The sequence below is a fragment of the Canis aureus genome, chromosome 12 (genome assembly GCF_053574225.1).
Source record: "Canis aureus isolate CA01 chromosome 12, VMU_Caureus_v.1.0, whole genome shotgun sequence".
In the NCBI taxonomy this organism is placed as follows: domain Eukaryota; kingdom Metazoa; phylum Chordata; class Mammalia; order Carnivora; family Canidae; genus Canis; species Canis aureus.
The window spans coordinates 42,233,916-43,162,272 of record NC_135622.1 but is presented as its reverse complement, the minus strand read 5'-3'; the positions used below and the strand labels follow the sequence as shown (position 1 = coordinate 43,162,272).

Here is a 928,357-nt window from a genome sequence, read left to right as displayed (position 1 = left end):
TTGAGGAATCTATCAAAAATCTTCAGCCCAATTTGTTGCTAGGGCAGAGTAAGAATAAATTTACTTCACTGAAATCCTAACTGCTACTGTCAGGGTTAACCAGAAAGTCTGGATAATGCTACACATAGAAAATACAAACACACTAAAAAAAAAAAAAAAGAAAGAAAAGAAAAAGAAAAAGAACAAACAGAAATGTTTTCTTTTCTAGACTGGCACCCCTGAAGACTAGGAATAATAATCATTTCAAATATGAGTTATTAATCCATTCCTCTAAGGCCAGTTAATAACAAATACTGTTTGTTCTTTGTAGGATTTAACATTTGCCCAAACTACTTATAGCACATAGAATTTGGTCTTAACCCACAGAGCCACACTGGTTGCCTTTGACCCTGGCATGTATCTTACTGACATCTATTTTGAGCAGAGGAAATAGAGTAATAGAGTTGATGGTGAGTGTACTTAATTCTTCCCATGACAAACGTGTTTCAGGCAGCTTCATGGAATTACTCCTACTGGGCCTGGGGTTTCTCTGGCTACCTACCTCCCCACTGGTTGGTTCAGTCCCTGATTCCTATAGCAGATCTACTTAAGGCTGGTGTATTTTCCTGGTTGCACTATTCTGTAGCCTTTTAATTGCCTCAGATGAGACGACTTAACATGCTCTTGTCTCCTGTGGCCAGAGATCTGCTCTGGGACAGCTTCAGAACCAATCTTTCCTGGGCAGAGGGCCAGACAGACCTTGGCCCTAGTAGTTAGCATCAAGTAATGGTGGTTCCTGCCTCCACTCTGGCCCTTGCCTAACTCCAGAAACTGGACTCTTACATTGTCCATTTACTTTATAAATATTGATTGACACCTGCTCTGTGCCAGACCCACAAGCATGGCAGTAATTAAAACAGATGGAAATCCCTGCCCCTCTGACTGTTTTTTTGTTTTTAAGATTTTATTCATTTATTCATGAGAGACGGAGAGAGAGAGAGAGAGAGGCAGGCTCCATACAGGGAGCCTGATGTGGGACTGGATCCTGGGTCTCCAGGATCACGCCCTGGGCCAAAGGCAGGTGCTAAACCACTGAGCCATTCAGGGATCCCACCCCCTCTGACTTCTACTTCAGTTTAAGAAACTGAGTCTTGTTCTACCATTATTATCCCAAATTTCAATTGTGGTTCCCTGGTCAGTAAGGCACTTCTAGAATAGATTTCTCAAGCTTTAATGTGCATGCAAATCACCTGGGGGATCTTGTTAAAATGCAGATTCTGATTCAGTCAGTCTTGGGTGGGGCCTGAGATTCTGCACATTTAACAAGCTCCCAAATGTTACTGCTAGGAAGCTGCTTAGCTTACGCTTTGAGTGGCAAGGAGGTACAGCTAGCAGTCTCAGCACCATCTACAAATTTGTTAGAAATGCAGACCTTCAGGCCTTGCTTCAGACCTATTGGCTCAGAATCTGCCCTTTAACAAGATCCCCAGGAGCTGAGAAACAATAGTTTAGAACAATGACTCCCAAAGCACATGCAACATCAGAAGCTACAGGTGACAGTTATAAAATACCTGTGGGTCTCGTTCGCCCATCTACCGAGTTGTATTACCTGGTAAGGTAGTGAACAACCCAGGCGATTCTGATGGATACCAAGTTTGAAACCTCCAAAGCATTTTCAGAGCTCAAATTTCCGAGCTTCATGGGACTTCACAATGGAAACAACTTTAGAGATGACCTGATGATAATCATCTGAGATCGTGTGCTCCTCTGAGGTTATCCTCACATAAGTCCCAGATAAGAAACTGAGGCCAGGGTTTGCCTGGGTGGCTCAGTGGCTGGGTATCTGCCTTTGAATCGGGGTGTGATCCCAGGGTCCTAGGATCGAGTCCTGCATTGGGCTCCTTGCCAGGAGCCTGCTTCTCCCTCTATGTCTCTGCCTCTCTGTGTGTCTCTCATGAATAAATAAAATAAAAATCTAAAAAAAAAAAAAAAAAAAAGAAAAAGAAACTTGCCCAGGGTCCCATGGTTATAAATGGCAGAATCTGACCTCCAGCACACTTGAAGTTCTCTTCCTACCACCGCCCTGCTTCCTATCCATGGAGGGAATGACTTTTTTTTTTAAGATTTTATTTATTTATGCATGAAACACACACACACACACAGAGAGAGAGAGAGAGAGAGAGAGAGAGGCAGAGACACAGGTAGAGGGAGAAGCAAGCTCCATGCAGGGAGCCTGATGTGGGACTCGATCCCGGGTCTCCAGGATCCCACCCTGGGCTGAAGGCGGCAGAATGCCTCTTCTTGACCATGACCCAAACCTTTCCCTCCTCCAGCAGCCAGTTTCAGCCCATTACCTCTAATTCTCCATACCTGCATAGGTGCTTTACTGCCATCCTCTCCCCACCCACATCACCCATCAACTAAACTACACATTTAATTTGTTGACTTTCCCCAAAGACTGTTACTGTCAGCCTTTTGATAATGTTTGCAGTCCTTCTTGGGGACAGGTGGGAAGGGTGTTGTCCTCTGGACTTCCATCCATCTTTCATGAAGGCAGCTAAACTTTCTGCTCTTTGTCTTCCATTTCAGCATCTCTGAGAAGTGTTCTGCAGCTTTTTTGGATGTATGTGAGCACCTCCTCTTTGCTTACAGCTTCAAGACTTCATCAGTCTTTCAGATTGGGCACTTTCTCCCCTCCACCCTGCTCAGGGAGGTGCTGCTCACTATGCGAAGTTAAATGGACACCCTTGGAGCTTATGGTCTAAGATTGGGGACCTGGCTCAGCGTCCACATACTCCAGCATAGTACTTTTCAATCTTGATTGTACATTAGAATCTCTTAGGAAGCTGAAAAAACTCGATGTGTGGACAGCACTCAGATTGATTAAATTAAAAACTCAGGGTGGGAGGTAGGAACCAGTAGTTTATAAAGCTCCCCAGGTGATTCCAATGTACAACCAAGGTTGAGGGCCACTGGAAAGTCCAGGTAAAATTGTTTCTAGACCAGTATATGCGCATTTCCTGGAAAAGCTAAGCCGTACCAACCAGGACCTAAGCAGAATACACCTTAGATGATTCCAAAGAGGTCAGAGACCAGAAAATAAAAGAAAAAGAACAGAACAAAATAAAACAAAAGGATCACTAAAGTGAAAAACAAATTTTAAAACAAAGTAGTAAAAATAAAAATAAACTTTTTATCAGATTCTCAAAGATGTCTATGGCACCTTCCTCCTTCCCTTTCCCCACTTCAGAAAAGGCTCAGTGACCGGTCTAAGATAATAAGTAGGAAGAACTTACCAATTGTCAAGGAAACGCCAAATACATGTGTTAATTTAAATAAATCTGCATTAATATACAGAGCAGAGAAAGTCCCTATTGTTGCTTCATAAATGAAGAGGACATTGGGAGTGTTCTGGTTGGTGGGATGAGAGAGTCCTTACCTCTCCCAATTAGCCAGGCATACCATGTGATTTCAGATGCTGCCAATCTAGGGGTCTGATTGCATCACTTAACTCCCCCACTGCCACAGAACCAGACCCTGACTCCCAACCACAATATCCTAGTTCCTTCGTGACCTAGCTCCAGCCATCCTTTCTAGCTCCTCTCCCTCACTTCTTTAAACACTAAGCTCCAGGAAGATGCTCACTGTCCAGCGTTTAGACATTGTGCTTTTGCTTCTATTCTTTCCCAGGTTCCTTCCATTCTTGGGGTGGACCTGGGTGGGGAGGAAGATTGAAGAGACAGAGGGAATGGCGGATGCATGTTCCCTGAGTACAGAAGGTGCTCAGTTCATATTTGTCAAAGTGAGTAGGGCAGCCACCTTAGGAGCTCTTGCCTGCAGGGTTAGAGGGATGATGTGCAGAGATTCAGAAGCTCTGGCCTTCAGGGGACTTAAATGCCAGTTCGGGGAAGCAAACCAATGAGGAGTGCAGGGAAGTATAATAGGGGTGGAAGGGTGAGTGGAGGGTGAGGAGAGACTTCATCCAGAAAGGGACGAATACTTAGCAGGCCCCAGTGAAGAGAGATGGGACTGAATTAGGAGGTCAAGGCTAGATTATGGAAGGCATTGAGGGCCAACCTGAGGACACCCACCACACAGATTTGAACCCAGCTGGTGCCCCCTGGGCTTGCCAGCCTTTAGTCTCACTCCCTCAGGAAGCCTTTGCTGTAATACCAAGCTGTGGAGGGATAGGGCCTAATTCTGAAGCTGTCTCATCTGCCTGGAGGTGTCTGTACTTGGGAAGGTGCCAGCATTGTGCAGGGAGCCCCAGCCTTCTCCTGCAGAGTCTCCCTCCCTACACTGCCCATGTTCCCAGGCCCCTGGAATAAGTCAGGGAGCCAGAATCACTGACCCCGTAGATAAGAATTGTGACTGTACTTCCCAACCATAAGTCAGGTGGGACATAGGTATGACAGTAAGTTGGACAATGGGATTTCTTGGAACAGTAGAGGAGGAGGGGAATAGCTTCTAGATCTTGGTTTTGAATTCCAGTGCTAAGTGCTAGGAATGCAGTGTTCAGCAATGTAACACAGGCACTGTCTAAAACTCTGCAAAAGTATATGTTCAATAAATGTTCTCCTCCATCTGCTTTCCTGGACTGAGAATCCAGGCTAAATAGCTGTACTTTTCCCCAACTCAGCACATCCCTTCCAAAGAGATGGGTGCCCCTCCCCTAAGGCCTTCATCCCTTCCACTTGGGCTGCCAGGATTCTCTAATTATTCTACAGTTTAATAAGGTACAGAGGGCTCATTATGTAGATTCAGGCAAAAAAACCCCACCCACCCAAAAACCCACCCCCAAACCCAAATCATGAATTGCATCTGTATTAATAAACATTTTAATTAATATTATCAACTGCCAACAGAGTGTTACATGTAGATAACAGGTGGATGCAGGTTGAAGTAATGAGACTAGAAAGCCACTGCTTCCTTTCTACTCCATTCAGGAATTTCAAGAAATAGTTCATTTGCTATCTCTTTTTATTTATTTATATATATTTTTAATTTTTTAAGTGGGTTCCATGGTCAGTGCAAAACCCAATGTGGGGCTCAAGCTCATGACCATGAGATCAAGACCTAAGCACAGATCAAGAGTCAACTGAACCAGCTAGGTGCCCCACTGCTATCTCTTTTTAAAAACAAGCTTGTAGGAAGGAGCAAGCTTGGGTGGGTGGCTTAGTCAATTAAGTGTCCGACTCTTGATTTCAGCTCAGGTTGTGATCTCAGGGCCCTGAGTTTAGGATCGTGAGATTGAGCCCCACATCAGGCTTCACGCTGGGCATGGAGCCTGCTTAAGATTCTCTTTCACCCTCTGCCCCTCCTGGCTCAGTGCACATTCTCTAAGAAAAAACCCCCAAACTCCCACAAGCTTATAAATTCTCCTGAATGCTAAAACTATTGGTATACCCTTAATATTGTTTGCTATTTAAACATATTTATTAATTAAAATTTGTATGGTACCTCTCATCTCAGACTCATTTATTCGTTCATTCATCAGATTGTCAATAGATGTGGTAGGCTCTGTATTAGGCTCCAGGATACAGCAGTAAGTGTATAAGACTTAGTTCGTTCCTGATCTCAGGAAGTCTACATTGTGGTGAGCAAGACAGATAATAAGGAAATCAACAAGTACAAAATAGTAAATGGTGAGAAGTGCTATAGGAAAACATAAAGTGAGGTAAGGAGAATAGGGAGTGTGTGTGTGTATTGCTTTCCTTCTGTGGCCAGGGAAGGCTTCACTGAGTGGGTATTTGATTGACAGAATTTAGAGATTGATTACATATAAGGCATGAGAGAAAGAGGAATTAAGTTGGCTCCTGGGCTTTTTACTTGAACAACTGGAAAAATGAAATTGCCATACACTGATACAGGGGAAGCCTTAGGGTTACAGAGCAGGTTTGGGAATTTGATTTTGGACATAAGATGTCAGTAGGCAGTTAAATATGCAATCTGGAATCCAGAGGAAAGGTTAAGACTGGAGATATAAATTTGAAAACTTCAGCCCCTAGCTTTTCAAAACCCAAACTCAGGTGTGACCACTAAGGGAATGAGTGGACAGAGATGAGATCCAAAGACTGAGCTCCTGGCATGCCTCCATTGAGGGGTGGGTGAGGTGAAAACAGAGAAAGAACTTCTGATGAGGAAGGAGGAGAACCAAGAAAGTGGACACCTGGACACCAGGTGAAGAAAGTTTTTCAAGGAGGAGTGGAGGAACCGTGTAAAATAAAACTGATAGATACTGAGTAACATAATGCTGGAGAATTGACCATGGGACTTGGTACTGTAGGGATCACTGGGGCCCTCATTAGAAGGCTTCTGTAGAGAGGAGGAAGGAGGGGAGGCAAAAGTTTGATGTCAAATTATGACAGAGAGAGAGAGATGTTGTCTTAGTCCATTGATTAGATACTGTTTTGGAAGAAATCAGCTATAAAAGACAATTTGAATATGGACTAGACATTAGGAAATTGTTAATTTTTGTAGGAGAGAAAGTAGTATAGTTATAATCTTAGTCTTGACAGATACCTACTTAAATGTGTAGGGGTGAAGGGTTATGATTTCTGCAATTTACTTTCATATAGCTTAGCAAAAAAACATATAAAATATACTTATTTATTCAGTATACATAGCAGAATGTTAACATTTGTAGAACTGGGTATATGGTGTCTTCATTGCACTATCCTTTCAACTTTTTGATATGCTTGAAATGCTTCTTTATAGAAAACTTGGGGAAAATACAGGGTCTGAAACTCATTGGTGGCAAATGGATTTTTAAAAAGACAGCAGGTGCCTCTGATATAACATCAGGGATGAGAACCACTGATCCAATGCTCCACTGAACATGAAACTGAGGTGTGAATAGCTGACTTTCCAAAGGACAGAACAAAGGCTAAAATGCATGTTTCTTGGCTTCCAGTCCTGGGTTCCTTTCTTATATATCCTCTAAAGGGATTTCCTAGATAAGAAACCTGACCTTGAACACCTAAAACTCTGTCAGCAGATGAACTGCACAAGGTAAGGAAGGATTTGGGCGCTTAGAGGGCACTCAATTGTTAGAGTCAGGTTATTAAAAGATTGAAAATCATTAGACGGTGATAAAAACCTATAAGGTACTAAAAGGCAAGGACAGCTGCAATTTATTTTTATTTTTATTTTTTAGAGATTTTATTTATTTATTTGAGAGAGCGAGACTGCACACATGCACAGCAGGGAGGGGTAGAGGAAGAGGGAGAGGGAGATGCAGACTCCTTGAGGAGCAGGGAACCTGATGCAGGCCTCCATCCTAGGACTCTGGGATCATGACTGGACACTTAACTGACTGAGCCACCCAGGTGACCCAGGGACAGTCCTAATTAAAAAAAAAAAAAAAGGAATAGAAGAACTAAATTTTATTTTTAATTTTTCCCAAGATTTTATTTATTTGAGAGTTAAGGGGGTGAGAGTGGGAGAGAGAGAGAGAGAGAGCATAAGCAGAGGGGAGGGGCAAAGGGAGAGGGAGAAGCAAACTCCCTGCTGAGCAGGGAGCTCCATGCAGGGCTCTATCTGGGAACCCTGGGATCATGACCTGAGCTGAAGGTAGATGCTCAACCAGCTGAGCCACCCAGGTGCCCCATGAAGAGCTACATTTTCTTTCGAATAATTTTATTACTTTTTGTGAAGAGAATCCATGAGATTGAATTTTATTTCACGTAAGATTTAATATACAGACAAAATCACAGATTAGGAAAAAAATCCAGAAGTCCTGATTATTAGTTGGGAAATGAGGTTACAGATGCTCTTGGTGTTGAAAGAGCCCAGGTTCCTTGCAGAGAGACGTGAAGAATTGAAGATGCAAATTAGTAGTAGGTCCCAACGTCTAGTGGGAAAGGCATGAGTCTCCATACAAGCCCTGTGTTGGAATTCTGACTCTGCCATTTACTAGTTTTGTGACACTGAACAAGTTACGTGAAGACCCCAAACCTGTTGTCCAGCCCCTCTTGGAGGTACTGTAGCAGGTGCAGCAGGTGCTCGGATACAGCAGTTAACAGAAGATGCTCAAGGTGGTGCCCTCTTAGAAATCCAACAGATTAAGGAATGGGGGGGGGTCTTCAGGTGGGAGTTCTAACTCTAAAGAGACTGAGAGCAGCTCTTAACCAGGTGGAGATGAAATTGGTTGGGGAGAGGCAAACGAAGGAAACTTTTTTTTTTTTTTTTTAGATTTTATTTATTTATTCATGAGAGACAGAGACAGAGGCAGAGACACAGGCAGAGGGAGAAGCAGGTCCTCGAGGGGAACCTGATGTGGGACTCGACCTCAGGACCCCAGGTTCATGTCCTGAGCCAAAGGCAGATGCTCCACCACTGAGCCACCCAGGCGTCCCCGAAGGAAACATTTTAAGGAAATACAGGGGGACCTGATAGCCTGGAGCAGCTGAGAAACACAGTTCCTATGGCTTTAAAGCAGGTGGTGGCGATTATTTAATGAAACAAGTGTGTAAGGCCCTAACTCTGACCCAGAAGTAAGAGGAAGGGCCTAGGGCGCGGACCTGAGCGCTTTTAAACTCATTCTCTGGTAGGGAAGGGGATTCCAACCTCCAACCCCACTGCAGTAAGACGCCGGGCCTGCAACGAACTCAAGCCACCGGTGGGGGAGGGCCTGAAGATTTATATGGGGGCGTGGCCTCGGGCAGCTCCCGACGTCCTCTTCCGGGACAAGGTGTGTGCCCCGGAAGCAGTTGTTTGTTGAGCGACTTTGGGCCCGTTTCGGAGACCGCGGGGGTGTTGTCACCATGTTCCTGTCCGCGGTCACCTGTGAGTGGGGCTGGAGGCGGCGGCAGGGCCTTCGGCGAGGGCGAGAGGCAGGCGTCGGGACGGTGCGGGGCCGGGGGCACGCGGCGGCCGGGAAGCTGGCGCTGCGACTCTCCAGGCTTTCTGGACTACAACGTCCGGCATGCCCCGCGGCGCGCCTCCCCTTTGGGGGCGGGTGGTACTTGGAGGGGGGGGGGGTCTGCGGCGCTGGTTCTGGGTCCCGTTGGGGTCCGACGCGGGGACTGTAGAGTCTGAACAGCAGGAGCGGGGCGCTTTTCCCCGTCCTCTGTACGGACATGTTGGTACAATCCCTGCATGTCCGAATTGGGGGAAAAACCTCAGAATTTTTAGTTCACTTGCTTCGAACTCTGAAGATGGGGAAATGGCCTGAGCCGGGCAGTGATTTACCCTAAGTCAGAACAGCTGGGCTCTCGGTAGTTTCCCTCCTCCACCTAATATGACGGTGGTTCCAATTAGCGTCGGCTAACTTGTCAAACCAGTGGCTTGTTCCATTGCAAATATTTTGCACTTTAGGAGAGGAACATACGGAGCAGATCTTAGAAAGATTTGGAAAGTAACCGGTCCACCTGAAAAGAGACTGTGCAAAGCATTATATCCAGAATTGTGTTGGTCTTCTTGGATCTTTGTCTTCCTTCTAGAATCCTAGCGGGAGCTCTACAAGCTAGGGAGTAGTTGAATGGCAAGCCATGGCCTACTTCGTTACTTACATATATGTATTACAGACATTTCTATGAACTTTGCATAAAAAAGCTAATAAATTGATATTTTCTTTTCTCTTTCAACCTTTCCTCTCTGCAAAAAAGTTGCCAAGAGCAAGTCAAAGTAAGTAAGGTTTTTCTTTCTTTCTTTCTTTTTTTTTTTTTTTTTTTTACTTGTTTATGTTCAATTTGTTTTTCCAGCCGCTGCCAGTACTTCCTTAGGTTTAACTAAGCATTTGGTCTGGATTTTCTGAAAGTTGGTTTGAGGATTATTTACTTGGGGAATTGTTTTGGCTCTATGAATTCTTTCAAAAAATATTTTCCCTTCTGCCCAACGACCTACTTAAGTGAGTGTTTAAATAATTGAAGAAGCTCTTGTTGTCTTGTTCCTAAACAAAACATCAGGGTTCCCATGCTCTCTTTTTGGACTACCACCATATTTCTGTGTCCTCAGAGGGAGGACCCAGGGCCATTTGTCTGGATCCCACCCACTACAGGAATCAGGCTGAACAAGCTGTGATTTGATTGAACTACAGTCAGTTTTAATGAGTTTTGTAATCCTTTGCATTCATGGAATGAGCATTTCAAAAATAGCAAAGATGAAAGATTCCACACTATACCAGAGAGACTATAAATACCAAAGTGGCATCTCAAAATAAATTTTGTAGACAATAACTGAAGTAAGATTTTCTGTGTTAAAAATAGGAAAATTCTTTTCCAGGAAAAAAAAAATTGGAAAATTCTAATGCAGCCTTTGCTTACAACCCAAGACACATCACAGATCATAAAACTAGGTATTTTGGATTAAAGTTAATGAAAAACATGTAAGTTAGTGTTCTCTCCAAGATAGCTTTTATTCATATTGCTTTTCCCACAATCCAGTTATTTATGTTAGGGTTTCCCCCTCCAGGTTCTTTAGGAACCTCCCATGCCTTTGGTTTCTTTAGAGTCACTCCCTGCCTCTAATGTTCTTTGTATCCTTCTTGTGACATCTGTCAAATATGTCTTGCCTTATAGACCTTGTCTACACAACTCACCTTCCTTACTGTACTGTTGGTTCCTGGAGGGGGCAGCTATAGCCTTTTAGAACTTTGCAATTCCTGTAGTGCATTCCACAGAGTAAGCACTTAATAAGTATTTGTTAAATCTTTTTGAATGAATGACTAATTATTGTCTTTCTTAATTAGCAAGTGTATGCCTCTTATGTGTGAGGCACTGTGCTAGACATCGAAAAGGAGACAAAGATGTGTAATGTATTGTAGGTGCTACAAATTCTTTTTGGAGTTAGATGAGAAATAAAATAGCATGGTCTACACAGGGAAGCCAGACACATGAAAAAGTAACAGTACAAGGTATTAAAAGGTCTAGTGAGGCAAAACATGAACTTTATTCTTTGGATGACTATAACTTAAAATATGAAGGGGAACAAGGTTTTGCATGTTAGCAGTGTAAAAGTTCCAATCCCTTTATTTTGTCCCTTTCTGACTACTCCTATTGCACATCCTGGAAGAGAGGGCTCTTTCTTGAGATGGCCATCTTCACAATTTCGTGACTGGTCACCTAGCATTACCAATACTTTTGCAAATTCACCCCTCCTGACTTCTGCTCCTTCCAAGAGGTGGGTGTCTGAGTGTTCCCACAATGTGGTTTGATTTTTGTTGTTTGGTTAGTTGATAACCAAGGCACTCTATAATGAAACAAACCTTGGAAATCTGAGCCATTGAAACTGTGGTTTATGGAAAATGTAGGCTGTCTTAGAACTGAATCTTCTTAGGGCTAAGTGATATTCCCACAACTAATACTACTGTACAGAGTTCTCACAATACGCCATCCTCCTGTGACTGACTTTAGTCTATTTCCTCAGCTTGTAATAGCCTCTTTTTAAATCTTAGAACCATTCTGGTGAAAATGCTGAGCCAAGCTGGAACAGGTTACTCCTTCAACACTAAGAGAAGCCGACTACGGGAGAAACTCACTCTCTTACATTATGACCCAATTGGTAAGATTCAGATAAATTACTCCAAAATAAATTCAGATGCTTTCAAGGTCTGCTGCCCTTTCCAGAATGAAGCTTAACATATCTTGGCAGTTTTGCAGCCCCTTTAATTCTGTAGCATTCAGTTAGCAAGTGAGTTTTGAATGTTTACTGTAGTGCCACTTACTGTCCCAGGTGCTGGGATATACCAGGACACATTCAAGCTTAGTCTCCGCACTCGTGGTACTTATAATCTGGTTTGGAAGGGAGAGAAAGAAAGAAGAAAATGATGTTCTTCTCAGTGCTTTGAGAGACACAAACGGGATGCTGAGATACAGCATAAAGTTGGGAAGAGGCAGATTTCACCTCTATTCTATCCTTTAGATAGGTTTCTTTCTGGGAAGGAAACCAGCCATGTAAAAAGTATAGCTGATACTGTTCTGGAAACAAAGAAAAGAGTATCTTCAGAAAGAAAGGAACTATTCTCCTGGGATCATCTGACAGTGGCAAGCAGTTAGGTCAGTCCAGATTTGAATTTAAGAAGTATGGTATCTGTATATTAGTGCTGGAAGATAAGAAAAGTCCTTTTCCATTTTATACCCTCTGCTAAAATGCAATAATAAATGGTAACTTTAAATGGTCTCAGTAAGGGGCACCTGGGTGACTCATTCGGTTAAGTGTCTGCCTTAGGCTCAGGTCATGATGCCAGGGTCTTGGGATTAAGCCCCACATTGGGCTCCTGGCTTAGTAGAAAGTCTGCTTCGCCTTCTTCTCCCCCTGCCTGTGCTTTCTCTTTCTCTCTCTCAATAAATTTTTTTTTTAAAGGTCTCAGTAGATAGAAGTATTTGTCCAAAAGAGACAAGTGTTCCCAAGGCCAGATTGCCTGCTTACAAACAAAAGACAGCAGCTGATTGCTATTGGTAGGAGCCCAATTTTGTTTTTGGATTTCATGAGCAGATTTATATAAACTAGCAAACAAATTATTTATTTTAAAACTCCAGGCCATTTGTTTCATTTTTGTGTCCTGGATTCTGAACAGTCTCTTTATAATTGCTTCTTAATAAGAACTGTACTGGAGCTTCTGGGTTGGTGACCGTGTAGTGATTGTGGGAGGGTGACCTGCTGGGAAAGGGCATAGAAGCTTTGTGCCCCTTCCCCATACCTTGCCCCTGTGTGTCACTTTTGTCTGGCTCTTCCTGAGTTACTAATCCCTGGTAGCTGCTATCAAGATTTTTCTTCTTCTTTTTAAATCATGCTGTATTATCTTTAATTAAGCATAATTCCAGTCACATCACCTGCAGACCATTTTACCCACTGCTCTGGCTGCCAGTCTCTAGTCTCTCTCTCTCAAGCAGTGGTGAGGCAGATACCCTTTCAATGGGGAAAGGAAATGGTTTGTTGCTTTTGCCAATAACAAAAATGTTGGAGAGCCGGGTGGCAAAGCTCTGGTATTGGTATCTTTCACATGAACTACATCAAAAGAACCAGGGTGTCTGTCTGTTGGTAATCACACCAATTCTTCCCAGGTTAGCACCTCCAGTCATCATACACAGATTACCAGTGTCAAACTTGATGAAATCAGTAATCTTTCCAGTCTCCAAATCAGTCTGAATGGTGTCCTTCACCTTGATGAGCTCAAGATTTCACATGGTGTGAGCATCATGGGTCACCAGTTGAGGGATTCCTTTTGTCCCAACAAAGATCTTTCTCAGTTTACACAACTTCTATTTGACCTCCTCAGGTGTGATGTGATGAATAGCAAAGCATCCCTTGGGGTCATACATCAGATGGATGTCTTGTCAATGCTGGTGACATCCATAAAACCAGCAGGGTAGGTTATATCGGTTCAGACCTTGCCATCAATCTTAATAAAACGCTGCAAACAGATCTTCTTTACCTAATCTCCTGTTAGGGCATACGTAAGTCTGTTCCTTAGGAAAATGATGAGTGGGAGACATTCTCTGAGGTTGTGGGGACCAGTAGATGGATGAGAAGCAAACACACTGGTCAGTTTATCTAGCATCTAGTGCTTTGGAGCTGCACATGCTTCAGATGCTTCTTGAGACCACGAGCCATGGCTATGCTAGGGCACAAAAAGAGAGCAGAATTGAGTTGAATTGTAAGACACCCAATTGGTGATCAGAATTGAACTGGTATCAGAATCCTATTCCCAAAATTAATCTCTTATATAATGAAAGACAGTTACTTAACCTCATAATCAGCTTTTTCATTAACTAAGACCTCATAGACTCTTACTTCTGGCCGAGATGGAATAATAGGAACGTAATTTCCCTTCCCCCCCCTGGAAACAACAAAAGGACAATAAAGGCAATAAAAGACAGTGATCCCTAAAAGAAAGGAAACAAACAAGTGCTTTGAATGATCAAAAAAAAAAAAAAATGGAAAGGTCTGTCTTACCTATACAAATCTCGTATCTTCAGATGTCATGAACACAAGCACCTGTACTCTCCAGGCAATGTCCATTTTGTAGATGAGAAATCTCTTGTCAAGAATCTTGATTAATCAAGGACACACAGCTAAAATATGTTTAAACAAAGATTTGAACTCAAGACTGTCTGACTCCAAAGCCTGGGCCCTAAACTACTCTATGTAGGGACCTGTTAATGAGAGGTTTCACAGGAGGTTAAACCCAGCAGTGCATGATGTCTGGGCAGGCTCTAAGTGTGAATCCTGGCTAACAGCTACATTTTACATTCATAGCCACCTTCAGAGTCTGTACAGAAGGTCTCACAACCACTATTGAACCGTTCATTATGCTGCATTCATTAATGTCTAAGAAAAATAAAAATATCACCTTCAAAATAAGCCCTGTTGTCAGCTTAAAATTGGATAATTTCCATTCTTCAACAAAAGTAAAATTCCCTGCTGTTTTTATGGTGTTAAAATTTTTGGTCATTCTTTATCATAACATAAAAGATATTCTAGGTTTGTACCTGATGATTGGGAGTCTGAATTTCAGGGTGATACCTCATATGGTAGAAAAATTACTAGAATGATAGAGTATGTGTCTTAGTCCTTTTGGGTTGCTATAACAAAATACCACAGACTAGGTGGCTTATAAACAACAGAAATTTATTTCTTAGAGTTCTGGGCCTGGGAATTTCCAAGATCAAGGTGCCAGCATGGTTGCTTTCTGGTGAAGGCCCTCTTCCTGGTAGCCTGTGGAAGGGCAAGCAGGCATTGTGGAGGTCTTTTATAATGCGTTACTCCTGTTCATGAAAACGTCCTCATGACCAAAGTACTCCCCAGAGGCCCCCACCTCCTAATACCATCCTGTTTGGGGTTAGGATTTCAACATATGCATTTGGGGTAGGGAGACCACAAGTATTCAGACCACAGCAATATGATACTGAGTTGGTGTGGTATTTTTCTCCCTCTGATTTCTTTAGATCAGCTGATGAAAACTCAGAGTGATGAACTTTAAAGTAATTGTTTTTCTAGCATTAAGCTCCCTTAGAGTTTATTTTTAGGAACTTGTCCACTGTTAACAAATGTTACTTGAATAACCTTTTATATTTTCAGTATGAAAATGTATCAGAATTTTCATACTTAGTGTAGAAGTGTTAGGAGCTTATTATTAGATTGATTTTAAGTTTTGAGATTGGGAAAGAACACAACCATGAGCAGTTCTGATCATAAGTTGAAAGTGGGAGAAACAGATTCATATATAAATTTCAAACAGTTAGAGCTTTTCTGATAAGGGATGGTCTAAGCCTTGACCGCACAACTTTGTCTTTTCTGAAGAAGAAAATGTTCTGGGACAGTGGACTGCTTGGCTTTCTGCCCACCTCCTGAATACCCTGCAGGCCAGAATGATGATGTTCGCCTTGGGGCCTGCCCCATTGCCCAAGGTACCAAATAGCTTGGCAGTTCTCCCAGCATATATTATTGCAGTGAGTAAATGGTTAGTTTAAGGGTAATGTTTTATTGGTCTGCTTTATAAAGGAAACAGAAGAGTTCCCAATTATTTGAGCATTTCATAGCATACTCTGGCTAGAACCAGTTTGTGTCTTTTCAGACTCCTTTTCCTCATATAAAACTAGATGCTCATTTGCAACGAGGAAGGATTAAAGGCTGAGGCGTAAGCTTATTTAACTTTGCTAAATATATGAAGGCTTGGGATCCCTGGGTGGCGCAGCGGTTTGGCGCCTGCCTTTGGCCCAGGGTGCGATTCTGGAGACCCGGGATCGAATCCCACGTCGGGCTCCCTGTGCATGGAGCCTGCTTCTCCCTCTGCCTCTGTCTCTGCCTCTCTCTCTCTCTCTCTCTGTATGACTATCATAAATAAATAAAAAAAAATTAAAAAAAATATATGAAGGCTTATCGTAAAGAAAATGAAAACTTGTCAGTTTTGATTCCTTGGATGACTAAACAAGACAATATAGACTTTAATTGAAGCAGAATAGATCTAGGTTAGATGTAAGGAAAGAGTTTGACAGATTCATTCTTCTATGAATTAAGCAGCTAATATTTTGACAGAAAATTATGTTTATGATTATGGATAGCAATGTGTCCTTTCAATTCAACTGTATATCTGACAACAATTCTGTGAGGGAGGTGGAGTTATCCCCCTTATAGGGAAGCAAGCTGAAAGCCGAGCATTTTGAGAAATTTGCCCAAAGACTCATAGCAGATATAAATGTAGAGCCCAGGTTTATTTATTTATTTATTTTAAATTTTTATTTATTTATGATAGTCAAAGAGAGAGAGAGACACAGAGAGAGGCAGAGACACAGGCAGAGGGAGAAGGAGGCTCCATGTACCGGGAGCCCGACGTGGGATTCAATCCCGGGTCTCCAGGATTGTGCCCTGGGCCAAAGGCAGGCGCTAAACCGCTGCGCCGCCCAGGTTTAAACCCAGTTTCAACTCCAGGCTCCTACTTTTTCTATGAAATGGACCTAAGTTAACCTTCCTGTTATTATTTTTGAAATCGGGGAGTGCTATAAGGCATTTTAAGAACAATGAAAACCTTACTGCCCAACACTAGTCCCTGACCTTTCATCCAGGCAATTAGTACTTTTTTAAAGATTTTATTTTTATTTACTTATTTTATTTTATTTTTTGTAAATATTTTATTTATTTATTCATGAGAGACACAGAGAGAGAGGCAGAGACACAGGCAGAGGGAGAAGCAGGCTCCATGCAGGGATCCTGACGTGGGACTCGATCCCGGGTCTCCAGGATCTGGCCCTGGGCTGAAGGCAGCACTAAACCGCTGAGCCACCTGGGCTGCCCTTCATTTACTTATTTTAGAGAGCATCTGTACATGTATTAGTGAGGGGAGGGGCAGAGAGGAAAGGGGAGGGAGAGAGAATCTTGAGCAGACTGTGCTGAGCATGGAGCCCAAAGTGGGGCTTGATTTTTTTTTTTTTAAAGATTTTATTTATTTATTCACGATAGACATAGACATAGAGAGGCAGAGATACAGGCAGAGGCAGAAGAAGGCTCCATGCCAGGAGCCCGACGCGGGACTCAATCCCGGGACTCCAGGATCGCCCCCTGGGCCAAAGGCAGGCGCCAAACCACTGAGCCACCCAGGGATCCCACGGGGCTTGATTTCTGACCCTGTGATCATGACCTGAGCTGAAACCAAGAGTTGAACACTCAACTGACTGAACCATCCAGGCACCCCAGGCAATTAGTACTTTTGTTTTGGTTTTGTTTCAGAGAGCTATACTCTGTTATGGTATTTTCAATAATGAGATTTTGGTTATAGTTTTCATTCTATTACCATACTACAGAATCCATATTTGGATATATTAAGGCATCTCTGGAAAGTATAAGGTTTGATGTGTATTTACTCTTCTAGCCAGACTGCCTTTTCTTCCTTGGTCTGCTCAGTTCTTGTTGCTTTTTTCTTTGGAGTCCAGCTCTTGTCTGGTCTTGCTAATCTTCTGCAAGAGTGTTCATTAACTGGGTGAAGACTTTGAGTGCTTTCCATGCTTTGTTCCTTGCTTTTTTTAATTTGGATATTTCACATTGGGTGAGAAATGACTTTGTGGGGTACCAAATGTGCCACTGATTGGCTGGTGAGCCTTCCCTTGGCTTCCTTCCCATTTTCTCTAGGTTTCTCTGGCCTCTGGGATTGAGGAACTGAGTTTGCAAATCTGCTCCATCCCCGTGTCAGAGGAATAGTAAAATAAGAAAAAGGAGAGTACTTGTAGTCTGATAGGTATTTTTATTTAGAAATGGTGATGCTTTTAGTTTTCTGCTACAACTCATTTTTCTCTTACAGTGAAAACAAAAGTCCTCTTTGTGGAACAGAAGAAAATACGCTCCCTCTAAACAATGGATTGAAAATGAATTTGATTTATAAATGAGAAGACTAAGGGCGGGATACTGATTCAGAAATTCTGCAGTGTGTAATAAAAGAAGAGGAAATAGCACGGAATCACTGCCTCCTGTGATTTGAAGGCCATTGTGAAGAAAAACAATGTACTGAAAGAAAGTTCTTCATATTAGGACATATATCATTGCATCACATTTATTTATCTTTCTGGATATTTTTATAGCCCTTAATAAAAAATATTAAAATAGCCTGTGCTATTGTCTCTTAGTGATGTTTTCCCCCACTCTTTGAAATAAAAAACAACTATATTACTAAAGAATAACCATTGTTTCATATAAAAGAAAGTTTCCATAATGAAACTTGTGCAAGACTTTCCAGTCTGCTCCTCTTTGTACTTCATAGGAAAGGCAGAGTCACTCTCCAGAGTGATCTTGAAAAAACTCTTGTGTGATATAACAGGGTAATGCTGAACAGGAATAAGAAGTGGGCCAGCGTTGTAACACAAAAGAAACCATGAGAACTTTTGTTGTGTGCTTATATAATTAGGAAAAATGCCATTGGTCCAATTCTCAAACTCAGGTCACTAAAGCAGTATCTAGGAGTTTCTAGGAATGCTTTGGACTCCCGTTATCTTCTAATTTCCTTTTTTTTTTTTTAAAGAACTATAGTATTTCCATAGAGACACAGCTAGGACTTCTGCAGCATGGTACCACACAGCTAACCAACATGGAAATTCCACTGATAATCCCTAATGTTCACGTAAAGTAAGACTGCCCTACCCAGATCCATATACTTTCTCAAGCTATTGTTTACTACAGATTTTCAGAATTATTCAGTTTTCTTCTTTTAAAGATTTTTTTATTCATGAGAGACGGAGAGGCAGAGACCTAGGCAGAGGGAGAAGCAGGCTCCATACAGGGAGCCTGATGTGGGACTCAATCCGGGACTCCAGGATCACACCCTGAGCTGAAGGCAGGCGCTTACTGCTGAGCCACCCAGGCATCCCAATTTTCTTCTGATCACATTTCTGATTGAATATAAGAAGGATCAGCTTCTGTTTTGAGTTGTGCTGGTTCATATCCTACACCATTTAAAGCATTTATGTAGAAGACTGATGGTGTGCTCACCATGACCCCAAGCATGAGGAAACCAGTGTTCCCTCCCTGTGGCCCACCCTGTCTATGGAGGATACGTAAGAGTGGCTTTGCCTTTCTGAAGTTGGAATTAGATGTAGACAGTTGTTGACTTTCAGGGGGCTTGTGGTATTATAGTCCATTAGCTATTTTCTGGCATCTTTTGTTAAAACTCTGCCTCAAAGTAATAATAGGTGAGATCTTCGCTTTTTTTTTTTGGTTGAAACTATATATATGATACTGGGTTACAAGAAAAATTGTTCACCTGATCCTGGGCAAGCCTGACACAAAGGGTCTGTGACACAGGAATCACCATTAAAAACAAAGCAAAACAACAGCTTAAAATCTGGCTTAACAAATGATTCGTCCCTTCAGCACATGAGCTTAATGTGGCCCACAGGTGGTGTTTACGTTTTTAAAAAAATCAATTGCTGATACAAACATTGATAAAATTTCAATGAACATCCAAGCTTCTGGCTTCCCTGGCAAAACAAGCTTTGGCAACACTAAGGCTGAGTATCAGCTGTCCCTCTTAGGGACTGCTTGAACAGTCCATGTGCCCCCTTTATTTAACATTCTCTGCTCCGACTCTAGATATTGTTATCCACAACCCTTGATCTATGGTGGACACACAGTGTTCATAATCTGTTGGCTAGTGAGTTTGCTGGTTCCTGCTGGTGCTAATGTTTGTATAGTTCCCGGGCATGGGATCTTAATTTTGGTTGGCTCTTGCAAATACATAAAAAGCAAAGAAATCATCATTATAAAAGAATAAATGAAAGCTGGAGGATGACTTCATAAATCAACATATTTGCAAATAAAGGAGAAGAGGGTATTTTATAGTAAGCTGCTGGCTAAGAGGAGCCACCTCCCTCCCCCAAGTACATTTTATTTCCAGGTATGTTTATTTTAGGGTTAGTAGTAATCAAAACAGATCAAGTGGCAGGTCTTTTTTGTATGGATAAGATGACTGTGTTCCTGCAGCCTGGACGCTGACTGCAGCGATGAAATTGGATCTCTTGAGCATTTCTTCCAAGGACAGATGTGGGTAGTAAGCCAGGTAGAAGGCCAAAGCCCCCACGAAACTGTCACCAGCACCCTGAAATTAAAAGCATAGTTGTGGAGATAAGCATTAGTCACCTGGTGTCCAGATTGTATTTTAGAACTATTCAAGTACACTTCTTATTTTAAAAGATTTACATAAAAGGTAAAAGGTAGTACACAGGTTCCATATACCCCACATCCAGGTAATGTCTAGTAACCCCTGGTAATGTGCTACATGTGTCATAATGGTGAAATAGTATTGATATTAGTTGAACTCCATACTTAATTAATTTGGATTTCACTAGTTTTGCTTAATGTCCTTTTTTTTGTCCCAAGATCTCCTCCAGGATACCCTATTACATTAAGTTGTCATGGCTCCTTAGACTCCTATAGGCTGTGAAGTTTCTTGGACATTCTTTGTTTTTTTAAGATTTTGTTTATTCATGAGACACACACACACACACACACACACACACACACACACACACACACAGAGGCAGAGACACAGGCAGAGGGAGAAGCAGGTTCCATGCAGGGAGCCCAACCTGGGACTCAATCCCCAGTCTCCAGGATCAGGCCCTGGGCTGAAGATGGGGCGCTAAGCTGCTGAGCCACCCGGGCTGCCCACATTCTTTTTGATGACCTTGATAGTTTTGAGGATGGGTCAGATATTTTGTAGAATGTGCCTCAGTTGGGATGTTTCTCTCATAGTTAGAGTGTGGTTACGGTTTTTGGGAGGAAGACCACAGAGGTGAAGCGTCATTCTCTCATCACATATATCAAGAGTACATACTGTCATGGGGACTTGCCACTGATAATATTAATCTTGATTACTTGGCTAAGGCAGTCTTTGCCAGCTTTCTCCACTGTAAAGTTACTTTCCTCTCTCTTTACAAGAGAAGTAAGTCATTAAGTGTAGTCCACACTTAAGGGGAAGAGCAGAGTATTATTTGGAATTCTGCATGGGAAATTTGCCTCCCCATTTATTCAGCCACCTAATTATATCTGAATGAACTCATGGGTCTTTTTTTTTTTTTTTTTTAAAGATTTTAGGAATCCCTGGGTGGCATAGCGGTTTGGCGCCCGCTTTTGGCCCAGGGCGTGATCCTGGAGACCCGGGATCGAATCCCACATCGGGCTCCCGGTGCATGGAGCCTGCTTCTCCCTCTGCCTGTGTCTCTGCCTCTCTCTCTCTCTCTCTGTGTGACTATCATAAATAAATAAATTTAAAAAAAATAAACAAACCCAATACTTTAAAAAAAAAAGATTTTATTTATTCATGAGAGACAGAGAGAGAGAGACAGAGAGAGGCAGAGACATAGGCAGAGAGAGAAGCAGGCTCCATGCAGGAAGCCTGATGTGGGACTTGATCCCGGGACCCCAGGATCATGCCCTGTGCCAAAAGCAGGCACTAAACCGCTGGGCCACCCAGGGATTCCCCTCATGGGTCTTTAAAAATTTTTTTTAATTTATTTTTTGGGCTATAATCCAGTACTACATTATTTCATTGCTCAAATGTTCCAGCTTTGGCCATGGGGAGCTCTTTCAGTTGGCTCCTCTGTCCCTTTGATATACCCCCATTGTTTTGTTTCTTGAGTGTTTTACTTTCTGATATTATAAGATACTCCAGGCTCATCTTTTATTAGTCCCTGCTTTAGCCCTAGATTTAGCCATTTCTCCATTAAAATGGATGCAGAACAGGGTGAGAGCTATTCAGATACCATTTTCAAACTAAATACAGGGAAAAAACAATTGCTTTCCCTTTTCTCTGAAGTTCCAAAGGTCTGAGTTGGTAAAATATATATATATGGGCCCATAGAAATAGAAAACACTAAAGAAAGTCTGTTACTTCTGCCTCAGGCAGGGTAATACCTAGTTATGTGTTCATCTAACAGATATATTTAAATTAATTTAAATATGATTATACAAACTCACTTGAAAAATCATTCTGATATTTAATAGCTTTCAGGGTCATTTTCCAGTTTTTCCCAGTTTGTTGTTCCTTATACCCAAGGGTTTTCTTTTTTTTTTTAATTTTTATTTATTTATGATAGTCACAGAGAGAGAGAGAGGCGCAGAGACACAGGCAGAGGGAGAAGCAGGCTCCATGCACCGGGAGCCCGACGTGGGATTCGATCCCGGGTCTCCAGGATCGCGCCCTGGGCCAAAGGCAGACGCCGAACCGCTGCGCCACCCAGGGATCCCCTACTCAAGGGTTTTCATAACAAATCTTGAGGTTATACTTCAGACTTCAGTGAAGAGCCTTGGCACACAAGATTGTTCCAGTTGCAACTAAAGTATTTAATGAGCTATATGCCCAGGACAGCGATGGGTGCTGGTAAAGGGGTGGATTCCCTTTAACCCATTGTGGATTAAATGCTAAGTAGTATGGCAGAGTTTATAAGTGCTGTTGGATTTTTTTTTAAGATTTTACTTATTTATTCATGAGAGACAGAGAGAGAGAGGCAGAGACAAAGGCAGAGGGAGAAGCAGGCTCCCTGAGGGGAGCCCGAAGTGGGACTCGATCCCTGGGACGCTGGGATCATGACCTGAGCCAAAGGCAGACGCTCAACCACTGAGCCACCCAGGCATTCCTATGCTGTTGGATTCTAAGAAAGAGTTTGAAGACAGCCTCCCTGAAGAAGGGAGTTCTTATAGACAAGACAGATTTATAGAGAAGGCAGGCCTCAAGGAACAAAGACACATGAGGAGGAAGGAAAAGAATGAGCTCATGAGACAGTGAATGGCTTTAAGGAGAATGACATTTCCCCTTGTTTACACAGATAAAGCAGTCAGTATTAAACTTGCCAAGGAGTCATAGTAACCCAGGTGTGAATTCAACACTTTCCTTCCTCCCATAAATGTTTTTTGAGTGCCCAAAATGTGTCAGGTGCCACACTAGATGCTTTGCAATTGTTTGTATCAGTCTTTCCTGACGGAAACAATGGAGTAAGAGAGACAGGGCTCTTGCCCTCCCTCAATACAATGTTTACAAAACTCACACTCCCGCAAGTGGGGGTGGGGAGGGGAGAGGGACAGACTCCCCACTGAGCTGGGGGCCCAGTGTAGGGCTTGACCCCAGGACCCTGCAGTCATGACCTCAGCAGAAGGCAGACGCTTAACTGAGCTACCTAGGTGCCCCAATATTTGGTTTTCTTTTTCTTTTTTTTAAAGATTTATTTATTTATTTATTCATGATAGATAGATAGATAGATAGATAGATAGAGAGATAGATAGATAGAGAGATAGATAGAGAGGCAGAGACACAGGAGGAGGGAGAAGCAGGCTCCATGCTGGGAGCCGGACGTGGGACTCAATCCCGGGACTCCAGGATCGCGCCCTGGGCCAAAGGCAGGCGCTAAATCCCTGAGCCACCCAGGGATCCCCCAATATTTGGTTTTCTTATTTACAAGGCATGGGGACAGTATTTTTTTCTTTTATGTATCTTTTATATTATTGCTTAAGGTTATTGTTATGAGCTGATAATATTTTTCAAAAAAATTTAAGAGAATAAACATACTTCATGAATAGGTAAGTCATATTTATGTAACTCTTTCACCTTTAACTTGTAGCCTGACCAGTGCAAAGGCACAGGGCTGAGGGGAAACATTTTAGCATCACTGACAGAAATCAGTTTTATATACTCCTGTTGGCTAGTGGAGTTATTTAGCTGCAGACAAGGTCTTTAAGAATGTATAAAAAGCATTGTACTTCTGTCTGAAAAGACTACTGAAATAATTTAAATTGCTTCTCATTATAGCCAAAGCCAGGGAAACAGTGTTTGATAGAACTGTGTGTGTTGGAAGCATTTAGGCAATGGTGATTTTCACAACTTGATTTCCTTTCATTATTAGTGCTACACACTGTGTTGATAGAAACTACTTTATTAAAAATAGTCTCTCCACATAAAAAACCTCTAAGTTAGGGATGTCTGGGTGACTCAGCAGTTGAGCACCTGCCTTCGGCCCAGAGTATGACCCTGGAGTCCTGGAATCGAGTCCCACATCGGGCTCCCTGCATGGAGCCTACTTCTCCCTCTGCTTATGTTTCTGCCTCTCTCTGTCTCTGTCTCTAATGAATAAATAAATAAAATCTTAAAAAAGCCCCTCTAAACTAGATAGCTTCATTGATAATTCTAGCAAACATTTAAGTAAGAAAAAATACTAATTCTACCCAAATTCTTTCTGAAAGTAGAAGAGCCAAGGAAACTTTCCAAATAAATTTGTAGGGCTAGCATTAGTGTGATACAAAACCCAGGTAATGATAATTCAAAAAAAAAAAAAAAAAAAAAAAGACAAAGCAAATCAAAACTTCTCATGAACTTAGATGTAAAAACCTTAAAAAAATTTTAGTAAACTCGTGTGTGTGTATGTGTGTATCTCATGAACAATAGGGCTTATCCCAGGAATGCAAGATTAGTTTAACATTAAAACTAATTACATTTAAAACTAACATTAAAAAATCAGTGTACGGGCAGCCTGGGTGGCTCAGCGGTTTAGTGCGGCCTTCAGCCCAGGGCGTGATCTTGGAGACCCGGGATCGAGTCCCACGTCGGGCTCCCTGCATGGAGCCTGCTTCTGCCTCTGCCTGTGTCTCTGCCTCTCTCTCTCTGTGTCTCTCATGAATAAATAAATAAAGTCTTAAAAAAAAAATCAGTGTAGTTTTACTATATTAAAAAGTTAAGAAAATTTTAGTAGAAACAGAAAAAGCACTTGACAAAATTCTATACCCATTAATGATAAGAATTCAGCAAAATTGGAATAGGAGGTATAACTTGATCTTCTTGATAAAAGGAATTTATGAAAAATCCAGTGAACTCATGATTAATGAAAAAGATTGAATGATTTTCTCCTGATATTGGAAATAGATCAAGGATGCCTGTACTCACTACTTCTATTTGACATCATACTAGATTGTAGCCAGTGCAATAAGATAAAAAAAAAAAAAGGAAAGAAAATAAGATAAAAAGAAAAGGAAGAAGTAAATCTCTTTCTTAGCAGATGGCATAATCACCTATGTAGAAAATCATAAGAAATCCAGCAAAAAAGCTACTAGAAATAGTAGATTTAGCAAGGTCACAGGACACAAGGTCAATATAAAAAAAACAATTGTATTTCTATACAGTAGCAGTGAACAATAAGAAGTTTAAGTAATCAAAACATAACCACATTAGCATAAAAATATTAAGTAGGTTTAAATGAAATCTGTGCAATATAAATGAATATGTGCAAGATTTATACATTCTTACTATGGAAAGTAAAAGAGATTTAAAAAATTCAAATAAATGGTGAGATAAACTATGTTCATGAATTTGGAAAGCCCAGTATTGGTAACGCATCAATTCTTCCTAAACTGATGTATAGTATAGATTCAGAGTAATTCCAATAAAAATCCCAGTTAGCAGTTTTTAGAAGTTGTTAAACTGATCTCTAAAATTTATATGGAAATACAAAGGACCTAGAATAGATAAAACAATTTTGAAAAGAACAAAGCTAGAGGATGTAAACTGATTTCAAGACTTACCATAAGATATAGTAAGCAGACAGTGAGATAGTCATATAAAGACAGACATTGTAGATCATTTGAACAGAAAAGAGTCTGTTAAATAGACCAGCAACTTATTTTTAACAAGGTAATTCAGTGGAGGAAAGGATAGCTTTTTCAACAAGGCAATTTAGTGGAGGAAAGGATAGTGCTGGAAGAAATGGATATCCATATAGAAAAACATGAAACTTCACATAATACACAAAAATTAATTCTAAATGGGCATAGACTCAAATATAAGGGTTAAAACAACAACAACAACAAAAATCTAGGAGAAAACCCCCATATATCTGATAAAGCATTCTTATATTTTAATAGTACAATCCAAAAAGACAAAAATCCCAGTAAAAATGGGCAAAAGTATTGAACAGAGATCTCATCAAAGAAGATACATGGATGGCAAATAAGTATATAAAAAGATGCTTAACATCATTGAACACTAGGGAAGTGCAGATTAAAAACACAATGAGATAATACTGCTTACCCGTTAGAAAGGTTAAATTAAAAAAAAACTAAAAATACTGACTTTTGTTCCAGTGGAACAACTAGAACTCTTATCTGTGGGAATACAAAATGATACACTTTGGAAAAGAGTTTGGCAGTTTCTTACATTATTCAGCATAAACTTATATAGCTGAGCAGTTCTACTCTTAGGTGTCTATGTAAGAGGAATGAAAACATATAGCACACAAACATTTATATGTGAATGGTTATATCAACTTTATAATCATTCCAAGTGGGAAACAATCCAGATGTCCTTGAATGGATAAGTGGGTAAAAAAAACTGTGGTGGCTTAGCAGTTTAGTGCCGCCTTCAGCCCAGGGCATGATACTGGAGACCTGGGATCGAGTCCCACATCGGGCTCCCTGCATGGAGCCTGCTTCTCCCTCTGCCTGTGCTTCTGCCTCTCACTCTCTCTCTGTGTCTCTCATGAATAAATAAATAAAATCTTTAAAAAAAACCCCAAAACCTGTGGTACATCCGTATGGTGGAATACAACTTAGCAACAAAAAGGGAAAGACTGCTAATACAACATGGATAAATCTCAAAAGCATTATCCTAAGTGAAAGAAGTCAAACACAAAACACTACATATTATATGACTTCATTTACATGAAATTCTGGAAAAGGCAGAAGTAGATGACCAAAAAACAGGCCAGAGGGTAGAGAATATCAGCTCCACAAGGTCTATGCAGGGAACTTTCTGGAGTGATTCAAAGTTCTAGAATTATGATTGGTAGTTCAATGCCTCTACATTTGTCAAAACTCATTGAATCATACACTTAAAATGGGTGAAATCTTATGTATGAAAATGACATTTCAATAAAGCTGATTTTTTTAAAAGGCAGGGTTGAGGGGTGGAGGGCACTGAGTCATACAGGAGTGTAATATAAGGTTTGAAAACTTTGACAATATCTAAGTACCCTCACCTTATTGCTGATTAAAGTGCATGGTTAAGATAATTTTTGAGACTTAATTGTGGGCCAGTGTTAATTGTCATGATTGGCATATTAGAACCTACTGGGCCTTATACTGTGGGCCCTAATTCCACCTCTGTTCTTCACTACAAATGTTTCTCTCCTTGTGCTGTGGCTTTGTAGTCAGATTTGTATTGAATCTCGGCTTTGCCACTTACTAGCTCTGCGACATTGGGAAACTACTACAAATTCTCTCTGACTTAGTTTTCTCATAAATAATGAGGCTATTAATATCTCATAGGAATCTTGTGACTCTGTCATTCCTTACTTCTCAGTTTTCTTACCCAAATTCAGTTCACCAAACTCATGTTGTTACTTTAGCTTAGCCTTTCCACCTTACTCTCCTGACCTCTTTGCTCTTCTGCATATTCGTTCCATCTCCCTGCCCTTCGTCCACCCCACTCGGTTCTGTCATGCCCCCCTTTTTCTGTCCACTCATGAAGTATGATTATGCCACTCTTCTTTCCCTTCTCATGTCTTCCTGCAAAACCCCTTTCTTTCCTTTCTTTCGAAGGGCCTGCTCCCTTGTGTCTTCTCGTGACATCCCATTTTGCCACAGCTACTTAAAAACACTTTTTTTTAAAAAGATTTTATTTATTTATTCATAGAGACACACACACACACACAGAGGCAGAGACACAGGCAGAGGGAGAAGCAGGCACCATGCGGGGAGTCCGATGTGGGACTCCATCCCGGGTCTCCAGGATCACACCCTGGGCTGCAGGCGGTGCTAAACCGCTGTGCCACCGGGGCTGCCCTACTTAAAAACACTTTGATTACCTATGTGTTCAACCAAAAATCCCCATAAAAAGTTCTGTTTTCTATTTCCTGTTTGCCTTTGTAAATAGTGGGGTGTAGATGAAAAGTTCAGGTCCATATCAAAAAAGAAATATGCTTGCAATGAGGCTGACCCATCCACAAATGCAGAAGTGATTTATTTATTTTTATTTATTTTAAAGATTTTACTTATTTATTCATGAGAGACACACACACACACAGAGGCAGAGACACAGGCAGAAGGAGAAGCAGGCTCCATGCAGGGAGCCCGACGTGGGACTCGATCCCAGGTCTCCAGGATCAGGCCCTGGGCTGAAGGCGGCGCTAAACTGCTGAGCCACCCGGGCTGCCCGCAGAAGTGATTTATAGAAGGAATAGATAATAGGTAATCTGTTAACACAATCATTTGAAAATTTATTAAGAATTCATGAGTCTGGGGTGTCTGAGTGGTACAGTTTGTTAAGCTTCTAATTCTTGGTTTCATCTCAGGTCATGATCTTGAGGTGGTGGGATCAAGCCCTGAGTCGGGCTCCGTGCTCAGTGTGGAGTCTGCTTGGGACTCTCTCTCTTTCTCTATCCCTCCCCCTACTCTGGAATAAATAAAATAAATCTAAAAAAAAAAAAAAAGAATCCATGAGTCTATACTGATTTTAAATAGATAAATGAAAAAATAAATAATGTAGAAGGGAAAACTCTTCCTTAAAGTAGAATGCCAATTAGTAAATACAGAAGTTTGATGGTGATTTTTCAACCATCATAGTAATAACTGATTCAGGCAAGAATCATCAATGGATGCTTTTAAAACTGCTGGATAAAGGTTTGATGAGGACACAATATTTGCAAGTCTGAAAGTATCTCCATACAGATTGCCTATTCATAACAGATAACTGTCTAGTAAAGAGCCCTGGGAGACAGCACCTTGACCTAGTGAGCAACCTACCAATAATGAGACAAACTGCTGTCACAGGTGCTCCCCGATATGGGGCCTTGATGAGGACATAATGTCACTTGTGTAGTATTCCTGCCTAAAGCGAGTTCTCTAATTCAGATCATGGGGAAGCCCTCGACAAACCTAAATGGTGAAAAATTCCACAAAACAATGAGCTTGTGCTTTTCAAAAAAAATATCAATATCAGGAAAGACAAGGTTGAGGACCTGTTTCATAGTAAAGGAGCCCAAAAGACCATGACAGTTAAATGCCATACATACTCTTGGACTGCCTCCTGGACTAAAAAAAGTTATAAAAAAACACTTTGAAAAAAAAAAACCACTTTGAGACATTATCGGACTAGGCATATAAGATTATTTCAGTGTTAGGTTGTAGTTTTGTTATGTCCTCGTTCTCAGGAGTTCTATACTGCAGTAGTAAGAGGTGAAGAGTCATGATGTCTGCAAATTGTTCTCAATGGGTTCATCCAAAAAGAAGTATATTTAAGTGCTCTGAGAGGCAGCAATAAAATCACTGGTGAAACTCCGCAGCGTATATAACTACAACTTGTCTGTAAGCTTTACTTAGGTAAGCAAACGTTTTAATGTTTTTAATAAAAGAAATTTTACTAAAGACATTTTAAAAATCAACATCACCCTTTGTGAATTTACAAATGAGCCGATTTCAGCCTCTGAATAATTTTCCTTTTTCTTAATTTAGTTAAGACATCGACTCCAGGTCAGGGTGAATTGAATTGAGAGATGCTCCTCCCTGCATTGAGAATACCCATCTCATCCAGGCGGTTTCCCTTGCAGTGAAGGACTAGGCAGTGAGATCCATCTGAAAGTCAAGGGGACTGGGAGGAACTTTCTGGCCATGACAGTGACTGCAGAGGACCTGCGGTCCGGGATGTTAGGGGTAGCACTGTGATGACAGCGTCCAGTGCCTCATGCCAGTCCCACAACTGGTCTGCTGTTTTCCACCAAGAATCTCGACTGAGGTGACACCAATATGATGAAGTCTTAGGAGAGGTCAGAAATCGTGTCTAGTTCTTTCCTTGACTCCTCAGAGTTTAACAGTATGTGCTCAAATACAACATACGCTCATATACGGTATATGATCAATGACTGCCAATGGGCCGGTTCTCAGCTGCCCTGGTCTCCACCTTCTCACCAGAAGGGAGGCGGCAGGCGGGGTGGTGGTGGGTTTTGCATGTTCTTTACAAAGAGGGCAGCAGTGGGGCCTCTGAGTCCCAAAACACAAAGAAGTAGGAAAGCTCTTGGAGGACAAGAGCCATCAACTCAAAGACATGCAGCAAATACCACCTTGAAAATCACCTTATATCCAAAGATGGACAAGCCCTTTGAAATTTAAGCATGAAAAGGGTGGAAAACTAAGTACTCCTTAACCTTCACAGAGGTGTGGAAGGGTGAGGAAGAAGTGAACTTTCACCATTTGCTTTGCATCAGGAAGCAGCAAAGCTGGGTACTTAATATACACACACAGGACATTTCATCTTTACAACAGCCCCCTGCCCCCTGCAACCCTGCGGGGGCCTGATTCCTAGAAACGTGAAATCATTCTGTCCCAGGTCACGCAGCTAGTGAGTGGCAGGGTTGCTGTTTGCATCCAGACCCAGCTGACTCTGTGTTCTGTTCACATTACACCACAGGGAGACTGTGGGAGGCAGGGAGAGGGGAGGGAGGGAAGGAAATTACGAAGTCAAAAGAAGCTCTCTCCCTTCTATCTCCTATCGCACTGCCCTTCCCTTAGGACACCATGCTGGCGACTGTTTTGTGTGCAGGCCTCCAGTCTGGGACAATCTGAAGACTCTTTGAGGGCAGAGGCCACAGTGCTGTCCCTCTGTCCCTCCCACTGCCTCACCCAGTGCTTTGGGTTGACCTGACCTGTTGGACCTAATTTTGTTGTGTTCTTTTCCAAGGTGGCCAGATGACTCGCTGAACTACATGTGACTTTTCTTTTGTGTCAGTGAAAATGGAGGTTAGATTGCCACAGCCCAGAGTTACTTGAGATTCATTCTCATTGTTGAATCTATTTATATCACAAGGCTTTCAAGTGCCAATAAATTCCTCGGCTGTTGATTCACATCTTCAGTATAACTATTTTTATACATTGGGTATGATTTTTTTTTAATGGAAAGTGCTTTAAAAGTGGAAGCTGCATTGTATCACTTTGATTTTCCTGTAAGTAAAGTACTTTCCAATCAATCATTCTTGGAATAATGGAACGATTCTCATTGATACAACATGATGGTTTTAACCTTTTACTGAAAATTATTTCTGTGCCAGAAGGGGTGATGGCATAATTCATCTTTCTTCCATAAAAATACCCAGGTGGCTACTATTCATTGCCTTTTGCACAGTGGTTTCCTCTTAAGGAAGAGCTGCTCTTACAGGATGGACAGGCCTTCTGAAATTCCTATTCTCCTGAAGGCCTTCCCACTCCTGGCTTTGGAGGAGTCCTGGTCTGTGGCATCCATGGGGGCAGGTGGATTATCAGTGGAGTGAAAGAACAGCAGAACATGCCCTCTGGCCTACCCGAGCCTTCCAGTGGGGTGAGCAGGTGCAGAGGCCCAGGCGGTCTGCAGGCATGGTGGGGTAGGGAGCATCACACTCATGAGCAGCTAGGGAGAGGTCTCCATTGGGAAAATCTGAGAAGTGGGGGTTCCTGAGGGCAGCTCCGCAGAGTTGGGGTGTGGGGCGGAGGTGGGCAGCCTCTGCCCCTAGTACCTGGGGCACTGTTGCTCGGGAGGTGGCCACTCATTTGGACCAATCTCTGTCGACTGTCCCACTGCCCCGTGCCCTCCTGGAGCCCCTGACTATGACCATAGGTCTGCTCCCTCACTTCCCAGCTCACTTCCAGTCTCTCAGGGCTCTGTTCTCCTGACAAGAAATGGGAGCACACTGATAAACCTCACGGAGCTGGCAAGAGATGCCTGAAGAGGGCCGATGGTGCCATCCCAGCAGAGCACACCCACGTGTTGATCCAAGTCAAAGTGGTCTATGTTAGCTCTTTTGTCTGAGGTTCTGCTCAATCATGCTCTTGGCCAAGTGCCGTGCATATTATGGCCTTTATTTCACAAGAGCCTGTGCAGAGGTAGGCGCAGTTGGGGCCGCAGTGAGTGGTTCTGCAAGGTGGCACTGCACCAGGGTGCCCAGGTTGGGGGGGGGGACTGTGGTCCACAGGCCATGCTTGGCTCCTCACGCCATCTGCCTGGCCAAAGGGGCACCTGCTTCAGGTTTGCACAAGTGCCACAGAGGTTGGCAGCAACACTGAGGGGGTCCTGATTTTAAGACTGAGGACACTGGTATTCGAGGAGGTTAAATAACTAGCCCAAAGGAAAAATCAAGGTGGGAAAGGGCAGTCAGGAGTTGCACCAAGGTCATCTGTGTGGAAACCCAGCAACAGAGCAGGTGGAGAAGCTATTTTGAGAGAGAGAGAGATTGGGCTTTTGGCTACCGCTTGAATTTTCCTATTTCCCCATGGGAAGGTGTAGGTTTTCTATAGCCACGAAGAATGACAGGGATGACAGAGTAGAGAGGGAATGTCTAACGATGTTCCTCTGTGTGGAGTCCCATTTTCCTCAGTGTGCTTGGGGCAGGAGCAGAGAAGAGGCTGTGACCTTGCATTGCCCTGGTCACGTGTGGGGGAGAGTGGGAGTGCAAAGAAAGCTAAGATTTCAGGAAACACCACCTCAGATGAACAGCCAGATAGTCTAACCTGGTTAAGGAAGGAGGAGAGGTCAGGAGGGAGTCAAGAGGTCAGAAGAAAACAGAGGGGGCTAAGGACAGTGAGATAAGCGTAGGAGAGATGAGAGAGCTGGTTGTGCTCAGAGAGTAGGATGTGAGGTTTGTTCCCATATAACGGAAGTGAGGCAGATATTAACCATTTCCTGGGAGTCTCTTGGGAGTGGGAGGCTGGACGGGAGGTGAAGAGTCACTGGAAGTGAGGGCACCGGGGAACTGTAAGCCTCGGTACTGGTTCACCATCACGGCACTGAAATCATCTGGTAGGATGGCAGCAGTGGGGTGGAGAGAAAGATGGTGATGCAGGTAAACAGAATGGTCAGGAAAGGACGTCAAGGCATTGTAAGTGAATTGCATGAGCCTTGAAAATGCAGGATTCTCTACGGGAGGGTAGGTGAGGGATGGCTGGCAGCTGCAGGGAATGGGCTTTGGGATCAGGAGCAGCTTTCACCTGCAAAGACTGTATGGGGAGCTGAGGATTAAAAGGAGCTTGCTTATGAGGAGTAAGACTGCCAGAGGGCCAGTGGAAGGTTCAGGAGGGAAGAGAAGGACAGAGCAGCAAGGGACTCTCCTGGGTTCTGTGTCTCTCTGACTCTCCTTTGTTTCTATCATGGGGCCCTTTTCCTTCTCCTGAACTAACAATACTGGCATTCCCTGGGGTTCTGTCCTTGGCCCACTGTCTTCTCATTGCCCATCATTTCCAGGGTGCCTATACTGCTATGCGGTTAAAGTTTCAACTGTGATGAACACCAGGAGTCCTAAGTCGATATCTTTAGCTCACACTCTCCGCTGTCTTCAGATTCATGTATCTAACTCCTCATGATCTGCTTGACCAGTCTCATGGCCCCTGCAGGCAACTCTAACTCGGCATGTCCCAACTGAACTCATACCTCTGCCTGAACATGGGCTCCTTATCTTTCCCACACTGAAAGTCTGGGGGTCTTCTGGATATCTCCCTTCTATAGAACTAATTAGTCACCAGTTGCCAAGTTTAAATCCTAAATATTTCTCAAATCTCTCTCATCTCCATCCTTCCTCTCATCACCCTACTTGATGCTCATGTCACCTCTAGAGGACTGCATGAACTCTCTGACGAGTCTCCCTGCCTCTAGTCTGGCCCCTTCCAACTCAGCCTCCATACATCTGTAAACCTGGCCACCTCACCTCCACGCCTAAAGCCCTTTGAAAGTTTTTCATCGTCCGTAGGATACATTTTAGCTCTTCAGCATAGCACGCAGGAGGCTCTCTAGCACACTTGCCCAATTTCATCTCTTACCTCTTCCTATTCACCTATGGAAACGTAGGTCTTCATTCATGGAAATATCTTGCTTGGACTCTTCCCTAGACTAACTCCTACTCATCTTCTAAGACTCCACTTAGGTATTCACTTAGTCATCACATGTTTACTCACTGACCCCACATTGAAAGCACTGTGTTTCCCCTGATCCCATGAGTCTGGGTAGGTGCCCTCCTGCATGCTCCTGCCCTCCTCCTTGGTCTTCATCCCCTCAGACTAGCTCAGCACCAGGCTCACCACTGAAACACATGCTGACTGAATTGAGGACTGTCAGGAGAATGGGTGCTGAGTGATCAGTTGAGGAGCACACACTGTCCCAAGAGTGCCCTGTAGCAGGGACAACAATGAGACAGACTTGTGAAAGTCCTAGTTTGCCAAATTCTAGGTGATAGAAAACTGGATGAGTTAGAAGGCATGATGGGTATTAAGTGTGTTTGGGATAAAAACCATGTGATGAAAATCCCCAAGGTAAGAATTTGTCAGGCGGCTACAATAGATCCCAGACAATCTTGCAAGAATGATGTCATCACGAGGCTTCATTTCTTAGGAATCTGTACCCACACCGGATGACTCATCACCCGAACTGCTGACGGACCCTAACACTCAAAACCCTCACATTCTTCCTCGATGTCTTAACACATTCCATCTGATGAGTAGATACCACTTTCTTTTCTTTTCAAAACCTCTCCCTACACACAGCTATTCAAAGCTCACACTGTGGACCCGAATTCCTAAGCCAGGCTTGTGGTTTTAGAGGCCAGGGAAAAGGCAGATGGATGAAACATGACTAAATCCCAAATCAATGCACTGTTTCTTCACAAGAAAGAATATTGCAAGGGGTTCAGGAAACAGAGATAGAGAACAGTGTCAACCTGCCAGGACTCCTGCCCCCTTCCACCCACGCAGGCAGGGCTGCACCAACGTTGAGACGGCTCGCCCTCAGGCTAGCTAGATGGCAAGTCCTGCTTTGCTCTGGCTTCCATGTCCTGAGAATGGGCTCCTGCCTTGCTCCCATCTGCAGGAGGTTAAAGCATGAACATCTGGCGGGCCTGGGGAAGTAGAAGTCATTCTTTATCCTTAAAGTGCTAATCGTGGACCGGCAGGAGATATCATGTCATGACCCTCGGGGAAGCAGCACAGAGGGAACAAACAAACCTGCATTTTTATTAGCCATGTGTCATCTTTTAAGAATGGTAAATTCATTATTTTTATACCTACAGTGAAGCCCCCCTGGACACAGCTGGGAAAATGTTTACACATTTTCTCAGCTGGAACAATGCAGTAAATGGTTTGGAATCAGATGAACCTGAATTTATGTCCTGATTTCACCACTCCGGCAAGTTACTCAATCTCTACATGACTATCTGTAGAATGGGAACCTACCTCATGGGGCTATTGTAAATCTTGAATTAGATAATGCATATGAAAGGCCTAGCATAGTGCCTGGAGCAGAGCAGGTGCTCAACAAAAGTGGGATGGACTAGATGGCATCATCTCAGCAGCCCTTCATTTGTTAACGTTTTTGGAAATGAAAGCCCATGACCTAGGTCAGAAGGGGCCAGACAAGGGTTCTAAGGAACAAGGAGGGTCATGATCCTATGGCATGGCCCTATGGGTTCTAGGAGGACGAGTTTATGCCATGACTAGCTTTATGTTGCAGGAATGCTCTCACAGCCTGGAAGAGACAGAAGCCAGTGTCCGGTAGCTCTTAATTACAAGGGAGGCCAGGCTCCAGAGAGTTCTAATAGTGGCTGCCTGTATGTGCCAGGGTCTGGGATATCCATCTCTCTGTGGGGGAAGAGAGATACTTTAGGAGACTTATAGAGAGGCTGCGAGGAGGAGATTAAAGAAATGTCAAGTGAAGAGTGCAAGACTGGAAACCTGGTAAATCTTATGCTTCCATTTGGGGTGAAGGAACACAGGAAGAGCAATGAGTGAGGCTTCTGGGAGAGGCCTACAGCTGGGAGGTTTGGAGGACAGCACGGGAAGAGGGTAACCCACTGGCAAGGGAAGCTGTGCCCTTCCACCAGCACTGCTGCTTTGATGAAGGATCCTGTTTTCTATCACAGCAAGCCAGTCGCCAGGCAGAGGGCTGCTGCCCAGGAGGAGGAGGTGGTGGCAGAGCCTGGAGGATGGCAGGCAGGCCGAGCAGATGGCACAGGGACAGCGTGATTTTGGAGGAAACTCCTCTAGTTGTGCTGGAATCCGAAGTCAGGGCCCATCTTGGTTAGTGATGGACACGGGGTCACCCGATTCATCTTCTCCATGTGAATGATCACAACACTCACTCAGAGTGTGAGTAGAGAGAGAGAGAGAGGCCCTGCCTAGACCATTCATTCCATCCAGGGCATGGACTCTCAACTGGGGCGGTACATCTCAGACAGGGGTGAAAATTCATGCTTGCATGGTAGGGAGAGGGTTGTGGTGAAAAAGTTTTCTAAATATTACAGTGGTCTGTGGCTCTCTAAAGGCACAGTACATAAATGTATCTATCTAGAAAGAAAGAGCATCTGTGGTACCAAAATTTCATAGGGGAAGATGATAAAGAGGAAAAAAAATACTAAAAGGCTCCTTGAGGTGGATGGGGATTACCCAAAGATAGGTGTCTGGGTCTGGTGTCCCAGAGAACTGCTGGTGACATTGTTATAATCTGCTGGTGTACTACGAAGCCCTAACCAGTTAACTGTCTGACTCTTGATTTCAGCTCAAGTCATGATCTCAGGGTCATGAGATTGAGCCCCGTGTCAGGCTCCATGCTTGGTGTGGAGTTGGCTTCACTTTTTCTCTCTCCCTCTGCCCCTACCTCTACCTTCTTTCTCTAAAATAAATAAGTAAATAAATTTGAAAAAGAAAAAAAAAAGAAGAAGGAGCTCAATTTGCAATCTCCAAATTGCAAGACACACTGAGCAGGTGTTAGTAGCTCCTTGCTCACTGTCTGCTGAGCCAGAAATCCCCACATTTCCCAGTACTTCCTCTCCTGTTTGCCTCAGTCAGGTCTCCATGGCCACCAGTGAGCCCTGGGCAAGCCCCACACTGTGGTGTGAGGACTTTCCAAGGAGATTAGAACTAGTGGAGGCTGGCCTATCTTCCCAAGGTAGGAAAGTGTAAAGGTTCTCTCCTAGGCAGACAAAAGTAAGTCTGAGGAACATATCATGAAATAGGATGCTGCTTACACAAGAGCCCCATTTCATAGTTCAGTTCTGAATATCTCTATTTTCTCTTATCAGTGCATACTGACATCATAAGGATGAGATCACATCCTTTCCAACCTCAACCTTCTGGCTGTCCCATCCAGATCAGTTTAGAAGCATCAAGATGGACAGTGAGAATCCTGTTTTCTTATCACTATTGTGTAAGGGCTGCTGATTTTTATTCTAAATAAACCTGAGGGAGCATGGACAAATCATTATGTCATAAATGCCCATGACCGTGGCTTCAACTATTAGCCAGCTTTGTTTGTTACATTTAAATTTCAATCATCAGGCTGAGATAGTCAACTTTTAAAACACAGTGTGATTAAAGAAAGACAAACCTTTCCTGCCTTAATATATTTCAAGTGGATCCCTGGGTGGCGCAGCGGTTTGGCGCCTGCCTTTGGCCCAGGGCGCGATCCTGGAGACCCGGGATCGAATCCCACATCGGGCTCCCGGTGCATGGAGCCTGCTTCTCCCTCTGCCTGTGTCTCTGCCTCTCTCTCTCTCTCTGTGACTGTCATGAATAAATAAATAAAATCTTTAAAAAATATATATATATATATATTTCAAGTGATCATTATTTCATCTTAAGTATGAAACTGCATGCAGCAAAGTATTGATGATATTTATTCCTGTCTTTCATTTTATTTTATTTTTTAAAGATTTATTTATTTATTTATTTATTTATTTATTTATTTATTTGACACAGAGAGAGACAGAGCGTGCACAACCAGGGGGAGCAGCAGGCAGAGGGAGAGGGAGAAGTGGACTCCCTACTAAGGAGCCCAATGTGGGGCTCAATCCTAGAATCCTGGGATCCTGACCTGAGCTGAAGGCAGATGCTTAACCAACTGAGCCACCTATTCCTGTTTTTTAAATAGGCACAATGTTTTCCCAGCTCTACAATTTATTAGCTATTTAATTTAAAAAACACCAACAACACTTTTTTGGGGTATCTGGGTGGCACAGTCGGTTAAGTGTCCACCTCTTGATTTTGGCTCAGGTCATGATCTCAGGATTGTGAAATGGAGCCCCACATGGGGCTCTGCACTCAGTGCAGAGTCTGCTTGGGTCTCTCTGTCCCTTTCTTTCTGCCTCTCCCCTCCCCCACCACTACCACAAATAAATAAATAAATCATTAAAAAAATACTTTTTTTTTTTTTTTTAAAAGTCAGCTCTAGACCCAATGTGGGGCTACAACTCACAACCTATCGATCAAGAGTCACATGCTCCACCAACTGATCCAGCCAGGAACTCCTAAAACAGCTTTATTCAGATATAATTAAATAGCATATAATCTGCCCACTTTAAGTATACAATTCAGTGTTTTTAAATATATTCACAGGGTTGAACAACCATCACCACAGTCTAATATTAGAAATTTTCACCCCCACCAAATGAAACCTTGTACCCACTAACAATCATACCTCCTTCCTCCCTGATCCCCTCACATCTAGGAGTTATTACCCTGCTTTCTGTCTCAGTTGATTTGTCAAGTAGGCACATTTTTGAACAAAATCATTTCATATTCTAATTCCATAATTAACCAATAGCTTATTATTACATAATCAGCCAATAATTTAATCACATTTAACCAATTCAATTCATACCTAATCTCTTGATTTTAGCTGGCACTTTGTGTGAAATGTGAAGTTGATGTTGGCCTAGTGGGAACTGCTCTGGGTTACTAAAACTGCATTCCTAATAAGCACTAAGGCAATAGATTTAATTTCCTGCCCAGGTATGTTCACTGAAGTGTCAGTAAAGTTTTTAGGTGAAATCATAAATGCATCAGGAACTTGCTATTAAAGAATTCCTATGGTGAAGGTGTTTGGAAAGGCTAATCTCTAAGGTACAATCCACCTACATTCTCTCCAGCACAGATATGTTGACTGGTCTGGTTTTGAACTCTTGGCTTATATAGATTTGGTTTGCCTGAGGGGTTTTCTTTTTGGTCCTCTCTGCAACAATTACTGTGTGGCAGTGGACACTTAGCATCATCCTTCTTCAAGGTCACAACTCCTTTGCATAGCGCTGAAATGGGTGGTTTCAGGAAAGACCCTTCCACTGCTAACAGGAGACAAATTCTGGTCATGAGAGCTTCCATGCCCACATTCACAGTCTGTCCTTACCAATCATCGTAGAGCTTTCCATGGAAAACAGCATGTCTGAAAATGGATATATTTTCTAGACCTTGTAGCCATTTATCAGGCAGTAGTATCCCTCTCTTAGCATCAGATAAACTATTAGGCTAAAATGGCAGAATCAGAGGCACATCCACAAAGATGATGAAGTGGTCATTACATAGATAAAAAGGTGGATCTGGCCAAGGGAATTATAACTTTTTCCAAGTCTTCACCCTGGTATAATGCTTAGATCACCAGAATCCTGTCTGCAGAATAACAATGACTTTCATTTTTTCACAGTACCCAGAGCATACCAACATGCTTTATGGAGTGTGTTTGCAGATGTGATTCACTTTGAATCTCATTACAATCCTGTGACGTAGGTCGGATGCGTCTTTCATTTTCCAGATGAGAAACCAAGTGTGAGAACTTGCTTAAGGTCAAACGGCGAAGTGGCGGGAGTGGATGCCTCAGCTGAGGTAGATTTCTGAAGAAGCAGTCCTCTGGAGAGGCCAGACATGTACTCCAACTTCGCTCAAAAAGATTTAGAAATTTTTCTTTGGAATACTTTCCAAGTCTGTAATACATCTTTGAATATCCTCAATGGAGGCAATATTTCTTTTTTTTTTTCAGAGGCAATATTGCATCTTCAGTGGTTCCCAAACTACAGTGAGCATCAGACTTACTTGGAGGGCTTGGTAAAACACACATTGCTGGGCCCACTCCCATGTTTCTGATCCATTAAATCTGGGGTAAAGCCCAGATGATATTCCTAGGTGATGCTGATGCAGCTAGTCCAGCACCGCATTTTAAGAACCACCACCCTAAGGAATTTATTTCTGGAAAGAGTGAATCATTTAAAACCAAGTCTAGTAATTAGTGGGAGATCAAGCTAGGGAATTCCACCATTGGCCAAGACAGTAGGCAACTACCAAGACTACCCACCAGTTCTGAGGGAAATTTGAATAAAGAGCTCCAAGAAGGTTCTAAATAATGGCAGTCTGGTTGGACTAAATGTGAAGCTTCCCAATATTACTACTTTAAAGGGGATTTCAGTCTTTTGGATGTGTGCTAAAGAAGTTTTCTCTTGCACCGTATTACATATGTGAGATATGTGTTATCAACTCTTTCTTTTCCCAGCTTTAAGAAAAGAAAAGAGACCATGGAGGTGACACCCACATTAGGGAGAATCAGTATCAGGGAAGAATTAATAGCTATTTACAGCAGATGACTAGTCAGACTGGTGTCTGAGGGGTCCTTTCTAGGCTGCAAGCATGATTGGCGTGGAAGATGTGGAGGGAAACGTGGACTCTTTCTACCCTGACTGCTCTGTTGAGATTAGAATGGAAAAGGTGAAAAGATCTAATTTTGGATGCCAAAGACAAACATGCAACATTTTATGGGAAAAAGAAAATTCCAGCAGGCAAGAAAAATGAACTGTATTAGGTACTTAGGCTGGGAGTCAATCCTTCGTTGTGTCACAGAAGGGGAAAAAAAAGAGGTGGAGGACTGCCTGAATATTCGTTCTAATTTTATTTTCAATTCTACATTACATTAAACTCTCCTTGTACTCCTCTTTAATTTACAGCAACTGCTGACACAAATTGGTGTGCCTTCTCTTCTTTGACATCAGTATTTCTCTTGAATTATGCATTTCTATCTGGAATGGGGTTTGGGGGCTAAACCCGTCTTTATTTTATGGGTAAAAATAGAGAGGGATCAATTGGGGGTTGAGCGCAAAACCAAAGTAAGGTGGGGCCAATATATGTTCAAGGTAGCATCTCGCTGCCCCCAAATGACTATAAATGCTATTAAAAAATAACATCAGTCTTTCACTTTTTAGCATATTGGTTAAAATTCAACTACTAGGGGCACCTAGGTGGCTCAGTCAGTTAAGTGTCTGCCTTAGGCTCAGGTCATGATCCCAGGGTCTTGGGATTGAGTCCCATATCAGGCTTCCTGCTCAGCGGGGAGTCTGCTTCTCCTTCTTCTTCTGCCTCTTCCCCGGCTTGTGTGTGCCTCTCGCTTGCTCTCTCTCTCTCAAATACATACATACATACCTAAAACTTAAAAAAAAAAATCCTACTACTAGAGAATAAGAAAAATTCTATCAACCTCCATCTCAGAACTTCCAGATTCTACATTAATTGGTACCTTACACGTATTTGGTAACCATTTGTAAGAGTACAGATGATCATAATAATTGTATCAATTCTATTTGATCTATGGTGTACATTGGTTGTACACTCAGAGATTAGCACAATGGGCTGATTTGGCTCCATTTTTGGTGATATATGGCTCCTGGTCCAAGTCAATCAGTGGTTCATTTTGACAGAGGTCATTTGCTGGCTCCATTTAGGGCCTTATTCAGTGTACACTTAGTTTCTGGTTTTTGAGGTTTCTGGGCTGGCCAATCAATTGGTAATGAAATGGGGAATCAAAAATTTATATTTATTTATTTGAGAGAAAGAGAATCAAAAATTTATATTTATTTATTTGAGAGAAAGAGAAAGAGAGAGAAAGAGAGAATTATGAATTTTGCATAAGAAAACAATGTAGAAATTGTAAATATATTATTTATTTGAGAGAAAGAGAATCAAAAATTTATATTTATTTATTTGAGAGAAAGAGAAAGAGAGAGAAAGAGAGAATTATGAATTTTGCATAAGAAAACAATGTAGAAATTCTTTGAGAGAGAAAGAGAGAGAAGGGAGGAGGAACAGAGGGAGAGAGAAACGAGGGGGAAGGAGTCTCAAGCAGATTCAACACTGAGCACAGACCAATGTAGGGCTCAGTCTCACAATCCTGAGATTATGATGACCTGAGCCTAAACCAAGAGTTATACACTTAACCAGCTGGGCCACCCAGGTACCCCAAAATGGGGCATTTTGATGAAGCTATTTTGAGGTAGCACTTGCATCAAAATGACCATATGAAAATGCAGATATACTGTGTCATATTACCATGTAACATACAGAACAAACATCCCTGTTCCCATATCCTTTTTTGCACCTCATGCCTCTCTCAGCCCATGCCTGGCCTCTGCCCTAAAAACAATCCTCAGCCATCTCACAAAACCTTTCATCTTTAATCCTCACCCATCACACACTCCACCCCAGCAGTGGGATTTAGGGATGAGGTGAAAGTCTTTGCTTTGTACATTGCTTGATAGTTTATTTTAATTAATTTAATTTAATTTAATTTAATTTAATTTAATTTAATTTAATTTAATTTAATTTATTCATGAGAGAGAGAGAAGGAAAGAGACAGAGACAGAGACACAGGAGGAGGGAGAAGCAGGCTCCATGCTGGGAGCCCAACGTGGGACTCCAGGATCACTGTCTGGGCCAAAGGCAGGTGCTAAACCACTGAGCCACCCAGGGATCCCCTTGATAGTTTAGAAGAGAGGAGAATTTTATGTTTCATTTATTGTAGTTTAATGTGAAAAATGTTCTTGAATCAGTATGGCCACATGAAAGCAGCTTGATCATAATATTGTTTGGCTAAAACTGGCTGTGCCCAGCAGCCCCGGCATGATGTCCCTTCCTCTCTAGAACAGCGACCAATGGTCGGCTAGCTTCAAGAACAGGTGAGGGTCTACTGTCAACCTGGGAGGGGTTGGCCTAGCCTCTCTTCAATCTTAGGGGCAGAGCCGGCATGCGCTCAGCAGGTGCTGCTCTGAATCACAGCCCTTGAGGCTCTTCTGTCTGGCTGTCCACAGAGAATGGCCGGTGGAGACTTGAAACTGGTTAAAAAACCCCATTCTGGCCTTTATTCTATCATTAAAGAACTCCATTATTGGAATGGAATTAATGAAAGAGAAGCAGAACCCTGAGTGTGAGCTAAAACTGGAATAAAGAAGGTCCATTCTTTAGGCAACATTAATGGAAGCTTTGTATATAAATAACTTTATATATTGGTGACTAAGTAGCACTTACAACTAAAATGTCTGTGAGTGATTCACCAGGTTCTAAAGGCTGGCCCTGCCTTCTGTGGCCAGTCATCTTTTTTCTTTGTGACTCCACTATTCTAGACAGAAAACAGTTAACCCAATCTGATTTAGTATCTCACAAAAGATTCTGCTGAAACATTTTCTGCCAAATGTTCGTCTTCTAACAGCTGCTTTTTTATTTCAGTGAGAGGTACTTGAAATAAAATCATTGTTCTCTGGGCAAATTGCGTGCTACATAATATAGAGCTACCCGATTATTAAACAGTAAAGACATGTGATAATATTAGCTCCAGCCACAGGTTCCACTTCTGCTGATGCACAAAATTTTAAGTAATTAGTCATTGCACAATATTGTATTTATATCCTTTTTTTGCTTGAGCTGTTAGGCCACAAAATCGGTAGGCAGTTGCTGTTATAAAAGGGTTCTCTGGGTTATTTATAATGTTTCTGGTTCCTTACAGTTGCTGGTTCACTCTTGGGTCTTGAGCTAGTTGTACATTGTGGAAATGAAGGTTGGGGACGCCTGGGTGGCTCAGTGGTTGAGCGTCTACCTTAGGCTCGGGGCATGATCCTGGGGTCCTGGGATCCAGTCCTGCATAGGGCTCCCCATGGGGAGCCTGCTTTTCCCTCTGCCTATGTCTCTGCCTCTCTCTCTCTGTCTCTCATGAGTAAATACATAAAATCTTTAAAAAAGAAAAGAAATGAAGGATGGAACTGAACAATTGTTCTGGGAATCTCCCTGCTGAAGGATGAGGTGGATGATTCACAACAAACTGTACACCTAGGCTGGAAGAGCTGGTGTTTTGTCTACACAACCCAAATTCATCACATGCTGGCTGATTTGTCACTTCATCAGAGGGAGAACATGTAGTTACATGAAGGCTGTGTTTGTATCTAGAGAAATGTCTCAGGCACAGGTGGTAAGGGAGATAGCTCAACCAGAATTGTGTTGCAAAAGAGTTTCCTTCACTGTTTCCTTCCTGTTTACTTTAAATGAAGGATAAATTTCTGCTCTAAATGCTTCTCTGTTGCACAGATCAGTGATTCCACAGAATGGGGCTGGCAGGCAGCCAGACATGCCCAATGGAAGGGCATGCAGGGATCACCTGAGCATTTCATTTTATTTTCCGTAAACTACACAGCCATCTTCTGGTGCCATCTGCAGAGAATCACCAATGATATGGACTGTTTCTAATAGGAGTAGGTCTTAGTCCTTAGGTGAGTCAAGGCTCAAAAGATGTTGACAACCACTGACACTGGTAGAATGATCTACTGGTTTTGACCATTAAATAACCATCTTACTTAGCCCCCCCACCATTTTATTTTAAGAGAAACGAACTACCATTATGTTCTCTGATTCTTAAGAGTTCTTAAGCTCACTTTTCAACATCCCCTTGTCACCTCCCTAGTCCAGGCTGCCATAATCTGTTACTAGATAGATCAGTGCAACAGTCTTTGGGTGGTTCTTCCTGCCTCCAGGATTGTAATATCCAATTTATTCTTTTTTTTTTTTTTTTAAGTAGGCTCCATGCTCAGTGTGGAGCCCAATGAGGAGCTTGAACTCATAACCCTGAAATCAAGACCTGAGCTGAGAACAAGAGTTGGATTAACTGACTGAGCCATCCAGGTACCCCTCCAATGTATTCTTTATAAGCAGCCATGTTAATCTTTTAATAGAGTAGAAATCTGATAAAATCTATCCCTGCTTAAACTCTTCAATGGCTCCCTGTTGCCCTCAGGAGAACATGTAAATTTGCAGTTGTGGCAAACGAAGCACTTCACAGCCTGTCCCTGTTACAGCTGCACCTACCTCATCCTTTTCCATTCTCCCTTGTACTATAAGCTCTTTTCACAAAGAACTACTTGAAAAGGCACAAACATTGACAATTCTGGGATCCCTGGGTGGCGCAGTGGTTTGGCGCCTGCCTTTGGCCCAGGGCGCAATCCTGGAGACCCGGGATCGAATCCCACGTCGGGCTCCCGGTGCATGGAAGCCTGCTTCTCCCTCTGCCTGTGTCTCTGCCTCTCTCTCTCTCTCTCTGTGACTATCATAAATAAATAAAAAAAATTAAAAAAAAAAAGAATATTAAAAAAAAAAAGAAACAAAAAAAACATTGACAATTCTTAGCTCTGGACCTTTCATGAGCTGCCGCCTCTGCCTGGATTACCCTTCCCCAAGCTGACTTATCCTTTAGCTCATCTTCCCTTGCCCTCTCATAGCAGGGTCACAGGCTCCTTAGGCGAGGTGGGCTCCTCAGCTGCACTCCCATAACACTGTACGAGCATCTCCATCACGGCACTTCTCATTCTGACTGTGGGCTACAGACTCTTCCAGACTCAAGTTCTTTGTGTCCAGAGACTGTCTTATTACACCAGTGTCCCTATGATACCAGTGCACACCTGCTATTTACAATGAAGAAAATGAAAATATAGTGTGCTAAGTAAATGTGTGCACAGTGGGGCACTTCTCACCTTGTTTTGCTATAAATTCCCACAGTGGTCTTTCTATTTCTTAAAAGACTGTGACTTTCTGTGTTTAAAGGACTGTGTTGGCAGCCCCGGTGGCGCAGTGTTTTAGTGCCGCCAGCAGCCCAGGGTGTGATCCTGGAGACCCGGGATCAAGTCCCAGGTCGGGCTCCCTGCATAGAGCCTGCTTCTTCCTCTGCCTGTGTGTCTGCCTCTCTCTCTCTCTCTATGAATAAATAGATAAATAAATCTTAAAAAAAAATAAATAAAGGACTGTGTTTTCAGTTCTCAAGGTCACTTTTGTTTCATTGACCCTGGAACAAGAATAGGTGACAGGCAGCCTCAGGATCCCAAGCTTCTCTCTCTCTAGCAGTTCTTTTAAAAGATTTTATTTATTTATGAAAGAGAGAGAGAGAGAGGGAGAGACTGAGAGCATGCAGAAGGAAAGGCAGAGAGAGAGGGAGGAGAGAGAGAATCCCAAGCAGATTCCCTGCTGAGCATAGAGCCTGACGTGGAGCTGGATCTCACAATTGTGAGATCATGACATGAGCTGAAACCAAGAGTTGGATGCTCAACCAACTGAGCCACCTAGGTGCCTCTCTCCCTAGCAGTTTTAAAATATGTGAAGAATAGAAAAGAAATGGTCTAATATATACCTTCTAGGGGTTCTAGAAGGAGAAGATTGAGGAAGAAGGAGAGGCCATGATAAAAGAGAGAATGCTTAAGAATTGTTCATAACTGAAGAGAAACACAAATAGTGAGATTCAAGAAAAACAGAGTCACGAGCAGTATTAATAAGAATACATTCAGATCTGGGCTCATTGTAGTAAAACTGCAGAATGACAAAGATCAAGACAAATTCTTACAAAATCCTACCATTCTTCTGTTCAAATGTGCATCTAAAAGCTAGGTTCTGACAGGCTGTGTCTTCATAGCACTAAGGATCCTAAGCCAAGAGGTCACATTGTGTTCATGACATTTTATTTCTTAAAAACTACTTGAAGGAAACATAGCAAAATATTAAGAAATAAAGCTGGGTGGTGGATCCATGAGTAGTCATGATCTTGTTCTCGGTATACTTGAAATATTTCACAGGGCACCTGGGTGGCTCAGTATGTTAAGCATCTACCTTCAGCTCAGGTCATGATGCTAGGGTTCATGGGATCGAGCCCCACATCTGGCTCTGCTCAGCCTGCTTCTTCTCCCTCTGCCTGCTGCTTCCCTTGCTTGTGCTCTCTCTCTCTCTCTCTCGGTCAAATAAATAAAATCTTTTAAAAAAAGAGAAATATGGGATCCCTGGGTGGCGCAGCGGTTTGGTGCCTGCCTTTGGCCCAGGGCACAATCCTGGAGACCTGGGATCGAATCCCACGTCGGGCTCCCGGTGCATGGAGCCTGCTTCTCCCTCTGCCTATGTCTCTGCCTCTCTCTCTCTCTCTCTCTCTGTGACTATCATAAATAAATAAAAATTTAAAAAAATTTAAAAAAAAGAGAAATATTTCACAATTTATAAAGAAGGAAGGAAGGCAGATGGCAGGCAATCTGATTGGCCTTGGGAAGACTGTGGGGAGTGGTCAATGTAAGTATTTGATCCAAATTACATTTCATGTATCTACACAATTAGATTCCCACATGCTAAAATTAAAGGATCAGACTAAGTAGAGAAAGATTTTTTTTTTTAATTTTTAAAGATTTTATTTATTTATTTGAGAGGGAGCATGCCCAACCACGTGTGGGGAGAGGGGCAGAGGGGGAGGGAGGATCCTGAAGCAGACTCCCCGCTCAGTGTGGAGCTCAGCTTGGGGCTCGATTCCAGGATCCTGAGATCATGACCTGAGTCGAAGGCAGACACTTAACCTACTGAGCCACCCAAGTGCCCCAGAAGATGGTTTTCTTAACTGGGAAAAGGACAGTCACGTGAAGTCACTTAGCAAATGTACCTGTGATTTTTCTTTTCCTAGTTTTCATTTGTTTTGACCAAAGGAAGGAAAGGATATAAAATTTTGTTTTTAGAGACACTTTTAGGTGCAGTGGCCATGGCCCCAACTCACTGGGCTCTACAGCTTGGCTCCAGAAGGGTTTTCACCTCATAATTTCAGGTCTACCCAAGAAACATGTTCACACATTGGAAACCACTGTAAAGGACTATAGTCTATAGTCCTGGCAGTTTTGCTCCAGAGAACGAGTGTAGCATCTTAGGATGTAGGCAAGGAGGAGACATATGATCACACCGCTATCAAGGAGCCGGAAGAGGTGGAGGGTAGAGGTAGGAAGCTACATGTCTTCACTGTGAATGGATGAGGAAGCTCCTACAACCTTAAACTGTCCCTTCTTACTGAGACAGGGACTATTTCCTGTCCTTTCAAATAGGTTGCATCAAGGCCCACAGAACACTCTAAATCTAGATCTAGACTTTGCTTTCTTGATTTTTGCGGAGGTTTTAACAGTTGTTGTTGTCTTTTTTTCCAACATCTTACCTCCACCTCCATGCCCCTCTTCTCCACTACGATGGCTCTTTATAACCTCTGGGTGGATCTGAGTTCTGAAGCAGGGCCAGGGATCCCAGCTGCCGGTTCAGGAGCCCCTAAGATGTCCAGCACTAGGCACATGTACATGTGTGTCCGGGTCTGGCCATGGGACGGTACTTTAGGAAAAGGGAAAACACAGCCTTGTATTTGGCCCTGGTCCAATTCCTCAAAGTGAAGATGACATTTCTGGTAAGCAGTTACAATTAGATTTTTAGAGCCCTGGGTTTTCAACTGATCACATGTAGGATTAAGAAAGATAATGTAAAATATTTAATTCTGCTTGATTAGCCAGCAAATGAGGTGATCTGCTGATACGGAAGTAATGGAATAGAGCTAATACGGACCCCCGGGCATGACAGATGTCCTGTGCCTTGTCGATCCGTCTCTTTAGCAGTTACCTTGTCCTATGTCCTTTCTTTATATTCAGTTACCTTCTTTTTGTCCTCTTCATCTTTTCTGGCAGCCAGAGTTCACTCAGATCATGTCCATTTACTGATATCATTCCTAAGGTTAAGATGATTATTTCAGAACCTCAGCTGGGTTTTCTGTACTCTGTGATGCCTATTTTGAGATGCCATTTACCCATGTAACTTAATTGTTTTGGTCTGGCCTATCACTGCAGGTGAAACAATTTATGTTTAAAAATGGGAAACTGGGTATTTTGTTTTCATAACGTTAAAAAAAAAAGCATTTGTATCTGAGATTTTTTTCTTTCCTTTGGCATATTCAAAGTAGAATTTAAGGACTATAAGGAATCCTGGAGATCCTCTAGTCCCCTGAGAACAGTGGGGCTCAGCGAGGCTAAGTGATACACACACTAGTTACTTTTCCAGAAGGAACTAGAACTCTTTCATTACTTCAGGAGGGCTTGTTATTATATGCCAAACATATACTAAGCACTGAGATTGCCCAAAAAGGAACTCTCTGAGCTGGACCTTTAGGACGGATGGGAGTCTGCTAGGCAGGGAAGGAGGAATGTTTTTGTCTTTCCTTAAACTAGAGAGCTAGTTTAGGAATGTTAAAAAAAGAGAAATTATAGGGGTCCCTGGGTGGCATCAGTTAGGCATCAGTTAAGCATCCGCCTTAGGATCAGGGTCATGGGATCGAGCCCCAGATCGGGCTCCCTGCTCCTTGGGAAATCTGCTTCTTCCTTTCCCTCTGTCTGCAGCTCCCTGTGCTTGTGCGTGCTCTCTCTCTCTGTCAAATAAATAAATGAAATTAAAAAAAAAAAAAGAGAGAGAGGGGAATTATATTTTCCCTAGTTTCTCCACTTAGCAATTCAGGCCCCTATTTACAGAAGTTTCATGGAAAGATGATCTAGCGATTTTCTCCAGGAGTGGTGCACCTCTCCTTCACGTTTGATGACTCAGTGACAAGAATGAATGGAAGTGATCTGTGCCTGAAACTTTGAAATTCAGACTGGAATGATCCTGCCACCCTACTATCCATGCAGTCCAGCTCCTTGTTCTGTACAGGAGGATGCTGGAAGGGGATGGCAGTGGGAACTGGGTTTCCTTCCAGTAATGTACAGAGCCAAGGTCATGCCCACTTTATGTACTGGAGGGTGGTGCAAGCTCTGTGCAGGCTTCCTGGTACCCCTACATGATCCAGGTACAGTGAACAGACATGTAGGGATCTACTAATGAGCACCTAAGAAGTATTGGGTGCTTACATGTGCCAGGCACTGTTCCTACATGGGTGCCTGTTCTTAAGTGAGGCTGCAGTGTACAGCACAAAGCAGGCAGTGCCTTTGCAAGATCTTGGCAGTTTCTGAAAACCTAGAGAAATGGAGTGATTACAGAAGCCATTGATTCTGATTACAGAAGCCACTTGTCATGACAAGTGACAAGGAAAGTCAGTGCCGAAATGCCATAAAGAAGGGACTGCAGGTAGGCAGACTGCCACAACATCAAGAGGCAGAGTGGTGTGCCAGGGAGTACTTGGATATAGGCGTTAGACAGACAATTCCTTCAGGTCATCAACTAATAGAGACTGAGAAATGGGACAAAGGCAAAGTCTGGAATGTTCAATATATTATTAATTGTGGGAATGAGGGTTGAAGAGATTAAGATATGTAAACTGACCTATTCAGAAAGAAAACTTGACCATGAGTAAAGCTTCTCTGAAGATCTGCCATGCATATGAGTGATGAACAGAAACAGTGCAGCTTTGACATTTATTCTGTTATTTCTAAGGAAAACTGTATAAAATAATATATTTTTGAGGGAAATTGCTTCTTTAGGAAGATTAAGGAAAAAAATCCTGTCAAAAGTGTGTAGTGAAATATCTAGACCTAAAGAGGCCTGGATCTAAAGGCAATGCAGATCTATTTCTTTGGTATCAGGTGTCCATTCATTCAGAAGTCGTCTTAAGTCAAAGGGCTACTCATCCTACTTATATAGAGATTTTGGAATGCTTGAGAGATTCTTTATGAAACCAAGAGTGCACTTGGCCAATTACTGGCTCCTTTGTGAAGATACTGCTCAGCATACTCTTTGAGAAATATCACCTCTCTTGTTAGATGTGGCTCCAAATAGTTTTTTGCTCTGTCCCAAATCATATATCCTCCCAATTTCAAAGTAATACGTGAAATAATAAATGAAATACTAAAGCAATTCAGAAGAATATGGAGTAGAATGTATAAGCCCTCCTTTATGACACCTGCCTCCTATCCCCTTCCCATGAGCAATGATCATAATGGTTTGGTGGGTTTTTTCCCCCAGATTTTTAAAATGTGCTTTTATTTATGGATAGCTAGAGTTATTTTTTAAAATAAATAGCACCATTACTATTATAATTTGAATTTCTTGGGCGGCCCGGGTGGCTCAGCGGTTTAGCGCCACCTTCGGTCCAGGGCCTGACCCTGGAGACCCGGGATAGAGTCCCACGTCGGGCTTCCTGCATGGAGCCTGCTTCTCCCTCTGCCTGTGTATCTTCCTCTCTCTCTCTCTGTGTGTGTCTCTCATGAATAAATAAATAAAATCTTTAAAAAAAAAGACTAATTTCTTCTACTGATGATTATGTAGATATGTCTGATCAATTTTTGATTATTACAAACAAAGCTAGAATAAATATTCTTTTAGAAAAATTTGTATATATGGAAGGAGGGTTGGGGGATGGGGTAACTGGGTGATGGGCACTAAGGAGGGCACTTGATGGGGTGAGCACTGGGTGTTATACTATATGTTGGCAAACTGAATTTAAATAAAATATTTAAAAAAACAAAAAGATAATCAGCCTTCAGAAAAAATATTTGTATATATGAACATTTCTGTAGGATAGATTCTTAGAAGATTTACTGGGTCAAAGGGAAAGCATATTTAAAAAATTGGTACTGTCAAATTCCCCTCTGAAAACATGGTAAAATTTACACTCCCATCAGAATTATATGATAGCGTGTGCTTCCAGTATATTTGGACTTTGACATTATCAGTCTTTAATTTTGCTGAACTGATAAGCATTTAAAGGGGGGGAATCTCACTGTGATTTTCATTTGTGTATTCTTGACTTCTTGTAAGGTTGAACATGATCACATTTATTTTCTGATTTCTTCAGTGAATTGCCCATTTACTAGAGAAATGGTTGATCTTTTTGAGTAGTAGAGGCTTCCCCTAACTATACATGTTAATCTCTGCTGGGGCAAATATTCAAATTTTCTGTTAACAGATATTCAAAAGTGTGTGAATGAGTCTGGAAAAAACTATAGAAGGATTTGTACTAAGAGGATAATGGTGGATGGGGTACCTGGCTGGCTTGAGCCAGTGGTGTATATGACTCATGATCTTGGGTTGCAGGTTTGAGTCCCACACTGAGTGCAGAGACTACTTAAAATCTTTAAAAGGATAACGATGGTTACATCTAAGTGGTAGACTCATGGGTATTTTATTTTCGTCTTTATCCTCTTCTATGTTGTCTGTTTTTTTCTCCTCTTGAGAACTATGTATTAATTTTATGAGTGGATAGGAAAAAAAAAACCCAGTAGGCTGATAAATAGGGCAAAGATGGTCTCAAGGCCATTCTAAAAGATAATTTTCCAAGATGCTTTGAGTGGTGACAGTATCAGTAGATACTTAATTTTCCTGAGGTCAAAATGTAGAGGAAATGACAGTTACTTCTTGGATCATAAATTGATATGGCAGTTAAAGTTAGCCTTATTATTTTATATTTACCTCTTCAGCACCCAAGATTCTATCACTCTTTACCCACAGTATTTTCCTCTCCCAACCCCTTTTCAAGTCCTGGCAATCAACAGTGAGGGGAGCTCAAATGATATCTTGGCTACAATCTAAGTTCCTGGACAGAACTGTGCAAAGGCTCTTTTCAAGGACAGAGTGGAGTATGAGCTGCAAAGACCCCTCAAAAACCCTACCAATTATTAACAAATGCAAAGAACGTATGTATTCATCAGAAAGAAAGAGTGGAAAAAAAAAAAAAAAAGAAAGAAAGAGTGGTTTGCTGGGGAAGCACATTTTAAGGAGCGTTACAGAGACTAACATTGGCAGTGTCTGTGTAAGAAACTGAGGAGTGAAAAAAAAACAAAAACTGAGGAGTGTTTAGTCCTCTCAGTGAGACCATGGCTAAGTAGGAAACACCTCAGTTTGCCCGAATTTAGACACACCTCTTAAGAGCTCTAAATTCATGGGTTCTAGTGGCATCCAGCAATAGTAGCTTGCCCTTCCACTTGCAAGGGGGAGGGAACAGGAAGAAGACATAGGTTGGGGGGGAAAAGTCATACCAAGATGGGAACCCGGCCCTTTGAATCTGGGTTTCCAAAGGCTGACCTGTCATTCTGAATGGTGCCTCAGAGGTAGATCAATGGGAGCCAGTACTCAAGAACAGCCTGGATGGCTGAAGGCCAGATCCAAGGATATGGGGAATATGCTAAGGAGAAGTTACCTTGGAAAACTGGAGGTAACTCATCAGTCATAGCAATCATTGTACTTTCATGAGTGCTTCCATGCCAACTTTAAAAGAAACTATCCCCACATCCTATTGGGGCAATTTCTAGTTCAGGGCTGACTCTCCAAGCCCTGAGTTATCTGTTGGGGGCATCCATGCAGCTGGCTGACATTGCCTAGTGCCTCAACCAGCAGCTGCAAATACTACAGGACTCAAATATAATGGATAGAAAAAAAGGGGAATCAAAAGGAGGTAAGAGAATCCCTATGCCTCTGGCTTTTGATCACTGTCAGCTTGTGTGTATACCCCAAATTATGATGATTTATTATAAGGTGAGTGATTCTAGGGAAGATGGCTTTAGTCTATGGGTTGAGTTCTTAAAATCAGAGGAAGAATGCAGATTCTAGGACTTCACCATTTACATGTAGAAAAGCGATTTCTATGTCAAGAGTTTTATGTAGCTTGTAGGCCATGGATAACCAACATTATATCACACTAGAACGATAACCCAAAATATTACCATGTTTAAATGTGTGTGACTCTTGACTACTGAGTGATTATTTAGTGCAATGAACACAAGAAGGCAAAGCTCCCCTAACCTTCAGCGTGGAGGACAGCACTGAGAACACGAGGGCCGTGGCATTTTGAGGCTGAGATACCCTCTAACATAGAGAGGTCAGAGAAGAAACACATCTGTCATGTCTCCTAATCTCAGCTGAGGACATCTGTACTACCGGCACCATCTCACTGTCATACAATGGGAAAAATGGATATAAAAATAGAAGTGATACAGCCAACTATTAACACGGAGGTAGGGTGAATAGAGCACTGCACTAAGTGGGAAACGGCTCCTTGTAGGGCAGGCTGCCTGACTCAAGGGGACAATGTGAACCAACTAAAGGTGTTTCCACCATCCATGCCATCCCCGACTGATTGATTGATTGGATTTTGGCCAGCTCGGTCGAAGTGTGATTGACAAAAATTGTATACGTTTGGGTTGTACAACATGATTTTTTTTTTTTAAGGTGTGCATCGTTGAGGGATTAGTAGGAGGAGAAAAGTGAAGTAATAAATCTCTGGAGAGCAAGTAATGCCCTCCTGACAGAAAAGTGAAGGAGCCCATTTGTTCGGGAGAAAATGGCTCCCTGGGAGCTCTTCACCTCACCCTGTGAATTATCTGCTCTTTATTAAGACTTATGAAGAGGCTGAACAGTTGTGTGCAGAACAGGCAAGGATTTTCATAATGACAGTGCAGGATGAGAGGACAAAGATAGCATAAAGAGGCTGAGGGAGATTCTACACCCAGAAAATAACTACTCTTGTTTCCTGTGTCACCTCCGCTCCACTGGGGGGATGCTGAGAGCCCATTGAGTAGATTCAGTGGAGCAATGAAGTGGAAAATTCTTTATCACAAGAGTATCTGCTCATTGGTGAAGTGCCTACATGGATCTTTGTATTACTGTTGTCTGACCTTTGTTTTCTAAATTGATATAATTCACATATCATAAAACTCAGCCTTTAGAAGTGTACAATTCAGTGGTTTTCAGTATATCCACAAGGTTGTGCACCTATCACCAGCATCTAACTCTAGAACACTCTCCCTACCCCAGAAGGGAATCCTGTACCCATCAGCAGTCACTCTCTCTTCCCCCTCTTCCCAGCTGCTGGCAGCTATCAATAGACTTTCTGCTCCTATAGATTTACCTTCTCTGGACATATCCTCTACATGGAAGCATATAATATGTGGCCTTTTATGTTTGTCTTCTTTTTAAAAAGATTTTATTTATTTATTTGAGAGAGAGAGAGAGAGAGCAGGAGTGGAGGGGCAGAGGGAGAAGGAGAGAGGATTTCAAGCAAATTCCATGCTGGGCTTGGAGCGTGACACGGGGCTCAATCCCAGGACCCTGACATCATGACCTGAGCTAAAACAAAGTGTCGGATGGTTAACCGACTGCACCACCCAGGCACCCCTATGTTTGTCTTCTTTCCCTTAGTATAATACTGTCTTAGATGTTCATCTATGCTGTAGCCTGTATCAGTATTCCATTTAATGGCTGAATAATATTCTTTTATATGTATGTGCCATGATTTGTTTATCCAATCATCTGTTGTTGAAAGTCAGGTTGTTTCCAATTTGGGGCTGTGAGGACTAACGCTGCTATAAACCTTTGTGTATAAATTTTTGTGTGTTTCTATTTCTCCTGGGTGTATACTTAGAAGTAGAATTGCTGGGTCCTATTGTTAACTCTAAATTTAACTTTTTGAAGCACTTCCAGACTGTTTTCAAAGCATTTCCGTTTTCCCTTTCTACCAGCATTAAGGCTTCTGATTTCTTCATGTCCTAGTTACACCTTGTTATCATCTGTTTTTTTATTCCAGCCAGGTATCAAGTGATATCCCACAATGTTTCGTCATTTCAGAAAAAAAATCAAATCCATCCATATATATAGAGTAAAAATACAAGGCTTAAAGAGTAAATGTCCCATCTCTCTCCAGAACCATTTCCATGAGGCAAATACTTTAAATTCCTTTAGCGATTTCTTCTGGTATTTATCTTCTCTTCCTGATAATATACTTCTACTGCTGTTTCTTAAGATCAGTTTCTGACACTGGGACACCTGTACCCAGATGTTTCTAGCAGCAATGTCCACAATAGCCAAACTGTGGAAGGAGCCTTGGTGTCCATCGAAAGATGAATGGATAAAGAAGATGTGGTTTATGTATACAGTGGAATATTCTTCAGCCATTAGAAATGACAAATACCCACCATTTGCTTCAACGTGGATGGAACTGGAGGGTATTATGCTGAGTGAAATAAGTCAATCGGAGAAGGACAAACATTATATGGTCTCATTCATTTGGGGAATATGAATAATAGTGAAAGGGAATAGAAGGGAAGGGAGAAGAAATGGGTAGGAAATATCAGAAAGGGAGACAGAACATGAAGACTCCTAACTCTGGGAAATGAACTAGGGGTGGTGGAAGGGGAGGAGGGCAGGGGGTGGGGGTGAATGGGTGACGGGCACTGAGGGGGGCACTTGACGGGATGAGCACTAGGTGTTATTCTGTATGTTGGCAAATTGAACACCAATAAAAAATAAATTTATTATTAAAAAAAAAAATCAGTTTCTGATACTCTCTCTTGACTTCCAACCCTGGAGGATAGGCATTCAGCTCTCTTCTCTTCTTCCAGGTGCACAGAGACACACACTCACTTTATCTTCCATCTTCAAAACAGGATTACAATCTCCATTTTTGGTTAAATCAATAATTGGCACTTGCACTGTTATGACTGCATATTCATAGCCGTGTGAAAGGCAATTATATTTACTTAATCATACTTTAACCCTCGGACTGCAGATGACATAGAACAAAAAATTTGCCTGTTTTTCATTGCCACAGTTTTCTGCATCTTAATTACTACTTTATCTTCAAACTTTGCAAGAAAACTAAGAATCTCTGGGCATACTCAAACACATGGATATTCCACTGTTTCTTTCTTTGTCCTTTCCTGTATTTGTTTTTGACTCTGGGAGACATTCCTCCAGGGCTCTCCACTCCTGCTCTCACCAGGATGGCCCGGTTAAGGGCTTGCTGCATTGCTGGGGCCCTGGGACTCCCCTTCATTGTCCTCGACTTCTCTCCTTGGTAGCCTTGCCTGATTCCTAAATCCCGTGTTTCCCGCTGTCTTGGTTTTATCCCTCAGTTTACAACAGTGTATCTCCAGTAGCTTCTTTAGTCCTCCATTCCTGCCTTCGTTTGTGTTAAACAGATATTTTTAAGTGTACCACTATAATTCCTTTGTTTCTTTCAGGGTTTTTTTGTTTTGTTTTGTTTTGGTTTTTTTTTAGTGATCACACTGGTGATTCCAGTGAACACCTACCTTAAAACAATGTAGTTTAGATGAATACCAACTTCGTTTTGATAGCATACCAGGTTGTTTATGGCTACTTTCATGCTACCAGGGTGGAAGTGAGTAGTTGTGACAGAGCGTGTATATATATAAGGCCTGTAAAGCCTAAAACTTGACTGTCTGGCCCTTGATGGCAAACACTCGTTGATCCCAATCCGGTGCCCTCATCTTTGTGATCCCATTCTCTGCTTCCCGCCTCCTAGCATTAGTAATCATTTCTTCTCTGAGCTCTCACTGTGTTTCCCCTTTCCTGAAACCCAAACATTAACTGCACATGCTAAGAAGGCAAATAAAAGGGCATAACAATGTGTGAGAACCTCCCTGTACACATCGCTGTGTTTAAGATAGATGCTCAAGGCACAGTCCATCATGATCTATGAAATCCAGTTCTTCAACATGAAACGGCTCTGAGGATAATGACTACTGAGTCAAATCTGAGGATTTCCAAGGCTGGTTTCCTCATCACTTGGTCCCATGCCCTGGCGGTGCATTTTCACACACTTGTTCTGAGGTGAGCAGGGCTTGTTTTTGTCTGACCAGCATCTACTTCCCATCCTCTGAGAAGAGTTCTTTGGTTTTTATGTGATATCCAGGGATGGGGACATGACATGAGGCACCATGTAGGCAGGTAGCTGCCAGAACCACTCCTTGGAGGGAATCTGCTTGAGCTCAAAGCCCAGCACAAGGCAGACAGAGAACAAGGAGAGAGTGAGCAAGCCCCTGGGACGTGGCTTCGCCTCTGTGCTCGGCCCTGCCTTTGGACCTTCCACGTAGGTGCACCAAATCAATCCCTGTTTCTGTGGAGGCCCCTCTGATTTGTGCTTTGGTGCTTATGTACCACAGACACAGACATTGGAAGCAGAGGCTGAGTCTTTCTTGGGGAGATATGTAGGCCCGACATCTTCACGAAGACCCTTCATTTTTTAAGTGTATTTTTTGCTCATCATATGCATTTTATTTTAAGTAAGTTTTATGCCCAATGTGGGCCTTGAACTCATGAGCCTGAAATCGAGTCACATGCTCTACTGACTGAGCTGGCCAGGCAACCCCCCTAGGACCCTTCATTTTTAGCAAAGGAGAGTAAACTCTTCTGCTCTTGTTCAGGACCTGGACTAGTTTTACTCTAATGCAGGGTCGATTTGAGAACTATGAAGGAACCTCTCAAATTCAGGTGACTGCTTGACAGAACAGAAAAACACTAATGGTTTCTAAAATGACTCAGTATGAAGAAGATGACAACATCAAGTACAGTTTATCAAATACCCGATCACGCACACTGTGAAAGGCAATCAGGGTGTAATTTCAGGTTATAAAAGCATTCCTTGTACTAATCTGTTTTTCAAAGCATATTCGCACCCATGACTTCATCAGATTCTCTTTGGTTCCTTTCTGATACGTGACCCACATTTTCAAGTATTTTCTAAGCATAAAACCAAAGTATATTTTATAAATAATTACATACTAACTTCTTATAAATAAGAACCTTAAAATGTTTATTCTTCTTCAGCTCTAGTTTTGCATCTCTGACACTTATTTACTTTGCTAGTCAGCTCTTCTCTTTTTTTAAGTTAAAAAAAAAAAACTTTTAAAGTAGGCTCCACACCCAATGAGGAGCCCAATGTGGGGCTTGAACTCATGATCCTGAGCTGAGATCAAGGTCAGCCACTTTAGCTGCTGAGCCACCCAGGCATGTCCCCATCTCTTCTCCATTGTAGGCCACAAGCAATTTTTATTTTCCCGGTTTTAGAGGGACCCTGAGCTTCTTTTTTTAACCTGTTTCCTTTCTACTCCATTCTGGGCTGTGACTTATCTACTTAACCTGCTTATCCTTAATGCAGCACCTTACACAAGAAATGTCTGGAGTCCACAGGCCGAGTTTTGAACCCCTATCTCTGTTACAACCTAGCATTACGGTCCTCAGCAAGTTTCTAAATCTGTAAAACGAGGACAGTAACTTGCATCTCATAATTGTAAAGATTATATGAGACGTATGCAAAAGAGACACAGCAAGCATGCAGTAAATGTTAGCTGTTATTGTCTGTTGACTAAAATAATGATTTCTGCCAACCCGTGCACTTGTTCTCTCCACACGAGAGGCTTGTAAGAACCAGCGATTGCTATATCATCTAAAATCTAAGCCCCATGAGACAGAAATTTTGTCTTGTTCATCACTAAAGCCCCAGCACCTAACAGATGACTGGCACATAACAGGTAGTCAGTACATATTTATTGAATGAATCAGTGACTGAGTATAGGTAATACAGGTATTCTGCTATTGCTACTCCAATTTTATGGATGAAGAAACTGAGGCTCAGAGAGGTTAACTGACTTGTATAAATTCCCCCCGCTGGTTAAGGAATGATCAAGAGCTAGTCCTCCTGCCCGGTTTTTCTTCTCTTCTATTGTATCACTTCCTCAGGCCCTTATCTTATGATCCAAAAATTCAGGTGCAGAATCTTTGTTACCAAATGATGATTTTCAAGGAGGCAGAGGTAATTTTGAAATTTTAAAACCTACCGTGGTATCCACAGGCTTGACTTTCTCAGTGGGAATGTGCTTTGGGACAGGTTCTGTCTGTGACAGCATCACGCATCCTTTAGCACCTAAGGTGACGATGACCACATGGCAGCCCCTCTCCATGAGCACCAGCGCAGCCTTCCCAGCGTCTGCAGGGCTGCCGACTGCCAGGCCAGTTAGGATCTCAGCCTGGAATACATAAAAGTGAAAGGAAAAAGCAGTGAGAAAAGTGACCTGGGTCCACTTCCAGATTAGATTTGCTCTTCTAGAAAACGTCTCCCTTCTTTTGCATAACAACCAATGCCATCGGGAGCTTTGATGCACACTGGCTCAAGAAAAGAAATAACCCAACAACAATGACAACAAAAATTAGCTTTCAAGGACACTCTTGGGACAACTGAGGAAATTTGAACGTGGCCCTGGATGTTAGATGACAGTATATTATTATTGATAATTTTCTTAAGTGTGAGAATGGTATTGTGGCTCCTCTCAGGAGACACACACTGAAATATTTAGGGGTCAGGTATCATGTTATTTGCAACTTACTCTGAAACGATTCGAGAAAAACAAAAGGAAATACACACGAGAGAGAAAGCAAAACAGCAAATGTTAACAACCATTTGGGCGGACAGTCTATGGCTATCTGTTGTATTGCTCTTTCAGCTTTTCTGTGTGTATGTGTGATGATTTTCATCAAGAATTCTGGGTGGCTCAGCGGTTTAGCACCTGCCTTCAGCCGGGGACGTGATCCTGGAGACCCAGGATCAAGTCCCATGTCAGGCTCCCTGCATGGAGCCTGCCTGTCTGTCTGTCTGTCTCTCTCTCTCTCTGTGTCTCTCATGAATAAATAAATTAAAAATCTTAAAAAAAAAAAAAGAGGGAGAACAAAGAATTCTACAAAAGAAAGGCAGAGGGGAGGGGAGGCAGGAGAAAGGGAGGGACTGCTGCCAATGATTTTGATATAAATCATGTCTGTAAATTTCACACCTAAGGCCGTAATTCTTCTAGGCCCCTCTTGGGCCATAATGCCTTTCTCTTATTACTAGTCACAGCTTCCCACGTTTGCACAACACCCATTTCTTTTGTTTTTGTTCAAGAAGATGGAAGCAGAGCAGGAAGGGCACTCCTGTGTAGCAGAGAGAGCACTGTGCTGACATCCAGATGCCCACTACTTACTGACTCTGGGACTTTCCCCAAGTCATATACAATCTGTAAAGTTAGGGGCTGGCACAGGACCACAGTTCACTCCCAGAAGGTAACAAAGGCTCTGCCTGTAGTAGGGGCCCTGCTTCCTCATCCCCTAGGCACCCCTCTAGCATCTCTGGGGACCCTCTATGGTTCTGAAATTAGTGGCTGTAAAATTACTGGACTAGATGAATTATAGGATATTTTTTGACTCAAAAAGTTTATAGCCAAATTGTCTTTTCTGTATCCTATTTCTTCCTAAGAAAGAGTCTGTTTCTTCCTGTGCCTACTCTGAACATGCCCAGATTAACCTTTCCTATGGCCTGTAAGTCACCCCCAGTGTCTGTTCCTTTGGTCTTCCCCACAGCAAAGGTTTCATTAACTTGACCATGTGTCCTTCCTGAACCATCTTTTCCACAGACCTTTTCTGTCTGCGTTGGCTATGCCTTGAGGCCACCTTCTATTTTCTTTTCATAAGTTTTTCACTGATCTTCATTACTGAGATCACTTACATCTGTTGAGTTAGATGGTATATTTGCAGAAACATGGAATTCTTGTGGTTTCTAAAAACCTGTTAAAAACTATTCTTTTATGAAAAGTTCCTAAATGTAAAAAAGTAATACAAACACCCATGTACCTACCACCTGCTTTTAATAAATCTTAATGTGTTATTTTATTTGCTTCAGATGTTTCTCTTTAAAGAAGGTGAATCATGCCTTCCATAGATACTATTTAGCAATGTGCCTCTTCCCTTAACGTAATTTCATTTGTGTTGATATGTGTAGCTCTACTTCTGTTTAACTGCACAGTTCCATACAGTACAGATATATTACAAATATACTACAGTTTAAAAAGATCTATTCTCCTTTTCATGGACACCAATTTTTCCATTTTCCCCTTTTACAATTAGTGAAGTATTGGATATTCTTTTTTCTTTTTTAATTTTTATTTATTTATGATAGTCACAGAGAGAGAGAGAGAGGCAGAGACACAGGCAGAGGGAGAAGCAGGCTCCATGCACCGGGAGCCTCATGTGGGATTCGATCCCGGGTCTCCAGGATCGCGCCCTGGGCCAAAGGCAGGCGCCAAACCGCTGCGCCACCCAGGGATCCCATCCACATTTTTTTTTTTTTAATTTTTATTTATTTATGATAGTCACAGAGAGAGAGAGAGAGAGAGGCAGAGACACAGGCAGAGGGAGTATTGGATATTCTTATCATGTATATGTTATCTGTCTTTTTTCCCCTCTGGCTGTTTAAGAATATTTTTGTCTCTACTTTTCACTTTATGCAGTTCCATTAAAATGCATGTTAGGAGGGAGTTATATCTATTTATCTCAGGTGATACTTTTTTAAAAAAGATTTTATTTATTTATTTGAGAGAGCATGACAGGGAGCAAGAGAGAGCATGAGTGGGAGTTGGGGGGGAGGATCAGAGGGAGGAGAAGCAGACTCCACATTGAGTGGGGAGCCTGATGTGGGACTCGATCCCAGGACCCTGATATCATGACCTGAGCCAAAAAGAGTCGGACACCCAATGGATTGAGTCTACCATGAAACCACTGCAGAGGCAGGATCAGCCTAGTGGGAACCAAAGCGTGGGATTCCCCAACTCAGAGAGAGCAACATGAGCCTGCAAATGAGGAAGCATAATGCTCAAAAGTTATCCAACAACATCAATAGTCTTGGATGAATTTTCCCAAGACAAAATTCAAATAATGAAACAATGCCAAGAAAGACTTTAAAATAAGTATGATTGAGATTCTCATTCATTAAAAAAGGAGATGAAGACTCCTAACTCTTGGAAGCGAACTGGGGGTGGTGGAAGGGGAGGAGGGCAGGGGGTGGGGGTGAATGGGTGACGGGCACTGAGGGGGGCACTTGACAGGATGAGCACTGGGTGTTATTCTGTATGTTGGCAAATTGAACACCAATAAAAAAATAAATTTATTATTAAAAAAAAGGAGAAAGTAAGTGTGAAAGAGAAACAATTGAAGCAATGATATGTGAATATAAAAACCAATCAATTAGAAATCTTGAAAATGAAAAAACACCTTTGAAATGTTTCTATTATTACACTCATTAGGAAAAAAAAGACCACTAGAGGATAAACATTAGAATAGAATGAAGAATTAGTGAATTGAAAGAGAATCTTGATCAATTCACCTACAAGTGAAAAACTCAATTCACCTAGAATGTATCACAGAAAGAATTTTTTTAATATTAAAAAGAAATTTAGAGAAATGAAATATAGCTCAAGCAATTCTAACATACATCTAGTTGGAGTGAAAGAAGAGAAAGGAGGGAACTAGAGAGAAACAATATTAGAAGAACTGTAAGGTGTTATCAAGAACTGAAGAAAGGCATGGGTCCTCAGATCAAAAGTAGATTAAAAGTACTACCCCTGCCTTTTCAGTGGTTTCATAGTAGCATCTATTAGGCCCCTGAGGGTCTCTAAACCAGAGCCAAGTTTTATATCAGCAATATGGAGTTCCTGTTCTGCTGTTATTGGAGATATTGCCAATCTAGTCACATTCCTGGTCACCAGGTTAGCAGTTGGCCTGATTCTTTCTTGATCACAGGCAGTACCTCTGTCCTGTCTCCACAGCTTGGTAGCTTTACATAATGCTGTAGTCCGGGTAGCAGGCTTAGCAACTTCCTCTACTTTTTTTGGTTAGCAGGGGAGTCTCAGCCTAGCATATCTGGGTTCCAGCAGTGGGCACTGCTCCAGGCTCCCATGAGGGGTACATTTTTAGTACCTATTACCCATTGGAGGTCCCTACCACCTATACCTGCTTCTAGCACACTCAGGGCTGAATGCTCTAGGATTCTGTTCCCTTTCTGATCTGTGGAGTTATCTTGTTTCTGAGCTTGTATCTTTTCATTGTCTCTTTGTGTATTTATTTATCAATGGTTTGTCTGTTAGCAGAGAGAGGGTTTTTTTTCCTTAAAGAGAAAGAGAGAACAGGGAGGGGGGAGGGGAGAGGGAGTGAGAGAATCTTACGAAGCCTCTACACCCAGCACGGAGCCCGATGTGCAGCTTGATCTCATGATCCTGAGATCATGATCTGTTCCAAAATCAAGAGTTGGACGCCTAACCAACTAAGCTCCCCAGGTGCCCCCAGAGAGAGTATCTTAAAGCATGAATTTACATTATTATCCTTTTTAGAAGTCATCCATAAGAATCTTAATTAAGCTTTTAAAGTTTTTCTTTTTTCCACTGAGTGTCTGAGATCAACTTTCCTAAAGACCAAAGTTTGTTCATTTGTTCATTCAAAAAGCATTTACTAGGTGCCAACTATGTGCCAGGTACAATATAACAGAGTTACATAATTTCCAAAAATAATTCTATCAATTTATATCACACTATATATGCTCTTTTCACACTGTGACAAGGACAATCTTATATTGAAACGAGGGGTGCAAGGGTAGACTTTCCTGCCTCAGTCAATAGAATGGGCCAGAAGAGATACTGTGTAACTTCAAAAGTGATGTCATAAAAGGCAACATGTCTTCTGCCTGGTTCCCTCTCTCTCATCCTCTGGATACTGTATCTTGGAACCCAGCTTCCATTGTGAGGAAGCCCAGGTCCCAAGGAGAGGTCCTGTGTAAGTGTTAAGTGTTCTGGCCAAAGGCCAGCATCAACTAGCAAGCATGGGAGTGAAGCATGATTCCTGCTCTCCACCCTTGAGTCTTCTAGGCCCCAGACATCATGGAGACAGACAAGCCATGCTGTGCCCTGTCTCAATTCCTGATGGACAGAAACTGTACAGGACACGAAATAATTACAGTAGTCCCCTCTTATCCACCGTTTCACTCTCCTTGGTGTCACTTATTCGTGGTCAACTGCTGTCAGGAAAGTAGGTAATCCTCCTCCTGTCATATCATCAGAAGGTTAATAGTAGCCTACCTGCTGTGTCTCAAGCCTGTGTCACTCACCTCACTTCATCTCATCATATAGGCATTTATCACCTCACATCATCACAAGAGGAAGACAGGTGAGTACAGGATAGTGAGATATTTTGAGAGAGAGAGAGAGAGAGAGACCACATTCATAAAACTTTCATGACAATATATTGTTAAAATTGCTTTATTATTAGTTATTATTGTTAACCTCTTCTGTGCCTTCTTCATTACTTAAACTTTGTCAAAGGTATGTATGCATAGGAAAAAAACATAATATTTATCGGGTTCAGTACTATCTGTGGTTTCTGGCATCCACTGGGGGTCTTGGAACTATTCCCAGTGATAAAGGGGGATTACTATATTGTAAGCCCTGAAATCTGGGGGTAATTTATTATGCAACAGTAGATAACTATACAATTAGGATTACCCATTAGGAATACAACAGTGAATAAGACAGATGTCCCTAGCCTCACAGGATAGTAATTCAGTGGAGAAGATAGAAGTATTGAATAAGTAATTTGAGCTGTGATGAGTGTTTGAAGAATAAATATAGTGCTCTCCAAGTATGCAGCAGGGAAATTTAAGCCAGTTGGCAGTGGAGAGTAATCAAACTTCTTATTGTGCAATAGCTACTATTTCCCACAATCCCTTTCTCCTAGCACAAGGCCTGGCTATGGTGGTTGCTCAAAAATATTGCATAACCTGTTGTGATTTGTTAAAATTAGTTTCCTTGTGGCAGTCTTCTTTTTTGTTTACTTCATGTTCTGAGAGATAAAATTAACAAAAAGGCAGGTCGGGAAATCCTGGAAACATTCATGCAGCCTTCTAGAACCACATGGACAATTACTATTATAATTCTTTAATTACTAACTTTCTCTCTCTACATGTTGCATTGTATAATAATATGTCCTTCTTCCCAATGTGGAGAGCAAGCTCTGGCCTAAAATGGTTTGGCCTATAAAAAGGAGGAATACTGAAATTTTCTTCCTAAAATGCTTCAGAATGGATGGCACCATCTGAACATATTGATCAGTATTTTATGCAAATCTATACATTATGATCCTCAGGTGGTCTGAGAGGGCCCTCTCCTAACAGAGTGGCCCCCGAGGTCCTTCCTGTGGTATCAACAGGGAGCCTACATCTGTACACCCATGCAGTCCCAGGGTCTTCACAAGAAAATGTAGCAAATGCTCCAGGGGTCGTATCTTAATTAGGGTTGTTAGGCCAGCTGAATTTGAATTTCAGATAAATAACAAATAATTCTATAGCACAAGTACATTTAATATACCACTTGTTGTTTATACGAAATTCAAATTTAACAGGGCATTCTGGATTTTTTTTTTTTTTTGCTAAATCTAGCAACTAATTAGTCCACAGAATGTAGAACAATTTAAAAAGAAAACAAACCACCAATAGCTTGAAGGCAGGGAGGGAACTAAAAATAGCTGAGGTTTGATAAATGCCAGATTATGGAGATGACTCAGGAAATCCCCCCCCCCCCCAAACTCACTAATTTCCTTTTCTCTACACCCTAGTTGTCTGACAATTGTTTTCAATGGGCCCAAGAATTTACATGCAATCAAACTGAAGTGGTTAGTTCTGCCTCTGCTTCATCCACTTGCATGAAAGTCTTTGGCTTCTTCTGGAGGGAGCAAAACCTTCCATCCTTACCTCAGTTTCATTGCAGCAGAACACATCTGAAAGTGTGTAGAAGCGAGGGTCCAGGTCAGCAATAGCAGGAGCTGGATTGAACAATGTTTTCACTGTAAAGAATGGAAAAGGGGGTTCAGTGATCATTTTTTAACATGGTGCACTTATAGACAGTAAGGGAAATCCCATGTGCAGCATTTTCCCCATTAGATGACAAATTGACTTAGAAAAGTCTGAAATCTCAATCTCTGTGGTGACCTAGTCCCAGCCCCTTTTTATTTCCATTTGCTCCCTTTTTTTTTTTTCTCCCTTTTTCACTTTACAACATTTCAACTTCAAGGGCAAGCAACAGTATCACAACCAAGGTGATTACAAAGTTATGTCAAAGGGCAACATAAAATTTTAAATGCTGTGACATGAAAGGACATGTATGGATGCGAACATTCAGGCTGGTGAACATTTTTGTTCATAAATCCATTTTCCAGGAAAAAAAAGATGTTTGGAAAGAAGTAATGAAGAGATAAAAGAAATTTCCTGGTAAGAACAGGAAGTAGGAAGTTCATTTACATATGTAGGTTTTGTACACCTATGCATGTCTTCCAAATATATCACAATTACTCATGCAAACATGTACTTTTTTTTTTAAGATTTCATTTTAAGTAATCTCTACACCCAAGGTGGGGCCCAAACCCACAATCCCTAGACAAAGAGTCCCATGCTCCACCAACTGAACCAGTCAGGCTCCCCAAATATACACTTTTCACAGAAGCTTACGTTCTTGGCTTCTATGAGCAACCTGGAAACATAAAGAAAGCTTGAGAATGGAGGATAAATTCGATCTGAGGCTGAAAGCTAGCTCAGACTACGAGCCTATAAGAGAAGGATGGATGGGGATAGCAGACAGGGAAAATGAGAATGTCATAGCATTACAGTGTTAGAAGAATATTTACATTTTTCAGAGGAGGAAAGTGAGCTTCAGTGAGGTCTAAGGTCATACACTGGGACACAGTTAAGCTGGGTCCCTACCTGGGGTCCTCCAGCTTAAAGTCCAGTATTTGGGGGATCCCTGGGTGGCTCAGCGGTTTATCGCCTGCCTTCAGCCTTCCAGGGTGTGATCCTGGAGTCACGGGATCAAGTCCCATGTCTGGCTCCCTGCATGGAGCCTGTTTCTCCCTCTGCCTGTGTCTCTGCCTCTCTCTCTCTCTCTTTCTCTCTCCCTGTGTTTCTCATGAATACATAAATTAAAAATCTTAAAAAAAAAAAAAGTCCAGTATTGGTTATCTCTAGGCCAGGACTCTGTTTATAGCAGTGCAAACCTTCATCCCCATTTATAGTATTTTAAAACAATGTTTGATGTGGAATTTTGAAAATATATATATATACATTTTAAAGTCTTTAGAGATTACATTCACAGGAAGCTCCCTCTTTGTCAAAACACTTACTTATCCACCAGAGGATCCAACTAAATTGGTTGGTCTTCTTTTACTCTACCCAGGTCCACTTATGTGTTTAGCGACTCCAATCTACTATGGACTCACAGAGTAAAATCTTCTACCTGCAATTCTCAGAGACCCTTCCAGAACAGCGGCTCACAAACTTAGCTGCACATCAGCATCACTAGGAGACCTCATAATGTTGTGCCCGAGATTGCAAATCCAAGAAACCACCGAGGAGCCAACACCGATGCAAACACATGAGGGTTTATTTACAAGCTTGGGTCCAAGTGTACCTGACACAGCGGAGCAGGGACTTGGACCCTGAGATTAAGAGGGGTAGCAGCTTTATAGGGGCCAGTGGCCCATGGGATATGCAGAAAGTTGCGCAGTCATGTCAGTCCACATGCAGGTGGCCAATGGAATTACATCTCACCCTATAGTATCCATTTGAGCTGGCCTATTACTTTGGTCAGAATTGGCACGCAGTTTTGGCTGGCACAAGGCAGGGTTACATTGTTATGAGCTGATTTCCGATTAGGGTGTGCCCAGCGGCTTGACTAGGGTGGGGCAGTGCCTTAAGCAATAAGCAGGTCATGTGGGGGTGATACAGGAGGTGGCAGGTGCAGCACAAAATGGAGTTAATCCTGCTCTGCTTCTCCAGGAGTAGGGGATTTTTGTTAAATTTCCTGGGTCCCACAATTAAAGTGCATGACTTTTAGGCTCCACCTCAAATCTGATTAGAATCTCTTGGGAAAATTCGCACATTGATGAGTTGTCCAAGTGGCTTTTCCACAGCTGTCACAGCACTGATCCATTCCATGTTCTTGGGTAGATGCTTATCAGCACATGGCTAATGGAAACTGTCCACTACTGCCTGGTGAGGCTAGCGAGTTTGCTTCTACACCTTCCTTGGTCTTAACATTTTGGTTTGGTTAGTGGATCTTGTCCAGTGGTTTACAGGCTAATGCTATTCTCACATTTTCATTATTTTAGAATCTAGAATGTCCATCCACAAAAATTCTATGGTATATTTTTGGCTGCTCATATTTTTGTACAGGTCATTGTGCAGCTTAAATTAGAAACTGGGTGTAAAAGCCCTCTGTAAACTGTAGAGTGTTGTACAAGTGTAAGGGATTATTACTGTTATTATATTGTCCTTCACACACAGCCTAACACCCCCGCCTGTCCACCCATCTCTTTTGCCTTCTGTTGGAATTCATAGCCTGGCAACAGTCTCTCATTGGTCTTCCCGTTTCTGCAAGGTCTTAGAGATGTCAATTATGCGTAAAGGCCCTCCATGCCCAGCATTCCAACACACCCATTTACTTTTTACAGTTCCAGAACAAATATATTGCTCCCTATTTTCCTCAAACGGTGAAATGAAAAAGCATTGCTCATGTATTGTGATCTCCAATCTGCACGCAAAGGCATTTGAGCACAGGGTAGAGCAAGCTACCCGTATGGAACAATAGCATTGAGCTACTCTTATTAAAGTTCCATTTTATCTCAAAAGAGCCCTGATCTGGCAATTCCTTTTCCAAATCTCTCCCACAGAAACACATAGGCATGCAAAGTGATGCTCAGCTAGTTTTTAACAGAAAAAAATAAAAAGAAACCTAAGCTTCTATCAGACAGGATTGGTTAGGAAAAAAATAGCTCTAAAAGAATACTCTGCTGCTGTTAAAAAGAATGAAGGAGATCTCTGTTTTGTCACAGAAAATTTTCTATAATTTATATGTGAAAAAAAGGAAGTTTTTCTTTTTTTAAGATTATATGTATTTATTCATGAGAGACACAAGAAAAGAGAAAGAGAGAGATTGAGAGAGAGAGGCAGAGACACAGGCAGAGGGAGAAGCAGGTCCCATGCAGGGAGCCCAATGCGGGACCGGATCCCAGGACCCCAGGATCAAGCACTGGGCCGAAGGCAGGAGCTAAACCAGAGCCACCCAGGGATCCAAAAAGAAAGTTTTGTAATAAAATCTTTAGTATGACTCCTCCTTTTTTAATAAAGCAAAGCATAATTGTATGTGTATTTACATTTATACTCTTGGACAGAAGAGAAAAAAAAAAGTCTGAGAGGTTACTCACTAAACTAATAAGGATTAATTCCAAAGGGTGATGGGAATAAATCTGACCAGAGATTACCTGGTGTACACCAGGCAAAGACATCATTCTTAAAAGATGTGTAATATCTTACAGCAAAAATCAAGTCCATTGTGAATGAAATGATATAATGTTTGGCTGGTGCTTCAGAATATAACCCAAGGTTGCAGTGGGAGGGTGTGGAGAGTAGTCAGTTAGGGTATAAATGCAACAGGATTGGCCATGTGTTGAGAATTATTGAAGCTAAGTGATAGTATATATGGGTTTACCATACTAGTCTCTGTATGTCCACATATATTTGAGATTTTCCACAATAAAAATAAATTTTATTTTTATTTTTTAAAAGATGTATCTATTTGACAGAGAGAGAGCAAGCTAGCACAAACAGGGGGAGAAGCAGAGGGAGAGGGAGAAGCAGACTCCTCAGTGAGCAGGGATCCAACACAGGGCTTGATCCCATGACCCTGGGATCATGACCTGAGCCAAAGACAGATGTTTAACCAACTGAGCCACGCAGGCGCCCCTAAATACAAATTTAAAAAAAACAATTACACTGAATTTTAAGCAATAGAATTGCTGGAACGAGAAATCCTACAATTTAATTTGACCATAAATATTGTATAAAAGTCAATCAAATCAAGACACCTGGGTGGCTCAGCAGTTGAGCATCTGCCTTCAGTTCAGCATGATCTAAGAATCAAGTCCAGCATCAGGCTCTCTGCAGGGAATCTCCTTCTCCCTCTGCCTATGTCTCTGTCTCTCTCTGTGTGTTTCTCATGAATAAATAAATCAATCTAAAAAAAATGAATCAAATCTTATCTGCTTATTTCCCTATTGAAGGAAAGCATTTTGACCAATGCTGGATGGTAATAGGCTGGATACCTAGGCTTAGAGTCTGACTAGTAAAAAAAGTTAGGGGAAAAATGAAAATGCCATAAAGCAAGGACTCTTCTTTGGCTCATGCTACCAAAAATAAACATAAACACTTTACCATGGTGAAAAAAATGTGAAGAATGAGTAGATGTGGTTAATCAAAGAAGAATGCACATTTGCAATAGATAAGTTGGGGAAAATGATGCCATCCTGGAACCACGTAAAACTAGAGACACAAGATATACCATGGAGTAGTGTGGAGCTGCAGAGGGCACTGACCACACCCAACGTAATCATTATTCATTACAACATAAGGTGGGCTAAACTCCTGGTTGTCTTAACAGCATGCCAAAGGCTGGCACAAGAATGTCAGTGAGGAGCTGCATAGGTACAGAGCCAGGAGAATGAGGTGGAAGCTCTTTTTTTTTTTTTTTTTTTAAAGGTTTTATTTACTTATGAGAGATGCAGAGAGATGCAGAGAGATGCAGAGAGAGGCAGAGACATGAGCAGAGGAAGAGGCCGGCTCCCTTCGGGGAGAGAAGCCTGATGTGGGACTTGATCCCAGGGGTCCTGGGATCACCACCTGAGCTAAAGGCAGATGTTCAACTGCTGAGTCACCCAGGCATCCTGAGGTGGAAGCTCTTACCAGTCTCACCATGGAGGGCATGAACTGGACAGTTGAGAAGGCCATAATAACTTAGCTCAGAGAAATAGGAAGAAAGTCACCCTAAGTAAAGAAACTGTGGAAAGATTGGGGTAACCAAAACGCTGGCTTGGCAGTCTCCCTCTGGGGGTTGTTTCCTGTGAGTTGAGCAGCGGAAACACTCAACACTTGGGCTATGTGCTGGACAACGTCACTGTGAAAGTCAAGGTGGCCAGCCAAGAAGTTTGGTTTGCCAAATAGAAAAGGACTCAAGTGTCATTAAAAGATATTTTGTGTCCTACCTAGAATTTGATCTTGGCGATCTTACAATCTCAATTATTTATAATTGTTCCAGTAATGTTCCATTTGCTTTGAAATGGATATAAAGACCAGACCCGACATGCATAATTTCATCACGAGCAGCTGCAGCACCAGCTCTGCTGTGGGCCTGCCTCACAGCATCATGACCTAGAGAGGAGGGGGCCACTGAGGGCCACTGGTGCTGTCCATTTAAAACCAATGCTTTCCTTTAGGTGAAGACAAAACAGAGTTCTGACACCATATATTCAGAGATGGGGGGGAGGTGTCGGTTTCCTCTGTATTTTTAACAACTATATATAATCCAGTCATACTATGTATGTGCTTAATTCAGATAAAGGAGCTGTGATAATAAACCCAGAAAGGAGGAGGAGGAGGAAGAGGAGGATTATTTTACCTCCTTTCTTGTAGGTGGAATATTGCTGATTAGCACATAGGTAGTCTCACGGGGCAATGGACAGGACACGAAGTGCTCAACGTATCTCTAAGCTTTGCCTGCTCTGCTCTCCATTCATATATCCTGACAGTAAACAGCTGCAAGAGCTCTTGGACCAGTACTGTTTCACAGAGGCCTAGAACCAAGAACTGACTGACTTGCATGCGGTCCCCTATTTACTAAGGGATGGATTCTGTATTCAAACCCAAACTTCATGACTCTCAAACCAGTGCTTCCTTCATTGTATCACTCTTCTCTGACGTGAGAATGAAAATACATTAAATTCACACACACACACACACACACACACACACACACACACACACTCATGGTTATAGAGAGTCTAAGTGGTTCTGGCTGCTTCACCAAGTGAAGACCAGCTGAATTCTGGTCAGAGGAGTCCATGTGCATGTATTTTATGGGAGCAGGTAAGAGATGCATCACAGAAAGTAGTCTAGTGTCTCTGAGATGTGAGCTTCAAAAACACTCAAAGCTTAGGCTACGTGTTGAACAATATTACAGTTTATGGGTTTTACTTTTCTCCATAAAGGCTCAGTTCCTTGGAATCAATGGGGTGTGGTAATATTTAAGGCGTGCTCTAGGACACAGAACTTGGGTCTTGGCATCTGAAATCTGGGTTTCTACACTGACCTTGGGTAATTACTTACATTTTCCTAGTGTATCTTCTCGCCTTCATTTTGGGAGAACGATGCCTGCCATATCTTTGTCATGAGGTTTTTCAAAGGTCAATATATATGAAAGTACGTGGAATTAATACTTAGACATGCTGACTCTTAGTAAAAATGTGGAATCGGCTAGTGCTAGTTTACCATCACTACGCCTGCCCATTCCCTTCCCCCTCTTTTTTTTTTTTTTTTTTTGTAGGCTTGAACTCATGACCCTGAGATCATGACCTGAGCTGAGCTCAAGAATCAGACCCTTAACTGACTGGGCCACCCTGGCACCCCATACCACTGCCCATTCCTGATGCCCTAGGTCATCTAGCTCAATTGGTAGAGCTGGCTAGCAGGTGATGGAGGAAGCATTTTTGGACTCCACCCAAATGACAGCCCCAAGGTCAGGCTGTCTGCCCATTGGGATAATTCTAGCCTTACCTGTGAAACATATTCAACTCTGGTGGCTTTACCTTTCTCTCCTCCACAAGCTGGTTAGTTAACCTGAAACTAGACTAAGACAAAGGGAAGAGTGATCTCTGAGAAGCAAGGGAGTGTAGGAAAAGCAGTTACAAGAGACTATGCCCCAACCTGTAAAAGGAAAGACAGGAGCATGAATGAAGTGTCATGTTGTATTCACATTGCTCAATTCAGATGAACACGGTGTAGGCAATGCTCACCATAAGCATTAGACTCTATCTGTGACACCCTGAGAAAATGTAACCAAATGGGTTTTTGGCTTGCTTAGAATTCTTTCTGACAGCTTTGAGTCCATTAAAAATACATTAAATGTCAATGAGAATTTACCACAGCACGTTGTTTTGCCAAGAGGAAAATTTGTTAAATCTGGACATACATTTAAAAATTCTCTACAAAATCATTTCAAGTAACTTACTTTCCATTTATTGCTTTGTAGAACGCTGGAGATTTTGGGAGAAACCACTTATACAAACACACACACACATACATTTACTGTTCTTTTTCTTCTCTTTTTTAGTTTTGTATCTTGATGAGAAAGTTTTATGTGGAAAATTCAAAGTGGTTCTCTCTCTTAAGTCACAGAATTACGGCTGCAGTATCAAGAGGAAGCCATTGTTTTAGAATGGCTATGATCTATTTTGATTTTTTTTGATGCTGAGATCAGGATATTATCCTAATTTAAATTTCAAGAGAGAAGTGAAAAGGAGAAGAAATTTGGGATTCGTTTAGATATATTACATCATGCTCAGCATCATATTTTATTTTGTTTCATTCTTAGAACAATTCTGTAGGGGAGTATTTCTATATGCTCTTAACAAACAAGGCTTAGAAAAACTGGATCATTCTAGAAACACCTCAAAGCTAAAAAGGAATGGAAACGGGATTCTAACTCAGAAGATGCTTTGCCCACCAGTCAATGGTGAACAAGAAGTAAACACAAAGAAACTCTTTGGATTTTTAAAGAGTTTGTGATTTGCTGGGGGTGGAAGCAGGGAGTGAGCAGGAGGGCAGACGAGTCAACATTAGCCACACGTTGATAATTGTTGACACTGGGTGAAAGATTTTGTTAGGCAATTCTACCTGCCTTTGTGTGTTTGAAAATTTTCAAAATTGAAGGTCAAAAACCAACTAACTGCTCAAAGGACATTGACAACATAGAAAATATTACACGTAAATAATTTTTTCTGGTTTATTGAACAGAGATGGAGTTTTACAAAAAAGAGAAAGAGGTAATCTTTAATTCCTAGAGACATTTATCAAAATAGACCTACCAGGGCAGTCATTGTACATGACATGTAACTTGACCTCTGCTTCTACTTTTGGGCTATGGGCTGTTTCTGAGGTTCTAGTCACTACTTGTTATCATCTCCACTAACTAGATAGAAGATTTATATTGTAGGGTATCAGTAGTGCTACTCAGGTTATTTTTTACCCTGTTTGTAAACTTTCCTAGTTACAAGAAGATCGTGAATCTCACAGGTGGAAGAAAGGATATTTTACTACAGGGAAAGTATTGCTTTGCTTAACTTAAAAGGCTACCTTTTATTAAATTAACAGTGATAAAAGCTTTTCTAGGGGGGGCACCTGGGTGACTGTCGGTTAGGTGTCTGCCTTTGGCTCAGGTCATGATCCCAGGTCCTGGGATCAAGTCCTACACTGGGCTCTCTGCTCAGTGGGGAGTCTGCTTCTCCCTCTCCCTCTCCCTCCTGCTCGTGCTCTTTCTCTCTCTGTCAAATAAATAAAATCTTTAGGAAAAAAAAAAAAAAGCTTTTCTAGGAAGAATAACAAATAGGTAAAATCACCTCCATTGCTGTGGGCCATCGTCAGGGCTTCCAAAGATATTTCTGGAGTTATTTCTAACTGGCAGATCATGACTTTGGCTTTGTTAATGGTCGTAGCTGCTTTCTTCAGGTCTTCAGTATTCAAAAGTAAATTTGCTCCAGCCACTATAATGATGATATTCTGGCCTATAAAGATTTTCCACATATTTATATTAAAAAACAAACAAGGCTAAGTAATGATATTCTGCAATGTTACAATCACCCTTCCAAAGTCATCATGCTAAATGTATTATAAGTATTAATTTTGACATTTTTAGGTGATTCAGGTGAAATTCTACATTCCTACTGTATCTTCTTTTATGATACCCCTGCTCTGTAAAACTGATATTATTCTGACAATTTTGAGTAAAATCTAAAAAATAATTCCCCTATCAGTATTCTTATATACAAAGAATACTAGCTGGGAAGAGATATATAATATACTTTAAAATGGTTGGTACAAGGCATCTGGTAAACATTCCGAATCCTAAATGACAGATGTCATAAGGATACATATGGACAGGAGTGTACTTTCCCAACACTAAAAACTAAGGCTCTGTGGTATGCAGTCAGTTCATGTGTGTACCCTAGGGTATTCTGAAAATCAAAACATATTTTATAATATCTAACAGATGGGAAATTGTGTTAGATAACCTAAGGTCGAGAGAGAGAGATCTGACCTATGCTGTACCAGATCAAACAGAAGCAGGAGTAAAGAATCTTACATACTTATCACTTGGACCTACTCTCTACAATACCACCTAAATGGGGAAGGATTAGGGTGCATTTTATCTGTTAGGTGAACTCTTAAGAGCTGTGCTGTCCAATATGAGAGTCATGAGTTCAGGCCACACGTGGTTGTTAGCACTTGAGATGTGTGTGGTGTCTCACATCTTAAGTGAGATGTGCTTCAATTGTACAACACACAGCAGATTTTAAAGACTGAGTACAAAAAAAAAGAAGGTAAAATATCTCATTAGTCTTTAAGAACATTTTGATTACATGTTGAAAAGACGATATTTTAGATATATTGGGTTAAGTAAGTATATTAAGATTAATTTTACCTGTTTCTTTTTACTTTTTAAAATGTGGCTAATGGAAAATTTAAAATTATGTATGTGGCTTGCGTTGTATTTCTTTTGGACAGCACTGATCTAGAGGAACGAGTTGTAGCAGTCTTTTTTTTTTTCTTCTTTTGTGCTCCAGGCTGCTTGTGATGGTCTTGTATAGACATGACCTAAAATTACCTCTGAACACAGAACACATGCTAGCCGATCATCTTACCACAGATGTGTCTGTTGGCCACAAGGAGGACTTAATAAAGTGGGGATGGTTCAGCATAAACCCAATCTTGGTACTGGAAAAATTCAAGTACCCACACACTGAAAGATGGCATGTCTCCTTCCTTTTCTCCTTTGGTGACCTCATTCCTTCTGCTAGAGTCAACTGCTGCTTCTGTGTTGCTGACTCCAGAAATCTATGTTTCTGGCCTAGCCTTGGCTGATGAGCAATAAGACCAAGACTACAGCTGTCTGGTAGACATTGCCATATGGCGAGATCATTCATGCCTCAAATTTAACTTGTCAAAACTGAATTCCTTACTTTACCTTGGTACTGATTCCTTCACTTAAGGGAGTTGATGGTCCCCTCTCAGGGTATTTGTGTTAGCTCTTCTATGACAATCTATATTCTCTATATATTTACATATGTGTTATGTAAATCAGACAAGTTCTAGCATAACAGGCATCTAATACACGATATTAAACTAATCTTTGCATGGGAAGTGTAGTACCTTGCTACACTGATAAGCAAGAAATGGAACTTGAAGATATTCCTAGAACACATAAAAGAAGTTTAAGACAGGGAATGAGGGGCTGTTGGCAGCAATAATTATTTAAGATGTAGCTTAAAGGAATGAACATAGACTGTCTATTGTTAAACATTTTATCTTCTTTAAATATAACACATATTTTCATTGTTGTTATTGCAACTTTGGGATCACTAGAATAGAGTGAAACATACCATACCTTCTGTGAGAAACAATTGTTTGAAACTCTATTACAAATCAAAGACATATTATGACAAATCCTAATTTCACAACATGCACGCTGACTGCCTATAATGCATTAGGTTCTGTCTGAAGTGCCCCATGAAATGTCTGGTCCTTCAGAATATTAATTCTGAATTAAACAATTTTACATAGTTTTTATATATATATATACTTAAAGTAGTTGGCAGAAATTATGAAGACTTTACTTGGGGGTAAAGGGAAGTTACTGTTTTTATAGACAAATATTTCAACTGTCACAAGGCCCTGTGACAAATATAGTTGTATATATCGACTTTCGAGATTTGATTGCCATTTAAAGAGCAAACAAAATTGAACACAAATGATAAGTTAGAAGTAATTAGTTGCTGCCATTTGCTCAGTAAATATTCTATAAATATGATTCATTAACTTCCTTGTGCACCTATGTATTTACATTTATTTACCTAGTATAACTGAAATGACAGATGAGAATACTTAACTACTTTTAGAGACAAATATCAATTCTGAGTTCACATGGAGGGTAATGGGATGCTTCAGGATATAAATATTATTTTGAGGCAATTTAACACTTCCTATGTATTGGATGGACAATTTTATATTTGAATGATCAAGTTGGGAAGTATAAATAAAGGGAAATATTCATAGTTAGATTGGAAAGACCACACTTGAGGCCTTGGAGTGGTGGGTATGGTAAGAAATCCATAGGATTAGGGTAAAAACTGATGCTCCTACTCTAGTTGTGGACATGAAATGCTTCATGAAATGACACTCCAATATGCGAAACACGTACCTTCGTTATTGACAATTATAGAAGCAGTTCCTGTAGCAGCATCTTGAGTCTGATATGTAAATTCTGAGAGAAAAAAGAAATTACAATCATGTATATACAGCCTGGCATGGATAATCTATTTTAGCAATTTCAATGCACCACTCATCTTTGGAAAAACTTTTTAACCTTTAACCATCTGGAATGATAAAAGAAATAAGTAATTAGCACTAATTTATACCCATCACCTATACATCAAGGAAGACAGAAGCCTTTACACTCAGTTGCACCTTTGCTCTACATTAGTAACAACCCAGCAAACCTACCCCACTCTCAATCTGCCCAAATTATTCATAGCATATACATCTGCATTTTTCTAGACCACCATATTTCTTTTCTTCAGTGAAAGAAATGACAGAGTTGAGTGAGAGATTAAAGGTCAAACCTATACAATGAACTTGGTTGCGTTTCTTCATAAACTTTGCATTTCATCAAGAATCATGGTCTGGAGCATCAATGGAAGTGTTGATCAGGCGGCCTTTGGCAGCAAAAAGCCTTGAAATGGAGCCAGAGACCTGCATTCTACTCCTGGCTGTAGCTCCAACTAGCTGTGTGCTCTTGGACACATTGAGAACCAATCTGGCCTTCAGTTTCTCTTTTGTGCAATGATGGGATCAGCTTCAGTGGTTTTGAAGATTGTTTCCAGCCATGACATTCAATGACTTTTCTTAAAATATCTTTTGTGAATGCAGCACCTGTTTTTTCCTTGTCACCTGCTTTTGAAACATTTCTATGAGATGAAGGTTTGTAACCTCCTATCATTTAATTCCCATCTGGAGGAATGTACATGAAAAGAATTAACCAAACAACATTTAAGTAAGATGAGACAAAGCTGTGCATAAAAATTCTCTGGCCACCAGAGGAGGATCTAATAATTCTATTCTATATTCAACTGTTCTTGTAACCAGATCCCAGAGGAAAAGTCATAAAAACTAACTTTAAAAAAGATGAAATTTTACCTGTAGAAATATCGTTCTGTTTTAAGTTTTCTATATAGTCACTGCCAAAAGAATCTTTGCCAACCTGTACCAAAGAAATGATGAATGTTAGATCTTTTACATTTAGTAAAATGCTACAATGTAGTTTTTAGAATACTTAGCATTTTAAAAGGGCATATCTGCACAGTACTTTATAAACATTAGCTAATTAATCTTCTTAATGTAAGATGCTAAACTTGGTTTCAGCCCAAAGAATTGTCCCACTTACATCCTAAAACGTGAAGCATTTAATGAACTTTGCTCTCATTTTGGTCTGTTCTTGTGGAACCTCCCACTGAGACAGAGCTGTCTACCATCAACAGTCCTCAATATTTATGAAGAATCTCAGTTGTTTGTACTTCACTATAAATGAGGGCATCTTTGTAATGACTTGCCTGTTTTAGAATCTTATCGGACATGGGATGGCGGCATAGTTAGACTGGAAAGAGAAGAGGGAATTTAAAAAGCCCTCACTGGTGGGTCTGGGAAGCTCAACGGGTTAAGCATTAAGCGCCTGTCTGCCTGTCTTAGATCAAGTCGTGATCCCTGGGTCCTGCGATCCATCTCCTAGTCGGGCTCCCTGCTTAGCAGGAGTGGGCTTCTCCCTCTCCTTTTGCCCCTCCCCCTCTGCTTGTGCTCTCTCTTGCACTCTCTCTCTTGATCTCAAATAAATAAAATCTTTCAAATAAAAAAAAAAGCCCTTGTTAACTTGGGTAACTCAATATAGTGTAAGTCTGTGGCTTCCGCATCCTAGCATGTATTCTGATAATGATAGTTCAGTTTTTCCCAATCATTGATGCTATGTTGACACATTGTTATCACCCAAACTCCATAGTTTACATTAGGGTTCACTCTGGTGTTGTACATTCTATGGGTTTTGACAAGCGTATGTCATGTATCCACCATTATAGTATTATCCAGAATGGATTCACTGCCCTGAAAACCCTCTGTGCTCTGCCTATTAATACTCCCTTCTCTGGGATCCCTGGGTGGCGCAGCGGTTTGGCGCCTGCCTTTGGCCCAGGGCGCGATCCTGGAGACCCGGGATCGAATCCCACATCGGACTCCCGGTGCGTGGAGCCTGCTTCTCCCTCTGCCTGTGTCTCTGCGCCTCTCTCTCTCTGTGACTATCATAAATAAATTAAAAAAATTAAAAAAAAATACTCCCTTCTCTCCCCAAGCCCCTGGGAACCACTGATCTTTCTACTGTCTCCAGACTGTCATACTGTTGGAATCATACAATATGAAACTTTTCCGACTGGCTTTTCACTTAGTAAACCCATCTAAGTTTCCTCCATATCTCCTCATGGCTTATCACTCATTTATTTTTGGTGCTAAAAAATGTTCCGCGGTATGGACATACTGTAGTTTATCCATCCATTCACTCACTGAAGGGCATCTTGAGTTGCTTCTAAATTTTGGTAATTATAAATTTTCATGTGTGGGTTTTTGTGTGGATGCCCTCCTATTGTGTTATTTTATTTTAACTTCAGTGGAGGTAACATACAGTGTTTATTAGTTTCCTCCCATCTTAATTTAAATTCTAATCAGCTGTCACCATTTAAGTATTAGGCCACTTCACAAAAACAAATTCCCAGGAGGTCCTGAAAATTTAGAGGTTCTGGCAACATCGGGCCCACATTCCTGTAAGGCAACCCAGCTAGAACTGCCCCAAAGGTGAGCACATGATCTCTAGTTGACCACAGCCTGCACCTGGCCTACTGCAATTAATGTTACTTGCTTGGCACCTGTAGGCTTGTAGGGTGGCCACTCCTGAATTTCTATTTTGTCCTGTAGGGAGTGCTCACTACCTCAATGGATCGTGTATCTATCTGGGTCTCAGCCACTCCTGGTGTGTTTTGCTTTTCCACATAAAATTGCTTTCCTCGGGATATATCAATAGAAAGAAACCTAGAGACTTGCTTGGGTTGAGAGCCTCAATGAGTGAAGAGAAGATTTTGGACTATCTAGATCAGCGGTTGGAAAATTTTTTCCTATAAAGGTACACATAGGTAGTAGTTTAGACATGGTGGGCCAGATGGTCTCTTTTGCAACTACGCAATTTCGCTGTGTGAAAGCAGCCAAAGAAAATCTGCAGACAAATGGATGTAGCCTGTGTTCAAATAAAACTTTATAAAAATACATGGTAGGCAAGATTTGTTTCCTGAATGGTAGTGTACTGACCCCTGATTTAAATGTCACCTCTGAGAACTTCTTCTTCAAAGAACACTTTCCCTGTGCTCCTTCCCCGGCAGAAATGCTGACTAGGCAATAATTCTGAACAATATACAATAATTTCTTTTTTTTAAATTTTTTTTATTAAAGGTTTTATTTATTCATGAGAGACAGAGAGAGGCAGGGACACAGGCAGAGGGAGAAGCAGGCTCCCTGGAGGGAGCCCGATGCAGGACTTGATCCTAGGACACCAGAATCATGATCTGAGCCAAAGGCAGATGCTCAACCACTGAGCCACCCAGGCGTCCCTATAATAGTTTCTTATTAGCAGATTTTCTATCTCTACAATGGAGAGTGTCCACTCTAAAGCACTGCTGTGGGGCAGAGTTCCCCGGGGAAAGGAGGTCATCTGTCAAAGGTTTTCTTCATGGAAGATAGGCCACGTATCTACCAAAGCATCCCATTTCTTAGGTCAAAGATTCATACCAGAAACAAATTGTTTATTTTCTCATCTCTCTCTCTTTTTTTTTTTAAACATGTATTTCTCTCTTACGAGCAATTAAGATGCCATATAGTTGGGAAAGCATCATTTTAAGAATGTTGTAGCGATTAAAGGAAGGCCATTCCTAGGCATGTGGGGCTTGGTACAGATTAGAGCAAAGAAACTTCTCTCCCTTTTCCAACCAGTTTAATATAGGCAAAAATCTGTTTTTTTCTTTTTAAGATTTATTTATTTATGATAGACAGAGAGAGAGAGAGAGAGGCAGAGACACAGGCAGAGGGAGAAGCAGGCTCCATGCACCGGGAGCCTGAGGTGGGATTCGATCCCGGGACTCCAGGATCGCGCCCTGGGCCAAAGGCAGGCGCTAAACCGCTGAGCCACCCAGGGATCCCCAATCTGTTTTTTTCCAGGCAAAATCTGTTTCAGGTGAATTTCAAAGGCATGTTTGGTAAATGGTATAGTGATATATTCATTAGGAAGTGCAGGGATTAAGAAGAATTGTTGGAAAGGAGGAGAAAACCAATGAGTAGGCAGCTTTGCCTTCCAGAAACTGTTGGAGGGAGGATAAGACTTACAGAGGCACCTGTCACTCCAAGTGGAGTATCACGTGCATCCAAGGCATAATCAGGAAGGGACTGCATGCTCATGGTAACTGCATTTTGCAGGGTTGCTGCAGTGGTATTTTTTATTTTTATTTTTTAAGTAGGCTCCATGCCTGGAGCCCAATGTGAGGCTTGAACTCATGATCCTGAGAGATCAAGCCCTGAGCTGAGATCAAGGGTCAGAAGCTTAAAGGGCAGAGACCCCCTTGCCCCCCACCCCCACAATGGTGTTTTAGAGGTGGCAAAGCTGTCTGTCTGCTTCCTACATGGGAATCACCTGAGGGGGCTACATCCTTGGAGATGTTATGGTTCCAGATTTATTCCACTAGTGATTTCCTGGCAAACCTGTTGGCTGGCATCCTAACCTCTATATGAGAGTGGAACAAAATACTTTGCTTTTGCCCTTTTTGATATTCCCATGACAAAATTAAAATCTGGTAACTAAGGTAGCCCAGGTGGCTCAGCGGTTTTGCACCGCCTTCAGCCCAGGCCTGATCCTGGAGACCGGGGATCAAATCCCACCTCAGGCTCCTTCCCTGGAGCCTGCTTCTCCCTCTGCCTGTGTCTCTGCCTCTCTCTCTGTGACTATCATAAATAAAAAAAAAATTAAAAAAAATCTGGTAACTAAAAAAAATAATGGTAAAGTAACAATACCCGCTGAGGATCAAGAGAAGTAAACCTTAGCTCCATTAACTTTGCCTCGGGGTCATGGTAACACATTACAAAGTAAAAGAAGTGGTAAGAAGCCTATAAATAAACCACAAGAGACTCTTAACTCTAGGAAACACACGGAGGGTTGCTGGAGGGCCGGGGTGGGGGATGGGGTAACCAGGGGATGGGCACGAAGGAGGACACGTGATGGGATGAGCACTGGGTGTTACCAGGTATGGATGAATCACGGAGCTCTACCTCAGAAACTAGTAATGCACTATATGTTAACTAACTGAATTTAAATCATAATAATAAAGGAAGAAGCCTACGAAAAGGAAGGCGATATTTGCATTTGTGTCCTGGAAGTCAGAAGCCCCTACGTACTTCCTTTTTTTTTTTTTTTTAAGATTTTATTTATTTATTCATGAGAGACACAGAGAGAGGCAGAGACACAGGCAGAGGGAGAAGCAGGCTCCATGCAGGGAGCCCGACGCGGGACTCGATTCCAGAACCCCAGGATCACGCCCGGGCATGAAGGCAGATGCTAAAAAAAAAAAAAAGAAGAAGGCAGGTGCTAAACCACTGAGCCACCACAGCGTCCCACCCCTTTACACTTCCAGTGTGGCTTGGGACAAGCCACTTTAACCGCCTCTCGGCCTCAGTCTCCTTATCCAGAAAGTCAAAGCACATTTGCTGTGAGGGTAACACGCGTGAAGCACGTTTACAACTATAAAGGATTAAATAACGTCTCGGAGTCACTGTCATGGTCCCCATCCTTCTCATCACCACGGCAGTACCACTGCCACTGTGGCCGCTTCCCTGGGGGGAGGGACAGGGCTCCTGCTGCTCGGATTCAATCTTATAAACTACTTTCCTGCCCATCTGGTTCCCCCTAACGTTTCCATTTCTTCCTGTTGTTCCCTATCTTCAAACAGAAGAGTACCTGGTCATGGAAGCAAGCCCATGGGTGCACTGAATTATTTTAAAAATAAGACTGCATTACTGTTATTAAAAAACATAACATCTCCATTAATGGTGACATGAATGCTGTTTAATTAACCATGTATCTCGTTACTTCCATAAGAATAACAGAGCCAACTGCGAGCATGTCTGTGTCTTAGACATGCGTATTTATTATATCGAAATGTGGGCAAAAAGAAGCAGAGATCTGAGTCCTCCTTTTTCCCCCTGCATTACAGAGTTGCACAAATGCTTTGTGCAATGTCATACTAAAAGAATGCCATTTCCCGTTTCCCCACCCTCAAACCTCTTACACAATCATTTATTCTGCTGGATTTGCTTTTAAAAAGGTTGAGAGGGGCAAACACCTTCCAATCCCCTTTGCCTACTTCTGACTCAAATGTAAGCCTCTTCCTCAGTAACTGGAAATTGATAACCAGAAATCAGAGTAGAACCTAGACGAAGGTCATGCATCGAGTGCCATTGAGAGCTGAGTGAAAAGTGTCCTGAAAAATCACAGTGAATGATACAAATGGAATGATTTGTAATGAATGTGAATGAAAATCGTAGTGAATGACTTAAAATGGTCCTTGAAATAAAAAGGACTTGACATAATATCATAGAGGAATCTTCATAGGTATTTTGGGGGGCTTCTCCATATACCTGGTCACGTTTTGTCTATTAAATTGATAAGAGAACTTTAAGTGTAAGTATCTTGGTCATGCAGCAAAATAGAGCAAATGGGAGTCAGGAAACTTGGAATCAAATTTCAGTTCTGCCATTATCAGGCTAGTTAAAATTCTTTATATTTTGCTGCAAATTGTTGCAACTGAGCCAGGTAGAGTGGGACTAGGGTAGGAGATCAGTAGTTCTCGGCCTTCACTGTGCATTAGCTCCCATGGAGCTTAGACATCTTGGTGCCCAGGCTACACCCCAGATCAATGAAATCAGACCCTGTGCAGAGAAGGGGGGACCGTGGCACGCGCCCCAGGTGATTCCAATGTATGCCTCCAGCTGAGGCCCACTGGATTGCAGGATGAAAGCTGGGAGAGTGAGTGCGAAGCTTTGTGTGGAAGTAATGAGGAGGAAGAGCGCAGTCCTGCCTGGCCCTATGTTGGGAAGTCAACTAAGTGGGAACACAGTGTGGCCTATAGCGTCAGCCCTGGGGCAAGGGGCCCAAGAGTGCCCAACACTGTGATCAAGTTATTGTAAAACTACACACGTCCCTACGCTTGTGTTTGCTGACTCTGGCCTCATTTTGATGTCACCAGGCTTGCTTCCCCTTGCTTTGTTGGCTTCTCTAACACTCCTATCTGGCAAAAAAAAAAAAAAAAAAAAAAAAAAAAGGTTGGATATCCCTGTTCTACAAAGTGGTCAGCAGAAAGGCACTATTAACTTAATATTATCATTTGACTGTGTTAAGACACAAGGTGAGTACAATACATTTGTGTCAATTTCCCTGCCCTCTGAGAACCTAGACGTCCTTTCCTTTCTCCATTTAACCAAACTTCACCTGTTTTTCTTTCTCTTTTTTAAAGATTTTATTCATTTTTTCCTGAGACACATAGAGCGGGAGGCAGAGACATAGGCAGAGGGAGAAGCAGGCTCCCTATGGGGAGCCTGATACAGGACTTGATCCCAGGACCCCGGGATCACAACCTGAGCCAAAGGCAGATGCTCAGCCACTGAGCCACTCATGCGTCCAAAGTGCTTCTGTTTTCTATCATGGAGAGCTCCTGGAGGGAAGTAATTTCAGATTCCTGCTTCCCAGGGCCCAGCACAGACCTTTATCCACAGTGGGGTTGGATAAATGGGACCAAGTTAAATGTGGGTTTCTGTACAGGTTAATCTGGTCCCTCACCTATTTTTCAAGTGCAACTTAAGGCCTCCCTTCCCTATTCTAGCCCTTCTTAATGCTCTCATTTCCTGGAACTCCTAGAGCATTCCTGATAGATACTAGTAAATATTTAATTGAATACCACCTTATATTTTTTGCCTAAACAATCTTCCTAAAAATCTGGCCTTCCTAAAAGCTTATTGGAGACTCCAGTTTAGCATATATTTATCCTTTCTTAAGCCCTGTGCATGAAATGTGTTCTATTAAGTATTTGGTCATCCTTAGTTGCCTGTTTATTTTTTTTATTTTTTATTTTTAATTTTTATTTATTTTTGATAGTCACACAGAGAGAGAGAGAGAGAGAGAGAGAGGCAGAGACATAGGCAGAGGGAAAAGCAGGCTCCATGCACCAGGAGCCCGATATGGGATTCGATTCCGGGTCTCCAGGATCGCGCCCTGGGCCAAAGGCAGGCGCTAAACTGCTGCGCCACCCAGGGATCCCTGCCTGTCTGTTTATTTTCCTTGGCCTAGCTTGTCATTCTTAAAGGGAGAGGACTACAGGCACTCAGACTATCCTAGCTGGGGCTGCCAAAAGGTCCTCTACAAGGTTTTGCTCCTAATAGCCCCTTGGAAGGCACTCCTATACTCTTTCGGTAGCAGCAGTGAAATTCTTTTGGGCAGGTTTCTGGGAAAACCACATAGTCTGAGGTAGCCTGTGTAAGCCTGTTCTGGGTGAAAGAAGCTAGGTCTTCAGCAGTTATGGACAACCACTTGCACTTAATCTAAGACAACTCCTAGAACCCCAGAAGCTCTTTAGGAAATCCCAGGCTCAGGTCTACCTTGAAGACTGTAGAGTCATGCAGTTGGATAGAACTTTCTGCAATGATGAAATGCTCTCTATCAGTGTTACCCCAAACAGGCACTTGAAATATAGCCAAGTATGATAGAGCAACTCAATTAAAAATTTTATCTGAATTACATTTAAATCTAGCCACACATGGCTAGTGGCTGCCATCTTGGATAATGCAGCTATAGAGATGTAAATTAGAATCAAGGGAAACAGGACTGTGTGTATCAGGAGTAGGAGCATTTCCTCCAGCTAAGGGCACTGAGGTATTTCCTTTACTTTTACCACTGAGAAGGCTCCCTTTGCATTGAGGGAGAGCCTACCAGTGGCTTCCACAGTCCAGAACTGTGATCTAATGCTGAGGAAGGTAACTTTAGTTAGCACTACAATATAACGAACATCCACATTTCAAAATGGTTGAGGAAGCAGCTGCTTGGAACCCCTGAATGGTAGAAAACATCTAAAAATTCCATCTGTCAATATACAGTTGAGGTAAATAAAACCTAGAGGCCCAAGATATCTAAACTGAAGTCACATGAAGTTGAAGATTTCTGCTAAAAAAGTAGTCACATATATTAAAACAGGTTATCAGTTTTCAAAGTTAGAATGCACAGAAATATAATTAACACTAAAACCAAGTTGAATGCAGCTTAATATTTGTGACTCAAGACATTTTGTGACTTTTCAGTGCCTGAGGGTAATGATGAACAGCAGGTTTGGGAGACTAACATGAATTTCTTGTCATGTAACAAAACCTGGCAGTTGCTTTTTTGAATTAAGTCTCTCATATTAACTTTTTAACCTGTCACTTGTGGCTTTGTCATAAAAGAGGACAGAAGAATACATATAATTCCAGTTGCTTAAGCTAGCTGATTGTTTAAATCCTATCTAAATGGAGATAATGGCCTTTAACATAAAAAATTAATGTTACAGTCACTATTGAGTCCTGTTTATTTGGGAGTAGAGGTGGATAGGAGGTAAGAGGTGGTTGGTGGTAACCCCAATTTTGTTCCATTCTTCTATAGGAGACACTTATTGTTTATTTGCTTGGGGTCCTAGGGTACCCTGTGTTTGGACATGTGGCCAGGGACTCCAAACAATATAGCCAATATTGTCCTCCAGCAGAGTTCAGGCAAGGACCGATTTCACTTCATTATATATTACCTGGAAAGTGCTGGTGACTACTCATTTGATCTTTGAAAACTAAATCTTAATGCGTATCAGTTAACAGTCCCACAGTAATCTGACAGACAATCTAACCTTTTTTGGTTAAGATGATGAGTACTCTAATACACTGCTTTTCAAAGCCATCTGTGGTGAAGGCTTTTTTTTTTTTTTCATTTTCAATCCATTGTGGACTAATAATTCTGTAAAATATAAAAATGAAATAAACAGAAGAGAGTCCTACAAAACACAAGGCTTAATTTATTATTACTATTATGTTCAACAGCTATAAGATTATTTTGTCAAATGCTCTGCTTATAACTGCTTACTCTCAATTTCTGTACCATCCAGACCAGTGACAGTTTGCAGCCTGGCCTGAATTTCAGACTTTGAGTAGTGTGGCTCTAACATACTGCCTCTGTCACAGAGCTTAATATATGCCCATTCTGCAAGGAAAACACACATCCGCTTGTATTACAGAGGTTTTTCTTTTTTTCCTCTCTCTTTTTTTCTTTTTAAAGTAAGCTCTATGCCCAGTATGGGGCTTAAACCCACAACCCCAGGATCAAGAGTCATGCATTCTACTAACTGAGCCAGCTAGGCACCCCTAGAGAGTTTTGAGAGTGTCATATTCCAGGAAAGCAAGACCAGTAATTTCTTGGAAGTTCTCCCACATGGCTGATTTCAGATCTGGGTCATTTGGGCCCATGCCTGTTCAGGGCTTCTTCCTACCACATAAGAAGTAGGGTCTTTAGGCTCAGACTAGTCCACTACATCTTTTTTTTTTTTTTTGATTTTATTTATTTATTCATGAGAGACACACAGGGAGAGAGAGAGAGAGAGAGAGAGAGAGAGAGAGAGAGAGAGAGAGGCAAACATAAGCAGAGAGAGAAGCAGCCTCCTGTGGGGAGCTCGATGTGGGACTCGATCCCAGGACCCTGGGATCGCGACCTGAGCGGAAGGCAGAGGCTCAACCACTGAGCCAGGCACGTGCCCTTAGGCCACTGAATCTTGAACTCTTTATTCTACTACGGCGCTCCTGAGCAGCCAGTTTTGGATATCTGGAAATAACTTCCTCCTCTCGAACATTTAGCTTCAGTGGAAGGGTGGAGGAGGAAACACTTAAGAAAATTGTGTGAAGTCCTATGAACGGTATTCTCACAGGCTCTTGCCCTGCCAGCAGACTTCGTTTTTCTATGATACCTGCCTGGATTTGTAATCTGAAAATATCACTTCAATTATCCTTGGATTGTGGCCTTGGGCCCATGACTCAGGTGAATACTGACTGTGTCACTCTTTAACGACTTGAAGTGTTTCATCATGACATGTTTCACTGGATGCATATTGACAGACTCTTGCTTAATAGTCCTTGTCACAATATCTTGGCAAATAATTCCCCTGAGCTCAATATCAGCTGTTTTGCGTGTGCCATCAAACAATCTTACTTCACCAGAGCTTGTATTTAGGTTTGTTGTGGGGCAGTCATAGGTAAGTTAACATTGCTAAGAAAACCGGAGGCAATTTTCTACCTGTTTTTCTTTTGCTCCATCTGTTCATTTTTATCTTGAATCATTTCATGATTTTGGTTTCTACTTGAAATTTGTCATCTTTGACAAACTGCTATACAGCAGGTTGGCTAATTCTGCTTAATGAGAATCTACTGCACCATGGACAAAAAAATTATCATGATGAAGGGGTAACAAACAACAGCTTCTATTATAAAAATTTTTTTTCTTTTGAAGAAGTCTAAGAATATTATGCCGTTTGTTTAAACTTAAAAAATACGTGTCTAAAGATGCCAAGTTGGGGACGCCTGGGTGGCTCAGTGGCTGAGCATCTGCCTTTGGCTCAGGTCATAATCCTGAGGTTCTAGGATTGAGTCCCATATCGGGCTCCCTCTGGGGAGCCTGCTTCTCCCTCTGCCCGTGTCTGTCTCTCTTTATATCTCTCATGAATAAATAAATTAAATCTTTAAAAAAATAAAGACGCCAGGTTGTCTAAGCAAAGTCACCCCGTGGGGTTTTGGCTGCAGCCATGCCTTCTTATCCTCTCTGTGCGGCCACCCAGGAGCCCAGCGCCAAATGGCCGCCGGCTGCGTCAGGGGCATCGCGGATAGAAACAGCTTTCCCGACCGTACAGGTGTGAACATAAACTGCTGGATACAGACCAGAATAAAACAAATGGTACCATTGCTTTATCAAACTCCCGACTGCAACGATTCCCCAAAGACAGCCCTCTGCTGTCTATTCCTCTCATATCCACTCCTGACGGTTGTATGATTCACTTCCTAAGTTCAGTTCCACAACTCAAATATTTCTATTTTGCGTTTCTTTTTGCCTCAAATTCAACAGACCCAAAATAACACCAATCTCAATCTTCGAGTTGGATGAGATCCCAGGGGACATCCAATTTTGACTTTCATGGCTACATGAATAGCATTTATGAAGCTTCCAAGAGGGGTTCTCTAATCTCTCCTTGTATGGCTCCGGCTCCAGGGAACTCCTCTCTTCTCAGAGCAGCCATTTTTGGTGCTTTGCTTCCAACACCAATTCTCTGTCCACATTTTCCCAGCCAGGAAATAGCCTCCTTTTGCCAGTTCCCAAGCCCCGTTAAGTCAGCACCATCTGATGACTCCCCAGACCCTTCATTTCTAATCAAGTATACACTGGTCAGGCCTACTGTTCCCTCTCCTAGCCCCACAGTTCCTAGCATGGAACAGGTCATCAAAAATTAATGGCTGATTAATTGACACTGGAAATCTATCAAGAATTCAACTTTAGCAAATGTGCATTTCTTACTATGAATCTTGTGCTTTAGGTGATGTTTTTGACCAAACAGCCAGATGAGAATTTTATCACATCAATCATAAATTAGAAATAAACTACACTTCATTAGCAGATGAAAAGATAATTGTATAGCTTGTACATCATTTAAAGACTCCTGTGGAGAGAAGAGTGCTGTATGTAATGAGAAATGACATTTCAGAGAAATTTTGGTAAGACTGACCCAGATCACAGGAGCGAGCTCATTCTTTTAAATTTCTCAGGTTTTTCTTATCCTTTACTGTGCAGACTTGTGTCTAACTTCCTGAAGATAAACTATCTTTCGTGTTATACCAGTAATGCTAGCATCTTAAAATTTCACTAAACACGCAAACCTTGAACCTTTGGAAGCCAATTTTATTTTCAAATGATTTCAGTCAGGAGAGAAAGAGGGACTATTGGATTTTACATATTATTTCCTTACATACTTGCAAACAGAACTGTGCCTAAAGATTAGTTATGCATAGTTCATTAAGGCCCAGGTTCCTTTCTGGTCCAAAAGCTAGCATTAGAAGACCTAATTTAGAGATGAGTGGATCAGCAGTTATTAGACCAAGTTTCCAAAAGCTGTGTTGCAGCAAAACCTGCTAAAAACAGGATGACTTGTGCTGTTGTGAAGCCAGACTATAGAAACTCAGTGGAGTAGGCGAATTCCCCTCACTTTTCAGCCTTCACTTAGAAGTTCATTAAGTTAAAGGAATGCAGCATTAAGTTATTTGCAGCATTAAGCTACTTCCCAGAAGACTCAGGGAAGAAACTATTATAAAGGTAAGGAAAATTACTCTCTATTTAAATCTTTAACAATACAAAACAGATATTCACGTAAGTACCTGGACACACATGTTTACAGCAGTACTGTTCACAACAGCCAGAAGGTGGAAACAGCTCAAGTGTCCATCAACAGACAAGTGAATAGACAAATATTATTCAGCCACAAAAGGACTAAAATAGATAACATGCTATAGGGTAGATGAACCTTGAGAATATCATGCTAAATAAAAGAAGCTAGACACAAAATGCCATGTAACCTATGATTCCACTTATAGGAAACATCCAGAATAGATCAATCCATAGAAATGGAATGCAGGTTGTTGGTTGCCAGGGCCACAAGTTTGGGTGGTGGGAGGATTGGGGGAAACTGCTTAATGGTAAGGAGTTTTACTCTGGAATGATAGAAATGTTCTGGGACTAAAGAGAATCATGGGACGCCTGGGTGGTTCAGTAGTTGAGCATCTGCCTTGGCTCAGGGTGTGATCCTGGGGTCCCGGGATCGAGTCCTACATCGGGCTCCCTGCATGGAGCCTGCTTCTCCCTCTGCCTATGTCTCTGCCTCTCTCTGTGTTTCTCATGAATAAATAAATAAAATCTTTAACAAAAAATAAAAAGAATCCTGGTTGTCCAAAATTGTGAATATACTAAATGCCACTGAATTGGCTGCTTTAAAAAAAAAAAACAACAAAAACCAATCAGCACAAGTCTTAAAACTGGACTCTTGCCTCTAGAATCCTCTCCACCATACTTTACACTTACCTTGCATACCATGGATGTCTTTGCTCCAAGCCTGGCAGCTTGGACACACTGGTTGGCACCTTTCCCTCCAAAGCCAATAAAAAACTTATGTCCGTGGATGGTTTCTCCAGTTTTTGGCAAACGAGAAGTGAGACTATCATAGTTTAAAAAAGAGAAGGAAAAAAAAGGCACATTGGTAACTGCAATCAATTTAAGTTCTTCAGAAGAGAGAGAGGGAAGGTTCTCTGATGGAGCTCCAGTCTTAGCCTGCAGAAATGCAAGCAGAAGCAGAGATGACCTATTCCTTTAAGGTAACATTCAGTAGTTCATGGCATCACTAACCAGAATGAATCTGCTGACAGGATGTCGCCCCCATTCCCAGTACCACAGTCGTGCACTGTAGCTCCACTTCAGACCACGGTTTCTAGTGTCTACTGCATTAGGGGTGCTCATGGGTGCCTCTTTTTTCTTTTTTAAGATTTTATTTATTTATTCATGACACACACACACACACACACACACACACACAGAGGCAGAGACACAGGCGGAAGGAAAAGCAGGCTCCCCAGGGGGAGTCTGATTCGAGACTGCATCCGAGGACCCGAGGACCCCGGGATCATAACCTGAGCTGAAGGCAGACACTCAACTGCTAAGCCCACCCAGGTGTCCCAAGTGCCTCTGTTTTCTATCATAGGGAACTCTTGGAGGGAATTAACTTCAGATTCCTGCTTCCCAGTACCCTGCACAGACCTGTATTCACAGTGGGACTGGATAAATGGGACCAAATTAAATGGGTGTTTCTGTACAGGTTTATCTGGTCACTTTAACAAAAAGTAGGAAGTTTACCAGGATTCTGGTAACCATGATCAGGACTTAAGGAGAAAAGGGGAAGTGGCAGGTCTTGGGCCTAAGGAATCCCATTTGTTTCCCTGCAGGTGGGGTGGGCATGGGTTATTGTTTTGATGGCAGGGTCAGGTGTTAATCCCAGGCCATCCTGTAGACCACCCGTTTCAGGTCCTGACTCAAAAACAGCATCTATTTTTTTTAAAAAAAATAGAGTCTAGAGAGCTACATTTAGCTTTGAACGTTTACTATAGGAAGTTTCAAAAGCAACTAACTCTGTTTATAAAACAAGAGAAAACAGTATACTGACTTCCCCACCCCCATGCCCTCATCGCAGATTCAACTGTTAACTTCTAGCCAACCCCGTTTCAGTCTCTACCTGGTGGACTTCTCCAAGAACTAAGGATTTTTACTGACCTGTTACCTCCTAGTGAGGGCAGTGCTAAAGGACACAGAAAGTCAGAGTAAAAGATTTTCTCCAGGGTAGGACTCTCATAACATTAAAGTAGAAGATGTGAGGAAACCACCTCTTTGAAAGGCTCCGGAGATGTGGAAATGGAAAGAGTCCTGCATGTAAGGGTGAGTGAGGGAAGATGGGTGTGAGTAGCAGGCAGACTGGATGGCTACAAAGAAGCAGGCCCAGGGCCAGATAGAGCAGATGGAGCCATGGCAGGTGTGACTAAAAAGGTTAATTCGCTTTAGATGAGGAAGAAGAGCCAAGAGACAAGTTCACAACAGTAGGTCAATTGAGATCCTACCCTGTTTGGGCAGATTTGAAATTTATATTCACTTCCCCACCTAGGCTGTGACCTATCTGAAACCAGTATCTGATGCCTAATATTAGAGTACCAGCATGATGCCAATTCCAACAGGTCACTCACAGCCTGTTTGTCATGCAATGACCTCTGACTGATGCCAAGAACACTTGATGGTGTTGGCAATGACCAAATTCAACCTGTGTACCTCCTGTATGTAGCTCTAAAAGTCTCAATAAATTGGCTAAACTACTCCATTCCCTAGCAGTGCAGTGTCAAATATGGTTCTTTGAGATAAACAAGAGACTCATCAATAATTTGAAAACATTCTATTCCACTCCGCCCCTTTTCAGTTCTATTTTTATCTCCTATTCTAAATGCATTTATAGTACCGATGAAAAAATATCCATCTACAAGGTTCACTTCTGAAAAAGGTACTCAATCAAGAGAAAAATGGTTTTAATGTAATGTTATTATCCTGTCATTTAATTTAGCGATGACAAGTGATGATGAGATTTTGATTTGCATCAGAAATCTTAAACATTTTAGGATTCTGTTATGAACAGGCAGTGATGAGTAATCTGCGCGACTGAGTAACTATGTGAATTCTTGGCTTATTGATGCTGCTACAAACAACACCCATAACAACCTTAAAAAGAAAAAAAAAATCCAATGTGGCTAAAAACAGGCCAAATAACTTAATTAGTAAGATTGTCAGTAACGAAATTTATGACTTCCACTATATTTATACTTAGATATGGGTCACAATTCACTGGCTTGAATCAAGTGTATTTTTTTTTATTATTGGCTGTGGGAAATCATGAAAAATAGACCAGCAGATGATTATTGGGATGTATATATATATATGGGATGGAGGAGTGAAATCGGGGGTACAGTGTGTATTTGTCTGATGTGGGAACAGATGGCTGGGATTGAAACTCCTTTCTAAACAACTTGTATTAACACAAGCACTATACTAATTTAGCCATCACTGAAATGTCTCCCTCCTTTAGAATTCTACTCTTTTCTTTCTGCATCTTTTCCCTATTCTTTCTTCCTTCAGTTGGGAGACTTTCCCTGAATAGGGACAGGGCCATGTCTGTTATGGTCTCCATTTTATCCAGAGTACCTGCTACTTGGCCTGGGGTTAACATGTTTCTGAGTGAGTGAATTTTTTATTTTTTTCTAATTAAAAAAATATTTTATTTATTTATTCATGAGAGACACACACAGAGAGGCAGAGACATAGGGAGAAGCAGGCTAACTGTGGGGAGCCCGATGTGAGACTCAATTCTAGGACCCCGGGATCATGACCTGAGCCAAAGGCAGATCCTCAACCACTGAGTCACCCAGGTGCCCCTGAATACATTTTTTAAAAGACTTCCCTTGTCTTTCTGAAGGGTAGCAGAACGTACCACTCCAAAATATAACTGGAGGAGCTCAGGACATGCTGGCCAGATATGTCACTTTGGTATACGGATTATGTTGAGCTGTAGGCACTTGGAAAGTAGCAAATGCAGAGAGAGGCTTTCTCTGAACTGCCCTTTATCTGCCTCAGGATCAGTCCCCCAAAAAGGACTCAACAGCCATAAATCCCCTCCTGGGAGTTTCATCAACCAGCAGGGATGGACTCCTGTCACAGACTAGAAGTGAACATCACAACCAGACAAATGTTCTCACAAACATTGTCATATCTCCTATTTATTCTACTGAGGGTGAGTTCATCTTTCATAAGTCATTTATTCTTTCCTAAGAGGCCTCCCCCTTTCTCTCCCTTCCCTATTAAAAGCCCTGAATTCTTAATCACCTTGGGGAGTTACTCCTTTTCTCCTGGGCATCTTCCATTTATACGGTGGGGCATACAGGTTAATACATTTGTTTTTCTCTTGTTCATCTGTCTTTCATTACCAGGGTCTCAGCCAAGAACTGAGAAGGGAAGAGGGAAAATTATTTTTCCTCCCCTATGTTTCTTCTCTGTGTCTCCCCTGTGTAGCAACCATTTCTACTTCTGAATTGCAGATGTGGAGGTGTTGATGAATGGGAAGGAGACTGGCAGGATGTTCAATTAGCTGGCAGTGACAATTCCATGTTTTACCTGACCTTGCCCATTGCATTCCCAGTATTAGTAGCACTCCTGTCCTATAAGCAGGAACTGTAACTAGAAATCAGACTATCATTCTTCATTTATGTGTTAATTCAACAAATGTTAAATCAGTGTTTTCCAGTATACCTCTACAGGACAAAAGCAACTCGCTGACAATGTAATAAACCCTAACCCTGATACAAGTAATAGATGAGTGAAAAAACAAAACAAAACATGTCAGAGCACAAGATTATTATGATCTGATTCATGTTTTTTTTCTTTTAAAGATCAAATTGGCTTTATTTTTTTTAAAAATTTTTTATTTATTTATGATAGTCATACAGAGAGAGAGAGAGAGAGAGAGGCAGAGACACAGGCAGAGGGAGAAGCAGGCTCTATGCACAGGGAGCCCGACGTGGGATTCGATCCCGGGTCTCCAGGATCGCGCCCTGAGCCAAAGGCAGGCGCCAAACCGCTGCGCCACCCAGGGATCCCCTCAAATTGGCTTTATTAAGCAATTCATGAATCAGGTAGCATCTAACAAGAGGAGGGGAGCTCCCCAACTTATGTTTTTTAAAAATAAAAAGCTATATGTTCTCATAATATGTAAGTGCATAGAAAATGAACTGTTAATGACAAGTATCCATGAAAAGGGTGGAGAGAAGGAGCAAAAGTTCATGTTTTACTTTATAGATGTATAGAGGTATATGCAACAAGCATATACTTGTGCATTAGGAGGCCATTTATTACTACTTTAGATTCATTTGGCTTCTCAGCATCTTCTTAAGAGCCAACAGCTCTTCTTTGGCTCCAGCTGGCTTCTGGCAGGTGCAACCTAACACAGCCTTGTCCAGCGCCACTCTCTTTCCACTCCTTTGTCATGGTTCCCGGCTCTCCTGCAGCATTGAGCAATCAGTGAAACATGTCAAGTATCTTTGTATAGGTTTTTCTTGCTCCCTGGATTATAGTCCTGTGCAGATTATATGCTGTTAAGCCTTTGTCTTGTGCCCTTTCTGTTGAACCCAGACTAAGGCAGTTTCCTGCTTACTTTTTTTTTTTTTTAAAGTAAATGAACTGGAGTGGAAAGTCGAGTTGAGAGCAACTAGTCAGTTACAGGGATGTCTGGGTGGTTCAGTGGTTGAGCATCTACCTTTGGTTCAGGGTGTGACCCTGGGGTCCTGGGACCCCTACTCCTGCATTGGGCTTCCTATGGGGAGCCTGCTTCTCCCTCTGCCTGTGTCTCTGCCTCTCTCTCTCTGTGTCTCTCATGAATAAACAAATAAAATCTTTAAAAAAAAAGATAGTTACAGACAGGCAGAAGCATTTCTGAATTATAAATCCCAAGTTACCTTGAATTAGGTTTTCCTATCTCTTTCCTTATTAAAATCATGAAATTAAGGTCTGGTTCAAGAAAGGATCTGCACAAAACACCATCCTCTAAATGAAAGCATTGCTATGATTTGCCCCAATTCAAACACAAGGTTTAGCAGGATGCCATGGACAAATTAAAGTGCTCAAAGGAAAATAAAAAGGAAGCAGTTCTGATAGCAATACACTGTTACTACCATTTAAAAGTTAAAAATAGTGTCAGTTTCTGAATGAGGGAGAAAACCCAAACAGATAAAACCAGTCATAAGAAATATACTTGAATTTAAAACAAATTTGTAGCTTTAACTGTCAAATTTTAAATCTGCACAGGAGGAAACACTGCTAAATGTTCATAGACAGGGGTGCCTGGGCAGCCCAGTTGGTTAAGCATCTACCTTGGGCTCAGGTCATGATCCTGGGGTTCTGGGATCCAGTCCCGCACTGTGTTCCCTGCTCACCGGGGAGCCTGCTTCTCCCTCTCCTACTCCTCCTGCTTGCGCTCCCTCTCTGTCAAATAAATAAATAAAATCTTAAAAAAAATGTTCATAGATGGCTCTGCAGTCTTCCAGGCCCTGAGAGGTCACATGGCTAGAGCCTAGTTGTATGAGGCAGCAGGCCTGAGCCACTTACTGATTGTATTACCTTTGACAGCTTTTCCCTCTTTGAACCAGGTTCTTCTCTTGCAAAACAGGTTTAATAATACTTGTCAACTCCTTAAATGCCTGGGTTTTGTGCTCTGAGTTATTTCACTGACAGGCGTTATCAGAACAACTAATCAATTGCTTTTAGCTTCTTGACAATGATGTGCTTGTTACAGGTTCTCAGAGATGATTCATACCAAAGGAAGGAATGACCTGGTGAAACAGGGCTGAGAAGTCTTTTGACCAAAGAGGTCACACTATCCTGGCTCCAGCCAAAAGTCAAGGAATATGCTTCTCTGTGGCTTTCTGCTTTCCATTCTTTCTTCTTCAGGCTGCAAGTGTCTGACACACTGTATGCTTCCCTAATAGGGGATTGTACTATTATTGCCCAATTAAAATTCATTACACTCATTTATTATTCCCACTGTCTGTACTCTTCAACTGTATCTATTCTTCTCAGCATTTGTGTATGTCACATTTACAGGAATGAGCATCATTTCCAAATCAACTTAGTGATGCCTCTTTCTAGCTCTGTTAAAAAAAAAAAAAAAAAATCTCCCAACTAAATCTTCATTCTGTGGTTCCTAACCCTAAATTTGCATACATAAGATTTATTTAAGGGAATGAAATCTGCATTATGCTTTAAACCGTTTTGGTTTTTTTTTTTTAAACTGATTTTGAGTACTAACTCTTATCCAGCTAACCAGTGGAGGGCTACAAAGTAGTTTTGCCTGAAGATGTAGCTATTCTTTTCTTTTTTTTTTTTTTTTAAAGATTATTTATTCATGAGAGACACAGAGACACAGGCAGTGGGAGAAGCGGGTTCCCTGCAGGGAACCTGATGTGGTACTGGATCACAGGACCCTGGGATCATGCTTGGAGCCAAAGGCAGACGCTCAACCACTGAGCCACCCAGGTGTCCCAAGAATAGCTATTTTTGAATTTATAATAAGATAGTTAAGAAAAATATTGGTCACAAGTGGCCAATCTGTCAGAGTGTCATATTCTTGAACCATATATATATATTTTAAAGATTTTATTTATTCATTCACGAGAGACACACAGAGAGAAGCAGAGGCACAGGCAGAGGGAGAAGCAGGTTCCATGCAGGGAGCCTGATGTGGGACTCGAACCCGGGTGTCCAGGATCACTCCCTGGGCCGAAGGTACTCAACGGCTGAGCCATCCAGGGATCCCCTCTTGAACCATATTTATTTAAATTTTGCTTATGTGTAAAAAAGTGTGCTAGGCATAGGGAGAGCTAATAAAGAGGAGTATATTATGGACTTACATGACTTCCTTCCTTCTCATCTCTGGCAGATGTTACCTCCTCAGAGAGGCCTTCCCAGACCACCTTACAGGAGTTATCCTTATTCCTAATTTTTGTTAAGTATTAATTCAATCTGACAAAGAATACTATGTTTCTGGATCAGAGACAGCTTTTTAATTACTTATAATTGTGTTAGTTCTCTATGTCCCAATCTTCCCCAAGGTGACGTGAGAGGAACTTCCAAATAATGAAATCTTTAGAGTTTATATAGGAGCTGACATAGCTGTTGCTCCTTCTCTCCTGCAGTGGAGGAGAGGGGGAGGGAGAAAACAGGGCCTAGGGACCGTTGCTTTGTAATGTAAATGAGTGGGGGAGGGTTGTCTCTAGATTTACAACTCCTAGAATGTAAATAAATGTGTCCAAGGAAGAAGTTCCTAAATCTCTCCAGAGGTCTCTGATTTGGTTTGCCATTCAAACATTCTTTAATCCTGGTGCTAGCGATCTTTGCTCAGAAAGTCCTCATCAGGCAGAAATGTGAGAACATTCATGGAGCGTTGCTTCCTGATGATTTTCTTCAGGTCAATATCACCATCTGACATTATAATGCTCATTTATTTCCCTCCTCTCTCCCTACCTTCTTCTGGATTAATTGTATCCCATTTCATCTTCTTTACATTCAATGTAGGGCTCGAACTTACAGCCCTGAGATCCAGTCGCATGTTCCATCTGAATAAGCCAGCCAGGCACCCCTCCCTTTTTTCTATTTTTTTTTTTTTAAGATTTATTTAATCATGAAAGAGAGAGAGAGAGAAAGAGAGACATAGGCAGAGGGAGAAGCGGGCTCCACACAGGGAGCCCGATGTGGGACTCGATCCCAGGACTCCAGGATCACACCCTGAGCAGAAAACAGATGTTCAACTGCTGAGCCACCCAGGCATCCCTCTTTTTCCTATTTTTCAAAGTGATTGACGGGCAGCCTGGGTGGCTTAGTGGTTTAGTGCTGACTTCGGTCCAGGGCCTGATCCTGAAGACCCAGGATTCAGTCCCATGTCAGGCTCCCCGCATGAAGCCTGCTTCTCCCTCTGCTTGTGTCTCTGCCCGCCCCCTCCCCCCCCCCCGCCCCCTCCGTGTCTCTCATAAATAAATAAATAAATAAAATCTTAAAAAAAAAAAGTGATTGATCTAAGGTTTAAAACGAGCATCTTTAACTTAATACAGCTTATTTTCAGACATTACTATGCCACTTTACTTACAAATATAATTTACAGTTGTATTTCATTTCCCTTCCTAATCTTTGTGCTATTATTGTTACATATTTTACTTCTATATGATATAAACCTTACAACACTGTGTTTTTACTTAAACCATCAATTGCCTTTTAAAGAAATTAAGAAATGGAGGAAAAAAGTCTTTGTATTTGCCCCTGTATTAACTGTTTCTGGAGCTCTTCATTCCTTTGGGTAGATCTGAGCTTCCATCTAGTATCATTTCTATTCTGCCTAAAGAACTTCCTTCAGTGTTTATCGTAGTGCGAGTTTCTGGTGATAAATTCTCTCAGCTATTGTTTTTCTATCTTTATTTCCCCTTCATTTTTAAAGGATATAAAATCCTATGTTGACAGTTATATATATATTTTAAAGATTATTTATTCATGAGAGACACAGAGAGAGGCAGAGACATACGTGGAGGGTGAAGCAGGCTCCCTGTGGGAGCCTGATGTGGGACTTGATCCTGGGACCCCAGGATCACACCTTCAACCAAAGGCAGACACTCAACCACTGAGCCACCCAGGGGTCCCAACAGTTGTATTTTTAAATATTTCTTTAAAGAATTTTTTCTTTCTGGCTTGCATTATTTCTGACAAGAAGTCTGCAATCTTAGTTCCCTTATATGTAATGTCTGGTTTTTTCTTCCCCCTCTGGATGCTTTTAAGAGTTTGTTTATAATTGGTTTGCAGGAATTTGATTACAATGAGCTTTGTGGTTTACAGGATGCTTATCCTGCTTGGAGTTCACTGACATTCTTAGATTTATATATTTATTTATAGTTTTCATAAAATTTGAAAAATTTTCAGCTATTATTTCTACAAATATTTTTTGCGCTTCACCTACTCTTTTTCTTCTTAGACTCAATTACACAGACTCCTTGTCTCACATCACAAAGGCTCTGCATTTTGGTCATTTTTTCTTGTGCTTCAATTTAGATAATTTTACTATCTTCAAGTACACTGATAATTTCTTTTGTAATGTCTGCTCTGCTGATAAGCCTATTGTGAATTTTTCATTTCAAAAGTTGCATTTTTCATTTCTTAAACTTCTATTTGGTTCTTTTCTATATCTCCCACTTTTCTCCTCACTACATTTATGTTTCTCTTTAAACCACTGAGCATTTTATAATGGCTCTTTTAAAATCCCTTTCTGGGGCGACTGGGTGGCTCAGTTAAGTGTCTGTCTTCGGCTCAGGTCATGACCCTGTGGTCCTGGGATTGAGCCCCACATCAGGCTCTCTGCTTGCCAAGGAGTCTGCTTCTCCTTCTCCCTCTATTGCTCTCCCTGCTTGTGCTCTCTTGCACTGTCAAATAAATTAAAATCTTAAAAAATCCCTTTCTGCTAATTCCACCATTCTAGTCATTTCTCTATGTCAATTTTGATGGACTTCTCTTTCCTTGGTTACGCATTATGTTTCCTTTGCATGACTATTGATTTTTTTTTAAATTTTTATTTATTTACGATAGTCACACAGAGAGAGAGAGAGAGAGAGAGAGGCAGAGACACAGGCAGAGGGAGAAGCAGGCTCCATGCACTGGGAGCCTGACGTGGGATTCGATCCCGGGTCTCCAGGATTGCGCCCTGGGCCAAAGGCAGGCGCTAAACCGCTGCGCCACCCAGGGATCCCATGACTATTGATTTTTGAGTGGATGCTAAATATTGCAAGTGTTGCACTGTTGCATGTTTTAATTTTGTTGTGTTTTTCCAAAGGGTTGGACGTTGCTTTTTTGGGCAGCTAAGTATCTTGATTCTTTTGAGGACTGCTTTTGAGATTTATTAGGAAGAGTTTAGAGTAGCCCTTACTTTAGGGCAACTTTACCCTTTGTACTAAGTTGTGGTTCTTCTGGGATCTCTACTGAATGCTCCAGGGGTTCAATAAGGTCTCTGGCCTAATGGAATGTAATACCTCCCATTCCTGTATAATTTCTGGGAAATGTTCAATTTAGAGCTCTCTAGTAGTAGCCAAGCTTTGTGGACTTTCTCTCTATGTATGTCCATGTAGAATTTAGCAACAGACTCACGGGGACTCCTATGCAGATTTCTGGACCTTTATCTGATTAGCTTTCTTTTCCAGTATATGTTCCCACAAATTCTAGTCACCTCAGTCTCTGTAAGCTATGAACTCAGTTTCCTCAACTCATTGATATTGTCAGACTTTCCTTGAGTTTCTTCTCTCTGTGCCAGTCAGTAATGTGCCTCCAGGACTCACCTGTTTGTTTCCTTTCTTGGCTGGATAACATGTCTGTTGTCCAACATCCGAAACAGAAACAGCTGCTGTTATATACATATATATATATATATATATATAAAATTCCATTTTCTTATTGTTTATGGTAGGAAGGTAAGGCTGGTACTAGTCACTCCATCATGGTGAGAAGTAAATATATTTTTTAGAAGATTTATTTATTTGAGAGAGAGAGATAGAGAATGCACACAGTGGGGAGGGGCAGAGGGAGAGAGAGAATCTCAAGCAGACTCCCTGCTGACCACGGAGCCTGACACAGGGCTAGATCCCAGGACCCTGAGATCATAATCCAAGTGGAAATTAAGAGCTGGACACTTAACAGACTAAGCTACCCAGGTGCTCCCAGAAGTAAATATTTTTGAATGAATGGTCTACACTTTAAAAGACATTTATAGAGACAATTGGGACGACAGATGCCTGTGTACACAGTAAGTCATACAGTGAGATGAGAGAGTGCACAAGTGCTGTGTATGACTGTAACCCAAGGAAAAAAGTAAACTAGTTATTAAAAAGGAATATGGTCAGAATAAAGGAAACAAAAGGGGGCCACATCCTCCTTTATCTCTCTAATACAGGACTGAAGACTCAACATAGAAGGTACCAGGAGAAGCATATAAGTAGTTAGAAACATACTTAAAATTTAAAATGTCATCTGATGTCAATAAATTGTTTTGAATAATTATACAGAGACCTCCAGGCTTCCCAGCTGAGCAAAGTTCTGGACAAAACCAGAAGCTTAGGTGTGCCTGGGTGACTCAGTGGTTGAGCATCTGCCTTTGGCTCAGAGCATGATCCTGGGATCCTGGGATCAAGTCCTGCATCGGGCTCCCTGTGGGGGTGGCCTGCTTTTCCTTCTGCCTGTGTCTCTCCCCCTCTCTCTGTGTCTCTCATGAATAAATAAATAAAATCTTTAAAAAGAACACAAAGAACAGAAGCTTGGATAGAGAGGTATAGAAAGAGCTCATACAGGAGGTAGAATCAGCAAGAGGAGAGGGCAGGAGAAATATGACTGTATGGGGTGGGGGGATCAGTGAGTGGGAACTGAACAACAGGATGCAGTAAGGTATGTGGGAAAATCAGGATGCAGAAAAATAGAACAGAAAGGGAATTGGTGAGACTAAAGCTTTCATCAAAGTTCCTGATGAGACACATTTTAATTAATTGAAGAAGGCAAGCAAAGTATGACTACTGACAAATTAACTACAAAACCGGCATTTTATTTTCTATTTTGCCAATTAATTACAGTAAACTTTAAATTTCAAAATGACTTCTGTCACCACATTGTAATTATCTAGGCTACTTCTTCCTGCCATCTGCTGGTGTAGGTTAAAGAAATACACATGGAATTAATTTTACCCTAAGCAAAATATAATTAGAAAGATAAATCAGCATATAAAAAATAATGTATTCTGGAATCAATTATTAAAAATGTTAACTTATCTACGATTTTTGGGTTTTGGTGCTCATGTTTCTTTCACATTCCCATCGTGAATAATTAAGAATGGATTATATTTGAGCTTCACGATACATTTTGTAAGATGGGCTAGAGTAGGCATTAGTCTCTTTGGCAGCCAGTGAGCTATGTGAAATGTCATTCTTGTTCTTTGAGCCTTTCACTGGTCCCCAGGGCCAGCGAATAAAACCCAAACACCTTGGCATGGTGATAAGGCCTTTCCACATCATCTTACATCTGATGCTCTACCGACTTAGTAGCTGCTGTCCCCAGCATACCCCGTGTATACCCACATCCGTGACTCTACACCTTCTGTGTTATTCCGGCTGGCCAGAATGTACTCCCTCTTTTTTTTTTTTTTTTTTTTTGTAGGGTTAGCACTTGCTTATTTGCTAAACCTTGGCTCAGGAGGCATCCCATCCAGGCACTTTTCCCTATACTCCCACAGACCCTGCAAGCACTTACTGCATCACACTACAATGATCTCTGTGTCTACCTTCTTCTTTGGACTAGAAGTTCCTCTGGAACAATTACCATTTTTTTCTAACTGCAGTATCCCTAGCACTCAGCATAGTCCCAGTCTTTCAATAGTGTGCACAAGTAACCAAAATACTGGAGTGACATTCATCACGAAGCCCACCCAATCTTCTCTCCTGAGAACGTAGACACTAGGGCATGAAGAGCTGGCAAAGGAATAGGTTACTAAAGGAACTTCTTTGTAATACCACATGGTAGGTGTGCTTGCTTTGTCAAATGTTTACTTTTTCATGTGTTTTCCTTGAAGGGGCCAAAGTAGCAAACTTCTCGTGAATGATCTCTTTTGATGTTAGGGCATTTGGTTGACAGAAACATGTTTACCGAAATACTAATTTAAGAGTTGCTAACTGATATGCAACTTTCAAGACCAATTTAAGGAGAAGAAAGAATAATAAAGGATATTCCTGTAAGATTGGGAATGCAAGATACTACTCAGGTCAACAGCCCTCTGGCTTTGACTTTACTGAAAATGTGATGTACAAGAGATTTTTCTGTTCTAAATATGAAAAGTCAAGAGGCTTCTGGTAGAGTGCGAGGCTAGAGTTACTGTGATATGTTAGACACATGCAACTTTTTTCTAGGCATGGTATACATTTTCAGCCTTTTTTCTTTTTTTAAAGTAACCTAGGTCCTATGTTTCATCCATCTTGGATCAAAAAGCTTCTAAATTCACTTATTCCGCCATCCAATTAAAGTCTTTTGAGAATTAAGCAATCATTTCCTGACTTGCCAGGGATTAAATTTAGATGCTTGGTTGAACATGAGCCTTATCTCTCAAGCCATCACTTTTAATTGGAGCATGTAAAAGGATAACATAGGGTTTTAGTTGACATCATAGTCTATTGCCATGGAAATGTAAACATGGGTTTGTACTAAGCTTGTCTCAAAGCAAGTTTTAGGGGTACAGAGAGACTGGGAGACAGGAGATAAATTATATAAAAAACGTATGCTGTAGAGATGTTGGAATGCCCTTGTAGTTCAAACCTTTAGTGATCTCATCTTGCCTTATGGCCTCAACTTTCCTCGATACACTGATGACTCTCAAATTTATTTCTCCAGTTGGTCCTATCCTCTGAACTCCTGTATCTGTCTTCTTAATGGCCTCAGTTGGATGTCTAACAGGCACCTCAAATCTCACATGTGTACCCTGAACTCCTGATACTGCCCTCTTCCTAGCCAGCTTGCTCTGCTCAGTCTTCTGCATCTCAGCAAAGGTCAGCTTCCCCTTCCTCATGCAGAGGCCACAGAACTTGGGAGTAATACTTGCCCCACCTGTCATCCTCAGCAAACCCTGTCAGCTCTGCCTTCAAAATGAAGATGCTCATTTCTCCACACTTGCACTACTTTCAAGCTACCATCATTTCTTGCTGGAATTATTGCAAGGACTCCAGTCTCCCTTTTTTTGCTCTTGCCTTCCTTTAGTCTGTCTGTTCTGAGAGAGCCCTTACAGTGATGATATTAAAATTAGATCAGATCACTCCTCTGCTCAAACCCTCCAATGGCTCTTCATCACTAATGATCTTTGAATCATTAATTGCCCTTCCCCTCCCATTTTTTCTTCTTCAGCCACACTGCACTCCTTGTTCATTGATCATAAGAGGCATGCTTCTGCCTCAGGGCTTTTGCATATGCTCTTACACTGGGTATCTGTATGGCTTGTTTCCTTTTCTCCTTTATGTTTTTACTCAAAATCATCTCAGTGGGGCTTTCTGTGGGCAATGACCTAAAATTACTACTCCCATCTCCCTTTCACACCTTATTTTCCTTCTTAGCATTTATCTAACATACTATGCATTTTACTTACTTCTAGTGATATTGTTTCTTCCATTAAAATAGAAGTTCCACGAGGCAGGGATTTTTGGCTGTTTTTCACAGCTGCATCCTCTGCACTTAGGGAAGTACTTGACATATATGTAAAGTCAATAAATATTTGTTGCATGAATAATTTAGAAGATGGGTGATAACCATCATAAGAAAGATTAGTGAAAGCATGATTAACAAAGATCTGTGAGTTTAATGTCTAAAAAAGTTCATTTGTTGCTGGGTTTTCAGGGAAACCTGTCTTTGGTGGAACTCTGACTTAATTTTCCACAAGCCTGACTTATCTTTGCATTGTGGAACTTCAGAGATGAGTATTCAAAAACAGAATAATGATAAACATAGGTGGGTATTAAATAATGTTCATTGTCTGCCATGTTGGATGAGCTAATGATATTTTAAAATTATTAGTACACAGAGCTTACTATTCATAGCAAACTGAAATTACACATGAAAAAAAAGTTGCTCATTGATTGAATTAGCAGTGTCTGGCACACAGTAATGTAATATATAAAGTGAATTGGATTGGATGCTGTCCAAGTGGGCTTAGTTACTGAAGTAGTTTTATTTCTCAAGTGATTACAGAATAAAGGCACAAGTGTCCAGGTTGGCTCCAGTTAAACTAAGAAATTAAGTAAGAGACAGTCATGAAGATACCATCTTAGGCTTGAAAATTATAAATCCTTAGTTGTTGTTCTTGATCAGCTTACAAACAATGAATGCAAACACTACAAGCTTTCAAACGAACTGCAGAAGAAAAGGCCAATAAAAACCAGCAAGAGTTAGAGGTAGAATGATATAATGGAAAGATAAAGCTTGGGAAATGTGGGTTCCAGCTTTCACTGTGCTACCAACTGGCTGTGTGAATTAGGGTGAGTAATCTAACGTCTCTTAGTTTCCTCACCTGTAAAATGTGGAGAATGGACAGATGGGCTTCAGTGATCCCCCAAGCTCTAAGAATTGTAAGATTTTTTTTGACTTTAAGCTTTAATCACTGTGGTAGGTAGAGTAAGGTCCCCCCAGTCTCTTCCTCCTGGCGCCAAAGATGTCCACATCCTGACTCCCAGAACTTGTGAATGTTACATTACATGGCAAGGGAAATTAAGGTTAATAAGCTAACTTTAAATAAGCATATTACCCTGAATTATCCATTTGGGCCCAATATAATCACAAGGGTTCTTATAATGTAGAAGAGGAAGGCAGAAAGTGCGCATTAGGGTGATGCCATGTGAGGAAGACTTAACAGACATTCTGACTTTAAAGGTAGAGGAAGCAGCCATGAGCCAAGGACTGTGGGCAGCCTCTAGAAGCTGGAAAAGGCAAGAAAACAGATTTCCCTTAGAGCCTCCAGGAAGGAAATCAGCCTATAGACACCTTGATTTTAGCTCAGTGAGATCTGTGTCAGACTTCTGACCTCCAGAACTGTATTAAATTTGTAACATTTAAGCCACTAAGTTTGTGTCAATTTGTTATAGCAGCAAGAGAAAACTAACAGAATCATAGTATGTACCATAACTAGCAAAGCTGGACCCACATTTATCACCCATGTAGAGTTTTATTTATTTTTTATTTTTATTTTTTAAAGATTTTATTTATTTATTCATGAGAGATACAGAGAGAGAGGCAGAGACACAGGCAGAGGGAGAAGCAGACTCCATGCAGGGAGACAGACGTGGGACTCCATCCCGGGACTCCATGATCACGCCCTGGGCCGAAGGCAGGTGCCAAACCGCTGAGCCACCCAGGGATCCCCATGTAGGGTTTTAAATACAAATTCCATACTCAGGTATTTTGTAAAGGTCTTCAGAGGCAGGAGTAATCAGCAACCATAAGAAGTGTGCAGAAAAGCCGTGAAACAGTCTCTAAGGGAGTAAAGTTTTTGCTAGTGATTTATGAGGAGTAGAAACCTGGTTATTTTACAAGGGGAAAATGGGGAGAGAAGAGGTATTAGAAAGGCTATATACAACATAAGAGTTTATTCCTTTATGAATGAAGGGCTGGGATAAAAAAATTTTTCTAAATTCTTCTTTATTTTTTTTTAAGCGAGGTAGGGGAGGGGGAGGAGGAGCTGAGGGAGAATCTTAAGCAGACTTCAGCCCAGTGCAGAGCCCCTCTGGGCTCATGACCTTGAGATTATGACCTGACCTGAAATCGAGTTGCATGAATCACCAACTGAGCCATCCAGGAACCCCAAATTCCTCTAGCTCTTAAATAAGATTTCAAAATTCCAATAGATGCTACATGAACTTTTGATACCCCGCCCTTCTCAAAGTATGAAGAGTATTCATTTTAAAAGTATAACTATCCTTAATGTCTGATGGTCGAGCTTCACAGAGAGCTCAGACTTTAAGAAGAAAGTGATTCTGAATTTTAACCCTGACACTTATTCAGTACGGTGCAGGGGAAAATTGTTTAGCTGACTCTTTTGCCACTGCACCTATAAAAGTATGTTTTTTGGCAATCGTCATACCTGCCCCTACCAGTCTCTCTCCCTTTCCACTCTTGGTCTGGAAATTTGATAACCTAGCTTATAAACATTTTAAGCAGTGTTAAGACTAAATTGGTTACATACAGACCCTTAGAACGATTTTCTAAGTAAAACATAGGTGGTGCAGAGATTTGGTGATTGACTTGATTTTCCAAAGGCCTTTTTATTTATTTCCAGGCTCTCTTCTATCCTTTGGAAAGGCAAGGTAGGTTTCAGGACAGATGAGGTCTTCCTGTAGTATGCCTGACCATTTTTAAGTTTTATAATGTAAATATAGCATATCTGAAAAGCCATTCATAAAAATATTAAACAGAAGCAATCTGAATGGTAGAATTTTCTTGGAGTATCTGATTTCTTTTTACAATGAACATATATATATATATATTTAAGATTTTATTTGTTTATTCATGAGAGAGACACAGAGAGAGGCAGAGACACAGGCAGAGGGAGAAGGAGGCTCCATGCAGGGAGCCCGATGTGAGACTCGATCCTGGGGTCTCCAGGATCATGTCCTGGGCGGAAGGCAGGTGCTAAACTGCTGAGCCACCTGGGCTGCCCTATATTATTTTTTTATAAACAGAAAATCCTTTCCTTCCTTCCTTCCTCCCTCCCTCCCTCCTTCCTTTCTCGCTCTTTCTTTTTTTTTTTCTTGACTAGCCTCTAAGCCCAATGTGGGGCTTGAACTCACAACCCCAAGATCAAGAGTCATGTGCTCTACCTACCGAGCCAGCCAGGTACTCTGCCATTTTCATTAGGAAAAAAAAAAAAAAAAAAAAAAAGAAAAATTAGTAGGAGGATCTCACCATCCAACCTATTTTCACTTGGCATATTTTCATTATTTGCTCTTTTTTTTTTTTTATGGTTGTAAGCATTGTTTATGGGCTTTTTATTTCGATTCACACTCAGGTTGCCTTAAGATAACCCATATGCGGATACATTTAATACTGAAAAGCAAGGTGTAAATACGAAGTATTGCGGGAAGGCCAACAGTCAATAGGACCTCTGGTCTATACATCCAGGTTCAGATGCATAGTATCCAACCTGGTTCATGTCACTTTCCTCCACTGGATCCTCACACAGACCCTGAGAGGTAGGCACGTCCCAAGAGATGGAATGACTTGCCCCAAAGTTACTCGGGCTAAGTCAGGGGTCAGGTTCAGCTGACTGCTCAAGACAACGGGAGGGCGGGTTCTTTGCAGGCGCTTCTAGCAACAGTAAGAGCTTTCCATACACCCTGGCCTCTGCGATCCCCGACTTCAGGTACCTTGACAAACTCAAACTCTGCCTCTTCCGCGCCAGAGAGGCAGGCTGCGGGCTCGGGAGACCCCTAGCTCACCCCAGAAGCGGGCACCCTCCATCGCCAAAGCCCAGGCGCCCAGCACAGTCCGCCCCCCGCCCCCCCCCCCATACCTCCTCCCGCGACCGCGGGCTCGGCGTTCAGAGCCGCACTAACCTGACCAGGTCGGTCATGCAGGAGCCCACCACTACCACCGCCGCCACCTCCTCCGCCCGCTGCTGGCCGGGATCCCCAGCCGCCGCCATGGCCCAAAGGAGGCGCCCTCCACCCCCAGGGACTGCCCTCTGCCCTCTGCCCGACCCCGCACCCTGCAACGCCGCTGCGACGCTCCCTACGGACGCGCGGGCCTTCCCGACGGCCCCGCGGGTCGCCCACCTGACTGCCCGAGACAACCCCGCCCCAACCTCCCTCGGTTCTTCCCGGGACGGTCTCCCCGCACCACCTCCCGTTACGGAGCCCTCCTGACGCCTCCAGACCCCACGCCGCTCGCCGCCCGCGAGGCCGGGGCGCAGGAAGGGCCCTTCAGGCACTGCGGGGACGCCTTTCCGAGCGCCCGGCTCGGCGCGTCCGGGGGCGCGCACGCCGCCCGCTCCGGGGCCGCAGAGGGGGCGGGGCGGGCGGGGCGGGACGTCCGGGGCCGCGCACGCATCCGGCTCGCGGTGCGCGCGCAGGTCGGTGCGTCAGTCGGGGGCGCGCTCGGGTAACCTGTACCCCACGTAGTCGCCGGTTACCGATCGGACTAAGTTCCAGGTACCTGGACTGGGGCTGGTGCGGGGAGGTTGGATCCCGAGTCGCACAGGTGGCCCGAGGACCGTGATTTAAGTATGCCCAGGGCTCGCCGCCTCTTCCTATAGAGAAGGCCCCCGTTCTCAAGATGCCCTGCTCATCCCCATCACGCTGGTCCCCGCAAGAACCAGCCCCCAAGGCCACAGGCTGCTCTTGGCATATCTAGCCCGCCCCCCTCCCCACCCCCGCTCCCTCGTTAACCTCAGACTCCTTTCTCCTGCCCGCCCGACGAGGGGATCATACAGTTTGGGAAAAGGGAGAGTATCCCTTTATAGATGGCCCCTAGAGAGGGGTGGTCATTCCTTGGGTCTGAGCCTACTTGTTTTTCTTGAATGTTGCCCCTGGAGAAATAGCTTCCCTGCTTAACTTCCCTCGTGCGCTGTATGACGTTGAGGTGACGCAGCGGGACGCCACCCCTTTCCGTTCCATGACGTCAGCAGGGCACATGTTTCCGTGTTTGTCATCCTATCTTAATTGCGCGATAGTGGACGATGCCTTAGACGTCTTTGTAGTCCCCAGGCTGCCCATCCGAGGACCTTAGGCGACCTTATTTTGAGCAGCAGACCCTGTAAAAATGGTCTCTCTGCATTTTCCTTCTGTAATACGTCAAAATCAGGAAGTACAAATTGCTCAAGTAGCATTTAGGGAAGGTGGCCACTGTAAATTTGTGCCTAGCTGGGATCTGTTGTAGGAGTGTAATGTGTAAAATCCACTATGGGGGATGATTCCCCGTCCATGTCCCTGGCTCAAAAGGATCACACCCAAACTATCATCTTTGGCTATTTGGTGACTTCTGGTTTTGGAGCATTTGTTTCCCCTCTGTCTTGGAGAAGTCACTACACCGGTGGTTGAAACAGATTTTAACGCTGCAGGAAGTCTTGCATTGTCAGAAAATAGTATTGTAGTTGTTCTGAAACAAACAAACAAAAAAATCATTCCTTCAGGCGTTAGTCTAAGGTCATGAGATTAGCTGAGTTGGGATGGGTTGTTTTCACCTTAAGTAAGTATAGTTTGGCTTTTGGTACAGGTCTCTTCCCTGTAGCATTTGACTGGTGAATCACTCAGGCCAGCTTTGGCAGCAGACCAGTTGTAGTCAAATGTGTTTCTAGTGGTCAAACAACCATGAATTCAAATTCATGACCTTTTGTCTGTTCCAATTTTATAAGGTGTACACTTAGATGACTTTGATGCTTTTCTCTTTGGTGATTGCAATTATACATGCTTATGTGAGAGTCCACATGCATAGTGGACTTTGAGGGACATCTGTATTTAAATTCTGATCTTTATGCTTGCTACTTTTGTGACTTTGAGCAAGTTACTACTCTTGTTGAGCTTTAGTTTTCCTTTTTTTTTTTTTTTTTGAGCTTTAGTTTTCCTGTCTGTGAAATGGGGACAGTAATAGAGAACAGGGTTGTTGGGGGTAAGTAAATGAAGTTACTGGTGGAGATGGGAAATATAGGGCCTGATACTCAGTATATTTTTCAGAATGTGTTGATTCTGTTTCCATTTTTCATAGAAATGAGAGGTAAAATAATGATAGGTATTATGGGAAAAAGCATGGAAGAATAATTTTGTAATGTAGGTGAGATCCTTTTGCTTTTTTTCCAGATGAGTATTTCTCTGTTTTGCATATGATCTATATAAGCATCCTTTCAAGAACTGTGACATCAATGGATAGAAATAAGAGTGGAAATGTTGCAGAATAGGAAAGAAATAAGCTTCAAAATGATATTATGGGTTAGTATACTGTTCAAAGACAAATTACACAAGTTATCCCTATCATCTGTGGTGTGCGAATTCTAATACCTGCCTTACTGTCCAGGATTGTGACGATTAACTGTGATAATGTATTTGGCGGTTCTTTACAAGTGGTAGTGTTATAAAAATGTACAACGTGATTTTTATGATTGATAATATAGTGCACTGGGTGTTTATTCTTACTTTGTAGTGACGATGGAGTGGTGAAGGGAGATCATCTGTTAAGTGGCTGGAAGAGGAGTTTGTTTTATATTTGCAGAAAGGATGATTTGAGTACTGAATATAAAGCTTTTACTGCCTCAAAGGTACTTCTGGTTGTCATCACTATATCAGGTCACCAAGTTATTTATTTATTTATTTATAAGATTTTATTTATTCATGAGGGAGAGAGAGACAGAGAGAGAAAGAGAGAGACAGAGACATAGGCAGAGGGAGAAGCAGGCTCCACGCCGGAAGCCAGATGTGGGACTCGATCCCGGGACTCCAGGATCATACCCTGGGCCGAAGGCAGGTGCTAAACTGCTGAGCCACCCAGGGATCCCCACCAAGTTATTTTTTGAAAGATCACTGCAGTCCTTCCCTTTATTACTGTCTGAAGTGATTTAAGCAAGTACTGGTTTTCAACATTTATTTTGGCAGAAACCTGTAAGTCCTCATATGGTAAAATATATGAAAACTAGAACCAGAACATCATTTCCTTGTAGTTGTAAGAAATTAATTTGCTTTTGATGCGAGATTATCCTTTCAGATTGAAGAAGGAAGTGATTATTAAAATGGACTTGTTCACCTCTGAAAGTAAAGGTTTTCATTTAGAAGTCTATTTAGAGGAATTCATTCTTTCCCTCCCTTAGCCCCATGGGTTTCCAAATAATTTAGATATGCTTTATTGGTTTTACTTCTGTATTTTCAAGTGTAAGGACTTTTTAGTGCCTGAAAGTCAATGATTTTTAGATCCATGTTAGTTTGTGTTACTCAATATCAAGATAAGTATATATTTTCATGATTTTAAATAGTTTTTTTTTTTTTTTTAACTACATATGTTCCTGAGATACATTTTCCTCGACCAGGTTTTTTAAAGGCATATTATCTTCTCTCCATACCTCAATATTTCTCTAGCTTTTGTCTCTTTATTTACTTATATATTAAAAGCTTTTTATTGGGTGCTTAGCCTATGCCAGGTACTTTTGTTAAACACTAGGGATTCAGGACAGAGTCCTTTCCTGGGAGAGATCACAAAGCAGGTCAGTATAGCACACTGTGGAAGGATAGTGTATCAGAAATAAATAATTTTTAGGAAGTAACAATTTTAAGTGGGTTATGCTTTTTCTAGAATTTTATACAGTATTATCAATCAAGTCCTTCCTGTGGGGACGCCGAGGGAGTGGTTCCTGACTTAATGGTGTGTACATCTTGTGCGTTGGGGAGAGGATTGTTAGCAAAGGCTTCTTAGGGCCTCAATCAAAGCAGGAAGCTGCCAGTTGTAGAATAGAGCAGGGCAACTTTAAGCAGTGTGGGGTAGCATAACAGTCAGCTTTGGAAAGTAGGATGGAACTGGATTCGAAGGGTTGCTGCTTTTCTCCTTTCTCTGAAAAGCATTGGTATAGTCTCTGTCCTAATGAGGTAAGCAACAGAGGTTTGGTTTCTTCTGGAGGGTCATTGGAAAAGGCCACTCCAAGATAGGATATGCAGTGTTTATTTGTGCAAGAGAAACTTCCATGTGCTGTGCCAGTTTTCAGGACAGTTGTTTTATCTAGTTCCTTTGAATACTCTGACCACCATTCTTTTCTTCTGTTTCCAGTGGTGATTTGCAAGTCAAGCTAAAATGTCCCCAGAAGTGGCCTTGAACAGAATTTCTCCAATGCTCTCCCCATTCATATCTAGCGTGGTCCGCAATGGAAAAGTGGGGCTGGATGCTACAAACTGTTTGAGGATAACTGACCTGAAGTCTGGGTATGTACCAGAACTAACTCAACTGATGGATCAGGCCCAATCTACCCTTTACCTAATAATAAACTTTTCTTACTAGATTCATAAAAATTGAACACCATAGAAATTCATCAAGTCATGATCTCATCACATGTTGATGCAGTTGGTTTTGTCTAGTACTTCATGTTTTGTGTTTCAAGTTGTTTTATTTGTGTTGTGGGCCATTGCTTTATAATCACAATGTTTCTCTCTCTCTCTCTCTCTCTCTTTTTTTTTTTTTTTTTGGTGTGTCTCTTTGTTAACAGTGTGCTATGTGGTTTTTAGCAAGTATGTTTTCCATTCGTTGATTTGTGTTCTTGTTATGTTTGCTGCAATCCAGCATGTACTAGAAGAGTTGGGTTTTGGAATTCTGAATCTGATATTATTTGGTAATCTCTCCTGATAGGAAAATTATAATAGCTAGCCAGAAGAAGTCATTTTTCACAATGAGGTTGGAACATACTCTCACACCTGGAAATGCTGCATTAAAAAGCCCTTTTTTTTTTTAATTTTTTTTATTTATTTATGATAGACACACAGTGAGAGAGAGAGAGGCAGAGACACAGGCAGAAGGAGAAGCAGGCTCCACGTACCGGGAGCCCGACGTGGGATTCGATCCCAGGTCTCCAAGATCGCACCCTGGGCCAAAGGCAGGCGCTAAACCACTGCGCCACCCAGGGATCCCAAAGCCCTAACTTTTTATTTCAAAATAAATAGTTACAGAAAATTTACAAAATATTACAGAAAATTAATGTTGCCGTAATGCAGCATTACTGTTGCATACTGTTAATTGTTCTATGGGCCTTGTTTGAATTTTGCCACTTTTCCCACTCATGCATGTCCTTTTCTTGGTCTAGGATCCAATCCAGAATACAGCCTGAATTTAGCCATCATATCTTCTTGGTCTTCTTGACCTATGACTGTTCCTGTTTTTCTTTCTCTTTTATGATTTTGACACCTCTGAAAATAGCCCTGGTTATTTTGTAAAATGTTGCTCAGTATGGGTTTATCTACTGTTTTCCCTTTATTATAGTGAGAATTGCATCCCCCTCCCCCCCCAAGAGTACTACAGAATTGATGCTGTATCGTTTTCACTGCCTTAGGTCAGGGAGTACGTAATGTTCATATGTGTGTTAATGGGAATGTGAACTTTGACTACTCAGGTAAGATGGTGTCCACCAAGTTTCTCCACTCTGGAGTTAGCTTAATCTTCCCTTTGTCATTGGTAAGTATCTTGTGGAGTGATGCCTTGAGACAGTGTAGATGTTCCCTTCCTCTTTGTACTTTTGTCCACTAATTTCAGCGCCCATGGATGGTTCTGGCCTGGAAATGTTATTACTATGGTGCTGGTCTAAGTGATTTTCTTAGACTCCCCTCACATTTTTTTTTTTAATATTTTATTTATTTATTCATGATAGTCACACAGAGAGAGACAGAGAGGCAGAGACACAGGCAGAGGGAGAAGCAGGCTCCATGCAGGGAGCCCGACGTGGGATTCGATCCCGGGTCTCCAGGATCGCGCCCCGGGCCAAAGGCAGGCGCCAAACCACTGCGCCACCCAGGGATCCCTCCCCTCACATTTTTTAATTTGAATTCTACTGTAAAGAAGTGCTATCCTTTCTCTCTCAGTCACTTATTTATTTATGTCAGTGTGAATATTTAGGTGTTTTTTTAGTCTGTGAGTTATCATCCAAAACTGTCTTCATTTATATTTTTGCTGAGTTGTTCTAGCTTTGTTAATGGGAGCTCTGTCAAATTGGCATTTGTGTTTTTCTGACATAACCCCATCAGCTTTTGAGCACTTTCTTACTAGAAATATGTTGCATTCTTGATTCTCTTTTAGCTTCTCTTTTAGGCTCTTTTGCCTCTATACATCTAGCTATTTTTTGACTGAGCTGAAGACTTAGATATGAGGATATACACTTTCTTCAGCAGAAAGATAAAGAAGACTAAGTTAGTTGGATATTTTATTGCAAAGTAGGATACTTTTTTTTGTAAGATTTTATTTATTCATGAGAGACAGAGAGAGAGAGAGAGAGAGAGGCAGAGACACAGGTAGAGGGAGAAGCAGGCTCTATCCAGGGAGCCCGATGTGGGACTCGATTCTGGGACCCCAGGATCACGCTCTGGGCTGAAGGCAGGCGCTAAACCACTGAGCCACCCAGGGATCCCCCTGGAAAGTAGGATACTTTTTGAAAGATCTGGCATTGGGACGCTTGCCTGGGTGGCTCAGCAGTTAAGCGTCTGCCTTCGGTTCAGGGCGGGATCCCGGGATCTGGAATCGAGTCTCACTTTGGGCTCCTTGCAGGAAGCCTGCTTCTCCCTCTGCCTGGGGCTCTGCCTCTCTCTCTCTTTCTCTCTCTCTCTTTTTCTGTGTCTCTCATGAATAAATAAATAAAATATTTTAAAAAAATCTAGAAAAAAAAAGATCTGGCATCATCTTTAATCAGTGGGTGAGGGGTTTCTTTTGGAAGCGACAAAACTGTTCTAAAATAATGGTGATGGTTATACAATTCTGAAGATATATGAAAGATGACTGAACTGTGCACCTACAAGGGTGGTTTTTTGGTATGTGGATTATAGCTTAGAGAAGCTGTCCTCAAAAGAAGCCAAACCCATGAAACAGGGATGTTCACTGTCCCAAATGGATAGGACATGGAATTAGGTCTTCTTGAGTTTGTCACAAACATTTTTTTTTTTTAAGAGATGGCAAGGACATGACGGGACTGATCGCCAGAGGACTGGGGACTGGTTTATGTAAGATGATGTCATCTGAACTCCTTACTCCTTCTGTCTGTATCCTGAGAGAACAGTTGGGTTCATCAACATGAGGTCACCTTACTTCTTTTCTGCAGACGCCTTCTCCAATGTCCTCCAATTCCTAAATGATTAGTTGCTTAGGTGCAAATAGTGAATCTGATGATACATTTCAAATGAATCCACTAGAGCTAGCTCGGTCTTGACTAGCTCTGTGAAAAATATTTGAAGTGGCCTTAATGGCATTTAGTGTTTATGGAATTTGCTTTCTTTAGATTTAAAAAAGGAATGCAAATACCTCTATCTACATTAACAAAGTTGCTATGCATAAGACGTTATTAATCTAGAGCATTAGTGATGCCTTTTATGTTGTGCTTGTCTGAAAGATTTGTGAAAGTTCTTTGAAATCTCATTAACAATTCTTTCTTCAATCCTTCCATCAGGCAAAGTGTGCATTCCTCAAGTTTCTATAGCAAAATACTGGTGGGGTTTGGGAACAGAACGGCTCCTTTTTAGTGTGTCACTTCTGGCATTTCCCTTTCTTCTAAAAGAAGAAGCACTCATGATTGCAAGAAACAGGGTGCACATTTGTGATTTCTGTGAACTTGAAGGGGCATACCCTATAGGGCACAGCATACACAGAATTAGTCTTGTTTCTATATATGGCTCCTTGCCCTTAAAGCGATGAGGTCTGAGGATCTATATTCTAGATCTACTCATAGGAGTAATAGATAGGTAAGAATCTTTTCAATAAGATTTTTTTTTTTTAAAATAGCAACTCATCTTTATTTTTCTAATGGCACCTAAATCTTTCTACCTTATGTACATCTATGTGTGTGTGTGTGTGTGTGTGTGTGTGTGTGTGTGCTTCTAAGCTCCATTGCTAGACTGTCACGATGTTAAGGACAGGATTCTTATTTAATTTATTTTTAGGCATCCTTAAGGTTGGCTATGGTACCTTTCACAGATAGTGTAGCAAGTAGGGGTTGAATGATGAATAGATAAGATGTTTTCCTAGAGAAGTTGCCTGGTTTGGGGATCATAGTAGTTTGGACTTCTGGCTTGGAAATCTGTCTATTGGTCTGGTAGTTTATTGCTTAAATTTTATTATCCATCATCCTTTAAAATGTCATTCCTTGACAAATGAAGTGATATTTTTGAAATTATAGTGAAGTGTATTACAGTACTGGGTTTTAGTCTTTGAGATAGAGGGGCCAAATTTTTATTTTAGGGAATTATTCCATGAGGCTACTGACTGTTTATTAGCTTTTTGGTCTGTGTTAATTGGATCACAAGCATGTGCTATTTGTAAGATGCCATATTTTTGTCATTTTTAGTGATATACTAATCTCAAAGATGTCTAAATGTTCAGTGTTCTGGAATGGTGCCTGGCAAATATAAGAGAAGAAAGCAGAGGGCTTACTGCAACCTGTGGCAGCCAAGCCTTATTATCTTTTTTCAGCATATCACAGTGACTCAACCTTACTGGCACATGGCTGTGTTTGGGGCATCTGCTATGACATCTCATCCGCCCACAGCTACCTGTTGCATTTTTTGTTCATGTTCTGAATTTCATTACTTAATTAAAAATAGATACTCAGTGTACTTGGTTACTAAATAGAACAGTTTTAAAAGATGAATGCTGCAAACTTTGAATACTGATCTCTCTTTGGTGTGTTGGTCCCTCTGGCGGGCTCAGCCTTTATTAGTTTTGTACCTGGAAGGAAGCTGCTGCCCAGGAGGCAATAGTTTAATTTTGAAGATGGGCAACTTTTAAACATTTACTATCTAGTTGTTTACTGGGCTTTCTTTTTTTTTTTTCCTTAGGTTTTAAAAAAGTTTTAAATTTATTTTTTTTTATTTTTTATTTTTTTTAAATTTTTTTTTTTTAAAATTTATTTATGATAGGCACACAGTGAGAGAGAGAGAGGCAGAGACACAGGCAGAGGGAGAAGCAGGCTCCATGCACCGGGAGCCCGATGTGGGATTCGATCCCGGGTCTCCAGGATCGCGCCCTGGGCCAAAGGCAGGCGCCAAACCGCTGCGCCACCCAGGGATCCCAAGTTTTAAATTTAAAAACATTTAACAAATTAAAATTTTTAGATTAAAAAATTTATTTATGAGAGACACAGGGAAAGGCAGACACATAGGTAGAGGGAGAATCAGGTTCCCCGCAGGGAGCCTGATGTGGGACTCGATCCCAGGACCCTGGGATCCCTACCTGAGCCAAAGGCAGATGCTCAACCACTGAGATACCCAGATGCCCCTCACTGGGCTTTTCCATTTCACTTTCTTTTCTGTGATCTTTTTCCTTTTCTCCTATGCGTATCTTTATACCTTCTGTATTCATTATATAAAAATATATCCCTAAACCATACATAGTATTATTTTGCATGTTTAAAAAGTTTATACAAATGATATCATCCAATGTGTGTGTGTGTGTGTGTATGTGTGTGTATTCTTCTACAGCTTGCTTGTTTTGCTTAGTAGGAAGTTCTTGAGATTTACTTATGTTAATACTTATGGTTCAAGTTCTTTGGTTTGCATTGCTGTGCATATTCCATTGTATGAATACACCTCCAATTTTTTTTTTTTAAGATTTTATTTATTTATTCATGAGAGACACAGAGAGAGAGAGAGAGAGGCAGAGACACAGGCAGAGGGAGAAGCAGGCTCCATGCAGGGAGCCCGACGTGGGATTTGACCCTGGGTCTCCAGGGTCACATCCTGGGCTGAAGGCAGATGCTCAACTGCTGAGCCAGCCAGGCGTCCCTACACCTCCAATTTTTTATTTGCTCTCCTACTGATTGATTTATATCTTTTCTTTTGACAAAAAATGCCATAATGAACATTCTCTCACCTTTGTATAAGAAAAAAATATATATGAGAATATTTTCTGAGGCATGGGTTTTTGAACCGGGTGAGTTTATCCATTGGTAGTTGTAAAATCAATTGAGTGAGTCACTCCAACATTTTAAAAATGAATGAGAATAGTATGGAAACTATCAGAATGTATCACGCATAAAAAAATAAGCACTGTTTTGTGAATTTTGCTTTCAGTTAAGTAAGTATATATGTACTGGGTTAGAATGTCAAATATGTGTGTCATGCTAAAAAATTTTGAAAGCGGAAAAAAAAAATTGGAAGTGGAAAAAAATGTTTGAAAGCTCACCCTCTAGAATATATTCCTGGAATAAAATTGCAGATTCTTATGATATAAGCATTTTCTAGTTTATTTAGATATTGCTACATTTTATCAATTTCCTTCCACAGGAATGAATAAGAGTTCCCATTGTTCTGTAGTCTTAACAGTACTCTGTATTGTCAGACTTAAATTTTTGCCAATCTGATGGGTATGAAATAGAATCTCATTATGTTTTTAAGTTGTATTTCCCTAGTTACTAGTGTAGTGAAGAATCTTTCAAATCTTTATCACCTATTCAGGTTTCTTCTTTTAGGAATATCCTTTGCCCATCTTTTAAATGGGTTGTTTGTAGTTTTGTATAGATTTTAAATCATTCTTTGTGTATTTTGGAAACTAGCCTTTTATACATATAACTAGCAGTTGTTTGTATTACAAATATCTGCATTCAGTCTGTGGTGTATAGCATCTTAATTTTTATTTATTTTTTAGCATCTTAATTTGATGCTACTGTTGCCCAGAATTTTTAATTTTAATGAAGTCAAATATATTAGTATTTTCGTTTTTATTATTTATTTATTTATTTATTAGTTTATTTATTTTATTTTTTATTTTTTAAATTTAAAAATTTTTTAAATTATTTTTATTATTTTTTTATTTTAAAAATTTTTTTTAGTTTTTATTTTTTTAAAAGTATTTTCGTTTTTATTTATTTATTAAAAAAAATTTTTTAAAAATTTATTTATGATAGTCACAGAGAGAGAGAGAGAGAGGCAGAGACACAGGCAGAGGGAGAAGCAGGCTCTATGCATCGGGAGCCCGACGTGGGATTCGATCCTGGGTCTCCAGGATCGCACCCTGGACCAAAGGCAGGCGCCAAACCGCTGCGCCGCCCAGGGATCCCTATTTTCGTTTTTAGATTTACGCTGTGTGTGTGTGTGTATGTGTGTGTGTTTGTGAGAGAGAGGGAGCTTTTCAAGAAATTCTGACACAAAAGTCATATATCTATCTTCCTGTAAGGATTTTAAAGTTTTCCTTTTTTGGTTTTCAAATAGGAAGTTTTTCTAGGGCAGCCCTGGTGGCGCAGCGGTTTAGCGCCGCCTGCAGCCTGGGGTGTGATCCTGGAGACCTGGGGTCAAGTCCCACGTCGGGCTTCCTGCATGGAGCCTGCTTCCCTCTGCCTGAGTCTCTGCCTCTTGCTCTCTCTGAATAAATAAATAAATTTAAAAAAAAAGAAACTTTTTCTATAAAATATGTTGTGAGATAGGGATATAGTTTTTTTCTTCGTACAGATCATTGGTTGTCCTACCATCATTTATTGAAAAGGTCATCCTTTGGCTGTGGATCTGCAATGCTACCTCTCGTGTCAAGTTTATGTCATATGTGGATCTGTTTCTGTTTGATCTGTCAGCCTCATTGTCCTTATGCCAGTTGCACACTGTCTTAACTATTACAACTTTATGCTATGGCATAATATAGGAAAATTCATCCATCTTGTTTTGATTCTTAAAAATTGTCTCACCCATATATTCTACATACTTTTTTTTTTTTTAAGATTTTATTTATTTGACAGAGCACAAGCTGGGGGAGTGGCAGGAAGAGGCAGAGGGAGAAAGGAGGCCCAATCCTAGGACCCTGGGATCATGACCTGAGCCAAAGGCAGATGCTTGCTTAACTGACTGAGCCACCCAGGCACCCCTCTAGATACTTTTTGATAACCTCATTTAAATAGTTGCATAACCATCCTTTTTTTTTTTTTTTTAATTTTTATTTATTTATTTATTTATGATAGTCACAGAGAGAGAGAGAGAGAGACAGAGACACAGGCAGAGGGAGAAGCAGGCTCCATGCACCGGGAGCCCGACGTGGGATTCGATCCCGGGTCTCCGGGATCGCGCCCTGGGCCAAAGGCAGGCGCCAAACCGCTGCGCCACCCAGGGATCCCTTGCATAACCATCCTATTAGGACATTTGCAAATTCAGTTAAAAACTCTTCTTTTTAACTCATTGAGAAAAGGAAATGAAGGGAAACTGACCTGATGAAGGACTAATTGAGAATTAATGGTCAGGAAAGCTCTCTGAGAAAATGACATTTAAGTTGAATCATGAAAGATGAGAATAATTCAATGTGAAGAGCTGGGAAAATTGATGTAAAAAAGGGAATAATACTATGTGTAAAGGCAGGAGAAAGCTTTACATGTTCAAGGATCTGCAAGGCCACTGAGTGTTGGAATGTAGTGAGAGACCGTGAGAGGGAAATGAGATTCTAAAGATAGTCAGGGGCCAGATTATGCAGAGCCTGGTGGGCTATATTAGGAAACTTGGGTTTTATTCTGGGTGGAATGAGGAGTTATTGAAAGATTTTAAGCAGAATGACATGATCTAATTTATATTAAAAAAATCATGGTTGTTATATAGAAAGAGGCTTGTGGAGGATAAGGTAGATTAGTTAGGTGTCCATTTGAACACTAGGCCATGTGACAGATGATGGTGTCTTAGAATATGATGGGGGCAATGGAGGTGGAAGGAGGTGAATATAAACTAGTTAGAAGGTAAAAACATGAGGATATTGAATTTGGGGTTTGAGAGAGAATCAAGAATGACTTCTTTCTTCTTAACTTGAGCAAGTGGGTAGGATGGTTAGGCAGTCAACTGAGATGGGAAAGATGGGTGGAGGAACTGCTTTTATTTGAATTGATTATTGTCTGCGTCTGCCATGCAGTTATCATTGTAGGTTGTCTTTTGCCTCTTTCCTCTGTTGAATCTCATATCTTGCTTTCTTGTTTTTCCCTCTTGCTTTATTGGAACATGCACTCCAGTAGTATCCCAAGAAAGGGAAAAGAGAAGGTTTATTTTTTGAATTCCTCAAAGTCTGAAATGTGTTTATTCTACTTTTAAACTTGATTGATAATTTGGGCAGGTATAAAAGTCTAGGTTGCAAATTATCTTCCCTTCAAATTTGGAAGGCCTTGGTCTGTAATATTGGGGACCCTCAACATATATATTGTTGTAGTTTCATGGATGCAGTGCCTCCTCTTCTCTGTGAGGATATTAAGAATTGTTTGTTTTTAAAATTGAGGTATAATTGACTCTGGTTTTAAAAGATTTTCTCTATATCCTGTGTTCTCTGTTTTGGTCACTTTACTCAAACTGATGATTCTTGGCAGTCTATGCCTATTGAGGGAGAATGTAAAATGTGAACTTGAAGCTTTTTGTGCATAGGTGGATTTCTTAACTACTGAGCTTCACTGTAGTGTGATCATATAGCACCTTGGCCTTTTTATTAGATGATTGCCAGATTAATTACCTGGAGATCTTTTCTCTGGGGCTATAAAAAAAATAGAAGTGTCTGTATGGATGTGTATATTCCTATGTGTCAGCAAAATTCTAACTTTTGGGTCAGAGTATATAAATTTTAAGATTTCTGATACATTTGATGTATTCTTCTTCTTGGTTCTGGTCTCCCAGAGAGACACTGGCCTGCATGGCTAGTGCTCCAGCTGCCCCAGCTCAGTTTGGCCCCAAGCCAACCTATTTGCTGAATGCAGCTGCATGCATGAGCCAATGAGAGGCCAGCAGAACTGACCAGCTCATTTTTTTTTAAAAAAAGATTTTATTTATTTATTCATAAGAGACACAGAGAGAGGCAGAGACATAGACAGCAGGAGAAGCAGGCTCCTTGTGGGGAGCCTGATGTGGGACTTGATCCCAGGACCCTGGGATCATGACCTGAGCCGAAGGCAGAGGCTCAACCACTGAGCCACCCAGGTGCCCCCTAATCAAACATTTCAAAGTAGATCCACCTGCTGTAGAAGTGATGAAGAGGGGCACCTGCCTATGTCTCTGCCTCTCTGTGTCTCTCATGAATAAATTAATAAAATCTTTAAAAAATTTTGATTAGGTAGAAGAAAGAATGGGCTTGGAAATGTCAACTTCTTTTTTAACAGATTCTCTTTTCAATAGTTATTAGAGATTGAACCTTGGCTTTATTGAGCAGAGACATGCAACAGTTTTCAACAGTGGGTTGAAGAAGCCTGCATCTTTAGCCTCCACTAAAGTGGGGAGCTCTGTTGGAGGGTGGAGAGCTAGTATGGGCAGTGGATGGGTGGGGTTGTGAATGCTACAGGGCAGAATTTTGGCTAGGGCTCGAGGTGCTTATCTAGGCACCACAACATCTAGAAACACAGTGAACAGTGCACAGTGTTGATATTTTGTCTTCTGTTACAGTATCCAGTTTATCCTCCAGAAATTACTTCCTTTTTTTTTTTTTTTTTTAAACTCAGAGAAATATAAATTCCTCTATTCCTCATGCTCTAGTGCATAGTATTTTCTTCTTAGATCTTTAACTCAGGTAGCTTGCCTGTCCAGCTGCCTTCTGATTATAATAGTATAATGTAGTAATGTCAATAATGTTAATTAAACAGTTAATGGGTCTTTTAACATTTCAGAGAGCTTTCACTTATTTTGTAGTTAGGATTTTTTTTGGAAAAAGTCAAAGGGTTGGTATTGGCCTTGGGTCAGTAAACTCTGAAATCATTGACCTTAGGAACTTGTGCTAGGATTCCACGGTCTTCCCACAGAGACTAGAGTGATGAATGCTGGGAGAGATCTGGCTTTGCAGTTTTAGATGATTATGAATCTTGGACTTTTCATGCCCTGCAGTGACTTCATTTCAGAATGACTTTGTTTGGTATGGAAGTTGGGGAGAGGAAGAGGCGAAGGGAAGTAGCCAGTCTAATGTGTAAATGAAAGGAGATGGAAGATTCATTTAATTGATTCCTAGCTCTACTTTGTACTAATCAAGGGAACAAAAAAATCACTCTGTACTGTTATCTTTTGTCTCCCGTATTCTATGCAATTTTAAGGTGGTGTTTTTTGACTGGTTTCTGTTTAATTAGAATGACAAATTTACAGAACTCTTTAAGATTAGAAGAATAGCGGGGCTCTTTTAGTTCATGTTGATAAGCACATGTTAATAAGTTTGTTTCAAGACTGAAAATTAACTAATCCTGAGCTCTTACTTATGTGTTAAAGGACCTCTATGCCCATGTAGACAGCCCCCTTTTTAACTTCCATGATACTTGAATAATCTTGCTTTCTGGTGCCCTATTCTTGAGAAATAGTTTTGTAATCTTCCTTTCAGGGCCCCATTTCCTGAGTAATGTGGTTATCTTTCTGATGGCATGTGATGAAAGTTGTTTTTCCCGTTGGCCTTGCTTCTCTTGACTTTTTGAAAAATGTATCCTTTTTGTTTTCTGAAATAGTTTTCATCTCAACCTTTGCTCTTGCCAATTTATCGATAAGAGCTCTTGAGTCAAGTGGAAGTTTAGGAGAATGTTTTGAAGTTCTTCTGTGAAGTAGGTACAATGCCCTCACAATGATTGTTTTTTCCATCTATGGACTACTTAGACTTTTTTAATCTAAAAAAAAATTTAAAAATTTCGTGTTTCAGTAAATTATTAACATGTAGATTCATTTTGGGGCTTAGCACATACTTTTCTTATAATATGGTAAAACATACATATTATTTACCACGTGCATCGTTTTTATGTGTACGGTTCAATGGTATTAAGTATATGCATGTTGTTGTGTAGCCATCACCATCGTTTATCTCTAGAATCTTTATAATCTTGCAAAACTGAAACTCTATGCCATTAAATAATAACTCCCCGTTCGTCCTTTCCCCCACCCCTGGAAATCACTATTTTTAAAAATTTATTCATGAGAGACATAGAGGCAGAGACATAGGCAGAGGGAGAAGCAGGCTCCCTTTGGGGAGCCTGATGTGGGACTCATCCTAGGACACCGGGATCACACCCTAAGCCCAAGGCAGACGCTCAACCACTGAGCTACCTCGGTGTCCTGGAAGGAAATCACTGTTTTATTTCTTGACTACTTTAAGTACCTCGTATAAGTGAATTATGCAGTATTTGTTCCTTTATGACTGGCTTATTTCACTTAGCATAATGTTTCTAAGGTTTTGCCATGTCGTAGCATATGTCAACATCTCATTCCTTTTTAAGCCTGAATAATATTCTATTTTTTTAAAGATTTTATTTATTTGTTCATGAGAAAGCGAGAGAGAGAGAGAGAGGCAGAGACACAGACAGAGGGAGAAGCAGGCTTCCTGCAGGAGCCCAATGTGGGACTCGATCCTGGACCCCAGGATTAGGCCCTGAGCCAAAGGCAGACGCTCAACTGCTGAGCCACCCAGGCATCCCAATATTCCATTTTTTAAAAAAGATTTTATTTATTTATTCATGAGATACACACACAGAGAGAGGAAGAGACATAGACAGACGGAGAAGCAAGCATATGACCCCGAGATCATGACCTGAGCAGAAGGCAGACGCTCAACCACTGAGCCACCCAGATGCCCCTGAATAATATTCTATTGTATGTATATACCACATTTTGTTTTTCCATTTACCCGTCGATGGATACTTGGGTTGCTTGCACCATTTGACTATTATGAGTAGTGCTGCTGAAAAGGTAGGTGTCCAGACATCTGTTGGAGTCCCTGTTTTCAGTTCTTTTGGCCATATACCCAGAAGTAGAATCACCAGATCATATGGTAATTCTATGTTTAATTTTTTGAGGAATCACCATAGCATTTTCCTCAGTGGCTGCATCATTTTATATTGCAACCAGTAATGCACAAGGGTTCCAGATTTTCCACATTCTCACCAATGCTTGTTGGTTTTTAAACGTTTTCTTTGTGTTTTTAAAATAAAAAAAAATTTGTAGTTATCCTAATGGATGTGAAGAGGTGTATCATTGTGATTTTGCATTTTCCTAATGACCAGTGACATTGAGCATCTCTTCAGGTGCTTAGTGACCATTTGCATATCTGCTTTTGAGAAATGTCTATTCGAGTCCTTTGCCTATTTTTAATTGTGTTGTTGGTAGTGAGTTGTAGGAGTTCTTTGTATAGTCTAGATAATCAATTCCTTATCAAATATATGATTTGAAAATATCTTTTCCCATTCCATGGGTTGCCTTTTAATTCTTTTGATAATATCCTCTGATGCACAATATTTTTACTTTTGATGAAGTCCAGCTTATTAATTTTGTTTTTGTTGCCTATCCCTTTGGTGTCATATCCAATAAATTATTGCCAAATCCAATGTCTTGAAGCTTTTCCCCTATGTTTTCTTTTAGGGGCTTTATCATTTTAGCTCTTCTGGTTAGGTCTTTGATCCATTTTGAATTTTTAATTCAAAGTTTTTGCATGTGGATATCCAGTTTTCACAACAGTATTTGTTGAAAAGATAGTCTTTTCCTCCATTGAATGGTTTTGGCACTATTGTTGAAATTATTTGACCATATATTTGAAGATTTATTTCTGGGCTCTGTATTTAGTTGGTCTGTCTTTATGCCCATTCCACAGTCTTTTGATTACTTTAGCTTTGGTAGTAGGTTTTGATATCGGGAAGTGTGAGACTTTCATCGTTGTTCTTCTTTTGACAGATTGTTTTGGCTATTCAGGATCCATTGACCTTCCATATGAATCTTAGGATGGCTTTTTCTATTTCTGCAGTTTGTTGTTGAGATTTTGATAGGGATTGTTTTGAATCAATAGACTCTTTTGGGTGGTATCACCATTGAACAGTATTAAGTCATCAATGAACACAGGATGTCTTCCCATTTACCTGTGTTTTCTTTAATTTTTTTCAGCAGTGTAGTTTTGAGTAGTTTTGAGTACAGTATTCTTTTTTTTATGTGGTTTTGCTTTCCATGGTTTCAGTTACCTGCAGTCAACTATGGTCCAGAAGCAGGTGATCCTCCTCTTGACATGTTGTTAGATCAGTAGTAGCTTAATGCTACCTCATGATGCCTACCTTGTTCACCTCACTTCATCTCATCATGTAGGTATTTTATCATCTAACATCATTACAAGCAGTAGGGTGAGTGCAGTATGGTAAGGTATTTGAGAGAGAGAGACCACATTTGCATAACTTTTATGTGAATGTGTTACAGTTCCTTTTTCTCATTAGTTTTTGTTATTAATCTTTTACAGTACTTACCTTATAAATTAAACTTTATCATATATATATAAAGAAAAGAATATACATAGGGTTTGGTACTATCTGTGGTTTCAGGCATCTGCTGGGGGTCTTGGAATGTATTTCCGGTGGATAAGTAGAGTCTACTGTATCTAACCCTTGCCCTCTAGGTTAAGTTTATTCCTGAGTATTTTATTCTTTTAAAATTGTTGTTGTTGTTGTTGTTGTTGTTGGATACCCGTTTAATGTGGACGTTCAAGGCCTGGGCAGAGTGAAGAGTGCCCCAGAATTGGGCAGGCAGGCAGGGTGGGTGGGTGGAGGGCCCACACCTGATCCCGGGAGGGGATGTCGGATGTTGGGGGCTGGCCCAGGCATGCCAAGGGGAGTAACAGAAGGGTGTCCAAGGCAGGCAGACCCACTGGGGGACCTGTAGGCCAGCCCCTGAGCCGGTGTTGAAGCCAGGTGGTGAGTGCCTAGGCCAGAGCCTAGCCCAGGGAGGCAGGGTTGGGGCTGGCTGGGAGCTCCCAAAACCTAAGGACTGGCATCAGGAGGGGCCTCCCCAAGCTGTTGCTGGAACTCAAGGCGTGTCTGCCAGTTGGACTCAAGCAGCTCCTGGAGGTGGGCATGGAGGTGGTCATTCTTCTCCTCTAGGTGGTCTAGACAGGAGTTGATCTGGTCCAACATGGAGTTGATGGCAGCATATTCTGCTTCCCCGAAGCCGTCGTCCTCGCCTTCCGCGCCCGCCTCCACCGGCAAGCCCAGGTCCCCGTTGGGGCCCGACTTTGTGGGCTCCGGCGCCGCGAGGGTCCCGCGGACAGCCGGCGCTGGTGGAAGGTGGAGGCGCGGGATGGCACGCGGCGCCGGAAGAGCTCTTTTAAAATTTTTTTTAAGAAAGATTTTTATTTATTTATTTATCAGAGAGAGAGAGAGATAGAGAGATAGAGAGAGAGCAAGCAAATGTTTACAAGCAGAGGGAACTGCAGGCAAAGGGAGAAGCAGGCTCCCTGCTGAGCAAGGAGCCCAGTGCAGGACTCAATGCCAGGACCTTGGGATCATGATCCAAGCCGAAGTCAGACACTCAGCTGATTGAGCCACCCAGGCATCTGTCTTTTTAATACTATTATAAATGGGATGTTTTATAATTTTCTTTCCAGATTGTTCATTGTTAGTGTATATAGAAAAGCAACTGATTTTTCCATGATCATGTATCCTGCAACTTTGCTGAATTTATTAGTTCTGATTGTGTGTGAATGTGTGTGTTTGTGGACTCTTCAGGGTTTTCTGTAAGATCATGTCCTCTGCGAACATATTTTTTCTTCTACCTTTTGGATGCTTTTTATTTCATTTTCTTGCCTAATTGCTCTGGTTAGGAGTTTCAGTACTATTTTGAGCAGAAGTGGTAAAAACAGGCATCCTTGTCTTATTCCTGACCTTATGGAAAAGGCTAGCAATCTTTCACATTTGACGATTGGAGTTTTTTTCCCCCCAATTCATGCTTGATTTAAGCTTTTGGCTGAGGAGGCAAACTAGTTAAGTACTGTGAGAAAAGTTAAAATAGTACTGAAATTGTGAACTTATTTTTGAACCGTAAATTCTTATGAAAATAGCTTCTGTATAGGAATCTGCCCCCAGATTTAAGCCAGAATACATGGGTGGAGCGCCCTCACGGTTTTAGAAACAGCTGAGGGTCTTAAAACTCAAAGAGGCTTTTTTCCCTTTTCAGTGTGTGTAAGAACATAGATTTGCATTCACACTATTTTCACTCTTTTACTGTAAATGTATCTGAATATATACTGTTTGGTGTAGGGCTGAGAGAATAGCAGTTGAGAACAGAGGGAACAAACATCTGCAGACAGTTTAGACTCTATGCCAGTGGCTTTTAGTGGCCTTCTACCTATAAAATAATCACAATAACGGTAGTAGGAATATTAGCTGCCGCACCAGATCCTGTCCTTGGCATATTACGTCTGTTACCTACTGAAATCTCACATTGCCACATGAAGTATAGATTTTAGCAACCTCATGTTACAAGTGAGGAATGGGTCTTGAAATGTCCAGGTGAGGGTCCCAAGCTATTCTGTGGCAATGCCAGGGTTTGTAACCGAGCTTCTGGGATGCCTGGGTGGGTCACTGGTTGAGCGTCTGCTTTACGCTCGGAGTGTGATCTCGGGTCCCGGGATTGAGTCCCACATCTGGCTCCCTGCGAGGAGCCTGCTTCTCCCTCTGCCTATGTCTCTGCCTCTCTCTCTCTCTCTCTCTGTGTCTCTCATGAATGAATAAATGAAATCTTTAAAAAAAGAAAAAAGAAACTGAGTCTCTGATTATATAGCTCTGCAGCTTTCCCCTGAATTTGTTTTTGTTTTGTTTGTTTGATTTTAATTCTGTAACTGCATCTTAATTACAAGGTCCTTTAATTAGGAACCTTGACTCATTGTGGTCAGCACCAAGAAAGTGCTATAATAAATTAAAGTACAGTCCTTCATATACATTTCTTTGGTTGGTTAATTTGATCTCTGAGATGCTGATATCACTTCTCTGGCCAGCCCCTCTCTTAGCACTGTCTCCTTGTGCTTGATTTTCTTTAAAGGTGAGAGAGGGCTGTGCTGAATTTGAGCCAGGCTTTTGTATGGGTAACACTGCTTTAGAAGGAGAAGAGAGCCATTAATTGATAGACCTGCTTCTACCAAGAGTAGAAGCCTTTTAATTGAGAATTAGTGACCTATAAAATATTATTCATTGTTAATATTACTGTATTAGTGCATAGATCATGCTGACATTGGTTAACTCAACAACTCTATATTAAGCAGTAAGGGCAATAATAAGAGCTATTATCATTCATAATGCTATTATTGTAATATAAGTGCTTTGAGAGATATTATCATACTTAATCCTTATAATAATCCCCTTAAGGCAGATGAGGTAGCTGAGACTCAAGTAAGTTAAGTGACTTGTTCAGGGTTGCCTAACTAGACCATTCCATCAAAAGCAGGTCTCCCATGTTTTGCTCCATCCCAGGCTCTGTCCTCTTGCCAATCTCAAGCTTTTATTTTTATATGTATGTCTATATTTATTTGTTTTCTCAAAGAAGGCAGGGGCCTCATCTGGCATTGCAGCTGTATCCTCAGTACCTCACATAGAACCTGGTACATAGTAGAAGCATAGTCAGCATAAAGTTGGGAATCTGAAAGTAGATTTCATAGTTCCAAGTCAGGGCTGTGTCACAGCTGTCTTTTGGGGTAGAAAAAAATAATCAGCTAAGAAGTGGTTAGTTGTTGCTATTCTCTTCCTCTGGACATTAAAGGTTTAACCTCCTTGATTAAAACCTTTTTTTTTTTTTTTAAAGACTTGGCAGTTTTTTTTTTTTTTTTTTAATTTTTATTTACTTATGACAGTCACACACAGAGAGAGAGAGAGGCAGAGACACAGGCAGAGGGAGAAGCAGGCTCCATGCACCGGGAGCCCGACGTGGGATTCGATCCAGGGTCTCCCGGATCGCGCCCTGGGCCAAAGGCAGGCGCCAAACCGCTGCGCCACCCAGGGATCCCGATTAAAACCTTTTTATTGAAGTATGGTATATATTTAGAAAAGTGCTTCTAATCCTATATATATTACTCAGAGGGTTACCAGAAACTGAACACATTTGTGTAATTGGGACCTAAAAGAAAAGGAACATTACCAGCACCTCACACATCTTCTGGTGTGCTCCCCCTCCCATCAGGCACAGAATAACCACCATCCTGCCTTCTAAAAGCAGAAGTTGGTTTTGCCTTCTTAAAAAAACCTAATATAAGTGGAATTTGTATCCCCAAAATGGCATTTTGTGTCTGGCTTCTTTGGTTTGGCATCATGTTTGTGAGATTCTGTACCGTTGCAGATATATTCCTTCTCCTGGCTGAGGAAGGAGTGGAGTGTTCCACTGTGTGAACATACCAGTTTCCCTGTTCTGCTATTGAAGGACATTTAGGTAGTTCTGAGTTTCTGTCTTTCATGAAAAGTGCTGCTGGGAATATTATAGTACATGTCTTTTGGTGAATATATACATGTCTGAACCCTCTCGATTTTAAATTAAGAATAGGATAAATGAATATTTAAAATTCTTTTCAGTTCCATATTGTAATGAAGTAAGGCAGAAGGCTAGGAAGGGAAGAGAAAAGGCGATAGAGAGGGATAGAGGGGAGGCAGAAGGGTAGTGTGAGGGGAGATGAAATCAAGGAAGAGGAAAGGAATATGGAGAAAGGGTGAAGAGGAGCAGAGGCAGGGGTCTGGCCATTGAGAGGGGCTCCTAAATGCAATGACCAAAAAGCCCTGTCCCAATTTTGGGGATGGGCTTCAAGGTATTACCACTTCCTGAGATGTTCCTCTGGTGCTTCCCATCCACATCTCTCAAAGGCTCTCTGGCCTCTACTCTACCCATTTACCCCTGTCTGTGTGGTAGATTCAGATCTCCAAACAGACCATGTCTGTCGTATATATTTTTTTCTATAAAGAAATGAGCAGTAACTGAATTTAGTTTTTGGGAACAGTATAAAGCTCTTTTTTCCATAGGTTGTCTTTGCCCTTAGTAGGTCTGTGAGGAATGTTTTTACAGTCTCTCCCTAAAATGTTATTTTTTTATTTATTCATGACAGACACACAGAGAGAGAGGCAGAGACATAGGCAGAGGGAGAAGCAGGCTCCCTGTGTGGAGTCCGATGCCAGACTGGATCCCAGGACCCCGGGATCATGACCTGAGCCAAAGGTAGACACTCAACCACTGAGCCACCTAGATGCCCCTTAAAGTGTTTTTTAAACACATGAGGATAATGCAAGTCTCAAAGACGTTAAGCAGCTCCTTCAGGGTTACTTAGCTGATAAGTGATGGAGGCCAGGACCAATTCCAGGTCTTCTTTACCAGATGTTCTATATTTTTTTTAAAAAATATTTTATTTGTTTATTCATGAGAGACACAGAGATGCAGAAAGGCAGAGACACAGGCAGAGGGAGAAGCAGACTCCATGCAGGGAGCCTGACATGCGACTCCATCCTGGGACTCCAGGATCACGTCCTGGGCTGAAGGCAGCGCTAAACCGCTGAGCCACCCAGGCTGCCCTGTTTTGTATTTTTTAAAGGAAGCATTGGCCATCATGTGATTAAGGAACAGATGCCTTATAGTATGTACCTAGGTATTAGGTTTACCTAGTCCTACTTCTTATTTTCTGGATCTTCCTAAGGACTAGGAATGAATTAGACTTCTATTCTGGGTTCCACTTGATATTTACCCCTCCATATGCTATTCTATGTTGATTTTTTTTTTCCCTCTCAAATCTTTTTAAAGAAATTACACTGTATTTTACCAATCCTATTTTTCTCTCATAGCTCCTCTGTGGTGAATTAAATCTGTTTTAGTTAATTTTTTAAAATTTTACATATATTTTTTAAGTGGGCTGCTTACCCATTGTGGGGCTTGAACTCATGACCATGAGATCAAGAATCACATGCTCTCTACCATTTGAGTTAGTCAGGCATACCCTAAATTTTTTTTTTATTTTAATTTTTTTTTAAATTTATTTATTTATGATAGTCACAGAGAGAGAGAGAGAGAGAGAGAGAGAGGCAGAGACACAGGCAGAGGGAGAAGCAGGCTCCATGCACCGGGAGCCCGACGTGGGATTTGATCCCGGGTCTCCAGGATCGTGCCCTGGGCGAAAGGCAGGCGCCAAACCGCTGTGCCACCCAGGGATCCCCCCTAAATTTTTTTAAAAATACAAAGTCCTATATGATATTGGGCCTTCTTAACAAAAACAAAAACATAAACAAAACCAAAAACAAAACAAAAAAGCGCATCTGGCCAGGAAAAGTTAGGAATCACTTGTTAATATAGTATACAATGGAATTGGTTTTCTAGCTACCTGTATTGATCTGTATTTGTGAAATATCTTCAGGTATGAATGTGAAAAATGCCCCCCCCTTCCATTACTGGCTAGAATTCAGATAGAAATTGGTTCGGTGATTGAGAGTAAACCTTAAGCGTCAGGAATAGTTCAGTTTTAGAACTCATTTAGAAAAGACAGCTATCTAAAATAGCAGTGTTTTTGAGGCAATAATTTACTATAAATGGGCTAGATCCCAGATCATTTGACAAGAGTTTGTAGATGTCTACAAATTAAAAATTGAGGGGAGGGAATACAATTTCATAGTTGGTACTGGGATAGAAATTCAACACATGCAGTTATTTTATGGTCTGTCACTGATTAACTCTTTGACCTTAAATTATCAGACTCCCCCCCCCCTTTTTTTTTTAACATTATTTAAGTCATTGAAGAGTTGGAGGCATGGTTGATATTTCAAATCTTAACTAAAAGCATATAATTATTGGCACTGTAGAATAATTTCCTACAGCACATCACTGTGTATTTATTTAACTTTTCCTAAGAGTATTACTCACCATACTTTAATGTAATAAAAATATCTTTAAGAATTGTTTGTTGGCAGGTTTTTATAAATATATTTATTAAATCCATCTTTATACATGTTTATGTAAGAAATAAAAGAATATGTAAGTCAGAAGAGGATTCTGGAGACCAAAATAGTTCAAACGGAGAATTGAAAGTCAGGTGTGTTGGCAAAATTGCCAAGATAAGCAGTCTTTGAGGATGAGTGGAGGCCTGGCATTTAAAACTGTGCTATGCTATCTCTAGACTTTCTTGAAAATGATGATTGACTACCATGGATTGTGCCAGCTATCACGTTGCAGGATTGGGTGACCCTCCCAATTCGATGGATCATCAAATTAGTTAATATCTTCTTACAAGGGATGAATCCAGGAATATGTTGGAGCTACATCTGGATGCAGATGAAGTGATGTTGCAAGTTCTGAGCAATCAAATAATCGGGTGATAGATTTTGAGCCATGAACTGTGATATTACTGACAATTAAGCAGAGATAAACACCTCAATAAACTGGTAGGGTTTGTTACTGTGGTGAGGAAACCAAGGTGAAGAGGGAGATTGGGGGACATCAAAGTGAAATAGTTTATCTTCTTCTCCAAGGACCTTCAGCATTTAAAGGACCTTTTGAGAAGTTTTCTCAAATTGTCTTTGCCAAAAGATAAGTATTTTAAGATTTTCTGATCTGTTACCAACTGATACTTTTGCAAAATATAGTAGAAATGAATTACTAGAAAAGTGGAATAAAAAAGACATGAGATACAAGGCTGGGCTTTTTAATATTCGATTCAGCAGACTTAAAACTCATCTTACATATTGCTGGAAAAGCCTCTTACTCTCATTTTCTCTGCTTATCTTATTATGGGTTAGTAACAGTTTATAATGCACTGTCCATGGACCCCACTTTGAGTAGCATGGTCCTAGAAGGGTTTCTGCATTCTAACAGTCCGGGAATTGGCCTTTGTAGAATTATGTTTGAGAATAGAGATAAGTAATTCCTAACTACACATCTGAGATATGGCAGTATTTTCTTTTTAAACAATATGGTAGAACAAATATGGTAGAGGGTTGTAAGAATGAAGATTTCTCTCAAAATTACTAAAATTTTCAATTGGTCGGGTCAGTAAAAACTGAGAGAGCATTGTTATTTTGTTTATGTTACCTGCATGTATACCTAAGAAGTATAACTTGAGTAGGGAGAAAAGACCCAGTACAGTCTTTTCTGGGTAACCATTCTTCCTTTATTCATGTACATCTTAAAGGTCAAACATTGTTTTGCTATTTGCTTGTTAAAGCTGTATATGGATTTATATTTCTAAGTAGGTGCACATCTTAACACCAGTTCAGTGACTCAGGTGGCATTTCAGTTGTTCTCTAGTTTTAACTAGATAAAAGATTTAACATGTTTGGCACGTTAAGTCAACTTTTATTACATTGTTTTTATTAAAATATTCTCATTTTATCTTTAAAGGTGGTTTTATATAGTTCATAGAAGAATTCATTTCTTTTTTTAAACTTTATTTCTTTTATTTTTAAAAATATTTATTTATTGGGGTAGCAGAAGGAGAGGGAGAGAGCATCTTAAGCAGACTCCTTGCTGAATGTGGAGCCTGATGTGGGGCTCAACCCCACCACCCAGAGATCATGACCTGAGCCAAAATCAGATGCCCAAGATGTCCAATTGACTGAGCTACCCGGGTGCCCCAGAATTAATTTCTTTTTAAAAAGGTAATAAAGATACGGTGTTGGATTCAGAAGTCATATTATAGTATAATATTTTCATAAACTATTTGAGAATTATAGAATTTCAGGATTAGAGGCATTAAACTCTAGTGACCACCATGTGCTAAGTGAGCCCCTTCTAGGCTTCCCTGCCAGGTGACTGTCTTGTCATAGGAAGGCCCCCTGACGCCCAAGGCAACTTGCTGGGCAGCAGATACTGTTAGAAAGGACTTTCCTATATTGACTAAACCCCTTTTTTTGTGTCACTTGTACCACGTGGCACAATACAGAACAAGCTTAATCAATCCTCCATGTGACGACACTTCAAATAAATGAAGTGTAGCTATCGTGTGTTATATTTTTCTCTTCTGCAGTCTGACATGGAGTCTGCTGATAACCATATAATTCATGTCTTTTTCAGCATCCTCACTGGCTTCTTCCCATTGAGATCCAGTTAGTCTCTGTCTTTCTTCCAGTGTAACACCTGGAACTGAATGACGTGAAAAGAAAGAATAAATAAATAAAAGAGGAGAGGATCTGTATGGTTTACTTGGAGAAGTGTTAGTAATTAGGAAAGCCAATAGGAGGCTAATGCATAAATATCTGGAAAAAAGAATAAAGAATATTTCCCATTACATCCAAAAAAAAATCTAGAATTCCACATATTTTGTAGAAGATCCCAAGAATGAATTCATTGAGAGCATCATTTTAAAGAACAATAAGCTTTATGCCAACTCACCATTCACAAAACATTGATCTACTAAGTAGAGAGAAAATATTATGTGACTCAAATCTAAAGATCACTTGTGTCTGTCAATGAAATGCATCAGCATGTTATTTCTTCTATAGTGATAACTTACAGGAGGTAACTCAGATATCTGTCAGGAATTATCTGTAATATATATATATTTTATATATATATAATTATAACTTATATAAAATATAATTATAATTATATATATATAATACATATGTGTGTATTTAGTCAAGAAGATATTATTTAACTGTTCTAGTGACTTTAAAATATAGAATATATGTAAGGAACTTACTTGATACTTTCTGATAAAATGCCAGTATTTTAGACTGTATTTTGAATGTATTTTGAATCCCTGGAACTATAGATTTTTAGGTTTTGGCAATGGCCATGGTTTTTTACATGTATACTAATGATAATTATTTAAAAGTCTTTGTGATTAAATTGCATTATTTACCTGACATGCCACATTTAAAAAATCTCATTTAGCCATAAGAAAATAAGGTAGTTTAAAAAGTATTAGAGTGAGGAAGATCATTCTATGACAAGTCCACAAGCCATAAAACAAAAAAAATAATAAATTCAAATATATTTAAAAAAAGTCCTGACCAGTAAAAAAGACATAAGAAAGGAAAAGCTATTTCTTATTTGTGTAGAGTGTATACATATATACATACCTATATACATAGTTATTTCCCTTTTATGGGTCAGTAACCCACTTTGGATTTAAAGAAAACTTTTTTAGATATCAGCTATAGGCAGAATATACATGAATCTTAAATCTAGCAAAATGTGTGCAATAGTTACCTTTTCTGCTTTTTTTTTTTCTTTTTGTAAAGGTTTTATTTTAAAGTAATTTCTATACTCAGTGTAGGGCTCAGACTCATGACCTTGAATTCAAGGGTCACATGCTCTTCTATCTGAGCCAGACAGGTGCCCCACGTTTGTTTGTTTGTTTTTTAAGTGTAACACCTACAACTTAGTGAAGTTTTCGAGTAACAGTTTTGACTAATGTGGAGTAGAGTACTGTTGTCTTCATTTTTCTGGAAGCTACATTCTTTGAGGATGTATTGGAATGAGCTGTGTGTTACAAACCATTGGTAGATTGTGATTCACTGGATGTTATGAAATCACTTTAGTGGGTGTTGATTCAAATAAAAAAAAAGAAATAGAATTGAACAAAATATCTGCATTTCACGTAATAAAGCTAAGTATTAAAGCATACTTGTTTCAATTTATATACACACTAATAAACATATGTATATGTACATATATGCATATTACATATACGTGTACCAAGTGGTGATATAAAATAGTGATTTAAAAGTTTCTTACTGTGTAAAAAAAGTTTGAAGGCCTCTGCTCTAGACCAGAGGCTTTCCCTCTTTGTTTTTTCTCTGACAACTCCTTCTAGTCTCTTTTTACCCTACCACTTAGATATTCCGTCTTTATACTCTTCTGTGAGTCTCCTGCTCCGTGCACTGTGGGATCCATTAGATTTACTTTTGGACCTAGGAAAATCATTTTATTGCTCTGATTCAATTTCTTGTTAACTGGATTCCCTCTGAGAATTTTTGTCTGTGAAATGAAGAAGGCATAGTAATTGAGGCAAGAGAGTCAGTTGAAGTTTTTTTGTTTTTTTAAATTCTGAAAATTATCAGCCAAGTGAATTAAGGGTTTAATGAAAATAGTGTTTGAAATAGACTCTCCCATATTTTTGACTTTGCAGTTTGTGCTTTTGAGTAATCATAATAGTAAGTATCTACTATGTGCTATGTTCTGTTCTAAATACCCTGTGTGGGACGCCTGGGTGGCTCAGTTGGTTAAGGGTCTGTCTGCGGCTCAAGTCATGATCCTGGGGAAGAGACAGATTGCTTAACTTGAACAGGGCTGAAAAATTCATAGTGTGTAACGATAGTATATCAAGCAGCAATCTAAGAAAAAAAATCCCCCCAAACCATTGAAAACCTCAAAATACATGGGTGCACATTTATCCCGTTATCCTCCAGTTCCTGATAATGCTCATAAAGCAGATGCCAAGTCTTTTTGTAATCACTTAATTAGAAGAGTTTGAGGATTTAAAAAAACTTTTCTTGGTGCACCTGGGTGGCTAAATCAAGTTAAGCATCAGCCTTTGGCTCAGGTCGTGCTCCCAGGGTCCTGGGATTGAGACCTGTGTCTGGCTCCCCGCTCAGTGAGGAACCTGTTTTTTCCCCCACTCTTTCTCCCACCCTAACACTGCCCCCCCATGCTCTCTCTTGCTATCTCTCTCTCAAATAAATAAAATCTTAAAAAAAAAATAAAAGACCAATAAACTTTTCTTCCATCTTTAGAAGACACCTTTCACCAACAGGAAGGAGAGTCCTGTAATGGCACTTCAGAATCTATTAATTCCCCTCTTTCCTTCTATTTCTACTCTTCCACTCTCTTTTTTCCATTTTTTTCCCCTCTACCTTCTCTGTTTCCACTACAGCTCATTCTAACGCTTGTTTTTTTTCCTTCTCCTCGTTCTTCCCCCCCCACCTCTACCAGTTTTCCATCTGTTTTTTTCTGTACCCTGCCCTTGTACGGTTCATGTTTACCCAAATGTATTTTTCGTAAGAAAAGCATATACTGAGTACTTAGTGAGAGGTACTGTGGAGATGCAAACATAAATGAAGCAAACATCAGGAAAGCTAGTAAGGGAACCATCATAGTTCTTCTAGTTCGTTCCCTTGAGAATCTGAGCTCCAGGCCAAGCTACTTTCCTCCTTCTCTCTGAGGAACAGGAATTGAGATTGGGATTTTGATACATAATATACAAATGGTATAAAATATAAAGCCTCAAGAATTCAAAGAATTGGGAATACATCCATTTAGGACATGTTTTGGGTCAAGGGATGAAAATGGTGACCTAAAAAGTTTACAGGAATATTTTTACTGAACAAATTAAAAGTTTAGTATAAAAATTACTTTTTATAAAATTATGATGCACATTAAATGTATAGAGATAGTATGTAAGTTGGCCTTGTCCCCGGGGATTTCTTTTTTGTAAAGATTTTATTTATTTGAGAGAGAGCATGGGGGAGGGTGGGGGCAGAGGGAGAAGCAGGCTTCCCACTGAGCAGGGAGCCCAGTGTGAGACTTGATCCCAGGAGCCCGGGATCATGACTGGAGCCAAAGGCAGATGCTTAACCAACTGAGCCACCCAGACGCTCCCCTGGTATTTCTTATAACATATATTAATGGAAGAATGACCAGCATTCCCACAGTTGGATAGGAATCAGTTCAGGATATTTATGTAATTTGTTTTGACTTTGACATGACCTTGGAGTGTGCTTGTCATCACCAGCTCCACTTGTTCACCTGCACTGTTTATGAGGCACTTATCAGGTGCCTCCTGTGTGCCAGCAGGTGGGCTGCTGGGCACTAAAGGATCCAAGGTATAATAGACTGTTTCATTACAGAGCTTTCAATTTAGCTGAGTCTCTGTCTCCTTGGTTTTGTCCTTACCTAAGGACAATAAGTAAATATTTTCCCTCTGCTACCCAACTTGACTGGATCTATCCAACTCATTCTTAGAGGCCAGTCTTGTATTCCAGTGAACCTTCCTTGATTACCCCAGCTAAAAGTGGTTTCTCTGCTCTTGCAACTTCTATTGTGCTTATTTTCTTTAACCACTAATTTGGCAATTAATCATGTTAATTGCTTTGTGACTTGTATCTATTGTAGTCTTGAGCAGTTACTTAAATTGTGCTTGTTTGACTTTCATGGGTTTGATTTTTGTCTTCTGATTTACAATTTGAGGTTCTAGAGAATAGACTCCTTTCTGTACTCTTGTAGCTGTAATCTCTAAACTTTTTGATTATGCACCTTAAATAATTTATGAACCCTCAATACATGTATACTTATTTAATTATAAAATATACTTATGTTATGAAACATATATAAAATATAAATTAGAAAGAATGACATAAAATGAAATAAGCAATATTGTAAAAGTAATTTATATTACTTATAATATGGTATTTTCACCTGTTATACCCAAAAAAGAAATCTGCAAAAATATATAGATATTAATGAAAGAAATGCCATGTTGGCTGTATACACTATGCCATAAGATCAGTTTTTAATCCCACTTGGTAGTGTCAGTTTGATTTTAACCACTCTGATGGGTGTGATGTGGTGCCTTATTGTAGATTTAAATAGCATTTCTCTTGTGACTAATTAGGTTAAGCACTTTTTCATGTTTATTGGCCATTTGGATCCCTTTTTATGAAGTGTTTTTTCAGGTCTGCTAACTTCTAGAGAAAAGCTTTTACCAATTTACAGGAGTTCTTTATATATTTTAATATCAATGTTGTATGTTTCAAATATCTTCTTTCTGTGGTTTGTCTTTTCACTATTTTTTTTTATGAACAGAAAATCTAATATTAATATAATCCAGTTTACTCATCTTTTCCTTCATAGTAGTACTTTTTGGGAATTTTTGTTCACCCCAAGTTCTTGAAGATATTTTTCTATTTACCCAATTAACCTTCCCCCATTATCTCCTAAAAATATTTTGCTTTTGCTTTTTCCATTCAGAGCTTCAGTTCACTTGAACTTGATTCTTATGAATGGTATGGGGTAGGGATTAAGTTTCATATTTTTCCCTGTTAGTATGTCCAGCCAATTCAGCACCATTTATTGAAAACAATTTCCTTTCCTTACTGTGCAGAGATGCTTTTATCGTAAATTAAGTGTCCAGGAGTGGCTGGGTGGGTCAGTCAGTTAAATGTTCTCCTTTGGCTTGGGTTATGATCGTGGGGTCCTGGGCTCGAGCTCCACATAGTTGGGCTCCCTGCTCAGCGGGAGCCTACTTCTCCCTCTGCCTGCCACTCCCCCTGCTTGTGCTCTCCTCTCTTTGTCAAATAAATAAATAAAATCTTAAAAAAAAAATTTAAGTGTCCAGATACATGAGGATCTGTCTCTGGACTCTGTCTTTGTATCAATACCAATATATTTTTTTTTTTTTAAGATTTTATTTATTTATTCATGAGAGACACAGAGAGAGAGAGACGGGGGCAGAGACACAGGTAGAGGGAGAAGCAGGCTCCATACAGGAAGCCCGATGTGGGACTCGATCCCGGGTCTCCAGGATCACACCCTGGGCTGCAGGCGGCGCTAAACCGCTGTGCCACCGGGGCTGCCCCAATACCAATATTTTAATTACTAAGATTTATAGTAATTTTTAATATCCAGTGGAGCAAGTTCCCCAATAAGTTTTTTTCCTTATTGTGGTAAAATATACATAAAAATGATCATTTTAACCATTTTTAAGTTTACAGTTCACAGCATTAAGAACATTCACATTGTTGTGCAACCATCATCACCATGTATTTCCAGAACTTTTTCCTCTTGCAAAATTGAAACTCTGTACTCGTTAAATACTATTGTACCCTCCCTCAGCTCTTAGCAACTACCATTCTATGTCTTTGAATTTGATGACCCTAAGGATCTCATATGAATGAAATCCTATAGTATTTGTCTTTTTGTAACTGGTTTATTTCACTTAGCATACTATCTTCAAGATTTATCCATGTTATAGCATGTGTCAAAATTTCTTTCCTTTTTAAAGCTATTAAATAATATTCTATTACACATATATGTCACATTTTGTTTATCCATTCATCTCGATGGACACTTGGGTTACTTCCAGTTTTGGGGTATTGTGTATAATCCTGTCACATTTTTCTTCTTCAAGAGAATCTGGTCTATTCTTGGTTCTTGGTATTCTATTTACATTTTAAAATCTGCCTCTCAGGTTTCAGATTAATTGAGGGGAACTAACATCTTTTCATTATGTGTGTTTTAATCATGAACATACCTATATTCATTTATTTTCTTCTAATAATAGCTTTCTATGTAGAGATCTTGTACATCTTTTGTGACATTTCTATATATTTGATAGTTTGATGTTATTTTTGATGGCCTCTTTCTAAAAGATTTTATTTTTATTTTAAAAAAGATTTTATTTATTTGACAGAGAGAGTGAGAGAGAACACAGGAGTAAGGAGAGGGGCAAAGGGAGAGGGAGAAGCAGCCTCCCTGCTGAGCAGGGAGCCCAACACGGGGCTGAACTCTAGGACCCTGGGACTGTGACCTGAGCTGAAGGCAGATGCTTAACAGACTGAGCCATCCAGGTGCCCCTAAATGTTTTTATTTTTAAACTGATTGTTGATGGTGTATAGATATGTGTATATAGTCTACAGTTGATTTTTGTGTATGTCCTTTGTCTAGCAACTTTGCTAAATGCACATATTTCCAATAATGCCTATGAATATTTAAAACGTTTTCTAGGGAAACGTTAGCAGCGTTTAGCGCCTGGGTGGCGCAGCGGTTTAGCGCCTGCCTTTGGCCCAGAGCGCGATCCTGGAGACCTGGGATCGAATCCCACGTTGGGCTCCCGGTGCATGGAGCCTGCTTCTCCCTCTGCCTATGTCTCTGCCTCTCTCTCTGTGTGACTATCATAAATAAATAAAAATAAAAAAATATGTATTAAAACGCTTTCTATATGCACAGTCCTATTATTTACACATAAGTATAGTTTTATTTCTTCCTTTCCAATATATATACCCTTATTTTCCCATGCTGCTCTGCACTTGCTAGGATTGCCGGTATGATGTTGAATAAAAGTGTTAAGAGCAGATAACATCTTGTTCTCTGTCTCAAAAGGAAAAATGTAACATTTTGTTATTAAATGTGATCTTGTTATAGGTTTTTTTTGTAGATGGTCTTTATCATATTAAGGAATAGTTCCTTTTTTATCCTTATTTTCTTTTTTTATCCTTATTTTCAAAGAGTCTTTAAAATCATGAATAGATATTTAATTTTATCAAATATTTATCCTGTACTAATTGAGATAATCCTATTAATTTTCTCTTTTATTCTCTTAACAGAGTGAAGTAAGTGCACATATTAGAAAAGAAGAAAGGTTGAACATTAATGAACTAAGCATCTGTCTCAAAATATTAAGATTTTCCCCCTCCCAGTTAACTGTTAAAAATAGTTTTTGAACCTCTCATTCCTACTGGAATCATACTGTAAATTAAACCATGTTTTTGTTATAGGAACACCTACTAACACTTAAAAAATGTTCCTTACTTTAGGATTGAAGTCTATCATTTATAAATGGAGATACAGCATATAAACTGGGAAGAACAGTTGATGCCACATGAACTGGCAAACACATTTTTTTTTGAATATTTTAATTTTATAATTTTTAAAACATTCTGAGCTGAGTCACATATTTTGGTAATGGCATTTTAGAATCCTATGCTAAGAATTGAATCCATCACTTTCTAGTAGGGCCTAGAAATAGATTTCAGGCTTTGGAGATGTAGAGGATATATTTGGTGTATCAGGAACATCATATGTCATCAAGCAAATAGTGCCATTCTTCTGAACGATGTAAAAAAATCTCAGTGCAATGTTTTTTGGTCCTCTTTTACCTATTTTAATTCATGAGTCCCTTTGTAGAAAGCCTAAATTTGACCCAGCAGGTTTTTGATGGGCCATAATTCCCTTCTAAGGCTGAGAGTGTAAGATCCTGTGAGTCAGAAGTTGAGATGGCTTTGCAGATCGGATGACTGTTTTGCAGATGATTTGGTAGCTGTTGAGATAGCCTGAGGCACTCTTCAAGCTTCTTTGCTGTGCCTTTCAGTCTGGAAGCTGTGATAATTTTGAAAATGCTTTGGTCTGAGTGGAATCATTGATGATAGAGTTAACTCAGAGGAAAGAAATTCTGTAAAATGAAAAGGTTGGTAAATATGAGCTAACAAGAATCCATTCTAATTTGTGACTTCACATTCATGTAGCAGCCAGTTATTGGTCTTTGAGCTGATCTTGTTTCATAGTTACCTGTGATTTTAGGTTGCCAAAGCTGAGGACTTCCTTCTCAGCTGCTGGTGAATATTGTTGGTTAAGCACAAACGTCATTATCAAGAAAACAGGAAGCTATGTAGGAGAACGTGCCAAGTGGTAAATTAATAGCGTAAAGGAAACTGACGTAGACTCAGGGAAGGAACCCTGGACTCATCTACTTTGTTCTTTTCTGATGGCTTGGAGAGGAGAAATGTTTTAAATCATTCTTTTTCCAGAAAGCATATCGAATAATAGAGTTAGTATTAAATTAGAAAGCATGTATTTTGCATTCTCTTAAAAATGCTAATGTCTTAAAGGTTGTAGAATATTTTTGTATAACTGTTAATCAAGATTAATTCTTGGCTGTCACTAAAATCCTATAAACTGTAGTGAAATTGCCAACTTTTCCTGTTTGTAGCAATACCTTAATAATTTGAGTCAGATCTCAGGAACTATGAATAAGTAATAATTTAAAGATGATTCAAATCCAAATTTACTTTCACTGTTTGTTTAAAGGGCTTGCTAAATAAGTTAATAGTGTTAACATTGCAGAGCCTTGTTTGATCAAATTAGGAGCACCTTGTTCCTGCCTTTGCATCATTGATTTACATGTGTATACAGTTCTTATACTTATTACTGATTAATCATTTTCATTTCACTGAAGCTTACGTGATAGAACACTCTTTTTTGCAACATTCTGTCAGCTTTCACTTTTTATTATTTTAGGTACTTCATAAAGTGGCTTTTATTGACAAATTTATAATTCACATTTTTTACTAATTCTGATGGTTTCCCCTTTAATTATTGAAAGATGATTGAGAGTTTAAGAAAATAGGCCCTGGGGGATCTCTGGGTGGCTCAGCAGTTTAGCACCTGCCTTCGGCCCAGGGGGTGATCCTGGAGACCCAGGATCCAGTCCCACATCGGGCTCCCTGCATGGAGCCTGCTTCTCTCTCTGCCTATGTCTCTGCTTCCCTCTTTGTGTCTCTCATGAATGAATAAATAAAATCTTAAAAAAAAAAAAAAGAAGAGAATAGGCCCTGGAGCCAGACATCCTAGGTTTGGATCTAAGCTCTGTCACTAACTAGCAAGATACTGTGCCTCAGTTTGCTCATCTGTAAAGTGGAGGTAATAATAGCATCTTTCTCTGAAGGTTGCTTTGGGTTTGAATAGTTCAGTCTAATTAAAGAATTTAGAATAGTATCTGCCACATAGCAAATGCTTTATAAATGTTAACACCTTTTGTCATTATTTATTGTGAAAATAGAGTAATTTTAGGAAGTGACTTTAAATATAAATTCTGGGTCACACATACAGCCCTTCAAAGGGAGGACCTTTTACAAATAATCGTACTTTGGTGTCAGAGGTGAGGTTAAGAGCATCTTCCCAACTCCAGTAAAATCATTAGTTTTTGTCATGAAAAGAGCCCAAGACTGGGAGTCAAAGTTTATGCATTCACTTAGCAAACCTTTATCTCCATGCATGGTTGATGGAATATCCATGTCCCGAACACCAGTGCTGGCTGCTGGAGATTTACAGATGACCAAGGATGCCTAAGTCAGAGAGACTGAGATGTGACCAGAGCACCCTGGAAATGGTTCCTGGTCCCCATGTTCTCACTAGCACATGTGAGACCCTTGGGTTTCACTGTCATCATCTATAAAATGACAGTTTTGAGTTTAGTGTATGATGTTAAGTATGTGCTATAATGTCATTAGTGCTAGATGCTTAGTATGGTGCTAGATGCTACACTAGGACGTTATAAAAAGTATAAAACTGTTTTGGTACTATGAATCCTATGATGTGGTTTGGAGGACAAACTACAATTGGAAAATAGATAAAGAATAATCTTGGTAGTCATGTGATTAGATGTAAGATAAGACATGGTAGGGACAAAAGTATATGGAGGTTGTACTGCTAAGCATTTTACTGTATCTGTGGTTAGCTGGATGTAATTTCTGTAATAAAGTACCATAGTAAACTACCGGTTCTGATGTGATCAGGGATTCCCACTTGATAATTCCCACTTTTGGAATCTGTAGAATGTGGTAGTTTAACTTCCTCTAATCTCCCAGGTGTTAAACTTTAAAATGGTACATTCCCAGTATATTGAGGTAATTCCAATTTAGTAAAAGATATATTTTTAAAGCATAGTCTTCATGCCAAAATTTTTTTTTCCCAATCTAATGCCGTGATGTTTTTTGTCTTCATCATTGTTGTATTCTGTGCACCTAGCATAGTGCCTGACAAGTGGTAAGCACTCGGGAAATTTAGTTCAGAGACAAATTGAGAGTTACATTTTGATCGTCAGAAATTTTTAAAAATCATTTAAAGTTAACTTATTACTTAAAGATACTCAGTTTGGAATGTTGGTTTTTAACTCTTAGATCTGTGTTAGGACAAGTTGCCACTTTACAAATATAATTTTAATGAAGCCAGCAGCTGGGTTATTTAGTAGCTTTTTTGTACTTATATAAGGAAATGATTTTCTAGATGAATGAACTACTCCACTATATTAGTTATCTGTTGATGACGTCTGATTGCAGCATCCTGGGAGACCTTACACCAGAACTGCTCAGTCAGGCCATTCCCAAACTCTGACACAATGAAACCATGAAGGATAATAAGTATTAGCAGTGTGAAGTTTTGACATACAATATAAAGACCTCTCTATATATTTTACTTGAAGACTTCATCAGCAGATTACCCTTGCAGTTTTTCCTTCTCACTAAAGAGTGAAGCTCTTTAGAGGAAAAAGATAAGTCAAGCCATCTAGTCAAATATAAAATGATCCAGTTAACTTTAAAATATTTATTTAAATATAAAATAGTCCATGTTCATCATAAAAATCAAAGCAGCACAGAAATGTAATCAAAGAATGTTGTAAAAATTACCCCAAATCCTGCCATACTTTGGTGACTCTCCTTCTGAAATCTGTTTATGTGGATAGACACACACACACACACACACACACACACACACACACACACATTTCTCTTTTCCATAAGTGGAATCTTACTGTTCATATGTATTCTTTGATCTTTTTTAACCCATGCCCTTTCTTGAGTAACAGAAAAACTAATGCCGTCCTTGAATGTGATTTGAAATTTCATAGTAAAATATATATGTGACCAAAACCAACTTTATTTATGTATTTATTTATTTATTTATTTAGATTTTATTTATTTATTCATGAGAAAAACACAGAGAACGAGAGGCAGAGACACAGGCAGAGAGAGAAGCAGGCTCCATGCAGGGAACCTGACATGGGACAGGATCCCAGGTCTCCAGGATCACGTCCTAGGCTGAAGGCGGCACTAGACCGCTGAGCCATTGAGGCTGCCCCAAAACCAACTTTAGGCAGAAGTAATTTTAAAGAAGGGGAAACATTTTAGTTTAATCTTAGAACCTTTAAGTAACATGACATTGGTTTATTTCCCATAAAGCTGTTTAACCTGGGTAATATGGAAGATAGAGCGTAATAGATATTTAAAATATTTGTTCAACATTTCATTTGAGAAACTGAGTGCTGTGTAGGGGAGAGAGACCTGCTAATGGCAGCGTAGTTTTTGCCCTGTTTCCTTGAACAGTTAAGCTCTTGGCCCTAAATTCGTATAGCAAAACAGAAACCTGCAATTAACTAGAGATTAGCCATTTTAACTTGGGAATGCTCTCTGGGGAGTATGGCCTCTGCTCTTGTCCCCACACCAAGTGAGTGATCTTTTCAACAATACACAGCACTCACTCTGAAGTCAGTTTTGGCAGATTTTTCTTCTGTCTTCTCTGTGATGTTTTCATGGCCCTTATGGATTGGCTGGCCTACCCATTACTCTGGCTCAGTTTCCATATATGATTTGGCTGTTGTCTCATACCATCTACTCTTGATTGCCCTTCTTCCTAAACTTGCTTCCCTCCTAGTTGACCTTCCTGAGTAAATCCACATCTTTCCATTGGCACTGCTGCTCCCCTAGTCCAAGTATTCATCATCTTTCTTTCCTGAAATGGACTCCTCTTGGTTTTTGTTTGACATCCTTACAGTCTCTTTGTCTTGTCCTTAGAGTAGGCAGGATGATCTCTTAAAAAGCACAAAATCAGATACTATTACTGTTCTTAAAACCCTCCTTTGGGGGGATCCCTGGGTGGTGCAGCGGTTTGGCGCCTGCCTTTGGCCCAGGGCGCGATCCTGGAGACCCGGGATCGAATCCCACATAGGGCTCCTGGTGCAGGGAGCCTGCTTCTCCCTCTGCCTGTGTCTTTGCCTCTCTCTCTCTCTGTGACTATCATGCATAAATAAATAAAAAATAAAAAAAAAAACCTCCTTTGGGCTTGGAATAAAATCTGAATTAATTGCCACCACCTACAAGGCTCTGCAAGATCTGTCCCTTGCTTACCCCTTGTCCTGATCTCTTGCTGTTCTCTCCCTTATTCATTCACTCTGCTTTAGTTGCATCGCTCAGACATACCAAGATTTCTTCCCCGAGATATATCAGACTTTTTCCTGCCTTCACGCCTTTGCACCAGCTGTATCCTCTGCCTGGAGGGCTCTGGCCCAGAACTGGCCCTGGTGGGACCCTTGGTGATAGTTATGTAGGTTTCAGATTTCACCTCCTGGGAAGGAGGTCTTCTCTAGTCTTCCGGGGCAATATAGCTCCTGTTCCACTGCAACACTGGTTTATTTTCTTTACAACATTTAGCAATCTTGAACCATCTTTATTTCTTTGTCTCTGGTTTATCCCTTCTTTTTCCCTTTGCCAGAATGTAAGTTCCATAGGACTGGAGATGTTGTCTGTTTTGTCCACCCTGTATTCCTCACACATACAACAAACCTCAGTAAATCTTTCTACCCACCTAGGTGAAAAAAAAAAATCAGTGAGCGAATCACTCAGGTGGAGAAATGCACTTTTTAACACCCTAGGGTGTCTGGAGCCAGCTGTTCACATAGGAAGGGAGGAGGGTAAAGGGGCAGAGCATAAAGCACTTTTTAGTCCTAGTTAAAGCATAAAGTAAATAATCCAAAAGGTGGTCCAAACAGTGAATATAACAACTCAGAAACTGAGTTCACATTGAAGAAGGACGAGTTATTCAAACTAGAATCAAATTAATTGTGAGGATTTCCTGTACTATTAATAGCTTCAGTTGCTAAGCTATGTAAGATAGGTAGATAATTTGATCTTCAAAAAGAGATGCTCTATTGTGAATGGTGTTTATTTTTTATTGAAAAATAATTTTAAAGCATTGTTCTTTGAATATATGTAAGAGAAGAAATTCTTAGTGTTGCTTATAGGGTCATTTCTATCATTAGATCATAGTTTATATTTCATAATGCTTTAATTTATGTGTTTTCCAATAACTGCTGTTCTAGGGGCTAGAAAAGATTATACTATAAGGGAAATATTTTATTATTTTTTAAAGATTTTATTTATTTATTCATAAGAGGCACAGAGGGAGAGGCAGAGACATAGGCAGAGGGAGAAGCAGGCTATACACAGGGTGCCTGATGGGGGACTTGATCCCCACAGCGGGGATCATGCTCTGAGCCGAAGGCAGACGCTTAACCTCGGAGCAACCCGGGTGCCTAAGAGAAATATTTTAGTACCTTTAATAAAATGTACCCCAAATAATTTTTTATATTGAACGGTAAAGGAGATGTGTTCTTAAAACCTGTAAGAAATTGAAAGAGGTTACTGTGCAGTTACTAGAGCAACTTTGTTGTTTCATTTGTAAACTGGTGTTTTTTAATTATCCCCTAAAGATAAGAGGAATAATCATCCTAGTGATTTATGTTAAATACATCTGAGTTAAACTTTCCATCTGGTCTTTTCTCTTTCACACTCAGATAGTTTTGGGAAAAAGTAATGGTAAATCTGAGATCTGAATTAGTTTTTTTAAGTCAATATTTTTTCTTTTTTTTTTTTTGAGAAAGAGCACATGCATGCATGCCCAGGCTTTTAAAATTTTTTTTAATTTTTTTAATTAATTTATTTATTTATTTATTTATTTATTTATTTATTTATTTTTTATGCCAAGCTTTTGAGTGGGGGAGGAGTACAGGGGGTAGGGAGAGAGATCATCACAGGCAGACTGCACTGAGCCTGGAGCCCTATAGGGGCTGGATCTCATGACCCTGAGATCTTGACCTGAGCCAAACTCAAGAGCCGACACTTAACCAACTGAGCCACCCAGATGTCCCTTAGAATCATCATTTTTTAACTTTATTTTTAAATGCCTATTGCCTTCAAAGTGGCCATCTAGGGAAGTGGTACATTTACTCTAACAATGCTTCCGTTCATTAAAATACCCTTTTCAGAGATGCCTCATAATCAGTATTGGAATTATGAAATAATTTTGCACTTTTTATTTATAATTGAAAAACCTGTTTTTAAAAACTAAATGAAGACTTATAATTTTCTCAGTTGACTTCATATTAATATTATACTGATTTATGAAGCCAGTACTGCTGTTATGCAGTTAAAGTTATGACTTGTGAGATCATGAACAAGATCTTGTAAATCTATGGAAAGAAAGAAGAACATTGTATAACTTTGTGGAGTAACAGATTGAAAAGAAACCAAACTCCGACTAATTCAACCCCTTTTAAATTTGCAATTTATTTGAAACCAAGGGCAGTGCATTTGTGCTCTGCTGTAGATGGAAGTCACTGGGGTGCCAAATCCAGAGGAAGCACCTTACCTTTGGGGAGAGAGAATGATCTGGTGTCAGAAAAAAAGTGGACTCTTTTGGTACTGAGCGAAAGAGGCTATTTAAAGTCTGTCCATAAAATTACTATTGCAATTCTTGACATTAAAGAGTACAGATCTGTTTTGGATGATACACTTCCTTTAAAATTCAAGATACACTTATTGGAGAGAGAGAAGTGTAGTTGAAGCTTTGTTGGTGTTTGTCATTAGAAAGCATGTAAGTTTTATTGTGAGATAAATGGATTACTTGTTTTGGGGCAAGTCTTACTGTCTTGGCCTCCTTGACCATCAAGCGCTTTTATTTTGTTTATAAGCCAGTGTTTTAAACTTTGACCTATAAGGCTCACCTTTTACTTACTTTATTAAATATCACAAATATGTGGACTTTTTAAACAAAACCTTTTCTTTTCTTTTTTTAAAGCTGCACATCATTGACTCCTGGACCCAACTGTGACCGATTTAAACTACACATACCATATGCTGGAGAGACATTAAAATGTAAGTAAATGATGACTATTCTATTGAAATTGTAGATTACAGTGCTAGTTGTCTGACTTTGTGCTTCCGTTTTTATTTCTGGCTAAGTGTTATCACTAGGATTTACCACTTTAAAAAAGTTTGTCTTTCAATCCTAGTTCTATTCAAAGTAAGGCAGTTGTCAGTGGTCAAAGTGACCTGTTTGCCTGAGTGCCTGAAATAGGCAGTCACCGAAATTTTAAATTTTTAGGTCAATGTGATAATTCTTGTATTTTTGTTTTTCTCTATTGGCAGATCTTATGTAATATCCCATAGAGAGAGTCTACTGCTTTAAGATACCTGGTTATTTAGAAAATATATTTAGATAGAAATGGGTGCTCTGCACCACTCCTGGTAAGTCCTTCCTGGAGCCAAGGCGGCCAAGAACCATTGTCATTGATGTACTTCTGATTGCTACCTGAGCATAATAATCCTACTCTAGAGGCTCTTTCACAGGTTAGGAATGCTAACAGGCTTCTTCTTTTATAGCAAGGGTCAGAAATGCAAATGGCTACCACAGCTGAACTGGTAACAGAAATGAGGGGAGGGAGCAGGCTTGGTGTGGTGGGGCACACCTACCCTTCTTGAGGGGACTGCCTCTGTTGATTTCTCTGTTGAGAAAAAAGGGAAATCCAGATCAGTTTTGGATGCTGACTGCTTTTTCAAAAATTAAAAACAGCATGAGCCAACATAATGCATGTCCAACCAAATGTGTGTAGGGTGTGGCTGGAGCTCTTGGACCACTAGTTTGTGACCTTGATAAATAGTAGGTGAGACCTACCCTTGGATTTAGTCCACCATCCACAATACCTGCCTTGGTTGTATCAGCCCTTTTCTGCTGTTATGACAATTGCTGATGCTCTAGCCCAGTGTGGAACTAATGGTGGCTTTGGTCACTCAATCTCACCAGGAATTTTCTCTCTTAAGCGTATTCTTGTAGTAAACAGGGTATTGGGATCTCTCCATTCTTAAAAAGAAGAATAAAGAACATAAATGTTCAAGATGGGACAGATGAGTAAATAGTGCCTTTCAGACTGTGGACTGTTTTACAATTACAGGCCACCAGGGGCCACATCTTAGTATTCTGTAGAATCACAAATGAAGTATTAAGTGAAAAATATAGGACATGCTAACTTGTGAACCTGGCATTGTTAGATCATTCTCTGGAAACCATTAAAATACATAAGAATTTCAGCTACCTGAGATAAGATAGTATGACATTCTAGATTGTGACTATTTTTGAAAAAAATATTAACTAAATTTAAAAGAAACAAAGTGAATCATTCACATGGTAAAAAATGTAAAAAATTCAGAAATTTTTTACAGATGAAAGCAGTAGTCCTCTGTGACATTTCTTCCCAAGTCTAGTCCTCTTTCCCAAGGGAAGCACTTAAATTTTGTTGTTGTTGTTTCAGTATGTAGTTCTTCTGGGGATGATTGCTGTATGTCTAAATAATGTTTATGCCCTCTGTTTCTTTACTTGCCAATTTTAGATATTGTTATCTTTTGACTTCCTGCCCTGATACACGAGGCATCAGCCCTGTTTTCACCATGCTCTTTATCTTTCTCTTTCCTTCCCTTTAATGTAGTTATATCATCACTGTTGGTTCCTATGTTGGTTACCCTGTGGCTAAACATTTTTCCTTTCTTTTTTTTAAGGATCTTTTTGAGCATCGTATGGTACAGTTAAATGAACAGCCCCTAGAACATTCTTTGTAAGTGGCACACAGTTAGCACTGTTGTTATGTAAGCACAGTCTCTGGGTTAGTATATTTTTATTTAGTTTCCCGTGAACCAGAGAGTGTCTTTTTGGCTCCTTACTTGTGAGATGAATATATTAGCTTCTGCCCTTCTCTCCATTCCTCTTCTTTCACCTCCTAACTTTTGTATTATTTTCCTTTGGTAGTGTCAACATTAATAACTTATTGTCTGTTTCAAAGCTAGAGTTATCTTCTGTGCTTTGTTTATAAATTGCTTGAATGAATGATCTGTAGGCCTCCTCCTATTCAGTTATCGCTGTGGGGTTTACCTGCTTTATTTATTCTTTTGGATTTGACCATGTTTTGTAGAGTCTGTGTATTGAAAATTCTGTGTTTTGTGGGATTAAGGCATAATTGTTGGAACACAGTCAGATACCTTGCTTTGATTCCATTCCTCTCTCTACTTTTCCTGTGGCCCTTCTGAGAATTTTTACTTAACCATAGTTGTAATTAGGTATCTTAGTTTCTAAGAGCTCTTTTTTGCTCTTGCTCTCTGCTCCTCTTTCACAAAGTCTTGTTCTTATTTTTTTAATACAATGTCTTGAAAGCTTTCAGAGAATGTAACTTTTTAAAAAGGTTTTCTTAATTATTTAAATTTTCCCCAGGGATTGTATTTTTGTTTGTTTATCATTTTCCCTTCTCTATTATTCTGTAGTCTTTCCTTAAATAAGAGTTGGGTTTTGGTTGTCTGCTTACATTTACGACAGACAAAAAAACTGATTAAGACTTCTGTGTGGGTGAACCAAGCTTATTCATTGGTTAATGGTAGGCTGCCTCTTAGTATGAGAAAACCCTATGTGTTGTGTCAAGGAGTTCACCTGTTCCTGGCACTCCCTTAAATCATTGTTTCTTTAGAAAATCCCCTACATTTTTTTAGGAGGGGGCATACACATGGCTACCATGCCATTTTTGGGGAACAGGTATCATAGACTATTCCCCATGGAGCTTTTCATTAATTTCCCCATTCTTGGCCCCATTTTTCATTCTTTCCTTTCTATGTACTGGATGACTACAAGTTTCTATGGGTTTACCAGGACAGATGGCTTCCCCCTCATCAGTAGCATTTTTCTCATATTATTGTAACCAGAGCTTCCCTGCCCTGTCTCATTAGTTACTACTCTTCCATCTGCATTCTGCCTCCTAGGCATTTGTTGAAATTGCTCATCTACGGATTGCTACTCTTTTCCCTTTCTCTTTGCTTGATATTGTTTTGGATTCTTATTTTCTCTGTTTCATTATCATTTAATGGAAGGGTGGGTCTTACAAAGGAGAAGAAATAAATGTGTGTGTAGTCTACAGTCTTGAACCAGAAATAATGTTAGATATTGTTATCTTCTTGTTAGATATTGTTATCTTCTCAAAGATCTTAATTGCTGTATGAATTTGTGTTAGAAAGCATTTACTAATATTCTATATCCTGTCATTACTGTAAGATTTTCACAGGAAACCTCTTATAACATTGATGATTCTGGTATTTGGACTGATATTCACCATATAAGTTAATTATGTCCTATTAAGCTACTGCTGTATGTAATCATATGTACTAGGGACTTAATTTAAGCCATAGAATACTCTGTAATAATTCAGTAAAAAAATGAACTTTGTATATTGAGGTTCTTCCACATTAAGGTGAGTCCGTATTCTAGCCTTACACAGCCCATAGCCAAATAAAAGGAAAAGATACTTGATTATGCACTATATTTATAAAAGTCCATTCAATTGGAAGAATGAGTGTAGTTTTTTTCTTCTGAAATTCTGGACATTCTTTAGGAAGGCATTCTAAAGGATGTTGGTCATATGATTAAGTATAGTGTTAGAATCCCTTGCTTTAAAAAAATTATCTGTTAAACCCTAAAAGTGGTATACTTTGAGGTACCACAGTGCTTCACTATGGAAGCCAAACTCTAAACCTTTTAAAATTTCCAGATGGAAATTGTTTTTTAATGGCTTTTAAAAATGTGATAGAATTGTCAAAAATAAATCAACTACATAAAATTATGAAACACAAGTCACTGTTCTCTGACAGTATGAAAATGGAAAAATTTACATGGAGAAAATCAAAACAAATACACAAGCCTTTTGATATAGTTGAAACTTAGGATCAATGGAACCATCTTTATTGACTAGTGTTTTGTGAATCTACCCACATAAATTTGTTCATGTCACTAATTATATAGCAAGATTATTTTACTTTCCTTAACTTGTGTAATATTTAGGTTATAGTTATTTAACATTTCTTTCTTTCCAACTCATTTTAAAATTATTTCAAAATTATTTTTGTTTCCAATTTTTTTTAATAAATGTTTTTGTGAGGAGTTTGTAGAGTCATTATGGGTTGATTGTAGTAGTAATGTAGAACAATTATATATTTTATTAGCTTCAATAATTAGTATAGGTTTATTCTGTGTATGGTTTGAATCATGGAAACAGATAATTTACCGTTTCAGCCAAGTTTATTGTAAAAGAAATTATTCAGGGCAAATCATGAATTTGCAAAGAATCATTTTCCCTTCTTGGAGAACATGAAGATCTTGCATTGCTTTAAAAGTAATGTTAGACTCACTCCTTTTTCTTTTTTCTTTTTTTAACTCCTTCATTTTACTTTTAAAAAACCTGGCAAGGCCAAACACTTTTTACATATGTTTTTACTCCATCAGTTTTTATAACCTCAAATATATCATCTCCAAGATCAGTAAGGTCATAGTGGTTAATTATCACAAGATTTGTGATTGAATTCCACCTCCTACAACCAACACAATGTTCATCTTCAGATAATTAACTCTCATACTCTACAACAAATATTTTAACGCATGTTTTCGAAAACAAATGTACAATACTGAAAGGTTATATAGTTTAATAGTCCTTGGAAAATAACACTCTCAGCCAACAGAAAAGCTCTTTGCCTTATTTAGGAAACAGACCCAGAATGAGACTTAATCATGGTAGTGAGAAATTGAATAAGTATCAATTTAAATTATATTCTGTGGTAACTACTAGATAAATATTTTTTAACTTTTACCTTTTTCTTTTCTCAGCACAGGGTGATGGCTAACCCAGGACTTTACAGTGTCAAAGCTAGTTATGTAAACAACTTCTTTATCTAAAGTTTCTCACTAAATCCTGTGGTGGGTGGTTTCAACTATAATTTTAACCAAGGCTGAATCAAAGTATTTGACACTTATAGTAATTTTATTTCATAACTTTAGTTCAGTGAAGTTAGAGATAGAGACTGTTTTGTTTGTTAAATGATATCTTCAGGCCCTAGCCTAGCAAAGATACTCAATTCAATCTTTGTTGAAGGAATGGAGTGAATGCATGCATACATGAATTAATGAAGCTTAGTGTTCACATTTTTGTTGAAGTATAGTGTTATAAAGAATATGGCATTCTATTACTTGTATCAGTCTTTTACCAACAGAAATTCAGTTTTTAGAAGTTATTTATTCTGAAGGGAATTTGTAATTGTATCACTGCTCTTCATAATTCAGAAAAAAGGAAAAACAGAGTACTTTGTAGATTTGGAGTCTGTATCAATTTTGTCTTTTATGTATTTCACTTTGCCTTAAAGTAGATTAATGAAAATAGCATGTAACTAAAATTTATAGTTTGAAATATTTTATATGTTAGAAAACAGTTCTATAAATAAATGTCTCCTCTGTGAATAAAGGAAACTGTGCAGTTAATAATGAGAATGAAAGACGAGGGAGAGGACATATTTCTCCCATGAATTCGTGAATTGATGCCTACAGAATTACCCACATTCAAAATTAAATCACTGAAATGAAAAAGACCAGAAGATTACAGTACATTAGGAATGATGTTCCTGTTTCTTGAGCTCTTTCAATGTGAAGAGACAACTGTTGGTCAGTGAAAGAGTTGCCAATTTTTGTAAGATTCTCATGCAAGATAACAAAGAATGTCTGAATTAAAGAGAAGTCCTTGAATTTCACAATTATATAGAAGAGACAGTTGGCACTTGAACAGGATTGAAAGAGTGAATCTTTGGTAATCAAGACTGACTTAAGAAAATACATGTTAAAGTGTAGGATGGTGCCACTTTATTTATTTATTTATTTTTTTAAAAAGATTTATTCATGAGAGATGCACAGAGAGAGGCAGAGACATAGGTAGGGGGAGAAGGAGGCTCCCTATAGGGAGCCTGATGTGGAACTTGATCCCAGGACCGTGGGATCATGACCTGAGCCAAAGGCAGATGCTCAAACACTGAGCCACCCAGGGGCCCCAGGATCATGTCACTTTAATGAGTGAAAATCTACTAGTTATAACAAAACTTAGAGAAAGAGCAATGAGCTTCATAAAAACGCATATTTGTAAATATAGCGGCCCTTGTCACTATATATAGCACTTAACTCTTAAAGAAATTATTGTTTGTGTTTTTGTAGACCCTATAAATATGGCAGGGAGTGAGGCTGTTTTGTTATTTTATTTTCAATCTCTAGCTTATTGCCTGGCATGTAGAGGGACTCGTTTAATAGGTATTAGTGGAATGCATTAACCATGTTCATTCTTTGGATCTGGCAATGATGAGGTTTAACGAAGAAGTGACAGAACTTTGCAGTATTCTCAATTTTACAATTTCTTTGAATGGCACCACTTACATAACTATATAAAGAGATTATTGAAATATTTTAAGTGTATTGAGCAAGTTTGTGGCCAGTGAATCCAACTGTTTGCTAACATTGGTTTCAAATTTAAAATTATCTTTTGTTTAAAATTTGTCTTTTTCATACTAACAATTTTTTCCTAATCAGGGACTGTTTGGTATAAGAAACCCATTGAAAGAAACATAAAGAGTTTGTTTGTTTTTCTGAGGAATTATATGAATTCCATGGTGCCCAAGGGCAGGAAGTATAGCCAGGTCTCAAGAGGGACTAGAACCTGGGACTAGCAGCAGGATGATAGACACCACTGCAGACAGTCAGCATCTGTGTCCTTGTTTGTCTGGCTCTTCCTCCTGTAGCATATCTTATTATTACTTTATTCATTTTATTCTTTCCCCCCTTCAGATTTCTCTGTTTCTCCTCACATAAAGTGGAAATGGCTGAGCCCCTTATGTGGTGACTCAGTTCAAGGCCACAAGAGACAGCCTTATGGTCTTTGAGTCTAAATTCCTGTGAGAGAAAGTCTGATTGGCAGCTTGGACTGGATATTCACTCTTGATCCAGTGGTTTGACCAAGAGTTCTGGGTTATGGTTACAAGGGGATAGTTTTAGCACAAGGTAGACATGAGCTGGGCAGGTACCCACAGAGGTATCGATTACACTGTTACAGGAATTCTTTCTAAAGAGCTTCCAAATGAAACTATAGACATTTCCCTTTTGTCTTTAACAATAGAAGCAGTATGGTTGTTTATCATTTGAGAGGAATGATGAACATTTCAAAGCCATTTGCTACAGAGTGAAGAAGTCATGCCAAAAAATTATCTACAAAGGTTTTGAAGTGGAAAGACTTTCCCAGAGGAAAAGCCTTTTTTTTTTCCAGAAGAAAAAGTGGAAAAAAAAAAAAAGGATTATGATTTGGATAATACTTTTTCTCCCATGTCCTCAGAGGGACATTGTAAAGTTGCTGTTCATTTCCAAGGCTTTGATACTGCATCACTGCATTTAAATTTGTATGTTTTGGGGAATGCTTACAATAAAATGAAATCAACCTTAGAACTGCTATTTTTAAGTGGGATGTTTTGTTACACAATGGTCAGACGTATACAAGGATTTTTACAGACACGTTGCAAATAGTGTTCCAGAACTTCTATTTTATTGGATCTTGAAACTGAACTTCATGTTTGATTCTGTCTCCTTGGTGGCTTGACTGCTCTGTGTGTGTGTGTGTGTGTGTGTGTGCGCGTGCATTCACACTGGGCTTCTTGTACCTTGAATCTGTTACATACTGCTTTGTCTTAGGCAGATCCATTTGTTAACTCAGAATGTTCTTCCCCCCCCCCCCCCCCCCCCCCCCGGCCTTTGTCCTCTTAAGATCTTTCTTATGCAGCACTGTAGAGACACTCAGGGTTCTGACATTGACAGCTATACAATAGAAACTGAACACTGGGATGGTAGCCCTGAAGGACCCAGTGGTATTGTGGGGAGTGTTGCCCCAGCTGACAAAGATATTAAGGTCCTGTTGATTTTATCTTATCTAGAAGAATTTTGCACTTTGGTTTGTTACTTACTATACCTTGTGTTTTGAATTTTGACTGTAGATCCAAAAGCTGGCTTTAGTGGCTATAGCTCTCAGCACTCTTTTTGGGTTGACAGGGTGATTTCTTTCTTACATTGTTTAAAATAAATAATCTGTTTGGAAAATTTTAACTAAGTAATCTTTCTGCCTTAACCCTGTCCTCCTCCCTTTCAGTATTTGAGGACTGAATCCCTGAGCCTAGTATTCACGGCTGTCAGAGCCTGCCATTCCCCCTTCTCTGCCCCCACCGTTGGAGCTGAGCTGACTACAATCCATGTCAAAAGCTCACCAACAACCAATTTGCTCATTGTCCTTCTCCAATACCCCTGTCTTTCCAGTTTCAGCTTTGTTTACACCGTTTTGGCATTAGTAGGTTGGGCCAAGGAAATCATAAAGTAGCCTGTTTTGGTGGCATATTAGGTTCTTCATTTGCACTCACAAATCTGCTGCTCTAATGGATGTGCTCTCTCTGGAGGCTCGTTGGCTGGCACCCTTCTTGTCTCCGAGATCACCTGCAGGGAGAGTAGGTGGTACTCGTTTTCAGTCTGACTTGTTACAGTTGAGCTAAGTAAAAAGTTGGACACTATGTCCAGGGACTTAGTATTTTGCATCATGCTGAGAGGCATTATAATTTTCCTTGGTAGCATAGTTCATTTTACTTTTATTTTTATCTTTTTAAAAGATTCATTTACTTAAAGATTATTATTATCTAACATTCACGGTATTTTTAGAGGCTAATTAGGGAGGCAGGTCACCTTTGATATAGTGAATGTTCTAAAAAACGCTCATGAAAGGCAATTAAGAAGTGCTAATTTTGTGGATTAGACATGATTTCTCCTGTAGATTTTGAGGATTCCTTTGTCCTGGTATTTCAGAACATTTTATTTTCTTGGAATTCATGGAATGTTAGAAAAACTTCTGATTAAAGTTTATTAAAAAATAGCCGATAGATAATTGTTAAAATAACTTATTGAGCATTTATTTTGTAGAGAGGTAGGCTTATTTATATACATGATCTCATTTAATCATACAGTAATTCTGAGGTGGCAATTTTTTTTTTTTAAGATTTTTAAATTTATTCATTCATGAGAGACACAGAGAGAGAGGCAGAGACATAGGCATAGGGAGAAGCAGGCTCCATGCAGGGAGCCCAATGTGGGACTCGAACCTGGGTCTCCAGGATCATGCCCTAGGCTGAAGGCAGCGCTAAACCGCTGAGCCACCGGGGCTGCTCTGAGGTGGCAATTTGTATTCCTTTCTTAAAATATTAACTTTATTGAGGTATAATTTCCATATAATAAAATATACCTATTTAAGATGTATAGTTCAATACATTTTGTCAGTTGTAAATACCCGAGTGACTCAACCATAGTCAAGATACAGAACATTTCCATCCCCCAAAGATAGAGAACGTTTCATTCCTTCTATAAGTTCATCTCCTCCACCACCATCCCTGCAATTCCTGAGCGTTCTTTCTGAAACTATAAAACAATTTTGCCTGTTTTAGAACTTCATATAAATGGAATCATATACAATGTAGTTTTTAGTGTCTGGCTTCTTTCATTCAGCATAATGTTTTTGAGATTCATCTATGTTATTCCTTGTATCAGTACTTTGTTTCTTTTATTGCTGCAGTATGACATTGTGTGGATATATGTGCTACAGGTTTTTGTATTCATTCATCTAATGAAGGACATTTGCGTTTTCAGGTTTTGGCTATTATGAATAAAGGTGCTATCATATTTTTGTACATGTCTTCTGTGGAGATTATGTCTTAATTTTCTTGGGTATCTACCTAGCAGTGGTATTGCTGTGTTGTAAGCTACGTGTATGTTTATAAGTAATTGCTAACCTGTTTTCCAAAGTGGTTGTACTGTCTTACATTTCTACTAGTAATTTATGAGCAATCTAGTTATTCTATATTTTTGCCAAATTGGGTATTATTATTAATTATATCCATTCTAGTGGATGTGTAGTGGTATTTCATTGTAGTTTTATGTGCTATTGGCTATCCATTTATCTTTTGTTGTGAATGTCTGTTGACATCTTTTGCTCAACATTTTGATTGGATTGTTGGGCTTTTTGTTGAGTAATAGGTAGTCTTTATATTAGTCTAGAAAGAAGTTGTTATTTTGTCAATATTTTCTTACAATCTGTGGCTTCCCTTTTTATTTTCTTAATGATGTCTTTCCAACAGCAGAAGTTTTTAATATTGATGAAGTCCAGTGTAATAATTTTTTCTTTCATAGTTCGTACTTTTGGTTTTTTAAGAAATCTTTGCCTTAAAAAAAAAAAAAAAAAGAAATCTTTGCCTACCTGAAAGTCTTAAGGGTTTTTCCTAGGGAGTTTCATATTTTTACTTTTGACGTTTTGGTCTATGATCTATTTTGAATTAATTTTGACCATATATATGTTAATCAACCATTTAAGTGTGAGTCTATTTCTGGACTTTATATTATTCCACTGATGTATCATCTATCCTCATGTAATATAAGTTACCAAAATAACTTATATTATTCCACTCATGTATCATCTATCCTCATATCCACTGCTTCAATTACTATAGCTTTATAGGAAGTCTTTAAATTAGGTAGTGTAAGTTCTACAACTTTTTAAATAACTTAAAAAAAAAAGTTTTGGGTATCTTAGGTCCTTAGTATATCCATAGAAATTTTAGAATCAGCCTGTCAAATGTCTGCAGAGATCCTGCTGAAATTACATTGAATCTGAAGATCTGTATGTAGAGAACTCAATCAAGTGTTCCAGTAGATGAAAATGATAGCCTCTCTATTATTAGGTCTTCTTTAATTTCTTCTGGTCTTATAGTTTTTTCATGAATAGGTCTTGAAAGTTAGTCTTTGTTTTTTTTTTTAATTAATTAATTAATTAATTAATGATAGTCACAGACAGAGAGAGAGAGGCAGAGACACAGGCAGAGGGAGAAGCAGGCTCCATGCACCGGGAGCCCGATGTGGGATTCGATCCCGGGTCTCCAGGATCGTGCCCTGGGCCAAAGGCAGGCGCTAAACCGCTGCGCCACCCAGGGATCCCTAGTCTTTGTTTTTTAACAAGGTTTTTTTTTTTTTTTTTTTTAAGCTTTTATTTGATCCTTGATTCGAGGATTCTGAGATCATGACCTAAGCTGAAGGTAGATGCTTAACCAGCTGAGCCACCGAAGTGCCCCTTGACAAATGTTCTTAAATTTACCTCAAAATATTTTATATTTTTGAGACTAATTTATAGCACATATAGATTTCTTTGAATTTTATCTAAGTCTTTGTTGCTAATCTATTGAAATATCATGGATTTTAGTATCCAGACCCTTGTATTGTTTCTGTGTCTTTAAGTTCACTTATTAGTTCCAGTAACTTTTTTGTAGGCTCCTTATGTATTTTCTTCAAAAATAATCATGTTGCTTGTGAAAAAGACAGTTTTGCTTCTTCCTTTCCAATCTGTAGGATTTATATTTTGTATTCTTCCTTTATTGTACTGAATGGGCTCTCCAGCATAGTATTGAGTAGCAGTGATAAAATCAGACATCCTTGCCTTATTTCCAGCCTTAAGGGGAAGGTGTTTAGCATTTCATCACTAAGCACAACTGTAGTTTCCCTTTATTAGTTTGAGAAAGTTGCCATCACTTTTAACATGCCGAGAGTTTTTATTATGAAAAGATTGTTAATATGTTAAATGCTTTTTCTCTATTGGGATGTATTATCTCTTTTTTTTCTATTAATATGATGAGTAAACTGATTTTCAGATGTTAGACCATGTTGCATTCCTAGGGTTAATCGCACTTGATCATTATGTATTATCCTTCTTACATATTGTTGGACTTGCTTCATTCATATTCTTTTAAGGACGTTTGTATCTATATTTGAAGCTATTATTTTGTACTTCTCTCATAATTCTTTTGTATCCAAAAGTACAAACTTCCAGTTAGAAAGTAAATAAGTCTTGGGGATGTAATGTGTAATAGCAAAGTTATTATAGTTCTATATTGCATATTTGAGAAAACACAAAAAGAAAGCCAATAGTGACCTTACCTTAGCATTTCTCTTTTGATACCATTCACATTAATACCAATGATAACAACCCTGCCCAAACAAAACAAAACAAAACAAAAATCCTTGTTTTCCTTCTGCCTTTGGCTACAGGGCTAGGTTGTAAAAGGAAGGGAACAAAATGTTTTAGTAAGATCATGTCTTTAGTGATGGGGAATTAGAGCCATAAAACAACAACAACAACAACAAACAACTTAACCAAAAATATGGCAAAATACGAAGGTGGTGGCTAGAAGACTTAGGCCATTCCAGGGAGTTTTGTAGATTTGGGATTGTAGATGAAGACCAAATACATCTACTTTGTGAGGGGAACGAAAGACCAAGGGAGGAAGTAGAATTAGCTTGAGGAGAGAGAGAATTGTTTTTTTAAATACACTCTTATGCGGTCTGAATAAAATTTACGTTTCCCCCTTCCTGGGGCCTTAGAAATTAGAATCTTTTCATAGTACTGTCATACTATGCTTTTGATAGTGGTGCTGTAAGCCTAAGTTGATGTGGTTGTGTTCAGTATATAGAAAAGTTACATACAACTCATCTCTAGTTAGTTCTCCTTTTGTACTTATGCCTAAACCTCTCCATCTGGAGAAGTGCCAATTTACCACTAAATTTAAATAAATAAGAACATTTCTCATCAATAGGGGTGGCAAATTTAGCCCCTCTTTAGAGCACTGAGCAATTTATGACCATATGTTAAATACCATAAAACAGCTTTAAAGACTTGGTCCCTGGCCATTGCCAGATTGCACCGTAGGAGTACAGCAGCGCTGCGAGGGACTGGGAATGTTTCCTCCGGCCCTCGGAGGCCTCAGTAACTCACTGATGTCACAGCCAGAGAGGCCTGTTTTCAAACATTCCCTTTATAAAGGTGAAATACTAAAAGATTCCATTTTGGCATTTGGGTGCAAAGAAGGCAAGACTTCTTTTTGATTCTTAAGGGTCAAAATTAATATGGAAAGTGTTGTGTGGGAGAATGAGTAACTTGGCAGCAGTGAGTCCAGAAGGCAAGTCTAGGAATAGGTAGTAGATATCCTACTCATTCTTTTTCTTGGAGCATGAACTGGACTTTTATAAGGTATAAGCAAACCAAATATCACATGTTTCTAAATTGTTTTCCTTTTGCCAACTTTTATGGCATTAATATTCATGTTAAAAATGGTTATTAAAATTTTGTCCCATAGCTCTGCCAGTTGTGAGGATTTCTCTTCTTCCAGGAGGATGACTCATTATTTGGTGAGCTCCAAATATTAGTTTTTCTCCTTACCATCATCACAGGCTGTGAATCATTGATGGCATTCAGTGGGCTCGTGGCTGAGGGAATAAAGGGCTGTGCCAGCAAACCTGGGAGTTTTGATCAAGTTGTGCTGCAGGACCTCAGCTGGACTTTTAACATGTGTTAAACTGCTGGTTCAGGCAGGGGGCAGTGTTAATAAATAGGACTGGGCACCAAAAAGCTTTGTACTAGATTTTTCTCACCATTTTTTTTTTCTGAAGGATAACTCTCCCTACAAAGGGAGATGATGAAATTTGGCTGTCAGAGGTCCAGGATTCCTAGCCTTCTTGACTATGCAAGTGTCAGCCCAAGGGCTGATTTCCTGTCACTTCCCGTGTGGTTTGTGCTACATCCTCTTCGCAGATCAGTATTTTAGGTCATCGATCATAACTGCTATCCTGCAAAATCTTGGCAATTTGATCTCAGTTTACAGAAGGCAGCTGGCATACTTCTCTAGGAAGTGCAGCTGGAGAGTCCCAGCTCCCTCTTCCTAAGGCCAGGAAGTACACTATTGTTACTTGTTGCTGCTTTCTTCCTTTAAAAGAACAAAAATCTTCAAACTTTGGCAAATTCTGAAAGTACCCATGACAGTTTGAGATGACCTTTTCCATTTTGTTGGTCTAGGGCAAAAACTTGAGTGATCTCTGACATCATCTGTAAATCTGGTGTGGTTTTCCCATAACACAGATACGTATATTAGTGAGATTCCCACCCGCTCCCCACCACACCATAGATGAAGTCATGCTGAAGTCCTTAGAGTCATATCAGGGTATTTGTTTTGGGTTTTGATTTTCAAGGGTAGTCTAATTGTCTAATTACTTAGGCCATGCTGTTGCTTAGTTATTCCTCTCTGTTTCTTTCTTCCAACTCTGGGATTTTTCTCTTCCTGTAAGCAGCATCCATGAAGACTATTCACCTAGGGTCTGACTTGAGTATTTGCATTGGATTTTCAAACTATATGGAACACAGAGATATTTAAATCACATTTCTTTACTATTTAATATTACAAAAAAAGTATCAGTTGAGTTTTTCCCAAGTGATCATGTGTTGTGGAATTGAGAAAGGGAGCACCTTTCTTCATTTCATATGACTCAGCAGTCACAGTTTGGCAATTTGATTTTGTTGATGTAGAACAAGAATTGCCTTTAGCCCAGTTCATCTGGGAGAAGAACCTGCTTGTAAAAAGAATGCAAACTCATGCATGAGTTATTTTACATAGTAACCTTAGCAATCTGTGTGGCACAGATCATTTTCCTTTTTCCTTTTATGTACAAACTCTGTTTTATAGGATTCAACACCATCACTAGTGTACCTCTTGGTGTCCTTTGTATTCTGTTTTTTTTTTTTATTTTGGTTTTTAAGATGAATGGAGGGCCAAGGAAAGATAAATTGTGATGCTTTACAGAAAAAAAGTGAACACCGTGACAATGGATTTGATGTCAGATTTACAGACATTAGGCAGTATCATCAGAGAAGCCTCCTGAATTCTGCTAGTGCACTGAGGATGGCTTGAAGGAAGAAATTTGGATTCAAGACGTAGGAGAATTTGATATCTAGATTATTTATATCAAATCATATCTGTAGTTCGTGAGATCGTGTGTTGTTAAACTCTAGGGGTGGGAACCCCTTTGAACTCTAAGGTCCGTATAACCCATAGAGTAATTGATCAGGAAATGTTTGTTTATTAAATGAGTGAAACCAGGACAGTAAAAGATTATGCCTTGTGTGGAAAGTCTTAATTGGAAGGATACTAATTTTTGTGACCTTTCAATGGGATAAAGGGGTATCTAAAGATCTGAGAAAGAGCACCATAGTTTCCTTATTAAGGAAAGGGAAAGAAAACTAGGAAAGGTTATATACGTTAATCAGGTTAATAAACATATTTAGAAAGAACCCAGAAAAAAAGACTCACAAAAGTAGTTTAGTAACACTTGGGCTAGAATAGGACTAACCACTTTTACTTTGTAAAGAATGACTCAAGAGATGAATGTCTTACTATAGAATGATGAGAATAGTATTAACTTGGGAAGAAAAGAATAAAGTTGAATCTATCCTGAGGATAGCAGAGCATTTGATTCTGTCTTTGAGATGGATCCAGTAAGCAGATAATGAAATTAGTTAGACATAAAATTATTGCTTGACAGCATGCCCGAAATCTCATAACTAAAGAATGAATGCTACTTAATGTCAAAATCAGAGCATTTTGCCATCTTAACATGGAGCAGTTAGGATGTAGAGGCCCTGTAGAGCAATTGTTTCTTCTGTGGTTATTTATTTATTTTTATTGTTCTTATCCTCATATTTTTCCTTCCTGTAATTTCACTGTACTTGGGTAAGACAAGTTCCAGGCAATGGCACCCAAACGTCAGATTTCTTTTTTTACCTGCTTTCGCAGAGTTGGCCATCTCCCATACAAAGGAAAGGAAGGAATCTACAAACGTCAGAATGCTTTCACTTCTCCACCCCACCTGCCTAGTAGCAGAGCACCTATCCACCCAGTCCAAATTCTGAAGCATGGTATTGGAGGGCCTCCATTGTTTGGCACCATCATAAACTTTCCAGCATTCTATCTTCTCCCAAACCAGATTACTTTTTGATAGTTTGCCTCTAACCTTTGTTTTCAACTCTGCTGTTTTCCCTTCTGAACATCTTGTTCCTGTTAGTGTTGTCTACTCATCATTCCTAGGGGCACATGATTTTCTGCTCCCTCAGTTTTGCTAATTCTTTTACCCGTGCCTGTAATTACCTTCTCATGTTTCTTTATGTCAGCCTACTCTGGGCAACAGAGAGTGGACATTTTTAAAAAGGATTAGATGGAGCATGACTTTAGATGAAATATTTAATGAAGTAGAATTCTGTGTTGGATTGTCCAGAGGTGGCCACAACTGAATCTCCTGTCCCACATGCTCTTCTGTACTGAGTGTCACCTTGTCACTCCTCGTTCAGGAATTGGGAGTATAGTTTTCCTCCCCTTGATTCTGTGTGGGCTTATGATGATTTTGACCAATGGAGTGTGATGCAGATAATGTTGCATTAATTTCTGAGGCTATATAGTTTCTGACTTCTCAGAGGAATACTGAGCTGTGCATAAGAATATGTCTGACTGGGGCACCTGGGTGGCTTAGTCAGTCAGTTAAGCATCTGCCTTGGGCTCAGGTCATGATCCCAGGGTCCTGGATTGAGCCTCACTTCTGGCTCCCTGCTGACTGGGAAGTCTGCTTCTCCCTCTCCCACTGACCCTCCCTCGCTCATGCTCTCTCTCTCTCTCTCTCTCTCAAATAAATAAATAATCTAAAAAAAAAAAAAAAGAACATGTGACTACTATGAGGTTGTCATGTTGCCAGGTAGCTGTGCTGTGTGGGGAGGCCACTTGTAGGCATGTGGTTGGCAGGCTTGGGCTTTGAGTTACCACAGCCCAGGTACCAGACACCGGAGTGGAACCTGTATTGAACCAGCTGAATACCACTTAGTGATCTCAGTGCTACAAGGGGCCACCTTGTAGCACTATCTGCATTCTGCTTATATTTCTAACCCATGGAATCTGTGAATATAATAAAATGGTTGTTGTTTTAAACCTCTGAGTTGGAGGGTAGTTTGTTAGGTAGCATTAGTAATTAGAACATAGTCATTGGAGAACAGGAGCAGAAGAGGAGCCTGTAGGAAAATGGAAAAGATGGGTGTAGGAGCGGACATACAGAGGCTCAGGCTCCAGAGGGAGGAGGAGAAAACCAAAGAATTGGAAAAGAATTGGGTAAATTTTGAGAAAAAAGGGTGGAGAATGCATATCAAAATTTATTAATTGTAAATCATTAATTATATATTAATTGTATATATTATATATTAAATGCATCAATATATTATTAATTATATATACAGTTATTAATTGTGAATATATTTGAATATATTTATATTTATTTTGTATGGAGCTAGGGTTGAGGTCACTTACCAAAAAGCAGAAGGTCTGGAGAGGGTCTGGCAGCCTAGTGGAGAATATTGAAGACCGTATAGATTATTGGCCTTCAGTTTCTTGCCTTTAGCAAATACTCTTGTGAGGGAAAATAGAGACTTCACCGTCATCGTGAAGTGCTTTGAGCCCTTCAGAAGAAGTAAAAGTGATTCTTTCAGAGGAGTGCCTCAGGCCACTGTGGCTCTTTGTTTATGAATTCTGAACCTCAACATGACTCTTTAGGGTTTCAGATAACCAAAGCCGCTAGTGGTTTGGGGAAATGGAAGGGATCCTACCTTTTAAAGCAGGGAGTTTGATTTTAAGTAGCAGCTTTCCTGAGAGGAGGAGAACAAATCTCCCATTCTAGTTATGAGCTTCAGCGGGCTTTTATCCACACCGAGGACTCAGCAAGTGTTGTTAATTGAGTGGTGGAATGGCTTATGTAAAATAATTGTTTTCTGGAGCATCCAAGGGTCTGGCCACCAGCCACATGTAAGTCAGTTTGTTCCTCTGAAGGATTACATGCTCCATGTCTCCATGTACTCTTAAGAGTCTGGCAATCCTGGAAGTTTTAGAAGGTTTTTTTTTTTTTTTTTTTTTTTTTTTTTTTTTTTAGTTTTAGAAGGTTTTAACCATGTAGTAGACAATCTGATTTGTTGTTGAAATCTTGTAATTAATTTTATACTGAGCAGAGCTACTCTAGAACCTCATTGAACTACTATTACTGGATAAAAGAACACTACTTTCATGACAGGGTGACCGTGGATCATGGATCAAACCTTTACTTCATGGATTATAGGCAGAGTATATGAAATTCTATGGTCTTATAGCATTTGCCCTCATGCCCTTGGAGATTCCACTATATTTCACTTGGTCTCTGTTAGATGCTTTTATTTCACCATTTCTTAATGTTTTATTTTTATTTATTTATTTTTTTTACTGTGTTGGAGTGACCTTGGCACTTCTGAGCTGTTATGACTTGTGTTTTGCGTATTTCTCCACCCTTTCCCTGAAAATTGCGGTACATGTAGATAACTTGCTCTTACAGACCCTGCTTGATTTGTTTCTTTCTGACTTGCGAAATTTTCCTGGCAGGAGCATGACTGTCTTTGTCCTTTGTTATCATCAACTTAGATTTAAATGATCAAACAGAAAGTGTTGTCATTGTGATACCATTGCTTTTAAAAAACTGCTTGGGGGCCCCTGGGTGGCTGAGTGGGTAAAGTGTCTGATTCTTGATCTCGGCTCAGGTCTTGATTTCAGGGTTGTGAGTTCGATCCACGCCTGGCATGGAGCCTACTTAAAAAACAAACAAACAGCTTATTTTCTGTTGCTTGATTTTTTATTTTTTTCATATTTTCAGTGAATATTGGCTAGACTTTGTGCACCTTTAACTGTTTTTACTCTGGTAGTAGATTTATTTGTAAAAATATTTTCATTCATTGTTTCTGAAAAGCATTTTCTTATATCTATTTTTGAAAAATTTCAGTTTATTCATCCTTATTTTTCAGCATCCTAAATTTTCATTCATTTCCATAGATTTCCCCCACTTTCGCTTCTGTGGCTTAGGGACTTGCTTTTGTTCATTGTTAGACTTGTTTAGCTCTGTCGTGTGTGAACTCAAAGGATCCTTCATGCTGTCTTTTTTTTTTTTTTTTTTTTTAATATCTTTCTTGGGCCAGCTGCTGGGCATTTCAGAATTATTTGACAGTAGCAAGTATTATTCAGTGTTTTTTTTTTTCATGAATTCCACAGGGTAAAGCTAGGTTTTCATAAAGTTTCTGAAAGTTTATGAGTGGGCTTTTGCACGACCTTCCAAGCTCTGTTTGTGGGAGCTGGAGCACAAAGTCTGGCCAGAGAATGTTCTTTGTGCACTAGTTTGGTTCTGCTGCTGGGGCTCCGGTTTGCGCCTGTGGCTGCAGTCAGCAGAAGTCACATTGTTCAACAATGAACTCAGAACTGAAAGGAAGATTGGTGTGGTTTCTTCTCCCCCAACACCCCATCTTGCATTCTGTGGTTATTTCTCCTGATTTTTTGGCAAGTGTTACTTGTCTGTGTCAAGCTGTGCCACATCAGCCTTAAATTTCTGCTTTGTATAATTCAGTGAGGAATTAGAAAGAAGTATTTACAGTTGTATAGCAGTCCGTATTTTCCAAAGTATTTTTACTTAAGTGATCTCATTCTAAGCTCCCATATAAGGGAGGGCTCACAGAGGCTTAAGTGACTAGCAGCCTGAGGTCACATAACTGGGAAGTCAGGGACCCAGAACTCAAATCCAGGACTTCCGAGTATAAGCCCAGTGCTTTTCCCACCATAACGTGCTGGGAAATAAATACCGTTTTTTATTACCTTACGGTAACTGTGCTTCTCACAGTAGAAGCAGATTAATAGCAAATCAACATGAATAATCAGTGGCTCACAGAGAGAAAGTGCAGCAGGAAGTAAAAACAAGCAATAGCATCACTCAATAGGAAGTAAACACAACATCAGATGCTAATGGCATGTGCCATACATCACTAGGAAAGATTTGGGAAATTAACTGACAAACTTACACTTTTGTTTTTGTGTAGATGTCTCTTGGACACTTGTGGATGGTTTTCTTTCTGAGGGCAAAATTCCCAAGAAGAAAATTCCTATTTTCCCGAGAAAATAGGGTGAGAAGTTAATCGGGTTTATGAGCGATAAAGGCTCAGTTTCAGCTTTGAGAGAGGGGATAGTATTAAATGCTATATTTTACTCTATGTGTCTTTTAGGCTAATTAGACTGTGATCTGAAGTTATCTTGGAGGCCCTGACCTAGTAACATGGCTTTATGATTCTGTTCTGTTATCTCGCCTCATACGTCTTTAACTCTCTTAATTATAGCTTTCTGATATAATAAAAACTGTTGTTTAACTTACAGTCAGATCACAAATTAAAAAAGTTATGAACCACTTTGTAAAATCACTTGGGTGATTTTTCTTTAACGTGGAAAAGATGAGGGAGGAAAACTTAAAGGCCAAGATAATAAGGTGGATCAGATTATATAGCTTAATTCTTTGGACATTTGTGAGTGAAAACATTGAGTTTTCATTTTAAAATGTACTTAAATTTTATTTACAAATGAAATTATCAAAAGATTTTAACCTTAGCCTGTACTTTAGGGTAGAGTCTAAGTGACTAGCTGATTACATACCCAGTTTTATTTTATTTTATTCAGAAGAGATCTGGAATAAATTAGATAGGATCAAAGTCAAATGTAATTAAAATAGAATATTCTCCCCTCAACCTGTTAGTCATGCTACATTTCCTCTTAAGAGACATGGATTTGTCAGAACTTATGTCATCATAATAATTAACTAAAGTGAAAGCATTCTATTTTTAGAGCTAAAGAAGCTTTGATGCCATCTATTTTACTACCTGTTGTAGCAGCTTTACTGGTAGTGTCCTTGGTAAGTGAGTCTATAGCTACTATCATTAACTAGGATCTTATTATTCAGATGTTGAGACATTACAATGCTCATTCAAAAAATATTGTTGTCCTAGGGACAGAACAACTTTATTTCCTCATCTGTGTGATAGTTTATGATACTGAAAGGAGAGCTCAGTAGAATTCTTGTTTAAATTAACTAGCCATATCCATACTTTTTATAGTGGTGATCTTTTTGAAAAATGGAATTGTTAGAATTGCCAAAGAGCCATCAGGGTGGAGAAATTGTGGATAGTGGCAACAGACTACAGATGAAGAAAAACATGGTCTCGATATTTAGAGAAAAGGAAGGAGAGATATATATTCTTAAAATTAGTCTAATTTTTATATTGGCATTTGGCAAGAGTCAAGACCGGATTATTAAACAAATGGTTTGAGAGCATTTGAAACATGTTAAGTCTTTGGTAGCCAGCATAGGTTTACTTAGAAACAAGTTATGTCAAACTAACCTAATTTCTCTTTTGGTGGTTGATCAACTGACATAGCAAATCATTTCAGCAGGAAATCTGACCATTTCTCTGTGTTGTTTCCTGGATGTTTTATGTTTTTGAACCAAAAAATGATATATTGATTAATCATTGGAAAGTCTTTAGGGTCATATGTTTTGCTTTTTTTTTTTCCAGTATATTTGTGAACGATATTGACATACTTGTTCAACTTGTAGAAGAGCACATGTTTAAAGAGATTGATCTGTGGTATGTGACAAGTAGGCTATCCCAGTAGGCTACTATATTGGATAGGAAACAACAGGATGAAATTTAACAGAAAATGTAAAGTCCCTTATTTAGATTTCAAAAATTACTTGCATGGGTAGATGGAAGCAGTTACATGAGGAAAGATCTGGGATATATAGTATGAACCACTAATGTGATATCAGTATGAAAAAAGCTAACAATCTTGTTCTATATTAACAGAAACATCCTGTCTATAGCTTGGAATGAGGTTCCTGTGCAGAGCCTGTGGCATAGCAGGCCATATATAAGTGCTATGTTGACATTTGTGCGCCACAGTGTAGGAGACACATTATCAAACTAGTGTGTGCTTGACACGTTAACAGTGCTTGAAGACACTAGCAATACTAGTTTTTAAAGATAGAAAGGACTGGAAATGGAGTCTCAAGAGAGATTAAGTCAATTGTCCAAGATGGTATTAGCTAATGGCAGATCTAGTTTTCTACTCTTAGTACAGGATTCTTTCTACTCATCACACTTTGCTTTTCCAGAAAGTAAAACCAGTATTACCAGGGAGAAGTTATTAGGAAAGCAGCTTTCAACTCTGCACAAGAATTTTTAATAATTGGTCCAGGTCTGGGGCACCTGGCTGGCTTAGTAGGTAGAGTGTGTAACTCTTGATCTTGAGGTCATGAGTTTGAGCCACGTGTTGGGTGTAGAGATTACTTAATTTAAAAAAACCATAAGGGGATCCCTTGGTGGCTCAGCTGTTTGGCGCCTGCCTTTGGCCCAGGGCGCGATCCTGGAGTCCTGGGATCGAGTTCTGCATCAGGCTCCCGGCGTGGAGCCTGCTTCTCCTTCTGCTTGTGTCTCTGCCCGCCCCCCCGTCTATCAAGGATAAATAAATAAATAAATAAATAAATAAATAAATAAATAAATAAATCTTTAAAAAAAACATAGTAAAAAATTGGTGTTGTCTTATAAGGAATTGCTTTGAGAAATAAGTTTTTTGTTATTGGAAGAATTGAAGTAGATACCATATAACTTCTTTACTGGAAATATTGTGTGTTTTAGGGGATAATTCTGAGCTGTCTGAGCTGTATAGGGGTGAGGTAGGATGTAGCAGGATGAGGAGGAGAGGGGGGGAATGAGGGAATGAGAGTGGGGTTCAGAGTGAGGAAGTAGTGTTGGTAATTTGATTTAGAAGCTTAATCAGATTCAGGTTCATTTATTAATTTTTTTTGGCAAGAATATCTTACAGGGTCACATATTCTTCCATTAGGAGGCCTATAATGTCTGGTTGTCTTTTGATGTAACAGAGCCTTTAAATGGTCATGGCTTAGATTCGTTAATTTGTTAAGAGTTGCAAAATGGTGATATTCTATTATCTCTTCCTTACTTGTTAGCTGAAATATTTCTATAAGAAGAAGTTTTTCCTGATTAACTATTTGGTACTCCTAAGTACAGTTCCTTTAGAAGGTGAGAAGAAATGCTTGATTCTTTTTTTTTTTTTTCTGGTTTTAAAATATTGCGTATGTTTCTTTGTATCTTCCAAAGATAACTCTAAATATGGTTCTTTAGAATATTGTCGTTAACTCATGGGTTTGAAGTTCAATGTGTTTTAGCCCATTACACATTATTATTATTGAAGTTTGAAGTAACCCATCTTTGGCTAGTGAGAGAGACTCTTCATGATGTTCCTGAGTCTTGTTAATATGACCCCAAAAGCCTTTGATAGCTTTTGTGCTTTCTGGCATGACCAGATGTTCCAGGCTCATCTTGTGCTTTTTTCATTCTGGGCCTCAGGCCAGCCTCATCACTCTTCCTCATCCTCCAGGGGAAAGCAGGGAAGCAATTTCTTGTATAAAATTGTTGGATTTTGCACAGTTGTGTGTCTGTGTCTAGTGAGTTGTTAAGCCAGATTCTCTGAGGTCTCAAGCTATGCTTTGGTTTGATTAAATTGGTGTATCAGGCATCTTTGATAGCTTGAACCATTCTCCTCTGTTGGAAATAATTTTGTTTCATCTTTTATTCCTTTTCTTGTCTTTTACCTGCTGCATTTCTTTATTGGTTGTGGGATAGAAATGGAGGTACTGAAGCCCTGTCTTATGGCAGGGAACTTGAGTGGCCCCTACTGAGTGCTCCCTTCTTATGAGGTCATCACTGAATGAACAGAACTGTCAGAAATGAGATTTTGAAAAATCATACATAGCCATGATTCAGTATTAGATGTGTCGTTTCTTTTTTTTTTTTTTTTAAATTTTTATTTATTTATGATAGTCACACACAGAGAGAGAGAGAGAGGGGCAGAGACATAGGCCGAGGGAGAAGCAGGCTCCATGCACCGGGAGCCCGACATGGGATTCGATCCCGGGTCTCCAGGATCGTGCCCTGGGCCAAAGGCAGGCGCCAAACCGCTGCGCCACCCAGGGATCCCCAGATGTGTCGTTTCTTTAGGAGCAGAATATATTTCTTTATTGAACAGTCAAACTTTTGCCTTGGTTTGGATTCCTAAAACACAGAGCTTGTGACAAGGATTTGGGTATGTACAGCTTATTTGGGAGATGATCCCTGGGAGCACAGTGAGGGAGTAGGGAAGAGAGATGGGGAGGAAGAAAAGCCAGAAAAGGGTACATAAATGAGTGGGTTATTAATGTGGTCAGAGGGGTTAAATCCTACTTCCAACTCCCCAACTGTGTATAACTCATCTCAGCATTGTCTCAAGAAAGGCAAGGAAATTGTTTATATTTTCACTCTCATCTCTTGTTCTTAGTGTCATTTACTTTCAGACATTGGGGCTTTCTCCCCCCCCCCCCCCCAAGCTCCCTTTTAGGCCAGATAAAGTTATTTGAGCTGGGTGGACTATAGCTATGGCCAGGGTAGGGGTGAGAGTGTATAGGGGTGAGGTAGGATGTAGCAGGATGAGGAGGAGAGGGGGTAATGAGGGAATGAGAGTGGGGTTCAGAGTGAGGAAAAAGTGTTGTTCCCCAGAGATTATTAATATCTGGAGACCCTTTTTGTTGTCAACTGAGGAAGGAGGAGCATGGTACTGGCTGGCATATAGTGGGTTGAGCCCAGGGATACCACTAAACTTCCTACAATTCATAGAGCAGCTGCTTTCAACAAAAAAAATCATCATCCAGTTTCAGATGTCAATAGTGCTGATTTTGAAAAAAACAGATGTATGGGAATCCAGAGCTGCAGATGACCATGGGGATGGGTGGACCGAGGGAAAATAGCTGGGGCGTCAGTGGTATCTGCTCTGCTTCCATAGGTATACCGTTCTAGGTCTCCTGCCCCTCTCCTGTTGCTCATGATGTTCCCTTCATATCCTCGCTTCTGAATCCTTTTTATTTTTTAATGTTTGGGGTATATTCTATATTATTACACTTTTTTAAAATTTCACTTTTTTATAGAAGAGTTCAATAGGTTTTATACAGTTTTTATTAGAATTGTTTGGGTTGCGTAATATCCAGCTCAAGTGCCACTCTTTGATGAAGCTGTCTCTTTATTAATTCCTCCATTTTCAGAATTACCATGGAATGCTATTTGTGACATTTCTTGCGACACTAATCAATTTTTACCCTCTACTATTTTTTTCTCTGAAATTGTAAATTTTTATTTATTTTTTATTTTTTTGTTTTTTTAAAATTTTTATTTATTTATGATAGTCACACACACAGAGAGAGAGAGAGAGGCAGAGACACAGGCAGAGGGAGAAGCAGGCTCCATGCACTGGGAGCCCGACTTGGGATTTGATCCCGGGTCTCCAGGATCGCGCCCTGGGCCAAAGGCAGGCGCCAAACCACTGCGCCACCCAGGGATCCCCGAAATTGTAAATTTTTAAAAAAGATTTTATTTTATTTATTCATGAGAGACACACAGAGAGAGGCAGAGACATAGGCAGAGAGAGAAGCATACTTCCCACAGGGAGCCTGATGTGGGACTGATTCCAGGACCCCAGGATCATGATCTGAGCTAAAGGCAGACACCTAACCATTGAGCCACCCAGGTGCCTCTCAAATTGTAATTTGTAAAAATAACATTTCTCTTTTTTTGTTTTTTTGTTTTTTTTTGTTTTTTTTAAAAATAACATTTCTCTGATAAAATTTTTGAAAGAATTGTATGTACAATGAGTATCTGTAAACCCTTTATCTAGTTTATCAGTTGTTAACATTTTGCCAGTTTCTCTTTCTCTGTACTCACATGCATATGTGCATATGCATGCAGATACAGATACCTATATATCAATATATCTGTATATCAAAATATCTTTGCTGAACCATTTTAAAGTAAGTTGTAAACATTTCGATACTTCACCTTGAATGCTTCAGTATATATCTCCCAAGAAAAGGATATTTTTCTTTTGTAGAATCTCAATGCCATTATCACACTCAAGAAATTTAACGTTGATAGATTAAGATTATTTAGTAAGTGGTCCGTGTTTATGTTTCCACAGTTGTCCATTAATGTCCTTTTAGCTTTTTTCCCCTGGTCTATGATCCAGTGAAGGATCATGTATTTCCTGTTTGTATCTATTGAATTTTCTTTAGAACAATTGTCTTTTTTTTTGTCACTCATTATATCAGTGATTTTAAAGAATTGAGGCTTGTCTGATTATCTCTTCATGGTTGTATTTTGGTGAAACATTTTTGTCAAGCTTTCTAGATAAGTGATGTTCTGTCCCCTGGGCAGTAGTCACAGGGCCCATGATGTCCCGTTTGTTCCATTGTCGGTCTGCTCAGTTTGACCCTGTGGTTAAATGAAGGTAGTATCTGCCAACTTTCTCCATTCTAAAGATACCTTTTTCTATTGTAATTTATTAGTAGTCTGTGGGGTGATACTTTGAGACTATTCCCCGGTGACCTTTTGTCCAGTGGTTTTAGTATCCATTGATGATCCTATCCCGAATCAATAATTCATTAGTGTCTGTAGTTATTTTTATAAATGTCTTACCTCTAAGATCATATATCCTAGATTACAAGCTTTATCCAGGGCAGAATCTCTTAACTTCTGTGTTACTGACACTGTGTGGAGTGATTACGTATACTTAATAGTTCTTGAGGTATTGAATGAATTAATAAGTGAAGATTATTTCTCTAGAAAATGAGAGAAGTCTTCTTTTATCCTGTCAGCTTAATTCCAATCTTTACAGTCATGTGTCCCTTTTCTTAAGCTTCCTCAAGTCTAGAATAATCGTTACCACTTTGTTTACATTGCCTCACATTTCAGGAGTTTTTCCATAGTGTTCTCTAAAGGACATGTCCCTTTTTCTTTTCTATAAATGCAGAACTGCTTACATTATACATTTAAACTAGCCTTTTTATGTATCTCTCTGACAGTTAGTTCCCAGAAAGTGAAATGTAAATACAGGATCATGTAGAGGCTATACCCAGATTAATGGCATGTGTATAAAAATCAAGCTTATTTGCTAAGGTTTCCTTTACTGTTGTTTTCCCAGTGTCTCATAATTTTGTGACAAATCATCATTACTGATTTGTTATAAAATTATCTTTAGTTACTAACTACCTTTTAAAACTATAAAAAAAAATCACAGAAAGGTTGAGAAAGAGTATTTTCTTTTTATGGTGTCAATGCATTACAGTCATTAAAAAAGAATTGGTAATAAATTGTATTAATGAAACAGTTTGTGAATATGCAGTAGAAAATTATTAAGACTAAAATTTTCTACAGTAGAATATTTATTATTCAATAAAGTAATGCTAATTCATAGCATTTGGCTTAAGATATTGTTATTTTATGCACTGAAATCAATATATAAAACACAAGGTTAAAGATTCGTTTAAAACATATTATAACATCTGAAGATGGGACTTTATACCCCTTTCCTAATTGGTTCAAGTTTCTAAGAATCAGCAACATAGAAAATTCCCTCTGATATACCTAAGAATCATGTAGCTTAATTTCCTGAGAATTGTCTTATTATAAACTACTGAAATAATGGAGCCTGTTTAACTTGGAGAAAACTAAAAGAACAGTCATTTGCAGATGGATTTGGAGACGGCCACATAGATTAATGCTTAGGGTAGGACCACCCTTAATAGATAAAAGTGATTTGTAGGCATATGTATATTTTCAACACATGAAATGATTTTTTCTATCAACTAATAATTGCTCAGCAACAGAAAGTGCTGCCTAATGATGTAGTGAGCACATTTTACCAGGAAGGAGTCATAGAAGGTTACATGACTTTCCCTTCATTCCCTTTGTTCTCTTCTTTCTTTTAATTTGTTCCTCTAGATCTGTGCTGCCTAACATGGTCACTAGTAGCCACCCGTGGCAATGTAGTACTTGAAATATGATGAGTCTGAATTGAGATGAGTTGTATGACATATCATATTCTGAACCCCTAGTTCTAAAAATAATGTAAAACATCTCACTAATTACTCTGACATTGATTCGTGTTGAAACAATACTATTTTATATCTATTGGCTAAATAAATGTATGTAATTAGTTATTTTTATGTATGATTATGTATTAAATATTGATTTATTAAGAATAATGATCAGTTCTAGATAAGAAGGTGTAAATATTTTCCACCTTATCTCTCTCAGCGGTTGCAGTGAAAAACCGTAGGATACCTGAAGAATACATATAGCAAATATCTGAGAACGCTTGAAAGTAAATAATTGCTGACATACTAAGAACAAAAATCAGAACTCAAGGAATGACACATATAAAAGTTAGTTTTCTGTGTCCTGCCCCCATTTTTTTCTTTCTTATCTCCTGGTTTAGACCCTAGGGTACCCTAGATCCTAGAACTATGCCATAGGCATCAACAGAAAAAGCTCCAGTGAATACTCTTTCTCTTGGGTCATAAGACCAAAAGGAGGAGGCCCCTCAGGCTTATCCTTAAGCTGCACATGTATGGAACCAGACAGAATCAATATAGCAAAGCCATTGAGAATTGATCTATAAGTGTAGACCATTGCCTAGATCCCAGACTGGTTTCTGGGTAGCACACACTTGGAGAAAACCAGAATAACATTAAATGGCTTTGAAGACTATACTGACATTTTTTTTTAAAGATTTTATTTATTTATTCATGAGAGACAGAGAGAGAGAGAGAGAGGCAGAGACACAGGCAGAGGGAGAAGCAGGCTCCATGCAGGGAGCCCGATGTGGGACTTGATCCCTGGTCTCCAGGATCATGCTCTGGGCTGAAGGGGGTGCTAAACCACTAAGCCACCCGGGCTGCCGTTTCTTGTACTTGAATCCAACAGAAAAAAAAAAATGTATGTGAAATGCATATGCATTTATGACCAAGTAGATTTTATCCTGGGAATAAACCTACAGCTAACATCATACATGATAAAAGACTAAATGTTTTCCTGCAAGATTGAGAAAAGGCAAGGATGTTCACTTTTATAACTTCTATATAACATTATACTAGAAATTGTAGACAGTGTATTATGGCAAGAAAAAGAAATAAAAGCCATACAGATTGGAAAGGAAAAGATAAAACTTTAGCTTTTATTCACATATAACATGTTTGTCTACATTGAGAATCCCAAGGAATTTCTAGAAACCTTCTACAACTAATAAGTTTTTCAAAGATGTAGGATACAAGGTCAGCATAGGAAAGTCAATCCTATTTCTTTTTTTTTTTTAATCCTGTTTTCTTTATACTAGCAAGAGCGATTAGAAACACAATTTAAAAATAGTGCCATTATAATAGCTACCCTATAAAAAAAAAGGAAAGGAAAAAATAGATTTTTAAAAAGATTTATTTATTCATGAAAGACACAGAGAGAGATAGAGAGTGAGAGAGAGAGCAGAGAGGCAGAGGGAGAAGCAGGCTCCATGTCATGCCCTGGGCCAAAGGCAGGCGCTAAACTGCTGAGCCACCTAGGCATCCCAGAATAAAATAGTTATAAATCTAATAAGATACGTTCAGGATCTATATGTAGCAGGTGAGAGGAATTCAGTAAATGGAAAGATATCATGTTCATGAATTGGAAGACTCAATATATTTAAATTATTTTCTCTGAATTGATCTACAGTTTTAATGCAATCCCCATGAAAATCCCAGCAGGACTTTGTAAGATATTAAAAATATTATTTTAACTCAAGAAACAACAGATGTTGGCAAGGATGTAGAGAAAGGGGAACCCTCTTACACTGTTGGTGGAAGTGCAAACTGGTGCAACCACTCTGGAAAATAGTACGGAGTTTCCTTAAAAAGTTAAAAATAGAACTACCCTATGACCTACCAATTGCACTACTAAGTATTTATCCAGAGGATACAAAAAAAATTCGAAGGGGCACATGCACCCCAATGTTCAGAGTAGCAATGTCCGCAGTAGCCTAACTATGGAAAGAGCCCAGATGTCCATTGACAGATGAATAGATAAATATATATATACATAATATATGGATGGATATGAATGGATATATATATACACACACACACACACATATGCATACAAACATACACACATACATAATGGAGTATTACTCAGCCATCAAAAAGAATGAAATCTTGTCATTTGCAATGATGTGGATGGAACTAGAGGGTATTATGCTAAACTAAATAAGTCAGTCAGAGGAAGACAAATAACATATGATTTCACTCATATGTGGAATGTAAGAAACAAAACAGATGAACATAGGGGAAGGGAAGGAAAAATAAAATAGGATAAAAACCGAGAAAGAGGCAAACCATAAGAGACTTAACTATAGGAAACAAACTGTGTTGCTGGTGGGGGATGGGATAATTGAGTGATGGACATTAAAGAGGGCACTTGATGTAATGAGCACTTGGTGTTATATGCAACAGATGAATCACTAAATTCTACCCCTTAAACTAGTAACACACTACATGTTAACTAAATTGAATTTAAATAAAAAATTAGAAAAATATTACTTTAAAATTTATTTTGAAAGGCAGAGGAATTACAATAGCCAAAATAATTTTGCCAAAAAGAAAGTTGGAGGAGTCAGACTATTAAATTTTAAGACTGATTCTCAGGGCCAGTGGTATTGGCAAAAGATTAGATACCAATCAATAAAACAAAATAGTCCAGTAATTGAACCACATAAATATGGTCAGTTGATTTTTCACAGTTATGCAATAGCACTTCAATGGAAAAAGGATAGTATTCTTGACAAATGGTGGTAGGACAATTAGGTATTCATATGCCCTCCCTACCCCAAAGAAGGATCTTGACCTGTATCTTAAACCATGTACAAAATATAACAGACCACATTTTGAAATTTCAAACTATAAAATTCTGAGAAGAAAACATAGCAGGAAATTTTTGTAACTGGAGGTAGGCAATGAATTCTTAGATATGACATCAAAAACACAATCCTCATAAAAAGTTGATAAATTGGTTTTCACCAAAATTAAAAACTTTTGTTCCACTGGAAATGCTTTTGAGGCATTGAACAGATAAGACACACTGGGAGAAAGTATTTGCAAATCACATATCTGACAGAAGACAAATTTCACCAAAGAAGATATACAGATAGCAAGTAAGCTCATGAAAAGATGCTCCACTTCATTAATCATTAAGGAAATGTAAATTAAAACCATCGAGATGCCATGACACATGTATTAGAAGGAGTGAAAGTGAGGACAGTGAGAACTACAGACTGACCACATCAGGTGTAGGTGAGAATGTGTAGCAATAGAAACTCTCATGCTTTGTTTGTGTGACTGTTAAATGAAAGAGCCATTCTGGAAAACAGTTTGGTAGTTTGTTTTAGGGCTATACTTTTTCCCATGACCTGCTGTTTTATTTTTTTATTTTTATTTTTTTAAAAAGATTTATTTATTTATTCATTCAGAGAGAGCGAGAGATAGGCACAGACACAGGCAGAGGGAGAAGCAGGCTCCATGCAGGAAGCCCGACGTGGGACTCGATCCCGGGTCTCCAGGATCACACCCTGGGCTGCAGGCGGGGCCAAACCGCTGCGCCACCGGGGCTGCCCATGACCTGCTGTTTTAGAATACACTTTTTCATATGCCTACTGATTCCACTCTTAGGTATCTAGAAATGACAATCATTTCTCTAGAAATAGAGATTTTATGTTTACACAAAAACCTGTACATCGATATTTGTAGTTGGAACTAGGGGGCAGCCTGGGTGGCTCAGTGGTTTAGCGCCACCTTCAGCCCAGGGCCTGATCCTGGGGACCTGGGATCGAGTCCCACGTCAGGCTCCCTGCATGGAGCCTGCTTCTCCCTCTGTCTGTGTCTCTGCCTCTCTCTCTCTCTCTCTCTCTCTCTCTCTGTGTGTGTCTCTCATGAATAAATAAATAAAATCTTAAAAGCAAAACTGGAACTAACTCAAATGTCATCCATTGGGCAAATGGATAAACAGACTAATAAACAGACTACACCTTCATAGAATGGAACACTAGTCAGCCATAAAAAGGAACAAACTGCCGATACATGCACTTATATATATCGATATATTTGGCTACACATTCTCAAATCTGTGCTAGGTGAAAAGAAGCCAGTTTCAAAAGATTACAATCTATATGATTCCATTTGTATGACATTCTGGGCAATGTGAAATTGAAGGGACAGAGAACAGATCAGAGGTTGCCAGGGCAGAGGGATAGTGGGAAAATTTAACTACAAAGTGGGAAAATTTAACTACAAAGGGATAGCAGAAGGAAATTTGGGAGGGTGATATAATTGTTCTGTATTCTCGTTTTGGTGGTTTACGCAAATCTATGTACATGAATGTACACATGAATCTATCACATGAATCTATACATGTGATAAAACTCATGTACACAAAAAGGGAGAATTGTACTGTATATAAAATTTTAAAAAATAGCTTAAAATTTAATTTCACCCTTGTATTTTTTTTTAAGATTTTATTTATTCATAGAGAGAGAGAGAGAGAGAGAGAGAGACAGGCAGAAACACAGGCAGAGGGAGAAGCAGGCTCCATGCAGGGAACCCGATGTGGGACTCAATCCCTGGACTCCAGGATCATGCCCTGAGCCAAAGGCAGACGCTCAACCACTGAACCATCCAGGCATCCCACTCTTGTATTCTTTTCATGTGGCTACTAATAAGTTTAAAACTAGGTACATATTGTATTATATTTGGTACATTGGTATTGGAATGTATTTGGAATATTGGTATATTAAGGTACACTTGTATTATATTTCTGTTATATAGCATAACTTTAGAAATGCAAAGAAGGATTAGATATAGTCTCAATCTAGAGATAGGAATTTGTAGAAGGAAGTCTCATAAGGAAAGAAGGCCAATTTAAATGACCTGTTTTATTTGTCCCCACTTCCATCATTTCTTCTACAGGTAGTTTTTGAAGACATGTTTCTTGCAAATTATGCCAACTCTCAGATATGATAATTCTTTATAGTTTCTTTCCTTGTTACAGGAAAAGAAATTCTACCTCTCAAAAAAAAAAAAAAAAAGAAATTCTACCTCTCAAGACAAAATCTGTGTTGTACAATGGAACATTGACACTGTCTCTAAATTTGTAGGACAAACAGAGTATATCTTTGAGGCACTTGGTAAATTTCTTCGTGATATCCTTGTGATGAATGTTTAGTCTCATAGTGTTATTGGGTAAATATTATTTAAAAGATTGTACCCAAGAGGTACTGATTAATTGAACTGTGGCTGCCAGAGAGGGAGTTTTCCAGAAGCATGCTTATATCTGTTTATAACTCAGAACTGGGAGTGCCAACCCAAAATTGGAATAGAATCTAAGAATATTGTAACAGGCTGTAAATAGATAAATCTAACAAGATTGAAATATAATAGGGATAAATTTAAAATCCTGAAATGGATTCTGAAATTCAGCTGTCCAAATTAAGAATGAGGGATATGTGGCTTAGCAATAGTGTGTATATAAAAGTCTTCGGGCTTTTAGTTGATAGGAAGCACAATACAAATCAACATTGATGTGGCTGCCAAAAAAGTAATTTCAGTTTGCCATGGTATTTATTAATAGAAGTTTAGCATCTAAAATGAAGCCATGGGGTTTTTTTCTCTTGATTCTGTGTTCTTTAGAGTGCACCTGGAATCTTATGTGTAGTTCTGGATTATCCTGGAAGAGGATTACTGACAAACTGGCACATATGAAGAGAAGAGAGAGGACAGGGCAGTAAAGGAAATTGAGGCGATGTTATATGAGGAATAATGAAAGAAACTGGAGTATTTATTTAGCCTGGCCAAGAGGTGACTCATGGTGGGGTTAAAAGAGAGGTCACAAGGACTGCCTGCAAATCATTGAAGGGCTATGATATTAAAGTGAAACTAGAATTGTTTGTTAAATTTTTAAGATCCAATGGATGACATTTTTGAAGAGAAAGAATTAAATTTAAGTGTAAGGAAACATTATCAAGAGTTGCAGCTAACTCTTGGAAATGAGTCCCCTCTCAGAAGTCTTTTGTAAAGCTATTGCTTGAACCTACTTTTCCATTGAAAATCTTCATTACCCTGGCATTTTCACAAGATTCATATCTGACTCTTATTTCCTATTCTTGGAGTTTCAGTAAGTTATCATTTTATCCAACAATTGATAGGAATAATTCTTTGATCATTCCAAAAACTCCAGTTATTTACCATTTGAATTGTTTATTTGAAAGTTGGTTTTCCTGGCACTTAAACTTTAAGACAGACAAACCAACATGATAGTATTTCACTGGTGAAAGAATAAGGAAAGGAACATGTGGATAAGCTGTGTACTGTCTGTAACTGGGGAGCAGGACATCTGGTCGATCCTGCAGATCTGGTGATTGGGCTTTCTGGAGATGGTGCTGATAGCTTCTAAAGATTGTCAGCCTCCAAGGTATAATGTGAATCAAAGCTATCTTCCACCTGGAACTTCTGTGATTTCATGTAAATGTAATATCATGAGTAATGGTAAGTCTGTATTTTCAAAGGGAGGAACTTGTACCTGTTGGTCCCACTATGGTAGCCTGGGCAATTTTTAGGGAGTCATGAAAAATAAGACCTGAAACTACCATTTTGTTGTCGGGTGGTCATAACACTTCTAGCCATTCTAGGTGTTTGTTTCTTTACTTTTTACTTTGTTTTTTAACCTCACCTTATATCACTTCTTATCCTATTTTTATTTCTTTGTACTCTTGCCTATTTTTTCATTTTATGGAAAGTTGAAATAAGCAGTATCCAAGTAATGTATGCTCTGTGTTCATATCATCTTCTCTAGGGTGAAATAGAGGAAATACAATGTTATTGCTCTTCTGTATGATTTGTGTTGGTCTTTTCTCTGCCATCTCTGCCTTGAGGTCAGGTACTATGTTTTCTCCTTCCTGTATAACTCCCCAGGTGTCCAATATGTCCCATCTGTGCATGGTGGGTTTTTAATAAATGTTATTGACTGATTTACTGACTGTTCACCATAGCAAGAAAACAATGCCACGTTTTATTCCAAAGAGGCTATCGTGTATTGAGGCAAAGTGTTTCAAGAGTTCTTTGAGGTTGAAGGTAAATATCTGAGAAATTCTGAAATGTAAGAGTGTGAGATTCTGAAATATATTTAAATTACTTCCTTGTTTTGAAAAATGCTTGAATAATGTTTTTTCCTGTATGCAGTATAGTAATTTCCTTTTTTCTCTCCAAAGAGATCTTTTTAGTTGAAGATGTGCTAATCTGGTATACATTGTTTTTTTAAAAATTATTTTGTATTCAAATACTTTTGACTGCTTTAGAAATTTTTAAAAATCAATAAAAATTAAAAATCAACATTCTCCAATATTTTCCTTTAAAATGGAGCCATTTGGGGAGTGCCTGGGTGGCTCATTTGGTTAACTTCTGTCTTCTGTTCAGGTCATGATCCTGGGGTCATGGGACCCAGCTCCACATCGGGCTCCCTGGTCTGCCAAGAGCCTGCTTCTCCCTCTCCCTCTGCTGCTTCTCTTGCTTGTACTCTCTCTCTGTCAGATAAATAAATAACTAAAATCTTCAAAAAGGGCCATTTGGGGACTTTTTTTTTTTTTTTTTTTAAAGTAGGCTCTTTGACCAGCATGGAGCCCAAGGCAGGGCTTGGACTCACTACCCTGAGATCAAGACCTGAGATGAAATTAAGAGTCAGACATTTAACCAGCTGAACCACCTAGGCACCCCTGGGGGATCTTCTTGAAAAATAAAGTTCTTTGTTAGTATTCATCGTATAAAAATATTCTTTGCTTTTAAAAAGGGCTCACTGTAGAGTTTTTTTTTTTTTTTTCTTTTTAAATTTATTTATTCATGATAGTCACACGGAGAGAAAGAGAGAGGCAGAGACACAGGCAGAGGGAGAAGCAGGCTCCAAGCACCGGGAGCCCGATGTGGGATTCGATCCCAGGTCTCCAGGATCGCGCCCTGGGCCAAAGGCAGGCGCCAAACCGCTGCACCACCCAGGGATCCCTCACTGTAGAGTTTAAATGGAAAACTTCCCAACTGTATTTTCAAGATGATTTTATTTATAAAAAAATAAATTAACTCATAACCATTGAGTAAACACTTTCTAATTTATTTGTATTTAAGTCAAGATTAAAGTGGAACAAATTTTTACATCAGATTAAAAAAACATCTTTACTGAGATATAATTCTCATAGCATCCAACTTACTCTTTGAAGGATACAATTCAGTGGCTTTTTAATATATTCACAGAGTTGTATAACCTTCAATATTAATTTCGACATTGATTTTCATCACCAGTAAAAGAAACTGTGTACTCGTTATCATTAGCAGCCCCTCCCCGCCCCCCACCTCTGGCAGCCATTAGTCTACTTTCTATCTCTATGGGTTTACATATTATGGACATTACATATAAATGGAATTATTCCATAATTATACACTATTTGTGGACTTTTGTCTTTGACAGTTTTCACATAGCATAAAGTTTTCAAGGACATCCATATTGTAACATGTATCAATACTTCTTTCTTTATAGCTGAATGATAGTCCATTGTATGTATTTGCCACATTTTATATCTACATTGATGAGTTTATGGACTTTGGGTTGTTTTACTTTTTGGCTATTGTGGACAATGCTGATGAAAACATTCATATGCAAGCTTTTGTGTAGACATGTTTTCACTTTTCTTAGGTATGTACCTAGCAGTGGAATTGGTGGGTCATAAGGTAACTCTATATTTAACATTTTTTGGAACAGCCAAACAGTTTTCCAAAGTGATGGCACCTTTTTATATTCTCACCATCAGAGTATGAGGATTCCAGTTTTTCCACGTCTTCACCAACACTTACCATTGTCTTTTTGATTGTAGCAATAATAGTTGGTGTGAGGTAGTATTAAATTGTGTTTTTTTTCTTAAGATTTTATTTATTCGAGAGGCACCTGGGTGGCTTAGTGGTTGAGTGTCTGCCTTTGGCTCAGGTTGTGATCCGGGGGTCCTGGGATCAAGTCCTGCATCAGACTCCTTGGAGGGAGCCTGTTTCTCTCTCTGCCTGTGTCTCTGCTTCTCTCATGAATAAATAAATAAAATCTTAAAAAAAAGAATAACATTAAAAAAAGATTTTATTTATTTGAGAAATAGAGAAAGAGAGAGAGCATGAGCAGTGGGAGGGGCAGAGGGAGAAGGAGGAACAGAGGGAGAGAAAGAAACAGACTCCCCACTGGGCAGGGAGCCTGATGTGTGGGGCTCAATCCCAGGACCCCAGGATCATGACTTGAGCCGAAGGCAGATGCTTAACCAACTGAGCCACCCAGGGCCCCCCCAAATTGTAGTTTTGATTTTGATTTCCTTAATGACTAATGATGTTGAACATCTTTTCTTGTGCTTATGAGTCATTTCTATATCTTTTTTGAAGAAATATCAAATATTTTGTCCATTTTAATTTTTAATTAATGAAAGTTCACCTTCTTTCTTTTTTAAAAAACATTTAATTCTGGTATAGTTAGCATACAGTGTCATATTAATTTGAGCTGTATAATATAGTGATTCAACAATTCCATACATTAGTCAGTAACAATTCCATACATTACTCAGTACTCATCAAGATAAGAGTACTCATAATCTCTATAGCCTATTTCACCCATCCCCCTGCCCACCTTCCCTCTGGTTACTATCTGATTGTTCTCTGCAGTTAAGAGTCTGTTGTCTGTTTGTCTTCCTCCCCCCACCTTTGTTCATTTGTCTTGTTTCTTTCTTTCTTTCTTTTTTTTTTTTTTTAAAGATTTTTATTTATTTATTCATGAGTGACACAGACTGAGAGAAAGAGGCAGAGACACAGGCAAAGGGAGAAGCAGGCTGTATGCTGGGAGCCCGATGCGGGACTCGATCCCGGGACTCCAGGATCATGCCCCAGGGCCGAAGGCAGGAGCTAAACTGCTGAGCCACCCAGGAATCCCCTGTCTTGTTTCTTAAATTCCACATGAGTGAAATCATATGGTATTTGTCTTTCTCCGATTTATTTCACTTAGCATTATACTCTCTAGCTTCACTTGTGTTGTTGCAAATAGCAAGGTGTATACACACACACATATCTTCTTTATCCATTTATCTATTGATAGACACTTGGGTTGCTTCCATAGTTTGGCTATTGTAAATAATGCTTCTTTGCCCATTTTTAAGTTGAATTATTTCTCTTTTTATTGTTTAGGTATAAGAGTTCTTTATATATCCTGGATATAGGTTGTCAGATAATGTGATTTGCTAAATCATATATTTCCTCTTTTTCTGTGGATTGTCTTTTCACTTTCTAGATAATGTTCTTTGAAAGACAGGAGTTTGAGATTTTTTCTGAGGTTCAGTTTATATAGTTTTTCTTTTGTTGTTTGTGCGTTTGATCTCATATCTAAGTAAACATTGCTTAGTTATGAGGATTTATTCTTATATTTTCCTCAAAGAGTTTTATAGTTTTTGCTCTTACACTTAGGTCTTTGATCCATTTTGAGTTAGTTTTTGTATATGGTATGAGTTAGGGACTCAGATTCATTCTTTTGCATGTGGCTATCCAGTTGGCCCAGCACCATTTATTGAAAAGACTCTTAATCTGTTCAGGCTACTATAAAAATTACCTACACTGGGTGACTTAAACAAATATTTATTTTTCACAGGAGTCTGGGAAATCTGAGATCAAGGTGTTGGCAAGTTCAGTGTCTGGTGAGGTCTACTTCCTAGTTTATAGACAGTTTGTCTTTTCACTTACCTCACATGGCAGAAGGGGGCAAGGGAGCTCTCTTGAGTTTCTTTTATAAGGGCATTAATCCCATTCATGAGGGTCCTGCCCTTATGACTTAGTCACCTATTGAAGGCCTTCACCTCCAAATGCCATCACATCGGGGATTAGGTTTCAACATGTGAATTTTAAGGGGATGCATTCAGTCTGTAGCAGACTCTTTTATTTTTAAAAAAATTTAAATTGTGGTAAAAATAACATAAAATTTGCCATCTTATTTTTGTGTATATTTCAGTAGTGTTAATAACATTCATATTGTTGTACCACTAATCTCCATAACCCTTTTCATCTTTAAAAACTGGAATTCTGTACTAATTAAACAGCTTCTAATTCTCCCCTTCTGACGGCTCTTGCTAACCACCATTCCACCATTCTTTCTATCTCTGAATTTGTCTACTCTTGGTACCTCATATGAGTGGGCTTATAAAGTATTTGTCTTTTTGTGACTGGCTTATTTTCACTTACCATAGATAGCATCCTCATGTTTCATCCATATTATTTTAAAAGGCTGAAGAATACTCCATTTGTGTGTATACCACATTTGGTTTATTTGTCTGTCAGTGGACACTTGGGTTGTTTCCACTAGGCTATTCTGAATAATGCTGCAGTGAACATGGGTGTACAAATGTCTGTTTGAAACACTGATTTCACTTCTTTTGAGTATATACCCAAGAGAGTAGAATTGCTTGATCATATGGTAATTTTGTTTTTAAATTTTTGAGGTACCACCATATTGTTTTCCACATCAGCTATACCATTTTACATTCATATCCACGGTGTACAGGGGTTCCCATTTCTCTACACCCTCACCAACACTTGTTATATTCTCTCTCTCTCTCTTTTTAAAATAGTAATCATCTCTTTTTTTGATAGTAGTATTTTTTATGAGTGTGTGGTGGTGAGAAGACACTTTTTACCCTATTGAATTGTCTTGGCAGCTTTGTCAAATATCAATTGACTATAATAAAATAAGTCATAGGGATGAAAAGTATAAAACAGGGAATATAGTCAATAATATTGTAATACACTTGTCAGAGAGTATTTTGTAATGTATATAATGTATATAGTGATTATTGAATCACTGTGTTGTACACCTGAAACTAACTTAATATTATATGACAAAAATACTTCACTTGAAATTAAAATATTCAATTGACTATAAATGTGAAAGTGTTTCCAGACTCTGAATTTTATTCCATTGTTCTTATGAGAGTAGCACACTTTCTTGATTACTGTGACTCTGTAATAAGTTTTAAAATTGGGAAATGTGTTTTCCAATTTGTTTTTTTTCCAAGATTGCTTTTTGGCCATGCTGGCACCTTTGCATGTCTGTCTGACATTTAGGATAAGTTTGTCAATTTCTACAAAAAAGCCAGTAGGGATTTTGATAGGGATTGCATGAAATCTGTGGATTAATTTAGATAGTACTTCCATCTTAACAATATTAAGTCTTCTGATCCATGAACATGAGATGTTTTTCCATTTATGTAGGCCTTCTTCCATGTCTTTCAACAATGATTTATTGTACAAGTTTTGCACTTTTACAAGTAATGTCTTTCAACAATGTTTTTGTGTAAAAGTTTTACACTTATTTCACTAAATTTATTCCTAAGTATTTTATTCTTTTTGGTTCTTTTTGGTTGTAAATGGAATTTCTTTTAAAAATTTCATTTCTGGGTTATTCATTGATAGTGTATAGAAGTGCAGTTGGTTTTATACATATCTTGTATCTTGCAACCTTACTGAACTTATTTGGGTGTGTGTGTGTGTGTGTGTGTGTGTGTGTGTGTATGCCTTAGGATTTTCTATATGCAAGATCATGTCATCTGTGCACAGAGATAATTTTGCTTTTTCTTTCTGATCTGGATGCCATTCATTTTTTTTTTCTTGCCTAATTGCCCTAGCTAGAACCTCCAATCCAGGGTTGAGTAGAATTGCCAAGAGTGAATTTCCTTGGATCAGATTTTTAATCTGTAGTGTTTTGGAAATATGTATACTGACAGTGATTGTTTGAGAACTTGTAAATCCAGCTTTATGTCCTCTTGTAGTAACAAAAGTAACAGACTTCTATTGGAATTTATAATGCTGTTTATTTTTTGAACATTAATAGACAATAGATTCTAACTTGACTTTCTCCCAAACTTTGATGCCTCTCCTTTTTAGCTTTATAAATTTGTTTTCTAAATGTCACTAAAGCAAGCCAATTGTGGGACTTCTAAAAACATATCTCTAATGTAAATGTCCTCTTCAGGAATTGTGAGTACTGAGTATAGTTGAATAAGAATGAATAATCTTCTGAACTTTATTCCTATTATAGATTTTTGTCAGTACTTAGATATCCAATTCAGAGAATAGAATTTTTTTTTCATGTATTAGAGCATTTCTTGAATATACTCTGCATGTTACACTTTGACCATTGGAAATATGAAATAAATATAAGCATGTTTATTCTCTGAATGCTTGCAAGTTATTTAGGAAGATCAAGCATATGTACTTATCTTATACTGCTCTGCATTTGTGGTTCTGTGTATAATGTTCCTGGCTCCCTAACTAAATGTAAGGTCCTTTAAATTTTTTTTTTATTTTCTTTAATTTTTATTTATTTATGATAGTCACAGAGAGAGAGAGAGGCAGAGACATAGGCAGAGGGAGAAGCAGGCTCCATGCACAGGGAGCCTGATGTGGGATTCGATCTTGGGTCTCCAAGATCGCGCCCTGGGCCAAAGGCAGGCGCCAAACCGCTGCGCCACCCAGGGATCCCTAAATGTAAGGTCCTTGAGGAGAACCATCTTTGTATTGACACAGTGTCATAGTGCCTCACATATGCCATGTGTTTATTATGAATTCTTGAAATTAACAGAACAGGAAAAACCATATAATACTACAATGAAATACTGAAGTGAATGGCATAACCAATCAGTACTGTTGAATGTCAGGGGTAATGATGATCAGTGTGTACTGGATTTATTAGGAAAGTCTTTATGCAAGACAAGGTAATTAAATGGACTCATGGTTGGAGCAGGGTTCAGAATTTTTTTTCATTGGATTCATGAATGTATGAACTAGGTCATCTGGGCCTGGATAGAGCTGTTTGCAGCAGGAAATACCCATATGAGAAACATTTTGGAGGAAAAATTGAGGGGACTTGTTTTCTAAGAGTATAAAGGGTGTGGGTAAGGTCAAAGAAGACATTAAAGTCACAGCATGGGAGATTAAGGAATTCCTAGAAATAGAGAAACCAGCTAGGGGAAGATAGGAGTGGGAAAAGGGACAGTCATGAGCATGATTTTAGACTTGCTGAGTTTGACATTAAAATACATAGTATGTAGTTAGAGGAAAGAAGGCTCAGATGAGAACTGAGGTCAGCGTATCATTGAATATCATTATGAAGATATTGTTTGAGAAGGAAAAATGATTGGACTGATAGAATTGTGTGTGCATGTACACACATATACATACCCTTATATGCTAGAATCCAATATGTGTGTTTGATTGTTGATATACTAATCTACGGGTTGGCATTAGCAGAATGATGAGTACTGGTTCTTGGGTAAGCAGGGGAAAAAAGCTAAAGGAGGGGACAGGAAAGGAACAGAGGTAGAAGAACTTAACACATTTGCTAAGGAGACGCTGTAATTTGTCTTGTATTTCAAAATGATATTAATAATAACTAGTAGAACTCTCATATCACTTACTAAGTGCTTGCTGTGTGCCAGACACTGTGATAAGGCATGCTATCTCTATTTATCCTCACATCCAGTTTGTGATATCAGTACTATTAGATTCCCTTTTACTGATAAAGAAACTAAAGTCTAAAGAAGTTAAAATTTGCCCAAGATGAGTTGAGCTAATAAATAATTAGGATACATTGTGGATGATATAAAACTGACTTTCTTGATTCCAAGCCAGATATTCTTTCCATTATACCAAAGGTTTATGTGTTTAATTTCTTCAAGGTAAAGTCTTTATCTTTAGAGAAATAGTCCCCAGTAGAGGCTTATTAATTAGCAGGTAGTGACTGAACAGTAACATTTCCTATAGAAAAATCTGCATATAATTTGGATGTGGCTGCTTCTGCTTTTCTGCTTGGGTGTTTGTATTTATAATGTGATAGGAGATAAAACTTTTTTGATTGCATATTGTGAATATTTTATTTTTTATTTTAAAGATTTTATTTATTTATTCAAGAGAGACACAGAGAGAAGAGAGAGGTAGAGATACAGGCAGAGGGAGAAGCAGGCTCCTCGCAGGGAGCGTGATGGCGGGACTCGATTCCGGGAGTGGGATCACACCCTGAGTCAAAGGCAAACTCTCATCTGCTGAGCCACCCAGACATCCCTATTTATTTTATTTTTAAAGATTTTATTTATTCATTTTAGAGAGAGATTGCACATGAGAGTGGGGAGGAGCAGAGGGGGAAGGAGAGAGAGGGAGAAAGAATCCCAAGCAGACTCTACACCTTATGGAGTGTGGAGCCCTATGGATGGGGGGGTGGTTTGGGAGTGGGAGGTGGTGGTGGCTTGACCTCACGACCCTGAGATCATGACCAGAGCTGAAACCAAGAGTCAGATGCTTAACTGACTACACCGCCCAGGTGCCCCTGTGGATATTAATTTTAAAAGACATTATCAGTTCTCTCATTTGAAGAATTAATCATTCAGAGAGTGCTTCTCAAATTTTTTTGTTAAACTAATATAAACTATAAACTAAACTTCTTTTAGAAGTGTTTCTGATGTATGCCTCAGAACATTCGTAAATTAGCAAGGAAATAATAAGGGCCTGATGTTTTCTTTTTTTTCAGGGGACATCATTTTCAATGCCCAATACCCAGAGCTACCCCCTGATTTTATCTTTGGAGAAGATGCTGAATTCCTGCCAGATCCCTCGGCCCTGCATGTGAGTACTGCAGGCTTGTTTCGGACGATCTTTATTTGTTGAAGGAAAATAAAATTAGCTTTTGACAATTGCTTGAAAGATAAATTTGCCAAACATGTGGGGTTTTTTTCCACCCCTTTTTTCTCTATCCTCTGCAATAAGTACAGCTCTTCCTGTTCCAAAATAGTTTAAAGAAAAGATTTTTTTCATTGCAGTTCTACTTTCAGACTATTTTGAATTCAAATCTCTAGCATATTGGTTACAATATTTTTACTTCAGCCTAAAGAGACATGTTGAAGACATTTCTTTATTTTAATTTAATATTTCATGCCTGCAATCAATTTTCTGATGTTTACTAACACTTCATCACAGAGCTTGTTAGGGGAGTGTTTCTTGGCTCTTCAAGAGGACTTTTTTTATATAGAAGTGAAAGTGGCAAATTTGGACTTGTATCCATATTATCTCATTATTATCAGAAGGGTAAAGACCAGATTAAGTGTTCTTGATTAAGCAAGACCAAAAACTTTGTAGTTAAAGTAAAATGTTTCTGGGGTTAAAAGCAAGGAAAGGAGTGGTGGTACTTGTCAGAGCACATGTGGTTTACATAAAAAATTGTGTGTTTCACATTGCTGGTGGAGAAAAACATGTGCCATTTTGTTTAAAAGGTCTGACCAGACAAAATGTCTTTCTTTCCCAAGTCCAGTTTTGCTTTGATGCCTATACTGTAAGAGGGTTTTGTTTTTCAAAACTATGTTCTTTGCTTTGTTTTTTGGATACATTTTGTCTCAAAGTTTTGTAATTAAAGATTTTGATGACTTGCTTTGAAATTTTGCCCTCCTCCCTTTTTAAAAAGGGAAGTGTTAAATGGGAAGTATGAACCCAAACCTAAAGAATGATCTTAAATTTTAGAACACAGCTGTAAAAATGCAATTGGCAAGAGTAGGGTAGGTTTGTTGCAAAATTTTTAGTAATTACACTCAAACTGTTAGTTGATTTTTAAAAATTTGTGGTTTAAACATGATTCCTTTAGATACTATATGTTGCATATTCACCTCATATTGAAGCTGAGGGGTTATCTAGAGAAAATGAGGCAGAAGTATCTCTACAGGCCTCTTCTGTGTTAACACTGCCAGTGGAGGCTAGCATATGCTAAATGCCAAAGATGTATTGTAGGCTAAGTGCTCCAGGAATTTCAAGAAGGTTGTCAGAAAAGGCTCTGTAGTAGGGGTGAGACTTGGACTCATTCTTGAAGAATGAGTGGAGAGTATGGCAGAGAGCATTTCAAGTAGTGAGAGTGACATAAACAAATGAAGCATATGGTATGTTATAGAAGAAGGTACTGACAGGTTTGCTGAAGTGTAAGTCAATATAAGGAAGGGCTAGGAAAGTTTAGAAAGGGAAATTGGACTGAGATTGTGAAGAGCATTGAGTTTTAAGTTAAGAGTCACAGAAGGAAATGATAATTGGAGAATCATCTTGCAGCAATGTGGTCAACATAATGGATTAAGGAAAGATTGAGGATCAGAATTGAGGACTGTTGCAAAAATCTGGAGGAGGGAGAAGGAAAGGGCTTTGAGCTAGGATGATCCAAGAGGGAATACTCTGAAGGAAAGGATAAGAAATGTGTTTACAACTTCTTTTTTTTGGGGAATTGCCTTTAAAATTTGCAAGACACATCTTCAATAGTGATAACTATTGTGAGAGCATAGAATTTAAAAGCCAAAAAGGACTTTGAAGTTCAACTTATTCCACTTATTTTAGTATTGAGAAAATTGACCGAGAATTATATAATTACTTAATTGTGTCAGAGTTGATGTTATAACTTTACTCTTCTGATATTTAGTCCCTGAGTGAAGTTTTCACAGATGTTTTTTAGATTAGCTTAAGAGGAACAACCAAAAAATAAATAAAAGAAATCAAAGCACTGTATCTAAAAGAGAGATTACAAATCTAGGGGAATACTTTCTCTTTAGCTGTAGTCAATCTGAGCACTCAGGCAGGCTATCCAGTGCTTCTTCATGGACCAGTGGTTTGGGTAAGCCTAGTAGAGCAACCAGGGTATACCCTCCACCAGCTGGTGAGGTCCTCCCAGCTCTATAGGTGCCCTTTATGTTCGTTGTCTGTCATCTGGCTAACACACTAGGGCAGGATACATGTCAGCAGACATTTCTCTGAGCATAGCATGCCTCTGAAGGACTTTTCACTCAACAGTTCACAGGCTGTGGTTTATTTCTTCAATTCAGTTCAGCCTTTCTCCCCCTCCTTCCTGAAATGCACAGAGCACAATCACTAATAACCTGGTTAGTCTGTATATGGTTCTGAATGAAAGGGAGATTCTGTATTTTATCACCCATGGAGGAGAGAGCAGAATGTCTAGATTTTTCTCTCTGAAGTACTAACTATAGGAGGGAATAAATATGTACCCTTAGGTTCTGGGAGCAGAGTCCATAGTCCAAAGTAGTTGCTATGGCAAATATGGAATTTCCTTGAAGCTTCTGGGTTTTATCTTAAAAATTAGTAAAAATTATTTTGCATTTGATTCTATAATATACCTGTACTTTTTAATAAAAATTATATTAAATTATAAATATATGAGAAAAAAACATGTCCCAGTTTGAGAAATATAATTTTTGAGAATATGTATGATCTATTATTTATTCAATTTATTTAAACCAGCTTCTTTTTATAAAAGGGTTTGAAGTAACTTAAATAAAGGATACACATAAGGTTAATAAAAATATATGCGACGTACTCTAATCCATCAGATGGAGCCACCTCTTTTTAAACTTAGGCTTTTCATTCACAGAGATGAGTTTCATTAAGAACTTTGAGATCCTGAGGTGAATGGAAAATACTAGATAGAGATACTAGATCCAGATAAATATGAGATAGATACCAGAGATAGGTATCTCGTAGATATTGGGGAACCAGAAAATCATGGAGTTGTAATTGTGGTTGTCCAATGGTTCCTACTTCTGGCTATCCACTATATAATTTAGGAAGCCTGTTAAAAATACAGATTCCTGGATCCCACTGGAATCTGAATAAGACCTGTTAGGGAGCTGAAAAGTCATTAAATTCTCTGGGCCATTTCTATGTATTAGGTGAACTGCCATTGGGAATCACTGATTGAATCCATATTTTATAGTAACATCTCCAACAGAAGGCCCATTTGTCTTTGTTTGTTGTATTTCCAGTGAGGTATTATTTTCTATTTTGGGGACAGCTCTATTTTTTTTTTTTTTTAGATTAAAAGCTTTTTTGAGGCATAGTTCATGTGCCATATAATCTACCTATTTAAAGTGTATAATTCAGTGGATTTTAGTATATTCATAGAGTTGTGCAACCATTACCTTATTAAATTTAATTTTTTAAATTGAGGTATAATTGACATTTTAATATTATATTTCAAGTGTACAACATAATGATTTGATATTTGTGTATATTGTGAAATGATCCCTATAGTGTCTAGTTACCATCTATCATAATCAGAGTCAAATTTAGAACATTAGCAGTCACTTCCTCTTCCTCCACACCCCTACCCATATTCACTCTAAGCATTAACTGTTCTCCATTCCGTCTCTGTGGATTTGCCTGTTCTGAACATTTCATATTAATGGAATCATATAACATGTGGTCCTCTGTGACTGACCAATCTCATTAGCATACAGTTTTCAATGTGTCATATATCACTCCTTCATTTTTTATTGCTAAATAATACTACATTGTATGCATAGACCACATTTTATTTATCCATTGTCAGTTGATGGACATTTGGGTTGTTTTCATATTTTGGCAATTATAAATACTGTTGTTGTATGGGCATATTTTAATTTTTCTTGGATATATGCCAGGGAATAGAATTGCAAGGTCAAAGGTACCTATGTTTAGCTTTTTAAGGAACCGCCAGACTGTTTTCCAAAGTGGTTATACTGTTTTATATCCATGCCAGCATCTAAGTGTTTTGGTTTCTCCACACCAACACTTGTTATTGTCTGTCTTTTTTATTGTAGCCTATGGAGTGGTATCTCATTGTGGTTTGGGTGTGTATTTCCCTGATGGCGGATGATGTTTTGCATCTTTCCTTGTGCTTATTGGCCATTTTTATACCTTCCTTGGAGAAATATCTATTCAAATCCTTTGCTCTTTTTAAAAATTAGGTTACTTGCTTTTTATTTTTGAGGTATAAGAGTTCTTTGTATATTGTATCTCCATATATGCCAGAATTTTTTCCATTCTATGGATTGTCTTTTCACTTCTAGGTAGCATTGTTTAAAAGACAAAAATTTAAGTTTAACTTATCTATATTTTATTTTGTTGCATGTGCTACTGATTTTATATCTAAGAAACCATTGCCTAGTCCCAGGTTATGAAATCTTACTGTTATCTTCCCTTAAATACTTCTGTAATTTTTGCTCTTACATTTAGGTATTTTGGGCATTTTGGGTTAATTTTTTTGGGGGGGTTAATTTTTGTATATGGTATGAAGTAGGGACCCCACTTCGTTTTTTTTTTTTTTTTTTTTGAGATTTATTTATTTTTTTCAGACAGGGAGAAAGAGTACATGGAGGGGCAGAGGGAGAGGGAGAAGGAGAGAAACAGACTCCCTGCTGAGCACAGAGTCTGATGTGGGGCTTGATTCTACAACCTGTAAGATCATGACCTGAGCCGAAATCAAGAGTCGGACACAACCAACTGATCCACCTAGGTGCCCCCCACTTCATTGTTTTATAAGTGGAGATCCAGATGTCTAGACATAATTTATTAGAAAGACTATTTTTTCCATATTGAGTTGTCTTGGCATTCTTAGGGAAACTCAGTTGACTGTGAATGTGAGGATGTATTTCTGGACTGTCAATTCTATTGCTTTGATCAATTCTATTGTCTTTTGACCTTATATCAGTCCACACTGTCTTGATTTGCTATGACTTTGTAATAAGTTTTGAGATTGAGAAGTATGGGTTTCCAACTTTATTCTTTTTTTCTAAGATTGCTTTATGGGTCCCTGCATTCCCTAGGATCAGCTTATCAGTTTCTGTCAAGAATCCAGCTGGAGTTTTCATAGGAATTGCATTGAATCTGTAGCTCCAGCTAGAGATTTACTATTCACTATTTTCATTTACTTCTGCCTGGAAATCCCTCCCCTCATTTAATCTGAATAGTTTGTTCTTCTCCTATCTTCAAATTTCATTACATCAGAGAGGCCTTTCTTGATGTCCCTCTACAAAGTAGTGGTAGCACACTCCCCCATTACTCTCATTTTTTATCATGGCACTTATCACTATTGATAATTTTTTCCTTGCTTATTTGTTTGGTATCTCTCTGCTAGGATGACCAATGGCTGATGGGTTTTCTGGGATGTAGTACCTTCAGTGCTGAAATTGGATAGTCCCAGGTAAATTGGGATGGAGGGTTACTCTTGTTTCTTTACTGGAATGGAAACCTCATGAGAGAATGAATTTGTTTTCTTCACTGCTATGTCCTAATAACTAGAAGAGTGCCAGGTGTGTAGAAGTGTGCAGTACATGTCTGTTAGATTTCCTTTAATGTTGTGTATTTCTTAGGGGACTTGCTGGTTTCCAAGATTAGAAATATGTTTTAGATGGAAATTTCAAAATAGAAGAAGAGATTCAGTTTTAGAGAAACTGGGAGATAAAAATCAGTTAGCAGAATCTCTGAAGCAGTGATTTTCATCCTTGGTTTTGCAATGCCCTGTGGTATGTTTGGCTACCTCAAACGGCATTGTGAAATTCTTTCCCCCAAAAGTAATAATGATAATTCACTTTAATTTAAAATAAAATTGCATAAAGGAGGAAGGGTGGTTCATAGATTTAAATGAGAAGGACATGTTGCAATTATAGCAGAACTGGAAACCACTGATATCTGAACTCCTAGTTTGGAGAAGGTGAGGGTGATTTGGGGTTTGGGACAAACATCTTCAGGCTAGGAATCTAATGCTACTAGTTCCTTCACTGATTCTGTTCTGCTCATATGGAATGTATGTGTAGGAAGAATGCCAACACCTTGTCACTTCTGCCCTACTGTTCACTGTGCTACCTCCAGAAGGACATATTTAGAATGTCTCCTTGCAAAACAGTGCCTATCCCCTCTGTACATGAAATATGTGTGAAGAATACACTTTGCTGAGGTGGACTGCATGGCCTGCTACTGAAAAATACTGCCAGATGTGTGGTTGCTGTTCCTAGACACTTCCCTGTGTGGTAGCCTATAGCCTATTTAAAAGCAGAATTCTGTCATTTTTCAAATATTTATTTAATGCCTCATTTGAGATCTTTAAAAGACGCAACTGTAGCCCTAAAGCTGAACATAATGCTCGAGACAGAGAAGCAAACTGAATTGCAGCCTGAGGTGATATGTGCAGGGGTGGAGGTAGATTCATGTCGTGCTGTAGGGACATATGGGAGGAGAACTTTACCAGCTCCCTGTAGAGTGTCAGAGACTTAGAAACATTTTTTTTTTAATTTTTATTTTTTAATTTTTATTTTTTTAATTTTTTTTAATTTTTTTTAGAAACATTTTTTGATTGTTTATAAATCATCTGTGTTTTTATGTAACTTATAGTCCAATGACGTACCTACAGAAAAGTGTACAAATCACAAGTGTGTTACATAGAGAATTTCCAAAAAAGTAAACATAGCATGTAACCAGCACTTAGTTCGGGAACAGAGTATTTCCGGTTCCAGAAGCCCCACTCACTCCCCCTTCCTTCACTGTGATCACTTTGTGCAAGAGTAAACACTCTGCTGACTTATATCGCCATTGTTAATTTGCCGCTTTTTGATCTTTCTACAAATGGAATCAAACAGCATGTACTTGTGTGTCTGACTTCTTCCGCACACCATTTATTTGTGAACTTCACCCCTGTGGTTTATTGTTGTTGTTTGCTCATTCCATTGTGTGAGCATAGCATGGTTTATTTGTCCGTTCTAGTAGTGATCAACATTTGGATTCTTTTCTGGTCTTTGCTGTTGTGAATAGTGCTACCATGAATATTCTTATGCATGTTTCAGCAAATATGTGTGCATTTCTGAGAGGCATACACTGGAGGGTGGACTTGCAGGTCATGTGGTGTAGAGCGCTAAGGAGAGGATTGATATATACACCTGTGCATACACACATATAATTTTGAAGGTATGTGGTATAAACTAGGCTTTAAAAGCAGTTATACAAAACCAGAACATCTTGAAAGTACGAACAAGGTATACTTAAAAGGAGTAGAAGAGAACTCTAAAGAATGCAAACATAGCAGTTGTAGAGAGCAGCTACTCTGTGGCTGAGAGAGAATACCCAAGAGGTAATGAACTTGGAAGGCCCCAGGTTGAGGTGCCATCCTCCTTGTTGGAGCTTGGGTGTGGCTGCAGCCCACTGGATGTTAGACCTACCTGTGCTTGGGGGTACTGTAGGCCAGAACTGGTGTGGCCTGCTGGGTTCTGGTGGGCCAGTAAGCAGGCTGGAGGGTCTCCTGCATACTGCTGGCAGTTGCACCATAGGAACAGCTATGAAAAGTACATCAGAACCAGGATAAGGAGCTCCTTCCTCTGTTATGCTTTGCCCTGTTCTTCATCACTTTCTCTGGACAAGCTAAACATTGCACCAGCTGGCAAAGGAGAAGTGTTTGCAGGTTCCAGTCCCGGTTTCACAAACAGGACAAAGAAGAGTAGATTTGGAAGATGAGTGGCAGTACATGAATAACTAGCACAACTAGATAATGCCAAATTTCTCTTCCAGTTTATTGTTTTCTGTTGTGTCTAATCTGCTGTTAAATCTGTCTAATGAGTTGTTAATTTTAGGTCATATGTTTTTCAATTCATAATTCTTTGGGGTAATTTATTCTTTTCATCTCTAGTTTTCTTCATTTTATTGCACATGGTAATCATATTTATTTGCAAAACCTTATGAGCCAGTTCTGCTATCTGGAATATCCTAGGGTCTATTTATTTTGGGTGCTTTTTTCTTTAGTTTTCAATCATGTGGTTCTGTATTTGGCATTTCTTCAGTTTTGAGTGAATGTCAGACATTCCTGTTAAAAAAAAACAAACTATAGAGGCTTCAGATGATGTGGTTGTCTTATAGAGAGAGGGTTCATTGTCCATTCTCATAGGCAGAGAGTGTTGATTGCTCGATAACATTAACGCAGATGAGGACTTTGCTGGGTTGAGGCTGATGTATCTTTGGCAAGGGTCATCTGTCTGTGGTTCGTTGCAATTTCTGAAGCAGAGTTCTTCAGAGTTTTTTCTGAAGGTCCAATGGAGTGGCCAGTGTTCCTAGCACATTTAAGTGCCTTGGCCTATAAAATATTTTAAAGTAGAATTCCACATCATTTATCAAATATTTAGACACACAAACAGTGTGGATCATTGCCCCAATAGATTTGAAATCCTAAGGTTTATATTTTAAGACTGCTGATAGCTCTGCTCTGTTTTTCAGAGGTACTTGCTTAATTTTAGCTTTTTGCCCACAGGCTGCCCCAGAATTCATCAGATGTCTTTAGGGTAACTAGCTACATGTTTGAAGTCTCTCGAAACTCTTGCCAAAAATTGTGATGACTTTTCTGAGTCCAGCAGCAGCTTTGTTAGTGTGCAAAGCCTGGATTCTCAGCCTCTCTCCTTTGCCTGGAATTTGCAAATGTCCCCAGGGTAAAAGCAGAAGTAAGTTGTCTTACATTTTTTAGAACATACAATTTTACCCTTTACTTTCATAGCAAAAACAAAAAACTTTAGTGAACCATAAAATACTATTCTCTTTGTTGGCAAGAAAACAGAATTACTAAAAATTATCAATTTATAAAAATGTTTGACGTTCATAAAAATATTCAATAGCATTAATTAATAAAGTGTTAACAGTCTACTTCCTTTTTAATAAAAACCTACATTTTAAGTTCTGGTAGATTTTTCTAAGATAGAAGTAAGGGTAAACATTATTTAGAGGTGGCATATCTAGTTCTATTGAATTGAATGCAGCTTGGATTAAAAGGATGCATCAATGTATTACCCAAGTGAACATGGGAAAGTTACTAGAAATTTTGATGCAAAATTGGTTTATGTGCTGATGAATTATCTATTTGTACTTCTACCATTATCTGTTTTTACTTATCAGCCATGGAAGCATTTTATGAAGTAGGAAGAATGTTGATGTTATTCTTTGTAAGATGTACTTCCTAAGAGGAGATAGTGGAAGGCCCTGGTTTAAAGATGATGATTTATGATTTCATCTATTTTTCCAAAGGTATTGCTATTATAACCAGTTGTAGATTAAGGAGTATTAATATATACACATGTGTATATACACATATAATTTTGAAGGCATGTGTTATAAACAAGGCTTTAAAAGCACAGTTGTAGAAAAACAGAACATCTTGAAAGTACAAACAAGGGACATTTAAAATGTTCACTCTCATAAGACAAATGGAAAAAAAAGGCAAACTAAGTTATTTTTTGAAATCCAATGGCAAATATAACATTTAGCAGATGTTACCAGTTTTGATTTACTCGATTGAATTTGTAAAAATGCTTTTGGGAAAATGAGGTACAGAGTTGCATGTGAAGCATTTCAGCTCAAGAATTTGCTTATCTGGTGGAGTTATTTAATAATCGGCTTTTGGATTGTTCGTTGTCTTTGGTTGGTTGTCTTTGTCATCCTCTCTTTATCACCCCCTGTCCTCTCCTGCATTTTTCTCAGAGTTGGGTTTTAAAATTATGATAATGTATTCTTATTATTAGTAACACACACACACACACACACACACACACACACAGGCGAGTGCCAAGAAAACAAACCTATAATCGTGCACAATTTAGAGATGAGTATAGTTACTGTGTTAATGTATTTACTCCCAGTGTGCTGGGTCTGTGTCACATGCACATGTGTCCTCTGCAGTTGTATTTTTTTTTACTTTATATATTATCATAAGCATGCCTTTGATGACATTACAGATTTAAGATTGGCTTCTATACTATTGACCTGTCTCTGATGGTTACTAGTTCCCCAGGCAAATAAAGATGTATCTCAAACCAGTCCCCTCCCTCCCTCCCTCCCTCCTTTCCTTCCTTCCTTCCTTCGTTCCTTTTTTTTTTTTTTTTTTTTTTAAAGATTTTATTTATTCATGAGAGAGAGAGAGAGGCAGAGACATAGGCAGAGGGAGAAGTAGGCTCCATGCAGGGAGCCCGATGCAGTCCCAGGACTCCAGGATCACGTTCTGGGGTGAAGGCAGGTGCTCAACTGCTGAGCCACCCAGGCGTCCCCCCCCCCCTTCTCTTTTTAAGATTTTATTTATTCATTTGAGATAGATATGGAGAGAGATAGCATGAGTAGTGGGGAGAGGCACAAAGAGAGGGAGAAGCAGACTTCCAGCTGAGCCAGGAGCCAGATGTGAGGCTTCATCCCAGGACTCTGGGATCATGACCTGAGCCAAAGCAGATGTTTAACTGACTGTGCCCCAATTTGTGAATTCTTAATAACTAATAATTGGTTATGGTTAATTACTTACTAAAAACAATTCATCATTGTAAGTCTGATGTCTGTGATCAGATTCTACTCATGTTTCTCTTAATAAGGGTGGAATGAAATTTTAGTAAAACAACATAGACTTGTTTTTGGCCAGCATCTGTATGGCATCAAGAGGACCTTGGTTTATCTGGAGAAACAGGACTTAATTGTAAAAAAAAAGGCGGGGGGGGGGGGGAATATTGTAGCAAATGGCAGTATGTTGTCATGGCACCTTATACTACATCTGGAGCCACTACTATTTTGTGTAGTAATAGTTTGTTTCTGTTTTTGCCTTTTCTCAGAGCAGAGACTATATCCTACTCATCTTTAATTTCCCCAGCACTTATTTGTGGTGTAGGTACTTAGTAAGCACACACTAACATTTGTTTTTTTTAATGAATGAGTTTGCTAAGTACCACAATAAAGGCACAGGAGTTCTGATGAAGTAGTGATTATTGAGACTGTGGTGATCTGAGGCTTCATGGAAGAGGGAGGGTTTTAGCTGGATCTTTAAGCAGGGGGTGGAATTTAGAGGAGCGGAGGTAGGGGGACAGAGCTTACAGAGAAGCATCACAAACTGAGGAGAGCATATTGGAAGCACTGGGCAAACCAGTTTTGTTAGAGGAGAGTTTGCATAAACATACTAGAAAATAGAGTTGCAGAAGTAGATTGAGGTGAAATCATAAGGGGTCTGGATTACAAAGCTAAAGATTATTCATTACTAGTTTAGGCTCTGATTTTAAGAAACTATTGAAGCCATAGGTTTTGTTTACCTTTTAAAAAAAGTATGGTTTACTAAGATATTGAAGCCTTTGTGAGGTGTTCATGATCTAAAGATAACATTTTTTTCCCTGTAGTATTGAGGATTACAGAGATTTTGATACCTTTACTTTTTAGCCACCTGCTGCTAAGTACACTTCTGGAAATAGTTAACTTCATGTGTAAACGTTAGTTTTTCAGAGAAGTCAAATTTTTATTATATATTTTTAAAGAAAAATGTACAGTTAATTGTTGATTATATTCCTTCAGAATCTCAAATTGATAATTTTATATTCTCTACTTGTTTCAGAGGCTGGTTTTACAACTCGTTTGCTGTGCGTGCTTTGGTATACAGAGCCTGATGAGTGAATAAACGTTAATAAACTTTTAATTTTAGAACTTTTCATTTTAGAATTTTGAGATTTAGAGTTACAAAAGTATTGCAAAAATAGTACAATGTTCCTGTATACCCCAAGTTCGCCTGTTGTTAACACCTTACTGTGATTCATATGTGAACATTAATGAACTAATATTTGATACATTATTATTAACTGAAGCCCATACTTTATTCAGATTCCCTTAGTTTTTTTTCTAATGTTCTTTTTTCTGTCTAAGATCCCATCCAAGGTACCATGTTACATTTAATCTTTATGTCTGCTTAGGCTCCTTGTAGCTTATGGCAATTTCTCAGACTTTCCTAGATTTTGATGACCTTGACAGTTTAGAGGAGTACTGGTCAGCTCTGTTGATTACTGGGGTTGATTATGCTGACCAAGGTATTTAGTATTTATGTGTGTATTTATTTAAAACTTAATATTAGTACCAGTCTCACTGGTGGCTGTTGTGGGAATAAAGAAAGTAACATTTGAATGGAAAAATGGAAATAAAACTGGAGGTATGGAAACCAAAATGACCAAGGTCAACATATAATCATAACTCCAGAGGGCTTAGCAAATATTTGTATTTTTCAAAGAAGTCCTCTAGTTTCCCTATACAATTTGAAGCAGCTTATTCTGATTTTTGAGGTTACATTTAAACTCATATAAATGTAAAGTTTTGTACTTATAGAAAGTCTTTAGGCTTGGGATTATTTTGCTGTACTTGGGTTATCTATGGTGTTGGGAACATTAAAAATGAAAAGAGCCTTATAAATTTGAGCCTGGTTCTAATGTATGCTTTCTCCAACATTTTCAAAAAGCTAAAAAAAAAAAAAAAAAAAAAAAAAAACCTCGTAGCCATTTAAAAACATTTTTCAGAGAAATTATCTGCATCCGGCTGAGAATTTTATGCCAAACTGCAGCCCCCACACAAGCTTTGAAGAGCCAAGATATTTAAACCTGCAAAGTGCCAGCTCAACCCTTACGCTGGTCTGATGTAATCATTTAACCACAGAATGATTTGTAGCCTTGAACTGACAATGACTCAGTAGACCTTGTATACATTAAAAAAATGTTTTTAATCATTGGGATTATGAAATACCATAGAAGCACAGTGTTATTATAAGCAAAACATTAAACACATTTAATGCAGTTTCTTAACTGTATTTCAGGAACATTTATGAAGAAGACATATTGAAAAGTAAAAAATATGGATTATTATAGATTTTTAAAAAAAGAAAGGCAATAATTACTTATAGTATCTAAATAGGCTACCAGAGATCATCACTAATTTTAAATCAAAGGGGTCCTTTAGGAGATTTGAAAAAATTAATTGGTAAGAATAATGATTAATATAGCAGTTGTCTATAGTTTGTGTGTTTAAGGATACATTTAATTAATTAATCAATTACTTTTTAAAGATTTTATTTATTTATTCATGAGAGACACACATACACACACAGAGAGAGAGAGAGAGAGAGAGAGGCAGGGACACAGGCAGAGGGAGAAGCAGGCTCCACTCAGGGAGCCTGATGTGGGACTCGATCACGGGTCTCCAGGATCAGGCCCTGGGCTGAAGGCGGCACTAAACTGCTGAGCCACCCAGGCTGCCCTAAAGGTACATTTTAAAAGGGTTTATTTATTTTCTTGATTTGGAGTTGTTTGCAAGGTTAGCATGAACATGAGCTCAGTCAGCCACTGTAGGAATTACTTTGAAAATGCAAAATTTGTTCCAAGGAAGTTTGAGTTTAATTTAAAAACTAATTTATTATATTAAAAGTATAAGTTAATTATTTGTTTTACTTTCCACTCCTACTGAGGTTCTACTCCTGAGCCCCAAATTCATTAAATCCACTCACTTTAAATTAAAAGCATTTCAGGGTAAGGAAAAGATGAAATAACTATTTCAAACATTTGAGCTTATATGTTTATATTGATACATGAATAGAACTGAATAGAAATAATGCTGAGACATTAGCTATAGATTTATGTTGTAAATGTATCTTTTCTAACTCACAGTTAATAAACCATGGCACTTTAATATTTTTTGAATGAGAAAATCCATAATGGTAATTTTCAAACTTTTAATACTAAAAATAAACAGTTGAAATACTATTCATTAATCTAATGACTTTAGCTTCTTGAAGAGAGCCTAGGAACCATTTCTTTATTTTTTGTTAATACTTTTTTTAGACCTTTTTTATTTATAACCATTAAAATTGTAATCTAAACTTTTATACTGTTTTACAACATGTTCTGTGAGAATTTTTGTTTTCTAAGAAAATAATGTAGTAGAAGATGTTTATAAAATTTAAGGTAAAGGGTTAATGAAAATTTTGAAAGTTGAGAAACTCCTTTAGTCAGATTAAAAAGTTAAGATTAGTTTAATAATACAGCTCCTTTTTTTTTTTTTTTTTTTTTTTTTTACTTTTAGCATCATTTTAAGACTGTAAATTTGTAACTAGCCATTTTTGGAAATCAAGGCATAATTCTTAGGTACAATTCTTAGAAATCAGAACAAAACAATATTCTTTATAACTATAGAATTGCCTCATTTAAAAATACTTCGCATTATGGAGAATTTCAAAGGAATACAAAAGCAGACAGTATTGTATAATGAGTCCATACAAAAGCGGACAGTATTATATATATAATGAGTCCTTATAGGTCTATCACCTAGCTTCAAGAATTATCAACTTGCAGGGAGGGTTTTTTTTTTTTAAGGATTTTATTTACTTGAGAGAGAGAGAGAGTGTGTGAGCACAAGCAGGGACAGAGGGAGGGAGAAAAGCAGACTCTTTGGCTGAGCAGGGAGCGTGAGGGACTGGGGGCTCAAGACGGGGCTTGATCCCAGGACCCTGAGATCATGACCTCAGTCAAAGTCAGGCACTTAACCCACTGAGCCACCCCAGGCATCCCTACCATATTATTTTGAAGTAAATCTCGTATATTATGTCATTTCATCTGTAAGTACTTTGGTATTTGCTCAAAAATATAAGGGGTCTTTTATTTATTATTATTTTAGCATACAGCATTTTATTAATTTCAAGTGTACAATGTCAGGATTCAACAGTTCCATATGTCACCTGGTGCTTGTCACAAGTGTATTTCTTAATCCCCATCATCTATTTAACCAACCCCTCAACCTCTCCCCTCTGGTAACCATCAGTTTGTGGTTAGATTTTATAATTAAGAGTTTGTTTCTTGATTTGTCTCTTTTTCTACTTTGCTTGTTTGTTGTTTCTTAAATTTCACATATGAATGAGATCATACAGTATCTGTCTTTCTCTGACTTACTTTGCTTAGTGTAATAATATACTCTAGTGCCATCCATGTCATTGCACATGGCAAGATTTCATTCTTTTTTATGGCTGAATAATATTCCAATATATCCATATCTATATCTGTATCTAAATCTATCTCACATCTTCTTTATCCATTCATCAATTGGTGGATACTTGGGCTGCTTCCATAATTTGGCTATTGTAAATATGCTGCTATAAACAGAGGGGTGCAGCTGTCCCTTTAAATTAAGCTGTCCTGCCCCCGTGGCTCAGTGGTTTAGTGCCGTCTTCGGCCCAGGGCATGATCCTGGAGACCTGGGATTGAGTCTCGCATCGGGCTCCCTGCATGGAGTCTCTTTCTTTCTCTGTGTCTCTAATAAGTAAATAAAATAAAAAAAATAAATTAAGCTGTCCGTTTATTACCTTTTGGGTAAATATTCAGTAGTATGATTGCTGAATTATAGGGTAGTTCTATTTTTAATTTTTTGAGGAAACTCCATACTGTTTTCCAGAGTAGCCGCGCCAGTCTGCATTCCTACCAACAGTGCATGAGTGTTCCTTTTTCTTCATATCCTTGCCAACACCTATTGTTGCTTGTGTTGTTGATTTTAGTCATTCTGACAGGTGTGAGGTTATAAGGAATCTTTTAAATCTTTTATTTTATTTTATTTATTTATTCATGATAGACACACAGAGAGAGAGAGAGAGAGAGAGAGAGAGAGAGGGGCAGAGGCAGAGACACAGGCAGAGGGAGAAGCAGGCTCCTCGCAGGGAGCCCGACGTGGGACTCAGTCCTGGGTCTCCAGGATCATGCCCTGGGCTGAAGGCGGCGTTAAACCGCTGAGCCACCTGGGCTGCCCCTATAAGGAATCTTTTAAAAGACGTAGCCAAAATACTATTACCTTGCCTAAAAAATTACCAGTAATTCCCTAGTATCATCCAGTAACTAGTTAGTGTTCAAATTTCAAATTGTCTGAACCAAAATCTGTACATTGTGATTGTTAAAGTCTTTTAAGTTTCTTTTAGTTGATAAATTTTCTCCATCTTTCTTTTTTCTCCATCTGCAGTTTATGGTTGAAGAAGCAGGGCATTTTTTGTGTGCAATTACCACAGACTGAATTTTCTTGATTGTATCAGGCCCTGGCATAGTTTAACATGTTCATTTGTTCCTCTGCCTTTCTTATAAATTGGTAGGTAGATACATGCCTCCTATTTCATGTACCTTTAACCACCTGGTCATAATCACAAACCAAAAATAACACCTACCCCTAAAAAAAGAGAGGTTCTTAATTTTGTAACACCCATCATAGGGACTATGTGCTGTATTTTATACATGAGATACAGAGGCATCTTTAGTTTTTATTTAGATAATTGTGTATAACATATGACTAAAGATTAAGATCTACAATGACACAGGCTATGTAGCAAAATGAGACAAATGTGTGTATAGTAATTTGAAAAGAACTGTAAAAAACAACAAAGATTCTAAAGGTGCATTATCTTAGAGTTATTTAAGGACAAATAGCCCTATCCACTTAAAAAACTCTTTATGATACCACTCTTAAAAAAGGCAGCAGTATAATACATTCTCATAATAATGAGCTTGATTCATCAAGAAAGGCGAATTATATGTAATGTGGCTTAATTTTAAAGAGTAACAACCACAACTAGAGAGTCAACAGTTTGGCATCTCAATGATTGAAGAATTATATATTATAGTTGTGAAATGTGCTGTTGTGGTTAATCTGCAATCCTCGTTAATAATGCATGTAATATGTACACAATAAATATAGGAACCGTATGTTAAAAATCATAGAAATTCTGTTTATCAAGAATAACTGGGAAATATGGTATACTGATTAATCAAATATTAATACTCTAAAAGTTTACTGGATAAGTCATATATGGATCACCAATTCTTTTCAAATAATTGAATTTTGATAAAATACCCTTTCCACTAAAAGTAGAACATAATATGATCTTTCTTTGATGACTCAGAGGATTTTAAGGGTTTATCACATCAGAATTATTATTAACCTTGATTATCCCTACATTGTAGCTGCATAGTTAAGTTGATTAATGTAGATTTCCAAAGTCATGTTAATTATCAGAGAATTATTACTGGATTAAGGAAGTCTGAATGGGCTTTGTGACTGGGGTATTCACAGAGAGTCAAATGAAGAGACGTATAGGAACCAATATTCATGGGTATATATGTGTGGGTGCATACACGGTTATGTTCACCTGTGTGCACATGTGTACATATTATGGTTAACTTTATGATGTATATTGTTAAACACACACGTATATGCTAACTTGTGACATGTGCAGCCATTACCACTACTAAGGAAGCTGCAAATTGAAGGAATTTGATCAAAATTTACCAAGAGGAAATTGGCTCCAAGGCATTATGATTTTGGCTAGAGAAGATAGTATCCTGGCACTGTATACTCTCTATTTCCTTGTGAGAGCTCCAAGATTAAATGAATTAGCTACATAGAGGCAGATGCTTGGTAGTTTTCTGGAAGCACAATTATAAGGTTTATGAAAAACAGGAAGATCAACATCTCATGCAGGTTTTTTTGAATTGGGAACTGATTTAATGTGTTATTTTGTATCCATTAGACCTTGTCTATTGAGCCATGATAATTTGTTTTTACAACTTTTTTTTTTTTTTTTTTTTTTACATCCTTATTTTAAGTGTGCTAACCTTTGGAAAGAAATGATATCCTGAAATGCTTTTAAGATAATATTTTTCATACTGTTCAAACTTTTCATGATTGCTGACTATAATTAGTCATGTTGCAATATTGTATTTTCAGAGTTGCTCTTCAGTCTTTCTTGCCTGCTTCTGCTCAAAATGCAGATCAACTTAACTTCCACTAGCCAGTATCTTTCTTGACCCTGGAAAAATTTTGAATCCTTTAATACATTTAACTTAGTTTATAATGAATTGAATAGTAGTGATCATTCACTTGACAAGTAATTTGAGTGTCCATGTTCAAGAGCCCGTGTCTAGCCTAGACCTTGCACAAAGATGAATGGTGCTGTCCCTGTTCTCAGACCACTGACCACTTATGGTCTAATAGAAGGTAAAATGAAATAACTGTATAACCCAGACATCATTTATTTTACAAACATTAATGAGCACACTGAGTAGGCGAACTTTCTTTTTATCTTTCAGTTTCAGTGCCTGAGAAACTTTAGCCATTTATTCTCTTGCATTTTGCTTATACTAATAAACACCTTACGTATTTACTGGTAACAAATGAGGGAGCCATGGGAAGAACTAAAAATATCTTTAGGAAATGCCCTAAAATCTTAATTAAGGTGTTGCAAACTCAGATGCCTAAAGGAGCCAGCCAAGTAATAAAAATGAGTGAAAAACAGAGGTATAAAGATAGTTTTAATTGGTGGAGATTGTGACCTACTGAAGCATGTACACTTTGTCTAAAGATATTAAAATAAAAAATTCATGTGGTTCAAATAAAGCATGTCTGCAATCTGAGGCTGCCAGTTTGCAACCCCATTATAATTCCTTAATATTAATGGAAACATTACAAAAATATTTGAGGGAAAAGATGGTGATTTAAAATTAAATACATCCAGTTTAAGAATGATCACACCATTTAGAAATCTATTTGGTGCCCCGCCCCGCCCCCCCCCCCCCCCCCCCCCCCCCCCCCGCCGTCTTCGGTGACATTAAATTAGGGATAATGGGATTTTAGGAGGAGCCTGGAAGATATTGATATAGGCAGGTGAGGGGATCAAGTTTAGGAGGATCATTAGTGTAGGAGAAACAGAAATGAATAAGAATGGTGTTGACTTCCCACTGCTGAAGACTCTTTTCTTCCTGGATATGGAAAGCCCTGAATTCCAGGTGTTAATCATTAGAGGTAGGTCAGAGGTCTGGAGACATTCTGCTAATACCTGGGAAATGTGTGAGGCAACTTTAATGGAAAGTGTTAGTGGATGGAGCCTTTTGCCATCATTTAGACAGTGGGTCTTACATGAAGGCTTAATGAATTTATGTGAAATTTGAGTCTTTGATCTCTGTGAGAAAAGTCATCAGAAAGATGATCAGATTTTCTGGGTTTCTGCCTTGCATCAGAATGCCTGAATGCAATTCCAAATCAGGAAGCAGATTATCTAGGGCCAGGGAATATGTATTACTCAGGTCCACCAAATCAGTGTCTCAACGGGTAGGACTCGAGAATCTGCCTTTTTAAGATGCTTCCACGGTTATTCTGATGATAGCCAGGATGGGAACTGAAGCCGTAGATAGAAAATTTTTCATTTACTTGCTGGAAGATACCAGGTTTTCTTGGTCAATGAAGATTGCATATTTACAGCCCTCTAATAAGGGAATTATTTTAATTGGTGGTTAGTGATAAAAAGAACTCCAATCTGTTGGATGATAGTGAGTTGTCAGCAATAGAAATTGGTAGCTTGATATATTGGAGCTTTGTTCTTGAGGCATTTCTTTGGAGGGGTACACATGATTATTTACCTGAGATCCAGGGATGGCTTGCCTGGATGGTCCATTTGAGATAGATGCTTTTCTTTAGTTGGCTGTGAGGGGCCCCACAGCTTTGAAAGAACTGATAAGAAATGGCTTTGGGGGCTAGAGAGGGATGGTGAGTTTAAGGAAATGAAAATTGATAAAACTGAGTAATCGTTGTATATTGCTAAGTTTACAAATGCTTCAAAGGCAGTCACTATGACGGCTTTGTGGGGAGCCCTGTTTTAGTCTCTCTGGAGAGGGAACATGTGCAAAAGACACAAAGGCTAAACTAGTCAAAGGTACACATTTCAAGCTTGGCATGGAGCCAGCATTCGTGAGACACCACAGAATAGTTTATATGTTCTGGTATGTTTCAGTCAACCAGAGGAAAGGTAAAAATAACTCCTACTTACATGACCATAAACCCAGGGAAGACCTCCTCTCTAAGCTCAGTGCTGATAAAGTACTGTGCCGCTGCTTATTGTGTACAGCCCCCAAACACATGTCAGTAACCAGAATGTCTTTATCTGGTCTTGAATGGTTGCTCATTTTTCTCCTCTACACCCTTCAACAGGAATATTGGCTTTTACAGAAGTCTTACTTTATTACCCACCCCTCTCCCCCATCTAAAACCTTACTGGTGTTTGAAGAGCCCTATTTTAAGATTCATTTTATCTTAAGTTCATTGACTGAATTGTAATATACACGGGTAGAGTCTTCCATCTTTCCCTTATTCTTTCCTTTTATTTATTTTTCTCTTAAGAGAAAAGATTGTAATCATTATTGGGTAGTGAAAATTGGTTGTTCTTCTGTGTAGATTTTTCTGCAGATAATGTAAGGAACAACTTAACTTTTCTCTCTCGCAGAAGGTATCAGGACCCAAACTGAATCTATACTTTGGATTATAGTTTTCTTGAATTGTTATATAGCCCAGTAAGAGTTCATGTCCCTCTCCCTCTGTTTTCTCTCTTGGAGGAGGTAAAATATAGATATGGTGTTATGGTATATCAGCACTCTTTTATTCCTCCTCCTCCTTCCTTATCTCCCTCCCCCTCTTCCTCTTTCAAGAAAATCTAACTGTGAAATCTAATTGAATTGATTGAATTCAGTCTTCGTGAAACCGGCTTAAACAATAAAGGAAATTCATCAGCTTACAGATCTTAAAAGACCAGGGGTGGGTTTCAGATAAGGCTTGGTTCAGTGGCAGAAATAATGTAATTAAGGGACCTAGTATCTTTCCGTTTCTTTTCTTTTCTGTTCTGCCTTTTCTGTGTTTTTATTCTTAGCCTCCATATCCACCCAGCAGCTCAGTCCCTTCTCTTGTGAATACAGAGTTGTTACTCCAGTTCAGACTTTATATTATCCTACTGTGGAAAGAAAGAATGCTTTTATTTCTCAGAAATCTCAACCAATGTCTTCATTTTTCTCACTGGGTTTGATTTGGTATGTGCCCATAGTTGAATCAATTATAGATGCTAGGTGCACAGGAAATGCTGATAGGGTTAGTCAGTCAGGGCCCATGAAGCTTAGAGTGGAAGGTCTCACTCAAAACCCCCACTTGAGAATGGGGAGGAGTGGTTTTCCAAAGGAAATCTGTGTTACCAGAAGGAGGGAAATGGATGTTGAACATCAAACCATAGGTGTCTACTAAATGTAGATTTTGAATAAGGACATTATATGGACAAGCCCCTCCTGGGGCTAGGAGGTAGAGTTTTTAGGGGCAAGGGTAAAGACACTGAAAGCTTCTATCACCCCATACATTGTATTTTTGTGGATATCTTTTCATTTAGTTAGTGTTACTTTGCATTGCTTTTTTCTTTCTTATAGCTGCTTGTGGCTGGGATAACAGAAACAGCCTGGGGTAGCCTCCTTTTTAGCTGACATTTTTCTCATTTCTACACAAATTGTGTTACCAGGACACTGGTGACTTTAAGACCACTGGCCAGGAATGCCCAAGACCGGGGTTTTGACTAAGAGGAGAGGCATCTGGCAAGTCCACAAGTCTGGAATTCAGTCCAAGGAGCTCAGCTCAGGTCAGGAGAAGCAGTGGTATAATATAAATCATTGTAGCCCAGAGGCCAAGTCTAGCTAGGGAAATCCTCTAGGGCAGGGGTCAGAAACCAGGTGCCAGAGCCTGCAGGTGTTTCTCTAGTTAAAAATAACTTGGTTGAAGCTCTTTGTTCTGTCTTGTTCCATATCGCCCAGTCCTATGGGTCTTCTTGTGATTATAGAGTTGGAAAGAAATGAGAATTTGCCCTGAGGTCTGGTTCTGACTGAGGCAGGCAAAGAATTACTGTTTTGATTCAAGTGAATGGATAGGACTCCTAAGATGTTGTGACTCACCTATGGCTAAAAAATAGTGCCACAAAGGGTCACTAAGCTTGAATGATCTTTCACTGTGATATAAATAATTTGCTCCAAGCTCAAAATCTATGGGCAGAAGTTGGGATTCGTAACCCTCTAAGTTTAAAAGGCTCCTGAAGACATTTTCTAATGAAAAACGAAACCCTAACAAAGTGTTTGCTTTAACTAAATGATTGCAGTTAATTTCTTGTAAAGAAACACAGAAGCACACATTAACTTAAAATAAGCTCACACTGTTGTTTCTTGTAGTACAGCCAGGAAAACCAGTAGCAAGCTGTCTCCTTCAAAATCACATCCCTGGATGATATTCGAGCAACCTGGACAATTTAAATACATCCCTAGGAAAAACAATTTGAATTAAGTTAGAAATCATATGTGCCAATTTTCTTTCTGCTATTGCAGTGTTGCCTTTTATTCTTGGAATCTGAGTAGCATTGATTGAGAAGGTATGAGGCATTAGTGACTCAGGTAGATATCAACATTCATTTCAGAGGCTAATTCAAAACTAATTTGGGTTTCAAAGGGTTTTTTTTGTTTGCAATTGATGGGATTTTGGTGAGCTGGATGTGTGCTCAGCTTAAAGGGATTTAAATTTATGCTCTTTAAAATACTTTGTTGGCCACACAAAAGGATTTTTGATAATTAGGGCTTATTAATCAAATTTTAGTCTACACTGATGTTTTATGCAAAATTGAATTTATTACTTACTCATACTTTAAAAATACTTTAAAAATGTTTTTAAAATCAAAATTAAAAACATTTTTAAAAGATTATATTATTTATTTGAGAGAGAGAGATAGTGACAGAGGGGCATAAGCAGGGAGGAGAGGGAGAAGTAGGCTCACTTCCCACTGAGCAGGAAGCCTGATTCAGGGCTCAATCCCAGGACCCTGGGATTATGACCTGAGCCAAAGGAAGACGCTTAACCAACTGAGCTATCCAGGTGCCCCTTATTCATACTTTTTTGATCAAAAAGAGGTATAAAACTTGAGCATTTTGGCCCCAAATATATTTGATTTTATATTCAGAAGACAGCAGCTTAAAGTTGTGTGGATATAGACAACATCTTATGGAGGAACTAGAATGGATTTAGTTATTATTCAAGTCCTCTTCTCCAAAGTGCTTCTATTCAGTGATGTTGATGTTCCTAGTCTTAGGTCTTTTATCCATGTCATAGAAAAGCTACCATTTCTGTTCTCTAAGTGGTTATACCATTGAGAGAAGAAAGGCTAATAAAGGTTTTGTAGAGGGTACTTTTTCCCTTCTTTTCAACCCTATTGTGCCTGGGTTTCCAAGCTAGAAAAGAATCTGCTCTCTGCTTTCTTCCTCTTAATAAACAAGAAAGGCTGGACAAAAGGATATGGCTTGAGATTCCTTCCCTCCCTGCTCCCTTCAACCCTTGTTTCCTGTCATCTATCTACCTCCAATTCCAAAGAAAGAAACAGAATTAGAGGCCTATTTCAAGTGGCAGTTCAACATGACATTGGGCTGCATGCTGGTCACCTTTTAAGAAGAATTGAAAGGTAATGTTACAGTAACTTCTGATGGGCAAGAAGGGATATTGCAATTCTTTGAATTTTCTAAATGGAACCAAAGGTATAATTTTATATATAATATTTAGATATTAAAAGTATGCTTACCTGTGAAAGAGACTGACTAAGCAAAGTATACCAGTTCCAACGATTCTGACACCCTAGCACAAAATTGGGATGATAGAAAAATTCTGATGTGATATGCCAGTGGGTCATCTGTCTGTAGATATTTGAAAATTCTCCAGAACTCTTCTGTTAATTTAAAGTTTTGCTTATCTATCAACTGTGGGTGAGGCTGTCTATTGAACAGCATTTCTAAAGTTCAGATTTAAGATCCCATATTTTGCTTTCTTTGTGTTACAAGTCTTTCAGTTCTATCACTGGGAAAATCATGTGGGAAAGTGATTTTTCAGCTACAAAGATTGATTGTGGATTTTGTTTGGGACATTACCTTCGTCCTTCTCAAGGATATATAAGTGTCATGTTCTGGACTGACATACAATCAGGATCACTTTACCATTACTAGCCAAGAGATTCTGTTGATTGTAAGCCATAGAATGGACTGCTGTATTTTATCTTTTAGGGCAATACAAAGCCCTTTTAGAAAGATCCTAGGTCACAAAAAGTGAACAACATAAAAAAAAAAAAATCAGGGAAGTTGGTTTTTGGTTCTGAGGCAGAGATCAGAACCTTGGAGAGCTCTAAGAGCAAGCTAGGGAGAAATCACAGCCAGAAGCTTCCATGGCTGGCCCAGATAGACTAGATTTTTGGGGAAGATGACAATTTCATTTTGTTTATTGTCAAGATATGTATGATATAAGGTGACCGTTCCTTTTACTCTAGGCATGAGCTGTGTATTTGTAGACTAATTGGTGACTTGGGGCTAATGTCTTAAACTAGAGAAAATGCATTTCTTCAGCACATCTTGTAGGTCTTCTAGGTTATTTTGTGAGTTTGGATTCCTCTTATCAGGGCTTCTGGTACCAAGATGAAGATGGTCATAAACAGGAGGGGCAGAGAAGCATAAGATTTCACCAAAGTATTCACTATGAATTAGACAAGATCCATTTTTTCCAGGAGAATTTTTTTTTTCAGGTGATATCTTAGGTAATAAAGCCTAATTAATTAATTAATTTATGATAGTCACACAGAGAGAGAGAGAGAGAGAGAGAGAGAGAGAGGCAGAGACACAGGCAGAGGTAGAAGCAGGCTCTATGCACCGGGAGCCCGACGTGGGATTTGATCCCAGGTCTCCAGGATCGCGTCCTGGGCCAAAGGCAGGCGCTAAACCGCTGCGTCACCCAGGGATCCCATAAAGCCAAATTTAATTAATAACAGCTTTAAACATCATGGCAACAATCTCAGATCTCCGACTCAATAGGCCCTACTTATAAGGATGAAGATATTTATTAGAGTAATTGAAAATCAACCCACAGGGGGTTGCAAAAATGACCCTATTTAATTTTTTGCTTTCCTAGTATTTATTTCTTTGAGTAGACTACAAATTTTAGTGGAACAGAATACAACTAGTGTACTCTCCCCTTCCACACACTCTGTTTTGTTTTTAACACTTGAAATTTCTTGAAAATAAAATCTCAAAAAATCAACTACCAGTTAACTATAAGGGATATGACTGGGAGTGCTGTGTTGTCTTTTTTGTTAGTGACATGACTATGGATGTGTGGAAAGTAGTTACATGGAAGTGGGAGTAGACCTGCTCTGAGTAGTCCCAAAGTTAGCTTCTTTTAACTCGGCTTCTCTGTCACTGAACCTTAAATTTCATGTTATGTTAACTCTACTGTAATAAGTTGCTATATTTTAAGAAAGTATAAAAAAAGTTGAAAATAATTTCATTTAAATTATTTTAGGTGATGTGTTAGAGGAGTTATAATGTACAGTGTGGATATTCATTTTTAATAATACTTGGTCCTTTTACAAATAGGTCAGTTAGAAAATTTATTTTTATTTTTTGTATTCCATAGATGAAGTGACATTTAAAAAATTCATGCTGTCCAGTTACAGTTCTGTTAGAAATATAAAATGTCATCGGTCATTTCCTAAGAATTCCATTCAGAGGAGTATAACACAAAAAAGTTTTGGTTGAGAGAAGCATAATAAATTCCTACAACTGTTGCCATTACATTTTGGCATATTGCAGTAGCTTTCTGGAAATGTTCTGTGAGGTTTGGAATTTAAGAAATAGTTCAAGGTTACTTAGAGCATATTTATTTAGGGTTAAGTGATGCAAGATTTGTTCTCCAGAAGGCTATGGAATTGGGTAACTTTGAGTTGATAAAAAGAGACAATTGAAGTGTGACCTTATAAAATATGTAAATGCCAAGTGGAATTTCTTAAACTTTGAGACTGAAACACAGTTTGGAATGAAATATTTGAAGTCTGCTATTCTATATTTAAAAATTTATAGTTTTCCATTATGAAAGTATGTGCATGTGTTACATATGTGCACATATATACATACATATGTATAACAATACAATTAGAAAATTTGGAAAATACAGAACATTAGGAAGAAGGGAAAGAGAACTCTCCTAAATAGCCCCCAATTGTAGATATCAGTTGCTAACAAGGTACTAAATTCATTTCTTTGGGGAGATAAAGGAGGAAAATAAGCAAATTAGCAAATGAGCCCTGGGACCCATCACTGCCTATAATAAGGGAGAGAAAAGAAATTCTTTAACAAAAATAAATCTTATAATTTTTTTTTCATTAACAAATGGAATTATACTTCATACAAAATTTCACACTATCTGACATTCAGATAAAATAGAAATTGAAGCAGATTAACAATATGTGAAAAGTATGCAACCTTATTAATAATCAAGGAAATGTAATTTATTTGATTTTTTCTTTTTCAAAAGCCTCTTTCACTGAAGAAATAATATATACATGGTAAAAGAAACAGCATTTTTCCAATAGCATAAGAGAGCATCAAGAACAAAATAAGTCTCCCTCACAACTTATATTAGATCCCCCCCATTCCCCAAGAAGACTGCTCTTATCTCCCAGAAAGAGTAGCACTGGGACTGCGTAAGGCACCAATGTCTGACCCTTTTTGGGTATTACTAGATCACCTCTAGCTTTCCTCACTCTGAACCTTCTCCCCTATTCTTTTAAGTTACATACTCTGGCTCCCATGGTTCCACTGGCCTCTGGAATCAGGTGTTAATTTGAACTCAGTAGCCTGACTTTTACTCCAAGGTGGAGCCTTAGCCTCATAAATTGTCTCTTGCTGTCATGGGACTCATGATTTGGCCAGGTCCTCACTTTTTAAGCAAATAACTAGTGCTGGTAAGGATGTAGTTTAATGGATACTTTGACAGATGAGGGTGAAAATTGATACAAGCAGGTTATATATATATTTTTCAAGAATCACAAAAATGTTCAGTCTCAAAACCCACTATAAGTCCTATGTCTTTTTTTTTATATAAGTCCTATTTCTGAGAATCTAAGAAAAAAAAAACAAAAATAAGGGAGGGAAAAAGCATCATAGACAAAAAATGTACAGTCATTTAAAATATCATGAAGCTATAAATAACCTAAATGCCTAATAATAAGAAATAGTTGAAAGTCTGTAATGGTCACTCAAAGGAATAATGCATCTAGTATGTGTATAAATACTGGGCAATAGCATAAAAAATACTATTAGATACTGGCAAAATATAAATGAGGACAGATATAAAACTGCATATATATTATGATCTTAACTTATTTTTCTTAAGATTTTATTCACAAGAGACACAGAGAGAGAGAGAGAGAGAGAGGCAGAGAGAGAAGCAGGCTCCATGCAGGGAGTACAATGTGGGACTGGATCCTGGACTCCAGGATCATGCCCTGGGCCGACGGCAGGCTCTAAACCGCTGAGCCACCCAGGGATCCCATGATCTTAACTTTGATTATCCCCATCCCTTCCTAAGCCCCTAGACCAAAACGCATCTATGCATAAAAATACATTGTTTCCCAACTTCTTTCATGATTGATGTCCTTGTGTGTGTCGACATTTGCCCTGGTATGGCTCAGAAACCATATTATCAGTAAGTGAGATGTGAATTGGAGGTGATCTAGGCCTCTAAAAACGGTATTCCTCATTATGTTTCTCACATAAGGAAACTGACAAGGAACTGTGGATTGGTTGGGCATGTTCAAGGTTGTGTGGCCACTGATTTGGGAGTATACAGGTCTGATGAGTGTGTTGATGAAGGTTGAGGGTCCCAGGAGCAGGAGCTTCCATCAAGTTAGGTGGCCTCAGCAGAGGAGCCAAAGTAGAGAACCCAGAATTAGCACTAGGTGTGAGATACATCGTGGCTGTAGAGAGGCAGGTGCCAATTGTAAGGTTAGAAACTGATTATTTCGGTGAACTGAAGAGAAGGTTTGCAGATTTGTATTCTACACTGTCACTTATCCACACACTTGAATATCAACAGAGTTCTTCAACCTTCCTAGTTAACTGACATGACACCTCCCTGAACTGCTTTATCAATGTTTAAGGAGAGTAAAATTTCATGGTAGTAGTTAATTCTTTTACTTTTGTTTATTTACTTTTATTGGGCTTTATCACTTTCTTCTAATGTGTTTTTCATTCCTCATTTTTGAAATCTCTTTTCTATTCTCTTTGATAATATGTGTCCTGTGCTTACTCCTTGTGGCCATCCTCATTTCAGATTTCTTCTTTCATGCATGACCAAAAATAAGTAGAATAGAACTTAGTATGTATAGAACAATATACATACACACACACATATTAGTAATATAGAAGGAAATACTTATTTTTATCTCTTCTCTGAGGACTCACTCTTAATCTACGCCTTGAGCTACAACCACCTCCCCACCCCTGCCCCCACTCTGGCCTGCAAACTTCCCTGAAGTAACTTTGGACATTTTCTCTGTCTCTGCTCAAGAGAATGGAAAGCTCCAACATCTGCCTTGTTAGACCCTTTTTCAAATGTCCTACTCTTAGAAGTGATCACAATCTTGTAATTGTCTTCTATATTCTCCCCGCCCTTACTTTTTTTTTTTTAAAGACTTATTTACTTGAGAGAGAGAGCATCCACACAAGTGGAGGAGAAAGGGGCAGAGGGAGAGGCAGAAGCAAGCTGAGCCTGATACGGTGCTCAATCCCCAGACGCTGAGATCATGACTGAAGTGGAGGGCAGGCACTTAATCCATTGAGCTAACCAGGCACCCCTGTGTTCTTCCCTTCTAAACAAAGTGGTTCAAACCACAAATTACAAAAGTGAAAGTGGTCATGTAGCAATAGTGGGGGGATTTTTATCTTGTTGAGCCTATCTGTACCTGCCCTGATGGGGATGCTTTTTGGCTAAGTTATTTCTCAGTGAAGTGTGTGCTGAATGGCCAAAAAGATCAAATATATTTCCATGTACTGGGAGATTGTATTTTAATGGGAAGGGATTTATTGGCATATTTCTATGCATTTAACAATTAGGTTGAATTACTTGAAATGAATTCAAATTGTTAAGAGATGTTTGCCAACTTATATCCTTTTATATATATATTTATTGTGGGATATAGTCTGGAACTTGCCAAACAGCTTACGAAAAATGATAGAATTTAAAAAGTACAAGTTGAGGCAACTACACTGTTTTCTTTTCGTCCTAGAACAGGGACTTGACTACTTGACTAAGAAATGGAAGATTAGGGGATCCCTGGGTGGCTCAGTGGTTTAGCGCCTGCCTTTGGCCTGGGGTGTGGTCCTGGAGTCCTGGGATTGAGTACCGCATGGGGCTGCCTGCATGGAGCCTGCTTTTCCGTCTGCCTGTGTCTCTGCCTCTCTCTCTCTCTCACTCATGAATAAATAAATAAAACCCTAAAAAAAAAAAAAAAAAAAGAAAAAAGAAAAGAAATGGAAGATTGTATATTTTTCCTATTAATGTTTAATGATGATCGCTGATTTCCCTATTGTTATTTGGTGCTTGTAAATCAACCCACTTAGTAGACCAGAGTAATTGCTCTCCTTTTAAAGGATGCATTTTTTAACCTTTTGTTTGTTTTCTTTTGATAGAAGACTTTTCTGGTGAGATAAGTTATGATATTAATGAATGTGATTATGTAGTACTAAATAAACATGTCAACATTTGGAAGATCTGCATAACTCTGTGAATCAGTATTTTCTAAATGACCAAATGCATGATGGTACAAAATCATACATTAAGTAGAAGATACATTTAAAATGCAGGATAGATGAATGAATTTAATGTAAGAGTATGAAATGTTTATTAATATAGTTTCAGATTCCATATTGTAACTAATCCTTAAGAAACTTCCACTTGTTGAGTTTTGGTATAGTATTCAAGAAGAATATATCTAGAATTATTTGACAAGGCTATTAAAATACTCCTTTCTTTTTAAAGTACATATTTGAGTGAGGCTGGATTTTTTTCATGTCCTTCAGCCAAAACAACATATTGCAACATTGAATGTAAAAGCAGATATGAGAATTTAGCTCTTTTATTTTTATTTTTTTTTATAAATTTTTTAATTTATTTATGATAGTCACACACAGAGAGAGAGAGAGGCAGAGACACAGGCAGAGGGAGAAGCAGGCTCCATACACCGGAAGCCCGACGTGGGATTCGATCCCAGGACTCCAGGATCGCGCCCTGGGCCAAAGGCAGGCGCTAAACCGCTGCGCCACCCAGGGATCCCCTTAGCTCTTTTATTAAGCCAGACATTAAAAATATTTGCAAGAATGTAAAACAATGCCATGCTCTATTTCTTTTGGAAATCCTAGTGATTCCATTACAAATGTTTCTATGTTAACATGTAGTAGGTTGGTTATTTTAAAATGAATTAATAAATATTTTTAAAATTTCTTGATTTTCATTTTTAATATAGTGAGTTTAACCCTTATAATTCATCCACACAGAAGCTTGTTGGTGTTCTCAGTACTTTTAAAGAGTGTAAGAAGTTTCCAAGACCAAAATGTGTAAGAACCTCTGGTGTAGTGCTTAAGCAGTGACTTAGAGCCAAATTGCTTAAGTTTGAAACTCAACTTGATTGTTTAAAAGCTCTGAACAGCACTGGGTGATATTCTATATGTTGGCAAATTGAACACCAATAAAAAATAAATTTATTAAAAAAATAAAAATAAAAGCTCTGAACAAGATATTGAACTATTTGCTTCATCTATAAAGTGCTGTAGTAGTAGACCTGGTAAGGTTGTGATATGGATTAACTTGAATATACGAAAGGTTCTTAGGATTTATATAGCACTTGACAAGCTATATAATTATCACCTGTTGAACACTGGTAGTGTGACATGTGTTCTCCTTTATTGATGCTAAATTTCTAGCTTTCTAGAGATTGGGTGTTTTGGGGTATTAACATGGTCTGTTATCAGTAGAGTCCAAGATACTTGCCACCTTTTCTGTAATCCTTTTTCCTTCAAGTCAGTGGTTCTCAATCTTTGCTGTGCATTCAGGTCACCTGGGGAGCCTTAATTAAAATAAATACCAAATACACAAGACCTCAAAGTGGACCTCAGAGTAGGGCCCAAGTATTAGTATTTTTGAAGCTCCCTAGGTGATTTCATTTCACAGATTGGTAACCACTGCTCTAGAGTCTGACCCTCTGCCTGGAGATTCTGTCTTCCCCTCCATGTTCTCCAATCAATTGGGGCCTATTTTTCTCTCACCCTCTTTCTACCACTGTGCCTGGAGGTGTTCTTCTTGCTCTTCAATGCTGCTGCCAAGGAGACTGTCATTCCCTTCTCCCTAAAATTCTCTAAATACATGATTGAATATTCATATAAATGATTATTCCGAGGCAGGCACCCTTTTGGTGGTACTCTACACCTTGCCAGTCCCAGTTACAGACCACCTCTGTTCTTGATTGTAACCATCCTGTTCTCGGACCACAGCTCCTGTCTTTCCAGTTCATTCTTTTTAGCATTTCTTCTCCAGCAATTCCTCCCTTCTACTGATTCTTCTGTTAGTATTTTTAAAAAATTTTTTTTTATTTATGATAGTCACACACAGAGAGAGAGGCAGAGACACAGGCAGAGGGAGAAGCAGGCTCCATGCACGGGGAGTCCGACGTGGGATTCGATCCCGGGTCTCCAGGATCGTGCCCTGGGCCAAAGGCAGGCGCCAAACCGCTGTGCCACCCAGGAATCCCTCTTCTGTTAGTATTAATCAAATGCATTAGTCTTTTCATTCAACCCGTAGCACTAGTGTGGGATTAACTGCCAGTGTTACTGCCAGACACCTACTGATTGACCTAATTGGAGGAGCAAAACTTGCCCTAAAGAGCATCAGCCCACCAGGTTCTTATTCTATTCACTGCCCTTGAGCTTGCAACAGCCCTAGTTTCAATTTCTGTATTTTCTCTGTTTTAAGAATACCTAACTCCTGCCAAACCCAGGACCATTGGTCCTGCCACCCTTTCACTAATTCTCACCCCCCTTAGAAACTTGCTTGGCTTTTTCCTGGCTTAACGCCCATGGTCCATAACTATATTCATTCTTTTGCAAGCCCTCTAAGATCTTTGGCCTCTCTGTTGTGCTTTTCTGGCAAAGTCTCAGGCTTTGTTAAATACGAATTCCTCTCGATCCACTCCACATTTACACCCAGGAAAGACATTTATGCTAATAAGCCTCACTTATAAACCATACCTCTAACCTCAGTGGAGCTTTTAGCGCTCTCTGGAATTCCTCCTACATTTCTCCAGTCCATTTAGTCTACCAAATGACTCTTCTAAATGACTCTTTCACACTTTTCTTTTCAAACTTCCGGTATCCTTTCCTTCTTCCCATTTGATGACCTTCCTTCCTGTTTCAAGGAGAAAAAAGAAGCTCCAGGGAGAGAACTGCCACAAGCTCCTGTCACTACACGGAACAGTCTGTTGGCACTTACACTCATTTATTTGGCTTTTCCTCCTGTTCCTGTGGATGGGTTCTCTGTGCTCATTGCTAAGGCCAGCCCTCTTGGAGATCCCATCCTTATCTACCCATTTGCTTTCTTTCCTCCTACTCTTCTGTCTCCCACCCCTACCTTATTTCCCCTCTTTCTCTACATGGACATTCCAGCAGGTACAGACATCTGAGCAAAACTTTCCCTTGACCCCACACTCCACACTAATTACCAGTTCAAATTGTCCTAACTATGTGCGCTTTCTACCCATTCTTTCTTAAATGCTTGACAGTTATATTTCACTTTACCGAAGAGCACCTGTTGAGGATGCTTTTGATGGGCATGTCAGTGGGCCCAGAGGTCAGCTCTCAGGCTTCCTTAACTCACCTTGTCAACACCATTTCTTTTTTTTTTTTTTTAATTTTTTTTAAATGTTTGTTTATTTATGATAGTCACAGAGAGAGAAAGAGAGAGAGGCAGAGACACAGGCAGAGGGAGAAGCAGGCTCCGTGCACCGGATGCCCGATGTGGGATTCGATCCCGGGTTTCCAGGATCGCGCCCTGGGCCAAAGGCAGGCGCCAAACCCCTGCGCCACCCAGGGATCCCTCAACACCATTTCTTACAGCTGATCACCTCTTTCTCCCTGAATCCTCCCTTCCCTAGGCTTCTGGGATGCATGCTGTATAGTCCTCAGTAGCATTTATGACCATCTGATTTATTTCATTGTTTGTTGTTTATTTTGGCCCACTAAAGTGTAAACTCCTGGAGAGCAAGGGCTTGGCTTGTTTTCTTTACTGCCTAGAACTGTGGCTGATGCTTAATAATAGACATTTGATACCTATCGTTGAATGAACGAATGTGAGCTTAAAAATGACTATTTACCGGATCTTATTCTACCCTCAGCTCTTCTCCTGCTCGTAAGCTACCATGGCCATTTCCTTCCTTTCTCTGAACCTTGCATTTTCTAATTTATTTTTCCCTCTTCTCTACTCCATTTCTAGCATTTCCAGTGTAAACCATCACCAGTGTGCTTACATTTCTGTGGTGCTCTGGTGTTTACAGAGCATTTATTTATATCTGGTATTATAGATGCAGATGGTCTGTGGATCTGGGTTGAATGATGCTAGCGTAGAACGCTGGATTTATGTGCAGATTGAGAAGAAATAATATTATAAGAGAATAAGAAGGAAATTAATTCTTCTAGGGCTAAAAATGATGGTCTTCTAAGATATCTAGATTTCTTGCTTTAGTACTACGCTGCTTTACACTTTACTGTTTCTGCCTCATGATGGAATTCCTCCTTGATTTTTTGCAAGGATTTTTAGAAGGCAGGAGAATTCAGGAAGCTCAAAAGACCCTTCTAACTTCAGTTCTGAGTTTTATTGCTAATTAAATCTGTTTCTTTTAGATTTTCGTAACTCTTTTCCTCTGTGTTGATGTGCTCATGTGATACTGGATTTGTATCAGAATTCCTTTTTAATTGGTCTTTTACTTATGCCTTCTACAGAACCTTGCCTCCTGGAATCCTTCGAATCCTGAATGTCTGTTACTTGTGGTGAAGGAACTTGTGCAGCAATATCACCAATACCAGTGCAGCCGCCTCCGTGAGAGCTCTCGTCTCATGTTTGAATACCAGACATTACTGGAAGAGCCACAGTATGGCGAGAACATGGAAATTTATGCTGGGAAGAAAAACAACTGGGTAAGGTTTTTTGAGAATGGGGGAAAAAAGGAACTTCATCTGTAATAAAGTAATCAATTGAGATGTTCATTTATAGTAAACCCCAGCCATTTCCTTAGATATGGCTTTGGTTGCCTGTGTACTTTCTATAATTTAGAATTTGAAGGGACTTGAATGTTCATCTGGTTCATGGTATTCCTCAAAATTATACCTGGGGAAGTTTGTCAAACTTGGAGCCTCATATCCTCAGCTTCAGATGTTCATGAGTCAAGGATGACACCTGAGGACCTGCCTGTATAAAAGGGTCCTTTGGAGGTTCTGATGCAGGTCACACAGGCCATATACTTGAGACACCAACAAATGTCCCTTTTAGTGTAGAACGTCTCTAGATTGCAGTCAGATAAGAGAGGTTAGTAACTGGAGATAGCAAGCTTGTATGGAGCATTTTATAATCTCTTTTTATAATTTCTTGACTTCGTAGGATCTTTTAAAAATGCAAGTCGGAAAAACAAAAAACAAAAAAAACAAAAACAAAAACAACAACAACAACAAAAAAATGCAAGTCGGATCAAAGCTCTCCTCTGCCCAGAACTTAAATATTTTCTATTTTTCTTACATGGTAAAGTCAAAATCCCTCCAGTGAGGTATAAATGCTCTACATGCTTCCCATCACCACCATCCTCCACCCATCATTGCTTCTCTCACTTCATTTCTTACTTCCCTGTCTAAAAATTTTCAGCTGCACACCATATTAGTACCCTTGCTGTGCTGCAGACACACAGGAGTGCTCCAGCCCTAGGGTCTTTGTGTAGCTTTGTCTTGTCAGGCATATTTCTCCTAGATATCCTCATGGCTGATACCCTTCCTTTTTAGTTTTTACTCATGTGTTAAATTCTCTGTGATGCCTGTGTTAACACCTCCATTTTTTTTTTTTTTTAAGTAGATTCCATGCTGGGCTCCCAGCGTGGGGCTTGAACTCATGACACTGAGATCAAGACCTGAGCTGAGATCAAGAGTCAGTCACTTAACCTGCTGAGCCATCTGGGTGCCTCAACACCCCCAGCTTTTTTGAACAACTCTTTTGAGATATAGTTTACATACCATAAGTTCACCTATTTTAAGTGTCCGATTCAGTGATTTTTAACATATTTGCCAAGGTGAACAACCACCCCTAAAATCCAGTTTGAGAATGGTTCCATCACCCTGATAAGATCCCTCATGCCCGTTTATGGTTAACCCTTTTCCTATCCCTACCCCAAGAGAAAGTAGTTTAGTAGTTTCTGAACTACTTTCTCTCTGTATAGATTTTCTTCATACAGTGGTATCATATAATATGTGGTCTTTTGTGGCTGGCTTTTTCACTTAGCATAATATTTTTGAGGTTCCTCCATGTCGTAGTATATATCACTGTGTTTTCTTTTTGTAGCTGAGTAATTCCATTGTATGGACATACCATATTGTGTTTATCCATTTACCTATTGATGGACATTTGGGTTGTTTCCACTTTTTGATTATTATGAATAATGCTACTACAAACATTCATGTGCAAGTCCTTATAATACCCCCACTTTGTAAAATATTTTATTTTTTTATTTGAGAGAGATCATGAGCAGTGGGGTGGTAGGGAGCAGACAGAGAGGGAGAAGCAGACTCCCCACTGAGCAGGGAGTCTGGCTTAGGGCCTGATCCCAGGACCCTGAGATCATGACCTGAGCCAAAGGCAGATGCTTAATGGACTGAGCCACCCAGGCCCCCTGCATAACACTTCTTTTTAACATCATATCTCATACACCCCCACCTTTATTCTGCTCTACATTGTTTTGCATTTTTTTAAACATACCATATAATTATCATGTTATATTAATATGTAGTGCTGCATAAAATAGCCATTCCAGAATTTAGTGCCTTAAAACAACAACGTTTATTACCATGGTTTTTGTCAGGAATCTGTATAGACCTTCTGTTTCTGGGTCTCTCATAAGCTGAACTCAAGGTACTGACCAGGGCTGCAGTCACCTCAAGGCTCAACTGGAGATGGATCCATTCTGAGTTCATTCATGTGGTTGTTGGTACCATTTAGTTTCTTGTGAGCCTTTGGATTGAGGGTCTTAGCTTATTTCTGCCTGCTGGCTGGGGTTGCCCTCAGCTCCTTGCCTCTTCACAGGGCCTCTCCACAGAGCAGCTTATAGGATGGCAGCTGGCTTCACCAGAGCAAACAAACAGGAGAGAGAGCTTGTGAGTAAGACAAGATGTAACAGTCTTTATGATCTAATCTTGGAAGTGACATCTCATCAGGTTTGCTGTGTTCTGTTTGTTAAGTCCAGTTCACACTTGGGAGGAATTACATGAGAATGTGAAGACCAGGGACCATTGGGAGCCACTTAGAAGCAACCTACCACACTTATTTATTATGTTTTTTTATTTGTGTGTCTCTCCCCACTGGAATATAAAATTTCACAAGGCAGGGATCTCTGTTCTGCACACTGTTGTATCAGAAGTGCCTAGAACACCACCTGCCACATTATTTACATTCTATGAACATTGTTGAATGAATAAGTGAATAAGCCTGAGTCTAGTTAACCTAGAATAACTTATTTAGGTTCCCTTCTCCATGTTAATTCTTTTAGGTGTCACTTAGTCTTTCTTAAGTTAAATATACCTTTTCTTATTTTATTTTTCAGCCTTTTTTTAAAGGACATGTTTCCCAAGGTCTTATACAAGATCGATGCCTTTGAATTAGTAGGTCTAAAATTTGTTGTTACAGATTGTCTTGGTCAGCTCAAGTTTTTTTTTTTTTTTTTTAACTATTTTGTTTATTGTGGTAAAGGGCACATTAAATTTACCACCTTCACCATTTCTAAGTGTACAGTTCAGTAGTGTTGAGTATTTTCACATTGTTGTGCAATTGATCTCTAGAACTTTTTCATATTACAAATTTGAAACTGCCCAGTAAGTACCGTTCCCCTTCCTTCTAGCCTTTGCCAACTACCTTTCTACTTTCTGTTTCTATCATTTTGAGTCTTTTAGATTCTTCAGATAAGAGGAATCATGCAGCATTTGTCCTTTTGAGATTGGCTTATTTCATTTAGTAATGCCTTTGAGGGTTCATGCAGGTTGTAGTATATGATAAATTTCATTCCTTTTTAAGATTGCATAGTATTCCACTGTGAAGATATACATGTTTTGTTTTATCCATTTACTCACTGATGGACATTTGAGTTGCTTCCACCTCTTGGCTACTGTGAATAATGCTGCACTGTATAAGGATGTGCTAATACATCTGCAAGATCCTGCTTTGAATTCTTTTGATTATATCCCTAAGAGTGGGATTGCTGGATCATATTGCCAGTGCTATTTTTAATTTTTGAAAAACCTCTTTACTCTTTTCTATAATGGCTGCACCATTTTCAGTTTCCACCAACAGTGTGCAGAGTTTGGTTTTAAACTATTGATGATTTTGCAGCTTGAATCTGTTCACATGGTTGGTAAGGAAAACTTTACTGAACTTAGTTTATCCTCTCGTCCTAGCATTTTTCTTATTAAATAGTCATCTTATTCTCCTCTCAAAAACAGATGTTAGGTTAATTTGGCATGACTTCTTGGTGAACCTGTGTTGTCTGTAGTGCTGATTGACTCATTTGAAAATGGGAATCACTGTCAAACTAATTGGTCTTTAGTTTTTAGGATTTTCCTTCCCACCCAATTTATCCTTTGAATATTAAGGCTGAATTTAAGTATATCCAATTTTTTGGCACCATTTCTGATCTAAAACATTTAAAAATTACAGTTGACCCTTGAACAACACAGGGTTAGGTACACCATCCCCGCCCCCACCCATGCAGTCAAAATCCATGTATAGCTTTGGACTTCCCCAGAACTTAACTACTAATAGCCTGTTGTTTGACCAGAAGCCTCACTGCTAACATAAGCACTCGATTAACACATATTTTGTATGTTATATATATTACATACTGTTTTCTTATAATAAAGTAAATTAGAGAAAATAAAATGTTACTGAGAAAATTTTAAGAAAGAGAAAATACATTTTGGTCCTGTACTATATTTATTGAAAAAAATCTCCATATTAATGGACCCGTGCAGTTCAAACCTGTGTTGTTCAAGGGTCAACCTTATATTTATTGGCTCAGCTAATATTTGTAATCCATCTGGAAGTTGAAGTTCAAATTCATTTAAAGCATCTAGATAGTTTATAGTGTTTTGAAAACTTCGTACTTAATGTTGATTCTTTATTCTTCACTTAAAAAACCTACTGCTGTACTTACCTCAGTTTATTTTGATTTACTGTTGAATAATTTGTAAACACTAGGGCTGTGAGTATGAGTTCAGGGAAAGTAACTGAGAATCCCATAACAAGGCAAGGTGGACAGGTAGAGGTTAAGCTTATAGCAGAGCGGGCCTAGCAAGGGCCTAGTAGAAGTGGGAGCGGAGATTGCAGAAATAAAGAGGTGTACGGGTTGGTCACTGGTCAAGGGACAGAATATAAAGGTGTCTTAAGGGATGAAACACATTCAAACTTGGCAGACTGGTTCAGGAATGCATTAAAGAGCAATCTGCTAATAGATTCCAAAACTAGACCAAGAATCTGGACAATAAACACAGGACCCTGGCAGAAAGAAAGGAACTTGATTTTGAGCCGAGATTTTTTGATTCTGAGACTGTATGAGTTTCCTTTTGCTGCTATAAAAGATTACCACAAACTTAGTGGCATAAAACTATACAGACTTAATATTGTTATAGTTCTGGATGTCATAAGTCTGAAATGGATCTCCTTGGGCTAAAATCAAGGTGTCAGCAAGGCTGTGTTCCACTTGGAGACTCTGGGGGAGACTGTTTCAAGGTCCTTAAGAAATTGGCAGATATGCTCTCAGAGATATCTTGTGAAACTGTGGAGCAGCAGAAAGATCCTAGAAGACTGTAGAAAGTAAAAATGTGTTGGAGATTTTTAAAAGAAATTACACTCAGGTTTTAAGTGGATGATCTGCAAACATTTAAGTTAAAATGGAGGTAACTGGATGATGGGCATTAAGGAGGGCATGTGATGTAATGAGCATTGGGTGTTATATGTAACTGTAACTGATAAATTCCTGAACACTGCATCTGAAACTAAGTATGTACTATATGTTGGCTAATTTAAAATAAAAAAGTAGGAGGAGGGGCAAGACGGCGGAAGAATAGGGTCTCCAAATCACCTGTCTCCACCAAATTACCTAGATAACCTTCAAATTATCCTGAAAATCTACGAATTCACCCTGAGATTTAGAGAGAACACCTGGAATGCTAGAGTGAGAAGAGTTCGCGCTTCTATCAGGTAGGAAGACGGGGAAAAAGAAATAAAGAAACAAAAGGCCTCCAAGGGGGGAGGGGCCCCGCGAGGAGCCGGGCTGAGGCCGGGGCGAGTGTCCCCAGGACCGGAGAGCCCCGTCCCGGAGAAGTAGGAGCTTCACCAATCTTCCCGGGCGAAAAGGCGCTCGCAGGGAGTTGGAGCAGGACCCCAGGAGGGCGGGGATGCCCTCGGGCTCCCTGGGACAGTAACAGACACCTGCGCCCCAGGGAGAGTGCGCCGAGCTCCCTAAAGGGCTGCAGCGCGCACGGCGGGACCCGGAGCAGCTCGGAGGGGCTCGGGCGGCGGCTCCACGGAGAGGGGGCTGCGCGGCCCGGGAGCAGCTCGGCCCGGGAGCAGCTCGGAAGGGCTTGGGCAGAGGAAGAGGCTCCCTGCGGAGGGGGCTGGCAGCCGGGAGCGCGAATCTGACAGCGCAGGACCGGGGGCACAGGGCGCCGGGACACAGCCCAGGATCCGGCCTCCCCCAGGGACAGGCAGAGGCCGGGAGGGCACAGGACAGCAAGGACGCTCCTGCCCAGAGCTGAGCAGATGAGCGGCCCTGCCCCGGAGCCTCCAGGCCCTGCAGACCGAGAGCTCTGGAGCTACTGTGGGAGCTGACTCCAGGGCTCCAGAGCTGGCCCCGCCACTGCGGTTGTTCCTCCTGGGGCCTCACGGGGTAAACAACCCCCACTGAGCCCTGCACCAGGCAGGGGCACAGCAGCTCCCCCAACTGCTAACACCTGAAATTCAGCACAACAGGCCCCTCCCCCAGAAGACCAGCTAGACGGACAAGTTCCAGGGGAAGTCAAGGGACTTAAAGTACACAGAATCAGAAGATACTCCCCCGTGGTTCTTTTTGTTGTTGTTGTTGTTGTTGTTGTTGTTTTGTTTTGTTTTGCTTTTTGATTTGTTTCCTTCCCCCCCTTATTTTTCCTTTCTTTCTTTTTCTTTCTCTTTTTCTTTCTTTTCTTCCTTTTTTTTTCTTTCTCTTTTCTTTCCTTCTTTCTCTCCTATCTTTTTCTCCTTTTCCCAATACAACTTGCTTTTGGCCACTCTGCACTGAGCAAAATGACTAGAAGGAAAACCTCACCTCAAAAGAAAGAATCAGAAACAGTCTTCTCTCCCACAGAGTTACAAAATCTGGATTACAATTCAATGTCAGAAAGCCAATCCAGAAGCACTATTATACAGCTACTGGTGGCTCTAGAAAAAACCATAAAGGACTCAAGAGACTTCATGACTGCAGAATTTAGATCCAATCAGGCAGAAATTAAAACTCAATTGAATGAGATGCAATCCAAACTAGAAGTCCTAACGACGAGGGCTAACGAGGTGGAAGAACGAGTGAGTGACATAGAAGACAAGTTGATGGCAAAGAGGGAAACTGAGGAAAAAAGAGACAAATAATTAAAAGACCATGAAGATAGATTAAGGGAAATAAACGACGGCCTGAGGAAGAAAAACCTACGTTTAATTGGGGTTCCCGAGGGTGCCGAAAGGGACAGAGGGCCAGAATATGTATTTGAACAAATCCTAGCTGAAAACTTTCCTAATCTGGGAAGGGAAACAGGCATTCAGATCCAGGAAATAGATCCCCCCCTAAAATCAATAAAAACCATTCAACACCTCTACATTTAATAGTGAAGCTTGCAAATTCCAAAGATAAAGAGAAGATCCTTAAAGCAGCAAGAGACAAGAAATCCCTGACTTTTATGGGGAGGAGTATTAGGATAACAACAGACCTCTCCACAGAGACCTGGCAGGCCAGAAAGGGCTAGCAGGATATATTCAGGGTCCTAAATGAGAAGAACATGCAACCAAGAATACTTTATCCAGCAAGGCTCTCATTCAAAATGGAAGGAGAGATAAAGAGCTTCCAAGACAGGCAGGAACTGAAAGAATATGTGACCTCCAAATGAGCTCTGCAAGAAATTTTAAGGGAGACTCTTAAAATTCCCCTTTAAGAAGAAGTTCAGTGGAACAATCCACAAAAACAAGAACTGAATAGATAATCATGATGACACTAAACTCATATCTGTCAATAGTAACTCTGAACGTGAATGGGCTTAATGACCCCATCAAAAGGCGCAGAGTTTCAGACTGGATAAAAAAGCAGGACCCATCTATTTGCTGTCTACAAGAGACTCATTTTAGACAGAAGAACACCTACAGCCTGAAAATAAAAGGTTGGAGAACCATTTACCATTCAAATGGTCCTCAAAAGAAACCAGCGGTAGCCATCCTTATATCAGATAAACTAAAATTTACCCCGAAGACTGTAGTAAGAGATGAAGAGGGACACTATATCATACTTAAAGGATCTATCCAACAAGAGGACTTAACAATCCTCAATATATATGCCCCGAATGTGGGAACTGCCAAATATATCAATTAATAACCAAAGTGAAGAAATACTTAGATAATAATACACTTATACTTGGTGACTTCAATCTAGCTCTTTCTATACTCGATAGGTCTTCTAAGCACAACATCTCTAAAGAAACGAGAGGTTTAAATGATACACTGGACCAGATGGATTTCACAGATATCTACAGAACTTTACATCCAAACTCAACTGAATACACATTCTTCTCGAGTGCACATGGAACTTTCTCCAGAATAGACCACATACTGGGTCACAAATCGGGTCTGAAGCGATACCAAAAGATTGGGATCGTCCCCTGCATATTCTCAGACCATAATGCCTTGAAATTAGAACTAAATCACAACAAGAAGCTTGGAAGGACCTCAAACACGTGGAGGTTAAGGACCATCCTGCTAAAAGATGAAAGGGTCAACCAGGAAATTAAGGAAGAATTAAAAAGATTCATGGAAACTAATGAGAATGAAGATACAACCATTCAAAATCTTTGGGATGCAGCAAAAGCAGTCCTAAGGGGGAAATACATCGCAATACAAGCATCCATTCAAAAACTGGAAAGAACTCAAATACAGAAGCTAACCTTACACATAAAGGAGCTAGAGAAAAAACAGCTAATAGATCCTACACCCAGCAGAAGACGAGAGTTAATAAAGATTCGAGCAGAACTCAACGAAATCGAGACCAGAAGAACTGTGGAACAGATCAACAAAACCAGGAGTTGGTTCTTTGAAAGAATTAATAAGATAGATAAACCATTAGCCAGCCTTATTAAAAAGAAGAGAGAGAAGACTCAAATTAATAAAATCATGAATGAGAAAGGAGAGATCACTACCAACACCAAGGAAATACAAACGATTTTAAAAACATATTATGAACAGCTATACGCCAATAAATTAGGCAATCTAGAAGAAATGGACGCATTCCTGGAAAGCCACAAACTACCAAAACTGGAACAGGAAGAAATAGAAAACCTGAACAGGCCAATAACCAGGGAGGAAATTGAAGCAGTCATCAAAAACCTCCCAAGACACAAGAGTCCAGGGCCAGATGGCTTCCCAGGGGAATTTTATCAAACGTTTAAAGAAGAAACCATACCTATTCTCCTAAAGCTGTTTGGAAAGATAGAAAGAGATGGAGTACTTCCAAATTCGTTTTATGAGACCAGCATCACCTTAATTCCAAAACCAGACAAAGACCCCACCAAAAAGAATTATAGACCAATATCCCTGATGAACATGGATGCAAAAATTCTCAACAAGATACTAGCCAATAGGATCCAACAGTACATTAAGAAATTATTCACCATGACCAAGTAGGATTTATCCCTGGGACACAAGGCTGGTTCAACACTCATAAAACAATCAATGTGATTCATCGTATCAGCAAGAGAAAAACTAAGAACCATATGATCCTCTCATTAGATGCAGAGAAAGCATTTGACAAAATACAGCATCCATTCCTGATCAAAACTCTTCAGAGTGTAGGGATAGAGGGAACATTCCTCGACATCTTAAAAGCCATCTACGAAAAGCCCACAGCAAATAGCATTCTCAATGGGGAAGCACTGGGAGCTTTTCCCCTAAGATCAGGAACAAGACAGGGATGTCCACTCCACCACTGCTATTCAACATAGTACTGGAAGTCTTAGCCTCAGCAATCAGACAACAAAAAGACATTAAAGGCATTCAAATTGGCAAAGAAGAAGTCAAACTCTCCCTCTTCACCGATGACATGATACTCTACATAGAAAACCCAAAAGCCTTCACCCCAAGATTGCTAGAACTCATACAGCAATTTGGTAGCATGGCAGGATACAAAATCAATGCCCAGAAATCAGTGGCATTTCTATACACTAACAATGAGACTGAAGAAAGAGAAATTAAGGAGTCAATCCCATTTACAATTGCACCCAATTCTTAAACCTAGGAAATTAAGGAGTCAATCCCATTTACAATTGCACCCAATTCTTAAACCTAGGAATAAACCTAACCAAAGAGGTAAAGGATCTATACCCTAAAAACTATAGAACACATCTGAAAGAAATTAAGGAAGACACAAAGAGATGGAAAAATATTCCATGCTCATGGAGTGGCATAATTAATATTGTGAAAATGTCAATGTTACCCAGGGCAATATACACGTTTAATGCAATCCCTATCAAAATACCATGGACTTTCTTCAGAGAGTTAGAACAAATTATTTTAAGATTTGTGTGGAATCAGAAAAGACCCCGAATAGCCAGGGGAATTTAAAAAAAGAAAACCATATCTGGGGGCATCACAATGCCAGATTTCAGGTTGTACTACAAAGCTGTGGTCATCAAGACAGTGTGGTACTGGCACAAAAACAGACACATAGATCAATGGAACAGAATAGAGATCCCAGAAGTGGACCCTGAACTTTATGGTCAACTAATATTCGATAAAGGAGGAAAGACTATCCATTGGAAGAAAGACAGTCTCTTCAATAAATGGTGCTGGGACAATTGGACATCCACATGCAGAAGAATGAAACCAGACCACTCTCTTTCACCATACACAAAGATAAACTCAAAATGGATGAAAGATCTAAATGTGAGACAAGATTCCATCAAAATCCTAGAGGAGAACACAGGCATCACCCTTTTTGAACTCAGCCACAGTAACTTCTTGCAAGATACATCCACGAAAGCAAAAGAAACAAAAGCAAAAATGAACTATTGGGACTTCATCAAGATAAGAAGCTTTTTGCACAGCAAAGGATACAGTCAACAAAACTGAAAGACAACCTACAGAATGGGAGAAGATATTTGCAAATGACGTATCAGTTAAAGGGCTAGTTTCCAAGATTTATAAAGAACTTCTTAAACTCAACACCAAAGAAACAAACAATCCAGTCATGAAATGGGCAAAAGACATGAACAGAAATCTCACAGAGGAAGACATAGACATGGCCAACATATACATGAGAGAATGCTCTGCATCACTTGCCATCAGGGAAATACAAATCAAAACCACAATGAGATACCACCTTGCACCAGTGAGAATGGGGAAAATTAGCAAGGCAGGAAACCCCAAATGTTGGAGAGGATGCGGAGAAAAGGGAACCCTCTTGCACTGTTGGTGGGAATGTGAACTGGTGCAGCCACTCTGGAAAACTGTGTGGAGGTTCCTCAAAGAGTTAAAAATAGACCTGCCCTACGACCCAGCAATTGCACTGTTGAGGATTTACCCCAAAGATACAGATGCAGTGAAACGCCGGGACACCTCACCCCGATGTTTATAGCAGCAATGTCCACAATAGCCAAACTGTGGAAGGAACCTCGGTGCCCATCGAAAGATGAATGGATAAAGAAGATGTGGTTTATGTATACAATGGAATATTCCTCAGCCATTAGAAACGACAAATACCCACCATTTGCTTCAATGTGGACGGAACTGGAGGGTATTATGCTGAGTGAAGTAAGTCAATCGGAGAAGGACAAACATTTTATGTTCTCATTCATTTGGGGAATATAAATAATAGTGAAAGGGAATATAAGAGAAGGGAGAAGAAATGTGTGGGTAATATCAGAAAGGGAGACAGAACATAAAGACTCCTAACTCTGGGAAATGAACTAGGGGTGGTGGAAGGGGAGGAGGGTGGGGGGTGGGGTGAATGGGTGAAGGGCACTGAGGGGGGCACTTGACAGGATGAGCACTGGGTGTTATTCTGTATGTTGGTAAATTGAACACCAATAAAAAATAAATTTATTAAAAAATAATAAAATAAAAAAGTAAAGATAAAAAAAGAAAGAAAAAAAGAATGCAGGAGTCAAAACAACAGTCGGGTAATCAAGAAACAGTCATGGCAGTTTATTTTGCCCTTTTAAGGAAGGTGGATGTTGTTGACTTAGATTCTCTCTCTCTCTCTCTCTCTCTCTTTTTAATGATTTTATTTATTTATGAGAGATACAGAGAAAGAGGCAGAGACATAGACAGAGGGAGAAGCAGGCTCCTTGCGGGGAGCCTGATGTGGGACTTGATCCCAGGACCCTGGGATCACACCCTGAGCCAAAGGCAGACACTCAACCGCTGAGTGTCTCACCCAGGTGTCCCAGATTATCTCATTTTCAATAAAACATTCTATTATTCTCCCTTAGTATTCTACTGACTGTATGTTCCTTTCTTGGTTGGTTGACTCTATGGAAGAGCTACACCTAAAAGATTGGATATAACTCTTATTAGCCATCAGGTGTCTTGTGGAATATCACAGTGCTTTTCCTTGACCCTGTTTTTTTGTTGTTGATCACTGTTTTATTAGGACATTGAAAAGCATGCTTTTAAAATTTTCTGATAATGTGGAGTTTGTAAAGGTAGTTGTTATGAAAGACTACAGAAATCCATTTAAAATGATTTTTATATTTTTCTGTACTGGAATGCTGCAGCGAAACCATAGATGCAGTTTGATAAGGCTAAATCAGTGCAGGACTGATGGGCATTCACGGAAAGTATACTCTGCTAGTTTCGGATAAGAAAGGCAGGACACAAGTCTCCGCTTTTCGTTCTTGAAGGTGTTAAAATCCAGTTCAGAAGACTCAACATAAATTTGTAAAAAATGAAATAGCAGTGCCGGATCAGTTGTCTCAAGTGGAAGTACAGCTCGTTTAAGAATTTAGAAGACCTGGTCACTGAGGAGTGAAGTGACAATGGAAAGCTGTCCCCGATGAAGTGGAACTGGCCAACGCCGTAAGGACAAGTGGACACAGATGGCAGGATGGGTAGTGGAGGTCAGTGGGTAATGGTTGGAGAATAACTTATGAGCATGACATCCATAGGGAACAAGAATTATAAGCACACATGTATGACTGGTTTACTTATCAGTAAATCACATTTCTCTCTCTCTCTCTTAAAGATTGATTGATTGATTTAGAGAGTGCTTGTGTATGCATGGAAGAAGGGAGGAGGATGAGGGATCCCTGGGTGGCGCAGCGGTTTGGCGCCTGCCTTTGGCCCGGGGCTGATCCTGGAGACCCGGGATCGAATCCCACATCGGGCTCCCGGTGCATGGAGCCTGCTTCTCTCTCTGCCTCTCTCTCTCTCTGTGACTATCATGAATAAATAAATAAAATCTTTAAAAAAAAAAAAAAAAAAAAAAAAGAAGGGAGGAGGATGAGCAGAGGGAGGAGAGAAAGAATCCTCAGACTCTCTGCTGAGTGTAGAGCCAGATGCAGGGTGCAATCCCACAACCCTGAGATCATGACCTTAGCCAAAATCAGGAGTTGGATGTTCAACCAACTGAGCCACCCAGAGCTCCACATCTGTTATCTCTTATTGGAATATTGAAGCATGAAGACTTTTTATATGAAATAAATTGATGTTTATTAATGAAAACATTAGTATGCTCTCTAAATAAAACACCATGAGATCAATACATCTTACCTGCCTAAGTGTAAATCCATTTATTTTGGTTCTCCTGATACGACTAGTCGATTTGATAAATACTCTCTGTAATGAATCTAAGACTATGCACAATTATTCAATACCTTTGTATTATAAAGTCCTGTATTCTTTTGAGAGGATGAGGACTGCTTGTCTTTACCTTTGTCATCACTGAATATTTCCGTCTGCTGCATATATTAACATTCTTAACTTTCCATTTCTGCTCTAAAAGTGAGGCTCTTAAAAACCCAAGATGCCACTTCCATTTTACTGCCAGCTGGCAAAAGGAAAATTTTAATAGCCATGGAAAAGAGGAAGAGGGTTCTGATCTGTCAGCCTTCTGACAAGCCTGCTAATTTGAAATTCACTGTTCCCTCCATACCACCTCCAAGACAGACACTCTTCTTCCTCCTGCTTCAAACTTCATCTAGAAGGTTTTAGCAAGTGCACACTTGAAAGTAAACATTTTTATGCAAACCAAAAAACCCTTTATTCTCTGCTTTTGTCTTTTATGAAGTCATTTCTCTTCTTGCTTTGCCCATCTCCTTGAATGAGTAGATGTTAGTTTTGAACATTGTGTTCTTTGCCTATGGTGGTTTTATGATTTTTAGTAAGCACTGTTGTTTTTTTTAAATCTGGAGAAAACAGGTGATACTTTGGAATGCAAGGTTATATGTTTAGAATGAACAACTCTTATGTGCCTGCATGGTCAGAGTTCTTTTTTAAGGTATAGTTATTTATTTATGTAGAAATAACTCTAGACTCACAAGAGGTTGAAAAATAGTACACAGTTCTTGTGTACCCTTCACCCAATTTCCTCCAGTGGTTGCATTTTACATGATAGTACAGTATGGAAACTAAGAAGTTGACCTTGGCACAATGTATGTGTATACCATTTTACCACATGCATCATTTCCTGTCACTACCACTGCAATGGAGATATAGAATTATTCCATCACCACAAAGATCTCCCTCCTGCTATCTGTTTGAGCAGAGTTAGTTTTAAGATTAGAATTCTAATTTTGATGAATGCCACAATATAAACAGCTATGAAGATCATATATACTGTTTTGATAAGATATATCAAATTAAAGGTACATTATAAGTTTTCTCAATGGGTAAAGTATAAGGTGTCATTTTATATTACATATATATATCTACTGCCTTGCTGGCATTTCCTGCATGGGTCTGTTATATCTAAAGAACCATTGTTTGTTACTTGTAACAAAGCACAGTAAAGAAATTTGTGATTTTTTTTTCCTTTGGCTTTTAATTCCCAGAACTCAGAGTTAGTTTATCATACCTAATATTTTGATCAAAGACATTTTTCTTTCCTGCTATGAAATGAATGTTTTGAGATGTTCCACAACCACATATTTTCACATTTTTTACATATTAAAGAATACCAGTGGGTGATCTGTGAGATAAAACAGTGTTTTGGCAACATTTTTTTCCTTTTGTGGGAATTTTCTTAATAATGACATATATAATAGAGAATGTGAAGCAATTATCTTTTTTTGTTATTGTAGTTGACCCCAAATCCCAGTAAGAATCTAGGAATCTATGGCTTATAAATTAAGCTCTGGCAGCATTTAAGAATATTGTACAGAATAGAAAGGAGCCATTCCATGAGGAGCTCCTCATTTGAGTTAATGACCTAGACTTCTGTCATCACCTGCTGTGATGTGACATTTGAAGGGAAAGGATATGAAGTTTGTTAAAAAAATAAACTGAGGCATATTAAAATTTTTAAGAGCTTATTTGAGCAAACATCGATTCAGAGGGGTTAAGAGCATTCTGCTGATAAAAGCTTGGTGTTTCTCTTTTTGTAGAGAAGATACAGAAGCAAAGCTGGGGACTTAACTTGGCGATAGCCTAAGTGGTTGCACTATTTGGGAAAGCCCAGTTGGCTGTTTGTGATTGAGTGTTCTTAATTTTGAGGCATTTATAGGAAATGACTGGCTTAGATTTCAGTTTGCTTAAGTCAGCTACCACAGCATTAGAGCTACCTCAGTCTTGTGGGCTCCTTGTTTGATTACTTTTGTAACAGTAGGTGTCAGAGTGTGTAAGGTCCTTCAGAGCGGAGGCCAATACAGAAGAAATGTGTTGGAGAGAGAGTGATCTGAAAAGTGGAAGCTTCAGATTCTAATTCTATCATTAGTTTTATGTACATGTGACTATAGGTTTTCCCCACGTCACTTTCCTGGAGCTAACTCCCTTGTCACCCAACTTTGAGACAAAGATAAATTAGAACCTGTATGTGGGAAGCAAACAGAATTAAGCAAACATGGGGTTATGTAATACATGGTATTATTATCATTAGCATCCTCTTGTAAATAGTTGAGGGCTCAATAATTGATATGATATAGGGGCTCAATTATTGAGCCCCTATGATAGTAGGGGCTCAATAAATTCTAGGTTAGTGATTGTTCCTCTGTTATCTCTGAGAATTCTGTTAATCATAAAGTACCATATGTGGACTAGTAGAGGTTGATGTTGCTAAGATGCAGATAAGGAATGGAAAGCAAGGTGAAAAGGGAAAGTTACTTTTTAAGAGAGAGAGAGAGTGGTACTTATCTTTCCAGGAGCAGTTCTGATGGAGTCCTGGGCAGAGGAGAGCAGATTGCAGGATATCAGGAGTGCAGGTGGAGAAAAGAAAGTAAAGACCATAGGTTTCAACAGTTTTCAGAGGAAGAATGAATGCCATATTATCTGGAAGAGGCAGTGGGGTCCCGTGATCCCTCCCCACTACCCAGATGACGAGTATCAGCGTTCCTGTTAGGAAAGTTCCAAGTTCATGGTACTTGGTAGCTCAAGTAGATCTTCGGGTCTTTGTGACAGAGAGTATCTAACTTAATGTGGGGATTAGTATTAATGGAAGAATGTCTAGAACTGTGTGGTCCAATACAAGAGCTGCCAGCCACATTTATATGGCTGTTGAGCACACGCAGTGTTACTCTGAATTGAGATGTGTGCAAATGTAAAATACATACCAGAATTCAAAGAATTCATACAAAAATGATCTCGTTAACAATTTTTATATTGATTATATGTGAAAATGAGAATATTTTGGATATATTGGGATATAGTATTAAAATTGTTTTTACTTACGGTTTTAAATGTGGCTATTAGAAAATATTAAAAATCTTAAATTACATATGCATGTGTAGCTTACATTTTGCATTGTATTGTCTTTCTCTTGTATAGAACTGGTCTAGGATGGTGGGAGGGGAGGACCAGAATGCTAAGAGGGATCAAAATATCTGGAGGGTCTGGAAGCATGTGGCCTTTTTGCCTTGGGCCATGAGGATGGAGTAGGTGTTCTGGTGATGCCTGTTAGCCATATGTAGCAGGGGATCCAAGGAGCTTCTCTCCTAATCCCTGCTTAATTTACGCTACTTGGGAGTTACACCCTAAAGGGATTTGATTTGTAGACTGGGATAAACTTGTGCGAAAAGGGTGTAGCGTGGTAGTCAGCTGTGTTATACATACTTCTAGGAACTGACAGATTTGTTTGTTTTTGTTGTTAACCACATGGAACTATTATGAGTTGAACATGATTTAAAATAAATGAACCCATGACAGGGGCTCACATTTTTATTATTTTTGTAATGGATTTGTTATATTGAATTTTGACCTGTATGTCAGTAGGAGTACTTAGGATCTTGCTCTAAGTAGTTTATATCTCAGGTTGTGACTTCATTCCCAAGAAGTAGTATGTGTGTGTAAGTACCTAAATTAAAGACATTAAAGGTGAATATGATAGCTTTTTCAATGTTACTGACATTATAAGGGAATTTTATTATTATTTTTTAAATAATAGACATACCATTAGGGAATTCACATTTCTTTTAGCAGTAGGGTGCATCACATGGAAAAGATCCAGTTTTATGAAAGCAGATGAGAGACACAAAGGAAATCCTTTGCCTGCATGTTACAGAGCAGCATCTGAGGAAGGACTGGAATCATATCCCTCGCTTTTGTTCGTGAGGCCACATGTTTGTTCTGAAACCTTGGGTGCCCTGCCCCATTTCCTAGATGACCATTTGGATGTAGGGAGCAGTCTTAACACAAGGACCTACAAGGGTCTTCAAAGGACCTGCTGCCCTGAGTTTTTAATGCTTTCTTTCCATGTAGTAAGAGGAAAAAGGCGAAGAATCCTGTCTTTGAAGCGTTCTATCAGGAAACCCCTCAGAGTATTTTATGGCTTTGGGAGAGTGTACACATAACTTAACCCCCTCACTCCTAAAAATGTTTCCTAGCTCTTCAGTTATTTTCAGTGAATTTATGGTACCACTAACTCTTTTACTATAAAGAAACGTGGAGGTATTGTTGATTAGTTCAGAAGGCACGGAAGCCAAACAGAATTCTTGCCTGGCTGTTCGGAGTTAGCACTGAGAAAGTGAAGTTGGTTTCCTTATGAGTAACTGGTGTGTCACACATCAGTTTTTTCTCATATTATCTAGCCAAGAGAATCAGAAAGTGGTAGGCAGAGAGAAAGTAAGATAAAGCACAAAGCGAGCAGAGATAAGCTAGGAGAAACTGCTGAGGGTATTAACATCTCTTGAACTGAGGCTGGCCTGCATTTTTAGTCTTAGGTTCTGTGAGATGCCTCATATCCTTTTAAGAAAGTTTGAAATGGAATTCCATCACCTAAGATGCAGAGTCCTAACTGAATTACTTCCAGAGCATCTGGTGAATATCTCTGTCAGAGCATCACATTATAGTATTTTGTTCATCTTCTCAGAGTGGACTTTAAGTTCCATGAGTACAGAGGCTCTATATTTTGTTTGTCTTGAGATTTCCATCACCCCATCTGCCACCAACCTGGCACTTGGCACAAGTAAATGTTTGTTGAATTAATGAATGAATGAATGCATGAATTATGAGCATCTCATTATGTATACTTTTAATTGCAAATTCCTTTTTAAAAAAGATTTTATTTCTTTATTTGAGAGAGAGAGAGTGTGTGAACAGGGGGAGGGGCAGAAGGAGAGGGAGAATCTCAAGCTGACCCTGTGCTCAACACAGAACCTGACCTGGGGCTCAACCCTTATGACCCTGAGACCACGACCTATGCTGAAATCAAGAGTTGGACTCTCAACCAACTGAGCTACCCAGGTGCCCCTGCAAATTACTTTTTAAAAATTTTTGAATGGGGAATAAATTCATATTCTTGAAAAATCAAAATCTTTGAAAATACATGTAGTGAAAAGTCTCCTGTCATTGTCCTGTGTCCACCCAAATCAGGGCCACCTTCTTTTTTTTCCTCTACTCCAGGTAAGCACTGGTATAGCTTTTTTCTAATATAGCTTTTCAGAGTTTCTGTATGCACAAATAAGGAAATACAAATATATATATATATATTTATATATATATTTTAATACAAATAGTATTTTAATACAAATAGTAATATATATTATACACTATGTTCGGCATCTTGCTTTTGACCTAATCATAGCTCAGGGACTTTTTTTCCCCAAATATAGAAAGCTCCTTTATTCTTTTACCTGACATTCTGGCCTGTCATTTTGCATGTGTTCAAGTATATCTTATTATCAAGTAAGATAAATAGCTAGAAGAAGAATTGCAAGATCAAAGAAATTGTGTGTTTATAATTTTATCTCTGAAATGCCCTCCATAAAGTTAATACTCATTTCTTAACCCAGCAGTGATATATGAAAGCAATTATTCCTCCACAATATTGTCAACAATGAATTAACATATTTGTAGATTTCTCTCAAGTTCCACTTTGCATAATGGCTCGGTAGCTCCTGGACCAACACTTTCACAAACAACAACTGTAAGTTCTGGACAGAACATAAAGACATGTGCCTGAAGATGCTGGATAGTGATTGAAATCAGTTAGATACTGGATAGGAGTTGATACTTGGAAGAGGAGAAGGCGGAGTTTACCGAACAAAATCAAAACATCGAATATACATGGAAATGGAGTACTGGAGTGAGAGGAAGGAGAAAAAGAGGAAGGAGGGAAATATTTGATAAAATAATGCTAGATATTTCCAAATATAGTGAAAGACATAAATTTACAGATTCAAGAATCTCAACAAATCCTAACCAAGAAAAATGCAAGTCAGAATACTGAAAACCAACATAAAGAGAAAATCTTAGGTGATCACAGGAAAATGACTTTTTGTAGGTGAGCAGTTATTTGAGTCAACACTGATTTGTCATCAAAAACAGTGGAGGTGAGAACACAGTGCAGTGTTATCTTTAAAGTGCTGATTTCTGCCACTCTGGTGAAAAATGATACTCAGTTTAGTTTTAATTTGTATTCATTTTGTTATGAATGAGGTTAAGTACTTTTTCACGTTTAAGAGTTTTTTGTATTTTCTATATATTCGTTGCCTGTTTTTGTCTTGGATTTTTCATCTTTTTTTCATTAAGGTCATTAGCTTGGATGATAGAGTTGCAAATATATTTTCCTCTGTCAGTTGTTATTGACTTTGCTGATGGTGGTTTTTTGCCATCCACAAAATTTTTATATTCAGGCTACCAAATTTACCTATCTTTTCCTTTTTGGCTTCAGAATTTAAAGTCCTATTTGAAAGGCATTCCTTAGTGTTTTCTTTCTTATGCTTTTAGTTTTGTACACTGAAATTCTTAATCTACTTGGACTTTATCCTCATATATGATGTGAAATATGGATCTAACTTTATTCCTAGGTGGCAGTTCAGTTGTCTCACATCATCAGTCATACACTAAATGTATTTGGCCTTATTTCCGGACTTAACTTTTCTGTTTGTTAACATCAGTATCACCCTCCTGTAATTACTGTGTCTTTAGTCTCTGCTATAACTAGCCCCTCTCATTGCTTTGCTTCTTTGAAGTTTTCCTGACGGTATTAATTGTTTATTTTTCCATATGGTCTTATGACTTGGCTTTCTAAGAGTTCCCTCAATGTAATGAACCCCAAAGCCTAGACAGGTCTGGTCTTCCTGAAATATCAGAGCACTTTGCTCTTTCTTGGATAGATTTTTTACAGGTTGTAATTTATAGCAGCATTGTTTTGATTAATGTCTGACTCACCTGCTAGATGATAAGCCCTAAGAGGGCAGGGGCCTCTTTTACTCATTATATTTGGAATGCCTTATCTAGGGCCTGACACTTTTTAGGTTCTTAATCCATAGTAATGAATGGGATGAATGGATCTTGAGTCTTGAGGTTGGCCTCTGACTCTTTATTACTCTTTGAGTGGCTGTGGGCAAATTTCTTGACTGTTCTAAGACCAAGTTTTCTCATTTCTGAAATAGGTATAAGGGAATTTATATCTTTTGAAAAGGGTTTTGGGATAATTAAATAATATACTTTAGAAAACAATTTGTAAAGTGTGAGATATTATGAAATCCTAGTTAGACTGACTTTGGCTTTCCTTTTCACATATAATGGGAAATTATGTATTTGCCAAGGAACAGGCTATAGATGGGCTACAGACTTGGGCTATTGGTTGTTAGAGTCCATTTGAAGAATCACGCTTACCCGACTGTCACCCTGTGAAAGCTGTAGTCATTCTTGAGTGTTTCTTCACTTTTGGCTATCTAAGTGGTAGAAGCAGTCAGTTTTGTATGACAGCTTGTTTGTTGACAAGGGAACAGCCTCTAAGAAAGAAAGGGAAATTTCCCTTTACAGAGCATTCTGGGTTTGGAGCCCATTCCCCACAAGATGTCTACCTGTCACTACCTGTCACATGACACAGATGCTATTACCAGAAGAAAAGCTTAGACCTAATAAATTGCCAAAACTCAGAGTCTTGTTAGTTTAAGGAACTTGCCAATGTACTATAACTTGAAAAAAAAGGAAGGATGCACATATTTATTGCTAAGCTGGGGAAATTGCCATTAAAGCAGTTGGCAGAATGGCTGACATTTTAACAGTCATAGGTCAGATAATTTTCCACATCTATCCAAGAGAAGATTTGACCAAGGACTGACAAAAAAATCAAATTATTCTGTTCACTTGGCTGCATCTAAATGTCTCATTTTCAGCTTACAGGAAAGATTGAAATGGAAGCAATTTTTGATGTTACAATAGAGTGGCCGTAAATTGCTTGAATAGCCATTGGAACTTTGAATATAAAAACACAGAAAAAGTCATCTGAGGTAGAACTCAGAATGGATTTTTCACTTATATTTTGCTCCTTATATAATTTATAGCTTAAGTTTTATATTAAGACATGCTATAAGTCAGCATTTCCTTAGTTACACAGAAGGAGATTACTTCCAGGTCACAGGGAAAATCCGTGGCAGAACTGAAAACTGAATTCTTGAGTTGTAGTATCCAATGGTTCCAACACTGTTAGAAACAGATGCTAAGTTTTCTTTATTCTCTCAATGGCAAAATAAAGAATGTATAGTCCGCTGGAAAGTTGGAGATCAAAAAGCACTTTCTATGGTTTCCAAGAGCACCAAATTCCTTTCACGGTCTGAAGGTTCTCGTATTATGAAATTTAGTTGTGTAAATTAGCCCATTGCTGATAAACAGAAAATCCTGTTAGTCCTTGGATCAACTTGCCTTTTACTATGAGTTTAGTTGTGTAAATCAGTCTTTTACCAATAAACATAAATTTATATTCGTTCTAGGATCAACATTTTGAGAGGGGATAAAGAAGGGATTGTCAAAGCATTTTTAAAGGAATGTTGGTCTAAAATAGCAGGTAGAATAAAAATATATTGTACAAACTGAAATAGGGCAAAAGAGCTAAAATGTAGTACTTGAACTAAAATAACTAGCAGTTCACATGAGTCCAAGTGCTAAGTACGTAATTATATTTCCCATTACCTTATATGTACAAGACTTCTTTTAATTTTTAAATCCTATATTTTACCCCTTTTTATTGTTTTCAAAAAATATATAGAAGAACCATTGAGTCTAACAATGTGAAAGTTTTGAGAGTGCCATTTTAACTGACAGATTGCCATGGTATACCAGTAGGTAGAAATGGCTATTTATTGATTGTAAATAGTTTGCTTCTCCAAATTGAAAATGAAGATGAATTGAGTTTGATTCATTATTGTCTGTCCAACTAACTCCCTTCTGCCACCCCTTGTAATTCCTTGGCACTTTTGAAAAACCTCTCTCAATATCCCCAGGATTGACTTAACAAAGTTCCATATAGATGTAGTAGACATTTTGGTATTTACTAACGTTATGAGTGATTGTTGTACATCCCATAGGGGTTAGGAAAAGAGAGTTTCTGGGTGACCTCTGATCAGTATTAGTGCTTGTTTGCTCCAGTAACACTGACGTCCTTGGTCTATCTAGGCCTGCTCCTGCATCAGCTCTTTAATGCTTTCTGTTTTCTTTGCCTGGGATGTTTTTCCTCTACATTCTACATGATTTTCTTCCTCACCTCCTTCACATCTCTGCTCAATTGTTACCTTGTCGTATTATTCTATAAAGGAGCAAAGGAGGATCATAATCTGACTAATGTGTCAGAAGGGTTGCTGTGCCTTATGGAGACAGGAGCAAACTTCCAGATGAACAGTGGCTGAAGCTGTCGGGGGTGGTTGCAGTGATCCAGGCTAGAGATAGCCATGGCTAAGATCAGGTGGTTGTACTGTGGTGAGAGATAGACTAAGGATCTAATTTGAAGGTAGAATCGACCAGATTTGTTGCTACTTTGAACTGAGGATGAGCGAGAAAGAGAGGAGTCAAGGATGCTTCTGAGGTTTTTTGCCTGAGGGATTGAAAGAATGGAATTGCCATTTACTAACATGAAGACCAGATAGTAAAGGAAAGAAATCAGGAGTTTGGTTTCATTCATGATAGTTGGATAAATGAAACAAGTTAGGGAAAGGTCTGGGAGGAGAGAGAACATTTGGGAATCATCCGCGTATAAATGGTATCAAAAGTCTTGGGCCTAGATGAAGCCACCTGGGAAGGGTATAGGAAGGAGGGAGATCTTGAGGCTGAGCCATGGTGGGACACTCCAGTGTTCAGAGGCTTGGGAGACTGTAGGGAGGGCTGGTGATGTAAAGTAGAACCAAGAGAGGGATCCTGGAAACCAGGGAAAAATGTTCCAGGAAAGGAATAATAATCAGCTGTGTCAAAATTCTGCTGAGAGAACAAGTAATAAAAAATGAGCACTGAGAAATGCCAGTTGGATTTGGCAGTGGGGAGGTCCTTGGTGACCTTGATGAGTTGTTGGGGTTGTCTGGTTCAGGGGGAAAGGGTGACAGGAAGAGTTTCCAGAGAGAATAGTAAAAGAAGAAATACAGAGCAGTGCTTTACAGGAGATTGTAAAGTAGAACAGAGAAATGAGATGGGACCTGAAGAAAGATATGAAGTTATGAAAGACTTTTTATTTTTTATTATTATTATTTTTGGTAAAGACTTTTTAAATGCTGTTGGCATGCTGATGGGTAAAGAGGGAAAAATGATTATACAAGAGAAAAGATGGGACAGTAGTTGGGAATTTATTTTCTTGGATGAGTGTCCTTTCTTTGTAGCACTGTACCAGCACTCAAGGAAGACCTTTCTTTCTTTATTTTTTTAAGATTTTATTTACTTATTCAGAGAGACACAGAGACACACACACACACACACACACACACACACACAGAGAGAGAGAGAGAGAGAGAGAGAGAGAGAGAGAGGCAGAGACACAGGCAGAGGGAGAAGCAGGCTCCATACCGGGAGCCCGACATGGGACTCAATCCCGGGTCCCCAGGATCACACCCCGGGCTGAAGACGGCGCTAAACCACTGAGCCACCAGGGCTGCCCTCAAGGAAGACTTTTCTATTCTTCCCACACACCCCAAATTCCCACTGGGCTATATGTCCCTCTTAAAAACTCCCTTTTAATTCTTAGTGCTTTACGTTGTCCCTACACTCACCTTTTTCAGTGTATAAGGAAAGAATCATACCTAAGAGGGGGTGTTGTGGTGGAGTCCTCTAGGAGATTAACAAAACACCAAAATCAATACCTTTCTAGTAATCTTGGACTGTAATAGAATGCAATAATTGTATTAGGTTCTTTCACAAGCTTTTTCCTCCCACCCACCCTGATGAATTGTAGATCCTTAGGTAGCTCTTAACTATTCTTTCAAGTAGCCCACACGTATCGGCGTGCCATACTGAGTATAGCTGCTTAGCTCCCAGAATGCCTCCTATTTCTCACCACTGGCTTTTCTGGTGGCATAGTGGCTTCTGTGGGTCTATCTGGCCTGCCTCAATTTTGAGTCTGTCCATTCAGTTCTCTCTTTTCTGCTTTTTGTGTCATGGGGTTAGGCTTGGGGCAGTGAGAAAGTGCTCTGTCCTTAGAGTTCCATGTAAGTTAAAAGATGTTGTAAGCAGGGCAGCCCTGGTGGCGCAGCGGTTTAGCGCTGCCTGCAGCCCGGGGTGTGATCCTGGGGACCCGGGATCGAGTCCCGCATCAGCCTCCCTCTGCCTGTGTCTCTGCCTCTCTCTCTCTCTGAATAAATAAATCTTTTAAATATGTATATATATATTAAAAAAAAAGATGTTGTAAGCAGTAAAACAATGAACCACCACGCAGATGGTAGTTACCACTTTTATCTTTTGAGCTCAAGGTTTATATTTCTCTCGGCATTTTCAAGGTTTTAAGTCACAGTTTAAAAATGACAGCCATTTGCTAGGGTATTTGTAAGAGAGGCGTGGTGATTAATATGGAATCTTCCATAAGAGGTGTGTAGGTATGCTTGTGTGCCTTCATCTGCCGATCTAAGCATTTGTAAATGCTTGATGTGTTTAAGCATGTGTTTTAGGAGTTTGAGGTGCTTGTTTTTTTTTTTAAGAGGGAAAGGAAGTAGAGATATTGGGAGCTCTTTAGTATTCACAAAATATAAAAAGGATAGAGATCCGCTCTTCAGAGCAGTTCTGGATCATCCCCAAAGTTCTTTTTTCAAACATGTCATAGCAAAACCCAGTATGTTAAAATCCGAAGCTGACCTGCAGGATTCCAGTGAAAGAGGTTGGAAGACCTGGGATCGCATCAGTTCATCACCTTTCTCTGTGGCCTTTGCAGAGGTTCCCAGAAACCCCTAGGTGTCTGATAGCCCAACTGGAAGCCCCCTTCTCCACAGTATGACAAAGCTTTTTTTTTTTTTTTAATGTGATACCTTAGCCATTTCCATCATTAAAAAAAAAAAAACTTTATGATTTCACATCATCATAAATTGAGAGGAAAACTCTTCTTCTATATGAGTTCTTTTTTTTTTTTTTTTAAGTAGAAGTCATCATTTAAATGTTTTAAGGGGATCCCTGGGTGGCGCAGTGGTTTAGCTCCTGCCTTTGGCCCAGGGCACGATCCTGGAGACCCGGGATCGAATCCCACGTCGGGCTCCAGGTGCATGGAGCCTGCTTCTCCCTCTGCCTATGTCTCTGCCTCTTTCTCTCTCTCTCTCTCTCTCTGTGACTATCATAAATAAATAAAAATTTAAAAAAATGTTTTAAATCTCTAAACCTCTGTATATCTTTATATATGGAGACTAGTTCATAGAATTGCTGAAAAAGATTAGTTGATGGTAATGATGTTAATAGATTTTTCCAGGAGATTAGAATCTTATTTGGGGTACCTACTGATAGACTGCTTTATATGGGTAGATGTTTGACCTTTGTATGTACTTCCAGACACACTATAAGGGATAGTGATATATGTCAGCGCCTGTGGGTTATAAATCTTAATTGTCTGACTGCTTTAGTAAAAAGAAATGAATCAAAGGGAGAGGTCTGTCTATTTGCTTGAATTAAAAAAAAAATCATACATTCATGTATTCTTTCTACACTTAAAAAAACCAAAAAGGTAATGAGACATTATAATTTTATTGCATGTTAAAAATGCAGATTTAAAAAATTCTAATTATGCTTTTAGTAGCTAATAATTTAATAATTCTTTTTGATCTTCCCCTGCTTTTCCAATCTTCTTTTCTTGCTTAATGTTAGGAACCCCAAATTGAAAATACCTCCAGTTTGAACAGGTTGAACTTGTGGCCTTGGCTATAATTGTCACTTCACAATCAATTTCTTATTTTAATCTTATTACACCTTTTGTCCTACAGACGGGTGAATTTTCAGCACGTTTCCTTTTGAAGTTGCCTGTGGATTTCAGCAATATTCCCACATACCTCCTCAAGGTAAAAATATGTGATCTCAGTATGATAATGTAAAGGAGCTTTTAAAGTAATTATTTAACTCTGAATATTTGTATGATTGGCTTGTCAGCATTTTCAGATAATGCATTTATTAAAGGTATTTATTATATGAAGATTCACTGAATTTGTTATGTAAAAACTAAAATAGTAGTCCTAAAAGTAATTTCAAAGTGAATTTTCCTTATAAGGTAAAATTTGTATAAGTAAATTAAATTTTGGGGAAAGTCACTGTTAGTAATCTTACTGGGAGGAAAGACTCTCATGGAAATTATCTAATAGGCATTCTGTCTTTAGGTAGGATTGCATATTAACTCTGTTGTGCCAAAACGCATCTCATTTTCCTTATTTACGTCAGCAGTTCATCTCAGGCACCTTCATAGCTGGTCTGTCCAGAATTGATTTAGACCGGTATATATGGGATTCTTTAAAATGTGATTCAAGCAAGGTATGGCTGGGAGAGTAGCCACTTTAGGGCAGAGTCTGCAGGTGCTTTGCACAGGAGAAGTAGAGTCAAGTGACTGGGCTATGGTTAGTGTGATGGAAACCACATGGACCAGGGAGCAGGTTCTGAACAGAAAGTCTTAACACAAGACCTGGGTTCATCAGAAATGAGGATTTCGGTTCTGATTTAAGATATGGTTAGCTGCCCTCAACCCCATATTTCTAACCTGGAGTTATATGGCTTTAGTGTAATGTAAGAAAAATGTCTGCCTTCCTAATTTGATGTTGTTCAGAGAGTTAATGGTATTTATTACAACCTAGAGAAAAGATAGAAACCTTGTACAAGTTTTCCTATATATTCCAATATATTTCCTATGTATTGTGGTAGTCACGCTTAATATTAGATATTAATCTTGATAATGATTGGAAGCATGGTCTCGTGGAATATAGACTATAAAAAAAGATTAGGGAACACTTTTTTTTAAACATTCCACTCAAGGTGGGGAAATTGTTTTCTTTTCCCCTAAGTAAAACATAGGATTTTTGTGCCTCATTAAACTTTCATTTTAAGTTTCTAGTTGACTAGTTTTCCACTCCATATCCAAATGATTATGAAGTCCAAATGAGAATGGAAGTCAGCAATTTATCTTAGTTTCTCCACACTCCTGTTGTGGAAAATATACATATGAGATCTGTGATTACCAAGCATAATTAATTTGGTTTAAGCAATTACTATGCTCTATTAGAGTAGCAAGCAGTCTCCTTGGTAACTCTTAGAAGGCAGATTCATTGACCTCCGTATATTCCAGATAAAGCTCTATTTCAGCTTATTAAAGTCAAATTCAGTAGTATATAAGAGTACATTATTTGTATAATCACTTTAATCCATAATTTACAGTTATAGTATCTTTGTTTTGATTTGTTGGGCCTTATCAGTTTAAATGGTTATCTTGCTTATTTGAACCTAACATTGCCTCTTCTTATATTCCTGAGGATCAAAGGAAAAAAATGCTTCTTGGAATATAATCTAATTTTTTTCTCTTCAAAATAAAATTTCCATATTTTCTGTTTTAAGAGTTCTAACTTTATATTATTATGTTCTTACTTTCTTTGCTGGTCAGACAGGAAAAAAGTGAGACCTATTTGGCAAAATGGGAAAGTTTTTCCCCACGCCCCCAAAGTATGATGAAATGACATTTCTACTGCAGATGAAATGCCTACATTGCAGTATTGATATCTTTCTGGACCTTTAGGCCATGCAAAGAGAGCAAAGCAACAAGGACAAAAAAAAAAAAAAAAGGAAGCAAAGAAAGCGACTCTTATATAACACAAAACATCCGGGAAAAAATACCTGCATCCCAGAAGGCATCCAGAATACCTGTTGAAAGTTTTAAGATCTAAGTTCCTAAAGTTTTATCAAAACCTTAGAACATTTGGCTATACTATTCTTAAAACTAAGTTTGCATCAGGAGCTGATTTACATATTATTAGCATTCCGATACTCCTACTCTGATTATCAGGCTGCTGTCCAATAGTCTCAGTCCTCAAGTAAATTCTTTATGAGGATACTGTTCACCAGCATCAATGTATTTTTACCTTGCCATCCGAAAGAAATGAATGGTGAAGTAGACCTTTTAAATATTGGAATAGCATGAAGTTTGACTGCATACTGATTTGCTAGAGTGAGATTTCATTATGCCACGATGAAGCCATCATCCACTTACAAGCATACCTCTTTTATCTACTAATAGAATTTTTTGATGTTAGAATGAAAAAAGCCATTAAATAGCCAGCGATTTTACTTAATATTATGCTTTAGGTATATATGGTTCTTATGTGGAATAGAGTGAATTTATTCTGAAAATGAGTACTGACTTCAGTGTCTAAATTTTATTTTTGGATGAGGTAAGTCAGTAGGTTAGATAAATCATTTACATAAGAACTCAGTAAAAAAAAAACCAAAAAAAAAAACCAAAAAACACCTCTGTATTAGGGTTTTTTATCTGTAGATGGTGGAAATCCAGCACAAACTACTATAAATGAAATGGAAAATGTAGTACACATCCTGTACTTCCATAGTCTACATAGCAGGAAATGTATCCCATGTTGAATCATCTACAGATAGGCATGGATCAGTTTCCCCAGGTCTGTCCTACTTGGGCCAGGTCCACGCCCTTGAACTTCTCAACTGATAGGTTTATATTGCGAATCTGTGGTCCCCAGAATAAAGGGGAGATTATTTGAAATGACAAAAGTGTAATATTCACTACAGTTACTAAACCAGAGAAAGAGTGTTTTATACCTGTATGTTTTTTTTTTTTTTTTTTTTTACCTGTATGTTTTTTCTTGAAGAACTGGTCATGAAGCTGAATCATATATCATTAGAAGATGCTGCCCTGATTTTATTCCGGATGTGGTGAAAATTGACTTATGTGTATTCGGTCTTTATTCTCATTCTGAGAATTATTAAACTTGAGTATATGATGGTGGGAAAGCATTTTTTTTCTTCAGGAAAAGCATACTCCATTGTGAGATAACTAAGGAAAATTTCTAGTTGTCTACTAAAATTTTTTATCATCTGAGTCAGAAGTACTCAGAAACTCAAAAAAAAACAAACAAATTCAGAAACTCGGAATATAGTGTTTTGGGAAGAGGAGAAGCTTACTTGTACACATGGTATGTGTGTGAAACTAGCCCCTTAAAATAATAAGTCAGTTTATTTAGAATATAGTCAAGTTAAATTTTTATAGTTAGGGACCCCTCTCAGTCGATGATACAGAAATGTCTAGGAAAATTGCAGTATCTCACTGCAGTAGAGGGCTAAATAGTAACCATTTCCTGCTGATAATGGATGTGACAAACATAACCTTTAAAGAATATCAGTGCTAACTTTTCTTTGTTTGATAAGACCATAATTGTTTATATAGTTGTCTTAGTCCATTCAGGCTCCTCTAGCAAAAACACCATAGACTAAGTGGCTTAAGCAATGTACATTTATTTCCCACAGTTCTGGAACCTGGGAAGTCTAAGATCAAGTCAGCAGAAGATCCATTGTCTGGTGAGGGCCTGCATCTAGGCTTGTAGACAGCCATCTTCTCCCTGTATCCTCACATGGCCAAGAGAGAGCTTCTCTCTCCAGGCTCTTCTTGTAAGGCTGCTAGTCCAATTCTGAGGGCTCCAGTCAAAGGCCCTTCCTCCAAATACTTTCACATTGGGGATTAAGCATCAATAAATACATTTAGGGAGGGACACGAAAGATTCATTTTATAGCAGTAGTCTAAGTAGTTGCTGGAACTTCTCTACACCAGGTACCATGGAGCCCTAGCCCAGCCCAGAGGTAGGACTGTAACCAATTTACTATGACTGAAGTGCTTCGACTTCTAATTTCTACAGGAATCTTCTTGGCATCATTTAACTTCCCTCAGTCTGAAGGACTGCTTGCTGCAGTCTAGTCCCACTATGGTATATGAATCATGATACAGTATAGATATGCAGTGAAGGTGACAGAGCTGAAGTTGGCCATCTATGTCAGGAGGTAAGGTTCCCAGCCTTCTCATCCTTTAGAAGCCACTGTGGCTATGCTGATGAGTCAGAGCACACTAAGTGCAGGGTTGTGGAACACAGGTTCCTGTGTCTAGCAGAGGCAGAAAGTAGCAATTATGATTGGGTTATCAAGGACAGGCAGAGAGTCTCAGGGAGATCTCCAGATTGGAATCATACATGGCTTAAGAAGGTCATTAACATGGAGGAGAACATCTAAGACTACATGCGTGCTGAGGTTATCCTGTAGGAGCTGCCTCCTCAGCCTGACTGTGACTGGTGGGTTCACCAGCTTACTCAGTCCCCTTTCTAATCACATGTATGTTCGAAACTGCAGGTGCTCACAAGACCAGGCAGGTACCGAGAAGGAGTGAATCTGGCTTGATAAAATACAGGAGGAAGTGGTGAGAGCTCCAGGGAGCCAGCCAGTGTGTGCTTCATGTGGAGCAGCAGCTACTGTGCAGCCTCACAGTTGTTCCCATGTGAAAATATGGGCCTCATGTTGCCAGATATGCAGATGTTATAAAAAAGAGCCTGGAATCTCAGTTTTTGTTTGTTTGTTTGTTTCTAGTATGAGAAAATGGCTGCTTTGTAAGTGATGGCAATGGATAAATATTTTTTTAAAACACTGATGGCCAAACAGAATGCCTCTGTCTGTTGGCCATGGGAGTTCTGAAGAATATCTCAGGTAGATAAGATATAACTCCCCAGGGCACAGGGCAGTCATTGATTGCTAGACTATGAGAACAGTAGATGGACAAAATGTACAGTAGTACATTTTGCCTTCAGATGTACAGACGCTGATTCTGAACTCAGGAACCACTCTGTATTTGTCTGTGTTCTCCAGAGAAGCAGAAAAAATAGATTATATGTAAGAGGAGACTTACTACAAAATTGGTTCACAAGGTTGTGGAGGCTGAGAAGTCCAGTATGTTTCCTCTGCAGGCTAGAGAACCAGGATAAGCCCAAGAACCAGGGGAGGAGAGGAGGCACTGATATAAGGCATGAAGTGTGAAGGCAAGAGAACCAGGCGTTCTGCTGTTCCAGGGCAGAGAAAATGGACTTTCTAGCTCAAGGCAGGAGAAGGAAAATGAGAGGAGGCAAGCGGGAGGAAGGAGGAGGAGGAGAGAGAGAAAAAAAGAGGGAGAATTCATCCTACCTTTTGTTCTGTTTGGGCTCTCAAGGAGTGGGTGATGCCCACCCCCATTGATGAGGGTGGATTTTCTTTACTGTCTCCTGATTCACATACTAATCTCTTCCTGAAATACCCTCAGAGAAACAACCAGGGATCATGTTTTACCAGCTATCTGGGCATTGCTTAGTTCTGATAAGTTGAAACAATGTTAACCATCACATACACATTCTGTTCATAAGGCTGGTGAATTCATGACTGGAGCCACTAACTGAAAGATAACTAAAGTATATTTTCATAGAGCAGTTTAGGCCTAGATTTTTGGGTATTCTAGGACATAGAAAGTATATTTTACAATTATCTCAGGAGGTACGTATTGTGTTTTCTTTTGGGATGTATGATACTCCAGAATTCTATTACATATTTATTGGATACTTTTCTACCCCGATTGCTATCATGTTAAAGGATAGAGATCCATATGAAGTGGCTTGGTTCCCTGAGATTATTTTAGGAGTCTATGGAACCAAAGTAAATCTGGAGAGATTGCATCTGTTCTGCATGGTCTTGTCTTGGGGGAACTTGTAACAGTGTGCAACAAGTGCCAGGGGCCCTTGGGTTCCATTAAACTCTGGACGATGCCAGTTAATTTTAATCAGTGGTTCTCATGTTGGGCTACCCTGATACTGGCCCTACATCAGGTCAATGAAACTGGAATCTTTGTCAGTAAAGCTCAAATATTCTTATATTTTAAAAGTTCTCCAGGTAATCTAGTGTGCACCCAGGGTTAAGAACTTCTGCTCTAAGCAGAAGCTGTGGCTTTCTACTTTGGCTCAGTAAACTCAAATGTAAATGGATTTATTGGCACAATGATGGCATGACTGCCACCCTGTCTAACACCTCCAGCCTCATTTATTAATGGACTGGCAGTGCTAAGCTTAGAAGGGTGAGAGTGAGGAAAGGGGACTAATTGGTATTGAATACATACTGTTTGTAGGAACTGGTCTAGGTGCTTTATGCATGTTATCTCCTTTAATATTCTCAACAACTCTGCAGGGTAGTTTTTCCCCTGCATGTTTTTAAATAGATAAGGACTGCAGGCACCATTATGTAAGTGATCCAGGTAGCAATTTGTGGAACTAGGATTTGGATGCAGATTCCTTGGCTCTAAAGCCAGGGGTCTTTCCAACATACCACACTGTAGCAAGAAATACTCTGTATAGCTAGATTATTTTAACTTGAGTCATCAGAATGGTAAACTAGGACTCTTTAGATCTGTCTGAAGTAGAAAGAATAAAGATTGAGGAAGGATGCTAAAGTGAGAGCTGCAGTGGTCTGTGTTTACAGACTTACTTTGTAAAGATTTACAAAGATCTTTAAAAAAGTAAATCTGTCTGAAGTGTTTTTTCAGAGGCAAGGTGTTGATGTGCTCTGTGAAGCCCTGAAATGGGTAGGACAAAGGAGGAGGGTGATGTGGATGTCACTGAGTCAGATGAAAGTGGGGGATGCAGTGCACAGGGACTCCGGGGACAGCAGAGAGAAAAGAGAAGGTAGTCCTAAAGGAGTAAGGTGGAAACAGTGGTACAGAGACGAAGGTGATGTGGGGGAGCCGGAGGCAGCCTCTTGTGGTATGTAATTCTGAGTTAAGACGGCTGGAAATGTGAAGGGATACTGAAGCTCCCTGCCACTGTAGGAGAGTTTAATTGTGTTAATACATGAGTCATTTTGTTTTAACTGGAGTAAGGAGGTCAGGCAGACTTGGAAATGGGGATGACGCTGGAGCAGGTAGAGGCTGAGAAATTAGTGAGGAGGCAGAGATGGGATCCAAGCCCTTCTTCTCTTTCCTTGACTTGTGTTGTAGAGTGATGTTAAGGGGGATCTTAGTGTGACCCACTGGGGTGGCAGAAGGAGAACCTTGAACAGAGGTAGCTCCGGAGCCCCTCCTCTGCCCCAGCATCCTTAGCTGCTTACAGCTGCAACACAGTGTACAGAACGGGCTTGGCTTCATCCCCCTATTGATCTGTCTGTCTGCCTATGAATGTATCCTTCCATCATCCATCCATCCATCCATCTATATTCTAACCCTGACCCTGACCCTGACCATATTGGCTTGACTTGGTTCTTCAGTGCAGTACTACTGTGCAGAATCCTGAAGAATTGATTTTGATTTAAAGTGATAGATTCAAATCCTTGAATCTGTCAAGGATTAGACAAGCAAAAAAAAAAAAAAGAAAAAAGATAATTGTAGGCCTTTAAAAATGTACAGATTATTATAGATTGGAATGGTTAGAGAAACCTTTGTGACCAAATTTAGGCATAAACTAGACTTCCTAAAGAGGCATAGCTTTTAAAGGCAGGAAAGGGAAGAGGGACAGTTAAGTTGGGGCTGATCAGTTCACTCATGGTGGGACTGTGGGCATACTTGATTTAAGGTACAGGGAATAATCTAGACTGGTAGAGAAGTTTCTTGCAGAGAATAATGAGAGAAAAAGCTGAAAAGATGAGTTGGAAAGATCTTGAGTGCTTGAAGAATTACTTCAAACTTCATTAAACAGGTAGTCTTAATCTCTTTACACCTGGATTTTCATGGTAATAGCTTCCTAGTTCATTTCCTTGGCTCCAAGCCCTCCCTTGTCCAATTTCTCTGCAGTGTTACTGCTAGAGTAGTCTCCTTTAATCTTCTCTTGAAACAAATGATGGTTTCTTCTTGGATCCTGCTTTCAGAGCCTACCCATCCATGCAACGCTGTTTTATACTCTTCCCCAGCCTGTGCTGTTATTAATCTGAAATTGGCAGCTCTCCTCATTCTCCTCCCACTACTGTGAGGATTACCATGCTATCACTCACAGCCCCTATTCTCTATTTATTTATTTTAAAGATTTTATTTATTTATTCATGAGAGACAGAGAAGGATAGAGAGAAAGAGAGAGGCAGAGACATAGGCAGAGGGAGAAGCAGGCTCCCTATGGGAGCCCAATGTGGGACTCGATCCCAGAACCCCAGGATCACTACCTGAGCAGAAGGCAGATGCTCAACCGCTGAGCCACCCAGGTGTCCCTGAAACCTCTACTCTTTAATCTTTCCCCAGATTAATTAGATTATTACATTAATTAATTAATAGGTTAATATTTTCAGAGAATTTACTTAATTGTCGTAAGAATATAGGGAAGCCCAAAGAAGTTCCATTTACTTGCCCAAGACCGTTAAATGTTTATTTGGAGCTAATGACAGACTATCTAGTCTTAATTTTTGTCAGCTGGAACCAGAGAGGAGCTAAGTGATTTAAGTGGAGAAGAAGGCGAGCATGTGGGCAGCCCAGGTGGCTCAGCGGTTTAGTGCCGCCTTCAGCCCAGGGCGTGATCCTGGAGACCTGGGATCGAGTCCCATGTCAGGTTCCCTGCATGGAGCCTGCTTCTCCCTCTGCCTGTGTCTCTGCCTCTCTCTCTCAAATAAATAAAATCTTAAAAAAAAAAAAAAAAATAGGGTGGGGGGGGATCATGAAACCCAAATGAGGAAGTGTAACATACAACTAAGGGAAAGCCAAGACCTGAACTTGGAGGACCTGATGGAAGAAAGTTGTCATCTAGGTGGAAGTACTGCAGGAGCCCAGAGTTGTGTAAGCCAAAGATTTTAAAATGTTAATGAAGAAGACAATGCCCAAATGCCATTGAATGAACAGGCCCAAGGAGGAGGATTTGGCTGGAGTCACAGGGATGGTGAGAATAGGAAAGATTTCAGTGTTAATGTCTGAGAGAGACCAGATTGTTGGTGTTCATGAGAACATAGATGAGGAGATATACTCAGTAGGTATTAGACAAAATGAGTCGTGGAAATGGGATGGAAACTTGAAAAACTGAAATGACTAAGTAAATTGTGAAAAAGCACAACTGAAATGATAGCATACTGGCTAAAAGAGTCATAGAGAAGGCTTTTCAAGAAGTTGCTTTATTTATTTATTTTTTAAAAGATTTTATTTATTTATTCATGAGAGACGCAGAGAGAGGCAGAGACACAGCCAGAGGGAGAAGTAGGCTTCCTGCAGGGAGCCTGGTGTGGGACTTGATCCCCGGTTTCCAGGATCATGCCCTGAGCTGAAGTCAGACACTCAATCACTGAGCCACCAAGGTGTCCCAAGAAATAGCTTTAATTCATGACAGACTTGAATATGATAATCTTACTGGTGTTCTCTCTGAAAAATTTAGAGGGAATGTTGCTGGGGAAACCTGTTTCAAGTGGTGCTTTGGTCCTTTCACATGGTCAGGGAAAATAGGTAACGGTGTGAGTGTTGGAAAATGTGTGTGTGTGTGACAGTCACATTTTATGACTTGTCATCAAAGATTGAGTTTTCATAAGTTCACAGTTTTGAAATTTCTCATTCTTCTCACCTTCTTTTAGGACCAGGGGGAAGATTTTGCATTCTGTGCACTCAAGAAAAGAGAATTAGGCTGATTAATTTCCCTGGGTGGTTTTTTTTTTTTTTTTTTTTTTGATAAATTCTTACATTGTCCTTTATTATTTGGAATTGTTTGAAAGTCCATTTAGTTTTACATATTGCTAGGAAGGAAACTGATAATCTCCCCAAAATATTCTCTTTATTTGACATCCAGCCAGCTAGTTAGGGCGATATATATTGATTATAGTCATTTCTCAGCAAGCATAAGATAGCAAACATTAAAAAGTTTTCTGATCCTGATAAATGACTATAAATTCAAAGACTGACCTCACAAAGGTTTTTCTCTAAACCACAGATTAAATGATGGCTCAGAATTTGAGACCTTTTAGTTTAGGGAATTTTTTGGCTCCAATAAAATCACGCTTTTAGAAATAAAGATTACTTTAACTCATTTGTGTGAAATCTGGTTTTAAAGGAAAACAGTTTGTCTGCTGCTTGAAAGACCATAAAGAATTCACAGGGAACCCTCATCTTATCTCAAAGGAAATAGTTTCTGTCTAGTCAAATAGGAGCAGACATACTTTTATAAAAGTGGGAGTGTGTACCTGGAAGAAAGTGCTGTAAAAGTAGGGTGCTGTTTATTCTTGTAATAAGGCTGATTTATCAGTGCTAAGTTGGAGCCAAATTTAGCATTTGAGACCTAACTGCCAAGAAAGTAGTGAGATGGTCTGAAAACTTACTGTGCAGGGAACTTCCTTTTCTTCCTTCATGGAGTAGGAGACCCCTGGCTGCTTTTAGTTCATTGCCCTTGTTCCACCCCCCTCTTCTAGAGACAGAAGCAGGGCTCAGAGAAAAATACACTCTAAATCAGGGGCCCCCAAACGTCTTCTCTAAAGGGCAAGATAGTAAAATTTTAGGCTTGCAGGCCATATGGTCTCTTTCACAACTACTCAGTTCTGCTGTCACAGCATGAAAGCAGCTACAGACAATATGTGAATGAATGAGTGTGGCTGGGTTCCAATAAAACTTTATTTTCAAAACCAGGCCCGGGGCTGGATTTGGTCTGTTGGCAGTTGTTTGCCAATCCCTTCTCTAGACTCTGGAGGGGAATATTTCTTCACAAAGCACTGGGAACAGCATGGAAAGATAAGTAAAGGGATTTGGTTCAATGAGGATGAGTGGTTTTTAATACCATGGTCTCTTAGTTTATATTTTACAAGTATCTTCAATGTGGTTGAAGGCTCCCTCTCTCTTTTCTTTCCTCGTTTCCTTTCCTTCCTTGTTTCCTTCCTTCCTTTATTCCATCTGCTTTTATTTTTAAGTAACCTGTTAGTAACATATAATTTACTAACTTCTCTTCCAAGTCTTAATCTCCCTGCTAAAATATGGTCAGGCTCTGCACACCCACCAAATTGTTGGATACACTAATGAGATGATGAATATGATGGTATTTAATGTATGTCTGAGCTTGGAGTAGATGCAGAATAGAAATGGTTTTGATTTTATTGAGTCATTGAATTATATTTCAAAGTATTGAATGTATTGTGGACTAGAAAGAGAGTAGGTATTCCACTGAGAGGAAGATAAATTATATTTGTTGCTTCTCTCTTCCCCTCTCCTGATTTTCCTCATCTAGAATTCAAAATCCAGGTTTACTCTTGCTCCAGATTTCTAGATAAGATTTATGGTAGTTCTGACAATAGTATATTTTCCTACTAAAAATGAGCAGTCACAGCTGGCTCTGTGAACTTCCTTTCTTTGGGTGTTCTTTTATAGTTTTATTTGGCCTTTATTTTTTATGGTGTGTTTGTGTTTTTGTTTTCTAAATTAGAATTTTAGAATATAGATGTATGTCAAATGATCATCAGTTGACCTGCTTTGCTACCCTATCACCATATGTGGTGATAATCCTTCAAGTATAGTCTGTTCTGCTACAGAGCATGCCTTAGTACCATGAATCAGTTCATACATGGTTGGTAGTGGAAGCATGTCAGTATAATACAAAAGTTACCACAGTTGATTTTTCCTCTCACGTTAATATTTTGACTACTAAATAACAGCAGCTGAATCCAAAGGACGGCAGTACAGATGAACACAGCAAGCTGTGGGGGGATGTGATGTTGCACACAATGTCCATTCACTCCATATCCTTCTACTTGACTCAATTTTGCCTTATACCTTGTACTTAAGTATTTATCGCATGGTTTCCCCTGTTCTTTGTGAAAAGAAACAAACTCAAGGCAGTGAGCCAGAGCTCTCCCTCTCTGATGTCATTACAACTTGCTTCTCCACAGGTTGAGATAATGTCCCCCAACTCTTTCCTATAACTAAGCAGTCCAACCTTTCCTTGTAGTCCCTTTCATTGTTATCTTTGCATTTTCAGGAGTCTTATATTTACTGTAATAATTGTTTATTAGGAATATGGCTTGGTGTTTTAAGGATTTTAATATTTTTAACTGGAGTTACTTTGTGGTTACAAAGTTATATAGGCAACTGTAAGGTAAGCCTTACCATATTTTTCTCATCAACCTCTTATTCTTAATATATAGTTTACTAGAATGCAGATTTTTTTTAAATGAATGAATATATAATGTTGTAATAGAAAACACCTATAGGGGATCCCTGGGTGGCTCAGCGGTTTAGCACCTGCCTTTGGCCCAGGGCGCGATCCTGGAGTCCCGGGATCGAGTCCCACATCGGGCTCCCGGCATGGAGCCTGCTTCTCCCTCTTCCTGTGTCTCTGCCTCTCTCTCTCTCTCTATGTCTATCATAAATAAATAAATCTTTAAAAAAAAAAAAGAAAACACTTGTATTTTCAACCTGAGATTCTCTTCCCTTATAGGCTAGGCATTCTTAATCCTTTATACTTTCAATATATATATATATATTATAAGTTTTAAATTCTTCTCTATCCTCATGCTTCTCTTTAGGAAGTGTGCCAGATTGCTAGCATCTCTCTTAAATTGTGGTGCCTAGAAAGAAAAAAGCACAAAACATGAGATAGAATTGATCAGGTCAGTGTTCCATTAGAACTCTTCACCGTTAGTTAGTATTTATTGTGTTGGTAAAAAACCCAGACCTCCTTGTTTTTGTTTTTTTTAAAAGATTTTATTTATTTATTCATGAGAAACACAGAAAGAGAGAGGCAGAGACCTAGGCAGAGGGAGAAGCAGGCTCCATGCAGGATGCCCAATGTGGGACCCGATCCTGGAACCCCAGAATCACATCCTGAGCTGAAGGCAGAGGTCCAACCACTGAGCCACCTAGGCATCCCTCTCCTTGTTTTATTAATCTTGTTTTATGCAGTTGGTTTTTAAGACAACATAATTATATCATGTTGTCTTTTTGAATTTGCTTGTGTATGGGGGAGGTATTACTACCTTTAACCACAAAGGGAGGTATAGATTTGAACCAGGTGGCACAGGGATCAGAGGATGTGATTATTATAGGTGACCATTTTTAAATCTGGAGTTGCTTTTCTCTGTGGTGTTTTTTTTTCTCTATCCACATCATGAAGGCACCCCTTGGTACTGAAGGAGATCAGTTTCTCACTGTCATCTGTTCTCGTGAATCCATTTTCATCAATCAGCAACCTTATACTTTAAAATAAAAGTAAAATATGGTAGGGGCATAAGATGACTTCATAGACAACAGTAATGCAATTCATAATTATTCAAGTAGTACAAGGGAAATACAGGGTTCTTTTAGTGGGTTGATGAGAGATTACATCTGGTTGGGAGAGAAGTGACGTTTGGGATGGGCCCTGAAAGATTGTTAGTATTGATAGAAGCTAGAGACAAAGAAGGAGCATGATTTCGGCTCACAACCATAGCACATTTGGAGGACAACAGAGCAGTCCGGTTTCTCTAAATCGTAGAACATGTGTCCAAAGTAGGGGAAGATAAGTAAGGAAAGGCATTTTAAAGATACAGTGATACAGATAGAGCCTTAAATATTCAGCTAAGGAGTTTAATTGGTTGTTTTTAGTAGTACTGTGATAGGGATTGTCTTTAGGAAGAGAAATCTGCCAGTAAACAATGTATAACATCAATGTATAACATCATTGGGAAAGGGCCTGATAGGGTTCGGAGGATTTGAATGGAGTACTAAAGCTCCAGGTGAGCCACTTTTCAGACTTGCTGAGGTTTTGAGATGTGTAGTTGAAGTGCTTGCTCACCTAGCTCAGCGATCAACCTGGAAAAATGAGGGAGAGGAAGGAGTTCAGTTGGAACCTTCCAGGCAGTGCTACCCAAAGTTTATCTCTTTTGGTTAATGATAAGTACAGAATTGAGAGTCTTTAGAAACATTTAAAGCAGTTTGATGGAATAATCATATGTCTGTTGTCTTGTAATGATAAAAATATTGGGTTTGCATTTTGATGTTTTAAATTTTTTCTTTTTCTAATAACTCATTTTTAATGTTTTGTATGAAGCCATCAATCTGTGAAGGATTAGGAAAAACAAAACAAAACAAATGATAACTGCTCTTTCATTGTAGGTAGTTTGAGAAGCCTTGCTCTAGCCCACACTGTCTTCTGCAGCTCCTGGCTGCTGTTGCCTCTCCCATCCTGAGTCACAGCAGTCTTTTAAATATCTTGGGGTTTTTCAGGTTTATTCTTTCTGCGGAGCTGGGTTTTGTATTCACTGTTACCCAGTGTTGTTCTCCCCTTTTTCTCATTATAAATGTATTCCCAGGATTTGGAGGAGGAGAAGGAACCAGCAGCCCTTGATTAGAATGATGTTTAACATAGAACTGGGAGAGAGGGATTTTTTTTTCTCGTGTAAAATATTTTAAACAGATTTTAACAGCATACTTATATTTTGATGTTTCATGATAAAGTAAGGTCACGATGGTTCCTATCCTCTTTCTCCCATTTTTTGAAGACCCATTTTCTTTCTTGAATCCATTGACTGTGGCTTTGTTTTTACATTCTGCCCATATTGTTGGAAGAGTGACACCCAGAAATAAGGTTGGTGTCATTCTCTGTTCCAAAATCGCTTATAAAAGGTTTTGGCTCTCTTGAAGCAGGATGAGATGATGATTTAGGTTTTTCAAGTTTTGTGCTAACTCTAAAAGTAGTCTACAGTGACCCAGATGTCTGTTCAATATGTGGATTGACATCTTAACATAAAATCCTGGAATACTGATGATGATGGTATTCTTAATCTCTATTCTATAGACCAGGGCTTCAGAGGGTGTGGTCTTGGAACTCTCATATCTCTAAGATCCTTTCAGAAGGTCCATAAAGTAAAAACTGTTTTCAAAATTAAGATTTTTTTACTTCATGAATGAATAGTGGAGTTTTCCAGAGGTACATGTTATGTTAGTATGTCATCATTACTCTGATGGCCAATGGCATATTTGCTTGTGTGTCCTCACATTTTAGAAATTTCTCAGTTTTGGGACCCCTGGGTGGCTCAGCGGTTGAGCATCTGACTTTGGCTCAGGGCATGATCCTGGATTCCCGGGATCAAGTCCTACATCAGGCTTCTTGCATAGAGCCTGCTTCTCTCTCTGCCTATGTCTCTGCATCTCTCTCTGTGTCTCTCATGAATAAATAAATAAAATCTTTAAAAAAATATCTTTAAAAAAAGAAATTTCTCAGTTTTATGAAAGTGTGTTCAAGAAGACATGGATAAATGGAATAGTCTTATATCTATCATAGTTAAACTCCAGGCACAGATGACTTCTGATAAGTTTTACCAGTCATTTAAAGAAGAAATAATACCAAATTCTACACATATTCTTTTGGAAAATCGAAAAGGAGGGAATACTTTTCCAGCTGATTCCATGAAGACAGCATTGCCTTACACAAAAACCAGACAATTAGAACAATATTACAGATGACTCCCATGAATATAGATGTAAAATTCAAAAGGAAACCTTACCAAAATACAATATTGTATTAAAAGGATGATACATCATGATGAAGTGGGGTTTATCCCAGGGATGGAAAGTAGACTGAATATTAAAAATCAATATGATTCACCGTATTTTTTTAAAAGATTTTATTTATTTATTCATGAGAGAGAGAGAAAGAGAGGCAGAGACACAAGCAGAGGGAGAAGCAGGCTCCATGCAGGGAGCCTGACGTGGGACTCAATCCCGGGTCTCCAGAATCATACCCTGGGCTGAAGGTGGCACTAAACCGCTAAGCCATCCAGGCTGCCCTGATTCACTGTATTAAACTAAAAAGATCACATGATCATCTTAATAGACATAGAGAAAACATTTGACACTTGATGAAAACTCTCAGCAAACTAGAACTGAAAAGGGACTTCTTCAACCTAATGAAATGCATCTGTGAAAATCCTGTGGCTAGTATATTTAATGATGAAAGATCAGATGCTTTCTCCCTAAGGTTAATAGCTAGTTGGTTAATAGATGTTTACTTTCATCCATTTTATTTAATACTGGAGATTCTGGACAGTGCAATAAGCCAAGAAAAAGGAATAAAAGGCAGAGTAGAAAGGAAGAAACAAAACTGTTTTTATTCACAAGTGGTATGATTATTTATATAGAAAAGCCCAAGGAATCTACAGAAAAGCTGTAGTGAATAATAAATGAATTAAAAAAAAAGTATTTATTTATTTATTCTAGAGAGCGTGTGCGTGAGAGAGCACAAGAAGTGGGAGGGAGAGGGAGAAGCAAGCTACCTGCTCAGCAATTCTGGGGGCTGGATCCCAGGGCCCCAGGATCATGACCTGAGCTGAAGACAGATGTTTAATTGATTGAGCCACATAGGCATCCCAATAAGTGAATTTTTTAATGTTGTAGGATGTAAGATCAACATATAAAAAATCAGTTGTGTTTTTATGTACTAACAACAAATAATTTAAAATTGGAATTTTAAAAATATCATTTATAATAGCATCAAAAATAGGAATTACTTAGGGATCAATCAACAAAAGATACAAAAGACCTGTGTGCTAATAAGTCAGTCAGAGAAAGACAAATACCATGTGATTTCACTCATATGTGGAATTTAAGAGACAAAACAGGTGAACATAGGGGTAGGGGAAAACAGAGAGAGGGAAGCAAACCATATGAGACTCTTAACTATAAAGAAAGAACTGAGGGTTGATGGAGGGAGGTGGGTGAGGGATGGGCTAAATGGGTGATGGATATTAAGGAGGGCACTTGTGAGATAACACTGGATGTTATATGTAAGTGATGAATCGCTAAACTGTGTACCTGAAACCAATTTCACCATATATCTTAACTAACTAGAATTTAAATAAAAATTTGAAATAGAAGAGTGCCATCTTAAAAACAAATATATAAAACCTTGCTGAGAGAAACTAAAGAAGACCTAAGCTAATAGATCTGCCATGTTCATATGTTAGAAGGTTCAATATTGTAAGATATCAGTTCTTCCCAAATGGATATATAAATCTGACCCAATCCTAGCAGGTCAAAACCCAGCCAGCATTTTTTTTCAAACAATCTGATTCTAAATTTATTTAGAAATAGGAAGGGCCTAGAATAGCCAAAACAATTTTGAAAAAGAACAAAATTGGAGGACTTCCACTGCTTGATTTCAAGACTTACGCAAAAGTTGCAGTAATTAGGACAGTGTGGTATGGTTTTAAAGAGATAAATAGATCAATGTAACAGTTTAGATCAATGTAACAGAAGTAGAGTATCCAGAAATAACTCACACATGCATAGACAACAATTTTTGACAAATGTGGAAAGACAATTCGGAAGAAAAACAATGATCTTTCTTAAAAATGGTGCTAGGACAATTGAACATCTATACCAAAAAGAAACTTCAATCCATACCATTGAACCATATAAAACTTAACTCCAAACGGATCAACTTAAATATAAAACCTAAAACTAGAAAATATCTAGAAAAAAAAACTGCAATAAAGCTGCTTTTTAAAAATCTCTGTTTTAAGTTCTGATATACTAAATGTCAAAATAGATAACCCACATAAACAAGAGATTTTTGGAGTTTTCAATACTTGTGCAAAGAAGGTCCTGAGACCAAAATATTTGAGGACTGCTGCAATAGGCTTCATAGCCTGTTGTATTTCCTAGTGGATTTGTAGTGTAATATAAACATGCTTCATGGACCTTCTGCATTATCAGTCATGGTAATTGTGCTAAAAAAGTATTATCAGCTCCTACTAATGTAAAGTAAACCTGAGATCATTAAAATTGCTCTTTAAAATCAATTCTACTTGTAAGCTGCCAACTTCTAGGTTTTAGCAAAAGTATGGTCTGTGTAGGTACATTTGATGAATACTCAAATGTAGAAATTTAGAGTGCTTATCCCCTTTTGTATATCTGCCATTTTCTGTTATGACTCAGAGCCACTTATCTATTCAGGGTATGTGGTTTAGTGTTACAGCTAGCATTTAGAGAGGGATTTTGGTCAGAATCTTGCCACTGATAGGGTAGTGCTACATAAATTTATATTTAATCCTCACTGCTGCCATACAAGGGGGTATAGTGGATATCTGGTATCTGTTGTTGTCTGCCTGGCATCTCTCTTCCCCTTTTTCTTGTAATACTATTCCACATTCATCTTCTTTTCCCTGTGCCATCCATGTGATTCCACTAGGGCTGTACATTACAGTTCCTCTTCTGCCTGCAAGGGATTAGTCTAAGAGCTGGGTATATCATCCAATCTGGCCCAATCAGAGTCTTCCAAAACATTTGAAAATTGAAGTAGGAAGAGAAAAACTTTCTGTGTTGTGATGTTTGTAGGCTGGGATAAATTGAGTCCATAACTGTAGGCAGTCATGTTCCTTACCATGTGGGAAAGCTTCTAGGTCAAGCAGTGCTCAGGAGAAATACAATGTGAGCCACATGTGATTTCTAGTAGTTACATTAAAAGAATTAAGAAGAAACAAGTGAAATTAATTTTAAAAATGTATTTAACTTGGGATCCCTGGGTGGCGCAGCGGTTTGGCGCCTGCCTTTGGCCCAGGGCACGATCCTGGAGACCCGGGATCGAATCCCACGTCGGGCTCCCGGTGCATGGAGCCTGCTTCTCCCTCTGCCTGTGTCTCTGCCTCTCTCTCTTTCTCTCTCTCTCTGTGACTATCATAAATAAATAAAAATTAAAAAAAAAAAAAAAAACCACTATGTTAACCTTACTAGAATTTAAAAAAAAAAATGTATTTAACTTATATTCAAAACATTTCAATATGTAATCAAAGTTAAAATTATTAATGAGATATTAGATGTGTGTGTGTGTATATATATATATATATATATATATATACACATGGAGTATATGAAGTCACATTTTGGTACTAAGTTTTTGAAACCTGGTGTGTATTTTACTCTGTACCCTCTCAATTTAAACTTTTCCTATCTGAAATGCTCCATAGCCACATTTGGTTAATGGCTGCCATATTGGACAGTGCAGCTCTACACAGTGGGAGTGAGGCAACCCAGCACAGAAAAGGAAGTAAAAATGAGAGGTAGAGACTTAGAGTATTGTCAGTAGTGAGGTTTTGGTTTTAGTCCTTGAAGTTTGAGGAGCTGTCTTGGCTTTAACTCCTACTATCAACTGTCCTTTGGAATCTGAGCTTCTTTCATAGTTTTCTAGTAAATAAGCTTTTTAGCTTAAGTGAGTATGATTTGTGTTTTTGTCATTTATAACTAGGAAGGCATTTTTATCTCCTCTTTTTTTTTTTTCTTAAAGGAGGAAACAAGCTGAGAGAAGTTAAATGGGTTACCCAGGGTTATCTTAACTGTAGACTGCAGGTCATGGGTTTCAGTTCAGGTTTGTCTTATTCAAAAGTACATGTGCTTTCCACCCTCAAGAGATTGCATGGGAGCTAGGTGTAGAGCAGGCCGTTTGCTCTGGGGAAAAGGATGGAACTTTACTCTTACTCATGCAAGCCCAATACAGTTCTCTCTAGTTTTTGATATAATGGAATTATGAAAATACTTCTTTTTTGACAGGAACTTCTTGGTGGAAATGCATGGTAGTCCTGTCAACACATTCTACTTCCACCCCTTTCTAAAAAGTGACTTCAGCAAGTCACTTGTCAGTCAGTGGAACCAACTCCAGTCCTGCATATCTTGTGGACACATCCATGCCGCCCTGTAGATTGGTGGAGTAATCTAACCTTGTTTCATTTAAAATGCATTGTAGCCTGTCCAGAAAACTTTATTGGCACCACTAAACAGTTATGTCATTAAAGAACAGGATTTATAAACTCTGATAAGGCCAACATCTATTTTCTACCCTGAATAAAAATTAAGCAAGTTCTCATAATAAGTTTCGAATGGTTCAGTCTTTTCTAGTTGCTGTAAGTGATGTTGCAAAAAACTGGAAATCAACAAGAGGCTCTTTTCTATTTCAGAATCATTCATTTGAATGATTACAATACTCTAATATTGAGTTGACAGTTGATCCATTTTAACAAATTGTCATAAATCCATATGTTGAGAATTAATGTGAATGAGGCTTGAGGTTTTATGCTAGGACACCCAGGCAATCCATAATTGCAGTAAAAAATTTGTACTTGATGGCAGATAGCTCAAAGTTCAAGTTAATTTATTTACCTCGTTAGCACACTATCAGATATTTCATTATTAGACAGTGATATAACAGTTCTAGGCAGTTTAACTTACTTGGGCATTGTAATATAAAGCTACCCCAAATTAAAATCTGCAAAGCAAGTGTACTGTCTGGTTTTTGAGTCTGCGGTCTGAACCTACCATCCCCATCACATCTCTCACTCCAACATTGCATCCATACCTCTTTTATACCATGTATTAAGAGAAAAAAAAAGTGATAGTTTCACATTGAGAGTCTTCCCATTCATGGTCTTATTGCACCACGCTTGTTCTCACCTGGAGTTACTAAAGCTTGCAGCCAATTCTTGGTGTCCTAGGAACTCTGTTCATGAGATCCTGCCATGACAAGGGTGCCCTTTCAATACTGGTTCTCCTTTAATCTCCTCTCTATTTTCTAGGGTTAAGTAGTCTGGTTTTTTCCTTTCTTAGATGTAGAGTGTAGGAAGGGAAACTACATCTACACATATACCCAATTTGGAGGGGCTTCTAGGGTAGTTGGCAAAGTTCTGTATCTTGATTCGAGTGGTTCTTTCAAGGATGTCTGTTTTTTAGTAATTCACTCAGCTATAGATATTTTTTGCAAAGTTTTCTGTATATGTATTTTTGAATAAAAAGGTAAAATAATAAAAATAAAAATAATCTATTGACTGTAGAATTTTCTATTTGCTCTGCCTTAGTCTTTTGCTAAGAAACCCAAGGCTGTGGGATCCCTGGGTGGCACAGCGGTTTGGCGCCTGCCTTTGGCCTGGGGGCGTGATCCTGGAGACCCGGGATCGAATCCCACGTCAGGCTCCCGGTGCAGGGAGCCTGCGTCTCCCTCTGCCTGTGTCTCTGCCTCTCTCTCTTTCTGTGTGACTATCGTAGATAAATAAAAATTAAAAAAAAAAAAAAAAGAAACCCAAGGCTGTGAGAGTTGTAATATTGTAAGAAAATCTCCTTTCAGAGCCACCCTTAGGAAGGAGTCCATTCATCCATTCAACACTTATTGAATTGTTCCTGTGAGTCAGGTACTTTACTTGATGCTGAGGATATATATATAGTGTGTGTGTGTGCGTATTTGTATGTGTGTGTATTTATATTCATATCTGATAAACATGATAAATGTGATCTGTGTCCTCACTGTGCTTTTTAATTATGTCAGTGATATCACAAGTTGAAAGTATTTATCCTTTAGTATACCATTTGAGAATATTGTAATGATTTATATTTATATCTGAAGTCATTGACATTCTTCTTGCTAGACATTTATCAGTAGGTAGCACAGAAGTTATCTAATGCTGCATAATAAATTACTGTGAAACCTCTTACTGGCTTAAAACAATAAATATTCATTATGTCATTGTTTCTCTGGGTGAGGAATTTGGGAATGACTTAGCTGAGAGGTTCCAGCTCTGAATTTCTTGTGTGGCTACAGTCAGAATATTGGCAGTGACAATGGTCATCTGAAGGTTTAAGTGGGGCTGGAGAATCCAAGGTGGCTTACTCTAATGGCTCTTGGCAGGAGGGCTTAATTCCTCATCACATGGGCCTCTCTATAGGCTGCTTGAGTATCCTCACAACATGGCACCTGACCTCCTCCACAGCAAGCAGTCTAGGAATGTAAGAAGGAAGCTGCAGTGCTTTTTAAGATCTAGTGTCTGAAGGTGTATACTGCCACTTTCTTTTATTCACTTCATTAGAAGTGACTTAAGTCCTACTCACACTTAAGGGAAGGAGAATTAGGCTTTCCTCTTGAAGGCAGGAGTATTAAAGAATTTGTAGACATATTTTAAAACCAGCACAGGTGATAAGTAGGTAAGTAGGTCGAGAGATACAAAGATAAACACTAGGTTCTAAAAGCTCACAAGCATTATGTTATCCTTTTATCTCTCTACTTATTTGTATTAACGTTGTATTTCAGCCATACTAGAAAATTAGCCTGAACTTTTCTTACTCTTTCTTGGTTTTTGTGTCTCCCTCAATCTGGAATACTTTATATTGCATACAATTTCTGTTAAAATCTTCCCTATGATCTGTGGCTTTCTATTGCTGTCATGTTTGGGAGGACTGAATGTTTGAAGAAGGGCCTAAAGGTAGACAAATATGACTTCTGTTCAAGGAGAAACAAGATTGTGAAGTAGGGATTGTCAGATTAAAAGACTTGAATCTCATTTAGCACATGCTGAAAAGTCACTTAACATTTGAAAACTGAGGCAGGATACAGTCAAGGTTTCACTGGCAATGACAAAGGGTGACAAGGAGTACAGGTTGAAGGAGACTGCAGTCATCTAGAAGTAAAGGAATAGACTGGAGCAGTGCAAACAGGAAGGAGGGGCTGATGTTTGTAAAAGTTGAAACTCCTACTGGCAGAATTAGTCTCAGTCACCTCTAAATTTCTCTATGTTATATAACACAGTGCCCTGAACATACTATTTCCTCAGTAAGATGTCACTTGAAAAATAGATATATGTCTGTGTGTATAGTACATTAAAATGATTGAATGATATTATAGATGAGTTCTTATATTATTCAAGTGAACCCTAAATTTTCAACTGATTTTTAAAAAGAAACATGATCTGTAATTACAGCAATTAAAATCCTAAATCTAAAGAAAACATAAAAGGAAATGTAATCCTAGAAGTCATTCTATTTTTATTCAGAACCTATATTTTATTTGGTGTGATGAGACTAGCCTAATAATAGAAACTGACTTCTGATTATATAATAGCCCGCAATTATTTTTATGGTTATTGCATTCCAATATTCTTATGCAATATTTACAATGTACATGTGTAGCAGGGGCACAAAATAAAAGTTCTAACAATCTTAACAGTAAGTCAGAATCGAGTCACGCAATGTAACATTTGTGAGCTTGCTTGGCTGATGCAGACAACCTTTGTTAAGAATGCGTAAAATACCAAGTTTAAAACTGTGGTAGATTTGGAGTTTCGAGTTCTAAAATTTAATTATCCCCCCCCACCCCATAACTAATTCTGCCAAGACATTTTGATATTGGTTTAATTGTGAAGGTGGGGGAAAACTCATATTCAATTTTGAGAAAAACAAAATGTCTTAAATACTATATGAATGTGCTGAGAATTTCAGCAGATTATGGCTACAAAAGATTATGATTCAGCCTGAAAACATAACCTATGGAGAATCATCAACTGTTCAGAATGAGCTCTTCCAGATGACAGATCTTACGAAGAAAACCTGCCAATAAAAGAGAGAATGCTAGAAGAAGAAGAATCCCGTTGACTTTCAACATATGGCCCCGACACTGACATATTTTATAGTTTTTAGTGAATAGCAACCCAAAATAACTGGGTTGATAAAAACCAAAGAGAGAGAGAGAGAGAGAGAGAGAGAGAATGCGTGAATTTAAAGAATTCTTCTCTGATTTTTTCTTTTCACTTTTATTTCAGAGGATGTTTTTAATGGAGTCAGTAGGTATGTGTCTGTGTACAGGGGTGATGAAAGGGGTACGGTACCTCTTAATTTTCACCTTTTAGGATAATAGAGACTTCTAGCAAACTGAAAATAAAAACAAATATCCATGTAAATTTATGTATTAGTGAGAACATGCCCTCAGTGTCTATTTTCCTCATTATTGTTTCTCTCAGCTATATATTCCCTGCATTTGTTCTTTCCTTCCCCTCCATTCAGGCAATCCCTTGTCTTTCTTTAGTTAAATCTTTCTTCAGTTAAATCTTTCAAGTACTACTTAGAAAGGGGCCACTAGAGTTGGTCTGGTTTACTTCCTTTTTGTTAGGTAGATTATATAATATGTCTTAATGCTCCGTGAGGTTATCTCTTGTTCATTATTACTTTCATTTGATAAATATGGAGTACCTGCTATGTGCCAAGCACTATACTAGAGAAACTTATAGTTTACGGGCCAAATCCTGTCTGATATATTTCCAGAGGTTTTTGGTATATAATGGGTCAAAGAATTACAGTGAGTTAAGTTTGTAGGTCAAGTTTCAGGTCAAGTTTACTTTTAATATTTCCTTCTCTGAAATGGAACTGATCCAGATAGATATTCCCTCTAGGGAGCTCTTCGTTTCTCCTAAATTCCATTAAGATTGTCCTGCTGCCCTGAGAACTGTGGTGCTAATTTAGAGCAGGATTGGCCTAACAGGAAGATTAACTGCCAGGTCACTGCAAAGCAGTAGATAAAAGTAAACACACCAAAATGTCAGCATTCCAGCTCTACTGCTTACTAGCTCTGTGCCTTGGTTTCTTCATCCAAAACAACAACAACAACAACAATAACAATAACAACAACAACAACAAAACTCGAGCATATAACTACCTGCTTCTGAGAGTGGCTGTGAAGGTTAAGTGAGTTAATGCAAGTCACCAGTTAGTCCAGTGACTACCACAGAGCACTCCCTAAATGTTATCTGTTATCATTCCTGTTACTGTGATTGGGATCAGAATTAATTCTTACAATAATAGGACAAATATTTACTAATTGCTATTACTAATTATTATGGTCTATACAACAAATTCAAGCCTGTATGTTACATGGAATAAACTTAAAAGAGTCAGACCTACTTTAAGGCACAGTTTCAAATAACTTCATGAAACCTAACTATAGTCGAATTAGTTCTGTGGTCTGGTTTTCTTTATTGCTTTAAGAAAAAATGTTCAATTGACAAAAAGCTTTTTAATAAGTCTTTTCCTGTGTGTTCTGGGGCCTTCTGCAAACTTTCCCCTTTGTTAGCTAACCTGACAGGTTTTATCTACCCAGAGACCTCCTGTTCTAATCCCCCACACATGTCTCTTTTACTTTGGAGAGAGGCTGCTCCATCATTTTCCACCTCTAATGGCCATACCTTGGCTCTCTTCAGAAACCCCCACGGAAGTTTTTATTTTGGTCAGTAAAAAAAGAAAACCAAAGCACTAAATCCTGATACGAAGCATCATTCCTAACCATCCTATACTCAGTTCCAGGAAAAGCTCGCTTACTACCACAGTCTTTGAAGTACCTTCCTTATCAGCCTTAAGTTGCCAACAACTTGGGTTGGCACCAACAAAGATGTGATCTTAAAGCGATTATGTGGGTCTCTCTTTACATGGACATTTAAAACCATCAGAGCAAAACAGTGTTTCAAATGTAAAGTTCATTGAACTTTACCCTGAAAGTTACACTCAAGATTTGTGCACTTGACTTTTGTAACTTACACTTCAAAGAAAAAGAGGTGTTTATTCAGTTAAATTCTGTGCTAGAGCTTAAGCTTATAGTCAGATTGCTTGTGTCTGAACTCTGTACCCACCATTTATTGTGTAACATTGGCAAGTAGCTCAACTCCTCCAGCCTCATTTTCCTTAATTATAAAATGAGAATAGTAGTCTCTGTCCCAAATATCACCATGTGTTAGGGTTTTGTCTTAACTCCACATGCTTCATCCTAATCACAGCCACCTTTCTCTCACTACCCTGAGTTTTAGAAAGAAACCCTGAGATTCCATTTTAGGTTCATCATCCAAGTGTGCATCTCTTAACTATAACTGAGTTTTACCTATTGTTTTAAAATTTGATGTGTCTTTTAAGTCTCTTTCCATCTACAGGTTCCTCCTTTCATTCTTTTTCTTTTCCTTACAATTATTTGTTGAGGAACCCAGGTAATTTACTTGAAGAGCTTCCCCTAGTCTTAGATTTTGCTGATTGCACACTTATTGTGCAGTTCCTATGTATTTTCTGTAAGTTGGCAGCTGAAAGCAAAGGCTTAATCAGATCTGGGTTCAGTGCCTTTGGCAAGACTATAGGTGGTGGTGTGTTCTTTTAGCATGAGGCATGTAAATCATCGTCATCTTTCTATGATGTTAGCAGGATTTGGTGCTTAATGCTTAGATCCTTTAATTCATTGAGGGTCACAAAAGGGTGATACTGTAATTTTTTCATCCTGTTTTTATTTATTAGCTAGAATAATTTTATAAGGAGATGATTTCTCTCATCTACTATTTGGTTACCCAGTGGTACAGTTCATATAAAAAAGGCAGGGTAAGTGCTTGATTCTTTCCTATTATTTGCCCAGCGTTTAAGATAATGAATTGTTCTGTCACTCTTAGAAGTTGACTGATTGTCTATATTCAAATTCATTTTGAACTTTGGACTTTAAATATATTTGATGGATTGAAATTCAAATTGTCCCATCTCTGGCCAGCAGTAATCTTTTCAGGTTGGTGTCTGAGTCCCTTTGGAATGATCCTAGTAGTAGTCTTTGCTGTCTGGTAGAACAAGATGAGACTCATCTTGAGTATATCCTGACACACATCTGAAGTCAATAATTTTTCTAAGAAACTCTGATTTCTTTTAGCTGAAAATATTTCATTTTCATGTTAGGCTCTTGGGGTGTTTATTGCTACTGGGTTGACTATAGTTTTTAAGCCTTTTTGTGGTACAGAGCTAGGAAATAGGTATTTAACATGCTTAAGCAACTTCAGTGATGAAAAATTTCGAATGTACACAAAGATAGAGAGGACATTATATTGTGTCATTAGGTAACCCATCACCTAGTTTCAATAATTACCATCAGAAAGCTGATCTATTTTAATTCTGTTCTACTTTTCCTGCCCCCATCCTGGATTATTGGGAAGCAAATCCCATACGTGATGTGACTTTACTTATAAATACTCTAGTTCATGTTTGGGTTTTTATGCTATCCTTTGTCTTTCCTTCTCTTTTGTGAAGTTGAACCCTCTTTTACCGACCTGGCTCTGCTACTTAGCGGGTGGGTCTTACTTAAACTTTCTAATCCTCCATATTCTCCAAAAAAGTCATAATTTAACTAATGGCCCAGTGCTAGGTATTAAGATTGTTCTATTTTTTTTTCGGGGGGAGGAGTGGGACTCTTAGTGCTACAGTGAAAATCTCTGAGCACATATGAACAATCCTATTTATTAACTTTGGTTAAAGAAGTGGCATTGCTGGCTCAAGGAATATACAAGGAAGAGAGAGCGAGAAAGAGAAAGATCATCTATATAATATACATCTTTAATATTTAATACTTATTTATATTTACATTGTTTGTATTATATATATTTTTTCTTCCAGAAGATTGTATTGATTTACTGTCCCTCTGAATTTTACAGTTAGTATTCTAAGGCTTGGTTACACTTGGGAGTAAATTGCTTGGACCCTTAGGAGTTGAGTGGTGGACAATTCATAAAGAGTAGGCCTGGATTTATGGGGACGGATTGCCATTTAGCATTCTTCAACTCCAGCACTACTGACATTTGTGTCAGATCTTTTGTGAGGGGCTGTCTTGCGTGTTGTAGGATGTTTAGTAGCATCCCTGACCTCTACCCCTCTACCCACTAGATGCCAGTAGAACTCTCTCCCTGCCCCCCAATTGTGACAACACACTGTGTGTTTCTCTAGACATTGCCAAATGTCCCCTGTAGGGCAAAATTCCCCCAGGTTGAAAAACCACTGAATTTTCCCCCCTAATTTGGTTTCTGTAATGGAAATCTGTTTGTTAAATTTAATTCATAGTCTCTGCATCCCAATAATTAAATTCCTGTAAAGTAGTTAAGAAGTATTTTCTCTTTTTTGTCACAGTAGTCTCAGGGGAGAAAACAGTCTGAGTTCAGTTCCTTTGGTAAGAACTATGGGTGTTCTTGCCTTATTCCTTTAACGGTAAAGAAAATTCATGGGAATTGGAATGTATCGAAAACTTATTTATGAATGACAGTGTTCTTTTGTTCCATTTTGGTCACTTATGATCTAACATGTTCTCTAACTGGGGTGGCATCGTCCTGCTGTGTTCACTCGCCTCTGTGAAGCTGTCAGCTGGGGGTTTGCCACCCTCCCCATGTCCACTTCAGTGCATTGAGGGCCTGTTTTACCCCAGTCATGATGGCTTTTTGCTTCTTGTCTATCTGGCCATGATCTCACTTAAGAGTTTTAACCCACTTCTCTTCTCCTCTCCCAATCACAAATGAATTCAATGTGCGTAGTCTTGGAACTTTATTTCAGCTTTTGGAAAATTGCTTATGTGGTGTTTCCATTGGAATTGAATCTGGTGAAGCTGATAGAGACCAGATCTTAAATGTTGTAGCTAGCAGATTGCATTTCGTCAATTGTACTTTTGAAACCTGTTTGAAATGGTATATTAAGAAATAGGAATCATTTGTTACCACAACATTACTTTTGCGGCAACATTACTTTTGACTCTGGTGGCATGACAACAAGAGTCCTTCCCTGACCTTGATTTCCTCTCCAGGACTCTAGCCTCTGCTTCAGCTCAATTAGTACTAGGGATTTAGGATTGCAAATGCATTTTCTAAAGGAACAGCCACTTACCAACTTTGGGAGGTGCTTGAACCAGGTGAAAGGCTGTGCCTTCAATTGTGTAACATTCCCAAGTGATCAAACCTCCTTGACCTTCAGATTCTTCCTTGCACTCGCTTTCAGAAAATTTGATAGCTGTGCTTTGAACTCTGATTTTCTCTTTATTGAGTTATGTGTAAACTCATATTTAAAACTTGTTTGCTCAGTTTAACATCTCTTGGCCCACACAGAGTTCCCTCTAGTCTCTATTCTACTATGGATTCCACTGGTAACACTTAACATTTCTTCATTCAACAGTTACAGAGTGCCTTACTTCTCAGAGCAAGAGCTAGGGCCAGTGCTTTTGGAGCATATCAAGAGTTAGCCCTTTGTAGATTTGTGCATAAGTTCATGGATAAAACAGGATTTTGTCTTCCCTAACTCTTCCAAAGAAACAATGCCATCATACTATTGGTAAATCTTCAGTACACTGATTTCGCTTTCTGGGACTTTTGCACTCTCTGTTTTCTTTACTGCCCTCCATGACATTAGTAGGGATGAGGGAAGATGAAAAACATGGAGACCTCACTGGAGGGAATGGTCACCCAAGCCATGGTCATACCTAGACTGGTGGAGGGTACCTGTTCACTACCCAAAGTTTCTCCATTAATTTAGATTAATTTGGAATTTCAAGCTCTTGTTTGAGATGTAAATTTTCCTTGAATAGTAAACTTTATTTATACTTTCAGCACAGACATAACCAAATAGATATTTGAGACCATGCTTCTGCTAAGATTTTTTGGGAATAGGAGGTTTGCTACAGACCAGGAAAAAGGACAGCCATTTTTGAAGAAGCCCCCGGAGTTTCTACCTAAGGTAGTCATCACAGATTTTCTTAATTCATGGACCTTGGGACCACATCTTCATTGAACCCTATAGGTTTTCCATACCACTGAGTTATGAAGCCAGCTGTTGCCCTTGCCTGCCTCCATTTTTAATACAAAGTACACCCAATATAGCTGATACAAGTTTTAACAAGTAAGCCTTTTTCTTTCTTTCTTTCTTTCTTTCTTTCTTTCTTTCTTTCTTTCTTTCTTTCTTTCTTTCTTTCTTTCTTTCTTTCTTTCTTTCTTTCTTTCTTTCTTTCTTTCTTTCTTTCTTTCTTTCTTTCTTTCTTTCTTTCTTTCTTTCTTTCTTTCTTTCTTTCTTTCTTTCTTTCTTTCTTTCTTTCTTTCTTTTCTTTTCTTTTCTTTTCTTTCTTTTCTTTTCTTTTCTTTTCTTTTCTTTTCTTTTCTTTTCTTTTCTTTTCTTTCTTTTCTTTTCTTTCTTTTCTTTTCTTTTCTTTTCTTCTTTTTTTTTTTGCCTTTTTCCTGATCACAACAGAAACTGTTTGGATCTAGCAGAGTTTGCTGGGATACACAGTTGTCTGGATTGGACCACACCTCTGCTTGAAAGTGGAAAGGGCTGCTTTTTTAAAAAATGCAGATAAATTGGCCTTCAAGCTCCTAACAAGTTGGGGATGGAGCTTTATAACTGTGGGGCCCCACCCCTGTGGTAAACAGTGACTCCCTAAATCATAATGGTGTTCCTTTCCAGGCAGGGAAAATTTGTACTTAGTGAAAAAAGGATAAAAGTAAGGATACATTTGAAACCTTCCTATTGCCATTTCAGATTGTAGTTACTATCAGACAAAGACTCTCAGTGTGTGTGTGCATGTATGTGCATACACAGGATATCTGTTTGGGCTCTATCCCTTGCTTTTGATTACCAGACAAGTCTTTGTGTTCTGAAGGTTTGGCAGGTTATGGCAGTCATTGTGACTAATTATTTGAATGCAGTATACAGTGTTTGCGACTTGTGCTTCAGAGATCGCTAATAGGCAGCTAACTCAAATAGAATGTTCTTTAGCATTTATGATTCCTATAATAGAATAATTGTTTTTACTTCATTTGCATGAGACTATTTCCATATTGTCTCATGTACTTTCCCTTTTTACTATATAAATTTTATATTTATATGTATATTTTATATTGTATAAATTGTATACTATAGATTATTAGATATAATTAAATTAACTTGAGGTAGAAAATTTCACCCCTGTGGTAAAATTTTAGATTAAAAATGTTTTTGAAAATAACCTGTTTCAGTAATTTAACATATGGTTTGAGGTCATTTGAATCTTAGATGACCACTTAACATTTTTAATACAGAATTTTATCATGTATGAAAGTATATCGATACTATGAGCTCCTCAAAGACAGATTCAGTATCTTATTCATCATTGTATCATCAATACCTAATGTAGGTGATCAGCAGTATTCATCAGTTTGATGTATTCTTTCATTAATTGGAAATTGGTAGTGGGAGAAATGACTTAGAAAATCTATAAATAGTCTCTCAAAGGCTATCATCATTTTAAGAGAGCCTAAGCAGACCTCTCAGCCTTTAGCTTTTAGAGACAAATGCTAAGATTATCCAGAGATTTGTCTACTTACTGGCAATAGAATTAAATGTAATTAATGGGAGTGAAGAGACTGGTTAGTTATACAAGAACATAAATGTTTGGAATAGCAAAGTACAACCTTCTATATTTGAATATCTTCTTACAGCATGTGTAAGTAAAGTTTTTCCTCTTTAAGGACTAAAGTTTTAAGAGAAGACTGCTGCTCTTTGTTCCTGTATGTTTTATGAATTTAAAATATTTTTATAGAGTGTATAAGATGCTATTAAGATTGTAGTGACTTTTGGCTTTTATTTCATAGTATAATTATCTTTGATTACAGACTTCAGAAAAGGTAGTGTATGGAAGAGCTGTTTATCTCAAAAAAAATTTCACATAAGATTCTAGAACTTACTTTCTAAAAATAAAGGCTGTTCTTTTTGAGGTATTTAAACTTTTTTTTTAAAGGACAACCGTCTTTAGTTTTGAGGAACAAGTATTTTTCAGCATGGTTTATTGTGAATACCCAGAATGTCTAGCAGTACCTTATTTGATCATATCACTTCAGTTCCTTTCCTAACCTCCCTCCCACTCCTTCAACCCCACCCCAAGGCAAATACTCAGGAAAATACAACAAAGGCAGCATATCATGTTACCAGATTTCCTTTTTGTACCAGAGTGCCAATATCTTGGGAAGATAGGACAGTGTTAAATGTAGTTTTCAACAAATCCATTTTATGTTAAGAAAATTAAATATTAACAGATTGATGACTTGAGTAACTGGGTAGATGGTGGTGCCTTCGATGGGGAGGATAGGGACTGGAGAGGGATACAAGTTTGGGGTGGGTGAGCAGGTTGAAGGGTTGATCAAGCATTCCAATTTGGACATGTTAACTTGGAGCTGCCTGATAGACATTTGGGTGGAAATGTCCAGTAGGATATGAAAGTCTGGAGTTAAGAAGAGTGGTTGAGGTAGAGATATAATCTTGGAAGTGTTTAGCATGAAGACTTTTATATCTATTGGAATGCCTGAGGTCACCTGAGGAGAAGGTAGACAGCAAGGAGCCCCAAGGCCTGAGGAATATTTAGAAGTTGTGTAGAGGTGAAGAAGTCAGTAAAGGAGCCTGACAAAGATGATTGTTGAAATGGTATTAAAACCAGGAGAGAGTAGATTGCAGAAGTCAAAAGAGCATGGTCAACTGTGTCTAATGCTGCTGAGTGATGAGGAAAACAGTGTTAACAGTGTGGTGGCTAGCTTGCTTGTTCTTTGTTCATTCATTCATTTGTTCTTAATTAGTATTCATTGAACAAGTGGTTTTTCAACTTAGATCTTATATTCATATTTGTAGCATGAACCAATTTTTAACCCCTTTGTCAATTGAACATGCAAATTAACATATATTCTCAAATAACTTGGGGAATATTGATTTCAGCTTCTCTAAGTAAGAGAAGTTTGCAGAGAGAAAAAAAAAATGGCAATAAAGAACATTTCTCAAAAAGCCATCAAGTGTGCCACATTAGTCCCAGAACAGAAATTTCAGGGTGGTAGATAATTGGGAAGGGGATATAATGCGGTAGGGAACCCAGAGGCACTTCTTTTGTATTTAATGCCTTTCTTTATCTGTATGGTGGGTAGGTTGGTATTAATTATATCTGTCTGTATTATTTCATGAAAGAAAACACACATCTCTCTTGAGAAAGTCATCAGAATTTGGTGACTCCAAAAAAAAAAAAAAAAAGAATTTGGTGACTCCAATGATAGTGTTTCTTTACTTTCTTTTTGTCATAGTACAAGCAAGGCAGGAATTAGAAAGAGGTAAAATAAAAGCTATTAGCTTCCTTTACTAGGAAATGTAGCTTACTACTGAAAGATTTTATGATTAATTATGGAATTGCAATATTCTTTATGTAAACTTTATCCTGTGTGGTAACTAGTAAATAAGTATATTACTGTTGACCATTGTATATGTTTTTAACTAAAATTTTGAGCTCTAGGCCCTTGGTTAGTATTTTTCCTTTATAATTCTTTTCACGGGAAACTCAGGGTCCATTATATTATTATTATATGTATTATTTATGGTACTTGTTAAGCTGTATAATTCTTTGTAAATGTAAGCATTACCTTTAATTTGAAGTAAAGGTAGGCGGATTTTATTTTATTGATTGAAACAGGTTCAAAGGCTAATATTAGAAGGTAAACTGTTTATTTTATGGTGCTCAAATGGACCCATTTTGATGAAGGCAGAATCATCCTAATGTTTTTTGATAGTGGCATAAATAGTAAAAGTTATTTTATACTATTTTACAAATGTGTCATCTAAAAATCAATCATGAATTTAGGCTTATAGTTAGCTTAATGTTATAAATGTATTTCTACAGATTTAGTGTACACTTATTTTGCATGGTGAATTCTTAAACTATAGGAGCTCATTATTTAAGAAATTGTTCAGGCAGCCCCTTTATGAAGCAAATAACTTTTTGTAAGCTCACATTTTCAGATTACATTTTTCAAAGTAGTTAACATTGGATACCCTTTATCATATTTGTCCTTGATTAATCATGTGACTCTAGGGAACTTAAGAAACCTCTCTTGAGTTTTAGCCTTCTTATCTTTAATTCCAGAATTACTTCAGATAATCTCTGAGGTTTGGCCTTGAATTTCTGTGATGCTCATCTTAAAAATAACTACCATTCAGCAATTAAAAAAGTTATTAAGGACTTGTGTATTCTTTAATGAAAGCAGTATTATTAGAACATGGAAAATTTTTTTTTAAAAAGTGGGATTGATCTCAGCAGCATAGATTTGTTTTTTGGGCAGACTACGTAAATAAGGCAGAGGAATCCACAGACTACCTGCCTCAATTTAAGGGGAAAAACATCTCCAAAAATAATGGGCAAGAGAGTACTGCTTTAGATGAGCTATTCATGAGCTGATGGCTTTTAAAAAATATTGTAGTAAAAAATATATAACATAAAGTTTACCATCTTAAACCACTTTCAAATATAGTATAGTGGTTTAAATACATGTACATCAATGTGCAACCATCACCACCATCCATCTTCATACTCTCTTCATCTTGCTAAACTGAAACTCGATACCCATTAAACAATAACTTCCCATCCTCTCAACCCTCCAGCACTTGGAAAACCCTGTTCTACTCTTTGTCTATATGATTTTGACTATTCTAGTACTTCACACATGTGCAATCATATATTTGTTTTTTGTGATTAGCTTATTTCATCTAGCATAATGTCATCAAGGTTCATCCATATTGTAGCATATTGCAGTTTCTCTCCTTTTTAAGGATGAATAGTATTCAATTGTATGTATATATCATGTTTTGCTTATCCATTTATCTGTCAACACACATGGGTTGTTTCCATATTTTAGCTCTTGTGACTAATGCTGCTATAAACATAGACGTACATATATCTTCTAAAACCCTGTTTTCAGTTCTTTATGATATATTCCCAGAAGTGGTATAATTGCTGGATCAGACAGTAATACTACTGTCATGCTGTTTTGTACAGTGGCTATACCATTTTGCATTCCCACCAACAGTGTAGAAGGGTTTCTGATGGATGTGAGGTGGTATCTCTGATTTTGCATTTCACTAATGATTAAGGCTTTTGGCCTTTCATACATCTGCTTTGGATAAACCCCTCTTCAAGTCCTTTGCACATTTTTGTGTTGGGTTGTTAATTTTGTTTTTGAGTTTTGGGAGTTCTTTATATAGTCTAGACATTAATCCTTGAACAGACATCGGATTTGCAAGTATTTTCTTTCCTTCTATGGGTTGCCTTTTTACTCAGTTGACACTTGTTTGATGCACAAAATTTAAAATTTTTATGAAGTCCAGTTTATCTATTTTTTCTTTTGTTAGTTGTGCCTTTAGTATCGTATCCAAGAAATCATTGCCAAATCCAATGTTGTGAAGCTTTTGTCCTGTGTTTTCTTCTAAGAGTTTTATTGTTTTCAGTCTTGCATTTAGGTCCTTGGTCCATGTTGAGTTAACTTTTGTATATGGTGTTAGGTGAGGATGCAGCTTCATTCCTTTGCCATGTGAATATCCAGTTTCCCCAGCACTTTTTTTTGTGGTGGCTGTTGAATAGAGTGAACAAACAAGTCATCCTGTTTGAGATGACCTGTTTGAGAGACCAACCCATGCCCTTCAGTGCTCAATGCTTTATAGACCACATTGTTCAAAGCATGATTTAAAAAGATAGAACGTAAAAAAAAAATAAAAAATAAAAAATAAAAAAATAAAAAAAAAGATAGAACGTTTACTTTTAAACCATGTAAAATTACCTTGACATTCTCATTTTAAGTAGCTCTCTATACACATATTAATTTTATTATTTCATTGAACTCCTTATTTGATTAACGAGTGACCTGATGCTGTAAACATTTGTTAGGATGTGTCTGCCCTGGAGATGTATTAAGCCTGGAGCATGTAAGGCATCTTTTCCCCTTCAGTGTTAAGCTAGGGAACTATTGTGATATTGTGATTACAATTGTCTCAGAAGAACATTAAGAACCTTAGTCTGGATCTTTTTTAGCCATAAAAGGCAATGTATCATGCTTTCCTGTTTTGCATGGATGAGAAGGGAGTAAAAAACACTGAAAGAATTTTTATTGCATAGAAATATTTCCTTCCTAGCAGTGTGTGAAGCAATAATGAGCCTAAAAAACAATCTTATGTAGTGGTGGGAGAGGAAGGCAGGGAAGCACGGTGCAGTCGCACAGACCCGAGGGCTGGTCCCCAGCGCCTGGCTCCAGCCAGATCTGCTTCTCCGTCTCTGCACAGCGCTCTCTCCTGGGCTCGGGCCTTGGTGTCCTGTGCTCCTTCTCATGGCCCCTGAGGCAGGGAGGACGAGTGGTAGCTCCCTCTCTTCTAGAAGAGAAACTTGTCACAGTCTGTGGTACAGATAATTGGTGCAGACAGGCTATGGCCACACTTCCCTAATTGCCACTCTGTGGCTAAGATGAGGGAGAAGTATCCATTGTAAGTTGGGATGTTTTCTGGGAGGCAAATGACTCAGTACAAAGAAGGTTGCATTTCGTGTCTCCAGTGTCTTCCAACTTGAACCTGGAAGACTGGCACACTGCATGAGGCTGGTGTGCTGCAGCTGTGGATTCGAGAATGGCCTGCAGTGGTGGTCACACTTTGCATGTCTTAGGGGCCCACGTTTCCCACCCACCTCATTTACCTTGGGATCTCCCTCATTTTTAATACTATCCTACCCCTGCTTCTTTCCCCTGTATCTCCCTCATTTCATCCCTAAAACAGCTGAGGTTGCCAAACAGAAATAAAACAGAAACAGGACAGAAATGTTTTAAGCCAAATTCAAAGAGACCCGCCATTTCTTTAGTTTGTGCCTCACACATGCTGCATTCTCCAGGTGTAGAGATGATTCTGGTACCGAAAAAGCACAGGAACATGTCTTATTATGTGCTCTTCCAAAGATGTTTTTACATGCAGTTTAATTCTTAAAAAGTTATGTACCATGTATAAGAATTAAAGTACTAATACATAATATGTTCTGTACTTTTTACTAATGGGTTAATGGTAACATTGTGGAGACAACCCAGAGTTTACCGTTTTCTTTGGAGGCGAGGACACAAACATGGACACAAAGCAGTAATTTCACGACAGGGCCGTGGCCTAGTGCCGCTCCAGGAAGGAAAACCCAAGCCATTCACTGTGACATCAATGATGTGAAAGTGGGGAGCAGTCATTCTTCAAGCTAACATGTCTTCAGTTTGGAGTTAAAAGTGGTGCATTCCTGAGAAGATGCTACAGTGCCTTCTCAGTGCAATGCAAATAAATATGTGCTGCTAGATCTTGGATGTGGTTGAGAATTGGTATTGCATAGCGTTAAATGAAATGTTTTAAAGATAAAGGAGTGAAGAGCAGAACTATGGGAAGTGGGAATAGTTAATACCACCTGAATCCATCAGTGGTCAAGAACAGTGAGGGCTGCCAGGTCCCTTCTGGATTCCAGTCCCAGCTTTGTCATCGACTCTGACCTTGGGCAGGTGTTTAAGTCATTTATGCCTTAGCATCCTTTTGTCTAAAGTGAGTGCAGCATCTTTATCATGGTCCAGTTGTAAGGATGAAATAAAATAAGGCATGTACCATTTCACCTAGTGCCTGGTGCAATATAAAGGCCTTAGAGAGTAATAGCTGAGGAATTTGATAGCTGTTATTTTTGTGGTACTTTTAAAGGCTTTCAGAGTATTTTACTAATAGACTCTAAGCTTGATTAATCCAGCCAACATTACAAGAATATGTTTTATCAAACACTCTTCTAAAGGCGTTTTTTGAATGCAGTTTAATTTTTAAACTATTCTATATTGTGTATAAGAATTAGAAAGTACTAATACATAATATGTCCTGTGCTTTTTAGTAATGAGTTAATAGTAACGCTATGGAGACAATCTAGAGTTGGTTCTTTTCTTTGTGATTTCATCTGGACACATACCTCCTCAATCCTAAGTCATATCTTTACTCCTTTATAAGGCTTCTCCTCTTGTCCTTAGTGAAAATTGATTGTTCCCTCTTCTGTGAAGGCCTCATTTTTCCCGCTTCTGATTCACTGAGAAAGTATTAAAACATTGTCATTTGTCTACTTGCATCATTGTCTTCAAGTAATCATTGCTCTCTCCACCTGCAGACTCATCCCTACTTTATCAGTCAACCACAGTACCTGGGATGTATCTTTTCTCCATTCTCTACCCTCCACATTACCAGTTTTGGTGTGTGAGATGAAGATCCATTCATTGTTCTTCAGCCTGCTAGGGTCTTCCTACCTCCATCTCTATTCTCCACCTCCTCTTTCCTGTGTACCTTGTGCTTCATCATCACTGTTCTGTGTCCGAGATCTCAATACTCTCCTTGATTTGCAGAGTCTTCAACTGCTGCTGCCTCTTGCATTCAGGTCTGTGATGCTGGGTCTTTGCCTTGGACCATCCACTCCTAGACACTACTGATTCCCTGCCCAGCTTGTCCCAGAGACCTGCCAGGGCCCTCCTAACCATGTGCTTGGTCCACTGTGATAGTCACACATGCTTTTTCTCTTTTTGCCCTGTGATGATAGAACATTTTGGAAGAAAGTCCTAGAACCACACTGATTTGGTCGATTACATATTTGTGATTCTGATTTCATTTTAGGCCTTTATTATGACTTAATGTAGTTTCTTCTTAGTAGCCCATTCTAATAAATATTTTCTATTTCCCTATGCCTCCAGTTGTAACTAGCCACCCTCCCTCTTGGGAGGTGATCTTCCGTCTTACTTTCCTGAGATTATTGATGTTTTCTGCTGCTGTGTGTGTCCCAGGGAAATTGATGAATAAAATATTACACAGCAGCACTGTGTCCCTGAGGTCTGATCAGGTCTGGAAGTAACCAGATAGTTGGACAGTTAGAAAAAGAGTAACACACATAGCCCACCCTCCCTTTCTCCAAACTGATAATGAAGGAAACAACCCTGCCTAATTTAAGTAAAACTTCATTATTATGCACTTGGTAACCATAAATTTGGTTACCTTAAAGGTCCTGCCCTTTCTTGTGGTGTAGGGTAGAGCAGGATGCAATTCTATAGGTAGCATGGCTGTCTTTTCCTCCTGATTCCAGAGCTATGATAGCTGCTATTATACCCATGAGTGATAGAGATGCACTAGCAACCATTCAGAATTTTTATACTTGTGCTAAAGAAAGATTTGGAGAGGGTCTAAGGCAGGAGAGTAGTAGCAGGTATGAAATTGATTAAAGTAATAGGCCTGGAAAGGCCTCTCAGTAGGGTGTGTTAAGAGGAAAATCGGAGCTGCGCTTGAAGGGGAGAAATATCATTTGGTGAGGTAGTGTGCAAAGAATATCGCAGGGATGTAAGTGGTAATGTTGGCTGGAGAACAGGCTGAGAGCTGGCCTTGACTCTGATAAGTGACGAGGGCACAGGGCATTTCTCTAGAGTGAAATGTAAATGTCAACATTCCTTATACATAGAATTTTCATCATTTTATTTTTGTGTTCAATTCCATTTGAAAGTAGAACTTGGATGGGATCTACAACTCACATGATTCCTTTCCTCCTTTCTGTACTTAAGGGTCTTTTTTTTTTTTATTTTAATGTACTTATAGGTCTTGAAGGAGCTGATGGGTAGGTAGAAGTAAAGAGTTTTATCATGCAAGAGTTCTTGGATGTCTCCATCAAGGGTAGTTTCCTGAAGAGATAGTGTTGATGCTTTATACATGTGTTGTCAGCATTTTAGTCTTTTGCCAAAAAATATAATCCCAGAGATTTGATTCATTGGAGGAATCTAGGGGGCCAAGTTGTGGCCTCTGACAGGTCTGGGACAGTAGTTTAGGGGCTATGGTCCATGGTCCATGAGAACTTGGCCTGAAAAGCCCTTCTTTCTCACAGACTTAGGATACCATGGTAAAGAGACAAACCTAGGGTAATCTTAAAAGTTCCTGTTTTTGACTCTTCACCAGTCCCATGTAATTTACTTAAAAGGACAAAATGTGCATTCAGGCACTCCCTAATGTCACTTTATGTAGTATAGTGTTAGAAGCAAATCAAACTAATTTCTTCTTTATTTTTATTAAAAAAATAAAAAGAAGATTGCTCTTACAGAATGAAAGATAATAGCAGAAACAATTAAAGGAAAGAATTTTTATAAGAAATAACTTTTCAGCCTCTCTCCTTTGTGCATTTCCTAACTTGAATACTGCTTTTAAATGTCATTTATAATCAGACATAACATAAGGAATGTTTTAAATACCAAATTTCAGTTTGGGATGAATAGAACATTGTTTGTGTTGTGTCAACAAATACATAAATATAAATTGTTTTAAGGTGCATATTAAGCTTTATTGGGCAAAGAGATAAATATTTTGTCTCTGTTACTGCTTAACTCAAGTAACAGTAAATCTTTTAAGTCCACAAAGACATGAATCATTGCACAATGCATGGTACATTGTAAGTGTATTCTCCAGAAGAGATTTATGCATCTGACTTTTATGGCACTGAATTTCAAAACCTCATAAAGAAGTCATTTTTAGAGAAATGTCATGCTGACCTGTGCTGAGCAAGAGGTAAAATTTGCCCATGTGATCAACTTCATTCCAACTTGACTTGAAGAGTTATAGTTAGAGTTGAATACTTGCATATTGCAGATACTCAGTAAAATGTTTGTTAAATGAATATTTAACACATTACTCAAGTTATGTATTAGTGATTCCTCTAAAATTCGAGATTTTTAGCCCCAGTGACTGAAACTTGATTTCTTGTGTAGCTTGTTATCAATCCTTCCTTTGGGGCTATCAAAGAGAACCTTAATGTTTTTAGGACATTACTATGGCATCATCACAAACTACTTGTATTTGCTTTAAAAATTCATATCATAGCATCTTTAATATATGGCAGTTTTAATATTTTGGCATCTCCTACACATTGACTTATCAGGGAAGATTATGTCTTTATTTTACTTTAAATGAAGTACTGTTTTCAGAGATGATTTCCTTAAATCCATCTGCACTGAAAAAATGTAATTAATCTGACATTTTGTAAAGGTTTCATTGAATTATATTCTTGTCTTGTGCTGTACAAGGATAAGCACATATACATTTTCAACTAAGATTAGCTTTAGGATGTGTTAAGGAAAAAAGATAACAGTACATATTTTATGATCAATATATTTTAATTAGTCAATTTTCAAATGAGCGTGTCCATCTGTAAATTGTGGATAGGATATGCCCAAGTGCAGAGAAAAAAAAAAAAAAGATTTAGAGCTTAGACAAATAGAAGAAAGATTTTTGATTCTGTGTAAAGCTCATGTCTAAGAATAGGCTGGTTGGTCTGTAACCCAGTGTACTCTAATACATTGACGCAGCCCCCCCAAATACAGGGAAAATTGGACTCGGGCTTTAAAACCCTTTTGAGGTTTCAGAACAGGTTTTCTTTTTTCCTAATTAAGTTATTTCTTAACCACAGTGAGTTAATTTAGACCCCAAAAGAAATATGCCTCAGTCTTAGAGGAGCTTATAGTTTTCACTTTACAGAGGGACAAGTTTATCTATAAATACTTGCTTAATGCCTGTGGACACCTGTTTCCAGGTTTAAAAGAATTTTTTTCAAGTCTCGCATCGCATATAGTTACTTTTGTGACTGAGTAAGGTATTGTTTTGCCTAAAGAAGGGAAAATGTTGAAATATGTTTTCAAGGGCCTTATCTATTTTTCCTAGTACTATGATTCTGTTATTTAACTACTCTACTATAAAACTTCACTTAGAAATAGCAATGTAAGATCTTACCTAGGGTATTCTTTTTTCCCTCTTCAAATTTCAAAAAGGTTCTTAAGCACAAAAATGTTCCTAAATGTCTCCAATAAATTCATATTCCTTGATTCCAACATAGTTTCCTGAATTGTTTCTGATGGCTTCATATGTCATCAAAATATATGTAAGAGTTAACTCTTTAATCACCTACCTTCTAAATTAGGAGAAAACAAATGTTTTTTCCTCTGCCACCATACTTTATTAGCTTCCTGATATATATTTTTGTTTCAAGAATAAGAAAATAATTTTAATATCCATTTAAGCAGATCTTAATTAGCAGAGAAGCAACCTTGCTGTTTAAACACACCTATAGTTCATTATGGTCTATTTGCCTGTTAATTTTTTTCTTCTTTAGTGTGGATGAACAGAACATGTTGTGTCAATAGATCATTGTGACCCTTTCAGTATGGAGACTCCTGTCTTTCATTTCTAGGAAATTATATTTTTCCTTTGAAAATTTGCTCCATTCTACTTTCTTTGTTCTCTTTCTTTAGAACTCCATTTCGATATTGAACTCTAGATTACAGTTTTTTCCTTTGTTTTCTTATATCTCCCCTGGTCCTCTTTGCATTTTTTATTCTGCTTTCTGGAAAATATCTTTGACTTTATCTTCAATTTTTCCATTGAATTTTAAAATTTTACTATCATTTTTAATATATTAATTTTTTAATTTTAATTTTTCTCTTTTCTTGGAATTTCTTCTTTTTTGTTTTGGAGGCTTTCCTCAAAAATCTGGTGGTTCTTTTATATTTAGGATATAAATATAAAAGTATTTTTAGTAAAATACTTTTAGTATTTTGAGATACTAAAAGTCTGAATAGAAGCTATACAAGCTGTGTGTGTGTGATAGAGGGAGTGAGATTTGTGTGTTCATGGATTGATTGCAGAGAGAGGGCTTGTCACCTGAGGGCCTAACTATGAAAAGATTAGGCAGTTAGCTGTCTTTTTCACTGAGAAATCCTTAACTGCCACTATCAGTAGGTTTTTCTTGAGAGTGGATTTTAAAATTCTCCAGAGTATAAATTTTTGGTCTCTTGCCTGGGGATGGAACGTGGGGTATAAGATATATAGGCCTGGCTGCTTACATTCTAGGAGTGAATTTCTGGTTTCAGCTCTGTGATGTAAAGGGCTGGAACAACATAAGTCCCATCCTTACCACAAGAAAACAGCTGGACAGACAGATTTTTGTGAATGCATCAAAGAACTGAAGTCATAGAACAAAAGGCCATCCCCAAATCCGAAAAGAGACGGAGGCCCTCAGCGGGACTTATGAGATAAGCATTTGCTAACCTGAGACACAGTCGCTGGATGTTTGTAGAAGGTTAAACTAGAAATTTTCGTCAGTTGCTGGAAGCCAAGGCTCTTGAGAACATGAAGTTTCTGGGGCCCACAGTCCTAGAAGGGGCTCTCACTCTTTTGTAAGCTTATTCATACAAAGGCCTTGCCCCTGGCCTCAAATGCCACAGAATTGAGTACCTCTGTCTTGCCCTTTGGGGCTTTCTCTGTGTAAAAAAGTGAATGGGAATTTACTTCTTATCCCTATCACCTCTGCAGTTTAATCTGTCATCTTAGCTAGAAGTCTCCATTGCAGTATATTATTACCTGAGAATAGCCCATGACAAAGGAGAATATATAGTAGATCTCTCTTTTTTTTATTTATTTATTTATTTATTTATTTATTTATTTATTTATTTATTTATTTATGATAGTCACAGAGAGAGAGAGAGAGAGAGAGGCAGAGACACAGGCAGAGGGAGAAGCAGGCTCCATGCACCGGGAGCCCGACGTGGGATTCGATCCCGGGTCTCCAGGATCGCGCCCTGGGCCAAAGGCAGGCGCCAAACCGCTGCGCCACCCAGGGATCCCCTAGATCTCTCTTTCTAAAAATATATGACTTATATACACACAGATCATAGATTGTGTAAGATGTTTTTCTTTTGTTTTAAAATTTTTCTATAGTGCTACAAATAAATGTTTAAGAGGATGCAGCCAAGAGAAATATCCATTATTCACTACTGCTTAGAAGACTCTCTTTTGTTTGTTTTCTTCAGCTTGCTCTCATCTAGGTATCAAGGATAGTAAACATGTAGCATTCTAGTAAAACTTGTCATTTGGATATGTAAGGTGGTGACTGCAATAGTTCTTTATAGCTGAACCCCCAGGACTGCCTGCAAGCTCACTGTTAGGGTCCCCTGCCTCATGTTAGGTCTTTAAGTTAAACTGTTCTGGAGTTGCAGGTGTGGATGAAGATGGCCCTTGGGCTTGTGTGTTTATTCCATTCTCCCAGGAGAGGAGACTTTTGTAGGACAAAATGGTTATTGAATTCCCAGGAAATTCTGATCTGTTTTCAACCTTGATGGTAACTGAGGAACTTTAAAAATTCCCAGTACTTAGGTTGCATTCCATATCAATTAAATCAGAATCTCTGGAGGGGGGACCTAGACCTTTCTAGTTTTTAAAACTCTCCAAATGATCATAGCTAATAACATGGCAAGTCACTGCTCCAAAGGACAAATTAAACGTTTTTGTTCCTGTGTAGCCATCAGGATTTTCGGGGCTAATCTGAAAAAAAAAAAAATCTCTGTGCTTACTATAATCAAAATAGGTACCTCGGGGGGTTCTGTAGACACTTCATGCCCTTTGACTATCAGGGCACACTTGTCTGTGTGTGTGTACATCTGCCTTAATGTGACCTGTCTTAAGCACTAAGAGGAAAGGCAGTCTTTTTCTTCTGTTTATCATTGTATCCCAAGTGTCTAGAACAGATTTTGTTGTTCTAGTAGATTATCAAAAGATACTTATGAAAGTAACAAGTTCAGCCCTTTTTTACTGAAAATGGGAGATGGCTATTCAGCGACTACCTCACTCTGTAGTCCTTGATTTTTAAGAAGTCTGCCAGCCCCGGGGATCCCTGGATGGCTCAGTGGTTTAGCACCTGCCTTCGGCCCAGGGCGTAATCCTGGAGACCCGGGATCAAGTCCCACATTGGGCTCCTTGCATGGAGCCTGCTTCTCCCTTTGCCTGTGTCTCTGCCTCTCTCTCTCTCTCTCTGTGCCTCATAAATAAATAAACAAATAAACAAATAAATAAAATCTTAAAAAAAAAAAAAGAAGAAGTCTACCAGGCCCAGTGAGGAAGGACCTCTTCTTTATTCCCATAGTGTGTGTATAGTGAATGTCCATAGTTTGCATAGGCATTGTGCCTAGATGGACGTAAAGCTTGGAGAACCAAACCTACAGAGAAATAACAAGCATTTCAATATAAAAGTGAAAACCACCTTACTTTTCCATTTCACACTTAGGTTTTGCCCATCTCTGTCTTCTATTCCCTGTTGTTCATGCAGGAGGCTGAGATGAGTTTCACACATTCCCAGATATTGCTAAGTAATTTTCAAGAACAACTTTAGGGCTTGATTTTCATTCTTTTCACGGTTAGATTCTTGGCCAGAGCCCAAATGATAGATTTCTAGGTATTATAACAGATGACGAAATCCACAATTACATTTGAAGTTTACAGCAAACAACCTGATGAGAAAAAAAAATGGATATTCCTATTGTGCTTATTTTACAGATGAGGAAACACTTTTAACTACTTTGAGCTACTCGCTCGGACTCGTAACGGGTATAGCTCTGGCTTCAAATCTTATGAGTGAGAAGGATTAATATTCCACTTGTTAGGTAATGGCAGACTGGGTCGATTTTGTACTTCGAGTATCGAAGTTAAATGCTGTTAAAAACATTAGTCACAATAAATTAGTTTCACTGCCATTAATATTTGTTTTAAAATTACTACCAGTAATCATTGTTAAACTGTGGGTTTTTAAAATTTGCTTTGTTTTGTTTTTGGTGTGTGTGTGTGTATTTAGTAAGTTAGTATTGTTTTATAGAAAGATATGGGGACTTGAAGGTGTGCTCATTGCGTTGGCAGAGCCACAGATACTACACATTAGGCTGTGTTTTTCAGTCTCCCATTTCCAGGTAATCTTAGAATAATTTTCACCTGTCTTTGTTAACAGGAATTATACCTACAATTTCTTAAATCCTAATGCGTGAGTAAAAGATAGTAATCAAGAGATGGCCAAATGACAGAGTGCTTATATCCTGTATTCAGAATTTAGGTCCTTGGTAAGAGTAAATTACCTCTTGTAATTTCTATTCCAGCTGTTATTTTCATGTCTTTATTGTCTTTCCTGTGGGTATCACCTATCAGAGTATTTAATTTGGGGCTTGAAATAGAGAAGTATGCTTCTAGCTCAGGGTCATTCCAAGGGGGTTATACTTCTTTAAGGTCTGTTCTTTAGGATAGATTTATCTTCAGGTTTACCTCTGGACTTATTTATGTGTAAATTATATGTATAGCCAACCAATGGGCCCTTAGCAGAGTAGAGTGATTTTGTTATCTGGAATTAGAGGACAAAGTGAAAGTCCAGATTTGCCATTTGCCCTTAACATTCTGGACCTGTTTTCTCACCATGAAAATTAGAGTAGTACTATTTATTTTTCTATTTTCCTGGGTTTTGAGCACTCAAATGCGTGTAAAACATATTCTTAACTGCCAAGTGGTATATAAATAATAGATATCATTGTTTTTTCATCAACCATATGATAATATTATTTTCCTCATTCTTGAGCCTTTTTTTAAAAAAATAGGCTTCATGCCCAGTGTGGAGCCCAGTGTGGGCCTTGAACTCATGATCCTGAGATCAAGACCTGAGCTGAGATCAAGAGTCAGATGCTTAACTGACTGAACCACCCAGGAGCCCCTCATTCTTGAGCCTTAATAATATATTTTCCCCTTGTTATACTACTTTTGTAAATTTAATTTTCCAATTTCAGATTTTATATAAAGATAGGAAAGTCCATTTGTCTTCGCATCACCTTTAACATCCATCAGAACCTCTTGTTTTCCAACCCTACAAAAATTAAAATGAAGCCTTATTCCAATCAGGACCTTGCTCTGATTAAAAATGGTGTGGAAAAAAAATACTAGCTCCTTTAATACAGGGTCTTTTATCTGAACGGATACATAATGCTTATGTGTTACTGGCTCAGGGTTTCACAGTGTTTTCCATCGCATAGGAAGGTCAGGTTGATTATCCTGGTAGGGGTGGATAGAACAGGAGGAGAAGAGTATTTGGGTGATTGTAAGGATGGAAAGGAGTAGAGATCTCAGTTCTTCTCTACTTGTGTATGGGCTGGTGTATGGGCTGACTAGGAAAAATCAGTTTCACCTCTACTTGTGTATGGACTTAGGTATGGGCTGACTAGGAAAAGTCATTTCTCCCTTTGGTGCCTATTTACTCATTTTTTAATATTTGAAGATGTTAAAATTGGTGATCTACAAAGCTCCTTTCAGCTTTAGACTTCATTGAGTCTGTGACCTAATATTAAGGGAAGGTAACCAAACTGAAAATAATAATAAACTTAGGGTAGTTTTCTTTCTCAGAATCAGGGAAGTATAAACATATGAAAGGTAAATAAATAGAAATATTTGATATTTAGCACCATCCAAAAATTACCTCCTTGTCTCTGAAAGGTAAATGATTAGCACCAGGGAATATGGAGTTAAAGTAAAATATGGCTTAGTTTTCTCCTTATGCTACCTTGGGAGAATAATATTTTGTCAATACTTTGCATATAATTGCTTATATAACAGTTTCTCTAATAGTTTTACTTACAAAATTTAGCAACCATTCTCTGAATTTGGCATTTTCAGTCTACACATTGCTAAAATCAGCTGTAAATTTTAGCCCATTAGGGTATTTCAATAGGACTGGTTATTATGAGGTCAGAATAACTCTTACACCAAACCTATCTAGGATACTATAAGAATAGAAAATTACAAACCATTATCCCTCATTTGTGAATATAGATGCAGAAAACTTTAATAAAATATTAGCAAATAAAATTGATGTTATATTTAAAAAGGTATTATTATACATCAAGTGGAGTTTTACCCTAGAATACAAAGTTGGTTTAATTTTCAAAAGCAGTGTAATAAACTACATTAGTACAATAAAGAAGAAAAATCATATGATCACCTTAGAAGAAACATGAAAAACATTTGACAAAATTCAACACCCATTCATAGTATAAGAAAAGAAAAAACTCTGAGCAAACTATGTATAGAAGTCAATGTCCTCAATCTGATGGAGGGACTCTACAGTAAACCCATAACGATCGTCATACTTACTGACTAAATGTTGACCATGTTTTTCCCTAATATCAGGACAAAGGCAAAGATATCTGTTCTCACCACTTGTATTTAGCGTTGTGCTGGATGTGCTAGTGAGTTCAGTAAGGCAAGAAAAACAAAAAGACATAATGATTGGCAAGGAAGAAGTAAAAATGTCTTTGCAGACATTATAATTGTATATGTAGAAAAAATGAAATCTACGAAAAGGTTATTAGAACAAAAGTTAAATTTAGTTAGGCACAGGATACAAGGCTAGTATTAGAAATAATTTATTATATTTGTTTTTTTAAAAATTTTTTTTATTTATGATAGTCACAGAGAAAGAGAGAGAGAGAGAGGCAGAGACACAGGCAGAGGGAGAAGCAGGCTCCATGCACCGGGAGCCCGATGTGGGATTCGATCCCGGGTCTCCAGGATTGCGCCCTGGGCCAAAGGCAGGCGCTGAACCGCTGTGCCACCCAGGGATCCTATATTTGTATATGCTAGTATAAAAACTGGAAAATAAAATAGTACCATTTAAAATAGCATCAAAACCTATACAATATTTAGGAATATATTTAATAAAAGATGTGGAGGATCTCTACACTGAAAGCTGTATCACTGAGAAAAACTATAGACGTAGGTAAATGGATAGATAATATTGTGGGGTAAGTCCTAGGAATTGTCAAAATTCCTAGGATGGTTTGAAATAGGGGCATGGTTAAAGAATGGGATAAAATGGATTTTTAATTTTCCCGTAGTATTTTTGTACCTAATCAATTACATTCAGTCTCCCCCTTCCCCCTCCCTTCTTCTTTCCCTTCTCCTTTTCTCTTATATACATACACACAGCACCCTGATCATTTGTACTTATTTCTGCCACCCTCACAAAGGGCCGGGATCAAAAAGATCATGTCTTTGTGTTCATATTCTCAACATCTGGCATAGTCTCTGGCATGTGGGCACTGAGTAGGCTATGTAAAGATCACCGCCTTTTTGCTGGTATTATCTTCAGGTCATTCTTTATAGTTACCATTAAAGTATAAAAGGTAACTTTTGAGGAACTGACACCTTTGTTAAAATGTAATTTTTCCTTGTTCAGTTTAGTCTTACTGAGTTTTAATTATTAACAAATCTTTGATCCAGATTTGAAGAAGAATCAGTCTTGTTCTTTAAATTTGTGTATCATCAAAAAACTCTCATGAAGAGTGTTTAATATGGTCATCCCAACAATTCCAATTCTATGTGGTAGACAATTTTTGTTTGTTTTTCCCATTCTTAGAGGAGGAAACTGTGTCAGAAATGTTGAACAGCTTGCTCAGGGTTTCTGAGCTAGTAAGTAAAGCTGGGTCCTGAACCCATGTCTTTTTTGGGGGGGGGGAGGTAAGGTTTTATTTATTTATTTATTTATTTGTTTGTTTGTTTGTTTATTGAGAGAGAGAGAGAGAAAGTGTGCTTGAACAGAGGGTGAGGGAGTGAGAATCTCAAGCAGACTCTGTGCAGAGCATGGAGCCCATTGCAGGGCTTGATCTCACAACCTTGAGATCATGACCTGAACTGAAATCAAGAGCTGGACACTAAACCGTTTTAGCTATTCAGGTACCCCTAAACCCATGTCTTTTTACTTCAAACTCATTTTTCTTTTCTGCACTACACCACTCTCTACCCTCTCGGTTGAGACATTCGCCTTTCTTTTGAAGACAGCATGTCATGAGCATAGTGTCGGTACTCTGCTACCTCCCTTCTCTGCATGGCCATCCCCTCTCTGCGTTTGGGGTCTAGAGCAGGTTACGATGTATACTTGTAAAGGGAATAAATTTCCTCAAAGAGTTAAAAATAGAACTGCCCTATGACCCAGCAATTGCCCTGCTGGGGATTTACCCCAAAGATACAGATGCAGTGAAATGGCAGGACACCTGCACCCCAATGTGTATAGCAGCAATGTCCACAGTAGCCAAACTGTGGAAGGAGCCTTGGTGTCCATCAAAAGATGAATGGATAAAGAAGATGTGGTTTATGTATACAATGGAATATTACTCAGCCATTAGAAATGACAAACACCCACCATTTGCTTCAACTGGATGGAACTGGAGGGTATTATGCTGAGTGAAGTAAGTCAATTGGAGAAGGACAAACATCATATGGTCTCTTTCATTTGGGAAATATAAAAAATAGTGAAAGGGAATAAAGGGGAAAGGAGAGAAAATGAGTGGGAAATATCAGAGAGGGTGACGGAACATGAGAAACTCCTAACTCTAGGAAATGAACAAGGGGTGGTGGAAAGGGAGGTGGGCAGGGGGATGGGGTGACTGGGTGATGGGCACTGAGGGGGGCACTTGATAGGATGAGCACTGGGTTATATGCTATATGTTGGCAAATTGAACTCTAATAAAAATATTTAAAAAAAGAAAAAAATTTAGAACATTAATTCCTTTTTGGTTTCTTGGTTCCCTTTCTGTTTTTTTTTTTTAATTTTTTTCCCTTTCTGTTTTTAATTATCCTTAATTTGGTTTTGTGGTGATTTAATAATTCCTTTTTCCACGTGTTCATTATTTTATCCCTCCAGCAAATGTTTATTGACCACTACTACGTATTTTAGTTAGGCATTGAATAAGATTGGGACTGAGCTCTTGAAGTGCTCACAGTTAGTGGAGAAACAGATAAGAAATCACTCATGAAAATTAAGACAAAAGTACAAGCTTTCGTATGAAATATTTGAATCCAGTATAAAAATTGAACATTAACACTGCTGTGAGAGGTTGGTAGTATGACTAATAGGAATAATAGGAATAATAGGAAGTCAGGAAGTGGGGAGGGTTAATTTGTGAATTGAACCAAATTCTTATCTCTCCTGAGCCAGGTTATAGCCAAGAACATTTTCTAGCCTATTCAGGATAGGTCCAGGTTGGATTATCAGAAAAATGGGCTGGCCCCTCCTCAAATTTAATTTAAAAGTTTTAAATTAGAAGATCAAAACAACACAAGTATCTACCTGTATGTTGAGAAATATGTTGGGGTGATAAAGTTATATTTAAATTTAATATTAACATCTGTATGAGGATGACTTATGGTCACTACAGTGAATGCTTTATTAATTTGGAGAGCTTTTAGATCTTGTCAGTGGTTGTGCCTGGCTCGGAGTAGGTGCTCAGTAAATCTTTATTGAATTTCAATAAATTTAGAGGCACTTGAAACATTTAAATATAGATAGGAAGAGAAGATTGTGCTAGCCACAGAATACAGGGTCTGACCTAAGTATTCAGTTTTTAAAACTTATAAATGTAAGCATCCTTACTTACAGGTAATCAAAGAATCTGATAAATACTTGACTGCATAATTACAAGGTAAATGTAGGTTAAGTCATGTAATTATAGAATATTAAGAGTAGAAGAGCTTCAGAAATCATCTAGTCCAACCTTAAAATTAATGTAAATAAGTGATTAATACATTTACAGGACTCAAAAATTGAAATATGTAAACAGGCATATATTGGAAAAAATTCATTCCCATCCCGGTTCCATGTACCCATTCCCCTTCTGGTCACCTCTAGATAATCACTTTTATTACTTTCTTATATATCCATTGTTCCAGAATTTCTTTATGCACATGTGTGTGTATATTATGTTCTTTTTTTTGTATATTATGTTCTTATATATGTTTATTATAACATAAAATTTTTATATTATATATAACATAAATAGATTTTATATAAATATATAACATATATATATTCAATAAAATTTTTGTATTATATATAACATAAATAGATTTTATATAAATATATAACAAATATATATTCATAAAATATATTTTATATTAACATATATGTAATTTTACATAATAAATGTAATATATAAACATAATTTATTATTTTTTAAAAACTTTAAAAAAATTTTATTTATTCATGAGAGACACAGAGAGAGAGGCAGAGACACAGGCAGAGGGAGAAGCAGGCTCCATGCAGGGAGCCTGACATGGGACTCGATCCCGGGTCTCCAGGATCATGCCCTGGGCTGAAGTTGGCACTAAACCGCTGAGCCACCTGGGCTGCCCTAATAAATATAATTTATATATAAAATTTATGTTTATATATATACTTATATAATCATATAAATATAAAAATATGTTTATATTATATATACATGAACCCTATATTATTATATAATATAAACATATTATTATGTTCTTATGTATTATATATATTCTTATTTATCTTTCTTATACAAAAGGTGGTATACTGTGTATACACTACTCTTCACCTTGTTTTTTTACGTAACAAAAGTATCCTGACAATCTTTTCATGCCACCATATAGCTCCCCCTTTCTTTTCTCTTTTTTTCACGAATGCCTAATTGTCTATTGTGATTATATCATAGCTTCTTTAATCATCTTCTATAGACTGGGTTGTTTGTGGACTTTGGCTATTATAAATAGTGCTGTAGTTGAATGAACCTTGTGTATGCATTATTTTCTGTGTTTGCTGGTATATTTGTAGGACAAATTCCCAGAAGTAGAATTGCCAGGTCAAAGGGTAAATGCATTTGTAATTTTGATAGGCACTGCCAAGTTTCCTCCAGGGTAGTCTTTTCATTTTATAGGTGTGGAAACTGAGGCTTTTGGAGTTAAGTCACCTACTATGAGTCGCAAAGCGAGGACTTGTCTCTGGGAGGTCTTTCCAGATCAAGTTTGGGTCAGATGCATTTCCTCCATGCTCCTATAATACCCTTTATGCTCCCCCCCATACAAAGCCTTTATGTGTTGTAATTGTTGATTTATTTACCTGTCTTCCTGTGTGTTTGTCATTACAGCCCTAATACCTGGCATGGGGTCTGATAGGGAATAGGTTCCTAATAAATATTTATTGAATGAATGAATGGTAATAAGTTAGGTCTTCTTTCATAGTACCATGATCATTATATTCCATTTCACATTCTTAAAATCAACTTAAAAAAAAAAAAACCACATCAGCTATACAAATAGATGCAGGATATAAGAGAGATGTATTTAGAACTGTTCATGTGAAAAAGATTTAGGGCATTTAGGATTCATATGTAAAGAATTTGGGAGTCAGCTGTCAAAAATCTTAGGTAATACAAGACTTCATTAATGGAAGTGCTGTTTCCAGAACTAGGAGGTGGTAGTTCCAAAAGCTGTCTCTGAGGCGCTAAGTAGCCTAATTCTGGGTGCTGCATTCTAACAGGTATTTAGATGAAGAAGACAAGTAACAGTGGAAGATGAATAGGATAGTGAGACCTCTGAATTTCCACCAAGTATGTTTGAAGAATTAGGGTTATTTATGTGGGCAAAGAGACAACTTAAGGAAGGTCTTCTGTTTATATGTGTTTTGAAAGGCTTCATAAAGAACAGAGGATTTTTTTCTGTAGTTTCAGAGGGGAACACTGGAGCTATTAAGTCCAAATGATGGATTTGCAGATTTCAACTCAGTTGAGTCCAGAAGTGAATGCCTTGTGAACTGTCATAAAAGTTCTGGCCTTTGTATTCTCTTGGTGAGGAAGACTGTGTCAAGACTTGTATAGACTGGGAACTAGCCCAGCTGATACAAAGACTGTACCACTCCAGGGAGAGATATCTTCTAGGGAGAGACTACTAGAAGTATGGTGTTGATTTCTTTGAGGTCCATTCCAGGGGGTTGCAATGTCAGGAAAAGTTTCTGAGGAAATGGAAGAGATGTTGGAAATAGAGTCAGGTTATGTGCATGAGGAAATCAGTACCCCTGTCAGAGCTAGGTTTCAGTTTCAGGAGATAACTAGCATGAGAACCGCTCATGCCCTTGGCCACCGGTGAAAGGTATGTGAAAGGTTGCACACAGTAAGTGTAGTCCGATGTCCACGTGGCTATTAATGGCTAACTCCATATTGAATACTGGATGCAAGTAAGAAGAGTAATTAAGAAAGAATATCCTTTATTGAACACTTACTATGTGGTGGGCATTTTACAGTGCTCCCAGTAGTCCAAAGAAGTAGATAATAGTGTCCCTTTTTATAGATAAGAAATCTGTGAATCAAGAAACTTAAATAACTTGTTAGGGTCAGATATCACATAGTGCAGTCTGGATTCAAATCCAAATCTGTCCTCTTACTCCCTGCATTCATTGCCTTTCCCTACATTATTCACTGATTAGGAAAGAGCCTCTGAATATGCCTGCTTGGGGAGCAGAGTAAATGGGGGCCTAATAGGAAAGTATTTAGGTGAAGCAGAGGTTGAATGTCTGACATCTGTCAAAAATGCCATTTTTCTAAAAATTGAACTACACAAATCTTGGAAACCTAATTCATATAAGTTTAGACACTAGAAGCAGGTAAGTTACAACAGTTTTTAGGTATTGTTGATCTGAAAAAAAAATTTATACTATAGTGGGAAAAAAATCTTTTCCTCCTTGGTAGGGCTGAGGGAGGGTACAAAAAGAATACTAGATAGTCTAGGCTTTGGGGTGAGCATGGGGGTTCAGGCAACTAATTTCCAAATCCTTTCACTTCTGATATTACTGAAACATTCCTCCAACTGTTTCCATGTACATATGGTTTACATAGTGCCATTTTAAAGTAGTTCTAGAACATTCCATTATGTTCCTATTTCATAGTTTTACCAGCCATTCTCATACCATTAGATACTTAAATTATCTCTCCTTCTTCCAGTCTTCCTCTTCCTGCCTCCCTCCGTCTCACCCAGCGTTCCTTCTTTCATTCCTTCCTTTGCTTTCTCTCTCTTCTTATTTCTAGTAGTGCTGCCTTGAACATTTTATACTCAATTCTGTTGTTTTATTTTGAATTATTTCCTTGGAATAATTTCCCTAAATAGAATTATTGGGTTAAAGAAAGGAAAAGCACAGTTTGTTATATATTTCCAGATTGCATTTAAGATTATACCAGGAGCACTTGGATGGCTCAGTGGTTGAGCCTCTGCCTTTGGCTCAGGTCATGATCCCAGGATCCTGGGATCGAGTCCCACATCCAACTCCCTGCAGGGAGCCTGCTTCTCCCTCTGCCTATGTCTCTGCCTCTGTCTCTCATGAATAAATAATTTTTTTTAAAGAAAGGTTATACCAATTTATAGTATAGTTGACCCTTGAACAACATGGGCTTGAACTGTGCAGGTCCACTTATACACCGATTTTTTTCTAATAGTACTTTAAATGTACTTTTTCTTCCTTATGTTCTTAGTAACATTATCTTTTCTCCAACTTACCGTATTGTAAGAGATCAATTCATAATACAACATACAAAATATGTTTTAGTTGACTATGTTGTCAGTAGGGCTTCTAGTCAATATGTTATTAGTAGTTAAGTTTTGGGGTAGTCAAAAGTTATACATAGATTTTTCAGCCGTGTTGAGTGTTTGGCACCCAACCTCTGCATTGTTCAACTGTATTTCCGACAGTATGGACATTATCTCCATGATTAATTAAGATTCTTTTTTTTTTGTGTGTGTGTGGGGGGGATAAGTCTGGCCCAGAACCTGGCCCTGGAAACTAAACTGATCCATTGGGTAGGATGGTAATCCAGGAAGGTAACAGTACCAGATAACCACAAGACAGTCAAACTGGCAGAAAGAGAGACCAATTACAATAATTGATATTTTTATTTCAGTCCCTAAAAGCATGGACAGAGCAAAGTTGGGCCAGAGTTATATAAGATCTCTGATGCCTGGCAGCAAAGCACCTAGGGTCAGGAAAATAAAACTCAGGTTTATTTACTGTAATGCATAGAAAGTAAGTTGTTGACCATATGTAACCAGACGAGACCCACAAAAGTAACGAGAATCTGGGACTAGCTGGGGAGGTAGATGGGGTTATAGGATTAGAAGGCAAAGTTTTGTGTACTCCAACCCTGGCATAATTGGCTGTCTATAATTTTTATTTATTTTTGCGAGGGTAATATTTATATGATAATGCCTTCAAATGATTTTTTTTTTCAAATGGTTTTATTGCCTTGTCAAGTTGTGCTTTTTTTTCTAGGGTTCATGTCCTTGGACCACTTTTTCAAGTAAAATCTGGCTATTGACTCTTTTTATGTATGTGCCGTGGATAGTAGCATCATATCACATTTAGCTCTTCTGTTCTCTCTTTTAGATATTTAATACTATATTGGTATATTTGCTATTTGATATATTTGAGGGGATAGATTTTTCTTTATATTTGAAAATATCTTGTCTATGATGATATTCTGCTTTTTCTGGCTCTTCCATGGTTGGAATAAATATGCTGTCCTGTTTTTTTGTATATATATCTTCACTCTTTAGCCTGCACATATGGTATAAGCTTAAACTCTAACTTACTTCTTTGCATTTCTATTCACTCTTTAGTTATTCACTCACATTTTTCCTTCTGTAATAAAATTGCTTCTAGATTATCATGTACTAATAACACTATGCTTTTATTTATGGATTCTATTTTGAGGGTTGTTTTTTTTTTTCATTTCAACCAATACTGTACCTATTTTATTTTATTTTATTTTATTTTATTTTATTATTTAAGATTTTATGTATTTATTCATGGGAGAGAGAGAGAGAGAGAGAGAGAGAGAGAGGCAGAAACACAGGCAGAGGGAGAAGTAGACTCCATGCAGGGAGCCCGACGTGGGACTTGATCCTGGGTCTCCAGGATCACACCTAGGGCCAAAGGCAGTGCTAAACCGCTGAGCCACCTGGGCTGCCCCTATATCTTTTTTAAAACATAATTTTTCTTTTGTAACAATTTAAAATTTGATAGTGTGAAACTGGTATCATAACTTCATTGTCCTTTGGGTATTTTTTCTACTTTTCAAATACTTTTTTTTTTTAAGTTTGAGTAGTTGTGTATGTCCTTGTACCTGGATAAATGTTTCTTATCACACCATCAAAGCAGGAAATTCAAGGGGTAGGGGTGCATTGCCATTTGACTCGAGTACCCTAATTGCTGAACACACACCCTTAGAAATGCTTTTTATTTTTTGTTTTTTTCCCAGAGAGGAGGTGGGAGGGGCAGAGGGAGAGAGAATCTTAAGCAGGCTCCATGCCCAGTGCAGAGCCCAACAAGGGGCTAGATCTCACGCCCCTGAGATCATGACCTGAGCTGAAATCAAGAGTCAGATGCTTAACTGACTGAACCCCCAGGTACCCCACATGTTTAGAAACGCTGTTCTGAAATTCTTAGTATTGATTCTGTTTCATGCTAATCATTTGATGGTACAGAATTGAAGATAACTAGAAATTACTGCTTTTCATCATTGTCTTTACTCTTCTCAGAGGAACCTTTTGAGACTATTGTAAGAATTAATTTGATGATGATGATGGTAGTAGTAGTAGTGGTGATTGTGACAGCTCTTTCATTGTTTCTTTTGGATAGAATCCACTGATCAATATTAAAACATCAAGTTCTGTAAAATCAGTATTTTATTTGATTTACATAATAATTTAGGGAATGTTGTCATCTTTACTGTATTTAGTTTCCTCAGCATGGAGCAAATTATATTTCTCCATTTATCCATCTTTCTGCCATCAGACTTTATGTCATCTTTGAATAAGCCTCTAATTTTCTGATTTAAATTAATACACACTTACTGAATATTTTATCAGTGTTAGAAGTGGGATCTCTTCCACTATTTTCTAGCTGTGGGCCATGATACATAGGCTTGTAGTAGTTTGAAATGGATTTTTTAAAGATTTATTTATTTATTTATTCATGAGAGACAGAGAGAGAAAGAGGCAGAGACACAGGCAGAGGGAGAAGCAGGCTCCCCACAGGGAGCCCAATGAGGGACTCGATCCCAGGATCATGCCTTGAGCCAAAGTCAGACGCTCAACCACTGAGCCTACCCAAGCATCCCTGAAATGGATTTTTATCCTGTAACTTTGCTGAAGTCACTTAACACTAATTATTTAAAATTGATGTTATGGGGTTATATAGCATATAACCTTATTACTTAATGACATAGAATCATTTCATGTATAAAATATTTTTTCTTTCCTTTCTGTGGTTATACTTTTTAATTCTTTTCTTCTCAAATACCTGATTGCCCTCTTGCTTCCCTAAGAACTAGGAAAAAAGGGTATCCGATTACCCTGTGAAAGTTGCAGCCAGCACATAAATGGATAAAGATATTAATATGTGATATTCTCTTTGGAAGATGAAATGGATTCCAGGTGAGCAATGTTAGACCTGTTTGAATGTGTTCATGTTTCTGAAGAAAGAATCACTCAAACCAAAGCTAGGGAAAGAATAGGAAAAAAGAATGTTGTAGAGTGAAAGTTTGGCAGTAACTATTCCAGCATAACCCAGAATAAAGGATGGGTTAACCAGTAAATTTTGAATAATCTGAAAGTGGAGATGGACGCAAAAGGATGTAACTCAGACATAAGTACTCTTGGTATCCCCATTGGTTCCACTTACAAGTTTATCCCAAGAGTAAGATTGGTGTATCAGCCTTTATTAAAATGCATTTCCTCTAACTCCCCTTCTTCTGACCCCTTGCTCACCAACAGTCCACATGGATCTTCCTCATTGTAAGAGAATGAACACACTGATCTTAGGGGCTTGTACTGTTCCATTCCCTAGTGACTGTGATTTATCATTACAAAGTAATAGACTAACCATATGTGGGAAAGAATGCACTAACCATATGAACTTAGAATATTTTAGTACCTAATTAATTTCCCATAGTGAATTAATGAGTTAGCATTCTGGTTGTATGTCACCTACCCTTGGTGAATGGCTGGGCAGTTGGTGTGCAAACAGAATTGTGTGTACCTTCTGAGCTCAGAAGGTTTACCAGGAACATAAACTAAACTCCTGAGGCCTCTTGGAGAGAACCTGACAACTTGGTTGTAGTGTTTGCACTGCCAAGGGGCATGCAATGGTTATTTTAGTTTTCTGTGAGCACTTACTGCAATAGTAGTAGGATTCTTGCTAGTTCTCTTCTTTATGTCGTGAATTATGTTATTTCCCTGTGTCCAGTCATGCAGCCCAAGTATAAATTCTGCTTGTTCATATTGGAAAATTATTTCAATGTGGTTTGCATTGATTTAATAAGACATTTATTTAAGTATTAGAGCCATAATTATGTTAAAAACCATTGTGGGGGCACCTGCCTGGCTCAGTTGGTGGAGTGTACAACTCTTTATCTTGGGGTTGTGGGTTCAAGCCCCATATTGGGTGTGGAGATTACTTAAAAGTAAAAAAATCTTTAAAAGAAACCCATTATGAATGTCTTGTTTGTTTATGGAAAATAAGAGTGTATTTGCCTAATGAAGTAGCTTGAAAAACACAACATTCTTACCTATTTTTGGAAAGTTTAGAAACATTCTGCAACAAACTTATTGGCTATAGACATTTTTTAAAAACAATAATAAATAAAGATTTTATTTATTCATGAGAGACAGAGAGAGAGAGAGAGAGGCAGAGACACAGGCAGAGAGAGAAGCAGGCTCCATGCAGGGAGCCTGATGTGGGACTTGATCCCGGGTCCCCAGGATCACACCCTGGGCTGTAAGGCGGCGCTAAACCGCTAATCCACGGGGCTGCCCTAAAAACAATAATTCTTAATAACATTTCTTTTTGTTGTTATAAGTTGTTCATTTAAGTTTGCTACTTCCTGATACTTCTCTTTTATTCTCTTTAATTTTGAATTATCTATTTCTATTTAATTACTACATTTATTAGCATATAACTAAAACTTATAATGCCCTAATTTAAAAAAAACCCTATTTTCTAATGAAGAGTTCTGATTTAATAATAGAGATTTTTTTCTCTCTTTTGGATTGGTTGCAGGTACTTAGCTTCTCTGTTATGTTTCTTCTGCTCTTAGTTTTATTTTTTCTCTTCCTAATTTTAGTTTGCTATTGCTTCTTTGCTCTTTGTAAAGATTCTTTCAGAGAAATCCTTTTTAAAAAAATATTTATTTTTTGACTGGGAGAGAGTGAGCAGGGAGAGGGAAGGAGAGAACCTCAAGCAGACTCCCCACCGAGCATGGAGCCAGATGCACAGTTCAATCTCACAACCCTGAGATCATGGCCTGAGCTGAAATCAAGAGTCGGATGCTCAACCGACTGAGCCACCCAGGTGCCCGTCAGAGAGATTCTTGATTGCTTTTTTATTTCTTTCTTCAGTAATTTAGACATTTGAAAACTCTTTTGTTAAAAGAAGACTGCTTTCCTTAGGATGGCTGCCTGACTTTAAAAAACCCTAATGGGGGAATCCCTGGGTGGCTCAGAGGTTTAGTGCCTGCATTTGGCCCAGGGCGCTGTCCTGGAGTCCCGGGATCGAGTCCTGTGTTGGGCTCCGGCATGGAGCCTGCTTCTCCCTCTGCCTGTGTCTCTGCCTCTCTCTCTCTCTCTCTCTCTCTCTCTCTCTCTCTGTGTCTATCATTAATAAATAAAGTCTTTAAAAAAATAAAAAACCCTAATGGTTATCATTCAAATAAAAATTCTTGCCAAATTATCTAAAAAAAAAAAATGTCCTATTAGTTGAAAATATCCCCTTTGGAGGTATGTGTATGGCCATTCCTACTGTCAGGAGTAATCATCTGAGTATTGCCTTCTGATCTTCAAACTTGGATGATTTCCTGCCATGTAACTATTTGATTATTAATAATAGGAAGCACAAAACCTGCTGGAAGGTGAGACTCTGCCTGGAAGAGAGAAGCTATTACCTGTTGGGATTTTTGTGCTTGCAGAAAAATGGCTAGGAAGTTAGTTGCCAAATGAGGGCAGATGATGTCTGTTGGTCCATGACTTTGAATTCAAAGTCCAGGGGCTGTGTGTAGGCCTGGCCAAGCAGGTTGTGGGTTCTAAGGGGTGACAGTTGTAGTACCACTCATTTATCACAGTCAGGAGGGACCAAATGAGAAAGCAATTCTGCACAGACAGGTCAGGATTTGCCAACAAAGAGTGCACAGAGATGGCAATAGACAAGTATCATTTCCAGGGAAATGGAACAGCCCCCTTATGCATCAAGAGCAGGAAACAGGTGGGCCAGCTCTCCCAAGGTGACCTGAGATTACAAGGATAGTGATGGTGGCCATAGTGGTGGCTACCCTTTACATATGTCATTACCGATACAATAATTTTATAACCTTTCCCATTTTACAGTTGAGGAAATAGAAGCTAATCCCAGTTTTAAATTATTTATTTATTTATTAAGTTATTTACCCAGCCAGGTTGACATAGCAAGTGAGCAGTGGAGCTGTGATTCTTACCAGCCTAACTCCAAAGCCTGTGATCAACCACATTACGTTGCCTGGGCTCTAACACGCAGAGACACATTCACACGTGATTCACATGATTGACACAACAGGGTTGTAGCTGCACCAAGGATTGAGGTTATATGTTTTCCAGGTCTGGTTTTTCCATACTTTATTCAGTGCGTGTTAACAAGAACTGGCAGGTCTGTGTTGGCAGGTAGAGTGAGGCAGGGTCTTCCAAATTCCCATCCCTGAGATGATTAGAATTCTCCTGCTTCTCTGCCTAATTCTCTCACCTGTGCTAAAAGTGATATTTTTGTAAGTTTTTGGAGCAGAGGGCGGACTGAGATAAAGTCTACCTTCCCAGGCTGGCTGTGAATCCCAGGGCCTCCTTTGTGGTTGTCCTGCTTGCTCTTCCATATTAGGAATCCCATGTAGTATGCTATAGTCTGGTGCAGGCAGACTGGGAAAAGTATTTATCTCACCCTCTTAGGATTTCTACTGTTTGGTGCATGTTACATGATGTTCACAGTGTTAATTATTAGCATCCCTGTTCATGTATATGGCTTATAAGTAAATACATGCAGACATACTGATGTGGAACCCAAACACTGTTTCCTGATGGTGTATGATTTTAAATGTTTGGAGATCAGTACTCTAGGGCAATAGATTCTAAACCTGGCTGGGCAGCTCAGTCTCCTGGTATGAAAAAACAACAAAATAAAACTCAGATTTCCTTGACCCACTGGACACTTACTGAAGCATAATCTCCAGGGGTAGGGACCAGGAATATGATTTTTGACAAATGTCAGAATTTGAACCACTGTTCTAGGGTATGGTCCCTCAAAATCATACTTGGAGTTGCTAGAACAAATGTTGGTGCCTACTATTATAAATAGACTTTTGGAAATCTGAAGTGCTTTGAATACTGTGAATTGGCTTACTTGTTTATTGTTTGTTATCCCTTGTTGAAAGGTTAGCTCCAAGAGGAGTTCACCACTTGTTCCTAGAATAGTGCTGGACACATAGGAGTGAGCACTCAGGAAATATTTGTCAAATGAATGAATGAATAATGAGATCCTTTTTCCCCGCTCTGTGTTTGGGTAATACATGTTGCTTCTTTCCTCAACTACCAAAGAATGAATTAGTTTCAGCTGTGCTGCTGTCAATTTGAACACTGATGACGTCCGTGGTCATTCCACTGAACTGACTGCAACTGTTTAATGTTCAAAAATTATATGAATTCTCTTATTTTGTCATATTTTAATACCATCAAAGAAAGTAGTGGAAGTTGGGAGGTGATGCCGAGATCTGCTTTTATTTCATTTCCCAGTTCAAGTCCCTGTGTCTTTAAGGAAAGGGCCAAGCTACAACTTGGTCATTCTCCAGATCCAAGAGGAAATGGATTGTAGCAGTTGTGCCTTTGTAGAGCAGATGTTTTGGTTGGAAAGGCCATCAACCAGCTGACTCATAATAAATCCTCAATTCCAGTAAATTCCCAGTTTTTAGTTACAGTAGGTAGGATGCAGGAAAACAATGTCTTCCACTTTGGGATCTTTGAACTTGTCTCAGATATTACCACTATTCCCCGTGCATCACAGTGTGTGAAAGAATGAAATGCTCAGGGAGGTTAGAACAATTCCAGGAATAGGCTCAGTCAGTTTTTAAGAGAGACCATTGGAGGTAAACCAAAGCCACTACCCTCTCTGACGTAGTATTAACGACAAGAAGCATAACTGCGTTGAGTTTTCTTATAAGTTTCTGTGTCAACATCATTTCCAGGTTACATTAATCTGAGTAATCTATAAACAAGCCTATAGTTCTGTTTGTTTTTTTATGGAGAGGGTTTCCTTTTTCCTTTTTCATAAACTTTATAAGTAATTATATGGTTTCTTATATGATATATTTAATTTTAGAATATTTGTTGTCTGGGGAAAATTTACTGCATACATATAAGCTTTTCAAAATTCTACCAAGACTTTATGTCCAGTGTTCCAGATGGATAAATCAGAATTACAGAAATATTAAATATGTCATATTTTGCATTATGATCGTGGTTGAGAGAATTTATTATTGACTTGGTAAACTGCTGTCTTAATCTCCTCCCTCTGCTTTCATCTAGGAGTCAGTTTCTTTTCACCATTGCTAAACCAGTTCTTCACAGAGATAGATGGAAGCCTTCAAGGTCCTGTTGCTTCTTCAGAGGGCAGCAGTTCTACTGCTTCTAGTCAGGGGCCTGGCTCTGGGTTCGGAAAGCTTCTCAGGCCGTCTCTTCCACTAAGTGAAACATTTAAAGTTTGGGAGTAAGCAGTTCCCACTTGATAGAACTCCTCACATTTCCTGAGTTGGTCTTTGGCTTTCTTATTCAACATCAAATTATTCAGAAGTAATACTATTCTCTTTATATTCCCTCTGTGCCATTTGTCCTTTCCAATTTTAGCAAATGAAGGGGTCATTATATACTCAGTAAGCTCATTTAGCACAGTACATGAAGAGAGCATCTTTTTACCTTCGTATTTTAAGGCACATTTGTACATCTTTGGAATTGCTGTATGTGTCTCTCATTGAGGGAAAAGATAGTGTCCCTGAGTGCATCATGTATTACATTCAGTTGTGATGAGGACCAGTGTGTGGGAGAGTGAGAGTAAGGAGGTAAGAGGCAGAAGATTCTGACTACAGCATAAAGGGGGAGGGTCAGAATGGTTAGTTCTCTGAGAATGGCTCTCATTCTTCTTGGTGCTTGCACAGTGATTGGCATGGTGCCATGTGCCTACGGAGCAACTGGATCCCAGTGGGAAAAGCATGGGCTTTGAGCTAGAAAGGACTGACTGTGTGCTGATGCTCTACTTTCTAGTTGAAGACTCTGGACATTCTACTTAATGTCTTTTAGAAAATTTTAAATCTGCAAAATGGAGATGATACAGTATCTGTCTTAGAGGGTCATTGGTGATGTTCATTTCAGTGTGATATATAGCACCCAGACACAAATAAGCCTTATTAAGCCATTTTCTGTTAAGGACCATTGCTAACCTAGGTTTGACTATTTTAGGCCTCAAATCTCGATGCCAGCATCCGGTGGAGGCCAGCCATTCCAAGTAGATAGCTATAGACAAACCTAGCAAGATTCCTTAACTTGGTGAAAATTGCAATCAATATCGGGGGAAAATAGCAATTTTGGGTGAATTACTAAACCCATGTTATGATTTGAGAAATATGCCCATTTTATTATGCACTAAAGTATAAATATGTACCATAAAATTTTAAAGTATGTTTAATGGGTTTCTGACTTAAGATTCCAGCTTCTCTCTTTCCTTTCATTCCTAAGAGGATAGGGTCTTTATATAGTCAGGTCTGGATTTTATCATCTTCCAATTGTTTTCTTTTTTTTAATTTTAAAACAATATCAAATTTATGATAGAAATATAAAAACAGTACAAAGCACTTTTTTTCTTTAACCATTTTAGGGTGAGCTGTGGATGTGATTGATGCCTGTCACCTCTAAATACTTAGCCTGTATTATAAATAAGGATATTCTCTGACATAATTACAGTATTTGGTAGAATTATATATAGCCATAAATATCAGGAAGATAATGTTGCTATAGAACTACCATCCAATTCTGAGACCCCACTGATATTTCACCAATTGTTCCAGTGGTTTCTTGATGGCAGAATTCCACTTTGAATCATGTGTTAGATTCATTAGTTATATCTCTTTAGCCTCTGATAGTTCCTCAGTTTTTCCTGGATGTTTACAACATTTTTGAAGACTATAGGCCAATTACTTTATAAAATGGCTCCAAATTTGGTTTTGGCTGGTGTTCATAAAGATTTTTTTTAAAAGACTTATTTATTTGAAAGAGAGAGAGAGTGCATGTGCACATGAGCAGAGAGGAGAGGCAGAGGGAATGAATCTCCAGCAGACTCCTTGCTGGGTACAGAGCCTGAAGCAGGGCTTGATCTCACAACCCTGAGATCATGATCAAAATCAGAAGTTGGATCCTTAACCAACTGAGCCATCCAGGCCCCCCTTCATCATGATTGGATTTTGATTATGTGTCTGTGGCAGGAACATCACAGAAGTGATGCTGTCCCTGTCTCATTGCTCACTCTCAGGTGGCACACCCTATCTCTTTGACTCATTACTGATGATGTGCTCACGTGGACTTCTTGTTTCAGATGGTGTCTGTAAGGTTCACTCTGAAGTTATTTTTTTCCCCTTTGTAGTGGTACATATTTTGGTGGGGTGGTCCTCTGAAATTACATAAATATCCCATTTTCATCATACATTGTCGACACTGCACAGGCAGCAGCAGGTCCAGCTGTGGTTTATTTGGGGGAAAAGCCCAGTTTAGTTTGTTGAGGCATTAGGAAGTTTTTTTTGCTCTTGTGTTGTTTTGTAATATAGTTCATTAAGCCTATTTTGGATTGTTACACACATTTACTTGTACATTACCAACATTTAATTCAGTAATAAACCCAAGAAATCTAAGAAGCTAATGGCCAGACCTAGTCCACTATCTTAATTGCTTTCTTTCTTGCTTACTTAGTATAAACTTTTTTCAGTAAGTTGAATCCACATTCCAACATGAACTAGAAATGTTAAGCTGTTAATAGCTTCTTCCCTGGAGAATTGCAACTTGCTGGAATGCTTCAGTACTGTCATCATCATTTATGCATCGTGAAATGTCACAATTTGTGTTCATAAGCACGAATGATAAATGTTTGTTAATTGGCCTATCATAAACCTGTTATTAGTTTAGAAATGAAACAAATAGTCCTCACTAACTCAAGTCAGTGATAAAGTCTATCTCAGTTTATAGTTCCCCTAAGTCTGGTCATCAGCATCCTATAATTAGTAAAGTTCTTACAAAGCCACCCACTCAATAGTTATGCTAAACTCAACATTTATAGTTTTACATTTTGGGAACTTTTAATATAATATATTCTTCCTCATATGAATCTTTCCACTCTTTTCATAATTCCCTCCTCTTTGGGATCTTACAGTTCCTTTTTAATTCACACAGGCTTCATTTAGTAAGTGACAAAGAGTTTTCAAAGCAAATTTGGATATAGCAGAACGATAGAATGAAAAAAAAAAGCGTTGATGCCCGAAATCAGTAGTCATGGGTTTTGGTTTCAGCCCTGTGACTAATTAGCTCTGCACATTAGACAAATCACTTCCCTTATCTCAGTTTCTCCATCTGTAAATCTGTGAAGTGTGGGTGTTGAAATCAATGGTTATAAACTTTATTTTTAATATACTGGCAACATTTTTACAAATGCAGTCTTTCTTGAATGCCCAGTATACAGAATAGATAGAATTAGTAACTGCTTTTAAGACATATACTCTTAAGGTACAGTAACCCCTAGTTTTCCCCTAGAACACGGGGTAACAATCACTGGAGCAGATCTTTAAGGAGCTTCTTATTACCTTTAACATTCTCTGATTTTGTTTACCCTTCACTTATATCATTATACCCATGGCACAGTTTCCCCATAATCACTAACCCCAAAGGGCCAGTCTCAGCAGTGCTGGCTCTTTCCTGCATGTTCTCTGCTCCTCCATAGAGTATGGATGTGGCTAGTTGGAAGAATATTTCTACTTTTTAGCTTCCACCACCATTCTTTCCTCCGTTTAACCTTGAGTTTTTGGAAGATGTCTTAGATACTTGTTTTTGTCTTAGAGACCATCTATTCTCCTCACCCAGTGGAGAAACATCACAGTTTGAATTCTCCTGTTTAATCACAGGATGGCTCTCTCTCCATTTTCAGTTCTCTCTTCACCTTCTGACCCATTTTCTTTTCCTTAAGTGCCAGTTCCTTCCCTAAGCCACTGGTTTTCAAACTTGAACATGTGTAGAAGTCAACCAGGAATTTTAGTGTCCCGCAGGTGAAACTGATGCTCTTGGTCTGAGTAGCAAGGTTCCATTCATCCAGGCTTCAGCTGCCTTCTGTTCACAGATGTTGTGCCACACCTGCATTGCAAGTCTGGTACTGGCCCTTTGGCCCTCTGCATTTTGAATTAGATAGCCAGAAACATGGAAGGGGTAGAACTGTCTTCATTGGAAAACATCCGAAGCTGCAGGCTGGAAAAACCAAAATGTCTTTCCCTGCCTTTTATCACTTTAATAAGTTTTTCATTTTTCCTCTTGGTTTACCCATTACTTTCCTGCTTTCTGTATCTCCTCTCTTGTAAGAACCTAAGGCCAGGAAAGAGTCTGATGGATTCATTCTTAATACATAGAAACAACTGATGAGTTTTTCAGCCTTATAGGGCTTTTGATGATTAAACATGCACTACGTTACAGGATCCCTTATTGAAAGAGAAGAAAAAAACTTTTCATACCTTCATGTGTTTACATCTATCTGCCTCTTAGAGTTGGAGGACTGATCCTAGCAGTTCTTTTTTTTTCTTCCCTTATTGTGTTTATTAAAGTGTCATGTACATGCTAGGTACATCATAAATGGGTATTGACTTAGTGATAGCACAGGGTGTATTGTTGGAGGTTTATTAGAAATGCCAAAAAGATTTTTCTTACTTTTCTGTTCTGCAGGGTTTGATCTGTTAAGTGTTTGAACTTGAATTTTCCTCTTATTCCTGAGGTGATCTGAACCCAGGGGTTAATGGCTCATTCTGCCCAATGTACTCCCGCTGATTACTATTGGAAAGTTAATAATCTACATAGGCTTTTTCTACTAGGGAAATCTACTTGTGGAACCTACGTTTGGATCAGTAGTTTGTTGGCAAGCCCGTGGAGTTATTCTCTCATACAAATATTCATATACTTGTTCACCAAATACTTCTTGGGTGCCTGTTTTTGTGGTGGGCACCATACTAGGCACTGGGAGTCCAAAAAAGGAACAACACAGTCATTGCTCTGGAAGGAACTCACTCAGAAATAAGAACACATATGCAAATTACTTTAAAATACAAAAGAAATCACTAAACATTAACATTTATAAAGGGTGTAGCTAAAGACCTGTGGGATGTCAGAGGAGAAACTGTTACATTAGAGAGTGGGATTAAGGAAATCTCACTACAGGACACGGCATCCAGATGGGACTGGAAGGTATACGTATAGGAGATTGGGGGGTTGGAAGAAGGAATTCAGGATTGAGGGGCAGAGTAGAGACAAGGTGAATTGTGGGCAGCTGCCTTGGTTAATGTGTGTCAACATGGGTAGGGAAAAGACAGCTCAGAGGGGCTTGAATGCCAGGTCACTGTAGATGTAGGTGGGCTTTGGAGGTGCAGGATTTTCTCTGCTTCTCAAAGCTTGTCTTCTGTACTAAACCTTTCCTCCAGCCAGTTGCAGAGGGATAGGGCTTCAGGCTTTTTCCAGGTGTTTTTCAGAGCTCCTTTCTGCCCTTTAGGTTCTGTAGATAAAACCAATATGCAAATTGGGAGATCTCTGGTTCCTTCAAGGAGAGAGAGTTGCTGGTAGGATCTATTCTCTGTTTTAACACCTGTGGTTTGTGATTGTCTTCAGTTGAGGGTGTGGTGCCAGGTGGCTGAAAGAACTTGGAAGTAACCAGTTGCCTAGTTGCCATGGGCACCTGGCTGTTTGAGCCAAGTGGCTTGCTGGGTGGGTGGGTGCAAGATGTTATGCACTTCTAGGGTTCCTTTTCCTTCTGTCCTCACACACAGAAGCACCTGGGAAGAATCTCTAAACCCTATAACCTAAAGCAATTTGGAGAGGAAGGGGGAGGTAGCTCTAATAGTAGGAAAATATCATGGTAATGGAAATGATATCAGGCCAAGAGTCTGGAAGCAGTGAGAAAAGTGAAAGTAACATTTATTGAACACCTTCTTCGTGCCTGCTTCTGTGCTTGGCACTTTCACATTTATTTGCCAAAGCTAGAGACACCTGTTGCTTTCCATGATGTCTTCATTTAGCATATCGTATGGAAAAAACAAAAACATGTAAACTCATTGCAAAAATTCTTATTTCTATCACTAAAAAATCACCATTTTTATGCAGTTTTTACGTTGCCTGATAGATTTGCAAAACACTTGATGTATTCACATGGCATGCTGCTATGGATTTTCTGCCTTTAGAATTGGCACTTCTGATACCTTTTTGTTCACTGGTGAGGTCTAGGGGGATATAGAGCAGTGCAAAGTGTTCCACCTACAACCCAGGATGAGCTAGTGTCCATCAGGATGAGAAGCAGTAAGTCCAGAGAAAGAGCCTTGTTGCAGCCAGAGCCTGGTGCTGCTAGCAGATTGCTCTAGCAAAGCTTTCTTCCGGTATGTGCAGAGGCATGCCACTCAGCTTTGTCCTAGAAGCCCTTCCTGGGTTCTGATTAGGGCCCGACATTCCATAGTATGTAACAAATAACCCAGGGATGAAAGTCTCTTTTTAGCACTTAATTCTGTAGATTTAGATTTGCCGTGGTTATCATCTATATTAGTTTAATAATTTATAAGAGAAAATGTTAGTTATAAGTAAAGGAAAACCACTTCATACTGGCTTAAGGAGATACAGCAATTTATTAGCTTTCCAAAGCCAGGAGAAGGTTGAGTTAGCCAGTCCACAGTATGAGTAGGATGTAGCTGGACCAAGAGCCTAAGAACGAAGGGTGTGAATACTGTGCCAGGACTCTCTTGTCATTTGTCCCCATGTCTCTCCACGTGTTGGTGTTCTTCTCTCATATTATGCCTCGCCTCTTCCACGTAGGAGGACTGTGATTACTGACAGTTTCTTTTGCCTCTGCCAAGGGACTGGCCTCCACTTGACTCCCAAGTTCATAAATCTTGAAGAAAGGACTGGCCCCTCCTTGGACACATCAGCTGGTCTAGGGGCTGGGAACAGGCAGCTTTATCAAGAGTACTAGAAGAGAGAGAGGCTTCCCAGGAGAAAGAAGGTGCCAGGCGAGCCTTATCACAAGTGTTCATTATTTCACTGACTGCTTTACACCTGTGCTTGTATTGCTTATAAAGAGCTATGTAACCTCTTTACATAAAAGCCTTTGTGGGCAGCCCAGGTGGCTTGGCGGTTTAGTGCCGCCTTCAGCCCAGGGCATGATTCTGGAGTCCCGGGATCAAGTCCCATGTCGGGCTCCCTGCATGGAGTCTGCTTCTCCCTCTGCCTGTGTCTCTGTGTCTCTCTCATGAATAAGTAAATGAAATAATAATAATAAAAAAGCCTTCATTACCTTTTCTTTAAGTGACAGAGACATACAGGGGATGTGGTCAGTGGTGATCATATTTGTTCTGTGACTGCTTAAGTAAAACTCACTGTTGTTTTAACTTGTTTTCTTGGGCTCTTGGATAAAAGTCTGGTGCAAGGTTTGTATCAGTAGGTGTGTATAGAATCACAGCTCAGAGGATGTCTGAAGATGTGGTTCAGTATGATTTGTAAAACAGTTGCAAACATGGATGTTTATTTTAATAAGCTCAGCTCCTTTTTGGACTCATTAAGGACACAATTGCTAGGACAACAGAGAAAATCCCATATTCCAGATTCTCTAGAAATGTTTGTTAGTAGAGAAGGAGGTGGAAGCAAGGAAACATATTTTGCTTCTAGCCAGGACCCTGGCTTACCTCAGAGGTCCCCCTTGCCCCCCCCCCCCCCGCCTTTTCTAGAGCAACGGCTCCATTTCACATACCTTTTAGAGTGATAATGCTGTGACTAGTCAAAGAAAGTGGGGGGATCGTAGGCTGTGTCTATTAGGTAGGGTAACTGATGGGACAGGATTTGACCTGAAGTGAAATTGTGATCATTATTATTTTAAAAGAGCCAGGATTTTTTTCTCCCGAAGTTTGTTTGTACAACATGTGTTTCAATTTAGCTTTATAAACAGAAGCTATAACCAAAATGTTAAGAGTAAGTACAGCTTTGCTAGCAGATTCCTGCATGAACGAGAGCAATGAAATGGTCTTTGTTTATGAAAATAATAAGCAAGATATAAATTTTAAAAACCCCTAACCCCATACTGTATCATGACATCTAGTATTAATGAACTCAAGATGTCACTTTTAGAAAACATGGGTAGGTGACAGCAGCTCTATCCTGGTGTCCTGGACTCACCCTCCAAAAGCTGGCTATTTCAGGAACATTGCAGTTTTCCTTTCCTGACCTGACAATCAGCTCTGCCCATTTTCAGAGTATAGTTAGTTAATCATAGAATGTGCCTAACCATACATAAATTGAAAAAAAGTTGACATTATAGCCTAGAACTCTACGGGCCTTCTTAGTATTCTTAGAGAAGCCATCCTTCCTTCTTAACTGGCTCTGTGTAAAGATGTCAAATGAATACATTTTATTTGGCATAGTGACCTTTTAATAGCTTTTAGTCTTTATATTCTTAAGGATTTTAATTTCTTGTTTCATAGTTTTAAAAAGTAAACATTAGGGGCACCTGAGTGGCTCAGTCAATTAAGTGTCTAACTTTGGTTTAGATCATGATCCCATGGTCTGGGGATCGAGCCCCACATCAGGCTCCCCACTCATTGGGGAGTCTGTCCCTCCCTCTGCCCTTCCCCTGTTCTCTCTCTCTCTCTCTCTCTCTCTCTCTCTCTCAAATAAATAAAATCTTTAAGAAAATAATTTAAAAATAATAAGTAAACATTAAAATAAATAAAGCGTATACTTCGTAATTTGTTTTGAATACTCAGGACGTGCCTGGTATAGGCTGGGTAGTTTAGTTTGGGTAAAAAGGGAATAATGGTTCCTTAATATGGTCTTTTGGAGCATATAGGATTTAGACACTAAATGGAGAACAAGTCAGTATGTGGTAAATCTCTGATATCTTTTCTGCATATGGGTTTTCAAGTTTATATACCTTTCTCTGGGAATTAATAGTCCATTCTTTGTGCCCAGCAGCATGCTAGGGGATATGGCATTGTAGTTAAGAGTCCAGGTTCAAAGTCAGTATATGGGGCTTCAAAACTCATCCTTACCATTTAATCTCTCTCAGCCTCAATGTCTATATTTGCAAATGTATAATAACAGTACCTACCTTTTAAGGTTGTTATGATGATTATATGAGATAATGCATATAAAGCACTAAGCAAAATGACTACTGAGTGAACAATGAATAAATATCAATTCTTATTATTAGGCATAATAGGAAGTAGGAGATCTCTACCACGCCCTCAAGAAATTCACAATCTATGGAATATAAACTACATACTGTTTAAACAACAAGAGAAATTCATGAAGAACATAATGAGAACTGCCATGGGCAGGCATAGATTACATTGCAGGTCAAAGGAATCTTCATGCAGCAAGTGAATTTACAATGAAGGTTAAAGAAATTAAAACCATGGCAATTAAAAGGAGAGAAAGAGCTTTTTGATAAGGGGATGATGGCTCCCATGAAAGTGTTAGTCAAGATCTGGTTTTTAAAAATGGGGGGGAGTGACCTAGCTTGATTAGACTACACTGGGAGATTCTTTTTGTTCCCATTTCCATTTGGAGAAACCAAATCAGAAGTAACTCTTTTATTTTTTTATTATTTTAAAAAACATTTTATTTACTTATTCATGAAAGACAGAGAGAGGCAGAGACATAGGCAGAGGGAGAAGCAGGCTCCCTCATGAGGAATCCTGATGTGGGGCTCGATCCCAGGACCCCGGGATCACGACCTAAGCCAAAGGCAGCCACTCAACCACTGAACTACCCAGGTGCCCCTGGAAGTAATTCTTTTAAATGCTACCTTCATCAGAGATATCAAAATATCAAAGAAGTTCTCAGCCAAGAACTAAATATTTGGTGGAGAAAGGCTGTAACTAGGCTTTCGGAACTCGTACCTCTGTGCTGTACCCCCTTCTGCATGGAAAAGAGGAGGCTCAGGGTTGTGAGCCACACCAAGGGCAAAAGAGGCAGACATGACACCTGCTTACTTCACTTCCTCATCTATTTGACTCAACTTCCTTATTCTTGGATTAGTTTTGCTTTCTGAATCTACTGCTTTCCCTGGCACTTGTACATTTCCCAGCACTTTGGTGAAGAAGTGGTGACTTGATTTCCAAAATGACCAGTGTCATTATTAGACAGAGACTCCTTAGCACTGAGACTAAGGTCTTACAGACATTATTTTCCTTGTTCTTCAATATTCTTTTGCTTAAATTTAATTCCATTTCTGACATATTCATTGCCATGTCTTAATGCCAATAGAATCCAAATTTCAATTTTGATCGAGGCTGCTTCTGTTGGTAAATAACACAGTGAGCCAAGAGATCTTTCTATCTTGAATCTCCTGTCTTAATGAGAATCTACTGCTGAGTCCACCTTTCACCACTCTCTTTAATCTTCTATTCCCTCCTCTTTCCTTTTCCCTTTTCCCTGCTTTAATTTTTCTTCATAACCTTTGTAACATGCTATATATATTTTACTCACTTTGTTAAATGCATTAATGAATGGTAGCACTGTGAGAGTCTTATTCTTTTACTTGAAGAAACTTGACTTTGAAAAATCTGGATTTATGTAATTTGATGATTAATCCATATTATCAAAATACTGGGGCCTCTAAAGTACAAATCTCACTTAGTATTTTTTTTAAAAGATTTTGTTTATTTATGTGGGGCTCGATCTCAGGACCCTAGGATCATGACCTAAGCTGAAAGCAGACACTTACCTGAATGAGCCATCCAGGCATCACTCACTTAGTATTTTTCAAAATAAGATTCTGTTTTGGAAATTTTCAATTTGTTTACAGTGTTTCAAAAACTGATAGCTTTTGTATAATGAGATGCTTACTGAGACCTAGTTTTTAGTCACTCTGGGAATCATGATTAGTCCTGGATCTAGTTTAATACCCTTTAAGTGTAACTCAAAATGGCTCTTACTTGATTTTTGACATACTGTATGATGACTTCTTTATAGTCCTTATGTCTACAAACTGGTTCTGCTAGTAATGGTTATAGCTTTGTTTTAAGCCTTTTGAATTGAGGAATACAGTGGCTTTTTTACAGTCTTCTTATGTGAATTGTAGCTTGTAATATTTATTGTTCAGCTCATGTCTATCAGCAATAGTTAATTGGTAGTTTTTACCTATATTGACACTCAACATATAGGGGCTTGTTTAATGGCTGCTAGCTTCACTTGGAATTAGCATGTCAAAGGGGTGCAGCATAATGATAAATTGTGCTTGTGTTTACTTTCATTTCCAAGGCTAATCCTTGTTTTTTCCTACACCCTTTTGATACTTGTAAAGAGCCCCAATTGAGAACAGTTATATGAATAAGCCATTATGACCTACACAGAATGTTACCTCTTATTAGTAGGGGTGCAGCCTTTGCTTATATATGGCTCAGATTTGAGTTTTCTTTAACAAAATCTTAAGTAGTCATAGATTCAAGAAAACAGGAGGTAAATATTGAGAATATTTTTAACTGAAAGTACTTTCTATTTAACCCCATCATTTACTCATTCTCACAATCTTTCCTGCATTAATTCAGTGCCCCCCCCAACCAGTTTGTCATATATGTGCTTTTTCAGACATGTTCAAACAAACAGGAGAAGCTCCCAGTCTGCAAGGAACTCACCACCTAGTGACTATTCACTATAAGCCATAGGAACCCATTTCTGTTCTATAGCCAAGTGCTGAGCAAAATCCATTGTTAAATCTCAGCAAAATATCATGGCCATTATTGTGTTGCCATCTGTATGTCAGCGCCTGATAGACTTTTATAAAGGTGCAAGGCAATATTCTTTTTTTGCTTCAGATTCGACATCTTTCCCCCCATTTTAACCTGCTGCAGTTTCAGATGGTACAGAAAGCAAGCCTTGAAAATGTATGCTTGGGCATTTTTAAATGTCCCCTACTACACTATAACCTCCCCCTGCTTTCCAAAATGTTGCCATTAGTGGTTACAATAATCATCTGTAATGTTAGCTTCTAAGAACCACAGTACAAGAGCTTCTTTTATAATTCCCCAGATGGGAAGGAACACATGTACAAGCCTGTTAGGGTTGCAGAAACTGGAAACAGTACTGTGTGGATTTGTATTTTTGGAACTCTTTGGGCTTATTTAAGCAAACTTAGGGATCCATTAGAAATCGAATACCAATTTGGGGGGAAACTCATGTGTCACACCGAGGCAAGTAAATTACATTAAGAGTGGTTCATAAAAGGAACTCCTGGAAAAACTGCTTTCCTATTGAGACTAATGTTTCATGTACTCTGCAGGATGCCAGGTGATAGATATTGATTATAGAAACCAGGGTCATTCTATTTGTTGGGAGGACCGTCTCTGAGCATTTCTGTTCTTGCTTCAATAGCAATGAAATAAAAAGTCACAAAGTAGGGAAAGGAAATAATTATAAATTATCCATATGTATATGGAGTGAAGCTACTAAGTACAAAGGTTTTCAGTGGCCTCTACTTTTTTGCAGTATTGTTGTTACTATTTTTAACTGGGTTTTGTGACTTGTAGTCAGAGTTTTGACCTTTAACAACGAAACTCAATCTGAAAGTCAATGTCAGTTCTTTATTACCTTACTTTAAGGTGACCAGTATACCTCTAAAGAGGACTACTTCAATCCTTGGGTTATAAAATGAATTTGTCTTCCTGAATGTATTTTCTTTTTTTTTTTTAAATCTTTTTAAATTTTTTTTAAATTTTATTTATGATAGTCACAGAGAGAGAGAAAGAGAGAGAGAGAGGCAGAGACACAGGCAGAGGGAGAAGCAGGCTCCATGCACCGGGAGCCTGACTTGGGATTCGATCCTGGGTCTCCAGGATCGCGCCCTGGGCCAAAGGCAGGCGCCAAACCGCTGCACCACCCAGGGATCCCTGAATGTATTTTCAAACTCACTTCAACCTTAGTTTTAGATACTGTATGAGTTCTGGAGTTGTATTATATAATTACATAGTTTCTATTTGTTGAGACTGTATTTTAAAAAATTTCCACCCTCATTGTACAGAAAGGAACATTCAGGGTTGAATACTTTATCATTTGTGAAAGAGCACGAAATGGTAGATAAACTCAGATTCCTAATCTTGGCTTTCCTTCTGAAATCACTAGTTCTAGAACTTTGGTGTGTTACGGTGGGGGGGGGGGGGTGGGGCGCAGGAGCAAGGAGTCAGTCATGAGTTTCCAGACCATTGCTGAAGCAACTTTAGTAAAGCAGGTTCCTGAAAAAGCACCAGGTGTGGAGAAAAAAGGTTAGAAATTAACATTAATTTGTTTACTGTTGTATTCATTTAGCTCACACAGAGTGGATTCCAGGCACTGTACTAAGGTCTTTCTCTATATACTTCCTAAATCATACAACCTAAGGTTTTATAAACCTACATGTAAAAATAAAATGTTAGGTGAGATGCTAGGGAAGTAGTTAAATAACCTTAGAGTTACTGTCCAGATTTAAGTCTTTAGAAACCTAAATTTCCTGTGCTGTCAGAAGAGTCCCTGAAGTAAACAGTCAAAAGCTGTACTGAAGAGAAAAAATTTATAACACATGTGATAGACCAAGGTTAATAAACCCAATAAATAGCAATAGCCAGAAAAGCCCAAGAGACTTTAGGACAAAGGGTTTGATCAGAGAAGTTACAGAAGAGATGACCAGTAAGCAAATTAAAAGTTGCTCAGCTTTAGTCATTGGATCTCAGCTGAGACGCCATTCTCCAGTAGCCAGACCGCCAACATTAAACTGCACAGTGAAAACAGCTAGTGTTATCAGCTTATTCAGGATGAGCTAGAAACAGGCTCTCTCTCCTACTGATGCAAATTCAGGAGTCCAAATGTAACTTGCTGTAAAATTTTAGAAAACTAATCTTAAACTATTAAAATGTAAAATCTTCATAACCTGTGATCCAATCAGCTCAGTTTTAGTTATCAATTCAGAAATATAAGTTCTGCCAGTAGAGGATACATATATATCCTTATGTGATCATCTTTATTGTAATACTATCAAATGGCTAAGAACTACAAACAACCTGAATGTTGCTAGGGGAATGGTTAAAAAAAATAAATAAATCCATGCCATGGAATATTATGTGGCTATTTAGGAAGCAGTTGGTAGAGTGATATGTATAATACAATTCCATTAAGGAAAACAAAACAGAAGGTTAAAGAGCTATTTATATGCAAGTGTGTATGTTTTTATGAGCATAGAAAAAGCTGCTTGAGGCTCCATACACAGTTAATATTGGTTACTTGTAAAAGTGAGGGGTGGAAGAGCTTTTCCTATATAAACTTCTGTATGGCTTGACTTGTTACAAGCAGCCTAAATTTTGTCACATAAAACCAAAAATTAATTGAGAAGCAAAATGATAAAAAACACAAAATGTTGGGTGCCTGAGTGGTTCAGTTGGTTAAGCATCCGCTTTCGCCTCAGGTCATGATCTCAAGAGTCCTGGGATCGAACCCCGCTTCTTCTGCAGGCTCCCTGCTCAGCGCGGAGCCTGCTTTGTCCTCTCCGTTTCCCGCTCTAGCGTGTGCATGCACTTTCTCAGTTTAGAAAAAACAAAACACAAACCATGAGAAAGAAGAAGGGAAGCGGTCCCAGAGACAGAAGGTCAGGAGAGTATAGTTTCTTTGAAGCAAGAAACAGAGCATCTGCAGAAGAAAGAGATCATCCATGTCAAATACTGTTCAGAGATCAGGGAAGATAAGCACAGAGAAGCATTTACTGTGTTCCGTGGATGCCTTGGTGAGGGCAATCCCAATTACTTAGTGGGGTCAGAAAGCTATTCTCCTGTGCTAAGAAGATAGTAGGAGGGAAGGGAGTAAAGACTGGAAGTGCAGACCCCGTTTTCAAGCAGTCTGTGAAAGAGAGGAAGGAGATGAGAGAGAAAGCTATATAGAGAACCAGCATGATTCTTTTCTTTCTTTTTTTTTTTTGAATTTTCATTAAAAATTTTTTTTAAGTTTTAAAAAATTTTACTGATTTATGGGAGAGAGGGAACATGAGCAGCGAGAGGAGCAGACTCCCCGCTGAACAGGGAGCCTGGTGCGGGACTCAATCCCAGGACCCCAGGATCATGGCCTGAGCCAAAAGCAGATGCTTAACCAACTGAGTCACCAGGCGCAAAATTTTTATTTTTTCAAGATGGGTGAGACTTCTGGTTCTTGCCTCTTTGTGTACATGCTGCACACGCATCCTCTAGGCACAATAGAAGGCAGAATGAGGATACTGTCAGAGCTGAGCTGGGTAAATGTGATGACCAGCTTCCCATAATGCAGGAAAGGAAGGAGTGAGGTTAGTTTTAGACCGAAGGAAGGACCCTGGTATCTGAGATTCTCAGTATTCATGGGCAGTGATTCTTAAAGTCTAGATGGGACCCTCCTAGGATGACAGCTGGGCCCTCCAGAAGACCTAAGAACCAATCCAGAAACATATGCCAGTTCTTACCAGTTCTTATGGGTGAAAGATGTGCAGTCCAATTAAGTTTTCCAAAAATTTATGTTTGACATAGAGCCACTACCAACCAAAAAGTAAAATGATTAAGAGTTACTAAAATCTGGTTTTCACAAAGTAAAACCATCATGCTACTAGAATTTATTCTAATTCAGTATTTTATTTGGAAATCTGGCAACATGCAGTGCTTGGCAATAATCGTGAACCTATAAATCCCACAGTTTTGACTCAGGACACTTAGATCAGGGTTGGCTTGAGTTGGTTATGACATTCAATTATCACTGTTCTTGCTTTTAATTATAAATTATAGGAAGTTTAGCTTTATCATTACCAGTTTCGTTTATTATGGGTTGTTAATCTTTCAGTGTTTCTTTGGTACATATTGGATCAACAATGTTTTTGTCTTATAATTTTCTTATAACCGGGCTTTTAAGAAATGTATGTCTTGTGGTTCATATGTGAATCATCCACAGTCGTTTTGCGAAGTAGATGTGTATGTAACCCCCTGCCATTTGCTTGTGTGGTACCATAGGTCATAGTGATATGTTTCTTGGGAATTTTTGCTCTTTATATAACTTACAACATACTCTTAAGGTATAGATAATAAAATTACCGGGTATTTTTAGATTTTGTTGTTGTCTTATGACATAAATCACATTCATAACTCCGATTCTTTCTATAAAAAGAAAATTATAAGCCATTTATATATATTATAAAAATTATAAGACATTACATATTATCATTAGCAATGTTTGCTGCAATTTGTTAACTGTGTTTTTGACCAATTCGTGCTTACTGCCAGATTCACTTTTCCCCTCTTGGAATGTGGGAACAAATGAGATAGGTGGGAGTCTTTTCCTAGCTGTGATCAGCTCTGATCAGAAAGTTTGAAAGCCATAACTCTAGAGGAGTGATTGGCATGTGGCAAAGGATGTGCAGAGCTGCTAAATGCAAATCCAGGTACCTCACATGCTCCAGCCTCAATGCCAGTGGACTGTGAGCTCAGCACCAGGAAGATGTTATAAGAGCAGGGACTGATGACAGTGTGTTTTTTACTCCCTACTTAAGGATGTAAATGAAGACCCTGGAGAAGATGTGGCTCTCCTTTCTGTCAGTTTTGAGGACACCGAAGCCACTCAGGTGTATCCCAAGCTGTACTTGTCACCCCGAATTGAACAGTAAGTATCAGTGTCACTAATTTTATATAGCCTAGTGTTTCACTGTGTTAGCCAGACATATCTTGCTAATTCTTTTACCACTCTTGAACTCTTGAAATAATTTCTCTTGAACTCTTGAAATAATTTCTCCTTATTGACTTTTGTTTTCTTAAACATGAGTTGTATCGGGAGTTTAGAATGCCGAGTAGATGCAGTTAGTATTTGCCACTGCAATCTTTGGATGAGTCTTAGTTGTGCAACTTGTGATATGAATACTGTACCTTTGTAGAGAGAGATGAGTAGGCAGGCTGAATCCGAAATTGCGACTCCTTCCAAATGTTCCCTGAGTACATATGGTTACAGCCCAAAGAGGACTGCTCAACAGTGTCCTATCCAATTTCTTATATTTTTGTGACTATTATAGTTATTTGTAAAAATGTAACTAGTCTCCTGTGAATATTAGCAACAACTTATTCGGAGGTTAGTAATGGTGATATTAAGAGCAGAGAGCTTTAAAAGAGGACACTTTTGAATTACTCTTCTGTGTCTATGTAGCGCTATTTAATTTTACACAACATTCCTGCTCTTTGGCACAAGGAGCTTGATACTGCATTTGTGTTTTAGCCAAGTATCTTTACTAGTTGGTAATGCATTGTATGAGGACTAGCCTCACAAAGTGCTTATTGTTGGTTGAAATGCTTCAGAAGCTGATTGAACTTCAAAGGAAGCTGAGGTTCATTGAAGATAGATTGTTATGCAGATTTGGTCAGGAACTTGTGATAGGACAGATTTTTTCATCAGCAGGGAGAGTTCTTACAGATTTTGACTGAAATTTATGATTAAAATTCTGTCAGTTGGTCAGGGTTGGCTGATTTCTGTCTGTGAGATGTGGTCACCATCCAACGTTCCTACACTGAGTCATTTTTACTCCCTCTGGCACTAGTTCTAATTCATGGATCATGGACATACCATTTTATGCACTGCTACAAAATGTATGGGTTTACTGTCAAATATGGATGACTAGAGGCATCAGCTATCTACACATTCTCTCATTTATTTGTATACATCTGAGAGCACCTAGGACAGGACTTTACAGTAGCAGGTATTCACTGAATGTTTTCATTTTTAATTGAAAATACTAACCCATATCAGTAAGACACCAAAAGTGTTGGAGACAGTACGATGAGCTGGTGGCCAGGGCTCGCAGGTCAAGCATATCCAGTTTAAACTAACCAGGTCCTGCCACTTACCAGTTGGCAAAACATTTAACATCTTTGAACTTACTTCAAAATCGAAATAGTGATACCTATTTTATAGTGATATTTTGAAGATTACATTAAACCCTCTTCTTAAGGCATTAATTGCATTGCCTGGCACTTAGCAAGTAGGAGCTATTAGTATTGTTATTATCGATATCATTCATAGGAGAAGAATGCATGAGTGAGCGAGTGGTTAGGACAAGTTAGGGCAGGAAAGGAGAAGATGGGTCAGTAAGTGAACAGAAACTAGTTCTAAGTAGTCACTCTGTACACACGTGATAAATTAAGAAGATATTTTGGTGATGAGAAAAGAGGGATCTCCATGAAACAATCACAAGATGTAGGTAACAAGAATATATTGGTTAAGCTGCCGACAGCAATTTGCCAGCTTGGAAAAATGATTTTCCCAGCACCCATATTTTTTTTTTTAAGTTACTGCCCCTAGGTTGCAAAGAAACTTGCTAATAAAATATTTCCCTGTCTAAAAATCTGTGCCATCATGTGATAAATTATCAGAGAAGGTTATATTTTAAAAATTATTTCCTCTAAAATCTAGCTTTCTGTGTGTCCTCCCTCTTCTTTATGTTAAGAACTGGCTGCATCTTACATTTCTAAGTCAATTTCTTCGGCCTTTCTCTCCAGTAGGCTGTCGTTCAACCAGACTCCCTCACTTGAACTTTTCTTAATTTACCTGTGTGCTCTTGCCCACGTGCCTTGCTAAAGCTGTTACCTCCGTGTATAATGCCTTCTCCAGCACCCTTTTCCTGTTGAAATAGAGCTTTCCAAATGCCATTTCTACCATTTTTCCTGAGCACCATTGGGCTGCCTTCTCTAGCCATCCCCTGAACTCTTATAATACTGAATTTGTATCAGTTAGAATCTGCTCATCACAGATTTAGTTAGTGATGTGTATTGGTTTTCCCATCTTTTACTAAGTTGCTACTCAGGGACAGAAACAAGTCTTTTCATTTCCTTAATGTCTTGCTGAAATGCAGTGCCTGGGGAGCAGAAGCCTGGTTGGCAGTGTTCTGGGTCAATCAGTAATTATTACAAGAAAACTGGAAAATGCTACACTGAGGGGTTTTACATTTTTTCCTGATTGATGCAGATTCACTTTGTAGAACCGCCTTTGTAATAACCAATGAAAACTGCCAAAAGTTCTTACATCCTTGAGTAGAAGTTTTAAAAATTAGGTTTTAGAAAAAAGGTTAAAATGGAAAATGGTCAAACTGTGCTATGACTTTCTAAGGGCTTACATAGTTCCAAGTTATTAATATCTTTGTTAACTCATGCAGAGTGTTCGGAATATAGAATGGAGGTAATGTCATTTCAGTAGGGCCAAGGTCATAGGTTGTTACATGGTACTGGGTACTGGTCTTTAATATTGCGTTAAGCTCTCATTTGTTTTCTGTGTTCATACTGTCCTATCAACTCTGAGCCATCTAAGCATTGATTATAGACTCAGACTTGGAAAGTGCTCTCAGGAGTCATGGAAAAAGCATCCCATGTGGACCCGCCCAAAGCCAGTGCCAGACGCTTGCCCTCAGCCGAGGCTTGTACTCTTTTTGGCTTTGGCTATGGCTCTTTCTAGGAAGTTCCAAACCCCATGCAGTGCATTTGACAGGCAGGGATCCAGGCCTGATCAATGTGGGTCAGTGATTATGTGGATCGATGGCCTGATCCACATTAGGTGAAAATTGGCAAGAAAAGACTTGGATTCTCTCTGTCTGCTCTCCATGGGTGTGGAAAGATATCTTGAGCCTGGAAGATACGTTATTTCAGTCTGGCTAATGCCCCTCTGCCCCAGCTTGTCCATGAAGTAGGCAGGAATATTATGCTTACACTAACTAGTCTTGGAAGTAGGAAAAGGCTACTTTGGGTCTTGTCTTCACATGTGGGAAAAGGGATCAATTTGCTGTACCCTAAAGATTTCTAGGGACATGGTTGCCAAATGTCCCCAAATTAGATGATCCTCGCAAAAGGGAACATCTGTCAGAGCCATGGGATTGGAAACTCCCAAGTGTATTATAATTAATGAAGCTCTAAAATACAGTCTCATTTCAAAAGTCTGTCTTTTTGCCCAGGATCCTGGAAGAGTTCTCTGGTGTTTCTGGAGACACTAGAACCTGACTTGGTGCTTTTATGGTGTTTAGATGTATGTTATAACTGGTTTCCCACTATGGACATACACCTTGCAAAGTAAAGCTTCTGAGAACTTCATGTTCTTCTCACACACAAGGCATTTATGAAATACACTTATTTCAGGCATTCTATACATTTGTTTTCCAAGGAACCCAAGCCATTCAGGTAAATGAGATACTAAGTAGTATTCATTAAATGAAATAAAACAACTAGTGGTCAGTTATGCAAACTAGATTTTGGTTGAATATGAAGAGAAGAAGAAAAACCCAGTTTCTAAACTAGTTGCCTTTTTTTTTTTCCTGGCAGACAAGCTGCCCTTTTAAGATGACATCATCAGAGCTGGCACCAAACCTGCTCTACCTTTCCCTCCTTCTCAGACTGTTGGTTGTTCCAGCAGTGACACCAGAGGTGAAACGGGCAGTTCTCTTTCCCGAAAGGTGTGGGCCCATTTCTTGGCTTGAGCCCGTTGGTGGGAGTGGTTTGAAGAAAACCAGCTTGTCACTCCCTGTGCTGTTCCCACTCGGTGCATAAAAAGAGGATTTCAGCCCCTGAGGCAGACCAGGTGGCATCTTTCACAAGTACAGAATTTGTTTTTAGAACTTTTTGTTGTTAAGTTACAGTCCGCCTTAGAAATAAGTACTCAAAGCTTACCAGCCCACAAATGCTCACCATTAGGGAGCCCCGGGTGCCTGCAAATACTTTCAGGCATCGAAAGCACAAGAATTGACCGAATGTCAGGCCCTTGGCTGGGTGCTTCGGAGGGTATCAAGATAAGTGAGATAAGGCTGTGCCCTTATTAGTTTGCTTGTAAGATTGTAAGGGAAATAAGAACAAATATGGCAAATCCCAACTTGTATTTAGGTAGAAAAGACATGATAAGACTTGGCATCAGAAGCCCCCGGTTCCTCCACTTACTACCTTGCAAGATACGTAGCCTTTTTGAGCCTCACTCATGTCATCCTGTGCAAAGGTGGATAAGTCCTAACTTTCTGTTTCATCTCATCCAAGGGGGACATATCTAAAAGTGCTTTCTGTAGTGTCGGCACATGGGCAATGCTCAGGTAGTGCTGCTTGATTTGTATAAATATCAAAACTAGACTTTTTAAGTACTGTGAGAGTTCAGGGCAGGACGAGATCACAATTCCATTTAACTTGGTGGAGAGGGGACTTTTTGGAAGATTTTGGGAAGCCTGGGCTCTTGCAGCGTAATGTGGAGCATGATGTAGCATTTCTAGAGATTAAACACATGCTACTGTGAAAATAATAAAAATATATTCAGTTAGTACTTTCAGATATTTAACTACTTTCACTTTATCATCTCATCTGATTCTCATGATAGTATTCCTTTTTTTTTAATTTTTTTTATTTTTATTTTTTATTTTTATTTTTTTCATGATAGTATTCCTAATGTGTGTTCTAGAATACATCTCTTTTGCTCTGTAACATGGAGTTCTTAGACCCTTCCTGATCTTTTCTGCTGACTCTTCTTCCTTTTTCAAGCCATTAAATTATGTTTCCCATGATTTCATCCCCAGAGCTTTACCTCTTTGTGGACAATCCCATTTCTAATCTCAGCTTTTCTCCCTGCTTGCAGATCTGCTTTTCTAGCCACTTGATAGGCATGTGTTCAGTTGACACCTGAAATGGGAAGTGTCTGAAACCAAACTCCTCACTCCTCCAGTAAGCCAAGGTTTCTTCTTCACAGCCCTGTTTCTGTTCAGGATACTCTATTTCTGAGGTGTCCAGGTGCTGCATCTGAATGGCATTAGCCAACCTCTGTTTTGTATTAGAAATATCCTGTCTCCATTAGATCTGTCCCTCTGGTCATTCCTACTCTCATTTCCTAGTTTAGTCCTTTGGTTGCCATGTCTCCTGATGGCCTTTTAACTTTTCTTCCTATATTAGTTTATCCAGCATGGAGCTGTCCCTGTCTTCCTGAAGGAAGTCACATAATGTTCTGTCCCTGCTCTGCACCATCAGTGCCCCTCTATCACCAACTAAATTAAGTACACCCCTCTCGGTGTGGCCTCCAAAGCTCTTTCTCTTATAGGCCCAGCTGATCTTTCTACCCCAGCCTGGGTTCTGTGTCCTGTTGTTCAGCCAAGCTGGTTTTCTGGGATTTCCTGTGAACACACCTTGTATTTTTTTTTTTTTTCACTCCCATACCTTTGCTTGGGCTACTGCCTGTACGAGAGCATTGACTTTTATTTCCCTTTCCTGTAGAATTTGTCAAAATTCTGTCTAGCCTCACAGATCTTCTCAGTCCCCACCTCCTCTATGGAACTTTCCCGACCACCACCACCTGCCTCGCCAGCAAGACTCTGCTTTTCCCACCTGTGTTTGTGCCTCTGTTGTCATACTGTTTCCCTGGATAGCACACTCCTTAAGGAGTTTCCATCAGTTGAGGGCTGGTGAACCACAGCCCCTATGCTGCCAAGCTAGCCCTGTCACTTGGTCAGCTCCCACTGACAGGAACCCCTGGCAGATCGGAAGGCTTTGAACTTGTTAGATCTCTGTGCTACAGAGGCAAGTGGTCTCCAAAGTGCATGTGTCTTGTGGCCCAGCCAGCCAGCTTATTTCCCTTATGGGTTCCTGGTCATGTTTCCTAGAGGTAGAGCTTCATTTCCTAGGAGTGGCTTATCAACTGAATCCTGAAAGTAGTAAATATGCTTTTGAGCTTATGCGACCTACATCTCCTCCTGTTGTGGCTTCTCCAGCCTCTTTCCCCTGCCTTCACCCACAGTGTGCCTAACCATAGACATGGCCTCTTGGAACATTTCAATAGCCTGTAGTCCAGAAAGGCTGGGCTGATTTAAAATTTACCTAACAGGCCTAGGGAAAGGGTTGGGAGGAGCTGAAGATTCAAGTAATACTTAGAATTATGGGTGAGAATTAATGAAATGATACATATTAAATTTGAATAAATCAGAGAAAATAAGTTTTTAAAGCAATGAGTGAATTCAATATCTTGTGATTTTATTTAAATTTAGTACTGAATTCAACATCTTAAAGGGATGGAGAATTTTTGTTTCAGATTCTCAAAAGATTTTTTAGAATAATTAGAAAAATTGTGCATATCTAAACACAGATTTTAAAGAAAAGATAATTCCCTGTCCCCATTTTTTTAACCTATATCAGTTGTCTCAAGAAATAATACTCCAGATCTCTTGAGTGATTTTGTGTCAGGATTTAAGTAATAGAACATCATAGTAAACATAGTTTAATTTAGCCTTACTCATGTTTACTTGAGTCACTGAGATAATCCTATAATAAATATTGTGCTCCTGGAGGTTCCCCCCTCCCTTTGATAAATATATAGTCCTGAATATAAGACAACCAGCTGTCAGGAGAAGATGTGTATTTGGTTTTAGTGGAATGAGCTATCTTAGCCTGTAGGGATTTGAGATGTTCGTTTTACTAGTCTGGGAGCAGGGCCAAAAGGGTTCTTCGTGACTTCGAATGGAATTCTGAAAAGTCAGTTCAGCGAGTTTTCATTAGTGAATTTGGCCTTTTGTCTTGCCAGTGCCTCCTGAAAGATCAAGAGCTCAGCCTGCACTTTGAAACATTACCAAAACGAACCAGAACGGAATTTAGTTGGGGGAGAAAATCAATCAGCCCCCAAATAGCATATTTTTGGAAACATTCTGGTGTAGAACTCCCACCTCTCCAGCTGCCTGAGTTGGTGGTGTATCAATGTTTTTATCTAGCTTTCTTTTTCGTCAGAAAATATACATTTAGCAAGAAGATGTATACAATAAGTCCATGATAACTCAGATCTCACTGGTATATGTTTCTTAAACTTCTTTGCCCCTTAAGCTCTGTCTTGGATTTATTTTGTGTCTGTGGGCAGTTCCTATGCCTTGTTTCTCTCAAGTGCTATTCTCCTGTCTACAGCATAATGATTAGCTTTAACTTAAGATTTAACATGTCTTCGTTTGAAAAGTCAGCCTAGCACCTTTCTACTAAATATCTCAAGGATTTTGTGCAGTGTTTTTTCTGTAATGAAGATGAGAATTTCATGATTTTCAATTTTTTACTGTATTTCAACAGCAAAACTCTGTGCTGTTTTCTGTAGTGTTCATTTATATTTATTCACAAGTAGGAAAATGATTCCTCAGTGGAAGGCCTGAGATGTAGCATGGTAGTTAACAAAAATACTAGGTTGTGTTACAGGTAGAAGCAGAGAAATTAGCAGAGAAAGTAGAAGAGGAAATGGTTTAGAATGTTCCAGAACTGATGGAAGATACCAATCCTCAAATAAAGGAAATACAGTGAATCTCAAATAGGCTAACTAAAAAGAAATTGACACCTAGACACTTCATCTGAAGTTGCAGAACACCAAAGATTAAAAGTTTCCAAAGTTCACACACTATGTTTAAAGGAATAGCAGATTAATTGACATGGACCCCTTTGAAAATCTGATGAGAGCCATGGACTTTACCACAAAAAAAAACGTACAAAGAAAGTTTAAATACAGTTTTGAGAGTAACACACCTGCCCCTGAAGCCAATTCACAAACCTCATTTGAGGATCTGTGTTCCAGATTTCAGTTCTGCATTTTTAATGCCTTCTATACCATCTCATGCTAGAATAATTGCTGAGGCTTCAGATTTAAATTTAAACAGTAAATTATAATCCAGTACTACCCATTTCCCCTTCTCCAAAATCTACACTTTCCCTGTGTTCTTCATCTTCATTAATGGCTTGACTAGCCTTGTACCCACAGCAATGAAATGTAGGCATCCTATTTTTGACTTTCCCCTCACCATAGTTGCCCGTATGTACACAACTGCTGGTTGATTTTGCCTCCATGGTGTCTTGTGTTCATCTGCTTACCCTTTCCCTGAAACAGCCCTGTATCAAGCCTGTGTATTTTACTGTTTGCCACAGTAATCTTTTGAAAGCAGAGCTCAGCCCTTGTCACTCCCTTGCTTAAACACTCTTGGTATCTCTTTACAAGACAGGAGTGTGTGTGTATGGGGTGGGGGGGGGGGACCTGCATGTTGTTGTCCTGTCTGAGCAGCCTCAGTGCTTAGCACACTCATAGCTGCCTAGATACCATGTATCCCAGACTCCTGGACCACACACAGGTGATGGAACCAGGGTTGGGTACTTCTGGGGATTCTCCTCAATTTTTTTTAGAAGTATAGTTACCATTGTTTAACAACAATTTTTATCCAATATATTTAGATATTTTGTAGCAGGAGGATGGTAGGTTATTGAGTTGGCCATGCTGTGAGATATGCTGCATTGTGTCTTGATCTAGTTTTCCATAAGAATTGACTGTGATTGTAGATGTTCTTTGAATGACATTCTGTAATATTCTACTGCTTTTTCCCGTTCTTTTTACCTCTTGTGGTTTTTAGTAAAACGTACCCCTTTGAGATAACTTATCTGAGCTACTGTCGTCTCTCAGCTGGACTATTGAAATACTCTTCTAACTGGTTTTCCATGCCTTGTCTCCCCACTCCTAACTAGTTGCTAGACTGCAGGCAGAGCAGGCTTTCTTCACAAATCAGATTTCATCATTCTTTATTTTTTTTTAACTATGTATGTATGTATGTGAGAGAGCAAGAAAGAAAGCAAATGCATGAGCAGGGGGAGAGTGGCAGAGGGAGAGGGAGAAGCAGACTCCCTCTTGAGCACGGAGCTTGATGTGGGTCTCCATCCCAGGACCCTGGGATCATGACCTGAGCTAAAGACAGAGGCTTGGCTGACTGAGCCACTCAGGCACCCCTCATCATTCTTTAAAAAAAAAAAAGAAATCATATTTTTCTTCATAAATGATCACTTCAGCTTTATCACACTGAAGGTTTTTTCCTGTATCTACCAGGTGTGTGTGTGTGTGTGTGTGTGTGTGTGTGTATACATATATAGTGTGTGTGTATATATTTATTTTAATGCCACCTATTGTAGTCTTTGATCTCATTCTACCATTTTTTTCCTTCATACTGTCCTGAAATCTGAATTCCTCCAAGTCTTTACTTCTTCCTATCCTGTTATTTTAGTTTCCTTCCCCTTTAATTTTTTTTGTCAAACCTTTGGTGGAAGAAGAGATGAATATGTAAAAAAGGTGACATAAAATTATAAAAAAGGTGGCCCTCAACACTCCTGTGTGGCAGTTTTTCCCATCCCTCTCAAGTGTGAGGACTAATTTTTAGTCAAAACCTTTTCCATGAGGGGGCCCCTGGATGGCTCAATTGGTTGAGTGTTGGGCTCTTGGTTTTGGCTCCAGTCCCCATGGTGATATTGCTGAGGCTTCAGATTGGGCTCTGCACTGGGCATGGAGCTTGCTCCGGATTCTCTCTCTCCCTCTGCCTCTCCCATGCCATGCACACATGCTCTCTCTCAAACACACACACACACACACACACACACACACACACACACACATACATCTTTCCATGATGGGCTCTGCACTGGGCATGGAGCTTGCTCCGGATTCTCCCTCTCCCTCTGCCTCTCCCATGCCATGCACACATGCTCTCTCTCAAACACACACACACATGCACACATACACACACACCTTTCCAATGAGGATGGAAGGAGGGTTTGACTATAATTGGGCAGCTCAAGATTTTTTTTTTTAAGATTTTATTTATTTATTCATGAGAGACACACACAGAGAGAGGCAGAGACACAGAGGAAGAAGCAGGTTCCATGCAGGGAGCCCGACGTGGGACTCGATCCCGGGTCTCCAGGATCACACCCTGGGCCGAAGGCGGCGCTAAACCGCTGAGCCACACAGGCTGCCCAGCCCAAGATTTTTAAGGATTGCTTCAGCACGATGGAATCGTTTAGTAGTATGATTGTGGTGGTGGATATACAACTCTGTGCATTTATCAAAACTCAAGAGAACAAATTTTACTGTGGTTAAAAGATAACATTGAAAAGCATTTCAAAAGTCTGTATAGATAAAAAGTAATCTTTTAGTATTTTGCGTGAATAAATGAAATGAATGCCTTTTAAATGAACCTGCATTTTATTAATCACTTCAGTGTGTGTACATATTTGAAAAATGAATATATATATATATATATATATACACACTTGTGTGTGCTGTAGATGTGTGTATGCATATATGTATATACACATTCATGTACCTATTTTTATATGTATCAAACATAACACGTATGACATTTATTCGGTCTTCAGCTGCTTGGTATTCAATAAATTAGTGAACCTTTTGTATCCTTTCAAATCAGTGTAAGGCCTGATAGTGTCCCGAAGCCACCAGATTGGGAACATTTGTAATAAGGGATGTTTAATAAATGACCATTTTTCCACGAATTCTGTTGTTTATATGTATTGGTATTTGTTTAAATAAAAGATCATTTTAACTTATTTCTTGCTCTCAGAATAGCTAACATAATTACTATGTTTAGAAGCAATTTTTACGCTTATTGTTTTGTCTCTTAGTGGAATGACAGATCCACAAGCGCCTGGTTTTCTTAGTTTAGCTCACAGTGAGGACAGAAGAACTCCAGAAGAAGCAAGGCTCCAAAGTGTTGAAACTAAGACTTTGGAGCTCTCCTCTTGTGCTTGGGCCTTGACTTGCTTGAAGCTCTTGTGATTCACAGCACAGCACTTCTTTTTCTAGGGCTCTTAGCTCTCAGATGTTCCACTCTTTTCTCAGACCAGTCAGTAGGTTTCTAGCTACACAGTGATCTCTGAATTGGCCTATTACATTCATAAAATATCTTTCACTTGGTTTTCAGATCCAAATGTGGATATGGATGGGGGATATGACAGTTGGATTATGGAAAAAAGTCATCTTGCCTCATTTTCTTAAAGAAGTATATGGTTTGTTATGTCAAGAGCATGGTTTCAGAGGGTAATTATTTAATACCAAAAGTAATGGCATGATTCTTGATTACAAGTGTTTGGTGTGAGTAAATAATAACTAAGACTCTTAATCTATAAAATTCACATAGGCAGCGGAACCCCTTATAGTATTGTTGAAGGAAAGGTCTAACACTAATGATGTCAGATTTTACTGTGTGAAGCTTTATTAAAGAGCATATAATTTGATTCTGGTATGTCTGATTTTGCTTCTCATAATATGGGGCTCATAATTATATTGGAGTTTTTCTGTACTTATTAAAATTCAGACATGCTGTCTTTCACTAATGACTTTAATGAATGGAGAAGCCTTTAGTTTAAAACAAAACAAAAGATGAGTTAACATAATATTGTAAATAGGACCATAACAGGGAATGAACATCCTGTCTGTGAACATTGTATGTTATAGACAGCTTCACCAAAATAGAGGCCATTCTTGAAAAAGACTAAAATCTCCTACCTTGCCAGATTTCAGCTAAACCAAACCATTAATTTGAAGAAGTTTTGTATCCGTGGAAAACTTATTTTACTGACAGCCTTTTTTGCCTTTTTTTCCTACATATGAAGAGCTTTCCCCTCCTACTTTTTAATCCCTCCCCTCCCTACTCCACCCCAGCCTTTAAAAAGGATGATGTAAGATTGGGTTGTTTTGTGCCAAGTTTTCATCCTGGAACAGATTTTTATAGCCATGTTTCTCTGAGAAGAGGAGTTTATGACCAAATGGTGATAATACTTCCATGTTTTCATTTCCTCCTCTGACCTAGTACTTTTTTCCTAACTTTGGCGGAGTTTAATGTGACCAATCCAATATGTGTGTTAAAGCCAAAGAAAATTATTTTGGAAGCTTTTAAGTTTTCATTAACTGTAACACAATCTATGATTCTTTTGTGAAAAAAGCAGATTATGGACATATAATTATTTGAAAATTTTAGAATTTTCTCTTTGTACAATAAGGAAACCCTTCAGATTATCAAGGCTATTACTTGTTTTGGTGACTGATCTTTATTATTTCCACTTGTTTAGGATTCACTGTTCATTAACTTTTTGCTAACTCCTTCTTAAAAACACAGATAAACCTGGGCCTCTTTGGTCTTGGTCATTGGGGAATTTAATGTTAGAAGTCCAAATGGTAGGGCATCCCAGGTGGCTCAGCGGTTTAGCACTACCTTCAGCCCAGGGTGTGATCTTGGAGACCCGGGATCGAGACCCACATCAGGCTACCTGCATAGAGCCTGCTTCTCCCTCTGCTTGTGTCTCTGCCTCTCTCTGTGTCTGTCATGGTTAAATAAATAAAATCTTAAAAAAAAAAAAAAAAAAAGGAGTCCAAATGGTAGAAAAACATGTGAATGACATGACTTAAAATACATTGGCATAGAATGAAGCAATCTTAAAGGTAGATTTCTATGTACTCACATAGATTTCTGAGTTAAAGAAAAAGCAAGTATCGGAAAGATGAGTAGAATCATAGATTTTTTAAAAATATTTATTTATTTATTTATTTATTTATTTATTTATTTATTTATGATAGATAGATAGATAGATAGATAGATACAGAGAGAGAGAGAGAGAGAGAGAGAGAGAGAGAGAGAGAGAGAGGCAGAGACACAGGAGGAGGGAGAAGCAGGCTCCATGCCAGGAGTCCGATGCAGGACTCGATCCCGGGACTCCAGGATGGCGCCCTGGGCCAAAGGCAGGCGCTAAACCGCTGAGCCACCCAGGGATCCCAGAATTATACATTTTATGTTAAAAAAGAAAGCTAGGCCTCAAACCATCATGTGTATTTTCTAAAAGGGAGTATGTCTATGTGTGGGTGTGTTTGTGTACACTGGATACTAGCAATAGCTAATACTCGATGAGCACTTATGTCACATTTTTTAAGTATGCTCTACTCATTAACTCATTCATTCCTCACAATAGCCCTATAATCGTAGTTGGTTACTACTGTTGTCCCTATTTTATAGGTGATGAGGTTGAAATTCAGAGAGGGCCAGAACTTGGATGAGTCACATCCCCAGCAAATGGTGGTAGCACCATTTGCATGTAGGTAGTTGGACTCTAACAGGTTTGAGGGTAGAGATCAAAGGGAACTTCAGCTTACTGGTAATGTTTTGATTCTTTTCAGTGGGAATCTAGGCATTTTACTTACAAAATCAAAATTCATAGAAAAAGAGTCCAATTGGAAGAAATTTATTCGATATTTGATGGCTTCCATACTTTTTGGTGGAATCTGTGTTCTTCATATAATAAATGCTATTGGGGCTTCTGAACATTTTGCAATTGTCTGAAGCACTATACTATAATCCCTGTCATTTCCTACAGGGTCTCTCAACTTTGGCACTGTTGACAGTTTGGGCTGGATGGTTCTTTTCTGTAGGGGACTTTCCTGTTCACAGGTGTTTAGCAGTGTCCCTGATCTCTGCACACAAGATGTCAGTAGCCCTCCCCAACCTCTCCCCCCACACCCCCCCCCCGACCCCCGTCATGACAGTCAACAATGTCAGTAGTGTCCCCTGAGCAAAAGGTGGCAGGGGATGCATAAATCAGTCCCAGTTGAGAAACACCAATATAGTCTCATTGCCCTTCAGGAACCTTCAGAAGTCTGTACTTGTGCTGAGCTTTAGAAATATCTTTACTTCACACTCTCAAATTGTTTTCCTTTATGTTTATATAATAGTTGTCATGCCAAGGTCATGCAGAACAATTAGGAATTGAAATAATGGATCCTTTAGTACTCTTCAGTTATTACCCCATTCCTGTCTTACTCCTAAACTCAAAGCCTTTAGGAATTACATATGTCACGTGTGCTGTACAGCCCACTTGCTTTTAGGGTCTCTCTAATTCACTATCTACCTCCTGTCATCCCTCAATCTCAGAAAGGAGGACCACAGCTCTCTACTTGGTACCATATGTAAGGTATGTTTCTCCATTTGTATCTCTCTCTCTTTTTTTTTTTTTCTACTTTTCCATTTGACATATGAGTATGTCCCAGGTCAGTTCTCAGTGTCCTCACAGATTTTGGTGATCAGAACAGTTTTGTATGTTTACACTTTAGAGCTGGTTTTTATAACCTTACTGGAAGGATCCCTCACCATTTAACTTCCAAAGGACTAATATAACTCAAAGATCAACAGGGCACAGAGCCCAATTCTGCCTTTTGCCCAGACTCCCCACCTTTGGGAGATAAATGTAGCTAAGCCAGAAGCAGAATCTTCACCTCTGACTCCACAGCTGCATTACCCTTTATCCTGGCCCACCAGGCCCTCCCACTGAGATTAAGTGTTTAGTGGCATACAAAGGCAGGCATTGGCTAAGAACACTGCTTTACAGGAAGACAGATTTGGGATTAAGCCTGACTACCAGTCTCTGGTATGTCACCCAGTGTCAGCTATTTAACCTGTATAACAGTTTCTTCATCTATAATCCTCACAGAGTTTTTGTCAGGAGTGGGTGAGAAAATTGGATGTATAAAGTGCTCATTATAGTGCCTAGCACATCATAAACCCCTGATACACGGTAAGTTGCTCTTCTTAGTATTACTGTCATTGTCAACATTATCATCATCTTTGTCCTCCTCTTGAAATGTTCAGAGACCCCAGTTTTTGAAAATTCCTCTCCAGATGGTAGGGACTGAGACCTTAAGATAATGTCAGCCCCTGAATTCATTTAGGGCAAGCTAGTGGGGAAGACAGAATAGATATCTGAAATGACAGACAGGAATGACCTAAAGATTTCTCTAAGGGAGCAGCTCTTGACTTTTTGGGGTTACAACCTGAGAACCCCTGACCCCCCTCCTCCCTGAGCCCTGACTACTACAGATTATTTTGTATATTCCACAGAGGATTCACAGACTTCCTTATATACAAGCCCAGACCCTTTAGGAATCTGCTGCCCTCCATTAAAAATCCTTTCTCTGAAGTTTCTTCTTGAGATACCAATCAGTGAGATGGCCACTGGCCACTGCAAGGGGTAAGCTGGCTAAGGACAAGAATCACAGGCAGGAGCAATCCAGCAGCCACTGAGCACTGGCTGCGAGAGATGCTGTGCCAAACATGTTGCAAACATTATTTTATTCAATATGCATGGTAGGAATTGCTGGTTCTCAATCACACGTGTGAATTTTGCAGCACAAGAAGGTTAATTAATTGTCAGAGGCCAACAGTGAGTATGTGGTTGGCAGCATCAGGGCTCAAACTCTGATTTGTCATTTTCACAGCCTTTGCTCTTACATGCTACCTAATGCTTCACAGGGATTGCTGTGCTCCAGAATATGGTACACAGGACACCTGCATCTGTGTGAACTTTCGAGTTAGTTAAGAATGGATTCCAGAGGACAGCCCCATTCTGAGTCTCAGGTCTGGGAGTGGGTTCTGGAACCTGTGCTTTTAACAAGTACCAGGTGATTCTTAGGCTCACTAAATATTTTGGGAGGCACTGGTCATTCCAGTGCCATGTGGCTTCGAGAGTTGGACATAACTGAAACAAAGACTTTGAAGGGCAGACAAAAAGAGCTAAGAGTATGCCCTACAGGTACTCATATCCTTAAATACATACTGCTTTTGTTTTAGATCAACCCTGGCAGTTTTAATCTCGACCTTATGGTTTTCAATTAACTGAGTCCAACCTTTCTTTTGCTGAAATTTTGGCTTCCTACACTATCTTCTCTTCCTGACTTTCATCACTTCTTAAAAGTTGTGTTTTCTCCCCATTTTTTTTCTTTCCATTTTTTAATGATACTTACCCTTCCCAAGGCCCATGAGAAATGTGCTATGTCTGAATGCTGAAATTGTCACTCTGATTTTCAGGCATCTTGTCATTCTTTTCTTCTGCTTTGTCTTGGTGCACTTGCCTTGCTTTGTCATTCTTTTCCTGTACTTTGCCTTGCTATTTTTTAAATAGCAGCTTTATTGAGATATAATTTATACACCACACAGTTCATCTATTTAAAGTAGACAATTCAGCATTTTTGAGTATATTTACAGAGCTGTGCAGCCATCACCATAATTTTAGAACATTTTTATCACCCTAACAGAAACTCTATACTCATTAGCAGTTATTCCCCATTTCCCCCTAGCCCCCAGCAACTACTGATCTACTTTCTGTCTCTGGATTTGCCTACTCTGGAGATTTGTTAGGTAATGGAGTCATGTAATATGTGGTCTTTGGTGACTGACTTCCACACTTGCAGAAGTGTTCATCTGTGTTTATCATGTACCGGAACTTCATCCCTTTTTATTGATTACTAACACTTCATTGTATGGATACATTTTATTTATCCATCCATCAGTTAATGGACATTTAGATTGTTTTCATCTTTTTTCTATTATAAATAAGCTACAAACCATTCATGTTACAAGTTTTTGTGTAGACAAATGTTTTCAGATTCCTTAGAAGAATGTTCACTCAGGTCTTTTTCCCATTTCTTAATTGTATTATTTCTGTTACTGAATTGTAAGAGTTCTTTATATATTCTGGATACTAGACCTTTATCAGATGTGTGATTTACAAATATTTGCTCCCTTTCTGTGGATTGTCTTGTTCACTTTCTTGTTGGGTATCCTTTGAAGTCCACCACTTGTTGAAGTTCCTTTTGGCTAGTATTCTTACCTACTTCCTAATATAATCATATCTTATAGTTTTCCCATGTGCGTATTTTCAACCTTTTCTATGTTAGATCATTTATCTCCCTGGTTGAAAATCCAAATTGCCATTTCTTTATTTTATAACATTTAAACATAAAATTATAAACCTAAAATAACTGATACAGAATTCATATCCAGAATAAGGAACTTAAAATTAATAAGAAAATGGCAAAAAAAAAATCCTATAGAAAAATGGCAAAAAGTGTGAACAGACACTTCACAGAAAAGGAAGCATGAATGACTAATAAAATATGAGCAAATGTCTTACCAGTGGGCCACTGTAGACTGTTGAGTGGCTGGAACTATTGAGTGACTCTGGATTTTGCTCAGCCTCTGAGATTTTTTTAAAGATTTTATTTATTTATTCATGAAGGACACACAGAGAGAAGCAGAGACATAGGCAGAGGGAGAAGCAGGTTCCCTACAGGGAGCCTGATGCTAGACTAGGTCCCTGGATCCCAGGATCATGACCTGAGCCCAAGGCAGACGCTCAACCACTGAGCCACCGATGTGCCTCCAGCCTCTGGGGTCTTAAGACTGAACTGGGCTTTCTAAGTCTAAAGACTTAGAAATTTTTCAACCCCCTAGTGAGACCATTCTGATCCTGGCTTGGAAGCTAATCTTAAGAACTCATATATTGGTTAAATTCCCAGCATTTGGAGGAATTTTTTTTAAAAACTGGCACAGGCTTTTAAGTTCATTTTTAAAGGTGCTCAAGATTCCCCTGAAGGAGTCCAAGGACTATGGAAGCCTTCTCATTTTAGCAGATTGTCTTGGACCCAAAATTGGACCCACAACAGAATATAGTAGCATCTAGAGGGTCTACCCATCCCAGAGCTAAACATCTGAATCCTTTCTGGAGATCTGAAAGGAGGGATTTTGTACTTAATGGCTGGCCTTTACATCATCTCTAACTGCTCATTTGCATGACAACTAGAAACTCTCACTGAGCTGAAGACCCTAACTTTGGACCAGGGGCTTCCGCACTCAAACATTATAGTAGCCCCTGGCAGATTTACCCTGGAGCTGAGCCAGCGTGGTGCCTCCTGCACCCACCTATTTTTGGAACACTGTCCTTTCTTAGAGATTAAAGTTGCTTTCTTTTTCATTTTAACAAATCGTTGAAAAATTTTCTGTCATTTGCTTAAGTTCACGTCTTTGTCGTAGAATACCTCATTAAACAGATTAAGAACTTTACAAATATTAGATTTTGTTTACCCCTCCCTTTTTATCTTTTGTTTTTGAAGAAGAAAAGACCAGTGACAATGTATTAAAAATTGATCATTTTCCCATTAGGAAATTCTTTTGGTGATGCGACACTCTCTCCAATGCGGATGTTATACTCCTTTTGTCATGTGATGCTGTCCTGTGCAGGGGAGGACACTTAGCACCCTTGGTCCCTACCTGCTGCATGAATGACCCCTGACTAGTGGAGGCCACTTAACATAATCCCATACATTTCCATATGCAGGGTGCTGTTATTCCAATTGAGAAAGAAAATAATAGGCTTTTTTTTCCTTTGAGTGCCAGATTACAAACGGAACACCTTACTGGGTTGTTTATATGAGAATCTTATTCCTGTTCTTAGAAGAGGTTTCTAGGAATCCCAGAAGTACTTGACTCTTACTCTGTGGTTGTCTGGCCTGTTGGTTTTAGATCAGGATCTCATCCCTTGGAGTGTAGTTTCCTGCAGAAAGCGTCACATGGCCTGAGCTAGCACACTTTAGGTTTGGCTCTTCCTGCCCTGACCCTTTCCTGATAGAGTGCCCTTTGAGACTGACTGCACAGAGACACCTGTTCTGGCACCACAATCAGGTTGTTAGGGCTATTCTTTAAGCTTGCTAAGTTTTTCAAGTGTGGGCAGCCCCCTACTAATAGGTTACATTTCAGATTGCATGCGTATGTTGATTATTTCGAGTCTGGGACATGGTTTGCCATAGAAACCATTCAGTACATAGTTAGGTTACCAAGGAAACTAGACGTACTAAAGAAGTCCTTGAAGCCATAGTGCCTGCCATGTGTATCACCACCTTTTGAGGGACAGAACCCAGCCCTCTTTCTTTCTCTTCAGAGGCCAGTCAGTTGTATACCCTGCCTTGCTGGGGGATGGCTGGGAGCCAGCAGTGATCCAGTCATGGCAGATTGGGCAGGAGTGTTTCACACAAAGGAAATCCATATAACAAGAGGTCCCCAAAGCCCAGGCATGTCTTCTTTCTACAAAGTATGAGTGCAGAGCAAACAACACCTGAGCTGTCACTCAGTTCTAGCTTGTTCATCTGGAACAGTGCTAAGCAGTTTCCCTTCATTCCTTATGAAACCCATTCCACATCCCAGAGCCAGGAGAACTAGAGCAGAGCGAACACAGAGTGGATGACGTACTTTCCTATCTTCCTTAGGTTTTCAAGTGCTTTGGCAATACACCGTTGTCTCTGTGAGCCTTAGGAGGCCCGTCCACAAAAGCTTATTACCCCATGGTATAGGTTCTTCAGTATTAATTGTGAAGCATTTCCCTGTTATATGTCACTTATTACAGTAAAGATAGGAATTGTGAGAACAGTAGGCCTATTGTACTGTTCAAAAGACAGCATGGTAACGGCATTATTGCTGCCATGTTTTTATTGTCTTTGTTAAAATTAAGCTGAATCTAACCTCAGTGTTTGTCAAGCCTGTTTCTCCCTAGCCCTGTCCCCTAGGGTGGTGGGTTACCACCGGCCTGCCAAGCACTGGGTACATAGTACTCAGCCATTGGGTATGACTTTCCTGGAGTCTTCACTGGGTGCCTCCTGGTCAGGGTGCTGGTCATCACCCTTCCAGGGCATCCTTATTTTCATCTTTTCTTGTATATCTTTGCATGCTTGTTAGTAGCAGTCATTTAACTCTAAGTTGCTAGTGTACTTCCTACTTTAGAAGCACACTCTCCACTCTTCCCTTTGCAAGCGAGGTAGGGCTGGTAATGTAATTCCTGTTTTCCAGGGTTAAAATCAACACTCGGGTGCCTTAAAGGACCTGCCCAGCTCTGGCAGCCCTCCTGGTGGGTCTGTAGCTGGCGCCCGGGCCTCCATGGGCCCTCTTCCCATGCCTTCTCCACAGCACCCGTGCCCTCATTGCCTCCTCTAGCTCTCCTTATTCCTTACCCGTAGCTCTCTTCACAGTTGCTTTTTTTCCCCCAGAGTGAAACATCTAAAGCTCCCAGCTCTGGCTGCTCTAGTCGGTGTTCTTCGCCCTTTGGCCCTAGTATACTTCTTACTTCAGCAAATTAGCACCTGAGGACAAGCTCCTGCTGTAGCATATTTATTAGTGGATTGGCACCTTTGCATATTTTATAAAGTGAATTAATGCCTTCGGGTATTCATCTTGGTGCTTAATAATCATATTTTGTTTTATACAGTGTCTTTTCATCAGAAGCATATATTATCTTCCATTATATAGGGGAAGTTAACTAGTTAAATTGCTTGTCTAAAATCATTTTTTGAAGGGGGGAGGGGCAGAGAGAGAAGGAAAGAGAGAATCTTAAGCTGGCGACGGGGAGCTCCATCTCACCACGCTGATATCATGACCTGAGCTGAAATCAGACGCTCACCCAACTCAACCACCTAGGTGCCCCTGCTTATTCAAAAATCTTAACAGTAACAGCAGAAAAGGGGAGAAAGAAACTAATTTCTTTGAGGAGCCCATGTGAACAAGATACTGTACTAAGTGCTTTAAATTTATGATCTCATTTCATCCTTGCAAAAAAACCTCTGAAGTACATAGATAGTATTTTAGGTTCTGCAGGTGAAGAAACTGTAGTCCAGATAAGCTAAGTAACTTATACTGCAAGTAAAAACTACAGGGAATATTAAAATCTGGCTTTCTCTGATTCTAAGGCTTGTATTCCATCTGCTGTGACACATACCAGCTCTTGGTCAAAGAGCAGCATTTTCGGCCCTTATAGTAACAAACAGAAGTGTGCTTGGACACATGGCAGGGAGGGAGAAGCCAGAGTATAGTCTTTTCTTTTTCCTGACTGCGACCAGAAAGGAGCGAACTCACTCCTCTAAACATCGTGGATCTGTGGACAAGTGCTCTGATGTAGCTGAGGTAAACTAACCACGAGCAGTCTATAAGTGTTTCAGTGGCTCTTAAAGAAGCACCCTTCTTGGACAATCCCCCATGCTGAGCAGCTAGAAAGTCACTTGGAGAGTCACTTGGAGAACCAGAGAAGGAAAGGCATCCGAAGTCCAGACTGCTGTGTTCTGGCCCTGCTTCTGTCTCTGACTCCAGCTGTGTGACCTGACGTTGGCAAGTCACGTCACCTTTGTGGGTTCCAGTTCCCTCACTGGCAAAAACGTGGGAACTGAGCGGAATGTCTCTCCCAGCATCTGCAGCTTTACCATCATCCATAGAAAGTTCTTTATCATGTTGGTAAGAAAAGGATCCTTAGAAAACAAGACTGTGAGAATGATGGCAAACCTCTGTCGACTCAGCACCCTTGGCAAATTACAGCTTTTGAAAGAGCACCGAGTGTGAACAACTCTTAGAGCTTTGACTGTTTTAAAGAAGATAGAGGCCACAGAAGGTAGTGTTGTAATTATATTTGTGAGTAAATAGTTATTGATTATTGAAGATCGGTGAATAATGTTGAGGGTATTTAAGCGTACTTGTAATTTTTGGTTCTACTTTTAGTTTCCAAAACATAGATGAGGTTTTAAAATTTCTCTTGAACACTATGTCTGCAGCATTTTGGCTGATTCCAGATGACTTGTGATGCCTTTTTTATGCCTGCATGCTCTAGGCAGAGTGACTGCTTTTGAGGCAATGGCAGACTTTTTCATTATGCAGACTTTTCTACAATAATTCTTAAATAGTGAGCTAAAACTAATAACTATTACTAATATTTACATAATAAATATGAGAAAAAAATCACAGTTTAGTGTAAGATAGTTCAAAATACTTTGATACAATTTGGTCCCTTCCATAATAAACTAAAATTTTAAACCTTTGCTACTTAATCTACCTCTGGATTTCCTGAAGTGGAATATCCAGTTCAGATCTTTTCTTGGAAAAGAGAGCTTCCAGGTCTGATGTCTTCTTGGGACATAAAGCATTTTAGGTGTCTGTGGTTTTCACAAATTTCCTCACTTTTCATGGGCACTGAATACTTCAGCAGAGAGTTGGGTAGGTTTGTGTTGTGTGGAGACCAGATTATTTATACAGCATTGTAAATAAGTAATAAACCTGATCTTCCAGAGGCTGTTTTTATTTTAAAAGAATGATTTTATAAAAAGTAATTAAAAATGAATCTATCATACTAGAATATATAAGAGTTTTCTGAGGATATATGTCCTCCTGAGGCATTTTAGCTGTAATATGCTGTACACAGCACCGCTCTTCTGTGTGCTCAGAAGACCCACACTTAGAGTTAGCAACCCCCCTTGTAAAGTTTAAACTCTTGCCTTAAATAATTTAGAGTGAGAATCCACGGACCCCTAGGGCTCTGCCCTGGCATCCTGGAACTGCCAAGTCATGTGCTTAGGACTTTGGAACTTTCTTGCCATGTTTTAAATGCTTCTGAGTGGAGCTTTCAGGAACTCCACTGTACACTGGGCAGCTTCTCAGCTCCAGCCAGTGGCCTTGATACCAGCTTCCATTTCTCTCTGCCCAGGGAAGAGCTCTCTCAACTAGGGGATCTTCCCCCTTCCTCATGTCTAACCTGGACCTTTTTGTTTTGGACTAGAGGCAGGAGCTGGGTGGGAAGGAGGCTCTGGGAGGCTTTACCTGCTTCACAGTGAAGGTGTCTGGGGTGAGTGGTTGGGGAGGCAGGAACTGGTGAGCGGGGTAACAATTATAGAGAACCCAGGATGCATGAAGCTGCTCATCCACTCTGAAATCATGCTAATACATTGGCAGAAATATTGGCATGTTGCTTTGTGAAAGTAGTATGATACCAGAAAACCAAAACCAGTATTGTAATCATTAGTGAATTTTTCTTGCTAGGGTAAGGAAGGGAAGGCTTCACAGAAGAGGTAGGATATGAGCTGAGTCTTAAAGGACAGTTGCCAGCTATCAGCTACAGATCCAGTTGATTTGGCCAGTGGCTACACCAGGAGTTGAACGTGAAGTTTATCCTATCTTTGCCTGTAGTTCAGTCTGTAATTTAGTAGGGAGGTGGGGTCTATAGATAGTTCTGTTGCTCTGCAAATCTGCTCTTTACTTCATTCAGCCACTTCTCTTCTACCTCTACGTGTCTTTGTAATAAAAGCTTCCAGGAATCACTTGAGCAGTTTTTTGTGTTATTCTTAGTGGGTAACGCTTCGAAACATTAACACCTCATAACATTTCACTGGGAGTTGTTTTTTTCTCCCCCATGACTTTAGCATTTAAGAATGTAAAGACACATTAGGATTCTGGATCCTGTTTCTTGGATGCTCCTCCTTACAGAGGCTTATTCACAAATGCGTTTTTTTTTTTTTCTCTCTCTCTAGTTTTTCTTTTAATAGGCATTAAATTGGTCCATTGTTTGTCACACCTGTTCCCCTGAGCTGCTAGTTGGTGGTTTTGAAAATACAAAGTGTATAATAATCACCTTTGCTTCCTAAAAGACTTTCCTTCTGTTCATTTACATGTGGATTTCTTGATATTGCATTTTTGGAACAGTTTCTCAATTCAGCTTCTTTTTATTCAAGACTTTAGAATGAGTAGTCCAAATCTCAGCCACTTAAATTGCTCTTTAATCGAAGCTGTGTTGAAAAGTAATTGAAATGTTCCACTTTGTGTTGTCATCCTTAAGACCTCTAAATCTTTGTTGAGTGTGTTGAATTGGAATTTCATTTTTTTTTTATTAGATGGCTTTCTGGAACCTCAAAGCAGCGCTTCTAAGAGTGTGGTCAGCAGACTACCTGTACCAGTCTTGTAACTTGTTAAGAGTGTAGATTCCTTGAACCTACCCCAGACCTACCAAATTAGAATCTTGATGGCTGAGAAGCCTGCATTTTTATTAACTTTAGAGGTGGTTGTATGCATACAGTGTTTGAAGACTTCTGCTGTGAAGTTGGCTCAACATTCACTTATTTGGGGTTTATTACCAAATTTTCTCCAGGACATACACGGTTGAATTCTGGTCTTTGTACAGTCTCTCTTTGATTTGATTTCTATGAAGAACAATCTTAGGAAGGCATAGGGTCCTACTTTCCCTGGTGTTCAGCAGAGCTGCAGAGAATACCAGGTTGCAACACTCTTGTCAAAGCCCAAGTCACCTGGACTCTTGCAGACCTATTGTGTATGGTGCTTTGGAGGTATTTGAGAGCAATGGACCCAGCTCATGATGCTTGGATATCACTTGCCTGGGTCATAGAGGACCACTTATACCTTAGACATTAGACTATAGCTAATCTAAGCTGTGGAGCCTTATAATAATAGTAATTAACATAATGACACTTTGTATTTCTCAAGTGCCTGTGGGCTGATGGCCTTACAATGCCATATTAAACACAGTGTACAACCTGCAGCTGAATACAGAAGTTCTTCTTAGACACTTCTCTTGGATAATGGCATGTTCAACTTGGAGAAATTGAATATTTCTAAGGAAACATTAGCGATTTTAGCGGGAAGTGAGGTAGTAAGGGGGGTAGGGTGATAGCTATTTTGGCATTCCAAGGTCTATCCTGGGTGAAAACAACCCACTTTTGGTTACTTTAATTATTATCTTTAATAACAAGAGGTGTTTAGCTAGAAAACACCCTCATTTTTCCTATTAGCTGTTCTGTGGATTTTACAAGTCCCATTCCCATATTCCTTCTGGATCCTTTATACACCCTTCTTTTCCCTGGCCCTCATTATTTTGTAATCATTTAGAGAGAGAATGTTAAAGAACCTTCTAGAAGGAACATTAAAGATTTCTATGATCAGACCCCTTTGTTTTATGGGGCAAGATAATTGAGACTGGAAAAAATGAAGGAAGAGTCACCCCAAATGGCCCAAAGAGCTTAGCTTAGGTATGGGAGATAGGAACATTTAAGTTCTAGTTATTCTCTATGTATGGCGTTGACAACTATGATCATGTTTTGTTTTGTTTTAAGATTTTATTTATTCATGAGATACACACAGAGAAAGGCAGAGACAGAGGCAGAGGGAGAAGCAGGCTCCCTGTAGGGAGCCCAATGTAGGACTTGATCCCAGGAACCCGGAATCACGCCTGAGCCAGACAGTCAACTGCTGAGCCACTGGTGCCCCACTGTTTTTCATTATATCCTTAGACCTTGTTTGTCTTAGAGTATAAGTTTGTGTCCTTTTACCAACCTCTCCCTATTTCTTCCACCTCCTAGCCCCTGGCAACCACTTTTCTGCCCTGCTTCCAGAGTTCTTGTATTTGTGTGTTCATTTGTGTATCTTTTCTCAACTGAGCTGGAGTCTATATTAAATGAATACAATTTAAAGTTGAGACTCAGTTTGAGTCTTTCAGAGATCCTGTTTAGTTATCAGCATTTTGCCTTCCCTTTTTTTTTTCTTTTATATTCTTTTTTTAAACCTCAACTTTTGACCCTGTGGTAGTCCCTTACCATTGCTGCTTTTTCATTTTCCTTCCATTAGCTTTTTCTGTATGCATTCTATCCCCTTTCCTCTTTCTTTTGCTTTTATGAACAAATCCTGTCACAACTTAGTAATTAAATATCCCAGAAAATAAAACTGAATAAATGTTTTAAAATCCTAAAGATCAACACTTTAGGAAAAGCAGACTTAATTGAAAGATAAAGAAAAAAGAAAAAGTACTGGGAGACTTCTGGAATATTTGAGTTTGTTTTTTTAAGCAGTTCAACAGCTGTAGTAATAGAGAATTCTTCATTATCACAATCTTTAGTCTTCATCTGCTCAGCCACAAGTGTCTGTATAACCAGCACTGCTCTTATGGGTGATTTATGGTGACCTTTGTCTTACAAATAAAATGAAAAATAATTTCTAAGATAACAGACTAAGAATTTGAAGAGGATAGAAAATTTAATCATTTATTCATCAAATACTTGATTGATAGAGAGGGGTCATCTCCTTATAGAGTACACTGTATTTTTTTTTTAAGGATTTTATCTATTTATTCATGAGAGACACACAGAGAGGCAAAGGGAGAAACAGGCTCCCTGGAGGGAGCCCAATGTGGGACTCGATCCCAGGACCCCAGGATTATGACCTGAGCCAAAGGCAGATGCTCAACCACTGAGCCACCCAGGTGCCCCTAGAGTACGCTGTATTTTAATGCAGACTGATGAGAGGCCTGGTGGTTTATGCAACCTGCTCTTCATCTTCATAGTAAGATGACTGAGCTAAAGGTACACTGTACATATAAGAAATGCTTGGGAAAGATGGAAGGGGCCATGCAAAACCTTGTAATTTCTTATTCAAAACAGCTCAGTTCTATAAATATTTACTGGGGATCTAGAAAACAAATATTTGTATGCTAAGGACCAGGTGCTGGAGATACTGAGCTATAGAGAGAAAGGTAGAAACAGTGGGGGAACATAGCAAATTCATTCATTTCTCTGGGGAAGCAAAGTAGTCATGGAAACACCAACCATGTAGTTCCCCATACTAACCACCAGATGGGACTCTCAGCCATAGGCAGCTCAGTTGCTCCTCCAGTGGGCTTCCTATTGGATAGTAGGGGGAGAAGGTGTGGAGGTAGTTGCCTTATATGCGGGTAATCCACAACACGAGGCACTGTACTGTAGGCAAAATATTCCCTTTATTGTTTTTATCTCTCTGAGAAGAAAATTAGAGTAATTTTATTAGATTTATTTATCAAATGATGCTAGCTACTATTAGCTCTTCCTTTTCTGATGTTTACAGATTTAAGTTTTGGGGCAAGTACAGATATATTTTTCTGAGCATATGTATCAGAGTTAAGAGAGAGCATGAAAAAAGTTATTTCCTGTTTTCTCTGACTGGGATCTTGCCTTCTTAGTTAATTCCTATTCCTTCAAGACTCAGCTCAAATGTCCCCTCTTCTTCGAAACCTTTCGGCACTCTTTTACCAAGCAGAGTTAAGAACGCCCTCTTTCGTCCTCCTATGTGGCTGTTTATGGTCTATGATAGCTCCTATCTCATTGAATAATTTTTTTAATGATATTATGTCTGCCACTAATTAGGAGATTCTTGAGACTATGTATTATTTCTTTTTCTGTGTCCACCATTGAGTACAAAACCGAGTGCAAAACCTCACAGGTATTAGTCACAGAGTAAGCAAGTGTGAAATATTCATGAACTGTACTTTCTATAGACTATTTAAAGAGTATTAAGTTATTAATAGTTACTGAGAAGTCTTCCTCGGGGTTATAAATAAGCTATCAGGAGTCAGCTTATAAAATAATTGATTCTAGAAAACTTCTAGAAGGAAGCATTTATCTTAAGAGGGAAAGGGTTATAGGATTACGTCCAAGGACCACAAAATATGAAAGGCTTATCTTACTTGAGGCCTACTCCCATTGCAGCAGATGTGTGGAATTTTAAGACTTACTTGGAAGTTTAATTTTGTGGCTTATTTGGAATGCATTTTCTTACTACTTTAATTGAAAAAAAAAAAGGTCCTTTCCTTAAATGAGTTTAAGTAGTCTAGGGATATCTTTGAGTAGTAGTCCAAATTTTATTCTATATTATAAATTTTTAAGAGGATCTTAATGGGAAAATGTGATTCACTTCAATCAATTCAAGTGATTGAAATCTGTTTTATAGCCAGCTTTTCTTTAAAGTGAACTATGTATTTCCCTTTAGAAAACAAACATATCCGTCTATAATTTTTAGACTTCTATGAAAATGAAAATAGCTCTTTAACTTAAGACTGTAAGACTTTTCCTTATAAAAATAACATCCTAATAATTTCCCTGTGTATGGAAATTTTCAATTTCTCTAATCTCGACTGGAAAAGTTTCTCCAAGGCAATTTAGAAAACTAAAGAAAAAAGTATTTCATCATCTTCAGCAAACATTTATCAAGTTCCTGCAATGGGAAGGTCATATTACCAGTTCCTTGGAAAAACCCCACTTATCCAAAAGTGAGACTCCTAGCAAGCCCCTGGAAAAGAGCCTTGATCCCTACATGCAGAAAAAGGGAGTCTGAGTAGCTACATAACCTATTTTAAAAATGCACTCAGCTGTTTTGTTTTATACTGACCTGGAAACTTGGTTGGTCTATTTTTATAGCCATAGTATATATGGAACAACAGATTAGAAGGCAGGTAGGCTGCAATGGATAGACTTGCTTTGAAAGCAGCAGGAAAGACAACTATACAAAGCAGGAAAAATAAAAAATACAATATGTTAACTGACATCCTCAGAGGTGGTTCCACACCATTGATAGTGTTTGTACTAAAATCCATTAATTCTGGTAGGCAACTTATTTAAGGATATGGGCTGTGGGGCCAGACAGGCCTGGGTTCTAGTCTCACATCTACCACCTACTGATGATACAGTCATGAATAATTTACCCACCATTCAGACTGAGCTTTTCTTCTGTGACAAAAATATCATGAAAACAACAAACCATAAAGATATCTATCACAAATATAACAAAAGCTGACATTTTTTTCCTGTAATAGTTGATCAGAAGAACACTTTATCCTTTTGTAAAAGGATAAGGAATAGTGCCATTTAGTTTCCAAAAGAAGAAATAAAACAGCTAATGAATATAGAATATTTGCTGTCACCTAATGATTCCAATATTCAAAATTTAAATGACGTAATCTCTGCATCAGGTTTAAATCAGCAGGACAGTAAAACTATATAGACAAGCTCTAAATGAAGAAGCTCAGTTAGGGAGAAAAGACAGAGATCCAAAGGAAGAACAAAGTGACTGCTTGTAGAACGCTCATTGTAGCAGGAAAATTTAAATATGCTGGTACACACACTGTTCTCCTCATAAGATAGCTCCTGCTATATGGCTCCCAGTGGCGCTAACACTATCCATAGCAAAGGTGGTTTCTGGGAAGGGACCACCGTCACCATTCTGTATCTCCATGTTACTACTCTGACCCCTATAAAAGCTTCCAGGAGCAGTCTCCTCTTAGGACTGACAATCTTCACATGTCTGTTTGTATTCTCCACTTCTTGGACCTTTCTGTTCTCTGTGTCCATTATTTGGAAGCGGAATTCTTACTCTTTCAACATTACAGAGAAGCAGTGAGACTTCTTCCTCCCCTGACTATCCAACTAGCTTCATGCAGCTTGAGTCTGTATTATTGCTATTATTGCATGTCTTACACCTTGAATTTTTACATAGAGATTGTGGGAGGTTTTTTAAATAGAGAAAAAAAAGTTAAAGTTGGCAGAGTAGGGCATTTTTGTTTATTCTCCATGAATGCCATTGTTATTTCTTTCTCTGTTTCAAGTTATCACCTGTGGCTTAAGCTGTCTGGCAGCCTCACTTCTGCTTTAGTTCATGCCTGGAAATCGTACAGGTATGGAAAGCAATTTGTGGAGCTTTGGAATCATCAGTAAGACTCTTTTCATTTGGACAGCTAGAGGAGCACACATTTCATCGGAAATTCCTGTATTCTGAGGGAACTGATTTATGGCAAAGCATTGCAGGAGTTTGTGATGAAAAGATGTAGAGTTCTTTATTCTTTCAGCCAACATCATTGGAGTGCCTGGCATGTGCCAGGCGCTCTCCTAACATGGTTGGAGTGGAAGTCAGGTGTGTGGAATAAGGGTGAAGACCGCCAACCCTCAGAAAGAATGTAGTCGGCCGATAGAGACAAGCACATGAGTTTCTAGCTGGGACAGTGATGAATTCTGTGCTGGAAGTGTGCACACAGAACCAGCCGAGCCCAGCCAAGAGTGCTGTGAGTTCTGTGTAACTAAAGGCCCAGGGGCCCACAGAAGGGGTACTGAAGGAAGAATGAAATTTTCCCGAGAGGTGAAGGAGAGGACAGATGTTCCGGGCAGAAGGGATGTGCGAGTTAGGCCCAGAGGCAAGAGTATGCCTAGCATGGTGCATGGAACAACGTGGATGTCTAATCATGAGTGATCCTGGCTGTAGCTCATTCACATGCTAGAATTTAGTTAGGTAAACAGTAACAATCTAGAAGGGTTTCACATCTTCCAGGAAGACAAAAACAGAAAATTACTGGGTTTTAGTGTGTTCCTTGTCCCTGGATCATGTGCCCAGAGCTCACCATGTGTTGGGGCTGGAGTGGACACCCCTCCAGTCCCCTGCGCCATCCCCAGCCAGCTGTGGTCAAGTCCCTCTTCACACATTATGTTGAGAGCATTCCCCACTCCCTTAGCCTCCGTGTGGCGTGGCGGAGGCAGTGATTTAGAGGAGCCCACACCTTGCACCCATGTGTGGTTATCACCCACACACAGTCACACAGATGTGCTTCTTTGTCTTTCCTTCCAATGTTTCAAATAAAAAAGTTGAGCCCCTGCGAGGCACTTTCTAAATACTTGATGGCTTTTGGAGGCATGAGCACTAGCATCTAGCATGAGCACATCCTACCAGCTCATTTATCCAGAGAACTGAATTCAGTGAACATGGGAAGGAGGGACACAATAAATTCTTTCTTTACAAAAGAAAAGTAGGTGGTGGTGGTGGTGGGGCATCTCCTGAGGCAACAATATGGGCAGGTGAGCAAAGGCTGTGATTTGGTGGGTATTTGAAAGTGACAGTGGTGAATTGGGGAGTCTGGAAAGGGGAGAGACTTGTGGTCTAAATGTGTCAAACTCAGGCACATGAAAGATCTGTAGCATCCATGCTTTTTTTTTTTTCTTTTCACGTAATGTTACTTAGTCAAACTTTTGGAGACTATTATAATGTTAAAAGTACCAGTGTGGCTCTCTTTGAATTTGTTAACAGTGGTTTATAATCTGATGATCCTAAGTTTTCCAGTTGTTAAGAGCCAGCTTTTCAACAGATTCCCATTAGAGAAAAGGCTCATAACTGAGGAATTGTTTCAACCGGCTAGACTTCATCAGGGAATTATGGGTAGGCAGTTTCTTTTTTAAGTGGCTTATAAAGCATTTGAAAAATGTCCTTGTGGGGTAGAGAGCACATGTCCAACCATTGTCCTTTTTTGGGGAGGGACACTGGTTGGCACATTCTTGTTTTATGTCGCCCGCACCCCAGGGCTTCTGTGTGACTCCTTGGGGGCTTGGGATGGCTCTTAGGGTCTTAGGTTGGTGCTGGAGGAAGCCAGTGATACTATCGGGGCTTGACCAGGTTTGTAGTGCCAGTGACTCCAGAGCTTGGGCCTGGGGATGGGGACCACAGTTGGACTGGGAGTCAGTAGAAAACAGAAATGAGACGTGGATTAGATGAGGATAAGCCATTTATTTCCCTCATTCTCAGAGAGTCTCTGGTTTGGCCCAACCTCCCAAAGTGTCTCAAAGGGCCTTTTTCCTTTTATTCTGGAACTACTTAGAACCCAAACTCTCCTACTTTTCAAGCAGGGGTTAGCCAGAGCTCTGTGGCAGACCTGCCCAGGATCTTATCCCAAACCCCGTGAGCAGGGCTGAGCCCCTGCATTCAGAGTATAAAAGGGAACACAAATGGGTGTGTCCTTTTTGGCACTCATCCCCCTGCAGTTTGTTTTTTTGTGGTCAGAGAATCTTGCACAGCAGTTACTCAGTGTCAAGCTGGCACAGCTGCAGCTAATTTAACCGGTCATCTGTTGAGTGAGGTACTATTTCCATTTGTGATTGGGGTAAACTGAGGGATGAGAGCTTTAATTATTTGATTTAAAGCCAGAGATAGACTCCGAGAGAACCAGGACCAAGCATTTGGACATCCTTTCTTTGCTTTCAATTTCAGACATACTTTACTAGATTATACCATTCCCTGTACCCTTAATTGGCATAAGTTTAAATTTTAGCCACTGCAACCATCACCTCATACCAGTTACTAATTCCTTAAATGAGTACCAGTTTAAATGAAGCCTTTTGAACTTACAGTCAAGTGCCTAGGAGTTGCACTTGTTTAAATAGAAATTATTTAGAAATTTGAAATGGCATACTTTTGCCTTTTATCATGGTTCCTCTAGTAGTGTTCAGGCCCAGAAGAAAAGTGCTGTCTTTGGGTACTAAGTACTAAAGTCTCTGGGCAGTAAAGATAAAGGGTGTTTGGAACATACTCCCCTTTCTGTAGAAGGATGCATGTGGGGAACTGGAACTTGCATCATGGTTAGTGTGTAGACTCCAGAGTCTGCCAGAACTGGCTTTGAATCCTGCCTGCCCCAGCTGGGTAATACTGGACAAGTTCCTTAAGCTCTCTGTGTGTCCATTTTGTCCCTTGAGGACAGTTGTGAGGATTCAGTGGGTTACAGCTACGGAAGCACCCTAGGGGCTTCGGGCTCTACTCCACACAGGAAGCACACGGGGAACAAGAGCTCTGCCTGGGGTGGCCTACCCCGGGCCAGGCTCCTCACTAGGTGCCATGACGCACATTCCCTTTCCATTTCCATGCAGTCAGGTAATCCTCTTCCTTCCACGGCTAGAACAGTGTTAGTCAAATGTGATTTTTTTAAGCATCTTGACTGAATATGACACTGCATCAGTGACATTTTGATAGCTGTCATTGCATGGTTTAGTTCCAGCATCTTTCAGCACTTTCAGAAGCATCAACCTTTACATGTTGGGGCTTCTCCAGCAGCAATTATAGCCACAAATGAAGAAAAGCTATACATGTTCCCATCAAATATCATTGAGATTTGTGTCACAGGCCTCTAGTGACAAAGACTTATTTAGCTGCTAGATGTCAGCTCTTTTTTCCTTCAGATAAAATTAAACTGTGGGGGTAACCATTCAATCCATGAGAATAAATTGCCTTTCCAATCATAATTCTGTAGAAAATCAGAGCTGGCACCAAATATCTTGACTTCTGTATAGTTTTGTTCTTGTAAGTGTATGGATGGATAGAGTGGGATGCCCCAAAGAAAAAAGAAAAGAAAAGAAAAGAAAAAAGAAAAGAAAAAAGGAATTGTGGTTTTTGACCAGCTTATGGCATTTCCCTCTGGTGAAATCCTTGCTCTTACCCGCATGCCATCTCAGCCTGTAGCTGTTCTGCTTTCTCCATGACCTTCATCTGAATGTGAAGCTCTGAGTGCTGGTACTTATTCCAGCCAACTCAGTAGGTGGGCCAGGATAAGTTTTATAATTAGTTTCCTTAATGGCCCCAACTGGCCGCTCTCAAAATAATTGTGTTAAATATGGCCTCTTGTGTTATGTGGGCTAAGTCAATAGCTGGCTATCTGCAGGGCTTTAGGACATGTAGAGAGCTATTTGCCCCTGGGAAGAAAAGAGCATCTTTCTGGACTTGAGGCAGGTCACAAAAAGGTACATCTGGAAAACAGTTGCATGTGGCTTAGATGGTTAAGGCAGCCCTTATGTCGACTCACGCTCCTTAGTAGATCACACAGAGCCAAGAGCAAAGATCTAGGAGAGGTGTGTAAGGCAGCCATCCTTGCTTGATAGTTAGGTGCCATATTTAGACATCAATGATATGTGATGAGTGAAATACTGACATTGCTAGGCCTTCGAAAGGGAAAAGGGAAGTGAATCAGAGGGCAGGCAGAGCAAGAAGAATTTTGACCACAGCCAGAAAGAAGGATAAAAGGAGAGGCAGAGTGTATCCCCACCTGACACGGTGTGCTACTTCGAAGTGTGGAACATGGTTTGGATGAGGTAGGCTGGCAGAACTGGCCAGAGGGCCCCTGAGTGGACCCACATAGCCGAAAGCTCTAAGGCAAGGTGTTCCAGAGCCATGAGAATGAGAGCTAAGGCCATGTGGGGGTGTTTCCCTTAGGGACACTGCCCATTGAAAATTGCTAGGTCCTCCCCATTTAGTTTCATCTCTAGGCCCACAGCTGCTCACCTCTAGGCCCACAGCTGCTCACCTCTACTCAGTCAGGAAGGCTGGAGATTGGTGTAGAACTTTCCCTGGAGCTGTCTTCTTAATAGGAAGTCCTAGACTTCAGGGACCAGTTGCAGGGGTGCATCTGGTGCAAGGAAACAGACGCTTTCAACTTCTACTTTGTATCTTGATACCGGAGATCATAGAGATGGAAAACAAATGCAAATCCCACTCCATGTGGTATGTCTGGCCACCTTCATGTGGGCAGTAAGAACTGGTGGAACCCCAGTCCAACACTGGTGGAAACGCGGCAGGTAGAGCAAGGCACTTGTGCACTGATGGATGGATGGCATTTATGCTTCTCTTCTGTGTGGTATTCATTGTTGTCAAACACAACGGAGTGAAAGCTGCCCCTCCCAGCCCCGACTGGAGTTTGTGCAGTGTGTCCGGGCCTAGAGCAGGCCTCCTCCTGGGCCGCCTTGTGGGCTGCCTGTGTCCTGAGAACACAAATATAAACCTCGGGCACATGAGGACATGCACAGGCCGCGGAGCCTGTCAAGGGCTCTGTCATGTTCCGAACGAACAGATGTTTATCCCACAACATTTTTCTTCTTGGGGTTTGTCCAATGCCTTTAAAAAAAAAAAAAAAAAAAAAAAAAAAAGCTGTTTACTCTAATTATTCCCTTTTGCTGCCTTTGCTTGTTTTGCTTTGCTCTTTTCTTTTCCCCATACATTAAGGACTATTCGTGTGAGGAAATTCTGCCCAGCTGCTTTCTGGAACAGGCCATTCCATAGCTTAAACCAGGAACCCTTTGTTCTTGGATCGGAGTGGAACTCAGATTGCCTTGTCACATGTATCTTGGCGCTTCTTTCCTGCAGTTTATAGGCTTTTTAAAATCTATTTCCTTTCTACCCCAAAGATGATCAGCTTCCATAACTTTTCTGAACATAAGTAACTCCAGATCCCTTCCTTGTCTCAGGTTTTCTCCTATGGTTCAGACAGTCCTTTATTAATAAGCACATACCGAATTTCTGAATACCATGGCACTGTACTGGGTATTAAAAGAGAAATTGAATTTTTTTCTCGTTCATTGGTTTGTTTGTATTTCCTTTATTCAAGAAATATTTTTTTTAGTTCCTCCTATGTACCAGGTCTGTGCTGGGTGCAGAGGAATCAGCAATGAGCAAAACAAACACGGTCCTTGCTTTCAGGGAATAACCAGCATGGTGGTGGTGGTGGGGCGGGGAATGGGGGAAGACATGTAAAGAATTAATAACAATTCAGGGATATACAGGCTGTAAAAGTAGTGCTCAGGGTTCTTTGAAGAATGGAAAGAGTGTTAATTGGTCCTGCCTCAGGCATCAAAAATAACTTTGCAGAGTACCTGACATGTGAGAATATTCCAGAGAGGGCAGCATATCCAGAGACAAGGAGGTATGAAAGTGTGTTTGGAAAATGATAGTTCAGTGGGTTCAATATCTAGAGTGCAAAAAGAGAGGACAGAGAAGATGAAGCTGGAAAAGTAAGATGGGTAGCCAGGTGGCGAAGGTCACATGACATGACACATTTAGAAATCTAGAGTTTGTCTTACAGAAGATGGGGGTGGGGATGTGAAGGGCTTTTAAGCAGAGAAAATACATACTCAGTGTTAGGAACTGAATTGTGATCCCCCCAAATTCATAATGTTGAAGACCTCACCCCTAATATGTTAGAATATGACTGTATTTGGAAGTAGGGTTTTAGAAGAAGCAAATTAAGTTAAAATGAGGTCATTCGGGTAGGCCAATCCAATATGACTGTTGTCCTTCTAGAAAAGAAGAGATCGGGACACACACACACAGACTGTGGAAAGACTGTGGAAAGACATAGGGAGAAGACCATCTAGCAGCCAAAAAGAGTGGCTTCAGAAAAAGCCAGCCCTGCCAGCACCTTGATCTCAGGCCTCTGTCCCCCAGAACTGTTAGAAAAGGAAGTTCTGTTGTTTAAGCCAATGATTAGTGAAATTATTCAATTTAATTTATTTATTTATGTTAAAGATTTTTTTAAAAATTTTTATTTATTTATGATAGTCACATAGAGAGAGAGAGAGAGAGAGAGAGAGAGAGAGAGGCAGAGACATAAGCAGAGGGAGAAGCAGGCTCCATGCACCGGGAGCCTGACGTGGGATTCGATCCCGGGTCTCCAGGATCGCGCCCTGGGCCAAAGGCAGGCGCCAAACCACTGCGCCACCAGGGATCCCCTTAAAGATTTTATTTACTTGTGAGAGAGACAGACAAATAGGCAGAGGGAGAAGCAAGCTCCCTGTGGGGAGCCTGATGTGGGACTCAATCCCAGGACCCCGGGATCACAACCTGAGCCAAAGGCAGACACTCAACCACTGAGCCACCCAGGTGCCCCAGTGAAATAATTTTGAAGAGAATATTTACATAGCTTAACAGTAGAAAACATTTTTGGGTACTGTATTCTTAAGGATCTTGGAAATACATTTGTTTATAAGTAATCTGTATTACCTAATGACAGGCCATTTGTTAACCAGTTTGCTAAGTCCCTTTGGTAGATAACGTTCAGTCGGTCGGCTGAGATTCAGTTACTCTGTGTATTCCAAAGTACTTGAACTATAGTACCTATAACATCGAGAAGATAATAACATTCAGATGCTGTTTTTCTTTGCACTTATTTAATCTGTGTTTCTACGCCATGAATTGGGTACCATTAATATTTTCTCATTGTCAGGGGTGAAATGGAGGCTTAGAGAAATTGCTAAATTTCCCAAGACCACACAGCCAGTGAATGTTAGAGTCACATTCTTCTATTTATATGAATCAATGAGCGTTTTCATTAATACTTAGAAAGACTTTCTTGGACCTCATTCAAGAGCTTTTTGCTGCAGAAGAACTCAAGGAACCCAATGTAACACACTTAACACCTAAAAGGTGTGCTTCTGTAGTCTAGACTCAGAAGATACCTTTAAAGAAAGTCCAACACGGAGTTAAACCATTTTGCCAGAAAGGGATGGAATGGCCCAGTAGGATGGATAAATGATATCCTTTCTATCTTTGTCTAGTATAAAAGTTGTATCCTTTGTACCGAATTAAATAATTTCACCAGTATCTGATTTCCTTGGAAGGCCATTGCTCCAGCCTTCTGCAAGTGTAAGAAAAGTACAGTTAGGACTTATATAAACCCTGGCCTGCCACTTCTGGGGGAATTCTGCACATAGCTTGGTGTGGTATCATGGGGGTTGGCCGGTGTGCTTTGAACAGGTAGTGATCACCCCTAGTGGCTCTGAATTTTTTCCTTTCGTTTATTTCTAACTCTCCCCCTGTTTGAGGGCTTTGCAAGGTTTGGGGGCATGTGAAAATGAAAGTTTGTGGCCCAAGGTCCTTACCTTCCTGTTCAGTACATTGCTGGAACTTATTCATATATTTATGATTCTCAGAGGACAAGAAGCGCAGTTCTGAACAAGATTCTGATCTCTGAAGCTAGTATCTTGAATGAACTTAAAGGATCTCTCTAAAAGTTGAATGGCTTCAAGTCAGACCTAAAATGGAGACAGGAAGATATTAGTATCCTCACTTTTTTTTTTTCCTCCTGTTTTATCTTGGTGGATATCCGGTAACTTCACCTCTCATCCAGGATAATTAGTGTCAGTTCTAGTCCTCATGTCAGTCAATTCAGCCAGCCTTAGAGCGACACTGCAGTATGGGTTTTGAACAAACTGATGAAAGATTGAGCTTAACTCCAACGTGTGGGCTTCTTATTATCTTAGTACTCATATTAAAGACCTGCCTAACTGTATTTTATTATGGGTTTATTTGAAACTTTATTTTTTTAAAACCCAGGTAAGGATTGTGGGTCATTTTTTTACGGGCTCTTTGGAACATAATATTGAATGAAATTTTCTTTCAAGTGGTAGTAGTAAAATAAACCTGAAATCTATTACTTTGATTGTAGGTGTCTTTGGTTGAGGGGCGAATCACTTCTATTTTTAAAGATGTTTTTGTTTTACTCTAAGTATGTGCAATATCAATGACATTGTTACTTCTTACCCATTCTAGAAGATAACTTGACAGTATGTTAAAAACCTTGAAAAAAATGGATACCTCTTGTTCCAGAATTAATACAGTTCTTACCTAGGTGGAACCTCTTTGGCTTAAGGCATTTATTCACCTGTCTTTATGAGCTCTTCAAAGAAACAGTCTAAATGTCCAATAACAAGGGGTTAGATACGGGTATTATGACCTATCCATATAAGAGAATCCTGTCAGCCATTAAAAAAAAATGACTAATGGCATGGAAATATATTTCTAGTACACGGCATTACAGAAGTCTTGGTATACTGTTAAGCTTTAATAACTTCAGAAGTGTAAATGCTTCAATAATTTTAAAAAATTATTTGAAAGTTTAATTCTTAAAATTTCTTTTACGTTTCACTTTTTGAATTTGGGGTGATTTTTAATTTTTTTGGTTTCAGTTAATATTTATCAGACTAAAACAATAAATAAAAATTAATTTGTTTGAAATTGTATAAGTAATGTATATTTTATAACAATAAGCACAAAAATTATAAAACAAATGATAAGTAGGGGTGATAATTTCTTAAAGCAGACTTTTAAAGTGGTAAGTTTAGCTTGCATGATTCGATTTTTGTAAAAAAATATATTCTTGTATACATTGGAAATAAAAAAGGAAGGCCATACATCAAAATGAATAGTAGTTTTCTCTGGGGTGGTGGGATAATGAATTGTTTTAGTTTTCCTCTGTATTTTTATCTATTTCTCCAGTTTTCTACAATGAACATGTATGACTTTCTATTCAGAAAGTCTTATTTAAATATTTTAAAGAGGAGTCAGTATCCTGACTCCTTTGATATCCAGCGTATCACAGTTAATGTGTATGAAAAGCTAGGAATATTAACTCCATTCACCAAGTGCCATTAAAGTAATTAACTTAACTTTTAATGCTGAAAATAAAGAACAACTGAAATATAAGAAATATTCTTCCTTATAGCTATAAGCTGTTTCTGTTTGATAGTATCAACATTTTCTAGAAGTTATTTTTAGATTTTTGTGAACTACAACAGAATAATATGAACTTCAACAGAATTATATAAATGTAGAAGGAAGATTGGAGGGCTTTTTATTATTATTGTTTTGTGTTTTATGGTTCTAAGCAATTAAACAAGGATTCATGAGTAGAAGCAATAAAGGAAAAGAATTTATCTTTGTAAGAAATTTGTTTCTCTCTCACAGTTTTAAAATATTGTTAAAAGAAAAATCAGTGTATCCATTAAAGGATATACAAATTAAAAAGACATTAAAGTGAAGTAAAAGATATAAAAGGATATACAGTGCAAAGTACATTTGTACAACCCCAGATCCCCTAGATTTGTAGTCACTCTTCTCCCAAAGTAGCCAGTGGACAAGTATGCACATCCTTCAGGAATATACAAGGGTATACGAATGTATCCTTTCACTTGTCTGATATCAAACTATACACAGTATACTGTAGCCTGTTTTTTTTTTTTTAACTTAAAAATATAGCATGGAATCATTTTGTATTAAGCCAGATAGGTCCACTGGATGGTTATGACATACTTTATTTAACCACATCCTTTTTGATGAACATGTGAGTGTTTTTGTTTTCACTCTTTTGCCACTATCACTAAATAGGAGTATCTTTGTACTTACACTGAGGAGTATTGTTACAGTGGTCACAATCTGTCGAACAATCAGAAGTGGTGATTCCTCTAGTACTTGATAGTTTTCGAAGCTTTTCTTTTGTATTACCTTATTTGCCTCCCTTGGCCTTCAAAATAGTTAGTTCTCCACTGTTGGGGGTGATCAAGCATCAGAGGCATTTGCAAGGTTGCTGTAGAGATGAGGTCACTCATTTAATGGTCAGGTGCCCTCTGGCCCAGTTGCAGGGAGGTGAGGCAGTCCGTTTGTGCTCTTGCCATAATAAAGGCATATGTCTTTTAGCAGTTGGTGTTTTCTTACTAATACAGACTGAAGACAAGGGAAAGAGGAGGGAAATCCCATTGTATGCTAATCATTGTTCATCTTTAGTGCCCTATGCTCAATTTTAAATGGACTACTCTAGTGAGAATTTCATTTACACCTTGCTTGTGGCGCTTCTCAATTCCATAGTAATTAATAAGTTATATTGTTGATACCATAGCTGGGTCTCCTGGGGTGTGTGTAGCACCCGGAATGTTTACTGATTTTTATGAAGCTCATCACAGAAAACTATAGATTGGGACCTTGTTTTCTTCAGATTTCAGAGTTTGTTTCATTTTCTTCTCTTCAGCTAACTTAGAAACAGTGGCTACTTGATTTTTTGTGTGTAATAATTTTAGAACAAAGGACTTTCTTAACATGTTATATGCTCATCAGAGTTTTGCTCAGGGATGTAATCAAAAGGGAATGGTAAAGTCCCAGAAACTCAGGGAATGAAACATTCCTAAAGATTACCTACCTCTTCTATGTTCAGTTTATTTTGTTTTGAGCTGTGCATTGACAGTATTCAGCATACTACCCTTAATGGAACTGGCCATTCTTTTTTTTTTTTTTTTTTTTTTTTTTCTGGCATCTGATAGTATGATCAGATGAGTATGTTTGTTCAGAGCTTTGGAGAACAACATCTGTGATAAACTGCATGAGTCTGTTCTCCCTTCTAATTTTTTGATGTTCATTGTATCAAATTTTTCTTATCAAAAAGACAAAAAGGTTTTCATAAGAGTCTGAAGGATCTCCTCTGGTTACAGAACAGGGAAGATGCAGTAGTGCTTCGTGGCTGCCACCCACGTTTAGCCCCAACACACCTACACTGCATGTGTCTGCTGCCCTATTCTGCTTCATTGGCTCCTTTGGACAGGAAGAACATCGGAAAAGGACTGGGCGAGAAGTCCAGGGCTGTGGCACTCTGCTTCTACATGTCTTTTTCCTCAGGACATCCTGGGTCTGTTCTTTCTGTCAGCTTATACTTCCAAGCAAAGAAAACCTTGTCTTGGCAAGGTGTGGCTGCTCTCAGAGTACTCTGGATGAGTGAATATGTGTGTGTGTGATGGTGATGGACAAGTGTTTCTGTACTTTCTTACTGAGTAGAAGAAGAAATCAAGTTTCAGGTATTATCATCAGAGCAGTCCAAATGTGTTTTCTGGACAAGTTAAAGCAACTTTTAAAATTTATTTTTTTTAATTTTTATTTATTTATTCATCATAGTCACAGACTGAGAGAGAGAGAGAGGCAGAGACACAGGCAGAGGGAGAAGCAGGCTCCATGCAGGGAGCCTGACGTGGGATTCGATCCCGGGTCTCCAGGATCGTGCCCTGGGCCAAAGGCAGGCACCAAACCACTGCACCACCCAGGGATCCCAACTTTTAAAATTTAAAACCTCATTTATTATTAGCTCAGGCTACTGTAACAAAATACCATAGAATGGGTGACTTAAACTCAGAAGTTAATTTCTCACAGTTCTGGAGGCTGGGAAGTCCAAGTTCAGTATAGTCAGTTTCTGGTGAGACTTCCTGGCTTGCAGATGGCTGCCTTCTTGCTGACTTCTTCAGATGGCAGAGAGAGCAAGCAAGCTCTCCAGATCTCTCTTTTAGGACACTAATCCCATCAGACCTGGGCCTTGCCCTCAGGACTTCATCTCATCTAATTACTTCCCAAAGACCCATCTCCAAATACCATCATGTTGAGAATTAGAGCTTCAGCAGCACATGAATTTGAGGGGGACACAGACATTTGGCTTCTGCCTGAGTTAGCTTTGTGGGGCTTGCCCTCGTACAGGTTATTATTTACTTCTTACAAGGCCCTAATTGAGCAAAAACTAATGATATATAAATACATGACTCTATTTACTCTTAATCCCTTTGGTGTGTATAATTCACAAGCCCCTAGGCCTCACAAGACCTCAGGTAAGGGCCAGGTAGGATGCCAGATCCCCCAGATCCAAATAGCCTCAGGAAGGGGTGAGAATGTTTTAAATTAGCTGTCTGAGATGTCCTAGTGTTCAGAGCAGGGGGACGGTGTACTTGAGTCATTAAAAGCAGCCACAGTGACCCAGCACATCTCTGGTGATCTGGCTCCCAGGTTGTTGAGTTCAGCAGGGAGCAAGGCTTTTGGATCACACTGAGTGTGGCTCTAATGTCTGCAGACTGATTTCATGCTGGGACCACAGTGTCCCTAATCTTTTCTTGGTGATTTTAGATTTTTAACTCAGGTCTGGTTGTTGGATTGACATGATATTGTCATTTCTGTTTGATTTATCAGTGCATCATTTGATGATGAACTGCCAAGAAATCAATGACAGCTCTGTATTGCCAGTGAAAATTTCTGGCAGCTTCAAGCATTCATGTACAGGTTGGTACATGACCTTTGGGTTTGCAAGTCTTGGATGTTACCCAGGAGAAACAAAAAATGAGGACAAGATTGAGAAATAGGATTTATAAAGGTTAAGAGAATTAGGAGGATGAAGAGAAAGATTATAAACTCCCTGTGTACAGGTATTTGAATGAAAAACAAAGTATTAAGGGACAGGATCCCTTGCTTTAGAGTAGAATGACAACTTCCAGCCAGTTTATGAAGCACATCTCACTAAGGAGTTTTAATTTTCCCATTAATCTTCACAATAAAATCAGAAATGTGGTTATCCATAGGACTACATTCTAAACCTTTGGGAAGGCCTACTAACCCATTTATTCATTCATTAAACAAGTATGTACTGGGCATCTACTTTGTACCAGCCACTATTCTAGGTACTGGGGAGGTAGCAGTGAACGGAATAGATACGAATTCCTGTTGGTGTGGAGATTATGCCCTAGCTGGGGAGACAGACAATAAAATAAATAAGAACATGGTGAGAGAGCAAGGAAGAGGGATGCAATGTGGGGGTGGAGGCGCAAGATGAAGTTGCTATTTTGGATATGGCGGTCAGGGAAAAGCCTCACCAAGAGAGTGACATTTTAGCAGAAGGAAGTACAAGAGTGAGCCATGCATCTGTCTAGGGAAGGAGAATCAGCAAGCATGGAGGCTGGGATGGGAGTTTACTAAAAGTGATCAGGGATCAGCAAAGATCCCAGTATGGCTGGAGTAGAATATGTGTTGAGGCTGGGGGTAGGAGGTTGAAGGTGGAGTGTATGGGAGTGGGGAAGGTGAATGATGTGATCCATCATTTTAACAAGGTCACTCTGACTGCTATCATGTGGATAGATGAAAGGAGCAAGAGTAGAAGCCAGGAGACTAGTTAAGAGGCTCCTCCAAAGTCCAGGTGAGAGGTGATAGTAGCTTTGAGCTGAATGATAGCAGTAGAAGTGATATTGAATGGCATGTGTCTGAATATGCTGAGGCAGTTGAGGATTTGCTGGTAGATTGGATGTGGAGTGAGAGTAGAACTAGCGTTAATTCCAGGGTTTTCGTTTCTTTGTTTGGTTTTTATGGGTTCAGCCAGAAGAATGGAGTTATTCTTTACTGAAATTAAAAACTCTGTGGTAAAGCAGGTTGGGCTTTGGGGTGGGGCTGGGGAAGATCAGGGGTTAGGTTTTAGATAACATTGAGTTTGAGATGTCTGTTAGATCTCCAAGTGGATATGTCAGTTAGACAGTTGGATGTGTGAATCTGGAGCTCAAGGGAGAAGTCTGGTCTGGAGATACATATTTGAGAGTTGTTGGTAGATAGGTACCATTTAAAGTCTTGATAGTAGATGAGCTCATGTAGCAAGCAAGTGCAAGATGGAGAAGAGAAGACTGAATCTGAGCCCTGGAGCTCCTACAGGAACTAGCTCCAGGCAAAGTTGATTGTCTAAGTCAGGGGCCAGCAAACTTACTGTAAAGGACCCTATAGTCAATAGTTTATGCTTTGTGGGCCAACCCTTCAACTCTGCCAGTGTAGTGCAAAAGCAACCATAGGCAATCTATAAACTAATGAACATGGCTTTGCATATTTAGGCAGCAGGCTGGATTTCGCCCATAGGCCATAATTTGTCAACCTTTGATATGTTCTAGCACTTGTCTTTGTACCAAGACTTTTCCTGCTTTCTTAGACTGTAGACTTTTATTCTAATAGTCCATTTTGAGTAGACAGCCATAGTGTGTGATAGAACCAGTATATAACCTGATACATTAAATTGGTCCAGCCTGATCTAGTCAGAGAAGTCCTAAATTTCAATATTTTACTTTACTTTAAGTTCTGACCCTTTAGTGTATTTTAATCAGTTGTATGAGGAGAATGCATAACAGTTACTGGAGATAGGAAGACAGTAAAATTGACAAAGGTGAGTTAAAGAAAAAGAAGCCAGTCTGCAGCAAGATAGATTTAGATTGATTTAGATTGTGTATAAATAACCTTAAGATAGTCACAGTTGTTAAATAATTTACCCAAGATAATTCATGGGATAACTACCTTAAAAGATGTTTGTTTTCTTTTGATTTTGTTTTTGTTTAAAGGTTCTTTCTATAACTTGGGGGGTAATTTGGATTTTATAATCCAAAGACCAAAGCATTAAACACATGGCAATGAGTTCTATTTTTGACTCCTGATAGTATCTGTTCACTTAGTAATATGCATTTAAGGTTCCTTCATGGTGCACCTGGGTGGCTCAGTTGGTTAAACATCGGCCTTTGGCTCAGGTCAGGATCCCAAGGTCCTGGGATCCACCATGTCTGTCAGGTTCCGTGCTCAGCAGCGAACCTGCTTCTCCTCCTCCCTCTGCCCTTCCCCTTTGCTCATGTTCACTCTCTCTCTTTCTAGAAATAAATAAATAAATAAATAAATAAATAAATAAATAAATAAATAAAATCTTAAAAAAAAAGATTCCTTCATGTCTTTTCATGGCATGATAGATAATTTCTTTTTAGTGCTAAATAATAGTCCACAATCTGGATGTACCACAGTTTATCCATTCACCTACTGAAAAACATCTTGATTGCTTCCAGGTTTTGGCAGTTATGAATAAAGCTGCTATAAATATCCATGTGCAAGTTTTTGTGTGGACTTAAGTTTTTCAGCTTTTTTGAGTAAATACCAAGGAGAATTGCTGGATTATGCAGTAACAGTATATGTAGTTTTCTTAAGCAACTGCTGAGCTCTTTTCCAGAGTGGCTGTAGTGTTTTCATTCCCACCAGCAATGAATGAGAGTTCCTGTTGCTCCACATCTTCACCAGTATTTGGTATTATCAGTGCTCTGGATTTGGGGTCTTCTTTTTTTTTTATATATATATATATTTTTTTAATTTTTATTTATTTATGATAGTCACAGAGAGAGAGAGAGAGAGAGGCAGAGACATAGGCAGAGGGAGAAGCAGGCTCCATGCACTGGGAGCCTGACGTGGGATTCGATCCCGGGTCTCCAGGATCACGCCCTGGGCCAAAGGCAGGCGCCAAACCGCTGCACCACCCAGGGATCCCTGGGGTCTTCTAATAGATGTGTAGTGGTATCTCTTTTCCTTATGACAGATCACATGGAACATCTTTCCGTATGCTTATTTGCCACCTGCATATCTTTTTTGGTGAGGTGTCTGTTAAGGTCTTTGGCCCACTTTTTTATTTGGTTGTTGGTATAATTACCTGTTGATGTGTCTTGATTGGTTGATTGGTTGGTTTAGGAAACTGGATTAGGAGTATATTTCCAAAGAATGGTCATTGGAAGTATAGGAGAGCCTTGTGACTATCTAAAGAACTTTGAGTAATAGTAATAGATGTTGAGTAGTTGAAGTTATGCAGTCCTGTGTCATTTTTGAGAAATTAGTCCATTACGATGGCTCTAACATAACTGAATTTATCACTATGTATTGCTTATCTAGACAGTAAATATATATCTTTTGATGGTCAGTATTTAAACATATTGATGCCAGCAATAAAGTTCTCACGGACTATGAAAGCCATCTGGGTTGATCTGGGACTTTACTTTTGGACTCATTATTCTGGAGCCTCAAATGGTTCAGTGATATTGGGAATCTTAGAACCTCTTCTGAACTGTTGAAGAAAGAACCAGTGTAAACCTACTTTGAGTTGCATAAGAACTTCCTCTCTCCTCCGTTCAGCCCTTTTTGTTTCACCCACAGCCCCAGGTTGTCTGGAGAAGGCCCCGAGATGTTGTCTCAGGTTCAGAGAGGTTGTCCTCCCAGAATCTGTCTCTCTTTGCTTTGGGGGAGGGTGGAATGTGTGGGAATGTGTCAGAGCTGATGGCCCCCCACTTGGGGACATAGGTTCTCCTTCTACTAGATGATATTGCACGGTCTGTGTAGAAACACATTACAGGGCACTTAAAAGTGGAGTGAATCCATTACATTTTAGTGGGGCTTCTGTCCTGAGGGTCTCTAGATTTCTGAACTATGACACCCATAGAATCATGGTTCACAGCGCGGAGTTGAGACACCACTAGGGCACCCCATCGGCTCCACACAGGTGATAAAACTATTGAACAGAGACATCCCTCCCATGTTTAGAGTCACGTGACATACTAAATGGCAGTGGCAGGACTAGAATTATGGTGGGTCAGTGTCAGAAAGGATTTGGATCATCTGTATTGTAGTTCAGAGTTCCCAGGCTTTAAACAGAGGACCAGGTTGGGTAAGGGGATCCGCTATGGGGTTATTACAAACACTGCAAACTCTATGTACAGCAACTGTTGTTTGCAGACTAAATAAGTGTCTAACATCTGTATGCCATTACCTTAAGAATCAATGCTGGCTCTGCTGTGATTAATACATTGGAGTTTTGTTTTCAGCTGTCATTGCATCAGAAGTATCTTTTTATCATTGTGTATTTTCTAATCGCACAGATTTTTAAAATATAACTGCTGTTATTTGATTAGCCTGACAGAGGCTTTGATGCATTAAAATGTCCCTCATGCTTGAGAAGATTGAGAAATGCAAATCCAGCCCAACCCTCCAACTTACTTTACGGGCTAGGACACTGAAATCCAGAGGAGATGGTCAGTAATAAAGTAGGGACTAGATCCTGGTTCTTGCAGATCCAAAGGGATTATTGTTTTGGTGTTTTTTTAAAAGTATGTCATTGATGGTTCCCATTAATGCAAAGCACTCTTATGAATTAGGAAAATTCCTAAGATATCCTTCTTCCCTCAGTATAAGTGAAGGTCGCATAATGAGGCATGAAACAAGCAAGCCATAGCAACACATTATGACAAAGGCTGGTGCCTGGCTTTACTGTAGAGAAGCTGAACATTTCTCCAGCCCAGCAGCCAGCCGCCTTATCATGGAGCCAATCACCAGTTCAGACAGCATTTAAACAAGCCTGACAGGTGTTTGCTCCGTTATAAGCCTTACACAGATTCTGCAGTTACACTGTCAAGCCAGCCGCACGGCTTTTCATATTACTTTTGGATAGAAGATGTTACACAAAAATAAAGTACATTGATTTGTTTGTGAGAGCTGAGGGTAGACGCCAACATCTGTTAACCAAATGGTGATGGTGTACAAAATGCATCTCCTGTTTATGTGTGTGTGAGTGTGCTCTAAAGAAAGGATTTGTCTTTCTTGGGAAAGCCTAATCTCAGAGAGTTACAGTGTAGTTATTTGCTCACAAAGACACACACATACTCTCTTTCCTTTGTGCTCTTATTCACACAAAACTTAACTCCCGGTGTGTTGAGCAATGGTTTGCATTTGAGCAAAGGAGGTAAGTGTACACTTGCTCAGTTGGATCAGTAACTCCTTAACTATTTAGTCTTCTTTTGTAAATGAGATAAATCTCTGGATTACTGAGAACCTCAACCAAAGATCCAGGGCCATGACTTGTGAAGATTAACCTAGACTGACTTGTATTCAATTGCCTTTGCCTCCCTTATTCTAAGGAGTTTCAAAATTTCATGAAACAATTAGTATGTAATGTCTTATATAGAGGAAATGTCTACTATGAAATCAGTCATTGGATGCATCTCACACACTACTTTGAGAGGTGGCTTTGATTAAGTCACTTGTTTTCTTAAGGGTTTATCTTGATAATTTTCTTTCATGGTTCATAACGAGATGGAAGAGATTTATGCCTCTACTGTCCTGAAGTTTTTGTGTTACTCTTTTATCTTTATTGAGGCCAAAAAGAATAAAGTTGTTTAAATCACTGGTGACTATAACTCATTTATGTTGAGAGATGGGTCTTTGAATAGGTTAAAAAAGAATATATAGGCAGATGTATAAGGTGCCTGTCAGCTAAAAAGACCCACCCAGTTTAGAGTAACGTTAATGTATCAAAACCTCATTTCTTATCAGAATGTAGTTATATTAGAACAAAATTCCGGAAAGAAACTCATCTGCCTGCAGACAGAGCCATGCACCTGAACCCCAGGTGGGTGTTTGTGTTTGGGTCTGTTTCTAGGTGGAATGAGCTCATGTTCTCCTCTTACCGCAGAATTGTGCAACACTGACACACACCTGTGTTTTGATCTTTAAAATCTGTCGTGCTTACATGTCAAGCAATTTTAAATAGCTTCATGAATGATCCAGAATGCATGTCTGCCAGAAACATCGTTAGGCACAGTTTTGTAACTGACTTGGACTCCTCTAATTTTAAGCTTGAGTTACATTCAAAATATATTGGGTCTCTAATTCTAGTCATATGCCTGAGACTTTAGTCTGAATGCATATTAGTACCCAAATAATCCCCTGGGTGGGGGTCAATGCATGATGTCTTTTCAGTTATTACTAGAGTTAGTAAGCTTCTTAGAGAGTAAAGCAGATTATTTGGCTCACCACATTTCTTTTATTTTCAGTATTTATCTTAAATACTTGAAGCATTCTTTTGCCCTTTTAAACATCTTTTTCATAAAAGTTATTTTAAAATGGTTCAATAATAAAGTGCCTACTATGACCTGAGTCGCTCTGACATGCAATATCACTGATTTCTGTCTTTAAAGGCTGGTGCATAACCCAAGATAGGTTTAAGTGTGGGAAATGGTAAAGAGGAGCGAAAGGAGGAGAGCTGAAGACAGGGCTTTCTTTCTTTAAAAAAGAATGAGTCATGAATGCAAATTAAGGCATTTCTGTCATGTCTGCAAATCCATGGTTAATTCCTGCTGTAGCCTAGCACCATATTTTCAGGGCAAAAGGTTGATGTGGTAAGCGTTTGAAGAAGTATTTATTTTATTTTCAATATTTTATGAGCAATTTTGGAAACATAACAAAAGTAGAAGAGTAGAATGAACGTCAGGTCCCCGTCATCCTGCCATTCTATCTGTGTCTTGTTCCCCCTTCACTTCCCAGTCCCGCCTCTCCCTCTTCCGCTGCAGGATTACCACACCAATCCAAAAATGTGTGGTAAAAATGTTTGTCTTTTAGGGGGACATTTTAGAGGACTTTATCGTCACCCAGAGAGAGCAAAGGGGAGGTGAGACAGGAGAAAAGAGTGGAGAGAAGAGGTAGAGGGAGGCAGGTCAAACTGGAACAGTAGTAAAGAAAGGTGGTAGCTTCTCCTCCTTGCTCTGTATTATTTATTGTAACATCACAGATCACAAGGACTTGGACGTTTTCATAATGGGGAAATAGGTGTGCGTAGCTGGCTTTGTGGTGCATGAGCCTTGACTGTTTACCTCTCTCGTGCGAGTACCTCTGCAACTTAGCCCCAGGAAAGGGGGCTACTGCCAAGGAAAGTGGCAGTGGCAAGGTGCAAAGGTCCTAGAGACCCATGGAAGTGGCGATTAGAGCGTCTCAGGGGCAGGATCCATGTCTGTTTCGCATGGCACAGTTGTGACTTCCACTGTGCCCGGCAGGTTTTGTTGAATGAGTGAATTCTTCTGTCTGTAGAGCCCTCTGCACATACAGTTCCTTTCCATAGTGCTTTAAAGACAGAGCAAAGTCACAGGAACAGGTTGTGGGATTCTTTGTGCTTTGAGTCTTTTAGTATAAAATTCTATCTGTCCTATTTATTGTCTATCTGAAATCTAAAAAAAAATTCTTGATAATGGCCTCTGGCTTTTACTAACAGAATTGAAACACACATCCATAATATAGTTATAAGCATTCTTATATAACAGGACCGTTGAGATCATTTTTTAAAAGATTTTATTTATTATTTATTTGAAAGAGAATACACAAGTAGGGAGAGGGGCAGAAGGAGAGGGACAAGCATGCTTCCCAGTGAGCAGGGAGCCCATTGCAGGGCTCCATCCCAGACCCTGGGATCATGACCTGAGCCGAAGGCAGAGGCTTAATCTACCCAGTCACTCAGGCACCCCAGGTTTATTTTGTAAAGATGCTTCTTTACTATCTTTGTAATTTAAAAGGACACGCTTCCTTTCACCCCACCCCTGGCCCAGGCAGTAGACATGAATTCTTTGGGATTGAACCTGAGGGTTGCTTGGTAACAGAAATAAAATGCAAATCTACCATTGATTCTTCATGTCATTGGGTCTATAAATATTAGCAGATTTTATAATGAGGCCTAGTGGATTTTGAACTAATATTTCTGATTTAACTTTGCTATAATGGCACTGTTTATTTCTCCCATTTATACCTGTTTATTACTATATATTCCTGTTTTCCTTTTTCAGAGAATAGTGGATGGGATACCCCTACCACTCTGTAGTGAGCTTGGGCTGGGAAGCTAGCCATCTGACTGCCACAGCCTTTCACTTACACACTCTGTTATCTGCAGCTTGTGAGGTGGATTGAGATGGTTGATATGGACTAACTCTGAAAAGTTGAAACTTGCATAAGATGATAAATTGCAAACATAGAATAGAGCCTAAGTATCTTATTTGCAAGTCTGATGTTTTAATGTCTGAACTACATGACTGGAGGAGCCATAACACAATGCCCACCTCATATATCTGCTCCTCACGGCTCTCATGTGATCATTTCTGGGCATGTATCCCTTTCTCCATTCTACCTTCATATTTGTCTATGTCATGGCAGCAGAACATTCCAGCCATCTAACTGGCTTTCCACTTAAAATACGCAGTTGGCAACTTCCTTAAGTCCTTTTTTTTTTTTTTTTTTTTTAAGATTTTATTTATTTATTTGAGAGAAAGAGAAAACACAAGCAGGGCAAGTGGCAGAGGGAGAGGGAGAAGCAGGCTCGATCCCAGGACCCTGGGAAGCTCAGTCACTTCCCCATACCATGTATAAAATTGAGTTGAAGGCAGCCACTTGATGGACTGAGCTACCCAGGGACCCCCCTCTTATATTCTTTGTGGTGAATAAGCTTGAACATGATTTTCTTTGGAGAGGAAGGAGGAACTCTACAGGCCAGGGCTTGAAAACATATTGGTTATAGTCTTAAACTGTACTGAAAAATGGTTAGGGCCAGTATCCAGAATCCAATAATGGACCTGAAATCACTGAAAATAATTCTTGGATATGGAAAGGTAGAATTTGGCCCATATCTTATAAATAGCTGCCTGTATCTTGTAAACAGACTCAATCAAATGCTAACATCTATTTGTCAGAATTGTGCATACCAGGGACTGAAATGGAAAGTGGACAGAAGCCATCGTGGAACTAGGCTTCCCCACAGCAACAGACCCTGTGGCCCCTTGAGAACTGCCAGCTGGACATGGAGGGCATGGTCTCTGTCATGCTTTCCTTCCTTGCGAGCTCCCAAAGGACATAGAAGCAAATCCACTGTTCCCTGAACTCCTTAGTCCCTAGGCTACAGTTGAACAACAAACATATATTTAATATTGGTTTTTTAATTGCTTAATTCTAAGTTTTCATTGGATACAGATAGACTGGAGTTTCAAATGGTTTTGTTTGGTGAACTTTATTAGTCCTTTCATTAAAAAAGGACTTTTTCCTGTTTGTTTATCAATATTCTGGATTTGTGGATTTACAAATAAATATAAATTATAGTTTTTACTCCCAAGAGGCTTGCAATTTAGTTGGGCAGCTGAGATGTGTCCAAGAAACAATAAAGAACACAGCAGCATATGTGACAATGTTAAGTTGTGTGATACAGTCAGATGTAAATGGGCTAAGTAAGTATGACAGTGAGAGCAAAGGGAGAAGAAGTCATCATGGGCCAGAGTCTTCAGATCCTCGTGTACAGTAATGACACAGAAAATGCTGGCTGGACAGAAGGCTTGGAGATTAGAGATAAACAGAATAGAAGGAAAAGTTCATATCTTCCCTTTGAAAATGGATTGTTGTTAATGCCATTTATGAATAGCCTAAAAATAGGAAGTACTCAAGGAACATTCAACAAAAGAGGCATAAAACCTGTATGCTAGAAACTGTAGAAGGGTAATTAAAGAAGACCAAAATAAATGAGAAATAAATTATCCATGGATTATAAGGTTCAATAGTAAGATGTTAGTTTTCCCCAAGTTGATCTATAAATTCAAGGTAATCCCAGTCAAAGTCTCAGCAGATTTTTATTTGTAGAAATTGAAAAGCTGGTCTGAAATATATGTGTAAATGCAGAGGACCAAGAACAGCCATAACAGTTTTTAAGAAGTGCATGGTTGGAGTAAGGACTTATATACCTGATCTCAAAACTTACTGTAATGTTACAATAATGGAGGTGAGGTGGCATTCATATAAAGAGAGAAAAATAGATCAATGGAATAAAATATCGAGTCCAGAAATATATCCACATATATATGGACAATTGATTTTTGACAAAGGTACTAAGATGACTCAACAGAGAAAAGATAATCATTTCAAAAAAATGATGCTGGAACAGCTGGATAATATAAGCAAAAGATGAACCTCAGTCACTTCCCCATACCATGTATAAAATTAACTCAAAATAGATTATAGACCTAAATGTAAGAGCTAAAACCATAGAATATCTAGAAGAAAATGTAGGGAAAAAAACCTTAGTGACTTTGGGTTTGACAAAGTTTTCTTAAGTATGATACACAAAAGTATGTGAAATAGAAAATAAAAAATCAATAAATTGGATTTCATAAGAATGTTTGCTCTTCTGGGTACCTGAGGGGCTCAGTTGGTTGAGCATCCCACTCTTGGTTTCTGCTCAGGTCATGATTTTAGGGTTGTTTGGATTAAGCACCTTGTCAAGCTCCATGCTGTGCATGGAGCCTGCTTTATGATTCTCTCTCTCCCTCTGCTCTCTTCCTTGCTCACTCGCTCTCTCTGTCTCTCTCTCTCTAAAATAAATAAATCTTTTTAAAAAGTTTGCTCTTCAAAGACAATGAAAACAAAATGGCAAACCAGCAGACTCAAGAGAAAACATTTTCAAAATGTGTTTGACAGAGAACTTCTATCCAAACATACAACAAACTCTTACAACTTAAGAAGACAATTCAATTAAAAAATGGGCTAAAAATATTTGAACAGATACCTAGTCATTGGTGAAATGCAGACTAGAACCACAGTGAGAGAATACTACCCACCCACTGTAATGACTAAAATTAAAAAGACTGACCAAAACCAAGTGTTGACAAGGATATAGAGGAACTAGAATGTTAATGAAAATTTTAAATGGTACATCTGCTTTGTAAAGCAGTTTGGCAGTTTCTTGCAAAGTTAAATATACACCTGCCATATGACCCAGTAATTTTCTTCCCAGGTACTCAGGTAAAAGAAATAAAAGCAAATGTCCACACAAATATTTGAAGATAAATTTTCATAGCCGCTTTATTTATAATAGTCAACGGTGGAAACAACCCAATGTCCATCAATGGGTGACTGGATAAATAAAGTGTGTTATACCTATACAATGGAATATACTTACTCAGCAATAAAAATGAAAATGTCAGGCAGCCCGGGTGGCTCAGCAGTTTAGCGTCACCTTCAGCCCAGGGCATCCCACATCAGGCTTCCTGCATGGAGCCTGCTTCTCCCTCGGCCTGTGTCTTTGCCTCTCTCTCTCTCTCTCTCTCTCTCTCATGAATAAATAAATAAATAAAATCTTTAAAAAAAATGAAAGTGTCTTTGATACATAGAACAGTGGATGAATCTCAAAATAATCATACTCAGTGAAAGAAACTAGACAAAGAGTACGTACTATGTGATCCCATTTATATAAAAGTCTAAAGGATGCAAACTAATCTATAATGGCAGAAAGCAGATCAGTGGTTGCCTAGGGATAGGACTGGTACAGTTGCAGGAGGGAGAGATGATAAAATGTAAGAAGAAACTTTTGGGAATGACGTATACATTCATTATCTTGATTTTGGTGCTATTTCTTGAGTGTAACATGTCAAAAGTCATTAACACTGTTCACTGTGAAGATGTGCAGTTTGTTGTATGTCAGTTATTCTTCAAAACTATAAAAAATGTATTGATTGCTTATTATCATCGTTTTCATTTGATTAATAACATCAAAGAGGTATTTCCAACAAGAGCTCAGTGTCCCATTGATGTTGGCAGGAGATTATCCAGTAAGCCAGGTAGAAAAGCTAAAGCAATCACAATTTGTGGGTCTTTGTTAACTGCACTGGATTTCTAACTCCTGTTTTTAGCTTGTGTTTGCCTTTGTTTCAAAAAAGGTGCTGTAGAGCAATAGTTCTGTTTATGGTACCTATGGAGAATAAATTAGGTGCATTATAAAATTACATTTTTATTAGATTTTAATTTGTTCAAGATGGAAGCCAATAATTATGCACTCTTGAGCCCTTGGCCCTCAGGTGTTAGACAAGGTGCTGGATTGATGCCCTGTGCCAACTGGATGCAAGTCAACCCTCAACAAGGAGACTGGAAGCCTAGTCTCTGGCTTTGCCACTTAATAAACTCATGACATTAGCAAGTCATGTGTTGCAGAGTCCCAGTTTCCTTATGTGTAGTGAGTCATAATAATAGTTGTCCTGTCTGCTTTCCAGAATTGATAGAGTTATGTGACCACTCTTAAAAAGCTGTAAAATGGCATAAAAATGCAAGGGGTTATTGTTCCTTCTGTTGTTATCTTACCCGGGATCTCATTGCTTAATCATTGCTCAAGAAAACCAAATTACATAATCTTTGTAATTAACAAGGAAAAGAACGCTATGTCATAATACTACTTCTGTGTAGAAACAGATGATGTCACTCAAACATATGACACTGTTGCAGTGGACACTCCACCCTGTTCCTTCAAAAGCAATTCTTTCTCTTGTCCCTTTTTTCTCTTCCCTCCTCTGCTTACTTCACTTAGTCAACAGATATTTGCTAAGCACCTGCCAGGTGTCAGGTCTTGTAGGCAACAGAAATAAAACAGGGAAGAAAACAGATGAGTCATTGCCTTCGAGAAGCTGGCATTCCAGTGAGGAGCTGTAGTGCAGTTTGATAAGTGCAATAATAGGAAAAATGGGGGGTCTGGAGCACTTGGGAGGACTCCTGACCCTGATCTGGGGAGTCAGAGGAAGGGACATCCAAATTGTGACTGGAGGATAAGTGAGGGTGTAGCCATGGAAAGAATGGGAAAGCATGCTCCACTTGAGAGGAATAGCCCATGCAGAGCTGTAGAGGAGAACCTGGTGTGACTGGAGATTGGAAGGGAAGGAGTATAGGCAAGAGGTGGAGTTGGGGGCTTCCTGAGATTGTGTTGGAGCCTGGAAAGCCATGGAAAGAGCAGCCAGGAGCCACAGAAGGGTTTAAGCAGGATTGATTTGCCAGTTCCCTGTCTCTGCAGGAGGCTTCCTGCTCCCAGCGCCCAGGTCCCCTGTGGAATCCTGCTGGTGGTCTTCAAGATGAGGGAGGCCACGGAACTACGTCTAGGCGAGATTTTTTTGGATAGAATGTATTTGTGGTAACCAAACCAACTTGGTTTACCTTGTTTGCCGGAGGAAATAGAAACCTCTGCAAATAAACAGTGACTATTATTTATACTGGTTAATAAAACATACTTTTCAATGTTTCCCTCATAGTTTGCTGTGTGGTTGTAGCAGAGACTTATTTTATTTTATTTTATTTTATTTTATTTTAATTATTTGATCATTTTATTTATTTATTTATTTATTTATTTATTTTTAGAAATTTATTTTTTATTGGTGTTCAATATGTCAACATATAGAATAACACCCAGTGCTCTTCCCGTCAAGTGCCCACCTCAGTGCCCGTCACCCAGTCACCCCCACCCCCCGCCCACCTCCCCTTCCACCACCCCTAGTTTGTTTCCCAGAGTTAGGAGTCTCTCATGTTCTGTAACAGAGACATTTTAAATAGGGATGCTCTACCAGAGAGAAAACTGTGCTTGAGCAGAGAAGACCAGAAAGATTTGAATACAGGGGAAACTCTGAGGTCAAATGCAATAAGATTTTTTTTTTGAATGGTAGAATAATTAATTTCTGTTCCCTTTTCTTGAAATGTCACATTGGCATTTTTAAAACAGCTCAGGGAAGGTGTGCTAACTTTTGCAGGCCTTGGGGATACTATTAAGAATGCGTCTGCAGTTTATGCTTATTTGTACCTGTACTGGTCTTCCTTTTATCTCTCTATTTTAAAGCTGAAAGTTTCTTTGGACAACATCTCACACTATACTTTTCAGATTCCTTGGTCTCTTACAGCTAATAATAACATATAATCTTTACAAAATTTTCCCCAGGTGCCAAGATGGTTTGTTGTTTCTTTGTTTTTATATTCAGAATTCTGTCTGGGAAAAAAAAAAAAAATCTCTATAACCTGAGAATTCCGAAGGGCAAAGAGCAAAGGGCTCAGGGCCTATTAGCCTGGGAACAGTTTCCCTCCTGTGGGTGGTTAAGTGGGTGGGGGAAGAGTCTGTCAAGAAAGTCTGAGTTTTCAGGTAGTGAATTGTTATTGAACAAAATATTGGTGTCTGTTTAGTACCGTTCAGATGTGAACAACCTGTGTGCATAAAAGTGACTGTTATTGGATAAAAGGTCTCAGCAAGCATATTTGACACAGGCCTTTAGTCCACTTTCTGGCAGAAATGGGAATGCCAGGTTGAACGGAACACTTTTTTTACACAAAATAGTTGCAAATCCAGGACTGGATAGTATGGAGGTAGCTTTGTGCAAGTCTAACACACACATAAAATATTAGTTTGAGCAAGAAAAAAATAGTATCCCATGACATATCCCAAATATACTGCTAGAGCCATTGCTAATGCCTAACACATTGGAAGATGGTTTGCTGTAAGCTCTCATACTTTATATGAGTGTCATCTACCATAGTGAGCATTGAGCTCTCACAATAGGGAAGAATCCAAAATTAAGATGTTTTTGCATTAAAATTTCCATTTTTTTAGGGTTAAGCATGCACACTGTACTCTGCCATAATTTGACCTGTGTTTGTGAACTTGTCTTCAACTATTTTTTTTAACTATTTTCTTCATCTCTGAATTGGCATACCAGTTTACTAATTAAAACGTAAGCTCCGGGAGAAAGTAAGACTGTATTCTATACTTTTTTTGTTTTAAAGATTTTATTTATTTGCTTGGGAGAGAGACAGAGATAGCAAGAGAGAGCACGACTGGGGAGAAACAGGAGAAGCAAGCTCCCAGTTTGGCAGGGAGCCTGATATGGGGGTCCATCCCAGGACCCTGGGATCTAACCTGAGCTGAAAGCAGATGCCCAACCGACTGAGCCACCTTAGTACCCCCATATTTCTGAAAAACTGCATGGTAGGTAAAGGAGAAAACATTTTTTTTTTTAAGTTACACTGACTTTTCATTCAAAGCTTCAATGCATATGTATCCCTGATCAATTTATTTAGCCTCTCTGAGCCTGTAATGTTATTGTAAAAGTACAGCTAGTAATTCGTAATTTACTAGGCTGAACAAAGAAGAAATAGTGTATGGGGAATCCAAAATGGAAGACTTTGTGCTTTACAAGTACTTAGAATGCGCTTCTCTCCCTTTTACAAGTACCAAAAACAGTTGTTATGGAAAATGGCAGGGTGCATCAGCTTAGAACATTTCTCCTTTACAATTATCTGCATTCCCTACCCTTGAACCTATATGGGAGGTGAAGATGGGGTAAAAGAGATTAATTAGATAATTGCTATTTTTGTTAGCAGTCATCAGGAAATTATGTCTACTGCAGTCATAGTTTTAGAGCACCAGTAACCAAACCCAATTCTGTGTCAGAATCATTTGAGGAACTTGCTCATGAAAAATACATGTTTCAACTTCTGTTTCTCTCAGTATGTGTTATTAAGTACCTGAACAAAAACTCTCTGACTAAAAACTCTAGAAATGAACTAAACAAAAATTAAAGCTGAAAGAAAGTAACACAACCTCAAAGGCCAGAAATAATGTTTAGGCAGGAGTCCAATAGAATAGATTAGCATTAAAGTCAGCTTTCAACACAAAGACATCTGCTTAACCATTATGTCCTTGGACTTAAGTTCTCATAACTTATTGGATGTTGAGAACAGGAGCCAAATCAAAGGTTTTGCCCAAGGTAAGGATTCCAGTAAAAGGAATTTGTATAAAATTGGGACCCTAAAGTACAATACCCTCCATGTAAGGATAAATGGGAAAGGAATCTGTACTACGGAAGGGGACAGCAACATGCCTGCCTTGGTGTTGTGTAGAAGAGAGCCAAAACTCCCTTCTCAGAATTCACAATCACAGGCAGCCTTTAAGCAAGCTTACCGCCTGTGTTCACACTGTCTGAGGGCCTGAAAATCCTGAACAAGAGTCTTCTTTAATATAGCTTTGGCTTGTGGGTACCCATGCTGCCTTTTTTGCTCCATATCCAAAGTACCTGCTCCCTTCCTACCTGCCTTGCCTTTAGTTCCAGTGACTAAATACTAGGAAAGCCTAAGAGTGGATCTTCTTTTGACCTTCAGTTACTAGAGTTTATAGTTGGCTGAAGTATTTTTCATGAATATGAGTCTTACCTAAGGCCTTTAGGTAAGCAAAAACCCACTATGGCATCCACAGTCATTGGTCTTGACCTACAGTGTACAAGTGGGAAGGGGGAAAAAGAGAAGAGAAAACTTTTTTATCCCCTAACTATATTAAAAATCAGTCTTAAGCGTAACAACTGTCTTCTCCAAAAGCAATCCTAAAGCAAGCCCTCTGTGGGCTTTAGGGGTGAAGGTCAGGGGGTGTGGTCTCAGGATGTGGAGATTTTGGCCACAGGACTGAGAAGAGAGCATCTGATCTAGGTGAGACCGTTCTAGGGCAGCCAAAGAAGGAGAAAGACAGTAACTGGGCCCTTGGGTGCCCCACAGGGTGTATCTCACCAGGTACCCTGGGATTGCAGATTCAGGAATGCCGCTGTTTAGGTGAGATTATTAAAGGTAGAACTTGAGGTTGATTGGCTTGAATTAGTGTACCTGTTTCCACGGTTCTGTCCCAGCACATCTTTTATTGCCTTCCTTGTTTTTGTGCTTCTTGGATTCATTTTTATAATGCAGTGCTAATCCCTCTACTGGGTCAGCAATGAGGGCAAACGATTGATTTTGGAATCATTGTGCCAATTGGTGTAATCCCAGAAGCAAGGTGGCATGTGTTACATTACATGCTGAATTGACTTGTTGGCCGACACACCACCTCTGCTCTTTTATTACGTGCTTGTCGCAAGTCGCTTGTTTTATGTGCATATTTTTGGCTAGCTGGCACAGGTGAGTGCCACTGGCTCTTCTTTCCCTAAGCCTGTATTTGCTGTTTGGTTGGCTGTAGGTTTTTCTAGCAGATGACAGTCTTTATGTCTAAATTTAAAAATTTCACAAATGACTTTGTTCATGGCTATACACCCAACTCCTAGAATTGTTTGGCAAGCAGTAATATGCTCAGTAAATTTTTTAAATAAATTATTATTTTGTACACTGCAGTTAAAGTTCAGAAGATAAAACTGAAAATAGGTATTAGCTAAGAAGATAAGGAACTGGTATTGTAAGCTTAGGTTGCAGAAGATTCAGGGGTTGTGTTGTTCTTTCAGTTGGCAGTGAAGCAGGTAAGGAGCAGAGAGCCAACTAGTGTGTTTGGTCAGAGTCGGCAGATTGAGCTGGAGGAAAGTAGCAGTGTATAGCGACTGAAGTTTGAGGAACCTGCAGATTGATGAGTTTCTTACTAAGATTTGGGAGCCTTTGTCAGTAGATATAGAACCAAGTACCATGGATGGTAAGACCTAAGTAAGTGTTCTTTATCCAGAATTGACATGCATACAGAGTATGGGGTAGAGTTGGACAGTTCCTAACACCCTGTTAATTTGCAAAAAATATTAGGAAACTCCTGTTTGTTCTGTACGTGTTAATAAAAGTGAACTGCTAATCACAGTTTGCACTGGTATCTTCGCTTCTCAGTGTGTGAAATGTGCCTTTTAGGGAAATACTCTTGTTGATCTTCACAATTGAGTTACTGTCTACTTTCCGAACAACCTTTCCTAGCTACTGTGCCATTGACAGTGAACAATACCAAGAGGAGAAGGCAGCACTAAAGATTGGATCTTTCCACTAAATTTCTTTCCCTCATAGTAGTTATTGCTGAGTCTTCTGTATTCCTTTTTCACGGATCATCATTTGCCATTGGCCTCTAAGTCCAAGTGTCTCTGTTGAATATGTTTGTATCTTATTACCCTCTACTAATGGAAGGCTAACAAGGTTAATTTGTTAGAGAAGTGAATGAAATATAATGTTATCCATAGATATGAACCCTCTTCTTCACTCCTGTAGATAACAGCACTATATCATTTCAGATGGAAGGAAGCACCGTGAGCTCCCCATTTGTGACTACACCATGCACACACTCAATCAGTAAGGGGGTCAAGTGCATGTCAGTAGGCATCTGGGAGTTTGCCAGAGCAATTAATCAGCCTCATCATCTATAAATAATAGTTTAAATAACTTCCTTTTCTTGCTCATTTGAGTAAAACAGCCAGTCAAATGCAAACAATAGATAGCATCATTGACCTTTCCAAAAATAGACTAAGACTACAAAGTTTGTCTTTCATGATTAAAACCTCCAAGCTGTTTGCATGTTTCCCCAGTTTTGTGAATTTTTTATGGGGTGGGAGATAAATTTCAGGAATAACCAAGGAGCTATGTCTTATGTTCCATTAAAAAAATAACACAGTATGCTATTCTGTATTAAAGTGTCATCTTTTTGTGGTTATTGTTTTGTTTTGTGTTTGAGGATTTAACTATAAGGAAAGAAATCCTGGTATACAGCACAGTAACAGAAATAAACAAGATGCCAGATTTCAGAGATGAATTTGAATTTCATGTTCTTTGGTCCTAATATCACATAATGATTGTTTTTACCCAAAAATACCATATGGCTAATGTAGACCCAATCTCCTCAACATTTGTTTGCTGCCTTACCCACACATTTTCATTTATATTTCTTCCTTCCTTTCTTTCTTTTGAATGTATGGAGCTTTGAGTAAGATGCCAAGAGAGATGATATGTTTGAGGAACTCATTGCCCACTCAGAGTGGATGTGATGTTGGCCTAGGTATTACATGGCACTCTAAATCTCTGTGCATACAGAGCAAGCAGCCTTTGATTTACGGCTGCAGTGCTTACCAAGAGATCATTGCTAGTTTTTCTTAAAAACTCTTCTTTTGTGGATTTTCAGTATGAAGGGAAGGGGAAAAAAAAGAATCAAGGACAAGTGTGGCCAGACTTTTAAGATTTGGCTCTATCAGGAGTTCCATCTCCATTTTGTAGCCTCAACTAATCCTCCACAGTTTCTTGCCAGGGATTTAAGTCTTAAGACTTACAAAGATGCTGGCAAGCAACTGCAGTGCATCAGCAGGAACAGGTTGCAAAATGAAGACAAAGCCTCTGGCAAGACATGGAGTATTGATAGAGACCAGGCCACAAAATGGAACCAAAGCCCCAAAATGCTGAAAGATCACTGTGGTCACCGCACAGATACAGAGACGGGATGTTCCTCCTCTTGGGGAGTCATATAGGGTGAGCCACCATGCTCAGTTGGCCAGAGGAACAATCAGGAGCAGCGGGCCAAGGGCACCCTTTGCCAGAGGATGTTAAAAGCTTTTAGGACTGAGAGTACTCAGAGGTCTCAGAACAATCTCTGGATGCAGTTCACACCTCCACTCTGATAAGGACTGTAGAGCAGTTGGAAAAGCACTGCTGGGTCAGGGGATGAAAATAAATCCTAGAGAAGATAACAAAGACTTAGTTAAGTACTATTTTATGGAGTACAGTTCATGAGCAGGGCGCTTACTGTATTGTTTTTTTTTTCTTTTTAAGATTTTATTTATTTATTAATGAGAGACACACAGAGAGAGGCAGAAACACAGGTAGAGGTAGAGGAAGAAGCAGGCTCCATGCAGGGAGCCCGATGTGGGACTCGATCCCGGGACCCCAGGATCATGCCCTGGGCCAAAGGCAGGCACTAAACCGCTGAGCCACCCAGAGATCCCCTACTGTATTCCTAATACTGGATTACTTTAGTCTTGCTCTGTTAGTAGTCTGCGACTTGGGCCCTTCTCTGCTCATCCCTGCCTCCTCTCCTTCTTCCCTCTCATCTCCATTTGGGCCCCCTCCTTCCCTTTCTTCCCCCCTCCCTGTCCCCTCTCCCTTCTCATCTGACTGAAGAAGTAACTTATCTCAGTAACTTTATCAAGGAGTGCTTATATTCCTGCATGGTTGAGTACAAAGTTCCTCAGGGAACAGAAAATTCTGCTTTAATTCCAGCACCCGGCTGCTTCAAAACACAGCAGGGTGCATTGAGTTTGTCAAAGCTGGACTTGGTGATGTTGCTCTAGTTTTATGTGGTGGGAACATTTTAGTTGGGGCTTTTGTTGATTTAATACATGCGCCTGGGGAAAGAGTAGGACATGGCATTAGTTACCTAGTCGATGACATTATCTTTAAATATCCCCCACCCCCTGAAAATTTGGCATATAAGTACAAATAATTTGGACTTTCATCCTTTCTTTAGATATGATGAAAGGAGAGAGAAAGAGAGAGAGAGAGAGAGAGAGAAAAGAGAAAGACAAAGTCTATAAAACACACAACATAAATATATATGCCTTTAGTGCTTTAAACATGGGACAAAACTACTCCCATTTTTTATTGCAGTTGATTGTGGCAAAGTATCAGCTTGTATTTTGTACCTTCACCTCACCTGTGTCCTTACACTCCCCCACAGAGAGAATGCATTCTTATTGATGAGTCACTGTGGGACACATCCTGTCTCATGTATAGGGTAATGATGTGCCAAAATTAACACGTACCAAAATTGGGAAAGTCAGAATGAAGTGTCAGAATGAGCTAAGGTGACAGGTAGTACTTTGACCTTTATAATGAATTCACTTAATTTTACTTCTAAGTCTCTGTAAATATGTTCTGCTAGGGCTGCCTTATATTTTAGGATCTGGGTTTCTGGCTTCAAAGCATGTATCAATTAATTCTACACAAAAAGTGCTCACTTCTAAAGGCTCCTATGAAACAGTTTTGGTTTACTCTGGCAGCTAAAAAGCAAGTAACAACAGCAGTATTTTTTTTATTTGCCTTAGTCTTTTCTGTTTCAATTCCTGTCATTCCATAGCCTATTTTATTCTATTCTATTCTACATCAGTTAGTTATTTTAGGAAGAATTTTGTGGTGAGTAACAACTAATTCCTCCCAATGATTTTCTACCTTTATGTGGGGGTGTGAGTATCTGTGAAACTTTGGAGCAGAATCTGAATTCCTCATACTGGTTTGTCAATATAATGTGTTATCATCACCACCAGTTAGGGCAAGGCCCTGCTTTTGCCTTCTTTTTATTTCTTCACTTCTTATCTCTGTTCTGTTTCCTTACCCTTAATAGTATTCTTGATATGCCCTTAAAAATATATAGTGTTATTTTGTGGACTTTACATAAGTGAAGTTTATCATTTACATTGATGATATACTATGGTTCTCATTTTATTTCTCATGTTCACTAGGCTTTATACTTTTAAGATCTTAACTCTTTGGGGCACCTGGGTGGCCCAGTCAGTTAAGTGTCCCACTCTTGATCTCAGCTTAGGTTTTGATCTCAGGGACAAGAGTTCAAGCCACATATTGGGCTTGAACTTAAGTAGGGTCAAGCCCCAGTGAGGAGCCCACTTAAAAAAAAATCTTTCCTCTTAATTTCTATGGCTTTTTTGTTAAAAAAAAAAAAAAAAAAAAAAAAAAACTTTGTGTTTTCATTGAGCTAGACATTGGTATATATGGTATGAAGATTATGATGTGTAGGCCAGTGTTTGGAGAACTCAAGAACCAGCCTGATCCTTGAGACCAGAGTAGTTCCATAGGAACTTTCCAGGAAGCATGATCAGGGGGTTGAGGGGAAGCTCAGCAGTCACTTACAGCGTGGACCAGCACTTGAGTCATCTGTAGGGATCATCTGACTCTTTGGAATATCTTTCCTCAGCATACTTAGGAACGGGGTTGTTTCAAATGCCCACATTAGTGCAGAGAGATCACATTAAATTCTAACTCAGACTGAATTTTCACTCTGTAGGAGATTTTTGAATATAAAGATCTTGTGTTAGTTGGCCTGGACCATGTCATTACTTCTTGTCAGTCACACATGAACAGAGTTGACAGTGTCTCTTTCAGGTTGTGTTGGCAAAAACAAAACAAAACAACCTTTTAAAACAAACAAACAACAGCAACAAAAAAAACAGCTCTTTTTTTTACCAAATTGTCCAGACCCTCTCTTCTTCAGCCAGCCTGGATTGCTGAGCGTCGAATTGAAGACACCTACCCAGGATAGTCACTTGTGCACGGAGCCAACTTTCCATGAGCTTTTGCAGTGATAAGACACAAACATCCAAGAGACTAATATGTACAGCATTACCTAACCTATCCTAATTCATAAAGTGTGCCACTACTATTAACCCTCACTTTATAGGTAAAGAAGACACAAGAGATTAACTTGTCCACATTTCTCATGTCCTAAGTCTGACTCCAAAACTCAACATCCTAGCTTTAGTAGTTCTTCCTATAAAATTAATGCAATCCTAAATTTAAGTTGGCTTAGATGCCAACCCTTGTGTAGAATACAGAGCGAAGCTAAGTAACTGCTTGTTTTAATTAAATAGACATTACAATCTGAGGCATTTATACATACCTGACTTAGAGCTATAATGGACAAATATACTAGAGTAATTTGGCTACTTTCAGAGGAGTAAATGTTTTTGCCAACACGTCAATTTTCAAAATTGATAAAAATTATATTGCTGACTTCTTTTTAAGTTGGGCAGTTTGTTCAGATTATTCCATGGAAGCAGAAATTAGAACTCAAGAAAGCTTTCAAATAGGACAGACATGGAAGGAAAGATAAAATTGTGAAGCCTGAAGGGGTTTCCAGGTGAAAGGGTCTGCAGTAAGCAAATGCATTCATTTTCCAGTATGTATTGAGCACTGACTGTATGCTAGCAACTCTTCTGCATACTTGGGATACATACCTGAACAATACAGATAAAAAAAATCTGTATCCTCGTGGTGCTTGTATTCTAGCAAAGGTAGGAAAGAAGTATTTGCAAAGCTTCCAGGTGGCAATAGAGGAAATGCAGCTCCGAGGTAGATAGGAACCTTTGAGAACCTTGAGTTCCAGCCCGAGTAATTTATATGTAATTTAGCTGGAAGTAGAGATCAAAGAATTTCCTAGAAGGATGACCTATTGGAGTGGTGGACCAAGACTCACTTAGACAGATGAATTTAGGAATATTAGAAAGAAGGATCTAGAGTAACCAGAATTGTTGATGTCTCTTCTGAGTCTCCATTTTTCTTCTGGGTTCTTGATGGTGATGGTGGTGATGGTGATGCTGCTGCTGATGGGAAGATGGTGAGTAGGGCCTGAAACCTCAACAGTTCTCTTCTTGCCCATCTGCTCTTCCTGCCAGGCTAGTGCCCTTGGGCACATCCCTCCTTAGAGGAAGGGGCATCTGTTTGTCACTCATCTTCAAAGGAGAGGGGGTACATCTTTTTATAATCTGCATAAGGATTCCTTATGTGCTTAAGAAGCTTGGAATAGGCAGCAGTGCTAGGATTTGACTCCAGTCCTACCTAACTACTAATCTGGTGTGATTTTGCCACTGTTTACTGCTATTACAACAGTTACCCCTACTACTGCTATTACTACTACTAGCTTGAAGGAGGAGAAGAAACAAATAGCGTCTGACATTCCTTGAGAGCTTGTTGTATGCTGGGCACAGTATTCAGTGCTGTCCATGTGTGATCATCTGACATCTTCCTAGTGTCCCTGGGGGACAGGTCCTGATAACTAGCTCCCTAAGTGGCAGAATGGCGGTTGAAGCCCATCTTCTTGACTCCAAATCTGAGGGCTTCCCCACTATCAGACCTCCCCTGAATACTTGAGGATGAAGTAACTCAGACAACAAAACTGCTACACTGTTAGAAATCAAATAAAACAACAACAGATTTTTAAGCAACAAACGAGCAGTACTCTGCCATAGTAGGTGCTCAGCAAATGTTTCACATGGTTTGTACACACAGCCATCTTGAATGCTGGCATTTGAGCGAGGAGAATAGGTTAAATTAGAGGACACTGTAAAAGTAGATAAAAATTGTGAAAATTCTTTTTTTTTTTAAGATTTTATTCATGAGACACACACACAGAGAGACAGAGAGAGAGATTGAGAGATTGAGAGAGAGGCAGAGACACAGGCAGAGGGAGAAGCAGGCTTCATGCAGGGAGCCTGACATGGGACTCGATCCCGGGTCTCCAGGATCACACCCCGGGCTAAAGGTGGCGCTAAACCGCTGAGCCACCAGGGCTGCCCCCCAAAATTCTGAAAATTCTGATGGTGGTTTCTGGACACTCCCAAAAGAGCTTAAGTTTGGTGGGATAGGCTGACTATTCATCGGATCTAATTTCACTTCCTTTTCCATACCACGAGTATATATCTAGTTCACTACCTATGACTGGTAGGCTTCTCCTCTGTGATTTAGCTCCCTGGTCTCTGCTACTACTGTTTATATTTCTGTTTTGTTTTGTTTCTTTGCTTCACCGATGGAACAAAGGGAGAGAATACCTTTTTCCTGAGACAGTTCATCACAAATTATAAGCGAGAGGGGAAGGTGTTAAAGACTGTGTGCACACAGATTTATGAGAACAGGATCACTCAGCGGCAACAGACTTTACTGAGCTGCAGGAGGAAGACACTTGTGGGCAGGTGCCTCGCTGCAGATGCTGCTCCCTGGGGTTAGTGGTAATCCAGGAGAGCCTGGACATAATCAGGACAGACTCAGGGAGCGCAGCTCAAGATGAGGTGTCTGAATGAGGTGGGCCATTTACATTTATGGAACATTTCCATAAAATGGAACTGGGTGTTGTTATTAAAAAAAATAAAAATAATAAAAGCTAACTTGTTGAGTTTGGTTTAGAAGTACTATACGACAATGGTTTTGAGACCTTGGACATTTTTTAGGTTAGTAGAAATACTCCCTTTCCAACCCCAGTTTGTATAACTTAGAATCAGAATCCAGCCTGGTGGACCTCTATTTACTTACTCAGTCTTCCTACTATTTAGAAGCGGCCCTCGAAGCATGGCCTTCTAGACAAATACTCCTTTTATTGTACCTTTCCTTCAATTTCAATTTCTTTGGCCTTTTTTACCCCTTGCATACCTGCTTCAGTGCTTACCCTCATCTTCTATTCTTCAGATCATTTTTTGAAGTTCCCAAGCAGTTATATCTGTCTTACAGTTTTATCCTCTCAGTACTTGCATGGGATTCAGCAGACCTATCTGGGTGAGCAGGGCCTCTGGAGCCCACCAGTGGGATGATGGGATAGCACCCCCAAACACACATATTAGATACATCCTTTCATGATGAACTGATTATAGGTTTCACTCCTTATTTTTCTTTGTTTCCTGGTACCCTTTCTTTGCTAGGAAACCAGAAACACGGAATAGATGATTCTAGTCATAACTGTTTTCATTGACTGTGTTCTCAGGAAAGTAACTTTTAATGTGTCTGGTCTCAGTTTCCTGAAATATACAGTGAGGCTAAATTATATATGAGAGTCCTTAGTAAATTCTTTGCAGTAATAAGTTTTGACACTCAAAGCCAGGAGAGTTGGTTACAGTTGCTGTCACACCCCATTCCCACAGCTCAGAGAGCCTTTTCTGGTCCAAAGTGGGCACCATAACAGGAAATCAGCTTGTCTCTCCTGATTCTTCCTCAGGAGGTGGAGTTAGGGTGATGGTTACTTTGTTTATCTCGAAGGCAGTGGTGTTTTCTGTAGGAGCTACCTTGGGTGGAGAAGGTTCTGATTACTATTAGCAATCTGCTAAGATTGGCGTCCCACAAATTGGGGGTGGGGACTCTGCCAATAACAGAAACTTTGGACTTTAGCCTGATCCTCAGATTCCTTGTAAAGGGTGTGGCCTGAGGGGAAAGGATTATCTTGATAAGGAAAAGTAAAAAATTTTAAATTTCTAGACACTGAATTATAAGCATTGCCGAACGAGAGAGAGAGAAGGGAAGGCCTGCCAGATGAGTAGAAGATGATGTATGTGCTCTAATTGTATTGTTATTGTTGTCACATTACTCATTCATTCATTCAGCATACGTTCACTGAACAGCAATGTGTCAGATATTTGTCTAGCCACTGTGGGTTCTTTGTTCCTCAGGGCCACTACTGAGGACTGTGTGGTTTTTTTTTAGATATTTGGCCCACAGTTAGGGTTTCCTGCCATTAGAAAGTAGTGATTTTTTTTTTTTTGATCATGCTACATAATCCAATTCTAGGGATTGAGACATAGTTTACTTAAAGATTCTAATATGACTTTTCTTTATAGAAATAAAATTATTTCATAAAATAATTATATCTTGAATTCTAAGAGGAAATATTGCTGTATTAAAGTAAATAATACAGAGAAATCCAAAAGAAAGCAGGAAGTCTTAGTATAATTAAGTGCGTTATTCACATACCTTTAACTGTTCTAATTGTTAACCCTGTGGTTTCATTTCCATGGTGTCACCATTTTTTCCTTGTACTTCCTTCTTTTTTTTTTTTTTTAAGATTTTATTTATTTATTCATGAGAGACACAGAGAGAGAAAGAGAGAGAGAGAGGGAGAAGCAGGCTCCATGCAGGGAGCCTGATGTGGGACTTGATCCCAGGACTCCAGGATCATGCCCTGAGCCAAAGGCAGGCGCTAAACTGCTGAGCCACCCAGGGATCCCCTGTACTTCCTTCTTTAAATGTAGAAATCTCTAGGCTTATCCATGGTTCATTGGCTCTGTAGCTTCCCATAATGTCATTCCATTTCCTAAAAGCTGAAGTCTCTTAAAAAAGAAAAGCCTGCAGGGGGAGCTAGGGTAGGGGAAAGCCTTTCTTCTCTGGTTCTTCCGGCTTTCCTTTCCATTATTAATTTATAAGGTATTCACTACCTATTACGTGCCTGGAATGGAGCCAAGTCCTGTAGCTACAAAGATTAATAAGAAAGATGTGTTTCCACCCTTGAGCTGCTCCACAGTCTAGGGAGGGAGAACGGCATATGAAATAGTAAGTTATACTCTGCTGTGGAAAGTGCTGTGTTTGAGTTATGAACAAAGTACACTGGAGGAATAGAAGAGAGTGCTAGTAACTTCCTGAAAGGGCATAGAGGTTTTACAAAGGTATGATGATGGTTGAGCCAGATATTAAAGCAAGCCATGGAGTTTGCCAGGAGGCAAAGGTGGTAGCAGGAGACAGTATTTCACCTTTATAGCTCAAAAAAAAGAGAAAGATGCCAAAAGCATGTATACTATGGTGACTTTGTTTTCAATGAAAAAAGGAATTATTTTGTTTTTCTGAGAGAGAGAGAAAGAGGGAGGGAGAGAGAGAGAGAGAAAGAATGCAAGAGAAAGGAAAAGCAAGACAAGTAAGCCTCCCTCTTCCTAATAGTGTCAATTGAATTTCCTGGATTAGGTGTTCCATGAAACTAAAGTACAGTAGCAAAGCTTAGTCATTAAATAATTTTGACCAGTCCCTTTGAAATGAATCTCCAAAAAGAAAAAAAAAACTTCCTCAGAGCACATTTCTTGAAATAATTATATTTCTTCTAAACAAAACATTTTAAACATGTAAGCAGAATACTGAACATAAATTTTGGAACAAAGATATAAAGTGATTTCACCTCAGTGTTAAATCTCAATTTCTTATACAAATGTAGGACAGTGGTACAAGACAATTCAAATATTTCAAATCTATTTTCAGAATGCAGTCTATATAACTTGGAGCTCCAAGGTTGCCATGATACTTTTCTTGGATCAATAATAAAATGAATTAGCATCTCCTCAGCAAATAGTAGCCAAAACCTTCAGAGAATACCACAGAAATTCATTTTCATGTCTCTTGAATTTCCTGTTGGTCATCAAAAAGGAGTAATCAGGTTGGTTTTGGAAACTGTTGTCTTTATGTTGATTTAGGTTAAGACTTTAAAAAAAAAATTTTTTTTTTAAGAGGTGCCTGGGTGGCTCAGTTGGTTAAACATTTGACTCTTGATTTCAGGTCAGGTCTTGATCTCAGAGTCGTGAGTTCAAACCCTGCATTGGGCTCCATGTTGGGCCTAGAGCCTTCTTTTAAAGAAAAAAGAAAAAGGAAAAAAATATATATACACACATAGTTCTCAAGCATACACAAAACCAAAAAACATAGTATAATGGACTCCAGATAGTTACCCTTCATATTTAACAACTTTTGTCATGTACTGCATCCATCTATCTTCTCTTCAGCATCTTTTTAACTTGCATTCATTTGCGTGTTTTATGCATGTATGTGTGTAGCTCTATGTAATTTTATTTTACATAGTTTCATGTAACCACTATCATAGTCATGAACCAGGGCTCTTACATCACTGCAAAAGAATTTGTTTATGCTATATCTTTGTTTCTGTATTATACTTAGGAAGGTAGGTAGGTATTTATTTTATGGGAGTGATTATAAATGATACTGTGCTTTTAATTTTGGTTTGGATAAGTTCACTGTTGGTATATAGTAATATTAATTTTTGTGTGGTGATCTTGTATCCTATAATCTTGTAAATTTGTATATTCTACTGGCTTTTTGTAGATTACTTGGAATTTTCTACATAGACAATCATGATGTCTGCAAATAAGGACAGTTTTATTTTTCATTTCTGGTATGTTGCCGGTTATTTTATTTGTTTGCCTTATTGCATTGCCTAGAACTTCCAGTACTGTTGAATAAGGGTGGTAAGAGGCAACATTCTTGCCTTGTTCCTGATCCTAGATGGATAAGTATTCGGTCTTCACTATTAAGTATGATGTTTGCTGTGGAATTTTTCTAGATTTTCTTTATCAAGTTGAGGAATTTCTCCTTTATTCTAAGTTTGCTGAGAGTTTTTTTCACGAATGCTTGTTGGAATTGGTCAGGTGTTTTTTTTTCTGCATCTATTGAAATGCTTATTTGGTTTGGCAATTGAAATCTTCCCCAAACACTCATTGCAGGCCCCATATTGCCAGTAGTTGAATAACGTAATCTAAAGAGGAAGATTCCAGAGAAAGCAGTCTGGGATATGAATTTATGTTATTGTTAATTCTGCATTGATGAATATCAAGAGGAATTGATCAGATACTTGTTGAAAATCCGGACTTTGAAATTCTTTCCTTTCTTTGCATTGCTGTGATATTTATTGAGGCAGGTGTAGAGCAGAGGTTAATAAGAGTATGCACTTCGGAATCCAACTTTGTTCTAATGTGACCTTCATCATTTACTATGTGTGACCTTAGGCAGACCACTTGTCTAAGCCTCAGCTTCCTCTTCTGTAAAATAGGGCTAATAACTGTCTCATGTTGTTGTGAAGATTAAACAAGATAACATATATAAAATGCTCAACTCATAATAGGCATTTAATAGTGTCAGCTGCTGCAGTCATAGTTGTTTCAGTATACATATATTTTAACAATAATTCATTGCAGTCTCTCACATTCAAAGCATTGTGTTGAGCATTTTAGTTGAGACAGTTATATGAAGTGCCAATTCAATCTTAGAAGATTTGATTTTCAAACATCCCATGTGTTAGAATAAATGAATGAGAACTCCCTTCTATTCCACCCATCCAAGACCAGTCATTCCTTAGCTTCTCACCCCTGCCCCTTTGCACCTGTCCTGTCTTTCTCACTCTCCCCTTTTTCCTCTCTCCTCCTCACTTCCCTGGTTTTTGGTAGCAATCAAGCTGTCCTAGGTGAACCAGTTTCTACTCTTGTCAACTCTCATTTTACCTCATTTTACTTTTTCAGTTTTTCATAGTTCCCCTAATTATGTTTTGGGCCATCTTTCTCTTTAATCTCTTTTGTTCCCTTAAAGAATCTCAGGATAGCCTGCAAACCTCAGGGCAGCCCCTCTTCATGGCTTGTTCTCTTATTTCTCTGTCCCTAATGACCATGATTATGACTAAGCTCTCTGAGAGACACCTGAATCCAAAGTAATAATAATCAAAAAATTAGTGATATTAACCTCTAAAAGCCTTGATGGTGCCCAGAATTCCTTAATAGAATCTGCACTAAATTTTCCACTTGCCTCTTCATTTTCTTCTAATTAAACCTTCTTTTCCTCAGATAAGGACATTAAGATAAATTAAAAGCTTCAATTTAATTTTTGTTTAATTGCTACATTTCAAAAGAATTCATTTCTATTATTTTCTCATTGCAAGTTTACAGTATTTCTGCTACTCTCTGAATGTTTAAGAGCTTTAGTGGATTGGCCTATGAGTATAACCTTTACAACAATATTTCTAAAGGAAAATGCATCCCCTGGCTTCACAAACAAGTCAACTTTGGGAACCCACTTTGTTGGTAAATGGGACACTCCCTGTACTAAATGTTCCAACTTGTAGAGGATTGCAGTCCTTTCAGATATTTTAGAGAACCAAACCAGCCTGTAAGTGCAGTATTTGGTTCATCCTCCTTGGAAAGAAAAACCATCTAATTAGAGTTGCCATGACAACTCTGTTTTCCCTGCAGTATAACAGACCTATTGACCTGAAGTTGAGGTTGATGGAGCACATGTACATGTGGGTGATAGAAACCATCATCCAAGATCTTAGAATATTGGCTCCCTTTCCCTCCTAGCTTCTTTCCTAATTTATGCTCCTAACAAGCATTTATTAAGTACCCATTGTGTGGAGAACTTATATAAGCCCATGAAACATCTACATAAGAAGAAAGAAACAGTATAAAACTCTCATGGAGATAGAATTAAATCCAGACACCTTACGATCACCTTCATACTCTAGCCCTTGCCAGTGCATTTGGCCCTTCTACTCCTGCTCACCCCTGGTGCTCTCTGTTTTGGCCACATCGACCTCTTCCTGAACTGCAAGCCTTCCAGGCTCATTGCCACCTTTGGGCTTTTGCACATGCTCTTCCCTCTACCACAAAGACTCCTTTCCGCCAAATGTTTACTTATTTGGCTCTACTTCATCATTTGGATTTATTTAAATTTATGTCCTCAGAAAGGCTTTTCCTGATTGCTGTAATGTTGCCTCCCACTACCTTCCCACATACCTAGTCATGCTCTTTGACATTATATTTTGATTTCTTCTTAGTGCTTTCTATTCTTTTTACTTATTTTGTTATCATTTTATTATTGCATTGTTTGTGTCTTATATTGAATGTCTCTTAGTAGAAACTCTATGAGGGCAAGAGTGGTATTTGTCTTGTTCTCTGCAACATCTATTAATATTTGTTGAGTGAGGGAACCCTGGGTGGTGCAGCGGTTTAGCGCCTGCCTTTGGCCCAGGGCGCGATCCTGGAGACCCGGAATCAAATTCCACGTCGGGCTCCCGGTGCATGGAGCCTGCTTCTCCCTCTGCCTGTGTCTCTGCCTCTCTCTCTCTCTCTCTCTCTCTCTCTCTCTCTGTGTGACTATCATAAATAAATTTAAAAAATAAAAAAAAAATTTGTTGAGTGAATGAAGAGGAGAGTGATTGAACTCTAGAAGAAGAAAGTCAAGAAGTCTTGAAAGAAAGTCAAGAAAGGCTCCAGATTGTCTTTGATGCTCAGCAAGTGAAATAGCATTATTTTTTTCAACTATCCTTCTCTATTTTTAATAGATTAACAGCAAATTGCTTGCTTATTGTGCAATTCTCTAAGAAGCCCCCCTCCCAAATGAATGTGTTACTGAAAAAAATATATAAATAATAAAGTGATTAAAAAGGAAAAAGAAAGAAAAGAAAGGCTTTGTGGACTGGCACTCAAGTGTTTTGGATGATGGATGTGGTTGGGCAGGAATAATGGCCAGAAGGCATTTTATGTGTGAGGAATTACCTGTATTCATAAGTGCCGTGTGGAAGTTGATAATCATTAAGATAATCAATGAGAGCATCTCTGAGTGGCCCGCTGAACTGTAGTGGAGACACCACTGGGAGAGTAAGCATGGAGGAGGCTGGACATGTGCAATTCAGAATGTTCAGGTGGGCTTGAGATACAGAAGTCATCCTACATTCAGGAAAATAAATAGTGGGTCCAAAGTAGAAAAAAACAAAAGTCTACCATGCAGAAGCAATTCTCTATTTGAAGAGATATGTCTAAAGTTATAGAATCTTGGAGCAGGGGTGGCAGGTAGGAAGAAGGAGGAGCCTATTGGCTTAGTGACCTAGAAAGTTTAAAAAGAGCCCCTTAGCTACACTTTCCTCCAGAGCAAGTTGGTCTTTTAAATAAATTAGAAGTGGGACTTTTCAAACATTTGACAGTAGATGACTACTAAATGAATGTATGCCCATTAAATGAATGTATTTTTTAGTTTGGTTTGAATGTTGATTCTCTTTCTTGTCAAACAATTATTGTACCTAAATATTGGAACTCAATGGTAGTAAGAAGTAGCCTTTAAAACTATGTGTGAGCCATTTGCTAATACCTCACATGATTCTTTAATTCACTTTTCACAGTAGCCCTGTGAGCTTTGTTATGATCCCCATTTCATAGATGAGCAAACTGAGGCTTAGGGAGGTTTTAAACAACTTGTCCCAAGGTCATTATTCTCAGTGGCCAAATTGGATGCGAAATCCTCATGGCCAATGTGATTCCAGAACAAGGGCCCTTAATCGCCTCATTTTTCTGGCTCATTCACACTTTAGGCTAATTTTTGTTAAGTTTTTATTTTGTATCATGTTATATATCTCCATGCTTTTATTTAGGATGCTTTCTTTCTAGAACTAAAAGTTCAATAAATCCACAGGTATTCATTGCTTGCCTACTGTATACAAGGTATTATATAGTGTATTAACATTAATTGAAAAATCACCTAGCCACTTTTATATTGTGTTCCATTAGAGAAAATTGAACTCATATTTTCTTTCCCTAAAATTGTCTTTGCATGTCATATAACAGCAGATCAAATATGAGCATAACAATTTAAAGGATAATTTATAGGGGTTTTGGGGTAACTATCTATGTTGATGCTTAAAACTGGAGAAAAAAAAAACTGGAGAAAAAAGTTACAAGAACGATGAACTCTCTTATAGCTTTTACCTGGTTTTACCAATTATTTACATTTTGCCACATTTTCCTTGTCATTATATAAATGTATATTTATATATTGTGGTTATTTTTTAACTCAGCCAGTTAAGAGGAAGTTGGGTACATGGTGCACTTTACCCTACCTGCTTCAGAAAGTATTTCCTAAGATCATGGGCCTTCTCTTCCAGCTACAGTGCAGTTATCAAATCAGGAAATGTATCATTGACACAGTACTATTATCTGATCCACAATCTGTATTCTAATTTTGTCAATTGTTCCAATAATATCTCTGTTGGCTATTTTTTACCCTGGTCCAGGATACAAGCCAGGATCGCACATTGCCTTTAGTTGTCATGCCTCTTTATTTTTCTTTAGTCTGGAACAGTTTTTCAATTTTTATCTTTCTTGACCTTGACAGTCTTGAAGAGTACAGGCCAATTATTTTGTTCCTCATTTTGGGTTCATTTGATGCTTTCTCATGATTAGATTCAGGTTATGAGTTTTTGGCAGCAGCACATATACACGTTGTGTGTCCTGAGTGCATTATACCAGGAGGCACATGAGGCCAGTTTGCCGCAGGTTTGGTGATGTTAACTTCGATCACTCGATTAAGGTGGCGTCCGCAAGATTTCTTTAATGTTACTAATTTTCTCTTTGTAACTAAGATTTCTTTAATGTTACTAATTTTCTCTTTATAACTAATAAGAAATTTATGGAGCAATATGTTGAGACCATGTAAATATTCCCACCAGACTTTGATCCACTAGTTTTAACATCCATTGATGATTTTGTAGCTTCATTTTTCCTTCTAAATTTATCAGTTGGCTTTCTATTTTAAAGAAGAGCTTTCCTAATTTATTTATTTACCCATTTATCTACTTATGTCAGAAAGATATACTGATTCTATTCTATTTAATGGGACATACGCCATTTCTATCATTATTTTGTTGCATAAAGAAAGGTAACCTCATGTCCAAAAAGAAATTATATTTTGAGTGCTGTATTAGATTTGTATTGCTGCTATATCAGATAACCACAAATGTAGCAGCTTAAAACAACAGAGATTTATTATCTTACAGTTCTATAGGTTAGAAGTCCAGTATGGGTTTCACTCGGCCTAATGAAGGTGGGGAGCTGTATTCCTTTCTGGAGGCTCTAGTGGAGAATCTGTTCGCTAGTTCACTCAGGTTGTTGGAAAAATCCAGTGGCCTACACTCAGAGGACTGAGGTCCATGTCCTTGCTGGAGGTCAGCTGAGGGCCTTTCCCGGCTTCTGGAGGCTGCCTGCATCCCTTGGCTTATGGCCATCTTCCTCCATCTTCAAAGCCAGCAACAGGTCCCTCTTGTTTGCACTGTTTTCTAGGTCTCCTGTGGTGACATCTCTTACTTACTCTTCTGTTTCCTTCTTCTACTTTTAAGGACTCATGTGATTAGATGGAGCCCACCCAGGTAATCCAGGATAATTATGTCAAAGTCCTCAACTTTCTGTAAAGTCTGTTTTGCCATGTAAGGTAACGTATTCACAGGTTCTGAAGACTGGGGCTTGGACATCTTTTGGGAGCCATTATTCTGCCTATTGCAAATGCCTACCCTTGTTCCAGGCTTATGCTGAGTTTCCTTCTATTTAATCAGAGAAAACATCAGGCAGAGGATTATAAGCAAAGAAACTATTCAGTGAGAGATTGTTTCATATTTAGTAAAAGTAACAGGCTTATAGTCAAAAGTAGGGGCTGGGAAGAATATATAGTATTAACAGGGCCTCAACAACAGGGCCTGAAGGGTTAGGCAGGCTGCAAAGGAGCCAAGCAAGCATGTAGGGCTTAATGTCCAAGTGTCTCTCTTGCAAAATGAAACTGTGGTACTGTTAGCTACAGGAACTTCCATGCATGCAAGGCTGGTGAGAAAGATCCTAATATGGTGGACAGGCATGGCTCCGTTTCCTGAGTGTAGCATCTCCTTTTTCTCAGCATCTAACACTCCTGCTTCTTAATCATGTGCTTTCACTCTTTCTTAATTTTGTGCCAAGAAAGTTTCTATACTAAGATTGGATCTCTCAGTTGTTATAGGATTTCTAAAGCTTTCTTTATTTTTTTCTTTTTTTAAAAAAAGAAGATATTATTTTTTTATTTGACAGAAAGAGAGATTGAGTACAAGCCGGGCGGGGGGTGGATCGGCAGAGAGAGAGGGAGAAGGAGGCTCCCCATTGAACAAGGAGCCCAAGGTGGGGCTCAATCCCAGGACCCCAGAATCATGACCTGAGCTGAAGGCAAACAGTTAATTGCACCACCCAGGCACCCAGAATAAAGCTTTTTTAAGTAAGACAGGCTCCTAGGTTTCTGAATCCAAAAAGCTACCTTCCTGTCTACACTGCTACATTAAACCAGGGGATAATGATAGAACCAAAAAAGATTTGAGAGTTAGTTGGTCCCATCTTCCCTGTGCATATAAGAAAACGATACCAGGAAACCTAAGTGATCACTAAAGCCTCCACAGCCAGATGGTCTGTGGTATGAGGCAGAGTATAGAGCAGTGGTGAAATACATGGCTTCAGGAATTGAATGGCTGGATTCAACTCAGTGTCTATCATTCATGGATGAGTTAATGGAGTCAATTGCTTAACCTGCCAAGCCTTACTGTGTATCTGCAAAACATGTCAACCTTAGAGGGCACTTGTAAGGAGTAAATAAACCTAACAAATGAAGACTTTCAGTACAATGTCTGACTCATGGAATATGCTCAGTATGTGATAACTGTCATTACTGTTCTAAATAGTAGTAGAATTCAGATCGTGCTGGGGGCACCTCTGACCTGTGAGGGACCACCCTCTGCCTTGGGACAGTGAGCCTCAGGCCTTCCATCTCAATGAAGAGGCAGAGGGGAAATGTGACTTAATGGAAAATATATTATAGGTAGATATAGTATTTTCACAATGCTGTTCCTTTTAGCTCATTTTGGGTTTTTGTTGTTGTTTTAATGTAGCCATAAAAATGGTGTGATAATACTATTCTGCAACTTGCTTTTTACTTTAACAGTCATGGTCATTTTTCTGGTCACTGTCATTCTTCCCTAGTGGCTACGTGGTGAGTCCACTGGAAGGTTCACTTTAATGTATTCAGCAACTTGATGGGCGGATGTTTCATGTTGAAACTCGTTTACATTTGAGATTTAGTTCTACCCGTATGAACTTGTCATGCATTCTCTCTGAGCTCAGTCCTCACCCTTCTGAGGAGGCTCCCGTCTCCAAATATGTCTGATCAATGTGTGAGTCTAGAGGACAGTTGGAGTGTATGCTGCTCAGGTGATGAGCATGGCTGCAGCTTGAGTTTGAGGATGTGATGTGAGTGAACTTGACAGCTCCCCCTGCTCAGAAGTGATGCTGAGCACCATTAGTTCCTAGCAAAATGAGAAAGCACCCACAAAACTCAGTTGTCCTCAGTTGACCACAGCTCATACTGAGAAGCGTTCTCTGTCTGTTGGGGAAAAAGGGATGCTGATGTGAGCCTGCGGCGCCTCCTCTTAGTGGTTGGAGGCTCTGCCGTGACCTGCTGAGCCCTGCAGACTTTGATGCTCAGGATTTGCCTGGTGGCCTCGAAGTTAGGGACCTCTCCCAGCCCTTCTGTTTGAAGACTGTTCATATCCACAGGACTCTGTGGGATTGTTAGTGTGGGAGAGTACCAGGACTCCTGAGAGTTAAGAGTGTCTGGATGTGCACCCTCACACCAAGAGGTCCACTTAGCATGTCTTCCTAACCTCTAGGTCGGGGTGAAATTACTTCAGACCCATTGATGCCCCGATGCAATCCTGAGACAGAGTCAAGCTTGAGTGGCTGTGGTTCAGCCATACAACTTGTGAAGTAAGTCATATTTGCATTTCCCTCTCTGCTGTTAATATTGCTCTGTTACTAAGTTTTGAATGTTTTAGTTTGGAAAGCCTAAGAAAATCAAAATTCTGAAGCAATCAAGAAAGTGAGTTTCACACAAGTTGTTAGGCCAAACCCAATTATACTTGGCCCAGTGATATTGGTATCATCCTTGTCTGCATTTACCAGAACCCATCCCCATCCTAAGTCTCTCTCCTTCTGTTGCATCTGTGCCAGTGGGTTAAAGGAAGCAAACACATCTGCCTTGTGGGGCAGTCAAGCTCCCCACAAGCCCAGACTCCCCCCAAGCTGCCGGGACCCACACCGGCGCATGCCTCTTGGGCCTCCTATGGCTTCTCCTCAGGCCTGCCCTGCAGTCTCTGTCTGGGCATGTGCAGGCCCTTGCTTACTGTCATGGCTATTTTGAAACATCTATTTTAGAGAATTTATAAAAATAGTGTTAAACCAATGGATTTCTTTTTAAGTAAGAGACACAGGTAAATAAATGGTGATATTCAGAAACAGGCTCCCAGTTCTGCACAGATGGATATTAACAGAACTGAACTCCCACTTTATCCATTAGTAAGTAAACAATTTGTTTAGTAAGATAAAATGTTTTTTAAATGACAGGCATCTACCAAATGCGTGTTATTTCTGTTAGAATTCTGACTGTGCTCAGAGCCTCCTCAGTCCTCATCTCTGCAGATTCCCAGATGTCCTTTCTCGTCATCTTTTCCTCAGTTCTCTCTCCCCAGTGTGCCCCAGAAAATGGCTCCCTCTGCATTCCAGGTGACTTTGGAGCACACTGCCTGGGGATAGCAGGAGGAGATTCTTTGGGGGGTAGCAGTACTCCCATCCACCGTCTGTGTCCTTCTTTGGTAGACTGGTGACATCCTGTCCGCACATTTGTGGACATTTCCTGGGGCAGTAGCTGGCAGCAGGACCAGGCACCTCAGCTGCAGCAGCAGCATGCAGAACAGGGGGAGGGGAGGTGCTTCTAAGCAAGCACCTGCCCGCAGTTCCCACTTCTCTTCATTGTCCATTGTCTTAACTTTATCATACTCTTGGACATACTGGGCAGCTCTGGTGTTGTGATGGGGAGGAGGAGCTGGAAAGCGGATGAAAAGATTGATGGGCATCTGAAATGACATGGGCAATTTGGCTCCTCAGGGTGGAGCTGGGGCCAGGCTGACTGCTGCCAAATTGCAAGGCCAGCGGTTTTACCTGTTAGCTGTGAAGGTCTTCGGCTCCTTAGGATACAAGACTTTTCCTTCTCTATGTTTGAGACAGAGATTCTCATGTTGGGTTGGGGGCAGTTGAAAAATCTATACTATCAGTCCATATCAGAACCAACTACAATACAAGGTGTTTTGTTTTGTTTCAAATCACACATTTCTTGACTCTGAGGTTCTAGTATGCTACCCTGGAATAGGGATGAGTGAAGAAATGTTTCTCCTACCCCTTCCGTTCTCCCCAAGAGCATCACCAGAGGGATACCCATTACGTGGGTGTGCTGGAACAGATAAAGGTGGAGAATCAAACCAAAATCACAACAAGAATACTTACCTTCTTTGTGTTATGGTTGGTGTAGTTTACCAACTGAGTCACAAAAGATAAAACCACTATGTCAAAAGTATTCGATCTCTAAGTGGTATTTTCCTTTATGACCAATATTATTAGCCAGCTGTTGTTAAACTTTAGCTCTAACACATATACCCCGAGGAAATGAAATAGTGACTTCCAAAAGTTTCGGAATTCTGGCACCTTATTGTTGTCCCTAAATGGTTTTTGTGTTGTTGGACACATGTTTTAATTTCGAACAACAGCAAAACCACACTTTAACTTTACACAAGCCCTTTTCTGATAACTGTAGATATCATGAGTGTCACAGAGCCAGACCTAGGAACAACTGCCACTAAGCTGAACAGGTCATTTATTTATTTATTTAGATTGAATATTTTGTTACTTTTTATGGCTAAGTTATCGTCCATTTTATTTACCCAGTCCATTTCTCACTTACCTCCCCCGATTAGATTACATCTTTTAAATTTCTGCAAGTGACTTCAGTCTAACCTTTCCCTGGCTTACTAAAATTTGGGGTGTCTCCAAATTTTGTCCAGTCATTGTGCTTGGAGCGATTGTCCCTCTTGTGATGGCAGAGGATGCCTGAGTAATGCCCAGGACACTTGCCTGAGGCTTCTGCTTATAACCCTGAGCTTCTCACAAAACGTTGAAGGTTTGGCCCACATACCAGCAAGAAGCCAACATCCCCATCCTAAGTACAGGCCTGGCCTAAGGTTAGCAGTAAGACCAGCATTTTGTTGCTTCATTTTCCTATTAAGCTCTGGGTTGCTGATTGAAGCAAAATTCCAATGTATTGACACACCACCACATTGTTAACACGATAGGGAGGATTTGATTATGGGAGAACAAGTCCAAAAACGGTAAATTGAAGAAAAAAAAAAAATCTAGGGCCTTGCTTCTCAAGGCAGCTTTTGTGGTTGCATTCCTTTATTTGATGTGGTTCCCTCCTTCTCCTGTGCCAAACGGTGCAGTGTGGAAAAATGATGAAGTTGCAAGAAAGGGCAAGGGAGGGGTCAGGAGGAGATAGGGAGTGAACTGTTTAGTAACAAGAGAAAGAAAACAGAGCTTAGGGATCAAAGACAAAAATACCTGTTTCTCCAAGCAGGAAGAAAAAAAGGAACGCGGGATTCCTTTCCCTGTGCTTGGGTCCAGACCGAGACCACTGTCAGCTGGCGCCTTTCAGGCCAACCCAGAGCAGGAGGCAGGCAGGCCACAAGCTTCAGATAGGTAAGAAGAGCAGCAGTTTGAGAAAGTCAGAGCTTAGTGCCGTGGGTTACAAGGAACAGCAGGGTTAGCCAGGGAAGGCCCCAGGGAGAGGGGTGGAGAACAAAGCTGCTTTCCATCATCAGATTATGAGACTGAACACGTTTTAACACCAGCCCATCTTGGAGGCAAGTCCTAAGACAAGCATCAGAATCTAAATGAGGAAAAATGTTTCCATGCAAGAGCAGGATTTTATTTATTTACAATTTTCAAGCTGGGCAGCTTTTCTAATTGTATGGTTTGTGACTACCCAAAGTGACATTTTCTGAGTTTTAAAATTATCTCTTTTTGCACTGTGAAAAGAGCATATATGATTCATCTTAATATTTCTGAGGATCAGTCACCAACTAACAGCTAGTATTTTGGGTGGGAGGAAGGCTTTTGTAGGCAGCTTTTTCACCTAGCAAAAAAGTAGAAAGCACCAGAATATGCCTCAAGCTTCATTTGAGATTATATAAATAGCTCTCTTGCACAGTTCCAATCCAGTATCATTATGAGAACTCCCACAGTCCACGAGGTGCCTAATGCTCACCTCACCCTTGCCTGAGAGGGACTGATGCTTGTGGTTGCCCTGCTGGGCAAATACAGTTTTTAAGAGGTTTTTAAGAGGTTTGGCCTGAGCGACTGCTTTTCATTTTTGCCAACCCAATCCAGGGCTTTTAACCTATATTTCTTCCTGGATAGATCCCTATTTCCAGCATCCCTAGAATTGTCAAATGATCCTCTGATCCTAGATCAAGAGTCAGCAAAACTACAGCCACTTTGTCTCATGAGCTAAGAGTGACGTTTTACGTTTCTTAGATGGCTAGAAAAACACTTAAAGAATAATATTTTGTGATTTGTAAAATCTACATTGCAGCATCTATAAATAATTTCATTAGAACACGATGTGTCACCTGTTTACGTATCGTCCGTGGCTGCTTTCATGCTGCAGCGTCAGAGCTGAGGGGTTGCGACAGAGACATTGTGGCCACAGAGCCGACACCATTTACTGCCTGGCCCTTTACTGACGAAGTTTGCTGACCCCTATCTGAGGCCCTTTCACAATGACTGTTTCAGAAAAGATGTATTTATTGACTTCTAATGTCTGTTTTGGAAATTTGACTCCTATCTCTTTCCCTACATTCATTTGACTTTAAGACCACAAATTCTTAATTGAGTGCCTACTATGAATTTGACATTATTCTTGTTTCTCGTGTTACAGCAGTGACCAAAACAGTCAGAGGTCCCCATGCTAGTCAAGGGTACTGAGGGGAGACAATAAACAAATCCCCTATGTAGAGTGTCTTCGGGACAAACATGCCATAAAAAAGGCAAAACAAAAATGAAGGGATACCTGTGATGGAGGTGAATTGTTATAAATAGCTTGTTCAGGCTGGGAAAAGAGCAGAAGGACTGGGCCAGTTGACTGAGGTGGGAGCATTGCCATGGGGGCAGCCCTGGACTCTCTAGGGAGCAAGGAATCTAGATGAGGAGTTACAGGAGACAGGGCTGATTGAATGTGGAATGTGAGAGAGAAGAGGCAAGAATGACTGAGGAGGAGCCAGTAGGCTGGAGCTGCCATTGGCTGCAGTGGGATGAGGCCAGGAGCAGGAGGTTTTACAAGTGGGCCTTGCTTGTGAGTAGGTCAAGTTGGAAGTGCACTTTAGACATCCAGATAGAGGCAGTGAGTAGGCAGTCGGCTCTGTGAGTCCAAGTTAAGGGAAGGTCCAAGCTAGGATATAAATATGAAAGTTGTCAGTGCAAGAGAGGTATGTGAAGCATCGAGACTGGCTGAGATCAGTCTCCAGTTGCAGATGTCTCCTTCTCTCCAGGACACCTCTCATTCTGTGACTAAACAGAATTTCTTCTCTGACCTCAAATTTTCTTTCCTGCTCAGGTCACCACTGGCATGCATCAGGATCTACCTCTGCATCTTCTTACTCCCTCTCCAGGCAGATGCCCTTTCACCAGCAGCCGTCCTGGGCAGCCTGAAGCGTGAAATACGCTTTTCTCACAGGTGCAGAAGCTGCTCTCTGTGGTCCAGGACCCATGGTCCGCTGTCTGCAGAGTCCCTAGCCTTTGATCCAGGGCCTTGCCTTGTTGAGTAGAATCCGTGGCCTTCTTACTTCAGTCCCCAGTCTTGATTAGACTGTTCCTTCGCCTTGTCTTCTGATTACCCACATGTAACTAGGCTGCCTTTTGTCCATGAGTAATCTCAGTGGTAATCACCTTTTTTCTAGTTATTTCCATAAGTATCTTATATTCCCACATTAGACCTTAAGGTCCTTTGTTTTCTTCATCTTGTCCACAATGCCTTTCAAATTGTCAGTGACGTAATGCCCCAGGGATGGGAGGCAAATTTGCTCTTACCACACCCTTCCCCATTCCCAGCCCCAGTTGTACACCCCAGCGTGAGGTACAGAGCAGTGGTGTGAGGCCAACCTGCTCTGCATCCATAGGGAACCTCTTAAAATGCACATACCAAGGTCCCATCTCAGACCCACTGAACCTAATAAATCAGTTTCTCTGGAGTGGTGCCTGGGTATCTTGAGTTTTTTAACAGGCTCCCCAGAGTATTCTCACACAGTCCTGACAACTACTAGTGCAAAGAAAGGATTACAAGATGGGTTTCACTGTTTCCAAGCTGTAGGACCTTGGGCCAGTCATCCATCTTAAGCCTCAGTCTTCCCATCTCTGCAATGGGTGTAATAAGACTTGCTACCTACTTTGTAAGGCTGTTGTAAACCAAAAGAGAGAGAGAGAAGAGCACTTTGGAAACAAATTGTAAAGTGTATGTCCTGGCATTCTGGCTAATCTCATCTTCTGGTATCTTTGTTTTTGTGTATGCAAGCCTAACTGCAGCTTCCTACAGATTAGTTCTTAGAGCACAGAGACTGGTAATGTGTGCATGAAGTTGCCTAATGCTCTTTGTGTGCCTGAGGCTCTAGTAAAGAACAGTGAAACAGGAATCAGGTGGATACCTTTCTCTGCCCCAGTCAGGCAGAGGCATTTTTTTCCCCTCATTCTCTGCATCTTCCTTTGAGCATCATTAAAACCAGTGTGCAAGAAGGTGGGAGTTATAAAAATGCTTGTGGATTTAGCTGACGATAACTATGATATGCATTGAAGTATGCATTGAATTTTTATTAGCTGTACTGAAGTATAACTGACAAAGTTGTAAGATATTCAAAGCAGACAATGTGACGATTTGATATATGTATGTATTGATTTTTATTCCAGTAAATATGTTATAAAAGTACTTCATAGGAAAAGTAACCTATGCCCATATACTAGCAGCACAGTAAAGCCATTCCCTGGGGCCCCAGAGCTGTAAATTGCTAACAAACTCATAGTAAATGTACTCAGCCCCAATGCCTGGTGTTTGAAAATAGTTCCATCTCTTAAAGAAACTGTGGTGGAGTCAACTGCAGATAACAGGCCCAGGATCAAAATGCAACAAGAGGGGAGAAGCTTTTCTCTCACTTTGTCTATTCTTGTCTTGCGCGCAGCCAGGCATCATTGTAAGTAGTTCATACCAAACCTTAATAGAACATCTGCTAAGTCCATTGTTGTTTTGGGGGATTTACTTTAAATGCTTTTCCACATGCTGACGGAATCCTGATGGTGGACATCTGTTAAGATTACTGTCCCTGGAAGGCTTTTTAAAAATGTTAACAAACTTAAAAAACACATTTCTGAACAAAAACTTGGTTAGTGTTCATGTCGTGAGACATATTCTGTTTGCAATTACAATATTCCCAATTTTTGTATTTTTTTTAAATGTCAGGTTTCTTTGCTTGCACGCCACCTCCTATCTGCTGGAAATGGCCCGGCCCGGCAGGTCCTCTGGCCCTCAGAGTTCTTCGGGGTCTCCTGGGGTTCCTTTGCCTAGAATGAAAAAGGCCTTCATTGCTTCAGTTCAGGTACCTAAATCAGTTTAATAAATGTTCCTGGAAACGGCTTCAGTGGATCAGCCTGAACTACCCCAAGCCACAAGTAGCCAGAGGAACCCGACATGTGGAACCAGGTGTCAGGCCCTCAGATGGATTTTTGTGTCAGAAATGACAAAAGTGGTACCTAAAGACCTGAGGCATGGTAGGTTTAGGTCAGAGACCCCTGGATTTAGATGCCTCTCTGCCATTTGCCACCTCCATGACCTTGGAGAACTTCTATAGCTTCTCTAAGCTCCAGCATCTGGAAAATGGGCTAACCCCTCTGTCGCAGGCTAGTGTGAAGCAGAGATGATGTTACGCAGGAGGGCACACATCATAGTGCCTGATACCTAGTGCTTTTTAAAGGGAGCTATTACTCCTCTTCCATCTTGTGGAAAATTCATTCACAGTACCAACAAAATCCGTTACATTTTAAACTCTTCATGTTTACTGTGCCTAAGTAGGGAGCAGCTGATTCAAATTGTCCATATAGTAGTCACTCTATAATAATTCCATAACTTGCTAAGTAATTTCATTTAACAATTTGAGCTTCTTTTCAGATTTTGCTCCAGAGGAACATTTTCCTGGTGTCTAATCATATTTATCATTATCTCAGTTCCATTTTCATATGTCCCTCTAAAAACGGGAAACAAGAAATGGGATACAGTATTCTAATAAGGACCTGATATATACTGCAAAGAAGCATGTTTAATGGAAGTACTGGGTTAGTCATAAATGCAGTATGGCCAGGCCTCCATCCGTTCTTAGTGAACCCCTCATCCAGTTTGACTCCCCAGATTTTCTTCCTGTAAACTTGTCACTGTGATCTCTTTTTTTTTTCTCCTGTTACACTCATTGAGAATTTTCAATTTAGAATTAGACCCTGGTTTTATCTAACTGAGGTATCAAAAGACTCTTGAGATGGCTCAAAGTTGAATCTATAAAATGAGATGACGGCTAACAGCAGCTCTAGAAAATTCTTTACTAACACAAAGAAAATCCAGTTGAGGGAAACAGACCAACCAGAGTCTCTCCTTTATCTACCATCTGTGCACTTCTGGGTTTTCAGAAGCTATATAGGACTTTTTTTCTTTCTCCTACAAGTTAACTTGTTGTGACATATGATATTTTAAGATAAGAACAAATGAGATGACACAGTGATGAGTTTTAAAATATAATTTTTGGAGGATAATTTCAGCCACTTCTACCACTGTTTCAGGACATAGGGAAGTTAGAGTTTTCAGTTTTTCACACTGTCTTTCTGTGAAAGAATTTCTGATGAAAAAGGATGTAGACTCTGGAACCAAGACAACTGGGTTTTGAGTCCATCTCTGCAGTTTACTTGCTGGGTGACCTCGGAAAGATACTTAGATCCTTAGAACCTCAGTTTCTGCTTCTGTAAACTGGGTGAATTAGATCTACTTGGCCGGGTTGTTATGAGGTGGAGAGGTAATGAAATGCATAGTAGAGTGCCTGGCAAAAGCAGATGCTCAATAAATAACATTGACTCGTGTTTTGCTGTAATGGCTCTTCTGGCAGGCCACCAGGAAGCATACTCTGACATTATAGAGTGCCCCAGATTCTTGAGGGCCCTGGCATTCCTCTACCTTGAAGGGAATTAGCTGTGGTGCCCTAGTCACAGATCCAGAATGGGAAGCTGAAGTCCTTAACAGAGTTAGGCATACAGTTAGTGTTTGTTGAATTGAGTTGAGATGAGTTGAATTGAGTTCCCTTAGGATGTCTCTTAACCTGGGGCCTCCTGGTAATTTGTGTCCATCCATCCATCCACCGTCCTGGAGGGTTCCCCATGACAGTGCTTTACCCCCCAACACTCCCCTGCATCATACTGTGGAAGAGGCAACCAGGTCATCTTCCTGTCCCTCAGAATCCTATTCAGAGGCACAGCAAGATGATAATGCTGATCCAGTTGTCTCTGACGGGTCCTAGACATAATCTTTGACCATGGTGTACTCAAGCAGGAGACATTTTAAAGTCTCTCTTAGAGTGCTTGGTTCTATCTTAATATTACTGTAATTCTGTTTATCTCTTGAAGGAGATGGGTCTTTTTGAGAGTAGTGTTATGCCACTGCACTGATGAGAAAATTGAGTAGAACCAAACAGAACAGACTTGGCGGAAGCAGGAATTATAACTGAAGATCACTGGCCCTTCTGGTTTTCCCCAGCACCAAGTCATGTTTTGTTCATTTTATTTGACCCGTAAGGTAAAACCCCCAAAGAGAGGAGGGAGTCACCGTTCCATAATGGGTTAAAATCAAACCCCATGGTCCCAAGTGAGGGCTTCAGACAAGCTGACTCCCTGCGTTTTTCCATGTCAAAATGCTCAAAAATACTTCCTTTGTGCCGTTTCACCGTAGCCAAGTCTTCAATATTAGAAGTGCTCTGAATTTGCAGAGGGCCAGGTTCCCAAAGGGCTCTCTATTAGCTATATCTGCATGAAAAACAATTGCATCAATACAGTGAACACAGACAATTTTTATATTTGACTTTTAGACCCAGTTAGACAGACCTAGAAGTGTTTTTCTGGCTACCTTTTGGGATATTTAACTCCATTGTTGGAAGGGCTTCTCAGACTCTGGCCTCATCCTTCTAATTTATATCCACAGATTTGGTTTCAGGTCTAAGAATTAGCAGCTAATTTCTCATTTCAGTCCATGAAGAGACAGAAGGTACTTTCTCATTGAAACAACCCCTGCGCCCCTTTGTCCTTCCAATTTCAGCCCAAGACACAGCCACCATTCTAGTTGACTTTCACTTTTTACTCTGTTGCTCCCCTCCCCCATCTGGAGATCAGAGGAATGGACAGCAGTGGTCCCTTCCACCCCTGCTCTCCCTTCCTGGCCCCTCCAACCACCCCCCCCCTCCCCGGCCCTTCTGCACCCTACCCTGCCAGGAGCCACTCAGTCCAGCCTGTCTTCTCTGCAGCCAGCCCTGCATTCCTGGGAAGCACCCAGGGAGCCCTGCAATCTCTGCAGGATGCTGAGCTTTCTGTTATGCCTGCTCCACCCAATAGATTTTGATTCATGAATATTAAATAATTAGAGATCACCAGGCTGGACCTCCATCCTACACCCTTTAAAAACATAATAGCTTTTTTATTTCATGACACTTGACTTTATTTATTTAGCATGATCAGGGCAACATTCAGGCTATAACAGGCCTGTTAAATATTTACCCACGAGGCGGATATTTATACGTGAATCAGCAGCGCTTATCAGTATGTGACGCTGGCAGTCAGGTTCAGTACCCTCACTAGCCAAGGACCTTCTGAGTTAAAGGGGGCAGTAGGTGTCCTTTTAAAAATAAACTCTCATTGAAAGCAATCCTTCATAGATCTGAAGCACTGCACACATTGAGGCTCACGCCGCAACACCAACTCAGGCATTCACAAGTCGATGTGACAGAGGCATTGGCCCCTCACGTCAGAGGTCTAGTAGCTGTGCTTTTGTGAAGGTTGGAGTAGGAGAGGCTGAGTAGGAACAAAATGGAGTGGAACGCTTGCCCTGCTGCCGTGTGGAGCACAGTAAGAAGAGATAAGCTGTATATCCCAGGGCCTGCTTCAGTGTGAGTGCTTCTGGAAGCCCTGTGGCATCACTGCAATCCTGACCCAGCTTGCTGGTAGCCAGACCCCCTGTTTCTTCCCATCCTCATAGCTCCTTCTGGAGGAGAATCCCCCTGCATCAGGGAGGCTCATAATTCAGCAGTAACAGCATGGACTCTGGCAGTAGGCCACCCCAAGTTCAGATCTTGGCTCTACCATTTCCCCGTTGTGTGAACCCAAGGAAATTTCTTCTGCTCCTGCCACCATTCCTTCTCCTGTAAAATTTGAGTGATAATTCTCACCTCACTTAATTGTGGGGAGGATTCAATTAGGTCATGAGAAAGCACCTAGCAACAAGTGTTTTAGCTCCTGATAGTCACAGAAGCAGAGTGCAGAGATGGACCTGGTGGCCAAGCCGCCAGCCTTTGGATTTCTCCACATCTCTGCTTCTTTTCATCATTATAGGCAATTTTTTGTTTAATGACTATATTTCAGAAGAGGAGAAAGTCTCAAGTTTAGAGGATTCCCTACAGACTATTTTCATTTTTTTAAATTCAATTTGATGAATGATTAAGAACTTATACTGTAATATTGTATACAGTTCAAAGCCCATTATAATCAATTCCAGGAAACTGTCCAAATTATTTTATTTTTTGGAATTTTATTATGCTAAAGATTGTTCCTCTAAGTAAGCTATGAGAAGCCTGGATCTTGATATGTTCTATGTTATACAGATATCCCCGCCCCCACCCAGTATGGTCAGCATATAAATATTGGATTTATTTCTCTTGTACTATAGAATTTTCTTCTTAATCAGTTTCTATCCTAATGGAGTCATTAGAACCTTCCGGTTAGAAGTGTGCCCTCTGTATATTTTTGCATACAAAGGAGAGGACAGAAACCCTTCCTCCAGTTCACAAGAAGTCATAGGAATTTTCCTAGCCTCCTTTGGAGTTTAGGCTCAATCTCATCCAGTATCTACTCTGAGAGTAGCAAACGGAAGTGATGTTCTTGCTGATTCTGTGCAGTTGCAGACTGTAGATGATTCATTAATGTCATACTTAGTCAAATGCTGTCTCATAATTTTTTCAGTTGTCAGAGATGTGCTTTTTAGGTCTCATCTGAATAGAAAAAGTCAACAGCAAATATTTCCACCACATGTTGACTTCCTCACATCACCCTGGATTTTATTCATGTGTTGGGGCTTTTTCATTCCATAAATAAATATAATAATCATTTCTACTGGAAAAATTAATTTCAGAAATCTGTGGTCAGTAGGGAGACAGGCTGGGTCTGGGACCCTTTCAGTACTGATATTGTGTCCTATATTGCAAACCCTAGGCTAAGTCTGTCTGCTCTAAACTGCTTAGGAATGATCTTCTAGATTGTTCTTGTGAAACACTTTGCTTCCATTTAAGGCCTTGTAACTGTGGGGATTTGGTTAATGAATAATCATAGCATTAATGGATATTAGGGGTCTTTTTATACCCATCATGTTACAGAGGTAGTTTAAGAGATGGTTTTACAGTAAAAAACCTATACATTAAACTAAAACTCAAATAAGAAAAACAAATTAGGACCAAAGAAAAGTTAGAGTAGAAAAGAAGATGAAATCGAGAATAAGAATGGGATACGCAATGTATACTGTGAGATTCTGAACAGTTTCTTTAAATAATCATATGCTGGTTAATTTAGACTGAAAAGGAATCTCCACAAAAGTCCTGGAAACTGTTTCTGGATCAGCATTGTGTCTTAGTGCTTGGATCGATGATTTTTTACTGCACCTTCTTGTTTAGATGGATTGAATGTCAGTGTTGACTTGGAACAGTTGCTGTCTTCCTACCCATATTGGCCCAGAGACACGGGACCGGGCAGCACAGTGTTTCAGAAGATGTTTGGTTAACTGCCACCATTTAAAACTTGAGACATTAAATCATCTGGCTTTCTGGCTTCACGTGAAAAATAAGGGTCCACTGAGACCAGGCTTGTGTTTGCGTAGGGTGGAGGCAGAGGTCAGCCGGAGTCGAGCAGTGGATAGCCCTCCCCACTGTGCAGAAACTCTGCAGTTCTCTGAGCTTGTTTGTATCAGCTGCCTGGGCCGGGTCCAGCCTGGAGTCTGCAGCCTGGTCCTAGTCCACCAGCCTCACACTAAATGTGAGGAAGCTGTCCCCGGCAGCCCAGCTGCAGGAATTCAGTTCAGCTCAGTGTACAGGTTTAAGGAATGACTGACTCCTCCTTGCCCAGCATAGGAGGGCACAGAATGGAGAATATGAAAACATGTGTCTCCATCATAGGTCTAGCCCATTGGCATTAAATAGGGCATTTACAATCCACACCATTCAGGGTGTGCTAATTCGTCCTGTCATGTAGTCATGGGTAATGTGAACATTCTGATTTAACAGAACAGATTAAAATAAAGAAAGGTAACCATAAAGTGAAGCCCATTTTCCCATCCTCATTCATCCAAGCGGTTGGTGGGCAGACCTTGAGAAGTGAAACCGAATCTGTTTGGGGGTGTCACTTCCTACATTGCTGGAGCCCTAAGAGAAGTGTCCCTTGTACTCTTGTCCTTTCAGCGCACTTGGAGGCTCCTCAGCTCTTCATATCCCAGCTTTTCCAGGAGGAGGATGTCTCATTGATTATGTGCCTCAAGTATGCCACCTACTCACCAACAAGGTAAAGAAGCAAGTCTCCTGCCTCTCCGGTTGCGAGGCTCTTCCCTCCGGCATAGCCCCGTCCCGGCGTTGTGCTGTGAGGGCGCCCTCAGCTCCAGCTTTCACCTGCGCTGGCCTTTCCTCCTTCCAACTACAGTTCATCCATTTCTCTCCTAGTTCTTTACGCCCCTTCTTCCTTTTCTAAGGATTCTGACTTCCTGTTCCAATCTTAACCTTCATCCTTTAAACTGCTACCTCTTCTTAAATTTCCTTTATGTCCTAAGTTTTTTGCTAGATCTTGCACCTTTGAACTCCTCCATATCCCAGTTATCTGGTGCATGCACCCGTGGGTGTGTGGGGATGTGTGTGTGTGTGTGTGTGTGTGTGTGTGTGTTTGCCACTAGTTAGCATCAAGGTAATTCACCTGAGCTGCCTTTACCTCTTTCTGCTTTTCTATGCCTCACTTTTTACTAGTCAGCTCTTGATTCTCCATGTCACCTCTAGGAGCAGTTTGCCAGAGTCCGGCTCTACTAGGGGCAAGCTTTCCAGGTCAGCTGGTCCAGTAGGCAGGCACGTCAGGTTATCTAAAGCTTTCTCTTAGCTTCATGAATGAGTCATTACATTCTCAAGTAGCAGAGTTTACATTAATGGCTATTGTCAGATATTTCTAAAAAGTATAAGTATATACATGTTAATATCCATGTAGTGTTTTTAGCTAAAACCTGGAGATGTTCATCTACAAGCAATACTGACTTTCTTCTCCCACATTGACTGACTCAGTTTGCTTTATTCCCAAACTACTGTTTTCTACGCTCCTATTGACTTATTCACATGGCTTGGAAAATAAATCTTTTGTTTGTCTCTTTCTTTCAAAAGATAGCTCATCTCTATATAGGAAATATTTTTAAAGTACAATAATATTTCAAAGGCTTCAGTATTATTTTTTTAAATGTCAGAGAAACTAAAATCTGGCAACTGTGCAGTCTGTGGGCTTGGCACAGATTCCAGGGCATCTCACTCTCTTGGAGTGGTTGCTTCTCATTGGACCAAATTCCCCCAGCCTCTGCCCTCCTTCAAAACTGATCGGAGGAGAGAATTCTTATTTACATTGTGGGACTTTGCACTGCCTTCAAATCTGTGTCCCAGTATTATAGAGAAACATGCAAATTTGGTCTTCCAGAACTGAGAAGAAAAGCCTTTTTTAAAGCTCTCCAATTGAGATTAATTTCTAGTCATACATTTTCCTCAAAAAAAATTATATTACCATTTTCCCAGAAATATAAGAATCAGTCTGTTTTTCTTATCTGGTTCCCTTTCATTAATTTTACTTGTCTTTTAAAATTGATGTTCTTATGCTTGCTACAAACGAGGACAGTATGGGCTGCTTTTAGAAACAATCTCTTCAAATGAATTTCCATAATTACATTGGAATCTATCTTTGTAGCCAGTTTTGTTGTGGGTTTCTGTTAAAATGGTTTTCTGTTTTTAAAATCAAGTACACAGAACTGTTTTCATCCCTTTTTAAACAAAGCCACTTAAGCAAACTTATCATCTGTTTTTCTTTTCCCAAAATAACATTTCTGATCCTGCATTAAGCCTGCAAAGTAAGCACTGTTTTTATAAATTGACATAAACCCCTATTATATAAATAGAATTGTTTTACTTTTAAAGGGTACAAAATGGCTATCACTACCAATTGTGTCAAGGTTATTTCAAGCACTTTATCTCAAGCTTTTGTTAGCCATGGAAACTCATTGTGGCTACAGCCAATATAAACAATTTGGGGGGCCTCTTTCTCCCCTATTTCTTTGAGCCATTATGAGGACATTATGAGGAATGTATTTTTGTGTTAGTAGCTGATGAGTATATGACTTTCAGATGTCCAGCTTAATATGTTCACAAATTTTTAATAAAAACTGTCATTTGGTGATAACAAGGAAATATAAAAAGGCAAAATAAAATCCCCTATTTAACACTCCTTTTTTGGATATTAGGAATTTAAAAAGAAAGAATTGAGCATTGTCCTGCCTTTTCAACGGGAGCTGTAGTTCAGGATAAAATAGCCCCCATTTGATGAGAGGATACTCTTCTTTACAGATAATTCCAGCTGATAAATGCACAAGAAGTGATAGAATTCAAAAAAATCAGTTTTTTGGCTCTTAATGAAATAATTGATTCAGACAAGGATATCCAGTGGATACTAAAATTATGAGGTGAAAGGTTAAGAAGGGGACTAGGTCTTCACATGCTTTGAGTAATATGCCCACAGGCTGCTCCTGGCAGCAAAGGGGTTACCTCCCTTTACAGTGGAGGTAGTCCTGCTGTCGTCACCTTAACCAGTGATCAAGCCCACTATCATCTATGAAGTTTTCTTGCCCAAAATATTTAACCTGAATCTAATTACACCTTTAGTCTAACTTCCAATTTATAGGAAATATAGGGAGTAGAGGGAAAAGGAAGGAGATGACCAGAGGGTCTAGAATGCAGAATATTCTGCAAGACAGCTAGGCCAACCTTTTTGAAAAGTCAATATCATATATGTATGTGCAATATCACACACACACACACACACACACACACATGTACACACCCCAAGAGGTACTTTTATTCTATACTAAAAGACTTTCTAGATTAAGTGCCTGATCCTTAGTTATACCCTCAATTATACCCTTCCTTTTAAAAGAATATTTTGGAGACAGCTGGGAAATTATGAAAATGCACAGGACACTAGACAAAGTCCAAAAAATGATTGCTAAATTTGTTGGGTGTGATCATGACACTGTGGCTCTGGAGGAAAATGTCTTGTTTCTCGGGAGTACGTGCTTACATATCTAGGGGCAAGCAGTCATGGCGTCTCAAGTTTCCTTTGACTTGTTTCAGCAAAGATAGACCAATAGCTTGATCAGGAGGTAGGTGGCTGGATGAAGCAACTAGACAAGATGTTCACAGTTGTTGAATATGGGTGACGGGAATGTGGGGATTCATTTGCCATTCTTTCTATTTCTCTGAGTCTTTGTAAGTGTTTTGTCAGAAAGCATTTGGAAATTTCTGACTCCTCAGCTTTGTGTTCATGTTCCAGGTGCAGTATGTGATTCAAGGGTACCACAAAAGAAGGGAATATATCGCTGCTTTCCTCAGCCACTTTGGCACGTAAGTTTCTCCATGTTTACACCATCTACCAGCCATGGCCTCACATCCCCATGACCCTGATGTGAGAGCTTGATTAAGAACATAACAGTCTGTGCTTATGTATGCTAGCTTTTCAGTACCATTTTGACTCTTTCTGGTATGTTGCATACACAAAAGCTCCCAGGAAGATCACTTTTAGGATTCTTTGCTAAAGAATAGAAACAAATATCTTCCTTGGAGCAGCGTCATGCTGTAAGCCCAGCAGTAACAAAGGCAGCACTACCTGTTTGTTCTAGAGCTCTTTACACGTGCCTAGCACTTTCACCTCCATCTGCTCCTAGGAGTCCCAAGTGAGCCAGGTGGGCTTTATAGGCACAAGTGAATGAAGAGTGCCCTGAAACTTTAAGAAGCCTTGTAAACTGAGGGAAGTCACCCACCTACAAGAGATAGAGCCAGGGTGGGAGCCCTGGTTCTCAAGACTCAGGTGTTCTGACACAGGACTCCTGCTCACAGCTTGCCACCCGAATCTAGGCAGGAAATCCTGCATTAGACCCAAAAGCAACGACTCTCACTTGGGATTAGGAATTGGAAGAAGGCACAGAGAGGGACGAGGAGGCATGGGACTGCAGGTATAGGGGTCACCTCTTCCGTGGCTCAGGTTCCTTAAATGACATCAGAGGCCTTATTGAGCTTCTGCTTAGAGCTTAGCCCAGTGGCAGAGGGAACATGTTTTCCCCATAGTCGTCTTCAAAAGGTGGGGGACCTTCTACCCATTCATGGGGACTGAGCACTAAGGGTGTTAGTGGTCTGTTTATATCCCACCTTATTCCGGAGAAGGCTTATAAATATAGAAAGATATATATAGTAACACAAAATTAAAAATTTAAATAAGGAAATGAATAAATTAAGGCCAAAAAAAGTGGGAATAGGGAGGAGCAGATGAAATCAAGAATAAGGTTAGCCATTTCCTGGGATATAATTTTGTAAACCATGGTGTAATTATGGGCAAAATTTCTAACTCCTTAAAAACAATTTTAAGAAATTTTCTCATTATCCATAGTGGAATTTTTTATGCCTCCAAAATAGAACTGTCAATATCTTAAGCAGTGTGACTGTCACTTGCCATGAGTCTTTAATACTTAGGATTTTTTCAGCTTTATGAACATTTTGAGAAAGTACTTATGAAACAAAGTGGTTAATAAATGACACTATTGGTCTTCTAATTTTTGAGGAAGATTATTTTTAGTATATATAATTAAAAATGAAGGACCTAGGACAGCAACCTCCCAAGTAGGGTGCACACACCTGAGAATGTGTGTCTCCCCTCACTCCATTAGCACAAAAGAAAAATATGAAAACCGCATTTATATCTTTTAAAAAATCTCATTCTTGGGGCACCTGGGTGGCTCAGTCCATTAAGTATCTGCCTTCTGCTCAGGTCATGATCTCAAGTTCCGGGATCCAGCTCCATGTTGTCGGACTCCCTCTCCCTCCGCCCCTTCCCCCAGCTCATGCATGCGCTCTCTCTCTCTCAAATTAATAAAATCTTTTTTAAAAAGCCAAAATAGGAATCCTTTTTTAACATACATTTTGTCTATGTCTTATGCATATAATACAGTAATATAGTAGTACCTGTATGCAACTACTAAATCATATATGCGATTCAGTATAAATTAAGTGATTTGCCTGAAGTCACATTCTTATTATATTGCTATACTGTATGCATAATGAAAAGGATTCTATGCTTCTTTTTACTTACAGCATGCAGGATCTGAAAAGCTTAGATAGCAGTGTTGTAACATACTGCGTTGATTACAAATTCATGAAAAAAAATTTAAACTGGTGAATGAAATTGTTGACCTAAGTCAAAGATCTGAATGCTACACCAATAGTCTTTGAGTAAATCACTCAGCCTTTTGAGTCTTAGTTCCTTTACATTTACGGTGAGTTCTCTGTTCCTACTTGAAGTGAGAGACCATCAATACTGACGGTCTGATGCTCTGGACTCTGCCAGGGAGATAGCAGATGCCTCCTTGTGTGGATGACAGAGATGATTCTGTCTGTCGTCGTGTGTGGCTAGCATCATCATGTTATGGTGATGTCTCCCAGGTGGAAGCTCTGGTGGAAAATGGGAAAGGCGAGCCTATTAGGATTTCACCCAGGCCCTTCCATGGTCCTGGGCTATTCTCTTCAAAGCATGACACGTACCCTGTGCGTCTCCCATCTGAACCAGCGCCTACCCAGCTAATGTGGCTCTTGTCTTGAGCCTGGTGGGGAGGAGAGGGGACGCAAATGAAAGGATTCCAAGTGCTTTAGAAGAAAATAATAGAGACTCCTAAACTAAGTAACGTTGTCATTGCTCATTACTGCTTAGTGCTTAAATGAAAGTAAGACTCATCATCACACAGACAGTAGTGTCATTGCTGACCTTATGGCTTCATTTGTCCTTTTACTCATAACTAGTAACCAGCATTTGCATGGCATTTTATGCTTTATCTTACTTGTTTTTCACAATCTTGTAATGAAGCTTGAAAATATTATTATATTTGTTTTACAGATGAGGAAACTGAGGCTCCAGAGGTTAAGTGATTTGCCTGAAGTCACAATAGTAAATGTAAAACTGTAACTTAAACGTAGATACTGTCATTCCAAACCCCACATCCTTCCTATGATAACATTCACTTAACCTTAAATGCATCTCAGATTCAATCACCATGATTTTATGAATGTATTCTTTACTTGGTTCCATCTCTTTTATGCCCTTTTTTTATGAGGGTTTCTTTCTTTGTGTGTGTATGTTTTTTATCACTTAGAGGTGTCGTGGAATATGATGCAGAAGGCTTTACAAAACTCACTCTGCTGCTGATGTGGAAAGATTTCTGTTTTCTTGTACACAGTGAGTACACTTTTGCTGTGAGCATGCCAGCATACATTTGCAAATATACTAAACCATATGTAATAATGACCGTGAAAACCTTTAGCATCTTGATGTGGTTCCTTTTACTTTAGTATATTTACCACATGATCTTAAGAGAAAATATCTCTAGAGCAGGGGTTCTCAACCAGGTATAATTTGCCCCTCGGCAGATGTTTGACAGTGTCTGAAGACATTTTTGATTGTCATGATTGGGCAGGACAGAAGTGGGGATTGTTCTTCTGGCATTTAGTGGGTAGAGGGCAGATGTGTTGCAGGACAGTACCCCAACAACAGCAAAATCATCAAGTACAAAATGTCAGTAGTGCTGAGTTTAAGAAACCCTGCCCTGTGTCCAGGGTTCCAGATTCTTATTTCAAAGCATCTTTCCAGCATGAGATTCCAAAACTTTCAGGATTATTCAAAACATATTTGCTTTGATCATATGGCTATCATCGTTAAATGAAAATAGTACAACTTTGATAATATAATATGTAAAAGATGAGACAAGTTTGAATGTATTCCCATCATCACTTTTTAGTTTTATTCCACAGATAGGCATATTTAAATGCTTGTTCTGTTACATTAATCAATGACTCAAAAAACTTTAATCCAGCTTTCTCCCTCTCTTTTTTAAACTAATTTATTTATTTGTGATGAGGTGGGGGGCAGAAAGAGAGAGAGTCCCAAGCAGACTCTGCATTAAGCGTAGAGCCTGATGCGGGGCTTGATCTCAGGACCCTGAGATCACAACTTGAGCTGAAACCAAGAGTCGGCTGCTTAACCAACTGTGCCACCTAGGCCCCCCTGGTCCAGCTTTCTCTTAATGGATAATTTGGAGCCTCTTTTGTTTAATTCTTTGTTATGTAAGAATCATTGACCCATAGTACCAGGTTCCAGTTGCAAGTCAACCAAGACCTTTATTCTTTAGTAATTTGATGTGCAAATTTAGTAATTTGATGCCTAGTCTTCAAGCCAAAGACACAGAAGTTCCAGCTCTCCCAAGTCAAGTTTCAGAAAAGCAGTGAACTTGAGTTGGCTTCACTTAGTGGCTAGAACTACCCTAGACCCTTAATAAACTATTCCAGGAAGAGGAGCTTTGGCTCTGTTGAGCCATGCCATGGGACAGCATAAAGGCATTGGCTTGGGGGTTTTGTTTCCCCAGCAGACTGACATTCTTGGTTGTGATTTGCTTAGGCTAAAAAAATGGTTCTTAAATTCATTTGTCTTACCCCATCTCACACCAACAGTGAGGGAAGAAAGCCTCTAATACCACGGTATAATCTGCACAGAGAAAACTGAGAGTTGGCCATCTTTATAAGGTGTTTCCTAATGATAAACACCTTGCTACATGTGCTTCTTATTGAGCTTCTGCTCTGTAGTGAGTTATGTACTGGGACCATCTCTTCAAATGCATCTGAAGAATACAAGCATATTGCTGCGTATTAATTATGTGCACAGATTTTTAAAAAATTGGAGAAGTAAGACTTTAATTTGGGTGTTCCTCCAACTAGTTATGTGATATTGTTCAAATCACTTCTCTCCACTTTAATTTCCTTATATATACACTGGGGATCTGATCGTTAAGTCCTTTGGAGACGTTTACATATGGAGCTTAACCCATCATACAAGGCCACGCAGAAGAGGGAGCCTCACGGTCAAGGTCTCCTAGCAGTCTCTTCTCTACCTGTCATCTTCTGTGGCCCTACTGGTACTTCCAGCCACCACTTTTGATTCTCACCTTATGTGTTGCTCTTTTGTTTTTTCATTCAGAGCCTTAATTCCTTTGTGAGATCTCATTTCCTATTTGCCATGTTCACTTTACACACCAGTAATTCTGCCTCTAGCCTGGTAACTCGCCCCCAGATCCTGATCACATCGTGGGTCTGTCACCACCCTGGACAGTTGCCTGGTTGATCCAGTAGGTGTGAATCCCCTGGCCCAGTTCATCAAGAGGGGCCTGTACCCTGTGTCAAATGGCAGTGGCAACAGAAGCCTCACCCAGTGGCTCTGAGAGAAGGACACAGAAGGAGGGACAATTGCAAACATTAAATTAGAGGAATGCTCAACTAAAGTGGCATGAGACCTCAACTCTTTAAATGAAATTTACTTTGGTTTTCTAGCCATGATTCTACTTTCAAAAATCTTGATGTCAGATCATATCAGAGAGAAGGGGAAAAAGCTATCCTTGGCATTGCTCATTCTCACCTGTGTCTTCCATGTGCAACTTTAAAAAAAAAAAATTTATTCATGAGAGACACAGAGAGAGAAGTGGAGACACAGGCAGAGGGAGAAGCAGGCCCCATACATGGAGCCCTATGCGAGACTCAATCCCGGGATTCCAGGATCACACCCTGGGCCAAAGGCAGGCGCCAAACCGCTGAGCCACCCAGGGATCCCCAATTCACATGCAACTTAAGAGTCACTCTTCTGGTGGTGGTGCACAAGAATGATGCACAGGGATGAAGGAGCACTGCCCTCCCTTACTAATGCCTTTGGTGTTGTAGCAATATCCTGTTCCTCTGGGAGTTCTTTTTCCCGAAGACTGTTTCCCCTGGTACCATTTGTCCAGTATCTCTTACAGCCCCTTCTCTACTTTCCCATCCTAGCTTTTCTTTTTTTTTTTTTTTAAGATTTTATTTATTTATTCATGAGAGACACAGAGAGAGAGAGAGAGAGAGAGAGAGGCAGAGACACAGGCAGAGGGAGAAGCAGGCTTCATGCATTGAGCCCGACGAGGGCCTCAATCCTGGGTCTCCAGGATCACACCCCAGGCTGAAGGCGGCACTAAACCGCTAAGCCACCGGGGCTGCTCATCCATCTTAGCTTTTCTAAGTCAAACATGTAACATGTAGTCCCAAAGTCATATTTTCACTTAGTTTTGGTTGCCTTCTCCAGAAACATCAAACCCATGGGCACTCTTTGGAACGATTACAAGGACTTGGGGATTTGGTTAATTTACTTTTTTTCAGAGTGTTTCCTCAGGCTCTTATTCTCTCCTTCCCCAGGCTGCTTATACCTTGCCTCTCAACATCACTGCTTACACGCATGGCTCTTTGGCAGATATGACTTTGTCTGTGAATCAGGGGACTTGATGCTGTTTCCTGCTCCATCACTAATACACAGCCTGTCCTTAAATAAATGAGTCCCACCCGATTGCTTCTTATATCTAAAACAATAGGACTTGCTCCATCAGAGTGAAGCTTGGTTGGATAACATGTTTTATTTCATCATGCAGTTAAGCATCTGATACTTTCCTTTGGAAATTATCTGCTTACTTGGTCACAACATCCAAGGGACCACTTGTTCCCTTTTTTCTTTCCATCAAGATGGGGGAGTGAATATGGGGTGGCAGAGAGTTAGTGATAGAACACTGCTGTGAATTATTCTGAGTTCTCAAGAACATGAGGAAGGAAGGAGATGCCTAGAGATGTTGCTAGTCTTCTGTGGCTGGCTCTGCTGCTCCATGGAGAGTGAACACCTGGCAGGACACCAGATCACTTCCCTACCCTCCTTTCTTTCTACCCCTTCCCCAGGACTAGGAAGAAGACTGTCACTAGAGCAGGTCCTGGTAATAATTCTGAGCATTTTGGATGCTAGAGAAAAGAGGCACTCCTCTCTTGAGGCAGATGACTCTGACCTCACACTTTGCTAGAGTGTGCAGAAGCAAAAATGCCGCCCTGGAAAACATTGTACGTATTCTGGGATGTCTCACAAGACACTGCAACCTCCAACATTCTGATGGTTTCAGGAGTGGAGATGTGGCCATGATCATGGCCGTGGAGTTTTCATCCATTTATTCCTCTTTTTTTTCTTTCCTTCATTATCAGTATACTGCAAGACTTGGGATCATGCAAGGATCAGAGTGTTCCCGTACAAAACTGTTTTCAGGAAGGTTTCCTGGCCATTATCTAAGAACTGTTTGTAGTGGTTATAGAGGTAATTCCATATTTGCCAAACTCTAGGGGTAGATGTTATCTTTAAGCCAGAACATTTTCGGAATGCTGGGTGACAAGAGAACCAGACAGCCAAGCATGGTAACACAGAACAAAAGCAACCACTGGGAGAAGTGTCAGCTCTTCATGGTCCCAGTCAGCTGTGCTATAAGTAGGTACAAGAGGAGGCAGCTGCCTGTGGTAGCAGGATTGCTTAGAAGTAGACGGTATTAAAAAAAAAAAAAAAAGTAGACGGTATTGAGATCTGTGACTCCTAAGGCAAGTGAGAGAGTGTGTGTTTGTATGACAGGTTGTCTTTTCCCATTACCCATAAATCCTTGGTAAGTGACCCTTTGAGTCATCCAGCCTGCACCAGAGGCCATGTCTCCTTGGTAAAATACCTATTATTTTAAATCTGACCATTTGGGCTGTTCCATTTAATTTTTTAACCTCTCTACCCCTAACCCAGTCACTTTAACCCAATTCAACTGAGTTCTAGTTTTATTGAGAACCTCTCTGTGCTTAGTACAATGAAAGGTCCCAGGGGATATAAGTAAATAATTCAGCCTTGACCTTAAGACATTCAGAGCCTGGCAGAAGAGTTGGTGAACTACACAGTGCAGGCCAAAGCCCACCCTCAGCCTCTTTTCATATGGCCCTCAAGCTAAAAGTGGTTTCTGGGTTTTTAAAAGGTTGTTGGTGGGGAATCCCTGGGTCGCTCAACGGTTTAGCACCTGGCTTCGGCCCAGGGCATGATCCTGGAGTCCCGGGATCGAGTCCCACATCAGGCTCCCTGCATAGAGCCTGCTTCTCCCTCTGCTTCTCTCTCTCTCTCTCTCTCTTTCTCTGTATGTGTGTGTGTGTGTGTGTGTGTCTTTCATGAATAAATAAATCTTTAAAAAAAAATCGTTGGGAGTGAGGGGAGGAAGAACAGAAGACAAGGATGGTAAAGCCTAAAATACTGACTCCTTGACCCTGTACCAAAAAAGTTTGCAGCCCCAGGTCTAGTTGATGAGAAAGGAGACCAGATAATGGTGAATTACAGTGGTATGCATTTTTTAAAAGAAATCGTTTGTGAGCTTGCCTCCTATATGCCAGACACAAAGAGACCAAGGGCAGAGAGAGAGCTTCATATGTTTTATATATAAGAGAGAGATGTAGGAAAAGAGAGATCCTCTCTAATGGAATCTAATGAGAAAGACAATAAAGAAGTAAACTATCAAATAGGCACATTTCAAATGCTGACACCTCTGTAACAGAACAAAGCAGGAGTCTACAAAAGAGACAAAAGGGAGGTGTCCTTGGTCAGGGAAGACCAGTCCTAAATAGAATGGAGTGGACTCATCTCCTTGCCACTGAAACAAAGTCTTGTAGAGTATGTAGCAGTGACAAGCATGATGGCTACTAGATAAATCAGTAAAACCAAAATTGTGAGGCTTTTCAGAACTTGCTTAGGTTTTTGGATACAAATCACATTTTTCTATAAATAAATAGATTTGCGGAACAAATCAGAATCATTAAAGTGGTTAAAATCAGGAACCACAATGTTATGTATTAGAATTCATTTCAAAGCAAATCTATGGGGTCCCTGGGTGGAGCAGCGGTTTGGCGCCTGCCTTTGGCCCAGGGCGCGATCCTGGAGACCCGGGATCGAATCCCACATCGGGCTCCCGGTGCATGGAGCCTGCTTCTCCCTCTGCCTGTGTCTGCCTCTCTCTCTCTCTCTGTGACTATCATAAAATAAAAATAAAATTAAATTTAAAAAGCGCAAATCTATGAAAAGTGTAATATTATTTTAGAATTAGTATGATTACTTCAGATAAAGCATATATAAAGATTTGTGACTTAATTTTTATCATTTCTAGTATGAATAATAGCTATCAAAGCAGCAAGAACTAAAATCGATTGTGCATAAAAAGTGAAACTAATCAGCTCTCTTTATTCTTCAAAGAGATAAAAGAATATGGAAAAAGATAAAAGAAAATCCACTTTCTAAAATAAAATGCCTTTTTGCTTTGATTATGAGAACTGTTGGTCCTTTAAATACTTTAAACATTTTGGTTAATTTTTATCCTGGACTTCCTTGAAAGTGGTTAGCTCTGCTAGGTAAAGTGGTTTTCGTCTTTTGATTACATACACAAGCACACCCTGTTCACAGTTTACAACCCGAATAGCACTAGAACTTTAGCGACCACTGTCACTATTTTGATTCAAATTGAAACTCCTGTTTTATCTTTACAGTCTACTTCTAGAAAGCCTTTCTCTGCAGTTTCTGACACTGGTTTGAGAATTTATGTCATTAATCTTCATAATATTCTTGGGAATATTCTTTTCATTCTGATACCTTGGATTTATGTGACACCTTTTTAATGACCTTAAAGGATTTCTTGTAAGGAAGGAGGTTGTAAATCAGATGCACCATGTGGTCATTTCTTTCCTTGTACCCTCTCATATATATTGTGTGTTTCCTTTCCATTGTAATTACTGGATCAAAGTAATTGCTAAAGTGAGTTTATCTGATCAAAGAAAGGGCATTAAAATGTGGTGATTTTGACTTAATGTATGCAGCTGCTTTGAAATTAACACATTGAAATCCAAGAAGGCATCTAAGTCAATGAAACAAAGGAAGCTGTTTACAAAGAATAACTTTTATAATATTGATCCAGTTCATTATACCCTTTTCTTAAAATCAACTTTAAAGTATTATTGACATTGGTGGAAACAGGGGCATTATTTTGGTGCAGAACTTCTGCTGTTGTTAAAAATAATAGGAATAGTAAAAATAGTTAATGTGTGTTGAGCATATACAATGCTCTAGTATTGCTCTAGTATGGTTCTAGTAATGCTCTTGTATTTTGCATATACAGTATTGTGTTGTTCAAGCCTCATAATATTCTTCTGAGGATAATTACTAATGTTACTTCATTTAACAAATGATAGAAGTGTGGCAACAGAATTGTGACAGAGCTAGGATTTAAAATCCAGGAACTGATTCCAGAATCCGTGTGCTAAACTGCATTACTATACTATTTCAGATAATTGGTTGGCAGTACCCCCAATGAGTTTTGAAAGCCCTTGGAGCTTCCCAGAGAACCTGTAAGCTCTAGGAACCAAAGTGTTCACCCAGGCTCTGGGAGATATGTGTAGACTGTCTCATTTCTCAGACACATGAATGGACATCTCACCAATGACAATATTGATCTGAAGGCAGCAAGGCATGAAGCTGGTGTTGCTCCTCCGTAGTAATGATAGGCTTTCCAGCTGTAAACCTCTGCCTAGCAGCTCAAAAGATACCAGCTTGAGTAGAGTTTCACTCTGTGGCCATAAAAAGCTAAACCTAATGGATTAATCAAAGAATTAGCCACCTATTGATTATCTAAAACTAAATTTAATGTGTTTAGACATAGTGCGTGTGGTCAGTTATGATGGCTCATTATACAAAGTCCTGCAGTTGCAAAGCCTGCAAAATTGGAGTCAAATAGACAATGTAGGTGTGAGAGTAGCCCAGGTTCTAAGACAAGAAGGAGTGGTAAGAACTTGGCAAGCTGCATACCCCTTTACATGATTTTGATTATTTTTTTCTAAAATGGAATGTAAACCTAACATTTCTGTGACCTGGATTTATCCTAATGGCCTATGAATCTTTTTTTAGAAAACACTTAAAAGAAAAAAAAAAAAAAGAAAGAAAGAAAACACTTTTTTTTTAACAGTATGGAGGTTTCTCAAAAAGTTGAAAATAGAACTACCCTACCACCCAGCAGTTGCACTACTAGGTATTTATCCAAAGGACACAAAAATATGATCCAAAGGAGTACATGCATCCCATTGTTTATAGCAGCAATGTCCACAATAGCTAAAATATGGAAAGAGTCCAGATGTCCATCGACAGATGAATGGATAAAGAAGATGCAGTATACATATATATGGGGAATACATATACAGTATACATATAATATGCATATATATACACACACACACACACACACACACATATACACAAGGGAATAAAACTCATCAAAAAGAATGAAATCTTGCCATTTGCTATGACATGGATGGAACCAGAGAGTATTATGCTAATAAGCAAACTAAGTCAATCAGAGAAAAACAAATACCAGATGATTGTAGAATTTAAGAAGCAAAACAGATGAACATAGAGGCGGGAAGGAAAAATAAAATAGGAAAATAGAGAGGGAGGCAAACCGTTAAGATTCTTACCTCTAGGAAACAAACTGAGGGTCGCTGGAGGGGGTTACGTGAGGGAGAGGGGTAACTGGGTGATGGGCATTAAGGACGGCACTTGATATAATGAGCACTGGGAGTTATATGCAACTGATGAATCACTAAATTCTACCCCTGAAACTAATAATATACTATATGTTAGTTAAACTGAATTTAAATTTTTTTTTAATTTTTAAGCAAAAAAAAAAAAACTTTTCATTATAAAAATGTCAAACAAACACAAAAGTAGATAAACCCCCGTGTGTCCATCACCCATGTTGCAGCTTTGTCTACCTTGTTTCATCAATCCCTTTCTCCTTTTTAGTTTAATTTTTAAATTTTTCTGGAATATTTTGAAGCAAATGTGAAATATTTCACTTATAGATACTCAATATGTATCTCTAATATATAAAGATCTTTTAAAAATATGTATCCAAAACATTATTAGAACATTACAATACAGTAACAAATTGTAGTATTATTTAATATCATCTAATAGCCAGTCTGTGTTCACATTTCCCCATTTGTCTTAAGCATTTTTTTTTTTTTACAACTGATTTGTTCAAATCAGAAGCCAAATAAGTCAGGACTCATGAATCTTGAGAATCTTTCCTTAGAAAAGAAGAGATGTGAAGAAAATATGGAGTGAAGTTATTAAAAACATCACTTCACTCATGGGCCTATAGAAGACAAGGTCTGACATTTGTTTATCACTTTGATTTCAAAGTGCTTTTAATTACTGCATTTAAAATATGAGTCATTGATTCTCTGTGTCAGTTCTGAATAGAATTCTTAGCACTAGAATGAATGGTTTGGGATTATCTAATACAGGGACTTCTAATGTTCTTGTGCCAAAGACTCCTTTGGGAAACCCTCTAGAACCATTCTTTGAACAGTGTTTTAAAATGCATAAAGTAAAATATATAATGCTACAAAGGAAGCCAATTCTATTAAAATACTATTACCAAATTGTTAAAAATGATTTAATCATATGGTTAAAAACATATGATATGAGATACGGGCTTCTTTGATGACACCTTGAATAACAATATCCAGTGGCACATCTAATAACCCTTGTAACTTTGAGATAGTGATGAGCATAAAGAATATTTTAAGATATGGGCAACACCTGCAGTGTGATTAGAAGCATCTGTGATTTCTTTTGATAACAAAGTCAAGATACTGCTAATACTGCTGTAGATTGTTGCCTACGTTCATAATTGGAGGAAACACTAAATTTAAGTTAAAGGTAGTGAATGTGAAAGATACACTTTTTTCCTGTGCAAGTTCCCCCAATGCCCACATTTGATTCTAAGACTTTGCAGAGTAGGAGGCAAAGGGAGGTGTGTGGATCTGAGATTGAGAATCTCAGAAAATTCCCTGTATTACAGGGGTAGGTTGTGGCTGAGTACCTAACCCCAAGCCATGCATAATGTTAGGGAAGAACAGGACTAGAAGCCAGGTTCCTATATTCAATTAAGCATTTTCCCTGTTTGAATGGCTGAATTCTAAGATTCCTAGGTAAGGTCAATGTAGATACTTTTGCAGCAGTATGTGGTCAGTATTATGTTGCTGATATCTTAATACTATCCTGAAGAACTAAGTAATGTCCAACATAAGGAAAATACCGCAAAATAATACTCATTTAATTTTTTAATGACCTTCCTTTTGTATATTATATGCTCCCTAATTGTACAAGTTCAACTTTCCTAAGTCCATGGGACATTTTTCCCCTTTTTGAAGTATAACTTTATACTTTAACTTATAGTAAAACTCACCCATTTTAAGTGAATACTTTAATAAATTTTGTCAACCACATACAGCCACAGAACTAGCATCATAGTCAGGATGTGGAATATTTTCATCACCCTACAAAGCTTCCCATTGCCTTTGCAGTGGATTCCCTCTCTTGACGTTCAGCCCCAGGTAGTCACTGACCATTTTATGTTACTACAGTTTATTCTGTTCTATAACAGAGGGTATAGAATTTCATAAAACTGGAATCAAATAGTATATGGTCTTTTGTATGGGACTGCTTCCACTTAGCATAGTGTTTTTAAGATCCACCCATGTTGATATTTCATTCTTGTTTATTACTAAGTAGTAGTCCCTTTTTCCATTCCACTAGTCATCCATTTACCAAGTTGGTGGACATTTTATTTGTTTCCAGTTTCTGCCTATCAAAAATAATGCTCCTCTGAACATAGTTTAAGTCTTTAAAAAAAAAAGATTTTAATTAGTTATTCATGAGGGACACAGAGAGAGAGAGAGGCAGAGACATAGGCAGAGGGAGAAGTAGGCTCCATGCAGGGAGCCCAATGTGGGACTCGATCCCGGAACTCCGGTATCACACCCTGAGCCGAAGGCAGACAGACGTTCAACCACTGAGCCACTCAGGCATCCCTCTCATTATGGTTTTAAGGTACAATTCCCTAAGGGCTAGTGATGTTGAGCACCTTTTCATGTGCTGTTTACCAAGTAAGTTGTTTTGTGAAATGTCTGTTCAAATCTTTTTCCTGTTGTAATTGGATCATTGTCTATTTTTGAGTCATGAATTCTTCATATATATTAGATGCAAGCCCCTTGTCAGTTATATGTTCTATGCATTTTTCTTCCAATCTGTGTCTTGCCTATTCATTTTTTAACTGTTTCTTTGAAAGAGCAAAAATTTTAATTTTGATTAAGTTCATTTTATCACATTTTCATTTTATGGTTGTGCTCTTGTTTTTAAAATTTTAATTCCAGTATTAGGTAACATACTGTGTCATATTAGTTGCCGGTATAGAATATAGTAATTCAACAATTCTGTACATTACTCAGTGCTCATCATGTAAGTGTACTCTCTATCACCTAGTTCACCCATTCCCTTCTCCCACCTCCTGTCTGGTCACCATCAGTTCTCTACAGTTAAGAGTCTGTTTTTTGGTTTGTCTCTTTTTTTTATTTGTCCATTTGTTTTGTTTCATTAATTCCACATGTGAATGAAATCATACAGCATTTATCTTTCTCTTTTTCATTTTGCATTATGCCATCTAGCTCCATCCATATCACTGAAGTGGCAAGATTTCATTCTTTTTTGTGGCTGAGTAGTATTCCATTGTATCTATATACATTACATCTTATCCATTATCTATTGATGGACATTTGGGCTTCTATCATAATTTACCTTTTGTAAATAATGCTGCCGTGTTGGGGTGCATATATCTTTTTGATTAGTATTTTCATACTCTTTGGGTAAATACCCAGTAGTGGAATTACTGGATTATGTGGTAATTCTGTTTTTAATTTTCTGAGGATATTCCATACTGTTTTCTGCAGTGGCTTCACCAGTTTGCATTCTTACGGACTGTGCTTTTAGTGTCCTACTTAAGATGAAGTTCAAAAAGAATTTCTAATCTAGTTCAAAAAGAATTTCTACATTGTTTTCTTATGCAAAATTCATAATTTTAGCTCTTACATGTAGGTCTGTGGTCCATTTATTATTGTATAGAAGTACAATTGATTTTTGTATATTGACATTTAGTGGATTCCTTAGAATTCATGATCATGTCACCTGCAAATACTTTTCCAACATGTATTTCCTTCCTTCCTCCCTTCCTCCTTCTTTTCTTTCTTTCTTCCTTCCCTCCCTCCTTCTCCTTCCTTCCCTCCTCGTTCCTTTCCTTTCCTTTCCTTTCCTTTCCTTTCCTTTCCTTTCCTTTCCTTTCCTTTCCTTTCCTTTCCTTTCCTTTCCTTTTTCCTTTTTCCTTTTTCCTTTTTCTTTTTTGCTTTCCTTTTTCCTTTCCTTTTTCCTTTCCTTTTTCCTTTCCTTTCCTTTCCTTTCCTTTCCTTTTTCCTTTTTCCTTTTTCCTTTTTCCTTTTTCCTTTTTCCTTTTTTGCTTTCCTTTTTGCTTTCCTTTTTCCTTTCCTTTTTCCTTTCCTTTTTCCTTTCCTTTTTCCTTTCCTTTTTCCTTTCCTTTTTCCTTTCCTTTTTCCTTTCCTTTCCTTTCCTTTCCTTTCCTTTCCTTTCCTTTCCTTTCCTTTCCTTTTTTCCTTCCTTCCTTCCAGGGATCTTCAGACCTGACCTGTTTGTTGATTTAGTCCATGCACCATATATTGAGCACTTGCTCTTTCAGGCACTGTCAAAACTCTAGGGATACCAGAATGAATGCCACCTGCTCTGAAATTGCTCAGTCTAGTGAGAACATATAAAAACAAATGCAATCTTAGGCATCTACCAGACATTTTGGGAACATAGCTCCAACCTGATAGCACAGGAGGACTGTAAGAACATTTCAGGCAAAGGAGCTAGCATAAACAAAGGCACTGAGGGGAGAAATAGAGTGAGAGACTGTAAATCATTTAGAATTTCTCCAATGTGTATTGGATCCTGGGGAACTGTGAGAGATTGAGCTAGAGGCTGTCAGAGCCCAGAACTCAGAGAGCATTGTATACCAGGCTGAAGAGTATAGATCTTATATCCCAGGGATAGCAAGGAGTTATTGAAGTGTGCTCAGTAGAGAAGTGGTATGTATTTTCTTTTTTTTTTTTTAAAGGGGGGGTACTATTTTGGTATTATGTAGGAGATGATTTAGGCAAAAGATAATTAGACCTGAATGAGAACAGTCATAACAAGGATAAAGGAGAAGGAACACTACTTACAAGGTTCGGTTTGGGAAGATGAAAAAAGCTCTGAAAGTGAGTGGTGGTGATGGTTGTATAGCAAAGTGGCTATACCTCATGCCACTAAACTGTACACTTCAAAATGGTTATATTAGTTATTTTTATGTTAATGTATATTTTACCACAATGGAAAATGAAAAAATCAAAAAGACACAATTCGTTAGTAGGCAGGCATCTTACTGGCAAACTTTCTTCAGTCTCAGTCATCATGGTGTTTGTCTCTAATTCATTGTCAATCAGAGGTTACTTGTGATAAGAAGTGACCTCTAATGATAGGTAGTAATAATAATAATAATAATGCCATTGTTCATATATAAATAATATTGTTTGCGGAGTGCTCATTCTGGGCAAAGTACTGTGTTAAGTACTTTACATTCATAATTCCATAGAATTCTCTCAACAGTCCTGTCAGATGGCTCCTTATCTCCATTTTACAGTAGAGGAGAAACTAGGGCATCTAGAAGTAAAATAATTTGCTGGATGTCCCATAGCTAGTAGAGGAAGGAAGCAGCATTAGAATTAATACCTTTTCATTCCAGAACTCTTATTCTTAACGGTTCACTAGAGCATACTAGTTCACATGGTGGAGCACGCCACTGGTTTGGGAATAGGCTACAGATGGGCTGCTGATTGCTTTAGTTCTTGTAGGAGCTGGATCCCATGTTGGCAACCTCTGCTGGCCTCACACATTTTTCCCAGGGTGCCATGCAGTCACACCATTTTTCCCATGATGCCATGATTTAAAAAGAAGCTGAGGAGCACGGTGTAATGCTATGTTGTCTTTTCTAAAACAATTAGGAGACCCTAGATACGTATACTACGAGGAGACTCCCAGCCCCAGTCTGCATGATGGGTAAAGAAACTAATCCCTAGTTCCTTTCTGCAAATGAAGTCCCACAGTGTTCTCCAGTGTTATTTCTGATGTACCCAGCTGTTAATCTGTCTCTTTGTACTCTGAGTCTTTTGAGCCCTCCAGACTGTTAAAAAGGTAGATTAGGATCCCCTGTCTCCAGAGAAACCATAGCGCCTGCCAGTGACCAGCAAACTTTGCATACAGGTGAGCCTAGAGAAGATCATTGCAAAGAGGAATCTGTGAGTGTGATGGAGGCCAGGGAATTAACATTCACATTTTAAACAACCTCCGCAGTCTCTGATCTAGACCATTTTTCCCACTGTGTTTCCCAGTAAAGAGACAAATTTAGTTCCTTGCATCTTCCCAGTTAGTATTTCAGGTTAGACACAGAGTCTTACTCAGCTTTATAGTCCTGAACATTTATAGGACTGGGGTTTGCCTTTTTATGTACTCCCAGGTGGCAGGTGCATTTAATTCCATGAACACTTAAGCATATTTTTTTGTGCCAGGCACCAAGCTGAATACTAAAGATAGAGGGCCGAATGGGACATGTTCCTTTTCTAAAGAAATTCACAGTCTAATGTACTCAAAATTCCGTGAGGCTTTTCCCAATGAAGATTGTCTTAAAAAAAAAAAAAAATCTCTTTGGCTTTGCTAAAATTTCTTCTTTCTCATTTGGCTGTAGTTTGGAAACCTCATATGTATTGTAAACTGTCTCCTTTGTCAGACAAATTAAAAAGAATTTGCAAAGTTTATCCTTAAGCTCTCGTTTGATTGAGACCTCAGAAATGAACTGTGGTCTGAAGAAAGCATCTCCAAATGGTGCGTAGCCTTTGTTTTATGTCGGAAGAATGAAGTGGGCCAAAACCCTCAGTTCAGTCTGTTCCACCACAGCTAGTCAATGAGAAGGTAGACCCTAGTTGATGGGACAGCGCTTGAACACTGTATTTACAAGAAGATGAAAACATGCTCTGTTGGCCTCTAACCAAGAGGACCGAATACTTCAAAAGACCCATTATTCTGGAAGATGAACAGCCCAAGATCGCAGCAGACTCAGTGGACTCCACAGAAAGTAAACAAAAAGAGACTGTCTGCTCTAATGTTCAAAGACAGTTTACTCCAACAGCATCCATTGTTTCCATTATTCCAGAGATCATGGGGGCTGCAGAAAACCCAACACAATCAGAAAGAATGGCTTCTTGATTTCAGCTTTCCAAACTTGATTCTTTTAACAAGTAGAAAGTCCTTTGAAACAACCCAGGTTGCACTTTGGTACCCTGAGAATGTTAGTTGTTTTCAGCCATGTATGAACCACGGAGGTGCTGGTGAGTGACTAGAGTGTTGAGTGGGAGTAAAGACCTCAGTGTCTATTCCTGGTTCCATTTTGTCCTGGCAAGTGTGTTAGGTCAGCTCAGTCTCCCCACAGAAGGTAATAATATAATTAAATCAGTTGTTTTTCTTCAAGTGGGCTAAGGGGCAGAAAATGGAAGAGCAGGGGTGGCCACTGTCCTGATTCACCTTGCACGACTCCTGTGTATTTCCAGTTTGGGAGAACAGGAAGGAGGTAGGGCTTAGCCAGAATTTTCAGGCATGTGTGGGCTTGTTTTTGCACATGCGCGCACACACACAAATACACACACACACCTCAGTGATGACACTTAGCTAACTTAACACTCCTGGAACTAAGGCATGGGGAAAAACAAAAAGTAGCTGTCCTCCCCCCCCACACACACACACACAAAATACAGGGACCCTTCTAAGAATCTTCCTTTTTAATTTTTTTATTTTGTGGTTTATTTATTTATTTATTTTGTGGTTTGAATGGGCAGTATAGTCACCTAATTTTTTAAGAAAATACACACTATGAAAAAAAAATCTCTCCTTCCCCCTTGCTTCATCCATCTTGTCTTCTTGTCACTTTTGTTTTTTGAAATTGACATACAGTGTTACAGTAATTTCAGGTGTATAGCATGTTCGTGTACATTAGCTTTTTAAAATTCTGCTTTGCAGAGTTTCTTCACACAGATAAATGTTAGAATATATTCTTAATTTTCTTTCCTCTTGCATGAAAAGCATATTACACGTCCGATCTGCACTTGGAACAAGTACTTTTGAGGTCTTGTTACCATGGATGTGCAGTTCCTAACCTCCCCTCAATCTCAGTTCCTGAGTTAAGACAAAGGCTCAGAACCTGCAGCTTTCCAGCTCTTGTAAATTTAGGTGGGATTTATAATGCTTCTGTCACTCTCAAGTGGTTATTAGAAATGTCTCTTCAGGGATCCCTGGGTGGCGCAGCGGTTTGGCGCCTGCCTTTGGCCCAGGGCGCGATCCTGGAGACCCGGGATCGAATCCCACATCAGGCTCCCGGTGCATGGAGCCTGCTTCTCCCTCTGCCTGTGTCTCTGCCTCTCTCTCTCTCTCTGTGACTATCATAAATAAATTAAAAAAAATAAAAATAAAAAGAAATGTCTCTTCAATATCTGCTATAAGACTTTACAGTATTTCAGAGTACTTTCCCACTTACTATCTCATTTAATTTGAAGCTCCCTGAATACCATGGAGTTGGTAGAGCAGGTATTACCCTTGTTTTTAAGGTGAGGAAATTAAGGGCAAAGAGTGTGCATTGGGTCACACATGGCTCTAAGGGCCATTCTCATACCTAATGCCACTTTTCCTATTTTCTGAAAACAAGAAACTGCTTTCCATAGTTTTGTTAATACTTCTCCATATCTACCACATAGTCTTTCATGGTTTTTAAAAATTTTTTTATTTTGAGATCATTGTATAGTCGTCACATCTAAGCATAAGAAATAACCAGACAGAGAGATGTTGTGGTACCCTCTACCCAGTTTCCTCCAGTGCTGACATCCTAAACAACTGCATTACAATAGCAACAACCAGAATATTCACATTGACACTGTTATGGGGCAGAGCATCTCCATCACCAGGAGGATCCCCAGTGCCCAGGCCAGTTCCTATTCCCCTGCAGTTTCCATTAAATCAGCCACCCTCACCCACTGATTCTGTGTTGTTCATACTCCTAGTGTATGGTATGACTTGATGGCTGTTGGGGAGATTATTCCCTGCAGAGAAATCCTGCAAAATTATATCCTGATCCTTTCCAATGAGAGGCAAGTTTTCTGTATCTGGATGTACTAAATCCTGTTTCTTTAGAAGTGTCCCAGACCTACAAAGATGTAACCAGATCCAACATTTCAGCAAACAGAAGGGGAGGCTTGTAACAAACAGGAGTCATTGCTCTATAGTTACCCCCACGGGCACATACTCCCCTTCCAGGGCAACCACATTACTTCATAAACATGGCACCTCTTCTTTATCTCAGAATGAAAGACCTAAAGGAAGCACCACAATAATAGTTGCCAGCCAGGATCCATTCCTTATCTGGCTGCTGTCAAACTATCTGTAAATAATCAATCCAGAACAGTCCTCCAGGTTGTTATTTTCTCTCCCACTTCTCTTCTTCCTAAGATTTGGCCTTTACAGTCTCCACCTTTGGAGGGGATCCTGTGCTCCCTGTACCTGGAATGAGTCAGCATATGGATTCATACCTGCATTTCCAGGGTAATGGACTGAGGTTATCAAAAAACCCAATCTGTCCAACCCTAGATCAAAATCAAGGCATTTTCTAGCAACCTAGAGAGCTGTATGCTGGAACATACAGTACAACTCTTTTGGGAAATACCTGGCTGGGGCAAAATGTTCATTTCTCAGACAGCAAAGCCTTTGTAAAAGGGAAACAGACTCAAAACTGGGTGGTGATGAGATAAAGATGGGCCACTCCTGTTGGAATGTTTGTCGTGTTGGTGGGGAGTTTGTTGAACAAGGTTTCTACCTTATCTGTCTCTTTTAGATTTATAGCTCCAGAGCCCACAGACAGGAGGCCACAGATGTGAACACAGGCTATGGAAAGATTAAAAACAAACCTAGGCTTTTTGATAAAAGTAATCTTGAGATTTTTTGGATTTTGTTGTTTTGTTTCAGGGAAGACACGTTAGAGGCTCTAACAGAGCCTTGACTAGCCATACTTAGCAGTACTTGGCTAACCATGTAGATTACAAAATGCTGGAAGGAATACTGCCTTGGTGTTATTGATAGCAAGCATGGTATTTCCCATTACTCTGCCCTGAAAAACAGGGTTAAACCCACCATTTTAATTCAGCTAAAAGCAGTTTAGACTGGCCACTGTATCAGGTATGTGAATAAGATATGGCCCCTCCCTCATAGAACCTATAATAAGAAAATCATCAATATATCTTACTGTTCCAGAAATTAATATTAAAGTTATCCCAGAGAAAGGGCCAGATCGAGGAACAAGCTCCTCAAGTGGTGGTGTCTGGTACCTCCTTTGCAGCCTTTCTGCTGTGGAGGAGGTTTGGGCTTCTGCTATTGGTCATGGGCTTCTGCTGTGGAGAGGGTTTGGGCTCCTGCTATTGGTCATGGATTTAATTGTACCTAAACCAGACACCACCTTTGTCTTCTGCTCCTGAACAAAGAGTCATCCTGCTGTTCACCCAGATGGCTTCATTATTGCTTCAATCTGTTGATACCTTCTGCTCTTTCTATGGAAGAGAAAGTGTCTCAGCCCTCAATTCAGTTCACACTAATCATGGTCATATGGAACACTCATATGAGACAGTCACTTTGCTAGATAGTTTATGTGCATTATCTCACGTCATCCTTATAGTACTGCCATATAAAAATCATGATTGCCATTCTACAAATGAAAAGGTAGAAAGCAGAGAGGTATAGCAACTTGCCTAAGATCCCACAGGTGATAAATGCAGAATGATTTAAATCGGGTCCCAACTTTTCAAACTCTTGAGCCCTTTCTGCTCTGCCTTGCTTTATCTTTCACAGTGATAGGTTGCTATTATCTCTTGATTCTTAAAGTGATATGCTCTTGCTCTGTTTTCCTGGGTTCAGGAGTCAGTTATGCAGGGGGTACATGAACACAGAGTTGATGTATACATATTACGTTCCAGAGTCTTGTGTGTGAAAAAAGATGTAGAGCATCTCTGGCTTTTTCAGTGAAAAGATGGGAAGGTGGGCATTCACAGCTAGACCTCAGTGGAGTGCCTAACTTGTTTGGTAGTGTTTGAGATGAAAGGAGCCTGCTTCACACGTATGGAATTCTTCAGAAGAACACAGACCCAGAGGCTTAGAGTTTTCACCCATCTAACTAGAGGAGGTTTTTATAAATGCAGGGTTGTTGCATGTGTTTGATTTGGTTGGGCCTCAACCTGGACCACAGCCACCATCTGCCACCAGGGCCACTTCCTGGTGCGTCAGGGAGATTGTTCCTTCAAGGTCTCACCCACCCAGGCAGTGACCCAACATGACCTCCTCTCCTCATGACATGGGCCCTACAGGGATGGCTGTGCTTCCAATTGTAGTGATGTGACTTGGTCTCAGTCTTCAAATAGTTCCTGGTTTTCTTTTCCAAGAAGTTTTGAGAGGTCAGCCTGTCAATATGTTGTAAAGGAAATAAGCCTCTTAAGTGTCCATGCCCTTTATCCATTTTGGTTGAGCTGTAATTGAATATTTAAAGTTGCATGTACAGTTGACCCTTGAACAATGTGGAGTTGGCAGTGCTGACCGCCATTTAGTTAAAAATCCACATGATTTTTGACTTCTCCAAAACTTAATATCAAGTAGCTTGCTGTTGACCAGAAGCCTTACCAATAATATAAATTGTCAATTAACATACTTACTATGTTTGATGTATTATATACTCTGTATTCTTACAATAAATTAAGCTAGAAAAAGAAAATATTATTAAGAAAATCATAAGAAAGAGAAAGTACATTTGCAGTACTGTTATTTATAAAAAAAAAAAAAATCTGCATGTAAGTGGATCCACACTTACCTGCCTATAAGTGAATCAAGCCCCTGTATTCATAGGTCAGCTGTATTTAAGGTATACAGCTTGGTGTTTAGATATACGTATGTACTATGAACTGACCCCCAGGAAAGCTGATTGGTCACGTACCCCTCACCTCACAATAACCATTTTCTTCTATGTGTGTATGAGTGGTGGGAACATAAGATCTACCCTCTTAGCAGATTGCAAGTATATAATATATTATTATTAACTTAAAATCCCATGCTGTACATTAGGTCTCCAGAACTTATTTATCTTACAGAACTGAAACTTTGTGCTTTTTGACCTGCATCTCCCCATGTCCTCCCTCCCACCCAGTCCCTGGCAACCACCATTCTACCCCTTGCCTCTATGAGTTTGACTATTTTAGATTCCTCATATAAGCAAGATCATGAAGTATTTGTCTTTCTGTAACTGGCTATTTCCTATAGCCCGATGCCCTCTGGGTTTATTTGTTTTTGTCACAAATGGCAGGGTGTCCTTTTTGAAGGCTGAATAATATTCCATAATGTATATATACTAAATTTTCTCGATGTACTCATCTATTGACAGACATGTAAATTATTTTCCTATCTTGGCTATTGTGAATAATGCTACAGTGAACATGGCAGTGCAGATATCTCTTCAAGGTACCCAGAAGTGGGATTGCTGGATCATATGGTTAGTTCTATTTTAAATGTTTTAGTTTGATGCAATCTTACTTGTCTATTTTTTCTTTACTTACCTGTGCTTTTCGTGTCATATCTAAAAAAACCATTGTCCAAACCTGTGCTTTTGGTGTCATATCTAAAAAAAAACCATTGCCCAAACCAATTGTCAAGAAGACTTTTCCTTATGTTTTCTTTTAGCAGTTTTACAGATTCTGGTCATAGGTTCAGGCCTCTAATCCATTTTGAGTTGCTTTTTGTATATGATTAGCTAAGGGTCCAATTCATTCTTTATGTAGTTATGCAGTTTTCCCAGCACCATTTGTTAAGGAGTCTGTCCTTTTCCCCCTTGTATGTTGTTGGTAACCTTGTCAAAGACCAATTGGCTGTAAATGTGTGTGGATTTATTTCTGGGCTCTCTCTTCTGTTCCATTGGTCTGTGTGTCTGTTTTTGTGCCAGTACCATACTCCTTTGATTACTGTAGCTTTGTAGTATCAGGATGTGTGATGCCTCCAGCTTTGCTCTCCTTGATGAAGATTGCTTTGACTATGTAGAATCTTTTGTGATTTCATATAAATTTTAGGATTTTTAAAAAGATTTTATTTATTCACAAAAGACACAGAGAGAGAAAGAGAGAGAGAGAGAGAGTCAGAGACACAGGCAGAGGGAGAAGCAGGCTCCGTGCAGGGAGCCTGATGTGGGACTCGATCCTGGGTCTCCAGGACCAAGCCCTGGGCCGAAGGCAGGTGCTAAACCACTGAGCCACCCAGGAATCCCCAAATTTTAGGATTTTTAAGAATTTCTGTAAAGAATGCCAGTGGGATTTTGATAGGAATTCCATTGAATTTATAAATCACTTTGGATTGTATGGTAAATGTCTATGCCCTTTGCAGCAAGAGTTCCATTAACATATTGAAGCTGAGGCAACAGTACGGAATTGGAAAGGATTTTAGATAAATACAAAAAAGCATGTGTCACCCCCAATCTTTCCTTTCTGAGACCATTAGTTAAAAGGGAAACACGAAACCTTGCAGGTTAAGTATATAGTGTAATATTGGATGATTCTGTTTATAAATCTCAAAATGGCAAGTTTAAAATGGGTTTTCAAGTTTCACAGATGTGGCTTAAGCTTGGTAATTGCCTGTAGCTTATGACATTTATGCTAATCAATAACATTTAATAATTTTAGATGATCGCTTATCCTATTCTAGGAACATGATAGGAGATGATTCCTACTGTTAAGGGCATTAACTTTCAGTTGACATGGGTGTAGAGAATACAAAAACCATAGATATACATTCTAAGAGGGGAGAAAGAGAGAGAGTTGTGTTAGCAGTTAGAGAATTGGGAGAATTCCTTGGAGAAAAGATGTAAGGAGTTTTAAGATTTCACTATGAACGAAGGGTAGGGTGTGATGAACAGGAGAGTAAGAGGTTCTTTGCAGTAGTTAGTCCAGTTTACTGTTCACAAAAGCAGCAATTGAGGTCTATGACCAAGCAATATGTTCAGAACCGTCATTCCATAAGCTTAAGAGAAATCAGACACTTAACCCCTGATAACTTTAAACAAGCTAAATTAAATAGCATGGTTTTTGCTTTGCTTTTAGAATTGTGTCAGCTTGGTTTGATAATGTGGATATCTCCTGGGAAGATGGTCATTAAGGCAAAATCTTTTAAAAGTTGTAGCTTTGAGGAGGGAAGTAGAGGGTGAACCCCTCAAAATAAAGGGGTAACCTCCTGCTTAGGCAAAAGCTCAAAGATAAGTAGAATGCCTCAACTCAAAGATTCAGTCCTCAGTGTAAGTCAGAACAGTCAAATGGAGGTGTGGTTTGATAGAAGTTTACTTCTATTCCAAAGGCTGGTTTGGAGGGTGTAGCAGAAAGCTGAACTAGACAGCGGTTTATTCAGTTTGGTTCAGTGGCCACCACACAAAGTAAACAAATAGGTCCTGAGCCTCTCCAGAGTCAGAAGTCTGAGATGATACTCCATGGTGCCTGCCATTAAGTTGCTCACTGTCAAATGGTGAAGTCTGTGAGACCAAGAAAGCCCACGGTGGGGTGGAGACTGCCAGGTTCTGCGGGAGACTGCCATTCTCCCTGGCAGTGGAGAAGCCTTCACAAAGACACTTGAAGTGGGCACTGGCATGGCCAAGGCAGCACGTGGAGTAATGAGCGCTTTGGAGACAGGAGACCAGGAGGGCCCAGCAGCACCCACTCCCACTCCGAGCTGGGAGAGCCATGGCCCCCAGCACAGGAAGTCATCTTCCCAGCCACTGCTCTCCACATGTCTTCTGGAATCCCTTAAAGCTTATTTTACTCTGGCTGGCAAAGATCAGAGCTAAGAGCTGATACAACATCCCTGTGTGGGAGATAGTTTTTACCAGATTCTCGGGATTGAACATCCGCTTCACCCAGCTCTTAATGACGGGACCAGACCCCATGAATAGCCTTCAGACCAGGGTATGGTGTGTAGCTTCTCCTTCTCCTTTAGCACCTCCTTTAGTCCACGTGGGCCCTACGTGCTGCAGCACAGTGTGGTATGTGGCTCCAGCACCGACTCAGCATCACAACCCCCCAGAACCTTGAAAAGGGCTGCCACCTCCACACCTCCTTGCCTTTCTCCATCCCAGCCCCCTCTCCACTACTGAGTCAGAATTAGAGGCAGGGGTTTGGTGCTGTACTCAGGATTTGTAAGGAAATCACTCAGTTCCTAAGTGAGTGAGGCACAGGTGAGCTCGCTTGACAGCTGCACAGATAGTGGAAGGAACATGCCTCACAGCCACAACACCTGGCTATAGTTTCCATGCTCACCACGTCCTGGCCCCCAGACTGTTCCGCATCTGTGAAATGGGACTGCTGCTTCTCCTGCCTACCTCACAGGGGTTTTGTGATGGTGAAATCACACAGAAGCAAATTGGAAACAACCACTGCAATAAAGTGCAAGGTATTATTTATCCCGGTGTTCACCGTTCCCATGTCCCCACCCTGGAGGATCCGACCAGTCACTTCACTTTAGGACAGTTTCACTAGCCAGCTGATTTGTCCCCTGACCCTATACCCTGCCATCAAATTACTGTATTGAAATACCACTCCCAGGGGCACATGGGTGGCTCAGTTAGCTAAGTGCCTGTCTTCGGATCAGGGCATGATCTGGGGGTCCTGGGTCTGAGCCCCATATTGGGCTCCCTGCTCAGTGAGGAGCCAGCTACTCCCCCCCTCTCTCTATCCCTCCTCACCACTTATTCTTTCTCTCTCTCAAATAAATACATACAATCTTTTAAAAAAGAAAAGAAATACCACTTCCATTTTGTGTCTTCTCTGTTCAGAAGTGCCCGCTGGCCTTTCTCAGTAGGTAGGCTTACCTTGTCCATCAGACTTTCTCTCTTACTCAGCCTTGGCCTCTTTGTTGTCCCTTCCTTGCAGTCTCTCCTTAACCTCCATATCTTTCTTTCAGCCTTTCTTAAAATCTGTCCTCTAACCTGATCACCTCCATCTTGATCCAAATAATGTAGTTATGAGACTTTAACATATATTTTCTGGGATGATTTTTTAATTGTCACATGTATTTGCTTCATTATTCTAGTTAATTTGCTTGCCAAGGTCCAAGACTACATCAGAGTGACATTTTACGCTGTGAGGTGATTAAGCCCAGTGTTCCACAAAGGGTTAGGCAGGTGGCAGGGACTCTGCAGCCCTGTGCCGAGGCTGGGCAGGGGCAGGGGTGAGCCTGGAAGTCAGAGCACACTTGCAGCCTGTGACACACTTTCATTTCCAGGGCCACTTTTCATCATCACTACCCTGGAAGGCAGTGGTTATTTGCCCCATTCAACATGAGAGAAGAGAGCCTTAGGTGAAGGAATATCAGTTTTATGGGGTGAAAGGGAGTCAAGGGGACCCTGTGTTCTCAAGGGGAGCCACAATGTAGCGTAGCCCACAGGTGGGTGTGAAAGTGAAGGACTCCCTATGGGTCAAGGCCTGTTGTTGGCCAGGCTGGGGCTGAGGCCAAAATAGTGAAAAACTAGTGAAGACCTAGCAGATATGATGGGTCCAGACAGGCTGCAGGGCTGGCTACTTACCAGGGGGAAGAGCAGAGTCCAGGTGATTCCAGCTGGCCTCCTTGGGAAAGGCTAGTGAATAGGAGTCAGGAAAGATTTCAGTGACTCAGCCTCTTCCCTGGTGTGAGCCAGGCAGTGGGCTTGGCAGGCCATTTCCTGGGGAGTTTTCACATGGACCGGTGATTTCATCTTTGTCTTCTAAAGCACCTCCATTCCCTGGGAGCTGTTGTTTATAGGGCCCTCGGACTGAGCCACGTGGTCTGATTTCTTAAAGGAGAAGCTGAACTGGCCTTGAGAACTTTGTAGGCCTTGAGTTATCAGTAATTTTGTTCTTCACCAGCACTGATAAGAAACCCTTCCAGTCCTCTCTGGCTTCAACCAGAGTGCAGTTTAACAGTGCTTTGACATTTCAGTATTGCTACCTAATTTATGAAGGCATGAGGTCCATGCAGGTAACCTGCTCCTGCCTCTGGTTGAAGTCGTAGTGCTTATTGCCTAACTGGGACAGGCCTGGGGTGCGGCTGCTGAGGGCTGGCAACACCAGGCCCAGAAAGGCAAGCTGAAGACCAGCAGGCAGGCCTGAGGGTTGGACAGCTACCTGGCAAATGGGTGGAGACCAAAGCTGAGTTATATAGCTAGAGAATCCAGGGCGTGGTGAGGGAAATCAGCCACTGGGACAGCAAAGATGAATGTTGAATACATGTGCATTTATTAGCGTGGCTGGTTCCTTTGTCAAAAACATCATAAATTCATAGTTCAGGATTTTAAATAAGATTACTGATGTTTCTTTTTCAACAATCTATAAGCACCCCCTCACCAAAAAAAAAAAAAGTGCAGTCTTTTGATTCATCTTAAATCTTAAATATTAAGATTTTTTTTAATTTTAATTTTTTAATTTTTGAGAGAGAGACAGAGAGTGTGCCAGCGGGGGGGTTGGGGGAGGGATAGAGGTAGAGGAATAAAATTGAGCAGAGCTCAATCTCATGACCCTGAAATCATGACCTGAGCTGAAATCAAGAGTCAGATGCTTAACTAGCCACCCAGGCCACACCTAAAATTTTTGTTTGTATAAGCTGTTAGAAATGGCTTTCATGAGACTCCCCCCACCTCAAACTTCTGCCCATGTCAGAGGTTAAGAGCAAACCATATTTTCATTAAAACATTTGATGAAACCCTCCTCCCTTCCCTAAGTCTACCAAATTTTGATCTCAAAAAATAAATAAATAAATAAAAGGAAAAAATGGGGCTAATATGACAGTAAGATTTGTCCCTTTCCTAGTAAATATTACAATTTAACTGGGTAACTTGTGGAAGCTTGTCAGGTCGAAGTGACTCACTTGCATAGATGAAGTTATTTTTAGAGATATAATTTGTACTGTTTAGAAAAGAATAAAGAGATGGTAAAAGGCTAGATCGCTCATTATAGTTTACAGAGCTCATGAACCCAGCATCCATGCAAAAGATGACTAAGCAACGGGTCGGTTGGTACTTTCTCTCAGAATTTTACAGACGTGAGTCACCCACATTAGACTGCAGACACAGCATCAAGGTACCTGTGTGACTCAGCTCCCATTTAGAAAGAGCACTAGAATTCAATTCTGGTATACTTTTATAGTTAAGTACCGAGGAAATTACATACCACAGCAAAATATGTCTTTGTACCATGCAGCCATCGGATGTTTTTAGCAAGGATTGGTGTATATTCATCTCTGGCCTTTGCAAGACTCTATTTGTGACCCATGGTAGCGAATATGCCCATTCAGTCTGTTGCTGTACATTGCTGTGCCACCTTCTTGATGTTTGGGTCCCTGACTCTGGTGCACGACTGTCCTCAGTAGAAATTTCAGCTTCACCCTTTCTGCACTAGGATGTCCGGCATTCAGATCCATCTCCTTTAACTTAATGTGTGTGTGCATGTGTGAAAATCTTTAGCATACTATATTAAAATGCTGGTTTTTATGAATTGGTAGAAAGAGCCTTCAGAGGCTAGCTCCTGTGCCCATATCAGGGAATTAGAAGAAATAAAATCACCTTTTTTTGAAGTATATTCTTAGTTTTAAAAAAAAGTACATGTGTACACACATTGATAAAAATTATCTCTACAAGTAGGCAACCTAGTCAAAGCAAATGCATCGTTCTCTCTGCAGGGCTTCTGTGTTGTTCTTGGCACAGGGCTCTGCTGGTGAATGACTCTGCAGGTGTCCCCTTACACCAGGCTTGGCCCCCGGTCATTGACCCACACTGATGATGCAGCCTGATTGGAGTTAAGCCCTCAGAACATGACCTCTCCTTTCAAATATACAGAAAATGCCGTTTGTGGTTCATAGACATAGCAATAGATTATTCATAACCAACCCAACAAAGAATTTTCTATGTATTATAATTATTTTTAAGATTTTATTTATTATTCTTGAAAGACACAAAGAGAGAGAGAGAGAGAGAGAGAGAGGCAGAGACACAGGCAGAGGGAGAAGCAGGATCCACGCAGAGAGCCCAATGTGGGACTTGATACCGGAACTGTAGGATCACGCCCCGGGGCCAAAGGCAGGCGCTAAGCTGCTGAGCCACCCAGGCATCCCCTATTTATTGTTTTTATCAAAGAAACGTGAACATGGTTACAAAAGCAATATTCCAGAAAGACAGATAATGAAAAGCAAAAGTACCCTGCCCCATGCCTGCTCAGCAATGATCACTTTTAACTCCTGTCAATGGGCCCTCAGCCCTGTGACTTTTTCATGCCTCACCTGCATGTAGCACCATCAGTAAAAATGCCATAGCGTGCAAAGGTTAAAAACTTGGTTCTCTTGTCAAAGAAAAAAGCCTCATGTACCTGCAAGTCAATCAACTCAGCAAGCACTTGAGCATCTACAACAGACCAGCTTCTGTGTTAGACCCTGTAGTCACATAAATGGGTAGGTGTGCTGCAGTTTGCAGTCAGGTCGGGGAGGCAGGAATGTAAGCACAGTAATGAAGCTACTGTGTAGAAACACTGTAACGCAGATGTATGCTACAGGTGGGTAAAACCCCTTCTATAAAGTTTTAGAGAATACAGGGAATAATTCATAAAATTGCATGTTTGGGTGCATGAGTTAAGGCACTAGCAGGAGATGAGGTGGGAAAGAGTGTGCCTGGTTATGCAAAGCTTTGTATGTGAGGAGTTCAAAGTGTATCCTGTTACTCTTGGAGAGCCGTGCAAGGATTTTAAACTTGTGGTATTACCTCAATAATGATATAGGTCTGCTAGCAGAGGGGAGGAGGAATTCAAGTGGGAGAGAGCCTGGGGTAGGAAAACCCTTTGGGATAACTAGTCCAGACAAGGTAATGGGAGGTACTGAGACAGTGGAAAGTAGGAGGAAGAAGAAAGGTCAGGTCCTAGAACTACTTCAGAGATAGCATCAGCAGACTTAAGGAGAGAGGGATTGCAGAATCCCACATAATTCCTGGCTAAGCTAGCTGAATGGTGAGCAGAAACTTAACAGGACCAGAATGTGGGGAGAAAGACAATGAGTTTGAATATATTGCATTTGAGGTGCTTATGGGATAAGCAGGTGGAGATACTCAGTAAGTAGCCAAAAATGTGAGGCTGGAGTTTGGAAGAGCCATCCTGGTGGATGCAGGTGTGTAGGCCTTTTGGCCTGGCCAGTGTCAGTAATGATAAGCAGCAGGGGAGGGTGAGAACCCAGTGAGAGGGGTACTGGGAGGGCCGGGCTGCAGTGAGCCGAGGATAAAAAGCATTTGCGTTGGTAATTGACATCCTAGTGCACAATGTTAGAGTAGTAAAGGACGCATGTGCCTCCACATAGACGGACACCTGGTGTCAGTGGGTTAGGGGATTAATGGACACCGAAGCAGTTGAGCCAGACCTCTTGCAGAATTTGGAAAAATGGAGAAAAGTGAATGGGAAGTAGCTGGCAGGGGTGGTGGTCAAGGGGATATTTAGGAGATAAGGGATTCTTCAGCATGATGAGAAGGAACTAGTGGAGGAGGTTGAAATTTAGAGAAGAGAGTTGAAAGAGCAAAATCCTAGAGGTAGCTTAAGAGTATGGAGCCTGAGACACAGTTGAGGAATAAGCTTTGCAGAAGAAGGAGCTCACCTCCTCTGAGACTGGAGGAAAGGATGCAGACCTTGTTAAATAAGAGGTATGGGGAGGCAGGTAGGGCCAGAAATGGAGATAGTTCTCCTTGAATGTCCATTTTCTCTAAGGAGTTGAAAGCAGGACTATCTCCCAAGTGAAGATGTCAGGAGCGAGATTAGGGTTTTTGAGGAGACAGGAAGTTTTGGCATAGTCATCAGAGCCAGTACAGCAAACCAAGGGGTGTTTCCATATTACATTTCCATATTACTAGCACCTAACAGTGCCTGGAATATAAGCAGAGGCACAGCTCTCTCTGAATCAATGAACTTTTGGGTCAGAGACAAGGATTTCAGAAGTTAGTATTTTGGGACTGGAGCACAAATAGATGAGAAGGTTCGGGGTGTGGCTCCAGGGACATGGGTGCTGGGTGGGTTGCCCTCGAACATGATGAAGCTGCACTGGATGATTACAGAGATCAGAATGGGGAGCAGGCTTGAAGCAGGTGTCAGTGTCTAGTTAGTATGTAACCAGGAGCCTGAGTAGACAATAGCTAGAACAATGGACAGAGGTGAGGTACCCAAATGGTAGGAGCTTCCGATGGGGACGCTTTTCTCAGAGGAGAGGCTTGAATGTGTAGGCAGGTCTGGGCAAACAAGTAGCTTCTCCTCAGGGGGTGGCCATAATAGAAAGCCAGATTTCACCTGAGATAAGAGGTGGCAGGAACACTCTGAGAGGAAGTGAGAAGGTGACTCCTGGAGCAGAAGCAGAGGTAACCAGGATGTGGTTACAGACTGGGCATTTGTCCTAAGAGGGGACAGAGGGCATTAGGGTATGTCAGGAGGACAATTTTTTTTTTTGACAGATGATGAGCCTCCCTGGGAGGAGGTAGAGGAGAAAAGAGGTAAGTCAGGGTCTGCACAGGGCTAGCCCCAGCCGCACGGAGAGGTGTGGTAGACAACTTGGCACTGTTCAGACAGACCCTCGGGGGGCCACAGTTAGCCCGGTAAGCGGGTAGCCAGGAATGTGCCAGGAGACCTGCTCCGGAGGCTCCGAGTATGGGCTGCAGACTGTTGCTTCGGACCTGATTAAAGAGACACAGAAACTGAGAGGAGACAGACATTTGCAAACCTGTATAGCAATTTGACATTGCTGCCACAACCAAACACATAATTGTTTATTCAGTTACTCAGTTTTATTTTATCAATGACAGATGGGAAATTAAAATGAAATTAATTCACCGCAGCGAATTTAGGAAGCACAGCCCTACAGCATTCCTCCCTTAGTATGAGCTCTGGTGTAAAAACCACCCACTCCTCAGATTAGCCTTGGGGGCCTGTCGCTCCGTCCCAGTTCTTGCAGTCCCAGGGACCAGTACAGCCTGTCTAAACATAGTATTTCTTGGCCATAGAGTTTGGCCCCTCATGAGCAAAACACAGACAAGAGTCAAACACTCATCCACTAACCGTCCTACCCAAGCGGCCCCTTGGAGCTTGGTTTGCACTCGGCTTCTCTGCCACGGCCATGTGAACGGGTCACCTGGGAGACCAAACCGAGTTGTCCCTGGACCTGTGGCTTAGCCAGAAACCTCAGGACAGTTCAGCAAGGATGCACATCAGCAAAGCAAAGCCATTGAGCTCACCATTTACTTCTTATTATCTGCTAAGGAAAAATGGCACATTATGAGACACAAAGAAGACAAAATCAGTCTCTCTTCATCCAAACCCCAGACTGTGTAATGCAGCAGCCTCCTACTTTGGACTTCTCACACGGTACCATGAACATTTGGCTTACTGACCTTTCCCAATGATGAACTTTCTAAGGCAGAGTTCATTTTTCCTTCATCTCGAAATCCCCTTTGCTTGGCTCAGGGGTCAGTCAGGGCAATTCAAAGTCTTGATAAATCAAGGTACAAACTCACATACTCTTTTCTTGTTTGCCTCGCAATCATGCATTTGGTCCTATTCTCATACCAAGTCACAACTGATTTTTAAATCATTAAAATGCCATAGGTCATACTAATGCTAAAACTTGAAGTGGCCAGGAGCAGTCCCATGGTCAGGAATGTTCATAGTCACCATCTTTGAGGTTCAGACAAGCAGCGCTCTCTCCTCTTTTTGTACAAGTCAGAAACTGCCCTTCCACTTAAACCAGAGACATACACATATACCCACACGTATAAATGTAGATACGGTGTGTGTGTGTGTGCGCGGGCACGTATGTGTATTGCATGCACAGACATGAGATATGGCACCACCTATGAAAGCATTCCTCTAGACTTGGGCTTCCCACACCTCTCCTCTGGAGCTATATTGGTGCCTGCCCATGCACTCCTTTGCAGATTTCTATTTAACTTTTCCCTGAGCTAAGTTTGAGTGATGACTTAGTAAGTTGAACATTTAAAGAATCAAACCTGTTTTTCCATGAAACCAATTAATGATATACCTCAAGTGAACCATTTGGCTTATGGAAACAAAAGAGTTTTCCATCACACAGAGGATTGGTAAGGGGTCATGAATAAAATGGGGCAGGTAAGAATAGCTATTTTATTGTAAGGGCAGCAGGCAGGCTAAATGAGAAGGTTAATTGTTGAGTCCATATCAGGCTCTCCTGAGGTGTGACCAGTTGAAGGTATTTATATTAAAGCTCTTTGGAACTCCCCTCTCTTTTCTATTCCCATCTGATTCTTTTCTTCTGTCCTTAAGTGTTCTGTGTATATGAACTTCAACTTTTGTTTTCAAGTCTTAGTCTTTTAACCAGAGCCTGATGGCTGTACCACACCTTCTTTAGAAGGAAAAGCTAGATAGACCTCATCTGAACTGCCCCCTGATTAGCTTTCAAAATTATATTTTTACCTAGGAGACCTTGGTTAGTTCAAATGGGCTAGAACAGGGGGTACAATTAGGGTAATTAAGCTGGCGTCAGTGTGTAAGACAGATAGAAAAGCAATTCCTGGAGGCAGAGGAAACATATTGAACTACTTCAGGTGTGAATGATTAGTGTTTGCAGCAGACCTAAAATGGTGGGCGTGGAAGGCTTAATACAAAGTGTATTCAGCTGTTTAAAGTAGGATGCTGGTTTTTAAAATCTACATCCCCACTTCTTTCTATCTATGGTGGAAGTAGACATGGCCCTCAGGTCCCTGCAGTCCCCTTCTGATAGGACAGTGCCTTGTGGACAGTCCTCTGCAGGACGTGGTGTCAACAGTGAGCCTCTCCAGAGATGAAGAGTCTCAGGTGACAGAATATTGGCAGCATGTTAGACCCAACCTGGATGTGAGTGAATGAGGAGCAAGCGGTGGCTTTTATTTCAGACATGCAGTATGATTCTTCCCCAGTCGGTAACAGAACACTCTAATGGCACTGGAGCCACTGGGGTCAGAATCTAAAGACCTGAATCTGAGGTCCAGCTCTGTTCTATAACTGTAATTCTAAACAGACTGCTCTCTGTTTCTGAGTGTCCGTGTTCTGACCTATAAATGGGGTAATATGCCTAGCTTGAAAAGTACACAGGAGACAGTGTGTGTGAAAACATATTTAAGCCATAAAACTTATATCATGGCATTCACCAGGCATCTGGAATTATCAGACTGAAGTGCGGGCGAGTGGTCAGCGAAGGATATGGAGATTTTGAAGTCATCAGAGAGTATCGATAGTTGGGACTTTCTGGGACTTTCTAAAGGAGGAAAGCTACAGGCCAACCCTTTGGGTTAACAAGTCCCTCAATTGAGCTTTGGGAATGAGGGGCCATTAAACAGATGGAGAAAAGGCAGTAAACATTTTAAAAGGGAAGGAAGTAGCAGATCAATACACTGTTATGGAAACCATGGGAGAAGAACAGAAATGAGTAACAGAGTCAAATGCCACTAAAACCCCATAGATATGAACATAAAATACTTTCCCAGTCAAAAGGAAAAAAACAAGGAAATTGAAACATCAAAAATAAAAAAGTCTTCAAAGTCTGAGATCATTGTACCCTTGAGCATAATTTGTAAGGTCTGAAAGACAAATGCCTCCTATTCCTTCTTGAGGTCCATTGTGACTGTACATTGCCAGTCCTCTTTCTCCATTCTTGTACGTTTTCTTGATCAATGCCCATAGCAACCCCTGGCTGAGATGGCAGATGAGCCAAAATGCCCGAGGAGAACCTCCTTCCAGAATGTCCAAAACAAGCAGTAAATACAATTTGGTAGCACCTGCAGTGGAGAGAACATGGACCTCAGACCCAGGCAGGCTGAGAGTAACCCATCTTCTTCATGGCTGCGAGTAAGTTCTACTCACCCCAGGGACAAGCTTGCTTCCTCGTGACAGGGGGCAAGAGAGAAATCATGTGGCAGAAAGCACCCAGCATAGTGTGGGTATTTGATACATGTTGACTTCCTTCCTGTTTCTTAGCATTAAAAAAGTGTATACTTAGGGCAGCCCCGGTGGCCCAGTGGTTTGGTGCTGCCTTCCGTCTGGGTTGTGATCCTGGAGACCCAGAATCGAGTCCCACATCAGGCTCCCTGCATGGAGCCCACTTCTTCTCCTTCTGCCTGTGTCTCTGCCTCTTCTCTCTCTCTCTCTCCCTCTCTCTGTCATGAATAAATAAATAAAATTTTTAAAAAATGTATATTTATTAGAATGAAACACAAACATTAAAAACTACCACAAGGGATCCCTGGGTGGCGCAGCAGTTTGGCGCCTGCCTTTGGCCCGGGGCGCGATCCTGGAGACCCGGGATCGAATCCCACGTCGGGTTCCCGGTGCATGGAGCCTGCTTCTCCCTCTGCCTGTGTCTCTGCCTCTCTCTCTCTCTCTCTGTGACTATCATAAATAAATTAAAAAAAAAAAAAAAAAACTACCACAAAAACAAACTGCCTATGCCTAATCTCTGCCCATGTGGCAAGAGATTTTTCAGAGTTGGCGTAACGACGAACCCAAAGTCTGACTAGAAAAGTAGCTGTGGTAGCTGCAGTCACTCAGCTCCTGCCAGGAGAAGTGCCAGGTTATGAGTGGCATGGCACATTGTAGCTCACGAGATGTGAGGTCCTCGAGATGGCTGCTAAGGTGGTTCACCCTTCCGCACTGCAAGCCGCTCAGTTACCAATGCATACATGATTCCCAAGGCACCTTTCTGCACTATTGTTTAACAAGTGTGTCCTCTGTTTGACAGGACATAGAGAATTTAAAGTCAATATCTCACCTATCTGCAGCTCAGCTCTCCCCTGTGAGCACACCTGTCAAAACACAGCCGAGAGGAAGGGAGTTGGCTAAAGAGAGGCCACAAAGTCTATGTATTTTACTCCCAGGGAGCCCTCCAGGCCTGGCTATTATCCCTTCAAATAAGCTGGCATGCTAGTTCCCACATCTCCAGCAGCTTTGCTGCCCATAGACGGTCCTAGCATATAGGTGTACAGACCAGAGAGCCCCAGCTGGGAGGTTTAGGTGGAGGCAACCAAGAATCCACAGACAGCAGATGTTAGACAACTAGTATAGGGGCTGGCTTGCTCATGTCTGGTGTCGTGAACGTATGGCCCACTCTGAGAGTTCATATTTATAACTTTCACTCTGAGCCATTTAGAGAGGGGTATGAGACAAGTAAATGTGAAGTTACTTTAGAAGGATTTTTATCAAAATCAGTAAAAAGAAAGAGCAAAGTTTTGGAGCTTCCAAGAATAAACCCTCGGTTATTGAATGTGAATATGCTCCTCTCAGGATCTAGAGCCTTGCCTTGAAAATGATCTTATTCCTTTACATTTGAATGTACAAGCCAAGCAGCTCACTCGGGTCAAGGGCTTGCCTCCACATGACCATCTCTGCTTACAGTTTTTCTCTTTTCTTTGAGTTAGTGAGATAGGAGAAGAGGACCATTTAAAAACATCATTTTAGGCAGCAATCATATCTTCATCTCAAATGACGTTTCTGATGAGAATTGCTATCAAGGAAGAACATTAATTCGTTCCCATTCCCCTACTGCATCTCCCACCCGTTCTCACAGAAGAAATAATGACCAAGATGCTGGCTCCGAAGTGGTAACCACTAAACAAAAACATGGAAATTCACAGACTAAATAATAATATTTAAATATATGAAGACTGATTATATTTCTGGTCTTTTTTTCCCAAAGAGCAAAACCACTTATGAATAAATAGTTTAGGTGTGCTCACTTTAGTAGCACATATATGAATAAATAGTTTAGCAAAAAAAGAAAAAGTTTGACTTACAGGAAGCACCTATGAGAATGAAGAGAGTAAAGCAGTATCCAAGCAAAAAAAGGAAACCATCTGGCCACGTTTTCATCAGGCTGCCTCTGTCTTCAGCTGGTCTCTGGTTCGTGGTCAATTTTTGCTACAAAACCCCATTTGACCCTAGATACTCCAAAGTTTTTTTATTTAAAGGAAGAAGATTATAGAATTCAAAGTGAAGAGTTCCTAAGGACTCTTGAATTTGCCTCAAATAGAAATATGGTCAGAACTAAGTTGGAAGCTTAACTGAAAGAATTTGGCTACTTTTAATCTATGAGGTGGTGTTTTCTCAGCTGGAAGTCAGGTTGGAAAAAGAAATTATATAGACTCGGGTTTGGTTGGTTGTTTTTTTGTTTTTTTTCTAATTGCTTCTAAGAGAAAAGTGAGTAATCACAGGTCTCATTTATGGGTATTTTCTATGTGCCAAGTATTCTATATATATTCATTATATCATGTAAAGCACTCAACAGCCTTGCAAGGTAGGTATTATCCCATTTTAAAGATTAGAAAACCTAGACTCAGGAGTTTAGTAAATTGCCTGAGGTCACCCACGTGGTAACTGGGAGAGTAGGAATCAAGCCCAGATCTGTCAAATTCCAAAGATCATATTATTTCCAGTATGCCGTCCTGTTCTTGATTCCTTTTCGGCTCCAGATACCGTACCACATGCTTTATTTCCAACCCAGAAGTTAGAGTTTTTCTTGGTTGATGGATGAGGAGAGAAGCTCAGAGGGACCAGTTAGTATGCCAAAGCTGTACAGCTACTAAGTGGAGCCCAGTTAGCCACATACAGAGCACGTGCCTTCTTCACCTGAACATTCAACTTCACTTAAATAAGCTATTTCCTGTCCACCTCACCAGATGGAACTGAACCCAAAGCAACCAAAGAATGCAGTGGCTTATCTTTGGACATGTCCAGGACAAATATCCCATACCACCTCATCTAGTGGGTCAGACATTTTCCTATAATTTTAATGTCCCAGCACAGTATAAATCTGGAATGGAGAATGCTTAGGAGGTGCAATGCACAAATAAAAAACAGGCTAGTGGAAAAAAAAAACAAAAAACAGGCTAGTGGAGGTTTCTTTAGATCAAAATGACATGGGGACCCGGGGTTCTAATCCCATCTTATGAGGAAGCACATAGTCACCCTTGAGGGGCATGGTTTCCAAGCACTGCCAGATATTTGACTTAAACTGTATCCAATCCCAGTCTTAAATCCAATCCCAGATCTCAGGCCCTACTGTTTGGATTGTCCACACAGAAAGTCAGAGTTGTTTAAGAGAAAATGGAGGACTCCCATAAATGACCAACAGCCCATCATCATCATGCTTTTCCCTCAGAGCCTCCCATGACTGTAAGGGACGCACAGGTAAGCTTTAAGAGATGTTTTACAAAGAGGAATCAGTTCCTATTCTAAGGAGTGCACAACTGCACTCCTATAATAATAAATAATACTGATCCTTGATTTGTGCATTCTACTCTCCATTCTGGAAGATTTACACTATGCTTGAGTATTTAAATTATAGGACAACTCCTGGCCCTCTGGAGTGGGTGGGATGGGACATTTCCTCTAGGAATGTCCAAGGCTAACAATGCTTATAGAAAAGTATCCACACTCCTTTGCTTTGTGTTCACAACTGTGCACACTTTGACATCTTGATCAAGAGCCCCTCTGCACCAGCTACTGTGTTCCTGGCCTTTGTTCCCTGACTACCCTGCATTCCCTCACTCTTCTCTGTTCTGGCTGCCCAATACTGTTCCCTCTGCTTGGCATCCCCTCATGCCTGTGTCTCTGCCTCTCTCTCTGTGTGTGTCTTTGTTTCTCCCTCTGCTCCATCAAGAATCCTCCTGTGGTACCTGGTCAAAATCCACTTGTCTTTCAAGTCTCTACCCATTCAATAATTAGGCTTCTGGAAGCTGGGTTTTTATTTTTTATTTTTTTAAAGATTTTATTTATTTATTCATGAGAGAGAGAGACAGAGATATAGGCAGAGGGAGAAACAGGAGACTATTGTAGGACTCCATCCCAGGACCCTGGGATTATGACCTGAACTGAAGGCAGACATTCAACCACTAAGCCATTCAGGTGCCCCTGGAAGCTGGGTTTAAAAAAAAAAAAATTTAGAAAGGGGGAGAGGGAGAGAGAATCTTAAGCAGGCTCCACCTGAGGCCAGAGACCAACTTGGGGCTCTCTCACCACCCTGAGATCATGACCTGAGCCAAAATCAAGAGTGAGATGCTTAATCAACTGAGCCCAGGCGCCCCAAGGATTCTGGAAGCTTTTACACACCCCATACCCCATGGTGGTTACTACCTGTACAATAAGCCTTGTCACTCTCTCCCTTCCCGAAGTCAGTGATAATCAGGTGCATGCTGGCACTGCCAAGAGGAAGGCCCAGCTTGGGTCATGTAGCTTTCCTAGAGCTGGCTCATAGGAAATGCTCCAGGAATGCTTATCACATTGGATACTCGTTGCTGTTTTCTCTAGAATATAAAGCTCATAACTAGATCCTTTGATAAAACAAGATTAGTTTCAGACCTTTTTTTCTTCCTAAGGCTCTGTTAGTCATTCTTTAGTCTGGAGGAGTCACAATATTTGTAAATTTGTACCTGGCAGGATGTTCCAGTTTTTCAAGACTGGATTTTAAACTGACCAGGGTCAGTCCCTCTACTTTAGCTATTGTAAATGTGTCCTTTTCCTTCTAGTCATCTACATTCGGTACATTATCCATGAATTTTTTTAATTACAAGCTTATGGCTCTTTAAAAGACCTTGCCTAGTTTTTAATGCCAACGCCTTTGCATTTGAATATATTTTGATTTATTTAACAATTCTTTTCATCAGATTCTTCCCTAATTTAGCCAGATTTCTTTTCTAATCCTTCCAGGCCAAGAGTTTATTTATTGTGACTAAGTTGTTCTTTTTTTTTTTTTTTTTTGTGACTAAGTTCTTTTAAAGATAGAAGTTAAAACAGTATTAAATGCTATTTATGGTGTTCTCTGTTGCTTGATTTCTCTCTGCATCTCATAAAAACATGTTTCCTTTTTTTACATGTCTAGTACAATCAACGTTTCCTCACTTTTATGATCTATGCCAGTCAATCACTAGTTATATATCAACCAACTACTCTGTGTCCAGCCCAGTGTTATACATGTGAAAGACATAAAATAACAAATACATTGAATTGTTAGCCATCCGGCCATGGCTGGATTATGTGGCCACAGAGGATGAAGAAACCACTGAGCCACAGAGCAGGCAAGAAAGGCTTCCTATAGAAGGTGGGACCTAGACTGTGTCACAGAAGCAAGAGCCGGTTGAGAGATTAAACAAGGAGCCAGGCCTGAGGAAATGCTTTTCTAGATTGAATATATATTACTAAGACATTCCAGTGAAGAACATACCACAGTGTATTTATCCAGTCTCATGTAGCTGGACACTTAAGATGTTTCCACTTTTTGTTGCCACAAACAATGCTACAGCAAACTTTCTTCTAGATGTCTTCTTATGCACATGGTATAGTATTTTAGGAGTGGAATTCCCAAATTATGAAGTGTGCATCTTCACTTTTATTGTACAAGAGGTTGTAAAAATCTGCATTCTCATCAGTGAATGAGAATTCTCACCACCTTGACAACAACTTGCGCCTTGTTGGGTTTTAAATTTTTTGTCAATCTAATCGGTATGAAATGAGATGGCCTTGAGGTTTTATTTATTTATTTATTAAAAGATTTTATTTATTTATCCGTTCATGAGGGACACAGAGAGAGAGGCAGAGACACAGGCAGAGGGAGAAGCAGGCTCCATGTAGGGAGCCCGATGTGGGACTCTATCCCAGGACTCCAGGATCACACCCTCGGCCAAAGGCAGGCGCTAAACCACTGAGCCACCAAGGGATCCCAGCCTTGAGGTTTTAATTTGGAGTTCCTTTACTTGTTCCATTCCTTCAGGCCAGCAAGCTTTTATTAGGAGTCTTTCCTGTGTCATGTTCTGTTCCAAATTCTAGAAATACTCAAATAACTAATCCCTGACCCTCACCCTTAGGGGCTCACAGTCTGAATGATTCTAACCCGAGGAGACACATCAGAATCATTTAAGGTGCATTTTCAAAAATCAGAGGTCTGAAGTAGGGCCCAAGCAGCTGTACTGTTGATTCCATGGTGATGTTGATGCTTACTTCCAGCTGAGAACCTCTGATCTCGTGGGAGGAGAAGCCTATTCTATTTAGTCTGGGCTCGTCTATGTGGGCAGGGTGAGAGAGCCTCACTCTTCACTGGCTAGTACTGTGGCATCCCTTTTATCTTGAGGTTCTTCTTATAGTTTTATTTGAATGTCTCATTGGGTGTTGGAATGATTCATTTGTATCTATAAAGTACCTCAAAAGCAAATGCTAAACAAAACATAAGCAGAGACCAGATTTCCTGTAACTCCAGCTATCTGGGACAACTGTAAACCTGGAAGGAAACAAACAAACAGATACAAAAGGAAGAGGAGGATACTGTCCCTGAGCAGTGCTGGAGGAAGGCCCCCTAGACTCACACCGCAGCATCTGCTTCCATGGCATGTTCTGGTCTCGGGATGGACAGTCGGCTGCACCCAACTCTTCAGAAGCTGAGACACATGTGCAATAGAGTAGACAAAGAAAAGAGAAGAGGGAAGAGAGAGCTATGACATTGAGAGTTGGCCTTGAAGAGAAATGGTAAAGCAAAAAGGAGCTGTCTGGGAAAAGGAAACAAAGTAGAGAAAGTTTGTTAGGGAGCAGACAACATGTCACCCCCTAGCAAGCCCCGGGGACCTCAATATGCTGTTCTAAGGGCACATCACCTCTTACTAATGGACAGTTTAAGAGGTCTGGCCCTTAGGTAGGAGGCACTGGGAAGGAGCAAGCTAAGTCTTCCTTAACACTTGAGGCTACCATGTATAATTATTTTTTCATGTGTTTTCTGTCAACAAGAAAAGGCTAAGCTATTTCCAGTGTACTATATATGCTAAAACATGAAGATAATGTACAAAGCTTAGAAAGTTCCATCAAAATAGTTAAAATGTACATGCTATGAGCATTTATGCTATGGTGAGAAATTTCATGTATATGGAACAGTGTATAAAGCCAGATTGAAAACAGAACAAACTAAGAAGAAGGGAGAAGAGGAAGGGAATGCGTATTTATTTATTACCTACTCTGCTTTTGTCTGGTCTTGTCAGTAATGCTGAGAAAAGAATTATCCTCATTTTACAGATGAGAACATCAGGATTCAGAGAGATGAAATATTTTGCCTGTGGCCTCACCACTAATAAAAGATGGGGCTAGGAATTAAACCCATTTCTGTCTGACTCCAAAGGCTGTGCTTTTTTTTCCCACCACACCATGCTGTCTCCTTTCATATTAGGATGTTTAGAATTTACAGTAAAATTCAAGAATCAGACTTTACTTTGCTAATACCAAAACCCCACAGGTAACCTGTCTCCATGATCAAATCTCACAAAAGATGAGACGCCTGGGTGGCTCAGCAGTTGAGCATCTGCCTTCGGCCCAGGACGTGATCCTGGAGTCCCAGGATTAGGTCCCACGTTGGGCTTCCTGCATGGAGCCTGCTTCTCTCTCTGCTATGTCTCTGCCTCTCTTTCTCTGTATCTCTTATGAATAAATAAATAAAATCTTTAAAAAAAATCTCACAAAAGATCATGAAAATTTGAAGCTAGTTCAACAAAATCTGGCTAATATTTAATCTCCTCTGTCACTTACATGTAAGGCAGGGTTGGTAAAATGAGACACCATTTAATGTTTAAGGTCATGGGTAGGGATACTTCAGAAATGGAAGACTTTACTTTTATATTTCTTGTAGGCAAGTGCTTTGGATATGTGATGTTTCACTTTCTAGTGCTTAGAATCCATGCATCTCAAAGGGTTAGTGTGCAGTTAGTAAGATGGTGTCAGTAAGGGTTGGTCAGTTAATAAATGGCAGACTTTGCTGGATGGTTGTGGGACCACTGTGGGAGTAGCCTGAGAATGGGCTGTGAGCAAACTGTTTTTAGAGAGAATTGACCTCAGATAGAGTCATCATTGGAGGGGAGTTTACAGCAAGTCAACATGGTGTTCAAACTCTCTGCTAATGAGGCTTCGAGGAACTGGAGAGTCTACAGACTCCTGAAAATGGAAACACCACCGTAACCACCACAAAGTGAAGGCATGAGTATCTTCCCTACTGACCCAAGAACACGGCAACATACTGTTTGGAAGGTTTGGAGAAATGAAATAACGGCTGACTTGTGAATAAGGTTGAAAATATCCGATGATGTGACTCCCAAGGGCAATTATGGTTAACCCCTCATTTGTTTGGCATTTTCAAGGATTGAACTGTCCCACAGAACTGAATTTTCCTGACAACTCAAACTTTCCTATCTATGTGCCTTGAGTGTTTTCAACCAGGCTTGGTGGAAATACTTCTGAAATTGGTTATTCACTTATCCTGCATTCTTGAACAGAAGCTGTAAGAAATAGCATTTATTTAGATGCCTCTGACTGCAAGTCTGAGAAGACCTGATTAAAAGAGAAGTCTAAGTAGTTAGGACTTGTGATGGTCTCACAAACAAGGAATCCAGAACTGGGCATTCCAGGGCTGATGAATTCAATAGCTCAGTGATGTCAGGCTGACTTTCCCCTCATGGTCACAAGGTGGGTGCATAGCTCAAGCCTCAGGGTCTCACATGACAACATCTAGGCAAGAATGAAATGGGGGCTTCTCCTTATACATGTCTTTACTCAGAGAGGAAAATATTTCTTAGAAGACCCTTACTCGAGTTCCCCTTGGGTCTCATTGGCAAGACTGAGTCACAATTCCATGCCTTGGTCTTATGGAAGCCTGAGAGAGTGAATACCTAGCACTTTTGGACTCTGAAATGGGAGGAGGGTTCATAGAAAAGAAGGATGGAGAGGCGCCTGGGTGACTTGACCGGTTAAGCATCCAACTCTGGATTTCGGTTCAGGTCATGATCTCAGCATCATGAGATTGAGCCCCACATTGAGCTCTGAGCTGGATGTGGAGCCTACTTAAGATTTTCTCTTTTCTCTCCCTATGCCCCTCCCCATCCCCCCAAAAAAGGATGGAGAATGGCTGTTGGTTGGGGTCCAAGAGTGTCTGCTAGGTTGCCAAGATTGGGAGTGAATATCACTTAAAGTTTGTAATGGCTCAAGGGATGATTGGGTTTTTTGTTATATGCTGAATGGCCCCAGACTGGGATTATTTTCTGTTTCCTAAGTCTGCTTTTTTTTTTTCCCCAAGTCTGCTTTTATTTATTATTCTCTCTCCTTCCTTTGCGTCAACTGCGAGTTATCATTACTTGCTGTTCATTTATCTTGTCCTAATCTTGCCATAATTCAATTTTTTTTTTCTGGAAAGATCATATAATCAAACTTGTGAGGACTATGCCTGAAATGTTCTAAGTGAGCATCTGACAGCTGTCCTGAGTATCACATACATGATGTAGCATTGCCTCTGGCTCTTCAGGGTCATTTTTCCATCGTGAGGCCTTTGGAGAAGTGACACATTTCTAGAGAGTCTTATGAATTTAGGTACAACCCTAATGAAGTCGTCTTATGGTGAAAGGATGAGCATTTGGGGACAGTTAAGCTTGTTTACAAGAGAAAGCAAAACTACATCTGTCCATCTAAACCCCAGCATGGTTTAGAGAGAGGCAGCAAAGTTTACTGGTGCATATTCAGCTCCCTCTCAAAGCCACATGGCTGCCAGTTGCCTGGAGAACACCACTAGCCCTGGGACTGTGACCAGTGGAACTCCCCACCTCAGTGACTGTCCAGCATGAGGCAAGCTGGTGCAGAGCTGCGTGATTCCTGCCCTCTGCCAGGGCAGCAGGGCCCCGTGAGGGAATCCTGTGAAATGCCCAGGTTGTACAGGATCAGAAGTGTTTGGCAGTGACTTGTTCCAACAAGTTCTTAAAGAAAGTGATACTTTGGAAGTGGTTATTGAAATTGTACTGAACAAGTGAGGCCCATCCCTTCTGTGGATCCAGAGCTGACCAAAATTCAGTCTCTGTCTACAGGAAGAAGGAAATAGGAAGCAGTTGTCAAAATAGCACTGATGATGAGTAACTGAACCAAATGGAATGATTCTCCTCTGGGAATCAAACTGGAGCTGGTAGGTGGGTTGTGTCCAAAGGAGTCCAATGGTTAAGATGTTCTGTTTTGATACAGCTAAAGCTATGAGCCAAACTGCTTAGAACCCTGGGAGTACCTTCACAGCAAGTTAGCTGTTTGAAGACCTAAGGTCATCATTTTACTATGTATCAGAAAATCATGAGTGAGGGACTCCTGGCTGGCTCAGTCAGCAGAGCGTGTGGCTCTTGATCTCAGGGTTGAGTTTGAGCCCCACATTGGGTGTGGAGATTTCTTAAGAATTAGATCTTAAAAAGAAAAATCATGAGTTAGCTCCATAGGCAAACGTTACGTGGCAGAAACATTTGGGGATAAGGAAAACAAGCTTTGTGGGTTTTTTTTAATTCTGACTAATTTGTATCATTCAAATCATTCTTACAAGAAAAATGCAAAGTATTTCTCATAAATATTTTAGTTCTTAACTCTTTATGCAGAACATTTTTAAAGAATCTATCCTTTTATTGACTGTTGATGATACAGATAGATATAGTTTGGTTAAGTTGAACAAGATATTTCTATTTTTTTAATTTTATTTTCTTATATGTAGATTACCGATTTCATTTCTTAAGGACTCTGACCATTCCTGCTTCACTGATCATCCAGCTACTGTGTTCAAATTTTAATATTGGCTTCAACTATGCTTTTTTAGAAGAAGCTCCACAGAGAAATAATCATGCAATCAGTGTTTTTCTGGGATCACGGTACATATCAGCATGTTACTGGCTGGCAATTTTTTTTCCCTAATCATAACAATTCACTTGCCTGGGTAAATAAATTTGCATTCACATTTTTGAATTGTTTCTGATCTTAATTGGGCATTTAGGGGGTCAAAGTGGATGGTTCAGAACTAGGTGGAAAAATCATTTTTCAGCATGTCAAAATACCAGCAACTCATTTTCTACCAAACAAAATAACAGGAACAAAAAATATAATGTATTCCAAAGCCCAGAAAAGCTGGTAGCTTGACAATCATGAAGACTGTGGTATTCTCTGTATTACTTTGATACTGAATATGACTGTACTTACTTTAAATTGGTAAATTATTGCCATTGAATTCTATTATTCAAAATGACTGCATTTTTGAAGGGAAGCTTGCATGTTAAATACTTTTCACCAGTGCTGTTGGCAATTGCTCTGGGGGTTAATGTGAATCTTGTTTTATATTTGGAAACTTAATATGTAATATAAACAATTGAAGTCAAATTAAACTATATATGAATAGGCATTTTTTTCTAAAATTAATCAGAGGAGATGCAGTGAGTAATCAGAAAAGATATAAACTTAATTTTAGAAGCAGTATTTATTCAGAAAGACTAAGGATGTTACAAATCATGCTTTGTAATGTAAAGGGACACAAAGGGGTTTTCTGAATTGAATTATTTATAATTTGAGTCAGTCTGTTTTTCATATTTTGTATTGTTCCTATATGTTACTGAATCTCTGCTTTGGCACAAATAGGCAAGTGCTAAAACTGCATTGAGGCACATGGAAAATGTGACTTACGAGTGGACGTTCACAGTATTGCCTTTTTTGGGGGGTTGTGGTGACTCATATGTAGAAACCCCCTACAGCACTGAGTCAGAGTCAGATATACTCAGTGGTCTCAGAGGCCACTGGACATTTTTCTATTTCTTGTTTTTTGGATTTTTTTTTTTTTAAGTTTGCTGCAAACCTGACTTTTCCTTCATGAAATCATTTTGGATGCTGAGAGGGCCTAGCCCAGTCAAATGTCACCCTACCCTGGCATGATGACAGATATACAGCTATCTAGTATGTATTTTCATATATTTGCCTCATGTAACCAAAAAGATGAATCTTGTATGTTCTTCACAGTAGAGGCTTTAGCTTCCCAAATTGTATTTATGGCACAGTGAATGTGTTGTGTTGTGAGCAGGTTGTACCAGTATCATGAAGAGCAGGAGGTAATGGGGCCCAATAGAAGGAGCTCAGGATTTACACCCTGGGACTAGATTTGAGCCCTACCTCCTTTGCACCTAGCTAAGGCATTAGCAAGTTAATAGACCTCTTGGAGTCTCAAGTTTGTTCGTCTGTTAAATGTACATGGTAAAAATAATGTCTGCTTCATGGATTTGTAAGTCTCAAATTAGATAAAATATGTGGAAGTACTCTGTAAAGCTAGGAAATTCTATACACATTTTTTCTCATTATTATATTTTCATAAGTTAACGTGCTTATTCTTTGCCCTGGAAGTGATAACATCCACATAACTATACATTATACGCCTCGAGGAATGTGCTATTGAAACAGTGTGTTTGTAATCTTGGCTTGCCTCAAACTACAAAGAGGGAGTCCTTTTACTTTTAAAAATTGAGTTAAAGGACCCCAAAATGAACAGACAAAAGCACATAATACTTGTTAGCAGCAAACATTGGAATCAGGCTGAACTCTATCAGTAGACATAATGCAGTGTTCAGATGAGTCCCTGTTGGCGTTCCATTAAGGAGCCCCCACTAGTTTAGGAACTATATGTGGTAACACATCTGGAGAAGCTTCAAACTGCTGAGTAGCAGAATTCACTGCTTGATTGGAAGTAAAGTGATAACTTTATTTTTTCTGGTGGTCCAGTGGCCATATCCTATAAAGTAGAAAGATTATCACCTGCTCTCTGGCTCCTCATCCCAAATCCATTCTTTAAAGACAGCCTCCATCCCACCCCCTCCATCAAATTCTAGATGAGGAAGATACTGCCCAGCCTTTGAAGAGTCTATGATTTAATAGAGTCTTAAAACAGATAATCAGCTAACTTCTCTATGGAATACTGGATGAAGTAAGTGCCATAGGAGGAGTTCACATGGCTGGGAGTGCCCAGCTTCTGTGAACACTTTATAGCATTTGGTTAGCATCCACACACTTTCCTCATATTGGTTAAATTTGAGTGTGATTTTCATTTATGTACCTAGATTGTAGATTCCTTGAAGGCAGGGAAGGCACCTTGGTATTTCTTGTTCCCTCCCTCCATACCTTTTACCTAAACCTCAGGCACTATTTGTGGTTCGGATGGTCTGTACCCAACACTCAGGTTTAACCCATACATTTAACCCCTAACTTGTCTCTTTCTTTCTTTTTCTTTTTTTTTTTTTTTTTTTTGTGTATGTGTGTATGTGTGTGTGTCTTTGCAGTCGACCTGCCCCTGTTTTTCCCTCGAGACCAGCCGACTCTCACATTCCAGTCCGTCTATCACTTTACCAACAGTGGACAGCTTTATTCCCAGGCCCAAAAAAATTATCCGTACAGCCCCAGATGGGATGGAAATGAAATGGCCAAAAGAGCAAAGTAAGTGAATCCATCGCTGTTTCTTACAAACAGGAGCATTTCGTTTATCTAGTCCAGAAATTGGCGACCTACTGCCTGCAGGCTAAATCCTGTCCCGCACCTGTTTTTGTGAGTAAAGTTTTATTGGAACACAGCCACACTCATTTCTTTACTCATTTTGTATGGCTGCTTTCATGCTACCATGGCAGAGTGAGAAATTGCAACAGATCACATATGACCTGCAAACTCAAAAATATTTGCTGTTTGGCCCTTTACAGAAAAAATTTGCCAGCCTCTTATCCAGACTCATTAGGTAGATTGTTGTTGTTGTTGTTGTTTTAATGTGTTACAGGATTTATCTGAAATCTACCAGTCTATTTAGAGTAAAAGTACTAGAGGAATTAAAGTTGTGGGTAAATGGTGTTGATGGTGAAGATGTTAGCAGCTACTTTCATATTTTTTTTAAATGGAAAGTTTCAGCTGACAGTAAACAAATAGAATTTCTGCTTAGTAGTCAATACATGGATCCAATACCAAGTTTTTCACGTGGAACTGTCATGTCTCTGAAGGAACAAAGTGGCTATATACCTCATTGCATCTCTACAGCCATTGCCCAAAATAGGTCCTGTGTCTTCTTCATCTGAATAAATGGCTATGCAAATAGCTTAGAACTGTTAGAATCCCTATGGAAGTAGGCTGGCCATGTGGTAGAAGTTGAAGTTAGCTAGAGTTTGGGGCTTAGAGATTTAAGTACTGCACGTGAACCATCTGCAGAAAGTGTTCGTAAGTCATATGAAATAGGTAAATGTAAAAGTATGTTGGTGTTTTATTGGTCAGACTTTAGTAACTGGAATGCCACTTCATGAACCATGGTCTCCTAGAGGAAAGTGACAGTAGACAAAAATAAGTCATGGTTAGAGTGGCAGGTGGTTATTACTTTATCACTTTGAACAGCCATACAGTCACCCCTGTGATCCCAACTAAGGAATGATGCAATCTACAGAATCACACTGTGAAGAATATTAAATATCTTCTTCATTCACTCATTCAGTGTTTATTGAGCATCTCTCATGTTCCAAGCAGTGAGCTCCATGCTACAGATGAAGTGATAAACAAATTGGATGTAGCCTGTGTCTCCATGAAATTTATAGCCCAGCAGGAGAGATGAAAGCCTTTATCAAGCCAAACTTCTGACAGTTTGTTTTTTTCTTTTTTTTTTTTTTAAGATTTAATTTATTTATTCATGAGAGACACAGACAGAGAGGCAGAGACACAGACAGAGGGAGAAGCAGGCTCCATGTAGGAAGCCTGACGCAGGACTCAATCCCGGGACTCCAGGATCACGCCCTGGTCCGAAGGCAGGAGCCAAACCGCTGGGCCACCCAGGGATCCCCCAAGTTTGAAATTCTGTTTAAGGAAAACAACAGATATATGCAAATGTGCCTAATAACAATGATTAAGACTTAGATATCTTGAAACAGACTTGAAAAGGGCGATTAAAAAGTAAGTTTTAGATTTGAGGTATTGCAGTTGTTTCATTTTCTGGGCTTTCCCTGTGTATATACAAGATCTGCCCTGAGAAGATGGGCTGTTATTTGTGGTATGTGCTATGGAGTCTGAACCAGACATGTCCTTGTGGTTTCCATGGCAAAACTATGTGTGTGTGTGTGAGTGTGTGCATTTCTTAACTAGACATTTTAGCATGTATGAATTGAGTCTTTAAGAAGTTGCAGACCACAAGCCTATGATTTCAGTATAGGAATATCGTAAGTGAAGCCTGTTTATCTTAACAGATTGGTTCAGAGTTGCAAGAGACATTTGCTTTATGTTAACACCAGTCTAAAGAAAACATCTGAAGTAACATTAAAAAAATCTGCTTTCTACTGTAGTGAAGATGGATTCATTTTAAATGTAATAAAAGAGAAAGCCAGCCACTCATGCTAGGAAGAAGAAATAGTTTAAAACTCTCTTCTTAAAATGAACTGAGTAACTTTCCTGGGTTGTATCAGAAAGCCAGGTAATGGATAAACATAATCAGAGGACTGTCCTGCAGGACAGCCTTGAGATTGTTAGGGTTTCAGAGAAAGGACAGAAAGAGAGAAAGGTCAACTGTAGCATTCCTTACACGCCCTGTTTCTTTGTCCTGTGAAAATATTGTATGTGCACAGTGCGTAAAAGGCTATAATTCACTTGGAGAGCTCTGCCCATGACATAAACACTCTCACGGTTTATGAACAGCAGTAGAGCCCTTTGAGTGGAGTCAGCTGTTTATTCCCTCTGGTAGAGCAAAATTCTAAACATGTGAACTCAGAAAGGATGCTTTCTGGCACAGACCAGAGTTTTTCTTATGACATGTGCTTCTTGCTCAGGGCTGTCCAGCATATTCTGTCCTCGCAAGTGAAATGCCCTCTACTGGGTGAGCACAGGCTTTGGGGTCATGCATGCCCATGCCCAGCTCCTATTACAAGCTCTTACACAGAGCTAATCAAATAAGCTCTGTGGCCTTGGGCAGGGTTATTAACCTTTCTGAACTTCATCCTGTAAAACATGACTTACATACTCCTCCCTATTGGATGGGCTTGATATTGAAGGGTCAAGGAATGAACATATGAACAACTTCTGGGTTTAGCTTCTGCTTTGTCCCACAGTGCCTTTACTCATCACTTCTTCCCACCCTCTTCCTGCCCCTTCAGATCCTTCAGTGTTCTTCCTGTGGTTTTCTCCATCCATGCTAATGTGCAGGCAGCTTCTTTCTCTCCCAAGCCTCAGTGGACTACTGGTTGTGTACAGATCTTCCTCAGCTTATGAAAGGGTTATGTCCCTAGAAACCCATCATAAACTGAAAATATTTATAAATTGAAAATGCATTTACAGGGCACCTACATGGCTCAGTGGTTGAGCGTCTACCTTTGGTTCAGATTGTGATCCCAGGGTCCTGGGATCAAGTTCCACATCAGGCTCTCTGTAGGGAGCCTGCTTCTCCCTCTGCGTATGTCTCTGCCTCTCTCTCTCTCTCTCTCTCTCATGAATAAATAAGTAAAATCTTTTTTTTTAATTTTTATTTATTTATGATAGTCACACACAGAGAGAGAGAGAGGCAGAGACACAGGCAGAGAGAGAAGCAGGCTCCATGCACCGGGAGCCCGACGTGGGATTCGATCCCAGGTCTCCAGGATCGCGCCCTGGGCCAAAGGCAGGCGCCAAACCGCTGCGCCACCCAGGGATCCCTAAATAAGTAAAATCTTTAAAGAAAGAAAATGTATTCACTACACCTAGCCTACCCAACATCATAGCTTAGTGTATGTAGCATGACCATAAATGTGCATGGGACACTTAACCACTTGCCACCATTGGGCAAAATCATCTAACATAAAGCTTATCTCATAAAACAGTGTTAAATATCCCACGGGATTTACCAAATAGTATACTGAAAGTGTAAGACAGCATGGTTGTAAGAGTACAGAATGGTGGTAAGTGTATCAGTTGTTCACCTTTGGATTGCGTGGCAGACTGGGAACTGCAGCTGGCTACCACTACCCAGCATCACAAGAATCCTGCCACTTATCACTCACCTAGGAAGGAATCAAAGATCAAAATTCAGGGGCAGCCCGGGTGGCTTAGTGGTTTGGCGCTGCCTTCAGTCCAGGGCGTGATCCTGGAGACCCAGGATCGAGTCCCACATTGGACTCCCTGCATGGAGCCTGCTTCTCCCTCTGCCTGTGTCTCTGCCTCTCTCTCTCTCTCTCTCTCTGTCTCTCAGTCTCTCATGAGTAAATAAATTTTAAAAATCTTAAAAAAAATCAAAATTCAAAAGTATTGTTTCTACTGAATGCATATTGCTTTTGCACTACCAGAAACTCAGAAAGTCAAGTGGAACCATCTAAGTCAAAGACCAGGTATACTCCTTTTAAATCTCTTTTGTATTATTCTTTTTCACATCTTTATATTGTTTCATTTCCGTAATCAAATTGTGAGTTCTTTGAAGGGAGGGCTTTGCATATATATCTTGTTAAAGATATTTATTGCAGTGTAATTTACATATAATGAAGTGGACAGATATAAGTATATCTTTTGATGGGAGTTCTGACAAAGGTACCTTCTATCTTTTCCAGAACACTGTCTGATTTCTATTACATCTTAGTTTTTCCTTTTCTAGATACTTCTTATAAATCAAATAATACAGATTGTATTCTTTTGTGCCTTTTGTATCCAACCTAATTATTTTAGATTTGTCTGTTATAGCATTCCTTTTTTACTGCTGAGGAATTTCCATCATAGGAATATACCATAATTTATTAATACATTCATCCACTTATGTATATTTAGGTTTTTTCCGGTGTGGGGACTTTATGAATTGAGCTGCTAAAGACATTCTTAAGTAAGTCTTTTTATAGATGTACAGTTTCAATTCTGTGAGTAAATAAGTGGGAGGGGGTGTGTGTTTGATTAACTTTATAAGAAACTGACAAATTTTTTATGAAGTTTTCATGCCAGTTTATACTCCCACTAGCAATATATAGTATTTCATTTGTTCCATATCCTCTCTGAAACTTGGTATTGTCAGTCTTAATTTTAGCTGTTCCAGAGGGGATGAAATGAGATCTCATTGTAGTTTTTAATCCTAATTTCTTGATGATTAATGATGTTGATCATCTTTTCATGTGCTTATTGGTATGTCTTCTTTTAAGAAGTGTCTGTTCAAATTTTGCCTATTTTCAATTAGGTTGTTGGTCTTTTTATTATTGAATTTTAGGAGTTATTTATATGTTTGTCATATTTATGCATTACAAGTATGTTCTCCCAACCTATGGCTTGCCTTTTCATTTTCTTAATGGTGTCTTTTGATGAGCAGAAATTTTTATTTTTAATGAAATTGATTTTATTAGTGTTTTCTTTTTATGTTAATGCTTTTTGTAGCCTCCTAATTATTTGCCTACCACAAGATCATAAAGAGATTCTTCTATGTTTGTTTGTTTTACAAGCTCTTATTTTGGTTTGACATTTAGATCTCTGGTCCATCTCAAATTAATTTTTGTGTATGGTATGAGATAGATGCTGAAGTTAATTGCTTACATATATCCAGGTATTCCAGCAAAATGTGTTGAAAAAAGTTTTTTCTTTCTCTGTTGAATTACCTTCATGCTTTTGTCAAATTAAATTGACTATATATGAATGAGTCTATTCCTGGATACACTGTTCTGTTTCCTTGGCCTATTTTTCTGTTGGTATACTAATACTAATATTTCTTAAAATCAAGAAATATAAATTCTTCAACTTTTCGTTTTTGAAGATTGTTTTGGCTCTTCTGGGTCCTTGGTATTTCCATATATGTTTTAGAATTAGTTTGCCAATTCCAACTCCAACTTCCCCTCAAAAACAAAAAACCCAGTGAGATTTTGGCTGGTGTGGCATTAAATCTATATATCAACAAGGGGGGAAATTTACATTTTAACAATATTGAATCTTCATATTAATAAGCAGTTTTCTCTAGGTCTTCTTTAATTTCTCTGAGAAGTGTTTTGAGATTTCAGTGTAGAAGTCTTGCATCTTTTAAGTGGTTTTGCTTTTATTATAAATGATAGTTTTTTTAATTTTATTTTTGACTTGTTTCTAGTATATAGGAATACAAATGATATTTCTGTATTAACCTGGTGTCCTGTGGCATTGCTAAATAAGTTAATGATTACTACTAAATTCTAGTAGCTTTTTTGTAGTGTCTGAGTGTTTTTTACATAAACAATCATATCTGTTAACAGTTTTTACTTTCTTATTTCCATCTTTATTATTTTTGTGTTTTTAATTTTTTTTTTCTTACCTGCTTGTACTGGATTGGATCTCCAGTACAATGTTGTACACAGTAAAAAAAAAAAAAAAAAAAAAAAAAAAAACAATGTTGTACACAGTGATAATAGCAAACATCTGGCCTATGTTTCATGTTAAGATTGAGGTTAGCATAGGTTTTACATAGATGTCTCTATCACATTGAAGAAATTCTCTGATATTCCCACTTTGCTAAGAGTTGTTATCATGAATGGGTATTGAATTATTTAGAATGCTTTTTCTGTATCCATTGGCCTGATCCTATGGTTTTGCTTTATTCTATTAAAATGCTTAATTACATTAATTAGTTTTTGAGTATCAGACCAACCTTGTATTCCAGGGATAAATAAATCTTCTCAGTCATGACATTTTATCCTTTTTTATATTATTAGATTTGATTTGCTAATGTGTTAAAATGTTTATGTTTTCATTCTCATTTTCATGGGTGATATTGGTCTGAAATTTCTTATGTTGTCCTATCAGATTTTGATAAAAGCACCATGCTGGCTTCATAAAATAAACTGGAAAATTTTCTTTCTACCTCTGTTTTCTGAAAGAGTTTATGTAGGTTCAGCACTGCTTTTTTTAATATTCAATAAAGTTTTATTTATGGAAAGAAATTCAAAGAAATCTTTACTAAATATGGGGATATTTATTCATCTTTGTTCCTTCTGTTAGTTTTAGCAAGTTGTGTTTTTTAAAGCAAGTTATCCATCATGTCTAAGTTGTCGAATTGATTGGCATGAGATTTTTTATAATATTCATTCATTTTCCTTTTAATGTCTGTGGGCTGTAACTTTTTTCATTCCTTATGGTGAAAGTTTCTGGTTCTTTCCCTCCCTTTTTCTTAAAACAGTCTAGCTAAGGGTTTATCAGTTTTACTTATCTTTTGAAAGAAAGTTATTTATTTTATTAATTTATGCTTTTATTTTTATTATTTCCTTCCTTCTATGTATTTTAGTTTAATTTGTTCTTCTTTTTCAAGCTTCTTAAAAATGGAAGCTTAGGTCATTGATTTTAATTCCTTCTTCTTTAATATAAGCCTTTAAGGCTACAAATTTCTAAGATTTGCATTAGCAAATCTGACAAATTTTAACACATTTTTGTTACTTTATTAGAAATATTTTCTAAAGAAAAAAATATTTTCTAATTTCTCTTGTGAATTCTTTTTGAACCATGCATTATTAATAATTGTGCTTGAATTTCAAGTGCTTGGGGGTTTTTCTAGATATCTTACTGTTTCCTAATTGAATTCTGTTTTGATGGAGATCATAATCTGTATGATTTCAAGCCTTTAAAAGCTATTGAGATTTGTATTGTGGCCCATTATATGGTCTATCTTGGTAAATAATCCATGTGAACTTGAAAAGAATGCGTGTCTTGCATTTTTGAGGTATAGTATTATATATACATATTAAGTCAAATTATTTCTTACTGTTATTCAAAATGTCTATATCCTTACTGTTATTTTTTGTGTTTAGTATTGGTTTTTGAAAGGAGGTGTGTTAAAATTTCCACCTGTGATTTTGGATCTGTTTATTTCTCCTTTTAGTTCTTTTTTTTTTTTTTTTGTATTTTGAAGTTTTGTTATTTAGGTACATACATACTCAGAATTTTTATATCTTTATATCTTGATAAATTAGCCCTTTGATCATTATAAAATGGCCCTCCCTGTTTCTGGTAACTTTCCTTGACTTGAAGTCTGCTCTGTCAGATTTTAATATAGTAGTACCAGCTTTCTTATGCTTATTTTTTGTACAGTATGTTTTTTCATCCTTTTTCTTTCATCCTGTGTGTCTTCATATTTCAAGGAAACTTTCTGTAGGTTGGTTTTCTTTAAATCTAATTTGATAATCTCTGCCTTTTAATTGGAGTATTGGTCTATTTACATTTTATGTAAGTAATGAACTGATTGAGTTTAAGTCTACCATCTTAACTGTTTGTTATTTAATTTCATTTATATGTTTATGTATGTATTTTGTATTCCTTTGTTCTTCCCTTTGATTTTTTTGAGTACTTTTTAGTATGACTTCTTTCTCCTATTGTCCTCTTAGCTACAGCTTTTTGTATCATATTTGAGTTATTAATATACTAAAATATATCCTTAATTTGTCATAGTCTACCATGAATTAGTATTATAACACTTCAAGTATAATGTAAAAACCTTAAACACTGTTAATTCCCTTTATACTTTCTACTATCCTTTGTGTTACTATATTCAAATGTTTCACTTCTACATATTTTGTGAGGTCCATAATACATTGTTGTTACTTTGGCTTTTAACAGTGAGCTGACTTTTAAAGAATTTAAGAAAAGAAAGAAAAATCACATTCCACTTTATTTTGTAGTTCCCAAATAAAGGACATGGAGACTCATTTCCTCCCCAAAAAACCCCACTAATTTTTAAATGTCTTCCTGGAACAAACCATCAGAGAATCATACCCAACCTGTATGCAGGGGACATTGAGACTCGAAGTCATCAAGAAAAGAAAGCTATACCTGCGTAATATCCAGGCACCTTTGTCTACCCTGTGGACTTCATCATTTACAGAGCACCCTCACACACCTTCATGGGATCATCGCTGCAGCCCTGTGTGGGGTACAGTGTAGAAATCCTCACTGTCCTTCATGCAGATAAAGAAACTGAGGCTGGAGTGATTAAGTGACTTTCCTAAGGGCACACAGCTAGCTTCTAGTAGTCAGGAAATAACACAGAGCTGTGACTCTCTGCACATCTGTCCCTAGGCAGACAGATACAGTTCCCCATTCTTTTTACCACTTGTCTGAGCCTCCCTCTCAGAGGCCTGGTACTTGAATAACATAAATACAGAGAGGAAATGCATGTGGCAATTAAGAGCACTGACCCTAAAGTCAAGACAGCTGAGTTGAAACCTGTTTCTGCCACTCACTAACTGTGTGACTTTGGGCAAATTCATAATCTCCTTGAGTCTGTCCCTTTCTCTATTAAATAGTGAAGCTAGTTTTAGAGGGTTATTATGAGTATGAAATTGTGTGTGTGATTTTCTATTGTTATTTTTTTGAGACTTATTTATTTATTTATTTAAGAGAGCACAAGCAGGGGGAGAGGGAGAAGCAGACTCCTTGCTCTGCAGACTCAATCCCAGGACCCTAGGATCATGACCTGAGCCAAAGGCAGTCACGTAACCAACTAAGCCACCTAGGTACCCTGTTTTCTATCATTAATTAACAGATTATTATACACTTAACAGTTTAAAATAGCACAGTTTTGTTTTTTTTTTATCTCATAGTTTCTGTGGATTAGGAGTCCAGTACAACCTTCCCGGGTCTCCATTCAGGTCCTAAACAACTAAAGTTGTTGGCTGGGGCTCCTATCTCATCTGAGGCCCAAGGCCTCTTCCACTCTCATTCAGGTTGTTGGCAGAGTTCAGTTCCTTGTGGTTGTAGAACGGAGATACTGGTTTCCTTACCGACTGTCAGCTGGAGGCTGTTTCCTGCCACATGGCCCCTCCATCATTGAGCCAGCAGCAGTGCTGTTTCTAGCCTCTGACTTTGGTGTCAGTGACTTCTAGACTCAGACTTAAAGGGTTCTTTGATTAGGTCAGGCCTACCATGAATCTCCTTTTCCTAAAGTCATCTGTTCTGTGTAACATAACAATCCTGATTATAGAAATGAAATCCACCATTTTCATAGTCCTGGTGATTATTATTCAGAGGGTGAGGGATCTCAGGGTCCATGTTAGAATTCTCACCATACAGGGTGATATAGGTGAATTGTCCAGCAGAGGGTCTGGTCTGGCACGTTGTGAGCACTTGGTCATTGTTCACTCTCAACATCACTATCCCTGGAGAGAAAAAGATTTTTCATTAAAAAACATCACAGTCAGCACTGGATCCAACCAAACAGTCCCCTAAACCTCAGTGACTTGGCCAGAGATTTTTAGATTCTAGGCTGTCCCATACATGGCCACTATCACCTATGGTTGTGTCTCCTGGGTGCCAGCCCAACCAGCTTAGAAAGTTGGAAAAATCCATCCTTCCATTGTTCAATCTACATAAAGCCAACTATCACTTGGAAAGAAATCTGAACTTACTAGTTACCTATGTTGGCATCTTATATAGCTGTTGATCTATCATGATGAATGATTCAGATGGTCTTTTGTAATCCTTTCTAGTCTGATAAATCTGTGAATAGATGGAATGAGTTTTCTGTGAGTTTAACATTGTGTATAACTATCAGCTTGATCCTAGAGGTCTAAGTAGTTTCTTAGAATAGGATTTAACCCCAAACTACCCACTGCAATGGTTTGTCACAAATTAAATCCATTATATAAATGGAATCACTTGAAGCATATTTCAAAAAATAGCTTCTCAGTCAACACATGGGAGTAATTCATGAACCTCCTAAAACCATTTGTTGTTTCCCTTCGTGCCTCAAGGTCAGAAAGAGATGTTATTTTCTTATTTAGAAACCTATCCAAGTGCTCCCAAAGCAGTCCTTAATTCCCCATATGTTCTTCGCCATGCATACTTTTATTATTTGTCATCAAGTTGTCTTTGCAGAATAATTTTCTCTTTCAAGGGTTTTGTTTTTAAAAATCACATTATAGACTATTTTTATAGACTAGTTCAGTTACCTTTTGTTGTTAATACCTTCATATTCCCTAAGACAGTTTTCTCCAAATTTGTCATTAGCTGCCAAATGCTTCAAACCAGTCTTATGCATTAGCCCTCTAAAGAAACCAGATAAAAATAGATCTCTCTTTGATTCCAGAGAAGGGGGTTAGATGTCCCCACCTGATTTACTCCCCATCCCCACCCTTACTGTGGTTCTGAGGCCCCTCTGGGTCCCTCAGATGCCATGGAACAGTGTGGAAACCCCATTTCAAAAAGAGTAGTTCACAGTGCGGTCACAGGAGCCCTGAGGCCTGAGAATTCTTTGGGATGAGGGGAGGGCTGCGGAAGGGGTGTTGAAGTGTAAGTGGTCATATATGAGCCTATGTATGTGTTTGTCTCTCCAGAAATCTATTACTCGCTTCTTTACTGCCTTATTGGTAGCTCTGTAAGGCAGCTCAAACTATGCTCTGTTTCTGTTAAGATTTCCTTACAGAGTCCGGCCTCTCTCTGCAGTCCCTGTGCTTGGTCAGCTGGCCAGGGGACACCATGACTTGTGTGACACTGATCAGTGTTACGAAAAACCCTAATGGGGACTTTGCCACCTACTCTTTCTCCCTGGACCACTATCTTACCCTTCTCCCACTTCCTTGGCCTCCATCCCTCCTCCTGTTTATAGCTATATTTCTAGAATTCTTGTCTATAGCCAAGGGTAGGGGGATGACCCAAAAGATAAGAATTGTGGTCAGCTGTGATTGCTCACCCCTACATCCCCTATGCAAGGGGGAGTAGCTGCAGACCTGATCCACTCTGGGCCAGAAGAGTCATTGGCAGAAGGGAAGGCACTGAGGGGGGCAAAGCCACCAGGTTTGAACTCCCATGAAGCTGTGCCACAGTGATAGATCCCACAGTTCCAATGCTGCAATGATTCATAGGTTTTCTTTCTTACTTTATTTTGCCTTAAGTTCCCTAGGAAGAATTCCCTTTAAAAAAAAAAAAAATCCCAACCTCGTATTAGCTGTCCTCCCCTCTAGAGAGAAGAGGGAATTTTCTGGCCTGGCCAGCACTGCTTGGGCAATCAGGGTGCCCTGGGAGGATGGGAATAGAACCACGATGGAACTGGGGAGGCTGAGGTCACACAAGCCTTCCCCTCACCATCATGCCCTGGGTTCCTGCATGGGCAAGCGTGCCTGGCCCTCCCTAGGGTTTAGAAATCTAGAAGCTGTGAAGAGAAAAGTAAAGCAAATAAATAACACGGAATTATTGGGTCCTTGAACTCTCAAAGAGAATCATTTTGAAAAGTATCTTCAAGGGATTTGGTTTGTTTTTCCTTTCGGAAGAGAGAGCAACAGAGATGAGGAATCCAGATCTGCCTGCCATCCAGGCATCCTCTCCAAATTGCGTAGGTCAGAGAGAACATGTTATTTATTAGAACCTGACATCTGTTGCTGTGAAACGATAAGCTCCTTTAAAAAGCCTGGCCATCAATTACTGCTAATAGAGCCCTCATCCCAGGAGAACTGCTTACCGTCCTTCCAGCCTACACCAGCCAGGAACCAGGCTGTACCAGGCACAGAACGTTTACAGCCCAGCTCAGCCTCCTCACTCCCCTTGGGCTGGACCCCTCAGGCCATCTTTTAGAGGCTCTGCATCTGTGTCCCTGGCTTCCTTTGATTCCACTTTTTGGCCTCTCTGAGGTCTGTTTTAAGGACTGAACCTTACCCCCCTTCCCCTGCCATCCTGCCATCCTGCTATCCTGCTATCCTGCTTTCTCAGTGGAAAACAGAGCTAGAGTTTATTTTCTGAGTTCAGTTGTATAAACTGAAGAAACTTCAAGAAAAGAGTAGCTGGAAAGTCACTACATCTTTGTTGTGGAAATGAACTTTAGAAGTACCCTTGTAAAGCTACCAAGTGCCCAGGGGAGGGCTCAGATGACCCCTGCCAGCCACTGTGAGAATGTGGTGATAACCAGATACAGCTACTTCCTCATTTGTGAGTTATAGTCATTTATTTTCTTTCTTAGAAAAATAGGCAGATGTCTTACAGAGCCAAAAGGAAAGGATAAGGGAATTGGTTTGGATTTTTATAGAACACCAAAGTAGAAACATACATTTATCAATGGAACCAGAGTTGCCTTTGAACTGTTGGAAGAAGAAATGTAACAGTAAGTAAAGACAATGTGAAGAACAGTGGCCTGAGAGTTGGGAGACCTCGGTCTCATCTGGGCACAATTACTAATTGCATGTGTGATGTGTGATCTTGGGAAAGAAACTTCATCTTGGGCCTAATGCTCTCCTCTAAAAACATTGGGCTAGGAACTAATGATCACTAAGTTCCTGTACATTCGGGAGATTTTAAGTGAAAATTGTGTGTAAGGTAGTTTCGCATACTTTTTTATTCGTGTTGAAAAAATTCCATCTCTGTTGCCAGAGGTCAGACACAAATTGAAAACATTACTAAATGGAATTAAGTACACTCTGTACGTGATGCTTTTTTGTACAACCCATATCTGGTATTTATAGAACACTTCAGTTGCGGAACGTGCACACATATGCCCTGAACACACACCCAGTAAAATACTTCTAGATGTAATACACTTTCAGATGTCAAGTTAAAGCAGCTTCTTGGGAATTAGGCTTGACTGTTCAGATGTACGTGTTGGTTTGACAGGTGCCGCCAGGGCTGCTCAGGGCTGTCATGTGTGATGTGAGTCCAGCCAAGGCAGGAGGGCCGAGTTGCTCATTTCTATCACTTCTCATTAAGGCATGAAGCCTAGAAAAGAGGGAAGCAGCAAAGAACAGTCAGGCCCGTCCATTCTGTGCACATCATTAATGACAAGCAGAGGCCTTGTTTCTTCAGAAATGGGATTCTCTCTGGCCTGTTGTCAGATCATTCAGCATAGGGGACACCGGTGAAAATGAACAAATGAAAGATTCATGACTTGCCAAAATGCAGCTTTATAGAGGTGAGCAGAAACAAGGAGCAGATACTGGATACTGAGGCAGTTACCTCTGCTCAGAGATCAGCAGAATAGCCAATAGCAGAGCTACACTGGGTAGCCAAGCAGGAGTGTATCCAGGAAGGTAGGTGTGACAGTGGGGACCAGTCTCGGAACATAGAGCTCAGAAGGAGCCTTAGAAACCATCTAGTAGAGCTAAGATTGAGTATGGTAAGCATTAACCATTGTGATGGGAATAAAATGAAATAATTGGAATATGACCCTTAGCACAGCATTTGGCATAGACTTGACATTCAATTCATCATTTTCATTTCCTGGAAAAACTTGCTCAAGGCCATACAGTACCATGATTAAGAACACTGTGCCTCGGCTCGCTGGCCCAACCCAAGCCACCTCTGACCTCCCACCTTTACTCTGCCTGTTGCCCACTCCCTTGCTCACAGAAGCAGTACAGTGAAACCAAGGGCTGGAGGTTAGCATGCCTGCATGCACACACCCATCCACCTACCCGATGTGTGGCCTGGCCGTCTTCCTGGTGGCTCACCTGGGAGGCTGAGGTCTGCTGTGGCCAGGGGGAAAGCCCAGGGTATTCTTAAGCAGAAATAGCTCTTCTGGGAGTATAGAGACCTTGTACTGAGTACCTTTAAGGGAAAGTAAACATTCCTGTAGCTGAACTTATCACTAGAATCAGTGGGCAAAAGAAGAAAGGGAATGTTGTAATGGAGCGGGCCTAAAGACAGACGCTGCTTCACAGCCTCCACACTGCAGGAAGGCTGCACGTGGAGAACAGGATGAAAATTTCCAGTGACTCTGATCTTCCCAGACAGACAGAACCCCTGGCACTTAGTCATACCTCAGAGAAGATGGAAGCCAAGAAAGCAGAAGAGCCTGGAGTGATCCAGGGTCATCCTCTATCCAAAGTCCCTTTTGAGGAGCAAAAGTGGTTTGCCTCCTGGTGTGCCCTAGGTGGTCAGGGCTGAGTTGTCAGGTAGAGACACCGTGGCTGTCAGGAGAACAGGCTTCAGGGCAGCCACGGTTGTAAGAATCAAGTGTAACAGTGGTTTCTGCAGTTAAGTTACTACTCGTAATTCATTCAGCAAACATTTAAGAGTTACATATATGATATACAGAGTATGTGCAAAGCACTTGAGACCACAGCACACCCGGTTTAAAGAGCCCCAACTACAAAGCCTGCTGATGAATTTTGGGGGCAGTCAATCACTGGGTGACATTCCTTTCTGACAATGGGGCCATCCATGGTATTAACTGCTTGGTATGCTGGGTATGAGTCAGAATGGCAAAGTGGAAAGCTCGGCTGCTCTTCTAAAAATCAAAATTAAAATTTAGAAGACCAAAATTTCCCACTGGTGGTCATTTTAGGGATCAAATAATCTTTAAATGGACAATGTTTCAGTTATCCTGAAAAGTGAAATTTACAGGAATATATCTGTAAAACCACAACTGTTGTTTTCTCCATAGAAATGATAGTGGATCCCCCAGTCTCTCCTGATCGTCTGATAGATTACGATGATGATGATAAATGTATACTGGGTGCTTGCACTGTAACAGCACAGTTCCAAATGCATCATAGATTTTTAATTCTTAAAAATCTCATAATAACCCTATGAAATCAATACTGCCAGTATGCCTATATTATAGATTCTGAACCTGAGGCACTGCAAAGCCAGATGACTTGTCCAAGGTCACAGGGTGACATAGCCCGGGAACTAAGAATATACCTCGAATTTCCCAACTTTATGACTGCATTCTGTTCTTATACTGCCCTGCCTCTCTTCCTCCCAACTCGGCCAGGCAACTGAGCTCAGCATTCTGTTTAGAACTGCAGCGTGTCCAGGCTCTCAGCCTTGGTTGACACCCAGGTTCAGAGTGCCTCAGTATGGACTTGCAGATACATTTTTTTTTGACTTGCAGATATTTTGATTAGGCTTTCCCCAGATCACCAGCACCCTTTCATCCACTCATTCATTCATTCATTCATTTATTCAGCAGATGAATACAGTAAACACTGTATTCAAAGTATGTATCAGACACCATGATAAGTGATGTGTGGGACCCAGTCCCTGCCTTCACTGAACCAGAGGAAGGGTAGAAACTCTACATAAATACCTCTCTTATAAGGCAGCAACATGTGCCTTGTGCAGGTGGGATATGCAGTAGGAGCGGAAATGAGATCTGTTTCCCGAGATCAAGGAGGCTGACATTGGAGTATGGGTAAGATGGGACAGAGGGAGGAAGTTCCTGCCAGAGGGAACAGACTGCCTGAGGCCAGGAAGCATGGGGGTTCTGGGTAAGCCAGGATACACTGAAGAGGTAGCAGTAGATGATGCAGGAGAGAAGAAGAGAAAAGAGGCACATAGCAGTTCTGCAGGGTGGAGGGAACATGTTCTCTGGAATCAGACCAACCAGAATTCAGATCCTGGTTCTGCCACTTTGTAGTAGTATTTTTGTTACCCCTGCAGACATTGGTTTTCTCATCTGTACATGAGGGTAATAGTCCTCTTTCACAGAGGATTGTGAATGTTAAATGGGAAACTGATTGTAAAAAGCCTGGCATGGGATCCCTGGGTGGCGCAGCGGTTTAGCGCCTGCCTTTGGCCCAGGGCGCGATCCTGGAGACCCGGGATCGAATCCCACATCAGGCTCCTGGTGCATGGAGCCTGCTTCTCCCTCTGCCTATGTCTCTGCCTCTCTCTCTCTCTCTCTGTGACTATCATAAATAAATGAAAAAAAAAATTAAAAAAAAAAAAAAAAGCCTGGCATATTGTTGGTGTTCAACTAATGGTAACTATGGTAATTAACTGTCATGCTAAGACATTTGACCTTTTCTTCTGTGGGCAGTAAAGGTTTTCTTAAATTCATGAATTACATTTTAATACAGTGTTCTGCCTGGGAGTAGATGTATAAATCATGGTAGGTCCTTCTTAGCCTTGGAAACAGTAACAAAGGCGGAAGAAACTAAGTTCTATGGTCACATTGGTGGAACACTATAAAGGAATGTTTGCCTTGGGTCCTTTCACCCCTGCTTTGCCACTTCTGTGCCCAGGGCTTTCAGAGACCAAATAATTTAGTGTAAGTAGATCCCATGCAATATTTAGGACACACTTATACTAAAAGGTTATTTGTTGTTTGCCTGAAATTTAAATTTCATTGGGCATCCTACATGGGGAGGGACAGCCCAAGAATCAGTCAGAACCATCTGTGTGGCTTTTTGGGGAAGGGAACTCACCAGTCTTCTAGGTTTCTCTCTTGGGTAATAAAGGCTCTGCACAGCTGGCTTTAGGCAGTGCCTTCCAGCCACTTCTTGGGCAGAGATGTTAAATGCTGGTGGGTGCCCCTATGTGTTTGGGGGTGGGAGTAGGGGTGATGTGGGTTGCCTTGTACCAGTCTTCTCATATCCCCACCCTCTTTCTTCAGAAAAGAAAACCATTTGTGCAAACAGTTGGCAGAATGAAGACAGCCTTTGTGGTCTGATAACTTGTCTCACAGAATAAGTGCAGGCTCTCTTTCACAGAGTTTCTCTTCCAGGAAGATTGCTTAAGGTGGGAACTTCAGCTGTCCCTTGTGGTATGACTTGAGGTGGCCAGAGCAGGCGTGATGGTAACTGACCAAGTACTCCCTGCTCTGGAGAGTCTGAGGATCAGAGCCTTGGAGCTAGAGGGCAAATCCAGCTGCCTCACCTCTTTAGTATTAATTTTAAGGGAATTTGAAAATTCCAGTGCACTTATTTAGTTGATTTCTGAACATCTTCTCTGGGTTACCTTTTTTTTTTTTTTTTAAGATTTTATTTATTTATTTATTTATTCACGAGAGACAGAGACACAGGCAGAGGGAGAAGCAGGCTCCATGCAGGAAACCTGACATCAGACTCGATCCTGGGACTCCAGGATCAGCCCCTGGGCTGAAGGCGGCGCTAAACCGCTGAGCCACCCGGGCTGCACTCTGGGTTACTTGTTAACAGTTGTCTCCAGATCTCCCATCTTGAGTGGCCTTTGGTGCTGCCATAGCCAGCTTTATGCTTGACTCATCCTGTCCTTGAGGCCGAGTTCGTTAAGCCCCTAAGAGTGAGATCACTACTGGTAGGGAGTTAATGCACTTTCTAAGACCAGCCTGATCTTGGCCCTCCCCTTGGTGCCTCCTTGCTGATCCCTTTGCCCCACCCGACCAAGTGCTCTGCGGTTGAGATGGAAAAATCCACCTTAGAGCAGATGGCATTTAACCTCAGTTTCAGAGGCATAATTTGTCCCCGTAACATGAGGTGAAAATTAAAACAACGCAGGGCGTAGGTTTGAGCTGAACAGCGCCCTTGGGCTTAAGAGTGACTTTGACCTATTCCTCCCAGACCAGAATGATTATCCAGCTGCCAGAGAGTTCTTAGAGGAATCACTTTATTAAATGGTGTCACCAGTGAGGTGGTATTAGCCCTAAGACCGGCTTTATCTGCACACTCTGAAAGTAAACCTGACCGTGCAGGCAGAGCTTGCCCACGTGGAAGCCCGGAGCAGCGATCATGGGATCTTCCACTCTTTTCATTTTCTTCTTCTTGCCACAACCTGTCATGAGACCAAAAAAACTTGTTTTGAAAATGCTTGACAGCCAAAACAACCTGTTCTCAAGCCCTAGACAAGAGGGTTTGTCCTCTCTGACCATTTACGTCCTGTTAGATGTTTGACTAGCTGCTGACTGGAAAAAATGAATTTTCTGTTTTCTTCTCATATTGTTCACAGACAAGTGCCAGTGGCTTCACAGGACCTTGTTTCCCCTTTTTTTTCCACCAGAGACATTTTAAGACAGGGCCTGAGTCTCACTGATGAATGAACTTTAGCAACATATACTTAGAAGGATATAACCGATGGTTACATCTCTGCAAGCTGAGCTTGATACGTGGGTTGTCTTTCCCAGTCCTATTAGGCTTTAACCTGTGATTTTCCACTTTCATTTCGGTCCTCTCTGAAGTTAAATGTGAGAGCCCAACTCTCCAGTTTCCCCAGGGGCTAGCTTGGCCTTTCACACACCCAGGGCTCGAAGGCCTGCGGCAGTATCTCTTTTCCTCCCCTCAGGTCATGCAGGTCTCAGTTTGGGATGGTCTTGGGTGGGTCCTGTGACGGTGAAGGAGTCACTTAACTCCTTCTCTGAAAAGTCTCAGGGTTGGACTTGAATAAGAATTGGCAGACAACAGCCGGTTGTCTGATTTTATAAATAAAGTTTTATTGGAACATAGCCACACCTGGTCATTTACATATCATCCGAGGCTGCTGTCAATACAAGGGCAGAGTCAAACTGTAGAGATAGAGTATATGGCCTACAAAACAGAAACTAATTACCATTTGACCCCTTTACTGGAAAAAGTTCACTGATCCCTGGACTAGATGGTCTTTAGGGTTTTCAGATCCAGGTTTCTATGGCTTTTGAGCTTGGGGAGGCAGTCTTTTTAATAACAAGAGTTCCCGAAGTAACTAATGAGGGACTTAACTCCACTTGTAGTAGTTTGTTTCTGTAGTAGTTACAACACAAAACATGCTTTGGGATTGTTTAAGTCTACAAACGATGGGGACTTATTCTGCTGTTTTTACTTTTTATTTTGCTATGTGCCTATGTTGATCTGCTGGCTCTGCCATCCATGGTGTTCACCAGTTTTAGAAAAAAGATACCCCAGCTGTGCAGGTCTGATAGCATTCAGTGGCATGGTTCAGGGTAAGATACCATTTGTACCCCATGGAGGAGAGCACTAATTTTTTGGCGTGATAGCCATGGCAGTAAAAGGGAGCCAAATACTGCCTTGAGAACCTGTGTGGCTGCCCACACCTGCCCCACCCCCTTTCTGTCTGTCCATGAGTCTGGGCTGTAGGATGGGGTGGAGTAGCCCAAGTCAGGTAGGTTCGTGGCTGTGGTGAGAAAAACAAATGGGTCCTGAAGATGCCTTAAAAAATTCAGAGACTAGGAAAGAACTAATCTCTTTCATTTTCTTCTCTCATTAGCAACCCAAACAAGATTCTAATTTATAAAATTTGCATCCTAGTGACATGCATCCCCTGCATGTAATAGAGAATCCAAAGTACAGAAATGAATGATCCTCTTCTAGGGCCACGCTGGTCTATAAAGAACTTTTGTGCTAACTAGAAAAGGTGCCCCCTTTGGGTTGGTGCAAAACAGAGTTCAACTAATAGCTTTGGGAATTAAAAAATTAAAAACCCTGTCTGTTTCTCTGGGCATATAGCCCTGGGAGAGCACACAGCTTAGCAAGTAGAGCATGGAAGAACTTTTGGCTCCCACTTGCTCCCTTGGCCAGTCAGATGCCTTTGTGCAGAGTAGAAGCTGCACTCCCAAATGTATCAGCCCCTCTTGATACCTGATATCTTAGATATCTGTGGGACCTCCTCACAGAGGCCCTGCTGGCCAATGACAGGTTAACACTGCTTGGCCTTGGTTTCTGAGGCCACGGCAGCCTGGGCTGGCTCCTGGCATGCCCATTTTACCTGTCCCTGCCAGCGGTGCTTCATGGCAAGGGTGGCTCAGAGCCTCAGGGCTGGCAGAGGGGCGTCCCACCGCCAGAAGCATGAAGACTTGGTCCCCTCCCAGCAGGCATCATAGAGTTTGATCTACTTGAGGTGCATATTGAAGAGCCCACGTCCTGGCTCTTCTTTGCCAACCTGTGACCTGAAACTGGCTCTCAGCTTCAGGAATGCACGTGACTTTCAAGAGTTGTATCTCAGAGGTAATGTGCGAACAGCACAAAAAAAAAATGTGTTAAGAGGTCCAGAAGACGGCAGCCCTGATGGCCCAGCGATTTGGCACCGCCTTCAGCCTGGGGTATGATCCTAGAGACCCGGGATCGAGTCCCACGTCAGGCTCCCTTCATGGAGCCTGCTTCTCCCTCTGCCTGTGTCTCTGCCTCTCTCTCTCTCTGTCTGTCATGAATAAATAAATAAAATATTTTTAAAAAGAGAGGTCCAGAAGAGATGAGCGGTTGGAACTGACCTCACTCCCGAGGCATTGGGTTACATGTCACCCGGTGTGTGCAGTGACACCATTCCATCGGGGCACCCCTCCTCCGCAGGGTGTGTCGTCAGAGTGGTTTTCAGAAGGTTGTTATGAACCCTTCATGGGTGAGATGACTTTGTGGTCAGATATGGTTTCCAGCTTTCAGCTCACATTGGGAATTGTGTTCGGGCCAACCGTGTGAGCAAATTTTGAAAGATTCCTAACCTGCCCTTTCCATTCCACATCTAGTAGCGGTTCCCAGCAGTTCAGAGGCTAAAGGATTGGGAAGAAAGAGAAACTGGGAGCCCACTATAGCTCAGGACTTCATATCTACTTTCTGTCCCCTTTCTTGGTTCTGCAAGGCTGCTGGGAACAAGAGGGAATGGTTTGTCATTGTCTCAAGTCCCTAAAATGTGCAGAGCTCTCTGCTAAGGAACAGAGCTCTCTGTGTCTAAGCACTACTCTCTGTGCCCTAGAAAGATGCCAGAGAGAGGGAAGGAGTGGGACGTGGGCATCCGTGCTACCGCACCCTGTGGGGAAGGGTAATGGTAGCCCAGTGAAGCCAGGCCTGGGGAAGAACCCTGTAGTTAGTTTGGGACCAGAGGCCCAGGAGCTGAGAAACAGAAAGCTTACACTTAGCAAATGTTTCTGATTTTGAAAACTTACTACTTCACCTCAGCAGGCTCACGGTGATGCCCCTCGCTTTCAGCTGCAGATGCTCTGCACAGACATGGGATTGGGGTTGGGAGCAGCTCTGAGCTGGGCCCTTCCGGTGGCCCATCGTGACCCAAAGCCAGTTAGTAGAATGGGAGTGCCTCAGCACCATGCCCTTTTTGCTCCCAACCTGTGGCCTCAGGAGGGCACAGAAGATCTTCCCGGGTAGGCTCTGTGCTCGCATGGGGCACTTGCTTGTACCCGGAGCCCCTGTGCCTTCACCACACAGCTGACCTCCTGCAGGTTACCTGTTCTCTTCAAGTCTTGTCTCCTCATATATCTAGGGAGGGGGTAGAGCAGTGGTATCTCTTTCATACACTTGATTGTTGCTTGGATTTTAAGATTTTATTTATTCATGAGAGACAGAGAGACAGAGAGAGAAGCAGGCTCCCTGTGGGGAGCCCGATGCGGGACTGATCCTGGGACTCCAGAATCACGACCTGAGGGCAGACGCTCAACCACTGAGCTACCCAGGCACCCCTGTTGCTTGGATGAAAATGAGGTTATTTTCAAAGCAGATTATAAACTATAAAATACCAAGTATCAAGGTCATTCATTCGCTTATTCAACCAATGTCAAATGCCTGCTAGACTCCAGCACTATTTAGGCAGTGGTCACAGGTATTCCAGACCCTCTTGTGAAGAGGAACTGTGCCAGCAGTGCTTCTTGACTGGAAGTGAAGCAGGAGTTGCTCAGAGTGTGTTCCTGCAGCCATGTCGGGGGAGGGGAGGGCGGGAGGAAAGGAAACTAAAATGGTTTGAGCTCTTACCACGTGCCTGGCACAGCTTCCTCATAACAACCACACAAGTTGAGTCCTATGGGAAACACTCGGAGATTCAGGGTGGTTAAGTAGCTTTCCCAGAGACACACAGGTACCAAGGGACCGATCCATATTTGAATCCGGATCTCTCTGACTCCAAAATCCACATTCTTCCCTCCGAAGCAGGTAGGGATGGTTAGGGGGTGCTCCTCTTGCCACAGAATGACACACTCTCTCTAAATGCTCTGATTTGTCTTCTCTCAAATATCCCCCAGATCAATGACTCAGGCCAAATCCTGGTCAAAAATGATCACCCCTGATTCTGGCCAGAAAGTGGGAATCATGTGAAAGCAAAGCAGAATGAAGCTATATCACCACAAGCCAAACCTCATGTTCATGAGGGTCCAGGTTTTAGGAAAACAACAGCCTTCGATGCACGCTCAAAATTCCTTCTGTGGTAAAGCCCCATGAGAAAAATCTCACCCAAACAATGTACTCTTGGCAAAAGGAGGGTGGGTGTCTTTTCAGGCATAAAGCTACCAGCAAGGACCCAGAAATCAGTCAAAGGAGTTGTTTATTAACCCCAGGAGAGCTAGCTTTGGGAAACAAACTTAGCAAAGGATTTCACTTACCCCCATCATGAGGCCTGTCTTGCCTCTAACTCCTTGGAGAGGAAAGGGGATCACGGAACTCTTGTCCTGATGTCAGTTCCCGGCTCAGCAACTGGCACATCCTTTTCTTAGGTTTAGCACCAAGTATTTATTCTGATAAAGAAGGGTTTAAAAAAGAATGAACAAGGTCATTATCTGGCTTGGTCTGCAAAAACCAGTCCCTGCAATCGACAGTTACTGCCTAAACTTAATAGATTTAGGAAAAAAGGATATTCATTCACTGTTAGTCAATCATTTGACAGAAAATGAGAGTATTTCTGTGTCACTGAGGTACAGTCCCCCCAAAATGAACACAGAGGTCCCTAGTGTCTACACCAGAGGGGATGGGGAATCTAAAGAGCCACTTCAAAGCTGAGTAGACCCAGGGCTCCAGAGCCAGCAACATTCCTGCCCAGGACTCCTGCCCACAGTGTTCAGGAAGGCAGCCTGGCCCTGGGGCCCAGAGCGCATGGTGGAGGCTCAGCTGCCCTGACCATTCAGTTCATGAGGGCCCCCTAAACCTTGGCTGACTGTAAGCCACTGTGCTCCGCTCGAGGGTGGTCACAGAAACAGGCAGCATGTATACAAGAGACATCAACCTGCTCAAGCAATTCAGGTAGGATGTTTTGTTCCAAAAGACACAAGTAGGACCGAGGGGCAGGGGCTCCCAAGGGACAGATTTCAGTTTTGAATAAGGGAAAACAGTATAACTAGTAGACATGCCTTTAAATAATGAGCTCTCCTCATGAAAGGTATTCAGGCCAGGGCTAGAGGATCATCCCTCGGAAGTATTGTTAGGGCAAGTCCTGCCTTGGGCAGCATCCCAAGATCTCCTCCACTGTGTTTCTGCTTAGTACCAAATGAGTGGCTCAACAATGGTGCTATGGCTTCAGAGGCAGGACAAAAGCCATGGCTGGGGTTGACAGCCACCGGCTTTGTGGAGGGCCTGATGATCATGCCAGGCCTTGAGGGTGTGCAGATTTGGTAGCAAGGGAAGCCCCCAACATGTTGCACGGTCCAGAAAAGTTCCCTTTACCTGCAAAGCAAATGAGTGCCTGCTTAACTGGCTCCCAGAGTTGTAAAGGGGAATTAATTACTGTTTGTGATACACTTTAAGATTCCCCGATGAAAGACCTTGTATAAATGCAAATTATTATTATTGTCATTAAAGGTGCTAGACGTCTGGCCTGCTGGATAATGCCCTGGTATAGCTCTGAGCAGAAAAGAAAGCACACTCCAGGTAGAAAGTTTGCTCTGGTTGTTCCAGAGCAATAGCACTAAGAAAGAGCGGGTCACAGAGGGCTTGGCTTATGACTATGAAAGTGAAGCCACTCAGCTCCTGACCAGAATTAGCATGCAGCCCTCTGCTCTGGGAGTCACGCGTCTGTGTGCCTCTGAGGGCCAGGGCCCTACTCAGATTCATTCCTTGATCCCTGTAAGATCCGGCCCCATGACTAGAGCAGGAGCTAGCCATGAATGAGCAAAAGTTTGGCTGTCTGCTGTTCTGAAGGATGAAAGGAAGATGGCCAGGATGGATGCTGGCCACCCAATCTTGGGGTCCTATGTCAGATCTAGAGACAAAAGGGAGAGATCTAGAAACCTCAGATGTATGATGTCTCCAATGATGCTTATTAAGGCTTTGAGAGAACCCCTCTAGCAAAGCATAGGGAGAGGTGGCTAATTAATTACTGTTTCCACTTAAAGACACTGTCTCTGGGTAAATTGGTTGGATTGCTACCAAAGGATGATGATGATAATAATAATAATAATAATAATAATAATAATAATAGATAATAGAGTATTAGACCTGGAAGTGAACTCAGAAGCCATCCCTTCACTTTACAGATAAGCCACCTGGGGTTCAAAGAGGTGAGATGGCCCATCCCCAGTCACATAGCAAGTTAGAGGCAGAGCTGGGATCACACTTCAGGCCTCCCCATTCCTAGTCTACAGTTCAATTATATCAAGATAGTAATACCTCCCATTTTCCAGCACTTTACAGACATAGTAATTCTCAAAAACCCTGGAGAGTTTTAGGATGCCAGATGACTGTAATATTAAAGGATCTTCTGGGGTTCCTTATTTAGAGAACATTTGTGATGCCTGTCATGTGCACCTGGGTAGATCGCACATGTCTTTCTTGTACTTTCTTTCCCGTCTCACGGACATTCAGGGTAGGTCTCCTTCTTCATTAGGGTGCTTTCATACTTCGAGGAACCAGAGGGACAAGCAGAGGGAGGCCAGGTTCATCCCTTTATCCCTTGTTATTGCAGTCAAAATTCTACTGCAAAGCCACCCGGTGCAGGTCCCTAGGAGGGGGACTGAAGAGACCAGTCAGCACCTCTGGACACAAAAGCCTCTAAGAGGGAGGGCCGTTTAGAGGGGTTTGCAAGAACAAATGTGGGTGTAACGGGAGCTGGCAATAAGGAACTCTCTAAATTCATTACTGGGCTGTGGGCAATTCCAGTTTTAATAGAGGAAACTGAAATATAACTAAAGTGATGTTTGGGAGGGGAGGCTCAGCAAATCAAAGCACTGGAGAAATCCTGTAGTGCACTCCCTCACTGTGTAGACAAGGGTTCTGACTCAGGGTCATACAGCGGCCCAGAGGTAGAGCCCTGGATTCCCTACTACATCACTAGCTCTTTTTCCTCTGGAAACCATGGCTCTGTGGAAAGAATGTTTACTTTGGAGTCAGGCAGCTCTGCATTTATAAATAACATTGCCACCAATTACCTGTGTGATCTTAGAAAAATTACTTTGCATCTCTGAATCATAGATTTCTCATTGGCAAGGATAGATAATAAGGCCTACCCAGTAGAAGGCCCAGGAGGAGAAGTCAACGTAAAATAATACAGATGAAAGCAGCACGATATCTAGCATGTAGTAGGCACCCCCCTCCTTTATACTTGCAGCTTCCACGGTTTGTTTGGTTTTTTAACCGCAATCCACGGGAACACATTTATCTTATATCCTAATCCAATATTTATAACTCAAACAAAAGTTTCATGAAAAACTACTTTCCCTTGCCGCATGTGATACACTCTGATGTTATTTTGTTTCATTTGAATGCCAGTCGGGACCCACTAAATTGATTTTACAATCATCACACCCATCATTTGAACGAGCCTATTTGATACCACGTGTGGATCTCATTTACCCACATTGCATGTGTGCCGGCCCTTTCCTTCCAGTCCTTCCTTCCTGCCCTTGCTGTCTGTAACTGGCACGCGGGCCCAGAGCTCCCTGTAGACAGCCGCGCAGGACCCCGGGCTTGGCACAGAGGAGAAGGAGCCCTGCAGAGCAGGTGAGCCCCTCTGCCTGCCCTCTCCCTGACCGTCCGCGGGGCACTTGACCGAGAGAACCCGTGAGGCCTTCCACCTGCCATGGTTCTGCCTCCCGCCAGCCTGCTGGAGAATGCCGCTACTCTCCCAGCCCAGCATTGCCTACCTGAAGTTTCTGTGAAGGCCCCTGCAGCCCAGCGGGGCGGGGAGGCCTCGGGCACCCTTTCCCATTACATAATTTCTTCTTTTGGAATTCTGCTCTTCCGTCTGTAAACCCCAGAGCCAGATGTCTGGGAATAGGATTCCAGCTGCCAGGAAAGGGGATTAGAAAGGGAAAGAAGAGGCCCGTGGCCATCCTTGCCGCCCCTCCCTCAGGTGTGCATGGGACATCTATCTGTGAGCACCCCGCTGTGCAGATGAATACCTGGAGAGGGGGGGGCAGCAGCAGCCACGGAAGACATGAACTGCGGCCTCCAGATGCTGAGAGTCTAAGTGGGAGAACCCAGATTTCAGCAGACACCACTTTATTTTTTTTTTAAGATTTTATTTATTCATGAGAGACAGAGAGGCAGAGACACAGGCAGAGGGGGAAGCAGGCTCCATGCAGGGAGCCCCACATGGGACTCGATCCCGGGTCTCCAGGATCACGCCCTGGGCCAAAGGCAGGCGCTAAACTGCTGAGCCACCCAGGGATCCCCAGCAGACACCACTTTAAAACCCCAGGGACATTCTCTAGAGAGGACAGGATTGTTCTGTGCCCCCAAAGACTTGATTTCCTAAGTGTCAGTCTTCTGGAGGTCAGCACTCTCTTACAGAGGCTGATGCTGGGCAGTGTCGAGCAGGAACCTCGTGGCACAATGCCCACTGGAGTGTGACTTGGGGCTGGGACCTACACTCAGCGTGGCCAGCTCAGCGGGGCCCCTGAGCACTTCCCTTTTGAGGTCTATCCTTTGGTTTTTCCCTCTTCACTGACTAAGAGCTGGGGGTGGGGTGGGGTAACCTGTGACCTTAGCAGTGACTCGCTGCCATCAGGTGGGCAGCTTCTCCTCAGCGCAGGTGAGCACAGAAGCAGCCCTTGCCCTGGCAGGGCCCACGGAGGGACCTTGGCACCCTCCACCGGCATCCACACAGCCATCTGCCGGAGCCAGTGCTCGGCTCCTGTTCGTGCAGCCTCAGGCAGAGCAAGCAGAAGATGGGTGCCGGCTGCCGAGGCCCCTGCCATCTGAGGCACAGTGGGCAGGTGCAGACCGGGACACAAGGTGAGCACAGGGCTGTGGCTCTGCTCTGGGGCCCCAGGCAGTGCCCTCTCCTTAGCTCCCACACTCACTGTCTGGCTTCGGGTACACCCCGTTATCTCAGCCCACCCCCCCACATGGGGGCCCCGCCTTTTTCAGCGGCCACACCATACCGATACCCTCTCCTCCCAGCCTATCCTAAAGTGGGTTCAGGATGGATATGGCATCAGGCTAAGGGGAATGAGATAGGAGGACTGGGGGATCCCTGGGTGGCGCAGCGGTTTGGCGCCTGCCTTTGGCCCAGGGCGCGATCCTGGAGACCCGGGATCGAGTCCCACGTCGGGCTCCCGGTGCATGGAGCCTGCTTCTCCCTCTGCCTGTGTCTCTGCCTCTCTCTCTCTCTCTCTCTCTGTGACTATCATGAATAAATAAAAAAATTAAAAAAAAAAAAAAAAGATAGGAGGACTGGCCCAGATTCTGCCCCTAACTCCTGGGCCTCTGGTCAGCCTTGGGGCAGACCTGCCTGCCTGCTTCCCTCCTTCCTTGCTTCATGCGCCGAGCTGGCATCGCTTGCTGTGAGGCCCAAAGGAAAGTGAGCCCTACTGAACATTCAAGGTGGACCATCCCCGGATTCTGCCCTTGGCTCACAGAGAAGACCTATGCTAGCAGCCGTAATTATTGTATGCCGTGTTAGAGGAACCACTAACTTTTCTGGCCCTCAGTTTTCCCTTCCCTGTCATGATTGAGCTGTAGGACCTCTGAGTTTTCCTTTTGTTCCAAAATTTTATAATTCTAAAGCCAAATGTCTACATTCGCTTGAGAAATATCTGTTGAGTCGCTGTGTGTTGAGCCCTGTACGCAATGCTGGGACGCCAAGCGGGATGAATGTGACCATGGTCTGCCCTCAAGGAGTGGATGGTGGCTGTGGCAGGGTGGTTGGAAGAGGACAGATGTGTGCGCGCAGGGGTGGAGCCTGGTGGAGGTCAGGGGTCCTGTGGCTGGGGGCGGCTCGGGGGCCCATAAGGGCTAGCCATCCCTCCCCATCATGAGGCCAGCTGACCCCTCCTTCCTCCCTCACCTACTCATCACACGACCCCAGAGGAGGCCAAGGGGACAGAGACACCTGCAGCCCCTGGGAGCAAGAAGCCGGCTGCAAGCTGCCGTAGCCCGGAGCGACTGGCCAGGCTCCAGAGGGCCTCCTTGGAGGGCCTCAGAGGAGAGAGAACCACTAGGTAATTTTGATGATTTTAGTAAGCATTTAAAAATACCCTGTGATTTAGAAGGAGCCAGATTTCATCCCAATACTTTGATGTCTAGGTTCCTGGTCGGTTGTTTGTTGAAATCCTCCTAAAACGGCATCTGATTTAATTCAACACATACTGAGACTACAGTTCCAGCCGCCGGCAGTCTCACAGGCGAGGAGCCCGAGCTGTACAAGATGTAGTCTAGACACCAATCTAAACATTCCAGACTCAAGGCAGACCGTGGCTGGGCCTGAGGTGGGAGGCCCCGTGTGCCATGGAATCCAGCAGAGGGGGGATTAATTCCAGCTGAGGCTGAGGGCCATTGCATGAAGCCAAGAGCACGTGAGGCGAGGTGCCCAGTAAGGTATCAAGCCTCTGCATCTCAAGCGTGTTGATTTTCTTGTTTTGGAAGTTTGAACCCCCTAAAAATGAACCAGGCATCTTCAGGGATTGGCACATTTACGGTGACTATGTGAACCAGTTACAACCACTTGTTTGTTCCTAAAGCCCACACCAGAGAGCCAAGCTGATGTCGCTTGGGGCACAGCCACAAAATAAGCTTCCATTGTGCCAGTCGCTTGCCCACCAAGTCACTCAGAGCTGGATGGGCAGTCTTCACCGGGGCCTTTGGAGGGTTTGGGGTGAAGGATATTGGAGTAGAACCAGGTCTCTTTGTAGAGATCCTATTTTAAGGATGACCCCTATGACACAAGTAACCCCAAATGAGTCAGTGTGTACAGTGCCCATCCAGGACAATGAGGACAAAGCAAGACCACGAGAAATGATTAGCAGGACTTGTCTCACACTATTTACAGGACTGCTTTGATTTTCAGACCACAATCGGTTTTCATATGACTGATTAAAAACATGTGCCAGTTGAAGTCACAGCTGCAGAAGAAAAGTGGAAAAAGCAATGAGCCTTAGATGTTTTGGAACTTGCCTCTATTTGCAAAAATGAATTCTGACTTGATTTATATTTCCTTGATTTCCTGACAATGAGGGTCATGTCCCTGAACCACTTCTCCCACCCCACCCCACTCCACCACACGTTGGCCTGTCTCTGGCAACATCATAAAGCTCATCTCATGATTGCCCAGAGAAAAGTATTTGAATTCCAGCAAGAGACTATGGAGTTCTGTTTCAGAAGAAGATCATTGTAATTTGGAAAATAAGAAGTACCCCAAAAAATGAGGCAAAAGGCAGCAAGGCCACGGGGTCTCCCATGTGGCCCCTTATGTGGCTGTGGAGTGAGAAGCATCATTCCAGGGGCGCCGAGATCAGGGTACCAGTGGGCAGGTACCTTCCCTGAATTCCCAAAGCTTCTGTTTTCTGGCCTGCAAACTGAGAGCAGGGCTTCCTGCCACACTGGACAGGGGCGTGCTTAACCTGCCTCCTGTAGCTCCTTCCCTTTCTCCAGAACCCTTAACCTCTTTAGGCTTTCTTTTCTGTTTTTGCTTTTGTTTTCTTAAAGCTGTATCGGTTCAGATGTTCAGGTGTTGATCTCATGGATTTCTGTTCTTTTGAAAAGATCCATCAAATAAATATGGAACTATAGTTCCAGGAGGGAAAATCCCTGTTGATGAGCCTTTGTTGGGCAGAGTTCCTAACTCCCTTGCCCTGAAGGCCTCTGAGGATTTCCCTGATGTTCCCTGTCATAACTAACTCTTCAGGGTCTCCAGAGCCCCTTCCCCAGAACGCGCTAACACCTTGTTATGGCACCTCCCCTCGGTAGGAGGACAGAGGGGCACCTGAGGAACCAGCCTTCCATCCTTTTTTGTGAAGTGCCTGTGGTGCCACTAAACATCTTCTCGGAGCCATGCGGGGTTCTTCGCTGATCCTGTCTTATTGGTGAAAGAGCATCGCAAATAGTAACAGCCGCCACCGCAGCCTGACCGCACTGCCGCCATCTGTGACGTGGCTAGGGCTAGGGCCCCAACTTAACAGATGAAGAACCAAGACCCAAAGAAGTTAAGTGGCTTGCTCAAAGTCATCTTAAAACCATAACTGGATGGCATTAAGAGATCATCAAGTATAATCTTCCTGTTACAGGTGAGGAAACTGAGTCCCAGTTCCAGATGACACAGCAAGCCAAAGCCTGGACTGAACACATGTCTTCTGCTTCATGACTCAATACTCTTTCCACTTGACCCACTGACACCCCCTTACAACACATATTACCGCCCCTTCCTGAACAGAAGGGGGACCCAGCCAACTTTGACGGCCCCATCATGGGCAACAAGAGCCCTGTGATTCTTAAATATCCCTCTAGTTCCCAAACCACACCCTTGACCAGAGCCTCGCACAGAAGCACACCCAGCAGGCTCGGGCAGAGACAGCAGAGCCTGCAGGTGACTCTTGGTGCACAGCTCATCCTTAGATAACCCAAGTGTGCCACTGGCAGCTCTGGACTGGATTTCAAGAGATACACAGTGTCCCGACAAGGTTGGCTGGGCGTCCAACCCCGACACTGGCCATCTCTGTGCCTGCAAGTGCCAGCTCAGTGTGATGAGCGAGAAGTTATCCAAGAAGCCATGGCTGAAAGGACGAACTGAGGGTGGGACCCAAGGCCCCTCTTCTGCAGCCACACATGCTCCAGCTGTTCCCACAGACTCAGAGCCTCTCCCCTCAGGCCCAGCATGGTCCCCATGGTAACAGTTGACATCTATCAGTCATCTCTTAAGCCAGGCACCAAGCCAAGGGCTGACTTGGACCATCTCATTTAATCCTCACAAGGATTACCCTTCAAGGCAAGTTAAGGTTATTTTTCCCCTTTTATAGTTGAAGAAATTAAAGCTAACGAGGTGAGTCACTTGCCCAAGCGATACAGCCAATAAGGAACAGCACCAGGCCGGGAGCCCAGGTGTGGCTGGCTCCAGAGTGCACGCCACACACCCGGCCTTGTCCTTCCTGGCCCACGGCCTGCAGGACCTTGGAGATCACCAGGCTCAGCTCCCTGTGCTTTGTTCATGAGGAGGGTGACACCTGGAATGGGGAAGGGATTTCCTGCTGAGTGCCCCCTTCCCTGTTGCCTGGCTCCTGGTCAGAGGGATCTGGCTACCTCGCTCCTTGCCTAGGAGCCAAGGCCTGGCCAGAGCTGCTCTGAAGTCATGGAAAACCTACCCAGCTTCGGCGGGGGGTCAGTTCTTGAAGTTTTATTCTTTTCACCTGAGACTCGGGAATTGGCCGGAGCTGTGATTTTATAACGCCTGGAGGAAAGAACCGAGACCAGGGAGGGAGGTCAGGACCTTACTTTGTCTTGAGGCATATTTAGCTCGAATTTGGTCTAAAAATAAATTCACTTCCAGTGTAAATAGATAGAATGATGAGTTTGACCAACACAGGGCCTCTCCCTGCAGGTCCTCTGGGCCAGTCAGTGGAGGTGAGGAGGCCTGCCCTCCCCCGCCCGAGGTCCACTTACACTTCAGAGCTTGCCATCCACTTTGTCTTTGGGTCAAAGAGGTTTTTAAAAGGTGACGGATAACTAGTGCTTTTGGCAAGCTATACCCTGGGCAGGTCTCCGTTTTCTCTGATAAAAAGTGAGATAAATGAAAACAGCACTTAAAAAAAAAAATCTGTAAACGGGTGGGAGCCAGTCACCATTTCCCCTTCCTCCTCCTCCCGCTCCCTGGACTGACTTGTGAGGAGCCAAGCGGAGCAGCCCTCACTGACAACAGCTGGTAGCCTCATGCCTCTAAATAGCCCTCCTCCACACTGCTTCCCCTTGGCGTCACGCAGCTTGCCCTGGCAGGGAAAGCCCAGGACAGAACAGGAAACTTCAGAACTTTCTGAAGAAGGAAAGAGCTTGCTCTAAAGCATGCTCCCTCTTGCCAAGACCTTTAGGCCTAAAGGAGCTCATATTGCTGCAGCCTGGACCCCCGAAGTTTCTAAGGGAAAACTGAACTGATCCGATTTGCTTCAGGACCGGGACTGTGTGACTCTGGTGCTGCAGGAAGGGAGAGAGAGGGGTAGGGGAGGAGGAGAGAGATAGGGAGAGCTCCCTGCCCCAGCAGCAGCCGGCCCCCTCCACTCACTTCATCAGGTGCCTGTTGCAGGGCCAACTTCTACCTCAGATGGGGGGACACTGCCTTGCCCATGGGTGCCGGTGTCGGCCACACTCCACGGGATACTTGAAGCAGCAAAGCAGACACAGTGGAGATTAGCAGCAGCCTGTCAGTCTCTGTCCCTTGAGGATGGGCCACCAGGCTCTCCTCCAGTGGATGCATGCATGTCACTGGGCAAACAGCAGCAGATGGAACGTGGGTGAGAATGAGTGGCCCACACATCTGGGTGATGGCAGACAGTCAGCAAGGTCCCTTCCCACACTATCCCGGGCAAGCGTCATGTCAGGGTGGGCTCGTCACCCCTGCTCACTGTGGGAAGCAAAGCTTCCCTTGCCCTGTCAGCCTGGCTCTAGGCCTGTGGCTCTCCGGACCTCAGCGCCATCCCTCCCGTCCATAAGAATGCGTATAGTGGTACAGCTGGCAGAAAAGGGCTTTGGACTCGTAGGTCTCAGAGACAGTGACAGTTTGGCAGGCTCAGGACTGTGTCAGACAGGATGTGCATGGAAGAGAGTGCTTTATCTTTCTTTCTCACTAACTGCTGGCATAATTTGACATTGGAGAATGGGCTGCATTTTTTCAGTCCCTAAATATCACATTTGTCCACTCTCTGAGGCTACTCTCACCTCAAACAATCTGTAATGGACACACCTTAACTCTATTGCAAACCAGTAGCCATCGGTAGTGATGTCACCTGTAGCCACTAAGTCTCGCTGAGTGTTGTCTGTCGGCTGGCCTGTGGGCTCATGGGGAAGATGCGCTCCCCGCTTGCCGGGACCCGCCATGCAGCCTGGCAAGTACAACATACATGCATATGTGGCACACAGTCTGGGGGAAGCACAGAGATTGTCTTGGCAACCAAGCGAGACCTGATAGGAGTCAGGGCATTTGGCCTGAGCATGAATTTCCCAGAGGTGGGAAATAGCACAAGTGAGGAAGAGCAGGTGGCCAGATTGGAGTTGGGGGCTTCCATCCTGGACCTTGCATGGGCTTCAGGGGGTCTGGGACAGGATCCTTAGCTTTCTCAGCTTCTCTAGGGAGGGGTGCATGAGCCTGAAAATGTGGTGGAAGGACAAAAACAAATTAGTGACATGTTGGAGCCAGAGAGTGAACATCATTGAGTGCCAGGCTGCAAGTCTGGGGAACACGCAGGGTGTGTTTGGGGTAGTGGCAGAGACCCATACTTGAAGAAAAGGTATTTAGTTGCAACAGAAAGGCCAAGTAAGCCTGAATCCAGGGGGCAAACAGCCTTCTGCACCAGTTGTGTTGAAAGGTAACAAGACCAGGAGCCATGGGGTGTCACAGAGCATAGAGGGACATGGTGGAGGAAAAAGAACCTTCAGGAGAATTCACCACAAGGCTTTAGGAGCGGTGGAAACACGGCTCTGTAACAGAAGTACGAATGGGCCAAAGCGCATTCATGACAACATTGAGGAACCCTTCACTTGGAGCACACTGGCTTAAACTCCAGAGGTGTCCAGGTCAGAGTCCTGCAAGTGGCTGGAATGTGGGACCGGAAGTGTGGCAGAGAAATGAGGGCCCAAGGCCCAGATGAGGTGATTCTGTGCTGAGTGAGTTGTGTGAGCCTGAGCAGAGCACCATGTGTGAGGGATCTGGGGGGCAAGACAGGAGGATTCCAGAGAGGGGGAGCTCACGAGGAGGCACAGCAAGGAGCAGGGAAAGGAGCCCTAGGGTGTGGAATGTCACCCGGGAGGACACCTTCCCAAGAGAGGAGCCCTCACATAATGCTGCACAGAGCCTGCAGAGGCCAGGGTGGCAAAAGCCAGGGCAAAGTGGTGACATTTGAAAGCAGTTTCGGTTGACTTGGTGTCAGAGCAGCGGGGCAGGCAGTCAGGTGTCACATAACTGCATAGTGGGGCCCCAGGGCCTTTTGACTTATGCGGGGCTACTTACCCCTGCATCGAAGGAGCCCTGTTAGGGGCCTTTGTGGTCCTGGTGATGACAGGGCCTCTTGGTGGCCCGTTCTGATTAATGTCCTTTTTCTGAGTGAGCCGCTCTGGATAAGTTAGGTGTGACCACTCTGGCCTCGTGTTGAGTCAGGGGCAGGGGAGAGAGATGTAGGTGGCAAGCTCGGATGACCAGGGGCAGGAGGTTCCCACCCCTCCACTTTCTGCCTCCCCTGCTGTCTTTCCACAGAGCTTTGGGTTCCTAGCTCACAGCAAGCCATCCCTGCCCCCAGTCCCTGATCCCACCATGCTGCTGGCCCACAACGCCTGTGATGCCGCCTCCACCTTCCTTGGTCGTGCCAGCCCAGCGCCTCACGGTACCTCCATCGGTGCCCTTACCGCCTTGACTGGTGTTACTGATGTGTTTATCTCCTCCTCTAAACTGGGATCTCCTGTGCTGCAGGGGCCCCATCCGGCTCCTCTCGCAGCCCCAGGCGCCTCATACCATGCCTGGTGGAGCGGGCCCACGTCACATGTGGAGTTCATCTCCATGGATTTGAATCTGGGTTCCAGGAAGGCCAGACAGTCTGCCCCAGATCATGTCAGCTGTCCGTGACTGACCAAGGGTCTCTCGATTCACAGCCTGGCTTTCCTGCCAGTAGACCAAACCGCACATATGTTTGGAAATAAATGGAGACTGTGGAACAGTTAGAAACCCTTTTTATTAGACCCTCTTTGTAGGAAGTCAAAGATCCAACGGAGTGAAGAATACAACTCTTTCCATTTAAGCCACAAAAACGGCTAGGCCACTGGCTTGGCCACTCTGGCTTGTGGCGGGGATCAGGCCCTTGTCTCTGGCCGAGGAGAGGCAGAGGGAGCCTGAGTACTGATGTCTACTAGGAGCTGGTGTCCGGGGAGGGCTGGGTACAGGCCCTTTAAGCAGCCGTGCAAGATAGCACAGACGTGAAGTGCATGTCCCTCCCTTGGAAAAATCCAGAGGGTTTTGCATCAGCAGGGAAGGGAAATCCAACCCAAGATGCAGGAACAATAAATAACAACTGTTCTGAGTTAGGCCGAAAGCTCTGAGTTGCACTTTTTTTCAAGTTGTTTGCGCTAACCACATTTTTTTTTCTCCCCCTCTTTCCCACCAGGGCTTATTTCAAAACCTTTGTCCCTCAGTTCCAGGAGGCAGCGTTTGCCAATGGAAAGCTCTAGGAAACACCAGTCTGGAGAGGCGGCCAGCCAGACTGCTGTGTCCACATGCGTGTCAGCACATATGGCCGCTTCCTGGAAGCCGCTTGGAATGCCTTCATGGCAGCGTTCTGCTCACACCGTGGCTTTGCACGCCCCGCCTGGAACCCAAACTGAAGCTGGCTGGCGGTGACCTGGATCCTCGAGCCCCCACCTCTGGTTGCTCCCTCTTTGTTTCCTTCAGTATATTTCTTAGTTGGAAGAAATAAAATGACAAATAATGACACAGTATTTTCCCGGGGAAAGTAAGACATCACAGATGCACACACCCTTATTCCAGGAAGGCCTTTGTCTCTAAGACCTCCTGTCTTTGCTTTTATTTTTCCCTGAAACTAATGTTGTGTATGTGTGCATGTGCGTGTGCATGTGTGTGTGTGTTTTACACCCCAGCATTTCCCACTTGGGGTAGTTCTCCATTGGAAAAGGCGCTGCCTGAATGAATCTGACCACCCTGCGTGGTTTCAGTCACCCACCCAGCCAGGCCCAGGGCTGGTGCTCAGGACCAACTGGGATCCAGCACAACCGCCGCTGCCCCCCTCCCCCCAGCTCCCTGTGAGCGCACCATATGCACAGAGGCAGTGATTAAAGTTTGCCAAATGTGCCACCTCCGTCCTCCCCTCTCTCCAGTCCCCCCTCCCGAGGCTGGTGGGAGAGCTCTTTGGGCTCATGCAGCCTCGTGCAGATCAAACCTGTAAGACAAAGGTTGGGTCTTGTGGGCCATCACTGGCATGTCTGTGGCATCCCGGCTCAGGCCCGGCAGCTCTGCAGCCACCCAGAAGCAGAGTAGGGGCAGATACCCTGAGGAATTTCCATCTTCCCTGTACTTCTGGATTGTCAGAGCCAGATGGAGTCTCGGAACTCCTCTCGTTTTCACCCCCAGCCCTCTCCCCTACTGCTTCCGCAAGCGCAGAGAGAAGTTAGGCCCAAGAGCTACAGAAACTCGACAGGCAACCTGGGAGTAAAGCTGGAGCTGGGGGCCAGGCTCCCCCCATCACCATCGCACAGCTTCCCTTAGCTTCCTCACCAGCGAGTCCAGCCAACCTGACCACTTGACAAGATGTACAGTTTCGCTTAGCATTGTCGCGTCCTGAAGGCTTCCAACACGGGCAAGTGGGACCTCAGTGCAGAGGGGAGAGAAGCAAGCATCTGGCCTGCCTGGGCAGTGCTCTTCCCTGGGCACCCGCCTTCCCGGGCGAAGGGGAAGCCCTGGCACACCTGTAGGCTCTCACGGGCCTCTCGCCATTCTCTTGGTTGAACCAGGTTTTACCTTGTGAGCCTGAAAGGAAGCCAGATCAGGGCCCTTGTGGGGACTGGGAGGGCTGCCTCTCCTTCCTGTATCCTCGAGCACCCAGGAATATTCCCAGGGGGCAGGAGAACAGCTCGAACAGACCTCCCCGCTGGCTACCAGCTGGACGACCGCCCAGCTTTGGGCTCTTACGGCTGTGGGTACTTTGCCCCTGCCCTGCAACCTTGGGAACTCCCATGACAAGAGAACAGTCCAGTGACCTGTGTCCACACCCCAGCTCTGCCATTTGCTGGCTCTGTGGCCTAGAGGAAGTCCCTTCTCTCGTCCTACAGGGACTCGGCTCATCAGGAACTCCCAGGGAGCTGTTTGAAGAGTGGTTGATCAGGCCTCCACTGCACCTCTGCTCAGTCAGTTCTTACCAGCCAGGGCTGAGACATCTGGGTTTTGATAGAACTCCCGTCGTGATTCTTCTGAGCCTTAAGCCAGCTGACCACCCTGGAGCCTCTTCTGTCCCCGGTCATTGGACTGCCCACTCTTCCTCAGTGCAGCGGTGAGCCAACTGTCACTCTCTTTGTCCCATGACACCATCACTTAGGGTTGCTGTGACCCTCTCCCCGCATGGAGGGCCATGGATTGGGCTCTCAGCCCGTAGAGCCAAGAGTTGACGAGTCAACTCAGTAGGGGACTCCAGGCCAGTTCCAGCAGAGGGTGGTTTGGCAGTTGTGGGACGGGGTGAGGTCACGTGGCCTGGACCCTTGGCGTTTCAAACAGCCAGTTGATAGAACAGCCAGTAGTGGGCAGTGTGACCTGGGGACAGCCCTCCTGCCCCTGCCAACTTCTAGGGGTGCACATATGCCCAGGCCGGCCGGACCATCGATGATATACCCATGCTTCTGCCAAGTAGGCACAATCTGAGCAGGAAGCGCTGTCACACCCTTTACCTCAGAGCATCTCACAGCAGACCTGTGAAGTCAGCAAGCCGGTAGGGTAGCCCCTGTTCCACCAATGAGGAAGCAAGATCAGAGAGGTTAAGTGAGTTACCCACAACCACCAGCCAGTCAGTGCCAGAGTCAGGATCCAACCGAGGCTCCTAGCTGAAGACCCAGCGCTGCTTCTCACATATGTCCCCATCACTGTCATAAAACAAACTGACATCTTTGCTTTCCCAGTGAAGGATGATGTGCTATGTATAGACTCGTGAGCACGAGGATTATATGAATTTTAGACACTTTCATTCCCCTTACCACAGGAGGAGGGTTTGGGTTGATTTTCTCAGGAGGAACCAAACAACAGAAGGTGACAGTGGCCACTTCGTGTTTCTAATACCACGGATCCAAAAACCAGTGTTTGTGAGTTTGAGCTCTACCCTCACCAGCAGCAGAAGCAAGTGGTGCCTGTAAATGGGTGACAGTCACCAGTGTGTTTTTAAATCCTTCTTGCTAGTTCAGCCCATCATCGGGCATCATACCTGCATACAGAGTGCAGCCCAGGACTAATTAGTAAATGCCTATAAAATGCTTTGAAGAAGAAAAGTGCCATATATGAGAGCACATTATTATTACCTCGTAAATCCTGTCACCAGCTTAGTCAACCCTTGTAATTTCAGTTGAATCTTGAGCTGAGCACAGACAAGGAGAAGGTCTGGGATGCGTTGACTGCTATTACCTGGGCATCTCCCGGGGGCCCTGGGGCGGAGGCACAGGGCCCTGGACGGCCAGCCTTGAGCCTTCTCCCAGCCTCTCAGCCTCCTGAGGACCCGTCGCCAACAGCCCGATGGGGCCCCATGACAGAGCCACCGTGCTCCTGGGGACAAACTGGAAAGAGCACGAACCTGGGGAGAGACTTCTATTTGAATCCTGGCTCTGCCCACTTAGTGGCTGGTGAATATTTAACAAGCAGTTCTTTAGCGGTTTAAAAAAGGACAAGAAAAACAGGAGGGGCCCGATTTATACTGTTTGCCAGTTTCGACGGTGTAAATACCACCCCCCCACCCCCCCGGCCGTGACCAATTTCCAGCTACCAACGTGAGGTCCTTGGATGCAGACCTGGGAAGAGCAGGGAGGGTGGTTGTGGGAGCCTCCCCGAGGGCAAGCAGACTCCAGGGCAGATCTTCATTGGGTCTCTCTGAGTTTTGTTTTCCTCATCTGTAAAATGGGAGTAAAGATCTGCCTCCTAGGGTTGTGAGAATAAAATCAGGAATGTACAGAAGGCACCAAGTATGGTGATTGGCGCACGGGGAAATTTGATAAACGGTGGCTATTATGATCGCAGACCAGAAAAATGATTTTCTGATGTTGACATTGGCCTTTTTCTGAAAAGTCAGAGTGCCCCTGTTAAGAAGTCCTGCCAATGAATGTGGCCTTTGGAAGAGTGACTCTGTCTGGATGACTAGGAAGACAAAATGATGAATCATGTGGATTTTAACGAATGGGAGAGGATAAATTTCTGTGGGAGTTCCCACCGCCGCCACCGCCACCACCACCACCCCCCACCATCACCACGCTGGGGCGGTGGGGCTTCAGGCTCTGGGGAGCGCTGGAGAGCAAACACCCCGGTGACCTGCTTCTGTGCCCCGGCACCTGCTCTCTCACAGGCAGGAAAATCAGAGCAACACAGGTCACTTTTGCTTCTGACTCAGTTTCAGTTCCTGATGACCACAGACTCTTGTTTTGGAGGCACAGCCTTGGTAGAGAAATAACCACACTTGGTTTGCTTCTTGCTCGGGCCTATAAATAGTGCTGGTCCCAGAATCTGTCCCAGTTCGTTGGGGACTGGCCCATCCCACAGCTTTCCTTAGCGTGAACATTAAAAACATCATCTTGTGGTCAGACAGCATCTAATCCTGTTCGTGGCCTCATAATCAATGGATTGGTGCTTTTAAAAATAAAAACAAGAGAAGAAACCTTGCCTTTTAGTTTATGCATCTATAGTGCTTCTGTGCAGGGCCTGTAGAGTGAAAGGAGAGTAGATCAGATGCCAAACAGAAACAATGCTGGATGGGTGGCCATGGTGTTGGTGACCCTTATCAAGCTCTAAATGACATTCCATGCTGGCTACTTTTTATACGTTGTCTTTTTCAATCATCAAAATGACTAAATGAGGTAGATTATCATCCCCATTTTATAGATCAAGAAACTGAGCTTCAACGAGGTTAAATAACTTGTGTAAGGCCAGGAGGCTGGTGTTCTTAACTATTCATTCATCCCTGCTACTCTCTCTCCCTCCCTCCTACCTTCCCTTGCTTCTCCCTTTGCTCCCTGTCCATCCCCCTCCTTATCACACAAACACAATGAGCCCAGGGCTCTGCTTCTTTCCACTTCCCTTATCCAGCTTCTCCAAATGGAGGGAGATTTATTGTCTACTCTATAAAAGACATTCATGTCCTGGTTTTTGACATTTTCTGGAGGAGGAGAGGGGCCTGGGGTGGTCAGGCAAGGCCAAGATCAGATGGAAGCATGAGTCAGGCCAAGATCTGCAGGTTCCAAGGCTAGACTTCACCCCAGGGGGTTCTGTGTGTCTGCGTGCACTCACCCAGAGGATGCTTTGAAGTAGTCTTTGTATAGGCAGATAGGCCAATCCGTGTGGTTACATAAATATATATATTAAAATACACACACACACACACACACACACTGATTTTCAGATGAGAGTCAGGGCCAGCCCCACAGTTGAAAAAAAATCTGACTTTGTGCCATGTTCTCAGGTTAAAGTCCAAAACACACTTGGTTGGAATAATGGCCTAATATCAGGGGAAAATGAGATGAAATGGCTGTGGCAATTATTAAGGAAGATTACCAGGGTATTTCCAAAGGCACAGGATCCATGAACTGATTCCAGAGCAAATATGAAAGAACTCCAAGGGTTATTTCCTAACATAGCTCACGTTCTCCTTCTGTGGGGCACCCACATTGCTCCTCCATTCATCTCTGACCCCTTTGGAAGAGCCACACTTTACAAGTCTGAGAGGTCATGCTTGGGGTCATGACGAATTATGACTAATTACAGTAATAAAAGTAGCCCCACAGGCAACCCAGGAATGACCAGAATGACCCTCCCTGCTCTGGGCCAGCTGCCCTTGCACCACTGTGGGACGAGCAGCACGGCATGTGGAAGGTGTGACAGATACACATTCCTCCAGAACGGAGCCCACCACCTGCTTCTTCAGTGTCATCAAGGAGCAGTCCTTCTACATAAGTCTCTTCATTCCAAAGTTTCTCTCTGGAACATACCCTTTGATCCCTTTTAGGTTCCACCCAGGGAAATCCATCCCTTTCAATTCCACGATCACACTTTTGCCACCAAACGAGACTACCCGGCTCCTGGTGACCTTTGGCTGTCTGGGCAGGTGCCAATAGAGCAGAAGCTCAGAAGGCAGCAGGTGCCTTCTAGAAATAAGGTGGTGGATGGGTGTTAAACAACAGAAGCCCTCTTGAGGGCCACGCATGAGGCCCCAGGCCTTGTTCTGGGCCCCGCACATCCATCACCTTTCTGGTCTCTGGCCATTAGCAGAGCTCATAGGCCCCCACTGTAGAGAGCCGGAGGCGGGTGGCAGAGCTCTGAGCACAATCTCTGGGTAGGCCCAAAATCATGTGAGTGGAACAACGCCCGCAGAGTAAGAGTGCCACCTCCCCAGGGTACAGCCTTGGAGTCTTCTGGGTGCATATGTGCGAGTAGGTTTATGGAGGGATTTTACCTCATTTCATAGCCCAGCAGGGGGCTGCTGTCATGCCTGGGGACCCGAGGTCTGGGGCCAGGGTCTGCCTCTTGGGGCCAGACGGACCTGGGGGGAGACTCCTCCGGGGATCATTCCTTCACTCACAACACAGCCCGAGCTTCAGATGACCCTGATGGCCCCTATCCTGCCTCAGTGCCCACTCCTGACACTCAAGCACGGGCCCCCATGGGGTGAGGAGGGTGAAGAGTCCTCCCTACACCAGGCCGTCGGCCTGCGTGGGCTGGTGGATTGCACCACCGGACGGCTGCCTCCACCTCTCCCGCACCGTCCCACTCCTACTGCACCCAGGCCGCCCCCCGGGTGCCTCCTCTGCCTCCCCTGGCATCAACCCAGTCACCAGGACAGCAGCCCCCCAGCCTGGCCACTCGGAGTGCCGGCAGTCAGCAGCCAGCAGCCATGGGGCAGTCGCAGGAGACCCAGCCCTTGGCTAATTGGCTTGTTGTGGGAGATGAGGCCCGTGGGCTCTGGAGCCAGCCGGCCTGAGTCACCACTTACCAGAGGCGTGAACTGGAGCAAGCCACTTGACCTCAGTTTCTTTCTCTGCAAAATGGGGCTCCTGCCTACGTCATGGGCCTGGCAGAAGAGCTCAGTGATTTGGGACGGATGTCACGCTGAGATCAGCCCCGGCAGGTGGGGAGTGCCCAGAAGAGCCTGTCTTAAGTCTGTCCATCTTTCTCTTTCACATCCTGACTCTTAAGCTTCAACTGGCCACCAAAAAAAAAATCCTCTTTGGCCCCTGCCTGACAGGCATGTAGACAGCACTCCCTCCCCCGTGTCTGCGGCACTCTGGCTGCCAGCTGTCGCACCCCCACCCGCGCCCCCCGTCCACCTCGTCCCGTGCCACCCCCGGAGCCTGTGCCCCCTGCCAGCTCTTCACGGCCACCAAGACCCCTGCTTTCAAAACATGGTGTTTATTAAACTACAGCCATTAAGTAATCATTTCCCCCCTTTTAACCAATGACATATACTTGCTTGCTAGGGATTCCAAAGAGCGCCAGGGACTGGAAATTACCTCACTGGACGGGCATGTTTCCAGACAAAACTAGAACATTTTATTAGCCAGGGGTTCCTTCTCTCTGGTAAACATATAATAAACATTAGCCTTCCTTAAAAATCCTTACTGTTGGTCCCAGATCCCCCACTTAGTGCCTTCCAGGCCTCCGGTGGGAAAGCCTGGTCTGGCCAGGCCGGGCCCTGGACTGAGGGCCGCGGGGGTTCGCAGGTTATCTGGAGAAACAGGATGAACACGCGGCGTTAACCATCCACGGCTGTGGAGACACGCGGAGCTCCCTCTTCGGTGCTCCTCGCCCCCACACGCTCACGTGCGAGCTTCCCCGGTCTTGACAGGCGGCCCGGAGAGGAAGAAGCAGGTTTCCAGGGCTGGAGAAGGGAGTGTCACCCTGAAACCCTGAGTGTCCCACACCCCTGAAAGGGGGACCAGGCCCGCAGACGCTGAAGGACGAAACATTGGAGCCATCCTAAGCCAGACCACCTTGACCAAGACGGGCTTAGAGCCAACAGGACACAGGTGAGCCCACGAGTGTGGGCTCAGACGGGTTAGGACACACTGAACAGGTGTAAAATAGAGCAGAAAAGCAGTGTGGGGCCAGGCAGGCCTCCGGCCCTTCCAAGTGTTTACTGAGCACTTTCTGTGTGCCTGGGGGTGGGAGCTGCTTCCAGGGAGAAGCAGGGATTGAATCCCATTTATACATTCAACAGACCTCTGTGGAGCACCCCCTCTGTTCCTGGCGCTGGGACTGTACAGATGATAAGGCCAACCCTGCCCCCAAAGAGCCAGAAAGATAAGGCAAGTACACATTCCCACTGCTGCGGGCGGTGGTGGTGGGGCGGTGTGGGGAGGAGCAGTGATAAGCCGTGTGGGAGAACAGCAGATCCGCACAGCTTCCTTCCAGCCCAGGCAAATCAAGGAGGGCTTCCTAGAGGAGGGTCAGCTGGGCACAGATTAGCTTCTTGGCTCCCAAAGTAACTCCTCCCTTTGCCTCGTGGTGGTGGTTGGGCCCTCTGGTGGGCTCTCCAGCTGGGCAGAGAACATGATGCCTAGTTCGCATGCATTCAGCTATTTATTGAGCATCTACTTGGTGCCAGGCGCTCTTCTGGTCACTGGAGACAAAGCAAGGAATAGAGCGTGAGGATGCTTGCCTGGAGCTTCGGCTCCCAGCGGGGAGAGAGAGAGCGTGGGAACGAGATCCACCGTGCACTGCGGAGTGTGAGGCACGGTGAGTGTGAAGCAGAAAGGAGTGGAGGTGTGCTAACCGGGGCGCTCAGGGAAGATGTGAAGGGGGCAAGGCTAAGGGGCCCCCAGAGCCCATGTATCCCCAGGCCCCGGTGTGGGGGGAAGCCACTCAGTGGAGTGGGGCCCTGACTCTGGAGCATCCACGCGTGGCAGGCGGGGAGCAGTGAAGCAAGCAGGCAGGGCTGAGTCCTGGCAGGCCGCCCTCCGATCACGCGGGGCCTTAACTCTGCCTCGTCTGGGCAGTAACGAGCCCTCTCCACAGGCTGGTTATGAGAGTAAGGCCGATAGGGACTGGGGAGGCCCCGGGAATGGCAACACGTCACAGCTACGCCAGCAGTTTGCCACTGCCACCACTTACTGCAGAGTCCCTGTCGCTGCCAGGCAGGGGCCCGGGGGAGGCGCCCTGAAATACCACGAACCGCACAGGAAATGGGTGCCGATGCCCGTCCTGCCCTTGCTCCCCAACCCTCGGCCTGCCCCCGAAGCATCAGCCAGCAAGCCGGAAAGGAGAAGAGCATGCGCTTCCACGGGACCCGAGGTGGGCAAACGGGGTCCCCAAGAAGAGCCCCCATGAGCCCTGCCTGGAAGCTCTGCTTTTCAGATCCTGGATCCTCCCGGGGTGGGAATGACCTGGAAGGTGGGCGCCTGGACAGGTGCGGTAGCCAGCGGCGAGCTCCCAAACCGCCCTGTCATTCCCAACAAAACTGTCATTCTTGATGTCTGTTTCCCCCTCTGGAAAAGGAGCAAAAACCAGCACCCACAACCCATCCTCCTAACACAACCATGTTTAATGTGTGTTTGACACTGAGCAACAAATATTCTGTCCCTACTCTGTGATGGGAAATGATTTCCAAGGTATTCATGGTTAACACATTCAAAAGCAATAGAATATAACTTTGTAGCCTGTTTTGCTTTTTTTCTTTTTTTTTTAAGATTTATTTATTCATTCAGAGAAAGCGAGAGAGAGGCAGAGACACAGGCAGAGGGAGAAGCAGGCTCCATGCAGGGAGCCCGACGTGGGACTCGATCCCAGGTCCCTAGGATCACACCCCGGGCTGCAGGCAGCGCTAAACCGCTGCGCCACCAGGGCTGCCCCCTGTTTTGCTTTTTAACATTATTTCCTAGATATTTCTTTTTTAAAAAAAGATTTTATTTATTTATTTGAAGGAGAGAGAGCACAAGCAGGGGGAGGGGCAAAGGGAGAGGAAGAAGCAGGCTCCCCACTGAGCAGGGAGCCTGACTGATGTGGGGCTCGATCCCAGGACCCCGGGATCATGACCTGAGCCGAAGGCAGACACTTCACCGACTGAGCCACCCAGGCGCCCTGTATTTGCCATCTCGCTACGGTCTTCACAACCATCTTGGGAACATCTACCTCATATTTCTCCATAGTTCACATACTGCTTCCCTTCTTTTTGGCCATTTGAACTATTTCATGAGTTTCCCTATTATAAATATATTCCATGAATAATTACTTAAACCTACTCTGGGAAAGGCACTTGGACAAGCTGAGCACAGGGCAGCCACTTAGCAAGCAACAGGAAAAAATGAGTATGGTGAGGGGCCAGTTCATGCCTCAAAAACTTTAGAGCAGTGGAAAATGGGAGAATGTGCTAGAATAATCTGGCAGGGGAGGAGGAAGCACTGAGGTCGGTGCCTTTGGTGAGACAACGAGGAGGGTGCTGGGCCTCCGGGCTGAGCTGAGGTGGGGAGTGAGAAGTGAGACAGTCATAGAAATAGCCCAGGAGGCCTAGGTGTCCAGCCGCTGCCAGAAGAAGAGGGGGCCCTTGCAGGCTGGTGAGCAAGGGAGGGATAGGATCAAAGCGGTATTTCAGGAAGGTTCATTGGTGTGGTGGCTGGAGGTGACAGGGCAGAGGCAGCCTAAGCTGGAGCTTATGAGGGAACCTTACCTCCAGGTGTGGCAGGGGAGGGTGCTGGAGCGGAAGGTGCTTCTGGAAAGTTGGGAACCAGAAGAGATGGAAAGGGGGAAAACATTTGATGACAGCCCCTCAAGCTTTGACACCAGAGGGCTCAGAGCACGAGAAGCCAGGCTGCTGATGCCCAGGCCGCGGTGGGGAGTGGCCGGGAGTCGGAGCCCTTCTGCCTTCACCACGTGGCTTCAAGCCCTGGGAATGGAAGCAGCCTGGGCAGGTGGCACTGGGACAGGCCTGGGTGGGGGCCCCACGGAGAGCCCTGAAACCTGCGTCTATCCAGACGTGTGTGGGCGCAGAGGTAGGAGGGGAGGAGGAGCTCTGAGACTGAGACCAAAGGGAAGGTGTCAGGGCCTCAGAGACGGGAGGGATGCCTCTGCCAGCCTCCTACCAGCCAGGGCTGATGGGAGACCCGGGGGGCTTGGCCTGAACACAGTCCAGAACCCCCACTTGGGGTGATGAGCCCATGTCTGGAATCAGAAATGAAAATCCTCACTAAGCTACACTCTGGCTACCTGACCTTCACCTTTGTGAACCTCAGTTTCTTTGTCTGTAAAATGGGATGATAATAGCTCCTACTTAACAGGCTGGTTGTGCTGATTGGACGAGTAATGGACATAACATGCCTGCGATATAATAAGCAGCCATGGATGGGAGCTGCTGTTGCTATTATTACTGTCATTAAGGAGCCCTCAGCGCCCCCTCCATGTCTAGCCCAGCCACACCTGGCCAGCGTGGGAGGCTGCAAGGGGCGGCTTACGGCCTCCTGCTGGCCACCTCACTCAGGGCCAGGGCGCCAGCCACAGGCCCAGCCCCTTGGCCAGAACAACCTGAGCCTCCCTTGGGAAGGGCCCAGGCCCAGGCCTCAGTGCTGGGGCATTCCACACTCTAGTCGAGAACACCTACGAAGTGCCGGGCTCTGTGCTGGGCACTGAGAACTCCAAGAGGCCTCATATCCAGCCTGTCTGCAAAGACCACACAGAGAAGCAACTCTGTTCCAAGGGTGTTCTGAGAGAGTGTATGTGGTGGAGGTAGAGATTCCAGCTAGGGCATCAGACAACGTGACTTGGGAGAGGTGGCTCTTGTCTGCCCCACGGGTTCTGATGGGCAGGAGCCGGGAGAGAGCATCCCAGGTGGAGGGAACAGTAGGGGCTCAGCTGAGGAAGGGCACGTGGCCCAGCGGCGGGATGATGATGGAGATTCCTGTCTGGAGAGCCTTCTGCTCTGTGCCAGCTCCGGGGGCAGAGCCTTGCTCACACCCAGGCTTGCCCTCACGTCGACCTTAAGAGGTAGAAGTTTTTATCCCTATTTTACAAAACAAGAAAATGGAAGCCCCAAAGAGCGACTACCAGGCTCGTAATAGTCACTACTAGGACTAGAACTCAGGTCTGCAGCTCCCAAACTGTAGGCTCTGTCTCACAGGCCACAGGTTGTGGGGCGGGGGGGCGGTCAGGGGGACGGGGTCTGAGAGCAAGAGGACAGGCACTGAATGCAGAGGCCTTTGGCCACACCTGCATGATCCAAGGCTGTTATCCACTTTGGGAAGGGTTATGGTGTCCCCCCAGCATGAACCCTCAGAGGCATCTCCCTGTGACCCTAGACACCCAGGCAGTGGGTCTGGCCTGCAGCACAGCCCTTCCCACACTGGCCACACCCTCATCCCCCCTTCTTGTCCCTCTGGGCCAGTGCTCAGACCCCTGATTCCTGGCTCCTGCCCTCTGTGGGAAAGGCCGATGGCAGAGAGCCTCACGCGGGGCCATGGGCAACCTTGACTCTGGCATTTGTCAATGGGTCACCCACATCCTGGCTTCTAAGGCCCATCAAAACCACGTGGTCCAATGCTAACACAGGTTAACTGTGTTACACGAACTGAGGCCTGGGGAGGGATAAGGATCCAGGATGGGCTAAGACCTGATCTGATTCCCCAAATCAGTGTTTCTTCATCTTTCCTCTGACTCGCCCAAGGCAAGGACCAAACAGGTTGGCCTGTCCCCATCAGAGCCAGCGTGGGGTGGGGGTGGGGGGGTGGGAATGAAAACCTCAGAGGCCCCATGACAGCAGAAGGGTCCTGGATCTGCAGGGGACCGTACAGGTCAGGATCACCCCTTACAGTGAGGAAGGAGGAGGTGGGTTAAAGCGTGGCCCCAGCCCCCATCTCCTCAGCTGGCCTCGGCCCAGGCCTATAGCTACCCAGACAGGAGCATGTTTTTGCAGTTTGCTCACAGGCCCCATAGGGACCATCTGCAACCCTGATGCACATCACCTGCCCTGGTCTGGGAAGGCTCACTGGCCAGTTCGGGGAGTGACTGTAGCTCAGAGCCCCTCTGCCGGGGGCTGGGCGGGAGGGGGCTTTGGCACTTAGAGGGCTGGCCCTGCTCTGGGCTGATTTCCTCTTTCCTCCTGCCTGGCCTAGGAGCAGAGATCCTGCTTTTGTTTCCAGAGGCCAGTCTGACCCCCAGTAGTGTTTTCTCATATTGTGCTCATTCCCGCCAGGGGCCCCTGGCACCTGCTTTGGGCTCCTGCCTCTTCCCACTGGTCCCTAGCCCCAGCCTGTGCAAAGCCCCCTCTGGGGCTGCCCTTACCCCTGCATGCGGGGTTGCCACACCTGTTCAGCCTCAGTGGGCCGGGGCTCACCTCCCAGAGTTCGGGCCTGGCTCTGAGCCCCCGTGGACCTGATCGCCTCCCCAGCATACTGTGTGTACATCACTCCAGCTCTGACCCAAGTATGTGAGGCCTTGCTGGCTTCCCTCTGCTTTTCTGGCTGTGTGGCCTTGGGCAAGATCACTCACTTGTGTCCACCCCTCTTGCTCACAGGATGCCGTGAGCTATGGACATGACAGGTGACTGTCCGATGCCTGGGATGCCTAGACATCCCGTCCCACACCTCCCCTCTCTTGCTTTTCCTCTTGGCCTTCCCCGCCGTCCTCCACTGTGAGGCTCAGAGCTGCCCTGGCCACCTGACAGTGGCCAGTGACCAGAGGCTGAGGAATGAAGCTTTGTGTGACTCCTTTCTTGCAGGGCTCAAAGCACTTTATAAGCACGAATCTCCTTTATCCACTCTGGCTGTTGTCTTGTTTGCTCTTTATATTTTATGATCAGCTGAGGTGTCGTGTTTAATCCTCGGGTAAGGGGAACTCGCCAGTCAGAGGATGCCTCCCCCGCCAGCGTGGCAGGGACCTGGGGGTCGGCTCCCACCCCAGCTGGGGCTTAACTCTTGGCTGGCACCTGCCTCTGGCTGGGAATTTGTCCCCAGCTCCACACCAGCTGGGGATGTCCCTGGAAGGCCACTGACAGGCCGTGAGGTGGGGACAGCAGATGTGGCCAGGAGAGCACTAAACACAGAGGCAGGAAGTCTGGGCTCTGGCCGCTGTGGCCAGGTGACCTGAAGCCAGTCACCTGGACTCTGAGCCTGGTTTTATTGAGACATAGGACAGCGATAATGAGACTCCTGAGAATATCAGATGGAGGTCTGCAGGAGGGACGTGTAAATGCTAAAGTTCTGTGCAAATGTCCGGGACAGTGCTCCCACCTATAGTGCAGGGGCTGGATGACCCCATGGGGACGTCAGCCCAGGACTCTCACTCGAACTCTGAGATGAAAGGAATTTACTCCCTCCTTCCCCCACAGCCATGAGCCTGTGCCTCTTGGCCCAGGTGGCCAAAATTGGGAAGGTGGGGGCAGATGGATCCAAAAATCAGCCTCTAGTGCCTCCAGATAGATGGCCTGACCTGAAGGGCTTCCTTCTGCTGCTCCCTGCGGTGGGCCGCTTGTGTTATCAAGAGCTCTCAGACCGGGGATCCCTGGGTGGCTCAGCGGTTTGGCGCCTGCCTTTGGCCCAAGGCGCGATCCTGGAGTCCCGGGATCGAGTCCCGCATCAGGCTCCCTGCATGGAGCCTGCTCCTGCCTGTGTCTCTGCCTCTCTCTCTCTCTCTGTCTATCACAAGTAAATAAATAAATCTTTAAAAAAAAAAAAAAAAAAAAAAGAGCTCTCAGACCCAGGCAGGCCTTCAGAGCACATCCAGATGGGTGGTGTCGGCCCCACTGTGGCCCATCCGCTGCAGGGTGCCTTGCTGGGCTGGTGTTCCCTGCCCAACGGAAGAAATGCCTTCCCTGTGTACAAAGTTGCTCTCTACTCGCCAAGCCTTATCTCTGGTGCTGAGCCTGCAAGGAGGCAAAGGTGCCAGGTGTCTAGTGGAGGCCCTGCCTGCCTGGGACACTTTCCAGGGCACGCCACGACAGGCAGCCCAGCAGGGCAGGAGGAGATGCCCAGCCGCCACCACCCCCCTCCACAGTGGGCTTGCCTTGGCATCAGAGCCACCCCGGAGCTTTGGGAAACATTTCTGCACTTACTCCTTGACAAATCATCGTCATGACAATACAAGGCCCCCAATTCCTCGTCTGCATTTCCAAACTCCCCACAGTACTAAAACTCAAAATGTTTTAAATAACTTATTTGGCAGCAAAACCTGGCCCCCTCAAACATTAGGCTGCCAGGAGTCTTTCTTTTTCCCACTTACGATGAATGTTCACAGCTGTTAATGAGGAAATACTCATGTGTTTGATCACAGGGTGCTGCCAGACCTCACTGAATTAGATGTGATATTAGAATATGCACCTTATGACCTTTCTAAAAATTCAAAAACATATAATCTCTGAAACAGAAATGGCCAAAGGTTTCAGATAAGAAATCATGGCTGTGTCATAACCAGTGCTTAGTATCGGCCTCGCAATATCCCAGACACCATGCTAAGCACTTCACGGGTAGTGATGCTCTTGTCATCCCAACAACTCAACTTATTTCCATTTTATAGATGAAGAAACTAAAGCCTGGGAGGTTCGGTCACTTTGCCCAAGTCCCATAGTTAACTCCGGGTGGTGTCAGGATGTGCATGCAGGCAATCTGGCTGCTTGCTGTTGATCTTGCTTCGCCTAGGCAAGGAGATTCAGGCCCAGAAGGAGAAAGCAACTAGCTCAGGGTCCCCAGTGAGTGTGAGGTGGGGCTGGGCCTAAATCCTGGAGGCCCCCCAAGCAATGCCTGCTCCTGCTGATGGGGCCGACTGTGGGGGGGCAGTGGCTCCCCCAAGCAGCTGCTCAGGAGCTCCCAGCCTGCTCCGGATTAGTCTGTCCAGCCCATCCGGGAGGAGTGCAAAATAGAAGAAGTTCCCGTGGAAAGTTTTAAGATTTCACTGGATTGAAACCAGATGGCCATGTGCAAACAGACCCCACCAGCAGGCACAGGGTCTGGGCATGTGCTGAGCTCCCGTTGCCAGTTCCCAGCCTACCCCGGGGTAGGAAAACTGCCCCTTTCAGAGAGCCAGTGACAGGATGCTGGACAGCACAGGCCAGGCCTCTCTGATGGGAAGGGGCAGGAGATCCTCTCCTCTACTGGGAGCGAAGCAGCCCTGACACTTGCTGGTTCCAGCTATTTTATGGTTTCTGAAGCTGGGTGGGAGCTCTGGGAGAGCACCTCCCCCCATTTTTATAGGGTTACAGTCGTTCCTCTGTTCTTCCACTGACTTGTTCTCCTTCGAAAGAGTTCATTCCCTCACTGGCACACCTAGGTCCTACAGCAAACACAGGGAACATCCCAAGTGAGGCGCTGGCTGTGGATGCAACATGAGGGACGCAGCCTTGCCCTTTGGAAAGCCCCAGTCACACTCAAGAGTCGTCTCAGCAGGAGCAAGGGTTTATGCTGGGAACACAGGAGCAACCCCAGGGTGGTCATGGAAGGGGTAAGGAGCAGGAGAGCCCAGATGGAGGGAGATAAAGGAACGTTCTGGGCCAAGGGATGGCCTAGGTCCCTGCAGTAGGCTCAAGGTGCTCAGAGAGCACTAGCAGTGAGACAGGGACCGGGGGTTGGCATGGGCCCCATGAGCCATGCTGAGGATGCTGGGAGGCAGGAGAGGATTTTCCACCTTTCCAGATCCAGGGTGGTCCAGGACAAACCCTCTCCTGCCACTTGACAGTGGCCACGTCAAGCTCCTCTGAGATGGGCACTGGATCTGTCACCTCGGTAGCCCAGCCCCTGGCCTAGGGCGGAGAACTTTAGGAAGAGATTGCTGACGATCTCCCCTGTCCTAGAAATCAGTGTGCTGCTCCCAGAAGGATGAGACCACCAGAGAAATCTGAGTCTGAGCTGGGGTTTATGGCATGTTAAGAAATCATCATCGTTAGCATTATCAACAATTGCTAAGACTCGGCATTGTGGTTATGTAAAACAGACAAATAAGCGCAATCTGTTGGAGATAAAAACTGAAGTATTTATGGGTAAAATTATCTGATGTCTGGTATTGTTTTAAAATGAAAAAAAAAAGAAGTGGGATGGGAAATAGGAAAGATAGAATATGCTGTTGAGTGTTGGGGCTGAGTGGTGGGCTCATGGGGGGTCGTGACATTCTTGTGTTATACCTTTTGGGTGTTTGGATTTTTTTTATGATTTTCATTACAAGCAGAGAGAGTATGAGTTTCTAGAGCTCCTACCCTGCAGAGCGATTGCACCCGGCAGATATGACCTCACTCCTCCCACCTTGGAAATTGACGGAGTCAGCGATCCTCTGCAGCAGGGAGGTGAGAGAGCAGGCCCAAGTCGATGGCACCCCAAGTGGCCTGAAAGACAACATTATCTCTGACCCCCACATCCAGTCACTGGTCTGGCTGATTCCCCCTCCAAAATCTGCATACTGACCCCATCTTCTCTGCCACCCCGTTCCTGCCCCTGCCTGGCCTGCAGCCCCTGGCACTGCCGTGTCCCTGCCTTCATCCATCCCAGGCCCACACTTGGCAAAGACAACAAATGGACACTTAGCCGTCTGTGGGTTTGGCACTTCGGAGGCTGACGAGGCCCCGCCTCCAGGGCTCCCAGGTTGGAAGTGCCCAGGGATGGAGCTCCACGTGGTGTCGTGCTCTTTGAGAGCAGATGTCAGGTCGCAGTCGAGCCAGGATACAGAGCGTTGGGATGGAAGGCTTTCAGAGCAGCTGAGGGGCTAGTCCCTGGTGGCCGTCCTGGTCACCTAGGGGTATGCTTGCAGCCACATCAGCCACGGCACATGAGGTTGCCCACACGTCTGGCTCCTGTGTTACCCGTGCTCGGCTTGTGAGCAGGGCCCAGAGCAGGGATGGTGCCCACCTCTTGGGCACCTCGCTCATCCTAGGTCCCAGAGCCAGGGGCAGCAACTGGCCAGGTGACGGCCGGGTGGTGTGGAAAACGCGACCCACCCCCCTGAGCAGCCCCAGTGAATCACCGTGCCCAGGAGGAAGAGCGGGGAGCATTCTAAAGGACTACAGGAGACAAACCTGCTTCCCCTGGGGTCCGGCCACCAGCCTGAGTCTGGATAATTGGAAAAGTGTTCCTGCTGATTCCTGCAATCTCCACCCAGATAGTTAATGAAGAAAATGGCTTTCCCGTGCCTTCTGAGCAGCCACACACAGCCTGGGCAGGCCCCACAGGGCCACGGAGGCCCAACAACTTGGTTTCCCAGGCCCCTCCCACCCAGAGCAGGGCCCAGGAGGCAGTTTCTCAGTCACGAATCAGCCTGTGAGGCCGGCTCTGAGCCTGGGCCTCCCGCCAGGAGCGTGAGCAAGGGGGAGCTGGGCTCAGAAACCGTCCCCAGCGCCCTTGTTCAAGGCTCGCTGCCCTTGGCCTCGCCCCTTCTCCACCTCTGAGCCACCCTCGGGCAGGGCTGGGCAGTCCAGCGCAGGGTGCTGCTCCCTCCACTCGGGGGCCCAGAGAGCCACTTAGTGGAGACCCAGCTCCTGATGGTGGAGGAGCAGGAGATGGGTTGACGAGGGGAGAGGGGAGGGGGCCAGAGGCAGAGAGGAGCTGCGGGAGCTCTGGCTGTGGAACGGACCCCAGGGGGGCAGGGAAGTCTCTCCACCCCCACAGGGAGCACAGGCAGAGGAGGCCGGCAAGCAGCTGGGGCCACCTAGGCGAGCCTCGTGATGACCGGCGATGGCTTTGGGGACAGTGTCTGGAAGCTCCAGAGGCTCTGCAGCCAGCCCAGCCTGCAACATGGACACTGAGCGTCTTCCAGACTAAGCTCCAGGAGTCCAGGCCAGGGACAGAGAGGGCCCTGCTGGCTCCCTCCCCGGCTGAGGGAGACCACCCACAGGGCCTCTATCAGCTCTCCTACTCTCCAGGCCTCAGGCTCCGCCCACAGCTCCCACTGTCTCCTCGGAGTTGGCTACTCTAACTCAGGCCTTCCTCCCTGGAAGGTCCCAACAGCTGACCCAGGGAGGCATCTGGACCACGGGGAGGGATGTGAGGTGGATGGAGAGCAGAGGACAGTGGCACAGGGCCAGAGAAGCTCCCGCCTGCGCTGGCCTTTGACCTCGAGGACACAGCCTTCTGCGAGCAGCCCACGCTTGAACTAGGGTGGCTGCTACCACCCGGCACTCAATTTGCCCTGCTCCGGTCTTGATCTGCTTCCAGATGCACCCCCCTTCCCAAGGCCCTGGGCTCCATCCCAAAGGAACTATTTTCTGCTCCCCCTGAGTCCTGCACGCACCATGAGTCCCAGCTGACCGTTGGCTGGCCCTGGTGCCCCTTGTCTCCGACGTGCCGGTCTAAATCCTGCCTGCCTGTCTCAGGCCCTGGCTCCCCTGCATCCCCTCCTCGGCACATCAGCCACTCAACATGCTGTTTTGGAATGTGGGTCCTTCTGCTTCGGGTCTGACCTACTGGTGTTCTGTGGGCAGGACCACAGGCCTATCATCTGACCGTCCCGGATTTGAATCCCAGCTCTGCCATTCCCTATCTCGTCACCTTGGGCAGGAGGCCAAGGCTCAGTTGCCTCATCTATAAAATGGGAATAATGGCCACTTAACAGGTTGTTTTCCACAGGCATTCAATGAGACATACATGAGACATGCTTTGTACGGGGCTTGGGACATAGGAATGTACCGTGGGGCAGATACAGTGACTAACACCACTGTGGAGGTGGGGGCGGTGGCCATTGTTCCTGTCACTGTACCTGAGAAGACGGTAAGTTCCCTGAGGATAGGAAACCCTGTTTTTTTTTTTTGTCTCTGTTTTCTCTCCCCTCTGGCCAGCCTCTGTGTTCCCCAGAGGGCCCTGCATAGTGGGCATGACTGGCACAGAGTGGAGGCCCCATAAGAATGTGGATCAAGTCGAAGGAAATGGGACCCCACTGGATCCATTCCCCAGCAGTGATGGATCCGGACCGGGATGGTTCGGTGTTGCGCTGGCCATCTGCAGCCCCAGCCCGACGCCCAGACTCCCAAGGAGGGCCCCCTCTGTGGGTGCCAGCGCATTTGGAATGGAAACGGTCTTGTCCTGTGCATCGCAGAGACATCTGCTTCTCCTAGAAAAGGTAGCATCTTGGCTCCTTTCTACGTAGCAAACATTCCTGAACACCAACTGCGTGCCAGACCCATTGCTAAGCAAGGCCTCGGGCAGATCCCGAACCTCTCTGAGCTTTGGGTCTGTCATCAATCAACTGAACACTCTATGTATTACCTGCTTCAAAGACTCGTTGGAACATTAAATGAGATTATAAAAAGCACAGAGCCTGAGACAGGTGGGTATTCCACAGACGGAAGCTGTCCCTTGCCCACCCCCCAGCCCTGGCACCGCATACCCCAACCCCTTGTCTGGTTGGCAGCAAACAAGATTGCGGAGGGGCCTTTGGCCTGATCTGAGGAAGGGGGCGCTGTCTGCCCTGGCTCAGGCAGCTCTTGTCCCCCTGTCCTGTGTGGATAGTGGCTTGGAGTTGGGTGCTCTGGCGCATGGGGCCTGTGAGGTCCAGCACCTGAGTCCTACGTTTGGAGGGCCCTGCCCAAGCCTACACTAACCAAAGGCCTGCTGGAGGGCCACCCCCGCACCCCCGCCAGCCATCGCGAGGCGCCCCCCGCCCCTGGGCCAGGCCTGCGGTGCCTTCCCTGGCGGGGCCACAGCTCCTGGCTGTTCCCTGAATCTTCAGATGAGGAGCCTGCACAGGCACCATTTCCCCAGGACCAGCGACTCTTGGAGCAGTGAGGTCTCTTCTGGTTTATCTGGAGGAAGGAAGATGACATCATGAGGTAAACCACACAGCCTGGAACCACGAGGCCGGGTGCCCCAGTGATGTTTGCTTTTCAGCAAAAGTCACTCCTGTGTAGAGGGGCAGAGAGCTGAGCCTTTCTGGTCAGAGGGTGGCTGGGAAGACAGAGGGAGATTTTCAAACACGGAACCACAAGAACAGAGAGGGCTCCTGGAGAGGACGAACGTCAGAGCCCAGGCAGGGCGGCTTCCTGGGTGCTGTTGGGGCGGGCGGGGGGGGGGGGAGATCACCACCTCTCATGAGGGCCTGGGCTTGGCCCCTGAGGGTCTGAGGATCGTGTCTACCGTGGTGGTCATGATAGGTGACAACCATTTATGTGGGTCCCTTACCCTGTGAGCTCCTCAACAGCAGCCCATGAGATCAGACCCTGTGAGGATGGTGTGGTCCCCACGTACGGATGAAGCGGGCTGGGGCATCCCCTGCACTGTGCTTTCAACCTCAAAACTAGAAAGCTTTTTTTTGCCAACAGGCTGGGTGTTTGCCCAGAGATTCTGGCTTAAGCCCCAACCCTACCTTCCGTGACCTGAAGGAAGCCCCTCACCCTCTGCAAGCCTTGGTTTCTTCATCCTCCCAAGATTCTGACTCACAGGGAAGGGGTTTCCTAAGGTGAACCCCATTCTCCAGTCGCATGCCATTATCTTGTCAATGCTTTGAGCAATGTTCTCTGAGGAAACTGGCTCCAGAGAAGGCCTAGGCACTGACTCATGTAGGTTAGTGGGGTGACTGGAGAGGGTGCCCTCTGTCTAGTGGGGGCCGGTGGATAACTTGACTGAGGACAGCTGTCAGGAGAGACCAGGAGAAGACTTGCTTCTCTCAGGAATCAAGGGCTGCATGAACTGGGGTGGGGTGGGGGTGCCTGAGGATGTGTCTGGGTGGGAGAGTAAGGGTAGGCGTGATGCCCACAGGGGCGCATGAGATCCTTGATCCCACAGCTGAGACCCGCCATATGCGCAACCTGCCCCAGGCCCTGGCCCTCACTTCGACGTGGGGCCACAGTTCGGGCTCTGACCTCCTCAGAGAGCCTGCAAAGGCTGCGTCTCAGGCAGAGGACCCAGTGCCTCCCCAACAGGCCTCCTGAGACTGATGTTTCCTCACTGGAGCCTCAACTGTTTGGGCTAAGGCTTGCCCTTTTTAGTTCTTTTCTCTCTGATGCAAGTACCTCATGGGAGAGGCAGCACCTCATAATCCTCTCAGGGTGCAGAGAAACATAGAGACACCCAGCACCAGCCTCTCATTTTACAGAGCAGAAAACAGACCGGAGAGGGGAAAGGATTTCTTCATGGCCACTCAGTTAGCTGAGGGCAGTGCAGGAGCAAGAACCAGGTTGTCCTCTCTCTGCTGTAGGGTTCCCCCCTCCCCAGCACCGCTGCTACCATCCTACTATGAGTTTCCCATCAAATGGTCTCCCAGATGCCACCAGCTGCAAGCAAAGGGAAAGCTTGGGGATGAGGAATACTGGTGGTATGGAGCTGAGGGAGCACCGCTGGGGGCCTGGGGAGGCTTCCAAAGAGACTAGGCCTCTTTTGCCGCTTTCCCAGAGCTGACTCAGCACCTTGTGTGTGAGGATTAGTCATAGCAATTGCTTGACCCCAAAAGTCGTAGGTCACTGGGTTGGTATCACAATGAAGCTTTTCTGACTCATGGTCGGGGATGACATGAAGCCCCGGGGGACCAGCTAGAGATCCTGCTGGCTCTGCCAGATGCTCTGGGATCTCTCTCTTACCTGGTGGCTGAGACTCTACAGAGGGAGAGCTGTAGGCAGTGAGAAGGGCAGGCAGAGAGGCAGGCAGGCTCCCGGGGTCCAGCCTTGCATTGGAGAGGATAGAGGGCTTCTCTCCTCTTCCCAACATCAGTCTCCTTGTCCATAAGATGGAAAGTCCAGGGGATCCCTGGGTGGCGCAGCGGTTTAGCGCCTGCCTTTGGCCCAGGGCGAGATCCTGGAGACCCGGGATCGAATCCCACGTCGGGCTCCCGGTGCATGGAGCCTGCTTCTCCCTCTGCCTGTGTCTCTGCCCCTCTCTCTCTCTCCCTGTGTGACTATCATAAATTAAAAAAAAAAAGAAAGAAAGATGGAAAGTCCAATCAGATGATGTCTGAGTTTCTTCCCAGCTGGTTTCAGCCTCAACTGTTCTTGGGGAAGATGGGTGGGTTGAACTGTGCCTGTGCACCTCTCCTAGACCGAAGACCTGCCAGAGCTTGGAGCCCTCTCACCCTGACTTCTCATGTCCTCTGAGGCTCACTGGGGCCAGGCTGCCTGACCCTCAGAGCTCACTCTCGGCTTTGTGCTCTATCAGCAGCAGAGCCTTCCAAACCCCCAAATCCCACTGACTGGTGCTCCAATGAACAGAGCAAGGCCAAAGGAGAGCAAGGAACTTATCTGAGGCCAAAAGCAAGCCAAGGACGAGGACGTGCCCCTTGCATCAGCTGCCTCAGTTAGTGCCTGAAGGAACCCTCTTGTAGGAGAGCTACAAGTAGTCAGGTGAGGACTCCTCGGAACCCCCCTCCCTGTCACCCCCACTCCCCACGGGCACCAGCATCAGTTCTGACCCTCCAGCACCAGCACCACCACCTCACACTCCTCTTTTTCCTTGGTGCTGGGGGGGGGGGGTGGCGCTTTTCTCACACACTTATTCCTAGAAGAAGCCAGTGGGGAGGATGCTCGAGGCTGGCAACCTGTGTGACCATGACCTTGACAAGGGCTAAGCTTTTCTTCTTGCTGAGCTTTGGTCCCCTGGCAGCAACAGTGAGGATGCTAATACATCTTCCCCTAGGGTTGTTGGGGCTTGAATACATTTGATACTGTAAAGTGCTGGGAGCAGGGCCTGGCACATGAATGCTCAGTAAATGCTATCATTCATCCATTTACTCATTCATTCACTTACTCTATCCTGTCTGTTTCTAAAAAGATTTGAGCTGACTCACAATGGCAAAGATGGATATAATAGGCCATTAAAGTAGAGTTTTAAAAATACAAGCCTAGGTTTGAGGAGAAGAGAGCAGCCCCAGAACCCTGGGCGGAGGGTGCTGTTACATCTGAACATGACTTCCTGGCAGCTTTGTCCACAAGGTAATGCTGTTGGGATCAAGTTCTCCTTTTCTGATAAAAGGGAGCCTATCAGCCTTTCAGGGGAATAGGTTTTTCTGGTTCAAACTTTATAATCACATGAAACACACTTTGGTTAGCCTCCCCGTCCCTGCACTGTGATCTTGAATTAACCCCCTGAGGACCTCAGGATCTTCTCTTCCTCAAGTCCATTCCCACCTCTAGAACCTGAGAAGCCTGGGAACACGCACTGAAGCTAAGCCCTCGGCTGTCCCAGGAGAAAGGGGGCTAGAGGTGGCAGTTCCTGGCATCAGTGGAACTCTGGGAAAAAGCCAGGTCACTGAGACATGAAGGGCCTTCCCTCTGATGCATGTGAGCCCCCCTCCCAGGGGCCACTTCCCAGCAGCCAGAGCAGTCAGGGCCCCGGGGAGGGGAGCTGGGAATGGTCACCGAGAAATCCCAGGGCTGCCCACACACTTCCCCTTCTCTCAAATGCCAGAAGGATTCCTCCCGCAGGCAAGGGGAAAGGTGAGCAAGGCTCACCCCATACTGAGTCACTGGGAAGATTAGGGGACCCAGCGGCAAAGGGTCTCCTTCCACCTCCTCCAGAACCCCTAAGGGGGAGCATGTTTCTAGGTGTGGCCTGAGACCATACCCACAGACTTAGATGGCACCAGAGAGTGGAACCCGGAAAGCTCCCCCTTCCCTGCCCCCCAGGTGCCCCCAGTGTACCTGCAGGGTCACTACTGCCTGCTTCCAAAACTGGAGAGTCTCCTTCCTGTCCTGTCCCAGCATGCTCTGCCTCCCTGATGAAAGAGAGCCCCAACTCTCATCCACCTCTTAGCTCTGGGATTCCACCTGAGGGACCCCCACGTCCCTTCCCAGTCCAGGCCCCTGGGGTGTTTTCCCAGCAGCCTGCGGGCCTTTGGGCCGTGAGAGGAATCTCCCCGCTTATGTTCCTCACTGCAGGGAGCAGGCCGAGGAGCTCACTGCAAAAGCGCACCCCTCCTAGGACTGCTGTCAGCTGGGGCTCAGGCTACAGCTGCCCCCAGCCCCCCAGCCCTGTTCTCCAAGTCAGCTGGGGGAAGCAGAGAAGCTGGCTCAGTGCTGGCCTGGGCGCTCTGCCTCTTGGTTATAGAAATGCCTTTGGCGACAGAATGGTAACCAACCAGGACATATGATTCGCCCACAAGGAGGTCTGCGCATACACTAGTCATGAAATAGTTTGCCCAGAGGGATTTTTGAGGGCAGAGGCCAGACATGAGTGTGAGGGAAGTCCCAGCTGGTCCTTGGACCCATCTTTTAAAGGTGGTATCACTAGGAAAGGTGGTAATGAGGAAGGGGTGGGGTCTAGATTGGGACAGGGTCGGGTTTGGGCTTGGGGTTAGTTAGAGGGGTGGTGGGTGGAGTAACCAGTCCCTCCTCTCCAGCCCTCCTTGGTCCTCATCACCTCTTACCTGGACTGTGGCTATAGCCCTCTCTGGTCCTCCCTGCCCAAGCCTTGAACCTCTAATCCATCCTCTCACTTTCTCTGCCCTGTGCCCTGGGCGATCCTTAGACATGGCTACCAAAGGCCAAGTCTCTCCCTGGCTGATAAATCTTCAATGGCTTCCCATTATCCATGGAAAACAGAAGACCTTGCAGTCGACCTCAACCATACTCCCCAGCCGCCCTTCTCAACATGCCCTAAGAGAACCTTGGGCTTCAACCAGAGACGGAACTGTGCCTCTTTAGGCTCCAGGTCTCACCTTCCCCTGGACAGTCCTCTCTTCCTTCTCAAGGCACAACCTGAGTCCTACCTCCTTCAAGAGATTTTACCTGACCATCCCATTGTGATAGAGAACATTCTCTGACTTCTTGACATTCATTTGTTGGGTGAAGAGCTTAATTTTGGAGCCTTAAACACCTGGGTTAGAACACCAGCTCAGGGCTAATCCTATTAACTTTTCTGAGCTTCCACCTTCCACTCAGTAAATGGTAAGAAAGCCCACCCTGCAGGACACCTGAGAGTACAGGAGGTAGAGGACCATCTGTTACTTTGGCCGTCTCAGTGTCCATTCCTCTTCCTTTTGGTGATGTTATTTGGATTTGCTGTTGGATATGTGGTCCAGATAGGGCTGACCTTACTTTCTGGTTCCACTGTGAGCACATGACCCAGGCCTGGGCACTGAGAATATTCCATTGCCCTAGCCATAGAGACAGGTTCCTGGGAATGGACATGTGACTCAAGCCAGGCCAGTGGGAATTGTACTTGGGATTTTAGCTAGAGTTACTAAGACTTTCTTTCCATCAGAGTTACTAGCTAGAACCTTTAGCCACTATGTGGATTGAACCGTGTTCTCCAAAAAGTTATGTTCAACTCCTAACCCCCTTAGAATGTGATCTTATTTGGAAATAGGGTCTTTGCAGATGTAAGCAAGTTAGGATAGAGTCATATCACATTAGGATGGATCCTAATCCAATGACTGGAGTCTTTATAAAAAAAGGGAAATCTGGACACAGAGACACACAGGGCCAAGGCCATATGACAACAGAGGCAGAGGTGAGAGTGATCTATCCACAAGACAAGGAACACAAGGATTACCAGTCACTACCAGAAGCCAGGAGAGAAACGTAGGACCATTTTTCCCTCAGAGCCTCCCGAAGGAACCAATCCTGCCAACACCATGATTTCAGACTCCTGGCTTCCACAACTCTGGAGGATAACTTTCTGTGTATGAAGCCACCCAAGTTTGTTACAGCAGCCTCAGGAAATGAACACAGCCACCACATGGAGAGACTGTGCCTGAGATGAGAGCCAATGCTGGGGACATAAGGGCAATGGATTTGGACTCTTGGCTCTGTGACAACACTTGGATCCCATGGAGGTTGATGCAAGAAGTCTAGGTGAGCTGATACATTCTCAGTTTTATTTATGCCATTTCGGCTGAGTTACTGTCTGGTTCAACAGAGAGAGGCCTAATAGAGACGTAATGAATATAAAATGCATGGTATGGCGTCTGGCGGATAGGAAGCACCGGGCAGTGACGATTGCCGTTGTCTCTAGCCCCAACTGGACCAAGAGCTCTTCAAGCACAAGGGTCACTTTCTTGTCTGTGTCTCGGGCTGGGTTCCCTAGAAGCAGACTCTGAGATGGGAGCTAGCACTCAGATGTTTCTTAGGGACTGGCCTTGGGATCAAGCTCCATGGACAAGGCACAAAGAAGCAGGGCTGGGCAGAGGGAAGGCAAATAGGGACGCCCAACAGCAGCCTCAGCCAGCATCATGGGAGTTCTGGAACTAGATCTGGGAAAGAGTGAAGCCATGGAAGAAGGGGTCTCTGCAGCTGACGCCATCCCTGGAGGGATAGATGGCTGACCGGTCCTGCCACTGGCTGGGGAAACAAATCCTTCACCAGAGGGGACCTGGGTGGCCATTGTGGTGCCACCTCACCACATTCCTTCACTCATTGATTCATTGATTCATTGATTCATTCAAAACCTAAGGTTGATGTGGGGCAGTCGGGTGGTCTGGTGGTCTGAGTTGGTGGAGTCCTTCAGGAGGAGGGTCCTGGTGGTGGTTGGGGTGGGATCAGAGCATGATGGAAACACCACGATGGCGCTGGAGGGGCTATAATCAGGTTGGGTATGGTCGGATAGGTGGTGTGGCCTCACCCAATGCCTGGCATGGAGCAGGTGTGGAATGAATGAATGGGGTGCTGTGGGCCACATCCCAATAACTTGTCCTAAGAACTGTAGGCTCCTGAGACCATTAAGTTTCTTTCTTCTGTTGATTTCTTTGCGTAATGGGTGGACACAGGAGGCTAATGAAGCCTTTAAAGCCTCCTTTGTTGAGTCTCTCCTGCCTCCCCAGGCAGCTCTTCCTACAGCTGTGGTGACCCCAGGTCCCAGCTCCAAACCCAGGTTCCCACACATGCTCCCCAGACGCAGGGCCCCATGGTTCATGCGGGCTGGTACCTTGACTGGACCAGCCCCCAGCCCAGCCCAGCCCAGCCCCACTGGAGAAGTCAGGCCCTCCTTCTTATAGGAAGAGAAACCAAGACTCAGAGAGGAAGCTCCTTGTTCAAAGTAACAGTCAGTGGTTGAGCCCGGAAGCGGGACCCACTTCTCTCTCTCCTCTGCCTTCCTCATGTGCAGCATAAACCGCAGCTCAAAGCACACCCCTCCCTCCAGGGGCCGTCCAGCCCCCTGGGTGGTGGTGGGGGGCGGTCAGCAGGTGCCCCGGGGCTGGGTGTGGGAGCCCCGCCCCCTCACGGGGCTTCTCCAGGAAGCTGAGGGCCTCCGGAGGCTCCTGCATCTGGCCCTGCCCCTTCCCCTCCGCAGGTGAGTGCTAAGTGGAGGCCACACAGTGAGTTGTCGTTGTCGGTGGGGGTGGAGCCCAGTGGCTGTCCTGTGTTCTCTAAATTGCTCCCCTCCCTAAGTTTACATAAAGCCCTTAACCATATTTTATTTTATCTTATTTCCAAATGGTCTTAACAAAGAACAACACAAGGATTGGTTTTATTACACCGCTTGACCATAAACTTCTTAAGGGCGGGTTGCCAGCAGTGAAGGGTGCTGGCGATGGGAGAGGCAAATCACTTCACCTTTTAAAGTAACCCAGACCGCTGTTTAAGAAGGTGGTTCCATTAAAAAAAAAAGGGGGGGGGCATTTTGTTCTGTGAGCACCTGGCTGACTTGGATGTGCAGAGAAGGGTGTAGAAGTCAGGTGGGAGGAGATGGGGAAGCTGAGTGGACTGCCTAACAGAAGACTGGAAGGGCACCCAGGGAGGGGGGCGGAGAAGGCACCAATGAGGGGGAAGGAGAGAGGGCACCCAAGGACGGGGAGGACACCCATGGAGAGGGGAGGACACCCGGGGGTGGGGAGGAGGGGAGAAGGCACCCAGGGGTGGAGAAAGGAGGAGAGGGAAGAGGGGAGACGGGGCTGGAGGAGCCTTGTGAAGCTGAGGTCAGCAGAGGGGAAGGCAGGTGCAAGACTCCCAACAGTGCAGTGACTGAGTGACTGGAAGGGCATTTGAAGAACCTCAGGGAGCTACCTGCCCGTGGAAGCTGTTTGCTCCTGTGTCCTCCAGTCCACTCGGCAGTCAGAGCCTCACCCGTTGCCTCTAGACCTCTGGGAACGGGAGGGGGCTCTGGATGGAAAGAGAGGAAGGGGCAGGTGCCAGGCCTGGGTTATCACAGGGTGGCATGGAGAGGGAAAGGCCGGGCAGGCCAGAGGCTGAGGGGCCCCCACTTCCCCCAGCTGCTCTGGGTGGTCTGCAGAAATCCTGGGGAGGGCCCTGCATTCCTCCAGGCCTGGGCCTCCACACCGGTTGACCTCAGGGGATGCGGGACCCAGCTGACTCTGGGTCACACTTAAATTTTCTGGGTTGCTCTTTTTTCATATCTCCCTGTAGGAACTACTCTTATCCCATTCGCCACTAGAAGCTGCTAGGGCCCCCAAACTGTTTGTGGTCAAACTGGGGTCGAGTCCAGTCTGTTCCTCCCCGTTCCCCAGAGTCCAGCCTCTGCACTCAGCTGCCTGACCTCACCCCACCCGAGCGCTGGGCTCACCTCGGCTGCTCACTAAATACTGCGCCATGTATGTGGAAGGGTTGCAAGCACTGGCGCCACAGATCTGGGTTCAAATCCTGCTCTGGTGCTGAGCAACTCTGTTACTTTAGGTAAGTCAAATTCTCTGAGCTTGTTTCTCATCTGGGAAATGGGGGTTTTGATGCAGGTACATGCTAGATGCTGAAGGAGTGTTAATATCATCATCACTATCACTCCCCAAGCAGAGGCCCCATGGAAGCCCTCCCCCAGGAGAGGCTCATCTTGCTGGGGGAGGCCACCCTTCCTGCCCTCAGTTCCTGCCCCCCTTCCCCCGGCTTTTATAGAACAAGGGTCCAAGTTCACCTTGGTTTTCCCCGCATGCCCTGCCCTTTGCGGAGTGAGAGTCCTTCCCAAGGGGAGAGGCAGCCCTGGCAGGGACCCTGGGAAGGACCTGTGACCACAGGAGCCTCCAGGAGGAGCCTTTGGAAGGAGGACCATGGCCGGAAATGAGCCGGGTGAAAGCCTGTGGTAGTGGCTGGTTGCTTAGTTCCCAACTTAAATGGGGAAGTACTGAGACCACCCACCTAACCACAGGCTAAGGACCTGCGCCTTTTCTGTGCCTTTCCATATTCTTCTGCCACAAAGTTCTCAGTGTCTGGATAGTGTTTCTGGATCTTGGATGACTGATTATCCCCTGTATGGACTGAAAATCCTGCTCTCCATTCCCCTTTCCTTCCTGCTTCTCTGCCCGGGCCCTCCCTGGGGACCCCTCTCTCTTCGGAGTCCTGGGCAGAGCGCGCTGACAGGACTCAGACAGCCTGTGGTTTGGGCACTGATGCACTTCTCCAGCTCCGGGAGGTGTGGCTACCCATTTTACAGACAAGTTTGCCCAAGTCCCTGCAGCTTGATAATGGGTGCTGGGCTTCATGCCCGGGCACTGGCCGATGCCAAAGACATCCTGAAGGATCTGGAAATGAGAAAGGGAGAGGGAGGAAGAGGGGAAAGATACCCAGTTTTGCCCGTAAGCAGAAAATGTGTCAATCACATTTCTTGGGCAGTGTCTGCAAATGCCTTTTAGCATCACTTGAAGAACATTTAATTACTTGGTACAAATAATAATAACAGCGGTGCTTCTGTTGGGCTTACTTTGTGCCAGGCACAGCTAATAAATCACAAAACTGAATGGGTCCTAGGGTTGGGATTAGAGAAGCTGTCCCTCTCACCCCTCCAGCAATACTTTTGGCCATCCCACCAACACTGTGTGCCACACCAGCCTCCAGGCCATGACACCAGTGACTTTGGCACTGACTCTTTGCCCACTTCTTGGGTTCCACCTGGAGATATTTCAACACCCAAGTGGGCAGTCTATCCAGATCCTTGCCTCACACTTTCTTGACCTCTCCAACCCCTGGGACTTTCAGCTTTCCTTCAGTAAGCCACCCCCTGCCCAAAATCTGAGACTTGACTCTACCTAGAAGGGGTCCATTCTTCAAAATCCCCCCTGAAACTGCAACATGCTGTGTATCCCCTCTCCCTTATGCCTTATGGGGCCCTCCTCTACCTCCTGTCTCTTATTTCTCCTTCCTTCTCCCCTGGAGCTCCAGGACCCCACACTTCTGTCACACAATCCCTTGCATTCTGTTTCCAGCCCACTGACACCACCAGCATCCAACCAAATAGTAAAACAAAACAAAACAAAACAAAACAGGGGAATGCTAGGCTCTTCTCACTTAGGCATATTGACACACAATTTCTAAATAAAATATTAGCACATGGAATCAAGCAGTATATGATAAAAAAAAGTACACCTTCACCAAATAGAGTTTATTCAGGGAGAGTGATATGGTTTAGTGCTGTTAGATTTTATACTAGAACACATATTAATATATCAAAAGAGGAAAAACAACTTGGCTGTTTAGATGGATGTCAAAAAGTGTGTTTTATAAAATTCAATATCCATACCTGCTTAAAAAAATAAACTCTGAGCAAAATTGAAATAGAACAATCCTTCCTTAATATGGTTTTAAAATATCTATGTCAAATAAAACGATACCCCAGTAGCAATAAGGCATCAAGAACCCAGATCTCAGTTTTAAAATACCATTCCCCACTCAAAGGAACCAGAGAAATAGCTGATCCCAGGGCTAGAATAGGGGAAATATAAGATGAGATCAAAACATCTTTTTTGTGCCAGATGGTCTAAGAGTAATGGAGACGTATCAAAACAACACAGGAGTCTGCCTGAAGGTTGGATCTGGGACAATGAAAGGATCAAAATAAATAATTATAGTAACAGATCATAACCCCTTGATTAAAACAGGGTCCGTGACTCCATATTGATATAAGTGAATGAGTGACAAAAAGGAAAACTCCTCTTTACCATAGAATGCCAACTAATAAATGTAGGATGAGTGATAGAAACAGATATTCACCATTTGGCAACCATCATAGTCGTGGTTGAATAAGGCTGAAGTCATCAAAGGATGCTAAGGCTGGTGGGCAGAGATTTGACGAGGAACAGGATATTGGTGTAGTCTTGGAGTGTCTCCCCACCACATACTTATCTAAGACAAAGGGAAAGATGGTGAGTTCATGGTGCAGAAACCTGACAGGCTCCAACCTGACCTGGTCATCAGGGTTACAGCATCACTGTTGGTAGGATGGGTCAGGAGCACATGCCCAGATGTGACACCCTGAGCAGAGCACAGCATCTTGTATTGGTTCCATTCTCACCAGGCATGCACGGCCTGAAAGCAGACACGAGGAAACTCTGGAGAGACCCAGATTGGGGGACATCCTGCTGAATGAATGGCCTGTGTTCTTTAAGATGGTCAAGGTCGTGAAAGACAGGGAAAGATTGAGGACTTGTTCCAGACTGAAGGAAACTAATAAGGCATGACAACCAAAGCGAGTCAGGATCCTGACTTGGATCCTGGACCAGAAAGGCATATGAGGCATTGTTGGACAGTTGGAGAAGTTTGGATGGGGTCAATGGATTGAATGATGGCATTGCATTAATTTTGCTTTCCTAATTCAGAGGGTTGAATGATAGTAATGACAAGAGGGTGCTGTTTGGGGAGAATACAGACTGGGGTATTTTGGGGTCATGGGGCATCCTAGGTCTACAATTTGTTCTCAGAGGGTTCAGAGAAGAAGAGGTCTATGTAGACAGAGAGAGAGACACACACAGAGGGATGGCGTGAATGCGCTACAATATTAACAGAGAATCTGGGTGAAGGGGATATAGTTCTTTGTAACTGTTCTTGAAATGTTTCTATAAGTTTCAAGTTATTTCAAAATAAATTATCAATAAATAAACCTAACATTCTGAGTTACCCTGCAGATGGCTTTCACACAGCTCTGCCAACAGGTGGCCCGCAAATGCGTGGCACCCAATACTCAGGTGTTCTTGACTGCTCTCTGGTTAACTGCCCCTTTGATTTCTGAGACAGAAATGCCAAACTTTCACCCCTGGCTCGGGCCCCTGGCTGGCTGTTCCAACCTCCCCTCTCGTCAGGTGAGAGATCAGAGGCCATCCTGAAGGGTCTCTTCGATTCCCCTGACTCCTTCGCCACTCACCTGGCTAGACCCCTGGTTTCCTAGATCCCTCCTTTTTCCCTTGTTTTGGGGGGAAGTATATTAGATAACAGCTTCCAGTGAAAGGATTGGCTGGAGGTCATCTTTCTTAAGATCTGGCACACCTGAGATTCTGTACGTATTTTTCTACCCTCACACTTCATTGATAGTGTGCCTAAGTATAGTCTGGAGATGATTTTCCTCCATAATTTGAAAAGCAGAGTTCCATTGTCCTGCTGCTTTCAGCATTCCTGTTAAGTCGGATTTCATTCTAATTCCTGATCCTTGGCACAGGCCTGTTTTCTTTCCACTTGGGAACTTTTAGGTTCCTCTCTGTCTCCATTCGGAAATTTTACAGTCATGGGCTCTGGTGCAGGGCACTAGCTTGGTGGGGCGGGGTGGGAGCCTTCATACCGGTCAGCCACATCATTAGTCCTGGGAAGTTCTTCTTGTATTATTTATTTCTTCAATTACCTACACCCCCCGCCCCCCTACAGTTTCTCCACTGTCTGTTTCTGGAGTTATTTATAGGCAGATGTTGAAACTTTGGGATTCACGCTCTTAAGTTTTTAATCTTTTGATTTATCCTCTTTTCTCACTTTTTGCCTTTTCATTCAGATTTCTGGGAAAGTTTCTCACCTTTACTTTCTGACTTTTCTATTGGATTTTTAAAGGTTTCCAGCACCGTCATTTCAAAGAGCTCTTCTTTATTTTCCAATGAGACCCTTCGATATCATCTTGTTCTGATTTCACGGGTGCAGTAACCTCTGTCAGTTTCCTGAATATGATCGTCCATTTGACAGAGGTGTCACGCTCCCTTAATAGTCAGGTTTTTTTGTCCTGTTAGTCTGAGCCAGGGGCAGGCTCGAAATGCCAGGCTTTAAGTCAGAGCCTCTGTTTCGAGGCCTCTCCTTTTCACAGTTTCCCATAACCTCTGCTTTTCCCTTTCCCCTCACCAAAACTTACCTGGCTTATGCCCATTTTCTTAGCAACCCGCTGCCACCTCCCAAGGGAACCTCCAGAGAAAGACCCCTACAAAACCAATTCTTAGAGCAGGGACCTGGACCCTCCTTCTTTCCATCCACATCAGGGTTTTGTTGTGCACAGGGTTTCATAGGAATTTCTGGTGACTGAGAAAAACCAGTGAAGGAAGTATTTGGGGTGAGCAGGACCTCCCAGCTCCCTCCCTGTGGTACCAGGTACCCCTCTTTCCTTGAAGAAACAGGTCTCAGAGGACAGCGATGTGCACAAGCTGCCCTGAACCAGCCTAAGAGAACCACCTGTGTCAGAGTTTCAAGAATTTGGTGAGCCGGTTGATGGCACATGGGTGGCTTGAAGTCAGCAATGGTAAGGATTTCCACCATGGAAGTTGGCAAATGTTACCTGTCAGGTTTTCTTTTGGTTTTGTTTTCTTTTTTTGAGAGCCTTTTATCTTTTTAAAAGAGATTTTGTTTATTTATTCATGAGAGAGAGAGAGAGAGAAAGAGAGAGAGAGAGAGAGGCAGAGACACAGGCAGAGGGAGAAGCAGGCTCCATGTAAGGAGCCCGACATGGGACTGGATCCCAGGTCCCCAGGATCACGCCCTGGACTGAAGGCGGCGCTAAACCGCTGAGCCACCGGGGCTGCCCTTGAGAGCTTGTTATTAAACATACCAGCACATCACTGAACATCAGTGTCCCTCATCTAGTGCTCTGGTTCCTGGGAAGTGGCGTTGTGAAGCAGGACAAGCGCCTGGCAGCCTTGCTGGGGATCCATGCTCTGAGACTGGGCCTGCTATTGAATACCTCTGCAGCTCATTACGTTAATGCATTGATTTGACTTTATGTACTGGGAACCAGGGCTTATTATGCAAACAATTGCAACCTGTCTTCAAATTACTAGCTCTGGGGCACTTTAAAAAAATAATAATCACAGGATCCACATAGCAGAGCACCTAGGAGCCAACCACAAGGACTGGGGGCTCCTGATTGTCCCAGAGAGCATAATAGGCCTCCTCCAGAAAAGGCAGACTGTGGGCTCTCTTGTGCATTAAGCCCTCGACAGGCCTGACAGTAGGGCACCACCCACCTCATCAGTCTTGGAGCGTTGTGTTTCTTCTCCCTCTTGAATGTCCCTGAAGGGATAGCTTGGTAGGCTGGGCCAGCCTTGGTTACCCAAGCCTGAATTTGATCTTGCCCCCAAGGTGACAAGAGGAGTTTGAGAAGCTAAAGGAGAAAGGGAGAGACTGTGCCTAGAGCCCCAAAGCAATGAGCTGCTCTGGCTCTTAACTTTTCCTGTCCCTTCATAAGCCCTCTGCTTTCATCTCCTACTTCTGCCTTCCTTCCTAGCCCTCCCCCAACCCCGCCTCCCACCCCATACCAGCTTCTGGAGATGGGCTGTCCTGAGCATCCTTCCTGGAACAGTGTGATGAGGAGGGAGGAATCAGGAAAACAGGTGATGAGGTACCAGCTCAGATGCTCACCAGCCCCTGTGGTCCAGGGCTGATTAGTTTAAAGGAAGATGCCCAAGTGTACCCTGGAGGGCTGGAGGTAGAAGGGTCATGGTGGCAACAGATTCTAGGAATAGTGAGGTCATTGTTACCCCTTCTGCCCTGCTCTGACTTAATTTCTGTGTCTTGGTTTTCCCATATGTGAAATGGGACTAATCACCCTCAAAACACCCCTGCAAGGTACTAATTACTGTCTGTCAGAGACTTTGAGATCTTTGGATGGAATATAACAGTACTAATAATGGATAATAACACTCTGTCCTTCTCTAGTGCCTTTCATCCCTGGATCTCAAAGCCTTTTACAAACCTTAATTAATTCTCACAACACCCCAGTGCAGGAGGCTGATGGTCATTAGCTCTATTTTACTGGTGGGGAAACTGAGAGAAGCCAGGGGATTGGCTTGAGGCCACACAATAAGTTGGCAGCCCCATGAGGGTTGGAACTTACAGCCCCCGGCCCCTGGGAGCAGCTCAGACAACATGGGCTGCCACCCTGCCTAGCAGGGAAGCCGATGGGGCAGTGGCAGGGCCTCCCGACCGACTGAGGGGAGTCTGAGCCACTGAGCTCTGGAGAGACCTGGGAAAGGACAAGGAGGCCCAGAGACATGGTTTTGCTGGCTTGGCCTAGCAACTGGGGAAGAGAAGCAACCTCTGTAGGGCGCCCAGTGTGTGCTGAGGCCCTGTACAAGGCACATTTGTAATTTGGTCTCATTTTGCCTATGAGTGGGGCAGACTGGTCCCATTTCACGGGGGAGCAAGCTGGCTTATGGAGGAGCCAGCACTTCTTCTCACCCACTGTGGACCACAGGACATGCTTTTGCCTTCTTTGTCCAGAATTATGCCACAAGTCATCCAGGCAACCTCATGTACTGTCGGCCACCGTTGCAGAGCTGAGGTACACGGAGGAAAGCTGACTTGCCCTAGGGTGTGACCTTGGTCAAGTCATGCTCTTCAACAACTTCTCCCTCCCGCACCCCCAACCCCCCATGGGCAGTGAGGTTGAATGAGATCATGTCAGGAAAGACTTTGAAGTGCTGGAGGCAGCAGCCTAGGGGAAGATGAAAGCCTTCTGTCCTGGGCTCTGTGTCATCCCACAGGGAAGTTCTCAGAAGAATGGAAACAGCAGGGTTACCTGGGATGACTGGGTATCATCTGGGGACACTAGGCCCATGGGCTTCCCTCTGGGCTCAGGGGCAGCCTCCCATGCCCTGCCTGGGGGTCTCTCTGTAAACAACCATACTTCCTGGGATGGAAGGCTGAGCGGTGACCCTCCTTGTACATAAAGGGCAGGACGGGTTTGAGGCCAGATCATGTGACTGGGCAGCTAATGTCCCTCTCCCAGGCCCAGTTCTCCAAGGGAGTTACCCTAAAGACTTCTGAGGCCCCTTCCAGCTCTCATAGTCCCCAACACCCTGGCTCAGCACCACTCTCCCCAGAATCTTTTGTTTTTGATGATTGCCGCTGCATGAGCTCAAAAATTTTACTAGAAAGCAGATTCATTCGGAGGACAGTGGCAGGACCTTTGGGACAAGAGCAGGGTGTCAAGAGACCTGGCTCTGGCCCTTGGCCCTCACAGACATGCTGTGTGCTCTGGACAAGGGCCTCAGTTTCCCTGTTGGGGACATTACAGCAGGCAAGGAATGTCAATGGAGTAACTCCAAGGCGGCTTTTGGAGCCTAAGGAAAGGGATGCAGGGAATGGCCAGCTCAGCCTTTGTCTTAGAGCGAGGGTGAGGGTGCAGAGGGCACAGGGCTCACGGAATAGAGCAGGTGGGGTGCAGGGCTTGGGGAGAGGAGAGTGCAGTTATCTTCGGGGGAAAATGCTAAAAGCTCCATTTGTGCTTTTGCTCACAGCCTGCTGAACCTTGACAGAAACGCCGTATAAGACACGGGTAACCTCTTACCTGAGTTAGTGAAAAGCTTTTGCTCCCACGTTGCTTTTTTCAATCTCCCCCACCCTGACACCTGTGAGAGAGGTCTAGCACTCCCAATTTACAGATGAGGAGACAGAGGCTCAGGAAGATGAAATCCCCTGCTCGGTAGGAAGGGCCGACCCAGGCATCGCTCTCTGAGACTTGCTTCTCTAGAAAGTTCTGCTTCACAGAGCCCCTCCTCGAATCTACGCAAGGTAGGCCTATCCCTGGGGTTGAGGCCCCAGAGCCCACTTGTTGGACCTTTCCTCCCCCTGAGGTTCCTTGGGGTGGAGGCCTGGCCTGTTGCGAGGAATCTCAGATGGTGAGTCCAGGGTGCGGCCAGCAGTGGGCGGGAGGCGCTGGAGGCTGCTGCTGGCTGGGCAGGGCAGGGCAGGGCGGGCACCGGGAACAGCGTGACCTGGACGGTGTGACCTATGATAATTGAGCGGCAAGCAGTGGCGGTGGCGGCAGGGAGGCCCCTCTGTGCCTGCAGGTGGCCTCACCGAGGCTGGGGTCCTCTGGTGCCTCCCTCTCTGCTGGTTCCCCTTTGGCCACTACTCTGCAGCTTCCAGGAGGTGATGTTCTTTCTCCCTCCCAGCAGATCTTCACCCAAGAGCCTGCTCAGACCTGCCCTCCTTGCAAAGCGCGGTAGCAACTCCCTGGGGCAGAAAATGTCTCTTGTGAAAGCAAGACATGAGTTTAATTAAGCCCTAAATGTGCACAGTTGAGCCTGAAATTAGGGTGGTGAAGGGAGGGGAGGGCCAAGGCAATCAAGGACAGGGGGCTTCAGCCCAGCCCTGTCCTCGCTGAGCAAAACAACCCTGCGAGCAAACATTTACAGAGCCCGAGGGCTTGGTTACAAAACATTTCTGACCTAGAAAGGGGTGAATGCCATGTTCCCTTCCCCCTGAACATGGATAGTGGGTCTGCAGAATTTGGAGAGTGGAGAACAGGGGCCAGCAAGTAAAGAGAGGCCACCTCTGGGACTGTCCAGGGTCTCAGGGGGGCGGGGTTGGGGGCCTAGCAAGGCTTCTGCTGTGACCAGAGCTGGGCAGGTGGGAACCCCTTCCCACCCCTGAGGGCCAGCGGGGCTCTGGGTGAGCCAGTCAGACCATACACACAGGTGTCCCAGGGTTGGGGCTCCTGCCCAGCACCTAGCTTGGCTCGCACAGGTGGGCAAATCTCATTGTGCTCCCTGAGGAGGAAGGTAGCCGTGGCCAGCCCTGATGTGGCCAAGTGGCTGGGCTCTTGGCTTCGGGGACAAAGTGCTGAGACTTGCTTCATGAACAACCATGGGCATTTGGGCAGTCGGCAGCCTTGAGGGCGGGGCACTGGCTTCAGCCCCTGTCTCTGCTGTCCTCAGGTCTCCCCAGATTGCTGCTGAGACAGTTGAATGCAGCTGCCTCCTTTGCCCTGCAACTTGGGCTGGCCTCACTCTGCCAGGCAAGATGAGACGGGCAGACGGGCGTGTTATCGCTTGTCCCTGGGCACTGGCGGTTGCGACAGAGCCCCCGAGTGCATGGAAAAGTGCACGCGTGTAGCAGACGAAAGGGGCAGGTTGTATGTGGGGCTGCAGGCCTGGCCCTCCTCTCCTGGGTGTGTATGAGTGGTGGGGGGAGGGGTGCAACAGGCCTATTTCTGTCACAGAGGGGGGCCCCAAGGACAGCAGGTGCACCTGGCTTGGTTGACACAGAAGCTGCTCTTTATGGCCCTGCTTGTTAGGCCCTCTGATCGCTTAGTGGAGATGGTCTGACCCACCAGGGCTTGGACGCTGCTCACGGATTCCTTGACTTTAGGGGACATTCTGCTTCAGAGGCCAAAGCGGGTGGTCAGGGGAAGCACCAGCCAGGGTTCAGACACTCAGCTGCCTCTGTTTGCTGTTCCTTTATAAAAAATTTTTTAAAAATATTTTATTTATTCTTGAAAGAGACAGAGAGAGAGGGGCAGAGACACAGGCAGAGGGAGAAGCAGGCTCCATGCAGGGAGCCCGATGTGGGACTCGATCCCGGGACTCCAGAATCACACCCTAAGTTAAAGGCAGACGCTCAACCATGAGCCGCCCAGGCGTCCCTCTGTTTGCTGTTCCTATCTTGGATCTTACACGTGGGGGGCTTCCCCTCCCCGGGACAGATGGGAAAGCCTGGCACAGCCTTCCTAGCATGGAATCACAGGTGTCATGCGGGGTGGTGACTGGTGGTGGGCAGAGGGTCAGGACAGACCTGAGGACCATTCAGTGATGCAGCCTGTGACCACCTGTGCTTAACTCCCCTTGACAGCATCCCCCTCTCCATGAGCCTCCTGTGGCTGCTGTAACAAGTGACCACAAACTTGGTGATCTTAGACAACAGAAATTTATTGTCTCATGGTTCTGTAGACCTCATCAGGTCCAAAATCAAAATGTTTGCATAGCCTCTTCCAGCTTTGGGTGGTGTGGGCATTCCTTAGCTTTGGTGACTTCACATCATTGCCTTCTCCCCTGCTTATGTATCATCTCCCTCTGCCCCACTCTCATGAGGACACTTGTCATCGGATTTCAAGTCCCTCCAGATAGTGTAGGATGACCTCCTTCTCTTGAGGTCCTAAACTTCATTACAGCTGCAAAGATACTTTTTCCAAATAAGGCCACATTCACAGTTTCCAGGGATTCAGTGGTAGAGATTTCTTTTGGGAGGTGGGGGGACCACCATTCAACCCTCTCCAGTGGTCAGTCAGCCAAAGACAGCTTGGATACCTCCAGTGCTGGGAAGCTCACTACCTCATGAATTGGCTCAATTCACATCCAGACAGGTCTAATTATTTTAAAGTTCTTACTGTGTGGAGCTGAACTCCTGCTCAGGAGGAACCTCTATCCATTGGCCCTACTTCTGGCCTTCAGAGCACATAAAATACTTCTAAATAAAATTGCTATTCCTACTACCCCCTGCCCCCAGCCACAATGTAAAAACAAAACTCAGACCAAGTATGAGCCAACTTGGTCCTAAAGGACAGGGACAGCATGTAGACTCTTGGGTCAGGAGACCTAGACTCACTGGTGGCTCTGTTCTGAGAACCTTGTTCCTCAGTTTCCTCTCTAGAATGCCTGTGAGCTGGCCCCATCTTCTATTTCCATGGGACACCTTTGGGAAATGCATCCTGGGTATTCAAAACTCACACTGGCATATTAAGGCTCTAAGAAGCCCTGAGTAGAGACACCCATTTGAGCCAATATTTTCCAAACTAATTTGAAAATAGAGTCCCTTTATCAACTACCATCTTCTTTTATCACCCTGCAGAACTTCCGGGCTGCTTTCCGGTCTCTGCAATGCCTGGGGGTCCACAAAGGAAGGCCAACCAAACCCTTGAGTTCAAGTTCATGGTCTTTGGTTCCCATCCCCAGAATTGTTGCTAAACGTTTTGTGGGAGGTAACAACACGATCCATTACAGGATGAGAGGCAAGAATCTGGAACATGAGAGGCCCCTCCCTCAAGCCGCAGACAGCTGGTGGAGGCCAGGCCATGGGTCATGGCTTCCTCCCAGGGGCCCCGGGCCTCTCTGGCTCCTGCCTGGCACCGCCGAGAGACCGGGGCCTGCGGGAGGAAGGAAGCCAGGGGAGGAAGGAGCATCTCTGCTCACCCCCAGGATCCAGACCTCCCCTGGACCTCAGACTCCACCCGCTCAGTGGCCCCCCACCCTCCCCAACTGGGGAACACTACCTCTTAACCAAGCTCTTGCACAGGAGCTTCTGCTGAAGGTCCCAATGAAATCCCTCCTAAGTTTGCTGGGGGGGGGGGGGGGGGCGGCGGGAATCTCAAAGAAGTTGGATCTTATGAAATGAGAGCAAAATGTCAATCTGCACTTCCCCAGGGAAGGGTGCTCCTGGTCGGGGAAGAGGATGGGGAGCTACACCTGGGCCTCCATCCCCTCCTGTTTTCTAGATCCCAGAAGGGGCCACGGGGCTTGGATCCACCTTCAGAGCCCATCAGCTGACAGGCTCACCATGCTCTCCGACGGAGTTGGGACTATTTATTAAGTGCCCGTGTATTCGCCACAATGCTAGCTGCTCTCACACATAGAGGACTTAATCCTCACCAACTCTAAAATTTTACTGGTATAAATTCTGGGGCCTAGGGACATTTAGTAGGTTGATAAAAGTCAAGAGGCAAAGCAGTGACAGGACCAGCACTGTCTGGCTCCCAGTCCTACCCCACAGTGTTTGAGGTTGTTCAGCAAGGCAGCCTCAGGATCCTGATGGTGCGGACAGTTCTCCCTCTAGTCTGGCCTGAGTCTCTCCTACCCTCGCCTGAGCTGGATCTGATGGAAGGACAAGGTATAGGTTGGATCTCCTCCCAGCCCAGCCTGGAGAGACATCTGTCCTCTGGTACAGGTAGCAGCCTTCCAGTTACTGGGGTGGGGAATGTTTGCCTTCTGTTCGTGAAAAGAAATAGATGTGATAATAAATACATGCCCAACCCAGTGCTGTAATCAGTGTCCCTAACAATAAGACTCTGTGTTTGCCCTCGGCTGTGGGTTATATTCATTGGCTATAGTTACTTCTCAGGAGCCTCAGCGCACGTCATGCAGGGCGGGGCCCAGGCATACTTACCAGGGGAGGGAGCGAGCCTTCCCGTCTTAAGCTCCTAGAGTTCACCCAGGAAAGTGAGGCTCCTGCAGACCAGCCTCAGGGGCACCCCAGATTAAAGTGAGGGAAATGTACCTGGCTCCGGAGTTCCTGGGGCAGTGGACACGGTGCCTTGCACTTGGCATCAGAAAACCAGTCGGCTCTGCCTCTGCTGCCCTGGGTGACCTGAGGCAAGCCTACTTCTCTCTCGGAGCCTCAGTGTCTACATCTGTATAATGGCTGGTGGGGAGGGGTGGGTGGAGCCAATGATCTCATGTTCCTTCAGCTCTGACATTACAGGACCCTGTAGCATGAAATTGCTTTTTTTTTTTTTTAAGATTTTATTTATTCCTGAGAGACACACAGAGAAAGGCAGAGACACAGGCAGAGGAAGAAGCAGGCTCCCTACAGGGAGGTAGTCACTCAACCACTGAGCCACCCAGGTGCCCCTCTGTGGAATTGCTTTGTGCTTTAAGTGTATGGGCCCCTAGCTGCTGGGTGGAAGACCTTTGGACCCCAAGAACTCAAGCTCTTCCTCTGGTGGTGGCTAGATGTCCATTCCTGCCTCAGTTTCCCTAAACCCTTCCCATCTTTGCCACTTTCTCTAGCTCCCACCTGTATGGAAATTCCCAGTTTGGGAGACATTTTCGGAAATATCCCATGGGAGCCTCACCACAGCGTTGTGAGACTAGCAAAGAAGGGAATGCTATGCTGCCAGCATTAACCCATGCCAGCCCATCCCGTGTTGTTCACTGAATCTTCCCCATAGCCTCAGAAACCCTTTTGGGAGTAAGGCAGATCGTAAATAAATAGATGGTGGGTGGATATTTATATAAAGGCATACACGCACAACCCTCCCCATGGCCCTGAGCTTATTACCATTGCCACATCACAAGGGAGGAAAGTGAGGATCAGAGGGATTCAGTAACTGCTAGGGTCCCTTGGCTCTCAGAAGAAGCAGGATTTGAACCCAGGTTTCTTTGATCCAAGCCCATGGCCCTTTCTGTCACCTTGAGCCATGCACAGATCAGCAGTCTTCACCCCACTTTGCAGATGAGTGAATTCTGGTGTCTAGAGATGAAGTGACTTTGTCGAGGTTTGGCAGCTCTGAGTAGCAGACCCAGGAATCAAACCTTGTCTTTTGTCTACAAACCTAGGGCCGCTTCTGGAAGCATCATAGCTGCCTCAAAACAGAAATCAGTGGCGTCCCTCCCTCCTTCCCTCTCTCCCTTCCCCCCTCCCTCCCGCCCTCCCTTTTCCCTCCCTCCCTCCTCTGCTTCCTTCTTTCCAGGAACATCTCCTACCCTCTCAAGAGCTTTCATGTCCCAGGCAGGAAATTGCATGATGTGCTCACTTGTGCAGATAACAGAGCCACCACTCCCCAGGCTCAGTGTGTCTTTAGAGGCACAGGTCCCACAAGGCAGCCCACATGCCCGGTGACCCAGGGCAGCTGATCTGTGGGGTGCCAGGGGGGGCCTGTGCTGACACCCAGGGGGAGTGCTCAGTAGGGGTTCTGGTGGCACCCAGCTCATTCTGTGTGTGTTGTACTTAGGGTGTCTGGCAGGGTCTGTGCAGGTCTGCCCCTGCACCTGAGCATTCCCCAGAGAGCTGGAGTGATGGGCGCCACTCAGATGGAAGCACTGAAGTCAGACCTGGCCTTCCCACCCCCTGGCCTGCTCTGGTCCCCCTCTCTGGCTCTCTCCCGTTGGTCTTTGCCCTGGGTCCTTCCCACTCCTCTCCATCCTCTACCCTGCCATCAGGGTGATTAGCTTCATGAGATTTTTCAAATTCAGGGCTGCAGCCCACACATGTTTCCCTTGATTTATGGGGAGAAAAAAGGGGCTACTCCGAGGGTAGCATTCAAAATTGTTTGGAAAACTCATGCTTAAGGCATACGTTAGATAGTTAGATCGTGTCTTCTCTCCTCAAGAAACTGCCAATGGAGGAGTCCTGTGTACTTCAGATTGCTCTCTGTCTCATATATATCACAATTCAATCTCTCCTCCTCTCACGTGTGTGTGTGTGGGGGGGTGGCATTTTGGGGTAAATTTATTGAAATACAAAACATACACCCATTAAAGTGCACAGATGATGTGCACAACTCACTGAGTTTTTGTAAAGCAAGCACACCTTTGTAAGTCTGCTCTAGCCAAGAGACAGAACCGGGCTAGTACCAGGGGTCCTCAGGCCCCCCAGCCTGCCTGACCCTGTGAGGGCAACCACTGTCTTGACTTCTAACATCATAGACTCACTGTGCCTTAAAAAACCTTTATAAAATGGAACCATACAGTCAGGATCATTTTGTCTCCGGTTGTTTTTGATCAACATTATATTTGCTAATTATGTACATGTGTGTAGTACATGCATACACATGTATTTACATGTGTGTACATAGATATATACCTGTGTATATGTGCACATACATATATATGTGTGTGAAAAATACATAATTCCCCTTGCTGAAATATTTAAGAACATTTTTTAAAACTGAGGTATAGGGGGATCCCTGGGTGGCGCAGCGGTTTGGCGCCTGCCTTTGGCCCAGGGCGCGATCCTGGAGACCCGGGATCGAATCCCACGTCGGGCTCCCGGTACACGGAGCCTGCTTCTCTCTCTGCCTGTGTCTCTGCCTCTCTTTCTCTCTCTCTCTCTGTGACTATCATAAATAAATATATATATATATATATATATATATATATATATAAATAAAACTGAGGTACAGTTGACATGCAGGTGTACACCATAGTGGGTGATTCAACAGCTCTATACATGGTACTCACCACCAGTGTCTTGCTGAAATATTTTAACTCCAAACCAAAATGTTGTCCTTCATCCCTGTGTCCTTTAATATGTATCTAAAAACAGATATTATCTTACAGAAAGAAGCACAATGGATGTCACCATCTCACCTAAAACAATTTGACAAAAGTCCTGGGCCCCGTTTATTTTCCATCTACTACCCCAAATTGTGTATGTACAAAAGCAATTTCACAGATCCTGGTGAAGCTCTGACCCCATCACTGCCCCTGCCTCCTTTCCTTGTTCTACAAACTGGTGTGTGTCAGCATGGCCTTCGAACGAAATCCAAACCCTCCACGGCCAGCCACAGGCCATTTCCAAGTCTGGTGTGGAACTCACAGAGTCATCAGGGTCAGCTGATTCAGATTCCTATCTGGTTTTGAATCCCTCTTATGACACCTACAGAGTCCCAGCCTCTTTCTGAACATCTTCCCCAAACTTCCCGTGATATTTTCAGGCAGTCCTGCCTCCCCCAACACCAGCCCTTAATCCTTGCCTCATCCTTTGGGGCCACAGGGCATAGTGATAAGCCTAGCTCCTTTCCCACAGGGAATCCCTGGAGATATTTGGAGCACCTGCCTGGACTCTACACTTTAGGCCATTCCCCTGGGCCCAGTCAATCCCATCAATTTCTTCTTGCTCCGGCATAGGCATGCTTTCCTGAGCCTGACCCTTCCAATGCTGTCTACTCTGCACCCTCCCTGACCTTCACCTTGGCAATATCCCATCAGACTCCTGTGGGCAGTGTTACTGCCACCACCCTCATGAGGACTTTTCAGATGTGTTCCATCTGCTACATTCTCACCCTCTGCATTAACTAGAGGACCCCAGGAGCTCTCTTGTGCTAATTGTGTGATGACTTATAAAGCTGTTTGAGGATCTTTCTCATCCCTCACCAGATTCCAAATTTTTGGAGGACAGCCACCTCTTTACCTGTCTTTCTTTTTCTTGAGATGTCTGGCAAACAGTAAGTGCTACCAGTAGGTGCTCTTTATGTGCTCATAGGTATGTCATTAACTCTCTTAGTGGCAAGTTACAGATCTCCAACTCAGTTGCTCTGGAACAAGCAACCGGGTCTCCTGTTCCTGGCTTTTCTTTGGGCTCCACTTCTATCCCCTGTAGCCCCAGTATGTGGAGGAGAAAAGCAAAAAGCCTGGCCCAAGGGAGTCAGGAGCCCTGGGTACACCCCTCCTCTGCACTCAAGGTTGGTGTGACCTTGAACCTATGACTTACCTGCACCTCAGTTTCTTTATCTGGAAGATAGGACCAGTACCGTGGGCCCTGTCTGCTTCACAGACTGTTGAGAAGATCAGATAAAACCCTAGCGGGTGATGTGTCCGTGTGTGGAGAGATGGATGGTGTGTAATGGCCCAGTGCCAAGCTAATAGCAAGATTCATTAACATCTTCTGTACCAGGAGTCTGGGGCCTGGATGCACATGTTCAAATCCCAGCTCTGTTTCTGTTTTGCTCTGAAAGTTTGGATGAGTTTACCTCTCTTGACTTCAATTTTTCTCATTTGTTGACTGGGAATAATAATTATGACTACCTCATAGAGTACTTGTGAATATTAACAGAGTTAATATCTATGACTTAATTAAAACATTGTCTGGTGCAAGGTAAGCCCTATAAAAGGTTTTTATAGGTGTCACCATTGTTACTGTGGTTCCCCCAAAACTATGTGTGTTGCTCCTTATTCTTCTAACTAGATTGGGAGCTGCCTGCGGGCAGGGCCCATCCAGTCTTCAGGCTTCTCTTCTCCTCCTCCTTTTCCCAGCACCAGCCAGGGGAACCCTGGGGCTGGCCAAGGATGACTATGACAGCCTGGCAGGGTCCTGGGCTCTGACCAGATTAGAAGTGGGTGGAACTTGCCTGGAACCTCCAGCCTGGGCATGGCACAGAAGGGGAAACCCTCACGCTGCAGCCGAATAGCTCCTTTCTCCTGGACTTCTGGGTCCTTAGAACAAGAGGGTAGAAAGTTATGTTCCAAGCAGAACCTGAAGATGCCCAACAGACTCATTTTGGACAAGTGAGTGGCAGGGAAGGAGGCTTCCCCTTTAGCCTTCTATAACTCCCTTTACCCTAAGACAGACCCTATGTTCAGTCCAATTTCTTGGCAGCAGATGAGGAAGCAGAAGTCCAGAGATATTAAGAGACTTAACTCCAGGTCACACAGCCAGGTGTAGCAATGTCATCCTTGGACCTCGTTTCCCAACTGGGACCCCAACACTAAGCCGCCTCTCCTTGTGCAGCAGTGAGACCTGAAATGATAAATGATAGAAGTCCTGTTCCTCCTCTGCAGACCCCACAAACATTCCTACCAGTGGTAACTTCTGTTCTAACTCCTAAAGATATTTCTGAATAATAGCACTGGGCTCTCTATCTCTGGAATGTACCGGCTTAAAAAAAAAAACAAAAAACAAAAACGAACACCTGGGAAGTATCCTTTTCTTGCCTGAGTCTTTCTGGAGGCATTGACTACTCAAGTCTCCTGGGGCCATAAGCAGGTGGCCAGAAAGGCCTCCTTTGCATTTGCTTTCTGAAAAGTCTTGCACAAACTTCAGTATAACTTCAAATGTGGTCTGAGGCAACAAAAAGGCTTTGTTGTTGTTTGCTTTTGTGTGTTATTGAAGGCAAAAATATAGTGCCCTAACCTTAGGGTAGAGCTTGATGAATTTTGAACAGTTGACCATGACCATCAGCCCGATGCAGCACATTGCAGTTTTAATATTACTATTCTGACGGCCTCTAGAGTGAGGGTTTCTGGACCTTCTTGTTTTCATTTCTTCTATTAGGGTATGTCCTGTACATGAAATGGGAATTGTGGTGGGTGGAGGTACGTGCCACATCTCAGAACACTTAAGCTGGGAGGGTCCTCCTTGGAATTTAAAGGAGGCCACAGGGGAGGGAGTCGGCACTGTTTGTTCACTCATATCTTTTGATCTGTGGTTCCCAACTTGTCTTCTGCCCCCCACACCTGAGGGAGAGGACACATTCCCTTAGGATTAGTGACTCAGTGCCTCCGTACAGTTTAAAGGGGGGGAGGAGGTGCAGTTTGAAAAAGGGGTGCAAATTATTCTGATGCTCATCCCCACTCAGGGTGAGGCATGGGACCCACTGGTTGCCTTGCATCCCTCCCCCAACCCCGCAACTTGAAATGCCGCCTAAGAGAAGACATACCTGGGTTTAACAGCATCTTAATACTGGCTACTCCCCAACTTGCTGTGTGTGCCTCCCCCACACCCACCAGATCCACTGTTCACCTTTCTTTGCCCTTCTATATGTCCTGGTCAGGGGGCTGCCCTCAGTGGACTGCCTTTGGCTAGAGATGGGGTACAGGGATGAGAGAAAGGGGTCTGGTCTCCCTCCCTGACCCCACCCCCTCCAGGGCTCTCTGGCTGTGGCTACTTCCCTCTGTGCTGCTTGCTGGCCCTCTTCCATGGCACAGTGCACACCGGGCTCTAATAACACTATTTCCTCCCCTTCTCAATCTTAGGGGTGGTCACAGTTTCCAGCTGTTACTAGGCTCTGGGTGCCAAGGCCCCTTGTCTTAGCTCTGGCCCCATCTCTATATGGAGATTCTTCATAAAAGCCTCTTCCTTGGGCAGCCCTGGTGGCTCAGCGGTTTAGCGCCGCCTTCAGCCTGGGGTGCGATCCTCAGACCCAGGATCAAGTCCCATGTCGGGTTCCCTGCATGGAGCCTGCTTCTCCCTCTGCCTGTGTCTCCGCGCACCAGCCCCCGCCTCTGTATCTCTCATGAATAAATAAATTAAATCTTTAAAAAAAGCCCTTCCTTTGAGCCAGCTGGGCTGAAGTCTGTGTCCTAATAGACTCCTGACTGATGCAGAGATCTTCGGACAAACCCAAACGCTTCCATATTAAATAGCCATCGATTATAAGATGCACTGCCTTTCAGAAATGTTCAAAGATCACCAATATGTATGGTGTACCACAGAGAAATACTGGCAGATTTGCTTAGGTATGATGTATAGAGGACCATTTATCATGAAGATGTGGAGCTTGCCTCTGACCTGTCAAGGCTGGGAGCAGAGGTGATGTGCAGAGCGCTGGGTGTAAAGTCAGGTGGGACGGCTCTGAGCAGGCTCTGACACCCACAGGCTGGGAAATCTTGAGTAGGCTGCCTTGCCATTCTGTTCCTCTGCCTCCTCTTTGGCAATCCGGAGTCACCCCCGCTGCTGTCGCGTCCCTGGCAGGGTTGCTGTGTGAGGACAAGTGAGGCCATGTATGTGAAAGGTCCTGTGAACTGTCTCTCAGATGTGTGGGCCAGTGCAGCCCAGAGCAGGCAGTCATTCGGATTTGAGTCAGGGAGCAAGCTTTGTGCTAGAGGGACAGAGGAGGAGATGCAATTGCCACTGCCCGGCAGGGAGGTCCCAGGGACCCAGAGAGACAGTGAGAAGAGAGCCTCAAGCGATGATCCTCTTCTCCCTATCCTTTTCTCTCACCTCTGCCTCCCTCACCCGGCATGACCTTCCCCTATTCTGAGCCTCCGTGTGAGGCTGTTTATTTATTCAGCTGAGAAGGAGCACCTCTAAGTGCAGGAGAAGTCATGCGCCAAATAAAGTCCATGCTTTCTGAAGGACCAGTAAGAGAGAAACAAAAGACAGACCAGTAGGAGGCAGGACATGCAGCGTCCTGGGTAAAAAACGAAGAGCCTGGTGTTATAGAGGCTCCGCTGCATTTCCAAGTGGATCACTAACCCACTGACCAAATCTCCTGGACAAGTTACTAAATCTCACTTTCTTGCTCTGCAACCAGGGACTAGTAGCCACCTCAAACGTTTTGTTGGGAGGACTGCATGAGACAATCCCTGTAAAGTCATCAGCCTGATGCCTGACTCTGGTTGAGGGCTCAGTGAAGGGAGGCCTCTGTTCCTCTCGTACGCTATATCCCAAGGAGCCAGAGGCCCCTTTCTAACTGGGTGATCAGAAATGATTCCGCAAGAAGGAGGCAATAAACTGGCCTCGGAGGCTGAATTCTCGGTTTGACATTCACAGTTTGGCTGAGACACCAGGCTGACCATGGGGGCCGGTCCCTGCAGCAGCAGGGCGCAGCTCTGCTCCTCTGGCTTCGGGGACTGAGGAGGTGAGGACCGGCCGCCGAGCGCAGGCCTCCCGGCGGGCAGAGGCACAAGCTCTGGAGCTGGGGAAGACCGGCATCAAAGCGCCCCGAGGCAGGCCCGGCGCACCAAAGGGAGGCTAGCGACTTGCATCAGCACAGATTCCGTGATGCTCTGCAGACGTCTCGGTGCTGCTGGGCTTTACGGGAACCCACAAGAAAGGAAAGGGCCGGGGCGCAGGCAGGGCGGGGGCGGGGGCGGGCGAGGGCGAGGGCGAGGGCGCGAGGGTGCGCTCGCCCGCCCGCGCGCTCCCGGCGGCGCCGGCAGGGGCCTGGGCGCGCCCGGGACGGCGGAGGCCGCGGAGGAAGCTCCCGCTCCCTCTCCCCCTCCTCCTTTCCCCCCGCATTACTGGAAGGGCTGTGTGGGAGAGACCCAGAAGCACCCGGATTTTCGAGCGCGGGGTGGGGGAGGGGCGGGCAGCCGCCGGTGCTCAAAGGAAAACCAAAAGTGCATCTTCGGTTCGTGCCGCTTCGGCACGCGGCTGCCGGCGGGAGGGTCCCGGGCGCGCCTCGCTTTGCAGCACCCCCGGGAGCTCGCTGAGGCACCTGGGGGCCGTGCGGCGCAGGAGAGGACGGCGAGGCGAGTGAGAAAGTGTCACGATTTCTTTTCCTGCGCTCTCCCCGGCACCGTCCCCACCCCCAGTTTTCTGGTTTTGCCACTGCCGCTGGGGAAAGGGCTGATCGGTTTTGCGTCAAAGAACTGCATTTACTCAGTCCTGCTGGGAGAGGCGCGTAAACACCCAGGCAGGCAGGACTCAAGGATGAAACGACAATAACAAAACCAACCGCGCCCCCCCCCCCCCGCCCCGTCCCCGCGACCGCGGTGCACATCCGCCGGCCACACACCTCTCCGGGCCCGCGGAGCTGGGGACTCTGCCCGCAGGGCGGCGGCGGCGGAGGTGCGAGGGGTCTGGCCAGCCTCGCCTCGCGCGTCCTTGGGGATGGAGCTCGGGACAGAATGTGTTTTATAGCTGTAAACAATGACCCCGAGTATTGTTTGGGATTACCGTATCTTGGGGCCAGTGGGGCGGCCAGATGCCGCCAGCCGTCCCGGAAACGCCAGCGCTTTATATAGAGCCCCGGGAAAGCTTTGAGTTCCCGGCTCTATTTTTCTTTCCTAGCAACTCCCCCACTTTACAGATAAGGAAACTGAGGACCGGATCTGTGACGTGTTACAACGCACAGCGCTTCACAGAGTTCACGGTCTTCGCACATCTTCCCGTCGGGTCTTCACGGGGACCCTGTGGGGGTACAGAGGGCGCCGCTAAGAGCTGGGTAAAGCGATGCGTGGACCAGAACCCAAGCATCTTGACTCCTAGTCCAGTGCTCCCCCGATCGTCTCTGCAGAAGAACTGAAGTTCCAGAGCTGACAAGGGCCCTAGAGGGTCACCTTTCCCGGCCCCTTCATTTTATAGGAAGAAACCGAAGCCCAGAAGGGTTAAGGGACTCTCCCAAAGTCGCACAGCTCGTAAATAGCACAGCCTGGCGTTCGTACTCCGAGGCCTGTGCTCGTTAACCCGCACCTCGCCCCGCCCCACCAGGCGAGGCGGGAAGACCCAGGAGTCCAGACTCCTTGCTCCCAGAACTTCCCTCCAAAACAGCTGAAGACTTCGTTGGGGCACACCCTCTCCCGGGCCTCCCTCCCTTCCTCTTGTATTTTTTTTTTTTAATTCCTAGCAGTCGAAGTTCGCTTCTAACGCCCGATCACTATTAGATGCGTCCTAATTGTCCCATACAGAGGGAGGCCGGAATATCTCGACCGGTTAATTTCGTCTTCAGGGCTACTCCTAACAAATTAATTGTAGGGCCGGAGGGGAAAAAAAAAAAAAAGTATGTGTGTGCGTGTTCGGGGTTGGGGGAGGGAAGCAGTGGGCAGCCAGCCACGTAGGGACAAATAGGCAGGTCGGCCCCGCCCGGCGGCGCCGCGCCCCGCCAAGGCCCGGCCGCAGGGCGGCGCGGGTACCCTGCGCGCCCAGGGCTCTCGCTGCACCGGGCGGCGCCGCGGAGGGCGCCGACGACCGCGCTCGGCCGCGCCCTCCCTGAGAGCGGCTCTGCGCGCCCGGCTCCCGGCCTCGCGGTGGCGCCGCACCGGACCGCCCGTCTCGCTGTGCAGGCTGTGATTATTTTGTAAAATCCGGCGCCCGGGCCCGCGCGGCCGCACTCTGGGGGCCCCGCCCCGCGCCCCTTCCCAGGGCGGTGGAGGGGGGAGGCCGCGGCGCGCTCGGGAGCCGGCGAGGGAATCCCTCTCCCTCCACGTCACCCGAAAGCGAGGGAACCCGCACTCGCGTCCTCTAACGCAAATGACCATCTTTGGCAACGTGCGCCAGTGGAATAGACCAAGGGCGCTGGGCCCGGGGGTGCGCGGGGGTGGGGAGGGGCGGGGGCCGCCTCGGCGCCCCCGAGCCGCGCCGCCCGGCCGCTGCGGCCCCGCCACCGCCTTCTCCCCGCGCGGGCTGTGCGGCTGGCGTCAGCGCGGCCGGGAGCCGGGGCACCGAGGGGAGCGCTGCGCCCGCCTCCTCCCGCGCCTCTTCCTCCTCCTCCTCCTCCTCCCCCCCCCCCCCGCCTCCCCGCGCGCTCCTCCCTGCAAGGTGGAGTCTGGGGTTGACGTGAGTGAATCCACATGGTACAGGGGCTGGAGAATAAAGAGTGTGGAGTTGAACTCGTGCCATTGTAGTGACTCATCTCGGGCAGAGCGCAGGGGCTCCGAGCGCAGCGACGAGCAAGTGAGCGGCGCTCGGCGGGCCCGGGAGAGAGGGAGAGAGGCGCGGCCGGGCGAGGCGGCCCCGTCCGGAGCTGGGCGCCGGGGAGGGGTGCGGTGGGGCGCCGGGGCGGCGGCACGGGCAGCGGGGGCCGCGTCCTCCTCGCAGCGCAGCCGGCACCGCGCACGCCGGGCGCGGGCTCCCTTCTCCCCGCAAGTGTCCGAGCGGCTCCGAAACTCCGGCGGCGACTCCGCCACAGGAAGTTTATTCTCAGCTCCTTTTCTGAAAGGAGGAAATAGAAGTTTCTCCCGGCGGGCAGCCTTTCTTTTCGCTCTTTTCTTTTTTCCGCCCTGTCTGAAGTCGGGGGCCCCCCGGACCTGGCAGGCGCGAGCCGCCGGGCTGCCGTTTCCCTCTGATTTCCAGCTTTGGGTCGGGCCGGCCGTCCCGGCTGGGCTCCGGCTGGGCTCCGGCTGCGCGCGGGAGCGGGAGGCGCGGGGGAGGGACCGGGGGACGCGCGGACTTCTAGAGGGAGGGACCGGGTGGCCCGCCGGCCCCGCGGCGCTCCGGGAGCAGAAGCGCAGCGCGAGGCCCTCGCGAGGCACGGTCCCCGGGCTGTCGCCGCCTCCCGCCCGCGCCCGCACCCGCACCCGCACCCGCCGGCGCCGGGGAGACGCCGGGGAGACGCCGGGGAGCCGAGACCAGAGCCCCAGGCGCGGCCGCGCGGAGCGAGCGCGCAGCAGCCGGTGCGCGGCCGCGGCGAGGGCGGGGGAAGAAAAACACCCTGTTTCCTCTCGGGCCCCCACCGCGGATCATGTACCAGGATTATCCCGGGAACTTTGACACCTCGTCCCGGGGCAGCAGCGGCTCTCCTGCGCACGCCGAGTCCTACAGCAGCGGCGGCGGCCAGCAGGTAGGTGCGGGCCCCGGGTGCACCTGGCGGCGCGGGCGGACCCCCGCCCTCCCCTCGCCGCCACGGCCTCCTTTGCTCTCTCTCCCCCCGTTTTTGGCGTGGCGAGAACATTCCTACCGGGTCACCGTTGCAAGTTTTGGATTCTCCTGTTGTCCTGTATACCCTTCTTCTCCCACCACTTAAAAAAGAACAAAAAAACAAAAAAACAAAACTGGAGCGAGGAGTGGGCCAGAAGAGCCGGCAAAACGTTTCTTTTCCTCACACTACATTTACCCAGACTCGCTCCTAGAATTCCAACCCCCGCCCCCCCAGCGTCGCCCTCGCAGGAGCCTGGTAACTCCGCTCCCAGAAACCCCTCCCTCCTTCCCCCCCACTTCTCCGCGGTGGGCGAAACAAATCTTTGCCCCCACTGGCCCCTCCCGACATCCAAGGACACTATTCCTGTGGGAAAGCCCTCTCGCCCCCCCCCCCACCCCGCTCTCCATCAGTCTTAATTTCTGAAAGAGGTTAGGGATTCGGAAACATGGTTGGGCTACTTCAAGTAATCCAGAGTGAGGGCGAGGGTTGTCGCCCTGGGAATAGGGTGCGAAGGTCAGGGGAGGAGGAGGTCAGCCTTGAGAGGCTCGGGGCCTGCCCCTTTGTGTCCCTGCGCCCATCTCTCTCCTTGTTAGGGTCAGAGAAGGAGCTTGTGCTGCCGCCAGAAGGGGCACCTTGACGGTCTGGGGGGGTACCTGGGGCAAGGACGCCTGCAGAGAGAAGTGGGGGGTGGGGGTGACGAGACCTTTGCTTAGGCTCCTGGGTGGTTCTGGAAGCGGAAAAACAACTCGTTTCTAAAGCAGCCGGACTGGTTTGCACTGGAAGGATTGTGCCTGCGATCTGTGTCTATAAATACCAGAAAGGTGCTGGTGGGGTGGTGGTGCTGGTGGGGTGTCTGCCCTCTGTAGCAGCCCCCCGCCCCCGCCCCCCCCCCCCCAGGTTTCAGAGGGAGCTGGCTTAACAAACACGGCCACTACAACCTGAAGCCCATCTTGGTCAGGATCTGCGGAGTGAGTCTCTAGCCAAGTTGGCTGCAGCCAAGAGTTGCTCTGGTAAGGCAGTGGCCTTGGCTTCTTAGAAGCCAGCCAGCCAGGAGGGGCTGGGGTGGGCTTAGCCCAGTGGGGTGGATCCTGCCAGAAAATAAAATGGAAAAACGGCTCTCTTTGGGATCTGAAGAGGGATACCTTGTTCCAAAGTGATTCCCCATACTTGGTGAGTCCCCTGAATGGCTTTTCTCTATGCTCCCTGCATCTCCATAAGCGCCCACTCTAGAGAACCTAGTCTGTGCATTGAGGGGGTGCATTCAGCACCCCTTTAATAATGAGCACCAAGGTGATGAGTTTTAAATCTTGTCCTAAAAGCGATTTTGTTTGCTTTCCAGTCCTGTTGGTGATTTTAATTGAATCCAAATATCATTAGGCAATGGGTTGGAGTCATTTATACCCATTCCCTTCCTCTTCAATTCCACAAGCCGCCAAAACATCCCTCTCTTCCCTGGATCCAAAAGAGATCATTAGATATCTTGTCCCTCTGCTGCTGTGGGGTTTTTTTGTTGTTGTTATTGTTGTTGTTGTTGTTTTGTTTTATTTTGGTTTTGTGGCAGTTATCACTGTAATATGACAATCTTGCTGCCTGGCTTTGCCCAGACCCTGGGGCCTGAATGGGAAGTCAGACCGGACATCAGTGGCCCAACTGAATAATCTGTGTCACTAGGGCTTTGAGCCCAGGATGTGAGCGGAGGCAATTCCCTGTTTTGGAAGAAAATCAGACAGGAAACCAGTGCTAGGAAGAAGGAAGAGAACTCAGTCCAGCAGGGTGTAATGGGGCCTCATTACCGAAGCAAAAAGCAGCTGTGGGCTAATTCCTAGCATGCTGTAACACATGAGGATTTTGCAATTAGTAATAACTAGTGCACGGGCTTCTCGCATATACGCCTGCCTGCTTGGCCCGGCAGCTTGAGTGAGGTGCCTTTCAAACCAGAGGGATTGGCAAGGTAATGCGGCTTTGGACAAGTTTCTCAGCCTGTCCACTCCTAGGGAAGGGGGTGGGAGGAGCGGGGGGGAGGTTTTTCCATCCTGGCTCCAACTTGGAGCAAAGCTGTTCTGTGGTCCTCAGGATTGACTTGAGAGGCTTTTGTTAACTTCCCAAGTCTGTGCTAGGACCCCACCCGATCTGGGGCTCAAGGTAACTTTATTACATACCAGATACAACTTGTAATCACTTTATTTCTCTCTGCTTCCTTGAAGGGGAGGCTTTCCTGGCATTTAGGGCTGGGCCTTCCACCTTTGTGGCCTCTCAGTGGACCAGTCGGTAGAAGAGAGAGGGTTCTCTGGTTTTTCCCTTGGGCCAGTGAATATAATTTTTTCCTGATCTGTTTGTTCGTGGGGCCTCATATTCCCGATAGGTTTGTTGTTGTGTACTCAACCCAGAATTTTCTTCTCTCTTAGCTTAATAAAGCTTGATTTTAACACATGGCCATTAGTTCCAGGGACTTCGGAGGGGTGGGGGGGGGCAGATAACTCTTTGTTAAAACCACTCTTCTTGTATATGGCAGGAACTCGAAGCATGAAAAATATTTCCTGTTCCAGTTATAGTTTTAATCTCAAAGGTTGGTCATTGGCGATTTTGTTTTGTCAATAATAGTTGCATACACCTCCCCCTCCTGGCCTTTTCTGTTTATTGTTGTTGTTTTCTCTCTCTTCTAACTTTCCTAGGAAAACACCTCCCAGATATATGCCCTGCCTGGCTGCTCGACTATTACCGCTTCAGAGCCTGAGCATTACGCAATCAGCCAGTTACACAAACACAGGTCATTTCATAACTTGTTTTCATCAGCTGGGCCCCCTTTTAATGAAAAAACAAAACAAAAACAAGACCCAGAACTTTTCCAAGGCTGCCATTTGTCTGTTCCTCAGATAACTTGTGAAAATAAACCAAGAGGGACCGTTCCTTTCTGGAATCAAGGAATACCAGACTAGCTCTCGTCCTCGGCAACCGCCCTTTCCCAAGAGACAGACAGACAGACAGACACACACACACACACACACACAAAATTCCCCGGAGTGAACTTTTGCCAACTGTACCAGGCTGGGACATTCCTCACATCAAAGAACTTTTACCAGAAATGACTGTGATTCCCAAGTCTGTCCCAATCACACCTCTTTAGTGCCCCCTACGGGACATTCTTGGAAGAGCTGTCTGGGGAAGGTATTTTTCCAGCCTCAGACAGTGTTAACTTGGTGAGTTTTCGGAATTCTTAGGATTTTTTTCTTTTTAATTCGGGATAAATAAATGCCATATATTTAACAGTGGTTCGCTAGGAACTGCCAGACTTTGAAATGCAGTTTTTTAAAAAAATTTGTTCTAAATAAAACCTGGTTGAAAAAGGAGTGCTTTTTTTTTTTTCTTTCCCTATTTCGATGTTGGTCTATTCTTTAGGGTGCCGGGAACAATGTCTTCAACTTCCCAAGGCTTGTTTTCTTGACGTGTTTGTATTAGGACCCTGGGGATTGTTTGGGAGGGGGGGTCTTCAGAATTGGTGGAAGGTGGGAGGTGGATATTAAGGGTTTGGTGCCCCTCTCCCCCCCCCATTTTTTTTTTTTTTTGTCTTTGATCTTGTAGATGTTGTAGATTAGGATCAAACGAAATGTTATCCCAGGAATTTGTCTGTTCTACTGATTCTTGTTGGTGGAAGTCAGTGTCACTTTTTCATCAAAGTGAACTGGGTAAAGTAGCAGTCATGTATTGTCTGAGTGGCTGTTGAATTTTCCATTGCTTTATTTTTGCCTGCATTATTGTTCAAGGTGTCAAGTTAGGAGCCTCTTTTTTTGTTTGTTTTGTTTCTATCTCTTTTTTTTTTAAGGATTTTATTTATTTGAAAGAGCGAAAACACGGGAGGGGGAGGGGCAGAGGGAGAAACACGCTCCCCATGAACAGGGAGCTGAGCCGGGGACTGGATTCTGGGGTTTGATGCGGGGGCTCAATCCAAGGACCCTGGGATCATGACCTGAGCCAAAGGCAGACACTTAACTGACTGAGCCACTCAGGTGCCCCTTTTCATTCCTACCTTATGCAAACACACCAGAACTTATACACCCAGGTCACTGTGGTGCTCTTTGTAATTATTCCTGGAGGAGCCTAACCACTTCTTTGCTGTGGCTCTGTCAGACTCACGTTTGACAACGCCCCTCTTTTGGAATCGCCTTCAGCAGATTCCTTCAAAAACCGTCCCTACTCACAAATCTTTGTCCTTTTGAGGGTGAATTTTGATATTTGGAAGTTACTGAAAGATGGGACATAGAAGGAATCGAGTCTGACATAGAAGGCACTGGTGATCCAGCTGGGTCCAAAGCACAGTGGGACCCCGAGGCATTTTGATCTTGATTTCAAGAGTCCGCCTGGGAGAGCAGTCACCAAGACAAGGCACAGCAAAGTAGGCACTTTTGCCATCCATACTTTAGATTTTTCCCCCCTCTATTAAACAGGAATTAAGGTACTGGTTTTGAGAATTCATTGTGCTCTATTTGTTGAAAGGGAGGAAAAAAGCCTCATTACTTTGTGGACATGTTGCATGCGGTGTCTTTTGATGGTCACTACATTTCAACAGGACAGCAGCTGCTTTGATTGAGGCGAATAGATCTGTTCCAAACCCCACTCGGTAACTCTATCCCTCTGACTCACTGGGCCAGAGAGGGAAGACAGGCATTCTCTTGCCCACCACCGTCTCTCCCTGGCAGTGACTTGGCCAGGCTCACCCTGCTGTGGTTGAAGGGAAGATCAGATGCCATGCCCTTGCACTGAGTGCAGAAGAGGGTACCCAGAATAGTGAGAATTCCACCCCCCCCAACCCCCCCCCCCCCCACTCCCCTGCCATGCTTTAGAGCTGGGCTTCTGGCTGGAAAGAAACTGGGGAAGCTGGGAGGTAACTCCGTACCATCCAGTTTGTTCCGTCCCTTGTTTTTCTTTTCTTCCTTGCTTTGCTTCACCCTGGCAGTTAGGACGAGGGGGAGAGGGTGGTTCTTCCGAGAGAAGCTGGGAAAGAGAGGAAGCTGACAGGAGGCTGGTCACCTGAGAGAGTGTGTACTTTAAAATTTGGGGGAAATCATGAGTTCTTAGGAGCTATTTCCACTGTGACACAAGTGGCTTTCTTCAGCTAGGAAAGGTCCAAGTGATACCCAATGCAGAATCTGTGAAGACTGGTTGAATTCCATATAGAAGGCTTTGGAGAACATCCCCGGTTTAAAAAATAGCATTGGAGTCAAATTGGACCTTGGTTGGGTGTCCTGGGGTGTTTGAAGCAGCAGTTGTCCTTTCTCCTCTTCCCCCGAGACAATCTCTGGTGATTTTGGAGCTTTTCTTTTCCCATGCTGCAAATTTTATTTTATTTATTTTTAAGATTTTATTTATTCATGAGACACACAAAGAGGCAGAGACATAGGCAGAGGGAGAAGGAGGCTCCCTGCGGGGGCTCTGATGTGGGACTTGATCCCAGGACCCCGGGATCACAACCTGAGCTGAAGGCAGATGCTCAACCACTGAGCTGCCCAGATGCCCAATGCTGCAAATTTTTGAAAAGGGGTTCTTAGGAGAAAGAAGCCAGTCCCTTTCCAGACAGGCACAGTCATACCTGCCTGCCTGCTGAGACAGGTCACAGATATTCATGGGGTTCATGGCTTGAGAGCTTGAGGGCACAGTCTAGAATCAGTGTGATGGCAGAATGCCTGGCTGAGTGGATGGGCCAAGAACACCGATCCTCAGTGCACCTCAAATGCCATTTCTGCCCAGCTCAGGAGTTTTGGGGCTAAGCCCTGCCCATGTCTGCAGGAAACGGGAACCCAAACCCTACTTCCTAGATCCTGATGGAAAAGACTGTGGTTGTGACCCTTATTTTTGAATCCAAGGCCCAGCTGTCAAGTTCAGGAAGGTCATTTTCCCAAATCAAAAAGTGTTAGGCTGTAGGGACTGTTCTGACCTGATGAAGGTGGGTGATTCTAGGGCTCTGTGTTCTGAGCTGTGTTCCTTATAGGTTGTGAGAACAGGACTGAACAGCCCATGGCACCCTTACATCCAGGGACTTCAGGATAAAGAAGGGTTTTTATGATGCCCACAGACCCACAGCAAAGCTTATAAGGGCTCAGACTTCAGCTTTAGGGTATGGAGATTCAAACTGGTGAGTGAGACTCCCTGAGTTAAAGAGAATGTTCTCTCTCTCTCTCTCTCTCTCTCTCTCTATCTCTCTGGCTTTCTTATTTCCTTTCTTATTTTTTTTTTCCCCGACCTGAGCATTAGGAGAGGGCATGGTCCTCTAGAACAGGGGTCGGCAAAGCGCGGCCCGGGTATTTTTGTAAATAAGGTTTCATGGAACACAGACACACCTGTTTGTTTATACTGTCCGCCGCTGCTTCCACGCTAGACGGCAGAGTTGAGCGGTTGCGACAGAGACCGCGTGACCCACAAAGCCCAAAATATTTACTATTTGGCCTTTTACAGCCAAAGTTTTGTCAAACTCTGCTCGAGGAGGTCGGTGGGGGCCACTTTGTCCTTTTATAGGCATCCCTGCCCACCCAGAAGTCAACAGGATGACACAGTCAAATAAAGCATTTGGAGGCTTTGCCAGGCTGGAATGCCACTTGGCCACCCGGCGTCTTCCATCCTGTCCCTGGAGGGGGAGAGCTTCCTTCTAAGGGGGCTGGAGGGCCCCAGGGGGTGCCAGGGAGGTCCAGGGTCCCCTCCTCTAGCTCCCCACCCCTACCCCCGCCCCCAGGACACACCTGTGCTGCGGCAGGGCCCACTACCCTAATGCTTTCAGCAGAGAAACCCCATCTTGGTGTCTGTTCAGTATCGACCCTTCCACAGAGAACCATGACTTATCCCAGCATGATGTTCGACTGATTTCTGGGCCTGTTGTCAAAGAGTGTCGGGCTGACTCCCAGGACCAGAAACTCCTAGCCTCACCTCCTCTCTCCTACACCAGGGTAGCTTTCTGGGTAATACCTCTGGAGCTGAGACCAGGCACAGCTGCTAGATCTCCTTTAAACTTGCGGGATTGTGGGAGCGTCTCAGAGAGGCTCCTCCAGGAGACAGAAGCCTTCTGGATCACAGCCCCAGGCCCCTCTGGGGATGGGACATTTTTCTCTGCACTTTTTAGAGCCAGTGTGTTACCCAGATGGCTTTACCTCTCTCTGAAACAAGTTGTACATGCACTTAGAGGCAGTCATTACCCAGTGCCTTGTTTTTGCTGCTGTCTTGTTTTGTCTAGACCAAGCCATAGCTGCAAGGAGTCTGGCTGAAGGCCGGGAGCAGGTTCTATGGACCTAGCGCGGTGGGCCTGCAGAGGCCCCAGAGGGACTGAGAGCCGGCTACTTAGTCCCCAGGGGCCTTCGCCTCCACGCTGCGCTTCAGGCTTTTTGCTTGCTTCCTTTAGGCTGAAACAGGAGCTCTTTTGTTTGTGGAGATGCGGAGGGAGTGAATTTTCTTGGAAGGTGTCCTGAGAGAAAAGCTGACAGTTCCCTCGCAGAGGGGCAGGGTCACATTAAACCCGCATGCTGGATGCCTCAGGTGTTCTTCATACCCGGAACCTAACCTAACTCGGGGAGGAAGATGGAATAAAAATGTTGGGTGCTTCCCAGGAGTGGGAAGCTGGCGGTTTTTCCTGGAGCCACCCCAAGCGGAGCGCGGAGACACCGGGACGCGCCATCATGGCGGCGGGCAGGGGAGGATGGTGCCGCCGGCCTTTGTCTGGCGCGGGGTTTCTCAACCCTGGCTGCACCTTAGAATCTCCTCGGGCATTTTTTAAAGAAAAATACCTTATCAGAACCCCACCCCAGACATGTTATTTTAGAACTCTAATGGTGAGGCTGGCTCCAGCTTTGGTGTTTTGAAAAGGCTCCTCAGAATGTTCTAATAGGCAGCCACGGTTGAGAACCACTGGTGTGCTTTTATGGCCGGTGATTATAAGGGGCTGCTTGTAATGACAGTGCAGTGAGTTTGGTGTTCGGATTCTCCCTCACAGACAGGCAGACAGTCCTCCGTGGTTTTGCGAAGGCCTCAAATCCAGGTCTCCTGCCTCCAGGTACGGCGCTGACTTCCCGCCACGTCCTCGCCTCCCATCCCGCCGCCCAGGAGAAACGTAGCCGTCTGGGCCTCTGGTGCTTCTGCACACTCGGCCACGCTCACGTGCCTTCAACACTCTGCCCCCTCAAGGCCTGGCTCGGTTGTCTGCGTTTTCTCCTTGAAGATCATTTCCCACTTGGATTCTTCCTCGTTCAGTGCATCCTTCCTGCACACACACACACACACACACACACACGCACGCACACACACACACACACACACACACACACACACGGCTCAGCTCCTGATAAAAAGCCGAGTTGTCTTTGCCTTCCATGATGACTCAGAATCTTTTGTACTTCTCTTAGAATTCCAGAATCTGTTGCATGGGTAACTTCACAGAATCCCAGAATTCGTTGCACAGGTGGCTCTCCTCGTGGAATCTTGGAACTTCTGGTTCTGGATTGTGCTTTCTTCACTGGGCCCCTTGCCCTGGGGCTCCTGGGCTGGGGGGGGGGGGGCGGTTTGAGAAGTGAGGCAGAGACATTCATTCCACCACCCAGATGGTCAGGCAGCTGGCAGGAGGGGAACGAGCAAGGAAGGGTCCCCAGGTCCCTCAGTTACTGTGAGGTGCTCTAAGCTTCACTCTATTAACACAACAGGAATCCAGGTGTCGTCACCAAGGACAGAAACAATGGTGGCAGCTGGCCTTGCTGTTAATACTTCTACTCCTGGTTTGGTCTGACCAGGCCAAAATAGGGGGGATGCTCTAGCACCCATGCCAATGATGGCAGGATTTTATCTGGGGTTGGGCCTATGAGGCCTTCTGGGTGAGAGGGATGGTCTGTAGGGGCTCTTGGCAGGGATGAGCTGATACTCTGAGGGCAGTTGGGGTTGGTACCAGTGCCTGGGCCTGGATTTCGAGGAAGAAGAAAGCCATGCACAGCAGCTTGTGTTGTACCACGTTTGGGAACCTTGGCCTCTTTATCAAGCTGAACTGTGTTTGAATCCTGACCCCCATGCTTATGAGCAGGGTGGCCTTGGACAAGTTACTTAATCTCTCTATGCCTAAATTTCTGCCTCTAAAAAGGAGATAATGGTAGTTCTTACCTCAGAGTGAGAAGTAATCAGATAATTGAGGTCAAACACTACCACAGTGTCTGTCATTTAGTAAGTGCTTAGTAAGTGACATTGACTTTCATCATGTCACCCACCCGGTTAGGGAAGAAAGAATTTGCAGAACCCTTATGTGGAGACGGGAATCACCTGAGGGCAAGCACTCCCCGAGGGGAGCTTTCCCCTGAAAAGCTGGAAACCCGAGAGGGAGTGTGTGTGGGGGCAGGGAGGTCCTTCCCTTCTTTGGCTCACTTTCTAGTAGCCTGCCCTGAAAAAAGGCCGAGACCAACTGCTAAGGAGCGTGACCCATTTTAGTGTTTGTACTCTGTCATCATCTTATATTTTAAATAGAATGCTTCCCGCAGTATGTTCCGGAGAGTTCTGCAACACGATCTGGGCATAAGTTGAGAGACAGGAGAAAACTGAGCTAGCAGCACTGATGTTTCCCACAGACACATCTATGAACACAGATATGTAGGTAGAGAGAGAGTGTGTCTACTCTAAGCAACATGGTGGTCAAGGGCCGGGAGGAGGACAAGGACTTAGAGGGAAATCTGGCCACAAATGCTACCACTTTTCAGTCTCATGAGTTGGAAGGCAGCTTTTCGTGGACCTGGCCTCACCCTGGATCGGGTCACAGCTCCATCCTACACCTATTTGGGAAGTAACAAAAGCAGGTATAATAAGCTTCCTGGTGATCTTCGTTGTCCCAAAGCTGTAATATGATTACATCCTCATGAGCCACCTGGAAATGGGGTCCCGAGGCCCTCAGGGGAACAGATTTGACATGGGGCCTCAGGAATAGTTAAGATCCCGCTCATTCTTGCATGTCCAGGGAAGCCCACCCAGTGTTCTGAGCTTGGCCCCACAGGCACTGACTCTGCTCTCCCTCCTGGCTCTGCTTGTCCTCTTCTGCGGGGTACTTACTGACTCAATACTCTGTTTCTCCTCATTTCAGAAATTTCGGGTAGATATGCCTGGCTCAGGCAGCGCCTTCATCCCCACCATCAACGCTATCACGACCAGCCAGGACCTGCAGTGGATGGTGCAGCCCACAGTGATCACCTCCATGTCCAACCCGTACCCCCGCTCGCACCCCTACAGCCCCCTGCCGGGCCTGGCTTCTGTCCCCGGGCACATGGCACTCCCAAGACCCGGCGTGATCAAGACCATTGGCACCACCGTGGGCCGCAGGAGGAGAGATGAGCAGGTACAGCTCAGGTCAGGGTGAAGGAGCCACCTCGGTGGCTTTCGGAGCCTCATAACATGGAGTGTCTTTCCGTGTACCGGTGAGGGGCTGAGGCAGTGTCCTGGGAGCACTTGAGGACAAGAGGGAGCTCGGGACTGGGGGCCCGTGACCCTCATTGTTGGAAGCAGAGCTGGAGGCCCAAGACTCAGGCCTGGCTCTGTCATCTTGCTCATGTCCCTTAGCATCCCAGAGTCTCAGCTTCCTCAGTTGCAAAATGGGGATAATGGTACCTGCCAGACAGGACTTACTACCACGCGGATGAGATCACATGTGGGAACACACACTGTATGTGGTAAGGTGTCAGCAGATGGGAAGGATTGTTAGGGCCTGCCTACAGCTGTGTCCTTCCCTGATCCGTGGCAGAGGGGCTGCAGGCCAAGCGGCCAACCAAATTCTGGCCAGGAGCTCTGGTGGATTGGTCCTTAATTGTCACCTGGTATCTGTGCAGGTGAAACACTCCGCAGACCCAAAGGGTCACCCTCCAGGCCCACCGTCCTTGGCATTCCTGCTTGGTTTCCTAGGCCTCTGGCTTGGAGCAGGATCCCATTTTGAATACTTGGAATGCCCGTCCTAGAAGTGCAGTAACTCAGGGGTCTTTGGAGTCTGCTCAGCTGCTTCAGCTAACAGTGTGTGATGGGGGGCAGGTCAGACATCAGCTTTGTCCTCCCCTCAAAGGGCTCCGCTCTGAGAAAGAGTCAGCCTGGCAGGGAGGGACACCAGAAAGCTGCTCTCTAGATACTGTCTACATACTCAAAAGCATGTCATCTGTGTCAGTAGTGAGCCAAGATAACAACGGGCCCCCTGATTCCCAAAAGCGGAAATCAGAGTCCTGCATAATAAGAGGGGATGAGCCTTCAAAAAGCTGCCTCTGTCGTCCTTCACAGATGATGCAACCAGAGCCTAGACAAACCTGCCTGGGGCCACTTGGCAAGAGAGTGAGGAAGTCTGGACCCAGTTCCCTGGACTCTCTGTGCGGTGCTCTTTCTACAGTACCATGCCCCCATGGATCCAGGGAAGGGAAAATACTTTAGCAGTAGGATCCCTCTTTGAAATGAAATATTAGCCTGGAAAATCACTCTTATCAGTTACCACCATCCACTTGCATTCTGGGATCCCAGGTCCACAGTTTCCCAATACAAAAACCTTTTGCACATGGGCTACTGTGGAGAATCATGGATCCAGGGCCAAGAGTCCCCAGGGTGCTTAAGATGACAAGGGTTCCTACTCTGAGGAACTGGAAGCATTCACAGGATCTCCATTCCTCTGAGGACAAAGCTGGGCCTTGCATCCCCTACACACTGGTTTATTCTGTTAATGGCAGGATCCCACAGGGTGATGTGGAGAGTTGTGGACACTCTAATAGTTGCTGCTTGCAGTTGCTGGGCTTCTGCTCCTGGGGCAAGTGGCCGATATCCCCCTCTCCCCCACTGTTACTTTCCAGAATTGTAGTTGTCAACATTGCAGTAATGGTAATCATACTGTCCTTTATAAAATATGCTTCCTTCAGGAGCCCAAGGTGTCAAGCTTTACAGTCACTGATGAGCTGGTACCATGTTATGGAAGTGACCCCTAGGTGAGAGCCAGTTTTGTGAGGGACTTTCGAGCTAGCAGGACAAAACGTACGATGTGCTGAACATTCTCCATTCCTTTCTGGGCCAAGCTCACACTAAATTTAGAAGCTTGCATCCGGATGGGACTTAGGAGACCAGCTTTTCCAATTTCCCCTCTGTACCCATTTTACAGATGAGGACACAGAGGTCTGGAAAGGAGAAGGGTCCCGTCTAGGGTGACACCGTGAGTTAGTGGCAGAGCCGGGGCTGGGATCCACCTCCTCTGACCTTCAGCCCTGTGGTTTTCCCAGCATACCACCTAGGCGTGCCTTAAGACAATCTGTCTGGAGAATTTCCTTCCTTTTCTGAGAGGGAGGGAGAGAGCCAGGAGCATTTTATCCCACATCACTTAGGAATTCAGACAATCATCCAGCAGCTCACAGGAGACCTGGGCAGTAGCATCCTGGAACCTTGGCTCTTTGGGTTCCTAGCCTGAGGGTCTTCCTCTGAAGCAGACTTCCGCCTTCCTGACCTCTGCCAGGGAGAGGAGCCTGTTACCCAGAGCCAGCATGGTGCCTCGCTAGCCTCCTCAGAGCTTGCCCAGAGGCTCCTCTGAGGCCAGTGGTGGCGACTGAGAGGGTGGGGAGCAGAGAGTGTGTGGCTTGTGGGTAGGTACGTGGTGGCACTGACACACTAGAGTTGTAACTCTGTTGGTGTCACCACCCCTCAACACTTCCTATGCTGACAGCTCCCGCTAGCTGCCTCATATCTTACAGATAGGGGAGAGACTTCTAGGCTAATCAGGAGGCCAGAAGTTGTCCGGAAGCTGCCAAGGGGGAAGGGAAGCTGCCAAGGGGGAAGGGAAGCTAAAATGTACTACAACCATCTCTTCATCTTTTCTGCCCATCGTCAGTGAAGGATGAGGGGCTTTTCTGGGCCTCAAGGGGAGCCCTGGTAGACCTTTGAGTAGAGAACCCAGGACTGCTCAAATGCAGGACTGCAGCAGGGCCAGCAGGCTCTCTTGGTAACTGTTGGGCTCAGGTTGAGACAGGTTTAGGAGGAGCAAATACTTAGGACCTCAGCCAGGTGGCCTCATGACCTCAGCTGGGCAGCCAACCCACACACAGAGCAAAAGGTATCCAAGTGGTGAACTCTGGATCTCCAGTTCATCTGGACTCTTTCAGGGCTCTGAGAAAGCATCGGCAAAGGGACCTCTGATTTATATCTTTTCCCTTCCAGCACTTTCTAGTAGAAAGGACTTTCATACTGCATCTCATCTAATCAAGACAGAAACTTTTTGGAAGATAGGACAGGTCCTAGCAATCCCATATTTTTTTTTTAAGATTTTACTTATTTATTTATTTTATTTATTTATTTTTTAAATTTATTTTTTTATTGGTGTTCAATTTACTAACATACAGAATAACCCCCAGTGCCCGTCACCCATTCACTCCCACCCCCCGCCCTCCTCCCCTTCTACCACCCCTAGTTCGTTTCCCAGAGTTAGCAGTCTTTACGTTCTGTCTCCCTTTCTGATATTTCCCACACATTTCTTATTTATTCATGAGAGATACACAGAGAGAGAGAGGCAGAGACACAGGCAGAGGGAGAAGCAGGCTCCATGCAGGGAGCCCGATGGTGGGACTCGATCCAGGGACTCCAGGATCACGCCCTGGGCCGAAGGCAGGCACCAAACTGCTGAGCCACCTAGGTGTCCCGCAGTCCCATATTCTAAATGGGAAATGAGGCTCAGTGATTTGTCCACAGCCACACAGAAACGTCGTATCTGTGTTCTGCTCTCAGGCCGCCGTGGACTGCTCAGAAGAGAGGATGTGGAGCCTCTGGCTTTCTGGGGGGAGGTGGAGGATTTCCGAGGCTGGGACTGAAGACAGGGCTTGAGGATGGAGGTGGAGCCAGGACGAACATGGGCTCTAAGAGCAGGCCTTTGGAAGGGGCCAGGGAGCTAACAGGGCCGTTACCAACTGGGCGGGCTCTCTGTGCCCCAGCTGGAGGCCACTGCAGGTGACAACAGAGGCAGTGAGGGTTGAGCTGGGCCTGGCTCTTAAGCCCAGTGCGGTGCCATCTGGGAGGTGGTGAAGGGGCATGGGGAAGGTGTCCCGGGAGTGAAGGAGGCCCCAAAGGCAGACGCAGGACAAGGCAAGGCAGGAACACAGCGGAAGCCCTGGGAGACAGGGACCTTCCTGGCGGTTGCGGGAAGCTGGTAGGTCTCCCTATAGCCCACTAGGCTTCCTGCCCCCACCTCGGGGGGGCCACATGGGGGCTGGGGGTGGATTTGAAAGTTGGGAAGGCAAGGTGAGCCTCTCTCTATGCTCTGGTGGCCTGATGCCTCAGAGAGAGGTTCTTTCTGAACAGTTAGTTGACTGGCTTGCTTCCATGCCAATGTTTGGAGCATTTGATGTAAGACTCTGGCATCTTGGTTGGGGCCACGGAGTTTCCTCTGTGTAGACAGGGTGGGGATCGTCCTCTCTGATGCTGTGCCCTGCTTTGGCATCTTGGACATGACAGCAATAGAACTGCAGGCTGTAGCGAGCACTGTGGACTCTGACCTGGGCCCAGCCAGGGCCACGACTCCCTCCCTCAGGGGGTGGCTGGCAGTGAGGCAACATCTCTCATTGGGGCACCTCTTCTCACCTCCTCCAAAAGTGGCTTTGGCTTTTTCCCCCCATGTTGTCCGTTGAGGGTAGGACCCAGATCTTATCCCACATGCAATCTTCTAAGCCCCCCAGTACTGTGCTTGGCACATAGTAGGTATGCTGTCATTGTCTGAGAACTGCATGGGATGGCCTTTCTTTTGGAATTATTTTCTGCCTTGGCCCACAGCCATCTCCTCGAGTCACCTCAGCCTGCGAGGGGCACTGGGGTCACAGGAAGGGCTATATGTAAACAGAGCGTCAGCACTGTGTCGAGGAGCAGAGTTCTTGCCCTAGGGCATGAGTCACAGGCCTCTATCCAGCCTCCTTGTAAGGAGCTAGATTGTAAACTCTGCAGGGGGATTTTTGTTCATTTGGTTCTCAGATAAATCTCCAACCGCTCAAACCATGCCTGGCACATAGAAGTTTCTCATTTGTTGAATAAATGGATGTGGTGGGCAGCAGGATTGAATGTGCCTGAGGGCTCCTTCTCCTTTTGCCTGTCCTGTCTAGCCTAGCATTGTGCCAGGCACATTAGCGAGTCCCCCAGGTTGAACGTTGAGCAGCTGGCACTCTAGGGAAGGCAGAGGAAGTTGGGAGTGGGGTGGCATCCTTGGCTTACCCCCTGGCAGTAAAACATTCCCCCCCTCTCTAGGGTGGTTCTTACTGTGGGCCTAGCTACTTAACCAAATGGGGATAATGAGGCTTGCAGAGCTGGCAGGGTGGTGGGGAGGAGTAATTAGCCAGGGTTTGGAAGAAGCTATTTAAATGGGTGGGGCCAGGCCTGGCTGGTATGAGGGGACTCTGGGGAAGAGGCCCCAGCTTCTCTCTGGCCTTGGCACTGAATCAGGGCTGGCATGATAAATGCTACTATCTTGCCTAGGCTGATTAGTCCCTGACACATGGCCGCCCTGGCCTCCCTTCAAACATGGGATGTCACCTTCCAGGGTAGGTTCAGCCCTAAGTGTCCTCCCTGGTGGCTACAGCAGTGAGCCACGTATTCTGGAACTGCTCATGCCCGCCACCCTCCTCTCGCCTTTTTCTCCCTGCACACTCAAAAAAGGAAGGGTTTCTTTTTTTGTATCTTTAAAGGTTTATTGAGTTATTTGAAAGAGAGAGAGAGAGAGAGAGTATGCGTGCACACATGAGAAGGACGGACAGAGGGAGAGGGGGAGAGAATCCCAAGCAGGCTCTACCCTGAGCACAAAGCCCAAAGTGAGACTCGATCTCACAACCCTGAGATCACTGGTGTGCCACCCAGGTGCCTCTCAGCAGAGTTTCTTAAAATACAGTTAGAAAACAAAAGCTGGTGGAGCATTTACTCAAACCTAATCATGGTCCTTGACTTTGGCCTCTAGCTATCCCCTGAAGAGGAGGAGAAACGTCGAATCCGGAGGGAGAGGAACAAGCTGGCCGCAGCCAAGTGCCGGAACCGACGGCGGGAGCTGACGGAAAAGCTGCAGGCGGTGAGGAGCTCTGCGTGGCGTGGGAGCACTTCTGGGTGGACAAGAGCAAGAGACCTGAGGCTCCTGGCCTCCCACCCTCTCCTTGTCCACTAGTGGCCTAGAGATGAGTCAGGGTGGACAGAAACAGCCCTTCTTTGAACACATGGGTTTAGCACCACCCCGATTAAAGAAGAGAGAGGGAAGGGGAGAGGGAGGGAGGGCCCACCAGCCTGGGCCCAGGGAGGGAACCGACTTAACGACTCAACAGCCTCCTGGGGCCTAGCACCCTTTCTTACTGAGCACCTGAGCGGTCCCTGCTCTCGGACCTCCTGGGGCCCATGGTTGTCAGATGGTAGAGGGTGCTGGCATTGCTAGGCCCTGGGAGCCAGCGCAGTCCCAGACCTACCCCCTCCAGGGCTGTTTCCCATGGTTCCTGCTGCCCCCATCCCTACCACCAGCAGGAGTGGCCAGATCATCCAGAGTGATCCAGTTTGGGCAGGGGGAGACCTGCTGTCTGGGCCTCTTGCACCTCTGCTGGAGTTTGAAGCTCTCTGGGTCTCATGGAAGTGAACTTGGGCCAGCTGAGTGGTACTGTCTTGGGGTTTTCTCATATCCTTCATGGGCAGAAGGATTCCCCACCTCTGCTATGAGCCTGAAGCTGTCACCTTGATAGCTCACTCTGCCCATGTGAGTCACTCTCCCCTGCTGCCTAATTGCCCACACCTGGGGGCCGTGGCCCTGCCTTTCCCTCTTAAAAGCCTGACCTGACCAACTTCACGTAACTCCCTCCAGGGCCTAGCCCTAGGATGGGCTGAATGGCGTGTGGAGGAAGCCCAAAGCCAGGACTGACTCTTCTGGGTGGAATGTTTTCAAAGCAAGGACATGAGAGAGACTGTTGACGGTCCTTACGGTGACCAGGCCTGGGAGGGGCTTTGGAAATCACAAATTACCTTGCACCTCCTGTGTGACTTTGAATGCTCCTGGGACCATCCACCTGCTTATAGCTTCCCTTGGTCCATCCGGGACTCGGAGCCCTCCCTCTTGGGGATTGAATATGTACTGCATGAATTCCCCGTGGCCCACGGGAGTGTCCGGTGGAGGTGTGTGTCTGAGCATTGGCAGGGCAAGCAGACGCTCTCTGTCACTAGGGGAAGAGATCCCTTAGTGACCAGATATCCCTGGGTAGACTCCCCCAGTGGAGTCCTCCCACCACTTACCTTCTAAGGAGCCAGGTCCTCTGGGTCGAGCCTGGGTGCTCCCTACACTAGCCCCAGAATAGCCCCTCCTCCAGGGCGCCCTGCTTTCCTCTTCCCTCCCTCCCCCAGAAGCCTCACACCCTACTCCCCCGCCGCCCCACCCGCCCTAGCCACCCAGGCCCCTGAGCCACATCCTCCACAGGAAACCTCTCAGAAGCTCATGACGTTCGTCAGACCCTTGAGACAGATGGAAACTTTTTTTCACTGTGGAATATGCTGTACACTGCTTCGTGAAGCTCTGGCCCATATCATTGCATTCTTGAACAGGAATCTGTGTTCGGGGAAAAGTGGGAGGAGGCCCGTGACACACACCTCTGCATCTTTCATACCTGCTCCCTCCACGTGCTTTTGCTGCTGCTCTCTGGCTTTGCGTCAGAGGAAGGGGCTGATCAGGTTCCTTGCGGGGGGACCCTGCCATCCTCACGTGCCTGCTCGGAGCCTGTCGGGTTCCTCATCTTTTAAAGCGCGGGGACTGAACGGAATGTTCTCTGAGGGTTCTGTGTGCCCTGAATCACATGCTTCAGAAATTAGAGCAAAAAAGGGAAGTGGGGCAATGACAATTTAGCCGGGACTGCTGGAGTGCTTCCTGCCAGCCTGGCGCCGTCCTTGGCTCGTGTGTGCAGCTTAGAGTTCAGTGTTTCTGTACCCACAGGCAGGCTGGATGGGGTTGAAGGAGTGTGAGAAGGAGAGAGGGCTGAAACTACATGCCATGCTCCCTTACCCCACACCTCACTGTAACCCTTCAAGGGTAGCTGGGGGGCAGTTCTGGCAGTGAGGTACCAGAGCATGGTAGCAGATGGACTCTAGAGTCAGATCTGTCGGGGTCAAGTCTGGGCTGCCCTACCTGCTTGCTCTGTGACGTTGGGCAGACTACTAAACCTCTCTGAACCTCAGTTTCCTTGTCTGAAAATGATGGAAAATATCTGCTTCAGAAATCTTCTGGAGGATTGTTCTGCGGTGTCTGGCACAAAGTAAGCCCTCAATCGTGGCAGCTATTTGTTGTTTCATCCTTCCTCCGAGCCGACTTTCCTCCTTTCTCAGTCTGGAGCTTTGGACATGAAAGTGATCTTGAGCCTCCAGGTCACTTAGAAGCAGTGGGGTCTGTGGCCAGGGTTGTGAGCTGGCTGCTTTCACCGTTGGTCCTCTGAGCACAGTTATGGTTTTCCCTTTCTCAGCTGGTTTCAAACCTCCCACCCCTAGCAGATCTCTGGCCAGTTCCTGTCCCTCACACACTTCTCTTTCCCCTCCTGCAGGAGACAGAGGAGCTGGAGGAGGAGAAGTCAGGCCTGCAGAAAGAGATCGCTGAGCTGCAGAAGGAGAAGGAAAAGCTGGAGTTCATGCTGGTGGCCCATGGGCCCGTGTGTAAGATCAGCCCCGAGGAGCGCCGATCACCCCCTGCCTCTGGGCTGCAGCCCCTGCGTGGTGGGGGCGGTGGAGTGGGTGCCGTGGTGGTGAAACAGGAGCCTCTGGAAGAGGACAGCCCCTCATCCTCGTCAGCCGGGCTAGACAAGGCCCAGCGCTCTGTCATCAAGCCCATTAGCATTGCTGGGGGCTTCTACGGGGAGGAGCCCCTGCACACCCCCATCGTGGTGACCTCCACGCCTGCCATCACTCCGGGCACCTCGAACCTCGTCTTCACCTACCCCAGCGTCTTGGAACAGGAGTCGCCTGCGTCACCCTCCGAGTCCTGCTCCAAGGCTCACCGCAGAAGCAGTAGCAGTGGGGACCAGTCATCGGACTCCTTGAACTCCCCCACCCTACTGGCTCTGTAACCCAGCTCCCAGGGGGTCCTCGTCTCTGCCTCCTTCCCAGGGACCAGCACCTTCAAGTGCTCCAGGGCCGTGAGGCCAGGAGGGGGACCCTGCCAGAGAGCTTCCCAGCTTGAGGGAGACCTAGGTGGGTTTGGTGGTGAGGCGCCGGAGGGCTTCAGCAATCTCTTAGAAGTCACAGGACCTCCTCCCTCGTGCATCCTGCAAAGCAAATCCTGTTTCTTGAAAAGCCTTGGAGAACTTGGTTTGGTGGACTCAGGCATCTCTCCAGCTTCTGAAGAGCCTGCAGCGGGTGTGGACCAATCCTGTGCCATTGTTACGCTGCATCTCTGGAGTGACGGTGTCCTTCCCCACCCTGCCCGGCATGCTCAGTGCCTTTTGGTTTCACCTTCCCTCTCTTCACCCCTTCCTCCCCCCCAGTGTCAATTTCACTTCCTCTTGGTTTTTATCAAATTTGCCATGACATTTCATCTGGGTGGTCTGAATATTAAAGCTCTTCATTTCTGGAGATGGGCAGCAGGTGACGGACTCTTCTGCTGGGGCTGACTTGTCCAGAAGGGGACAGTCAATGTGCAATACAGAACCTTCCCTCCCTTGACACTCCTCGGTCCACCACCATCTCCAGGACCACCAGCAGGGCTCCCTGAGCTCTCAAGGAAATGCTGCCACCGCTGGGAGGCTCCGAGGACCCTTCCTCCCCATCCTCGGAGACAACTTTTTGGAGGAGCGGCTTGGCCAGAAAACAGGGTGTGAGTGAGACAGCCGGGGCGCAGGTTGGGCTTGCCAAATGCCTAATTACCAGGGCAGGAATAGTGCCAACAAGCCACGCAGGTGTCCTAGGCAGCTTCCCTTACCTGGTGTCTTGAGCAGGACGTCTCCTATAATTACTGCCTCGCCATCCTGCCCCTGGACCCTTCTCTCTAGACCAGGGAGGCGTCCCTCCCTAGGAACCACATGTCGCTCCAGGTCCCTACTGGCTCTGCCCTACCCCAGCCTGGCTTTCGGGGTGACGCCACCCACGGAGATTTAATGAGCGTGGGCCTGGCCCCTCCCCAGATTGCTGCCAGGTGGCCCTTCCGGAAGCCTCAAAGGCACTTTTGCAGTGGATGGAAAGGTAGGGGAGGAAGGAGGGAGGCAGAGTGGGATTTGCCTCTCGGTGAGATGCCAGGCCTTTTCTACCTTCTGTGGTCCCCTACAATCTGATGGAGTGCTTTCTTTTTTATATACTCCGTCCCCCACAGTGCTCTGCAGGTCCGGCCAGCCAGCTGTGAACCGCTGGCCCAGAGCTGTTGCTAAGGCTTGGGGCTTACATGCCATTCCTGGGGGCTGCTGAAATCAGATAAGATGTATTGCTTCCCACTGCTGGAGAGGTGCCCCCTTCCTGTGGGGTGGGGAGTGGGGAGTCCCCGACCTCCTGCAAGAGCACAGCTCAGCATGGTCCCTGCTTCCCACCCCTCTGAGCCTTTCCCTCCTGAGGGCATAGCTCTGGCTGACCCTCTAGGATTGGCCTCTGCTGGGCTAGTGCCCTGGGGGAGACCCCGCTGTTGTGATTCAGCTCTAGAGATCATTGTATGATAATTTAAAATTATATAGATATTATTTAAATCAAACCCAGTGGGGGTTAAATTTCAAAGTTCGTCTGGGGGAGGGGAGAGAGAAAGAGATTGAGAGAGCGCTGTGACGGGTTAGCAGGCCTCAGAGCTGGTCCTTCCTGCCCATCCCCTCTCCATGCACTAGAATGGAACACGGAATGGAGCAGCAGATGCTCCAGATATACAGCCCGCTATGACCTGAAGGGATGCTTGGAAGGTTAGGCCATGCAGAGAGTGGAGATTTTAAAAAAAAAAAAAAAAAGGATTTTGTCCAAAAATCCCTTAAAAATGTTATTTCCCACATTCCTTGGCTATGAGGCTGCCCTCCAGGTTTCCCAGAGGTTCTGGGAGGGGCACTCCTTATTAGATTGGGCAATTGAGTTTCTGGCATCTTCAGATTAATTGAAGACACAGAAGTCAGCCAGGAATAGCAGGAGGTGGGCAAAGAAAACCGGGGTGTGCTCAGCTCTGAAAGGCTTAATCATCTCAAGAGGTATTTGTGGCCAATTGCGAGCTATTTGCTTCTTTTCTGCATATATATACATATATATTTGCATATATATGTATACATATTTCTTAAATGAAGCTGCTTTGGTGTTTTATTTCTAAAAGACCCTTTGTGTCCCACTTTGCACAGCACTGATCCCAAGGCAGGACACAGTCTGTGACTCGGGGCCAGGCTGGACATTCCTGAGACAGTTTGGCTGTTGTTCAGATTTCAAGCTGTGTTGGCTTTGGGACCAGCAGAAGGCCAAAATCTACCAATCCATAGGCCTTTAGAAGCCTCTAAGCTGTCCCCTTCAGGACTCTCTGGCTTTGTTCTAGGAGGTAGTGTTTGGCTTCCCCAAAGCCAGAGGTTATTTGGGGAAGGCTGAATATTCACCCTTAACTCATGAGCACGTCTTTCTTTTCTTCTTCTGGCTTGTTCTCTGAGTTCATGCACACACACCATTGTTCAGAATTACCAGACGCCAGGCCTGCTGCTTTCTCCTCCGTGGCTCCAACTAAAGGAACAGCTGCAGTGGGGGTGCCTTTGTGCTTGGGCTGGAAACTGCTGTGCTTCTCCTGTGTTCCCAGCCGTGAGGCAGCTGGTGTGAACTCCAGTTGGGCTGCAGGCAGCTCTGGGACGGCATAGGGCAGGCACTCCTTGACAAGCTAGTATGCACCACACAGTCCTCTCTGCCACCTGGCTGGCCTCTCTGGGATCAGTCCTCTTCCTGGCTGAGTGGTTGGGGACAGCTGCTGACACAGGAAAGAGAGGAGATCCCAGCTGAAGCTTAGGCAACTGCTGGAGCCAGCTGTAAGCAGAGAATTCACGGGGGGAGTTTTCAGAAAGAAATCATTGTTCTGCCTGTGAGGAAGGCCAGGTGTGTCCACCATGGCCAGTCAAACAAACAACTCAGCCAAGAGCCATCAGAGGCTACTGCTTCCTTTTTCTCAGGCTTTGGGGAAGAGTCTCTGCTCTGCTCCCACTTGGCTCTGAGTCGAAGGGAGGGCTCAACCCATAAGCATTGGAACTTCTCTCCCCTTACCTTGATGGACCAGCAGTGCTTCTGCAATCTCACCATTTCTCTTTCCGGTCGGTCTCCTTCTGGATCAGATATCACATGGCCCCTTTAAGAAGGAAAGGAATAAGCACCTACTCTGTGCCAGGCACTGTGTTAGGCACTTTTTGTAAATATACCCTCTTTAGGATAAGACTAAGGGATGAGGGTATCCCCTATTTAAGGCCCCCAAGTAATGGATGAATGAAAACACTTGGAGGTGAAAAGGTCTTTCTTCAAAGATCTGAGGCAAGATTGCCTTCAATCTGAGGTTGGTTCTCAAAGACACCCCCCTCCCCATATCCTCCCGCCTCCAGACTTCTGTTCCCTCTCCCTCGTGATGTGCTCCTTTGCACTCCTCAGATGGTTGGAGGGGTAATCTGAGTCCTTATAGAATTTGTGGACCAATAGGATATGTGACGTGTGTAACTTTCTTTTTAAAACTTAAGTAAAGGGGTCTTGCTACTTTCTGCTTGTTGAGTCTTCTTGGCATTCATCTTAAAAGCCAGCATCTCACTATTTATTGACAGGTTGGATGTGTGCGTGCGTGTGTGTGTATGTGTGTGTACATTTCCAGGTGTGCCTCTTGCTACTTTTAAAAATTCAGTCGTCCCACTACTAATTTGACATCTTTTCATGCTTCTAGTGTTTTGGCCATACATCAACAGAGGGCTTTCATTTTCCAATGCTGATGTGTTCAGGAAAGGCTGGGTCAAATTTTGAGTGGGGGATAGGAAGGGGAGGGGGAGAAGAAATTGACATTTATTTTATTATTTATTTAAAATGTTTACATCTTTGTGTTGTACCAAGCCTGATGAGAAACAGCATTAAAATACTCGGTTCCTCTCTCCCTCTCTTTCTTCATTTTTTAAAAAAAATTTAGGCTAATGATGCTTTTTTTGTTTCTAAAATGATTTGTGACATGTGCTGTATAAACTGTATAAAATGGTTCTGTTTTTAAAGATGGATTGTCATTCCTCTGGGGACAGTGGTCACCAAAAAGTCTACATTGTAAGAGAATACAAGGAAAGATCCTGCCCTGTTCCTCAAAAATTATTTTCTCTGTATGATTAAAAGTTTATTCCATTTATTTTAGTTTGTGGTTACTTGATGTGGAGGAAGAAAATATTCGCCTTTGTATAAAGAATAGGTATCAGGGTGTCTTTTCAGCAGTGAGAGATGTATATATCGTATTTTGGTATATAGTGGAAAAGCATAAGCTCTGTGCATCTGTATTTGAGATATGTCAATGATGTGGAGTAAAGTCTGCTATAAGATTCTGGAGGCAAACAAGTTGTACAAGATTCCTATAGCTCTACGGGGAATTGAATTACCTTTCTGAGCATCTTCTTTTCTTCTTCTCCTTCTCCTTCTTCTTCTTTAAGTATTGGTGAAATGGTTCCATTGGAAAGGCTTCCAAATAGGCCTCTCCAAGCAGGACCACAAGCTCAGAAGTCTTTGTATAGCTTTGAAAATTGAGGAGTAGCTCTGCTCTGAAGCATTTCTGGTGGTGTTTTCTGTTGTTGTTTTGTTTTGTTATTTTACTGTAATACAAGCCTACAGTATTTGCACTAAAGAAAGCTTGTTAGACAAAGCTTGCTGCTATGGAAGAAAGAACATATTAAAACTTTTTTTTTTTTTTTTTTTTGGTTAGCTTTTCCACTTTCAATTGAGTAGTTTTTGTAGAATAAAATGAATTAAGATTGAAGAGCCTCTGATGGTTGGTTTATTCCATCCTTTCCCCCGCCCCCCCCCACCTCTCCTGTCACTTCTCTTTTTCTTCTAGACTTTTCTATTTTTGGCCTTGGGGATGGAATTGGTCTCTCTGGTGGATGGGCAAAGCAGGGAAATGGCTCTGCTGGAGCCTCTTTCTGCAACAGGGTGAGGTGGGCCAGTGGTTGGCATGTAATGCTGCCCCGACTCCTTTCTCCTGCTTGTCCCCTTGACCCTCTTTCAACCCCTCCTAATCCTGTTCCCCCTTCTCAGGGCCTCTCAGCTAGCTGCCAACTACTGCCAAGGTATGAGCCAATAAAAGTTCAAGGTCCTGTCCCTTCCTGGGGGTATTTTGTTCAAACAGGTTGGCTCTGGAAACCCAAGGATCTTCAAAGAACCAATTAAATGTATCGCTAAGATTGTCCAGGTGAGCAAATGAGATCATGTGCGGGAAGGGCCTCTGAAAAAAACGGAGGCATGCACATAAGTGGATGATCCCATCTCCAGATTTTCTTCCTGAAGAGACCCAGGTTGTTAGATGAGGAACTGAGAGGTGTCAGCTCAGACCCCATTGCCCAGGGTAAAGGGAGCACATCTGTTCAGGGCCGCTCTTCCCTTGCAGCGTAGATGATAGGGAGGCAGAGCTATCGTGAGTTCATGTTTGTAGCGGTTGGCAGCTGGCTGAGAACTGGCCCCTGACGTTGCACCGGTCACTGCAAATCTGCTTCGGAGGAGTTTGGTGTGCGGGCCTCATTCTCTGGAGGACCTGAGAGCATGGGACTGGGAATCAGATGAGCCCTAAATCCCCAGCCTGTGGCCACTACTCAGTGGCTGTTGAGTTCTGAAGAAAGCCATTTAACTGCTCTGAGCCTTTGTCTCCATGTCTCGAAGGGGGGAGGGTAAAGAAGGTACAATAAGAGGAGGATGAGGGTAGCCCCTCCTTTCCTTCCTGAGAGGGCTGGGCCCTGTGGGACAGGGCACTCAGAAGTTTCAGTGCCCGGCCTTCTAGGAACTTCTTCTGCCCAAGCAGACACCATGGAAAGACGTGTCTGTGTTTTTCTGCACGGAGGCTGTGTCCCCCGGTTGCAGAAGTGTCAAGGTTTGCTGGGAACATTCACACACTTCTGTCTGCTTCAGGGACTATGCTGCCTGGGGAGCAGCCTGTGCTCACGTGTCTCCGCGTGCCTCTCATGCCTTGGCGCTTCCATGACACCTTCCATCTTCCACTAAGACTTCAAAACCTCCCTCGTTTAAATTTCCACCTCTTTGTCCACATGGCAATTAGAGAGGTCGATGATTGCAGGCACTTACGAGGTGGAGTCCTATGCCTCTTTGGGCAGCTATAAATGCCTTAAAAACATCTGGACAGATTTTCAGGTTTTTAAAATCTTTTTAAAAAGCTTTATTTGAGAGAAAGAACAAGGGGTGCAGAGGGAGTGGGAAAGTCTCAAGCAGACGCTGTGCTGAGCACAGAGTCCAATGCAGGGCTCGATCTCACAACCCTGAGATCATGACCTGAGCCAAAACCAAGAGTTGGATGCTTGACTGATGGTGCCATCCAGGTGCCCCCACCCCGCTTTTTTTTTTTTTTTGAGAAAAACAGTAAGGGGCTACCACCATTGGGTCCCTAGACCTACCAGGGTCTGCGGGAGAATTTTGTAGTCACTGCTAAATCTAGGCTATCCTGGTTCAAACCCTATTGAGTGACTTGGGTTGATAGTAAGCTGTCCTGATGACATGCCCAGCAAAGTTGGAGTTTCAAGGATTAGTTAGCATCCTCTCCCCTGGAAAAATATGTTGGTGACAGATTCCTGGGACTCTCCTGGACCTAGAGGTCTCCAGGCGCACAGAACTTTGTCACCAGGCTTTCTCTGTTCATGGCACTGCCACTACGTAAAGGGAAAGGAATTTTCCCTGGAGCCAGTATTTTCCAAGACATTCAGCAGCATTTGTATCTTGGGCTCCTGAATGGCACCATGTATGTGAAGGCATATGAGAAGGTACAAAGTGCTGAAATCAGGAGGCAACATAAGTGTTTAAAACCCATAGACCTTGGTTATAAAGTTGATTGGTGTAACCTGATTATAGGTATAGCCATTGGGTTCTTGGGTTCCAGTGCCACATTTGAAGTGGAAGGGTGCAATTTCCCTTGGGGCCCCATGTGTTTAAAGGATGGAGGGGATATTTGTGCACAGGCAGCCCAGCCCCACCAGGCCCCAGCAAGAAGGAGGCCCAAATGGCCTCCCCTCCCAGTCAGCCTCGCTCCCGATCCACGATGCTGCTCTTGCACCTTGGTAGATAGTCTGTTCCACCTTGGACAAGACAACACAGCTGTTAGGATAAGTCTACCCCACCCTTGATACAGTCAGCCTTTGCCTTTATAGAACCTACCACAAATGGAGACAAACTGCTAGCCCATGACTCTGCCTTGTGCCCAGGCTCCTTCTCTTTCCTCTCCACTGGGCCCTGGTGGACAGATGGCCCAGTCAAGTGTCCAGAGATTCTTTTTTTTTTTTTTTTAATGTATTTCTTTTTTTTTTTTTTAATTTTTTATTTATTTATGATAGTCACAGAGAGAAAGAGAGAGAGAGAGGCAGAGACACAGGCAGAGGGAGAAGCAGGCTCCATGCACCGGGAGCCCGATGTGGGATTCGATCCCGGGTCTCCAGGATCGCGCCCTGGGCCAAAGGCAGGCGCCAAACCGCTGCGCCACCCAGGGATCCCGTGTCCAGAGATTCTATCCACAGTCTCTGGGTTGTTGTCACTGGAACATTCCACTCATTTAAAGGAAAAAATAAAATCCACCACAGGTTCCACCTTTGGAACTAGAGAAGTCCTTCATCAAACTAAACACACCTTACCAAGTCCTGGTGTCAGCCAAAGGAGAAACAAAGGAAAACACAAACACTCTGCAGCGTGTGGCCTGTTTGTAATGGTGCTCAGCTGAGTGTCTCTGAGGACACTCACAGGACATGGCCCTGCTTATACATGGCGGGACCCCATTCCTTATCCAAAGGCCAGGTACAGGATGGTGGGGCCTTGGATCTGGGGCTGTTCAGGAATACAGCACTGCCTTGTCTTGTAGGACATTCAGAAAAGCATTCAGTAGTATTTAAAGTCACATGTGACTTTTTTTTGTTAGGGTGAAGTTCACATAACCTAAAAGCAGCCCTTTCAGAGTGAACAACTCAGCGACATTTCCTACCTTCACGGTGTTGTGCAACACATACTCCTCTCTAGTTCCAAAACTTTTTCTCACCCTAAAAGGAACCCCAAAAGGATCCATCGAGCAATTTCTCCCAATTTCTCCATGCCCCCTTGTTCCTGGCAACCACCAATCTACTTTTCTGTCTCCATGGATTTATAGTTAGGCAGGATTTTTCAGAATCAAAATGACTTATTTTCTTAACTAGAAAACAATCAGGAAACATCAGCATGGAAAATAAACTAGTAAGTATGAATAGCAATATAGTCTCCTTGTTGTAGTGTTTCATAGGTTTCAGATGGCTCCACACTCAAGGTCTCTTTCAGAAGCCCAAGAGACAAATGTTACTGAACATGTTGGAAATTATCAGCTCCAGGAGAAATTCCTTTTGCCTTACGCAGTGGCGTGTCTGGTACACTGGCGAACACAGTCCCTACCTTGATCTGCTGCATAAGGCCTGCATTTGTTTCTCAAGTAAAGATGGAATAAACCTAAAAAGACAGACTTTGTTCACTGGTGAAAACAGACATCTTTTTCATGTAAGCATGCAGGACAACTGCATTTAAATTAATTCTCAAAAGTGACATGTAGACAGAGACCATATTTCTATGGATATGAGGGAGAAAATATCTTATTCATTTAAAAATATGTGTGTCCCTACTAAGTGTGGGACCCCATGAAGGTCACCACCGGGGACACAGCTGTATAGGACACTATACAGGTGTCATAGAAGGCAGTTCTTTGCGCTACAAGCATTGTCATGTGATATGTCAATTAACTACAAACTGGAAGCTTCCCTCAAGATTCTAGCCTGATGGGAGTGAAGGGATGGGGAGAGGGCAGGCATTCTGGACACAGAGGTTCTGGGTTTTGGCTGTGGCAGGTGGAGGTTTCAGAGAAGAGTCGGCAGGGGAAGGGCCCTGGGCTAAAAGAGGGAGCCCATGTCTGAATGCCGCATGATTGCAGGCACAGAGGGAGCCCTCAGAGTAATGACACTTCCTGGTGCAAAAGGAAAGTGGGTGGCAGCTCTGGGGCCTGGAATGGAGTCCCTAGCATCTGAAGCATGGGCGGCTTTAGGGCATGATGGAAATTTAACCTGAGATCCTGAGGGCCTGACAGTTTTGGCTCTTGTCATTAGTTGGTCAGGCAGGCAACAGTCCTCATGCTGGGGAGATGGAGGTGATAAGGAAGTGTGGGCTTGTATGTGGGTGCATGCCCCCCCCACACACCCTGCCACTGTTAATGAGGAGGGATTCAAGTAATTACTGAGTCTATAAACGTGAGAAGGTTTATAAAGTGTCCTGAGTGCAAGCACCACTGGAATTTTCCCTAATCTAGGGAAGCTTCCCAAAACTAGTGGCATTTAAGCCAAGATCCCCAAAATAAGTAGAAATGAGAGCTTTTATTTTGAGGTGTTGGGAGCTGCAGAGCGGTATTACATGGGGAGTGACAAGGTGACATCTCACTCTAGGAAGCTGAATGCACCAGAGGTACAGAACAGGGGTGGGTGGTGAAGGGGAGGAAGGAGGCTGGGAGGGGTTGGGTGGGGGTGGGGGTCCATGAGGAGGCCCCACCCACAGCCCTCTGGAAGCCAGCCAGAGCTTGCGGTGGGGTCAGAATGGCAAGAAGGTGCTCCTGGGGAGTCTAAGAGATCTGGTTCCAGGAGTAAAACCCAGAGGAGCAAGAGGTCACAGAGGAGGAGTGGGGTAGGGGCAGGGAGGCATGTTAATTCGGAGCGTTCGGGGTTGGCAGGTGCGGACGCTCTGCTGAGCGAAGATGGGCCTGCGGCGTGGAGCCCGGGCGGCCGGACGCGGCCTAGGGCCGTCCTGGAGAGGAGCCACACACAGCCTCGCACACTGCGGCCACCGCCGCTCCTGCTTCCAGGCCGGCCGTGCTGCGCGTTAGTGCTCTGCTGGCCAATTCTCTCCTTCCTGGGAAGGGGCGCTCCAAGGGCTCCTCTCTCAGATCTTCGCCAACCCCCTCACTTACCACGATGACATCATGGCCACTTCGCAGAAAACGGAGGCCCTCAGAAGGGGATCTCCTCAGCCTGTCATCGCTAAATCTGCAGCCCTATCAGCCCGGCCGCCTTCCGTCCTGCCCCTGCTTTAGCAGCCAGGCCCCCCCTGCTCCCCCAGGCTTACAGCCCCCCCCCCCGGGGCTGCGGGGGCCACGCGGTCCTTGCTCTCAGGGAGCCCCGGGAGCCCGTGTCCTCCTCTTCCTCTTCTGTGGTGAACCTTTACCTCCCCAAGGGCCCCTTGCTTTCCCACCGGCATTAAACGAGGTGAAGTCCTACCCATCTTAATGCCAAGAAGCTCCCCGGCCCCCCCTCCTGGTGCGGCTGCCCGGCCTGGCAGGGCCTTGGAGGAGGTATCTTCCATCGCTGGGCCACTTCCTCACCCCCTCTTCTCGCCACCCCCGCAGTTGGCTGCACCCCCAGGGCCCTGCCACTGCCTCCCCTGACGGAATCCCAGCCACGGCCACCTGCCTCCCCTTGACCGTGGCACAGCCGCTGGCCCTGCTCCCTGCTCCCTCTGGGGTCTGCCGTTCTGTCTTTCTGTCTCCGTCTCCCCACGTGTGACCGCCTCGGGGCAGCACACGGCCCGGTCCTTCTCCCCTCCCGAGCGGTTTCCACTCCGAATGTTCTAGCCAGCCCTCCTGCTTCCACCATCCTCGCACTTGCCATCCCCTTCCCGGGACAACGACAGCCACCCCCACTCTGCACACTCTTGCCCAAACTGATTTTGTGTGTTCACAGCCTGTTTCCTGCTGCTGCGGGATCTGGGGCCCTACCACCCAGTTACGTAAGTCTGCTGCTCAAAGCCTAGCCTAGAGATGTATCAGTTAGGATTCCTTTCAGCTGCCTGTAACCAAGCACCCAAATGAACGGACCCTTGGACACACAGGGTTTTATTCCCTCCTACAAAAGTCTGGAGCCAGAGGTCAGGGGCTGGTCTGATACTTTCACGAAGTTGTCAGGGGCCAGGGTCCTCCAGCTGTCCTTTCTTGTCTATTCCCAAGGTGTGAGCTTTATTCCCACGACCCAATTTCCAGAAAACTCTGGCCATTATATTCATTTTCTAAGAAGCAGTATGAAGGAGTGGGAGAGGAGTATCCTCTTCCCCAATTTTTTTTTTTTTTAAGAGAGAGAACCCGAGCAGGGGTGGGGCGGGGAGAGGCAGAGGGAGAGAGAAAATCCCAAACAGGTTCCACTCCCAGCGGGGCGTGAAGCCTGACATGGGGCTATATCTCACGACCCTTAGATCACAACTTGAACCAAAATAAAGAGCTGCTCCCTTAATTGACTTAGCCACCCAGGCAACCCCCCACACTTTTATTTTGACTCCTTCCCTGAGAAACCTTACGTTCGTATCTTATTAGCTAGAACTTCTGTTTCTATGTTATTAGCTAGAACTTACTCCTAAGGCCAGAGCTAGCTCCAGAGAGTCTGAGAAGTGCAACCTTAAATACAATCTCAGTAATAAAACTGGGCGTTGTGTTAGTAAGAAAGGAGGGGAAGACAGATACTAGGGTAGGCAACCAGCAGTCTCGGCCATAGTCAGCCCTCTGGCCACCTGAAAATTCATGTCCTCCCCTTTTCCCATGCATTGAATTGTATCTTTCCTTCTCCAGGTGAGACAACCCCCAAAACTCATGCAGATCAAGGTCTGGGATTATCAGGCGACGTGCAATCCTCTCCATGGGCTTCAGGTGTAGCTCCACATGAGAACAATAAACTAAAAGACCCCACTCTACACCGGGTGGAATGGGAACGTGTTCACTACAGTAAAGACCCTCACTCAGGAAAGGGAGCACATCATGAGCTGTTTCATCAAAACCATCTAATGCTGGAGGAATAAAGACCTCCCTCCTGGCAGTGGAGTACAGTGCTTGGTTAGCCCCTCTGGCAGCCCTTGTTCTCATCTCTGGGAAGAGTTCTTTCATTCATTGTCTGTCTCTGGGCTTTTCCTTCTGGGAGGTTCTTCCTGGCCCGTCATCCCCCACAGCTATGCTTGAAATGGGTACTGGGAGCTTCAGAGAGTTCACAGTCTACCTGCTGCTGCTGTAGGTTCTGGGGCCCAGGGACAAGGCCACAAGGAACCTGCTGTTAAATGACAGGCCATGGCCAATACTTGCTCAGTGAATTTTATTTTTTGAAAGTGCAGGCTTTCAAACTATCTACTTCTGGTTAGTTTTTTATACAAAACCCACAGCTAAAGATTGAATGCAGCCATCATTTTAACATGGAAACCCAGGGTGGCTTGAGAAGACTAAATTCACCCTGCGTGGGGCTTGAACTCACAACCACAACAGATAAGGTTAAATTCAAAACTTCCCTGTGATTAACCACACGGAAGCTTACTTTGATGTGAAGACCTCTAGATAGATATGTAGAGAAATCACCTCCCACCCCCATCTAACACACGTCTGCTTGGGACTTCAAATGGAAGATGGGTGATTAGGACACACACCTGACTTCCTCCCACACCTGCTTCCTCTCTCGCCTCCTCCCCAATATCCTTCAGACCTAAGAGCGGGGCTTTCTCCTCTGTTTTCTTCCTGAAGTAAAGTTCTACCATCAGTCCTGTCAGACTTGCTTCTCAATTGATATCTTGAAGAGGAAGTTAAAGACATCCAGAATACCCTGTTTCTTAACCAGTGAATGTCTCTCTCAAGACTTCTGTCTGGCTGAAAAAATATCTATTTTGGCTGTCAGAAGCTAAATATTACTTGTCTCCTTTGCATTTGTTTCTTTGCTAATCCTAACTTCACTTCCAAAGCAAGCAGATGATTGCAGTGACCAGGAGGAAGGTCACATGAACAGAAACACAGAAGAGAAATGCCAGTTATTCCATTTTTCAAAATACGATCCTGCTTACATCATTCAAGACTTCCTATTTGACTTAGGGTAAGTCCAAAATGTGTAAGAGTGTTCTTTGGGGTCTGAACCTCACGTATCTCCCAGCCCCATCTTGATCAAACTCCTAGCCTCATACTGTGTGCAGCAATCACACTAGATTTTTCTTAGTTCCTTCAGCACATTTTGCTCAGGACCCTCCTTTTAAGCTTTTGTGTAGTCTGGAAAGCTCTTTGCCTCTCTTTAATTGACCAAATCTTGTTCATTTCTCAAGTTTCAATCTAAAAGTCACCATCTTTGGGAGGCTTTCCCTGACCTATGGCATCCCTCAGAATACCTCATGCCCTTGCGACTATTGAATTAATTATTTTATTTTATTTTTTAAAGGTTTTATTTATTTATTCATGAGAGACACACACACACAGAGAGGCAGAGACACAGGCAGAGGGAGAAGCAGGCTCCATTCTGGGAGCCTGATGTGGGACTCGATCGCAGGACTCCAGGATCACACCCTGGGCCAAAGGCAGGCGCTAAACTGCTGAGCCACCCAGTGATCCCTGAGTTAATTATTTTAAATGATATTTTAAGTACCTCTGTTTTCCGTTGAAACAGCTAGAGGACAAGAATGATGTCTGTTCTGTCCTCCTGGCACATCATCAGATCATCATAATCTCTATTCTTGACTAGAAAGATGAGTAACTTGAATGTGAATCTGCTTAAAGCCCTTCCTCTTTGCACCCAGGTGAAAGCCATGCTCTGTCGTGTAGTTTCCAAGGCCCTGAAAGCTCTGGTCTCGTCTCTTCTCACCTGCCTCCCCCTTCCCTTCAACATTTATCTAGACGGAGATGTCCTTCAGTGTACTAAAGCAAGGGAAGCTTTGCCTATGAGGTTTCAGATATGCTATGCAGATTTGCATTCATCCTTCAGCTCTTAGCTCTTAGCTGCATTAATTGGTTGATTGACCTGTTCATTCAGCCTGTTCCATGTGCTGGGGACTGTACTAAGTCCGGAGGAAACAGGTGAAGAAGACAGTTGGGGGCCTCATGTTCTCTTCCCTGACCTCCTTCACCCCAAGGCTGGGTTATGCATCTCTTCTATGAGTTTCCCTGCCTCTCTGAAAAATCCATACCATTGCCTGATCACATGGTTGTAAGGACTGTTTCCCCATCTCCTCTGCTAGCTCATGAACAATTTGTTGAATGAATTAGGAACTGTCAAAGTCCTTTGTTCACAACAGTTAATAGAAATAGGAAATGGCACAGAATGGATTAACTGGATCACAGACACTAAGGGCAGAAGGCACAGGGCACTGTGGACAGTGGGGCAGGGTCAGAGGCAAAGGCAGCCAGAGAGGTCTCTACTCTTCTTCCTTCCTCAGGAAGTTACAGAAAGTGTGGTCTGAGACGTGTGTGGAACCGGACACAGATTCTGTTTATTCCATGACCAGGATAGGTAAACCCAAAGAGGCAAATGGTTGGTGGTTGCCAGGGGTTGGGAAGAAGGAAGAAGGGAAAGTGACAGCTTAGTGGGTATAGGGTTTTCTCTGGGTGGAGGGGTGATGAAAATTCTTTAAAGCTGGGTAGAGTTGGTTGCACAACATTCTGAATATACTGAATGCCACTGAATTGTACACTTTTAAAATGATTAATTTTGTTATGTGAATTTCACCTCAGGAAGGAAGGAAGGAAGGAAGGAAGGAAGGAAGGAAGGAAGGAAGGAAGCAAGCACAGGCAGACTTGGAGTTGGACTGAGGGGTGGGTGTGGGGACCATTTCTTTTCCTCTGCCAGTCCCTGATGAGGGCATGGTGACTCCTAGGACTCTAGGGCTGGCTGAGTCGGCTCTTCAAGGAGAAGGGGCTTCCCAGAGCCACCTGGTTCTCCTCCAGGTACAGGTAAGCTTGGAACACCTGGATGCTGGCCCCTGTATGTACCTGGGTGTCGTGCAAGATCATCACAAGCCTCTCAGATACAGGGACCAGACAGACAGTGGGCTTTCCTGGATGGGACAGAAGAGGATACATCTGCAACAAGAATCAGGTTTCAAAAGCAATGGTGAGTAAGTGTGAATGTGTTTGTGAGGGCAGGAGATTGGCCTGTCTGGCTGATGGGCAATGTGGTCAAAGGGAAACCGCCCACAGTGTGGAACCAGAAGGATTACTTTTTGGTCCCTGTCCTGCCAACTAATGGCTGTGTACTCTTAAGCAAGGCCCTTTTTATTTCTGAATAAAAATAAAAGCCACAATCATTGCTGGTGGGAACGCAAAATGGCACGGCCGCTTTGGAAAACAGTTTGACAGTCTCTCACGAAGCTAAGCATATTCTTTACGAACCTGACATGGTGCTCCTAGGGGTTTTTACCCAAAGGATTTTAGTATATGTGCTGTCGAAGCGAGCATGTTTTTACCCAAAGGAGTTGCAAACACTGCACACAGGTGTTTATAGCTGCTTTATTCATAATTGTCAACCAAGATATCCTTCAGTTGATGGATGGAAAAACAAACTGTGGTCCATTCAGATAATGGAATATCATTCAGCGCTAAAGAAATGAGCTACCAAGCCATGAAAAGCCATGAAGAATCTTAAATGCATCTTACTATGTGGAAAAAAAAAAGCGCCAAACTGAAAATGCTACGATGCTGTATGATTCCAACTACATGGCTTTCTGGAAAAGGCAAGACTAAGGAGATAATAGAAAAATCAGTGGTTGCCAAGGGTTAGAGAAGAGGTAGGGCTGGCTAGGAGGAACACAGAAGTCTCGAGGAAACCAAGCTACACTGTGCGATACCATAATGATGGGGAGATGGCCTCCTATGTTCGTCCAAACCCATAGAATGTGCAGCACCAAGAGTGACCCCTAATGTAAACACTGGGGTTTACACAATGATGTGTCATTTGTGGGCTGACGTGACCAACGCAGGTTCGTGGACAGTCAGTCGTACTGCTCTGTGTGGGGCCATGGGCTATATGGGAAATCTCCGCGTGTTCCTCTTAGTCGTGCTGTGAACCTCAAACTGCTATAAAAAAATTGTTTTAGAAAATGGCCCTGACAGCCCGGGTGGCTCAGCGGTTTAGCTCTGCCTTCAAGCCCAGGGCATGACCCTGGAGACCCTGGATCAAGTCCCACGTCAGGCTCCCTGCATGGAGCCTGCTTCTCACTCTGCCTGTGTCTCTGCCTCTCCCTCTCCCTCTCTCTCTCTCTCTCTCTCTCTCTCTCTCTCTCTCTGAACAAATAAATAAAAAATCTTAAAAAAAAAAAAAAAAAGAAAAGGGCCCTGAAAAAGAAAAACTTCTCACTGCTGGGTGCTGACTCTGCATGAGCAGGGTGCTGAGCACAGCCCATCCACTCTGTATTTAGTTCTTCTAACCATCCCCAAGCAATAGATGGGGAAGCTCAGGCTCTGACACACTGGTCACCTGTTCAAAGCCATGCAATTAATTGGTCATTACAGAGCTATAAGTGACGCTGCAGCCCCTGCTCCTGGCCACGTCTCCACCTCAGTTGACTGTGGAAATGATGACGATGGTGATGACATCCCCTGCCAGGGTGGTTGTGAGTAGCACATGAGCCCTGGCTGCCAAGTTCCTCTGTAGAGGTTTCCATAGAAGTTATTATTGTATTAAGTGGAAGAGTGAGAAGCTGCTGTGTAAAGGATGTGTGTAAGCTCGGAAAGAGGAGCTCAGGGTAAACTCAAGACAGCCACCTTTCTTAGGCCTGTGAGAACAGAACAGAGTGTGCGTGTTATGGAGGGTGCCAGGGCTCCCACCTCTGCCCCTCACTCTGGTAGTCTGGGCCATCCCTGCCCATTCTCTGCCCTCCTGGCTCCGAGCCTGGCCCTTATGGCCTCTCAAGAATCCAGGTGGCTTCCCCTGACTTTTCATGCAGAGGATGGAGTACAGAGCTGGCCCAGAGGGATCCAGTGTGGCCTTAGCAGGTGCTCAAGGCTTTCCCATGCCGGGTCTCTCGTTAGCTGAATGGCCTTGGACAAGTTACTTAACCTCCCCGAATTTCCATTTTTCATCCATAAAATGAGGATTCGGATACCTACAGCCCAGGGTTGTTGGAAGGATTGTGTGAGATAATGTACATAAGGTGACTCAGGTGTAGTAAGCCCTGCGTAACGATGAATGGGATCATTATGCAGCCATCCTTCTGTATTACAACATCAAGGAGGTGGAGCCCAGAGAGTAGAAGCAAGTCATTCAAGGCTGCACAGTTTGCAGTGGGCACGAGCTTCCTCTACGATCATTTCCACCCCGGCCTTGGTCAAGCCTTTTCTTAGAATCCCTAACCCACGGGTGAATTGATCCCTGCATTTCACACCTGAACAATGCCCCTCACTCTCATTGGGCAATGGAATCAGAAAACTGCAGGCTGCTACCGTTTCCCAGCTCTGCCACTCCTTAGCGAACCAGGGTGGTTTTGTTGAGCTCCTCTGTACTGAGGCTCTATCCCGTTTCACTTTGTGGAAGATAGCTGGGCTCCGAGGGATCAAGACACCCCTCCTCTCCTCGTGCGATTTTAATATTCCAATGCCCCTTGCCTGCAGCCAACCTCCCACCCTGCCTCTCCCGAGGGGACACAGACTCCTCAGCATTTCTCTGACTTGACACCCGTCCCCACCTTCTCAAAAGTGCTACCTGACATACAGATCTTCTGTCCAGTTAAAGTGAATTGAAAATAATTCTATTGGGAATTTTTCACAATAGTCGCCAAGATCCTGACACACCTCGGCACTGTGAAACAGAGCTCTGGCTCCTGTAAAGCTTTCTCTGATACCCCAGTGCCCTCCATTTACTGACCAACAGCCTTTGCCCTGGGCAATCCTCCCTGCTGGGGTCTCTGCTGCTCTGGAACCCTGCCTCCTCCTTCTCTTCCCACCCTAGGGGCCATGGCTACTGTCATTCCCTGCCCCCAGGGCCAGCGCTCCCTTCCCTTCCTGTGCTGGCGGTGCTGCTACCAGGGCGACCCCATGGGCCCCAGGAGCAGGGGTGAGCCAGTGGCTGGTTGCGGGTAGAGACATGGTAGTGTGGAGACCCTACAGGGGCTCTTTGCGAGGCCCAGCTGGGACATCCATGGAGAGTCCACAGGAATGACCATGAGCACTAATGCAACAGGCCTCCCTAGGCTCCAGCTGTTCCAAACACCTAATAAACAGTAATCTATGAGGCAGATACTATCATTACCCCACTGTAGAGATGGGGAGATTGAGACCCAGAAAGGTTAAGTAACTTGTTTGAGGTCACGCAGCTTGAAACTGGCAGAGCAGAGATTTGAGCCCATCATCTGGGCCAGCATGCCCCTTGAATACTGGGACTGGCCACCCTCTAATCTAATCCCACTTCCCCTGTCACCTCTCCCCTCTGCCACTGACAGGTGTCTCAAGTCATGTCTGCAGTGACATCCTCAGGACACAGCTGCGTTCTCTCTGCAAGTCAGGACAAGCACCTGCCATGGATGGAAGCCCCTCGGCTTGCTTTCCCCCGCACGCAGATCCAGCCTCATCCCCGTGTCCCCCCCAAATTCATATGTTGAAGTCTAACCCCGCCCAGGTGATGGTATTGGGAAGTGGGGCATTTGAGAGGTGATTTAGGTCATGAATGGGATTAGTGCTTTTATAAAAGCAGCCCCAGAGATACCCCTCATCCCCCTTCTACCATGTGAAGACACAAGAAGAAGTCAACAGTCTATAGACCAGAGAGGGGCCCTCACCCATCATGCTGGCACCCTGATCTTAGACTTCCACCCTCCAGAAATGTAAGAAAGAAATTCTGTTGCTCATAAGCCACCTACCTGTGACATTTTCTTAATGGCAGCCCCAAAGAACTAAGAGAAGTGGCTTAGTGTGGTCACCTGGTTATCCTGAGCCAGGTCTGTGGCCAGGTGCCTCGGGTACCACGTGGAGACCTGTAATCAGCCCTGAGGTGGCAGGTCTGGGGTCAGGCCTGGAAGCACCCTCCACCCCTAGAGAGGCTGCCTGAGACCTTGACCTACAACCCACACCTGCCTGGGGGCTGAGGATATGAATGGGGCACCCAGAAGTGTAAGGTGTAGGGTGAGGGAAGTTATTGCCTCCAGCACTGGCCCTACTTGTCCCCTCCTTCATGCCTCCTTTTCTGTATCAACTGCTCCAGGAACAGACCCTGCCCAGCCCCCTGCCACCTTCTCCTATGTCCTTTCTCCTCCAGTCCAGATCCTCTTACCCTTCAACATACATAGCCTTGGTCCCCTTGCATCCCATGAGGAGGTACCCACAACACCACTCAGCACAGGACTCAGCAGGTAGGAGTTCAACAGGTGTGAGCTTCCTTGCCTTTTACCCATCACCTCTGCAGGGATCTGGCCACAGCCATGCAGCCGAGTAGTGTACCTTGAAGCCCCTCATCATGGGTGACACTCCTCTCCCTCCTCTCTTCCTAGGAAATACCTTCTCTTTCTTCAGAACTCAGCAGAGGTGTCACTTACGGCAGTGTCACTGGGGGGCCCTCACTCCAGCTGCCACCATTGGCTCACACTTCTTAGAACACCTACTGAGAAGATTTGATGCTATTGATTTGTTTGATGTCTCTAGACCCAGGTACACAAGGATGAGTACACATCTCTTCCTTTTTGTTTTGAATTATTTAAAATTTCTAAAAATTCCACAAGTAATTCGTGAATATGCACATAATGTAAAAAAAAATGGTATACAAAAAGCATAAGCCTTAAGTCCCTCCCCAGAAAATATTATAGTTAATAGTTTTTCGTGTTTCTCTCTGTATAAATCGATTTAGTATTTTCTTACATATGTGAGATTTACCCATACGCATTGTTCTGTGGCTTGCTTTTGTCGCTTAATAATAGACTGTACAGGTGGTAGGCAGAATAATGCCTCTTCTCCCAAAGATGTACATGTTCAAATCCCTTAAATCTGTGAATACGTGACCCTCTATGGTTAAAGGGACTTTTGCAGATGTAATTAAGTTAAGGGCCCTGAAACAAGAAAGTTATCCTGGATCATCTGGGTGGTCCCAATGTAATCATAAGGGCCTTTATAAGAGGGAGGGAGGAGGGTCAGAGAAACATAGATTTGAAGATTCTACACTGTTGGCTTTAAATTAGAGGAAACAGACCCAGACAAGGAAGGCCAGTTGCTTCCAGAAGCTGGAGAAGGCAAGGAAATGGATTCTTCTCTGGAGCCTCCAGAATGAATGCAGCTCTACAGAACCCTTGATTTTAGCCCAATGGGATTTTTGACTTACAGAACTCTAAGATAATAAATTTGTACTATCTTTTTTTAAAGATTTTATTTATTCATGAGAGACACAGAGAGAGAGGCAGAGACATAGGCAGAGGGAGAAGCAGGTTCCCTACAGGGGAGTCTGATGTGGGACTCGATCCCAGGACCCCAGATCACAACCTGAGCTGAAGACAGATGCTCAACCACTGACCCACCCAGTTTGTACTATCTTAAGCCAATAAGTTTGTGGCAATTTGTTACAGCAGCAATAGGAAATTAATGTGGTTGTATGCAGCTGAGATAAACCATAATATTTATGGTAGTAATTAGTATTTACTGAGAGTGTACTATATGTCAGATGCTGTTCTGGTGCTTGAGGTGGTGTATTAGTCTGCTCTGGCTGCCATAATGAAATGCCAAAGACTGAGTGGCTTAAACAACAGAAATTTATTTTCTCAGAGTTCTGGAGGCCGGGAGTCCAAGATCAGGGTGCCCACGGGGTTAGTTCTTTCTGAAACTTCTCTCATTGGCTAGCAGATAGCCATCTTCTTCTTATCGCTTCACATGATCTTCTCTCTGTGTGCCCATCTTTTTGTCTCTTCTTCTTTTTCTAAGGCTACCAGTCAGATTAGATTAGAGTCCTACCCTAATGGTCTCATTTTACCTTAATCGCCCCTTTAAAGGCAGACACAGAATAGTTAAGTTACTTGCCCAAATTTACACAGCAAGTAAGTGGCAAGGCCAGGTCAGGGAATTGCCTGTCCATAGACTCTGCCCATTTTTCTATGAGGTGTTTGTTCTTTCCGGTTTGTAGGTACATGGCAGCTCAGTAAGCATGGATCAATTGAAGGAGTGGGAGCAGCTCCCAGGATTCCTAAAAGAACATGGGTCAGGCTGGACCAAGCTTCGGCGCCCCCACCCCCAACCTCTCCAGGTTGGCAGTACATGCCTCCAGGGAAAAAACAAAAACCAAGCAGGCAGTGAGTGGCCATAGAGGATGGTGGGGGTGGAAGGTACCGCCCTCTATTCATCAACTGAGCACAATCCTGGGAGACTTTCTGGAGGAGGGGGATAGTCTGTGTCTCCTAACCCTCAGAAACTGTGGCAGACAATTCTGTAGCTTGGGGTATTCCATGGATAGTCGTGGGGTGCTAGTGCCAAATCTCTCCACCTGCAATTCCACATTCCAGATACTCGTGTCCCAAGGGAACTCTTCAATATGAAAGATCCAGGACGGCTGCAAAAAAGAGATGGCCAATGACTCAGCCAGCTATCTCCTGGATATGGGTAGCTGGCCAACACTCATGGCCAAGGCGGGGCTTGCCTTGACCTGGCCTGACAACTCATTTTGGTCATTGTGGCAAAGGGGACAGCTGCCATGAGGCTTAGACAGGTCTGTGGCTAGCTGCCCAAATCAATGAGAATGCCCCAGTTACCTCTAGAGAGAGCAAATAATCATGGCCTTAATACACTCACCCCTCAGAGTGTGGAGGTCCAGAAGAACCTTCCCATGGCAGACCTTGTTATGGTTTGGGGGCCACCATACTCACTCCCAGCCCTACTTCTTGACTCTTTCCCTCCATTTCTTCCTAGTGTCTCATAGCAGGCAATAGAAACACTCAGCAAAAACTCTGTCTTGATCCAAAATGGCACTCATTAGGGGAATTCTGGGATGCAAATAGAAGGTGAAATAATTCCCATTTCATCATAGGCTCTCGGTATGAAGTGTCGATATCATGTAGTCCATTCTTCCCACAGCCTTCTAGGCTGAGTTTCCTATATAACATTTTTAGGGCAGAATGGCTACTTAGTCTTTGTGTGAACTCCTCCAGTGATGGGGACCCTATCTTACAAAGTAGCCATTTACCCCCAGGCAGTTCTCATGGCTGTAGAATTCATCTTTACATGGTCCTTCCTTACACTGTGTTCCATCTATTTCTTTCTTTTTCTGTTCATAGTTCTCACAGAAGATGGCCATTCCCGGTTCGTTTTCAGAGATTTGAAGGTAATGTCAGAGTCACTTCCTCTGAGAAAGAACATCATGGAGTTTAGCAGGAGGAAAATCCAGTCCTTACAAGCCTCAGGGAAGGTTTGCCCTCAGTTTCAGACATGCTACGGAGAAACTGCATTACTGTCCTATTCTGTGGACCCGGGTATGGTCCAGAGCAACAGTATGGTGGTCCTCTAGGCCCTTTGGACTACAGACACAGAGCAGACACGTAGCAGATGCATAGCCTTGCTAGCTGGGAGAACCTCAGCCTATTGTCCGAGTCCCAGTGGAGTGTTTCTGGGTCCCTAGGGCTGGAAAGAAGGACATGGTGTCCTAGAAAGAGCGCTGTTCTCAGAACTTGACCACCAGGTGCCCAGTCCTGGTTCTTCCACTTCCTGATTGGGATCCTTTAAGCAAGTTGCTTAAACTCTGAGCTTTAGTTTTGCCCTCTGTAAAATTGGAAAATATCTCATTGTATTGCTATGAGGATCAAATGACATCATGTATAGGAAAATGCTTTGTCAACCAAAACACACTCTTCAAATGGTTACCCAATTCAAGTGGTTGGTAAAAGGGCTTGTAGAGCCTGGAGGTTCTTTGGTCTGGGCCTTCCTAGTGGAAGAATGTCTAGGGCAGATTTGGTTTTAAGAGGACTTCTGATGCTTCCGCAAGCCTGTGGCTGGTCTTTGGCACCTTGAGGGGCTCTCTACTGAGGGCTCATGGCTCCCATCTTGCATGACCCCTACAGGGCCTCTGTATACACATCTCCAGGGAGGACTCTGGCCCAAGTACCTTAGCCTTGGCTTTGGAGACATGGAGAAAGTTGGGTAAGCTTCTCAAAATCAAGGTTTGGGGTCGGGATTGTGCAGAAGGTGCAAGGCAAGGTCCTTTGGCTCATAGTTGGCTTTTTACTCTTCTCAGGAGGCCCCAGGGCTGACTGGCCAGAGCTGCACCTGCCCAGCCTCTGCCATGGCTCCCTGCCTAGCCTTTAATTTAGACAGATTAATTCTAATTCCCCAACTTGAATCGGTTTTATTGAGAAAAACAGTGGAGGGACTAAGAGTCAGGGAACACAGCCTAATGACAGTGGAGGGATTATGAATTGAGAACATCTCATTTAATCCAACCCCCTCATTGGATAGATGAGGCCCTAGGAGGGGAAGGCTGCCCTAGGCAGGTAGTGGCTGGGTTGAGGTTTCTGTGTTTGTTGTGTTGGGGTTTCCTGTGTCCCAGGCCAGGGCTCTCTCCTGGCAGCTTCCATGGCTCTGCACAGACGCTGTGCCTCCAGCCTGTGGCCTGGACTCCATCTGGGCTCCCCAGCAGGCCCGAGTCCGTGACTTGGCAGAGATGACTGCCACCCTCACCCTCCCGGTGTCATGGGACCATAAAGGCCAGGAGCCTCCACAAATAACAGCATGTTGCCACCTGCCTAACCCCAATCCGGTTTATCCTGAGTTAGCAGAAGCGCCTGTGAGATGTACTTCCCAGGTGGGGCCGGGCTGGGCAGCCCCGGCCTTCCTCATGCCACACAGTGCCCGGAGGCCAGCAGCACTGCAAACAAGGCAGAGGGGCGGGCTAGAGGTAGGGGAGCCAGGTCTGGGTGATCTGGGGGGCTGCAAGCTGAGGTGGGGCTAGGGGGAGCAGTCAGCCTGTTTCAGGGGGCACATCCCTACTCCCAGGGGGCAGCACCTATCTTGGGGGGCAGGAAGATGGGCCGGCAGGGGCCTTTGCCCAGGCTAGGCTGTGCTGGGGCCTCCTCTCTCTGCCTGCCCGTCCTCTCCGCTTGGGCTCCCCAGCTATAAAGCAGGAACAAGTCCCATCCCTTACCTGCCTGGAGGGACATTGAGCAGGAGTGAGATAATGTCTGCAGGCTCAGCCCTCCACTGAGAGAGGCAGCGTCTGAACACACGTCTATTTTTACTGCCTAGAGCTCTGCTGGCTCCCTCCGGGGGCCCCTGCTGCTCCCTGGCCCCCAAGGAGACGGAGCCGGCCAGTGTGTAGGCCCCATGGGCCCATCCTAGGCATAGCAGAGGGAGCCTCTGAGCTCCAGCACCCAGGTCTCGCGGCCTGAGCCTGGATTAACTCCTCACAGCCCATTGTTCAGGGCTCAAGGAGCCGCCGCCCGCTCCTGGCATTCTGGTTCGACCAGGAGTCTGGGCGGCGGGGCGGGGCTGGGGCCTAATGAGCAGGGTGTGCCCGGAGGAGTTGTTAGGAGCGGGGTGACAGCTGTGGGCAGGTCCCCACCCACGGCCGGTGGGCGGGCCGGCTTGCACAACAGTCACCTGTGCGAGGGGCACCGCATGGCATCTTTGCCAAGTGTTTATTTTTAAAAAACAAATACTCATCTTTGGTGGCAAGGGTGGGGAATATTTCTACATATTTAAAGAACATCAGGCTAACAGTTTTTAACCCCTAGATCTATTGTCTTAAGAGAGGTGATGCAATCGGTAGGGTTTGCAGCGCAATACACAAAGGGTAAAACGCGAAAACTGTTCCTGGGTTCTGGTCTCCCTCAGCTAACCCCCTTGCCCAGGATTTTCAAAAGCAAGGGGCTTCTGCAGTCACTGGGGAGTCGTGGGCAGGCGGGGCTCAGCCTTGGCCACCCCCACACCTCTGTCCCATCTCTGTGGGAAAAGTCAACTGCAGCTCGGCCCCCTGCCCTGTGGAGGGCTTCCCGGGCCTGCCCGGGGTCCGCTCAGGGGCTGGCACCCAGCTCCGGCGGCTCACGGAGTCTGGACCAAATGGGTCCTCCAAGGGACGACCGGGTGGACTCAAGGCGCAGTTTGCCATCGAGTGTCTTCAGGGGACACGGTGCTGTTTTCAAGACACCGTGCTGTTTTCAAGTCCAGTGTTTTAAAAAAAAAAAAAAAAAGATTTTATTTATTTATTCATGAGAGACACAGAGAGAGGAGCAGAGACACAGGCAGAGGGAGAAGCAGGCTCCATGCAGGGAGCCTGAAGTGGGACTCGATCTCGGGTCTCCAGGATCACGCCCTGGGCCAAAGGCAGGGGCCAAACCACTGAGCCACCCGGGGATCCCCTGTCCAGTGCCTTTGAGCACAGGTTTGGTGGGTGTGTGGGAGTGGGTCGCTGGAGGACTGCAGCCGAAGCACATGTGTCTGCCTCTGCAGCCTTGCCTTCGGGGTCCTGCTGTTCACTGCGGGGTCTCCAGTTGAGCAACGGGGTTGGGGAATCCGAGGCCTCGATGGGCCTCTGGCTGCGGGGAAGACCGAAGGCAGGCAAGCCCGAAGAGCTGAGGTGGTAAAAACGGCCTCTGGAAGCTCAGGTGGATGCCTCTGGGTCCCACAGCCCAGGATGAGAATCTGGAGCCCCAAGACCTCTGTGTGGCATGGGGGTGTCATGTTGGAGGGGGGGTGCAGGGGTGGAGTCCAGAATAGAGGTCTGTCCTCTGGGTTCTCTTCCCAGTATCACAGGCGCCTGGGCCCCAGGGAGCACAACTGCTCAAATCTCCTTCATCAAATAGCTTCGCAGCTCGCTGTGGGGGCTCTGAGGGGCCAAGACCAAACCTTCCTTTGGGGAGCTGTTGCCAGAACGACTTTCAATCTAGCTCCAGCTCAGGTCTCTCTTCAGAGCCCTAGATCCTGCTGGGCTGCGCACCTGACACTGCTCACCTCATCTCTACAGGCAGCAGGTGGACACCATCACCTCTGCTTAAGTAAAGTGTAGACCTCTTTCCTGTCCCCCACCATCCCCTCCCTCAGTCCCTGTACTCCCCAAATCATGGCCCCTCAGGCTCTAGGACATTCTAAGCTCATACTTCCATCTCTGCAACACACTGTAGTTACTGTTCTTACTTCTATTCTTTCTTTCTTTCTTCTTTCTTTTTTTAAGATAATTTATTCATGAGAGACAGAGAGAGAGAGAGAGAGAGAGAGAGAGAGGCAGAGACACAGGCAGAGGGAGAAGCAGACTCCCTGCAGGGAGCCTGATGCAGGATTCAATCCCAGGATCCCAGGATCATGACCTGAGCCAAAGGCAGATGCTCAACCACTGAGCCACCCAGGTGCGCCTCTTACCTCTATTTTCAGATTTATTTTAGAAAGTTAAAAGTCCCACCTTCCCTCTTCTGGGGAGCAAACTTCAGCCAAGCCCTTGAAATCTGTCTCTGTGGAGGGAGCTTCCACCTCCAGCAAGGGAAGGGGGTTGTCAGAACCTGGAGGTTAATTGTTAGGGCAGGAGACAGCCACAATTGGAGGGGTTGGAATAGAAAATCTAGAAGTATCTCCAATCTTAATTGTAAGACTGCCTTCAGTGAGGTGAGAGGGGCAGAGGCTATGCCTAATGTAGCCCGAGAACTTAGGCAAGTCCACTCTCCATCCTGAGCCTCAATTTCCCCATCTCCAAACTGGGAATGATGGAGTCCACCTCCCAGGGTACTGGGAGGACCAAGTGATATAACCATTGCAAAAGCTTTAACACCGAGCTGGCATGTAGGAGATGCTTCATAAATGCCAGCTCCTTTACCCTCTCCCACAAGGCAGCTGTCCACTCCAGGTGCCCCCAAAACACACAGTTGCCCCAGGGCACTCAGGACCCATGAGGAGGTGGGGGACCCGGCAGCAGGGGTGGTGGGGATTGTGAAAACCGGGTGTTAACAAATTGCCCAGCACCGCGGCCCTCATGTTTCCCTCCTAATTAGCCCGAGTTAATGAACAGCATGATTCATGATTCGCTGCTTCTCGAGGGTGCCCTTGCTGTTTGCCTTCCTCCCATCTGGGCCGCACAGCTGCTCCCACCCCCATGCCACCGCCTGCATCACTCCTCAGCCACACGGCAAGCCTGGACATCAGCCGCATGCGGGGGATTGGGGGATTGGGGGATCAGCTCTCCTCGGCTCCCTGGGCCCTCAGCCCTGCCCCAGTCTGGTTCCTGAACAGGCAGAGGCAGGGAGGGCATCTCAGCCAGTGCTGAGGGACTCAGGGTAGAAAGTCCTGAGCTGGTTCCTGGTTCCTATACCCCCCCTTTTTTAAAAACAGATGATCGACTTGGCATAGGCCACATAAGGTACTATGTGTGGACTCCAGGCTCTCAGGCTGAGGCTGCTGAGGCTCATCATGGCACCCTCACCTGCCTTCCTTGGGCCCCACCACACCTGACACACACCCAAGGCAGGGCCTTCTCCTCTTGGTACGAGCAGATCTCTAGGGTACCGGCTGGGTTTGCAGGGCCCTGTTCTCAGCAAATGAGTTCATGAGAGAGGCCTCCTGAACCTTCCACTTTGAACCACACTCCTTGACTATGTGAGGTGATATCTGGCCCCTGGAGCAGGGTGGGAGTGGGGGAGAGCAGAGGTGAAAAAGACCCAATACAGAGACACAAGAAATCAGGCTCCTTAGGATGAAATTCATCAGGAAGTCCTTCTAGAACTTCTCTCCCCCAGTAGTACAAGGTTTGTTAGGTTGTTTGTGATAGCATATTTTGCTCGTTTTTATTGTAAAAAAACATAAAATTTACCTTATTTTTTTAAAAAAGATTTTATGTATTTGAGAGAGAGAGAGAGATTGAGAGAGAACTAGAGAAAGCACAAGTGGGAGGGAAGAGCAGGCTCCCCACTGAGCAGGGAGCCTGATGTGGGGCTCCATCCCAGGACCCCAGATCATGACCTGAGCTGAAGGCAGATTCTCAACCAACTAAGTCACCCAGGTGCCCCCCAAATTTACCTTATTAATAATTTTTAAATGTACAGTTCAGTAGTGCTAAGTATATTCACATTGTACAACCAATCTCCATAATTTTTCATTTTGCAAAACTGAAGCTCCATATCCATCAAACAGAACTCCCCATTCCCTCTCTCCCCAGCCCCTGGCAACTGTTTTTTTTTTTTTTTTTTTTTTTTAATTGAAATACATTCTACATACGGTGAGATGCATAGTGTAAAATCTGGTGACTTTTGAAAGATGCATATACCTATGTAATCTCATTTCCAATCAAGATACAGCATATTCCCATCACCCCATGATGTTGTCATATTTCCCTTTTAAAAATTTTTGTTTTTCAGTCTTAAGTATAATCATAGTCACCATGTGATGATGATTCCCAGAACATTAGACGCCCAGAACTTTTCTGTCAATACCCCCACTGCCATCCCAAGGCAACCAATGTCCTGATTTCTATCATCATGGATTGATTTTGCCTGTTCTAGATCTTCGTAAAAATGGAAACATCCCATTTGTACCCTTGTGTGCTTGTCTTTTAACATAATATAATATTGAGACTCAGCCATGTAGTATCTATCAATAGATTGGTTTATTCGTTTCCATTGCTGAGTAGTATTCTGTTATACAAAGATAACATAACTTGTTTATGTACCCATCTATGGATGGATATTTGGGTCATTTCCAGTTTTCCTGCTATTATGAATAAAACTGCTGTGAACATTTTTGGATGATTTTTCTTATGAATATGTGTTTTCTTGTTTCTTGGATAAATACATAGGAATGGAATTGGTGAATCATCAGGTACGTGTATATTTCACTTTATAAGAAACTGCTAGACAGTTTTCCAAAATGGTTGTACCATTTTACACTCCCATCAACGATGTATGAGTTCTATCTAGTTGCTCCATGTCCTCACCAGGATTTGGTATTGTTGCTCTTTTTAAGTTCCGCCATTCCAGTGGGTGTGAAATGTTACTGCACATTTCCTAACACAGAGATGTTGAGCAATTCTCAATTCGGTTATTGGCCACTTGTAATCTTCTGTGACATGTCTGGTCAAGTCTTTTGCTCTCTTTCATTTATTGTTTTTGGGGTTTTGTTTTGTTTTTTGGTCTTTTTGTTATTGATTTGTTAGTATTCTTTCTATATCCTGGATACCAGAACTTTGTCAGATATCTATTTGGTGAATATTTCTTTGCAGGCTGGCTTGTCTGTTTTTTTTTTTTAATAGTGTCTTTTGATTTTAAAAAATTTTGATGAAGTCCAGTTTATCAAATTTTTTAATAGTTTGTGGTTTTGCGACCTTTCAGGATAACTTTGCCTGCTGTGAGCTCATGAAAAATTTCTTCTCTGTTCCCTTTTAGAAGCTATATATAGTTTTAGGTTGTGTGTTTAGGTCTGCAATCCATTTCAAAATAATTTTTGAGTATGATGAGAGGTAAGGGCCAATGCTCATTTTTTAATAGCTGAAAATCCAGTTGCTTGGATATTAAAAATTAATAAATTTCCTGTAAAATTAAAAAGACTTTCCTTCCCCCATCAAATGGCATTGGTGTCTTTGATGATAATCAGGTGACCACATGCATGTGGGTCTACTTCTGGACTCTTCCCTTGATCCCATTGTCCATTCTTATGGCAATACTGCACTATCTTGATTACTGTAGCCTTACTGTAAGCCCTAAATCAGGTAGTGGAAATCTATGGGATAGCGAGTATTTGAAATACCAACCCATTCTCTCCAGTATGTATCCTTGGCCATTTTCACCACTCAAGCAATCATTTGCTAATTGTCAAGGGATGTGAGAGCAATCCCAAGATGCAGGGCAGAAAAAAGAGGGGTGCCTTCTGGCTTTGGTTTTGAAAACCTAAGTCCTTAGGGGAATAGAGACATAAAGTTTGAGGGAAATGGCATGCTAGCGAGCACACCCCCTCCCTTCCTGCCCTCAACTTCCAGTTAACAGCACTTCTAAGATGAGAGAAAAATCTCCTAGACAGTATAGAAGGAATCAGAGCAACTATGCACCCCTAAATCCAGGGTCAGGATCTCAGGAACCATGGGGACCTCAGGGAGGCATGGGGAAGCCTTGCAGAACTCTCCCCCCACCCCCATCTCTGATAGCCTAGGAGCAGCAGAAGAAAGGTTGGGCCCTTACTGTGGCCTGGAGAGAGCTGAATCCTGAAATTGTTAGTTGGAACAATGGCCATCCGAGCAGAGGTTTGGACAAGTGGCCCTGAGGAAAGTCACCCCAGCTGTTTTGGTTGTCTGTAAACCTCCAGAAAAATCAGTCTTGATGCTAAGAAAAGGGAGAGGAGTCATGAATCGACTGTGATTAATGTTCTGCTACTGTCGGGGCAAAGGTGTCTTAGCTGAGTTACAGGAAAAGAAATAGCTCTTAAACACCACTGAGTTTGCTGCTTAAGACTTATTTTGGCTTTACGTGGATCTTCTAAAAAATTACATTTAAATGACTAGGCCTAATGATGGGGTGTTGGGGTGGCTCAGTTGGTTAAGCATCCGACTCTTGATTTCAGCTCAGGTCATGATCTCAGGGTCGTGAGATGGAGCCCCAGGCAGGGCTCAACTTCTGCACCCAGCATGTAGTCTGCTTGAGATTCTCTCTCTCCCTCTCCCTCTGGCCTTCCACCATGTTCTCTCTCTAAAATAAAAAAATTAATAAAATCTTAAAAAAAATAAATGACTAAGTCTAATGTTAATAAAGAGTATGGGGTGGATGGGTAGAGGATCCATCCTTTCTAATGGGAGAGTACTCTCTGGAAGGGATTGGGGGGCCCTGGCCAGTTGGGTTGCCAGCCTTACTTGTGTTCCAGCTCCTGCCTTCAGGATGTCAGACTTGATCAAACAAGTCATCCTTACAGTATGTTCTTCTGAGTTCTAGTTCCTCCATCCTGAAACACCTTGATGAAGTCCTTATATTTAATGCATCACTCTTCTGATGAGCCATTTGAAGAACAACACAGTGGGTCCCAAGCAATACCTCAGTATCCTCATGGATCAAATCTTGGGGGATGAGCCCTGGTCCCCACCCAGGAGTGATTGCTTGGGAAACTGAGGCTCACAGCAAGGACACCATCTTGTCCTGGTTGCAGAGGACACTGAGGTGGGGTTGCCTCAGCCTTCAGAGTCCTGGCGTTTCTTTCCGTCCCATCTATGTCCTGTCCACACCCATACTAGGTATGGGGAAACTGATGCTTCAGCCCTATTTATTAAGTGCCAAGACAGTCTAGTTTGCGTGTTGTTATGCTTATATTAGCATGTTCAGCCTGTACCTTAACTCCAAGAATGTAAAAATAGGCATTTCAAAATGCATTGAATTAATACATGCCTTTGCTGTGATTGCATTTCTGTCAAATGCTCAGAAATGGGACACATGGAAAATGAAAAACAGACCAAAATTATTTGCTTGACTGGCACCAGGGATTAGGGTATACAGGAGAGTATAAACACACACACCCACCGCACACGCACCCTGCAGTTCAGGCCCTGGATTAGGGCCCTTTCAAAGGAGTCAAGGCTAGGCTGCCAAGTTCAGTTGCCCTGGGCCACTCCGTGCTGGGGTGAGGCCAGGGGTGTTTGGGTCAGAGAAACACAGTGTCCTGGAGCTTAGTGAGAGCCCCTGGCACCCTGTCCAGGCCTCCTAGACAGGTGCTGGGGCAGTACCCCCAAGCTGAGAAGGCCATCACCACTCAGGGGCTGGAAAAGAGGAAATGGTCAAAGGACTCCTAGTTCATCCCTAAATAAAGCTTAGCTCATCTCTAGGGTCCCACGGCCCCCCTCCCCAGACTCCTGGCACATGGCTAAACAGCCCTGCTCAAGGGAGCATTGAACTCATTCACCCTGCCAGCAGTTGGGCCATGACGTGCTCGGCCTCTTACTCATCCTGAAGTCATCAGTCATGTTTCCAGGAGTGTGAGTAATTCAGGGATGGGGGGAGGGGGAGAACTCCCAGGTGGGGGTGGGAGATGTCGAAGAGGCAATGCAGCCCAGACGAGCCCTCATCCTTCTTACTCCAAAGCTGGAAATGCTACTCTTTTTGAGACAGGGATGTATCTTCAATCTGCTTTAATGTGTGGACTGTGTGTGTGTCAACGCTGGCAGTTTAAGGAAACTGGAAACCAGAGCAACAGGGACATCCCCCTTCTGCCTCTGGCAGCTGAGGAAGTTGGGTAGTCCAGACGAGGGATGCTGGTACGGTGACTTTTGGACTTGTTAATAATATATGAACTCACAATTTTCTAACACGTTGTTTCCTTTGTCCCTCTGAGGGCATTGAAGCTCAGAGAGGTCAGGTAAGTGCAAACGTCCCACCACTGGGAGAGCCAGGAGTGGGAGTAGAACCAAGGTGACTTGACTAGTCCAGAACCTACACCTCTGGACGCCGAGGGCTTCCTTTGGCCAGAGGTCTTGGCCAGCCTTTGGACTTGCTTTTCCCGCAAGGTCAGCTTACCACAGCTGGGCTTGGCCTGGACCCCAACAGTTGTCCTCCCCACTTCCTCACAGCGTGCTCTCACAGAGGTCCCAGCGGTGGGTGCTCCTGAGGAGGTTCAATCCCAGATCATTCTTCCCTCCTCCAGCTCTGAGTCTTGGCTGCCTGAGGGGTGGAATGTATTCCAAGGGAGTGACAAGTGGAAGGCACCCTGTGCCCAGGGTTTCTTACATTCCCTGGCACGCTCCCCCTGCCAGAGAATGGTTGTAATACATCCTTCATTCCCTGGAAGAAGAAACCCTGCAGAGAGCACACCTGGAGAAGAAATTTCCATTTCTTGAGCACCTACAATGCCCCTGGACGTTGTGTTCTGTTTTACATGAATTATCTTCTTGGATCTTCACAAAAATTCCCCGTGATGCAGGTAGTAGTATCCTCATTACACAAACTAGGAAACTGAGACCTCAGAGGTTGTATAACTTGGACAACATCATCCAACTAGTAAGTGAAAGAGGCAGAACTTGAATCCAGATCTGACAGCTAAACGCTTGCTCCCCCTGAATCATCCTGCCTCAGAAAGTCTGCTACAGCATGGGGAGTACATCCTAAACCACCTCACCTCGGATACTAACCTCAGATAGAGACTGAAGGGACACTGTCATGGGAGAACGACTTCTTGAGATCAGAGCCTCTTATCAACTGAATTGTGTCCCCCTACTCCCAATTCATATGGTGAAGCCCTAATGTGACCAAGTTTGGAGATAGAGTCTTTAAAGAGGAAATTAAGTTAAAACGAGGTCATAGGGGCCCCAATCCAATGTGACTGATATCCTTATAGGAAGAGGAGATGGGGAGACAGACACATATGTAAGGAAGACCACGCGAAGACCCAGGGAGAAGGCAGCCATCTGCAAGCCAAGGGGAGAGCCTTTAAAAAAAAAAAAAAAAAAAAACCCAACCCTGGGCACCCCGGGTGGCTCAGCGGTTTAGCGCCGCCTTCAGCCCAGGGCGTGATCCTGGAGACTCGGGATAGAGTCCCATGTCGGGTTCCCTGCATGGAGCCTGCTTCTCCCTCTGCCTGTGTCTCTGCCTCTCTCTGTGTGTGTCTCTCATGAAAATAAATAAAATAAAATAAAATAAACCCAACCCTATGGACACCTTGATCTTAGATGTCTCTCTCCAGAACTGTGAGAAAATAAATATCTGTGTTTAAGCCATCTGGTCTGTTATGGAAGCCCTGCAAATGAATTCTGAGCCCCTTTAAAAAATCACCTTTGTGCTCCTAGCCGCTGCACACAGTAGGCACCAAATCCATGTGTGTCGATCCACTGAAGGAAGGAAATGCTGTGAACACCGGGCCTCTCCAATAGGCAGAGAGAAAAAAAAAAAAAAAAAGAGAGAGAGAAAAAAGGCAGAGAGAATTCAAATTTTGATTTTTGTAACCAGCCTCTTTCCTCCTGTTGAAACTTCCTGTTTCTGAGGAACAGAGATTTTTACAGATCCCAGAGGACATCCAGTAAACCCAACAGCTATTACCAAATAATTCTGGTTTTGATGAGCTCAGCGGGTATGAATCAGAAGCGGCAGAATGCGTTTCCTTTGAAATACAAGGTTAAACGTTAGAGGGAGAAGCAAAAAATATGTTTAGGGATTTATTGCCAGCAAGGAAACACTGGCAAAGTTGGCACCTCAGGCCAGGTGGAAATGGTCTCTCCTTCCTTCTGTGTGAACAGAAACCACCGTGGGCCTGAACGAGAGGGATGCTGCTATGGCCCACAGGGAAGCCACCTCTTGGTATCCAGGACCCATCCTCATGGTTCTCACCTGGGTCTCCTATTTGTAAAAGAATTCCAGGGGGGAGAGTCCTTCCTGGTAGCCCTCATCATCTTGGAGGGCTGCGGCCTGCAGGAGGACCTGGCTTCAACTCCCTCGGGAGAGAGCCCCGGAGCTTCGCCCAGACATGGGGGTTTGAGGCAGGGAGACAGCACACAGCTAGCAGCTGCCCAGCCCTTGACTCAGGGAGCCGGGCTCCTGGCCCTGCCATGGAATGAGAAAGGGCATGGCCGAGAGGGCCCCGGGCTGGGGCCGCACTTCACAGTGAAGCCTGGCGGTTTTTAAAGGCGCCCCGTGAAACTGGCTGTGGCCAGAGAGGAGCTGTAAAACATGGGAAGGGAGGTCAAGCCGGAGGTCCTAAGGAGGCCTGCTGGTGGCCGGCTTTGGAAGCTCTGACAGCCCTGGCTTCTGATTCTGGCTCCGCCGCTCCTTGGCTGTGAAGCCAGGGCAAACTCCACTGTCTCCTGCACCTCAGCCTTTCCACCCATCCACCGAGGGATGTTGGATCTACCTCCGAGGGGGCGCTGGAGGGTGGCGTGGGTGATGTGTGGTGGCGCCTCCAGCACAGGCCAGGCCCCTGAAGTGCTCCATCCCTGAGACCCTCGTCTCCTGAGCAACCTGGGCATCCGTCTTCCAATCACTTGCTTAACCACATGAAGAGTGTCCACTCCCGGGGGTGGGGGGATCTGACCACACTCCCCTGGGCTCTCCCCTTCAGGGGGCCTCACCACCTGCAGATAGCCCTGAACTCCTTTAAGACCTGCTTCCCTCACCTCTTCAAGCTCCTTTCTTGCCATCTCTCCCTTCACCCTCTCAGGAACCACTTACAGTTCCCCAAACCTCCCCTGTCACCGTCCGTGCCTTCGAGCACGAATCTCCTCTGCCTGAAACTCCCTACCCCTCCCTCCTTCCCCTCCCTCTGTCTGGCTCCTGCCTACTCCTCCCACGGAGACTTATCCCAGACGACATCCCTTCCCCACCCTCCCCTTCCCTCACCAGGCATCTTCCCTGGCAGCTCCCTCTGAGAAGAGGCTTGCCCCCTCCCCCGCCCCCTGCACACCTACACTCTGCAGGGGAACTTCCTTTCCTGCCAGGCCACAAGCACCCAGGGCCCGTCAGCGTCAGCGCTCTCTCTCTCTCTCCCTGCTGCATGGTCCAGTGTCTGAAACATAACAACAGCTCGGTAAACATGTGTTGATGGAATTAATGACTTACTAAATGAATGACTTCTGGATGCAGGGGCTAGGCTCATAACTGAGTCACAGGGACCCACTCACCATGCTTTGCCCCCACCCACTGACCCGGGTGAAACGCTCCCCATGATGACATCACTAGCTACCCTCAATTCTCAGAATCACCCATGCCTTCTTCTTTCTTCTCCTTTTGCTCCTGTTTGCTTCTTGGCCCCTCCCCCTCCTTCCTTTTCTTCCTTCTCCGGGGGCGGCACATCTAAATAAGGCAATGCTCCCCCAGGCCCCGTGTATTGTCATGGTTTTCACCCAGTTATGACTCTTGGGTAATGGTGTGATAGCATCTGGAGATCAATCCCCAGATGAGAGGTGGGACAGACAGAATTCCGTGGGACACCTAGGGCTGGACAGACACAGAGCCTGTTGTAGATGTGGGTCTCTCATGCTCTTCAGCTAACAGAGGGGGGACCTGGAAGGAGCCAGGTGGGGGAAGGAGGAGGAGGTTTGACATGAGCCGTGGAACCTAGCAGAAGGTTTTGGCCTCTTAAGTCCTCCCCATTCTAAGGCATCTCTGGTTCTGGCATGGATGTGGAAGGGGTACCCACCCCTGTGCCCACACTCTCACTCCAGGCTGCCTACCATTCTTGGGAGAGGGCAATCCTCCCCCAACCCAACACAGATGACTAGGCGGGAGGTCAGAGGTGACTGTTCCAGTCACGAGCCCCAGCCAACCCCAAAGACATCACCACCTCCTTTTTTTTTTTTTTTTTAAGATTTTATTTATTTATTCATGAGAGACACAGAGAGAGAGAGAGGCAGAGACACAGGCAGAGGGAGAAGCAGGTTCCCTGCAGGAAGCCCAATGTGGGACTCGTTCCCAGGACCTCGGGATCATGCCCTGAGCCAAAGGCAGATGCACAACTACTGAGCCACCCAGGCGTCCTCACCACCTCTTTTAATTTCTTTTGTCTCCTTTTGCTCCTCCTTTCCTTTTCCCTAAGATACAACCCCCTCCGCCCCAATCTCGTGAACTGTCCATGTGTGTTTCGGCATAAGTAATGAGGGCTGGTCGTCCAGAGAGTTCCTCTAGATTGCCACCGTTTCCTGTCATGTACTTTTCCATGAGAATGAAAAAAATAAATTGAGATCCTGTTTCTGGAAAGTTGGTGTTTAGAGGATCATAGGACAGATGGGATGTTTGTAACTCTTTTTTTTTTTTTTTAAAATACCACAAATATTTGAATAGAAGGCAGCTTCTGAGACTGAGAAAAAAATAATATTATGACGAATAAAAAAGATCCTACCTCATGTATCCGGTGGAAAACGTATGGCAAGAAGTGACCCCCAAGGGTTGGTTTGTAAATAAGTAAAACTAAATAAACACAAGAAAGGTAGATAAATCAAAAGATATTTCTTTGTAGATTCTTTTTTCAAAATTATTTATTTATTTATTTATTTATTTATTTATTTATTTACTTGAGAGCAAGAGAGAGCACATGCATGAGTCAGGGGAGGAGCAGAGGGAGAAAGAATTCTAAGGAGACTCCCCACTGACGATAGAGCCCAACACGGGGCTCGATCCCATGACCCCGAGATTACGACCTAAGCTGAAATCAAGAGTTGGATGCTCAACCAACTGAGCCACCCAGGCACCCCAATCCTTGATAGGTTTTTTTTTTTTAAGATTATTTATTTATTTATTTATTCATGAGAGACACACAGAGAGAGGCAGAGAGAGACACAGGCAGAGGGAGAAGCAGGCTCCATGCAGGGAGCCTGATGTGAGACTTGATCCCGGGACCCCAGGATCATGCCCTGAGCCAAAGGCAGACATTCAACCACTGAGCCACCCAGGCGTTCCCCTTGGTAGGTTCTTAAGGGGCAGGGGGACACTAGTTGGCCACACAGCAGCACCCCAGCCCCACCTTCTCACACTGCATTCCTGTGTCTTCCTGGAGGGGAGCCACGGAGGCCAGGGTTTGTGTACATCATCCCTCTCCCAGTCCCCAGTGTCTGGCATAGGATCTGGCACAGTAAGTAGGGTGATCCTATAATTTATCATCCAAACTGGGACACTTCAAGAGTGAAAGGAGGCTATGAATAATTGTGTCAGGACAACAGTTGTAATTTGGGATGAATGAATGAATGATTCTTTAACAGGTTGAAACTATTGGCACTGAGGCATCTAGGGCTGCCTACATCCATTAGTGTCACGGTCCAGTAGAAGATTCTGCTGCGTGTACCACGTGTACCACGTGTACCATATTGCCTTTTAAAGCCTGTCTCGGTCTTTCTCCTGCAGACGAGGACTCCCACAACAGAGCTGGGGCTGAAGGCCATGCTGGGGCTGCTCGGAGCCTCCTCCACTCTCAATGCTGCTCGCCTGGCTGCCAGGCGCTGAGCTGTGCGCTTTCTGTTCTTTATTGCCTCGCATCGTCACACCAACCTTACGAAATAGATACTCTTATTACCTTTTGCAGATGAGTCACCTGAGGCTTAGAGGAGTTAGATGATGTGCCCAACATCACATAGCTACCAATGTCAGAGCTGCAACCCATGCCCAAGTCTGTTGGACACCAAAGCACTTTTAATAGTTCCCAGCCCTGCCCTTGGCACAGCCTTCTTGGAGAGAGCATGGAAGACAGAGGTCCAGGGCGTCCTGTTTAAAGGAAGCAGGCCTGCTCGCCTCTGCTCTGTGCCTCGATGCCCCAGTCAGTGATCTCAGGTCCATGGCTGGGGGGAGTCATCTCCCCTCTGGGGAGATGGCCCCAGCCCCAGGGTTTTGTCTAAACAGGAATAGTTTGCCCCTCTGGAGGCCAATCCTGGGTCCGACTGATTGCAGGGCAGAGTGCTGTGTGGGGTACTGGCCAGGCCAGGATGGTGAGAAGTGGGCTCTTTCAGGGTCACAAGCCTTATGGCCCCTCTAAGGGAGAGGACGCTGAGGTCTGAGCATTGTGTCTGAGTTCTCAAGGCTTAGGGAGGGTGGACCAGGGGGAGAAGGCAGGTCCCTGCTCCTAGCCAAGTGCTCTATCAGCCCTTCCACTCCCTGCCTCCTGCCCTCTCTATTCCCACACCCACCCTTTGGAGGGCTGTGGAGTTTCCTTGCCACTTGACCTATCTTTTTTTTTTTCCCCCAGAACAGCTACCTACAGCCCAATCCCAACCCATCAGGACAGCAGGCCCTGTGGTCTGAGAGGTCTCCAACCCAGGGGTGAGCCATGCTGTGCCCGAGATCCTGGGGGAAAGGCTGGCAGGGGCCTGGCCAGGCTGTAGTGGAGAAGGGACCAGTGCCAGGAAGCCTCTTCCCACCTAGGATTTCCAGGTCCCTGGGAAGAGAGGGCTGTGCCTGCTGAGGAGCTCTGCTGTGTGGATGGGGGGCATGAGAGGAGCTGGGCCAGGCTGGGTCTAGGCCAGGAAGGGCCTCAGCCAGGGCTCACACCTCACCCCCTCACCTGTGGATTCTGCTCCCTAGAGTGGCCAAGCCCAGGGCTGCCAGGCACCTGGAGACTCAGAAGCCAAACACAACTGACTGGTGCCCTCTAGTGTCTGCCTCTCGAGGCCCCGGTCCCCTCTGGGCAAGCAGGTCCATCACATACCACTGCCCCGCACCTGCCTGGGGAGAATTCCCACACCTATCATTTATCTTCCACACCAGGTCACTTCTGAGACTGAGAGGGGGCTCTGTTGATGGTGCTGCTGGGACAACAAACATAGCGGGACTGCGCGGGCCAAGTCAGGGCATTTGGTCACCCCACCCAGGTCAGAATTGCCCCCACCGCACAGTAGCCACCAGAATCATCTCTGGGAGCCACCCCATTAAGGAAATGCGAACACGTGTGAAGTCCTGAGCACAAGGCCTGGGAGAGTAGGCAATCAACGAACTTGTGATCAATAAATAACTATTAGCTACACTCGGCAGTAATCACCATCTGTTTCGTTGAGCTCCGGGGCCCACTTAGAGGGGAAGATGGGAAAAGCTGCATCCCAAGCTCCTTCTTGAGAAGGAGCAAGAAGGTGGAGTCTAAGTTCTGAAGTCCGGCACATAGCAGGAGGGCAGGTGCTGGGGCTCGGCGCGCGCTGACTGATGGAGCAAGCCCAGAATATCAGCCTGTGCTTGATCAGACCTTGCTGTTTCAGGCCTTGCTGGGGAGTCCAGAAGGCAAACTGCCCCTCCAGCAAGAGGACATTTTGACCCAGTGCCTCTTCCCACTGGTTTTGCAGATGGGTCCTCCCTCTTCCCACCTATCCCGCTTGCACCAGCTTTATTTATTTTTAAGAATTTATTTATTTATTCATGAGAGACACAGCGAGAGAGAGAGGCAGAGACCCAGGCAGAGGGAGAAGCAGGCTCCATGCAGGGAGCCCGACGCAGGACTGGATCCCAGGTTTGCACCAGCTTTCAAGATGACTTCTGCTCTGCTGGGCACCCTCGGGGACGAACACAGGCAAGTGTGTGGGCCACCACTTGTCCTGGCCTCTACCCCACCTCCCTGCCTCCCCGCTTCATTTCCTCATCGCTGCCTCGTGGTTCCTGGGGGCAAGGCCTGGGGGCGGTGCGATGGCTGCTGCCCGCCCCCCCTTCCCCTCCACCCAGGGCTCCCTGCTGTGGGCGTGGGCTGATGCAAGCTGGCAGCTCCTGTGACCCCTGCACCAGGTCAGGCCCAGTACAGGACTTGAGTTTTACCCTAGGGGAGTTGGCAGCTGCGAGGGAAGCAGTCCGGGCGGAAGGCTCCAGTGGTCAGAGCCGGGTCAGACGGCCTGCAGCAGGCTTTGGAGTGCAGGAGAGGGAGGGCGCCTTGGGCCCAGGGAGCAGAGAACATTCTGCGGGACGGGGACAAAAGGTTTCCGCAGGCGGAGGTGGGTGAGGGCAGGACAGGGGCTCCCACAGGGAGGACTCTGCCTAGCACTCTGTGTGTAGGTACGATCCGGGATGACATGTAAGTGACTCTAGCGAAGTCAGCAAGATTTGGAGCCGGGCAAATGTCATGTTGGAGAGTTTTCCTTGGCGGAGGGGCGAGGGGCAGGAACGTGCCTTGTGCAGGAAAGGGAAGAAGCTTCCAGTTGGCTTTTGTGTTCCTCAAACCAGTTTGCCCACATCCTTGGCTTCTGCGTCCTGAGAAGGACCTGTCTGAAGCCGTGCGTGTCTGGGCCTGCCGGGCAGCGGTGCCTACGTGAGGCTAGCCGGCTCTCTACATCTCCCCTCGAGGGGTCAGCGGCCCCGTGGGAGTGGAGGGGCATCTCTGCCCCGCCCCCCGCTGCTCGCCTGGCCCCCCACCCCCAGCCAGCAGCCGTGGGCTCAGCTCCAGGCAGCCTCCAGCACAGGCAGCGCTTCTCTGTCCCTCCTCTTCTCTCCTCAGGGCCCGGCTCAAACACTAGGCCTCCTCCCCCTGCTCACGCTCAGAGCTCTGCACCACCAGCAACGCACACAGGCCCTGGGCCTGGAACCGGAGAAAACCTGGCTCTGAGCTCAGCCTCTGCCATCTACCAGCTATGTGGCCGCGAGCAGGTCAAATGCCTGGAGCCTCAGTTAGCTCATCTGCAAATTGGGGATAATGACATTTAATGGGACTTATCTCACGGGGTTGTCATGAGGAGCACATGAGATGATGCATGTGCAAACACTTTGCAGAAAGCTTTACCAATGCAAGGGATGATTATTGCTGTTTTCATACCACACATGACCCAACCAACATTCACCCAAGGAGGGAAATGCTAGAGCTGTGCGTGCTTCGCACCCTCGGTTACCCTACTGTGTGCCAGGCCCTGTTCTCAGTTTGTGGGATAGACAACCAAAAAACCCCCAAGATCTTGCTGACTTGGAGCTCACTTTCTAGGGGAGGGGCTGCCCCGCCTCCCTGTCCACCCAGCATGCGTTTGGACCTCTTGCCTCCACCTACAGACCCAGCCTAGGAGGTCAGCGGTGCTAGGAATTCTCTAGGAATTCTCTTCCCCTAAGTACCACCCAGTGGCCTAGCAGAAACCCTCGGGTCATCCTGCCACTTGCCGGACCACTCAGAGCACTGCGGCAAGAGGAGAGCAATTAAGTCTAATTGCCCATTTTAAGATGGGGAAGCTGGGGTCCAGAGAAGTTTAACTGCCTTGCCCCAGGTTACTCAGCTGGTCAGGAACATAATTATTCGGCCTATCAACAAACACTTGTTGACCTCTTACTCTGTGACACCCACTGTTGTCCACGCCAGGGACGGTCTCTGCCTTGGCGGGGCTTACATTCTACTGGAGTAGAATGTGTCAAAGAAATAGGTAAGCAAGTAGCTCATTTCAGGCAGTGATGTGTGCTGGGCAGAAAGCCGGATGGGATGGTGGTTCCGGGTGGAGGCTGGGGGTTAGGGTGCTCAGGGAGGACCTCTTGAGGAGGGGACATTTAAGCTGGAGTGGAAGTTTGCAGGATTCCAGAGAGCTTCTCCCTACTTCACTAAAAAGGCAAAGGCATAGCAGTTGTCTCTGCCCATGGGAAAAAAAAGAAGCATCAGAAGAGAGAAAGGGGCTGTGAGGTCTCCTGGGGAAGAGCAGAGCTTTCTGAGCCTGGAACCACGTCATTGGTGTGAGGAGCCAGATAGCAAATCTGGCGATGTTCTTGTTTTGTCTTGTTTTGTTTTTGGTAGACTTTATATTTTAGGGTGGTTTTAGGTTCACAGCAAAATTGAACAGTGGGTACAGAGTGTTCCTGTATACTCTGTGGCCCCACATAGCCCCTCCAACCTCCCCCCCACAGCCTCCCCACCAGCAACACCGCCCATCAGAGTGGTGCATCTGATCCAGTGCACGAACCTCATTGATGCATCATGATCACCCCACATCCGCAGTTTTCGTTAAGGTCCACTCCTGGTGCTGTACATTCCATGGGTTCTGACAAATGTATGACAACATGTATCCATCGTTACAGCATCATACGGAGTAGTGTCACTGCCCTAAAAATACCCTGTGTTCAACCTCTCTCCGCCTGCCCCCACCGTCCCTGGCAACAATTGATCTTTTTCCAGAATGTCCTATCCTTGGAATCCTAGCGTATGTAGCCTCTTCAGCTTGGCTGCTTTCACTTGCTAATTTGCATTTAAGTTTCCTCCATGTCTTTTCACAGCTTGATCGCTCATTTCTTTTTAGCACTGAATTAAATTCCATCGTCCGGATGTAGGGGCTGCTTTTGGTTTGGTTTGGCTTTTTATTTTTTTTTTTATTTTGGCTTTTGTCTAGCTTCTCCTGAAGCACGTTTAGCCTGCAAGTCCTTCCCTTCCCCAGTGATGGGCCTTGTGGCCTCTCCGCACCCCAAGGCTGCACCACCTCCAGTGCCCAACAGGTGGCCACAGCACCCTGTTTTGTTTTTTGGTAGACAATGGCTACGCAGGACAGCAGGACAGGGTTCTTGGGAGGTGGTATGAGTGAACAAGGGAGAAACTATGGCTGCTCCCCATGGGCCACCTCTCTCTCACTCCCCTGCCCAGGCAACTGGAACAGTTGAGCTACATTTCTGAGTCTGGGGAAGGAAGAGGACCTGGAACATTTTGCCATTTGTTCTTCAAGGAAGGAAAAGTTCTAGTGCCTGGCGCTCACACAGTCTCGAAGACCAGAAACTTCTAGGAAGTCTGGTCCTCACAAAGGGATCTGATCCAAGGAGGTAGTTCTCTGTGCAGACAGCCCTGTGTGCACGGGGGCAGCCTCCCTGGGGTAAGGAAAAAGGATGCTGGTATGTTTTGATCTTGGGACTGGCAGCTAAAAGGAAAAATACTTCTGATGAAGGAGGCTGCTATCTTTTGTCAGCAAGATTGAACCATGGCCACAATGAATAGATACACAAAATGGAGTGTGTGTATCTATGTGTGTGTGTGTGTGTATATATATATATATATACACACACACACATGAGTATATATATATAATGGAAATGATTCAGCCTTAAAAAGGAGTAAAATTCTGTTAAATGCTACAGTATGAATGAACTTCAGAAATATTTTGCCAAGTGAAATAAGCCATACACAAAAGGAAAAATATTGTATGATTCCACTCATATGAGGTCTCTGGAGTAGTTAAATTCAAGCAGACAGAAAGTAGAATGGTGGTTTTCAGGGGCTGGGGCTGAGGAATGGAAAGTTATTGTTTAATGGGCACAGAGTTTCAGTTTGGGATGACAAACAAGTTCTGAAAATAGTAGTGATGGTTACCCAACATTGTGAATGCACTTCATGCCATTGAACTGTACCTTTAAAAATGATTAAAATGTTAAATGTCATGTTACACAGATCTTCCTCCATTTACAAGGGGATTATGTCCTGATAAACTCATTGTGATTGAAAATATCCTGTCAAGGGGCACCAGGGTGGCTCAGTCGGTTGAGCATTGGACTCTTGGTTTTGGCTCAGGTCCTGATCTCAGGGTTGTGAGATCGAGTCCCGCATCAGGTACTGTGCTCAGTGTGGAGTCTACTTAAGATTCTCTCCCTTTGCCCCTCCCCTCACTTGCACATTCTTGCTCTCTCTCTCACTCACTCTCTCTCTCTCTCAAATGAACAAATCTTGAAAAGAAAATTTAATATCCTAAATCGAAAATGCTGAACATCATAGCTTAGTGTAGCTGAACTTAAATGTGCTCAGAATACTTACACTAGCCTAGAGTTGGGCAAATAATTGGATACAAAGCCTATTTCATAATAAAGTGTTGAATATCTTATGTAATTTGTTTAATGCTATACTGAAAGTAAAAAAACAGAACACTTGTATGCTTACAGAGGGTTGTGAGTGTGTTGATTGTTTACTCTCATGATCCCGTGGCTGACAGGGAGCTATAGCTGGCTGTCAGTACTCATTGTCACAAGAGGATATCTGTACATCATTGACCTGAAGAAAGATCAATAATTCAACATTTGAATTACAGTTTCTACTGAGTGTGTAGCACTTTCATGCCATCATGAAGTAGGAAAATCATAAGTTGAATTATCATAAGTCTGGGACCATCTATATATATTTTATCATAAAAAACTTTTTTGTAAAACTGATTGAATCAGGATTATAAAGTCCACAGAGTTCAACTTGTTCTTTCACCATTGTTCATACACACATGCACAACCCCCCCAGCCCCCAACACAAACACACCCCAATCTGACATGGAGTCCTATATTTTCCACCAAACACTTCAAGGCTGGAGATCTCACTACCTTGAAAAGCACTGACCCTCAAGTCAAAAGACCCGTATTGGTGTCTAATAACTGAGCCTTTGCTTCCTCATATATAAATAGGGGAAATAATACTTGCCCTATCCTAGTTACAGAATGGTCACAGGTATATGCAAGTACTTTGTGAACTCTTAAGTCCTCTATACCGATAAAGGATCACTAGGTTATCATCCTGTTGACCTTACAACAGCCAGGTTTTCTTCCCAGCAAAATAAGTTTATTGAGGACCCATGGAGGAATTGCCATTCAGAACAAGCAAGCTACAACAAAAGCCCTAGGTAAGTGGGCAGAACATAGGAGAGGAATCCTCCTTTATAGAGTAAAAGGGGGGTTGTTGGGAGGGGCTTGTTATAAATGAAAAGTCCATTGTAGTAAACTGGGGGTTTGAAGTGTAGTGCCTTTTCACTGGCTAAGCTGTGAGTCTCTCATTGGCTGGGTTGTTGCCAGACAAGGAGAAAATCTTCCTTTCTCTTTCAGTATGGTAAAGTTGGCTTCTTCTGGTTTGGAATTTAAGGTACATCTTTTCCTTTGGGTCTGCAAAGGGGTGTGAGTAGTACACCTTGAGAGCTCCTCTTTCTGGCCTTCCAATTCCATTTTATTTTATTTTATTTTATTTTATTTTATTTTATTTTATTTTACTTTATTTTTTGAAGATTTTTGTTTTTTTTTATTTATTCATGAGAGGCAGAGAGAGAGAGAGAGGCAGAGACACAGGCAGAGGATGAAACAGGCTCTGGCAGGGAGCCCAACACGGGACTCAATCCCGGGTCTCCAGGATCACGCCCTGGACTGAAAGTGGCACTAAACTGATGAGCCACCCGGGCAGCCCCACTCCATTTTATTTTTTTTTATTTTTTTATTTTTTTAAAGATTTATTTATTTATTTATTTATTTATTTATTTATTTATTCATGATAGACATAGAAAGAGAGAGAGAGAGGCAGAGACACAGGCAGAGGGAGAAGCAGGCTCCATGCACCGGGAGCCCGACGTGGGATTCGATCCCGGGACTCCAGGATTGCGCCCTGGGCCAAAGGCAGGCGCCAAACCGCTGAGCCACCCAGGGATCCCCCCCACTCCATTTTAAATGAGATTCCCTTGACTCCGTTTCACAATCCTTATTGTCTAGGTCATTGGCTCCAGTTGGGGACAGCTCTAGCTGTTGGGAAGTTCAGGCAGAACTGTAAAGCAGAAAAGGTTGCACTTGGTATCACCTCACCTCTGTCATGTCTTAGAATGTCCCTTTCCTTTTTTGTTTTTTGAAGATTTTATTTATTTATTCATGAGAGACACACACACAAGCACACACAGAGGCAGAGATGCAGGCAGAGAGAGAAGCAGGCTTCATTCAGAGAGCCAGTTGTGGGACTTGATCCTGAGACACCCTGAGCCAAAGGTGGACGTTCAACCCCTGAGCCACCCAGGCGTCCCTCCTTTTAGCAACTTCATACTCCATCTAACCCCTTATAATCATGAACAGTCTAATCGTGATGCTACCTCCTTCTTATAGCTTATACCTTGGAACTATGTTAGGAAAAACTGTGTGTCTTCTTTACTCATGCTACTATCAACTTGCAATACTTCTGACACCAGATGTGTGGGTTTTTCCTGGCACTGAGCGATTCTGCAACACCAGCGTGTCCTACAATTGAACTCAATTCTGACATTGTCTACCTGGAGAGTAGCATCAGATCCCCCTAGGTTAAGGGCTCAGTCCTGTAAGACTACCCCCACCCCTTCACTTCAGATGCCAGTTGAAAGTCCAGGTTGTCATCCACGCTTCTAACTGATCAGATAAATTCAGAGATTTCCACAACCCTTTCTTCAGGTTTGATTAATTTGCTCGAGCAGACCACAGACTGAGCTCAGGAAAACAGTTTATTTACTGTTTACTGGTTTATCATAAAAGAATATGATAAAGGATACAGATGAATATCCAGATGAAAGAGACGCATAAGGCAAGACACGTGGGAAAGGGTGAGGAGCTTCCATGCTCTCTCTGAGCACTCCACTCTCCCAGCACTTCCATGTGTTCACCAACCTGGAAGCTCTCCAAACCCCCTACTTTGGGATTTTATGTAGGCTTTATCACATGGGTGTAATCAGTTATTAACTCCATTTCCAAACCCTTTCTCCCCTCTGGAGAATGGTGGGGTGGGGGGCGTTGAAAATTCCAAGCTTCTTCATCATGGTTTGGTCTTTCTACTGACTAGCCCCATCCAGGAGCCCACCAAGGGTCACCTCAATAGAACAAAAGACATTGCTGTCTCACCAAGGAAATTCCAAGGGATTTAGGATCCCTGTGTTAGGAACCAGGGTCAAAGATCAAATGTTAGAACAAAAGATGCGTTTAAGAAATTACAAAGGTTTTAGGAGTTCTGTCCCAGAAATCAGGGGTAGAGACTAATACATACATTTTTTATTATTTTGTAGGAACCAAGATGCCACCTTCTCCAGAAAGTCTTTCCAGATATTCCCTTCCCTCTTCCTTCACCTGAACCAGATGGGGTTTGGGGAGCTGTGTGATGAAACGAATATATAAATGAAATTATAAAGACCTAGGTTTGAATTCTGCCATCATTTACTATACATGCAACCTTGGCAATCAAGTGCCCTCTCTGAGCCTCAACATCTCTCTGTAAATTAATGGCAGCAAATTATTTAACAGGATGGCCATGAGGATTAAATGATATAGCATAGCCAAAAGTGCTAGAAATGGACATGCTCAGGAAATACTAGTTTCCTTTTTGAAGCTCTCACAGACCTTTATCTGAACTTTCAGCTTTGTATTACAGGTATTTGTGTCATTTATTCACTCATTCAACAAACATTTAAATAAGAAGGCAACAGGTGTTATAAAGAAAACTAACATAAGATGAGGAAGGAAAAGAACGTGTATTGTGTTGTTAGGATGGTTAGGAAAGATCTAATGGATAAGGCAACATGTGGACAGAGAACTGAGTGCATAAGCCCTGTGGATATCAGAGTAATGGGGTGAGAGGTAAGTCCCTGAGGCAGGAGCATGATGATGTGTTTGGGGAACAGCAGACAAGCCAAGGTGGCCAGATCAGAGTGAGCAAGAGACAGAGGGAGGAAGGGCAGAGAAGTATTAAGAGCCACACCACATGGTGCCTTTGTAGACTATGACGAGGACTCTTTTTTGTTTCTTGGTGAGGTGAGAAGCCAAGGGAGAGTGTTAACCAGCAGAGTGAAAGAACTGACATAGGTGTAGAGGGTCCTTTAGCTGCTATATCATATGCCATTGACTGTATATGGTAGCAAGGGTTAAAATAGGGAGGATTGATTGGCAGGCTATTGCAGGAATCCAGGTGAGAGATAGCAGTGGCTTGGACCAAGAAAGCAAATAGAGGTAGGAAGAATGGTCAGATTCTGAATATATATTGATTTGAAAGTAGAGCTAAAAGTACTTGCTGGGATATGAGAGAAAGAACTAATGCCAAGAGTTTTTTTGCCTGGGGAACTGTGAAAATCAAGTTTTTATCACTGAGATAAGCAAATCTACTAGAAAAGCAGGCTTGGGTGGGGCAGAGTGGGGATGAGAAATTTGGTTTTGTATTTACCTTGTTGTTTACCATTTCCTATGTTCTTCATTTGTTTCTAATGGTCCAAATTTCACTCTTACATTATTTGCCCTCAGCCTGAAAACTTTCTTTAGCATCTTTTGTGTGAATATTTGCTAATGGTGATTTTTTTTTTTTTTTTTTTTTTAGTTTCCCTTTATCTGGAAATAAAGTCCCTTTGTTTTACCTTCATTTTTGAAGAATTTTTTTCACTGGATATAGAATTCTGGTTTGGAGCTTTTTACTTTCAGTTCTTTAGAAATGTTGGTCCACAGTCTCTGGCCTCAATTGGTACTTTTCTTTTTTTCAGCTTTATTGAGGTATAACTAACAAAATTGTAAGATATTTAAAGTGTACAACATGTTGATTTGATATCTCATTGTGGTTTTGATTTGCATTTCTTTGATGATCAGCTATGTTGAATACCTTTTCAGGAACCTCTTGGCTATTTGTCTTTTTCAGAAAAATGTCTATTTAGGTCCTTTGCCCATTTTTTTCAGTTGGGTTGTTTTTCTGCTATTGAGTTGTAGGAGTTCCTTGTATAGTTTGAATACTACTCCTTTATCAGATATTGGTCTCCATTTTTTGATGAGAAGTCAGGGTCCTTTGAGTTGTTCTTCCTGCCTGCATAGGAAATGTAATTTTTTTCTGCCTACCTTCAAGATTTTCCCTTTATCTTTGGTTTTAAGCAGTTTGACTAGTGTGCCTAAGGGAAGTTTACTTTGTATTTATACTATTTAGTATATCCTTGTCTTCTTGAATCTGTAAATGCATGTCTTTCACCAAATTTGAGCTATTATTTCCTCAAAAAAAAATTTTTTTTTTTTTTCCATTTGGTAGTCTCTCCCTTTCCAGAGAAGAGTCAATTACATATGTTAGACATTTTGGGATCATTTCTTAGGCTTCTGAGGCTTTGTTAATTTTTTTCTCCAAGATCTATTTCTCCTTGTTCTTTGGACTGGATACTTTCTATTGACCTGACTTCAGGGTCTTTGACTCTTTTTCTCTGGTGTCTTCACTCTGTTGTTAAACCTTCTACAGAATTTTTAAATTTCAGATATGTTCTTTTTCAGTTCTAGAATTTTCATTTAGTTTTTAAAATAAAGTTTCTTTCCCTACTGAGGTTCTGTATTGTTTCATTTGTTATAATATGTAATCCCTTTCTTCATGAAGTGTAGTTATAATAGCTACTTTAAAATTATGATCTGTCAATTCTAACATCTGGGGCATCTCAGGGCCAGTCTCTTAATTGTTATTTCTCTTAAGAATGGGTCATAAATTCCATTTTCTTCATATGTTGAGTAGTTTGGTATATCCTTGACATTGTGATTGTTAAGTCATAGAGACTCTGGATTCTGTTATAGTTTCCTCTCAAAGGCTGACTTTCAGTTTTTTGTTTGTTTGTTTGAGCTGGCAACCAAGTTGGTTGGATCAAAGTGTAAATTGTTTCTTGGGTCATAGCTCAAATCTCAATTCAGTATTTTTATTTTTATCTGGGCTACTTAAGCCTGACTCATGCACACATGGTTCAGAAATTGGCCAAAGATTTGCACAGAGTTTATATACAGAATGTGTGGTTCTTTCTTTCTGGCTCTCTTTGCCTACATTCCTCCCCTCACTTTCCAAAGACTGTGGTTGCCTCAAACTCTATACTTTGCTTCTTCAGACCAGAAGTACTGCAGGTTTTCTATCATTTATATCTGCTCTGTGTGAACCTACTGTGTCCTGTCTTTAGGTTAAAAGTCATAAAAAATGAAAAGTCATCCTGTGCATTCATTTTTCCAAGTGTTGACTCCTCTCCAGAAACTCCATGTTTTGTTCACTCTCCAGGGCCTTCAGGTAGGCCCTGTTTTTTGATCTTTTTGTTCAGAGTTTGTCATTGTTATCTGCAGGAGTTTGTCTACTAGAAGCTTATTGAGCTATCCTGGAACTGGATCTGTCAGTATTTTTGTTTTGGACACATCAGGTTTGAGATGCCCATTGACATCCAAGTGGAAAAGCCAGTTGATATGCACCTGGAGTTCCAGGAAGGAATAGTTTAACATTTGACAGGGTACAGGTGGTGTACAGTCATGGAAGTGAATAAAACCAATCAAGATATGAGTAGAAGAGAAACAAGCCCACAACCAAACCCAGGTGCATTCCAGGTACATGATGAGGAAGAATTTGCAAAGCAGATCAAGAAAGAGTGGACAGTAAGGGACATAAAATAAGCGTTGTCTTGAAGTCCAATCTAAGAAAGTATTTTTTAAAAAAGGCAAAGTAGTCAACTGTATTAAGTGCTGCTGATAAGATAAATATTGAAAACTGACTACCAGATTTAGCAATATGAAATATGAAATATTTCAACATTATATTATTCAAATATATCATATGTTAGCAACATGAAATATTAATATATTGCTAAACCTGAGAATAGTTGTTTTGTGCAAGTGGTAGAGTGAGAACTCACTGAAATCAAGAGTTAGAGTCTAGGAGCATGGAGAATTCTTTCAAGGACTTTTATGATCAAAGAGAGAAGAAAAATGGGATTGAAGCTGGAGCAAGATTTGAAGTCAAGAGAAGTTTTAATTTTTGACATTGGGAAAAATCATACCATGTTGATATGCTAAAATAGAGCATAGTTGAGAGGAAATAACTGGTGTGTTGAGAGAGAGAGAAGAAACAGGATCCTGTGCACAAGTGGAGACCAGTCCTTAGATAGAATTATGAGCAGCTCATCCATAGCAGCTGGAGGCATGTAGAGATGCTGTTGCATATTGGATGTGATGAGGGTGACGAGGGGACTAATAGGGGACCTAGCCTAAGGGGAACTCAAAAGATGCAGCAGGTCAAAAAGAAATATCTTTATTTCCATTTTTAAGAGAGAATATGCCTGTGAGTGGGGTGGGATGGAGGAGTACAGGGAGGGAGGAGAGGAGCAAAGGGAAAGGGAGAGGAAGAATCTTAAGCAGGCTCTATGCATAGCACAGGGCCCAACGCTGGGCTTGATGTCACAACTCTGAGATCATGACCTGAGCCAAAATCTAGAGTTGGACACGGCCACCCAGGCATCTCTCCTTTGTTTTTTAAAACCAGTTTGTACTGGATTTTGTGTGGCTTAGAACCAAAATCTTTCTAAATGATAAATGTGGGTTTTATACATGTTTTTAAAAAATGAATTATTATAGAACAGAGTGCTATTATTATAAGAAATGACTACAAAGTAATGAAACTTCATTCTAATAGACCAGAAATTCTAAGTCCAAATGGATTTTGCCATTCTTTCAGTTAGTTCTGAGGAACAGCTCTGAGGAATATTGCCACAATTCAAAATATTTTTGGACACTGTTTTGCTTTGAATTGCTTTTAAAATCTGAGTTATGTGTTTTGAGTACTCTCAAAGACAACAAATCATGGTTTTTTTGTTGGTGGATTTGATGTTGGATATAGACAAAACTAGCTGAAGTAGAGTCTAGCAAATATCCAATTTAGACCAAACGTTTTCCACAGAAAGTCCAAAGTACTCGAGAGCCTGAGCATGGAAGAGAAAACAGTGCTCATCCTTTGGAGTAAAAAGTCATCTCTTGGATTCCTCCCAGTAAACCTGCGCCTGTTCAACCTTGTAGAATATTTTCAGCAGAAACCATACTGCTAATGCCAAGGAAAATAGTCAGTGTAAACTTCATTTCTGATGTGAGGAAGTTAACTTTTCTACTTTGAGGTTGTATGTCAGAGTCTCAATGCAGTTACTGGTCATCATTCAACTGTGTGTGAGGCAAGAGAGCCATGGAAGGGCTTCACCTCACTGATCTTTCACAGTGAGTCTAGCGAGTCTCCATCTTCTTTTTTTTTTTTTTTTTTTAAGATTTTATTTATTTATTCATGAGAGGCACAGAGAGAGAGACAGAGAGAGGCAGAAGGAGAAGCAGGCTCCATGCAGGAAGCCCAACGTGGGACTCGATCCCGGGACTCCAGGATCACGCCCTGGGCTGAGGGTGGCGCTAAACCGCTGAGCCACCCAGGCTGCCAGTGAGTCTGCCTCTTTAACAAAATTAAAGCCACAGCAGGCATTGTTCTGATAATTTCCTCCCAAACTTTGCATTCTTCTGAAGGAACTATTCAAGCAGCACTTGGAAGTATGAAATGAGAATTAGACTAGGGTCAGAAAAATACAGGTTTAGTTTTGGTTCTTCTGTTTATTGGGCGTGAAACCTTGGATGAGAAACAGATTCAAACCTCAATTTCCTCGTCTGTAGATAGTAGTAATTCATATTCTACCCACCAAGAATGAAAGGGGAGAAGTTTACAAAAGTACCTCATCAAGGGGTTGTAGTAGTAGTCACGTTGTAATAGTCAAGGAGTTAGTTGGGTGGGAAAGGGGAGAGAGAGAGGCTTGATGTTTCACTTGCAGTGAGAAAGGTCTCCATCCTTTTGTTCTCTGAATTTTGTAATGTATCCATATAATACCTATTCCAAAAAATCATTAAAAATGTAAGAGTTTTTGATGATTTATTATTTGCATTTCACTATAAGACAGACACATCCTAGGGTCAAGTTACATGAGTTATACAGCATCCTGCTTTTTAATGCCCATTCAGGGAACTCACCATAAATCAGAGCAGATGGAAAAGGGCTTTTGACAGAACAAATTCCAAAGTGAAATTCAAAAGGCATGGCCTAGCTCTAGTTTTTGTAAAATGGTACCTAAACCACCTGTTCCAGTGCTTAGATGACTTACAATAGGGCACTGCTGCCATACAAATAGTGATGGTTGGGGTATCTTCCAGAAAGGTCTTTGAGGGGCAGGCAGTTACTGCAGGGAGAGCAGCTTAGCAAATGCTGCCATAGGTCACACCATTGTTCTTTGTTTGGTCAGTTCCTTTAGTCTGCAGATAATAGAAAATAAGCCTATTCAACAGGTTAAGTAATTCAGGAAGCTGGAGGGAGGGGTTTGAATTGAGCTAATTCGTTGGCATAACTCAGGCATTTAGGCAATTTTAGGCAAAACATTTGGGGCTGAAATGGGAGAGTCAATGAAACAGATCTGGTAATGGGGCAGATTCCATAGATACAAGGGGCATAGAAGCTTCTGGCTTAATCCCGGGGTGAGGTGAGTAGTGTGGTCAAGATGGTGGCTGCCATCATGATGCCGTATGTCTACAAAGTGGCAAAATTCTCAGGGAAATGATCTCATTCAAGAATATGGGCAGCTTCTTTCTGAGGAAAGTCAGGGATCTTCCCTGTGTACACTGCCCCTGCCTCCTCAATTGGGAACATAACCCATCAGAGGTTGGTTCTGGACCTAGCTGTCACCTTGCCCTAATCAGGACTGCACTTGGTGACCATCTTGCTCTGAGCCTGACCAGATAAAATTAATCTGAGACAGGATTTGGCCCACAGAACAGGGTTGCTCCCATTCTGTTTCTATCAAAGTAGCTTTCACACTTTTTTCCCACCAATTTTACATCATCATTCAGTGCACACACACCTATGATATTTATACTCACACATTATTGAGACCAAATTTTAATGGAGCAGTTTGTACTGATTACTTGTGATGAACACTGATACCTTTCTATTGTGTGTATGCATTTTGATGCTAGTTACAACCAATCAAATTGATTGCATAACTCACTAATGGGTTCTAATGAGTAATCTGGAAGACACTACTAACCGTATAAGCTAGTCAGCTTTGGTCTGTCTGGTTCTCACGTGGTGTGAGCCGTGTAAGCATCCCAAGAAGGCTCATACACAATTGATTATCTCAGCCTACCTACCCGTTCCTATAGATCCACATATACAAACTCCAGAGTGTATTTACATAAATGTATGCTTTGTCCTCCTGGAGCTGACCTCAAACACATGCACTTTTCTGCACACTGAGAGCCACAGAGCCGAGCTCACCACTTCATTCCTTGGTTCTCTCTGTCTTTTATACCCAGCATCCCAACTTTCCCAATTGGTCCCTGTGGGAGGTCTTTGAAGTTAAAATATTTGAATCAAAGAATGTCAGGGGTGAAAGAGACCTTAAGAATTGTTTAATACAACTGCCCCTTTGATGACTTTCAGTTTGTGGTCTCTGTTTACATTCCTCCAGAGACAGAGAGCTCACTACTTACTTCCATCTTTGGACTACAATAAAAATTTGTCTTCCTATGGCCTCCGTTTCTTAGTTTTTATGTCAAAATTAGTGAGTCAACATGTATACTTGAAACAATGCCTGAAATATAGTAAGCATGAAAGATTTCTTACTGGAGTTATTAGTAATGGTTATATGAGTGCTATTGACAGTAGTAACTAGTATCACCCCATTCTCATATGACTGCCCTTTATGTTTAAAGGAAAGAATCAGGGATCCCTGGGTGGCGCAGCGGTTTGGTGCCTGCCTTTGGCCCGGGGCGCGGTCCTGGAGTCCTGGGATCGAATCCCACGTCGGGCTCCCGGTGCATGGAGCCTGCTTCTCCCTCTGCCTGTGTCTCTGCCTCTCTCTCTCTCTCTGTGACTATCATAAATAAATAAAAAATAAATAAATAAAGGAAAGAATCACATCTCTTGGGGCTTCTCTTTACCTGCTAAACAACCCGAGTTCCATCAGTCCCTCCTGTTATAGTGTGGTTTCCAGGCCCTTCCCGCATAGCTCACTGTCCCTCTCCAGATACAGGCAAGTCTCTAAGAGGTTTGATGCTTCTCTGAAAACACCAGCCTTCAGAATTGGATACAAGACTTCTCATATGAGGCCATCAGGACAGAGAAGAGAGACTCTCACCTCCTATGACCTGAATGCTTGGAGGCTAATAATGCTGCCCAAGATTATTAACAATCCACATCAGAGCAGAAGGAGAGAGACCTGTAAGTAATGGAGGAGTGGGAGGGGTGGCATCCCTCCCTTCAGATCGCATCCCTCTCAGGACATTAACTGGCATCCCGAGAGGACTCAGGTGTGCAGGAATGTGGATAGCCCTTCAGGAAGAGCTGGATATCCAATGGCTGCACCAGGTTATCTCAGACTCCAGCAGCTGCAGGGAGATGAGAGGGAGTGAAGGGGCTCTGATGAGCCTGGGAGGCCCGTGTTCCAGCTAAGCAAGGAAGCATTTACCCTGCTCAAGCCACTTGTTGCCAGGAATGTGGGTCCCTGACTGTTTTGAGATCATTCAGATTTTCAAAAAAAAAAAAAAAAAAAAAAGCCAGAATTGTGAAGTTTTAAATATAGAATCATCCCATTCTTAAATGTCAACTAATTCAAAACTTTTTTCAAAATATCATGTGAGGCATCGGTGTTCAGTCTAAGCCAAACCACTGTGACCCTCGGTTCTCCCCTGTTTTCTTCTTGCAGAGCTGGGGCACTGAGGCCAGGTGGAGCCTGGTGACTGGTCAACCCACATTTTAGTGCAGTTCTTCAGATGTTTCTCAAGGCACCAGGGCAGCCAGGGCCAAATTCAGGAAAATAGCTATGTTTTCTGTGCCGAGTGAGCTTGCCTGAGTCTCACACCTAGTGTTTTCTGGGCAGGTGGAAAGAGCAGTTGAGCCTGCAATACCATGTGGAAGAAGGCTCTGAGTGGAATCCAATCCCCTACCCCCTAAGGGGCAGGAACATTACTGCTTGTAAAGTATCTACCAACTAGTTGGGGGAGGAGGAAATTAGGCCTTTCTTGGCCTCCAGCCTCCTGAGTGACTTCATAGTCACCTTCCCAAAGACTCTGTTTGCTTATCTCTTTGCAAAGTAGTGAACTTGTAAATGTTTCATGTGTTTTCAGATGTAAAACATGCAATGGCATGGAAAAAGTAGTTGCTTATATAATTTAGACTCATTATGAGATCTACAGAATCAGACTTTTAGAATAAGAAGGAAGGTTTCACCCAACTATCTGGTCAAATCAGGTAAACTGAAGCAGGGAGTAATTTGTCTGGAGTCTTGCTGCTGGTTCACTGGTTCCTCTATTTCAGATAATCCTCCCAGCACCTTGAGAAAGTGAACCATGGTGGCCCCTCACCCCAATCCACCCACTTGCACACTGACAACTGGCCTGATCAACTCACTTTAGAGATATTACCATATGTGAAAATTTCACATAAAATAATGAAAATGTTATTATTTTATTTCAAAATATCATTGAAAATATTAATAAAGCCTCCATTCATAAGCAATGCATGAAATAACATGAGTCCCCCAAAGTTTTCAAAATTCATCACAGATTACATAATTTGAAACCTCTGGCAGGCCGAGGAAATTGTCAACTGTTTATGCTACGGTCACATGGTTGATACAAATTTAGCTAGTAAACAGAAACTACTACCATAGGTCGTCAGGATTGGTTTCAATTTACATGAGCTTAAAAATGTACGGGTTTTCAAAATGCATCTTTTATATAAAATGAACTGCCTAAAACTCCACTGAACAGGTTTTATTGCTCTCTCCTTTGGACAAAGTCTACTCTGGCCTGAGAGCTCTCGGTGATGTGGGAGACATTGCTGGCTGCCTTCCCCATAGCCATTCCTCCTTCCTACCTTGTGAGTAGAATCTCAGTTTTGTTTAGATATTGATCAACAATATGCCCCAAGGAAGGCGGTATCAGCCCTGGGAGGTGAGTCATGCTTGGTCTAGGCCAGTCATGGTAATCCCTTGCCAATGATTGGTTTAGGAGTGGTGATAATGTGACCCAGTTCTGCCTAGTGAGACCTCATGAGAGAGTGTTGGCTGGAGAACTTTGGGAGCAATTTCCTCTGACAAAAACAGACATGCATACAGACACATTGAAGAAAATTGCATTTTCTTTCTACCTTTGGACATTGTTATATAAAAATGGGGTGCTTAGAGATGTAGCAACCATTTTGCAACCATGAGGGAAAGCAAAGAGAATCATCAAGAGCATCTGCTATATGCCAGGCTGAAACATTTGTTTTATAGTGACAATAAGAGTGACAAAGGAGAAGACCCAGACATGGGAAGGTGAGGCATATTGAGCCAGACCTCTGAGCAAGCCAAGACCTAAGCTGAGATGATATTGGGCTCCTACTCTTAGTCCTTAAGTTCCTTCTCCTACACTAGATTGTGAAAGAATATACTTGGAGTGGGAGCAGAGGGCACTCAAAAAGTGTGCGGATGCGGGAGTCTCAGAGGGTCCCATGTACACAGGGAGGCATGTGTGGAACACTGCGTGTGTCATGTGCCATATCCCATAGCAAGTTTGCTCTGGAGAAGACACAAGAGGTATGCTGTGCCCCACAAGTATGCATGGAGTTGTGTGATAATGTGGAATGCCCCTTGAAAATTAAATCATTCATCAAGTCACTCAGTCACTTTACTAATTTGTAACATGCTGACTTTGGCTCATACCCTGTGCTGCTTCTCTAGGAGAGGAAAAGAAGCAGAACACAGGCTTGTTGCCTTTTTGGAGCTCACAGCCCTGGATAGGGAGAAGAAACATCATGCCAGCAAATAATTAGGAACTAAGATGGGACAGATCAAATACCAGCTGAAGGGACCAGGCAGCTAGATCCTAGGGGTTCACGAGCAGAATGGTCCCTGGAACCTGGGTAGTCAAGAAGGGTTTCATGGAGGTGACAGACAAGAAGACAAAAGAGTCAGGTGGTAGAGGTTTGGAGCCTGGAAGACAGGGAGAATTAAAGAGTTTGGGATGTCAGAAAAAGGAGACTCATCTTGCTTCCTCTTTACACCAATGAGAGAATTTTAAGTTCTAAGTCTTAATCTGCATTCTAATCCATGGCTTCATTCATTCTAACACTTAATAGACACCTTAATAGAAAGTTGCAGGTATGTACAGGCAGGTACGTGTGGACAACAGGGGCTATTGGGAGGCAAACCCCTCAAGGAGCTCTGCCTCCATTTTGAGACAGATCTGTGATCAGCCAAAGACTGGAGCTAAGTGCTGTCATGGGGAAGACACAGCGTGCCACTGTGCCTGGCCAGAGAAGGGACACCAAGGAGGGTTGGGGGAATGGCAGGATGGTTTTACAGGTGCACAGATTGAAGTTTATCTTGGGGTTCTAGGGAATCCTTTAGGCTGGTGAGACTGCTGGCCTGCTGACGAACTCAGCCCCCATTCAACTTTCTATTAAGATCCAGTTCCCTTGGACAAGAGCTCACCGTTGTCTCTTTGAGCAGATGGGACACCCCTGATCAGTCTGGTTATTTTGGTTTCTCATCTCAGAGGAAGGCGGCTGAAGGAGGAGAGACTCTGCTTCACCACCCTGAGAAGATTCTCTTTGCTGCGAGTTGTATGGACATCGGTAAGTAGACACCTATTGTCCTGGGGTGAGAAAGGGTGTGACCAGACAGTGTGGGCCCATCCTTCGCACACGTTCCTTTGTAGGCAGAGCTTGAGGTTGCTGGGAGGAGGTGGACAGTTGTCAGTGGCCCTGTGCTGCCTTGGGAGCCTGCCCCCTGCTCGTGGGGGATTGGCAATGTTAACATCTCTAATGGATAGAGGTGGCTCCGTGTGAGGTCAAGTGGTGGGAGAGAATATCAGGAGTTTTGGGAAGGAAACTCTGAGCGTGGCATTCGGTTTGCAGAATATAAAGAGATGAGGCCATGCTGAGTGGCCAAGCTGGTAAGGTAGGATCCATCGAGGCACAGCTTCTTCTCTGGGCATTGCTGGAGGTCATCTCTGCTTAGCCAGGCCCATTCCTGCCCAAGGTCATCGTACTGGATGGACAGGAGGAACCAGGAAGGGGCCAAAGTGGTCCAATGCCCTGAGATAAGGTGTGGGATGAGACGATGAGCTGGTCCCAGGGTGAGAGTCAGGTGCTGGCCTCTGTTAGCTTTGGGGCATCTTCTGCCACAGGAAAATGTTTGTTCTTCCTAGGACAAGTCATTACAAGTCTGTCAACAGTTTCCATTCAACAAATCTCTTTTGTATAAGACTCAAAAAAAAGGGAGCTGTTGCTTTAGAGGAGTTTGCTGCCAGTTTGGGTGCTGACAGAGAGGACCCAAAATGTTCTAGAGCTTCAAAGGAGAGTGAGATCATAGCTGGTGGGAGGGGACCAGAAACAAGCTCTGATAGTAAGCATTTCTGAGTCCCTGCCAGTCGCCAGGTGCTGTATGGAGCACTCCACATACAGGATTTCATTTTATCCTCACCTCTCTGAGGAACAGATCGTCCCTTCCTTTTACAGATTGGGAAACAGGCTCAGAAGACATGAAGCGACTTGCCCAGGGGCACAGAGCTGGCAAACAGCCAGAGATTGAGGTAGACTATCTCTTACTCCAAAGTGCATATTCTTCTTACGTGTTTTGCTTGGCTGCCACGGAGCCAGATGGTCTGAGATGAATCTGGAGAGTTGGAAGGAACTTGTCAGATGAAGACAGGAGGAAAGATGCGGAGGCAGTGTGGTACCAGAAGTGTGTGGTGTGGCTCAAGGGGAGTCTTTGCAGATAAGGCCAGAGGGAAGGCTTAGGCTCACTGTGGAAGGCCTGGAGGGCCTGGGCCAGGGGCTGTGCCCCTTCAAGAGGCCACAGGAACCCCCTAGTGGAGGGAAGAGGCCCGATGACAAAGATGGGAGGTGAGGACTGAGAAGGGAAGAAGCAAACCAAGATTGGAAGAAGGAGAGCACTCTGAAGATGTGGGCTGGAGGCAGGAGGAAAGGGGAGGAGCTGCCCCCCTCCTGTGGGCAGTGGAGTCTCTGAGAGAAGAAGCCGCCCAGGGAAGCCTGTCCTGGCCTGAAGGTGCAGCAGCCCGACCTCAGGGAGGGGCCCACAGCACCCCCCACCTCAGCGAAGAGAGTGAGAGGCCCAACGGGAGGCGGAGGACAAGAAGACGGAGGAGAAGACGACGAAGGGCCTGTGAATGCTCAAGGTGAGAGATGACCTTGGTGGGTTTGGTTGGAGGGATGATGAAGGGACAGAGTCTGGTGAGAATCAAACCACTGATACTCAGGTATTTCCCTCAGACCCAGTCCTGCCCAGCCTGCCATGTATCTGTGAGCCTATGTTTCTGTTTCTTGGTTAAAGCAGAAGTGACTCTGGGGGAACAGGTTCCTATGGAATGATGTCTGCTTTTGTTTATCCTATGTGGCGTTGGATCTGCGGTGCTGGGGATGCACTGGGCCAGTGCCCTGGGCCCCGATGGAAGCAGCCATGCCCATACCACCCCATGTCTGAGAGTCCCCACCCCCCCCAGTCAGACCTGCCAGGCCAAGCCCTTATCTGTCCACTCCTGGCTGACCTCTGGGCCTTTGCTCACCCTCCTCTGGTTGGCAAATGTGATTTTTTTCCAGAACTGGCTCAAGGTCGGCCTACTCCAGGCAACTTTCCCTCATGGGAAAATCTCTTCCTCACGTACTGGCTGTGTGTGTGCATCTATATATTTTCTCCTCTCACTTTGAGTTTCTAGGTTTTGTTTTTCGTGTATGTTCATCTCATATCCCCAAAGAGAGGACAAGGACCACATCTTATATTCTCCTTTCATGTAACACCCTCATCCTAAATTTGGTTCACACAAGGCCTCACACTTGTTGAGTAATGGGAATTCCCTTCCACCTGCACATGGGCCCTGTGGCTCTAGGAGTGTGATCCCCAAACCCACCAGGAGGGCCTGCTGAGATGCAGGCAGGGAGTCGGGCGTGGGAGATGCTGAAGCATGGATCACCTTGATGGTTCTCTGGAACGAGGCTCAGCAGGCGGGGGGGGGGGGAGGGTCATGGTGCTGATCCAACCCTGTGACATCACTGATGGGCAAACAGCAGTCTCAGGTGGAGCACAGGTGCCCAGGGTCTCTGAGAAACACCACTGTGATCAGCAATGACCCTCTTTGCTACCACTCAGTTTCCCAGGCCTCAGACGCTGAACTCTACAGCATCACCATTTTGGAAAGGCCTCTCTCAAAGACACAAACCTACTTCTCTGGCCAGATTTTCCTTGTCTCCTTTGCAGGTGTTTTTCTTCTCTATGCAGCCATTTTATATCAAAGTTCCTCCAGAGGCAGTCACTGGATTTTTCTCTGTCCCCCTCTCTCCCCTCTCCTGGGCAGATGCAGCCTAGCACTGCTAGAAGGACTGCGTCTGATGCCTGCAGAGCTCTGGCCTTGAGTTCTCTTCTGAGTCTCCCATCTGTCTCTGTCCCTGCCTCTTTGGCACCTCACACTCAGTACATCCAAATCTGCATTTGTGACTTCCCTCAGCATTCTTCCCCAGACCCTATCCCTGCGCGGCGATCACTGCTCAGAACACGAACTGCCGTCCAGGCCCCGGCCCCAGCTGGAAATCCAGCATCATCTTTCCTCCCTTCTTGCACACAAGCCATCAGTTTTATATCCTGAACACCTCTTTACCCACATCTTCACATCTCCACTGCTGCCAGCCTGCTTCAAGCCCCCTCCCCCTCCTGCTCCAGGCAGAGAGGGGAGTGGGGGGCAGTCTCGGGGTTGGGGTCCTTAGCTCCTTCCATTTCTCTCTGCCATCCATTCTCCACACAGCATCAGACACCTGCTTAAAACATGAAGCAGATCCTCTCACACACCTCCCGCCCATCCCTTAAAACCCTTTATTGGCTTCTGGTTTCTCTTAGGATAAAGGCCCAGACGTCTCCAAGGCCTACCTGTCCTGCCTACACCTGCCTGCACTGTGCATTGCAGTCCCTGTCGCCCCCACCCTGGCCTTTCCCTTTCTGGAATTCCTGGAGATCCCCTAACCACAGAGCCTTGAAGCGAGCCTGGGCACATGTTTCCACACATTCATTTGTGAAACTAATATTTCTCTTCCTGCCTGCCTTTACAATATAAGCTCCTTGAGGCCAGGGTCCTCACCTAGTACATAGAAGTAGCTCAGGAAATACGCGCTGACCCTTAGGCCTTTCTCAGGGATGACGATGCTCCTGGGTTCCAGGCAGATCAGCAGGCTACGCAGGGCAGATGCACATTGTTCCTGGGATAGGCATGGTGTGGACACCTGGGCCCAGCATCCAGGCCAGTGAAGGGGCAGAGTAAGGCTCCCGGGAGGTGATGGTCACAGGGAAGGAAAGAAGATGATGGCCTAGGGACTTGGCCTTGAATTGAGAAAAGAGTTATTTCCGAGCAATATGAGAAAGGAAGAGAGGAACCCTGCTTTAAGCCTTTATCACAAGGTGGGTGGCCCTTATATTCTCTCTAAATCATTGCCACATGCTAGAGACTCAGTCTCACCTTCTTTCAAGACACCTGCCTACTGGGACAGTTATGAGGAGCCTTGGAGCACTGCAGCAGGTGGGGTCTTCCTGGTTGAAGAGACAGAGAAGGGCTGCAGGAGTGAAGGCTCAGCATGGCCAGGGCAGGGAAAGAAAGGTCGCCAGTTGCTGTTGTTCCAGAAGGCTGGCTGGGCTCCTAGGTGGTATGCAGCTCCCGGGGTCTGCTCCCTGGAGGATCTGGGGAGCTGGTGAAGCGCATTCATGACACTGAGTTTGACAGTCTTCCAAGGGACAAAGTGTTTAGATCACTCCTGGGCTGCATCATGAACCTAGAGAGGCCAAGTTTAGGCCCCAGGCTTGACTCGGTTCACATTTGTGGAAGTGCAGGTTGCTAACCCAAGTAAACAGGTGAAAACCCTCAGAGAATGCTTTGCCCAAGGTGCTGCGCCCATGTCCCAAGCGGAAAGTACCTTCAGTCTCTCCAGTCAGGCCTTGCAAACCTTTCTGTGGACCTATTCTTCCCTGCAGGGAAACTCAGGCAGCAACCACTGCTTTTCTGGTCATTGTCTTGTGGTGAATACCTTGCCAGTGGGATATCACAACTCCAAGCTCCATTCAGTTGAAAGCATCTCCCTCACCCAGTTAGGCAGAGGAAGTTGCAGGCACAGAGGAAGAGTCTAGTTCTCTGGCTTCGCCCTCCATCCCCTTCCCCCTTCTAGGAGAGGAGCGGCTGTTCCTTGGGGGCAGGGGGAGGGGGAGAGCAGGGGACAGCCTGCCTGGCATGTCACAGTTGTGTGTTGCATCAGTGCCTGCAGGTCCAGCCGCCTGCGGAGCCAGGTTCTCTTTGTGGGGGAGTCTGTGGTCACTTTGGAGCCTCTCCTGTCACTGAAGCTCTTTTATCTATGGTTTCCCGACAGGGGCCAGGCCTCCTGTCCAGTCACACAGGATCTCTCTGGCTCCACTAATCCTGACTTCATTCCTTCGCAGTCCTCTTCTATGGGGGTCCCTAACTGCCCCCTCCCCCCATACCCATCCTTGCTCCACCAAGCTTTGTGTGATACTGTGACTCATAATAAGAAATACATGTTTAGCGTTCATCTCTGTTCCTGTCACCCGGCTCCTAAACCCCTTGGAATTTCCTAAGTAATGTGAGCAGATACAGGGTTATCTTACATTATGTTAATAAGGTGATTTTTGGAAAGCCCCTAGGTCACCCTAGGCTGGGAGCTAGTTGCCAGGGGAACGAACTCCGTGATTATTCCCTGCCCTCCCCACCCTGCCCCACCTGCCAGGAGAGGAGCTGGGCTAGAGACTGAGTAGTTCAGTAACCAATGGCCAATGATTTAATCAATGGTGCCTGTGTCATGAAGCCTTCATAAAAAAAGCAAAAGGAGGGGTTTGGAGAGCTTCCAGATTGGTGAACACATGGAAATTTGGGGAAAGTGGTGTGTCCAGGCAAGGCGTAGAAACTCCATGCCCTTTCCCTAAACCTTGCCCTTTATATCTTTTCCGTCTGGCTGTCCCTGAGTTATATCTTTTTTTTTTTTTTTTAAGATTTTATTTATTTATTCATGAGAGACAGAGAGAGAGAGGCAGAGACACAGACAGAGGGAGAAGCAGGCTCCCTACAGGGAGCACAATGCAGGACTCATCCCAGGATCACGCCCTGAGCCCAAGGCAGACGCTCAACCACTGAGCCACCCAGGCACCCCAAGTTATATCTTTTGATAACAAACTGGCAATCTAGTAGGTAAAAATATTTCTCTGAATCCTGTGAACCACTCTAGTAAATTCATTGAGCCCAGGGAGGGAGTTGCTGGAAGCTGTAATCCCTAGTTGATGGGGGCAGAAACACAGTGACAACCTGCACTTTCTGGCATCCAGAGTTTGTCTATGGGTGGGGAGGCTGTCCCATAGGACTGAGCCCTTAACCTGTGGAATCTGAATCTATCTGCAGGTAGATAGTGTCAGAATGGAGTTGGATTGTAGGACACCTCCCTGGTGTCATGGAATTGCTTGGTGTGGGAACATCCCTGCACCACCTCTGGTTTCAGAAATGTGGGATAGTCGCATAGACAGTAAAGGAGACACAGGGAAAGGTGAGGTTTTCCAATACCTTGGAAGCTCACATCCTTCTAAGCCAGCCCTCCCTTCTCTCAGTCACTCCTGCTTACTCTGAGGCTTTCAGGGGTTCCATACCACTTCCTGTGCTCCTCAGATTCCAGGGGACATGTGTCAAATTCTTTGAGACCCTCTACCCTGGGCTTGGAAGTGGGGGTGATGCACAACCCAGAAATAACTTTCCTTTGGGGAAAGCCTGGCAACACACCCCATCAGTCTCAGAAGGACCTAGAGGTGGGGCATGGGCTAATAGTGGCCTGATTGATCTGACTCTCACAAAGAGCAGAAGTGGTCTAGGGCCTCAAGTTAGGAAGCAGCCTGTTTGGCACCTCCTGAGTTGTTCTTGGCTATTGAGTGAGAGCTCTGCCCAAATGCCAAGACAAAAGGAAGAGTCACCAGTATCTCCCTATTTCATGCACATCATAAAAGGCAAGGATGTGGAAAAAAAAAAGTTGAAGCAGGAGATAAGGAAAGTACAGAGAGTCCAGAGCATGAGAGGAACAAGCAGAGGTTGGGAGGGAGAAGGCTCAGATGGAAGCCTTGAAGAAGACATTAACCTAATATGTTCAATCTAATCTACTGCCACTGCCTCGTGTCCTTTCATAAAGTCTTTCACCAACCTTGAAGGCAGATGAGGTGGGAAAACTCCCGAAGGCAACTGACTCATGGTATAAGTAGCAGAATTTGGATGTTTAAGTCAATTCATCTCCTAGAAGGTCTCAATTGTTCTTTTTCCCCCTTAAGATAATTTCTAGTTACACAAGTACTACTGGAATACATTATTTATATTAAAAAGTTTAATAAAACTGTAATGATAAAGACCCCTTGTACCACCAAGCTTCCAGTGGTACTAATGGGATAACTTGGTATGATTTTTAAAATCTCTATATAGGCCTTTTCATTTATATTTAACACATATACACACTCGTATATATACACATATGTAGGTTCCCATAGGAAAAATAAAGTATTTTTAGGGTTTTTTTTGTTTTTGTTTTTGTTTTTCTTTTTTAGAAGAAAAAACTGTATGTACCTTTTGGCTTCTTCATTTCTCCACTTAACCTTATACCCTGAAAAGCGTTGTTGGTAGGTGTGGCTCACCCCATTCTTTCCATTACTATATAGTATTCTATAGTGTGGATATACCACAGCTCATTCAACCATTCCCCCACTGATGGACTATTTAAATATTCCCAGTATTTTAACAAGGAATGCATTGTTTCAAAGGCAGGAATGCAGCAAGATCTTCATTGGCAGGTCTCAGGATTCAAGAGGGGCTTACTTGGTAATGAGAGGAGACAAGCCAGGATGGTGGGGAAGGCTACGTGTTAGCAGTCAGGAACCCTGGGTTTGACCACAGATGTGTTCTCAGAGGGTAAGCCTACTTCCTCCTCTAAGTTTCTGTTTCCCCTTCTCTAAAAAGGGGTGGGATGCCAGTAGGTTCTCAACCTTGGTTGCTCATCTGAATCACCCAGGGACCTCTCGATAAAACAAACAAAAGATAAACTACCACAACAAAAACAGTGCCCAGGCCCCAGTCCTAGATTTCTGATTCTTTCGGTCTGGGACAGGGCTCTTCCATCTGTCATTTTTTTTTTTAGAGCACCCCAGGAATTTCTGATACGCAGCACAGGCTGAGAACCACTGATCTAGACTAGGGCTTCTCAAACTCCAATGTGCCCACAAAACTGATTCAGAGGGTCTGGGCAAGCCTGAGGTTCCACCTTTCTAACAAGCTCCCAGATGACCCCAGTACGGCTGGGCCATATTTTGAGCAGTCAATCCTTCACATTCTCTTTCAATGTCTGTTTTGACCACCCTATTTCCATACTGACCTCAACCATTAATTGGCCCATTAATGGCTGAGGTCAGTCTCTAGAGGGTGCCTGAGAACTCAAGTGCAAAGCAGTTTGGTGCCCCAGGGCCATGTAGGGAGGCCATGTTTGGGCTAGGGAGGCCCAGGGATTTGGACCCAACTGATAGTATTGAGCCCAGAAGACAGCAGGCAGTGAGCTGGCAGGGCTTGTGAGGTTCAGCATCAGAGCAGGTGTTCCTGTCTCAGCCATAATTTTGGCAACAGTTGGCCCAGGGGCTTCCAACAGGAGGCTTCGGTTTCCAAGTCTGCCTCCAGACCTATTCCAGGTCTGAGCCAAACCACAAGGAATTTAGGGCAGGAAGCTGTCACCTGGGAGGACACCTACCTCTAGGCAACTGAGTTAGATACCAGGAAGGGGGTTTCCCCCTAACAAGACTGTAGATAAGCTGTCTTTTTTTCCCCTAGTGTCCCTACTGTTTACAACATTTATAGGCATCTTGATCAGTGGGAACGGGGGTGTCAATTAGAATTAGGACCATCTAATTGTTTTATCTGCAAAGTCATGCTTTTTTTTTTTTTTTTTTTTTTGTGGGGGGGTATGTTTTGTGTTGTTTCTGTTCCAAAGTCCTTTCAAAGTATTTAGCCGGATGTTTTAGTTTAGACAGTGGGGCTCTCTTCCATTCTGCTTTTTGCTTGCAAACCAGGTCTCTGATTTCAGGTTTAACCTGTTTGCAAAATGAGATGAGAGGATTGCTGTTACAACAGCTAAGAAACAGACTCCTGAACCTTATTGGAAGGTCATTTCTTGTCTCTAAAATCTCCTTTTGATTCATCTTTTCTCTACTTACAAGACTGAATCAAGCTCCAATAATTTTTATGTTATTTTTTAAATAGACTTTATTTTTTAGAGCAATTTTAGGTTTACAGCAAAATTGAGAGGAAAATACAGGGAGTTTCCATCCCCCTCCCTGACGGCCCCCATGCACAGCCTCCCTCACCATCAACATCACCCACCAGAGAGGTACATCTGTTCCAAAGTTCATGAACCTGCACTGGCACATCATGATCACCCTGCGTCCATAGTTTTCATTAGGATTCATTCTTGGTGTACATTCTGTGGGGTTTGACAGATGTATAATGACGTGTATCCACAATTATAGTAGCACTGCCCTAAAAACCCTCTGTGCTCTGCCTCTTTACCCCTCCCTCCTTCTTCCCCCTGGCAACCAGTGATCTTTTAACTGTGTCCATAGTTTTGCCTTTTCCAGAATGTTATAAAGTTAGAATCATACAGTGCATAGCCTTTTCAGATTGGCTTCTTTCACTTAGTAATATTCATTTAAGTTTCCTCTGTCTTTTCATGGCTCAATAGCTTCTTTGTTTTTTACTCCTGGATAATATTCCATTGTCTGGATATACCACAGTTTATTTCTCCATCCACCTACTGAAGGACATCTTGATCGCTTCCCAGTTTGACATGTATATGTATGTCATATACATATGTATAGCAGCTTATGTATAAAGCTGCTATAAACATCCATGTGCAGGTTTTTGTGTGGACATAAGTTTTCAGCTCTTTTGTGTAAATACCAAGGAGTATGATTGCAAGTATGTATGCTAGGAATATGTTTACTTGTGTAAGAAACTGTCTTCCAAAGTGGCTGCATCACCAGCAGTGATTGCCACCAGCAATGAATGAGAGTTCCTGCTGCTTCACATCCTTGCCAGCATTTGGTGTTGTCAGTGTCCTGGATTGTGGCTATTCTAATAGGTGTGTAGGGGTATCTTATTATTGTTTTAATTTTCATTTCCCTAATAAGATGATGATGAGCATCTTTTCATATGCTTATTTGCCACCTATGTATTTTCTTTGGTGTGGTATCTGCTTAGTTCTTTTGTCCATTTTTTTAAAGATAGATAGATAGATTTATTTATTTATTTATTTATTTATTTATTTATTTGAGAGAGAGAGAGAACAAGTAGGCAGAGCGGCAGGCAGAGAGAAAGGGAGAAGCAGGCCCTCTGCTGGGCAGAGAGCCAGATGCGGGGCTCAATCACAGGACTCTGGGACCATGACCTGAGCTGAAAGCAGACGCTTAACTGACTGAGCCACCCAGGTGCCCCTCTTTTGCCCATTTTAAAATCAGGTTGTTCTTTTTTTTTTTTTTTTTTTTTTTTTTACTGTTGAGTTTTAAGGTTCTTTGTATATATTGGATAGAGATATCCTATGTCAGACATGTCTTTTGCAAATATTTTTCCCTGTCTGTGGCTTGTCTTCTAATGCTCTTGATTCCAATCAATTTTTATAGGAAAGTCCAAGAAGTCACTTTGAGTAAACTCTGACCTGTTTTCCGGGCTCTCTTGAAGCTTGCTGGCTTTACATGCATGTGGGATGCCTTAAGTTTAGCCCTGGACTGGTCTATTCAGCTTTTCTCATTGATAATTTAGCATTTGATTTTCCTACTAACATGCCAATTAGTTGGCTGAGATTGGATTATAGGCCCCTGAGAGATTCTGAATTCTTCGGGTAAAGATGTGTCTATCTTAATCAGGGTTTAGGGAAATCTCAGACAATAGCTCTTAGTTAGCTGAGACCAGGGTTTAAACTCTATGGTTAAAGGCATTTGTGATTCTCAGTCAGGATATTTTTATCCTCTCAAATGAGCAGTTCTAGTTCAATTATTTTTTCCTCAAAGTGTCCGTTGTAGGGCCAAATCATCTTTAGTGGGGTTCTGCTATTAGGAGAAGTATGGTAATAGGGGAACCCGTAAGAAGCAATTTTTCCCAGAGAAGGACACAGGTTAGACTATGTGAAAGCTCTTGGTCACTATCAGTTGAAAGTTAGTCAGTTGAAGTTGTTCATACATCCTTGTGTCTTGGGCCAGCTGCCCGTGAACACAGCCCAACCATCTGAGTCCCCAGCAGGTGGAATATATCAGAGAGAGAGAATGCCTTCTTTGAATCAAAACCAAGCTCTTAGGACAAATGGCCAGGATGAGAGGACAACCTCATCTGGTTTTATTGGTGACCCACAGCAAAACTGGTCCTCAGAGGGTGCTGGTCTGGGGAGAACTGCCAACTCTTCAGTGTATGAGCCCACCTTAAACAGACAGCTTATAGGCATGATGCTTTTATGCCGTGATGTGATTCTCCTCCTCATGACAAAACAACACTAAGGACACGGACAAAACAAAGGGACAGGGAGAAGCAAATCACTAGGGACACAAACCTCAAAGGGAACATTAATTAAATAACAATACCTACCATCTGATAAGTGAATAAAACAACAAAGGAACTCAACCTAAAGAGGGTGGAGTTGAAGCACAGTGCAGACTTGCTTGTTGATGTGGTCAGTGTTCTGTGGTCAGAGGGAGGCTGAAGAGGCCTTGGTGGGCACCACACCTGGGCAACAGCCAAGGTCCAAGGCAACAAGCAGGTCAGGCTGCATCTGAGCTGCAGCACCAAGATTACAGCCAAAAATCAAACAAGACCAGAGACAAAATTAGCCAAGGCTGTTTATTTATAAACTCACAGCCACAAGGGAACCATCTGCAATCACTTACATTTCAGCAGGGGTTCAAAGGTGTCTGAAAGGAGAGTAAGTTTTACAGAGGGAAAAAAAAGAGGAAATACTGATAGTCTCTGGCAAGCAAGCATTTTACTAATGTGTGTGTGTGTGGGGGGTGGATTTTTGGAAGCAGGGGAGACTCTAATTGACATTTGGCAGTCCTTGATTGGCTTGCTATCCATAATTTACAAGACTTGGGAAATTTTCAGGTTTTTCTGTTCTTTTAGGAGGACTATTTTAAGAGATTTCTTAACTTTGGCGGGCATAGGAGGCTATCTGGCCCAGGCAGAGGCCAAGCAGGGTCCCCTTCCTTTATAGTCATGTGTTGCTCTTGATCCCAAGAGTGCAATTCTTGGGACAGTTTCCTACTGTGTGCAAAGCCACTATATTAGGGACCATGCAAGTGGTACAAAGAGAATGAAGCACAGGTCATACCCTTTTTAGCAAAAGAAACAGCTCCAACTGGCCAGCTTTTAAATACCAGAGAAGATGAAGTAAGCTGTATAATGGAGCTCCAGAGAGGGCAGGAGTGTTCATTTACTGTGAAGTAGGACTTGATTCTGTTCATTGGGGACCCCAGAGAAGTAACTGGAGCAAGACTGGGCATTTTCTTCCATGCAGCAATTGTTGAGCACCTGCTGATGTTAGGTCCTGTGCTAAAGGGACACAGCAAGAAACCACTTGGTCCTTGCCCTCCCATGGAACTCATGGGTGGACAGACAGGATAGACTTAGCGCACTTGGAATTACTTGTTCTGAGTATTGGAGGAGAAGAACAGGGGGCCAGAGGAGCATGAGACAGGGCCTTACATCAACTGGACTTGAGAAAACATTTTGGGAAGAAGTATTTACACTAATTCTGAAAGGAGAGTCAGTGAGGCCAAGAAATGGGGAGGAGAATGGGGTGGCCTGAGTTCCAGACAGGGGGAACAGCCTGTATTAAGGCTCTGGGGGTGGCAAAAGGAAGTGAAAGGAAAAAAAAAAAATTAATTAATTAAAAAAAAAAAAAAAAGGAAGTGAAAGGAGGCCAGTGGACCTGAGGTCAGAGAAGAAACCAGGAGTGGGACTTGAAGCTGGAGAGGAAGAGGAAATCAGGGCCTTCTTAACCATATCAAGACAGTTGGCAATTGTCCAAAATGCTGTGGGGTGTTATTGAAGGGATTTATGCAAGGCTGTGACATTGGGCTCACACTTTGAAAAGATTATCAGGCTGCTGTGTGAGGAAAAAAAGAGTAGACTTAGGAATAGCTCTTGCAGCCATTCAGGGGGGCAGAGATGGTGGCCTGGGCCCATGTAGGGGCAGTGAAGATGGAGAATGGTGAGTAGGTTCACTAGGTGATTTAGGATATTGAATCGACAGGACTAAGCAATTGATGATATCTGTTAGGGCTGAGGAGAGGGAATTTTCCAGGACTGTTCTTGGATCTGCCTACAACCCCATTGCCCTTTCCTATAAGAATGCAGATGAGTGGAGGAGGATCATATATTCAGTTCTCAATTCCTCAAGTTTGAGGTGCATATGAAACATCAAAGTGAAGATGTTGAATCAGTGAATGAATTTGCAGGGTTTGAAGGTTAGCAAAGAGGCCTGGATGGAAATTGAAGTGTAGAAATCATGGGCACATAGATTTATTTTATTTTATTATTTTATTTTATTTTATATTATTTTATTTATTTATTTATTTATTTATTTATTTATTTATTTATTATTAATTCAATTTGCCAACACCCATTGCTCATCACATCATGGGGCACATAGATTTTAAATGAATTTTAATTTAAATGATTTTAAATGGGGTGTATGTGTGAGATTGCCTCGAGAGGCAGACAGAGAAGGATGCAGGCCAGATTTTTGAGGAGCTCCAGCAGCAGAGGAGGGGCTGGCAAAGGAGGTTGAGAAGGCACAGCTGTGAAGAAGAAACCAGAAAACTAGACACATAGAGACCAAGGACAGTTTTCTGAGAATAGGAGGAGAGGTCGGCTGTCAAATGTTCCTGAAATGTTAAGTAAGATTAAATCTGAGGACCTTGCTATCCATGGAGTTGAACAAATTGTTGACCATAGAACATTTCTGGCAAAGCAGTGGGAGGAGAAGCCACACCAAAGTGAGGAGTTGAGACCAAATAGTGGAAGATATTCTGAAAATTCACCTCAGGGATGGGATGGGTGAAAGATTGGGGTGGCCAGCCACCAGGGATTGGTCCTGGAAGAGATGTTAAATTTCAAGAACATGGAGCCTCACTCTGGTTCAGGAAACATGGATCTCAATGTCAATAGAGAGGAACACTTGGAAACTTGGCTCAAATGGCTCCCAGAAGCAAAGATGAAAGTGAGTGGGAAGTGGAAGGATTCATCCAGGATTCCTACAGAGACCACACCAAGATTCCAGCTGCCCTTGAGAGAGCCTGCAATCAAGTCCCACATTCCCACGTGTTCCTGGTCACACATGCTCCTAGGAAGCCTTCCAGGGTCAATGGAAGAACTGAAAAAAAAGCAAAACAAAAAACAAACAAACAAACAAAAAACCCACACAAAAATGAAGAAGCATCTCAGGTTAAAGGAACTGACCTTTGGAGCAAAAAAACTGGTATTAAAAATCTCTCTTCACTACCTGCTCTGTGTGATCTGGGGCAAGTTTCTAAACATTTCTGTGGGTTATAAGACATATGGAATATGAAAATTTGTTTTCTTCACGTTTTCTCTTTTGGATGCTAATCCTCCAGTTATGAACAAGGCCATTCCTGAACCCAAGAAGAAAGGAACAACAAGCTGGCTTGCCTCAGCCAGCAGTGCCCAGAGGCAGAGACACAAAGGTATTCCTTCAGGAGGAGTGGGGAAACAAGCTGAGGTGTCTACTGGACCAGCCTGGCTGTCCTGATGGCCAGAGCTCAGCACAGATCCCACCATGACCCCAGCCCAGCCTGCTCATACGCATGAGGGTCCTGAGACAGAAGGCCAGCCTTACTCTCTTCCCTGCCATAGTCCTCACCCCAAGTGGTGCAATCAAAGGTAAACACTGGGCCTGCCCAGAGACCTGGCAAAACAAGTACACTTGTGCATCATCATCATTATCAAACTATTAACACCACGTGCAGCGTGGGTGTGGGGCTGAAAGCCCAGTGTGGTAGCAAGCAGGTGACACCATGCCACAGCAATCCCCTGCCCACAGCCAAAGGCCCGGAGGCTCCATTCTGGAGTGGCAGTGTGGTTGGAGGGACATCCCCAGCTCATAAGCTGCCCTAGCACGTGGTGGAGAAGCTGTCTTCCTTCTCTGGATCCCTAGTCCAGGAGAAGCCTTCCCAAGCAGATACTCTGCTCTGAATCTAGGTCAGGGAGGCATGTGGGGTCAATGCATGATGGTTGGAGCTGCAGGAGCCAGGAGCCTTCCAGCATGGTCTGAAACATGAGAGATTCCCAGGAAAGTCTGGGAGACTTTGGTTGTTCCCTTTGGATTTGAAGAATGGATCACAACTCTCACGGACAGGATATAAAGGGATTTGAGTAAGAGAAAGATTAGCCACATAGCAGAAGTTCCCTGAGATCCCCCTGGTTGGCGGAGGACTCCACCATCTCTGCTACATGGGGTCTCAGCTCTAGAAGACCCAGGGGAGAGCTTTTCCTGTGTGCTAGTGTCCACTGGCCATGCCAGCCAGCCTATCGTCATGGAATCTTCCTTCCCAGAATGAAGATGTCTGGGCTTTACGTGGTATCTGCTAGAGTGAGGTCTGTGTGGAATCCCTCTAGCTTGAACTTGACCACTGCTGGGCTGTGATGGAAAGGGCAAGCTACCCTCAGTAGTTAAGCAGCCTTGGGCAAGTCACTAATCTTCTCTGGGTTTTTAGTCTCTTACATGTAAAACTGGGCTGAAAATTCATTGCTGCAAGTGGTCAGTGATTCCGCGCTACATGATGAGTGGGAAAGAGCTCCAGAATTGAATTAGGAAATCCAAAACCTAGTTCAGGCCCTGTCTCTTTCTTTGCCTCAGTTTCCTCCTCTCGGCAACAGGGGTGGAGGGGACTGACTGGGTGGCTATTAAGGTACAGGTGCCCTCTGACCAGTTCTGACCTCATCCCTATTTCTTTCCAGCCCCTGGGTGGGATTCTCCTCGGGAGGGGAAAGGAGGTCACAGCTGGGCTGGGACCCAGCAGCTGGGATGGAGCAGAGCATCCCTGTTTGGTTCTCTGGTCCTCTTGAGGTGGTACCAAGGAGGATGCCTATGGTGCTTCCACCAAGAGGAGCCACATTTCCTCCACAGGTTGATGAGGGCCATGGCTGGGTGGTGGTCAGGCGGGGTGGTCCACTCAGACTCCTCACCTAGGAGGGAACAGTCACACTGCCAGACTCTCCTGCCGGACTTGGTGTATGAATCATAGGCTGTTCTCCACCAATGCAGAATGAAGAGCCTTACCTGGGCTTCTTTCCAGAAGAGACTCTTAAGACCATTTCACCAGGAGCATCTCTGTCATGCAGAGAGAAACTAATAGATATAGAGGGAGAAGACTTGGATCAGAAACTCCTTTTTACAACCTACCAGTTGAGTGACTCTAACTGAGACTTTTAACCCCCTGGGGGAATATAGCTAGTATTAAATAAGATGACATTTATGAGTTCAATTAGCCAGATTCCTGGCACCTAGTAGGTTCTCACCAAATGCTGTTTAGTCTTCACCTAGAGGTAAATGTAGTAAGGGGTACAGATGGGCAAAGAAATTGATCCCCCTAGGGGCCCACCAGGAGCAGGGCCTGGGGCTGTCCCAGACCCCCAGCTAATTATCCAGGGCACACATTGTCCTATCTGCTCACCCTATGTGCTGTGCAAATATCACCACCATCCATGTGTGGGGAGACATAAAGTTTGGGAAGCTGTGGTGGGCTGAATCTGGAGATCATGGGAGAGGTGAGAGAGGGGAGCAATGGGCAGTGTAGCTGTGTGACTTAGAGGATGTCACAGCTCGGGCTGTGAGCTCCCCATCTGTGAATGGGGGTCAGTCAAGGGCACTACCATTTTGCAGAAATGACTGTTGCAAGAGGGAGAGTACCTTGTATGCTTGAGTAGACAGCTCATCTTACCCTTTCCCCACCTGCCATGGTCCTATTCTTCACACTGTACATCAGTGAATGGAATGTATGTGTCAAACTCACAGATCAGGAAACTAACACATGCGGAAGAGGATATGGCTGCAGATGATAATGGGTGATATGGTTGATCCAGGACTTTAGCCCTGGTGGTCAGTGACTGGGCCTCTCCAGGCACCAGAATCTGGCTCTTTCCAATCTACTCCCTGACCTCTGAGAGATAAGTCCCAGTGCTCCCCCTCTCCCTGCGTTCCTATGGGGTTCTTCTCGGGAGAGGCCACCTGGTCAGTCCAATTGTGTCAGCTGTGGTAGCCTGTTCGGGCATCAGGCCATGCCCCGTAGACCTCTGGCTTGTCTGCAACAGCAGAGATGTAGCCCTCTCCATCCTTCAGTGCTGGGCTTCAGGCAGCCCTGGCTTCACTGGAGCAGGAGCCCTCAGCCCTGGCTACACACTGGAATCCATCAGTTAATTTTAAAAATGACATCTACAGGATGTCTGTAGGTGAAGTCTTAAATCTTCCCAGGCGATTCCAATCTGCAGCCAAGATTGAGAACCATTGCATAGGAGAATAACAGTGTGACCTTGGGGGAAGAGCCACAAGTGTGAGCCTCCATGTTACTTCTCTGTTGTTTTTTTCCATCATGCTTCATGGTATTGGGTCCATGTGCTTCCCTTTTTCCTCAGTTTTCTATCCCAAAACATAATTTTTACCCCTTTCATCTTTTCTATTCTGTCCCATTGAGCTGATCTTTTTTATAGTAGTCTTGGTGTCTTCCTTTTATTCTGCTTTTCACTTATTTATTCATCCAACATGTAGTGAATGCCTGCTACCACAGGCAACCTACTAGCTGCTGGGAATAGCAAAGAACAAGAAGGCCAGGTCTGATGGAATGCATGTTCTGCTGGGATTTGCCCTGTTTTTCTTTCTCTTTTTATTAATAAGGCTGGGATATTTGAAAAAAAAATTTTTTAAGATACGTGTTACTGGTCCCTTCTTAATTTTGCCTCTTATTTTTACTCCTTAAACTTCTTGTTTGATTATAAGCAAAGCCTCTGCCCAAAGGAAATTAAACAAGCTCAGTTACTTGTGTTGGACAATGTTTGCATGTGTGTGTACACACAGGTCTTGTGTTGTATCAACAGAGGAACACTGGCATCTGGATGTTATTTGTGTTTGGAGATTCCTAAGCCAAGCCTCCTTGTACTTCTGTGCCTGGGAAGGCTCTTGGAGAACACAGCCTTGATTAAACTAGTTGTCTTCTTACCTCTGAAGAATACTCAACCAACAAATAAAGATTAGGTGAGGGTCTCTTATGCATAGGACATTGAGCTAGGTGTTCTTGTAGGAAGAGGTTCTGGAGGTGCCCAAATGGCAATAAGCAAAAGGCCCAGCCTCTCCCTCAGGAATCCCACCAAGGATATAGGACTATTTCCACACAGAAGTACTGAGTGATACAAGGCTGTCATGGTGAGGGCAAGTAGGCACTTCAGAAAAGCCATCATTTGGAGAAGACAATTCTCAGGGTATTACTGGCACCAGTGCAGATTATTCTGAGATAGATAGTTTCACCCCTCCTACAGTTTTGGTGTGTACCTTCCCCTTCAAGCTGTGGGTCTTCTGTAGAATAGGCACCAATGAGAACCCATCCTGTCCTAGATGATAGGCCACCAACATATACTTTCCATCACATTGGCAGAGCTCACTCAGGAGACAGGGTCTAGGTTTGCCTTGTTAAAAAAAAAAAAAAAAAAGGACAATTTCACTTACTCTCTTCTCACAACTGCTAAAAAGTTTGAATTGTACTTTCTTCCCAAGTCTCAGAGCCAATCATAGGCATTGTCTTAGCTGCTAGCATAGGGAATTTGGTGGAGCTGCATCTTTAACCAGAGAGAAGAACAAACCTGTTTTTTCTTGGAGCATAGGGATTTCTTTATGGAACTGATCTACTGCTGTCTGAGGGAGTGGTCTTCAATTTCTTTTTTAATGACCCATATTAAGAAATACATTTTGCATCACTGCCTGTGACTGAAAGGAGTTTCCCAAAACATCACTTACCCTTACTATATGCAATGCCTTCAGGTATTTTATATTCTATTTAATTTTTTTAAATTACTGATGAGTCCACCAAATTAAATTCATGGGATAATAATAGGTTGTAACCCCAGTTTGGAAAACACTCTTCGGAAGCCCCTGCTGCTTTAATCCACATGGGCCCTGAGGCCAAGGCTTGGTCTAGCACCCCCTTGTGGATTTCTTGACAACTGTAAGCACCCGGCTTGTTCAGTCACCAAGATATCCGTGTGCCTGTGCCTTTCCCAAAAGGAACATCTGCTGATTGTTGCTAACATTTGAAATGAAGCATCTTCCCTCCTCTGGGATATGTCCTCTTAGGACATCTTAGTAGCAAAACTCAGAGAAGAAATGTTTGTTAAAAAGTGATGGAGCTTATTTCTGGCTTTTGACAAGTACTGGCCCCTGTGTTTTCACAGCTGCTAATAGATCACATAGATGCATCTGCTCTAAATAAGCTCCTCATGCATGTGAAGAGCACCCACAGTGCCTGGAAAGGGTGCCCAAGAGGTGTTAGTCCCCCACTGCCTCACAGCTGATAAGGATTCTTTGATGTGTTGACAGGACTCGAAGATTTCTTATATTTAAGAGAATTCAGTCTGTCCTATAACAAAATGCCTTGCAAAGGTTAAAAGTATTTTTAAGTCACTTCTCAATGTCTCTAAATGTAAAAGAGGTTAGAGATTGATGTGCTTGCCAACCCATTTGGGCCATGGTGGTTGTACAGAGAAGCATTAAGTGGTGGAAACAAATACATGCATTGTAAAGCCAAGCTATTTCTGCCCATTTCCCATGATGTGTCCCATCCCACCTCCAACTGGCCCAAGCTAAGTGGGGGCCAGTGACCTTTCATTCAGTCCAAGTAGGTTCAGGCATGCTCCTTAAAGCTGCTGGTGGCATAGAGCTGGGAAGGACTCCTACCATCCTTAATAGTGAGTCTGTAGCTTTGGGTCTCTTGTTGGGCTTGTGGGCAATTAGTGAAGATAACTAGTGTCCAGTGTTCAGGAGCATCTGTGCCCAAATGGCCCCTACATACCACTCCTTGGGTATATTTTTTTCTTCCTTACATACTCTGCATGTATTCCTCTCTTCTGGGCTCTGGAACGATCCCATGGCCAGCTGGGCCCATTGTAGCAGTGCCCACGCATGCCTGGTGTGACCTGAGCCCTCTGTGCAGCTCTAAGGCTGAGGCTTTGGCACGGCTAAATCAGTGGTTACCCACAAGTCACATTATATTGAACAGATTAGAAAGGAAGACAACATCTTAATGTCAGAGAGCCAGGAACAAAAGGCCGCCACTTAGATTTTACTTTATACTCAAGACAACCAACGTATAACTATGATTTGAAACATACTGAAAAAATGTCAGCAGATCAAGATCTGAGGTTGAACAAGCTCCAGACTCCTAGCTGGAGCTCAGAAGTCTGGCTCTCGGCCTTGCTGCCCTAACAATGGCCAGAATGCAAGGATAATTTAAATATATTAGTCCGTATTACCCAAAGGCAAATGTTACTTGAAATTTATGGAAAATATTTGAATTTCACCCCTCAGGTATTTTGGCACCCAGGCTTTAAATTCCAACTCTTTCTGCCCAGTTTAGACCCTTTCCAGCATTTCAACTTTGATTGCCCAAAGCAAAATGCTAATTCTGTCAAATGAGTTCCAATGGGTCACCTCTGGCTTGTATCTCTCAATTCAACATGCAGACAATCGATGTGTGGCATACACATCAGTCCAACACTCCTGGCCACCTGTGGCTTTGGAGGTGAGGACAGAAACAAACCTCTCTGAATCATACAGACCAGGGAACCCAGCTGCACTCCTCAGACACTGTGGGAACACATTTCACAATAAGATGTCACATTTAGGAGGGGACTTTAGGGTTTACAGTTGTTACAAAGTACTTTCACTCTACCTATGGCTTTTATCTCCATAGCTTACAGCTGAGAAGGAAACAAAGCCACGTTAAGGGACTCACCCAAGATCTCACAGCTATTGTCAATCTGGGATTCCAGTTCTATACTTCCAGTCCTAAGCTCCTCCAAGCAGGCCAGAGCCCTGACACTGGTGATCTTTGGATGTTCATGACCTTGGGAGGCCATACTGAAGAGGTTATGTGGTCCCAGCCCTTTGATGCCTTTGTCTAGAACATGCTACCTATCTTTGACCTATCTACTTTGAGAAATCTTCTGCCTAAATGTTAATATTTATCATTTACAGCTGGCCACTGCCCCCTTTCAAAGGTGAACATAGTAAAATTTATGACAGGTGTGCTATCAGACAACAGAGAAGCATAAAAGCACAAGAAAGAGTGGTAATCTCCATCTGTGCAAATGATTCATCCAAGGCTGGGACACCTGACGGATTCTGGAATGGGGCTGCAGCCACACGTTTTCCTCCTGGGGCTACTATTGCTTCTGGGGCAAGGTAAGTCTGCCTTTTGCTCAGAGGGCAACCAGTGGGTCAACCTGTTGGTGTCCCATGTTGCTTAGGCACAGAGCTTGAGAGAGGAACATATCTTTCTCATGCACAGGTTAGATGCATGCAGGTTGGAATGCTAGGGTTCAAGTGCCGATGGCTGTGGGGCAAGAGGCAGGTCTGGGGCTAAGTGAGGAGTGCTGATGGGCAGTAGCTGAGTGGTGCAAAAAAAAAAAAAAAAAAAAGCCATAGGAGCAAGGAACCACTAAGATCGGGGTTCTAGTTCTCTGTGTTGTGTGGCCTTGGGTGAGTTCTATCTCCCTGGACCTTGATTTCACCTCATCCTTAAAATGGGAATACTACTATTTTATGGGCTTTGCTTTGTTTTTGCTAGAAGGACAGAGGAAGGCAGGCTCATTAGCCTGACTCTAGCTAGACATCTTACATAATTTGTTTTTGGGAACATATTTGGCTTTCTTTGGTCCTGAGTTGAAAGCAGAGACAAAAAGTAGGGAAGCTGGAATCACAGCATCCTCACTATTTTGGGCTAATAGCTGTGGGGGTGGTGGTTGAGCTTCCTTGACCAGCTGCTGATGTTCAGGTCAGAGTTCACATTCATCAGTGGTCTGGCCATTGTCTGTTTGATATTTAATTTCTTTATTTCTAAAGTTTTCAATCTTATGCTCTGGTTTCTCTTCAGATCATATCAATCTTTCACCTTTTATTAAGAGTTTTTAGTCTTTCCCTTCTGTGTGTCCTTTATGTCTTAAGAACACCTCTCCTATATTGACATCATGACATTAGCCTGTATTTCCTTCTAAAACTGCATAAATTTGCTTTTCTCATTTGGGTCTTTAATACATCTGGGATTGATTTTTTTGTGACTAGTGTAAGAGGGGAACCCAATTTTACTTTTTTTTTTTTTTTCATGAAAATACAGGTTATCCCAGCACCATTTATGGAGAAGTCCATTGTTTCCCTACTGCTGTGAAGAGCACCCTCTGTTCCTATACAAAGGGCTTGGATGTGCTTGCAATTGTTTCAAAACTTGGCTTTATTCATTTGTCTACCCCTGCGCCAATGGCACATTGTCTTAATTCTTAATTAAGCTTTATAGTAAGTTTTATTATTTGGGAAAAGAGGTCTTTCTATTTTTTTCTTCTTAGAAATGACTTGACTTTGAACTTCCATATAAATTTTACTGTCACTTTCTACCCCTAAAAAGACAATTGGGATTTTGATCAAAACTGATTTGAGTTCTATATCAAGTTGGGGAAAGCAAACATCTTTACGATACTGAGCCTTCCAAACCAAGAGCATGTTTAGATCTATTTTCTTTAATGCTTCTCAAGGTTTTGTAGTTTCTTTGGTGAGGTCTTGCATACATTTTGTTTAATTTATTCTTAGGCATATGATATTTTATTGTATGATAGGTGGATTTTAAAATTTTTATTTTGAAATGTTTATTGGTATATAGAATTGATTTTTATGTGTTGATTTTGAGCCCAATTGCATTCTTATAAATTTTAATAAGTTATCTGTATATTCTTTTGGATTTTTCTCTATACTCAATCCTGCCAATAATGACAGTTTTGTTGCTCTCTTTTCAATCTATATACTTTTTCTTTCTTTTGCCTCCTTGTACTGGCTCCACTACAATTTTTCATGGAAGTGATCCTTATTCCCAAGTTCAAAAAGAAAATGTTTAACAGGGGATCCCTGGGTGGCTCAGCGGTTTGACGCCTGCCTTTGGCCCGGGGCGCGATCCTGGAGTCCTCGGATGGAGTCCCGCGTCCGGCTCCCGCATGGAGCCTGCTTCTCCCTCTGCCTATGTCTCTGCCTCTCTCTCTGTCTATCATGAATAAATAAAAAATAAAAAAATCTTAAAAAAAAAAAAGAAAATGTTTAACATTTTGTCAGTATGTATGGTGTCTGCTATAGGCTTTTCTGCAGATACTCTTTATGAAACTAAGAATATCTATTTTATTACTAGTTTAAGAGGTTTCTAAAAGAATGATGAGTGAATGTTGAATTTTACCTAATACTTTTTCTGCACTTATTGAGATGATTATATGATTGACTCCTTTAAATGTGTTAATGTGATAAATTGACTTATCATTATTCATTTTTTTCAGTCATTACTTACTAGATTTACTGAAGACCATACATTGTATTTGCTTGCCCTGCCTTTTCTACCTCTTTTAATCTAGAACAGTTCTTTAGTCTTTTGGTTTGTTTGTGGTTTTGTGTCACTGAAAACTTTAGGCTATTTTGTGTGTGTGTGTGCACTTTAATTTGGATTTGTCCAAAGTATTTATTCCTTGCTGGAATCAGATTAAACTCTTTGGGCAGAAATACAGAATAGATCATGTTGTGTCCTTGATGTAGTACACTGGGGATACAGGTGATGTTGGTAAATGCCCTAATTGGTGGCATTAAATTGGTAACTTGGCTAAAGTGCATCTGCCAGATTTCTCCCTTGTTAAGGAAACTTCCCCCAGGTGATTTATAAATTATTTGTAAGGAGATACTGTGATATTATGTGACTCTTCTTATACTCAGTGGTTTTTCCATCCACTGATGATTCTTGCCTTAATCGATTATTACCAGAGTGACTGTAAAATGGTGATTTAAAAATACCTCTCATTCCTTCTAATATTGATAGTTTGCATTCCCTATTTAAAAAATATTCTCTATCACACTCTTTTTATATTCTTTTTAATACAAAATGGATTTATGGATTCTTTTATTAATCAGGGCATTATAATCCATTCAAATCATTATTCATTATTTTGATGTAATTACAGATTTGGCCAGCGAAGTCTCTTCACACTGTCTCCTATGTCCCATCCATTTTTAAGCTTTTAGCTATATGAAACAACCTATTCCAATGAATCTTGTATTTTTCCTATCTTAGCCATGCAATTAGCCATTTCTTCAAGGTTCCAATTGTTGGAAAATTTTATTTAGAAACCAGGTATCTAGGTGGTAGGGATGTTCATTGCTGCTGGAGTGTCATTATGTCCAAGCTCACTCAGTGGACAGATCTAGGAAGTACAGTTTTCTTTTTAAAAAACAAATGTAAAAAAAAATGTATACAGTTTATCTCTAACTTTAGTTAGAATTGGAGTTTCATCTCCTTCCCTCATTTCAGACTGGTTTTTGTCCTTCCCTCACAGTGCAAACCAAGGTTACAAAAACATGAATAAATCTATTCATTTACTGAGTCCTATGATACATACAATATAACATTAGAATCACTCTAACAATAGGGGCACCCGGGTGGCTCAGTCAGTTGGGCATCTGAGTTGCTCAGTGAGTTAGGTGATGAACTTGATTTCAGCCTAGGTCTTAATGTCAGGATCATAATTTCAAGTCTCACATTCCAAGTCTCACATGGAGCCTACTTTAAAAAAATAAAAAAAAAAGAAGAAGAGGAGGAGGAAGAAACAACAGCACCACCATAATTTCTTTGCCATTGTTTTGCCCTTAGAGTATATCCCACTCAGGGTATATGACCAAAATAGTTTCTTCAAAATCACTTGAATTAATTCTTTTTCTTTTGTTTTCTTTGTATGGTTGTATCATCTATTTGACATATAGTTTGTTTCTTTTTATATTGTTATAGAATTTCTCCCATTTTTGTTGATTTTACTTTATTTTTTGAATATATAAAACATAGTTGTGACTTTTGAACCATATTAAGGTGAAAAAATATACTCAGAGAAGTCCCATCCCATTCTCTCACCCTTTCTTTCATCCCATTTCCACCTATTCTTTTAAGTAATTTAAAATTTCAATTACATTGAAATTACATAAAATTTCAATTTCATTATTTTCATATTCTTTCTGTGTTTCTTTTTGCAAACATACTTTATCATTTGTGCAAGAAGTAAGACAAAATAATCTATAATTTTTGTATCTAAATTTTCTTCACTTAATATATTCTGAAATTATGTTGCATACATTCAAACCTTTTTCATTTTTTCCAACTGTAGAATATTCCACTCTTACCATATATTCAATGAGTCTCCTAAGTGGGCATTAGGTTATTTCTAATATTTTACTATTATAAGTAGTGTTGTCATGAATAATCATGTGCATATGTCTTTTTCATGTTGTTGGAGGTATAGCTTAGGATAAGTTCCCAGACTGAGATTTTTGGGCCAAAGGGTAAATATACATAGTTTTCTTAGTAGAACTCACAAATAAAGCCATCTGGGCCTGGAATATTCTTTTTTGCTAGATTTTTGACTACTGATTCAATTTTTTTTTAATGGCTATAGAATTCATATCTTTTGTTTCTTGTTAATATGCTTTGGAAAGTTTTGTTTTTCTAGGAATGTGTCCATTTCAAGTAAATTTCCAAGTGTTTTATGTAAATTTATATAGAATTTCTGTTTTTAACTCTTTGATATCTGTAGCTTCTATAGTCACACCCCCTTTTGTTTCCAATACTAGCTACCGGTGACTTTTTCCTTTATTTTTGATTCCTCTTGTCAGAGGTTTGTCTACCTTATTAGTTTTTTTGCAAAGAACTAATTTTTGGCTTTATTGATCTATGTCATAGTTGTCTATTGCTGTGGAGCAAATCACCTTAAATTTTACTCACAAATGGCAACCATTTTATTTGCTCAAAATTCAGTGGATCTTCAGTTTGGGAAGACCTCAGCTGAGACATTTTCTCCCTGTTCTACATGTGTGGGCCTGACATGGAGGATCTATAATGATGTGTTCTGGGGACTTGGTCCTGGTGTGTCTTCGAGCTCCTCTATGTGGCCTTCCTGTAAGGGGAGCCTGGGCTTCTGTACCTGGTGACTCAGGGCTCCAGATTAGCAAAAATAGAAGCCACAGGGCCTCTTAACTCTTAATGCCCAAAAGTCATCTCTGTCACTTCTATTGGTCAGTGCAGGTTTCAGGGCCAGCCTGGATATAAGAGGAAGGAAATAGACTTCACTGCTTGGGTGGAGGAGTAGCAAAAGTCACATTGCAAAGGGGTATATAGGCTGGGAGAAAATGTCAGAGCCATCTTCGGAAAAACATACCACAGTTGAAATTGTATGTTTGTTTCCTATTTCATTAATTTCTGTGAATTGATCTTGCATGGCGTTTAGAGTATATCTTGAATCTGTGGCTTGATATCTTTTAGAAATTTTTAAAATTCTCAGCCAGTAGCTCTTGAAATACTGCTTCTACTCCATTATTTCTGTCTTTTCCTTCTGTAGTGCCAGTTAAATGTTTGTTTGGTTTTCTTTATATACCACGTCTCTTAGCCTCTCTTCCAACTGTACCATCTTTTCTGTCTTTCTGTACTGCATTCTAAGTAATTTATTGTGACACATGCCCTAATTTATTCATTCTCTCTGTTGCTGTTAAACCTGATCCTTGAAGATTTTGAAAATTGGTTTTATTTTTCAAATTTAATTTACATTTAGTTCTGTACCAAATTTACCATGTTAGTTTTTAAAGTAATTTTGTGTTCCCATAAATATCAAATTTTCTTTTCTTTTTTAAAAACATAGTAGTTTTATAATTTTGGTCTGATAATTTCAGTATCCAAAGTCTTGGATCTGTTTCTGCTCTATTTTTTTTCCTGCTACTTCTTGCTCCCGGATGCTTTGTTTCTGTCTCCATTTACTTCTTTTTTTATTGTGTGCTGCTTAGACTCCTCCAAAACACTATCTGTGAGACTCTTTGGGACCTAGGATGAATATGCCTGTCTTCTGAAACTATATAAATGTCATTCCATTGGGCACTGGGGACAATGACATTTGAGGATCCCTTCAAATGAAAGTCACAGGGTGAGGTTCTCTAGAAGAGCCAACCAAGCCCCACAGTAACCACTGTACATATACAACAGCTTCCCTCTAAGAAAGATACTCTCTTCTCCTCATTTTACAGATAAGACAACTGACACTCAGAAATTAAATAACTTCCCTCAAAGTCATCTAGCTATAAGTACAGGAGCCAGAATTCAGTCCTGAGACTGAATCCCAAGCCAGCGCTTTTCCCCACCACCCTGCATTACAGGTCATAATTCGGCTTTCATTGAAGCTTGGAAATGGGCTCAACAAACAATACACATAGGAATAGGTTCCTTTTATGAAAGTTTGGGTGTATAAAACTGAAAGCATTATCTCAAAACTACAGCTTTGGCAAGAGATCACTGTATTTAGTAAAGTATAATATTTTGCTAGAATTTCATTTTCCTAAACTGGTCAGTGGTTCCCCAGGAGACTGTCCTTGCCTTGGTATGTACCCACTCCAGGCCTGTCACTGTTAAGCCAAAGGTGGGAGCTGGGTAGACACATCATGTAAGGAAAGGAATACCTCTTCCCTTATTAGAACAAGTAAAGGGGCACCTGGGTGGCTCCGTCAGTTAAGCATCTGCCTTGGGCTCAGGTCATGATCTTAGGATCCTGGATTTGAGCCCCACATCAGGCTCCCTGCTCAGTGGGGAGTCTACTTCTCCCTCTTCCTCTGCACTCCCTCCATCCTGCTCACTCTCTCTCTCTCCCTCTCTTTCTCTAATAAATAAATAAAATCTTAAAAAAAAAAAAAGAAAGAGAAAAAGAACAAGTAAAGCTAGTTGACATTTGTTTTCCAGGGGCCTAGAGTCCTTCCTGGAGGACTTTCAGGCTTCTAGAAATACTCTTTCCAAATAAGGGTAGAAAGCAACACTGGAGAACTTCTGGTAGCCCAGATTCTTCCAGTTATTGATGAGAGAGGGGCAGGAACTTGCTAGAGTCCCTTATCTAGTTGGTGGCTGAGCCATCCCTGGAACTCCCTTGTCAGATTCTCTTTTACATCAGATGCCTCAGTCCCCACCCCTACCCCCACTCCAACCCACTCACTTGCCTCCAAATTCCTGCTCTGAGCAGCATGCCCAGGTAAGGGGTTTTTCTCGGCATGGGGCGAGGGGGGGCCTCAGGAGTCCTCCTTTCCTGGGATGTCATCTGTACCTTATAGATTTTAAGGACTTTATTGTCAATCATCCTTTTCATCAGGTTGCATTTTTGCTACTGTCAGTTAACTGTCTGAGCACCCTCTAAGTACCAGAGTTGAGCTGAGTCTGGCTGGTAGATAATAAACCAAAGGAAGGAACCCTCTGGAGAGAGAGCACGGATTTGCATAAAATCACTGGAGAAGAATTAAGTACCAAAATAGATGAAGCAGCTGTAATAAAAGCAACAGGCTTCGGAAAACGGAGAGGTGAATGTGGGCTGGAGAAGTTTCATGCGGTGGTGGGGGTGGGGGTGCAGCTCCAAGGGCTGTGTGGGATCAAGATAAACCCAGGCATGCAAGTGGGGGAGCAGTGTCCTCAGAGGCAAAGTCAGGGCTCATCACACCTCATGCAGGGGGCAGGGAGCAGGTCCACTGAGCAGCGGCAGAGTTGGTGTGGGGGAAGGATCTTGAAATTCTAAGACCAGAATGATAGAGATTATCCTAGTGTCTTTTGGCTTAAAGAGACTTCTAAGAGGATTGTTTCCAATCTCTCTCTCTGTTTCTCTCTCTCTCTCTCTCTCTCTCTCTCTCTGACCCCCTCCCCCCTCCCCCTCTCCCTTTTTTAATATTAACAAAAACTGAACCCTTGGGCAGGGCAGGTTAAGTGACCTGCCCAAGGTCGCCCAGCAAGCCTAGAATTTGGATTTGCTATCCTGGGAAGTGGGGAGCTATTAAAGGTTCTTCAGCAGGGGAGTGGCCTGATGCAAGTGGTATTTTGGGCAAGATGAGTCTGCCAGCTTCAGACATAAAAGGTCATGCATGGAAAGAGGCAGCGCACTGAAGAATTCATGTGACTGGCTCCAAGAAAGAGGCCCAGAGTTTGCTTGGCTCTGGGAAGGCCACGTGCCTTTCTCCTGCCTCAGGCAGCCATCTTTCCTGTGTTCTTGCGTCTCCATGAGGACAGTGGTTCTCAGGGCCACTCTCTTTTTCATAGCAGAACCTCCCAGTTGTCTCTGGGAGAAGACCTTCCTGAAGGGGGGCAGGGCAGGGGCAGGGACCGCTGAGGTCCCCACATGGCTCCTCGAGATTCCCCTCCTATTGGAGCCCACTAATTGCTGCTATATCCCCACATCTACCTCTGAGGGTCTCTGTTTCCCCTGAAAGCTCTGGCTGGGGCTGGGAGTGACCATGGAGGAGAGCAGTATGGGAGGGAGGAGTCAGGGCTCTGACCCACAGCCACTGAGGTATCACTTGTTCACCTTCACTATGGGGCCCTCTTCTTCAGGTGCTTCTTCCTGGCTCTGGGTCCACCTCAATTGCTCCCATGAGGAAGCTGAGGAGGAAAACACAACCTACAAGCAAAGCATTCTTCCTCTGAGGTCCTGTAGTGAGCCAGGGGCAAAACCTCGAGTCCACTGTGAATAGGCTCTCCTCATAGAACTGCTCCCTTGAGCCTTCTCCCCTCTCCTGGGGCACAGAGTGTATGATGTTGGGTCTCGGTGGGCATCAGGAAGTGGAGACAGGGAGGGGCCCCTGGCCTCTCCCTGGGATGGAATCTGTCCTGGGTGGTGGTGTCTCCTGTGGTCACCAGCTCATAACAGGGAGTGTTTAGAGAATGTTGGTTTGGGACTTCCCAAATCATCTCTAGTGTGTTTTGTACAGTCATCAGACAAGAGGGATGTGTCTGCCCAGAGGTTATGACAGCGTTAGTTCTCTATCATTCTTTGGTATCCACATGATAAATTGAGTTTGACTGATGAGTTAGGGCAGCTCACAAAACTGGTCTCATAGACATGACCAAAGAATAAATTTCCATCTACTGAGAACTCGGGCTACAGAACACAATAAGCCTTTTAGAACCTTCTTTCAAAAAGACTTCCGTCCCGAGGAAAGCATATCAGACCAGGTTAAGGAAAATTGAATGCCATGCCTTGGCTGTAGTAGGAACTTGCTGAGTGATCTTTGCCAAGTTTGCTAAGCTTTCTGGGTCTTAGTTTCCTGAGACATTCAATGTGATGATATCAAAGACCAGCCCACCTCAACCATTCTAAGGTAAGTATCCAGAGGTTAGTCTAGCTACTGAAGAAAGATTCTCTGGTTCTCAATGTCACCTTCCACCGATTATGGCATGTGACCACCAAAGCAACACAGTGAGGGAAGGACGAGGATATCCTGTGACCCTTAAAGCCTGGGGAATTCTGGGGTTGGAGCAGCAACCAAGCATGACTCCTGGTTTTTGATCCAGCACCCCCATGTAGTCATGTGTGGCGCTTGCTCACAGGTGACAGCAGCATTCCACAGGCCCTTGGGTGTGAATGGGAATGAAGTGCTGCATGCAGTGACCGATAAAGCCCAGAAGATCTGCTTACAGTCCAAACAGTACAGGGGACAAATACTGGCTGACTTTGGCCCGGTCACGAGGACCACTCCCTGCTCCGCGGATGGCAGTGCAGGCCTGGGGCCAAGCCCCTGCCCTTGCCGGTGTGGTCCATGTGAGCTGGTACAGTCACCTAGCCTCTCTGAGCCTGTAAAAAGGTTGACAGGGTTATAAACCCTGCCACGATTTATACTCTAGGGTTGCTGTGAGGATGTTACACTTTTCAAAGAGCCTGAGAATTTAATATACACTAAAGAGTGACCTTAATTCCCCATGTGTTGGCCATGAAAGTGCTCCCCAACTGCCCAGGGCAAGCGCCTTCCTTTCATCCAGGGAGACAAGTCACCCGTAGCATGAGTTCAGCCCTCTCCTACTCACACAGGAGTTTCTGTTCTTTGATCCTTAAAACAAGCTCAAGAAGAAGGCCAGGAAACCAGTCGTATCCACATTTTATAGGTGAGGAAGTCCAAGTTCAGAGAGATTAATTCTTGATCAAGGTCACAAGATGGCTGTCTTTCCTCAAGGCAGGGATGGGGGTGGAAAATTGTGCCCCAGACACAGTATAAGTGGAAAAACATGAAGGAAATCTATAAATTAAGAGAGCATGAGCTGTTTCAATTTTGCTTTTGAAATCACCCTACTTAACCCTTGGCCAGCTGTTGGGCTAACACACTTTGGGTTTCCCCAAAGAATTGGGGCTCTCAACCTCAAAGGCACGTCGCTCAAAGGACCTTAAACACTGCTGGTGCCCAGTATACCCAGGCCCCACCCCAGGCATATCAAACCTGAGTGTGTGTCTTGGGAGGTAGGGGCTAGGCAGCAGGTGATGGATTGAGAACCTCTGCTTCAGAAGGAGCTTCCCTCAGGAGACTTGTGTGTGACTTTATCTAGCGGGGCCTGCTGCTCTAATGGCTCTTTGTTAGTTCCAGGACCCCATTGGTCACGGCTCTTCCTACGTGGCTGACTGATCACAGCTGAACCTGTTTCTTCTCATGTGCACAGATGTCTTTCTCTTTCATTCCCATCAGGGTGGAAAAATACATGTTTTTTTCCCTTACTGACCTTTTGAGATGAGAGTTATTCAGGGAGCTCAAAGCCCTTTATAGATCCATGAGCTTGAGGCTAAAACAACCTTCCAAACGAGAAAAATCCGTGGGGTTCAATCATGCCACAAGTGCTTTGATAATTTCTTCCACAATATCTTGGGGTGCTATGGGAATAGGCAAGAATTTTTCTCCCCATTTGCTGGTGGGAAGCAGAGGGCCAAGTCACCCCAGGGTCAATGGGGACAGCACCCAGAGGTCCTGAGTTTCCAGCTGAGTCTTCTGGTCTGAACATTTAATATTTAGAGTTCGGGCACCATGACCCCTGGCAGTAACCATGAACAGTTCAGATCACCAAGTTAAAAACCTGAACTCTGGACAGCCTGGGTGACTCAGCAGTTTAGTGCCACCTTCAGCCCAGGGTCTGATCATGGAGTCCCGGGATCGAGTCCCATGTCGGGCTCCTGGCATGGAGCCTGCTTCTCCTTCTGCCTATGTCTCTGCTTCTCTCTCTCTCTCTCTCTCTCTCTCTCTGTCTCTCATGAATAAATAAATAAAATCTTAAAAAAAAAAAACCCTGAACTCTGTAGTTATATGAGGAAATCCCAGAATATTGAAGTTAGTATAGACCATTTTTCAGACTATCTCTCTGATACTGAAATTATAATAATCACAGCTTCTGCTTACTGTACTTTTACCAGTGTCAGATACTGTGTTTTACGCTTCCGTGCATTTAATCCTTCAGGCAGTTCCACAAGGCCAGTGTTATCAAACCTCATCTTTAGGTGAGGAAATAGAGGCATGGACAGACTGACCAGACCAGGGGGTGACCAAGCTCCTAACATCCGCCTGGTATGTGTGTCATCTGCTTGCCCTGATCCCTCACCTCTGCTTGGACCAGTGCCCCAAGGGGCCCATTCTTGTTCCAGTAGCTCTGGTGATTCTCCAAGAGACAACCCATCTCCCCTGATCCACTCCTGGTTTGGGGGTCACATGGAATAAAGCTAGCCCCTCTTTAGATGCTAAAGGAAGGTCTTATACACCCCTCTTCAGCTTTTCTTCTCTGGTCTTCCCCAGTGTGTTTAAATAGACTATCTAACTATTTATGTTTCGATGTGTCCTATGTGTTTTGTGATCTTTTCTCCTTCTTTCTTGCCTCCTTTGGACTACATATTTTTACGGTTTCACTTCCACCACCCTACCCTGCCCAACATGAACTTGCTGATTATATGTGTTTTTGTTGTTCTTGTGGCATTTACAATCACAACATGCATCCTTGACTTATTAAAATTTAATTAAATGACTACTTTCATCATTTCCCAGATAAAGGAAAAACCTGATTCGTGCAACTCCATTTACTCCATCTGAATCTGCCCACACGGCAAGATGTTACATATGTTTTATAGTCCACACTACATTATTCTTATAGTTTGTATTGGGGGTGGCAGATTTTTTTCTTTAAGTGACCAAATGGTAAATATTTTAGGTTTTGTGGCTCATACATGGTCTGTATCACATATTCTTCTTTTTCTTTTTCTTTTTTTTAACCTTTAAAAACAAAAAACCATTCTTCTCTAGAGAGCCATACAAAAATAGGCTGTGGGCAGATTTGACCTATGGGTCATAGTTTGCTGGCTTCTGTTTTATACAGTCAATATTATTTTGGATTTATCTACATATTCACTCTCTCTGTACTTCATTCCTTCTTACATTGTCATGCTTCTATCCGAGGTCATTTTCCTCGTAACATTTGGAATGTGTCATTCTGTCGTCCTCTGGCCTCCATTGTTTCTGATAAGTTGCTGTTAATCATAATGTTGGTCTCCTGTGCGTGATTTGCTTCTGCTATTCTTGAAATGGTTTCCTTGGCTTTAGAATTACACCTAGACACATCCATTATTAAAGTATCTAGGTAAAATTGTCCTTGTGTTTTTCCTACCTGAAGCTTTTTCTTTTTTTCCAGCCTCTTTGATGTGTGGCTCAATATTTTTCTTCAAATGTGGGAAGTTTTCAGCTGTAATCTCTTCAAATCCCTTTCTGCCTCTTTCTCTGCTTCTTCTGGGACTCCTTACCTTTATGTTTTTGTGTTTGGCAGTAGCTACAGATCTCTGAGGCTCTGTTTATTTTTCTTCAATCTTTTTTTTCTTCTGTATTTTTCAGAAATGTAACTTCTATTGATCTTTCCATCTATCTTGAAGCTTACAAATTCTTTTTTCCTACCATTTCAAGTCTGTGGCTGAGCCAATCGACTAAATCTTTCGGTATTGTATTTTTCAGCTCTGGATTTCCTTTGTTTTAATAACTTCTGTGTGTTGAGTCTTTAATCTTTATTTTTTTTCTTTAATTCCTTGAACATATATATATAATAGCTGCTTTGAAAACTTTGCAAAATCCAACATCTGGGCCCACTCAGAACTGCTTTTCATTGACTGCTTTCCCCCCCTCCCATCCCCGAGTACAAGACTCACTTTTCAGTTTGATAGCATGTCTGGTAATTTTTGGTTGCAAATGTTCAATAAAATGTTGCAATTCTGGATTCGTTGGAGTTTTCTGAGGGTTGTTGGTTTTTTAGTAACTTGCCAAGACTTAAACTTTGGAATAGACCTCCTTCATGGTGTGTAGCCACTGATGTCTTTGATCAGGTCTTAATTTCTTATTTTTATCTCTTTAACCTGGCATCCTAGGAGCCAGCCCTGGGTCTGTACAGTTGAGTGATCAGTCAGTGACATGGACAGGTCATGCTCAAACACCTTGGGTTTGTAAGTCTCTATTTATTGGTCTGTGTGTAGGTTGGGGAAGGAACACAAAGATTCAATCAGTTCTCAAATTTCTCTTCACTTAGGGTTCTTTCAGGTCCTTCTGGAACATATGTAGATTTCTAGCTAACCAGGAGTAAGTGAAGAGCATATTTTGACCTTTCTCATTTCCTGGATTGCCCCATTAAATATCTGATTGGCTCTAACTAGAAACAAAGCACCAAGCTAACAGAGTTGTGGATGTTACATATTTATTAGTCTACCACTTTTCACTATCTATTGTCTATTGGTGGTGGTGTTTTTTTTTTTAATCTCTCTTGGTTTCTGTTTATTTGGTATTATTTCCAGGTAATTTTTTTAAATTGAAAGCCAAGCATTAGAAATATAATTTCATGTTGTAGATGGTGCTCTCTTCCTTCATGAAGGCAGACAGGTAGGGGGGCAGATCACCTTAATCTAACTGGGAATAAAAATGATTCAAAGCAAACTTCTGTCTATTTGAAGGATGTCTATCTCAAGATGCCATTTTTCTGTTTAACCTTGATGATCTTTTCACAGAGGCAGTACAGATCAGGGATTGGTTGGCAAATAATGGCTGATGGGCCAGATCCAGCCTTATGAACGTTTTTGTATGACCTGTGACCCAAGAATGGATTTTAGATTTTTAGATTTTTTTTCACATGAATGGCCACTTATTCCAGCACCGTTTGTTGAAGACACTGTCTTTTCTCCATCGTATTGCCTTTGCTTCTTTGTCAAAGATCAGTTGACTTTATTTACATGTGTCTATTTCTGGGCTCTCTATTCTGTCCCATGGATTTATTTGTCTATTCTTCTGCCAATAGTGCATTGTAGCTTTATGGTTGGTCTTGAAGTTGGATCATGTCATTTGTCTGACTTTTTCTTCTTTGATATTCTGTTGGCTATTTTGCCTTTTCATATAAACTTTAAAAAATCAGTTCATTGATATCCACAAAGGTTTTTTTTAAAAATTTAAATGGTTGGGAGAATTAGAAGAGTATCTTATGACACATGAAAATGATATGAAATTCAAACTTCATTCTCCATAAAGTTAATTTGTTTACATATTGTGTGTGACTATTTTTGCACTACCCCAGAGCTGTCTCTGAGTAATGACAGATAGTATGGTCTGTAAAACCTAAAATATTGACTATTTGATCCTTTACAGAAAATGTTTGCCAACCGCTGATTTGGATCTTTGGCCATGACTTATACCTAGCTTGTTGGCTATGAACACAGCTTGCAGAGTCAGGCTGCCCATTTTCAAATCCTGCTATCACCATTGCTAACTGTGTCATCTTTAAAATGTCATTTAACCTTGCCAAACCTGTTTTATCTACGAAGTGGAGACAATAGCGTTTATCTCATAGAGTTGTAGGGATTAAATGAATTATTTCATGTAAGGGCTTAGAATGCCTGGCCTATAGAAGCTGCGTATAAGTGTTAGCTGCCATACACATTTTTATCCTGGCTTAAAAAATATTATCAAAATAGTCTCACATCTCTGCCCTGCTAATCCATCAACCCCACTATTCCCAGAGTGATGGATCATCTTAAAATATGCATTAACAAATTAACACTCATCTTTCTGAATATCAGAGTGGCTCCCTGTTGCTCATAGACAGCTCCACAGCCCAGCTGCCCTCCTCTACCCTCCTCTATCTGCTCTCCATTCCCCTTCCCTCCGGTTACAAACCTGCTCCAGCCTTTTCTAGCACACCATGCTTATCTGCAACTCTGTGCCTTCCCATCATATGGCTCTTTCTGCCCAGAAAGCTTTCTTCTGGGAATGTAAAACTTGCTAGTGAGGTCTGGGGGCAAGTCCTAGCCATCATTCCTGCTACAAGCTCCAACAAGGAAATCGGTGCCTAATCTTACAGAGGGCAGGAAGTGAAATACACTCTTGCTGCTTGTGAAACTTTAGATAAATTCTTTTCAGGGTCAAAAAGGAAAGCTGCAGAAGAGGGTGGAGGTAGAAAAAAAAATCAAGCCCTCTCCCCCAAGACAGGGGCCTCTTTGGCACTATCTCATGCAGTTCAGGATTTCTCTCATGGTAAACCCTGACAAGGAGCGTGCACCCTGGGCAGAGAACTGGGCAGGGAGCAGTCAGATGACATCAAGGACTGGGATGTCTGATTACCTATCAGCATCATAAAATATCTCCTGAAACTGATAAAGTAAACATGAAGATGACATAGCAACATGAAAAATGCTCACAATACAATATTAAAGGGAGCTGGCAGGAGTAAGATTGCATCCACATGGATTACAACGAAGTGGAAAGTGTGCCTGTTCCGGAACCTGATGATATACCCAGGCGTGTGAACAAATCACTTTTGGTTATTGGGGTAGCGGCACGGTGGGTGAATTTTTGTTCCTTTACTTGGAGTGCTATTCATTGTACTACACTGTTATTTGTGTATTTAAAATGTTTTATGAAAACTTTTTTTTTAAGATTTTATTTATTCATGAGAGATACACAGAGAGAGGCAGAGACACAGGCAGAGGGAGAAGCAGGCTCCATGCAGGGAGCCTGATGTGGGACTCGATCCCGGGTCTCCAGGATCACGCCCTGGGCCAAAGGCAGACGCTAAACCACTGAACCAGGCTGCCTTATTTTATGAAAACTTATTGGCTTATACACTTAAGATGAGTCTTTTATTATATGTAAATTATATTTTTAAAGGGTAAAGACAATGTAAATATCTTAAAAGACGGGCCCAAAGTAAGCTGGGATGAGGATAGTGTCTTTGTAGTTTCTCTACCTGCCTTTTTTTCCCTTCCACTTCACACTCAGCACGACCCCTCAGGACAGCTCCTGTTCAGCCATAGATGTACAGTCATGGCCACTGGGAATCCCATTGTTAGCTCTTAAATTCATGTAACACTTTAGGCAATGTCCACACCATCCTTTGCCTTCCCTCTTTTGTCCCAGAGTCCCCCAAACAACAGCAGGTATGTCCAACATTACCTTCCTCAAAAGTTCTGCTTTTTGTTAAGGAACCAATAAAATGATCTGTGATAATGTGCTAGATAATAAGGTGATACAGGGTTATTACTGACCTCTCCCAGATAACACTTTTGCTTTTCTTTTTCTTTTTTTTTTTTTTTTTTACACTTTTGCTTTTCAAGCTGGGCATTCTGTCTCCATAGGCTGCATTAATGGAAGCATGTGTCCCAGACAATGAAAGTGATAGTTGGGACGAATGAATCTGGACTTTCCTAACACAAGGGACATTATTGACCTGGGCATATAGGTAGGGCTGGGAGGAAGGACAGGAAACTGTAAATCTGGGTGGGTGTTAATTTCAACTACATAATCTGAACATATTTGCTTTCTTTTAGGACCTACCCATGCCCATACCTCTCCTAGAGAGAACGCATTGGAAGAACAGCTATTGCCAGAGGTGAGGGCTTTGTCCTGGTAAGAGAAGTGAGGGGAATGTGGTTCCTTTCTAGTGGGTAATTCCAATTCTTGATGCAAATTGGCAGGACCCGCCCTGAAGCCTGGAGGGGGTGGGCTGGATGAATTGCTAACCCTCCCTCCCCACCCCCAGGGATAGTCGGGCTGCCTGGCACAGCAGAGGTGGCACAACTATATCTCCTGGAATTTGAGGTTCATCACTCCGCAGACTGAGCTGGTGGTTCTGAGAAATGTCCAGAGAGTTATAAATGGGCTTGTTATCTCTATGAACTTTGAAGCAGATGCTATGAATTATCTGAAGGCATCTGGGTGAGGTCTTCCCAGAACATCCATAAGATAAGAGTTGAGAATAAATTCTTTATCTTTTACAGAAATTAGTAATTCAAGAGAAATTAACTTGTGTCTTGTGACAGTGAAATGTGGTCAAGTACTTTATTTACTGCATATTTTCCCCTGTTGGAATATTTCTCCTCCTTCTCTTGATTCTGGGGAGAAAACATGATCTCCCTTCCCAAGGCTTTCTGTGAGATTCACAGAAACAGAGGCTGCTCTGGACTTGCATGAATATCTGATGAGGCCCGAATGGTCTTGAGGACCTGAGTACTGGTCACGCAGTCCCTCCTCTGCTCTCAGCAGCCTAATCTGATGGGAGCTCAAGAGTTACCATTTTCCAGTTCACTGTTTCCAGCAGCATATAAGCATAATGCCTCCTATGCCTGCTTTTGTGTAGATAATCAAAAGAGGGAAAGTAGATAATATAAAAAAAATATGATAACAAAGAATAGATTTTTTTAAACCTTTTAGTCTATTATATCCTGGGTCTCTTAATTATTCTTTTATTGTGACACAATATACATAACATAAAATTTACCATTTTTACCATTTCTGGGTGTATAATTCAATGGCATTAAGACCATAACATTGCTGAGCAACCATCACCACTCTCTGTCTCCAGATCTTTTTCATCATCTCAAGAATTGATTTTTATCCTTTTTTGTGTTCTCCCTGCCCCCCCACTCACCCCAACTGCTCTGAGGCATCCTTACCTGCCACTTGCTAAGGTCATTGTCAATAGACACCTGTCCCCTTTTACTAGGTGAATAGAGTATGGAGTTAGATGAACATGACTATGGGCAATCATGATTGCTTCTGGATTTTGAGCCCAGAGAGAACAAGTACATGGTCAAAGTACACCGAGCTTTCAGGACCTGCAATATTTCTCCACAAGGCAGTTGATGTTTTTACTATTTGGTTTCAGTTACAGAGCCTGAAGAACTTTCTATTTCCATGCAACCCGAAGAAGTCAGAATCTAGTGTGCCTCCAAAGTCAGGTACGTGGCCCTGAGCCATGAGCTTGGAAGGCTGGCATCTTCTCTCTGGTGTGGCCAGCAGAAGTTCCGACTCTACTCCTCTTGCATCTTTTGGCCATTCGGGCCTCTTCGCCAGCCCCCACCCTTCACTCTTCCCCCTCTCCCCTCAGCCGTTTCTGTAGAGGGACAGGAGCGAGCAAACCAACACGGCTCCACAGGTGAGGGCAATCTCCCAGAGCTCACCTCCAGGGATGCAGATGCTGCCATGGGAGCTCTGGGTTGGGGCTTGGTCATTCACCTGCCCTCCTGGATTTAAGCTGCAGTGGATGCCATAGACATTTTCTCTAATGGGCTGGATTTGTCTAACACCTGGATAGTATGAATGTTGCTCTTGAGCTGGCTGTCTTCTCTGGCTCTATCCTATGAAATGGCTGCATCACAGACCGCATTTAATGGCTTTGCTTATGTTTGCATTGCACTAACTTATCAGAGTTTCCAGTTAGGCGTGCTAGTCTTACTCCTCCGTTATATAAGGAGTGTAGCTAGAAAAAGAAATCGGTATACCTCTTAGGAAATGGTTTCTTTAGGCGGTTTACTTTTAATGGCCCTGTAACATGATCAGGAGGTCAGTGGTTTCTAGGGAGACTTAATTCTAAAACTGCTGGTGGCCTGGGTGGGTCACGGAGGCTTCCTGGAGGACCAATTTGCATATAGCTTGCATCTGATGTTTATATGTGTTCACAGACTTTCAGTGGTGTTCTCTGTCACTCTTCAAGTTAACATGCTCCCTTTTGTATCCAGGTGGTTTTTGTTTTAACTTACTACCCTCATTAATGGGGGTCCAGAAATGCAGAGCCAAGGGATGGAGGGAAGCCAGAGGAAGAAGGAAGGCCAGGCAGGAGGGAAAGAAGGGCCATGAGAGACCTTCCATGGGACACCTGTGGCTTGCAGAAGAGTGAGCCTCCTTCCAGCAGGTTCCTATGGCTCCCAGTGACCTCCTGGTCTTCAGCTTTCCATTGCCCTGGCTGACAAATCTTCAGCATCTGTCCTCAGGCTGGAGGATGTGGGTCTGGCCCTCCCATTTGGCATCTTTGGCTCATGTAGATCTGACCTTCTTAAATGGGTTTTTGTTTTTGCAGTCCACTCTGTGAGACCTTCTGATATTAAATTTGTGGCAGCCATGGGCAATGTGGACACAGTAAGTATTTCAAGGAGATGAAGGTGGGAGTCAGTTTTTGGGACTAGGAGCCTTAGAATGAACTCCTGGTTGCCAGGCAGGGTGTTTCATTTTGAGAGAGAAAAATATTCTGAGTTGGGGGCATTCTAAAATCTAGAGTCTGTGTCCTTTTTTATTAATCAAATGAATGCCTCCCTTTACATTAGGATGAGGAAACGTTCAGGGTTTCTCATTAATACATTAAACCAGCTGATAAATTAAGTCAAAGAGCACACAGAATTTTATTTTATTTTATTTTATTTTATTTTATTTATTCATTTATTTTTTTTTTGCACACAGAATTTTAAAAATCATTTCTTAAGCTTCATTTATGAGATAAAGAAAAAATATCCTTACCTGCTTGGTAAATAAATCTTTGCTAATAAATTTTAAGTGGTGTACTTTATACGATCGGGTAAAGGAGAAAGAAAGCAATGAGAGAGGTGGAAAGAATGAGGAGAAAGGGGACGCCTGGGTGGTTCAGTGGTTAAACGTCTGATCCTGGAGCCCTGGGATCCAGTCCCACATTGGGCTCCCCACAGGAAGCCTGTTTCTCCCTCTGCCTATGTCTCTGCCTCTCTCTCTGTGTCTCTCATGAATAAGTAAATAAAATATTAAAAAAAAAAAAAGAATGAGGAGAAAGGGATAAGCAGAAAGAGATGGTCTGGAGAGAAGGGGGTTGGAGAGCAGAGGGGAATGCCAATGTGATTCCCAAGTCAGTGCTGGCTTCTCACAGCCCCGCCTGGCCTCTTTCAGGACGGGTCCACAGCCCTGCTGCCCCAGTGCCAGCACTCCCGTTGACCACAACACTGATCAGTCGAGTGTTCTCTGCTCCTCCTCAGAGCCCCACTTCACCCCTGCACCAGAACATCCCTCCACCCCGCCAGTCCTCTCCAGGGTGTTCCTCCCTCTTCCACTTACTCAGGCTTCTTCCCAGTGGCCCTCTCCATCCCTGCGGCAAGCTATCTTCTCTGTCCAACCCCACGTCCCTTCCCCTGGGTCCCACCTGCCCCCTCCCTGCAAGCCCTATCCCCCTCCCCAAGCACAGTGCCAGCCCTCCAGAAAGAACCAGACTTGCCATTAGAAAACAGACCAGAGGCCCAGTGGAACCTGGCAGCAGGGCTTCCCACCCTCATCTGCCCTATGGGTGCTAAGCATGACTGTAAGGCTGTGTTGATGAGGGTGAAGGTGGAGGTCTACAGGCAGGAGAGATGTGGAAGGGGAAGTAAAGGAGAAAAGAGACTTCACGTCATAGCACATGGAGTTTGTTGAGCCCATGTGTCCCCATGTGCCCGAAATGTAGGTGACACCAGCTGGAGGACTGGAGCACTCTGCCATCTGGGTAGGGAATTCCCTGAGATGCCCACCACATCAGGTTTCTATAGTTGTAGCCATCTACAGTTGGTGACTTCCCTCCTTTGGTCACAGCTCAACAGGAGCTCTCTTGCTCATGAATGACACAGACCCCAGGGATTCTGCCTGTCCCTCAGCTCCCCTGTCTCCTCCTGTGAGCTGGCCTGGCCTCGAATACAGCCCCACTCCACGATGGCCTCCCTATCCCAGATTGTTAGCACCACACAACTGGCATCTCAGTCTCCAGGGTGAGACCTGAGAGCACGGTTCCTAGGAGGCTGCCTTCCTATGTGCCCAGAGACCACAGCTGTGAACTTAGCCTGGTTTATAGAAAGTATCAGACAGGGGGAAAATCATGGAAATTGATGAATTTAGGGGAAAAAAAAGAATTCGTAATGCTGGTGCTTATGTATGTGTGTATGTATGCCCGTCCCAAGGTCCTGGAGCTTTCTGTAACCGAGGTACAATCTTACCTACTTATGCCTGTAGCACATGTTTGTTTAATTGCTCTGGACAATGTTTTCCTCACAGAACTTTAAAGATCAGACTTGCAAATGCTTGTAAAAATTATTTGCAAACTAACATATGTGATATATGTTCAGTATAAGAAAAAAAACATACACACACACATATAAAATAACAAATTAAAGATCTCGTTTGATCACCTAATCTGCCTCAGTACACTCACACACACACACACACACACACTCACACACACACACCCCAATACATAGGATGAGAGAGAGAGAAATAAGATTAAACTGCAATATACTATCTGAGACTTGTTTTTTGTTTTGCTTTGTTTGCTCAACTAAGAGCTCTAGACATTTTCCCTGCCAAGGAGGTTACAATCCACTCTGTCAACTTTCTCGAAGATAGAGTTTGTGTCTTAATTAGGTTTGCATCTCTAGTACCGTAGCATGCTCAGCCAAGGAAGAGTATGGCTGCCGCGGGCAAGATGGAGACTTGGGAGTCTGCTGGGTTTGTCCCAGCCTTCCTTTTCTGTGACTTCTCACTGAGGCTTCCCCCATCTCCCCCACCTTGTTCCTCTTGGTCTACCCTTTTCTTCCTCTCATCAGCCCCAACAGGCTTGTTCTGGGCAGGAGCTCTGCTATCATTCAGATCCCCTTTGCTTGGGCACAGGCCGTCCCACTTTGCCTCAGCCCAGGAGCCATCCTCCCTCCTGACCTCACCTGCCTGGCATCTCGGCTTATGATTCCTGACTAGCACTGTAGTGCAATTTTTGTTCAACTTTCTGCCTTTCCCTGGAAATTTTGCCTTTCAAACTGCTTATTGAGTAAAATACGACATCCCGCTTAGAGGAAGGTTGTGGTCAGCCTGACCTCCCAAGAAGGCTCCAGAGTTGTGACCCAGTTTTATAGGCTGGTTGTCATTTGAGCTGGGTCGTTAAGGCCAGACAGGCTCTTTAAACAGAAGCAGCAGCAGACATGGGTGTAGGCAGTGTGGGTACAATTGTCACCTGTCACCATCGCACCTGGAGATACTGTCTTCTAGGAATTTCAAGAAAGAAAATTTATGTCAGAACCTGTGAAAATACTGGCAATAGTTAATACATGCTGAATACTTTCTATATACTGGGCATGATTCCGAAGTTCCCTAGGACCCTGTAGAGGACACAGTCCCCAGGTGGGTTAGCAGGGTCTGTCTCCCCTCAGTCCTACAGCCAGGGACCCTCTTTAGCAGATGGTGTCCTGTGCTGTCCAGCATTTTATCAAGAGGAAACCAGAAGCTTACTTTGTTGGTTCAAAAAAGACTTAGCAAACAAATATTTGTTGAGTACTTATGATGTATCAGGCACTGTTCTAGGTCCAAGGAATATAGTCCAGGACAAACAAGACAAAATTCCTGCCCTCGTGGCACTTACATTTGAGTCAGGGAACTAGGCAATAAATAAAATTTCATATTAGGATGGTCATACAATAAAACAATCCATTTTACATCTATGTAGAGGTTAACAGTCTACGTAGCTGCATTTAACTCTAAGCTCTCCTGTGCCTGTCTTCTGTTCTGAAGAAAACACACCTCTGGTCGCTCTAAGTTCTGGTACAACATGTTGTGGAGGAAACTTGATATTTGTCAGCAGATTTAGGCTTTGGATCCATGGCTTTGGATCCATGGATCCATGGTTTCCCTTTTATGGGTGGGAGGGAGGGTCTGACCGGCGACTGGTGTCTCACAAGGACAGGCTCTGCTGCCTTCCCTGGCTGGGTGGTTCATACTTCTTATCTCTTCCAGGCTCCAGACTCCGGGATCATCAACCTGGAGAAGCAAAACTGGTAACTGTCATGGAAGTGCAGAGCTGTAGAGCTGAGAAGGGCCTCACATAGGATCTGTTCTCATTTCTTGGCCTTGTTGACGGGGAAACCCAAGGGCTGGGGAGGAGATGGTTTGCTCCAGGCATTCTTGGGAACAGGTGGCAGAACAGAGACTAGAATCTAGCCTCCTGCCTCCCAGTCCAACGCGCCTGTGCCCACAAAGCCCCCTGGGTCCTCTGGGTGACTGGGAAGAAAAAATGGGAAGGACCAAACAGAGCTCTTGCTTCCTACCACCTGTCTCCTGGCTCTGCTCTGGGGGACCCGGATCTATCTCATCCCACACCAGGGGCTGCATCCCCTTCCAGCACTGGGCCAGACTAGAGGAAACTCCACCAAAGCTGTTCACTCCACTTTGGTGGCTTTATAGCCATCTGCAGTGTGTCTCTAACTCTGGGAAGGGTAAATCCAGAACCAGAGCAACGCTGAGCCACAGCTTGTTACGAACTAGACCCCACTAGTTGAGGGAGAAGGTTGCTGAATGCAGTCTGATGCTTGCATGTTTGCTTTTACTTGCAGGACTGACCCAAGGCCACAGCAGGTGTGCATGGAGGTGGTGACAGGTGAGTCCTGTGTCTTCAGGGCCAGATTCCAGATTGTCCCGATCCCTCTGAACACAGCAGCATTTTGCTTAGTGAAGAGACTGTACCCTATTGCCCATCTCATCATGGAACCTGAGAAGTAGGGAGGCATTTTGAAAGGACAGAGAGAGAGTCTGAGTATAAAAAGTCAAATACCCTAAAAGGTGGGCAGGGTGTGGGGAGGGGCAGGGTGGTGCCAGGATGTGTGAGAAATGTGTCAGAGGATCTCTGAGCAAAGAGAAACCAGGAGACATTAGATTAAAGGGCCTGGGGGAGACATCAGGGGTGTCAGCGTCCTGAGACTCCTTCTCCCCAGGACCACAGGGCTAGACTTCTAGCACTTCCTCTAGGGAAACCATCCACCATTTTCCCACCCTTGTCCCTGCACCATGAAGATCCAGGTCTCATTTCCAGTCTATTTCATTTCAAGATAAGTCCCTTACTTATAAAATAAATACGTCAGTTGAGTTCAGGAAAATGAAAAGAAGAAAATAAAAATTAACTGTAATCCCACCACCCAGAGATGAGCATTGTTAACACGTTGGCCTTTTTACATGTACATGGGCTTATGAATATGCAATCTGTGGCCTGGTGGTTTTCATTTACCATCAGAGGTCCCTCACGACTTTATTAAGTCTTTCCGAAACCCCCAAGCCCCTAATGCCAGCTGAATTAGCCTAGTGGGATGTTAGTCACCTATGCCTGGTGCTCACGAGTCAAGAACAGGGAAATCACCTTTCACTTCATAATTAGAGCAAAAAGCCTCTGGAGCTGACACTCCAGTGAGCACAATGACAAGTGAGGTAGACAGTGTCTTGTCAATCCCGCCCTCGAATTTCTCCAAGGGCCCAGGAATTATTAGGTTCTCTGCAAAGGACAGGGATGAGTAAGACGCTGCCCCTCCTCTCAGCCCTCACCATCCAGCAGGGAAGGCTGAGGCCAGGTATCTAGCCCTCCAGGATCTGATTGACAGGTGAAGGGGATATTGGTGGCCAAAGTGGCAAGAGGTTCCTCTTGCAGAAGCTCAAAGCGTCCCAAAAGAGGCCTTTAATGACTTAGTGACTGTCACAGCTCTGCCTCGGTTTGGCCCTATTTACCTATCAATGGTAGGAAAAAAGAAATGTAGTGGGGAGGTTGGGGGGGTTGGGAAGATGGGATGTAGTTTAGACTCTGAAGCACAAATACCACTGCTGCTTTGCCTGACTTGTCAACTTGACCCCACTGTTGAGCCCCTTGTCCACATGGTAACGAGTCCTGACTGCCCCTCATTCAGCGAAGAGTGACCAGGAGTCCCCTGGCCAGAGCTGCCGCCAAAGGCAGGATGGTGAGGGCAGATTTTGCACCTGCATATTCACAAAGGCAGGACTCCCCTGTAGCTGCTGGTGCCTCCAGCCCACCTAATGCTCAGGGAAAGTGGGAAGGAGTGGAGAGCCGGACCGGGAGCTCAGCTGGGCAGCTGAGCAGGCAAGAGGAGCCCCTGGTCTGCCCAGGAGAAGGGGCTCCAGCGATATCCAGGCCAGTGCAGTGGTATGCTGGGTGGGCCCACACTTCATCTGGCTCAGCCCGTCTGTCCTTCTTCAGATCTAGCCACATCCTCTCCCACCATGGCCATTTCACAGATGGAAAAACTGAGTCTCGGGGAGGTACACAGACTTTCCCAAGGATATAGGAGGAGTCCATGGCACAGTCCCATTGAACCCAGGTGGTCTGGCCCCACTGCCTCTGCCTTTTGTTGTGACCCCACTGGAAACTAAGAGAGAGGCAACAAGGACAGACGAGGCACTCGGCAGGACCTAAAACAAAATGCCAGGAACATTTAGGCAGAAAGATCCACGGTCACCTCTGATCCCAGAGGAGTAATACAGTACAAACACTTCTACTTTGGAAAGCAATTCTCCTCCAAAGACCTAGCACCAGGAATCCTGTTTTGCCATTTGCTCTCATGACTTTCCTGAGATGTGTGTCATTTGCTCTCACAGATTCTCCCCAGGCACCTACTTGCGTGCACATTCACGTGCGTGTGCACATACTGTCCCTGTCGTCTGCCCCTGGCCTCTGAACTTCTTGTTTTCTCACCACCTGTGGGAAGGGGCTCCTCCTTCAGGTTGTCAGGACTTAGGAAGGAAGCTCATTAGTTTGGGTTGAGGACAAAGCCCGAGTCCCATATGGCTTAGGTGGCCGCCCAGGCTGGCAAAGCCGAGAGACTGGTCTCCTGACGTCCTGCCTGGCTTTGCCACCACCACCCTGTCTGCCGCTGCACAGGGCCGGCTGCCTTCTGCTCCCCCAAAGCCCCAGGCGCGTCTGGATGGGGGCCACTGGAAAGGGGTGCGGGGAGGCCTCTCCTTCCCATGACACTCCCTGCTCTGCCCTCTCCTCTCTCGGGAGCAAGATGCAACTTAACTGCTCCTGACAGCACTATTTTTAGCGGTCCTCTGGCTGTCAGCTCTGGGACGTGTGTTCCCTGGAGCTTTCCCGCCCTGCTGTCACTCTCAGGAGGAGAAAGGGGGGCTGGGAGACAGCCTCCCCGGGTCCCCGTCCCAGCACACTTTCCCTAACGAGTTGATGGCGCACGACAGTGAAAAGCTTGGTGTTTGAAAGCTCTGGTTCAAGCCCCAGCAACTTCAACTTACCATGAGACCTTGAGTGGTTTGCTTAGCTTCTCCCAGCCTCAGTTTCCCTTTCACACAAGGCACTCACGCATAAGGCACCGGCTTGGCCTAGCCCTTGATAGATGGTAGCTTTTAGCTCCATTCGCTTGCAGGGCCCCACTCCGAGGCTGACTTCACAGCTGATGGTGGTCGTGAAAGGCGTGCTCTGCAAAAGCGGCAGCCTCCCTGGCACCTCGCCCCACGGGCATCGGCCTTTACAGGTCTCCTCCAGCTAGCAGGACCACAGCCTCAAAGCAGCTCTCTCTCTAGTCCTTTCAGACATCATCAGATATTTCAACCCCTCTGTTCTGACGCCTGTGTGCACACCTGGGAAGAGAGTGGCACCCCACACTGGTGTTGAGTAAGTCCCACTCTGGCTTTCTCTGGGGTCATGTACTCCTGCCTGTCTTCGGCATCTGGGCAGATCGCGGGGTGGCGAGTGTTGGCAGAGTTAAAGAGGCTTAGAAATAAAGGTCTGAATTAAATCAAAGTCAAAATGCGTCTCGTGCACGGATTTCAATCTGTCTGATGGGCCTAATTTAAAAAATAGGTCAGCGTCTGCCCTGCAGGAGCCAGGGGTGGTACACTGTGGCCCCAGGCTCTGAGACTGGCACCTGCACTGGGGCCAGGGGCAAGCTTCCAGCCCTCAACAAAGTTTCGTCCAACTGATTTCTCTCTCTGCTCCCTCCCTCTACGCAGAGACTTGCAGGTGCAGGCAGAAGAACTGGTGAGGGGCATGAAGGAGAACCAGGTGAGGACCCATCTCACGGCGTGGGGCTGCCCGTGGCCGCTGCGAGGTGATCAAGCCCATCCACCGCGGCCGTGGCCCTGCTGCCACTGTACCCTGAACCCAGGAGCCAGTGTGGCCTGGCTCTCCAAAGATGCCCTTCCCATGGCGATTCTCTGGAGCCCATTAGAACTCAGAACTACCCCTAATGTTCCCAGTGTCATGCTGCCGAAGTCAGCAGATAAACACGACTTCTCACTTAGGGAGATAGGCGAGAGCTGGGGGTCCAGGGGGAGACAGTTTGAGTGTGAATCCTGAATTCTTGGCCTATTAACTGTGATGTTGGATAAGACTCTTAACTTTGCCAGGCCTCAGTTTCCCCATTTATGAAACGGATGCAATAAAAGAGCCTGCCGCACAGACTTAGGATAAAATGGGCTGTCAGATGTGCCTTGTACAAAAGCATTGCTCAGTGAAAGCCTGTGGTTGTCACTGTCATTGGGGTGATGATTGCTGCTATTACCACACTTGTTTTAGTTCTTAGGTGGAAGTCCTGTAACTTCCAGGCTGCGGCCTTGTTACCTGCTCTCCTAGCAGTTCAGACACTCTTTACTGGGTAAATCATATACGTTTGTAATAAGCATCCTCTGATCATCTGTGCCCTCCTTATGGGCAAGTACCTAATGAAGGCAAGCCTTGCTGCCCAGCCAGCTGTATGCAGGCCCTGAGCCTAGACCTCCGGAACCAAGAGCAGATGCTGTATGAGCCAGCCGTGCATTCATCACAAAGTTCAGAGGTTAAAGCTAGGTGATTCTAGGTTCTCCAGGAACAGTGATGAGTACAAGACCTGTTCTCTCTACTGAGAGGATCCCAGACTTTCTGGAATAGTCACAACTTTCTGGAAATGACTACAAGATCCTGAACTCAATCCCATAATTTTACAGATGAGGAAACTGAAGTCCCCAGAAGTCATGGGACCTGCCCAAGTCCACCCAGCTACTTAGAGCTAAAATCTAAAGTGCCCGAGCCATAGTCCAAGTATCCTCGAGTGCAGCATGTTGCCTCTTAAGAGACAAAATGAAAGTTTATTTTTTGTTCTGAAATTAATACATGGTCATTAGAGGAAAAAATCAGAAAACACAGGTAAACAGAAGGAATATTAAAACCATCCTTCAACCTTATACCCAGAGATAATTACTGTTAACAACTTGGTGCATGTTTCCTTCCATATTTTTTCTAAACATATATATCTGTGTATGTTTTATTAAACAGGCATGTTACTAGACGTGGATACTTTTTATAACCTGCTTTTCTCAATGTAATATGTCCCATGACAATAATTACATTTTCCAGCATCATTTTAACAGCTACATCTTATGAGTATTCCACAACCTACACAGCAGTCCCCTATTTTGGACATTTATGTTGTTTCCAATTTTTCATGCTTATAAACAAGGCTTCATCACTGCAACTAAATCTTTCATGTATCCTCATTTCCTTAAAATATATGTTAGGAAACAGAATTATTAGATCAAGGGGTGTGCCCTTAAAAAATAATTGTTGATACATTTTGCCAAATTGCCTTCTTGGTCAGTTATACAACTTTGGACTCCTACTGTGTTACTTATTCTTTTGAAAAGAAAATCATAAATACAGTTCAATGGGTATGGGTCATGAAATTGAACGACTTGAAAATTTTCTTTTGATGCCAGTTCTCACCATCCTCTTTTTATGCTCTTGCCCCTTTTTTTTCAGCAACTTGATTTTCAAAATGACTGGAAGCTCATCACTGTGTTTTTCAAGAACTCAAGCCAGGGTCACCTCTGTTCCTCTGCCCAACAGGTAAACCACAAGCCGGGAGGCAGAGGGTTGCAGGTGCAGGGGTGGGGGCAGTAGGAGTGACCCTAAGCCTGCCTGGTCTACAACCTGTCTGGCTGGGCCTGGTGGTAGCTATTTCAGAACTTGAACAACAGATGAATAAATAGGTGTCCATATCTAAAGGCTCAAGGAGCCAGACACAGGAAGAGTCTTTTTAACATACCATCCTTCATACCAGGAAAAGGAAATTGAGGTATAGAAAGGCTGAGTCAATTATCATTCTGTGATAAGGAAAATCAGCTTCCTGGTTAAAACTCCTTTGCCTCTTATGACCCTGATTGTATCTAAGCGCTGAATTTGGGAAATAAAGCAGGATATGTGTGCTCTTGTCACCTGTTGGCCAATGGCCTCTAGTGATAAGGGGAAGCTAGTGTTTTTGTAGGTAGACTGTAACTTCCAGGCCCTTTGGCATTCCTGGGAACAGGACATGAAATGTGTGGCTGTGCTTTTTATTTATGTAGGTGACTATCTACGACTTAAGTCTTTCTTGGAGATAAGTCCCAGTTAGAATTAGTTGAAAGTATAAAGGGGGGCTTAGATACCCAGGTTATGGTGGCACATAAATGGCACACCAGACCCTTCTTCAAGAACCTGAAGCCTTAGGTGCATAAGCCACTTGTGGCAGACCAATTAACTGCCCCTGTGCATTCAGCCACCACCCAGGGCAGCCACCAGGCCGTGGCACAGGCTGGGGTGGTTTCTGGAGGTGCCGTCCTCTTTCCTGTGCCCCTCTCCCACAACATAAACTCTTGCCTTCCCCCAAATGCCCCATGTTCCCATGGACTCCTAGCCTACCATCATCTGCCCGCTTCCATTACTGATGTTGGGTCCTGGGAGAATGCTGATGGAGGCCCACGTTCCCTGACCAGCTTTCATGGAACAATATTCCTGCAGATCTCCTGGGTTTGTAGCATATAGACCTTGAAGCCTTATTTCCCTCCAGCACCAAGTGAAATTTATACGCCCTGTTTATTCTCTGCTCTGGTCACTATACACACCAACATTTATTCATGAATTTATGCATCCGGACATTGAAGTGCTCAAACAAGCATCTAGGCATTGCTTCATCCCTCTGCATATCTACTCACCCATCCATCAGTTTGCTACTCACGCATAAATCCATCCTCTCTTCTTACATGCAGGCATGTGCTCTTGTATTTTAAGGAGTTTGTTTACACCAGCATTTGTTTTTTCAAATGTTTGAATGCATTCATTGATGCTTATACTTATTCATGATTCCTTAAAGATAAATACACATTACTTGTATTCAAGCATTCCTATGTGGATTCTTGTGTCCCTTCATGTATATGTGCCTTTAAGCATTCTTGCCTACATGACGCATTTCTGTGTGCATGTACGCATTATGCACTATTCACTTTTATTTTTAGTTGGACAATGAACAAATGCTTTTGCCTTAAAAACGAAAACATTGGGATCCCTGGGTGGCGCAGCGGTTTAGCGCCTGCCTTTGGCCCAGGGCGTGATCCTGGAGACCCGGGATCGAGTCCCACGTCTGGCTCCCGGTGCATGGAGCCTGCTTCTCCCTCTGCCTGTGTCTCTGCCTCTCTCTCTCTCTGTGACTATCATAAAATAAATAAATAAATAAATAAATAAATAAATAAATAAATAAAACCCGAAAACATTAAAAGTCAAAGCTCAAATACCCATTTACCACTACCTAAGGAGTTTCTAAAGCAGGGCTTGCCATTGGGGTCAAACCACACAGGGATCCCCAGGGTTTCCTGGGGACGATGGGCAGCAAGGACCTTTCTAGGCAGAGACTCTTGTGAAGGGACAGTGTGATACTGAATGTCATGCTTAGGCTGCAGGAAACAGACAAAAGACTTTATCGCTGGCTATGGCAATGAAGCAGGCTGGAGTGGCCTTGAGAGGACACCTTTGCGGGGTTGGGAGCTGCCCTTTGTGGCTGTTTCAGCCTGAGTGATTGACAGCTGTCTCCCGAGTCCCTGCCCGTGTCCCCCTGGGAGACAGAACAGACTGGCAACTCAACTCAGTCTCCCATGTCTTCCTGTCGGAGCCAAGTTGCCTCAGGGGACAGCTGGTTTGCAGGCTGCTTAGGAGTTTGTCTTGTTGTAAAATTCATTATTAGGGGTTTTTGTTTTTTTGTTTTGTTTTGTTTTTTTGTTTTGTTTTTTACCCTGAGAAGGTAAACCAGGGTGATTTTTGCGATCCTCTCCTTTGTTTATTTTCATTACCAACAAATAATTGGGTGGGGTAGGAGTTGTCTTTAAATACCCTGTAACAGAAGCTGGCTCAGATTCTTTCCCTGAACCCTTCTCTCCCTGGTGACCCATGTGGCAGGGGAAGGTCTGATAAAAGGGTGCCATGCAGAAGTTTTAAAACCCATCTGTGTCCTTAAATCCTTAAATCCAGAGTAGTTGGGTCTTCCCTCCCTCCTGGTGAGCTTTAGAATGGCCCTGACCTTGGTTTGCCCTTTCCTGACACGGAACTGCCATTTGGGGGAGTCTTTTTTTTCCTGGTGAGTGATGGGTCGGGGACAGAGTGGACAAAAATCTGGGATCAGACTTATTCCCAAAGGCTAATGGAATCACTTTTATCTGAGGAAAATCTGGTCCCAAAGGGGAACCCAGTTACTCTTGGATTTAAGGACTCAGCTGGAGGAGAGAGAGGAGAGGGCCAGGCTGGCAGGAGCCTGTATATCCTGGGCCCCACGTACCCCTGTCCACCTGCACTCAGCACATTTCTCCTCTCCCAGCAGAGGCACGCGGCAGGAGGCCTGGACATGCTAGCGGGGGTGCTGGACTACCTGCATCAGGAGGTGAGACTCCCCAGGGCCCAGGGCCCATAGGCCCAGAGCTGCCCTTCAACGCAGACACCTTGGGCAGCCAGGAAGAAGCTGCCCTTTCAAGGGTTGATGGGGCAGCTTCCAGTTTACTCTCCAATGGCCTACAGGCAGATGGAAAAATGGACTCGGGAGGGAGCCCAAGACCCAAGGGAAAGGCAAAGGGTATGAAGGAGCCTGTCTTCTCACCTTTTAAGGAAAACGTGGGCCAGGGGTCAGGTGTAGAGCTCTTCATAATCCAAGAATATTTCTGAGTGAGACTTCTAGGGAGGAAGAAGGGATAGACACAGTCCCTCCCTGGGGTGTCAGAGACCTGCCCCTTTCCTGAGGCCCCTACAGTCCAAGGGCCTTCCTTTTCTAATGGGACCTTGATGAGCACTGCAGTCCTGAGAATCCAGGGGAGCTCTCACCCCCACTCTCTACTCCCTGGGGAGGCAGCTTTTCTCTCAGTCCCACTGCCACCAAGATATTGCTTCCCTATTGACGCTGTGGTGGGGAGATGCCCTGCCACCATGACGGATGGATGGTGAATGACACCTTTTTGAATGACAGAGCTGACCGTGCTGGCTATGTTGGCAGCTTTGGACAGACTCCAGCCAAACACCTCCCAAGGAGAGGTCCAAACTGTGTTCAACCAGACACCAAAAAGGCTCAAACCCAGGGTTCCAGAGAAGCTCTTGGGGAAGCAATGATGACCTTGCAAATGCTCATCTTTTCTCTTATATCCTCCTAGGTCCCCAACGCATTTGTGAACCTGGTGGATCTCTCTGAGACTCTGGTAGTCTCTCAATGGGACCAAGGGACTCAGCTCAGGTAAAAAAGGAAGTGAAATGAAACCAGCATTTGTTCATTGACTGCCATGTGTCAGGCACAGTAGGGGGCACTTCCTGTGCATCGATCCTATGAGGGCGACCCTACCCTTTATTCTCCCCAACGTGTGCTTCCTTCCTTCTCTGGAACCTCGTAAGATTTCCAACTTCTCCTTCTACTCTCCTTAAGCAACTCCCAGGGTCCCCCCCCGCCCCCAGCTCCTTTCTTCCCCCATGGGCAGCCTGAATGACAGACACTGCACCCATGCTCTCATTTCTGGTTTGCTTTAACTGGCAGCCCCATGGCAGAGCTCTGCAGGTACTCAGGGGAGACCTCGAAGCTTTCCAAAGTGGTGGCCCAGTGGTCCTATCAGGTGAGCCCACTCTGTAAGACTGGCTGTTGGCCCACAGGGGTGGGTGGTCCGGGAGGAGAACACGGATGGTGGGAACAAGGAGGGAGCAGGCTTCTTAATGTCAGACTTCTTCCACTGAATTCAGGACTGAGTCAGGGAACAAAGAGAGCCTCTCTTCATTCATTTCCCAGCGATGCTTTGATATTCCCTTGTGTAAAGTGGGGACTAAACATTGGTGTGCGGGTGGGGAGCAGTGGTGGCACCTAAAGTCAAAGTCAAGAACTTTGCAGATTCATTCTGAAATGCTTTTGGTTGTCATCACCACCTGTAACTTGTATCCATAGCTGGCGAGTTGGTTTTGCCCAGGCTGGGCTTGCTCCCCAGGCCACAGCCCCTGGGAAAGTCAAGATTCTAGAAGATGAGCCATTCCAGTTTAGAGAAAGGGAGCCAAGGGAGTGTGGATGGCTCAGTGACACCCTCATCCTGTCCACCCTGTCCACAAACAACTCAAAGCACAAGTTCCTCCTGACATGTGTTACCATGATTATTTTTATTTAAGAAGGAAGTCCTATATGAAGCTGTAAATGGCTCTTCTCACTTTGGAAATGATATTTTTGGGGTGGTTAATAGCACCTCCTCTACGGAACCTAGCCCTTGAGAAGAGCATGGGAGCCCTAGTGTGTGCTGGCCTGGCATGTATTTCTTGAGCTCCCAGAGAATATATTTCAGGTCCATCTTTACTATTACCTGATGCCGAGGCTTCAGAGGAAAATGAAAAGCTGATTTAGTTCATCAAAGGGTGCAGAAGTGTGAGATAAGGGGGAGCTTCTGAATAGTGTCTAATTCAGAACAGCACAGATGAGTGATTCTGACCTCAGGGCCACTCAGAACTCCCTGGTCAGAGAATGGGGCAGGCTGGGGCTTGCTGGTGCTCTGGATACACACCCATACTCCCTTCCTCAGGAAAGCTGGAACCATCTCCTGGCCTCCAGCAAGTACAACGAGCAGGAGTCCTTCGTGGTGGTTTTCCAGCCTTTCTTCTATGAGACCCTACCTTTGGTGAGTGAGAGTTGCCATGAAGAGCCTAGACCAAGCTCCCCCTCCCACCCTCACCTCCACAGAAGCCCCGGCCGGGCTGGGCTTCCCCAGGCCTAGCATATGCAGTGCTGGGGGAGAAGTGCTGTGGTATCCTCTTATACCTTCTTGACAATTTCCACATGGAGCTTGGGTAGCCCCATGAGGCAGGTTCTTAGAGGCAGAGCAGCCCAAAGGTAGGGCATGGACTTGAGCCAGGTAGGTCCCGGCTCTGGAACCAGGGCCAGCTGTGTGACCTTGGGCAAGTTGTTTGCACTCTCTGTGCCTTGGCTCTTCATCTGTAAAACCAGGGCTGTTGCTAATATTCTCTCCCTCTAGGGCGATTATCAGGATTATAGGATTAAATACGTATATGGAACTCAGAGCAATACTGGTTCTTGGGAAGCCCTTAGTCCCTCCCAGCTATTGTGACTATTCAGGATAGAATCTCTTGGGCAGCACACCATGTTCTTCCCTCTGCACACTCTACATCCATCCCTGGGACGGAGGGTACTTGGAGTTGCCCCATTCCCCAGGTCACTGGGCAAGTACCTCTTGCCCCACTGGGGCTGCCTGGACCATGAGCATTATGGTGGGTTCACACATGCTCCACAAGTTCTCTCTGAGGCTTTAGCACCATGTGTCTGTGACATTCCTTCCCTCCAAGCTTCTGGATCCTGCCAGTTGGAGTCATTGTGTCCCCTCTAGGACCTCAGTGATGCTCCGATAGTGGTTTAAAAGGAGGAGGAATATTAGTTCCCATCTTCCCCGCACTCATTGAGACCACACACAATTAACTTCCCTGGCACCTCCCCCTTCTGCTGTTTGGTTCAATATGTACAGCTTCACAATCACAAAGAGCAGCCAGGCATCTGACCTGCCTCTGCAGGCCCTCCCTCACCTCTGAGCCCTGACCCCAGACAGGGTCTTATAAGTGCCTACCATTGTTGGTGAGGATGGGGCTGAGAAAGAGTCTGGATGAGTCAGGGCCACCCCGTCTCTGCCAGGGACAGCTTCAAAGTGCACATCAGGTCACCCCATCCTTAGAGGCGCACAGGCATTCTTATTTGATTCTCTTTCAGGAGCAACCACTTCATGATCCCAGTACACTCGCCTTGAATCTCTGGAACAGCATGGTGAGTGGCTGGGGGTCCCAGGGGGCCACTGTGCCAGCTGGGGGTTTGACACACAGCAAGAGACCTCCACCGCCATACCAACTGTGCCACTACTCTGATGAAGGGGCTGCAGGGTGCCTGCAGGACCCCAAGACGATGATTGGGGGCCACCAAGGACCCTTCTCATACTGAAACCCAGCTCTGACCTCCTGAGGTTTTTTACCTTCTCATCCCAGGGCTGGGCCACTGCAGTCCGGCTCTTTCCAGAGGCAGGGGTGGCTCCTCTGAGTCTATGCAGGTGACTTCACTTGGAGTGGGGCACTGGGGATCCGGTTCACATAGCAGTTCCACCACCTTGTGGCTCAAAGGCCCCAGGGTGTTGCCCATAATAAGCATGGACTTTGAATGATGAAGACCTGGGTTCAAGGCCTAATTCCACTCCCTCATAAGCTGTGTGAATGTAGAGCCTCAGCATCCCTTCTACAAACCCCTGATCATAACCCCTGACCCAAAGCTGTATCTGTGACAGGCTTTCCCCAGACTATGAAAGTCCCCTAGGGCCAGCTGGGGTCAGTCAGAGGGTGGGATATAACGCCAAAACTGAAAATTTCCGGGGCACTGGACAGAGACCTGATTTTGCCATCAAAGTTGCCCTATTTTAGAATTCCAGTGATAGAGAGTTGGTTTTCTTCCTCTTTGGTTTGAAAATTTTCTTCCACCTTCTCAGTTGATGTGCTGTGCTAAGAACCATGGGCAGGTGCCATTCAGCACACATTAGCCAGGAGCAAGGAGAGCAGACAGGGTCCCCAGATGGCCCATAGCAGTGAGTTCACACCATCCCTTAGAGGAGATATCGATTTCCTTTTTGATTTCTTTGCATAAGGACTCTTTAGTGGGCCTGACCCTTGGGTGAGATATTTCCCCAGAAAACCAGTCTGCTTCTGGGATGGGCAGGAAAAAGGAATGTGACCCTTCCTGCAGGCACTGCCCTCCCTCCATTCTCTCTCCAGGGGAGAAGGGCTGACTCCAGCTCAGCCAAACCTCTCTCCTCCTCCTCCTATGACAACTCTCTCCCGAGCAACAGAAAGGCACCTACAACATGCCCCACCCTATGCTGGGTCTGAGAAAGATAACAAAAGACATGTCAGATGGCCTCTGCCCTTGCTGAACCTAGGCTGTGGCTGGGTCAGGCAACCCAGAAGAACAAGAGTAAACTTGAACTCAGCCAGCGGTGATGTGCTAGACCACGTGCCCAAAAATGATGTGGGCCAGAGATCAGGAAAGCCCCATGGGGATGGGATTCCGGTGGGCTTGGTAGGATGTGTCAGAGGAGGTCAGGGTGGACATTCCCAGGCAAGAGGACTTTTGTGAGCAAAGGGCATGGAGAAAAGAAGGAGTCAATGCATTAGCAAGAGGCTAAGTATGAGGGTGGTCTGCTAAGAGAGGAAGCATGGAGATTCTCAGGTCCCTGAGAATGTACAAAGCACCTCGAAGGCCAGATAGAGAGAGAGAGAGAGAGAGCAGATCTAGAGAAAAGGCCCCTCTCCCTCCTCTCTATTCCTCTCTCCTCACTGCACCTCTCTCCACCGCCCCCCATTACACCTTCATCTTGCTGTTGTCATTGGTGGCCATGGCAGCAGTGATAATGAACTGCCCTGACTGAACCCGAGGGCCGTCCTGCACATTCACACAGGCACATGGAACCACAGTGCCCCATGACCCACTTGAGGGTGAGGACGAGGATGAGCCTGGGCAGGCGCACAGATGGGAACAGAAGGTTTCACACTCAAAGCCAGAGGACTAGGACATGCTAGCTGTCATGAGGGCTCAGGAGGGGCAGGCAGCTTTCCTGGGTGCGCAGGTACCCCCACCACCTCCAGACCTGTCCAACCAACATCCAGTCATTTCCCAGTGAGAGCTCTCGAGGTCCCTGCAGCCAGGCCAGCGGAGATGCAGGAGCTGCCCCAGCTGTGTCTGCCCCTGGCTCCCTCAGGGGCGAAATGCAGATGGTCCTTGACTCCCAAAGTGAGTGCCGCAGCTAGAGTGCGTGGGCAGCTCCTGCAGGCAAGGATTAATCCGTAAGAAATTAGGACTGTAACAGGTCCAGCCAAAGCAGCCTGGGTAAAGAGCCAGAAATCCTGAGCTCTGGTTCCAGCTGTGTTTTTGGTTGTTTCTGAGGTGAGTCATGTGGTCTTTCAGGCCTCCATTTTCTCCACTTGCCAAAGGGGCGTGGTGACCCTCAGCCAACCTCAGAGGGCTGGGCCAAAGTACATGAGTGCTTCACCCTTGGGTTCACCCCTGTGTCTGCTCAGGAGCATGAGGCGGGCAGGAGTGTCTGCCTCGACCTCCTTCGGTCTCTGCTGTGTCGGGTTTCATTGAGACCACAGAGATGAAAGCGAGGTATGTCCATCCAAGGCCAGGTTCACTGACTCAGAAGGCCACTCTCCTCCATGGGGAGCACAGAAAGGCCAACACGATCTCTGTGACCACGGGGCCTCCAGTTCTGCTGCTCCCCTCCCCTACCATGCCTCAAGACACTTTGGAGGGAGGGGGGTGCTGTGTAGGCTTGCACCGGCATCCAGCATCTGCTCTCCCCAGCCAAGCTCCAGGGTACAAGTAAGCTCTGAGGGCCGGCAACACACCTGCAAGAGCCGGGGTGAGCAGCCCTGCTTCTGAAACACCCCTGGAATCGCCCCAGCACAGCATACCCCCAGACTGAGGCTGAGCTTCTGGCACAAAGCTGGATGATTTTGTGTTGGAGACATCACTCATTCCCTTGGCCCCTTCTGCCACCGCTACTGCCTCCTCAATAATTTCTGATTATCCTTATGCAATGCTAGTTCTGAAGAGACCTGCCCTTGGGGAACTCCATTTCCAGATCCTTGTGGCCATCACAGACCCCCCTCCACCCCACCCCGCTGCATCCGGAGCCCCCTGCCAAGTGTTGGAGCGGGGGCGGGGTGGGGCGGGGCTAGCTGAGAACCCTCAGGAACTGCTCAGCTGAGTGGCAATTCTCCTGGGAGACAATGTCTAAGGTCATCCCTCCCACGTTCCAGTTAACTCCAGTGTGGTGGGGAGGCTGTGGGGAAATGTGGGTGATTCCGGGGCTGACAGGTGGAGCTCTCAAGAGCACGGGGGCCAGTGCCCACCATCCTCAGAGCCTACGTGCCCTGCAGCACAGAGTGGTGGGAGGCAGGACAGTGGGAGGGGACGTCTGCACTGGCCACATCTTTCTGCATGCTCTCTGAGCACAGAGAACGGCAGAGAGTCCGAGTGGGAAGGAAGTAGGAGACTCATAAAGAGACAGTTGGGGAAATTCTCTTAAAGGAAAGCGTCAATTCAGGCCTATGAACTTCCTGTCGTTAAGATGCTTAAAATACAGACTCCGCTATGTCCATTCTACCAGAATTAGTAAAACCTGACTCTCCCAAACTTTCTTTCCAGACTCTCTTATTGATTAGATTATTGAAAGATTGGAGGAGAGAAGGCAACAGGCCACTGGACCCTCCCTCCCCACCCCCCCCCCTTGCAGAGAGCAGCCTTGAACATTCTGGGTAGGACCTCCCATTTCTAGGAGTATCTACCTTCAGAATAAAACTGAAAGAAAGTGGGAACCCCAGTTCCTCCTCCAGCCTTTGAGCTAAAGGGTTGCCACTCCTTTTCCAAAAGGTTAAGTTAATTACACTCTCTTATCTGACTTTGTCCATTTGGGTGAGGAGCTAATCCCAAGAAGGGTAAAGGTCTCTCCTCGCTTCTTGTTTATGGGGCACAGATGCTAGGATAAGATACTGCTGAAGGATCTAAAATCCTCATGGAGGATGGCGAAGCCCATGGCTGAGCCAGACAGGGCACTCCATCTGGTAGCCTCCTGCCTTTTGTGTCCTTTGTCAAGTCATTGGAAGAGAGGTGAGGAACAAAGGTGCACAAGAACCTAGTACCTGTGGGCAGTAGGGCTGACAGGAATCAGGAGTTTCCCAAGTGGTGGAATAGCAGATGCAAAACGAACCATCTTCTCTCAAAGCCACCTTATCCTTTAAGTGCTCACATGTGTATAATAACTATTTAGAGGTAACAAAAGGAACTTTAGGGGTGTCTGGGTGGCTTGGTCAGTTAAGTGACCGACTCTTGGCTTCAGCTCAGGTCATGATCTCAGGGTTCTGAGCTCAAGCCCCACATCAGACTTCCTGCTCGGTAAGGGAGTCTGCTGCCTGCTGGCCGAGGGTCACACTCGGAGAAGTGCTGGATGAATGAGCCTCTCTCAGTGGTACCCCAGGATGTGGCCACCTCTGCAAGACTTCTCTAAGAATCACTTCCTTTTCCAGATGGAGCCAGCAGGACAGAAAGGTGAGCCATTCAGTGCAAGAGAAAGAAGGCCGGTGAAATGTCCTTCTCAGGTAGGCCAGAACTGGGGAGGGGAGGGTGTCTCTTGCTGAGTTGGGGAGAGAGATGAGGTCACGAAGGAGTGGGCTTTGCTGTGACATGGGTCTTCCCTGGCTAAGACATTATCCCCATTAGAGTCTTGGCTTGGCTTTTCTGGTCTAGGCACAGCTTTACGTACTTGACACACCTAAGGTTTACACCTGTGGGTCAGGAGAGCCATATTAGCAGAACTGAGGCCCCTTCTACACCTGTAGAGGGCATGGGCCCAAAGCCGTAGCTTACCTGGTCCCAAATGTGAGGATGGGTGTCTTAAATAATGTGCCTAATATATAGTAGGTATTAAATTAATGTTACTGAATAAATGATGAGAAAAGACAAACTGAACATAGGAGAATTCCTTTACATTTAATGCTAGTTAAATTTTTGGCTTTCTTGCTGAATTGGTAAGTCTTGTCACTGGGCTGTAAGAACTATATAATTCACCCATTTCCCTCTTTGCCTTGGCTGCCAGGAAGCCTAAAATTAAGTTCTCTTTTTATGGAAATATGTATACTTTGCCTGGTAGCATGAAGCTCAGGTAGCAAGAGAGGTCAACTGTGGCAAATGGGCAATTTCAAAGCATTAAATGAGTTTCTTCAGAGAACTAATGAGCAGTGCAGAGAAGAAAAGCCAGAGAATGGTTTTCTCCTCATTTCAAGGATGGTATAAAAGTTCCAAACTGGTCAAAGCCATTAATGGATGATAAAGATGATTGAATGATATGGATTTCTAGGTCATGGTTACAATGTATTACCTTCTTTTGCAGGAGAATCCCTATCTGTTCACCTACAAGAACAGCAACTACAGGCCCAGGCTGCTAAAATCTCATGAAAAGATTGAGGTACGGTGATGTTTTCTGTGACTGGAAAATGTGCAAATGAACCAGGGGCGGTACCCCTTGCTGAGTCTTTGGAACCTTCCACGTGGTTCTCTAAGTTCTGGAACCCCATGAGCAGGCTGGAGATGGTAAAGGGTCAAGTCTGTGGCTGCCCCCTGGGTGCTTGAGGAAGGTCTGCCTCACAGCTCCACCTCAGCCACCAGCATCCTGAGGCTTCAGAGGCCTATTGGGGTGCTCAGCCATGCCTGCTTCCTGTCTATGCTGATGTAAAACAAGAATCCTCAGGTCTTCCCCAAATCTCTGACAGGTCCTTTTAAACTCATCTGAACCCTAAATCTGAGGAGAAAGTTAAGAAAAAACAGAGAAATGTGGTAAAGTCTGAAACCACTCAGCATGGAGACCAAAAGTTGGTGCATACCTTCTGGGGGCCGCCTCCCACTTTACGCCTCACTTGGTGCTTATCTCATGAGTCTTTCTCTGATATTTCCTGTCAAGATTAGGTAGGGCACCCTGCACTCCTCTGAGGAGCCAGGAAACACTTGAAGGCTTATGTCCGCATTCTCAGAGGCCTGGCGACCAATGCAAGTTGAGACAAATTTTGCACTAGAGCCATCCCTGCCTGCCTGTTGTATAAAAGAGGGTGAGATTTACTCCAGGTGGCAAAGGCAAAGCTGACAGCCTGGGTTCCCACCACAAAGCCTGAGAGATATAATGTGAAAGATTGTTGACTTATCAACATGTCCCATACTCTCTAATATCTCAGCAATGAGGGGATACATTTGGGAGGCACCATGGCACCATGAAGTGAGAGTACTGGCTCTGGGTTCAAATTCAGACTCTTCCACTTACTAGCTCTATGTCCTTGGGCAAGGCACTTAGCATCTTTGTTCCTTGGTGTTTTTAAATCTGTGAAATGATAGTCACAGCCCTATCTCAGAGTTGTCATTAAATTATAATACGTTCATAAGTATGAAGCACATCTACTAGTATCTGTTCTGCCTTGAGTTCTATAAGAGGGTTGCTATTATTGTCCTCTGATAAGAGGGAGCAACACATTCTCTTGGGGTACATTTACAGAATACCTTCTCTGTACCACTAGAATACAGGGGCTCAGAGCAGGTGCCTTGTCACTATTTGTTGAATGACTAAATGGGTAGGTGTATGGAGGAGTACCAGGCTTAAGGGATAAAACCACAAATAAAATACATTGCTTGTTCCAAGGAATTCAGGCCAGTGGAACCAACCAGCAATTGTAACATAGTGTAGTGAGTCCTATAAAGAATCCATGGGTATTCTGGAAATACAGAGGAAGCAACCAACCAGAGAGAGTTGACAAGGCTTCCCAAAGAGTACAAATGACCCCAGCCTTGAAGGATGACTAAAGGTAACCAGGTGGATGGGAGTATGGGAACATGGAGGGAGGGAAAGGAAAGAGAGAATGGAGATAAACTTGGGCAGACACAGAGCATGAGAACAGGGTCAAGAGCTGATGGTTTAGAATGTCAGGGTCCTCTTGGGATGTGCTAAGGAAAATGGACTTCATGCTGATGTCAAGGCAGAAGAAATGTGTTGTTGTTTTTTTTTTTTTTCAACCAACAAATTTTTATTGAGCATCCACTATGCACCATTCTGGGCTATAAGGATACAGTACACGAAACAGACAAAAATCCCTGCTTTCACTGAGAATTTGGATGGGAGGGTGGGGTGGCTGGCACAGTTGTATTAATGTTGGGGGAGAGAGAATGTCATCTTTATGGGCTCTGAAGGCTGCAGATGATGCAGTATTTTAGGCAAAAGTAACACAGGCCCGGGCATAGGAGAGGGGACAGGATGGGGAGCATTTAGGAAAGGACGTCATGGACGCTTGGATAGGAGCGTTGAAGGAGAGGGAGGATCTTAAGGGATACCTAGGATTCTATGTTGACTAGTGTTTTCCAAATAGAGGCTCTGCTTCTCACCTAGTTTCCTACATTCCAAGATCCTATTTCTCTGTGCATCCCATTGCAGGTGAGAGATGGAATAGAAATCAGGTGCCCTGACAAGGACCCCTCCGACACGATTCCCACCTCAGGTATGTGGTTCAAATCAAGCGATTTTTAACCTCATTTGATGCCTGAAATCATCAGCCTAAGAGCAACTTTAACAGTCTTTCCACACAGTCTGGGATACACCTGAGAGGTTTTCTCCAAGGGCAGAGAGAGCTCTGGGTGTATATTTGTAAGTGCATTCTTGTGTTTGATTATTTTTTTAACTAGAATAGGATAACACCATTATCAGAAAGCATTTATTAACATTAACTGTGTGCCAGGTCTTATTCTGTAAAGAGCCCAGTGTGAGTTGTGTGAGCTGCTGTCATTGTCCCAGCCTTTAAGCTTTGATGAAGTGAATTTGTTTTCCAAAAAGCAAAAGTATCTTTAAACAGGAAGCAGAAATAACCAGTCCATACTGCATGTCAGAGCTTTATACAGGATGCACTCAAACACTGCACAGAACAGGAAAGCATGCCATCTTATAAACATGCTGTTCTCACTGCTTCTCAGTATTTCCAAAATGACTGTTGCTGGGCTATGAAAATGAGACTCGTGGAATGTTCCAGGCAGACACCCTCCCCAAAAGGGGGGCTGTCTCAGGGCTAAATCTTTTCCTCCAGGTGAGCCAACCTCAGAGTGATGATTGTATGTGCATGACTATGGGCAGTCATGGGGGTCAGGGGTGCTGTATGTTGATCTGCAGGACTCAAAACATTAGCCCAGGAACATTCCTGCAACAGTGCGATAGGTTCCCATGCTTGGTCCTAGACGGTTACTCATCTGTTCATTGATTTATTCGTCTGTTCATTCATTTATTAGATGATTGCTGAATGCTTCCTAGGTGTCTTCCAAGATGGAAAATTAGGTTTGGAGATGTCACAGTGCCTAGCAGGACTCTTTCAGGGATGCAAATCTTTCTAGTCAGACTTCCTTTTGTTGAGTGTTAGTAGAACAACTAACTGTCAGCCTGCCCTTTCATGCATTCTTAGCTCTCCACACTCAAATTAAGCTGTATGACTGGCAAGTATGTTAAAAATGCTTGTACCAGAGCTTCAGTATATAACCAGCTCTTGTTCTAAGTTGCAGAACAATGGAGTAGGTGATAAGGCTCTTATGTGCACACATATTTAGTCTTTAGATTTTTCCCTCCTTCATATTTGGCAACAACTCATTCCTGTTTGTTAGTTTACTAGTAGAACTTTAGCAGCAGAAACAAATTATTAGTTTCATACATAGGCCTTCTTCTAGCAAAACCCCCAAACATGTATGTGTGTATATATATATACATATATGCATATATATGTATTTATATATTCATATATATGTCTGTACATACGTGTGCATGTATGGTAGACAGAAAGGGAGAATTTGAATGATTTAAGCACCATGCTCTTTACAGAGAAATGGTCTCTATCTCCTTTGTAATCTTATCACTCTGAGAGGATAAGCTATAAAGCATTTTGCAATCTGTCCAAATTATGCTCCTGTCATGTCAATGATAACCAATCCATTAGAACATATGTCAACATCTAAAACCAAATAAAATGTGAACCTCCTCTTTATTCCCTGTCCCTGAGGATTATTGTGTTTATTGGCATGTAAAGATACAAGCACGAGAAATCTTAAGACCTTGAGATTGGAAGATACTCTAGTGATAGGGATTGTCTGAGTAAGCAAATGGATAGATTTAGGTCTCCTTGATCTAACCAAGTGCACATGGAACCAAAATGCTGGCTCACTCCAGCTGGGCAGCAGCCCTCCTGAATGAGAGTAGGAGGGCCTACCCTTCTAAGTCCTGCCTAAAAGGTGTCATTTAGGAAAATGGCCATAACTAACTGGACAATAATGAAAAACACATTACAGTGTGTGATCTGTGATTGGACATTTTAACCATCCCTGTGATTGTTGGGGTAGTTAAAAAGACGTAGCATGGGGCCACCTTATTGGTTTTCCTTGATAGTTGTCACTTATCTGGTGAGGTCATTCACTCCTCTGGAGATCATGTTTGTGATTTCTAATTGAGGTGATGGCATCTGATGCATACCTACAATCTTATCTTTATACCTCCAATGACTCAGCACATAGTATGAGCCCAGTAAATCTTCACTGAATTGATCTTAATAAGTATTTTTAATTCAGCTAATCAGCAGTTCTGAGTTGAAAAAGATCTTCAAACCTACTAGATCAAAGTGCCTTCCATTTAAACAACTTTTCACTAAGACTCTGTATAAAATAACTGTTTTGCCTTCATAGTTCTTTTCAAAAACCTCTCTTGTCATCATCTTCCCTAGTGTTTCTCTCCAACAGCCTACAGACACACTGAGCTAACCAAAAGTGGTGTTTCAACTTAAGGTACTGCCTTCATCAACAGGACACAGCCCCCAGCAACCTGGGTGCCTTACTCATTCCATCTGGAGCCCACAGGTGATGAACCTCCTCTTCCACTAATCTATGAGGCTTTGGAATGAGATATATAGAGTTAATGTGATTTTTTTATACCTAATTGGTATTTGGTAGCCAGATAAAAATAAAAACCACCAAATTTTCCTCCCGGTCAGTGCATAGGTGCACTTTGTTGAGTGCTATCTCCTGTGGGCTTTATAATTTTGTACATACTTGCATCATTTTCTATTACTCCATGGCCTGCCCCTAACATAGTTGGGATGACTAAGGAAAATATGTTGGACCTGGCAGCTGACCTAAAGCTTTCTCAGTGAGAAAAAGAGTAGCATTTTGCAAACAAAAGAGTAGCAATCTGGACCCAGGACAATGGTTCTTGGTTATCTGTGGAAGTTGGCTATCTTGAAGCTAAGCTGCTGATTCCATGCAGAGGGAAAAATTCATAGTATTTGAAAATAGAGATTCATAAATAGAGATGCCACAGTCATCAATAGTATATATTCAGAAGTTCATTTACATTCAGTGAAGACCTTGATTCCTTTCTAAGTCCTTGATGTCATTTATTTTACCCATTTGACTAAAATGAGCTATTCAAAAGTTGATTTGAAAAATGCCAAGTTACAGCACCAGGGTGCTCGCTAAGGGTTTCCTTTTGTTGTGCGCTGGCAGTTGAACATCCAGTGTAGACTCTGCAGTCTATCTTCACCACCTGCTCATGGGTCTTGGTATGTAACCTAACCTGGGACTAGGAAGTAATGATGCCCCACAGGGATTAATAGCCTGTTTGTCCCTCGGTGGGACCAGTCTACTGAGCAAGTTCAAAATCACCCGAAGACCCTTGGATGAATAAGTATTTCCTTTCCCTGAAGTCTCCATCATTTAAAGCTTTGAGTAAAGGCTCTGACAGAGAGCCTCTAATTTAGCCTATAATTCAGCTTAGCACATGTCTTGAGCTCCTACATCCAAGGTGTGTATTTTTTCATATAAACCCACACTAAAGCACTTCCAAGGCAGAAACAAGGCTTTAACATTGTGCCAGCAATTTACTACCATTGCAGAAGGCTTAACCTAAGTCCTTAAAATGAGAGAGCACATGGGTTGGGCAGTCTTAGCTAACAATGAGGAGAAAGCTGGTTTTTCAGATAATGGCTCCAGGTGGTTCAAGCTATTGGGTTGTACCAGACAAAACTCCAGAGTGTCAAGTCTTTTCCCTATTCTATAGTCTACTATTTCCTTGCTATTCCTGACATTTCATCATAGTTTGGCCTTCTAATAAGAGGCCCCCCTCTGTAGAAATCTTGATGAGTTATTGATGTATTTATCAACTCCTTTCAGGGTAGTGGACAGTTTGTACCAGATAATGTTTAGCTAATCAGCTCACATAAATTTAATCTTATCTCTAAACAGTTCTTTCTCCAAGGAGAGCAATTGCTGAAGTGCTTTGCTGTGTTTCCAGGCTGTGTCTTTGTCATACATGATGATATTAACAAAGCTCAAATCAAGGTCTACAGAATATTAAACAAATGAAACATGTCGGGCTCTATCTTAATAAAATTCCAGATAAGCCAGACTCCTCCCACTTATGCTTGGATCATTTGGTTTGTTATCTCTCAAAGGAAATCCTTCAGGACAACAGGAGAACCTCCCCCCCCATCAATCTGTCTACACATACATACACACCCATGGATGTGGACATGCATGTGCATATGTATGTGTGTATGTTTCCTTAGCTAAAAATTTAGGTGATAGGATGACCAGTTTCAGCTGCCTCTTTAGCAAACTGTAATGTGCTTTTGGAGAAAATCTGTCCATCTCTTCCACATTTTACCATCTTCAAAGATTTCCCCTAACCTTTGCCCGCTAGCAAGTGTTCACAGTATTCACTGTGTATATCATACATTATGGCAACAAGAATACAGTGATTGACTGTCATCACCAGGAACTAATTTAAGTGCTCCAGAGTTGAGGGAAGGAGGTCTTATTTTCTGTTTTGTTGCCTTTTTTACCCATAGCCCAATTTCTTTGAGAAGAGGTCATTTTAAAGTTCTCAGGCTCAACCCCATGGATGTGTGCTAATGTGTGCAGCTGGCTTTGTGATTTGATATTGTTCTACTAACCACATATCCTTAGCCCACCCCCTCCCAAGACCTACTAAAGCAGAACTCTGAGGGTAGGAACCGACCATCTGTGTTTTAACAAGCTCTCCAGATGATTCTGATGCATGCTCAAATTTGAGGACCACTAATCTATATATTTTGCATACACACATTCACAATTATGTATGTGTTAGTTTACATGCTGTCATAGGAAGAAGCAGGGACTTTTACTTTTCCAGTGAGAGCATATCCTCAGTGGGAGTGACAGCTCTCCATCTGCAGACAGCATGGAAGTCAGGTAGAAAAGATGTCTCCACGGAAGGAGATAAGGCTTGGAGATCTCTTCGAACATTGTTTCCGCTGAGGTTAATACAGCTTCTTGTGCAGGTATAATTCTAAAACCATGATTTGGATGTTGATGGGTGAAGTGATAGATAGCCCAGTGGGTCAAAAGCATCTGGTTCTGTTTCGCTGGATGTGTTACCAAATGATTTGACAAGGAAGGGCTGTCAAGAAGGCCTCCATGCAGACATTTTTCCATCTTAAGCAACAGACCCCTGAGATAACAGGTTTCCCCCACCCCCACCCTGGAGTCATGGGCCACTCCCTGGTACGGATGTTGTATTAGATCCTCCCAAGGCACGAAAGTTAACTGACAGTTTAGTGAAGTATTGCAACCACCAGAGACAATTGAAAGTACATCGGAGAGGAAAGATGGAGCCAGGCAAAGTTAGGGTGACTACAGGACTAAAGTACTCTGGGGGAGTGGGGAGTAAGTTGTGATTTGAGGGGGCAGAGCTTCATGCAACATAGGACCACAGAGTTGTGGTCCTCCAAGTGCACATGGATTCATGTTCACACGTGTATAAGGTAGAGGGGTAGAGAGCTACCGTACAGGTGTATATATGCAAGTAATTCTCCATATAGCAGTATTCATGTGGCTCTCCTAGCTTGTTAGCCAGGCATAAAAGGCCCATGGCCCTAACTCACCTTTGCAATGTGATTTTGTGCTAGTCTCCTTTACAGACCCTTCACTGAAGCCAGAGTGTACAACTATCCATTCTTTACAGACATCACACACTTTACCATACCACATGCATTTTTTATGCTTTTCCCTCCATCTCCCACCTCACTCTCCCCCCATCCTCATCTCATATTTTGCACATTCAAATACTACCTTCTCTGTAAAGCCTGCTCTGAACCACACACCCCACAGGGGTAAATCATCCTGCAACTTCAGAACTTCTTATCACTTTATATCTCTCAGAGTTTATCAGTTTATAAATAATTATAACTGGGATGTTTCTCATTTCTTCCCTAGCTTCCGAGTTTCTTTAGAGCTCTCTCCGTTTCTGATCACTCCGTAGTCTCCAGAGCACCCAGCCACTGCTTGGTGGTATGTTTGTCATGAGTAAATAGCTGTTTGGCTACATTATAGTACATGTGCAAACTCAAAAGATGAAAAAAAATAGAGTCAGGCTGTCAAAAATAGTATAGTGATTTCTCAAAAAGCTAAGCATAGGATTATCTTATGGTTACCAATTCCACTCCTCTGTATATACACAAAATAATTGAAAACAGTCATTTAAATAGTGCTTACACATGAATGTTCATAGCACTACTACAACAGCCACAAGATGGAAACACTCAAATGTCCCACAGCAGATGAATGGATAAGCAAGATGTGGTTATATCCATAAATAGGTTATTATTTAGCCATAAAAAGGAATAAAATATTGGCATAACATGGATGAACCTCAAAATCATTATACAAAGGGGAAGAAGCCAGACACAAAAGGGCCAAATGGAATTTCATATATAAATGGAATTATATATGAAATAGCCAGAATAGGTAAATCCATAGAGTGCAAATTCATGGTTGTCAGGAGCTCAGGGGAGCACAGAGTCAGTGCTTTATAAGTGCAGGTCTCCTTTGGGGGTAAAATGAAAATGTTTTGGAACCAGATAGAGGTCACAGTCATCTAACCATTGCAAGTGTGCTAAATGCCCCTGAATTGTTGATTTTAAAATGGTTAATTTTATGTTATATGAACTTCACCTTGATTTTAAAAAACGAGTCACTGGTAGAAAAGCATGTTCCTTTTCACTTTAGAAAAACTGGGGGAATCCCTGGGTGGCTCAGCAGTTTGGCGTCTATCTTTGGCCCGGGGCGTGATCCTGGAGTCCCCGGATTGGGGATGGATTCCTGCATCGGGCTCCCAGCATGGAGCCTGCTTCTCCCTCTGCCTGTGTCTCTACCTCTCTCTCTCTATGTCTATCATGAATAAATAAATAAATAAATCTTAAAAAAAAAAAAGGAAGAAAAACCGAGCTAATTTTTTTAATAGGGTGATATTAGATTTTCTCCCAATTATCAACAGATAAGGTTAAGTGTTGGTTAAGTGTTGAATAGGTTAAGTGTTGGTTACATCTTTACCACAATTCCTGCCTTACTCTCAAGACCACATTCCAGGGGCTGTTTCAGGCATCAGGTTTCACTGAAGGCCCCAGACTCCCCTCTGAAAGAGGGTCGGACTTCTTGCCTTCTTGTTCCCGAGGCACCAAAGGAGAGAGAGGGAGGCTGCTCCATGGCTGCTACTGTTGAGTCTTGACATGGATGGGCTCTTAATATCTCTGTCCAAGCTGAACTGCCATTACAAATAGACTTTCTCTCAGTTTTCCTGGAAGGTCTTCATTCATTTTCAGAGGAGATAAGAACCCCTGTCTGCCATTAACTCGCAAGTGTAATCTCAGTTCACAGGCTGAAACCGGCTGACATCAAGGTAATTGGAGCCCTGGGCGACTCTCTGACGGTAAGTTACCCCGACTGTGGAAGGATGGGGCACTGGGGAGGAGATCTTGACCCCTATGGGAGCCTGGAGAGAAGAACTCTCAGCTCTGGCCCCTCTCTGGTCTGGCCCGCCTCCCCTGGACCAGCATTTGTGACCCATCACCTTTCCCCAGGCCTGTCCTAACCCCGTATTCCTCTCCCAGCGATGGAATGAGGGAGCGAGCAGGAACTGGGGGGACCTCAGAGGGAGCAGCTGTGATAGAAGTGACTCAGCCCAGATCTCCCAGCCTGGCAGTGGTGGGCAGATTGGACTAGGTCTCCCCCACAGTGTGGGGCTCCTTCCAAGACCTGGCACTTGTCAGGGAGGAAATTAAAGGAGGGTGAAGAGAGGATGAGACAGGAGCAGATGCTAATGGAGTAGGGGGAGGGATGAGGGGAAGAGAGGGAGGTACTCCAAATGATCCCAGCCCACCTCTGCAGCCACTTTGTGGTGACCCCTCAGGCCTGCAAAGTGCTATCCATGAAAAGCAGGATCAGGCTCTAGGGAGACTGGGTGGAGGTTCCTAGAGGCTCCCAGACATGAGCTTCTGTTCATTAGCCGCTCATTATAGACAGACCCAGCTGCTGTTCTCTGGGTCAGTAGAATTCAGGGCCTCCAGTGGAATGTTGCCCAAAGACCAGCAGATACCTTTCACATCTGTGGCCTGTTAGCATTTGATCTATCTCATTTGGCATCATCAATGCAATCCTATGAAATATGACTCTCCTTCAAATTAACCCATAAAGAAGATAAAGCTGTGCAGGTGAACTGAGTGCCCGCAACACATAGCTCACAGGTGCTGAACCAGCACCAGCACTCCCAGTCCTGACTCCCAAGTCCAGAATCCTCTCCCTGTACTGTAGGGAGACAGGAGCCCTGGGCGACTCAGGGCTTGTCCTGAGTCCTCCGTGACTCAGCAACTCTTCACCCCAACCACGCTACTGCTTGTAACTTTCCAGAAGGATAAGCAGGCTGGTCCTTAGCACTGCTTCTCCCAACCACTTCCTGCTGGATGGGGCCCCCTATTGGTTCCCCCCATCCCCTGGTCTCCTTGAAGTGCTCTCGGGATAAGGAGTCATCGAGAATCAGCACAGCTCCTCAGGACTTGCTGGGAGGCAGCATTTGGAATGTGACATACATGGCAGGTGGCAGAGGAATTGGGCACCAGAGAGCAGGGGTCACACCCCAGGCGCAGGGGTGGGGTATCTCTCATGGAGGCCAGCCTCCCCATCACCCCCCAGCTGCCTGGGAGGCCGGTCTTCAGCTTGACTGTTGCAATGGTCCTGCTTAGAAATAACAGGTTTAGACAAGGGACAGGAACCTGCAGGATATGTCAGATTGAGGTTTTAAAAGCCCATGTTCTCTCTTCAATTGAAGGGCAGGGACATGGCATTTTATTTTCTTACTATTTTTTAAATTGTATATATGTGAGGTATAGTGATATAAAAAGATTGTGATATGCTTCCTTTTATGATGTGTTTAACAACTTTTAAAAATGAGGCAAATGGGATCTTGAAATATATCCTTTGGAAAAACGGACACGGCTGTCTAATTTTCAGAGCAATTTTGCAAGCCTAGTGTCACCTGATCTGGGTCTGGGCAGGGTTTCTTACGGTGAGCCCAAGGTGTGGACAGCACCAGGATTCCTAGCAAGAGCTCTCACTCATCTCTGTCAAGGCAGGATGAACATGGAGAAAGGGGAATGTCTAGATTCTAGAGAGAGTCCAGGCCTTCCCAGCCAGAACCAGAACTTTCTGACCAGCGAGCAGGGAGACTCACCCCTCAATATTCCCTCTCAGGCAGGTAATGGGGCCGGATCCAAGCCTGGGGATATCTTGGATGTCTTGACTCAGTACCGAGGCCTGTCCTGGAGGTGAGTGAAGATGTGGTAAGACCCTAAATGACCCCTTTGCTGGAGGGCAGGGGGGGACCCCTAAGCATCACAGAAAAACAATTCCTCTAGCAGACAGATGAACCACCTAGCCAGTGTTTTTCAGTGAGACACTTCTGTTTCACTTTAAGGAAGGAATGTAAATCTTCCCCAAACCACTATATTCCCCAGGACAGGAACTGAGAGCTAAGCAGGGGGACTTTGGGAGAGAAACATTTATGTTGGGTTGAAAATCTTCCCAAGCTTTCATTTCTCCCTCTGGGGCATAAGCTCAAAAGGAGGCAGTGGCCTTTGAAACCAGAGCCTAGCTGCTTTCTGGACTCTGTGCAACTGTGAGCAAGTTACTTAACCTCTGTGAGCTCGTCTCCTTATCTTCGATGCTGAGATAATAATACTGCCTGAGCACCCTCATGAGGATTAGAGTTTAGGCATCCAGCACGGTGCCTGACACAAAGCAGATCTAAATGGTAGCTGGCATCATTATTGAAAGGCCTTCATTTTAGAGATGAAAAAGTGAGGCGCAGAGAGGACACGTCACCTAAGATCAAACAGCCAGATGGCAAAAGAGCAAAAAGTAGAGCAGATGGTTCCTGACCCCTAATCTGGCACATTTCCCCCCATCGTGACTGCTTCATGCAGGCTTGCTCCTGCTCTGGCTGTAATCAAATCCAGACTGCCACAAGCTGCAGTGAGCAGGACTCCTGCTTTGAACACCCCGCTCCTGCCAAGCAGGAGAGGGCAGGTTTGCTATTTTCTCAGCCGGGAATCTGGCATCTCTGGCCCCAGACTGAACCTGAGTGTTGAATCCCTGGCATCCTCCCTGGTGACGCTGCACAGAATTAAACCCCAAACATTCTGAGACCCTTTAAAACGTTCCCAGACATACTTGGCAGAGAACGGGGTTGGGGGGCGGGAGGGGGGTGGATATGGAAAAGCAGGGAATCCAATAAACTCTGGAATGTTGCATATTTTCATGCCTAGAAACCCATCCAACTCTGATTTCCTTGGAATTTTAGAAGTAGCTTGGAAGATGGGTTGCATTCTAGAAGACACCGTTTAAGCCAAACTGGAAGAGAGCGATGAGGGCAAACCTTTGCACTCTGTTTTCAGTGATAACCCCATGACCAGCTGCAGTGGCTGGCGGGTCTCGATTGGGCTGGGCATCCAGGGAAGGGTCACTTTCCCCTTAAAAGGGGGGTGAAGGGGGCCCACTGCATTCCCCTGCCCCCAACGTCAATGCTCAAAGTTAAAAAATCAACAAAGTCTGCTGAGCTGTTTAAATCCGTTTCTTGGCTGGATTTGCAGGGGGGACGAGGGAGGGGAGGGGCTGTCCTCTGGTTTGCTTTTCTACTGAGATAACGAGGGAACCACAAGTTCCAGGCCCCGGGGGTGTGTCTCAGGAGGAGCAAGGACTGTCTCCGTAGCGGCTGGGCTGAGCGGTTCCGGCGCCGCTGCCATTCTCAACCTCCGTTTTCTTTCGTTCTGCACCACAGCGGAGGAGGCGATCACAACCTCAGCAGCGTCATCACCCTCGCAAGTGAGTCCGCGCTCCGGCTCCCCGGGCTCCTGCGGGCGGGCGGGCGGCGGCGGCGGCGGCGGCCCCGCGCGGCTCTGCAGCGCCTCCTGGCGGCGGCCGCGGGCTCGGCAGGGAGCGTGGCGGTGCCGCTCGGCCGCCTTCGCCAGGAGGCGCTGCGTCCCCAGGCGGTCCCCCGCTCCGCCCGGTGAGCATCCCGAAAGCTCGGAGGGATGATTTTTTTTTTTTTTTTTAAGAGAAATTGTATTTGTCCAAGGAAGGAAGAGACTAAAAGAGGAGAAGAGAGTTCAGGCTAATTCTTAGTGGAAAGTAATTAATTATAGGAAATGACTCCAGAAGGAAGGAAAGGGAACCCATCTCCGCTTTGCCTGTCATTCTGAGCAGAGCACCTTTCTGGGAGGTGTTGATCTGGGCTGGGGCTGCATTAAGCACCACTGCATACAAAGATGTTGAGTTCCTGTGTGTCACTTTAGGAAAGGCAGCTATTGCCGCAGTAAGAGCTGGAATTACCTTGCGCAGGCCGTGCACACACAGTGGGGTTTGGGGTCAGATATTTTCCTTCACCTGCCACCTGCTGGGAATTTTTTGCTTTTTTTTTTTTTTGAAGCCTGAGATACATTCTCTGAATGGTCTTCAGCATCTTTTTATTCTCCTTAGTGCATGCACATCACAGCGCTTGTTCTGAAAGCACACATGCACGTAATGTTATCATTACATTATTTCCTCTTCAAATCTTCTAGCTAATAATTTTGCCTAAGAAACTTAACTGGTCCCGTTCTCATTTGCTTTTCTTGTCATTATCCCTTTGTAATATATCTTTAAAAGCTAAGAAGTTATTTGAGGTTTAAGGCTCTAAGACTTTGATGATAGAGACGGCTTCTTCTCCACATTGGCGGGACCGATGGGGCTTCATGAATGGTTATCTGTTTTTGCTATTTGCAAATCCTGTTGAATGCAGGTAGGGTACAGTCCCATGGCAAAAGTCCTCCCTGTATTTATTGCCAAGGGGAGGTGGTTTGGGTTGCTTCTGTGAGTGTGATTGGTTCTGCAAGCTGGCCCAGCATACACAACAGCTTGCTGGGCTGAGTCCCCTGCTATTATTGTGGATAAGACAATTGGAAATGGCTCAAGACCTTCACTACAGTGATTCACAAAGGACTGAGACGGTGTCACCCCTCAGGTGAACTCCCCCTGACACACCTAGCCCAGCGATGTGTTCATACGCTTCCTTACTAGAGTTGTGAAAGACAGTTTGATCATAGGGGGCTGGACATTCCCCAGGGAAATAACTACATTAAAATGTGTTTGGAAACATACAAGAACATAGGGTTAGAACAGAAGCTCAGTTTGACTCCTGCTTCAGTTTAATCCTGCAAAGACTCCAGTTCTGGATGCTTGGGAAAGAGGAGCATGAAGCAAGGTCCCTGCCCTTCTGCCATCATCACAGTCTCTTTGGGGACCTGTCTCCCTAAAGACAGACTCATGTACCCACAATTATAGCTATGTACAACGTTTAAGGGAAAATGAGTAAGAAGGTGGTTAACCCTGCCTTCTGAAAAGGGGTTTTAAGAACTAGAATTCATCAGGTCAGGAAAGGGGATGGGACATTCCTGGCAGAGATAATGGCACGTACCAGCAAGTTCTCACTCGAAACAACGTGTGGTGCCTTTCTATGATATTCCAGGTAAGTAGCTAGCTGGCCGGTGATGGATTCCTCCCGCAATGGGAAACCTCGGACAAATCCATTATTTACAGATTGCTCTAGTGATTCACAGCTCTCCTTTCTATTGAGTAGAAATCAGAGTAACTTCTGTCCATTGGATACAATGTCCCCAAAGCCGGAAGGAGTTCAATGCCTATGTGTTGTGTAGCTCCTGTTGCAGGACTTGGTTCTAAAAAGCACTCTGTTGGATGGCGTGATGCCTGAGAATACTGACTGGAACCTAGCACATGCCTTTCCCATGTCCTTGCAGATTGTGAGGTAGGGGAAAGTGCCCGTATTGGGGCTGAGAGAGCAGAGTTCTGGCTTGGAATTCTGTGACTTTCAGCTAATCTCCCAGCCTTCCTCAACTTTGGGTCATCTTTCATTCAGTCCATGAGCACTTGTTGAGTATATGTGAGAGTATGAGGTGTATACAGACCCTGCTCTCAGGAGTTTTCAACCAAGATGGGGAGATGGAAAAGTGAAAAGTCAAGTGTAGATCCAGTGTGATAAAGGTATGAGAGTGCATGAGATTGAAAAGATCAACCAAATGACAGGGCTTTAACCAGACTGATCAAGAGGGGTGTGAAGAAGAGACCTCAAAATCAGGAACAGAAAAGGAAACATTACTACAGAAATAAAAAGGATTATCAGATGATTTTGAACAATTGTATGCCAATAAATGAGATAACTTAGAGGAAATGGTAAAATTCCTAGAAAGACACAAATTACTGAAACTGGTTTAAGACAAAATAGAAAATCTGAATAGATTTATAACAAAGAGAATGAATTTTAAAACTTCACACCAAAGAAAGTCCAGGCTTTTCCGGCTTCAGTAGTGAACTCTATCAAACACTGAAAGAGGAATTTACATCAATTCTTAACAAACTCCTCCCAAAAATGGAGTAAGAGGGACTGCTACCCAATTCATTCTATGAGACTGGTATTCTCTTAATAACAAATAAGGCAAAGATATCACAAGGAAAGAAAACTACAGACCAGTATCTCTTTTGAATATATGTGCAGAAATCCTCAACAAAACACTAGCAAGCAAAGTAGAGCAGCATATATAAAGGATTATAGCCCATGACCAAATGAGATTTATCCCTAGGAATACAAGGTTAGTTTCAAGTAAAAAAAATAATATAAGACACTGTATAAAAGCATAAAGGACAGGGGTGCCTGGGTGACTCAGTTAAGCATCTGCATTCAGCTCAGGTCATGATCTCAGGGTCCTAGAATTGAGCCCTGCGTCAGGCTCCTTGCTCAGAGGGAAGTCTGATTGTCCCTCTGCCCCTCCCCAATGCTCATACTTTCTTTCTCTCAAATAATATTATTTTTTTTAAAAAAAAAGCATAAAAGACAAAAAAAACTACACAATCATTACAATTGAGGAGAAAAAGTATTTTACAAAAACTAATATCCTCTCATGGTAAAAACACTCTACACACTGAGAATGGAAGGACATTTCCTCAATCTGATAAAGGACATCTGCAAAAGCCTACAGTTAACATCATGCTTAATGGGGAAAGGCAGGATGTTTTCCTTCTGAGATCAAGATGTATACTCTTGCCACTTTTATTCAACATTATGCTGGAGGTTCTAGTCAAGACAGTTAAGCAAGAAAATAAAAGGCGCTTGAGCAAGAAAATAAAAGGCATCAAGATTAGAAATAGAATAAAGCTGTTTGTAGTTGCAGATACATGATCTTAAATATAGGATCCTAAGGAATCCACTAAAAATTATTAGAATAAATGCATTCAGCAAGATTTCAGGGTACAATGTCAATATGCAGAAATTGTTATTATTTTTTAAAGATTTTATTTATTAATGAGAGACAGAGGCAGAGGTTGAGAAGCAGGCTCCATGCAGGGAACCCGACGCGGGACTCGATCCCAGGTCTCCAAGATCACGCCCTGGGCTGAAGGCAGCACTAAACCGCTGAGCCACCCGGGCTGTCCAATATGCAGAAATTAATTGTATTTCTCTACATTGGCAGTTAACCTAAAAATGAAATTAAAAAAAAAACATTCTACCTACAATAGCATCAAAAGATACTTAGGAATAAGTTTAACAAACTAAGTGTATCCTTTATACTCTTAAGATTGCTAAACATTGCTGAAAGAAATTTAATCAGAACTAAATAAGTGGAAAGACATCCCATGTTAATATTATTAAGATGACAATATCACCCAATTTAATCTATAGATTCAATATCATTTCTGTCAAAATTCCAGCTGGTTTCTTAGCAGAAATTGGTAAGCTGATTCTAAAATTCATAGGGAAATTTAAGAGACCCAGAATAGTCAAGATAAACTTTAAAAAGAACAAATTCAGTGGACTCACACTCCCTAATTTCAAAATTTATAAAGCTGCAATAATTAAGACAACATGATGCTGGCATAAGGATAACCATATAAATCAATGGAATAGAATTAAAAGTCCATAAATAAACCCTCATACTATGACTAACTCATTTTCAACATGAGTACCAAGACTAATAGGGAAAGAATAGTCTTTTCAATAAATGGTGCTAGGATAATTATATAACCATATGCAAAAGGATGAAGTTGGACTCCTATCTCATATCATATATAAAAATTAATGCAAAATGGGTCATAAGCTTATATGTAAGAGCTAAAATTCACTGTTAGAAGAAAATATGGAAACAAATCTTCATGACCTTGGGCTAAAGAAAAAAACCTTCTTAGATATAACACCAAAAGCACAAGTGCACAAAAGAAAAAATAGATCGGACAAAATTAAACACTTTTGAGTTTCAAAGGATACCATCAAGAAAGTAAAAGGAGGGCAGCCCGGGGGCTCAGCGGTTTAGAGCCACCTTCGGCCCAGGGCGTGATCCTGGACACCTGGGATCGAGTCCCACATCGGGCTCCCTGCATGGGGCCTGCTTCTCCCTCTGCCTGTGTCTCTGCCTCTCTATCTCTCTGTCTCTCATGAATAAATAAATAAAATCTTTAAAAAAAAAAAAAAAAAAAAAAGGAAAGAAAGTAAAAGGAGGGGCACTTGGGTGGCTCAGTGGTTGAGCATCTTCCTTTAGTTCAGGACATGATCCCAGAGTCCCAGGATCCAGTCTCACATCAGGGTCCCTGCAGGGAGCCTGCTTCTCCCTCTGCCTATGTCTCTGCCTCTTTCTCTCTCTCTGTCTCATAAATAAATTAATAAATCTTTTTAGAAAAAAAGTAAAAACCTGAAGAGTGAAAGAAAATTTTGGAAATAATACCTGATAAGAAACGTATCTAGAAAAGAACTCTTATAACTCAAAAATAAGATAATTCAATTTGGGCCAATTAAAATGGGCAAAGAATCTGAGTATACATTTCTCCAAACAAGGTATACAAATGACCAATAAGCACGTGAAAAGATGCTCAACATTAGAAACCATCAATGCACACCACACCATTAAGAGATACCATCTCACATCCACCAGAATGGTTATTTTTTAAAAGATGAAGGTTGGTGAGGCTGTGCAGACATTAAAACCCTCATATGCTTCTGATGGGAAGGTAAATTGGCACAGATCCTTTGGGAAAAGATCTGTAAATATTTCAAAAGATTAAACAGAGCTATCAAGCTATCATATGATCCATCATTTCCGCTTCTAGATATATATCCAAGAGAGATTCACACAAAAACTAGTACAAAAACATTCACAGTATCACTATTCATAATAGCCAGGAAAGTAGGAACTATCCAAATCCTTCAACTGATGAATGGGTAAATGTGACATATCCATTTGAGGGATTTATTTGGCAATGAAAGCCATGAAGTACAGATCTATGCTATAACATGGATAAACACTGAAAACATTATGTTAAGCCAAAGAAGCCAGTCACAAAAGACATGTGCTATGAATTCATTTATATGAAATGTCTAGAATAAGCAAGGCTATATGAGAGAAGGTAGATTGATGGTCACCACAGGGTTGGAGGGAATGGGGAGGGACTGGTACTGAGTACAGTTTCTTTTTGGGGTGACGAAAATGTTGTAAAGTTGATTATGGTGATGGTTGCACAACTCTGTGAATATACTAAGAGCTATTGAACTGTACTTCGTGAATATTATGGTATGTGAATTATATCTCAAAAAACTATTATGTATTTAGGAAACAGAAAAAGAGGGGCATCTTGGTGGCTTAGTCGGTTGAGCATCTGCCTTCAGCTTAGGTCATGATCCCAGAGTTCTGGGATTGAGCCACAAGTCAGGCTTCCTGCCTAGTGACGAGCCTGTTTCTCCCTCTCCCTCTGCTGCTCTCCCCCTGCTTGTACTCTCTCTCTGTCTCTGTCTCTCTGTCTGGCCTCAAATAAATAAAATCTTTGCAAAGAAAACGAGAAAAATGCATGATAGAAACACCAAATCCAGGCTCACGTTTATTCAACAATAATTCATTAAGCACCTGTGTGTGTTGCCCATGTGGTTAAGCATCAGCCTTCTGGACACTTTCTTTCCATGTTGAGAGAAGAGTTAAGTTAAAAGTTTTAAGGGTGAGAGTTCCTTGTCTGTAACATGCACTGGCACTTATCAAAAGAATTTGAAGATGATTTGGGGGTAGTTACTAAGCATATCTCTTCTTTATATTTCCAGATATTCTCCGGGAATTCAACCCTTCCCTGAGAGGCTTCTCTGTTGGCACTGGGAAAGAAAACAGTCCTGGAGCCTTCCTAAATCAGGCAGTAGCAGGAGACCGAGCCGAGTGAGCAGGGGAGCCTTGGGGGGTGACCACACAGATCCTCTGGTGATCCTCCAGGGGTTTGGCCTGGCCTGGGGCATATGGCTGAAGGCTGGGGGGCTTGGTCCAAGGGAAAGGTCTGGGGGTCAAAGACCACACTGGGTGGGCTCTCCTGGGGTGTCCCTCCCTGTGGGACACAGAAACCTACTAGCCCAACCCCACCCCAGGAACTAGTCACAGTTTGCTCTGATGCCAGATATATACTTTGAGCAAATTACTTTGCCTCATCTCTAAATCTCATGTCCACAGAAGACCGTGGTATTAAGGGCTCATTTGGAGTTCCAGTTTTTATTACTCCATTAATGCTTCATCTTTTATGTCTTCTTCTCCATCCCTTCCTCAGACATACTTTCCAGGCAGTCTTTTCAAGCTCTACACTTTGCATCCTTCCTGGGCTATTGAAAGAGCACTCCTGGGAAGGAAGCCCTGAGTCTGAGCCCTGGTGTACATGTCCCACTCCACCCCCACCCCTGCCTCCCTAAGCCCTAGCCTCCAAGATGGGGCTGGCTGTGAACCTCTCCCACAGGGTGGTTATGAGGCTCAATGTCATGTTGAATGTGAAAGTTCTGGGGGCCTGTAAGTCACATACACCTATTGGGTCAGGATGGTGGTTCCAGCAGCGATGCAGCAGGGTTGCAGGACTTACCCAGGTAAACTGTTGATGAGCAACGGAACCATCATGTTACAGTCCATGCACACTGGATGGCAGGTTCCCAAGAGCAGGATAGGCTTTCCTGGGCCCTATGCCTCCATTTCTCTCCATGGTCCCCAAATGTGAGATGCTCCTAGATTCGCTACCTGGTCAGAGAAAAGTGAATATCACACTCAATCTAGGAAAAATATGGGAAGATCATGTCTGTTTCTTAATCCTATTTTTCTTCCAAAATAATCACAAACCTCCTTAACATATAGTCCCTAGGAATTCTGTGTTTGGTTCCCAGATTTTCTGACATCATCTGGCCAGCTCTCAACACCATCCTGAATCTACAAGCTATCTGAGTAACTCTCATTTATTCATGACCGGAATAATACAAATTGGAGATTTTACAAAACCTAATCAGTTTTATAAGGAATTCTGTGGCTTTGAAGTTTTCCTTTTGGTGGGGGAAGGGTCAAAAGCTACCAATTGACTGCCTAAAATTTTTGACTTTAATGTTACCATAATTTTGCTTTTTTTCCAAGCATACATCAGCTAGTGGTATCCAGAGGGGCATTTCTAAGCATGATTAGGTCAGGGAGGCATCCAATTAGAAAACCTTGGTGGAGAACATAAAATTCATGATTTGTGTGGCCCTGGATTTCTGCTGCTTTCCTCAAGGCCATAGGGCCCTTTTGTGCAAATAACCCATTTGTCCAAGCACATCTTGGACCATAGGGAGGAGTTAGACATTATTACTCCCATGTTACAGGTGAAGAAACTAGAACAAAGAGGCAAAGTGGCCTGAACAAATGCATCACCTTGACCACATGGCCGATTGTCCTTGTGCCCAGCAGGCCTCCCCCCAGCTCCCGTGATAAGCCCTTGTACATAATAGCAGGGTCCAACATACCAGGCACCTTCATATTTACTAGCCCTGTGTTCCGTGCAGTCACTGTTAGTAGGTGAGACATGCAGTTATTCTTAATGCTGATATTGAGGCTCAGAGAGGTCAAGTAATCAACAGACTCTGGTCCCCAGGGCATGTGCCCTGATGGCTTTAGACATACAGATAAGGAAACCAAGACTCCGGTTGGTTAAGTGGCTTACCCAAAATCCCCACCTGGGGGTCCGATACCTAGTCCCTTGTGACTAAGACCAAGCCGGCTGGGCTAATAGTTAAGATATGACAATGACTGTTTCCTGCCGGGATGGTGCCGGAGACTAGGGATGGTGGTGGTGACAGTGGTGGTGGTGATAGAAGTAATTCAATGGACCATTTCTGATATGGATGCTCACCACATGCTGCTCTAGGTTCTTTATTAAATCCATCCAACAACTCTGTGAAGAAGGGATGCTTACCCTCCCCATCTGCCACAGGACCAAAGCAAGGGTTTGTAAAGTTACCTACTTGGTGAAGGTCTCACTGCTGGAGCAGGAGTCAGCCCCATGCTGCCTGACACCAACCATGGCTCTTACTCCATGCAGCTGTTCTGCTCTTCTCATTTGCTGCTCCTCATGGCCCTTTAAGATAGAAAGGTTTATCTCCATGTTTGAAGTTTTTTGGGATGGGGAACTTAAGTTACATTCCTACAGTTAGCCGGAAGCAACCAAATGTCAGACCCAGGTGTGTCTGACTCGACCATGTCACCTTGAGGGTGAAGGTACCCTTGAGGTGAAGCTCATGGCACCTATAGAATCAGTCCCATACCCAGCCATTTCATGTCATGCATGGCATGCACATGCAGCCTTCTGTTTGCCCCGAATGAGCCTGGCTTAGAGGAGACAGTAGGCCAATGAGGAAACATTCACCAAGTCACCCCCTCATAGGCGGAATGTTTAGCCCTTCCCAAATCACAGTCACAATTCCCCCACCCAGCCCTCCACCTCCAGAGGGACAGGAGCATGGCCTTCAGTCCAGCTGTCCTGCTACATATTCATTCCTGCTATCTCTCTGAAGTCCCCTCCCTGACCCTGCTTCATAGTCCCTGCTCCTCACATGGTGTTTTTGCATGTGTGCCCACAGGGATTTACCTGTTCAGGCCAGGAGGCTGGTGGACCTGATGAAGAATGACACGGTAATTCTGGGGGAAGTGCCACCTGGGGCTGATTGAGGTAGCATTCCCCGGAAGAGGGAGTGAGCAAGAGAAATCTGTGAGGCAGGGCCAGCCCTGGGGTAAAGGATGAGGCCACGTGGATATCCAGAGAATCCACCTTTAGAAACAAGGGATCTGGGATCCCTGGGTGGCGCAGCGGTTTAGCGCCTGCCTTTGGCCCAGGGCGCGATCCTGGAGACCCGGGATCGAATCCCACGTCGGGCTCCTGGTGCATGGAGCCTGCTTCTCCCTCTGCCTATGTCTCTGCCTCTCTCTCTCTCTCTCTCTCTCTCTCTCTGTGACTACCATAAATAAATAAAAAATATTAAAAAAAAAAAGTTTTAAAAAAAAAAAAAAGAAAAGAAACAAGGGATCTGGCACCTGTGACCTATGACCTCAGGACCCCAAAGCCAAAGAATAGAAAATATTAGTGTCCATTAAACCCTCTGGTATGTAAACACCCATCCCTGCCAGTGTTCAGCACTTTGTAGTCTTCTTGACTTTGGAGCAGGTCACTAACTTGTTTCCTATTCATTTCAGAAGATAAATTTTCAGGAAGATTGGAAGATAATAACACTGTTCATAGGAGGCAACGATCTCTGTGATTTCTGCAGTGACCCGGTGAGTCTCCAGGCCCTTATCTCAAGATTCCCTGAGGGAGAGATTTCCACACCAGGTGGCTACAGCAGTGTGGCAGGGTTGGGACTTGGGGCTTGTGGCCTGGGATTAACCCCGAGACCAAGAGTGCATTCACCTCTGTTGAAAGATTCAACAGAGCTGGTTATGAAAATTGATTTTGATTAGGTTTCATTACAGGGAATCTGATCATATCATTCTAGAAATCAAGATAACATTCCAAGGATCTAGGAAAATCAGGTGTATCTTCATAGAGATCATTGTAAGTCAGCTCCTTTTTCCGGCACTGACCTGCCTTACTGTCTCTATTTTGGATGGAAAAGTTGATTTTCTAATGCAAGCATTTAGACAAGGTTCAGAGCCAACTCATTCCAAGCCGAAGGGAACTTCAAGAGCGAGGCTGCTGTGGGTGTGGTGCTTCTTCCTGGAACCCTGGAATCTCTGGGCTGGAAGAAACCCCACAAATCCTAACCCTATTGACCACTCTCCCACCTGTGGCAGGAAAATGCCTTTCCTAGACTCTAGCTGTTTAATATTCCCAGCGATGGGCAGCTTTTTAATTTGCCCTAATTAGTATTATAAGCAGGTAAAAAATTTTTTTTGTAGTGTTTCTTTGTTAAGCCCAGATGGGCCTTCTTATAACTTCTGCCTTTTCTGCCTATGCTGGGCATGCCCGCACCTCTTCTCCATTCAATTCAGCTGACTTTAAAAATAATAGGTTTTTAAAATTTTTTTTATTTTATAAGCAATGCACAGTAGAAACACATCAAAGCACAGAGAAAAAAAATACTTTCCATAATTACAGCATCCAGAAATACCATTGCTAACATTTTGTTAAGTGTCTGTGAAAATGGAAAACTTGCTTTATTGTTTGCTAAAAATAGCGTCATTTTGGAAATATTGTTTGGTGGTCTGCTTTTTTTCAGTAGCAATCCATTGGGAAGATACTCCTATGTCAGTAGTCAATTTTCCATAAAATAATTCCTAATGACTGTAGCCCATAACCAATATTGGCTATGCTTAACTGTCCCCAATTATTGCATACTTAGCTTATATTGCTTCTAATTATGCCTGTTATAAATAACAGCAGGAGAAACATCCATCTTTAGATGCATCCACGATTGTTTCCTGATGTATATTCTTAGTAAGACTTTGAAGCAAGACAATATGTACATTTCCCCTAATGTTTTATCATGAAAATTTCCAAACATACTGAGAAATGGAAAGAATTGTGCAGTAAGGGCCCATATACCCACTGCCTAGATTTTATAGTTGTTAACATTTTGCTGCATTAACTTAACATATATTTATCCATCCATCTTATTGTGGGCGGACTTTGCACATTTTCAGTGCTTTGGATACGGATTGCCAAATTGCTTCCAGAATGTTGGTATCAGTTATATCTACTTCCTCATGCTCCATCTGTCCTTGTATGTTATTTGTTTTAATAGCTGCTAATCTAATAAATGAAAAACCTGTATCTTGTTTTCAAGATCCGCATTTATTTGATTAAGGAGGAATAAACCTTTATTTCACTTGTTTAATGCTCATTTGAATCTCTCCTGATTAATTCTATATGACATCTTCTGTTCAGGTATTTATTATTCTCTTACTGATTTCTAAAAACCCCTTGTATTAAGTAAACTAACACTTTCTCAACTATGTTGCCTAATTCTTATTTTCCATTTAGTTGTGTTTATAGAATTATCTGATAAACAGAATGTTTTTAATGCCTAGTAGCATTTGCTGGGTGTGTATAGTATGCCAGGCACTGTACTGGGAGCTAAGCCTCAAGGCTCTGTCCTCAAGGAACTCACAGTTAGAGAGGGAGACACAGACAATTCACCATAACATGATAAGGACAATGTCATGGTGTGGTTGTAGTGATACTCATGGAAGAGAACCCTGAAGTAAGAATTGCCATGGGAATTGGTGTTTTGTAGGGAGGAGAGTCAGGGGTGTATACAGAGCAGGAGAACTTCCAACTAGAGCTAGAAATGAGGACATAAGCAGAAAGAGGACCAGCAGAGCAAAATTTAGGAAGTAGAGAGTCTTGCCTGAGCCTTGGGAACTTCTGCCCTAAGGGGCAATCCTGCCCCCCAGACCCCTCACAGTCTGCTCTCCTGGCATCAAAGTCACCAGAATCTGGGGTTTTCAGACTGTGATGTGACTGGCTCACCATGGGCCTGGGACTGTCACCGAAGCAGGTAGGACCTCACTTCTTGAATGCTACAATTTTGATTCACTTGGTAGGCAGGGCTTTTGGTTAGATTTCAGCCAGAGAAAAGGGTTCTACTTAAATAAAAGCCACCAAGTATGGAGATACAAAGAAATATGATTAAAATGTGTTTATGCTTTGGAAAGGGGGTTCACAGGATCCTCTTCTCCTACCATTATCTCCTTAAGTGATTCAATTGGGCAGTAGATCCCCAGGCTTTTGAGGCTCTAAGCAGAAGAGCTCAGGCCATAGGACCAGAGAACATTCAAGTTGCAGGAGATCTTAGAGGTCCTGTGCTCTAACACCCCATTCTAGAGGGCCCCAGAGATGTGATATGCTTTAGCTAAGTCCCTACATCTGGTTAATGTGAAGTGGATTCAGAGCTTTCCATAACTATGCAGGAAAAAAAAAAAAAAAGGTTTCCCTGGGGGTCACAACTATGACCAGCACAAGAACAGTGGGATTGGTATGGAGGCTGGCGGCCCCAAAGGCAAACCTTGTGTTTCAGTGTTACCCATTCTGGCTGAAAATCAAGAAGGACGGGACCCAAGACATGAAGTGGCCCTGGTCCACAGAGAGATTGGGTGGTGAATGGTTTTGGACCTTTCCTCTTCCTGCAGGTCCGCTATTCTCCCCAGAACTTCACGGACAACATCAGGAAGGCTCTGGACATCCTTCATGCTGAGGTGTGTAGGCTGGACTGTGTGGCCTCTGAGCAGCTCAAGCACAGTCCTTCTTGGGTCTCAGGCCTGGCCCAGAGGTAGCTCTGGCTTCCTGCCTCCCTTTCTGTGGAGGCCAGCACTGACCATGCTGTTGTCCTGGTCCTGGAAGCCTGAACACATAGGTGTCAACTGGGGGAGGCAAGGCAGGAGAGATGAAGGAAGTGAACCACACGAAACACCGCAGATCTGGTATCCAGCAGGAGGGCTGACCCTGGGCCCAGATGAGAGACTGGAGCTGCCAGTCTCAATCTTCCTGGGGACTGGTCTTGCCTTTGCTCAGGTTCCTCGGGCATTTGTGAATCTGGTAAAGGTTCTGGAGATCATCAACCTGAGGGAGCTGTACCAGGAGAAGAAAGTCAACTGTCCAAGGCTGATCCTCAGGTGAGAAGGAAGCTTTGCCCTCTGGTGCCTAAAGTGCCATGGGACCCTTAGCAGAAAGTAACTTTGATTGTTAGAAAGCCCAATGGCAGATGGGAGAAGAGTGCTAAGACCACCGCACTTTCTAACCTGACAAAGCCTATTGGGTTTTCGTGACCCTGGTGAGGGCTTCAGCTACCCTCAGAGTACGTGCTTACAACCCAATCGCACTCCTATTGTCCTGGCAGCTCAGGACACCGTCCAATCCTCCCAGGAGGGAAGAGTCAAGTGTGAGGAATGGAGTGGGCCGGTGTGGGCCAGGCTCCCTGGCTACCACAAGGTGTGTCCAGAGCTTCCCTCTCCTTAGAGGCCCATCTCCAGGACAGAAGGAGCCTCTCTGATGTGGATGTTCTAGGCACTCACAACTGTAGGACTATTGTCACTTGTTAGAGGAGAGCGTGGTCAAATGGGAATCCGGGAACAATCTTCCCTGAGGACAGAGAGCCCTGATCCTGGAAGGCCTTTGAAAGACCTTCTTCATCTCCAGTCTCCAGAGCCAAACAAAGGTGGCTCCCTCTCTAATATTACACATCTCCATGACCTTCAGGATCAAGACAGCCTTTTAACCCAAGCACGAACGTATCAGCATTCTTCCTGTAAGGCCTTCCGTGGACTGTTAGCCTAGGTCCCGATGGCTGTGCCCCACCCCAGCTCTGTAGCCCTCTACGGGCCCCCACGGCAGCCCCGAGACACCACGTGGTGATTATTCATGTGCCTCTCCCCTACAGCCCTGACCTCTGTCTGAGTCATGCCAGCACAGCACAGGGGCTCCATGGCTGTTTGCTGACTGAATGAATGAATAATTCACAAGGAAGAGATTTGCCTTTGGAAATTAAGGGGTACCTTGGCTGCTACCCTGAAGATGCATGTCAAACCTCACCTGGGGGCCCAGACTGCATAGCCCCCACCCCCCAGGGAAGGCCTGAGGACACCATGAGCAGGAGGATGGCTGCGGGATGACACATGCCTATTAACGCAGCTGGTGTCAGGCGTGCTATATTTTCAGCTGCTGACTCATCCTCTGGCTCCCACTTTCTCCAGTCACTGGGCCACACAGGGGGTTCAGTGTATTCATTTCAGAGCAGCTTACCCCAAAATTTCTTACGACCAGTCACTGCAGGGTTTTTAGGCAATTAAAGCTAATGGTTCAGAAAGCTAACAGATTCGCCAGGTCTGTTCTCAGCTCTGAAATGGCCAAGTCACTGACTGTCAGGTTAGGCAGCCTCAGGGTCACCTTGTCCTGCTGCCTCTCTGCTGTTCTGTCTCAATGGTTGTGCTTTCCTTGGAGACACGAGTCTACTCTGAACCATCCACACTGTCATCCCCTCTCCCGCTTCCCCCAACCCCTGGACCCAAAGCCCAGATATGCAAGATGCCAACCAGAGAGGTACAGACTGGACCGAAGCAGTTTAACCAGGGATTAAGAGCTCAGGTTCAGACCAGACAGGCTTGAGTTCAAGTCCTGGCTCCCACACATAGTATCCGTGTGACTCTGAGCAAGTACTTAACCACACTGAGCCTTAGTTTTCTCATCTATAGAATGGGGTTGATAATACAACTTCTTGGATAGCTAAGAGGATTAAAGGGGCTAATCCTATAAAGCTCTTGGCATGGTAAGCATTAGGATGTGTGAGCCCCTGTGTTGATTGTGGGTGTCACTGTTAGTATTTAAAGGTAGGTATGCCTTATCTGTGCTGCATGGTCTGTCCTCATTCATTCTGCAACTCAGCTCTGTAAGTCACTCCTGCAGGTGTCAGAAGTAACTGTTTCATTTTCATGAGAAAATGCAGTTCTGGAGAACTTTCTCCAGCTTCACCTGGCACAGTTGGCAGGTTAGCCAGCCGGGACCTCCACTAGCACAGACTCCTGATACCTCCAAGTCAAATATATTCTCAATCTCAAGTCAGTGTCATGCATTCAGATGGGGATCTTGGTAGCATAAGGCCTCTCTTTGGTTTGATCTGCAGGAATCTGTGCCCCTGTGTCCTGAAATTTGATGATAACTCGACAGAACTGGCCTCCCTCATTGAAGTGAATAAGAAATATCAGGTAAGCTGGGAAAGTGTCCTAACACTGAACAGGAACTGCTGTGTGGTTTGATTGCACTGGTTAGAAAATGAGGTCATGCTTATGTTAACTTGACCCCAACCATCCAGTGTGAGGTGTGAGGTTACCACTGACCAGTTTGCAGATTTAAAGACACCCTGAAAAGTCACAGGGACTGTGATTCAGTTTATTCACATCAAGCTGTAGAGCCAAGTCACTGAACACACTTCACCAAATCTCAGTTCCTGGCCTTACACACACACAAAACATTTGTCCACGGAGAATGTGTGTGTGTTTCTGACTCCTGGCTGAGAAACCCTTTCCACCTAAGACAGTCTAGAGGATTCAGTGAGATAACATGCATTTCCTCTGCCCTCTTCTCCCACGGAAACAGGTGTTTTTGAGGTACACAGAGAGAAAGAGAGTCAGCAGATGATCTCCAGACATCCTGTGGTTTGTTCATTTTAGGCCTTTTTCCGTGCACTTTGACCAGAGCAGCTGGCTCCCTTGATTATCTTGAGTTTCCCCAAAAATAATCATCCAGTCACTCAAGAGGGCAATGGTAGCCTTCTCGCTCTTCTAGAGTAAGCTACAAACAGCTACCAGGGTGGATCCATCCTTCAAATGCATGGATTCCTTGGAGCAGAACCACTTCCCTGCTTTGAGGCAACTGCACTCATCAGGGGTGTCAGGCCTCAGGGGAACGAATACTCTGGGTGACTCCCCAGCTGCACTTCCTTCTGCTATGGGCAGGCACCTCTCTGCCTCTGGTGAGGAAGTCCATGACCCGCACCAGGAAAAGGAAGGCAGCCAAGGCGATGGCCATGAGAGCAAACCTATTCCAGGTGGAATAAGTTCTTGGGTGCAAACAACAAAAACGTATGCAATGCTAGTGAATTGAAGCAGTTGTATTATTTAAGCAAACTGTCTGGAAGAGTTAAAAAGCTTGGATCTGAGGCTGTGCCACCAGAAATCACCGCATCATGAAATTCTAGAGGTCAAGCCATGAAGATCAAAATCAGGACAAAGAACTAGTTCAGTGGAGACACCCTGCTTCTAGGAACAAAATGTAGCTGCCACCCTCAGCAGAGAGGATTCTGTGCTGTCCATCTTCCTAGCACTAGTTCTGGAGGGCCCCTGGCCATGTACCTAAGCCCTAGTGTGAGGGTCATTGGGAGAGCCAGCATTTGTCTTTCTCACCCTGTACAGTGGGGGGCAGGCTGCTCTTATATAGTGGAGTTTTTCCAAACATAGGAAGTGGATTCAAATGCTGTTCCCAGATCTAATCTTCATTACTACTGAGATCTAGGAAAAGTTCATGGTCAGCAACAGGAGGCCATCATGCCTGCTCTCAAAATCCTCTCCCTACTTTCTGCAAAAGCTATGGCTCCCATCACACTCCGCGGAGGTGATCATTGCTATTAATAATCACCATATGCCAGGCATTCTAGGCACTATTTCTTTTCTCAGGAGGTGCATGGTTCCACTGTGAGCCATTGTGGCTGATCCACAGAGTAAGCAGTAGCATTGGAAGGGATGTAAGGGCTCATCGAGGCCTTGCCAAACATTCTTCATTTACAGGAAATGAGGAAATAGAGGTCCAGAAAGGGAAAGTATCTTGCCCAAAGTCACACAGCTACTTAGTGGCTTTGTGCTTTCTTTCTGGCAGACCCTGGGAAAAGTACATGGTGCCTTCTGAAATTACCCCACTAATGCTCCTGACTTCCTTCTCCAGCCAGTCTTAACCCCAAATGGTAGAAATCTGGTAAACTGTGAAATGGCAGAGGCTAACAGAACCTGGAGCCAGAAATGGGATTACTGGTCCTCCTGGAACCGAGTCCAAGTGGGAACTATGAGAGCAACAGCTCTGTTACCCTCCTGGACAGGTGTGAGAGTCTCAAAGAAGTGCATGCAGGAGCATGCATGCTCACGCACGCACACAATGCACACGTGTTATAAACGGGTGTTAAATGTCATTGCTGATTCATCTTTGATTTTCTGAACAAATGTAGGACAGAATAAATTGAATGTAAGGATTATCCCTAAAAGACATTTAATCAAATTCATACCCTGTGCCCCGCCCCTGCCCCAGTCTTTAATCAGAAGCTCTAAAAGGAGATCAAGCTGAAGGTCTTAGGTTTTTCCTTATCTTTCTCCACTCCCCCGCCCCCCAAGCCTAGGTCAAATACATGCAATTGCAGTAGGGGTTGGGCAAGGTGTTGAGATAAAGGCTGATCTAAAAAGTAGCTAGATGGTTCCTGATCAGCTGAGATTTTGCTACAGATTGATCTCAAGGGGCAGACTCTGTTTAATTATTTGGCAGAGAAAGAGATTGCACCAAGCCCGAGCAGATGCAGGGCTGACCCTCACCCTCCTTTGCCTCCCACAGGAAGGGACTCACCAGCTGGTTGAGAGTGGACGATATGACACAAGGGAGGATTTTACGGTGGTTGTGCAGCCATTCTTTGAGAAAGTGAACATGCCAAAGAACTCGGTAAAGAAAGCAAGCGTCGTGGGTAAAGGGGAGCCACATGGTGCCCAGTCAGCTCTGAGTGTCACTACTATCATGTGTATTGGATGTCCCTATAACGTGGCCCCTCCTTTCTGCCCTGTGTCCAGGAGGGGTTGCCTGACAACTCTTTCTTTGCTCCTGACTGTTTCCACTTCAGCAGCAAAGCTCATGCCCATGCGGCCAGTGCCCTCTGGAACAGTGTGGTAAGATGACTGGGGTGGGGGTGGAGGGTGAGAAGGATTCGCCCTCTGGAGTTTCAAGAAAGACTCTGGCAGAGGCCCAACACTCAGGCCGTGTGATTCCCTGCACCGTAGTGATGACAAACCCCAGTCCTCGTGTCCCTCTGCACTGCCCCAGCCTTGACCTTTCCACTCTTGCCCCCTTTTTCCACTTCTTGTTTTAGCTGGAACCTGTTGGCCAGAAGACAACACAGTATAACTTTGAATACAAGATCAATATCACATGTCCGAACCAGGTAGTGTGACAAGTGCGTCCTTGCAATAGGTCTGTTGGCCTGAGGCATCTTTTCCAGGATTTTAAAGTCTCTTGGGTTTCTCAGCTCATTTCACTCCCAGTTCCCACCCCCACCCCAGACTCCAGGTAATCATCTACAGAGACCCCTCTGGTTGGACCGTAAGGGGTGACAGCCCCCGGTGGCTGGTGGTTCCTAGTGTCCCGTTGCCTCTCCATGTCCCCAGGAGCCCGAGCACGAGTCTGGGCTGCACTTAGCAGGGCACAGGAAAATGGAAGCACCATTCAGCTCTCATTTTGGAGACTAGGGGTAATGGAGAACATCAAGGCTGGGATGGAGCAGAAGGACACCCTGTCTCCATGTAGCCACTGCCTCCATGGCAGGATAGAAAAGCAAGAAACTGATACCTGGAATAATGTCTGCTAGGGCGATGGGGGTGGTGGGCAGTGTGTGGGCTGGTCAAATGGAAGCTAGAGCTAGGAAAGCCAACATGAACTGGGAAGGCAAAGCAGAATCAGACTGGGAACCTCTGAGCTGGAGCTTACATGGGACAGGACATCAAGGCACCTGACTTTCTTGCCTGGCAGGGTAGGAGTGGCAGGGGGTGGCAAGGGGTCTAGGGAGAAGGGGACACACACAGAAGCAGAAAGCGGTGCTCTGCTGGGAGAGGCAGGGGCAAGGAGGAGAGGGAGGAGATACGGGGACCCCAGGCAGCTGGGTGGGAGGCGGAAAGCAGACTGGCTCACCTGGGAGCCACTGCAGGATTTATTCTACTTGTTCCTGCGAGAAGGCCCAGTGCATCCTGGGAGGGAGCCCACGGCAGTCAGCCTGGCAGGGAGGGGCTTGGGAATGTGGGCAGGGGAGGCCCAACGGGTTGTGCAGGAAGCAAGCGGAATTTGCTGGAGTTGCTCATCGCCCTCTTCTCACAGTTCTGGCCGTTTCTGAGCACCTACAGGAACAGAGTGCAGGTACGGGCTTGTTTCTGCCTTTTGGCTCTCTACCCAGCACAGTGGGCAGCACCTGAGCTGGGACTGGCCCAACAAGGTGGGGTGGCATTGTGGGCAAGGGTCCTGATGGGCGGCCGGGGGGATTGATGCTCTTCTGACCGGGCAGTGGGCAGAATAAGCCATATTGGTAACAGCCCAGGTGGAGACCAGCCAGTCAGACCTCTTCAAAGACATAGGTGAAGATAGTTTCCTCCTCATGAAGCTGCTACAGAAGCAGAGGGGGCAGGGGCTGGGGTGGGGTCACTGTGTTGATGCTCTGATTCTTGCGCTGGATGATGGGGGGCAGCCTGAACTAGGTCAGCTGATCCCCATGTGGGATCACCTAGGGAGGCTTCTACAAGTGTCCTTCCAGGGTGGGACCCAGGAATCGATCTGTTTGGTAAAGCTCTCCGAGCGAGTGTGATGCCCAACCAGACTTTCTGGACCCTTTCAACCCTGAGATTCTACGATTCATTCTGTGCCTTCAGGGTTATGGGAGCGAGCTGCCATGCAGGGACAGAGCCCCTTCTGCCTCGATGCCCACCTCAGGTAAGCCCCTTATGATACACCAGCACCCACGGCCCCTCCGCAAGGACTCAGAGACCAGTGAGTGCTCTGACAAGACTTGGCTGGTGCTTGCCTCCTATCTGAGTGGTTGCCTGGGACAGGTCCCTGCCTTGTCCCCCTCTGCCCTGCAGTGACATCTTTACCCCACAGGACCCAAGGTGACCAGGCCAGGAACTGTTTGCTGCCCTCTCAATTCAGCCTATTAGTCGGCGGTCCCCATACGCTCCCCCTTATTGGCCCAGCCCAGTGATGTGACTTCACTGAGGCCCAGAGCCGGGAGTGGGGTGCCCAGGGAATCCCAAGAGCAAGCCAGCTCTGCAGGGTGTCCTGTGGCCCCAGACTCTGCAATTACTGCTGCCTGCAGTAGGACCAGAAAGTTCCTTGGAGTCTTCAAAAGAGATTTGGGACAGGGAAAGTCCTGGCATGATTATTTCTCAGATTCTTGGTGGAAATCCAGAATGCAGTTCTAAATGGGCTGAACATCAGACCCTGTACCACATCTCAAATGGTCCATTTCTCACAGGGTCCTGCACTTGGGTCACAGCAGCCTCCCACACAGCCATTGCCACTGAAGTGGTAGCTTCCACTCTGCCCTACCTATTGTCCATCCATCCACCCACCCCCTCTCCTGCCTCTCTCTCAGGACCTCTCTTCCCATAGGTCCAAGATCTCTCTGTTGGGTCTCTTATGGGAAAACTCGTCATATGACATCTGCTTCTGTGGCCCAAACACACTTGTGGGCTGCATTTCTGGTCTTATTTAAGTAGGAAGCTCTAGACTCTGACTACAGGTTGCTTCCCACCGACTCAGGTGTGTCTCCCTGTCTTTCCAGTACACACCCTGAGACCAGCAGATATCCAAGTAGTGGCTGCTCTGGGGGATTCTCTGACGGTAAGGACTCTTGGGCCCCAGGTGGGGTGAGAGTGGCTGTACCAGTTCCAGGGCCTGCACCCCTGACTTCCACGTTACCCTGCCCCTCTATCCTGTCTGTCCATCTAGTGGTTTGATTTTGTAGCCACTTTCTCAATCAGCTGTACAAGGGGAAAATCTTTTTCATGAGTGAACTGAATTGTCTCAGACAGTGGGGTTTTTGAACACCTGATAAGACTTTTTTAACAATTGCAAAAACATGTCATTTCAACTTAAAAAAATCTTCTAAACCTACCTGTGTGGGTGCCCTCTTCCCTTTGGATTGTGCTTTAAGAATAGCTCAGAGCCTCACGTATATTCCCGCTTTGCACCTACATGAGAAGCAGCAGTCTCCACAATTGTGGCTAAAGCTCTGCTCCTAAGTTCCAAAAAACAGGACTCTCTGATCATCCCAGATGACCACTTTCTGGCAGCACTTCTAAGGCTATAAGATTGCTTCACAGAATGCTCCCGAGGGACAGAAGAGAAATGTGAAGTTTGAGAAGTCTGTCCACTCCCGTCCACTCTAATCTAGAGGCTCCTTCTTCATGCTTCTAGGGCAACTTTAGGAGCATAACGCTGGTAGTAATAATATGGCAGTGTCTCGCATGTGCAAAGCACTTTGGAGTTTTCAAAGCTGTTTTTACATCTATGATCCAATTTGGTCATCAGTACCATCCCATGAGATCAACAGGTCATGTCCCCAGTAAGGAGGCAGCTGAGACTTAGGGAAGGCAGATAGCTGGAAGGGAGTGTGGTGAAATGCAATCCTGGTCTCTGACTTCCAGCCCAGGGTCTGCTCACACCGCACAGTGAGTGTGTTGGGCACTGCCTGCGTCCCTTTCCTCTGACTTGCTCAATTTCCTATGGATTTTGATGTGTTTTCAAAGGCTGGCAATGGAATTGGCTCCAAACCAGATGACCTTTCTGATGTCACCACTCAGTATCGGGGGCTGTCATATAGGTAATGTTAACCCTCCACTTCCCCCCATCCAGTGCTCGGTCCCAAAAATTGGGTGAAGGGGTTGTCTCTTGTAAATGCATAAATATTAAAGAGCAATGACCAGATCTGGAAGGGGCTTTCAAAAGGAAAACCTATGTATTTCTGCAAAATGTGGCCACATGGTGAGTGGAGAGGATGTATTTTATTGCGGATAACTTTTTTTCTTTAATTGTGCAGAAAAAGAAAACCAGGGTTATTGCCGGACTCCTGGGTCCACAGATCTAACATGAAATGCACCCGAAAAACACCAAACCTCTGAATCTTCACCTGCCTGTTTGCATGTATATGCACATGTGAAGATCTCCGTCTGTTTGCTGTCTATATGTATTTATCTGTGTCGTTCTGTACTCACGTCTCTGCCTTTACCTATATGTACACATCTGTCTGGAAAACCCTGAAATACAACACACCACTTCAGGAGGAAAGGACGGAGACAGACTCACCAGCCCTGAGCCCTTCCCGGGTGCCTGCACCAGACTAGACACTGAGGCAGGTGTGCGAGGCGAGGTCCAGGAAACATAGGCAGATGCTCATGCTCAACTGGCAAGTGCTGAGCCTGGGTGGCTCAGACAGTTGAGCATCTGCCTTCAGCTCAGGTCATGATCTCAGGGTCCTGAGATCGAGTCCTGCAACAGGCTCCCTGCTCAGCAGAGAGTCTGCTTCTCCCTATCCCTCTGCTTCTCCCCATTCATGTGCACGCTCTCTCTCTCTCAAATAAATAAAATCTTGAAAAAATAAAAGATGCCTGAGGGCTACAGGAATAGAGCAGAGGGAGTAGGAAAGCTCCCGGAGAAGGTAGGAATTGACAGATTACCAATTAGATAGATGAGAAAAGGGGCGTTCCAGGTGGGAGGTAGAAATGCTCAGGGCAAGCCAGGTGAGTGGTTGGCTGTGGGTGGGTGTTCTTCAGTTTCTTTCTTTCCCAAAGAAGTTCGTGTTTATGGAGGTTTCGCAGTAATTGGCAATTAGCCCAGAATTCCAAACAACTAGAACAAGGCCAGCCAGGAGAGGGCAGAGTGCTGAGAAGTTTTGCAGCCAGAGAACATGCTTGCCTCCTCCCTTTCCTGCTAAGTGAATTCAAATGGAACATTTCTTCCAGAAAAGTGAGAAGGAACAGTGTGGGGACGGTTGAGTCTATGGCTGTTCTCTGGCCAACCCTGAGGCCAGCCCCAGAGGGGAAGGTCTTCCCAGGTGGGGGTGCAGGAGAGAGGACCTGGGGCATGGGTAGCAGGAGGACCAGCCTCTGTGGTCCTAGCAGCTCCCCAGCCCCCACCTTTCCCCATCCCCACAGCTGGATTGAGGGCTTCAAACGGGCTGGAACAGAACTGGACCTTGCCTCAAACATTACTGAGGCTGTGAGCACAAAAGAAGCCAGAGGGGAAGAAAGAAAGCAGAGCTATGACATACAATCCAGAAACAGCATGAGCTGGTGCCAGCTGTTTGGGTTTTGCCTAGAGAAGAGGGTGGCTTCAGGTCATGGTGTGGGAAATCACACCTGGTGGTGTGGTACGGGGAAGGGTGGTGACATGCTCCACCCTACAGCCCAATGGGACAGATTCCTAGGATTCAGATACAAACAGGCAGTCTTCTGCTGGCAATGGAAACATTCAGCCTTGCTCTATTTCTCCCTCTAGGGGAGGCCAGGTGAGGCCTGATGTTTCAGTCTTCTGGTTCTAAGTCTTACTGAATAGCCTTGCCCACTCAGTGGCTGCTGTGCCTTTATACCCCCCTTTTTTTTTTCTAAACGTTTCAGATACCTGCCCCAAGATCCACTCGTGTTAATGATGGAAACTGGGTCAGAGCCTGAGATACAGTTTGACACTTGGGTGAAATAGACTAGTGTTTCCCAAAGAGTATTCCATGGAACACCAGCCCCCTACAGGTTCCTGAGCAGAGCAAGATTCTTCATATTGGGGAGGGAACATTACTCACTATATCCTTCTTGTGGAGAACTCACATGTATGTTAGCATATTTAACGCTCTGAGAAGCCTTCCCTGAAGAAATCTGCTTAAATTGTTACCTGTTTAATCCAATGTTTCTCTTAATCCTTTCTTTGTTCACAAAACCTATTAGCATCCCCTGGGCAATGTCCATCTAGTAGGCTGACCTGAGAAAAGCAATTTTCTGAAGCCATTGAAGTTTCTTATTTGGAACAATAGGCAATGAGTGATTCCAGGTAAATTAAGAATATAATTTGAGTCTCTTCCTCCAAGGAGACAAAGTGGAGAGGTGGGGACTGCATAGAGTCAGACAGGGAAGATGACCCAGAATTCTTTGGAGTTGGGTTGCCATGAGCAGGACCTGTAGGAAGAGGCTTGGCCGTGACTATTTCCAAGGCTCCTTGACCTGAGAAAACCATACAGCAGGGACAGGTGCCAGCTTTGGCTAGTTTAACTGTGTGGCATGCCCAGAGGTCTTTAGAGCATTGCTTTTTCTTCAGTTGTTATAAATAAGTGTGCCTTTTTGGTATCAAAGACCAAAATAAAATTTGCTTACCAAAAAAAAAATGTTTAAAAATTAATTACGTGTTCAATCTCACTGAAATTCCTTCCACAGATGTCTTGAGTATCTACTCTGTAATTCTCTGTGCACAACAGATGACAATAGATGAACAAAACCCAGGCTTTGAGCTCATGGTTTAATATAAATTACATTAATCAGAAGGATCACATACTAACTAGCTGTTTCATATGGGTCTGTTTTCTTTCACATGTCATATAGTTCTAATCAAAATGAGGGCTTAAATATTTTTGTGTCCATATTTATTTGTGTAATTCTCTTTCTCCTAGAAATGTTCACTCAGAGATTTCTGTAGCCTGTTGGTCTTGGTCAGCTGCAGCATCTAAAACAAAGATGCTTTTAGACAAGAAATGACACTACAAAGTACTTGATGTGTGTGTTTCGGTATATCCCCATGCTTGTGTATATATGCTTATTGAAGAAGAAAAGGAGGCTGAGTTAGAACACAGTGATTGGAGAAGATACATGGATTTCTAATTCCCTTTCAAGTGTAAAGTGTTCTGATTAGAAGCACTTAGTCAAAAGAAAGAAGGATTAGGAAGCAGCTAACACAGCAAGCTTCATGCACAGTTGGAGTAGAATCAGAAGCTCAAACAAAGGTCCAACCACTGGCCAAGTTAGTTCAGACATGGGATGGGAGACGGGAGAGAGACACCTGAGTGAGGTATAAGGGCAGGGCTCACCGGGCTTATTTCTCTCTACCGCCTGGGGCTGCGGAACCTCTGACTTGACCATCCTCGTATAAAACAGTCTTCATTCCAAGCAATTCCTTGAATGAAGAACAGCCATGACTTCAGTTCATGGCCCTGTCCTCAGTATAGACTGGTGGGCTGGATGCTAACGCTGTGTGCTCAAAATCTGTTGACCTGAAATAATATGCTGGCATTGAGGAGGGAAGTGCAGGAAAAAAGGAAAAACAGTAAATACATTTGAACATTGGACTTTGTTAAAATAGAAATACTTCTCTCCTGGCCTCCCATATGTATTCAATTTAAATGCATGAAAGGAAATGTAATTTTGAGTGTGTCTTAAGGTTAGCCTGAGCACCATGAAATTAGATTCAAGTACATAAAATCAGGTTGGGCATTGGAAGGCAATGAGAGGCCATCCCCTGAACCTCCCAGTGGAATTTAGCTCCCCACTGGGCAGAGGAGAGCTAATCCATTTTCCAAAGGTTTGCAGCTCAAGCTGGTTTTCAGTTACCTTTCAAAAGTTAATTAACCCCAATGTACTTCAGCTTCTTCCTCTGTCAAATGGGGATAGTTGCATCTGTATCAGAAGCTTGTTTTGTCAGGAGGTTAGGTAACTAATGTAGAGAATCTAGTACATGCTGGGCACCTAGTATATCCTCAGCTAAGTGCTTTCCTTCCTGACTCGGTGGGAAAAAGAAGCAGCTCTTTTTTGCCTTCAAATTCTGGACTTGGGCAGAACTAGCCATCTAGGGAATTCATACTTAGAGTTTCTCCAATACGAAGAGTTCAGAGGGTCTGGTGCATCTTACAGGCACCGGATGGCATAGGCACTAAGAAAGGTGGGGTGCTCTTTCATAAACTCTCTCTCACTGGTTTGCTCACTCCTTACAGTTCAGGAGGGGACAGCTCCCTGGAGAACGTGACCACCCTACCAAGTAAGTACCCACCAGGAGCTTGAGTCTGTTCACTGGTTCCACCTGATCCTCCCCCTTTCTAAGAGTATCTCTCAGCTAAGAAAGGAGGAAATAATCTTTGCATACTGCCATTGAGTTGGAGGAGAGCCTCACTGACAGGTGGCTGAAGGGGGTATCATATACACTCTCTTTGGAGCCCTGAGGCCTGAGTTCAAGCTCTGGTTCTTCTCTGTGCTTGCCAAGTGACCTAGAGCAAGTCACCAAATACTCTGAGCCTTGGGTTTTTTCCAACTGGCCCAGAGGGTGCAGAGACCATCAGGTGAGATGGTGAACATTCCCTGTACTGTGAAGGAAGGGAGGAAGAAAGGCAGGAGGGGAGAGGAGGGAAGCTGAGAGGGGCTTGCAGCCTTGGCCCACCATGTCATCAGGTCACTTCCTCTCAGAGAGCCCCAATTCCTGCCAGACACACCCTCTCCCTCCCCACCTCCCCTGGCTGCATGTCCTTAGTAATAAAGTCTACTCTGAGGATCCTGCCCTTCCCTCTTAAATTCCCTGTGTCCTGTTCCTCCCCTTCTCTTCCAGATATCCTTCGGAAGTTTAATGGAAATCTCACAGGCTACGCGGTGGGCACGGGTGATGCCAATGACACAAATGCATTCCTTAATCAGGCTGTTCCTAGAGCAAAGGCTGAGTAAGTCATCTGGGGGAGGGGGGGCCTGTGGGGGAGAGAGTGGGAGGCATGTAGTCCCCTTTAAGATTGTAATACTGACCTCCATATGCAAAGGGGGCATTTCTCCCTTTGCAGCAATGATTTGAGAGGTCTTGAGCCACTCTCTTCCCTGGCTGCCCCTGTGACTAAGGCTGTAGCAGAGCGGCCAGAGAGGCTGGAGCTGGGACAGGAGGCATGTCCCTAGAGGCTGAACTCCTGACCTTGCTTCATGGGCAGCTTGTTCTAATCATTCAACTAACTTACTAACCTTATCCAACTTGTAATACTCACCATGGCATAATGGTGTTAGAGAGATTTGCTCTCCAAAGCCTCACAAGTGGCAGTTCCCTGAAAAGATCAGGGAGTGCCAAAAAGTGAATGAAGAAGCGGGAATCTCCATCCCTGGAGGCTTCTGGGGCAACACGTTATAGCCTGACCCTAGCCCTGTTATGGAGCTAGTAGGAAATGCGACTGAGAACCCAGAAGCAGCTGAAGCAGGACTACTTAATTCCCCACGGTGATCTCAGGAGGTCCCTCACCCTGTTCCTAGCACCCCAGCAGCCTGAGCTTCCTTGTTCTAAGCCCAGCCATCTGGGCCTCCAACATGCTGGCACCTTCCAGCCCAGGCCCACACTCTTCTAGCTGATGGGCACAGCTTTTCCAACCTGCTCCTCCAACCTGGGAAGACCCTTCTTGGCAGCAGAAACACCTGAGGACAGATGGACCCATCCACAGGTCCCAGGAAATCACCGTGCCAGGGCTCCATCTCACCCAGACCTATAATGAGGGCTTGAACTAGTGGGGAGCTCAGGATGCTTGAGACCTAACCTTCCCATGAATTATAAACGCAGGCACGTGTAAGCATATATTTTTTCCCCACCTCTTTCTAAAAGAAGCATCTGGCTAAGTTAATGAAAAAAACAATGGAAATAACCTGTACATAACTGAGAAAAATCATAGCCAGTGGTGGTGGGGAGTGGGTCAAGATGAGCATTTTTGTGATTATTATACCTGAACATCAAACTGTCAGCTTCCTGGCAGCCAGGGGAAAAAGAGGAAGCATGCTAAAACTTCATGACTCTACTTTCATAATCTATACCAGTCCTTCAAAGGAGATGAATGGTTTCCTAGCATGGAATCCTAAAAGACAGGTTGCAAGTGGAGTCCTTGAAAGGAGACCATGAGTAACAAGTACAATTGACAGTACCCTCGACTGCAGCTTCAGGACAGACAATTAGCTTTGCAAAGAGTTGTTTGTTGTAATAACTCTCTGGACCAGACAAGTAGTTCTTTGTTGGGGTCTCTGGTAGTTCACACAATGGAGATAATGCCATGGAAACCTCCAGTCCAGAGCCTTTAGGAGAAAAAAATCCAGACACTATTCCTTAATAGGACCAATTTCCTCTCCTTTTCAGGGAACTTATGAGCCAAGTCCAGACTCTGGTGCAGAGGATGAAAGATGACCATGTGAGTCGGATTTATAGTTATTTTTAAACACTAATTTTCTAACCCACTGAAGTCCCCAAATGGAATGCTCTGCCATGAAAACAGTGAGCCACTGTCAATATAAAAGGCATTTAAGCTGTGGTAGGACAGCCTGTGTCTGAGGCCCTGGAGGAGATTATGTCCATAGTGATGGGGTGTGGGTGGGTAGGTTGTCTCTGATCACAGTGATCTTGAAAGTCCCTCCTGATGCTAAGGTTCTGTGGTCCATAAATAAGCTTCTAAAATTCTTTCAGCTCTGAGATTCAGATTCTATTCTTTTGAGTGGGCAAGGAAGTCCTAGAGGGTTGAATGGATTTCCTAGAGCTGTGGCATTGTTTGTTTGTTGGAAATCATCAAGCATTTTCCTCCTTCTATATAGAGAGTGAATTTCCAAGAGGACTGGAAGATTATCACAGTGCTGATTGGAGGCAGTGATTTATGTGACTACTGCACAGACTCGGTAAGGGGGGCAGCCAGGCCTACTCATTGCTCCTGATATTGACCAAAAGACCTTAGATGTGCTCTCTGAGAACAGTCTCTAGAACCAACCCTGGGACTGTCCAAAGCCTGTGTGTGTGTGTGTGTGTGTGTGTGTGTGTGTGTGTGCGCGCGTGCGCACGTGCGCGTGCCTCCTCTTACCCCATGACCCTCAGGTTTTTGGTTCTAATTCCATGTCCCAAGTGGTATGAGGTAGCAGGTGGCAAATATGGTGCTTCTGCTCCACTCTTACAATTTCTGAGAATTCAGGAAGTGGGGAGATGTAAACCCCAGCAGTAGGATGGAGGACCCACACATTCAACTCTTAAACTAAAGCTCTGGCTGAAGGTTCCAGTCTTCTGGTTGGCCCATCTTTGATAATAGCCAGTAATCAACTGTTCAGGTTCTAACATGATGAGCTGGTCACAGCCAGAAGCCAGAGGGAGGAGAAGTCCTTGGGATGGAACCAGAGGGGTTGAAGTTGAAGGCCCCACTGCTCCCTCTTCTGAACCAGCTCCTCCTCTCCCTCCTGTGCCCTTCCAGAATCTGTATTCTGCAGCCAACTTTTTTTATCACCTCCGCAACGCCTTGGATGTCCTGCATAGAGAGGTGGGTAGAGGGTCTGACAAGCTGGACACATGCATGTAGAGGGTAAAGGTGGTTGGGGAAAGAAGGTGAGAGATGCCCTCCCCTGAAGGAGACAGCCAAGGGTGTGGACTCCTTCCCTTTCCAAAGATTGGGGCCTTAGGTGCCCAAGGAAGCCTATTCCATTTGGAATCAGCACAGAAGGATCTCAGGCTTGATGAAAAGAAGGCAGCTGGTATGCTAATTGTCCCCTCCATGACCTGACACATTCCCTGGTGGCAGCAGCAGGGTGGCTCTCAGGCTGGGCCCCCCACACTATGCCATGGACTGTATCTAGAGCAACCCCTCTCTGGTCCTGCTCCCAAGAGCTTATTCTTTTTCAACTCCTGACTTAGGCAAACTGTTCCAGCTGCCCAGGGAGAGCCCTCCAACTCCCACACGCTTCTCTGGGTGGCTGAGTCTCCAGGCCTACTCAGCAGAGATGGTCCACGTTTGGCTAGAGGGAAATGGCAAATCGGGCACCTAGCTCAGCACATTTGAAGCTCACTAACTGATGGCTGAATGGAGCTGAACTGTCAGCATTTAGACTCACATCTGCCATATTGTCCCATGCCAGGAGGTGTCATTCTTGCTGCAGCTAGTGTGGGTGGCATAGCCTGCAGGGGCCCTAGGCAGTGATCCTGTGTAGGCAGTGATCCTGTGTAGACGCCTTCCCAAAACTCCACTCAGGGACAACTGAGCTGGAGTTCCATAGGGACCCTAGAGCTAATTCCTACTTCTCAGGATCCTAAGGCAGCTTGAAGAAGGAGCCCCCAGAGCCCCCTCTCTCACCTGCAGCCTTGCCCTTAGGTGCCCAGAGCCCTGGTCAACCTCGTGGACTTCATGAGCCCCAGCGTCTTGAGACAGGTGTTCCTGAGCAATCCAGACAAGTGTCCTGTGCAGCAGGCCAGGTAGGCAGGGACTGGCTGCCCCCAACCAGAGAAACTCCCATCTCCTGGTCTAGCTCTCATAGTGACTCCTCGGGGTCTTTGAGACTTGGTGTATCCATGTGTCCAAGTCTGCAAAGGGGGGCATATGTCAGGACCATCCCCTTCTGAGGAGTTGGAGGTGGGCCCCAACCTACCCAACCTCAGGATGCCAGGAGGAAGCTCTGAGATGGAGCTTTGTGTGACATGGGAGCCACAGGGGAGAGGGTCAGGACGGGGACAAAGGCCAGTGTCTGAGACCCCACGTGGCCCAGCTCTTGAAAAGGGGAAACACATAGGGTCGTATACGTATATGGTCAAATTGAAACAGAAAGTAGAGAAACTATCCACATCATTCAGTTGGCTTTATGGGAAAGGAGCATACTGGGGACTTCAGAAAGGGGGTGTTTTGTTTCTTAAGTGGGGTGAGAAGCGCACAGGTATGTGTTTTATTAACCTTCATACCTTATATGTACATTTATTTCTCTAACACATAGTTTTACAGAAACTACCGTGTGCCCAGCACTACTCTCAGGGCTCTAGAGGTAATATCTGTTTGAACGTTAGATATATTTCATGAGCCTGAAATAATTCCTGATGAAATTCATTCAGATTCATTAGGAATGGACAATTCCTAATGAAGGTGGGACACTAATGTGAACTAAGCAGGCATCTGAGGGCATGAGCATCGGAGACCCCCAAATACAAGTTCCAATACCATAGGATACATTTTAATTTTATCCTGAGAAATTAAACATTGACCTTTCATCACCTATGTTTATTTGTTCAGCATAATTTCCTGCAGGCCCAGAGCCTGCCGTCCAGCATTTGCACTCTCTCAGTAGGAGGGGGAGCTCACTCACACACCCCTGGGACCTGCCCCTTGAGACTGTGCACCAGGGCCTCAGCGCACAGTTGCTCTCAGGCCAGGGCTCAAGCAAGTCACTCCACGCAGCAGAACCAGTTTTGACCAGAGCTCCAGCTCTGACCAGAGCTTCAGCCCTGGGTCCTCCTTCCCACCCCCCTATCTCTGCAGCGTTTTATGTAACTGCGTTCTGACCCCTCGAGAGAGCTCCCAAGAGCTGGCCAGGTTGGAGGCCATCACCCAAGCCTACCAGGTGAGACCAAGAAGGGCACCTTTTGGGGACCTCTCCCCTACCCAATCACCACACCCACACTCAGGGAAGGGAAGAGCTAGTCAGGGTTTGAGGGATGTCACCATCTGAGCCCTTCCTCTGCCCCACCTGGCTGAAGTGTCTCAAGAGCCTCAGTTAGAGTGATCCCAAAGGAATCCAGGTAGAAAAGCCTTTGTGGCCTGTGTGCCCTTGGTGGCTTCATCCTGTGCTTGGCCTAAAGAGATCAGTAGCTCTGGGTACTCCCGGGGTTGGCCTTTTTCTTCCCTGCACCCCAGGGGCCCCGACTGCCTCCACTGCTCCCCCAGCCTCCCTGTCTCAACAGGCAGGATGCAAATAAGGGAGGTTGCAGGTCCTGAACCCCCAGGGCCTCTCTGAAGACTCTTTCCAGGTTCTTCTCCTTTGTGGGACTTCCTACCTCACCTTTCAGAGCTTGTAGTTCACTTAAAAGCAAATCCAAAAGGTGAACCAACCTGTTTGCAATTCTCCAGAAAGAGGTTTGCAATCACATGTGTTTGTATTCTCAGGGGAAGGTCTGAGTCACCCCCTTGTCTAGGAAGATGGGGGCAGGGGTGCTAGCCACTGCTCCCTGGCTCTCTAACCCTGGGCTTTCAGGCTACCCAGGCCAGTGCTGACATAACCCTGTGTGTGTCCCCAGAACAGCATGCGGGACCTGGTGGAGTCAGGCCGCTACGACACCCGGGAGGACTTCTCCGTGGTTCTGCAGCCCTTCTTCCGCAACATCCAGCTCCCCATCCTGGCGGTATGCTTGCTGCCCTCCCCACTGGGGCTCCTGGGAAGGAGGAAGAAGAAATTCAAGGCAGAGATGCCGAGGGCTTTCATGAGCCTGTGACTACGATGGGGAAAGACACTGGCAGCTATCTAGATGCTGGTCTGGTGGCACAGCCCCCCTTGAACTCCTGAGCTATGCTCCTAGAGGCAGCCTGATGTGGGACGTTCCCATGACCACTGAGAGCAGCCTCCACTTGGTTGAGCACCTACCACGTCCCAAGCCCTGTGTTTGCCCTAAGCAAAGTCTTCACAATGACCTTCTTCAGCCCCATGTAACAGAGGTTCAGAGGTGTGAAGTATCCTTCCTCAAAAATATAGGGAATAAGGGACAGAGAGGCATGATTTGAACATATCCAACTTCAGATGTATTCATTTTCTGCCACCCACATGCCACTGAAGTGCTAGAGGGTAATGGGGCCCTGCAGCCCCTGCCCATATTCTCCCCCTGACAACATTGAGCAGAAGAGCTCTGTGAGCACGCTGGGATGGGGACTTGGTTCTCTCCACCTGGGCCTCTATTCTACGGGCCTCACCTAGTTGAATGGAAGCTAGAAGCAGCCTCGGGCACCCCAATCACCTCCAGAGAGATGAAGGTGGCAGCTGCCCTGGTATCAGCTTTGCCCGAGCCTGTCCCCAGAGCTCTGCCCCATTGTCCCCGCTGAGACCACTGGAACCAGCTGGCCAAGGGCTGGGAAGTAGCTTTTCCTTGCTGGTTGGCTGAGACTTCCTCAGGGACTAGGATCTCATCCCCTGGAAGGTGGCATGGCTAGGGCATTGCACAACTGTGCCTAAAAATAAATATGATGCTTTTTAAAAACATTTAAAAAGGGGAATTATAGGGCCCGAAAGGAGGGTGGGGGGTTGCAGTCACCCATGGCTATTAGTCTGTGGGATTATTCTTACCTTCCAGTGACTTAGAGTTTTTCCAGGGGGAGGGGGGCACTGTGTGGCCAATCCCAGGGGTCAGGCTGACCACCTGTGGCCCCTCTCTCTGCCCACTGTACCAACAGGATTGTGAAGAAATCCATTTCTCTCTTTCAGGATGGACGCCTGGATACATCCTTCTTCGCTCCAGACTGTCTCCACCCAAGTCAGAAATTCCACACCCAGCTCTCCAGAGCCCTTTGGGTCAATATGGTAACATAAGTGGGATATCCCTGGGTTTGGGGGCTGTAGTCTAGCAGAGCACCATCCCCTATGGAATGATGCTTGTTCTTGGATTCTTTTTGCAAGTAAGGTATACAGGAGCAGTGGCTGGCACCCCTGTAGAAGTCTATAGAACCAAAAATATGGAGTCCTTAGGATTCCAGGATCTCCTTGTGCTTTGAGCTGGGAGGAGGGACTCCCTGAAGAATGCCAGCAGACCTCCTCATGCTTGTTCAACATCTTCTGTGTGCCAGCAGCTGGGTGAGGCCACATAAACCATGTTATCTAAGGCTCTTGCCAGCCCTGCCAGCCGAGTCCTAGGAGTTTCTGAGGATGCAGTCCTGGAGAAGCGGAGAGGGCTTGCCCAGTGTCCCCTAGCACAGCAGGAGAGGAGGCCAAAGCCCCTGCCATCAGGTGTGAGCTCTCCCCACCCCAAGGTGCTGCCAGGGAATGCTCACTTCAGCTGGTCTGTCTTTCTTCCTCCGTAGCTTGAACCGCTGGGAAGGAAAACGGAAACCCTGGACCTGACAGCAAATATTGCCCTCTCCTGCCCCACCCAGGTAATGGGGGAGCACCTGCTCTGCACCCCCTCCAGAGACCAGAGCTCAGACCTGGCCCTGCCCTGGTCCTGCACTGCAGCTCCCCTGCTGGGCACAGGAGAACTTCAGAGGGTGGGAGGAAGGCCACAGGGACTGAGGAGAGGAGAGGGTGCAGAAGAAGCACTTCTTTGAGGATGGGAGAAGCAGGTGGAAGGGAAGCCTGAGCCCAGGCAGAGGCAGCGGATTAGGCAGAGAGCTGGCGGGGGCGGAGGCGCCAAGAAGCCGGAACTGTGGCAAGAAGGCTCACTTGGGCAGCAGTACTTGGGGCCGGTGGGCACGTCTGACTGCAGGTCAGAGGCCTCCGTGAGAAGCCAGCTAGCTCTGAAGTTGTGGTTAGTGGTCTTAGAGCCTGGAGGGCGAGTTGCCCGTGGGGACAGGGTCAAAGAGGAGAGCGGCACAGGGCACCAGGGAGCTGTGTGGAGGACCAGCCTTGCCATGGGGGCGAGGACTCAGCTCAGGGCTCCTTTTAAGGAGGAAAATGTAAGTGGTTGTTAAACTTGATTTCAGGCCTAGGGTGGGGGCAGGTTCATGTTCCCACTGCTTTCAGCTCCCTTTCCTAGGCCCTGTCTTAATGGCTTTTTAACCAAATAAGGCCGAAGCCAGAGGGCCCTCAGCGGCAGTAAAAAGCAGAAGGACCTGACCCCGTCTGGGAGGCTGGGTTTCCCTCCTGGGTCAGCCTGCCTCAGCCCTCCCGCCCTCCTGGCTGAGCATGGAAATGGACCTGCAGCTCCCCCCTGTGTCTGCCAGGGCTCCAGAAAGAGTGGGCACCCCTGCCCACACCCATGCTTCCTATCCGCTGCCTCCCCCGGCCCAGCCTCCTGCACCATCAGGAGAGCAGGGCCCGTGGGAAGAAGGGAGGAAGAAGTCAAGGCCGTGGTAGCAAAGGGCTCAGTTGCTGGGTCTAGGGCTTGTAGCAAAAGAATAATTAAATGATGTGACATAGATGCCTCCAGTCCAGTGGTCAGATGGGGCCAGAGGGCCGGGACAGCGTCCCAGGGGGCCCTACTGTGCCAGGTGTGGACTGTTTAATTACTAGATCCTGAGCATGTCTAGGAGTTTCTAGGGGAGGGGCCAGGTGACCTGGGTAGCGGGGGGCATTCGGGGACTCAGAGCAGTGGCTGTAAACCATACTGGAGGTAAGTATTCGGGTGTTTTAACAACCCGTATGGCCAGAGTGAACATAAGCCGTGGAAAATCCTCTCCAATCTGTCAATTCTCCTTCCATTAAACAGTCGAAGTATGAACAACCCACTCCAGGGGGCCGTCCCATGCTCTTCCTCCCCATAAACATTAAGTACCTGGTTGGAGCCTAGGCACTGGGTCAGGGAGAGGCCTATCACCGTGGGCCTCCAGGTGACCTGGGTCACTCTCCACCCCAGATCAGGCAAGGAGCCCCCAAAAAGGTGCCACTCCAACCAGCATCTCAGGCTCTGCTCCTCCTTTTGGACGGAGCCCGACTGAGCCACTGGTAAGCAGAGGAGAGAAAAGCCAACCTCTCAAAACCGAAACCACAGAAGCCCAGCCCGGGAGAAGCGGTTGCCAGGCAACCCCCTTCCAAAAGGCTCCATCTGTTGGCCAGCCCAGCTTCGCCACGCCAGGCAGAGCAGCACTCTGCGTTCCTCCCGTCCCATCTGCTCCCCCCTGCGCCTTAGAGCTCTATAAAAGTCCACCAGCATCTCCGTGTGAGCTGACAGGGGCCAGGCAGCACATATTTTAGTCCTCGCTGTGTCTAAACATAGAGGCACCAGGCAGGACCCAGCGGGGAGGAGGGGGGCCGGACGGATGGGAGCACCGGAGAGCTGTCCCAGCCTCCTCCCTGCTCCTCCCCTGCCCTAGGCCCAGGCCAGGCCGGGCCCTTCACAGTGCTCCCTGGGTCTCTGTGAGACTTTCAGGTCGGACCGATGACCGTCCAGCCAGCTTTTGACGAGCCTGCCTGTGCGCTGTGGCTGTCGTCGTCCTGCGGCGCTCACTGCCTCTGCCCACGCCCTCCCTCACCCGGCAGCCGCTGCGGCTCCTCCTGGGGCTTAGAGGAAGCCACCCGAAGGCCCACGCCTTCTCTCTCTGCTCTTGCTCCTCGGGAGCCTTGGTCGGTGGGGACCCCTCCTCCCTGAGATGCGTCCCCGCTGGTCGCAGAGGCCCTGCCGCGCTGATGGAGCTCCTCTCCTAGTCGCTGTCCCTCTTGGTCTCGACAATGGGGCGTGCGCCCAGCGTCCTGTCCCACCTCCGTTCTGGTCTCTCTCTCCGCGTCCCCTCACGCTGAGATGGGCCCGGTTCCCCGGCGGCCTGGGGAATGTCCGTGCATCGCACAACCTGCGCCTTCACCTCCCCTCTCTCAGACGCCTGCTCTGTTCTTCGAACCTTCAAGAGAGGTTCCCCTGAGATGCCCTGGATGGTGCAAGGTTGCCCAGGAGGCAGCTTCAATGCATTATCAGGGTATCGGCCACGGCAGGGAGCCAGACGGAGACATCGGGAGCGGGGCACAGAGAAAGAGAGAAACTGAGATAACTTTAAGTGCCGCTTCACCCAGTCTTTCGTCTTGTATGACTTTACTGTGTAGCAAGGTTTGTATTTTGCATTCCATATGGGCGGACACTATTGCCTTTTGAATGCTTTGGACTTCTAAATTTTTCCTATCCTGCCTCACCCCACCATCACCCCAAACTCAACAAACAGCCATTCAAAAAGTAATTTTTGAACAAGAAGTGTCAAAACAGGAGTGAAGCATTTCTCTCCACAAATTCTCTGATCCTTAGGACTTCCCTATTTCTGTTCATAAGGTGGTGGTTTCCACAGTTCCACGGGTGTGGGACGTCAGGTGCCCTGACAGGACTCCCCCTAGCACTCCCACCCGTCCCCTGCCCCTTTCCTACTGCCACCACCCCAGGCCACAGCCTCATCACATTGTGTGCTGACGGTCAGGGTCACGTAGCCCTTCCCATCCCAAGGACCGAGAATTCTATGACCTGAGGAATCTCAGCAGGGAGGGCCTTGGAGTCGTGTGTCCTGCAATAGCTGAGTTACTCCACTACATCCCTCCTGAGGCCTCACCACAGTCTTAAACTTGAACTTCCATATTCTCAAAGCAGCGTTTTTCAAAATGCCAAGGGGCTGCCCATTAACAGATTGTAAGATCAGCCCAAGAGATCATGAGCCAGCATGCTTGAGTGGGATGGGATTGAGAAGTGTCAGAGGGCATTCCATACTGTTACAACCTGCTTCCCATGACCACCACCGCCCTTCCCCTGCGCCTTCCTATCAGGGCCCTCAACCATCTATCCCAGACAAGCCTTCCAAGCCCTGTCTCGTGCAGTACCTATGTCCCCTTGGAATGGAGGCTCCCTGGGGATTGGTGCCTGGGCTCGACTGTACCCTCCCAGTGTGGTCTGAGCAGCAGAGAACAGAGGAAAAACGCCACTCCTTCACCACAGAACTGCACACCTAGTAACACAGCCAAGATGAACATGACCTTCTCTGTTACAGGCTACTGACTCACACTGCTGACTCACGTCAGGTGGCTGTCCTGGCAATGCCCCCCACCACCCGTCACCACCCAGGCCAGCCACACCGTCTTTGTAGAAAACACTCCCTTGTGCTGGCATTCAATCGGCTTCACTTTCTAGCTACTGGTGGTTACAGGTCTAGCCTAGGAGACTCACACTAACTGGAATCTCTTCTCCACTCTAACTGCTCCACTCTAGGCCCTTCTAAACCACTCTGACTCACACATGCACCATGGAGTCAACCAATGGTCAATGAAACAAACCCCCAGCACCCCGGACTACTTATCTGCCACTGCCCTTGACCTGTTCTCATTGTTCCTGCTCTGGTTTCCCTCCCCACAGCATTCCAGTGTCTCCCTAACCTCTGACCCCTTCGACTTGGCCTCCTCTCTCTGAGGGCCCCTCCCCCAACCCTTGGGTCATATGACCAGATAGACTCCCCAGTTTGGCTTTCAGCGCTTCTGGAAGGGCAGGGGGAGTCTTGGCCCTCTGGTTCTTCCGGTGCTGGCCACTCTGTGACTAGCCCTCTGTTCCCAGGCAGAGCTCCCTTGACAAGGGGGGAGAACAATCATGAGTGACACTCCATGCACCGTGTCTCCTATTTGAGATCTGTATGTCCCCAGATCTTGTAGCTGTTCCTCTGCACTTACTGGACACACTGGTCCCCAAGGTTTCACGGCCTCCTAGCATCTCATGTTTGCTGCCCGACTGGCTTGTAAGCCTCTTTTTATCCTCTATTCTAGCACCTGGGGCAGGGCCCTGAACACATGCGGGCTTACCCACATGGGTCAGTTTTTTGTAGAATGCTCCCACACTGCCCTCCTCACATGGGAATGCTCACGGGGGCTGCTCAGTGAGCCACAGTGACATGCCATTGTGAGTGCTCCTTGGCCTTGTACACTTCCCGCCCTTGGCCCTCAGTACTCCCCTGGCCCGAGATTCAGCTCCGAAGGCCAGGACTCAGAGGAAAGGAGAGACGGATGGTGTCCCAGGGAGCCAGGGCCTGTGCCACGGGCTGGGAGTGCCAAGGCCATGGCTGAGCCCCTCTCTTCCTCTTCCTCTCTGCCTACCCAACAAGCGTCTTCACTGGCCTGACTCCAGTGTGAGGAGTAGGTCTGACTTGACAGGCCCTTACTACTTGCTCTCTCCTGGACCTGGCCCTCCCCCAGCCCAGGCTTCAGTTGCTCCCCATCTATAAAATGGGGGCTCTCGAGAGAGACAGGTTGCAAGCTCAGATGCCATGCCAGGCAGGAACGTGATTGGGTGAACAGCACCGTATATGGGACCAGAGGAAGGGGTAGGGCCAGAACTGAAGACTTCTTAAAGCATTCATACTCTTCTCTCCTCCTCCATCACATCCTTCTTTTTTTAACACCAGGCCCAAATAAAGCAGAACAAAGCAAAATGTCTCCTGCCTAGGTTGAGCCCACAGGCACTCAGTTTTCAGGTCCTGGATCTGATCCCCAGTGCCCTCTGCTCCAACATTTTAGTTCTTCTTTCTCATTCCCATTTTATTCCCAAATGTTAGACACTGAGCACATCTTGTCAAAGTGCTGACAGCCCAGGGTCACTTGCTGATTCCTGGTCTCGGTCTGATTAATGCTTTCTTGCTTCATCTCATTTTCCCCGGTTTCTCCTTTGCCTGCATTTCCTTCTTCCTACTACAACTAACCCTCCCCTGCAACTGAATAGACTTGATCTTGACTGGGCTTAGGAGCAAACCGATCGCGAAGTAGGTGGGTAGGGAACGAAGAAGATGTTTCACAATAAAAACATGGCCTAAATCTATGAACCCAACCATATGAATCTAACCTGAAAGAGAGTAAGACACAGAGTTCTGAGGAGGCAAAAAAAAAAAAAAAATTATATAGATAATATTTTCCAGAAAAGACAAAAATGCCATGATGTGAATCTCTTGCCAGAAAGACTGTGAAGGGAAGAAAACAGCTCATTTTGAGGATTAGGTGGATGTTCCATTGCTAGGATAAAAGGCAAACCCTAGAGCCCTGAGTAGAACACACATGGAACACTTCTGAGGCCATTTATTGTGCCCCCCTTGCCAGAGCTGTTATGTAGAACCCTCTAGAGAATGAATTAAATTATGTTTATATGATTCTTACTATTTATATGCAGGAAGAAAGAAATGTTAAATAAATCTGGATGACAGGATTCTTAGTCCCCTTTCCTAAGTAATCTTCGATGCTGTCCGATAACCTCTCCTTGCGGTTTCTGTTCTCTTGTAGAATGAGCCCTTCCTGAGAACTCCCCGGAACAGCAACTATACCTACCCTACCAAGCCGGCCACTGAGGTAAACCTGACACACATCTGCCTCTCTCAGGAACAAAGTATTTCTACCTGCCTGTGACTCAGGGGTGTGGTACAGAGCTTAAGCAGAAATGTACCTTTCTTACGTACTAGAAATTGGAATGTAAAAAAAAAAAAAAAATTCCTGAACCATGAAATCCCAGGATTGTCCTAACATGTTCTCAAGTGCTTCCTGAGATCAGCAACCAACTAGAGGAAGTGCCTGTGGATTGGTTTTCTTCAACCTTTGCACAGAACTCATTCCTGATTAGGCAGCTCAGCTTTTCAAGAAGGGGTGAGGGGGAGGCAGTGGGTATGACGCGCCGTAACTTCTAGCAAGGTGGAAACTGATGGGAAGAATCTTCATTCTTGGCCCAGTAGGAAGCTGACACATCCCCAGGTGGGTCCCAGGGCTTGTCTGGTTCAAGTCAACCATTCTAGCTCTGAGGAACCCCAAAAGATGCAAAGCCCATGGCTTTAGTGACTGCTATTCCAAAGATGGCCTGGGAGATCCTGGGCCACACCAGGCCTTACAGTGCAGGCCCGTTCCAGACCAGAGCTGTCAGCCACCAGGACAGGGGCTCAATCAACAGTTTCAGCCAAGTACCTATGGTATTTACAGTCTCGTGCTAGGGGCTGGTGGGAATTCTTGGGAAGTTAGAGGTCATTCCATACTGAGCATCTTCTCTGTCATCATACTGGCAGTGTTCCAGGGAGATAGAGCAGGAGACCAGATGATGAGTCCTACCCCTCAAGGAGCTTACAGTCTGCTGGAAGAGGCATCCAATAAATAGCTCAACATGACCATTTCAGCTGTGGGGACAGCTGTGAGGAAGGTGGTGGGAGAAAGCATGATGGGCCAAAGGAGAGACGCCAAGTTCCCACGAGCTATGCAGGTCAGGTCTCTCTGAGGAGGGGAGATGTGAGCTGGGATGTGCACAATGAGAAGACTCTGTCCATCTGGAGAGCCAGAGGTGGAGTCCCAGGCAGGTGTATGAGTGCAAAGGTTCAGAAGTGAGACTCAGCTGGGATATTAGAGGAAGAGAAAGAAGGTCAGAGTGGCTTGTGGGTATGCAAATAAGGTGGAGAGTGGGGAGAGGAGATCAGAGGGATTGTCAAGGCCCAGGTCACACGGAATCTCAGTCTCTGAGAAAGAAGGTGGGGCTTCAGGTGGAAAGATGTGGGAAACCACTGGAGGTCCCAGGAGAGGGGGACACCACCTGGTACACCTTATTAAAACATCTCCCTGACCAGTATGGAAAATGGATTGAGAGCAGCAGGAATGATTGAGGACAGAGCTTTATAAGCCAGCTGAAGTACTATGAGACTAACTTATATGCAATCATTGGAGGACTGTTAGATGCTGAACTCTGGGGAATGAGCCATGAGAGCTTCATGGCTGAAGTAAAACCACTGCCCAGCTTTCCTGGATCCTCTCTCAGCCCAGTGGAGGGCTTGTCCCAGGCAAACCATGGACCAAATCCACTAGAACTGAAATGTCAGCTGCATCTTGTCAATCCAGCACTTCTTTCTTTACCCTCTTATTGATTTATTGGGTTCCTACGTGGGGTAGGCACTGTGCCAAGTGCTGGGTACCCAAGGTGAGCAGAGTGGGTGTCTGCCCACCCTCTTAGATCTTACAGACTCGCAGACCTTTACTTCTGCTGCTAAGAGTTAAAACCCAGGCCGAGAAGGTGTTGTCGCTTACATCTTGCCATTTAAAGTAGCCCCCGACAGGCAACATCAACATTACCTGGAACTTGTTAAAAATGCAGAGTCCTGAGCACCGCCTCACCTCCGGGGACTATGGAGTCAGCATCTGCATTTAACATCAAGACCCCCTCCCAGGGGATTTAGGTGCACTGCTATAGAGTACAGGGTGGGCTTCTCCCCTTATGACAGAGGAGCATGCTCAAAGTCCAGCCTGTGTCTTAATCTGCATGGGATGTGCATGTCTCTGGCTCACCAGATATCTGAGATACTTCTCATGTTCACGGCTATGGAACTTTTTCTTTTCAACTACTTTTCCCTGGATATTTGTCGCCTGCACACAAGTGTGTTCTTGATTTCAAAAGAATTTCCACATCAGCCTGATGAATTGAACAATCTCTTGGAATAAACTAAAGTATATCAGATTAAGCAAATAATTTTTTTTAAGATTTTATTTATTCATGAGAGAGAGAGAGAGAGAGGCAGAGGGAGAAGCAGGCTCCATGCAGGGAGCCTGATGTGGGACTCAATCCCGGGACTCCAGGATCACGCCCTGGGCCTAAGGCAGGCGCTCAACTGCTGAGCCACCCAGGCATCCCAAGCAAATAATATTTATTTGTTTATTTTTCCAAGCAAATAATATTTAAAGGGCATTTCATTATTTGCTCCCTTGGGAGAGGAGACTTTTTTTTTGGGGGGGGGGAGGAGGGAGGAGACTTTTTGATAAGGCTTGTCTTTAACATCTTCTGACTAAACAGAAGAGATGAGTTCCCAAAGCCTCTGGCAATCACATCCCCAGAGAATCAGTCGCACAGTTATCACCTGCTTGCAAAGCCTTACTGTGCATTCAGCACTGGGCTTGTCCTTCAGCCCCTCCTGGGGACATGCAAGTATTTGGGACTCTAGGGAAGAGACTCTATTTCTCCTCCAACTTACTAACACCGGTCATTTCTGTGCCTCTGCTTCCCACCTCATCCCTTCCTCCAGTACCTGGAAAATGTGCTCTGCATCCCAGAGACAAGGGAATTTGACTAAAGGCATCCAGGCTACATAGGCACTAACGTATATACACATAAGGAATGGGTTGGCTATTAAGTTAAACTCGCAAAAACGTAGATGCATGTATATAGAAGATGTGCAAAAGCCAGGAGTTTTATAATTATAAAAATTTCATGGTATTTTCCTAAAAATATTCCAATTTTTGTTGCAGCCCAGCATTATAATCAGTGTCCATTAGCTTCATTGTTAAACAGCAACACCAAAACCTATGTGTGATCTTCTATGAGGCATCCAGGTCTACATTCCTTTGGGAGATCACCCATGTAGCACTTCACTCTTCCCCCATCCCTTTGCTCTGGCTGCCAGCTCCATGTAAGTTGAGATGGGAAAAGCTGTATGAGCAGCATACGTGTGCCCCACGTATAATGTGTTTTGTGCATGGGGCGGGCAGATGCCCAGTTTCTCCTAATTCCCCTCTCAGACCATCTATAATGAACAGTTTTTGCCCACTCGTGATCCCTAGGGGGGCGTAGTTCTAGCCTCCACCAAAAACTCCTTAGTTACTTCTCCTTGTTCTCAAGCTATCCTCCCTGCGCAGTGAGTGCTGGGCATTGTATCTTTCCTCCTGTTAATTTAGAACTGGGGCAGCGACTTCCTGTGTACAGAGTGGACTCCTTCCAACAGTGTCCCCACTTCAGGTGAGTGAAAACATCATCATTACCCCCTGCAGCTAAGGACTTGGCTAAGTGTCGAGTTGGTGGGACACCTGACAGACACACCTCAGGGCTTTGAGGCGAACTTGCAGATTCCCATGCAATGCAGCCCAGATCGTGGGCAGCCCACGAGAAGCCTGTGACCACCTGGGCTCTCCACAGCTCACACTTCTCGTCTCCATTTGTTTAGTCCCCGTGGCAGGCCCTAGGCCTCCTCCCCCAGCAGGGAAGGTACAGTCAGGGATGGTGTCCCATCTGCCTATGCTCACAACTCCCGCAGCTAGCACCTCCCTGGACCACCCCAGCGTGAATGTGGCTCCTCTCACAATGGACAGTAGCCATCAAGCCCATTATCTTCAGTGCCTTGGTTGCTCCAAATGGATGAAAGAGGCAAATTGGCTAAACCTTAGGTTAGAAAGAAGCCTATGGGACTGGAGCAGAATCTGACTCCTAGGCAAGCATATACTTTAAAAGGAAGACTCCCCATGACCATCTGTCATTTTGCCCATCTCCCCTAGTCCACGTGCTCCGGCCAGGAGACATCAAAGTGGTGGCTGCCATGGGTGACGCGCTGACTGTGAGTACTGAGCTGGGACGGGCCCTGGGCACCCCGGAACCCAGCCAGGCCCTGCACTGAATGCGTTCTTTCTCCACACTGGCTCTGCGTTCAGCATTTAGCTAACAAGATTGAGAACCTACCTGTGTCAGGCACTGAAATACCACCAGGCAGCCACAAAACCTCACTGGGCAATCTAGAATGTTCTTCCCTCTGCCCTTTGACAGACCTGTTCAAATATCAACTCTTCCATGACACTGTGCCCCTCCATCCCTGCTTCCCCGCTGTTTCCAAGCATTTCATCTGCATGTTATGGCAGATTTATCTGAGAATGCCCGCCTTTATCAGGAAAATCATCTCCAACTACCCAGGCTCACAGAGTAGGGGGTGGGAGATTACCCACACACTGCCCAGCGCCTCCCCACCCCATTTTAAGATGTGTTCTTTGGAGTAGAAGGAGCCCAATTCCTACATATAGTGTAGTTTCTCTACACGAATTATATTAGCCAACTATGTAGCTATTGCTCTACACAAGACATTCTGCTAATAATTCTGAGATGTAGTCATAACCCTCCAGAAACTTGTCAAACTGGGAAAATAAGCAATTTATGCAGAAGGAGATACGTAATCATGTAGGTGACACATAGGCTTTTCAGATCGGGTTCTTGTTTCTAGAAAAACAACTTCCCCATGTGTGTATGAACATGGTTAATTTTGATATAAATGTGGAAAGCTCTGGGAGGATATAGCCCAGGGTCTTAAGCATTAATTAGCTCTGGTGATGTGTACATGTGGGTAAGGGCAAGGAAAGGATCTAGAACCTGTGGCAGAAGGTGAGATGAATAAGGTAGGGGTAGATTATTAATGTTTAAAGGAATCTTTGTATCATTTCACTAGCTATGGTGAATATGTATTTTGTAAGTTTCAAAGAGGAATTTCTCTTTTTTTAAGTTAAGGCATTTAGAGAAAGCTACATACAGGAGATAGAAACTGAGAAGGGATGGGAGAAGGAAGAGATTTAAGGGCTGGAAAGGAGGGAGCTCAGCATTCACAAAAGGGATAGAATGGGTGGCAACTGAGTAGGGCTGGTCCAAGGCCCTCCTGTTTCAGATTGATTCGCTTACACCTGAGGGTTTGTGTGGACCAGAAAGCAGAGACTGAACTAGGGAAAGGAAATGGGAACCAGACTATGGTGAATTGAGAATGTTAGTGAAAGGGTTTGGCTTGGACCCATGGGTAAGAGAGACCCACTGAAAGGCAAAACCCAGCAGGGGTTGGGGATGTAAAGAAAGAGGTGGGCTCAGACGAGCTGGTGGGCACTCCAGTGGGAAGGGAAGATGGAGACAGTGGGGTCAGGTGGGAGGCCAGAGTGCTGTCCATGGCAAGGAGGTGAGAGCCTCACCTAGGAATGTAGCACAGAGGACAAAAAGAAAGGGTGGAAGCTCGAGAGGTTGGGAGGGAAGAATCTTGGTCCTTCCAGGCCTTAGGTACTAGTTGTGTGTAGAGGAGGGGGGAGTCCAGACAATGCAGAGATCACATGGCCTGGAGAAACCCTGGTACCATCCTCAGAAAAGATAAATCCAGGTCCCAGCTGCTCTGCCAGGGTCTTGGGGGCCCTTCTCAGCACCTTTGGCCTGGGCCTGGGCCCAGCACAGTTCTGGAGGCTTCTCTCTGCCTTTCATAGACAGCATTCAGAGCCCGATCAAGCAACTCCAGCGACCTATCCACATCCTGGAGGGGACTCTCTTGGAGGTGAGGATGTTCTCCACTCATTTTCAATTGATGATGTTCCCCTGGGCACCCCTCCAGAGATGAGCCTGGGTTCCCAGGCTCTGGCCCTAGAGGCAAGGAGGCTCCCTGATGCTCCTGTCAGTCCTGAGCATGGTGGGAACCACATGCCGGGGGCAGACTCAGAAATGTTCTGACTTGGAAATGTGATGGCTGATGGAGTGGCAGGCCAGGGTCATCCTAACTCATGTGCTTTCTCTTTCTCAGCATTGGAGGGGACGGCATCTTGGACACCCACACCACACTGCCCAGTAAGTAGCAACATTGAAGTGCCATTGCTACAGCTGGGCCAGGGCCTCCCCCAACCCCGAGCAAGGGCTGAGAAGTGATCTGCAGCGAGGGAAGTCAGCCAGCCCTGAAAAGACCCAGAATCAGCCTACCCCACCCCTGAGCCCCAAGGCCCCCTTCCCCTCTCACCTTTGCTGTCTGCTTCACCCTTTTAAAAGACATTTTGAAGAAGTTCAACCCTCACATCCTCGGGTTCTCCACCGGTACCCTAGAGGAGACAGCAGGGCTGAATGTAGCCATGGAAGGAGCCAGAGCTAGGTGAGTAGCTGTGGGTACAGGAGGGGGCAGAGGAGAGCCTGAGAGATCAGGGTGGGGAATGGGAGGAGGAGAGAAGGGTGCTGTCTGGGAGCCTGGGCCCAGATGGGCCATGAAAGTGGCTGTGCACAGAGCCCTGCTGCGTGCCCGACCCCTCACGTGGGTTACCTCCCGGAATCCTCACACCTTTGAGGGGGGTACCAGCAGGAAGACACTGAGACTTAGAAGGTTTCCCAAATGGCCCAAATGACAGGCCCCCTGGGCTGTCACCCCGGCAGCAGGAGCACCTGCTGACTCCAGCCAACCTCCTGGCCCCAGGGAGGCTGGGAACCAGTGTGCAGCCTGCTGAGAACTCACAGCCCGGCCCCATGGACAGCCACCCTCCCTCTCTCCACCCTCACCTCGGAACCTAGAGTCCTTGAGTCTGAGAGAGCTGTATTTTGACACTGGGGGGTTAGATGTTAAGGCCCCCAGAACAGCATGGTGGCTGTTTGTTTTCACTCCGATTTCTGTTGTTGACAACAACCCAGATAATTAACACTGGAATGCCTGACAGAGTTCATTGATTTTTCTGCACAGAGTGTGCTGGGTATTTGCTTTGTAGAAGGATTGCTGCGCTCAGATCACCAGGGAAACGACACTGGCTTGACTCATTCTGTTTACACGGAGCGTTCCTTTCCGACGTGGTAAGGAGGGCCCCACGCTCCGAGTGAGTCTCTGAGCCACAGGAAGCCGGGGCAGTTCCTCAACGTCAGAAGCAGGAAGAACTTATTTTTCTGCAAAAGAGCTGGGCTTCACAGGGCCATAAAATCAACATCTCATCACTGTTGTTGCTGTCATTGTCACCACCACCACCATCATCATTCTACTATTAATTACACAGCCCGGCTCTATTAATCAGGGGCGGATTCCTCAGCCTGCTGACATTTGGCCCCTTTCTTGCTTTACTTCTCTTACCACCTGCTCCTTTGAGTGCTGCTCGGTGCCTCCACCAGGAGCCAGGGAGGGGAGGTAGCTGAGACTCGCAGCTCCTTGCTAGCATCTCTGATGTCCAGTGATAAGGGAAAGGGGAGCAAGCCATTGACTTAAGTAAGCAAGGTTTGAAAGTTGTTCTTAACCCTCCTCTCTCTGCAGTGTCATTTAGTATGGTGCCAGATAAGGATGAGTGCCCCTCAAGAGAAAGATAAATACCACAGAAGGGCAACTGGGATAATGAGACCTGGGGTCAGACCGTCTGTGTTCAGATCCTGGCTCCACAGACTTGCTAGCTCTGTGACCTTGGGCAAGCCACTTATCATCTCAGTCTTAGTTTCCTCATCCATAAATTTGAGATAATAATAGTACTATTTCTCAGCGTTGTCATAAGAATTAAATGAGATTAATGACCTACGGAAAATACAGAGTATATTATCTAATGCATGTACCCCCCAAAAATATTTGTCATTATTAGGAATATTTTAGTTTCAAAGGTTTTTTTTTTAAGATTTATCTATTTATTCATAAGAGACACAAAGAGAGGCAGAGACACAGGGGGAAAAGCTCCCTGTGGGGAGCCTGATGTGGGACTCAATCCCCAGACCTGGATCATGCTCTGAGTCGAAAGCAGACGTCCAACCACTGAGCCACCCGGGCATCCCTAGTTTCAAAGTTTTTTTCAACATCTAACTTCCATCACTCAGTAAGCAAAAAGTCACAGAAGTCTGCAAAGGACTGAGTCCCAAGGTAGTTACTAAAAGATATAAAAGGATCAAAAGGTGAATTCCTTGCCTATTCAAAGAGTTTGCTGTCTAGTTTAAGGAGACTAAACAGGATGTAACTTTTAGAAAAAAAGTGTTGCATATGGCAACAGTGCAGACTGCAGTGACTTTGTATTTCCGAGTAGTAGGAAAGAGAACAGTGTGACGTGTGAGCTGGGCAGCCCAAATACAGGTGCAGACCCAGAGGGAACCCCAGGACTCCTGTCGTCCAACTTCCTCATTTGAAAGATGAAGAAATTCGACCCTAGCAGGGTTCCGTAACCTGGGTGAGCTCACACAGCAAGTTAGTCACCAAGTTGGAGGAGAACCCAAAACTTCCAGAGCAGTGCTCTTCACTCCAGGACTGGAAAAGGAAATAGAAGAGGTGGATAAAGGTGCTGAGAGAGAAGGTTCACCAGGGAGGTTGGACTTGCTCTGAGCCTGTAGGGTGTGAAGAACACAGCTGGGAAGAGGGGAGGAAGTGGGCACTCCTAACTTCCCCTCACACTCATGAGGGCTTATCACCCATGACTTCCCCTTCTCACATCTTAAGCCTACTGGAAGGTAATAGACACTTCTGGGGTCCCTTTTACCCGGGACAGGCTTGATTTCTAGCTTCCCAATGTATTGCATCAATAGCAATAATCCGTGGGCTGTGATTCTGGATATATAAATGAGAAATAGGGGCAGGGGAGGTACCATGTGTGCTCAGCCATGTGCCCAGCTCATCATGAACAGGCGAAGATTTAAAATACCCATCTTCTACCAGTTACTGCTTTTATGACCCCTTCCACAGGAACCTCCAATGGCTGTGCCCCTTTTCGGACATAGCTTTTCAAATACTTACCTGTTTTTAAAAACCAGGTTTATTGAAGTATAACTTCTCTGCACTTCACTGCACATATTTAATGTATACAATTTGATAAGCCTGGCATATGTACATAGCTGTTAAACCATCACTGGAATCCACATAACACCTATCACATCCAAAAGTTTCCCTGTGCCCTTCGATTTTTTTTTTTTTTTCCCCCTGTGCCCTTTGTAATCCATCTCTCCCTCCTGCTGCTCCCATCTCTACCCCACTCCCTGGGCCCCAGGTAGCCACTGACCTGCTTTCTGTCTCTAGAGATCAGTTTCATCTTCTAGAATGTTATGTGAATGGAATCCTCCACTAGGTACTCCTAACTTCAGTCACCTGGCAAGTCATTTTGAGACGCACTCATGTTGTGTGTATCAGCACTTCATTCGTCTTTACTGCTGAGTACTGTTCCATCAACATGCTTAGCTCTTACCCAGAGTGTTCATTTTCCATATTCGTGGCAGACATCTGGAAGATGAAGGGAAAGCTAATCCTGTCCGGATTTGTCTCCCTGGCCCCCTCCCCCCAGCTTCTTGTGCTGGCAGGGAGAAAGATCTAGAAGATGGGGAATGGTGTAGAAGTCCAAAGTAAGTAGAGTAGAAAAAAGGATTAAAGGAACAGAGAGTGGGATTTAGAAGTGAAGGTTAAGGAGTCATGACGCCTGAAAAGAAAAAGGCAGAGGGATAATTTAAGGCTGTGACTTTTTTCAAATATACAAAAGGTTATTTTTAAAACAGGCAGCCGAATAAGATCTGAACAGGCTCAGCTTGCAGTGAAAGAGCTGAGTGGAATGTAAGGGATCATCCCTCCGGGAAAGCTGACCAAATCCCAACCCCAGTGGCTGTGGGGGGAGGACCAGGCCTGCAGAAGGAGGTTGCTGGATGCACACTAGCCCTTGGCAGGGTCTGCATCTGTGTGGCTTCGAGGTCCCTGGCCAATCTTCAATTTTTACTAGGTTGAGATTTCTTGAGACTCGAAAAGCCTTAGGATGCATTCTGAAGGAATAAGCTTTATATGAATTTCTCTCCTTGAAGCACCTGTGTCACCAGGCCCAAATCCTACAGCCTGAGCTCTTGCTTTGCAGCCAGCTCTGAAGTTCCTTTCTCTTCCTCATCTAGGGACATGCCGGCCCAGGCCCGGGACCTGGTGGAGCGAATGAAAAACCACCCCGTGAGTACAGGACCCTGGGCCACTCTGAAAGGGCTGTTTCCAGCTATCTGGAGTGGGTTGCATTGGCCCCAAAAGGGCCCGCTCTGCACCATTTAAGCCCCTGCTGGTCTTGAAGAGGCATCAAATGAGCCTGGGGAAGCAGGCCTTACCACCGATGCACCCTGTCTGCTGCCCCTTCCTGACCCAGGCTCTGTACCCCACCCCGAGGCCATCACAGGAGAGAGCGGAGCTGGCCTTGGCCTTTGGCAGTTTCCCACCTTTCCCAAGAATTGGCTTTGCGGAGCCCTATTATGTAAACTCTGAATTCTAAAAATAGGCTGCTCATTCCAATCCTTCCTCCTTCCCGCTCACCCAGCCCCTCGAAGATTTCTCACTGGCACTTGTAAAAATGCTTTGTGTTTAGGCCTTAGAATTCAGAATTCAGCGCCTGGCAGGACTCCTGTTATGGTGGTGGCTTAGCCGAAGGCAGGCTCCTTGAGGGCCTCCCCGTTCCCCCCCACCCCTTCCTCCAGGCCAGGTTCTTCCTCCTGTCTCCACCAGTCCCCTCTCCCTGGACTCAGACCAGAAGAGCTCTACCAAGAGGCAGTTCGGGGCTTGTGTTTCTAGTTCCATCTTTTGCCTCCTGCTCCTTTGAAGGCATTTAGATCACATTTCATGGGTATGTTAATACGTTCCATGATGTACTGCAGCTTTCTTAGGATTTCAAAGGAAAAATAGTCATCCTCCCCTGTGTAAGCAGGCACACACACATGCACACACGAAGCCTGCTCTCTGGAGCTCCTTGCCAGGCACCAAGGTGAAAGTCAGAGACCCTCTACTTGGTATCTTTTCTCCACTGGGGCACAAGAGGGTGAAGTGGGGAGCAGTGCTGTCTAGCCTGGTGACCATCACTACATATGCTCCCCCTCCTCTGCCACTACTAAAGTTTGGACTCAGCGCCTTCTGTCCCTTCAGGAAATCGACCTAGAGAGTGACTGGAAGCTGATCACGCTCTTCATTGGGAGCAACGACATGTGTCATTACTGCGAGAATCCGGTAGGCCCCTGCCGAACGCCATGGAAGTTACCCTGGCCTGCTGTCCCAGGCACCCCACCCTGCCTGGGCAGACCTGGGCCTTTCCCACTGCTGAGTGGCCCCTAGGACAGTGGCTGCATTGGTTCCCCAACTCCAGAAGTGTCTAGATGCACCCAGTCTTCAGGCACTGCTCTTATGTACACAAATACTGTTCTTTGGTATCCAGTGCATAACTAGCAAGCCTCACCCCACATGTGCTGGAATCCCTACCCATTTTTTGATGTTTTTATGGTGTGTGCGTGTGCACATATGTGCAAGGAGAGGCTGAAACGATGTCATCGACAAGGCTGGATAAAATTAAACCAGTCCCAGTAGGATGGCTTGTTGCCCCAAGAACATCATGAGCAAACCGGCCTCAGCCAGCCGGCCTACAAACCTATTCCTGATGTTGTTTCTATGGGGAAATATGTCCAGACTTAAAGTCTTTGGGGAGCTGTAACTTTTGGAATACATCTTGTTCAAAGTTGGGGATGTCCTGTATTTTATTTGGCCAGAAAAGAGCAGCTGCCATAACTCAGACACCTCGGTAGAATGTTTGGAGTCACAGGCAGGGGAATAAAGCACGTATCACTGCTCATGGCTCAGACCATCTACTGAAGTCTGGATGAGAACTCCGTAGCCTCTTCCCACTCCGTAGCCTCTTCCCCTCTAGCCTCTCCATTACTGCCCAGCCTCTAGAGGCAGAAATGACCCAACCTCAAGGGATTAAATGCCATTGTGTCCTGGACTCAAGAGGGTCCAGGAGGCCAGAAGAGACCCCAGAGCTGCCTGTGGACACTTGGTAACAGGAAAATGCTTCTACTATCCCCAGAATACCAGCCCCTCCTGCAAAGTCAGATTTGTACTCCTGAAAGCATCTTTTTGTGGAAAAGACCTGAAGACCACCACCAGGATTAACTCAGGTCATGTTTTAGGAACTCAGGCTAAATCAGCCTCCAGTCAAGAAATGGGTCAGAGGAGGAGACTCTTGAACCAAGTCAAAAGGATAGAAGTTAGGGGGAGGTAATGGGGCCAGCATGGGCCATTAGCCCAAAAGAAAGAGTGTGCACTTCTCAGGGCACAGACATGGTTCAGAGGCCTGAGGCTGGTGACAGATGGGACCAGAGAAGAGGCAGGGCCCAGCACGGTCAGAGTCTGCCTCTGCATTTGAGATACTGTGGATAGAGGTGGGGTGGGGATTATTCACGGTGGCTAGTAGGGGGTCAAAGGAAGACCAGTATCCCCCAGAACAAGGGCTGGGCTTCTCAGCCTGTCTGGTACCATCCTAGCCCCACTGTGCCATCACCCCAAGCCCTCTTGTACTTGTCATAAGACCACTACCCTGGGGTTGACAAGAGCCCCCTGCTCTCTTCACAGGAAACCCGCTCAGCCGAGGAGTATGTTTGGCATATCAAACAGGCCCTGGACATCCTCTATGAGGAGGTAGGGAAGAGCAAGAGCCGGTGTCTGGGTCCCATTTCCTTCCAGCATCCAACCTTCTCCCTCACTGGGTACATCTAGGAAAGCTGTGTTCAGTAAGACACATGCTGAGCAGAGCCCCCCTGTGAGCAGACACCTGGAGGGGAGATAAGGGAGCAGGGGGCGGGGCAGATGCCAAACTCCTCTGTAAGAGAGCTTCTGACTGAATTAGACTGTATTGTTGGGTGGCGAAGAGTTTGCCTCTGGAGCCAACTGGCCGAGTCTGGAGCCAGGTACGGTGGCTTCCTAGCAATGCGACTTGGGCCAACCAGCTTGTGTCTCAGCTTCCCATGCTATAAAGTGAGCCATTAAAGAAGACAGCAAATACAAGTCACATCCCCTCCTTGTGGCTCAGTTTCTTTATTGGCAAAACAACTGGGGAGGAGGAAGTTTGATTGTAGCTGAGGCCCTAGGTTCCTTCCAGTAGTAACTGATATCCCCCACAATGGCCTGGGGACTAACAGAGCTCGTCCCTCTGCTCCCCACAGCTTCCAAGGGCTTTTATCAACGTGGTAGAGGTCATGGAGTTGGCTGGCCTACACCAGAACCAAGGTGGGAAATGTGACCTGCCCCTGGCAGCTCAGTAAGTACACAGTCCCAGGGCGAGGGCGCCTGGGGACAGCAGGGCTCACAGATGCCACCATAGGCAACCATTGCGGGCTTAGCCAGGTGATCCTGTCCAAAGGACAGACCTTGGCAATTAGCCAGGGGCCTGGCAAATCATTTGGAAATACCTCTACAGTATTGAATGCCTACTGTATGCAAGTCACTTTATTTCTCTGGACCCCAGTTCGCTTTGCTGTAAAGTGAGAGGCACAGACCAATGATCCTTTAGGCCCCAATCATGGTCTCTGATTCCAAACTCCAGTGATTGCTCCGTGTTTGAGAGACAGCCTCGAACCAATGAGCTTCGGAGACAGCTGAACGTCTGTATCTGGCTCTGCCACTGAGGAGCTACGGGATTGCGCACAAGCTACATAACTTCTCTGGGCCTCTTGCTCATCATCTGTCAAATCTTGCAGAGTAGGGAGGATTGAAAGAAATGCATGTGATGTGTTTGGTCCCTGTGGGGCAGCCTTTCAGTATTAGAACAGCCTTGAAAGCCAGGCTTGGATCTAAGGTATGTTGTACAGGAGACAAATTTCTGGCGAGGGCTGGCATTTATTAAAGCTCGGCTGTGATCCTGGAGGGAAGCTGCCATCTTCCGAGGCGACAGGGTCACCCAGAAGTCTTGTGGCTGTTGCTAGGGGAGAGGAGATTCTGCAGGGAGCTGAGGAGTCCTACCTGGGGTCAAATAGATTTGCTGGAGAGGTGACCAGCCTGTTCCCATTCTTGTTGGGCACCAGGTGGTACAGCCAATAGCTGGGAGGGGTGAATGGTCCCTCTAGAACCTTCAGATCTTCCATTCTCCCTGGTCAGTGTGTCTCAAAATAGTTGACCCTCCCAAGAGACTCCCCACTCTGGAGCCCCAAGAGTAAGTCCTAAGCTGCTGGAGATGGAGCTGGGAGGTCTGAGGAATGGGAAGAAGATAAGGCTATCATGGCTGTCTTTCCAAACCTCTAGCCCTTCCCTGGAGGAAGCCCAGGCTGGGGCAGGAGCAGCCAGGTGGCAAGGGGACCCAGATATCAGGTGCCAGCTCTCTCACCTTCTCTTTAAACATGCACTTGCTACCCCCAGTGCCCCTGAATTAGACTGTGACCTGGTTCTGGGAATCACCCAAGGCTCTGTTGTGGGGGCACCTGTGTATTTGCCATCCTCCCAAGCAAAGAGCACAGGGTCCAGGCCTCCTTCCTGGGGACGTGGGGTACTAGCAGCAGTCAGCCAACCGGGTACCTGTCCACAGGAGCAATTGCACCTGCCTCAGACGTTCCCAGGAGAATTCTCTGGAGCTGCAAGAACTGAAGCAAATGAACTGGAACTTCCAGGTGAAGCTGTACCCCCCTCCCCCGTTCCTGTCCCAGCTGGGGGCTCCCTCTATTCCCCAGGAGCAGGGGTTTGCTGAGAGGAAGGCTGCTCCCTAAAGGTAGATCACAGCCCCTGAAACATTTCTCAAGGTGAAGAGAACAATCTCCAAGGGGAAGCTGCAAGAAGCCCTGCCTCCCAGCCCTGGGGACTGGAGTAGATTCCACAGGCTGGGCACCATCCCTCACCCAGAGGAAGGAGGGGAAGTGTCCACGGCCCTGTTGGGCTCCTTCCCTCCCTTCCTCAGATCATAAGGCTTAGCCCAGCCCTGCTTACCTCCGTCCCCAATTCTGTGTCCACCTCTGCTCATGCTGTCCCCTCTTGACAGCGCCCCCTCTTCTCCCCCGAGCCCTGCTGTGACCTCTCCACCTCATGTGCAGGGCATGTCTTCCCGTCTCTTCGGAGATGCTTCCCCTGACTAAACTTTGCCCTCAGGTATCTCCCCATATCAGCTTCAGTCTACCTTCACTGGCCCTGAAGCCCTAGAGGGTTCTCATATTTTTTGCACTGCGTCTCATTTTTCCAGATTGACTGTTAAGCTTCTCGAGGAGAAGCACATCTATCCTTTTGACACAGCCGCTCATCCCCCAAGTTCACAGGCATTTTGGGGAGCTGGTGTTGAAATGCTACCCATCTGAGCTGGATCTGAACTGGAACCCCATGTTCTAACTCAGCTCTTCATGCAGCAAGAATAGGGGATAAATAATCCATTCACCTTTGGCCCAAGCAGTCCGCTCACACTCAGACCGAGCCTCAGAGACTTTGAAACAGAATGGGTGGTGCTCATGCCTGGGTGCAGACGAAATGAGCACATGCATGTGCGCTAGAGGATCCCTTGAAGTCACCTCTGGCTAGGGTGGGTCCCCCCATCACCACCAACCCCAGGCAGCAGGACTAGAGCTCGTCTGCCCAGTCCTGCCAGGGGCTGAGGAACCTCTTCCCCATCCACAGAGTGGCATCTCCAGGTTGTCCTACTGGCCCCAGTACCTGCAGCGCGAGGACTTCGCGGTGGTTGTGCAGCCTTTCTTCCAAAACACTCTTGTCCCCCTGAACAGTGTAAGCTGCGGGCATTTCTGGGAGGCACATATGTAGAGGCTCTTCTTAGGTGATGTACTTCCTTCTATAGCTGAGCTTTTTCTGACCATATGGTTCCAAGAGGGTTCCCAAGGGGTTGCTTTTTCTGTTTTCCTTTTATTTTTTTTTTTAAGTATGATTGGAACTTGTAGTTGGAAAGAAAAGGAGAAAATTAACAGTGACCCAGCTCCCCGGGCATGGTCCTGCTATTTGCTCAATTTGGATAGAATGGAAAGCTTCCTAAAGTTTTTTTCTCATGTATTAGGGCAGGGATGTAAAAGGAAAAGGGATGGACTGTGGGTAGATGCAATTCAGGTCTTTTTCAAAGTTCCAAAATTGAGGAGTTTTTCCATCAATATCTCAGCCAAGTGGCAGCAGAATCGAAAGGAATAATGCCCAGGACACCTGCAGGGGTGGGTGGTGGTACCTCTGTTCCCCAGGAACATAATCCCTTTGCTTTTGGTCACAGAGAGGGAGCGCTGACCTCACCTTCTTCTCAGAGGACTGTTTCCACTTCTCAGAACGGGGCCATGCCGAGATGGCCATTGCGCTCTGGAACAACATGGTGAGTGCCCCATACGCTGTGTCCAAGAGGGCAACCCAGGGGTGTTGACCATTCCCCAAAACAGAAAACCTGCTGGCTCCTTTCTCCCCAAAGCTCGAAATGGTGGCACAACTTATTTGTCCTGACAGATCCAACTTTTTAGCAATTCCCAGTACTGGGGCAGGGGGTACTGGGGTGGTGGTGGTAGACAATCTTGTAGTCAGATAAACAAGATGAAATTGGCTTCAACCCCTTCCTATCTGACTTTGGGCAAATGTTCTCTCTTTGATCCTATCAATATCTGTTAAAAAAAAAAAAAAAAAAAGAAGTGAAAATGACACAGATTTCAGAAAATTGAGGTAACATGTGCATAGCACCCAACACAATCCTTAGCATTCAAAGAATGCCAGGCCCCATTACCCTAGTCTCAACATGTTCCCAATGATTATTTAAGCATCAAAAAGAAAAGAGCCACCCAGCCTGTTTCCCCAGGCTATCACCTATTCCAATCTTTTCTTATGAGGATCATGGGGACCGTAGGAAATGCACATACAGCTGAGGGGCCACCTGGCCTTGTGCCCTGCCTCTTCGGGCTGGCCACTCCTCTGCAATCAGCCCTGCTGGCACAGAGCTTGACCAGTAACCCCAATAGCTGTATCCTGTTGCACAGAGCAAATGAAATGCCTTTCCAATCCAGTGGCTTCTTTTGATCTTGGCTCAGCGGGTAACCCAATCCCCACCCCAACCTGCATTCCCCCATTTCTCCCATGGTGACTAAACAAATCCACACTCTTGCTTTTACTGCAGTTTCGGGCTGGCTGCCTCTCTGCCAGGATTTCCCTGTGCAAATATTCCCACACCTGCCGCCTCATCCGGCAGGCCCAGCGCTGCCTTCCCCTTAGCCACACCACCTCCTCTCCCCAGAGCAGCATGCCAGCAGGTTCCATCCTTGGCCCAGTTAATCACAGACTCAGCCTTCCTCTCCCTTTGTTTTCCTGCTGTTGACACCACATTCTGCCCACTGCTAAAGCTTTCGTCACACTCTGTCAGCCCAGGACTCGGAACTACAGTCAAAACATCTTTGAATTCCCTCCCACCCAACCTCCACGGGGATCTTGTTCTCCAAAGTTTGCACAATATCATTCCTGAGAGCAGTTTTGAAGTCCAGTTGTCCTTCACTGATGGAGTCCCATGACTTTAATCCCTCTCCCCAATGAGTGGGTATCTGTGCACTGATTTGTACCCCCCCCCCAAGAGCTCAGGGGGATCCACAGATTCTTTTTTTTTTTTTTTTTTAAGATTTTATTTATTTATGAGCGACACACAGAGAAAGAGAGAGGCAGAGACACAGGCAGAGGGAGAAGCAGGCTGCATGCAGGGAGCCCGACGTGGGACTCGATCCCAGGTCTCCAGGATCATGCCCCGGGCTGCAGGCGGCGCTAAACCACTGCGCACCACTGGGGCTGCCCAGATCCACAGATTTTAAGAAGGGCCTGAGATGCTAAAGCCCCTTCACCTTTCCTTCTCAGCATTTCCATCAGGGTAGGTGTGGTCTTCCTACCTGCGGCACTCCCAGCCCACGTAATGCCCTGGTGCTCCAGGAGTTTTCTGGGGCATGATGACCAGATCAATGACCTGAACACAGTCAGGCCTATTGGTCTTGGTTTCTTTCTGCATGAATTAACAACACAGCTCTAGTCTCCTCTTCCAAAGCAGCTGGGTGGTTCTCCCCATTGGCCCAGGCCTGAGGCTTTTATACATAAAGGCAAGTGGGAGGGGATAAGGTAGGAAAACAAAAGGTGAACGCTGCCATGGAGCCATATTGGTAACACTACCCAACCGGTTAGTCCAGGGCTCCCAGCCACCATTGTCCTACCCATGCCCCTAATTTTACAAAACAAAGCAAAACTAAATTGAAATCATCTAAGAGTGTTTTATCCTGTGCCATATAATTTGGGGGAGTAATTATATAGTCCAGTGTTTTCATCCCAAACCATCGCAGATATAAACCTATTACATCATGCCAACTTTTCAGATCACTTCCTTCTGGTGACCCCTAGAGTGACATATAGATAAGCCATTGGAACTCGAGAAGATCTTGCAGAATGCTCTGGAACTAGGGAGCTGAAGCATTTTGCCTGGGATCACACAGCCAGTTCTCGGCCAAGCAGGGATTAGAACCCACGTCAAATCTCCTAGTGTCCTGGCCACAGCACCCAGCCACAGCACCCACCAGCCTTCCCACCCCCAACTGGGTCAGCACATATATAACCAGTGAATTCACGTCTCACTCCAAGAGTCTGATGACATAGTGTCTGCAGGCTTTGGCCAACACTCACAGGCTACCCTACTGCAGCAACAAACACACTTCTAGACTATTTCATCTCCTGCCCCTCTGCTCAACAGATTATGCCTCTTCCGGAGACCTGTGCAAAGCCAAATCCAGAAACACCAGTAGCACAAGGCAGTGTTTTCATCTTCCTTTTTCCTTCTTCTTCTTTTTTTTCCCTTTCTTCCTTCTTTTCTCTGATGCCTATTTCCCACTGCTGCCTTTTCTTCCCTAAAAATCTTGCTGTCCTCTGACATTTGCATCACTCTAGGTGCTGAGTGACCTCCTAATTGATGACCCTGACTCTAATCGTTAACCATGCCATTAGAACAGCGATGCTCAGCTCTGATTAGAGGTTAGAATAATCCGGAGGTTATTAATACTGGCAGTCAGTTTGGCATAGCCATTAAGGCTGAACATCTGGATTCCCTTTGACCCCATGATCCCATCCCTGTGTATATCCCCAACAGAAACATACACGTGGGCTCAAACAAAAGATGCATGCTCAAACAAAAGAATTTTCACAGCAGCGCCATCCATAATCCCCAGGCAGGATGCTCCCCAAATGTGCACCAATAGAATGGATCATCAAAATGTGGCATATTTATGTAATGGAGTACCTTACAGCACAGAGAATAAGCAAACTTTAGCCAAATGCAACTAGGTCTATAAATTTCAAAAACAAGCAAATTAATATATGGTCTTTGGGTGGGGGGAAAGATAGTACTGGAAAAGAGTGGGAGGGGAGCTTCTGAGTGCTGGTAATATTCTGTACCTTAATTTGGCTGCTGGTTGCATGAGTTCCTTCATTTTACCATAATTTATCAGCTGTTCATCTATGATTTATACTTGTTTCTATATATAAGTTAGCTTCAATAAAAAATTGACTTTAAAATGATAACCCAAACACCACACTATTTAGTGCCTGGACGTCATCTCCAGAAATTCTGGATTAGTCTGGGGTAGCACCTGGGTTCAGTAGGTTGCAGAAGCTCCCCTGTATTATTATTATTGTACAGTGTTTACAAGCCACTGCATTAGATCTCTTCACTAGGGCAGCCACAGCAATCTGTTTAATTGAATATCTGACCAAACTTCCACGGCCTGCCCCTCCCCAAAGGGGAAAGGCCAGGCCCCTTAGCATAGCACACCAGGCCTTCGGAGACTTGGCCCCAATTAACCTCTCCAACAGTCACTCCCACACCCCTCTGATTGGCAGTTGGGCAGTCTAGTGAGGAGTGAAGTTTCCTGCACCACCCATGGTATCTCATGGGTCTGTGGGTCTGCTCTTGCTCATCCCCTTATTGTGGACTGCCCTTCCAACCTTCTCCTCACTAACTCGTAGCCACTTGAACATTCAAATCAGGTGCCAAAACAAACAAACAAATCAGGTGCCAGCTCCTACAGGAAGCCTTCCTTGAATCCCCAAAACAAACTAGAGGCCCACCCAGCTCACCACACCTTGCCCCAGCCCTGTTATTTGCCACATGGTTGGTATCTGCAGTATCTGGCTTAGGAAAGGTGGGTTCCAGGAGAAACAACTTCATTTCCTGTGGCCAGCCCCAAGCCTTCTTGCCTGAGCTTCTCCACTGAGGACTCTGACTCCATTTCATCTACACATTCCCTTACCCATTGAGCATCACTATGCAGTGGGGACTACCCCAGGTGCTGGGGAACGGAACATCCTTGCACTCATGGGGAAAGGACAGACGAAATGCAACACATCAGTAAGACTGTCTGACTATATTCAGAGCTTAAAAAAAAAAAAAAAAGGCCAGGTAATGTTACAGTAATGGTAGGTTAGAGGGAGGCATCACCAAGTGACATATGAACTGAGAACTGAATATCAAGGATCTGCCAGGCCTGCAGAGGTCTAGGGCCAGAGTTCCAGGCAGAAGAAATAGGACCTGTGCGGGCCCGAAGTCAGGAATGAGTTTGAAGTGCCTGAGCAGCATAAGGGCCAGTGTAACTGGAGGGAAGTGAGCAAGGTCAGAGGGGTGAGTAAGAGTAGGGCCAGGTCCTTGGATGGCTTCCAAAAAGGGAGCCAAAGGATCTGGTTTGCCCTCTGGCTGCCATGTGGCAGGAGACTTGAGGGAAGGAAGAGTAGAATTAGATCAGGAGGTGGCTAGTGGAGCCCAGGTGAGAGATGAAGGTGGATGGGCCCAGGGTGATGACACTGGAAAAGGAGAGAAGTGGTCAGATTTGAGATAGATTTTAGGTGAAGTAGAAAAGGGAGGGGAAAAAAAAAAAAAAGGAGGTGGGTAAGGGGATTGGTTAACTAGGTGATGGGGATGAAGGCGTGTACTTGTGATGAGCACTGGGTGTTGTATGGAAGTGTTGAATCACTATATTGTACGCTAGTATTACACTGTATGTTAATTGGAATTCAAAAGAAAAGGAACAAATGAGAACTCCTCCATTTGGGGTCAAGGAAATTGGGTAGATGGGTGAGGTGGTGGAGAGAAATAGGCTTGGGGGCAGGGGGAGAGAGAAATCAGTGCAGTCATCAAACCCACATGATCTTTATCTTCCTCTGTGCCAGTTAGTTCCTGGGCTCGTGGAATGTCAGGAAATCAGCCAACCCAACCTTGAGCATCTATACTGTCACTCGGTAGCATTTCCTTTACAATGAGTATGTGCCTCCTCAGCTCTAAGAAAGTAGAAACAAGGGGCACCTGGGTGTGGGACGTCTGGGTGGCTCAGCAGTGTAGCAACTCCCTTTGGCCCAGGGCATGATCCTGGAGTCCCAGGAACGAGTCCCAAGTCGGACTCCCTGCATGGAGCCTGCTTCTCCCTCTGCCTGTGTCTCTGCCCATCTGTCTTTCTCGAATAAACAAACAAAATCTTTTTTTTAAATAAATAAATAAATAAATAAATAAATAAATAAATAAATAAATAAATAAGCAGGCAGCTAGGTGGCTCAGTCTTAAGCATCTGCCTTCAGCTCAAGTCATGATCCCAGGGTTTTGGGATAGAGCCCCACATTGCATTGGGCTCCCTGCTCAGTGGAGAGTCTGCTTCTCCCTCTCCTTCCCCCTACTCATGCTCTCTCTCTCTCTCTCTCAAATCTTACAAAAAAAAAGAAGAAAAAAGTAGAAATGATACATAAGTAAACTACCTCCTGCTCAGCATGCTTTCATTTCATCTTCTCATCTGATGCTTGCAACAGCCGAATGTGGATTGTCGGGCAGCTTGGGAGCCTGCGTAGCACCTCACAGCTCTTAGCAGCAGAGCCAGGACCCCAAGGGGTGTGTCCACTGCTCTGCCAGTCACCGTGTGTCTTGTTCAGGACCAGAGCAGCTGTGGGACAACAGAAAGCAAGGTCACGGGCAAGGTGTGGTCATTAGCTGACATAGCATCCTTTCACTTTCCTCACAGGCAGTCCCTGGGGGTCAGGAGCAGAGGGGCTCATGGACCAGGCAGGGAAGCAGATTCTAAGGGTAGATGCTACACCGTCAGGATTCTCAGTGCTGGCCATGTGTCAGGGGGCAGGCTGTTGACTAAGGATGCTAGGAAGGGGTGAACGGTGGCTTCTAGCTCACTCTCAGAGGATCTCAGGATTAAAAGTATTAAGCAGAACCTCTCTGAACAAAAATTGCTCCAGGAATGTTTCAAGTAAACCTCTATATCTATGTGAAAAACATACCTGGTAGTAGCTCAAGGGAGAAACTTCAATTTCTTAAGGTTGACAAGCCAAGAATAGTAACCAATATGTTCTCAAAGTTTTTCTGAAAGTGACTAGCCCCACACACTTAGAGTTGATAAATATGATTACCACCATTTCATAAAATTGCAAATGTGGTGTGTCTGTAACCACAACCACCCAGAAAGGAAGCAGGAGATGGAAGTTCTGGGTCAAGCCTTCCTACATACTCACTATGGTGGGACCGACCAGGGTCGGTCTGCTGGGCCTCAGGGTCCTCCTTGGTCAATCCCGGGCACATATTCAGGGTCCAGAAGTCAGGTCCAGCTCTGGCCCAGGGCAGTTGGGATCTGCTGTGAATCTTGCACTTATTGCTGGTGTCAACCCACCCTTGCAGAGGGAGGGAGTCAGGTAGAGATGCTCCTCCAACTGAAAGGTCTACCTGCAGTGGAGGAAATCATGGTTTCCTTTCCTCAGCTGGAACCAGTGGGCCAGAAGACAACCTCCAACAACTTCACCCACAGCCGAACCAAACTCAAGTGCCCCTCTCCTGTGAGTAAATGTCCTAACATCCTGCCTGTCCTGTCCAGTGTGAAACAGATGCTTGGGAGAATGGGGTGGTCCCCAAAACCTCCGGGCACAAAGGAGGTCCCTGGGTGCTTTTACATCAGGCACTTCATTCACTGGCACCATTCTCAAATCTCACCATTCGTCCTTGTCCCTGAGACGTCACAGCTCCTCAGGGTGTGGGATAGAAAGAGCAATAGGTCTCATGGGTGCAGCATTCATGAGAGGAAGATGAATGGGCAGTGGTGCAGTAGCAGGGGGGTGGGGGGTGTGTAGAGAGAATAGACATTGTGCCTGTCCTGGGAGCCTGTACTCCTCCTTCCTCCCTTCCCCACACATTCTCTCTTACTACCCTCACCCAGACTTCTGACTAAGCTCCTAATATGCTCCCCAGCTCTTCCCTCCTTTTCCTGTGCATCCTGTGACCACTGCCAGGCACTATGTGGCTTACATAGAAGGTCACTCAAGTCTTATCAAGGCTGCTTGAAACTCTTCCCTAGTCCCAGCTGCCCACAGGAGCATCCAGAGGGGAGGCCCAGCTTCCTCTATGGCCATTGACATGTTATGTTCCTAGAAAAAAGGGGAGCTTCCCAGACAAGGCCCACAATTCCCAGGTCTGTTCTCTCACCCCACCATCTGTTCCTCCTGGAGGCTCATCCCATCTCTGCCCAAGGGAGACAGCCACAGCCTTCCAGGCTCAGGTGCTGCCCAACTAGACTACTGTTCCCTTCCCTCACCCTACTGCTGCTGCCTTTGAAACACCTATGTTGGTCTCTTTCCTGTTTATACCTCTCAAAAGACATGACCCAGGCTCCTTTGTGATGTGCTTATTTCTGAACGTGGCCAATGGGACCATGACTGTGGTCACATCTTAACCCTTAGGCACTCTCTCAGCTCCTAACCAGAGCTCCATATCATGTTCCTCATGGAGGAAGGAGAGAATCCAGGGAGGCAGAACCAAACATCTCCCCTCGGGGCCTTCCTCATGCTTGGTCCTCTAAGCAGCTGACTGTTGTCCCTGCTCCTGGGGAACTCCTAAGGGAGGATGGGCACAGTGGTGGCCTAGAGGAAACAGAGGTGGGGGCTCTGCAGCCCCCAGGACTCTCTTCCTTTGGTCACCTATTGGTTCCCAATCTTTCAAAATCTGGTTGACAGGAGAGGAGATGCTGGTGAGAAACTGAGGGAGGCTAGCTAGGTATTGACCACTTTGCAGACCCATCCTCATTCAGAAGGTTTGGGCACAGTGTAGATGCAGGAGGCTTACAAACTGGGGGATGAATGTGAAAACATGCAAGGTTATCACACCATCACCAGGATAGGGACTAAGCAAGCTTGATGTGGGCAGATGGGTGGCTTTCCGAGGCCCTTAACCCCTGACCCTCTCCTTCTCCACAGGAGAGCCCTTACCTCCACACCCTGAGGAACAGCCAGCTCCTCCAAGACCATTCTGAAGCAGGCCCCAACGTGCTCTCCTGGGCCGTGCCTGTGGCGGCAGGAGGCGGCCTTGTACTTGGTGTTGGCACAGTGATGGCCTGGAGAGCCTTAAGAGGTCACCAGAGGGAAAATCCTCCAATAAGCCTGCGCACTATGAGTTTCTAAGCCTCCAGCCACATGCATGTGCTCATCCTAAATTCCCCAGCCACACTCCTCACCAGCCCTCTACCTCAGCCACCTTGGCCACCACAGAGAGCTTCAACACCTGGTGACATAGGAAGCCAAAGGGACAGTCACGACTCTTTGGGGCCTGGGGCCTACGCTCCTGGAATTGCCAAATTTAAATAAAGGCCAAAGCCATTCTATTCTTGGGTTAGCCTGTTTGAAGCTCTCACTTTCCATCTGTTGTGCGACGCAGGTGTGCAAGCTCTAGTCTTTCATTATCCTGTCTCAGCTGGAGCTGCCCCAGAGATGGCCAACCAGAGTGCAGACCTGCCTCTGTCAGGCTTGGCACCCCAGGAGCAGATCCTCCGTCACCGAACCCACTATTTAAAAGGTGGGAAAAATGCTGGCCATCAGGTGGTGGCTAGAATATTGGAGCTGGCTGGCCATCATTCAAGTATAATCGAACACGAAGCTTTTATATACTCGTTTGGGACACAAGATAATGTGGAACGCTGTGGTACCTCCAAGGCTGTGGTACCTGGCTAAGAAGACAAACTCCTTCCAAAAAAAAAAAAAAAAAGGCAAGCAACTCCATGTTGCATAGTGCAATGCTGTTCTGGTACACTGGTAGGTAAATAGGTCTGATCGCTCTGAGCATAGGAGGAGTTCCTTGAGGAAAGTTATCTGGAAGAGAAAAACTGAAAGGTCTTAAAAAAAAAAAATAAAAGGATTGGACATGAAACTTAATTTTCTCATTTAACTGATTTTCTCAAGTGCTAACCTTAGGAAAGAATTGCTCTTGTTACACTACCAGAATTTGGGGAATACTCTAGAGAGAGTCCAGTAATACAGGCTACATTCATCAAGCCCCTGGTAGGGCACAAGGCCCTGAGCTGGATGTCTTACACAGATTCTCTCTATGCTGCACAAAATCCCAGGGAAGGAGTGAGGAAAAATGGAGGTGCTAGTTGCACAATATTGTGAATGCACTAAATGTCACCAAACTGTTCACTCTAAAATGGCAAATTGTAAGTCATGTGTATTTCACCTCAAAGAACACAAAAGAGAATTCACTATCATCTGCATTCTAAGTACCTCTCTGATCCCAAAGCTTGAGATGACAAAAAAACAAAACAAAACATTAGAAAGCCCAGACATAGGGATGCCAGGTGGCTCAGCAATTGAGCATCTGCCTTCAGATCAGGGTGTGATCCTGGGTCTGGGGATCGAGTCCCACATCAGGTTCCCTGCAAGAAGCCTGCTCTCCCTCTATGTCTCTGCGTGTCTCTCATGAATAAATACATAAAATCTTGAAAGAAAGAAAAAAGGGAAGGAAGGAAAGAAACAAACAAACCCAGACATACCATTTGAATGTGTAGCCTTCAGAGCAAACCCCATCACCAGCCAGTTTCTCATAGCTCATCTGTAAGACTGGAATCAGAATAGTCATTCTGCTTGCCTCAGCACTGCTGGAAATGCTCTGCAACTCTAGAATACTGCACACATAAAAGGGGGTTGTTTTCTCCTTTGTGAAGAGTTGGGATAGGATCCAGATCGTCAGGGGAGTAGAGAGGTCCAGAGATGGGTTTGGGAATTGGGCAGGAATGTATTAATGAAGACTGCCTGCCTTCCCTCCATCATCTTATCTCTTTGGCAAGCAGAACAGAGTCTCCAAAGAACCTAGATCCAGGGCCAGTGTTCATTTGGGCTTCAATTTCTGTTTCTGTCTCTGGGAACAGCATACCTGTCCCATTTCTTCTATGGACCAAAAAACACAATGACTGAATCATACATGTCCTATATGTGACCTGCCACATCCCAACTTGTGCCCCTGGCTTGCCATGGTTAACAGCAAAGATGACCCATGAATTCCAACAGTCCAGCACCACCATGCCCTTTTTTCCTATTCCTCTAGTTTTCATTCCTCCAATAGCTCCCACCTCAAGAATCATGGAATTCATAACCACAAGTCTGTCCTCACTTGGGTTGGAATTTATGATACCTGAGTAATCCAGGAGCCCCTAGTCTAAAAAACTAACCAAAAAAAAAAAAAAGATCCTAGCCTGGTGACCAAGGATACACATGGCAGAAACAGAGATATAAGCATGAGCCAGGCCCTAAATTCCCCAAATACATACTAAAAAGCCAGAAATTTAAAATATGTGAGTCACTACTTGTACCTGGAAGTAATCTATACACATTGAATGCATGCCATGTTCCTCCCCTTTGGGAAAATGATCCATTTAGTGGGGATAACACCCATGGCCGCACCATGAATGAAGCCACAAATCCTGCTCCATGGTGCTCTCCACAGAGAGTTTTAAGTTCAAAAGAGATCGGTGTGGATTAAACTTCATCAAAAGTCTTCTCCATGAAGGACCTGGAAACTTGAACTCTGAAGGATGGGAGAGGACTTGGTGAGAGGCAGCCAAGAATGGGGTTTAGGCTAGACAAACTCCATCTACATGGAGAAGCCAATGAGTGTGGTGTGCACAGGGGATAACAAGCCGGAAAAGCAAGGCTGGTGGATCCAGACACAGCCGGATTAGGGGACACCATGGAAAGGAGTTCACAGCGACTCAATTCTTGCAATGGTTGTACTGTCCGACTGCATTGGATTTATACGAAAGAGTAGTACAAAGAAAAATAATACCAGTAAAAGCTGACAGAGTGCTGACACTACGAAAGACACCATGGCACAGGGTCATTAAGCCTCACATCCCTATTATCTTCCTCTTTTCCTCTTTAAAACAACTAAAGAGAAAAAAACCCAGATTCAGGGAAGTGGGAACTGGCCTAGAGTTATACTTGCATTACAAAATGGACATCCATCCAAATGAATACTGGTGTCCAGGTTGGGGGAACAACCCGGAAATACAAGACAGGTGATTCTAGAAGGGAAGTAAGCCAAGTTGTAAATAAGTGTGTTGTAAAATAAAAACCTAGCCCAGGGGGATATTATCCTCCCAAGGCTGGGATGACACCACCAGGAGTTTCTCTACTTCCAACTGGTCTGAAGAAGCCTGCCATTTCCAGTTAATAATCTAGGATTTAAAAAATTAAACTGTAAGGACCAAGATTTATTTTCCTAGAGGATGTGTGGGGTTAGAGCAGCGAGCAAATCTTTTAATTAGGAAAAAAAATTGAAGAAACAAGGCCGTGAGTAGCTATAGACGCAACAACTGGACATTTTACATAACAGTAGTGTTAAAAAATTTTTTTTTAAATAAAAAAACAGTAGTGTTGAAGACAGCCCGTAAGCATGTTTAGAAAGATTAAAGGCAAAGGAATTTAAAACATGAAACCAGAATAAGGCATTTTTTTTAAAGGCAGAAACTGAGAACCAACAGAATTTCCAGGACTCAAATATATTGGTATTAAAGACAAATAAACTTCAGTAGAAGTATTCAAATAACAGATCAAACACTCAGTGAATCAACATTTCTTGTGTATTTTCTGTATACCAGGTACTGTTTTTAGCAGCCGGTCTTTATTACTCATTAATTCTGACAATAGCCCTATGAGGTAGGCACGACTATTAGCCCTACAGAGATAACTAAAACAGATTTGTGTCTTTTCAGTCTTTTTGTAAGAATGAAATGAGATTAAGGGGTGCCTGGGTGGGCCATTTGGTTAAGTGTCTGCCTTTGGTTCAGGTCACAATGGGGGGTTGGGGGGAGGGGGTCCTGGGATAGAGCCTGGTCAGCGAGGAATATGCTTCTCCCTCTGCCCTTCCCCCACACCACTCTAGCTCCCTCTAAAATACTAAAATTAAAAATCTTGGGCAGCCCGGGTGGCTCAGTGGTTTAGCACCGCCTTCAGCCCAGGGTGTGATCCTGGAGACCCAGGATCGAGTCCCTGCATCAGGCTCCCTGTATGGAGCCTGCTTCTCCCTCTGCCTGTGTCTCTGCCTCTCTCTCTGTGTTTCTCATGAATAAATAAATAAAATATTAAAAAAAAAAATAAAATAAAAAATCTTTAAAACAAAAAACAAAAAATACTCCAAAACAGGTATTCAGTAATTAACTCCCTTCCCATAATAGCATTAATTCTAATAGCTTATTCAAGGGGCTTTATGAAACAACCATGATAATAAAAACAAATTTGGTACCTTACAATTTACAAAGCACTTTAATACAGTCTCCTTTGACCCTTACAAAGACTTGGAAGCAAAATACAGTATTGTGAAGAAAAAATAGCCCAAACTTGGAAAGACAGCAGAAGAGTGACATGTCGAGGTTATTAACAAACTCATCTAAGAAATATTTAGTTATCTAGAATATACCTGCATTTGACTTTGCTGTTTACTATTTGATTAGAGCCCACATACTATGAAATTTCTGTTGACTGTGGATTTCTGACTGATGATAAAAAGATTACCTCAAGGTTACAGTTTTATCACCCTGTTGGACATTAACCAGTTTTGTATCTATTAGCAATATCATTTCAGCATTTCTGTGACCAACTAACAATGTAAATCTCCAGTCCTCAAATTCTCCCTTGATCCAGGCTTAGCCATCTCAATGATTCTCACATTAATTACTGAAAGTCTTTGACACGTGTTCATCCTATTGTTGCATGAAAATAGCATTTTTAATTTTTTAAAAATTAAAAAGGAATGGCTTTTAAAATAACTAATGAGAAAACAAATTTTTTAAAAATTACGAGAAAATGTATGAAACCTAAAGTATCATAAAAACCTAGTAAAGTTGAACAAGTGGGAATGGACGCACCAGTAAGTCCATCTCTAGGTAACAGTTCCCAAAGAAAACATTTGCAAACACATCTCTCTCGGGAGAGAATATTCACAGCAGTGTTTCATAAGAACAATGAAACTGGAAACAGATCGGTGTCCATCAACAGCGGATTGGGAAAATAATTTACGGTATACTAACCCACTAGAGCATTTATGCATCAGTGAAAAATGAATCATGACAGTTGCATTCATCAAAGCGGGTGAATCTTACATACAATGTTGAAAGTTTTACAAAGAATACATGTAACATGATTCTACTTAAATATGGAGACAGGTAGTGAACATGATCAAGGAAATCAGTGTAACAATATCCTAAAAATCAGTAGTTACCTTTGAAAAGAGGGGATAGTGATGAGGACGGATTCATGGAGGACTTCAGGGACACTAGAATTGTGACTTCTTAATGTGAACTTGCTTGATAACTGTTCTTTAAATTGAATTTATGTGCATTTCCAACTTTTTCTGTACATATATATTTCATCATATGTTTGAGTTTAAAAAACCGAGGAAGACGTTTTATACAAGAACTGAGCTAAATTAAGTTGCCTATTTATTCATTGACCAGTTGGAGGGAGCCATTTTAGGATTTCAAGCCTGAAGACATACCCAGAAAAACTTCCACTTTCCCAGCCAAGGTGGAAAGGCTGTTCCCAAGGGTCATATAGAGAACTTAAATGAGCATTCATCACAAAGTCGCCACAGCAAAGGAAACATAAGTCAAACTTGACCTTGGAAAAAAGGACCCTGCATCAGGGCAGGCCCCAGATTCAGCTGGCCATGGACCCAGCCTCCCAGGAGCAGGCCGGTTTGGGGCCAGCACCCCAGCAACAAGGCACTCGTGCATGGCAGCAAGAGCTTACCAGGCTTCAGCAGGAGGAGGCCACTCAAGTGCACACGTCCTGTATCTCTGTGCAATGTCCAGAAGACTTGTCACTATGAGCTAGTTCCACAACTAGGGCAGCTGGCACTGTGACAGACCAAGGGACAAGGGAATGTGTGCCCTCCTGAAGGGGCCCCAAGTCCACCTCTGTGGGGCCCTGGCCATGCCACCCCATGACAGGCGGACAAGTGTGCTGCCATCAGGTGCTCTCACATGGTTTGTGTGTGTTGGCGGCGGGAGGGGGTGGGTGGCGGGGCAGGGCAGGTATGGGAAAGAAAGGCAGGACAAAGACAGGTAGGGAGAGAACAGACACTTCCCCTAATTATGTTCCTCACGGACAATGCTTCCATCATTTAAATTGCATTCTTCATGACCAACTAAAGCCTCAAGCACAGCCAGGCTCGGTGACTGAAGAATCCACCACAAGCAACAGGTAGGAGAGCAGGAGTTCAGACAGGAGCAAACAGGGTTTGACCCTGGATTATTAGAAATAACCCTATTTCTTCAACTGTAATCAAATAGTGATAATGTCTACTTTAAAAGGCTGTTTATGAATTAAGTGAGAAAAGATTCTGGCAGAGGAGCTGCTTGATGAACAGGAGCTGCATGATGCTCCTCCCCTGTGTACGACCTGCGCTGGATGTCTGTCCATGAGTCCTACTATCCCTGCCCTCGGTGGCACATCGCCTACTCCAGTTCTCCATACATTCTCAACCTGAGCCTGGAATGAAAGGATTGGCCTTCTGGCAGAGGATCAGTCTGGAGCTGGCACCAAAGGGGAGGCTGTAGCCCTGGGTCCCACCCTCAGAAGTGAGCAAGGCAGCCCCAGGGCAGGCCTCCGGCTCTTCCTTTCAGAGCATCCTTAAATTCAACCTTAACTTGTCTTTACTGATATTCCAGAAGGCTGATGGTATGGTCTCCTCTCAAATGCTATCATCTTGGGTTGGCCCTGCACTTGGGGAACATCCCAGGATCCAGGATACGAGGGGAACAGGCTCTCACTACCTGTTCCCAAATCACGTGAGCAGCAGCTGCCTCCTCTGCCCACTCTGGCATATTAGAGTCCCCTGGCAAAGCCCAGACTTAGGTGAAGTCCATTTCTAACCTCTACTTCAAAGGTCAAAGTGGGCCTGGGGTTTACAGCCATAGCCGCTGGAACAAGCTGCCAAGCCATCTCTCCCCAGGACCAGCCCACCCTGGCCTAGCAGCATTGCTGGCTACATAGTTCAGTGTCAAGTCCAAAATTAAAATATGAGGCCCCTCGTTGAGAATTTAACAATTTTAAGATGGTGATAGCAGAGCATTAAGAGCAGCATAGGGCCCTTCTGGCAATGGGGTCCTGTGTGACTCACAGGTCACATGCCCACAAAGCGGTCCCCGCCCCTAGAGCATTTAGTGCCTTGTGCTCTCAAAAGCCAGAGTGACAAACCATCACTGCACCCCTGGCCCCTGTCCAAGGGGAGGAGAAAGGAGGCAGCCATGGGGTGTCAACCACCCAGAGAGCTAGGTGCCCAGGGCCCCATGGCCCAGCAGAGCAGGCCCCACACAAAGGAGGCCTACAGGGCAGCTTGGTTTTTTCCACTTGCTAGAAAAATAGCTCAGAGCATATCTCCTGTGACCAGCAAATCAATGATAACGTCATTATAGATGGAGGCTCAATTTCGACCTTTTTTCCGGTTCTATTTTTGTAACTCATTTTACACAGTAGGGGACATGCTCAAGATCTCTTTGGGCCTCAAATTCCCTGGGGAGACACAAGAACATAAGCAGTTTCCCGAATTGTCCCCAGGGCAGTCCTCCTTCCAGAAGGCCTCACTGGCACCTGTGACGCCAGCCCCAGGCTGGCTCTGGATCCCCCCGAGTGCTATGGGAGTTCAGGGAGGTGCCAAGCCCAGAGCATCACCCGGCACCAAATGAACACTCAACAAATTTAACTACTATTATTCATATGAAGCTCCTCTGTTTTTTATTTCATTTGCTCTCGTTGCTCTGCCAAATGGTTATTTATTCCAGCTTTCCATCCCCACCTCACCCCCACCCCACCCCAGTTGATGTTTAGGTTATTTCTAGGACACAAACACTGTCACCAATAAGTGTCTTCATTCACTTAAATCAGTCAGCCAGCCTGTCAGCCTATGGAACTGAGCCCCATTCTCACATGTCCTGGGCAGGGCATTAGGAAACCCCCACGAGGACGACACAGGTCACTTTCAAAGGTTTTATAGGCTGCTGTAGTGCCTTTATACTACATACCTACAAATGTTAGCACATAGACCCCAGTGTAGACACCCTTATTTGTAAGTTATAGATTTAACTATACCTATCTTAAGACAGTCACAAAAATAGAAAATTTTAAAGATAAAAATGAAATACCTATTTTGCTCTTGGGCAAATACTAGTATTTCGAGGGGGGGGTAGTGTTTTGATTGAATAATTTCACTGATTTTTAAAAATCTTGATTTAAAGCTCTGTAATGTAACTATTCATAGGTCTGGAATTAATTTCATTGCTGAACTTGCTTTCAAAGGTTGTCCTAGCTAAAAAAAAAAATATCTGGCAAAGATGGGTAGCTCCAAACGGAAGACAGACCTTGTTAGTTGTACTAAATCATGATTCTCATTCAGTTATACAAAGATTTTTGTTGAAATGTCACTAATAAAAGATCCTTCTACCTGATGTCCATCTTTTTATCTAGCAACTTCTAAGGTGTCCTATTTTTCACAAATGGGTTCAAACCACATAGATACTCTTCATGTTGAGATTTCAGAAACGGATTTATAAAGTTTACTTCTTAGTTTTTGTTTAACTTACAAAGTTTTTAGATGCTCATTATGGTCAGCTACAGAGCAACATAACAGTCACATTTCCAAGCATCTGTTTTCTTTTTCTTTTTTAAAAGATTTATTTATTCATAAGACACACAGAGAGAAGCAGGGACATAGGCAGAGGGAAAAGCAGGCTCCCTAAGGGGAACCTGGTGCAGAACTCGATCTCAGGACCTTGGAATCATGACCTGAGCCAAGGCAGATGTTCAACCACGGAGCCACCCAAGTGCCCCACCAAACATCTGTTTTCAAATCAACTCCCACCTCTACCTAGGTTTTTTTTTTTTTTTTCTACCTAGGTTTTTTAAAAGCACCTTAGCATACCACATTCCACAAGTTACTTTTGAAAAGCAATCACTTTCTCCCCTTTTCCATAAAGTGAGGGGTTTTTTTCCTAAAATATTTGCCAGGTGACCTACTGACAACCAATTGTCATCATACAAAAGGTCAGCAAGTTTGAAACAGTTGCCTATTAATAAAAAAATGCATAATTCATCTTCAAGTTTGATGGCTCTTTAAAGCATGTTGCCAAAATACTTTCATGGTGATTTCCCAGCTCATTACAAAACATTATAAAGATTCTCTTATACTTTAAAATCTTGTTTTTGTAACAATTATCACACTCATGATAGGCTATCTCATTTTGGGCACTCCTGGTTTTGCTGCACTAGCTCACCAATGAATGATAGGGTGAAAGAATTTCACCAGCGGTGCTGTATTTGTATTCTTCTCACCCAGGAATGTTTATTCTAGTCAAAGAAATAACTACTTGTGTGAGGACACTTCCATGGTTTTTCCAAAGCATTATTTTATTAAAGTAGTTTTCTATTGAGAATATATCTTCACTGATACATTTTTAATGGTACATGAGCGCACATGTGCGCGCGCGCGCGCACACACACACACACACACACACAGCAACTGTATATAAAGCTCAAATAATCCAACAAATACCATAGGCTAAGATATGTTGGTTTTTTTTTAAATCCCTATTTTATCCAGATGCCCAACACTTCATAATTTGTTCTAACACTTGGCAATGTTTTCTCTGCCTCTTCCAACAGTGTATGCAGACAAGTACCTATTCCTTTTGTGCTGTGTGGTTTCCCTGGTTTTATTTTAGTCCTTATGGCATGTGGCTCTTTGCCTCTGCTAGAAAGAAAACTAAAGGGAAAAAAATACCTCTAAATGTCTTTCATTGCATTTAGTGAATTTTGTGAGGTGTTGAATTCAGAACCTAGGATTTCAAACATCGCTTTTAAAAGTGTAGTGGTTTGTTGACATGTACCAAATGCCTAGTTTCTAAATATCTTGCTAATCCATATGGCTTACATCATCAGCCTATATCTGAATGTACTGTACACACTTAGGGATGGGTTTATCATCATTAGGGAGGGATGTATATAAAAATCCATATTCAATACAGACTTTTTGATAATTTCAATGTTTTGTTTTCTCATCGGATCTGATGAGATCATCATTTGTATTTCATAACATGCTATGGAGAGCCCTTTCTGTCAGGGGCTATTGGCCCTGATATTTTTCTTGTTGTTTTAACTCATCTGACACCTTGTTGTCAGACTTCAATGCTCATTCTATTACTTGCTAACTTTCTGACCTCGGAGGACAATCATCACAGCATTTTTTTTTTTTGGTATATTTTTTATCGGAGTTCGATTTGCCAACATATAGCATAACACCCAGTGCTCACCCTGTCAGGTGCTCCCCTCAGTGCCCATCATCCAATCACCCCAAACCCCTGCCCACCCTGTTCGTTTCCCAGAGTTAGGAGTCTCTCATGTTCTGTCTCCCTCTCTGATATTTCCCACTCATTTTCTCTCCTTTCCCTTTTAGTCCTTTCCTTATTTTTTATATTCCCCAAATGAGTGAGACCATATAATGTTTGTCCTTCTCCAATTGACTTACTTCACTCAGCATAATACCCTCCAGCTCCATCCATGTTGAAGCAAATGGTGGGTATTTGTTGTTTCTAATGGCTGAGTAATATTCCATTGTATACATAGACCACATCTTCTTTATCCATTCATCTTTCAATGGACACCAAGGCTCCTCCCACAGTTTGGCTATTGTGGACATTGCTGCTATACACATTGGGGTGCAGGTGTCCTGCTGTTTCACTGCATCTGTATCTTTGGGGTAAACCCCCAGTAGTGCAATTGCTGGGTCATAGGGTAGTTCTATTTTTAACTCGTTGAGGAACCTCCACACAGGTTCCGAGAGTGGCTGCACCAGTTCACATTCCCACCAACAGTGCAGGAAGGTTCCCCTTTCTCCACATCCTCTCCAACATTTGTTGTTTCCTGTTTGTTGATTTTCCCCATTCTCACTGCTGCAAGGTGGTATTTTGTTGTGGTTTTGATTTGTATTTCCCTGATGGCCAGTGATGCGGAGCATTTTCTCATGTGCTTGTTGGCCATGTGTATGTCTTTGGTGAAATTTCTGTTCGTGACTTTTGCCCATTTCATGATTGGATTGTTTGCTTCTTTGCTGTTGAGTTTAATAAGTTCTTTATAGATCTTGGATACTAGCCCTTTCTCTGATAGGTCATTTGCAAATATCTTCTCCCATTCTGTAGGTTGTCTTTTGTTGACTGTTTCTTTTGCTGTGCAGAAGCTTTTTATCTTGGTAAAGTCCCAATAGTTCATTTTTGCTTTTGTTTCCCTTGCCTTCATAGATGTATCTTGCAAGAAATTGCTGTGGCCAAGTTCAAAGAGGGTGTTGCCCGTGTTCTCCTCTAGGATTTTGATGGATTCTTGTCTCACATTTAGATCTTTCATCCATTTTGAGTTTATCTTTGTGTATGGTGCAAGAGAGTGGTCTAATTTCATTCTTCTGCACATGGCTGCCAATCTTCCCAGCACCATTTATTGAAGAGACCGTCCTTTTTCCAGTGGATAGTCTTTCCTGCTTTGTCAAATATTAGTTGACCATAGAGTTGAGGGCCCATTTCTGGATTCTCTATTCTGTTCCATTGATCTATGTGTCTGTTTTTGTGCCAGTACCACACTGTCGTGATGATCACAGCTTTGTAGTACAACTTGAAATCCGGCATTGTGATGCCCCCAGCTCTGGTTTTCTTTTTCAATATTTCCCTGGCTATTCGGGGTCTTTTCTGACTCCACACAAATCTTAAGATTATTTGTTCCAACTCTCTGAAGAAAGTCCATGGTATTTTGATAGGGATTGCATTAAATGTGTAAATTGCCCTGGGTAGCATTGACATTTTCACAATATTAATTCTTCCAATCCATGAGCATGGAATATTTTTCCATCTCTTTGTGTCTTCCTCAATTTCTTTCAGAAGTGTTCTGTAGTTTTTAGAGTATAGATCCTTTACCTCTTTGGTGAGGTTTATTCCTAGGTATTTTATGCTTTTGGGTGCAATTGTAAATCGGATTGACTCCTTAATTTCTCTTTCTTCACTTTAATTGTTAGTATATAGAAATGCCACTGATTTCTGGGCATTGATTTTGTATCCTGCCACACTGCCAAATTGCTGTATGAGTTCTAGCAATCGTGGAGTGGAGTCTTTTGGCTTTTCTATGTACGGTATCATGTCCATCACAGCACTTTCAATCCCTCTACACTGGATCCACCCTGCCACCACCTGCCACCACTCATACGGTATGTGATGTGTGACAGTTAACACTGAGGTTAATCCTCAAAGTATTAAGAAGGCTAATATCTTATGTTAAAAGGCATAGAAGTAGCAATTAATTTTTCTTCCCCACATCCTAATGGTTCATCTCACATATTTCACTTTGGGGACAGTTCTCAAATGAAATGTATTATGTCCCAAGGAGCGATTTAACAGAATACCACAGTTATCACTACAATCCATTTCTCAAGTATTCTTGCAATGCGATGTGCTTTCCTAAATGAGAAAGAATAGTCTGAAGTTAAAGCTGGTCTCTACTTCTGCTTAATGGGACGCGACCATGAAGTGCCCCTGGGGTCAGGGTTGTCTGTCCTGGGTAGTAGGCATGAACCATAAGAACTCCTGAGCCAGAAGGAGAAGCAGACAAATAAATGTAGTGAATGCTATAAGAAAGGGGCACATAAAGACCCACATGAGATCAAATAAGGAGAAATTCAAGAAGACTAGAGGCTATGGGACCTTTGAGCAAGCCTTTTTGGAGGGGTGTAATTTCAGTGAGAGGAAGACAGCAATGGGAGAATTGCAGGATAGATGGTGAAATATTTAGGGAACATGAAGATATCCAGAACCAATCAGAAGGAACAAAAGTTGGGGCACCTGGGTGGCTCAGTTGGTTAAGCATCAAACTCTAGATCTCAGCTCAGGTCTTGATCTCAGGGTCTTGAGATCAAGCCCCATATACATGTTTGTATTTACAAACATAGGGCTCCCCAGCATGGAGCCTACTTTAAAAAGGAAAAAAAGAAAAGAAAAGAAAAGGAACAAAAGATGAAGTAGGTTTCTCTTAAGGACCTAGAATGTACTCTCCTACATTAACATTGTACAGTGTTTTCTTGAAAGAAAATGGGAGGTTTTTTTTTTTTTTTTATGATTTCCTTGGTAAGAAACAGTGTCTCTTAGTGTTATCCTCCTTAGCACTTGAGTCTGGAAATTGTGAAGAAACTTGGAAGCCATGCTAAGGAGTTGAACTTTGTCCAACATGCATTTGACAGTATCTTATAGGTGGTAGGGACAGATTGTTTTTAAGTAGAGGTGAGACAGGATTAGATACCTCTTACAGAATTCTTGAGGATATGCTCAAATATAGTCCAAGTTCCAGAACAACAGAATCACCTAGAAAGCTTGTAAAAAAAAAAAAAAAAAAAAGCAAATTACTGCACCCCACCCTCCTTCTTCAGAATCAGAATTTCTAGCAATTTGCATTTCAACAGACTCTCCAGCCATTTTTTTTTTTGCCCTCTATCATCATCCCACTGCCTCTTTCTCACCCCCAAATAATTCAGGCACATATTAAAAATTAAGAATAAGTACATTATTGTTTTTATGAAATAACTGATTGGCTTGAGACAGGATATATCAGCAAGTTATTACGTTTCTGACTTAGCATTCCTGATAGTTACCTAAACTCTAGGTTTAAACTTGAAATTCTGTGTTCACTCCTCTTCCAACTTTAAACCTATTATTGTTGAAACAGTCTAGTTCGTCCCCTTCTAAACTTCCATCCCTCTCCTTTACCTCGTTCTGATGTTTTATATACATCATGTGGCCAAAGCCCAGTGCTTTACCTTCTAACATTTTGATCTTCACAACATCATCATGATGAAGATTTTATTAGTCTCATTTTTTTTTAAGTGATACTGAAGCTGGACTGTAGTAGAACAGAAGGCTTATCCAAGGTTATAGGGTTAGTAAGTAGCAGAATTAGGATTTGAAATCTGTCTGACTTTAAAACCTGTGCTCTTGACATTAAAAAGACTAACAACCACAAGTGTTGGCAAGGATATGGAAGATCCAAAATTCCCATACATTGTTGATGGGCAGGCAAATAGCACAATGATTTTAGGCAGCAGTGTGAGTTTCTCCTCGGGTTAAATGTACCCTTGTTGTATGACCCAGTAATATATTCCTGTACTTCCCCCTCCCCCAATTAAACCTACATCTACACAGGGAGTGGTACGGTAATTCTGATCACAGTTTTATTCATAATAGCCCAATATTGGAAACTACCAAACAGCCTGATGGATGAATGAGACAAACATTACAGTAGATCCATACAATGGAATACTATTCCACAACGAGACAGAATGAACTACTGAGCCTCACAACAATATGGATGGATTTCAAAAACATTAAAGAAGCCAGATATCAAAGAATACATACTCTGTGGTTCCATTGTATAAAATTCAATTAAGGGTCAGACACATCTACAGTGACAGCAGGTTCCCTGGGCTGGGGGCAGGGTATGGAGTAGAAAAGAGCATGAGGGAGAGAACTATGGGTGATGGGACGGTTTTATATCTCAATTATGGTGGGATGATGATAAAACTCATTATTAAACTGTATGTTTGAAAATGGGTTCATTGTAGCACCTCAAAGGAGTAAATTAAAAAAACAAAACAAAACAAACAAACAAACAAAAAAACCACTTGTGCTCTTGCCCTAGACCACACTGCCTCTCTTTTTCTCACTCTAGCCTGAATCACATACCTCACCCTCAGGCTGAGGGAATAGTCTAATGTGTCGTGGCTTCTACAATGGAGACCCAGGAGGCTGCACAGCACAGCTGCCCCTATAATCTTACACCAAAAGAAAACTTGGTCACGCCCAAGTTTATTCCTTTATTGAGCTTTATTTTTTTCCCCCTTTATTTAGCTTTAAATGTAGTTTAGCCTGAGGCCTCACCCATCAGGAGCTTTGTGTTCCTTGTTATCTGTGCCAAGGAACTGAAAGGCAGAGTTGCCTGGAAACTTCTTCACACCAGGCTAGCAGGGCAGCCCCCTTAGAGAGATGTGCTTGTTACTCTGCCACTATGTTCCCCCTCCCCAACCTCCAGCCAAGAAATCTTTCAGTGGGACCCCAAGCCAAAAACAATTAACAATGCTGTTGCCTATGCTAGCCTCCTTCTGAGTATCTCCCAGCCTGGAAGGGGCCTCTGGAAGGCAGGAGGAGGGCATATCCTCCATTCTCTGAAATAAAACACTTTTTTAGCCATCCAGAGGCTACTTCAGGTAGTACCTTCTTGACTTCTCCAGCTTCTCCCTGACGGGAACACTGCTCCCTTTCCAGTCTCTGAATTTGCTTATTTCCTTAACTTCCGATGAGCGGCTTAATTTTACTGCACATGATATTATCTTCATCACTAATTGCTTTGTGTTTTTCTTCCCTAATGTCTCTAAGAGGATAGGGGGTTTTTTACTGCTATATTTAGAAGGCAATGGTATTATAAATGATGGACTGATTGATTCCACCTTTACCTCTGGAAAAATCCCTCAAATATTAATGTTTGTCAGCTCTAAAATGCTATAGCCATACCACAGAAATACAAAGGATCATGAAAAACTGCTATGAACAATTACAGGTTTCCTCTGCCATCTAAAAACAGTGTTCCTATGAAAACTTTCATAAGCCAAAAATGGTATAAAGCAAAGAATTATCAATTATTTATAAGGAAAAAAAATCACTTGCCACTAATTTATTTGAAAAAAAATCTGAGCATTCCCAGACCCAAAAAAATAACATCTCTTAGGCTTTTCTAAGACTATTGAAGACATCTTGCTAATGGATGCACAAAATAAATTGAGATGAAGCACAGATGCTCACAAACACAGTGCGAAGTTATGGCAGCTTAATGCTGTGATGCTGAGTGCAGTTCCCAGGGAAGGAGCTTGGCAGTGCTACTCTCACTGCTTGGGGTACTTGCAGTCTCTATAATGGCTTACTACAAAACAAACACTGAATGCTATTTTTGCTTTTTTGCCTTTTTTTGGTAAAAGTGAAAATCCTCTTCAGATTTCTGTTGGTTAACAAAGAAGTTACTAATGTAGGCCTCTCATAAAAACAAAAATGGCATAATTCAAACTTTCAAAAAGAGGCTGGGAGGGTGGGGAGTTGGGGGACACCTGTATGCCAACAAATTAGACAACTTAGAAAAAAATGGATAAATTCCTAGAAACATACAACCTACCAAGAGTAAATCATGAAGAAATAGAAAATCTGAAGCGACCAATTACTAGTAAGGGGATTGAATCAGTAATCAAAAAACTCTCAACAAAGTAAAGTCCAGGACCAGATGGCTTCCTCTGGTAAATTCTACCAAATATCTAAAGAATTAATATCAAATCCTTTTCAAACTCTTTCAAAAAATAGAAGAGGGGCCACCTCCAAAGTCATTTTATAAGGCCAGCATCACCCTGATACCAAAGCCAGACAAGGATAATATGAGAGAAAAAAAGAGAAAGAAAGAAATACAGGCATATATCTCTGATTAATGTAGATGCAAAAATCCTTAACCAAATGCTAGCAACCTGAATTCATCAGTACATTAAATGGATCACACACCATGATCAAGTGGGATTCATTTCAGGAATGCAAGGATGGTTCAACACCTGCAATCAATCAATAGTTACATTAACAAAATGTAAGATAAAAATCCTATGATCATCTCAATGGATACAGAAAAAGAATTTAACAAAATTCATCATCCTTTCATAGTAAACACTCTCAAACTGGGTATAAACATACTTCAAAATTAAGAGCCATGGGATACCTGGGTGGCCTAGTCAGGTAAGTGTCTAACTCTTGATTTTGGCCATGTCATGACCTCAGGATCATGAGACTAAACCCTGTGTTGGGCTCCATGCTCAAGAAAGAGTGTGCTTGAAATTTTCTTTCCCTCTATCCCTCCCTCAGCTTGCATTCTCTCTCAAATTATTTTTAAAAATAAAATTAAGGGCCATACATGACAAGCCCATTGATAATATATTCAACCATGAAAAGTTAAAATCTTGAGTACCTGGGTGGCTCAGTGGGTTAAGCATCTTCCTTCAGCTCAGGTCATGATCCCAAGGTCCTGAGATTAAGTCCCACATCCAGCTCCCTGCTCAGCAGGGAATCTGCTGCTCCTTTTACTGCTCCCCCGCCCCCATCTGTGTGCTCTCTCATGCTCACATTCCCTCTCTCTCAAATAAATAAATAAAACCATAATAATTCAAAAATGCTGACTTAAAAAAAAAAGTTAAAATCTTTTCCTCCAAGATCAGGAACAAGACAAGGATGTTCATTCTCACCACTTTTATTTGACATAATACTGAAGTCCTATACAGAGCAATTAGGCAAGAAGTAAAAGGCATCCAAATTGGAAAGACAGAAGTATAATTGTCTCTATTTGTAGATGATATATCAGACATAGAAAAGTCTAAAGACTACACAAAAAAAACGTAAATACAGTTGAGTTTCAAGATTTAAAAAAAATCAGTATACAAAAATCGGTTGTGTTTCAACATGCCAACAAACTATAAGAGAAATTAAGAAAACAATCCTCTTTATAATAGCATCAAAAAAATTAAATACTTAGGAATAAATTTAATTAACCAAGGAAGTGAAAAGTCTGTACACCAAAAACTATGTAACATTGATGAAAGAAATTAAAGACACAAATAAATGGAAAGATGTTCCATGCTCATAGATTGGAAAAATTAATATTGTTAAAATGTTCATATTATACAAAATGATCTGCAGATTCAATGCAATCTTATCAAAATTCCTATTGCATTCTTCACAGGAACAGGAAATCAATTCTAAAGTTTTCATGGAACCATAAGAGATCGTGAATAGCTAAAGCAATCTTGAGAAAAAAAGCTGGAGACATCATGCTTCAAATATATTACAACTGACTTCAAACTATACTACAAAGCTATGGCAATCAAAACAGTATGGTATTGCCATAAAAACAGACACCTAGAGAAATGGAACAAAATAGAGAGCTCAAAAATAAACCCATGTATATATGGTTTATAAGAACTGAGAATATGCAAAGTGGAAAGGATAACTTCTTTAAAAAAAATAGTGCTGGGAAAATGAGATAGTCACATGCAAAAAAAAAAAAAAAGAAAGAAAGAAACTAGACCCTCACCTTACACCATACATACAAATGAACTCAAAATGGATTACAGACTTGAAAACCTGAAACCATAAAACTTGTAGGAGAAAACAGAGCAGGTAAATTTCTTGACATTGGCCTTGGCAATGATTTTTTTTGGATTTGACACCAAAAGCAAAGGCAACAAAGCAAAAACAAACAGGTGGGACTACATCAAGCTAGAAAACTGCCCACAGAGATGCCCATCAACAAAAGACAACCTACGGAATGGGAGAAAATATTTACAAACCACATATCCACATATCCAATAAAGGGTTAATATCCAAGATGTACAAGGTACTCCAACTTAGAGCAAAACAAAACAAATAACCCAATTTAAAAGTAGGAAAAGGACCCAAATGGCCATTTTTCCAAAGATGTACAAGTGGCCAACAGGAATGGGAAAAGGTACTCAGCATCACTAGTCATCAAAGAAATGCAAATCAAATCACAACGAGCAATCACCTCATACCTGTTAGAATGACCATGACCAAAAAGACAACAGCTAACAAATGCTGGTGAGGATATGGAGAAAAGAGATTCCTTGTACATTGATGGTGGGAACATAAACTGGTACAGCCACCATGAACAACAATTTGCAAGTTCCTCAAGAAATTAAAAATAGGAATCCCTGGGTGGCTTAGCGGTTTGGCGCCTGCCTTTGGCCCAGGGCGCGATCCTGGAGTCCCGGGATCGAGTCCCGCATCGGGCTCCCTGCATGGAGCCTGTTTCTCCCTCTGCCTGTGTCTCTGCCTCTCTCTCTCTCTCTCTCTCTTCTCATGAATAAATAAATAAATCTTTAAAAAAATTAAAAATAGAATTACCACATGACTCAGTAATCCCACTTCTAAGTGTATTTCAAAATGAAACAAAACCCTTACCTCAAACAGAGATGTATACTCCCATATTCGTGCAGCATTATTCACAATAGCCAATGTATAGAAATAATCTAAGTGTTTATTGACAATTAACAGATCAAGAAAATGAGATACAGGGAGGCCTGGATGGCTCAGTGGTTGAGCATCTGCCTTTGGCTCAGGGCGTGATCCCGGACTCCCAGAATCGAGTCCCACATCAGGCTCCCTGCATGGAGCCTGTTTCCCCCTATGCCTATGTCTCTGCCTGCCTCTCTCTCTCTCTGTCTCTCATGAATCAAAAAAATCTTTAAAAAAATAAAAACAAAAAAAGAAAATGAGATACATGCACTCACATACTCAAATATTATTCAGCCCTAAAAAGGAAGGAAACCTTGTCATTTGCAACAATATGGTTGAATCTAGATGGCATTATGCTAAGTGAAATAGGCCAAAGAAAAACAAATACTGCATGGCATCACTTATATGTAGAATCTTAAAAGTTTTTTCAAGGTCAAATTTCTAGAAAGTAGAAAAGTGATTCCTGTGGCTGGAGGTGAGAGAAACAGAGAAGTTGGTAAAAGGGTAAAAATTTTCATCCAAAAGATGAATAAGGTCTGAGGATTTAAGGTCTAAAAAAGTAAGTATAACTGATAACACTGTATTATGTAATTGAAGTTTGCTAAGAGATTAGAACTTAAATGTTCTCACCAAAAATAATAAGATGTAAGGTGATGAATGTGTTAATTAAGTTGATGGGGAGGGGTCCTTTCACAATATATATCAAGGCTTTAAATATTTTACAATTTATCAGTTATACTTCCATAAATCTAGAGAAAAAATGCTGTGACTATAAACCAACTGTTCTCACAGCTTCTCATTTAGTTTTCTCTAGACCAAGTGGTTTGCGTGTGTTTCCTGCCTGCAAAATCTCAAAAGGGAGAATTGTGAAATATCTCACTAGGGAGCTTAACATAAGATTTCCTTTTTCTTTCCTGGAACAATTGCCAAAATCTTACTGACATAAACTAAATGAAGTTTTTTGCCCTTTTTGCCCTTTGTCAACTGAGGCCATGTTTCTCAGTCCTTTTATCCAGCAGTGACTTACAAAAAGTGCAGCAGATCAGACATCTGCCCTTTTTCAAACCTGGCAATGAATTTGAATCTACTCTGTTTAATTCACACATACGGGGTAGAGATGGATAGAGGAGTGAAGACTCCAAGTCATTGTTTCTGTTGTGACTCAAGTGGGCTCTGGAATACACTGAATCTTGAATGCACTGTGGCTTTTACTCTGACATGTAGGGGCCCAGGCCTGACCATGTCAGGGGGGACATACCAGGGGACATACGCAAAGACAAGCTGGGGCTGAGCAGAGACACAGGGGTAAGGCTGGAAAAGCTGCATCAAGCAACATGACAAGAACTGCAGTTAGTGGTTAAACTGGAGACAGGCAAGGTGACCAGAGCTAGGAGATGAAGGACAGGGCAAAGCAAGGGAAACCAGAAGGAGACACTTTGGGATAGAAGCTCAAGCAAAAAGAACACGAGTGGTAAATACATGGGTGGAGAAACCCTGAAGGGCCAGTTTTATTTTGCTTCCCAGGAAGACAGTCTTCTTAGAGGTTCTCTCAAAAGGTCCCTCCCTAAAAAATTGGTAGCATGTCAGGAGGAGCTAGGGTTAGCAGATAATCTACAAGACGCTCAGTTATATTTGAATTTCAGATAAGCAATAAATAATGTCATAGAATAAGTATGTCCTATACAATATTTGGGACATACTTATACTAAAACAAAAAAACAAAAAAAACAAAAAAAAAAACACTGCTTATCTGAAATTCAGATTCAACTGGGCATCCTGCCATCCTATCAACATTGGGAGGGACAAATAATTAAGCTTTCTCACTAAAGAAAACAAGACAGAAAGCTTCCACTCAAGTAGTGAGAGGTTGGTACAGGTATTTTGAAAATATAAGCACCAGAGAGAGGGTTTGAGGAGAGCAAGCACGAGCATTAGGAAGTTGGGGAAAGAAAGCAAATAAAGTGAGAAGAAAGATGTAAGACCAGGGGCAGAAAAGTTCAGGTGATGCCAACTTACAGGGTATGGGGTTACTTGCAGAGGGATGCAGTAAGCCCAGGCTTACACTTTGAGTGTGGACGCTCTCCCAGAGAGAAGAGGGAGTCAGCAACCCAAGTAAGGGCAAGCAGGACAGCCTGGATCGAGAAGAGAAGAGTAGCTCACTGGCTGTGTAATCCTGAACCATCCTGTTTAATCCTTTTACCTTCTCAGTCCTCATTTTCTCAGCTCTAAAATGGAGATTAAAAAAGTCTTATACCCTAACTCTTGCATATGTACCACTTTAGATTTGTTTTGCCTTTCCCAGAATTTCACATAAATGGAGTCAGAGTAGGTGCTCTTTGATGTCTGGCTTCTTTAGTTTTTTGTTTTTGGGGGAGATCCATCCATGTTGTGATTCTTTTTCATTATGTTCTTTTTCACTACTAAGTAGAATTTCATTATATGGATATATCATAATTTATCCCATTCACCCATTGGACATTTCAGTAGTCTCCAGTTTGGGACCATTGGGAAGAAAATGGCTATCAACACTGTGCATAAGTCTTTGCAAATAGATTTCCCTTTTATTGGTTAATACCTAGGAATGAGATTGTTAGGTCATATAATAAGGGTACATTTACCTTTAGGAAAAACTACCAAGCTTCTTTCCAAAGTGGTGGTACCATTTTGTTTGTGCATCAGCCATGTAATGAGGGTTCCATTTTTTTTTTCCACATCCTCACCAACACTTGTTAGTCTCTATTTGAAGAGCACAGTTTTCAAAGTCAGACAGACTTCAAATTCTAATTCTGCTGCTTGTTAATCCCATAACCCTTGGATAAATCATTTGACCTTACTGAGTCCAGTTTCCCCACTTTAGAAAAGAGACTATTCATCCAATGGAGTTTCATGTGACAAGTGGGAAGAAAACAAAGTGTTAAATTATTTAGTACACCTAATTATATCCACTTTGCATTTATTCAGTTAGTCTCAATTCTGAAGACCAATTTGTTGGAAGTTCTAATTTAAGAGCCCTATTAAGATGCCTTTGTATAAAAATTACCTGAAATTAGATGCAACCTGATGCCCGTGGGCTCACCACAGTGGTACCCCCAGATTCATTCTGCCCACACACCTATTCCCAGGTAGGGAGGGGAGGCACTTACCCCCCAAATCCTAGTGTCTATACTCACCTGGAGCTTTCTCTCTAGCACTGGATAATGGGGAAATTATGGGACTTTGAGTAATTAGCCAATTTCTTAAAACTTCTGAGCCAGTCTTTTTACATGTAAAATGATATTTACTCCACAGGATTATTGAAGATTAACATCTGACAAAATGCCATGCAAGGATAATTTCACTTCCGAGAGAAAGAGAGAGAGAGAGAGAGAGAGAGAGAGAGAGAGAGAACACCCAGATAAGGGCCTTCTGAAAACTGATCAAATGGCAAATACAAGTCCTTCTTCTCACCTTTCCTAGCCACATTGGAGGTGTTGGGCTTCTGTGGCAATAGGCAGTTGAGAAAGTTCACTGCAGAAGGGTCCAACATCCCAGTATCCCTATTTGGTACAGAAGAGAGGGAAGTAGGACATCAGAGGCCAAGCCGGGGAGAGGCAGACAAGACCCTGACCCCTGGCAATTCCAATTCAGTAGGGCTGATGTGAGCTCCAGGCATCTCCATGTAAGCAGGCCTCCCAGCTGACTCTGATACACAGATGTGGGAACTATAGACCAGTAGATTCTCAAAGTGTGGCCCTCATCAACAACCTCAGCATCATGTGTGATCTTAATAAAATGACAGTTCTCAGGCTCCATCTCAAACCTATTCAATCAGAAACCCTGGGGGTGGGACCCAGCAATTTGTGTTCTTAAAAGCCTTCCAGTTAATTCTGATACGTGTTCAGGCTGAAGAACTAATATAGCAAGCCAGTGACCACTAAGGACCTTCCCAGTACAGAAGGGCTGAGGCCAGAGTGGGAGAAACAGGAAGGGAACAGCTTCCAGAAAGAAAGATCAGGGAGTACTACTGGGTCCAGGCCAAATGGCTGTGGTCACACATAAGACAAAGGCTGAGCCAAAGGGACAACAGGATCTGGCTGTCCCCCTGCTTCACTCTTTGCCTCTGGTTCCTGCTCATTTGGGTGAATAAGGTAGGCAGCTTATATGCTGGTGGTCAGAAACAGAGTGAGGTCCTTGGGCTTTGTTGAAGTTTTATTCTGAATTTCAGTGGAGTTAAATACATTGGTTAGAGCTGCCAACCCCAGTATATAGGACACTAAATACTAGTCTAAAACGTATCAGACTGTGATAACCAAGCTTTAAAAAGGCATAGGGGGGAAAAAAGCACGGGAAGAAAACATGCCAAGTTAGAGACCAAGGCGTGGGCTAATCTTAAAATCACAATGGCATTTTCCCAAGTTCCTAATCCTAACCACTCCTTCCAGCACACTCAAGAGGAGCAAAAGGGCTAGGGTCCCGGTGTGGGAAGCAGAAAGTGTTGCAGGTGTGGCCACTGGCCCAGCTGAAGGAGGACAGGACAGAGTTTCCCCAAACTGTGTTCCAGGAAATGTAACAGGTGTGGCAAGGTCAAAAAGAAGAGGGGGTGGGGAGAGAGTGTTCAAAAATATCTGGGGGCAGCCCCAGTGGCTCAGCGATTTAGCGCTGCCTTCAGCCCAGGGCCTGATCCTGCGGACCTGGGATCGGGTCCCACGTCGGGCTCCCTGCATGGAGCCTGCTTCTCCCTCTGCCTATGTCTTTGCCTCTCTCTCTCTGTCTCTCATGAATAAATAAAATCTTTTTTAAAAAATCTGGAAAACTGTTTTCAACAGCTCTCATTTAGGGATTCCCGTTGCATATTTGCATATTAAAGGCACTGAGAACTCCTGTAATAAGAGGAACCTGTTTAACTTCATTTGATCCAGTATGTCCCTTCTTTATTAGGTGCAGGCTCTTTCTTCTTGACGCACTCAAAAGCATCCTATGGAACAGCATTCTGGAGGTTGGCTTGGAAAATACAGCTCTACAAAAACTGTCTGCTGGAACTTCCTTGCTGTTCACCTCCTGGTTCTCGCAGTACAGTCCATCAGCCTGCTTGCCTTTCCCACGTGGAATCAGACCAACCTAAACACGTAGACCTAGTTCCACCTTGAACAGGAAGTCTAAAAACAGCTTCTGCTTTATGCAACCCTAGTAAGTATCAGGCTCTATTCTTGGTATTCTTGGTCTCTTGCCTAGGCACCTTTTTTTTTTTTTTTTTTCATCCAGACTCTGTTGCCAGACATGTGTCCTTGACATTCTTCCTCCAGAATTCTGGGCCTGGGTTCTTAAAACCCAGACATCAGGCCTGACCGGCCTCCTGCCCCTGGTGCTTCCAGACCTGGGCCCAGCCTGCCAAGCAGCATACGCTTGCCTGTTGCTCCCCTAATCAGCTATCTCTGGGTGTGACCTCAATCCTTCTGGCTCCCAGTACCTGAGCCCTTTCATCTAGAAGCATTCCTGCCCCTCCCCTGGGTGTTCCATGTCCTGTTCTCACTTAAATGCGGACTCAGCGATCAGAGTACTTTGTTGGTTAATTTGCAGTTGTTTTTCCAAAGGGTTGTCTTTTTTGGTAATAAAATAAGGAATGACAGTTGCTGATAATAAATCTGCTAGGGCGTGGACAGAGCAGCCGGTCTGAAGTCTCTGGGGCTGATGACACTGTATCCAACCAAGTCAAGAGACCACTACAGCACCAGCATATGACCAAAAGAGCCCCAGAATTGGGAGCAGTTTGCGTTCGGAACCTACATCTGTGACCTTAAGTCAGTCCTTAACCTCTTTGAACTTCAGTTTTCCCATCTATAAAATGGGAACAATACCCGTCCTGCCTACCTTAAAAAGAGGTATGACAAGGACAGAGAGGAAATAAAGTACTCCAGGCTCTTTGAAAGTTTTCATTGTCATAACAACATAACGCATTTGTCACCAGTACTTTATGACTCAGTGCCTTTCTACTCACATTACAGGCTCAGGACAGGGGTGGGGTAAGGGTTTTAAGATACAAAGGTCTTTCAAAGATTGACTTTATAAACTGAAGTTATAAAGGGACAGTAACTTTGCTGACCATGTCCCCCAGCCACCCCACTAAGAGTTTAAGTGAAGGGACCCATTCAGTCTGCCACTTTGGCACAGAAGTCTAGCCATAAACCCAAGGGGATGGCCACTGGACCCAGGAAGATTGGAGCTGCCTCTCCAACTGGATAAGCACTGTGCCCAGGGTAGGAGGACTCTTCCCTTCTCCCTAGGGAAGCGTCTCTTCCCTTCATCCCTTGCCAAGGCAAAAGCCACAGGCCTATTGATAAACTGAAGTAGAAGAGGGATGCGGGGACCCCTTGGAGGAGACAGTAATGGGAGGTGACAACAATTGCTCTGGAATCAAAAAACATGGAGTCCCAGCCTTGCTCCTGACTAGGAGACCTCAGACCTAAGACTTAGTTTCTCTGGCCCCTATACTTCTAGCTGGAAAGAAGGGTGCCCGCCCCATAGGTTGATGGAGAGGCAGTGTAAAAGCACCCAGGGCACTGGGAGTACAAGGCAGAGGTGGTGCCATAGTGCTGCTAGGGGAGGGAGCCACTGCAGAAGTGGCAGGGACAATGGTGGTAGAGATGGACATGATGGTAGCTGTTTATAGCTGAACTGAATTCCAGAAGAGAATAATTGGGTCTGTCCGAAATCATCAGAAGCAATAGCCAAGCCAGAAAGAGAATCTTGAATGTCAAAGGATCCGCACCACACCAAAGACCCCTAATGAAATGGCCCTTGGCCACGCATGCCCATAGGAATCTTAGTGACCACCTTTCTGGAGTCTAGGAAGGCTTTGGTCACAAAGGGTACTCAGTGGGGACAGTAGGGTACAAACAAACCCCTCAGCTGCAGAGATGACCCAAGGCACCCGCAGGGGGAGGGGCAGAAATGCCTGCTTTCTCCTTCTGTGTGGTCCCGGGGTTACTGGACCACAGAGCTCAGCAGACTGCAGACGAGGTCTGGAATAAAATTCTATTTGAGTCCCAACCTATAATCTTCTACTTTCTGGTGAAGCAGGCTTCAGCCTTTATTAACACCCATCCAGTGAGGCCCTGTGGGAGGCATTACTTCTGACCTCAGAGGAGGACCAGGTCAGATTGGCAGAGGAGGACTGGCCAGCTCTTAGGAAACATACTCTGCTGCTCCAAGTATGGCCCAAGGACCATCACCTGGGAGCTGGTTAGAAATGCAGAGTCTCGGGCCCCACTCCAGACCTACTAAATCAGAGTCAGCATTTGAATAACATATTTGAGGGTGTCAGTAGGGCTGGTACATTCCTTCTGGAGGCTCCAGCAGGGAAATCTCTTTCTTTGCCTTTTCTGATTTTTTAAATAATAAATTTAGTTTTTATTGGTGTTCAATTTGCCAACATACAGAATAACACCCAGTACTCATTCCGTCAAGTGCCCACCTCAGTGCCCGCCACCCAGTCACCCCCACCCCCCGCCCTCCTCCCCTTCCACCACCCCTAGTTCGTTTCCCAGAGTTAGGAGTCTTCCATGTTGTCTCCCTTTCTGATATTTCCCACTTATTTTTCTGATTTGTAAGGCAACCTAAATTCCTGAGCTCTAGACTCCTTGCTCTATCTTCAAAGACTGCAGAACATTCAAAATAGAAAAAAAAAAAATTGAAGGACATGAATACAGTGAGCTAGGTCTTGACTTAGAATCCTTTAGTCCCTGGTGTGCTTTTCTATAATATTAAATATTCACTCCTGCTCATTCAGTAGATATTCAGTATGGACCTAGCTCATGGCAGGCATTATGCTAGACCCCAGAGACAGGGCAGAAAACAGTGGCACAGTCTAGGTCCTGAAGAGCTGGTGGTGGGTGTTCCAAAGAAATGGAAGTCAAGGCCATGGTCATAGCCAGTCTGCTGGGGCATGTGCTTCCCTGGCTGTATTCAGGGAGATGCCCAGAGCTACCTTCCCCTGTAGATATCCATCCTTTACTGTTAACAGCAGAGCACAAGGAGCATTTATGACTGCAGGTGCTAGAATTGGTACTGTGCATACAGTAGGGACATACTATGTGTACACAGAACTGAATTGCTCAGTTCTGGCTAACTGCCCTCCCATTCTCTCCTTTAGCTCTTCCTCTCCTCCCTTCTTCCTCTAGAATTGTCCTGCCCTAAAGAGGCCTCCTTTATCCTTTCCTATCATACTTTCCCCCTAGGTCTTCCAAAAATCTCCACCTACATTTTCCAGGCTGTGCATCTAAAACTGGGGATCCAACAGCTCTCAAGAGTTTGTTGTAAGCCGGGATGACAAACCACACACATCATATACCTCTGACACAAGGGCACTTAGAAACACGCATAGCTTTGTAACGTGATTCTTCCTTTTGAAGACTCTTCAGCTCAAATGCATAGCTGGGGCAAGCCAACCACTCGCCCACAGGCGCCAGGACGCTGGGACGCCTCCAGCAGCCCCCGCTCCCCAAAGATTAAATGCAGCTGTAAAGCTCTGACGTGCCAGGCAGCCCTGCAGCTGGAGGAGATTTTGAAGGTCCAAGGGACCTCCCCCTTTCTGCTAACAGCAGCAAACGCAGCTCAAGCTCTGGGGTGTGGGGGAAAGCACAGAGGGAAAGCCGATCAAGCAGCAGTATAATCCAAATGCACATCCAGGCTAGGAGGCAGGAATTTTAAAAATTCATTCCTACAAAAGAGAGGAAGATGTTGGGTTGTTCCAAAGTGGTGGCACTGAACAGATGGCCAGTCCAAGCACTTGAGCCCACAGCCCCCTGCTCCCCCCCCCACCCCCCACCCCCACGCAACCGGAGCTAGGCTCCTTGTCCAAGATCAAGGCTGTGGATGAGGCCCAGGTCCCCACCCTCCCTGTGATTGTGATGGATGTTATGTGACTCCATCCCCAGAGGACTGAACCTGATCTCTAGGGTAGGATATCTGGCATAAATTCTGTCTCACTAAAAGGAAAAGAAAATTGCCTCTGGCTTTCCAAGTAAAGGAAATATAGACAAACTCCTTTTCCCCAAGTCCCTGTTTACAACAAAGCTGACGTAAATGAACTCGTGCGTGTTTACCCAAGTCATTTGCGTTTTCAAAATACAGAGGAGCTTGAGAACTGTGGGATGCACGCAGGCTGGGAACGAGGAACAGGGCAGAGAACGAGAGGGAGCGAGCGTGGATTCAGAAGCTCCGTGAGGAGGAGGAGGATGCTCCACCTCCTTTATCCTCCTGACTGCAATGATATTTATGAGAAAGGTATGATGGATCCCATTTGAGAGAAGGGGACAGCCATGCTCAATGCTCAGTAAAATGAAGAGCAGTTCCCTTGAAGCACCCAGATTCATACAGCAAAACCAAGATCCAGGGCCTGCTTGACCTGACTCCAAAGTGCTTCCCTCTACAACCTGCTGTGTTCAGAAAGCCAACAAAACTCCAGAAGCCTCCCTCGGGGAGGGCAGAGGTGAAGCCATACAGGTGGAAGGTAGGCTTGTAATTGAAGCTTGGAAAATCCATGACGTCCTTGGGAACCTAATTGATAACCTACCTCACGTTGCCAGGCACTGGAATTGGGGCTCAGGTGCTGGCAGTCCTGCCTCCTGCAGGCCCTGACACCGCTCATCGGCATAGGCCAACTGTGGCAGGTGTGCAGCCTCTCCTCCACCAGCCTCAGGGTGCCCTGTAAGCTACACATCTGCTACGGACACCCACGTCAGACAGTTCCCACCCGATTTCTTATGTAGCTCCCATTTCAGGCCTGGAGCCCCTGTCCTTTTGGCCATCCGAGACACAAAGCCCTGCCCTTGCTGCACACAGCTCCAAACCCGAGGGACTTCTAGGTGGCTACCTCCCTACCCTTGCTTCTCATCAACACAGAGATTTCCCTTTGTGTGGCCCACACTTGGGACCTAACACACCCTCATCATTTGTCAAATGCAGTTACTAATGTGGACACAGCAAGTTTGGGCCACCTCCCCCAGAATCCAACTCCACAAGTGGGTCACCCTCCCCTCCCCAGCACCCACTTCCACTGCTGAGATCCTGGCATCCCACCCAGTCCAGCGCATGAGCCAGAACCATTCACCATGCAGCAGACACCCATGGTGACTTGGCTACAAGAACAGAGACGTTATTTAGCATCGACGTGTAAAACACACAGGACAGAGCTTTCACTGCCCGACAGTAAACATGGTTATGGGATTTAATCACACACTGGGACTATTAATGGTTTTTCACCAATACCTTGTCATGAAATGATTTATTGATTTTAGCATGCTGCATCTAACACAGGCACGCTACTCCCTGACCACATGTCATGGTGATAGCCTACTCATCTTCTCATCACCAGAATGACAAAGCCCTGGGTGGTAAAGGTGTGAAATGAATGCCCAAAAGCCCAATCAAGCAGACAGTGCCTGTGACCTAACATCCAACTGCATCCCCCAAGGGAGGTGATGGCCTGCTTCACCATAGACGGGTAATGAGAAGTATAAAAGGTGTCAGGCATACTGTCAAATCTGGAGAACTTGCATTGCTCATTGGCAGTGTCTGCTCAGGCAAGGCAGCTCTAAAGGACACGACCAAAGAACAGGGAAGGAAACAGGAACACTGATGGCCAGGCAGCCTAGAATCTCTGGCCTGTACTCAGGAGCACAAGTGCAAGCTGGCCGAGAGACCAGTATCTGCTCTGGCCCAGCCTGCACACGGGCCTTGGTGTGCCTGACTAGCAGTTCCAACTGGCTGCCCTGCCCTCCTCCTCACAGGGGGGCCCACCAGCTTCCTTACCTGTTGCCCCCCTGGCTGGCCCGGCTCCTTCCCTTGGGATGGGCCTTCTCCCAGGAATCAGTGTGCCACAGAAAAACAGCCCACACTGCAGACAGGCCAGGACAAACCTCACCAGCCCTCCCACAACACTCACCACGACCCAGAGAGATGGCCAGCTTGTGCTTATTGCCCTTTTGCACTCTTACCTGGGCACCTACCAGAGCAGGGCTTCACAGGATCACTTGGAGAGCTTGTTAAGGCACGGATTGCTGGGATCCATTTTAGTGAGCCTGGGTGGAGTCTAAGAATTTGCCTTTCTAACAAGCTCCCAGGTGATGCTGATGCTGCTGGCCCCAAGACCACCTCTGGAGAACCACTATGCCAGTGAATGCCTGAGTGTTTGGCACAGCAGTATTCACCACCCTACAAAACCTGCCAGTCCTGCACCCAAGATGGAACTAGATAGGAAAACACACAAACAGCTCTCCCTTCTTGTCCAATACAAGACATTGTTCATTCCAAGCAAAGATCTGGCTCTAATATTGTCCTTGAGGTCCTGTCTTGAGACAATCAACAATTAGATGAGAACTTATGGCACTTTAAGAACATGCCACCTGGGATGTGCCCCAAGACAAACTTCTTTTTTTGTATTTGAATCGATTTTATTTATTTTAAATTCCACTATAGTTAACAGTGTTATATTAGTTTTCAGGTGTACAACATAGTGATTCAACAATCCGGACATCACCTGGTGCTCATCACAAGTGCACTCCTTAATCTCTACCACCTGTTTCACACATCCCATCCCGCTCCACCCCCCTCCCCCACCTCCCTGGCATGTTCTCTATAGTTAAGAGTCTGATTCTTGGTTTCTCTCTCTCTCTGTTTATTCCTTTGCTTGTTTTTGAATTTCACATATGAGTGAAGTCACATAGTATTTGTCTTTCTCTGACTCACTTATTTCACTTAGCATTCTACTCTCTAACTCCACCCATGCTGTTGTGAATGGCAAGATCTCATACATGCAAAACCCACAGAGAACATCATACTCAATGGAGAAAAACAAGCTTTTCCCCTAAGATGAGGAAAAGGACGAGGATGTCCACTCTCACCACTTTTATTTAACATAGTACCGGAGGTCCTAGCCACCGTCATCAGACAACAAAAATAAATAAAAGCATCCAATTGATAAGGAAGAAGTAAAACTTTCACTGTTTGCAGATGACATGATACTACATACAGAAAATCCTAAAGACTGTACCAGAAAACTGCTAGAACTGACCAATGAATTCAGTAAAGTTGCAGGATACAAAATCAATGTGTAGAAATCTGTGACGTTTCTATACACTAAAAATGAAGCAATAGGAAGAGAAATTAAGAAAACAATCCCATTTACCATTGCACCAAAAAGAATAAGATAACGTAGAAACAGACCTAATCTAAGAGGTGAAAGTCCTGTACTCGGAAAACTATAAATCATGGATGCAAGACACACTTCTTGGTGAAATCCTGGCGGCCGAAAATTCCAGGTTCTTAGCCTGCCTCCCATGTATTTACAAGGCTTGTGATTGACAGGGGGCCAGGCCACCTGATGGGGGGCAGCCCCACCTGAGGAAGGCATTCTCTGAAGTTCTTCTTCAGGCCTCCTCCTGAGATGCTGTTCTGCCTGCAATGAGCCTCCAGTATTTCATTCACTACCAAAGCCAAAAAACCACGGAGCTTCGTGCGCAGCAGGTAGCCTGATTGTGCCACCTACCCTGACCTCCCACATGCTCCAGAAGAGAATGCTGGACCAGGAGTGAAAGAATACAAGTCACTCACTGCCTGTGTGACCTCAGCCGTGTCTCCACATCACCAAATCTGTTGCTTCTTCTGTTAAGAGGGTGAACACACACACACAAACCTGTCCTAATTCATAAGGTTATAACAAATGGCATGATGATGTATTATGACATTATTCATCTTATGACATGACTCATTAGCATTTACTGTTATTTTTTCTAGGACAGGATTATTTACCCACAAGCAGCTTCCCCCCTTCCTCGAGGATACTCTCGGAGCCCTTCCTTTCTCCTATACTTTTTTCTCCACTGGTACCTCTATTCATCAAACACTTATTGAGCCTCTTCTCCTTGACAAACGCTGCCCCAAATACCATACTGCAAAAATGAAGCACACAAGATCCTCCACCTTTAAGAGCTCTCAGCCTAGTGGGAGTGATAGCAAATGTCAAATAATTCCATCCCAGCAGGATGTGTTGTTACAAGAGTGTGCAGAGGGCATTCTGAAGCATAGATAGTTGCCTGTGGCAGCTCCTACCCAATAGTCTTTCCTTTTCCTTAGTAACAAAACTCCCAATTTTTAGTTTGATGTAGGGCCACACAGAATAACACTATGTATATTTTTCATCCTCCCAGGCAACTGGATGTGACCCTGTGACTAAGTTCTAGCCAATGAGATGTAATTGGGAATGGTGGGAGGATACTTCTAGGAAACCTCCTTAAACAGCAATTGGCATGTGCCCTTTTCCCTTACCCCTGCCTCCATCCTGTTGCCTGGAATGCAGATGTGATGGCTGGAGCCCCAGCTGCATCTTAAACCATGAGGATGGGAATGTTCTTAGGATGACAGGGCAGGGCACTGTAAGGGGTCTGGATCTCTGACCACTTTGTATACTGTTCCTGGGCTACTCATCTCCAGAATTCATTCACATGAGAGAAAGTAAACTTCCTATCTTATTTTTAAGCCATTATTATTTGGGGTTTTCTGACACAACTGAACCTAATCCCAACTAATTCAAAGCCAGATCATGAGTGGCCTGAGGACTTTGGACTTTATTATATAGGCAATAAGGAGCTATAAACAGTTTGCTGTGAAGTAACCTGATGTGGAGAAACAGAGGAAGAAGCAAGAGATATGACCCAAGAGGGAAGGAGATCATTGAGACTTATATCTATAGCTAGAAATGAGGAATCCTGATTTGAAGAGAAGGCAGAGGAGCGTGGTTTTAGATATATGGACTTTGAGGTGACTAAGGTGATTTAAAAACCCAAAAGGAACTGGAGATGGAGAAGTGAATCTTGGGGGAGAGGTAAGGCCTGGAGCTACAGATTCGAAATCACTAGTGTAAAAGTAATAGCTGCCATGCCACCACATGGGCGAAGCTTGAGGACTGTAGGTTCAGAAACCTCTCAGGAACTTCCCCCCAGGTAATATGAAACTGACCCCCATTAGGGAGGGCAGGGAGAGATCAAAGAATGAGGCTCCATGTGGGTAGGTGGCAATTTTAGTAACAGCAAGGGGAGTTTATGCTCGAGGCTTGTCTTGGGCAGCAGGAAGACCAGCAGAGCCCTGCACCCATCCTCCACATTTTAAGTTTACAAAGAGGCTCTAACCCGGTTCAGTCACATATACCAGGAAGGTGTTTTCAACATGGCATCACCATGTCAAGGCTGTGTCCTTGGAGCATACCTCTGGAAAAAGGAAAGGCAAGGGGAGGGCAGCTGGGTGGCTCAGTGGTTTAGCGCCACCTTCGGCTCAGGGCTTGATCCTGTAGACCCAGGATGGAGTCCCTCATCGGGCTCCCTGCATGGAGCCTGCTTCTCCCTCTGCCTGGGTCTTTGCCTCTCTCTCTCTCTCTCTCTCTCGAATAAATAAATAAAATCTTTAAAAAAGAAAGGCAAGGGGAACTCACATTCCCAAAACAAGGGAAGGAGCGGGGACCCTGGAGCCCGGGTCCAGTTCACAGATCAATCAGCAGCCTCATCTTCTTGATAACATTCCCCAACAAGGAATTTATGCTGAGTGAGATAAGCCAGGCACAAAAAGACAAAAACTGTACGATTCCACATAGATGAGGGACCTAGTAGTGAGCTTCATAGAAACTGGAAGGAAACTAGTGGCTGCCAGGGCTGAGGGAGGAGGGGAGGATGGGGAGTCAGGACTTAGCGGGGGTAAAGTTTCAGTTTTAAAAAGAGGAAAAGAGGGATGCCTGTGTGGCTCAGTGATTGAGCATCTGTCTTCGGCTCAGGGCATGATCCCAGGTTCCCGGGATCAAGTCCCACGTCAGGCTCCCCATAGGAAGACTGCTTCTCCCTCTGCCTGTGTCTCTGCCTCTCTGTGTGTCTCTCATGAATAAATAAATAAAATCTTTTTTAAAAATTAAAAATTGAAAAAAGAGTTCTAGAGATGCATGGTGGTGATGATTGCACAACAGTGAGAATGTACTCAATACCACTGAGCTCTTCACGTACAGATGGTTAGGATGGTAAGAAATAAATACATAAATACAGGAAGGAAGGACATATCTAGTAACTTTTAAGAGTAATAGCTGAAACCCCAAGAGGAAGTGAGGTTTCCTGAGAAAGAGGAAAAAGTGAGCCAAAAGGGCTTACCTTTGAGGAACAGAAGAAGGAAGCTGGTCTAAAGAAAGACAGTTGGCTTGAGAGGTGGGAAGAGAAGGAAAGACTTGATGTCACAAAAGAGAAACAGGGAGAGAATTTGCAACATGTTCGGGACTTTTGGATAGTGGCAACGAGAGAGAGATTGTTCAACAAAGTCTAGCCCAATTGTTTTGATAACAAAGGAGTCTCTGAGTTAGCACAGAGCATGAGCCTGAAACTGCGGGTGGTAACCATCTAAATTGGGTATTTCAAAGCTGATCAAAGCAAATGTCATGTCCAGCAAGACCCAGCCTGTGTGAAGAACCACCCAGGCCCCCTTCCATTGTAATCATTTTCCAAGTAAAAGGCTGAGTGCATGAAGTACACTGGAGAATGCATCAAATCAGAAGGCAGTTCCTGGGCTATTATACAAACTCAGAGATGCAGAGTAAAAAAAGTCCGCAGCATGCTGGGGGTTAGGGGATGCCGAGGAAAAGTGGGGTTAAATGGTCCCAGGGAGGAGAGAATTCTAGAAAAGTATCTTCACTGTCTCCAAACTGCTCCCTCGACTTTGAGTCAGTCTGGGGAGGTGACCTTTAACATTCGGTTCATCTGTGGTCCCTTTAACAACTTACCTAAGGCATATGAAGAAAAACGAAACAAACAAAAACCCCTTAGCTTTATGTCTGGGAACAGAATTCCCCATGGAGCCGAGGTGGGAGGGGGGTTCACTTCAGGCGGCAGGTGTGACTGGAGGCGCAGGTTAGCAGGAGACAGTGAACAAGAGAGAAAGTGAAGTGGAACTGTGCTGGTGCCCGGGGAGAGGACAGAGCTGGGGGGCCAGCAGCACTGCAGAATCACCAAAGAACCTATAAGAATAAAGGTTTCTTCCAGTCCATTGTTTGTAACTCTGTAAGGAAAACACACTCCTCTGGCTCCTCAAACTTTATTAAAGAAGGGAGATTTGGGGCCCCTGGGTGGCTCAGTGGTTGAGCATCTACCTTTGGCTCAGAGCATGATCCCGGGGTCTGGGATCGAGTCCCACATCAGGTCCCCTCCAGAGAGCCTGCTTCTCCCTCTGCCTGTGTCTCTGCCTCTCTCTGGGTCTCTCATGAATAAATAAATAAAATCTTAAAAAGAAAAGTGAGAAACAGAGGATGATTTCCATGTTAGCACACCTTGGTAGTGTGCCCTTTTGGGAGAGGCCCAAAGCCAGAGCAGAGAACAAGAACTCACTGGAGACAGGAAGTTGGAACCAGAAGTGCCCATGAGGATGACAGCAGGAAGACCCCAGGCAACATCTGGGGTGAATTACCATAGAGGACACAGGGCTCCAGGAACAGCTGTGGTGGGGCTTGGATTTGTTGTAATAGCCAATCTCCTGGGCAATAAACCACTTGTATCCTTATTCTCCCTGGTCTTGTCTCCTTCATAACAAGTTACCGAGGATGAGGAAGTGGTTCACACAAAACTTAAAGATCAAAGAAAAAGAGAATTTGGGAAAGGTCATCAAATTTGCAAAACAGCAAGTCACTGATGACATTGGAAGGAGGATTTTCCACAGGAGTAGGTCCAGGGTCACTACAGATAATGATGCAGACGGTGCACTGCACATAGGCAGCCCATCTGCAGGGCACCACTCCCTTCCTAGGCATCACAGAGTGGACATTCATGACAATTTTCCAGCCAAAGGGAGAAAAGTGTCTTTAGGAACGCATCCCTCTTTTTAGCTGGGATAAAGCTGGCTGATGGGCTGGCAGCAGTGTTGGTGGGGACAGAGGCAGTTGGCAAGAAGGTTATGAATGCATTGCTAATAAAGGAGTGAAAGCCATGTATTTGGAGCTCCTATACAGGGGTGTATATTATTTATCAATTGCTGCATAACAAATCACTTCAAAACTTAGCAGCTTAAAATACAAAGATTTCTTAGCTCATAGTCCTGTGAATCAGGAATCCAGGAGCAGTTTAGCTGAGTGATTTTGGCTCAGGGTCCCTCATAATGCTGCAGTAAAGCTGTCAGCTGGAGCTGCATTCATTTCAAGACTCAGCTGGGGCTGAAGGACCCACTTCTGAGCTCATTTATGGGGTGTTGGCAGGCTTCATCTTCACAGGCTGCTGGGCTGAGGGTCGCAGGTCTTCGCCACACCATGTGGGCTTTTCCAGAGGGTTGCTCACAACATGGCAGTTTGCTTCCCCCAATCAATTGATCCAAGAGACGGAGGGGGAAACTAGAGAGAAGAGATGGAGAGGGGAGAATCTGATTCTTTGAGTAGGTCAATAATTCCAACCTGCATTCAAAGGGAGGGGATTACATAAGAGTATGGATCCTGGGAGCTGGTGATCATTGGAGGCCATCTGGGAGGCTGCTGATCAGAATGTCTTTCTTCAGAAAGAAGGGAAAATCTTTCTCCCACCTTGGGAGTGAAATCAATAAAAGACAAGAAGAATTTGGGAAAAGTTTCAAGCTCACTTTAAGCAGGGACTAGAATAGGCTCCAGTTAGTGACCAGTGCTGAACTGAGCCAGATGGCAGAAATAATTGCCAACGGCTGCCCCTCAGCAGGGTCCGGTCATCTGTTCCATAAGGTTTTAGCTTCCGTGCCCACGTGAGTTGTCCGCATCTACTTTCTGTGAGTATAAAGAAATTTCATGAATGCCAACAAAGGTTTCTAATCCAGAGGAACAGCCCATGCAAAAATCTAAAAAGGCATTCAAAGAAAACAAAGCATCTCACAGGTCAGCTTTGTTTCTGCTTTCTGTGTGGGCAGACCTGTTCTGAGGAAGCATGGAGGGAAGAAAATACTCCCCAGATCGGCTTGTAACAAGCAGCACCTGTGTCCCACACCTCCACTATCTGGAGCTGGCCAGCTTTCCCTAGAGACACAAGTTCTGTGTGAAGAGTTTCTTATCTCCCCCTGACTCACACCCACCGTGAGACTCTCTTTGCTTTCTTTAAAATTTCGGGAGCACAGAGAAACACAGGAATAAAAGAGGTGTTCTCAACTTGGAACGTTCTATTAGACTACTGCTAACTCTTCTGGATTCTTTTAGAGGCTCCTGAAATGTCTGAACCACCCTGGAGTTGATTTAATTCATAAATATATATCAAGGGTCTGTTAGGATGGGTCAGCTCCAAGGTTGCCTCAGATGATGTGGCCCAAGTAGGGACAGAACTAGAAAGAAGGCCAAGCTGGTAGCCATGGGGGCAGGAAGTTATTGTGTGTGGGATTACAGCTGGAGGTCAGTTCATTAGGAAAGGCGATGTACAGTTACTGTGAACCCAAACATTTAAGGGCAGAAATTGACATGAGATCAAAGGGAAGACACACATAAGTTAGATTCTGTGTAATAGAGTCAAGGCTAATGCTCAGCAGCTCCAAGTGAACAGGGAAAACGTTAATACCTCTGGCCAGAGGTGCCTGGGTGGTTCAGTGGTTAAGTGTCTGCCTTTGGTTCAAGGTGTGATCCCAGGGTTCTGGGATCAAGTCCTACACCAGGTTCCCCACAGGGAACCTGCTTCTCCCTCTGCCTATTTCTCTGCCTCTCTCTGTATCTCTCATGAATAAATAAATAAAATCTTAAAAAAAAAAATACCTCTGGCCAAAGAATAGAGGCCAGGAACCAGCAGGCATTCCTAACAACAGGAGCCATGTGTGACTTGTTACCATCCTATTCCCAACAAATAGCACAGGGATAAATTCAGGTGCTCAGGCCAAGCAGAACACAATGGTGTGGGTTATTCATGTAGATACCCATAAATCATGATCTGGAGTCCAAGATGGGCATCAGGAAACTAGCAGGGAACAGATCCAAAGGCTGGGAAAAGCAGCTCATGATCCAGAACAGGTGGGTGGAGCCACCTAACAATCCCGACCAAGTTTTGAATGCTGGTTCCAGGGTATTCTCAGGATTAATTTTAGAATTAAATAATTCTAGCGGTACCTGGGTGGCTCAGTCAGTTGGGTGTCTGCCTTTGGCTCAGGTCATGATCCCAGGGTCCCAGGATCAGGCCGCCCCCCATGGGGCTCTATGAGCAGAGAGTCTACTTCTCCCTCTCCCTCTGCCTCTGCCATTGCTCACACACTCATACTCGCACACACACTCTCTCTCTCTCATTCTCTCTCAAATAAATAAAGTCTTTTAAAAAATGAATTTTCCTTCCTAGAATTAATTAAAGAATTAAAGTAATTCTAGGATTAATCATTTTAAGCAGCCTTTCTGCTTCTACTAGACTGAGGACTGGATCCAGGTTTGTCTTGCTTATTGGGTATCCTCTGGTCTAGCACAAGGTCTTATATAAAATAAGTGCTCTGTAAATGTGTGTTGAGGAAAGCACTTTTCCCAGAAAAAAAGTGGGAATCTGCAGGGGTAGAGCACAAGTCTAGGACCAAAAAGGCATGGATCCATACAAAAGTAGAAATATTTTTCTTCCAGGTAAAAGAGAATCAGGGCAAGCCAACTGAGCCTGGACTTCAGATTGCAAGCAAGCAAGAAGATGCCAACCTTCTATTCCACATTCCTCAGCCTGTCCCTCCTGGGTCTTCTTTAGATGACAAGCCCCACAGACCTTTCCCAGGGCCTAATCTCCAGATTGTGGATACGTGTAGGCAGAACTCAAGCTAGCAGCTTCAACAAGAGACTGTGAAATATTTCCTCCACCCATAGCTAGGTGGGTGGCCTCGAGCAAGTCACTTAACCTGTCCTTCTTATATCTCATATTGTTTCCTCTTCTGTACTGGGCAGAAGCTTTTTAGTTTGATGTAGTCCCTCTTGATTTTTGCCTTTGTTGCCTTTGCTTTTGGTGTCGAACCCAAAAAGTCATTGCCACAACCATGTCAAGGAACTTATCCCCGATGTTTTCTTCCAGGGTTATCAACAGTCTTACATTTAAGTTTTCATCCATTTTGAGTTGGTCTTTGTGTATAGCATAAGATATGGACCCAGTCTCATTCTTTTGCATGTGGCTGTCCAGTTTTCCCAACACCATTTATTTAAGAAACTGTCCTTTCCCTATAGTATATTCTTGGCTCCTTTGTTGAAAATTAATTGACCGGGCAGCCCAGGTGGCTTAGCGGTTTAACGCTGCCTTCAGCCCAGAGCATGATCCTGGGGACCCGGGATCGAGTCCATGTCGGGCTCCCTGCATGGAGCCTGCTTCTCCCTCTGCCTGTATCTCTCTCTCTCTGTCTGTCTCTAATAAAAAAAAAATTAATTGACCAAATATGCATGGGTTTATTTCTGAGCTCTGCTCTATTCTACTGGTCTATGTGTCTCTTTTTTTATACCAGTACCGTATGGTTTTAATTACTATGGATTTGAAATGTAGTTTGAAATCAGAAAGTATGCCTCCAACTTTGTTCTTCTTCCTCAAGATGGCTTTGGGTATTTGGGGGCTTATGTTGTTCCATACAAATTTTAGGATTTCTTTTTCTATTTCTGTGAAAAATGCCATCAGAATTTTGATAAAGATTGCATTGACTCTGCTTTGGGTCAAACGGACATTTTAACAGTATTAATTCTTTCTGTCCATGAACACAGAATATCTAAAGAAAACCATCAACAAAATGAAAAGGCAATCTGTAACACAGGAGAAAATATTTGCAAACCGTATCTCCAATAAGGGGTTCATGTCCAAAGTATACAAGGAACTCACACAACTCAATAGCAAAAAACCAACCCAATTTAAAAATGAGAGAAGGATCTGAGTAGACAATTTTCAGAAGACATAGAAATGGACAACAGGTGAATGAAACGGTGTTTGACATCATTCATCATCAAGGAAATGCAAATAAATCAAAACCACAGTGAGATAACATCTCACACCAGTCAGAATGGCTAGTATCAAAAACAAACAGATAACAAATGCTACAGGGGTGTGGAGAAAAGGGAACCCTTGTCCACTGTTGGTGGGAATGTAAACTGGTGCTGCCGCTATGGAAAATAGTATGGAGGTTCCTCAAGAAATTAAAAATAGAACTACTAAATGAGCCCCACTTCTACGTGTATATCTAAATGAAATGAAACTAATATCTCAAAGAGATGTCTGCACTCCCATGTTCACAATAGCATTATTCACAATAACCAAGTTATGGAAAAAACTTAAGTCTGTGTCAGTGGATAAATGGATCAAGAAATGTGGTTTATATCTATAGTAGGATATTATTCAGCCTTAGAAAAAGGAAATTCTGTCATTTGCAAGAACATGGATGAAACTAGAGGGAATTATGCTAAGTGAAATAAAGCAGACAACAGATAGACAAATGGTATCACTTATATGTGGGACCTAAATTTTTTTCTAAAGGTTGAACTCCTAGAAAGGGAGAGTGGAAAAGGAGTTGGCAGGGATCTGGAGGTGGAAGAGATAAGGAGAGGTTGGTAAAAGGGTAAGAATTTTCAGCTATAAAAAAAAAAAAAAAAAAAAAACCAACAACAACAGAATTTTCAGCCATAAGATGAATAAGGTCTGAGGATCTAATATATAACATGGTGACTGTAGTTGATAACATCACTGTATGACTGAAATTTGCTGAGAAAGTAGAATTTAAATGTTCTTACAAAAATAAATAAACATGTGAGATGAAAAATATGTTAATTAACTCGATGGGGAAAAGCCTTTCACAGGGTATCTGTATATCAAATCATCACATTTTAACTTTAGATACCTTATAATTTTTATATTGCCAGTAAAGCTGAAAAACAAAACTAAACTAAAAAACTATTTCCTCATCTATAGAAGGAAGGCTTTAGACCAGAAAGAAGACTCGGTGGTTCTCTTTCTTTTCTGATATTCTGTGATTCAATTATTCTGGTCTGTTTTGAAGAAGGATACAAATGAGGACTGACCCATCAGGAAAATAGGCAGTGGCTCACCAGCTTCTAAGAAGACATGGAGTGGGCCTAGAAGAAATGCCACATACACACCCTCTCTGTTCTGTTTCCATGGAGTTTGGTTCTCCTGGAACGCTGTGTCTGTGGAGGAAGGGAAGCATATTTCCTGTAGGCAGTTGCTTATGCTTCCTTGGCCCTCTGGAAAAGACGCAGCATGAAGAAGCCGAAAGCTCACAGGGCTTGAAAATGATAAGACCTGGATGTTGGTGCCAAACTGGGTGTGTGAGCTTGGCATCTCCATTTGCTCATCTGTAACGCACAGAAAACCTGCCCTGCCCACCTCACAAGACTGTTGGGAAAAGGCCTCTCCAAACATTAAGTGCTAGACAGGTGTGTAATATCGTTAGGACAATCCAGTCAAAATGTCTGATAGGACATGAGAAAATGTGGGGACAAATGGGCCATAGTCTAGAGACACATGGAGGACTTCTGAAATATTTGTACAATCTAGAAAATTAAGAAGAAAGCTGGTCTTTCTGAGTCTGTCTGGTAAGAAACACGCCATGGTTGTTGAACCAGTAAAATTTGGAGGATTGTAATTCCAGCTCTGCCATTTACCAGCCAAGTGACTCTGTACACATCACTTCACCTCCCTTGAGTCTCAGTTTTCTCATCTATAAAATAGGTATAAGGGACGCCTGGGTGGCTCAGTAGTTGGGCATCTGCCTTTGGCTCAGGGTGTGATCCTGGGGTCCCAGATCGAGTCCCACATTGAGCTCCCCACGGGGAGCCTGCTTCTCCCTCTGCCTATGTCTCTGCCTCTCTCTGTGTCTCTCATGAATAAATAAATAGAATCTTTAAAAAATATAGGTATAATATCCTTGCCCTTACTACTTCCCAAAGTTATCACTGCTCAAATAAGGTTATGTTCCTAAAAATGTGGCCCACTGTAAAGGTGCGCATATACTGGGCATCCGTGCTTCTGCAAATGTTCGGTACTTAGCAGGGGCTGAGCCAGTGAGACACATCCAGCCTTCAGCACCAGAGGCGGTGAAATAGATGCCTTCATAAGAGGATCTTTGGACAATTCTAAGGCTTTATCTGTGCCTAAAACTTTCCTCTCCTCCCGGGTCTGGAATCCTTCCCATTAGAATTACTCCTGTGGGTTGCATTCAGTTAAGAGACAGCCCAGAGCACAATGGTGTCCAGGCAAGGGCCAAGGAAGGGCTCGTATCCCATCTCAACTCCACCCAGCAGAGCCTGTTCCTACCTGGAATATTCTTGAACTGTCACAGACAGCCTGCCATATGGACCACCATATATGTTACCTGGAAGTTAGGGAACAAGAGAACAGGGTTTAAATGAGCAACTGTTCCCTGGAATGGGAGAGTAGCTCTTCCCCTGCCTCCCATTAGTAACTAGAGCTCTGGGAAGAGAAAATTCTAACGAGGGAATCTTGTCTGCACCAAACCTTAGCTCTCAAGGAATTGAAACCATATAATCCAAGAGAGAGTAGTACAATGGGAACCAGGCAGGAAGCCCAACATTAGCCCTGGTTGCTGAAAGTCATGGACAAATGCTGGATGACAGACCAGAGTAGCAAGGTGCTCATCTGTGTTCTGCAGGGAGGAAGCAGTAAAGGATAGCATGACCACCACCATCTTGCCTGACCTCATATTCTTGCTGAAGGTCAGTCCTTCTGGCTCAGGCTATGGGGGAAAATCTACAGTGTGTGATAAGGAGCTGACCTCTGAGATGAGCTCTTAGCCTTCCCCCAAAGTACTTCTTAAGCACTTCCTGCACCGTTTTTTTTTTGGTAACAGGGTCAGACCCTGAGCACTAGGGAGCTTTGGTGAACAAGAATAAGGAGCTACAGCCACTCCAAGGTCAGAGTGTCCACGTGGACTCCGGTGACTTCCGTGCCCCTCCTTTCTCTCCAGATGAGACACCTCATTGTCTGAGGCTTGTGAATCCTCCAGGGAGAGCTGGGAACTGGACTCTGGGCAATAAACAGAGACAGTGAACACGCCACCAGGGGAGGGAAGGAGGCTTTCCTTCAGTGATGGCAGCACAATAGCCCAGGATGTAGCTTCCTATAAACCTTGGCAGTACAGCCTCGCAGCCAAGGGCACACTCACCTCATAGAAAGAGGGCAGGTCTTTGGCCAGGCAGCTTCTCCACTTTCTAGACAAGCTGACAGGACAAGGAAAGGGCTTTCATTTAGTTGAATGAAGGCTCTAACCTCACCCTGCCCTGTGTGTCCATTCTCTCACCTTTAGAGTCTGAGAAACTTATCCATGGAGAGAAGGCTAAGGAAGAAGACATGCATAGGGCAACCTGCACATCCTCCCTGAACCCCTGGTTTTGAGGAATGGAGAATAAAGGACTATTTATTATAAAAGGCCTTGTTGGTCTGGATGAAGGCCTGGAAGTGAAACCTTTACAGCATTTTCAAAGCTTCCCTCAATCTTAAAGCAAAATTTACCTTGGGGAGCCTGGGTCGCTCACTCAGTTAAGCATCTGACTCTTGATTTTAGCTCAGGTCATGATCTCATGGTCATGAGATTGTGCCCCTCATCAGTCTCTGCGTGGGAGTGTGAAGCCTGTGTGGGATTCTCTCCCCACTCTCTGTCTCTCCCCCCAACTGTGGGCTCTCTCCCTTTCAATCTCAAATTTAAAAAAGAAATTTAAAAAATTTAAAGCAAAATTGATCTGAAGACCAGATCTTTTTAAGAACAGATATTATGTTAACACAACAGTACAGATGATTCTTCTAGTCCTACTTACAGTCTGTTCACATTTCTCATACTAGTATCTGTGCTTTTTGATAAGTTTGAACATCCACAGGGTATTAGGAAAAAGAAACACTGAGCCATGTTCTCCCAGTCATCTCATTTAGTGATTCTCTGACTTTTTAATCAGGGTTTCCCTTGAGGCTCTCAAAACACATCACCATGATGCAGGCCACTCTCTAATATTTATGGGGCCCAGGACAAGAGTGCAAATGGAGGCCCATACACATAGGTCTAATATTTAAAACTTACAGATAAAGCTAACAAACAAAATACATTATACCATCCTATCCTGACAAATACATATTCACAATGACTTAGAGTTCAAATGTAGAACTCTTCTTCTTCTTGGAATCCTACTATACAGAGAGAGCCTGTCCCCAAATGCTCAGCCCTGGGCTCATGGACTCCTTTTCCTATCCCTCCTCCCCTTGCCCATGTCCCAAACCACATGTCCAAGCTCCATCAACACACTCCACTAATAGCCATCCAGTTTGCCACTCTTTGACCCTAGGGGCGCATAGACTAGCCATAGTGGCTTTGATCTCTGCCTTCAGTGCAATAGACATGGAAAAGAGGCCTGAAAAAGACTGGAAGCAGGTTTGAGGCCATTTGGGCAGGGAATTCTAGGTTCCCTAAAGATTCCCTAGGAATCTAGAGAATGTTCTCAAAGAGGGGCATGGACTTTAGTTAGTCATATTTTCTTGGCCCTGTGAACTCCTTACTCATAAAGAGAAGCATGGTTGAAGGAGGGTTGTAGTGGGAGTCCTCTAAATTCTAGAGCCAAGGGTAGGAGGGGAATCTAAGGGCATTACTGCATTGTTAAAATGCCCATACTACCAAAAGCAATCTACAGATTCCATGCAATCCCTATAAAAATTCCAATGGCATTTTTCACAGAAATAGGAAAATTGATTTTAAATTAGTAAGAAACCACCAACAAAACAAAACAACACCAAAGAGCCAAAGCAATCTTGAGAAAGAAGAACAAAGCAGTAGGCACTATGTTCCCTGATTTCAAATTGTATTACAAAGCTATAGTAATTAAAATAGAATAGTGTTGGGGCACCTCGGTGGTTCAGTTGGTTAAGAATCTGACTCTTGTTTTCAGCTCAGGTCATGATCTCAGGGTGTGACACTGAGCCCAGTGTTAAGATTCTCTCCTTCCCTCTCCCAGTGCTGTTCTCCCCACCCCCACCCCACTCATGCTCTTTCTTTCTAAAAACAAAACAAAACAGTATGGTATTGGCATAAAAACAGACACATAGATAAATGGAACAGAATAGAGAGCCCTGAAGTAAACCCATACATATATGGTCAATTATCTTATGACAAAGGAGCCAAGAATACACATTGGGGAAACGATAGTCTCTTCAATAAATGGTGTTGGGAAAACCAGGCAGCTACATCCAAAAGAATGAAGCTGGACCACTTTCTTACACACCATACATAAGAATTAACTCATAATGGATTAAAGACTTGAGCACAAGACCTGAAACCATGAAACTCCTAGAAGAAAACATAGGCAGTAAGCTCCCTGACACAGGTCGTGGTGATGATTTTTTAGATTTGACATCAAAAGCAAAGGTAACAAAAGCAAAAATCAACAGGTGGGGTTATATCAAACTAATAAGATTCTGGTATATAAGAGGTTAATAATCAAACTATGTAAAGAACTCATACAAGCAATAGCAAAAAAAAAAAAATCCAATTTAAAAATGGGCAGAGGATCTGAATAGATTTTTTACCAAAGAAGGCATACAAATACCCACCAGGAACATGAAAATATCACTAATCATCAGAAAGATGCAAATCAAAACCACAATGAGATATCACCCCACACCTGTCAGAATGGCTATTAACCAAAAGACAAGAAATAATAAGTATTGGTGAGAATGTGGAGGAAAGAGAACCCTTGTGCAGTTAGTAGGAATGTATATTGGTGTAGCCACTGCAGGAAGCAATATGGAGGTTCTTCAAGAATATAAAAATAGAACTACCATATGATCCAGCAATCCTCCTATTTCTGGGTATTTATCTGAAGAAAGTGAAATTATTAGCTCAAAAAGATATCTATACCCCCTTGTTCATTACATCATTATTTATAATAGCTAAGACATGGACATAACTTTAGTGTCTCTCAACAGATGAATGGATAAAGGAATCACACACACATGTATACACAATGGGATATTACTCAGCAATAATAAAGAAGGAAATCTTGCCATTTGTGACAACTTGGATGGTCTTTGAGGGCGTTATGCTAAGTGAGATAAGTCAGAGAAAGTCTAATACCCTATGATCTCATGTCTATGTGGAATCTGAAAAAAGACAGCAACACAGAGAACAGATTGATGGTGGGGATTGAGGTGGGTGAAATGGGACAAGGGAGTCAGAAGGCTGCAAACTTCCAGTCATGAAATAAATAAGTCATGGGGATGTAACGTACGGCACAGTGACTATTCTAAGTAACACCGCATTGCATATCTGAAAGTCACTAAGAGAATAAATCTTAAAAGTTCTCATAAGAAAAAAAGATTCTATAATTATGGATTACAGATGATGACAGATGATGACAACTAGAGTTATTGTGGTAATCATTAGGACTACATGCAAATATCTCATCATTATGTTATACACCTGAAATGAATATAATGTATGTTGATTACACCTCAAATCAAAAAGGAGGGCATTATTGTTATGTAAAGCCTTCTTAATCTAGGAACCCAGGGTGCTCACCCAGTCACCCCCTGACTTTGGGCATGCCACCTCAACACTCTGGGGCCCAATTTCTTCATCTGTAAAATGTGGGTTTCAAGTCAAGAAGTTTTAAGTTCCTTTACAGAATAAAATCCTATACTTCCATTCTAAAGTGAGTTCCAATAACGCAGATGGAGGACCTGCCATAGGCCAAGCACTGGTGAGTGCTCCTGCACCCGTGATCCTGTTTCATACATGATTCCATCACTCCACAGCCCCCTTCCCAGCCAGGCTAGTGCTCTGCCCAGACTAGAGATCCCACAGATGGCCAGACTAAACACGATGCCACGCTAAGTGTATGGGCCTCACCAGGGAACATCCACAATGCGAACAGACATACAGTCCACCTGCAGCAGTCCCAAGGGGCAGGGCAGAGAGGCAGACACTTCCTAAGAGCCCCAGGGGACAGTGAGTGCCTCCAGGCCAGGCTACAGGTGGGGAGCAGCTGCTCAGGGCTGCAGTTCAGACACAATTCCAAGCTCACAAAAAACAATAAAAAATTCCTGTGTCATATTAGCTCCCGAAGGTAAAGATCTGGGCCAGGCCAAGAGTAGTAGTGGGGAAAAGGAAGCTAAAACTGAAGGAGGCATAAAGGTCAATCCCACGATCCTTGTGGGAAGACTGAGGCAGGCCTACATGTGTTTGGAACAAGGCTTCTCCACCCCTTTTCTGTTTTTTGCAGCTTCTCTAGCTCCTCACAGCCACAAGCATGTGAAAACATCTCTTTGAAAGGCCCCTGTTCTTTTTTTTTTTTTTTTTTTTTTAAGATTTTACTTATTTATTTGACAGAGAGAGAGAGAGAGCACAGAGTGAGTGGCAGACAGAGGGAGAAACAGGCTTCCCAAGGAGCAGGGAGCCTGATGCAGGACTGAAGCCCAGGATCATGACCTGAACCGAAGTCAGATGCTTAACTGACTGAGCCACCCAGGTGCCCCGGAAGGCCTCTGTTCTTGAGGGCAAGTTGGCCCATACTCCATTTCTCTTTAGTTAGCTTGCCCTCCTCGGATCATGGCTATTTGACCTTGAGCAAGTTTCTTACTTGTTCAGCCCTCAGTTTTCTCAACTGTAAAATGAGCCTTCTGATGACTAGAGAAGACCTGTTAGTGCCTGACACAGAAGTGGTCAGTAATTGGTAGGTATTACTATTATTTTCCTCTCAAATGGGAGCAAGAAAATGAGAGGCAGCCTCTATGGAGACCAATCATCCTTGCTGTCTTCCCTAGAGGACAAATGGGCCACCCCTTCCTGTAGGACATAGGTCTTGGGCATGTCATGTCAGGCACAGGACAGCTTGTAGTCACACAGCCATCAGCCAGCCAAGCACACAGCACATCCTGAGGCCTCATCAAATATTGACGCAGTGTATCAGGTCTTCTGAACACAATACGCTGCTTCTCAAACAGAAGCCTGACCTTCTCTGACCCCAGAGGAGGGTGAGAGCTTTTTAAATCCCTTAAGTGGCTGCCAATCTAGTAAATCATCAGGGGCAAACATCATGTGTGCCATCCCTTTCAGGGGAGGATGAAAGCTCCACTGCTGCTTTTAGGTTTTTCGGCTAACCCAGCTCCCCAAGAAGGGATGAGAAGATGAAAAGTAATGTTGGAAGCACCTCCTCTGTGCCCAGCACCAGACAAAGGGCCAGGCATGCACGATCAGATTCAATTTCCCACAGGAACCCTATAAAGTAGGTGGTCCTGGCTATAGTTTATAGATGAAGGCACTGAGATAGAAGGGGATTAAGTAGGCAACTCAACCAAGATCACATTTTTCCAGGGTGGAGTCGAGATTTAGATCTGCATCTAAAATCCATGTGCTTCTGCAAACACCACTCAGGATATGGGAACTGAGAGAGGGGAGAAATCCCTAGGGTCGGGCCCACTTAGAAAACTAGCCACAGCACAGAGCAAAGTCAAAACTGTAAGTTCTATTGGCCCCCACCAAGCAATCCCTGACCAGATCCCCTCTTCTGACCCTCAGAACCAAACCTGGTGTTCGGCTTCTTTGTAAATGAAATGACATCTATTTCTTAAGAACCCCCATTAATAATAGGCATTTACTGAACCGCCCTGTAATGGGGCCCTGAGGTAGACTGGGGCAGGATGGGACACAGGAGTGGCACATCCATTTCTTAGCACAGCTGAAAATCAGTATGGCCCTCGAGTTATTTATAATCTACTTACAAGTCACATGAATCATCATCATAATCAGCGTTTATTTATAAAATATATTAGAGTTTAGACATTAACTCCCCAACAGGGCACCGGCAAAGGAATATCATACCTCTCATGTGATCTTCATGACAAGCCTATGAGTTCAGTAGGGATCATGGTGAGGAAAGAGTGGTCACAGAGTAGTTAAGTGACTACCCCCCGAGTCCCACAGCTAGTTAGTGGCTGAGTCAGGATGTGAACCCATGTCTGTCTTACCAATTATATGAACCACCATTTTAGAGCTGGCCATTTTAGAGATTAAAAAATAAAAACAACGGGCAGAGAAATGAAGTGGAATGGCTTGCCCGAGGTCACACAGCCAGCCGGGATTTGAACCCACACCGTCTGGCTCCAGAGGCTCAGTACTTAACCACCCTTCTCTTCCCCCAAAAGGACTTAATTTCTCCACTGAGTCCCCCTCCTTGAGGAGCAGAAAACTAAGTTCTGTCAATTTGTGATTCCTCTTGCCTTTCTCTGAGGTGTCTAGAAGGTCTGGGGGCCTTGCAAAGCGCCAAGGGGCATCTCATGCTCGGGTTGGTCTGGGGTTCACTGACACATCTAGACCACAATCCACGTGTCTCATGCAAGTGCCCCAGCTGGTCTCTGCTCCTGTCCTCCTTCAGAGTGTTCCATCCTTGGGGCAGGGGACTCATTTCCCTATTCTGTGCCAGGCAGGCCCAAGGAAGTTCTGTGAGGCCTTGAATGATTTACCACAAAATTGTCCCCTCAGGGGGCCTTGCCACCTGCCTGGGGTTCCTTTTCTCTGGGCCTGCTGCTCTCAGCAGCCCTCTCTACCACCCCGGCTCAGTTCTCTTGTACTCACATAGATGTTTCCTCCTGACCTTCTGGCTGTGCCCAGAGTCCCCCCTGGTATCCTAAAGTTTATCCTGTCCCAAAACAAGAAGATGCCTTTGTGTCTTCTTTTGCCCTGCCATGTACATCCCTCCCTGGGGTGGGAGGTTCAGAAAGGCCAGGCTGCCTGGGGGTGGTATGGGCGTTATAGCAGGAGATGGAAATGATTGGAGAGCAGAAAAACAAAAACAGAAAACTTTGAGTGATACAAAAAACAAAAAACAAACAAACAAACAAACATAGTGAGGGAGATCTGAGAGAGTGAACTTCAGAATGCTTCACAGAATAAATGTTTTTAAGGGCAATAGTATAGCAACTAAGCATCCATCAACAGAGAGGAGAAGAAAGACAAATATTTCTTCCTGGCAAGCCAAGGGGTACCAGTCCTCACAGAGCCAGAGAAATTGAAGGGATTTTATCCTATATGCTCAAATCAGAGCCAAGACAAGACTCCGAACATTTGTCATTCACAAGTACCTGCTATGGGCCTGGTCCTGGGGATGCAGTTGAGAATGACATAACACAGAAGATGTGCAGCAGGGGCACTTGGGTGGCTCAGTGGCTGAGCATCTGCCTTTGGCTCAGGGTGTGATCCCAGGATCCTAGGATCCAGTCCCACATTGGGCTCCCTGCATGGAGCCTGCTTCTCCCTCTGCCTATGTCTCTGTCTCTCTCTGTGTGTCTCTCATGAATAAATAAATAAAATCAAAAAAAAAAAAGAAAGAAAGAAAGAAAGAAAGAAAGAAAGAAAGAAAGAAAGGAAGGAAGGAAGGAAGGAAGGAAGGAAGGAAGGAAGGAAGGAAGGAAGGAAGGAAGAAAGAAAGAAAGAAAGAAAGAAAGAAAGAAAGAAAGAAAGAAAGAAAGAAGATGTGGAGCAGGCCCAGGACTGGTGACAGGCCAACAGGGCCAGCATTCCAGGTGGATGTCATGGCCATATGTCCTCAAAGCCACTAGCCCCCAGAGTGATGGGTAGCCGTGAGGCCGCAGACGAAAAGCTCCTGGAAGCGTGCCAGCTCACAGTGAGTGCTCCGCAGACAGCAGCTGCTATAATGATTATCCCGATTTTGAATCTTCCCTACTCAGGAGCCACATCACAGTTTGGGGTCACAGGGACACCCCTGCTGTAGGCAGAGGCCAGGCAGAGGAAGCCAGGCACACCACCTCACTCTCAGTGGCCCCCGGGGGCCTGAAGTCTCCCTGTGTCTGCAGCCCAGGGCCCCAGACATTAACCTTGGCTCAAGTACTCCAGGCCCCAGAGCCTGGAGAGAAACCTGCTTCCCAGCACGACTCCCACATTCCTTCTGGGTGGAATGCCTTTATATGGCCAGGTCCCAGGGGAGAGATTCCATTAACTCTTTACATACCTTTACAAAACCCCACAAAGGGAGAACAATTTCTCCACTATCCTCAGAAAATGCTGATGCCAAGAGAACATTTTTTATTTGATTATCATCCCATCTCCTCTTGATGAGATCCTGTAGTGTGAGCTACCCAAAGCGAGGATCTGTCTGAGTACTTAGGGACAGGACTGAATAATCTGGGGGGTGGGAGGGGAGTTAAAGAGAGTTTGTTTAACTGGGTTTAGTGTTGCATGCCTGCTATGTACAAAGCATGGTGTGAGGTATACAAGGTTGGAAAAGATGAAATTCTTGACTTCAAGAATTCCTAATACAAGAAAGTAAACAAATCCTGGTGAATAAAAAGGAACAAGTCACTTCGTGAACATCATGGGCTTTAGGAAAAAGGAACAAGTAATGTGAAAGGAAGGTGACCCCCTTATCATCAGGCACTCATAAAAAGCCTGAGTTTTGAAGCAGAGGGCTAACTGGAAAGGGACAAGCCAAGTGTGGCTATTTGATACTCCCCCCACCCCCCCAAAGTGACTGGATAAGGTCAGGGCACGAGAAAGGATCCTGCTTATCTATGACACATCCTCCCCATCACTGTGGCTGCCCGACCCACCTGTATAACCCGGCCACCTTATCAGGAGCCCTGTCTGGCACAGCAAGTGAGGGTCAGCACAGCAAGGAGGGTAGCAAGCTGGCTCCAGGTCCTTTTCAGGAAAATGTTAAAGTTCAGGCTATCACTAGGCTGTAGCAACAACAGCCTTCTAGAAGGCCTCCGTGGTGCCAGGCACTCCCTACCTCAATCCACAGTAGATAGGACTTCCATTCTGAACTCTAAAAGCCAATTTGAATCATGTCATTGTCAGTGTGTCCCCTGCCCTGAACCTTCAGTGGCTGCTTCCCACTGCCAAGCTCCTATTTGAACTCCTCAGCCCTATATCTAGTGCCCTTTACCATGTGACTGAAGTTTACCTTTCCAGCTTCACCCCTCACTCAGGCTGGTCCCCGGCCTACAACATCCTCCCCTGGCTGCACCTGTTGAAATCCTACCCTCACTCTCAGAGCCAGTCTCAAATGCCCCAAGGGGCTTCCCTGGCCCACCCCTCCCCCCCTCTCGCCCCCTCCCCCCACCTCCTGAAATGACCTGATATTTTATACCTGTCTGGTGTCACCTGTCCCACTCCACCTGGTATGGGGCCTCCCTTACTTACTCCACTCTTTTGGAAGCTCCCTGAGGCCAGTTCTCTCTCTCTGAGGCCCAGATCTGCAGGCAGTAAAGGTGCTTTTATTGCCTCGAGTCTCTTGCTATCCGTGTTCCATCCACACCTGTTCCCTCTCACAAAGCAAGGGGTCAAGGCCACTGAAAGACTGGGGAGATTCTTTATTGGTGATGTTGCTGTGGGTCAGCTTTGACCTTTGCATAGAATGAAAATGCTATCAAGTCCTAATGGGCCCCTCCTACCTCTCCTCACCTTGAATAGCTTGGTTTATCATTTGGTATAAAGTGAATTGATTAGGGACTGGCCGGGCATTCCTCCCGTGTTGACTTCTGGCTCAGAACTTCCACAGGACATCGGCCCACTCCTGAACCAAGGAAGCTGTGTCTTACCCCAGCTTTTCTTCCCAGACAACTCCTCTGGTTCTCATCCTACCACTCTGACTTCTCTCCAGGGCCCTCTCCCTCCAGCCTCCAAGTCCCCTTGGTCCTCAGCCCTCTTCCCTTCCTGACGGTCTCTCCCTCCGAGGATGGACCCATTCCTTCAGCGTTGGCCATCTCTTCCAGGTTGTGGTCCTCAAAACCTCCAAAACTCAAGTTCCTATCTCCCAACAGCCTTCGGGCATTGGTGCTGGTACATGCAGATAGCATCGCAGACTCAGCATGCTGTTGCCCCAAATACCCCAATCCAAACTGAACTCTTTCTCCTCCTCCTCCTATATTTTCTTGTTTTCCAGTGTGAGTGGGCCCTGGAAACCCCACCCCTGTCCTCAAGTGCTCTCAGAAGTGAGCACTCTCCAAATCCACTCCTGAGCCACCCTTTCACCTGACTGTGCCTGTTTCCCCTCCGGCCTGGCTGCTGCCACTCCTCCCTCTTCTTCGGGCCACCTCCCCCAGCACCATGCACAGATGCACCCCTTCCCTGCCTGTCCAACTTCTTCCTGTGTCCCAGCAAGGCATGGGTTCCCTCCTTTTCCAAGTATGTCTGTAGGCTGACAATGGAGTAGCAGACTGCCCTTCAGCCAGGTCCTACGTCCTCACACCGCTCACCACTCACAGCACCCCTGGCCAGGCTCGGGTACATCTCAGACTGACACCATCAGTGTTCCTAACTGGAAACGCCCTGGACCAGCTGTAACCCCTCCCTGTCCCTCAGGGTCCAACCCAATCTCTCTTCTGGTACAATGACTCTGGCATCTCCCTCTTCAGTCGTAGCACCCTTGTTCATTATCAGCCTCAAACATCCATCCCATGATTATTTCCTCCCTCCACAGGCTCCCCTGAGCTATGCTCCCACTTCCATTCCAGCACTGAGCACTTAGCCTTGAGTCTGTATCTCCCTCCACACTGTGAAGCTGGAGATGGGACTCATCAGTCTTGTGTCCCGAGTGTTCTACAATGGTCTTTTCATACGATAAGTGCTCAGTTAATGAAGACATACTAAATGGCTGCCTGCCCACCAGCCGTGTGCTAAGTCAGAAGTGAAGTACCAGGTGAACCCAGAACACCTGTCCTCTTAAAATGGCTGAATATGGACCTACAAGATGGGTAACAGCAGCAGGACACCAAGGGAGAGCTTCAGACTGAGGGCTGTAGGACTTCTAAGAGAGAAGAGATGACCAGAGACTGGGGCTTCAAAGGCATCCAATAAAACAGTAGGTAGAAAGAGTATGAGGTTAATGCAGAGAAGAGAAGGGGAACAGAAAGGACAGTTGAGGAGGCAAAATGGCACAAGGCTAATAAAAGACAGTAAGTAGACCTGTTTGGGGAAGCCAGGACAGAGAAATGGGCTGGAGTCCAACTGCAGAGGTGGATAAATACAGGCTGATAACAATAATTTAGCTAACTTTTATTGAGTAACTACTAGACTAACCTCTGTTTTGTTCCCAAATTATCTCATTTATTCCTTACTACCTTCTGAGGTAATTTCTGTGATGATACCCATTATACAGATGAGGAAACAAAGGCACAGAATGGTCATATTACTTGCCAGAGTCACATAGTGATTAAGTGGTAGAGCAGGAGTTCAAACCCAAAGCGTTTGAGGCCAGAGATCTCACTCTTATCTGTTATCTTCAATAGCCTCTTGGGATGATAAGACTTGGTCTTTATCCTGACGAAGCATGGAGATATTAAAAATGGGCAGGCAGGAAGTGGAGAGAAAGAAGGGTGTCACGGACCCACAGGAAGTTGGAGTGTTCCTCTACAAGCACTCTATAGTTTAAATTTGAAAGGGAAAACCCAAGTCTATGGGGTTGATTGAGAAGCAAAAGGCAAAACAATGCTGAGAAAGAGCCCTGAACTTCCAAGTGAAATCTGAATTTGAATTCCATCTCAGTACTGATTCAGGCAACTCAATCCTTTCTTGGGTACTCAGTTTTTCCATCTGTAAATTGATAGAACTGGGGTCCCTTCCAGCTCTGAAGCTCTGTGGTTTTATGAGGATTCTGTGATGTGAGAAGATGGCTACCTGAGTAAACCCATGGCATAGGATCAGCCAAACATCCTTTGGCTCCACTTCAGCCCCACACCCTTTATGGAGCCTTCCTGATATACCCTCTAACTCCAGTGCCCTTATTTGCACCACACATTGGTCACCTGGCATATGCAGCCTCATGATATTGCGGGATTTTGAGGGTTGTGTCCTCAACTAAACCCACAACTCCTGGAGGCCAGTATGGTCTTGTATCCTACATCTCTGGGTTCCTCTCTCAGCATCTAGTTCTGTATATAAACATAAGAGATCTTTAATAAAGACACTGAATTTTTAATAACCTACAGGGTCTGTAGGCGCTAAGGTTACCTTCTCTGTATTTTTAGGTCAATCTTTATACCATACACCAATGAACCAGGATACATTCCTGTGACAGAGTTCCAGCCTGCGTGAGCTTTGTACCCTTGCTACAGTCATAGACCCCGTAGGCCAAGCAGGGACACCTGGCTGGCTCAGTGGTTGAGCTACCTTTGGCTCAGGTTGTGATCCCAGAGTCCTAAGATCGAGTCCCACATCAGGCTCGGCGCAGGGAGCCTGCTTCTCCCTCTGTCTATGTCTCTGCCTCTCTCTCTGCATTTCTCATAAATAAATAAAATCTTTAAAAAACAAAACAAAGACCGAGCAATGCCACTTCTTAGCTGAGTGATTCTTAATCCCTTTAAGCATCCTTCATCTGAAAAACCCAACTAGTAATACCTACTCTTAATGGGGTGTGTGAGAATTAATAAGACAATATGGGTAAATGCATTTTGTATTCTATGAAATTCTATCTAAATATAAGGTAATATAAACTCTCCAAGGCCCTGAACTGGGTTCAGGCCCTGACTTCAAAGCTGTATGACTTTGGACTAGCCATTTAACTTCTAGTCTCTTCCATTGTCATATGCATGCTCTTCCCATAAAATTTCTGTGGTCCAACTTGACATGCTTTCCCACCCCTCCCCACTCCAAGGCTCTGAGCCTGGCTTAAGAATCCTGATGCCAAAAAAAAAAAAAAAAAAAAAAAGGAATCCTGATGCCTACGCAAGTAGAATGAATGCTTTCTTTTTTTGGGCCTTCAGTTTAGATGATTCACGCCTTACCTGCAACTGGCTTCATTCTGATTATATATCTGTCTTCTCCTCCAGACCAAAGGTCAGCAACCTTTTTCTATAAAAGGTCCAGATAATAATGATTTTGGGGGTGCCTGGGTGGCTCAGTCAGTTGAGCAGCCAACTCTTGGTTTTGGCTCATGATCTCAATGTCATGAGATTGAGTCCTGCCTTGGGCTCTGTGCTTAGAGCTGAGTCAGCTTGGGATTCTCTCCGTCTCCCTTTGCCCCTCCCCCAACTCATGCACATGCACACTTTCTCAAATAAAAAAAATTTTATATACTTTTTTTTAAGATTTTATTTATTTATTCACAAAAGACACACAGAGAGGCAGAGACATAGGCAGAGGGAGAAGCAGGCTCCATTTAGAAAGCCCAATGTGTGGGACCCAATCCCAGGACCATGGGATCATGCCCCAAGCCAAAGGCAGACGCTCAATCACTGAGCCACCCAGACATCCCTCAAATAAAAAAATGTTTTAAATAACTACTTTAGACTTTGTGGGTCATATGGTCTCTATTGCAACTACTTGATTCTGCTCTCATAGCATGAAAGCAGTCATAGACAATATGCAAATGAATGGGCATGGCTGTGTTTTAATAAAACTTTTACAAAAACAGACATGAGAACAGAATTGACCCACAGGCCATAGTCTGCCCATCCCTGCTCCATACTGTCAGTTTCCTAAAGTACTGACAAGATTTTATTTACCTCTGAGCCTTCACTTGCGGCCCTGAGGCCAAGCCCAGAGTCCAGCCCCAAAAGGTCCTATATAATTCATAAACTAATAAATAGCACATATAGTAGTAGTAGTGTCCTTTTATTGAAGCCCTATCAGATGCAAAATACTCAGAACTCTGTAAGGTGGGTATTTATCATTCTATTTCACAAATGAAGAAAATGAGGGATTCAATAATTTATCTGCATAGCTGGTCAGTAGGAGAGCAGAGATTCACTCCCAGGCCTGTGTGTAGGAAAACCCCCATGCCACACTACACGCACTGGAAAACCTTAATTGGATTGAATTTGAGTGGTATGGCTGAGTTAGGTATCTTCTAGCTCTCCCAGCAAAGTCAGCAAAAGGATCTTCAAGTCCCAACGTGGCCTCCCGCACAGTCACAAGCTACCCCACCTGGTAGCAGAGAAGCACGTGTTGCTCATTTGTCTTCTCTTCACTTGCCCAGAGCCAGACATCACATCTGCTCTGACACACCCAGCTTGGCAGTAGGCATCCTGAAACCACTCTGAGCATGAACAAAGCCTGCTGGGGTGGGAGGGGGCTGGTTAGAGGTAGAGGATGTTTGGCCCTTTTGTGCACTAAGAAACAAGCTTCCCAAACACTCTCCCTCAGGAGCCCAGAGAGTAGGAACCACTGTGAGTGACCTCCATGCTGATGGCTTGGGTCCACCATTCCAGACTTTTCAAGAGCCAAAAAGAATTTACAGAAGGAGGAAGAGCAGGAAGTAGAGTCAAGGGCCAGATCTGAGCCCAGTTACCCAACTTGCCTTTCTCCAATTTTCTCCAACCCTTTCTCAAATCATAGTTAGATCCCACGCCTTAAAAGGACAAAGATAGTGGGGCACCTGGGTGGCTCAGTTGGTTGAACATCTGACTCTTGGTTTTGGCTCAGGTTATGGTCTTATGAGTCCTGAGACTGACCTCGCATGGGGCTTCTCTCTCTCTCTCTCAAATGAATAAATAAATCTTAAAAAAAAAAAAAAAAAAAAGGTAGGGGGGGTAGCCTGGGTGGCTCAGCGGTTTAGCACCACCTTTGACCCAGGGCCTGATCCTGGAGACCCGGGATCAAGTCCCCCGTCGGGCTCCCTGCATGGAGCCTGCTTCTCCCTCTGCCTGTGTCTCTGCCTCTCTCTCTCTCTCTCTCTCATGAATAAGTAAGTAAAATCTTTTTTAAAAAGGGGGGGGGGGACAAAAACAGAAACTGAGGAAGCAGGTTTAAGGAATAGGACTGAAGATAAGGATCATCCCTTATAAGTAAATGGGCTCCCACATGCTCTAGGGGTAGGGAATGTGTGAAGAGTCCAGGCTGAAAGTAGGTACTAGAAGGTGAGGCTTGGAAGTATTCAACAGAATTTCATCACTACCTGTCTAAAACACCACTAATGCATTTTGGCTCAGGCAACGATGATTGTGATTTTGGAAAAGTCCCCTGAAGCAGTGGTCAGGAAGACTGGAGGCCAGGAAACCAGTTGGGAGGCTGTTGTCATAGGGGAGCTATTTGGAAGCCCTGAAGCAAGGGGACACTGGGAATGGAGATAAAGGTCCAAAGATCTTTGCCAATACTACCCACACTCTCCACTTGTTCTTCCACTTCTATATTCTTTCATTCGTTCAACAAACATCATTTGAGTCCTGCTATGTACAGACAATGTGCTAAACACAAATACACCTGTTCTACTCTCTCTTCCCCATCTTTCCCTTTCCTTTCCTCCCTCTCCTAATCTCTCATTTTTTCACCAGCTCCTTGTTTCCCTGACATCCTCTTTATGATCCATTCCAAAGGGAACTCAGGAGCTGAGGCCCCACACCCATCTTCTCCCCAGGGGCAGGGGACTGGAGGCAGGGCCCTCGCAGAGTCACTGAAGCCCAAGGGCCCGTTACCTATACAGAACTTCTTCAGGGGCCCTCTGAGCCTCAAACTGAGCAGCATGTGGTCTGGCAGACCAAATAAATGTACTGAGCTCCCCTCATCTGCTTTAAACATATATACCATAGGGGTATATAGCCACCACCTGGGTGGCTCAGTGATTGAGCATCTGCCTTTGGCTCAGGGCATGATCCTGGGGTCCTGGGATCAAGTTCCTGCTTCTCCCTCGGCCTATGTTGCTGCCTTTCTGTGTGTGTGTCTCTCATGAATAGATAAATAAAATCTTAAAAAAAACACAAATATACACCATACAACCTTATTTCATAATCGACTAGAAAAAGACAAAAGTAAATATACCACTTCCTCCAAGGTAATATCATTGACCTAACTCCCTACAGTGGTCACTAAACAAAACTGGTAATTAGGGTCCAAACAAGAGAAACCACTGAATATTTTCAAGAGTGTTTAATGAGAGGACTTAGTTACCTGAATGACAGAGGAGCTGAGGATCTGCCAAAGGATGATGAAGCATCCCCTAGCAGCTGGAAGTGACTCCCATCCCTGAGGACCCAAAGGACAAAAAGAGGAAGGAACCAGAGACTCAAAAATGGGTGACGGCACTGGGGGTTATTCTGTATGTTAGTAAATTGAACACCAATAAAAAATAAATTAAAAAAAAATTGCTGCAAGAAATGCTACGAAGCTGAAAGAGTATCAGAATACCCTCACTTCCCCACCCTCCCCCCCGCCCCGTCTCACCCTCTAGTTACCCAACGACCTGTCCAGTGGTCAAGCAGAGCCAGAAGCCACTGACATGCAGCCTCCTGTGGTCAGGCTCCCTGTGATTCAGAGCAAGAGACAGGCAAGGAACAGATCTGGGAGCAAATGGGCTGGTTTGGCCTTTCATTTTCTCCTACCATTTACCTGAGCCAGGCCCCCAGAAGCCCACTTTGCTTTGCCTTTGATCCACAAGGCTGGGGCCTGGGAATCAAAGAGAAGCCACCTAACAGCTTCTTCATTCTAGTGGCCAGATGCCATTCCGGGCTTCATTCTTCCAACCCCTTGGACGGTGTTTCTGGATTCTCAGCCATTTGTTTCTACCATATAGTCCTTCCTCCATCCTTCCTTCTTTCCTTCTTTTCATCCTTCCCTCCTTCCTTCCTCACTCACTCATCTGATCATGTATGAATAACTGGCTATATGTCAGGCCCTGTGCTGGGCACTGGGGACATATTGGACAATGAGAATTAATCCCTACCATCCAGGAGCTAATAGTCTAGTGACAATTCCATACAAAGAGAGAGAGAGAGAGAGAGACAATTGTAGTGCAGGTCCTTATGTAACCCACTAAAGTGGAGGAAGGGATGGTCATGCTGCCGTGGGGGGTGGTCAGGAAAGGTTCACAGAGGAGCCCATGTTCAAGATGAATCTTAAAGAACATCTCACAGCTAAGTAAGCCCACATAGGGCTTTCCAGTAAGAGGGAACAGCATATGCAAAGACATGGAGGCAAGAAAGAGAATTATAATCTGGTGGGGCGGAGGGTATGACAGTGAGATGATGGGGTTGCATCAAATAGATAGACAGGGCTGGCTGCTGGAGGGCCACACAAGAATATCTCTCCTGGGATCTATCGAAAGCTTTTAAGTAAGAGAGGAAGCCTGTCAGAACTGAGCTGGAGAAAGATCCATCTGGCTGCAGTGTGGAGAAGGGACTCCGGTGGGACGTGAGGTTGGAAGGCCAGGGAGAAAGCTGGTGTCCATGCAGGAATCCACGCCTGTAAGTAAGTACGTAAGTAAGTAAACGAAGTCAGCATCACTGGAAGGAATTCACAAAGACCTTGTTATAATCAAGGTTTTGATTATCGTAAAAAAGAACCAAGGAAGGAAAGAAGCGGGAGGGGACGGGAGGGGACGGGAGGGGAAGGGAGCGAAGGGAAGGGAAGGGAAGGGAAGGGAAGAGAACCTGCTCCGAGAAAGTCAAGCTGTTTGCCAGTAAATCAGCTGTCAGAGGCTCAGGTTGCTAAGCTACAGGGAAAGTGGAACAGCCCGCGCTAAAAGGAGCTTTGGGGGAGGTGGGCGTGACCAGGCAGGTCGCTACCCCCTCCCGCCCAGAGCACCGAGCCTCGAGCCTCGGCAGCCCTGCCCCGCGGCTCCGGGAGGGGCGCTCCTCCGCCTCCAGGAAGCCCCCGGGGGTCCGAGGGCTGCAGCACAGCAGGGAGGGGAGGCTTCAGGGCCTGGGCCGCTTCGGAGGGGGAGCTGGCCGTGCACCTGTCCTCACTCACCGTGGCTGTGCGCTGGGTACATTGGCAGTGCCCCGAGCTCCTGTCACTCTTTCATCTTGTCCTAAGGCCCTGGCATGTGGCCTTTCTGGATCTCTGCTTTTCTAGGTTTGTCCCGCGTAACTGAAATGGCTTTTTTTGTTAACTTCATCCAATGACTTGACTTCCACCACCTGTAGCTTCTTTTTTCTTTTTTAAAGATTTTATTTATTGATTGATGAGACAGAGAGGGGCAGAGACCTAGGCAGAGGGAGAAGCAGGCTCCATGCACGGAGCCCAATGTGGGACTTCATCCCAGGACCCCAGGATCATGCCCTGAGCTGAAGGCAGACGCTCAACCACTGAGCCACCCAGGTGCCCACCACCTGCAGCTTCTTAAACCAATTCTGAGACGGGGGTTGGTGTGGAGTGGAGAGAGCTGCATTGGAACAAGACAGCCAACAATAAGGGCTGTTTACCTTGTATGGCCTTAGATTGACGGCTTTGCCCCTGGAATTCAACCTTGAAGCCACATAGCTTATTGGGTCTGGGGGCTACGTGTGACCAGGAGCTCCAGGGACTCATCCCTTGGACTCTGCTTCCTTGTGCCAGGAACAGCACATGCCAACTCTGGGTTCCTTGGTAATAATAGTTGCCTATAGGCAGAATTCTCTGAAAGGTCAAGGTCAATCACACCCAACCTCCCTCTTCTACTCTAGCATACAGATGTCCCTAGAGCCTCTACTGGGGGGAAGGAGGGGAAAGGGAGGTGGTTCTCCTGGAGGTCAAAGTTCAGGGAGCAGAAGCCAGTGTAAGCTGCCTCCCAGGATCAGACTCTAAGCAGCCAGGGTAGGGAAGTGATGGAGTGCGTGGAACTAGAGACACCAGAGGAGCAAAAGACAGGAAACTGGGAGTCTTGTGGGGGTGGGGATTGTTGAGGGATGATGGAGTCAAGACCCAATTGAGGAAAGAAAGCCTAACAGGAGAGGTAAACTGAGTCACGAGGTCTGCAGATGACAAATGGCATGGAGTAGAAATAGGCTGGAGGAAATGATGAGGGCAGGGAGCATCTGGCAGAAGAAACGGATCACTGATGGCATGACCCGCTGAGCTCCCACTTGAGCAAAGGCTGGAGGGGCCCCAGTGGCACAAGGCCATCACTTCCCTGGTCCTCACAGATCCCTCTATCCCCGGTCTCAGAGGTTTCTCTGTTTGCACTTACTCCGATGGGGCGTTCTGCAAAGTAACTTCAGCGTGCGTCAGTTTCCTCACCTGCAAAATGGGGACAAAAGTAATCTCGATCACACAGAGTTATGGGAAGGGTTAAAACAGTTAATATATGGATCGTGCTTACTACAGTGGCTGGCACACGGTAACTACTCAATGCATGTGAACTACTATGCTTTTTATCATCATCTGCTTTGTATTTTCAGCGTGAGAGGAACAGGGCACCAAAAATGGAGGAGGCAGGAGCTCCTGGCCCATTCAGCAACTAGGGAAAAGAAGGCAGAGGTCAAATGCTTGCTAAGGCCATGCAACAAATGAGCGTTAGAGTCAAGGTACAGACTCAGGTGTGCTGGCTGCACAGCTCAGGTTCTTTCCACTGTGTCCATTCATGTCTCTTGGTTCCTCCCAACTTTGTTAATGACCTATGTGGGAAGTGGGGCTGAGAAGCAGCCTGGTGGGAAGGGCACAGCTGGGGAGACAGAACACCTGGATCCAGGGTCCTACTCGCTACCTGGGTGACCTGGGACATGTTGCTTTCCCTCTCTGGACCTGTTTCCCCAGGTGAAATGGATAACAGTAGTGTCCCTGAGGGGTGTTGTCAGGAGGGTAAAGCTACCATGGCGAACGCACCAATACGGAGCCATTTTCTGTGTCTTGTCATAGACAAGAAATGTTAGATGTTTCTAAACCTTCTTCTCACCACATGTGGGTCTCTCATTGCTTTGACCCCCTGTCTTGACCTCCTGCGCCCCCAGGGAAATCATTCCAACCACAACTTCTGAAATACCTTTCTGCCCTTCACTCATTCTCTGTGCTTCTATTTTCCTTCTCTGGAAGTTTCCAACTACTTTTGAGTTTCTAACCTTTGTTTGCAGTTAGTGCGTCAATCTGTGCCTGCATGCAGGCCCTCAACTGCCTCCCTCCAAGGACCATCCCAGAGCAAAATACAGGATTGGGTACAGCTGGTTTTCCACTTCATTGTGTTGTGTCTGTTCAGCCTGCTAGAGCCTTCCTCTGCCCAGCCCCAGCATGAAGTCTTTGGCTTTTCTCTCCTTCTCACCTAACCTGATGTCTGGACAGAATCCGAAATTCCTTCCCACTCAAATGAAAGTAACAGATAAGCACTAATACCTGCCAAAGAGCATTTATATTTTAACGAGGGTCAGAAGCCACTGCCCAAGCACTGAAATTCTCCCTGCAGAATTTTCCTTTCGTGCACCTCCAAAGATGTTTGATTCCAAGCACGGGCCTTCCCCCATTTGTGCAGGCCAGTGGGACCCACCTACACATAGGCCAGGCCCTGGCAATGTCTCTGGAATGTTTCCTCGCTTTGAGGGCAGTATTGTAGTCATGCTTGTCATGTCTATGATGTCTCTTATCTGTGTATCTCGAAGAGCTCTGGGAATGTTAATTAATGCAAGACACAGTCTAAAAAAGCAGACTTGCAGGCGGCAACCTCCAGCTACAACTGCAGTTCCTTTTATACTTAAAAGCCTCCATTAAGAAAGAATTCAAGGTTTCTGAAACCCATGTCAGCCCTCCTTTCAGCAAAGAGATAACATGCCCCGAGTGTTTTGGACTACAGTTTTAGTTATGTTCCCAGCTGATTACTCAAAATCATTTTGCTATCATGACTCTTGTTGTGTTAAGGCAATTGCATCAGTGTATGAGTTCAAGTTCCAGCTCCCAATCCCAGCTCATGACCTTTTCAGCAAGTCTTGGGAGCTTTCTGCCTCAATTTCCTTCTCTATAAAATGAGATGATAATGCCTATCTCTGGAGATTATTGTGAGCCTTCAGTCAGATAATATCTAGAAAGTACCTACCTAGGTGCCTGGTACTTACAGGTGCTAGTAAGAGTCAGTTCCCCACTCTGTCCCTCCCCACATTCCCAATCCCTTGCCACAGAGGCTGCAGAAAAATAAACAGAAGGACACATTCAGATCCATGTGTTCTAAAAAGAGGTAGAGTTTGATTATTAAAAACCCCAGACCCACATTGCTTTGTTTAAGACTTCACAAGTTCACTTTCACCCTTTCTTGCCCTTTGCTAAGAAAAAGAAGAAAGAGGGGCTCCTGACTCTTGGTTGCGGCTCAAGTCATGATCTGAGTCATGATCTCAGAGTTGTGATCTCAGGGTCATGAGAGAGTCTGTTTGAGATACTCTCTCTTTCTCTCTTTCAAATAGATAAATCTTTAAAAAGGAGAAAGAGGGGGATGCCTGAATGGCTCAGTGGTTGTGCATCTGTCTTTGGCTCAAGTCATGATCCCGGGGCCCTGTTACTGAGTCCTGCATCGGGTTCCCCACAGGCAGCCTGCTTCTCCTTCTGCCTGTGTCTCTGCCTCTCTCTCTCTCTCTCTCTCTCTGTGTGTCTCTCATGAATAAATAAATAAATAAATAAATAAATAAATAAATAAATAAATAATAAAATTAAATTTAAAAAAAAAACAGAGAGAAGAAAGAGTAAAGCATGAATTGAAGAGAAAGTTGGAAAGAGCTATATGTGCTGGTCATTGTGTTAGACGCACCAAAATAAACAGATTGCCTTGAACAAGGAGATCATTATCTACAAAGTGAAGCTATTAACCTGAGCTAAGCTGTGATGCACAAGGAAGAAATAGTTGAGTGTTCCTTCCTTGGGAAGCACCCTGACAATTTAACTGTCATCACAATCACGATAACATAAAAATCTTGTTCAGTTCGTTTTGACCTTCTTTTAACTGTGGTGGGTGCCCCACCATCCTAGATCTGGGGAGGTGAGGCAGGTCAATAACTACAAATGACTAACACCCTTTTGATTCAGGGTCAGAATAAGGAGAGCAAGAGTGGTGACTTAATCCAAAGACCGACTATGAAGTTACATTCAGAAGGCGAAGCAAGAAGTTAGGAGATGAGGCCAGAAAACAGAATCACAAACTGTGGATGGGTCCAGGATGGGGTGCTGGCTGGCTGGAGCGGTCAGTGCCATCTGATCTGGAAGTGCCAGGCTAGGCCAGGCATACTGCAGGAGCCCAGTGCCAATCCTGGAAAGGAAAAGGAGCCGGTGGAGGAGGAGCAGGGACCAGGAAATAGCAGAAGCTGAAAACAAGTAGAGCAACAGGTTAAGGTCAGAACTCAATGTCTGTAACCCCAGTGCCAAATCCAAGTGTGAGCCACGGCAAGAACAGAGTCCAAGACTCGTGCCCGGCGCTGGTGCACTTCTACCAGACTGGGAATGATGCGAGAGCAGGGGTCCCGCCTGCCTGGTTCATGGCCTTGAGCTCAGAGCCTTTGGCAGGCCCCCAGTAAGAGCTACATAAATACTACTTGTCCTTGCCATTGCCAAAATTAGCAGAAGCTCATGAATGAACCGGGTGAGAACACCCAGAGATGGAGTAAATTGAGGCTACAGCATCTGAAAGAGGGCCTTTCTCCAGGGGCACCTCTCTCCATCTCCAGGAGCTGGTGCTCAAAACCTGTAGCTGGATATGCCTCAGACCTTCCCTCTGTGCCTCCCTGTGTTTTCCCTAAGCCTTGTCCTGGCCTAGTTTCTGCAGTCGCCATAAGGAATTATGACATATTTGGAAGCTTATAACAGTTGAAATTTATTCTTTCCCAGTTCTGGAGAGAATAAAGAAGTCCGAAATCCATCTCCCTGGGCTGAAACCAAGGTGTTGGCTCCAGAGGCTCTAGGGGAGAATCCTTCCTTGCATCTTCCAGCTTCTGGTGACTGTTGACATTGCTCAGTCTGTGGCTACATCGCTCCAGCCTTTGCCTCTGGCTTCACACGGCTGTCTCTCCCTCTCTCTGTGTGAAATCTCTCTCTGATTCTCCTCACAGGGACCCTACAGTAGCATTTAGGGCCCACTTGGAGAATCTGGGATAACCTCTCCACTTCTAGATCATTAATTTAATCACACCTGCAAAGACTCCCCCCCCCCCTTTTTACTTAGAAAGTAACATTAAGTTCTAGGGACGAAGACCTGATATCTGTTGGGGAGCCATTATTCCGCCTCCACAGAGTCCAAAGCACCAGTGGCTAGGCAAGGATTCCAGCTTGCCTTTCCCTGGAGTGATGTAGCAGGGACTGGAGTGTGATGGGGAGGGGAGGAGAGCTGTCACCAGGGCAGAGGCAAGATGAAACAGGGCAGAACAGAGACGTGGGAGAGGCTGGTGGGGATCACATGGCCACAGGCAGGCTGACATCAGCCAAGCCATGGGGCAGAGTGGAGCTCAGCACCAGCATCTGGGCGGGGGCATGTTAATAGCCTCCAGGAAAAGGCATGAGTCACTTGGACACCCCGCCAAGGGAAGGAGGAGGCCAAGGCCTGCCTGATTGCACTGGTGGGCTCAGGGCCATGGTGGACTGCACTGGGAGTTGGGGGCCCTTGCCCAACCTCCCTCAACTGGACCCAGCTGGACTATGTTGACCAAGACACAGTCCCTGTCTTTGATAAGCTCGCATCCTAGTGGGGGAGGCTGGCATATAAAAAGTGCCTATTAGTAATGCACACATATCTATATGGGTCTGAGGGAATGCATATAAAAAGAACAGTTATTCTACTTGGGGCCAAAGAGTGGTAAATTTAGAAAGTTTCAAAGAGATGAGACTGAAAGTTCCAGAAGGAGTCTCCTAGGCAGAGGTGAACAAAGTCCAGTGGGGAGATAAGAAGCACATGGCAGCTGGGGAAACCAATCATGACTTTGCATGTTTTCTGATTTCACCTTCCTATAAACAAGTGGTTCCTTCCTCACATCTAAACAGGCAATCAAGCATTGCCAGGGTTTTATAATCACTGTGAAGCTGAAATATAAAACAGAATTCTGGAATTAGAGTGAGAAGACATAAGCTCAAATTGTGGTTTTGCCATTGACTCATCAAGTGACTTGGGCAAACCACAAATAACCTCTGAGGCCCGTTGCACTACCTATAAGATGAGGGCAGTAACATCTTCCTCAGGGGATCATTTCAGGATTAAGTGAAATAATGCAAGAGAAAGAGTCTGAAAATCAAATAAATGTAGTTTCCTTCCCTCCTGAGAGGTAAAGTAGTTAAGCCCAGTAGACCATTACTGGGGCAAATGCTCTTCCTGCTTGGGCTGGGACAGTGGGGTTACTGAATATCTTTATGGGCATTGAAGGCATCCCACCTTACCATGAACTCAGACTTGTTTTCTCAGTTGTATTTTCTTCCCCATTCTTGCCTTCATCCATGCTCACAGGAAACCACTAGGGAGGATCCTGCGTGGTCCTTTCACACATTTGTCCCTCTCGATTTTGCTGATTTGGGACTGCTCCCTCCTAAAAAGCAGGGGGTCTCTCAGTCATGGTGGTGTTAATAAATAAACACACACACTCTTGGCCTCAAGCATCAACTATCACAGTCTGGCACCCTGACTTCTTGGAAGCAGGGCCATTGCCCTCTACCATAGTTCCCTTGACCACGCCATCATGCTTCTGACAGCCCAATTTCAAGAGCAGCACCATTAAAAGGGCTGCAGGAGCTTCCTCAGGGGAGAAGCTAAGAGCATGGAATTTAGAGCCTGGGTTTAAGTCTTGGCTCATCCATTAAACCTCAAAGCCTCAGTGTCTTCTTCTGCAAAGTGCAATACTGATACTCATAGGGACACTCACAGGAATGTTGTAACGAATAAATAAGATACTTATAAATTGAGGGCATCAGGGTGGCTCAGTTGGTTAGCGTCTGATTCTTGATTTCGGCTCAGGTCACACAGGGTTGTGAGATTGAGCCCTGCATTGGGCTTCACACTGAATGTGGAGCCTGCTTAAGATACTCTCTCTCCCTCTGCTCCCACCCTACTTACCCCACACCCTGGCTTGTGCATGCACACTTACTCTCTCTCTCTCAAATAAATAAATAAGAGAACCCAAAAAAGATACTTGCAAATTATGCAGGACAGTGCAGGGCTACTATTAACTGGGCTGATGGGAAGGATTAGGAACAGAAAGAAGCAAATGTTTTTAGAAAACCAGTAGAAGAAAGAAAGAAAGAAAGAAAGAAAGAAAGAAAGAAAGAAAGAAAGAAAGAAAGAAAGAAAGAAAGAAAGAAAGAAAGTTAGTTGGAGAGGGGATGGTGATACCATGCTTCCCACTCTCCCATGATTTCTTGTGATTGGGGCAGAGGGGCAAATCCAGTGAGTTGTCCCAGGGAAGGTAGGTGATACATGAGGCTTTTCCCAGAGCCATCTTTTTCAGAGGCTCAAATGGAACCTGATATTCCAGCTCCTAGAAAGCCATTCTCCTGACAAAGGCATTAAGTCTCCACCAGTTCTCTGATAAGGCAAAGAAGTAACAAATGAAGTCATTAACATTGTTGCTCAGAATATTTAACATTTCCCTGGAACCTGAAGGAATGAAGCAGAGGGCAGGTAAATTTTGACGGAGTAAGTGTAGTGGATCAAATGATGACCTCTAAAAGATATGCCAACATCCGGAACCTATGAATATGACTTATTTGGAAAAAAGAGTCTCTGCAAATGTAATCAAGTCAAGGATCCAGAGATGAGATCATCCTGGATTATTTGAGTGGGCTCTAAATCCAAGAAATGTCCATAAAAGAGATTCACATGGAAGAAGGGAGAGAAAACACAAAGGGAAGGCCTGTGGAGCCCTATGAAAATGGAGATATGCCTGCCTCCCCCATTAGGATGCGAGCTTGTCAAAGACAGGGACTGTGTCTTGGTCAATGTGGTCCAGCTGGGCCCAGTTGAGGGAGGTTGGGCAAGGAGCCCCAGCTCCCAGTGCAGTCCACCATGGCCCTGAGCCCACCAGTGCAATCAGGCAGGCCTTGGCCTCCTCCTTCCCTTGGCCGGGTGTCCAAGTGACTCATGCCTTTTCCTGGAGGCTATTAACATGCCCCTGCACAGATGCTGGTGCTGAGCTCCACTCTGCCCCATGGCTTGGCTGATGTCAGCCTGCCTGTGGCCATGTGATCCCCACCAGCCTCTCCCACGTCTCTGTTCTGCCCTGTTTCATCTTGCCTCTGCCCTGGTGACAGCTCTCCTCCCCTCCCCATCACACTCCAGTTCCCTGCTACATCACTCCAGGGAAAGGCAAGCTGGAATCCTTGCCTAGCCACTGGTGCTTTGGACTCTGTGGAGGCGGAATAATGGCTCCCCACAGATATCAGGTCTTCGTCCCTAGAACTTAATGTTACTTTCTAAGAAAAAAGGGGGGGGTGGGAGTCTTTGCAGGTGTGATTAAATTAATGATCCAAAAGTGGAGAGGTTATCCCAGATTCTCCAAGTGGGCCCTAAATGCTACTGTAGGGTTCCTGTGAGGAGAATCAGAGAGAGATTTCACACAGAGAGAGGGAGAGACAGCCATGTGAAGCCAGAGGCAAAGGCTGGAGCGATGTAGCCACAGACTGAGCAATGTCAACAGTCACCAGAAGCTGGAAGATGCAAGGAAGGATTCTCCCCTAGAGCCTCTGGAGCCAACATCTTGGTTTCAGCCCAGGGAGATGGATTTCGGACTTCTGGTCTCCAGAACTGGGAGAGAATCCACTTCTATTGTTTCAAGCCACCAAGTTTGTGGCAATCTGTTGTGGCAGCCAGGAAGATTAATAGAGGCCCCAAGAAGTTGATCTTGCTCTCCTGGTTCCTTTTAACACTGCCCCCCTCCCAGTTTGACAACTGTCTTATTTGCCTCATGCCTTCAGTTTCTCTTGGCCCCTTTCTCTAAGGACCTGGAACAATAACCACCATTTATTCGGTATCTACTACGTGCAAGGCGCTAAGCCAAGGGCTTCATGTGGCCTGTGTCACTAATCCATCCAATAATATAATGAGATGGGTAGTGAGGCCCAAAGAAGTTAGGTAACTTGTCCCGAATGGCACAGCTGGAAAATGCTGGAGCTGAGATCTAAACCCAGCTGTCAAACTTCAAAGCCTTTGGCCGCAGCCCTGGAGCCTCCCACCTAAATGGGGGCCTTCTCTAGATGACTGTCAGTTCCCCAGAAGCCCATTGGCACTTCATACAAGTAACAAATGCTTATTACATGCCAGGCATTGTGCTCAGCACTTTATATACATTATTATATTTTTATTGTCAAAGGAACTCCATGAGGTTAAGAGCTATTATTATCCTTTTTTATAGACAGGGAAACTAGAGTTGGTGGTAGAACCAGCACCGGGCTCCTGGGGGTCCTGGACCAGTGTCATTTCCTCTGATCGGCTCTGCCTCCCATTTTCACAAGCACACTGGGCTGTAATTTGACTTGGACTCAATTCAGACTTCTGAAAGGCTCCCGTGTTATCCAAAGCCTGGAGGATTTCCATCAAGTGTATGTGTAGAGCTTGCTTGTTAGTTTCCAGAGAGTTCAAAACACCCACCATGCCACAAAAATATTCCACTGCCCAGACATTCACAAACACCCTGCCCACATTTTCAAAAGTCTCTCTACCTAGTCCTATCTACACCCTCCTCCTCATTAGAAAAGTTGAGAGTTACACCGCAAAATTAATATACTAAAACATTCTGCAAAATATGTATTATTATAACATTGGTCATTATTAATGATGGTTGTATAAAGATGGGTTGGAAGGGAAAAGTTAAAGATTACACCAAATATGTATCCCAACTAAAAAGCCTTAAAAAAGGAAAGTATCTTAACGGAGGCGAGTTGAGGGAATAAAGCCAAGGAAAAGGAGCGAATGAGAGGAAAGCGAGATTGTCCGTATTTATAAACCCTGAATAAACCCTGACTTATTTAGAGTCAGTGGTAATTTGCATACTTTCCTATGAAATGTCGAAAACCTTAATTGAAACAGCAAGCCATACAGCATGGCCAACAGACAGTAAAGTGCCTTTGGAAGTGAGTTAGGATTTCCTGGACCATCTTGGCTCTTTTTGGGGTTTGGGAAGGAAGAAGAGTCCAACAAAAGGAAGAACAAACTCTCCATGGTTGTCAACAGAAGTAGAATAATAAAAAGAGAACAGAATCAGGGGCCAAAAACCTGGGTTTCAGGGTTTGCTCTTGATCCATTCGCTGTGTGACTTTGAAGAAGACACTTCCCTTCTCTGGGCTTCAGTTCTTCCTGTCTGCAGATGATTTCTGTGGTGCCTTCAAATTTCAAAAGGATATTGTTAATCACTAGAGAATCACAATTGTGTTTTTCATTTTATTTTTGTTTTCTTCTCACCATCTCATAAACACTAAGAGAATGAGTCCAGGAGATACGGTTCCTGCTGAACACACTCATCTCTCCAGAAAGCAAAATCACACAGACATTTGGCTAAAAACCTTCAGAATGGGCTCTGTCTCACACCCAAACCCTAAACTCAGTGAAACTACCCTCACTGTGGCGGCTGGAGCCGCTTTGCTAGGGAGGAGGTCCACAGAGGCCTCTGTTTGAATCTCTTCATTGCAACACTCCCAGAAAGCCAGCCCTGTCCTTAAGTCTGCAGAGCAAACATTATCCTCTGCAAAGGCTAGAGTTAGCAGTCATCTAAAGTCAACGATACTCCTTGAAAGGGAGAGCTTTAATCATTCATCACTCTTCCAGTCCCTGCTGTCAAAATGAAAGCAGACATGAGGGTGGACCCTAGCATATCATGCCAGCCTTTCATCCAAAAACACCAAAAGCTGGGGGCAAGATTCAGAATTGTGTTTCACAGCTGATCCAGATCATAGTTTGGGGAGAGAAACACAAACACAGGGGACAAACACAGGCAAGGTTCTGGAGGGAGGGGACAGGAAGAAAAGGGTATCTCTGCTGTGCTTGCCACAGAGCTATGGGTGGTATTAACATGTTCAGAAAACTTTACCCAGATGTCCAGAATTTAGACTCACCAATAAGCCTTCTTGCCTTAAACATTTATCATAACTATTATATCTTGTTAATTAAGGTGCTGCTTCATTATTATGCTAAATATGCATCTTGCATGTACATCTTCAATCTCCACCTGGCTGGCAAATTCTTCAAAGGCAGAGGAAGTTCCACCTGTTTAGTTTCCAAGCCCAACAAGATGCCCAGTGCAGAACTGAGCCAAGACAGGCAGACCACCTTTGCCAGGAAGTCAACAGCAGTCCTCACTGTGTCCCCAAGGCCCCTCTCCCACCAATCCATCTCTGTCCATTTCTGTAAGCCACAAAGCAGTATTTCCTCCCCCAGGTGTGGGAAGACTAAGGAGGGCACTAAGGAAAATGTTATTAGGTTTCTACATAGCTCAGACTAGTCTATGCCCCATCTCAGACTTTCTAAATGATAATAACAATGATGATGACATTGTTCATTGAGTTCTTCCTTTATGCAGGCATCCCTAAGTGCTTTATCTTGCAGCACAGTCCTCATGACAATACTGTGGGAGAGCTACTTTTACCATCCTCATTGTACAGGTGAAAAAAAAAATTGAGACCCTAAGTGCACAGCTAAGAAATGGTAGACCCGGGACTCAGATCAGGGCTGCCTGATTTGAAGCCTGTGTTTTAAGATCTAGGATATTCTACTTTCTGAATTAGTTTATGAGTTCCTTAAGAGCAGAGATCTTGTCTTTTTCTTTCTGTACTTTCACAGAGCCTAGAGGAATCCTGAGCACTAGGGGACTCTTGGCATCTACCTGCTAACTGACTGGTGAGAGATCCATGCCCAGGGCAGTCAAACACCAGAGATAAGAGTGACAGAAGGATACAGAATGATCTTGCAAAAAGAGTTTAGGGAGCTGCTTAGAGCTAGGGCAATTTTGGGTAAAGGAGTATAAACACAGAGGCTCCCTATAGACAATATTCAGAAACTTTCAGAAAACCTTGGGAAGGAGAGTGGCCTTCTCTCCTCCAAGGAAGATTCTCCAAGGAATAATAAGGCATTCAGATATACCAGGGGCACAACAGGATTGGCTATGGGACGAAACCTAATTCAATGTCCTCATCATTGGTAGTCACCAGGGAGCCAGTCTTGCTCTTTGCAACAAACTTCTCATCTGCTATCCTGTCTAAATTATAGTTTAGAAAAATGCACAGTGCTCCTATACTTCAGATTATTGGCAGAATTTTCCTTCCTTTTCCTGCACTAAAGATGTGTAGCACTGGGGCACCTGGGGGACTCAGTCATTTGAGCACCTACCTTTGGCTCAGGTCATGATCCCAGGGTCTTGGGATCAAGCCCTACATCAGGTTCCCTACTCAGTAAAGGACTCTGCTTCTCTTTCTCCCCCTGCCCCTCCCCCACTCATGCATGCGCTCTCATAAATAAATAAATAAATAAATAAATAAATAAATAAATAAATAAATAAAATCTTAAAAAAAAAAGATGTACAGGATTGTGGCCCCATTTTCCTAATGGCTTATGTTTCAATATTTTATTTGTAAATCTGTTATTTGGAACTGAAAACACATTTGCTATCGGGAAACATGTTATTTAAGGAGGTTAGAATCTCAGGTAGGTCCTAAAAGTCTTTTTCTACCCATTATTAATAGTACTGAGTCTGATAGCACACATCACCTGCAAATAATCACATGCAATGGGAAAATGAATTCCTAATTCTACCTTAGTATTCTAGGACAGGACTCCCTCTAGCCCTTGAAATAGGGATTCCTGAGAATGAGAAGGTTGGTGGCAATGTGGTACCTTATAGCTTTCTAAGTGGATTTGGAGAGGAAATCAAGAATTGAGGGTATAAGGTCATGCCAGCCTTATCAAAGAGGACACATCTGGGATCCCTGGGTGGCGCAGCGGTTTGGCGCCTGCCTTTGGCCCAGGGCACGATCCTGGAGACCCGGGATCGAATCCCACGTCAGGCTCCCGGTGCATGGAGCCTGCTTCTCCCTCTGCCTGTGTCTCTGCCTCTCTCTCTCTCTCTCTGTGTGTGACTATCATAAATAAAAATTAAAAAAAAAAACAAAAAAAAAAAAACAAAGAGGACACATCTGCTGAAACAGAGTTTACCAACACCCCTGATATTTGTTGGCTCAGGATAGCACACATGAGGGTATAAGTCACACTATTGACCTCCTTCAGAGCATCTTAAACTTCAAAGAGATTTCCACCATACTCAGCCTGGTAAATCCCTGAAGGAAAGAGATCAATCATCTCCCAGTTCCAGCTTCAACCCAAAATATATTATTTCATGCTGAGGGACAGGGGTTTGAAGAAGAAGTGATTCCAAGAAGTTCCTTATTTATTTAAAAAAATCATAATGGCTACTATTTATAGTACTAACTTTATGCCAAAGGCCTCATAATTTATTATGTTTTAATTTATCAGATTCTCATAACAATCCTATGTGTAGCTTCATTATTAACTTCACAGGGAATATAAGAACAATGAGGTTTAGCATGACCAAGTAACTTGCCTTAGATCATATGGCTAGTCTGTGGAAGAATCAGGATAAAACCCCAGACTCCAGGCAAATTGAATTTAAATAAAATATTTTTTAAAAAAAGAAAAACCAACCCTAGGCTCCAGGCTACTAAATTACTATGATATATTTGTTTTTCCAGAAAAAAAAACCCATAAAGCAAAGTTTGCCATAAGTATGTTAAAAATATGTATTCATATTTAAATGATAATCTTAAAAAGCGATGTAAGCATATCGCGGATCATTGAGCAATTCAGTTATAACACAATTTAATGGCTCCTGTCACAATTTAATGGCTCCCTTTTCTGTTTGTTTATGATGCATTTCTAGCCAAGAGAAGACCAAATACCATTATGGCATACTGAATAAATGAGGGTTTTGCAGTAGATTCAACAGAGACAAATTATGGGAGAATTGTTTCTTCATGCAGTCACACAGCAGATAGTACAGGCATGCCAAACTCTCAAGGATTGCCCCTAGGTACCATCCTCACATTGGAAGCAGACACATTACATGGATTCCATCTTTCTGTATACAGCATTACATACCATGTGGACTCCTCATTTTGAGAACCAGCAACCTGGCTGTTAAACTGCTTTAGTCCCCAGTGAGAATTGTTAAGAGATAAAGTTTTTCTCCAGGTCTTAGCTATTCTCTCCTGATAATACAATGAGTAGTCATAAATATCTTCTAGAATTTTCTTACTTTCCTAGTTCAAAGGAGAAATTCTAAGAAACAAGAAGACAAACCTGCCAGTTCAATCATCCCATATGAGTAGCACATCCAACTTGTTTACAAAAATGAAAAAATCACAATTTGAAATTTATTACATTAGAAAAAGTGGGAGAGAAGGAAACAGAGAAAAAGCAGTACAAATAAGAGATTATAGCAATAAGTCCAAATAATCAATTATCAGTAATTACAATAAATGTAAATGGGAAAAACTGGTCTATTAAAAATACAGAAAATATTAGATTAAAAAACATTACAAATCCAGGTGTCCTTTTTTATAAGAGATTTACTGGACTCTAAGGATGCAAAAGGCAGAAAACAGAAGTAATGTAAAAAGACAGAGCTGGCAAACATCAAAAAAAAAAAAAAAAGAAAAGCTAATGTGGTTACTATTAATATCAGACAAATGAGTTTAAGACAAAAAAGCACTGTTAGAGAGAAAGTGAGTCATTACATTTTGATGAGGGTTTTATTTCATCAGAGATAATGTGACAACTCTAAATATATGTATTTAAAGTCACATAGGAGGAGGGGCACCTGGCTGGCCCAGTCAGTGGAGCGTGGAACTCTTGATCTCAGGGTTGTGAGTTCAAGCCCAATGTTGGGTGTAGAGAATACTTAAAAATAAAACCAAATAAATAAATAAACAAAATTCATGTAGCAAGAGTCATTTGAAATGAAAGCCAGGGAGAAGGTCATGACAGACAGGAAGCATCACACACCCAAATCCAGAGACATGGGAATACATCACACACACAGATGTCTAAAGCACCGGATAATTACATTGAAACACAAAAGTAAAGCATTTGAAGTGGCAATGATGGCACATCTATGAAGCCTTAGTTTCTATAAGACTTCTCATGTACCAGAAAGAAAAAACGGACCCAGTTCCTCTTTGGCATAAAAGCAAAGCCACTAGAAAAAGAATGCTACATACATGCTTGGGGATTTGGGGGATTGGGATGGGAGGAGTAAAAAGAGCTGATGGTTTCATTTTCTCTGGCAAATCCTGCATTGTAGATTTGCAAAACCCCAGAGTAATTCATTCTGGTGATGTCATTTGAGGCTTGGTTGGTTGCACATCCTAAACAGCCACATGACTAACACCCTTAGGCTCTCACCAAGAGAGGTGGAAACAAGATGGGCCACATTGCTCAGTCTCTGTGTGCTACAAGCTGCTGGAGTTCCTCACTTTCATAATTACAATGTGACTTGTGCCACGTAATAAAAAGTGGATAAGAAAGGAGAAAGAAAAACAAGTGTGAAAATGTTCATATTAATGCCATGACCTAATGCATCCATTTGATTTCAGCTGGCAAAGGAAGCAGAAGATCCAGTTTGACAAAAAAAGATCAAGCATAATTGCACAATAGGGTTCTGGGTTGGGAGCGTCCTTTATTTACTGTCAGTTTCTACCATGACAAGTAACTTGCTCAGGTATGATCAAAAACACTGTGATGTTTTTTAGCGGGTGGTTAAAGAGTCTTACAAAATAATATGCACTTTAGAAGAAGCTGCTTTTTAAAATTTCAGACCATTTAGACAATGTGCATCCTTTGAACGCAGATCCCATTTTTACTAACATTTTTAGCTAGGGATTCACCTAAGATGCAGTGGGAATCGACACTCATCTCCCCCCCCCTTTTTTTTTTATTTTGGTGATAAAACCTGGAAACTGAGGAGGAGAGGCTGGAGGGATGGGAGGAGAGATTGTCTCCTTTTCAGATATCTTCAGAAATGTCCTTGTCTGCAAGTGAAACCTGGACTTGGATTTAATCACAACAGGGGTTATTTTCCACATCAGAGAAAGTGGAGACTGCGTCTCAAAACCAGTGCCCTGTTTTGTCTCCAGCTATCCATGTTTGTCCTCTGCACTGCAAGAGCTCCTATCCTCTCTTCTCTTCTTTGCTCCTCCCTTCTCTGTTCATTCCTCAGTCCTTGTCTTGCCCACAAAATGGCAGAACTTACGCAACCCAATACTTTCTGTAGAAGCTGCTTTGTTCTAGTAACTCAGTAGGTATTTATCAAGTGCCTCCCATGTGCCAGCACTGTTCTAGGTGCTAGGAGTATGGCCGTGAACAAAGCAGACAGAAATCCCTCTGTCGCTGAGTTACATGAGGGCCGTCAGGGAAGAAGTCCAGAGGAATTGTTTTCTGAGCCGAAATCTGAGTAGTGGAAGGAGTGAGCCCAGGGGAAAACACCTGGAAGGGTGTTCCAGCCAGAGGGAACAGCCCAGTGCAAAGGCTATCAGTGGAGCATTAGCTCTGTGCATTCCAGGAAAAGAAAGGAATTTTGTGAGCCTTTGCTAGGACCTAGTCACTCACACATGAAGGCCACTTGAAGTTGCTAGGTCGCTGGGCTAGAACCAAAACAAGTAGTACCTTGCAAGGGACACCTGGGTGGCTCAGTGGTTGAGTGTCTGCCTTTGGCTCAGGGCCTGATCCTGGGTCCTGTGCTGGAGTCCTATATCAGGTTCCCTGCAGGGAGGGAACTGCCCATGTCTCTGCCTCATCTCTCATGAATAAATAAATTAAAACTTAAAAAAAAAAGTACCCCTAATTCTGTGGGGAGGGAGGAGGGAGGGAGGGAGGGCCTGTGATTCCAGGATGGGGTCTCTCTAAGAAAGGGGAATGGGACACAGTGTCCTTAAGTGAACGTCATTAGTTTAGGTGAGGAAGTACAGGGGTTTGGAAATCTGAAACAGGAGAAATTAGGGTATTTTGCCCACAGAGTTCCAGAGTTTGAGGAGAAACAGGAGAGAGAATCCTTGTGAGATGTCTGAGGAGAGAGAAGGAAGAACTGGACAGAATGTAGAGCACGAGCATCAGGTTTATGGAGGAGAGGAAGAGACGGGTGGGCTGGCCCTCACTCACATACACAGGCACTAGCACAACCACAGTGGCTGCCTTTTCAAAGTGTGCCAGGTTGAGGGAAATGAGCTAACCATGTCCTTTTTAATCCAGGAAACAGGATGGCCAAGCCTGTTTTTATAGACTGCATTCTAGCACCTTCTTCACATTTGTTCCCTTTCAGTAAACACAAAATCCACATGCCCTCTTGTAAAGTTATTTGGAATTTCAAAATCAATATAGTAACTAAAAACACAGCAAGGTGATTTCAGGATGTTTCTTCAAGTGACTCCTTCCTCCCATTTAGTCTGGACCCTCTGTCTTGCAAGACTTTCCTTGAGAACCCCTATGGAGTGGCTATAGCCTAGCAGTGTGGTCACATTTGCATACCACCCTTGGCTGCATTCATTAACTCAAAAGGGAAAGGAAAAAGTTAACAACTTAGTGAACTGCCAACACTTTGTCTTTACAAATATGTAGATGGATTTAGTCAAGTGAAGGAGAAGGGTGCTAGGGTGAAGAGAAAGTTTGCCTTGCTTGAGAGAGCAAAGCTAGAGACTCAGTGACTTAAAGTTTCAGATTAAAAAAAAAAAAAAAAAAAAGCAGTTCTCACGAAAGATCTGGACTTTCTGACAGTGGAAGTAGCAAACACCCAGCACTGCAAGTGAGCTGTGTTATAAAGCAGGAACCTGCCCTGGGTCCCAGGTCCCCTCCAATACGTTTGTCCTATGAGGTGATTTATTTCTAAACACCACAAGCAAGGCACCGAGTGAGGGCATTGACAAAGACTTATTCTTTCTCATCAGGAATACCCACTTAAAAAGAACTATCAATGTCATTAGCCTTTAGAGAAATATAAATCAAACTCACAATATGATACACTTTCCACCAACAAGGATGGCTAAAATAAAAAAGACAGACAATAACAAGTGTTTGCAAGGATACAGAGAAATTAGAACCTTCATACATTGCCGGTGGGGATGTAAAATGGCACAGCCTCTCTGGAAACAGTCTGGCAATTCCTCAAGATTTCAACAAAGAGTTATCATATTACCTAGCAATTCTACTTCTAGGTATTCACCCAAGGAAAAAAAAAATGTATGCCTACACCAAAACTTACACATGAGTGTTCATAGCAGCATTATTCATAAGAGCCCAAAAGTAGATACAATTCAGATATCCATCAACTGATGAATAAATGGATAAGTAAAATGTGGTCTATCCACACAGTGGATTATTATTCAGCAACAAAAAGGAATTGAGTCCTGACACCTGCTGTAACATGGGTAAACTTTGGAAACATTATAAGTGAAAGAAGCCAGTCACAAAAGACCACATATTGGAGGATGCCAGTGATATGAAATGTCCATAATAGCCAAATGTATAAAAACAAAAGTAGCTTAGTGATTACCTGGGATCAAGGAGGGGAGGGGAAAGAGCAGGGAGGCATTCAAGGGGAAACAGAATGTCTAGTAATCGCTATGACTATCATTCTTTTGGGATGATGAAAATGTTCTAAAGTTGATTGTGATGATGGTTGCACAATTCAGTGAACATACAAAAAAACTGATATGTATATTTGAAATGGATAAAGTGTATAATATGTGAATTATATCTCAATAAGACTATTAACCAAAAAGAAAAAAGGGGGATCCCTGGGTGGCGCAACGGTTTAGCGCCTGCCTTTGGCCCAGGGCGCTATCCTGGAGACCCGGGATCAAGTCCCACGTCAGGCTCCCGGTGCATGGAGCCTGCTTCTCCCTCTGCCTGTGTCTCTGCCTCTCTCTCTCTCTCTGTGTGACTATCATAAATAAATAAAAATTTAAAAAAAAGAAAAAAGGAAGGAAGGAAGGAGAAAAGGAAGGAAGGAAGGAAGGAAGGAATCTGGTACCAAGGTCAGAATGCAAATTGATTGATAGATCCCAGAGGAGTTTAGATTTGTGCTGGCAATACATGCTCACAGGAAGCCATGTATCGAGGGAAGACAGAGAAAGAAAGAAAGAACAGAAGGGAAGAGAAGATTAAAAAAGAAAAGGAAAGGAAAATAAAAAGAAAAGAACTGTCACAGCAAAATGGGAAGTAAAATTGTAGTATAACTGTAATTTTTAATTTGTTTTTTTGAGAGAGAGAGCACACAAGCAAAGTGGGGGGAGGGAAGGGGCAGAGGAAGAGGAGAGAGAGAATCTTAAACAGGCTGCATGCCCAGTGTGGAGCCCACAGTGGGGCTGGATCTCACAACCCTGGCATTATGACCTGAGCAGAAACCAAGAGTCAGACGCTTAACCGACTGAGCCACCCAGTGACCCCTATATTTTCCTTGTGATGGCAGGATTTGTACCACGTAAGTGTATCTGCTTCTGAATTTTGACCCTGGAGGGGTTTTTAAGATGATTTCTCCCAAACCTCTCAATAGTACCACTCCGATATGCAGACCACAGAGACTCCTGCCCTGCACTGGCCCAGTGCACCTCATGACCCTAAACGTGTCTTCTTGAGATAACACCTTCCAGGACTCAGAAACACTGCTGGACCTCTCTTGCCCTATGTCTTCAAAATGAAAGAAGGTTCATGGGCTGTGTTGCTGATGATATTAGAAATAAAAACCACTTTAGAAAAATTTGAGTGGTGGAAGCTCCTAGGTAAGAAAAGACAAATTAATTAAGTTATCAAATCCTTTGTCTCAAAGAGAATGAATGCAATATACCCTTGCATAGTGAAGTATCATTATCTGAGAGTGCTGAGCACCCCTATTCTTGCTTCTCTTTGTATTCCATCTCAGAGTCCTGTAGGTACTAGAGAATGAGATGAAATTCACAACAGTTGTATGCAGTGATTGAGGATATTTTGCAATAGCAAACAATTCATATTACTCTTCAAATATAAATACATAAATGTACCTGTAGCCCACATGAACCATAAGGCTGATTCTTTATATTGACAACCAGATGGATGTTAAACACTAGGATGGAGATAATTTAATTTGTATATAAATAAGATTTCACCAAATATTCAGAGTTCGATTTAACAGTTCAGCCATATTTAAATAATTTTTACCTAAAATGTTGGTGCAAAAAAAAATGTTGGTGCATTCATGTATTATTTTTTTGTTTGTCTTTTAATTGTAATAGATAATATAAATATTTTTAAATAGTAACTTTTGAAAATATACAAAGTAACTATAATTTTGAAAATGCCATTCACCTGAGTTTACATTTTAATAAAAATATACTCAATTTTTAAATGTTTTCTAAACAATTACACTTTATTTGTAATCTGTTATCGCTATCATTTGAATACTAATTACATGAAAATCTTTATGTAACAACACATTTAGCAGTTTTGCTGAAGTGAAGAAAATAAAATAGATGTTGTACAATAAGTGAATGATTGTGAATTATTTGTCTTTTGTTACTCATACAATACATTGCTAGCTCATTCAGACATGTGCAAAATAACTAAATGTACTCATCTTTGGTACAACTCATATTGCCAACTTTCAGCATATAAAGACCATAGCTTTGTAAATGTTTTTGGATTTCGTCATTGATTTGTCAAGACAGAAAAATATGACACATTTTAATTAACATCGTTTAGCTTTCTTTTTTTTTTAAAGATTGTATTTATTTATTTATTCATGAGAGACACAGAGAGAGAAGCAGAGACACAGGCAGAGGGAGAAGCAGGTTCCATGCAGGGAGCCCAATGTGGGACTCGAACCTGGGTCTCCAGGATCATGCCCTGGGCCGAAGGTGGCGCTAAACCGCTGAGCCACCCAGGCTGCCCACATCTTTTAGCTTTCTGTACAACTTTTCAATGTGTGGATATAGGGTATGTGGGTCTTAGTCTGTGCCCTTGCTGGGCCTGTCTCCTGAGTGGGTTATCCAAGCAAATATAAGGGATGAGCTGGGGAATTTGAGGAATGGCCCAAATCTATGCCTTTCTCTCCAAAAACAAAAATTTCAGGAATTCCTCTGCATGGTTGTAATTCTCTGAGCACACTTAAAATTCACCTAAAAGGAAAAATGAACCATGCCCCACACCCTTAGAGATGGGAAAGGGAGTCTTTTCCTTTAGAATGAAGAAGCAGAGAGGAGGGAAAAGGAGGGAGAGGAGAAGCAGGGAAAAAACCCAAAGCAGGAAAGCACCCCAGGCACTCACACTTCCCAATGCTGGTGGCAAGGCCAATTTAGAGCCTCCCATCCCACTTCCCAGGGCCCCAGAGGCCAAGCTGCTGAGCTGAGAGACAATCTCCCGCTCAGGACTTGACAGCCAAGGAGATACTGCTCTTTGGTGCTGATCTGGGAGCTCCTCACCCTAATGGGAGAACTACAGCCCCAAGGACAGGCAGGCCAGAAAGATCAGGACAGGAATAGGTCAGAAGCTCTCACAAGAAAAATCTTAGCCTTGCTAACTCCTAAGACTCTTGTGCTAGGAAGAAAACCGTAATTCCCTTCAGGCAAATGAAACAGGAAAGGTACCCTTTCCTGCCTGTCAAAGCAGCTCTGAGCCAGGGAACTGGATGTGGCAAGAGGAGCCAGGGCTGGATCATAGCCTTCAGCAGCCCCCTTGTCCTGGCACCAAGCACAGGGCACAACTTGTCCCACCATTCATATGGCTCTGGCCTGGACAGAGGCCCCCACCCTAGAGCAGGAAAGGTGACCTGACTTCTGGTGGCCGCACACTGGAGCAGTGATCCCAAAATTCCAATCCGTGTACCCCTGGGTTCCACTGAAGTGTGTCTGACTCCCACCCCAAAACCACAGGTTAGCCACAGTAGCTCCCCATCACCTGATGTGGAGTGTAGATTGTGTTCTTAGCTTTGTTTTTGTTTGAAAGAAGGGATTGTATACTGGGCAGCCCCAGTGGCCCAGCGATTTAGCGCTGCCTTCAGCCCAGGGCGTGATCCTGGAAACCTGGGATCAAGTCCCACATTGGGCTCCCTGCATGGAGCCTGCTTCTCCCTCTGCCTCTGTCTCTGCCTTTCTCTCTCTCTCTGTGCCTCTCATGAATAAATAAATAAAATCTTAAAAAAAAAAAAAAAAAAGAAGAAGAAGAAGGGATTGTACAACTTTAAAAAAATTTTTTTTTTGAACTCTAGATCTGGATCAGCCACATCATGATCTCTGGAGGCAATGGGAGAAGAGAAACCATGAGGGCTGCCATGGTGCTTTTCAAGGACATTAAGAGCCACTGGCTCTTGGCCCCTATGGCAACAGACTTGCTCCTCCTCTCCTTGACCTTACTAGGCACTGTCCTTTACAGTTACTTAGAATTGTTTTTGGACCTTGGATGAGGAGTCCCCTTGTAAATCCAAATTACCAGGTTTTATTAAACCTTTCACATGACAAAGCAGGCAAACGATATGTATTTTCTAAACATCCACACTTGAAAATTCTATGTATAATCCACTGTAACGTACAGCTGACAAAGCAACCATGACAGTCTCTCATCTTCCTGACTAAATTTAGAAACAAACATTTTCAGAATATGAAATTAAATAACAAAGGTCATAGGACAATGAATAATATGCTGTGTGTGGTTAATTACACTTGGTTCTAAAAAAAGTCATCCTAGCTTCTATATAAAAATTGCATGTGTAGTTATTTCAGTTTGAAATGTCAAAGGGTTACTTGGTTTCAAAGAGAAAATGGGAAAGTGCAAAGATATTTATATAATACTGGAAAAAGTATTTCTTAAAGAGTATGTAATGTTTAATTCTTTATGGCTTCCCTTTGTCCTTATAAATAAGCAATTCTTTGTGCTATTGAAATTAAGGGTTCATAGTGTTTTCAGTCTTTTCAGAGAAAAGAACCAAATAATTTAGATACAGAAAAGATATGATTGTTTCCGAACAGTTACTAAATCTGATGAATGATTATAATCATAAGGCAGATAGAATTACACTTAATCTTGTTTCCATGAGGAGGTAACCTGTACTTTTAACTTCAAACAATGCTGTTTTGATGTTCCCTTAATATTTCAGTTCCAAAAGTGAAACATTTCTGGGATCCTTGAATGGAAATCACCTGTCTGCCCAATTTTTATTTCTGATATAATAACAGCAGGGCACCTCATTGTGAATGAACTCATTTTGATACTCAAATAAGACAAGCAAGCCATGTTGTTAGTAGCAATGATAGAAGTGATAGCTCTGGGTGGTCTAGCAAATGCTCGTGTGACTTGAGGTGTTCACCTAAAAAAAGATACATTGAGGTCAAGCTTATTTTTGCTTTTTTGGGTGATTCTGCCCTAGGAGATCAGAGAAGCAATTTTCCTCTATATTTTTGTATCCTGTTGCCTGAGAATTTACACTTTTGCTTCTTCTGATCGGTTTAACAAATGTTAATTGGACACTTAGGAAGTGCTAGACACTGTGCTAGGCATTAGGAATTCAAAGATTAAAAAATATAGTCCCTGTGGTCTAGGAGCCCTGTCTAGAGGATTCAAACAATGGGGCTACTCAATGGGAATACTTTGAGTTTAGAGGAAGGACTCAGTTTCTCCATCTGGACAACTTCTCTAGGGTCCATTCAAGCTCAAAATGTACATGATTCTACTTGACCACTCTAGGTTTCCTATTATTTCAGATAAGGTGTTTGATAGCTACACCAATGCAGCCACAATATTTATATACTGCTGATGCCAGGATCAGTCTTAGTCTACTCCAGGCTCCTCTTAACGTTTTGCTGATGTTACTACCGTACCTAAAGCCCCACAGTTACCTCTGACACTTGGTGGGAGGGGTGTTGATATAGGTGTGTTTTGCAGGTGCGGTACACCTTCAGTTTATCCTCATCTGGTGGAGAATGGTTTCGTCATCTTACTCGAGTGACTTACTTGCCACAGATTGAAATTCTAAAAGAATTTACTTGTCTTTATTCTTTTCGGAATAAATACAAGTCTGACACACTCCCCTCTTCTATTTTAGAAGAGAGAGGCCTTAAAATGGTTCTATCTTGTGATCTATTGAGTGGCTTCTTGCCAGTGAATGAGACTGATCCCAGCCACAGTCTCTTGGTTTTGCATCATCCAAACTTGTGGGGTTTGCTGATTCAGGAATCATTTTGTTCTTTATAGCTCTTCTGTTGGCTGCTTCTAAATAAGGAGAACCATTCTCCAGCTCAAGTTATAAAACTCATGTTTGTTTTGTTTTGGTTTGGCTTTTTAAATTTTATTTGAAGAGGTTTCAAGAAGATCCAAAGCAACATAAGATGAATTGTAGATCAGTGAATGTCAACTGCGGGTAAAAAGGCATAAGAGCTTTTTCAAACTACACAGCTTGAAAAACTGCTTCCACCCATCCTTGTCCATTGCAGTATCTGAGAATCACTGTAGCAGAGTGACAAGAGAAGATTAGAAGCTGGAACCCAGGCTCCATTTACATTTCTGCCATCAACTCCCCAACTGCTCTATGATCCCAGTTTCCCCTCTGGTCAATTATGCTTATACGTTCAGCTGCATATTTTGAATTTGATAAATCATCTACCTACCTCTTCTTACTCAGATTTCATGCTCTAAATGCAGAATTTATTTATAGATTCCAGAGGGGAGGTGGGTAGGGAAGTGGGCAAAATGGGTGAAGGGGAGTGGGAGGTTCAGGCTTCCAGTTATGGAATGAATAAGTCACAGGGATAGAAAGTACAGCATAGAGAACTTTTTTTAAAAAAAATGCTTTAAATTCCAAAGAATAAAATATATAATGAAAAAGCTATCATGGAAAAAAATATATTTAGGCTGTCTCTATACTTACCCAAACAGCAAAGCTGGTTAATTAAGTCTTGGCTCCCCCCTCAAGGAAACAGATAGTCATTTGTAGCTGGAGGCTCCTGTTTCAAAATGAGGTCCATCTATTCATTGGGGTGCATTTTAGGTGTGTTATCCAAGCTTTGGGGGAAGATCCCTTTCCCCAGATAAATGGTAGAGACCTGACAACCCAGCAGAACCAATCAGTTACAGACCCATAGCAGGGTGAGTGGGTAGCTTTGGAGATCTCTATGAGAAGTCTCAAAGATCCCTTGGATTTGATACTTTCCACCAATTAATTTCCTGAGCTCATCTCATTCTGGCCAAGGGTATTCTCTCTTCAGCATTCTCTAGAAAGCCTAGTCTTGCCCTGCCCAACCCCCAACTTTAGTTCTGATAACCCTAGTTCTCCTGAGTACTCTAGGCGATACCTCTTGCCCAGCCCCTCCAGTCTGTATTTCCTTTCTGGGCTCATCTGTCTCCTCAAGGAGGAAAGCCCAATGTGTCCATTATCTGGTCCTTTTCAGAAAAAGTTTGTGACCCAATAGACTAAAGTACTTGTAGCTCCTCCATTGAGAACTTGCAGTTCTTGAGGATGCTCCAGCTGGAATATACTCCTGGCCTCTCATCTTTCCCTCACTCAGTGTCTCTTCAGAAAGTCATGTGAAGTATAGGATTGGTGAATTTGAGAGAAGGAACTGAGCTTAGGTCAGCCCTCATCTCCTCAGAGCCAGCCTGTCACAGGCAATATAAATTCTGGTTCACTCTCTGCCATGCAGCATGGAGCCAACACAAGTCACTTTGCTCTCAAACCCTATCTCAGGAGTAACTTCACACTAACCCAAGTTCACAGAAAATTCTGTATAGCCAAAGAAATTTCCATTTTGGGGATGCCTGGCCAGCTTAGTTGGTAGAGCATAGGACCCTTGATCTCAAGGTTGTGAGTTCTAGTTCTGCATTGGGCCTAGTGCTTACTTTAAAAATAATAATAAATAAATAAAAATGTATTCCATTTTAATGATAAATGCAACCAGCTAGTAGATGGATCCTTATAGGGGGTGCCTGGATGGCTCAGTGGTTGAGCATCTGCCTTTGGCTCAAGTCATGATCCCAGGGTCCTGGGATCAAGTCCTGCATTGGGCTCCCTGCAGGGAGCCTGCTTCTCCCTCTGCCTGTGTCTCTGCCTCTCTCTCTCTCTCTGTCTCTCATGAATAAATAAATAAAATATTTTTAAATTGTATTTATTTACTTTTTTTGTTTAGACAGAGAGCATGTGTGTGAAGCGGGGAAGGGAAGAGAGAGGGAGAGAGAGAGAGAGAATCAATCTTTCTTTTTTTTTAAAAAAAAATATTTTGTTTATTTATTCATGAGAGACAGAAAGAGAGAAAGAGGCAGAAACATAGGCAAAAGCAGGCTCCCCGCAAAGAGCCAGATGCGGGATCCAATCCCAAACCCCATGGTCATACCCTGAGCCGAAGGCAGACACTCAACCATGGAGCCACCCAGGTGTCCCAATAAAATCTTAAAAAAAAAAAAAAAAAAAAAAGATGGATCCTCATATCAGCAGACTGGAGGGGAGGGGTGGAGGGGAGCATTTTCTCCCTATAGACAGGAACAAAATGATTTAAATTCTGTACTTAGAGCATGAAATCTGAGTGAGGAGAGGTAGATGGATGGCTTATTATTTGCCACAGAGACCTGAGAGCTCAAGTCCTTGGGCCAAGGTCCCCTCTCTCCTAAACAGTATTTGGGAAGGTGCTCTCAGCTTCTGGCTTCTTAGGCTTAGGTTTTTCATGTTAGGCTGACAGCACCTCAGCCCACCACATCTATTCATCCAGGCTTTCTCCAAACAATTGATTAATTTTACATTTTTTATTTTATTTTTTTTTAATTTTACACTTTTTAAATTAAATTAGTCACATTCTGGTGCTTGCCATCCTAAAATTACCCTCAGGTCACCTTGGCTGAAGTTATAGGTGTTTCCAAAGTCTTCAGTTATACACAGGTTGCCTATCAGTTTACTCCTTCAGACTCATAATCTGTGTGAGTGTATGTGAGTGTGTGTGTGTGTGTCTTACTGATTTAACTCTTAGATGCACTCTCATTTCCTATTTCTAGGGGAAGATACTTTACTATTATCCCATTGATTGCCAACAAGGTATCTTTGAGCTCTTTGGAAAGAAAGCCTTATAGAAAGCCTTATAGTATAACAGTTTTTATTATGTCTTGACTCTTAACTACCTGAATTCAAGCACCTAAACAGTTTTGCCTTATTTCATATTTTAATAACTATTGAGATGGAGCTAATGATGACAAATATCTAGCAAATATTCTCAACATAACTCATGGTTTTTAAACTTTTGTTAAACAGTCTTACACAATGAAGTCAATACATTTTTAAGATCTCTAATTTGTTTCCAAAGGAGGTGGGTAAAAATATTTTACAAAGAAAGAGCCAATTGGATGTCTCTGACAATCAGAATCAGCCTCAGATCAGAAGTGACTTTCCCCACTGTCTTCCCTTTTTTCCTTCCCAAATATTTTCCCCGTGTTAGGCATGGTTTGGGGCACTATAGATGTAAGAGTGAAAATATCTAATAGAAGATTCTTTTTTTTTTTTTAAGATTGTATTCATTTATTTAAGAGAGAGAAAGAGAACAAGAGGAGAAGCAGAGGGAGAGGGACAAGCAGACTCTGCACTGAGCTCAGAGCCTGACCCAGGGCTTCATCTCATGACCCTGACCTGAGCTGAAATCAAGAGTTGGATGTTTAATGGACTGAGCCACCCCAATGCCCCTAACAGAAGATCCTTGACCCAATGAGGCTTACATTTTAGTTGGAGACAGACTATAAAAATAAATAAATAAATAAATGAAAAATATTAGCAACCACTAAGTGCTATACAGAGAATAAGACTGAATAATGTAATAGTGACTACTTTAGATGGGGCATCACTGAAGTCCTCTCTGAAGGGTAACGTTTAAGCTGAGACCTCAGAGACTGAGGAGCCAATCACAGCAAGATATGGGTAAAGAACATTACAGGTAAAAGAGGCCTGGGACAAAGGGGTGGAGCAGGTTTGGTGAGTGCGGGAAGGAAAGGGTAGTGCAGCTGGAGCGTGGCCAGCAAGGAGGAGAGTGGAATACCATCTTATCCAGAGTATAGGATGTGGAATGTGTGGCAAATACCTTGATAATTTCCTCATGGAGAGCGACCATGGAAACTATAACTGCTTTACACTGCCTCATGTTTTTGCTCTATTTTAAAAATATATCAGAAGGAAAAGTGGGTGTGATACAGGTTGATTCTCATTTGTGTATCTTTTCCAGATTTACCAGGTGATACTTGTTACAAATCAGACAAATGACATTTGAGAAGAGCAAAAGGGCAAGGATGCAGAACATTCATCATCACGTGCCTTCAATATCTCAGTGATCAGATGTTTAAAAGCCAAGGATAGAAGGATATGTGAATGATTTTTGATGAATTGCAAGACAAAAACCATGGGAATGACTTTTTATGAATTGTTTTATTCAACTTGATAAACTTACCCTTTTGGGGAGATGTTGGTATCAACATTCTCATTCTCAAAATGTGCCTTCCAGCTTAGTGATGTGTGTGTGTGCTAAGGAAAGGATAAATCAGGCCTCAAAATGTATGTTGGCTCTGAGGTTTGCAGGTTCATAAACTCATTGTTCTTGGCTCATTCAGGAATTGATTCACATTAACCAGTTATAATAGATTGATTAATAAGGCACAATGCCATTTATTCCTTACCTGTAAGAGCTAGAACCATCAGCTGAAATTCATGTCTGTTGGTCGGTACATACTCTTCCTAGTAGGAAAATCTATTAAGAAATCAAATTAAAGTCAGAAGGTTAAATGTTAAATATGGAAGCTGAACAAATCAAGTTGGATGTTTTGAATGGCAGCCTAACATAGCCTTTTTTCACTATGAGGACACACAGTCCCAGCTGGGCAAATGATCTACTATTCAGCTGGACAGTGTTTCTCCAGCACTGGCAAAGTTTGACTCCCAGTGTCTCATTTCTCTAAGTCTGGGCCACTGTTTCTCAAAGGTTAGTCAAAAGGCCACCTTCAGTAAATTTGCCTTGTGTGTTCATTAGACGCCTGGGTGGCTCAGCAGTTGAGCTTCTGCCTTCAGCTCAGGGCTTCATCCTGGAGTCCCAGGATCGAGTCCCACACGGGGGCTCCACTTGAGGAGCCTGCCTCTTCCTTTGCCTATGTCTCTACCTCTTTCTCTATGTCCCTCATGAATAAATAAATAAAATCTTTTTTAAAAAAGAAATGCATTTTTCTAGGTCCCATCCCACACTTCTGAATCAAAATCTCTGGTCTCTGGTTTTGGGCTAGGAACATGACCTAGATGACCCAGGGCTAGTTTTAACTAGTTTTCTGGGAAACCATAAGCACACTGATATTTTAAAAACACCGCTTTTTGCTATATAATTCAGCTATATAATTCAGGTTAAATTAGTTACTTAACTTCTCCAAGCCTCAGTTTGTCTGTAAAACAGGGATGATAATAGGTCTTATCTTCTAGTATTATTGCCAGGATCAAGTGAGTTTAGACACGCAAAGGTTTTAGAACAGTGTCTGGCACCTGGTAAGCCCTCAACACATACTTGCTGTTATTATTACCACCAACATTATTGTTCCCATCTTCACTGTCATTATTCAGCCCACTACATTCCTGGTTGATCACAGATTTAATTTTTTTTTTTTATCAAGCAAAGCCAAGTTTACTGACTACTGTCATAAGGAACAGTGTGCTCTTGACAGACTCTTATTAGCCTCTCCAAAACTGTTTTTCATTGATGAGATTTCAGGGTTTCTGCTTCTTTTTTGAAAAATTTTTAAAGAGTTTATTTATTTATTTGAAGAGAGAGAGAGAGAGAGAGCACAAACAGAGCAGCAGGGAGAGGGAGAAGCAGATTCCCCACTGAGCAGGGAACCGAACATGGGGCTCAATCCCAGGATCAGGGTTTCTGCTCTTTAAGAATGAAAAAGATAGCACCTTAAGTCATTTCAAATCATGCAGCAGGATGGATTTATTTGGGGGAAGGCTTCTAATGGTATCTACAGTGTTTGACTTAAAACTTCTATGTGATCTCAGAGTTTGGTACATCCTAGCTCTGTCTTGAAAGTTCGATTGCATTTTACTTTGGGGCTTAAATTTCTGTCTACTGACAACAGCAACATACCAACTTGTTTAAAGTCATTTCCCTAAATGTTGTCACTTGTTATGAATTAAAGAAATAAAGTCCTCCGGAATCATATGGGCCGAGTGATAAGGATTCTCATTACACAAGGTGGGATCTTGGAGACACCACACTGGCACACTTGGAAGCACAGTATCATACACCACTTTTGCAACTTGTCAGAGTTTGTAAATGGAACTTAGAATAGCACCATTCCTATCAACTCTCTCTTCATCTGAATACTTGAAAGCGGGTTATAAACACTAATTAATCCTCAAAATATCCCTGTGAAACAGATAATTACTAGTTGTTCCTGCATTTGAAATGGGCACAGTGAAGGAAGGGGTTAAATGGAATCAATTCTTCAGGTTAAGCTGATTCAGCAGCAAAACCACTCAGGGAGCTTCTCTCATCATAGCAATCTAAATAGTTCTGCAATTAATTTCCTCAAACTCAAGCATAACATTTAAAACCAAGTCATAGAAAAATGAACACATGTTTGCAAAAACAAAAGTTAAAAGTCTAACCTGGGGAAGAGCCAAGGCCGGTATACCTTGGGTTAGCTACCCTGACTTCCTTTATGTCCAATCTGCTTACAGCGCTGGACCTTTTCCCCCTTCTAATTAGCATGGATTCTTGTTCCTCCCTCTCCTCTCCGCTTTGCAGTAAACTGGGAGCCTAGCTGTTGGTCTTCAGTAGAAGAAGCAGGTGTAGTTAACTGATGGAAGGTATGACCTAAACAGCCTGCTGAGAGCCACGCTTGCAGACCCAGGAGGCTCCGCCTGGCCTCACTCTGTTTCACTGGCGTGCTGCGACTGCTAAACATTGGCTAGCTAGCGGGTCACAGGCTGGCGAGGCCCTGAGCTATTTTTAGCTGGGTCCAGGGCTTGAGGCACTAAATCTGGATAGGTAGCTGAGATTCACTTCTAGCTTTTAAAAATAACTTCTATTTTTCACTTGTTAAAATTTATCATGTCTTCATTTTAGGTTTTTTGGAAAATATAGCTGAGGAAAAGGTGAGAACATTTAGAACACATAGCAAAAAGAAAAAAGTGAAAATGTCCTGTAATACTCTTCATTGAAGTGTAATATACAGAGAAAGAGAGAATGAGGTGTACTAATCTTACATATACATACTGATGCACTTTTATTTAAGTATAATCTTGTTTAACCACCATCTAGACATCATAAAGAACCCTCCAGAAAATTCTTACTTCCCACTTCCCAGTCAGTATCCCTGTACCCCACAAGTAAATTCCATATTGACTTGTATTACTCTTGATTAGTTTTATCTGTTTTTGAGTTTCATATAAATGGAATCATACAGTAAATACTTTTCATGTCTTCCTTTTTTCATTCATTAGGATGTCTGTGATGTTCATCCATATTGTTACATGTAGCAGTGGGTTGGGTTTTTGTTCGTTTTTGCTGTCTAAAATTCCAATATGTTAATACTCTGCAATTTATTAATCTGTTCTCCTGTTGAAAGATATTTAGCTTGTTTCTAAATTTTTACTATTAAAAATAAAACTGCCATGAACATTTTGTTCATCTTTTTAGTGATCGTGTGCACTCACTTCTGTTGGGAATACACCTAGGAGTGGAATTGCTAAGTCATAGGGTATTCAGATCTGGCTTTTGTAGATGTGCCAGTTTTCCAAACTGGTTGTACCATTTTACAGTCCCTATCACCAATGTGGGAGAGTTCTAATATTTATCCTCCCCAACACCTGATATTCTTAGTCTTTTTAATTTTAATTCTAAAGAGTATGCGTTGATATCTTATTGTGGATTTTATTTACATTTCTCTGATGTCTAATGATGTTGAGTGCTTTTTCAGATGTTATGGGACATCCTCCTCCATGAAATGCCTGTTCAAGTCTTTTGCCCATTTTTAAGTTGGGTTGTTTGTCTTTTTCTTATTGGTTTGTAGAATTCTAGTTCTTTGTTGGATACATATATATATATATATATTTATATATTGTATATGCTTATATATTGTATATGCATATATATGTATATCTTCTGAGTCTATGACCTACCCTTTCACAAAACTTTTTAATTTTGATAACGTGCAGCTTAATTGATCTTTCCTTTTATGGTTAATGTTTTTTGTATCTTATTTATTTATTTAAAAGATTTTATTTATTTATTTATGAGAGACAGAGAGAGACAGAGAGTCAGAGACACAAGCAGAGGGAGAAGCAGGCTCCTTGCACAGAGCCTGATGCAGGACTCAATCCCAGGACCCCAGGATCATGCCCTGAGCCAAGGCAGATGCTCAACTACTGAGCCAACCAGGCTTCCCTATATCCTGTTTAAGATGTTTTTGACTGCCCTAAGGTCATTAAGATAGTCTCCTATACTCTCCATAGAAAGAATAAGAACCATGACAGTAAAGTTCCTCCAAGCCCTAATATTCTAAAGTTTTATTTAATTGATGCCACTGATAGAAACAAAATAGATGAAGTTAAAAAACACAATACATCAGAACATAACATATAGGGATGACCAGTATGTAATTATATTCCCTAAGTAATCTAGGGGAATGAATAAAAAGTTTGCACATTTGATTCCAGTAAATCACCACCTGGAAAAATGAAGAGGCTCATTAAAAATGCAAAATAAAATGATATTAATATACCACTGCCCACCTATTAAACTTACAAAAATAAATGGAAATGATAAAAACCCAGTGAGGTTAAATTGTGGAGAAATATGTTATTTAATGGCTGCATAACATTCTTTTTTTTTGCTGCATAATATTCTGTACAGAAAAATAAAACCACTGTTTCACTAGTTTCCTATTTACGTTGTCACTGGACAAGTCTTACTGAAGAACAATCTGTAAATACGTATAAGAGCTATAAAAGGGGATCCCTGGGTGGCGCAGTGGTTTAGCGCCTGCCTTTGGCCCAGGGCACGATCCTGGAGACCCGGGATCGAATCCCACATCAGGCTCCCGGTGCATGGAGCCTGCTTCTCCCTCTGCCTGTGTCTCTGCCTCTCTCTCTCTCTCTCTCTCTCTCTGTGACTATCATAAATAAATAAAAATTAAAAAAAAAGAGCTATAAAATTGCTCCTTTCAAAAAAAAATAAAAAATAAATAAAATTGCTCCTTTCATTAACTGATAATTCCACTTAGGGAAATACACTACAGGGAAATGAAATGAAAATGAAAAATTTACACAAATATTAACAACTGCATTTTTTATTAACAAAAGTTTGGACATAGCCCAAATGTTGCCATCAAGAAACAGCTAAGTAAAGGGGGGAAAAGTCTTTCAAAGATTTGCTTATGTCTTTGTTCAACAAACATTTAAATGACTATTAAGAAGAGATAGATTATTTCTTTAAAAAGAGAATTACATCTAGTCTCATCCTTCATAGAACTCAAACTCAGAGAGATAGATGTAATAATTATAGGCAATGTGTCTTGAGGGCTTACTATGTAGGAGGTACTATTTAAGTGCTTTAGATGTATTAACTCTTACTATTCACAACAACCTGTGAGGTGGGTATTATTATCCCTGAAGCACAATGATGAAACAACTTGCTCTAGTATTCCAGCATAGGGAAATATCATTGTCTTTCAACTTAATCTCTGCTCATTAGGCCCAGCTGATAAGTAACAGGTCTGGGAATGAGATGGAGATTGGGTGGCTGCAGAGCATGAACTCTGAACCCCTGCACAAAATACCATTTTATTTTATTTTATTTTATTTTATTATTTTATTTTTTTATCATTGCCCTTTTAAACAGAAATAATGGAGAGATAAGTAGCAGTAGGTGCAAAGTACCACAGGAGCACTGAGAATGAACATGTGCATTTGGCAGGGGTGGAGGATGGAGGGTGGGCCAAAGGTGGGAGTCGATCAGGGAGGACAGAATATGGCAAAGTGGGCAGAAGCAAGTGGATTGTGCAAGGTGTTGCTTATTGTTTAGCTTGTACCCTGAAGATGATGTGCAGAGCCGAAAGGATGTGAAAGTGTGTGGGTGTGTGGGGGGGTGAGACCGGGATGTTTCTACAGCTGCCCAAGTGGAAAGAAAGGCCAATCTGCACAGAGGCAGTATCAGTGAGGATGAAGAAGAGGGACCAAATGATGTGGGCTGGGCCCTGCCAATACACAGAGATGTGTTTATGGAATAAGTGGGCTGGGGAAAGGGGAAGGGGGCAAAGAGCACAAAATGGCATATAAAATACTGATCACTTCTAGAAGTGTGCAGGCATACATATTGAACTCCAAGGGTGTAGACAAGGGGAGAGGATGAACCCAGATTGAGGGCTTGCCAAGTCCTGATCTAGGTTCTTTATGAGTGTGACCTCATTCAGTGCGCCTCACTAGTTCTGCAAGGTGGACATCATTATTCCTATTTTACTAGTGAGGACACTGAGGCAACTTAGATGAGCTGCCTGAGCAGTGTGGCTCGACTATGGTGGAGCTGGGGTGTAAGCCCTGGTCTGTATGATCCCAAGTGCCTGCTCTTGCTGCTCTATCTGGAACCTTCCTCATTCTGAAAGACAAGAGTGTAACACATTCTTTTCTTCCATGAAGTTTGGCTCTAGACAACTGAGGGAGAAATGCAAACCTGGAAAACTACCATGGGAAAGATTAGCTAGTGATCATCTTTGATCTACCACTCTCCTTCATCCCCCTATAAATCCTACACTACCAATTTCTGCTAATCCCATCTCTAAGGGAACTCTAGATGTTTCCTCCTCTTCATTTCCAGTGCCATCACTGTAGGGTAGTCTGGGTCAGCCCAATCCTGCCCAGGCTGGTCTGATAGCAGGCTAATTTACTTAAATGGCATTGTATCCTTCTCTTTCTCTAATCAAACATTTTGAGAAGGAACTCTTCAAGATTTCTAAATGCTCCTTCTGTTTCTGTTCTTGTATCCCTACCTTCAGAGTGATTAGGTCATACCGCTGCTCTCAATACCCAGTGGCTCCCCATTACATTTGGAATATAATCCTGGGTCCTTGACATGACTCCCTCTATCCAGCCCTTCTCTGCATCTGACTCTTCTCAACCTCTCTGCCAACTTGCTGTTCTTCATCTAAGCCAAGCACATCTCCACCACAGGGCCCTTACACGGTGCTTCTTTCTGCTAGAAATAATCACCCCTCTGCCACCCACCCTGAAATCTGTACATGGTTCTCTCTCTCATTGTATTCAGACTGCTGCTCATTTGTTACATCTACAGACAGATCCTCCCTGACTGCCTTATGTAAAGTAGCATTCTTCTTTGTTCCCAGCCTCTTTCCCTGCTTTGTTTTTCTCCTGACCCTTAACATCCCCCCCCCCCCCGTCCTTCCGCACCCCCCCATCCATCTTCTAGAGAACCAACCCTCCTGGTTTGCCCAGGGCATTCCTGGGTCAAGAAACTTTCAGTGCCAGAATCCAGAAAATCCCAAGTAAACTAGGATGGATGGATTACCCTATACCGCCCGTACCAGAATATAAACTTGATGAGGAAAAGACTTTCTTTTGTTCTCTGCTATATAGCATATAACTCAGTGCTTGGCACAGAGTAGGTGTGCTCAATAGATATTTATTGAACAAGTAAATACATAAATCATTTCCTTTTTCAAACAGCTTCTGGTTTAAACTCTCTGGCCCAGCATTCCAGTTCCTTCTTGCTGGCCCATCTTAATTACCCCACACTGATTCCTACCACTATGTTGGGGCACCCCCCTGCCCCAGGCACTGCAGCCTCCCTACACTTTCACAAAATTTACCAGAAATATTTCCTTTGCCTGAAGAACCCTCCCCTGTCTCTTCTGAGTTGGTCTCTTTGATATGTTTTGTTTTATTTTTTGAGATCTATACAAATGAAAAGTGGAGGAGGTATGCATGGTTTCCTATCAGAATTTCCCAGGCCATTGTTTCAAAATATGTATCCCACTGCTGCCAATGCTGAGAATTAAATAGGACATCCTTGCTGGGAGGAGGGGAATCAAACAGCAGTGGTATTTTGCAAAAGCTTCCCAGATGATCCTGACAATAAGCACATAGTCACTTTATTTGAAAGGCACTGAAGTTAACTCCATAATACTCCCCATAATACTTCACACCCTGTTCACAGTCCCCTGGTTGTCCTATAAAGTCCTTAAATGACCTCAAAGACCCTCTTTCTCTTTGGAATTCTAAAAGGCTTAGGATCTGGACCACACTTCTGAGCCCTAGGCCTTCAGGCCTGGCATAAGAGTATGGACACATCAGGGTTGCTTATGGGAGCCCTCTCAGGTGTGCAGGGCAGGCATTCTAACCTTCCCCTGGCTCTGGCCGAGAATGACTCCTCCTTCCTTCTCATCCCTGAAGACTCCCACCCATTGTGAAATCATCTACCTTCTGCTCAAGCCTAACCTGCTATGAGCTAACCCACCCTGCTATCGAAGCAGATTGCAGCCAATGACCCAGCCCATCCCTCCATTCCTGTCTTCCCACTTCCTGTCACAACAGTGTACCAGAGGTGGTCCCTAACTAGCCCCAACCTCTAAGTCCCACTGCCTGGTTGTCCAAAGCCTCTGAGCCTTCATCCTCACATCTATAAAGGAAAATACTTCCTTCACAGGGTTTTCAGGAGGACTAAATATGATAAGGCCAGTAAAAATTCCCAGCACATGGTAGGAACTGCCAATCAGAAGCCTTCTTTCTGACAAAGGAGTCATGTCTGTCAGCTGGGCATTGGGAACCTGGCTCTCCCAGCCAGTCTGGGTTCTGTCGTAACAGAAGCATCACTATTAGAAGTATCCTAATGTTATCAGAATTTAGGATTTAGATTTATTCAATCACATTCTCTGGTCTGAAATGTATAAGGGCCAGAACAACTTTCCTTTTTTTTTTTTTTTTTTTAGCAACTAAAAAGTCATTCTTTGAGCTGGTGGCACTGTTGGGGCAAAATAGAAAACTGCTGTGCTGACTGTTGACCAGGCTGCCTTGGAAGACCAGAGGATGAACACTTAAATGAGAATGGGCATGGAGGCACATGGTCCTAGGCGATTCCTACACAGGAAGGAGGGGATGAAGAGAGTAGGTCCTTGCACAATGCCATTATTGCTTTCAAGTAAAAGTTAGAGAGAGTGGGGGTGGGGGAGAGAGAGAGAAAGAAAGAGAAAGCAAGAGAAGGAGGGAGGTGGGGAGGGGGAGAAAGGAAGGGAGGGAGGGAGAGATAGATAGCTATCTTGGCTAAAAATCGTAAGTTTCAGATTCAAGTTTTAGTTTCATTATTAAGACAATGTAATTTAACCTTCCAGAGCTCAACTTCCTCAACCACAAAGTGAATGAGATAAAAAATAATAGTTTATTTTTTAAAAAGTTCCCAGCACATATGTTCATTCCCTTTTTTCCTCCTGCCCTTACATTCCCTGTCCTTTGGTTTGGAACCAACTCCTTCCTGGCAACCAAACCCCTAGACATTATGAGGTATCCATCCCCCTTATGGGATCAGAGGTACCCCAGCTTCCTTCATTCTCCACGCTGCCTGCGAATTACAACTGGAACTGTCTTCATGCCTATTGCACAGGATAGTGGAAAACACTGATAGATGTTTCCTGCCATGCCAAATTAGAATCCTCAGTGGCTTTTCCCCATAAACTTTGTTATAATTGGTGGTTAGATTCTGTATTACCATGGATACTTTCCTACAGTTACATTAAGGATTAAATTGATTTTGCAGACTGATCTGGGAATTTAACCACCATTTGTACCACAATCTCTGTGGGAAAATATATTCTGTGTTCCAAACAATTGACCTTTTGGAGTTGATCCAGTTCCTAAGTTGGGGACAGCCTGTACAATATTATGTTACATTTTTGGTTTCATTTGTGTGTCTTAGAATCAAAGACTTGTTAGAGCTGGAACAAATTTTGCTGATCATCTATTAATTAACTAATTCTGTAGGTAACAAAGCCAAGATTCAGAAAGAGAAAGATTTGTCTCAGGTTATTCAGCTACTTTGGTCACCCACCTCCAAGCCAACAATTTTCCCACTATCAAAATCATTTTGTGGTCATTCCCCCACATAGTCAGTAAACTACTTCAAAGTTGGGAAGATCATGTCTTTGGCAGAAAATAAAATACACTAAATGTTTAATAAATATTTAATTAGTTCATTATTCACTTTGCTTTAGAGGTCCACTCACTGTAAGATTTCCTTAAATAACAAGTACCATTAGGAGATTTCAATCATGAATATATAGTATTTATAAGAGACCATATTTGGTTTCAATAAAGATTTGAATAATAACTTGTTAACGTCCTATTTAAACCGTGTTTCCTACATAACAGGACCTATCAGTGTTCAATCAATTTTTTTACAGCTCGCAGACACATTTAGGTTTAGCTTTAGGAGATATATGCCATTAATTTTAACATGGTCTTAGAGAAGAGCTACTCATTTTATAACTACAGTAGAAAACTTAATAATGCTTTGTTTTATTTACCAACTGAAACAGACTTGTGAATCCATTCAGAATTGTAAACCTTCTCCAACTGAAAAGCTGACTCACACATAATTGGGATTTGCTGTATGAGAAGAGCAGCCATCATTAGAAACAAAACATTTAAATCGTTTCCTTTGAAACAAAATTTTACATGTTGTATACTTTTCTTCACCTACAAACACATTTTGTTATTCCCTGGTATCTTGAATAAGCAGGATGGGAGATCTCTTTCCCTAAAGAGAAAAAATTTCATACATGCAGATGACATGGTTTTATTGTAACAAGCTAGGAGTGACCTAAATAGACAGCTGGCCCTGTAATCTAATTACAAGAGAAAAATAAGGATCACAGATCAACTGTTCAAAAATTAAATAGTCTTCCTTTGTGGTAGCTCTCTTACAGTTAACAGTTCTATGTAGCCAGCTAACTTCTTTAATTACTAGGCATTTATTTTCAATCATTTTATCATGAAAGTTATACTAGAAACTTAGTTTAGGAGATGATGCTCCACTGAGAGTTCATATGTGTGTGTTGGGGGGGGGGCGGTCAGAATTGGAAGGGGTGCAGTTATTGGCCAAGGGCAGGGGAAGAGGCATTTGGTTATATCTGGCTTTATAATTTGAGGAGAGGACATGCCTTATGACTTCGCTGATAACTTTGGGGCTTGTTTATTCTCTCTTACGTGTCTTGACATGAAACCAAAAGTAAATCTTAAAAAAAATCTTGGCTCTGACTTGCTGTACCACCTCAGCCTGGCTCTGTATTTTGAGGAGTGGCTCCTCTTCTGATGCCGGTGTCCTTGTATAGTTTCTCAATATCCTTCAATTGAGTTGACTACAAAAGCCTATAATATTTGATATACAGAATCGATACCCTCAAGCTATATCTAGTAAAATTAGAACTTGCTGCCACTTTAGACTTATTAAAGACTTGATTAAGAGGAATCATAATATGGAAGGACAGCCCAATGAATGTCAATTCATTCATTTGTAAGCTAGTGTGGGTTAGTCAGGGCAGCAAAGAGCTGTACATCACTATCACAGTCTCCACATTTTGCTACCTAAATCTGTTTATTTTCACATCTTATTTGCTATTGGCCAATTTTGAAAGGCATATAAAAACATTGTTATGAAAGTCCATGCTGTGTTAACTAAAAGGAATAATGAGGCTGCTGTTTACTATGTTCCAGAGTTCCTCCTGTGAGGACAGTCCATAGGGACATCTCTCTGATCTCAGTAGAGTTATGGTTGGAGTCCTTTGAGCACTGGTCTGCCTTTGTCTAATGGGCACTGATGGGTTCCAGACATTTTCTGTTAGTAAGTACATATAAGATCATGATGTTATAAATACCCCAAATTATAATTCTCCAGGTCCCTTGATATCAGGAAGTCTAACTTTCCTCCACAGACATTTCTGAGATTACTCAAGGATATTGGCATGTGTAACCCAAATGTCTCCTTAAGCCCAGTGGTATACTGGTAAATGTTTTTTTTTTTTTTTTTTTTTTTTTACTGGTAAATGTTTAACAACAAGCTATGTAGCAGAAATAGTTTTAGATTTACAGCATTTGCTAATTTCCTTAATGTAAATATTCCTCCCATGGCCAATATGACATCACTGAACATGGAGTTGGAAAAGAGATATACAGTATCATATAGTATTTCCCCCATACAGATACAACAGATATAAACAATCTCTAGGCTATACAGTACAGTAAAACGTAGCAAACTAAATAGGATATGATGAGTTTTGAATAACCATTGCCTTTGTTTCTAGTAATTTATTTGTAAGTCTATATAATTTTTAAATAATGGCCCTGTTTAACAGCTGGCTTGCAGAATTCCTGAAAGATTAACAATGGACTCCCATGAGTCAGTGTAAGCTGGTTCCAGCATACCACTATCTAAAGTCCCACTGGGCTGGGAATCCCACTTAACAGTTTGCCCTTTGGTCTGAGATTAACAACACTAGTCTAACAAGGAACAGGGCCTTACCGTGGTAATCCCTTTCCTGACTCTTGCCACATATTCATAAAGACAAAGAGGCAATTTCCTATATGCAATCAGAACCACTACCTGTCAGTCCGCTGCTCTAAAGTCTTCTGGTTTCCAGGTATGGGTGCTCTACAGGGCTGCTGCCAACCACAGTGCCTGGTCCAACCAATGTCTATTACACCACTGGCAGCCTTCTCATGTCTCTGCTTCCAAGCTGCTGGCTTCCCTAACTGATGATCTCCACTCTGCCAATAGGACACTGCTCACATTCAGGTCAAGAGTCTCCTTAGTGTCAATAGCTGCCAAGTGGCGTTTCTCTCTTCTTGGTACCCACCTACCCTTGAACCTCATGGTGGCTCCAACTGCCTCTGTTGCTACTGCCTGTAACATTGTCTTTTCCAGCCTGCAGATCTCCAACTCTTACCTCTTCTTCTGTCCTCAATACCTTACCTACATTGTTTAAAGATTTATTTATTTGAAAGAGAGAGCACACATGTGTGCACATGAATGGGGAGGGGAAGAGGCAGGAAAAGAGAAAGAATCTCAAGCAGACTCTCCACTGGGCATGGAGTCCTATGTGGGGCTCCATCCCACGACCTTGAGATCATGACCTGAACTGAAATCAAGAGTCAGATGTTTAACTGACCAAGCCACCCAGGAGACCCTCTTATCCACATTTTAAAATCCAAATAAACTTTGAAAACTGAGTTTCACATAAATGTGGCACCAAAACTCACTTAACAAAGTAGGATAAAATGGAAAGGAGATATTATCCCTATTTTATTTTATTTTTCCAATTTTATTAAATAGGATTATATTCAGGTATAAGACAGGAAAGTTCCATAGTTGGTGAAATTATAGCTGATTTTTTTTAATTTTTTTTTTTAACTTTTATTTATTTATGATAGAGAGAGAGATAGAGGCAGAGACACAGGCAGAGGGAGAAGCAGGCTCCATGCACTGGGAGCCCGATGTGGGACTCGATCCCGGGTCTCCAGGATCGCGCCCTGGGCCAAAGGCAGGCGCCAAACAGCTGTGCCACCCAGGGATCCCTATAGCTGATTTTTATATTTTGTCTTTGTATCCTTCAATGACTACATTATATTCTGGAAGAAAAGGGAGCTGCTTTAATGGCAAATCTGACTTGTACTGATATAAGACATAATGTAGTCTTATTTATCTTACATGATGTGAATATTCATATGATTTTCTTTAAAAAAAATAGTGTTTCAGATTATAGTGAGATGCCCCAGAAGCTGCTGGGGTGTTAAGTAATATATAGTATATGAACCAGTTAAACTTCAAAATCTGAGGAATTCTGAATCTGAATTCTTATATAATTCTTTTGGAAAGAGATCCTGTAGAAAAGTTGGCTGGGCCTCTAATGATATAGCTCTTTCATTTTTATAATTGCCCTTTTTTTCTCAGGATTCCAAAGCACTAGAAAACCTGGAGAAGGGGATGTCTGTGCAGTACTCAGGACCACTCTTCAATCCCTTCTGACTCCCACAACTCTGCTGAGACTAGCTTCTCTCTGAACCACTTGTGGTGATTTCCCTCAAGATGCTTACTTTCTCCTTGTGTAATAGATTTTCCTCTGGGCGTCCCTTGTTCATTAAATGTTTGCATGTATTTAAACCCTAATCGTGGACAAGGCTCAAAGTTGTTTTGGTTTTTTTTTCATAGGATTCACGGGCCCCATAAAAAAATGGAAGATAAGCAGTCACTTATTTAACTGTTCCCAGCATCCTGTTACTCTTTAAGAGGTTCATGGAAGAGATCTACGAAAGTGGGATCCAACTCCACAGCTGGTGTATTCAAATTCCAGTTCCAACTCATCTAGTATATTTACTCCACTTGCAACTGATCTTTTCCCTGGTTGCTAAAAAGTTTAGAATCATATTTGTGGCCTATCCCTAGCAAGCCAAGGGTTCCTTATGCCATGCACTTTGCATACAAAACTAGTGGCTTTATTTTATCTTTCCCACTTTGTTTTCTTTTGTTCTATTTTTCTCTGTACTTATTTTTAATTTATCCTACTGCATGTATTTTCATAAGCTATCTTAAATCCCTTCTTTTGATATAAAAGTGTTCTTTAATAGAACAAGAGTGTGATGAGCCATTTCTTTACCCCTAAAAGCCCCGAGATGAACTGGAAATAAGAGTCTGTGAAAACTACTCTATAATGGATCACCATTATAGCTTGTCACTTGTTCTATGTACAAGCAAAATCCCAAAATGAAGAAAAAGTTCGGGGGGAAAAAGGCATTAGGAAGTTTTAGCCCTAATAAGTCAACTGGCCATTTTAAAGCACTTGATTGGACAATGCTTCCTCCTTGCCCCTCAAAAAAAAAAAAAAAAAAAAAAAAACAACCAAACAACAACAACAAAAAACCTATGGTTTCTACTTTCCAAGTTTGTGAGATGGTACATGCATATTTAAGCATCTCAGTTTACATATACTGAAAGGGAGTATATCACAATTGTTAAGAATGCGAACTCTGGCATTAGATGACTAGCTTTGAATCCCAGATCTGTCAGTTACTTGTGTAATTTGGGGCTACCTATCTAATCATTCTGTACCTCAATTAATCCCATCTGTAAAGCAGAGATAATAGTACCTACCTCATAGGACTAGTTTAAAGATTAAATAAGATAACGTAGAAGATGTAAAATAGTGCCAGAGCACATACAGGAATCCCGATGTTAGCTAGAATTAATGATACGTGAGAAGAAAAAGCACTGGCTTGAGCTTGGGATAGTATTCTGTCTTGAGTTTCTGGACAAACGCCTTAGGAATGAGTAAAGACCTCTGATCTGACCACCCTCTTAGAACAGGCCAAAAACTCTGGCTTGCCTGGATCCTTTGCACGGCTACTCTTCCTCTACCTCTCTAGAGGCAGAATTATGTGTTAGAAAGAACACCTGGGCAACCAACCTTTCTGAACTTCCATGTTTCTTTGCCCCTCTCTTCTATATGCTAGATAATTGGTGGGTCTACCTTGCAGAAGCTTACAGTCGATTGCAGGAGATAAATGCATAAACAATTGCAAGGCAGGATGATTAAGCAATATAATGGAGGTATGAACAAGGAAAGCATTGGGGAAAAAATAGTATGCACGAGGCACCTGGGTGGCACAGTCACCGGAAGCACCTGCCTTCAGCGTAGGTCATGATCTGGGAGGATGGGAAGCCCCATATCAGGCTCCCTGCTCAGCAGGGAATCTGCTTCTCCCTCTCCCTCTGCTTCCCGCCCCCCCCCCCGTCTCTCAAATAAATAAAATCATAAAAAAAAATAGTATGCACAAAGTGGACAGAAATATAAGATGTGTGGAACAGTACAGAAGGTAGGGAGCGGTTCCCAAGTAAAATATTATTGCTGACCGTTCCAGGGCCCACTTTAACACATATTTCATCCAGGGACACTTGGGCAACTAGCCTTGTGGAACGATAGGGTACGATAGCCCTTATTTGCAATGTCAAACTTTTCCAGCATAGTATAACCCCTTCTGGCTCCCCAAACGCGCAAACTTGGGATTCCACCAGGGGTAATGTGGTCCACGTTTTCCGGTGAACGGAAACGTGACTTGCTTGCAACACTAGGGAAGGAAGCCAAGAAGAGAAAAGCGAGGCGGGAAGGGCCCAACAACGCTGCGTGCGGGGCGCCCCGGCCCGAGCAGCCGGGAAGCGGGAAGGTCAGCGCTGCCCCCGCGCGCTCCGCGGAAAGGGAGCTTCCCGGGCCGCAGCGAACCCCGCCAGCCTCGGGGCGCCTGCGCAGTGGCCGCGGCGATTCGGCGCAGCGGCCGCGGCGAGGGAGCGCGACGCACCTGCGCGGCGGCGGCGGCGGCGGCGGCGGCGGCGGGAGAACCGAGTCCAGTGCGATTGCGCGAAGGCCTGGGCTGGGGGGGGGGGGGGGGGGCGGCGGGGGGAGGCCGCGGAGGCGTGCGCCGTGCGCCTGCGCGGAGGGCTGCGTGGCGCGGTGGCGGGGAAGGGCGGTGCGCAGTGAGTGGCGCTGCGGGTGGGGCCGTCGGCGGCGCTGGTGAGCTTTGCGGAGTTGGGCGGTGCCGAGGAGGAGGAGGTGGCGGCTGGGTCTGACGCGGCCCGGTTCGTGGGGCCCCACTTGTTTATTTATTTATTTACCTTGTGTGCCTCCGAGGGTACGCGCGCTCCACTAGTTGGCGGGGAGGGGGTGGGGGGGAGGGCCCGGGGGAAAAGGGGGAGTTGGAGCCGGGGTCGAAACGCCGCGTGACTTGTAGGTGAGGGAGCGCCGAGCCGTCGCCGCAGCCTCCGCCGCCGTGAAGCCCTTGTTCCCGCGGCCGGGAAGGAGCGTCTGGTGCCGACAAGATGGCGGACGGGGAGCTGAACGTGGACAGTCTCATCACCCGACTGCTGGAGGGTGAGTGCGGGGCCCGGCCGGCCGCGGGGAGGGGGCGCCCCCTTCAGCGCTCGTGTCCCCTCCGCCGCCCAAGCCCGTAGGGGGCCCCCGGTTCCCGCCCCGCGGCGGCCGCAGAGGGGGGCCGGGAGGCTGCTGGGCCGGGGGCTGAGGGGGGAGCGGCCTCCGGGAACACGGTCAGGGGGAGGCGGTGCGAGAGGGGCCGTCTCCGCGGGCGGTGCCCCCGCCGGCCCTCGGGCACCGTCACGGCCTCGCGCCGGCCGGGGCGGGGGGGGGGGGCGAGCCAGGGGCGCCGGGTGACCCTTCCCTTCCCGAGGAGGGTGCGAGGGCGCGGGGATGCGGGCTTCTGTGCATTGTGTGCCCGTGGAACGTGTATTTCTTCTCTGTTCTCTTTGTGCATTGCCCTTGGCTGCCTCTGATTCTTGTTCCGGGGAGTGAATTTTATGAGAACCTTCTCGTTGAGACCATTGTTGGATCTCCTCGGCGCTTTTAACACGATGCTACCTACGGGACGAACTCTGATTAAAGAGAGGATAACATTAGCGGGAGTGGAGAACCTCTTATTTATTTATTTTTATTTAAAAAAAAATTTTTTTTTTTGACTTAGTGAAATAGAAGTCTCTGATCGAGCTGAAGGTGCACCCAGGAAAGAAATAGGTAGACGCGTTTGCTGACGGGATTGGCTTTCGGGTCTGAGAATTCACAAACAGGTTTGAGCAGGATTTAAATTCTGCACAAACTTAGGAAAGGTCTGAGGTGACGCCTCTCCTGTGTTTAAAAGGTATTGGCAAGTCTTTGAAGTTTCCGGGTGCTTCTGTTTTTATTGAAGAGTTCTATGGATGGAGGATTGAGGGAAAGGGAAGAAAGAGATGGGAGAGGCCAGGATGATATTCAGAGTTAATCGCAAGTCTTCTGTTTGTGAATCCCTTTACCCCTAAAATTTACATCACCGCTAGTCGCTTTGTAAGTGTGTAGAAAACAAGCTACAGGCTTTTTAAAAAAATTTAGTCTTCTGTGTTGGAAACGTCGGAGTGCATACGGCACTGGCTGACTTCTTGCTTTCAGATCACCTGAAGGTAACTGTTTACTACGGTGAAGCGCAGTGCATACTTAGGTTTGGAAAACCATCAAAGAAGTTTGTATTTTGGGGGACGGTCGGGGAGGGGGCGGGCTAGTTCCCTTTCCCAGTCGGTATCTCATCCGTTGTGTGTGTGCCCGTTGTGTAACAAACTACGGTTTATTTGCTCCAGATGTGAAAGCTTTCCAGCAGTCTTTTAAGAGTAAAGTTTTACCAGGAACGCTTACTTACCTTTTCCTTTACTACCAAGTTATTCCTGGGAGGCCCCCTGGTGCCTGTAGTCAGCGTTCACTGCTTAAGACTTGGTGGACTTTTTAACAGATGTGAACTATCTTGCTGGGTATATGAGATACTTAACTTTGGAAAAAAAGAATTGTAGTTTGTAATTGTGCATTGTTCTAAGAGGGAACTTAGGACATTTTAATGTCTCATTAACTTTTTGGGGAAGCCCAGGCTCACTAGTTTTTTTTTTTTTTTATCCATTTTAGAGTTGGTTTGTAAATTTAACTGTTTTTAAAACCTGATGTTTGTATCTCAGCTTCTTCATTTCTACTTTTCATACACTTACGTATTTGTATACTTTATAGGCATAGAACAGTAGGTTTATGTGTTTTTAAGTGTTTAAGCTTGAACCTTTTAAGTCAGATGCACTTTTTTTTTTTTAAAGATAATCAGTAGCTTCAATAGAAGCTTGTTCAAGTTTATTGGAAGAAAGATATGGAAGGAAAAAGGCTGAGTGATTCCATTAGTTTTGTGAATTCACATTAAATGTTCGGTTCTGGCTTTGGACCATCTTTCTTTCTCTCCCACCTTACCCTCCCCCCGCCTTTTTTTTTTTTTTTTTTTTTGGAGAGAAATCTAGTCTAGACATTTTTCCTCTTTTAAGTTAACAAGAATTTATTGACTTGCTTTAGGTTAGTCACCAGGAATCCAAAGAGAAAATACAGGCTCTTTATCCAAAAGAGATCCCAGTCTAAAGTGATTTCTGGGCTTTTCCACCCTCCTCTCAGTTAATATATTCAACACCCTCCCATCAGTAGAGTTTCATTTTTTTTTTTTTAAGATTTTATTTATTTATTCATGAGAGACAGAGACACAGGCGGAGGGAGAAGCAGGCTCCATGCAGCGATTCGATCCCGTGTCTCCAGGATCACACCCTGGGCCTAAGGCAGGCGCTATACTGCTGAGCCACCCAGGGATCCCCTCATTACTTGCTTCTTAATCCCGGAAATATATTTAGTTTGACAGTACCTTCTTGGGATTCTTAGGTTCTGCAGCTTCCTTCTCTTTTCCCTTTCCAAAATCTAGACCTGTGCAGAGACATCCAGACAGACTTGGATTTTCTTTCTTTTTTTGTTTGTTTGTTTGTTTTGGATTTTCTAAAAAGTAATTATTTTTAGTATTTAAGCGAAAGAAAATGTTTTTGTCTGCCTTGGTTTTCAGTAATAATTACTTGCTCGTTAAATTTAACTCAGATTCAAATGATGGTACTTTGTAAAGCTGCCTAGCAGAATAACTATAGTTAGGTTTTTTTTAAGTATTAAATGAACATATAAGTTAAAATTTGGTCAGAATGTCCACATTAGGGGGAGAAATTAGGACTTCGTCCCATTTTAAAATGTTGATCATAATTCCAAAACATGTTCTCAATTTTTTCTTTATTATATCAAATTACCAATCAGCTTTTAGTAACTACATTTTATGAGTTATTTTGTGTTTTTTCTTTTTTGGAGTGGGCATATGACTGATAATATTTTCAAAGCGCTTTTAGAACATTTAAAAATTTATTTAATACAAAGCCATATACTAATTTTTTGTGTGAATAGTGCATATCCCTCCAGTATATTGGGTTAAGTTTTACTTAGAACTAAAAGCCAAAGACACCTACCATGCTGTCCCCTGTGGTGACCCTGTTACCACATTCTTGTAGTTTATAATAGTGCTCTTGACTGTTTAAATTAAATCTAGTTTCTGTGGATGTCCTGGAAAACCCAGCGAAGGCTTTTTACTTTGATCATTAGTTCCAAAAGGAGTTAGAATGGCAGTGGGAGTATAGCATAATCCCCTTGCAAACTTTATTCAAATTATAAATGTTGCTTTATTTTGGGAGGAGGTAAAGTGAAATGAGTAGATTGATGTGTTTGTGAAGAGGATAGGGTGAAAAATTGCTTCCCATTAGCTCTGTTCCCAACTAGACTTGATCCAGGTGTTTAAAAACTGGGTTGTACCTGTTGATAATGAATACATGCTTATTATATATGTCATATTTTATTGTGTATATTATATGTGTATATATATGCCTGAAATTTGTGAACCTTCTGTGATCATTTCCTTTCTTGTGGATTATGTACTCTAAAGATTCAGTTAGGCTAAGACAGACTAAGCCTATAGGAAGTTTTCTTATATGTCCTTTTGAAGATTAAAAAAGAACGGATTTGAGAAAATGAAGTAGATTAATAAAAACACATTAAAGCTCTCTTTTTAAATAAAAGCCTTATTGAGATATAATTCACATACTGTGTAATTTACCTATTTGAAGTGTATAATTCAATGGTTTTTAGTATATTCACAGTTGTACAGCCATCACCACAATTAATTTTCGGACATTCTTACCACCACCACCCACCCTCAAAACACAACCCTGTTCCCATTAGCCGTCACTCTTTTTCCTTTCATCCCTCTCCCAGCACTAGGTAACCACTATTCTTTCTGTCTCTATGGATTCTGCCTGTTACAGACATTTCATATAAATAAAAACATATAATATGTGGTCTTTGGTGATTGGCTTTTTTTGATGTTTCAAAAATTTATGCATATTGTGTCATGTCTCAGTATTTCATTCCTTTTGTGAATGAATAATATTCCATTGTATGAATATACCCCATTTTATTTATTCATCGCTTGAGAATATTAGGGTAGTTTCCCCTTTTGGATATTACGAATAATACCACTATAAACATTCATGTACAAGCTTTTGTGTGGGCACTTACTTCTCTTGGGTATACAGCTAGGAACTCAGTCGTGTCATATGGTGAGTCTATATGTTTAACCTTTTGAGAAACTGCCAGACTGTTTAAAGCCTCTCCCCCCCACCCCAATTTCAGTTGTTTAATTATGACCCAAAAGTCTAAAGGTTAAGCAGTTTGAAGGAAGTGCTTAGTAGTCTAGGTGCTCCTGGTGACCTCGGCTTCGACCTCAGCTTCCGCAGGGAAAGTGTGTATAGATTCAAAACCAGATTTGTTAGGAAAAAGCAGGTTGAGGAATAGGGATGATCATCTGAGGGATACTTTCCTAACTTCTTCCTGAATGAGAAGCTAGAGGATATATAAAGGTATGGTATATTTTTTTAACTGATTCAGAAATAAAGTTTGTTTTTCTCTTAATTCATTCCAGTAAGTGAGAGAAAAGTTTGAAGTAGTCCATAAGTGTTTTTGTTTTGTTATTTGAATGTGGAGCTAGAGATTTTCTGGTAAATATTTAAATCCAAGATTAGAATTCATTGGGATTTAGAAATCTGTTTCTATCTGAATCTAGAGACAGGATTATATTAAGACTTAGGTTTAATGGGGAAGATAGCAAATTGTATCTAGTAGGCTTTTTTTCTTTTATTTTCCATGCTTACTGTTTAACAGTATTCATTAGTGTGGCATGTGTTCTCAATTCTAACAGGTAAATAAGAATGTCAAGATCTCTAGAAACAATAACTAAAATCATTAAGTACTTCTGAAACAAAGCTTATTCTGGAAGACTTGGGATATAGGGATGCTAAGAGAAGAAATGGTTTGTAAATGCAGTGCTGCTGGTGGAGGATGGGAATTCCCAATTGAATCTTCTAGGATTTAATTTTGAGTGGATACAAATTTATACCCTTATGCAGCAATCCGTTCCCTTCTAGCAGCTCTAAGTAGCCATTTTAAGACTTACTTTTCCTGGAAAAATAGAGGATCAGTGAATATAGGAAGGAGAAAGTGATCAGGGTCACATCTCTTGTACAACTCTACTTTTCCCCAGGATTGAATTGGATTACCTTTGAAGTCTTGGTTATTAGTAGGTGGAATGCAATTTTTTTTACATCTCATTCTCTGAGATACACCATGCAACAGGGACTTTCCATCTGTTAATAAAATTGAAAATGCTTTAATGGAAATTAGTCTTTATTCTACAGCTAGAGGTGGAAGACTAAAAATGCAGAAACTCATTCTGAAGTTAAGCAAGTATAAATAACCAGTAGCCAGTCTTTTCCTAGTGATGGAGAATTCAGTCCCTGCACTAGGTGGGTATCTGTAATGCAGTAGAAAAAGTAATACAAGGACAGTGGCAGTTGGCCTTTATTCTGCCTCTATTCACATGTGTAGCAGAGTGATTTATGAGATCAGATAGACAGACAGATAAATATATCTCCTTTCCCAAAATCCCTGGCCTCAGGACTCTTTCTGCCTTCCCAGATTTACCTGTGTCTGTGCAAGGGCAAGAGGTCTTTAAGTAATAGTTGGAGCATTGCCTTTGGGTTCTGATATATGCCAACACTATGTAATTTGGAGGTTTTGACACGGTTGTTTCACTGTAAAGGAATTTTGTCCCCAGAATATTCATCAGAATATTACTAAATTCCCATCTAGTCATTACAGGTTGACCAAAGCATTTTCTTGCTCTGAGTATTTATCTAACACTACTTTGACTTTTCCCCTAATTTTACCTCCCATTTCAAGATGAGAGAAATCAAAAGTTACTTTTCATAATAAAAGAAGTTTAAGGGAAAAAAAAAAAAAAGAAGTTTAAGGACATCTATTATATAGCTTTCTTTAATGTTATATTTTATGGCTATAATGACTTTTTATTTCAGTTAGTAAATTGAAAAGGAAACTTCATAGGTATTTGTAGGTTTCATCTATGTTATTTGAATATTTATCAGATATTTGAGCCAAAGTAATCAGAGAAAATACCCAGCCTTCTGAGTGAGAGACAGATCTAAATTACACAGTGACAGAAAGGAGGACTGTGTTTTATGAACATCAGGCCTAAACTCCAGTAGTTATGCGTTACATTAATCCTGAATGATAATCAGATGTTTACTCAGTTAATGTATTTACTTAAGATTCATCAGTATTGATACAGTGGGAGGTGATGTTTATACTGGTTTAAGGTACAGGTTCCGCATGTTTTTAATTTCAGCTCTGGCCCAATTTCTTCTGCATGTTGGGGGTGATACTAAGTATATATACTTCATAATGCATCTGTAAAGATTGAAGAGATAAAACACTTTGAACAATTCTTAATACATAATAAAAGCTCAGAAAATGTTAGCTGCTATTAATATTTAATATAAATCTGAACTGTAATAGAGGACTTTTTATGCTGCTGAGCTCTCACTCCCCATAGTAATTTTTGAGATGGCTATTCCTTGTGAAGATCTAACATATTGTGTCCTCCTCACATTGTATTAATCGCATACAACCACTCTTCTCTTTTCTTTTTCCCACTCTTCTCATATATGTGTATGTATGTGTAAAAGACTTCTTTCGTATTTCCATCATCCAGAGTTTGTAATCTGGTTTGACATGCTAGTGTTGGTGTTGAGAGGCAGATATTTCTAGGCAGAACAACATGGTGAAAGGTAATTTAAGGAGATTTGTTGTATGCCTTCTTTTGGCTAGGCACTGGAGCAGTGGGTTTCAAACTTTTTGAGTCTTGGGACCACTTTATATTCCTCAAAAGAATAGAGGATAAGAGCTTTTATTTATGTGTGTTACTGGTACTGTGTTAGAAATTAAACAATTAAAAAAATTTTAGTTCATTTAAAAATAATAATGACCCATTACATGTTAGCATAAATAATGCTTTCTAAAGCAACAAAAAATGTGATAAGTAAATCCCTGTAATGTCTGGTTTTATAGAAGTTAATCATACAGATAGGTATTTGGAAAATGAAGGAGTATAAACGTTAGTTGTAATATGGAATCTGAAATATCAGTTTTTTTGTTACTTTTCAAGAAAATGCATTGATCTTGCACTTTAAATGTATCTTACACATTCTTGGCAACATGCATTGGCCATTTGGAAAATATTGGTTAAACTGAGTTATGCGGATGTTCAAATGTTGAACACATCTTACACAATATTTAAAAAAATCATATTGGGCAGCCCGGGTGGCTCAGTGGTTTAGCACCACCTTCAGCCCAGGGCCTGATCCTGGAGACTGGGGATCGAGTCCCACATCAGGCTCCTTGCCTGGAGCCTGCTTCTCCCTCTGCCTGTGTCTCTGACTCTCCTTCTTTCCCTCCCTCTCTCTCTCTCTTTCTCTCTGTGTCTCTCATGAATAAATAAATAAAATCTTTTTTAAAAATTGTATTTTTTAATACTGTAAGATTTCAGAAAAATCATACTTGTTAGTACTACAAGATTTCAGAAGTTTTTTTAAGTATGGAGAAGCTGTCAAGTTCGTGTGCTGGATATAAGGTTTCCAAAATTTTAACTTTCACTTGAAAGCTTGGGTTTTATCATTAGCACAAATGCTGTCAGTTGTTTTCTATGAAATGACAGACTCACTTTGTTCATTTTCAACAGTATCTGTTAAATACCTAATTGTAAATAACTATAGTTTGTCAGTTGTGCTTTCCAGTAAAAAAGATGTTCTGTGAAAAATGTGCCTCGTTGAGCTTGTGGGTAAAACAGTCACACGAGTGCTGTTCTTGAAGACAACCATTGTGCTTTGGTATACAGAAATGGACACTTTCCACTTCACTACACAAAATATTAAAAAGGTATATACTCAACGATGGAAATCTAATAAAATTGATAATTTTTACTACTCGAGGGCATTCTTAAGTGACACTTAACTTTTTTATGTTTCACTTTAAGTGCATGGCAGTGAATGCCATCAGTGACTACCAGTACAGCTTGGTGCCACTGATTTGGTTTGTGCTATGGTGATAGCAGTTTTGCCCACTATTGCTTTTGTACCATGCAGATGTCAACATAGTGGAGAAGGGGATCACACTTTGATAATCACAGAACTAGGGGACTTTTCTTCTGTTCCTGAAACATCTGGGTCTTACTTGTATCTGCTATTTTTCTTCCTTACTGTTTTCTCATTAATTGCTTACTAGTGTATCTGGAATCAGTTTTTGACTTATGGTTATTCACAGGGCCCATTGAGAATTCATGAAAGCCATAGGCCTTCTCAGAAAAATATGTATGTTCACATAAATACACACTATTATGGTTTGAGGTATTACACAGACCTCCTGAAGGCCACATTAATTATTCCTATTAGCAGATTTAAGATAAATGGAAAGTATGACAGCTCCCTAATTGTTTCACTTAAAACAAAAATTACACATTTTAGCCACTTGTAAGATTTTTATTTATTTATTACTTTATGTGGCTTAAAGGGAGACTTATGTGCTAAATATGGAAAAATTGCCATTTTATCCTACAGAAAAAAATTAGGAAATTTAGGAAGTCTGGATTTAAGTTAACTTTGCTATTGATTCATATATAACTTTGAGTGAGTTTGGGGGTGGGTAGGATAGAGTAGAGTAAGTGTGAATTAAAATATTAAAGGTTAATGAGGATTACTAAGATTTCACGGGGCAAACATGATAGTGGAGTTGCTTCTTTTTTCTTGGCATCTTTTGTTTTAGAGAAGGCAGTTACTAGTAAAAACTTGCTGGAGAAAACAGGTGGTTATTGAAACAAAATTAGTATGTACACCATATGCACAAAAATACCTGCATTTCACATGCTGTTTGTAATTTAAAAGACAAACCTGCATTTAAAATTTTTTTAAGTTAATATGAAATTTGAACTATAATGAGTGAATACAATTGTGTAATCATGAGAAGAGGGGATTTCTTTGGGGAGAAGATAACATATTGTTTAATTGAAGCTCAGTTGCAAGAGTTAACCTCTTAAAGCTGATCTATAATGAGGTCTTCTGTATTTCATCTTGGGAAGGTATCTTAACACAGATAGGTGCTGCCAAATACTGATATCAGTCCACAAGCATATGATTTTAGTTAATGATTTTAGGCATTTGGAAAGCGTTTATAGAATTCTATTACTCCTCTCTTGATATTTGCCTTTTAGTGTGTCATCACATTGCACACTAATCAATTCCGGTAGAGGGCTAGGTGGAAACTACTCAGCTTACACAGTTAAGTAGATTTTGATATATTTTGTACTAGCATTGAGATCTAAAGAATGTTGTTGGAATTGTGGCTTGATCTTTGAAAATATCTCCAGTGCAAATCTGTGAGGAAATGAAGATCTTGCTTTAACTTTTGGCAACACTGGGAGTATATAAAGCAGCTTTGACATTTGCTTGTGATTCAAGCAGCATTAGTTATCAAAATGACACCACAGTATACGTTTTGTGTTTAAGTATTTTTTTGCCTTAGAATTTTAGATTGGATCATTAAGAAACTCAGGTTTGCCCCAAAATCTAATTTATAAAACTCCCCATAATAGTGATAATGATTGCTGTCATTCATAAAAATTTCAGTATTGGCTCTGAGCTCAAAAAAACACAATAAAACTGTCACAACTGGGCCGTTAAACTGTGTGGTAGTGTAATTCGAGATATTTAGCTTTTATTTCTAATACTCATGGAATGGGCAGTGGTTAAGTTCATGAACACTAATGATGTTCACTATTGATACCAGGGGCTCAACAATATGTGATAGATTAATATATCTTTCTGTTGGGTCTCCTAGGTGGCTCAGTTGGTTAAGCATCTGACCCTTGATTTCACCTCAGGTTATGATCTCAGGATCATGAGATCCAAGCCCTGAGCCGGATGAGGAGCCTGCTTAAGATTCTTTTTCTCCCTGTGCCCCTCTCCCCTTAAATAAATAAAATTTAAAAATAAAATGCCTCTCTGCTGAGCAATTGCTCCATACAGTATAAACACGTTAAATTTTCACAAGCTTTGTATAATTGTCTAACTAGATTTTTTTGCACTCCATATGTATTTTTGCCACTATCATTTTTTGTTTTGTTTTTCTCAACTTCTGGAAAATATTTTTGTTTGTAGTTCCACATCGATGGTTCATAGAGATTAACTCTTCGGTCAATTAATTCATATTGGCTCCTCAAATAAGCCAACAGTTAAGTAAGTATCAGTGATATTTGTGAACTCACCAAGAGCCAAGGAAGACCACTCAAAATCATTTTGTCTTGTTTTTTGATTGATTATTGATGTTCCCATTGTCCTCAACACTTCAAGAACAGTTTTTACAGGAAGGTTAATAGTCTTAAACAAGTTTATTTTCTTGGAACATACTTCTTTGGCTTTTCTAATCAAACATGATTTCATTAACTCACCATTAGTGAATGGTGTTTCTTGCTAACACACAAGCCAGTTAGAAACTTAACTTTGGTTGCAGTCTCATTTTATCTTTGTGAAGAAATTCTTCTATGATGAAATTCCATTTAAAATTTTCAAATTTTTCTATTGATTCTGGTGAGATGGGAATGTTGTGATGAGTGCTTAGTCTGGTACTGTAAATATATATGCGCCCCTGTGTGTACACACATATATACATATTTTTTGAGCACAGCTGTAATGTTACAATGCCTAGCCATCTGATTCAGTAACAGAATAATAATCCACACTGCACTGTGCTTTAAAAATATAACATTTGCATTCTGTTTTTCTGCTTTGAAATGATGAGTATGCACTGTAATAAAAGTAGAATGAACTGTTGCAGTACAGCAACAAGCATGACACTCAAGATGCTGTTGAGTTATAAGGGTATCTCTGCAATTTGTAGTACCATGAGAAGCAGTGTGAAGTGATGGGAGTGCCCTGTGTCTCTCTGTTGCAACTAATGTACTCTGCTATTGTATGATGAAAGTACCCATAGATAATACATAATTTAATGGGGGTGAGAGGAAGAAAATAAATAACAAGAGTAGTTGTGTTCTGGTAGAAGAACACTATGTATGAAGAGTTATATAATTTTTATGTGTCTTTTTTTCCCCCTAATTTTTTAAAAAATAAAAATTCACAATAGCAGGAGTTGGGCCAGATTTGACCCTCAGAGCTCCATGTTTTCCGCCTTTCCTGATGTAGACATGTTTGTGCAGAAAGATTACCTATCAGGAGTAGGAGACTTTGGTGCTTTCACCAAAGTTATGTGACTGATACTGTCAGAATTGGTTAAATAGGGGGTTATGACCCATTAGTATCTAGGCATTTGCAAATTATTCCTCAAATTTCTTTATATGTAATTATCTGAATAATGTATGGCTAATTATAATCATATTTTGTGTCCTTTTCTATATTTACTTGAGCAACCAACACAAAATTTTTGAGGGTTTTGATCTCTGTAAAAAGGGAAGCACCAGTAAGCTCACCAATCACTGGCTTTTTTCCTGGAGGTACAGAGGAATAATAGATCCCAAACAAAAAGTGGCAGTCTTAACTGGACTAAAGGAAAGATGGAAGTCTGAGGCGATTAAAACAGTTGAAACTTGAATCCCAAAGAAGAGAGAACCACATAGACTCTAACCCCAGAATTAGGTCCCCCTAAAGTCATTGACTCACTTTTTTTTTTATAATACATTTATTTTTTATTGGTGTTCAATTTAGCAACATACAGAATAACACCCAGTGCTCATCCCGTCAAGTGCCCCCCTTAGTACCAACATACAGAATAACACCCAGTGCTCATCCTGTCAAGTGCCCCCCTTAGTGCCCGTCACCCATTCACCCCCACCCCCCGCCCTCCTCCCCTTCCACCACCCCTAGTTCGTTTCCCAGAGTTAGGAGTCTTTATGTTCTGTCTCCCTTTCTGTTATTTCCCACACATTTCTCATTGACTCACTTCTAAGGTACACATGTGCAAGACAAGATCCTAGGAAAACCCAGAAGAAAACGGTAAGCTGGAAAGCTAAAAATCCAAGCAGAGATTCCAGCATCACCTTAGTGCCAGAGAGGCAAACGTCGAAGCCTGCCAAGTGAGAGGGGCTGTATTACACTGTGAGTTTTCCACTGATATTCCATCATGGCCACTCCCTAAGATGGAGAGCAAAACTGAAGTAGACTGCAGTCCTCAAGAAGATGTAAGTCATTGTTATTCTCCCTGCTGCTAAAAGGAAACAACACTTTACAGAGGAAGATGTCATCTAGAACTTACACAATTTTCATCCATAATCAGATATTTCATTCAGTGAAATAATAACAGGCTTAATTGACCAAAAATCAAGAGGAAAAAAGGGAACAAATCCATAGACAATTCGGATATTAGAATGATCACAGAGACTTTAACGGATTAGATATATATGCTCAAGATAAATAAGTGATGGAAAAATTTATCAAAGACCTGGAAACTTTACAACTAAAAAAGAGAATTTGAGAGTTGGGCTTATTACTAGGACATTAGAAACAGAAGGAGTTGTAGTAAGCTACAAAAAATGTTGTAGAAATTATGCGGTGCTGAGGGGAAAAAATAGAGGGGGAAATAGAGAAAGCAGGAGACAGTGGAAAGGTTTAACATGCATAATGGGTGTCCCAGGTGGAGAGGAAATACAGGTAGAGGAAATACTGACCAAGAATACTGACCAGTTTTTCCAAAACTGAGAAAGATACCAAAATACAGATTAAATAAGCTCAGTGGACTCCAGGTAGGAAAATACAAATAAAACCATATTGAGACCCATCATAGAGTTAACCACTGAAAATAAAACGAAAATCTTAAAAGCTGCCAGAGAAGAACAGTGATGGTCGATACATACATCACCTAGAACTACAGACACCAGAAAAACAATAGAAAAGTCTCTTCACCTGCTGAAAGAAGAGAAAGAATGCTAACCTAGAATTCTAAATCCAGTAAACATGTCCTTCAAAAGTGAAGAAAAAATAAAGACACAAAAGCTGAGAAAATTTATTGGTATAGACTGGTACTAGAAGATATTAAAGTTCATGTTGAAAGAAAATGATCTCAGAACAGAACGGCAGAAATAAATGAACAATAAGGATAAATGTGTGTAAATATAAATTAATACTATTTAAAATAGTAATTATGGCTCATAGGGTTTAAAATGTGTGGAAGCGGTATATGACTATAGAACAAAAGGCCAGAAAGCGGTACCTAAGTCAAAAGTGCATTATCTCTTGAGTAACTGCCAAAAGAAAAAGAATATATAACTAAAAAGCCAATAGAGGAGAAAATGGAATAATATTATTTCAAAGAAATGTAAGAAAAGTAAAGGAATGAGAATGTGATAACAAAGCAAATGACAGGATGGAAGACCTTAACTTTGTCTATAATTATAGTAAATATCAAAGAAGTAAAAACTCAAGGCAAAGCTCCGAAGACCTAACTACTGTTTACAAGGGACATATTTTAATTTTAAGGGCACAGATGGGTAAGTACAAGAATGGGAAAAATACATCATGCACATATTAACCAAAAGAAACCTGGTTGGCTCTGTATGTCAGAAATAGTAGTTAAGGGGTGCCTGGGTGGCTCGATCAGTTAAGTGTCTGCCTTGGCTCAGGTGATAATCTCCAGATCTTGGGATCAAGCTCCGGGTTGGGCTCCCTGCTCAGTGGAGAACCTGCTTTTCCCTCTCCCTCTGCTGCTTCCCCTGTTTGTGCATACAGTCGCACATGCTCTCGCTCGCTCTCTCTCAAAATCTTTTAAAAAGTAAATAAACTTACTTAAAAAAATAAGGCAAGAAGTATTACTAGAGGTAAAGAAGAGTATTGCATAATGTTGAAAGATGAATTCAACAGGAAAATAGAACAATCTTAAAGTTTTTAGATATTTAATATAGGTCTAAAGCACAAAAAGGAAAAGTTGATAGAATCAAAGGTTAAAATAGGCAAAACCACAATCATATAGATTAATTAATGGACCTTTCTCAATAACTTATAGAACAAAGAAAAAAATCAGTAAGGGTCTAGAAAATTTAAACAACACAGTAAACTTGACCTAATTGACACACACAGAGCACTTCACCCAGCAACGATACTTTTCAAATAGTATGGAATGAACATTTACTAAAATAGGCCATATGATGTACCACAAAGCAAATCTCAGTAAATCTGAGACCTCAGATTCTCTGATTTCAGTAATGATAAACTAGAAACCAGTAGCATATAATTGGAAAATTCTCAAATATTTAGAAATAAGCAGTGTATTTTTACATATCTTACTGGTTAATGAGGAAATAGTGAAAATTATAAAAAATATGTTGACCTGAACAATAATGGAAAATACATGTCAAACTTGTGCAATTGTAGCAAAAGGCAATGCTTAGAGGGAGATGTAGAACTTTATATATTTTAGTGTAGGGGTCGGGAGCCTGAACATTAAACTTCTATTTCAGACAAGAGAAGAATAAGCAAATTATAACCCTCAAAAAAGTAGAAGGAAAGGAATGCCTGGGTAGCTCAGTGGTTGAGCCTCTGCCTTCGACTCAGGGTGTGATCCTGGTCCAGGGATCAAGTTGCACATTGAGCTCCCTGCGAGGAGCCTGCTTCTCCCTCTGCCTATGTCTCTGACTCTTCCTCTGCCTCTCATGAATAAATAAATAAAATCTTTTAAAAAAAGTAGAAGGAAAGATATAAGATATGATAAAAAGCAGAAATCCAATAAAAAGGAAATGTATGATTTTTTAAAATAAAGTTGTTGAAAAGATTAATGAAAACCCCCCTAGAAAGACTAATAATGTAGAAATAGGAAACAAATTCCCAATATCAAAAAGATACAGGAGACATAACTAGTAATGGAGAATAAAGTTATGGAACAAATAAAAGCAGTAATGTAATCCTGGCTTGAATTCTGTATGAGAGGGGAAGAAAATACTATAAAGGACATGATTAGGAGAATTACTAAAATTACAGTATATTCTTAACATTAAATATTTATATCAATGTTAAATTCCCTGAATCTTGGGGCACCTGGGTGGCTCAGTGGTTGAGCATCTGCCTTCAGCTCAGGGTGTGATCCTGTGGTCCCGGGATGGAGTCCCACATCGGGCTCCCTGCATGGAGCCTGCTTCTCCCTCTGCCTATGTCTCTGCCTCTCTCTGTGTGTCTCTCATGAATGAATAAATAAAATCTTTAAAAAATAAATTCCCTGAATCTTGTTATTTTATACTGTGCTATATATAAGAGAATAATTCTTATGAAATAATATCCTGGTAAAGGAGCATGATATATACAATGTATTCTCAAGTGATCCAGAGAAAATCACTTCAAAATATGTATTTTGAAGGACAACAAAATTTTATAAATAATGCTAATAAATTTTATAATTTAGATGAAAAATTGTTTTGGCAAAACTGACACAAGAAATAGAAAATCTGAATAGTCTTATATGTGTTCAAGAAAATACATTTGTACTTGAAGTATTTCTCAAAAAGAAATTCCAAGACCATTTGGTTCCACTGGCAACCTAAATATTTAAAGAAGAAATTAGGCCAATTTTATACAGTCTCTCACAGAAAACAGAAAAAGAGAACACTTCCCAACTTGGTGGTGGTGGTGGTTTTTAAAGCCGAACCCTAAATACCCAAATCTGGCAGATACCAAGGAAAGGAAATTACTGGCCAATATCTTTCATAAATATAGCCACAGAAATTGTGAGCATATTATTAGCAAATTGAATCTTACAATAAGAAAGATAATGTCAAATTTGGTGGGGTTTATTCTAGGAATCCAAGGTAAGGTGAACACTCGATATAAATCATATTAACAGAATAAGGTGGGATTACATGATTATCTCAATAGATGAGATATAGTATTTGATAGATTTTAGTACCCTTCATAATAAAAATTCTTAGCAAACTAGGTGAGTATGTGTAAAACTATAGTTATCATAATGGTGAAATATTGAATGCTTTTTCCTCTAAGTTGAGAAACAAGACAAGATCATTAGCACATTTTTTTCAACATTGTTGTAGAGGTCTTAGCCAATTCATTGAAGAAGAAAAATAAAGAGATACAAAGATTGGAAGAGAAGTAAAACTGTCTTCAGAGATGATATGATTGTATACTTGGAAAGTCCAAAGGGATCTTCAGACTGTTAGAATAGGAAGCAAAGTCAGTATTCAAAAATCAGTTATATTTTTGTATGCTAATACTGAACAACTGGAAAATGAAAAAGAAAACACATTTACAAAGCAGTGCCCCCTCAACTCCATTTAATGAAAATGTGCAGGACTGCCACCTAGATGCTACAAAACATTGCTGAGAGAAACAAATGACAATCTAAATAAAAGGAGAAATATGATGTTTATGGATTGGAAGACTCAAAATATGATGTTTATTGATTAAGGTAATTCTTCCTGGACTATACTCATTCCCAATTAAAACTTCCATAGGTTGGGGTGTCAGAAAATAGAAAAGCCAATTTTAAAACATACTTGAAAATGTAAAAACCTAGATTAAGTACTGATGTAAAAACAAATTGTGTTAATTAATGGGACTATATAGAGTTTCCAGAAATAGGCCCATTCATGTATGGTCATCTGATTTTTCTACAACACTACCCCTACAATTCTATGGAGAAAAGATGATCTTTACAATAAAAGATGCTGAATCAGTTGGATATTTGTGTGGGTAAAAATGAAACTTGACCTTTACCTCAAACCAGACACACAATTGAGATGGATTATCAAATATAAGGTAGGTGAACACAGTAAAAAATCTAGAAGGAAACACAATGAAATACCTTTAGAGGAGAAAAAATTTTTTGAACTAGATGTAAAACACACCAAAAAAGATTGATTAAAATTAATTAAGATGGATTTAAATGCATTAAAATAAAGAACTTCTTGGTTCCTGGGTGGCTCACTTGGTTGAATGTCCACTCTTTATTTCAGCTCAGGTCATGATCTCAGGGTCATGAGATAGAGCCTAGCAGTTGTTGGGCTCCTTGCTCAGTGGGGAGTCTGCTGAAGATTCTCCCTTTCCTTCTCCCTCAGCACCTCCCTCTCCCATGCGCATTCCTTCCTCCTTCAAATAAATAAGTCTTTAAGGAACTTCTGTTCATCAAAAAAAGCATTAGAGAAAAGGCAAGCCATAAACTGGGAAAAGATACTTAAAATACATGGATCCAACAAAAGATTCATCTGGTATATATAAAGAATTTCTACAAATCCGTTTTTTAAAAGACAGTTAACAAATGAACTTCCCAAAAAATGATATCCAAATAGCCCTTTAAGCACATGAAAAGGTAATCAACATTAATCATCAGGGAAAAGCAAATTGAAATATCATCAAATACCACCATACACCCAACAAAATGGCTAAAATTTAACACTAATAATACTCAGTGTTGGTAAAGAAGTAGAGCAACATTGTTGGTGGGTTATAAATTGATTATAACCACTTTGGGAAACTGGCTACTGCTCTACTATGAACATAATCACTAAAATTTAATAACTATCTGGCACCTTTTAAATTTTGTTTCGTTTTGATCAGAAAATGGAGAGGAAGGTTTTTAATTCATAGGACTGCTCATAATATTCTGAGGAAGTGTGTGAAACTAAATCACCTGCTGACAGCTACTTTTTGTTTAATTTCCTTTCTTCATAACCACTGGTTTTTAATTATGGTATTTTGGCCTTTTCCTAAATATAAGACTTGCTGAGAGGGTAGGCTGTCCTCAAAGGTGCTGTCTCTGCAACTGTTGGGTCTCTTGGGCTTCAAGGTTGGCCACTGGAGAGCAAAGAGGACTGCGTTTCTGTGGCAGTAGCCTTTAGGAGCATCATCAGGAACCAGCAACAATATAGATAGAACCCAGAGATCCCTGGAATAATCTTACTGTTAGTCATAGGACCCAACAGGGTATCTGGTAGTTTACTGACAGTGTGACTTTCCTGATCTCCAAAATATGGGTATGACTTTTTTTTTTAAGGATTATTATTTTATAGATAAATTTTTAAAAACTGACCATTTTATTTATTGTTTAACAGTACGAGGATGTCGTCCAGGAAAGATTGTGCAGATGACTGAAGCAGAAGTTCGGGGCTTATGTATCAAGTCTCGGGAGATCTTTCTCAGCCAGCCTATTCTTTTGGAGTTGGAAGCACCCCTGAAAATTTGTGGTATGTAAATGAGTAAAGTTGGAAGCTCTATTTTAAATATCAGTTTTTCTCCCCTATTTACATTGAAGGTAGATCTAGAGAAAACATTTTAATATTAATATTTATGTATAAGAGGGATTGGTAGGTTGATTTACATAAAATATGGAAATTGCAACTTTCATAAAATGGTAAGTTACAAGAAGAAAATGATTGTTACATATACATCAGATAAAAAGATCACTGTTCATATTTTTTAGTTCTTAGAAACAAATAAGAAAGACTAAGAGAAAGTTTTTTTTTTTTTTGAAGCCAGATTTTAGAAGAAATTCAAATGGCCAGTAAACGTAAGATCCTTAGCTTCACTAGTAAATCAATGAAATGCAATTTAAAAACAAATCCCAAATGTAGTGAGATTGGGAGGGGAAAAAATGTCAGAAACTGATAATCCAGTATTGTCAAGGTTGTGGAGAAATAGGCATTCTGATACACCAGTAACAAAAAACAAGAATCGAGTTTTAGGGGTCAGTTTGGCACTATCCATGGTGTTCTACCTTTGTTGTGAGTTTATTTTGAAGATTATATTACATTACAGTTTATATTCTTTTAAAAGTCTTATAGTGGCTTTTGGCCCAAAACAAAAACTTACAACTTTAGGTTGAGTGAATCACGTCATAGCCACAAAAATTGTACAGAAAGGGGCACCTGGGTGGCTCAGTGGTTGAGCATCTGCCTTTGGCTCAACTCATGATCTCAGGGTCCTGGATCGAGTCCTGCATCAGGCTTCCTGCAGGGAAGCCTGCTTCTCCTTCTGCCTCTCTCTTTCTCTTGTGTATAAAGAAAATATTTTTAAAAATCGTACAGAAAGCATTTTTTCATAGTTTACATAACAGTGGGAAATAGTGTAAGTAATATCCAAAGGTAATGCTTTTGGTTTGATAACTTGTAGTGGCTGTTATTATGACAGCTTTTATGGACTTAATTGTCATCTTTTGCTCAATCAAGGATTATTTCTGTATGTAAAATTTTCATTGTCCTGTGTGCATGTTTCTTAGTGATTCACATTCATACCTGTAAACTCTAGGTGTTTAGGGTGCTCTTTTTTTTTTTTTTTTTTTTTTTAAGATTTTATTTATTCATGAGAGACACAGGGAGAGAGAGAGGCAGAGACACAGGCAGAGGGAGAAGCAGGCTCCACGCAGGGAGCCGGATATGGGTCCCGGGACTCCAGGATCATGCCCTGGGCTGAAGGCAGGCGCCAAACTAGCCACCCAGGTTGCCCTTAGGGTGCTCTTTAAACAATTTTTTCTCTTTCTTGTGTTTATTAAGTCATGTGCTTGGTGCTCCTTGGTACAGTACCTAGCTAATAAAAGGTATTAGCTAAGAAAATGTTTGTTGAATTCATTAGTTAATTAGCTTAGTGTAACAAGAGGTAGCATGAAATTTTGTGGAGCCTGGCTGGCTCAGTTGGTAGAACATGCAACTCTTGATGTCAGAGTTGTGAGTTTGAGTCCCATGTTGGGTGTAGAGATTACTTGAAAATAAATTTTTTTAAAAACATTTTTTTGGAAATGATCAATCTCTTCTGTGACTCTAAATCAAATGTAGTTATTTATAACATCTTAAGATGATTCAAATTCTCTCTAAGGTACTCTTTAAAATGCTTTGATATAGAAATAATTTGAGGGTAGTATAAGTTAGTTGTACTAAATATTTCTAAATTCTGGCTATTTGTCTTACTGTTTGGTATAACAAGTTACCTAATGTTAAGTTACCGGCTTATAGTTATCATGTTCGGTATCTATTGTATAACATATTACTCCAAAACTGTATGGCTTAAAATAGCATGAATTTATCACCTCACAGTTTCTGTGCATCAGGGATTCAAGCACAGCTTAGCTGGGTCCTCTGGTTCTGGGTCTCACAAGGTTGTGACCTAGGTACTGCATTCATCTCAAGGTTCAGCATGAAAGGATTCCATTCCTTATGAGCTGATGGACTGAGGGCTTGGTTCCTAATGAGATGTTGGCCAGAGGCCTCTTTCAGTTACTTGCCATGTGTGCTTCTCCATAAGGCAGCTGGCTTCAGCATCAAGAATGGGAAAAGGCAAGAGAATACGAGCAGAATGGAAGTCATGATCTTTTGTAACCTAATCTCAGAAGTGACAGCCCATCCCTGTTAGAAGCTAGTCACCAGCTCCAGCCTACATTCAAGGGGAGAGGATTACACAAGAGTGTAAACATTGCAAATCATTTGAAGCTGCTTCCCACAGTAACCAAATGTTCTAAAATTGGCTTTTTCTGTTTTCAGGAGATATTCATGGACAGTATACAGATTTACTGCGATTATTTGAATATGGAGGTTTCCCACCGGAAGCCAACTATCTTTTCTTAGGAGATTATGTGGACAGAGGAAAGCAGTCTTTGGAAACCATTTGTTTGTTATTGGCTTATAAAATCAAATATCCAGAGAACTTCTTTCTTTTAAGAGGAAACCATGAGTGTGCTAGCATCAATCGCATTTATGGGTTCTATGATGAATGTAAGTAAAAAATAAGTTATTTTTTGTTAATGGGAAAATTCCCTAATATTCCCTAATATAATTTTCTAGTTCAAAGGAGTTCCTTTAAGTTTTTAAAAAAATATAATATGAAGCATAGGACCAAGAAGAGTCTTTCATGGAGGAGGGCCCTGAAACTGGGACACATGTTACTAATTAAGCTGGTTCCTTAGAATCTCCTTGGTTGTGTTATTTCAGGTTGACTGCAGCTTACTCAACTGAAAGCTCCTCTTGTAATTAGTTTACAGAGTAAAATATCCACATAAAACAGGTCACTATAGATAGTATCCTCTAGTTTTCTAGTGTCCATTAAGGTTTTAGTTCTCAGTGTTCTTGTGATATAATGGAAATTCTCATTGGCCCTGTGTCACAAGAAATACTGAGAAGTATGAAATTATTTAAAAATTCAAGTTTATTATTAGAATTTTAATCTATGCCTATAAACCTACAGAGATAAGGATACTGACTACTCTGGTATGTCTTATTGTACTTTTTCATCAGTAAGAAATCACAGATTTGTGTTTTATAGTAGTGTTTCCAAGTGTTACTACTAAATTACTATATTCGAATTTGGTCTTTTGCTTTTGTTAGAGCATGGGAAAGAACATATGTTTGGTTAATTATAATTTAGAACCAGTTACAATGATTTTCAAATTGAATTTACCGGTTTTTGAGCTGAATTCTCCATTAGAATCTATTTTTGCTTTTTTTCCAACCTTAAATTTGGTAATCTTTTTCAAACTCCTGTCTCCTTGGTTTATATGATCATTTATTTGACAAGTGTTTATAAGGAAGTGTTATATACCCGGAACTACTTTAAACACTAGGGATTCAGCTATCCACAAGACAGATCTCTGTTCTTGTGGAGCTCTGTTCTAATAGGAATGATGCCACATTTGATTTTATGTTGCATTTTTATTTCTGAGGTGTAATGTATGGTTTCAACTGTTTAAATCAGACCAGTAGACGAGAAGTGGATTATAGTACATCTAGCCATAACCACTTTTCTAAAGCTCTATCAGTAGAGATGTATTCTTAAGGATAAAACATGAGCTTGAATATCCTAAAGGATAGAAATGACATGAAATGAAATAATGCATGTGAGAACAGCTTGTAAACACTGCTTTGAGTTAATCTTTTTCATTGAGAGACAAGTTATGGCATAGGAAATTAGTGCTTATGTCTTTCCTCCCTCCCTTGGGTTAGTTGTTTAGAACTTCCTGCCCAATTCAGGAAAATCAAGTAACTCTGAAAAGGTGAACATATGCTTGAGGTTGTCTTTGTTGTAGCTCTTTATGCTAGACCACAGGAAAATTATAGCCTTTGTGTCTCTATTTATACTTGCTGTAATGCCAAGTTGTAATTCACTCAAAAGTGAGTACCAGTCAAGCACTTGGAAATTGTCCTTTCTTGGCAGTAAATTTATGCTATGTTACTCAATGCATTAGAGTCAAAATGGACAGTCTCTAGAGACACCCCTTTCACTTCTGCATATTTGGCTAGGTATTTAATGTGCATGTTGAATGCAAAAGATAAACTAATAGTCTGTTAGACTATTTCAAAGTTGCTTTATTATAGTGATCTTAAAAGACAAAAACGTCAAAAAAATTTTTAATAAAAGACAAAGTGTTTGATATATTTTTCCATAAAATACATAACACAGTCTTTCAGGGTTTTTTTTAACTTTATGGAAAGGTGCTGAATGTTTATTAAATTTACTGCCTTTTTAAAAGTGTTCAAGAAATAATACAGAAAAAACAAAGTGCTGTATGAAGTTACCCATAATCCTGTTTTTGAGATAAGAACTGAAAATAGTTTTAGACTTATTTATTTGCTTATTCTTTTTATAGGCAAACGAAGGTTTAATATTAAATTGTGGAAGACCTTCACCGATTGTTTTAATTGTCTGCCTATAGCTGCCATTGTGGATGAAAAGATCTTCTGTTGTCATGGAGGTAGACTAATAAATTTGCTTTATGGGTTTTTCTTACTATCCTTCCATTGTTTAGAAAAGACCTATAGTAACTAAGATGCACACCATGGGAAAACAAAGCAGTGCTTGTTTGAAAACTCAGATCATTAAAACTGTTTTAAACATAGATAAAATCTTTTTTTTTTAATAATAAATTTATTTTTTATTGGTGTTCAATTTGCCAACATACAGAATAACATCCAGTGCTTATCCCGTCAAGTGCCCCCCTCAGTGCCCGCCACCCAGTCACCCCCACCCCCTGCCCTCCTCCCCTTCCACCACCCCCAGTTCGTTTCCCAGAGTTAGGAGTCTTCCATGTTCTGTCTCCATTTCTGATATTTCCTACCCATTTCTTCTCCCTTCCCCTCTATTCCCTTTCGCTATTATTTATATTCCCCAAATGAATGAGACCATATGTTTGTCCTTCTCCGATTGACTTATTTCACTCAGCATAATACCCTCCAGTTCCATCCACGTCGAAGCAAATGGTGGGTATTTGTCATTTCTAATGGCTGAGTAATATTCCATTGTATACATAAACCACATCTTCTTTATCCATTCATCTTTCGATGGACACCGAGGCTCCTTCCACAGTTTGGCTATTGTGGACATTGCTGCTAGAAACATCGGGGTGCAGGTGTCCCGGCGTTTCATTGCATCTGAATCTTTGGGGTAAATCCCCAACAGTGCAATTGCTGGGTCGTAGGGCAGATCTATTTTTAACTCTTTGAGGAACCTCCACACAGTTTTCTAGAGTGGCTGTACCAGTTCACATTTCCACCAACAGTGCAAGAGGGTTCCCTTTTCTCCGCATCCTCTCCAACATTTGTGGTTTCCTGCCTTGTTAATTTTCCCCATTCTCACTGGTGTGAGGTGGTATCTCATTGTGGTTTTGATTTGTATTTCCCTGATGGCAAGTGATGCAGAGCATTTTCTCATGTGTGTGTTGGCCATGTCTATGTCTTCCTCTGTGAGATTTCTGTTCATGTCTTTTGCCCATTTCATGATTGGATTAAAATCTCTTTTAGTAACTGGAAATTTATGATTATTTATACAGAATGAAAATATAGTACTTACCTTTAAAGAATTTCATGTGTGAAGAGGATAGCCAGAGTTCTGTTTCAATAAACGTCTTTCCTTTACCTCAGTTTTGACAGAAAGATAGCCCTACTATTGGTAAAAATGAGAGGATCATGTTTATATTCCTGCCTATACTATAAATACTTTTCATCAGAATCGAAGTGTAATTGAGCTTGCTAGATTGTATATGAACTGATGTCTTGAGAAATTAAAAACCTATTGACAAAATGTATATTTCCAAAAAAAGTAAGATAAAGTATATTTCAGGGGTGCCTGGGTGGCTCAGTCTGTTGTGTCTGACTTTTGGTTTTGGCTTGGGTTTTGATCTTGGGATCCTGGGATCAAGCCCCATGTGGGGCTCCACACTTAGCAGGGAATCTGCTTCTCTCCCTCTTCTCCTCCCTGCCCCCTCCCATGTGTGCTTTCTCTAAAATCAATACATCTTTTTTTAAAAAGTATATTTCAAAACATACTGTGTAATGAATGGGATTTAATTCTGTCAAAGTACTTGTAGAGGGAGTGATTTTTATGAAGCCTGGAAAGGGAGAGAATTGTTAGACAAATGTTTATGGAAGCGTGGGTTTTGGAGGATGAGTAGACTTTGGAGAGGTAAAAAAGAATTTGAGACAGGTTTTTTTATGTTTCTAGTTCAAGGAATGTGTGAAGACTGGCCTGACTAGAATGTCAAGTACATGTTGGGGAATGATAGGAATCAAATTATGGAGATTTGAATACTGAGCAAAGGAGTTTGTTGAATGGTTTAAAAGCCATATTGGATTTTTGTACAGGGAAGTAATTTAATGAAAATACTTTAAGAAAATTAATTTTTATCAATATACAGTAAGAATTAAGGTAAAAAAGTATTGAAAAGATAGATGTATTTGTCTAAGCCTGAGGTAAAAAATGATTTATTCTCTGATAGAACATATATCACTATACTAATTGAAATATTTTATAGTAGATACTAAACATTTAGGAAATAGTAGTTTTTGAACATTAACTAAAATTAGAAATGTATATAAAAAGTATGTGATGGTACTCTAAATTTATAAAAGAGAAATGCTAGCTTATATTTATGTACTACTTTAAAGATTGCAGAGTATTTTCATTTTTTCTCATCCTTCTGATCAACACTTACGCTTTTAAGAAGGTCATGAACATGTTGGAGTAGGGTGTAGGAAGGCCTTATGAGACAGAGTGAGGCAATTAAACATGGAAGTAAACATGTTTAAGATTGGGTGGTAAAAAGTGGAAAGAGTGGTAGGAAGTATTGGAATTGGGTATGTTCCTGTAGAAGGGCAGGGAATGATTGGAAAGAAAGAAGAGTGGTAAGATTTCTTTCCTGGAGAAATCTTTTGAAATAAAAGGGAATTTTATTTCCCTTGTAGGGAAGAGTGGCAAATTCATAATCACAATGTTCTGTTACATCAAAGTGGGATTCTATTTAATAACTCAGTATATTAAAAGTGACATTAAAAAGGATACCTTAAGTATGTTTAATTTTATGTAGTGAATATACTTTGACTAAACGCTTCTTTATTTGAGTGAATATTGTTTAGATGTCAGTATTATAACTTCTCTTTTATTTATAGGACTGTCACCAGATCTGCAATCTATGGAACAGATTCGGAGAATTATGAGACCCACTGATGTCCCTGATACAGGTTGAGTATATAGAGAAACTTAGTTGATTTATGTAAAATGTTGACATGTTTGAACTTAATTATATACTTAGTAGAAGTAGAATTGGTTTATGTAATAAATAATAGAGCTTTTTTAATCATGAATAAGCTAACTACAGATTATTTGGAGTAATATATTTCACTTCCCGCTAATTATTTCCCAAGGTGCAATACTTTTACATTTCATATATAGCTGTAGTATGTTACTGTTAAACTTATCACAAAAGATCTTGTTATTGATCCTCCTTACTTTCCTGGCATTACTTCATTCATATCAATATTGGTTATGTCCTTCAAAAACTTAAAAATTAGTCAAAAAGAAGACCCCTGGTTGGCTTAGAGCATGCAACTCCTCATCTCCAGGTCATGAATTCAAATCCTACGTTGGGCATGGAGCCTACTTAAAAAGAATAGATAAATTTAAAAAATTTTTTTGACGGGTTTTAAAAAAAATTGATACGTGTTTTGATTAAAATAATCTTTCTTAGCTGAAAATACTTTTTAAAAATTATCTAGTAGTTTTCTGTTATTTTTTTGCCTCTTCTGTATTTCAAATTTGTAGAGCTCAGAAAGCTGTAGAGATACATGGTGAGTTTTGTGAAAAATTTGTGAAAGAATAATGAAAATTATTCAGACATTTAAAATAACTCCTAGGTAAGTAAAACAAGTCAAAGCAAAAGTAAATAAATTCCAGTTGAGGATAAATTTCTTTGTTGATTAACAAATGATAATTTAATTTTATAAATAAATTCTGGGCACAGTTGCCTTAGTTTTCTATTGGCTTTTAAACGGTAATTATTCATAGTCGAGTGCCAGTGTGTGTACTAAGACCTATACTAATCTTGGCATTCATACCATAAAATGCTATGATAACCTATGAATTAAATGCAGTAAAGGTCTGCTTTTTAGTTCACCTTTTGCTGAAGCCTATCAGTACCTTCCTTTATGGCATTTTCTGACTCTGAGTGTATGTGGTTTTTCCACAACATACCCCATTCTCCCAACACTTAAGTGAGTGTTTAACATTTTAATTTGATTCTGACACTAACTCATGGAGTTAGCTGGAACTCCACAGGTTAAGGGGTCCATTCCACAAGACCGCCCGCACTTAGGTTTTCAGCCTCCAGTGGGGTTCTCTGGAGACCCACACTACTGCCCAAAATTCTAGGATTCCCACAACCACATCTTCAGATGCTTTACTTATATTTGTCAGTTTTTCATAAAGGGATACAACCTCGGAACTGCCAAATGGAAGAGATTTGTAGAGGAGGGTATACTGGTTGGTGAATAGCTCCCACATCCTTTGGTATCAGTGTGTTCAACAACCAGAAGCTTCCCAAGTCTAATTGTTCAAGAGTTTTTATAGAGCATGTGATGTGATGAGCACTGGGTGTTATACTATATGTTTGCAAATTGAATTTATTAAAAAATTTTTTTTATTTAAGAGATTTTTTTTTTATAGAGCTCAATTTCCAGCCCTCCTCTCCAGAGGGAGAGGGCAGCTGAAAGTTCAAATCCTCTAAACATGTGTTTGGTCTTTCTGTTGACTGGCCCAAACATGAAGGGCTCTAGGAGCCCCTAGATCACTTTATTAGCATAAACTCAGGTTTAGTAGAAAGGGGCTCTTTATGAATAACAAAAGATATCCCTGTCACTCAGGAAATTCCAAAGGTGTTATTAGGAGCTCTGTGCCAGGAATGGGAACAAAGAACAAATGTATCTTTATTATATCAAGCTGTCTTACTATTAAAAGCATTAACAGGGGCACCTGGGTGGCTTAGTTAGTCAGCCAGGTCTTGATCACAGGGTCCTGAGTTCAAGCTCCAAGTAGGGCTCCACTCTGGAAATGGAGCCTACTTTTAAGAGAAAAAAAGGCATTAACATAAGCAAAACTGTCCTTTCTCTCAATTTCTACCAGGTTTTTTTTTTTTTTAAAACAGATTTACATTATTTGATTAATTATCTCATTATCATTTGTGTAATCAGACCCACCTTTTGTGTGTTATAGTCATCAGTTCTCAACAAACTTGAAAATCTTCAAAATGAGGATTGTTTAGACTGCCATAAGGTCTAGAAATCCTTCTATATTAAGAACATCCTGTAAATGAAAAACCAGAGGTCTTATAGCTTACTGATAGAATTATTTATTGGTAATTTTGTAAAGGGAGTTGATTATTCATAAATAGGGCTGGACTAGATGGATTACTAAGTTTATTCCCTATTTTTTTCTCCATTTTCTACTCATAAGATCTAAAGAGTCTATAAAAATATAGTCTTTTTTAAATTTTTTATAAATTTGTATTTATTTATGATAGTCACACACAGAGAGAGAGAAAGGGGGGCAGAGACACAGGCAGAGGCAGAAGCAGTCTCCATGCCGGGAGCCCGACGTGGGATTCGATCCCGGGTCTCCTGGATCGCGCCCTGGGCCAAAAGCAGGCGCCAAACTGTTGCGCCACCCAGGGATCCCTAAAAATATAGTCATTAAAAAATCTTCATGAACCAATACGTAAGCAAAACATGGCTAAACCTTTAAATTGAACTGTTAGGAACATGCATTTGGTTATTTTATTTCAAGTGTGTTTGGATTGTTTTGCTCAGTGTATTGAAAGCTTGATAATGTTACGCGTCAAAATGCTACTAATGATTAAACATCAACCATTATAAACAGGTATAGAGATCCACTTGTCAGTAAGCCACTAACATACTGCATATAGTAGTTAAGTTGTCTCATAACTTACTTGTGCAAGTACATTGAGTACAAAAGGGGAAAAAAAGCATGGATTTTACCAGATTTTGATTATAATTCTAGAATAAATTTGACTAAACTTAATAGAAACTAGTATTTAAATAATAGGGCATGTGTATCACTATATTGTACACTTGAAACTAATATAACACTGTAAGTTAACTATAATGGAATTAAGAAATAAATAATGGGCCATTTATTTAAAATTTATATTTTAAATAAGGTATGATATAAATGTATATTTCAAGTCATCAGGTTCTGTTAGTATAGTTCAGACATAAGTCAGTTTCAAGGGTGAAGCAAGTTTTTGAAATGTTGAAAATGGTCTTTTAGGCTTTGGTATTTATAATCTTTAGAAGTTTAATTTATAAATTCATACTTTTTTTTAAAAACAACCAAATGATTGTGATATTTGTTCATTAGGACTTGAATTATAAAATATCCAAATCTTGACTCTAAGATTACCTTGATTCCATTATGTTTGAAAAATCCACATTGTTGTTACCATTATTTTATCTTATATGCATGTAGACTGTCATATTTCCCAAATAATTCTGAAAGCAACTGTATTCTAGTTTTATTGTCACCTTAAAATTGGAGATTAATATCTTGGTTTCCTGCTCATTGCTTCACTTTAGAAAACAAACTAGAAAATAGCATTATAGAGCACTGGTGGTGTGTCGGGGTTAGCCTGTGTGTGTTTTAAAAAATCAGTTTGTGGTTCTTGAGAAATCAGAAAGAGCTTGTAAATTGAGACTATCTCATTGGATTTTGTATGCTGGTGGACTTCTTAAATCATCATAGCAGGAGCGTAGGAAATAGTGATAGAAATTAAGAGTACATTACCACCAATTCTACAAGGTGTTTTTAGAGAATTCTCCTATTTTTTTTTATTTTTTTTATTTATTTATGATAGTCACACAGAGAGAGAGAGAGAGAGAGAGAGAGAGGCAGAGACACAGGCAGAGGGAGAAGCAGGCTCCATGCACCGGGAGCCCGACATGGGATTCGATCCCGGGTCTCCAGGATCGTGCCCTGGGCCAAAGGCAGGCGCCAAACCGCTGTGCCACCCAGGGATCCCGAGAATTCTCCTATTAAGACAGACTATATCATGACTCGAAGTTCTCCTTTCCTGATAGAACCTGTATTATGAAGTTTATGAATCGTCAAAAAAAAAAAAAAAAAAAACTGGCTCATTTTAAAAACAAATCATCCCTTAATGCTGATTTCTCCTTTCCTTGGCACCATAGCTCTTACCAAAGTACTTAATATCACCATCTCAACATCCACCCCTCTTCATCTCACTACAGTTTGACTTCTAACCATTTTCTTCTCATCCATCAAGAAACTACTTTCGTAAAGATTTGATGATATACTTCTAAGTGCCACATTTTTTCCCTTTTGTCCTGTTCCACTTATTCATTGTACCTGAATCTTAACCATTTCCTATGTCTGGATAATTTTTACCCCTTTAAGGAGATCTCTGCTGTTCTAATTAATCTCTTCCTTTTGTTTTGGTTATTCCTTCTCAATATTTTTTTGCTCACTCCCCTTTCTCCTTCCTCTGCCTCTATTAAATATTTGCTTCCTCAGAATTCATGTACTGGTCTTGTCACTTGACATTCCCAAGGCAGTCTGAGTCCCTCCTAAGGTTTATACAACAGTGAGTATGACAAAGATACTCATAAATATTTTTAGCTCTGACCTCTTTTCTTTTGCCTGGAACTAAAGCCAAGGATCTGTTCTGATTTTGTTCATCCATATTTCATTTAAATCTTCTAGGTCTTTGTAGAAAATGTTTTCTTCCCTCAAATTGGTCATTAGGTTAAATACAGTTTCATTTGAAATCTCAGTTGGGTTCACAAAATTACACAAACTGTTGGGGAAATACGTATGTGGAAGAACAAAGGATTGAAATTAACCAAGACAATCCTGAAGAAAACTAAGTTGGGATATTACCCCTACCAGATATAAAGATTATTTAAAAGCCTTAGTATATTATTTGGCTTAGGAATAAACGAAATAGATTAATTGAATAGATTGGCACCTAGAAATAGTGTAAGTAACCTCTATTCTGGAAATGCTGCTGGGTCAATTGCTTATCCATATGGAGAAACTGTACAAAAGGTGAATAGCCAAGATGCCTGGGTGGCTCAGCGGTTGAGCGCCTGCCTTCGGCCCAGGGCGTAATCCAGAAGTCCTGGGATCAAGTCCCACATCGGGCTCCCTGCATGGGGCCTGCTTCTCTCTCTGTCTGTGTCTCTGCCTCTCTCTCTCTGTCTCTCATGAATAAATGAATAAAATCTTTTAAAAAAAATGTGAACAGCCTTTTCTATGTATTGTGTGCTTAGAGTGTGCCATACATGTATTTCCTCTATGTGGAAAGTTGGAAAGTGCTACTTTCAGCCAGGCGAAGTTACAGTTACATGATTGGGTTAGCAAAGAGTGGCTAAATTTGGCAGACTGGGATACTAGGGAGCATGAGAAAAATTGTGATACAGTTTACAAACTTTGTTTTTTCATTGCTATGTTTTTATTCTTTAAAGGTTTGCTCTGTGATTTGCTGTGGTCTGACCCAGATAAGGATGTGCAAGGCTGGGGAGAAAATGATCGTGGTGTTTCCTTCACTTTTGGAGCTGATGTAGTCAGTAAATTTCTGAATCGTCATGATTTAGACTTGATTTGTCGAGCTCATCAGGTACGAAATATAAAAATTTTGAATATTTTAGTATTTATTAACATCACACAAATCTGCCTTTTTGTTTTTGAGGAAAATGAGACCCAAGAAAGCTAATTCTACAAGGAAAGTAGTAGGTGAGATGATGCCTATACCTTGATCTCACAATTAACAATCTAATGAGCTGTTAACCCTTCTCACCCTCTGAGAGGAAATGTTTCAAGCCAATACATTTTTGTAGTATATTGCAACGCTGACAGATTTGTTTGGTGCTTGTCTGAAGCTCTCTAGAAATATTTGATCCCGTTTTAATATGATGTTTATGTATTTTAGATAAGAATCCAATGACAATAGTGTTAAAGGACACTTGAGACAATTGGAAAAATTGTTATAGACTGGGCATTAGATATTAAGGAGTTATTGTTTGTTATTTTAACCTTGTGAGAATAGTATTATTATGTAAGAAGGACATCCATATTTTTAGAAATGCATACTCCGGTATATAGAGGTAAGATGACATGTCTAGGATTTGCTTTAAAACATATCAGCAGGGCACCTGGCTAGCTCAGTCAGTAGACCATGCGACTCTTGATCTCAGCCTGTTGAGTTCAAGCCTCAGGTTTGGTGTTGAGATTACTTAAAAAAAAAAACAAAAACAAAAACACCTCAGCAGAAAGAAAAGGAGGATAAATGAAACAAATGTAGCAGAATCCTGGTAATTACTAAATCAAGGTGGTAAGTAAATGAGAGTTTATTGGACTCTACCTTCTATATACAGTTTAGGTTTACATATTTGGTTGCGTTGGGTTTTTTTGTTTTTGGTTTTGTTTTGTTTTTAATGCCTACCACCACTACTATATTGTATAATCTTTAGGGAGGAGATTGAGACTTGTTGACTTTTAAATATCTATTGCCTTTTAAACTTATATTACTGTGTGTGTTTAGTGTTTAAATAAATGAATTAACAAAGCTTATTTTAATGATTTAACATATCAAGTCCTCTTGTTCCCTAAAACAAAACTGGTATGAAGTAAATTCACTGAAAGGTATCTTTATAAATTTTTTTCTCACTACTTTTGAGAGTACTAAAAGTTTGAAATTTGTAAGTATAATACTTTTAAAGATTCCTTGTTTTATTTCTTTGTTAAAGCAGGGTTTATTAAGTATATGCTATTCTACAACACTTCCCTTTTGAACGGGGCTTTATTACCCATGGCACTTGATTACTACTTTGTGTAATCCTGTGGGTAAACAAAGATGACTAGCTTCTCATTTTTTGCATATGTTGTGTGTCACATGCCTTTTTCCTAACAGAGTTCCCTAGTTGAGTTGAAATGAAGTCACATCCCCAAATCCTCTGCTTTTGGCAAAGTTTTCTTTGGTAAATAACTGTGTTTATGATTTAACTAATTAATATAGTACCTACTACTAGGTAACAGTGCAGAGTTGCTAAGTTTCCTAATAAGGTACCCATTGATTTAGCTTAGGTTTCCATTCACTGATCTTTTCAAGAATGGACAATGATTTTTTAAAAAAGTTGTTGTTGAACTGTGTTTATTTGGACAGTCTTTTTCCAGACACTTGCAAAATCTTATTCTGCTTATTTTCAAACATATTATCTCTAAAATTAAGAGACTTATGCTGGGAAACACCACAAACTACAAATACATCCTTTTAAAATAAACCTGTTCATTTAGTAAATGTGTGAATGAATAAATGAACAAGCAAACTTGTTGAAGAATTCAAAGAATATGAGTGCCAAACATTATGTATGGCTGAGCTGGGGTAGCTAAGGTGACCAAGATCATAGCGGAAAAGGTTAATATCTAAATCCTAGAAGTGTGTGCCTGATAACTAAGGTAGGAATTATTTAAAAATGTCAATATTTCGAGGAGCCTAAGTGGCCCAGTTAAGAGTCTAATTCTTGCTTTCAGCTCAGGTCATGATCTGAGGATCCTGAGATCAAGCCCATGTGGGCCTCTATACAGAGTCTGCTTGTCCCTCTCCCTCTGCTCCTCCCCCTGCACATGTACATGCTCTGTCTCGTAAATAAAATCTTTAAATATATATATAAATTAATAATAAAGGTAAATTATTTTGGAGGTCCTTTCTTTTTTTTATTTTTTAAAAATTCTTTCAGAGAGAGCGTGAACATGAGTGGGGGGGAGGAGAGGGACAGACTGAGCTGAGCGCAGAGTCTGACGCACGGCTCAAGTCTCTGGACCCTGAGATCATGACCTGAGCTGAAATAAAGATTCAGTGCTTAACTGACCAAGCCACTCAGGCGCCCCTGAAGGTGCTTTCTTATTAGCAAGTATTGTTAAGATAATTTTGCTGAATCAAAGGATGGCTTAAAGACTTCAAAAAATTATTATTGCCTACCGTGAATAAATATATAATGTTTGTGTCATTGCCTCTATCTCTCAGATTTGTAGAGCTGAGAAACATAAATTGTTTAAATCACTCAGAAATTGGCTATCTAGATTCTAGAAATCATGTTAAATCATTAAAGAATTAAGGATTCTATAGTTGTGATATAATGCCATCATCTAAGAAGTATTTGATGTCCAAGGTTCCTGGAGATACTATACTGATTAGCATATGTAATGCCTTGGAAATGGTATGGTATGGTTTTAGATATTCAGTTATCACAAATATACTGTTACTTCATTTAAGCTAAGTCCTTACCATTATAGAAAAGGCTTACCAATTTTAATATTTTTAGACAAGTTTAAAAATAAAGTAGTGTATATTTTTAGGTCTTTTTTTTTGTCATATTAATCTCAATAATATAGACAGTTGAGAATTAGCTATAATTAGGTGTGTTTTTTCTTTTGACCTTTCCTTTTACAGGTAGTAGAAGATGGATATGAATTTTTTGCTAAACGACAATTGGTAACCCTATTTTCAGCCCCAAATTACTGTGGCGAGTTTGATAATGCTGGTGGAATGATGAGTGTGGATGAAACTTTGATGTGTTCATTTCAGGTATGATATAATTATTTATAATTTATTTATATTTGTTTATATTTATATATAAATCAGTTTTATTTAAAAGTGATTATCACAGATTTGTTAGAGATTTCTGTTTTTATTCACAAAGATTCTAGACTTTTTGGTACATATCAAATATTAAGAGTTTGGGAGAACCTAAGATAGTCATTCTTTTTTTTTTTTTTTTTTAATTTTTATTTATTTATGATAGTCACAGAGAGAGAGAGAGAGAGAGGCAGAGACACAGGCAGAGGGAGAAGCAGGCTCTATGCACTGGGAGCCCGACGTGGGATTCGATCCCGGGTCTCCAGGATCACGCCCTGGGCCAAAGGCAGGCGCTAAACCGCTGCGCCACCCAGGGATCCCTAAGTTAGTCATTCTTGATGCAGGTGTTTAAATTGTTAAATTCCTATATGACTTCTTTAGGGGCTTACCTACTAAAAGAATGTGAATTCAACGAATAGCTTAAATTTTGTTTCCTTTTGCAAGAAATATACCAACTCTGGTTTTATAGTGTGCTATTTAAAATCATTCTTGTTCACAAGCACAGGAACTTGACCTTATCCTTCAACTTTTAACATAGTGGGATTAGATTAATTTCTTTTTCACTGAGATACTATGATGCTCTGAATAGTTTTAAGAGATGCTTCATGAATCTTTTTTACACATTTTGTGTAAATATTGAAATTTTCTGTCTATAATGTATGTTAAAACTCAATTTACACCCACCAGAATAAATACAATAAAGTCAGACAATAACAAGTATTGGTGAGGATGTAGAGAAGTTGGAACCTTCATAACATTGATGATGGGAATGTAAAATGCTTTTGGAAACAGTATGGTAGTTCCTCAAAAGGTTAATTTAAACATTAAGTTTTTATATGGCCCAGCAATCCAACTCCTAGGTATGCCCAAAAGAATTGAAGGGCAGGTATTCAAATACAGGTATGTGCATATTCATAGGATCATTGTTTATAATGCCAAAAAGTGGAAACAACGCAGATGTCCATTAAGTAAAAATGAAAACAAAATGTGTGGGATCCCTTGGTGGCGCAGCGGTTTGGCGCCTGCCTTTGGCCCAGGGCGCGATCCTGGAGACCCGGGATCGAATCCCACATCGGGCTCTTGGTGCATGGAGCCTGCTTCTCCCTCTGCCTGTGTCTCTGCCTCTCTCTCTCTCTGTGACAATCATAAATAAATAAAAAAGTTTAAAAAAAAAAAAGAAAGAAAACAAAATGTGGAATATCCATTAAATGACATATTATTTGATAATTAACAGTAATGAAGTACTGATACATACTACAACATGAATGAACCTGAAGAATATTATCTCTGTGAAAAGAGCCAGTCACAAAAGACCACATATTGTATGATTTGATTTATGTGAAATAGCCAGAAAAGACAAATCAATAGAAAAAGATTAGTGTTTCCTTGGAGTTCAAGGGAGTTAGAGTAGTAGAGAATGAAAATGGGGAGTGATTGCTTATGGGAGAGATTTCTTTTGGGGTGACAAAAACTCTAAAATTAATTATAGCAGTGGTTGTACATTCTGTAAATACTTTAAAAATCGTCAACTTGTACATTGTTTAAACAGTTGGACTTTAATATAAAATATATTTAAAAAATTTTTTAAGGGGCAGTCCCAGTGGCTTAGCGGTTTAGCGCCTGCCTTTGGCCCAGGGCATGATCCTAGAGACCCAGGATCGAGTCCCACATCGGGCTCCCTGCATGGAGCCTGCTTCTTCCTCTGCCTGTCTGTGTCTTTGCCTCTCCCTCTCCCTCTCTCTGTGTCTCAAATAAATAAAAAAATCTTAAAAAAAATTTTTTTTAAAGATCTACATGTAAAAAAGTAAGGCGAAAGAGGTTGTGACTACCCTCTAAATAAATAGTGGCAAAGTTTGTTAACATACAGTGTAATAATAGTTTCAGGAGTAGGATTTAGTGATTGGTCACTTAGGTGTAACACTTAGTGCTCATCATAACCAGTGCCCTCCTTAATACACACCACTCATTTAACCTCTACCCCTGCTTACCTCCCTCCATCAACCCTCAGTTTGTTCCTATAGTTAAGAATCTATTTTACGGTTTATGGTTTGCTTCTCTCCCTTTTTGCCCCTATGCTTCTCTCTTTTTTTGTATGATACTTGTCCTTTTCAGACTGACTTATTTCACTTAGCATAATACACTCTAGTTCCATTCATGTGGAAGTGGCAAGATTTCACTCTTTTCTATGGTTAGAGTAGTACTCCATTGTATATCTATACCACATCTTTATTCATCAGTCAATGGACATTTGATCTCTTGCCATAATTTGGCTCTTGTTGATAATGCTGCTGAAAATATCAGGGTGCATGTCTTCCTTTGATTCAGTATTTTTGTACCTTTTGGGTAAATACCTAGTCGTGCAATTGCTGAGTCTTAGGGTAGTTCTTTTTTTTTTTTTTTTTTTTTTTTATGATAGTCACAGAGAGAGAAAGAGAGGCAGAGACATAGGCAGAGGGAGAAGCAGGCTCCATGCACCGGGAGCCCGACGTGGGATTCGATCCCGGGTCTCCAGGATCATGCCCTGGGCCAAAGGCAGGCGCTAAACCGCTGCGCCACCCAGGGATCCCGAGTCTTAGGGTAGTTCTATTGTTAACTTTCTGAGGGACCTCTGGACTGGCTGCACCACTTTGCATTCCCACCAACGGTGTAAGAAGGTTCCCCTTTCTCCGCATCCTCGCCAACATCTGTTGTTTCCTATGTTAAATTTAGCCATTCTGACAGGTGTGAGATATCGTAGTTTTGATTTGTATTTCTCTGATGATAAGTGATGTTGAGCATCTTATGTGTCTATCCAGCTTAGTCTTTTGACTTATAAACTGAGTGTTCTTTCCTCACCACAGAGGTACATTAATTAAGACTTTTTTTTTTCACCTGGGGATTCCTGGGTGGCTCAGTCGTTTAAGTGTCCAACTCTTCAGGGTCGTGAGATTGAACTGGCATGCTGGGAGTGGAGCCTCGCTTAAGATTCTCTCTCTCCCTTTACCCAACCCCCATGTACACACCCTCTCTCTCTTTCAAAATAAAGAAATTATTTAACTAAATGAAAATAATTTTTTCTTTTTACTTAAAGGATTGGATAGTTGATAGGATTTGTGTGCTTGAGCTTTTGTTAATTATCGGGAATGACAAATAATAACAGTATTCAAATATTTAGTCATTTGCACACTTTAAATGTGATAAATGTGCTTGGAACTTTTCTGGGGTTTTTTTCTATATTTTAATTGCAATTTATGTAATTATGTAAATATTTATAATTTGTTATTTCTTGAAAAGCCCACTTTTATAATGATTTTCTTAAATTTACTGCACTTGAAAGAATAACACTATTAATAAATTATTTGCTTTAAGATATTGAAACCATCTGAAAAGAAAGCTAAGTACCAGTATGGTGGACTGAATTCAGGACGTCCTGTCACTCCACCTCGAACAGCTAATCCGCCGAAGAAAAGGTGAAGAAAGGAACTCTGTAAAGAAACCATCAGATTTGTTAAGGACATACTTCATAATATATAAGTGTGCACTGTAAAACCATCCAGCCATTTGACACCCTTTATGATGTCACACCTTTAACTTAAGGAGACGGGTAAAGGATCTTAAATTTTTTTCTAATAGAAAGATGTGCTACACTGTATTCTAATAAGTATACCTGTTATAATATTCAGCAAAGTTAAATCCAAATTCAAAATTACCCATTAAAGTTACATCTTCACGTATCACAGTTTTTAAAGTTGAAAGCATCCCAGTTAAACTAGATGTGATAGTTAAACCAGATGAAAGCATGATGATCCATCTGTGTAATGTGGTTTTAGTGTTGCTTGGTTGTTTAATTATTTTGAGCTTGTTTTGTTTTGTTTTGTTTTTGCTAGAATAATGGCAAATATTTCACATTTTTTTCCCTGAACATTTTTACAAGTGAAATGTGGGAAGAGCTTTAAAGACATTCACCAACTATTATTTTCCCTTGCTTATTTACTTATGTACCTGTTTGATCTTACTAAGAAAACTTAATGCCTCATTACAATAAAAAGGAATTTTAGAGATCGATATTTTTTAAAAAACAGGCAAACTATCCAATCCAGTGATTGAATCAAACAGTTTGGGCAAACTTTACAGCTGATAGTGAATATTTTGCTTTATTACAGAAATTGCCACTGATTTGGATTTGTGCACTCTAATTTTTAACTTATTGATGCTCTATTGTGCAGTAGCATTTCATTTAACTTTAAGATAAGGCTCATATAGTATTACCCAACTAGTTGGTAATGTGATTATGTGGTACCTTGGCTTTAGGTTTTAATTCGCACGAAACACCTTTTGGCATGCTTAACTTTCTGGTAACACCCTCACCTGCATTGGTTTTGTTTTTTTGGGGTTTTTTTTGTTGTTGTTGTTGTTGCTATTTGTTTTTAGACCCACAGAACATGAGAATCCTTTTTTGACAAGCCTTGGAAAGCTGACACTATCTCTTTTTTCCTCCCTCTGTACGAAGGATGTATTTAAATGAATGCTGGTCAGTGGGACATTTTGTCAAAATGGTTATTGGGTGCTTAACTGTCTAATATTGCCATGTGAATGTTGTATACGATTGTAAGGCTTATGTCACTAAAGATTTTTATTCTGATTTTTCATGATCAAAGTTCATACAATATTGTATAGACATGCTTTGTAGTGAACTATAGTAGCAATAATTTCTGTACATGATCAAGGGTTTATTGCAGCATTTCTTTTCCTGTTCTCTTTTTTTAAAGGGTTAGTATTAACAAATGACAAGGAGTAGAAGAGTCAACATAAAGATTTTAGAAGGAGAACTTATAGGACACAGATTTGTGATTCTTTGGATGAGACCCTTTTGAATGTGATTCTAAAAGCTTTTATTGAGTATTGTCAAATTTGTAAGCTTCATAGAGATGGACATCATATTTATAATGCCCTTCTATATGTGCTACCATTGATGTGAAATTCTTGACCTTAATATTGTCTTTGAAAATGTTCAATTGAGAATTCTGTTAACTTACATTTTATGAATTGGCGTATTGTATTACTGCAAGAGATTTGATTTTCAGCACAGTGCAAAAGTTCTTTCAAATGCATATGTCTTTTTTTTTTTTTTTTTTCTAATTCCATTTTGTTTTAAAGCACATTTTAAATGTAGTTTTCTCATTTAGTAAAAGTTGTCTAATTGATATGAAGCCTGACTGGTCACTTTATTCCTTTTTTTTTTTTTTTCCTTTTACAATGAGACATTTAAACACATTCTGTTCAAACAGATTTTAATGTCTTTGACATACATTGAGTTGATTCTTTTCTGGAAGTGTTCATGTACTACATGTGATGTATTAGGTTACACAGGCTTTTATGTGATGTGATTTAAATATTTTCTTAATCTGAGTGTAAGTTGAGCAATTTCTAATAGAATTTTAGATGTACTCTTAGTAGTCATAGGAAGAAGTCTAGAAAAATAAACCTTTGGTAAGAGACAGGGCAGTCTTATTAATCTCAGTGTTAGAACATTAATTTGGATTTAACTTACTGTGGTTTTTTTATAATAATTCATCCAGGTCAGTGTTGAATATGAAAAAATAATCACTAAGCAAATTAGTACTGGTCACTAAATTTGAAGGGTAGAAATTTATCATGTTTAAACATTATTCAAGCTGTGGGACTCCTGGCTGGCTCAGTTGGGAGAGTATATGACCCTTGATCCTCAGGGTTGTGAGTTTGAGCCCCGCGTTGGATGTAGAGATTACTAAAATAAATAAACAAACATTCAGGTGATCTTAAAACTACTTTAAAGTTTTTGTCATATAATGTGTTACAAATACTACTTAGTTGGTAACACTGCTACTTCAGGTAAATAAAACTTCATTTCTTAGGAGAAAATTATCCTGTGATTCTAGTGTCACTAGTTTATATCATTCTTCCTCTCTGATTTTTAATGATTTCTATATTCAAATTTATGTTTAATCCAAATGTCATGACGTTTAAAATCAAACATGCTGATGTGATGGATCACAGAGTATTGGGTTACGTTTTTATTTGTTCCTGAATGGAAAGAATCAACTACAGTGTGCTACCCTTGTGTTTGAAACTTTAACATTCATTGTTTTAATTTTGCCTCAGGACAAATTTAATCATGATCATCAAGCCTGGTTTGTGCCAAATGTTGAGTCAGAATACCAGCAAGAGGAATTTTAAAGCTTAAAAAGGTGGTCGGTTAATTGAAAGTGTTCAGAGAATATATATGCCTTTCAAAAAAATAATTCATCTGAGGGAAAGCCAGGAACATCTTGAGATGTGTTCCTTAAGAATATGAAAGTGTATTTATTGAGCCAAGGAATTGAAATAGTATAAGTTCAGGTATGTTCCTTTGTTTCCTTGGCAACTATAATTCTTGAACCAAAGAACAGTTATTTTCTTTCACATCTTTACACTAAAAATGTGTTTAGGGAAGGAAAATAGGTTTACTCTGCTTTTGCTACCTTGACCTAATCCACTTCTGTGTTTCCTTATGCATCCATCCCTTAATCAAAGCTGTGCCTGAGAAGACACTAAAAAGCCTGACTATACCAGTGGCATCCCCTTAGAAATACTATGTCCCCTTTGCAAATAGTTTTCAGTGTTTTATAATTTCCTTAAACAGCTAAGAAGCGGTTAAAAGGATTTTAAAGTGACCGCATACCTTGCAAAATGAACAAGAGTTAAATAAGACATAAACTGATTAAGTGTAAATATACATGCAGAGTTTTATTATGTTTATTCTCTTTAAACTGTTTCTTCATGGGACGCCTGGGTGGCTCAGCGGTTGAGTGTCTGCCTTTGGCTCAGGGTGGGGGGGGGGAGGGGGGGCTCTGCAATAAACGTGGAGCCTGCTTAAGATTTTTTCTCTCCTTCCTCCCCTCCCCACAACTCACAACTTACTCTCTCTCAAAAATTTTTTTATTTAATTTTAAAAATATGAGAAGTGTGTCCAGTTACTTAAGGAAAGATTTCATAGCTAGCACCTGACAACATACTAGGGAAATTGTCTCTTGTTCAGAATCAAACTTTCTAAGTTATGATTCCTTCCTTGTTGATCCCCCCCTT

At 42.8% G+C, this 928,357-nt stretch overlaps 7 protein-coding genes, 8 long non-coding RNA genes and 2 pseudogenes across 60 annotated transcripts; 6 read left to right on the top strand and 11 right to left on the bottom strand.

Annotated features, from left to right (window-relative positions):
- Positions 1–7,263: 7,263 nt before the first annotated feature.
- Positions 7,264–18,014, top strand: MRPL33 (mitochondrial ribosomal protein L33). 5 transcript variants are annotated; one of them, XM_077915992.1, is made up of 6 exons: positions 7,264–8,671; positions 9,588–9,606; positions 10,204–10,276; positions 11,375–11,481; positions 11,842–11,975; positions 17,714–18,014. In XM_077915992.1, the coding sequence occupies exons 1-5, from the start codon at positions 8,624–8,626 to the stop codon at positions 11,973–11,975; spliced, it is 381 nt and encodes a 126-aa protein (XP_077772118.1). In that variant the 5' UTR covers positions 7,264–8,623; the 3' UTR covers positions 17,714–18,014. The 5 variants fall into 5 exon arrangements, with proteins under 5 accessions (XP_077772118.1, XP_077772116.1, XP_077772119.1 ...); XM_077915990.1 differs by having other exon boundaries at positions 7,457–8,671; positions 10,204–10,306; XM_077915991.1 differs by lacking the exon at positions 11,842–11,975 and adding an exon at positions 15,223–15,329 and having other exon boundaries at positions 8,195–8,671; positions 10,204–10,306.
- LOC144324518 (small ribosomal subunit protein eS4, X isoform-like) lies at positions 10,318–15,731 on the bottom strand (annotated as a pseudogene).
- RBKS (ribokinase) lies at positions 17,637–111,085 on the bottom strand. Of its 11 annotated transcripts, none has more exons than XM_077915953.1 (10): positions 110,943–111,085; positions 110,592–110,685; positions 109,263–109,279; positions 91,794–91,926; positions 78,686–78,749; positions 77,691–77,753; positions 74,833–74,997; positions 66,089–66,180; positions 59,328–59,516; positions 17,637–19,999 (listed from the first exon to the last, which is right to left on the bottom strand). In XM_077915953.1, exons 1-10 carry the CDS (start codon positions 111,068–111,070, stop codon positions 19,826–19,828), a joined length of 1,119 nt encoding a protein of 372 aa, XP_077772079.1. In that variant the 5' UTR covers positions 111,071–111,085; the 3' UTR covers positions 17,637–19,825. The 11 variants fall into 11 exon arrangements, with proteins under 11 accessions (XP_077772079.1, XP_077772089.1, XP_077772090.1 ...); XM_077915963.1 differs by lacking the exon at positions 110,943–111,085 and adding an exon at positions 110,825–110,873; XM_077915964.1 differs by lacking the exon at positions 110,592–110,685 and having other exon boundaries at positions 110,943–111,034.
- Positions 64,117–514,251, top strand: BABAM2 (BRISC and BRCA1 A complex member 2). 10 transcript variants are annotated; one of them, XM_077915906.1, is made up of 13 exons: positions 110,460–110,587; positions 114,180–114,331; positions 152,156–152,232; positions 195,591–195,685; positions 229,384–229,578; positions 255,721–255,795; positions 334,633–334,742; positions 426,413–426,512; positions 429,570–429,640; positions 432,433–432,515; positions 475,821–475,974; positions 478,414–478,567; positions 513,921–514,060. In XM_077915906.1, the coding sequence occupies exons 2-12, from the start codon at positions 114,204–114,206 to the stop codon at positions 478,547–478,549; spliced, it is 1,224 nt and encodes a 407-aa protein (XP_077772032.1). In that variant the 5' UTR covers positions 110,460–110,587; positions 114,180–114,203; the 3' UTR covers positions 478,550–478,567; positions 513,921–514,060. The 10 variants fall into 10 exon arrangements, with proteins under 10 accessions (XP_077772029.1, XP_077772032.1, XP_077772033.1 ...); XM_077915907.1 differs by lacking the exon at positions 513,921–514,060 and adding an exon at positions 479,773–479,895; XM_077915903.1 differs by lacking the exons at positions 110,460–110,587; positions 475,821–475,974; positions 513,921–514,060 and adding exons at positions 64,117–64,509; positions 479,773–480,427.
- Positions 128,457–146,538, bottom strand: LOC144281374 (bublin coiled-coil protein pseudogene; annotated as a pseudogene).
- LOC144324534 (uncharacterized) lies at positions 370,855–381,483 on the bottom strand. The gene is made up of 3 exons (XR_013390008.1): positions 381,313–381,483; positions 371,799–371,951; positions 370,855–371,034 (listed from the first exon to the last, which is right to left on the bottom strand). It is a non-coding gene; the product is annotated as an uncharacterized LOC144324534 (long non-coding RNA).
- Positions 513,473–517,256, bottom strand: LOC144324533 (uncharacterized). The gene is made up of 2 exons (XR_013390007.1): positions 516,829–517,256; positions 513,473–516,260 (listed from the first exon to the last, which is right to left on the bottom strand). It is a non-coding gene; the product is annotated as an uncharacterized LOC144324533 (long non-coding RNA).
- Positions 514,385–523,234, top strand: LOC144324519 (uncharacterized). Of its 2 annotated transcripts, XM_077915970.1 has the most exons (4): positions 514,385–515,816; positions 521,721–521,808; positions 522,108–522,238; positions 522,637–523,234. In XM_077915970.1, the coding sequence occupies exons 1-4, from the start codon at positions 515,503–515,505 to the stop codon at positions 522,827–522,829; spliced, it is 726 nt and encodes a 241-aa protein (XP_077772096.1). In that variant the 5' UTR covers positions 514,385–515,502; the 3' UTR covers positions 522,830–523,234. The 2 variants fall into 2 exon arrangements, 1 of the variants encoding a protein (XP_077772096.1); XR_013389995.1 differs by lacking the exon at positions 514,385–515,816 and adding an exon at positions 520,965–521,529 and having other exon boundaries at positions 522,108–523,234.
- Positions 517,272–531,676, bottom strand: LOC144324536 (uncharacterized). The gene is made up of 3 exons (XR_013390010.1): positions 531,480–531,676; positions 530,713–530,792; positions 517,272–518,212 (listed from the first exon to the last, which is right to left on the bottom strand). It is a non-coding gene; the product is annotated as an uncharacterized LOC144324536 (long non-coding RNA).
- A 26,538-nt stretch (positions 531,677–558,214) lies between these two features.
- On the bottom strand, positions 558,215–567,246 carry LOC144281054 (uncharacterized). Its single transcript, XR_013349513.1, has 3 exons — positions 567,052–567,246; positions 562,221–562,408; positions 558,215–560,450 (listed from the first exon to the last, which is right to left on the bottom strand). It is a non-coding gene; the product is annotated as an uncharacterized LOC144281054 (long non-coding RNA).
- FOSL2 (FOS like 2, AP-1 transcription factor subunit) lies at positions 566,140–590,284 on the top strand. 4 transcript variants are annotated; one of them, XM_077843752.1, is made up of 7 exons: positions 566,140–566,934; positions 567,910–568,022; positions 569,525–569,578; positions 569,685–569,779; positions 577,097–577,348; positions 582,947–583,054; positions 585,543–590,284. In XM_077843752.1, exons 5-7 carry the CDS (start codon positions 577,112–577,114, stop codon positions 586,059–586,061), a joined length of 864 nt encoding a protein of 287 aa, XP_077699878.1. In that variant the 5' UTR covers positions 566,140–566,934; positions 567,910–568,022; positions 569,525–569,578; positions 569,685–569,779; positions 577,097–577,111; the 3' UTR covers positions 586,062–590,284. The 4 variants fall into 4 exon arrangements, with proteins under 4 accessions (XP_077699878.1, XP_077699881.1, XP_077699879.1 ...); XM_077843755.1 differs by lacking the exon at positions 569,685–569,779; XM_077843753.1 differs by lacking the exons at positions 569,525–569,578; positions 569,685–569,779.
- On the bottom strand, positions 574,179–575,447 carry LOC144281053 (uncharacterized). The gene is made up of 2 exons (XR_013349512.1): positions 575,073–575,447; positions 574,179–574,552 (listed from the first exon to the last, which is right to left on the bottom strand). It is a non-coding gene; the product is annotated as an uncharacterized LOC144281053 (long non-coding RNA).
- LOC144281055 (uncharacterized) lies at positions 582,568–584,771 on the bottom strand. The gene is made up of 3 exons (XR_013349514.1): positions 584,602–584,771; positions 583,984–584,177; positions 582,568–583,085 (listed from the first exon to the last, which is right to left on the bottom strand). It is a non-coding gene; the product is annotated as an uncharacterized LOC144281055 (long non-coding RNA).
- A 54,883-nt stretch (positions 590,285–645,167) lies between the features above and the next one.
- On the top strand, positions 645,168–782,111 carry PLB1 (phospholipase B1). Of its 6 annotated transcripts, none has more exons than XM_077843737.1 (59): positions 645,244–645,882; positions 665,105–665,263; positions 681,742–681,803; positions 683,079–683,151; positions 684,270–684,328; positions 687,956–687,996; positions 688,552–688,595; positions 691,532–691,622; positions 691,961–692,012; positions 693,744–693,830; positions 696,604–696,666; positions 697,424–697,503; positions 697,798–697,873; positions 698,816–698,911; positions 700,009–700,062; positions 704,364–704,435; positions 705,227–705,301; positions 707,306–707,369; positions 714,579–714,637; positions 716,455–716,528; positions 718,040–718,083; positions 724,388–724,496; positions 727,196–727,247; positions 727,806–727,886; positions 730,740–730,805; positions 731,122–731,222; positions 733,226–733,307; positions 735,694–735,798; positions 735,924–736,019; positions 736,220–736,291; positions 737,218–737,256; positions 737,763–737,823; positions 738,674–738,732; positions 739,641–739,714; positions 743,858–743,901; positions 744,463–744,571; positions 746,005–746,056; positions 746,454–746,534; positions 747,095–747,160; positions 747,986–748,086; positions 749,138–749,219; positions 749,893–749,997; positions 751,068–751,163; positions 751,661–751,732; positions 757,515–757,580; positions 760,923–760,983; positions 761,517–761,575; positions 763,239–763,306; positions 763,550–763,593; positions 763,789–763,888; positions 767,599–767,650; positions 768,605–768,685; positions 770,081–770,146; positions 770,671–770,765; positions 772,026–772,107; positions 773,096–773,200; positions 773,688–773,783; positions 780,212–780,286; positions 781,697–782,111. In XM_077843737.1, the coding sequence occupies exons 2-59, from the start codon at positions 665,170–665,172 to the stop codon at positions 781,898–781,900; spliced, it is 4,419 nt and encodes a 1,472-aa protein (XP_077699863.1). In that variant the 5' UTR covers positions 645,244–645,882; positions 665,105–665,169; the 3' UTR covers positions 781,901–782,111. The 6 variants fall into 6 exon arrangements, 5 of the variants coding, with proteins under 5 accessions (XP_077699867.1, XP_077699863.1, XP_077699864.1 ...); XM_077843738.1 differs by having other exon boundaries at positions 665,057–665,263; positions 696,607–696,666; XM_077843736.1 differs by having other exon boundaries at positions 665,057–665,263.
- Positions 725,183–764,864, bottom strand: LOC144281051 (uncharacterized). The gene is made up of 4 exons (XR_013349511.1): positions 764,287–764,864; positions 763,760–763,838; positions 726,581–726,693; positions 725,183–725,330 (listed from the first exon to the last, which is right to left on the bottom strand). It is a non-coding gene; the product is annotated as an uncharacterized LOC144281051 (long non-coding RNA).
- On the bottom strand, positions 777,820–914,912 carry LOC144281049 (uncharacterized). Of its 12 annotated transcripts, XR_013349498.1 has the most exons (8): positions 861,009–861,068; positions 848,854–848,999; positions 846,637–846,797; positions 843,716–843,765; positions 804,340–804,428; positions 783,265–783,331; positions 779,969–780,176; positions 777,820–779,391 (listed from the first exon to the last, which is right to left on the bottom strand). It is a non-coding gene; the product is annotated as an uncharacterized LOC144281049 (long non-coding RNA). The 12 variants fall into 12 exon arrangements; XR_013349499.1 differs by lacking the exon at positions 783,265–783,331; XR_013349505.1 differs by lacking the exons at positions 783,265–783,331; positions 846,637–846,797; positions 848,854–848,999; positions 861,009–861,068 and adding exons at positions 871,118–871,188; positions 914,802–914,912.
- On the top strand, positions 886,945–926,457 carry PPP1CB (protein phosphatase 1 catalytic subunit beta). 3 transcript variants are annotated; one of them, XM_077843744.1, is made up of 9 exons: positions 886,945–887,044; positions 887,262–887,401; positions 905,409–905,540; positions 907,827–908,057; positions 909,926–910,030; positions 912,720–912,791; positions 918,105–918,256; positions 921,089–921,223; positions 924,623–926,457. In XM_077843744.1, exons 2-9 carry the CDS (start codon positions 887,350–887,352, stop codon positions 924,725–924,727), a joined length of 984 nt encoding a protein of 327 aa, XP_077699870.1. In that variant the 5' UTR covers positions 886,945–887,044; positions 887,262–887,349; the 3' UTR covers positions 924,728–926,457. The 3 variants fall into 3 exon arrangements, with proteins under 3 accessions (XP_077699870.1, XP_077699869.1, XP_077699871.1); XM_077843743.1 differs by having other exon boundaries at positions 887,016–887,162; XM_077843745.1 differs by lacking the exon at positions 886,945–887,044 and adding an exon at positions 887,091–887,109.
- The last annotated feature ends 1,900 nt before the right edge of the window (positions 926,458–928,357 follow it).

Excerpts from the sequence above, each read along its gene's own strand:
- MRPL33 (XM_077915990.1), top strand. The coding sequence starts at position 8,624 with ATGGGGGCGTGGCCTCGGGCAGCTCCCGACGTCCTCTTCCGGGACAAG. Across the intron at positions 10,307-11,374 it reads TTAAAGTTAATGAAAAACAT|AACCATTCTGGTGAAAATGC; the intron begins GTAAGTTAGTGT and ends TTTAAATCTTAG. Across the intron at positions 11,482-11,841 it reads CTTACATTATGACCCAATTG|ATAGGTTTCTTTCTGGGAAG; the intron begins GTAAGATTCAGA and ends TCTATCCTTTAG.
- RBKS (XM_077915953.1), bottom strand. The coding sequence starts at position 111,070 with ATGTGCCCTGCTGACGTCATGGAACGGAAAGGGGTGGCGTCCCGCTGC. Across the intron at positions 110,686-110,942 it reads GCAACATTCAAGAAAAACAA|GAAGAGGCGGCGAGCCCTGG; the intron begins GTAGGCTCAGAC and ends CCTTCTCTATAG. Across the intron at positions 59,517-66,088 it reads TCTGCTGCAATGAAACTGAG|GCTGAGATCCTAACTGGCCT; the intron begins GTAAGGATGGAA and ends TATGTATTCCAG.
- BABAM2 (XM_077915903.1), top strand. The coding sequence starts at position 114,204 with ATGTCCCCAGAAGTGGCCTTGAACAGAATTTCTCCAATGCTCTCCCCA. Across the intron at positions 255,796-334,632 it reads TTCCCACATACCTCCTCAAG|GATGTAAATGAAGACCCTGG; the intron begins GTAAAAATATGT and ends TCCCTACTTAAG. Across the intron at positions 478,568-479,772 it reads GAAATGGCCAAAAGAGCAAA|ATTTAATTTATTTATTCATG; the intron begins GTAAGTGAATCC and ends TTTTTTTTTAAG.
- LOC144324519 (XM_077915970.1), top strand. The coding sequence starts at position 515,503 with ATGACAAGAGAACAGTCCAGTGACCTGTGTCCACACCCCAGCTCTGCC. Across the intron at positions 515,817-521,720 it reads CACTCTTCCTCAGTGCAGCG|ACCTCTGTGGAGCACCCCCT; the intron begins GTGAGCCAACTG and ends TACATTCAACAG. Across the intron at positions 522,239-522,636 it reads ACTGCGGAGTGTGAGGCACG|GCAGGGGCCCGGGGGAGGCG; the intron begins GTGAGTGTGAAG and ends TGTCGCTGCCAG.
- FOSL2 (XM_077843751.1), top strand. The coding sequence starts at position 566,836 with ATGTACCAGGATTATCCCGGGAACTTTGACACCTCGTCCCGGGGCAGC. Across the intron at positions 577,349-582,946 it reads GCAGGAGGAGAGATGAGCAG|CTATCCCCTGAAGAGGAGGA; the intron begins GTACAGCTCAGG and ends TTTGGCCTCTAG. Across the intron at positions 583,055-585,542 it reads TGACGGAAAAGCTGCAGGCG|GAGACAGAGGAGCTGGAGGA; the intron begins GTGAGGAGCTCT and ends CCCCTCCTGCAG.
- PLB1 (XM_077843737.1), top strand. The coding sequence starts at position 665,170 with ATGATTCATCCAAGGCTGGGACACCTGACGGATTCTGGAATGGGGCTG. Across the intron at positions 760,984-761,516 it reads CAACAGTGTCCCCACTTCAG|TCCACGTGCTCCGGCCAGGA; the intron begins GTGAGTGAAAAC and ends CATCTCCCCTAG. Across the intron at positions 780,287-781,696 it reads AACTCAAGTGCCCCTCTCCT|GAGAGCCCTTACCTCCACAC; the intron begins GTGAGTAAATGT and ends CCTTCTCCACAG.
- PPP1CB (XM_077843744.1), top strand. The coding sequence starts at position 887,350 with ATGGCGGACGGGGAGCTGAACGTGGACAGTCTCATCACCCGACTGCTG. Across the intron at positions 887,402-905,408 it reads CATCACCCGACTGCTGGAGG|TACGAGGATGTCGTCCAGGA; the intron begins GTGAGTGCGGGG and ends ATTGTTTAACAG. Across the intron at positions 918,257-921,088 it reads TGATTTGTCGAGCTCATCAG|GTAGTAGAAGATGGATATGA; the intron begins GTACGAAATATA and ends TTCCTTTTACAG.